Here is a 1,113,374-nt window from a genome sequence, read left to right as displayed (position 1 = left end):
ACTCTGAAGAGTTAATATCTTGTACTGCCCCCTTTGGCAAGTATCACAGCTTGTAAACGCTTTTTGTAGCCAGCCAAGAGTCTTTCAATTCCTGTTTGAGGTATCTTTGCCCATTCTTCGTTACAAAATGCTTCCAGTACTTTGAGATTTCTGGGCTGTCTGTCACGCACTGCTCTTTTAAGGTTTATCCATAGATTTTCAATTATGTTGAGGGGAGGAGATTGTGAAGGCCATGGTAAAACCTTCAGTTTACGCCTCTTGATGTAATCCCACGTGGATTTCGAGGTGTGTTTAGGATCATTATCCATTTGTAGAAGCCATCCTCTCTTTACTTCAGCTTTTTCACAGATGGCATCAAGTTACCATCCAAAATTTGCTGAAATTATATTGAATCCATTTTTCCTTCTACTCGTGAGATGTTCCCTGTGCCACTGGCTGCAATACAACCCCAAAGCATGATTGATCCACCCCCATGCTTAACAGTTAGACAGAGGTTCTTTTCATTAAATTCTGTGCCCCTTCTTCTCCAAAGGTACCTTTGCTCATTCCGGCCAAAAAGTTCAATTTTAACCTCATCTGTCCACAGAACTTGTTTCCAAAATGCATCAGGCTTGTCTATATGTTCATTTGCAAAGTTCAAACGCTGATTTTTGTGGTGAGGACGTAGAAGAGGTTTTCTTCTGATGACTCTTCCATGAAGACCATATTTGTACAAGTATCTCTTTATAGTGGAATAGTGTACCACAACTCCAGTGTCTGCCAGATCTTTCTGGAGGGATCGTGCAGTCAAACGTGGGTTTTGAATTGTTTTTCTCACAATCCTGCGATTTGTTCTGTCTGATATTTTTCTTGGTCTTCCAGATCTTGCTTTAACTTCCACTGTTCCTGATGACTGCCATTTATTAATTACATTCCAAACAGAGGATATTGACATCTGAAAACGCTTTACTATCTTCTTATAGCCTTCTCCAGCTTTGTGGGCGTCAACTATTTTCAGTTTCAGTTTTCTGAAGGTCAGATGAGTCTGGGCATTTAAAACCTTTGAGATTGACATCACCTGGTCTTCCCAGACGATGATTGAGAACAATCCATGACACTGGCAGGTCTCAGCCTTGCAAAGGGGGCAGTGCATGCTATAAATTCTGCAGGGTGCCCAAACTTTTGCAGACGCCATTTTTTTGTTTTCTGTAATTTTGAAAGTGTCAGTGATGGAAATAAAATCTAAGTTTTGTTGACATATTATAAGAATGTCTAATCTGTAATTTGATGCCTTTTGGAGATTTTTCCATCTTTCCTTGGCTTCTTTATGCACATTCATTTTTTTTTTACCTGGGATGCCCAAACTTTCGATAACCACTGTATATATATATATATATATATATATATATATATATATTGAACCTTGGTTTGCGAGTATAATTGGTTCCAGCAGCTTGCTTGTAATCCAAAACACTCGTATATCAAAGCAAGTTTTCCCATAGGAAAGCATTGAAACTAAGATGATTCGTTCCACAAGCATTTAATGTAATGAATAAAGATATGCTGTATTATATATAAAGTACATTCCTGTGCAGTAAAAGTATCCCATCTCCTCTGTTAAATAACATCATGTGTCCCTGTGTCTGCACTGCACACAACAAATGCCGATTTATACTTTATTAGAGAGTCTGTGGCACTGTGTAATTCCTTAGCCCTTCTCTGCTGCTCTCCTCCCCTCCTCCTCAGATGACGTCAGGAGGAGTGATCGGCCCCTCCCGCCGGGGATAGCAGAGAGGACGGAAACCAGAGAGAGACACAGGGACAGGAATCATACAAAGTAAATGCAGGGAAACACTCTGAAAAGTACATATCGGCATCTTCACATACAGTAGAAGCACTGGGACACATAATAAAATGTGACAGAGGGCATTAACAGAGGGGATGGCATGGTTATAGTGTAATAAAACTGCTCGTATATCAAGACAGTGCTCGTATACCAAGACAGATTTTTTTAAAAAATGTTGCTCGTCTTTCAAAATGCTCGTGAACAAAGGCACTCGTAAACCAAGGTTCCACTGTATTGTGACAGGAAGTCAGGTAAATCTGTGGATGTAGTCACAGACAGGAGATACATTTCCACCTGGTTTAGAAAATTCACCAATTACTATAGGGTGTCGGCTGCAGAGGTAGCCAGGACGGCTTAAGGAAGTTGAAAGGCCTTCAGCTGTTCGGAATGAGGAAGTTAAGGCCTCTATAATTTGTCCAAAGGAAGTCTAAGGATTGCTGCCTCCTGACACTGTGTGAAGCTGGGGAGAGGAGGACAGTCAGATGTGTGCCTCCCGACGCTGTGTGAGCATTGGAGAAGACCTCCTGGAGCGATGTGCGCTGAGGAGGGTAAAAAGTGTGAAGACTTCTCAAGGTGAGAAAATGAACTATTTCTATGTGGAAGAAATAAATGATCTGTTTGCTATGTGAAGAGACAAGCAAAGGGACATGTTCAATGTAAAGAGGAAAAGGGACATGATCAATGGACATTTGTTGTGTGAAGAAAAAACATGGACTATTGAGTGTCTGCTGTAGGATCAGCAAAGTTTACCCAACAGTAGGTTGGAGACAGACTCCGTAGGTAGGTTCCTGTATGTGAGAAGGTAGCCGCCCACAGTGTCAAGGATTTATTTTGTGTTTTATTTTTATTTTGCTGTTTTTGAGGCTTGCACTTGTGTGAAGTAAATTGCAAGAATAAACCAAACTGTTGTTTGCAACCACTTCTCGGCTATCTCCCTGTGTAACGAACCCCCCCAAAGGGGTCATCCACGCCCGCCACTGAGCTAATCCCTCACAATATATATATATATATATATATATATATATATATATATATATATATATATATATATATACATATATATACAGAAGGAGAGGCTGGCTCCTCCTGACCCAGACGGTTGGTAACCTTTTGGCATCTACAAGTTATCTGAACCCCTGGCTTGCAAGCTTTGATTGACATTACTATTTTGATCTAAGTTATGATCTGTTAGCTCAAATCTCGTCAGGAGGCAATCACGATGATATACAGCCCTTCAGTTGCTAACCCCCCAATAGATAGTGAATTTCCCCTCCATCCGGCCGGGAGTTATGACTAGAGTTGAGCGGACACCTGGATGTCCGTGTTCGGCGGGTTCGGCCGAACTTTAAAAAAAAGTCCGGGTCCGTGTCCCGGACTTTTGCCGAACTTTTCCCGGACACCGAACCCCATTGAAGTCAATGGGGACCCGAACTTTCAGGCACTAAAATGGCTCTAAAACACCAATGGAAAGGGCTAGAGTGCTGCAAATGGCAGCAAAACGTAGTTAAGAGCATGGCAAGTGCTCTGCAAACAAATGTGGATAGGGAAATAACTTAAAACAACAAAAAAAAAACCAGAAAAATAAAACAATGTTCTTCATCTCTGAAGGACGAGGCCCATATGGAGTAGGAGGGAGTTTGAGGTGGTGGTGGATGTGGCGGTGTCATAGGCGTGCGCACAGGGTGTGCCAGGTGTACCTGGGCACCCCCTAATCACCTAGGGCACATTAGCATTATCGCTCTGTTTTGCAGTGAGGAGATGGGAAAGATCTCCCTCTGACCTGCTCTGCTCTATTTCACTTTGCCAGCAGGGAGAGTAATGTATCGGGGCCATGTACATGTAGGCAAACACATGCATGTGTATTTAAACTTTGGGGTGCACACCCTAATGCAATAGGCTGCGCACACCTATGGGCGGTGTAGGTGGAAGCGGCGGTGGAGGAGGACCAGGGCCGGATTAAGAGCATCATGGGCTTGGTGCTGAGGATTTTGAAGGGCCTTAAGGGCCGTGCCTTGGCATGCACCCAGAGGAGGAAGGGTGCAGCCATGCATGCCTAATTCAACATGGGATGCTGTCTCTGAAGCCCATAAACACATCCATGCATCGGCAACTGTCCCTCCTTGTCCGGCCTTCGTGCTGTGTGGGGAGGTTCTGAGGGAGCTGCCTGGGGAAGCGAGCATAGAAGCCAGACTTCTGTGTTTACAAGTGACAGAAGAGCGGTAACAGTGAATATGGCCTACCCGGGGCCTATATAAAGGTAGGGGCCTGGAGCTGCAGCTCCAATAGCCTCTACGTTAATCTGGCCCTGAGGAGGACGAGGTAGCCAACACTGCTTCTTTTCACAAATTTTAAATGAAGGTACACCCCAAAAGAGTGAGAAAGAGCAAAAATGGAACAATGGGTGGGTAAGGTCGGTATCCATCGCTATTCTGCACAAGGTACGGAAAAGTCCCGTGGGATCCATGCCTGGTTCATTTTAATGAACGTGAGCTTGTCCACATTGTCTCTGGATAGGCGGCTGCGCTTGTCTGTGATAACGCCCCCAGCCGTGCTAAATACCCGTTCAGATAATACACTGGCTGCAGGACACGCCAGCACCTCCAAGGCGTAAAGGGAAAGCTCAGGCCATGTGCCCAATTTGGAGACCCAGAAGTTGAAGGGAGCAGATCCGTCATTCACTACATGTAGGCGTGTGCACACATACTGCTCCACCATGTTGGTGAAATGCTGCCTCCTGCTAAGACGTTCCATATGAGCTGCTGGTGCTGCTGTTTGTTGTGGCATGCTGACAAAGCTTTTCCACATTTCGGCCATGCTAACCCTGCCTTCTGAGGTGCTGGCGGTGCCCTGGTTGCGTTGGCAACCTCTTCCTCCTCCTCCTCCTCCTCTGCCTTGTGCTTCCACTGTGGCCCGCTGTCAGGTGGGAATGCCAGCAGCATGGCGTCTACCAGCGTGCGCTTGAACTCGCGCATCTTGCGATCGCGCTCCAGTGAGTGAATTAAGGACGGTACGTTGTTCTTGTAACGGGGATCCAGCAGCGTGGCCACCCAGTAATCAGCACAAGTTAGAATGTGGGCAACTCGGCGGTCGTTGTGGAGACACTGCAGCATGTAATCGCTCATGTGTGCCAGGCTGCCTAGAGGCAACGAAAGGCTGTCCTCTGTGGGAGGTGTATCGTCCGTGTCCTCTGTATCCCCCAGCCACGCACCAGTGATGGCCATGAGCTGGCCTGGGTGCCACCCTGCTGTGAACATGCTTCCATCTCCTCCTCCAGCTCCTCCTCCTCATCCTCCTCATCCTCCAGAACTGTGCCCCTGCTGGACAATTGTGTCCCTGGCGTTTGTGTGTGCAGGAACCCACCCTCGGAGCCCCTTGCGAATGACTGCCCTGAAAGCCTTGGAAATGTTACCTCTTCATCCTCCTCCTCCTCCTCATCCTGTGCCACATCCTCTTCCATCATCGCCCGAATTGTTTTTTCAAGGAGGCATAGAAGTGGGATAGTTAAGCTGAGAACGGCGTCATTGGCACTGGCCATGTTGGTGGAGTACTCAAAACAGCGCAACAAGGCACACAGGTCTCGCATGGAGGCCCAGTTATTGGTGGCGAAGTGGTGCTGTTCCGCAGAGCGACTCACACGTGCGTGCTGCAGCTGAAACTCCACTATGGCCTGCTGCTGCTCGCACAGTCTTTGCAGCATGTGCAAGGTGGAGTTCCACCTTGTGGGCACGTCACATATGAGGCGGTGAGCGGGAAGGCCGAAGTTACGCTGCAGCGCTGACAGGCGAGCAGCAGCAGGGTGAGAACGCCGAAAGTGCGCACAGACGGCCCGCACTTTCTGCAGCAGCTCTGACATATCGGGGTAGTTTTTAAGGAACCTCTGCACCACCAAATTCAGCACATGCGCCAGGCAAAGGATGTGCGTCAAACCGGCTAGGCCCAGAGCTGCTATGAGATTTCGCCCGTTATCGCACACCACCAGGCCGGGCTTGAGGCTCGCTGGCAGCAACCACTCATTTGTCTGCTGTTCCATGCTCCTCCACAACTCCTGCACGGTGTGTGGTTTGTCCCCCAAACAGGCAAGTTTTGAAACTGCCTGCTGTCGTTTACCCCTGGCCGTGCTAAAGTTGGTGGTGAAGGTGTTACGCTGTCCGGATGAGGAGGCGGTAGAGGATGAGGAAGCGGAGTAGGAGGAGTTAGGAACAGGAGGCAAACTGAAGCGCCCTGCAATCCTCGGTGGTGGAAGGACATGCGCCAAATTGCTATCCGCCTCAGGCCCATCCGCCACTGCATTTACCCAGTGTGCCGTTAGGGAGATATAACGCCCCTGACCGTGCTTACTGGTCCACGTATCGGTAGTTAGGTGGACCTTGGCACAGATGGCGTTGCGCAGTGCACACCTGATTTTTTCCCCCACTTGGTTGTGCAGGGAAGGGATGGCTTGCCTGGAAAAGTAGTGGCGGCTGGGCACGACGTACTGTGGGACAGCCACCGACATAAGGTTTTTAAAACTGTGCGTCTCCACCAGACGGAATGACAGCATTTCAAAGGCCAAGAATTATGAAATGCTGGCATTCAGGGCCAGGGATCGCGGGTGGGTAGGGGGGTACTTCCTCTTCCTCTCAAGTGTTTGGGAGATGGAAAGCTGAACGCTTCCACGGGACATTGTGGAGATGGTTGGTGACCCAGGTGGTGGTGTTGCTGACAGATCCTCTGTTTGCGGGGTGGCAGGTCCCGGTATCACTACAGATGTGGCTGGAGCGGCCGAGACTGCAGCAGAAGAGGAAGCAGGATGAGCCAGAGACGTTTCTTGGTTTTGAAGGTGTGTACTCCACTGCAGCTCGTGCTTTGCACTTAGATGCCTGATCATGCAGGTTGTGCTCAGGTTGAGAAGGTTTATGCCTCGCTTCAGGCTCTGATTGCACAGGGTGCAAACCACTCGTGTCCTGTCATCAGCACATTTTCTAAAGAACTTCCATGCTAGAGAACTCCTTTGAGCTGACTTTGGTGCTCTCGTTCCCTTGCTGCGTTGGGCAGTAGCAGGCGTAGTGTCTAGGGCACGGGCGCTCCGCTTCTGCACCCTGCTCCCTCTTCTGCTGTGCTGGTGGCTCTGTGCGACCACCGCCTCTTCCGCCAAACTACTCAGGTCACCTGCATGGTGTTCATGTCATGTGGGGTCGCGGACCTCATCGTCCTCCACATCATCTTCCACCCAGTCTTCACCCCTGCCCTCCTTGTCGGTCTCCACAATGCTGAACGCCGCAGCAGTTGGCACCTGCGTTTCGTCATCATCGGAGACATGCTGCGATGGTCCTTGCATGTACTCATCTTGAGAAATGAGTGGTTGGGCATCGCTGCACTCAATCTGCCACTTCTGGGGCAGGGCTAGGTGGATGGCCCTGGGAAACCCTGCTGACAGAGTCCTCAAAAAGAACAAGAGACTGCTGTATGGCTTGGGGCTCAGACTGCTTGCCTGATTTTCAAGGGGTGAGGTGAAAGACGGTTGGACATCGGCTGCAGGTGCCAACTCTGACCTTTCTGCAGTAGACTGGGTGGGAGACAATGTGAAGGAACTGGAGGCACTGTCAGCAGCAAACCAATCTACTATCGCCTCCCTGTGTTCTGGCCTCATCACTTCTAGAGGCGTATGATGCCCTACCAAATACTGATGCAGGTTCTGTCGCCTACTAACACTTGAGGAAGGTGTTTCACTTGTGCGTGTAGCTGGCACAGATCGACCACGTCCTCTCCTTGCAACAGGAGCTCTACCAGCAGCACCACGACCCAGGCCACGGCCCCTATTTGACGGTCTCCTCATATTTCTGTAATTTAAGATCTTGCCCTAGAAAGGTGTTTATTGAATAGCGGAACAAAACAACAACAGTATCGCACAGGTGTATCTCACAGTCAAATATGCAAACTATGCCGCAATTTAATGTTTTTTACCCCAAAAGGGTGTATATTGAATAGCGGAATAGGATAAAAAACGGTGTATCTCACACGTACAAACACAGACTAGGCCCGATTAAATTTTTTTGTACCCTAAAGGGAGGATGAGGAAGAGGAGTAGGAGGAGTTGGGAACAGGAGGCAAACTGAAGCGCCCTGCAATCCTTGGGGGGGGAAGGAGATGCGCCAAACTAATTCAAAAAGGTGTATCTCACACGTACCGATACAGACTATGCCGTAATTAAATTTTTTACACTCCAAAAGGGTGTATACTGAATAGCGTAATAGGAAAAATTTTATAATACGGTGTATCTCACACGTACAAACACAGACTAGGCCCCAATTACAATTTTTTGTACCCTAAAGGCAGGATGAGGAAGAGGAGTAGGAGGAGTTGGGAACAGGAGGCAAACTGAAGCGCCCTGCAATCCTTGGCGGGGGAAGGAGATGCGCCAAACAAATTTAAAAGGTGTATCTCACACGTACCGATACAGACTATCCTGCAATTTAATTTTTTACACTCAAACAGGGTGTATATTGAATAGCGAAATAGGACAAATTTTACAAAACGGTGTATCTCACACGTACAAACACAAACTAGGCCCCGATTACAATTTTTTCTACCCTAAAGGCAGGATGAGGAGTAGGAGGAGTTCGGAACAGGCAGGAGGCAGACTGAAGCACCCTCAAATCCTCGGCGTGTGAGATGCGAGAGTGTGAGATGCGCCCAAAAAATTGGAAAGGTGTATCTCACACGTACCGACACAGACTATCACACAATTTAATTGTTTATACCCAAAGGTTTTGATTAAATAGCGGAATAGAAAATATGATCAAAAAAAGTGTATGTATATCACACGTAAACAACCACACTAGGCCCCAATTACTATTGTTTGTACCCCTAAAGGCAGGATGAGGAGTAGGAGGAGTTTGGAACAGGCAGCACCCTCAAATCTTCAGAAGTATGAGATGAACCCCAAAAACTTGGAAAGGTGGATCTCACACGTACCAACACAGACTATCCCGCAATTTAACTGATCCCCAAATGTTTTTATTGAATAGCGGAATAGAAAATATGATCAAAAAAAGTGTATGTATCTCACACGTACAGAAGCACACTAGGCCCCAATTACTATTGTTTGTACCCCTAAAGGCAGGATGAGGAGTAGGAGGAGTATGGAACAGACAGCACCCTCAAATCTTCAGAAGTATGAGATGAACCCCAAAAACTTGGAAAGGTGGATCTCACACGTACCAACACAGACTATCCCGCAATTTAATTGATCCCCAAAGGTTTTTATTGAATAGCGGAATAGGAAATATGATCAAAAAAAGTGTATGTATCTCACACGTACAGAAGCACACGAGGCCCTAATTACTATTGTTTGTACCCCTAAAAGGCTGGATGAGGAGTAGGAGGAGTATGGAACAGGCAGCACCCTCAAATTTTCAGAAGTATGAGATGAACCCCAAAAACTTGGAAAGGTGGATCTCACACGTACCAACACAGACTATCCCGCAATTTAACTGATCCCCAAAGGTTTTTATTGAATAGCGGAATAGAAAATATGATCAAAAAAAGTGTATGTATCTCACATGTACAGAACCACACTAGGCCCCAATTACTATTGTTTTTACCCCTAAAGGCAGGATGAGGAGTAGGAGGAGTTTGGAAAAGGCAGCACCCTCAAATCTTCTGAAGTATGAGATGAACCCCAAAAACTTGGAAAGGTGGATCTCACACGTACCAACACAGACTATCCCGCAATTTAACTGATCCCCAAAGGTTTTTATTGAATAGCGGAATAGAAAATATGATCAAAAAAAGTGTATGCATCTCACACGTACAAAACCACACTAGGCCCCAATTACTATTGTTTGTACCCCTAAAAGGCTGGATGAGGAGTAGGAGGAGTATGGAACAGGCATCACCCTCAAATCTTCAGAAGTATGAGATGAACCCCAAAAACTTGGAAAGGTGGATCTCACACGTACCAACACAGACTATCCCGCAATTTAACTGATCCCCAAAGGTTTTTATTGAATAGCGGAATAGAAAATATGATCAAAAAAGTGTATGTATCTCACACGCACAAAACCACACTAGGCCCCAATTACTATTGTTTGTACCCCTAAAGGCAGGATAAGGAGTAGGAGGAGTTTGGAACAGGCAGCACCCTCAAATCTTCAGAAGTATGAGATGAACCCCAAAAACTTGGAAAGGTGGATCTCACACGTACCAACACAGACTATCCCGCAATTTAACTGATCCCCAAAGGTTTTTATTGAATAGCGGAATAGAAAATATGATCAAAAAAAGTGTATGCATCTCACACGTACAAAACCACACTAGGCCCCAATTACTATTGTTTGTACCCCTAAAAGGCTGGATGAGGAGTAGGAGGAGTATGGAACAGGCATCACCCTCAAATCTTCAGAAGTATGAGATGAACCCCAAAAACTTGGAAAGGTGGATCTCACACGTACCAACACAGACTATCCCGCAATTTAACTGATCCCCAAAGGTTTTTATTGAATAGCGGAATAGAAAATATGATCAAAAAAGTGTATGTATCTCACACGCACAAAACCACACTAGGCCCCAATTACTATCGTTTGTACCCCTAAAGGCAGGATAAGGAGTAGGAGGAGTTTGGAACAGGCAGCACCCTCAAATCTTCAGAAGTATGAGATGAACCCCAAAAACTTGGAAAGGTGGATCTCACACGTACCAACACAGACTATCCCGCAATTTAACTGATCCCCAAAGGTTTTTAATGAATAGCGGAATAGAAAATATGATCAAAAAAAGTGTATGTATCTCACACGTACAGAACCACACTAGGCCCCAATTACTATTGTTTTTACCCCTAAAGGCAGGATGAGGAGTAGGAGGAGTTTGGAACAGGCAGCACCCTCAAATCTTCAGAAGTATGAGATGAACCCCAAAAACTTGGAAAGGTGGATCTCACACATACCAACACAGACTATCCCGCAATTTAACTGATCCCCAAAGGTTTTTATTGAATAGCGGAATAGAAAATATGAACAAAAAAAGTGTATGCATCTCACACGTACAAAACCACACTAGGCCCCAATTACTATTGTTTGTACCCCTAAAAGGCTGGATGAGGAGTAGGAGGAGTATGGAACAGGCATCACTCTCAAATCTTCAGAAGTATGAGATGAACCCCAAAAACTTGGAAAGGTGGATCTCACACGTACCAACACAGACTATCCCGCAATTTAACTGATCCCCAAAGGTTTTTATTGAATAGCGGAATAGAAAATATGATCAAAAAAAGTGTATGTATCTCACACGTACAGAAGCACACTAGGCCCCAATTACTATTGTTTGTACCCCTAAAGGCAGGATGAGGAGTAGGAGGAGTATGGAACAGACAGCACCCTCAAATCTTCAGAAGTATGAGATGAACCCCAAAAACTTGGAAAGGTGGATCTCACACGTACCAACACAGACTATCCCGCAATTTAATTGATCCCCAAAGGTTTTTATTGAATAGCGGAATAGGAAATATGATCAAAAAAAGTGTATGTATCTCACACGTACAGAAGCACACGAGGCCCTAATTACTATTGTTTGTACCCCTAAAGGCAGGATGAGGAGTAGGAGGAGTATGGAACAGGCAGCACCCTCAAATCTTCAGAAGTATGAGATGAACCCCAAAAACTTGGAAAGGTGGATCTCACACGTACCAACACAGACTATCCCGCAATTTAACTGATCCCCAAAGGTTTTTATTGAATAGCGGAATAGAAAATATGATCAAAAAAAGTGTATGTATCTCACACGTACAAAACCACACTAGGCCCCAATTACTATTGTTTGTACCCCTAAAAGGCTGGATGAGGAGTAGGAGGAGTATGGAACAGGCAGCACCCTCAAATCTTCAGAAGTATGAGATGAACCCCAAAAACTTGGAAAGGTGGATCTCACACGTACCAACACAGACTATCCCGCAATTTAACTGATCCCCAAAGGTTTTTATTGAATAGCGGAATAGAAAATATGATCAAAAAAAGTGTATGCATCTCACACGTACAAAACCACACTAGGCCCCAATTACTATTGTTTGTACCCCTAAAAGGCTGGATGAGGAGTAGGAGGAGTATGGAACAGGCATCACCCTCAAATCTTCTGAAGTATGAGATGAACCCCAAAAACTTGGAAAGGTGGATCTCGCACGTACCAACACAGACTATCCCGCAATTTAACTGTTCCCCAAAGGTTTTTATTGAATAGCGGAATAGAAAATATGATCAAAAAAGTGTATGTATCTCACACGCACAAAACCACACTAGGCCCCAATTACTATTGTTTGTACCCCTAAAGGCAGGATAAGGAGTAGGAGGAGTTTGGAACAGGCAGCACCCTCAAATCTTCAGAAGTATGAGATGAACCCCAAAAACTTGGAAAGGTGGATCTCACACGTACCAACACAGACTATCCCGCAATTTAACTGATCCCCAAGGTTTTTATTGAATAGCGGAATAGAAAATATGATCAAAAAAGTGTATGTATCTCACACGCACAAAACCACACTAGGCCCCAATTACTATTGTTTGTACCCCTAAAGGCAGGATAAGAAATAGGAGGAGTTTGGAACAGGCAGCACCCTCAAATCTTCAGAAGTATGAGATGAACCCCAAAAACTTGGAAAGGTGGATCTCACACGTACCAACACAGACTATCCCGCAATTTAACTGATCCCCAAAGGTTTTTTATTGAATAGCGGAATAGAAAATATGATCAAAAAAAGTGTATGTATCTCACACGTACAAAACCACACTAGGCCCCAATTACTATTGTTTGTACCCCTAAAAGGCTGGATGAGGAGTAGGAGGAGTGTGGAACAGGCAGCACCCTCAAATCTTCAGAAGTATGAGATGAACACCAAAAACTTGGAAAGGTGGATCTCACACGTACCAACACAGACTATCCCGCAATTTAACTGATCCCCAAAGGTTTTTATTGAATAGCGGAATAGAAAATATGATCAAAAAAAGTGTATGTATCTCACACGTACAGAACCAAACTAGGCCCCAATTACTATTGTTTTTACCCCTAAAGGCAGGATGAGGAGTAGGAGGAGTTTGGAACAGGCAGCACCCTCAAATCTTCAGAAGTATGAGATGAACCCCAAAAACTTGGAAAGGTGGATCTCACACGTACCAACACAGACTATCCCGCAATTTAACTGATCCCCAAAGGTTTTTATTGAATAGCGGAATAGAAAATATGATCAAAAAAAGTGTATACATCTCACGTACAAAACCACACTAGGCCCCAATTACTATTGTTTGTACCCCTAAAAGGCTGGATGAGGAGTAGGAGGAGTATGGAACAGGCATCACCCTCAAATCTTCAGAAATATGAGATGAACCCCAAAAACTTGGAAAGGTGGATCTCACACGTACCAACACAGACTATCCCGCAATTTAACTGATCCCCAAAGGTTTTTATTGAATAGCGGAATAGAAAATATGATCAAAAAAGTGTATGTATCTCACACGCACAAAACCACACTAGGCCCCAATTTCTATTGTTTGTACCCCTAAAGGCAGGATAAGGAGTAGGAGGAGTTTGGAACAGGCAGCACCCTCAAATCTTCAGAAGTATGAGATGAACCCCAAAAACTTGGAAAGGTGGATCTCACACGTACCAACACAGACTATCCCGCAATTTAACTGATCCCCAAAGGTTTTTATTGAATAGCGGAATAGAAAATATGATCAAAAAAAGTGTATGTATCTCACACGTACAAAACCACACTAGGCCCCAATTACTATTGTTTGTACCCCTAAAAGGCTGGATGAGGAGTAGGAGGAGTATGGAACAGGCATCACCCTCAAATCTTCAGAAGTATGAGATGAACCCCAAAAACTTGGAAAGGTGGATCTCACACGTACCAACACAGACTATCCCGCAATTTAACTGATCCCCAAAGGTTTTTATTGAATAGCGGAATAGAAAATATGATCAAAAAAGTGTATGTATCTCACACGCACAAAACCACACTAGGCCCCAATTACTATTGTTTGTACCCCTAAAGGCAGGATAAGGAGTAGGAGGAGTTTGGAACAGGCAGCACCCTCAAATCTTCAGAAGTATGAGATGAACCCCAAAAACTTGGAAAGGTGGATCTCACACGTACCAACACAGACTATCCCGCAATTTAACTGATCCCCAAAGGTTTTTATTGAATAGCGGAATAGAAAATATGATCAAAAAAAGTGTATGCATCTCACACGTACAAAACCACACTAGGCCCCAATTACTATTGTTTGTACCCCTAAAAGGCTGGATGAGGAGTAGGAGGAGTATGGAACAGGCATCACCCTCAAATCTTCAGAAGTATGAGATGAACCCCAAAAACTTGGAAAGGTGGATCTCACACGTACCAACACAGACTATCCCGCAATTTAACTGATCCCCAAAGGTTTTTATTGAATAGCGGAATAGAAAATATGATCAAAAAAGTGTATGTATCTCACACGCACAAAACCACACTAGGCCCCAATTACTATTGTTTGTACCCCTAAAGGCAGGATAAGGAGTAGGAGGAGTTTGGAACAGGCAGCACCCTCAAATCTTCAGAAGTATGAGATGAACCCCAAAAACTTGGAAAGGTGGATCTCACACGTACCAACACAGACTATCCCGCAATTTAACTGATCCCCAAAGGTTTTTATTGAATAGCGGAATAGAAAATATGATCAAAAAAAGTGTATGCATCTCACACGTACAAAACCACACTAGGCCCCAATTACTATTGTTTGTACCCCTAAAAGGCTGGATGAGGAGTAGGAGGAGTATGGAACAGGCATCACCCTCAAATCTTCAGAAGTATGAGATGAACCCCAAAAACTTGGAAAGGTGGATCTCACACGTACCAACACAGACTATCCCGCAATTTAACTGATCCCCAAAGGTTTTTATTGAATAGCGGAATAGAAAATATGATCAAAAAAGTGTATGTATCTCACACGCACAAAACCACACTAGGCCCCAATTACTATCGTTTGTACCCCTAAAGGCAGGATAAGGAGTAGGAGGAGTTTGGAACAGGCAGCACCCTCAAATCTTCAGAAGTATGAGATGAACCCCAAAAACTTGGAAAGGTGGATCTCACACGTACCAACACAGACTATCCCGCAATTTAACTGATCCCCAAAGGTTTTTAATGAATAGCGGAATAGAAAATATGATCAAAAAAAGTGTATGTATCTCACACGTACAGAACCACACTAGGCCCCAATTACTATTGTTTTTACCCCTAAAGGCAGGATGAGGAGTAGGAGGAGTTTGGAACAGGCAGCACCCTCAAATCTTCAGAAGTATGAGATGAACCCCAAAAACTTGGAAAGGTGGATCTCACACATACCAACACAGACTATCCCGCAATTTAACTGATCCCCAAAGGTTTTTATTGAATAGCGGAATAGAAAATATGAACAAAAAAAGTGTATGCATCTCACACGTACAAAACCACACTAGGCCCCAATTACTATTGTTTGTACCCCTAAAAGGCTGGATGAGGAGTAGGAGGAGTATGGAACAGGCATCACTCTCAAATCTTCAGAAGTATGAGATGAACCCCAAAAACTTGGAAAGGTGGATCTCACACGTACCAACACAGACTATCCCGCAATTTAACTGATCCCCAAAGGTTTTTATTGAATAGCGGAATAGAAAATATGATCAAAAAAAGTGTATGTATCTCACACGTACAGAAGCACACTAGGCCCCAATTACTATTGTTTGTACCCCTAAAGGCAGGATGAGGAGTAGGAGGAGTATGGAACAGACAGCACCCTCAAATCTTCAGAAGTATGAGATGAACCCCAAAAACTTGGAAAGGTGGATCTCACACGTACCAACACAGACTATCCCGCAATTTAATTGATCCCCAAAGGTTTTTATTGAATAGCGGAATAGGAAATATGATCAAAAAAAGTGTATGTATCTCACACGTACAGAAGCACACGAGGCCCTAATTACTATTGTTTGTACCCCTAAAGGCAGGATGAGGAGTAGGAGGAGTATGGAACAGGCAGCACCCTCAAATCTTCAGAAGTATGAGATGAACCCCAAAAACTTGGAAAGGTGGATCTCACACGTACCAACACAGACTATCCCGCAATTTAACTGATCCCCAAAGGTTTTTATTGAATAGCGGAATAGAAAATATGATCAAAAAAAGTGTATGTATCTCACACGTACAAAACCACACTAGGCCCCAATTACTATTGTTTGTACCCCTAAAAGGCTGGATGAGGAGTAGGAGGAGTATGGAACAGGCAGCACCCTCAAATCTTCAGAAGTATGAGATGAACCCCAAAAACTTGGAAAGGTGGATCTCACACGTACCAACACAGACTATCCCGCAATTTAACTGATCCCCAAAGGTTTTTATTGAATAGCGGAATAGAAAATATGATCAAAAAAAGTGTATGCATCTCACACGTACAAAACCACACTAGGCCCCAATTACTATTGTTTGTACCCCTAAAAGGCTGGATGAGGAGTAGGAGGAGTATGGAACAGGCATCACCCTCAAATCTTCTGAAGTATGAGATGAACCCCAAAAACTTGGAAAGGTGGATCTCGCACGTACCAACACAGACTATCCCGCAATTTAACTGTTCCCCAAAGGTTTTTATTGAATAGCGGAATAGAAAATATGATCAAAAAAGTGTATGTATCTCACACGCACAAAACCACACTAGGCCCCAATTACTATCGTTTGTACCCCTAAAGGCAGGATAAGGAGTAGGAGGAGTTTGGAACAGGCAGCACCCTCAAATCTTCAGAAGTATGAGATGAACCCCAAAAACTTGGAAAGGTGGATCTCACACGTACCAACACAGACTATCCCGCAATTTAACTGATCCCCAAAGGTTTTTAATGAATAGCGGAATAGAAAATATGATCAAAAAAAGTGTATGTATCTCACACGTACAGAACCACACTAGGCCCCAATTACTATTGTTTTTACCCCTAAAGGCAGGATGAGGAGTAGGAGGAGTTTGGAACAGGCAGCACCCTCAAATCTTCAGAAGTATGAGATGAACCCCAAAAACTTGGAAAGGTGGATCTCACACATACCAACACAGACTATCCCGCAATTTAACTGATCCCCAAAGGTTTTTATTGAATAGCGGAATAGAAAATATGAACAAAAAAAGTGTATGCATCTCACACGTACAAAACCACACTAGGCCCCAATTACTATTGTTTGTACCCCTAAAAGGCTGGATGAGGAGTAGGAGGAGTATGGAACAGGCATCACTCTCAAATCTTCAGAAGTATGAGATGAACCCCAAAAACTTGGAAAGGTGGATCTCACACGTACCAACACAGACTATCCCGCAATTTAACTGATCCCCAAAGGTTTTTATTGAATAGCGGAATAGAAAATATGATCAAAAAAAGTGTATGTATCTCACACGTACAGAAGCACACTAGGCCCCAATTACTATTGTTTGTACCCCTAAAGGCAGGATGAGGAGTAGGAGGAGTATGGAACAGACAGCACCCTCAAATCTTCAGAAGTATGAGATGAACCCCAAAAACTTGGAAAGGTGGATCTCACACGTACCAACACAGACTATCCCGCAATTTAATTGATCCCCAAAGGTTTTTATTGAATAGCGGAATAGGAAATATGATCAAAAAAAGTGTATGTATCTCACACGTACAGAAGCACACGAGGCCCTAATTACTATTGTTTGTACCCCTAAAGGCAGGATGAGGAGTAGGAGGAGTATGGAACAGGCAGCACCCTCAAATCTTCAGAAGTATGAGATGAACCCCAAAAACTTGGAAAGGTGGATCTCACACGTACCAACACAGACTATCCCGCAATTTAACTGATCCCCAAAGGTTTTTATTGAATAGCGGAATAGAAAATATGATCAAAAAAAGTGTATGTATCTCACACGTACAAAACCACACTAGGCCCCAATTACTATTGTTTGTACCCCTAAAAGGCTGGATGAGGAGTAGGAGGAGTATGGAACAGGCAGCACCCTCAAATCTTCAGAAGTATGAGATGAACCCCAAAAACTTGGAAAGGTGGATCTCACACGTACCAACACAGACTATCCCGCAATTTAACTGATCCCCAAAGGTTTTTATTGAATAGCGGAATAGAAAATATGATCAAAAAAAGTGTATGCATCTCACATGTACAAAACCACACTAGGCCCCAATTACTATTGTTTGTACCCCTAAAAGGCTGGATGAGGAGTAGGAGGAGTATGGAACAGGCATCACCCTCAAATCTTCTGAAGTATGAGATGAACCCCAAAAACTTGGAAAGGTGGATCTCGCACGTACCAACACAGACTATCCCGCAATTTAACTGTTCCCCAAAGGTTTTTATTGAATAGCGGAATAGAAAATATGATCAAAAAAGTGTATGTATCTCACACGCACAAAACCACACTAGGCCCCAATTACTATTGTTTGTACCCCTAAAGGCAGGATAAGGAGTAGGAGGAGTTTGGAACAGGCAGCACCCTCAAATCTTCAGAAGTATGAGATGAACCCCAAAAACTTGGAAAGGTGGATCTCACACGTACCAACACAGACTATCCCGCAATTTAACTGATCCCCAAAGGTTTTTATTGAATAGCGGAATAGAAAATATGATCAAAAAAGTGTATGTATCTCACACGCACAAAACCACACTAGGCCCCAATTACTATTGTTTGTACCCCTAAAGGCAGGATAAGAAATAGGAGGAGTTTGGAACAGGCAGCACCCTCAAATCTTCAGAAGTATGAGATGAACCCCAAAAACTTGGAAAGGTGGATCTCACACGTACCAACACAGACTATCCCGCAATTTAACTGATCCCCAAAGGTTTTTTATTGAATAGCGGAATAGAAAATATGATCAAAAAAAGTGTATGTATCTCACACGTACAAAACCACACTAGGCCCCAATTACTATTGTTTGTACCCCTAAAAGGCTGGATGAGGAGTAGGAGGAGTGTGGAACAGGCAGCACCCTCAAATCTTCAGAAGTATGAGATGAACACCAAAAACTTGGAAAGGTGGATCTCACACGTACCAACACAGACTATCCCGCAATTTAACTGATCCCCAAAGGTTTTTATTGAATAGCGGAATAGAAAATATGATCAAAAAAAGTGTATGTATCTCACACGTACAGAACCAAACTAGGCCCCAATTACTATTGTTTTTACCCCTAAAGGCAGGATGAGGAGTAGGAGGAGTTTGGAACAGGCAGCACCCTCAAATCTTCAGAAGTATGAGATGAACCCCAAAAACTTGGAAAGGTGGATCTCACACGTACCAACACAGACTATCCCGCAATTTAACTGATCCCCAAAGGTTTTTATTGAATAGCGGAATAGAAAATATGATCAAAAAAAGTGTATACATCTCACGTACAAAACCACACTAGGCCCCAATTACTATTGTTTGTACCCCTAAAAGGCTGGATGAGGAGTAGGAGGAGTATGGAACAGGCATCACCCTCAAATCTTCAGAAATATGAGATGAACCCCAAAAACTTGGAAAGGTGGATCTCACACGTACCAACACAGACTATCCCGCAATTTAACTGATCCCCAAAGGTTTTTATTGAATAGCGGAATAGAAAATATGATCAAAAAAGTGTATGTATCTCACACGCACAAAACCACACTAGGCCCCAATTTCTATTGTTTGTACCCCTAAAGGCAGGATAAGGAGTAGGAGGAGTTTGGAACAGGCAGCACCCTCAAATCTTCAGAAGTATGAGATGAACCCCAAAAACTTGGAAAGGTGGATCTCACACGTACCAACACAGACTATCCCGCAATTTAACTGATCCCCAAAGGTTTTTATTGAATAGCGGAATAGAAAATATGATCAAAAAAAGTGTATGTATCTCACACGTACAAAACCACACTAGGCCCCAATTACTATTGTTTGTACCCCTAAAAGGCTGGATGAGGAGTAGGAGGAGTATGGAACAGGCATCACCCTCAAATCTTCAGAAGTATGAGATGAACCCCAAAAACTTGGAAAGGTGGATCTCACACGTACCAACACAGACTATCCCGCAATTTAACTGATCCCCAAAGGTTTTTATTGAATAGCGGAATAGAAAATATGATCAAAAAAGTGTATGTATCTCACACGCACAAAACCACACTAGGCCCCAATTACTATTGTTTGTACCCCTAAAGGCAGGATAAGGAGTAGGAGGAGTTTGGAACAGGCAGCACCCTCAAATCTTCAGAAGTATGAGATGAACCCCAAAAACTTGGAAAGGTGGATCTCACACGTACCAACACAGACTATCCCGCAATTTAACTGATCCCCAAAGGTTTTTATTAAATAGCGGAATAGAAAATATGATCAAAAAAAGTGTATGTATCTCACACGTACAAAACCACACTAGGCCCCAATTACTATTGTTTGTACCCCTAAAAGGCTGGATGAGGAGTAGGAGGAGTATGGAACAGGCAGCACCCTCAAATCTTCAGAAGTATGAGATGAACCCCAAAAACTTGGAAAGGTGGATCTCACACGTACCAACACAGACTATCCCGCAATTTAACTGATCCCCAAAGGTTTTTATTGAATAGCGGAATAGAAAATATGATCAAAAAAAGTGTATGTATCTCACACGTACAGAACCACACTAGGCCCCAATTACTATTGTTTTTACCCCTAAAGGCAGGATGAGGAGTAGGAGGAGTTTGGAACAGGCAGCACCCCCAAATCTTCAGAAGTATGAGATGAACCCCAAAAACTTGGAAAGGTGGATCTCACACGTACCAACACAGACTATCCCGCAATTTAACTGATCCCCAAAGGTTTTTATTGAATAGCGGAATAGAAAATATGATCAAAAAAAGTGTATGCATTTCACACGTACAAAACCACACTAGGCCCCAATTACTATTGTTTGTACCCCTAAAAGGCTGGATGAGGAGTAGGAGAAGTATGGAACAGGCATCACCCTCAAATCTTCAGAAGTATGAGATGAACCCCAAAAACTTGGAAAGGTGGATCTCACACGTACCAACACAGACTATCCCGCAATTTAACTGATCCCCAAAGGTTTTTATTGAATAGCGGAATAGAAAATATAATCAAAAAAGTGTATGTATCTCACACGCACAAAACCACACTAGGCCCCAATTACTATTGTTTGTACCCCTAAAGGCAGGATAAGGAGTAGGAGGAGTTTGGAACAGGAAGTACCCTCAAATCTTCAGAAGTATGAGATGAACCCCAAAAACTTGGAAAGGTGGATCTCACACGTACCAACACAGACTATCCCGCAATTTAACTGATCCCCAAAGGTTTTTATTGAATAGCGGAATAGAAAATATGATCAAAAAAAGTGTATGTATCTCACACGTACAAAACCACACTAGGCCCCAATTACTATTGTTTGTACCACTAAAAGGCTGGATGAGGAGTAGGAGGAGTATGGAACAGGCATCACCCTCAAATCTTCAGAAGTATGAGATGAACCCCAAAAACTTGGAAAGGTGGATCTCACACGTACCAACACAGACTATCCCGCAATTTAACTGATCCCCAAAGGTTTTTATTGAATAGCGGAATAGAAAATATGATCAAAAAAGTGTATGTATCTCACATGCACAAAACCACACTAGGCACCAATTACTATTGTTTGTACCCCTAAAGGCAGGATAAGGAGTAGGAGGAGTTTGGAACAGGCAGCACCCTCAAATCTTCAGAAGTATGAGATGAACCCCAAAAACTTGGAAAGGTGGATCTCACACGTACCAACATAGACTATCCCGCAATTTAACTGATCCCCAAAGGTTTTTTATTGAATAGCGGAATAGAAAATATGATCAAAAAAAGTGTATGTATCTCACACGTACAAAACCACACTAGGCCCCAATTACTATTGTTTGTACCCCTAAAAGGCTGGATGAGGAGTAGGAGGAGTATGGAACAGGCAGCACCCTCAAATCTTCAGAAGTATGAGATGAACCCCAAAAACTTGGAAAGGTGGATCTCACACGTACCAACACAGACTATCCCGCAATTTAACTGATCCCCAAAGGTTTTTATTGAATAGCGGAATAGAAAATATGATCAAAAAAAGTGTATGTATCTCACACGTACAGAACCACACTAGGCCCCAATTACTATTGTTTATACCCCTAAAGGCAGGATGAGGAGTAGGAGGAGTTTGGAACAGGCAGCACCCTCAAATCTTCAGAAGTATGAGATGAACCCCAAAAACTTGGAAAGGTGGATCTCACACGTACCAACACAGACTATGACGCAATTTAACTGATCCCCAAAGGTTTTTATTGAATAGCGGAATAGAAAATATGATCAAAAAAAGTGTATGCATCTCACACGTACAAAACCACACTAGGCCCCAATTACTATTGTTTGTACCCCTAAAAGGCTGGATGAGGAGTAGGAGGAGTATGGAACAGGCATCACCCTCAAATCTTCAGAAGTATGAGATGAACACCAAAAACTTGGAAAGGTGGATCTCACACGTACCAACACAGACTATCCCGCAATTTAACTGATCCCCAAAGGTTTTTATTGAATAGCGGAATAGAAAATATGATCAAAAAAGTGTATGTATCTCACACGCACAAAACCACACTAGGCCCCAATTACTATTGGTTGTACCCCTAAAGGCAGGATAAGGAGTAGGAGGAGTTTGGAACAGGCAGCACCCTCACATCTTCAGAAGTATGAGATGAACCCCAAAAACTTGGAAAGGTGGATCTCACACGTACCAACACAGACTATCCCGCAATTTAACTGATCCCAAAGGTTTTTATTGAATAGCGGAATAGAAAATATGATCAAAAAAAGTGTATGTATCTCACACGTACAAAACCACACTAGGCCCCAATTACTATTGTTTGTACCCCTAAAAGGATGGATGAGGAGTAGGAGGAGTATGGAACAGGCATCACCCTCAAATCTTCAGAAGTATGAGATGAACCCCCAAAACTTGGAAAGGTGGATCTCACACGTACCAACACAGACTATCCCGCAATTTAACTGATCCCCAAAGGTTTTTATTGAATAGCGGAATAGAAAATATGATCAAAAAAGTGTATGTATCTCACACGCACAAAACCACACTAGGCCCCAATTACTATTGTTTGTACCCCTAAAGGCAGGATAAGGAGTAGGAGGAGTTTGGAACAGGCAGCACCCTCAAATCTTCAGAAGTATGAGATGAACCCCAAAAACTTGGAAAGGTGGATCTCACACGTACCAACACAGACTATCCCGCAATTTAACTGATCCCCAAAGGTTTTTATTGAATAGCGGAATAGAAAATATGATCAAAAAAAGTGTATGTATCTCACACGTACAAAACCACACTAGGCCCCAATTACTATTGTTTGTACCCCTAAAAGGCTGGATGAGGAGTAGGAGGAGTATGGAACAGGCAGCACCCTCAAATCTTCAGAAGTATGAGATGAACCCCAAAAACTTGGAAAGGTGGATCTCACACGTACCAACACAGACTATCCCGCAATTTAACTGATCCCCAAAGGTTTTTATTGAATAGCGGAATAGAAAATATGATCAAAAAAGTGTATGTATCTCACACGTACAAAACCACACTAGGCCCCAATTACTGTTGTTTGTACCCTTAAAAGGCTGGATGAGGAGTAGGAGGAGTATGGAACAGGCAGCACCCTCAAATCTTCAGAAGTATGAGATGAACCCCAAAAACTTGGAAAGGTGGATCTCACACATACCAACACAGACTATCCCGCAATTTAACTGATCCCCAAAGGTTTTTATTGAATAGCGGAATAGAAAATATGATCAAAAAAAGTGTATGTATCTCACACGTACAGAAGCACACTAGGCCCCAATTACTATTGTTTGTACCCCTAAAAGCAGGATGAGGAGTAGGAGGAGTATGGAACAGGCAGCACCCTCAAATCTTCAGAAGTATGAGATGAACCCCAAAAACTTGGAAAGGTGGATCTCACACGTACCAACACAGACTATCCCGCAATTTAACTGATCCCCAAAGGTTTTTATTGAATAGCGGAATAGAAAATATGATCAAAAAAGTGTATGTATCTCACACGCACAAAACCACACTAGGCCCCAATTACTATTGTTTGTACCCCTAAAGGCAGGATAAGGAGTAGGAGGAGTTTGGAACAGGCAGCACCCTCAAATCTTCAGAAGTATGAGATGAACCCCAAAAACTTGGAAAGGTGGATCTCACACGTACCAACACAGACTATCCCGCAATTTAACTGATCCCCAAAGGTTTTTATTAAATAGCGGAATAGAAAATATGATCAAAAAAAGTGTATGTATCTCACACGTACAAAACCACACTAGGCCCCAATTACTATTGTTTGTACCCCTAAAAGGCTGGATGAGGAGTAGGAGGAGTATGGAACAGGCAGCACCCTCAAATCTTCAGAAGTATGAGATGAACCCCAAAAACTTGGAAAGGTGGATCTCACACGTACCAACACAGACTATCCCGCAATTTAACTGATCCCCAAAGGTTTTTATTGAATAGCGGAATAGAAAATATGATCAAAAAAAGTGTATGTATCTCACACGTACAGAACCACACTAGGCCCCAATTACTATTGTTTTTACCCCTAAAGGCAGGATGAGGAGTAGGAGGAGTTTGGAACAGGCAGCACCCTCAAATCTTCAGAAGTATGAGATGAACCCCAAAAACTTGGAAAGGTGGATCTCACACGTACCAACACAGACTATCCCGCAATTTAACTGATCCCCAAAGGTTTTTATTGAATAGCGGAATAGAAAATATGATCAAAAAAAGTGTATGCATCTCACACGTACAAAACCACACTAGGCCCCAATTACTATTGTTTGTACCCCTAAAAGGCTGGATGAGGAGTAGGAGGAGTATGGAACAGGCATCACCCTCAAATCTTCAGAAGTATGAGATGAACCCCAAAAACTTGGAAAGGTGGATCTCACACGTACCAACACAGACTATCCCGCAATTTAACTGATCCCCAAAGGTTTTTATTGAATAGCGGAATAGAAAATATAATCAAAAAAGTGTATGTATCTCACACGCACAAAACCACACTAGGCCCCAATTACTATTGTTTGTACCCCTAAAGGCAGGATAAGGAGTAGGAGGAGTTTGGAACAGGAAGCACCCTCAAATCTTCAGAAGTATGAGATGAACCCCAAAAACTTGGAAAGGTGGATCTCACACGTACCAACACAGACTATCCCGCAATTTAACTGATCCCCAAAAGGTTTTTATTGAATAGCGGAATAGAAAATATGATCAAAAAAAGTGTATGTATCTCACACGTACAAAACCACACTAGGCCCCAATTACTATTGTTTGTACCCCTAAAAGGCTGGATGAGGAGTAGGAGGAGTATGGAACAGGCATCACCCTCAAATCTTCAGAAGTATGAGATGAACCCCAAAAACTTGGAAAGGTGGATCTCACACGTACCAACACAGACTATCCCGCAATTTAACTGATCCCCAAAGGTTTTTATTGAATAGCGGAATAGAAAATATGATCAAAAAAGTGTATGTATCTCACATGCACAAAACCACACTAGGCACCAATTACTATTGTTTGTACCCCTAAAGGCAGGATAAGGAGTAGGAGGAGTTTGGAACAGGCAGCACCCTCAAATCTTCAGAAGTATGAGATGAACCCCAAAAACTTGGAAAGGTGGATCTCACACGTACCAACACAGACTATCCCGCAATTTAACTGATCCCCAAAGGTTTTTTATTGAATAGCGGAATAGAAAATATGATCAAAAAAAGTGTATGTATCTCACACGTACAAAACCACACTAGGCCCCAATTACTATTGTTTGTACCCCTAAAAGGCTGGATGAGGAGTAGGAGGAGTATGGAACAGGCAGCACCCTCAAATCTTCAGAAGTATGAGATGAACCCCAAAAACTTGGAAAGGTGGATCTCACACGTACCAACACAGACTATCCCGCAATTTAACTGATCCCCAAAGGTTTTTATTGAATAGCGGAATAGAAAATATGATCAAAAAAAGTGTATGTATCTCACACGTACAGAACCACACTAGGCCCCAATTACTATTGTTTTTACCCCTAAAGGCAGGATGAGGAGTAGGAGGAGTTTGGAACAGGCAGCACCCTCAAATCTTCAGAAGTATGAGATGAACCCCAAAAACTTGGAAAGGTGGATCTCACACGTACCAACACAGACTATGCCGCAATTTAACTGATCCCCAAAGGTTTTTATTGAATAGCGGAATAGAAAATATGATCAAAAAAAGTGTATGCATCTCACACGTACAAAACCACACTAGGCCCCAATTACTATTGTTTGTACCCCTAAAAGGCTGGATGAGGAGTAGGAGGAGTATGGAACAGGCATCACCCTCAAATCTTCAGAAGTATGAGATGAACACCAAAAACTTGGAAAGGTGGATCTCACACGTACCAACACAGACTATCCCGCAATTTAACTGATCCCCAAAGGTTTTTATTGAATAGTGGAATAGAAAATATGATCAAAAAAGTGTATGTATCTCACACGCACAAAACCACACTAGGCCCCAATTACTATTGTTTGTACCCCTAAAGGCAGGATAAGGAGTAGGAGGAGTTTGGAACAGGCAGCACCCTCACATCTTCAGAAGTATGAGATGAACCCCAAAAACTTGGAAAGGTGGATCTCACACGTACCAACACAGACTATCCCGCAATTTAACTGATCCCAAAGGTTTTTATTGAATAGCGGAATAGAAAATATGATCAAAAAAAGTGTATGTATCTCACACGTACAAAACCACACTAGGCCCCAATTACTATTGTTTGTACCCCTAAAAGGATGGATGAGGAGTAGGAGGAGTATGGAACAGGCATCACCCTCAAATCTTCAGAAGTATGAGATGAACCCCAAAAACTTGGAAAGGTGGATCTCACACGTACCAACACAGACTATCCCGCAATTTAACTGATCCCCAAAGGTTTTTATTGAATAGCGGAATAGAAAATATGATCAAAAAAGTGTATGTATCTCACACGCACAAAACCACACTAGGCCCCAATTACTATTGTTTGTACCCCTAAAGGCAGGATAAGGAGTAGGAGGAGTTTGGAACAGGCAGCACCCTCAAATCTTCAGAAGTATGAGATGAACCCCAAAAACTTGGAAAGGTGGATCTCACACGTACCAACACAGACTATCCCGCAATTTAACTGATCCCCAAAGGTTTTTATTGAATAGCGGAATAGAAAATATGATCAAAAAAAGTGTATGTATCTCACACGTACAAAACCACACTAGGCCCCAATTACTATTGTTTGTACCCCTAAAAGGCTGGATGAGGAGTAGGAGGAGTATGGAACAGGCAGCACCCTCAAATCTTCAGAAGTATGAGATGAACCCCAAAAACTTGGAAAGGTGGATCTCACACGTACCAACACAGACTATCCCGCAATTTAACTGATCCCCAAAGGTTTTTATTGAATAGCGGAATAGAAAATATGATCAAAAAAAGTGTATGTATCTCACACGTACAAAACCACACTAGGCCCCAATTACTATTGTTTGTACCCTTAAAAGGCTGGATGAGGAGTAGGAGGAGTATGGAACAGGCAGCACCCTCAAATCTTCAGAAGTATGAGATGAACCCCAAAAACTTGGAAAGGTGGATCTCACACATACCAACACAGACTATCCCGCAATTTAACTGATCCCCAAAGGTTTTTATTGAATAGCGGAATAGAAAATATGATCAAAAAAAGTGTATGTATCTAACACATACAAAACCACACTATGCCCCAATTACTATTGTTTGTACCCCTAAAAGTCTGGATGAGGAGTAGGAGGAGTATGGAACAGGCAGCACCCTCAAATCTTCAGAAGTATGAGATGAACCCCAAAAACTTGGAAAGGTGGATCTCACACGTACCAACACAGACTATCCTGCAATTTAACTGATCCCCAAAGGTTTTTATTGAATAGCGGAATAGAAAATATGATCAAAAAAAGTGTATGTATCTCACACGTACAAAACCACACTAGGCCCCAATTACTATTGTTTGTACCCCTAAAAGGCTGGATGAGGAGTAGGGGGAGTATGAAACAGGCAGCACCCTCAAATCTTCAGAAGTATGAGATGAACCCCAAAAACTTGGAAAGGTGGATCTCACACGTACCAACACAGACTATCCCGCAATTTAACTGATCCCCAAAGGTTTTTATTGAATAGCGGAATAGAAAATATGATCAAAAAAAGTGTATGTATCAACCACGTACAAAACCACACTAGGCCCCAATTACTATTGTTTGTACCCCTAAAAGGCTGGATGAGGAGTAGGAGGAGTTTGGAACAGGCAGCACCCTCAAATCTTCAGAAGTATGAGATGAACCCCAAAAACCCCAAATATCATTCAGCTCTGCTGCAGGCCACAATTTAATTTTTTTTAACCCAAGGCTGTATATTGAATAGTGGAATAGAAAAAAAGTGTATGATTTTTGAAACCACTCAATAATAGCACATGTGAACTGAACACAGCAGTGTATGATCAGTCACTCAGCCTAGCACAGCTGAAGGAAAAATGCTGCACACAGTGCCTGATAGAAAAATACTTTTCTCCCTCCTCCTCAGTGGACAAAAAAGATTGTGTTCACTGCACCCCAAAAAGATTGTGTTCACTGCACCCCAAAAAGATTGTGTTCACTGCACCCCAAAAATATTGTGTTCACTGCACCCCAAAAATATTGTGTTCACTGCAGCCCACACACAGCAAAATGGATGTGGACCACTGACACCTGCCTATCTCCTATCCCACACCACACAGCAATATGGATTGTAGTTTGTAGAACACACTGTCTGACCCTAAAAATCAGCAGACTCTGTCCCTAAAAGGATTGATAAGATCGTAGATCAGGTGACTGCAAACCCCCCCAACACAGCAATATCGATTGTAGTTTGTAGAACACACTGTCTGACCCTAAAAATCAGCAGACTCTGTCCCTAAAAGGATTGATAAGATCGTAGATCGGGTGACTGCAAACCCCCCCCACACAGCAATATCGATTGTAGTTTGTTGAACACACTGTCTGACCCTAAAAATCAGCAGACTCTGTCCCTAAAAGGATTTATAAGATCGTAGATCGGGTGACTGCAAACCCCCCCCTCACACAGCAATATCGATTGTAGTTTGTAGAACACACTGTCTGACCCTAAAAATCAGCAGACTCTGTCCCTAAAAGGATTGATAAGATCGTAGATCGGGTGACTGCAAACCCCCCCCCCCCCACACAGCAATATCGATCGTAGTTTGTAGAACACACTGTCTGACCCTAAAAATCAGCAGACTCTGTCCCTAATAGGATTGATAAGATCGTAGATCGGGTGACTGCAAACCCCACCCCACACAGCAATATCGATTGTAGTTTGTAGAACACACTGACCCTAAAAATCAGCAGACTCTCCCCCTAAAAGGATTGATAAGATGATGATCGTAGATCGGGTGGCTGCAAACCCCACCCCACACAGCAATGTCGATTGTAGTTTGTAGAACACACTGACCCTAAAAATCAGCAGACTCTCTCCCTAAAATGCCTACAACTCGCCCTGCCTAACACACTCCGACCTGTCCCTCAATTCTATCCGGACACAAATGTTTTTTTTTTCCTGTTTGTCCCTAATCAGCAGCCAGCACGTTGATGTGTGCTCTCTCCCTGAACTAAACAGCAGAATGACGCCGCAGCTGCGCTGCCTTGAACTTATAAAGACTTGGTCACATGCTTCAGACGGCCAATCACAGCTACTGATACATTTGTAGGCATGGCTGGGATGGCTTAGGCACACCAGTTAAATGCTTGTTGATTGGCTGTTGAAAGCCCGCCATGAAAAGCGCGCCAAAGCATGCAAAACCCAGAAATAAAACGACCGAACACGGATTTTTACCCGAATATACAATAAAGTTTTCGGGTCCGTGTTCGGGTAACAAAAATCCAATTATTCGATACGAACACGAATAATACAGTCCGTGTTCGCTCAACCCTAGTTATGACGACACATAGCACTCAAACTTAGCGCAGTCACAACTGATTTTATTGCAAGTTTAGCTCATATTTAAGGCACATTTTGAGCGGAAAGACTGCTCCAAACTGGTTTACAATTCATCAGTCAAATTAACAATAGCACATATCAGACAGAACAGTACATGAAAGGGCCTTTGCTTTCGCCATGCATCTGTGTCAATATGAGGTGTTCCCGTATCTGAATCTGTGTCCTGTGGCAGAGTCGCCCCGTCTGCATTCAGTTGTCATGTGTTAAATGTAAGCCATTGTCAATTGTTTGGGGGTGGTGTCAGTAATCTCTATGCAAAATGTCTTGTAATCTAAATGCTAAATATCCATCTGTCAAGCGTTCAAATGAATGAATGGAGAGGTGGTTTAACATGTCGTCTAAATGCAAAAATACAGCTGGCTGCTGTCCAAGGTGGATGAATGGGTGTCAGTCTAGCTCGTTACTATGTAAATGCAAGGGCCCATATTTCATCATAGAATGGGCATAAGTTGAAATATATATGAAATGTATTAAGGCATGTTAATACAATCTTTCAACCCAACCTTTGATCCCAAATTTATTCATAACGGTGGGATCACTTAGAGTCTCTGAATAGCACTATGTGCCCTCCTGGGATATATGTCCAACTATGAATGAGCTGGACATTCTTGACATACCTGGGTTGTGGGTTTGTATGAGTGCATGTCATATTATTGGTAACTGATTAGCAAAAAACAGGTGACATTATATTCCAAGGTGTATGTAGGCTGGTGACTTGGTTGTGTGGGATATAACTTCTTAGAATTCTATCAAATCAAAACAGACATGTTCAATGGGGAGGGCCATAGCTTGCAAGAATCCATGGCCTGAAAAATCCAAACTCCATATTATTGCAATAAAGTCACTACAAATAGACCATGGCAGCACATACCACCTGTTGACTATGGCATGTGATTTTTCAACATGTCCTAAAGCCTTTTCCAGGAAAGGGCAAAAATAAACCTCCCGTTCAATGAGAGGAAAAAAATTCCCTTTCAACCCTCGTCATCAGAGCGGTCAGACTAAGTCCCTGGCGGCTACAACGTAAAAACAATGTCCTTTGTGTCCAATCGGCTTGACTTCGACTGTAAAGTGGAGACATGAATGTCTAGTGTCTCTCTCTTTTCCTGGGGTGAGCAAGGGCAAAATGAGGAGAGGTTCACCGGGTGGTGAGCACATGTTGCAAGTAACCAGACAGTGGCTACTAGTGCTCAGCTTGCTACAAAGCGTACCACTGTCGCACAAATGCGAAGTCTTCCAGGAGTACGGGTGTCCGTTGGCATTGTACCAATGTGTCTGTCTAGATCCAGCTGGAATTTGTCTGGTCCTCATCACAATCTCCAATAATTCGGCTGGTGCTCGTCACAATCTCCGGTAAGTTGTCGTGGGGTCCAGGGGTGGGGCTTCCTTCAGTCGCGATACGTGGATCCAAACCGGGGAGTCGTCTGTCAATACCACTGTTCTGGTCACTTCTTGAACTGTTGCAGGAGGTCCGTAGGGTGGGTCTAGCGACGTCAGCTTATGGAGGGGGAGCCTTCACCAGGACTCTGTCTCCAGGCTTGAATGGGTGGGTTGGTGCACCTGTTGGCAAAGGAAACGAGAGCGAGATATCACCATAATCACTGTTTAATTTTTTTCAATGAATTCTGCCACATATTCCTCTTGCAAAATCTCTAGCTATGAGAATAAATGGACTCATGGGGTTGGGACGGGTCTGGAGTCATTCTGACTTCAGCAAGAATAGCAGGTAAGTACAGAGACAAGAATACAAGTTTTGCAAGAATGGCAGGAGTATTTTGCGCCACTGGGCTTCTGGCCTACAGGCAGGCAGCAAAAATAAATGCTAGTGAAACTACTCGCAGCACTGGGGTTTAGGGCCTACAGGAAGGCAGGTAATTTTAAAACAGGAAGGATACCTAATGGCACTATTTTGGGAGAACACAGCATGTCTACACATGCAACAATGGTGAGGGCCCCTGGAGGGGTTGAACTGCCTTGTAGTCCTCCAAAGGTGGAGATGGGTTGGCTTGCAGTCCTCTGACTCACCCAAGCAGGCAGCTACCTAGAACTGAGAATCCCTTGCATGGCTAAGATGCTGTGATCACTGAACAACAGGGAGTGAAATTCAAGCTGTCTTGTGTACATGGACACATAGACACACAAAACAGCTAGAAGTCAGTACTCATGCAAACATAAATTTATACGGGTTTGCACAATTGCTTGGTGACACCGAACAGGAAATTGAAACCAAATAGCCTTGGAGACACAGGATCTGACTTCAATGACCATTTATATGCAAAGCCTGGGCAAAGTAACGCTGGCATAAATTCATTATAATTCTTAGCACAATATCAACAAGCCATCCACTTCCATCCTATTTTTTTTTTCTCTAAGACCAATATACTAAAAGAAAACTTTAAAAAGACCAGAGATGCTTAATTATCTAAAGCATAGCACCTCATTAAAGCGGAGTTCCGGGCACAAAAACAATATTTTTTTTTTGTGCCCCTCCGCTAGTTCGAGATCACCTGAAAAGGAATTGGATAGTTATTTTTTTTTTGTTTACTCACTTTTTAATTGAAGATCGTAAGTACTCACCTCAGAGTACTTCCTCCCTCGGAGCCGCGGCTCACCCCGTCACTTCCTGTCTCGCTATGATTCCTGGGAGCCGAACGTCATCGCTCCCAGGAATCAATGCGACGGCACCGGCCCCGCTCGTCACTTCCGGGCGACGCCGCATTCCCCTGCTAAACAGCTTCTGGGCATGCCCAGAAGCTGTTTAGGAATGCGGCGCCGCACCGGAAGTGACGAGAGGGGCCGGTGCAGGCGCATTCTGGGACAAGAAGACGCGGAAGAAGACACAGAAGAGGACCGCGCCGGCTTCAGCTGCCCACAAGAGAGATGGAAAGAAGAAATTTTATAAGTAAGTATTTCTTCTAAAAGGTAAGTGCGAACCGGGACAGATCAGAGGCTAGCCATTGTGGAATGTGCTAGCCCTGACTGTCCCGGGGGTATGTTTATTAAAAAATGACATCTGTGCCCGGAACTCCGCTTTAATGCCACAGCTCATATATGTCAAATTAGAACACATCAAATATCTGACACCCAATAAAAACAGTCTAATCAATCAGAAAAAAAACAATTTGTAAGCAATACTCCCATAAGGTTGAGTTGTCGTTGAAGGCTGTGATTGTTCGTTCTGAAAGTCTCAAATTACACTTATCTGAGGAATAAGCATCAAGAAAGGTTTAGTAACAAAACATTTTACTTTTCCTCCTAAAAATAAACCAACGGTTAGAGGAATTTAGCATACAGTAAGCATGTCAAACATTTCCCTTCCTAACAGTGCACTTCTCTAATACCAAAAATTGTTGACGTCAAATTAATTATTACCACGTGGATTTCTATATATTTTTTTTTATTATTATTATTATGGTATACCATAAACTTAAAGAAAACAAATTATTATTGTTCACCATGGTTAAAAAATGAGCAACTCAAAAATAAACATTTGCAATTTCCCATTTATACAAGAACCCATACGTCACCATCACCATTCTTCTCACCCATTCGGAACATTCCTCAAAACTGGTTTTCCTCTACAAAGCAAAACTGATAGTTAAATTTGTATGACAATACAACTATTTACAGTCCCTCTTGCTATTACCTGTGTCACAGACAGAAAGAGGGGGGAGGGGTTTGTTTGCTAAAAAGGCACCAGAAAATATATATTTTTTTTGAGATTCCCCTTACCTTGAGAATTGCCCATTATCTAAGCTCAGAATAAAAAGTGAGATCAGCTGAGTTTGAAGGTTTATATATATATATATATATATAGGGGTGGTGAGGTCAGTATTTAGACTCTATTGGAAAACCTTGTTTCCCAACTTATGTGGTTTCCTGCGTCTTAATAATCAGATTTATATATATCCAACTTATGGTTTGCTGTTAACTATCCTTGGTGGGCAAGTGTATACCTTCAGGCTCAGCTTAATATCACATACAATCTCCACATACATCTATACAATGGCATGCAATCTTATATCGACTAAAAATACAGTTAAATGTCTATACAGCAATATATACAAGTTTTGGAGGGAGAATTCACTATCACACACAGTACTGCTTTGTAAACAGGTTCCAAACCCTGGGATATCAGACCCCCTCTTATCTTTGGCGCTTCAGGCCCTGGAGTATCAGACCCCATCTTTGGGAATATCAGATTCCCGGGAGGTGCTAAAATTAGCGGTTAACTGGGTACCGTTTATCTGCTCTGACAGTATAGGGTAGTAATAATAATAATAAAAAATATAATTACTTACCCCATACTGTGTTTTTGGCAGATCCAACTTTCTGACACCAAAACTGTTAACTCAAATATTGTCAGGAGGCAATCACGATGATATACAGCCCTTCAGTTGCTAACCCCCCAATAGATAGTGAATTTCCCCTCCATCCGGCCGGGAGTTATGACGACACATAGCACTCAAACTTAGCGCAGTCACAACTGATTTTATTGCAAGTTTAGCTCATATTTAAGGCGCATTTTGAGCGGGAAAGACTGCTCCAAACTGGTTTACAATTCATCAGTCAAATTAACAATAGCACATATCAGACAGAACAGCACATGAAAGGGCCTTTGCTTTCGCCATGCATCTGTGTCAATATGAGGTGTTCCCGTATCTGAATCTGTGTCCTGTGGCAGAGTCGCCCCGTCTGCATTCAGTTGTCATGTGTTAAATGTAAGCCATTGTCAATTGTTTATGGGTGGTGTCAGTAATCTCTATGCAAAATGTCTTGTAATCTAAATGCTAAATATCCATCTGTCAAGTGTTCAAATGAATGAATGGAGAGGTGGTTTAACATGTTGTCTAAATGCAAAAATACAGCTGGCTGCTGTCCAAGGTGGATGAATGGGTGTCAGTCTAGCTCGTTACTATGTAAATGCAAGGGCCCATATTTCACCATAGAATGGGCATAAGTTGAAATATATATGAAATGTAATAAGGCATGTTAATACAATATTTCATGATCTATTAGTGCCTCCTGTATGCTGGCCTCCCTAAGGATCTATATTCAGACTTATCTATAGATTGCACACGGACCACTTCAGCTAAGACAGCTAGGCTCCCTATACAGGGACATGTGTCAGAGAAATTTTTTGGGCCAACTCTCCTTCTTTACTCTTGACGTTCCATCCTGGTCTGTCATTTCATCAACTTACTTCCTGAATCCTTATCCCACCCAGCCATTCTATCCATGAAAGATCATTCATGCATATGAGTTCCCATATTCACACCCCTGACGAAGGGTATTTCCCAGAATGCATAGGGTGTCTACTGGAAACCAATGCTCTACCATCTTTGTGTGATCATGACAAGTTTTTACATTTTTCATGTATATGTTACCATGTTGATTTTTAATGTGTTATATTAAAAGTCCCATTCCCTTAGGGGGGGGGGGGGTTCTTCTATGTTGTCGCAATTGGGGATGTTGGCCATTTAACACCCTGCTCTACCTAGATGAGTGCCCCCTATACTTCCTCATTGACTAAGTTTGCGTCCAGCCGTTTATGTACATGAGGTGGATGGGAGGTGGTTAATGTAGATTTGCACAATCTGCAAAATGTTTGGAGTTCTCTAGTCTCTGGTGGATTACACAATTTATGAGTAACTAATTATGTGATTCTCCACAGATCAGCAGATAGATCTACTTGCAAGTATTCAGCAGAATCAAAAATGTGAGAATCAGTTATGCTTCTCACTGGTATCAATTATCACTGATATCAGTTATCACTGGTGTCAATTATTTATAATATCAGTTTTTACTATGATTACCTTTTATTTTCTTTCATTTAGGGAGATAATTTATGGAAATAATATTTGGTTTTATTTCATATCTGTGCCTTAAACACTTATCTAAAGCAAAGATTTTTTTAATTTTTCGAATTATTACATGAAGAACAAAGAAACTAAATTGTAAAGCAATCATGGAAGAAAATTGTACAGAATTATATTACAGTGTTTAAAATAAAAGAACAAAAGAGCAAACTGTGAGTACTATGTAAAAGATATCAGGGAAAATGTTGCAGTCCTCTTTCCACCCATAAAGTTCTATTTAAAAACACAAGATTCCTGTAGGTAAATTACTACCTGTGGTGTACAATCATGGGCGAGGTAAATTAGTTCTTCAACAAAGCTAAATAAAAGGGATTCGTTTACGACAGCCACATGCATTTAAAAAAGAGTGATAGCTAAAGATTAGCAGACCAGCAAGCGGTGCATCAGTTGAAATTGAGTCATTTGGGTGTGATATAACTCTTACATTCTGACAAAGTGAATTATGTAAATGAATCAGAAAATTCTAACAGCATCTTGAAATGGCTCATTTAACTGCTCTAAACTATCAGTCCTGACTACATGATTTAAATGAAGATTAGGTTATATAGTGTTCTTAGCAAGCGTTTTTCTTAATTATGGATGACTATTTTAATTACTCTTTATTTTTCTGTCTTTTGTTTATTACATATTGATATTGAACAGGTGGAGTAGAAAATCTCCCAATTCAATGACCACATCTGTCTAAGCACATGGTATTATTATGATAATTTTAACTATCCTTTTGGCTTTTGGCTTGAAAGCCAAATCTATAAATCATTTAATTTAGGCAATACACAGTTATAACTAAATTTTTATGAATGTGGGATGCCTAAGGCTAAGTCTGGTGCGATGTCTCATTCTTAATACATATAACTATAGAGATAGTGAAAAAATTGCTTGTGCTGCTGTTTTCATTAGGTCAGTATGCTAAACCTTATATTACCTTTATTTACTAGGTATGTGCTGTTGTGGAAATTTTGTTAATATTTGTGTGGACATTTTTCAGGATGTGTTTTTAGTTAATTTGCCATTATGGCTCCCAGTGTCAGTTTACTGGTAATTGCTATGCACAGCAAATATTGCTTTAACTGGCATTGAGGAAAGACCTGTAGATGTGGAAACCTTCCATTAAATGGAGACTGCACGCTACTTGCCTGATCTTCCCTATCGGCGGGTGCTCTGAGTGGCTACGCAAACAAGCAAATGCCGGTCTGGATCTATGGTAGTGCAATGCGAACTCCACCGCACAAATTTATATCAGCAAGCCAGGTGCCCTGGTATTCACTGGCGGAGATATTTTTGTGATGTGGAATTATTATCGTTTTATAATATCTGTCCTTTTGCTGTAATAATGGCTGGTAGCTTTCTATTATGCTTGATCCGCATGATTGAAATAATGTTGCTATTTTCCTTTGCAGATATAGTCTAATTTACTGGAACAATAGCATAATCACTATCAAATATGGTTTTTATGAACTATATTATTTATACAAAAGAGCTGTACATTGCACTTTTCATTACAAGGGATTAATGGGACTTGGCGAGTATTAATATCCACAAGTGTGGTTTTCAGCACACCAAGCACATTTCTACCCTCTAAACCCCCATTAATTTCCATTACAGTAACGGTGAGCCAGGACGTTCTAACTAAAGGTTTCTAAATTCACAGTGGAATAAAGAGGGGAGTAAGTCGATTCTAGTGCAATAAAGGCCGGCCGTTTGTGGTCAGACACACTTTATTTCAGTTTTTCAAAATTTGTTGCTTTAGACCAAAGCTTACTTTCTTTGTCCGCTGTGGAAGTTAGAAACACAGCTTAGCAAAAGGACCTTGTAATTTTCAGCTTTCGCTCTTTTGTATAAGGATGGGGTATTTTGTATTAATATTTGTGGATGGGGTTAAAGTCTATTAATTGGGGAAGAAACATATACGGCAGTCCTCTACAAGGTTCCCAGTTAATACAGCCGGGGGTTGTGATTAGTGTTGAGCGAACATGGACTGTATTATTCGTGTTCGTACCGAATAATTGGATTTTTGTTACCCGAAACTTTACTGTATGTTCGGGTTTAAAATCCGTGTTCGGTCATTTTATTTCCGGGTTTGTATGTAATGGCACGCTTTTAATGGCGGGCTTTCAACAGCCAATCAACAAGTGTTTAACTGGTGTGCCTTAAGCCATCCCAGCCATGCCTACTAATGTATTAGTAGCTGTGATTGGCCATCTGAAGCATGTGACCATGTCTTTATAAGTTCGAGAGCCCCTGCGCGCTGCTTCGTTCTGCTGTAGTTTAGGGAGAGAGCACACATCATACGTGCTGGCTGCTGATTAGGGACAGACAGTGAAAAATTATATTGTGTCCGAAAATAATTCAGGGTCAGGTCGGAGTGCAGGCAGGGCGAGTTATTAGGGCATTTTAGGGCGAGGCTGGAGAATAGACCGGGTCAGTGTTCTACATTGATTTTGCTGTGTGGGGGGTTTGCAGTGCCAGTGACCGATCTTATCGATCATTTTAGGGCGAGGCTGGAGAATAGGCAGGGTCAGTGTTCTACATCGATTTTGCTGTGTGTGGGGTGGTGCAGTGAACACAATCTTTTTGCCCGCTGAGGAGGAGGGAGAAAAAAATCTTTTTTATCAGTCAGTTGTGTGCAGCGTTTTTCCTTCAGTGCTGCTGACTGTGATAATACACTGCTGTGTTCACATGTGCTATTATTGAGTGATTTTAAAATTTATACACTTTTTTCTATTCCACTATTCAATTTACACCCTTTTGGGTTAAAAAAATTAAATTGTGGCATAGTCTGTACTAATCTATTTAAAAATTACAAACTTAAAGGGGAATTTTCTTTTTTTTTCCCTTCATAGCCTGCAGCAGAGCTGACTGATATAAGACACTGCTGTGTTCACATGTGCAATTGAAAAATCACCAATTTTATTTCATATTTTCTATTCCGCTATTCAATCTACACACTTTGGGGTAAAAATAATTAAATTGCGGGATAGTCTGTATCGGTACGTGTGAGATACACCTTTCCAATTTTTGGGGCGCATCTCATACCGCTGAGGATTGCAGGGTGCTTCAGTTTGCCTCCTGCCTGTACCGAACTCCTCCTACTCCTCATCCTGCCTTTGGGGTACAAAAAATAGTAATCGGGGCCTAGTCTGGGTCTGTACGTGTGAGATACATACACCTTTTGATATCATATTTTCTATTCCGCTATTCAATCTACACCCTTTGGGGTAAAAATAATTAAATTGCGGGATAGTCTGTATCGGTACGTGTGAGATACACCTTTCCAATTTTTGGGGCGCATCTCATACCACCGAGGATTGCAGGGTGCTTCAGTTTGCCTCCTGCCTGTACCGAACTCTTCCTACTCCTCATCCTGCCTTTGGGGTACAAAAAATAGTAATCGGGGCTTAGTCTGGGTCTGTACGTGTGAGATAGATACACCTTTTGATATCATATTTTCTATTCCGCTATCCAATCTACACCCTTGGGGTAAAAACAATTAAATTGCGGGATAGTCTGTATCGGTACGTGTGAGATACACCTTTCCAATTTTTGGGGCGCATCTCATACCGCCGAGGATTGCAGGGTGCTTCAGTTTGCCTCCTGCCTGTTCCGAACTCCTCCTACTCCTCATCCTGCCTTTGGGGTACAAAAAATAGTAATCGGGGCCTAGTCTGGGTCTGTACGTGTGAGATACATACACCTTTTGATATCATATTTTCTATTCCGCTATTCAATCTACACCCTTTGGGGTAAAAATAATTAAATTGCGGGATAGTCTGTATCGGTACGTGTGAGATACACCTTTCCAATTTTTGGGGCGCATCTCATACCACCGAGGATTGCAGGGTGCTTCAGTTTGCCTCCTGCCTGTACCGAACTCTTCCTACTCCTCATCCTGCCTTTGGGGTACAAAAAATAGTAATCGGGGCCTAGTCTGGGTCTGTACGTGTGAGATAGATACACCTTTTGATATCATATTTTCTATTCCGCTATTCAATCTACACCCTTGGGGTAAAAACAATTAAATTGCGGGATAGTCTGTATCGGTACGTGTGAGATACACCTTTCCAATTTTTGGGGCGCATCTCATACCGCTGAGGATTGCAGGGTGCTTCAGTTTGCCTCCTGCCTGTTCCGAACTCCTCCTACTCCTCATCCTGCCTTTGGGGTACAAAAAATAGTAATCGGGGCCTAGTCTGGGTCTGTATGTGTGAGATACATACACCTTTTGATATCATATTTTCTATTCCGCTATTCAATCTACACCCTTGGGGTAAAAACAATTAAATTGCGGGATAGTCTGTATCGGTACGTGTGAGATACACCTTTCCAATTTTTGGGGCGCATCTCATACCGCCGAGGATTGCAGGGTGCTTCAGTTTGCCTCCTGCCTGTTCCGAACTCCTCCTACTCCTCATCCTGCCTTTGGGGTACAAAAAATAGTAATCGGGGCCTAGTCTGGGTCTGTACGTGTGAGATACATACACCTTTTGATATCATATTTTCTATTCCGCTATTCAATCTACACCCTTGGGGTAAAAACAATTAAATTGCGGGATAGTCTGTATCGGTACGTGTGAGATACACCTTTCCAATTTTTGGGGCGCATCTCATACCGCCGAGGATTGCAGGGTGCTTCATTTTGCCTCCTGTTCCGAACTCCTCCTACTCCTCATCCTGCCTTTAGGGTACAAAAAATAGTAATCGGGGCCTAGTCTGGGTTTGTACGTGTGAGATACACTGTTTTATAAATTTTTTTCTATTCCGCTATTCAATCTACACCCTTTGGGGTAAAAAGAATTAAATTGCGGCATAGTCTGTATTGGTACGTGTGAGATACACCTTCCAATCATTTGGGGCGCATCTTCCACCGCCGAGGATTGCAGGGTGCTTCAGTTTGCCTCCTGTTCTGACCTCCTCCTACTCCTCATCCTCATCCTGCCTTTAGGGTACAAAAAATTGTAATTGGGGCCTAGTCTGTGTTTGTACGTGTGAGATACACCGTTTTATACATTTTTTTGTATTCCGCTATTCAATCTACACCCTTTGGGGTAAAAATAATTAAATTGCGGCATAGTCTGTATCGGTACGTGTGAGATACACCTTCCAATCTTTTGGGGCGCATCTTCCACTGCCGAGGATTGCAGGGTGCTTCAGTTTGCCTCCTGTTCCGAACTCCTCCTACTCCTCATCCTCATCCTGCCTTTAGGGTACAAAAAATTGTAATCGGGGCCTAGTCTGTGTTTGTACGTGTGAGATACACCGTTTTATAAAATTTTTTCTATTCCGCTATTCAATCTACACCCTGTTTGAGTGTAAAAAATTAAATTACGGCATAGTCTGTATCGGTACATGTGAGATACACCTTTTTAAATTTGTTTGGCGCATTTCCTTCCACCGCCAAGGATTGCAGGGCGCTTCAGTTTGCCTCCTGTTCCGAACTCCTTCTACTCCTCTTCCTCATCCTCATCCTGCCTTTAGGGTACAAAAAATTGTAATCGGGGCCTAGTCTGTGTTTGTACGTGTGAGATACACCGTTTTATAAATTTTTTTCTATTCCGCTATTCAATATACACCCTGTTTGAGTGTAAAAAATTAAATTACGGCATAGTCTGTATCGGTACATGTGAGATACACCTTTTTAAATTTGTTTGGCGCATCTCCTTCTACCGCCGAGGATTGCAGGGCGCTTCAGTTTGCCTCCTGTTCCGAACTCCTCCTACTCCTCTTCCTCATCCTGCCTTTAGGGTACAAAAAAATTGTAATCGGGGCCTAGTCTGTGTTTGTACGTGTGAGATACACCGTTTTATAAAATTTTATAAAAATGCGCACGCTGGTAGATGCTATGCTGTTGGCATTCCCACCTGACAGCGGGGCCACAGTGGAAGCACAAGGCCAAGGCAGAGTAGGAGGAGGAGGAGGAAGAGGTCGCCAACACAACCAGGGCACCGCCAGCATCTCAGAAGGCAGGGTTAGCATGGGCGAAATGTGGAAAAGCTTTGTCAGCACGCCACAACAAACAGCAGCACCAGCAGCTCATATGGAACGTCTTAGCAGGAGGCAGCATTTCACCAACATGGTGGAGCAGTATGTGTGCACACGCCTACATGTAGTGAATGACGGGTCTGCCCCCTTCAACTTCTGGGTCTCCAAATTGGGCACATGGCCTGAGCTTGCCCTTTACGCCTTGGAGGTGCTTGCATGCCCTGCAGCCAGTGTATTATCTGAACGGGTATTTAGCACGGCGGGGGGGCGTTATCGCAGACAAGCACAGCCGCCTGTCCAGAGACAATGTGGACAAACTCACGTTCATTAAAATGAACCAGGCATGGATCCCACAGGACTTTTCCGTACCTTGTGCAGAATAGAGATGGATACCGACCTTACCCAGCCATTGTTCTATTTTTGCTCTTTCTCACTCTTTTGGGGTGTACCCTCATTTAAAATGACTGAAAAAAAGCAGTGTTGGCTACCTCGTCCTCCTTCCACCTACACCGCGCCGCCACATCCACCACCACCTCAACCTCCCTCCTACTCCATATGGGCCTCATCCTTCACAGATGAAGAACATTGTTTTATTTTTCCATTTTTTTTTGTTGTTTTAAGTTATTTCCCTATCAACATTTGTTTGCAGAGCACGTGCCATGCTCTTCACTACGTTTTGCTGCCATTTTCAGCACTCTAGCCCTTTCCATTGGTGTTTTAGAGCCATTTTAGTGCCTGAAAGTTCGGGTCCCCATTGACTTCAATGGGGTTCGGTGTCCGGGTAAAGTTCGGAAAAAGTCCGGGACACGGACCCGGACTTTTTTTTCAAGTTCGGCCGAACCCGCCGAACACGGACATCCAGGAGTCCGCTCAACTCTAGTTGTGATATACAGTATGTGTTAAATATTTCCTTTTCAGCTTCTCTGTTGTAATATCAGTTTAGTTCAATAGGATAGCAATAGATTATCAGTCAGTGTTGGTTTTGGCAGGGGATATAGCGTTTTAGTATAACAATTGGTTTGCATATGTGCTGAAATAGTTTTTTGGCGGCAACTCGTTTATTAGTGAAACTGGTTCATCTGCCTCGTTTGAAATGTACAAAAGAACAATATAAGGATGCCTGTTCTCTCCCTTTCTGTTTGTGTTGTCCCTGGAACAGTTTTTGAAAACTATTCGGGACAGTATAGATGTAGGGGGATCAAAGATAGGAGAGGAAGAACATAAGATTGCAGGTTATGCCGATGATATTCTGTTGTACATTTCTAACCCCAGAATAGCACTACCAAATCTGATTAAAGAAATGAAGAGATATGGAGACCTGTCGAATTTTAAGATCAATCCCGTAAGATCGGAAAATTCTCAACATTAGGTTAAAAAAGAAAGATGTACTGTACAAATTTTATGTAGAGAATTCCCATTTAGCTGGAAAGAAACATATTTGAACTACCTTGGGATAAGGTTAACGCCAGTATTAAATAAACTTATATACAGAAAATGATATCCCATTACTTAATGAAATTAAAACGGAAATTGGGAAAATGTCAACAAGAGTAATATTGTGGATAGGATGAATACATTTGAGCAAAATAACAATTCTACAGAATATATTGTATACTTTTCAAATGCTCCAACCTCATTGCCCCAGAAGTATCTAAAGACACTGGAAACAACAATATCACATTTTATCTGGTAAAACAAGAACCACGGTTCTCAGTGCTAGCCAGGGATAAATTACACGGGGGAACTAGCTGCACCGGATTTTAGAAGATATTATAAGCCGGTAATTCTGACAAGAATGGTTGAATGGAGAAAGAATATGAGTGATAAAAGATGGGTAACGCTAGAAAATTCACTGAGTAAGACATGGCTGAGTAATAATATATGGGTTCCACGAAAGTTTAGAATGTTACATGTAAATACACATGAAATAACTAAGAATGTTTTTAAAATATGGGATGAGACTTATAAACAATTCACATTTTTATTTTTTTTATTATATATAATCTTTGTTTTATTATATATAATTTTATGATATATTATCCTTTCTGGGTTTATGATCACTGAGTGGAAGTGGTTAAAAAAAAACAATTCAATTGGGAATATAATTCACCGTTAACTGCACTTATGGGACAAAATATTTTTCACCTGGGAATGAGACTTAATCTGGAAATTGGATCAAGGATAAAAATGTACAAATAAAAGATATAATGAATAAAGGGGAAATGTTCACCTTTCAGGAATTGCTACACAAAATTGATTTAATGACAATAAATGAATGGCGATATCTACAGTTAAAACCTTTTGTGACATCTTTACCCCAACCAATTAGAGCAGAGGATGAATATCTCCCAAATGGAGATATGATTCTTGCGGAATGTGGAGCACTGGAGAAGCCACCATTCATCACTAGTTAGGAAAAGGAGTTTGGAAATTCACTGGGAAAGCAACAAATAGATAAGATCCTGAAAGCCGTTCATACCCTGGCCAGAGATAACAATACGATATAAATGAATTATAAATGCATTGCAAGGTGGTATATAGTAACTCCAGCTAGAGCACAGAAAGTACATCTGGATAAATCGCCATTATGTTGGAGGGAATGTAATATGAAGGGTATGATGGCTCATATTTGGTGGGGATGCCCAAAAATACAAGATTTCTGGCAGAAAATACGACAACTTATAAAAGAGATTACAGGAGAGGAAATTACTAAAGATCATTGGCTCTGTCTCTTTCCTAATACAGAAAGTGCATTAAAACAATATAAGAATACGTTAATCCCCTATCTCTTGAATGCAGCAAAAGGAACAATCCCAAAAAATGGCTAGATGTGGAAAGCCCTACTTTAAAGGATTAGTTTGTAAGGATTGCATATATATACAAAATGGAACAACAATGTAGCCAAGACCATGCTCAAATAGAGAAGTTCAATATCATATGGAAAAGGTGGGAGGGGTTTAAATAAACTAAGACATTTCAAGAGATATGGGAAGAAAGAGGCAATGGTAAGGGAGGGAGGTCCAGAGAAGAGGTGAAAAGAAAGTAATGAGGATTTTATAAGGTGTAAGGGAAGAGGGGTAAGACCGTAAGAGGGTTGGGAAGGAAGGTATATTAATAAGTATACATAGTGCCTTTAGCATATGAATGTTAAATAAAAGAATTAAATTGTATATGGAAAATCAAATAAAGAATAAATAAAATAAAAATTTGTGAAACTGGTGGTTGTTTTAGACACTGAAGTTTGAGTTGAGCATAGACATCTCGGTTTTGTACTGAATTTCCGTTTTAGGTGGCGGATTGCGCCGCGCAACTGAAAACCAGTATTCTGTGAGAATAGTTATTGTGTTTCCCCCCCCCCCCTCCCTTGCATGAACGATTACATTTTTGTAAGCATTTATTTTTAACCTGTTGTTATAGTGTATTTTGTACCATTTCTGTTAACCTTAAGTTTTCAAACGATAGACTACAGTGTGGAGTGCAACTGATCCATTATTATATTGAATTCAGTTTTCGGTTAGAATCGGATTTGTTTTGTGCTGAGTTGCGGTTATTTCTCACAGAGGTAGTGTTTTTGGTACTGCAGGTTGGGTTTTAGGTAGAGAGGTTATACCTTCCAGTGTGCAATCAGTAACCGACATCTCAATTCAATTTTTTAATGTAACATCAAGGAATAGACTGAAGCCAGGGTTTGTAAATGGGAGGACTTTCATTGTGCTTTCAGGGTTGTTTGGCTGTGTGGGCTAGGTCGAAACGAACGTATGTACTTTGGGCCATCTAGGTGAAACGGGTGATAGCGATACGCTTGTTTCAGCTAGATACTGAAACCCTCCCCACATTTGGCCTAGTAAAATAATCAGAGTTGGGGAGCATGTGGGGGTTGATGAGCTGTATAGCCGTACAAAGCCACAGGTTTGAGGTTTTCTAGCTGACTGGCGGAGGGCCAGAAGAAAGCCGATACCGTCGAAGCAGGCGCCTTGCAGTGTTGCTCCTAAACCAGGTGCGAAGGAGCGATTTGAATCGTCGTGAACAATCGAATCATCCATGCAAGGGGGGAAACACAGGCCCCCCAAATTAGCCAAACAGCTTCGCAGTACATGGGTTTGGGGCTCGGGCCATGAGACCCCTCAGGAAGTGGCATAAATGGTCCAAGGAGAGAGTAAGCATGGAGCAAGAGAGAGCAGGAGAGAGTACGCATGGAGCAAGATAGAGAACAACGAAGTGTACACCTGGAGGCTGAACTAGCTCAGCAAGAAGCATCTCTGAAAATGCAGCAGGCTATCCTAGAAGCTAACATGGAGAGACTGGCAGTGGACCGAGACGCTGCTGCCACCATTGCAGAAGCAAAAGCATTAGAAGCAGCAATCTACGATGTGCCAAGAGTAGGAAGCAGCATACTGGGTCTAGAGAAGGATCACCCAAAATTCCATGCAGCGCATTTCAGATTGTCTACCAGCACTCTAACCCAAGCAGTACTCCACAGCAAGAAATCAAACATGATGTCAGCGAGTCACATAAAAACAAAGCTGCAGGAAGCCGACCTTGAACTCCGGTGCTACAAGCAAAAAAAATCTGACCGCAATCCAGGCTATCCAGCTCCAACCAAACCTTTTACTCAGCAAGGTACTCATACCTTCAAACAAGCCTCAAACTCCTGCTTTCACTGCAAGGGAGTATTCAATAAGCTGGTACAAGCAGCCAACCTTATGCAAGTATGAACCCAGCCTGCCTAAAGAAGAGACTTCTACCAGGTATGCCTATACACCACACCACGATACACCAGCAGCCTACCCTAATGCTAATAAGGCTACTGTAAACCTTGCTATGTTCCTTGCAAAACATGAGTTAGTTACCCAAGGACTTGTCAAATTTAGTGATCACCCCCAGCATTACAGGGCACGGCGATCTTTTTCCCAGAGTGCCATCAAAGGTCTAGATCTATCCTGCAGGGAACAGATAGATCTCCTCGTAAAGTGGCTTGGCAATGATTCTGCTGAGCATGCCACACGAATTAGAGACATCAATATAAACCACCCTGAGATAGGCCTTACAAACATCTTGAGAAGACTGGATAGATGATATGGCTCACCAGAGGCTATAGAGAGTACACTATTTAAAAGGATAGAGAACTTCCCAAAAATACATAGCAGAGGTTACCAAAGACTCAGGGCATTCAGTGACCTGTGTATGGAGTTACAAGTTGCTAAAGCAGATGGAAACTTACCTGGCCTTTCTTATCTTGACTCGCTCATGGCTGTAACTACAAACGAAAACACAATGTACCTTTTCCACCCTTTCGAGAGCTTGTGGACTTTGTAGACAGACAAGCAGGAACAAAAAATGACCCCAACTTATTTTTTACAGTGTCACTAACAGTTCTTCCCACAGATCTGCAGAGTCTCAGCAAGAGGATCGAGACAGTGACTCTGCTAAATTCTGCCGTCTGCATAAGATGCCACATCCTCTTCTAAAATGCAGAACCTTCAGGAAACAAAGACCATGGACCAAGGATTGCAAGGCCTTCCTCAAAGAGAACAACATCCGTTACAAGTGCTGCTCTCGTAATCAACACACTTCACCAAGGACTGTAAGGTCAGTGTTAAGTGTACAGAATGTGACAGCACAGATCACAACACAGCTCTGCAACCAGGGCCAGCTGCAAGAACCTTCCCACCTGCCCATAGTGACAAGGAGCATGGCAGGGAGGCCAAAGACTCTAGTACAGACTCAATAGCAATCACTTCACAGTGCAGTCTCTAGTAAGAATTTACCCAAAAGGATGCAGAGACAAAGCAGTCAAGCCCTATGCCATCTTGGATGATCAGAGTAATAAGTCACTAGCTAGATCTATGTTTTTTGACATTCTGAACACTAAGGGCCACAGCAGGGAGCTTGGGATCTGTGCAGGTACAGTGGAGACGGTGGAGAGAAGAGCTGATGGCCTACAAATCGAATCTATGGATGGTAAGACATGCCTACCCTTACTGACCATAATAGAGTACAATCAGATCCCAGACAACAGATCTGATATCCCCACACCAGATGAAGCAGTTCACCAGACTCACCTGAATCCCATAGCACATCTCATATCATAACTAGATGATCAGGCTCAGATAATCTTACTCCTAGGGAGGGATATCTTACAAGCCCACAAAGCAAGAAAGCAGATCAATGGTCCTCACAACGCCCCATATGCCCAAAAACTTGATCTTGGGTGGGTCATTATAGGGGAGGTTTGCCTGGGGGGCTCACACAAACCAACATCTGGTAATACCTTGTCACTAGTACACTAGAGAATGGTCGTCCTTCTCTTTTCTAGCCCTGTCAAAATCACATCCTCATAAAGGAGCTACCACAACAGCAACCCTGTACCTCTTCCTTTCCTAAGTTCCCTCTGTGACAAAAATACCTTTGACCGTGACCAAGACGACTTTGGATGCACTGTTTTCAGGAGAGCAAAGGAGAGCAATCAGGTAGCAATGTCCATTGAGGATAGGCTGTTCCTGGAAGTTATGGAAAAGAGTATAGAGAAAGACCAGTCTAATAGCTGGGTTGCACCTCTTCCCTTTATGCCACAAAGATGACGTTTGCCTAACAACAGGGAGCAAGTATGCAAAACACTTCACTTCCCTAGGACACGATCTTCAAAAAAACCAGAGATGAGAGAACATTTATTTTCCTTCATGGAGAAAATATTCCAGAATGGTCATGCTTAGATAGCCTTAAACCTCAAAGACTCAGAGGTATGCTGGTATATATATTACCTATATTTGGAGTCTATCACCCTAAGAAGCCAGGACAGATCAGAGTAGTGTTCGACTCCAGCGCCAAGCCTGAAGGTGTCTCCCTAAATTATGTCCTTCTCTCTGGCCCTGACATTAACAACAGACTGTTAGGAGTACTCCTCTGCTTCTGCAAAGATTCAGTTGCATTCATGGCAGACATACAACAAATGTTCCATTGCTTTATGTTAAAGAAGCACATCAAAACTTCCATTTGGATCAGGGACAACAAACCCTCTGGAGACATCACAGAATACCGCATGAGGGTGCACATATTTGGCAACAGTCCTTCCCCTGCAGTTGCTATTTATGGCCTCAGACATTCTGCTAGAGTTGGAGAGTCAGAATATGGGTCAGATGTCAGAGAATTTATGGACAAGGATTTTTATGTAGATGACTGCTTGAAATCACTGCCCACAAATGAAGCCGCAATCAGTCTCCTCAAAAGAGCTCAGGCAATGCTTGCTTGCTCCAAATTAAGACTCCATAAGATTGCTTCCGACAGTAGGGATGTTATAGAAGCCTTTCCTGCCCAAGATGATTCTAGCGAGTTAAAGGACTTAGATCTAGGCACAGACTCACTTCCCATGCAACACAGCTTTGGTTTGCTTTGGGATTTAAAATCTGACACTTTTACCTTCCAAGTAAAGGTGGAAGAAAAGCACCTGTTACTATCTGGGATAAAGCACTACTTAGAGACTTAACCTGTGAGACATTAGACTGGGACGACCCTCTCTCCACTGACAGGAAGAACCTATGGGTAGAGTGGAAGGACTCACTAATAGCTCTATCTAGCCTCAAAGTTCCACGCCCATATGCCCTGTGTCTTCTACAGAATTTCAGATGCAAAGACTTTGTGTGTTTTCAGATGCTTCTGTCAAAGCAATTGCTGCTGTAGCCTACCTTAAAACCATAGACACTAAAGGACAATTCAACATAGGGTTTGTAATGGGTAAAGAAAAACTTGCACCACTCCCAGAACAAACCATACCTAGATTGGAACTTTGTGCTGCAGTATTGGCTATAGAGATAGCTAAACTAATTGCAACAGAGACAAACATAGAAATTCAAGTAGCCACGTTTTACACAGACAGTAAAGTAGTTCTAGGTTACATCTTCAATGAAACGAGGGGCTTCTATGTCTATGTCAAGCAGAGTGTTGAGGATAAGGAGATCCACTTGTCCAGAAAAATGGCATTGTGTGCCTACAGACTGCAATCCTGCTGACCTAGCAACCAGATCTGTTGCAGTCAGCCACCTCGAAAGTAACTTCATGCTTCACAGGTCCCACCTTTCTGTGCAATCCCGACTGCAATACTAATGCCTTTGCCACATTTGATCTAAAAGATGCAGACAAGGATCCAGTGATTCTTACACCTGCCATGTTACTCACTCAAAAGACTGGCCTTGTTGGTACTCCAGCTGGAGAGTTTTGTGAAAAGGACCTTTACAAACGTCAGTGGAGAGAAATACAAACCCTTACCAATACCGTCTGGAGTCGGTGGTAGAAACAATATATCTTCCCTCTTCAACCAGGGAGAATGTGGCACATTGAAAAACCTAATCTTAAACCTGGTGATGTTGTGCTCATGAAAGATTGCCAGATACAAAAGGAATGAGTGGCCTTTAGGTTTGGTCACCAGAGTACTACCAAGCGAGGATAAGCAAGTCCGTAAGTCTAAGTCAAAATCTTTCAGCAGAATGAGGCCAAAGTATTTTTAAGACCAGTGGCCAAACTTGTTCTGTTGCTTTCTGCAGAAGACTCTGTTGGTGACGTCACATGACATCAGGCGGGGAGTGTTCTGTCCACCAGACTTCTATTCTGATTACTTGTGTTAATGTTGCTTAAAATAACATGTTGGGTTTTTTGATTCACACAAATTAGATATATGCAGAACTCAGGTGCCATCTACTGTTCTTTTTTGGTATAGCTTCAGTTGTTCTATAATAATTGTAAACCCAGAATGTATTAAATAAAGTTGTTAGGAACTAGAGCATTCTGGGTAGGATTTCTACAGGAAGTGAATCAGCCACCATCTTGAGCAGATAAAGCAGGTCAGCAAGTTATATTTTTCTCAATCTCCCGCCATTACCCCTAATGGAGCTTTAAAAGTGAGTTATTTTTATCCCATCCTGTATTATAGATCATTGTGTCTTGGTTGTGTGCAAAATTGTACTGATTGATGTTTATTTTTATCAATTTGTAGTTTCACTTGGCTTGTTCTAAAAAATTTGAGATCAAAGAAATATGGTATCTGAAGTTTATGGAGCAGGAAGGTTTAGCTCTCTGTCCTAGAGACAGAACAAGCATACATAAGGCAGTTTCTGTCCGGAAGAACCGCATTATGTATACTTGGCCTGATGAGATAGTCAAGTCCAGCGATCCGGTAAGGGAAGTGGAGGAAGCGCTTTCTGGGCTAACTTTACTTAGACGAGCCAGATCCACTGACACTGAACCTATCACTGTCTCTCCTGATTTACGACCTGTTATTGACTCTACTGTCTCTGCATCTTCATCTACATTTTCTTCGGCTCACAGTACAGACCTCGATACTGTTAAACTTCCTTTCACCTCTCACTTTCTCTATCTCTCAACAGGCTGTCATAACATCTGAATCCTCTCCTTCCAACTCTGTGGTAAACTATGAGATCTTTTCAAGTGGGGACTTACAAGCATTGTGTAAGTCAAGGATGATTCTGGTGAGGAACAGAAATCATGTGGAGTGTTTACAAGTTCTAAGGGACTTTGATTCCAAGGTCCCTTCCCTGTATCCTTCCATGGGGAATCTCATGTGAGAACCAGTTTTGGGTGAAACCGTTCATATTAATCCACCAATGAAGCCACCACCTCCAAGGTACACCCCTGCTTTTGACCCCGGTACTTATACAGTCCGGGTACAACAATATTAAGGCGCCCCTAATGCTAACAGAGAGAGAACAAGGGGGGATAGAATAGTGTGGCACGTCCCTTTTACACCCCCAGAGATCAAGAGCATCCTGGCTGACTTGCCGGACTATAGAACAAATCGGCGGGAGTTTGATAATAATTTTTGGGCAAACTCAATTTAGTTATGGTATGAGTGGAATGGATTGCACCCAGATTCTGAGAGCTAAGGTGGGAGATGAGATGGCAAATACAATAATATCTCATTGTCATATTACCACCCTGGAGCAGACAACATCAGGGGGGGAAGGAATTTTGTGTGGCCCTACAAGGAAAACGCCCAGATCAGTATGGTGATATTTTCACTACTGATTTGATGAAGCTGAGCCAAAATACAGGGTAGGAATGCATCTGTTTCTTGCATCGCCTGAAGCTGGCTGCATTGGATGCAGATTTGGAGGAAGGCCCTGACACCCCAGCTGAGGATGGGAGACTCACAGCCATCCATTTTATGCTAAGAGCCAAATTTTTAGAGGGGATCCACACAATAATTATTATTAGCTAGACCCGAATTTAATGTGATGTCCATGCCTGCCATTCTGTCTACTCTCACTGCTATAGAAAGGGAGATGGATCATAAGAGGCTTGATAAGACATCCAAGGTTTTTGCATCCCAGGCCCCCTGCCCACAGGGAACCGTAGAACGTATCTCAGAGCGCTCGCCCGAGCAAATACGCAGAGGGCCAGAGATATTACCCAACGCAGAGAGGAACGGGTTTGCTATAGATGTGAAAGGTTAGGGCACTTCAGGCGCCATTGTCCGATCAACCCGGCTGGTCCATGGGGTAAGTGGCAATTTATTCCGGAGAATCCAGAAACCCCAATGGTAGGTATGGTCGGCAAGGACTATAACTCATCATAGGGTGTTGGTAAACCAGTGTCAGCCCACATCAATCTATTCATCAAGGAATTAAATTATCCCCTCCCTTGCCTCATTGACACCGGTGCAGCCAAAACTGTCCTAAGATCTCAAGACCTTAGAGGCAAGGTTCCCCTTTCAGGGAAGACAGCTCCCACCGTAGGTCTCACGGACCAGAGAGTGTCTTTGCAAATGACTGAACCTCTCCATTGCAGGCTAGGACAGCCCACGGAAGCCGTTAGGTCTGTACTAGTATCAGATTATGTTCCCACTAATCTGGTAGGGGCTGATATTTGATCAGAAATACAGGCAATTATCGAGTACACTCCAACAAGTATTGTGGTAAGCAGCGCACTGTCGGATGAATGCTAATGTACGATGGTAGCACTGCCATACCTAACTGAACCAGGTTGTTTCATTGAGTTGGATGTGTTGGCTGAGGTGGACCCGAAGCTCTGGGTAGTTGATAAGTATGATGTGGGACTTCTGCCAGTTCCGCCAACTACAATCAACATCAAACCAAGGAGCATCTTACCCCGACTACCACAGTACCCTTTGAGTGTGACTCACATGGAGGGTATTAAAATCCAGATAAACTGATACCTACATGTAAAGGTCCTTATACCCATCAAATCGCCCTGTAATACTCCTTTATTTCCAGTGGCCAACAATTTAGCCAAAGGCCAGGAAACAACATACCATTTTGTACATGACTTGAGGGCTTTAAATAAGATCATTGTCAGTGATATTCCTTTGGTGCCTAACCCACATACCTTGTTAGCCTCATTACCCCCAACAGCAACATTTGTCACTGTCATTGATCCAACCAATGCATTTTTCTCTGCACCACTGGATCTCTGGTGCCAGTACCTTTTTGCTTTTACATTCCAGGGTCAACAACTAACCTGGACATGCCTCACATAGGGGTCAGTGACCAGTCCTTTGGAATATAGTTGCAAACTTAATCTCGTGTTGGATCAATGGACCCCAATGGATTTAGAGGTTGTATTTCTGCAGTATGTGGATGATCTGTTTCTCTGTAGTCCCACATGGGAGGCCTGTTATCAGCATACTGTATCATTGCTTAACCATCTGGCATCCAAAGGCAATAAGGCTGGCAAGGAGAAATTTCAGTTCTGCAAGGAGAAGGTTGTTTTTTTAGGTCACTGCATTTCTCTGGGTACCCAAAACCTAACCACTCAGAGAATACAGACATTGAGGGACCTCCAGAGACCTCGTAACACCCGACAACTGAGAGCCATTCTCAGGCTTGTCAATTACTGCAGAGATTGGATCCCCAACATCTCATCCAAACTGGGGCCTCTTTATGAATTAACCTCACAAATACCATTCCAATTGACTGATGACTACTGGGCAATCCTACAGGATCTGACCCAGGAACTCTCCAAAGCACCTGCTTTAGGTCTGCTCAACTATGACCTCCTCTTTTTCCTTTTTTGTCATGAAAGCAAGGGCCATGCAACCCTAGTATTGACTCAACTACATGGTCCATGGTACCGACCCATCATGTACCTATCAACTGCTTTAGACCCAATCAACTGAGGCTCTCCGGGATGTGCATGAGCTGTGGCCACCTGCGCTGTATTGTTACAGAAGGTAGTTGACATCATTTTGGACTCCTCATTGACACTCTATACTCCCCATTCGGTGCTGGAGATTTAAAATCAGGTCTAAACCAGACACCTCTCTGCTGCTAGATTGACTAAGTATGAAGTGGCCCACACCCACTAACCTCACTCCTAAAGGATGCACTATTTTGAACCCTGCGTCTCTTCTTCCTGTTCAGGAGAAATAGAAATGGGGAGAAGGTGGTGCAAAAAATGACCATTTTCAGAACTTTACTAACAACACTAATCTCTCTGTCCCTAATTCATTTCCAACTTTAGTTAGACAAGAAGAACAACACAATTGCCTTTCTTTAATGGAGTGGGAATCAGCGGCTGTCAGTACGGTGAAGGAGACCCCCATTTCAGACGCTAAGAACCTTTTTGTTGATGGTTCCAGGTACTACACCCCAGATGGTAAGCCACACACAGGTTATGCGGTAACTACAACCAGTGAAATTGTGGAGAGGGCTCAATGAGTATTAATGTCTATAAATACTCAAGATACGCTTTTGGGGTAGCACATGATTTTGGTCCTATCTGGAAAGCCAGAGGGTTCTTGACTAGTTTGAGGAAGTCGGTGAAACATGCAGAGTTAATGGACTGTTTATTGCTTTCTGCTTACCATACGAGATAGCCATTCTGAAGGTAAAGGATCATACTACTAAGACGACTATGGAAGCCAATAGAAATTCCTTGGCAGATAGAGCTGCTAAGGAAGGTGCTCTAAGCCCTGTGGAAGAGGCCCTGATGCTAGCCACCTGGGGTCTTGATGATAAATAGTGTTTACACAGATCACTTTTTCCAATGATGGACCACTCGGCTCATAACCCTGGGCACCAGTCAAAGATGGTTATGTGCGCACTGGTGGAGGAGAATTGGCTTGCCCCTGGCTTCACTACCGCAGCTGCTAACTTTACTGCTACCTGCCTAGTTTGTGCATGGTACAATGTAGGTAAAATGGTAACGGTACCGAGAAGGCATTCCCCCAAACTGTAATATCCCTTTCAGCACATTCCGATAGTCTATATTATATTGTCAAAGAGTGGAACATACGAGCATGTCTTGGTCTGTGTGGATATGTTTTCTGGGTGGCCAGAGGCTTTGCCGCTCACAGTGCCAATGCCACTACCACCGCTAAAAAGATCCTGTATGATCTTTGTCGCTGGGGGCTGCCTGAAACGAACAAGTCGGATCATGGTATGTAAGGCGCTTCACATCAACCAGAGAGTACATACTCCTTATCATCCTCAAAGTAGCGGTAAGGTTGAATGGCTGAATGGAACTCTTATAAATAAGATCTCAAAAATGATTGCTGACACTAAAAAGCCATGGCCTGAATGTCTCCCTGTTGCTCTTTATTCCATCAGGAATGCTCCTAGACAGACCCATGGATTATGACCTTACGAGGTGTTGTTTGGGAGCCCACCAAAAACTGGACTGTGTTTTACTCAGCAGCTGTAATATTTACATTCCCAGCTGACTTGGTATGTGCAGTCCCTGCAAAGGGAGCTCCAAAAGGTCCATCACAGTGTTTGGGAGTATCTTCCGGACCCTGGCACAATAACCAGTGTCCATTCTATTCAACCAGGTGATTGGGTCATCATAAAAAAACACCAAAGGACAAAATTGGAGCTGAGATATTCCGAGCTATACCAGGTCCAGCTGACAACGTCAACTTCTTTGAAGCTCAAGGGCCGTGATAACTGGATCCACATCATCCACTGCAAAAAGCTGCTCAACTATGTCCAAGAATAATAATGAGGAATATTGTTTTTATTTACTTGCTTAGCTTAGTGTATTTTAGCAAGGGTAATGATAAAAAAAGCATCCAAACTTATTGTTTAAAATGAACCTTCAGCTGGCAAAGGCTGATAACAGGACTAATTGCTGGGTGTGCTCCAAACCTCCTAGCCATAACACCCCGGCAAAGGCAGCAGTGCATGCTATATACAATGTTTGTATTGGTATGAAGAAATATGGGACACTTGCGAAAACAACTAGGAGACACTTTTCTATAAAATTTAATGACACATTCCTAGAGGGTAACATCAGTTATAGTTCTAATGTTAGCTCTGGCTCTTGTTCTTTACTGGCCAATCCAATTGGGTACCGGGACAATTAGGTAGTCCACAGATGTGCTTTAACTTTAGTTTTGGCACCAGAACTGCAACCTGCGAGACAGGTATAACGGTCAATCTCACCAATGAAACTCCAGGTCTTTTTAATAACTCCAACAGACCGGATTATATCTGCTGTAAGGACGGTTGTGACATACAGACTAAGGGAGCAATCCCTTAGGCCAGGGGTGTCAAACTCCATTTCATAGTGGGGCCGCATCAGCATTATGGTTGCCCTCAAAGGGCCAGTTATATCTGTAAGATTAGATATCCAGAGCAACCCACGTCCCCTTACATGAGATTTCAAGAGCCCCCCACCATCATAAGTTAAGAGTCACCCACCCTTCCTTACATCACAATTCACCCACTTACCTTGAACTACTGCAAGGAAGAGGATGCGGGTGGATCTGGGAAGAAGAAAGTGCAATGTATGGAGGAGGACCAGAGGAGAGCTGAAGTCGGCTTATAGAGTCTGCAGAATGCTGAGAACAGGGGAGGCAGAGACAAGGTGGTGATGTGGCTGAACAGAGAGGTGCAGGATCTGTAGGAGGAGTTCTGCCCTGCTCTCTGCTGCAGACTGCTGAGAAGAGGGGGGGGCAAAGACAAGCCTTTCTGAAGCAGCACGGAGAAGCACAGGATCTGGCAAAGGAGTTCTGTCCTCTCTGCTGCAAACTACTGAGACAAGATGGGGGCAGAGACAAGGGGGGTGCCGCAGTTGCAGGAGAGGTGCGAGGGCCACATGAAATGGCCTGGGGGGCCGCATTCGGCCCGCGGGCCTTGTGTTTGACACCTGTGCCTTAGGCTATTATATCACTGCTTAGTGCCTGTGACCGACAGGAAAAGTCTTCATGTGTAGTGTTGACAGGTCCTTATTACTTTTTATGTGGTTCTACAGCTTACTATATAAGGTAATGCCCCCTAATGCGAAAGGATCGTGTGCTTTAGTAAAGCTTCTACCTGCATCATACATTTCCGCTGACCGCGAGGATCTGCTATTAAGGAAGGCAAGGGTGCAAGACAGGACTCGCAGAGAACCGTTTTCTTCTCATGATCAATCATGGGCATGGTTCCCGGCTTGGACTGGGTGGGGGATCGAGCTAATGAAATGGCTGAATAATTTCTCGTCCATTGTGAATGAAATGTTTAATGAAACTGTTTTCCCTTCCCACTGTAAACCCCTTTTTCCTGACTATAAATAAACCAGGGCTCTGCTCTGAAGCAAGGCACAATGTTGGCATTAATTGTGACACAGCTTGCACCTGTTTTCTTCTTTGTCGCCGAGCGCGCTAGGATTTCTTTACACAAAAGAGCTGTACATTGTGCTTTTCAGTACAAGGGATTAATGGCACAGTGAAGTTTTCAGTGCACCAAGAAAATTTCTATGCTCCAAACCCCATTAATTTCCATCACAGGTGCTCAGACTACTTTCTCTTCAACTAGATCATCATTTTTCTTGAAAGTAGCGGAACCCTATGCCTGCGCTAATGAAATTATTTGCAGGGATAGGGTTCCGCTCCTATCACACCTGTATGTGTGTATGTGTATATATACATATACACTGTATATATATATATATATATATATATATATATATATATATGTGTGTGTGTGTGTGTATATATACCCCTATACAGAAGTTCAGATGTCATGCCTGCCTCCAAAGACGCCCAAAAAATGCACAATAAACGCCTGCAACAAAAACGCCCAGGTGTGTTGTTGCATGTGTTTATTGGGCATTTTTTGGGCGTCTTTGGAGGCAGGCATGGCATCTGAACTTCTGTATAGGGGTATATATACACACACACATATATGTATATATACACATACACACATATAGGTGTGATAGGAGCGGAGCCACATCCCTGCAAATAATTTCATTAGCGCAGGCATAGGGTTCCGCTACTTTCACACCTATATGTGTGTATGTGTATATATACATATATGTGTGTGTGTCTATATACCCCTACACAGAAGTTCAGATGTCATGCCTGCCTCCAAAGACGTCCACAAAAAAGCCCAATAAACGCCTGAAACAAAAACGCCCAGGTGTGAGAGGAGAGGAGCCCCATCCCTGCTCTACTGCAATTCTGAGAAAAACTATTTTTTTTTCTGGTTCTGGACATGCTACCGAGCTGAAACTTCACAGGTACACTTTTTAGACCCCCCAGACACTAAATCCAAAGAAATCTAATTTTTTTTTTCAATAATTTTTTCAATAATTGGCTCTCTATCAAAAACGACAATTTTTAAGAACTTTTTTTGTGTGATTAATAGTCCCTGGGGCATGACCCAGAACTCTAGGCACTTTTAGGGGCATTTATTGGGTTTTAGGGATTCAAAATGGTGTTTTTTGATTACTGAAGTTCGGGTCCCATTGATTTTAATGGGGTTCTGGAATCCGGATCCAAATTTTCGGGAAGTTTGGGTGTTCTGGTCCAACCGAACTTTTCAAAAGTTCGATCATCCCTAGTGGATACACTGATTGTGTTAGAGCGTGACATTTTAAACATGGGGAGATGCTGCGTCGGAGGCACTGGTCCCTTTTCGCACTACAGGTCCTCCACTGTGGCGGGGGTGTTCCTCTTTCCCACTTACTTTGACAACATTGTCACATACAGTAATAATGGGGTTGTTCAAAATGCACTCTTGCGGTTCCCTAAGCATTTTGCTATGTGGTATACTTATTAGGATTCCCTGGCTAAAAATTGGACGATCCCACCTATAGTGAACTCGCTGGTTTCCAGGTTAAATAAAGCTACCTTAATCCTGGTTGAGAAGTCCTTGGCCTTTCAAGATCCGATTGATAGGAGAGCAGAGGCTCTGGCCCGCCATATGTTTCACTATGGCTGGTTCAGCTTAGGCCGATATTTATTATTGCCCTGATGTCGCAAACTGACGATTAGGCTAAACTTTTACCCCGGGACCTGGAGGGAAAACGGCTTCCCCCTGCCTTTGCTAGGCTAGCGCATCAGTTGATCCAGGTGCTACAGTTTATCTGTGATGCCTCTTTGGATGCGGCTCCTTTGATTTTAGGCTGTCTGTATCAGCAGTGGTCCTTCTGCGTTTTATCTGGCTGACAATGCTGGTCTGCAGACCAGACTTCTAAGAAGGCCTTATCTAAACTCCCCTTTGGGGGGATCGCCTGCTTGGAGCTTCCTTGGATGACAACATGAAGGGTCTCACTGGGGGGAAGAGTACTCTTTTTCCGCAGGCTACAGAGGGCAAGGAACCCTGTTGTAGACATGGGCCATTCTTGTCGGCTCATAAGAGGCTTTTTTCGTCCCTCAAGGGATAAAAGTCCTTCAAGGCCTCCCCTGGAGGTTCCAAGAGGACCTGGTCTGGTAAGCCACAAAGGGTTCTTCCAGACCTGCAGACAAGGCTTCCTCTGCATAAAGGGGTGCCCTCACCTGTATCTGGGGTGGGGGGACATCTTCGCTGATTTCCGGATCCATGGACCTCTCTGGTGCAGGTGAAGTGGGTCCACAAAGTCATTCGGTCTGGCTACAAGATTGAGTTATGGTCTTTACCTCATGAAAGGTTCTTCCCTTCCAACCTGCATTTGTCCCTAGATCACTTATGGGGTTAATTTGGGGCAGTACAAGACATTACTTCATGGGGTGATTGTTCCGGTTCCGGCTTCGGTATGTTTTCAGGGGTTTTACTCAAGCCTGTTAACAGTTCCCTGGAAGGAAGGCAAGGTATGTCCAATTCTGGACTGCAAGGTGCTAAACTGTTTTGTGTGGGTACAGAAGTTAAAAATAGAGTCCACTCGCACAGTAGTGGCGTCCCTACATCTGGGGTAATTTTTCGCTTCTATCGACATCAAGGATGCCTACCTTCACATTACAATATGTGCCGGTCACCAGTGCCTCATCCGCTTTGCCGCAGGCAAGGAGCATTATCAGTTTGTAGCATTTACCTTTGGTCTCGCCTCCGCTCCGCGGGTCTTTACAAACTGTTGGCCCCCGTGCTAGCATTTTTGTGTCAGTGGGGGATCGCGGTACTGGGGTACCTGGCCGATCTTCTGCGAGCAGTCTGCTACTGCTCTGATGAACACCTTGGAGATTACTCAGATCTCTGAGGGAGTTCAGTTGGATTCTGAACCTTCAGAAGTCTGCTCTGGTTCTGTCCACAAAACTGGACTACCTGGGTGGATTTGGCCTAAGCCAGAGTGTTGCTTCCTCTGGAAAAACTGCAGAAATTGCAGGAGGCAATTCAGCTTCTGTTGTCCAGCAGACGGTCATCCCTCTGGGCTTGCATGCGGGTGCTGGGTCTGATTGTGTCTACCTTCGAGGTGGTTCCGTTTGTACAGTTCCAAATGAGATCTCTGCAAAAAGAGATTCTGGTGAAATGGGACAAGAATCCACAGTCTCTAAAGGTGGCTTAGTTCTCTGGCACTTTGACAGGGAAATCCTTCTCCCCCTGTACTGTGCGGTTGTCACCACGGATGCCAGCCTGTTCGGATGGGGAGGCGTCCTAGGCACAGCTTTTGCTCAGGGGGTCTGGACTCAGGAAAAGACTGCTGATCAATGTACTGGAACTTTGAGCGATCAGACTTTGTCTGGATCATTGGACAAATCACCTTCAGTGGCGTCCGGTACGAATTCAATCGGACAATGCCATGGCCATGGCCTATGTCAATCTCCATGGGGGCACAAGAAGTGTCCTGGCAGATTGGAAAGTAGCCGGCTTTCTAAGATGGGCAGAATGATCGTTCCAGCCCTCTCTGCTGTACACATTCCATGGAAGGTACAGAGGTGTGTGGCATGGTCTCGGGATCCTCTGGCCGATGCCACAGATGCATTAGTGGCTCCTTGGTGTCAGTAATGTCTGATTTATGCCTTTCCCCCTCTCAAACTTCTGCCTAGACTCATGTGCAGGATTATGGCTGCAAAGGATTCCAGTGTTTCTGGTGGCTTCAGACTGGCCTCGCCGGTCTTGGTACACCGATCTGAGAGGTTTGTCTGAATTGGTGATTCCAACACTGTTAAAGGTTAAAACAATCTCTCTCTGGGAAGATCTACCATCGTATTTGGAAAACGTACATTGCATGGTATGAGTCTTTTGGGGTTCACCCTCACTCCTTTCTGGTGGCTCTGATCTTGGCTTTCCTCCAACAGGGGTTTGAGCGGTGCCTGGCCTTGAGTACCATCAAGGACCAGGTTTCGGCCATGGCAGTTTTCTTGCAACGTCTATTGGCCACACTTTCCTTGGTGCGTACCTTTATCCAGGGAGCTCGACACTCCTCCAGTGCGGTCTCCATCACTGCTGTAGGTCCTCAAATTGGTGTTTTCAGTTATCCAGGAATCTCCCTTTTGAAATATCGGGAGGTTCCCCTGCTTACACTGTCCCCGAAGGTAGTCTTTTTGGTGGCTATTACTTCTGCGTGCAGGGTGTCAGAGCTGACGGCGTTGTCTTGTCATTCACCTTACCTGTTGGTTTACAGAGCTAAGTTGGTTTTTCGTCCCTGTCTATTGTTCCTTCCAAAGGTTGTCTCTGATTTCCATTTGCCTTCCCTATGTCCCAGGCCTAAACATCCTCCTGAGGAAATTGCTCTGCATTCCCTGAATGTGCTTCGGGTAATCAGGGTATACCTGGCAGCTACAGAGTCATTTAGGAAGTCAGACTCACTATTTGCAATTACAGTTGGACCTCTAAAAGGATTGGCCGTTTCTGCTGTGACCATTTCGAAATGGATCAGACAGACAGTGATTCAGGCCTATTCAATTAGGGATCAGGCTCCTCCTTTCCCTGGTCGCCTGGGTGTACTTTTACAAAGTTTTATAAAGTGGATATGTTGGCATCTGCGGATGCTTCTTTTGGCCACAAGTTTTTGCAAGCTGCTGTTTAGAGGACCTGATTCTCTTTGAGGGTGTATTTTTTTTTTTTTTTCAGGTGAGCTCCAGTTGTTCTGGTTGGCTATGGTTAGCCTTGGGAATTTTTTTGTCTGCCGTTTTCCCACCCCTCATGTTTAACACTGCTTTGGGATGTCCCAATGGTTAGGAAGAATCAGGAGCTGTGTCCGTCAATGAACAAAAGAGAAAATGGGATTTTTGACTTATGGTAAAATTCATTTCTCTGATGTTTATTGTCGGACACAGCACCCACCCCTCTGTGGAGTTGGCTTTCTTCTAATACTGCTTGTAACATAACTGAGTGCCTATAGCTGAGTGTGGGTGTGTACCCCCTGGGACTGCCCATAGGCGTAGTCAAGCTTTTTCTGCCAAGTGTCCTACTCCTGTAGGGGGCAGTATAACCCAACGGTTAAGAAAAATCAGGAGCTGTGTCCGTCAATGAACATCAGAGAAATTGATTTTTTATTATGTTTATATCCCCTTTTAATTCTGCTATTTTCTAATTTACAGAAATGCCAGTTCAACCTAAAATCAAGGGCGCCACCCTGTTTTTTTTGCCTTTCTCACCCTGTCTACTAGACATGTGCATGATCAAAAATGTGTTTAGTTTCGTTTAGATTCGTTAATCTAGTTATTTTGTTTAGTTAAATTGGCTTGACTGGTTCAATTCATATTCAGGATTCACATTTGGAATTCGTTTTATGTCTTTTTCTAATTTTCTTTGAATTGACCAATTTTTATTATTCAAATCGTTCGAATCGATAAATTTTGAATCGTTCAAATCGAAAACGTTTGATTTTTTTTTCGATTCGAATGTGGCAAAGTAAACAAACAGCAAACAGCAAAAAAAAAAAAAAATCGTCATCAAATGATTACAATGACTCTTTAAATCACCTATGGCTTAACAAAAACAGCATGGTACTCTAATAACACACACAGTTTTTGATTTCAGCAATATGTTTACAGTTCAAATTCGACTGGAATTCGATGTAAAATTTGATTTTATATTTTAATTTAAATTTCTGAAATTCAGATGAATTCCATTTTGTTATTCGGAACATTCAGTAAACTTCGTTTAAACTGTAATTCGTGGAATTTGGATATATCCGAATCTCGGAGAAACAAAAAATTTGTCTGAATATTTATTCAGAACAAAATGAAACGCACGTGTCTACTGTCTACCTTTAGTATGTACAAATCTCCCTTGATTCCTCTTATTCCCAGGCATCATCCCTGCATAGCTGCCAGATAGTCTGTTCATTGCAGCACATGCCTGATACGTTGTGTCTGTTCAGAGTCTAACTCTGATTGTACTGCGCCTTCATTTCTAAGTAAAATCTGATTCGGATTCAAGGTTTTCACAGACTACTCCTAAAGAGGCTGTTTTTGAAAAAATTCTGCACAACTCCGGTTTACAGGGGATTCTTTCTAACCTCAAAGAGAAAGACAAATAAAATTGCGATTTTAGTTTTTGTTTGAGTTATAGACCTTAGTAATTTTGAAATCAGAGTAGATGATAAGCCCCTGAGCAAACATTAGACTACACAAATATGGTGCTTCCTTGTGTAGGGTGTACATAAATATGGCTGGCATTCCAGATATGAATAAACTACACCAATATGGTGGTAAAGCAGAAGTTTTGGTTGTAGACTACACAAACATGGCTACTACTTCAGACACTAGAGGCCCCTGAGAAAACACAGTAGTGCAAAGCACAGTGAGATCTTGTGTAGCGGCTGCTGATGTAAGTGGAATCACAGCTCATACTGTTTACTGACATAGCGATTCTCATTTTCTTTGGCCTATATTAGTGGTCTCCAAACGGTGGCCCAGGGGCATAATGCAGCCTTTTGCTTGCCCTTATCCAGCGCCGGCATTATTTCTGCCACTGACACCAACAATTGGGCACTATTCTTCCCACTGATACTAATGATGAATGCACTCCTCGTTCCTCATTCTAATACCAAAGATGAGACATTGCTTACTTCCACTGGGCACAGTCTGGCCCCCCTAAAGTCTGAACGGCAGTAAATTGGCCCTTTAAAAAAAAAGTTCTGGAACTGCACTCTTTGAAATCCTTTATTGTTTATCATAAAAACATCACAGACACCATAGGGATATCAGATGGAACATGTTTCCTGCTAGTAGCAGCGCTTCCTCAACCTCGTGTGTCATACCAAGACTGACCAATATATGTAGGCGGCACAGGTAAAGGCACTTGAATAATTAAAGTCTGCCTCTGGCTAAACACAGCAACTCCTCTAATACAATTAAATCTTGTGTGCCATCCTTTGTTTACAAATTTGGAGACCCCCTGGCCTATATGTATGTTTGTTGTTTGTTTTTTTTAAATTTGTGAATGAGAACAGAATCAATAAATACCACACTATGGTCCTTCTATTCTTCTCTGGTGTGTGAGCTTTGTCCATAAGAAGTGGATGATTGAAAAAGTTGGTGAAAGGCTGGTGCAGTCATAAAGGGAATCTCATATATATTTGATTAAGTGTTGTTTGTTGCTTACCCTTTAGCAGTAACTACTTTGGGCGAGTTTGCTAGTCTTCTGGTCACTAGTGGTGAACATTAGGGCTGGGCGAATGGTTCAGTCCGAGCAAGAGTTCCCACTGAACATTGACCTATTCAACGAACACCAGAATTATCCAGGAATTCAACCATTTGTTCGGCCCGCTGAACGACCATAATGCACTGCGCTGCCGTACAGTGCATAGGAAGCCTTGATTGGCTGAAGCATCGAAAGCTTTCCCCAATCAGGGTACATAGAACTGTCAGAGCCATGACTGAATGCTGTCATGATGAGTCTATCCAATCATGGCTCATTGCTCTTAGTCACATCTCACACTATAAAAGCATTCTTTCAATAGTGGCCATTTGCAGTGTGATATTGGCGTGGAGAGAGATAGAACAGGGCTCCGTTCAGTGCTACTAGACAGTTAGTGTGCTATGGTGTGCTGTTGTGATTCTATTGTCAGTGTAGAGTATCAGTTTAGTGTAAATCCAGTGAGAGTTCAGTCAGTGTGAACGTAGTGACCAATGATTTTTACTTTAGTGTCACTTAAGTTTGAATCTAGTGATAGTTCAGTCAGTGTGAGTGCAGTGACCATTCATGTTTACATTAGTGTCAGTTTATTTTGTCATATTTACTGCTGTATAGTTATGTGTGTTACCGCACGTATAACGCAGCATATTTCTGTGCGTTACTGCACGTTCAACGCAGTCTATTTCTGTGCATCACTGCATGCTTGACACAGTATTGCCTAATGCAGACACCATTCTTCCTATGCCACAGAATGCACAAGAGGAGAGAGAGGAGGAGGAGAAAGATTTCATACAGTTTAGGAGGCATTGAAGCAGAGAAAGACATACGTAAAACCTTAAGAGATGGTTTTCCATCCTCAGAACCCTTGGGAGTAGTACATGGCTGGGAGGTGGCAGTTCAAGATACTGTAATTCTCAGTGACCACAGGGAGTCTGTTTCTTTTACCCCTGCAAACTTGGTGCTTGGGCTCCCTCATGCTTCAAAGCCTGTGAAAGGACCCCTAGAACACGTGGCATCAAGGGGAAGGATCTCTATTGGTTGGCGACCCTCCTTGACCACTGTTACTACGGGAAAGTCTCAGAACTCATCCTGTCCCCACAGGATGCAGAAGATGAAATCTCTGGGGACCCTAAAGAGGGGTTTATCTAATGCTTTTCCAGACTCTGGTAGGTTACAGTGTCATGAAAAACTTAGTTTTGAGGCTTCTGTTGGTCAAGAGAGGAGCGGTGAAGAAGGTGGCCGCCACATCCCATCGGCAGAGTCTGCATCATATGGTGGACTATTATCTAGGGGCAAAGACAGAGATTGAGAGTTTTCCGGTTGACAATCCACTGGGTTACTGGGTCACGAGAATAAACCACTGGCCAGAACTTGTTCAGTATGCAATTCAGCTGCTGGGCTTCCCTGCCCTGCATTTTGTGTGATTTCTAAACGGGCATTCAGTGCTGGGGAGGTTTTGTTACTGATAATGGAGCGTGTCTGTTCACAAACTCCGTAGTGCGGCTGAGATTTATCAAAATGAATTTGTCCTGAATTACCAGCAGCTATGAAGCCCCTGATGCTGATGTCGCTGATTAAGTGTTTTTGGGATGTGGACTCTCTGCAAGACTTCTAGGCTGCCTAGTGTTGTAGGTATTGATTTCTTCTGGAGTGTAGGAGTGTAGGTTTCATGACCAATTTTTCTGCACCTGTTTGATAGGTGCATATCATTTCAATTTTTTACAGCAAGACTAATTCTTACTTTCATCAAGAGTTCCTTTATAGGGTTACAGAGTGAAGGCACTACGGACATCCAAAGACCAATTTCTCTGCACCATATTTGACAGGTGCATATCATTTAAATTTTTGATAGCAAGGCTAATTCTTGCGTTTATCAAGAGTACCTATAGAGGGTTAGGGTGTGAAGGCACCTCCAACACCCAAAGACCGATTTTTCTGCACCTGTTACCTCTATCCAAAGTCTGCAGAAGAGACACCAGAATTTATCCAAAAAACCTCTAATCTTTTTTATATATATATATATATATATATATATATATATAGATTTTGAGAAAATAAATGCAATACAAAACCAGAAAGAAACATCAAGAACTGACATTTTAACAAACAATAAACTTGTCCATTACCAAGTAGGATTGTATCGTAACAGTAGGGGATAGGGGTATACACCTTACCAACGGGTAATGTGATAAGCGGATGGGTCTTGCAGGGAAGGGCTAAGGTTTCATCCCGTACTAGATGCATGGAGAGTAGGGAAAGGCAGGGGGGGGGGGGGTGAGGGGAGGCCTAGAACTATTGGCCTTTTGTTAGGGTAAGGTCCCATGGATATAACCATTTGCCGGGTTCCGCATATGAGAAGGGTTTGTACAAACTTGATTCCAAAAAAGTTGGGACACTGTACAAATTGTGAATAAAAACAGAATGCAATGGTGTGGAAGTTTCAAATTTCAATATGTTATTCAGAATACAACATAGATGACATCAAATGTTTAAACTGAGAAAATGTATCATTTTAAGGGAAGAATAAGTTGATTTTAAATTTCATTGCATCAACACATCTCAAAAAAGTTGGGACAAGGCCATGTTTACCACTGTGTGGCATCCCCTCTTCTTTTTATAACAGTCTGCAAACGCCTGGGGACTGAGGAGACAAGTTGCTCAAGTTTAAGAATAGGAATGTTTTCCCATTCTTGTCTAATACAGGCTTCTAGTTGCTTAACTGTCTTAGGTCTTCTTTGCCGCATCTTCCTCTTTATGATGCGCTAAATGTTTTCTATGGGTGAAAGATCTGGACTGCAGGCTGGCCATTTCAGTACCCGGATCCTTCTTCTACGCAGCCATGATTTTGTAATTGATTCAGTATGTGGTCTGACTTGTGGATGGGAGCATATGTTGTTCTAGAACTTGGATATACCTTTCAGCATTGATGGTGCCTTTCCAGATGTGTAAGCTGCCCATGCCACACGCACTCATGCAACCCCATACCATCAGAGATGCAGGCTTTTGAACTGAGTGCTGATAATAACTTGGGTTGGCCTTGTCCTCTTTAGTCCAGATGACATGGGGTCCCGGTTTTCCAAAAAGAACTTCAAATTTTGATTAGTCTGACCACTGAACAGTTTTCCACTTTGCCACAGTTTATTTTAAATAAGCCTTGACCCAGAGAAAACGCCTGCGTTTCTGGATTATGTTTAGATATGGCTTCTTTTTGGCCTATAGAGTTTTAGCCGGCAACAGGGAATGGCACGGTGGATTGTGTTCACCGACAATGTTTTCTGGAAGTATTCCTGAACCCATCTTGTGATTTCCATTACAGTAGCATTCCTGTATGTGATGCAGTGCTGTCTAAGGGCCCGAAGATCACGGGCATCCAGTATGGTTTTCTGGCCTTGACCCTTACGCACAGAGATTGTTCCAGAGTCTCTGAATCTTTGGATGATATTATGCACTGTAGATGATGATAACTTCAAACTCTTTGCAATTTTTCTCTGAGAAACTCCTTTCTGATATTGCTCCACTATTTTTCGCCGCAGCATTCGGGGAATTGGTGATCCTCTGCCCATTTTGACTTCTGAAAGACACTGCCACTCTGAGAAGCTATTTTTATACCCAATCATGTTGCCAATTCACCTAGTAAGTTGAAAATTGGTCCTCCAGCTGTTCCTTATATGTACATTTAACTTTTCCGGCCTCTTATTGCTACCTGTCCCAACTTTTTTGGAATGTGTAGCTCTCATGAAATCCAAAATGAGCCAATATTTGGCATGACATTTCAAAATGTCTCACTTTCAACATTTGATATGTTATCTATATTATATTGTGAATAAAATATAAGTTTGAGATTTGTAAATTAGTCCATTCCTTTTTTAATCACAATTTGTACAGTGTCCCAACTTTTTTGGAATTGGGTTTGTATATATCTGTCAAGTTTTGAGCTGATGATAGTGATGCTGAAAAGTCCATCCATTTACTGTAGAAGTGACATTGAGAAGATGTCAAATTGAAATCCGTATTGATGTGATCCTTGCGGAGAAGTGTAAGCTCTCTTTGTACTTAAGCAACTGGAAATGTAGTATATATATATCCAATTAGACAGGGTAACCCTCCTGGCTACCAACAAGCAGGTAAGAATCCAAGTGCGAAGTAGAGCGGAGGATCTACCTGACCAAATTTGTAACTGTTTGTCCCAATGTCCGAATATCAGGAGCATATGGTCCTTAGGCAATTGTAAAAGTGTAATGTCATTGATGAAGGATACGATCTGTTCCCTAAACGATGATATAAAGGAGCATGACCAGAACCTATGTTTCAAGGTAGGTCTCATTTTCTCTCCACGTTTTGTTAGGAGTGAGGCAATTAATATATCTATCAAAAAAGGAAAAGCACCCTACACAAGGTTTTAGGGACAAAACTTATCATAATAAACAACAATATATATTATGCAACACTATCAAAACATATTAGACATTACAGACTGTGAATAAGTGTATTCCATATGATAAAACATAAAAGTGTTAATATACCAAATATAAGTGAAAAACCAAAGCAAACAAGTCCAATGAATACAAGTGCTGTCATGCTCAAAAAAGTCCATAAAAAATGCAGGAAGTGATTCTGATCTCCAGAACACTTGAAATACATTTAATCACAGTCTGTTAAATAAAGATGTATTCATGGGCTGCATTCCCATAGATACAGGGTTACCCAGGGAACAAAATTGAAGTGCTAATTGATCTTTACAACAAAGCATGGTGTTGTTGGAGATAACCCTAGTGTACCCTGTAACTCTTTAGTACAACTGGCACCAGGTTGCAGCCCATGGTATTACTCCACCACAGAGTAGGAGGTACAGGAGGGTTACCGAGGCAGAAGACCAGCACATGGTCAGGATAAAGAAGTGGTTGTGGGAGTTGACAAGCAAAGGGATGTTAGACAGTTCAGGTCAGCAACCAGTTGGCAGTAAATTAGGCTGAAATTGAGAGAGTAGTCCAGTTAAGGCAGGGGCCTTGTCAAGCAGAAAGCAAAGGCTAGCCAGGCAGTCTTGGCAGGCAACAAAGGAGGCAGATCATAAGAGAATAAACAGGCAATCTGGGTCAGCAACAACAGGTAACAGGCTTCACTATTATAGTTTCTGCCCTGTACCATTGGGGTAACTGGCAGGGATCTTGTGAGTGCCAATGGAAGTGTTGGCAAGGATTCTAGAAATCCTAGCAGGGAATTTGCATGTACCATTGGAATTAATGGCAGGAATTCTATAAGTGCCGTGGTAAATACTGGCAGGAGTTCTGCAAGCACAGTGGGAATTACTGGCTGGGATGCTTGAAGTTCTTTCTAAAGTGGAAATATAATAAGATGTCTGTTTAAACTTTAGCTTATAGATACCAGGTATTTCCACCAGTGACTGAATGTGATAATAGCACAGCTGGAAACAGTTTCCATGGTACTGGTCCTTAGTATAATAATCCTTAGGTGGAGTAAAGCATCTGTGCATCTGTGCACTAATCTTTGTGTTACAGCACTTTTTCATTTGATTTTGCCCTCTACTTTGTTGTGTTACAAAAGTGCTTCAGAAAACATAGGGGCTAGGTTGCAGCTGTGACCCTTACTCCTAAACCCCTACCATCTTAATTCATTTTACCATTCTTTTCTAGGTCTGTGCAATGAACAATGATAAAGCAAAACAGAAAAAATAAAGGGAAGAAAATAGAGTAAATCCCAGAATCTCCCGGAAAATTGGTCTGCATTTTCTTCTGTCTTTTCCATTTTTTTTATTAGGAAATAAAAATGTCATTGAACATGTTATGTAACCTAAAGCATATTGTGTCCTATAGTTTGTATTGTGGTTATATGAAAATTTTCTCCTGAACAGAACAATTTCAAGTGCCAAGTAAAAAAAAGAAATTTCATTGATTTAAGGATAGTTAAAAAAAACAAGCAAACAAGAAAAGGCAATTTATATTTACATATAGTACACACATGCTACAGGTATTTCATAAGCATTATGGGCATATACGTGTGTAGGAAACATTGCTTTATATTCTTGTTTCTTTTACAAAAAAACTATAATAAGGCTCTATTCAAAACATGAAATTTGAATTCAGACCTTTTCTGTTAAACAACTAAATTTTTCATACGTTTTCGTCTTTCTTAGCTAGGTGACGTTATCTCTGCATGAATTATTTTCTAAATGGCCTGGTTTCCAAATCTGCGAAAATACTTTCCCAGCAGTGTCCTCTCTCTCTGTAGTTCCCAGAAAAGTAGTTTGCAAAGCATGGAATCATGTACAGTAATAGGGAACTAAAGTCCTATTTAGAAGCACTACAGGATCATATTGAATCTCCATTATCTAAATCTCACAAAAGTAAATTGCATGGATCATATCAATTTAGCAGTTGCAATGTTGTTTTTAAGATATTGCAACTGGCTTACTCATTGACCTCAGCTTTATCCAAAGTTGTTCATTGACTTTAAAGAAATCTGGATTTGCTCTGGAGTGCTTGTTTAAACTTTACTTTGGTGTTGTATTTTTATTTTTTTTTTACAAGAAAAACAATGCAACTTGATGTTAGATATGAGAAAAAGCCATGTGAGTCCTTTTGGATTTTGACCTTTAAAACGCTTCACCAGACAAGCTGAGCAAGGCAATAGAGTCAGCATATTAGGTTGGCCATACACAGTGCAAATTTCTTTCCTGCAACCACGGGTTGCAGGTATTTGCACCATTCCCCCATTAACACAGACAGTGCTGACGGGAATCTCTCCTGCCAAGACATTGTCTCCCGGCAGGGACAGGAAAGTGATTATTGCCAGAGGCTACAGCAGCCGCTAGCGATAATTGCAAGTATATCTGGTAGGCATGTTATACCCAAGCTAATCGATCAATCAGCTTGGTACATTCAGCCTGCCCACACACAGTCACCATTACATACACCATATTGTCAAAAGTATTGAGATGATTGCCTTTACACACGCACATGAACTTTAATGGCATCCCAGTCTTAGTCTGTAGGGTTCAATATTGAGTTTGCCCACCGTTTGCAGCTATAACAGCTTCAACTCTTCTGGGAAGTTTTAGGAGCATATCTATGGGAATGTTTGACCATTCTTCCAGCAGCGCATTTGTAAGGTCAGTTAGTGATGTTGACTGAAAAGGCTTAGGCTGGCTCGCAGTCTTCACTATAATTTATTCCAAAGGCATTCTATTGGGGTGAGGTCAGGGGTCTGTGCCGGCGGGTCAAGTTCCTTCATCCCAAACTTTCTCATACATGTCTGCCCAGAATAATTGAAGCTGTTATAGCTGCAAAGGGTGGGCCAAATCAATATTGAACCCTATGGACTAAGACTGGGATGCCGTTAAAATTCAAGTCCGTGTAAAGTCAGGTGCCTCAAGTCCGTGTAAAGTCAGGTGCCTCTATACTTTTGACAATATAGTGTATCACAAAAAAAAAAAAAAATAAGCATTAGGGTAAAAAAAATACTGTATTCTCCTCATGCACATCCATGTCCCACCCCCATTAGGCATACAATTTGACAAAGAAAGAGAGAGATCAAACAATGATATATTATAATATGTGATTAATCTTTGTGTGCTACTAATACCCTGTCAGAAAAAGGGCATTATTTAAACAATCGTTGAGACTGAGTGGATGAGTGACACACAGTTTAAGAATCCATCTAGCCTCAGCTTCCAAGTGCCAAAAATTGTAATGGATCTAACTGGTAAGTGTGTTTTTCCACACAATGCCTCCCAATGGGGCTTTTCCAGGTTACCTTCCTTGATATTTGATCTTTAACGCATTGCCAGAAAATTCTACATGTCTTGTCCACATAGAAAGGCAGCCACAGGTAAGTAAGTAGACAATGCCCTTAGTTTCACAATTCACGAAAGGTCACGAGGTAAATTTAATAGACCCTATTTCCACTGGACCATTTAAGACCTGTAAAAATTTACTTTTTTTTTCCTTTTACCCCTCCCTTCTTTCCTTTCCTGCCCAGGTGTCTCCTTCTCTCTAGCTGGATAGTCTACATGTTCTGTAATCACAAATAGTATTGTGTTTGGTTATTACCATTTAACATATACAGTATATACTGTATATAAACCTCATGCAACAACCTATGCAGCATACTTATTATGTTTGTGTTTCTGATTTATAGATTAAAGTTGTATGTAACAAACAAGGCATCTGGCCTTGGAGGCCTGTACCCTGGTCTCCCGAAGTTGTCGGATTGGCTCAAATCTATATTACCCACAGGTCGTATCTCAACCCGTGAGGCTGGCTCGCTTTGACTCCTCTCGCTCCTCGGCATGCCCCAGGTGTTCCCATTCCCCTGGCACCTTCGGCCACATGATTTGGCTCTAAAATGGATGCAGCCCACCTCTCCTACTCTGTCCGCTTGGATGGCAGCCGTTAATGCTACCCTTCCCTTCAAAAAAGTTATGTATGCTAATAGGGGCTGCCCCAAGAGATATTACAAGATTTGGGATAGATGGCTTGAGGCCCCTGACACATGTGACGCTTAGCTGTGGGGGGAGGTCTTGTACATATGTATTTACCTTGCAGATGTTGTGGTGTCTCCACGCCCGCAGCCTGCATTTTGCCAGTGGTTGATGTCCGTAGCCCGGCTGCTCTGAATACGGCAAGACGTTTCCTTTTTTGCTTTCTGAGTATTTTGGTAATCTTTTCATAAATGCCTGTTTGCCCAGTTAACCGAGGCTCTATTTCCTTATATGCTTCTTTTCAAAGAGTTTACTTTGCACTGCCTGACAATCTGGTGTTGTACCTATGACATTGTCTGATAATGTTTATTTTTCTACTGTTTGTTAGGCCCTGTTCACACTGGGGCAAAGCTACTTCCCAGGCGACCTCCGAGGTCGCGGCGCGCTGCTCGCACCGCGACCTCGGAGCGGCCGGCATGGACTTCATAACATGCAGGTCGCTCCGGGTCGCCCCAAAGAAGCTCCGGGCCCTTTTTCTAAGTCGGAGCGACTTGTGTCGCTCCTATTAGATTAGAACGGGTCCATAGCTTCTCAATGCAAGGCGACCTACGGTGACCTGTCAGGCGACCAGGTCGCCTGACAGGTCGCCCCAGTGTGAACATGGGCTTACTGTGCTGTGCTTAACTCAATAAACGTTTGTTTGGTTTAAAAAAAAAAAAAGCAAACAAGGCATCTGTCATTTGGAAATGTGAAGTCCTGAAGAAGTAGCAATGAATGTGAAACATTTGGATCCATGACAATTGCAGCAAAGGTTTTTTAGTTTTTTACAATATAGATTTTTGGCTTGTTTTCTTTTGTTTTGGTTTATATGAGGGGTATTCAAAAAATGTCCACACTTTTTTATATTAGAATTAAAAAAAGTGTGGAAACATTTTGAAAAACCCTCCTATATTATTATTGGTTGATGACCTAACCGTATGTGGCTGATTTAGTAGTTTTACATTTCAAAATCTCTCCACGTTTCTATGGTAATTTTTCAAAAGAATATTGATATGCCAACTGTGGGTGGCAGAAAATGATAATGGTGGTAGGAGATGGTTATGGTGGCAGGCTGTGGTAAAGGTGTATTCTATAAAAGTGTTTTGAGGGCCAGATTTAAAGAAAAAAAAAAATCATTAGCGCCAGCTGCAGGAGTTTAGTACTTATTGCTGATCCAGGACTGGTTCATTTTTTTTTTTTAAAGGTCAAAAAACCCACTTCGTTAATAGCTAGTTCTGAAAGCACACTGTTTGCAGGGCAGCCCAGTAGCTTGATTGAGCAACCCTAGGCCAGTGGTCTATCCTCAACACCTAATAGTCAAGCATGTTGTCCATTGTGTTTACATCCACCTTTTATCCAATGTAATAAATGAGCATATGTGTCATACGCACCCAGCAGCCAAGCCTAGGTAAAACATTGTGAACAAAGACCTGAAAGCTTTGTTTATGAAGCCCCCATCATCACCGCTGTTCCTCCTTTCACTGCTATAAGTATACAAGGCACATTGACCATAAAAGGTAACCTGCCACTCTAAAAAAAAAGCAGTTAAGTTATTCTGCAGCATCTCTTGCAGACGGGGCATTCACGCTTCTTCAGTGATGGCAGGATGAACCATTTGCTTTTGGATCCAGCTTATAACTAGTATTCTACCCTTATAACATGGATCCAAAAGGGTGGCCAATAATTCATGCTCTCTCTCCTTTTTGGCCAGAATCTTGGTCATTGCACAGGCACCACAGCATGAATGAGCACACCCTCTTTAAATTTCCAATGTTACGAAAACCATATTCCCCAGTGATGCTGAGGTCAATAGTATCCTTAACCATCTCACCCCACTATTGTATAACTTCTGATGTTTGGGAGGGGTGAAACATAGCCGTAGTAGACTCCCCCATATCCTGCATATAACTGCCAGCATCCCAACCCTCATCCTTGTGCTTTTCCAATGACTGGTACTGCCTCACAGGGATGGAGTCAGGATAAAGCAGGCCCTTAGACAGCAGTCCTCCTCTTCCTCCTGCTGCTGTGTCTCCAGTGCTCAGTCTATTACACATTGTAGTGTGTGCTCCAGCAGGAACACCAAGAGGATTGTGTCACCGATACCCACTATTTTGGTCACCTCTTTGAATAGTGATAATATGAAACATGTACCAAATGGGAAACCACTGTAAGCCAGGGTACCTAACTAGGAACCACTGCACCAGGATGAGAACATGTCCCCCGCTTCAAAAGAAGGAAAGAGCTTCTTGGACGAGCGCTTCTCAGTCGGAAGGGATTTTTTGGAGAGAAGTGAGGCTGGTTCTGAGCAGGATTTGAGGGACCTGTTCACACCTAAAAGCCCCTTACTGTGGAGAAAACCCTGATGCCCCACATGGTGATATATTGCACCAAAACGCTTGTTAGAGTGTCAATGGGGGGGTGAGCGGTCATTGCACCTAATTTTGGATAAGCTCACGCTAACAGCGCATTACTGTCACTGTATGGAAAAAACCACAAGAGTCACTGGAATATTAAGAAAAAGTCACAAGAATCACTTGGATTAATAGCACCCAGTTTGGTGCGCATTTCATTTGCACATGGACTTTTTACTTAGTGTATTATAATCTATTTATTGTATCCATCACGCACTGCAGCACTTTTTATTACATTTGCATATCACGCACTTCAGCACCTTCTATTGCGTATATATTTGCATGATAATTAAATAATATTTTTTTATTTATTGATTTATTCATTCCGTTCACTTCAGGATAATTGGCACAATTTTTTATTATCATCTTTATTGATTCTTTATGTTTATATATTCGTACTGGATATTTGGTCCACTTTTATGATTACACATTCTAATTGGATTTAACCTTTGCTTGTTCCCAATTGATGTTTGGGACATTCTGTTTTAGCATTGATTATTCATTACAGTATTTTTTTTTTTACATTGTTTTCTGATCACGATTGTGACATTACCTTATATTTTAGAGTAAGTTATTGCTACACTCTCTTTGGTCCACCGGTTTAAGAAATTGAGCGCTGATTTTATCCTTCTATTAGTTCATTAAGTATGTGGTGGTAAATTAGCTGCTGATTTCGGTGTTCCACTATCTCATATTGAGAGTTGACCGCAACAGATTCCAAAATGCAAATAGCACACTTGAAATGAACTCTGGAACTTTTATCTGCTCCTTCTAAATGTGATAATGAGGGAATAACACACATCTGGCCATGGAACAGCTGAGCAGCCAATTGTTCCATTACTTTTGGTCCCTTAAAAAGTGGGAGGCACATATACAAACTGTTGTAATTCCTACACCGTTCACCTGATTTGGATGTAAATACCCTCAAATTAAAGCTGAAAGTCTGCACTTAAAGCACATCTTTGTTTCATTTCAAATCCATTGTGGTGGTGTATAGAGCCAAAAATATTAGAATTGTGTCGATGTCCCAATATTTATGGACCTGAGTGTAAGGTCACAAACATTACTCCAACTACTCCACACTAGTACTGCAACTGTTAAGCCTACAATTAAGAGGAATGAGTAAACTTAGAGACCAAAAACATTTAGTACAGAAACCACTTGCTATCATTTATAAAAAAATACACTACCATAAAAAATAAATAATACAAACCATGAAAAAGCAGCTATCACTCCACAGTGCAATCACCACACTAATATCAATAAATGCATACCTACTAACAGTGAACCGCTCCTTAAAGGCTATGTTTGCCTTTGTTCACTTTTTTTTTTTCTAAATTCCAGCTCCCCTATGTAATAATATAGCATTATTGTACTCATTTTGCAAAAATAAAACAGCTTTCAATTATTCATGTAGAATGGCTTACCTTACTGTCTTCATAGCTGTTTAAACACACTACTGGATTACTTGTGTCTTACTTCCTGGTCAGACTTTAGGTCATGAGCATGACACAGAAAGGAGTTGACCAGGTGAGGGTAGATGATGCAGAATGTGTAATTTTGAGATCAGCTGGTCAACTCCTTCATGTGTCATGACCTAAAGTCTCACCAGGAAGTAAGGCAGAAGTAATCGAGCAGTATGTTTAAACGGCTATGAAGAGAGTGAGGTAAGCCGACGTAGAATAATGGAAAACTGTATTATTTTTGCAAAATGAGTACAATAATGCTATATTATTACAATTCAGGCTTTTAAAGCCTAAAGCCTCGTACACGCGCGTCGAAATTCGGCTGGGAATTCTCGTCCGACGACCGATCCGCCGATTTTCGGCTTGTTAGTATGATGCTTCCGACAACCGACTCCGAATTTTCAGCCGAAAAAATTCTGGTGTGCAGGCTATAAAATTTTTGTCCTCCGTCAAAACACGGCTGATTTTCGTGCAGTGAGTACAGATTTCGACAGGGAAAAATCTTATGAGCAAGACTGGGCATGCTCAGAGAAGAAAGAACACATAGAAAGCAATCCAACACATGGCATCACTTCTGAAGTAGAATTCTGTCGGTCGACAAAATTCGTGTGCAGTCTAGACTCACATTCCAACCAACAAAACACCACTCTGGACAAAAGATGGATGACCGGTCGGCGGAAATTCGTTGCGTGTGTACTAGGCTTAAGTTTCCCTTTGTTCACCTTTTTGTTTTCTAAATTCCAGCTTCCCTATGTAGCAATATACCATTAATTTACTTTTTTTGCAAACATTTAAAAGCTTTCTATCAATTGTTCAGACAGTTACCTCACTGTCTTCATGGATGTTTCCAAACATATCCATTACTTCTGCCTTACTTCCTGGACAGACTATAGGTCATGACACAGGAAGGAGTTGACCAGCTGACCTCATTAGCACACATTCTGCATCATCTACCCTCCTACATACCCGCTCATTTCCAGGTGCATGCTTTTTAAATGGAAGGCAATTAATCAGTGATCACCCTGCTCACTAAATACACAGGCATCTATTTTTTTTTCTACCTTAATCTTGAATAGTTTGTTCATGCGGCATTTTGAAGTGTGCCGGAAATGAGATAACAGCCTATGCGAAGTAGAGTTGTAGTATTGAAACAGGAGTGTGTGCTGGGTTCTGTAAAGCTCAAGGTATGCTATACAATCTGATTGTACAAGCTCCTTTAGCTCTACAATCAACTCTGTAGTGCAAGGGCCTGTGATTGGATATGGAGTGAATGGATATATTTTTGAGCATTTTCACTCGTCATCACGTATAGAGCAGCCTATCCACCTGAATGGGCTGCCCCACATGCAACAATTCGCCCCAAAGATGCTTCAGTTTGCTTTTTTTCCGCAATTTTCACACCTTGCCGGTTTTGTTTCAGGCGTTTTTTTGGGCATTTTTTGGGGGTCTTTGGAGGCAGGCATAACATCAGAACTTCTGTGTAGGGGTATATATACACACACACATGTATGTATATATACACATACACATATATAGGTGTGAAAGTATCAGAAACCTATGCTTGCGCTAAAGAAATAATTAACACCCATATGGCTTCTCTGCTATAACACCTATATGTGTGTATGTGTATAAATACATATAAGTGTGTGTGTATATATATATATACCCCTATACAGAAGTTCAGATGTTTTGCCTGCCTCCAAAGACCCCAAAAAACCTGGGCGTTTTTGTAGCTGGCGTTCTTTTGGGCATTTTTTGGGCGTCTTTGGAGGCAGGCATAACATCTGTACTTCTGTGTAGGGGTATATATACACACACACACACATGTATGTATATATATACACATATATTGGTGTGAAAGTAGCAGAAATCTATGCTTGCGCTAATTAAATAATTAACACCCATATGGCTTCTCTGCTATAACACCTATATGTGTGTATGTGTATAAATACATATAAGTGTGTGTGTATATATACCCCTATACAGAAGCCATATCAGTGCTCTGAAAGTGACATAAGAGAAACGATATTTTCTCTATAGCGGTCACCCTGACATGGAAGGGTTTTGTCACCCTGCCATAGCAGTTAGTCAGTTAACCCTACACTACACTACGGTCCCCTTACACTTAACACTTTCCCTACAGAAACTAGATTATTAAATGTAACTATAGTGGAAAATAGTACCCTAACTACACTAGATATCCCTTTCCTCACCCTAATAATTGCTAAATGACACTTTGAGAGCAGAAGTAACAGAACTGCTTCCACTCTCTTCCACAGCCCTGTATTAAAATGGTAGACATTTGGCGGGGCTATCTTATATACTGGGGGGTATATTCACTAATGATTGGCCTCTGAACCCCCTAGTCACTCCAATCACATTTCTAGCATTCTCCTTCCCCCTCAATTGGCTTTTACTGATGGTTCTGGTCCAATCACGGGCTTTTAAAGCCCAGTTCCTGTCCCATTGCATTTTGCTCGGTTCTGGTTGCCGAATTCCGAAATTTTTCAGCAAAAAGTTCGGAATTCGGCCGAACCTCGAACAGTCAATGTATAGGTCGAACCGATGGTCGACCCGAACCGTTCGATCATCCCTACTGCTGATGTGAGGAAGGTGATTCAGGCAGCCAGCCAGCCAGGTGTGGAGCTGAGCTGCAGAGGATCCAGTGTGTTGACCAGTGAAGCTGTTGGGCAGAGGACTTTGGGAAAAACAGTATCGTGAGTACTGAGGGATCTGCTCAAGGGTCTGCCTGGGAGAGGAGACCACTCCAGAGAAGTCAGGGAATCAAGGAGCCAGCTCACACAGATTGCTACAGGAAAGGGGGTGCCAAGTAGATAACCCTGAAGATTAGGGACAAAGAGGGTGCCAGGAAGGGCCCTGAAGTTGTTCAGCAGTACAGTCTACCTCAGAATACAGCTTACCTTAGGATACAGTTTTCCTCAGGAAGCCCTATCACTTCATTCAGAGCCAAGGGCAAAGTAAAACAGCGGCCTAGCCGTGACTAGCTATATTCAGCGTTAATCAGCGCTATTCAGCTCTATGCAAGACGTCCCAGCCTATTGAGCATAGTTCTTTAAGATGGAGTATCCCACTCATTCCCTTCTCCTATCCAAGTTCCAAATAAAACCTAAAAAAACAATGATACTGGACTGCTTCTTGTCTGAGGTAACACACTTGGAAACATGCCAGACTGTCCTGTTGTTGCTAATGGTAACCCAGGGGAACCCACACACAGCAGCTCCCATGGGAGTGGTGCTACATGAGTTTTTAATTTTTTTCCCTATAAATGAAAAAAGACTGAAAATTCTGTTAAAAAAAATGCATTTTTCTTCATTTCGGTTTTAAAATTTTGCAAATTTAGTCATTTTTCTTCAAAATTTATACTGCTACATATTTTTATTAAAAATAGACCAAATAAGTATACATTTTTTGGTGTTTGTGAAGGTTATAGAGTCTACAAGCTATGGTGCCAATCATTGAAAATTGATCACACCTGATGTACTGACAGCCTATCTCATTTCTTGAGACCCTAACAAGCCAGTAAAGTAAAAATACCCCCCAAATGACCCCTTTTTCGAAAGTTGACATTCCAAGGTATTTAATAAGAGGCATGGTGACGTGGCATGGATGTGGCATGCATGAGCACTGACGTGGCATGGATGTGGCACGGATGACCACTTACGGGGCATGGATGTGGCACGGATGAGCAATGTGGTGTGGATGAGCACTGGCGTGGCATGTATGAGCACAGATGTGGCATTGATGAGCACGGATGTGGCATGGATGAGCACTGAGGTGGCATGGCTGGGCACAGATGTTGCATGGATGTGGCACGAATGAGGCATGGATGAGGTGTGGATGTGGCACGAATGAGGCATGGAAGAAACACGGTTGGGCACAATTTAGGTATAGAGGAGGCAGAGGATGGCTGCAGCTGCAGATTCTCTCCTCACACGCTGTACCGATCGTTGTGTACAGTGTGCGAGCAGAGGAGAGAAATTAACTGGACATGCGCCGGTTTGTTAACAAGTGATCGCTCTGTCATATGATGGAGCGATCACATGGTAAAGGGCTGCTGACATTGGCCCTTTACCATGATCCGTGGTGCACCGGGTCCCCGGGACCCAGCGAGAACTGACACTTCCGCGATTCTGGGAGGACATCATTGTACACCCTCACAGAATAAGCCGACTGCGCTGCAGCCTTCATTCGGCTATGGCCCGGTTGGCAAGTGGTTAATGAATTGTAGACTAAAACTGCTCTCAGCTTCCCTCTTTTTAATCCTCCTTTCTTTACCCAAGTTTTTTTTTCCTACACCAGGAACCACAGCAATTTTAGTCGTGTTTGTTTTCCAACTATGTGGTAAGACAAACTATGAAAAAAGAATTCCTAAAATATTTATTTTATGTGATCAGGGAAAACACAGTGCATTGTTCAATGACAACAAGAGACATTAAGCTAAACTGAAATTGCATTTACATTTGTAATGTAGGAAAGAATTGATTAATTTCCCTATCATGGTTCTCTTGACTTCTAATTATAAAGATTCATGTTCATGCAGTTATGACACTATCATATCAATCTTTACAAGCACAAGCTGTGGAAACCTTTAGTTATTGAATATAAGAAGCCGTAATATGAAATTGAGTGCAGTTTATAAAACTGAAAACAATGTGGTAATGCCTCAAAACATTCAATCATGAAATTTCCAAATGGATGAGATAAAGTAAGTTTTCGGTAAGGACTCTTTTTTAATTCGACAAAACAAGCAACTCACATTTTAAGACTTAATATCCAATATAAATACCCCCAATGATGTATACTATGTGACACGTTTTGCTTATTATAATTTTTTGTGGGGATAACTTATGTGACAAGAATGTAGGGTTGAATTAAAAAAATATGTTTTTTACAGACAGTTAACCTAAATTTCCCACCTCTCTGGAAAGTCACCACCAAAATTTATTTTCAAACCTAGATACCTTTAGCATATGAAAAACATTATATATGGCTAATACTTAACACACATCTGTCAGTGGTTAAACCGTATATAACTTTCCATAGGAGGTATTAAAAGATACTTTAATGAAACTCCAATGTGATCTGAAATCGATTAACTTACATTGTCAGTTAGTTTTAAAAGGTTTACCTATGTAGTATATACATTATAGTTACATTTACAAACCCTGGCACCTTTTTCTACAATAGTTTGCCTTTCTGAGTATATAAAACTGCCAGAACATTCTCAGCATGCTTAAAACGGTAGTAAACTTTTCCTCCAAGAAAAAAAAAAATCTCCCAGCAAAGTAATATCATAATGCGCTAGTATGTGTAAGAATATTTAATAATAAATATCTTGCGCTCGTACTTCATTATGTCAGATTATTTATACTGCTCTGAATATAGCAGTGTATTGATTTATGGTTAATAAGCAAAGATCTATAAGAAAGGAGAGTCTTCACCTATTGCCACAAATCAATGTCGTGAATTCTTTTTAATTGATTAATTTCTTTTTAAAAGCATATACCAATCTTAGTGAGTACAGTCTACAGCATGGAATATATATAAAATATTTATTCTCAAGACATGTAAAAACAATATATGATCAAACAGGAAGTGACACAAAAAGATAACTCTACAGAAAAATACTAACTTCAAACAATCAATCCAATGTGATGTTTAGCTCAATAATGAAAGTGAAACTGAAACAAAGTGAAAGTAAAACGAAAGCAAAACGAAAGCAAGATTACCATTTCTTCCCAGGTATAGCATAAGCCATAAATAAATGTTCTATATAAACAGACTACAATGGTCTGCGTAATGCATAGCCGAAAGTCACGTCACTGCAGATGAGTGAGAATAAGCCATGCAAAACGGAAGACTTAAAATTGCAAATAATGCACTAAATCTGATATTAATAAAAATGTATAAAAACAAAAATCAGCTATTTAGAGAAAAATCTACCATGGCTTATACGGCTGGGATTATAATCTTATTACCCTTAAATATGCAATATAAAACATATAAGGAAAGAATAAACAATTGTTGAATAAAATCAAATAACATAGCGAGGCATAATTACCACACTTAGGATGGCCGCTAGCTTCAAATGGGCGTTACCAGAGTCCTAAGATGGACGCCTTTCTTAAGATGGTGGCTTCCCTTCAAGTTTCAGATGAATGATGTACAAAATGGAGTATGTCTGGATGAGTCTATCAAGTAATGTAATAGTGTGTGTGATGTAAGTGTATTGTTTGTTGGGCAATGTAATGTGTGTCCTCTCTCTCATCTGGGTTGGTCTTTTGTATTGTATTATTAGAGACTTACCTTAAAACAAAGCCCCCCAGTGGCATGCTGTCACCGCTGACAGGGCTTCAATCCTCACCCAGTCTCCCTTTCAGGTTTGTGGGCTCTGGCCGTTTGAATGTGCAACCCACAATTATGTCAGTCCCGTGCATGCGCATGGGAGTTACAGCTGCTGCACAGAGCTTTGAAGGGTTGAGATACTCAAGCCTTCCCTTCAGAGCTCTGTGCCTGTTACCTCATATCCCTTAACTGGTGCAAGTTTGGGAAATATTCATTTTACCTACAGATAAGCTTTATTATAAGCTTACCTGTAGGGAAAAGTGGCAGTAACTAGTTTACTACCACTTTAATCCTGTATTTCATATAATGTGTCCCTGCGTTTTGTATTTTTTTATTGTTCAAACTCTGCATGTATGGGTTGCTTAGCCAATTGCTGCATTAAAGGCCTGTGCTGAATAATTACAGCCAAGAAAGTTGGAAACCAAATTTCTATGCTCAGACTCACACTTCCCAACCAAAAAAGGCCTTGTCAAGAAACTCAAATTTTGTGTCACAACAGGGTTGTAGGATGTTATGGTTGCAAACCAGGTCAGGGATTGTGCCACCCACTAGGCCAAAGAACACCAAGGCATGTGATCCAAACAAGAGACCTATTACTTTTGCCAGGCTGGCAGACCCTCCTCCCCGACCACCAGTTCCCAGCTACTACCACTGCCTAGTAACCAATCAGCTTGCAGGTGTTTTTGTCAAAGATTATTTGAACAAGCTGAAGTTAGAATCTGATCAGTCCACTGTTACCTGAAGGGGTGGTCATGTAGGACTTTTCACAGATGCCATTGAGTCAGGTCTCCCTTACTCCTCTGTACAGGTCCTTATGGAAACATGATAAAAATACTTTAAGGGCTACCCCTCGGTGGGGCTAACCATAAAAGGGACCTAGCATAAGTGCATGAAGTTAAAGCCATGAAGAACACTGACATCTAATGGTATTTGCACTAACTACAGCAGACATACTAATATATGTATAGCACCAGGATCCTAATACACTGCTACATGCAGGGTCAAGTTTTTTTTCTAGGTCACATAGGGCATGGCCCTATACAGGATTAGAAATGGGCCTCAGCCAGCTTTGACAGCTTTCCAACTTGAAACACTGAATCCAGTAACAGATATATGCAAAATAAAAAGATTATTCTTCAGTCATGAAGATCATCCAAAATAGGTTTAATAAAACATTTAAAAAAGCTATACAAAAGCTTCCAATGTTTTAAAAAAAACCTCCACCTACACTGTTTGCAGCATGGGTGATGACATCAGTGTCCAGAAGCTCCAACCTATGCATTTCACCTCTATAGGACAGCGTCTTTTAGCCTATACTTCTGCCCTAGCCCAATCTCAGACTCACTCATTTCAACATATGATGATAAGCAGAAAAAGTTTGGTGCAGTGATACTTTTTATATTAAGTACAAATATATTCACAACCCTCAGGGACTGTCCTGTTCTTATTTTCCACTATTCAAACCAGTGCTCCATATTAGTTTTTCTATTTGCTTCCTGGTGCAATAGGAATACAAAAACATGTGCAGTCCTTTATTTATATAGGAGCTCCAAGTCATCTCATTAATATGTTGAAAAGACTAGATTAGTTAAGTAATGTACATGATACTTTTTGCACTCTAATTTTATAGGAAACGTTTTTAAGATGATTACAAGTTTCTGTTTTTGTCAGTATGGTGCGGATTGGGTCACAATGGACATGGTTCTGAGTATTTGTGTCCAGGGCCGGTGCTACCACTAGGCAAACTAGTCAGCTGCCTAGGGTGCACTCCAGCTTAGGGTGCAGTCACGGCCACTGGTTTCCCTACTTTCCGTCGTGTTCATAACACAGTTCGCCGTAAAGCTGCATTCTGCTGCTCGCTGCTATTGGGCACACTGCCACAATTTGTACCGGCATATTGTGTATGTGATTTGTTCTTACTGAGTCCGTACCTCAATAGGAACAAATCACATGCACAATATGCAGTAATGAAAATGCAAGCTGATAATACATAATAATGGATGTTCTCAGAATTGGGACCGGCCACCGCCACCTTGTCCATGTTAATATGATGTAAATTGTCCCACTCCAGATTTACTCTGGAAATCTGTACAGGTGGCTGTCCCTTCCACAATTACCTAATGGTGTTTGGGCACCTGTAAATGGTCCCAGACCGCAATCTCGCACCACTGCTGGCCCTGTGTCTTACAGGATGTAGGGGAACACTACTGCTAGCATTCCCCAAAAACCCTGTTCATCCAACGCTGGAGCTACGAGAACAATGTAAAGTGATGGCTCTGCCTCTGCCCTGGGGGCAGGTAGGATGGTGGGCCTCGAGGCACTGCTGGTCTCCTCCCCTTCCTCCTCCTTTGACTCCATGTAAGGAGGGCGCCAAGTCTCCCAGGGGTTGGGGACCTTGTGATTATACCCCCTCTCAGGCAAAATAGCTGTGAGGACTGGTGCTGGTGAAGCAAAGGGAGCAACAGATCCTTCTGATACTTCCACCAACAAAGCTCCAGGCCACTCCTCTTGCTCCTCACCAGGGGCTGAAGGCCCACACACCACTACCGACTGTGGCGGTTCCTTTTACATGGTGATCCACAGAGTGCTAATGAAGGAACTATGCAAATATAAATGTTTTTACTTTATATAATGTAAAAGTTGTAAGTGAGCAAAGCTTCTATGAAACACATTTGAGATGGGGCAGCTCTGGAGCCAACACTAGGCATCTAGAAGCAGCTTTTTGAGCCAAATATGGAGTTTATGGAGATGGAGGTTTGTTCCATAGAAGTAAGCCTGCAGCTAGAGCCACTCCAGAGCTGATTATAGAAAACATGGAGAACTGCAAATCTTAGAGACTCCAGATATGCAAATCCAGAAGTGTCAAAAACATAATCCTAAATCACAATAAATGTATATGCAGTATAAGAATTTCATAGAAATATATTTGCGGTCATGTTCTGTGTAAGCAAGTACAGTTGTAAATCATGAGTGTTCAGCTTAGCAGGGCAAGTTGAATAGGCTGCAAATGTTTTAAGAGATTTATTTTGTATCTAAAAAACAAACAAACAAGGGAATTAATTTGAGGATGCACAGTGCTTGGAAACCGGCCTCTTAATGTCACCTATACCATTTATTTAGCATCTATAACACATTTATTTTGTCTCTGTTAGAAAGCCACTAACCAAATACATGTCAGTGTGTTCCTCATTAAATAGACAACCAGAAATATATAGTTGATTTAAAAAGCATTCGTGAGTTAATATGTCCACTGCTAACTGAAAGAAATGACAAAAAAAATGGTAAATATTTAAAGTACTTATCCTACTGTACAGAGTTTATTTGACATTGAGAAATTCAGGGGGGAACTCTAGGACACCGAGTAAAAACACATTAGCTACAGCCCATAGATTTTCCCAAGCTGAATATTGTGCACATTAGGAAAAACACGTCCTCTGGCACATGGCTGTCTATGACTACAGCTTTGTTTCAAGCACAAATTGCTGCTATGTGTGTACTCAAAAAAACAGCATATATATACAGTATATAAAGTGGTAGTATAATTAACATACTTTAAATATGCAGCTCAATTCCAGAAATCTACAATTAAAAGGTGCCAAATATGAGGACAGATTTATAAATATTTTAAAATCCCCCCGATAATCCTTATGTCTATATTACTGCCTCTATCCATGAAATACTTTTCAAATCAGTAATTAATTAATTAATATGTCTGATGAGCAGAGCTAGACCTAAGGGAAACATGCCATTCCCACAGTTTTAACGTATCTATGGTCATATAAGAAAAAAGCACCTACAACACTTATACTACTTCTACTATACTACCCTACTCTTGCACATCATACAATTTACAATTTACAAATCTGTATGCTGACATGCCACACTATACAGCAACAATTTAAACTTGGTTTCTTTCAATTTTACCTTTTTTTTTAAAAGCAGCTACAGTCAAGTGACTTTGGCTAGGCCTGAGATGCTGTCATCTGTACACAGTAGGAAGCTTCCTGAGTCTTTTTTCTCCCACTGATCATACTGCAACATTGTAACTTTATAGTAAGTCACAAGGTTAGAAAATGAAACAGGGGCTATTCTGGACTTACATTATGTCTTTTAGATACAATTCCTCTGGAACTCCAGGCTTTCCTTCAAGTATGTACTCAAAAACATAATCTCAAATTGATTTACTGTAGCCAAAGTGCCACTTTATACCTGTACGGCATGTAGTGATGTATGAACTGTCCAGAGGAACCACTGTGCATGACTGGAGGAGCAGGTGTGTACACACCTGGAAGGATCCAGTAACTGCAGTGCCTGAGGAGCATTGAAGGGTAGGCATTTCAAGACATGTGCTGTTGAACAGATAAGAGTAAGCTGTTTTACAAGGCTGGCCTTCTTGTATAAGTTACCTTAGAGTGAAAAGGTCATTATAATACTAATAGAAAAACCAAAGACTAGGAAGGAAAAAATACTTTTGATGGTCTGTGTAGTAGTGGGTGGCAGGAGGCCATGGTGATGCAAATATATATAATCGTGGAGCATTAATAAAAGCAGTGTATGCAGCAAGTGGAATGGAATACTATATCCGACAGACTGTTGTTGTTGTTCAGTCTTTTAGTCGCGACCGACTCTTCATGACCTCATGGACCATAATGTGCCAGGATTTTCTGTCCTCCACTGCCTCCCGGTGCTTGCTTAACTTCATGTTCATTGTTTCAATGATGCTATCTATCTATCTTGTTTTCTGTCTTCTTCTTCTCCTTTTTCTTCCATGTTTTCCCAGCATCAGGGTCTTTTCCAATAAGTGAGTCCTCTCTTTGCATTAGGTGGCCAAAGTTTTCGAGTTTCAGCTTCAGGATCTGTCCTTCCATTGAATATTCTGGGTTGATTTCCTTTAGGATTGATCTTCTTGCCAACCAAGGGTCGTTCTAGAGTCTTCTCCAACATCACAGTTCAAAAGCATAAATACTTTTGCGTTCATTCTTCCTTATGGTCCAACTTTCACAGCCATAGTGTCATGGTCTTACCTTCTTGCTGTTCTCCTTCGTTTGACATGTGCTGGTCATCTTGGTTTCTGGGTTTCTTGTAGCCTCCCACCCTGCGGCTCCTCCTTCCCACTGGGAGGAGCTGGATGCCTAGCTCATATATATAGGTGGTCTGTGGCTTCAGTTCCCTGCTTGGTTCTGCTGTGTTCACATGCTTCTAAGACTGCTGCTGCTGCTGGTTCCTGATCCTGGCTTCGTCTGACTACCCTGCTGGTTCCTGATCCTGGCTTCGTCTGACTACCCTGCTGGTTCCTGATCCTGGCTTCGTCTGACTACCCTGCTGGTTCCTGATTCCGGCTTCGTCTGACTACCCTCCTGGTTCCTGACCTCTGGCTTCGCAAGGACTCTGCTTCGGTTTCACCATCCGTTTGGACTTTTGCTTTACAGCTTGATTTTCAATAAAGCCTTCTTATTTTCACTTATCTGTTGTTGTACGTTTGGTTCATGGTTCCGTGACACATAGGTTACTACAGGGAATACCATAGCTTTGACTAAGCGCCACTTTGACAGTAGGGTGATGTCTCTGCTTTCTATAATCTTGTCTAGGTTTGCCATTGCTTTCCTCCCAAGAAGCAAGCTTCTTTTAATTACATGGCTACAGTCACCGTCTGCCGTGATCTTGGAGTCTAGGAATATAAAATCTGTCACTATTTCCATTTCTTCTAATTCTATTTTCCAAGGAGTGCCATGATTTTAGTTTTCTTAATGTTTGATTTTTAGGCCAGCTTTTGCACTCTCCTCTTTCACCTTCATTAAGAGACACTTTAGTTCTTCTTCACTTTCTTCCATTCGTGTGGTATTGTCTGCATATCTCAGGTTGTTGATATTTTTCCCTGTGATCTTAATTCTGGCTTTGGATTCATGGATCCTGACATTTCGCATAATGTACTCTGCATATAAAGTTTTCAATTTTGAACCAGTCAGTTGTTCCATAAACTGTTGCTTCTTGACTTGCATAGAGGTTTTTCCAGAAGACAGGTGACGTTGTCTGGTATTCCCATTTCTGTCAATATTTGCCACATTTTTATGTGATCCACACAATCAAAGGCTTTCCTGTAGTCAATAAAGCAGAAGTAAACACTCTTCTGGAACTCCCTTGCTTTCTCCATGATCCAGCAAATGTTGGCAATTTTATCCCTAGTTCCTCTGCCTCTTTGAATTCCAGCGTGTACTTGTGGTGGCTCTCTCTTCACAATACTACTGAAGCCTAGCATGTAGAATTTTCAGCATAACCTTACTAGAGTGGGAGATTAGTGCGATCATACAGTTGTTTGAACATTCTTTGGCGCTGCCCTTCTTTGGTATAGGACTGTAAAAGGACGTCTTCTAGTCTTGTGGCAATTGTTGAGTTTTTAAAATTTGTTTTCAAATTGAGTGCAGCACTTTATCAGCATCATCTTTTAGGATTTTAAATAACTCAGCTGGGATACCATCACTACCGCTAGCTTTGTTATTAGCAATAGGTTATCTGGGTCAAGGTCAGTGATTACATCATCGTGGTTATATGGGACATTGTATCTTAGAGAACAAAGCACAGAAAAACTGTGGGATGGGAAAATGCTTAAACAAGGTTTTTGCAAGTGAGACATTACCATTAGCTGCATATGATGCTACTATTTTATTTCCGTGGAAACCTGATAAAGACAAGGTTGATTGTACTTTTTTTTTTTTCAAATATAAATTTCATTGAAGCAGGGAAAGGGAGACATCCAGAACAATATACAAGCAGTTTAGATGACAAATCAGTCATAATTAGTGTTGAGCGAACACGGACTGTATTATTCGTGTTCGGACCGAATAATTGGATTTTTGTTACCCGAACACGGACCCGAAAACTTTACTGTATGTTCGGGTTTAAAATCCTTGTTCGGTCATTTTATTTCCTGTTTTGTATGTAATGGCGCGCTTTTAATGGCGGGCTTTCAACAGCCAATCAACAAGCGTTTAACTGGTGTGCCTTAAGCCATCCCAGCCATGCCTACTAATGTATTAGTAGCTGTGATTGGCCATCTGAAGCATGTGACCATGTTTTTATAAGTTCAAGAGCCCGCAGCGTCATTCTGCTGTAGTTTAGGGACAGAGCACACATCATACGTGCTGGCTGCTGATTAGGGAAAGAAAGTGATTCTGTGAAAAATTTTGCCCGAAAAGAATGCAGGGTCAGGTCGGAGTGCAGGCAGGGAGAGTTATTAGAGCATTTTAGGGCGAGGCTGGAGATTTAGGCAGGGTCAGTGTTCTACATCGATTTTGCTGTGTGGGGGGTTGTGCTTTGAACGATCTTATCGCACATATTAGGGACAGGCTGGAGAATAGGCAGGGTCAGTGTTCTACATTGATTTTGCTGTGTGGGGGTTGGTGCAGTGAACAAAATCTTTTTGCCCTCAGTTAAGCCCGCTGAGGAGGAGCAGGAGGAGGGAGAAAAAAATCTATTTTTATCAGTCAGTTGTGTGCAGCGTTTTTGCTTCAGTGCTGACTGTGATAAGACATTGCTGTGTTCACATGTGCTATTGAGTGATTTTCAATTTTATACACTTTTTTCTATTCCACTATTCAATATACACCCTTTTGGGTTAAAAAAAAAAATTAAATTGTGGCATAGTCTGTACTAATCTATTTAAAAATTACAAACTTAAAGGGGAATTTTCTTTTTTTTTTCCTTCATAGCCTGCAGCAGAGCTGACTGACATAAGACACTGCTGTGTTCACATGTGCTATTGAGTGATTTTCAATTTTATACACTTTTTTCTATTCCCCTATTCAATATACACCCTTTTGGGTTAAAAAAAATTAAATTGTGGCATAGTCTGTACTAATCTATTTAAAAATTACAATACTTAAAGTGGAATTTTCTTTTTTTTTCCCTTCATAGCCTGCAGCAGAGCTGACTTACATAAGACACTGCTGTGTTCACATGTGCTATTGAAAAATCACCAATTTTATATCATATTTTCTATTCCGCTATTCAATCTACACCCTTGGGGTAAAAAGAATTAAATTGCGGGATAGTCTGTATCGGTACGTGTGAGATACACCTTTCCAATTTTTGGGGCGCATCTTACACCGCCGAGGATTGCAGGGTGTTTCAGTTTGCCTCCTGCCTGTTCTGAACTCCTCCTACTCCTCATCCTGCCTTTGGGGTACAAAAAATAGTAATCGGGGCCTAGTCTGGGTCTGTACGTGTGAGATAAATACACCTTTTGATATCATATTTTCTATTCCGCTATTCAATCTACACCCTTTGGGGTAAAAAGAATTAAATTGCGGCATAGTCTGTATCGGTACGTGTGATATACACCTTCCAATCTTTTGGGGCACATCTTCCACCGCCGAGGATTGCAGGGTGCTTCAGTTTGCATCCTGTTCCAAACTCCTCCTACTCCTCATCCTCATTCTGCCTTTAGGGTACAAAAAATTGTAATCGGGGCCTAGTCTGTGTTTTTACGTGTGAGATACACCGTTTTATAAATTTTTTTCTATTCCGCTATTCAATCTACACCCTTTGGGGTAAAAATAATTAAATTGCGGCATAGTCTGTAACGGTACGTGTGAGATACACCTTTTTAAATTTGTTTGGCGCATCTCCTTCCACCGTTGAGGATTGCAGGGCGCTTCAGTTTGCCTCCTGTTCCGAACTCCTCCTACTCATCATCCCCATCCTGCCTTTAGGGTACAAAAAATTGTAATCGGGGCCTAGTCTGTGTTTGTACGTGTGAGATACACCGTTTTATAAAATTTTTTCTATTCCGCTATGAAATATACACCCTGTTTGAGTGTAAAAAATTTAATTACGGCATAGTCTGTATCAGTACATGTGAGATACACCTTTTTAAATTTGTTTGGCGCACCTCCTTCCACCGCCGAGGATTGCAGGGCACTTCAGTTTGCCTCCTGTTCCGAACTCCTCCTACTCCTCTTCCTCATCCTGCCCTTAGGGTACAAAAAATTGTAATCGGGGCCTAGTCTGTGTTTGTACGTGTGAGATACACCGTTTTATAAAATTTTTCCAATTCCGCTATTCAATATACACCCTTTTGGAGTGTAAAAAATTAAATCACGGCATAGTCTGTATCGGTACATGTGAGATACACCTTTTTAAATTTGTTTGGCGCATCTCCTTCCACCGCCGAGGATTGCAGGGCGCTTCAGTTTGCCTCCTGTTCCGAACTCCTCCTACTCCTCTTCCTCATCCTCCCTTTAGGGTACAAAAAATTGTAATCGGGGCCTAGTCTGTGTTTGTACGTGTGAGATACACCGTTTTGTATCCTTTTTTCTATTCCGCTATTCAATATACACCCTTTTGGGGTGAAAAAAATTAAATTTGCGTCATACTTTGCATATTTGACTGTGAGATACACCCGTTGTATTTGTATACTGTTTTTCTATTCCGCTATTTAATAAACACCCTTTTGGGGTAAAAAAAATTAAATTGCGGCATAGTTTGCATATTTGACTGTGAGATACACCCGTGCGATACTGTTGTTGTTTTGTTCCACTATTCAATAAACACCTTTCTAGGGCAAGATCATAAATTACAGAAATATGAGGAGACCGTCAAATAGGGGCCGTGGCCTGGGTCGTGGTGCTGCTGGTAGAGCTCCTGTTGCAAGGAGAGGACGTGGTCGATCTGTGCCAGCTACACGCACAAGTGAAACACCTTCCTCAAGTGTGAGTAGGAGACAGAACCTGCAGCAGTATTTGGTAGGGCATCATGCGCCTCTAGAAGTGATGAGGCCAGAAGAAGTACAGGCGATAGTAGATTGGGTTGCTGACAGTGCCTCCAGTTCCTTCATATTGTCTCCCACCCAGTCTACTGAAGAAAGATCAGAGTTGGCACCTGCAGCCAATGTCCAACCGTCTTTCACCTCACCCCCTTGCAAATCAGGCAAGCAGTCTGAGCCCCAAGTCATGCAGCAGTCTCTTCTTCTTTTTGAGGACTCTGTCAGCAGGGTTTCCCAGGGCCATCCACCTAGCCCTGCCCCAGAAGTGGAAGAGATTGAGTGCAGCGATGCCCAACCACTTATTTTTCAAGATGAGTACATGGAAGGACCATCGCAGCACGTCTCCGATGATGACGAAACGCAGGTGCCAACTGCTGCGGCACTCAGAATTGTGGAGACCGACAAGGAGGGCAGGGGTGAAGACTGGGTGGAAGATGATGTGGAGGACGATGAGGTCCTCGACCCCACATGGAATGAAGGTCATGCAGGTGACCTGAGTAGTTTGGAGGAAGAGGCGGTGGTCGCACAGAGCCACCAGCACAGCAGAAGAGGGAGCAGGGTGCAGAAGCAGATCGGCCGTGCCCTAGACACTACGCCTGCTACTGCCCAACGCAGCAAGGGACCGAGCGCACCAAAGCCAGCTCAAAGGAGTTCTCTAGTGTGGAAGTTCTTCAGAAAATGTGCTGATGACAGGACACGAGTGGTTTGCACCCTGTGCAATCAGAGCCTGAAGCGAGGCATAAACCTTCTCAACCTGAGCACAACCTGCATGATCAGGAATCTAAGTGCAAAGCACGAGCTGCAGTTGAGTAGACACCTTCAAAACCAAGAAAGGTCTCTGGCTCATCCTGCTTCCTCTTCTGCTGCAGTCTCAGCCTCTCCATCCTCCTCTGTAGTGATACCGGCACCTGCCACCCAGCAAACAGACGATCTGTCAGCAACACCACCACCTGGGTCACCAACCATCTCCACAATGTCCCGTGGAAGCTTTCCATCTCCCAAACACTTGAGAGGAAGAGGAAGTACCCCCCTACCCACCCGCGATCCCTGGCCCTGAATGCCAGCATTTCAAAATTCTTGGCCTTTGAAATGCTGTCATTCCGTCTGGTGGAGACGCACAGTTTTAAAAGCCTTATGTCGGTGGCTGTCCTACAGTACGTCGTGCCCAGCCGCCACTACTTTTCCAGGAAAGCCATTCCTTCCCTGCACAACCAAGTGGGGGAAAAAATCAGGTGTGCACTGCGCAACGCCATCTGTGCCAAGGTCCACCTAACTACCGATACGTGGACCAGTAAGCACGTCAGGGGCGTTATATCTCCCTAACGGCACACTGGGTAAATGCAGTGGCGGATGGGCCTGAGGCAGATAGCAATTTGGCGCATATCCTTCCACCACCGAGGATTGCAGGGCGCTTCAGTTTGCCTCCTGTTCCTAACTCCTCCTACTCCGCTTCCTCATCCTCTACCGCCTCCTCATCCGGTCAGTGTAACACCTTCACCACCAACTTCAGCACAGCCAGGGGTAAACGACAGCAGGCAGTTTTAAAACTTGCCTGTTTGGGGGAAAAACCACGCACAGGAGTTGTGGAGGAGCATGGAACAGCAGACAAATGAGTGGTTGCTGCCAGCGAGCCTCAAGCCCGGCCTGGTGGTGTGCGATAATGGGCGAAATCTCATAGCAGCTCTGGGCCTAGTCTGTTGGTGGTGCAGAGGTTCCTTAAAAATTACCCCGATATGTCAGAGCTGCTGCAGAAAGTGCGGGCCGTCTGTGCGCACTTTCGGCGTTCTCACCCTGCTGCTGCTCGCCTGTCAGCGCTGCAGCGTAACTTTGGCCTTCCCGCTCACCGCCTCATATGTGACGTGCCCACAAGGTGGAACTCCACCTTGCACATGCTGGAAAGACTGTGCGAGCAGCAGCAGGCCATAGTGGAGTTTCAGCTGCAGCGCGCACGCGTGAGTCGCTCTGTGGAACAGCACCACTTCACCACCAATAACTGGGCCTCCATGCGAGACCTGTGTGCCTTGTTGCGCTGTTTTGAGTACTCCACCAACATGGCCAGTGCCGATGACGCCATTGTCAGCTTAACTATCCTACTTCTATGCCTCCTTCAAAAAACGATTCGGGCAATGATGGAAGGGGATGTGGCACAGGATGAGGAGGAGGAGGAGGAGGAGGATGAAGAGGTAACATTTCCAAGGCTTTTAGGGCAGTCATTCGCAAGTGGCTCCGAGGGTGGGTTCCTGCACCCACAAAAGCCAGGGACACAATTGTCCAGCAGGGGCACAGTTCTGGAGGATGAGGAGGATGAGGAGGAGGAGATGGAGGAGGAGATGGAACCATGTTCACAGCAGGGTGGCACCCAGGCCAGCTCATGGCCATCACTGGTGCGTGGCTGGGGGGATACAGAGGACACAAATGATACACTTCCCACAGAGGACAGCCTTTCGTTGCCTCTGGGCAGCCTAGCACACATGAGCGATTACATGCTGCAGTCTCTCCACAACGACCGCCGAGTTGCCCACATTCTAACTTGTGCTGATTACTGGGTGGCCACGCTGCTGGATCCCCGTTACAAGGACAATGTACCGTCCTTAATTCACTCACTGGAGCGCGATCGCAAGATGCGCGAGTACAAGCGCACGCTGGTAGACGCGATGCTGCTGGCATTCCCACCTGACAGCGGGGCCACAGTGGAAGCGCGAGGCCAAGGCAGAGGAGGAGGAGGAAGAGGTCGCCAACGCAACCAGGGCACCGCCAGCACCTCAGAAGGCAGGGTTAGCATGGCTGAAATGTGGAAAAGCTTTGTCAGCACGCCACAACAAACAGCAGCACCAGCAGCTCATATGGAACGTCTTAGCAGGAGGCAGCATTTCACCAACATGGTGGAGCAGTATGTGTGCACACGCCTAAATGTAGTGAATGACGGGTCCACCCCCTTCAACTTCTGGGTCTCCAAATTGGGCACATGGCCTGAGCTTGCCCTTTACGCCTTGGAGGTGCTGGCGTGCCCTGCAGCCAGTGTATTATCTGAACGTGTATTTAGCACGGCTGGGGGCGTTATCACAGACAAGCGCAGCCGCCTGTCCAGAGACAATGTGGACAAGCTCACGTTCATTAAAATGAACCAGGCATGGATCCCACATGACTTTTCCGTACCTTGTGCAGAATAGAGATGGATACCGACCTTACCCAGCCATTGTTCTATTTTTGATCTTTCTCACTCTTTTGGGGTGTACCCTAATTTAAAATGACTGAAAAAAAGCAGTGTTGGCTACCTCGTCCTCCTCCACTGCCGCTTCCACCTACACCGCCACATCCACCACCACCTCAACCTTCCTCCTACTGCATATGGGCCTCGTCCTTCACAGATGAAGAAATTTTTTTTATTTTTCTGTTTTTTTTTTTGTTTTAAGTTATTTCCCTATCCACATTTGTTTGCAGAACACTTGCCATGCTCTTAACTACGTTTTGCTGCCATTTGCAGCACTCTAGCCCTTTCCATTGGTGTTTTAGTGCCATTTTTGTGCCTGAAAGTTCGGGTCCCCATTGACTTCAATGGGGTTCGGTGTCCGGGTAAAGTTCGGAAAAAGCCCGGGACACGGACCCGGACTTTTTTTTTAAGTTCGGCCGAACCCGCCGAACACGGACATCCAGGTGTCAACTCTAGTCATAATCATAAAAGAAAGCATGATTCTTGTATACACCAACGGTATGTTAATAACAGGTTCAACACTTCCCTCGCTTGCTTTTATAGAAGTGAAATAAAAAAGAAGATAGAAAGGTGGAAAGGGGACAAAGGGAGGAAGAAAGGGGGGCGATAGAGGGAGAAAGAAGAAAAAAAAAAAGAGGGGGGGGTAAAGGATAGGCAAGAGATGACGGGAAACGGGAAAGCGCAGGTACCATCCAAAAGAAGACTACACACTCAACAAAGCAGCACCCTCCTCAGATACAGCAAATAGGTCCCAGTTTCGCCACAATGCAGCATATTTCTCTTGCTGGTGTTGGGAAGACAGAACAAGGTCCTCCATCCTACTGATGTCCTCCACCCTACGCACCCAACTTGAAACTGTTTCCAGCGAAGGGGGAATGCAAGACTTGGCCGCATTAAGGAGATGTCTAATAATCAATTTTTTTGTAGGAAAATGCCAGTATGTCCGATAGATGCAATAAAAAGAAGGCAGGATCGTTTGGAATATGATGATCAGTAAGTGTCTGTATAATCCTGCGTACTTCTGACCAAAAATGTGTTAGTAGAGGACAGGACCAGAAGATGTGCAACAGGGACACTGATATGAGGACACTGAATTTCAAAAGAGCCGATTTCCCAAAACTGCGCTCTCTGCTAGAAAATAACATATGGGATAGAACCCTGGGAACAAAGAACACAGAGGAAAAATGGGAGTGCTTCAAGAGCACACTAAACAAAGGGATTGACCAGTGCATTCCAAAGGGAAATACATTTAAAAGAGCAAAACTAAACCCTGGGTGGCTAAACTCCAACATAAAAATGCATATTAATACTAAAGAAAAGGCCTCCAAAAAAGACAAGGCTGAGGGGTCATTGGCAGCATTCAACCATTACAAAGAGTGTAATAAGAAATGTAAAGGCGAAATCAGGGGGGCTAAAATAGAACACGAGAGACATATAGCGGAAGAGAGTAACCCCAAAAAATTCTTTAAGTATATAAACAGTAAGAAAGCGAGGCCAGAACACATTGGCCCCATAAAAGACGACAAAGGAAATTTGGCCACAGAGGACAGGGAAAAGGCGAAAGTGTTAAATAATTTCTTCTCTTCAGTCTTCACAAAAGAATCGGAGGGCTACGCTAACCCAGCTTGTAATGCTAAACTAAATAATACACCTCAGGAAGTACCCCTATGGCTAACAGAAGATAGACTTAGAACTAAACTAGAGAAACTTAACATAAATAAATCACCGGGACCGGATGGCTTGAACCCGAAGGTTCTTAAAGAGCTCAGCCAGGTGATTGCCAGACCATTAATCTTGATCTTTAAGCATAGTCTACTGATGGGTATGGTGCCAGCTGACTGGAAAAAAAGCCAACGTGGTACCAATATTTAAAAAAGGGCCAAGATATATCCCAGGTAACTATAGGCCGGTCAGCCTAACATCAGTAGTCTGCAAGATTTTGGAGGGGATGTTAAGAGACTATATACAAGACTTTAGTAATGAAAATGGTATTATTAGTAGTAATCAGCATGGATTCATGAAAAATCGTTCTTGCCAAACCAATCTATTAACCTTCTATGATGAAGTGAGCTGCTACCTAGATAAAGGTAAGCCTGTGGATGTGGTGTATCTGGACTATGCAAAGGCCTTTGACACCGTTCCCCACAAACACTTACTGTACAAACTAAGGAATGTAGGTATGGACCATAGGGTGAGTACCTGGATAGAGAACTGGCTCCAGGGGAGAGTCCAGAGGGTGGTGATCAGAGTTGTATAAAGTACTCGAAACCCATACTTGAGTAAAAGTACAAGTGCTCGATTAAAAAGTGACTTGAGTAGAAGTGGAAGTGCTCGATCAAAAAGTGACTTGAGTAGAAGTACTAAAGTATTCAACATTTTTTGTACTTAAGTATTGCAAGTAGTTTTTTTAAAAATTTTGCTACTCAAGTACTGAAAGTAAAAGTACCAGTAGTTTTGAAAAAAAAAATGCTACTCAAGTACTGAAAGTAAAAGTATAAGTACTGTGTTATGTAGTTATTAAAGAAAGAAGTCAAAAGTTTGAACATCATATTGTTTTTTGTTATTTCAAATGCAGCTTTTATTTATACATACAGTAGCATTTATTTTCGTATGCGCTGATAATACACATGTTTTGAGCTTCATGAAACCTGCCATCTACTGTTCTGGCAGTTGTAATTTTTATAATAGTAACGAGTAACTATGCAGCACAAAAAAAAAAAAAATATCGGAGTAGAAGTATTGAAATCATTGAAAAAATGTAGTGAAGTAAAAGTGGAAGTAGGAGAAAAAAATTCTACTCCAGGAAAGTACAGTTACCGCCTTTCGGTATTTAAGTACAGTAGTGAAGTAGTTCTACTTAGTTACTATACATCTCTGGTGGTGATTAATGGGGAGTACTCGGATTGGGCAGGTGTGGAAAGTGGGGTCCCCCAAGGTTCTGCCCTGGGACCAATCCTGTTTAATTTATTTGTAAATGATCTAGAGGAGGGGATATCTAGTACAATCCCAGTATCTTCAATACAGGATGTGGAAACCTTACAAGCGGACCTGAACAAAATAATGGGGTGGGCAACTACATGGCAGATGAGGTTTAATGTTGAGAAATGTAAAGTAATGCACTTGGGCATCAGAAACACGAAAGCAAGCTACTCACTAGGGGGGAAACCTCTGGCTGAATCTAAGATGGAAAAGGACCTGGGGGTTCCGGGGGACAACAGGCTTGGCAGTGGCATGCAATGCCAAGCCGCTGCAAGCAAAGCCAACAGAATACTGGCATGAATAAAAAAGGGGATTCACTCCAGAATCAAAGAAATAATTCTACCACTCTACAAGACTCTGGTCCGGCCACATCTGGAGTATGCTGTCCATTTCTGGGCACCGGCCCTCAGGAAGGATGTGCTGGAACTAAAGAGAGTCCAGAGAAGGGCAACAAAAATAATTAGGGGAATGGAGGACATCAGCTATGAGGAAAGACTACAAGCACTGAACTTATTCTCTCTGGAGAAGAAACGATTGAGGGGGGATATGATATCCATGTACAAATACTGTACTGGCGACCCTAGCATAAGGAACAAACTTTTTAGAGAAAGTGAATACAATAAGACATGTGGCCACTCACTAAAACTAGAGGAAAAACAGTTTAACCTTAAAATACGTAATGGGTTCTTCACTGTCAAAGCAGTAAGGATGTGGAATTCTCTTCCACAAGCAGTGGTATAGGAGGGAGCATCGATAGTTTAAAAAAACTATTACATGGACACCTTAAAGACCACAACATACAGGGGTATACAATGTACGGTTAACAGCAAACACACACACACATCATAGGTTGAACTGGATGGACTGATGTCTTTTTTTAACCTCACAAACTATGCAACTATGTAAGGGTGCCCTCAGCTCCCCGACATCGCCAACAGTGTTTCGACACCTCCAGGAAGCATTTGTGGAGTTTTGCGGGCGTGTAGTGCCATCTGGTGAGAATCTTAAAATTGGTCTCCTGCAGCTTGGTGCACATGGATGATTTAAGTAGAATTCTGAGCATGTAGTGGATTTGATCCAGGGAGAACGTACAATCCAGGTCAACCTCCCATCTACGCACCAAGGCAGATCAGGCTGGTCCAGTGGGGAGATGAGAAGACCATACATTTTGGAAAGGGAACCAGGGAGGGTGCCCTGTCCGTTCCAAAATGGGAGATCAAAGGGGCTCCAGACATCCGTAAGGTGGGAGATGGATGGACATTGCGCATGTAGAAGAAAATGCGAGGCTTGGAAAGTGCCCAAGCGGCGCAGGTTAGTGAACGGCTGTGCTAATTTGGGGTTACCAAGGACCAGAAAAAGTGGGACTCCTTGGAGAAGTGCCCATGGATAGTGCATGTAGTTTCACAAGTCCACAAGGTGGCACTTATCAAAGGGTGGGTCTTCAAGGCCGGAGGCAGCTCAGGCATAATCCAGTGGTTCTGCTCAGGGCAAGGGGTGTTTGGGCCTGTTCGATTTGCACATATAATTTGGTAGCGGAGTGACGACCCCAGTCAACAACTCTGCTAAGGTGTGAGGCCTTATAGTATTTTTTAATGTCCGGGAGAGCAACCCCTCCATACAGCTTGGGAAGTGTCAGTAAGTGCCTCGGGAGCCTGGGGGTTGATTGTACTTTTACAGACCTACCTCTCTATTAAAATCTAGATGACAAAATATTGACAAAAGCCTTGGCTGTTAGATTGAGTACTATTATACTTTCTATTATCTACGATGACCAGGCAGGCTTTAAGCCTGGCAAGTAAACTATTATGGTCTATTTGTAGGACCCACATACTTTCTATTATCTACAATGACCAGGCAGGCTTTAAGCCTGGCAAGTAAACTATTATGGTCTATTTGTAGGACCCACATTTCTTCTCAATTATCTATCTATATTCCTTGACTTCTCTAAATACAGGTGTAGCTCATAAATTAGAATATCTTAAAAAAGTTTTTTTTTTTTTTTTTTTTTTCAGTAATTCAATTTAATTCAATTTCAATTTAAAAAATGAAACTCATATATTTTATATAGATGCGTTACACACAGAATGATATATTTCAAGCATTTATTTATTTTAATTTTGATGATTATGGCTTACAGGTAGTGAAAACCCAAAATTCAGTATCTCAGAAAACGTGAATATTACATAGGACCAATAAAAAAAAAAAGTTTTTTTACTAAAGACATTTTGGCTTACTGAAAAGTTTGTGCATGTACAGCATAGTATTTGCTCAATACTTGGTCGAGACTCCTTTTGCATGAATTGCTGCATCAATGCAGCGTGGCATGGAAGCGATCAGCCTGTGGCACTGCTGAGGTGTTATGAGGTTTCTTTTATAGTGGCCTTGTCTGCATTGTTGATTCTGGTTTCTCTCACCTTCTTCGCAATACCCCACAGATTCTCTGCGGGGTTTAGGTCAGGCGAGCTTGCTGGCCAATGGGCAGGTGCCATGTCCAAATGGAAAATTAAATCAGCATCTCTATAAATCTGGTCAGCAGAGGGAAGCATGAAGTGCTCTAGAATTTAGAAAATAAAATGTGTATTAATACATGTACCCCAGGGCAGTAGTCGGGCTCCTAAGCCCTTTTTATGGCCAATAAACTTACAGATAAGCCTTCAAAATGGGGACATTTGATTTTTTTAAATTCAGGTTTAATAGACTTTAATGGGGTTTGGGGTTAGGGTTCGAACTTTTGAGAAGTTGGAGAGTTCTGGTAGGAACTAAAGCAGAGTTTTCAGCCCATCTCTTCTTCTAAATAGGGATGGGCGAACAGTTCGACCCGAGCTTGATTACGGGCCGAACATTTGCCTGTTCGGCCGTTTGCCGAACACCCGAATTTGCAATTGTTTGCCGGGTGTTCGCCCCGATGAACACCCTGCAATGCTGTGCCCTGATTGCACAAAGCTTTGCCCAATCAGGGCGTAGTATAAGCTGGTTTCTAAAGAGCGGGGCCGTGGCATCCTCAACCTCCCTGGCGGTATTCCCGAGTGTGGCTCGGGGTGGAATTTCAGTGCCATTAGTGGTAACCCCGAGCCACACTCGGGGTACCACCAGGGAGAAGTCACTGGATCCTGGAAGAGGTTACTTACCTTGTCCCCAGGATCCCGCAATGTATTCCGGCAGTGTACGGCGGCCGGATCTTCCGCCTGATGCTGTGTGCCCCAGCTTCCGCTCCCTGGGAGCGTTGCGTCGCAGGGGGGTGGAACCGGCGGCAAATTCAAAAAGTAAAACACACAAACACACTGATATATTGCAATCCTATTGGATTACATTACTAAATAAAATAAATTGACCTTAGTTTGCCCCCCCCCCCCCCAGTGCCCTTGCTTGCAGTTTCACTGTACTTTATATACTTTAACTTATTTATAGTTATTTATTATATTATAATTTATGATTTTGTGTTTCAAACTTTATCATACCCGAGATGTTATAAAGAAGAATGCACAGTAAAAAAAAAATCATATGTGAAAAATCCCAGTGGACGCCTTCGTAAGGGGAAACGCGTCGGGTGGAGAAGCCGCGATATCACTACTCGTGGACTATGCTGCAGAGCAGCCGCGAACATCTGTTACCTGTCCAATTTTTTTCCATCCATGTAAGTGTGTTTACTTTAATAAATTCTGTTGTTAAGAAGATAATGCACTATTGCCTGCCTATATTTTCTTGACATATGGGGAGCTATCCTGCGGATGCCTATCTGGAGCCATCTTAAGCACCAGGTTTATGCTCAACACCTAAGAGGCAGGATTCTTTTAAGAACACCTATTCTTGGATAAACCGAGGAATCGAGATGTCCATATTTAACCCTTCCTTTAAGTGATTGTTTATGTGACATCTGGTCAGAGTCCATTCACATTTGTTTGCACAGGGTGAATGATTTTTAGTCTGAAGATTCCTTGCAGTATTCCATGGGTTTTTTAACATCATGCATGCTCAAGTCATTAGTCGGTAAGGGTACCTTTTCCTCCTTCATAATTTGGTGACACGAGGGACCTGTGTATTCAGCACCTGCAACCTGATTTATGAGCACTTCATCATTAAGAACATTTATTTGCACCTATTTTTTGGACTTTATTTGGAAGTTTTTGCATTTGTCAACTTCCTGTTCCTTTCAATAGAGACTTTCACATATTTGTGTACTGCACATGTCACATTTGGTTGTGTTATTAGTTGTGTTTCTGTTTGTGGATATACACCCTATTTTATTTTGTACCTTCAGACAGTACATATTTATATCAAGCGCACCTTATACCATTTTTCCATTTCACATCACTCCATCCAGGTTGGAGTATCAGTAGCAGCTGATAACCCCATCTTTAGTATTGTGCACCTTTTTTCTTTATTTTAAATAGTTGGTTTTGGCTGCTTGTCCTTAAGAATGCAAAATAATGGTCCCACTTTTAGCACCTAAAATCTGAAATAATCAAACCACCATGGAGGTTAACAACCTATAAATCATCAGCTGTCAATGGGTTTCCCTGCTGACAGCTAAACAAAAAAAAAAAAGCGCTGGTTAAAAAAAAAAAATAAAAAAAATTCATTTAAATATAGTTCCTGGGGGGTCCCCTTAATGTGGCTGTAAAGTGACGCATCTGTAGCATGAATTAAACCTATAGTAGTCCTGAAAAAAATGATTGTTTTTACAATTTTATGTTTATTGATCCATGTCCCCCAGGGCAGTACCCAGAACCCCATACCTTTTTATGGCCAATTACTTGCATATAGGCCTTACAAATGGGAACTTTTCCTGTTCGGCTCCCATAGACTTTAATAGGGTTTGCCATTTGGACTATATTTCCCTGTTCCCAGAATTTCCCTGTTTGGGAGTTCTGCTGCAAACCAAACACCCCCCTCCCCCCCAGTTTTCAGCCCATCCCTACTTTTAAACTATAAGCTTGAGAGATAAACTGATGGAAGATTGAAGCTTGCAAAAAAAGGTCGGAAAGGCCTAGAAGAGTCAAAGGACTGTCCACTGACATGTTCATGATGTTGAAATGCCATATTCTCTTGAGCCAAGCTAGCCAATCACCAGTGTTCTCTCCACCCAAATACTGTGGAGTAGATAAAGTTCAAAGGAATGCTTGATAGGAAGATTCCTCCACCACCTTCAGTGCACAAGATAGTACACACCACCACAATGTGATCTCACAATCTTCTTACCAGATAGAAGGTAATATGAGGCATGTATCATGTGCAGGCAGAGGATCCTCCAGTTTAAAAGCAATCCGAAATTCAGCATTCACGATCATCAGGAATAAAGCACCAGGACAGTAAACTCCAGCTCACAATTTATATGCCATTGGAAAAATCATACTCACAAAAGCAATAATGAAACAAGCAGTAAACAATTAAAATTACCGGGTTTCTTAGCATTTGTGTGTCTCAGCGTACCCACCTGACATGTTTTGGCCAATCAGCCATCATCTTGGACGGTTCCCTATTGCCAGCGCCACTGGGGAACTTCCTTTTGAGTAACACCCCTGTTTTTCTACTCCTTGAGTTTGGATGCTCTCCCCACCCTGTGTCAAGCTGTTGACTGTCATATAATCTAGTGATCCTATAAATCTTTTCTTCCCCAGACCTGTTTTTTTGCCCAAGTATAGGTCTTGTTCCCTGGGTGTTGGTAGTAAACTTGGATTTCATTGATTGCTGTTGCCGACTCTGCCTATTCCTGACCTTGCCTCTTAGACTACTTTCCAACCTGATGGAGGTATCTGAGAATCCTCCCCCCAATCTCCACCTCTCTTCCGAGTCATATTGCCTGTTGACTCCAATATAGTGGGACTTGGGCAAAAGCAATTTCAGCCAGTTGAGAGGACACTGAACAAATGTGGCTGTGTATTAGTCAGCCTAGCGGATTACACAGCTGCCAATTCCCCCCAAACAGGTGTGTTTACATGACCCAGTGTAAGAGACGCTCAGTGCGCATGCCCAGGCACACGGGAAGCAATGTGCGAATGCGCATGCGCCAATGCGTGAACGCGCCAATGCGCGAACGCGCGAACGTGCGTACGCAACGTGCGCACGCAATTGGCGCCAAACGGCCTATTTATACCAGGCGGTGACAGGAGCACATTGCTGAGTGGTCTTTCAGCTTGTGTTCCTGTTTACCTGTGCCCTGACCTGCTTGTGGATTTCCTGTTATACCGACCCGGCTTGCCTTTTGACTCTCCTTGGATTCCTGCCTGCCTTGTGACCTCAGCCTGTGTGTGACCCTGCCTTGCCTTATGCCCTTGTACCTTGCTGCCAGACTGTGTACCGACTTCGGCTTGTATCCTGACTTCGCTTCTGCTTCACGTTCCTGTACCCGTGCTGTCCGGCTGTTGACAACCCCTTGGCTTGTGTTCCGATTTCGCTCCTGCCTTCTCATCCAGCATCACCGAGTTCCAGTTTCAGGTGTTCATCCGGTGATCCACAGCCATCAGTCTTCTGCCAAGACATCTCCTGCTATTCCGGCCCTCGTGCCACTCTGTGTCCTACACCGCCTGTCATCTCTATCAGGGGTGTTGGACAGGAGGAGCAAGAGAAGCCCCCTCTACAGCTTGGTCTCCACCAGGTACGTGATAGTACCACTCAGCCAGATGTCGGAGACCGAGAGAGGGGCTTCACCTCTAGAGACAGTATGCCAGCAACTTGCTTCGCTTACCCAAGCAGTCAAATCCTTGCAAGAGGGTTACTTCCAATTAGAGGGTCGCATCCAATCCATGGCTTCTACCCCGGCAACCCCGGCACCTGGGTCCTCCGTGCCCGAACGGGCTCTATCTACACCTTCAGTGGTTTTGCCACCACCGGAACCTCGGGTACCTGCTCCAGAACGATTTTCGGGTGACCGACACAAATTCCGGGCTTTCAGGAATTCTTGTGAGCTATACTTTGCCCTGCAGCCACGGACTTTCTCACTTGAATCCACCAAGGTGGGGTTCGTAATCTCTCTACTTCTCGGAGAGCCGCAATCCTGGGCCCACCGTCTCCTGGAACAAAATGATATAGCCTTGAACACCATCTCATCATTCTTCGAAGCGATGGCGCAGCTTTATGACGACCCCCAGCGATCTGTTACAGCCGAAGCAACCCTACATACACTACAACAAGGCCGCCGCCCTGCTGAGGACTATGTCGCTGAATTCCGCAGATGGGCTTCCGATACAGGCTGGAATGATGCAGCCTTACGGCATCAATTCCGTCTCGGCCTATCAGAGGGCCTTAAGGATGAACTTGCCAGAGTGGGTACGCCTGATTCTCTTGATGACCTTATTAGTCTTACTATCCAGCTTGACCGCAGGATCAGGGAGCGGAGAGTGGAGAGAGCTGGAAGTTCCAGACCTACCTGGATGTTGCCTCATGTGCCGTCACCTCCGGCTTTTCGTCCACCTGTCGCTTTCCCCACAACCTCCAGTGTGGAGCCCATGCAACTCGGACTTTTACGTTCTCCACTAACCACTGAGGAGAGATTGCGAAGACGCCGGAACAACTTATGCCTCTATTGTGGGGAAGCCGGACATTACCTTCAGACCTGCCCGGTGCGGCCTAGTAAGTCTCAGTTTGCTTTTCCTTCTTACCTTGCAAACAGTTCTGGGAAGGATCTGTCCACTCACATTACTCTACCTCTCTCACTACAGATTCTCGGAAAGACCATCCAAGTCCCAGTCATTATTGACTCCGGCGCTTGCAGCTGTTTCATGGACAGTGACTTTGCTCAGCGTCATCAGATCCCTCTGCAAGCGAAAACCCGTCAGTTATCTATCCATCTAGCTGACGGATCCCATCTCAAGTCCGGGCCTATAACCCAAGAAACCTGCCCATTACTGGCTATCTCTAATAAAGGCCACCGAGAATACTTGTGCTTGGATATTATCCCATCTCCTCTGTTCCCTATCATTCTCGGTATCCCATGGCTACAAGCACACAATCCTCAGATAAACTGGAAGTCAGGAGAAGTGGCATTTCCATCCACCTATTGTCAACAAAACTGCTTCCAGCCCAGTCCGGGGAAACCTGCATCACTTTTGGGCCTGCAACCTGATCCCTCTGCATCCCAACTTGTGCCTGCAGCTTACCATGAGTTCTTGGAAGTCTTTGATAAACAGAAAGCAGACATCCTACCACCTCACCGGTCGTATGACTGCCCAATTGAACTTTTACCAGGTGCTGAAATACCGTTTGGGCGTATCTTCCCCCTCTCTGAACTAGAACTTGAGGCATTACGCCTTTACATTGACGAAAACCTGAAAAAAGGCTTCATCCGGCCCTCTACGTCCCCCGCAGGGGCTGGTATTTTCTTCGTTGAAAAGAAGGATCATTCTCTACGCCCCTGTGTTGATTATCGGGAGTTGAACAAGGTTACTGTCAAAAACAGATACCCTCTGCCCTTAGTTCCTGAACTTTTCCAACGTTTCAGGGCAGCCACGGTATTCACAAAACTTGACCTACGTGGAGCATACAACCTAGTACGGATCCGTGAGGGCGACGAGTGGAAGACCGCCTTTCGCACAAGATTCGGCCACTTCGAGTACCTTGTCATGCCCTTTGGATTATGCAATGCTCCAGCTACTTTTCAGCATTTCGTAAACAATATTTTCAGAGACTTCCTTGATTTGTTTATGATTGTCTACCTTGACGATATTCTTATCTTTTCAGGTTCCATTGAAATGCACCGTGAACATGTCAAGAAGGTTCTCGGCCGCCTAAGAGACCATGGATTATACGCAAAGGCTGAGAAATGCGAGTTCGAAAAGGAATCAATCCAATTCTTGGGACTCGTCATTTCCACTTCTGGGATCTCCATGGACCCCCAAAAGGTCAAATCGATCCTCGAATGGCCCACTCCCACAGACAGGAAGAGCACACAAAGGTTCATTGGCTTCGCTAATTTTTACCGCAAGTTTATCAAGAACTTCTCCGCCATTATGCTTCCAGTCACCCAGCTAACAAGGCAAGGCACCCGTTTCCAATGGACACCGGCAGCACAAGCTGCGTTTGACCAGTTGAAGATCCTATTCACTACTGCACCTATCTTACGACACCCAAATCCCGCTCTGCCCTATGTTCTCGAGGTGGATGCTTCAGAAAATGCCATAGGTGCCATCCTGTCACAGCGTTCAGGTACGAGATCTCTTCTTCATCCTGTTGCCTTCTTTTCCAGGAAACTCAGCCCAGCAGAAAGGAACTACAATGTTGGAGACCGGGAATTACTGGCCATCAAGGCGGCCTTGGAGGAATGGCGCTACCTATTAGAAGGAGCATCTCACCCTATCCTGATCTTTACCGACCACAAAAATCTGGAGTACCTCCGAACAGCTAAGAGACTGAAACCACGTCAAGCCAGGTGGGCACTGTTCTTTTCTCGTTTTACCTTCCATATCACCTACAGGCCAGGCTCCAAGAATGGCAAACCTGATGCACTTTCCCGCATGTACCCAGAGGACGAAGAGTGTCACCCAGTAGACACAATCCTGCCATCCCAAAGTTTTCTACTTTTGCAAGCGGATCTGTTAACGCAGCTGAAGCAGGCGTCCACAAGGGATGTTTTACCATCAGGTATTTCCCTACAGGAACAAGAAGGTCTGTTTTTCTATAACCAAAAAGTGTTTGTACCTCCAGGTCTATGTGCCAAGATCCTCGGCCTGTGCCATGATCACCCCTTGGCAGGGCACTTTGGGATATCTAAAACGGTTGACCTGGTACAACGGTCCTTTTGGTGGCCTGGTCTGAGGTCCGACTGCCGTACTTATGTTAGCACCTGTACAATCTGCATCCGGAACAAGAATGACAAGGCCAAAGCCTGGGGTTTGCTAAGACCTTTGCCCATTCCCAAGAGGCCTTGGGAAATGATAAACATGGACTTTATCGTTGAGCTCCCTCCGTCTGAAGGATTCACGACCATCTTTGTGGTGGTCGACAGACTAACAAAGATGGCCCACTTTATCCCTATGTTGGGAACCCCCTCAGCAATGGAAACTGCCCAAACCTTCATCAAGGAAGTGGTTCGGCTCCACGGGGTTCCTAGTAATATCACTTCAGACCGAGGGGTGCAATTTACTTCAAGATTCTGGAGAGGCCTTTGCAAAACATTAAAAATTGACACGTACTTTTCCTCAGCTTATCACCCGCAAACAAACGGGCAAACGGAGCGTACAAACCAGACCCTGGAGCAGTACCTCCGGTGTTTTTCATCTTTCTCACAAGACGACTGGGCATCACTTTTACCCCTAGCAGAGTTTGCATATAATAACGCAGTGCATTCAGCCACGGGTCAAGCCCCGTTTTTTGCAAACTATGGGTACTTCCCAGCCTTTATGCCTGACGTAATACCTGATTCCTTGGTTCCCGCAGTCCAGGAAAAAGCTACATTTCTGCAAACCAACAACAAATTATTGCAAGATGCCATTGTCAGAGCACAGCAAGACAACAAAAATTTTTTTGATAGGAAGAGGAGGGGAGATCTAAACCTCAGACCGGGAGACAAGGTTTGGTTATCCTCTATCAATCTAAAACTGTCATGTCCGTCTAAGAAACTGGGGCCTAGATATATCGGTCCATTCTCTATTAAGAGACAAATCAATCCTGCTGCCTATGAACTTTCACTCCCGGAAACATACAGAATTCACCCTGTTTTCCATGTATCCCTACTGAAGCCTACCAGACCCAATCCATTTCCTGACCGAGAGTCGGATCCACCTCCGCCTGAAACTATTGATGGCAACGAAGAATACGAGGTTGAAGCAATATTAGACTGTAGGAAAAGAGGAGGTACTGTCCAGTACCTAATTAAATGGAAGGGCTATGGCCCGGAAGAAAATTCTTGGGAACCAGAAGCCAACCTCCATGCTACGGATCTAATTCAAACCTTTTTTCAGCTTCATCCTGAGAAGATGTTGCAGATGGGCATCCGGAGGCCGCCCATTGGGGGGGGGCAATGTAAGAGACGCTCAGTGCGCATGCCCAGGCACACGGGAAGCAATGTGCGAATGCGCATGCGCCAATGCGCGAACGCGCGAACGTGCGTACGCAACGTGCGCACGCAATTGGCGCCAAACGGCCTATTTATACCAGGCGGTGACAGGAGCACATTGCTGAGTGGTCTTTCAGCTTGTGTTCCTGTTTACCTGTGCCCTGACCTGCTTGTGGATTTCCTGTTATACCGACCCGGCTTGCCTTTTGACTCTCCTTGGATTCCTGCCTGCCTTGTGACCTCAGCCTGTGTTTGACCCTGCCTTGCCTTATGCCCTTGTACCTTGCTGCCAGACTGTGTACCGACTTCGGCTTGTATCCTGACTTCGCTTCTGCTTCACGTTCCTGTACCCGTGCTGTCCGGCTGTTGACAACCCCTTGGCTTGTGTTCCGATTTCGCTCCTGCCTTCTCATCCAGCATCACCGAGTTCCAGTTTCAGGTGTTCATCCGGTGATCCACAGCCATCAGTCTTCTGCCAAGACATCTCCTGCTATTCCGGCCCTCGTGCCACTCTGTGTCCTACACCGCCTGTCATCTCTATCAGGGGTGTTGGACAGGAGGAGCAAGAGAAGCCCCCTCTACAGCTTGGTCTCCACCAGGTACGTGATACCCAGGCTTGTAAAACTTGGTCTCTGTAGCTGCAGAGCCTGTCCTGTTTCCCCTGAAGCACCAGCAACTAGCACTGCCAACACCGCTGAGGAACCACTGCCATTGCTGCTGTCTAAGCTGCTATCTCTGTTGCTGATAAGCTTGCTCCAAATGTCAGGCAATATGGCCTCTGCCATGACGTCCCACTCCTTTATGACACCAACCACTGCATGTGGAAAGTGGAGAGCACTTGTTCCTGCTCTGTCCCACCTCTCTTGCAATATGGCAAGCTCCTTCCTGGTGCCCAAACAGGTTATACAGCGCAATAAAAGATGCCCAGCAAATAAAAAGTACTCTGACGCTTAGGCAGCCACCACTACTTCCAGCCCAGTCCAATAGGGGAGAGAAGAGGGAAGGCACTACTAGTAGTTACTAGGGCACTAAATATTCCCACCACAGGACCCACCTTTTTATGAAAAGAGAATCCAATCTCCACTCTTCACACTGGGCTATACCCAGAAGGACTTCGGGCACTCAATCTCCAGCTGTGGGACCTGTATAGCATCCTACCAAAAAGCACTGTGGTTCTGTTACTGCACAGGTTTCCGTATATGTTTCATATACATTGCAGGCCATCCCTGTGACATGTCTCTTTTGCCCAGTGCAGAATCTGGGTATCATTCTGCTGGGTTAATGCAGCCATAGGAATGTATACCAACCAGTCTCCTGAAATTTTAAGGAACTAATTAGAGAATCTGGTATCACTATGCAGACACTGCTACAGCAGTGCCATCACGACACACACTGGCAAAAAAACTGTGGACCTTCCTATAGGGAAGTGATTATACAGAAGTGGATTTCCTGTGATTTTTTATTGTGCCTTATCACTGGCTCAAAATCCTTGAAACAAATACAGATACAAATTTCCCAGTTCAATTTGCTAACCAGTTTGCTTTCCAACCAAATGCCGTGGAGTGGCCTTGCAGCTTACACATGCGTTTGCAAATGTGTGCTAACTAAACCCCTGTTTTGACGCAAACTGTTAGACAGGTAAATTTGGTTGGTAAGCAAACTGGTTAGCAAATTATACTGGGAAATTTGTAACTGTATTTGTCTCATGTGCGTTGCCCTTCCATGTGTTCTTTGCTATGAAGGCCAATTATAGGTGGGGGCAGAGGCCGTTTTCTTTGTTGTTCAAAATCCTTGAAGCAAAGAATTATAAAGCTGCTTTGTGCCCTGCAATGTATGATAAAAAGAAAGGCGTTTTAAAGTCACAAGATACCAAATTGTTAGTCTCCACACTTATTTCCCACTTAATGCACACTAAGGCTGTCAAAATTTCAGATACTTGGGACCTATGGGGTTTGGTAGGTAGTACCAAAAATCATTACTATCATTATCCGTGTATAATTGCCTCTGTGTATTATGGTATATAATGTACTGTATGTAAAAGGACTTACAAGATACTCTCGCTGTTTCTTTTTCTTTTTTTTATTTCTTTTTGTGGTGCATATTTACATCTGGATTACATAACATAGTCATTGCAACTGTGATTATTTCTATAATTTTAGGCTAGTGTATAACTCAGTTAAAAAAAAAAAAAAAACAAGTTTTAAAAAGTTTGCTAAAATATCATTGCAATGTATTTATTAACCTGGAAATGTCTTTTCATTAGCCAAAGTGAAGTTATATATTCAATCCATTATACGATAGATAGATACTGTAGATACAGTAGGTGGATCTGACTTTTTACAGGTCTTCATACAATATTTGACAATTCCAAAGCCTGATTTAGAAAGATAAATAAAATTGAACAAGAAAGTTAAAGTAAAATATATAATGGTCGTGCAAACATAAAGAAAACAGTCATCTTCTTTTCCAAGCCAAATCATTTTCAAGTGTTGAAATGATCCTTTAATGGTTTTCTTGATTGGATGATGTGCAGATAATGAAGTGTCTCAAACTTAGAATAGGTAATTTACAATTCAAGTGGTTCATCAGCATCTCATAAAAACATTTCCTAAGCTTCACCACAAGAGTATTACTTTCCATGTGTTTTCTCAATTTTTATTTTTAATTTATCCTTGATAAGGGAGTTTCATTGATTCTGCAGAGCCTAAAGTCAATAGGGTCCAAAATGTTGCCACTTCAGAACAATAAAAATAAGTTAAAAATCTAGAAAATATCATTTAATAATGCTCTGCAGCTCTTTAGAAAGGAACATATGCCTCAGTTATTAATTAATACTGAAGGAAAAAAAATTCCAGATATTTTTTTTGCCCTTACTTTATTGCCCTGCACCTAATTTATAGAAGTCTGGCTAGTTGGTAAAAAGCCTGAAATGGTTCACATATTGGTAATGCCATGCACTGGATGAATTGTACATAAAAACCCTGTGCAAAAATGAAAATCAGCATAGCATCCTTGAGCAGCAAGACCTTGTGTAATTTAACCTACCCGTGTCATTTATCAATCCCGCATCAGGGACATGGCTGTACGGCAACCAGAAGTGACGCATTATGTTCTACCGGAAATAACGATCTGGGAGTGACGCATCAGTGGTTGGGTGAGACTCTGTTTGCAGTAACCTAGCTATTGTTCTCGGTCACGCGAGTGACTATACACATTTTAAGGCTTTAAAGAACTAGTGGCATGTGAGTGTAATTGGTGATGAATGATTAATAAAAGGTGTTTTTAACATATTACACTTTTGGAGCTTTCCTTTTCCCTCTATATGAGATAGTTACATAGTAGTTAAGGTTCAATAAAGACAATAGTCCATCCAGTTCAACCTGTGTAGGTCTGTGTCAGTGTTGATAATCATTTCCCAAATCTCTATATGTTGTGTTCTTTAAGATGCACGTCCAAAAATCTTTTAAAAATATCGATACTCCCCACGGACATCACCAATTGTGGAAGAGAGTTCCACATTCTTACCGCCCTGACAGTGAAAAACCCCCTCGCAGCTTAAGGTTAAACTGCTTCTCCTCCAATCTCATCATGTGGCCACGTGCCCTCTTACACTCCCAGAGACCTAATAGCTTTTTTCCTATGCTGGGATCACCATTGAAGTATTTGTAGATCGCTATCATGTCCCCTCTCAAGCATCTCTTCTCCAGCCAAAATAAATGAATGCTTGTAGTCGCTCCTCGTAATTGAGATCCTCAATCCCCTTATTCATTTTGTTGCCCTTTTGTGGACTCCCCCCAGCTCCAGCAAATTCCTTCTGAGTACTGGTGACCAGAACTGGACATAATATTTCAGATGTGGCCAGACCAGAGTTGTATAAAGCAGCAGGATTAAAGTTTTATCTCTGGAGTATAGCCCCTTTTTTATGTATGCTAGTATTCTGCCTGCTTTGGTAGCTGCAGCTTGACATTGCATGCTTTTGCTCAGTCTATCTTCCACTAGGTCCCCCAGATTTTTCTTCATCCTTGATTCCCCCCTAGTGAGAATTTGCGTTTATGTTTTTAGCCCCCAAGTACATTACTTTACATTTTTCGACATTAAACCTCATTTGCCATGTAGTTGCCCACTCTTTTATTTTGTTCAGGTCTTTCTGTAAAATTTCTATATCCTGATGTGAAGTTATTGCCTTGCTTCTTTTTATGTCGTTCACAAAAACAGAGATTGAGCTATGTATCCCATCCTCTATATCAATTATGAATAAATTAAACAGAATTGGTCCCAAGACAAAACCTTGGGGTATCCCACTTATCACTCCAGGCCATTCTGAGTACACGTTATTCATCACTACCCTTTGGATGCATCCCTCTAATCAGTTTTCTATCCAAGAACAAGCCTTATGGTCGATGCTTGCAGACCTCAGCTTGTATATTAAGCATTTATGGGAAACAGTATCGGATGCCTTTGCAAAATCCAGATACACCACATCCACAGGATTCCCCCTATCTAACTCTCAGCTCACTTTTTGGAAGAATGTTAACATATTGGTTTGGCAAGAATGACCCTTCGTAAACCCATGCTGATTTGTACTAATGATACTGTTTTCATCAGCAAATTCTTGGCTATAGTCCCTTATCATCCCCTCCAATGATTTACCTACTATTGATGTCAGCATAATATCTCTGCCCTTTTTTGAATATCGGTACCACATTTGCTTTTCTCCAATCAGCTGGTACAGTTCCTGTCAGTATGCTGTACGCAAAGATTAGGAACAATGGTCTAGTTATAATCTCAAACAAAATGGCCCCTGCCCCCACCTATAACTGGCCTTCATAGCAAAGAGCACATGGAAGGGCAACGCATGTGAGACAAAAGCAGAAAAAATTCCCAGCTCAATTTGCCAACCAGTTTGCTTACCAACCAAATGAACCTGTCTAACAGTATGCATTAAAAACAAGGGTTTAGTTAGCACACATTTGCAAATGCATGTGTAAGCATGTATGTGCTTCCACTGTGCAGACTCTCACAAATTTACAGGAGTTAGTTCTGCAGGTAATACAGGGTGCCGTGGAGTGGCCCTGCAGCTTACACATGCATTTGCAAATGTGTGCTAACTAAACCCCAGTTTTTAACGCATACTGTTAGACAGGTTACTTTGGTTGGTAAGCAAACTGGTTGGCGAATCGAGCTGGGAATTTTTTCTGCTTTTTTTATGTGGGCAATGTGCTCTGATTTTGCTTTTTTACTGGTACTATATATAAATGTAGCACCCTCCTAGGTAGGTGCTAGGAAAAAGAATAGTTTGTTCTGGGGAGCCTGATCAGTAGTTAGGCCTGTTGCATGTGTCCATGTGTGATTCATCTGGTCCGAGGGAGTGCCCCCGCTGTATCCAATAGGGGAGCATGTTGGACAGTGGAGGAAACCCAGCCAGTGACACACAGGCTTTTATGACTGTCCCAGTGGGTAGGCACAACAGTGGTGAATCCTTATATGTTATAAAAGCCACGGGCACAAGAGACAAGATGTCTTTGGGTGGGAAGCCAGGTCCCAGGAGGAGGGTGACGGCTGTCTCTCCTCCTGTTGCTAAGGAAGGTGGTCACAGGCGGTTGGCCTTGTTGACAAGAAGTGTGGTGCTGAGCCTTGAGGTCCAGTGGATGCTGACAAGGGAGTTGGAGGAAGAGCGACCCAGGGAAAAACAGTGTCCATGGGTACCGTGAAGCTTGCCAGGGGTCTGCCCAGGAAGCCGACCACTCCAGTAGGGTGTCAGTGGACAGGAGGTCAGCGCAAACAGTCAGTGAAAAAAGGGGGCGCCAAGTTAGACCCTGAAGAAGAACCAAAACGAGAGTACATATTCTTTATCTTCACTTCAGTGGCAAGGTGAAGCAGCGGTCTTGCTGCATTCTACAGTCAGTTGTCCTCAGGAATTGTGCATAGTTCAAGTTGGAGTATCCCACTCATTCCTTCTCCCAAAAAAGACAAAATCCCCTGAACTGTACATTGTCTGAGCCAGGTACTTGTAATGCCGTGTATCAGCTGTCAGTTGCTAATGGTAACCCAGGGGAACCCAAGAAGTGTAATTCTCAGCAGTTCCCTAGGGGGCAGTGCTACATAAATAAAATTATTGAGGTTTTTTTTTTTACTCTCATCTGCTATGTGTCTCACATAGTCTTTTTTAGCCACCCTGATTTTGTTCTTACACTTCTTATTGCATTCCTTGTACTGTTGGAATGCTGACAATGCCCCCTCTGCTTTATATTTTTTAAAGGTAATTTTTTTTCTCTTTAATAAGAATTGTTACTTTACGGTTTAGCCACCCAGGTTTAACCTTCACTCTTCCATATGTATTGCCCATTGGAATGCACTGTGTTTTATTTTTGTTTAAAATGTTCCTAAAGCATTCCCATTTTTCCTCCATGTTCAATGTTTCTAGGGTTAGGTCCCAACTGATGCCCTGTAGTATTGAGCACAGATCAGAAAAGTTTACTCTTTTGAAATTTAGAGTTCTTTTGCTCTCCTCGTGCATCCTTTCCTATGATTTACACTAAAAATTATCACCCTGTGATTGCTAGATCCCAAGTTGTCCTGCATTGCCACATCTGAGATCAGACTTGGATCATTTGTAATTAATAAATCTAGCAATGCATTCTTTCTTGTTGAAGAATCCACCAATTGAGGCATAAAGTTGTCCTGTAAGACATTCATGTAATGACGGGCCTTTAATGAGTTATCTGTTCTCTCTGCCAGTCAATATCAGGATAATTATTGTTCCCCATTGTGATGAATTATTTGGCTTATTAATAACGTTGCCTGGAGAGCATCGATAATGGAATATATTGACTTCAGTCAAAGCTCATTTGACAAACATGAGAGTGTGAGGCAAATCAATTTTGTAAGTGGGTCTCCTATGGGGAAGTGGTCACACTGAAGCACGAGGTGTGGTGTGGAAATTTCACAATATATGAAAGATCCACACAAAATTTTTGGGGGATCATTTTTGTGGACTTGTTTATGGACAGTAGGTCAGAGTGCCATCTGGTTGGAGCACAAAATCAGGTATGGAAAGGAAAGGGCGTGGTTTGTTAACAAATTCGTAAAATTTCTCTCTGGCCCAAAACATTGTTTTTGAGACTTTAATACAATTACATAAAGAAACAACAGCGCATAGTCATTCCACCATAGAAGAGAGGAGCAGACAATTCTCCACAGTGCATAATTGGTGGAGTAGCAACGATATCTGAAGAGTAGATTCCCATTTTAAACGAGAACCAGCAGAGATACATTCACCCCTAAAAAAGACCTTTATGGGCTTCCCATAGGGTGGAGGACCCCGACACTGCCATCATTAAGTTGGAAGAACTTTGACAACTTCTGTCAGATTTAATCCTTGATTTTGGGAATCCGCAGAAAGGATTCGTTAAGACGCCAATGACATGGTTTTTTTTGTTGGAGCAGACAAGGTGAGATACAGAAGTATGGGTTCATGATCTAACCATTAGGGATGAGGTTCGAGTTGGGCTCGAAGCTAAGTTAGACCCGAAACATCGCTAATTCGATCGTTCATCGAATGACGAACAAATGTACTTCTTCGTGGGAAATTTGAGATCCCATAATGCACTGCACGAGCACGGCGCGTGCAGCACGTTATGTGATTGGCCAAAGCATGAAACCAAATAATATCTGCCATGATTGGACAAAAGGCAGGCGGCCTTTAACCAATTATGGCTTAGGGGCCAAGTACAGGCCCCACACTACATAAAGGCTGCTTGCACAGCCGCAGCGTGTAGTGGGATTGTGCGGGCGAGGAGACAGGGAGAGGAACGGGTTTGAGCAGGGCAAGAATAGCTTTTTTTGCAGTTTGTCAGACAATGCAGTGAGACATTCCTAGCAGGGAGGGAGAGGAACGTGTTTGAGGCAGGGAGAGAATTGTTTCTTTGCAGTTTGTCAGACAGTGCAGTGAGACATTCCTATCAGTGTAGGGAGGGAGAGAGATTTGTGCTTTTTACAAGTTCAGAGATCAGATAGTGAGAAGTATATTCACTAGTGCATACCATAGACCATAAACCATACCTAGATCTCTTTATATAGAGCTATCAATTACATCATATCAGGTCATTGCGTATACTGTATACCCCATCACATCTTTATCCATATATAGGGCTATTGATAACATCATATCAGGTGATAGTTAGAGTATTATAATCAGTCACTTGCCTACACCCTATACCCACCACATCTTTACCTATATATATAGGGCTATTGATTACATCATGTCAGGTGATAGTTAGAGTATTTTAATTGGTCACTTGCATACACCCTATACCCACCACATTTTTACCTATATATAGGGCTATTGATTACATCATATCAGGTGATAGAGTATTTTAATCGGTCACTTGCGTATACCCTATTCCCATCACATCTCTATCTACAGTATATATAGGGCTATTGAATACATCATATCAGGTCATTGAGTATCTATCGGTCAGTTCCGTATACCCTATATTGATCTCTATCCACATCATGTCCGAAAGGCCGACAAGGAGAGGCAGACGCTCACAGGCCACAAAAAGAGGGCAAGCAGCCTTTATGCCCATTGTGAAAAGTGGTGGTCCCAGTCGAAATAGTGCATCCTCTGCAGGCGGGACACGCCTGTCCTTTATTTCCAGTGCTGCCCATGTTATTCAGCCACAACATGTGGAAGAGTTGGTGGAGTGGATCAATAAGCCATCCTCATCCTCCTCGACCTCTGACACCCATGCTCACAGTCGTTTGCCTTTCACCAAAGCTGCCAAAGCGGCCCGTTCCACAGGCTCCTTCTCCACAGCTACTCCTTTTTTCACCCCACCATCATGCACAGAGGAGTCATCTGAACTATTCGATCATAGTGTCAGTGACATGCTGCTGGAGGATGCGCAGCAATTTGAAAGCTGTGATGTTGGTTCTCAGGTTTATGAAGGGAATAGCGTGAGAGTAGAGAGAGGGGGTGACATTGACAGACAAGAAACCAGCAGTCATGTTGCCACAGCTGAAGCATATTGCCAAGTTTGCTCCAGTGACAAGGAGGAAGGGGATGATGAGGTCACTGACTGTACTTGGGTGCCTGCCAGGAGGGAGGAGGAGGAGGAGGAGGAGGAGGGGGAGGGGGGAGAGGAGGAGGAGGGGGGGAAGAGGAGGACGCAGAACTCCAACGAGGCAGGATGTGCTCCAGGGGCCGCCATAGCAGTAGCCAACCTTCTTCTCATTTGTGATATTAATACCCCTTACCCTACCACTAATCTATATTATCCATTGTAAAGCAAAATGTATCCTCACAATGCTCCTTTTACTCAATGTACTTAATAATGGTGGAATTTGGCTTACTTAAATTATCCAAGAAGAGAAAAATGTTTTTTTCATATTGTATTATTTTTTGTTTTCTTTGCATATGATTGGAGTTTCAAAGAAAACAAGGCCCCACGCTATTACTGAAGCTAATTAAACATTTATCACAAAGTGAACATTTTTGACTCTTTAATAAATCATGTCCTATGGAACATATTTCTTATCTTTCTTCATAAAGAAACGCTAACATCAATTTCTGAACTGAAATTTCACAAATCTCTAGATCCTGACTTATCTAGTGAAGAAAACCATGAATTATTCCACCATATTCTATCACAATATTTATGTGAAACCAACAATACATTTGTTAAAAAAGGGTTGTTGTTAATAAATGATGGAGGTCGGTGTTATTATACTTCCTGAAACAGTCATCATGACATCTTATTAGCTAGGGTTTTTGCTTTGGAGATGAAATCTTTCCCCTTTCGAATTACAAACAACATGATGCAGTGATATTTTCTATTACTTCTTTTCTGCTTTAGATATTGAACCATTAGAAGAAATTGTTGTACGATTGAGGTAAACAAGTCCCAATCTCAGTGATTAAACACTTCCAGTCTGGACCAATTCTGACATCCCTCTCCTACATGTTAAAAATCATAATTTTTTTGCTGGAAAACTAATTGGACCCCCCAAAAATTATATATTAAATTTAAACAGAGGCCTCAGGGAATTAAATAGTGGATGGTGCATATTTTTTTTCACGATATTTGCATCTTTCAAACATCATTTGGATCACATACACTTTAAGGACTTTTAATGCATATAACATAAGTATAATACCCAATGTTTTGATAAAATATAAAAGATAACATTATGGCAAGTTAAATAGATACCAAACATATCATGCTTTAAAATTGCATATGCCTGTGGAACGGTACCAAAGTACCTAAAAATCTCCATGGGTGACATTTTAAAAGTCTTAACAGATTTCCAATTTAGAGTTAAACAGATGGTCTGGACCTAGAATCATTGCTTTCAATTTGACGTTTGGGCTGATACCTTACGTGTGTGATACGATTGCCATTTACATATGTATTATTTATTTTAATTTAATATCATTTATATTGTCATTTTATTTTTTATCACCATTATCACTAGCCCAAGGGATGAACGACATCCCTTGTAATAGCATGGGCCATGACAGGTCCTCTTTATGGCTAGATCTGGGCTCTATTAGGCTCCAGATCTCTCCTCCAGTCTTCAATGCAGCTGATCAGAACAGATCAGTCTGATTGGCTGCTTCACTAGCCAATAAAAGCCAGGTAAACAAAGACCCAAAACCAGAAGTGACACAATCCTTGTCACTTCAGGTTTCTGACTGGGAGGAACAACATTGGTTCCTCTCACTGTCTCCCAGGAACTGGATGCTGACAGTTGCATCCTTATCGGTGACAGAAGGGGGGTGGGACTTTATTCCACTGCCTGTAAAAGTAATTGAGCGGCTCTATAGCCACTAGGATTACTATTACAGTGAAGGGAATCATCAGCTGCAAAAATTATATCACAGTCATCACTGCAGTTATGACCGAGATATCATCCCTTCTATCCAGCATTTGGACTGCTCTGTGCAAAATTATTGCAGAAAGCAGGTAAGTTTGACATGTTTGTTATTTTAATTTTAAAAATACAACTTTACAACCACTTTAAAGTGATTGTAATGGCTCGTGTTTATTTTAAATAACAAACATGCGTAGCAATATTTCCAGGCATTGGGCCTGAGGAGGGCCTGCCATTGTTACCGGAAACACTTCCAACACATTTAAGCTGAAAATCCAAGTGTGAGAATTGAGACAATAACCATTCCAGCATCTTTTGTTTGTGTTGTTTATTTTATAATGGGGATGGGAGAAGGGAATGAGTGGGATACTCCTCTGGCTCAACTAGGTTTAACTAGGACACTTTGTAGAAAATTGCTTATTAGCGCTGTCCAGACGCCAGCTGAATGTCGACCAATGCTTCTTGGCTTTTTTAAATACTGTTCTGCTGAAAGTGCTGAAACTTCGATTTTAACTCCTTGGTTAACTCAGAAGATACAGGACTGTTTTGATCCTTGACTCTTGACACTCTGTCTAGCTCAGAAGTCTTGTGTATGACTCCCTCCAGCCCTCTACTGACTGAGGTAGCTCCTTGTAACTGCTTGTGCTGCTGCAACTCTTAACACTGCACACTTGACTCTTCAGGGCCCAACTGCTGGTGCCCCCTCTACACTTCCAGGGTCCTCTCATTAGGCAACCCCCTTAACACTTCAGGGTCCTTTCACTAGGCAACCCCCTTGACACTTGCAGGTTCCAGGATCCCTGGTACCTTCACCGCAGTGGACCCCTCTACACTAGGCATACCCCCAGGGGCAGTTTACAGTACTCATGACCTTGGAAGGCTTTCCTGGAACTGGACCCCTCTTCCTCCGCTGGTCCTCGGCACACCGGATCCTCTCTGCAACTCAGCTCATCTTTCCCTCCTGAATTCTCAGGCAGCCACCCAAGACACCCGATCCTTTTGATAGGAGGAGAGACAGCTATACTCTCCCCCCTGGGACTCTGCTTCCCGCCAAAGATGCTGCGTAATGTGCTCCCCTCAAACTTATTCCCACTCCCAGAATGCTGTGTGGCAGAATCTGCCTTTCTGGGGTGGATACAAGCCTAGGTGTGCCATTGGCTGGATTTCCTCCACTGCCCAATGGGAGCTTTCTACATTGAGCACAGTGGGGAGACTCCCCAGTATCAACAGCCACAACTAAGAACCATGACAACTTGACTGAAAATCATGGCCCTGCTGTTAAGCAAACAAGGTCCACTATACTTTGCCTAGCACCTACCTTGTAGGGTGCTACACATGTTTTTAGGTGAAATAATAGCACCTTATTAATGTTTTGCAAATTAATTCTCTTTTTATATATGCAAGCGCTGTTTTATTATTATACAACAAACATGTTTGTTTTGCACAGGGCAGCCCCGATCCTCCTCTTTTCGGGTCTCTCTTCTGTGCTCCTGTCCTCACTCTCTTGTTAAGTGCCCCCACAGCAAGCAGCATGCTATGGGGGCACCCAAGCCAAGCTGCGGCTCCCTTTGTCTACTTAGATACGGAGCTGCCATTCGGCCCACCCCCTCTCTCTGTGGCTTCAAAAATCTTTATATTCCGTTATTTTTTTTTTTTTTTAACTGTAACCCTTACAGTACCACCTCCCTTCCTGAAGAAGACTAAAGTAGTATTAAAGTCTTGGTTTTTAACATAATAACCACTAATTTAAAAAAAATCTTCAAAAACAATAATTTTCTTTAACCATATATGAAAGAACATACTCATAAATGTTATCACCACTGTTGACCCTGGATTACTCTACAGAACTTCTTTGAACTTCAAGTAAGAAAGCACATACCCAGTGGATCACATCATTATCTTCGTCTCTACATGTTCAATATCCCTATTGCCATGCCATATCTTCATAAACCTGGCTTCAGGAGCAGCAGTCATTCTATTACAATTGGAGGAGAAGTCGGGGTTAGGCTTACACTGCTAGGGCTCAGCTTTAGAGCTGCCTGTGAGAATGTTCACAGGCAATATATGTATGTATAGATGTAATCCCAGTCAGGGTGGCTCCATGTGGAGCTACCCTAATACAGAAAACAAAGGAAGTTTATGAAGCAGAATACAACCAAATTGCAGGTTTACACATTGAACATTATAGGTGCTAAGGTCATATAGATGGTTTTACATGAGAGTTTCATAAAAGTTTAAAACATCTTTAGCAACTTTTTTCTGAATAAAAGCATACACCTACAATTAACAATAGACTCTCTTCAGAAAAATTATAGACAAAAATGGACACATGAGTTATGGGGCTCAATTCACTAAGCTGTATCTACCGTTTTAAGAACTGCGGTAAAATGCCTCTTAGTGTTTTGCAAAAACTTTTTTGCAATTAATTAAAAATTGTTACTAAAATACTGCATAATCTGCTATTTTATGAAATAATGGGATATTTTAGTAGTGAAAGCTAGCGGTATTTTAAAGCCAATTGCAGCAGGTGTCCTTAACAACCAGTGAACATACTGGATAAGGAGTGGTCTGCCACTGGCATCCTTAACAACCAGTAAATATCATGGTTGTTAAGGAATGGGCAGCCACCGCATCCTTAACAACCATGACTCATCTGCTGTTAGTGGGATTCACTCTGACAGTAGAATGTAAACAAAAGAATGTAAACCTCATTAGAATAATAATTTTAAAAAAAACTGCGTGTGGGTTTCTTCAGGTCTTGTATGATGGATTTAAAGGGTAAACACCACTCCAAAATTAAAGAAAAATTGGCTTGGGGTCCCCTCAAGATCCATATAAGACCCTTTTGTGTGCATGCAGCCCGGCAGGTCAGGAAATGGGGGGCAAGCGAGTGAGCATCCCCCCCAACTGAACCATGCCAGGCCACATGCCCTCAATATGCCCCCCCATGTGAATGAGTATGGGGTACACCCGCTCATTTACCAAAACAAAAGTGCAAAGCAAATAAAAGCACACAGACAGTTTTTGACATGTGCTAAGTACAAAAGCTTCATGAGAAGAAATGCCCACCTCAGAGGAAGCCATGAAAAGCCGTTTCAAATTGTAAATCAAAATATCAATCATTATGTTGAAATGTAAGTCTCCTATAACCTTTTAAGGCTTGCCTAACAAAGAAGAAACTTTTGCAAGCCGGAAGGTTGTGAAGCTTGAAAAAAAAGAGACTCCGTCCAAAACTATATGGCTATGAGAAAAATGCTATTACATCAGGAAACATAAAAAAGCAAGGATGGACGTTTCAGTAGGAGCATTGAAAAATCCTTAGTAAACAAAACGAAAGATCACTCATCTAAACAGGGCAAGGTGATATAAGGTCAACATCCCTGGAAAATTGAATAGAAAGAAAACCCCCCTAAAGGGAATGGGACTTTTAGAGGCCAAAATGCCAAATGTAAAATTAAAACATGTTTTTATTGAATATACATAAAATCAAATGGATAGAAAAAACAACAAATATCAAATATAGACACATGACATATTAAAATACTTGTCAACTCAGACAAGAATAGGGTGGAGCACAGACTTCCAAAGAACACCCGTCACCCTACGCGTTACGGGAATCCCTTCATCAGGGGTGTGAGTGATGAAGTTCAAAGTGCTGGTGTATATGTATTTCTGCAATAGAAATTGCATGGTAATAGTATGCAGGCAATCTGTATATAGCCAAAAGGATTGAAAGATACATAATATGCCAAAAAACATAGATTATTACAGTACTGAAATATTATAAAACTGGAAATAAATTCAAAATAGATAACGTACCCTGAAGAAATGACCAAGTCAAGATGGGAACAAAATGTCGAAGAAAGTCGACTGAGAGAGGTAGGAAGAGCGTCAAAGGTGGAGATGAAGAGGAAGTGGCCAAAAAATGTCTCCAAACACAAGTCCCTAGGGAGTCCATGTTAAGGATAAATATATATATATGAATATATCAGCAAATCCTGATAGCGGGAAAATATAGATGTATAGAACTGAAGCAATCTATTTAAAGTCCATCGACAAGAGGCAGTGGTAAATCATGGCGTTGATCAATTCCTGAGAGAAATACAAATGATCCGATCCTGAAAGCCCAGGTATTGTACACATGAGCTGCAGAAAAACAATCATGGATAAAGGTATAAGCAAAGGAAAGTAATGCTTTTAATACTTCAACCATGACACTGCTTAGTGGTCATTTGAAGCAGACTATACAAACAATGAATGTCACCCAAAGTAGGTTTCCGTATAAATCAATAGGGAATAGCATTACCTTGTCAGGAAGAAGAATGTGGAGACGCCGTCTGGGTCGGAGAGACCAGCCGACTGACCGGACATGGAGGCTCATAAATGGCCACCGGAAGCCAGAGCGCACGCCGCACAAACCAATAGCGGCACGGCATGCGCGTGGCGGGCGGCCAATGGGGACCTTGTAGAACGTGGAGAGCATAGAGCTGCCCCCAAAGAGGTAGGGGCCACGTCATGCGCTCCACGGTCTCCGACGCAACAACCAGGTCAACCGGGCGGTGCTGGAGGAGAGAACCGCCCAGAAGACACTGAGACCGGGGGTAAAGGCGAAACAAAGGACAGAGTGCGACCAAGTGCACACTCTATCGATTGATCACATGACCCCCTGGGTGCGCCGGGTGGAGACAGTATAAGGACCACCTGAGAAAAAGTAAAAAGCAAGAAGAAAAGGGGAAGAAAAAGAATATTAGTAGTAATAATGATAGATGACATAAATGTAAATATAGTACGATAAAGATGAGGGAGATGAAGAGAATGAAAAAATTAAAATAAAAATATAAAAATAACTATAAAATTAAATTTAAATATAAAACAAAATAAATTAGAATAAATTGAATTGAATTAAAATGAAATAAAAATAAATATATATAAATAGAGAAAAAAAAAAAAAAAAACAATGAAGATAAAAATGAATAGAGGAGTAGAATTATATGTGGGGGAATTTTGGTATTGTAAAGGAAGAACCAATTACTCATTGAACCATCCACCGGAGGAAAAACCCTCCAAGAATGGACGGAAACTCAAGACTTCATTAAGGCCCCGGGGGGAGGTGGCCTCCAAGGTCTTATCCCAGTCACCACCCCACGGGCTGGGATGGATGTGGTCCAGTGCCAAAAACCTCACTGGAGGAAACAATTTGTGATGAACATCTCTGTCATGTCTGCCCAAAGGGAAGTCAGGATTACTACTCTTCATGGTGTACGTATGTTTATATATTCTCCTCCACAGTTCCTGCTTCGTCTTTCTGACGTAAAAACAGCCACAAGGGCAAGATAATAAGTAGACCATGCCGATGGTCTGGCAATTAACATAGTGTTTCGGTCTAAAGGTTTTACCATTTGGGAGTTTGAAGTTAGATTGTGTGTTTATATATTGGCAATAAGGACATCCTCCACATTTGTAGGTACCGAATCTCTTGCAAGGATCTCTTCTAAATTCCCCTTTAAATTCACTTGAAGTTAAGATATCACTGAGTGATTTTGACTTTTTGTATGAAATGGAGGGGTTAGAGGCAAGAAAGGGTTTCAAGGTCGGATCGATTTGAAAGATGTGTCAATGTTTCTCTAAGATTTTTTGAACTTCTTGATGTTGTTGTGTGTAACGTGTAATGATGCGCACTTGTTCTTGTGTGGAGTTGACTTTACGCTTTTTTTCGCCATAAAGCAACTGTTGTCGAGATTTTATACGGGAACCTACTTTGGGTGACATTCATTGTTTGTATAGTCTGCTTCAAATGACCACTAAGCAGTGTCATGGTTGAAGTATTAAAAGCATTACTTTCCTTTGCTTATACCTTTATCCATGATTGTTTTTCTGCAGCTCATGTGTGCAATACCTGGGCTTTCAGGATCGGATCATTTGTATTTCTCTCAGGAATTAATCAACGGCCATGATTTACCACTGCCTCTTGTCGATGGACTTTAAATAGATTGCTTCAGTTCTATACATCTATATTTACTCGCTATCAGGATTTGCTGCAAGTGAGCTCACTGACCCCTGCATGACAGGTATTTAGGTGCATTATAGGTCATTTATACCTTTATACACCTTTTCTATATATGTGAGATCTTTACAGACATTATTTTTCTGTTGATATATTCATATATATATATATATTTATCCTTTACATGGACTCCCTAGGGACTTGTGTTTGGAGACATTTTTTTGGCTACTTCCTCTTCATCTCCACCTTTGACGCTCTTCCTACCTCTCTCAGTCGACTTTCTTCGACATTTTGTTCCCATCTTGACTTGGTAATTTCTTCAGGGTACGTTATCTATTTTGAATTTATTTCCAGTTTTATAATATTTCAGTACTGTGATAATCTATGTTTTTTGGCATATTATGTATCTTTCAATTCTTTTGGCTATATACAGATTGCCTGCATACTATTACTATGCACTTTCTATTGCAGAAATGCATATACACCAGCACTTTGAACTTCATCACTCACACCCCTGATGAAGGGTTTCCTGTAATTCGTAGGGTGACGGGTGTTCTTTGGAAGTCTGTGCTCCACCCTATTCTTGTCTGAGTTGACAAGTATTTTATTATGTCATGTGTCTATATTTCATATTTGTTGTTTTTTCTATCCATTTGATTTTATGTATATTCAATAAAAACATGTTTTAATTTTACATTTGGTGTTATTTTGGCCTCTAAAAGTCCCATTCCCTTTTGGGGGGTTTTCTTTCTATCCCTCTTAGTAAACAAAAGCCACTGATTCCAGGCATTGGAATTTTCTGACCATGTCTTGGGTGCAAGAGAATGCCTTATTGCAGTACAAACTAAACTCAGATCAGATTCCGAAGATGCTCTGAACATGGAAAACTGTCCAGATCTGTGTTGGGCAGCAACTGCCTGAAGCGGAATGTCTGAAAATGAGTGGGAGAATCAACAATCATGTTAACAGTCCCAGGAATATGTCTTGCCTTAACCCAAATATTAAGCTTCAAGCAAAGAAGGAATGTAACAGAGCAATCTGATAACAGGGATAGACCTAGATGGCAAGGCAGTTTATCATATAAATAACCCCTCTGTTGTCAGAATTGATCAGAACATGTTTATTGTCAAAAGATTCCTCCCAAAGTTCTAAAGAAATTACGATTGGAAAAAGTTCAAGAAAAACAATATTACTCGTGGACTTCTTCTCAACCCAAAACCTAACCCACGGACCGCAGCGCCAATGATTATGTCAAATGACAGAAAAACCCTTGGATCCAGTCAGTAAATAGCTCCAAATATGAAAAGAAAACAAAATCTTCCAGATGAATAGATCTACCATTATAGGCGTAAAAATAAATTAAACCAGATTAACCACTTGACCTCCGAAAGGTTTACCCCCCTTCCTTGGAATATGATATTGGAAAAAATTATAGACTTTATAGGTACGAGGATACACATCATTTGTTAAAATTATTCTTCTTTATTCCAAAATTATTAAAATATGAATACACTTAAAAAGATCACAATGTCAATATTGCCTAAATAACATTTGTCACACCACCAATTACACCAAGGCCCAACCTTCATAACTGTATATGCGCCCAAAGTGTAGCAGCTACCAATATCCTATCGGGCTTGGTGTAGGTTGATGTGACATGGTAAGGCTCTACATGTTGCGCACGCCAGTGCTTTCTCAGGAGCTTAGGCAGATATTAATGTATAGTTGTATTCACTTGGTAAAATGATGTCCGGAAGGGTGGGAAGTGCAGAGTATGTCACCAGTCATCAAAATTATCCATAGGGAAATAATGCTTGTTACTAAAGGACCATCATTTCATCTTGGTAAAGAACACCAAGATGAAATGATGGTACCAAGTACCAAGTCAAATAGGATATTGGCATCTGCTACACTTTAGGCGCCTATCAAGGATGGGCCTTGGTGTAATTGGTGGTGTGACAAATGTTATTTAGGCAATGTTCACATTGTGATATTTTAAAGTGTGTTTATATTTTAATAATTTTGAAATAAAGAAGATTAATTTTAACAAGTTGTGCGTGCCTATAATGTCCTTGATTTTTTCCAATATCATTTTCCAATTGAGATAGGATGTGGCACCTTACTACTGCATTTGTGTATCCACAGTACCACCCTGTAGTGATACAACCAGATCCAATTTACCCCCTTCCTGACCAAGACACTGTGTTACTTTAACTGACAATTGTACGGTCATGCAGCACTGTACCCAAATTTAATGTATGTCCTTTTTTTGACACAAACAAAGATTTATTTTGGTCGTATTTGATCACCTCTGGGTTTTGTTATTTTTTGCACTATAAACAAATAACAACCGACAATTTTGAAAAAAACAAAAAAAACAATATTTTTTACTTTGTGTTATAAAATATATCCAATAAAAAAAAATTACAAAATCAAATTTCTTCATCTATTTAGACCAATATGTATCCTGCTACATATTTTTAGTAAAAAAAATCCCAATAAGCGTATATTGATTGGTTGGCGCAAACGTTATGGCATCTACAAACTATGTTTTTTTTTTTTTTACTAGTAAACTTATAGCGAGACTGTGATATTGCGATGGACAAATCAGACACCTAACTGACACTTTAGACACTGTCACTGTACTAATGACACTGGCAGGGAAGGGGTAAGGTTAACTGTGTGCCTAGCTAATGTTTCAGTGTAGTGGGGGAGGTGCTTTTACTAGTGGAATACATGGATCAGGATTTCTGCTTTACAGAAACATAGTATCCATGCCTTTTGTTCTAACAGAAAGACAATCTGCCTTGTTTACAAAGAAATTCTGTCAGTGTACTGAACAATCGGTGGGTTCCACCAGACAACGCTGACCAGTTCCCGCTGTGTAAAATCACATTGGGAGGGAGCCAAAACCGGAAAGTGCAGAATCAAGTATATATACATGATCCTGCACAGCGCGGCCACCCTGTAGCAATAAATCTGCTATGGGTCGGTCGACCAGCAGTTAAGAGATTATCTTTGAGATCAAACTCAACCTAAGGTGTAAAACTAAACTGTGATAATTCAGCATTAAAGTTAATATCCAGAAAATCTTCTTTTCAGACACCAGGGGAAACAATCAGAAATTATGCAAAATGATTTCAGCAAATATGGACAAAGGGGGGAATTAGCAGGCCCTACAAACAAAAAAACATCCAAATAATGGAGAATGCTATGAAAACCCAATTCATGCACAACCACCCACTGCAGAAAAACTGGAAAAAGACTCAAAACAAGAACAAGACAATGAGCAACCCATGGGCAAACACATGTCAAAGTAGAAAAAAAAAAACATCAAAGAAAAAAACTGAGTGAATTAAAAGAATTGGGAGAAATGGGCAACAGCCTAAAAGCGATTTTAATATTACTTTAGCAAAAAGAATGCCTGGGCCACAATGCCTGATAAGTTGTATAGCATCATCGAAAGTAGCATAAGAGACTGAAGACAATGGAATATTGTTCTCATCATTAAAAGACACACTTCCGGGTCTGAGGTCTGAGGAGCGCAGCGTGGAGCGGCGTCTCCCATCCCCAGCAAACGATCTTTAAACCGAAGGCTTTTTATCTACTAATGTGTAGTAAGTGCAATGTATCTTAATAAATGATTGATGGTTAAGAAATACTGCACCATGAGAGCATTCTTTTGTCCCCATTTATGGCTTGGCTTTCTGATTGTGGCATCGTGTTGGCTGTGGTGACATACATCTATGGAAATGAGATGCACTAGATTTCCATTTGGAATACACAGTGTGTTTGACCCCCTGTAATAAGGGGTCCAGTGGATCTGGTAAGCGGCACATATTTATATCTCACTGGGTGATCGTGTGGAGGTGAAGGTTTTGCTAAAGAACCACCCCATCAAGTCTGTGTCTTCTATATTGGTCCGATTGTATTATCCAATTGCTTTGGACACCAGAGACTTTTATTGCACGATTTGTTTGCACGATATTAATTTGATTTATTGTTTATTATATTCTGTTGAGCGCTACTAATTCTTTTCATCATCATTAAAAGATTGACCGATAGGAAAAGACAAATGATGTATTAGCCAAAAGAGTTAGGATCTTTTTTAGGCACAATACCAAGAGGAATACAAAAGTTTTGAAAAGGTGGGGAGCTAAATGAGCCAGCGACCCTGCCTTGGGAACTTTCTTTAGATATGTTATCCCTAATAACATGTTTATATTCCTCCGCCGATTTTAAAGTTTTTACACGGAGCTACCCTTACCTTAACCCCTTCTGAACCGCCCCACACAGATATACTCTGGCAGGGCAGCTCTCCTGCACAAAATCACATACCTGTACAGGATTTTGTGTAGTAGGTCTGGGGCACATGGCCCTGGCAACCCGCTCTTGCTTTGATTGGACACAGCAGTTGCCAATTAGCGGGTCCGGCAGATCCAATGTTTGCCAGCACCTGACAATCGTTCTCAGGAGAGACAGAACAGCGGTCTGCCTATGTAAACAAGGCAGACGGCAGTTCTGTGAGAGGGGAAGATGGAGATCCTGTGTTCCTGCTAAGCAGGAACACGGATCTCCGTCTTCCCCGAGTAAACATCCCCCACACAGTTAGAAAACACTCCCTAGGAGCACATTTAATCCTTTGATCGCCCCTAATGTTAACCCCTTCCCTGCCAGTGTCATTAGTACAGTGGTAGTGCATTTTTTTTAGCACTAACCACTGTATTAGTTTCACTGGTCCCCAAAAAGAGTCACATCGTGTCAGAGATGTCTGCTGCAATGTCACAGTCCTGCTAAAAATGGCTAATCGCCACCATTACTAGTAAAAAAAAGAAAAAAAAATTACATAAATATATTCCATAGTTTGTAGACACTATAAAGTTTGTGCAAGCCAATCAATATACGCTTATTGGGATTTTTTTTTTACCAAAAACATGTAGCAGAATACATATTAGCCTAAATTGATAAAGAAATTTGATTTTTTGCATTTTTCTTTTACTGGGTATGTTTTATTGCATAAAGTAAAAAATATTATTTTGTTTTTTTCAAAATTCTTTGTCTTTTTTTGTTAATAGCGCAAAAAATAAAAAACGCAGAGGTGATCAAATACCACAAAAAGAAAGCTCTATTTATGGGAAAGAAAGAACATCAATTGTATTTGGGTACAGTGCCATACAACCACGCAAATGACAATTAAATTAACGCAGTGCCTTCTTTCAAAACAATTGCCTGGTCATGAAGGGGGGTAAACGTTCTGGGGATGAAAAGGTTAAAATGTGGGTAGTTTGAAATCTTCAGAAAAGCCATCAAATAATAGATTGTCCTTTTTCCTGTCTGGGTACAGATGCAGCCAATGGAACTTTCTTTCCAGCCTAACAGACATGCAGGCTTTCCATAAAAATATCCTTTTGAGGCTGAACAGTAACAGAGGATTTTTTTATACATTTAGCCAGAAGGTGATTACGGTACAAAAAGATCACTTGTCCTATAGAGACATGAGGTATTCCCCTTGCAATGGCTTTTGTTGTAGGCATAGAAAATACCTTTCTTATATGCTGACTGAATGGTAGCAGTAGAAGTGGTCTGCCTCTGAAACGCAGATTTTTGAGGTAAAATTTGTAGCCACTAGCCAGAGGCCTAAGTTTTTCATGGAAGGATTCATCATAAAAGAATCAGCCCAATCCTCCAAAATGTCTATAGGCCTCAAAAATGATTTCAAGGTGTTAGAAAAGCTTGCTACACTTATCTGGGAAATTTTCATCCATTATACTAGCAAAAAGGCCTTAAGCCAATTGTGAAAAGACCTTGAACCCATTCTTTGCCTATCCTCTGCTTTCTCTTCACATTTCTTCTCTGGTTTAAAAAGAAAATCCATAGAGAAAGGGAGTAGCTACAAAATGTCAACATATTCCCCGCTCCAAATCTTTTCTTTGAAGGGTAAATTAAACCCCAAAGGAGAACCCTTGCAAGCGGGCACTTTTTTAAGACAAGTTTCAGGCATAGAGGTAAATAAAGCTTGATGTGCATTGACAACAGATACTAAAGATGAGGAAGGTAGTATAGAAGAAAAAGTAGGAGGATTTAAAAAGGAAGAGCAAGCCATGGATGGAGGAGACCAGACAGCAGAAGAAGAAGAAGAAAGACAGGCAGGTCGAGAGGAAAAAACATCAGCAATGTTAGAAAAGGAAGACATAAATTTGCTAATCAAATTCAAATGGTCCATCCCACCAATTCCAGAAGTAGGAGCAGGCAGAGGCTGAACCACCGATTGCTGCTACTGGGGGGAAGCATCCATAAGAAGTCTATGGTCCTGAGATGAAACGGTGCTTGAGGCTTGCGGTTCTGATGACATTTTCCAATGACATATTATTAATTTATTTAAATTATTTATTATTTATGATGATTTTGGTTATTTCTTTAATTTTTTTCATTTCAGCTGAAAATCGTGCAAATGCGCACGACAAAACGTGCAAATGCGCACAAAAACGCGCAAATGATTCTGTCCAGTTCTGGTCGCCAGTCCTCAGGAGGGATGTGTTGGAGCTGGAGAGGATCCAGAGAAGGGCAACTAAAGTAATTAGGGGATTGAAGGGCCTTAATTATCAAGAGCGTCTGCAATCGCTTGATTTATTCTCCCTGGAGAAGAGACGCCTGAGAGGGGACATAATAGCAATTTATAAATATCTCATTGGTGATTTCGGCATAGAAAAAAAGCTATTCAGTCGTAGGGAGTGCATGAAGACTCGAGGGCATACATTGCGATTAGAGGAGGAGCATTTTAACCTCAGGCAACGGGGGGGGGGGGGTTCTTTACTGTTAGAGCTACAATATTGTGGAATTCTCTACCACAAGAGGTGGTTTCTGCGGGAAGTATGGTGGCTTTCAAAAGACTCTAAGACGTACATCTCAAGGATCAGAACATTCAGGGGTATGTGAGATGATTACGGCCACACACACCCACACAGGTTGAACTGGATGGACTATTGTCTTTATTCAACCTCACCTACTATGTAACTATGTAACAAATGATGCATTTCCAATTATTTATTTATGGGAATAAAAATGTGCCAAACGCTCAAATTTGCCTGATTCGATCTACAAAAAAAAAGCTCCAGAACTTTTTTGAGCTTCTGGCGTTTGGCTTCAGGTGACTTGGAGTGGAGATGTAAACCATCTCTATAGAGAATAATTGATTTTTTTTCTCCTTCAGCATTTTGGAGCTTCGAGCTTCAAGCTACAATACGCTGAGGTGTGAGTAGGGCCTGTGTGCTAGGGGGAGCAACCTTATATAGCCACCTAGCAGTTGAAACCAGGTGGAGATGATCACGGAAATCTGCTGGTCTCTGAGAGACACCTGCTGGTGGAGACTGGAACTGCAGCCATCAGCCCTGAGAACCACAGCGCCACCTGCAGATAAACCAGGTCCTGACACATATAGGATAAAGTCAAATTGATAATTCCCAGATATCTGCTTGTGTTTTATAACAATACAGTTTATTCAGAAATCCTATAAACTGGCAGTAAGGATGGTTGCTAGTATTAATCTCCAAATTACGTTGAGATAGATGAATGAAACAATAAAAAAGACATTGTTTAGGTTTAGATGTAACTTTATTTGTAAAATGAATGGATGTCTTTGCTGTAAACACATTCAGAATGGGAAATAAATTACATATTCAACTCTAGATGGATCATTTCCTTTTAAATCCTGTATACAATTGTACAACTCACCATTTACTGTGAGTAATTACTTGTACGGTGTATGTGGGTAGGATCATAAGAAAAAGCAAGGATCAATTGAAAGACTATCTGCTTCCTTATAAAAATAAAAGTTACTACAGTATATCTAGGTATTTTGTAAATAACTTCTACAGTATAATACTGATACTTCTTCTCTGAGGATCCAAGAAGTAGAGAATATGTTTTTTTGCAGTTATGCAGAGTTATGCTATATATTTATTTATATATTTACTTTTAAGCACACTGTATTTTGAATATAAATGTTTTGTCAATTATTGTTTATGGTTTTCTTTTATATCCTGATTTCTTTTTCCTCACTATTCCTCATGATTTATCTCTTAGATATTTGCTTTTTCTTTCTATTTTTGTGAATATATATATATATATATATATATATATATATATATATATATATATATATATATATATATGTATGTATTGTATATATATATATATATATATATATATATATATATATATATATATATACAGTGGGGATCGGAAGTTTGGGCACCCCAGGTAAAAATTTGTATTAATGTGCATAAAGAAGCCAACGAAGGATGTAAAAATCTCCAAAAGGCATCAAATTACAGATTAGATATTCTTATAATATGTCAACAAAAGTTAGATTTTATTTCCATCATTGACACTTTCAAAATTACAGAAAACAAAAAAATGGCGTCTGCAAAAGTTTGGGCACCCTGCAGAATTTATAGCATGCACTGCCCCCTTTGCAAGGCTGAGACCTGTCAGTGTCATGGATTGTTCTCAATCATCTCCTGGGAAGACCAGGTAATGTCAATCTCAAAGGTTTTAACTCATCTGACCTTGCCCCAACAATCAGCACCATGAGATCTTCTAAGCAGTTGTCTAGAAAACTGAAACTGAAAATATTTGACACTCACAAAGCTGGAGAAGGCTATAAGAAGATAGCAAACAGTTTTCAGATGTCAAAATCCTCTGTTTGGAATGTAATTAAGAAATGGCAGTCATCAGGAACAGTGGAAGTTAAAGCAAGATCTGGAAGACCAAGAAAAATATCAGACAGAACAGCTCGCAGTATTGTGAGAAAAACAATTAAAAACCCACGTTAGACTGCACGATCCCTCCAGAAAGATCTGGCAGACACTGGAATTGTGGTACACTATTCCACTATAAAGAGATACTTGTACAAATATGGTCTTCATGGAAGAGTCATCAGAAGAAACCTCTTCTACGTCCTCACCACAAAAATCAGTGTTTGAACTTTGCAAATGAACATATAGACAAGCCTGATGCATTTTGGAAACACGTTCTGTGGACCAATGAGGTTGAAATTGAACTTTTTGGCCGGAAGGAGCAAAGGTAAGTTTGGAGAAGAAGGGGCACAGAATTTAATGAAAAGAACCTCTGTCCAACTGTTAAGCATGGGGGTGGATCAATCATGCTTTGGGGTTGTATTGAAGCCAGTGGCACAGGGAACATCTCACGAGTAGAAGGAAAAATGGATTCAATAAAATTTCAGCAAATTTTGGATGGTAACTTGATGCCATCTGTGAAAAAGCTGAAGTTAAAGAGATGATGGCTTCTACAAATGGATAATGATCCTAAACACACCTCAAAATCCACGGGGGATTACATCAAGAGGTGTAAACTGAAGGTTTTGCCATGGCCTTCACAATCTCCGGACCTCAACATAATTGAAAATCTATGGATAGACCTTAAAAGAGCAGTGCGTGACAGACAGCCCAGAAATCTCAAAGAACTGGAAGACTTTTGTAAGGAAGAATGGGCAAAGATACCTCAAACAAGAATTGAAAGACTCTTGGCTGGCTACAAAAAGCGTTTACAAGCTGTGATACTTGCGAAAGGGGGCAGTACAAGATATTAACTCTGCAGGGTGCCCAAACTTTTGCAGACACTATTTTTTTGTTTTCTGTTACTTTGAAAGTGTATATGATGGAAATAAAATCTAACTTTTGTTGACATATTATAAGAATGTCTAATCTGTAATTTGATGTCTTTTGGAGATTTTTCCATCTTTCCTTGGCTTCTTTATGCACATTAATACAAATTTTTACCTGGGGTGCTCAAACTTTCGATCCCCACTGTATATATATATATATATATATATATATATATAATAGTAGTGCAGCGCAGTCTAAAATCCTCTAATAGATATCCCACAGAGACAAAATCAACATAAAAATGCACAATGATATAGATATAAGTATTGCGAGAGACAGTCCATAGTTTGAAGATATGCAAGAAAGGAAAGGTAGTCCACTTGTGGTTTGGTGAAAAAACGCACAGTAAATGTGACTTCCGTGCTTGCAGCTTCCCTCCACCAAGCAATCTCTGCCTCTCACCTTAATAACGCGACCCTACAGGGTCAAAACACATATATCTCTCAAAAGAATCAGGGAACACAGCTCCAAGGTCTCAAACATCAGATGCCGCATTTGTCAGGTCGCGTTATTAAGGTGAGAGGCAGAGATTGCTTGGTGGAGGGAAGCTGCAAGCACGGAAGTCACATTTACTGTGCGTTTTTTCACCGAACCACAAGTGGACTACCTTTCCTTTCTTGCATATCTTCAAACTATGGACTGTCTCTCGCAATACTTATATCTATATCATTGTGCATTTTTATGTTGATTTTGTCTCTGTGGGATATCTATCAGAGGATTTTAGATTGCGCTGCACTACTATTTTATACATTGTTTTAAGGTGTTTTTGATTGCCCTTGAAGTGTTAGCTGCTGGTCTACATATTGTTTTCTCATAATTCAGCGCTGAATCTTTAACACAAAAAATATATATATATATGTATATGTATGTTTACATATATTTATATATATATATATATATATATATACTATATTGTCAAAGTATTGGGACACCTGTCTTTACATGCACATGAACTTTAATGGCATCCTTGTCTTAGTCCGTAGGGTTCAATATTGAGTTGGCCCACCCTTTGCAGCCATAACATTTTTAACTTGTCTGGGAAGGCTGTCTACAAGGCTTAGGAGTGTGTCTATGGGAATGTTTGACCATTCTTTCAGAAGCGCATTTGTGAGGTCAGGCACTGATGTTGGGCGACAAGGCCTGGCTCGCAGTCTTCACTCTAATTTATCCCAAAGGTCCATAAAGACATGGATGAGCGAGTTTGGGGTGGAACTTGACTGGCCTTCACAGTCCTGACCTCAACCCTTTGGGATGAATTAGAGTGGAGACTGCATGCCAGGTCTTCTCGTCCAACATCAGTGCCTGACTTCACAAATGCGCTTCTTGAAGAATGGTCAAACATTCCCATAGATATACTCTGAGTCCTAAACCTTGTGGACAGCCTTCCCAGAAGAATTGAAGCTGTTATACGGACTACGACTTGGATCCCATTAAAGTTCATGTGCGTGTAAGAGCAGGCGTCCCAATACTTTTGACAATATAGTGCATATACATATACTGTATATATGTAAGTAAATCTGTATGTTCCCCAGGCTTAAGTGCAATAGAAGGCTCATGCAATGTAAGCCCACTGAAGCCATCAGCTATCCTTGGTCATACAAAACATTGCATAGTGACAAGCTGGATGTGCACCTGGTTGTTTCAAGTGGGATAGTGTGGACCCACTTCGAGCAATAAATAGCTATTTTATTTTTGAACCTGTGAACTCCCTGAACAAAAGCGGACACCACGAGATATATGGTTTTAAAATGACTCTATCATTAAATAAAAGGTTTTTAATAATGTAAAGAAATGGATTGGTACTTTCTTCACACACTTAAATATCTACATTGGCTGCAAAATGTTCTGTATCTGATACTCTCCTGGATGTATTGGATGCCCACTGTGCACTGTGGTTTCATATTCAGGTTCCTACATTACAACTGTGTTCTGTAGCAGTCTGGGGATCTGCAAAGCAACAGAGCTCAGAGGGCATTGGGACATCTGACACTCCCAGAAGTGTCAGATGTTTTAGCTTGTAACAGAGGCACCTTAACATTATTAACCTGAAAAGCTTCTTGTGCTGTTAATATCCCACCACATAAAAACTGTGATCCATAGGCATTGAGATTTTGAAGCAGTAAATAATTACTTGTAATGATTTGTAAACTTTAAATCAGTGTTCTATTATTTACAACATCATCAAATCTGTCATTTTCATGTAAAATTGTATGTTAGCAGTAAGGGTAATAAATGTTTCACAGTATGAAAACCTTCCAAATAAAATTATGAATTTTAGCAAACTGAAACTGTCCTCATTTTTTTAAACAAATATATAGCACAAAGGTATTATATTAGCTACAAGGTTAACATATTTTCTTAAATAATATTATTTTATGTTCTTAAGTCTTTAGGCTAACTTTGATTGCAATCATTTCATATGCCGCTGTGCCCAGCAGATCATAAATATTATGCTCACATTATTCAAGTGCTAAGTAAAGAAACAAGTAATGATTATATATAAAATAGCATATTTTTTTTCCTTTTGTATCCTTTATATGCTGAGCTGATGCAGGTAAATTAGTCTTCATTGATTATCACCTTGGGGAGTGCTGTGGGAATTTCACTAATCCACCTTTATAAAAAAAAAAAGCATAGAAAAACTGGTATAATTACAAAAATAACCATCTTATAAATACATGATCTAAATACTTATTTATCAATAATTCCATGAACATAAGTATTTTCAAATAATGTTTAATGAAAATGTAGTATTTTCTTATCGCTGCAAATCAGTTAGCTAAAAACTCTTCCATAATATATTAAAAATCGAACTCACCATAAAAATGATTATTGAGTTATGGGTAGGACACTAATGTGTTGAATCATTCACAGCATTCTTATTTTATTTAAAGAACAACTTTACTTTTGTAAAGTTATCCTTTGAACCCCCCGTTCCAGATCTTTTACTCACCAGTCTACGCTGCTGGATACCCTCCTTACCAGCCCCAAAGTCTTTTGTGCATGCAAGGACAAATGATTCCTATGGAGAGGTTACCTGTTGCTGAGTCGCATAATACACATGCACAGAGGTCTTTGGAGATGGTTTGCCTGGCAGCCGCGCAGTTACCCATAGGTCACACAGTATGCAGAATTAGATCACACAATGTTAGAAAAAGAAGCAGCATTTTTAGGGGCCCATACATAAAAGTCAACCACCATATCAGCTAAAATTATTCGTACAGAACCGTTTTTTTTTTTACAAAATGTAATAAAAAAAAGTCACAGATTGAGATTCTTATTAGTTTCACCTCAGATAATATCAAAGTATGAGTTAAATATCCACAAACCCATTTTGTTTCGAATTTTTACTCTGTTTTAAAATATTAAAAGTGAACTCCCTGCTGAAGAGCAGATATCACATAATGTCTGTTATTTAACTGACGCTGTCACTAGCTAAAAAAAAAGAAAAAAAAAAAGCACATGCTAAGAAAATACTTACTTAAATAGCTACAGTGGCTGCAAAATATTCTGCATTGGATGTGTTGGATGCCTGGTCACCCACTGTGCACTGTGGTTCTATTTGTTGCCTCTTATATCAATATTGTGTCCTCTAGCAGTGTAGTAGCTAGCCATGCAATGGAATAGGAGACTGGTGACATCACTGGTTGTTAAGGACTCAGTGGTGTCAGCACCAGCGGGTATCCTTAACAACCATTAAGTGGGAAGCTGTCATGTGTAATAGCGGTAGTAAAAAAAATATATATTTTTACCTTCTTTGTGTTTAAAGCTTTTTTATTTGTGTTTTATTTTGTTAGGTCCCTTTCACACTGGAGGAGTCTGCTAGTGGATCTGTCCGCTCATCAGGGGATATCACCGCTGAGCAGGTGAATGACAGGTCCATCTCCACTTCGCTGATGCAGAGCAGACACAGACATAGCCGACTGTCCTTTCTGGGCTGTCGGATGGACCTGGCCACCTGTCCATTTCCATCTAACTGTCATCCGATCTACCGGACAGATGGGGAATGGATCCCTATCCGTCTGTTTTCAGCAGACAGGATCGTATCAGAAGTTGGCGAGTGTCAACAGACACATGTCCATTGACATCCGCCGCTCTATAGAGAGCAATGGATGATCCATTCAGGTCAGCCTGAAAAATAGATGGGCAGATCCGATTGGTCCGTCAGTGAAAGGGACCCTAAAGTGATAGTAAATGATCACCTGGTAAAAATACCCAATACGTTTCAAATAGAAATGAATGGCAAAACATTTGTGTATAGATTAAAAAAACATTACAAATACATTTTTTCCCCTTTTTATAAGTGATCATATTCCCTTTGTCCTCAGCTGCATAAGAACTGGGGGGGAGGAGAAGCAGCAGCACACTGAACTTTAAAGTGAAAGGCGGCTGTGCAGGTGGGGGGCATATCAGGACAGGTCGGATCATTGGAGAAGAGCAGGCAGAGTTCCCAACATAGCTAGAGAAATGACTATAGTGTGTTCTCCTGCTTAGTGTGGTCAGTTTTTAATAGGAAAGCAGAGGGACTGACAGGAACACCATGGATTTTAATTGAAAAGACAAGGACTCACTGCTCAAGGTGGTGTAATCGCCTGATGATTAAGCGCACAGTCAGTGTGTGAAACGCGTCTACCTTGTCACGATTGTCATATTTGGATGTCCAGTCAATAAATCTGGATTTTGACTCAACCTGGAGTGCTGCCAATTCCTTTTCTTTTACCATGGATTTTACACAAAGGAAGTAATACAAGGAGAACAGGATACTTTTTCATACAAGTACAGGGTACATCAAGCACATATCAGGAATATGAAATGTTGGGGCAACAAACGCTTTAAGGTCTTTGATTTGTTTATTTATTTTTATGGGGTTAGCAGAAACAGCAGCTGCTTGATTCTGTTGGAGTCCCCACAACATTTTTTTGCAGTGGAGCACTAGAGATTATCGAGGTATTGTTTAGTCTACCAAAACTTCAGCTTTCAGAGTGCATCCAAGCAGCATAATGTACAGTGCACCAAAGCACCCAATGTATCTATGAGGAGGTGAGCGACCCCTGTGTCCACAGTACGGGCACCCATTTTTTTGGGTGCTGGGTGTGTTTTACAGTCAGAGCATCAAGTCCAAAAGGGACTAACTTTGTGCTAATTATCACCAAATGTGAAAAAAATCAAGATAAAATAACATTAAATTAAAAGTATTTCCACAAATCTTTGTGTATACAACAATGGCTACCTTCACCCTTCACACACATCCTCTTACCAACTGTGAAGACCCCAGATTATAGGTGGTCTATGCAAAGCCTAGAGTGGGCTGATGTCGCCCACTGTTGGAGCCGTTACTAGCAGTGAGGTTTGCTGATTTTACATGCATTTTTGGTCTGGAATTATGTGAGTAAATTTACAGATTTATAATTAAAAATTTCTGGAGGAGTTAATAAAAGGCTGTTATGTGTGTTCCTTTGCCTGGTATGTCTTTGGAGAGAAAGCTTTGATGTGCAGCCTTCTGTCAGAATGATCTATGATCCAGGAGTAAAAACATCCAATACAGTGAGTCCACACACCTTTAGGCTTTACATAGACCACTATAATCTGGTGTCATTACAGTTGGTAGGACGGTGTGTGACAGGGAGAAGGGAACCCCGGTTGTGTACACAAAGAATTGTGGATGGACTTTTCATTTTTTTTTATCTTGATTTTTTTATATGTGGTGTTAATTAGCATTCACTTTTTGGAATTGATGTTTTATTTACAGTAAAGCCCCGCTCCATCGCGGTTCAGTTTTTGCGGTCCCGGTATATTGCGTTTTTTTTTTGTAATGTTATTTTACGATATAAATCATTAAAAATTAAATATTTTTGTGTTTTCCATAGCTCTTGCTATGTCTCTCAGTATCTTTTATGTGTTTAAATGAGTTTCTATTGTTTTAAAAGTGTGTTTAAAGACCTTAAAATGCTTTTACACGTACAGTGACAGTAAAAAAAAACAATGCATTTCAATAGGGTTTTTCTATTTCGCGGATTTTCACTTTTCGCGGCTGGGTCCGGAACGTAACCCCCGCAATGGAGGGGGGTTTACTGTATACACTTTATCTAGAATTTATACATTTGATCTGGTATTATCTTTAATTAATCAGTGGATATTGATGGTATAATATCTGTCATCTGGAAGAGGTGTCCTAAATGTATTTTCAGCACAACAGTTTTGGAATATATGGTTTTAAACACTTGTATTTTTTGTGTTGTCTGACTGCTGCTGTGAATTTAGGTTTAATAGAGCATTGAGTGCAATTTTTTATCAAAGATCATTCTTATAGCTAGTAGTAATGGGGCCTGAGTTTTCCCATTCACTTCTTCCTATTCTTGCTTCTCCATAATGCCCTCTTCTGCTAAGTCATCGTCTAATCCACCAGTCCTCTTTAAGCGTCCAGGAAGCTATTCTTCAGCTCAGACAAAAAGATCCACTGCAGTGCTGCAACTGGTATGCCTTGGAGACAGGAGCCATGCAGTCATGCATTCTTTTATCTCTGCAGGGGCAGGCCTAGAAGTAGTTAATTTCATTGCAACTTGTGTCAGTAATGGTGATGTGCAACAATGGTACCAACCTGTTGTCCACCCTCTGCCAGGGAATGTTGACACATGTTGCTTGCCTGGCACACATCCTTAATCTGGTGGTTCAGCAGTTCAAGGATAGGAACCCAGCATTACAAGACCTTCTGAGGCAGGCCAGAAGAGTTTGAAGCCACTTTATATAGTCCTACACAGCCAGTGTTTGGTTGGGTGAAATTCAGTGGGTGGGAATACCATCTGCCTGCTAACTGCCTGATCTGTGACTCACAGTACCCACCAGGTGGAACTTGACATTGGCCATGCTGTAACAACTGCAAATGCAGCAGAGGGCCATCAGTGAATTTCTGTGTGCGTATGACATGAGGATAAGCTCAGCAGAACTTGACTTTTTTTCACATTCTATTTATTGATGGAGCCTGCCTGCTTTCTTCCTCACCAATTGCCTCTGATAAGCACTATTCATGTTCAATGCAGAAAATCTGTATAATTTCTAGATTATGTTTAAAAAATAAGAGTCTGCCTCCCATTAATAAAGATACGATTAGTCTAAAATCTGTTTAATTTTTTATTATTATATCTCTGAAAATATACAGTCTAATTTAACCTCCCTGGCGGTATGATTATTTCAGATTTTAGATGCTGAAAGTGGTACCATCATTTTGCATGTAATTCTTAAGAATGAGCAGCCCAAACCAACTATTTACATATGATTTTTTTTTACTGTGCGTTCTTCTTTATAACATCTCGGGTATGATAAAGTTTGAAACACAAAATCATAAATTATATAATAAATAACTATAAATAAGTTAAAGTATATATATATATATGTATATGTATATATATATATATATATATATATATATATATATATATATATATATATATATATATATATACACACACACACACACAATATATATATATATATATATATATATATATATACATATATATATATTACAGTAAAACTGCAGGCAAAGGCACTGGGGGGAAAACTAAGGTCAATTTATTTTATTTAGTAATGTGTGTTTTACTTTTTGAATTTGCCACCGGTTCCACCCCCCTGCGACACGACGCTCACAGGCAACGGAAGCTGGGGCACTCAGCATCAGGCGGAAGATCTAGCCGCCTTACACTGCCGAAATACATCGCGGGATCCTGGGGACAAGGTAAGTAACCTCTTCCAGGATGCAACGATTTCTCTCTGGCGGTACCCCAAGTGTGGCTTGGGGTTACTGCTAATGGCACTGAAATTCCACCCCGAGCCACACTCGGGAATACCGCCAGGGAGGTTAATTAAAGTTAAATCTAAAAACTCTGGGGTTAATTTACTAAAACTGGAGAGTGCAAAATCTGGTACAGCTCTGCATCCAGCTTCCAGGTTTCTTTTGTCAAAGCCTAATTGAACAAGCTGAAGTCAGAAGTTGATTGGCTACCATGCACAGCTGTGCCAGATGCACTCTCCACGTTTAGTAAATCAACCCCCCTGTTCCCTCAAAGATAGTGATCTCCCCAAAAAGAGGATAAAAGCTGCACTTTATTTATTTATTTTTTTATCTGCTGTGGGGAGAAAAAACTAATTGTAAGGTTTTAAAAAGGCATGCATCAAATGTGTAAAATGTGTCCTTCCTCACTCTATGAAAGCCCACTTTTTTGAAACATTACGATGTGGTTACCTACTCTCTTCCTCATAATTTACCACCTTAATCATGGACCGTAAAGGTTTCCAAGTTGTGTTGCCAAGATGTATGCTGTTTTCTTCTTCAGTGTTGAAAACAAAGGCACTAAAACACAACTTCCTGGTGTAAAATGCTTGCCTGCTCTATCCCTCCAAAATTGCAAACCATTTGTTCACAGGATCACAGGAAACTGTATACTCTTTCAATTCTCAGTGTGCAAAGAAAATACATTACTTGTTTATTTACTGATGTGAAATTCTTGTCTATTCTGTCAGAAATTGCAGTTCATTCAAACAGGCTATCTAGCTGTGGTGCAATTTCCATTAACTATTTGCTTACTGGGCACTTATACCCCCTTCCTGCCCAGGCCAATTTTTAGCTTTCAGCACTAACACACTTTCAATGACAATTGTGCGGCCTTGCAACACTGTACCCAAACTGAAATGTTATCATTTTATTCACACAAATAGATTTTTCTTTTGGTGGTATTTAACCACAACAGGGTTTTTTATTTTTTGCCAAACAAGCAAAAAAAAAAAGACAAAACATTTTGAAAAATTAAAACATTTTTCATAGTTTGTTATAAAATTTAGCAAACAGGTAATTGTTTCCTTCACTGATGTGCTTTGATGAGGCTGCACTGATGGGTACTGATGAGGTTGCACTAATGGGCACTAATGAGGTGGCACTAAAGGGCACTGAGAGGTGGCACTGGTGGTCATTGATAAGCTGCACTGATGGGTGGCACTGATGGACACTGATAGGTGGCTATGGTAGGCAGCACTAATAGGCAGCACTGATAGGTTACACTGATGATAGGCACTTATTGGCAGTACTTATGGGCACTGATAGGTGTAACTATTTGTCACTGATTGGCAGCACTGGTGGGCACTGATAGCTGGCATTGGTGGGCACTGATTACCATCACTGGTTGCCATTGATTAGCAGCACTGGTGGGCACAGATTGTCTCTGTAACAGAAGTCAATTACTGGCTTTCGTCTCTCCTCACACTGATCAGGATAAGGTAATATTGGCTGACAGCTGATCATGTGGTAAAGGGCCACTGTAATTGGCTGAAAAACTTGATGATCAGGGAGCGTGCTGTTTGCGCCCTGCAGCAGTGCAATCACAAGAGGACGTCTATAGACTGTAAGCCCGCGCTGTAGCCGTCTTTCTGCTATAGAGCTGGCGGAAAGTGGTTAATGGTGTACAATATGCTAAATGCCTGCCCAAGCTCTCAGAAATTGGAACCTGTCCAAACAGGCTTTGTAGCTGTGGTAAAAACTTGTCTGCTATTTCATTATCAATGGTCTACATAAAGACAATATTATTTTTTATGGATGCTGAATACCTGCATAGGCTTTGAGAATTTGGGGGCTGTTTAGTGTCCAAAAAAATAATTTTTTTTCAGATACTTAATGCCTTCTCAGTCTTTGAAAAATTGTAGCCTGTGCAAACCTGTATGCTATTTCTATCATCGGTGTACAAAAAATAATATTTTTTTGGATGCTAAGTGCCTGTTCAAACTTTGAAAAATTGTAGCCTATTTAAAAGGCTTTCCAGCTGTGGTGCAATCTGTACACTATTTTTTATGATTTCTCTCTCACAAATTGTGGTCTATATGAAAAAGGTTGAAAGAGTATCCTTCAAACTTGTTCCATTTTTCAGTCTTAGAGTTTAAAAAATAGCTGTATTTTTCCTTTTTTTACATGTAATCGGTCCTACTCGTCCCCTCTGGAAAAGGCTTCAAGAAATCCACATAAAACGTTTACAATATTTTAAGGTATACGGTGTGAGAAAAAAAGGCATATTATGCTTTGTTTATCCCAGATCAGGTCTGCTCGATCTCTTTCTGACATACAAGTAGAATCTTAATTAAAAAAGAGTGCATACTACCCAATTGCAAATCTTAATTTTTTCTATCATGTTGCTCTAAAAAACCCACTCTAATTTAAATTTTAGGAGAAAGAATGGACGAACGGTTCAGCCCGAGTATGAGTTTAGGCCGAACATTTGCCTGTTTGGCCATTCGCTCTATACCCTGCAATACAGAGAGCACTGCGAAGTGTTTTCTTTGCCCAATCAGGGCGCAGTGTAAGCTGATTGTTAAGGAGCGGGGCCAGGAAGACGGCTGCGGCATCCTTAACAACCAGTGAGTTATCCGCTGTTAATGGATTCCCCCGCTGACAGCTGAATATAAAAAAGTAGCCTTAAAAAAATAAAGAAAAAAACATTATTTTTTTTTTTTTTTTTTTAAATGGCGTGGGCCTCCCCCAAAAATTCATACCAGACCATTATCTGAGCATGCAGCCCGGCAGGTCAGGAAATTTTTTAAAACTGTTTCTTGTGGTTATTACTTTTTGACACTTTTTTTGGTGAATGGGTAGGGGTACAATTCACATGGGGGGGTCGGGATCTGGGGGGCCCCTTGTTTAAAGGGGCTTCCAGATTCTGATAAGCCCCCTGCCCGCAGATACTGACAGCCCAGGGTTGTCAGGAAGAGGCCCTTGTCCCCATCATGGGGACAAGGTGCTTTGGGGTGTTGAGGGTATGTAGCCTGGTATGGTTTGGGAGGGGGGGGGCGCTCGCTCATCATTTTTCATTTTTATTGTTGCACTTTAATAATTAAAATCACTGCTCCTGAAAAAATGATCATTTAAAAAAAATATATATATTTTATTGATACATGTCCCCCAGGGCAGTACCCAGACCCCCATACCCCTTTTAGGGCTAAATACGTGCATATAAGCCTTCAAAATGGGCACTTTTGACTTCTCTCGTTCGGTTCCAATAGGCTTCAATGGGGATCGCCGTTCAGATTAGAACATTTGCCCTGTTTGGGAGTTCTGCTGTGAAACGAACAGGGAACTGTTTGGACTATCCCTATTTAGGAGGATCAAACCTGCCTAGTCTCCCAATCTTGCATTGCAGCCTAGTAAAAACACTTACATGATTCGCTGCATATACATATAATATTTTTGTTACTTGACTCTGACATTAAAAAAAAATTTAATTTTATATGCCTCAACTCTTTCTCTGACACAGTGGCCTAAGAAATGTGCTTGTTTAATGGACTGCAAGTCTTTACAATCATTAAGGCTGCCGGGTTTGTAATATTATACCTAATTGTCTTTCTTGGAAAAAGTTAACTCATCTCTCTCTCTCTTACATTGCTGTATTGGGCCCTAATGAAACTACTTGCATGCTTTCCAGATACTGATTGAAATGTTTTGCTTTTGTCTAGAAACATGGCATAGTCTTGCTTAGCATAACAGCAATGTGGGTTTACGGACTGGGGTTTGTTGTTGGTACACAATACAGTGTGTTACTGAATAGAGAGACCACAATCAATGCTCTGTGTCTTATTCTTCCCTGTTTAGTCCTTTATATGTGGTTGACAGCTTATGCCTTTTTGTTTTAAAGTGTATACCTTATGATCGTTTTTGGCTGAAAACCTCTACTGCTGATAAAAGTCATGCTCATTACTTGTACACAACAATATTTTTTTTCAAAAACTACTTACTACAGGGGGAGGGAATCAACCATATTGGATTTATTCTGCTGTACGTAAGTCAATCATTTATGTAAAAGCAAAGTAAATGAAGAGACATACAATTTATGTGATGCCAGGTTATGATGTTGTTGTTTAACCACTTTACAACCGGAGGATTTTGCTGTCTTCCGTCCAGGCCACTTTTTGCGATTCGGCGCTGTGCGACTTCAACTGACAATTGCGCGGTCGTGCGACGCCGTACCCAAACGAAATTTACGTCCTTTTTCTCCCACAAACAGAGCTTTCTTTTGGTGGTATTTGATCACCTGTGCGATTTTTACTTTTTGCGCTATAAACAAAAAAAGAGCGTTTATTTTGAAAAAATAACAATATTTTTCACATTTTTTTATATGAAATTCCCCCCAAAAAAGATGTAAAAACCAATTTTTTTAAAAGTTTTTGGCCAATTTGTTTTATGCTACATATGTTTGGTAAAAAAAATCGCAATAAGCGTATTTTGATTGGTTTGCGCAAAAGTTATTGCGTTTACTAACAAAGGGAAAGATTTCTGTCATTTTTGGTGTTTTTTTTTTAACGCGTAATGGCAGCGATCTGCGATTTTTTTTGCGGGACTGCGACATTGCGGCGGACAGACCGGACCCCTGACTGACATTTTTGACACTTTTGGGGGTACCAGTGACATTACTGCAGTAATCAGTGCTATATATATGCACTGTTACTGTAAAAATGACACTGGCAGGGAAGGGGTTAATTTTATTGGAGAGGGAGGGGTTAATGTATGCCTGGTGCTTACTGACGTGTAGGGGGGGAGGTGACTATGTGATTCATGGACAGATCGGATGTCCAGCTATGCTGAACAGTCCGATCTGTCACTCCCTGTCACTATGGAGATCCGCCCGCTGTGTTTACACACAGCGGGCGGATCTCCAGACTCGATCCCCGACGATCGGGTAAGAGCAGCGGCGATCGCCGCTGCTCCTCCCCTGGCCCGACTCCCGCTGTGAATGAAAACAGCGGGAGCGAGCCTCCGGCGGCGCGCAAGCGCCGCCCAGAAGGGGAGGAGTCCAGTCACGTTAATACTACGTGACTGGACGGGAACGAGCCACTCTGCCGCAGTAGTATTACCGTGAGCGGTAGTAGAGTGGTTAAGGCATCCCCAATCATGTTATTTAAAGGATTTGCATATTTTTTATATTGTCCTTTGAGCCTCTCCAAAAGGTCCTCTTCCCATTAAAGGATAACTAATAAGTTTTTTTGTTAAAGGAACATTTCACTCAGGTCAGTGCCCACACCATAACAGAATCACGGAAGGTGGGGGCTATAGGACAGCTCCCTGGAACGGCTGCATAAAGGGATGCTCACACCAACTGTATAAATTTTGAAAAAATCTTTATTGAAGAGCAAAGAGACACAATGTCTTATGCCAATGTGATTGAAGTAAATATACTTCAATCACATTGGCATATACTGCAAAAAAATGAACAATTGAAAAACATAGTGGGTCCACGACCACTTCTGACAGGCAAAAGGGCCACAAACCTCAGTGACCACCTGGTGCGTTCCCAGTTCATACGTGTCCCAAAAACTAATTGGCTTACCGAATTGCAACCTTTGAAGGGGATGTACCCATGTGGTCACTGCCAGATCTGTGGCCATGTAACTAAAACACAAGTCTACACTGATTCCACAGCAAAGGTCATCTATAGCATTGAGTCCTTCATAAACTGTTCCACCTCCAGGGTACTGTACATCATCACGTGCCCATGCCACAAAATGTACGTAGGGAAGACCAAAAGGCAATTACGCATCAGAATAGGAGAACACCACAAAAGCGTGCGTCTCAAGGAAGATACTCCCATCGGCATACATTTTGCCGAGAAGCATAACAGTGATCCTTCAGGTCTGAAGGTAATAGGCTTCTGGGCTCTCAAGATATCCTCTAGGAGAGGAGACTTTGATAAAGTTCTGCTAAAAGAGGAGAAGGCCTGGATATTTAGACTCCAGACTTTAGTTCCTTTAGGCCTGAACACAGAGATGAGCCTTCGTATTTTTCTTGAACCATAAAATCCAGAGACTAGTGAAGGGTAGGTAGACCTGGCCCGCTCAGGGAAATTGGTACTTTATAGTGGGAAAGATATCTATCGGAAAAATCAACCATGGGAGAGGTTTAACACGGTATATACAGAATAAGGGAATATCATTATTCCACTATGTAAATGGCTCTCTCACGTGACACTATTCGTGTTGCCCGTTGGCACATACACTATGTTTTTCACTTTATGTGGCCCTTTTCTTTCTTGGATATTATGCTATAACTGCTTTGGTTCATTAATCTTATTTTACACCATTATTGGGATTAGTTCCTTCCATTTAAGAAAATAATGTTACAAGTTATCTCATCAATCCTTGGTGAAGCCTATGATAGCATTAGTATCTATTCTCTCCCCTTTATGGGTTGATGAGTAATACTCCATATAGCTCTCACTTATAAATTAATCCAATTGATACTGTTAAATTATCTCTATATTTCTCTATATGGAAAAAATATTTGGTTACGGTTTAGTCGTCATGTCATCTAGTAAATTAAGTCAAATAATAGCAGTAAACCTGTATTAGGTGATGTAATCAACTTGAAGTAATTCCACCATACCGCTAGACTCTCTGTTGATCCTGCCTGAATTGCTATGTTGCCTCAGAGCCACGCCAAAATCAACCAGTGAATATAAAATATAAAATAACTAGCATTACCGGTTTTTAACCACAAGATGGAGCTATACCATCTGGTTTTTTAATCACATAGGAAGCTATATTGGAGGAATGTCTGTTGTGCTGTCACCTGTCTGCACTCACCAATCAGGCCACCCCTTTATATTGATCTTCCGCACTAACCAATGACGTCCTGAAGAAGCGTGCGTCACGCACGCGAAACGCGTTGACGTCACACGCCGGCCGCACACCACCCGGAAGAGCCACCGATGCATTCCAGCTCCTGTCCATGGCGTAGTGAGCCCACTATGCACGGTACATGCTGCCTCCACGTGGCACGCCGATAACGGAACGCCGACAGTGGAACGCCTACATCGGGCCTTCATGCTCACCTCATCTCTCGAAGGGGTCACAGCGGTCTCCCGTCTCAAAGCAGCCTACACAGCATGGAGAACTAACGGTGAGCTTATGTTTGTTAAGAAACAGGGGATAGAGAAAAGGCAGTGAACACCGGCAGGTCTGAGTCCCATATCCAGTATACACTCATATTTTTGAGGCTAACAATGTATGGATTTCCATGCTTATATACCAGACATAGCCCTGAAGTGGTGTGAGCCTGCGCAGTCAGCAAATAATACTGCGTCTCTCCCCAGCTCCCGTACCTGGTTCCACACTAGGAGAGACTCTTTTGTGACAGTGTGATCATGTCGGCCTGACACTGTTATCCTCAATTTAAAGTGGACTTTGTTTTTCACTCACTAGGAGTCATTTATCCCAGTCCAAGATTAATGAACTGATATCACATTCAACCTGTCAGCAGTGACATACAGATATTCCTCCAACTGCATTCCAGCTTTTTGAGGACTTCGATTGATACTGCAGAAATTCCAATAATTATAATCTACATGAGTTCTGGAATGACATGTATTATTTTTGATTGAAAATTCACTGGTTCATCCTATTTTTTCATCCTTTTTTAACTTTTGACTTCCAGAACCCCAATTCATTTAGGGATTTGGTTTATAAGCAGTATGCTGACCCAAAAGGCATATACTACATGTAATATGTGAATTGTTTTGTGATGACACCTTTAGTTGAAGTGATCAAGTCATACTTCTGTGGTGTAATTTTTGCAACTGTGGCATGCCGACCAACAGACCCATGACAGAGCAGCATCCATAGATTCCGAATAGGAACGTATGCAGCCTGTATGTTATTCTGTTGGTCAGATCTTCTGGTGTGAATGTGTGGCCGGCCTTGTATGTGTGAGTCATTGTTTCATGTTCATTGTCGTGTTTGTCGGTTATCCTTCACAATTGAATCTTTTATGTATTTTGTACACTGTTCCCCCTAGAGGGGTTTTAAGACATTGTGTCTCTTTGCTCTTCAATAAAGATTTTTTCAAAATTTATACAGTTGGTGTGAGCATCCCTTTATGCAGCCGTTCCAGGGAGCTGTCCTATAGCCCCCACCTTCCGTGATTCTGTTATTGTGATTTGGCTGCGGTGGCTCCCCACGAATTCAGTAGAGGCGATCTGGTATATTGATCAGCCTCTTGGCGGAGTGTGTCTAGTTAACACAGACACCATAGACTCAAGGCCTGGTGTATATATTTTTATTCATTCAGTGCCCACACCATACCCTTTCTTTGTCAATCTCTTGAATTTTAGTTTATAAAATGAGCATTACTTAAAACAAACATTTGACTTCTGTTTGATTTTAATAGAGTTTGGATTCCAGATCTGAACTGCAATAACACTCGTCAAATGTTCGCTAAATTGAACGCGGGTACATTCAGCTCATCACTAGTCATGTGTACCCTACTGCTAACAATGTGGTCCAGTGACCCAGACACATTATGTTGCACATGTTGATTGAGGGCAGGGATGGCTTTCTGAGCAAAATAATGGCAGGTGGGTACCTGTTGATGTGATCTAGCACAGGCCATAAACACATAGAATGGGACTTATTTCATGAGCTGGAATTGGAGCAGCTGCAAAGCCAGCAGTTTTGTCGAGTTGGCATTAAGACGCTTGACATGGGGGGAATTTAGAGACATTTTCTTCCACTCCAACTGCAGATAAAAAAAGGCGTACAATGCAGAGATCTGTAGACTGACCCTGGAGATAGCAGTTACCAATATCTGTGGTGCTGTGTCACCAGATTGACGACGGCCACAGATGGCTGCCATTTCATTATACACCCTTTCTGCACTTAGCAGTAAGCTGCATGTTCTGTATTCTGTACATAGTCTTACAGAATAGACAGTGCACAGTTCACATGGGCATTGCGGCTTTACTGCAAAAAGGAACTTTATTACAGAGAAAAGAGAGTTTAACCATAGAGCAGCTACAAATTTATAAACACTGCCATCTACTGGCTAATGTACTTATTGCACAAAATACATGATCATTGCATTCCAACACCCCCACTCAACAACTAGTCTTTATATTAGTCCCATATTGGATCTCCGTTCTATAAATATTTTTCTTGTAAGCAGTTTTGTCAAAGCATTGGATACCTTTCTGTGGGTTGGAAGTCTTTGCATCTCACTACATTAATGTGGCTCTGGTTATAATACTAGCCGAGCAACATAGGACAGACGTTTGGCTGAGATGCCTTTAATACTTCTGTTGGATTTCCTGACTGAAGCCTCTTGTGGCCTGGTTTCTTCATTTGCCGTGTTTGGATTGTCTGCATTATTTTCTATTTCTTTGTGTCAGGGAGCCAGAAAACCAGACCACACGGGGATGCAGGTAAAATAAAGAAGTTTATTTGAGCAAACAACAATAAATGCACAGCAAGAGCGAGGAAGTGTGAGGAAGTGACGCATAATCACATAGATCTACGTGATTATGTGCACGTGGTTTAGACGGCGCATGCGCACCACAGGAGCTGCCCTCCCACTGTGAGTGGCCTCGATTGCTGCCAGCCTCCCGTGATCTTCGGCAATACTGACAGGAGAGCCATCTGGAATTTAAACAATGCAAGACGGCTCTCCTGTCAGAGAGGCAAGGAAAGATTGTGTGATTCAGCTAAGCTGAATCACTGATCTCTCCTTGCCTCTGTTAAATCCACCCCCCCCACAGTTAATAAGCACAAATAGGGAACACATTTAACCCCTTGATCACCCCCAGTGTTAACCCTTTTCCTGCCAGTGTCATTTATACAGTAACAGTGCATATTATTTAGCACTGATCACTGTATTAACCTCCCTGGCGGTAATCCCAAGCGTGACTCGGGGTGGATTTTTTAGTCCAGGATCAGTATCCCCGAGTCAAGCTCGGGGTAGATGTGCAGAGAGCGCAGCGGTGTCTCTTACCATCTCCTGGCGATCCAGCGATGATCTCTCATTGCTGTGACCGCCAGCCGAGAGTCCCGCCGCTCGTCGGTGTGATGACTTCCTAGTTCCGTTCCCTGCAGCAGCAATGCTGCATGGGAGCGGAACTAGGGAGGGAAATTCAAACTTACGTTGCACAAAACACAAACACATAACACATTTTATATTATATATGTTTGCATATATATATATGTATATATATATATATATATATATATATATATATATATATGTATATGTGTGTGTATATATATATATATATATATATATATATATATATACACACACACAGATATATATATATATATATATATATAATATATAACGCATGAATTATAATCTAATCAATAATATAATTTTATTATATATATTATGTAATAAAATTATATTATTGATTCGATTATAATTCATGCGTTTGTGTTTCAAATTTATCACATCTGGGATGTCTACTAGACTCTTGTTTTGGTCAGGTTTAAGTCAGTTATTACTAAGAATTGTAGGCCTATAATACATAACGCCAAATTTCCATGAAAAAAATTGTACCGCTTTTGGTACATAATTCCTGACATAATCATACCGCCAGGGAGGTTAATGTCACTGGTCCCCCAAAAAGTGTCACTTAGTGTTAGATTTGTCCGCGCACTGTCGCAGTCCCAATAAAAATCGCTGATCGCCGCCATTACTACTAAAAAATAAAAAAAAATTAAAAGTCCATAAATCTATCCCGTAGTTTGTAAATGCTATAACTTTTGCACAAGCCAATTATTTTACGCTTTTTGGGATTTTTTTCCAAAAATATGTAGCAGAATACAAATTGGCTGATAAAAAATTTTTTAATTTTTTTTGGAATGTTTTATAGCAGAAAGTAGAAAATATTGGTGTTTTTTCAAAATGTATGCTTTTTTTTGTTTATAGCGCAAAAACGTAAAAACCACAGAGGTGATTATATACCACAAAAATAAAGCTCTATTTGTGGGAAAGAAAGGACATCAATTGTATTTGGGTACGGCATTACACGACCGCGCAATTGTCAGTTAAAGCAGCACAGTGCCGAATCGCAATAAATGGCCTGGTCATTAAGGGGCTAAAACCTTCCGGGGCTGTTATTATATTTTTTAGAAACCTTTTTTTTTTCCTTTATGCATGTCCCCCAGGGCAGTACTTGTGCCCCCATACCCTTTGTATGCTCAATAACTTGCATCTACGCCCTCAAAACGGGCACTTCTGTTTTTTCCAGTTCGGGCCCTGATAGACTTCAATAGGATTCGTTTTTTGGCCCTGAACTTTCTCGATGTTCAAGATTTCGGCCCATCTCTAGTGTAGAATTCTATATCCCTTTTGAGATACACTATACTGACAAGTACACCTTCCTTCCTTTGCTTTTAGGATGTGCACATAGGCTTTGCTTCCAAAAATTTGTAGATGGTTTAAATTAGAGGCCCTTCCATTCCCCAGTTCATTTGGAGTTTTCTCAATCGATTTTCCTGATAATTGATTTTGGAGATAGCATGCATAATTGAGTCCCCCCAGTGCAGCTTGATTCTTCTACTCTCACATAGAGTATGATTCATTCTTTCTGCAACCCCATTTTTTTCTGATTTGTTTGGTATAGTAGTTTAAAATATTATGTCATGTTTTCTGAGAATCACCTATGTGTTATCCCCTGTACAGTATATTCAGTTTCTTTGTCTATGCGCAATATACTAGGCATTTTGCCAAATTTGTTGCTTACTTGAGCCAAATACAGTGCCTTGCGAAAGTATTCGGCCTTTTGAACTTTGCGACCTTTTGCCACATTTCAGACTTCAAACATAAAGATATAAAACTGTATTTTTTTGTGAGGAATCAACAAGTGGGACACAATCATGAAGTGGAACGAAATTTATTGGATATTTCAGACTTTGTTAACAAATAAAAAACTGAAAAATTGGGCGTGCAAAATTATTCAGCCCCTTTACTTTCAGTGCAGCAAACTCTCTCCAGAAGTTCAGTGAGGATCTCTGCATGATCCAATGTTGACCTAAATGACTAATGATGATAAATAGAATCCACCTGTCTGTAATCAAGTCTCCGTATAAATGCACCTGCACTGTGATAGTCTCAGAGGTCTGTTTAAAGCGCAGAGAGCATCATGAAGAACAAGGAACACGCCAGGCAGGTCCGAGATACTGTTGTGGAGAAGTTTAAAGCCGGATTTGGATACAAAAAGATCTCCCAAGCTTTAAACATCCCAAGGAGCACTGTGCAAGCGATAATATTGAAATGGAAGGAGTATCAGACCACTGCAAATCTACGAAGACCTGGCCGTCCCTCTAAACTTTCAGCTCATACAAGGAGAAGACTCATCAGAGATGCAGCCAAGAGGCCCATGATCACTCTGGATGAACTGCAGATATCTACAGCTGAGGTGGGAGACTCTGTCCATAGGACAACAATCAGTCGTATACTGCACAAATCTGGCCTTTATGGAAGAATGGCAAGAAGAAAGCCATTTCTTAAAGATATCCATAAAAAGTGTCGTTTAAAGTTTGCCACAAGCCACCTGGGAGACACATCAAACATGTGGAAGAAGGTGCTCTGGTCAGATGAAACCAAAATCGAACTTTTTGGCAACAATGCAAAACGTTATGTTTGGCGTAAAAGCAACACAGCTCATCACCCTGAACACGCCATCCCCACTGTCAAACATGGTGGTGGCAGCATCATGGTTTCGGCCTGCTTTTCTTCAGCAGGGACAGGGAAGATGGTTAAAATTGATGGGAAGATAGATGGAGCCAAATACAGGACCATTCTCGAAGAAAACCTGATGGAGTCTGCAAAAGACCTGAGACTGGGACGGAGATTTGTCTTCCAACAAGACAATGATCCAAAACATAAAGCAAAATCTACAATGGAATGGTTCACAAATAAACATATCTAGGTGTTAGAATGGCCAAGTCAAAGTCCAGACCTGAATCCAATCGAGAATCTGTGGAAAGAACTGAAAACTGCTGTTCACAAACGCTCTCCATCCAACCTCACTGAGCTCGAGCTGTTTTGCAAGGATGAATGGGCATAAATTTCAGTCTCTGGATGTGCAAAACTGATAGAGACATACCCCAAGCGACTTACAGCTGTAATCGCAGCAAAAGGTGGCGCTACAAAGTATTAACTTAAGGGGGCTGAATAATTTTGCACGCCCCATTTTTCAGTTTTTTATTTGTTAAAAAAGTTTGAAATATCTAATAAATTTCGTTCCACTTCATGATTGTGTCCCACTTGTTGTTGATTCTTCACAAAAAATTACAGTTTTATATTTTTAAGTTTGAAGCCTGAAATGTGGCAAAAGTTCGAAAAGTTCAAGGGGGCCGAATACTTTCACAAGGCACTGTACTGTTCAAGTTTCTCTGGTACTTCACTTTTGTTGTGTAACAGATATAGTGTAGCATATCCGTAGTAATCATCTATAAAAGTGAGAAAATGTCTCTTCTTTCCTGGTGTCAATTTTTCAATTGGACTGCAAAGATCTAAATGAATTAGGTTCAGAGGTTTCTTTGCTCTGCTTTTACTCTGCTTTGGAAAGGCTTTTCTTGTCATTTTTCCTTTTATACAGCTTTTGCATTTCATGATTTGATCACATGAACTATTTATTTCACTTGCATAGTTATTCTCAGTAGTGTTGAGCGAACACGGACTGTATTATTCGTGTTCGTACCGAATAATTGGATTTTTTGTACCCGAACACGGACACGGACACTTTACTGTATGTTCGGGTAAAAATCCGTGTTCGGTCGTTTTATTTCCGGGTTTTGCATGCTTTGGCGCTCTTTTCATGGCGGGCTTTCAACAGCCAATCAACAATCGTTTAACTGGTGTGCCTTAAGCCATCCCAGCCATGCCTGCAAATGTCTCAGTAGCTGTGATTGGCCGTCTGAAGCATGTGACCAAGTCTTTATAAGTTCGAGGCAGCCGCAGCGGCGTCATTATGCTGCTTAGATTCAGGGACAGAGCACACATCAACGTGCTGGCTGCTGATTAGGGAAAGATAGGCAGGAAAAAACCATTTGTGTCCGGATAGAATTGAGGGACAGGTCGGAGTGTTTAGGCAGGGCGAGTTGTAGGCATTTTAGGGATAGAGTCTGCTGAATTATAGGGTCAGTGTCTTCTACAAACTACAATCGATATTGCTGCGTGGGGGGTGGGGTCTGCACTCAATCCTGATCTACGATCTCTTCTCAATCCTGTTAGGGACAGAGTCTGCTGAATTTTAGGGAAACTGTGTTCTACAAACTACAATCGATATTGCTGTGTGGTGTGGGATTGGAGATAGGCAGGTGTCAGTGATCCACATCCATTTTTCTGTGTGTGAGCTGCAGTGAACACAATCTTTTTGGGCTGCAGTGAACACAATCTTTTTGGGCTGCAGTGAACACAATCTTTTTGGGCTGCAGTGAACACAATCTTTTTGGGCTGCAGTGAACACAATCTTTTTGGGGTGCAGTGAACAAAATCTTTTTGGGGTGCAGTGAACACAATCCTTTTTGGTGTGCAGTGAACACAATCTTTGTGGGGTGCAGTGAACAAAATCCTTTGTGGGGTGCAGTGAACACAATCTTTTTGGGGTGCAGTGAACAAAATCCTTTTTGGGGTGCAGTGAACAACATCCTTTTTGGGGTGCAGTGAACACAATCTTTTTGGGGTGCAGTGAACAAAATCCTTTGTGGGGTGCAGTGAACACAATCTTTTTGGGGTGCAGTGAACACAATCTTTTTGGGGTGGAGTGAACAACATCCTTTTTGGGGTGCAGTGAACAAAATCCTTTTTGGGGTGCAGTGAACAAAATCATTTTTGGGGTGCAGTGAACACAATCTTTTTGGGGTGCAGTGAACACAATCTTTGTGGGGTGCAGTGAACACAATCTTTTTGGGGTGGAGTGAACAACATCCTTTTTGGGGTGCAGTGAACAACATCCTTTTTGGGGTGCAGTGAACACAATCTTTTTGGGGTGCAGTGAACACAATCTTTGTGGGGTACAGTGAACAGAATCTTTGTGGGGTGCAGTGAACACAATCTTTGGGGGGTACAGTGAACACAATCTTTGTGAGGTGCAGTGAACACAATCTTTGTGGGGTGCAGTGAACACAATCATTGTGGGGTGCAGTGAACTCAATCTTTGTGGGGTACAGTGAACACAATCTCATACTTCTGAAGGTTTGAGGGTGCTGCCTGTTCCATACTCCCCCTACTCCTCATCTAGCCTTTTAGGGGTACAAACAATAGTAATTGGGGCCTAGTGTGGTTGTGTACGTGTGATATACATACACTTTTTTGGGATCATATTTTCTATTCCGCTATTTAATCAAAAACCTTTGGGGATCAGTTAAATTGGGGATAGTCTGTGTTGGTACGTGTGAGAGAGATCCACCTTTCCAAGTTGTTGGGGTTCATCTCATACTTCTGAAGGTTTGAGGGTGCTGCCTGTTCCATACCCCCCCTACTCCTCATCTAGCCTTTTAGGGGTACAAACAATAGTAATTGGGGCCTAGTGTGGTTGTGTACGTGTGATATACATACACTTTTTTTGGATCATATTTTCTATTCCGCTATTTAATCAAAAACCTTTGGGGATCAGTTAAATTGGGGGATAGTCTGTGTTGGTACGTGTGAGAGAGATCCACCTTTCCAAGTTGTTGGGGTTCATCTCATACTTCTGAAGGTTTGAGGGTGCTGCCTGTTCCATACTCCCCCTACTCCTCATCTAGCCTTTTAGGGGTACAAACAATAGTAATTGGGGCCTAGTGTGGTTGTGTACGTGTGATATACATACACTTTTTTTGGATCATATTTTCTATTCCGCTATTTAATCAAAAACCTTTGGGGATCAGTTAAATTGGGGGATAGTCTGTGTTGGTACGTGTGAGAGAGATCCACCTTTCCAAGTTGTTGGGGTTCATCTCATACTTCTGAAGGTTTGAGGGTGCTGCCTGTTCCATACTCCCCCTACTCCTAGCCTTTTAGGGGTACAAACAATAGTAATTGGGGCCTAGTGTGGTTGTGTACGTGTGATATACATACACTTTTTTTGGATCATATTTTCTATTCCGCTATTTAATCAAATACCTTTGGGGATCAGTTAAATTGGGGGATAGTCTGTGTTGGTACGTGTGAGAGAGATCCACCTTTCCAAGTTGTTGGGGTTCATCTCATACTTCTGAAGGTTTGAGGGTGCTGCCTGTTCCATACCCCCCCTACTCCTCATCTAGCCTTTTAGGGGTACAAACAATAGTAATTGGGGCCTAGTGTGGTTGTGTACGTGTGATATACATACACTTTTTTTGGATCATATTTTCTATTCCGCTATTTAATCAAAAACCTTTGGGGATCAGTTAAATTGGGGGATAGTCTGTGTTGGTACGTGTGAGAGAGATCCACCTTTCCAAGTTGTTGGGGTTCATCTCATACTTCTGAAGGTTTGAGGGTGCTGCCTGTTCCATACTCCCCCTACTCCTAGCCTTTTAGGGGTACAAACAATAGTAATTGGGGCCTAGTGTGGTTGTGTACGTGTGATATACATACACTTTTTTGGGATCATATTTTCTATTCCGCTATTTAATCAAAAACCTTTGGGGATCAGTTAAATTGGGGGATAGTCTGTGTTGGTACGTGTGAGAGAGATCCACCTTTCCAAGTTGTTGGGGTTCATCTCATACTTCTGAAGGTTTGAGGGTGCTGCCTGTTCCATACTCCCCCTACTCCTAGCCTTTTAGGGGTACAAACAATAGTAATTGGGGCCTAGTGTGGTTGTGTACGTGTGATATACATACACTTTTTTGGGATCATATTTTCTATTCCGCTATTTAATCAAAAACCTTTGGGGATCAGTTAAATTGGGGGATAGTCTGTGTTGGTACGTGTGAGAGAGATCCACCTTTCCAAGTTGTTGGGGTTCATCTCATACTTCTGAAGGTTTGAGGGTGCTGCCTGTTCCATACTCCCCCTACTCCTAGCCTTTTAGGGGTACAAACAATAGTAATTGGGGCCTAGTGTGGTTGTGTACGTGTGATATACATACACTTTTTTGGGATCATATTTTCTATTCCGCTATTTAATCAAAAACCTTTGGGGATCAGTTAAATTGGGGGATAGTCTGTGTTGGTACGTGTGAGAGAGATCCACCTTTCCAAGTTGTTGGGGTTCATCTCATACTTCTGAAGGTTTGAGGGTGCTGCCTGTTCCATACTCCCCCTACTCCTAGCCTTTTAGGGGTACAAACAATAGTAATTGGGGCCTAGTGTGGTTGTGTACGTGTGATATACATACACTTTTTTTGGATCATATTTTCTATTCCGCTATTTAATCAAAAACCTTTGGGGATCAGTTAAATTGGGGGATAGTCTGTGTCGGTACGTGTGAGAGAGATCCACCTTTCCAAGTTGTTGGGGTTCATCTCATACTTCTGAAGGTTTGAGGGTGCTGCCTGTTCCATACTCCCCCTACTCCTCATCTAGCCTTTTAGGGGTACAAACAATAGTAATTGGGGCCTAGTGTGGTTGTGTACGTGCGAGATACATACACTTTTTTTGATCATATTTCCTATTCCGCTATTCAATAAAAACCTTTGAGGATCAATTGAATTGCGGGATAGTCTGTGTCGGTACGTGTGAGAGAGATCCACCTTTCCAAGTTGTTGGGGTTCATCTCATACTTCTGAAGGTTTGAGGGTGCTGCCTGTTCCATACTCCCCCTACTCCTCATCTAGCCTTTTAGGGGTACAAACAATAGTAATTGGGGCCTAGTGTGGTTGTGTACGTGTGATATACATACACTTTTTTTGGATCATGTTTTCTATTCCGCTATTTAATCAAAAACCTTTGGGGATCAGTTAAATTGGGGGATAGTCTGTGTTGGTACGTGTGAGAGAGATCCACCTTTCCAAGTTGTTGGGGTTCATCTCATACTTCTGAAGGTTTGAGGGTGCTGCCTGTTCCATACTCCCCCTACTCCTCATCTAGCCTTTTAGGGGTACAAACAATAGTAATTGGGGCCCAGTGTGGTTGTGTACGTGTGATATACATACACTTTTTTGGGATCATATTTTCTATTCCGCTATTTAATCAAAAACCTTTGGGGATCAGTTAAATTGGGGGATAGTCTGTGTCGGTACGTGTGAGAGAGATCCACCTTTCCAAGTTGTTGGGGTTCATCTCATACTTCTGAAGGTTTGAGGGTGCTGCCTGTTCCATACCCCCCCTACTCCTCATCTAGCCTTTTAGGGGTACAAACAATAGTAATTGGGGCCTAGTGTGGTTGTGTACGTGCGAGATACATACACTTTTTTTGATCATATTTCCTATTCCGCTATTCAATAAAAACCTTTGAGGATCAATTGAATTGCGGGATAGTCTGTGTCGGTACGTGTGAGAGAGATCCACCTTTCCAAGTTGTTGGGGTTCATCTCATACTTCTGAAGGTTTGAGGGTGCTGCCTGTTCCATACTCCCCCTACTCCTCATCTAGCCTTTTAGGGGTACAAACAATAGTAATTGGGGCCTAGTGTGGTTGTGTACGTGTGATATACATACACTTTTTTTGGATCATATTTTCTATTCCGCTATTTAATCAAAAACCTTTGGGGATCAGTTAAATTGGGGGATAGTCTGTGTTGGTACGTGTGAGAGAGATCCACCTTTCCAAGTTGTTGGGGTTCATCTCATACTTCTGAAGGTTTGAGGGTGCTGCCTGTTCCATACTCCCCCTACTCCTCATCTAGCCTTTTAGGGGTACAAACAATAGTAATTGGGGCCCAGTGTGGTTGTGTACGTGTGATATACATACACTTTTTTGGGATCATATTTTCTATTCCGCTATTTAATCAAAAACCTTTGGGGATCAGTTAAATTGGGGGATAGTCTGTGTCGGTACGTGTGAGAGAGATCCACCTTTCCAAGTTGTTGGGGTTCATCTCATACTTCTGAAGGTTTGAGGGTGCTGCCTGTTCCATACCCCCCCTACTCCTCATCTAGCCTTTTAGGGGTACAAACAATAGTAATTGGGGCCTAGTGTGGTTGTGTACGTGTGATATACATACACTTTTTTTGGATCATATTTTCTATTCCGCTATTTAATCAAAAACCTTTGGGGATCAGTTAAATTGGGGGATAGTCTGTGTCGGTACGTGTGAGAGAGATCCACCTTTCCAAGTTGTTGGGGTTCATCTCATACTTCTGAAGGTTTGAGGGTGCTGCCTGTTCCATACCCCCCCTACTCCTCATCTAGCCTTTTAGGGGTACAAACAATAGTAATTGGGGCCTAGTGTGGTTGTGTACGTGCGAGATACATACACTTTTTTTGATCATATTTCCTATTCCGCTATTCAATAAAAACCTTTGAGGATCAATTGAATTGCGGGATAGTCTGTGTCGGTACGTGTGAGAGAGATCCACCTTTCCAAGTTGTTGGGGTTCATCTCATACTTCTGAAGGTTTGAGGGTGCTGCCTGTTCCATACTCCCCCTACTCCTCATCTAGCCTTTTAGGGGTACAAACAATAGTAATTGGGGCCCAGTGTGGTTGTGTACGTGTGATATACATACACTTTTTTTGGATCATATTTTCTATTCCGCTATTTAATTTAACTGGGCCTCCATGCGAGACCTGTGTGCCTTGTTGCGCTGTTTTGAGTACTCCACCAACATGGCCAGTGGCAATGACGCCGTTCTCAGCTTAACTATCCCACTTCTATGCCTCCTTGAAAAAACAATTCGGGCGATGATGGAAGAGGATGTGGCACAGGATGAGGAGGAGGATGAAGAGGTAACATTTCCAAGGCTTTCAGGGCAGTCATTCGCAAGGGGCTCCGAGGGTGGGTTCCTGCACACGCAAACGCCAGGGACGCAATTGTCCAGCAGGGGCACAGTTCTGGAGGATGAGGAGGATGAGGAGGAGGAGGAGCTGGAGGAGGAGATGGAACCATGTTCACAGCAGGGTGGCACCCAGGCCAGCTCATGGCCATCACTGGTGCGTGGCTGGGGGGATACAGAGGACACGGACGATACACCTCCCACAGAGGACAGCCTTTCGTTGCCTCTGGGCAGCCTGGCACACATGAGCGATTACATGCTGCAGTGTCTCCACAACGACCGCCGAGTTGCCCACATTCTAACTTGTGCTGATTACTGGGTGGCCACGCTGCTGGATCCCCGTTACAAGGACAACGTACCGTCCTTAATTCACTCACTGGAGCGCGATCGCAAGATGCGCGAGTACAAGCGCACGCTGGTAGACGCCATGCTGCTGGCATTCCCATCTGACAGCGGGGCCACAGTGGAAGCACAAGGCAGAGGAGGAGGAGGAGGAGGTCGCCAACGCAACCAGGGCACCGCCAGCACCTCAGAAGGCAGGGTTAGCATGGCCGAAATGTGGAAAAGCTTTGTCAGCACGCCACAACAAACAGCAGCACCAGCAGCTCAGATGGAACGTCTTAGCAGGAGACAGCATTTTACCAACATGGTGGAGCAGTATGTGTGCACACGCCTACATGTAGTGAATGACGGGTCTGCCCCCTTCAACTTCTGGGTCTCCAAATTGGGCACATGGCTTGAGCTTGCCCTTTACGCCTTGGAGGTGCTGGCGTGCCCTGCAGCCAGTGTATTATCTGAACGGGTATTTAGCACGGCTGGGGGCGTTATAACAGACAAGCGCAGCCGCCTGTCCAGAGACAATGTGGACAAGCTCACGTTCATTAAAATGAACCAGGCATGGATCCCACGGGACTTTTCCGTACCTTATGCAGAATAGCAATGGATACCGACCTTACCCACCCATTGTTCCATTTTTGCTCTTTCTCACTCTTTTGGGGTGTACCCTCATTTAAAATTTTTGAAAAGAAGCAGTGTTAGCTACCTCGTCCTCCTCCTCAGGGCCAGATTAATGTAGGGGCTATTGGAGCTGCAGCTCCAGGCCCCTACCTTTTATATAGGCCCCGGGTTGGCCATATTCACTGTTACCGCTCTTCTGTCACTTGTAAACACAGAAGTCTGGCTTCTATGCTCGCTTCCCCAGGCAGCACCCTCAGAACCTCCCCACACAGCGTGAAGGCCGGACAAGGAGGGACAGTTGGCGATGCATGGATGTGTTTATGGGCTTCAGAGACAGCATCCCATGTTGAATTAGGCATGCATGGCTGCACCCTTCCTCCTCTGGGTGCATGGCAAGGCACGGCCCTTAAGGCCCTTCAAAATCCTCAGCACCAAGCCCATGATGCTGTTAATCCGGCCCTGGTCCTCCTCCACCGCCGCTTCCACCTACACCGCCCATAGGTGTGCGCAGCCTATTGCATTAAGGTGTGCACCCCAAAGTTGAAATACACATGCATGTGTTTGCCAGCAGGGAGAGTAATGTATCGGGGCCATGTACCTGTAGGCAAGGAGAAATAGAGCAGAGCAGGTCCCAGGGAGATCTTTCCCATCTCCTCACTGGCAATGCTATGTGCCCTAGGTGATTAGGGTGTGCCCAGGCACACCCAGCACACCCTGTGCGCACGCCTATGTCACCGCCACATCCACCACCACCTCAACCTCCCTCCTACTCCATATGGGCCTCGTCCTTCAGAGATGAAGAAGAACATTGTTTTATTTTTCTGTTTTTTTTTTGTTGTTTTAAGTTATTTCCCTATCCACATTTGTTTGCAGAGCACTTGCCATGCTCTTAATTACGTTTTGCTGCCATTTGCAGCACTCTAGCCCTTTCCTTTGGTGTTTTAGAGCCATTTTAGTGCCTTAAAGTTCGGGTCCCCATTGACTTCAATGGGGTTCGGTGTCCGGGAAAAGTTCGGTAAAAGTCCGGGACACGGACCCGGACTTTTTTTTAAAGTTCGGCCGAACCCGTCGAACACGGACATCTAGGTGTTCGCTCAACCCTAATTCTCAGTTAATTTCTTTATTATGTCAAGACTTCTGTACCCAAGGTATCTGTGCCATGTGTGAATGCAGTTTGAATTGTTCTCTTCCTTGTAAGTATTAACCACCTCATTGCACTTCAGCTGATATAGTTTATCTGTAATATTAGCCTTTGCAAGTAAGATATCTCCTTTTGTGATGGAACAACTGTCATATTGGAAGGTAATTACATTGCCTTGTTTTGTGAATCTCTTCACTGACAAAAGATTTGTTTCAAGAGCAGGGACATAGAGGACATTTTTCACAGGTATCTTTCTGGTGACACTCTGGGAAATAGTACAGTAAAAAAAACCATAGCCTTTTCCTTCTGGTTCCATTATTTGCCCATTAGCCATGGTGATTTTTTTTCTGCTTTGCTCTGGTCAAGATGAATAAAGAATTTTCTGTCATTTGTCATGTGCCTCTTAGCTCCTGAATGAAAAAACCAAGCCTGCAAAGATGAGGTGCAGCTTTTGGATTGAAAAACATATTCATCATCTGATGCAAAATCAATTTCTTCCTTCACACTTTTGGCCTTTTGTAGTTTAGTTTGTTTTTGCATTCTCGCATTCCAGATTTTGCAATCTGCTTTTATATGACCTTGTTTCTTGCACACAAAACATTCACATTTTTATTGTTGCATGTTATTGTTTTTATTCCCATTTTTCATCTCTAAAGTAGACTCTGCAACAGAAGCACCGTCACTATTAATGCTCTCTGTTTTACACTTATATTCATCCTCAAGCTTACTCTTAACATAATCCAATGTCAGTTCATTATCTGGACATACATCAAGTGCTGTGACACGTGTTTCATAACTTTCTGGTAAGCCACGGGTAATAGTGCTGTGACATGAACATCTTTTAATTCTTCTCCTATACCTCTCAAGCGTTTAAACATTTCCAAGGTGTGCCTTAGGTAATCCTACATATCCTAGCCTTTCATCAGCTTGGTTTGGTATAGTTTTCTAATCAAATTCAATTTATTGCTGAAATTATCTTTTTCATGCACCTTTTGCAATTCTTCTCACATTTCTGTAGCAGTTTCATACTTACATATATGTAGGATTTGATTGTCTTCTATGCTAAGAGGGATTGTGCTCTGAGCCTTTTGGTCTTTCTCTAGCCACTCATCTGAAAGGTGTTCTGGCTTGACTTCTTTTATACACTTCCACGTACCTTCTCTTATAAGCAGCATTTTTTGTCAGATTTGCAAATGAAAGCTTTTTTGCAGCTGTGTTACTGGCCATTTTGTTTTATTCTGTTGCAGTCTTCTTTCTGTTTCTGTATCTTGCACTTGCCTTAGCAGGTTATGGCAGGGTGTCTGGGTGGGGGTCTGGGCTATGCCTGGGTCCATAACCTGTTAGAAATTATGTCCTACAGACAGACAGTGCACAGTCCACATGGGCTTTGCTGCTTAACTGCAGACAGGAAAATGAACTTTATTAAAGAGAAAAGACATAGAGTTTGATTTGCTAAAAGCAAATATACTGTGCCCTACAAGTGCACTTTAAGTGCACTGCAAGTGCAGTTGCCCTGGATCTAAGGGGAAGCTCTGAAATGATGGGGCTCTGCTGATTTCTATCATCCAATCATGTGAAAGCAAAAATGCATTTTTTTTATTTTCCTTGCATGTTCCACTCAGATCTAGAGCAACTGCACTTGCAGTGCACTTGAAGTCCACTTGTGGGTACACTTGCAGTGCACAGACTATTTACCTTTAGTAAATTAACCCCATAGTGTTTAACCATAGAGCAGCTACAAACTTATAAACACTGCCATCTACTGGCTAATGTATTTGTTGCACAAAATACTTGAGCATTGTATTCCAACACTCCAGCTTGTGAAAAATCTCTGCCCCTTTGCTGCTTCTCCCTATTTGATGTCCCCTTACTGCTGTGGTGTTATTTTCCGCACCCTCAATATCCAAAAGAAGGAATGCATGTACATGACCAATAACATCCTCCTACAAGAAGCCAGTAATCCTGAGATCAAAATGCATATATTTCAGTAAGATTACCCTTTAATCAATAACCTTTAACCATTGGCCTCCTGCCTTTAGAACCACTTTAGTGTGTGCTGCTTCCTGACCCTCCCCCTGGTCTCAGCCCCCCCCCCCCACCCCCCCCCCCCCCATGTTCGGATGCTTGCCTTTACCCCTGCATTTTAGAGGGCTGACAATCTATGGCTAAATGTGTTCCCCCTGCAGCCAGGTCTATAGTGCCCTGACCAAAATAAACGATATATAATACAAAAATACAAGTGTTTATTGCCTTTCAAATGATACACTCTAATGTTTCACGATAAAACTTGCCTCATCTCTCCCTCTTATATTGTGCCCTAACTTACAAATTGTCCTGGCACTAAACAATATTCGTCACTATTGTCTCTCAGATAACACAATCTAGTTTTTATTGCAAGAAAAACTGGCCTTGTTACTTTTGTATTTGCTACCTAAGTGCTTGGGTACTACCAATTTCTAACAGTGGAAAAACTGTTTAATAATATAACAAATTTATTTAAGTATTTCAAACTTTTCTTCTACAGTAGCATGCTGCATTGCCTTAAAAGAGAGAACAAAACCACTTCAAAATCACAACACTAAACTTCTTGGACATCCACTGATCTTTGTAAATTCAATTATTTCCAAAAAATCCAAAATATAGACTTTGAGCATATGTTTGGTGCAGTTTAAGAACTTTACCAACCTCCTTTTGTTTTCTTAGGGCTCTCACCAATATTCTGCCCATTTTATTCCCAAATTCATAGCATTTATCAAGGAGTTTAGTTAATTTATCCTGCAGTTCATTTAATAATATGTGTTGGTAATATTGGTTTCCTATGTTTATTTTTTAAGGACTGAATCTCCAAAATAAGGCTCTGCAGTTTCTTAGACATTTCTGTTCTTAGGTGGGAGCCATGGGAAATAAAAATGTCCTCTCACTACAGACTTGTGACCTTCCTGCTGCTGCTGTATCAAGTTAAATATAAAAAATAAAAATCAGTTACACATGCAAAATATGTGATGCCAGAATACGGTGGGGCTGTCTGTTTCATAACACCACATGAAACTTAAAGGCATCTCCCAATTTGATCTAAAGGATTAGTGTCCTTTGCATGTTGCTCTTGAAGTCCCTCTTCTAACTGTATGATATTTAAAAATATTTTTTATTGCTTTCCTAAATGTCCTTCTTGACAGTGCCCTGCTTCCAATGCCCTTTTTTGACAAATCTTGCTCATGATCATGAAACTTGAAAATGGCCAGAATTTAAAAACAGAATTCCAGCTAAAGCCTAACTAATTTTAAAAATGCCACCCCCCCAACACCTATACTAACTAACCTGTGTAAAAATATGCATATGATCTAACCCCCCTGTGTCAAAGCAGTGGCTGCAAGGGAAAGGAAGAAACACTGACAATGGCTGCACTGTAGAAGCCTATGAGTGACATCATTGCCCTGGCTTTCAATATATATGGCGGCTGGTAGGCAAGTGGTTAAACAATGTTTTTTTTTCATGTTGTGACCTGTGTAAGTTTAGTAGGAAACTAAATAAATGAATCAATAGTGCCGCACAATTAAAGTGCTTCTAGTACATAAATAAATAGAAAGTTAATGAATAAATGAATAAATAAATATGTGAATAAATATTTAAATATGCTAATTTTATATATATATATATATATATATATATATATATATATATATATATATATATATCAAAGTACCAAAAATACCAAAGTGTTAAAAAACATGCAAAATAGTGACCAAAAGCTGTGGATAAATATGAGAAAAATATATCACAGCGCAAACAATAATGTATGATAGTAAAGTGATTACGTTCTACTTAAAAGACTCATAAAGTGCACCGTGCAATTGTGTGCAAAAATTGGGGTGTAGAAACCATATAGACATATACTATATAAATATAGTTAAAATATATAAATATAAAGTGCCAGTCCAGATGTAATAGTTGTTTAAGATCTCAGTAGATGATAAGATGTACACAGTCCCAAAAGATGTCTCACAAAGGTGCTGGAGTGCCAGGAAGAAAGTGCACAAAACATGCAATCTTTTGTGGTGCAGTGAGCCAGTGCCGGACCTCCCCCTTTGGGTGTTCACTTACCGGACAATGGTGACCCCTATGCTGTATAGCAATAGAGATCGACAAGGCTTATGTCCTAGTAAGGAACCGGCTATTACAACTCCTCCAAGGCGAATGTATCTCCACAGATGTAAATGCCCCGATACATGTATTGGAGAAAAGGATGCTCATATAGTGTAAATCCGATAAAAGGTTTTTTATTGTGCAAAATAATGAAAATACACTCACATTTCGTTGCTTAGTAAAAGGCATATAGGTTAAAAATCTCGTCCTTCCTGGTAGCAGGTGCCGCTAGAACGCCCCGTGGTTTCGGCGTGCGTTCCACCGCACCGGAAGTGACGTATCGCTAGGACGTAGACCGGAAGTGCGTCAGTAGTAAACGATATGTGATGACAACGGCATAAGAATAGTCAGCCTCTCTGCTTGCTCTCTCTCATATGAGCGTCAGCAGCTGCCGTCCGGGCCCCTCCCCTACGCGTGACGACACAGGGACACGTGTCTTCCTTAGGGGATATTAGTAGGAAACTGGCCACTTCCTGGATCTGTGCCATTCACACCTCATTCAAATGCAGTCCCTTTACAATCTGCAGCGGGTGTCAATAATAAGTTAATTTAACCACACCGGATTGCACAGTACAAAAGTACCATGTGATCAAGGTGCAGTATGTTTCTAAAAGCAGTGTATGTACTACTTTTGGTGCAGTGCAATTTCAGCCTATTCCAAATGAATGGGGCTGAAAATCAAACCACACGGAACTGGATGTGAATTGCACTCCTGTGCATTCATGTACAGTGCATTCCCATGCAAGCATTGTATGAACTGGCCCTCAGTAATCCTTTTTTTGCCTACCTGAAATTTGCATTAATGTCTAGCCATTGCATTTATATTTTCTCGCAGTACAACTATTGGCAAAACTTTTTTTTGTTTTCATTTTGGATAAGTAAGTCAAGGAGGGTTATAACCCCTGTAAGGTTTATTTCTAACCTTTTTCATCCCATTGAGGAGATTTCTCTTCACTTCCTGTTCCATGGTCAAACACGAAGTAAGAAGAAATCTCTGCAAATTAAGGGAATCTCTTGAGGACTCCCAGGTCAACAGAACTAGTGCCCCCCCCCCCCATTGGAATATTTTTGCTCTACTACTTTTCTGGGGAAAACACAAAATATGGGATTTTTTTTTACTTTCACTTTCAAAAATAATGGTAAACAGGACAAATAGGGGGTGAATCTTCCTAATGGGCATAAAGACAGCAATAAAAATTAACAGGTGCTCTAATCCAGTGTTTCTCAACCTTTATTCAGTCAAGGCACCCTTTAAAAATGATGGACAGTCTCGAGGCACCCCATTCTAAAATACACACAAGTCCAAGTCGGACACCCAACGTTAGAGTTGATTTAATTTTCCAAAGCAAATATACTTTTGCAAACTGCTACTAGTGAAATGTATAAAAAAGTGCGCTGATCCAAATAGGGTATGCTGCTACCTTAGAGTGAAAATTAGTGCGATGAAAAGGTATAAATCAGGTGCGCTAACACAAAAAATGTATAAATAACATAGCATAAAAAATTATGATACGTGGTATGATAAGAGCACAAAATATATCAAGGTGGAAATAACACAATGGCAAAATACGTGCGAATCAATAAAATGAATCCAGTGAATCACCGATGTGTATCAAACAATAGTGTCCAAAAGCATATGTGATAAACAGTCCAATTCAAAGATGGATCCAAAAATTCGTGCTGTAAACACAATTTAACTGAAGAAGGTGCAAGCCACGTGATAGAAAGGTACAGCGTCCCACCACCAGCTTGGCTCCTTACCAGAAAGTAGAAATAAAGGGAAATAAAGGGCATATAAGGATATCCCTGCTCCAGAGATCATGCAGCAGAAAGGAAAGTTCCAAATCACTCAGGCTGACACTGTTGCCTTAAGAGAGTAACTAGACTCTTACCAGAAGGAACATATATACAAGCCTCGAACAATCCTGTAATCCTGTCCTACATGGAATCACAATGCGGTGGATCACTGGTGTGATCTCAGGTATCTTATTACCTCAATAGTATGGGGACAGAAAAGAGGGGACCTCCTCTCTGACGCGTTTCCCCCGATTGGGCATCCACTGAGATAGGAGGTCCTATCGGGGGAAACGCGTCAGAGAGGAGGCGCCGCGTCATCACGAATAGACCGATACGACGGTCCGCACTGCAGGCGGCCGCCGTTACCTGCTTCACCTCTGAGGGAACCCATAACGAGTATTGTCTACCATACTGTAAGTGCATTTTCTTTTGCTTTGAATAAATATCTTTTGATAATGCACCATGGCGGTCCCCTCTTTTCTGTCCCCATACTATTGAGGTAATAGGTAATTGGACTGTTATCACATATGCTTTTGGACACTATTGTTTGATACACATCAGTGATTCACTGGATTCATTTTATTTATTCGCACTTATTTTGCCATTGTGTTATTTCCACCTTGATATATTTTGTGCTCTTATCATACCACGTATCATAATTTTTTATGCTATGTTATTTATACAAACTGCTACTAGTATTCCAACGTTTTTCTTCTCTCTCAGTTTTTCTCCATCACTCAATCTATTGTAATACCAACGCAGATGGAGAGGATGCTATGCAGGGGAATGACATTCTCCTTATCAACTGATGATGCCTTTGGTCATTAGGATGCAGCAGCTAGAAGGTTGTAATGGTGCACAATGAAAACCTGTGTAACTAAAAAGGTAGCCTTCATCCACACGCAGGCTTGTGTACAATTTTTGGGTAATTTTTAGGCATTTTGCTAAGGCACCTCTGAAGGAGCCTCAAGGCACCCCTGGGTGCCCGGGCACACTGGTTGAAAAAGGCTGCTCTAATCCATCTCCCCTCTATCCAAAACTAAAACTGCCTTTAGTTATACTTTAAGCTCAGCTCTTATATTCATTTACTTTCTACACAATAATGAGCCTGGAAGTGAGTATTTGATTATTTGCTAATTCTATTATTGTTTGATGTTTTAGACCCAGCAATTCATTTAATTCCATTGAAAAGACTGCTTTCAATATATAATGACTGTTATATTGTTCTGTTTTTTTTTTTTTTTTTTTTTTTAGCTATTGTCTAATATTCTATTTCTCTGTTTTATTAGTGAGGTATTGTGAACTCTGGTACGTAAGATATTATTATCTTTGATTCTGAATTGACTAGAATTAGATAGTACATATGAATGGGTATATACCCTTTGATTATTATATTCATTTTATAAATTTGTATTATTTATAAATTTGTATTATTGTTTTTTTTATTTATGACCTTATTTTTTTAGATGCATGACTTGATTTTCTAGCCCTGATGAGGGGAGAGTGTGACTTGGCCCCAGAACTTTGGCTATGAATCAATTGTATCATTAAATTACCGTAGACTCTTGGAAGTTTGGTGCTCTCATTGGATTGTTTGTGTGTGGAATCTCAACTCTGGATTATTTCCTTTTTCTGCAGGTAGTACCCATTTGTGGAGTGCTGCTGAACCATAACCAGTGTACCCAGGGCTGCTGTTAGAAATCACGGGGCCCCATACATACTACCTGGCAGGGCCCCCCCAAGAAAATATTAAAGACATATTTAGCTAAAGTTACAACAAAATCACTATTAGCAGACACAAATACAACATAACTCACATAATCAAAAATAAAAAATTATGTTAATAAATAAAAATGAAGATGAGATGAAAAAAATATACAGGCTGGGCATTTGGAGCTCCAGGATCAGAGAGACAGAGGGAGAGAAACAGAGTTACAGATAAATTTAGGAGAAGAGCTAACATTAGAGCCAGTGCTGGGAGGGGGGCCCACACATGGAGGGGGATTAGTGAGGGACAACTGTCTCTTTCTCAGCAGATAAAAGCTGATAGCAGGGAGAGGGACAGAGATCAGATTCAGGTGCCGGAGGAAGATTTCTGTATTTGTTGTCCATCACTAATCCCCCTCTCTGTGTGGGCCCCCCTGTGTGCTCGGGCCCCCTACAAGAGGGCTGGTGGTCCCCCCCTATCAGCGGCCCTGAGTGTACCCAGCATCAATTTCAGTGACCCATAGAACATTTGAATGTAGCACCCCGTTTTGATTTTGTGTTTGGATTAGTCAAATGTTGGCATATCTATATTTCATCAGTTACGTCGCCTTAGATACCCAACTCCTTTGTTTACATTCAGCTGCAGGTCTAGAGTGGTCATTTGTAGTGAGGATTCATTTGAAGTGGACGTGTCAGTATGTTTTTTTTTTCTCAGTGGATTGGTGGGCCTTATTCATCATGACTGAAAAGGCTCTACATTGCTGGACAACTTAAATGGCAATGGATTTATATTGCAGGGTTTGAATAAAATACTTTTTCAACAGTGTTTGTTTAAAGGGCTTATGTTCATATGCTGCCCATCAATTGTGTATGGATAAGTAGACTGTATAGAATTATGTAATAACTATTATGTCATAACTAGTGTTGAGCGAACACGGACTGTATTATTCGTGTTCGTACCGAATAATTGGATTTTTTTTACCCGAACACGGACACGGACACTTTACTGTATGTTCGGGTAAAAATCCGTGTTCGGTCGTTTTATTTCCGGGTTTTGCATGCTTTGGCGCTCTTTTCATGGCGGGCTTTCAACAGCCAATCAACAATCGTTTAACTGGTGTGCCTTAAGCCATCCCAGCCATGCCTGCAAATGTCTTAGTAGCTGTGATTGGCCGTCTGAAGCATGTGACCAAGTCTTTATAAGTTCGAGGCAGCCGCCGCAGCAGCATCATTCTGCTGCTTAGCTAAGGGACAGAGCACACATCAATGTGCTGGCTGCTGATTAGGGAAAGATAGGCAGGAAAAAACCATTTGTGTCCGGATAGAATTGAGGGACAGGTCGGAGTGTTTAGGCAGGGCGAGTTGTAGGCATTTTAGGGATAGAGTCTGCTGAATTATAGGGTCAGTGTCTTCTACAAACTACAATCGATATTGCTGTGTGGGGGGTGGGGTGAATCTGCACTCAATCCTGATCTACGATCTCTTCTCAATCCTGTTAGGGACAGAGTCTGCTGAATTTTAGGGAAACTGTGTTCTACAAACTACAATCGATATTGCTGTGTGGTGTGGGATTGGAGATAGGCAGGTGTCAGTGATCCACATCCATTTTTCTGTGTGTGAGCTGCAGTGAACACAATCTTTTTGGGCTGCAGTGAACACAATCTTTTTGGGCTGCAGTGAACACAATCTTTTTGGGCTGCAGTGAACACAATCTTTTTGGGCTGCAGTGAACACAATCTTTTTGGGGTGCAGTGAACAAAATCTTTTTGGGGTGCAGTGAACACAATCCTTTTTGGTGTGCAGTGAACACAATCTTTGTGGGGTGCAGTGAACAAAATCCTTTGTGGGGTGCAGTGAACACAATCTTTTTGGGGTGCAGTGAACAAAATCCTTTTTGGGGTGCAGTGAACAACATCCTTTTTGGGGTGCAGTGAACACAATCTTTTTGGGGTGCAGTGAACAAAATCCTTTGTGGGGTGCAGTGAACACAATCTTTTTGGGGTGCAGTGAACACAATCTTTTTGGGGTGGAGTGAACAACATCCTTTTTGGGGTGCAGTGAACAAAATCCTTTTTGGGGTGCAGTGAACAAAATCATTTTTGGGGTGCAGTGAACACAATCTTTTTGGGGTGCAGTGAACACAATCTTTGTGGGGTGCAGTGAACACAATCTTTTTGGGGTGGAGTGAACAACATCCTTTTTGGGGTGCAGTGAACAACATCCTTTTTGGGGTGCAGTGAACACAATCTTTTTGGGGTGCAGTGAACACAATCTTTGTGGGGTACAGTGAACAGAATCTTTGTGGGGTGCAGTGAACACAATCATTGGGGGGTACAGTGAACACAATCTTTTTGGGGTGCAGTGAACACAATCTTTGTGGGGTGCAGTGAACACAATCTTTTTGGGGTGGAGTGAACAAAATCATTTTTGGGGTGCAGTGAACAACATCCTTTTTGGGGTGCAGTGATCAAAATCCTTTTTGGGGTGCAGTGAACACAATCTTTTTGGGGTGCAGTGAACAAAATCCTTTGTGGGGTGCAGTGAACAGAATCTTTGTGGGGTGCAGTGAACACAATCTTTGGGGGGGTACAGTGAACACAATCTTTTTGGGGTGCAGTGAACACAATCTTTGTGGGGTACAGTGAACAGAATCTTTGTGGGGTGCAGTGAACACAATCTTTGGGGGGTACAGTGAACACAATCTTTTTGGGGTGCAGTGAACACAATCTTTGGGGGGTACAGTGAACACAATCTTTTTGGGGTGCAGTGAACACAATCTTTGTGGGGTGCAGTGAACACAATCTTTGGGGGGGTACAGTGAACACAATCTTTTTGGGGTGCAGTGAACAACATCCTTTTAGGGTGCAGTGAACACAATCTTTGTGGGGTGCAGTGAACAACATCCTTTTAGGGTGCAGTGAACACAATCTTTGTGGGGTACAGTGAACAGAATCTTTGTGGGGTGCAGTGAACACAATCTTTGGGGGGTACAGTGAACACAATCTTTGTGAGGTGCAGTGAACACAATCTTTGTGGGGTGCAGTGAACACAATCATTGTGGGGTGCAGTGAACTCAATCTTTGTGGGGTACAGTGAACACAATCTCATACTTCTGAAGATTTGAGGGTGCTGCCTGTTCCATACTCCCCCTACTCCTCATCTAGCCTTTTAGGGGTACAAACAATAGTAATTGGGGCCTAGTGTGGTTGTGTACGTGTGATATACATACACTTTTTTTGGATCATATTTTCTATTCCGCTATTTAATCAAAAACCTTTGGGGATCAGTTAAATTGGGGGATAGTCTGTGTTGGTACGTGTGAGAGAGATCCACCTTTCCAAGTTGTTGGGGTTCATCTCATACTTCTGAAGGTTTGAGGGTGCTGCCTGTTCCATACTCCCCCTACTCCTAGCCTTTTAGGGGTACAAACAATAGTAATTGGGGCCTAGTGTGGTTGTGTACGTGTGATATACATACACTTTTTTTGGATCATATTTTCTATTCCGCTATTTAATCAAAAACCTTTGGGGATCAGTTAAATTGGGGGATAGTCTGTGTTGGTACGTGTGAGAGAGATCCACCTTTCCAAGTTGTTGGGGTTCATCTCATACTTCTGAAGGTTTGAGGGTGCTGCCTGTTCCATACCCCCCCTACTCCTCATCTAGCCTTTTAGGGGTACAAACAATAGTAATTGGGGCCTAGTGTGGTTGTGTACGTGTGATATACATACACTTTTTTTGGATCATATTTTCTATTCCGCTATTTAATCAAAAACCTTTGGAGATCAGTTAAATTGGGGGATAGTCTGTGTTGGTACGTGTGAGAGAGATCCACCTTTCCAAGTTGTTGGGGTTCATCTCATACTTCTGAAGGTTTGAGGGTGCTGCCTGTTCCATACTCCCCCTACTCCTCATCTAGCCTTTTAGGGGTACAAACAATAGTAATTGGGGCCCAGTGTGGTTGTGTACGTGTGATATACATACACTTTTTTTGGATCATATTTTCTATTCCGCTATTTAATCAAAAACCTTTGGGGATCAGTTAAATTGGGGGATAGTCTGTGTTGGTACGTGTGAGAGAGATCCACCTTTCCAAGTTTTTGGGGTTCATCTCATACTTCTGAAGGTTTGAGGGTGCTGCCTGTTCCATACTCCCCCTACTCCTCATCTAGCCTTTTAGGGGTACAAACAATAGTAATTGGGGCCCAGTGTGGTTGTGTACGTGTGATATACATACACTTTTTTTGGATCATATTTTCTATTCCGCTATTTAATCAAAAACCTTTGGGGATCAGTTAAATTGGGGGATAGTCTGTGTTGGTACGTGTGAGAGAGATCCACCTTTCCAAGTTGTTGGGGTTCATCTCATACTTCTGAAGGTTTGAGGGTGCTGCCTGTTCCATACCCCCCCTACTCCTCATCTAGCCTTTTAGGGGTACAAACAATAGTAATTGGGGCCTAGTGTGGTTGTGTACGTGTGATATACATACACTTTTTTTGGATCATATTTTCTATTCCGCTATTTAATCAAAAACCTTTGGGGATCAGTTAAATTGGGGGATAGTCTGTGTTGGTACGTGTGAGAGAGATCCACCTTTCCAAGTTGTTGGGGTTCATCTCATACTTCTGAAGGTTTGAGGGGGCTGCCTGTTCCATACCCCCCCTACTCCTCATCTAGCCTTTTAGGGGTACAAACAATAGTAATTGGGGCCTAGTGTGGTTGTGTACGTGTGATATACATACACTTTTTTTGGATCATATTTTCTATTCCGCTATTTAATCAAAAACCTTTGGGGATCAGTTAAATTGGGGGATAGTCTGTGTTGGTACGTGTGAGAGAGATCCACCTTTCCAAGTTTTTGGGGTTCATCTCATACTTCTGAAGATTTGAGGGTGCTGCCTGTTCCATACCCCCCCTACTCCTCATCTAGCCTTTTAGGGGTACAAACAATAGTAATTGGGGCCTAGTGTGGTTGTGTACGTGTGATATACATACACTTTTTTTGGATCATATTTTCTATTCCGCTATTTAATCAAAAACCTTTGGGGATCAGTTAAATTGGGGGATAGTCTGTGTTGGTACGTGTGAGAGAGATCCACCTTTCCAAGTTGTTGGGGTTCATCTCATACTTCTGAAGGTTTGAGGGTGCTGCCTGTTCCATACCCCCCCTACTCCTCATCTAGCCTTTTAGGGGTACAAACAATAGTAATTGGGGCCTAGTGTGGTTGTGTACGTGTGATATACATACACTTTTTTTGGATCATATTTTCTATTCCGCTATTTAATCAAAAACCTTTGGGGATCAGTTAAATTGGGGGATAGTCTGTGTTGGTACGTGTGAGAGAGATCCACCTTTCCAAGTTGTTGGGGTTCATCTCATACTTCTGAAGGTTTGAGGGTGCTGCCTGTTCCATACTCCCCCTACTCCTCATCTAGCCTTTTAGGGGTACAAACAATAGTAATTGGGGCCTAGTGTGGTTGTGTACGTGTGATATACATACACTTTTTTTGGATCATATTTTCTATTCCGCTATTTAATCAAAAACCTTTGGGGATCAGTTAAATTGGGGGATAGTCTGTGTTGGTACGTGTGAGAGAGATCCACCTTTCCAAGTTGTTGGGGTTCATCTCATACTTCTGAAGGTTTGAGGGTGCTGCCTGTTCCATACTCCCCCTACTCCTAGCCTTTTAGGGGTACAAACAATAGTAATTGGGGCCTAGTGTGGTTGTGTACGTGTGATATACATACACTTTTTTTGGATCATATTTTCTATTCCGCTATTTAATCAAATACCTTTGGGGATCAGTTAAATTGGGGGATAGTCTGTGTTGGTACGTGTGAGAGAGATCCACCTTTCCAAGTTGTTGGGGTTCATCTCATACTTCTGAAGGTTTGAGGGTGCTGCCTGTTCCATACCCCCCCTACTCCTCATCTAGCCTTTTAGGGGTACAAACAATAGTAATTGGGGCCTAGTGTGGTTGTGTACGTGTGATATACATACACTTTTTTTGGATCATATTTTCTATTCCGCTATTTAATCAAAAACCTTTGGGGATCAGTTAAATTGGGGGATAGTCTGTGTTGGTACGTGTGAGAGAGATCCACCTTTCCAAGTTGTTGGGGTTCATCTCATACTTCTGAAGGTTTGAGGGTGCTGCCTGTTCCATACTCCCCCTATTCCTCATCTAGCCTTTTAGGGGTACAAACAATAGTAATTGGGGCCCAGTGTGGTTGTGTACGTGTGATATACATACACTTTTTTTGGATCATATTTTCTATTCCGCTATTTAATCAAAAACCTTTGGGGATCAGTTAAATTGGGGGATAGTCTGTGTTGGTACGTGTGAGAGAGATCCACCTTTCCAAGTTGTTGGGGTTCATCTCATACTTCTGAAGGTTTGAGGGTGCTGCCTGTTCCATACTCCCCCTACTCCTAGCCTTTTAGGGGTACAAACAATAGTAATTGGGGCCTAGTGTGGTTGTGTACGTGTGATATACATACACTTTTTTTGGATCATATTTTCTATTCCGCTATTTAATCAAAAACCTTTGGGGATCAGTTAAATTGGGGGATAGTCTGTGTTGGTACGTGTGAGAGAGATCCACCTTTCCAAGTTTTTGGGGTTCATCTCATACTTCTGAAGGTTTGAGGGTGCTGCCTGTTCCATACCCCCCCTACTCCTCATCTAGCCTTTTAGGGGTACAAACAATAGTAATTGGGGCCTAGTGTGGTTGTGTACGTGTGATATACATACACTTTTTTTGGATCATATTTTCTATTCCGCTATTTAATCAAAAACCTTTGGGGATCAGTTAAATTGGGGGATAGTCTGTGTTGGTACGTGTGAGAGAGATCCACCTTTCCAAGTTGTTGGGGTTCATCTCATACTTCTGAAGGTTTGAGGGTGCTGCCTGTTCCATACCCCCCCTACTCCTCATCTAGCCTTTTAGGGGTACAAACAATAGTAATTGGGGCCTAGTGTGGTTGTGTACGTGTGATATACATACACTTTTTTTGGATCATATTTTCTATTCCGCTATTTAATCAAAAACCTTTGGGGATCAGTTAAATTGGGGGATAGTCTGTGTTGGTACGTGTGAGAGAGATCCACCTTTCCAAGTTGTTGGGGTTCATCTCATACTTCTGAAGGTTTGAGGGTGCTGCCTGTTCCATACTCCCCCTACTCCTCATCTAGCCTTTTAGGGGTACAAACAATAGTAATTGGGGCCTAGTGTGGTTGTGTACGTGTGATATACATACACTTTTTTTGGATCATATTTTCTATTCCGCTATTTAATCAAAAACCTTTGGGGATCAGTTAAATTGGGGGATAGTCTGTGTTGGTACGTGTGAGAGAGATCCACCTTTCCAAGTTGTTGGGGTTCATCTCATACTTCTGAAGGTTTGAGGGTGCTGCCTGTTCCATACCCCCCCTACTCCTCATCTAGCCTTTTAGGGGTACAAACAATAGTAATTGGGGCCTAGTGTGGTTGTGTACGTGTGATATACATACACTTTTTTTGGATCATATTTTCTATTCCGCTATTTAATCAAAAACCTTTGGGGATCAGTTAAATTGGGGGATAGTCTGTGTTGGTACGTGTGAGAGAGATCCACCTTTCCAAGTTGTTGGGGTTCATCTCATACTTCTGAATGTTTGAGGGTGCTGCCTGTTCCATACTCCCCCTACTCCTCATCTAGCCTTTTAGGGGTACAAACAATAGTAATTGGGGCCCAGTGTGGTTGTGTACGTGTGATATACATACACTTTTTTTGGATCATATTTTCTATTCCGCTATTTAATCAAAAACCTTTGGGGATCAGTTAAATTGGGGGATAGTCTGTGTTGGTACGTGTGAGAGAGATCCACCTTTCCAAGTTGTTGGGGTTCATCTCATACTTCTGAAGGTTTGAGGGTGCTGCCTGTTCCATACTCCCCCTTCTCCTCATCTAGCCTTTTAGGGGTACAAACAATAGTAATTGGGGCCCAGTGTGGTTGTGTACGTGTGATATACATACACTTTTTTTGGATCATATTTTCTATTCCGCTATTTAATCAAAAACCTTTGGGGATCAGTTAAATTGGGGGATAGTCTGTGTTGGTACGTGTGAGAGAGATCCACCTTTCCAAGTTGTTGGGGTTCATCTCATACTTCTGAAGGTTTGAGGGTGCTGCCTGTTCCATACCCCCCCTACTCCTCATCTAGCCTTTTAGGGGTACAAACAATAGTAATTGGGGCCTAGTGTGGTTGTGTACGTGTGATATACATACACTTTTTTTGGATCATATTTTCTATTCCGCTATTTAATCAAAAACCTTTGGGGATCAGTTAAATTGGGGGATAGTCTGTGTTGGTACGTGTGAGAGAGATCCACCTTTCCAAGTTTTTGGGGTTCATCTCATACTTCTGAAGATTTGAGGGTGCTGCCTGTTCCATACTCCTCCTCCTACTGCTCAACCATCCTTTTAGGGGTACAAACAATAGTAGTTGGGGCCTAGTGTGGTGGTGTACGTGCGAGATACATACACTTTCTTTTTGATCATATTTTCTATTCCGCTATTCAATTAAAACCTTTGGGGATCAATTCAATTGCGAGATAGTCTGTGTCGGTACGTGTGAGATCCACCTTTCCAAGTTGTTGGGGTTCATCTCATACTTCTGAAGATTTGAGGGTGCTGCCTGTTCCATACTCCTGCTCCTACTGCTCAACCATCCTTTTAGGGGTACAAACAATAGTAATTGGGGCCTAGTGTGGTTGTGTACGTGCGAGATACATACACTTTTTTTGATCATATTTCCTATTCCGCTATTCAATAAAAACCTTTGAGGATCAATTGAATTGCGGGATAGTCTGTGTCGGTACGTGTGAGATCCACCTTTCCAAGTTTTTGGGGTTCATCTCATACTTCTGAAGATTTGAGGGTGCTGCCTGTTCCATACTCCTCCTCCTACTCCTCATCCATCCTTTTAGGGGTACAAACAATAGTAATTGGGGCCTAGTGTGGTTGTGTACGTGCGAGATACATACACTTTTTTTGATCATATTTCCTATTCCGCTATTCAATAAAAACCTTTGAGGATCAATTGAATTGCGGGATAGTCTGTGTCGGTACGTGTGAGATCCACCTTTCCAAGTTTTTGGGGTTCATCTCATACTTCTGAAGATTTGAGGGTGCTGCCTGTTCCATACTCCTCCTCCTACTCCTCATCCATCCTTTTAGGGGTACAAACAATAGTAATTGGGGCCTAGTGTGGTTGTGTACGTGCGAGATACATACACTTTTTTTGATCATATTTCCTATTCCGCTATTCAATAAAAACCTTTGAGGATCAATTGAATTGCGGGATAGTCTGTGTCGGTACGTGTGAGATCCACCTTTCCAAGTTTTTGGGGTTCATCTCATACTTCTGAAGATTTGAGGGTGCTGTCTGTTCCATACTCCTCCTACTCCTCATCCATCCTTTTAGGGGTAGAAACAATAGTAATTGGGGCCTAGTGTGGTTTTGTACGTGCGAGATACATACACTTTTTTGGATCATATTTCCTATTCCGCTATTCAATAAAAACCTTTCTAGGGCAAGATCTTAAATTACAGAAATATGAGGAGACCGTCAAATAAGGGCCGTGGCCTGGGTCGTGGTGCTGCTGGTAGAGCTCCTGTTGCAAGGAGAGGACGTGGTCGATCTGTGCCAGCTACACGCACAAGTGAAACACCTTCCTCAAGTGTGAGTAGGCGACAGAACCTGCATCAGTATTTGGTAGGGCATCAAACGCCCCTAGAAGTGATGAGGCCAGAACAAGTTGAGGCGATAGTAGATTGGTTTGCTGCTGACAGTGCCTCCATTTCCTTCACATTGTCTCCCACCCATTCTACTGCAGAAAGGTCAGAGTTGGCACCTGCAGCCAATGTCCAACCGTCTTTCACCTCACCCCCTTGCAAATCAGGCCAGCAGTCTGAGCCCCAAGCCATACAGCAGTCTCTTATTCTTTTTGAGGACTCTGTCAGCAGGGTTTCCCAGGGCCATCCACCTAGCCCTGCCCCAGAAGTGGAAGAGATTGAGTGCAGCGATGCCCAACCACTTATTTCTCAAGATGAGTACATGCAAGGATCATCGCAGCACGTCTCCGATGATGACGAAACGCAGGTGCCAACTGCTGCGGCGTTCAGCATTGTGGAGACCGACAAGGAGGGCAGGGGTGAAGACTGGGTGGAAGATGATGTGGAGGACGATGAGGTCCTCGACCCCACATGGAATGAACGTCATGCAGGTGACCTGAGTAGTTTGGAGGAAGAGGCGGTGGTCGCACAGAGCCACCAGCACAGCAGAAGAGGGAGCAGGGTGCAGAAGCGGAGCGGCCGTGCCCTAGACACTACGCCCGCTACTGCCCAACGCAGCAAGGGAACGAGCGCACCAAAGTCAGCTCAAAGGAGTTCTCTAGCGTGGAAGTTCTTTAGAAAATGTGCTGATGACAGGACACGAGTGGTTTGCACCCTGTGCAATCAGAGCTTGAAGCGAGGCATAAACCTTCTCAACCTGAGCACAACCTGCATGATCAGGCATCTAAGTGCAAAGCACGAGCTGCAGTGGAGTACACACCTTCAAAACCAAGAAACGTCTCTGGCTCATCCTGCTTCCTCTTCTGCTGCAGTCTCGGCCGCTCCAGCCACATCTGTAGTGATACCGGCACCTGCCACCCCGCAAACAGACGATCTGTCAGCAACACCACCACCTGGGTCACCAACAACCATCTCCACAATGTCCCGTGGAAGCGTTCAGCTTTCCATCTCCCAAACACTTGAGAGGAAGAGGAAGTACCCCCCTACCCACCCGCGATCCCTGGCCCTGAATGCCAGCATTTCAAAATTATTGGCCTTTGAAATGCTGTCATTCCGTCTGGTGGAGACGCACAGTTTTAAAAACCTTATGTCGGTGGCTGTCCCACAGTACGTCGTGCCCAGCCGCCACTACTTTTCCAGGCAAGCCATCCCTTCCCTGCACAACCAAGTGGGGGAAAATATCAGGTGTACACTGCGCAACGCCATCTGTGCCAAGGTCCACCTAACTACGGATACGTGGACCAGTAAGCACGGTCAGGGGCGTTATATCTCCCTAACGGCACACTGGGTAAATGCAGTGGCGGATGGGCCTGAGGCGGATAGCAATTTGGCGCATGTCCTTCCACCACCGAGGATTGCAGGGCGCTTCAGTTTGCCTCCTGTTCCTAACTCCTCCTACTCCGCTTCCTCATCCTCTACCGCCTCCTCATCCGGACAGCGTAACACCTTCACCACCAACTTCAGCACGGCCAGGGGTAAACGACAGCAGGCAGTTTTACAACTTGCCTGTTTGGGGGACAAACCACACACCGCGCAGGAGTTGTGGAGGAGCATGGAACAGCAGACAAATGAGTGGTTGCTGCCAGCGAGCCTCAAGCCCGGCCTGGTGGTGTGCGATAACGGGCGAAATCTCATAGCAGCTCTGGGCCTAGCCGGTTTGACGCACATCCCTTGCCTGGCGCATGTGCTGAATTTGGTGGTGCAGAGGTTCCTTAAAAACTACCCCGATATGTCAGAGCTGCTGCAGAAAGTGCGGGCCGTTTGTGCGCACTTTCGGCGTTCTCACCCTGCTGCTGCTCGCCTGGCAGCGCTGCAGCGTAACTTCGGCCTTCCCGCTCACCGCCTCATATGTGACGTGCCCACAAGGTGGAACTCCACCTTGCACATGCTGGAAAGACTGTGCGAGCAGCAGCAGGCCATAGTGGAGTTTCAGCTGCAGCACGCACGCGTGAGTCGCTCTGCGGAACAGCACCACTTCACCACCAATAACTGGGCCTCCATGCGAGACCTGTGTGCCTTGTTGCGCTGTTTTGAGTACTCCACCAACATGGCCAGTGGCAATGACGCCGTTCTCAGCTTAACTATCCCACTTCTATGCCTCCTTGAAAAAACAATTCGGGCGATGATGGAAGAGGATGTGGCACAGGATGAGGAGGAGGAGGAGGATGAAGAGGTAACATTTCCAAGGCTTTCAGGGCAGTCATTCGCAAGGGGCTCCGAGGGTGGGTTCCTGCACACGCAAACGCCAGGGACGCAATTGTCCAGCAGGGGCACAGTTCTGGAGGATGAGGAGGATGAGGAGGAGGAGGAGCTGGAGGAGGAGATGGAACCATGTTCACAGCAGTGTGGCACCCAGGCCAGCTCATGGCCATCACTGGTGCGTGGCTGGGGGGATACAGAGGACACGGACGATACACCTCCCACAGAGGACAGCCTTTCGTTGCCTCTGGGCAGCCTGGCACACATGAGCGATTACATGCTGCAGTGTCTCCACAACGACCGCCGAGTTGCCCACATTCTAACTTGTGCTGATTACTGGGTGGCCACGCTGCTGGATCCCCGTTACAAGGACAACGTACCGTCCTTAATTCACTCACTGGAGCGCGATCGCAAGATGCGCGAGTACAAGCGCACGCTGGTAGACGCCATGCTGCTGGCATTCCCATCTGACAGCGGGGCCACAGTGGAAGCACAAGGCAGAGGAGGAGGAGGAGGAGGTCGCCAACGCAACCAGGGCACCGCCAGCACCTCAGAAGGCAGGGTTAGCATGGCCGAAATGTGGAAAAGCTTTGTCAGCACGCCACAACAAACAGCAGCACCAGCAGCTCAGATGGAACGTCTTAGCAGGAGGCAGCATTTTACCAACATGGTGGAGCAGTATGTGTGCACACGCCTACATGTAGTGAATGACGGGTCTGCCCCCTTCAACTTCTGGGTCTCCAAATTGGGCACATGGCCTGAGCTTGCCCTTTACGCCTTGGAGGTGCTGGCGTGCCCTGCAGCCAGTGTATTATCTGAACGGGTATTTAGCACGGCTGGGGGCGTTATAACAGACAAGCGCAGCCGCCTGTCCAGAGACAATGTGGACAAGCTCACGTTCATTAAAATGAACCAGGCATGGATCCCACGGGACTTTTCCGTACCTTATGCAGAATAGCAATGGATACCGACCTTACCCACCCATTGTTCCATTTTTGCTCTTTCTCACTCTTTTGGGGTGTACCCTCATTTAAAATTTTTGAAAAGAAGCAGTGTTGGCTACCTCGTCCTCCTCCTCAGGGCCAGATTAATGTAGGGGCTATTGGAGCTGCAGCTCCAGGCCCCTACCTTTTATATAGGCCCCGGGTTGGCCATATTCACTGTTACCGCTCTTCTGTCACTTGTAAACACAGAAGTCTGGCTTCTATGCTCGCTTCCCCAGGCAGCACCCTCAGAACCTCCCCACACAGCGTGAAGGCCGGACAAGGAGGGACAGTTGGCGATGCATGGATGTGTTTATGGGCTTCAGAGACAGCATCCCATGTTGAATTAGGCATGCATGGCTGCACCCTTCCTCCTCTGGGTGCATGGCAAGGCACGGCCCTTAAGGCCCTTCAAAATCCTCAGCACCAAGCCCATGATGCTGTTAATCCGGCCCTGGTCCTCCTCCACCGCCGCTTCCACCTACACCGCCCATAGGTGTGCGCAGCCTATTGCATTAAGGTGTGCACCCCAAAGTTGAAATACACATGCATGTGTTTGCCAGCAGGGAGAGTAATGTATCGGGGCCATGTACCTGTAGGCAAGGAGAAATAGAGCAGAGCAGGTCCCAGGGAGATCTTTCCCATCTCCTCACTGGCAATGCTATGTGCCCTAGGTGATTAGGGTGTGCCCAGGCACACCCAGCACACCCTGTGCACACGCCTATGTCACCGCCACATCCACCACCACCTCAACCTCCCTCCTACTCCATATGGGCCTCGTCCTTCAGAGATGAAGAAGAACATTGTTTTATTTTTCTGTTTTTTTTTGTTGTTTTAAGTTATTTCCCTATCCACATTTGTTTGCAGAGCACTTGCCATGCTCTTAATTACGTTTTGCTGCCATTTGCAGCACTCTAGCCCTTTCCTTTGGTGTTTTAGAGCCATTTTAGTGCCTTAAAGTTCGGGTCCCCATTGACTTCAATGGGGTTCGGTGTCCGGGAAAAGTTCGGTAAAAGTCCGGGACACGGACCCGGACTTTTTTTTAAAGTTCGGCCGAACCCGTCGAACACGGACATCTAGGTGTCCGCTCAACCCTAGTCATAACTATCTACCATAACTATGTACCAGCAATGTGTGTAGAAAGTGTACACAAACTCCAGTGAATGCATAGTGAATTTACTACCTGATATGATTTAGGCATAGTTCAGGTAATCCTCTAGACACTAATGCACATAAAAAAGGGGGAGAGAAGAAGGTGCCACCATCTAAGTATAGATGATTTATTAAAACATATGGTTTAAAATAATAATAGATGCCCTAACAAATGACCCGGAACTGCTAGAATATCATCATTACCTTCATCATCATTAAAAGCATCAAGGTGCGCTCGGTGCGAGCCAATAGTGATGTTGCTGGGATGTCGGTCTCTTCGACGGAATCCCCTAAGGTGGCAGCGTATGCGGACGACCTCCTCTTTTTTCTCACTAAACCCATGACCTCCCTTCCCAATTTACTGCGAGAGTTCCGCACATACGAATCTCTTTCGTTCTACAGGATCAATCAAACAAAATCCGAAGCGCTAGCGGTGGCGATCTCGCCAGCTCTTTCTAATCTCCTTAAGGCTGACTTCCCCTTTAAGTGGGGGTCGTCTCATATTCGATACCTGGGGATCTCTCTTCCGAACTGCCCCGAGAAAGTCTTTGAGTGTAACTTTCCTCCCCTGCTGGCCCGTATTAAGAAAGATCTGGACGAATGGCTCGTGGGTAGATTTTCGTGGTTTGGGCGTTGCAATATTATTAAAATGAATGTGATGCCTCGCCTATTGTACGTGTTCCAGGCATTGCCGGTGCTCGTCCCGTCCTCCTTCCTTAAACGGGTGAATCAACTGTTCAGAGAATTTCTCTGGATTAGGGGTCCCCCACGACTAGCCTTACATATACTTCGCATGCCTAAACTGAGCGGCGGCATGGCTCTACCGGATGCTGTGGCCTATTATGAGGCCTGTCACTTGTCCCGCATCCTTGACTGGTATCGCCATGGTCCACTGAAGCAGTGGGTCCGTCTGGAGCGCCACTCGGTCGGGTCTCCCCCTGAGTCTTCTTTATGGACCTCTTCCCCCGTTCCTGGGGAGCTGTCCGCCCATCCGACCATTGGTCCTACTTTGAAGGTCGGCAGACGGTTGTGCCACGGGGGCCAACTGGCTTCTCTACCGTCCCCCCTTCTTCAGGTGATCGACAGCCCTGATTTCTCACCGGGGATTGACCGCCCGGGATTTCGGTCTTTGAAGGATGCCGGACTCAGCCAGGCTCGCCATTTTGTGCGGAATAGAGAATGGGTCGCTAGATCCCTCCTTCATTCCGATGCTACCTTTTCTGCGCTGTCCTTTTGGCAGCAGGTCCAACTTTTCCACTTTTTGCGGTCCCTGCCTTCGGCACATCTGTTCACCAGACGTCTCACCTACTTTGAGGAGCTCTGCTCAGACCCATCTCCTCTGCGACACACTATCTCCATGGTGTACAGAGCTCTGGTAACGCCTGAGGCACCATTCCGTCCTCCGTACATTGCGCGTTGGGAGAGAGATCTCGGCCTGACCTTCACGGATCACCAAGTCGACCGCCTACTGTTCTTCACATACAAAACCTCAATATGCTCTCGTTACCAGGAGGTGGGATACAAATGCTTAACCCGGTGGCATTACACCCCGACGCGGCTACGTCGGATGTTCCCGACCTGTACTGGAGTGTGCTGGAGATGCGGTGAGGAGGAGGGGACGTACCTTCACGTCTTTTGGTCCTGTGAACGGCTGCAGCCCTTCTGGACTTCGGTGCTTCGCATCGCTCAAAAATTCACAGATCACCCCCTTGTGATGGACCCGGCCCTCTTCCTTCTTCACCATCACGAGTTTCCGAGGGCGTCTTACCGGAAATCAATCCTGCCGCTTCTGTTTACGGCGGCGAAAAGCTGCATCCCCCCTCTTTGGAAACAGACTCAGCCCCCCACTGTGGCCATGTGGCTCCATAAAGTGAAATGCATTAATGAAATGGAAGACCTGATGGCGACGGAACACGGAGATAGAGAGAAATTTTTGAAGCGCTGGTACTACTGGCATGAATTCACGTTCACGGCGGAATACCGTGATCTATTGATCTGATGGCGTGGGTGGTGTCGGGCTGGGCGATTCCCCCCCCCCCTCCTTCTCCTCCCCTTCTCCGTCCAGTCACCCTTCTGCTCCCCCCCTTTCTGTTCCCCCCTCCCGTTTCTTTCCTCTCTCCCCTCTATTCTACTGATTCTAATCTGTTTTGTCTCTGGATGAAGCAGATTGGACTTTCTCCCTTTGTTTCCTTGCTCACTTCTGGATTTACCTTCTAGGTGTGTTTATTTAGTTCTCTGTTCGCTCCTCTTCCTGAAGAGAATACCTACATAGTTCCCCTCGGAGGCCGCTGAGCAGTCGAGTGGCTGTCTGGGCGATGCCCCCCACGCACCTGTATCCGGCCAGGTGATAGATGCCGGTGGGTGCTGGGAGTTGCTTACGGATGGTCCCTACACCAAATGTCATACCTTGCACTATGTTCCTCTCTGTGGCGGGCTCTCAGGGGTTCACTCAGGCATATTAAGTTATTTTTATGATATCCATGCTCGTGTTCCAGTTCCTTATCAGCACGATATCTTATTTCATGCTCTTCAACTGTTGGATATGTACTTTCTATTTTCTCTCGATGTCATTCAATGTATTCCTCTGTGGAATTTGTTACATGCCTTTTCTATTTTCTTCAATAAACGAATTTATAAAAAAAAAAAAAAAAAGCATCAAGGTGGAATAAATCCTGGTTACCAAGGTGACCAAAACCCAATAAAAGCGTTTGCCAGGGAAACTGCTGGGGATACCCAAAGCCAGAGATCACCAAGGGAAGCTGCTGGGGATTTGCAGAGTCGCACCCAAGAATCAGCTGTGGAATGGCTGCAGATGGAGCCAGTGTTTAATGCACAGCAGTGAAAAGAGGCACCCAACGGTGCCAGGAACAGCAAATGAACAGCATTTTAGGGCCATTACCACCCCGTTCTCAAGCCACTTGATGCCTCCATGAGACTCTGTATATCCACGGCAGCTTCCCTTAGAGATCTCTGGCGAACTCTGCTTTTAGATTTTTACAGCTGCTTCCCTGGTGAACTCTGCTATTGGCCTTTGGTCACCTTGGTTTCAAGGAATTCATTCCACCTTGATGCTTGTATTGATAATGATGGTGGTGATGATTTGCTAGCAGTTCTGGGTCATTTGTGAGTGCATCTATTAATATTTTTAAACCTATATTTTCAAAAATCATCTTCTCTTAGATGGTGGTGCCCTACTCTCTCTTCTTTTATTGAGCTCCTAAGTGATATTCTTTAAAGAGGAAGTAAACTCTAAGGAATAATTTGTACCTATAGGTAAGCCTATAATAAGGCTTACCTATGGGTACTGTAAATATTTCCTAAACCTGTTCCGTTTAGAAGATATTTGCATTTCCTGCAGCCGATGACGTAATCGGCGTATGCATTCTGAAGGAACGGCCACCCTTTATGTTCTTTCAGGTACCTATGCTGTGAATAACAGCTCCCCCCACGCATGCACAGGAGTGATGTCATCGTGGCTCTGGCCTGTCACAAAGCTGGAGACTACGTACCCAGAAGCAAGACTGGGCGAAGATGGACGATGCCTCCAGCGATTACATCACATTGGTGGAGGGCTTCGTTTTATGTAAGTCTCATATAATGTGCTAGTATGCAATGCATTCTAGCACATTATGCCTTTTTCTTGCAGGTCCAAAAAAAAAAAAACAACAACCAGCGGTTTACAACCACTTTATTATGTTTAGATCTCTCTGACCACTGTTAGGGATTTTACATGCAATTCTCATGTAGGACCTATGCTGCCTAAAGTATATCTTGATATTGTAAAACATACTATAGCAAGTTATCCTTTTATGTTTTTGTTAATTTCTTTTAGTAAATCAGGCCCAATGTCTCATATTTACAATTTCATGTTATGCATACAGTGCTTTGAAAAAGTATTTATACCCCTTGAACCAAAAAGGTAAATGACACATCAGTATACATCAGGGGAAGAAAGTGACGGGTGGTCACATGAACGCCGATCAGCAAAAATAAATAAGGTATTTAGAAGATGGATTTTACAAAACAGCATATGGGTGTATACTACATGTTATCCTAGCAGAGGGGCTGGCAGTGATTGGAAACAATAATGTTGGCACTGCTCGGAACAGTGCTAGAAAGGGAGGGAAGGGGGGGCTCACACATACAACACACAGACATGGAGGGGAGGGAGGAGTACACAGGAGACAGAGGAGAGCTGCGGATGACGGAGCCACGTTAACTGACCACGGTGTCAGGGCTCAGCAGCAATAATAAACTGCGGTCAGTTTAAGGGGGGGGGGGGCAGAACCAGGCAGGATCAGCCAAGTAGTGCAGGTGATAGAAGGGGCCAAATTACACAGCAAAAGCACTGTGCTGTTATTCATGCTTTAAAGGAACAGGATCCTTTTTTTTTTTTTTTTTTAGGGTAAAAAAGCCAGTACTTACTCCCAGAATCCCACAGCCTTAGGGCAGTATCAAAAGATGTGAAAGGAAATCTCCTGGGGAAACACCACACCTCCAGCACTCTGAGGAGTTACCTGGGTTGGGTTCATCTTGTGAAGCCTGTATGGAGTGAAGTAGACCCAATGCACTATTTTGAACTGCACAAAGCGGTCACGTAGCAAGATGTCCAATGCAGGATAGTCACGCTGCCAAAGGGTCCAAAGCCCTTCAAGGGGGGATAAGGACACATATATGAAGTGAGACTATAGGTGAGAGGCGGGCTTCTCATCACACTCTGATCAGAGTACCCATTCCAGTTACGATTGGACAAACCATACATAAGGACTCCGGGAATTAAGTAGTGAAGGCATGGGAGAGCTGTAAAAGAATGGAAAAAATGATGCATGGGGATATTGAAGGTAGAGGAGAGTTGAGGCAAAGGAATTAATGACTGCTGCAAAACCACCTGAGAAATGACTATATTGGGACCGATAGATGGGTCAAGGTGGGGTTGAGCCACAACAGGGCATCAGGGGAAACAGCTGTTTTATGGTAACCCTCACAGGCACTTTCCAAGCACGTAGAGTAGTAAGCATGGAAGGGCTCACCTGCGGGCCTCTAAAAAAGAGAAATTTGAGAGCCTCTAGGGATCTGACCACTGCAGCCTCCAATACCACGGAAGAGTTTTGCAAATCATGGTTTAGTCACCAAGTTGCAGTTACCAGCTGAGGGGCCAAGAAGTATTTATGACAATCGGGGAAAGGCTAGTCCCCCCTGTGCACATGGGCGCATTAAAGTGCTCAATTTGTAATGCGGCGGTTGAGGACCCCAAAGGAACAAGGAGAAGATCTGGTTTAACTTCATAAAAAAGGACTTCAGTATCCACTGTGGGGAATGGCGGAATAAATAGGTACATTTGGGGATGATCTTCATTTTTATCAGGTTAATACATTCCAGCAGGGACACAAGTAAGCTCTCATGCCTTCAGTTTGACCCTTACCTCTTGTAGAACCGGGGGTAAATTAATGGGAAGGAAATCTGAAGCCTGACGGGAGACCATCACCCCCACATACTTAAAGGTATCTACCCTCTGTAAGGGGGTATTTGGGGAGGCAAATACAGGGCAATCTTAGAAGAAAACCTGTTACAGTTTGCAAAAGACTTGAGACTAAACAATGGAATGGTTTAGATCAAAGCATATTCATGTGCAAGAATGGCACAGTCAAAGTGTGGAAAATTGTAAAGTGTATGATACTTTTTAAAGGCATTGTACTTTACTAAACTGCACTTTTTTTAGAAGAAAAAAAAATGTACTAAATTCATTTAGTTTAATAGCAAAGGCAAATGTTTAAAATGTACATTCTCATAGTAGTACATCTATTTTTTCACTATGCAATAAAATAAATCTATTTGTGGGAAAAACATGTACAGTATATGAATATTTGAACAATATCATAGAAAGTTGTATATTTCTTCATTTGTTTGACCTAAAACACAGTTTAAGCATTCCCAAACCACTAAACCATAATGCATATATAACATGAAAAAACTGTAGTTGTTAAAAAAAAAATAACATTACTTTAAATACAGAAACAGTTTTTTTTATGTTTTTCTTGAAATAAGAAAACAAAACAGACATTTTTTCAAATTCATTTAAGCGTGCAGAAAGAAAGCAATATAATTATATTTTTATATTTATGCAGGATTGTGGGTAAAATTTCAACAGTGTCTGTGTGTTATCTTTACACAAACCCAAACCCTAAAAAAATATGTCTGCTCTGTATTTAAAAAAAAAAAGCAGATAGATAGACAGATGGATATGTTGAAAAGCAAATTTAGGAGTTCAGTATACACATTTCTTGATGATTTATTTTAAACTAGTATACATACTTGGGCTAATCAATTTTGCAGAGACTTCATCTAATCAGTTTGCCTGCCAGGTCTAGACTGCCAAAGTTTTCTCTGGATTTACTGCTATAGGCTGACCATAGTAGTGAGAAAATAAAGTGTAAAAAATAAAAAGAAAACAATGCAATAAGAGGGCAGATAGTCAGGGACATAGCTCTGAGTAATGCCCAGCAATACACGGTTCAAATCTTAGCCAGTTCAGTTCATTCCCTTATCTGCACAGCTCCATGGGGAGTTTCAATTAGTAAGAAAACCAAAATGCTTTGCAAAACCAATGCCTTTAGAGTACACTTTATTAATATTGTTGGTAAATATATACAGTAAAACCTTGGATTGGGAGCATAATTCGTTCCGGGAACAATGCTTGTAATCCAAAGCACTCTTATATCAAAGCAAATTTCCCCATAAGAAATAATGGAAACTCAGATGATTCGTTCCACAACCATTTATTCATAAGTCCTTCAGTTTATAGTCCATATAAAGAGATAATAGCATTACTATAGGTTGCATAAAATGTCCATCCACAAATAGCCACTTCCATAAGGGGATTAGAAGCAAAATCCAGCAGGAGCTACAGAGTATGAAAGAGAAGAGAGGTGCCTCTAAGTGTAGCAATATGGTTCCATTTAATGAAGGTACAACATTTAGCAACTCGCATGGGTGATGAATAAAACAGGCACATCTAAGTATGCAGGCATCCGGGGTAAAGCTGTCCACATAGACCATCTTCTGCACTGCCAGCTGCCAGTCTGTAATCCTGACCGGGAAGACCACCCTGCAGTAAAGCGATCTGAAAGTGAGGGGCAGCATTGAAGGGATGACGTAGAAGTCGGTGCGGAGGATGGTCTATGTGGACAGCTTTACCCTGGATGCCTCCATACTTAGATTTGCCTGTTTTAATCATCAACCATGTGAGTTGCTAAATGTTGAACCTTCATTAAATTTAACCATATTGCTACACTTAGAGGCGCCTCTCTTCTCTTTTATATTTAGCTGTGACTTGAGGCTACTTGTATATCAAGACATCGCTTCTATATCAAGTCAAAATTTATTTGAAAATTTTGCTTGTCTTGCAAAGCGCTCTTAAACCAAGTTACTCTCAAACCAAGGTTTTACTGTACTTTACATTAATAACTACAAGTTATATAAAACAGTTCAAAAAAGGGTAAAAAACTGAATCATAAAAGGTTTTCTTCAAATAAGTGACTTAAGCACCAACGCTTGATCTAAAATCATTTTTTTTAGATGACATAGACAATTTAATAGTTTAATAGCCCAAGTATAGGTGTCTGTCTGAAAATTTGGCTTTTGTGACTTTGAATATTAGGGCTGGCTTCACTTATATCATATTTTCCAACTTCCCTTATCAGTGGCAGAACACCTGGAATTTTTTGGTATGGCACTACACCACACCACACAATAGTGTGATATCAGGAGTTGCAAGAGTTGTAATGCATCTAGATTCAGTGCCATTCAAAAAAAAAAATTACACCAACTTACAGTAACACACATTACCAAAGAACAATGATGGTAATGGACCCTTATGATCACCTGCCCATGTTCCTCCGAGATTGGCACTCACTGCAAAATCTGCCAAGCAACTTCTTCTTCACATTCATAAAAATCTGCAATGATTCCCCCAGAGAGGCTCTGTACTTTTTATTTATTCTTTCCATAATGTGCTCATTCATAGAACTAAAATGTTCCAAACCAGGAGACTTTAAAACTATGGATCTCAGATGAGCTTGGGTTGGTGGCTATAAGGCCCCATAAAATCAATTGGATTGATTGCAGTAATGTGTTTTATAAACAATGAAGAGAATTTACTAAGACTGGAGCAGATAGAATTTGGAGCAACTGTGCACAGTAACCAATTAGCTCCTAGCTATCATTTTTAAACCTTAACAGAATGAAATGAAGATAGAAGCTGATTGGTCCAGTAAATTAGTAAATTCCAGTCCAGTAGTAAATTCCCCCAATGTATTCTATGCTAAACAGTTCAGACCATTGCACTGTATAATTTGTGCTATACATTAGATATTCCCGACCATGATGTTTATTGCCTCAACAGTTGCTGGTTGGCAAACTAGTTTGCCAAGATTTTAATGAAGTTCTTCTTTCAAATAGGCATAATTAAAATTGTAAGCTCCATATCTATATTATGTGTACAGAAAAAGCATATGTAACATTTTACTTTTGGCTTGAAATTTGTGTGTCTTTGAGACTAATGATGCTGTAATTTAAGAGTACTTAGACATAATATGGCCATACTCACTTTGCACTGTGGCATGCTGCATGGCACAGGTCTTCTTCACATCGAGATGCCCTTTTTGTCTAAATTCCAAAATAATTCCCAAGTTGAGCTGGCTCACTTTACTGCACATGCAAGCAAATACTCACAGAGATGAAATGGGGTTGATTAACTAAAACTGGAAAGTGCAAAATCTGGTGCAGCTGTGTATGGTAGCCAATCATCTTCTAACTTCAGATTCTTCAATTAAGTTTTGATAAAAAAAAAACTGGAAGCTGATTTGTTTCTATGCAGAGTTGCACCAGATTTTGCACTCTCCAGTATTAGTAAATCGACCCGTTTGTGTCTCTGCCATGCTGTATGCATCTGCCAAGTCCCTACTGCACAGATTCCTTTCAAAAGAAGACAAAGGGGAGCCAAGCAAGATGAGGCACGTTTGAGGAGCAAACTATGAGACATTGCTTCTCTTAATTAGGTACATACATGCAAAACAGTTACACTTATGATTTATGTGATTCAGAATTCACCATGGTGTAATGTCTTCTAATGAGGTTCATTACATGGAATTTTAGCTACCTAAAATAAATGTATTTTGCCAGCAGCCACAACAGTTGTCACAGTGGTCAGCAGAATGGTCAGTGTGAAATAATGTATTCCATACATTTTATTCCAAATGTATTTGCAGTGTAATTGATGTTTATCACTGTAGTCTCTGCAAGAGTTTTTGGGTTTCTACATTAATTTAAACTATATTTAAGACTCAATAGTCTAAAAATTGTAGCTAGATAAATAAATACATAAATACTGTATATTTACTAATAAAAATATATATTCTTTTCTGTGCCTCTGTGTTGTTGTGTGCTGTTTAAACAAAAATTCTGTAGGGTCTGCTATGGGGGAACCTCCACTATCCCCATCTCAGCCTCCTATCTTTTATGAGAGGGAGAGTCTTCCGAGTCCCTGGCCTCCTCACTGAATGAGGCAATAGAGGAACTTTTCCCCATTCCAGGACAGCACTGGCGACATGCCTGCACACTCAGTCCAAGTGCCATAGCACCCTTAACTGGAATACTCTGGTAAACCCATCACTCTGGCACTGTTTTCTACATTCCTAGAGCAAGGACTGGAAAAGGCTAGTCAGTGAATCACCTTGGAATTAAAAATGGAATTTAAATAGTTAGGCATGCTCATTAATACTACTGAAACCAAGCTCAATGCTACTGTGGATAGCACCAACCAAAATAAGCGATGCATTAAAGATACGCAATGTCATTTGGACACAGCTCTGGCTAAAATAGACAACCTTCAAAATTGATCCCCTCACTTTCATTTTTGTACACAGGGTCTCCCAAAATCAATAACGGATGTCAAGGCAGTGGTTAAGGAATTGCTTTTGATTCTTATTCTAGATCTTACAGAGTACAGACTGGAACTTGATTGACTCATAGAGCACTGATGGCCCTGCGACATGATGGCACCCCTGGAGATATAATTATGTGTCCTCACTTTTACCTTTCAGGACCTACTTCCCTGTTTTACAGCTAGGTCCCCACTTTCTCTCCTGTTTGGTTTTTACTTTCTTACTTTTCTACATTTACATTTACTTTTCTGCTCTAATGGTTGAGGCTAGACACTGTCTTTATGCTCTATATGTGCACCCTGCCAACAGCCTTGGATGGCCTTATTGGCCATTTGGAAAGTTTAGATGTTTATATGTTTATCTGATGCTTGAATATATATGTGCCCGTTATTTTACCCATTTTTATTTTGCTGATGCTGACACTCTACTATTGTATTTTGGTTGGGGCTCCGGCCTTTGTGATTTATTTTTGTATCCTGACTTTCTTTAATTAAAAAGATTGAAAGTAAAAGGATTATCAGGTAGGAAGATGGTTTAATACAGTCAGAGGGAGTGGTAGGGGCTGACAGAAAAGGAGGACTAGCCCTGGGTTTGAGCACCCTAACAGATTTGCCACGTTGGGTAAAGATGTGGGGGTGATAAGCTCAGAGGTGGCAGCCCTAGATGTCACAGGGGGTTGTTCGGCCCATCTCTAAATGTCACTGCTACCCCTAACAATCGAGAGAGCAGACCATCTAATAGGGGTGGTGAAGGTAGTGCAGGTAGGCCTAGACAATTGTTGATAAAAGGGGATTCTATAATTGGACTGATAGAATAATTTGTCGCCAGGATCTCCTCAACCGAATAGTCTGCTGTCTCCCTGGTGCCAGGGATTGGCATGTGGTGGACCGGGTTGATAAATTACTGGGAGGGGCTGGGCATGACCCAGCTGTCTTGGTCCACATTGAAATTAATGACAGAATATATGAAAGGTAGAGGCTCCTTAAGAACCAATTTAATGAACTGGGCTGCAAGTTGAAGGGAAGGGCCTCCAAGGTGATATTCTCTGAAATATTACTTGTGCCATGCGCAACACAGGAAAGGCAGGGGGAGATTAGAGAGCTGAATGCATGGCTAAGGTCCTGGTGTAAGAAGGAGGGATTTGGGTTTTTAGAGCACTGGGCTCACTTTTCATTGGGGGTGCAACCTATATACTAAAGATGGCTTGCACCTAAATGGAAGGGGATCTGTTGTGCTGGGGGACAGGTTTATGGGAAGGCTGGAGGAGTATTTCAACTAGGATTGAGGGTAGAAGGTGAATTAGACAGGTCAGACAGGGGTAAGCCTCTATTGGTGGGTGGAATGGGGAAAGATGGGGGGAGAGCAATGTCAGAAGATAAGAAGGCTCCCATGTTACAAATGTAGCACTGCCCCCGCAGGGACTGCTGGATATTGACTGCGCGCTCCCCTGGTTACCAACACACGGTTATAATTAGATAAAGTTCCTGGATCCCTCCTTGCTCCTGTTGGCTCTTCACAGAAATAAACAGGGGTGTTGGTTTTTTGTGTTGTTTATTTTGTAATTGGGATAGGAGAAGGGAATAGTGGAATACTCCAACTGAACTATTGACATAGACGAGGACTTCTATCTTCAGAACTTCTTTAGTACTTAGGAATAGCGAGGCTGTTAATCCACACTGCCACAAGTGTAGATGGGGTTAGGTCTCTTGCTCTCTTTACTCTCTGACAAGGCAACTTGGTGAACGATATTTTATCTTCAGAACACTCTCACTAGCATCCTCTTCCCACTGACACCTGTCCACTGACTATCCTAGGAGCAGTGGTGGCACCCCTCAGGTCAGGCCCCTTGACATAAGTTTCTGTACTCACTGTACTGCAGAGACAGATCCTCTAGTGTCTCCCCTCTCAGTCAGCTTCCCTGAACCTCTGTGTTCAGCTCCTCACTGCTACTCTTCCAGCCCTCAGGACGACCCCCTGAGGCCACATGGCACCTCTACATAGGAGGAGGCAGCCGCCCCCTCCCCCTGGGACTCCGCTTCCCAACGAAAGACCTCAAGCACATGTGTTCCTGGCTTTTATACAGTATCCCAACATGCATTGACACAACTTTCCTTCTGCCAATCGTCGGGACTATATCAAAAACCCATGAACCCATTTGGCAGTACTCAACAGGGATGTCCTCTTTCCCTGATCCCATTTGAGGTGGCATTTGAGACCCTGACAATCCGGCTTGGCTTATTTGTTTGCAGAAACATGTGGCTAATGCATCACTCCTTACATAAGGAAAAATACACTGAAATGAATTTACATCTCGTTTTTTAAATCAATTGACTGCCAAGGTCTTTTTTGCATTTTTTGAGTATATTAAGATGAACATTCACTTGGCTGACTTTGTGAAATATTCTTTTTTACAGTATATACTGGGAGTTCACAATAAAAGCTTTATTTTTTATAAAGAGGAAACAAGCATAAAGCACTGCAAAATTTAGTTGAAATAGAATATTGTTATGCTGCACTGTAATGTGCAGTATATCAATGGCATATTTTTCATCTTTCTAAAGTTGTTTTTATATGTATTGTTTTGCTTTATTGTAATAAGGATCACTCATGTAATTCATCCCAGCATACGTTTGTCATCTTTAAAAGTGAAATAAACACAAAAATCTAACTAGCTGAGACAATATATTTTTTGAGTGCTTCACAAATGTACTCTAGCACTGTATTTGAAACTGAACAACACTGATAATTTTGTTTTTTGACAGTTTAATGTGATTACTATGCTTAAAGTGGCTATAAAGCTCATTTATTTTTTGTAAAATAACAAGCATGTTATGCTTACCTGCTCTGTGCAATAATATAGCACAGAGAGGCCCCAAACCTTCTCTTCTGTAGTCCCCGCCAGTGTTCTAGGCTGTTCTTCTTCTTGGTGCACCCCCAAAGGAAGCTGCTTCCAATGAGGGCACACCTGCAGGATACTCCAGAGTTTGGCTGTGTGTGTCTATAGACACACACAGCATGGCTGGTACCCACCCCCGATCCCTCCTCACATGATTTGACTGACAGCATCAGAAACCAATGCTGCTCTTGGCCAAGCTCATGAGAGTGGGGAGAAGGGAGAGAACAGATGCAGCTGGGGACAGTGCTGGATTGATACAGGACTCAAGTAAGTATTGAGGGGAGAGGGCACCCAGAAAGTGGTAGAATGTTCTTTACCTTAATGCAGGGACTGCATTAGGTTATAGTAGAATCATCTTAAAGAGGTATTAATATGATTCTAAACCGGATTTATTTTTTTATAAATAGGTTATACTTACCTGCTCTGTGCGATGATTTTGCATAGACCTACCTTGATCCTCTCTTTCTGGGGTCCCATGCTGGTGCTCCTGCCCCCTCCTCTTTGGTGAGTGCACACCATAGGAAGTTGCTTCCTATGAGAGCACTCATGCAGGCTCAATCCTAAACCCTGCTGCCTACATTTAAAGAAACATCATCACAAGATTTGATTGACAGCAGTAGGTGCTAGAGACTGCCCTGTGAGGAGAAGGAGAGAGAAATGAGTCTCCGTTCTAACCACAACATAAGTACAGGGGGGGGGGCATCCTGGACACGCAAGGTCTTTTAACTTAATTCAGAAAATGCATTAAGGTAAGAAAAAAAAAAAAAACACCTTAAGGCTTTAGAACCACTTTAAACTCAAAAGCAAACATTTTTATTTTTGCAGATTACCAATTCTTAGATGTGGTGGCTCCATTAGTTTTCTTTTTTAGGCTTTCTTTCTTTTATTTATATCTGGTAATCCTGTCAGTAAAAGGCCATACACACTTGACGAAAATCGGACAAAATATTTTTCTCTGTCTTCTCAGCGTTCATTACCGTCTTTAGTTGACAGTGCATAAATGTTCATGAAATTTCTCGTCCGATTTTTCTTTTTTTTGGCACATTTGTTCCTAGACTTCCGGGTTGTCAGCAACTTCAGATCATGCGCAGTCTTTCGTATCCTATTTTTCACGGACGTACTGCATAATCACTAAACGAAAATCGGTCGTCTGGGGACGGACGAAAAAAATTTTGGTGTTTGTCCCTACGTTTTTTTCGTTGAAAATGTCGGCATCGGCTGCTGAAAGTTGTGTACACACTAGGCGAAAATTGTAAGATTTTACCTTGGACGGGAATTTTCGGCAGATTTTCTACTAGTGTGTACCCCACTTTAGTCTGTTGTTTTTCAACTGAACAATCTCTCTTGCAGATATAGCAGTTAGAGGGATGAGACAAACTATTTACAATAGCAGCAAAACTGTGGCTGTAAATGCTTACAAAGTGTTAGAGTTCAGCTTCAGTTTGTTTAGTGTATCTAAATCTGCTAGCATATCTAACACTCTCTAGACTGACAATGCTCCTGTCCAAAGGTGCGCCTGTGCTCCTTTATCCGGGGGGGGGGGGGGGGGGGGTGCTCTAATACAGAAAATGTGTTACTGGCCAGTTCACCAAGTTAAAACATAGGAAAAAAAGGCCTAAAAAAGAAAACATATGCAGCCACCACATCTAATGATTGCTAAGCTGTAATATATTACATTTATGGTATTGAGTTTAATACCACTTTAAATCCAGATTCTGGGAGCGTGGCCAAGTACATGCAGCAGTAAGACGTCTTGTCCCTCGGCTCCCACACAACCTGGAAACTACACAGCTCCCAGCGCCCATACAGGCAATACAGCAGCCCACAATGGGGAGAAGAAGCTACAGCGAGGGACGCCTCCCTCCTAACGCTCCAATGGAGGGTGAAATCGGCCGTTTCTTCAACCGCTTCAGGTCATTTCACAGTGGCTCTCTCTCATCCAAGATTGCGCCGGCCGGCATGTGGCTTCACAGGTGAGTAAGCGGTATCGCACCCACTCCCATCAAAAATCATCCCCTGAATCACAACACTCTTGTGAGGGATGGGACATGGAGGCATACATAAAAGCCCTCCCAACTCACCATGATTTTGAGGCCTATGTTAAGAGGCTGGAGCTGTCATATAAACATTAAATCTCTGACCTCTGAAAAGATATAGCAGGCAGACTAGAGGATATAGACCACACTGTGGATAACACAGTGTCTAAACTGAATGAACATGAGATTATTCTTCAAGAAGACACTGTGCAGATCCAACAGCTTTTCTATCATCAGGATGACCAAGAAAATAGAAGCATATGCAATAATATTTGCATATGCGGCCTTCCTGAAACAGTGGAAACCACAGATCTAGCCTCTGCCGCCACAACAATTTTTAATCAGTTCCTTCAGCAACCTAAGGATGCAAAAAAGATTACAACATAAACTTCTCTGTTATTCTAAATCAGAGGGTGGGATGGGTCTACCAGATTTCAAAATATATCATTCCTCAGCTATCGTATCTCACCTGCTGGAATGGTTCCCTTGTCCCCTAATTAAAGCATCTACTAAAGTGGAGCAAGCTATGTCCCCCATAAATACAAAAATATGTGCAGCGCTAGAAGAAAAAAATTCCCAACAAAATAAATTGTCCAATCGCAGGAAACATTCCACAAGTAACGTAAACAATTGATGGTGAGAAAAAGTCCAATATATAATGGTGCAAATCATATATAAGTGCAGCAAATCCCGTCACCAGTGAAGGTAGAAATATATTGCGCTCACCAGATGGATGGGACCCCAAAACACCTTATAGTGTAGGAGTCAAACAGGCTTAAAAATGATGGAGTGTCCCCACAGATTTTTCACCGATTCCAACGGCAACCATGCAAATCTCCGGTAGATGGAATAGTTCAGAGATTCCCCTTCCACATGGTGGGTGGTAAAACCGAAAGAAATGGAGGGACATATAGCGTAATATTGCTAAAATCAATTTAATATCAATAAAGCTGATACACTTACAGACATCCGTGAAAGACAGGCATATAAGATGTAAAACAGCTGGGCTGACCAAGTCCTCTTTACATGTTTCGGCATAAATGCCTTTTTCAAAAGAATCATCTTTTGAAAAAGGCATTTATGCCGAAACATGAAAAGAGGACTTGGTCAGCCCAGCTGTTTTACATCTTATATGCCTGTCTTTCACGGATGTCTGTAAGTGTATCAGCTTTATTGATATTAAATTGATTTTAGCAATATTACGCTATATGTCCCTCCATTTCTTTCGGTTTTACCACCCACCATGTGGAAGGGGAATCTCTGAACTATTCCATCTACCGGAGATTTGCATGGTTGCCATTGGAATCGGTGAAAAATCTGTGGGGACACTCCATCATTTTTAAGCCTGTTTGACTCCTACACTATAAGGTGTTTTGGGGTCCCATCCATCTGGTGAGCGCAATATATTTCTACCTTCACTGGTGACGGGATTTGCTGCACTTATATATGATTTGCACCATTATATATTGGACTTTTTCTCACCATCAATTGTTTACGTTACTTGTGGAATGTTTCCTGCGATTGGACAATTTATTTTGTTGGGAATTTTTTTCTTCTAGCGCTGCACATATTTTTGTATTTATTGATTTATCACCCTCCTTAGTTCAGTGATTGATGTCAGCTGCTTACATTTTTTAAGTTAGCGCAATAATCTCTATTTTATTCTCTATGTCCCCCATAGACCTTTGAGCATTGTTAGGGGCCACAGTTCCTCATTTAAATCCTTGGCCAGCGGCGGCCGTCCCATAGGGGGCGTCGGGGCGCCGCTACTCTCTCCCCTCTGATGGTGGAAGTGCTCCAAGTCAGATACTGTAGGAAAGAAAGTTTTTCACTGACTCCGCTATTTGACAACTCAGCCCTCCTGGAGAGGTGCTTAATTTTGGGTCATAGGATAGATCCTCTTGACCTACAGCCCATTCTTATGTGACCGTGTCTCTTGGAACCTTCTTAGCTCACCCTGATGCCTCTTCTTCGTTAAATTGGCTAACAAAATTTCATCTCTCTGCCTATTGTAAGTCGTTACATACCCCCGGTTCAATTCACAGACCTCTATTGGATTTTGAGAGCATGTATATCCTTCCAGAGATGCCCCGCCACACTATCAGTGATCTACTAGTCGATATTGACTCACACACATAGTAAATTGCCTACATTTACCAAATTGTGGTCCAGAGAGCTAGGGACTGAGGTTTCTCCCAAAGATTGGCATACTGCATTTCTATTTACCCATAAATCATCTATCTCAGATTACGCTCAGGAGAAAAACTATAAACTCCTATCCAGGTGGTATCGTGATATAGTTACTATCAACCAGATATTTCCAACGACCACGGACAGATGCTGGCGCTGTCACATGGAGAGAGAAACATACCTGCATATCTAATGGGAGTGTGACCAAATTCGTCCTTTTTGGTTACAGATCTTCCAAATTTATACAGAGGTCTATGATGAGCCCCTTATTCCTTCCCCATGCATAACTCTGTTGTCTTTATTTGAAGACACAGTTAGATCCCAGAAATCTAGTCTGCTTAGATTTTTTCTCTCCGTAGCTAGAAGCCCTCCTCCTTGACTACCTTACATCTCCTTAGCTTTCTATACAAAATAATGCAGAGCACAATATAAGGAAAAAGCATAATAGTAATATAGTAGATCATCATCAGATCACCTATTTTGTTATTGGTTTTATCCAATTTAATTTTTCACGGAGCATATATTTTCATAGAAGTCTGAATTACCCATTAGGAAGATTATACTATATTGTCAAAAGTATTGGGACATCTGCCTTTATACGCACATGAACTTTAATGGCATCCCAGTCTGGCCCACTCTTTGCAGCTATTTGAATCTTTAACCCACGTCTCTTTGAAGGAGATATGCAGCCAAAGCTCGTTTGGCTGTACTTCTCCTATGGATCACAGGAATGCAGTTTGTTCTGCACTCTTGTCTCTGCTCGGGGAGCTGTCAAACTGAGCGATCGGCGGTGTTCGATCGCTCGGTTCTCAGTGTAGGGGTCCCGGGGGACAGATGCAGCATCAGACTGGTGCTGCATCCACCTAGGTAAGTATTATTAAAAAAAAAAAAAGAAAAAAAAAAGAAACCCAAGCTTTTTTTTTAATTGCAACAAACTCCAAGTTAATTCTAGACGTAAGAGCTGTCATCTCACAAAACTACGAGCATTAGTGCACACGATGTGACAAACATTGCTATCTACTGCTTCAATTTTAGTACCATAAATTTTAACTGAAGTAACTACCGCATCAGTCTAGTCCTTAGCAACACAAACCATCATATCTGCTGGGGAAAAAATGTTCCTCATCAATTAAATCTCTGCCTCGGTTTCTTAGCTTAAATGTATGTCCCAAAAAATTCCTGAATTCCATACTAAGAAACTCAGTGCCCTTGCATGAGGGATACAGACCATCTCTTTTGTACAACTCAATATCAGACCACATGCTGGCATCATAAATAGCATAAAAAAACCTTCAGCTTAGGACCAATTCTTTAACCATGCATTCAACCTAGCTTTATATAGTTCTTTCTGACTTGTGCAGAATGGAAAAATAGTTTTGCTTCATTTCAGGGGGTGAACTGAGTCAGTGAGGTGGCTTCCTAAACCAAGTGTGCATTTATTATGAGATGGTTCCTCAGGCCTTTCCTCCTGACAGGCCCAAGGTGGGCTCTGTAATCTTATTGCTCTCGGACAAGGCCTTGGCCTGGGCAAATCCCTTATGGTAGAATGACAATCCTGTGATACTCTATTACCCTATTACCCGGGTTTTTTTGCCTCCTTAAGTAGGGTATACAATGTGCCTGCTTGCTCTGTCTCTGTTGCTAAGCTGCTCCTGACCATTCAACAGGGTACATGAACTGTTGCCGAGTATCTTATCGAATTTTGGGGCTGTAATAATGAGGCTCTCGTGGTCTCTTCAATGCATTGAAGGATGAGATTGTGGCCAAGGAACTCCCTGACAAGCTTGAGGCTCCCATTTCCTTCCTGATTTTGATCGATATCAGGCTCAGGGACAGACCATAGTTTAAGGAGCGCCTGCAGAGGCCTCCTACCAGATTGGCTCTTACGTTTTCTTTCCCACCCATTTCTCTCTCACCTCCCACGCCTCCTGGGGATGGTATGTCTGGCTGTGAACTCATGCAGCTGGGGTTCACTCGCGTTTCCGAAGCTGAGCAGGCCTTTAGGAGGAGGGAGGGTCAATGCCTGTATTGAAGTCTTGGTGAGCATTTCCTAAAATCTTGTCCGACCCGTCCAGAAAACGTTCGCACCTAAGGTCCTGTCGGGGGCAGATCTTAGGTGACATTTCCTCGCCCCTTGTTTCCCATAAAGATAAACCGCTAATCACAGTTCTCCTCTCCTGGACAGCTGGTTCGGTGGTTACTCAGGCGTTGGTAGACTCCGGTGCTGGCTTGTATTTTATTGACAGTACGGTTGCTATTGCGAATTCCATACCCTTGCAGCCACGTGTTTCTCCACTAGGTATCGAGGTGATTGATGGCAGACCTCTGCAACCAGCACAGGTTACCCACGAGACTGGTATGGTGATAGGAGCTGTTCACAGGGAGTCAAACTGTTTGCAGGTTATTTTGTCCCCACACTACTCCGATGTTTTGGGTACCCCTGGTTCAGAAACACAATCCAACCTTTGATTGGAAGTTAGTAGAGATCCTCTCTTGGTCTCCACAGTGTGGCGCTGTTTGTATCCATGGGCCTGTTAAGGTATTTTGTACCTCCTCAGACTCAGTGTTGTCTACTGAATATCGTGAGTATCAAGATGTATTTGACAAGGTGTGCGCTGGTACTCTTTCTCTTCATCGTCCGTACGATTGTGCCATAGACTTGCAACCTGGTGCCATTCCCCCTCGTGGCAGGGTTTATACTCTCTCAGTTGCGTAGAATAAGGCCATGGAGAAGTACGTTGCAGATGCACTTGCCACTTTTCCAGCGGGTGCCGTTTTTTTTTTTTTCATAAAGAAAAAGGGGAGTGAGTTGAGATCTTACATTGATTATAGGGGCCTCAATTGCATTGCGGTAAAGAATGTATACCCAATTCCGTTGATTACTGAATTGGTCGACTGCTTCAAGGGAGCAACAGTCTTTACCAAGCTTGACCTAAGGTGTATAACCTCGTAGGGATCAAGGAGGGCGACGAGTGGAAGACCGTGTTTAATACCAGAACCGGTCATTACGAATCTCTGGTGATGCACTTTGGCTTGTGCAATGAGCCTGTTGTACTCCAGGAGTTAATCAATGATGTCTTTCATGATATGTTGCATGCATGGTAGTCTATTTGGACGACATCTTGATTTACACGGACTCCACTCAATCACACTACCTGGAAGTCAGACGGGTGCTGCAATGGTTACGGCAGAAGGGGTTTTTCTGCAAGCTTGAAAAATGTGAATTCCACCTGTCTCAGGTTGCCTTCTTGGGCTACATCATTTCTGCTGAAGGGTTCTCCATGAACTCTCAAAAGGTTTTGGCTGTTCTTCAATGGCCTCGCCCCAGTGATCTCTGTTCCATTCAGGGTTTCCTTGGGTTTGCCAAATACTATCAACATTTTATCAGGATCTTTTCCTCCTTGGCCAAACCTATCTCAGATTTGACCAAGAAAGACAGTGATTCCCACAGTTGGACGCCTGCTGCCGTCCAAGCTTTTAAGGCCCTCAAGTCTGCTTTCGTTTTGGCTTCCATTCTATCTCATCTCAATCCTGGTTTGCCCTTTGTCCTATGGTGGATTAATGGGAGTAGGTGCCCTCCTGTCTCATCGTCGGACACCTGATGGATTCTTAATTCTTTGTGGGTTCTACTCCAAGAAACTGTCTCCAGCTGAATGCAATTATGAGATTGGAGACAGAGAGCTCTTGGCCATTATCCTGCCTCTCAAAGAGTGGAGACACTTGCTTGAAGGTTCTGTGGTTCAAGCTCTCATTCTCACCGATCCTAAGAATCTGACGTAGCTCTCGAGGGCCAAGAGGCTCACACCACATCAGGCCAGATGGGCCTAATTCTTGTCTTGTTTTAACTATGTGGTCTCCTATTTGCCTGGTTTCAAAAATGTTAAGGCTGATGCCTTGTCTCGCCAGTATTCTGAGTTGTCCAGGAAGGACTCAGTGTCGACACTGGTCATACCTTCAGATCATATCCTGGATGCCATCCGCACCAACTAAACCTCTCCCCTTGGGGAAGAGATCTTGGCATTCCAACCTGATGCTCCCACTGAGGGACCTGCTGGCAAATGTTTTGTTGCACATCAGACTGTTGCACACGTACCACAATTACGAGACTGCTGATCATCCTGGTATGAACCAGATGTCCTGGGCTATTGCACTGGAAGGGTTATGGTCCTGAGGAGCGCTCCTGGGTTCCCTCCATTGATGATCATGCTCCCGCCCTTCTCCTCGCTTTCCATGCTCACTTTCCACAGAAACCATTTTTTGCTTTGCGGAGGAGGGGCCGTTCAAGGGAGGGTACTGTCAATGTCTTACCTTGCCCTCCTGTTGGCAGCCATCTTTGACATGTACAGACTGCTGCCTCTTATGAACTCTAATTGCATCATCACTTGCCTGCTGCCTGGACATCGCACAGTGATGATGATGCACACCTGACCATATCTATCACCTGATGGGTTTCAGTCCTTGCCCTTGTGTTTGTGCTCCAAGGTGCATCTCTGCTAGCAATCTTCTGTTCTGTGTTCCTCCATGTGTGACCTAGCTTGGCTGATGACTCTCCCGGGTCTCGACCCGGCATCGGCAGACAACCTGGCATTAGCAGACGACCCCGGCATCTGCAGACTACCCACTTCTGGACTCTACCCCAGCTTGGATGACTACCCGCATTTGGACTTGACCCCAGCTTGTTCCTGCTCCCACTTTTTCACTCTTGCTGTGCGTTTATTGTTGTTTGCTCCAATAAACTGCTTTATTTTACTTCTCCCAATGTGGTCTGGTGTCCTGGCACCCTGACAAGCATACAAGTAGATATGTATTGCAAATCAGTAACAGGAGGAATATAGAACAGAAAAGAGGGGGCTATATGGCTCATTGTAAGTATGATGGCAGCAAAAATTATCAAAAGGGAAGGGGAATCAAGTAGGGGTATGCTATTCCAGGGCAATCACATATTTTTTTAAAATATATTCACTTTTATTTAGCAAGGCACCAAATAAACACAACTTTAATGTAAGAGGACTTTGTCCAGATAGTCCATAGCCTAAAAGAAACAAAACATCTGCTCTTCTTAGCAACTAACTGAAAGTACATTGTGCCTGCTTAACAGGTATCTTTTTTAGTGTTTTGTCAGAACTCGCCATTTCACCAAGCAGTAGGATCCCACAGCAGAAAGAGCTAAAGAGCCGTGAGAATCATCCATTTCATGTATATAAAGGTCTATGGACAGCTGAGACTAATAATGAAGTCTGGCTTTAAGAAAGGTACCTGTAACTTGTAGTTTACTAAAAAAAGGTGCAACGTTGGAAGTGATAATGCAAAATAGGAGTGGCAAAAACATGCATACACTGCAGAATAATGAAAGAGGTTGATGATAGCAAAGAACATGCATACATTGCAAAGCCTAATTATGAAAGTTGCACAAACCTAGGACCCTCACAGCAATGTCTCTGTGGTGACTCAATCAAGGTAACATGTGGATGCATAACATATTCTCTATAATAACAGAGTAAAACTGAGTGCTTGTTTGCCATTCAGGAGAAGCCTTATATATTTAACAATGAATACAAGGCTTCCTCTGGTTGTCCAAGGTGAAGAGGGGGGTGCAAGACACCACAATTTCCACCTCTGCCAATCAAAGGATCATTTCATTCATTTCAATGCACAGACCATTATTCTTGATCTTTAAGGATAGTTTACAGACGGGTATGGTGCCAGCTGATTGGAAAAAAGCCAACGTGGTACCAATATTTAAAAAGGGGCCGAGATATATCCCGGCTAACTATAGGCCGGTCAGCCTAACATCAGTAGTCTGCAAAATTTTGGAGGGGATGTTAAGGGACCACATACAAGACTTTAGTAATGAAAACGGTATTATAAGTAGTAATCAGCACGGATTCATGAAAAATCGTTCGTGCCAAACCAATCTATTAACCTTCTACGATGAAGTGAGCTGCCACCTAGATAAAGGAAAGCCTGTGGATGTGGTGTATCTGGACTTTGCAAAGGCCTCTGACACCGTTCCCCACAAACGCTTACTGTACAAACTAAGGAAGGTAGGTATGGACCATAAGGTGAGTACCTGGATAGAGAACTGGCTCCAGGGGAGAGTACAGAGGATGGTGATTAATGGGGAGTACTCGGATTGGGCGGGTGTGGAAAGTGGGGTCCCCCAGGGTTCTGTCCTGGGACCAATCCTGTTTAATTTATTCATAAATGATCTGGAGGAGGGGATATCGAGTACAATCTCAGTATTTGCGGATGATACTAAATTAGGCATGCCAATATCTTCTATGCAGGATGTGGAAACCTTGCAAGCGGACCTGAACAAAATAACGGGGTGGGCAACTACATGGCAGATGAGATTTAATGTTGAAAAATGTAAAGTAATGCACTTGGGGGCCAGAAACCAGAAAGCAAGCTACTCACTAGGGGGGGAACCTCTGGGTGAGTCTAGGATGGAAAAGGACCTGGGGGTACTGGTAGACAACAGGCTTGGCAGTGGCATGCAATGCCAAGCCGCCGCAAGCAAAGCCAACAGAATACTGGGATATATAAAAAAGGGGATTCACTCCAGAAATAAAGAGATTATTCTACCGCTCTACAAGACTCTGGTCCGGCCACATCTGGAGTATGCTGTCCAGTTCTGGGCACTGGTCCTCAGGAAGGATGTGCTAAAAATTGGAGAAAGTCCAGAGAAGGGCAACAAAAATAATTAGGGGAATGGAGGACATCAGCTATGAGGAAAGACTACAAGCACTGAACCTATTCTCTCTGGAGAAGAGACGATTGAGGGGGGATATGATATCAATGTACAAATACTGTACTGGCGACCCAAGCATAAGGAACAAACTATTCAGAGAAAGGAGATACAATAAGACACGTGGCCACTCACTAAAACTAGAGGAAAGGCGGTTTAACCTTAAAGTGCGTAAGGGGTTCTTCACTGTAAGAGCGGTAAGGATGTGGAATTCTCTTCCACAAGCAGTCGTATCAGCAGGGAGCATTGATAGTTTCAAAAAACTATTAGATGGACACCTTAAAGACCACAACATACAGGGGTATACAATGTACGGTTAAAAGCAAACACACACACACACATCATAGGTTGAACTGGATGGACTGATGTCTTTTTTCAACCTCACTAACTATGTAACTATGTAACTATAGTGTAAATGACCATTACTATAAACAGCTACTCAAGCCACCAAAACTTTGTGAATCTTTGTTTTGAGCAAATTGACCAAATACAATCAAACAAAGGATAAATTTACCCCAAGAAACAAAATATATGTTACTTGACTAAGTGATCAATAACAATCAATCAAGCCATCAACTAGCTGTTAAAATCTTTATAGGAATATTTGGAGCATTATCTCCATCAGCTGCAAGTGTGGGTTTGTGAAGTTGAAGGTTTTTTTCATTTTAGTTTAACTCAATGAACATTTGTCTTTTTAACCTAGCATGTAACTGTAAATCCAAAGTGAAGAAGCAAGAATGTCAGCTTACAATATTTGCCCTGGGCACCACTGGAATGGAAGTGAAGGAAAATTTAAACTATTCTGTACTGAAGATACCTGAAAAGGCGAATTAATATTCCATCAGGTTATCCATACTACCATTGTGTTAAAAAAGATAAAACAACACATATAAAAACGATTGTCAGTTATCTATACTTTTACAATAGATTACTGATGTAGTTTACTTTTCGGGGTTGTGACTTTAGCCAAAGCGGGACCCATATCACGGGGGGTGCGGGCACGATCGCTGCCGGCCTACCGCAATCTTCACAGAAACTGACAGAAGAGCCTCCTGCCTATGTAAACAAAGCAAGCGGCTCTTCTGCAACACAGGCACACAGAGATCGTGTGTTTCCGCTAAGCTTAAACACCGATCTCTATGTGCCTGTCACAGAGCCCCCTCCACAGTTAGTAAGCACAAATAGGCATAAAATTCACCCTTTGATCACCCCCAGTATTAACCCTTCCTTGATGGTGTCATCTATACTGTAACGGTGCATATTATTTAGCATTGATTACTGTATTAATATCACTGGTCCCCAAAAAGTGTCAAAAATGTCAGTTAGGGGTCTGATCTGTCCGCCGCAATGTCGCAGTCCTGCTAAACACTAACAGTGCATATTATTTAGCACTGATTACTGTATTAATGTCACTGGTCACCAAAAAGTGTCAAAAATGTCAGTTAGGGGTCTGATCTGTCCGCTGCAATGTTGCAGTCCCGCTAAAAATCGCTGATCGCCGCCATTACTAATAAAAAATAAAAATAAAAGTCCAAAAATCTATCCTGTAGTTTGTAAACGCTGTAACTTTTGTGCAAACCAATTAATATACGCTTTTTGGGATTTTTTTTACCAAAAATATGTAGCAGAATACAAACTGGCCTAAACTGATAAAGAAAATTTGTTTTTTTTTATTGGAAATGTTTTATAGCAGAAAGTAAAATATATATATATATATATATATATATATATATATATATTTTTTTTTTTTTTTCAATTGTTGCGCTTTTTTGTTTATAGTGCAAAATCTAAAAACCTCAGAGGTGATCAAATACCAGCAAAAGAAAGGTCTATTTGTTGGGAAAAAAGGACATCAATTGTATTTGGGTATATTGTTACTTAAAGTAACGCAGTGCTGAATCGCAAAAAATGGCCTGGTCATTAAGGGGGCAAAACCTTCCGGAGCTGAAGTGGTTAAATGTGTGTTGTTACCCTCAGCGGATAACAGTTGACTCTTAGAATAGTCAGATAATTTGTGTTCTTACATGTGACAGCTACTTCAGTTCTGAATCAAATTTGTGCATTGAAATTATGATAAAGCTTTAATGTATTCAGATAAGTCTATTTATTTATTTTTTTCCATATAAGTTGTTTTTATAATTAAACCAGTTTTTTTTTAACTGAAATCATAATATATTCTAGACAGAATTTTGTTTTTTTCTTTCTGTCACCTTGGATTAATCATCAACTCTTGTGCATCACTGATCAAACCTTTCAGAAATAACAGTCTTGCAATGTTGCCCGAGGCATGCTAGTGGCATTTCCTAGATAGAAATCGTATTGTAAATTTTAGTTAGCTCTGAAAAAAGTAAGCTTTTATGGAAGTCTGTATTTTATTTGTTATATACTAAGCAGAAAAGCACCAATGTGCCTTAAATGCAAATATCATATTAAAGTCCTGTATGGATTTAAAGACACAGTTTTAAGTGTGTAAAAATGTATAAAACCAGGAAATTTAGACTAGTTAGTCATCAAAAGTCATAAAAATCCATGCAATTCCCAGAATAAACTAATGAAGCAATATATAAGATGTATTGGAATGTTTAGAGTGGGGATGGATTTGTCATTGATAATATTAATGCTAATATAATAATATATAAAAAATATTATATAATGAAAAAAAATATATATGTATATATATGTATGTATATATATATATATATATATATATATATATATATATATATATATATATATATATATATATATATATATATATATATATATATATTATATATATATATATATGTATATATATATATATGATATAGTAGAACTTGGAATCTTTTTATCTCCTTATTTCATGTCACAGCTTTCTCACAATCTCTAAATTGCAGCTGTGAGGACTTAGACTACAATTCTGACTAGTAATCAGATATTTGATGGTAAAGATAAAACATCAATGCTTTCTGGCTACAGTTAAAACATCCCTCATTTCTTGATTGTCTAGAGCTATTTTTTTTCCTTCTTTTATGCAATAGAAAAAAAAAAATATTCCAGCCAATTAGGAAAGGTAAATATGGAGGAACCCAAGTTAATGTGAAATTAAGCAAAGCTTATTTATATACTGAGTTTTCAGAGTAGCTATCTAGATTGTTCAGTATTTGGCATGAGGGAAATTTTGAGTTTTTCTCTGAAAGTTCAGTAAATCTGGGGAGATTTTGGCAAAATGTTACCATTTTGGTGGAATGCATTGGAGTTGATGGGAAAAGCTAATTTTAAGTAGTATTTGTTGTTTTTTTTTAGGGTGCAGTGGGCTTTGAACATAGTTCCCAAGAGTTTTAGAAGCTACTTTTAACTATACTGGATCATTTCATCTTTCACAGCAGCTAGTTGCTCGTTTCTTTTTTTTTTTTTTTTTTTTTTTTTACAGGAAGAAACAGGCAAAAAATTATTAAAAAATACAATTACACATAAAAAGGGAAAAGAATCATGAATACCAAGATCGAAAAAAGAAAAAGAAAAAAAAAACACTAAAACACTATCTAAATAAAGGAAAAAGCAGCTTTTAGCCTAAATTGGCAAATTACATTCCAAGTACATCAAAACAAAAGATGTTCAAACTCTTACAATTTGTTTGGTTTAGAAAGCAGCCACACCCTAAATAAAAAGCCTGTATACTGCTATAATGCTGCAAAGAAAGGACCATTGTTCTTTGGGTGAAGGCAAAAGTCTATCTGCATAAGTATCTTGCACCCCTGCTAGGTAAGAGCTAGAGCTTTTCAATCGGAACAGGTCTTATTTAGTAGCATAATTGTCCTTGCATGTTGGCAAGGGTAAGGCCTTTCTATTCAGACTGTGAATGTTTTTTTAAAGTAAACTAACCATAAGACTTTTGTTGTGATGCACATGAAATATATTTAGCTGATTTAACCCATTAAGGACTGCCCGTCGCAGATTTGCTGCGGCAGCCAGTCCCTCCAGTGCAGGCTGAAGTAGGACTACGTCAGTTGCGCGCCTGCTGCAAGGGGGCGAGCGTGCTCTTGCCCCCACTCGGCAGTGGAGACTCCAATGCACGTAGCTGGTGGCTCCGATTGCCATCAGCTACCCGTGATCGCTCCCCGCTGAGAGAGAAGGATGGTCAGCTGTTGTAAACACAGCCAACCTTTCTGCTCTCTGAAATGGTCACAGAGCGCCTGGGATCCTTCTATATAGGATCACAGGTCTCTATGATCATTTCAAAAGCCCCTCCCCCATACAGTTAGAATCACTCCCCTAGGCTTACATTTACCCCTTGATCACCCACTGTGTTAACCCCTTCCCTGCCAATGTCATTATTACAGTAACAGTGCATATTTTTAGCACTGATTACTGTTATAATGTCACTGGTCCCCCAAAAAGTGTAAAAAAAAGTCAGTTAGGGGTCCAATCAGTCCACCGCAATGTCCCAGTTCTGCTAAAAATCGCAGAACACCGACATGTCTAGTAAAAAAAAAAAAAAAAAACAATAAAAATGACATAAATCGTTCCCATAGTTTGTAGATGCGATAACTTCTGCGCAAACCCTTTAAAATACGCTTATTGCAATTTATTTTTACCAAAAATATGTAGAAAAAACAAATTGGCCTAAAACGAGGAAAAAAAATATTTTGGAATGTTATAAAGCAGAATGTAAAATATATTGTTTTGTTTGAATTGTTTAAATTGTCCCTCTTTTTTTCTTTATAGCCCAAAAAATTAAAATCACACAGGTGATCAAATGCCACCAAAAGAAAGCTCTATTTGTGGGAAAAAAAGAACATCAATTTTTTTTTTGGGTACAGCGTCGCAAGACCGCGCAATTTTCTGTTAAATTAACAAAGTGCCGAATCGCAAAAAATGACCTGGTCATTAAGGGGGCAAAATCTTCCGGTCCAGAACTGGTTAAACTGAAAGCTTAATTGGGTTTTAGGAGAATTTGCACACCAGTATGCCACTCTGGGAAAAAATGCAGCCTTATCCAATTTTGTGTGCATTGCTAACTGTTTCAAACTATTCCATTTTTAAATGCATGCATTTCAGAGCACAATTTTTTGGTACAAATGGGCTCTGAGGAAATTTCAACAAGGCTGCTCAATGAGCCAAATGAGAGTTTCTGCTTCAGTAAGTTTTTACAGACAAAAAAAAAAATCTGTAATTTCACAGAAAAATCTATTTCACTGAACTCACTCCACTGTGACATGAGAAAAGGAGCAACATCCTCTGAACAAGTATGATTAGACAAGATGACAAAAAAAAATGAAGAGCATGGGTACGTTTAAGCAAACTTTTAGTCAAACATGGAGAATTTTCTAGTTGCGTGTCCTGCATTTTACTTTACAAATGTAAAAAAATATTTTATTTGCCAAATGTATACTTTTTTTATTAGAGTATCCAAACTTACTGGTCAGTGTCCAAAGCAAGAAAGCACTTGCACTCAAAAATATATTGGGTTGAGTTGGGCTTTTAAGTTACTACAACTTTAATTAAAACTTGTTATATGTAACCTGCTAAAGTTGACCTCTGCTTCTAAAAATTTTGGTTTGCTTGTTGCCATGATTCAGCGACTCCAATAATTTTGGAGTCACTGCCCCGAAACATATTTGCAGATTAAATATTCTACTTCTCTTTTACTTCACGTGTCATATACCTCTTACACTAGCCTTCTGGTAGGGTAATTGTATAGTGTTATGGATGCCTACTGTAAGTACATAAAGTTAAAACTTTCAAGTTCAAATTTAAAGGGTGGTTAAAATGCATTCTTAATGCTGGATTGCCATTTGTTCAGTATATACAGTAGAAAACTTTCTTTTTTTTTCCATTTCTGCACCTCTGAATCCATTGAACTGTAAATCAAGCTTTAGGCTGATATTTTAATACATTTGAATGTACTTATATGCTTTTAACTTTTATTAAGCCCTTTTTAATTAGTAAATAGTATGGGGGTGATTTGAGTACATTTTTCACTTAATCAATTGAGCACAGGCAACACAACAGGATTTTCTTTCATTAGATAAATGAACTTATTTCAAATTCACTGAACTGAGTGAAAAAAATGTACTCCCTTAGTAAATCATCCTCTGTTTAAAAGGCAAACGTAGCTGTACTATGATGTAATAGAATGTAATGTTATGTAATATGTCAATTACCAACTAGAATTGGATACCTTATATTTTCCACTTGATGGCAGAAAAAACTATGGCATTAGGCACAGCATATTAAAACCTGACAGAAAATTTAATGATATTTGTATTGATGTAATTAGCAGTGATGCTGGCAATGATTAAATCTGACACATTAACATATTGATAGTGTACTCATATTAATCAAGCTACTGTGCTAAATCGTGACAAGTCAACCTTTCTAATTAAATTCTAGCAAGAGACTATTGCATTTGAAGTGCTGTGTGTCTGATAGGTAGAGCTCAATTTATGCAGGTTACTATTTTAAAGTATTTTATATACAGGTGATCAAATTGCATTGCACAAACATGCTTTAAACTTTGGCTTAAAGTGATTCCTCCATGAAGATATCTGATTATTTTGGTAGTTTGTTGCAATACATTTGCATCCCTTTTAACTTCTGGTGCTCGTTGGCATGTTTTCCTATGTTATCTTGCATAATCTACTCAAAATGTTGAAGAGATATACGTGTATTAAGACACTCTAATGGAAATAAAATATTTTCCATGTCTTCTCACCAGAAATCCAATGCAGAAAAAAACCTTTTCATCCATATACAGTACATGTGTTCTGTCTGGATTAACTTCCCTGGCGGTATGATTCTTTCCAATTTTAGGTGCTGAAAGCGGTACAATTATTTTGCTAGTAATTCTTAAGGACGAGCAGCCCAAACCAACTATTTACATATGATTTTTTTTACTCTTCGTTCTTCTTTATAACATCTCGGGTATGATAAAGTTTGAAACACAAAATCAAAAATTATAATATAATAAATAACTATAAATACATTAACGTATATATATATATATATACATATACATAAATTATATATATATATATATATATATATATATATATATATACACACGTATACATATATATATAAATATATATGTGTGTGTGTGTGTGTATATATATATATATATATATATATATATATATATATATATATATATATATATATATATATATATATATATACAGTGGGTACGGAAAGTATTCAGACCCCCTTAAATTTTTCACTCTTTGTTATATTGCAGCCATTTGCTAAAATCATTTAAGTTCATTCTTCTTCCTCATGAATGTACACATAGCACCCCATACTGACAGAAAAACACAGAATTGTTGACATTGTTGCAGATTTATTAAAAAAGAAAAACTGAAATATCACATGGTCCTAAGTATTCAGACCCTTTGCTCAGTATTTAGTAGAAGCCCCCTTTTGATCTAATACAGCCAGGAGTCTTTTTGGGAAAGATGCAACAAGTCTTTCACACCTGGATTTGGGGATCTTCTGCCATTCCTCCTTGCAGATCCTCTCCAGTTCTGTCAGGTTGGATGGTAAACGTTGGTGGACAGCCATTTTTAGGTCTCTCCAGAGATGCTCAATTGGGTTTAAGTCAGGGCTCTGGCTGGGCCATTCAAGAACAGTCACGGAGTTGTTGTGAAGCCACTCCTTCGTTATTTTAGCTTTGTGCTTAGGGTCATTGTCTTGTTGGAAGGTAAACCTTTGGCCCATTCTGAGGTCCAGAGCACTCTGGAGAAGGTTTTTGTCCAGGATATCCCTGTACTTGGCCGCATTCATCCTTCCCTCGATTGCAACCAGTCGTCCTGTCCCTGCAGCTGAAAAACACCCCCACAGCATGATGCTGCCACCACCATGCTTCACTGTTGGGACTGTAATGGACAGGTGATGAGCAGTGCCTGGTTTTCTCCACACATACCGCTTAGAATTAAGGCCAAAAAGTTCTATTTTGGTCTCATCAGACCAGAGAATCTTATTTCTCACCATCTTGGAGTCCTTCAGGTGTTTTTTAGCAAACTCCATGCGGGCTTTCATGTGTCTTACACTGAGGAGAGGCTTCCGTCGGGCCACTCTGCCATGAAGCCCCGACTGGTGGAGGGCTGCAGTGATGGTTGACTTTCTACAACTTTCTCCCATCAAACAACAAAGAGTGAAAAATGTAAGGGGGTCTGAATACTTTCCGTACCCACTGTATATATATATATATATATATATATATATCTATCTATATATATACTGTATATATATATATATAAAGTACAGTAAAACTGCAGGAAAGGGCACTGGGGGGCAAACTAATATCAATTTATTTTATTTTGTAATGAAATCAGTGTGTTTGTGTTTTTTACTTTTCAAATTTGCCGCTGGTTCCACCCACCTGCGAGCGCCACGTCGCAGGAGACGGAAGCCGGGGCTCACAAGCATCGGGCGGAAGATCCGGTCGCCGTATGCCGAAGGGACACATCGCTGGATCCCGGCGACAAGGTAAGTAACCCTCTACAAGGATCCAGTGATGCTCCCTGGCGGTACCCCGAGTGTGGCTCGGGGTTACCGCTTATGGCAGTGAAATCCCACCCTGAGCCACACTCGGGAATACCGCCAGGGAGGTTAAGAATACCCAGTGCAGCCTCACTTATCCTTATCTCACAACATATAAAAAAAACAATATATTCTTATAGTGTAGTACGTTCGTAATGTATTTATATAGCCAATTAGCATGCTCACATGAATAATAATAAAAATAACTTGAAAACGTACAATGTCCGGGGAAATTGTGTGCAGTGTTCTTGCCGCTAGTCTCCAGCTGGAGTGGGCGGAGTAACTATGTGTGTGTGGGAGTGGCAGCAGTTTGTGTGGTGTGTGGTGGTTCCTATGGCAACTCACTCTACAGCAAGGGCAGGGAAGAGTGGTTAAAAAACAAACTGCCCCAACTTGCTCACTTCACTGGCGATTGCCATCTTCAAACGGTTGTAGTTTAAAAATTTTAAATCCTACAGTGAAGAGCTTTATATTGTGAGAATCACAAGATCCAGACCTACATTGTGATGCATAGTTTGTCTCTGAAATATTAAAAATGAAGGCACAGTCGCAGTTTATAAATTGCGCTTCAAATTTGAGGTGGCTAGAGTGGAGTTTCAACGAATGTCAATGGGCGGCGTGAGTTGCAAACAAATGGTCATATTTAGAGTTGAGCGAACACCTGGATGTCCGTGTTCGGCGGGTTCGGCCGAACTTGAAAAAAAAGTCCGGGAGCGTGTCCCGGACTTTTTCCGAACTTTACCCGGACACCGAACCCCATTGAAGTCAATGAGGACCCGAACTTTCAGGCACTAAAATGGCTCTAAAACACCTATGGAAAGGGCTAGAATGCTGCAAATGGCAGCAAAACGTAGTTAACCTCCCTGGCGGTATGATTATGTCAGGAATTACATACCAAAAGCGGTACAATTGTTTTCATGGAAATTTGGCGTTATGTATTATAGGCCTACAATTCTTATTAATTACTGACTTAAACCTGACCAAAACAAGAGTCTAGTAGACATCCCAGATGTGATAAATTTGAAACACAAACACATGAATTATAATCGAATCAATAATATAATTTTATTATTTAATATATAATATATATAATAAAATTATATTATTGATTAGATTATAATTCATGCATTATATATTATATATATATATATATATATATATATATATATATATATATATATATATATATATATATATATATATATGTGTGTGTGTATATATATATATATATACACACACACACATATATATATATATAAAATGTGTTATGTGTTTGTGTTTTGTGCAACGTTTTTTTTTTTTTTTTTTTTTTAATTTCCCTCCCTAGTTCCGCTCCCATGCAGCATTGCTGCTGCAGGGAACGGAACTAGGAAGTCATCACACCGACGGAGGACGGAGGAGCAGCGGGACTCTCAGCTGGCGGTCACAGCAATGAGAGATCATCGCTGAATCGCCAGGAGAAGGTAAGAGAACACTGCTGCGCTCTCTGCATATCCACCCCGAGCGTGACTCGGGGATACCGATCCTAATCTAAAAAATCCACCCCGAATCACGCTCGGGATTACCGCCAGGGGGGTTAAGAGCATGGCAAGTGCTCTTAAAAAAATATTCCCCTTTAACTTAATTTTTTAATAGCAGATTAGAACAGCAATCTGTAGTAAAATATAGCTGAACGCTGCTCACAACAGACTGATAAAAATAGATTTTTTTCTCCCTCCTCCTCCTCCTCCTCAGTGGGCTCAAGTGAGGGCAAAAAGATCGTTCACTGCACCACCCCCCACACAGCAAAATCGATGTAGACTGTCCCTGCCTAACCTCTCCAGCCTGTCCCTAAAATGCTCAAAAAGATTGTTCACTGCACCACCCCCCACACAGCAAAATCGATGTAGACTGTCCCTGCCTAACCTCTCCAGCCTGTCCCTAAAATGCTCAAAAAGATCGTTCACTGCACCACCCCCCACACAGCAAAATCGATGAAGACTGTCCCTGCCTAATCTCTGCAGCCTGTCCCTAAAATGCTCAAATAACTTTCCCTGCCTACACTCCGACCTGTCCCTGCATTCTTTTCGGACACAATTTTTTCCCTAATCAGCAGCCAGCACGTATGATGTGTGCTCTCTCCTTAATACTACAGCAGAATGACGCAGCGCGCTGGGTCTCGAACTTATAAAGACATGGTCACATGCTTCAGATGGCCAATCACAGCTACTAATACATTAGTAGGCATGGCTGGGATGGCTTAAGGCACACCAGTTAAACGCTTGTTGATTGGCTGTTGAAAGCCCGCCATTAAAAGCGCGCCATTACATACAAAACAGGAAATAAAATGACCGAACACGGATTTTAAACCCGAACATACAGTAAAGTTTTCGGGTCCGTGTTCGGGTAACAAAAATCCAATTATTCGGTCAGAACCCGAATAATACAGTCCGTGTTCGCTCAACCCTAGTTATATTGTGAAAATTATCAGGACTATGGCTTAGGACATTTTTAGTGGCTCTAGGGATAGTTGAACGTTTTGATATAAGATTTGTGTAGATGGGCTTGAAAATGAGGGAGAGATGGCAGTTTAGAAATCATGTCCTGATTTTTCAGCTCCCACTCTAGCTTTTGTCAGCTCCCACTCTAGTTTTGAATATTCCACCATTCATTTCTATGGGACCAGTTTCGCCACAAAAATACAGATATTTCGTGAACCGTTTGGCGAAACATTCCACAAAGTAATAGCACACCAATTGGGAACAATCCGCTCATTTCGGTATATTACTTGTCTATGTAGTGTAAAAACTGTGGGAGGAGTTAGGGTGGTAAATTTGGCTATAATAAGAATATATATGTGAGATAACAGTAAGTGGTCTTGCCATGCAAGAACACTTAATAAAAGGTGCCAACCTCCACCACGTGACAATTCCTGCCGTTCACCTTGTTCAGATATCTACACTTACCATCGATTAGAAAAAATCTTGCATCAGCTTAACTATCATCCAGAGTCCTCTATAAGATGGCGTCCTCATGCAGTATAATGCCCCCAACATAAAAACACTAGTTTAGTCGTATTTTTAATTGATAAATATCACCATAAAATACAACTCCCATGAAATAATGCCAAAAACCACCATCAACTGTGTTCCATTCACCATATGTGCACCACTCCTCACCTTACCCTGCTGACAATAAATCATGCATATGAAGATTCTAGTATCCACTCGGCTTCTTCATATATCTGGCATAATCCTGCTCCCTCAATATCACCATGGAGCGCAGGATCATGTAAGATCAGAGAAGAAGGACCATAGTGTAGAAATATAATAAATGAAAATACCTTTATTCACCTTTACAATGTGCTTACATCAAGCATAAGGACGAATGCAAAAAAAGCCCTTTTCCAAAATGACCGCTGTAGCACTTTTGGTTTGCAGCTGACGTCACTGATGCGTTCCAGCGATGGCTTCCAGACACATAATATATTCACAGATATTAAGTAGAGTAATTGAACTGCAGGGTTCTGAGAGTTTTCACTCCAGTTTTCATGTCATTCTTTATCCCTTCATTTGTTCAAAATTACCTTAAAATCCAACAAAATACCCATTGAGAAGGTGCAAAGCCTATTACCTGCGTATATACCTGGTGAACCAGGCTAGTATCTTTTTTTTTTCTTTTTTACAATTTTCTTTGACAATCCAAGTAGACGTGGTAATATGGATTGGCCAGTATTTATGGATGTCAACAGGTTATATTTTTTTTTTTTAAAGAAACATTTATTGTTTTTTCAAGATTTTAACAACATAGTACAAAAGGGTAACAGTTACAATGAACTAATACACTAAGTTGGTCACCCACAAGCAACTGATGAAACTATACCCATGTAAACGAAAATTATCATAACCAGAACATGAGGGGGGGTTTAGGAGGGGGGGGGAGAGTCATGCAGATACGTGGGACGTATCAGGAGATTATTTTAGTAGGACCACCGACTGAAGCCCCTCTCGGCGACAGAAGGGGGGTGAAACAGGGAGAAACAGTGAACAGTAGAGATAAGAAGAAGTGGAGTAATAGGTAAACCTGGTGCAGATCACCAGCTGACATTGGCAGATAACTGTATGGAGGAAAAGGAAGTTAGGGAGAGGAAGGGGGAAGGGGAGAGGAGGGAGGGGTATTGGTCCGAGTGATATGTGACCCAGCAGATATCATAACCTAAACCCGGCAAGCAGTGCATTTTAAAGTAACAGACAATATAACATACTCGACAGGAACTTGGATGAGACTATAGACGGGGGGGAATGATGGGAAGGATCTCCCGTGACCGTGGGACATGGAAGCCTACGCTCAGGCTACGAGGAAGGTGGGTGAAGCTTTGCAAGTCATAATAGGCAGCCCATTTTTTCCAGAATTTCTGTTCATCCGTTTTAGTGAGGAGTACGTCCAGATGCTCCCTTTGCATGAGAAGGTTCATATCCGACTTGACTTCTCCCACTGAAGGAGCCGTGGGGGTCACCCAGTGGCGAAGGATGACCCTTCTGGCAATCATAAAGCAGGTAACAATCCAGGATTTATGATTTCTTATAATTAAGCTCCTGTGAGTGGTGTGAGTCCCTGGGGAAGATTTGGGGAGGCCCTCCAAGTAGCCAAAAATTAAGGGTAAAGGGTCTTTGGTTGGCTGCAGGCCCGTGACTCTTAAGGCGAGGGTTTCCACCTGGTCCCAGAAGTCCGAAATGAAAGGACACGACCACAGTCTGTGAAGTAAAGTGGGACGGTGGGTGAGGCACCATGAACATCCTTGATATGGGGAGTGCAGTGGAGAAGAGGAAAAGGGGGCATATGCATGGTGGAGTAACTTTAGTTGCTGCTCCCTCCATAATGCGTTGCAAATGAAAGTGTGCGTAGTGTTGAAACCTGCCAGTAGGTAGGACTTCGAGTCCGGGAGCGACAGAGCCTTGTCCCATGCTGAACGTTGGTGCTCTTTGTTGTTGGAGAGCAGGAGAGCTTGGATGGGTCGGTACAATTGAGAAAGTTTCAGGGGAGTAATTGGCGTAGGAGAGTCCAAAATATCCGGTTTAATGCGGCCTTGTTTCGTTGAGCAGAGGGTGTTTGCGAAGGTCTGTTGTTGGTGCACATAGAAGTAATGTGTAGGAGGTAGACTATATTGTTTTTGGAGAGTGGCAAATGAAAGTGGGGATCCCGAAACAGGATCAAAAAGTTGTGCCAGAAAGCGTAGTCCGTGGGATGCCCAGAGGGAAAAGATGCGTTCCAGATGCAGATGGGAGCAGGCAGGTTGACCACCGATAGGGAGATGCCGGGAAAAATGTTGAGGTAAACCCAATTTCTTTCGGAGTTCCTTCCAAGCGGCCCGAGTGTCTCTAAGGAGAATATGTTGGTGAAGGGACAACGGTAATTCGCTCAGTTTGCAATGGAGGATACCAGCTAGGGAATATGGGTGAACTATTTGAGACTCCAGGAAATGATTGGAAAAGTTAGACGTACAATGAATCCAGTCTAAACCCACTCTCACTAGACTACATAGGTTATAGAGTCTGATGTCAGGGAGATTCATGCCACCCCTAAGTCTGGGAGGGTACAGTTTGTGGAGAGCGATGCGGGGCTTTTTGCCTGACCACAAAAAGGTAGTCAAAGATTTACGAAACGTGAGTAGATCTTTGTGCTTGATAAGCAGTGGCAGGGTCTGGAGGACGTATAAAAGTTTGGGGAATGTAACCATTTTGTATAAATGACATCTACCTATGAGGGAAAGGGGGAGTTTAGACCAGCCAGCCAGCTCCCTGGAGAGTTTGGAAAGGAGCGGGTGTAGTTTAGCTGATAGAGGGAGGACGTATTTCTACCTATCAAAATCCCCAAATATTTTATATGAGTTTTGGCTATAGGAAAGGGGGAGGAGCTGGACCATAGTGGAAGGTGGGGGGAACCCAGTGGGAGTATCTCGCTCTTATTGTAATTTATCCTCAGGCCTGAACACAACCTAAACCTATCAAAGATAAGCTTGACCGTGCCGACATCTCGTGCAGGATTGGACGTGAAGAGCAGTATGTCGTCAGCAAAGAGGACAGACCGGATTTCCTCACATCTGATTTTGACCCCAGTGAGTGGGGTGTGGAGGGCAAGATAGCGGGACAGGGGTTCCAGGGCCAGGTTGAAAAGGAGTGGGGAGAGGGGGCATCCTTGGCGGGTACCCTTGTGCAGAGGTATATCTTTGGACAAGAAGTTTGAAGTAACCACTTTTGCAGAGGGCGAGGTATACATGGAGGAGATCAGATGTAGAAAGGGACCAGTGAAGCCGAATTTTTGAAGGGTGAGGTGTAACCAGTGGAAGTTGACATTGTCAAATGCCTTTTCAGCATTTAACGTGAGTATGACAGTGTCAGATTGTGGCTCAATTTGTTGTTGGGATAACACCGCGAGAACTTTACGGATGTCCGCTGTGGCCGAGCTTTCCTTAGTGAAACCTGATTGTGAGGGATGTAGGAGCGAGGGTATGATGCATGCGAGACGGTTAGCCATGATTTTAGATAGCAATTTGGCGTCGATATTTATGAGGGAGATGGGTCGATAGGAACTTGGCTCAGAGGGGTCCAAGCTTTATAAAAGCCTGAGCCCCTGTGGGTATATAGCTGCCACCGTCTAGAATATGTTGGTACACGGTGAGCAGAGTGGGAGAAAGGGCTTCTTTGGTCAGCTTAAAGAATTCAGAGGAAAACCCATCCGGGCCAGGGGCCTTACCAAGGGACAATGAAGAGATGGCGACGTGTATCTCAGCGAGAGTAATGGGAGCATTAAGTTGGGCCAGTTGGGGTTCCGAGATCGTAGGTAGAGACACCTCCCCAAGAAAGGTTTGAGCTTCCGTCGCGTCTATAGGATATGGCCATACAGGGAGGCATAGAAGCGCTCCATGATCAAATTTATTTCCTCAGGGTTGGAAGTCTGTTTTCCCATGTGGTCTTTTAGGGATTTTATGGGGGTGGTAGTGTAAGGTCCTTTACAGAGGCGGGCCAATAATTTGCCGGATTTATTACCAAATTTGTGGAATTGGATGTCCTGAACAGACTTGTGGAACTGTTCCTGGGCCAAAGCCCATTTGTCAAAGGCGTGTTTTGCTTCCTTCCATTGCGCTACATGATGGGAAGTGTGTTGCTGCTGGAGACGGGAGTGCGCCAGTTGGAGTGCAACGCTGCCCGCCCTATAGCTAGCTGCAGCTTTCTTTTTGTAAGCGGAGGCGAAAGCGATGATACGCCCCCGCAGCACTGTCTTACCAGTCTCCCACAGCAACACTGGGTCATCAACATGTTGAGCATTGTCAGATAGGAAATTTCGCCATGCTTCAGCCAATACCTCATTGAGTTCAGCGTTGCCCGATAGGTACGAGGGAAAGCGCCAGGGCTTGAAAGTAGATTTCGGGGCGGAGAGGGTAAGCGTGAGCAATAAAGGGGAGTGATCAGATATGACCATGTCTTTGATCTCCGGAGAATGCAGCGAAGGGAGTATGGTTGTGGCCCCAAAGAAATAATCTATCCGAGAGAACGAATCATGTGGGGGGGAGTAGTATGTATATGTCTTATCGATGGGATTAGCTTGGCGCCAGACGTCAAAAAGGTTTAAACTAGCAGCAAAGTCTGGGAGGTGAGAGGGGGGTGTAGAAGGAGACGTGTGGGGATTGGGCGCATGTAGTGATCTATCCATAAGTGGGTCCATCACAGCGTTAAAGTCGCCACCAATGAGCAATGGTAAATGTATATGAGGGGCTAGTAGACCAGCTAGTTTTTGGAAAAAGGGGGCCGAAGAAGGAGTAGGAGCATATACGTTAGCTAAAATGAAAGAGTCTGTGTGAGTGTGCAGGTGAAGTATAAGCAATCTGCCATCATCATCCGAATAAAGGGGAGAAATGTCCAAAGTGACTCTTTTATGGACAAGTATGAGAACACCGGCCTTGTGCTTGGTGGAGGCCGAGCCAAAGACACGGCCCACCCACAGTTTTTTCATACGTTCCATATCAGTCTTGGTAAGGTGAGATTCCTGAAGGAGCGCTATATCAGTGTCTAAGCGCCGAAGGTGACGGAGTACCGCCATCCGTTTATGGGGGGATCGGAGACCCTTCACATTCCATGTTACTATGTTTAAGTCAAGGGGGCTTAAGGAGGTGGATGATAAGCCTGTCGAGAATCGCAATTAGGGCATGTCTGTAGTCATGTACTCGGAGGATGGAAATGGGGGAATAGGGGGGAGACCTAGGGACGGCATGAAGGGGGATAAAGAGACAATGGCACATGTCACACCCTCCACATTCCAGAAAACCTAGAATATGGAGGGGCGAAAACAAAATGGAAATAAACATATAAACAAAATATAACATAGCAATTGGAGACTTCTCTTTTTTCCACATGGAACCAAACCTCCGACAGTGTTACCAGGAGGTGGCCGGTTCCACTCGCTCAAGACTCTGGGTTATTATGCAGCATAAGAAACCCAGTGAGCATTAGTAGGCAAATCGCCAGTCCCAAGTTGAGATGTGATTAGGGAGCCAGACACCTTGGCAAGGCCGCACAAAAATAACCCCAAAAGGGCAGGCATAAACATTGTGATGAGATAATGCAGTGCAGAGAGAAGTAAAAAAAGAAAAAAAAAACACTAACAATATGAAAGAACCAAAGAATTGTGCGGCACAAAAAAACAGATCCCTGTAAGGCACATCAAGAGAACAGGAAGCAATATTAATAAAGATAGTTACGTCCATCTACAAAGCTGGTTAATCGTAGTCCGGGCTAGTAGATCAGGAACGGCCCAGGGAGGAAGTACTGTACAGGAGGTGCAGGTGCCGGCTTCATCTGAGCTTGTCCCTGTAAGATGCTGTTGCGGAGAAGCAACCCCGCTTAGGCGATTCCTTGCGTGGACTGCAGAGGTCCCTGTGAGAAGAAGAGACGGAGGGTCCGGCAGGGGGGTGTGTGTCAATGGATAAATGGAGGTGGGTTTGAATATAATCCGAGGCTTCCTCTGGATGGGTGAATGCTTTAGGCTCGCCAAACTGATCCGTGAATCGAAGAGTTGCTGGATAAGCTAGGGTGAATTTGAGACCCTTCTGAAACAGGGCGTTGCAGGCGGGCTGAAAGGCCTTGCGCCTGCGGGCCACTTCCTGGGAATAATCCGCGAAAAGAAGCAGTTTACTGCCGTCCAGGACAAGCGATTTTGCATTTTTAAAAGACTTTAGGATGGCCAGTCTATCAGCATAGTTCAGGTAGCGGATTATAACTGGACGGGGGGTTTTGCGATCATTTGTCGGTGCTCCCAGGCGGTGAGCCCTCTCAACGGTACACGGTGTGGTTATACCAAGGGCTTGTGGGATGCGCACTGAGCACACATCAGGAAGGAGACCTGCGTTAAAAGATTCAGGCAAACCTATAAGTCTCAAGTTGTTTCTTCTGGATCGATTTTCAAGGTCATCGATCTTTTCCAGCAGATATTGCTGTGTTTGTGATGATTTCGCTTCATTAGTGAAGGAGGCTTGCATTTCATCCTCCAAATCAGACACTCTAGTTTCCACCGCAGTAATCCTTGAGGCATGTTCTCCCAGTTCCTTGCGCAGCTGGGAGATCCCTGCCGTGACCGCCCGCTCCACCACCTCAGTGATGGTGGGCGAGAGAATAGCAGCCACTGCCTGTGCCATCAGTTGGTATTGGGGGTCAGCCACCGAGTTGTATGCAGGGGAGGCGAGGGTCAGCGCCGCGCCGTCCGCGGAGGACGCGGCCGCCATATTGCCTGGAGGGACTGCCTGAGGGGAGACATCCTGCTGCAGCAGCGCGGGATTCCCGGTGGCTCCGTGAACAACAAAGCGGTCCATCGCTGCCTGACAGTGCGGGGAGACTCACTGGGCAGTAAGGAGCCGTTGGCGGTACTCGGCGAGCGGGGTGTAAGGATCTTTTATGCAGGGTGAGTCGGAGCCGCTGCGTCTCACTCCCTCACCATACGGCGCCGGAACCGGAATGAAACAACAGGTTATATTTAAACCTGATGGATCCAGCTCCACAGGGGGGTTGTTCGGCAAGCTGGAAGATGGCCTTGTGAGCATTGAGCTCCTTCACCTCCATTAATTCCTCCAGTGTGGCGGCATGAGCGGCTTTAGGCTCTGGGCTTCAGTAGGAGGCAGGAGGGTGTGATTGTTTGGCCGGCTGCCTGTTCGGTGTCTGAGCCCGTGAAGCCTATAAGCCTGAGACCAGGAGACTGCTGGCGTGAAAGGCTGGCAGTGTGAGAAGCTGGCTTCAGAGCAGCGGGAGATCAGCTGTGAGAGAAGCCGGAAAAGCGGCGGGGCCGGCGCATTCAGTGCGACCGGCAAACTCAGTGAGCAGGAGGATCAGAGGAGTGAGAGAGCAAAGAAGCAGAGGAGTGGAGAATGCTTACACGGTAACAAGCCGCTATACATCCTGCCTCCACCGCCTTTACTACGTCCATCGTCTCTATGGTCTCTACTCTCGCTCACACCTCTGCCTCTACCTGTAAAGCGGCTGTAACCTCTGATATACACCGCGCTCTCTTCAGAGGGACAGCTGGACGGACGGCTGAAGACACAGGGATGCCTAAGCATCGTAAAAATGGTAAGGCTCCCCGATGACTTACTGACTTTTTCCATGCTGTTCCTGCCAATTCCTCAGTGCCTTTGTCTGGGATACTAGGAGGGGGTGAACCCAGGGAGACTGTGACTATGACTCTCAACACTGCTGACTCCGGCGACCTCCCTTCTTCTTATTTGCCCAACTTGTTGGTGGACAGCCAGGCAGTGTTAATTTCGTCGACTAAAACCGACTAAAACGTTTTCGTCTACTAAATTAAAACAATTTTAGTCGACTAAAATACGACTAAAACTAAAACAATTCAGATGACTAAAATACGACTAAAACTAAAATGGCATTTTAGTCTTAAGACTAAAATACGACTAAAACTAAAATGGCATTTTAGTCATAAGACTATAACTAAAACTAAATAAATTAACACTCCTCTGCTGTCCATTTCTATATCGGCAACACAATTCCATCCAGAGCATGTAATAATAACACATTAAAGTTTAAACATGTATTGCACCACCGCATACGCATAAGTAAGGAGCATCTACTAAGCTGCTGAAAACTAAACAATTAAGAAAAAGGCTTTTCTTATATCTTTCCCTAATATTTAATGTTGGTAATATATTCAGGTAATATGTGCAATGACATTACAGCCAATGGAGCTTAGAGCAGTGTTATTTCGTCAACGAAAAAGATTTTTTCAAATTTTTCAACTGACGAAAACGAGATGCAAAGTATAGCACATTTTCGTCAAATGACGACAACTATGACGAAAATCAAATCCGTTTTCGTTAACGAACGAAAACTAAACGAGAATGTGAGGCAGGGACGTTTACCCAACTTCTGTTTTTCACGGAGCTCCGTCTGTGTGGCATCTGGCGTGGCGTGCCCCGTGATGTCCAACGTGAGAAGTGGACTACTACAAGAGAGTCGACTCGAGACCAGTCACCTGACCTCACCAGAGCACTGCAGCTGCAGCACTACAGCCAGACGCGCCAGGCCCGACTCATCACACTGCACTGGCACCCGGCCACCACCACATCCAGAGCAGAGCACCCACTGTGAGTTAACAGCCAGGCCAGCTATTACTGCCTCTCTGAGTCCCCTCAGACCACTCACCAGTCACCACTGGCATCAGATTCCACCATCCATCCAGGACTGTGTGCGTGCATATAGGCCGCTGAGGCCCGCCCGGCCCATCCTTGTTCAACAACTTCAGTTCAGAGTCAGACCAGAGACCACCCTTAAACCCGAGACCCCCATACAGCACTCTGAGCAGCACTGTGTGAACTCACTGCACTGACTGCAGGCAGCAGCATTACAGGCCTTCTCTCTGACCTGACCATGACCATCTAGATGACTAAAATTAGTTTTAGTCGACTAAAACGTAGGACGTTTTAGTCGACTAAAATGTAAGATGTTTTAGTCGACTAAAATGTAAGATGTTTTAGTCGACTAAAATGTAAGATGTTTTAGTCGACTAAAATGTACTGGAGTTTTAGTCGACTAAATACGACTAAAACGAAAACACTTGCAGAAGACTAAAATGGGACTAAAACTAAAATGCCATTTTAGTCCTAAGACCAAGACTAAAACTAAATTGAAATTTGCTGCCAAAATTAACACTGCAGCCAGGTAGCTGAGCAATCTGCAGAACAGGCAGAAGAAATAGTGGGAGATATGTCAGAGAATATAGAGAAGACAGGTAGAGCAGACACTATGGACACTATGGATAGTATATGCAAGGCCCCCTCCTCCATTTCTCAGTGTACATCTACATATGAGGCCTTAGTTATAACTAGGGATGATCGAACGGTTCGGGTCGACCATCGGTTAGACCAGAACATTGGCTGTTCGAAATTCAGCCGAATTCCGAACTTTTTGCGGTAAAAGTTTGGAATTCGGCCACCGGAACCGCCCAAAATGCAATGGGACAGGAACTGAGCTTTAAAAGCCCGTGATTGGCCCAGAAACATCAGTAAAAGCAGATTGGAGTGACTAGGGGGTCCAGAGGCCAATCAGGAGTGAATACGCCCCCCATACGCCCCCCAGTTTATAACATAGCCCCACCAAATCTCTAGCACTGTATTACAGAGGCTGTGGAATAGAGTGGAAGCATTTCTGCTGTTCCAGTGTCATTTTGCAATTATTAGTGTGAAGAAAGTGATATGCAGTGTAGTTAGGGTACTATATACCACTATAGTTAGATTCAATAATCTAGTTTCTGTAGGGAAAGTGTTAAGTGTCAGGGTGACCGTAGTTTAGGGTGAACTGACTCTGCTATGCCAGGGTGACGGAACTCTTCCATGTCAGGGTGACCGCCAGAAAGAAAGATAATTTTTCTTAGAATTTCAGTAGCGCAGGGAAGGGGTTCCACTCCTTTCACACCTGGGCGTTTTTGTTGCAGGCATTTATTGGGCATTTTTTGGGCGTCTTTGGAGGCAGGCATGACATCTGAACTTCTGTATAGGGGTATATATACACACATATATATATATATATATATATATATATATATATATATATATATATATATATATACACATACACACATATAGGTGTGAAAGGAGCGGAACCCCATCCCTGCACTACTGAAATAATTTCAGTAGCGCAGGGGTGGGGTTCCGCTCCTTTCACACCTATATGTGTGTATGTGTATATATATACAGTGCCTTGCGAAAGTATTCGGCCCCCTTGAACTTTGCGACCTTTTGCCACATTTCAGGCTTCAAACATAAAGATATAAAACTGTATTTTTTTATGAAGAATCAACAACAAGTGGGACACAATCATAAAGTGGAACGAAATTTATTGGATATTTCAAACTTTGTTAACAAATATAAAACTGAAAAATTGGGCGTGCAAAATTATTCAGCCCCTTTACTTTCAGTGCAGCTAACTCTCTCCAGAAGTTCAGTGAGGATCAGTGACCCATTTCCTAAAGATATCCATAAAAAGTGTCGTTTAAAGTTTGCCACAAGCCACCTGGGAGACACACCAAACATGTGGAAGAAGGTGCTCTGGTCAGATGAAACCAAAATCGAACTTTTTGGCAACAATGCAAAATGTTATGTTTGGCGTAAAAGAAACACAGCTCATCACCCTGAACACACCATCCCCACTGTCAAACATGGTGGTGGCAGCATCATGGTTTGGGCCTGCTTTTCTTCAGCAGGGACAGGGAAGATGGTTAAAATTGATGGGAAGATGGATGGAGCCAAATACAGGACCATTCTGGAAGAAAACCTGATGGAGTCTGCAAAAGATCTGAGACCGGGACGGAGATGTGTCTTCCAACAAGACAATGATCCAAAAAATAAAGCAAAATCTACAATGGAATGGTTCACAAATAAACATATTCAAGTGTTAGAATGGCCAAGTCAAAGTCCAGACCTGAATCCAATCGAGAATCTTTGGAAAGAACTGAAAATTGCTGTTCACAAACGCTCTCCATCCAACCTCACTGAGCTCGAGCTGTTTTGCAAGGAGGAATGGGCAAAAGTTTCAGTCTCTCGATGTGCAAAACTGATAGAGACATACCCCAAGCGACTTACAGCTGTAATCGCAGCAAAAGGTGGCGCTACAAAGTATTAAGGGGCTGAATAATTTTGCATGCCCAATTTTTCAGTTTTTTATTTGTTAAAAAAGTTTGAAATATCCAATACATTTTGTTCCACTTCATGATTGTGTCCCACTTGTTGTTGATTCTTCACAAAAAATTACAGTTTTATATCTTTATGTTTGAAGCCTGAAATGTGGCAAAAGGTTGAAAAGTTCAAGGGGGCCGAATACTTTCGCAAGGCACTGTATATATATATGTGTGTGTGTATATATATACCCCTATACAGAAGTTCAGATGTCATGCCTGCCTCCAAAGATGCCCACAAAAATGCCCAATAAACGCCTGAAACAAAAACGCCAAGGTGTGAAAGGAGCGGAACCCCATCCCTGCGCTACTAAAAATTCTAAGAAAAAATATCTTTTTTTCTGGTTCTGGACATGCTACAGAGCTGAAACTTCACAGGTACACTTTTTAGACCCCCCAGACACTAAATCCAAAGAAATTTCATTTTTTTTTTTTCAATAATTTTTTCAATAATTGGCTGTAATAATAGTCTCTGGGGCATGACCCAGAACCCTAGGCACTTTTTAGGGGCATTTATTGGGTTTTAGGGCTTCAAAAAGGGTGTTTTTTGATTCCAGAAGTTCGGGTCCCATTGATTTCAATGGGGTTCTGGAATCCAAACCGAACTTTTGGAGAGTTCGATCATCCCTAGTTATAACCTCAGACTTACCACAACTCTCTGCACTTAGCAGTTCAAATAAAGAGACGGGAGTCCCCCCTAGATACCTCTATTGACTCTGCATCAAATGTAGCATCTGCTGTGTTCCATGTTGAGTCCTCCACAATCTCTGCTGTATCTAGTACATCTAATATATCTAATATATCTAATGTACCTGTGCAAGGAGATTTGTTTTTACCGCCAGTACGACCTTCAAGGGAGGGGTCAATAGAGGGCTTTCCGGCCTCTGACCAAACAATATTTGAATCTACTATGAAAAATATGTTACTTTCTCTTAGGAAGACATTGTTCACTGATATTTTTGATATGATTACACCTTTGAACAACACTGTACAAGTACATGGGGATAAGATTCTGCATTTGGAAACAAAAATGTCTGACTTGTACGTTGTGTAAAATGAACTTGTTGATGCATATGCAGATCATGACTCAGAAATCCAACGCCTCCAAAACAAAGTGGCGGATTTAGAGGATCGAGCGAGGAGGAATAACATTAAGATAAGGGGGGTCTCTGAGTCAATACCCCATAGTCAGTTGACCAGATTTGTTCAGCATTATGTGAAAATACCCATACCTGCTCTTAGCGATATTGAACTTTGTATTGATAGAGCTCATCGCATCCCCAAGCCAAAGTTTTTACTGGACACAGTACTAAGAGATATTTCAGTGCGTGTTTATTATTATCACGTAAAAGAGAGAGTAATGATAAAGGCAAGACAAAATCCAGTAGTTCCAGATCAATTTGCAGGGATCACAACAAACAGCATTAAATAGAAAGAAATGTGCGCCTCTTACCAAAATGTTAAGAAATCATAATATTATCTACAAGTGGGGATTCCCTACGAAATTATTAATTACTTGGAAGGGGAAAACACACCCTATTTACTGCCTGGACAAGGGTTTACAGCTTCTTAAACACTGGCAGGTGATTTCACAGAATGATTAATCATCAAATACTCTTGTTCTAGGGAAGCTATTAATCGAATGATTCGGAGAAGGGATAAGAAAGATTTATTTCTTGTTGCATCTGACTGTATTGTCTGTCCTATCTTACAGATATAAACCCCTTACTACTGTATTTATGGTATCTACATGGTCCGCCGCACTGGGAGGCTTGGAGATGCGGAGTCGCGGTCTGCTCAGATTTTCTAGTTTTTTCTCTTTAGTTTTGTGTAATACACTGTGAATCCTTATACCCCACAGTTAAGCAGCTTTGGCTGCCCATTTGCCTGCAATGGTTCAGGAATATCTTTTTTTTTTGTATATGTGGTGTTTTTCCCTTCCCTTCCCACAATCAATATTACTTGGATGTCAGTCGTTTGGTTCGGGTCTTTTGCTATGCAGGAGGAGATTATTCAAGACATTTTTATGGATTTATTAGGGATAAATAACCTTTGGAAGGGCATTAAACAAAACAATCTAAGCCCTACAGGTTTTGGGAGTATGATAACTATTTTTCTATATGTCCTATGCCTTTAACTATCATTTCTATAAATGCTAAGGGGTGGAATAGCCCCTATAAGAGAGCATCACTCATAAAAGAAGCTGAGTCTCATAAAGCTGATATAATTTTTGCACAGGAGACACACTTTGCTGCCTCAAGGTGTCCATCTTTGCATTTTCATCATTTTCCACATGTCTTTTTGGCCAATGGCCCTAAAAAGACGTGTGGAGTACTGATAGCGGTACGAGACTCTGTCATTTTTGAGCATATACACACTATTCAAAACCCCTTAGGACGATTTCTAATCCTAATATGTAAACCTAATAATATAATGTTTACTCTACTTAATAATTATGCTCCAAACACAGGACAGCGTAGATTGTTGGCACCTCTATTACGTAGAACTATGGAAGAAAGAAAAGGGGCTTTCCTTATTGGAGGTTATTTTAATACAATTCTTGATCTGGATTTAGATACCTCCAACCCAACAAGAAGAATAACACAGTCCATTGTCCCTTTGTTGATGAAATATGAACTGTATGATTTTTGGCGCTGTCTTCATGGGTCTGAGAGAGATTATACCTTTCTCTCGCCCGTGCATTTAGCTTATTCTCGTATTGATTTTTTTTCTTACGGATAAGATGTTGCAAAATGTATAAAAACGCTGGAATTGGTACAATTTGTTGGTCTGGTCATGCCCCGACCATCTTAAGGTTTGACGATAAATTATCTAATTCTCCACCACCACGATGGAGATTAAATACATCTTTACTTCAGAATACCCATCTGTACCAACAAATCTTACAGGAACATACAAATTTTTTTCAACATAATGATACTCCAGATGTAGGTAAATTCATCTTATGGAATGCGTACAAGGCGTATATGAGGGGTATATTGATTAAAATGACCTCCTATGTCAACCGTCAGAGGGAGAGGAAGATAGCAGATTTGCTTGACTCTATTGCATTCGAAGAGAATATAAATAAGGATAACCCCACCCCCAACTTACACAAACCATACTTAAACATAGGCAAGAGCTAAGGTTATTGTTACTCTATAAACATGAACATGATTTAAAAATATTTAAGGCTAAACATTATGGTCCGGGTAATAACGTAGGTACGTGGTTGGTCAAAAAAGTTTAAAATAAACAACAAAGCCAAAAAATAGCCTCATTAGTACATCCTCATTCACATAAGACACTATTGAACCCTAAGGACATTGCCAATGCTTTCGCAGATTATTATCAGTCACTCTATGATCTTCAAACTGATGTAACTATTTTACAGCCTACCCCAGAAGCCATCTAAAATGTTTTAAAGAAAATTACATTACCTAAACTTTCATCCGATCTATTAAGTGCTATATCTCAACCATTTTCAATACAGGAAATAGGCTCTGTAATTAATAAGTTACCCAATCATAAAGCCCCAGGAGATGATGGTTTCTCTAATGAATTTTATAAAAGTCTTTGTATGGAAGTAGCCCCTTATTTACAGGCAATTTTTGAATTAGCAGCTTCGTCTGGTGCCTTTCCATCCGAAATGTTAAAGGCGATAATTGTGACAATCCCTAAACTAAACAAAGATCTTAAAGACCCATTGAATTATAGACATATTGCCCTTCCTAATGCAGATATTAAAATCTTTGCTAAAATATTGGCAATTAGGCTACAGAAGGTTTTACCCCAGTTAGTGCATGCGGATCAGGTGGGATTTATACCAGGTCGTCAGGCCCCTAACGGTACAAGGTGACTGGTTAATCCCATATCGCACATGGGAGCCTGTCGAAAGCTTTCTCTGCTCCTATCTTTGGATGTGGAGAAGGCGTTTGACAGGGTTAATTGGGGATACCTTGGAGCAGTGCTTAACGAATTTGGGGTTAGAGGTTAGCTTTGGAAAGCTATAATGGCCCTTTATACTAATCCATCTGCCTTTGTACTTACAGAAGGGATTCTATCTAAATTGGTTAGGATAACAAACGGGACTAGGCAAGGCTGTCCCCTTTCACCAGCTATTTTCACATCGCTCATGGAACCACTGGCTCAAAGTATTAGGAGTATTGTGAGAATTAAGGGTTTGAAAATAGCAGAAGTTGAGCATAAGGTTAGTCTGTTTGCTGATGATGTTATGCTCATTTTCACAAATCCGTTGATGTCATTATCAGAGTTAGAAAAAGTGTTAGAGGATTTCAGCACAGTATCTTATTATAAATTGAATACTATGAAATTGCAAATACTGAGCTTTAAAATTCCTGCGTCAGCACAATCACACTTAAATAATTTTTTTTCCTTTACTTAGTCTTCTTTGTATATACCATTTTTGGGAATTCAGCTGACCCCGTGTGTCTCACAACTTTATAACTATAATTACAAACCTTTCTTGGATACATTGTCTCAACAACTTGCTGGATTAAAGGTACAAGATTTGACTATAGCTGGCAGAGTAGCGACCTTAAAAATGATTATACTTCCTAAGCTTCTCTATTTATTTCGTACATTGGCAATTCCTCTACCAGCGCAATACTGTACCTCTGTCCAAAAACACTTTACCCAATTTATATGGGAAGGTAAACCCCCCAGATGTTCTCTCGCAATTATGATGAGACATAGGAAACATGGAGGGATGGGAATTCCTAACGTCTCGGCCTACTACAAAGCATTTGTGTTGGATCATTTGAAGTACTGGTGGTCTCCAGTGCAGCATAAGATATGGGTGGGATTAGAGTCTGACTGTAGCATTCAGGGGGACCTCAGGACATCCTTGATAGCTGTTAAAATTGGAGCCGCCCCACCTGTTTCTTGATCTGCGACAATACAAGCTGCTTATACCATTTGGTCCGAATTCTCTTACACATCATTTAAGGGGGAGACAATATGTGAAATTCCTATCCCTCTCTCAGGCCTTCTTTATTTTATTCCAAATATTGATATTAAGTTGTGGTTAAAGAGGGGAATTAGGTTCTTGAAAGATTTGTATAATGAGACAGCGATATTCACGTTTGAGCATTTTGTCCTCCACTATAATCTACCAGCTTCGGCGTACTTAGGCTACCTCCAAATGTGCTCAATTTTTATGGAAAAATTCCTTACCTTTACATCTCAAAATCCCTAGTATGATATATAATTTTTTTCAGGAGACCATATTAGCTATGAAGGGTATTTGGATCTCTTATGATAAACTGAATGATCATACTGTTTATTCTAAAGCATCTACGATTCTTAGATGGGAAAAAGTATTGGGTAAATCCTTTTCAGAAGCCAGCTGGGTGAAAGCTTTTGCCGCAAATTATGTTTCGTCTAAATGTATTAACCATTGGGAATTATATAAAAAAAACTCTGAATTATTGGTACTTAACTCCTATTCGATTATCCAAATTGTATCCCTCTCGTTCAGCATTATGCTGGAGGTATTGTGGGAACAGGGCACATTGTTTCACATAATGTGGTCATGCAAATCAATTAGGTCATTTTGGAATAAAATATTTTCAATGATTTCAGAGATCGTGGGATATATATTGTCTCTAACCCTGAGTTAGCTATCCTACATTTGAATATACATGAGATTCCATTTAAATTCCGAGCAGTGATAATACATTTTTTGTTAGCGGCAAAGCTCTCAATTACTAGATGGTGGAAATCTCTGAATGTTCCATCTACATATGACACTGTTTTACTGCTTAATCAGCAGTGTGAGATGGACACAATCTTGGCTTCTATAAGTTCGATAAAAAAAGTATTTAACATTAGATGGAGTTCTTGGCTGAATCATTTTACAGTGTGATGGATTAAGGATATTGGAAAGTTTAGCTTGTGCGATGGCTGAATAAATGGGATTGGTTTTTAGTGTGGCTGAGATATTCTGAAAGGGAAGTATCCTTGACCCCCCTCCCCCTTTTTTTTTTTTTTTTTGGGAGGTTAGTGGATATTGTCTGGGTTTTTTTTTTTATGTCTATCTGTTAATAAGGGGCTATAGGTATTGATAAGTGGCAGTATGGTATTGATGCCCCTATAGGGGGAATTTACATTTTTCTTTGATTTATGATTCTTTAGTTCTGCAATGCCGTTATTATCTACTGATTTTATTATATATGAATTGTTTTTTGCTATTATTCTTGTATTTGTATTACTATTTCTGGAAAATTTAATAAAGAAGTATTGAAACTAAAAAAAAAAAAAAAGGAAAGAAAATGGAGTAAAAAAAAATGAATTAACCTGATGGATCCAATTGCTCAACAATTATAATGACAACATTAGGAGATTTAGGGCTAGTTTCTTTCCAGTTATATACAGAATACAGTAGAAACCCATACATTAATCATTACCTAAAGCTTTTCTCAAAAATTAAACAACCACAGAAAATAACTTCCTTTTTACATTCTAGCTGAGCAACAGACATAAATCAAAGTTGTAAAGAAAAAGTTTTCCAAAATATATGGGGACTATTTATAAAAGCAGTGAATATTAGCTAAATATTCACTGGTGATTAATCATTTCCAGCAATTTTGGACACATGCACCAGGAAGAAGGAATTGCAGTGATTAATTGGTTAATGTCAAATTTACTGGTTTATAAATGCATGCCTAAGTTTTTTTATTCAACGCATGCTGCATTTATTTTGTCACAAGTTTGTATGACAAAAATATTTGTCCTGCAGTTTCACCATGCAGCAAGCTTCAGTGTATCAGTCAGTCACTAAAAGTATAACTAAAGGCAAAACTTTTTAAAAAATGTATGGATAGTGGAGTAAGGATAGAACACAGTCATATTTTTAATGCTGTCTGTGCCCCTATTATGGAGGTAAATTTTCTCTATTTGTTTTGTTTACCATTATCACAGAGTGAAAGCAGAAGAAAATCCAAAATTTTGAGTTGTCACGAGAGCAGGAACTGATGAGAAATTTTCCAATGGGGACACTAGTTCTCAGGACCCTGGTGACAAAAAGGAACATTGTATAAAATACTTACCGTAATTTTCCTTTCCTGACGCCTGTCTATGGCAGCATACATGTGATATAGCTCCGCCCCCTATATCCACCCACAAGACCTGTTTAAATCTATAAAATGAAAGCAAGAGCAACCCCTCCCCCCACATTCTCTGTAAAAAAAAAAAAAGATCCAAAAAAAAAAAGGAGGTTCCTAATCAGCCATAGATTTGTGTCAGGAAAGGAAAATATGGTAGGCCTGCGTATTGATGACTAGTCAGGTCTGCTCCAACTGTGTTGACACTTCCTATCCAGCCAAACCTTCTCAGGCTGGCCAGAAGAGTCCTCTTTTGAAACAGTAGGTCTTCTGGACTCAAAGCAAACAGTAGAATACCATCCAAGTAATGATGGATTTAAAGCACCCCCATTTCCTTAGTTGGGCTACATCGAGATTAGAACATCTATAATGGTCACCAGTTAGGTGGAGAGTAGAGTTGAGCGGACACCTGGATGTCCGTGTTCGGCGGGTTCGGCCGAACTTGAAAAAAAAGTCCGGGTCCGTGTCCCGGACTTTTTCTGAACTTTACCCGGACACCGAACCCCATTGAAGTCAATGGGGACCCGAATTTCAGGCACTAAAATGGCTCTAAAACACCAATGGAAAGGGCTAGAGTGCTGCAAATGGCAGCAAAACATAGTTAAGAGCATGGCAAGTGCTCTGCAAACAAATGTGGATAGGGAAATAACTTAAAACAACAAAAAAACCCAGAAAAATAAAAAACATTTCTTCATCTGTGAAGGACGAGGCCCATATGGAGTAGGAGGGAGGTTGAGGTGGTGGTGGACGTGAGCTTGTCCACATTGTCTCTGGACAGGCGGCTGCGCTTGTCTGTGATAACGCCCCCAGCCGTGCTAAATACACGTTCAGATAATACACTGGCTGCAGGGCACGCCAGCACTTCCAAGGCGTAAAGGGCAAGCTAAGGCCATGTGCCCAATTTGGAGACCCAGAAGTTGAAGGGGGCAGACCCGTCATTCACTACATGTAGGTGTGTGTACACATACTGGTCCACCATGTTGTTGAAATGCTGCCTCCTGCTAAGACGTTCCATATGAACTGCTGGTGCTGCTGTTTGTTGTGGCGTGCTGACAAAGCTTTTCCACATTTCGGTCATGCTAACCCTGCCTTCTGAGGTGCTGGCGGTGCCCTGGTTGCGTTGGCGACCTCTTCCACCTCCTCCTCTGCCTTGGCCTTGTGCTTCCACTGTGGCCCCGCTGTCAGGTGGGGATGCCAGCAGCATCGCGTCTACCAGCGTGCGCTTGTACTCGCGCATCTTGCGATCGCGCTCCAGTGAGTGAATTAAGGACGGTACGTTGTCCTTGTAACGGGGATCCAGCAGCGTGGCCACCCAGTAATCAGCACAAGTTAGAATGTGGGCAACTCGTCGGTCGTTGTGGAGACACTGCAGCATGTAATCACTCATGTGTGCCAGGCTGCCCAGAGACAACGAAAGGCTGTCCTCTGTGGGAGGTGTATCGTCTGTGTCCTCTGTATCCCCCCAGCCACGCACCAGTGATGGCCATGAGCTGGCCTGGGTGCCACCCTGCTATGCCCCTGCTGGACAATTGTGTCCCTGGCGTTTGTGGGTGCAGAAACCCACCCTCGGACCCACTTGCGAATGACTGCCCTGAAAGCCTTGGAAATGTTACCTATTCATCCTCCTCCTCCTCCTCATCCTGTGCCACATCCTCTTCCATCATTGCCTGAATCGTTTTTTGAAGGAGGCATAGAAGTGGGATAGTTAAGCTGACAACGGCATCATCGGCAATGGCCATGTTGGTGGAGTACTCAAAACAGCGCAACAAACCACACAGGTCTCGCATGGAGGCCCAGTTATTGGTGGTGAAGTGGTGCTGTTCCGCAGAGCGACTCATGCGTGCGGGCTGCAGCTGAAACTCCACTATGGCCTGCTGCTGCTCGCACAGTCTTTCCAGCATGTGCAAGGTGGAGTTCCACCTTGTGGGCACGTCACATATGAGGCGGTGAGCGCGAAGACCGAAGTTACACTGCAGCGCTGACAGGCGAGCAGCAGCAGGGTGAGAACGCCGAAAGAGCGCACAGATGGCCCGCACTTTCTGCAGCAGCTCTGATATATCGGGGTAATTTTTAAGGAACCTCTGCACCACCAAATTCAGCACATGTGCCAGGCAAGGGAAGTGCGTCAAACCGGCTAGGCCTAGAGCTGCTATGAGATTTTGCCCGTTATAGCAAACCACCAGGCCGGGCTTGAGGCTCGCTGGCAGCAACCACTCATTTTTCTGCTGTTCCATGCTCCTCCACAACTCCTGAGCGGTGTGTGGTTTTTCCCCCAAACAGGCAAGTTTTAAAACTGCCTGCTGTCGTTTACCCCTGGCTGTGCTGAAGTTGGTGGTGAAGGTGTTACGCTGACCGGATGAGGAGGTGGTAGAGGATGAGGAAGCGGAGTAGGAGGAGTTAGGAACAGGAGGCAAACTGAAGCGCCCTGCAATCCTCGGTGGTGGAAGGACATGCGCCAAATTGCTATCCGCCTCAGGCCCATCCGCCACTGCATTTACCCAGTGTGCCGTTAGGGAGATATAACGCCCCTGACCGTGCTTACTGGTTCACGTATCGGTAGTTAGGTGGACCTTGCCACAGATGGCGTTGCGCAGTGCACACCTGATTTTTTCCCCCACTTGGTTGTGCAGGGAAGGGATGGCTTGCCTGGAAAAGTAGTGGCGGCTGGGCACGACGTACTGTGGGACAGCCACCAACATAAGGCTTTTAAAACTGTACATCTCCACCAGACGGAATGACAGCATTTCAAAGGCCAAGAATTTTGAAATGCTGGCATTCAGGGCCAGGGATCGCGGGTGGGTAGGGGGGTACTTCCTCTTCCTCTGAAGTGTTTGGGAGATGGAAAGCTGAACGCTTCCACGGGACATTGTGGAGATGGTTGGTGACCCAGGTGGTGGTGTTGCTGACAGATCGTCTGTTTGCGGGGTGGCAGGTGCCGGTATCACTACAGAGGTGGATGGAGAGGCCGAGACTGCAGGAGAAGAGGAAGCAGGAGGAGCCAGAGACCTTTCTTGGTTTTGAAGGTGTCTACTCCACTGCAGCTCGTGCTTTGCACTTAGATGCCTGATCATGCAGGTTGTGCTCAGGTTGAGAAGGTTTATGCCTCGCTTCAGGTTCTGATTGCACAGGGTGCAAACCACTCGTTTTCTGTCATCAGCACATTTTCTGAAGAACTTCCATGCTAGAGAACTCCTTTGAGCTGGCTTTGGTGCGCTCGGTCCCTTGCTGCATTGGGCAGTAGCAGGCGTAGTGTCTAGGGCATGGCTTCTCCGCTTCTGCACCCTGCTCCCTCTTCTGCTGTGCTGGTGGCTCTGTGCGACCACCGCCTCTTCCTCCAAACTACTCAGGTCACCTGCATGAACTTCATTCCATGTGGGGTCGAGGACCTCATCGTCCTCCACATCATCTTCCACCCAGTCTTCACCCCTGCCCTCCTTGTCGGTCTCCACATTTCTGAGTGCCGCAGCAGTTGGCACCTGCGTTTCGTCATCATCAGAGACGTGCTGCAATGGTCCTTCCATGTACTCATCTTGAGAAATAAGTGGTTGGGCATCGCTGCACTCAATCTCTTCCACTTCTGGGGCAGGGCTAGGTGCATGGCCCTGGGAAACCCTGCTGACAGAGTCATCAAAAAGAAGAAGAGACTGCTGCATGACTTGGGGCTCAGACTGCTTGCCTGATTTGCAAGGGGGTGAGGTGAAAGACGGTTGGACATTGGCTGCAGGTGCCAACTCTGACCTTTCTGCAGTAGACTGGGTGGGAGACAATGTGAAGGAACTGGAGGCACTGTCAGCAACCCAATCTACTATCGCCTGTACTTCTTCTGGCCTCATCACTTCTAGAGGCGCATGATGCCCTACCAAATACTGCTGCAGGTTCTGTCGCCTACTCACACTTGAGGAAGGTGTTTCACTTGTGTGTGTAGCTTGCACAGATCGACCACGTCCTCTCCTTGCAACAGGAGCTCTACCAGCATCACCACGACCCAGGCCACGGCCCCTATTTGACGGTCTCCTCATATTTCTGTAATTTATGATCTTGCCCTAGAAAGGTGTTTATTAAATAGCGGAACAAAACAACAACAGTATCGCACGGGTGTATCTCACAGTCAAATATGCAAACTATGCCGCAATTTAATTTTTTTTATTCCAAAGGGTGTTTATTAAATAGCGGAATAGAAAAACAGTATACAAATACATTGGGTGTATCTCGCAGTCAAATATGCAAAGTATGACGCAAATTTAATTTTTTTCACCCCAAAAGGGTGTATATTGAATAGCAGAATAGAAAAAAAGGATATAAAACGGTGTATCTCACACGTACAAACACAGACTAGGCCCCGATTACAATTTTTTGTACCCTAAAGGGAGGATGAGGAAGAGGAGTAGGAGGAGTTCAGAACAGGAGGCAAACTGAAGCGCCCTGCAATCCTTGGCGGTGGAAGGAGATGCGCCAAACAAATTTAAAAGGTGTATCTCACACGTACCGATACAGACTATGCCGTAATTTAATTTTTTACACTCCAAAAGGGTGTATTTTGAATAGCGGAATAGGAAAAATTTTATAAAACGGTGTATCTCACACGTACAAACACAGACTAGGCCCCGATTACAATTTTTTGTACCCTAAAGGCAGGATGAGGATGAGGAGTAGGAGGAGTTCGGAACAGGAGGCAAACTGAAGCACTCTGCAATCCTCGGCGGTGGAAGGAGATGCGCCAAACAAATTTAAAAAGGTGTATCTCACATGTACCGATATAGACTATGCCGTAATTGAATTTTTTACACTCAAAAAGGGTGTATATTAAATAGGGGAATAGAAAAAAAATTTATAAAACGGTGTATCTCACACGTACAAACACAGACTAGGCCCCGATTACAATTTTTTGTACCCTAAAGGCAGGATGAGGATGAGGAGTAGGAGGAGTTCGGAACAGGAGGCAAACTGAAGCGCCCTGCAATCCTCGGCGGTGGAAGGAGATGCGCCAAACAAATTTAAAAAGGTGTATCTCACATGTACCGATTGTATATTGAATAGCGGAATAGAAACATTTTTATAAAATGGTGTATCTCACACGTACAAACACAGACTAGGCCCCGATTCCAATTTTTTGTACCCTAAAGGCAGGATGAGGATGAGGAGCAGGAGGAGTTCGGAACAGGAGGCAAACTGAAGCACCCTGCAATCCTCGGCGGTGGAAGATGCGCCCCAAAAGATTGGAAGGTGTATCTCACACGTACCGATACAGACTATGCCGCAATTTAATTCTTTTTACCCCAAAGGGTGTAGATTGAATAGCGGAATAGAAAATATGATATCAAAAGGTGTATCTATCTCACACGTACAGACCCAGACTAGGCCCCGATTACTATTTTTTGTACCCCAAAGGCAGGATGAGGAGTAGGAGGAGTTCGGAACAGGCAGGAGGCAAACTGAAACACCCTGCAATCCTCAGCGGTGTAAGATGAGCCCCAAAAATTGGAAAGGTGTATCTCACACGTACCGATACAGACTATGCCGCAATTTAATTCTTTTTACCCCAAAGGGTGTAGATTGAATAGCGGAATAGAAAATATGATATCAAAAGGTGTATCTATCTCACACGTACAGACCCAGACTAGGCCCCGATTACTATTTTTTGTACCCCAAAGGCAGGATGAGGAGTAGGAGGAGTTCGGAACAGGCAGGAGGAAAACTGAAACACCCTGCAATCCTCGGCGGTGTAAGATGAGCCCCAAAAATTGGAAAGGTGTATCTCACACGTACCAATACAGACTATGCCGCAATTTAATTCTTTTTACCCCAAGAGTGTAGATTGAATAGCGGAATAGAAAATATGATATCAAAAGGTGTATCTATCTCACACGTACAGACCCAGACTAGGCCCCAATTACTATTTTTTGTACCCCAAAGGCAGGATGAGGAGTAGGAGGAGTTCGGAACAGGCAGGAGGAAAACTGAAACACCCTGCAATCCTCGGCGGTGTAAGATGAGCCCCAAAAATTGGAAAGGTGTATCTCACACGTACCGATACAGACTATGCCGCAATTTAATTCTTTTTACCCCAAGGGTATAGATTGAATAGCGGAATAGAAAATATGATATCAAAAGGTGTATCTTTCTCACACGTACAGACCCAGACTAGGCCCCGATTACTATTTTTTGTACCCCAAAGGCAGGATGAGGAGTAGGAGGAGTTTGGAACAGGCAGGAGGCAAACTGAAACACCCTGCAATCCTCGGCGGTGTAAGATGAGCCCCAAAAATTGGATAGGTGTATCTCACACGTACCGATACTGACTATGCCGCAATTTAATTCTTTTTACCCCAAAGGGTGTAGATTGAATAGCGGAATAGAATATATGATATAAAATTGGTGATTTTTCAATAGCACATGTGAACACAGCAGTGTCTTATGTCAGTCAGCTCTGCTGCAGGCTATTAAGGGAAAAAAAAAGAAAATTCCCCTTTAAGTTTGTAATTTTTAAATAGATTAGTACAGACTATGCCACAATTTAATTTTTTTTAACCCAAAAGGGTGTATATTGAATAGTGGAATAGAAAAAAGTGTATAAAATTGAAAATCACTCAATAGCACATGTGAACACAGCAGTGTCTTATGTCAGTCAGCTCTGCTGCCGGCTATGAAGGGAAAAAAAAAAAGAAAATTCCCCTTTAAGTTTGTAATTTTTAAATAGATTAGTACAGACTATGCCACAATTTAATTTTTTTTTAACCCAAAAGGGTGTATATTGAATAGTGGAATAGAAAAAAAGTGTATAAAATTTAAAATCACTCAATAGCACATGTGAACACAGCAGTGTCTTATCACAGTCAGCACTGAAGCAAAAACGCTGCACATAACTGACTGATAAAAATAGATTTTTTTCTCCCTCCTCCTCCTCCTCCTCCTCCTCCTCCTCAGCGGGCTTAACTGAGGGCAAAAAGATTGTGTTCACTGCACCACCCCCCACACAGCAAAATCGATGTAGAACACTGACCCTGCCTATTCTCCAGCCTCGCCCTAATATTCTTGATAAGATCGTTCACTGGCACTGAACAACCAACCCCCCACACAGCAAAATCGATGTAGAACACTGACCCTGCCTATTCTCCAGCCTCGCCCTACAATGCCCTAATAACTCGCCCTGCCTGCACTCCGACCTGTCCCTGCATTCTTTTCGGACACAATACAATTTTTCACTGTCTGTCCCTAATCAGCAGCCAGCACGTATGATGTGTGCTCTCTCCCTAATACTACAGCAGAATGACGCAGCACGCTGGGACTCAAACTTATAAAGACATGGTCACATGCTTCAGATGGCTAATCACAGCTACTAATACATTAGTAGGCATGGCTGGGATGGCTTAAGGCACACCAGTTAAACGCTTGTTGATTGGCTGTTTAAAGCCCGCCATTAAAAGCGCGCCATTACATACAAAACAGGAAGTAAAATGACCGGATTTTAAACCCGAACATACAGTAAAGTTTTCGGGTCCGTGTTCGGGTAACAAAAATCCAATTATTCGGTACGAACACGAATAATACAGTCCGTGTTCGCTCAACACTAGTGGAGAGCCCTAAAAGGAAAGCATGTGAACTGGAAATGTCCATCTCCCACCAAATCTGAGTTTCTTTAAATTCAACACCGTTCTCCAGCCTCTGATGTTCTTCAAACGAGACACCAAGAAGAACAAAAGCCTGTAAATCTCTCTGAGGAAGGACTTAGCATTATTCCCCATTGCATATAATATTGATGAGTGGAGTTTGCTATTCTAGTTGGCATGAAGAAATGTTCTGGAGGGTGATGCCTGAACCACCAAAAAGTATCAGAGTTTTACTGTAAAAGGCACCCACAGATCCAAAAATGGGCTTTACTATCTGTGCGCACAATTAGCCACACTGGCCTCTACCACACTAGCCTGGGTGTCTTCCATCAGCAAGACTCCTGTAGGGGGTGAAGGGATTGAAAAGGACCATGGCTGTGCATCCTTCAGAAAGGTGACTTTGTACAGCTTTCCTTCCGCTCCTAAAGCTTTCCATTCTGGCAATAGGATCTTCAGTCTTGAAATGTAGAGTGGGCCAAACTAGCAGAGAGAACTCACTGGAGCCTCAACCTCCTATGAGGAGGAAGGCCAGACTAACCACCGATTGCTCTGAAGAGTTCCTAGCATTGTGATGTACATGTAACTTTTAGTTGTGATCAATAGAGTGTTCAACATTCCAAGGATGTGTGCCACTCTATGAAACTTGAACACTGTTATACAGCAATCAGGAGCCGTCTGCGAGTACCATCCATCTGCACAGTGAACTAAGGACATCCAAGGTTGAGCAGCGGTGAGTATCTTGGAATAATCACATTTAACTTCTGGTCAGAGTGAAAAACTTGTCATTGTATAGGCACTTATGACCACCCTACCCGAGGACAGGTTTGCTGACTAAGGACTGGGCCTTATAGCACTCTTTGTTGTCACTGAATGCAGCACTGCCATAGGGGTAGATTGATAACAACAAAAGCTACTTCATCCATGAAATCCGTTGAGCACTGAAACTCACCAAGAGCACAAGTAACCTTCTCTTTCAGCAATTCATGGGAAATAGTGACCTCGAGATTATGGGTCTGGACTGTATTGTGTTTGCCACAAAGTCCTGCGATTACTGGCTTACAAGCACCTTTGCTGCCTCTCGACATGAATCTCTCAGATCTCTATTCATTCCTCGATCGAGGACACAGCGAATGGAAACTGAATCTTCCCTAGGAAGAATAACTCCCATGACTAAATCCATAATGGTAGCTTCCACACCTTTTGAAGTGGGGTGCAGTGCTATAACGTGTGTTACTGTGATGCATGTTTAGTGCTTAAGCACATTGCAGTGCCACTCTTGTAACCAGAGAAGCAGCGTTTCCCTCCAGGGTAGGGCATATTTTTGCCGCTGCTTACTTATTTAAAACTACATATCACTACTGCCACTTCTCTTGAACAAATCTCTTCACCCTTCCATTCATTGGGGAATGTGGAAGGCCGTGCCTTGAAAATGTGACTTTGAAGGCAGTCATCTGTTTAAACTCACTGATAAATGACTGGACTCAAGAGACACTCAAAACCTGCTTAGCCTCTTTAAGGAGGATGATTGACCTGCTTCTACCTCTGGTGAAGCCGGGTGTAAGGCAGGGGGGAATGGCTTGGATAAAGGAGCTTTAAGAGCCAGTAATAAAGATGGCTGTAATTAGCATGGGGCTTCTATGGTTAGGAGCAGGGGCGTAACTACAGGGGTTGCAGGGGTTGCAATCGCTACCGGGCCCCATGCTCCAGGGGGCCCGGTAGCAAACCAGTGGGTGAACTTCTAGGATCTCAAAGGTCACACTTGCGACCAGGCCCTGGCATTTCACCACTGTGGGGAGGCCCCAAGATTGCAGGAAGGGGGCCCACTGCAGAACTTGTGAAAGGATCCTGATGCGGGACCATAATAAAAGGCCATGCAATGAGATTATAGAGCCCCAGGATTAGTGGGAAGAGCCCCGGGCTTGAAGGGAAGGGCCCTGGCCAGGGGTCTGGGGGGCCCTTCATGGTTTCTTGCATCGGGGCCCTGAAGGTTCTAGTTACGCCTCTGGTTAGGAGGACTAACTGTGATGCCCAGAACTCATCTGCAAGCCTGCGTCCTTGATGTTGTGCCCGAAGTCCACTGGCAGTGACTGGAGAATGCTGTTAGAGACTTTCTAACTACTTGCCCATGAAGGGAAGGGCCATGTCTTTCTGATTTTCAGTGTCCTTTGCCCTTAGAGAGATCTTGGAGGCAATATCCATAGACATTTTAGTCTAGTAATAGGTTTGCGCCACAAGCCCACCACCTCTTACCATTTTGTCGCTGTTAGCGCTTAGGGAAGGAGGAATGCCGACACTCACTGGTAACTTTCTGCGCCTCTTAGACGAGACCTGCGAAGCTGGATTAGCCACTGTTGGAGTCAGAACATCATCCCTGTTCAGACAGATCATAGACATGTGCATGAATTACCCCCCCCCCCCATTCACCCTGCAGCATAAGCAAGGGAAATCAGAATATATTTCCAGTGGGACCCTCGCACATTTATCTCACTGCCTCCATAGATACCCTCTACACATGCAACTTCCTGCCCCTATATAAAACAATGCAGGAGGATCTCAATAGATGGGCTGAAAAACCCTTCATCGGTAGGCTGAATTCTGTAAAAGTGAACATTTTTCCTAGGCTGCTATACCTGTTCCGCACATTATCGATAATGATTAATATGACAGACCTTCAAATTTTTCAACAGAAAGTTATACAATTTATATGCGGGGATAAGAGGCCTAGAGTGAACAAACACACTCTCTTTGTTCCAAAATTGTGGGGAGGTCTGGGGGTCCCAGACCTGGCAAAATACTATTATGCCGCCCAACTCACCCATTTGATTTGGTACCACCCACAGAGACCTTATCCAATATGGATGCTGCTAGAATCATCACATCCACTCAACACCCAAATTAGCCACCTTATGTGGCTACGAGCTAAAGATAGACCGGGGGTTCTCTGCCCCACCTTGTCCCTGTCATTAGGAATATGGGATAGACTGTCGAAAAGACATAACTTTAAGTCCCCTTATTCACCACTGGTGCCTCTCTTAGGCAATCCATTATTCCCTCCGGGCCTCTGTCCTTCCGCATTTGAGTGGTGAATGAATAAAGGGTTTCTTCGGTTAGCGGACCTGTGTGACCGGAAAGGTTTGCTCGCTAGAACGAAGTTGCAAGAAAAACAATCCCAGCGCGGGAGCACTACAGGTATTCTCAGAACTCCAACTTCATGAACTCCCTTAAACGAGTCTGCGACATTACCGCTTCGACTCCTATGGAACACTTATGCAATACAGTTGATAAGCAGACGGGCTATATATCTACAATGTATTATCTACTGAACGAAGACAAAACTAAACTACCTTACATGAGGCGATGGGAAGAGGACTTGGGTGAAGAATTAGATAGGGTAGAGTGGAACGCATTAGCGCAGCTTAACTCTAAATCCTTGATTAACACATCTTTGATAGAAGCTAATTATAAAGTGGTTTTGCAATGGTACATGGTCAGATTGGCTGCCACGGTTCGGGAGGCCTCTTCTAGCTGCTTTAGAGGATGTGGACAAGTTGGCACAGTTTTATATACCTGGTGGACGTGCACGAAAGTCAGATGGTTTTGGAACCACACATACAATTTTTTTTATTCCCTCACACAAATTAACCTAGTGACATCTGCTCATCAGGCGCTTCGGGGCAAACCTATTGAGGGGACACCAAAACATACCAAACGCCTAATAGCGTTCATATTCACGGCAGCATAAATAGTGATAGCCCGTTCCTGGCGAACACCGGTGGTGCCGATCGAGTTGCTAAGCTGACCTAGATCATGATAAATGAGAGGATGGTGGCCGTGCTTCAAGACAAAATGCACCTCTTCGAGGAAACATGGGACCCCTGGGTGAGGTACCTCGCTGGCTCTCCCTGATCGGAGGGGATGCCTCCACTTAATGGGGTCACATAGTTTGCTTACAATTCCCTACCCCAGGGCTCTTGGATCTAGACGCAGACACTTTACTATCCACTTTCTTTCTCTCCTTGTTCTATCCTTTCTTCCCTCTCCAAATCTTTTTCCTATCTCTTCATCTTCTCTTTCAAATGCTCTACTACTGACATGTAAGTTAAAACCCCAATGTTGGTCCTCAACTACTGCATCTCGCAGTCACTGCCTATACTTGGTAAACAGGCAGCACCCCTGCTTGGACTGCGGATGGTGGACACCTTCACGGCTTGTCTTGGTATTGTGGGCTGGGGGTCGGGTAGGTCGCTCTCTCCCTCGGGACACAGTATGTTCCCATTAGGACATCGGAGGGGGAGTGGTGGGCCCGGGCCGGCCAGCAGAGAATCAGTTTACACTGAGGGGTTACACCATTTGCAGATGTTTATGTCACTGTTTTATTAGGCTGAGCACCATGTCAATTGTTTTGAAAAGATCTTGTTCTTCTGTTCTATAGTCATAGACTATTTGTACCTTTGTGAATTTTGAAATGAATAAAAATATTGAAATCTAAATATTTGGGCATAGTAGTCACTCCCAAACTCACTGATTTCTGCTGATACAATGTATTCCCGCTCTTATTGTGTTTCAGAGATAATATCAAGATTTGGAATAGGTTGAGCTGATGGGTAGTTGGCAATACCAATCTCATAAACATTATTCTTATGCCTCAGCTTCTTTATTTTTTCCACAATACTCCTGTAGTCATCCTATTATAAGTTTTTGGGGATGTTAACTCTATATTTCATACCCGATGTAGCGTTATAAAGCCTGGATACCACTTAACAAATTAATGCTGTCACCATGTTGGCTGCCATTGTCTCGACTAACATCAGTTATATGCAAGGCTTAATATAATTACAGATTTAAAATGTTATATTATAATAATAAAATAATTTGGCACAAAGAAAGATTAATTAAGTAAAATGTATAATATCATAGCACTATAATTAGACACAGTAATATGACCAGCAATGCAAAAATGATTATAATGAAAGTGTTAAAATGTCTTCCATGGTTAAGAAAAAAGAAAGGAAAGCAAGCATGACAATTTGAGGGCTGCTGAAATAACAGGCTACGGAGGTATAAATTTAATATTATTATGGATCTCCAGATCTCCATTGAGGCCATTTGATGAAAGGGAATCCACTTTATATATCCAAAAGGTCTCCTTCTTACATAAGAGGGAGAACCTTTTATTGTCAGTGAGTGAACCCTTGTAAATGGTCTCAATTGCCATAATCTTCAGACAACCAATATCTTTGTTATGTGTTTGGAGGAAGTGGCGGGGGACACTGTGTTTGTCACAACCCTTCTGAATGAATCTGCTCTGGTCTCCTACCTGTTTACGCAATGTGAGTGTAGTACGTCCTACATACCCAGTTGTAAACATTACAACATTCTCCAGCTAGTTCAGAGACTGGTCCCAGTGTTACCACCAGTCCCAAAGGTCACTTTTAGCAGAGCATGGATTATAAATAATATCCTAGCTCCTAGTAGGCTACAGGCATTGGAAAAGAGGCTCAGTACAGATATTAGATCATACTTTGAGAACAGGAGGGTTGTCTTTCAGTGTAAGAAGAGAGGTTGCTTCAAATGCCTATTCATTTCACATGGGCGCCCTAACATTGTAGACAGCAAGAGAACACTTCATATTAAACAGTTTATTACTTGTTCGATGGAATTCATCATCTATGTCCTGTGGTGCCCCTGCAACCTACTATATGTAGGATGCACTACACACATATTGCTTAAATGAGTAGGAGAGCACAATCATCCAGAAAAGTTCTGATGAACACAGTGTCCCCCGCCACTTCCTGCAAACATATAACAAAGATATTGGTTGTCTGGAGGTTTTTGACATTTGAGACCATTTACAAGGTTTCACTCATTGAAAATGAAAGGTTCTCCCTCTGATGCCTTTTGGATATATAAATTGGGTTTCTTGTCACCAAATTGCCTCAATGAGGATCTGGAGATACATAATATTGTTTAATTTATATCTCCGTAGCCTGTCATTTCATCAGCCCTCATATTGTCATGCTTGCTTTCATTTCTTCTTTCTTAACTGTTTCTGGCAGACATTTTAACACTTCCATTATAATCATTTTTGAGTTACTGGTTGTAATACTGAGTCTAAGTATAGTGCTGTGATATTATATATACTACTTAATCCTCCTTTGTGCCAAATTATTTTATTATGATGATATAATATTTGAAATCTGTAATTATGTTAAGCCTTGCATACAACTGATGTTAATCGATTCAATGACAGCAAACATGGTGAGAGCATTAATTTGTTAAGTGGTATCCAGGTCTGCTAATAGCTCTGCCTACTCCCCACCCTTTTATTGCCATATAATCAGCCTAAATATTCCTTTTGCCACTCTCCCTGTGATTTTAAAAAATGTGCATGCATGCAAAGTGTGTCAACACGGCAACAATTATGCTTGTGTTCCATGCTGGTACTCTGAGACAACATCAAAAATCACAATAACGTTTTTATTCTATAGGTCCTCTGTTTCAAGAAAATATGTAATGCTTTGGGGCTTTAAAAAAGAAGTATGGAGGGGCGTGTCCGGCCGGCGATGCTTATGGCCGCATAGTGTGAGAGCTCCCTGCCACCTCACCTCTTAGTGGCTCACAGCGACAGAGTGAAGCTTCTTCCACCACACCTCACCCGCAGTCTTCCGGGAACACCCGCCGATCGAACACAGCCATGTCAAAGCGGCAAAAGCACAACAAGCCACCGCAGCGGCTCACAGACTTCTACCCAGCGGCTCACAGGGGAAGACAAGATGGCGCCGGCCTCCCGCGCTCCACATCAGGTACCCTTTCTGACTCCACACTGTCTGCAGGGGACTTTGGAGCCCCTGGAGCTCATACTGCGGCCTACCAGGCTTTACTTCATGCTAAGCCAGGCATACTAATTAATGCATTCCCAGCCACTGATCAGGCTGTTTCAGAGTCCACCATGAAAAACATGCTCCTCTCCATGAAAAGTACTTTATTTAGTGAGCTTGCTACCATGTTCTCTCCACTTCATGATACTGTACAACTACATGATGATAGGATACAGCATCTGGAGACTAAAATGGCGGATCTGTACACTGCCCATAACGACCTTGTTGACGCCTATGCTGATCAGGAAAGCAAGATGCAGTGCCTCCAGTACAAACTTGTGGACTTAGAGGACCGCTCTAGGCGCAATAACATTAAATTCCGGGGCATCCCTGAATCCGTACCACATAAAGATCTGACCAACTTTGTCCAATGTCCCTCATTCCATCCCTCAGTGATATTGAGTTATGTGTGGATAGGGCCCACCGCATCCCCAAGCCTAATTTTCTGCCCGACACCGCACCCAGGGATACTCTGGCCCGCATTCACTACTATCACGTTAAAGAGAGGATCATGGCAGCGGCCAAACACGACCCGGTCGTGCCAGATGAATTTGCTGGTATATCCCTCTACACTGATATATCCCAACAAACGGCTCTCAACAGGAAGAAATTGTCCCCACTCACAAACATTCTTCGTAACAGCATTATCCACAAATGGGGCTTACCCACTAAACTGCTTGTCACATGGAACGGTAAAATGCATCCTATTCACAGCGTGGAAAAGGGCATCCAATTGTTTAAACAATGGCAACTGCTGCCAGCTGATTCCGCTCCTCCTGGGAGGTCCACCCCAGAGCGCCTGAGCCAAGCCGGACCTGGAATGGACACCTGAATTGCTCTCTGTTCCTCCGTCTCCTTGAGCTACTTCAGGATGTGTGGGGCAGGGAACCCTCTACTGTATTTTTTCCCTTTTTTTTCGGTTACCCACCTGTCGAGTGCTCTGATGAGTATTTTGTTCTCTGTGATGCTTCTCCGTCATCTCCCCCGAAGTGCTTTAGCGGCTACGGCCACCCATTGCACCTGCATGCTCAGGCTTTTTTTTATGTGTGCTTGCGCTTTACTTTTGTTTGACTTTTTTCTTTTTGCTTATCTCTCCTCTAGTTTTTTCACTACTGGTCCAGCATCCACCTCTGCTTGTTACACTCGACCTCGTCCCCCTTCTCTGCTACCAACGTGCACTGTCAACCTGGCAAACACATGCTGACCGCTCTCCTGGATGCAGGTACCTCCTGACATGTTGTCCATACAACTACAGGACCCTCTACCGGCAAGTATCTATATTGCACCTCCTTTCACTATGTTCCTATGTCACTATGCCACCTAATCCCCCCTTGTTACCATGCCACTGACATTCATGTCACTTAATGCTAAGGGCCTAAACTGCCCTGCCAAGAGAGCCTCCTTACTGAGAGAAGCGAAATCCCTGCGTGCAGACGTCCTATTTGTGCAGGAGACCCACTTCGCCAAGGACAAATGCCCAAAGCTGTCATTCCCCAACTTTCCGCACCTGTATATGGCTACTGCCCACAAAAAGTCTTGTGGTGTTCTCATCGCCATTCACGCCTCTGCTTCGTTCCCTCATAAGCGCACCATCAAGGATCCACTGGGGAGATATATTATTCTTATTTGTGAAATTAATGGCACCCTCTTCTCTCTAGTGAATCTATATGCCCCCAATACCAGGCAAAGGAAGTTTCTTACCCACCTTTTTCACGTGCTGAAAGATAAAGTACAAGGCACGCTTATTGTTGGAGGCGATTTCAACACTGTAATGCATCCCTCCATGGACTCTACTGCCCAAGCTCGGAGACCGACATGTTCTCTCTCTTCCCTACTACAAAAATATGACCTATACGACATATGGAGATGCTTCCATGGGAACGAAAAAGACTTCACCTTTTTGTCGGCTGCCCACTCATCCTATTCATGCATAGACTACTTTTTGACCGATAAAAGATCTTTGCAAAATGTCTTGCACGCTGAAATTGGTACGATCTCTTGGACCGACCACGCTCCAATTACTCTGGAATTTGATGATAAATTTGGAAACCCCCCCCCCCCCACCCAATCTGGAGGATGAATACCTCTCTGTTGGAGAACAATATTTCGTACCAAAAGCACACAATGATTTTTTTGAGTTCAACGACACAGCTGATGTTTCACGATTTACTTTATGGCTCACGTATAAGGTGTATATGAGGGGAATTTTGCTCCAACTTGCCTCTAGACTTAAAAACCGCAGGAGGAAGCAAGTTCAGGAACTTTTGGCTACCATAGAAGCCAAAGAGGCAACCAACAAATCTAACCCGAGCCCTACTCTTACTCAAGAATTATTAATAGACAGGCAAAAACTAAGATCCCTGCTTCTCTATAAATATGAAAACAACCTGAAATATACTAAAGCCAAATGTTATGGCCCTCGGGACAGGGCTGGGGAGTGGCTAGCCAGGTGGGTCAAAGCGCAACAAGCCAAACGTAAAATTGCTTTCATTTCACATCCCAACACTAAGATCTCTATGTCTAATCCAAAAGATATAGCCGATGCCTTTACGGATTACTATCAGTCACTTTAGACCTGAGATCGGACCCTGCCACCCCCCAGCCCTTCCTGAACTAATTGAGGACTTTGTCAAGAAGGTCAGGCTCCCCGCACTCACAGCGGATCAACTCCAGTCCATCTCTCAACCCTTTACTTCCCTTAAAATAATATCGGCCATCCGCAAACTCCCCAACCATAAGTCCCCTGGGGAGGATGGCCTCCCCAATGAATATTATAGGGCTCTGGTTAATGAAAATACTCCACATTTGCAACCTGTTTTTGAACTTGCTTCCTCCTCATCCATGTTTCCTTCAGAAATGTTGAGGGCTGTGATAGTAACCCTTCCTAAGCCGGCAAGGACCCTGCGGTCCCGGCAAACTACAGGCCGATCTCGCTTCTAAATACCAATGTTAAAGTGTTTGCTAAGTTGTTGGCCCTCAGGATCCAGCGGGTCCTGCCTGTTCTGGTTCACCCGGATCAGGTTGGGCTTGTCCCGGGTCGCCAGGCCCTGCACGGAACGAGACGACTTGTCGGCCTGATTTCCCGGGCTGGAGCCGTTCAAACGCCTTCTCTGCTCCTCTCTTTGGATGCGGAGAAGGCATTTGACTGGGTCCACTGGGGCTACCTAAGGGCAGTCCTCGATGCCTTCGGGATTGGAGGATGGATACAATCAGCTGTTCTGTCTCTATACTCCAATCCGTCAGCCACTGTTCTCAATTCCGGAATGAAATCTAAGCCTATCCGAAAAACGGAACCAGACAAGGTTGCCCTTTGTCCCCCATTATATTTGCACTACTGATGGAGCCTCTGGCGGAATGATTCCACTCTCATCCTCGCATCAAAGGTTTGTCGGTGGCCGGTTTGGAACACAAGATAAGCCTTTTTGCCGATGATGTCATGCTTGTGCTCACAGACCCGACCACCTCCCTGCCGGAAGCGTATACACTCCTGTCTGAATTTAGCAAGGTTTCTTACTACAAGCTCAATGCAAACAAATTCCAAATTCTGGGCCTTCATATACCGCCTGCACTACAGAGCTCCCTAGCCGGGAAATTTCCATTTATATGGTCCCCACATACTATTCCCTTCCTAGGTATCCATCTTACACCACATACGTCACAACTTTATAAACAAAATTTTAAACCCTTCCTGGAATCCCTGCCCACTTTACTGCAACAATTAAAAATGCAGGAACTGTCCATTATGGGTCGAATAGCCTCCTTCAAAATGCTTGTCCTCCCATTGCCATTCCCCTGCCTGTGTCCTTTCTCTCCGCACTCCAGAAACTTCTGACCCCTTTTGTGTGGAACACTAAGCCCCCAAGATGCCCCCTTAAAACCATGGTCTTACACAGAAAGAATGGCGGCATGGGTGTCCCCAACCTGGCCGCCTACTATAAGGCGTGCGTTCTAGATCAGCTTAGATATTGGTGAGTGCCGACTCCACACAAAACGTGGGCATCCATTGAGGCATCTGAACTCCCTTGTACCGATTTACAACTGGCTCTCATTGCTACCGCACTGGGTGCTCGGCCTGCTGCTCCTGAAAACCCGATAGCACAAGCCTCTCTTACCCTGTGGAAGGGATTCTGCAGCTTGCAGCCTCCTGACGCTTCCATGCACAAAATACACACCCCATTGAAAGTACTGTACCACTTTATCCCACACATTGATTTACTACCCTGGCTGGGCAAGGGAGTATTGCTCCTTAGCGACCCATTTCAAGACTCTCGCATAAGCCCGTTTGATAGCTTACAAGCCCGTTTCGACTTACCACAGGGTACATTCTTCACTTACCTCCAGATTAACTCATTCCTTAAAAAGAATCCACTCCCCACCTATATGGAACTCCCTAATTTGGTGCATATTTTCCTTCAAAACACAGCTCCTCACATGAAAGGCATTACACTGTTTTATGCCATCTATAATAACCACAACACTTTCTCTAAACCCCCTTCAGTCATCGAGTGGGAACGAACTCTGTCGGCATCATTCTCTGACTCCACTTGGTTGAAAACCTTTGCCTCCACTTATGCTGCCACTAAATGTGTTAAGGCCCGTACACACGTACCGATCGTCAGCGAACGATCGGCCGTCTTTTGTCCCTGGGCTGTCGGTGTCTGTTGAAAAGTGCAAAGACAGCACAAGAATTTTGTCCGCCGACTACAGCCGACTGCAGAAGTGATGTCATGTAATGGTTAACTTTCCCTGTGTTTTTTCTTTCCTGAGCATGCCCAGTCTTGCAAATCTGCGGTCTGTCGTCTGAATTCTGTAATGACTGGTGAACAATCGGCCGCTCTGGTGTCGGCATACAAAAATTTTAATGCTTGCAAGACAGACTCTTGTCGGCAGAATGTGCGCTGACGGCTGTCGGAGGCACCATACTAACAAGCGTACAATCGGCAGATCTTTCGTCCGCCGACGTTTGTATGCCGACGATCGGTACGTGTGTACGGGCCTTTACACATTGGGAACAATACCAGAAGGTACTCCACTCTTGGTATCTCACACCATTTAAACTGTCTAAGTTCTACCCGTCCCACTCCTCCCTCTGCTGGCGACAGTGTGGAGAGATAGGGACCCTTTATCACACACTGTGGTCCTGTGTCTCCCTGCGCTCCTTCTGGAACAAAATATTCACTTTAATTTCAGAGATTACACATGATACTGTCTCCCCATCTCCAGCATTATCTATTTTACATCTCACTATTCAAGACCTTCAACCTTGCTATAGAACAGTCGTCATACACTTGCTTCTCACAGCGAAAACTGCTATCGCTACACACTGGAAATCTCCTGTACCCCCTTCTCACAATGAAGTCATCCTTGAGCTTAACCACCGATGTATGATGGAAAGACTGCTTGCGATTGCCAATCTTGCCACTCCCTCGTTCCGGAGGAAGTGGGAAGTTTTGTTATCTCACCCCAAGTGCACAGTCTCAGACTGATGAGACAATATGACTTAATTACCGGGATATAGCTGGACCTCTCTTTGTCTTCTTCTTTTACCCCTTTCCACCTCCTTTTTCTACTCTTCCCTTCCTCTGTTTCCATCCCCTTTTTGTCCTTCCTCCCCGCCGTTTTGTCTTTCTAGCCTTTACCCCCTCCAAGTGACTTGCCTTAGTGTCTGGGTCAACTCTGGGGGCTTTGCTCTGCCTTCTGAGCATGTTGTTATGTGTTTTTTTTTTGAGTGTAAGACTGCTCAGGCTGATCAAAGATCAAGTGATCAAACACAAACAATCGCTTGGTTTTCAGAGCTTCCTGACCAGAGAACTGGTGACTGTCAGTCACTACTGTCTGCTCTGCCCCTCAACCCTTTCCACTCTGTGTGTGATCTGTGTTTGGGATGCTGTTATCAATGTATAGGCAACCGCAGCAGATGGCAAAGGCAGTGCATTTTAAATGTGGTGCAGGAAATACGCATAGAATAAACCTTTTCCGCACCATATTCTGAGGTGATACAACCCTTAAACCCAATGTCTTCATATCATGTTTTTAAGAAGAGACAACCTTGAACATTATCTTTACATCGCAGCTGCAAATCCATGGAACCTTAATGGTAGTGCAACTGTTAGAGTCTTTTAAATCATTTAAATCATTCAACAGAAGCACATAGTGCAGCTGACATTGGTAATGCTTCTAATCTGTGAAAGTAAGGGAGACAAACTGATGATAGAACCACCCTGAAACAATGGCATCGCCCATTCACTGTGAAGAGCAGGTAACTATTTTCTGTAATTGGCTAGCAGTGCAAGGTGAACTGAAAACCAAGTTAGGATTAGGAAAACTGCCCGTCCAGTATAAATTTGAATGCCCCAGCATCATTCATTCTGCTAAAAAGCCACCTGTTGAATAGGCTCATAGTAAAACTGACTTCAGTGATCTAAAGCCTCGTACACACGCTTAGATTATCGGACAAATTTTTGTCCCTTTTTGGTTGGATACTAATATCATATCAAAAGTGAAAAGGTTACTTTTATACGAAAATTCTTGTAAGACAGAATTCAACTTCAGAAGTGATATCATGTGTTGAATTTTTTTGTATGTATTCTTTCGTTTCCAAGCATGCGTAGTCTTGCTCTTAAGATTTTTTTCAGGCAAAAACTGTACTAAGTAAACAAAAATTCAGACGTTGTGTTCACATATGATAAAAATTTTATAGCCTACATATCCAGTTTTTGTCATACGGAAATTCGTAATCCAGCTGTTGAAAGCACTATACGAAGGATCCGAAAATCGGCAGATCGTTCGTAGGACACATTTTTTTTTTTTTTTTTTAACAATCAGAGTTGCATTATTAAAGGAGTACAAAAATAAAACATACAGAATGCAAATTGTACAAAACAAAGTTGAAATTGTAGTACAAAGATACAATCAAGCACTTTCGTTGCAGATGCACATGAAAAAGATGAAAGAACAAAATAGATAGTCATACATGGCCAGCAATTTTGGGGTGAATGACCCGCAGTTTCACAATCCCTTTGTATCAACTGTAGAAACCATATTGTCCCAGGGAGTGGTCAGGGAGCAAGAGGGAGGGAAGGAGGGGGGGGGAAGTGGAAGCAGTGGAGGGAAGGGGAAGGGAAATAGGCATTATTTAACCACTGGGGGTTACGTAACGAGGATGAACAAAGACTCTCAATTACTGAGAGGTCCACAGCTGCCACGCCTTCTCAAATTTCCAAGGACAACTAAGACTGATGTTTGTAAATTTATAAAGAGGCAATGCAGCGTCAATCATAGCCTCCCAGGATGACAGAGTAGGTGGAGCAGAGGAGGACCATTTACAAATTATCACCTTCTTAGCATAGTATAACAGACATGAGATCAATAATTTACTATGATGGGATCTCTGAACATCATCAAGGATCCCTAACAGAGCCAGTTCTGGAGACATAGTCAAGTCTGAGGTTGATAAGCTCAAAGACAGTAGACTAAATGTCTTGTATCTTAGGGCACTAAGATAAACATGTGAAAGTAAGCTCCCAACTGAGTCTGGCAACGAGGACGATAAGTGTTCCCTATCCGGGTACATTTTATGCAATCTCACCGGGATAAAATAAACACTATGTAGGAATTTGGTTTGTATTAATTTATCCTGTGAGGAAATTACCAGTTTCGGAAAATGTTCAAGACAGTCCTCCCAATCTTCCCTATCTAGGGAGGGGATATCCATCTTCCAATGATCCCACAGTCTCTGAATTTTAGGGGATTCAGTAATAAGCAGAGTCCCATACAATGCAAAGAGTGGTTTCTTCAGACCCTCTTGCGAAAGAAATTCCGCCACAGGGTTGCAGCTTAAGCAGCGGCTGAAAGGGGAACTGAGCCCTGGCAGTGTGACGCAACTGAGCATATCTGAAGTACATGCAACCTGGGCAGATTAGACACTCGAGTAACGTGAGAAAAGTTCAGCAACGTGCCCAAAAGGCATAATGTCTCGCAGCGTTCTGACACCATAGCGTGCCCACTGTTGGGGGGTCAGGGATCCATTGAAAATGAGCTAGATTTGGGATTTCCCCAGAGAGGTTGAAGCAGTGACCAATGTTCATCTTGGTGAAAATGATGTCTAGCTGCCGACCAAACCCACAGTGTCGTCTTAGACAGAGTCGGCACATCTGTGCATGCCCCTGCACCTCTATAGACTAGGTTCTGGAGATCTGATAAGGAACCCAAGAAGGCAGCCTCCACACACTCTGCAGCATTAGATCGGGAGCCCCCAAACCACCAGTATGTCGTTACTAATACCACCTCCCAATAGTTTACCTGGAAGTTGGGTATGGCCAATCCCCCCAATTGTACAGGAAGGTGAAGTGTGGACTTAGCCAAATGCAGGAGGGCACCGTTCCAAATAAAAGAGCCAATACAGCGATCCACTTTGCGAAAAAAGGAAGCTGGTATCCATACTGGGCAGCTCCAAAATAGATAATTCAGTTTGGGCAGGAGCTTCATTTTAAGAACATTGATGCACCCCAAAAGATTCAAAGGGAGCTCAGACCATGATGTACACCTTTCTTAAGGAGGGAAAGCAGTGGAAGTAGATTGTGCTTATAGTAATGCAATACATCCTGCGTGACCTGTACCCTAAGATAGCGAAACTCTGTGACTCAGCGCAGGGGAGATGGGATGGCAAGGGCAGAAGTCTGCCCATCGAGGGGGAAGAGAACAGACTTAGACCAATTAATTAAAGGTCCCGAAAATGTACCAAATATGTCAAATATCCCCAGGGCAGCCAAAAGCGAGGGACCCCCATCACTCAGATAGAGGAGGGTGTAGTCGGCGTATAGGGACAACTTTTTCTCAAACCTCCCAACCCGCAAACCCATGAACCGCCAGAGATTCTCTGACTAAAATCGCCAAAGGTTCAAGAGCCAGAGTGAACAGACTGGGGGACAGAGGGCAACCCTGACGGGTACCTCTGTATAACGGAAATGAGTCAGAGATCCAATTGTTAGTACAAACCCTCGCCCTGGGCGCACAATAGAGTAGCTGGATCCACAGTAGGAAACCAAAATGGCGAGGTGTCTCCCAAAGATATTTCCAATCTACGGAGTCAAATGCCTTCTCAGTATGAAGTGAGGCCACTACACGGGTGACAAGGACAAGTTCAGGAAGAGGCGTCTAATATTGATATCGGTGCCTTGCCTGGGATAGACCCTGTTTGGTCAACATGAATCAAATCTGTAGACAATCGGGAAGCCAGGATCTTAGAAAGAACCTTGATGTCTACATTTAACAAGGAGATAAGCATATAGGAGGCACAGTCCTGCGGAATTCCTGTAGGTCTGAGGAGGAAAAGTGAGCTCTAGATGTATATACTTCCTGAAAAGATTTGGAGAATCTGATGTTAATTCCCTCTGGGGATGTCACTAGCTGACGCTGCATATCGTGAACAACCGCAATATGTGTGGAAGCTACCCGCCCTTTAGCTAACCAGGCCAGTAAACAACTGTTTTTTTCACCATATTCAAACACTCTTTGAGCAGAGTGCAGCATAGATTTCTTAGTTTGCTCAGTTCTGAATATAGATAGCTTTCTCAGTGCTCACTGCCAAGAATAGTAATTGGCCTCAGTTGGAGAGCTGATATAAGTCACCTCCTCCCTCTCAGCCCCCGCCTCCAGAACAGCCAAGGACTGGGCTGCCTCCCTCTGCAGGGAAGAGATATGAGAGATATACTCCCCCCTGACCCAGGACTTAGTTACAGATAGCCTCCATAGGGAGTTCCTGAAGTTTAGTGTCTAGTGCCCAGTACCTGAAGAGATGCCACATTCTCAAGTTCGGAGAATTAGATAGGGAGAGGATAAGACAGAAGGGGGGGGGGGCATTATCAGAGACTCCCATAGAGAGTAGAGAGATGTTGGGCCTCTCTCACCCATCTAAGGGCCACTGCAGAGGCAAAACTCAATAGGGACAGACAGGGTTATGTATGTTAAAGAGTGACATGTATATTCCCTAAAATGCAGGTGAAAGTCTCATCAGACATCCTTTAGCATAAAGGTATCCACACATTGTGGGAGTGCAGCGGATGTTTGAGCAGTGGAGTGAAGTCTGCCTAGGTCATGGGAAGGAACCATATTAAAATCTCCAAATAAAAAGACCTCAGAAGTGTAGTATCCCAGCACTATTTGCACCAAATCAAATATAACTTGTACTGAAAGGGGGTAGAGAGATACAACCCAACCAATACCAGCTTTTTGTCTTAGACGAGAGCACACAGGATCACATATCTGCTCCCTGGGTCTGTATGCACCTCCTGTACTTGAAATGGCAGAGATCTAGGAATTAGAATGCTAACTCCCCTAGCATAACTTGAGTATGTGGAGTGGTAGTGAGCCCCAACCCACTGCGCACGAAGACCAAGTATCCTAGAGCCCACCAAATGGGTCTCCTGTAGAATACAAATATGAGGGGCCAACTTTTTCAGGAACTGAAACACCAGGGACCTCTTAAAAGCCAAGTTGAGACCCCAGGCATTCCAGGAAACGATACTAATACGGGACATATGCAAACATTACAAAAATAGGGCATATGAAGATATGTACTGCTTAAGGAGGATATAGACAGTGATGGACGAACATCGGCCGAGGCTGTTCGCAAACGTTAGACGCAAACTTTCTCAAATGTCCGCGAACCGCAAGTTCGCGGCGGGCCCCATTGACTTTAATGGGAGGCGAACTTTAAAAACCTTTAGGTCATATTTGCATCCACAAAAGACTTACTAGCTGTGCACAAATAGTCCCACCACATGGACAATGAAATAACAGAAGTATTGCAATTGAAAAAGTTGCCCTACATTTTTTTTTGCAGCAAAAAAATATTTTTTTTTTCCTAAATCAGCCAAAACTTAAATCAGGCGGAAAATACATGTCAAATACATATAGGGTCCATTCACACATCTGAAAAATGGGTCCGCATCCATTCCACAATTTGGCGGAACGTTTACAGACCCATTGATTTTCAATTCCAGTCTGAAAAATTAGGTATTCACAGGATAAAGAAGTAAGTGTCGGCCAGTACAGGCCCCAAAAATTTGCCCACATGGGTTTACCTGACAGCTCCTAACGTTGTATTCTGTGGCTGAAGGTACATTAGGCATTCACAGGATAAATAAGTAAGTGTCGGCCATGAAAGGCCCCAAAAATTAGCCCACATGGGTTTACCTGACAGCTAAGAATGTTGTATTCTGTGGCTGAAGGTACATTAGGCATTCGCAGGATAAATAAGTAAGTGTCGGCCATGAAAGGCCCCAAAAATTAGGCATTCAATGGACATGAAATGCCTTTTATGCCGCTGTACTTGCCGAAGACAAGGACCATGAATTGTTGTAGGTGGATGGCGGTCTGGCGGATATTTGTGGCCTGTCATGAGGAATTTCAATGAAACATGGTCTACTGGTCACATGTGTTGAATTCCTCAGAGATCCATGCCTCATTCATTATTATAAATGTGAGGTAGTCTACACTGTCATGAGCTAGGCGAGTGTGCTTATCGGTCACGATCCCTCCTGCTGCGCTGAAAGTCCTTTCAGACAGGACACTGGACCGGGGGCAAGCCAACAATTCCATTGCAAATTGTGCAAGCTCTGGCCAGAGGTCAAGCCTGCCCACCCAGTAGTCCAGGGGTTCATCACTCCTCAGAGCGTCCACATCGGCCGTTAACCTGATGTAGTCGGACACCTGTTGATCTAGGCATTCCCTGATGCTGGATCCGGAGTACAGCTGTCGATGGGTCGGCTGAAAGAAGGATCTCATATCTGAAGTGACCAACACATCTTCAAACAGCCCTCTTCTTGCAGGCGCTGTTGGATTGCTACCCGCAACTGTCTATCTGTGACTGGAAATTACTCTGCCAGCACATGCAAAAGCAGAATGCAGCATTTCTCGCAACAGGGCCTGAAAGTGCTGCATTCTGACCGCCATCTGTGATGGTGGTAACATTTCCGCCATTTTTTGTTTGTACCGGGGGTCTAAGTACGTTGCCACCCAGTACTGGTCCTTGCCCTTTATGCTTTTTATAGGGGGGTCCCCCTTAAAACATTGAAACATGAAGGCCCCCATTCGCACCAAACTGGACGCGGTGTAGTGGCCTGGCTCCAGCTCATCATCCAGGATAATGTCGTCCTCGTTCTCCTCCCCCCATCCATGGACAACACCAGGGATCCCAGACAGGTTAAAAGTATGCTCTTCTTGCTCCTCCTCATCCGCGCTGGCACCATCCTCCTCTGACTCCTCTTCAGACTCCTGTTTTTGACTTGTCTCAGATGGAGTAGCACCCCCTGGGAATTCATCCAATATTGCGACTTCCTCATCTTCCTGCTCCTCGACTGCTTGATCAATGACACAATGCAATGCACGCTCCAGAAAGAAGGCGTAAGGTACAATGTCACTGATGGTGCCCTGGCCGTGACTGACCAGTTTGGTGATCTCATCAAATGGCCGCAGAAGTCTGCATGCGTCGCGCATGAGCAGCCACTGGCTGGAGCAGCCTATCAAGCATATGCAACGTTGAGTTCCATCGTGTCGGGCAGTCACAAATAAGACGCCTGACGGGCAGGTTGTGTCGCTGCTGAATGTCAGCAAGGCGAACCATGGCTGTGTAAGATCTTCTGAAATGGCCAAATATTTTCCTGGCCTGCCGCAAGACATCCTGGACCTCAGGGAATTTGGCAACGAATTGCTGCACGACCAAGTTCAGGACGTGTGCCATGCAGGGCATGTGTGTTATTTTGCCCTGTTTCAGCGCGCTCAGCAGATTGACACCGTTGTCGCACATCACTTTACCAACTGTCAAATTGAGCAGTGTCAGCCACTGATCTGCCTGCGAACGCAAAGCTGAAAGGAGAGCAGGACCAGTGGGGCTCTTGGCTTCCAGGCACAACAGATGCAGCACAGCATGGCAACGTCTCACCTGGCATGTGGAATAGGTTCTGGGGATCTTGGGTGGAAGAGACGGGAGCAGCGGAAAAGGAGGAGTCAGCCAAGGAGGAGAGGGAGGATGGAGTAGGAGGAGGAGAAGAAAGGCAGGCCTGCATGCAATCCGTGGCGGTAAAAGCAAATCTACACGGGTGCCACGGTTTACAGTAAGGGCAGTAAAAGTGATATACCTTCCCTGCTAGACCATGTGCCTGTGGTCAGATGTATCTTGGCACCGACACTGTGTGCCAGAGATACATTCACTTGCTGCTGAACATGGCCATACAGCTCTGGAATGCTCTTCTGCGAGAAATATTTCCTGCCTGGGACCTTCCATTGTGGTGTTCCAATAGCCACAAATTTCCAAAATGCCTCCGAGTCCCCCAGTTGATATGGCAGTAGTTGGCGGGCTATCAGTTACGACAAGCCAGCAGTCAAACGTTGGGCAAGAGGGTTATCCGGCGTCATCATTTTTTTATGCTCCAACATTTCAGCCACGGAAGCCTACCTTTTTCCAGGATGGCATGATTGAAGGTGGAGCGGAGGACAATTGTGAGGAGAAAGGAGAAGAGGCTGGACGGTGAGAGCCTGGAGTGTGGCTTTGTGGGTTCTGACGGTGTTGCTCCCACTGGGCTCGGTGATGGGAGTTCAGGTGCTTTCTTAAGGCGGTCGTCCCTAGGTGAGTGTTGGGCTTACAGCGACTTATGTGTTGACTGCAAAGACTGCAGAGGGCAACACTGTTGTCAGCAGCGGATACATTAAAAAAAGCCCACACTGCGGAGCCATGTACCGGCATCCTGGGATCGCCAGATGTGACCGTACATGGTTGATGGCTCGCTCCTTATACATTTGCAGTCTGCTTTGTCCCTTCTGTGCAATGCAAGTTCCACCTGCTTCTCCTCCCTATCTGCTGGTCTGTCTCTCCCTCTGAACTCCCCTCCTCTTCTTCTCTTGTGGGCACCCATGTGACATCCATAGACACGTCATCATCCACATCACCTTCCCCACCACTAACATTCGAGATCTCGGAGTAGGTAGCAACAGTGGGGACCAACCTCCTTTGGCTGATCTGGGTACTGTCGTCAGACTGCTGAGTGACGGCTGTTGCTACCTCCTCTTCCTTATCCGATGCCAACAATGGCTGCGCATCAAAAATGTCTTGTGATGGATCGGAAAATAATTCCAGTGACTCAAGTGGAGGGTATATGGTGGTGATGGTGTTGGTGGTGGTGTCTTTGGGGGTGCACACAGCAGAGAGTGAAGAGGGTGCAGATAGAGAGGATGAGGAGGGTGCAGAAGAGGAAGGCTGAGTGAGCCACTCAACCAATTCTGGTGCGTCCTTTGACGTAATCAAACGTACCTTCTGAAACTTCACACTTTGGCTCCGGCCTAGTGCTCCTGCCCTACCCCTACCACCCCTGTGTAAGGGCCTGCCTCTTCCTCTGCCTGTCATTTTTTAAATTACCCTGTGACAAAAGTCTCTAGAGAAGCGCAGTATATGTGGAACAAGGTATATAACACCCCGCTTCAATCTGTGGTATTGGGGGGCCACAGGTTTATCACACCAGTTCTACAAAAAATTGGCCAGTAACTGTTGTCACTGTGTGTAGCACAGTTAATTCAGCAAAAGAGGCCACATTTTTGCAGGACTAAAATACACTCTTAGAAAAGTATACTGTTAAATAACAACACATTTCAATATGTGTTATTGGGGGGCCACTGGTTTATCGCACCAGTTGTACAAAAAAAATGGCCAGTGAGTTTGGCACTGTGTGTAGCAGAGTAAACGTAGAAAAAGAGGCAATATTGTTGCAGGACTAAAATACACTTATAAAAGTATACTCAAATAACACCCCAGTTCAATATGTGGTATTGGGGGGCCACTGGTTTATCACACCAGTTGTACAAATAATTGGCCAGTGAGTTTGGCACTGTGTGTAGAAGAGTAAATGCAGCAAAAGAGGCAATATTGTTGCAGGACACAAATACACTTATAAAAGTATACTCAGAGAACACCGCACTTCAATATGTGGTATTGGAGGGCCACTGGTCTATCACACCATTTGTACAAAAAATTGGCCAGTGAGTTTGGCACTGTGTGTAGCAGAATTAATGCAGCAAAATAGGCAATATTGTTTCAGGACACAAATGCACTTATACAAGTATACTCAGATAACACCCCACTTCAATATGTGGTATAGGGGGGCCACTGGTTTATCACACCAGTTGTACAAATAATTGACCAGTGAGTTTGGCACTGTGTGTAGCAGAGTTAATGCAGCAAAAGAGGCAATATTGTTGCAGGACACAAATACACTTATACAAGTATACTCCGATAACACCCCACTTCAATATGTGGTATTTGGGACCACAGGTTTATCACACCAGTTCTAAAAATAATTGGCCAGTAACTGTTGTCACTGTGTGTAGCACCTATACCAAATACCAGCCCTTAAAAGGGAAATGGCCGCCTGCTCTAGTCTATTTATAAGGTATAGGGCATGTCCATGTGCTGAAATGTTTCAATTGGCTGTCCCGTTCCACCTGTGCAATGAATAAGCACAAGGTGGGAAACGCGTCTGCTGTCCAGTCTGTCTTGTGGTCTTGTCTGATGTTGAACCTATGATTTGAAGAAATAAACTCAAGTTTCCAAGTTCCTGGGTCTGGAAGTGCCACTTTCTTCTTCATTCACATCCGTTCCACCTGATGGCTGTGTCATGGGTCAAATTTCTCCCCAATATAAACGAATATGGCTGCAGCGAACAACGTCATGTTCGCAAAATCGGCGGGCTGCAAACAAGCAAAGTTTGCCACAAACCGCAAGGCCATTCCTAGATATAGACCCAGTGGAAAGGACAGCAGCCCAGCAGGTCCCTGCCTCTAGATTATTGTGCTGGTCATTTATAATAGGTAAGTACACCATGTCAAAATATGTATTACAGGGGCAACCATCCCCCAGCAGAGAGAAATCACCACCAAAAACAATTAGTGTATATTTCCCATAAGAACTGTAACAGCAGAACAAATAACCCCCCACCCCACATTCCCCACAATAGTAAGTAATGCATACATTCCAAAACACTCAAAAGGGAATAGAACATAACTAGGGAGGGCAAACGTCTCTAGACAGCTAGGAGGTTGTTAATAGAGACTCCAGCAGGTCTCAACAGAGTTACTGGCATGGCATAAAAACAAGAATTCCTTTCTCCTGGGTAGTCCCAGGGGCACATATTTAACTACATGTAGACTAAAAGAGAGGAAACCATAAAACTGAAAAAATTATAAGACTCCCAGGGCAATGATGAATCAAGTCAGTAGTTCAGTTCCAGGAGCTCCCAGATCAGTAAGTAGGATTCCACTAAATAATGATCATAGGCCAGGGAAAACAGAAAAATCCTGGAAAACTAAAACAAATATAAAAGACACTCCTTGAACAAGGCCTCAGATGAAATTTTACTTCCGATTTTCTTACCGTGTGTACCTTTAGTGCACAGATTCAATGTAGACTTGATGCTTACCCAGGATTAAATATCTCATCCTGCAGCTGCTCACAGTCTATCCGCTATTCCCTTGCTTACAGGTCCTCAGTGTGTGTGATCACTTACCCTGATCATGCCAGGATGGAGTAAAAGAAGTTGGATGGTCAGCTCCTATCACTAACATGCAATTTCAACAGGACATGCAGCTCTCATTTTTAAATCAAGAAATCAACATTGGATTGTATTTATTTACAAAATATTGTAGTGACTACATGCATGGCATTCAAACACTTTCACTATACTACATTTTTAACAGGACCTACACCATCCAATTTGTTGAAAGCAACATCATGCTGGCCATACATTATACAATTTTCTTGTTCAATTTCCTTTAGATTTACTTTCAACTATGTAGTGCGAGGGCCTGTCTGATTGCATACAAATTGAAAGTGTTTAGGTTTGATGTCATATTATATAGTTTTAGTAAATCTAAAGGGAAATTGTACACGAAAAAATGTATGCCTATAACCATAGAGTGTATTTATTTCACTGAAAAAAAAGCCATCAAAATATTGTAGTGAGTGATGTGTACAGAATTTAACCACTTGCCGACCTCCGCAAGTACATATACTGCGGCAGTCAGCCCCTCACAAGCAAAGTGACGTATGGGTACATCACAAGCCTGTGAGGCTCTGGGGAGCGAGCACGCGCTGCCGGAGGCACGCTCCCGCTCCCACTCAGTCACGGACCCCCCCGCGCGCGTGTGCCCGGCGGACCCGATGTCCGCCGGGCACTCATCGTCCGTGACAGCGGGAGAAAGGCAGGCGACTGATGTAAACAAGCCGCCTGTCATTCTCCCCTGTGTAAGAACAGTGATCATACGGTTCTACTATGTAGGACCGTTGATCACTGTTCCTACAGCTCAAGCCACAGTCAATCACAGTAAGAATCATGCCTCTAGGCACACACACCACCCCTCCCTCTCAAATAAAGTTAACCCCTTCACTACCAGTGTCATTTTACAGTAACAGTGCATATGTATAGCACTGATTACTGTAGTAATGTCACTGGTAACCCCAAAAGTGTCAAAAATGTCAGTCAAGGGTCCGATCTGTCCGCCCCAATGTCGCAGTCCCGCAAAAAAAATCGCAGATTGCCGTCATTGGCAAACCAATCAAAATAGGCTTTTTGCGATTTTTTTTACCAAACATATGTAGCATAAAACAAAATTGGACAAAAATGTTAAAAAATTTTGATTTTTACATTTTTTGGGGGGAATTTCATATAAAAAAAATGTGAAAAATATTGTTATTTTTGCAAAATTTACACTCTTTTTTTGTTTATAGCGCATGATCAAAAAATCGCACAGGTGATCAAATACCACCAAAAGAAAGCTCTGTTTGTAGGAAAAAAAGGACGTCAAACTTGTTTAGGTACAGCGTCGCACGACCGCGCAATTGTCCGTTAAAGTCACGCAGTGCCGAATCGCAAAATACCCTCTGGTCAGGAAGGGGGTAAAATCTTCCGGGGCTTAAGTGGTTAAACATTTGACTAGCCTACAATTTCAACAGAACCCCCAGCAGCCATTTTCATATCAAGAAATCAATATCAATCAATCAAGAAATCAAATTTGAGTTTTCTTACTTTGAATTAAATAAGCTCCCAAAATATTGTAGTGACTATGTGCACATTGTGCATTAACTAGGCTGCTTTGTGAACAGCTGTTAGTTGTAAGAAAAAAAATGTGAACAGGGGTACTTTCATCACCAACACCAACCCTAGTGTTATTTCATGTCGGAATAGAGAATCCTGACCAGTTGCGGCTGGTGTATTGAGGGCGCAGGGGCGCAGCCCCCCTCATCCATGCGTCCGGCCCCCTCAGCTGCATGCAGGGTGTCGGACGCATGGAACTCAATGTTTTTTTTTTAAAATCACCTGATTAGAGCCAGAGGCTCTAATAGGGTGATGCAAAGGGTGGTCCCGGGGCGCAGAGCAGTGCGCCCTGAGCCCACCCATTGTGTGACAATAGCGAATGAAAATTCGCTATTGCCACACCGATCCTCCTCCTGGCCAATCAGGAAGCCGGTCTAATACCGGCTTCCTGATTGGCCGCAAGGCAAACCCCATGCCACTGGCCGAGGAGGAGGCGGGAGCGGGAGGACCCGAGCAGACGCGCCGCCAGGGGATACAGGGAAGAGAAGCCGCGGCTGAGTGTTCCTGTGTTCGGGGCTCATCCTTGTCCCCCTCCATCTGTACTGGCCAGTGTGAGGGAAGGCAGGCTGCTGTGTCTGTGTGTAGGACACCCTCACCGAGGCTGCATAGTCACTGTAACCGTAGTGTGCAGTCCGCTCATTGGGCTCCTCTACATCCTGCAGACAGTGCACAGCTTCTTATAAGAGAGCCAACCCCTTTCCTCGTTATGCTGGCGTTGCAGGTGAATGGTGCTCTCACTACAGAGGAAGGTATGGATGGAAATGACAGTATGTACAGAGAAGGCTGTGCTTCTAGAATATTCATCCCAGCCATGTACTCACCCAAGGAGAACACCTGTCAAGGCTCACCCATACTCCAGGGCTCCGGGTAAGTGCACTGGTCTCGGGGGGGGGCCCACACTGCATTGAAGGGGGCACGCACGCACGCTGGTCTCTGCATTGAAGGGGGCATGTACGCTGGTCACTGCATTGAAGGGGGCATGTACGCTGGTCACTGTATTCAAGGGGGCATGTACGCTTGTCACTGCATTGAAGGGGGCATGTACGCTAGTCACTGCATTGAAGGGGGCATGTACGCTGGTCTCTGCATTGAAGGGGGCATGTACGCTGGTCTCTGCATTGAAGAGGGCATGTATGCTGGTCACTGCATTGAAGGGGGCATGTACGCTGGTCTCTGCATTGAAGGGGGCATGTATGCTGGTCACTGCATTGAAGGGGGCATGTACGCTGGTCACTGCATTGAAGGGGGCATGTACGCTGGTCTCTGCATTGAAGGGGGCATGTACGCTGGTCACTGCATTGAAAGGGGGCACGCTGTTTACTGCATTGAAGGGGGCACGCTGGTCACTGTTTTGAAGGGGGCACACTGGTCACTGTGCATTGAAAGTGGGCACACTGGTCACTGTGCATTGAAAGGGGCACGCTGGTCTCTCTGCATTGAAAGGGGGCACACTATACCTTAATTACTGAAGGCCCCTTTCACACTTTTGTGACCTCAAAATCACAAAAAATTTTACAGCGTTTTTTGACGCAAAGCAATGTCTATTACATTTTTCTGTTTGCGACCCCCCCCCAAAAAAAATTTTGAGCACCAGCCACCACTGATCCTGACCCACTGTCATTCACCTACTCCATGCTGCCAAACTTACAATACCAAGACTATGTTAAACTTGTGAAGTCCCCTCTATTTCGAACAGCAAAACCAACCTCAATCTCCAGTGTGAAATGGAGTAAATAATAGCTAGGAAAAATCTAGAACTTGACAAATTTAAGAACATGTAGTCAATCTGGTTACATCACACCAAGTGCACTGTACAAATGGAATAAAACGCTAGTGAGATATCTGTTTGTTTACTTCTTGTTTGCTTGCTGTTTACCATGTTCATACCTAAAAACCTTGGTACTTCCTTCCTTCCTTCCTTCCTTCCGTCCCCCCCCCCCTTTCCCCCTCCCCCTCTCCAACTAGACCCTGTTTAGCATCTATGTGTTATCAAATATGTTTAATGGAATTTACAGTATACACCTATCTGAATATAAGAATAAGATAGTTGGAACAACTGTATGCAGCTTTAAATGAAACTACTGTGTATGTTGTAAAATTCAATTAAGAATATTTGAAATAAAAAAAAAAAAAAGCGAGAGTGAGTACATGCACAATCTTCAAACACTTTCTATGGCTGGTTTGTCAACAGGACTCACACAAGCCAGATTCTAATTACCAAATCCAACATTACAGTGTTTTGTTTCACTGGGAAAGCCCTGTTGAGGACACTAGGCATGCCACAGGCGCCAAAACAAATCATCAAAGTACAGATAGAGTTATGTAGCACATCTGGTCCTTTTGTTCCCTTGCTGCACTCTCCTCCCAATTAATGGACATTCCAAGCTCTGAAAGTGAAGCTGGGAGTTGTTACGTAGATACAACAGCTCCAGTAGCACTCAACATCATTCAGATATGAAATAGAGAGAAACAAAGTAACACTGTTACTTTTGCTGAATGAACAGATCTATAGCAGAAATTTAAAAACTGCTCTGGTTCATAGGGGTGTACAAGTATGAGAGGGGAATGGGTAAACATGGTGACTAAGCTACTTTTACAACAGGACCCATACCAGTCAGCTTTAAATAATCAGAATTAGAGTGTATTTATTTCACTGTAGGAAACATCCACAATATAGTAGTGTGTACTTGCACTGTCGCACGTCTACTAATGGCCTTTAAACACCTTCACTAGCCCCCTTTGTTTTATCAGAATCCATACTGGCCATTTTTGGGTTTGTTTTTTTATATTTATTTCAATAAAAAATAAATATATATATATATATATATATATATATATATATATATATATATATATATATATATTGTATTGAGTACATTCATTCTTTAAACACTTTAAAACACTTTAAAAACCCTCCAAAAAAGTAAGGCAGTGGCAGCTGATAAACCGCAACTGAAGTTGTAGCTAATAACACACATGAGGCCTCATTCACACAGATGCTCAAGCCTGTATAACATGAATGGGCCTGGACACCATGACAGCAAAGGTGTCCAGTACATCCCCTTACCAAACTAAACCCCCTGTTTTTAATGCATACTGTTGGACAGGATAATTCAGTTGCTTGAAGGCTGGTCGGTTAGTTGATCTGGGAATTTCTTTGGTTTTGTTCTGCATGTGTTTCCTTTCCACGTGCTCCTTGAGGGCAGTGGCCATTTGTTTGTACTGTTGAAAAACTGGTGAGGGGATGCATCAGACACCTTTGCTGCCATGATGCTATATGCTGGGTGTCCAGTGTGCCCCTGTGCCTTTAAGGAGGGTTGGGCTCCCTCCAGGCTCAACTGTCCTCTGCCTATCCATTGTAATGCATGGGCTTCCACTCAGTGATGGGACAAGGTAATCCAGTGCCCAGGGCGAACATGGCAATCTGCACCCCCCTTTCCCCCCACCACCTTTAAATAGGGCTAATAATGGTGTAAGGTTTGTTTCAGGCAGTAAGGAAGTGATACAACGGCTCCTTACCTCCTGTCAAATGCTCTCTGAAGAGCCATCAGAATGCTGGTGGCTTTTCAGAGACCAAAACACGTGTGAACAAGCCCTTAAGTATTTCTATTTTACAAATGTTTTACATTACTTATGTTGTTTTGAGAATTTTATATATATATATATATATATATATATATATATATATATATATATATATATATATATGTAGCTCTAGTCAGGTGCTAGGTAAAAGCTTAGTTTTTGGCTCTGCCTGCTCATCCGGAAAGTCTGATTGTTAGTTCTGCCTGTTACATGTGTCCAGGTGTCCAGGATGTTATTCATTTGGTCTGAGTGAGTGTCCCCACTGTATCCAATAGGGGAGCCTGTTGGACAGTGGAGGAAACCCAGCCAATGACACACTGGCTTTTGTGGCAGTCCCAGTGTGAGGGCACAACCGCAGTGCATCCTGGGATTGATCATAAAAGCCGGGGGTACACGTGACAGGGTGTCTTTGCAGGAAGCAGAATCCCAGGAGGAGGGTGATGACTGTCTCTCCTCCTGTCAGAAAGGAAGTGGTCACAGGCAATTGGCCTAGTGGACCGGACATGTGGGGCTGAGCTGTAGGGTCCTGTGGAAGCTGACAGTGGAGCAGGGGCAGATATTCCTGTGGAAAACATTATCCGTGATTACCAGGGAGCTTGCCAGGGATCTGCCCAGGAAGGGGACCACTCCAGGGAGAGTCAGTGGACAAAGGCCAGCACACACAGTGGGTCAGAAAGGGGTGCCAAGATAGACGCTGAAGAGAAACTTAAAGTACTATTCATCATTTAAAACCTTTACCTCAGTGGCAAAGTGAAGCAGCGGCCTTGCCGCACACACCACAGATAGATGTCCTCAACATTTGTGCATAGTTGCTAGTTGGAGTTTCCCAATCATCCCTTCTCCCATCCCAGTTCCAAAATAAAATACAAAATAACAAAACCCCTGGACTGTTTCTTGACTGAGCCGACAACTTAAAGCTATAAGTTCAGTTATCTGCTGCTATGGCTAACCCAGGGGGCAGTGCTACATTTGGGGGCCCGTCCAGGATGTCGTCATGGGTTACTGGAAAGGTTGCTAATGACAACGGCCCAAGAAAATTTGTGAAAATTCAATTTTTCTCTCAGGAACTGTGTTCTAATGCTCAAGACAAGTGTATGGCCTGCTCTACGGGAGATAGGGAGAGTGGGATGAAGAATAAAATGCACAGTGATTGTTGCCAAAGGCAACGGAATAATTTTTGCCAGGATTACAAAGTGTTTGCACAAATGATGTGCTGGAGACCAGGAGGAATGTGGATCGGTGTGTCGGGAGCCATGTGTGTGCCAGAGCTGTACAGGAAATGTTGACCGTGCATACAATGACAGCGGGACATTCTTCCAACACGGTGGCAATGTGGATGCTGTAAAGAAATCTGTTGACCATGCATACAATGACAGTGGGACATTTTTCAAGTACAGTATGGTGGATCTTGCTTGTACAAGTGCTAAGAAGAGAAATGTTGGCCGTGCACCTGACAGCGGGACAATTCTATGGACTAGCAAAAAGGGTCAGCTGGCTCAGAGTGATGGAGGTGCAGCTGGAGCCCTGGTATAAGCAAGGATAGTGGATGCATGCAGGCTAAGAGCCACGGTCTGCTTTGCAGTAACTTCCATGCAAGCTGAGCTGAGAGAGAGCGGCATGGGAAGGGTTACTGCACCGCGTGGGAAAGTGGCCACCTGGTGCATTAAAGACTGCAGCGGCAGAGAAAAAGTCTGCTACTACATAGGCAGAGGGGAGAAAATGGCCAGTGCTGATTGGGGCTGTATGTGAAAGTGTGAGCAGCGAGGAAGAGGTCGGGGTCATTGATGTGGGGTCTCCCAGCTTCCAGCAGCAGTTCGGGTCCTTGGAGGAAGGACTAGATGTCTAGAAGTCGGAGGAGGAGACTGAATGTGACTGGGGGTCTTAAAATCAGAGCAGTCCAGCCAGTCTTGATATTCACCAAATAGGGAGCAAGCCACAATATGGGTCCATTGTGTCTTAAGCTAGACCTCTTTCTCTGCAACCAGTAACCAGGTTGGTCTCAACATCCATTATACTGAAGTCAGATTTTACTAACATTTTCTCACATAAATGGTACTCTGTGTGGTGCTGTCTGATGCAGTTGGGGCTATACGCTGCACACACACAACTATTTGTCACAGAATGTCCTTTGGGACTCCCTGGTCCTGTTGCTGAACCCCTATAGCTAGCCTCTTATAATACAGCAGTAGCATGAAATAATACCAGCATTTAATAACTTAGGCAAGTTGTCCAATAAAACATAAAAAATGTCTGGCTCTAACTACTCAATAAAATCACTTTCTCCTAAGGAAATTAACTTCTTACTTGGTACACTGTGGTTCTCTGTAGAGCAAAATGTGAGGCTTTGAAAGACTAAAAGACACTCTTGTAAATGCAGCTGCCTCTTCTATCAAGAATAATCATAGCCTGGCATAACTACTCTTGTATAACCCCATTTCTTAGATACATATGCCACCCTTTGCTGGCAATCTAATGCAGATAAAAGTGCATGCTAGGAAAAATGTACACCCCCCCCCCCCCCCCCCACCACCACCATCCTTCAATAATTCTCTCACACAATGAGGATGATGTGCTAAAAAAAAAAAAGAATATTCACTGAAAAAATGTGTGAACATTAATTTTAAATATCAATTCAGTTCGTTTTGAAAGAGAAATAGCTTTTCACATGATTGAATTATTATAGTGAATATTCACACATTTTCTTTAGTGAATTTCTTCTCAAATTCATTAGTAAATCAGCCTCATTGCATACCTTTATACCATTTACAGTATGTATCTGTAAATAATGCCTGTCTCATACAAACCTTAGAATAAGTCTTTAAAAAATTCAATTTGCTTCTGGGAGTGGACTTTTCTTTTTTCCATTAGTTTCATTCACTCAGCTCTAGGGAGCCTTTTGTATTTCTATCTCAGTGGTGTTGCTAGTAATAAGTCTGTTGTTATGATTTCCAAGCACTTACAAGGAATGCAATTTTCTTAGCAAGAAAATACACAAAGAAATGATACAATGACACTATTATCTTTTTATCACCATTGTATGAATATGTCTTGCATTGACAGTTACATTTTTATGCTCACATCTTGGTCAAATTAATTTCAGTGACACTGACAACCCTACATTTTCACATACGCTCCATTGTTTTATTGGTTTTATTTATTTATTAAGGGTATTTTTATAGAGCCAACACTTTTCATAGTGCTTTACATCTATATTCACATCATATATATTCAATCAGTCCCTGCCCTCAAAGAGCTTGCAATCTAAGGCCCCTTACTCACATTCATGCATACTCATACTACAGCCGATTTGGACAGGAGTCAATTAACATACCAGCATGTTTTTGGAGTGTGGGAGGAAACCAGAGTACCCTGAGGAAACCCTTTCAGGCACAGAAAAAACTCCAGGCAAGTACTGACATGGTTGGGATTCGAACCAATGACCCTAGCGCTGGCAGATGAAAAGGCTAACCACTTACTACAATACTCATTAATTACTGTAGTCTTTTAGCTTAGAACTAACAAATAAACAGAATATGGATTTTACTTTGTAATGAAACTATCTCTATCCTATGCTTGATACCATGGAAATACATTGGAGAACCTATATGAACCCTGTGATTATTTTTTGGGTCATCTTATGAGCTTTAAGCCATAAAGTGTATACGGGGGCAGTTTTAAGTTATAAGTGAGTGTTTTGACCATTCTAATGCCAGTATGCTCCAACATTACATTTTCCATGCATCTTATTTTATTAAAATTTTTGGTGAGCCATTATTTTACTTGCTGTCTTCCAGTGACACCTTCTGTAGACCCTCCAACCTCCATGCCTCCAGAAGAAGCACACTTCTACATGTGAAGCACACGTAGAGCTAGAACACTTCATCAATAAAGCAGGAATACAGCAATTTGCATAGTTGTTATTTTTTCAATTAGACATCTAATTTTAGGAGGGCCTATGTTTAGGATATGTATAGTATGCTGTGCAATTTATTTTTAAACAGCTAATGCTTTAAGATGTATCATTAATAAATATTCATAAATAATATCTGGATATTTATTGATTCATTGTTAATTATAGATGCTTGGCACCCTTAAGTCCCCATATTCCATTTATTTGTTAGTCCTATATACACTGAGATGATAGTGTAACAAATCTAGCAAAAAGAAATCCCTATATATACACTTAAAAATATGAGAATTCCCTGTTTAGACCATTGTCAAAAGTACAGATATCTCAACTGGAAGATTCAACCTCACCTCTTGTCCTTGTGACTAGGGATGATCGAACGGTTTGGATCGACCATCGGTTCGACTCGGACATTGACTGTTCAAAATTCGGCCGAATTCCGAACTTTTTGCGGAAAAGGTTCAGAATTCAGCAACCAGAACCGACCAAAATGCAATGGGACAGAAAGTGGGCTTTAAAAGCCAGTGATTGGACCAAAAACATCAGTAAAAGCCAATTGAGGGGGCAGGAGGATACTAGGAATGTGATTGGAGTGACTAGGGGGACCAGAGGCCAATCAGTAGTGAATACGCCCCCCAGTATATAACATAGCCCCACCAAATCTCAAGCACTGTAATACAGGGGCTGTGGAAGAGAGTGGAAGCAGTTCTGTTACTCCTGCTGCAAAAGTGTCATTTAGCAATTATTAGTGTGAGGAAAGGGATATCTAGTGTAGTTAGGGTACTATATACCACTATAGTTAGATTCAATAATCTAGTTTCTGTAGGGAAATTGTTAAGTGTCAGGGTGACCGTAGTGTAGTGTAGGGTGAACTGACTCTGACTGCTTTGCCAGGGTGACCAAACTCTTCCATGTCAGGGTGACTGCCATAAGAAAAAGATAATTTTTCTTAGAATTTTTAGTAGAGCAGGGATGGGGCTCCGCTCCTTGTATGCCAGGGTGACCGAAAAAATGCCCAAAAAAACGCCTGCAACAACACACCTGGGCGCTTTTGTTGCAGGCGATTATTGGGCATTTTTTGGGCGTCTTTGGAGGCAGGCATAACATCTGTACTTCTGTATAGGGGTATATATACACACACACATATGTATATATATATATATATATATATATATATATGTATATATACACACATACAGACATATAGGTGTGATAGGAGCAGAACCACATCCCTGCAAATAATTTCATTAGCGCATGGATGGGGTTCCGCTACTTTCACACCTATATGTGTGTATGTGTATATATACATATATATGTGTGTGTGTATATATACCCCTACACAGAAGTTCAGATGTCATGCCTGCCTTCGAAGACGCCCAAAAAATGCCCAATAAACGCCTGCAACAAAAACGCCCAGGTGTGTTGTTGCAGGCGTTTTTTTGGGCATTTTTTGGGCGTCTTTGGAGGCAGGCATAACATCTGAACTTCTGTATAGGGGTATATATATACACATACACACATATAGGTGTGATAGGAGTGGAGCCACATCCCTGCGCTAATAAAAATTCCAAGGAAAATTATCTTTTTTTTCTGGTTCTGGACACTTTTTAGACCCCCCAGACACTAAATCCAAAGAAATCTCTTTTTTTTTTTTCAATAATTTTTTCAATAATTGGCTCTCTATCAAAAACGACAATTTTTAAGAACTTTTTTTGTGTGATTTATAGTCCCTGAGGCATGACCCAGAACCCTAGGCACTTTTTAGCGGCATTTATTGGGTTTTAGGGCTTCAAAATGGTGTTTTTTGATTACCGAAGTTCGGGTCCCATTGATTTCAACGGGGTTCTGGAATCCGGACCCGAACTTTCGGGAAGTTGGGGTGTTCTGGTCGAACCAAACTTTTCAAAAGTTCGATCATCCCTACTTGTGACAGCTGTCACAATTTCCAACACTTTGGGGGTCTATTTATAAAAAAAAAAAAAATTGGACAAATGTAGCAAGCATTCACCCATCCTTAAAAGATTCTGAACATATTTTTCTTAATTCAATTATTTGCTATTATCATCAGCTCCATCTAGTGGCCATAATACACATTTTTTTTTTTTTTTAAAAGGTATCTTATCAGATGGTTTAAAAACCCCACACTACTTCATCCCCCTAGCCCATAGGTCTGCAACCCGCGGCTCCGGAGCCGCATGGGGCTCTTTTGAACCTTTGCCACGGCTCCAGGGAGGAGGCGCACTGTCCGCCCCGACACTCCCCACTGTGGCGCTGTCCTGGCTGTGACGTCGCGTGGGGGGCGCTGCGTGCGTTAGTCACGCACCGTCCCGACGTCACCTTTCTGCCACCTGTCGGAGAGGAGGGCAGCGGCGCGCATGCAGGACGAAGAAGACGTCAGCAGCAGCAGCATGCCAGGCACCAGTGTGAGGCAAGTGAAGTGATGCCTCGGGAGGGGCATACACTGCTTTGAAGGGGGCACGCACGCACGCTGGTCTCTGCATTGAACGAGGGCATGTATGCTGGTCACTACATTGAAAGGGGCATGTATGCTGGTCACTGTATTGAAAGGGGCATGTACGCTGGTCTCTGCATTGGGGTATGATCATTGGGCATAGCAAATTTTGCTATGGGGCCCTGTGATTTCAAATTACGTCCCTGTTTTCGACCCCCCCCCCCCCCCCGGTATGTTTTTTGTAGGTTTTGCGGCTCCCAGGTTTTTTTTTTCCTTCGGAAACGGGTCCAAGTGGCTCTTTATGTCTTAAAGGTTGCAGACCCCTGCCCTAGCCTAACATAGTACTGACCTATACATGTTTAAGGGTACACGTATTGCAGGACCCTGCATTTCTCCATGGCTCCAGATCAGGGCTCCCACAGTCTAGCCAAACACCTGAGGTCAATAACAACATGTGGGAGCCTAAATCACCTGTGTTCAATAGAGATGCCTTTTCTTCACTACTGTGCCCCCCACCCCAAAGCACCTTGGGGACAAGGATCTCTTCCTGACAACCCTGGGCTGTGGTTGTTGAGGTCTGTGGTGGGTGGGGTGCTTATCGAAATCTGGAAACCCCCTTTAACAAGGGGGCCCCTAGATCCTGGTCCCCCTATATGAATAGGTATGGGGTACATACTACTATCTATTCACCAAAAAAGTGTACATCACGGCATGATTGACAATGGATTTACTTTGAGGGAAACTGTTTTTATTTTTTAAAAAAGGATTTGTCAAAAACTTGTCTGCGGTTTTTATTTATCATTTTGTACACTTTTTGGTGAATGGGTAGGGGTACACATAGGGCCAGGATCTGGGGGCCCTCTTGTTAAAGGGGGCTTCCAGATTTTAATAAGCCCTCTATCCACAGATCCCCAACAACCACAGCTCAGGGTTGTCGGGAAGAGACCCTTATCCCCATCAACATGGGGACAAGGTGCTTTAGGATAGGGGGAAGAGCCCTCCCTGCCCTAAATCACCTCCTTATGTGGCCTGCTATGCGTCAGATAGGCAATTCAGATTGCCAAGACCCTAAAAATGAGCTGCAGCATGGTGGTCAAGACCATACAGCTGTTTAACAGGACAGTTTACACTCAGAACAGGCCTCACCATGGTCGACCAAAGACGTTGAGTGCACATGCTCAGCGTCATATCCAGAGGTTGTCTTTGGGAAATAGATGTATGAGTGCTGCCAGCATTGCTGCAGAGGTTGAAAGGGTGAGGGTCAGCCTGTCAGTGCTCAGATCATATGCAGCACACTGCATCAGATTGGTCTGCATGGCTGTCCTCCCAGAAGGAAGCCTCTTCTAAAGATAATGCACAAGAAAGCCCACAAACAGTTTGCTGAAGACAAGCAGACTAAGGACATGGATTACTGGAACCATGTCCTGTGGTCTGATGAGACCAAGATAAACCTATTTGGTTCAGATGGTGTCAAGCACGTGTGGTGGCAACCAGGTGAGGAGTACAAAGACAAGTGTGTCTTGCCTACAGTCAAGCATGGTGGTGGGAGTGTCATGGTCTGGGGCTGCATGAGTGCTGCCGGCACTGGGTAGCTACGGTTCATTGAGGGAACCATGAATGCCAACATGTACTGTGACATACTGAAGCAGAGCATGATTCCCTCCCTTCAGAAACTAGGCCACAGGGCAGTATTCCAACATGATAACGACCCCAAACACACCTCCAAGACAACCACTGCTTTGCTAAAGAAGCTGAGGGTAAAGGTGATGGACTGGCCAAGCATGTCTCCAGACCTAAACCCTAAAGAGCATCTATGGGGCATCCTCAAACGGAAGGTGGAGGAGTGCAAGGTCTCTAACATCCATCAGCTCCGTGATGTCATCATGGAGGAGTGGAAGAGGCCTCGGGGGCAACCTGTCTGGGGACAGCAAGGTCTGGGGAACTCCATGCCAGAGAGGGTTAAGACAGTGCTGGAAATTAATAGGGGCCACATAAAATATTGACACTTTGGGTCCAATTTGGACATTTTAACTTAGGGGTATACTCACTTTTGTTGCCAGAGGTTTAGACATTGATGGCTGTGTGTTGAGTTATTTTGAGGGGACAGCAAATTTACACAAGTTATACAAGCTGTACACTCACTACTTTAAATTGTAGCAAAGTGTCATTTCTTCAGTGTTGTCACATGAAAAGTTATAATAAAATACTTCCAAAAATGTGAGGGGTGTACTCACTTTTGTGAGATACTGTGTGTATATATATATATATATATATATATATACAGACCTTGGTGGACACTGAATGTTCCTTTTTCTTGCGGGGAGGGAATATTTTGTAGTCCATTAAAGAAGATGGATTGGAAGAGGCTTGAGTCTTTAGCTAGCTCTTAGAAATGTGCACAATGTGTCCTGAAAAACAAGATGTTCACTAGATTCTTCCTGTGTGTGGATTAAAGTGTAACAAGGGTCTCCTTGCAAAAGTGATGGAATGCCAAAAGCAACAGTGTCTGTATGCAGTGTTCTTTGGTGCACAAAGAATGGGCAAGTGTCCGCTCACCAATCCCAGCGACCTTCATTGTTGAAGACTGGCTGGGATTTGTAGTCTAAAACAGTCCGACTGAATGTAAAACTTGGCTCTTTGGACTACATGTCCCAAGATGCTTTGCTCCACTTTTATTTCTCATTCACTCTGCCTTCAGGATGTAATGACAGGCTGAGCACTAGGAGAGAACACTCTCACTCTAACAATGCTGCAGAGTGTCTACTGATAATGCAGCCAATATTACCAGCTCCTGTCTACGTCAGTCTAAATAACAATAGCTGGCCTTTTATTATCATCCTGCTGTTGTTTCATAGTTTTTTACAATGTATTAACTGCAATAATTAGGAATTTTTTATTTTTTTATTTGCAGTATTAAGACATTTTCTCTTTGTACTAGCAGTTCATCATCTTTGTTAAACAATATCATGCAAATAAGGAGACAAATTACCTTTGAGAACTAATCTATTACCAAATGTATTATATGGATATTATTTTTGTTAATATTTTTTTGTGAATGAGGACTGTGACATGGACAAAAGAAAAGTGAAAACTGAGTATTTTCTTTTGTTCTGAGTATTTTCTCTAGTTATTTTGAACGAGCAGCAAGTCTCCGAAATTTCGGTTCCAACACATAGCAATCCTCCCTAAATGCTTTTCCCTAAGCATGAATAACTGTAACTCCATCAAGCATCCCTCATAACTCTGATCAGGGCTGCTGTTAGAAATCATGGGGCCGCATACAGCCTTCCTGACGAGCCCCCCAACACCGCCCACCCCCTGGGGTGCAGTGAAACAGCAGCACTGACTTGATCCGCATATGCCTCAAAAATTAAAAATAAAAGTCCCTCCTCTGTTCCCACCTCTTGGGCCCCTCTGTTAACCTAAAGGGGCCCAGGGAAATGCAAATTAAGCCCTGGTTAGCGAGTAGGAGCGGGGGTGTGGTCTAGTAAAATCTATTATTCATTTAGGCAGAAATGAACAATAAAGCTCCCCTGAGCCCCCCTGTTTAGCAAATGGAGCCTGGGCCCAGTGCAACAGAACTGGTTTTACTGCCTTATCAGTGGCCCTGACTCTGATACTTTGTGAGGGCTGATTTACAAAAGAGAAGGTCAACAGCACAGTATCCTTTTATTTAGAAAACTAAGTATAAATTCACTTTAAAGGTATTGCAGTACTTACAGGTACACCAGGGCTTCTGCCAGCACTTCCAGAACTCCTACTTTCACAACCCCTGTCACTGGTTCCAATTATGCTCACAGAATTCTTGCCAGAATAATAAGCATCCCTGTCATTACTTTTAAAGACACTCGTGTCCCTATTGGGTGGATTTCACAAAATTTCCTGTTTTCTCTGACATTGGTCAAATAAATGTGATAACATATTCTCTCATGTCATGTTCTGTCAAATAGACAGGAATTAAGAAGAAATCTTCTAAATGGGGACAAAGACTGCAATGAAATGTTGACTCAAGTTCTTATCCTTCCATTTTCTACCCAAGACAGGATTTAAGCTTTAAATGAAGGCCCAGAATCAATGTTGCCTAAAAAAGCTAAGAGGCAATGTGAATATCTTGTCTCCTATATTTTGTAAAATTAGACTAATGAAACAAAATGGGTGCAACCCTGACTGGAAGTAACCACTTCACACTCTAAATGTTTATAAACAGCTGGGCCTGTGCTCTCGTGCGCACCCCCTGGAGCATGCAGCAGTGCAATCTGTGACCGATGTATCCACCAGACACAGCCAATCACTGATCATGGTACAGTATACCTTGTTTACTACTGTATGATCTCTGTGATTGATCACAGCGATCACATAGTACCAGGGCCAGTCACAGAGACCCTGTACCTTGTGATAGTTCTGACCAATAACAGCATCACAGTAGTAAATAAAGTAAAGGAGAAGGCTCTGGGGACTCCGATGTAAGGAAGAAGGCTCTGGAGACCCCATTATAAAGGAGGTGCCTCTGGGGACCCTGATGTAAGGAGAGGGGCTCTGTGGATCCTGATGTAAGAGGTGTGTTTCGGGGGATCCCTATGTAAGAAAGAGGCCCCTGGGGACCCCAATGTAAAGGAGGTGCTTCTGAGGACCCTGATGTAAGGACGGGGGACACAGGTGACCCTAATGTAAGAGGGGTGTTTCTGGGGATTGTGATGTAAGGAAGAGGGCTCTGGGGACCCCAATGTAAAATGGAGTGGGTTTCTCTGGGAACCCTGATGTAATGAGGGTGGCCCTGGGGACTCTGATGTAAAGTGGTGGTAAATCTGGTGATCCTGATGTTAAGAAGGGGGCTCTGGGGACCCTGATGAATGGGGGGTGTCTATGGGAACCCCGATGTAAGGAGGGTAACTCTGGGGATGCAAGAAAGGAGAGAGCGGCGCCAGCTTAGTATAGTACAAGTTTATTTAACACTGTTAAAATTGGTGACTCACTGTCCGAGGTTGGGTGAGACCGGTACACAAAGACTGTTAGGGTCATCCATCTTCCTCTTCCAGGATAGTGGTCATAGGAGAAGGTGGTGAGGTTCCAGAGGTATAGCCGAGCCGCTGTGGGGCTGCTAGTTGTCACTGACCGCTGCGGAGCATGCACAACAGGGCTCCGGCTGCCGACTTCTGATCCCTGATGACATCACTTCCTGGCAGGAGAAAAATAGGGGTTGCACGCGTTCAGAGCATCCGTGCTCCTTCGTCAGCCATCGCCTGACGAAGGAGCACGGATGCTCTGAACGCGTGCAACCCCTATTTTTCTCCTGCCAGGAAGTGATGTCATCAGGGATCAGAAGTCGGCAGCCGGAGCCCTGTTGTGCATGCTCCGCAGCGGTCAGTGACAACTAGCAGCCCCACAGCGGCTCGGCTATACCTCTGGAACCTCACCACCTTCTCCTATGACCACTATCCTGGAAGAGGAAGATGGATGACCCTAACAGTCTTTGTGTACCGGTCTCACCCAACCTCGGACAGTGAGTCACCAATTTTAACAGTGTTAAATAAACTTGTACTATACTAAGCTGGCGCCGCTCTCTCCTTTCTTGCATCTCTCAGGGCTTCTCCACGCTTCAGCCGGCTGCCGCGGACTATAGCTTCCCTACAGTACCAAACTTTGTTACCCCCCACGCAGCCCCATAACCCCCCCCCTCCCATCCACCCACATTCCTTGTATCACCTTGGGATATTAGAAGAGCGCCATGACACCCCCCACTTTCATGTCTGTGCTTCCAGGGTAACTCTGGGGACCCTGATTTAAGGAGGGTAAGCTCTGGGGACCCTGATGTAAGGAAAGGGACTCAGGGACCCTGATGTAAGGAAGAAGTCTCTGGGAACCCATATGTAAGGTGGGGGCAACTCTGGGGATCCTGATATAAGGGCGCTCTGGAGACCCTGATGTAAGGGGGGGAATCTAGGGATCTTGATGTAAGGGGGGATGACTCTGGGGACCCTGAATCTGAGGACTCTGATGTAAGGCGGAACTCTGATAGGAATTCATGACAAAAGGGGGAATCTAATGTGAACATGTAGGCTCGTCCTGACTGCTGCACTCTATATGTTGTTTGGTATGTTACTAATCTTGGCCCCTGCATTCTGTACATTATGTTGTAAGTTACAAAGTCCTGACCAGTGGCGGCTGGTGCTCAAAATTTTTGGGGGGGGGCGCAAAAAGAAAAATGTAATAGGCATTGCTTCGTGGCAAAAAACGCGGTAAAAAAAATTGCATGACTTTGAGGTCATGGTACAGGCATGGCACAGGTGATGGTATAGGCATGGCACATGTGATGGTACAGGCATGGCACAGGTGATGGTACAGGCATGGCACAGGTGATGGTATAGGCATGGCACAGGTGATGGTATAGGCATGGCATAGGCATGGCACAGGTGATGGTATAGGCATGGCACAGGTGATGGTATAGGCATGGCACAGGCATGGCACAGGTGATGGTATAGGCATGGCATAGGTGATGGTATAGGCATGGTACAGGCATGGCACAGGTGATGGTATAGGCATGGCACAGGTGATGGTATAGGCATGGCACAGGTGATGGTAAAGGCATGGCACAGGTGATGGTATAGGCATGGCACAGGCATGGCACAGGTGATGGTACAGGCATGGCACAGGTGATGGTACAGGCATGGCACAGGTGATGGTATAGGCATGGCACAGGTGATGGTATAGGCATTGCACAGGTGATGGCACAGGTGATGGCACATGTGATGGTATAGGCATGGCACAGGTGATGGTATAGGCATGGCACAGGTGATGGCACAGGTGATGGCATAGGCATGGCACAGGTGATGGTATAGGCATGGCACAGGCATGGCACAGGTATGGCACAGGTGATGGTATAGGCATAGGCCCAGCGCATAGGCCTGCGAACACAATTTCTTTTTTCTCAAAACATTATTTGTTCTTTTTGTCATTTTTTTTTTTTTTCTATTTTTTTTTTCTTTTTTTTTTAGGGGGAGCGGCGCTCTGGCGCCCCCTATGCACGGGCCGCCACTGGTCCTGACCATAGTGTTCATTTGTTTTATTGAAGTTCTTCTTTAATTTAACCAATTCAGCTCAGAAAGGTTTCACCCCCCTTAATGACCAGGCCATTTTTTGTGATGCGGCTTTGTGATGCCTTAACTGACATTTGCGCAGTTGTGCGACATTGTAACCAAATAATATTGATGCCCTTTCTTTTCCTACAAATAGAGCTTTCTTTTGGTGGTATTTGATCACCTCTGTGGTTTTTATTTTTTGCGCTATAAACAAAAAAAGACAGACAATTTTGAAAAAAAAAAAAAAAAAAACAATATTTTTTTACTTTCTGCTAGAAAACACGTCCAATAACAAAATGTAAAAAATCGAATTTCTTTATCAGTTTAGGCCAATTTGTATTCTGCTATATATTTTTGGTTAAAAAAATCCCAAAAAGCGTATATAGATTGGTTTGCGCAAAAGTTATAGCGTCTACAAATTATGGGATAGATTTATGCATTTTTTTTATTTATTGTTTTTATTAGTAATGGCAGTGATCAGTGATTTCTAGCGGGACTGCGACATTGTGGTGGACAAATCTGACACACAGTCACACTTTTTGGAGACCAGTGACACCAATACAGTGATCAATGATAAAAATATGACTGTTAATGTATAAATGACACTGGCAGGGAAGGGATTAACACCAGGGGCAATCAAAGAGTTGAGTATGCTCCTAGGGAGTGCTTTCTAACTGTGTGTGGGGTGGACTGACTGCATGAAGAGAGAGATCTATGTTCCTAATTAGTAGGAACACAAGATCTCTCTCTTCCTGTCTGACAGAATGGCGGTCTGCCTTGTTTACATAGGCAGACCACCTTTCTGTCATTCTCCTGAACGATCATGGGTGGCTGGCGGCCATCACGGGCACCGGACCCGCTGATTGGCTCCCGCTGTGTCCAATCACAGTGGCACGCATGAGCTCCCCAGAGCCCCTCTAAAAAAACATGTACAGTTACGTGATTTTGCGCTTAAGGGCTGCCCTGCTGCTGTAAATGTACATGGGGCTGTCCTTAAGTGGTTAAAGGAAGCTCAGACAGAAAAAGTAACCACTTGTGTTTCTGTGTGCAAAAAAAAGCATATATGATGGAAATGTTTAAGTTTTTTTTTTTAATGATCCTTCTTTTTGTGGTTAATATGTATTCGTGAAATTGTCACTTGTAACATCGTAAGTAGGAGTATTTTGTGGGTTCAAGGTCTGCGGTACAGTATATGTGGGCACAGTATACAGCATACTAGGCACATACTAGGCACAGATTTCATTTAATGGTCTCCCTTTAGGCACCTCCCACTGTTAGGCAAAATCTGTCCTCTGCCTCACTAACTATTGACCCCTGAACTCTGTGTCCTTATAAGCCACAACCCATATTCAGCACAATGAGAACCACACCCAATTTTTTGCAGCGGCGCGTCGCACACCCTTTTTCTAGGGCAGGAGAATTATGATCTTGCACACAGGCCTATTGCTTTCAGAAAACACCCTTAAATCCAACTGAGCAGGCGCAAGAGGCGCCATCTTGTGACACTTCTGCAGTTTAAAAGAACTGAACCCCCTCCCAGGAAATAATAAATAAAGATCTACATCCCTGTTCCTGAGTTTTGTGATTCAGTGTGCACAGGGAGGGGAAATTCTCATACAAATAAAAATGTCTCTGTGGAAATTGTGTGCACTGCAGAAGATGCATCACCTATGACTGAATATGTACAAAAAATCCTGGCGCTGTGGTGCCGGTGACCAGAATACAAGGATGGAGCAGTAAGGACGGACAATGCCCAGAGAAATTCACCATCAGTTACATGTCCGTGTCCGGGCTGCAGCCTACCCAAACCCAGATCCCAACTGAGAAGAAATATAGCAACAAAATCGGGTATATTGGCGCTCCCGGACAAGGTGACAGAAGTACAGAATGGATGCTGCTCAGGATCTTGAAGCATTAAAACATGTTTATTAAAATGGGTTAAAATATGCTCCTTGACAGAAAAAAGCCGGCAGTGTGCCCAGGGTGCGACAGACAGCAGTCGGATGATATAGCAGTCAAAAGATACCTCAGAACAAGGGGGACCCAGGGGCGGGAGGACAACGACTATCCAACTGTGGAGCCTGGATGGTATGGCGCTTGGGAGTGGGATGTCAGCCTCGATCACCCAGGGGAGCCTCGCTGCTGGTATGCTTCCGAACCGAGTGATGTCCAAGATGTTGAGAGGAAGGGGGGGGAGTGGAATACTCAACCCCCACAGACCGCTCCGATACCAGATGGTACACAACCGAGGCGGCGGCAGCCGCTGCTCCTCGGACCCGACTGCAGTGGTGCCGGATGGTGACGTCACCTGGCGCCTGTCAGGGACGTGCACACAGAGGGCTGCTTTGCAGATGTAAGTCTACGGCTGCCGGACTGGTGCAGGGGCAGCACAGCTAATACGGATGGCCACGGATGGAGGGGGATAACATGTTTCGGGCCAAGCCCTTCTTCAGATCTCCCTGGAGAAGCGAGGCTCCCCTGGGTGATCGAGGCTGACATCCCACTCCCAAGCGCCATACCATCCAGGCTCCACAGTTGGATAGTCGTTGTCCTCCCGCTCCTGGGTCCCCCTTGTTCTGAGGTATCTTTTGACTGCTATATCATCCGACTGCTGTCTGTCGCACCCTGGGCACACTGCTGGCTTTTTTCTGTCAAGGAGCATATTTTAACCCATTTTAATAAACATGTTTTAATGCTTCAAGATCCTGAGCAGCATCCATTCTGTCCTTCTGTCACCTTGTCCGGGAGCGCCAATATACCCGATTTTGTTGCTATATCACCTATGACTGACATCCTATAAACCTAGGAAGAGTGTTTGTCCGTTTTTAGTAGCTTTTAGTAGACAAGGCTCCCACAGACAGGAAGTGTGTCTCTTGCAATTCCCACTAATAAAAAATCAGAGGCACACAGTTTGGAGGGAAGCTAAACCAAAAGAGCCAAAAAAGTGACCGAAACAGAAGAGGCTGGGGTTCTGCTTGAACTATGTGACTGTATTTTAATAAAGTCCTTATAATTAGGGTTGAGCGAACACCTAGATGTCCGTGTTCGACGGGTTCGGCCGAACTTTAAAAAAAAGTCCGGGTCCGTGTCCCGGACTTTTACCGAACTTTTCCCGGACACCGAACCCCATTGAAGTCAATGGGGACCCGAACTTTAAGGCACTAAAATGGCTCTAAAACACCAAAGGAAAGGGCTAGAGTGCTGCAAATGGCAGCAAAACGTAATTAAGAGCATGGCAAGTGCTCTGCAAACAAATGTGGATAGGGAAATAACTTAAAACAACAAAAAAAAACAGAAAAATAAAACAATGTTCTTCTTCATCTCTGAAGGACGAGGCCCATATGGAGTAGGAGGGAGGTTGAGGTGGTGGTGGATGTGGCGGTGACTAGACATATGCCGGTTTTCGGTAATTCGATATATCGCGGTATTGCATAGCCACGGTATTGTTATTGTGGCATTTTTAAAATACCGAGTTTCTCTGTCAAGTCTGCCTGACTTGTGAATTGATACATTTCAGTGAGCTGGATGACTCATTCACTCACTCAGCTAACACCTTTCAGCATTAAGTCTCCTAACTATAAACAAAAATGATTACATTTGTATCTTTTCCTTCCCTCTGCCAGGGAGAAAGGAAGTTTAACCTCTTAAAGACTGGATCTTTTTCTGACACTTGCTGTTTGCAAGTTAAAATCAGTTTTTTTTTTGCTAGAAAAGTACTTAGAACCCCCAAACATTTTATATATTTTTTTAGCAGAGACCCTACAGAATAAAATGGCGATTGTTGTAATATTTTATGTCACACTGTATTTGCGCAGCAGTCTTTCAAACGCAATGATTAGACTTTAATGAATAAAAAAAAAAAAAAAAACGTAACAGTAAAGTTATCCCAATTTTTTTTTTTTTTGTTACACAGAGAATCGTGAGAGAATCGTGATCTTTATTCCAAGCTAAAAAATCGTGATTCTCATTTTGGCCAGAATCGTGCAGCTCTAATAAATATATATATACACACACACACGCCTAGCAGCCCACATTACATTATTATATAGCCATCAAGCAGTGTCTGGCCTACCTGGTGATGACTGGTCCTGGCGCTCTGATCCGATGGCCTGGTCTTTAAAGGGGCAAATCCTTGCGATCCAGAAGTGGTTAAACCTGCAGGAGGACCGGTGTTTTTATCTATTAATGACTTTACTATTGCTTTAGGCCTGGTTCACATGTATGCGGGTTGGTGGTTCACATGTATGCGGGTTGGCGGTTCACATGTATGCGGGTTGGCGGCCCACATTTGCACAGGCATAGCAGCCCATTGATTTGAACGGGCTGCTATGCCCTCATTTTCCGCAGAAAAAAGGTGCATGCAGCATTTTTTTTAAATTCAGTGGCCTTGAAATCCATCCTGCTTTTGCACCATGCGACTAACCTGCAGTTCCTGCTCTGGCAAGCTTTCTGCATTTTTTGTATACGTGGGCACGGCATTTAAAAATAAACAGTTTGCGTGTGCAGCAACGGCAGGTAAGTCGCATGGTGCAAAAGAAGGATGGATTTCATGGCCACTGCATTTTTTTAAATTCTGCATGCACCTTTTTTCAGCTGAAAACGCAGGCATAGCAGCTCAAGCCCATTCACATCAATGGGCTGCTATGCCTGTGCAAATGTGGGCCCCCAACCCGCATACATGTGAACCAGGCCTAAAGCAATAGTAAAGTCATTAATAGATAAAAACACCGGTCCTCCTGCAGGTTTAACCAATTAATGACTTTACTATTGCTTTAGGCCTGGTTCACATGTATGCGGGTTGGGGGCCCACATTTGCACAGGCATAGCAGCCCATTGATGTGAATGGGCTTGAGCTGCTATGCCTGCGTTTTCAGCTGAAAAAAGGTGCATGCAGAATTTAAAAAAATGCAGTGGCCATGAAATCCATCCTTCTTTTGCACCATGCGACTTACCTGCCGTTGCTGCACACGCAAACTGTTTATTTTTAAATGCCGTGCCCACGTATACAAAAAATGCAGAAAGCTTGCCAGAGCAGGAACTGCAGGTTAGTCGCATGGTGCAAAAGCAGGATGGATTTCAAGGCCACTGAATTATAAAAAAATGCTGCATGCACCTTTTTTCTGCGGAAAATGAGGGCATAGCAGCCCATTCAAATCAATGGGCTGCTATGCCTGTGCAAATGTGAACCACCAACCCGCATACATGTGAACCAGGCCTAAAGCAATAGTAAAGTAATTTATAAACAACACCTCCTTCAGGTTTAACCACTTCTTGACCACAAGGATTTGCCCTCTTAATGACCAGGCCATCGGATCGGAGCCGAGCGCCAGAACCAGTTATCACCAGTTAGGCCAGACACTGCTTGATGACCTATTTTAGGCCTGGTTCACAGAGTCTGTACTGACTGACTATATAATAATGTGCATAAGTGAACCAAAGCCCCTAAATTCAGCAATGAAATTGAAGTGAGGGGGAAATTTAATAATTTAAATTTAATAATAGAATACCGTGATAATACCGTATACCGTGGCAAAACCTTAATCAATTAATCGCAGCATGAAAATCTGATACCGTCACAAGCCTAGCGGTGACATAGGCGTGCGCACAGGGTGTGCTGGGTGTGCCTGGGCACACCCTAATCACCTAGGGCACATAGCATTGCCAGTGAGGAGATGGGAAAGATCTCCCTGGGACCTGCTCTGCTCTATTTCTCCTTGCCTACAGGTACATGGCCCCGATACATTACTCTCCCTGCTGGCAAACACATGCATGTGTATTTCAACTTTGGGGTGCACACCTTAATGCAATAGGCTGCGCACACCTATGGGCGGTGTAGGTGGAAGCGGCGGTGGAGGAGGACCAGGGCCGGATTAACAGCATCATGGGCTTGGTGCTGAGGATTTTGAAGGGCCTTAAGGGCCGTGCCTTGCCATGCACCCAGAGGAGGAAGGGTGCAGCCATGCATGCCTAATTCAACATGGGATGCTGTCTCTGAAGCCCATAAACACATCCATGCATCGCCAACTGTCCCTCCTTGTCCGGCCTTCACGCTGTGTGGGGAGGTTCTGAGGGTGCTGCCTGGGGAAGCGAGCATAGAAGCCAGACTTCTGTGTTTACAAGTGACAGAAGAGCGGTAACAGTGAATATGGCCAACCCGGGGCCTATATAAAAGGTAGGGGCCTGGAGCTGCAGCTCCAATAGCCCCTACATTAATCTGGCCCTGAGGAGGAGGACGAGGTAGCCAACACTGCTTCTTTTCAAAAATTTTAAATGAGGGTACACCCCAAAAGAGTGAGAAAGAGCAAAAATGGAACAATGGGTGGGTAAGGTCGGTATCCATTGCTATTCTGCATAAGGTACGGAAAAGTCCCGTGGGATCCATGCCTGGTTCATTTTAATGAACGTGAGCTTGTCCACATTGTCTCTGGACAGGCGGCTGCGCTTGTCTGTTATAACGCCCCCAGCCGTGCTAAATACCCGTTCTGATAATACACTGGCTGCAGGGCACGCCAGCACCTCCAAGGCGTAAAGGGCAAGCTCAAGCCATGTGCCCAATTTGGAGACCCAGAAGTTGAAGGGGGCAGACCCGTCATTCACTACATGTAGGCGTGTGCACACATACTGCTCCACCATGTTGGTAAAATGCTGCCTCCTGCTAAGACGTTCCATCTGAGCTGCTGGTGCTGCTGTTTGTTGTGGCGTGCTGACAAAGCTTTTCCACATTTCGGCCATGCTAACCCTGCCTTCTGAGGTGCTGGCGGTGCCCTGGTTGCGTTGGCGACCTCCTCCTCCTCCTCCTCTGCCTTGTGCTTCCACTGTGGCCCCGCTGTCAGATGGGAATGCCAGCAGCATGGCGTCTACCAGCGTGCGCTTGTACTCGCGCATCTTGCGATCGCGCTCCAGTGAGTGAATTAAGGACGGTACGTTGTCCTTGTAACGGGGATCCAGCAGCGTGGCCACCCAGTAATCAGCACAAGTTAGAATGTGGGCAACTCGGCGGTCGTTGTGGAGACACTGCAGCATGTAATCGCTCATGTGTGCCAGGCTGCCCAGAGGCAACGAAAGGCTGTCCTCTGTGGGAGGTGTATCGTCCGTGTCCTCTGTATCCCCCCAGCCACGCACCAGTGATGGCCATGAGCTGGCCTGGGTGCCACCCTGCTGTGAACATGGTTCCATCTCCTCCTCCAGCTCCTCCTCCTCCTCATCCTCCTCATCCTCCAGAACTGTGCCCCTGCTGGACAATTGCGTCCCTGGCGTTTGCGTGTGCAGGAACCCACCCTCGGAGCCCCTTGCGAATGACTGCCCTGAAAGCCTTGGAAATGTTACCTCTTCATCCTCCTCCTCCTCCTCATCCTGTGCCACATCCTCTTCCATCATCGCCCGAATTGTTTTTTCAAGGAGGCATGGAAGTGGGATAGTTAAGCTGAGAACGGCGTCATTGCCACTGGCCATGTTGGTGGAGTACTCAAAACAGCGCAACAAGGCACACAGGTCTCGCATGGAGGCCCAGTTAAATTAAATAGCGGAATAGAAAATATGATCCAAAAAAAGTGTATGTATATCACACGTACACAACCACACTGGGCCCCAATTACTATTGTTTGTACCCCTAAAAGGCTAGATGAGGAGTAGGGGGAGTATGGAACAGGCAGCACCCTCAAACCTTCAGAAGTATGAGATGAACCCCAACAACTTGGAAAGGTGGATCTCTCTCACACGTACCGACACAGACTATCCCGCAATTCAATTGATCCTCAAAGGTTTTTATTGAATAGCGGAATAGGAAATATGATCAAAAAAAGTGTATGTATCTCGCACGTACACAACCACACTAGGCCCCAATTACTATTGTTTGTACCCCTAAAAGGCTAGATGAGGAGTAGGGGGGGTATGGAACAGGCAGCACCCTCAAACCTTCAGAAGTATGAGATGAACCCCAACAACTTGGAAAGGTGGATCTCTCTCACACGTACCGACACAGACTATCCCCCAATTTAACTGATCCCCAAAGGTTTTTGATTAAATAGCGGAATAGAAAATATGATCCCAAAAAAGTGTATGTATATCACACGTACACAACCACACTGGGCCCCAATTACTATTGTTTGTACCCCTAAAAGGCTAGATGAGGAGTAGGGGGAGTATGGAACAGGCAGCACCCTCAAACCTTAAGAAGTATGAGATGAACCCCAACAACTTGGAAAGGTGGATCTCTCTCACACGTACCGACACAGACTATCCCGCAATTCAATTGATCCTCAAAGGTTTTTATTGAATAGCGGAGTAGGAAATATGATCAAAAAAAGTGTATGTATCTCGCACGTACACAACCACACTAGGCCCCAATTACTATTGTTTGTACCCCTAAAAGGCTAGATGAGGAGTAGGGGGGGTATGGAACAGGCAGCACCCTCAAACCTTCAGAAGTATGAGATGAACCCCAACAACTTGGAAAGGTGGATCTCTCTCACACGTACCGACACAGACTATCCCCCAATTTAACTGATCCCCAAAGGTTTTTGATTAAATAGCGGAATAGAAAATATGATCCCAAAAAAGTGTATGTATATCACACGTACACAACCACACTGGGCCCCAATTACTATTGTTTGTACCCCTAAAAGGCTAGATGAGGAGTAGGGGGAGTATGGAACAGGCAGCACCCTCAAACCTTCAGAAGTATGAGATGAACCCCAACAACTTGGAAAGGTGGATCTCTCTCACACGTACCAACACAGACTATCCCCCAATTTAACTGATCCCCAAAGGTTTTTGATTAAATAGCGGAATAGAAAATATGATCCCAAAAAAGTGTATGTATATCACACGTACACAACCACACTAGGCCCCAATTACTATTGTTTGTACCCCTAAAAGGCTAGGAGTAGGGGGAGTATGGAACAGGCAGCACCCTCAAACCTTCAGAAGTATGAGATGAACCCCAACAACTTGGAAAGGTGGATCTCTCTCACACGTACCAACACAGACTATCCCCCAATTTAACTGATCCCCAAAGGTTTTTGATTAAATAGCGGAATAGAAAATATGATCCAAAAAAAGTGTATGTATATCACACGTACACAACCACACTAGGCCCCAATTACTATTGTTTGTACCCCTAAAAGGCTAGGAGTAGGGGGAGTATGGAACAGGCAGCACCCTCAAACCTTCAGAAGTATGAGATGAACCCCAACAACTTGGAAAGGTGGATCTCTCTCACACGTACCAACACAGACTATCCCCCAATTTAACTGATCCCCAAAGGTTTTTGATTAAATAGCGGAATAGAAAATATGATCCCAAAAAAGTGTATGTATATCACACGTACACAACCACACTAGGCCCCAATTACTATTGTTTGTACCCCTAAAAGGCTAGGAGTAGGGGGAGTATGGAACAGGCAGCACCCTCAAACCTTCAGAAGTATGAGATGAACCCCAACAACTTGGAAAGGTGGATCTCTCTCACACGTACCAACACAGACTATCCCCCAATTTAACTGATCCCCAGAGGTTTTTGATTAAATAGCGGAATAGAAAATATGATCCCAAAAAAGTGTATGTATATCACACGTACACAACCACACTAGGCCCCAATTACTATTGTTTGTACCCCTAAAAGGCTAGGAGTAGGGGGAGTATGGAACAGGCAGCACCCTCAAACCTTCAGAAGTATGAGATGAACCTCAACAACTTGGAAAGGTGGATCTCTCTCACACGTACCAACACAGACTATCCCCCAATTTAACTGATCCCCAAAGGTTTTTGATTAAATAGCGGAATAGAAAATATGATCCCAAAAAAGTGTATGTATATCACACGTACACAACCACACTAGGCCCCAATTACTATTGTTTGTACCCCTAAAAGGCTAGGAGTAGGGGGAGTATGGAACAGGCAGCACCCTCAAACCTTCAGAAGTATGAGATGAACCCCAACAACTTGGAAAGGTGGATCTCTCTCACACGTACCAACACAGACTATCCCCCAATTTAACTGATCCCCAAAGGTTTTTGATTAAATAGCGGAATAGAAAATATGATCCCAAAAAAGTGTATGTATATCACACGTACACAACCACACTAGGCCCCAATTACTATTGTTTGTACCCCTAAAAGGCTAGATGAGGAGTAGGGGGAGTATGGAACAGGCAGCACCCTCAAACCTTCAGAAGTATGAGATGAACCCCAACAACTTGGAAAGGTGGATCTCTCTCACACGTACCAACACAGACTATCCCCCAATTTAACTGATCCCCAAAGGTTTTTGATTAAATAGCGGAATAGAAAATATGATCCCAAAAAAGTGTATGTATATCACACGTACACAACCACACTAGGCCCCAATTACTATTGTTTGTACCCCTAAAAGGCTAGGAGTAGGGGGAGTATGGAACAGGCAGCACCCTCAAACCTTCAGAAGTATGAGATGAACCCCAACAACTTGGAAAGGTGGATCTCTCTCACACGTACCAACACAGACTATCCCCCAATTTAACTGATCCCCAAAGGTTTTTGATTAAATAGCGGAATAGAAAATATGATCCAAAAAAAGTGTATGTATATCACACGTACACAACCACACTAGGCCCCAATTACTATTGTTTGTACCCCTAAAAGGCTAGGAGTAGGGGGAGTATGGAACAGGCAGCACCCTCAAACCTTCAGAAGTATGAGATGAACCCCAACAACTTGGAAAGGTGGATCTCTCTCACACGTACCAACACAGACTATCCCCCAATTTAACTGATCCCCAAAGGTTTTTGATTAAATAGCGGAATAGAAAATATGATCCCAAAAAAGTGTATGTATATCACACGTACACAACCACACTAGGCCCCAATTACTATTGTTTGTACCCCTAAAAGGCTAGGAGTAGGGGGAGTATGGAACAGGCAGCACCCTCAAACCTTCAGAAGTATGAGATGAACCCCAACAACTTGGAAAGGTGGATCTCTCTCACACGTACCAACACAGACTATCCCCCAATTTAACTGATCCCCAGAGGTTTTTGATTAAATAGCGGAATAGAAAATATGATCCCAAAAAAGTGTATGTATATCACACGTACACAACCACACTAGGCCCCAATTACTATTGTTTGTACCCCTAAAGGGCTAGGAGTAGGGGGAGTATGGAACAGGCAGCACCCTCAAACCTTCAGAAGTATGAGATGAACCTCAACAACTTGGAAAGGTGGATCTCTCTCACACGTACCAACACAGACTATCCCCCAATTTAACTGATCCCCAAAGGTTTTTGATTAAATAGCGGAATAGAAAATATGATCCCAAAAAAGTGTATGTATATCACACGTACACAACCACACTAGGCCCCAATTACTATTGTTTGTACCCCTAAAAGGCTAGGAGTAGGGGGAGTATGGAACAGGCAGCACCCTCAAACCTTCAGAAGTATGAGATGAACCCCAACAACTTGGAAAGGTGGATCTCTCTCACACGTACCAACACAGACTATCCCCCAATTTAACTGATCCCCAAAGGTTTTTGATTAAATAGCGGAATAGAAAATATGATCCCAAAAAAGTGTATGTATATCACACGTACACAACCACACTAGGCCCCAATTACTATTGTTTGTACCCCTAAAAGGCTAGATGAGGAGTAGGGGGAGTATGGAACAGGCAGCACCCTCAAACCTTCAGTATGAGATTGTGTTCACTGTACCCCACAAAGATTGAGTTCACTGCACCCCACAATGATTGTGTTCACTGCACCCCACAAAGATTGTGTTCACTGCACCTCACAAAGATTGTGTTCACTGTACCCCCCAAAGATTGTGTTCACTGCACCCCACAAAGATTCTGTTCACTGTACCCCACAAAGATTGTGTTCACTGCACCCCACAAAGATTGTGTTCACTGCACCCCAAAAAGGATGTTGTTCACTGCACCCCAAAAAGGATGTTGTTCACTCCACCCCAAAAAGATTGTGTTCACTGCACCCCACAAAGATTGTGTTCACTGCACCCCAAAAAGATTGTGTTCACTGCACCCCAAAAATGATTTTGTTCACTGCACCCCAAAAAGGATTTTGTTCACTGCACCCCAAAAAGGATGTTGTTCACTCCACCCCAAAAAGATTGTGTTCACTGCACCCCAAAAAGATTGTGTTCACTGCACCCCACAAAGGATTTTGTTCACTGCACCCCAAAAAGATTGTGTTCACTGCACCCCAAAAAGGATGTTGTTCACTGCACCCCAAAAAGGATTTTGTTCACTGCACCCCAAAAAGATTGTGTTCACTGCACCCCACAAAGGATTTTGTTCACTGCACCCCACAAAGATTGTGTTCACTGCACACCAAAAAGGATTGTGTTCACTGCACCCCAAAAAGATTTTGTTCACTGCACCCCAAAAAGATTGTGTTCACTGCAGCCCAAAAAGATTGTGTTCACTGCAGCCCAAAAAGATTGTGTTCACTGCAGCCCAAAAAGATTGTGTTCACTGCAGCCCAAAAAGATTGTGTTCACTGCAGCCCAAAAAGATTGTGTTCACTGCAGCTCACACACAGAAAAATGGATGTGGATCACTGACACCTGCCTATCTCCAATCCCACACCACACAGCAATATCGATTGTAGTTTGTAGAACACAGTTTCCCTAAAATTCAGCAGACTCTGTCCCTAACAGGATTGAGAAGAGATCGTAGATCAGGATTGAGTGCAGACCCCACCCCCCACACAGCAATATCGATTGTAGTTTGTAGAAGACACTGACCCTATAATTCAGCAGACTCTATCCCTAAAATGCCTACAACTCGCCCTGCCTAAACACTCCGACCTGTCCCTCAATTCTATCCGGACACAAATGGTTTTTTCCTGCCTATCTTTCCCTAATCAGCAGCCAGCACGTTGATGTGTGCTCTGTCCCTGAATCTAAGCAGCATAATGACGCCGCTGCGGCTGCCTCGAACTTATAAAGACTTGGTCACATGCTTCAGACGGCCAATCACAGCTACTGAGACATTTGCAGGCATGGCTGGGATGGCTTAAGGCACACCAGTTAAACGATTGTTGATTGGCTGTTGAAAGCCCGCCATGAAAAGAGCGCCAAAGCATGCAAAACCCGGAAATAAAACGACCGAACACGGATTTTTACCCGAACATACAGTAAAGTGTCCGTGTCCGTGTTCGGGTACAAAAAATCCAATTATTCGGTACGAACACGAATAATACAGTCCGTGTTCGCTCAACACTACTTATAATACATTGATTTTTAAGCCAGTATATTCGTTTGCATAATAATTTCAGCATTAATGCCACATGCACACTTGGCATTTAGCCCCTGTGCATGAAATCCTGGCATTTTTGTGTGGGCAAAAGGCAAGGGCATGCCTTTCAGCCCACTGCTGGCAGCCTGTAAAACTCTATGAGAGTACTAATATTTATGGAAGTGTGTGCAGCTCATTTTTTTAATTGGTCAGCAGCACACCAGGCCCTTCAATGCAATGTGATGTAATGCATGGCTGGTGCATCGTGCACTACTGTAATAGTCTTTTGGCGTGGAACTCACAATGAATGGCATTGCAATAGCAATCGAGAAATATGAATGAGCCCTAATTGCTGCATATTTGTTTTATTAATACAAAATTTTGGAACTATGAACAAAATAAAAATGACATATAGGATGCAGTCTGTCAACAGCATAAAGAGAGCAGCTTTTTGTTTTTCTGAGTCCCCTGTAACATAGTTTTATTACCATTTAACCTGCCAGTAAATCTGTTATTTTTCCTTTAACATACTAAGCTTTTCAGAAAAAATGTCAGGTAGGAGGTTGAGACAATATATTTATCACTGTCACAATTGTCAGCTTTTATTTAGTTAGTTAAAACCTTAATCCCCCAAAAAAAAAAAAAACTGTTGCTATAACTGCCAAAAAAAAAAAAACTGTTGCTATAACTGCCTAAAAAGTGTTCATTTTAGCTATACTTTAATTTATTTGAAAACGCCCACATATCGGGTGAAACGCATTGACGTAACTTCCGGCGTACAGCCACGCATCGTCATTTCCGGTCAGGCTTCCTGGATTCAGTGGAACACATGCCAATGCGGCGTTCCTGTTTGTTTTACCTATGCGATTTTTAGCTTTTCTTCTTGTAAGTACATCTTATAACTTTTGGGGATAATAAATTATTCAAACATATTACACTATTGGCCCCTTCTTTTCATTCCATATATCTGGATATACGATCATTACCTTATTGGAGCGATTCCATCAAGAGGCCCTTCCTATACCTTGGAACAAATATTGGAGCTCGTTTACCACAAGTCGCATCAGTTTCCTTTATGCGCTGACATATTTTTATTGCGGTGAGTAGGGGACCTGGAGGGTCACTCACAAGAGCACCTTGTTTGTTTGGACGGATTTGCACCTGAGCACCTTATTTATTATTTGCACCAAAGATCAGAGATGTATAGTAACGAAGTAGAACTACTTAAGTACTGTACTTAAGTACCGAAATGCGGTATCTGTACTTTCCTAGAGTAGAATTTTTTTCTCCTACTTCTACTTTTACTTCACTACATTTTTTCGATGATTTCGATACTTCTACTCAAGTATTTTTTTTTTGTGCTGCATAGTTACTCGTTACTTTTAAAAAAATTACCACTGCCAGAACAGTAGATGGCAGGTTGCATAAAGCTCAAAAAAATGTGTATAATGTCATTTGTAAATCAGCGCATACGAAAATAAAGGCTGTGTATAATAAAAGCTGCTATACCAAATCTTTCCAATAAAAAGAAAATATGAAACAAACAAATAAATGATGCTACAGCGCTTAAAGTGCATCAAGAAACTACTAACAAACACCGGTTAATCATTTGAATAAATCATTTGAAATAATAAAAACAATATGATGTTCATACTTTTGACTTCTTTCTTTAATAACTACATAACACAGTACTTGTACTTCTACTTTCAGTACTTGAGTAGAAATTTTTTTTCAAAACTACTGGTACTTTTTACTTTTAGTACTTAAGTAGCAAATTTTTTGAAAAAACTACTTAAGTAAAAAAAATGTTGAATACTTTAGTACTTCTACTTAAGTAACTTTTTCTGCGAGCACTTCCACTTCTACTCAAGTAATTTTTTGATCGAGCACTTGTACTTTTACTCAAGTAGAAATTTCGAGTACTTTATACAAGTCTGCCAAAGATTAAGGATCTGCACTTGAGCACTTTAATCAATTATCGTATTAAAAAAGAAGGACTTTTTATAGTTTTTTAACAGTAAAGTCCATACAGAAAATACAGTATTGTTTACAGTGTTTTTATATTTGCACTTCACAATATATTTATTCATCACAATGCTTTTTTGCTAGCGCTGTTATAATTTAACTTTTACACATACTTTAATTTATCACTTATTTAAAGTCCATCTAAATCTACTAATCCATCTAACAATACCCTCTCCACAGGTTGACAATGCTGCAATTCAATGGTGGCTGTATTGTTCCTCCATAGATACAGTGGAAAAGTAAGTGTTTAGGGCCAGATATAAATATAAAAAAGACTAAGAAAAAAAAAAAATAAAGCTAATGCTGCCACCACATCTAAAGATTGGTAACCTGCAATATATTGGATTTTTGTCGTTGAGCTTTGATAGGCTTTAGATTTGTTGTGGTCAGATGTGAGGCATTACCTCAAATTGCTATGTCATGCATTACCACAAAGTGCATTAACCTGATTGTAAAGTCTTCGTTTTTTTTTCCCTATAAAAAAAAGAAACATGTTATACTTACCAGCTCCTTTGTAGTGGGTTAGCACACACAGCCTGGATCCTCCTCTTCTCGGGTCCCTCTTCTGTGATCCTGGCCCCTCCCTCCTGGTTAGTGCCCCCACAGCAAGCAGCTTGCTGTGGGGGCACCCAAGCCGAGTTACAGCTTTCTGTGTCCATTCAGACACGGAGTCCCAACTGGGCCCCGCCCCTCTATCTCCTGATTGGCTAGTTGACATTGATTGACTTTTGGCTGCCGCTGCTGTGTCTCAGCCAATCAGGAAGGAGAATCTCGGACGGCTGAGACACTCATGGACATCACTGGACAGAGAGGGACCTCAGGTAAGTATTAGGGGTCTGAGGGGGGCTGCTGCACACAGAGGGCTTTTTATCTTAATGCATAGATTGCATTAAGATAAAAAAAAAGCCTTCTGACTTTACAAACCGTTTAAAGTGGAACTTTACCCTCATAGCTTCCTAGCTCATGATGATGGTATCATCTTATTTGTATATTTAGATCTACAGTTTCCATGGTTCTGCACACATGCTATGACATTAGCCATTTGAGGGCTTCAAAGACCGGTTAAGAGCTGACATAGTCACACTGGCAACAAGGTCTGTTATCACCAGAAGCATGCTTTGAATGTAGCATACCAGTTGGCAGAATTTAAATAAAAACTATGTAGAAAACAACCTTGTTATATTTTATTAAGGATTTACTTACTTTTAGAGTCGGTTCACACTGGGGCGGCACGACTCTTTACTACTTCGGGGGCGACTTGTGCATTCCCATGCACCACAACTTCGAAGCGACTTGCACGGAACTTGACATAATGGAAGTCTATGCAAGTCGCTCCGAGGTTGCCCCGAAGTAGTACAGGACCCTTTTTCTAAGTCGGAGCGACTTGTGTCGCTCCTATTAGAACGGGTCCTGTAGCAGTCAATGGACTGCGAGGGAGCGCGACTTGTCAGGCTGACAAGTCGCCTGACAAGTCGCGCTAGTGTGAATCGACTCTTATTAAACATTTCTATTTAAAGCTTTCTTTTGGGAAACATAAACTTTTAGTCCCTAAAAACCTTTAGGCCTTAAGGACACTTCAAGGCAGCTCATTCTTTTAAATGGGCTGGTAATGCACTAGACAACGATATACACCATTTTTTACAATATGGCACACCAAAGCAGGCTAGTTGGCAAAGTATGTTGGGGTGCCATTAGGAATAAATGGCACAGTATTTTAATGAAGCAATGCCTTCTAGGGTTACAAGGCTTACCCACTGGTTTTCAGTGCAGCCATGGCATTGCCAAACCTCTATGCACTCTTCAGCTGTGTGGCCCCAGGGTGATGTGTTACACAGTGTGCCTGCAAGCATGATCACTGGAGGAGGACAAAGGAGCTGAAATCTCTAGACCAGAAACTGTTGTCATTGAAGTGACACACTTAGGTGTAGTCTGACCTTTCCCTGCCCCATTTAGCACAGCTACAGAAATTCCGTAAGCAATCATGTGACAAATAAAAAAAAACTTTTTTTTAAATGTCCACTTTTAAAAAGTAAACAATTTTCATACCATGCAAGGACTGTGATTATCTATTAATATTTAACCACTTAAGGACCGGCCTACTTCAGACACTTGTTGTTTACATGTTAAATCAGTATTTTTTGCTAGAAATTTTATTAAAACCCCCAAATATTATATCTTTTTTTTTTAGCGAGGACCCTAGAAAATAATCATTGCAATATTTTATGTCACACCGTATTTGCACAGCGGTAACTTACAAAAGCTATTTTTTTAAAAAAAATACACTTTTTTGAATTAAAAAATGTTTTTATATAATGTGAAAGATACTGTTACGCAGAGTAAATAGATACCCAGCATGTCATGCTTCAAAATTGCGCATGCTTGTGGAATGGCGACAAACATTGGTACTTAAAAATCTCCATAGGCGAAACAGGTTACCAGTTTAGAGTCACAGAGGAGGTCTAGGGCTAGAATTATTGCTCTTGCTCTAACTAATGCAGCGATACCTCACATGTGTGATTTGAACACGGTTTACATGTGTGGGCTTGAAGGGATGGGGTGCTTTGCCTTTTTTTTTTTATTTATTTTACCTTTTATTTTTTTTTTTACACTGTCCCTTTAAAAAAAAAAATGTGATCACTTTTATTCCTATTACAAGGAATGTAAACATCCTTAAGCAGGACAGGACCTCAGATCTCACAGGATGTGCTGGAACTGGAGAAAGTCCAAAGAAGGACAACACAAATAATTAGGGGAATGGAGGACATCAGCTATGAGGAAAGACTACAAGCACTGAACCTATTCTCTCTGGAGAAGAGACGATTGAGGGGGATATGATATCAATGTGCAAATACTGTACTGGTGACCCGAGCATAAGGAACAAACTATTCAGAGAAAGGAGATACAATAAGACACGTGGCCACTCGCTAAAACTAGAGGAAAGACGGTTTAACCTTAAAATACGCAGGGGGTTCTTCACTGTAAGAGCAGTAAGGATGTGGAATTCTCTTCCACAAGCAGTCGTATCAGCAGGGAGCATCGATAGTTTCAAAAAACTATTAGATGGGCACCTTAAAGACCACAACATATAGGGGTATACAATGTACGGTTAACAGAAAAGACACACACACATCATGGGTTGAACTGGATGGACTGATGTATTTTTTTCAACCTCACTAACTATGTAAATATCTACCCTTAAAAGCAAAAAAAAAAAAAAATTCATTTTTTTTTCAGCAAGAAAAAAAATTGTCCCTTTAAGGTCGTTGGGAGGAAGCGAGGTATGACGTTGCTCTGGTCCTCCAAGGTCAATGAGTCGAGTTGGGGCCATCTTGCCCTCACTTGACTTCCTGCCTGGGTCATGGACGGACCGGATCGTTAACGGCTCTGGTAAGCGGGGAAAACGACCGGGAAGCGGCGGGGGCAAAAAAGTGATCCTGCGGTGAATCTGCCACTGGGACCACTTTTATGTGAAAGTGGACCGCCTGCCCTGTAAGAAAATACCGGGGCTATGGCAGCTATCTGCTGCCATAATACCGGTATTTAACGTCAAAGTACCAATGTAAAACTGCGGTGGGCTTTCCGGAAGTGGTTAAAGCAGTACTAAACCCAAAAGCAAATGTTTGTTATACAGTATAGCAGCTTACCAGTTCTTAGATGTGATGGCTGTATTAATTTCCTTTTTAAAGTTCTCTTTCTTCTATTTTCATCTGGTAATCGAGCCAACAAGTCTGTTGTTTTGCACAGCACAAGCTCTCCAGCGGAATGTATCAGTTTACATGGATGAGACAATTCATTAAACACTGGTAGTGATTAAAATGATCATCTTTTATAAAAAAAACCTTTATCCGAAAAAGAAAAATACAGTTTTTATGTAACTGCTTATAAACTGTGAACTGGAGTTTGGCTTCAATTTGTTAATGGCACTGAACCTGCTAAAAGATTTAACAGTACCCCCCCCCCCCCCCGGCTGACAATGCTGGCCACTGTGCCTCCTGTTTTCATTCCTCCAGAGTTGTGTCTCACTACTACCGGTGGTGTCTTACTAGCCAAATTGTTTTAGGTTTAATACCGCTTCAATTGTTGATGTATTAGTGCCGGTTCCCACATATGCGATGCGGGAACCCTGCAAATCCACTGCAAGTTCCCGCATCGCACTCGACTCGCAGGCAGTTCACACTGCCATATGTGAATCACTGGGGGTGTCAATACGGAGTTAACAACACCCCCTGGTCAGTTCGCATATCGCAGTGCAAACTGTCAATTTGGACACGAGTTGAATCACACCCATGCGATCCAATTCTGGTGCGAACCAAAAAAGGGTCCTGGGCGACTTTAGTCCAAATGCGATGCAAATTCAGCTATACAATCTGCATGGCTGAATTTACAAATGTACAGACATCTCATGTGATTTGCAGAGCAGTGTGCTGCGAATCACATGTGATGTCTGACATTGCATATGTGTGAACCGGCACTTAGGGTTATACTGTATCTGCTTTAACTTCCTGCAGATCTGCTAAAGGACTACATGTTTTTTTGCATTGGGGGAAAGCATGCGATTTTGTGCACAATCCTGCAATGAGTGCACCTAGCCTCACATTGAACATGTTAAAACTCAAATGCTTCAAGTACAATGTAAACTTCAGCCAAATTGTTTAAAATACAAAATATTGTATGTATACAGTATTTGTTTCAGTTTTTGTAATATTATGTTTATACATTTACAATAAGAAAACATTTAGGCCTGGTTCACAATAGTAAGATTTCAGATGCAACTCGAGTCGCACAGAATCACATGACAAGAGAAATCACATGGTTTTCAATGATGTCCATTCACATCAATGCGATTCAGCACAGAACGATTTTGGAAAAGGTTCCTGTTTGATGTGATTCTAGCACTACATAATCACTTTGAAAGTTGGATCAAAAGTGTATAGCAGCAGTGTGAACCTAGCCTTAAAGGTTTTTCATTCTAAAATATTATTGAACAAATGCAATTTGTTCCAAATTTGAAAATAAGTGAGATTGGCACAGTTAGGTTACCACAAATATAAATTCTGATACGGTTCACTGAAGCAATCTTTGAACTTAGGAAAATATAGCATTATAGGTTTGATTGCCTATTTCTGTCTTTGGAGTTTAATAGCTCACATATAATATTCTCAAGCTGCATTGATCTTCACTAATTAACCTTACAATATTATTCCAAGTCATTACCCTTCTTTTTAATTGCAGATTACTTCTACATACTTTAGGGCTACAGATGGCAACTGCACTTTTGTGCCATCCTGACCACTATGCAGTGATAAGAATGCCGTTACCAGCAAGAAACCATTTTATTGATGACATTTTAAAGACAAAACTCTGTGTGTAAGATTTTAGGATTTGGAACATAGAAAGAAGGATGATGGCAATACTGGAGGCCATAATGTGTACAAACATTATATGGCTAATTATGGAACATTACTAATGTTTCAGCTTCAGACTTGGTTTGCTATAAAAATATGTTTATTAGTGTCAGAAAATCATACAAGACAAAATCTGTTACAAAAAAATGTAACTGTGTGAGAAGTTCCAGATGAAAAATACTAATTAAAAGTGGAGTTCCAGCCCGGGGGGGGGGGTTTTGGAATGAAAAATCAGCAGCTAAAAATACTGTAGCTGCTGACTTTTAATATAAGGACACTTACCTGTCCAGGGAACCGACGATGTTGGTACCCCAAGCCAGAGGTGTAACTAGAACCTTCAGGGCCCTGGTGTAAGAAACCATGAAGGCCCCCCCCCTGGGGCCCTTCCCTTCAAGCCTGGGGCTCTTCCCACTGATCCTGGGGCCCTTTACTCTCGCTGGGGGGCCCTTTATTACGGTCTCACAGCGGGACCCTTCTACAACTTGTGCAGTGGGCCCCCTCCTGCCATCTTAGGGCCTCCCCACGGTGATGGAATGCCAGGGTCCGGTTACAAGTGTGACCTTTGCGATCCTGGAAGTTCACCCACTGGCGTCAGTAGTTTTTATTTTTTGGTATTATAATTGTATTATTTTTTATAATTTTATTTTATTTTTTTACAATATCACTAACTATGACTCTGTCCATTCAGAAAAGGAAGGAGCTAGTAAATTACATATTTACAGACCCCTTCCTGGTTCTCTATTGTGACACATCCCCAGTGGATTTGGATTTTAAGCACTGGCACTTTGATGCATAAATGAACTCGATATATTTGCACATTTATCATCTGGAAATATAAGGACTTTTTCACATAGCACTTTATATATTTATTTATGGTCTATTTATTCATTTGTTGATATGTTTCTAGATTGTAAGCTCTGACGAGCAGGGCCTTCTAAGTCCTCCTGTATTGAATTGTCTTGTAACTGTATTGTCTTCCCTCATATTGTAAAGCGCTGCACAAACTGTTGGCGCTATATAAATCCTGTATAATAAATCCTGTATAATAATGTGTATGTAGAACATATTATTATACATTGTGTGACAGCACTTACAGCAGCCTAAACATTGGCACTTTGATGTATATATGATATATTTGCACATTTATTTATTTTTCACCTTAGCACTTTATGTATTTATTTATTTATTATTTATGATTTATTTGCGTATAGCAATATGCATAGCAGCGCTGATACTTACCCATTTTTAGTAGAAATATGGTCTCACGGTACATCCATCCCCTGCTCAAGCCCTGTTGAGCCAACGCATCCCTAAGCTCCCTAAACACACCCAATCCCTCATATTCTACATCTTCCTCGGTGCCAAGATGGCGATAGCCAGGCAGTGGAAGATGCCTTCGGTTCCACTCCACTTGGCTAAGGGTAAGATTTCGTGGATAATGGCACAGGAGAAGATGTATAGTATTCTGGACGACTCCAGAGAGAAGTTTGAAAGTATCTGGGAACCCTGGGCAGCATACATGAATGTTACTATTTGATGTTTTCTTTGCACTGGACTGTGGGGTAAACCTTTATTTCCTTTTCCCTCCCATTACCCTTTTACCAATTTGTCTCACAGTGTCTTCAGGAACTGGTCCGCAGGAACCTCCGTCCCCCCTTTTTGCATTCCCTTCTCTTTTCTTTCTTCTTCCTTCGTAGGCTGTCTGCCTTCTTTCTTCTCTCTTTTTCTTTTTCCTATTCTTTGTCTGTTCAACTCTTGGTTTTACTGTACTTATAGCCAACTGTTGACGATCCGAATTGTTTAGGCCTCTAGGAAGTGGTTTGGAGACTATGTTTTCTATTTTGATAGAGCTTTCATCGTACCTTTACACACCTGAAGTTGGGGCCCCGTGCCTCTTTCATCTAGGGTTGGTAGATGGCATTTTTGTAGGTTGTTCTCTCTTGAAGTTTTTTTTTTTTTTTTTTTTCTCTTTTGGGTCACTATACGATTTTGCAGTTCACACGTGGGGTGCCTCCTCCGAGACACAGTTTGCTCCCTTTAGGGGTGTCTTAGGTGGGGGCTCCCTACGGTTTTGGGGGCTATCCCCTGCACTTACTAGATGGTGACCACCTTTTGTTCTCTTATAGCACGTAGGTTTGTCTACTTTTCTCATGACTTAACCCTAGATGTTTTAATAGCATTGAGGGCTGGGTATCCACCTGCTACAGTTGACCTCCATTTTTCAACTATTATTTGTTGTAAAATAGCCTTCACTATTGTACCACTTCCATTGTTATTTGTCTTTGTTACTCTCTAATAAAAATTTATTGAAAGAAAAAAAAAAAAAAAGTAGAAATATGTTTTAAAGCTGAACTAAAGGGAGATTCTCACCTTCCCAATGCTCCCTCACTGACTCAGGAATCTTCTACTGTTTACCGGGGTTTTGGTCATATTCATTGGCTGGTGTGGGATTACGTAACTTCTGTGCATATGCAGGCACTAGTCTACCCACTACACAGGATCAGTTCAGTTGCTAAAAATGGAACTGCACATGCACAGCTCAGTTTAGAGTCCAGGAAACGTTGTGAGCAGGCAGGTAGGTATGTTTTATTGCAGAAGAGACAATGCATGAATGAAATACCTACCTAAGCACAGTGTATCATACTGGAACTTTAGCTATGCTTTAAGGCAGGAGGCCTTAAACTTTCTAAACAAAGGCCCAGTCAAATGTTCTTAAGACTTTAGTTTGGCAGACTGTAGCCTGTTGAGTGGAAAATGTTCCAGCTTCAGTGGGAATATACAATGTTTGCAAGTCTGGTGGTAAATGGCAGTGAATAACGCCCCAAGGTCAGTGGAAGGGGAAATTATGCCATAATATTGTGCCCCTTCGTTGGTGTCAGTTGGAGGAATTGTGAGGAAGGGAGTAATAGTTCTATAGAAATACTACTTTTGATAGCAATATACACACACACATGTGTGCATTGAATTTTGCAGTTTTTGTATACTAAAGATATCACTTTTTTTCCCAAGAAGACACGTATTTACTGTAAGAACCGATGTCCCATGTGACTATTTAGTAGCTAACAAAATAGATTTAATTGCTACCACGAAAACAGTAGCAATCTAATTTATCAACAGCAAGATAGGTCCAGGTGTCAATAGAGATGCTTGGTTTTTAGAACTTCCTTCTTGCTCAGCTGTTTTCTGAGATTCTGCATTATTAAACCCTAAGTAGCCACAGATCTCAGCTGTCAGTGTAACTGCTGATTCTATTTTAGATATAAGAATGTCCAGTATTTGTGTTGTCAAGTTTAACATTTACACTGTGTTAGCACTTTCCTTTTCACTATTAATAATGTAATGGGTACCATCTGGCTTAAGTTGAATGTGACACCTAATTTCCCATAAGGTACAATGTATATAGCTTAAGATCTAATAGAGTATAATATGTAAAGTGAAAGGGCCTTCTTCAGCTTTTGATTAAATGTGTATTTCCACTTCTGCAGTGAAATAACACCTACTTTATATCAGAGACGTGTGGTAAGATCACCGGCTGGTATCAGAGCCAGATACACACAGGTTACATATTCACAAGTTATGCATTCGATTCTCATTATGTAGGCGATTGCAGTTCTAAGGCCCCTTTCACACAGGCGGACCGTTCAGATCCGCCTGTCCATTTTTTGGCGGATCTGAATGGCCCCCCCATGCATCCCTATGGGGCATCGGATGTCAGCGGAGACATGTCCGCTGACATCAGATCCGATCCGTCAAATCTGGACAGATGGAAACCCTATTTTCCATACCGTCCAGCCGATCGGTTTGGATGGGATCGGATGAGAACGGACCGACGGTCCGTTCCCATCCGATTCCCCCATAGAGATGTATGGGGAACTGACAGCTGTGTCTCCACACACAGCGCGGAGAACAGCTGTCACCCTCCTGCTCAGCAGGGGATCGGCAGATCGATCCCCTGCTGAGATAAACGGAGTCCGTTCAACGGACGGATAGTGTGAAAGAGCCCTAATAGTTCTACTAGTTCTACTCAATTAACAAAAAAAAATTTACAAACGCTTTCCCTTTAAGATGATTTTTGAGATTTCACTGCTCAAGTACAGGGCTGTTACAGAATACAGGAATAAAAAACAAAAATTACACTGTGCTCTATATAGCTACCAACAGTCCTGGTTTTATTAAAACAAGTCCTTATGTTGGTTAAATTTGTAAACTATGAGAACCAATACCTAATGCCATATACAATCTATATAATAAAATAATAATAGAACCTGAACCGTTCTCTGATTATATAGATTATATATAGCACCTTCATTAGTTCTCATAGTTTACTCATTTAACCAACATAAGGACTTGTTTTAGCATATGTAAACAGTGTTCAAACCACACATGTGGGGTATCGCCTCTGTAACCTGTAAAAATTGAGATTTTTAAGTACTGAAGTTTGGCGCCATTCCACAAGTGTGCGCAATTTTAAAGTGTGACATGTCAGGTATCTATTTACTCAGCGTAACATCATCTTTCACATTATACACACAAATTTGACTAACTTTAGTGTTTTTTTTTTTATTCATGAAACATTTTTTCCAAAATAAACGCGTTTAAAAAATTGCTGCGCAAATACCGTATGACATTAAAAGTAGTTTTCTAGCAAAAAATTATGATTTTTACATGAAGAAGAGAAGTGTCAGAATTGGCCTGGGTGGCAAGTGGTTAATTACCATAAGTAGGTATGATACAAATATTTGGGCTGGAAGGGAGCATTTGTCTTTTAGACACATGCCCCTTCTATGACACTGCAGTGAGAGGAGAGCCTCCACTGCAGCATTTTTATTGGACAGCTTTTGACCAATGGTGCTTTACCATTGGTCCAAGGCTCCAATCTGTCCATTGAGCTCAGTGCCTCTGACATGGAGTCAGTGGAACTGTGAGCTCATACTCTCAGTCTGCTGCAAACAGCGTATGACAGCCTGTATTTAAAATGGCCACACTGCATGTGGCTTCTGACAGGCTGCACATGGAGCCCCGTTTCTCAGGAAGCATTTGGGGTCTCTATGACCCCAGGTTGTCGAGCTATGGCCCTCAAAGCTTGATCTTTTTTTTTTATGTTCTTTATGGTTTTATGTTTTTTTTTTTTTTTTTATCCTCTGCCTCACCTGCCTCCCTGACTGCACGTCTCTGTTTCATATCTGTAGCATGTTCTCATCCATATCTGTAGCATGTTCTCATCCACATCCACGGAAAGTGATTCTAAAATCATTTTTTTTTTTAAATAACACATGTCATACTTACCTGCTCTGTGCAATGGTTTGCATAGGAGCAATCCTCCTATTCTGGGGACCCTTGCTGGGTTTCCTAGCTCCTCCCCCCTACTGAATGCTGCTTTCTATGGGGGCACTCCTGTGGCTTAAACCCGAGCCACACTGTGTGTGTCTATACCCGCCCTCCGCTCTCTCCTCACAAGCTGTGATTAAACAGCCAATGGCTCCTGCTGCTGCCTCAATGAAGGCTTTTTACTCTAATGCATTGAATGCATTTGAATAAAAAACCCTTCTAACTTTAACACAACTTTAAAACAAATAAATAAAAAATACTGATTGCCACTTTAAATGCTTTATTTTCTGAGAATTTCAGCAGTGAAAAATCTCACTTAATTCACTTTGTTTATAAGGGGCTGGGGAGTTTCTTTTGCCAACATTAACCCCGTCTGTAATAGGCTGGCATATATCATTATCAACTAGAGTGAACACTGTGTGTTCTGATGAAGGGATAAAGATATAGAAGCTGGACTTCTTGCATCGTATAATAATAAGGGGAGACTTTCTTTTGGTGCAGACTGACAATATGACATTGTTAAGAAAGGCTTGCAATCAGCCACAAGTCATTCAGCTGAGAAACCTCTAAAAGACAGGGCCGGACTGGGAATAAAATTCACCCCTGGAAATAATTTCATACCAGCCTCATAGCATTATTATACCAGCTCAACAGCATAACATCATTATTTTCTTGTTCATAAAAGGGAAAAACCATGCATTTTAAAGCACATTTGAAGAGTGTATTATAGATAAGACATTTATGAAAGCACATAGGGCTTTATATATATATATATATATATATATATATATATATATATATATATAGATATAGATATAGATACATACATACACACACACACATATATATATATATATATATATATATATATATATATATATATATATATATATATATATAAGCAAATTTCGGTTAAAAGTGGTAAAAGTGCAGATGTGGTATAGGAGGTGGTCATAGGTTGTGTGGGCATGGTACAGGAGATGTCAGAGGCTGCAGACATGGTACAGGAGATGCAGGGGCTGCGGGCATGGTGCAGGAGATGAAGGGCCTGCGGGCATGGTGCAGGAGATGCAGGGGCTGCAGGCATGGTACAGGAGAAGGAGAGGCTGCGGCATAGTAAAAGAGATGCAGAGGCTGTGGACATGGTACAGGAGATGCAAAGGCTGTGGGCATTGTACAGGAGAGGGAGAGGTTGTGGGCATAGTACAAGAAACGCAGGGGTTGTGGGCATGATGCAGGAGATGCAGGGGCTGCGGGCATGGTGCAGGAGATGCAGGGGCTGTGGGCATGGTGTAGGAGATATATATATATATAAGCAAATTTTGGTTAAAAGTGGTAAAAGTGTGGATGTGGTATAGGAGGTGGTCATAGGTTGTGTGGGCATGGTAAAGGACATGTCAGAGGCTGCAGACATGGTACAGGAGATGCAGGGGCAGTGGGCATGGTACAGGAGATTCAGGGGCTCTAGACATGGTACAGGAGATGCAGGGGCTGTGGGCATGGTGCAGGAGGACATGTCAGAGGATGCGGACATGGTACAGGAGATGCAGGGGCTGCAGACATGGAACAGGAGATGCAGAGGCTGCGGACATGGTACAGGAGATGCAGAGGCTGCGGACATGGTACAGGAGATGCAGTGGCTGCTGGCATGGTGCAGAAGATGCAGGGGCTGCTGGCATGGTGCAAGAGATGAAGGGGATGTGGGCATGGTGCAGGAGATGCAGGGACTGCGGGCATAGTAAAAGAGATGCAGAGGCTGCGGACGTGGTACAGGAGATGCAAAGGCTGTGGGCATGGTACAGGAGAGGGAGAGGTTGCGGGCATAGTACAAGAGATGCAGGGGTTGTGGGCATGATGCAGGAGATGCAGGGGCTGCGGGCATGGTGCATGAGATGCAGGGGCTGTGGGCATGTCGCAGGAGATGCAGTGCTGCGGGTATGATGCAGGAGATGCAGGGGCTGCAAGCATATTGCAGGAGATGCAGGGGCTGCAGCAATGGTGCAGGAGATGCAGGGGCTATGGGCATGGTGCAGGAGATGCAGGGGCTGTGGGCATGGTGTAAGAGATGCAGTGCTGCGGGTATGGTGCAGGAGATGCAGGGGCTGCAAGCATATTGCAGGAGATGCAGGGGCTGCAGCAATGGTGCAGGAGATGCAGGGGCTATGGGCATGGTGCAGGAGATGCAGGGGCTGTGGGCATGGTGTAAGAGATGCAGTGCTGTGGGTATGATGCAGGAGATGCAGGGGCTGCAAGCATATTGCAGGAGATGCAGGGGCTGTAAGCATGGTGCAGGAGAAGCAGGGGCTGCGGGCATGGTGCAGGAGATGCAGAGGCTGTGGGCATGGTGCAGGAGATGCAGAGGCTGCGGGCATGTTGCAGGAGATTTAGAGGCTGTGGGCATAGTGCAGGAGATGTAGAGGCTGTGGGCATAATGCAGGAGATGCAGGGGCTGCGGGCATGGTGCACTAGATGCAGGGGCTCCTGGCATGGTGCAGAAGAGGCAGGGGCTGTGGGCATGGTACAGGAGATACAGTGCTGTGGGCATGGTACAGGAGCTGCAGAGGCTGTGGGCATGATGCAGGAGATGCAGAGGCTGCAGGCATGGTGCAGGAGATGCAGAGGCTGTGGACATGGTGCAGGAGATGCAGGGCTGCTGTCATGGTGCAGGAGATTCTGGGGCTGTATATATAAAATATTTATAATAAAATATTTAAAAAATTGCAAGGGGTGTACTCACTTTTGGGATAAAGAAGCCTCAGACTGTAAATATCAAATTAGAATTTATGCAGGCTCATGTAGCAATGAGCAGAATATGCTGGAAAAGCTAAAGGCACTATATGGTATGAAAAGAGATGTGCTTGTAGGCGGGGTCAACTGTGCCCATGCACATGGAGGTATACTTCCGGCGGAGCGTGCTCATCAATTGCCGGGAACAGGCGGGGACTGTGGGCATGTCAAAAATCAAACATTAAGGGAGTTTCCCAACTTAGAGATTAGTTTTACTGTGTGTAGTGTAAGTGCAGAATTCCTTTGACAGGTGTGTTGTCCCATGTCGCTACACACTATACTTGAATGTTCTGCATTAGGAGGGATATGCTAAGTTTGTGCCCAATCCACCAGTCCAACACCCTCTGTTTCCTTACTCCCAGCTCCTGCTGAGCACATGGTAGGGCCCCACATGTGCTAATTAACTCTTTCCTTCCTGTACCTTGTGCTCAGGCCTTGACTCTCCGTAACCCTAGTCTGCTCCCAGTGACTAGGGGAAATGGCCTGCTAGGGAGGGAGCCAAAACACTCACTCCCTCACTACTGGAGGACCTGTCACCCAACCAGACACTGCACCAAATGACTAGTTGCTTCACTTGGTTACCCATAGCAACTACCCTCTCCTTGACTTGCCGCGTTAACATTTTGTAGCAATGTTACTCATACCCCATAGTGCTTTTACAGACCCAGGTTCTTTGGATATGCCAGAACCTAACATGCACTGTTTTGAATAACTTCAGACCAGGCTCAAGGCAGTTGAAACAACTTTACTGTAAACTTTGCATAACACTTACAACAGAGAAAAAACATCCTTTCCCCAAGTAAACCTAACTGTGGGTGTCCCAGCATAACTACACAGGTAGAGTCCTTATTGGAAAAGGCCAAAGATGGAAAGTCCAGAAAGACAGTTTCCATGTTAACGGTGTCTAAACAAGTCGGCATTCCCTGGAACGAACAACAGGTCCAAGCAACCTTCTACTTCTCTGTCTGTGGTTTTTGTTTCTCCCCCCTCTCTTTTGGGGACCCTGACCCCTCTCCCTTTTGTAATACACAAGATGGGAGGCCAGACCCCAGGAAGCCTGTAAACTTTTCCGAATGATGGCGGTAAAAAAAAAAAAAAAACCCCATAAACCCCTTTTTCCCAATTTGGGCAGCCAGAGCTGACTAACTAGCTCACAGTAGGCAACCTGTCTACATGTGGCATGCACAGTGTGACTATACAGCACAATATATGCCATAATTCTTGTGCCCACAAAATGCATAGTTACTGTACTACATCATACATACAACTTAGCATACATAAATCTTAGGACAAAGGATAATTTAAAAAAAATCTGAAACTCTTGCTTTACATATGCTGTTTTGAACACAGACTATAGACACACAGAGCATAGACAGAGATCTTGCACTCTCTGTGAGCTTTAAAGGTAATTTTAGTGGAAAACAATATACTAAATAAAAATAATAACCATTCCAATACCAAGCACTTTTATCTCCTTCCTTGTCAGCTTTTAGCACTGTCACACTTTGAATGACAATTGCGCAGTCATGCAACACTGTACCCAAACTTAATTTTTATCACATTGTTCGCACAAATAGAGCTTTCTCTTGGTGGTATTTATTCACCACTGGATTTTTTCACTTTTAGCTAAATCAATGAAAATTTAGAAAAAAAAAAAAAAACAAGATTTCCTTTGTTTCTGTTATAAAATTTTGCAAATAAAAAATCTTTCTTCATGAGTTTAGGCCAAAATGTATTATGCTATAGTTCTTTGGTGAAAAAAACCTAAATCAGTTTATATTATTTAGACCGTAGGACAGTTATACAGTCTGCAAAATATGGTATATATCTGAAAATTGATCAATCCTGATGTACTCATTTCTTGGGGACAAAAAAATGTCAGGGGATAGTGCAGATATTCCCCAATTGACCCCTTTTTGGAAAGTAGACAGTACAAGGTGCTTAGTAAGAGGCATGGCAAGTTTTTTAAAGTTGTTATATTTGTCAACAGTTTTTGAAAGATTAAGAATTTTTTTTTTTTTTTTTTTTACATACTGTCACCTGTACTGTACAGAATCATGGTGTGTCAGTGATCAGGGACACTGACTGGCTACTGTACGATTTAAAAAAATGAATATATATTTTTTATTTTATTTATTACTAAATTCTTTCTTTTTTTTTATGATTTATTTTTTAACACACTTTAACCAGAGCCATATAATGTTACCATTGTAACATTGCGCTGCTCTGGGGAATACTGATCAGTATTTTTTTTACACATTTTTGCATGTAGCAATGAATTTCATTGCTCTATGCGAGGATTTTAATGAATGAAATGGATTCATTCAGTTTGTTTTGTTGTGATTAGTTGTAGTTCGCCAGAGCTAATCACATGGTACAGATAGGCTGTGATTGGCCCAATCTGTACCATGTGGTCAAACTTACCAATTAAAGCTAGAAACACAATTGTACAGAATGGATGGCTTCAAAGGAAACCATCCATTGTTTACAACTGTCATGTGACCTGCTGTGATAGGTTACAGTAGTCACACAGTACCGGCAGCAAGCCGGTACAGTGATCAGTTATCGGCTGTGTTTAGTAGACGCAGGCAGTGACAAATCATGCTGCTGTGCAGCCCTGCGTAATATGACGTCATATGACGTCCACCCGAATGGACTAAAGGTTCCCACCGGCATTATATTGCAATAGGCTTGGCAGGAACCAGTTAATATAGCACATAAAGTTAACATAAAAGCCATATTGTAAAAAAGTATTTCCTTATCAATCTGCAGCGCTGTCATTTTATGTAAAATTCAAATCAATATGGCACCCATGAGGTATTCTATACGCTGTTGGAGTACAGATCACCTCGACAAATGTAATTCCCTGTTTTTATGATTAACTCTGCACTAAGATGCAAGTCAGGTTTTAGGCATCCTCTGCAACATAGTGTATATGCCCCGTGCCACGTGTTTAATATATAGATATGTGAAATAAATAATAAAAATATTTGTGAATAAAGTTGATTTTGTGAATAAATATGTTAAAATTATGTGTATTCGTAACAGCTGCTATAGAAAATAAAATATATTGCAGGTAAGTAGTCTAAAAGGCTACCTATAGTGCTTGCTTTCAATTAATTACAATTAAAGTGAATATACTAAATTTCATAAAATTAATATATATAACAAATATAATATATAAATAGTGAATCTTATTTCCGTATAAATATAAAATGTCCAAAAATTCAAAAAGTCCAATAAATATATAATATAAAGTGAATCCTTTGTGCAAACTTCAAAATAAAAAAAAATTGCAGTAAAATGTGCAGTATAGAGTGAGTCCTTTGTGCAACCTTCCAAACAAAAAAGTGCAAGTGCAAGTCCAATATTTGTAATATCACCGTGACAAAGGTAAGATTCAATCACTTACCAGACGTTGTGGGTCATGTGTGCCTTATAGGACCACGACCAATCAGGCTTGTATAGCCGTCCAGGCTAGAAAGAACTTTCTTTATGGCTTGCTTCAGGTGGATGAGGTGGTGAAATCTCCCTCTGTCTCCTTTCCCCTCGTGCCAGAAAAAAAGACACGGTCACAAGCGGCCATACCAGGGCTGCATTCGGGAGAAACAAACCCTGATCTCTTTTATTACTAGTCTTTGCCTTTTTTTGCTTTTATTTGCACAAAGCTTTGTATATAATTTTTCCCAATTGGGAATAAAAACACTTGAAGATATCACACTATGTGGAGCTCCTTTTTTTTCCATATCCTTTTTCTGGCACGAGGGGAGAGGAGACAGAGGGAGATTTCACCACCTCATCCACCTGAAGCAAGCCATAAAGAAAGTTCTTTCTAGCCTGGACGGCTATACAAGCCTGATTGGTCGTGGTCCTATAAGGCACACGTGACCCACAACGTCTGGTAAGGGATTTAATCTTACCTTTGTCACGGTGATATTACAAATATTGGAATTATTACTGAGTGGACTGAGTAATCATCGCGCTGAGCACTTGCACTTTTTTGTTTGGAAGGTTGCACAAAGGACTCACTCTATACTGCACATTTTACTGCAATTTTTTTTATTTTGAAGTTTGCACAAAGGATTCACTTTATATTATATATTTATTGGACTTTTTGAATTTTTGGACCTTTTATATTTATACGGAAATAAGATTCACTATTTATATATTATATTTGTTATATATATTCATTTTATGAAATTTAGTATGTTCACTTTAATTGTAATTAATTGAAAGCAAGCGCTATAGGTAGCCTTTTAGACTACTTACCTGCAATCCTCTGCAACAAACGTCATTTTGGTACTTCCTAAGGGTAAATCACTTCTAAAGTGAAATAGATTATTTTTTCATTCGAACACAGAAAGTGCATCAGCTGATAAAAATAAATGAATCCTTCCCATTCAAAATCAGTCAGCATAGGTCCTTATCTAACAAATAGCTATTTCTTCAGAGCATAAACAGGTAAATATCTGCAACAAAGTTTGTTAAAATTCTTGCAATGTGCACTGATCACCAAAAGGGGATAGTTTGACTTGTACACAACCAGCAGACCTATAAATGGATCAAAATGTGTCTAGTCCCTGCTGAACTGACTGAATTCGGATCGATGTATCGCCACCTTAAATTCACATGCCACTAAGTAAATCTTTCAAAGACACATAGCCCCTGCTTATAGGGTTTTTCCATCTTGGAAAATGTAATATTCTGAACATTTACCTGGAAAATCCTTTTAACCCAAAAATAATTTGGTATACCAGCCAGAGGCAATTTTGTTATTTGCACAATCTGATTAAATAAAAAATGACTTACAGTGGACTTCATCTGTTCCTCCAACCATTACAGATGTGAAATCGGACTTCCTGTGGCTCTTGCAGAAGGAAAATCTGGACATGTCTCTATCACAACATCAGCCATCACATCGCTTCCACGCTAAATGGAACAATTATATTGCCTATGTTCTACCGGCCTCAGAGTCTCACCCTTTGGGGGTTACATCCTGCAGCAGAGTAGTGACTACTCCTACTCCCACCAATCCCACGTTGGACCTCTGTCATGGTTACACTGACTCAGTTTCTCTACCTCACCCTTAGCGTTCTTCAGGATGTTTGTTCCTTCAACAATCTTTACCATGTTATGATTTATTGTGTAGTTTGCTCTTGTCGGTATACTTAGTTTGGTACTTACCTACTCACTAGTTGATCTATGTTAGCCTGCTTGGTATATCTTAGCTCACTGTTAGCTAATAGCATGTAAATCCAGGCTTAAGTTTACCCTTTCCTACACACCTCCCCCTTTCTTTTCTTCTCTTCTCTTTCTTTTCTTTCCTTTTCCTCTCCCTTAGCCTTCTCCTCCCCCTTCCCCTTATCCAGTTTTTATGGACCTTGTATCTGTTTGTTTTCTTTGTTGTACCACTATTACAGTATGCATTTTGAAGAGTCTGGCGATATTGTTGGTGCCACAAATCCAATAAAATCTCTTAAAAAAATAAATAAGAAAATACAGTAGGGTTTAAAAGAAAGACTAAGAGCAATGAAGACAAATACAAGACATTCTGAACAGCTAAAACCCATAATGTAATAAACAATCCACAGACATATTATATAAATTGATTTGTATACTATGTCTAAGATTTCACTCTGAAAAAGAAGTCCAAATATGAAGCTTGTCTGTTGTGATGGAAAAAAAAAAAACAACACACATATATAGGTTAATTTATCAAAGGCAAAAAGACTGTTCACTTTGTAAGAGCATTTGCACTTTGTAAGGAAGTTATCCCAGAGCTTAGTGAATAAGGTGAAACTCTGTTGACTTCTATTATCCAATCAAGTGCTAGCAAACTTCCCTAATCTTTTTTTTCCTTGGATGTAACTGCATTCACTAAGCTCTGGGGAAAATTACTCTGCACAGTGCAACTTCCCTTGCAAAGAAAACAGCCTTTTTTGGCTTTTTCGCCTGTTCGCCTTTAGTAAATCAACCTCATAGTCTGCTGTTTCTAGACAGTACTCTGATCCTTTGGTGATTTATAGGACCTTTTACAAGTTCTGGGTAGCAGTACAAAATCAAATATAGATGGAAGCATTCCATGACACTCAGTGCTGTATTTTGGCCTAGGCCAACAAGGCCCAGGCCTCGGGCGGCACTTTGCAGGGGGGCAGCAAAAATGCCGCCCCCCCCTCCACCTGAGACTCTATTGGCCACTGGTTGCTAGAGCCGCCTCTCTCATTCCCCCTCTCTCTCACCCCCCTCTCTCTCGCTCTCATCCTCCCACTCTCTCACACCCCCCTCCTCTCTCTCTCTTTCATCCTCCTCTCTCTCACCCCTCCTCTCTCTCTCTCACCCCCTCTCTCTGGCCACTGGTTGCTAGAGCTGCCTCTCTCATTCCCTCCTTTCTCTCACCCTTCACTCTTTTGCTCTCATCTCCTCTCTCTCACACACCCCCTCTCTCTCTCTATCACCCCCCCCCCGTTTCTCTCTCACCCCTCTCTCTCTCTCACCCCTCTCTCTCTCTCATCCCCCTCTCTCTCATCCCCCCTCTCTAGCTCTCTCATCCCCCGTCTCGCTCTCTCACTCACCCCCTCTCTCTCATCCCCCCTCTCTCTCATTCCCCCCCTCTCTCATCCCCCCTCTCTCTCATTCCCCCCTCTCTCTCTCATCCCCCCTCTCTCTCTCATCTCCCCTCTCTCTCTCTCATCCCTCTCTCTCTCTCTCATCCCCCCTCTCTCTCTCATCCACCCTCTCTCTCTCTCACCCCCCTCTCTCTCTCTCTCTCACCCCCCCCTCTCTCCCTCTCTCTCTCCCTCACCCACCCTCCCCTCTCGTGAGATCTCAGGGGTTAATGCTGGGACTTGTAGTCCTTCAATTTTGGAGGGAGCCACATCCGTTAAAAAAGGAGTGGGGCAAATCTACATAGGAGGGGGAGGGGGGGGCACCCAATTTTAGTCTTGCCTAGGGCAGCACAAAACCAAAATACACCACTGATGACACTGCAGAACTGTGAACATTACAGCAGCCTTTTCTTAAAAAAAATGTGAGGTTTATTTGCTAAAAGAAAAGCAACTCCCACTTAGTCATGTTCACTTAAATCATCCCATAATATGCAAAGTAAATTTCTGTCTTGTTAAGTTCCCAGCTAGCTGAACATTTACTTTGCAAAGTGAACATTTTCCACTCTATGAGTAAATCTCAAGGTGTTCTGTACTGTATAGCTTGCAAAAATGTTAGCCAATATTTATACCTTTTCCTGTTCTGAAGTATTTAGAAACTAAGACACATAGGAAAGGTGATGGTAGAGAAAAGACCAAGTGGTCCACAGAGTCTGCCTCTTTTCTGTTAATTATTTCATGCTTGCTTACCATGTCCTTTCTTATGCCTTGTACGCACGATCAGATATTTGGACGACTTATCGTTCGCATTGTGTTACATTTTGCATTTTGTTGCATGATACTAGTATTGAATTCAGCAATGCGTACTAAACGTATGATTTTTTTCGTACGATTCTGGAAAAGCTTCCTGGTTGTGTAGCTACATATCGAATGTGCAAAACGAAAACAATGGCAGCCAGGCTTTATCCGGGTTATTTTCATGTTTCTGATCAGGCGTGGTCTTTGTCTATCGATTTTTAGCGGAAGCATACTATACTGATTAAACAATTGTTGGCTAGGCTATTGTACGACAAAAGCTTCGGATTTTGTTGGACAAAATGTCGTGATCGGCTGTCAAAAGCTGTGCACACTAACGATCAGATTATCGTGCGATCAATTCTAAAGCAATTATTTTAGTACGATTATATGATCGTGTGTACCAGGCATTATCCTGATTTGTGAATTGGGGGGGGAGTTTGGGACCCCATTGTTGTGATTATAAGGGGTGTGTGTGAAGCTGGTGGGAAGTGTGAATGAACAATTGCAAAATGCACTGCATCTTTTGCCCTCTTCTTTTAAATTTCTATGTAATAAATTGTGCTGCAGTGCATTGTGACACATTGATGCACTTTGTAACACATTTTTGCAGTATGTCTTTATTTTCCTCCAGCCCACACCAGCCCAATGCTTTGGTGTGAAATGGGGACATAGGAAGCAAAAAAATGTGTTGGGTCCTTGCATTGAGCCTGAATTAGGGCTGCATTCAGGGCCGCTGATAAGGCAGTACTGCCAGCCCTTCTGTACTTGGTCCCGGCCCCATCAGTTCAAAAGGAGGGCCCAGTAACTTGCTGTCCAGGAGGGCCAGGTGTACTGTTTATTGCAGACATCGATCCTCTTCTGTCTTCCTCTGCAATGCTGCCGGCTTCTCTCTCCTTCCGGCTGCACTGCAGGGGGATTGCTTCTAGCACATGCACCCCTTCCATATGCTGTCTGAGCCCCCTGTGTGCCCCTTTCCTCGCAGGCTTCCAGCTTCCCTCCTCTTCTTTCCCACTAAAAGCTGCTGTGGGCACACAGGGGGATGTTTCAGGATGGAAATCAGGCAAAGGGGCCGGAAAATATGTCATTCCCCCCCCCCCTCTCCATGATAGTGGATGGGGGTTCTTCTCCCCACACCCGTTATCACTTTTTGAAAGGATCACAGCCGTGTGGGGCTTCACTCACAAAACTGTGTCATTCATTCACGGATTCCTGTGAATTAAAAAAATACAAGTACCATCAGTCACTGCAACAGACAGACAGTAGTTCCAGTGGGCTGCAGGGGCACTAATGAGCTCTGTTGTAGTGCACCGACATGTCCTCTGGCTATCTAAATGAAAGTCAGCACAGAGGTACAGGCTGAAAGTCAGCGGACATGTCTGCCGGTGCCACATTGAATCTGTGATCTACTGATCATGGGTGCACTGCTTTCTAGGCTCTTGCAGGAAAAAAAATTATAAATGCACATTTTCTTCTTCAAAAATATGTGCAATTATTTTTTTTTTTTTTTATAAATGTGAACATAACCTTCAAGAGAAAAGCCTTCTTTTCCTATCTGTCCTGGACCACATTCCTACATTTTTAACTATGGTCATAAAAGGTCCAGATAGGGACCACAATCTTCTGTAACAAAATATAATACATATGTCTCTTAATGTACAACAAACTTGACTTTTTAGAAAAATGCTGGTCTAGAAAAATTCAAAGTCTGAGGAAAAATTGAAAGATTGAAAATAATGCATGCCACATAGTAATCAATATTACATAAAAAAAAAAGGATCAAGCCTGCTTTTAGTAATTTACACACACAAGGGTTTGTGTAAAGGTTCATGCTGGATGCTGGGGTAGCAACCTTGTAGACAGCAGAGGTTTCACGGGGGGGGGGGGTCAGAGGGGATCATGCCCTCCCTCAACATTATGCTGTGCCCCCCCCCCCCTACAGGATCCCACCTCCTTCTCGGGGATGGTGGATCTATAAACCCAGATTACGGAACCCCGACCCGCCATACCCGAGCATTATTGTGGCAAATGAAGCTGACACTAGAAGAAGCGTAGCCAATGCTTCCTGCGTAGTTCTGTCTCCTGGCACAGGCGGAGTGATACCAAATGCACTCTTACTCCTCCTGTTACAGGAGCGATACAGGAAGCATCCGCTCTGCTCTCTACTGTAGCCGCATGCTTCCTCCAGCGCAGCTCCTGTCCAACTCTGTTGGTGTCTTAGAGGAGCCATCTGTGCCAGCCAGTACCCACCAGCAGTACCAGCCAGCAGTACCCACCAGCAGTACCCACCAGTAGTACCAGCCATCAGTACCCACCAGCAGTACCCGCTAGCAGTACCCACCAGCAATATCAGCCAACAGTACCTGCCAGCAGTACCAACCATAAGTACCAGCCAGCAGTACCCACCAGCAGTACCAGCAAGCAGTACCCACCAGCACTACTCACCAGCAATATCAGCCAACAGTACCTGCCAGCAGTACCAACCAGAAGTACCAGCCAGCAGTACCCACCAGCAGTACCAGCAAGCAGTACCCACCAGCACTACTCACCAGCAGTACCAGCCAGCAGCAGTACCAGCCAGCAGTACTCACCAGCAGTACCAGCCAGCAGTACCGCCAGCAGTACCAGCCAGCAGTACCCACCAGAAGTACCCACCAGCAATACCCACCAGAAGTACCCACCAGCAGTAATTACCAGCAGTACCAGCCAGCAGTACCCACCAGCAGTACCCACCAGCAGAACCAGACAGCAGTACCCATCAGCAATACCCATCAGCAGTACCAACCAGCAGTACCCACCAGCAGGACCTACCATCAGTACCTTCCAGCAGTACCCACCAGCAGTACCAGCCAGCAGTACCCACTAGCAGTACCAGCCAGCACTACCCGCCAGCAGTACCATCCAGCAGTACCCACCAGCAGTACCCCCCTAGCAGTACCCACCAGCAGTAACAGCCAGTAGTACCACCCAGTATTACCAGCCAGCAGTACCCATCAGCAGTATCAGCCAACAGTACCTGCCAGCAGTACCAATGAGCAGTACCAGCCAGCAGCAGTACAAGCCAGCAGTACACACCAGCAATACACACCAGCAATACCAGCCAGCAGTACACACCAGCAATACCAGCCAGCAACACCCACCAGCAGTACCAGCCATCAGTACCAGCCATCAGTACCAGCCATCAGTACCAGCCAGCAATACCTGCCTGGGTTATTACTGCATAAACTGGCACCAATACTATGGGCTATTACTGTGTAAACTGGCTTTAATACTAGGGGCTATTACTGTGTAAACTGCCACCATTTCTAGGGGTTATTACTGCATAAACTGGCACCATTACTAGTGGTTAATACTGCATAAACTGGAACCAAGCAAACATTCTCTACTACATTAGTACATATACTTATAACTAAACTGTGTCCATACAAGTTTCTGATCTACCTAATAAGTTTATCAACTGCTCTTCTCACTAATGCACACATTAGTGCGATTAGTGAGCAGTTATATGTTGACTTATCTTACCTTTAAATTATTGACTAAAATGTATTCAAATGGAAAATTGCATTAAAGCCACACAACTGCAGCCTTTAAGCCAATGAGGAGAGAGAGGGGAGTGGGGCAGAGTCAGGCTCTATGTATATCTTATGGATGCACAGAGCAGTAGCTTGGAAGTGAGCATGCAACGGTGATCCCAGGGCAAGAGGCTTTCTCTGGGGGCACTGTTAGAGGGGGAAGGAGCCAGAAGTGCTGGCGGGGAACCTGAAAAGAAGAAGATTGGAGCTGTTCTGTGCAAAATCCCTGAGCAGGAAAGTATAACATGTTTGTTATTAAAAAAAAACAAAAAAAAAAACAAAGCTTTGAGGCCATGTTCACATACGGGCGACGCTACTTCGCACCGCGACCTCGGAGCGGCCGCCACGGACTTCATAACATTGAAGTCTATGGCGGTCGCCTCCTGGTCGCCCCAAAGAAGCTCCGGACCCTTTTTCTAAGTCGGAGCGACTTGTGTCGCTCCTATTAGAACGGGTCTGCAGCTTCCCTATGGGAGGCGACCTGCGGCGACCTGTGAGGGCGACCAGGTCGCCTCACAGGTCGCCCTAGTGTGAACCGGTATTCCGTGAGAATTACCTACCCTGTGAGAATTACCTACCCCTCGTCACTTCCGGGCAGAAGCATCTGAGCAGCGCAGCAGTGCGCATGCTCAGAGCGCCGGATACCTAATGGCAGAACAGAGGAGCTTACTAGTGCGCATGCGCACTAGTATAAAACGATCACGGTGTACCGTGAAAAAAACCTACCGACGCGGCGCTTACCTAAAACAGCTGTGCTGACATACGAGTCATCCCCGCACCTGTCCCCGTCACTTCCCTGCTCTCGGCAAGTAAATATAAAAGCGGCTTTCGGCTCAGTGATTTATGTTTTCATACAGCCGCCGCCGCTTTTATATTTACTATCCGAGAGCAGGGAAGTGACCGGGACAGGAGCGGAGATCACTCGTATTTCAGCACAGCTGTTTTAATGTACCCGCTGCATTACATACAGTGCGGAGTACCGGAAGTGACGAGGGGTAGGTTTTTCTCACGGGTAGGTAATTCTCACGGAACACCGGGACTAATACATATTCAAACAGATTACAGTTATTCACCCTGGAAATGAGGCCCTTAAAGTGGAACCAAGGGTGTCAAGTCTCATTTTCTCCTGTGTGCCTATTTTTTCCATCTTTATTGGCTGCCACAGGAAGACATCCCTCCAGCACACATGAATTGGGCCAGCTAAGCTCAGTTTGGGGGAATTGCTATGAGCAGAAAAGTATGTGTATTTTATTGCAGGAGAGACATCGCTTCTGAAATAATAAGCCTGCCTGCTTACAGTATGGATTATTGTGTACAAATATATCAAAAGTGACTCCAATAACTAAAATAAACAGTTCACTGTAAGGTGCCTAAAGAGGACATGCAGCCACAATTTAAGGTTAGAAGAAATGAGGTTTAGACATTTATCGTGGAAAGGATTCTTTACTGTTAGAGCAGGTAAAATGTGAAACTTCCTCCCCCAGGAAGTGATACAATCTGAAAGTGTTGACAACTTCAAAAAACTTTTAGGTGTCCTCCTTTAGGAAGCAGCATACACAGGGTTGTGGGAATTTTTAGAGAATAAAAATTGCACACATGTAGATTGAACTGTATGGACCTCTGTCTTTTTTGCCAACCTTATATACTTTGTAACTATGTACAAAGCAAAATCTTGCTTTTTAAATTCCACTGGACAAGAATGGGTATTCAAATTGTGCACACATCTACTGTTTTGATTTTTGCTAAGCTAACATTATCTTCTACATTAGTACATTAACCCCATTAGATAGCATTTCCACTCAGCATACTCTGGCTTTTTTTTATTAAATTGTTTTGTCAAATAATGTAACACAATGTTTGAGTGTGAACCTTATTTGCGCCAACATTATGGTCTGGTAAATAAACAGTTGAAAGCATTTTACTATATCTGTTTGATATGTGCAAAAAAATACCTGCTTATCCTGCCAGAAATCTAGTGAGCTTCCTGTTCCTAGTTCTCTATTTGCATACCTACCTCTCTACGATATGGAGATGAGGTAAGGGGAAGGAGTTCTATGGATTTACCACACTTCTTGCCTAGACTGACAATGTTTTTTTTGAGTGAGTGAAGAGTGTCACCATAGGATAGCAAGTGTGTTAATGGCAGGATCACCAGATTACAAAAGAAAAGGGTCTTAAAATGAATAAATAAATAAATAAATGCAGCCATAGTTACATAGTTAGTCGGGTTGAAAAAAGACACAAGTCCATCTGGCTCCACCAATAAAAAACAAAAAAACCATCCTGCGCAATCCGGCTTCACGAAAGGACGTTCGGCCTCGGCGAACATCCGTAAAGTGCTATTGGTATTGGAACAGGTGCGGTTGCACCCCACCCAAGACCTGGCTATAATCACCCTAGATGCCGAAAAGGCATTTGATAACGTCAATTTTGCCTGGCTGCGCAGAGTTTTAGATACTATGGGTTTCCAGGGTCCTTTTGTCCGACTGATCACTTCTATGTACACTTCCCCGACGGCCAGACTCTGCGTAGGAGGTTCTATGACTGAAGACTTTAGACTGTTCAAAGGGACGCGACAGGGTTGCCCCTTATCCCCGTTATTGTTTAACTTGGCCATGGAACCCTTATCCAGATATCTCTCCGGCCCTGCCCCCCTACATGGAGTACGACTGGGTCACTTAGAACTGAGGATCTCACTATTTGCAGATGACGTCCTTCTTTTCACATCGTGCCCTTCTGCCGACATTCCCATGATTGTGTCCACGTTTGACGCCTTCAAGAAATGCTCAGGCCTTAAGATAAATTTCTCGAAGAGCGAGATTCTCCCCTTGGGTTCTGGCGCGACCCGCGGGTGGGAATTGGACTCTCCCTTTAAAATAGCGACGCACTCAATCACCTACCTCGGCATAAAGATTGGAAGGACCCCCGCATCCGTCTATGCCCTCAACTATCCACCACTATTCACGAAAATTAAAGGGGAGCTGGAAAACTGGAGGGAGCTGCCGCTGTCTCTCTTGGGGAGATGTCACCTGATCAAGATGGTCAGTTTTGCCCGTATTTTGTATTCCCTTCAAACTCTTCCTTTACTGATTAAACATAAAGATGTACAAGACCTCTCCAGGGCATTCTCCAGGTTTCTTTGGAGAGGGAAGAGGCCTCGCATCTCTTCAAGAAAACTGTGCCTCCCCAGGCGAGACGCGGGTATAAATTTTCCTGATATACGCTTGTATAACCTGTCATGTTTATTGAGAGTAGCACTGGACTGGATATCTGGAGCTTCGCAATTCTCAAATCTCGAGTTGGAATCCCAGATGTCTAGCCCTTTTACATTGGCTTCACTCCTCCATGCCAAATGGGTTCACCTCCCACCCCCACTACGTCATAACCTGCTACTGAAGGACACGGTTATTGCATGGAGAGAAGTGAGGAAACTTTTAAAACTGCCCCTATACTTCTCCAAGCATCTCCCAATTAGGGGGAACCCTGCTTTTCCCCCCGGCTTGGAACATGCAGTCTATAGAGATTGGGAGTCAAAGGGACTGGTCAACTTCATCCAACTCTGCAACCCACTAACCGGACTCTTGCGGTCCTCTGCTGAAATCTCGGAGACATACAACCTACCACCTTCAGATTCTTTCTATTTGACGCAATGCCGGCACTTTATTCGTGGCACGCTATCGAAACCTGACACCAGGCCCAAACTTTCTCTCATTGATACCCTACTGGACTCTGGCAAGTACACCATCTCAGATATCTATAAACCACTTATCCGACAATGCCCACCTACCTCCTTTACCTCATCTGCATCGAACTGGCTTAAAGACTTTCCAGGTGAGGACACCTTACCCAAGATAATAAGCGGTCTCCGGACCACTCTCGGACTCACCCCTAACTCTACGTGGAAGGAAACTCAACTAAAAATTTTCCATAGGGCGCATATCCCCTTTTTATCAGACAAGTCACTTGCGGACGCCCATAAATGCCCTCTTTGCCATGCTGAGCGCCCCTCCCTGTTCCATAAATTTTGGGACTGCCCGCTGATCTCAACATTCTGGGACCGGGTACTTGAATTTATAGCTACGGTAACCGACCTATCCGCTCCGAAAGACCCTCTACTATTGCTTTTCGGATACTGGGATAAACGTCTACAGAAATGGTCAAACACTTCAGCCGAACCTCCCCGCTACTGGATTCTAATCACCTTGCTCATCGCTAGACGTCTGATATTAAAACAATGGATAGCAATCTCCCCCCCCCCCCTCATATCCATGCTTCGGTCGGAGCTAACCACACTTCACTCCATCGACCGCCTCAACACGGACTTTTCGGCCCCATCTGCGGCCGATGCCTTCAAAGCCAAATGGAACATTTTCTCTAACTACATCTCTAAACCTATGGACTCTCCCCCTGATGCCTTCACCTTTCAGTTTCACGACACCTCCTCAGATGCAACCCCCTTCTAGCACTCCCCTTCATATGACTAGGACTCTGATCCTGGGCCCTTTCCTGACCCTGATTGCCCTCTTCCTACTTCCCATGAGCAGACATGCTGCCCCCAGTTCCCCTTATATGCGGTTGTATTTTTCACTACTTTGTATCTACATGTCTTCGTTTTATATTGTATTAAACTTGAAAATTTTAAATAAAAAAAAAAAAAAAAAAACAGTAAAGAAAACCCAACCATACAATCCCATATACACAATCCTATACCCGCAGTTGATCCAGAGGAAAGCGAAAAAACCTCACCAAAGCATGATCCAATTTGCTACAGCAGGGGGAAAAAAATTAATTCCTGATCCCCCGAGAGGCAATCAGATATTTTCTGGATCAACTTAAATATTAGTACCCAGTTATATTAAGTACACCCAGGAAAGAATCCAGGCCTGTTTTAAAGCAATGTAGACAGAACCACCTCTGAAGGGAGTCTATTCCACATTTTCACATTTCTTACTGTGAAGAAACCTTTCCATATTTGGAGAGGAAATCTCTTTTCTTCCAGATCTAAAGAGTGCCCCCTTGTCCTCTGTGTTGACCTTAAAGTGAACAACTCAACACCAAGTTCACTATATGGACCCCTTATGACACATCAAAGAATTTTTTTTTCTCATTTTTCTATTTTTGCCTCTTTGTTCCCCTTTTTTCTTCTTTTTTCTCATTTTTCTATTTTTGCCTCTTTGTTCCTCTTTTTCCTTCTCTTTCCTCTTTTTCTTTATTCCTTCTTTTTTCTCCTCCTGTCCCCCTTCTCTCCCCCTCCCTTTTTCTTTCTCTTCATTTTCTTTTTCTCTTCCCCCCTTTCTTTATCCAGCTTTTGTTTTTTCCCCTTCTCTACACCTCTCTCCTTTCTATGCTCATTCATGGCCTTCCATGTATTTTCTGGATGAGGGCTCGAACACCTCGAGCCCCCATCCACCTTTTTTGGTGGTCTTTTTCTACCACAAATTGATTATTCAACTGGGATGTCGGTACTTTGCTAACATGTCTTGTATATCAAACACTTTAATCCTTTAACATCAAAGAATTTGTAATGTACTATATAAATGTTTGCTTCTTCGATTTAGACACACTTTAAGCACAGATATGATCTTATAACTAAACTATGTCTATACAAGTTTTGGATCTACGTAATATGGCTGTCAACTGATCTTCTCATTAATGCACACATTAGCGAGCAGTTACATGTTGATTTATTTTACCTTTAAATTATTGACTAAAATGTATTCAAATGAAAAGTTGCATTAAAGCCACACTTCAGCTAATGCAATGGAGTTGATTTAGGCCCCTTTCACACTTGTGCGATGTTTCCTGCGACTTGGGATTTCAAAGTCACATGACAAGTCATACTCTATGATTTCCAATGAGTACTGTTCATATCTGTGAGACTTAAAGTAGTCTCTGCACTACTTTGGTCCAACTTTGATGTGTTTTGAGTCCATTGACCTCAAGATTACACAGACATTGCCGTCAAAGTCCGGTCAAAATTGCAGCAAAATTGTGACAAACTCGCTTGACTTTTAGGTCGCACATGTGTGAGAGGGGCCTTACTAAGACTGGAGAGTGCAAAATCTGGTGCAGCTGTGCACAGTAGCCAATCAGCATCTAACTTCAGCTTGTTCAATTAAGCTTTGACAAAAAACCTGGAAGCTGATTGGATTCTATGCAGAGCTGCACCAGATTTTGCATTCTCCAGTTTTAGTAAATCAACCCCATTATATTTATTTCTGGATAGAGCAGTGAAGGGTTAGAGCTGCTTTCGGGCTTTCTTTGCCATTTGTGTTCCTGTTATGGATTTTTTTACCTGTCAAAAAAGTGATGTGATATCTCTCCAACAGGGACACACAAAAACACATCATAAGTAGGGTTATAAAGGATTGGAATTACTGAGACATTTTTTTTCTCTGTCCAAACCTTTTTGTCCCACTGTCATTAGCATTGCTATTTCTTGTTGGGGTATTGCAAGCACAGGAAGGGAGAAAAAGTATCAGAATTTGAGTTACGGAAAGAGAGGAATAACTGACAAACCATTTCCTAATCTATAAAAAATAAATGTCTAGAGTTTTTTTTTTTTTTAAAGTACACATGATAAAAAATATACAGGGGTTGTCACCACTGAATTCTTAAATGCTAAATGTTTAGCTGTTATGCTGAGGACCACCATGCAGTGCTGTATCTTGGCCTAGGCCAACAAGGCCTAGGCCTAGGGTGGTACTTTGCAGGGGGGGCAGCAAAAAAGCTGCACCCCGCACAAAGCTTCTCCTGGCTCCTGCATGAAAAGGGTTCCCGCCGGTTTGCGCTAGACTTTTAGTATAGTGCCAGTTTAATGTCGCAAATTGGGCTGTAGGGCAGGGTCCAGGAGGCAAATCAATCTGGCACCCCCATAAAGCGGTCACACTGCTACCTGCCCGTATTATAATACCAGGGGGTGAGGACATACCGAAGGCCACCGACCACACGGGCTTGCTGGGGACCTACATTGACCGATTCCACTGTGAGACCCACTCTCCATCCTACACAGGCTTTGATCTTGTTTCCCCTACGGGATGTATTTCTATGTTGCTAATGACCCATTTTGCTTGATTTTATTCATTTGTATGTTAACCTAAATTTACGATGCATGGCGGTCCATGCGTTTTATCTTATGTATAAATAAAATGTTACTTGGTTTTATAAACTGGTTTTCGGTCTGATCCTTCTACTCCCACTGGCCTGCAAAGCCCCATCTTTTTCTTTCAAATATTTTTTGGTCTCCTCACAGGGGTTAGGGCCGAAACTACACGGCAATTTTTGTACAGACTTAATACAACTGGCCCGACGGCCCCCAATGCTAATAAGTGTGGCACTGCAGCCTAATGCTCTGCCTATCCTCCTCCACCCCCAGGTATGGCAGACATCATGTCAATATTATAATTTAATTTCTTTAAACATTCTTGTCCTTGAGCGAGCATATCAAATTGCATCTATACATTTAAGACTTTTAATTGTATATGATGGCAATAATATTTTGGACCTGGCAGCACCATATGTGCTTTGGCAATATGTCACTGGATTAGTAAGATTACTCCTATCTTATAAGATATTAGGACTTGTGTTTGCTGCCACTGATTATTTCACTTATGTGTATAATGACTATGGACGTCGTACGCTGATATGCTGCACTGATGGGCAGTAATGAGGCAGCACTGATAAGGCTGCACTGATGGGCATTGATGAGGCTGAACCTATGGGAACCGATGAGGCTACACTGATGGGGCACTGATACACTGTGGTTGTGGTCTGTGGGTTACAGGTGACAGGGCAGGTCATAAACAGCAAGGGTTGTGGCCTTTACAGGAAGGGGTGAGTCATATTTAAATTAGGGGGTGCAAAAGTTTAGTCAGGACTAGGGCAGCACAAAACCTAAATACACCACTGTCACCATGACAACTACACAGCTATCATTTTCAAATGGAGAGGTCAGCACTAGCAGCCTTTAAGCTTCTCTTGTAACATGGTTACTTTATAATAACCCTAATTAAAATAAATGCACACTAAGATTATTGTCCCTTAAATAATGAAATACTATTTATGGCATTCATATACCATTGTATCCTGATTTTATGCTTTCTTAAAATCTACTTAAGACTGTGAATGATTAATTTTTTTTTAACTTAATCTGTGTTATACTATAATTATATTTTACCAGCTTTTTATGTCTTGAAAGGCTAGCCCTACTTCACAGAACATTTAACAGAACATTAAATCTCTGAGGATTTTAATTGTTCATCTCAGTTCCCATTTGTATCCTTTCTGACTTTACTGTTTCCAGAAGCTTTAAAGCAGTGTGAAAATTAACAGGCTTCTTGCTGCATGACCTCTCCCTTCCCCTTCAGTCTGCAAAAACGAAGAGGAAATCAAACTCTCAGGACAAGTTCATTGTAAGTCTGGCAGTTTTATCAAATCCACTTACAAAATGAAAGGCATTTACTTTTAATAAATAGATCTTTTCTGCGTATAACTCACCATCCTATGATGGATCAAAGCACTTAAGTTCAGTCTATAACACAATCTAATCTAACAGGGTCAATGCAGTAAGAAGAATTATACTGGTATGCCGGATCACTAAATGATAGAGCATTTCCTGATGAAATGTCAAATTTATTGTGAAATTTGATTTTTTTAATGAAGCATCACAAATAAAATATGTTTATCTTATACTATTTAATGTGAAGCCATGGCATGGGTGATTTTTTTTGATAAGATTTGAAATATTTTAGACTCCTTACTCTCAGTAGTGTTCTTTTGAATTATTAGCAATACTATTTAGTAGGGTTAGTTTGAAAATGTTTTTTGGTTACATTGAGCAACACCATACTACCATGCTTTGGGATGTTAAGCTGGATACACACTATACAACTTTTGTTGTTAGATTTCATTTAGATTTACCTTCAACTATGTAGTACAAGGGCCCGGCCTGATTGCATACAAATTGAAAGTGTTTAGGTCTGACCTCATATTTTATGGTTTTGGTAAATCTAAAGGAAAAAATCCAAAGAAAATAGTATAGTGTGTATTCTGTTTTAGTTTCCTATATGGGTGTTCCCTGGTTTTAGTCTCTGGGTTGTATCATTGAAACCTTGTACTCCCGTTATCATTGTGCACAGATCACTTGAAAACATAATGTCAGAAATTCCATTCCTGCAAGCAGGTATATTGAGCTGCTGGTGATACTTGCGATGCATGTACAACTACTGACATGCCTAAGACAGAGAATTGCATGAAGGACAATGATGAGAGTTCTACTGGTAAACGGTAAATGGAGATAACACTATTTAAAAAGGCACATCTGCCTTAACCAGTTCTGGACCGGAAGGATTTGCACCCTTAATGACAAGGCCATTTTTTGCAATTCGGCACTGCATTGCTTTAAAGGAAAATAGCGCGGTCTTGCATAACTGTACCCAAATAAAATTGATGTCCTTTTTTCCCCACAAGTAGAGCTTTCTTTTGGTGGTATTTGATCACCTCTGCGATTTTTATTTTTTGCGCTATAAACAAAAAAGAGCAACAATTCTGAAAATAAAAAAAAATATTTTTCACACTCTGCTATATAACATTCCCCCAAAAAATGTAAAAATCAAAATGTTTCATCCTTTCAGGTCAATTTGTATTCTGCTACATATTTTTGGTTGAAAAAAACCACAATAAGCGTATTTTAATTGGTTTGTGCAAAAGTTATCACTTCTAGAGGAAAGATTTATGTCATTTTTATTTATTTATTTATTTTTTGCTAATAATGGTGGCGATCTGCAATTTTTAGGGGGACTGCAACATTGCAGCAGGCAGATCGGACCCCTAACTGACATTTTTGACACTTTTGGGGAGACCAGTGACATTACTACAGTCATCAGTGCTAAAAATATGCACTGTTACTGTACTAATGACATTGGCAGGGAAGAGGTTAACCTGGGGGTGATCAAAGGGTTAAGTGTGAGCCTAGAGGAGTGTTTACTAACTGTATGGGGGTTGGGCTTGTGAAATGATCATAGAGACCTGTGATCCTATATAGAAGGATCATAGGTGCTTTGTGATCATTTCAGAAAGAAGAACGGTCAGCTGTGTTTACAACAGCTGACCATCCTTCTCCCTCAGCGGGGAGCGATTGCGGGTGCCTGGCGGCAATTGCGGGTGCCCGGCTGCAATTGTGGCCGGCGGCCCCGTACATCAGCATCCCCTCTGCCTAGTGGCTACGTAGAGCTACGTCGTTTCACGCAGCCGAGCCAGCCTGCTGCAGTAAAACTGCGGTGGGCGGTCGGCAAGTGGTTAAAGACTACAGAATATAATTTTTTCCTTGAGTTGAGCTTTAGAAAACACTTCACAAATATTAGCTAGTATAAAATTATGTCCAACCGTAGCTCATTCACCTACTCTGGAGTTACCAGATAACAATAATCGTACTCCATCAGCTATGCTTTAAATTACACACACAAACACCCATCAGATTCAGCAATCACGAGCATGAGACCCACACTTTGCATGAGCAAGCATGAGACCCACACTTTGAAGGTCTATAAATGCTTGTGCTACAGCCTCCTGATAATCAGTTCTCCAGGTAATCGCCTGCAACAACAGCAATCACCCCATGCTGTTCCTCCTCCTCATTTTCCAGCTCCACAGAAGCACAGCTAAACTGGATTACAGCTTTATGTCACCTGGAACTTCCCACCTCTCTTCAAGTATATCAGGAACTTGATACACATAATTTATAACAAAAATAAAACCAGCATAGTGTAACTCCAATTTACTTAATACAAGGAAAACACAATTACAATTCCAGTTTTAGCCTGCCTAAATTGTTTAATCCCAATTTATTAAAAATATGATATAGGGGGTCTAAAATGTGTGCATGTGAAGTTTCAGCTCTGTAGCATGTCCAGAACCATGAAAAAAAAAAAGTTAATTTTTCAGTAGAACAGGGATGTGGGACCCTCCTTTAACACCTATATGATCTTTTTTTCTGGTTCTGGATATGCTACAGAGCTGAAACTTCACAGGTACACATTTTAGACTCCCCAGACACAAAATCACACAAAAAAAGTTCTTAAAAATTGTCATTTTTGATAAAAAAGCCAATTATTGAAAAATTAAAAAAAAAAAAAAAAAAAGAGAGATTTTTTGATTTTTATTTGGTATCTGGGAGGTCTAAAAAGTGTACATGTGAAGTTTCGGCTCTGTAGCATATCCAGAACCATAAAAAAAAAGATTGTTTGTATTAGAAAACTTTCAGCACAGGAGGTTGGCTTCGCTGCTGTAACACCTTGCTGGTTTAATAGCAGGCATTTTTTTGGGTTCTTTGCAGTCAGGAAAAACATCTGAACTTGTGTATAGTGGTACTGTGCACAAGTTCTGATGTTTTGCCTGCCTCCAAAAACCCCCAAAAAATGCCAGCAAAAACACACCTGGGCATTTTTTTTTTTTTGACGCTAGCGGTTTTTTTTGGCATTTTTTGGGGTTCTTTTGAGGCAGGCAAAACATCTGAACTTGTGTATAGTGGTATATATACACACATAATTATATGTATATAGTATAGACACCTAGCCATATATAGGTGTGATAGTAGCAGAAATATATTACTGTAAATGATTTCATTAGCGCAAGCATTTATTTCTGCTACTATCACACCTATATATGTCTAGGGGTATATATACAGACATATATGTGTATATATATCCCCTGTACACATGTTCAGATGTCATGTCTGACATCAAACATGTCCTCAAAAAAGCACTGGCAGTGGCAGCCCCTGCAGCATGAAAAATGCTTGGCTGGTGAGAAGCCATATTCCTGTGCCGAATCAATTCAGAGAAATGATCATTTCTCTATAGCGGTCACCCTGCTATGGAAGGGTTTTGTCACCCTGCCATAGCAGTCACTGCCAGTTAACCCTACACTACACTACGGTCCCCTTACACTTAACACTTTCCCTACAGAAACTCAATTTTTGAAGCTAACTTAAGTGTAAAGGAGCACTCTAACTACACTAGATATCCCTTTCCTCACACTAATAAATAGCTAAATGACACTTTTAAAGTAAAATTAACAGAACTGCTTCCACTCTCTTCCATGTCCAGTATAACAATGCTAGGAATATGGCAGGGGCGATCTTATATACTGGGGGGCGTATTCACTAATGATTGGTCTAGGGACCCCCTAGTCACTCCAATCACATTCCTAGCATTCTCCTGCCCCCTCAATTGGCTTTTGCTAATGGTTCTGGTCCAATCACTGGCTTTTAAAGCCCATTTCCTGAAGCATTGCATTTTGGTCGGTTCTGGTTGCCGAATTCCAAACTTTTTGGGCAAAAAGTTCTAAATTCGGCCGAACCTCGAACACCCAATGTTCGGGCCGAACCGATGGTCGACCCGAACAGTTCGATCATCCCTAGTCCTGACCACATCCAACCCTTCTTAGCCCCAGGATAAAACAGAAGGTTTTCCCCAATATATAAAGAAATGTTTTCATTAAAAAATATCAAGTTTATTCGTCTTATGAAACTACATGTACATTCATTCTGTAGAAGTGCCAGCAAAATTTAAATTTACTAGGCTATTTTCTCTTCAGTTCAAATGTTTTTTTCTTCCAAAGAAAAGTGGTTTTCTACCAAGAAAATAGTGCAATATGGCCACTAGATGGACCTGATGAGTATACTAAAAATGTATTTTTTCCTTATGATCATGAGTTCTGTCTAATGGCCAAATTGTCATATTTTCCTGATTGATGCTATTTTTATGAATGAAGAGAAAATAGTGTAGAACATTTTGATTTTACTGGCATTTGCACAGAACTAATATATACAAGCCATTTCATAGGACACATAGCTCTAGAATTTTTTATGTATATGCACTCCTAAATGTCCTAAAATAAAATAATTCTAATCTATATCTTTATTAACTCATTTATAATGTAATTAATTTATAGATCCAAAATGTTTCATTTTTTGGGACTTCCCTGTTCAAATTAGTTATTTGCCAGAATTATTAGAATATTCTTTCTAACCCTAGAATTTTCATCTTCCTAGGGTTAGCATTTCAACAAATTTTAAAATGCAAGGAAACAATTTAACTCTCTTTCCTTGTTTCAGTAATATACTGTAGATGTGTTCATGAATTTGATATTTCCGTTTATGGATAATGCGACCAATGTAAATGTGTCTACTAGGGTTGAGCGGACACCTAGATGTCCGTGTTCGACGGGTTCGGCCGAACTTTAAAAAAAAGTCCGGGTCCGTGTCCCGGACTTTTACCGAACTTTTCCCGGACACCGAACCCCATTGAAGTCAATGGGGACCCGAACTTTAAGGCACTAAAATGGCTCTAAAACACCAATGGAAAGGGCTAGAGTGCTGCAAATGGCAGCAAAACGTAGTTAAGAGCATGGCAAGTGCTCTGCAAACAAATGTGGATAGGGAAATAACTTAAAACAACAAAAGAAAAACAGAAAAATAAAACAATGTTCTTCATCTCTGAAGGACGAGGCCCATAAGGAGTAGGAGGGAGGTTGAGGTGGTGGTGGATGTGGCGGTGTCATAGGCGTGCGCACAGGGTGTGCCTGGTGTACCTGGGCACACCCTAATCACCTAGGGCACATAGCATTATCGCTCTGTTTGCCAGTGAGGAGATGGGAAAGATCTCCCTCGCACCTGCTCTGCTCTATTTCTCTTTGCCAGCAGGGAGAGTAATGTATCGGGGCCATGTACATGTAGGCAAACACATGCATGTGTATTTCAACTTTGGGGTGCACACCCTAATGCAATAGGCTGCGCACACCTATGGGCGGTGTAGGTGGAAGCGGCGGTGGAGGAGGACCAGGGCCGGATTAAGAGCATCATGGTCTTGGTGCTGAGGATTTTGAAGGGCCTTAAGGGCCGTGCCTTGGCATGCACCCAGAGGAGGAAGGGTGCAGCCATGCATGCCTAATTCAACATGGGATGCTGTCTCTGAAGCCCATAAACACATCCATGCATCGGCAACTGTCCCTCCTTGTCCGGCCTTCGCGCTGTGTGGGGAGGTTCTGAGGGTGCTGCCTGGGGAAGCGAGCATAGAAGCCAGACTTCTGTGTTTACAAGTGACAGAAGAGCGGTCACAGTGAATATGGCCAACCCGGGGCCTATATAAAAGGTAGGGGCCTGCATGGAGCTGCAGCTCCAATAGCCCCTACGTTAATCTGGCCCTGAGGAGGAGGACGAGGTAGCCAACACTGCTTCTTTTCACAAATTTTAAATGAGGGTACACCCCAAAAGAGTGAGAAAGAGCAAAAATGGAACAATGGCTGGGTAAGGTCGGTATCCATTGCTATTCTGCACAAGGTACGGAAAAGTCCCGTGGGATCCATGCCTGGTTCATTTTAATGAACGTGAGCTTGTCCACATTGTCTCTGGACAGGCGGCTGCGCTTGTCTGTTATAACACCCCCAGCCGTGCTAAATACCCGTTCAGATAATACACTGGCTGCAGGGCACGCCAGCACCTCCAAGGCGTAAAGGGCAAGCTCAGGCCATGTGCCCAATTTGGAGACCCAGAAGTTGAAGGGGGCAGACCCCTCATTCACTACATGTAGGCGTGTGCACACATACTGCTCCACCATGTTGGTAAAATGCTGCCTCCTGCTAAGACGTTCCATCTGAGCTGCTGGTGCTGCTGTTTGTTGTGGCGTGCTGACAAAGCTTTTCCACATTTCGGCCATGCTAACCCTGCCTTCTGAGGTGCTGGCGGTGCCCTGGTTGAGTTGGCGACCTCCTCCTCCTCCTCCTCTGCCTTGTGCTTCCACTGTGGCCCCGCTGTCAGATGGGAATGCCAGCAGCATCGCGTCTACCAGCGTGCGCTTGTACTCGCGCATCTTGCGATCGCGCTCCAGTGAGTGAATTAAGGACGGTACGTTGTCCTTGTAACGGGGATCCAGCAGCGTGGCCACCCAGTAATCAGCACAAGTTAGAATGTGGGCAACTCGGCGGTCGTTGTGGAGACACTGCAGCATGTAATCGCTCATGTGTGCCAGGCTGCCCAGAGGCGACGAAAGGCTGTCCTCTGTGGGAGGTGTATCATCCGTGTCCTCTGTATCCCCCCAGCCACGCACCAGTGATGGCCATGAGCTGGCCTGGGTGCCACCCTGCTGTGAACATGGTTCCATCTCCTCCTCCAGCTCCTCCTCCTCCTCATCCTCCTCATCCTCCAGAACTGTGCCCCTGCTGGACAATTGTGTCCCTGGCGTTTGTGTGTGCAGGAACCCACCCTCGGAGCCCCTTGCGAATGACTGCCCTGAAAGCCTTTGAAATGTTACCTCTTCATCCTCCTCCTCCTCCTCCTCATCCTGTGCCACATCCTCTTCCATCATCGCCCGAATTGTTTTTTCAAGGAGGCATAGAAGTGGGATAGTTAAGCTGAGAACGGCGTCATTGCCACTGGCCATGTTGGTGGAGTACTCAAAACAGCGCAACAAGGCACACAGGTCTCGCATGGAGGCCCAGTTATTGGTGGTGAAGTGGTGCTGTTCCGCAGAGCGACTCACACGTGCGTGCTGCAGCTGAAACTCCACTATGGCCTGCTGCTGCTCGCACAGTCTTTCCAGCATGTGCAAGGTGGAGTTCCACCTTGTGGGCACGTCACATATGAGGCGGTGAGCGGGAAGGCCGAAGTTACGCTGCAGCGCTGCCAGGCGAGCAGCAGCAGGGTGAGAACGCCGAAAGTGCGCACAAACGTCCCGCACTTTCTGCAGCAGCTCTGACATATCGGGGTAGTTTTTAAGGAACCTCTGCACCACCAAATTCAGCACATGCGCCAGGCAAGGGATGTGCGTCAAACCGGCTAGGCCCAGAGCTGCTATGAGATTTCTCCCGTTATCGCACACCACCAGGCCGGGCTTGAGGCTCGCTGGCAGCAACCACTCATTTGTTTGCTGTTCCGTGCTCCTCCACAACTCCTGCGCGGTGTGTGGTTTGTCCCCCAAACAGGCAAATTGTAAAACTGCCTGCTGTCGTTTACCCCTGGCCGTGCTGAAGTTGGTGGTGAAGGTGTTACGCTGTCCGGATGAGGAGGCGGTAGAGGATGAGGAAGCGGAGTAGGAGGAGTTAGGAACAGGAGGCAAACTGAAGCGCCCTGCAATCCTCGGTGGTGGAAGGACATGCGCCAAATTGCTATCCGCCTCAGGCCCATCCGCCACTGCATTTACCCAGTGTGCCGTTAGGGAGATATAACGCCCCTGACCGTGCTTACTGGTCCACGTATCGGTAGTTAGGTGGACCTTGGCACAGATGGCGTTGCGCAGTGCACACCTGATTTTTTCCCCCACTTCGTTGTGTAGGGAAGGGATGGCTTGCCTGGAAAAGTAGTGGCGGCTGGGCACGACGTACTGTGGGACAGCCACCGACATAAGGTTTTTAAAACTGTGCGTCTCCACCAGACGGAATGACAGCATTTCAAAGGCCAATAATTTTGAAATGCTGGCATTCAGGGCCAGGGATCGCGGGTGGGTAGGGGGGTACTTCCTCTTCCTCTCAAGTGTTTGGGAGATGGAAATCTGAACGCTTCCACGGGACATTGTGGAGATGGTTGTTGGTGACCCAGGTGGTGGTGTTGCTGACAGATCGTCTGTTTGCGGGGTGGCAGGTGCCGGTATCACTACAGATGTGGCTGGAGCGGCCGAGACTGCAGCAGAAGAGGAAGCAGGATGAGCCAGAGACGTTTCTTGGTTTGAAGGTGTGTACTCCACTGCAGCTCGTGCTTTGCACTTAGATGCCTGATCATGCAGGTTGTGCTCAGGTTGAGAAGGTTTATGCCTCGCTTCAAGCTCTGATTGCACAGGGTGCAAACCACTCGTGTCCTGTCATCAGCACATTTTCTAAAGAACTTCCACGCTAGAGAACTCCTTTGAGCTGACTTTGGTGCGCTCGTTCCCTTGCTGCGTTGGGCAGTAGCGGGCGTAGTGTCTAGGGCACGGCCGCTCCGCTTCTGCACCCTGCTCCCTCTTCTGCTGTGCTGGTGGCTCTGTGCGACCACCGCCTCTTCCTCCAAACTACTCAGGTCACCTGCATGACGTTCATTCCATGTGGGGTCGAGGACCTCATCGTCCTCCACATCATCTTCCACCCAGTCTTCACCCCTGCCCTCCTTGTCGGTCTCCACAATGCTGAACGCCGCAGCAGTTGGCACCTGCGTTTCGTCATCATCGGAGACGTGCTGCGATGATCCTTGCATGTACTCATCTTGAGAAATAAGTGGTTGGGCATCGCTGCACTCAATCTCTTCCACTTCTGGGGCAGGGCTAGGTGGATGGCCCTGGGAAACCCTGCTGACAGAGTCATCAAAAAGAAGAAGAGACTGCTGTATGGCTTGGGGCTCAGACTGCTTGCCTGATTTGCAAGGGGGTGAGGTGAAAGACGGTTGGACATCGGCTGCAGGTGCCAACTGTGACCTTTCTGCAGTAGACTGGGTGGGAGACAATGTAAAGGAACTGGAGGCACTGTCAGCAGCAAACCAATCTACTATCGCCTCCACTTGTTCTGGCCTCATCACTTCTAGGGGCGTATGATGCCCTACCAAATACTGATGCAGGTTCTGTCGCCTACTCACACTTGAGGAATGTGTTTTACTTGTGCGTGTAGCTGGCACAGATCGACCACGTCCTCTCCTTGCAACAGGAGCTCTAGCAGCAGCACCACCACGACCCAGGCCACGGCCCCTATTTGACGCTCTCCTCATATTTCTGAAATTTAAGATCTTGCCCTAGAAAGGTCTTTATTGAATAGCGGAACAAAAGAACAACAGTATCGCACGGGTGTATCTCACAGTCAAATATGCAAACTATGCCGCAATTTAATGTTTTTTACACCAAAAGGGTGTGTATTGAATAGCGGAATAGGATAAAAAACTGTGTATCTCACACGTACAAACACAGACTAGGCCCGATTAAATTTTTTCCTACCCTAAAGGGAGGATGAGGAAGAGGAGTATGGAACAGGCAGCACCCTCAAATCTTCAGAAGTATGAGATGAACCCCAAAAACTTGGAAAGGTGGATCTCATACGTACCGACACAGACTATTCCGCAATTTAATTGAGCCCCAAAGGTTTTTATTGAATAGCGGAATAGGAAATATGATCAAAAAAAAGTGTATGTTTTTCACACGTACAGAAGCACACTAGGCCCCAATTACTATTGTTTGTACACCTAAAAGGATGGATGAGGAAGAGGAGGAGGAGGAGTATAGAACAGGTAGCACCCTCAAAGCTTCAGAAGTATGAGATGAACCCCAAAAACTTGGAAAGGTGGATCTCACACGTACCGACACAGACTATTCCGCAATTTAATTGAGCCCCAAAGGTTTTTATTGAATAGCGGAATAGGAAATATGATAAAAAAAAAGTGTATGTTTTTCACACGTACAGAAGCACACTAGGCCCCAATTACTATTGTTTGTACACCTAAAAGGATGGATGAGGAGGAGGAGGAGGAGGAGGAGGAGGAGTATAGAACAGGCAGCACCCTCAAAGCTTCAGAAGTATGAGATGAACCCCAAAAACTTGGAAAGGTGGATCTCACACGTACCGACACAGACTATTCCGCAATTTAATTGAGCCCCAAAGGTTTTTATTGAATAGCGGAATAGGAAATATGATCAAAAAAAAGTGTATGTTTTTCACACGTACAGAAGCACACTAGGCCCCAATTACTATTGTTTGTACACCTAAAAGGATGGATGAGGAGGAGGAGGAGGAGGAGTATAGAACAGGCAGCACCCTCAAAGCTTCAGAAGTTTGAGATGAACCCCAAAAACTTGGAAAGGTGGATCTCACACGTACCGACACAGACTATTCCGCAATTTAATTGAGCCCCAAAGGTTTTTATTGAATAGCGGAATAGGAAATATGATCAAAAAAAAGTGTATGTTTTTCACACGTACAGAAGCACACTAGGCCCCAATTACTATTGTTTGTACACCTAAAAGGATGGATGAGGAGGAGGAGGAGTATAGAACAGGCAGCACCCTCAAAGCTTCAGAAGTATGAGATGAACCCCAAAAACTTGGAAATGTGGATCTCACACGTACCGACACAGACTATTCCGCAATTTAATTGAGCCCCAAAGGTTTTTATAGAATAGCGGAATAGGAAATATGATAAAAAAAAAGTGTATGTTTTTCACACGTACAGAAGCACACTAGGCCCCAATTACTATTGTTTGTACACCTAAAAGGATGGATGAGGAAGAGGAGGAGGAGGAGTATAGAACAGGCAGCACCCTCAAAGCTTCAGAAGTATGAGATGAACCGCAAAAACTTGGAAAGGTGGATCTCACACGTACCGACACAGACTATTCCGCAATTTAATTGAGCCCCAAAGGTTTTTATTGAATAGCGGAATAGGAAATATGATAAAAAAAAAGTGTATGTTTTTCACACGTACAGAAGCACACTAGGCCCCAATTACTATTGTTTGTACACCTAAAAGGATGGATGAGGAGGAGGAGGAGTATAGAACAGGCAGCACCCTCAAAGCTTCAGAAGTATGAGATGAACCCCAAAAACTTGGAAAGGTGGATCTCACACGTACCGACACAGACTATTCCGCAATTTAATTGAGCCCCAAAGGTTTTTATTGAATAGCGGAATAGGAAATATGATCAAAAAAAAGTGTATGTTTTTCACAGGTACAGAAGCACACTAGGCCCCAATTACTATTGTTTGTACACCTAAAAGGATGGATGAGGAGGAGGAGGAGGAGGAGTATAGAACAGGCAGCACCCTCAAAGCTTCAGAAGTATGAGATGAACCCCAAAAACTTGGAAATGTGGATCTCACACGTACCGACACAGACTATTCCGCAATTTAATTGAGCCCCAAAGGTTTTTATAGAATAGCGGAATAGGAAATATGATAAAAAAAAGTGTATGTTTTTCACACGTACAGAAGCACACTAGGCCCCAATTACTATTGTTTGTACACCTAAAAGGATGGATGAGGAAGAGGAGGAGGAGGAGTATAGAACAGGCAGCACCCTCAAAGCTTCAGAAGTATGAGATGAACCGCAAAAACTTGGAAAGGTGGATCTCACACGTACCGACACAGACTATTCCGCAATTTAATTGAGCCCCAAAGGTTTTTATTGAATAGCGGAATAGGAAATATGATCAAAAAAAAGTGTATGTTTTTCACACGTACAGAAGCACACTAGGCCCCAATTACTATTGTTTGTACACCTAAAAGGATGGATGAGGAGGAGGAGGAGGAGTATAGAACAGGCAGCACCCTCAAAGCTTCAGAAGTATGAGATTGTGTTCACTGTACCCCACAAAGATTGTGTTCACTGTACCCCACAAAGATTGTGTTCACTGTACCCCACAAAGGTTTTGTTCACTGCACCCCACAAAGATTGTGTTCACTGCACTCCAAAAGGATTGTCTTCACTGCACCCCACAAAGATTGTGTTCACTGTACCCCACAAAGGTTTTGTTCACTGCACCCCACAAAGATTGTGTTCACTGTACCCCACAAAGGTTTTGTTCACTGCACCCCACAAAGATTGTGTTCACTGTACCCCCCAAAGATTTTGTTCACTGCACCCCACAAGGATTGTCTTCACTGCACCCCACAAGGATTGTCTTCACTGCACCCCACAAAGATTGTGTTCACTGTACCCCACAAAGATTTTGTTCACTGCACTCCAAAAGGATTGTCTTCACTGCACCCCACAAAGATTGTGTTCAATGTACCCCACAAAGGTTTTGTTCACTGCACCCCACAAAGATTGTGTTCACTGTACCCCACAAAGGTTTTGTTCACTGCACCCCACAAAAATTGTGTTCACTGTACCCCACAAAGATTTTGTTCACTGCACCCCACAAGGATTGTCTTCACTGCACCCCACAAGGATTGTCTTCACTGCACCCCACAAGGATTGTCTTCACTGCACCTCACAAAGATTGTGTTCACTGTACCCCACAAAGGTTTTGTTCACTGCACCCCACAAAGATTGTGTTCACTGTACCCCACAAAGGTTTTGTTCACTGCACCCCACAAAGATTGTGTTCACTGTACCCCCCAAAGATTTTGTTCACTGCACCCCACAAGGATTGTCTTCACTGCACCCCACAAGGATTGTCTTCACTGCACCCCACAAGGATTGTCTTCACTGCACCCCACAAAGATTGTGTTCACTGTACCCCACAAAGATTTTGTTCACTGCACTCCAAAAGGATTGTCTTCACTGCACCCCACAAAGATTGTGTTCACTGTACCCCACAAAGGTTTTGTTCACTGCACCCCACAAAGATTGTGTTCACTGTACCCCACAAAGATTTTGTTCACTGCACCCCACAAGGATTGTCTTCACTGCACCCCACAAGGATTGTCTTCACTGCACCTCACAAAGATTGTGTTCACTGTACCCCACAAAGGTTTTGTTCTCTGCACCCCACAAAGATTGTGTTCACTGTACCCCACAAAGGTTTTGTTCACTGCACCCCACAAAGATTGTGTTCACTGTACCCCACAAAGATTTTGTTCACTGCACCCCACAAGGATTGTCTTCACTGCACCCCACAAGGATTGTCTTCACTGCACCCCACAAGGATTGTCTTCACTGCACCCCACAAAGATTGTGTTCACTGTACCCCACAAAGATTTTGTTCACTGCACTCCAAAAGGATTGTCTTCACTGCACCCCACAAAGATTGTGTTCACTGTAGCCCACAAAGGTTTTTTTCACTGCACCCCACAAAGATTGTGTTCACTGTACCCCACAAAGGTTTTGTTCACTGCACCCCACAAAAATTGTGTTCACTGTACCCCCCAAAGATTTTGTTCACTGCACCCCACAAGGATTGTCTTCACTGCATCCCACAAGGATTGTCTTCACTGCACTTCACAAAGATTGTGTTCACTGTACCCCACAAAGGTTGTGTTCACTGCACCCCACAAAGGTTTTGTTCACTGCACCCCACAAAGATTGTGTTCACTGCACCCCACAAAGATTGTGTTCACTGTACCCCACAAAGGTTTTGTTCACTGCACCCCACAAAGATTGTGTTCACTGTACCCCACAAAGATTGTGTTCACTGTACCCCACAAAGGTTTTGTTCACTGCACCCCACAAAGATTGTGTTCACTGTACCCCACAAAGGTTGTGTTCACTGCACCCCACAAAGGTTTTGTTCACTGCACCCCACAAAGATTGTGTTCACTGCACCCCACAAAGATTGTGTTCACTGTACCCCACAAAGGTTTTGTTCACTGCACCCCACAAAGATTGTGTTCACTGTACCCCACAAAGGTTGTGTTCACTGCACCCCACAAAGGTTTTGTTCACTGCACCCCACAAAGGTTTTGTTCACTGTACCCCACAAAGGTTTTGTTCACTGCACCCCACAAAGATTGTGTTCACTGTACCCCACAAAGGTTTTGTTCACTGCACCCCACAAAGATTGTGTTCACTGTACCCCCCAAAGACTTTGTTCACTGCACCCCACAAGGATTGTCTTCACTGCACCCCACAAGGATTGTCTTCACTGCACCCCACAAAGATTGTGTTCACTGTACCCCACAAAGATTTTGTTCACTGCACCCCACAAAGATTGTGTTCACTGTACCCCACAAAGATTTTGTTCACTGCACTCCAAAAGGATTGTCTTCACTGCACCCCACAAAGATTGTCTTCACTGTACCCCATAAAGGTTTTGTTCACTGCACCCCACAAAGATTGTGTTCACTGTACCCCACAAAGGTTTTGTTCACTGCACCCCACAAAGATTGTGTTCACTGTACCCCACAAAGATTGTTTTCACTGAACCCCACAAAGGTTTTGTTCACTGCACCCCACAAGGATTGTCTTCACTGCACCCCACAAGGATTGTCTTCACTGCACCCCACAAAGATTGTGTTCACTGTACCCCACAAAGATTTTGTTCACTGCACCCCACAAAGATTGTGTTCACTGTACCCCACAAAGATTTTGTTCACTGCACTCCAAAAGGATTGTCTTCACTGCACCCCACAAAGATTGTGTTCACTGTACCCCACAAAGGTTTTGTTCACTGCACCCCACAAAGATTGTGTTCACTGTACCCCACAAAGGTTTTGTTCACTGCACCCCACAAAGATTGTGTTCACTGTACCCCACAAAGGTTTTGTTCACTGCACCCCACAAAGATTGTGTTCACTGTACCCCACAAAGGTTGTGCTCACTGCACCCCACAAAGGTTTTGCTCACTGCACCCCACAAAGATTGTGTTCACTGCACCCCACAAAGATTGTGTTCACTGTACCCCACAAAGGTTTTGTTCACTGCACCCCACAAAGATTGTGTTCACTGTACCCCACAAAGATTGTGTTCACTGCAATCCAAAAGGATTGTCTTCACTGCACTTCACAAAGATTGTGTTCACTGTACCCCACAAAGGTTTTGTTCACTGCACCCCACAAAGATTGTGTTCACTGTACCCCACAAAGGTTTTGTTCACTGCACCCCACAAAGATTGTGTTCACTGTACCCCCCAAAGATTTTGTTCACTGCACCCCACAAGGATTGTCTTCACTGCACCCCACAAGGATTGTCTTCACTGCACCCCACAAATATTGTGTTCACTGCACCCCACAAAGGTTTTGTTCACTGCACCCCACAAAGATTGTGTTCACTGTACCCCCCCAAAGATTTTGTTCACTGCACCCCACAAGGATTGTCTTCTCTGCACCCCACAAAGATTGTGTTCACTGTACCCCCCAAAGATTTTGATCACTGCACCCCACAAGGATTGTCTTCACTGCACCCCACAAGGATTGTCTTCACTGCACCCCACAAAGATTGTGTTCACTGTACCCCCACAAAGGTTTTGTTCACTGCACCCCACAAAGATTTTGTTCACTGCACTCCAAAAGGATTGTGTTCACTGCACCCCAAAAAGATTGTGTTCACTGCAGCCCACACACAGAAAAATGGATGTGGATCACTGACACCTGCCTATCTCCTATCCCACACCACACAGCAATATCGATTGTAGTTTGTAGAACACACTTTCCCTAAAATTCAGCAGACTCTGTCCCTAACAGGATTGAGAAGAGATCGTAGATCAGGAGAACTAAGTGCAGACCCCACCCCACACAGCAATATCGATTGTAGTTTGTAGAACACTCTGACCCTAAAATTCAGCAGCAGCCTCTCCCTAACAGGATTGAGAAGAGATCGTAGATCAGGATTGAGTGCAGACCCCACCCCCCACACAGCAATATCGATTTTAGTTTGCAGAAGACACTGACCCTATAATTCAGCAGACTCTATCCCTAAAATGCCTACAACTCGCCCTGCCTAAACACTCCGACCTGTCCCTCAATTCTATCCGGACACAAATGTTTTTTTCCTGCCTATCTTTCCCTAATCAGCAGCCAGCACGTTGATGTGTGCTCTGTCCCTGATCTAAGCAGCATAATGACGCCGCTGCGGCTGCCTCGAACTTATAAAGACTTGGTCACATGCTTCAGACGGCCAATCACAGCTACTGAGACATTTGCAGGCATGGCTGGGATGGCTTAAGGCACACCAGTTAAACGATTGTTGATTGGCTGTTGAAAGCCCGCCATGAAAAGAGCGCCAAAGCATGCAAAACCCGGAAATAAAACGACCGAACACGGATTTTTACCCGAATATACAGTAAAGTGTCCGTGTTCGTGTTCGGGTAACAAAAATCCAATTATTCGGTACGAACATGAATAATACAGTCCGTGTTCGCTCAACACTAGTGTCTACATAATTGCCCTAAAGCATATAAGACATACAGTATCTACATATATATGACATATCTGCTTTCACATGTAATTAATTGTTCAATCCAGAGACTGTAACAGGAGTGCTTTCAGACCTTCAAAGATGTGCATCTGACATTTCAGTTGAGTGCTGAATCTGATGAATATATGTGTGTAATGGAAAGCACAGCTGTTAGAGTACTGTTGATGTTATCTGGTGGAATTTAATAATGTTGGAAAGATATTTAGCAGATAACATCATTCCCAGGGGCTTGAGATAGGAATTAACCCATAATAAAAAAAGACTAGTAAAAATGTGAAGATAGATAGGAAAAAAAAAAAGGAACAATTAGTGCCATTTTCAGTATTGGAAGAATATAAGAGATAGTTAAAAAAACACAGGATTAGTTATGCATGTTGACAATTGTGTCTCGGAAACAAATGTACTGAATGCCAGGAGAAATAATGCTATTAGAGAAGGATAAAACCTCTCCAAATAACAATCGATATGGAACTATGTCCAATAATAATCAATATGTAACTAATAGAGGATCGTAAGCAATATTATGGAAAAACACACACAGGAATAACAGGGAATATATATAGGGATCACCATTAAATACACCTCACATCCAATATAGATAGAGCTACCCTACATGGGAAAATCTCAATGGTCATAGAGAAAAATCATATGGGATTCCCACATGTTATTATTGTCAGTTACTAAGTTACTAAGTGACTTACTAAATTAACTATATACCCATATTTTAGGGAGAGGGGGTAAAGAGAAAGGTGGCAATTGAAAGATAAAAGAAAAGTATAAAGAGAAGAGGGTGCAAGTAAAGAAAACAGTTCAAGATTAGAGTTGAACGAACACCTGGATGTCCGGGTTCGGCGGGTTTGACCGAACTTGGAAAAAAAAGTCCGGGTTCGTGAACCGGACTTAACCCGAACTTTTCCCTGATCCCAAACCCCATTGAAGTCAATGGAGACCCAAACTTTTGAGCACTAAAATGCCTCTAAAACAAACATGGAAAGGGCTAGAGGGCTGCAAATGGCAGCAAACTCATCTTAACCACTTGCCGACCGCCGCACGACTATCTACGTCGGCGGTCAGCCCCTCACAGGCAAACTAACGTAGGGCTACGTTGCTTGCTTGTGAGGGTCTAGGGAGCGAGCGCGCACCCCCGGAGGCGCGCTCCCGCTCCCGCGTGGTCACGGACCCCCCCGCGCGTGTGACCAGCGGACCCGATGTCCGCCGGCCACTCGGCGATCGGCGGGGGAGAGGGAGAATGTCAGGCAGCTTGTGTAAACAAGCTGCCTGTCATTCTCCTCGCTGCAAAGACACTGATCACATGGATCTACTATGTAGATCCATTGATCAGTGTCCTTACAGCTGAAGCCACAGCCAATCACAGTAGAAAGCATGCCCCTAGGGACACACACAGCCCCTCCCTCCCAAATAAAGTTAACCCCTTCACTACCAGTGTATTTTTACAGTAACAGTGCATATATAAAGCACTGATTACTGTAGAAATGTCACTGGTAACCCCAAAAGTGTCAAAAATGTCAGTCAAGGGTCCGATCTGTCCGCCGCAATGTCGCAGTACCGCAAAAAAAATCGCAGATCGCCGCCATTACGCGTTAAAAAAAAAAACAACAAAAATGACAAAAATCTTTCCCTTTGTTAGTAAACGCGATAACTTTTGCGCAAACCAATCAAAATATGCTTTTTGCGATTTTTTTTACCAAACATAGGTAGCATAAAACAAATTTGCCGAAAATTTTAAAAAATTTTGATTTTTACATTTTTTTTGGGGGGAATTTCATATAAAAAAATGTGAAAAATATTGCTATTTTTGCAAAATTGACGCTCTTTTTTTGTTTATAGCGCGTGATCAAAAAATCGCACAGGTGATCAAATACCATTAAAAGAAAGCTCTGTTTGTGGGAAAAAAAGGACGCCAAATTTGTTTAGGTACAGCGTCGCACGACCGCGCAATTGTCCGTTAAAGTCACGCAGTGCCAAATCGCAAAATACCCCCTGGTCGGAATGGGGGTAAAATCTTCCGGGGCTTAAGTGGTTAAGAGCATGGCAAGTGCTCTGCAAACAAATGTGAAAAGGGAAATAACTTAAAATAACATAAAAAACAGAAAAATTAAAAATAATCATCTTGAATGCTGTAGGAGGAGGATGAGGCCCATATGGTGTAGAAGGTTGAGGTGGCGGAGGATATGGCGGTGTAGCTGGATGCAGCGGCGGCGGTGGAGGAGGATGAGGCCCATATGGAGTAGGAGGTTGAGGTGGCGGTGGATGTGGCGGTGTAGGTGGAATCGGCGGTGGAGAAGGACGAGGTAGCCAACACTGGTTTTTGTTTTTAATTTTATTCATTTTTAAATTAGGGTACACCCCAAAAATAGTGAGAAAGATTAAAAATACAACAATGGCTGGGTAAGGCCGGTATACATGTCTATTCTGCACAAGGTACGGACAAGTCCTGTGGGATCCATGCCTGGTTCATTTTAATGAACGTGAGCTTGTCCACATTGGCTATGGACAGGCGGCTGCGCTTGTCTGTGATAACGCCCCCAGCCATGCTAAATACATGTTCAGATAATACACTGGCTGCAGGGCAGGCCAGCACCTCCAAGGCGTAAATGGCAAGCTCAGGCCATGTGCCCAATTTGGAGAGCCAGAAGTTGAAGGGGGCAGACCCATCATTCAGTATGTCTAGGCGTGTGCACACATACTGCTCAACCGTGTTAGCGCTGGGCCGTGGTGCTGCTGGTGGAGCTCCTGTTGCAAGGAGAGGACGTGGTCCATCTGTGCCAGCTACACACACAAGTGAAACGCCTTTCTCAGCTCAGCGAGCAGGCGACAGAACCTTACAGCAGTATTTGGCAGGGCCTAATGCGCCTCTACAAATGTTGAGGCCAGAACAAGTACAGGCGATAGTAGATTGGGTTGCTGACAGTGCCTCCAGTTCCTGTGCTGAAAGGTCAAAGTTGGCACCTGCAGCCGATGTCCATCAATCTTTCATCTCATCCCCTTGCAAATCAGCCAAGCAGTCTGAGCCCCAAGTCATGCAGCAGTCTCTTCTTCTTTTTGATGACTCTGTTAGCATGGTTTCCCAGGGCCATCCACCTAGCTTGCCCCAGAAGTGGAAGAGATTGAGTGCACCGATGCCCAACCACTTATGTCTCAAGATGAGTACATGGGAGGACCATGCCAGCACATCTCGGATGATGACGAAAAACTGCTGTGGAATTCCGAATTGTGGAGACCGACAAGGGTTGCAGGGGTGAAGACTGCGTGGAATATGATGTGGAGGACGATGAGGTCCTCAACCCCACATGGAATGAACATCATGCAGGTGACCTGAGTAGTTTGGAGGAAGAGGTGGTGGTCGCACAGAGCCACCAGCACACCAGAAGAGGGAGCAGGGTGCAAAATCAGAGCAATGTGATATTTTTTCCCTAAATGGGTGTCTATTGAATAGCAGAATAGAACAACAGTATCCAAAGGGTGTATTCCACAGTAAAATATGCAGACTAGGCCGCAATGTAATATTTTTTCCCTAAATGGGTGTTTACTGAATAGCAGAATAGAACAACAGTATAGGAAGGGTGTATCTCACAGTAAAATATGCAGACTAGGCCGCAATTTACTTTTTTCCCCCTAAATGGGGTTGTATTGCAGAGCGGAATACAAAAGTATGCAATGGGTGTATCTCACTGTAACATATGCAGCCTAGGCCGCAATTAACTTTTTTTTCCCCCTAAATGGGTTTTTATTGCATTGCGCAAACCCACAGTATGCAATGGGTGTATCTCACTGTACCATATGGACACAGGCCCACAATTAACTTTTTTTTCCCAAAATGGGATTTTATTGCAATGCGCAACACAACAGTATGCAATGGGTGTATCTCACTGTACCATATGCACAAAGGGCTGCAATTAACTTTTTTTCCCCCTAAATGGGTTTTTATTGCAATGCGTAATACAACAGTATGCAATGGGTGTATCTCACTGTACCATATGCAGAAAAGGCCGCAATTTACTTTTTCTCACCTAAATAGGTTTTTATTGCAAAGCAGAATACAACAGTATGCAATGGGTGTATCTCACTGTAACATATGCAGCCTAGGCCGCAATTAACTTTTTTTCCCCCTAAATGTTTTTTTTTTGCAATGCGCAACACAACAGTATGCAATGGGTGTATCTCACTGTACCATATGCATACAGGGCCGCAATTAACTTTTTTTCCCCCCTAAATGGTTTTTATTCCAATGCGCAACACAACAGTATGCAATGGGTGTATCTCACTGTAACATATGCAGACAGGGCCGCAATTAATGTATTTCTTCCCCTAAATTGTTTTTTATTGCAATGTGCAACACAACAGTATGCAATGGGTGTATCTCACTGTACCATATGCACACACGGCCGCAATTAACTTTTTTTCCCCTAAATGGGTTTGTATTGCAAAGCGGATTACAACAGTATGCAATGGGTGTTTCTCACTGTACCATATGCAGACAGGGCCGCAATGAATGTTTTTCTTCCCCTAAATTGTTTTTTATTGCAATGTGCAACACAACAGTATGCAATGGGTGTATCTCACTGTACCATATGCACACACGGCCGCAATTAACTTTTTTTCCCCTAAATGGGTTTGCATTGCAAAGCAGAATACAACAGTATGCAATGGGTGTATCTCACTGTACCATATGCAGAAAGGGCCGCAATTTACTTTTTCTCACCTAAATAGGTTTTTATTGCAAAGCAGAATACAACAGTATGCAATGGGTGTATCTCACTGTAACATATGCAGCCTAGGCCGCAATTATCTTTTTTTTCCCCTAAATGGGTTTTTTATTGCAATTCGCAACACAACAGTATGCAATGGGTGTATCTCACTGTACCATATGCACAAAGGGCTGCAATTAACTTTTTTTCCCCCTAAATGGGTTTTTATTGCAATGCGTAATACAACAGTATGCAATGGGTGTATCTCACTGTACCATATGCAGAAAGGGCCGCAATTTACTTTTTCTCACCTAAATAGGTTTTTATTGCAAAGCAGAATACAACAGTATGCAATGGGTGTATCTCACTGTAACATATGCAGCCTAGGCCGCAATTAACTTTTTTTTCCCCCTAAATGTTTTTTTTTTTGCAATACGAAACACAACAGTATGCAATGGGTGTATCTCACTGTACCATATGCATACAGGGCCGCAATTATCTTTTTTTCCCCCCTAAATGGTTTTTATTCCAATGCGCAACACAACAGTATGCAATGGGTGTATCTCACTGTAACATATGCAGACAGGGCCGCAATTAATGTTTTTCTTCCCCTAAATTGTTTTTTATTGCAATGTGCAACACAACAGTATGCAATGGGTGTATCTCACTGTACCATATGCACACACGGCCGCAATTAACTTTTTTCCCCTAAATGGGTTTGTATTGCAAAGCGGATTACAACAGTATACAATGGGTGTATCTCACTGTACCATATGCAGACAGGGCCGCAATGAATGTTTTTCTTCCCCTAAATTGTTTTTTATTGCAATGTGCAACACAACAGTATGCAATGGGTGTATCTCACTGTACCATATGCACACACGGCCGCAATTAACTTTTTTTTTCCCCTAAATGGGTTTGTATTGCAAAGCGGAATACAACAGTATGCAATGGGTGTATCTCATTGTACCATATGCAGACAGGGCCGCAATTAACTTTTTCCCCGTAAATGGGTTTTTATTGCAATGCACAACACAACAGTATGCAATGGGTGTATCTCACTGTAACATATGCAGACAGGGCCGCAATTAACTTTTTTTCCCCTAAATGGGTTTGTATTGCAAAGCGGAATACAACAGTATGCAATGGGTGTATCTCACTGTACCATATGCAGACAGGGCCGCAATTATCTTTTTTCCCCCCCTAAATGGTTTTTATTCCAATGCGCAACACAACAGTATGCAATGGGTGTATCTCACTGTAACATATGCAGACAGGGCCGCAATTAATGTTTTTCTTCCCCTAAATTGTTTTTTATTGCAATGTGCAACACAACAGTATGCAATGGGTGTATCTCACTGTACCATATGCACACACGGCCGCAATTAACTTTTTTCCCCTAAATGGGTTTGTATTGCAAAGCGGATTACAACAGTATACAATGGGTGTATCTCACTGTACCATATGCAGACAGGGCCGCAATGAATGTTTTTCTTCCCCTAAATTGTTTTTTATTGCAATGTGCAACACAACAGTATGCAATGGGTGTATCTCACTGTACCATATGCACACACGGCCGCAATTAACTTTTTTTTCCCCTAAATGGGTTTGTATTGCAAAGCGGAATACAACAGTATGCAATGGGTGTATCTCATTGTACCATATGCAGACAGGGCCGCAATTAACTTTTTCCCCGTAAATGGGTTTTTATTGCAATGCACAACACAACAGTATGCAATGGGTGTATCTCACTGTAACATATGCAGACAGGGCCGCAATTAACTTTTTTTCCCCTAAATGGGTTTGTATTGCAAAGCGGAATACAACAGTATGCAATGGGTGTATCTCACTGTACCATATGCAGACAGGGCCGCAATTAACTTTTTTTCCCCCCTAAATGGGTTTTTATTGCAATGCGCAACACAACAGTATGCAATGGGTGTATCTCACTGTACCATATGCAGACAGGGCTGCAATTTACTTTTTCTCACCTAAATAGGTTTTTATTGCAAAGTGGAATACAACAGTATGCAATGGGTGTATCTCAATGTAACATGTGCAGCCTAGGCCGCAATTATCTTTTTTTCCCCCTAAATGGGTTTTTTATTGCAATTCGCAACACAACAGTATGCAATGGGTGTATCTCACTGTACCATATGCACACAGGGCTGCAATTAACTTTTTTCCCCCTAAATGGGTTTGTATTGCAAAGCGGAATACAACAGTATGCAATGGGTGTATCTCATTGTACCATATGCAGACAGGGCTACAATTAACTTTTTCCCCCTAAATGGGTTTTCATTGCAATGCGCAACACAACAGTATGCAATGGGTGTATCTCACTGTACCATATGCACACAGGGCCGCAATTAACTATTTTTTCCCCCTAAATGGGTTTTTATTGCAATGCGCAACACAACAGTATGCAATGGGTGTATCTCACTGTAACATATGCAGCCTAGGCCGCAATTAACTTTTTTTCCCCCTAAATGTTTTTTTTTTTTGCAATGCGCAACACAACAGTATGCAATGGTTGTATCTCACTGTACCATATGCATACAGGGCCGCAATTAACTTTTTTTCCCCCCTAAATGGTTTTTTATCCAATGTGCAACACAACAGTATGCAATGGGTGTATCTCACTGTAACATATGCAGACAGGGCCGCAATTAATGTTTTTCTTCCCCTAAATTGTTTTTTATTGCAATGTGCAACACAACAGTATGCAATGGGTGTATCTCACTGTACCATATGCACACACGGCCGCAATTAACTTTTTTTCCCCTAAATGGGTTTGTATTGCAAAGCGGATTACAACAGTATGCAATGGGTGTTTCTCACTGTACCATATGCAGACAGGGCCGCAATGAATGTTTTTCTTCCCCTAAATTGTTTTTTATTGCAATGTGCAACACAACAGTATGCAATGGGTGTATCTCACTGTAACATATGCAGACAGGGCCGCAATTAACTTTTTTTCCCCTAAATGGGTTTGTATTGCAAAGCGGAATACAACAGTATGCAATGGGTGTATCTCACTGTACCATATGCAGACAGGGCCGCAATTTACTTTTTCTCACCTAAATAGGTTTTTATTGCAAAGTGGAATACAACAGTATGCAATGGGTGTATCTCAATGTAACATATGCAGCCTAGGCCGCAATTATCTTTTTTTTCCCCTAAATGGGTTTTTTATTGCAATTCGCAACACAACAGTATGCAATGGGTGTATCTCACTGTACCATATGCACACAGGGCTGCAATTAACTTTTTTCCCCCTAAATGGGTTTGTATTGCAAAGCGGAATACAACAGTATGCAATGGGTGTATCTCATTGTACCATATGCAGACAGGGTTACAATTAACTTTTTCCCCCTAAATGGGTTTTTATTGCAATGCGCAACACAACAGTATGCAATGGGTGTATCTCACTGTACCATATGCACACAGGGCCGCAATTAACTATTTTTTCCCCCTAAATGGGTTTTTATTGCAATGCGCAACACAACAGTATGCAATGGGTGTATCTCACTGTACCATATGCAGACAGGGCCGCAATGAATGTTTTTCTTCCCCTAAATTGTTTTTTATTGCAATGTGCAACACAACAGTATGCAATGGGTGTATCTGCACACATGGCCCCAATGAACTTTTCTTTCCCCCAAATGGGTTTTTATTGCAATGCACAACACAACAGTTTGCAATGGGTGTATATCACTGTACCATATGCACACACGGCCGCAATTAACTTTTTTTTCCCCTAAATGGGTTTGTATTGCAAAGCGGAATACAACAGTATGCAATGGGTGTATCTCATTGTACCATATGCAGACAGGGCCGCAATGAACTTTTTCCCCCTAAATGGGTTTTTATTGCAATGCACAGCACAACAGTATGCATTGGGTGTATCTCACTGTACCATATGCAGACAGGGCCGCAATTAACTTTTTTTCCCCTAAATGGGTTTTTATTGAAATGCGCAACACAACAGTATGCAATGGGTGTATCTCACTGTACCATATGCACTCAGGGCCGCAATTAACTTTTTTTTCTCCTAAATGGGTTATTTATTGCAATTCGCAACACAACAGTATGCAATGGGTGTATCTCACTGTACCATATGCACTCAGGGCCGCAATTAACTTTTTCCCCCTAAATGGGTTTTCATTGCAATGCGCAACACAACAGTATGCAATGGGTGTATCTCACTGTACCATATGCACACAGGGCCGCAATTAACTATTTTTTTCCCCTAAATGGGTTTTTATTGCAATGCGCAACACAACAGTATGCAATGGCTGTATCTCACTGTACCATATGCACACAGGGCCGCAATTAACTATTTTTTCCCTCCTAAATGGGTTTTTATTGCAATGCGCAACACAACAGTATGCAATGGGTGTATCTCACTGTACCATATGCAGACAGGGCCGCAATTTACTTTTTCTCACCTAAATAGGTTTTTATTGCAAAGCGGAATACAACAGTATGCAATGGGTGTATCTCACTGTAACATATGCAAACAGGGCCGCAATTAGCTTCTTCCCCTAAATGGGTTTTTATTGAAATGCGCAACACAGTATGTAACAGTATGCAATGGGTGTATCTCACTGTAACATATGCAGACAGGGCCGCAATTAACTTTTTTTTCCCCTAAATGGGTTTTTATTGCAACGCAAAACACAACAGTATGCAACGGGTGTATCTCACTGTACCATATGCACACAGGCCCGCAATTAACTTTTTTTTCCCCTAAATGGGTTTTTATTGCAACGCGAAACACAACAGTATGCAATGGGTGTATCTCACTGTACCATATGCACTCAGGGCCGCAATTAACTTTTTTCCCCCCTAAATTGGTTTTTATTGCAATGCGCAACACAACAGTATGCAATGGGTGTATCTCACTGTAACATATGCAGACAGGGCGGCAATTAACTTTTTTTCCCCTAAATGGGTTTTTATTGCAAAGCGGAATACAACAACAGTATGCAATGGGTGTATCGCACTGTAACATATGAATGAAAAGCTGAAAAATAATTGTCCCCTTAATTGGTGCTTGTTGAATAGCAGATTTGAAATGCAGTGCCTTTTTAAACCCCGTAAGTCACAGTAAAATATGAAGGAAAAAAGTTTTTTTCTTTTTTAAATGCAGATTAAGCAGACACATATGCACTGAGGTTGCAGGAAATGGCCGCTACACACCGCACACGCCTAACAGGTTGGATACTGTTGTTGTTCTATTCCACTATTGAACTAAAAAAAAAACATTTAAATGAAAAACTGAAAAATTATTTTTTTCCCTAAATACTGAAAAATAATTATTTTCCCCTTACATTGGTGCTTTTTGAAGCGCAGGTTAGAAAAGCAGTGTCTGTCTAAAGACTGTATGTCAAAGTGAAATATGCAGGAAATTTTTTTTTCCTTTTTTAAATGCACGCCTAACAGGTTGGATACTGTTGTTGTTCTATTCCGCTATTGAATAAAAAAAAAACATTTGAATGAAAAACTGAAAAATTATTTTTTTCCCTAAATACTGAAAAATAATTATTTTCCCCTTACATTGGTGCTTTTTGAAGAGCAGGTTAGAAAAGCAGTGTCTGTCTAAAGACTGTATTTTAAAGTTAAATATGAAAGAAATGTTTTTTTCTTTTTTAAATGCAGATTAAGCAGACACATATGCACTGAGCTTGCATTAAATGTGCAGCACCGCACGCCTAACAGACTGATAAAAGTTTTTTTTTCTCCTTTCTCCTCCTCACTGGGCTTAGGTCAGGGCATAAAGATCGTGCACTGCACCCCCACACAATACAATCAAGGTAGATCGCTGGCTGATTAAAGAAGATTGTCGTTATCTATGCTTTCCCTCAAAGCAATCTCCAGCCTGACCCTACAGTAATCTCCTATCTCTCCCTCCGGGCAAAAAGATCATGCACTCTACCCCCATACAATCAAATCAATGTCGATCGCTGTCTGATTAAAGAAGATTGTTCCTATCTATGCTTTCCCTCAAAGCAATCTCCAGCCTGACCCTACAGTAATCTACTATCTCTCCCTCCGGGCAAAAAGTTTGTGCACTGCAGCCCCACACAACCAAATCAATGTAGATCGCTGTGTGATTAAAGTAGATTGTTCCAGGTCCAGGGGGGGGCGTGGCTAAGCCATGGCGGAGTAGAGACACGCATCTACTGAGCTCCCGGCTCTCTCTCCGACCCTAACCTAACCGGCATGTTGGGAACATTACAGCGGACATGACTCTGACTAAGAAGCGTAAAACTAAAGGCTCAGTGCAGAGAACGAGATCAAGCAGAACAGAAGGGGAGATCTCACAGTTTTTCCCTGCGGCAGTCCCTGGTTCATCTTGCTCTAAGATGGCGTCGCAGCGTGGTCGGCAGACTACAGGGGCAGACCCGGCTTGTATTGCGAGCTCTCATGCAGGATCCCTGGCCATGTCGGAGATACCTGAAACACACCCGGACCACCCGGCCGACCCCAGGATGGGGGAAGGGGTCCTGTCATTGAGGGCAGATGCTGAATTACGTGCCCTTCTGCAAGCTTTGCCTACAAAGGCAGATATTGAGGCATTGGTGATCCGGATGGAGGAAAAACAACAGGCCGCCATAGCAGAGGTGAGAGAGGAGATGCAGGCAGTAACACAGAGGGTGACGGCGGGTGAGTCGACTCTTACCTCTTTGGAAAGGCGAGTGGGGGATCTGGAATCCCATACCAAGACACATTTGGAAGCAGAGACGTCCTTGCAGCTCCGCATGGAGGAGCTAGAGGACAGAAGCCGACGTAATAATGTGCGTTTGAGAGGTCTACCGGAGGCTATAGTATCGGAAAACCTAGCAGAAGTCGCAAAAGACATATTTAAGATAATTCTGGGCGATCGGTATCCGACCAGACTCCAGTTCGACAGGGTCCATCGAGCCCCAGGTCCCCGACCTACCGACTCTGACGGATCAAGGGACGTGGTCTGCCGGATCCATCACTTTACGGACAAAGAACTGATATTACGGGGCGCATGGGACAAAGGTACTGTAGACTATGAGGGGGTACCCATTAAAATCCTCCCGGACCTATCCAAAGCCACACTGCAGAGGAGGGCTATTTTAAGGCCCATTCTTGAGAAGGCCAGACAGTTAGGCCTAACTTATCATTGGGGGTTCCCTTTTTCAGTTACTTTTCGTAATAAGCAAGGCTATTTTATTTTACGATCGCCAAGCGATCTGCCAACGTTTTTCTCATTTTCGGGAATAGATCCTTTCCAGGTTCCAAATTGGTTAACTTTCTTCCCAGGACAGAGGAGTGGAGGTATAGGATTTCCTGGAAAGAGGCGCCTTGCACAACAGGAAAAAAAGGGTTCCCCTAAAGAAGTGCAAGAGGCTGGATCAATATGAAGAGAAACAGAGATTTACGCCTTGATGTAGATATTACACTTTTATGTATTAGTTATGGAATCTCTTTTGTATTCTTCCCCTTTTTTTTTTTTTTTTCCTTTTTTTTTTTTTTTTTTTTTTTCCCCCTTTAAGGAAGGGAGGGGGAGAGGGGAAGGAGGGGAGGTTTTCTTCTTTTTTTCTTTTCCCCCTTCTTTTTTTTTTCTCCCCCTGGCTTACTCTAGTATGATAAAGGAGGTTGTAGGGAACAGAGTGTGATGGGGAGGTCGCCTCTCATGTCCAAGGGGGGGTCGGGGGCCAGGGGAATTGCTCTGCATAATAATTAACACTAATATTCATTAGCTTATGGGGGTTTTCCCCCCTCCTTTTTTTTTTTTTTTTTTAGTGTGAGCGTGATGTTTTTTTCTTTGAGAGACAGGAACTCTTCCTAAGCACAGGTAATAAATATGAGGTCATAGTGTTAGAGGCCTCTCGTTTTTTTTTTTTGGTGTCACATTAAGAAATTTTTTTTTTTTTTTTTTTTTTTTTTGGAGGCACAGGTTATATAAGTAGCACAATAATTTTCTAATACACACTCACTGGGAATGCTGAGTGTTGCCAGGTGCCCGGGCCCGGGGCGTGGGAGGGGCCCATATATGGGAAACAGCAATCGACTATCCCTAGTAGTAAGGGACTCAGTTGAGTATGAATTTCCCCCTATTTATTTTAGAAGTGGTATTAATAACGGTATACGGAGAAACTTTTTGATGACCTTAATTAGGGGGTACTTACAGATAAAGAGAAGGGGGAAGATATCTTTAAAAGAAGAGGGGGAGAGAGGTGTATCACCCCTACTTCTTTTGAGTGGGTGAGGGGTTTTTTTTTTTTTTTTTTTGGGGGGAGGTAAATAGTGCCCTTTATTAGGGACAAGATGATTGACACCCTCCCTTCTCGCTTTCCCTTGCCTATGAGGGCTTGGGATCGGGGGAGGTGGGGGAGAGATCTATTTATTTATTTATTTAAATTTTTTTTTTTTTTTTTTTTTTTTCTCATCAGGAAGAATAGCTAGAAGAGGTTGGCTAAGGGCCTTTGACTCTTAATTTTAAAAACAGTCAGGATTCAGAGTGGGGTCCCTGTTTTTTGTTTTTTCTTGTTGGTGGTTGGGGGGGTTGGAGAGGGTCCGGGAGAGCGGTGCTCTTATTTTACATTCCTTTTATTTTTTTTTAGGTGCTCTGCCCGTACATGCTTTGGATCACTGCCCCATTTAGGCCAGTACACTGAGGGGTGACTGTGGTCACATAGTGTACATGGGAGTTTGTCCCTGTTTAGTGTTAGGGGGAATTGAACCGGGGAACGGGTGGTAAGAGATTAAGAGACTACCCTGCTTCGCCCGGGTGTGGGGAGGTAATTGTGTGAGATTGTGTTTTTGTTTGTGGGTGTTTTTTTTTTTTTTTTCTTCTCCTCTTCTTATTCCCTTCCCTCTCCTCCTTCCCCTTTTTTAGCCTACCCCGATGATGGAGGACCTTGTCATCTTCTCCTTGAACGCTAGGGGTCTTAATATACCAGAAAAGAGGAAGATGTTGTTAAATGACCTCAAGCGTTCGAGAGTGGATGTAGCTTTCATCCAAGAGACCCACTTTAGGGGGGATAGAGTGCCCAAACTCACGAATAGATGCTATAATACAGCCTATCACGCCACCAATGCAGAGGCTAAGTCCCGGGGAGTGACTATCTTGCTATCCTCCAAACTTCCATGGAAATTGAGTGAGATATTGTCTGATCCCGAGGGACGATATTTGTTTGTGAGAGGGAAGATTGGAGACATACAGTTTACTTTTGCAACAATATATGCTCCAAATGATCGCCAAGCAGGGTTTCTTAAAAGAGTGACTAAATCGCTGTTGGAGTTCGTGGAAGGACAGCTTATTCTAGGCGGAGATTTTAATGTTCCATTGATAGCCCGTTTGGATGCGTCTACAGGCAGATCGGCTATTTTGCCGTCGGCTTGTAAAAGTATCGCACAAACGTTTTATAATGCTCAATGGATAGATGTATGGCGTCTGTGGCATCCATCGGAGAGAGATTATACATTTTATTCATCTTCCCATAAATGTTACTCACGGATTGACTATTTTTTAATTCCACACAGACAACTACATGCGATTAAGGCATCGTCAATAGGTGACATAACATGGTCAGACCATGCGCCAGTGATGATCACTTACTCTCTGTCAGACCAAGCCGTGGCCTGTCAACGCTTTTGGAGGTTGAATGAGACCCTCCTACAGACCCCTGAGGTTCTGACAGAGATCTCGTCGGAATTACAGGATTATTTTCAGAGGAACGACCTGGAGGAAAGTGGGATAGGTTACATCTGGGAGGCCCATAAATCGGTCCTAAGGGGGCTCTTTATTAAACATGGGTCGAGACTTAAAAAAGAACGAGACAAACATTTAATGCAGCTTCTAGATACACTCCGTCAGCTAGAATCGCAATATAGACATGCTGCGACGTCTGTATTGGAGACAGAGTTGATAAGAACACGTCAACAAATAACAGACCTGTACCTGTATAGGGCCAAAGCAGCCCTACAGAGGAGCCGAGCCCGGGGATATGAATATGGGGATAAATGTGGGAAACTTTTGGCAAACTCGGTGAGAGAATCGAAACTCTCAACCTATGTCCCTAATATTGTCTCAACACAAGGCCATACGTTGACCCCACCTAAACAGATTGTGGAAGAATTTAGCCGATTCTATTCCTCGCTGTATGCATTGAAGGAGACTGTTTCTTCTAATTCGGAGATAGAGGAATATCTGGAAAGGTCTCGGCTCCCTACATTACCTAGTGAAACTAGAGAGCAGTTAGATAAACCGATTTCATTGTTAGAGGTCCAACAGACTATAGGAGCTATGAAGTTAAAGAAGGCTCCCGGGCCAGATGGATTTACATTACTATATTTCCAAGTTTTCCTTTCTATTTTGGGCCCGTACCTGGTCAGGCTGTACAATTCGGTAAGGGAGGGCACCAATATGCTCAGAGATACACTAATGGCACATATTACCATCCTACTGAAAGAAGGGAAGGATCCTACATTATGTGGAAGTTATAGGCCTATTTCTTTACTTAACATTGATTTGAAAATTTTTACGAAAATCTTGGCCAATCGTTTAGCCCCGCATCTTATGGACCTTATTCACCTTGACCAAGTGGGGTTTGTCCCAGGCCGGGAGGCTAGGGACAACACCACTAAAGTGTTGAACCTGATCCATGTGGCTAACACTTCTCGAATACCGAGTGTTTTTATTAATACCGACGCGGAAAAGGCCTTTGATAGGGTTAACTGGCGTTTTATGTTTGCGGTTCTTAAATACATTGGCCTGGGAAGCAATATGATGCGATGGATCACTAATGTATATTCAATCCCTACAGCACAGGTTAAGGTGAATGGTCTGTTATCCGAACCCTTTTTTATTAATAATGGTACGAGACAGGGTTGTCCCTTGTCTCCTCTTTTATTTGTTCTCTCATTGGAGCCTTTCCTTTGTACTGTGCGCCAAAATCCAGACATACAGGGAGTGGGGATTGGTGGAAGCCAACATAAGATATCAGCCTATGCTGATGATCTTATGTTCTCGGTGACGAATCCTTCCCTCTCTCTTCCGAATTTGTTGCGGGAACTGACCAGGTACGGATCCCTTTCAAATTTTAAAATTAATTTTAACAAATCAGAGGCAATGGGAGTGGGAGCACGCTCGTATCATTTGCGTAACCTCCAAACGAGTTTTGGTTTCCGATGGACAGAGAGGGCCTTAAGATATTTAGGTACTTTAATTCCATCTTGTTTATCTAAGGTTTACGACATGAATTTTCCCCCATTGATTGGGGAGACACGTTCTCTTTTGGATAAGTGGCATTTGGGTATACACTCATGGTTTGGCAGGTGTAACCTGCTAAAAATGAGTATACTACCCAAGCATCTGTATCTGTTAAGGACCCTTCCGATACGGCCGCCCGCCAGGTACTTTCATCTGATTCATTGCCTTTTCATTAAATTTGTGTGGGCACAGAAAAGACCTCGTCTGGCACGGACGCAAATGATCCGACCAAGAGCATTTGGCGGTTTAGCTTTACCGGATATACAGAAGTATTTTCAAGCAGTTCATCTTAGCAGAGTGGTTGACTGGTGTCGACACCAGGCATCTAAGCTGTGGATTAACATAGAGCAAGCACAGACGAATATTCCCTTGAAGGGTGCACTGTGGTGTTACTCAGACCTGCCTTCGCAGCTACGTTTGCATCCTCTTATGGGTACAACACTGCGAATATGCAATCAGGTCATGACACGGCATTCTCTTTCCCCGCCATGTTCTCCATTAATGCCAGTAATTGGAAACCCACGGTTTACACCGGGCCTAGTCTCACCAGATCTAGTTGCATTGGGAGCTTCTGGACACACCCGGGCGGCCCAGTTTCTGGTGTCGGATAGATGGCCGACACTGGAGAATTTAACAAACATGGATGGACATTTTAGACTGACTTTCTGGTCAGCCTTACAACTTCATCATTTTTTACATACATTGCCGAATCCAGTAGATTTCGCAAGAAGTTTGACGAAATTTGAAGAGTACTGTCTGAAAGAGGGGGTTTTGTCACATACGCTCTCTTTACTTTATAGTTTATTAACGACTCCGATGGATGACTCTCCCCCGACGTGTTTGACTAAATGGGCATCTGATTTACATCGTACTTTTACACCACGGCAAATACAAAATATTATCTTGCTTTCCTTTAAATCGTCTATTTGCACCAAAATTCAAGAGACTAATTTTAAGTTAATGTGCAGGTGGTATTATACACCCCATAGACTTCATAGGATCTTTCCAAATACATCGGCGAATTGTTGGCGCTGTGGGGGGGAAGACGCAACGCTGCTTCACATTTTTTGGTCATGCCCCAAACTCTCAGTATATTGGTCTGAAATTAGAGCTATTGTTCAAAAATTTACGGAATACTCTATTCAAGAGGATCCAGCTTTTTTTTTGCTCCACCTTTCAGACATACCCGTGCAGAGATACGTGAAATCGGTGGTTAGACACTTAGTGAATGCAGCAAAGGCCTGCATTCCGGTATTGTGGAAAAGTCCTTGCCCCCCGACGGTAAAAGAGTGGATACGGAGGGTAGAGGCCATTAATAAGATGGAGGATTTGGTGTTAACATCACAAGGCAAGCGAGAACTATATTGTGAGACCTGGGAATCTTGGAATACTTATATTCTGTCTGATGAAGGTACATCTTGGCTGCGTACTTAGATGGTGAAGTAGCCTACTATGTCGGAGATGGGGGGAGGGGGGGGGAGGAGAGAAAAAATTCCCCTTCTTTTTTTTTTTTTTTTTTTTTTCTTTTTTCTCTCTTGTGTGAGTGTGTTTGCTGTTGTTTGTTTTTTGGTTCGTCTTTAGTTAACAAAAAGGGCAATCTAGAAGGGAAGGGTAATGTGAGAATTTATTTAATTATAAGTCGAGACAGATGATGTTTTAGGAAAGTATTTAATTTTGTGGGACCCTCCGGTAGAGGTACAAGAGGGTGCCGGGATGACCTGTATTCCCTTTTGCTTTTCGTTATCTGTTGATCAATGGAATGTTGTTGGTATCCTGATAATTTGTTTTGGCATGTATGTAATTGCTGTTCCAAAGTATGCCTTTTTGTGTTTTTGGTTGTAGTTTATTTTTTTTTTAAAAAAAGTAAATAAAAAATTATATTTGAAAAAAAAAAAAAGTAGATTGTTCCTATGCTTTCCCTCAAAGCAATCTCCATCCTGACCCTACAGTAATCTCCCTATCTCTCCCTCAGCAAAAGCAGTAGGAACCTCTCCCTAGTATAGTTATAGCAGAGTGACGCACGGCACTATGTGACTCCAGCTTATATAGACTCTGGGTCACATGCTGCACTGGCCAATCACAGCCATGACATTAGTAGGCATGGCTGTGATGGCTTCTAGGGCACACTAGTTAAACGCTTGCTGAATGGCTGCCTTGCACCTGTTGAAACTGCGCCGTTAAAACCGCGCCAAAATATCAAATAACGTTACCAAACAACGGACAGTACCCGAACATACAGTGAAATGTTCTGGTTCGGGTCCGGGTACCGAATACCCAAAAGTCCGGTACGAACCCGAACAATACAGTCAGAGACGATAAGACGAGACTGAATGGGGAAGGAATTGTTAGTGTTAGTGTTAGTGGGGTTGATCTAGGACTTATGGAACTAACGTCTTAAATAAATCTTTTATTTTTTAATTGTTTTAGTAAATTTCACACAGACAGACGTGGAAGAAACTGTAATCAGAGATGACTGAGAAATACAAAATTATGATACATACCACATTGTGTGAGAACACACAAGGCTAAAAGTCAGACCACCCTGACTGTACTTAATTTTTCAGTATATATTCCAAAAATACAAAACAGAAACAAAGAGAAAAAATAGTAACAACAAAAGGGGAGGGGGAGTTAGGGGTAAAGGATAAGATAAGGACTGTAAGATGAAGAAAGGGGGGGGGCATCCTTACCCCTTCATTGCGAGAATAGATCCAAATTCTCTGGAGCATGTGAAAAGAGACCAATAAAACCACTTTTTCTTATAATTTCTCCTCTTTACCTCTCAAGGCAGCTGTGATACTTTCCATAGCATAAATGTCAGCTACTTTAGTGAGCCACATTAAGATTTTAGGAGGGGAGTCCTGCTTCCACATCACTGGTATACAAGCCTTTACGACATTCAAAAGGTGGACCAACAATGAGATTTTAAATCTACATTTTTAAGAGATGAAGAAAAAGAAAAATGAAGAAGGTATCTGGCTGGGTCAGTGCCCAAATCGTAATCAGTAAACTGCTTGATTGCGCCCCGCACTCTGCACTAAAACTTCTCTAGTTTTAGGCATGACCTGAAGATGTACCCTCTGCCTCTCTGCAATGCCAACAGGTGTTCCCTGCACAGGGATTGATTTTCTTCAAGAGGGAAGGAACCTTAATTCAATTGGTAAAGACTTTATAGCCTAACTTCTGGTATTTATTTGCCACTTAGGTGTAATGGGCGAAATAGAGTATACAATATGTTCTCATTGCTCAGAGGGAAGTGACAAGCTCTAGTTTGTTTCCTACTGTATTTCAATAGAAACCATGGAACAAAGCATTCAGGAGGTTGTATAAGGAATTTATATGCCTCAGTGACCACATGAGTGAAGGGGTTCAGTTCCAGGCATAGGTTTTCCAATAGAGTATTGGGGCAGGCTGACCACCCCCCACGGAGTACACTGGTAAGATCTATCAGTAAGGCCAGGAGAAAACACTGGTTACCTAGTATGGGAAAGAGCCAGACGATCTCTCCTTCTGACCTAGAAAAGTGACCACCTTGTTGCAATACTCTGAGGGTCGCCTCTATAAGAGGATGGTGCCTCAAAGATTTGTGGCATGGCCACAGCAAGCATTGTAGTGAAATATCAGAATACGATTGTTCAATAATTACACATGCCTTGTTTCCCCATCTCAATACCATGTGATTACCCTGGCAAGATGGACTGCCTGATAGTATCAAAGCGGTTCTGGAAAAGCCCTCCCCCATTTAGTCTGGACAAGTCCAAGTATGAAATGGATAGATGTGGGAGTGTTTTTGCCAAGACAAATCTCATGAAGGCACTGTGGACTGATTTTAAAAAATGAGGTAGGGATGACTATAGGCAAAGTCTGAAAGAGATATAGCAATCTTGGCATGATGTTCATTTTAAGGATAACATTCTGACCCATCCATTTGTACAAACCCATGTGCCATTTGCCCAGATCAGAAGTAAGAAGATGAAGCAAGGGTGGAAAATTTGCTGCAAAAATCTTATCCACAGTGGAGGTAAATTTCACCCCTAGATAAGTAAAATGAGAGGTTGCCCATGAGATTGAATATACCTTTGAACTATGCGCATCATAGTGATAGATGTAAATTCAATTTATATATAGATGTGCAAAAATAGGTTAGGAAACTAAATGAGAAAACATATTTTCTTTGCAAAGAAGGTCCCAATAGTGGGGCTAATAATATGAATGAGATTAAAAATGAGGTAAATACTAATTCAGCCCTCTTTCACATTGGAGAGATTTGTCATGTGATTTGACCTGTCAAATCGTAGCCTATTACCGGCAATGGCATTGTTCCAATTGGTGCAACGTTGACGTTGACTTTTCTTACTTGGTACCTGTTGCTCCAAAAGTACCTATAAACATATTTTTTTAACCAAAATCCACTCAACTACAGAGATCTGTGAATTAATAAACTACAATTCCCATCTACCACAAGGGAAGATGGACTTGTAGTTCTCAAAGGAACATAAGTACAGTGATTATCAAACTTGTATTTTATTGACAACACTCCAACTGAAACATCATTCCTCAGTATGGACATAAAGCTGTAGGCAAAGTCTACAGGAGCCTGTCATTGCACCAGTGACCCAGTGATTGTGATTGAAAAACCTCCAGGCTCATTTGCAAAACAAATAATAAATACACATTATTTTTATTTCTTTTCATTATTTGTGCATTTATAATTTTTTTTTTTAAACGTGGGCTTTGTTTTTCAGAATCACATTGGTTAGAAGCACTAATAATTCAGCAGATTTCGGCAGATGCACTGCAAAGGTGATTTGGTCGAGCCGATAATGAGATTCCCTTTATAAAGTTAAAACCTACAATTACCCAATTAGAGGTTTCTTACAGTAGACACTGGACCTCTGGTTCATGGGAATGTTGACTCCAATGGGCTTCCAACTTTTGTTAAGCAGCGGATGCCCTAAAAAAGGCTTTGCTACCCAAAAAAAAAGGAAGTATCCCTGTGGAATATTATAAGTAAGACCCAGGGAAAGCTTAAAGAGTCACAAGGCAGCATTGAATTCCCCTCTGAACCACAAGGTGAATATAGTGTAATCATTTCTGCATAACTACAAAAATACACAGGTTTCTCCCTCATCCCAATATAAGTCAATTTATGTCAAGTATCTAATTTGGTGGATTCATTTTCAAATGGCAGTGTATTAGAATGTTTTATATCTATAATGCAGTGTGGGAGAATGAAAGGAAAATAAATACTTTTCTACCTACATTCTCTTTTTACAAATGGATGAAATAAACCTTTATATGAATAAACATCCTTTTTGATGGTTTCTGCTGGCAAGATCTGTGAAATCATGAAGCCAAGTTAGAGTATGTATGTTTGTATATCAATTGATTGATATATATATTGCATTGCTTTCTGTCCAAACCAAGTAATTCTAAAGTATAATTACCGGTTTTATTTTGCAGGATGGAAATTTTAATTTTAAAGGACACATTTAACACACTACAAAATCACGTAAGCATTATCCAACCAACAAAAAATCCAAGCAGTCCCCAGATTACAAGATGTAGGTTTGTTTTTTACTTTAAATTTGTATGTAAGTTGGAACAGGTACATTTTTTAAATGTAACGCCAGCCAAAAAAATAACTTTCACATTTTTTGGATAGCATCGAAAAGGGTTAACTCCCCTGTAACATTTGTTTTTACTGTCTGTGGCCCTGTTCATATTTCACCTCCCTTTCTGTCCATGTGACAATTGGATTTTGAAAATTTTGGGTTGTTGTGGAAACAAGACATGGTGATAAAGCTTCAGTGGAGACCTTTTTCTCATGATTATTATTACAGGAGTGAATTTTCCTTTCTAGGGGTCGTCTTCCTCCATTTATAAGTATGAGTCGTCTGTAAGTCAGATGTATGCAACTCATTATATGTAACAGTTCTCTGTTTATATTCTAACTTATAGTTGTGACTACTTCTCCTGTTTACACCCCCCAACTCACCCATACTTCAGAAATCACCCTCTATGCCTGCCTTTACCTCAGCCGACGCAGCCAACCTCTATGCTTCAACACAATCTAACACTATTTTAGTGTTGTCTGTGATGGAGGCAGAACTAGCAGGAATCACTGGAGAGGTAAATATCAGTAGGTCAGAGGAAAGACTTTTTCACAGAATGGGCAAAGTATCAGAGTCTCTGTAAAGAACATTTATACATTGTATGTTTTATTCCTAGTATAATACCAGATACATATTTAGCTATGAATATAATTCAGCAACCAGATTATGCATGCACAGCAAGCTGCCTTTGAATTTCTGTAAGTGGCTTTAGAATAGATATTACTTGTGTCTCAGTTTCTATTATTACATATGAATATATCATATATAAAGAAAGATATTATTTAAAGCTTTGGCACTTACTGGATCAACACAAAAGTAATAAACTGGAAAACCGCCATGATAATAAAACACATTCCTGGAAACGTTGATAAGGTGGTGGGGTAAAGTCCATTGAATACAGCTGCACCAATTAGTAAACATACTGTTTCAACAGATGCCATAATCGAAAACATTGCACCTAAAGTAAAAAAGCAAAAGAAAATCATATTTTACACAATGTGCTCAGATGCAATGTCTGCCAGTAAATAAGGATTTTTGACTTAGAAGCAAAATCTTTTTATTAGAGTGTATACTTTACAGGAAATAGGCATCAATCATGACCATGGGTTACTTGCTTCCACCTTTAGGTGAGGACACTGGCAAACAAAGTTGGTATGACAGCCCATATACCCCGCCCACTCTTAAAAATCCTCAACTTTTTAACAAGCAATAAGAGGAAAAAGCCAGGACAGAGGACAGGATGGCCATGTAAGCCAAAAATGTTTAGTTCTCAAGTGTACAGTACAGGACAAAGGCTTTCATTATTCAAAATTATAGAAGATCCACAAGCAATACAACTGATGGGTGGTCAACACAGCAAATAATGGCAAACAGGTCCAAAACATGGGAAACTAGTTCCATACTTAAAAAGGCATAAAACTCTTTACAACCAAAGCTGGCATCAGCAGATGCCTGTACTACCTGGTAAAACCTAAATATGTGAACAGAGCACCAGGTACTGATTTTGTAAATCTGGGAAACAGTGCTCCTTCAAAAGGAGATCATCCAGATATCCATTAATGTGGATTGCTTGAGGTTGCATCAGCGTGAGAATTAGGGAAGCACTTTGAAGACTCAGGAGGCTGCAGACAGACCAAAGAAAGTGCCAGAAACTGGATGTGGGGGGAAATGGGAATATGCAAATATGCATGCTTGATATCTATTGATGCTGCAAATTCCCCTTGTCTTAGCAATGCAATTACAGACAGGGCTGAATATATCTGAAACTTTTGGACCAGTAAGAAGGTGTTGAGAACCTTCATGTCTACGATGGACAAACACTCCTGTTTGGCTTGAGGACCATCAACAGGTTTGAATAAAAGAATAAAAGCCCTGTAATTACTCCAGAGGAATTTCTTCAGAGGAGCAGGAACTAATACTCAAAAAAACTGACGTTGTTGCAAGGCAGTCTGAAAAATTAATCAAAGAGATGGTAAGGCACAATGCAGGAAGGAGGCAGACAGAGAGCAATATTTTAGTCTGTACCTGAAACATCTCATCCAAGCCCCAAAGGTCCAAAGTGCCCTTAGTCCAGGTGGACAAAAAGGACAATAGACATCCCCCACTTTTAAAAGTGGGGCCACCCCTTAATTGTGAGGAAGGCTTGGTGCCAGACAGGAATACAGAAAGGAGTGTCAGAGCAAAAACATATGAAAGAGTCCAAGATTATTTTAATGGTTGGCAAGTAAGTCATGTACTTTAAAAGCAGCCATCCCATTTTGGGGGCATCACTTCTCTCTATTTATCAGGGTTATGCAAATTAACATAAAACATATTGATAAAAGTTTATGTCTAAATATGCATGCATATGAGTTTATAGCACATATTCTAAAACATCACATATTACCAACAAAATTGTCACATGGACTTTTTGTAGTTGTCTCAAATGATATAGATAAAAAGAAAGAATGGGGGGTTGCCTGAGGAGACAAGGGAGACTCCATGATGTGAAAACTGAGGTCCAATGTTTCCAGAAATTGAGTTTTTAAAGGAAACCCGAAAAAGCACATCATGGCCCTTGGCACAGTGTGTTCTGACCTGCTCCCTCATTCCATTTCCCTTCTGTTTGAATCCGTATTAAAGGGTAAGAGGATATCATGAGGAGTACTCAAAGTCTATTACGATCAAACAGAAGGGATGCAGGTGTCCTGTGCCTTACAACTGAAGACTTCTGGATAACCCAGTGAAGGTCGGTGCAGAGACCTGAGCCCCAATATGAAGCAGGAAAGGGCTGGAGCTGCAATGTTCCTTGTCTGTAGTATTGAAATGTACTCACAATGATGCCTGGAGCTTGAAGAAAGCTGAAGTGTCTTCTATAGGGGCAGAACAGTCCACATAAATCAGGCCAATGCACACCTAAATGTATTGCAAGGAAGGTGCCAAAATCTCCTCGCTATGAGGAATGTGCCACATAGTACGTCAATAATGTGCCACATGGTACCCCATGGATGTAAAAAAAAACTATTCAAAAATGTTTCAGCAGCCCTGTGACACATTTCTCTTGGCCTAAGGAAACTCTTGCTGTCCATCCCTTTGTGCACAAGGCTGGGGTGTGATGACCATGGACTACTTTCCCTGGCAAGGATGTGGTCTAGGTTCTGAGAAGGGTTGTGGGCAGGAATCTCATAAGGGAAGGGGAAAAACCCCAGACTTACTACGCCAGGACACTGACACCCTCCTAGGAGAGAACTTAAATGATGGTGTCTCCCTGCCCACTTCTCCCATTTTGGAAGTCAAACTGGTGCAGATTGACAGATCTGAAGAACAGCCTGCAGCTAATTCCACTTGACTTTACTGAAATACTAAGAGCGGGCACCAAATGCAGAACACATTACTGAGGACAATGAGGTGTATTTAAAAAAGGCAAATTGGCTGTTCACTTTGCAAGGGAAGTTGCACTGTACAGGGGAATTTTCCCCAGACCTTAGTGAATGTGATGATGTTTCACCTTGCAAAAAATTTCCCAATCACATGCAAGGAAAAGTGAAAACTAGCACTTTTGCTTGCACATGATTGAATGATGTTAATCAGCAGAGCTTCATCTCATTCACTAAGCTTTGGGGATAATTCCTGATCTATGTGAACAGTCTATTTGCCTTTAGTAAACCAGCCCCAATGTTACAGGTTAGCCCTGTAGGTTGGGGTCTGTGTACAGTAGGCACTGCCAAGAGGCCATCGATCCAAAACCTACAAGAATAAACTGCAGTAGCTTTATGTGCAGACAGGAGAAATAGCATCTCCATTCAAAACAGAATGCTATTTTTCTTAATTTTTCAGGTAGAGTTGGAGTTTTAAGGTAAAAACCTGCTCTGGATAGAGATAGGTGGTCCATGACTTAAGGACGCAAACAAAAACTGAGGATTGCTGGGAGTGGCATGGGTTACATGGGCTGTCCTATCAACTTTGTTTTCCAGTGTTTTCACCTGAAAATCACAACATATAACCCATGGTCTATATTAATAGAGACCTGTTTCCTGTACTGTATGATTAAGAAATATACTTTCGTTGGAAGTAGGGCAAAATTTCACATCCCATGTGTATAAATACTGATATACTTTTCAAACAACAAATGAATAATAAGCTATTTTTTAAGTGACGTGTCTCTAATCTGATTTTTGTTCATATCAGTCTGATAAAACAGGCAGAATCATTCATATCAAACAATCAATGTATCTATGAAATATTACATTTACACTTGAATTTATATAAAAGAACTGTTTCCCCAGGCAACTCATCATTACTAGAATAGTGGTTGTAACATTTATTCCTCACACAGGTCTACTGTAGATGAAAAATGTACTATAAAACTTATGCTTAATGACTTTTTGAAAATCAGCTCATCTGTTGTATAGATGGTAACCAGGAATAAAGTGAACTAGCTGGATTCCCAATTGACATGCAAAATGATATATCTCTCTGCTAGATATATGTATATTGCCTGTAATAAACTCCCATGGATTTCCATTATCTTACAAATACAACTTGGGCCTGGCTAAGATACTGTGCGTTGATTTATTTTTACTTTATTTTGAGTTTGAAAGCTTCTGGATATTTTGAAAATAGTTTAATGGCAACAACGTCTCTTTTTGGTTAGCGAGCGTCTTTTCTTTATAGACTTTGCCATTTTCCATCACTTGGACATACCAAGCCAACATGGCATTTTCCCCTTTGGTTTGGAAAAAGAAATTATTCCATGAGTTACCTAAGACCTAACTATGTATTTCCCAGCATAAGAGGTCTTTTTCAATTATTGTACAATATGAAATCAAAGATATTCATGGCTAGCTTATGCCCATTCAGTTCAGATACACCATGTAGCAACAACATTTTCTTATAGGGGTAGGCCTGTTTTTTTTTTTCACAGACTTTACAGTTTCTCTCCATTTTTTTGTTGCCCATTGACTTTCCAGGCCAACACATTTTTATGTTTAGACAGCTGAATGTTTTGATGAGTTGTATGCCTTCTGCAAAAATACCATCTGCTGACTTAACCTCCCTGGCGGTATGATTCTTTTGGATTTTAGGTGCTGAAAGCGGTACCATTATTTTGCATGTAATTCTTGTGAATGAGCAGCCTAAACCAACTGTATACATTTATTATATATATTATATATATATATAGACGTATATACATATATATATATATATAATGTATACAGTTGGTTTGGACTGCTCATTCACAAGAATTAAGTATATATATATATATATATATATATATATATACGTATATATATATATATATATATATATATATATATATATATATATATATATATACGTGTATATATATATATATATATATATATATATATATATACACGTATAAATATATATATACTGTATATATATGTGCCGGCACCCAGCCGGCACATCCACCGACTGGATGGAGTCCTGATCTAAGTTGGAAGTGTTTTTGATTGGGTCTCCGATGACGTATCCCGGAGGCGGCATCCATGACGTCACTTCCGGGTTACTCTGCTGCAAAAGGCAGCAGATTAAAAAAAAACACTGTATGCAAAAATGCAGTTTTTGGCGTTTTGCATACATAAAAGTGTAGTGGAGGGGTCTAGGGTCTTTTAGACCCTCGATCCCTCCATAAAGAGTACCTGTCACTGCATATTGGTGTCGCAAGGGATGTTTAAATTTTTAAAGCGTCGCCTATTGAGATTTCTATTGACCGTAGTTTGTCGCTATTCCACGGGTGTGCGCAATTTTAAACCATAACATGTTAGGTATCTATTTACTCGCCGGGACATCATCTTTCACAATATACAAAAAATGGGCTAACTTTACTGTTTAGTATTTTTTAAATGCAGTGAAATATGATTTTTCGTAATTTTTCCAAAAAAATGGCGTTTTAAAGACCTCTGTGCAAATTCCGCAAGACAAAAAATATTGCAATGACCGACATTTTATTCTCCAGAGTCTTTGCTAAAAAAATATATATAATGTTTGGGGGTACTAAGTAGTTTTCTAGGAAAAAAATACTGATTTTAACTTGTAAACCAAAAGTGTCCGAAATAAGCCTGGGGCTTAAGTTGGTTTAAGGGGGTCATTGAGAAGTGAGTTTGAATGACAGAGTAGCCAAATATCTTATTAGTTAAGAAACATTACATTTTTACCAGGTAGGCCATTTTTATTACACAACTCCTAAACTGTTGTCAGAATGTCATTTTACTTTTTTTTATACAGTAAATACCCTTTAGCTAAGAAACTAAATGTTGTTACCTCACATGTTCTCAATTCCACTTCAATTTTTTAATCGATATTACATAGTTACATAGTTAGTGAGGTTGAAAAAAGACATCAGTCCATCCAGTTCAACCTATGATGTGTGTGTGTGTTTGCTTTTAACCGTACATTGTATACCCCTGTATGTTGTGGTCTCTAAGGTGCCCATCTAATGAAACTATCAATGCTCCCTGCTGATACGACTGCTTGTGGAAGAGAATTCCACATCCTTACCGATATTCATCATGTTTTTGAAGGTCTTTTCATTTAGCCTATGAAATTTAAAATGTGTTATATAGCCTGCTAAAGATGCAAAGTAAAACATGTAAAATCCAGCTAAGATGTAAATTGAAATGTGTGAGCTCAGCAGCCCTAGCAAACTGTAACACAGTCAAACTGATTAGCCGATAGAAAATTAAATATACTTTTCTGAAAGGCTGGAAATCTACATGAGATGATTAAAAGTTGTAAACATTTTGGCCAAAATATTAACATTTTCAAACAAAAGCATTTTTGTTTGGTAAGGAACTTTACTATATGCTACATTTTATTTAATAGTTTTAGAATTATATTGTTTCGTGTTCAGAAACAATCATGAGGTACGCGTTTATAAACTGACAAACTAAAATAATTTTTCATAGATGTGGATATGGTTTTGTAACTGTAGCCATAGCAAATGCAGTGGTCTATAAGTGTATTAGTAAAATTAGAGTATTTCATAAAACTGCTAGTAGTAAGTCATTCATTTTCTTTTAGGAAACAATGCTATTGATGAATAATGAATATTAATGAATTTGTAAGTGCAGTATTTGCTTTTTTATTGCTGCTGGTCCGGTCAAAAAAAAAAGACTAGTTTTCAGAAGCTTAAAAAATTGTTCTGCCACTGGTTCCCATTGGACTGTAAAGTATTTTTATAGTTTATTTTTGTTTTTAAAACTTTGACCAATACCCACTTATCAACACTACAAAGTAATGAGATCTTTCATTCTACATCAATATCTTCCTTTCCAAGCACCAGATTCTCAGGCTTTTGACACAGTCTCCCCAACCTACAGCTTTATAACCTCCTTAGAAATGGAAATTTCAGGTTAGCTACTAGTTGCTCACACAATAATCATCCATTGAGTTTGATGGAACTGAAGACTTTATTCATGCCTGACCTAGAATTTTTAAATTGCTCCAAACCTGGCTCCTTCCTCCTCACCACCCAAGGAACTTGAAACGGTTAAAGCTACCACATAGTGGTGACTTTGCCTTGGCAAGTCTCCATTATTTCCATTTTAGAAACATAGAAAAGTGACGGCAGAAAAAGACTTTCCTTTCCTTTATTTCCTCCAGACTGTACATATTAAGTTCCTGAAGTCACTCTTGAAATGTTTTATCCCCCAAATCTTTCACCATTTTTATTACACGTCTCTGGACTTGTTCTATTTTATCAATATCTTCCTGTAAGTGAGGTCTCCAGAACTGGACACAGTATTCTAAATTAGGTCTCATTAACCGATTTACGACCGCCTGCCGTAGTTATACTGCGGCAGGCAGCCACTCCTGGGCAAACCGACGTAGCTTTACGTCGGTCGTGAGCAGGAGGCTGGGGGGCGAGCGCGCGGCCCGCTCCTGCCCTTGTTTGTCAAGCTGATGCAGCGGGCAGGTGGCTCTGATTGCCGCCTGACACCCACGATCATTCCCCGCTAAGAGAGAAGAACGGTCAGCTGTTGTAAACACAGCTGACCGTTCTTCTCCCTGGAATGATCATAGAGCCCATGTGATCCTTCTATATAGGATCACATGTCTCTATGGTCATTTCAGAAGCCACGCCCCCCCAAAGTTAGAATCACTCCCCTAGGCTCACATTTAACCCCTTGATCACCCACAGGGTAAACCCCTTCCCTGCCAATGGCATTATTACAGGAAGAGTGCATATTTCTAGCACTGATCTGTCCGCCACAATGTCGCAGTCCTGCTTAAAATTGCAGATCACCATCATTACTAGTAAAAAAAAAAAAAAAACAATAAAAATGACATAAATCTTTCCTGTAGTTAGTAAACGCAATACCTTTTGTGCAAACCAATCAAAATAGGCTTATTGCAATTTTTTTTTTTTTTACCCACAATATATAGCAGCAAACAAATTGGCCAAAAATGTTAAAAAAATTAGATTTTTACATTTTTTGTTTTTTTTAGGGAATTTTATATAGCAGAATGTGAAAAATACATTTTTTTTCAAAGTTGTCGCCCTTTTTTTTGTGCAAAAAATAAAAATCACACTGGTGATCAAACACCACCAAAAGAAAGCTCTATTTGTAGGAAAAAAAGGACATCAATTTTATTTAGGTAGAAAATAAAAAACAAAAATAACCGTGCTTAGTCAATAAAGGCAGCCAGTACAATAGGTAAGATCAGACCATAAATAGAAATAAAAATAAAAAGGTGTACAGCGCCATATAAATACAGCAAAGAAATATCCATGTGTCTGTGCAAATAGAAGGTCAAAGGTTAACCCCAAGAACAGTCCATAAGTCCACACCAAATAGATCTTTTTCATGTGTTAAAACTAGTAGGCAGAAATAGAGGGGAATCCAGCACCAAGGGACTCTGGTCCACAAACAGTACAACACCACGTGCTCTAAAAAAAGGATGTCTCCTTACCAGAACAATTGACCCTCGGTTAGGAGTGGTCAAACGGGCATGTGTTAAGATGACAGACTCTGGGCGTATAATGCACACTTCCAGACTCAGATCAGTGGTCTCATGTCATTGGGTCTGTAAAGATGGTGACTCCACAGCACCTCCACTTCCCAGTGCTCATCAGTTGGAATGTCTAAATGGATGCCTTTATATGATTATCCCTTAATATGATTTGCCCTCAGTAAAACCATGCTGTTTTGGGTCCAGCAAGTTGTGTATTTTTAAGTGATTGATGATCCTTCCTTTCAGGAGTGATTCCATCAACTTGACTACAACTGATGTAAAACTCACTAGCCTGTAATTGCCAGCTTCTACCTTGCTGCCCTTCTTGTGGATAGGTACAATATTAGCTGCCCGACAGTCATGGGAAACATCTCCTGTTAAACTAAGTTGATTAAAAAGATCAATTAACGGTCCAACAACCATATCTCAATGTTCTCTTAGAACTCTAGGATGAATACCATCAGGGCCCACTGCTTTATTAAGCTTTAACCGAGCCAGTTCCTCTGCTACCTCTGTCTCCAGAAATCCCTTAAAAATGAACTGCCATTACTAGAACCAATATGATTTCCAAACTTGTTATTGTTAGTGCAATTTATTACTGAGAAAACTAAACAGAAGTAGTTATTTAAATTGTTTTCTACATCCAGGTCTCCCTCAACATATGTGCTGTGCCCAGTTTTCATTTTAGTGATCCCATTGTACTTTTTCCTTCTATCACAAATTTTCGCTAAAAAAGGTTTTATCTCCTTTCTTAATTAGCAATCTCTTCCTCTGTCTGTGCTTTGGCAGCACTGATAATGTGTTTGACCTCCTTTTGTTTCTATTTATACTGTTCTTTGTCGGCTACAACCCCTGTTTCCTTGAATCTTCTAAATGTTATTTTTTTTTCCTTTACTATCCTACTTACCTTTTTAGTGAACCATATTGTTTTTTTCCTCCGTATATTCTTACTAATTTGCCTGACAAACAATCTAGTAGCCTCCAAGATGGTAGACTTTAATAGTGACCACAGATTACTTACTCCTGTCATTTTACTCTAACCTTTCAATTATTATTTTTAAAAATGTCCTCATTTCGGAAAAATGTGTCCATTTCAAATACAAAACTGTTGTTTTTTTATAAGATTTTTCATTACTTTTAATATCAAACCAAAGACATTGGTGATCATTAGAACTCAAATTCTCTCCCACCTTAACAACCAGGCAGTCTATCCCCATTTGTCATTACTAGGTATAGAATATGGTCATCCCTGGTTGGGCTTTTTACTAACTGTTTTAGAGAAACCCCATTCAGTGCTTCCATTACATCCCTGATCCTGCTTATTATAGCAGATTGAGAATTCCACTTAATGTCAGGCAAATTGAAGTCACCCATAATTAAAACCTCTTCCTTCATTACCATTTGAGTTATCTCGTCAATCAACAAGTTATCATAATCTTCAGTCTGTCCTGGGGGTCTGTATACTACATCAAATTTTCCCTCCCCTACATTACACTGTGGATGATGGAACTCAACATGAACTCTCCCATTCATATGGAGATAAAAGGAACACTTGCAGGCTACATTCTCATAAGCGACAGTATAATTGTTTTCACATATAATACCTCTGTAGCCTGTAAATTACAAAAAGTGGTTGTAAGTTATTTTCTGAGTTCACAGAATTTTGGGAAATCCCTTCCCACAATGTCATCATAGGGTAGGTAGGAAACTACACCTACCTGATGATACAGGTTACCTAGTGAGTTTGCAGCAATATATCCCACTTCCTGGCACCAGTAACAATTTTATTTTCTTTTTCTCTGCCCAATGTCCGGCCCGACATTGGAATGAGTCCCCACACTACCTTTAATCTTTCTCTTTCACTCTCTCCATCCAAGTCCCTTGGTGTAATGTAATCCAAAACTGGGTCTTGGGGTGGAAAGTCTGTGGATCTCAGAGAGGAGGTTAGGTTTTCGGTAGTTACATACCTTTCTACTAGGTCCACAGGGTGGTGATCTGATAAGTCCAGCTATAAACATGCTGAGCCAGGGCTGCCTGGGTTACACCCATCAATGTCTTAATTTTTTTAGCTGCAGCAAGTTCCAGGTCATAGTAGGCTTTTCAGGATTCCCCAGATAATAAAGGGGCCATCAGTCCGGTCCACTGTTCTTTAGGATAATGTTCCCTTTCAGCAGTCCTTTCAATAGTGGTCAAAAACAACATGGCTTCTTAATTATTACTTCAAATTTTCACTCGTATCTCTGCTTTATTGTAAAAGTAATTTGTGTGGTGGGTCTGGGCTTGTTCCTTGGCTTGTACTTTGACTGCTACTGCACTTCTTGTTGACTGATCTCTGCTGCAAAGCTTGTTGCAGATGTTCATTTGCCCAATATTTTCCCAATTTACCTGCTGTTGAATGGCATTTGCCAAAATAAGATGTCTCAGTAACTCTTTAATGCTGGCCTAATACACCTGCTTACACAGCTGTATGCTACCTCCACCATGTGTGTGGAATTAGATTGGCTGTGGGGTATGCCTGACTTCCTAGAGTTCACAACACCTTAAAAAGGATGAGCAAACAACAGTTCTCAGTGAAACACATGTAATTTCAAAGACTATATTAACTATGTATAAGAGTTAAAACAGAAAAACAAAAAAAAAACCTTGCACTGATGACTTACATACATACTTATATATGAATAACATACAGGATTGATCTTAAACAACCTACTGCTCCCTAGTACCTAACTCTCTGCGAATAAAGTCTTTGCTACACAGGCTGTGTCTTACCAAACATTAGCTATATTTCACCACAAATAGCAGTGCACTGCTATGCAGCAATCTGTTGAAGCATTTGAAGCCCTGGCATTTCCAGTGCTAATGCTGGTAGAGGCTTCAGGAGTTGCTGAGAGATGGCACTAATTCAAAATGTCACAGGGACAAATTGTCACAATCCCAGTGCCATTTTAAAACCACAAATCTGACTCAAGTGGTTCAGAAACCCATAGGCTAGTCTCTTTTGCATTACAATGATATATACTGTAATGTATGGGTTAATTAATTGTTTGATTTTTAATTAAAAATTATATTTGGCTTAAATATTTACTGCAATGTCAACATATTTAGCCCTTATAAGTGAGTGGTTACAAAACAATTAGAGGCTCAAATGAGAAAAAAGAAGCAATTTATCATTGTCCTATTCATTTAGTTAAATACATGAAAGCTGACTTTGGAGAAATGTTTGCTAATATATTTAAAACTGGAAGTGCATACATTTCATAAATTAGTGCAGCAAACAATTAATTATGTAGATCATTAATCAAGCAGTGGATCCTGCAGACTACTGCTCCTTTACTTACAGAATTGATGAGGAGGTAGAGACTCAGCTCTTTACACAGATAGGACTGTACCAGGCACAGTGGGACAGTGGTAACAATAAGGAGATTTTACCTTTTTTAAAATTGACGAATGTAACAGAACAGTGAAAAGATGGAAATTTATAAACTTATTACCAAACAATTTTGTGTGACATTATTTAGAAGAGAAATGATGCTCTGTTGGACCTGATAATCTCAAACAATGCAGAGCATATAAAATTTAGACTGGGAGGAAATATTGTCATCAAAGGACACAGAACAGATGGGAAGGTTTTAATTTGATTTTATGTAAACACATTACAACACATTGCAAAATGTATTTCAATGGGCAATAAATTTACAAGGCTAAGTATAAAACTAAATTTAATGTTGAAAATGCTTTAAACAATAACAAAAAAACATTTATAAAAAAATAAAACTTAAAGAATGCTTTCATGATTTTAAATTTACAAATAATGCACTAAAAGCTCTAAAAAAGGAAATTAGTGGCAAAAATTGCTAAAGTAAGACAAAGCCCTCATTATTTTGTTAACTATATTAACTCTTTTGCTTTTTTGGCACACGTTAAAATGCAAATTTTGAGTCTCAAGATTATTATTTTTATTATTATTATACAGGAGTTTCATAGCACCAACAGTTTGTGCACACTTCACAACATGAGGGCAGACAGTACAGTTACAATACAGTTTACAAGAGGAGTCAGGGGGCCCTGACTGAAAGAGCTTACAATCTAAGAGCTAAGAGGGAGAGTAGATTGCTGAAGATTATTTACTGTATATCTCCAAAATATTATATATTTTATGAAAAAAGAGACTCTGCCGAATTAAATGGTGGTATTTTTTTTTATGTCAAGTGATAGTTGATGTACTATTGATTAAATCTATATCTTAAAAAAAAAAAAAAAAAAAAAAACTACAATCAAATTGATTGTAGGGGCAGCCTCCAATTTTTGTTTTAGCACAGCTTTTCTTTAACCCAGTCCTTGGCTAGAGTGATGTGCAGGCATCAATGAACTACCTAGAGCGCTCACCAGCAGCCTGGTAGTTCATTGAGCACTACAAGCCGGCAGCCGCAATGATTGATGGTAGTTGTAGTTCCCCCCCCATACAAAGAAATTGTGAATGAATGACCCAGCTGATTGGGTGGAGCCCTGTACAGTCATGTTTTCTTTTTAAATGGTGACAACAGGTGCAGGGAGAGGATCCCTGGCCTGCTGTCACAACAGGGACTCAGTCTATATCAAAGATGGGAAAATATGTTAGAAAATTTTAATGTAATGTAGTTTTGAAATTTCTTAAGCCAATATAACACCTCTGTTTTCTCCCATAAAACATTAATAGAACCTTAGTTACAAAGGGGTCCCTTTAAGCCCATCTCAGGACTTCTATTTCATTTAGGAATGCAGTATAGTCCACCCCACACTGCATGGGTTAAATGCTTGATCGACTATAGAAGGAAAGGAAGGCCCATGAAGCCGCTTCACTTTGTTGACCAACTGGTCGCAGTTCTTGATGTCATCCTGCACTGAAAGCAAGGACAGAGAGAGCCTTTCCACATTCTAGAGCAGGGTTTTTCAACTCCGGTCCTCAGGGCACAATAACAGGCCAGGTTTGCAAGAAAACTGAAATACATCACAGGTGATATAATTTGCTGTTCAGGGATTGCAGAACTCTAGTCTGCATCTCCCCAAGGTAATACTTAAAATCTGAACTGTTAGTGTGCCCTGAGGACCGGAGTTGAGAAACATTTCTCTAGAGCATCAGACAGCTGAGGAGAGCCTCAGATGCTGGGGGAACAAAGAATATGGTAAGTATTTTTCTATTTCTCCCAGCCAAATGAGCATTTAACCCATGCAGTGCCAGTGCCAGCAGAAGACATTACACCAGACACTGTGCATTGCATATGTTTGAAGTCCAGATTATACTGCACAAAATAAGGCACTAGTCTGAGCTCCCCTTCCATACTTCATACTGCTTCTGGATAAGTGGATTAAACAGCACACATTATAACTTAATGCTATATGGAACACTGCAGGTCAGTTCTACTCAATGAGAAACAACACTGCATTCACACACAGAGAGCAAAACTACCTATAGTACCCTGTTAGCTGGAGTTTTTGAGTACTAAAATGCAGTGTTCACATGAGATGGGCTCTGCAGTCACTGTTTCTCATCCATAAGAAACTAGCTTAAATAAAGTTGAGTGCACTACACAGGCACAGCAGCAGTGACACCCCCAGAAACTTAAGAGGTGTGTCTAAGAAGGTTAGTGGGTCTAGTGGCGAAATTGAGCACCTGGAGCCAGGTAGTGTGCTTGCTGATATGCCCTTCAATTAAAATTAAGGAGCATGCAATGGGGAGGGAAGAAAGAGAAAATTAAAGAGCAATACCAAACACCAGAGATAGAAGCAGATATAACAGAAACAGGTAAGGCTGGATTTCTGCTTTAAAACATGAAACAATTATGTGGAGCTAGTAGTACTGTAAATAAAAGGTCTTAGTTGTAATGACTTATAGTCATTAAAAATATCTTTGTGTTAGGGGCTTGGCCAGCAGTGGAACGAGATGGCTGCCTATTACTGCAGCTCTCCTCGGCTCAGTGACACTAGCATCTCCCAGCGGCATCCTTGCCCTCTTAGGCCGGGCTAGAGGGGAGCTCTCTTGCAATGCACCTGGGCAGTATGTCCAAGAGGAGAAACAACAAGCCCCATAAGCCTTGTGGCTTCACTGATTTATTCTTACCACTGGCCATGCAGCAGATCCAAGATAGCGCTGGAGTTGCACCGTGGTCCTCTCCATCAGACCCCAGCAGACCACCTGACAACAACTAACATCCTGGAGGAGATGGACAGTTCCGATCCTGGAAATACCCAGCTCTCCCTCTACTGATAGAGGTAAGCGAGCAGCCCTCTCTCTAGTACTCTTTTCTAACAAAACTCATCTCAACAAAAAGCAGCACTGGGACCCCCCCCCCCCCCCACAGGCATAGAGCAGGGGAACATTAGACTGCTCCCCTAGCTGCACACCCTGCCAGTGATCAACCAACCTTTGAGCACACATTGATCTTTCCCTGCAGAAAGACCTCCATAATGAGCTCTGCTTCTCTATGTCAACATTGCACACCAGAAATGACCATCTGGAAACACTGCATACAATGATATGGTTGACGTCTTTGACCACCATACAGAGGACATTTGCTTTCTGCAAGCTAAAGTAGCGGATTTAGAGGATCTTTCTAGACTAAACAATATTAAGTTCAGGGGTATCCCGAAGACCATTAAACCCCCTGACCTGGTACCCTATCTCCAACAACTCTTCCTCAAGCTGCTCCCTCAGCTAAGTCAAGCCGACATCGTTTTAGACTGCGCACACAGAATTGATACATATTAATCCCTGCTTCTGTTTTGTGAGATGTTTTGGTATGGATCCATTCCTTTCAAGTGAAAGAGTGAATCATGGCTGCAGCATTCTCTACATCTCCGTTACTGGATCCTTGCTCTTCCATATCCTTGTACATGTTTAACTCAGCTGCAACGGCCAAAAAATGCAGGGAGTTCGCCCAAGTCACTACGATTCTCAGAAACCACAATATCCTCTATAAATGGAGTTTCCCATGCAAAATGACAATGACTTATCTGAATCAAACCACCAACTTCTTTACGCCTAAAGAAAGTATCAAGTGACTGCTGAACTGTATTAGTAAAGCCAAAGAAATGGCGCTCCAGGTGAGTGACTGACCTCCATAGGTTGTCAACAGGAACCCAGGGTGCTGCACAGTTCATCTGCAAGATTTAGAGACATGCAAAAATCCGGAATATTGCTGCACTCCTTGGTAACTTTATTGAAGCATTAAAATCACATCACAGGTATGACAGGAACAGGTATGTTACACACACATATATATATATATATATATATATATATATATATATATTTTTTTATTTTTTTGTTTGCTTGTTACTTGTACCTTGTAACCTTGTAACTCTTGTTACTACATTGTCTATACTGTTGAAACGTTCACGAGAGCTATCTGTTACCTACATAGTATAGTAGTTGCAGGTATCTAATTTTACATGCCACTATTATTGATCATACCATAGACACCAACATCTATGCCCTGAATACAAACCAGAAACAATTCTATAAAACAGTTATGGACAAACTTTAACCCTTCCGGCACACTACTTAAATTCTCAGTTGCGATTTCAACCAGATAGTTGACCCATCTTTGGACTCCCCCCCCCCCCCTTTTAAAATCAGAATATGACCCCTGGAGGTGTCTTCATGATACAGAGAGAGATTACACCTTCTACTCTAAATCTCAAAAAACCTACTCTCGGATAGACATGTTCCTGGTGGACAAAGACACACTACAGTCAGTTCAAGACGCTCAAATTGGAACCATTATGTGGTCAGACTATGCCCCTGTTTCCTTGAAATAATTTCCCCCCCTTCACTGCCAAAACAAGATCAATTTGGAGACTTAACACTTCTCTTATCTCTAATCCTTGTCACCTAAAACATGTTGCCTCCGAAATTGAGAACTACTTTTGACCAATACAGGATCTGTGACTAATCCTACTACCTTATGTAATGCCCATAAGCGTGTCTTAGAGGTCTCCTTATGACACTGGGAGCCCACAAGAAAAGGAAACACAAATCCACCACAGAGCGACTATTAGCACAAAAACACCCTTGAATGAGCCAACAAGACCCAACCTTCCCTTAAATTTGACACCAAATTGCCCAATGCCATACAAAAGCTAAACACCTCCTTAAAAACCTTGACTTTCATCTTAAGCGTTCCTGATTGCACTTCTACAGTATCTCACAAAAGTGAGTGCATCCCTCACATTTTTGTAAATATTTTATTATATCTTTTCATGTGACAACACTGAGGAAATTACACTTTGCTGCAATGTAAAGTAGTGAATATACAGATTGTATAACAGTGTAAATTTGCTGTCCCTTCAAAATAACTCAACAAAAGTGAGTACACTCCAAGTAAAAAAGTCCAAACTGGGCCCAATTAGCCATTTTCTCTCCCAGGTGTCATGTGACATGTTAGTGTTACAAGGTCTTAGGTGTGAATGAGGAGCAGGTGTGTTAAATTTGGTGTTCTAGCTCTCACTCTCTCATACTGGTCACTGGAAGTTCAACATGGCACCTCATGGCAAAGAACTCTTCAAAGATCTAAAAAAAAAGGATTGTTGCTCTACATAAAGATGGCCTAGGCTATAGGAAGATTGCCAAGACCCTGAAACTGAGCTGCAACATGGTGGCCAAGACTATACAGTGGTTTAACAGGAAAGGTTCCACTCAGAACAGGCCTTGCCATGGTCGACCAAAGAAGTTGTCAGGGAATCCCTGTGAGACGTCTGGGGCGTGGCGGTGCACAGGCTAGTCCCAGAAGAATGACTAATGGGCGTGGTGCCAGACAGGCTATTTAAAGGAAGTTCAATCCTGTTTCCTGTGCTGACTGATCTTCAGCTGTTTCCTGTGACCTGATGATACCTGTATGCTTCCCTGTTGCTGACCTGGCTTGTTCTGAACTTGGACTTGGATTCTGCTTCTGCTTCTCTGCTAAACCTGACCCGGCTCCGTCCCTGACTTTGGCTCTGCTTACGATTTGGTACCCTGCTGCACCGCCTGTTGATGACCCTGGCTTTCCTACTACTCTGACTCCGTCTCAAACCTTGTCTCTCAGAGCTACCAGAGTGCTTGCCTGGCTATCTGCTGCACCTGTTCCATACATCATTGCATGTTCCAGTTTCCGGGATCCAGACAAGCAGCCTATCCTGATCCATCAGCAACCACAGGCACTCGTGTCCCTCCTGGCCTTTGACACCCTCTGTCTCACCTTCAGTGGGGTCTGGGCTGGAGATATAAGAGAGGCCGACCTCGTCAACTCAGACTCCTCCCAGGTATGTGACAGAAGTTGAGTGCATGTGCTTAGCGTCATATCTAGAGGTTGTCTTTGGGAATAGACGTATAAGTGCTGCCAGCATTTCTGCAGAGGTTGAAGGGGTGGGGGGTCAGCCTGTCAGTGCTCAGACCATATGCCACACACTGCATCAAATTGGTATGCATGGCTGTCGTTCCAGAAGGAAGCCTCTTCTAAAGATGATGCACAAGAAAACCCGCAAACAGTTTGCTGAAGACAAGCAGACTAAGGACATGGATTACTGAAACCATGTCCTGTGTCTTGCCTACAAACAAGCATGGTGGTGGGAGTGTCATGGTCTTGTGCTGCATGAGGGCTGCCGGTACTGGGGAGCTACAGTTCATTGAGGGAACCATGAATGCCAACATGTACTGTGACATACTGAAGCAGAGCCTGATCCCCTCCCTTCAGAAACTAGGCCACACGGCAGAATTCCAACAAGATAACAACTGCAAACACACCTCCAAGATGACCACTGCCTTGCCAAAGAAGCTGAGGGTAAATATGATTGACTGGCTAAGCATGTCTCCAGACATAAACCCTATTGAGCATCTGTGGGGCATCCTCATCTTAGGAGGGCAAGGTCTCCAAGGTCTCCAACATCCACCAGCTCTGTGATGTCGTCATAGAGCAGTGGAAGAGGTCTCCAGTGGCATCCTGTGTAGCTCTAGTGAACTCCATGCCCAAGAGGGTTAAAGCAGTGCTTGAAAATAATGATGGCCACACAAAATATTGCCACTTTGGGCCCAATTTAGACATTTGCACCTAGGGGTGTACTCACTTTTGTTGCCAGAGGTTTAGACATTAACCTCCCCGGCGGTATGATTATGTCAGGAATTTTGTACCAAATGCGGTACAATTTTTTGCATGGAAATTTGGTGTTATGTATTGTAGGCCTACAATTCTTAGTAATTACATACTTAACCACTTGCTGACTGCCGTCAGTATATTTACTGCGGCAGTCAGCCCCTCACAGGCAAAGCGACGTAGGTCTACGTCGCTCGCCTGTGAGGCTCTAGGGGGCGAACGTGCGCCACCGGAGGCGCACTCCCGCCCCAGCTCGTTCATGGACCCCCCGCGCGTGTGCCCGGCGGACCCGATGTCCGTTTCAGCGGGACAAAGGCAGGCGGCTAATGTAAACAAAGCCGCCTGTCATTCTCCCCTGTGTAAGAATAGAGATCATACGGTCCTGCTATGCAGAATCGTATATCTCTGTTATTACACCACAAGCCACATCCAATCACAGTTAGAAGCACGCCCCTAGGGACACACTTAACCCCTCCTTCTCCAATAAAGTTAACCCCTTCATACTGAATACTATTATATGCATTATCCATGTACTGTTATAAAAATACATTTTCATGAAAATTGTTCTTTAAATACAGCATTTTTTTATTCAAAACAAAGTTTGTCAATGAACCATTTGCAGGCATTGTGAAATATCCCAGTTTAAGCAGGATCCATCCAATACTCTAAAACCAGTAACAATGAATATGTATAGCACTGATTACTGTAGTAATGTCACTTGTCAGGGTCCGGACTGGCGGCAGGTGACTGCACTGGAGGTGGATCCTCTGTGTTCGGAACTCGCACAGTATAGGCATAAATTCTCGTTCCTCCGGCGAGACCTTTCTTGCTGGGTCAGGCGAGCCCGATCCACTTGCATGGCCTCCTCGGCGGAAGGCACAGTAATCGGCTGCAAAGGTTGTTGGAAGAGAGGTGCCAGGCGTGGATATCGCCTGTTGCGAACAAGATTCTTTTCTTGGCGAAGTTCCTGACGTCTTTCAAGGAAGCGCATATCTATGCGAGTAGCCAACTGGATGAGTTCCGTCAGGGAGTCAGGTATCTCTCGTGTGGCCAGAGCATTCTTGATATGGCTGGATAAACCCTTTTTGAAAGTCGCGCAGAGGGCGTCGTTATTCCAGGTCAGTTCGGAGGCCAGGGTGCGAAACTGTATGGCATACTCGCCTACTGTAGCGTCTCCTTGGACGAGGTTTAGCAAGGCTGTTTCGGCCGAGGAGGCACGGGCAGGTTCTTCAAAGACACTGCGGACTTCAGAAACGAAGGACTGGACGGAGGCAGTGGCAGGATCATTGCGGTCCCAGAGCGGCGTGGCCCAGGCCAAGGCCTTTCCAAACAGTAAACTGACCATGAAGGCCACCTTAGACCGTTCCATAGGAAACTGGTCGGCCAACATCTCCAGGTGCAAAGAACATTGGGACAAGAATCCCCGGCACATCTTAGAATCCCCATCAAACTTGTCCGGGAGAGACAAACGGATTCTAGCGGAGGTAGCGGCCACCGGCTGCGGATGTGGAGCGGAAGCAGAAGAAGGCGGCTGCTGCCGTGCGGGAAGAAGCTGTTGCAACATGGCGGTCAACTGTGCCAACTGTTGACCTTGCTGAGCAATCTGCTGGGACTGCTGGGCAACCACGATAGAGATGTCAGCGAGAGTAGGCAGGGGAACATCAGTGGGATCCATGGCCGGATCTACTGTCAGGGTCCGGACTGGCGGCAGGTGACTGCACTGGAGGTGGATCCTCTGTGTCAGTGAGGGATTGGCATGGACCGTACCAGGGGACCGGTTCTAAGTTACTACTGGTTTTCACCAGAGCCCGCCGCAAGGCGGGATGGACTTGCTGCGGCGGTAGCAACCAGGTCATATCCTCCGGTAAGGGCTCAACCTCAAGGACAGCTGATTCAGGCGTGGTACAGAAGGACAAGGCAAAGGCAGGGTCAGACGGAGCAAAAGGTCAAGGCAGGCGGCATGGTTCGTAGTCAGGGGCAACAGCAGAAGGTCTGATACACAGGCAGGGAAAAATACACCAAAAGCTTTCTCAAGGCACAAAAGGCAACAAGATCCGGCAAGGACAGGAAGGGGAAGTGGGTTTTTATATGGTTTGGTACTGATTGGACCAGGCACCAATTAGTGGTGCACTGGCCCTTTAAATTTCAATGCAGCGGCGCGTGCGCGCCCTAGGGGGCGGGCCCGCGTGCGCCGGGAGGAGGAAGGAACCCGGCGTGTACCGAGCGGCCGAGATGACGGGACCCGGCGGGTAGGTAGTGCAGGTGCGGGGGAACAGCGCTCACGGCCGGGGACGATGACCGGAGCGCTGCAGCCCGCGGGACGCCTCGAGTGCTCCGGAGAAGCCACGGGACCCGGAGCACTCGGCGGCGTTACATCACTGGTAACCCTAAAAGTGTCAAAAATGTCAGTCAAGGGTCTGATCTGTCGGCCGCAATGTCGCAGTCCCGCAAAAAAAATCGCAGATCGCCGCCATTACTCGTTAAAAAAAAAAACAACAAAAATGACAAAAATCTTTCCCGTAGTTAGTAAACGAAATAACTTTTGCGCAAACCAATCAAAATACGCTTTTTGCGATTTTTGTTTACCAAACATATGTAGCAGAAAACAAATTGGCCTAAAATGTTAAAAAATTTAGATTTTTACATTTTTGGGGGGGGGGGGGGAATTTCATATAAAAAAATGTGAAAAATATTGTTATTTTTGCAAAATTGATGCTCTTTTTTTGTTTATAGCGCATGATCAAAAAAATTGCACAGGTGATCAAATACCACCAAAAGAAAGCTCTGTTTGTGGGGAAAAAAGGACGTCAAATTCGTTTAGGTACAGGGTCGCACGACCACGCAATTGTCCATTAAAGTCACACATTGTCCGTTAAAGTCACACAGTGCCGAATCGCAAAATAGGCCCTGGTCAGGAAGGGGGTAAAATCTTCTGGGGCTTAAGTGGTTAAAACTGACCAAACAAGACTCTAGTAGACATACCAGATGTGATAAAGTTTGAAACACAAAATCATAATATATAATATAGTAAATAACTATAAATAGGTTAAAGTATACAGTATATATATATATATATATATACAGGTATATATATATATATATATATATATATATATATATATATATATATATATATATATAGTACAGTAAAACTGCAGGCAAGGGCACTGGGGGGAAAACTAAGGTCAATTTATTTTATTTAGTAATGTAATCCAATAGGATTACAATATATCAGTACTTTTGTGTGTTTTAATTTTTGAATTTGCCACCGGTCCCACCCCCTGCGATGCAACGCTTGCAAGGAAAGGAAGCCGGGGCACACAGCATCAGACGGAAGTTCGGGCCGCTGTACACTGCTGGAATGCATCGCTGGATTCCTGGGGACAAGGTAAGTAACCTCTTCCAGGATCCAGCGACTTCTTCCTGGTGGTACCCCGAGTGTGGCTCGGGGTTACCGCTACTGGCACTGAAATTCCACCCCGAGCCACACTCGGGAATACCGCCAGGGAGGTTAATGGCTGTGTGTTGAGTTATTTTGAGGGGACAGCAAATTTACACTGTTATATAAGCTGTACACTCACTACATTGTAGCAAAGTGTTATTTTTCTGTGTTGTCACATGAAAAGATATAATAAAATATTTACAATAATGTGAGGGGTGTACTCATATTGTGAGATACTGTATGTCCATGATAATAAACCTGGTGCTTGCCTAGCTAAACAACTTAAACCCTGAGTAGTCCATACTAAAATCCTATACCTCACCTCCCAAACTCATGACCAACTCCAGAGACATTGCCAACCGATTTAGCTCATACTATGCTTTCCTATAAAACCCCACTTCCTTGGGTGCTGCCCATTTGCCATCCCAGGCTGACATTCAGCAGTTCCTAGATAACCTATCTCTCCCCTCACTGGCCACAAAACAATTACAAGCCCTATCCACCCCTCTGTCCCTGGAAGAACTTGAAAAAGCAACTGCATCACTTCCACTACACAAAGCCCCGGGCCCTGATGGGTTTAATAACAAATATCACAAATAATTTTCAAAACTCCTTACTCCTTATCTCTGTAATTCCTTTAACCACACATTTACCACGGGAACATACCTCCAGAATCTTTAGAAGCCACCATCACAACCATCCCCAAAACAGACAAACTTTTCAATGACCCTGCCAGCTACAGGCCCATCTTTCTGTTAAACACAGACATGAAGCTTTACGCTAAAATCCTAGCCATTCAACTTTTGAGTATTATTCCACATTTGGTACACATGGACCAAGTGGGTTTTGTGGCTGGCAGGCAAGCGTCGGATGTTACTGACCCACTGCAATGAGTAGAACAACATAAAGCTCCTTTTCTGTTTATCTCCCTTCATGCAAAGAAGGCATTTGACAAAGTCAGCTGGGGATATCTAATAGCAGTCTTGGAAAAATGTGCCTTCTCTGGATCTCTCCTACAAGCCATAATGGCCCTCTATTCCTCCCTCTCAGCCAGAGTCCTCACCTCAGACATTCTCTCTGACCCCTTTACAATAACTAATGGAACCTGGTAAGGTTGAACCTCTCTTTCCTTTTATTTGCCCTGATCATGGAACCTCTTGCTAATTCCATTTGCACCAACCCTCTAATTTCAGGAATAACCATTAGCAGTTGACTAAACCTGAACAATCACTCCCACATCTCCATCACACCTTAGACCTGTTCAATAAAGTCTCCCTTTAAAAGATGAACTACTCTAAATCTTCCATGTTATATGTTGGCCTAGACCAAAATCTCAAGGGTGACATTGGTTCTCAAATCTTTTTCTTGTGGGCCCCTAACTCTATTCTCTCTTATCTAGGCATCCAATTGATTACACCCACTTCTCGTTTGCTCCCCCTGAATTTTTCTAACATGGTTTACAAACTTCAGAATATCATACAAGACATTCAACACGTCTGAGCCCTCTGTTTAATCACTCTCTCTAAAATGTACCTTTTACCACACGTACTATATGCCTTCTGCACTCTCCCCCTCCCCTTTCTGCAATCGCATCTCCAAAAAATGCAAACTATCATTACAACTTTTCTCTGGAATAGGAAACGCTGCAGACTAAAATGATCCCTATTGTGCTCACCTGTGTCCTCTCGAGGAATAAGAGTACCAAAACATTGCAACTTTTTCAAAGCAACTCTCCTAGAACAAGTCAAATCATGGTGGAACCCCAAGCAACAAAACACCTGGAGCAAATTGAATGAACAGTACTGGCAACACGCCCACAATTGGTTCTTAGTGCCATACTCCTACAATGACCTGGGTTCCACTCCTACCTCAGCTCAATAAACATCGCAGTCAGGATTTGGCTTGCTACCACTCAGATCAGTCAAGCCATTTCACATTGCTTGTTAACTCACATCCCTCTGACAACATTACAGAGTATGATTCCTGATATCTCCCTCTCACAGTGGTGTTCAGCTGGCCTCACGCTAAGTGGCGGTCTATTCTAACACTCTTATCTACTCTCCTTCCAACAACTGCAGTCTAAGTTTATCATACCCTATTTACTGATCTGCTAAGCCCTCTCTCATGTGCATTGGACCAACAACTTCTTCTTTTGGCAACTCATAACATTCTATGATCAGGAGACCCCTCGACAATGTGGCATATCATCTACAAACTCCTCACTACTCCTTCCCATAGGTCAAAATCTCCTGCTATGCTCCAGGGAACAGCTTCTCAACTGTAACTATTCTTCTCAACAATGGTACTAGTCCCTCCAATGGCCCCTAAAGATCTCCCGATGTGTACTTCATTGGGAATCCATTCGGAAACTGGTACACAATTGGTACCTCACTCCCTCTAAACTTGCACAAATCCGTCCGTACCTGATGCATGCTGGAAAAACTGCGGACATACTGGGACTTCTCTGCATATCTGGTGTCATTGCCCAATTCTTAACACCTCCTGGGCAAACACTGTGTCTTTTCCAGCTGACTGAGAGGCCTGCACAGATCCACTTTTGTGAGAATGGGAGGCAAATAGCACATCACTCTGCCAGACACTTACTGAGCTGACCTGAAGGTCAGAACCATAGAAACCTTGTCAGGAAATGTGACTGTGGGATTACCCTGTGGTCCAGCTGCAGCATGATATATCAAAAGAAAAGACTTGGAATTACATGGCATGGCATATGGAAAACATGGCATGACATATGGAATAAGGTGGAGTGGAGTGGAGTACAGAATGCACAATACAACATATGGAATCAAACGGTCTTAAATAGGGAATGTACAGCATAATATATAGAATGAAGTGTTGTGGAGTGTGTTGTGGAATGGAAAATGTACAGTGTGGCATATGGAGTGTACTAACAGAGACATTTTTGTGCATACAAAAGAAAGAAAAGGAGGCGCAAACACCTGGTGCATTACCCTTGGACACCTTAAAACTTTTATTAAAAAGCCAAAAACATACTCACAGACGAGAAAAACATGTATCGCATGGAATGAGTCCACCACATGTAGAGGTTGTTCTCCCTATTGTTGGCCCGCTGGCGCGTTTCGGGAGACACGCTCCCTTCCTCAGAGATAGTCCATATCTCAACCAGGCTGGATCTATACTGGACGTACCGTGGGAGCCGACACCCGCCTCTTAGCAGGCAAAACCTGACAACTACCAGAGCTTGCAGTGTCCAGCTTGTGCCTGCTTGGCCGAGGAGAGGAACCCCCGGGATATACACATAACCTGCCTACCACGCTAACAGGTTGTATATTCGGTGCGACACCTAGTGGTCACACAGGTGATTGCAACCTTTCATTCATTATTCAGAATTGCCTTACACCTTCACTACTATATCACTAGGAATTCCCCTTTTTTGGACACTATTTTGTTTACAATAATTATATATAATTTATCAGTTTCTGCATTGTAAAAATAGCATTGGAATAAATTCATCACTTATTTTGAAATTTGTTTATTTATTTGCACACTAGCACCTTTTGCACAAGTTCACCACACACAGTAAGATCCAGCTGATTCGATTGGATCGATACGGTGCTGCACTTATTTTATTTTATTGGTGTCACTTCCTTCTTTGGAGTTTATTATATGAAGTTTACATACAATTTCACTCCGACACTTGATCACCTATAGGTAGCGCAGCATCAACTTCTTTGCACTTTATTCACCACATGTAGAGGTTGTTCTCCCTATTGTTGGACCGCTGGTGTGTTTCGGGAGACACGCTCCCTTCCTCAGAGCTAGTCCATATCTCAACCAGGCTGGATCTATACTGGACATACCGTGGGAGCCAACACCCGCCTCTCCACCCCCTGCCCCCATCCCCACCATGTGTGATGGGTGGGACAAACCCCAAAAGCACAAAAAAAAGAGATATTTTTGTACATTTAATAGAATGATCACAGTCCCATTCAGACCTCCATCAATGATTGCAGTGACATCAAAGCTGATCCATCACCTGGTCCCAGGGATAAGGAGAAGTGTTTGCCCATTTAGTTAAACATCCCCTTTCAGACCTCCTTTCAGCGCATACCCGCAATAGGGTAAAAAAACCTTCTATGATTATTGATTCCCTTCCCCCAACTCTGTGCCCAACAGCAGAAGCACTACTCTATTTCTCTCCTCACAGGTCTCAGAAGCAGCAATGGGAGCCATTGGCTCTTGCTGCTGTCAATCAAATCCTTTGAGGAGGGAGCAAGTTCGGGGCCAAGCCACGCTGTGTGTGTCCATAGACTCACACATCCTGGCTCGGGATTGTGCCTGCATGAGTGCCCCCATAGGAAATTGCTTGCTATTGGGGCACTTGTAAAGGGAGGATCATTGCACAGAACAAGTAAGTATAACATGTTTAAAATTTAAATTAAAGAAACAAGTAACATTATAATCACTTTAAACTGTGCATCTTTGGAACAGTAGTTCTACTGAGGGTTGCTCCTGGGTTTCCACACTCACCAGTTTTTTTTTTTCAGTGTTAATATATCAACAATGCTATTGTTCAAACTGTTGTTCGAACTTTATGGTTGCCTTTACTTTTTTCTCTAAATTGGTTCTAAGGTGTAAGAAAAAAAAATCGATCAATCGATTTTGTATTTAACAGTGAAAAATACAGTTATACACAGTATTGCATTTGAAATAGATTTCTGGATTTTAGAAGGCAAGGGTGGCTTACTGCACCAATACACAAGCATGAAGAAGCAATGAGTAAAACTCACGGCCTAAACAGTTTGTTATTTTGTTTGTTTTGCTTGGCAGAGCTGCCATATCTGTAATAGCATGCTATTACTTTTTGTCAAACAGCCCAGGTCTAAACCAACTTAATCTGTGTGATATATATGCCTACGTTACATTCCTCTAACTAATGGAAACCAAAATAAAGATTTATACCAGTGGGAAACTTTAAGAGTAAGAGTAATAATAAAATGAAACCATTCTAATACTTGGATGCATTGGTTTGAAGAAAAGGAGCAACCCTTGTAAGAGTTAAGAGGGGGGGGGGTAATTTTGGAAGCACATATAGGTGTAATTCTAAACCATTTCTTCTAGAGCAGGAGTTAAATTTAATAAAACAGATATAGTAAATATGTAAACTGCTGCCCTTTATAAAAATGAGTCTGTCATTAGGGAAGTATGGGGCTGCCATTGCTGTCTCCTTTCTAAAATGCAAAGTCATAGGCTATGTCTGGCTTCAGTAATGTTTAGTTATGAACCCCAAAAAAAAACAAAAAAAACATGCCGAGTGTCAGAAAAGTGGCATGATCTTTTATGTTTATAATTGTTCAAGGTCAATGACTCAGAAAGCATTAAAGCCAATGAATCAACATCAACCACTTTCATTCTCAAAATGAGGTCCTCAATGACAGCCTTAACTTACTCTTTTTAAAGTTGCAGGACTCCCTACAGATTATAAAGAGGCCAGACAAATTATTTAATAATTTCCAATTTGTGATCACTAGATCAGTAGAAATTTTTGTTTGTAATTTAGATTTACCTGAATATTTGCAGATATATCCACCTAGATCTGATACTTGCATTTTTTGAACCTCCACAGACTGAAAAAAATCTTCATGTACTGTATATACTGTAGTCAGAGAAATAAATAATATAGCATTTTCAGTGGGAAAAATAGCATTTCCAGGCTAATTCTCTTAGGTTGACTCGTAATAAAATGCAATAAAAATTACGTGGTGGGGCATGGCCTGGACGCTGAAGAAGATGGCAGCTTAATCCCCACTCTCCGACATTGGGCAGTCCATATCACAGCACTGAGGGAGATTAAATCACCCAAAATGGGGAAGCCTGAGGGTAATTCATCTGCCACACATTCCCGCTCACCACGGGGCACAGAACCGCAACCCGGCAGAAGCATTCCCGAGATCTTTCGATCTCAACCCCAGGATGCGCCATCAGCTACTCAGACCTCAAGCACACCTAGCGCAGCAAGCAGGAGCCCATCCAGAGCTTGAACACGCAGCCACCAGAACTCACTGCAACCACGTCTGCCAACCCCCTCTGCCTAGGTGACCTGAGAGAGCTGGCAGCAGACATAAAGGACACCCTCTCAGCAACCATATCGGATCTCCGTGATGATATGTAGGCCATGACTTCCAGATTGGAAAAAGTGGAAGAACTAACAGACCGCAATGTTAATGACATCCACGAGGCTCAAAAGACTCTGCACACTCACTCCATACAAATGAGAGATCTTCATAGGCAATTAGAGGACCTGGAGAACAGAGGCCACAAATATACTATTAGAATTAGAGGTCTGCCCGAAGCAGTGGAGACGCAACCAAGCGGCACTAGTCATCTTTAATGACCTAATGGACAGACCCCTGGACACCCAAATCGAAATAGAATTTCTCCACTGTGCCCTGTGGTCCAAAGGTAGGGATACAGAACCACAAAGAGATATAATAGGTTGCATCGTCAACTTCAAGCTAAAGGAAGAAATATTAAACAGGGCTAGGATTAGTGTCAGAATCCTATACAATGGAATCAAGATCAAGCTCTTTCAAGACCTCTCACAAATTACGTTGCAAAAGCGCAACGATCTCTGCCCCTTATTGGAAGTGCTCAGTGAGAGGGAGATTCCTTACAAATGGAAATTTCCCTTCTGCCTCTCAGCAGGATGCCGTGGACACACAGTCCAACTGAGGCACCCAGAAGAAATATCTTCCTTTTGTGAAAATCTTGGCATCCCTCCAATCGAGATTCCCAACAGGTCCTAATCCTCAGCCCATTACCAAGATGAAGCAATGGAGGTTCAGCACATAGAAAAGCAAGAAGAGACTAGAGACAAGTCTATTGGCTCTCTCACGCAAATATAAGGCACATATAACTGCCTACGCCGCATCATTCTGAAGAGCATATACTCCACCTCTTTGACTTCAGTCTGGCGACTCACGATTTTGCTTATCAGCTAGAAGCAGGTAACCCCCATTAGAAATCTTTCTCCTGTGTGACTTGACAACAGAGGCATGTACAGAAAATGCTGACATTCTCCTCAAGCATCCACACCACCTGTGAACCGTCGTTCCCCAAGAGGCGGCAGTGTTCCAGCTTCTCTGGCACATAGAAAAGCAAGAAGAGACTAGAGACAAGTCTATTGGCTCTCTCACGCAAATATAAGGCACATATAACTGCCTACGCCGCATCATTCTGAAGAGCATATACTCCACCTCTTTGACTTCAGTCTGGCGACTCACGATTTTGCTTATCAGCTAGAAGCAGGTAACCCCCATTAGAAATCTTTCTCCTGTGTGACTTGACAACAGATGCACCACCCTTCTGCAACCTATATCACCGCAAGTGACCCTGTTTTAATACCATCTTTATGTGAGTCTTTCCTGTACGCCGAGACTGTCAGGCGAATTCGGTCCGGCGTGCGGTGAGGACCTCACAGCCCTTGTACTATTTACGGCAAACCATCTATCCAAACCCTCGTGATAAAATTACCTGACAATTATGTTGGTATACTGTCACTATTCTCAATGCTCCAACCTAGATGCAGAAACCTCTTCAAGTAAAACCATTCGTCCTTTACCTCTCTCTATACTCTAAGTTGCCAACATTGCTTTAATACTACTCTATTTCTTCATAAATCACAGATACATTGCCTTTCATGATATGCCTTGAATGTACCTGCCAGATTTACTTAATGTTTAGTCGTGTGAAGAGTCAGCCCAGTAATACCATACCTCCTTCACTGAAATTTCACAACCCCCTAGCTCAGCCCCCTTATATCAAATTATTAACGATTATACTAGCGTCATGCATTTGAACCTGAAACTTACCCATTCGCTGAGGACACCATGCTTATCCTTGCCCAGCTCCCCAACTCTTCTTCAGTTTAAACTAACTGATTCCCATCTGAACTCATCAGTGCTGGGCTGACACTTCACTGACTTCTGATGTCTCACCCACAAAAGTATATCTTAACTCTGTTCTCATGTTAGCTGTTTTGGTTATCCCTTTCTAGTTATTTCTTTGTACCTGGAATTACTATATGTTATAACTGCATTAATCTACTCTAGTTTTTGTAGATAATTCTTTCAAGTTCCAATAATTCCAGCCAGACCTATCCCCTGTCACATGACCATTGACATGCCGGTCAACAACATCCAAATTTGTCCTTCTCCCACCTATCTTTCCTGCCCCAACCGCAACTCATCTCACTTACCTCCCTACCCTCCATTTTTTTTTTCTCTTCTGTCTCATCCCCTGTTTCACCCACAATCACCAACATGCTCCCAGCAGAGACAAGTTCTAAGCTGGCAACCATCAAAATAGTTTCTCTAAATGTAAAACGCCTAAATCAGAAAAAGGATCCCAACTTCTTCTGTACATGCGAAAGATAAAAGCTGACATAATCCTCTTACAAGAAACTTATTTCAAGACTGAATCCCTATCCCAAAACTAACCACAAAATATTTCTCCAAAATGTACCATTCGACTAACAATTCAGCCAAAACTAAAGAAGTATCTATCCTCATCTCTAAACACCTTCCATTAGAGATCTCGGGCTCATTACTAGATGAAGAAGGCATATACGCCTTCGTAAAAGGCACTCTTTGGAAAATATCAATCACTTTGGCCAACATATACAGCCCTAATTCGGCACAGGTCAGTTTCTTTCAAAATCTAACAACAACAATAGCATCCTTTTAATCCAGGATTACTCATCCTTGGGGGAGACTTTAACGTAGCCCTTAATCCTCTTGAAGACACATCCACAGGCACATCTTCACTAACGTACAAAGCCCTTCGCCAAATCAAAATTAAATTACAGGAACTCACCTTACATGACTCCTCTCTTTTCCTATCACAAAAAGACTTACCATTTTTATCCAAAGTGAGTATCGAGTAATCCAATAACAATCACTCTTATATTTACCAATCAAATCCAGTTCACTAAAACCTGGAAACTGGATCTTTCCTTACTGACATATCCTGTGCATATGACCACTATTAACAATTACATCTCTGACTTTTTTTTAACTTAATAATACACCTGACACAAGCCCCCTTACTCAATGGGAATCCTATAAATGTGTAATTAGAGGCACCCTAATAAAAATGGCTGCCACACGTAACAAAATAAATCAAGAGACTATAAACAAGCTTCTCAAACAAATAAAAACACTCGAGAAGACTCATAAACTATCCAAGGCACAACACTTTCTGACTTGAACTGGAACAAACTCGCAAGCAGTTAAGAGGGGAATTGGGCCGCAAAATAAAAAAAATATTCACCCTCTCACATAAGCTCTGTGGAAGTGGAAAACTCCTGGCCAGAACTCTATTATCCAAAAAGCGAACAATACAGTCAATTTCATACACACATCCTCCAGTCAGAAATTGTACATACATGACATTGCACGTCATTTTGCTCAATATTATTTAGATCTTTATAACCTAAACCCTGAACACAGACCTCCCAATGATAACAGATCAGGGAAAACTATAATTGAGCATTTCCTTAGTAAATATAGCCCCAAACCAATTTCCGAACAACAAGCCCAAAACATTGATGGCCCCTTAACAGCTGAGGATTTCAAAACCCAACACCACACCCAACAATCTCTTAGAAGCTCATATTTCAAAACCCGGTAAAGATCCCTCGCTCACTAATAACTATCGCCCCATCTGGCTTCTGAAAACGGACCTGAAATTTTTTGCAAAAATACTGTCCAATCGCATAATTTCCCTAATAACAGGACTAATCTTCAAGGATCAGGTTGGCTTTGTCCCAGGCAGAGAGGCAAGGGACAATACCCTCAAAGCAATAAACATTCAGAAGGCATTTGATTGGCTGGCCTGGAATTATCTCAAAGCTGTTTATATGCTATGGATGGGGAAATCTTCTGACTCAACTAATACTATCCCTATATGTCAATCCAACTGCCAAAGTTTGTGTAAACGCAAAGTTTGTGTAAACGGCTTCCTGTCAGGCGCCTTCTCAACCAAAAATCGCACCCGCCAGGGTTGTCCTCTCTCCCCCCTACTGTTTATCCTCACACTCAAACCATTCCTATGCTGTGTCTGCGACAACCCTAACATTAAAGGAGTATCAGTGGGAAACAAACAATATAAATTGGCCGCTGTTGTGGAAGACATCCTACTATTTCTCACAGAACCACACACAACTTTACCCAACCTCCTAAAAGACCTTAGATTATTCCAGTGTATTGCAAACTTCAAAATTAATTATGCAAAGTCGGAAGCCTTAAACATATCCCTCCCCCTATTCTCAAACCTCTATGTGCAAACACAACTTCTGAATTCTCATGGAAAACAGAAACCATCACTTTCCTAGGAATTCAACTTCCAACACACCTCCACAATTTATACGCAAAAAAAAAAACATATCCTAATTCTAAATAACATAATGCAATATCTAAGGTCCTGGAATAAATCCCATTTTTCCTGGTTTGGCCCAGCAGCCATCCTCAAAATGAATGTTCTTCTACGGATCCTATGCCTACTCCAAACACTACCCATCCACCTACCAAACAGCTTTTTCAACTCCTTAAAATCAATAGCCTGCCGAACATTCATCTGGAATCACAAACACCCAAGAATTAGCTTTTCCAAACTTATCAAAACCAAAACAAAAGGTGGGACATCCAATACTATTACAGAGCAAGCCACCTACAACACATCATTGATTGGCATGTTCATTTCCAGGTAAAATACTGGGTAAGCCTGAAAAACACCTTTTCTCACCTTCCAACTAGGGATGATCGAACTTTTGAAAAGTTCGGTTCGACCAGAACACCCAAACTTCCCGAAAGTTTGGGTCCGGATTCCAAAACCCCATTGAAATCAATGGGACCTGAACTTTGGTAATCAAAAAACACTATTTTGAAGCCCTAAAACCCAATAAATGCCCCTAAAATGTGCCTAGGATTCTGGGTCATGCCCCAGGGACTATTAATCACACAAAAAAAAGCTCTTAAAAATTGTCGTTTTTGATAGAGAGCCAATTATTGAAAAAATTATTGAAAAAAAAGAGATTTCTTTGGATTTAGTGTCTGGGGGGGTCCAAAAAGTGTACCTGTGAAGTTTCAGCTCTGTAGCATGTCCAGAATCAGAAAAAATAAAAGATAATTTTTCTTAGAATTTTTATTAGCGCAGGGATGTGGCTCCACTCCTATCACACCTATATGTGTGTATGTGTATATATACATATATGTGTGTGTGTGTATATACCCCTATACAGAAGTTTAGATGTTATGCCTGCCTCCAAAGACGACCAAAAAATGCCCAAAAAAACGCCTGAACTTCTGTATAGGGGTATATATACACACACACATATATGTATATATACACATACACACATATAGGTGTGAAAGTAGCGGAAGCCCATCCATGCGCTAATGAAATTATTTGCAGGGATGTGGCTCCACTCCTATCACACCTATATATGTGTATGTGTAAATATACATATATGTGTGTGTATATATACCCCTATACAGAAGTTCAGATGTTATGCCTGCCTCCAAAGACGCCCAAAAAATGCCCAATAAACGCCTGCAACAAAAACGCCCAGGTGTGTGGTTGCAGGCGTTTTTTTGGGCACCCCCAAAGTTTCCTCTCTCTCGGATTGGTACAAACGCATAAACAAAATATTAGAAATGGAAGAACTTATTTCAATATCCCATGACTCACCATCCAAATTGGCAAATATCTGAGCCAGATGGCTACACTTTCGAACTTCTAGAGCATACGTACAAGAAATGAACTATACTCACCCAGCTCACAAAAGCAAAAAGGCCAATTTTCTCTCCAACACCTTTTTAGCTGCAAGGAGTCAAATTTTTCAATCTATCCCACTGAAATACATTACACTCTCATCATACGCAACCCTCGTGCACCTGCCCAAAATCGAGCCATCTAAAACTATACCCAACACCATCAAAACATCCATAACATCCCCCCCCCCACACCTTTTTTTTCACCCCCCCCCCCTCTCTAAGGGGTGAATGCTGGCCACTCACACTCACATTCTATCTATATTCTCCAAAATCAGATCGTACTATCCCCACTCTCCCCCATTTCCTCACAACCCTATTGCTCTCCCCAATGTAAATCAAATACCTGAGTATTGGTTATTACACTCAGCTTACTAATTAATTCCTGGCTGACCATCTTTACAACCTTTAAAGCACTCTACCTATACTACTTTTTAATATTGTTTTTCCACGGTTTTATTTTTTACGCATCTAGTTATATTATTAGTTCTTTGTATTAACATGTTGTAACACCTTTTGCGCTCTCATTTATGTTTATATCACCTTTCAGAACTCTTTACATGTTCTTGTATGTAATAGCCAACATCGCTTATTGCAATAAAAAAAAAAAAAAAAAAAAAATTGGAAAAAAAAAAGACATGGTAAGATAAATACATGAAGAAGTATAAATACAGATCATATTTTTTTAACCTTGACTCAAAAAAAAGGAAACATTATTAACACGGAGTTAAAATGAAGAACAATATCCTTTAATTTTGCTAAACTGTCTTTGCAGTTCTGTAGATATTACTTGGTATACAAAATTAAAGATTCAATTTAAGCTTACTGAGTTTAAATTATCTCATGATGGCCATACTCAGAGAAATGTTCTTTCTTCCATGTGTGAACTTTATCAAATCAATCTCTACTATTGAGTTGTTGACCTCCTAGACATACAACAATTTACTGTAAATGAGTAACAGCTCTGTATAAATGAGGCCTTCTCTGATAACTTGCTGATATGATTTTTTTTTAAACTCAGTCATTTTAGCTGCAAATTTCAAAAGCTAAAGGAAAAACATGTTTGAAGTATGGTTCAGTATTCTAAAATGCCTTGCTTATTTGGAGTGATAATAGTTGTCAAAAGTAATTTCCTTTTAATCAAGTATATCTGAGCCTAAAAACATTGTGACTTACCAAGTAATCAAAATTGCATTATGCAAATAAAATGAGTTTTGTTTAGTAGGTCAAAGAGTAAGGTGTAAAATGTATTAGTCTGTGGCAATAAATAATTGTGAATAGACTGAATAATAGAATGCAATTATTATGGATTGGTGGATTTTGAAAAAAATGTTGCATATTATATTAATGTTTACATTTTTAAAATAACAAGCACATAACACTGGTCCAAATTACATAGTTACATAGTTACATAGTTAGTGAGGTTGAAAAAAGACATCAGTCCATCCAGTTCAACCTATGATGTGTGTGTGTGTTTGCTTTTAACCGTACATTGTATACCCCTGTATGTTGTGGTCTTTAAGGTGTCCATCTAATAGTTTTTTGAAACTATCAATGCTCCCTGCTGATACGACTGCTTGTGGAAGAGAATTCCACATCCTTACCGCTCTTACAGTGAAGAACCCCTTACGCACTTTAAGGTTAAACCGCCTTTCCTCAAGTTTTAGTGAGTGGCCACGTGTCTTATTGTATCTCCTTTCTCTGAATAGTTTGTTCCTTATGCTAGGGTCGCCAGTACAGTATTTGTACATTGATATCATATCCCCCCTCAATCGTCTCTTCTCCAGAGAGAATAGGTTCAGTGCTTGTAGTCTTTCCTCATAGCTGATGTCCTCCATTCCCCTAATTATTTTGTTGCCCTTCTCTGGACTTTCTCCAGTTCCAGCACATCCTTCCTGAGGACCGGTGCCCAGAACTGGACAGCATACTTCAGATGTGGCCGGACCAGAGTCTTGTAGAGTGGAAGAATAATCTCTTTATTTCTGGAGTGAATCCCCTTTTTTATACAACCCAGTATTCTGTTGGCTTTGCTTGTGGCGGCTTGGCATTGCATGCCACTGCCAAGCCTGTTGTCTACCAGTACCCCCAGGTCCCTTTCCATCCTAGACTCACCCAGAGGTTCCCCCCCTAGTGAGTAGCTTGCTTTCTGGTTTCTGGCCCCCAAGTGCATTACTTTACATTTTTCAACATTAAATCTCATCTGCCATGTAGTTGCCCACCCCGTTATTTTGTTCAGGTCTGCTTGCAAGGTTTCCACATCCTGCATAGAAGATATTGGCATGCCTAGTTTAGTATCATCTGCAAATACTGAGATTGTACTAGATATCCCCTCCTCTAGATCATTTATGAATAAATTAAACAGGATTGGTCCCAGGACAGAACCCTGGGGGACCCCACTTTCCACACCCGCCCAATCCGAGTACTCCCCATTAATCACCACCCTCTGTACTCTCCCCTGGAGCCAGTTCTCTATCCAGGTACTCACCTTATGGTCCATACCTACCTTCCTTAGTTTGTACAGTAAGCGTTTGTGGGGAACGGTGTCAAAGGCCTTTGCAAAGTCCAGATACACCACATCCACAGGCTTACCTTTATCTAAGTGGCAGCTCACTTCATCGTAGAAGGTTAATAGATTGGTTTGGCACGAACGATTTTTCATGAATCCATGCTGATTACTACTTATAATACAGTTTTCATTACTAAAGTCTTGTATGTGGTTCCTTATCATCCCCTCCAAAATTTTGCAGACTACTGATGTTAGGCTGACCGGCCTATAGTTACCCGGGATATATCTCGGCCCCTTTTTAAATATTGGTACCACGTTGGCTTTTTTCCAATCAGCTGGCACCATACCCGTCTGTAAACTATCCTTAAAGATCAAGAATAATGGTCTGGCAATCACCTGGCTGAGCTCATTAAGAACCCTTGGGTGCAAGCCATCCGGTCCCGGGGATTTATTTATGTTAAGTTTCTCTAGTTTAGCTCTAAGTCTATCCTCTGTTAGCCATGGCGGCACTTCCTGAGGTGTATTATTTGGTGGAGGGGGATTATAGTGTGGGGTTGTTTTTCAGGGGTTATGCTTGGCCCCTTAGTTCCAGTGAAGGGAACTCTTAAGGTGTCAGCATACCAAGACATTTTAAAAAATGTCATGCTCCAAACTTTGTGGGAACAATTTCCTGTTACAACATGACTGTGCACCAGTGCACAAACAAGGCCAATAAAGACATGGATGAGCGAGTTTGGGGTGGAGGAACTTGACTGGCCTGCACAGAATCCTGATCTCAACCAGATAGAACATCCTTGGGATGAATTAGAGAGGAGTCTGGGGGCCAGGCCTTCTTGTCCACATCAGTGCCTGATCTCACAAATGCGCTTCTGGAAAAATGGTCAAATGGTCAAACATTCCCATAGACACACGCCTTCCCAGAAGAGTTGAAGCTGTTATAGCTGCAAAGGGTGGGCCAACTCATTATTGAACCCTACGGACTAAGACTGGGATGCCATTAATGTAGGTATCCCTATACTTTTGACAATATTATATATATATATATATACTGTGACTCGTTAGTATTACAAGGTTTCAGGTGGGAATTGGGAGCAGATGTGTTAAATTTGGTGTTATCGCTCTCAATCTCTCATACTGGTCACTGGAAGTTCAACATGTCATCTCATGGCAAAGAACTCTCTGATGATCTGTAAAGACCATACAGTGGTTTAACAGGACAGGTTCCACTCAGAACAGGCCTCACCATGGTCAACCAAAGAAGATGAGTGCACGTGCTCAGTGTCATATCCAGAGGTTGTCTTTGGAAAATAGACGTATGAGTGCTGCCAGCATTGCTGCAGAGGTTGAGGGGGTGGGTGGTCAGCCTGTCAGTGCTCAGACTATATTGCATAAAATTGGTCTGCATGGCTGTCATCCCAGAAGGAAGTCTCTTCTAAAGATGATGCACAAGAAAGCACGCAAACAGATTGCTGAAGACAAGCAGGCTAAGGACATGGTTTACTAGAACCATGTCCTGTGGTCTGATGAGACCAAGATAAACTTTTTTGGTTCAGGTGGTGTCAAGCCTATGTGTTGGCAACCAGGTAAGGAGTACAAATACAAGTGTGTCTTGCATACAGTCAAGCATGGCGGTGGGAGTGTTATGATCTGAGGCTGCATGAGTGCTGCCCGCACTCGGGAGCTACAGTTCATTATGGGAACCATGAATGCCAACATGTACTGTGACATACTAAAGCAGAGAATGATCCCCTCCCTTTGAAGACTGGGCCACAGGGCAGTATTTCACCATGATAACGATCCCAAACACACCTCCAAGACAACCACTGCCTTGCTAAAGAAGCTGAGGGTAAAGGTGATGGACTAGCCAAGCTCGTCTCCAGACCTAAACCCTATTGAGCATCTGTAGGGCATCCTCAAACGGAAGGTGGAGGAGCACAAGGTCTCCAATATCACCAGCTTTGTGATGTCGTCATGGAGGAGTGGAAGAGGACTTCAGTGGCAACCTGTGAAGCTCTGGTGAACTTCTGGTGAAGAGGGTTAAGGCAGTGCTGGAAAATATTGGTGGTCACACAAAATATTGACACTTTGGGCCCAATTTGGACATTTTCACTTAGGGATGTACTCACTTTTGTTGCAAGCAGTTTAGACATTAATGCTGTGCTTTGAGTTATTTTGAGGGATAGCAAATTTACACTGTTATATATACAAACTGTACACTACTTTACATTGTGGCAAAGTGTCATTTCTCCAGTGTTGTCACATGAAAAGATATAATAAAAGATTTACAAAAATATGAGGGCTGTACTCACTTTTGTGAAATGCTGTGTGTGTACATATATATATATATATATATATATATATATATATATATATATATATATATATATATATATATATATATATATATATATAATATTAGTGAACACAGTCTGGTGCGCTACATATTATGTGCAAATATAAATCGAAACATTTGCATGTGTATAATATATAAACATATATTCAAATATTCAAAAAAACTAAATTCTATAATTCTGAATAAATCCAAATAGAATAAAAGGTTCCAAAACTGGTGATAAGTAAAGTCCCAAAATTCCAATTTAAATTTCCAACAAGTGAGTGTCAAAAACGTGAGATGATGATAATGGTGTTGAAGTGATTCTTAGCAAGGAATGTGACAGTTTCCCACCACCTTTCCAGATTTACTTCTTACCAGAGAAAATTTGTATAAGGGCATTAAAAGCGATCGGTCCAGCTGGTGCCTCTTATATCACCACGGGTGAGGGTGAAAATAAAGCGCCTTCACCTAATATATACAAATAGCCTTTTACCAGATTTAAGATTATGGAGGGCTTTAAGATGTATATTCTTGTTTTCTTGTACTGGCAGTGGTGAAGAAAGAGATTCGCGGTTGTCTGCAGCCCAGACCCGCGGTGTAGTGTAGGACGGCATGGCTCCTCCTTGCGCTGACGCGTTTCTTCCCTATTGGGCTTCCACGGAGATAGGAGGGGGGGGGCCCGTGAAAGCCCAATAGGGAAGAAACGCGTCAGAGCAAGGAGGAGCCGCGCTGTCATACACTACACCGCGGTCTGGGCTGCAGACAACCGCGGACAGCGATATCCAGAGGCACTTGTTTTCTGAACCAAATGTAAGTGTTTATACCTATAATAAACTTTTTTTTGGAGATAATGCACTATGTTTGGCTTCCTTCCTTGTTCCCATATGTGGATTAATCCTGGATGCTGAATTGAGTACATATGCCAGAAGTTCCTCTTTCTTCACCACTGTCAGTGCAAGAAAACAAGAATATACATCTTAAAGCCCTCCATAATCTAAAATCTGGTAAGAGGCTATTTGAATATATTAGGTGAAGGCACTTTATTTTCACCCTCACCCGTGGTGATATAAGAGGCACCAGCTGGACCGATCGCTATTAATGCCCTCATACAAATTTTTTCTGGTAAGAAGTAAATCCAGAAAGGTGGTGGGAAACTGTCACATTCCTTGCTAAGAATCACTTCAACACCATTATCATCATCTCACGTTTTTGACACTCATTTGTTGGAAATTTAAATTGGAATTTTGGGACTTTATTTATCACCAGTTTTGGAACAGTTTATTCTATTTGGATTTATTCAGAATTATAGAATTTTTTTTTTTTTTTAATATTTGAATATATGTTTATATATTATACACATGCAAATGTTTCGATTTATATTTGCACATAATTTGTAGTGCACCAGACTTTTTTCACTATCACTTCATTTCCAATATTGGATCTTTGGTTGCAGCATATTTAACTTACTAGCGCACTTTCTCATATTCTTCAGATATATAATATTGTCAAAAGTATTGGGACACCTGAATTTACATGCACATGAACTTTAATGGGATCCCAGTCTAAGCTTTATACATATATACAGAGAGAGACAGAAAGTCATACATATATAATATATACTTTACCTTGTTCATTTGGATGTGCAATTTTAGAAGACACAGATCTAAGAACAGCCATAGTGTAACCACTTGGAGCATGTAAAATGCCACCTATGGAAGAAAAGCATGAACTGGTATTTTGTTTTGTGCTTTCAAAAACCAAGCAACTAAAAGTACATTTATAAGTTATATAATAGTAACATATCTGTTTTGAATTTTTTTATTTTATATTGTCTGATTATAGGTTCAGATTCCACTAAAAATGATCAGATGTAATTGGCTCCTACATGAAGGAGAGAATATTTTTTCCAAAATGCGCTAATTTAAGAATCATGTTTTTTATGGTTTATTCTGGAGTACGTTCTCACAAGATTTCGGACCATCAGCTTTTCCAGGAGACTGTGGTAAAGCTGAGTGATGTCATAGTGTGGGGACCGGAAGCTGGGTAAATACTTTTTTTCTCTTAATATATTTCTATTTTTAGGTTTTTCTTAGCAATGTTGGATGGGGTAAAAATTAATAAGCTTTAGGTAATTGTAATTAAAATACCTGCTTTAAGAATAGCTATAATACAGCATATATTATACTGTGTTATATTTTGAAAAAAAAATAATAAGTATAAAACAAAATTACACTTCACTTGCTAATTATCTTTAAAAGTTTAATACAAGTAGTAGTATTTACCTTTGATTATTCAGCCAAAGTATTCACTAATTTACGAATACAATTAAAAGAAGAAGAAAAACATGTTATCAAGGAGATGTCATTTGTATTTGTAAATGTCAGTGTTGCTGTAGTAGGTTGTATGAATCCTACAGATGCATCGCTTTACATGCAGGTTAAGGGCATCCGCAGGGAGGTTGTTTAAAGGAATTGGACATTTTAAATGTTTTACTTTAAGCATTAGTCAAATGACTGCTCCCAGACATTTTTTTTTATTTGTCCCTAAGGTCAGTGCTCAGCTTCCCCCATGCCATTTGTTTAATGATCCCTAGCCCAATGCTCAAGAAAATGGCTATTATTGATTTTTACAGATCCTGCCAAACCCTGTTTAAACTGAACCTAGGTGAGTTCAGCTCATCACTAAGTGTAAGCACTTGCTAAAATGGATTAATGACAGACTAAGGTTGTCATACAAATCTATTTGCTTTTTTACAAGGAAATAAGCAAAAACTTGGGCAAAGAAATAGCTGTTGATAAAGAATACTTACACATTGCTGAAGCATTTGACATAATTCTCAACAGACAACTAACATGTAAGTTAAGGTATATAGCAAACTGACTTAAGGACCTTATTCAAATATTAGTGACTAATGATAGTCATCATAATCATAGTCTTCATGGTCTACGGTTGTTAGTGATGTACACCAAGGTCATCTGTGTTTGCGGTGACACCAAGCTATTTAGTGAAATAAAGTCGCTAATATATGTATCAGACTTACAGACGGACCTTGATGCACTGTTTGATAAAGAAAAAATATACTGTTTATAGCAAATAAGGTTTCATAGTCATGGAAAAAAAATGGTTAGCATTTGCAGTACATCTCTGCAGTACATGCTGATTTCCATGTGTTTTATCCCATTTTTAATGTGTTTTCTATGGAGTTTTAAAGATGAGTTATATAGTAAAAGGAGAGATAAATATGATAGCATAATGGAACATAAGGTCAGGTTGCACAGTGGCCATATTTTAAAAAAGACAATTGATTCACATGTTAAAAAAAAAATATTCCCATCTAGATGTGCAATATATGATGCACTGTTTATTTACGTCGGTCATTTGACGGTAAATACCAGGGTTATGGCAGCAGATAGCTGCCACAACCCCGGTATTTTTTAAACAGCAGGCGTTCCCCTTTAACATAAGGGTGCTCCCAGCAGCGGATTCACCATGGGATCACCCTTATGGGGGGTGGGAGGGGTGTCCCCCCGGCACTTCCCAGTTGTTTTCACTGCTTACTGGACTCGTAGCTCGGAAAATGATCCGGTCAGCTCTCCTCTCAGGCACAAAGTTGAGTTAGGGCAGCCTTGGAGGACCGGAGTGACATCATACGTCTCTTCCTAGCAACGGATTTAAAGAGCCCATTTTTTTCATCATGACTTTTTTTTTCTTTTTTAGTGTAGATGTGAGATATGAGGTCTTTTTGACCCCAGATCTCACATTAAAGAGGTCCTGTCCTGCTTATTTCTATTACAAGGGATGTTTACATTCCTTGTAATAGGAATAAAAGTGATCAAATTCTTTGTTTAAAAAAAAGTGTGAAAATGAAAAATAAAAGATAAAATAAATAGGAAAAAAAAATGAAAGCTCCCTGTCTCCGTTAGCTCGCGCACAGAAGAGAACTCACACGCAAATCGTGCCCACATATGTAAGCGGTGTTCAAACCAAACATGTGAGGTATCACCACGATCGTTAGAGCAAGATAAATAATTTGAGCCCTGGACCTCCTCTGTTACTGTAAACTGGTAACCTGTAGAAATCTTTAATTTTCGCCTATGGGGATTTTTAAGTACCAATGTTTGTCGCCATTCCACGAGCGTGCGCAATTTTGAAGCATGGCATGCTGGGTATCTATTTACTCGGTGTAACATTATCTTTCATGTTATAGAAAAAAATTGAGCTAACTTTACTGTTTTCTTACTTTGTAATAAAAAAAATGCATTTGTAAGACCGCTGTGCAAATACGGTATGATAAAAAATATTGCAATGATCTCCATTTTATTCTTTAGGGTCTCTGTTAAAAAAAATATATAATGTTTTGAGGTTCTAAGTAATTTTCTAGCAAAAAAATATATATTTTAACTTGTAAACAACAAGTGTCAGAAAAAGACCCATCCGGAAATGGTTAGGATGTCACTTATTTTAGCCATTAAGTGTTCCATCTGTTTTATTTGCACTATGGAGTCAAGAAGTTGGTTCTGAGAAGGGGCAGTAGAAGATCCCAAATGTATTGAAATGAGTCCCTCAGTGGCCATCATATTATGTTTTGTCAATCGTTTCGATTGTTTAGCGACATCTGAAAAAGATAACCCAAGGAGACAAGGGATAGTGTCTAAGGATAATAAGACTTCTAATACTTGTCCCAGTAGGCCCAATACACTTATCCTAAAATGGTGCATTTGAGAACATTGCCAAAATAGAGGATATAATGTGTTCTTCTCCTTATCACACCTCCAGAAAACGTTGGACACTATTGGGTTATAATCATGGAGCACCTCAGGTGTTTTAAACTAAAACATAGGGATCTCATAGATATTTTCTTTATACACCACGCAGAGTGATAATTGAGCTGTTGCATCCCAGATTTTATCCCAACAAGCTATAGAAATGGGGCAGCTAAGGACTTGTTCCCATTTCCACATATAGAGATAACAAGATAAGGGAGGATCATCATGGAGTACTTTATACAATGATATTAAATGCAATTGAGAAGGACTTTTTAAACCATATATATTCAAACCTTGTGGAGTGATCTCAAGTTAAAATGATACTAAACACACACTGTTTAATTTACATAATCCCCTCTCTTCATGTGTATGGACGATGCAACTGTATTTATTTTATTTAAAAAACCTAAGTACTTTTTACATAATTGATCTACAGTTGTCATGTAACCCAGCTTTTTCCTGGACAAGGGAATCATTGGCAAGAGGAGCTTCTACTCTGCTGTCACATGTTCAAAACAAAAGCTTTTGACATACAAAGGAAAATACATCATTATTATTAAATAAATATTTTAAATCATCACTAAAATATGTATTTGACCTCAAATTATGTTTGTGCAAGAACATGATGTGGGCTGTCTAGGAAGAGGTTCTGCCAATCATAGCCTGTTTCTGTTATAAATTCTCTATATAGCCCCACAGAACAGACAGACAGCTTGCAGTCCACATGGGCTTTGCAGCCTAACTGCAACCAGGAAACAGGAACTTTTATTATAGAGAAAAGACTGAGTTTAACCATCGATGCAGCTAAAACTTTATAAACACAATCTTAAAGCGGGGTTTGGTGCCTCAAGCCAAGGGGGTGGGATTTCATGGGCTAGTCAGGTAGTAAACTTATAGTAGAATTATATAGTAATTTATTGAAAGAAAATAAAATTCATACAGTAATAATCATCATATTTGTGCCAATGGGTTATAGACCCATGTGAGAGGTGAAAAAGAAAATAAAGTAAGTGACAGTGTGAAGGGTGACTTTGATATAGATCTCTGTCTGTAAGTGCTCAGCCAAGTGAGCTGTTTAGAGAGAGACTGTATATCTGAAGCTTCCGACGCGTTTCGGCCTGTATTGCCTTTATCAAGGAAGCGAAAGGGCCACCATCTCTGAAAGATATATGGTGGATATATGTTAGAGATTCAATTCTTCAAGAATAATATTTATTTTAAGAGAAAATAAGTGTACACATACTTGTGACTAAAAGTTGGATCCCGGACCTTTCTGTTTGTTCACCCAAAGCTAATCACACAGGATTTGTTGTGGACTTGCTGTCTGTGGTGTAAAGAATATATGGTATTCAAAATAAGTTTGATTTGCGAGTAAAGAAGGGGATAAATTGCCACGACTTACATGAAAAGTATAGATGCTTTGGTTTATTGTGGTCAAAAGCCCTTCATGGATCACCTGAAATTTTTTGTGAATCACATTGTCAGGAATAGAAAATGATTTTTACGTGAGCTACTATATAGCAGGTAAATTCACTTACAATTGTGAGAGTAGTTAGAGTGTGCCAGCAGGGGGAGCCCCGGTTTTCTGTTTCGGTTTTCTCCCTGATGGATAATATGCACAAGTGAGCCTTAGATGAGGCATTTTTAGCACTTGAAAATACATCCAGTAATGCATGGGTGTTGCATTAGTGGATGGGTAACTCACTGTTGGTAGTAGAGAAAGGAAGTATCCAGGGTGGCTCGTCCTAGGGCGTCCGTCACGTTCCCTCGGTGGGAGGGAAGTGGCGCCCTATTGGAAATCCCCGGCTATTTATATCCCCTGGCGCATGCGCATTGCGCATCGATGACGTCAATGCGTCTGCCCAGTGGCGGGTCGGCGCAACGGCGTGGTGCGTGCCAGGATGGTGCGCGCGCATCCAGCCGGTGACGTGGGGAAAAGAGAACGATGTTCCGTAGCCGCCGACACAGAGATTGGATGGGGAAAGTTGCTCCCTGACCGGGTGCATTTCCAGTGGGTGCAAGCCGCTGGAATTTTCTCCATACTTCCCCCAGAGATAGAATTCTCTGGGGTTACCTGTGCCGGGTGGGTTTGGGAAAGAACAAAGGTTGGGTTACGGGATAAGAACTTGATTGTCACTGTATGTGAAACATATAAATAAATAGTGAATCTTTTCAAGATTTTATGCAAAAATGCAAAAAATAACATGTACATAATTGTAATAAGTGCATAACAAATGTAATAAAGTAATATATTGCAGCAATGTTAATTACAACAGGAGGGGCAGGGGGACCTAAACGGGGAGACGTTGTGGGTAGGGATGGGATGGTCCCTTCTGAAATGCTAAACAGGGGGGGAGGAGGGCAGGGGTGTTTTTTTGGTATGTAAAAAAAGGAGAAGACCGTTTTCATATATTTTTACTTAATCAGTTTTGCCAGATGCAAAGCCCTCTAGGAAGGGGCGGTAACTTTCACTTTCGTTGAGTCCTGGTGGTCTAGTGGCGTTTAATTTCCTTATCCAACGCATCTCAATCTGTAGGAGGGACTTATTCCAGTCCCCTCCTCTGGCTGGAATGTGGATGCGATCTAGTACTGAAAAAGATACTTTTGGCATTTTGTGTTTGTGATGGTAGGCTACGTGACGGCCTAATGGAAGATGAAAATTGCCAATACTCATACTTTGTACGTGTTTGTTGACTCTTAGTCCAAATTCTTGACGTGTTTTTCCAATGTAAAACGCACCACACTGGCAGTTCATAATATATACTACCCCCATGGTTTTGCAGTTAGCAAAATGACGGGGGGTGAAGTTTTCGCCATTAGGGAGAATGAGGTGAGTAGTTTTATGTATTACTTTGCACTGGGCGCAGGACCCGCACGGAAAAGGGCCTCTGGTTTTGCATGGGTCTTTCCTTGTTTTCATTTCACTATGTATTAGTGTTTGGTGTATAGAATGGCTCTTTTTATAGGTGATGAGTGGGTGGTCGGGTACCAGATCTTTGAGTGTGGGGTCTTCTGTGAGGATAGACCAATTTTTCTGTAAGATGTTTCTAATTTTGTTATGTTCATTAGAGAATCGCATGATAATTCGGGTTGGAGGAGGTTCTTTTTTTGTGTCCTGCCTTTTTTTGTATATGATCTCTTGTCTGTCTTGTTGGTTCACACGATTGAAGGCCTTTTTAAGGCATGTTTTGGAGTATCCTCTTTGTAGTAGTCTGTTTCTGAGGGCGTTGGCTTCCATTTGGAACTTTGTGTGGTTGGTGCAAATCCTTTTAAGTCTTAAAAACTGACTATATGGTATCGATCTCTTTAGTGGTTCTGGGTGAAAGCTTTTAGCATGTAGTACCGTGTTGCCGGCTGTTTCCTTTCGGAAAAGTGTTGTCATTAGATTACCAGATGGATCCTTGTAGATGTACGTATCTAAGAATGGTATTTGTGTTGAGCTGTATGTCATGGTGAAGTACATATTGAATGTGTTTTGATTCATTTTGTTGAGACATTCTTGTAATAGTTTTTCCGGTCCGTTCCATATAAGAAGTACGTCGTCAATGTACCTTTGCCATAACATTATATAGTACTATATAATGTTATGGCAAAGGTACATTGACGACGTACTTCTTATATGGAACGGACCGGAAAAACTATTACAAGAATGTCTCAACAAAATGAATCAAAACACATTCAATATGTACTTCACCATGACATACAGCTCAACACAAATACCATTCTTAGATACGTACATCTACAAGGATCCATCTGGTAATCTAATGACAACACTTTTCCGAAAGGAAACAGCCGGCAACACGGTACTACATGCTAAAAGCTTTCACCCAGAACCACTAAAGAGATCGATACCATATAGTCAGTTTTTAAGACTTAAAAGGATTTGCACCAACCACACAAAGTTCCAAATGGAAGCCAACGCCCTCAGAAACAGACTACTACAAAGAGGATACTCCAAAACATGCCTTAAAAAGGCCTTCAATCGTGTGAACCAACAAGACAGACAAGAGATCATATACAAAAAAAGGCAGGACACAAAAAAAGAACCTCCTCCAACCCGAATTATCATGCGATTCTCTAATGAACATAACAAAATTAGAAACATCTTACAGAAAAATTGGTCTATCCTCACAGAAGACCCCACACTCAAAGATCTGGTACCCGACCACCCACTCATCACCTATAAAAAGAGCCGTTCTATACACCAAACACTAATACATAGTGAAATGAAAACAAGGAAAGACCCATGCAAAACCAGAGGCACTTTTCCGTGCGGGTCCTGCGCCCAGTGCAAAGTAATACCTAAAACTACTCACCTCATTCTCCCTAATGGCGAAAACTTCACCCCCCGTCATTTTGCTAACTGCAAAACCATGGGGGTAGTATATATTATGAACTGCCAGTGTGGTGCGTTTTACATTGGAAAAACACGTCAAGAATTTGGACTAAGAGTCAACAAACACGTACAAAGTATGAGTATTGGCAATTTTCATCTTCCATTAGGCCGTCACGTAGCCTACCATCACAAACACAAAATGCCAAAAGTATCTTTTTCAGTACTAGATCGCATCCACATTCCAGCCAGAGGAGGGGACTGGAATAAGTCCCTCCTACAGATTGAGATGCGTTGGATAAGGAAATTAAACGCCACTAGACCACCAGGACTCAACGAAAGTGAAAGTTACCGCCCCTTCCTAGAGGGCTTTGCATCTGGCAAAACTGATTAAGTAAAAATATATGAAAACGGTCTTCTCCTTTTTTTACATACCAAAAAAACACCCCTGCCCTCCTCCCCCCTGTTTAGCATTTCAGAAGGGACCATCCCATCCCTACCCACAACGTCTCCCCGTTTAGGTCCCCCTGCCCCTCCTGTTGTAATTAACATTGCTGCAATATATTACTTTATTACATTTGTTATGCACTTATTACAATTATGTACATGTTATTTTTTGCATTTTTGCATAAAATCTTGAAAAGATTCACTATTTATTTATATGTTTCACATACAGTGACAATCAAGTTCTTATCCCGTAACCCAACCTTTGTTCTTTCCCAAACCCACCCGGCACAGGTAACCCCAGAGAATTCTATCTCTGGGGGAAGTATGGAGAAAATTCCAGCGGCTTGCACCCACTGGAAATGCACCCGGTCAGGGAGCAACTTTCCCCATCCAATCTCTGTGTCGGCGGCTACGGAACATCGTTCTCTTTTCCCCACGTCACCGGCTGGATGCGCGCGCACCATCCTGGCACGCACCACGCCGTTGCGCCGACCCGCCACCGGGCAGACGCATTGACGTCATCGATGCGCAATGCGCATGCGCCAGGGGATATAAATAGCCGGGGATTTCCAATAGGGCGCCACTTCCCTCCCACCGAGGGAACGTGACGGACGCCCTAGGACGAGCCACCCTGGATACTTCCTTTCTCTACTACCAACAGTGAGTTACCCATCCACTAATGCAACACCCATGCATTACTGGATGTATTTTCAAGTGCTAAAAATGCCTCATCTAAGGCTCACTTGTGCATATTATCCATCAGGGAGAAAACCAAAACAGAAAACCGGGGCTCCCCCTGCTGGCACACTCTAACTACTCTCACAATTGTAAGTGAATTTACCTGCTATATAGTAGCTCACGTAAAAATCATTTTCTATTCCTGACAATGTGATTCACAAAAAATTTCAGGTGATCCATGAAGGGCTTTTGACCACAATAAACCAAAGCATCTATGCTTTTCATGTAAGTCGTGGCAATTTATCCCCTTCTTTACTCGCAAATCAAACTTATTTTGAATACCATATATTCTTTACACCACAGACAGCAAGTCCACAACAAATCCTGTGTGATTAGCTTTGGGTGAACAAACAGAAAGGTCCGGGATCCAACTTTTAGTCACAAGTATGTGTACACTTATTTTCTCTTAAAATAAATATTATTCTTGAAGAATTGAATCTCTAACATATATCCACCATATATCTTTCAGAGATGGTGGCCCTTTCGCTTCCTTGATAAAGGCAATACAGGCCGAAACGCGTCGGAAGCTTCAGATATACAGTCTCTCTCTAAACAGCTCACTTGGCTGAGCACTTACAGACAGAGATCTATATCAAAGTCACCCTTCACACTGTCACTTACTTTATTTTCTTTTTCACCTCTCACATGGGTCTATAACCCATTGGCACAAATATGATGATTATTACTGTATGAATTTTATTTTCTTTCAATAAATTACTATATAATTCTACTATAAGTTTACTACCTGACTAGCCCATAAAATCCCACCCCCTTGGCTTGAGGCACCAAACCCCGCTTTAAGATTAACAATTGGGATGTTGGCTACACCTACCACTTAGGCATCAAGGATCAATCCTCTATTTATCAAACTTTATAAACACTGCCATCTACTAGCTGAAGAATATATCTGTAGTTGTTGAACAAAAATACAATTCTGTATTCCAACATACCCTTTTACCAACTACTCGTTATCTCAGTTATATAAATTTGTTTCTTGTAATCGGTTTTGTCAAATGCTGCAATACACTTTTGTTTCTCATGAGTTGTAAGTCTTTGCATCTCATCCCATGAATCTGGCTCTGGTTTTTATGCTACGCGAGCAACATAGATAAAACATTTGGCTAGGATGCCTTTATTGCTTCTGAGGGATTTCCTGGTTGAAGCCTTTTGCGGCCTAGTTCCTTCTTTTAATTTCTTCTTCTGTGCCACTTTGTTGCTTATCTTCATGTGACACTGATGTGGAATTTCCCACAGTTTAAAGTGTTTGTGCTAGTTCATGAAATTTTGAGTACACTGAAGTATCATTGAAATTTACACTTCTACGGATGGTTACCTTGTTTGTGTCTTGATTTGGAATTCTGTATCCCTTTTGAAATTCACTGTATCCCACAAGTACTCCTTCCTTTGCACAAGCATTTTGTATGTTTTTCTTTTGGGATGTGTACATAGGCTTTGCTTGAAAATGTTTTAGATGGTTCAAATTCAGTTTTGGAGATAGCATGTGGTCCTAATTGCCTCACCCTAGTATGTGGTTGGCATATCTACATCAAACAGCATGGCTATTCTAATTCCACACAGAGTACAGTTCATTCTGTCTGCATTTTTTCTGGGTTGTATGGTACAGTAGCTTGAAATAATATGCCATGCTTTCTGGGAATTGCCTGTGTGTTATCACCTGTATATTCAGTTCCATTGTCTGTGTGCAATACACTCAGCAATTTGCCAAATGTGTTGCTTACTTGAGCCAAATACTGTTTAAGTTTTTCTGGTACTTCACTTTTGTTCTGCAGCAGATATATTGTAGTATACCTGGTGTAATCATCCATAAAAGTGAGAAAATACCTTTTCTCTCCTGGAGTAAATTTTTCCATTGGACTGCAAAGATCTGAATGAAGTAAGTCCAGTTTCTTAGCTCTGCTGTAACTCGGAAAAAATTGGAAAGGCTTTTCTTGTAATTTTTCCTTGCTGGTGCATTTCATTCTTTGATCACATGGATTTATTTTGATTCCACTTCTTGCATAGCTATTCTCAGCTAATTTCTTTATTATGTCAGGGCTTGTGTCTGTGCCATGAGTGAATGCAGTTTGATTTTTTTTTTCTTAGCAGTATTAACCATCTCATTACAGTTCAGCTAATACAGTTAATCTGTAATTTTAGGCTTTGCAAGTGATGGCACAACTGTCATCTTGGAAGGTTACTACATTGCCTTGTTTTGTGAGCTTTTTTACTGACAAAAAAATTGTTTCACGACCAGGGAAATAGAGGACATTTTTCACAGATATCTTTCTGGTGACACTCTAAAAAATAAGACAGTAATGAAAACCGTCTCCTATTCCTCCTGATTTCATTATTTACCCATCAGGTGTGGTGATTTTTTTCTGTTTTACTCTGGTCAAAATAAATAAATACATTTCTGTAATTTGTCATGTGACTTGTAGCTCCTCAATCAACACACCATGCTTGCAAAGATGAGGGGCAACTTTTGAATTGAAAAACATTAATTATCTGAAGCAAGATCAGTTTCTCCCTTCACACTTTTGGCCTTTTAAAGTTTAGTTTGTTTTGCATTCTAGCTTTTCAGATTCTGCAATTAGCTTTTAAATGACCTTGTTTCATGCACACAAAACATTCACGTGTTTTTTGTTGCATGTTACAGTTTTTATACCTATTTTTCCTCTTTAAAGCCGACTCTGCAACAGAAGCCCCGTCACTATTAATGCTTTCTGTATTATGCTTATATTAATCCACAAGCTTGCCCTTGACATATTCCATCATGGTAAGCAACATAGCAGCTAACAACAAAGGATTCAGTGATCCGTGAATATTATTGGATAGGAATCACCTATCCCAGTTCTATTTCTGACCAACTATTAAGGGCAGTCTGGGTTGACATCAAGGTTACTGTATATGACACAGGTGTTTAGAAATGTAGTATTTAATTATGTCCAGATCTCCCAATCTTCCTCTGCAAGGAGAGTAGGACAGTTTTAGCAATTCTGTGTGGTTTATTATGCCAAATAAAGGTTTTAATGCCCTCTCCCAAATATGTAAATTGGATATAGAAATTGAGATTGGAGGAGTTTCAAAAAGATGTAATTAACTGAGCAGAATGGGTGTCCTAAGCACATTATGCAGCCCAAAAGGGGGAAGTTTGCTCTACACCAGGTCAAAACACTAAAAGTAATATGGGTGCCCAGATTTAATCAGTTCTAGACCGGAAGATTTCCCCCCTTAATGACCAGGTCCTATTTGCGATTTGGCACTGCGTTACTTTAACTGACAATAGCACGGTCGTGCGACGCTGTACCCAAATAAAATTGACGCCTTTTCTTCCCACAAATAGAGATTTCTTTTGGTGGTATTTGATCACCTGTTAATTTTGCACTATAAACAAAAAAAGAGCTACAATTTTGAAAAAAAAAAACAAACAATATTTTTCACATTCTGCTATAGGATATTCCTCCAAAAAAATGTAAAAATAAAACATTTTCAACATTTTAGGTCAATTTGTTTTCTGCTACATATGTTTGGTAAACAAAATAGCAATAAGCATATTTTGATTGGTTTGCGCAAAAGCTATTGTGTCTACTAACTACGGGAAAGATTTATGTCATTTTTATTGTTTTTATTGTTTACTAGTAATGGCGGCGATCTGCAATTTTTTGCGGGACTACGACATTGCGGCAGACAGATCGGACCCCTAGCTGACATTTTTGACACTTTTGGGGGTACCAGTGACATTACTACAGTAATCAGTGCTAAAAATATGCATTGTTACTGTAATAATAACACTGGCAGGGAAGGGGTTAACACTGTTGGTGATCAAGGGGTTAAATGTAAGCCTGGGGGAGTGATTCTACCTATGGGGGGGTTGGGCTTGTGAAATGATTGCAGAGACATGCGATCCTACATAGCAGGATCACATGAGCTCTGTGATCATTGCAGGGAGAAGGACGGTCAGCTGTGTTTACAACAGCCGACCGTCCTTCTCTCTCAGCTGGGAGAGATCGAGAGTGTCAGGCAGCAATCGGAGTCGCCTGAAACATGCGCCGGGGTTTATCGGGGGTGGGAGCACACCGCCGGCAGCGCATGCTCGCCCCCTAGCTCCACCCAGGCAAATGACGTACCGATACGTGGTTTTGCCTGGGAGAGCCACTCTGCCGACGTATATATACAGTATACGGTTGGCAAGTGGTTAATAGAACCATGACACCAAATAAAGTGTAAGAAGCTTGTAAAGATGTAGGCCTTTCAGGCGGAATATGAATAGGCAAGACTTCCATTTTTGAAGAGTTAATTTTATAACCCAACAAATTACAGAATTAATATAAGAAACGATGTAGGTTGGCAAGAGCAACAAAAGGATCTGTGTCAACAAGATCGGACCAGGCACCCATAGTTCTATACCTAGTCTTTTCTAATGCTGCACCCAAGACCTGTCATTGGAAACTGAATGAGGTCCTTCATAGGCAAGCAGACATTCAGTAGCAATTGGCTGCAGCTATGGTAGGATTTTTTTAACTGAATGTGGGTACTGTATCCAGATCATCTTTAATATTAACTGGACCCTGGGCAAACATTTTCTTGCCCCCCCCCCCTGCAATTTCACTCTCCACCCCAATATCCCAAAAAACAAACCCCTTTTGCACACACTAATGTGATGTTAAAGGCATTAAAAAAAAACAACAACAACAAACATGTTATACTTACCTGCTATGTGCAGTGGTTTTGCACAGAGCAGCCCCAACCTTCCCCTTCTTGGGACCCCGCCAGCCTTCCCCTGATTGGCTCACTGGCTATGATTGACAGCAGTGGGAGCCAATGGCTCCTGCTGCTATCTAAGGCAATGAGGAGGGAGAATCCTCGGGGAGATTAGGCCCTTGTGCACCTTGCTGGATGGAGAATGAGCTCAGGAAAGTATTGTGGGGGGGGGGGGGTGGCACACCTTGAACCTTTACAACCATTTTTAAGACAGCTCTGTTGCTTTGAGACATACAATAAATAGCAGCTAGACTTAAAATCAGTTTACTGAAAGAGATTTGGCAGCGAATGCGATTGGTTGCTAGAGGTTACAGCTTACCAATACCACCAATTGACTGGTTAGTAGAGGTTACAGCACACATTACAGTTTACAGATTAGTTGCTAGAGGTTACAGCACACCATCTTTGCTTATTGATTGGTTGCTAGTGGTTACTGCACATCATTACTGCTCACTGAGTGGTTGCTAGAGGTTATTGCACATCATTTCCGCTCACTGACTACTACAGAGTAGTGCTACACTATGAATATACTCTTTTTTAATGGGGCACTATCCCGTTAACTGATACCAAGACATGACCTAATTCCTCCCACTAATTCCAATGCTGAGGTACTATTTCACCCACTGACATCAATAATAGGACATTATTACCCCCACCGATACCAACAGCGGAGTGTTATTTCTTCTACTGACACCAAACATGGAGCATTTTCAGTTTACTGATATCAATGACAGGGTATAATTCCTTCCACTGACACCAATTATGCAGCATTATTTCCCTCGACTGATACAAACCCTGAGGCACTATTCCTCCCACTTAAAATCCAGGGAACCTCAGTATCTCCACCACCATACAATGGTTCCACTTTATTTTTGCTCCACTGAAGCTTGCACACCTCCATCCCCGACTGCACCTCCATCCCCATACTGCACCTCCACCCCCATACTACACCTTTACCCCATACTGCACCTTCACCCCATACTGCACCTCCACATCCATACTGAAACTCCACTCCATACTGCATCTCCATTCCCATACTGCACCTTCAACCCCAAAGTGCACCTTCAACCCCAAAGTGCACCTCCACCCCCATTTTGCGCCTTCACCCCCATATTGCACCTCCACCCCCATACTGCATCTCCACCCCCATACTGTATCTCCACCCTTTTTTCCAGGGAACCTTAGCAACTCCATATGGTCATACTTTGCTGCTGACCAGACCTCTTAATGTAAGAAGTCAACCTGGAATCCATGTAACAGAGTCACTCCCTGCAGCTTAAACCTCACATGAGAACTAGAGAGGGTGGGCTGGCCACACTCCCTCCCCAATCAACATGCGATCCTTGCAGCACGCTCTGCCTCAGGGCTTTTTTCCCTCCTGAATGAGTTCCTGAGCACAGCCTGATCGGCTGATGGAGGGGGCAGTCGGGGGAGGGAACTCTTCCCAGTAATAAGCACACCACCATTCTGCACCCGGTACTAAGGAGTAAGTCATTTCTAAACCCCACTTGATCAGCTGTAGAGGGTGGGATCTCTGTCTCCAGGATGTGCCTGATGTGAAACACACTGCAGGATGCTACACCCGCCGGTGCAGTCACTGTCTGTGATCGAACATGTTCAGACAACGTCAGTTCGAGACAGTGTTTGACAGTTGACAGCTAGTAATTTGCAGGCTCAAGGGGTAGCTGCTTTTGGGCCCCACAGCACTGACTGGGCTGAGGGCAGCTTCCCCTTTCAGCTTGCGTTAAAGACAGCCCTGACTGTATTTAGGACATGTACCTTATGGGAAGAATACAAAGCTTTTTTTCTTTTTTTTTTTCTGGAGCACAGCTTAAACAGTATGCTAAGCATATTAAACTTTAGCTCTTACAGCAATTACAAAGTTCAGAGTCCCTGGTGATTTTCACTGTGGCTTGCCTTTGTATGGTTAACTCTATGTGCAATCAAATCAGGGCAATAGACATTAAAAACATAGAAAAGTCTCTTCTATGGACAAAATAAAAATTATATGAATGTTCTAATAAGCATCATAGAACGCTTGTAAGTAAAACTTAGAGCTAGACCTGCTCGGTCTGCACCCAAATATCTGTTCCAGCCTGACTGCACTTCTACATACTGCCCTCAATTAATAGCCAAAACTTGTGGTGACTATTACAGTAAACTATACAGCTGCTATCTATATACAACCACCCCTCTTTTCAGTCAGAGTCAGAGGCATTTGATTAGTGTGTACCCTCTCTTAGACTGCCTAAATTGTTGCACACAGATCTAACTTCTTTAAACGCAAAAATTGCCTTGCTTACTGCTCCTGTTAGACAATTCCTTCTACAGAAGTCCCCTGAGCCAGAGGGTCTATCTAATGCTTACTATAAGCATTATCTTTTAATTTAAAGTGTTACTAAACCCACAACATAAAATCAGTCTGTATATGCAGTAAAGCATGCTTGTTATACTTACTGTGGAACCTAAGGGGTTAATCTTCTGCATTGTGTAAAAAGGCTGTTTGATCCTGTCTTCTCTGATATTCCCCTTCTTCCACTGACTTTTAAAAATTTCTAATAATTTCCTGATAACACAGGCTCTATGGAGTCAGGCTGCATATGCGCAGTTGGATGTGTGTTAATAGAGAGCTTTTTTTTTTTTTTTTGGGGATGGTTCATGTGATCAACACAGGGCCAAGCAGCACTGTCCAGACAGAGAGTCAGAGGGCTTGCAGTTTCATAGGTCAGTCAGAAAACTCCTCCTACAAGCTTTAACTAGTGCTTGGTTGGACACTGATATAAGTCACAAGACTGCTTTAACTGCTGATGAGAAAAAGACTTTAGCAGTTTGTATTTACTACAATAATTGCATTTCCATGTTCTGTGTACTGTGGGAGACCAGATATAGTGAATTCAGGGTCCTGGGTTTAGTAACACTTTAAACTCTTATCTTTTTATGTTAATAAAGGATAATTTATAAGAAAAGAAAAAAATCAGCGCTCAATTCCTAAAAACGATGAACCACTCTGATTAAATAATCAATACAAGGTGTTGATCTAGATGCTAATACACACCAAAAACAACACAAGCCAAAGAAAATAAAATGCTCAATATAAGATGATAAATATGCGGATGTAAAAAAAAAACGGAAGTATCGGAGTTTACCGCATCGGCGGCTTGGAGTGTACTCTGCGTATTGTTTTCTTCATTGATGTAAGTGACCTGTACTTTTCTATTAAATACTTACCCTTACATACTACACTATGAGAGTTTTCTCTTTGTGCCTTGGATTGGAGTGATTGATAGAAGAATCGTGGGAAATAAGGAGATTATTGAAATAAGGATAATATAGTGATACACCTGAGCTGGGATATGTCTAAAATCCACCCTGAGCTAACTGCATAAGGATTGGAGCTATAAAGACTACAGCTGTTGGAGAAGACTGAGAGGTCCGAGAAAAGAAAAGATTACATTTAAATTACGCTCTTTTTGAGTGTAAATGGAGGTGAGCGTCCATTTCACCTTATGTCGGATTGCTAGCTCACTGGTCCACGCACCTGGTTCTGATCGGAAGTTGCATCTCACTCTTCTATCTCACCTGAATTCTTATATGGGATTATCGAGCACTTTAATCACTATAATTACTTGTTAAATTACTTTATGCACTTTATCAAGCACTTGAGCACTTTCCCCACTCTATTTTATCCTATTTATAAGATTTACAACATGATGTTTTAAATTGGAACTTGAAATTTATATATATGCCTTTTATCACCGTTTCTTTGATATCATCATAAGTAGAAGTAACACTGTTACACATGGTCTAAATAGATCATCATCACCTGCCACCCCCTGGTTTCTGCACCGTTTATATATCACCTTATTTATGTATTGCAAATATTGTTTATATAGAATATCATTGTGATCTATTTATTATTGCTCCCTTATTTATTTATGTTGTTTTATCACCCCATCATCACTTTTGATACATTACTTCACCAACATTGTTTATTAGAATATCATTTTGATCTATTGATTATTGCTCCCTCATTCATTTATGCTGTTATATCACCCTATCATCACCTTTGATACATTACCTCATCAATAAGTTGGAATCATATATCATCTAAGAATATTATTGTGGCTTATTCACTATTGCCCCTATTTTCACACTTTTTTATCATCAACTTTTTTAGATATTTTTGAGATTAATGGAATTATCTGGTCCTTGAATTGTTTTTACGTCGGCATATTTATCATCTTATATTGAGCATTTTATTTTCTTTGGCTTGTGTTGTTTTTGGTGTGTATTAGCATCTAGATCAACACCTTGTATTGATTACTTAATCAGAGTGGTTCATCGTTTTTAGGAATTGAGCGCTGATTTTTTTCTTTTCTTATAAATTACTGTGGTATGTGGTGACACTACTAAATCGGCTGCCCTCTTCCGGGGTGTTCCACTACTTTGTTGTATTTATCTACCCCCTTCCTCGTTTCTGGGATGTCTTATACCCCATTTTAGCGCATCAGTTTACTTCTTTTGCAATAAAGGATAATTATTGTAAATTGCATAATACTTACAGCCAGGATTGCAATTACGAAAAGGTTGTACATCATGTAGTATACATACAAAGACCATAAAATATATACCAACAGAAAGGGCATTATTTGAGCTCATAATGCAAGAAATGTTACCAAAAATGTATCAAAGATATGCAGTACACATTGTGAATAATAAGGTATCTTAAATTACATGAATATTCCAATTAAGAAAAGATGCACTGTTCAAAAGGCCTTCGATATATGTTCCAATAATCCCATTTATTGTGGTAGATATACATGGAATCATTATTGGTGTGGTACATTTTTTCCATCAGTTTAAGTTTAAGTCTCCATCCTGGACAGAACTTAAGACCAATGAGCTATTTGGGAGCACCAGTTCAAGACAATAACCCATTGTGCAGCACTGAAAAGAGTGTGGAACAATCTCTCGCAAGGGGGAGGGAGATCAGGGATAGGGACATACAGAAGGCACATTGTCAATGTAAGACTATAGACGAGACCAGTAATATGTGTAACTTTTAAAATTATCTGCTGCCACAAAGGGCATCATTTTTTACAGATACAAAAATGTACAATAAGGTGCCTTGATTTGGACAGCCACAAAAGCCATGAATGGGAGCTCCTGGGCAGATGACATGAACTTTAGAGGATGTCATATACCATCTGGTATGCAGTTTTATGGCTGCTTCTGGAACCATAATATAATGGGTGCATTTATGAAAGTTAGAAAGCATGTACCGTATATTCAATCTTGCAAGGAAAAGGCTGTATCTAGGTGTTATTCCCATTGAGGACTGATTTCTCTGCTAGATAGAAGCCATTGAGATATTGAGATAAGGCAGAAACAGCATGTCCTCTGGGATTGTAAAAAGAAAGCTGTTCTGTTCAAAGTAAAAGAAGGGTTTATGAACTGTTAAAGCATGTTTGCATTAATAATTAAAGTTTTTAATTTGTAAAATTCAGAAGATTCAAGAGAGGAAGTTTGTACTGTTGTTGTAGCTGTTCAAAAGAAGCAAAATGAGAGTCAATTATTGTATCAGTTGTGGATTTTTCATGAAATGTTCCCATACATGTGTAATAATCTTTCTCACCCACAGGTGGTTTTAAAATGGCTGCTGCATATTGTTGAGCTATGTGGTTGTGGGGGATGTGCAGCCATGTGTTGCTGCAAAGTGACCTAGGAGTGGTCAAAAGATATGACCACATCCTGTGGGTGGTCTTTCTGTGTACAGGATTATAAAAGGGTTAATTTGCATGAGAAAAGGCCCTTTTTCCCTCACCCTCGCTCTGCAGGGTCACACAGAAAACATCCATGATGCAGCCTGGCTTGTTTGTTCGTTTGTAGTTGGAGAAACATGCAGCGAAGACCTCTTTGTCCTGTTGTTGCAAAGATCTGCTGAGCCCACCACCAGAGCTAAGTATTTATTCAATATTCTTGGGGCAAGGGTTGTATGTTTAAAGTGTATTTGTTCATGGTAACTTTTATGTGTAAGGAAGCTTTATGTATTATGATGTCCAGTAATGGTAACTTAAGATGTGTAAGGAAGCTTTGTGTTTATGATGTCCAGTAAAGTTTTGTTTTATGCTTTTTTATCAAAACTGCTCTTGGTGCCTGCTTTCATTCTAAATATTCACGAGATATGTCAGTGGCTGTCCAGTATACCTGTATTATAAATGTTGTTGTTATTCACCATTTGATACAATTATAAATGATCTTAGGGAGGTTAAAATATGAGATAGCCAAAGAGCAAACATCCCTGTATTCACAAAATCAGCTGGGAAATCAGAGTCTCCTAAATAGAAGGCTAATGGTGATGCCACTGAACCCAGATGGTATTTTGATTTATATAGGGACCAAAGATGCAGCAATTAATTGAGTTGCAATAGTATTCAATTAATTAAGGGCACTGGGCCAGATTTACTTGAACTGGGGGGGGGGGGGGCGTGACCGGCAGCAAACAAGATGGCTGCTTAAGGAAGGAGCTCTGCACACCAAGCCACAGTAATCCATGTCTGCCTGCATCCCACTGTCACCATCAGCACACCTGAGCTCAGCATCCACTCCCGCAACAATCAGGGGTCATGACGCTCAAAAGAAAAAACGACAGACTCCTCTGCAAGCTGACAGCCTACATGTACCAGCCGACCGCAAGATGCAGCCAAGATGGTGCCGTGGCCGGGCCGTCACACACAATGCCAGCATCCTCTCTCTCCTCGCATCCTGATCAGCCTGCTCTTTACCAGGAGACTCTGGACACCTCCCTAAGCTCCAGACTGGAGCCCTCACTATCTCCGCAGGGCACCCCGGTCTCCAGGAGCCCAGCAAAGGCAAAAATGTGCCTGGATTCAGCAGCCATTAAAACAGGTGAGCCACGTTTCCCCAATACCTACTATGCTATCAATTCAGATCCCCCAGCCAGACTCTATAGCTTCCTTTCCTACAGTAGGCCAGGTGGTGCTTGATACCACACTCAAAGACATGGTAATGTCCTTAAGGAGCTCCCTGCAATCAGATATGCTCTCCCTCATGCAGAGATTTGGTCATAGCATTGGTGTACTGTAGGACAGGGTTTCACATATTGAAGCTAACATGGAAGACTTCACCAAAACTGTGAATGACATTATTCACACTCAGGAAAACCAGACTCATGATACCAAATGGATAAAAGATAAAATAGCAGACATAGAAGATAGGTCCTGCCGTAATAACATCAAGATTCGCGGGATTCTGGAATCGATGCAACCCGTTGACCTACCCTCATATGCACGAGGCCTGATTAAAGCCATACTCCCAAACACAAAAAACATCGAGCTGGTGATTGATCGCATTCACAGGTTGCCAAAATCCTCCTTCCTTCCAGACACAGTCCCCAGAGATGTGATCTTTAGGATCCACTTTTACCACGTGAACGAACAATTTATGCAGAAAACCAGAGCACTCGGGCACCTTACCTGACCCTTACAACCAACTGCAAATTTTTTCAGACCTCTGTTGGCATACTTAAAGCCATTGCAGGCAGCTTAACACTATCACCAAGTCACTCCACAATAATCACACCCAAAATCAATGGATAGCACCTGCTAAAATATCCATCACCCATAATGGGTCCAAACACACAGTGCCCTTAGTACAGCCATCACTAAATGGCGGCCCGCGGTCCAGGACACGATGGCCACACGATGCTTCCGCCCAGAAGGGGGGGGAAGATAGATAATATGAAGCAACAAACAATCTAGTTTATTAATAAATGATGCTTGGAGTGGACTTAGCTTGATAGTCCATATCTTAGCGGGTGGAAAACGTGTGTTTTTAATCCGTTATTCCTGAGCTAAAGCCGAAAGGAAGGGCCGGAAGCTTTCGGATTCATTGAGGCCTGGGGGTGATGTGGCCTTTAGGCATCTGATCAATCTCATTTCTCTTTGGAGGAGTACTTTGTTCCAGTCTCCTCCTCTAGTGGGTATATGTAGTCTATCCAATGCCATAAAACTTACTCTTGGCATTTTGTGGCCATGTGTGTAAGCGACATGTCTTCCTAAGGGAAGATAAAAGTTTACAATCTTCATGCTTTGCATGTGCTTATGTACCCTTTTCCCGAATTCTTGCTTTGTCTTTCCTACATAAAAAGCCCCACATTCACACTCCATCAGGTATACGATTCCCTGAGTTTTGCAGTTAATGAAGTGCAAAGGTTTAAACGGTTCTCCGTTTGGCAGTATCTTGAAAGTACATTTACGTATTACTTCACATTGTAAACAGGAACCACATATGAACGTGCCTACATGGGTCCTTCTTTGGTTCTTCTTTGTACTCACTATGTTCTAGTGACTCTTTAAGCGACACCGCTTTCCTAAAAGTAATCAGGGGGTTGCTTGGGATGAGTTCTCTCATAGTAGGGTCCTCTGTTAAGATGGACCAGTGCTTCTTCAGTATTTTCTGCACTTGATGATGTTGATTTATGTATTTAATTATGAGTCTGGTTTCCTCTTTTTTAGGTTCCAAAATGGCGCCTTTTTTTAAAAGGATTTCTTGTTGATCCCTTTTCTTGACCCTATTGAAAGCTTTTCGCAGGGTGGTTTCTGTGTACCCCCTTTGTAATAGGCGTCCTGTGAGTGCATCCTCTTCCTTTTGGAAATCCTCCTGGTTGGTGCAATTGCGCTTAATCCGTAGATATTGGCTGTATGGGATTGAGTTTTTCACAGTAGTTGGGTGAAAACTTGCCGCATGGAGGATGGTGTTCCCAGCCGTCTCTTTTCTATACAATGTTGTGTTGAGGTTGCCATTTTTATCTTTATATATCCATGTGCCTAAAAAGGTGATTTTTTCCTTGCTGTGTTGCATAGTGAAGAACATATTATATCTATTGTTGTTCATTTTGTTTAGGCATTCAGGGATAAGATGTTCAGGTCCATTCCAGACGATAAAAATATCGTCTATATACCTTTGTCAAAGTAAGATATAGCTACAATATTCAAGGTTTGTCTCATCTGCCAAGAACTCCTGCTCCCACATTCCAAGATATATATTCGCGTACGATGGGGCACAGCTAGTCCCAATTGCTACGCCACAGGTCTGTAAGTAGTACTAGCCTGAGAAGGAAAAGTAATTATGGTAGAGTATAAATTCCAGCATTTGTGTGATAAAATCGTTGAACTTGCAATCATATTTGCTTTGTTGGCCTAATGCTGCTTTTACAGCTGCCAATCCCTTTTCGTGCGGGATATTGTTATAGAGTGATTCAACGTCCACCGTTATCAGAGAAGCCTCCTCTGGAATGGTCATACCATCCATTGTTTGTAAGACGTGTATGGTGTCTTTGGTATATGTTGGAAGTTTTGTAACATGTGGTCTCAGGTAGGCGTCTATTACCTGACTTGTTGCCTCTGATAAATTTCCATTACCAGAGATGATGGGCCTTCCCGAGGGGTCTTGTGCATTCTTGTGTACCTTGGATAAGGCATAAAGTGTTGGAGTTTGTGGGTGCCTTGTTCGTATATATTCCCATAATGATTTGGATATGGCTCCTTCATTAAGAGCTCTGTCCACATTTCTGTAGAAGTTTTCATTGTATGATTTGATCATAACTGGGGATATCTTTTTATAGCACCTTTCGTTGTTCAGTATTTTTAAACACATAGTCTTGTATTTTGTGTTGTTCAATAGGACTATATTGCCCCCTTGTCTGATGGTTTGATAGTGATGGTGTCGTTATCCTGTAAATTCTTTAGTGCCTGTTGTTGTTCCTTTGTTAAGTTTTTTGTGGTCCGGCTTTCTCGTATTTTTTCAATGTCTTTTGTCACTTGTCTGACAAAAAGGGCTATTGTGGGGTTGAGGTTCAAAGACGGAAATTGATTCTTCTTCATCCTCATCGCTATCCTCTTCGGGTTGTGTTGGTTCGTAAGGTTCAGAGGTGTCATCTAGGCCTCCCTATTGTAGTAGTATATTTAGGTCCCTAATTGCTCTGAACTCTGCTGCTGTTAGGCCAGGGTCAAGATTTTCCTAGGGTATCTTTTTATTGTACATCGCCTTGTACATTACATTTCTTGCGAATATATTGATATCCTTTACCACCTCGAATTTATCAATGTTCTTATTTGGGCAAAAAGAGAGCCCCAGTGATAGTACTTCGCATTCTTTTTCCGTTAGATTATGGGACGATAAATAAATTATCGAAAGCCCTTCTTCTCCCCTTACTTTTCTCCTTGTTGCTCCGAGTTTGAGGGTATCTTTGGCTGTTGTTTTAGGGAAGCTTTCCCTAAAAAACCTTTTTGGACTGTTGGTTCTTCATCTTTATTCCTTCTGGATCTTGTGAAAATTGTATGTGGTTTCAACTGTGTGGTTGTGCTACTCTGATCTTGTGAGTTGCGTGGTTCTTGGCTAGTGTTGTCTCCTCCTTCGTTATCCGTGTATACTTCATCCTCTCCTCTTTCTTTATCTGTTTGTTGATTCTTTTGGAAAGGTCCTCTTCTCCTGTTTGTAGGTTGATCTGGTCCAGATGCATAAGACAATGAGTCTGAGGAATAATAATAGCCGGTATTTCCAGGCTTTGTTGCTGTACGGTGTTCTGTTCCTTGTAAATCTCCTGGTGTTGTTCCACTTATAAGCTCTGCCCTGGCTGAACACATTTTTGTCACGCCAGTATTTCTTTTCTTTCTTTCTCAGTATCAGCTTGCTATACTCTTCAAGGTTTAAAAACATATGTTTTCCACCCACTAAGATATGGACTATCAAGCTAAGTCCACTCCAAGCATCATTTATTAATAAACTAGATTTTTGCTTCATTTTATCTATCTCCCCCCCCCCCCCCGTATGCAGCCAAGATACTCAGAAATGACAGTTTGCAGGAAAATTAGACATTTCGTGCAATTATCAACCATATTCAATAAGCAATTACAACTTACTTTAGGTCTTCTTGCTTTTAAACTGACACACTTACCCCATAAACACCTATCCCTAAGCACCAAAATAGCAACTTTGGATCTCTCCCCTCAATATTGACAACTAAAGTTTTTTTGTTCCCCCCATCCTTTGTAAAATACCAAGAATCCCCTCATTTTTTCTGTTGATCAAAACTTCATAGACAATGGAAATTTTTTAGGCTTCCAAAAGATTGTACTCGCAATAATGTTAATATGCAATTAAATCTGTTATACATGTATACAAGCTTTATAAAAGGGGGCACATTATGTGGCCACTTGTGTGGGATTGTGGCCACCTGGTAGAAGTTTGGTTAGTTAAAAGCATAGGGTTATAGGTGTACAGTAGGCTAGTGAAAGGTTAAATTTACCTGAGCATTGCAGCAAATATTAGCCAATCAGTGTGCAGGGAGAGTTTCTGGCAGACTGGGCAGAGGCTATATAAACCTGGTTTGGGCTAGAGTGCTTCCTTTTGCACAGAAGAGCAGCAAGGAAGAATTTTCAGCCAAAGAGTCCCAGAATTGCTGTCCCACCTGCTGCCATGGAGGCCCTGCTAAAACAGCTGATAGAGAAGGCGGAGAGTGCGGGAGGTGAAGCATGGCTGAGGCAGTGTCTCTCAGCGTCCGGAGCTGAAGAGAGAATGCCGGCGGAAGCGCATCCTGTTTCTTCACAGGCAGAAGCGCCTGCAGCGAGGCCGAGTGTTACAGTGCGGGAGACGAGAGCGCGGAGGAGCCGGGCCCCAGAGAGGGAGAAGACGCCAGAGAAGCCAGCCAGTGTGACGGACAGTGAGCCGCCGTGCGGCGCCATGGATCTGAAGACGGCTCAGGCGCGCATGCGCCGTACATCTAAGAAGAGAAGAAGAGCCTCCCTATCTCCAAGAAGGGGTGGCGGAGGGCGGGCTAACGCCTGCCAGGCGGACCCAGAGAAGGAGAGAGGGCGTCTGCCATCTCCACAGAGGAGCATTCCTGTAGTGTCCAGAACGCCTGCTGTGGGAGTGTCTACAGCACAGCATGGAACACTAGGAGCAGCCCCCAGCGTGCTAATGGAGGAAGCTGAGCAGCGACCTGTTCTCCCCCCAGCAGCTGGTGAGTTATGCAGGGTTCAGGATTTGTCCTCATTGATTAACTCTTTGTCCTCTCTAGTGCAATCTTTCTCTCAAGTCTCCCCTGCTGTTTCTCCTCTCTCTGCTAAGCCTGTTTTGTCTATTCAGCAGCAGCCAAGCTGTGAGCTTAGTTTCTCTCCTGCGGTGTCTACTGTCCCTAATGTGTATGGGGTTAATGTCACAGATGACAATGTTAGCCATAATATATTTAAAGAGGAGAATACTATGCCTATGCATGCACCTTTACTGGGAGGTAGTGGTGTGCCGGAAGTATGTATGAAAGGTGCGATGCCATGTGAAATGTCACCTTTGGGCTACCACCTGAGTTTGGGAGTTAAAGAAAAAATATGGAAAGGTGATTTTGTAGATTTGTTATCATTGTTGCCTGCACACAAGGAACTGTTGGTTAGGACGGATAAAAGAGATGACAAGCAGGAGGAGGAGCGGCGCAGGGGGGCTCCTAGGTCTTTCCATAACTGGCTGCAGGCGTTTTGTATATTCGCCGGAGTAATGGCAGAAAAGCACCCTGAGAGGTGTGGGGGCTTATTCCAGCACCTGGACCATGTCTTGGAGGCGTACAAGAGCTTCGGGGGGTTGGGCTGGTATTACTACGACAAATCTTTTCGTCAGAAGCTGTCGGTCCACCCCTCTTTAAGATGGGGTATGAAGGATGTGGGCCTGTGGCTGAACTTAATGTCTCCGCAGAGGCAGAATCCTGTTAGGCAGCCGGTAGGAAACATACAGAATGCAGCATATCGCAAAGGTTGCTGCTTCGCTTTCAATGAGAATCAATGTCGGTGGAATGCGGCTTGCCGTTATAAGCACGAGTGTTCGTTCTGTGCGGGCTCACATCCAGTGAGTAAGTGTTTTAGAAAGAACGCTGCTGTTGGGCAAACCACAAAGGATATTTTTCCAAAAAGCCTGCACGCCTGTGAGGCTGGAAAGAATGCGTCCGTGGTTGGACAGGTACCCAAACAGGGAGAGGGCCCGTTTTCTCATTGAAGGTTTTGAGAGAGGTTTCCCTTTGCCTTCATTTGTGGGAAAGGGATGTACAGAGGTGGGCAACCTGAAGTCAGTGGAAAATTTTCCACAGGTGGTTAGGGACAAGATTTTTAAAGAAATCGAGCTGGGTAGGGTGGCGGGTCCTTTTGATCGGCCGCCTTTTGACAATTTTCGTGTTTCTCCACTGGGAGTGGTCCCCAAAAAGGAGCCGAATGAATTCCGGGTCATACATCACCTCTCTTACCCGAAGGGAAGCTCGCTGAATGATGACATCGATGAGACTCTGTCATCAGTATCTTATGCCACGTTTGAAGAAGCCATAGCTAAGATTCGGCTTTTCGGGCAAGGGGCATTGTTGGCAAAGGCGGACATAAAGTCCGCATTTCGACTTTTGCCTATATCACCTTTGGCATTCAATTCTTTGGGCTTTCAGCTGGAGGGTTTGTATTTTTTTGACAAAAGCCTCCCTATGGGATGTTCTTTGTCCTGTTCGTATTTCGAAACATTTTCTTCTTTTTTGCACTGGGTGGTGTCAGCCAAGTCAGGTAGTGTGGGAGTGCTGCACTACCTGGACGATTTTTTGTTCGTGGGCCCACCAGATTCGGTTGATTGTCTGTCTTTGTTGCAAACCTTTAGGACAGTGGCGGAGGACTTTGGGGTTCCTCTGGCGGAAGAAAAAACTTGCTTGCCCGCTACAAAAATGATATTTTTGGGTATTCAGATTGATACCGAACGCATGGAGTTTTGTTTGCCTATGGACAAGGTGGCAAGGTTGAAATCTCTGGTACAGTCATTCATGTCGCGGAGAAAGGTTCTGTTGAAAGAAATGCAGTCCTTTTTAGGTTTGCTAGCGTTCGCGTGCAGAATTATGCCCATGGGTAGGGTGTTTTCCAGACGTCTTTACCTGTCCACTTCGGGCTTGAAGGCCCCATTTTCCCACATCAGATTGACTAGCGACCTTCGGGAGGATTTGTCGGTTTGGGCGGAATTTCTTGAAATGTACAATGGTCGTTCATTTTTTCAGGAAGAGTTTGTTTTTGCCCCGGATTTCCGCTTGTTTACGGACGCGGCGGGTTCTAAGGGCTTCGGAGCAATTTGGCAGACACACTGGTGTTGTGCAGGATGGCCGGATTCGTGGAGGATTGGAGGGCTGACGAAGAACGTGGTTTTGTTGGAACTGTTTCCGATATTAGTGGCATTGGAACTATGGGGTTCCTGTTTCGCGAACAGAAGGATTTTGGTGGAAACTGACAACAAAGGGGTCTTGTTTGCGGTAAACTGCCTTTCATCCAAATCTATTCCTGTAATTAAGGTGCTCAGGAGGGTTGTCCTTTTGTGTTTACAGTACAATATATGGTTGAAGGCAAAACATACACCGGGTGTCTTGAATAATCTGGCCGACGCTCTATCTCGGTTTCAGATGGACCGGTTTCGCCAGCTGCTGCCGGAGGCGGACGAAGAAGGTACCGAGATTCCGAGCCGAGTGTGGACAGTTGTTGGGACCTAGTCGAGAGAACGATAGTGGGATCAGTGGCCCCGAGGACATGGGCGAGCTACGCTGCTGCCTGGAGAAGTTGGTTGGCTTTCACGGAGGCGAAGGGCCAGATGGAAGGTCGACCGGAGGAATGTTGGGTTTTGGAGTTTGTAGGTTCTCTGATGCAGCGGAAACTGTCTTATAGTCACTTGCGTAAGACACTGGCGGGCATTTCCTTTTTCTGCCGCTTGAAGGGTTTTCCGGCTTGTACATCTTATTTTTCAGTACAGCAATTATTGAAAGGCTATAGGAAGGAAGTGTCGGTAATAGATGACAGGAGACCTATTTCTATTGAATTATTGGGGGATATCTGCGGTATGACTTCATCAGTATGTAGTTCCGTTTACGAAGCACTGTTGTTCAGAACAGCTTTTGTCTTGACCTTTTTTGGGGCGCTGCGCATCTCGGAGTTGATACCGTTATCAAAAAAAGCAGAATGGGGCCTTTTCTATGATCAGGTGGTGGTGGGCAGGGAAGATATCGGGATTTGGTTACGGCGCTCAAAGTCAGACACCTTGGGGAGAGGTGTGGGGATTACTATCAAGGCCCAACAGAATAAGGATATTTGCCCGTTGAGTATGGTTAAAAGATTTTTGAAAGTAAGGCCAGTTTGTGGTCGACATTTTTTAGTTCACCTGGATTCTACTCCTCTAACGAAATACCAGTTTGACTTCATTCTACACAAATGCTTAGAGCGGCTGGGTTTAAGTAATTTTAGGTTTTCCTCACACTCATTTAGGATAGGGGCAGCATCGGAGGCGGCTAGGAGGGGATTTTCGGATAAGGTAATACAAAGTATGGGAAGGTGGAAATCTAAATGTTTTAAAGTATATGTAAGGCCTAACTTGTTTGTTTGAATTCTCCAGGTTCTCAGCGAGCAGTCTGGATACTGGGACACTCCTTTATTTTCTGGGCGAGAAAGAGAGCATCGCAACGTGTTTACAGTACAAATTTAGCTCTACCTCCGGAGTTTAGATTGTTTTGGAAAGGAATTAGAGGCCTGCAGTGGCACCAGCTGTACTTTCATTTGTCTAGATTATTCCAAGTTTGGCCTCCTCCGGCCATTGTGATTATCCATGCTGGGGGTAACGACATTGGTAATATTAAGACATTAGATTTATTATTTAAAATGAAACAAGATTTACATTTATTTTCCCTTTCTTCCCCTGGGACGGTGGTGGTGTTCTCCGAGATAGTTCCTCGGCTTCCTTGGCTTTCCTCATCACAGAGGAAGGTTATGGAGAAGATGAGGAAGAGGGTCAATAGGGCGATGGAGAAGTTTATGCCGTCTATCGGCGGCTTGTCCTATAGGCATGTAGATTTGGAGGGTGGCATCCAGGGGCTTTATCGCCAGGATGGCATTCACCTTTCAGATGTGGGGATTGATATCTTTAATCTAGGGCTGCAAAATAGCATTGAAAAGGCCGCGGTGGTGGGGTAGGGCCGTCCTTGTTGCTCAAGTCCGGCTGGTGGGGACATTGTATTTCATATGGTATTTGATTTGATTGATGCTCGAGTTGTTCTATAACTGAGCAATTATAAGTTATTCAGTTTGAGTGTTTTTTACAAGCAAGTAATTTTTATAAATTAATTTATTTCATTTAAACCAATAAAGCGTGCCGCGGCCTTTTTCTTTGCCAAAAAACTTGAAGTCAGTGTTATTATTTATATTAAATTAAGTATGGTTAAGCGGGAGTGTGGCCTACAATTCCATATAAAAGGGGGCACATTATGTGGCCACTTGTGTGGGATTGTGGCCACCTGGTAGAAGTTTGGTTAGTTAAAAGCATAGGGTTATAGGTGTACAGTAGGCTAGTGAAAGGTTAAATTTACCTGAGCATTGCAGCAAATATTAGCCAATCAGTGTGCAGGGAGAGTTTCTGGCAGACTGGGCAGAGGCTATATAAACCTGGTTTGGGCTAGAGTGCTTCCTTTTGCACAGAAGAGCAGCAAGGAAGAATTTTCCCCGCCCCCCCCTCCCCTTTGTCGCGAGCACCTTTGTGTGGTTGGGTCACCCTAGTAGACTAGGGGGGACATTGTATTTCATATGGTATTTGATTTGATTGATGCTCGAGTTGTTCTATAACTGAGCAATTATAAGTTATTCAGTTTGAGTGTTTTTTACAAGCAAGTAATTTTTATGAATTAATTTATTTCATTTAAACCAATAAAGCGTGCCGCGGCCTTTTTCTTTGCCAAAAAACTTGAAGTCAGTGTTATTATTTATATTAAATTAAGTATGGTTAAGCGGGAGTGTGGCCTACAATTCCATAATAAATATTGAATGTTAAATGCAGTGTGTCACACCAATCCAGCTCTCCAGTGACCCCCATTACCAACCCAGGTAATGCACCCGGCACGGATGACCCCACTGTAATCGAATACAGTGGGGTTTTCAAAGCCTGGAGAGAATACATCAGCTCCCCCTACTCAATAGCCCCCCTAGATCGGGTTGGTAGCAGCTTTTTCTCTGTGTCGGCGGTGACTGCATATACACAGTCTCGCCGATCTCCCAGCCACTGAGCGCGCAGCCGCATCTCGTGCATGCGCAGTAGGCGGCAGACAGACATGACTCAGCAGACCGTGTGGCGCAGCACTGCGCATGCATGGCAGGTATATAAAGCACCAGGGAACCAAGGAAAACGCCATTCCCCTCTCAGCAGGATAGGAATGAGCACCCTCCCAGGAACAAGCGCTCAGATAGAGAACACACTTCTTTATTAGCCTCCAGAGAACGCAAAATTTAAGTCTTCACCTACTTTCTTAAGCATCCCCCTTACAAGGGAAACTTTTTCCTCTTTTTTCTTCAAGCCCAGATGCTGCAAAAATAGCCCCCTTTTAAAAGGGACTGACTAACAAATGGGATAAAACATGTTTTTTCTCCCCTTTCAATTCCTTAATGCAGATCTCCACACAAGTGGTGAAGGGACCTATGCAGCTAAAAGTAAGCACTTTTCAAAATGAATATATTAAGGGAGGTCCCCACTGGGGGAATAAGTGGACTCTGACACTTTTAATGAACATTTCCTTGAACAGAGATGTATAGTAACGAAGTAGAACTACTTAAGTACTGTACTTAAGTACCGAAATGCGGTATCTGTACTTTCCTAGAGTAGAATTTTTTTCTCCTACTTCTACTTTTACTTCACTACATTTTTTCGATGATTTCGATACTTCTACTCAAGTATTTTTTTTTGTGCTGCATAGTTACTCGTTACTTTTAAAAAAATTACCAGTGCCAGAACAGTAGATGGCAGGTTGCATAAAGCTCAAAAAAATGTGTATAATGTCATTTGTAAATCAGCGCATACGAAAATAAAGGCTGTGTATAATAAAAGCTGCTATACCAAATCTTTCCAATAAAAAGAAAATATGAAACAAACAAATAAATGGTGCTACAGCGCTTAAAGTGCATCAAGAAACTACTAACAAACACAGGTTAATCATTTGAATAAATCATTTGAAATAATAAAAACAATATGATGTTCAAACTTTTGACTTATTTCTTTAATAACTACATAACACAGTACTTGTACTTCTACTTTCAGTACTTGAGTAGAATTTTTTTTTCAAAACTACTGGTACTTTTTACTTTTAGTACTTAAGTAGCAATTTTTTTGAAAAAACTACTTGCAATACTTAAGTAAAAAAAATGTTGAATACTTTAGTACTTCTACTTAAGTAACTTTTTCTGCGAGCACTTCCACTTCTACTCAAGTAATTTTTTGATCGAGCACTTGTACTTTTACTGAAGTAGAAATTTCGAGTACTTTATACAAGTCTGTCCTTGAACCCATATGTTTATACACAGAATCAGCTGATTTTCAGCCCGCAAAAGCAGCGGAAGCCCATATGTGACATTTGCAGTCAAATGCAACCCCACAAAAAAGTGAGTCATAACAAACACATGTAGGAGTATTCCTACTACATATACAAACGCACAGATGTACTAAGGTGTATATTCACACATATAATCGAGCTATGTTCCATCTTTTATGGGTTCTCGCTGCAGTTCGGGGTATGAGGAAGGGGGAGGAGAGCTGACTTCTGGTGTAGACCCGGCACTTCTGCATAAAAAATGGATTGTAAGTCTGAATAATTATTTATATTAAATTCCCAAATGGAATTGGGACATTGAATAATTACATATTATTGTATCTTCTAGAAATTATGATATCCTTGAAAAAGGCACAGTTTGAAACGTAGCCGAAACACGTAGGATTTTTCCTGCTATATGCAGAGTTTTCTCACATGGATAACAGGAGAACCACATCATAAAAGTCACCTATTTGGGCACTATGTCACTTTTTTCATCCTTTACACCCTCTTTACATCAATGGGCTCTTTACCCATTATATATACACTCCTTTATGTATATACAGTGCCTTGCGAAAGTATTCGGCCCCCTTGAACTTTGCAACCTTTTGCCACATTTCAGGCTTCAAACATAAAGATATAAAACTGTAATTTTTTGTGAAGAATCAACAACAAGTGGGACACAATCATGAAGTGGAACGAAATTTATTGGATATTTCAAACTCTTTTAACAAATAAAAAACTGAAAAATTGGGCGTGAAGAATTATTCAGCCCCCTTAAGTTAATACTTTGTAGCGCCACCTTTTGCTGCGATTACAGCTGTAAGTCGCTTGGGGTATGTCTCTATCAGTTTTGCACATCAAGAGACTGAAATTTTTGCCCATTCCTCCTTGCAAAACAGCTCGAGTTCAGTGAGGTTGGATGGAGAGCGTTTGTGAACAGCAGTTTTCAGTTCTTTCCACAGATTCTCGATTGGATTCAGGTCTGGACTTTGACTTGGCCATTATAACACCTGGATATGTTTATTTGTGAACCATTCCATTGTAGATTTTGCTTTATGTTTTGGATCATTGTCTTGTTGGAAGACAAATCTCCGTCCCAGTCTCAGGTCTTTTGCAGACTCCATCAGGTTTTCTTCCAGAATGGTCCTGTATTTGGCTCCATCCATCTTCCCATCAATTTTAACCATCTTCCCTGTCCCTGCTGAAGAAAAGCAGGCCCAAACCATGATGCTGCCACCACCATGTTTGACAGTGGGGATGGTGTGTTCAGGGTGATGAGCTGTGTTGCTTTTACGTTAAACATAACATTTTGCATTGTTGCCAAAAAGTTAGATTTTGGTTTAATCTGACCAGAGCACCTTCTTACACATGTTTGGTGTGTCTCCCAGGGGGCTTGTGGCAAACTTTAAACAACACTTTTTACGGATATCTTTAAGAAATGGCTTTCTTCTTGCCACTCTTCCATAAAGGCCAGATTTGTGCAGTATACGACTGATTGTTGTCCTATGGACAGAGTCTCCCACCTTAGCTGTAGATCTCTGCAGTTCATCCAGAGTGATCATGGGCCTCTTGGCTGCATCTCTGATCAGTCTTCTCCTTGTATGAGCTGAAAGTTTAGAGGGACGGCCCCAGGTATTTGTAGATTTGCAGTGGTCTGATACTCCTTCCATTTCAATATTATTGCTTGCACAGTGCTCCTTGGGATGTTTAAAGCTTGGGAAATCTTTTTGTATCCAAATCTGGCTTTAAACTTCTCCACAACAGTATCTCGGACCTGCCTGGTGTGTTCCTTGTTCTTCATGATGCTTTCTGCGCTTTAAACGGACCTCTGAGACTATCACAGTGCAGGTGCATTTATACAGAGACTTGATTACACACAGGTGGATTCTATTTATCATCATTAGTCATTTAGGTCAACATTGGAACATTCAGAGATCCTCACTGAACTTCTGGAGAGAGTTTGCTGCACTGAAAGTAAAGGGGCTGAATAATTTTGTACGCCCAATTTTTCAGTTTTTTATTTGTTAACAAAGTTTAAAAATATCCAATAAATTGTGTTCCACTTCATTATTGTGTTCCACTTGTTGTTCATTCTTCACAAATATTACAGTTTTATATCTTTATGTTTGAAGCCTGAAATGTGGCAAAAGGTCACAAAGTTCAAGGGGGCCGAATACTTTCGCAAGGCACTGTATCTGAATAAATATTCTTTTACTTATAAATTTAAATCTCTTACAACATATTTTTGCCCATAAAGTCCCATACATACTTGGATTGAAGCCCCAAAACCAACCCCTACAGGTTCTAGGTGTTAACCTGAACCATTTTTTTCCTTTTTCATTCATCCTTATCTCTTTTTAATTTTAGTATTTACAGTTACGACTGCATCTGGTTGCTATGTGATTCTACCTGAAGAATCCCAAACTCAAGAACATCTGCCATCACCATCAACATCCTGTCCATAAATGGCAAGGGCCTCAATCATCCTGCCAAAAGAATATCACTTTGGAAACTGGTAACAAAATCCACCTGCAACATCGTATGAGCCCAGAAGACCCATTTTTGCGCATCCAACCCTCCAACTTGCACGAGCAAGAACTTTGCAAATGTTTTCACAACCAATGCTCTGAACAAAAAGATAGGCGTATTAATAGCTTTCAAGAACACGATTTCCTTTCAGCTGCAAACATGTGTTAAAGATGCAGGCAGTCGGTATCTCATTGTGGTAGGCTCCATCAACAACACTCTGTACACTATCGTATCAGTCTACACTTCCAATATCCACCAAGTAAGTTTCATCCGAAAACTCCACAAGAAGGTCCCTGCAGTCCAGCAAGGTGAAATGATATCATGTGGTAATTTCAACGTCTCCTCTGACCCTCCCATAGACTCCACATCTATTCCTAAAAGAGGCAAAACAGCTCTTAACCCACTAATTTCTACCCTTCCATTATTTGATGTATGGAGATGCCAACATGTGGAAGAATGAAACTACACATTTTTTTTAGCCTGCCACAAAACCTACTCCTGCATCGATCTCTTCTTGTTGGACCATTCTCCCTTTTTCCTGGTCAGATCATGGCCCGATATGTCTTACCTTTGAGAACAACCCCAAAGCTTCTCCAGCATCTATATGCAGGAAGAACTCTTGAACTCTACAGTCCCAACCCTTTTTAAACTTCTTACGTACCAATATTGAAAATGTTTTTATTCGCAACAAAGGATCAGTTCATGATCCTCACGTGATTTTGGCTGCGCACAAAGCTTATGTGCAAGGTCTATTCATACAAATGGGGGCACGGGATAAGAAGCAAAGGAGGCAACGCATTGATAAAATCCTAACTGATAGCCAAACAGCAGATTCCCTCAATAATCAATACCCCACAGCGAATCTCAAATCTGAGATTATTAAATTAAGATTAGAATTACTGTCACTTCTTGAAAACTTTGAGCAAACACAAAAATGCTTTAAATGCATCTTTACTCCTGCGGTAACAAACCAGGAAATCTCATGGCTCACCAAATCAGAAGGAGTCCATCCAAAAACAGCATTCCTTTCTTATTTCACCCTCTTACCAAACAGAAATTGACAAATCCTCAGGCTATTGCCAATGCATTCAGTGCATACTATAACACCCTATATTACCTGGGAGATGAACTCCTTCCTTAGCCTACGGATGCCTCTATTCAGGCATTCCTGGACTCTGTCCATCTTCCCCAGCTAAAAACACATCAATTGGCTACCCTTAACACCTCATTCACTACATCAGAAATTAAAAATGCCATAGACTCCCTACCCAACAACAAAGCCCCAGGACCAGATGGCTTTGTAGGTGAATACTACAAAAACTCAAAAACCTACTTACTGACCACATCACACCATTATTCAAATCTGCTGCATTCTCGGCTTCATTCCCACATGAAATGATGCAAGCCTTGGTTATCCTACCAAAGCCAGGTAAGGAACCCTCTACCCCCCAAAACGTCCGCCCAACTTCCCTCCTTAACCATGACACCAAATTGTTTGCCAAAGTGATAGCTAACAGATTATTTGACTTACTTCTGCACCTAATTCACCCAGATCAGTCAGGATTTATTAAAGGGTGTCAAACATCAGATGCTACTCGAAGGATGATAAAGGAGAGTTCACTGGGACTACCTAGAACAAACATTGCAAAAACTTGGATTCCAGGGCTATATCCTTTCGGCTAACCTAGCACTATACTCATGTCCATCAGCCCAAGTGTACTACTCATCTATGTTATTCAACCACATTTAATATCACAAATGGAATGAGAAAAGGGTCCCCCTTTCACCCTTGATATTTAACCTAATGATGGTGCCCTTAGCAGAAAAAATTTGATCTATGCCAGCGATCACAGGCCTACAAATGTGATCACAAGAACACAAAAAAAATCTATGCACAGGCAATGTAATACTCATATTATCTAACCCCGTCTCTTCCCTGCCTTTGGTGTGGTGTACCCTAGAAACTTTAACTGTATATTTTACTATAAGGTCAATACATCCAAGTCATTCATCCTCTCTATGGGTATTCCCGCTGATCAACAATCTTCTCTAAGTAGGTAATATCCATATATATGGGCTGATAAATCAATCTCCTACCTAGGTATAAACCTAACTAAAAAGGTATCCTCCCTATTTCAAGATAATTATGCATCAGTTCTTAATGAACTCCCCAAAGAAGTCCAAACTCTAGCAAAATGCCATTTTACATGGTTTGGCAGACTGGCCGCATTCAAAATGATCAAACTACCACACATTTTATACATATTTAGATCTCTATAAAACAAAAAGCTATCAGCGCAACCAAAATGTGACTTTTAAACGTGCACAAAATATAATGTGTAATAAAGTAAATAATCAATGAAGAGACCGGCACTCACTGTGCTCACACCTCACAATACAAATTCAATAAACCAATAATAGTGATGCGCCAGTCAAAAAATGATGATGACCAGTGATTGTATAAACTTATAAATCAGTGTCCATAAGTGTCCATATAAAATAAATCAATAAGTAAATAAACTCCCATGTGTTCAAAAAATGATCCTGTGTAGAACTTTCAGTGAACTGTGCAATCCCACCACCAAGTGAATTGGTCTCTCACCTCCACTTAAGACCCTATCATGGGTCAGTAACAGCGTGGTAGTATACACAGGAATCTCCAGACCACATGGACTTTAGAGAGCCTTTTCACCTTCAGAGCGATTACTCCACTCCAGACCTTATCATGGGTCACTAACAACGTAGTGGTATGCACAAGGATCTCCAGACCACACAGGCTATAAAGGACCTTTTTACCTCCAGAGCGGTTAACATATGTAAAGGAAAGGAAAAATAAATCTAGTGCTCTCTGTTGTCAATAAGCAAAGGCAGCTTTATTTAGTAACAGGGACTGTACTCACAAGGACGGCGCTCCACAGCGCATTTCAGTCAGTCAGTCAGTCAGGGGCCCCTACCGAAGAAGTCAACGCTGATTGAGCGCCGATGCAACGCGTCTAGGGGGCAGAGCCTGCTTGCTGGATGCCGTTTGTCTTCCTGTAATTGCTGACTGATATGCGCTGTGGAGCGCCGTCCTTGTGAGTACGGTCCCTGGTTCTAAATAAAGCTGCCTTTGCTTATCAACAACAGAGAGCACTAGATTTCTTTTTCCTTTCCTTTACATATGTTAACCGCTCTGGAGTTAATAAGGTCCTTTATAGCCTGTGTGGTCTGGAGATCCTTGTGCATACCACTACGTTGTTAGTGACCCATGATAAGGTCTGGAGTGGAGTAATCGCTCTGAAGGTGAAAAGGCTCTCTAAAGTCTATGTGGTCTGGAGATCCCTGTGTATATTTAGATCTCTACCCATACCTGTACATTCTTTCTTTTTTATATCCATACAAAGTATTTTAAGTAAATTTGTATGGCAAAAGTCCAAAGCCAGAAGTTCCAAATCTAATCTAACTAAACACAGATCAGTGGGAAATGCAGGGCACATAAACATCAAAGACTACTATTATGCCTCCGTATTATCGCAAATCAAACTTTGGTTTAAAAGCCACAAAATATGCCCTTGGAGGGATATGGAACGTACTCAGATCCCAGGCAAAGATTTTCACATCTGGCTCCTGAGCAGACCACATATAAAACCCAGCAACTCTCTAGTGTCCCCCCCCCCCCCCTCCCATAATAGCCTCAGTGACAGCATGTAACTACTGCATATCCAAAGCATGTAAACACACCTTGCCAACTGCCAGTTCTCATATCTGTGTTAAACCATCTAATACCAAACTTCTCTAACCAGAAATGGCATGAGCTAGGCATAACTCACACCTCAAACCTATACTCAGATAATATACTCAAATCTTTTGCAGAACTTAGGAAAGAGTTCTCCGTACTAGCCACACATGTTTTTAAGTACATTCCAGGTATCTTATTGCTTGATCTGAAATCCCAGATTGCACATCCTTGTTCAAGATAACATTTGGAAGTACCTCTCAAGCACTACCAAGAATATAAAAGGCATAGCATTATTCTACAGTCTTCTAAATGCCAAAAACTTCTTCACCAAACTACCCCTGATAACCAAATAGGAAAGAGATATAGATAAATCATTTAGCTCCTCCCAATGGTCCATAGCAATACAGTCTAATTACAAGGCTACACGTGCAGCCAAACGATGGGAACTGACCTTCAAAATCAACCTTAGATGGTACATTACACCAACTCAAATATATAAGTTTGCTCCATCTGCAACCTCTACATGTTGGAGAAGTTGTGGAGAGTCAGGCAACCTCCTATTATGGGGATGCCCAAAAATTTCTAGATTTTGGGAAGAAGTTTTCACACTAAAATAATAATAAACAAAATAACTAATATCATAATTGCCCCCTCTCCAGAATTGGCAATACTAACCATAGGAATTTAGCATATTGCACCCCAACTTTGTTGTGATGTGTACCCACATTGTGTTGGCAGCTAGGCTTACCATCACTAGACATTGGAAAACTGAAGATAAGATATTAGATGAGGCAATATTCCCACATCCCCACACCCATGGTTCTTATGAACACCTGTTTGCATCCTCTGAAGGCAAACTAGCTTCCTCAAACAAAGCATGGTCTCTATGGCCTAAATGGTTTCAACTATAATCTGAACAAAAGCCCTCCACAGCATCACAACTTGTGCATTATTTTAACCTGTACCTCATACAGCAACCAGTAACATTTTATTTTTTTACACCCTTAATGTTTACCTGTTTTCTACTGTTTTACAGCATCTGGTTACATTTTTTTTTTCTTTTATATATAGTTGAAAAATATACTGTATATTAAATAATAATGCACTTCTATGTGGTCGACGATATTAACCCCACCTCCTGACACAGATTGCTCCCATTAGAGATGTATAGAGGAGGGGGATACCATCCCCACAACACAAGCTGAACCACTGCCTCATGTTCTGTTTAAGAATTATCATGTCTTTTTGTTTTAAAAATGTAACTGAGTCAACAACTCCTCGATATATATAATATTGTTCAACAAGAACTGTTCTAGTTTCTTATCCTTTTGTAACCTTTATATATGGGCAAAATTTCAAACACATATTTACTTGGACCATAATAAACCTAAAGGATAATAAGTAGAAACAGAGGGAAATTGAAAGCAGGGATATTCCAAAAATGGGCGTGCCATTGTGCCAATTAGGTGACCCTTACTGCCAAATAGTAGTGCCAAAAAATAGGTACCCCCAAATTGGCAGATGCTTGTGGCCTGTACAGGAGATATTTACTAAATCTAGGCTGCTTCATTATCTGGACAAACCTATTACCATTTGATTGACTATCATCAGTGGTTGATTTGGGGATATAAATAGGCAGAGATATTAACATAAATAGCAACTTGAATAAAATAGACATTTTAAAAGAAATGATCCTGCCTAGGAGGGAGATGTGGTGTGAGGACGGCAGTTTTAAAATACTTTTATTTTAAACTTGAAAGAGATTACAGAAGAGTATTCTAAAGTATTTACAACTTAAATTGATTGTAAAATCTTGTTTTTTTTCTATTACCTCTTCCTGTCCACGCTATAGCTGAAAGATGGCTAAAACGCGGGCCTAAATAGCTGGGAGGGCGTCCATGTAAATCCTCCCGTGCATGAGACTCGGCTTATTATAGATTGGAGTAAGGTGCCTATCCTGGCCCCTTACCATGTGATCAGCTGTTAGCCAATGACAGCTGATCATGTGATGTAAACAGAGTAGGTAATTAGCTTTTTTTCTCCCTCACGGTGACAGCCGATCACCGGCTTCTGTCAGAGGGGTATCGATCCTGAGCAGAGAGAGCCACTGCCGCCTCATCTTTGCCCACCAGTGGCACCTACCAATGCCCACCAGTGCCACCTACCAGTGCCAATCAGTGCCGCCTGTTTGTGCCCACCAGTGCCACCTACCAGTGCCGACCATTGCCACCTATCAATGCCCACCAGTATCACCTGTCAGTGCCAATCAGTGCGCTAGTCAGTGCCTCATCATCAGTGCTGCTTATCAGTTTCACCTACCAGTGATTATCAGTGTCACCCATCAGTGCAACATATCAGTGTCCATCAGTGCCACCTATCAGTGCCACATATTAATGCCCTTAAGTGCCACCTATCAGTGCCCTTCGGTGCTGCCCATCGGTGCTGCCAATCAGTGCCACCCATCAGTGCCACCCATCAGTGCCACCTATCAGTGCCACTTATCAGTGCCCACCAGTGCTGCCTTATCAGTGCCCATCAGCGTGTAAGATTCTGGTACCTTCGGTACCCTTATAGGTCATTTCCTTCTTCATATTGCGTCCCACCTTTTCAGCTAGGTGGAACGCATATACCTTTAAGCCGCATGACGTCATCACTAAGCGCCGCTCTGAGCAGCTATTTCGATCGCCGGCTTCTCTCTCACAAATTGTTCGTTCAAACCGCATGGTATACAGCCTTGTCTTATGCTGCCGGAGCCTCCAGCTATTGCCATACCTGGATAGACCGGAACCTCGCTATTGATCCCGTATTTCGCTACCCGATCATTCACTCATTACCGGACCTTCAGCTTACTAATCTAACTAGTGATAAGTACCCCACAGGGGATTCCTTCCTATCAAACTTACACTATCTACTTCTGCATACTAAGGACTGTTACTATCTATGCATTACTATTTCTATCATCTGCACTGTTACATAGATTGCTAGCTCTTGAGTCTACTACCATCTATATCCTTGCACTAAGTTAGCCTCTCTTGTACACTCCATCTGCTGTCCCCTACCACCTGTTATTGCACATGATTGCTAACCTATCTACCATCATCTACTACTCTCCTGAACATTACTATTGAGTACTCATCATTGCTATCACAACTCACGCCTGTCCTTTCAGCACATCACCTCTATATTATCATATACAACCTATCACTCCAGGAACATCTTATTGAGTGTTTGTATATTGTATGCTGAAGCAGGCTGGCCACAATGATGAGTCTGGAGAGTTGGACATGGTGATTCAACACATCTCTGCACGACTACTGAGTGGAGATTCTGCAGCTGTAAATCCAACTCTCTAAACAAACGCTAGAGCGTTACACAGTGCCGCCTTATCAGTGCCTATTAGTACAGCCTATCAGTGCAGCCTATCAGTGTCCATTAGTGCAGCCTATCAGTGTCTATCGGTGCTGCCTCTTCAGCGCACATCAAAGAAGGTTAAAAATTACCTGTTTGAAAATTTTTATAACAAACTAAAAATTATTTCAAAATTCTCTGTAATTTTTTTGTTTGTTTAGCAAATAATAAAAACCCCAGTAGTGAATAAATACCACCAAAAGAAAGTTCTATTTGTGTGAAAAAAATGATAAAAATTTCATTTGTGTACAGTGTGGTATGACTGCGCAATGGTCATTCAAAGTGCAAAAGCGCTGAAGGCTGAAAATTGGTCTGGGCAGGAAGGGGGTTTAACTGCCCAGTAGGCAAGTGGTTAAAATAACATTGGTTAAACAGTGGTTTTGCAGAGCCACAGGGCAGACCAGATCCTCCTCTTCTTGGGTCCCTTTCTCGAGCTCCTGTCTCCTCTCTCCTGTTGAGTGCCCTCACAGCAAGCAGCTTGCTATGGGGGCAACCAGAGCCGAGTTGTAGCTGAGTGTGTATCAAATTCAGACACAGAACTTCCATTCAGCCCTGCCCCCTCGTTTTCTTGATTGGCTAAGTGAGTTTGATTGACAGCAGCAGGAGCCAATGGCACCACTGTTGTGTTTCAGCCAATCAGGAGAGAGAGTCCCAGATGGCTGATGCACTCATGGACATTGCTGGATAGAGAGGGGGCTCAGGTAAGTTTTAGGGGGGCTGGTAGGGCTTCTGCACACAGAAAGCTTTTTATCTTAATGCATAGAATGCATTAGGATAAAAAAACATTCTGACTTTAGAACCACTTTAAATAACAGGATAGGTTTCTGAGATGGTAACCTCTGACATTGAGTAGGCAAGGAGATTGGGTAAGCATACAAATATCAAGATATATAATTGGGTACCATGAAAACACAAATCTCTTACTGTACCACTCTTCACAAAGAGTAGCAGTGGAGGTTGTGGTACTCATCTTGGTATAATCTCATCTGGCCATCAGATTTTGTATTAAAGGATATAGGAAGGGGGAGTACTGGAATACTATGCAAAAAAGAAAAGAAAGAGAAAGAAAAAAGGGAGGGGGCAGGAGGTGAATAAATGAACAGGGGGTAGTGCATAGCAGATTACCTCATATCACCATACCATAGCAAGTTGATGGGACTTGAATCAAGTTCATTTAATGAAACTTCAAATAAGGTTACCCAATAAAGAGTAAACACTGAATTGCAAGCCCCCCCCCTTACTTTCATATACAGCACACAACATCGACCATGTGTTGTAGACAACTGCTATGGTGAACGCAACCTTAATAACTGTGAATGCCAAGCTACAGTTTCTAAAGGGAACAAGATATTTTATTGTATTAAAAAGAGAATAAGACTCCAAAGACCTGTACAAAGCCTGAGTAACACCTCATCTTGGGCCCCGGTTCACAAAATGGATGTTTGGGAAGTGGAGAAAGTGCAGAGAAGGGCAATAAAATTACTAATAGGCATGGAGGACCTCAGCTATGAGAATAGATTAACTGAACTGAATTTATTCTCGCTTGAGAAGTGACGTTCGGCGGCGAGGGGGAATATTAATACCTTGTATAAATATGAAAATGTGCATATAGTGAACTTAGTGAAAAGGTGTTCATTTTAAGGTCATTGCAAATACATCCAGAGCAAAGGAGGTTTCAAGCTGAACTCCAGGAACAAAAACCCTCATTGAAATATACTCCGAAGTAACCACAAAGGATATAAATCAGTTTTGACTCACCTTTGCAAACCCAATTATTATCCTGTTAAGTAGTGGTGACATCACTGTGCTGCAAATTGCCTGTGCAGAAAATAAAGCTGCTGGGGAAATCCATCAGGTTCTCCAACTACAGGCTAACTACAGGAGAGTGTAATACAAGTCCAGTCACCATGCACAAGGAGAATAAGCATAATTACCAGGTGTTATCACTAGTGTTGAGCGAACACGGACTGTATTATTCGTGTTCGTACCGAATAATTGGATTTTTTGTACCCGAACACGGACACGGACACTTTACTGTATGTTCGGGTAAAAATCCGTGTTCGGTCGTTTTATTTCCGGGTTTTGCATGCTTTGGCGCTCTTTTCATGGCGGGCTTTCAACAGCCAATCAACAATCGTTTAACTGGTGTGCCTTAAGCCATCCCAGCCATGCCTGCAAATGTCTCAGTAGCTGTGATTGGCCGTCTGAAGCATGTGACCAAGTCTTTATAAGTTCGAGGCAGCCGCAGCGGCGTCATTATGCTGCTTAGATTCAGGGACAGAGCACACATCAACGTGCTGGCTGCTGATTAGGGAAAGATAGGCAGGAAAAAACCATTTGTGTCCGGATAGAATTGAGGGACAGGTCGGAGTGTTTAGGCAGGGCGAGTTGTAGGCATTTTAGGGATAGAGTCTGCTGAATTATATAGGGTCAGTGTCTTCTACAAACTACAATCGATATTGCTGTGTGGGGGGTGGGGTCTGCACTCAATCCTGATCTACGATCTCTTCTCAATCCTGTTAGGGACAGAGTCTGCTGAATTTTAGGGAAACTGTGTTCTACAAACTACAATCGATATTGCTGTGTGGTGTGGGATTGGAGATAGGCAGGTGTCAGTGATCCACATCCATTTTTCTGTGTGTGAGCTGCAGTGAACACAATCTTTTTGGGCTGCAGTGAACACAATCTTTTTGGGCTGCAGTGAACACAATCTTTTTGGGCTGCAGTGAACACAATCTTTTTGGGCTGCAGTGAACACAATCTTTTTGGGGTGCAGTGAACAAAATCTTTTTGGGGTGCAGTGAACACAATCCTTTTTGGTGTGCAGTGAACACAATCTTTGTGGGGTGCAGTGAACAAAATCCTTTGTGGGGTGCAGTGAACACAATCTTTTTGGGGTGCAGTGAACAAAATCCTTTTTGGGGTGCAGTGAACAACATCCTTTTTGGGGTGCAGTGAACACAATCTTTTTGGGGTGCAGTGAACAAAATCCTTTGTGGGGTGCAGTGAACACAATCTTTTTGGGGTGCAGTGAACACAATCTTTTTGGGGTGGAGTGAACAACATCCTTTTTGGGGTGCAGTGAACAAAATCCTTTTTGGGGTGCAGTGAACAAAATCATTTTTGGGGTGCAGTGAACACAATCTTTTTGGGGTGCAGTGAACACAATCTTTGTGGGGTGCAGTGAACACAATCTTTTTGGGGTGGAGTGAACAACATCCTTTTTGGGGTGCAGTGAACAACATCCTTTTTGGGGTGCAGTGAACACAATCTTTTTGGGGTGCAGTGAACACAATCTTTGTGGGGTACAGTGAACAGAATCTTTGTGGGGTGCAGTGAACACAATCTTTGGGGGGTACAGTGAACACAATCTTTGTGAGGTGCAGTGAACACAATCTTTGTGGGGTGCAGTGAACACAATCATTGTGGGGTGCAGTGAACTCAATCTTTGTGGGGTACAGTGAACACAATCTCATACTGAAGGTTTGAGGGTGCTGCCTGTTCCATACTCCCCCTACTCCTCATCTAGCCTTTTAGGGGTACAAACAATAGTAATTGGGGCCTAGTGTGGTTGTGTACGTGTGATATACATACACTTTTTTGGGATCATATTTTCTATTCCGCTATTTAATCAAAAACCTTTGGGGATCAGTTAAATTGGGGGATAGTCTGTGTTGGTACGTGTGAGAGAGATCCACCTTTCCAAGTTGTTGGGGTTCATCTCATACTTCTGAAGGTTTGAGGGTGCTGCCTGTTCCATACTCCCCCTACTCCTAGCCTTTTTGGGGTACAAACAATAGTAATTGGGGCCTAGTGTGGTTGTGTACGTGTGATATACATACACTTTTTTGGGATCATATTTTCTATTCCGCTATTTAATCAAAAACCTTTGGGGATCAGTTAAATTGGGGGATAGTCTGTGTTGGTACGTGTGAGAGAGATCCACCTTTCCAAGTTGTTGGGGTTCATCTCATACTTCTGAAGGTTTGAGGGTGCTGCCTGTTCCATACTCCCCCTACTCCTAGCCTTTTAGGGGTACAAACAATAGTAATTGGGGCCTAGTGTGGTTGTGTACGTGTGATATACATACACTTTTTTGGGATCATATTTTCTATTCCGCTATTTAATCAAAAACCTTTGGGGATCAGTTAAATTGGGGGATAGTCTGTGTTGGTACGTGTGAGAGAGATCCACCTTTCCAAGTTGTTGGGGTTCATCTCATACTTCTGAAGGTTTGAGGGTGCTGCCTGTTCCATACTCCCCCTACTCCTAGCCTTTTAGGGGTACAAACAATAGTAATTGGGGCCTAGTGTGGTTGTGTACGTGTGATATACATACACTTTTTTGGGATCATATTTTCTATTCCGCTATTTAATCAAAAACCTTTGGGGATCAGTTAAATTGGGGGATAGTCTGTGTTGGTACGTGTGAGAGAGATCCACCTTTCCAAGTTGTTGGGGTTCATCTCATACTTCTGAAGGTTTGAGGGTGCTGCCTGTTCCATACTCCCCCTACTCCTAGCCTTTTAGGGGTACAAACAATAGTAATTGGGGCCTAGTGTGGTTGTGTACGTGTGATATACATACACTTTTTTGGGATCATATTTTCTATTCCGCTATTTAATCAAAAACCTTTGGGGATCAGTTAAATTGGGGGATAGTCTGTGTTGGTACGTGTGAGAGAGATCCACCTTTCCAAGTTGTTGGGGTTCATCTCATACTTCTGAAGGTTTGAGGGTGCTGCCTGTTCCATACTCCCCCTACTCCTAGCCTTTTAGGGGTACAAACAATAGTAATTGGGGCCTAGTGTGGTTGTGTACGTGTGATATACATACACTTTTTTGGGATCATATTTTCTATTCCGCTATTTAATCAAAAACCTTTGGGGATCAGTTAAATTGGGGGATAGTCTGTGTTGGTACGTGTGAGAGAGATCCACCTTTCCAAGTTGTTGGGGTTCATCTCATACTTCTGAAGGTTTGAGGGTGCTGCCTGTTCCATACTCCCCCTACTCCTAGCCTTTTAGGGGTACAAACAATAGTAATTGGGGCCTAGTGTGGTTGTGTACGTGTGATATACATACACTTTTTTGGGATCATATTTTCTATTCCGCTATTTAATCAAAAACCTTTGGGGATCAGTTAAATTGGGGGATAGTCTGTGTTGGTACGTGTGAGAGAGATCCACCTTTCCAAGTTGTTGAGGTTCATCTCATACTTCTGAAGGTTTGAGGGTGCTGCCTGTTCCATACTCCCCCTACTCCTCATCTAGCCTTTTAGGGGTACAAACAATAGTAATTGGGGCCTAGTGTGGTTGTGTACGTGCGAGATACATACACTTTTTTTGATCATATTTCCTATTCCGCTATTCAATAAAAACCTTTGAGGATCAATTGAATTGCGGGATAGTCTGTGTCGGTACGTGTGAGAGAGATCCACCTTTCCAAGTTGTTGGGGTTCATCTCATACTTCTGAAGGTTTGAGGGTGCTGCCTGTTCCATACCCCCCCTACTCCTCATCTAGCCTTTTAGGGGTACAAACAATAGTAATTGGGGCCTAGTGTGGTTGTGTACGTGCGAGATACATACACTTTTTTTGATCATATTTCCTATTCCGCTATTCAATAAAAACCTTTGAGGATCAATTGAATTGCGGGATAGTCTGTGTCGGTACGTGTGAGAGAGATCCACCTTTCCAAGTTGTTGGGGTTCATCTCATACTTCTGAAGGTTTGAGGGTGCTGCCTGTTCCATACCCCCCCTACTCCTCATCTAGCCTTTTAGGGGTACAAACAATAGTAATTGGGGCCTAGTGTGGTTGTGTACGTGCGAGATACATACACTTTTTTTGATCATATTTCCTATTCCGCTATTCAATAAAAACCTTTGAGGATCAATTGAATTGCGGGATAGTCTGTGTCGGTACGTGTGAGAGAGATCCACCTTTCCAAGTTGTTGGGGTTCATCTCATACTTCTGAAGGTTTGAGGGTGCTGCCTGTTCCATACCCCCCCTACTCCTCATCTAGCCTTTTAGGGGTACAAACAATAGTAATTGGGGCCTAGTGTGGTTGTGTACGTGCGAGATACATACACTTTTTTTGATCATATTTCCTATTCCGCTATTCAATAAAAACCTTTGAGGATCAATTGAATTGCGGGATAGTCTGTGTCGGTACGTGTGAGAGAGATCCACCTTTCCAAGTTGTTGGGGTTCATCTCATACTTCTGAAGGTTTGAGGGTGCTGCCTGTTCCATACCCCCCCTACTCCTCATCTAGCCTTTTAGGGGTACAAACAATAGTAATTGGGGCCTAGTGTGGTTGTGTACGTGCGAGATACATACACTTTTTTTGATCATATTTCCTATTCCGCTATTCAATAAAAACCTTTGAGGATCAATTGAATTGCGGGATAGTCTGTGTCGGTACGTGTGAGAGAGATCCACCTTTCCAAGTTGTTGGGGTTCATCTCATACTTCTGAAGGTTTGAGGGTGCTGCCTGTTCCATACCCCCCCTACTCCTCATCTAGCCTTTTAGGGGTACAAACAATAGTAATTGGGGCCTAGTGTGGTTGTGTACGTGCGAGATACATACACTTTTTTTGATCATATTTCCTATTCCGCTATTCAATAAAAACCTTTGAGGATCAATTGAATTGCGGGATAGTCTGTGTCGGTACGTGTGAGAGAGATCCACCTTTCCAAGTTGTTGGGGTTCATCTCATACTTCTGAAGGTTTGAGGGTGCTGCCTGTTCCATACCCCCCCTACTCCTCATCTAGCCTTTTAGGGGTACAAACAATAGTAATTGGGGCCTAGTGTGGTTGTGTACGTGCGAGATACATACACTTTTTTTGATCATATTTCCTATTCCGCTATTCAATAAAAACCTTTGAGGATCAATTGAATTGCGGGATAGTCTGTGTCGGTACGTGTGAGAGAGATCCACCTTTCCAAGTTGTTGGGGTTCATCTCATACTTCTGAAGGTTTGAGGGTGCTGCCTGTTCCATACCCCCCCTACTCCTCATCTAGCCTTTTAGGGGTACAAACAATAGTAATTGGGGCCTAGTGTGGTTGTGTACGTGCGAGATACATACACTTTTTTTGATCATATTTCCTATTCCGCTATTCAATAAAAACCTTTGAGGATCAATTGAATTGCGGGATAGTCTGTGTCGGTACGTGTGAGAGAGATCCACCTTTCCAAGTTGTTGGGGTTCATCTCATACTTCTGAAGGTTTGAGGGTGCTGCCTGTTCCATACCCCCCCTACTCCTCATCTAGCCTTTTAGGGGTACAAACAATAGTAATTGGGGCCTAGTGTGGTTGTGTACGTGCGAGATACATACACTTTTTTTGATCATATTTCCTATTCCGCTATTCAATAAAAACCTTTGAGGATCAATTGAATTGCGGGATAGTCTGTGTCGGTACGTGTGAGAGAGATCCACCTTTCCAAGTTGTTGGGGTTCATCTCATACTTCTGAAGGTTTGAGGGTGCTGCCTGTTCCATACCCCCCCTACTCCTCATCTAGCCTTTTAGGGGTACAAACAATAGTAATTGGGGCCTAGTGTGGTTGTGTACGTGCGAGATACATACACTTTTTTTGATCATATTTCCTATTCCGCTATTCAATAAAAACCTTTGAGGATCAATTGAATTGCGGGATAGTCTGTGTCGGTACGTGTGAGAGAGATCCACCTTTCCAAGTTGTTGGGGTTCATCTCATACTTCTGAAGGTTTGAGGGTGCTGCCTGTTCCATACCCCCCCTACTCCTCATCTAGCCTTTTAGGGGTACAAACAATAGTAATTGGGGCCTAGTGTGGTTGTGTACGTGCGAGATACATACACTTTTTTTGATCATATTTCCTATTCCGCTATTCAATAAAAACCTTTGAGGATCAATTGAATTGCGGGATAGTCTGTGTCGGTACGTGTGAGAGAGATCCACCTTTCCAAGTTGTTGGGGTTCATCTCATACTTCTGAAGGTTTGAGGGTGCTGCCTGTTCCATACCCCCCCTACTCCTCATCTAGCCTTTTAGGGGTACAAACAATAGTAATTGGGGCCTAGTGTGGTTGTGTACGTGCGAGATACATACACTTTTTTTGATCATATTTCCTATTCCGCTATTCAATAAAAACCTTTGAGGATCAATTGAATTGCGGGATAGTCTGTGTCGGTACGTGTGAGAGAGATCCACCTTTCCAAGTTGTTGGGGTTCATCTCATACTTCTGAAGGTTTGAGGGTGCTGCCTGTTCCATACCCCCCCTACTCCTCATCTAGCCTTTTAGGGGTACAAACAATAGTAATTGGGGCCTAGTGTGGTTGTGTACGTGCGAGATACATACACTTTTTTTGATCATATTTCCTATTCCGCTATTCAATAAAAACCTTTGAGGATCAATTGAATTGCGGGATAGTCTGTGTCGGTACGTGTGAGAGAGATCCACCTTTCCAAGTTGTTGGGGTTCATCTCATACTTCTGAAGGTTTGAGGGTGCTGCCTGTTCCATACTCCCCCTACTCCTAGCCTTTTAGGGGTACAAACAATAGTAATTGGGGCCTAGTGTGGTTGTGTACGTGTGATATACATACACTTTTTTGGGATCATATTTTCTATTCCGCTATTTAATCAAAAACCTTTGGGGATCAGTTAAATTGGGGGATAGTCTGTGTTGGTACGTGTGAGAGAGATCCACCTTTCCAAGTTGTTGGGGTTCATCTCATACTTCTGAAGGTTTGAGGGTGCTGCCTGTTCCATACTCCCCCTACTCCTAGCCTTTTAGGGGTACAAACAATAGTAATTGGGGCCTAGTGTGGTTGTGTACGTGTGATATACATACACTTTTTTGGGATCATATTTTCTATTCCGCTATTTAATCAAAAACCTTTGGGGATCAGTTAAATTGGGGGATAGTCTGTGTTGGTACGTGTGAGAGAGATCCACCTTTCCAAGTTGTTGGGGTTCATCTCATACTTCTGAAGGTTTGAGGGTGCTGCCTGTTCCATACTCCCCCTACTCCTAGCCTTTTAGGGGTACAAACAATAGTAATTGGGGCCTAGTGTGGTTGTGTACGTGTGATATACATACACTTTTTTGGGATCATATTTTCTATTCCGCTATTTAATCAAAAACCTTTGGGGATCAGTTAAATTGGGGGATAGTCTGTGTTGGTACGTGTGAGAGAGATCCACCTTTCCAAGTTGTTGGGGTTCATCTCATACTTCTGAAGGTTTGAGGGTGCTGCCTGTTCCATACTCCCCCTACTCCTAGCCTTTTAGGGGTACAAACAATAGTAATTGGGGCCTAGTGTGGTTGTGTACGTGTGATATACATACACTTTTTTGGGATCATATTTTCTATTCCGCTATTTAATCAAAAACCTTTGGGGATCAGTTAAATTGGGGGATAGTCTGTGTTGGTACGTGTGAGAGAGATCCACCTTTCCAAGTTGTTGGGGTTCATCTCATACTTCTGAAGGTTTGAGGGTGCTGCCTGTTCCATACTCCCCCTACTCCTAGCCTTTTAGGGGTACAAACAATAGTAATTGGGGCCTAGTGTGGTTGTGTACGTGTGATATACATACACTTTTTTGGGATCATATTTTCTATTCCGCTATTTAATCAAAAACCTTTGGGGATCAGTTAAATTGGGGGATAGTCTGTGTTGGTACGTGTGAGAGAGATCCACCTTTCCAAGTTGTTGAGGTTCATCTCATACTTCTGAAGGTTTGAGGGTGCTGCCTGTTCCATACTCCCCCTACTCCTCATCTAGCCTTTTAGGGGTACAAACAATAGTAATTGGGGCCTAGTGTGGTTGTGTACGTGCGAGATACATACACTTTTTTTGATCATATTTCCTATTCCGCTATTCAATAAAAACCTTTGAGGATCAATTGAATTGCGGGATAGTCTGTGTCGGTACGTGTGAGAGAGATCCACCTTTCCAAGTTGTTGGGGTTCATCTCATACTTCTGAAGGTTTGAGGGTGCTGCCTGTTCCATACCCCCCCTACTCCTCATCTAGCCTTTTAGGGGTACAAACAATAGTAATTGGGGCCTAGTGTGGTTGTGTACGTGCGAGATACATACACTTTTTTTGATCATATTTCCTATTCCGCTATTCAATAAAAACCTTTGAGGATCAATTGAATTGCGGGATAGTCTGTGTCGGTACGTGTGAGAGAGATCCACCTTTCCAAGTTGTTGGGGTTCATCTCATACTTCTGAAGGTTTGAGGGTGCTGCCTGTTCCATACCCCCCCTACTCCTCATCTAGCCTTTTAGGGGTACAAACAATAGTAATTGGGGCCTAGTGTGGTTGTGTACGTGCGAGATACATACACTTTTTTTGATCATATTTCCTATTCCGCTATTCAATAAAAACCTTTGAGGATCAATTGAATTGCGGGATAGTCTGTGTCGGTACGTGTGAGAGAGATCCACCTTTCCAAGTTGTTGGGGTTCATCTCATACTTCTGAAGGTTTGAGGGTGCTGCCTGTTCCATACCCCCCCTACTCCTCATCTAGCCTTTTAGGGGTACAAACAATAGTAATTGGGGCCTAGTGTGGTTGTGTACGTGCGAGATACATACACTTTTTTTGATCATATTTCCTATTCCGCTATTCAATAAAAACCTTTGAGGATCAATTGAATTGCGGGATAGTCTGTGTCGGTACGTGTGAGAGAGATCCACCTTTCCAAGTTGTTGGGGTTCATCTCATACTTCTGAAGGTTTGAGGGTGCTGCCTGTTCCATACCCCCCCTACTCCTCATCTAGCCTTTTAGGGGTACAAACAATAGTAATTGGGGCCTAGTGTGGTTGTGTACGTGCGAGATACATACACTTTTTTTGATCATATTTCCTATTCCGCTATTCAATAAAAACCTTTGAGGATCAATTGAATTGCGGGATAGTCTGTGTCGGTACGTGTGAGAGAGATCCACCTTTCCAAGTTGTTGGGGTTCATCTCATACTTCTGAAGGTTTGAGGGTGCTGCCTGTTCCATACCCCCCCTACTCCTCATCTAGCCTTTTAGGGGTACAAACAATAGTAATTGGGGCCTAGTGTGGTTGTGTACGTGCGAGATACATACACTTTTTTTGATCATATTTCCTATTCCGCTATTCAATAAAAACCTTTGAGGATCAATTGAATTGCGGGATAGTCTGTGTCGGTACGTGTGAGAGAGATCCACCTTTCCAAGTTGTTGGGGTTCATCTCATACTTCTGAAGGTTTGAGGGTGCTGCCTGTTCCATACCCCCCCTACTCCTCATCTAGCCTTTTAGGGGTACAAACAATAGTAATTGGGGCCTAGTGTGGTTGTGTACGTGCGAGATACATACACTTTTTTTGATCATATTTCCTATTCCGCTATTCAATAAAAACCTTTGAGGATCAATTGAATTGCGGGATAGTCTGTGTCGGTACGTGTGAGAGAGATCCACCTTTCCAAGTTGTTGGGGTTCATCTCATACTTCTGAAGGTTTGAGGGTGCTGCCTGTTCCATACCCCCCCTACTCCTCATCTAGCCTTTTAGGGGTACAAACAATAGTAATTGGGGCCTAGTGTGGTTGTGTACGTGCGAGATACATACACTTTTTTTGATCATATTTCCTATTCCGCTATTCAATAAAAACCTTTGAGGATCAATTGAATTGCGGGATAGTCTGTGTCGGTACGTGTGAGAGAGATCCACCTTTCCAAGTTGTTGGGGTTCATCTCATACTTCTGAAGGTTTGAGGGTGCTGCCTGTTCCATACCCCCCCTACTCCTCATCTAGCCTTTTAGGGGTACAAACAATAGTAATTGGGGCCTAGTGTGGTTGTGTACGTGCGAGATACATACACTTTTTTTGATCATATTTCCTATTCCGCTATTCAATAAAAACCTTTGAGGATCAATTGAATTGCGGGATAGTCTGTGTCGGTACGTGTGAGAGAGATCCACCTTTCCAAGTTGTTGGGGTTCATCTCATACTTCTGAAGGTTTGAGGGTGCTGCCTGTTCCATACCCCCCCTACTCCTCATCTAGCCTTTTAGGGGTACAAACAATAGTAATTGGGGCCTAGTGTGGTTGTGTACGTGCGAGATACATACACTTTTTTTGATCATATTTCCTATTCCGCTATTCAATAAAAACCTTTGAGGATCAATTGAATTGCGGGATAGTCTGTGTCGGTACGTGTGAGAGAGATCCACCTTTCCAAGTTGTTGGGGTTCATCTCATACTTCTGAAGGTTTGAGGGTGCTGCCTGTTCCATACTCCCCCTACTCCTCATCTAGCCTTTTAGGGGTACAAACAATAGTAATTGGGGCCTAGTGTGGTTGTGTACGTGTGATATACATACACTTTTTTTGGATCATATTTTCTATTCCGCTATTTAATTTAACTGGGCCTCCATGCGAGACCTGTGTGCCTTGTTGCGCTGTTTTGAGTACTCCACCAACATGGCCAGTGGCAATGACGCCGTTCTCAGCTTAACTATCCCACTTCTATGCCTCCTTGAAAAAACAATTCGGGCGATGATGGAAGAGGATGTGGCACAGGATGAGGAGGAGGAGGAGGATGAAGAGGTAACATTTCCAAGGCTTTCAGGGCAGTCATTCGCAAGGGGCTCCGAGGGTGGGTTCCTGCACACGCAAACGCCAGGGACGCAATTGTCCAGCAGGGGCACAGTTCTGGAGGATGAGGAGGATGAGGAGGAGGAGGAGCTGGAGGAGGAGATGGAACCATGTTCACAGCAGGGTGGCACCCAGGCCAGCTCATGGCCATCACTGGTGCGTGGCTGGGGGGATACAGAGGACACGGACCATACACCTCCCACAGAGGACAGCCTTTCGTTGCCTCTGGGCAGCCTGGCACACATGAGCGATTACATGCTGCAGTGTCTCCACAACGACCGCCGAGTTGCCCACATTCTAACTTGTGCTGATTACTGGGTGGCCACGCTGCTGGATCCCCGTTACAAGGACAACGTACCGTCCTTAATTCACTCACTGGAGCGCGATCGCAAGATGCGCGAGTACAAGCGCACGCTGGTAGACGCCATGCTGCTGGCATTCCCATCTGACAGCGGGGCCACAGTGGAAGCACAAGGCAGAGGAGGAGGAGGAGGAGGTCGCCAACGCAACCAGGGCACCGCCAGCACCTCAGAAGGCAGGGTTAGCATGGCCGAAATGTGGAAAAGCTTTGTCAGCACGCCACAACAAACAGCAGCACCAGCAGCTCAGATGGAACGTCTTAGCAGGAGGCAGCATTTTACCAACATGGTGGAGCAGTATGTGTGCACACGCCTACATGTAGTGAATGACGGGTCTGCCCCCTTCAACTTCTGGGTCTCCAAATTGGGCACATGGCCTGAGCTTGCCCTTTACGCCTTGGAGGTGCTGGCGTGCCCTGCAGCCAGTGTATTATCTGAACGGGTATTTAGCACGGCTGGGGGCGTTATAACAGACAAGCGCAGCCGCCTGTCCAGAGACAATGTGGACAAGCTCACGTTCATTAAAATGAACCAGGCATGGATCCCACGGGACTTTTCCGTACCTTATGCAGAATAGCAATGGATACCGACCTTACCCACCCATTGTTCCATTTTTGCTCTTTCTCACTCTTTTGGGGTGTACCCTCATTTAAAATTTGTGAAAAGAAGCAGTGTTGGCTACCTCGTCCTCCTCCTCAGGGCCAGATTAATGTAGGGGCTATTGGAGCTGCAGCTCCAGGCCCCTACCTTTTATATAGGCCCCGGGTTGGCCATATTCACTGTTACCGCTCTTCTGTCACTTGTAAACACAGAAGTCTGGCTTCTATGCTCGCTTCCCCAGGCAGCACCCTCAGAACCTCCCCACACAGCGTGAAGGCCGGACAAGGAGGGACAGTTGGCGATGCATGGATGTGTTTATGGGCTTCAGAGACAGCATCCCATGTTGAATTAGGCATGCATGGCTGCACCCTTCCTCCTCTGGGTGCATGGCAAGGCACGGCCCTAAGGCCCTTCAAAATCCTCAGCACCAAGCCCATGATGCTGTTAATCCGGCCCTGGTCCTCCTCCACCGCCGCTTCCACCTACACCGCCCATAGGTGTGCGCAGCCTATTGCATTAAGGTGTGCACCCCAAAGTTGAAATACACATGCATGTGTTTGCCAGCAGGGAGAGTAATGTATCGGGGCCATGTACCTGTAGGCAAGGAGAAATAGAGCAGAGCAGGTCCCAGGGAGATCTTTCCCATCTCCTCACTGGCAATGCTATGTGCCCTAGGTGATTAGGGTGTGCCCAGGCACACCCAGCACACCCTGTGCGCACGCCTATGTCACCGCCACATCCACCACCACCTTAACCTCCCTCCTACTCCATATGGGCCTCGTCCTTCAGAGATGAAGAAGAACATTGTTTTATTTTTCTGTTTTTTTTTGTTGTTTTAAGTTATTTCCCTATCCACATTTGTTTGCAGAGCACTTGCCATGCTCTTAATTACGTTTTGCTGCCATTTGCAGCACTCTAGCCCTTTCCTTTGGTGTTTTAGAGCCATTTTAGTGCCTTAAAGTTCGGGTCCCCATTGACTTCAATGGGGTTCGGTGTCCGGGAAAAGTTCGGTAAAAGTCCGGGACACGGACCCGGACTTTTTTTTAAAGTTCGGCCGAACCCGTCGAACACGGACATCTAGGTGTTCGCTCAACCCTAGTTATCACAAAAAGTACTGTCCCTTCACAGAGGCTAATTTTCACACAGTATCATTATATTACTACAAAGATCTAGAAGATGTATTTAAAACACGCCATATTTCAAGTAAAGCTAACATGCTTCTTATATTAAGACAATAATTGGTTATCCTGAAGTCCAGTTGTAACCTCTACATACAGAAAGCCTATTGTGAAAAGCCAGCACAACAGATTGTTAAAAAAAAAAAAAAAAAAAAAAAAACTGAATGTGTTTTTAAATGCTTTACATTTTTAAATGTTTTAAATATTACAGGCTATTAATATTAACACTTTCCACACCACATATTGTTAAATCAATAAAACTTTCTTATGTCTTTGGGGATCAGGAATAGTTTTTTCCCTTGTTGGAGCAAATTGGATCATGCTTTAAAAGGTTTTTTTGTCTTTCTCTGGATCAGCTGTGAGTTTAGGATTCTATTTTAGCAGATATTTATATATGTATTTTATTTTATGTATTCATTTTTCTTTTGGTTGAACCCACTGATTGACTAAGAAACTACCAATTATATTTACAGTATACTGTCCTTTACACACTAATTTGTCTTGAAACTGATTAAAAGTTTGAAGCATCTATAGGTTTACTCAGGAAGGTAATCATCCGTCTTCTAGTAAATCAGGCTTTTTATTAACTCTCATCATTTAACATACTTTAATTTGCATCTTTCTTCACTGCATCAGCAGAACCTCATCTTCATATTTTGTAGTTTTAATGTTTTATGTTGTTTTATACATATTTTTTATATACTACATTTTGGAAAATTAGTTAAATCTGCATTATTCTGTTAAAATGTGCCCGATTTAGTACAGCTTATTGTTTTACCAAATGTTAGAAGTTATAGTAGACATTTGTTTTAAACAAGGTCATATTTTCATTTTATTAGTCAGAACGATTATCAACTCAGCAATATTCATGATTGAGAAACAGTGATACATTGTCATAAAGCTGATGTCAGCAAAATGTTCAAGAAAGGCAGAAAGAATGATTATAGCCTTAAAAAGCATCATGTTTAAAATTTACTGCCACAATTCACCCACCATTAACTATTCTTAATAAAGTAAAAAGGAAGTCATAAAAATTAAACATTTGACATCATCCAACATCAGAAAGCCATTATGACTTTATTGCCTTTGTATGCTACAATAAAACAGAAGAGATTCAGAATTTGGGGGAAGACAGATTGTCACTTTGTTAGTGAGTACTCTGTTTCAGTTTAGTACATGCAATTTGACCATTGGTCTATTTAAAGTAACAGCCAAAGTAATAGAATAAGAAAGTTTGATGCTAAAAAATGTCTTACTTGTAATTTTCTAAGATCATTTTGATACTACACAGGTACGCAAAGTTCAGAGTTAAATGATACCCCTATTGTCTATCCTAAAGAGCTGAACAGAAAGAGGAATTACCTGTAAAGTAGAAGGTTCTATACTAATATTCCCAGTGGTCTGTTTGTTTAAAAGCTGCTGTGACCGTCCAGGTGGGTCAGAAAACTTGTGTTCAGGATGCACTCTATGGTTAACATCCCACAATGGTAATGTATTCTGTAGTGACCTACAAACTGGTAGAAGGAACCACAGTGTGCATCAGGAGACCAGGTAATCCCCACACCCAGAAGGGTGAAACACATGCAGCCAGGAAGCAGCATTGTGGCAGCTTTTAGGCATACAGGCTGCTGGAAAAGTAAGTATAGAGCCTTTTTTTAGGTTAAGTCTTTTGGTTTTGTCCCTTTAACCTTAGAAAATGTTTTTCCAACTCAATGCTTCGATGGTCAGGGTGACAGGGGAGATAAAGTGGGTTAACAGGCCGAGAACAGGGGATATCATCTCAAAAATTGAAAAGGGGCATGTCAGTATAGGAAGAGGAAGCTTCACAAGACCCTTATTATTAAAGTTACTGGCAGAACTAGAGTTTATTTAAGCCTAAAGGTAGTGAATTAAAGAACCCAGGGTAAGCTGGGCAGGGAAAAATAACTTATTCAGGTGTGGGCCTGGTACAGGGTTGTCTATGGAAGCAGAATTGACTGCTCTAGACTTTAGCGTTTCCTGTCTTGTTAGGCCATCTGGGATAACAAAGAAGAACATGGCTGCACACCACAGATAAAGAAGTGCTTGTCAAGGTTCTTTATTCATGGCCAAGTCAGACAGACACAACAGGACAAGGTTGATGCATTTCACATGAACATATCATGCTTGTTCATGGTTGTGAACAAGCACGGTATGTTCGTGTGAAACGCGTCAGCCTTGTCCTGTTGTGTCTGTCTGACTTGGGGATAAATAAAGAATGTCGACAAGCACTTCTTCAACTGTGGTGCGTGGCCATGTTCTTCCTTGTTTTCCTTGTGTTCTACAGTGGTGACCTGAGGTGGGCACCTACAGCGATGTGCTGAGTCTTTTATCGGCCCGAACGGTGTGTGCATCTTTGTTGGATTCTTGTTAGGCCATCTGACAGTAAAGTGGCCCTGGCAACCACACCATACACAGAATCTCTGCACCCATCTTCTAGCTTTTTCGTTTGTGGACAACCATGTGATTTCTATCTGCATTGATTCCTCCTGGAAGTTTCATGATTCAAAGAGTATAAAAAATAAAAAAAAGAGAAAACAGATCATACAATGAAATTCAGATTTACTGTAGCTCTACACTGAGCATAAGAAAAAATAACTCCTAGATTGTAAGCTCTAACGAGTAGGGCCCTCTGATTCGCCCTGTATTGAATTGTATTGTAACTGTACTGTGTGCCCCCATGTTTTAAATCACTACGCAAACTGTTGGCGCTATATAAATCTTGTATAATAGTAATAATATTAACACAAACACTTACATATCAAGATAGTATATGTGTGTGTGTGTGTGTGTATATATATATGTGTATATATATATATATATATATATATATATATATATTGTGACAGGAAGTAAGGTAAATCTGTGGATGTTGTCACAGACAGTAGATACATTTCCACCTGGTTTAGAAAATTCACCAATTACTATAGGGTGTCGGCTGCAGAGGTAGCCAGGAAGGTGTAGGACGTTGAAAAGACTTCAGCTGTTCAGGATGAGGCAATTAAGGCCTTTATAAGGCCCCTTTCACACACGCTGTCCGTTTGTCCTTTTTTCATCCATCCGTTGACGGATGAAAAACGGACATCAATGCATCTCTATGTAAAAACGGATGACAACGGATGAAAGACGGATAACAACTGACGAAAAACGGATAACAACTGACGAAAAACGGATGACAACTGACGTAGTGTGAAAGGGGCCTTAGTTATCCAGAGGATGATTACTGATCGCTGCCTCCTGAAGCTGTGTGAGTATAGGAGAGCAGTGAGCTGAATGCCTCCTGAAGCGATGTGCGCTGAGGAGAGCAGTAAGACTGAAGACTTCTCAAGGTGGGGTCATGGATTGTTTCTGTGTGAAGAAAAACAAATGGACATTTTCTGTGTGAAGAGAAAATAAATGGACTATTGATTGTCTGCTGTATGATCAGCAGTGTCTGCCCAGCAGTAGGTTGGGACAAACTCCCTAGGAAGGTTCCTGTGTGTGAAGGTAGAGGCCCACAGTTGCCAGGGTTTATTTTATTTTCTGTTTGTTTTGAATTATGCTGTTTTTGATGCTTGCACTTGTGTGAAGAAAATTGCAAGAATAAACCATAGACTGTTGTTTTCAACTACTCCTCGGCTATCTCTCTGTGTAACGAACCCCCCCCCCCCCCAAGGGGTCACCCTCTCTTGCTACCGAGCTAATCCCTCACATATGGTGGAAGATTGCATTGGGCAGAAGCAGAGATCCTGCAAGAGAGAGAAAAGCTACTTGCTTTAAAGAGACAGTCCTCTCAATTTTTTGCTGGACTTTGAAAAATTTATTGGGGAGTAACTGAAGATGGGGCGGTCAAAGCTCCTGAAAAAAGCAAAGATGGCTGAGATGAGAGACCGAATTCTATGGATGGAGGGGATATTACCGCCTGAACGAGCCCCATACATGCCTGAACAGAGTCTGCTGAGGAGAAAGGCTGTTGTCCCTAGCAACACTGGTGCAAATGGACCAGTTATGGAGATGCAGTGTTCTCAGATGGAAAGTAAAACCAAAATGGAGGAGATGCTGAAACAACTGATTATATCGAATGCAGCTCAACAGCAGGCAAATGCAGCTCAACAGCAGGCAAATGCGGATTTTCAGCGGAGCTTTGCAGCTCAACAACAGGCTCACCAAGAAAGCTGTTGTTTGATGAGACCAAGATAAACTTATTTGGTTCAGTTGGTGTCAAGCATGTGTGGCAGCAACCAGGTGAGGAGTACAAGGACAAGTGTGTCTTGCCTACATTCAAGCATGGTGGTGGGAGTGTGATTTTCTGGAGGTGCATGAGTGCTGCCGGCACTGGGGAGCTACAGTTTTTTGAGGGAACCGTGAATGACATACTGCAGCAGAGCATGATCCCTTCCCTTCGGAGACTGGGTCGCAACATGAGAACGAGCCCAAACACACCTCCAAGATGACCACTGTCTTGCTAAAGAAGCAGAGGGTAAAAGTGATGGACTAGCCAAGCAGGTATCCAGACCTAAACCCTATTGAGCATTTGTGGGGCATCCTCAAACATAAGGAGGAGGAGAGCAAGGTCTCTAACATCCACCAGTTCCGTGATGTCATCATGGAGGAGTGGAAAGAAAAGGACTCACGTGGCAACCTGTGAAGCTCTGGTGAACTCCTTGCCCAAAAGGGTTAAGGCAGTGCTGGAAAATAATGGTGGCCACACAAAATATTGACACTTTTGTTACCCAGTTACATGCTTTGTGAGGTTGAAAAAAGACATCAGTCCATCCAGTTCAACCTATGATGTGTGTGTGTATTTGCTGTTAACCGTACATTGTATACCCCTTTATGTTGTAGTCTTTAAGGTGCCCATCTAATCTTTTTTTGAAACTATTGATGCTCCCTGCTGATACCACTGCTTATGAAAGAGAATTCCACATTCCCACTGCTCTGACAGTAAAGAACCCCTTACATATTTTAAGGTTAAACCTTTTTCCTATAGTTTTAGTGAGCGCCACCTGTCTTATTGTATTCCTTTTCGCTAAAAAGTTTGTTCCTTATGATAGGGTCATCACCAGTACAGTATTCGAACATTGATATCATATCCACTCTCAAGCGTCTCTTCTCAAGAGAGAATAAGTTCAGTGCTTGTAGTCTTTCCTCATAGCTGATGTCCTCCATTCCCCTAATTATTTTTGTTTCCCTTGTCTGGACTCTCTCCAGTTCCAGCACATCCTTTCTGAGGACCGGTGCCCAGAACTGGACGGAATACTCAAGATGTGGCTGGACCAGATTCTTGTAGAGAGGGAGAATAATCTCTTTATTTCTGGAGTGAATCCCCTTTTTTATACATGCCAGTATTTTGTTGGCTTTGCTTGCAGCGGCTTGGCATTGCATGCCACTGCCAAGCCTGTTGTCCACTAGGACCCCCAAGTCCTTTTCCATCTTAGATTCACCCAGAGGTTCCCTCCCTAGTGAGTAGCTTGCTTTCGTGTTTCTACATTACTTTACATTTTTCAACATTAAACCTCATCTGCCATGTAGTTGCCCACCCCTTTATTTTGTTCAGGTCTGCTTGTAAGGTTTCCACATCCTGCATAGAAGATATTGGCATGCTTAGTTTAGTATCATCCGCAAATACTGAGATTGTACTAGATATCCCCTCCTCTAGATAATTTATGACTAAATTAAACAGGATTGGTCCCAGGACAGAACCTTGGGGGACTCCACTTTCCACACCCGCCCAATCCGAGTGCTCCCCATTTATCACCACCCTCTGGACTCTCCCCTGTAGCCAGTTCTCTATCCAGGTACTCACCCTATGGTCCATACCTACGTGCCTTAGTTTGTACAGTAAGCGTTTGTGGGGGGCTGTGTCAAATGCCTTTGCAAAGTCCAGATACACCACATCCACAGGCCTTCCTTTGTCTAGATGTCAACTCACTTCATCGTAGAAGGTTAATAGATTGGTCTGGCAAGAACGATTTTTCATGAATCCATGCTGATTACTACTAATAATACCATTTTCATTACTAAAGTTTTGTATACTGTATAGTCCCTTAACATCCCCTCCAAAATCTTGCAGACTACAGATGTTAGGCTAACAGGTCTATAGTTACCCAGGATTTATCTCAGCCCTTTTTTAAATATTGGTACCACGTTGGCTTTTTTCCAATCAGCTGGCACCATACCCCTCTGTAGACTATCCTTAAAGATCAAGAATAAAGGTCTGGCTATCACCTGGCTGAGTTCCTTAAGTACCCTCGGGTGCAAGCCATCTGGTCCCGACTATTTATTTATGTTAAGTTTCTCTAGTTTAGTTCTAAGTCTATCTTCTGTTAACCATGGAGGTTAGTGTAGCCCCCCGATTCTTTTGTGAAGACTGAAGAGAAGAAATTATTTAACACTTTCGCCTTCTCTCTGTCCTCTGTATCCAGCTTCCCTTCATCATTTTTCATTGGGCCAATGTGTTCTGGCCTCGCTTTTTTACTGTTTATTTCCTCAAAGAATTTCTTAGGGTTTTTTTTACTCTCTTCCGCTATAAGTCTCTCGTGTTCGATTTTAGCCACCTTGATTTCGCCTTTACATTTCTTATTGCACTCTTTGTAATGCTTGAATGCTGCCAATGACCCCACAGCCTTGTATTTTTTGAAGGCCCTTTCTTTAGTATTAATATGCATTTTTATGAAAGTGCTAGTACACAGCACAAAAAGGTTGTGATTAATCAGTAATTCTCCTAATGTGCATATAAAGAATAATTGAGTTATAAAATATATAAAAACAAATAAAGGTGCAACGTGCAAAAAAATGTGTTGTGATAAATACAGCTATATATCACTTATATAAATATCACACTCAAAAGTGAATAATTAATAATTCCACATGAAAGTCCAAAAATATATAAAAAGGTGCATTCAGCAAGTAGCCAGTGAAAAAGTCCAAAGAGCTTAAGTGCTAATAAATATGTGCAAATCCATGCCAGCAATCCAGTGCAGTGTTGGTGAAGATCCACCCCCTTTGAATGTTCAACTTACCGGACTGAAATGACCCCTGGGCAATATTGCATAAGGGTCAAAAATGTTTGTGTCCTAGTAAGGAACCGGATAGATAACCTTGGAGGTTTGGTGAATGATTCTTCCAACAGATATAACAGCACAATATGCGACCATATGGGAAAGGAAAGCTCACAATAGTGTAATTCCGTATATCACATTTATTAAATGAAGAATAAAGGTTACACTCACATATTGTTGAATGGAAACAGGCTTCGTAAAAATCAATAGCAGATCCTGTGTATCTTCCAAGTTGCGGTGTTTGCTCGGGATGTTGCTTGGTCCCGGCGTGCGTTCCACCGCAACCGGAAGTGACGTAGCAGCAAACGTAGGACCGGAAATTGCATTGACGCATTTCACCCTCCACCAGGGTGTTATCACAGATGTATTTCTGGCTACGACATTGGAGGTAGCATTTATACATCCTCCACTGAAAAATCGGTCATTTACTTCCTGTTCCTGTTGGCTGCACAGAACTTCATATACACCCAACAGGAAGCCGCTGCCCACCATATTAAGGATATATGGGGAATATAAATATACATTTATTCATACAGTTCATATATTTCACAAATCATTGTTATATGAGTGATAAATAATCAAACCATAAATCTAAAAACGAGCATGTTCTAAAAACCCAATTTCTAAAAACAATTTGTGCGCCGATGCATAGATAAACAATCACTATGGGATACAGGGAAACCCATAACTTATATATGATAGGGTTTATTAAAACCCCCTGATTGTTAGTCTGGACACATGATGAATAAATAAAAAGGTGAATAATGCTATATGGTATAATTTTATCACTTAATAATGACTACCATTATAAAAATAATAATAAAATAATGAAATAAAATAAAAATATGTAATTACATTTTTTTTTATGTTGGAGTTTAGCCACCCAGGGTTTACTTTTGCTCTTTTAAATGTATTCCCCTTTGCAATGCACTGGCCAATCTCTTTGTTTAGTATGCTCTTGAAGCACTCCCATTTTTCCTGCGTGTTCTTTGTTCCCAGGATTCTATCCCATTTGATATTTTCTAGCAAAGAGCGCAGTTTTGGGAGCACTGGCGCCGCTAATCGGCGAACGCCTATGCACATGCGCTGAGGCTACCGTGGATAGTTTGCGGCTATCTCGCGTTCGCGTGAACGCGCATGCGCACGCAATCCGCTTTTGGTGCCAAGTGTCCTATTTAAAGCCAGTGATCACTCTGAATCATTACTGTGTGATCTTCAGCTCTCCTGTACCCTGTACCTGTTGATTATCTGTTGTTCCTGTTTACCTGACCTGGCTTGTCTTTGGATTCGGATTACCTGCTGCCCGCCCTGACCTTGGCTCGTCCTGACTATTCTCCTGCCTTATCCTGATCTGTTTACCTGCTACTGGCTATTGGTCCTGGACCTGCTTCTAGCTCAACCAGGGAATCCGGGGGACAGCGACCTGGTGTTAGCAAGCAGCCAAGTCCATCCCCACCATCTGGGGCCCTGGTGAAAACCGGCTAACACTTAGACTCCGCGCCTCTGGTGAACCTTTGTCACGCCAGATACCCGGTAAGCCACTTCTCTTACGTCAGGCTGTGACACGTTACCCTGTGACAATTACTATGATTAATACTGAAACAAATTGACCTATGGTCACTGTTTCCAAAGTTGCCCCGTATTTCTATATCCGTGAGCAGGTCTGTATTGTTGGTAATCAGTAGATCTAGTACAGCATTGTTTCTTGTCGGTGCATTCACCATCTGACCCATGAAATTGTCCTGCAATTGTTGCCAGCGGTTTTGACATTAATAAGTGTGTGTAGTTATTTTGAGGGGACAGCAAATTTGCATTATTATACAAGCTGTACACTCTCTACTTTGCATTGTAGCAAAGTGTCATTTCTACAGTGTTGTCTCTTGAAAAGATATAATAAAATATTTACAAAAATGTGAGGGGTGTACTATATACTATATAGTAGGAACCAGCTGTTTAAAAAGGAAATTGTCACGTTAGTGTCCAAAATGAGCCCGCACTGCACCCCCAACGCCACGTGGATGTGTGCAAGGACAAACATGTCCAACCAGGAGTTAGACGCCAATTGCAACCCACTCCCGATGGGGTGCTTATGAGCACACTGGATCGAACAATACAGCCAATGCCGCAGCACCAAAGAATTACGTCACGCATAAGGCGCAAGGCGTGGCGCCAATGCTCGGCAGACAAACATCCACCCAAACACCTGCGCCATGACGAGGGGGTAGGGGAGGGGTCTCGGCGGGCATCGCAGCTAACGGGTCAAGGAAGCAACCAGTCAGCTCAGCAAGACAGACAACGTAATAAGAACAGTGCTGTACCTAAAAACAAAAAATCTTATACAAGACAAATACATAGGTTGATATACAAATAATAAAATATGACAAAACCACCTAATTTAGGGGGGTCAAGCACTGGTGAGAGTGGGGCGATCACCTAGGGTCCAACAGTAAGTGTAGGGATGGAGATACTTGGTTTTGCACCAGATGCCTCATCTAAAGTCCCAACCCCCCCCCCCTTTTTGCTATGTAAGTTAGAGATGGAGACATGTGACCATGACCTACACTTACTGTTGGACCCTAGGTAATCGCCCCACTCTCATGGCCATCACCAGTGTTTGACCCCCCTTAATTAGGTGGTTTTGTCATATTTAATTTTTATATCAACATATGTATTCATCTTGTATAAGCTTTTTTGTTTTTAGGTACAGCACTGTTGTTATTACGTTGTCTGTCTTGCTGAGCTGGCTGGTTGCTTCTTTGAGCTGCGATGCCCACCAGGACCCCTCCCCTTCCCCCTCGTCATGGCACGGGTGTTTGGGCGGGTGTTTTCCCACCGAGCATCGGTGCCACGCCTTGCGACTTATGCATAACGTCATTCTTTTGCACCACGGCATTGGCTGTATTGTTCCATCCAGTGTGCTCATAAGCACCCCATCGGGAGTGGGTTGCCATTGGCGCCTAACTCCCAGTTGGAGATGCTTGTCCTTGCACACATCCACATGGCGTTGGGGGTGCAGTGAGGGCTAATTTTGGACACTAACGTGGCAATTTCTCACTTGGATTTCTCATTTTCACTACACACCTGTAAGTCACTTTGCTTCTTTTGGTTTTTCATGGGATTTCTTTTTCCATTATTTCCCTTTCCTAATTATGTCTCCACACAGTCCTTAGCCACTCGTGGTTTCACCATATTGTCATTGTTTATACTCTTTGCACTTTTTCAATTTTTGCACTTTATTTAGGACATTGTTCCCACCTTCAGACACCAAGGCATTAGCATACTGTGTTCTACAACTGGTATATGCTTTAGATTTTCATATAAGTGCGAGCCCCCTACCACTGCTCACTGTTTACTCTTATCTTTCTCCCAGCTGTGCCATTTGCGTGCCCTATCTGCAGGCATTTGTAAACCCCCACAGCTCCTGGGAGAATTGCACTTTCAGCCGAGTTCAGCAGGTTCATGTCAGCATGCACCACCAGATCTGAGCTGTTTTGTAAGTCCATTCGATTTTCCCCTCTCTTCTTCAACTATTATATTACATTGGTACCTTTTGATACATATGTCTTTTCAGATACACATTAATTACCGGCTCCTGATGAAGTGGAATATGTCCCACAGAAACACGTCAAGCCTAGTCTGATGCAATTTATCAATATGTACTCAGAGCCCTACACTTAATCATTTGCGCTAAATTGTGCGACTTTGGGACATGCATACAAGCTCATATCTGTAGTGCTGTTCATTCAATACCAACATTTAATTTTATTATTTTCTTCAGATGTCATGTTATTGTTATTGCAACAATAAATATGTTTTTTATTCCAATTGGCCATGTGACATGCCTCATTTAAAGTTTCAATCCCCTTTTATCGTATTCAATGGGGATGGTGGTACTTGGTTTTGCACCAGGCGCCTCATCTTAAGTCCCAAACCCCCCCCCCCCTTTTTATAATATATTAGTGGTTGTCCATTATTCCACCTTTAAAAAGGGGTTAAAATTCCTTTGTGCCTTCTAAAAAGAAATCAAATAGCATAAAATACATTAAACAATATATACAAAATGGGATCTCCTCCAAAGTCACAAACCTTGGATCTGTGTCTTTATGATCATGATCCATGAAATGTTTAGGTGCAGATGATCATGATCCATTAAATGTTTAGGTACTGATTGAGCAGCAATGTTGTGACTTGTTGTTCCTTAATTTTCTGTGTAGTCTCCCCCACATACAACAAGTTGCAGTGACAAAACATCACATAAATGACATAAAATTATTGGTCTGTGTATTGTCCACATATCCTGTATTTTTTAACATTATTTAGGTGTGTAAAAAATTCCACTTTCTTCATTAGACTACATTGTATGCAGTTAAGACATGGAAAGCACTTGTTCCTTCTGCTACTTAAAAATGTTCTCTTTACCTCACTCGTGTCCCTGACAATCTGTATGTACTAGCATGTCATGTAACTTTTGATTCCTATTGTAAGTTTTCAAGAACACTACTTGAAAATCCTCACTCTCTGGATAAGATTGCTGAAACAAGGGCCAATGTCTTTTTATGATCTTAAAGGTCCTCTCACTGTACCCATAGTATTGCCTCGATAAGGGAAAATGTTTCCTCTTCATCATGTGGCATAACGTTATCTTAACTATTTAACCTACTTAATTTCAAAGCCACACTGCCCAAAGGGATATAAAAAAATGTAAATCTATTTGTAGAAGCTCCAGTACTCCTATAATGCTTCACCAATGGAAGAATCTGCTCACCTATGTCTTTAATACCTGGCAACCCAATACCTAATACATTTGGCACAGTCTTTATTACCTTGTGTTCTAAACTAATGTCCCAGGTTGTGCACAGGCCCTGCCACAACATGGCATGATATGTCATATTCTCCCTTTTGCACCCCTATAAAAGCAAGTCGGATTTCCTGTCAAAACCCAGCTTTCTTCTCAGAAAGGATGCAGCACCTTTCCCACCAAACCTGATAAATGTGCACACCATGAAAGTGCATCCAAAATTATTGTACCCAAAAGCTAAAAATGTCTAAGCTTTCCTAATACCCCACTTCTAAAGTCTATGATCATCTTAGTTTTACTCACAATTAATTGCCTCCAATCTCCTTTGTGAAGTCCGGGGTCACCAGCACCGGTAGTACACAAAGGGGCTGCTTTAACTTCTGAAACACCTCCTCTGCTTCAGGAATCCATTTGACCATGACCGACCCTCAGCCCTTTGTTAGGTTGGTCAGAGGGGCGGCAATGGTGGCAAAGTTGGGTATAAACCGTGGATAATACCCTGTAATGCCTAGGAAGGCCAGAATTTGTTTTTTGTTTACTGGTTGGGGCCACTTTTGAATTGCCTCAATCTTATTGGTCTGAGGCTTGACCAGTTCCCGACCAATAACATATCCAAGGTATATGGCACACTTTTTTGGGTTGGCCGTGAGACCTGCTTCTACCACTGCTTGTACTCGGGGCAGGTGCGAGTCCCAATCTGGGCTGTGGATGACCACATTGTCCAAATAAGCGGCTGCTTATGGGCGATGTGGTCTCAAAGTTTTGTCTATCATTCACTGGTATGATGCAGGGGCCCCATGCAGACCCGAAAGGCATCTGCTTGTATTGAAACGAGCCCTCAGGAGTGGAAAAGGCAGTCTTCTCTTTGGCCAATTCAGTTAGGGGTATTTGCCAATAGTCTTTTATTAGATCTAGGGTTGTTATGTAGCGGGCCTGTCCCAACCTGTCCACAAGTTTGTCGACCCGAGGCATCGGGTATGCATCGAACTTGGACACACTGTTGAGTTTCCTAAAATCTTTACAAAACCTGATAGTGCCATCAGGTTTTGGGACCAGTACTATGGGGCTCGACCACTCACTGTGGGACTCTTCTATAACGTCCAACTCTAACATTTTTGATTTCCTTTGTGACTGCCTCTAGACTGGCCTCTAGGATTCTATATGGTTTTAAATTTACGCAAACCCCTGGTTCTGTCAATATAGCATGCTGGATCACGTTGGTCAGTCCGGGTAAGGGGGAGAAAAAATGTCTATTTTTTAAAACAAACCCCCTAACATCATTTTGTTGTGCCATAGACAGGGAATCTGTTATGGGGACATCAGGTGTCACCGGTATCTGGTCTGCTGGGGCCGGGGATGCGGCCAATAAAGTCTCTCTGTCTTTCCAGGGCTTTAAGAGATTTACATGATATATTTGTTGTGGTTTCCTTTTCCCTGGTTGGTAGACTTTATAGTTGACCTCTCCTACCCTTTTGATAACTTCAAAGGGACCCTGTCACTTGGCTAGGAACTTACTCTCAACCGTGGGAACCAGTACCAACACTCTGTCCCTGGGGCTGAAAGCACGGACCTTGGCACCCGATCATAGACCCTCCTGTGGGCCTCCTGGGCTCGCTCCATATGTTCTCTCACCAGGGACAGGACAGCAGCGATTCTACCCTGCATCGAGATATGCTCTATGACGCTTCCATATGGGGTGGCCTCACCTTCCCACGTTTCTTTGATGACATTCAGCAGCCCCCTGGGATGCCTACCATACAAGAGCTCAAAGGGAGAATAACCTGTGGATGCTTGCAGAACCCCTCGTATGGCAAACATAAGATATGGGAGCAAAAAATCCCAATTTCTCCCATCTTTGTCAACCACCTTTTTTAGCATACTTTTCAAGGTTTTTTTAAATCTTTTGACCAAACCATCTGTTTGGGTGTAGTAGAAAGAGGTACAGAGATGGGAGATTTTTTATACCCTACACAGTTCCTTGGTAACCCTGGACATAAATGGGGTGCCCTGATCGGATAAAACCTCTTTTGGGATTCCCACACGACTAAACACTTGGACTAACTCCTTGGGGATGGCCTTAGCTGAGGTGTTACGCAAGGGTATGGCCTCAGGGTAGCATGTCGCATAGTCAAAGATTACTAGAATGTTTTGGTGGCAGACTTCACTACCGGCCCCACCAGGTCCATGCCAATCCTCTCTGAGAGTTCCTGTGCTTCCGGAGCAGGGGGAACTCTATCCATCAGCCTCCCCTTGCTCTCCCACAACCTCCAAAAATGGGGGAAATCCCTCCCCACTAAAGCTTCATGAAGCAGGGAAGACACCACCCCCATCGAATAGGTCACACTGCCCCAAGGGGTATCAACCTCAACCACCGCTGCCTGGTAGTCCCGAGTGTCCCCATGGATTCAAATGACCCCAATAGTACTGGGGTGTAGTTTTGTGGGATTTACACAATCATTTCTGACTAGGATCACCACACTTCCAGAGTCTAGCAGGGCTGTGAATGGCTTTCCATCCACTGCAATAACACAAATTTGTTTTTCAATGCGACATAATGCAGTATATGCGACCTGTGCAGAGATATGCGTCTTTTCCTATAAGCAAAATCGCATTGCATAGGCTCATCATTTATAGCACAGTTTGCAACAATATGCCTTAATGCATGGCAGCAGAAACAATGTATGTGCTCTACCCCCAGTCCTCTTAGCGGTCCCAAAGACCTTCCTGGCTCCTTTGGCCAGTCTCCAGGCCAAGGACCCACAGTCTCATTAGCTGTAACAACAGTCTCATCTAATTTCTCCATGCACGTGAATCCTGGAACAGTCTTACCAGAACCGCTGGGCGATCTTGCACCCCTAGATACACTAAAGTGGGGCGTAGATGGGTTCACCAAGTCCTCAGTAGCACTGTACCTCTCCACTAGGTCCACCAATTGGGCTGCAGTTTTGGGGGCCCCCTGTCCAACCCACTTCCTCAGAGCAGCAGGGAGCACACGCAGGTAGCGGTCCATTACCGCACGCTCCATGATCTGGGTGCCCGTCAAGGTCTCTGTTTGCAACCACTTTTTGGTGAGGTGGACCAGGTCAAACAATTGAGAATGAGGCCAGACTGCCATGGTAACACCCAAGCGTGCAAGTATCTCCGTCTTTAGAGTCTCATAGTCCTGGGCCTTATCTGGGTCCAGGTCAAAATACGCTTTTTGCGGTTTTCCTGTCAGAAATTGAGCCAACAGACCCACCCACTGTTTGTTTGGCCAAAATTCATGGACAGCGACCCTCTCAAAAGTCGCCAGGTATGCTTCGACATCATCGGCCGGTGTCATCTTCTGCAGGTGGTACGAGGCACATACCAATTTTGGCTCCGCTGGCACCAGCGATGCAAACCCCTTTTTCAACTCCTGCTGAGCCGCCTGTTGTGCTGCAGCAGCCTCCTGTTGTGCTGTAGCGGCCTCTGTGATTTGGCGGTGGGTTTCCTGGTGAGCTGCATTGGCCTGTAGCAGGGCCTTTAACATTTCCTCCATCTTTAGAAAGTGCCCGCTGAGTCCGTCACGTGTGGGAGATTAGCTCATAGGGATCACCTTTTCCAGGAATATCAGGCCAGCATGCAGGTCATTTCTTTAACCACTTTACCACCGGAGGATTTTGCTGTCTTACGTCCAGGCTACTTTTTGCGATTCGGCGCTGCGCAACTTTAACTGACAATTGCGCGGTCGTGCGACGCCATACCCAAACGAAATTAATGCCCTTTTTTTCCCACAAACAGAGCTTTCTTTTGGTGGTATTTGATCACCTGTGCGATTTTTACTTTTTGCGCTATAAACAAAAAAAGAGCATTTATTTTGAAAAAATAACAATATTTTTAACATTTTTTTATATGAAATTCCCCCCCCCCCCCCAAAAATATAAAAATCAATTTTTTTTAAATCTTTGGCCAATTTGTTTTCTGCTACCTATGTTTGGTAAAAAAAAATACCAATAAGCGTATTTTAATTGGTTTGCGCAAAAGTTATTGTGTTTACTAACTAAGGGAAAGATTTCTGTCATTTTTGGTGTTTTTTTTTTTAACGCGTAATGGCGGCGATCTGCGATTTTTTTTGCGGGACTGCGACATTGAAGCGGACAGATCGGACCCTTGACTGACATTTTTGACACTTTTGGGGGTATCAGTGACATTACTGCAGTAATCAGTGCTATATATATTCACTGTTACTGTAAAAATGATACTGGCAGGGAAGGGGTTAATTTTATTGGAGAGGGAGGGGTTAATGTATGCCTGGTGCTTACTAACGTGTGGGGGGGGGGGAGGTGACTGAGTGACACAAGGACAGATTGCATGTTCAGCTATGCTGAACACTGCAATCTGTCACTCCTTGTCACTTAGGAGATCCGCCCGCTCTGTTTACACAAGCGGGCGGATCTCCAAACTAGATTCCCTGACGATTGGGGAAGAGCAGCAGCGATCTCCGCCGCTCCTCCCCTGGCCCGACTTCCTCTGTGACTGAAAACAGCGGGAGCGAGCCTCAGGCTGCGCGCCCGCCGCCCACAAGGGGCGGAGTCCAGCGACGTAGGTCTGCGTCGCTGGACGATAACAAGCCACATTGCTGCAGTAGCAGCAATGTGAGCAGTGTTAAAGTGGTTAAAAGTCTGGTGGGTTGCCAGCTTTATTTAGCAAAGGTTTGCAAATATGAAAAAAGAACAAAACGGTAAAGTAAATCCTTGCCGTCCGGCGCTAAACTATACAGAGGTTTTCCTCACTATACGGTGTGGGGCTGGTCCCCATCACCCACAAAACATGTGGTAAAGCCAACCTTTTCTTTCAAAGTCCAAACAGAGCTCCTCTCTCAGATTCCCTTCTGAGTCTCAGGCCAGAGCATTCCTGTGCTCCCTTCTTGTTCATTTAGTCTGAGCATGGACCCACAATCTCCAGACCCTAGCCTGTCACAGAGGCTGGAAAAACCCGGGCCGGATTCCGGTTCAGTCTCTTACTACAGAATGTATGCGAAGTGAAATATACCGATTATCTACTGCCTCACCTTGCATACCGTCACAGTATATTAAGGCCATTATCTCAGTTTTATTGAATTCTTTATTATTCACACAATATAGAGTAACATATTGCTAATGTATATTTCTATATATCATTTTCAAGACATCCAGTCATCATCTGCAAGTCTTCTAATTGTGTTCTGAAATGGTTACAGTACAGTGAGTGCATCCTTTATCAGCAGCCATTGGGGTGGAGAAAAAAAGCCAAGCAGCCCTGAGTCTGTCATTGTGCCATACTCGCATAGGTAATCGTTGATGGCCCTCTGCTGAGTTCCATCTGGTGCGTATGTCACAAGTCAGGTGGTTTATGGGCAGGTAGAATTCACGCTGAATTTCAGCAAACTGAACACTGGCTGTGTATAACCACCTGAATTGGCTACAGACTCATCTGGCCTGCTTTTTAGAAGATCTTGCCACCCTGGGTACCTGTTTAAGAAACACTGCACAACCTCATTGAGGACATATGCCAGGCATGGCACATGTGTCAACTTTCTCTGTCAAAGGGCGGACAGGAGGTTAGTGCCATTATCGCAAACCACCATTCCTGGCTCAAGCTGGAGTGGCATGAACACCTCTGGGTTCAGCCCTGCTGAGATGAAAAAATCTCTTCTCTGGCATGGCTCCTGTCCCCTAGACAGACCAGCTGAAGCACTGCGTGGCATCTTTTAGCCTGACTCATTGAATAGCTCCTAAAACGCTTAGGGGGCACTGGTGGTTCATAGGACAATTCAGCAGAGGAAAACATGTGGGAGGAGGAGGAGGTGGAGCTGATAAATCTCACATCATTACCAAAAGCTGTATGGAGACGTTGTGACAAAAAAAGCTCCAGCACTGAGCCCTGTCCTGCATTCTTCCTAGTTGCAAGCAGAGTTACCCAGTGTACTGTGAACAAAATATAGCATCCCTTACCATACTTGCTGGACTACGTGTCAGCAGTAATGTAGACCTTGCTCCTGACTGCCTTGCCCAATGATGCCACAACATTGCCTTACACACAACAATGGCCTTACATGCAAAGAAATAGTGACTAGGAACCTACCATTGTTGTACATTACATTCTGAAAATTCACAGAAGGTAGCAGAATCCACAAGATGGAAAGGCAGGGATTGTAAAGCCAGCAATTTGGACAAGCTGGAATTGAGATGCTAGGAATGTGGGTGGCAGGGAGTGTATTTTTTTTTTTTTTTGCTGCAGCAGCTGGAGCAGAGGAATTTACCTCCTATAGTCTACAGCTGGTGGTGTACTGCTGGCAGATGTGCTGCAAGGACCTGTGACACCCTTCACTATACTAATATCCCTGTCAATGGAGTCTGCTGAGAAGTCATGAGATATAGTGGGGGTAGACCTGAAAGGTGAGGAGTGAGTAAGAGCAGAATTTAATCTTTTTTGTGTGGCTTTCAGGTGCTCTTGCCAATGGGCTGAGCGGTGGGAGGTTAAATGCCTTGTCAAGTATATGGTACCCAAATGGTGGGTGTTTTTGCCATACTTGATCTGCTTGAGACAAAGTTTGCAACTACAACAGTGTGATCAGCTGCAAATGTGCTAAAAAAGGCCCAGACAGCTGAGCTGTGGGAAGTGGACGGGGAGATAATAGCTCCACAATTTGATGGAATAGGGTGGCTGCTCTTTACACTTCTATGATGGCTGCCTCTGGAGGACATCTTGCCTCGTTGGGGTTTTGCCTCACCCTCACTTTCCTCTTCTGCTCTATCTGGCACCAAAGTTGCATCAGTTACCTAATAATCTTCATTCCCCCCATCCTCATCATCACTGGAGTCAACTTGTCAATACGCTGGGGTTGGGAGAACAATTTGTTGTTTATCAGTGTTCTCCCCTCTCTGTGGGCTCATGTTCCTACCTTCCTCAACCTCAGAACCAACATCAGGATCAAGTAATGCATGTGCATCTGAGCAAGTGGCTGACACAGTGTTCAAATAACTCAGCTGACTCCTCCTCAGATAAACTGGGACTCACAATTTCAAAAAAGGGGGCAGGCACAGGACACACAAAAAAAAAAAATAACACGCGGTAACCAAAAAAAAAATGGGGGGGGGTATACAGTACTAAATATTATGTAATGTGGTGTAAAACACTGCACTACACAGACACACTCCACTAACACACTACAATATACTGCAGTAAAACTGCACTGATGCACTACAATATACTGCAATAAAACTGCACTGACACGTGAGAGCAGTTTTACTGCAGTAAATTGTATTGCGTTAGTGCAGTTTTACTGCTGTATATTGTAGTGCATCAGTGGTACTAGTACTTGGTCAGGAGTAGTCCAGGTACAAAGCATAGGTCAGCAAGAAGGAATCCAAATGATAGGAAATACAGCAGGTGGGTCATGATAGGAAGAGAGTCAGGTAGCAGATGCTTGAGCTCTGGACTTTTGATGCTTAGACCAGGCACCAGAAAAGGGCAGCTGGGGCAGGAATATGTGGCCACTGACCTATCCAGCTGAGGAGTAAGGCTGGGCTAATGGGTCATATTATGGAATTTTAAAGGAAACCCCACACTATTATTCATTCCAAGACAGAGTAAAATGTAAATAAACACACTGACACACGTCTAAGCTGACAGGCCATTTTTAACCCTCCTCTTCTGTTAGCTTTCTGTTACTATCCATGATGTTAACGGGTCGGTTTTGACCCGTGTCTTAAATCAGCCATAAAATACCCTCTGAACAATTATTTATCATCCAATTTTGTTTCTTACCTCTTGGTTACCTTGTTAGGCTTCTTTATCCTTGAAAAGATTGGTTTTAATATTTTTGGTGTGACCCCTTAGACCTTTCTTTTGATAGCATACCTCTCATTTTCAAATTTGGTCCTATGTTTGTTTACTTTATTTAGAGAAGCAGACAAGCAGGGCAACGAGATAGGCCCCTCCATTACTACAGCTCACAGGTTTGAGAGGTGATTGGCTGTCAGTGTTACTAAGCAGAGAGAGTGTTTATGATTTCAGGTTTGGCACTTATTAGTGTCCTATAATCCTATATTATAACTGGGTCAGAATTGACCCTAACACCATAAACGTTTTAATTTTCACCACAGTAATTTATAATTTAGTGAAAAGGATTCTTTTTCTATTACATTGTTTAAATAGAGGCTCCTGACAAAGTAAAAAAATATTGATGCAATAAACAAATTTACAGTATGTGATACTTATAGACATTCAAAACCTGAAAACGGGTCGGTTCTGACCCTAACACAAGAGGAGGGTTAAATATATTTTTTTTTACTGTGCTCTTGAGCACAAAGTACTGTGGTCACTCTTTTAATGAACAGTGAAGATCACAGACAGACAAAAGAAAGTACAGAACCAATTAAATCAGCTCTGTACATTGTGATGGCTGTGACCAGTCACAGCATTTACAATTGTAAATACTGGCTGCAATGAACAGCCAGCTCTTACCTTCCCTTAAAGCACACAGAACTGTTGTGAGAGGAAATAGAAAGCGAATAGTAGAAATCACATTGCCCCTGCCTGATCACAGCCAGTGCCAGATTACAGATAGTGCCAATGTTTTCCAGTTCTGTTTTCACAATTAATGCCACTGTTTTTTGGTTTTCTGGTCACAGCCAGGGACAGTGTTTTTAGTTTGCTGATCATAGCCAGTGCCACAGTTTCTAATGTTGCTGATTGCAGTTAGTGCCAGTTTTTACTTTTTCACTATATAGTGTCTGCCTTCCAAAATTAGTCATTTTGCTGATGTTTCTACAGTCCTGAAACTTCTTAGCCTCAAGGAGAATGATCAGATGTGCCATTAACGCAACTTGAATCCTAAGGCCCCTTTCACACAGGCGGACCGTTCAGATCCACCTGTCCGTTTTTTTGGCGGATCTGAACGGTCCCCCCATGCATTCCTATGGGGCATCGGATGTCAGCGGAGACATGTCCGCTGACATCTGACCCGATCCGATCCGTCAAATCTGGACGGATGGAAACCCTATTTTCCATCGGTCCAGCGGATCGGATGGCATCGGATGAGAACGGACCGACGGTCCGTTTCCATCCGACTTCCCCCATAGAGATGCATGGGGAACTGACAGCTGTGTCTCCGCACACAGCACGGAGACACAGCTGTCCTCCTGCTGCTCAGCGGGGGATCGGCGGCTCGATCCCCCGCTGAGAAATACGGACTCCGTCCAACGGACGGAGTGTGTGAAAGGAACCTAATAGTGCTTCTAAGATTTTGGGTCCCTTTTTTGAGGGACATGATATGGAGAAGAGGACCTTGTCCTCCAACATTTGAACAAGGTGCCCTGTGTGGGGTGTGTTGTTGCCTCTATTGCAAGATACCCTCATGTTAATTACTCATTAGAAAATTAATGGGAGAACCCACAATGTTTTTTCTTTTTAAATGTCACTTTTAAAAGACTACATCCTAGCATACTCTAAGCGTGTTACTTAAATGATATGCCTAATTGTAATGTTGTCCTTTGTGCCACATGAAATTACCCTCTCCCCGCTGCATTGTTTTGTTTTATATTTTGTTTGCCTTGGTACATGTTTCCAATGGCAGTGCCCAGCTTCCGATGCTTTTTTTTTTTTTTTTTTTTGACAATTGTCTTTTTATTCGCCTTGAAAATGAAAAAAAAGCAAGATTCAGTTCCCAAAGGTTTCAATAGGTTTCAAACTAAGTTCAGAGTTCACAGACTTCACGCCTAGTTCCCCAAACCCAGTCTTAACTGAACCTGGCTATGGTAACTCATCCCTAATGAAGATATACACAAAAAAGTCATGAATTTGATAGATTCTAGTGGCTATTATAATTTATATTTAACAAATAAAATAGAAAATGAAAACAGTAATTTTGCAGGATTGAGACGGTACCCATTCATTATATAACACAGTGAGGAAACATTAAAGTGGCATTAAACCAAAAACAAGAATATAATACATTTCCACTTACCAATCTTTAAATGTGGGAACTGCATTTGTTTTTTTTTCTTACGCTTTTTTTCTTTATTTTCACCTTGTGATCCAGCCAGTAACACACTGGCTGCTCTGCTCTGCTCTTGATGGAGGAACAACTGAGATACATTTGGGCAGCAGTATTGTCATTCAATATGAGGAGAGGGCAGTGTTAGATACACTAATATATTTAGATGGACTTGGCTAACAAATTAAATCCCTTTTGAGATAAAGGTTTTAGATGAAATAATAAAAACTGACCATTGTAACCATCCCTGTCAGTGTTAAATGATTTTTCTCAACCCTCTAATTGCCACTTTTGCTGGGCAGCTTGGTCCAGTAAAGGAAGTTGAAAAATACCAGACTTGCTGGCTAGATCAACAGGTGAAAAAAATTAGAAAAATCCAAAAAACAAATGCAGCCATCACATCTAAAATTTGGTTAACTGAAACATTATAGATTTTTCATTTTGTGTTTAATACCAATTTAAGCATATACTTTTAGCTGCATGTAAAATACTCTATTTTATTCTATCTTTCCAAATTGATGTAGCAAGATGTGAAGTCAGTATATGTAACCTAGGCAGTAAATAATAAAAATCTAGCCTTTGGGAGAGTGTGAAATGAGATATAGTTAATGTGTGTCTTATCCACAAGTGCTAATATTTGTATTTTCTTTCACCTATCATAATGAAAAATGTATTGTATATTCCCTCTTAGCAAGTGCTTAAATCCAGATTATCTGTAAATAAGGGCCCTCTATGTTTATTTAGTAAACTCCCATGTTGTTTCTTGTTAAATACTAGATGTAAAGGACAATTTCACTAAATTACGTATGATAGGTCTGCATTTGTTCTTTTCCTGTAGTACCAAACCTTCCACAGGCATGTTTGGAAGCTAAAATGGAAGATATCTTTTATGAAGCCCATTTTTTTTTCATTTGACAGATTTCCATTGTAAAAAAATTGGACATTTTATAGTATCAAATACTTACCATAATTTTCCTGTCAATCCATGGCAGCATACGTGTGATATAGCTCTGTCCCTTTATCCACCTACCGTACCTGTTTAAATCTATAAAAGAAAAGCTAGAACAACCTCTCCCATGCTCCCTAAAAATAACAAGATCAAAAAATGAAGGGTTTTTATGCTGCATGGATTGGCATCAGGAAAGGAAAATAAGGGTATTTGATACAATTTTCCATTTTCCTTATGCTAACATGGCAACACATGTGATAAATAACGAGCTAAACTTGTCCATAAGGAATAAGATATAGGACTCTGTAACCCCACGTGCTTGCAGCTCTGATACTGTGCCCCCTGAAGTTATTGCTTGACGTTATCGAGAGACAATGCCTCTTGAGTGATGTCCCACTGAAGACTGCTTTCTAATATTGCAAAGAGAATCCTGGCAAGGAAATCCAGGACTAGAATAAAAACCCACTGGAGAACATTATTCCTTTTCAGAGCAAAGTCTCAGAACTAACCTCCTGAAGCGTCCCCCTGGCAGCTTTGCTTTTGGCCTGGTGAAATGGCTGACACTTAAATTCTTAGAGAACTAAACCCATATCCATGCGACGACTGTGAACCTGTTCCAGATTTCGGACTAAATAATGTTTGTTGACATCCTTTCGGAAACCTTACCAGTACTGAAACACTTCCAGAGGACAGTCCAAGTCCTTCAATCCTTCCCTCTCAATTTCCAGTCTATTCAGAGACAGGTGTTGTGGAAACACTGGTAGCTGAAGTGCTTGGTCCAGACTGGGATCCTTGGCTAGGGTAAACCCAGGGCCTGCGGGCCAATTAGCATGCTTGCTATTACAGTGAGGCCTCAGACAACAGTCTCCCTTGGAACTTCATGATCAAATGCAGTAGAGGAAAGGCATCTGCTAGGTGACTGTTCCTTGGTTGAGTGAGAGCATCCATTCCCCACACCAACGGTTGAGGGTAGCAAGAAAGGCACCTTGTGAATGGATGGGGATAAAAACAGGTTCAGCTGTGGGGAGGCTTTATACTTGAGTGATATGGGCAAGATCTTCTGATTAAAGGCCTATTTTTTGGGGACCAAACACCTCGTGCGATAGTCCCTTTTGGCATCCTGGGCACCCAGAAGGTACCCCATCCCAAAACCCCTGAAGATTACATTCAGTCAAGGACATGATAGTTACACTTTCAATGGAACCTGCCATCAGTTCCCTTTTATTTCTGAACATATGACATTGCTGCTGTGTTGACCTGTATTATGCAGAATAACCAGTCAAGCTCAATTGTGAGGTGACAGCGCACCTATTATTATCCCAACTGCTCAGATGTTCTGCACATTGAAGACTATCCCATCTGGTGGGAAGCTCCACCTGTCTTACGTTCTGAGATGACTACAGGTGGTGATCCACTTTGTAAAACTGGTATCGGTGGTGACAATGGTTCAGGATAATGAACCTACCGGATGAGATCGAGTGAGGGTCATCACCAGAGGCTCCTGCGCATCTGAGGAGAAGCACTTTGAACCGGCTAAAGTGCTGCCTTCTGTGTTGCAAAAAGAAAATTCTTTGTAACGTCCAGAGAATCCAGTGTGTCCAGGGTAGCATAAGGATGCAGGACATCATCATTTCCAGGAGAACCCTGCATTGGGAAGCTGACAACTGCTTGGCCCATTCTGAGAAGGAGGAGAAAATTACTTGTTTGAGCAGTGAACTGGGACTCCGTATCAATGACTAATCAGGTCTGCTCCAACTATCTTGACACCTTCTATCCAGCCAAAACTTCTCAGGCTGGCCAGAAGAATCCCCTTTTGAAATAGTAGGTCATCTGGATTCTGAGCCAACAGTGGAATACTATCCAAGTATTGATGGATTCAAAGCACTACCATTTCCTTAGTGGGGCTACACAGAGAATAGGACCTCCATAAAAGTGGAGAGCCCTGAAAGGAAGACACACAAACTAGAAATGTCCATCTCCCACCAAGACTCAGTTTCTTTAAATTCAACACTGGACTCCGGTCTTTTTTGTACGGGACACAGAGGAGAATAAAAACCTGTATATAGCTCTGAGGATAGACTTAGAATCATTCCCCATTGCATTGCAGCAATAATATTGATGTACTGAGAGAAGACATCCATCTCATGAGCCAAATGTGCTATTCTGGTCAGGATGAGGAACTGTTCTGAGGGTGATGTCTGAACAATCAAAAGAAACCGAGTTTTACTGAAGAAGATATTGCAAAAAAATGGGCTTTACCATCTGTGTGCACAATTGGGCCTCCTGTCAACAAGACTCCTGCAGGGGATGAAGGGATTGAAAAGGTCCATGGCTGTGCATCCTTGCACACCTTTCCTTCTGCTCTTGAAATCTTCCATTCTGGCGAAAGGATTCTGAGTCCTGAAATGTAGAGTGGGCCAAATTTTCATATACACCGGTGCCTCGACCTCCTATGAGTGAGTAGGCCAGACTAACGACCTATGGCTCTTGGAACAGTGCTTAGGGTTAGGAAATACATGTGACTTTTAATCCTGACCAATGATGAGTGTTGGACATTCCAAGGATGTGTGAAATAGGCAGGTTGAAAGGCTCCAGGAGGATTGTTTAATTTGGAGGAGACTGTGTTTTCAGTTTCCTCTGTGGATGATAAATTCCAGCTGGGGACCTGGAGCCTGGAGATTTCATAGAGATCTGAGTGGAATGAAAGACCTGGGACCAGGTCTTGGAAACAGCCAGGACACCAATTGTGCTGGTGTGTCTGGGTCTTTTAGTGGAGACAGGACCAGGGTTATGGGCTCCACCCTGGTGTGCAAGGGAGAAGTGTGCATGTCTGTATAGTGCAGTCTAACAGGGCAGACAGAGGGCCCAAGCCTGTGGGCTGGAGCAGCAAGGAAAAGAGTGTCAGCAGAGGTACAGAGTGTGAACCAAACAGGGACACTGTTACAGAGGCAAGAGGAACAAAGACTAAGCAGCAGTGCTGACCAGAGAGCCAGATGGCTTGGCATTTTTTGTTTATTATTTCATTATTGCTATGTAAAGTTGAAATCCCTGCATGGGAATCCTAGATGGACTCTGTTTTTCTTTTCCTTAAATAAAAAAGGGCCAACAAGCCCTTAAACGGCACATCTGGTCAAAAGTAGGCTCTACACTTAAGCTAAACACCCCCAAATATCACAACTGTTATATGGCAATCAAGTGCTGACTGTGAGCACCATCCGTCTGCACAGCAAACTGAGGACATTCAGGGTTGATCAGCGGTAAATCTTTTTGAACAGTCAAAACTTTTGATCAGAAGGAAAACCTTGTCATCATACAGGCACTTACAATCACATTTGCTGAGGATGGGCTTGTTGACCAAGGACTGGGCTTTATAGCCCTCTTCATTATCACTGAAAGCAGCACTGCCTGCTACTTTATCCAAAAAATCCGCTGAGCACTTAAGCTCACTAAGAGCACTAATAACCTGCTCTTTCAGCAATTCATGTGTGATGGTGACCTTGAGACTCTGGGTCCCAACTGTATTGCACTTGCCACGAAGTCCTGCAATCACTGGCTTACAAGCAATACCTGCCTCTTATTATGAAACTTTCAGATATCCATGTTGGTCAAGGACACAGACAATGGAAACTGAATCTTCCCTAGGAAGAACAGCACTCTTGACAAAATGCATGATGGTAGCATCCATATCTGTGCAGTAGGATGCAGTGCTGTAAAGTGTGTGTTACTGCAATGCATGTTACGTGCATTAGCACGTTGCAGTGCCTTTCTTTTGACAAGAGAAGCAGTGTTTTCCTCCGGGGTAGGGTATATTTTTGCCACTGCTTACTTATGCAATATTTCATATCACTGATGCCATTCCTCTTAAATCATCCTCTTCACCTTCCCATTCATTGGGGAGTATTAGAGACCTTGACTTGAAAAAGTGAAGTACCTGTATGTTCTGACTTTGAAGGCAGTCACCCACAGTCATCTGGGTCCTCCCATTCTGGGCCTGCTTAACTGTCCTAATGAATGACTGGACCGACACTCAAAACCTGCTTAGCTCCTTCAAGGAGGAAGATCAGCCTTTTGTTACCTTTGGATAGGCTAGGTGTAACGTAGGGGTGAATGACTTGGATAAAGGTGCCCTCAGAGCCGGAAATTAAGATGACTGTGATGGGCTCAGGGCCCCCTTGGTTAGAAGGGCTAACTGTAATGCACTGAACTCAACTGCAGGGCTGCAGCCTTGACATTGTGCCTAGAGTCTGCTGGCTGGAGAACTCAGTTAGAGACTCACTAACTACTTGCCCATGAAGGGCCATGACTTGCTGGCTCACAGCATCCTTTGCCCTTAGAAAGGTCTCAGTAGCAATATCCACAGAAATGTTAGTTTGGTAAAAGGTCAGCGCCACAAAGCCTAAAGCTTCTTACCCTTTCGTCGCTGTTAGTGCTCAGGGAAGGAGGAATGCCGACACTCACTGGTAACTTCCTGCACCTCCTGGGAGAGACCTGTGGGGCTGGATGACTCGCTGTCCACACCGGACTTGTCATGACATGGGGACACTTTTTTATCTTGACCTTAAAGTGATACTAGTCTCATTTTTTTTTTTTAAAAATAAAAAAACATGTCATGCTGTACTTACCTGCTCAGTGCAGTGGTTTTGCACAGAATAGCCCAGATTCTCCTCTTCTCGGGTCCTTCTTTGGCTCTCCTGGCCCCTCCCTCCTGTTGAGTGCACCGACAGCAAGCAGCTTGCTATGGTGGGCACCTGAGCTGAGCCACAGCTCCCTGTGTCCATTCAGACACTGAGCCACGGACTGGCTCGACCCCCTCTCTCTCTCCTCATTTTGACTTTTATTGACAGCAGTGGGAGCCAATAGCGCCACGCTGCTGTTTCAGCCAATGAGTCCCAGGCAGCCAAGACACTCCTACAACATCGCTGGATCGATATCGGCTAAGGTAAGTATTAGGAGGGCTGCACACAGAAGGCTTTTTATATTAATGCATAGAATACATTAAGATAAAAAACCTGTGGACTTTAAAACCACTTTAAGCAAGAGTGAGAGTGGACTAGGTTGCACCAGAAGATGAAGGACTTGCTCATGGAAAGGCATAATTTTTACTTTCCTTACTTACCACACTGATTGTCTCTACCAGAGCACATTGAGGTCTTGGTTATGTGGCAAAAAGTTCATATTGGAGCAAGAATGTCAGCACAGAGCAGAAATTAAAATGAAAGAAACTCAGAGAAAGAGGCAAACAGATCATAGACATGTGCCAAAATTGCCTTCCTACTCCCTCCCCCCACCCCCCAAATTGACCTGCAGCATAAATAAAAGAAAACAGAAAATGTTTCCAGTATAAAACCCAACTCACACTTTCGAGAGCCTGGACATGCCATAACAACAATAGAAAAAACTGCAGAGAAAAGAAAAAAAAACAAATCGCCCCACAAAGGTAAAATGATTCAGCTTAATGAAGGTAGAGGCAAGGGAGGAAAAACAAAAATGGATAGCACAAACCCGTGGGAGAAAATAAAAGGCTGCTCAAACTCCAGCATCAAGATTCAGCTCAGGTGTGCAGAGAAACACATGCAGCATGGACTCCAGCAACCAAACACCAGCTCAGGTGCACATGAGGTTCTGACGTCTCTAGTTAGAAAACACCTCAGCCCCAAAAGACCACCAGAAGAGGCTCCCCACCTTGTTGGTGCATTTAATAATGAAAGATGTGGGACTGCGCCTGGGAGAGCATGAACCCAGACAGACTCCGACTCAGTTGGCAGGTAGGGACTTATCACAACATCATGGTCTTGTGGTTGCAGATCTTGCGAACAAAAAAGGGGGTGGGGGAGGTTGCTCTAGCTTTCCTTTAATAGATTTAAACAGGTCCTGTGAGTGGATATAGAGGCAGAGCTATATCACATGTATGCTGCCAGGTTGGCATCAGGAAAAATATTTAAATGACTCCACACATATGAAGATTGTGCACTGCATATTTTTGTCAATGGTAAGGCACAATTGAGAACATTAACAATAGAGAATGTTTAATACAGTTGTTCATACTTAAGAATATCATCCATTTGGTTGTTGAAAAAGCCAGGAGTAGAAAAGAAATGGTTCTCATGATCACACCAACTTTTGCAAGCTTTGTTTCCTCAACATGTTTCAAAAGCCAGTGCAAAGTAAAAAGTAGACAGATCCCCTATGAAAAAGAAAATTAAACCAGGTGAATATACTTTATTTTTTAAATACATTTGTGATTAAAACTGTGCTATGCTCTTTAAGTCTCAGCTGTTATATAACTGAATAGGTACTTGTCTCATTTCTTTGCTAGGTATTAAATAATGTCAACAGTGGATGGGGCTAGATTTTTAAATCATGCTTTAAAGTCAAAGGGCAATAAGACTGGATCGCACATCAGATGGCTGTACAGTCACTGCCTCTCTCTCACTGAGTGCAGATGTCTTACCTGCAGCTTCAGGACCAGCTCAGAGTTTTCATCTGGGAATTAGAGAGCTTTGAATGCAAAAAATAGTAAGGCTAGATTCACACTTTAGTGATCCTTTACAATGTGTTAACATCTATGTGGTTATGTACTTTACATTGCACAATAACCTGAGTTATGCCCTTTCATTAGGAATAGGCTGACAATGCATCAAAATTAAGGAAAAAATGCAAATTATTTTTTTTTAGCAACATGAATACATTTATAATGCATTATGATACATTTAACTCTACTGTACAATTTGTTGGGGTGCCATTTACAATCAATGATACCACAATACACCCTGCATAGAGCAGGTGTTTTGGCACTCACAACAGTATTACACATGCAGATTTTACTGCAGATCCCTGCAACATACACATTTAAATGAGCCCCAAGACTTTTTAAAAACTTTCTATTTTCTCTCACACCTTTGGTTTGTTGCCAGTTTATAAACAGTTTTTTTTCAAACTAACATTAGGTTTTAACAATTTTTTATTTAATGCATAACTGGACTAAATAAGAGTATGCCTTGTTTTATTGTAACATCTTACAAACATGCACATAAAATTTGCAGTCTATAAGGTCCAAATTTGTGCTGGTAGAACAGTAATCTACTGACCCAAAATATACAACCTAAGTAATTACCTTTACCCGATGTAGTTGGCACCAAACCTATTTGTAAAATATGAACAGCTTTGTGACTAAAAGTAATTTACCGTGGTTATATTCAAAAGTTACTTAGCAATAGCCTTTTCCAACCATTATCGTCTTTTAAATTTGTATAAAAACCTAATTGATCATTGGGCATATACCTACATATTATATGTATAGAATATAACCATACCTATACTACTTGAATTTAAATGTAAAAAATCATATTCATGCATTCTTGTTTCAAATAGAAGGCAAAGAAGACAAGAAACATATACTGTATTTTTGTGTTTACTACTGCTAATTAGAGATGGGTAAACAGTTAGGGGGCGAGCAAAAGTTTGGCCCGAGCATCGCCTGTTCGCCCGTTCAGCAAACACTGTATTTGCAGGTCGCTCAGTGGGATGTTTGCCCACTGAGCGACCCACAATGCACTGCGCGCTGCACAAATCAGGGCACAGTGAATTGCTGTTGTTAAGGAGCAGGCAGGGAAGCTGGCCTTGGCATCCTTAACAAGGGATGAGTCATTAGCGGTTAGCTGTTAACAAGGTTCCCCACTGACAGCTGAATGAAAAAAAAAAAACATTGCCAGCAATAGAAAAATGTTTTAAAAAAATGATGTGGCCCCCCCCCCCCAATTTATACCAGGCCCTTTGTGATAAAGTGTAGACTTTAAGGGGAACCCCACGCCAATTTTTTTTTAAAAACAGCGTGGAACCCCCCAAAATCCATACCAGACATTTGTCTGGTATGGATTTTAAAGGAAACTTGTATGCAGAAATTAAATTTAAAAAATGGCATGGGGTTCCCCCCCAAATCCATACAAAACCCTTATCAGAGCATGCAGCCACGCAGAAAATTAAAGAGGGGGTATGAGCGAGTGCCCCCCTCCTAAATTATATCAGGCCACATGCCCTTCCTCAACAATGGGGGAGTTCTTTGGGGCAGGGGGCTCTGCATGTTGATGGGGACAAGGCCCTCTTCCTCACAACACTGGGCTGTGGTTGTGGGTATTTTCGGGCAGGAGGCTTATCAAAATCTGGATGACTCCTTTAAGAAGATGGCCCCCAGATCCCAGCCCCCCTATGTGAATGAGTATGGGGTACATTGTACCCTTACCCATTCACAAAAAAAGTGTCAAAAAGAAAAAAAAAAAAACACACACACAGTCATTCACAATTCATTTATTAAAAATAAAAAAACAAAGTCCCCTGATGTCCATTGTCAATCATGTAGCTGCTGCCACCGCTGGACCTGGAAAAGAAAAATGCTTCGCTTGTGATGAAGGCTAATCACATACTGCAGTTCTCATATAAGTAAGGGGCGAGGCCACCTGGCGACATCACCTGGTGGCCCCGGCTCCTTGTGATGTCACTGACCAAGCATGCACTGGTCGGTGACGTCAAATGGGGAGTTGCCACCAGGTTACCTATACTGTCCGGTGGTGGTGGCGGTGTTGTGATTGACGATGGATCTACATCGAAAGACATTGTTTTTTTTTTTTGTTTTTTTTTTAAATAAAGAAATTGTCTAAAACTGCCTCCTTTCTTTTTTTGGTGAATGGGTAGGGGTAAAGTTTACCCCATACTCATTCACATAGAGGGGGTCGGGATATGGGGGCCTTCTTGTTAAAGGGGACTTCTGGATTCTGATAAGCCCCTTGCCTGCAGACCCCCACAACCATAGCCCAGGGTTGTCAGGAAGAGGCCCTTGTCCCCATCATCATAGGCCCAAAAGCACCCCTGCATGTTGAGGGCATGTGACCTGGTATGGTTAAGAAGGGGGAACATTCGCTCGCCCCCCTTTCCTTACCTGCTGGGCTGCATGCTCGGATAAATGTCTGGTATGGTTTTTCGGGGGACTCCACAAAGTTTTTTTTTTTTTTTAATTTTTGCTTTGGGTTCCCCTTAAAATCCATACCAGACCCGAAGGGTCAGTTTTGCTGAAGCAGGTTCTATACATGGTACAGATGCTCCAGTTTACAGGCAGACTAAAGGGACCACCCAGGCACTATATTTAGAGGAATTTATTATTTTTATTGTTTCACTTTAAGCACCATTAAAATCACAGCTCCTGTGTGAGCAAAAACATTTTTTTTGCATTGGTACATGTCCCCCAGGCAGTACCTGGGCCCCCATACCATTTTTTTTACCAATAACTTGTATATAAGCCTTCAAAATGGGGACTCTTGATTTTTCAAATTCAGGTCACATAGACTTCAATGGGGTTCGGAGTTCGGGTCTGAAATTTTGCAATGTTTGAGAGTTCTGGTGCGAATCGAACAGGGGGGTGTTCGGCCCATCTCTACTGCTAAGTAATACAACATTCCAAAGTTTAACTTTTCTCATTGTAAAGAAATGTTTCTTTCTTCTGTAAATAATTACTTTTGTCTCTTGTACAGTCCTTCGAAAAAATAGCTCTTTTGCCAAACCATTATTCTGGTCTTAGTAATTTGCCTGAATGGCCTATTATACTGGGCTATTTTATGTTAATGAATTACATAAATAACAAACACTAAAAAAATGAAAAATGAAAATAACATATATAAAAAACTGTGTTTAAAGTGCCCGTGCTGAGAAATTGTCCATGCAATAAAATCAGGAAAGTGCTTTAGTTCTGTGCAAACAGCCTCCAATTACTTATTAATTCATCCATTGCATCAGTGATGCTCAACCATCACACCAGAGAACTCAACAACTTTCCATGACCACCCAAAAAATTTAAGTCATTTAACACTTGTATTTATACAGGGTGTAACGTTTCGGGGCAATTCACCTCAAGTTGTGCATGCGATTTGAAGAAGTAGTGCCAGTCCAGACTGCATTTTTAAGGGCACGGCAACCCACTTTAATTTAAAGAAAGTTCACAAAACAGCAATTTTCCCTCGCAGGGGTTCCACCATTACTGTATATTTGCTAAATTCAGCCTCCTGGCTTACTCACATGCCACATGGCTGCTTCAGACCTCACGCCTAGGCCTTAGGTCTGCTCCTCAGACCAACACAAGTGTCATTTGGTCAAGCTCCCTTGAAGCTTCCTTGGGATCAGCTTACTACTTCGCTGTTGGGAAATACATCTGTCTCCTGCAGACCTGTAAGCTCTGGCTGCCAACTGCGGCCTCTCTCTCTCTCAGGGAAGGTGGAAGCCCTCCTGACTCCCATACACAGACCTCGTGTCTGTCAGTTGGAGTCCTCCTGACTCCTGGGCCAGACCTTGTCTACCCGGGTGATGCTGGCTCCAACTGGGAGCCCTGATTGCTAGCCCTGGAAATAATATGAACCCAGCCCACAGGTGTGCAATCAGCAGGCCTGTCTTAATCAAAACCAGGCGTGGATAGCTAACACACACAGTGACCCGGGATCGCCTCTCTACAGGGGATTTCCACCATCCATATCCACTTTAGCTAAGCACCTCTCCTTCCCTCACATCCGTATATACTGTACATGTTGGAAGTACCATAGGGAAACAAGGAAACCCACTATAGTGTAAAAATGTTACTTCCCATTTGGGTATTGGTATACAGTTGCTTCTACTTGTGAGTTACATCCTAGCACTGGCGATTTGTTGTTATTAGTGTCTTAGTTCATTTGTACTTGGTTCTTTCTTTTCTCTTTTTTCAATTAAATACTATTTTCTGTTCCTATTACTGTAATTAACTTATACGTTTTGTAATATGAACACAAATGAAAAAAACTGAACTATGAAAACCTCTGTATCTTAACAGCTGAAAAGGACTCCATCATGCTGGTAAAACTGGAATTGTGGGCTGAGTATTAACTCCTTGCCTTGCCTTTTGATCTGTTGAATGCCAAAGTCTACCTGTATAGGCTATTCTGTTGATAGCCCAGTCATGGGGTAAATTTACTATAGACAAGTAGATTGTTTACTTTTGCAATTTTCCCCAGAGAATAGTGCATGCGGTGAAATTTCACTTTGCAAACAAAACCCAAACACGTGCAAAAAAATAAAAAATGTAATTAAAAAAAAAAAAAAATAACTGCATTTTTACTTGCACATGATTGGATGATCAAAGTTGGCAGAGTTTCACCTCATTCACCGAGCTCTAGGGAAAATTCCCATTACAAAGTGCAATTTCCCTTGCAAACAAAACAATTTATTTGCCTTTAGCAAACAAAAAAGTCCAAACGTGTTGCAACACAACAATTTTACTTACAACAATCAGGAATTTGATAGAACTACACTGCTCAAAAACATTAAAGGAACACTTTTTTATTTAGAGTATAGCATCAAGTCAGTTAAACTCCTGGGATATTGATCTTGTCAGTTAGGTAGCAGAGGGGGTTGTTAATCAGTTTCAGCTGCTTTGGTGTTAATGAAATGAACAACAGGTGCACTAGATGGGCAACAATGAGACAACCTCCAAAACAGAAATGGTTTTACAGTTAGAGACCACTGACATTTTTTTCCCTACTCATCTTTTCTGATTGCTTTTCAATACTTTTCCTGGATGGTATGTTATTATACTCGTACTGTGTTTTGTGTCTTTATTTATTGTTGTAAAAAAATATGTTTGTTAATTGTAAGCTGCATTAGAGTCAGATATATTTTTTCATTTTTTTTTTTTTTTTTTAATTTCTGTAGAAAGACTATGAAAGCGGACATATATGTGCCCTGTTTTCAATAATAGATTTCATGTTAACTTTGAAAACGGTAAAATAAAATTATCTCCCATGGACTTCTATTGGGTTCAGTGCTAAGTTTGGGGTATACTGGACTTCACACTGGTTTTGCAGTTCTCCTCACAAAACGAATCAGGGCTCATTTGCTCATCCCTATTAGTGAGCTATCCCATTCGATATTGTAACACTGTGACATTCCACTACTTATCAATTCAGTTCTTCTTTTTATCATTTGGGCAAGTAAATGTAGTCAGCTCAAGGTTGCTTTTATATAGCATATTCAATAACTCTCAAATGAGTATAACAGAACAATTTTCTGAAGCAGCTATTAAATCTGAAAGAAGTCAAAACAACAAGATGTTATATACTTAATTTTTAGTATTGAAAGCAATTACCAGAACAGGAACATAAGCAATTCAATTTCCTGAGAGCAAAAAATATTGAAATAAGTTCCTGAGTTAGTTATTGATTTTAATGAAACTCTTTTTATTACTGTCTTCCTAGCAAGTATAACAAATTCACTGTCAAGTCATTTAGGAATGTAACATTTTAAGGACACAAAGAAAGGACTTTTTTTTATAAGTTTATGTACACAGCCCAGTCCAGCCCAAAACAACAGATACTTCATGAAAGTTCACTTTCAGCACAATTTACAAATATGTTTAAACAAATATAAACTCTAGCACTTCAGGCAGCCACTTTTGACCTATGACTTTGCAAGCAAGCATCACAAAACTAGGAAAAGACTTAATGGTGTATGTGAATTTCAGGCTGATTATTATGCCTACTATTAAAGAGGTTGTAAACCCCCTAAAAAAAAACCCTGTAAGACAAAGTAATAATGAGCTAGTATGCATTGCATACTAGCTCATTATGAAATACCTACCTTAGAACGAATCCCCCGCAGTGCCACCCACCCACCGGTGATAAGGCCGAAATGTTCGACCACCCTTCTACCTGGTTCACATCCTCTGACCATCTGATTGGCCGGAGGGGCAATGACATCACTCCCGCACCTGCGTACGGGAGCCGCCGTTTATGGTACAGGGCTCTGAAGGTATGGCACAGGTGGCCGTTCTTTCAGAGCGCATGCGCCGAGGACATCATCGGCTGCATGAAACGTAAATATCTCCTAAACAGTGCAAGTTTAGGAGATATTTACAGTACCTACAGGTAATCCTTAATAAAGGCTTACCTATAGGTAAAAGTTATAAGAGATCCTTCAGGAAAATGGAAAATTGTATACTTACCTGAGTGTAATTTTCCTTTTTGGATACATAAGCATGACAGCATACACGAATAGGTAGGCTCTTCCCCCTGACCAACCACAGGACAGGTCATACAATATAAGTAAGTCACGTCCCCTAAGGCGCCATTCTCGTAACAATACTCAATGCGAAGCCCAAAGGGAGGGACCCCCTATGCTGTCATGCTTATGTATCAGGAAAGGAAAATTGCCTTCAGGTAAGTATACAATTTTCCGTTTTCCTGACACATACGCAAATGGGATGTAGCACGCCACAAAACCACAAGGGATGATAATGCTGAAGTATTTCATAAATTATTGGCTCTGGATAACACAGAACGGCCAAACACTACTGTAGTCAAAGCTGCTGGATCTACTTTGTAATGAGACAAAAATGTGCTACAAGTGGACCAGGTTGCAGCCCTGCATATCTCTTCTGGGGATTCTGCACATGAAGCCGCAAAACCACTTATTAAGTAGGCCTTCCCACTTATTGGAAGTTCCAGGCTTCTTGCCGCGTAAGCTCTCCCGATGGTCTTGAATAAAGCCAATGTTCTAGTGGACGTTGCACCACCTGGGATGACAAACAAATTCTCTGTCTTCTGTACATATTTCTTAAAGGTAGAGCCAACATCTAACTCATGTGTTGGGGAATACAAATCCCCTTGCATTGCTGGAAGGACAAAATCTTGACTTCAGTGGAATGATTTTTTACTTTAGGGTGATCCTGAGGGAGAGTCCTCGGTGTCACCCTGTCCAGAAAATTACAGCAATAGAGGGATTTATGAACTAGAGCTTGGATGTCTGATACTTTTCTTCCTGACACAATGGCCATAATAAATACTGCCATTATTGTTCTATTCCATAGTGATATTGACTGGTCCACCACAAATGGGGGGTTGAGACAGCATATGGAGCACAATTTGCAGATCCCAAGGAGAAACAAACAATCTATTTGCAGGCAGAATTCTACTATAAGCATTTAAGAATTAACGGACAAACAGATGAGTGGCCCATCTCACTCCTGAAAATGCTGACATGGATGAGACTTGAACCCTAATAGTGTTTAAATGTAGGCCCATGTCTAGACCTGTTTAGAGAAAGTCCATGATTTTTGATTCTGGTGGAGATAGCCTTGGGCCTTTGCAAAGGTGGCAAATTGTTCCCAAACTTTTGAATAATAATAATTTTTAGTGGCTGCTCCAGCCTTTAATATTGTTTTGATGACCGCGGCTAAACAACCTACTTTGCTTAATCTTTGCTGCTCAATTTCCAGGCCGCTAAATGGAATTTGGCGAGGTCCATGTGGATCATTGTCTGTGATGGAGAAGATTCGGTAATAGGATTGGAGGTTCCAGTGCCATGGACTGCAGTAAAGGAAACCATGGATTCTGTTGATCACTGATTGACTCAAGGACCATTAGTTGTTGTCAAGCATTTTGCGACTTAGTGCATCTGCTTAATAGCTCTGAGGAGCTGGAATATACATGGCTATAAGGCCTGCCAGGTTCTGCTCTGCCCAATTCATAAGAGGTGAGACTTCTGCTTGGAGTATTCAGCTCTGAGTTCCAACTTGGCAATGCACATATGCAACCGCTGTTTTTTTTGGCCATCTGGAGTTCCACATTTGCACCCTGTATTTGATCCCAAAATGCTCTAAACACCTGAAAGGCTGCTTTCAGTTTGATTACATTTTAAACTTCTCTCTGTCTGTTCTTCCACCAACCCTGGGCTAGGAGCCCATGGGAATGTGCTCCCCAGCTCACTGCCAATGCATCTGATGTGCTCACCATTGGAGAGTCTGGATTGAGTTGGTGTCAATTTGCCAAGTTCGATGGTTTCAGCCATCAATTGAGGTACCACCTCATCGCTGGAGACATCCTGATCAGTTGCTGTGTGAAATGGCTCTTCCATTGTTTCAAGAATTACACCTGGAAAGTCCTCATTCACCAATGAGCCCTCTTTACCACGAATATAGTGGCCCATAGTGACCCCAGCAGTTTAAGACACTGGGAGGCTGTGAGGTACCGACAGGTTGACCACGTCTTCATCTGGGCAATGAGACCTGCTAATTTCTCTGCCAGAAGCTCTACTGTGTTTTGCGGGTGTCTAGGACTGCCCCCAGAAATATCATCCTTTGTGTGGACACAGGTTGGCTCTTCTGTTAATTGATTTACCATCTGAACTTAAGTAAGGTTTGAACCAGGATCTCCCAATGATCAGTCAGAACTTGAGGATTTTGGGCTACCAGCAGAATGTGGTCTAAATAATGAAAAAGGCCTAGTCTGCACAAGATGACAACAGGGAGTAGGACTTTGGGAGAATGTCCTCAGAGTTATTGACAAGCCGAACAGCAGACAGGCAAACAATATATTGTACTCCATGACTGCAAAACGTAGATACCTGTGAAACTCCTGGTGGACTGGAATATGTACAGTAATTACGCATCCTTCAATCTAAGGATAACATCCACTCCCCTTGTCTGATGGCCTGTGTCACTGACTGTAAAGACTCCTTTCGAAAGCTCTGTACCTTGATATTTTTGTTCAAGACCTATAGATTTATTACTATTCTTAAATACCCTGTTTTTTCTTTACAAAAGAAAAGTGGAGATAAGAAACCTCGATATCCCTCATGAATAGGGACTGGCTCTATGGCACCTTAGCGTGAGAGTGACTGAATGTATTCAAAGACTATTGAAACTTTTCTTTGGCACTGAGGAAACTTTGTGTGAGTAAAGTGAGGTACCCCAGGAGGGGTTAAGAACTCCCAATGATGACCTTCCTGCACTAATTTGGTGACCCAAGGGTCCTTGCTTTGCTCCACCCAGACCTTTGTAAAGCAGCGCAATCTGGCACCTACTGGGCATGTCGGAGCAGAGAAACCCTCAAAAGGGTTTCTGCTGCTAGGAAGAGGTGGATTTTGATTTCGCCTACCGAGCCACCAATATCTGAGATGATTTCAACCCCTTCTGAAATCCCTGGATATTCTAAAGGACCTAACATCCCTTAGCCTGCCTGCAAATTGTCCTCTTCCCAGTTGACGTTGCTGTCTAGGCTTTACATCTTGTGGGATCAATCCCGACTTGCCACCTGTCACCTTAGAAGTTGCAACCTTGTGTTTGCTGCCCAAAAAGACTGATTCATCAAAGGGAAATCGCCACAATTAGATTGGAAGATTGGAAGATTGGAATAAGCGTCTGCCATCCATGGCCTAAGTCACAAAGTTCTTCTTGTTACTAAGGAAAGCATTACTCTGGCCGAGCAACGCAGTCAATGGCTGCTTTACCTACAAAATTGCCCGCTTGCTTAATTACACTCAATATCTTCACCACTACAACAACTGCCAGCAGTTATACTTCTGCACTCTCGGCCCATACTCTAATTGCTTTAGTCACTGATGTGAGTGCAAGGTAAGGTCTGCCGGCACTTCCTGCTGAAGTGTAAATGTTCTTTAATTCTATATCTATTTTCCTTTCTGAGGCATCTGTAAAGGAAACAGCATCATCGATTGGTGACGTGACATGCCTGGCTAGTCTAATGACTGCCACGTCTACTAGTGGAGCTACTTCCAGTAACTGAACTTCCTCCTCCTTGAATGGGTACATCTTCGCAAATCTATTGGAAAGTGATGGCTTCCTGTCCACTTTCTTCACTTTAAGCAGCTATGTAATCGACTGAGCATTAAGGACAAAAAAGAGAATCCCGCCTTAGGGTAAGTGACTTACTTATATTGTATAACCGGTCCTGTGATTGGTCAGGGAGTGGAGCCTACCCATTCGTGTATGCTGTCATGCTTGTGTCAGGAAAAGGTTCTATCAACCATACTTCTGCCTTTCCTCCCACAATGGATTTTTTCAGATCATATTGCTGTTATACCTAGCACTATAGGAACCTCCTTTGTTGTATACTCAGGGCTCTTTCCACATTTGAGGAATTTTCAAATTTTAGGATAAATCTTACTAAATCTGAATCTTAAAACTTACGCTATCTGCAAAGAAGGCTCAATCACTGAAACTGGATTTCTTATTTATGTCGCAAGACCAAAATATCTAGGCATCTTTTTTAAAATCTTTTCGTTCCATGAAGTGTTTATCAAAGGAATTTAACACAACATAACATTATGACAATCAACACAGTGCCACTCTTTAGGCTCCATTCACACCTGGGCATTTGAGAGTTTTTTTTAGCTCCAAAAACGCTAAAAAAAAAAACGTTCCAAAACGCCCAACAAGTAAAACCCCATTCATTTAAATGGCCCCTGTTCACATCTGAGCATTTTGCAAAATGCCTGTAGCTGAAAAAAGTACATGAGCTTCTTTTTGGGCTGATTACCAGCGTTTTTGATAGATGTCAATGCCTGCCTCCAAAAACGCCTGAAAAAAACGCCAGAAAATCGCGGTAAAATAGAGGTCAAAATCGCGTTAAAAACGCTGTAAAACAATATGCTCAAGTGTGAATGCAGCCTTAACAGATATAAATTAAATAAACATCTGTCTGTGTGTACAAGCAATTCAGGTCATAAAAAAGTTAATTACAATAAAGAATCAATGGTGTAAACAGAGAGGATATCATCACAGATATACTGTATAAGTAAGAAAAAAACAAAAACAATTAACATGCAAATAAGTGGCACTAAGGCTTTTGAATTCTCCTCTTTGTAAAGGGGAGGGGTAGCTCCCTAAACTGTTTGGGGGGGGAGGGGGTGGATTGGAGAGGGGATCAATCCCCTCAGGGGTGTACCCCTGCACTGAATACTGCAGGTAAGAAAGTGGATTAGGCGGGGATGGAAGGACAGTGGCATATACAGTACATTAGAGGAGATAAGGAGTGAGGAGCATAGCACGGGATGAGATAGCTGAAAGGCAAGGAAGAGGGGAGGTAAATAGAGAAAAAAGGAAGGGAAAGGAGTGGGGAAGGTGGGAGAAAAAGGTGTTAGGGAGATTGCAGGTTAGGGATTTCTGGGGGGACAGGCACCAGGATTTCCTGGGAAGTAAATTTTTGGGTTTGAAAAATGTGGGGCTGGTTTAGGCAAGAAATGGTCATGTAAGATACTAAGGGTACTGAATAGTTAAAAAGAAACCAATTGGTCCATGTCTTAACATAAGAGGGCATGTTTTTTTAATTCTGATGTATTCCAGTTCCTCCATCTCTTCTACTTGGTCTAGTTACTAAATGTATTGTATATGCAACCATAGGAAACCAAGGATCCTTTACTGAAACATCCCGAATAGAAATAAACCTAAATGAGGGTTAGTAATCTGGACTTTAAATGTCATTATGGAGCAGCTTCCCTCACCAGTAAGGTGAGCTCAGTGTTTGATCTAAACATTGCTTAGGACTGAACACTGGCGGTTCAGACATGTGTCCAAATGCTGATCACTTTGAGCATTCACCCTGGATTAACTTGACAGTTTCTGGCTGTAAATGGTTGCTAAGGAAGCAGCGGGTGCTTGCACCCATGACATCCTCATTAACTGCTGACATCACTGTCCTAATAAATGTAATCCCTGGTCATATAAGCAAATGGGCAGAGATCAGAAGCGTGATATAATTTCCTAAATATGGAAACATTTCAGTAATAACATTGCCAAAATATGTCAGTGACCATATCTCAGCAATGATGTCACCATTATCCCTACCCCTTCACTTATTTAGATGATAACAGCTTATGGAGCTGTCATAGGGCTTGTGGTAATATCAGGGTTGGTTGTATGCACTGTGTCATCTCTGTTTTTTTTTTTTTTTTGGGGGGGGGGGCATTGCAATTTATTGTGTTTATTTCTAGGTTACGTCTTTTTTTTTTCACATAGTGGAGCGTTATATAGGGACTCCCTGTATTTTAAAGGGGGCTTCCAGATTCTGATAGGCCCACCACCTGCAGACCCTCACAGCCACCAGCCAGGTTTGTGGGGAAGAGGCATTTGTCTCTAAGGAACAAGATGCTTTGCCAGCTTGGTCCCCCCATGTTGAGTGTGTGTGGTCTGGTATGGTTCAGAAGGGGGGGGGGCAGCGCTTTTGTCCCTCCCTTTCCTGACCAGCCAGGCTGCATGCTTGAATCAAGGGTCTGGCATAGATTATTAGAGGGACATCATGCTCTTTATTTGAGGTACTCCCTTAAAATCCACACCAGACTGTAGGATATGCTATCTGACCTTAACAAAGAAAATAGCACATAGACCCCTCCGAAGGTCCCCCAAAATACATAAGCAGACCATTGGAGGGGTCTGTGTCGTGTTTTTATGTTTTTTGTTTTTTTAATAAAAAAAAAAGAAGCTGGCAAAGTCACATGCCAGCAATTTGAAACACTTTTTTCCTTTGTAAATATTGGTGCTATAGCACTTTCTATATATCATGGAGATGTGCCCCTTTACAGGTGGGATTAGAGTACCCCTAGGTATGTTATTATGCAAAATTTTAACTGCAATTTTGCATTGGTATGCGTTTTCTTTTTTCCTTCATATACAGTAGTAAAAAAAAAAAAAAAAAGAAAACATGCTATTAAATACTACCAAAAGAAAGCTCTATCTGTCTCAAAAAATGGTATAAATTTTATTGAACTCCAGCTTTTTCTTCCCTAAACAATAGATGCATTGTGTATGTGAATGGATCATGCACACCATCAATTTGCATGCAGTGTACCTCCTTTAAGTTTACATGTCTGTGATTATCCTTTGAACCTCTGTAGTTTCAAGGCGGCTATAGAACTCACTTGTAACAGATGTAGGAGTTGATGTGGGTGGGTCTTCAGGTTACTGTGAGTGCTTCTGGGCATTCATGTGGGTGAAGAAAGGGGAGGGGGGCCCCAGATACTGCCCACCCATGTGAATGAGTATGGGGTACATAGTATCCCTACCTATTCACCCAAAAAGTGTATATAGTGGGTAAAGACACAGCATAAGTCTTTGACAAGTCCTTTATTAAATAATGAAAAATAAAAAACATTGTCACTTGATGTAGATCCATCGTCAACCATGACCTTGATGCACTACCAGATCTAAAAAAAAGAAAAATCTGGTCTTGTTGAAGGCTCTTGCCATCTATCTACTTCTTTGTCTAACATTTCTTAAATAACTAAGGGGTGGAGTCATCTGATGATGTCATCTGGTGATCCTGCCCCCTTGTGCCATCAACAACCAAGCAAAGGGTTGGCCCAACCCCTTAGCAGTTTAAGAAATGTCAAATGGAGGATCAGGCAGATGGTGGGAGCCTTCGACAAGACTGGAGATTTTTTTTTTTTTTTTTTTTCAGGTCTGGACTTGTCAAAAACTCGTGTGGTGTCTTTACTAAATTTTTACACTTTTCTAGGAAATGGGAATGGGTAGGGTAATATGTACCCCATACTCATTCACGTGGAGGGGCTGGGAGCTGGGGTTACTTTTGGTAAAGGAGGCTTCCAGATTCTGATAAGCTGAAGTCTGATTAGACACAGCGGGAGCCAGAACGCGGGAGGAGCGGGCGCGATTGCCGCCGGCCTCCCTCTATCTTCGGGGGAAACTGACAGGAGAGCCGCCTGCCTATGTAAACAAGGCAGGTGGCTCTCCTGTCAGACAGACACAATGAGATTGTGTGTCTCACCTAAGCTGCAACGCCGATCTCTGTGTGCCTGTCACAGAGCCTTCCCCCCCACAGTTAGAAAGCACAATTTAGAAGCACACTTAACCCCTTGATCACCCCCCGTATTAAACCATTCCCTGCCAGTGTAATTTATACAGTAACAGTGCAAATTATTTAGCACTGATCACTATATTGGTGTCACTGGTCCCCAAAAAAGTGTTACCCAGTGTCAGATTTGTCTGCAGTCCCACTAAAAATCACTGATCACTGCTATTACTAATAAAAACAACAAAAAGTAAAAGAAAAAGTCCAAAAATCTATCCCATAGTTTGTAAATGCTATAACTTTTGCACAAACCAATTAATATACCATTTTTGGGATTTTTTTTATCAAAAATATGTAGCAGAATACAAATTGGCCTAAACTGATAAAAAAATTTAGTTTTTTACATTTTTTTTATTGGGAATGTTTTATAGCAGAAAGTAAAAAATATTGTTTTTTTTTTTTCAAAACTTTTTTTTTCGTTTACGCAAAATCTAAAAACCACAGAGGTGATCAAATACCACCAAAAGAAAGCTATATTTGTGAGGAAAAAAATACATCAATTGTAATTGGGTACAGCGTTGCTGTATATGTTGTATATTGCTTGGAGGTGATATGCTTTTAAATTTCTTGAAATATTGTTGTGAAAGCAGAAATATGCGTGAAAGTCTGAGAAGAGATAAATTCACCCTGTTTTTAGAACTCTGGACTGACACAACTGAGCATACCCAGACTAGAAAACTAGTCACAAGTCTTCACTCATTTCATTTTAGGCCCCTGCTATAGTGAATTCTGAAATGTGTGAATGCCTAACAAGCGCGATTTTGTGAGAGCTAGCAAACTATGTACTATTTTATATATATAGATGCAAGTGTCAACCATTGATTCTCATTGTTTAACTGAAACCTTAAAAACATACATTTTAATTTTGAGATGAACTCCTTAATTCCTAAAATAAATTGTCTTTGCTGGGTTTTTATGTTGCTTCTTATTTCTATTTTTTAGACAATGCTAGCAATGAATAATGTTTTCCTGTTTTTGGAACAGATATTATTCTCTCTCTCTATATATTATATATATATATATATATATATATATATATATATATATATATATATATATATATATATATATATATATATACACACACACACACACAAAGATATATATTTGTGTATATACTGCCATGTGCATTGTGTATGTCCATGAATTTTGACATTTGTGAAATATCTTTTGTTACACTGAGCATGCTCAGCCACTTTGCCATTTGAGACATATTTCTGGTTAAACTGAGCATGCTCAGAAACTTAGCTCTTTGACAAGTTTGATAAGTTAGTTTGAGAAGTAAATGGTACATAAAGCACTTGTTGCTCTCCATCTCACATAAATCTAAACCAAAACTCCCACATCTGTCTTCACAAACCACACACAATACCCCTGCTGATGCAAATTTAAAATGAGAAACAATTGTATGTGTTTAGTATTTCTAAAGAATCCTGATTTTCCCCACAAAAATGAAATATGTGTACCAACATCATTAATCCAAATCAAAATGTCATTACTAAAATTCAGAGGGTAACACTACTATTCTACACTCACACACCAATAAACACAAAATATCAAAGAATAAATCAAGAAACAGAAATCTGCCTGATGTAATTCCACCACTTATAGGTAAATGCCTAAAGAAATGTAGTATTTAGGTGTAAGAGGGTTCCACCACCATTGCAAATCTTGCCATATGTGTTCCACGGGAAAGGTGATATTTGATAGATATTAGACATTGAAGCCAGTAATGAAAACGAAACAAGAATTTCGCAAAAGAGTTGGCACACACATGTCAACCATGGAGATGTGCAACTTTTATCTCCCACTTGGGAGGCACGTAAGAGACAAACACCAATCAAAAATGCCCAAAATAAGCTTCATGGCCCTGGACAGGATACATATCCCGGGGAGAGGGGGCGATTGGAACAAGACCCTCCTACAAAGAGAGATGAGGTGGATTAGACACCTTAGAGCTACTATACCTCCTGGCCTCAACGAAGCAGAGAGCTTTAAACCCTTCCTTGAAGGATTTGTATCGGGCAAAACCGACTAATAGTACTTGGAAAATAATCAGTACCAGTTAAACATTACAAGCCTTTATCTAGGCTCAAAAATTCAAACAAACAAATCTCATTTATTTATATTTTTTTATTTATTACCAATCCAACTCTCATATGGATTGTTAATAATTCTCATCCAACCACCCATACCATCTCCCTTATTACTGTGCCCCAAGATACAGGCCGCACTTGACAGGCCTATCCATCCCAAGAACAACAATCTATGAAACACCATTTACATCAATTGGCTGACATCAGATATCCATGCAATCCCCAGTCACCTATATACCCCCGGTTAGGGGACTGTCTTTCTTTTAACATAATTTTTCATCTATGTTTCTTTTTTGTCTCCTTCTTTTTAAATGATTGTACGTTATTGCTGCCAAATGGAAAAGAATCATACATATGTATATATATACGATATAGATATATTGCTGAGATGAATATATAGACTCGATGTTAAACAGACTCGGATCGTTATGGAATCCTTTATTCCCCTCCTGAATACCCAATAGTAGTCCCCGGCACGGTAAGCCCCGCCCTTCGAGGCGGGGCACTGTTTTGGGTCACCAACATTTCATCTGAGCCCGATGGCTTGTTTACCAATGCCTGACGGCATCGCGAATGGCCCCTCCTCTCCGTGTCGGCGGCGTCCTTAGTTGCCAGGCAGCAAGGGGAATCCTCGCCGCAACTCGCGCAGGAGCTTCGGCACATGCGCAGTATGCGACGTTGAAGCCCTTCCGCCCTGACATATAGTACCGCGCTGCGCAGTAATGCGCATGCGCGGCCTATATATAAGGCGCCGGGGATCCCCGGAAGAGTGCCATTCACCTCCGGATGCCGGAGAGGAAACACTCCTAGGACGACGGTGACGCAACCAGCCTCCCTGAACAGCACATGGTCTCCCCCTGCAGGACTAAGGTAGAAACTCACTACAAGCCTTTTCCTTAGGACAATTCTGTTAGATTTTTACAGGAAATATTTCCTTAAACCTGCAAATTACTTTTTGCAATACAGACACAGTCCTGTAGCTTGGAGATTGGAAGGAAACAATAAGCACCGGTCCCGTATATCTTATTTGGCCTACTCCCACTGGACCAAGGTATTTTTACACCTAAACCTTTTTGTAGCAATTATATACCACTATATGGAACAAATTTCCAAATCCCAATGTATAATGTTTATACAGATACGGCCTTATACCCCCAAGACTGAAGCAGAGGAGATACCGCCCTGCTTTTCCCTGAGACCGGCAACAGAGGAGGTATTTCACTCAATTTTCTTTTAAGCCCATTATGTTCTGTCCAACACATATTCCTTGGATATATTATATAAACATATAATTCCAGGGACAGTCACCACTTTCATCAGGGACTGCGGATGTGGGAACCAGTTACTCTGGACCATGTGAGTACCCCTGAGAACTCTAAGTGGGTAAGAATCTATATATTCTATATATGTCATGGATATTTATGGAACAGCAATTTGGTCTTTCTAGCGCCTGCATCACCACTACTCCTTTCCTTTATGGGGATCTTGTGACTACCTTGGGAAAAAGAGGGGAATGTTCCAATAACAACGACCGAGAAACTGTATATACACAAAAAAACAAAATGTAAGCTATTTATTCAACCTATACCACACAAACTAAGTATTCAGTGCATAATGACACTTATAATGTCTAAAATGTCTAAATATCATTTTAGATATGGTGATACCTTGAAAAAGGCATAGCCGCTTTAGGCAAGCCGAAACGCGTGGGAAATTGAGACGCTACCTGCAATATCCAATACTGACGGATGGCAGGATTTTTGTGTTTCTAAAGTCACCAAATACTCACAAGTGTCACTTCTTTACCTTCTTGCACTATCACGGATGGGTCTCTCACCCACCCTGCACTATATAATTTATGAAACAAACATGTTGTAAATTCATGTATCTTTTACGATAAAATCTACAAAACGCTCGTATGCTGATACGTTTTCTTTATTGCCTTAAAGTCCCACTTACTGACCTGAGGAAACAAATACTTTTTTGAAGCCAGTAATGCTGGCCATACACTATATGAAAAATCGTTCAAACTCATTTTAAAAAAAACAAACCCTCGGCCGTGAAAGCAGATGATCGTGCCATGTAATGACCAATAAATCATTGTTTCGTTTTATTTTTCACATATACCTAGTGCAAACAGTTTGGACGAAAAACACATTAACCTTTTATTTTTCGTTTGTTCGGCAGAAATTTCCAAACTTATCCTTGGTTTTTCTGGCTCAAAAATGTCACAATCAATTACCGATTTGTGCCCATTAACTGGCCAAAAAACAAACTAACTTTGAATTTTGGACGATTTTTCATATAGTGTATGGCCACCCTAAAGCTGGATACACACTATCCAACTTTTGTTGGTAGATTTTTTTCAGATTTACCTTTTCTATGTAGTGCAAGGGCCTGCCAGATTGCATACAAATTGAAAGTGTTTAGGTTTGACCTCATATTATATGGTTTTGGTAAATCTAAAGGAAAAAGTCTTCAGAAAATCTTATAGTGTGTATGGCCCATAAGACACAGGAAGGAATTTATCAGCTGACCCTCTTTAGCACACACCTGTGGCTGCATTCCCTCCTTCCAGCAGATCACAACCAACCCCAGCTAGGTCTCACTAAATACAGACATTTTTATTTTGTATTAAATTCATCTTTTATAGATCTGTTCATTTGGAGAGTGCAGGAAATGAGAGATCTGATAACTGTCTATATGGATAGAGCTGTAGTTTTGAAAACAGGAGAAGCGTATCCTGGGTTCTGTAAAGCTCAGCATATACTATACAATCCGATTTTACAATCTCCTTTAGATCTGCCATCAGTTGTGTAGTGCAAGGGCCTGCCTGATTGGATACAGAGTGAGCGGATTGCTGTTGTGTCCTCCCATTATATAGTTTTTGTAAATCTAAAGGAGATTGTACAGAGCTTGTACAATCAGATTGTATAATGTATGGCCACCTAAAATTAACTAGTTGCTAACTAATTCACATCCTTGTTTGCTTTGCAACAACATTTTTAAAATACAAATTCACTTCAGTAACATTTAGAAAGTTAGGGGTAGCTCTAAATTGTGTTCAGAGAACTCTACATAGCTTTGTAGACTGGAGTTGTGCTGCCTGCCACAAGTGTATAACAACACAAATTTGATTGGAAAAAAAAAAATCAGCATCCCCCCCCCCAATCCAAATCAGGCTCTTAGGTTTCCATTATATTATAAATAATTGTTAATGTCTAAATAGAATCTTATTAGAATGTTGACTTCTAGTTATATAGGTTTATGCTTTTATCATGGTACCACTATATATTCTCAGAATAAATCTGATCAACACAGTGGCTTAGTGGTAAATGCTCTAATTTAGCAATAGTTAGGGGATGGGTTCAAATCACACCTATGCTATCTACCACCTCCCTAAAGTTTCAATTGTGAATGGATATGTGTATAGGCGAAAGCACATTTGCCATCAGCATGATACAAGTTATCTCTCGCTGATGGCACTTATGCATTTGCCATTGCAATTCTAGGGAGGTGAACTCATGACCCAAGTGCTGCTAGCTAAGAGTGCTAAGTATTAGGCCACTGTGCTGAGTACAATTATACTTCTAATATAAAGAAGTACCATGATTACAGAATGAACATATATAAATAGAACTCAACATTTTTATAAAATATGAATTAGACATAAAAAACATTTTGACATATATACTGTAGAACAGAGATACAACTTTTACATCAATGATAATAATATAAACATCAGCAAACAAAACAAGTCACATCTACTAATTTCTGACAATTTAGCAATGAGCAATGATCTTGCATTTGTATTTTAGGGGAATATAGATTCTCTTGATCTATGTATATTCTAAGCATAGCTGTGCTCATCTCACTGGCTTAGTGGATAGCACTCCTCCCTAGAAAAACTCAGACCATGGGTTCAAATCCCAAGCATGCTGTCACCTGCCTAAATTTTAAACAGCAGAGTATGCTGAAAATAGGCGAACACCTAATTGCCATTGCCATTGCCACATCAGCAGAGTTGTGTCTGTAATTTGCATACTAAATTTCATGCATGGTATGTTATTTAGCAAACAAATAGATTTTTTAATACAGACTTACCTGTAAAATCAATTTCTTGAAGTGCATCACGGGACACAGAGCCATACATCATAACATATGGGTTGTGTAGCCACCTACAGGTGAAGGACACTGGCAACCAATCAGAAAGGATGCCCCCTATATAACCCCTCCCACACAGGAAGTACCTCAGTTTTGTAGCAAGCAATAAAGACCCCATAGAAGAGGGGAGGGACCTCTGTGTCCCTTGATGTAATTCAAGAAATTAATTTTACAGGTAAGTCTGTATTAAAAAATCTGTTTTTCTTTTCGTACACCAGGGACACAGAGCCATAAATCATAACATATGGGAAGTCCCAAAGCAATGCACCTGAGGGGAGGGGGGACACCAAAAAATACCTCCATACAACCACAAAAATGATTACACCACTGCCTGCAGAACACTGCAGCCAAATGCAGATTCCTCCTTGGTCCCAACATCCACTCGATAGAAATGAGTGAACGTATGCACCGACGACCAGGTTGCGGCCTTGCAAATCTGAGCCATAGAGGCTTGATGGCGATGTGCCCAAGAGGCACCTACTCCTCAGGTAGAATGTGCCTTTACAGGAAAAGGTAGAAAAGGCATTATTGGAAAAGCTTATTACTGTTGAAGACAGTAAAAGAATTGGCACCCCATAAAGCACCAGGGATGGATGGACTACCAAATGAGATATATAGAGAGTATGGAGATGTAATGTTACCAGAATTATTGCAGGTATTGAATGAGGCAGGGGATATAGGAAGTTTGCCAACGTCAATGACAGAGGCCACAATCATAGTGATACCAAAAGAAGGAAAAGATCTTCCCCAACCTGCATCATATAGACTAATATCCTTACTTTGCATGGATGTTAAAATCTTGGCAAAAGTACTAGCTAATACAGTATCTCACAAACATGCGAACACCCCTCACATTTTTGGAAATATTTGATTATATCTTTTAATGTGACAACACAAATTGTGACGACAAGAAATTACACTTTGCTACAATGTAAAGTAGTGAGTGCACAGCCTGTATAACAGTGTAAGTTTGCTGTCCCCTCAAAATAACTCCACACATATCCATTAATGTCTAAACCGCTGGCAACAAGTAAACCTCTAAGAGGAAATGTCCGCGAAAGGGCTGATTTCAGAATTATACAGAAATATACAAGAAAATGTCCTGCAAAAAGACTCTCAATTATCTAGTCGGCCAAAATTGGAGGAGGATGTGGGGAAACTGACAGATGAACAATAGGAGGGTATAGTGAACTGCCCCAGATGTAAAATGGCTGTTGGAGATATGAAATCTATGTTATGGAGGTGTCCCAAGCTGCATGGATACTGGAGGGAGGTGGTGGGATAAAATTTATTTCGTTTTTGGGACAAACTTACGGATGTATCCAGTGCTGTGTATTTTGGGGTATGTGGAGCAGAGAGTGATATATAGGACAAAATGAATAGCAATCTTAAAATGTTTATATCAAGCTAGAAAAGCTATAACGGGAAAATGGATAAATGGAAAAAAATGTTTGGAAAAATATGGAAAGAATGGTTAGAAACTCTTGGTTTGTTATCGGAGATAGAGGGTATTTAAAATGTTTTGGTTGAACTATGTGTTTTTTTTTTTTTTTTCAGGGAAGGGGGGGAGAGAGAGAAATGGGAGGGGATACGAGCTTATTATATTTGTATGGAATTATTATTTATTTATTTTTTTTTTAATTATTTTTGTGTGTAAATTTGTATGGTTATGGAAATAAAATAATAAAGATATGAAGTTTAAAAGAAATTCAGAGCCCTCCTGAGAGATGCTTATGTGCAAGTTATCATCGATAAGGATATGCTCGATTATTTGAATGTTAAATTCCCACATACCCCCACGTTCTATTTTCTACCCAAAACCCATAAAACCATCACCTCTACCCCGAGATGCCCCATAGTGTGTGGTGTCCCTGATGGAGAGAGCTAGTAAATATGTTGATTTTTTTTCTAATCCCATATGTTACCCAGCTCTCTTCTTATGTTAAGGACACTTAAGGATATCCTTAAGATGGTCGATGGTGTTCTGGTCCCCCCCTGGTGCCCTTATCTTGGTTATGAATATAAAGACAATGTACTCTAGTAGCCCCCATGGGCAGGGCATTGGGATTGTTGTCAGTTTTCTCCACAAGCAGCATCAGTTTTCTTGGCCATTTAATTCTTAAAAAATCTCATGCATAAAAAAACTAATTTTGACATGCAAATTCTTTACGTTTTTTGCATAAGTACTATTTTCAAATCCAGGGTCTGGCCATGGGAATATCCTGTGCACCTGCTTATGTCAATGTGAGTGGCTGGGAGTAATTCATTTTTTTCACATGATATTTGGTGGATTTTGTCAGTCATATACCATGTTGGTATCACTATATTGATGATGTGTTCATGACCTGGAGGGGTACTGCTAGTGAGTTACAGTATTTCATTTATGTCCTGAACCAAAATTAATTTAACCTTACCTTACCTTCACCATGCAGTTTTGTGAGGCCAAAATCAGCTTTCTGTATGTAGAGGTGTTTGTACAACCGAATGTAATTTTAGCTACTACCTTTTATAGGAAGCCATCTGCTGACGATTCTATCTTGCATTTCTAGTTTGCACCCTACTAGTCTGGTGAATGGTATCCCATACATCAAGTACATACGATTAAGACATACTTGCACCCAGGAGTTCGATTTTTAAATTCAGGCCAAGGAACAACATGCTAGACTTCTACGGCAGGGTGATGGCAATACCCTTCTCAAACAGGCCTATAAAAGGGCCCTGGCTAAAGACTGCAGTAAACTATTATACCATTCAAGACATTGAGTTTCAGATGGTTAGACTATGAAATACTCTTCCCAACACACTCAAGTATGTCAGGTGCTGCAAGATACGTTTATCTGTATGGACATTCGTCTCAGTGTTGCCAGCTGCTTCCCTAGATTCAGGACCTGAGCTTCTAGAGAAGCAACGTGCTTAGATTTTGTGCATTTGTATTCGCCCTTGATCGCATGATCAAGGAACGTATACATACCATAAGATGTACACCAAATCTCATCTCTACATCCGCCGGGCATTGTACCTACTAATCTAATCTAATGGGGATTCAGTAATTTAAGTCTATCCTGTGTGGCTGTTTTCTAGCTTCCTATCTCTGCTTTCTCTCCTTCTGGTACTCTGTTACACTCACTGACACTCCCAGACAATCAGGTACTCATAGGTACTCCCAGACACTCACAGGTACTCCCAGACACTCACCGGTACTCCCAGACACTCACCGGTACTCCCAGGCATTCACAGTCACAGAGCACAGTCAGTCGCAGTCAGTCGCAGTCAGTCGCAGAGCCCGCAGAGCATGGTCAGTCGCAGAGCACGGTCAGTTGCAGAGCACAGTCAGTCGCAGAGCACAGTCGATGTCACACAGAGGTTATCCCATGCATGACATTATTGTCTAAATAAATAATTTCTATAAAACTATAGAATACAGTAAGCTCTTTGTGAAATAAAGAAATATTTTATTTCCTTGTTAGGATAGTGCTTTATAAGGAAGTATTTCTGTAGTTTATAGCACTCATGTGCTTTAAGAATATTTTAGGTAATCACATTAGCCAGGGTATTCCAAAGGGCAACAAATATAAAAGAAGGAAGGCTAAACTTGGGTGGCTAAATTCAAGTGTAAAAAAGGCACATTAAAGAGAAAAAAAAAACCTTTTTTTAAAAAAAATATATCAATAATAAAAAAGCAAAGCCAGAGCGTATAGGCCCCATAAAGGATGATCAAGGGAAGATGGTTTAAAGTGACAAGGAGAAGGTAACTCTATTATCTAAATTCTTCTGCTCAGTTTTTATTATGGATAGGGAGGGGCATAATAAACAAGACAGTACTGTTAACAACACAGCAAGGAGTGTGCCCTTGTGGCTAATGGAAGTCAGTGTTCTAAAAAGATTGGACAAACTTAATGTGAACAAATCACCAGGACCAGATGGCTTGTACCTGAGAGTCCTCAAAGAACTTAGCCAGGTAATTTCTAGACCATTATTTCTAATCTTTAGGAAAAACTTACTGGCTGGAATGGTACCAGCAGATTGGCATAAACCTAACATGGTACCAATATTCATGAATGGGTCAAGATATATATACCTGGAAACTACAGGTCAGTCAACCTTATATCAATAATTTATAAACTATTGGAGGGTATGATAAGGGACCATATGCAGGAATTTGCAGAAAAGAATAGCATCATTAGTATTAACCAGTATGGATTTCTGAAAGACCTTGAGTTAAGTGAGTTGTAACCTGAATAAAAGAAGGCCGATTGATATAGACTTCACTAAAGCATATGACACTAACCCCCATAAATGCTTGATCCACAAATTAAGGTCTGTTGCTGTTGACGTTAATGTATGTACATGGATAGAAAACTGGAGATATGGACATGTCCAGTGGATGGTGATAAATAGCGTGTCTTCTGAATGGTCAGCAGTTATATGTGGGGGAACCCCATGGTTCTGTCCTGGGACCAATCCGGTTTAACTTGTTCATAAACAAAATAGAGGTTGGTATAAATAGCTCAATCTCAGTGTTTGCTTATGTTACAAAGCTAATCATGACGACAACTTCACAACAAGATATAGAATCTCTATGGAAAATGCTTGATAAAATAGAATACACATGACAAATGAGGTTCAATGTAGGGAAATGTAAAGTAATGCACTTGGGGACTAAAAATATGAATGCGATTTACACACTAGGGGATGAGGAACTCTGGAGGAAACAAGAATGGTGAAAGATCTGGAGGTCCTAGTAGATCACGGGTTCAGCAAAAGCATGCAATGCCAAGCACCAAGCTGCAGCTAGCAATGCCAGTAGAATATTAGCATGCATTAAAAAGGTATATTTACTCAAGAGATAAAACTATAATACAACCACTTTACGAAATTCCACACCTTGAATTTGCCATCCAGTTCTGGTCACTTTTCCTCAGAAGGGATGCTTGAACTGAAGAGAGCTCAGAGAAAAACAACAAAACTAATATGAGGACTGAAGGATCTCAGTTTACAATAATTGAGGAATGAGGAGCATTTACAATCATTAAGCCTATTCTCCCTGGAAAAGAGATGCTTAAGAGAATATATGATAGTGCTATGCAAATATCCTAAGGGTGATTCTAGCATAGGGAGGAAACTATTCACTCTCAGGTCACTCAAGAAGACACGTGGCCATTCAATGAAGTTGGATGGAAAGCAGTTGAACCTTAAATTGTGTAAGGGTTTTTTTTACTGTTAGAGCAGTAAGAATTCCCTTCCACAAACAGTGGTTTCAATGCGTAATGTCACTAATTTAAAAAAATCTTAGATAGGCATCTTTTTTTTTTTTTTTTTCCAAAAAAATTTTTATTTAGAAATTATCAGAAAGTATACAGAACATACAATCTCTTCGTACAAGAAACAATAATTTGTCAACAACTTTAACTTTAACTAGCATGGTTTCCATGAGAAAGACAACATGTCATACAAAGAAAAGCAGTATATCAGGAATATTGCTTATCGAGCTGAAACAAAGTAGGTAACAATAGTATTCTACCCTCCATAACTCTTTAAGCCTACAAAACGGAGGATCATGAAACCATTCTTTCAAGGGCTGATTTCCCGTTCAGTTTTTAAACGAAACAAAACAAAAAGGGCGAGTAGAGGCATTCGGTATCACGTCTAGGCGAAATTGTTGTGGGGGTGATTCATCCAATAGGCGTATAAAAGTAACGTACTTATTCTAAACAGAGATTTCTGATGGAATTGGGTGTGCGGGGTTTAGAAAGGTTAGAGTCGTAAAGAAAAAAAAAAACATTAATATGATCACATGAGAGAAAGTATGTTCCTATAGGGAGTTGGAGTCTCCTATGATCAGGGTCCAACTTCCCACTAGAAATGTGAAGTGTTGTGTGAATTGATGAGGAGAGGGGGAAGAAGAGTGGGGGGGAGGGAGGAGGGGTAGGTAGAAGAGGATGGGGGAGTAGTAGGGTAGGGTAAAGGGGGAGGGAGGGAAGGCCTCAGCGGTCCCTGCCTCCGAACCAAAGCGGTTGATAAATCCGAGGATGACCAAATCAAGCAATTGGTGAATATCAAGGGTAGTAAATTATCAACTGAAGACGGATCCGAGATCCACTCCCACTACTTCCCTTGTGTAGGGGCGGGAGGGATCCACGGGCCCGAGTCCAGTCGGACAAAAAGGGTTAGCAATATGTTTTCCTAAGAATCTCTAGGAGATGTGGAGCAATCTTGAAGGGTTAACAGCAGGAGTATCATTAGTTATTATTCATAGGCTAGGTCGGTATTCCATGTATGTTGGAAGAAGAAGCTTGAGAATAAGACCCACGGAACAAGATCCAGGGAGCCCATATTTTGGCATATAAATCTGTTCTATCACGGGCAATAGCTATCAACTCTTCTAATTTAGCAATTTTATCCATTCTATTTAGCCATTCCTGTTTTGTAGGCAGATTGGTTGATTTCCAATGGGGTGGGATACACGCCTTGGCTGCATTAAGCAGATGAGGTATGAGGGATTTGCAGTATCTATGAGGAGGAGTTTCAGTAAAGTGTAGTAGAAACTGGGCGGGTGAGAAGGTGATATCTATATTCAGATCTTTAGTGATTGTGTCACGAATTGAGTTCCAGAAAGGACGGATCTTTGGACAGGTCCAAAAGATATGGAGGAGGGTTCCCGTGTCGAAACGACACCTCCAGCATGTGTCTGGGATGTTAGGATTAAATATGTGGAGGAGCGCTGGGGTTCGGTACCACCTGGTTAATAGTTTGTAGCAGTTCTCCTGTGTGGAAACATTAAGGGAAGCTTTATGTGTAATCTGAGACATGTTTTCCCATTCTTTATCAGAGAAGGAGATGTTAAGATCTGTTTCCCATCTTGGTTTTGCTTTGTTGATATTACCTTGTGGATCTGTAATCAGGAGATTATATGTGATAGAAATGAGATGGCGCTTGGGTGAATTGTGTAGACATAATTTTTCAAATGTAGAAAAATCTCGACAGCTATCCAGATTGGTTATGTGAGTTGAGGAAATGTCTGATCTGAAAATAAGACCAACAGGGGATGGGGGCGGATAATGCATTAGATTTAATTTGGGCGCGGTCCAAAAGTGTTCCTTTCTCGAAGAAGTGAAAAGCAGCAATGTGTTCATCTTGCCATATATTATTCAAAAATGAAGGAGACATCCCAGGGAGGAAGTCCGGGTTTAGTTTAATCGGGGTTAAAGGACCAGGAGCCGAAGAGATCGCTGTTAGCTTACAAGCGTCCCTGAAGGAAGATAGAGTTGCATGTATGAGGGGGTGTTTTTTTAGTGATAGGGGGGCGTGATCCTTTGCAGACCAGAGAATAGTACGAAGAGGTAGAGTACAAAAGGATTTTTCCAGAACTACCCAGTCTTTGTTGGGTTCGTGTAAGATCCAGTCTAGAACTCTTGTCATATGACAGGCCCAATGATACTTCTGGAGGTCCGGAAGACCTATACCACCCTCTGCTTTCGATTTAGACAGAAGGGCGAAAGAAAGCCTGGGATTTTTCTGAAACCACAGGAATTTAGTGCAGAGGGATTTGAATGAATTAAAAAAAGTTTTGGGAATTTTAATTGGGATGGCCTGGAGAAGGAAGAGTAAACGTGGGAGAATATTCATCTTAATGATGGCAGCACGACCAAACCAAGAAAAATGCGGTTTGGACCATCTTTTAATATCATCTCTAATCGTTTGCAGTACTGGGAGAAAATTTGTGGGGAATAGGTCAGTCAAATTGTTAGTAAGGTGGATACCGAGATATTTAATTGAAGAATGTGTCCATTGGAAGGGGAAGTTGGATTTACATTGGTCTACCAGGTTTTTGGGTAAGGATATGTTGAGGGCATTCGATTTCGAGAAGTTGATTTTAAAATTAGAAATTTTTTGGAAGAGTTTGAATTCCTGCAGGAGGGATGGGATGGATATGAGAGGATTACTAAGAAATAAGAGTATGTCATCGGCGAAAGCCGCTATTTTATATGTGCGATGTGAAACAGTTATTCCTGATATGTTTGGGTTTAACGCAAGGGATCGTAAGAAGGGTTCCAGGGTTAAAACAAATAGGATCGGGGACAAGGGGCATCCCTGTCTCGTCCCGTTTCCAATGGAGAAGGCGCCCGACAGGCTCCCGTTAACCCTCACACAGGCCGAGGGTGTAGAGTACAAGGCAAGTATGAGGGTGAGCAAGCGGTCAGGAATGCCTATATGTTTTAAAACACCTGCCATATAGTTCCAGTCGAGCCTGTCGAACGCCTTCTCGGCATCGAGAGAGAGCATGAAACCCCTCAACTTGTTCGAAGTTATCCAATGGTGGACATTGATGGCTTTAATCGTGTTATCACGAGCCTCACGTCCAGGGACAAAGCCCACCTGGTCTTTATCTATCAACTGGGGGATCAGGGGGAGAAGTCTGTTTGCTATGATTTTGGCAAAGAGCTTTATGTCGACATTTAGTAAAGAGATAGGCCTGTAATTGGACACACAGGATGGGTCTTTGTTTTCTTTGGGTATCACGGAGATGTGAGCGTCTAATAGTCTATTGTGAGGGTAAGGGGGAGAGGCAAGTGCGTTGAACGCTTTCAACAGTGGTGTGGAAAGTAAGGTTGCGAAAGTCTTATAATAAGGGGCTGTGAATCCATCCGGGCCTGGGCTCTTGCCCGCTTTAAGTTGGGAGATTGCTAGCTTGAGTTCTTCTTCCGATAAGGGGTTTTCTAAATCACTAGTTTGTGAGGAATTAAGGATTTTAGGGCACGCATTCTGGAGGAAGTCATGAATGAGGGAATTTTGTGTCTGCTCGGGGATTGCGCGGTCTAGGTTGTATAATTGGGCGTAATACTTCTCAAACTGGTAAGCAATGTCAGGAGTTTTAACGTAGGTAATTCCATGTTTGTCTCTAATTGAATGAATAGAGGTCTTGGCTTTTTTCTCTTGAAGGGCTTTGGCCAGGAATTTACTACTTTTATTCCCGAATTCATAAAATAGTTTCTGTTGAAGAATGAATTTGCGTTTAACTTTAATATGTAACTCATCAAGTAGCAGCTGTCTATTGTGGACGAGTTCTAGATACGTGTGCTGGGCTTTAGTGCTTTTATGTGCTTTTTCTAAATCCCGGATTTTGTCGATTAGGGATCGGGTGTGGGCTTCGAGGGCTTTCTTCTTAGACGATTTAAGAGAGATAAGTGAGCCTCTCATGACACATTTGTGCGCCTCCCAGATAGTTATGGGGGATACATCATCGTCATTGTTAACCGAGAAGTATTCAGTAAGTTTGTGCTTTATGTATTGGATGTCTGGTTCGTGGGTAAGAAGTGAGGAGTCCAATCTCCAGAATTTGTTATGTGAAAAATCTTTGGGGATTGATATTGTCAGGGATACGGGGTGGTGGTCTGAGATCAACATTGGCTCAATTGTTGGCTTCCTGATCAGGGGTAGATCTTTTTGAGAGAGGAAAATATAATCTAGTCTAGAATATTTTTGGTGAGGCGGGGAGAAGAAAGTGAAATCTTTGGCCGAGGGATTCAGCGTTCTCCAGGTGTCATGGAGAAGTAGATCATGGAGGGATTGTCTAATCTGCTTAAGAGCTTTGTATGGGAGAGATGTTGTTCCGGAAGACGAGTCTAAGATTGGATCTAGTGCCACATTAAAGTCTCCACCTAGTATCGTGATTCCTTGCTGGAAGCCTGCTAGTAAGGATGATATTTTCCTGAAAAACGGAACTTGTGCCGAGTTGGGACTGTAAATGTTTGCTAATGTGAACGGTTTTTGCGAAATGGTGCCCTTTAGGAGGATATATCTACCGTCAGAATCAACAATAGAATCAATGCATTTCCAGTCTAGGTGTTTGGACAGGAGAACTGCTACTCCTTTAGTCTTACCTAGTGGGTTGGTGGCCAGGTAGGATGTGGGATAACGAAGGTTGCCAAGTTTTGGAGTGTTTTGTGCGTGGAAGTGCGTTTCTTGGAGGAATATGATATCAGCTTTTAGCTTGTGCATTATGTCCAGTACTTGACTGCGCTTCTCTGGTTTATTTAAACCCTTGACATTCAAAGATACGATCTTGAGTGGAAAAGATTTGGGGGAGTCTGAAGAGGACGTCATCACAAGAAAGGTTACTGGTCCCTCAAAACGGGGGACGTAAATGTGGTGGTTTTGAGAATATAACCGAGTTAGCACAGGAGACAGAGACCGCCGGGATTGGAGAGGATTAAGGGGTACGAGAAGGTTGGGGAAATGTAGGAGGGGGCAGTAAGAAAAAGGAAGGGAAGGGTAAGGGTAAATAAGAGGGGTTAAAAACCGAAAAATAGGGTATGAAAGCGATTCACACCCTAACTGGATTTACAATAGTCGGAAGAGTTGGCAGGAAGAGCGTCGAATACACTCAACCTATCCTGTGGGGTAAGTGGTAAGTATCAGAACGAGATAACAAATATATTTAGAGGTACTGCCGGCCGGCATGTGGAGGGTGATTGTGGTGGGGTTAAGTGCCCCTCCAATCGTGACAATTAGTGTGAGAGGATTGGATGATTGGGGAGATAATCAGGGAGCATAGATGATGTATGAGGTTGTGAGATAGGCTGGGGATAATGATCTACAGCTAAGGAGTATGGGAAGAGTATATCCTTCCTTAATGGGATGTTTGGGCTATGGTTTAGAAGCAAAGAGCAACAGAGGTTTCCGGGGAATGAGGTAAATTAGGTATGTGAATAAAACGGTGAGTATTGAACATACAACATAAAGTTAAATGTAAAAAGGTACGTCGTTTAGGGATAGATTGGTATTGGGGTAGTGAATAACAGGGTCGGAGGATACATGTTAAACATTACGTATACGTAGATAATGCTTTGGTCGGGCTGACCGGATCTTCCCCATAAGAATTGAAGGGGGTCTAGAGATCTCAGAGTAACTCCAAGCTATATTTTGGAGACATCACATTATATCAATCTGGATTGGGGTAGTAATTTCGCTTGTTTCTTAATTGGAATGTTGTGTATAGAAGATCTCAATCTTAAAGTCATTCTTCCCTGTCTTCCCTCTCCCTCCCCCCCCCGTTTCCTCCCATAACAAGAGTGATTGCAACCATGGGAGAAGAAGGTACAGATAGATCCGGGCAGCCCGCCAGATTTTGTAAAGGCATTAGAGGGCATACCCAATACTTTTTACGTTGGTATCAAGGGGGAGGAAAATAAAAAAGAAAAGTCCAAGTGTCCCTGGTTGCTTCGTCAAAGTAGTTGGTGCGAAACTACTCCGAGGGAGGGTTGCATATGTGGTGCTAGGTACATTACCCAACCAGGTGAGAAACGAGTCCAGACCTCGGGGGGACGACCAGTGGAGAGGTTCAGTTCGGATCATCAGCAAGATCTTCACCTGTGACCAGGAATGTAGAAGTCCGGAAGTCTGTGAGCTTGGAAAGGGTGATGTATTCTAGCGCATGGGAAGACATCAATGTAGATCAGAGTCTGTGGAAAAAAGAAACATAAGGGGGCAGGTGGAGGAATGTCTTGTGGGGGGGATACAGTGAGACAGCGAAAAAGTAAGAGAAAAGGGGGAGAGGGGATGCAGAAATATATTCAGCACTTGAGGAGTGTAGGACTTGAGATATCATTCTTGTCTCGGACGTCGGTGAACCGGGGAAGCGGTTGGACTTTGTCTATCTTGCAACGTGCTTCGGGTGGGTATTACAGGTCCAGGAGATGCGGATCTTGGGCGCCTTATATGGAACTCATCTCTCTCCGGAATTGCGTCGGTGGAGTTGGTTCTACGGAGGGACCGAGAGTTGAGCGGCCTGTACCAATCTGGAAGCTCTATATAAGGTATGTTAAGTGTATTGCAGAAGTTGTGCAATTCTTCTGGGATCTTCAGATTGGCTGTGCGTCCATTCGCCGAGGCAGACAGGCAGAACGGGAATTTCCACCGATACTGGATGTTTCTTGCTCGTAGTAAATCAAGTAGGGGTCTCATGTCCCGTCTACGTTGCAGAGTTATTGGGGACAGGTCTTGGAAGATCTTAATATCAGATCCCTGATACAGGAGGGTGTGACGGTCTCTTGTCCTCCTTAAGATGTCTTCCTTCAATTTAAAGTTGACTAAACAACAGACAATATCCCTAGGGGGGTCAGTGTCTCTCGGTTTAGGCCTGAGGGCCCTGTGAAGGCGTTCAACCTCGATTGGGGCTTCAGGTGGTCTGCCTAATGCATCATTAAAAATGGCAATGGTAGCTTTTGTCACCTGAGCTTGTTCCACCGACTCTGGGATGCCTCTCACGCGCAGGTTATGGCGACGGCCTCTATTATCCAAATCTTCAAGTTGCCTTTGCATATCCCTGAATTGCGAGTCATGGGACTGTACTGAGTGGGATAAGGTTTGGATAGAATCTTCCTGGGAGAATACTTTGTCTTCTACTTCAGTAACTCTAGTGTTGATAGAGTTAATGTCCCTCCTAAGATCAGCTATAGCCATAGCCCAAGAGGCCTTTAGCTCATCTGCTATGGAGCGCATTTCAGGGAAGGTGACTGGCCTCAAATGTGAGGGATTTTGTGGTGGGGCAAGCGTGTCCATAGCTGAGTTCGGGTCACCTTGCTGCATGGTGCTAGGATGGTCAGTCACAGACTGCGGGGCGGAGGCACCTCGGAGCACTTCCGAGTAGGCCTTGGTTTGAGCCGGGGCCTCGCGTACCTGCTGAGGCTGCCGAAAGAGTTCCGGAATGCTGCGGGCGCTGCCGGAGTTCTTACCGCGGGGTGAGCGCGATCTGGAGGGTGAGGAGTGGGTACTAGCTCTCCCCGTCATCTTTGCTAGGCTGTCGATGGAGGGTAAAGGCTAAAAATCAGCTTTAATCTCACACGCCGGCCGGGAGCTGAGAGATCAAGCGGCCATCCACGTTCCGCGCCAAGCCACGCCCCTCAGGCATCTTATTAATCACAATATTCAGGTACTGTATATGGAATATGGTAGATACATAATACTACACACGCACACACACACACACACACACACACACACACACACACACACACACACGCGGGCGTTGAACTGGATGGACTGGTGTCTTCATTCAATCTTACCAACTATGTAACTATGTAACATTTATTTTAGTCCATCTCACAATAATACATCTTTTTTGTTCCAAAGCTCTAATATAATTTTTAATTTTTGATTCTGTGATGGAAATAATAACTGCACATTCCTTCTGTTTTAAGGTGGCTCAACTGAATTTACATTGTGAAATACCTTTAAAATGTTTGACATTTTTTCAAATAGTGACATTCTTTTAATAAGATCTTTTTAAGATTCTGGGCCCAATTTTTACAGATTTATTTAACAAAGTCAAGACCAAAGTGTATTTAGTAATCAACCAAAATTGGATAACCTGTCATAGGCAATGTGAAAGTTAACTAATAACTATGGGTTACTGTACTTTGTGCATCATCATCATTATTTCTTTTTTTTTTTTTTTTACTTTTATACTGAATGTGTCTTATAGAATTCCTTTATTTCACCCTTAATTACCAAACACATTGCAAAGTTTACTTCCCCTCCAGGAACCATGATGTCAAATATTCATACCAGTCCTGGTTGCAATTGACTATTTTATGCCATCCAAAGGTAAAATTAGCAGCTTTATGAAACTTTCTGTGTAAAGTCAAAATGATTAGTTCACCCACAAGCAGAAAAATGTATCATTTTTAAGACCCTGGCATTACCTTCTATTCATTTTTGTATGACCTACGTGCTAAATAGTGCCTAAATAAAGCCTTTTTTCGAATATTCAGCTTTTGTAACCTCTGTGCCTTTCTCTCTTTTCATCTTTTTTTCAGTTTGCTTTATTTAACATGTGTTTCAAATTATAGATGTTTTTCATATGCTAAGTCTATATGGAAGGAAATTAAGTACAATAAATCTGTATTATTAATAAAAACAAGTTTGAAAGTGTTCCTTCCCCTAGATGCTTGTCAATTATAATGGGTTTTTAAGGATTTTGATGTATTAAGCTAAATGTAGAGCTTCAGCAAGGTAAAAAGTTAAATAATTACATTAAATTAGCCAATTTTATAAATGTGACATAAACATCAAAGCTGCATGACCTAAAAGAGAAAAATAAATAAATAAAATAGAAAAATAAAAGGAAATAGTATAAAAGAAGAATAAAAGAAGGAACATATGAGGAAAGATGCAGTACATCACAATATAGTTTGTTTTCTTACACTGGAAAAGCCATGGAAAACTTGCATCAAGAAAACATGTAACTTTATAGTTTAACTTCTATAGTTTGGAAGATACTGGAAAGTTTATTAAAAAGACCACATAGATGAGTTCTTGCCAGAAAAAAAAAATTTAAGCAACAGAAATATTTACCTTAGAATGAAGCCCCCCGAATTGGCGCCCACTCACCGCTGACATGGCCGACATGTTCACCCGTCTTGCTTCCGGGTTTGCGTCCTCCGGCCATCTGATTTGCCGGAGCCACCATGACGTCACTCCCACCCATGCATGTGGGAGCCACCGTTCACGGCACAGGGCTCTGAAGGAACAGCACGGGTGGCCTTTCCTTCAAAGTGCATGCGCCAGTAATGTCACTGGCTGCATGCAAAGTAAATATCTCCTAAACGGTGCATGTTTAGTAGGGATGATCGAACTTTTGAAAAGCTCGGTTCGGCCAGAACATCCGAACTTCCCGAAAGTTCGGCCCGGATTTCAGAACCCCATTGAAATCAATGGGACCCGAACATCGGTAATCAAAAAACACAATTTTTAAGCCCTAAAACCCAATAAATGCCCCTAAAAAGTCCCTAGGGTTCTGGGTCATGCCCCATTAACTATTAATCACACAAAAAAGTTCTTAAAAATTGTCATTTTTGATAAAAAAGCCAATTATTGAAAAATTAAAAAAAAAAAAAAAAAAAAGATTTTTTGATTTTTACTTTGGATTTCGTATCTGGGGGGTCTAAAAAGTGTACATGTGAAGTTTCAGCTCTGTAGCATGTCCAGAACCATAAAAAAAAGATTGTTTGTATTAGAACACTTTCAGCTCAGGGGGTTGGCTTCTCTTCTCGGTTTTCACACCTTGCCGGTTTCAAAGCAGGCATTTTTTTGGGTTCTTTGCAGTCAGGAAAAACATCTGAACTTGTGTATAGTGGTACTGTGCACAAGTTCTGATGTTTTGCCTGCCTCCAAAACCCCCAAAAAATGCCAGCAAAAACACACCTGGGCATTTTTTTTTTGACACTAGCGTTTTTTTTGGCATTTTTTGGGGTTCTTTTGAGGCAGGCAAAACATCTGAACTTGTGTATAGTGGTGTATATACACACATACATATATTTATATACACACCTAGACATATATAGGTGTGATAGTAGCAGAAATATATGCTTGCGCTAATGAAATCATTTACAGTAATATATTTCTGCTACTATCACACCTATATATGGCTAGGTGTCTATATACATATATGTTTGTGTGTATATACACCACTATACACAAGTTCAGATGTTTTGCCTGCCTCCAAAACCCCCCAAAAAAATGCCAGCAAAAACACACCTGGGCATTTTTTTTTTGACGCTAGCGTTTTTTTGGCATTTTTTTGGGTTCTTTTGAGGCAGGCAAAACATCTGAACTTGTGTATAGTGGTATATATACACACATAATTATATGTATATAGACACCTAGCCATATATAGATGTGATAGTAGCAGAAATATATTACTGTAAATGATTTCATTAGCGCAAGCATATATTTCTGCTACTATCACACCTATATATGTCTTGGGGTATATATACAGACATATCAAACATGTCCTCAAAAAAGCACTGGCAGTGGCAGCCCCTGCAGCATGAAAAATGCTTGGCTGGTGAGAAGCCATATTCCTGTCCCGAAGCAACTCAGAGAAATGATCATTTCTCTATAGCGGTCACCCTGCTATGGAAGGGTTTTGTCACTACGGTCCCCTTACACTTAACACTTAACACTTTCCCTACAGAAACTAAATTTTTGAAGCTAACTTAAGTGTAAAGGAGCACTCTAACTACACTAGATATCCCTTTCCTCACACTAAAAATAGCTAAATGACACTTTGTAACACATTAGAACAGAACAGCATTCCACTCTCTTCCATGTCCCGTACAAGAATGCTAGGAATTTGGCGGGGGCGATCTTATATACTGGGGGGCGTATTCACTAATGATTGGTCTAGGGACCCCCTAGTCACTCCAATCACATTCCTAGCATTCTCCTGCCCCCTCAATTGGCTTTTGCTAATGGTTCTGGTCCAATCACGGGCTTTTAAAGCCCATTTCCTGAAGCATTGCATTTTGGTCGGTTCTGGTTGCCGAATTCCGAACTTTTTGGGCAAAAAGTTCTAAATTCGGCCGAACCTCGAACACCCAATGTTCGGGCCGAACCGATGGTGGACCCGAACCGTTCGATCATCCCTAATGTTTAGGAGATATTTACAGTACCTATAGGTAAGCCTTATTATAGGCTTACCTATAGGTACAAGTTACAGAGGAAGCTTTACTTCCTCTTCAAGCATCCCCTAGGGACACACTTAACCCTTTGATCACACCTGATGTTAAACCTTTCCCTACATTTTAGTGCATTAGTGCATTTTTTTGCACTAAGCACTGTAATAATGTCACTGGTCCCCAAAAAGTGTCAGTTAGATTTCTAATTTATCAGCTGCAATGTCGCAGTCCCACTAAAAATCACTGATCACCACCATTACTAGTAAAAAAAAAAAAATGAATAAAAAATCCATGAAAACATTGCATCGTTTGTAGACGCTATAACTTTTGCGCAAACCAATCAATATACACTTTTTGGGATTTTATTTCAGTAGCACAATACCTATTGGCCTAAACTGCTGAAAAAAATAGATTTTTTAATTGGCTGTGTTTTATAGCAGAAAGTAAAAAAATATTGTTTTTTTTTTTTTTTTTTAAACTGTCACTCTTTTTTTGTTTATAACACAAAAAAGAAAAACCACAGAGATGATTAAATACCACAAAAAAAAAAAACTCTATTTGTGGGGAAAAAAAGGGCATACATTTAATTTGGGTACAGCTTGTCAGTTAAGATAAAGCAGTGCCGTATCGCAAATTCTGCCGTATCTATCTTCTGTCGTGCCCTGCTGTCCATAAACTGTTTGCCTACTTTGGGGTCTTTTTTATTTCCAGGTGATCAGAGATGGGGACAGCATTCGAACACATTCAAAATTGGCATAAAGACATCTAGCCCTGATTCTATTTTTGGGAACCAGGGAGAGTGCTGAGAAGGGCAGACAAACTAATAAGAGGCATGGAGGCCCTCAATTATGAGAAAAGATTAGCTTAAAATAATTTATTCTCCCTACTGTTTAAGAAGAGGTGCTTAAGGGAGATATAATCAAGACGTACAATGTCTATATAGTAAACTTTGTGCAAAGTTATTCACTTGAGGTCATTGCAAAGGAGGGCACTCTTTTTGTGTCTAGAGGAAAATAAGTTTAGCTTACACAGACAGAGATGCTTCTTTATAGTAAGAATCGAGTATCATTGAAAATATGCAATAAACTCTCTCGGAAACTAGTTATGTTGAATAATTTAAAAAAGCTGGATGCTTTCTGAAATGCACAGTAATTGCCTTCAACCTGGGCCAATTAGAGGTTAACGTGCCCACATCCCAAAATCGCTGAATACAACAAAGAACCCCTCTAGAACGGAAAGGGCAATTTCAATCATATTATCGTATACAATTTTGTATTATAATAACCTATTTCAATAAAACCTAAAACCGATTGTGAAAAAAAAAATGATGATCTAGGGTTTTGTATATGGAAGTTTTCAATTTACGTGTTTGTTTATTTTTTCTGTTGTGTGTTTTTCCAAATTTACTGCGTTTTTTCACCTTACTATATTTCATTAACTGTAACTATAAATACTGTGTTATGTGGAACACTCCTTTCTTTGCTTTCAGCTTTATAGTTGTATATCTGCAGTGTGAGATTTAAGGCACTGCTTTTTCGACTGCTTGTCTCAGGAGATTTGGAGCATGATTTTGTGATGTTAATACTGTGCTGTTCATTGTTCTCCTTGCTGGAGGATCTGACATGAGAAAATAAAGCCCTAACTTTATTAAGATGGATGTCTCAACAGAGAGACAGTGAAATACATCTAAAACATTATAATTGCACCTCACCCTATTTGCAAAATTTTGCTGTAAATTGGTAAATTTCACAAAAATACAAGAAAAGCAATATAGGTCAATTTAATGGTTACTCATAAGGCCATCTCCTCCTTCTGAAATCACCTCCAGCCACATGGGTCAATTTATATTAAGAGACACTCTATTTTGGAATAAATGTGGCAGTTGAAATATAATTTGGCCCTTAATCTTTACTTAATGAGCAATAACTTTATCTAGCTTATTTTTACTAGCCTGTTATCCATAGATTCTTTAGTCCAAGTTGTCTCTAAATTGTATACAGAGAACCTAGTGGTAGTCTGGATTGGACACAATCCCTTTGAATATGTATCTGGGTCATCTGCCTGACCGCCCACCAGGCTTTTGTCCCAACCATTATCAGTACATGTTGCTAAATGTGTCTTTTGTTGCTTTTACCATCCCCAGGAACTTTCCAAAGTGCTAATAGTGAGTTGACCATCATTTTCCAGGCTGCAGCTTTCCCATAGTTATTATACACAATTTTTTTTTGTTTTTGTTTCTCAAAAGGTTATCTCACAAAGACTGCATGCTGTGAAGTTTCTACAGCCCTGCCAGCTATAGCCACAAATCCAAGATGGTCATGCACAGGGGTATCACGTTGCAGAGCTCAGCCTAGGAGTATCAGGTGTTTCTTTGCCCAGGTAAAACCTTACCTAGAGGGAGTTGGGATGCCTACCAACCACTAGAACTCCACTGCTCTTACAATATAAAGTTTTGCTTGTGTTATATACTCAATAGGTGTTCTGATACAGTTTATTGGAATATATATAAACCATTGATTGTGTTTCTCAATGTATCATACCACTTTCCAATTTTTGTTACTGTTACTCTTTACACTTCAAAGGCTTTGCCTTGGTTTTTTCCTATCACATCTTACATGGGTTGTAAACAGCAACCATATTTTGATTCTCCAGTCGGGCTGTGCCCTTTATACATTAGCAAGGTGTAATGATGAATAAGTGTAGGATAAGTACAGAAAGAAGAAGAGATATGTAATGAATTGTTATCAAGTTGTTTGGGCTCTTTATCCTGAGACACAAAAACAGTATATCTAGACATGAAGCTAAGTATGGTAAACTAACACCATACTTTTACTGTAAATTGTATTGTAAATATGGTTTTGGGTGTATTTGTAAATATCATGTAACCCACAAATTTTATACTGTACAGTGTATTGTAAATATTGTTTGGTGCTTTATTTTTTAATATTATGTAATCATTCCAATAAATGCATATTTCTGAGAGAACGATAAGAATTATCAGATCTAGGTGTGTTTATGTAAACACTCTTCTATTGATTTGAATGTATTCACATACAGTATACACTTAAGTGATGGTTCACATTTATACTGCGAATATATACAGCATGTTCCCGCATTGCATCCGCACCCCTGGCAGTTCACACTGCCATATGCAATACCCTGGGTGTGTCAATTAAGAGTTAACTACACCCCCAGATCAGATCGCATATTGCAGTGCGATCTGAAAGTTCGCACAGAATCGGATCACACTAGTGTGAACCACCATGCGATCCGATTCTGCTGTGGACTAAAAAAATGGTCCTGTGCGTGTTAGGCGCGTTTGCCGTGCGAATTCAGCCATACAAACTGTATGGCTGAATTTGCACCACACAGAGATCGCATGTAATTTTAGGAGCAGTGCGCTCCGAATTCCATGCAATCTCTGTGATTGTACAAATGTGAACCAGGACTAAAGTAGGATTTCAATTAAAAAAAAAAAAATTATGAATAGGCAGGATTTTTATTGCAGAAAAGAAATACCATGTCTCTCCTGCATTTAGTGCACGTGCAGCTCAGTGTAGAATTTTGGAAATGCCAAGATAACTGAACTCTTGCACATGCACGAGAGTGACATAATCTCAGCCTGGAGAATAAAAGAAAAAAACAGGCAGGAATTAATCGAAGACGCTGGGCTGCCGGCGCAAAGCTTCGAACATTGCAGCACTATAGAGAAAGTGAGAATGGCTCCATTTTAACCTAGTTAACACTGCTTTCCCACTTATAGTCAAATTTAAGTTCCCATGTAATAGAACCAGTGAGGAGTGACACAAACTATAAATCTAGATTTAAGCTAGTCACTGCTACTATCCCTACGATGTAGCTCTGTAATATAAACATTGTGACTGGGACACCATCTTCCAAACAACACTAAAAAAGCAGTATGTGTTTTACCCCCAACAAAATTAATTTCAACATTAAGATTGACATTACACCTATACACCTATTTTATCCTGCTTTTTTTTATTGTGTTAATATGTGCTGCCATTTCCATCAAGAGGCATCAAAATATAACCAAGAGTTTTATCATCCACACTCATGTTAACTAGCACCAAAAAAACAATGGCAAACATGAACACTTTAATGCACATTAACCACTTCTGGACCGGAAGATTTTCTCCCTTAATGACCAGGCCATTTTTTGCAATTCAGCACTGCGTTACTTTAAGGGACAATTACACGGTCGCGCAATGCTGTACCTAAATAAAATTGATGTTCTTTTTTTCCCACAAATATAGCTTTCTTTTGGTGGTATATGATCAACTCTGTGATTTTATTTTTTACGCTATAAACAAAAATAGAGTGACAATTCTGAAAAAAAAAACAATATTTTTCACATTCTGCTATATAACATTCCCCAAAAAAAATTTAAAATCAAAATTTTTTAACATTTTAGGCCAATTTGTTGTCTGCTACATATTTTTGGTAAAAAAAACATCACAATAAGCGTATTTTGATTGGTTTGCACAAAAGTTATCGCGTCTACTAACTATGGAAAGATTTATGTCATTTTTATTGTTTTTTTTTTTTTACCAATGGTGGCGATCTGCAATTTTTAATGGGACTGCAACATTGTGGCAGACAGATTGGATCACTAACTGACATTTTTGACACTTTTGGGGGGACCGGTGACATTACTACAGTAATCAGTGCTGAAAATATGCACTGTTACTGTAATAATGACACTGGCGGGGAAGGGGTTAACACAGTGGGTGATCAAGGGGTTAAATGTGTACCTAGGGGCGTGTTGCTAACTGTATGGTGCGGGGCTTATGGAATGACCATAGAGACCTGCGATCCTATATAGAAGGATATAGAAGGCTAGCACTCTGTGATCATTCCAGGGAGAAGGACGGTTGGCTGTGTTTACAACAGCTGACCGTTCTTCTCTCTTAGCAAGGAATGATCACGGGTGTCAGGCAGCAATCGAAGCCACCTGCCGTGTGAATCTGAGTCCCCGCTGCCAAGTGGGGGAGGTAACGTGACGGCTGCGGCGCACGCTCGCCCCCTAGCTGCAGGCGCACGACCGATGTACAGTTCCTTCGGTTCACGCAAGAGGGGTTGCCTGCCACAGTAAAACTGTGGCGGGCGGGCATTAAGTAATTAAACATACACAATAAATCACATAGGTGTGAATGGGTCCAAAAAGTAATTATTTACTTTTTGTGGTTGTAAACCCTTACATATAGCCAGTGAAGTGACTAGCCCAGGTGATACACAGAGAAGAAACACATCCTCCTGGATAAGTTGTAACTGTTTATCTGCAGAAAGTTATACTGTTAATCCTTCAGAAACACACAGGTCAAATACTTTTTCTCAGCAACAGAAAGCAGAGGGCAAAGATCTGACATCACACACATTGCATGGCTAAAGCACAGAGTTCCCTGTCATTTGATAGCTGTGTGGAGGAAAGGAATGCTCATAGAAAAACACATAGAGCTGAGGCTATGAGTCACCTGCTGTGTGCCGCAAGTGCCCCCCGACTAGGGGTTAGGGCTGTCTCCCTGGAGGCTCTTGTGGCTTGCTCTATCACTGATTCTTGTAGGTAGCAGAGAGAGGAGAGATCAGAGAGGTATGTTTTGGATTAAGGCTAGACGTATGTATGTTCATTTTTCATGTCTGAGATCTACAACCACTTTAAGGTACATACACTCACCGGCCACTTTATTAAGTACACCTGTTCAATTGATTGGTTACACAAATTGCTAATCAGCCAATCACATGGCAGCAACTTAATGCACTTAGGCGTCTAGACATGGTAAAAACGGCTTGCTGAAGTTCAAACCGAGCATCAGAATGGGGAATAAAGGGGATTTACAGTAAGTGACTTTGAATGTGGATGTTGGTGCCAGACAGGCTGGTCTGAGTATTTAAAAAACTGCTGATCTACTCATATTTTCAATCCCAACCATCTCTAGGGTTTACAGAGAATGTTTTGAAAAAGAGAAAATATCCAGTGTGGAGGGAAATGCCTAGTTGATGTCAGAGGTCAGGGGAGAATGGGCAGACTGGCTCGAGATGATAGAAAGGTAACAGTAACTCAAATAACCACTCGTTACAACCAAAGTATGCAGAATACCATCTCTGATGTCACAACACATCAAACCTTGAGGCAAATGGGTTACAGCAGCAAAAGACCACACCGGGTGTCCCTCCTATCAGGGAACAGTACAGGACAGGAAACTGAGCCTACAATTTGCAAAGGCTCACCAAAGTTGGACAATAGAAAATTGGAAAAATGTTGCCTGGTCTGATGGGTCTCGATCTCAGCTGTGGCATTCAGATGGTGTAAACAACATGAAACCATCGATCCATCCTGCCTTGTATCAATGATTCAGCCTGGTGGTGGTGGTTTAATGGTGTGGGACATATTTTCTTGGAACACTTTTGGCTCCTTAGTACCAATTGAGCATTGTTTAAATGTTGCAACCAAACTGAGTATTGTTGCTGACCATGTCCCTCCCTTTATGACTACAGTGTACCCATCTTCTGATTGCTACTTTCAGCAGGATAATGTACCAAGCTCAAATCATCTCAAACTGGTTTCTTGAACAAGACAATGAGTTTTCTGTACTCCAATGGCCCTCCCAGTCATCAGATCTCAATCCAATAGAGCACCTTTGGCATGGGGTGGAACAGGAGATTTGCATCATGTACAGCTGACAAATCTGGAGAAACTGCATGATGTTATCATGTCAACATGGACCAAAATCTCTGAGGAATAGTTCCAACACTTTCTTGAATCTATGCCACCAAAAATTAAGGCAGTTCTAAAGTCAAAAGGGGGTCCAACCCAATATTGGCGATGTGTACCTAATAAAGTGGCCGGTGAGTGTAGGTGACACATTCGTATTTACTGTTTTTTTGCAGAATGAGGTCTTTCCTGTAGGTTTAGATGTTTTTCTCCGGAGAATTACACACTATGACTAATAAATAATAGGATAATGTATGCTAAACCATCACATTTTTTTCATAATAAAATTATATATTTCAAAGTATGCTTCCTATATTTTAACTACATCTTTAATACACTTTAAATTGGCAGTCTGATTTGAATTTTTCAAAAGACTAATGCTTGAAAGTATTGGAGAGAACAGCAATATCTGTACATTATACTACTTGATAGTATATATTTCCTGAGAAAGAAGGTTAATAAATGTTGACCTTCTGTCAGTTTCACACATCTAGCTTCAAGTTCTGTACTTTAAGTACACTGCAATTCTAAAATGAGATTTTGTATTATTAGGTACAGGGTGCTCTATAACTCAGCTAGGTGTACTATTTGAAATACACTTTATATCTATGAACAATAAAAAATGAAGAATATAATAAAATCAATGTTATTCAGATTCAGCTACAGAATTAGGAACAGTGAATCTAATGTTACATTTAACTTTAAATGGACTAGTGCTAAAGGCAGTTTTGGATTTTTTAAAGTACATTTATTTTTTCTAGATAGCATTATAATTATTTTCCATTAAATCAGAGACCAAAAAATGTACTGCAGAAACCCTTACAGCCTCTCAAAAACCCAGTTTCTTTTTCCTGACTGCCTTAAACAGGATGCTGAGGCATACCCTATGCGAGGTGTGCAGTACTCATAATTTTGAGGGTAGGAGGAGCACACTTTAAATTGAAAGAAAACAATGTATATAGAATGAATTACAAAAAATGTGGGTCTACAGTGGTAGATAAGTGAACACAAGTCAACTAGCTAGTTCCTAGTCTTAAAGCAATAGAAATGACTGGCCCTTTCTACAACAAAGTGCTCAGAAAAGGGAAGGATTTTTTTTTGTTTACCAACGTTTTTTATTAAAGTATACCAACATATACAAGGCAAAAAACCAAAACAGACATAGTCAAAAATACATCTCTCAGTTAAACACACACACAAAAAAAAAAGAAACCGATGGCTAATGAAAATTAGAATCAAAGCGTCAAAGTTTTTGCATTCACATATATGGATTACTGGAATCTAACAAAGCCTGGTAAAACTGTATCAATATAACAACCTATATAACACAGGAAACTCTCGTGGACACACGTGGTGCCTAATAGGCTGACCAATATTCCCATTTATAGTCGAAGATAGGCATGAAATTCATAATGTGTGGTGTATGCATTTTATGGATTCCATACGATGGAGCACCTGAGACCAGGGCACCAAGGGGGACCGCCAGTTTGGGGCTATAGCCTATTGAATGGCACTGAATAGTGTATTTACGAAAAAGAGAAAAAAATTCAAAGACGCTTCGCTTCTTTAGAGGCTACCCTTGAATGATGCCCTTGAGCTTTGACAGCTCTTTTATAGGCAAGGGGCGGGGCCATCCCGTTACGCCACCCAGTGGCACTGCCCCCGTATGAGGTCATGTGACGTTATGTGATGTCAGAAGGGGCAGTGCCACTGGGTGATGTAACCGGGTGCCCTGCCCCTTGCCTATCAAACAGCTGTTAAAGCTCAAGAGCGTCATTCGGCGGGACGCCTCAGAAGAGGCGGAAGCATCTTTGAATCGTTTTCTATTTTTTGGGTGTGGCGAGTGTCATGATTGACAATGAATTTAAATTGAGGGTCAATATTTTTTTATTTTTATTTTTAAATAAAGGACTTGTCAAAAGCTGTCTTTTGTGTTTATTTTTTTTGTACACTTTTTTGGTGAATGGGTAGGGGTATGATGTATCCGATACCCATTCACATAGGGGGAGGCGGGATCTGAGGGCCCCCTTTTAAAGGGGGCTTCCAGATTCCGTTAACCCTCTCACCCACAACCACAGCCCAGGGTTGTCGGTAATAGGCTCTTGTGCCCATCAACATGAAGAAGTTAAAAAAAAGATTTAACAAAGGCCTAGGGGCTGGGACTGACAATGTTTCAAACAAATATAACATTTTCAGCGGTATAGATATTTTTTAGAATATTGACTCTTTCCCAAAAAGACATGTCACAGGTTTCCCACTGTTTTATCAATCTACATATTTTATTAATTAAAGGAGGGTATTTAGCCTCATATAAAGTTGTACAGGACACAGTGATGTGTGTACCTTAATATTTAAGAGAGTGGGAACACCACTGATTTTAATAGTAAGCTTGAAGCTGAGTGAGTTGGGCTTGGGGTATAAAGACTGGAAGAGCCTCAGTCTTTATAGTGTTTATTTTTTAGCTGGATAGGGGGCTAAAGGCATCTAAAATGTAATGTAAGGTTGGGGGAGTGGTATGAAGATCCATAAGGGTCAATATAATTTAATCTATGAGACCTCCATAAATGGGACAAATCACCGTTCTCATGGCTTGGTCGGGCAGCCGTCTTAAAAATGAGCGTACTTTCAAGGCTACTATACATCTTACAAACAATACCAATCAAGGTACCATCGTCTTTTTTACAAACCTACAGGAAATTATGTACCACATTCTTGTGGAACCACAAACACTCTCGGATAAAGTATGACCAATTAGTGAAGTCAAAAATTTTAGGAGGTATAGGCCTACCCTATATTTAAAACCTTATTCCGTGCCATCTACCTGTCCAGAATCATAGACTGGAAAGTATATGGCCAATCAAAGGAATTGGTTCACCTAGAGCATTCGCTCTCCCAGACTCCACTAGGATCATCCCCATGACTTCTACCCCAACATGTCCCATCAACTTTCACAGAACACCCTCTGATCGTCCCGACTCTACTTAACTTTAGAGAGATATGCACAAAACTAAGTCTATCATCCATACCAGGTCCACTGACACCTATTCATTTAAATCCTGCCTTCCCCCCGGGAATGTCTTCCCAAATCTTAACTGGCTCCTGGCCACACCCGGAAGTCCTAGCACATCAATTCTTCCAGGAGGAAACTCTTATGAATCTTGACAGCCTGAACTCTGCTATGCCTGAGCATCCTATGCCTCTCTGGAAATAGTTCCAAGTGCGATACTTCCTCAAGAAGCTGAACCAAGGTTCAGCGGTTTCCAGACCCTTAACTCCTTTCGAATCATTATGCTCCCAAACTACTCCCCAAAGACATGTAATATCCATGTTACCTAACTCTAGCAAATCATGCAAGGCATGGGAAAGAGATCTGGAACTGGACCTTGCTAGTCAACAATGGGAGATATTATTTTCCCTAGCCCACAAAGAGTCCAAAAATGTTTTGATACAAGAGAATAATTACAAAATCTTATGCCGTTGGTACCAGATACCAACCCTACTCCACAAAATGAATCCCTGCCTTTCTGACACCTGCTGGAGGTGTTCCCGAGACACTGGTACATTCCTCCACATATGGTGGTCCTTCCCTGTCCTTCAAAAATTCTGGAAACAAGATTATGATATTACGATACAAGTCACTACCCATATGTTGGACTACACACCGCCTACTCTACTTCTACATCACTCCTCTTGTTTTGCATACTCATTCCGCAAATCACTGGTGATTCACTTAATCAATGCAGCCAAGCTCTGCATTTCTAAACATTGGGGCTCTCCCCTTCCCCCAAAGTTGTCTGAATGGATAATACGTGTAAATAAAATCTTGGAAATGGAGGAACTGATATGTATAGCCAAAGATAACCCCACCAGATTCTCACACACCTGGACAAGCTGGACACACTTCCAAACCTCAGAGAGATTCAGATCCTTACTACTAGACTAAACCCATTGCACACCCTCTTGCCCCTCTAAACAGCATACATTGCTTCTTCTTAGTGGTGGCCCTCCCTCCTCTAACCATGGGATGAGTCTGGGAGGTGCCAGGCCAAGGTACACTACATCTGTTAAGACACATATTCATGGGTAAAACTAAATTCATTGAATGCAACATTACATCGTTAGATGCAGTTTCTACTCGTACTGAATGTGAATACCCTCAGTGGAGACCTGGGGAGGCCAATACACAATATAAAGCATTGCACTGGCACACCTTCCTAGAGTTATCTTTCTACTCTTTTTCCCTATCTCATCCTCCCCCCTTCCTTCCTATCTCTTTCCCTCCCCAGCCCCCCCCCCCACTCTCCCCACTTACCTTGGACCCCGTTACCACGTCCCCTCCATCCCTCCCCATCCCCTATCGTACATATGTATAGTATCAAAATAGAGCCTTACTAATCAATTCACCTACATCATCTTGGTCCACTTCGACCGAAACAACAACAACACCTTGCCAGTTATTACAAACAGGCTCCTGCTGGTTTTCTCAGGCCTACTGTTTTAACCTAGGATCTTCAGACATTATCATTAGGCTAATCTATGCAACATATACCAGAGGATATTATTGGTGGCCTTATAGCTATGACTGATAACTGGGAGTTTTATTGAGAAAGGAAAACTAATATGCATACCCGAATATTTCTCCCCTCCTCATTTCTTATTCTATTCGTTCTTAGTGTTTCCCTATTGTTTAGATACATATGCTTTATGTTCAGTACTCCCTACAGATGCCATGTCTGTAAAATGTATACTCTGTTACAAACAGTCATTTTGGACTAAGTTTGATATTCTGTAATGCTCTTTGTTAACATTTTCAATAAAAATATTATGGAATACTAAAATGTCATCTGCAAATAGCGATAACTTGAATTCCCTTTCTCTGACTTTTATAGCATGGATGTCCATATTTAGCCAGATGGCATCTGCTAAAGGTTCTAAACATTTAACAAATAACAGATGATACAGGGGACATCCCTGTCTATTACTGTTATGCATTAAAAAAATGTCATCACATAGGGGAGCTTGACTGTGCTGTGGGAGTGGAGTACAGTGCTGTGATGGCATGATAAAGTCCTATGTGCCTAAAGGTAGCAAACATATATGGCCAGGTAGGACTGAGTGTCAAATGCTTTTAGAGTGTCTAGGCTCAAAAGCAATGCAGAGAGTTCAGTCTTATTAATTACGTCTATGAGATCTACAATCTGTTTTGTATTATCTCCTGCTTGTCTAGCTGGGAAAAGCCCACCTGGTCCTTATGTACAAGTTTAAAGAGCAGCTGAGATAATCCATTAGCAAAGGTTTTCAATCAGAATTATGTAGTGCTATAGGTCTGCAATTAGCCAGAGACACAGGGTTCTTTCCAGATTTTGGAATTGCTGCAATGTAATAGTATTGGAAATTAGGGCATGGGATCTCACCTTCTAGCAAGGATCTGTAAAGGGCCATCAAAAGAGGAATCAAAATGCATAAAATAGTGTTTTTTTACAGCAATAGGGTAGGTCGCCTTGACCAGGGGGTTTGTTTAAGGGTAGAGCTTTGATGACTTTCTCTAGCTCCTCGGATGTGATGGAAGCATTTAAAGTGGACAAGCCCACTTTTGACAGTTTGGGAAGTTTAAGACTAGGCATAAAATCATCAAAAGATTCTTCATGTAAAAGATGGTGTTGTCCAGGTGACAGGCAGACAAAAAAATTACTATAGAACTTTTCAAAAGTTTTTTCTATGCCAGAGGACAGTATGTAGGGGTGCCGGCCTGTTGGAAAAAGAAACTAAAGGGCCGATTGGGGAGGCCTTGCTTTCATTTTTTTCACAAGCATCCTGTGTGGTCTGTTTGAGAACTCATAAAATGTATTCTTAGTCTATAGAAGACTTTTTTCAAGTTTTATTATTAGCATCTAGGGCCTTGAGTTGACTATGCAACATGATGAAAGCTCATAACATAGAAACTGTAGAGAAGGTTAATTATTTTTTTAGACTTTGTGTAGCTGTAGTTCAGTTTTAGCTAGGGCTAAATCCTGCTTAAAGTGAGTGCCCGCAGAAGGGATCTCCAAACTACGGCCCTCCACCTTTCATAGAACTACACATCCCATGAGGCATTGTAAAAGTCTGACATTCACAGACATGACTTGGCATGATGGGAATTATAGTTCCTAAACAACTGGAGGGCCATAGTTTGGAGACCCCTGTTCTAAAGCCTTGGGCAATTGAGTCATCATGATCTCCTTACTAGGGAGGAGTAATGTGTTTAAATGCCAATGTCATATTCTGGGACTATAGTCGGCTGATTCAAAGTATAGAGTGAAGGGAGAATGGTCTGGCCAAGTGATTAGATCTATTTCGAAAGATATCACTGAAGAAATTAGTGGGGTAGAGATAAAAATGGTCAAGCCTGGAATTTATGTTGTGTACTGCTGAATGGAAAGAAAATTGTTTGTGAGAGGAATGTTTAATCCGACGAGCATTAAACAGGCAATATTCTCTGATTAGGTTATATGAAAAGAGGTGGACTTTTTAATTAGTTGTTTAGAGGGTAGATTCCCAGCAAGTGACTGCCAGTCTCTGGAAGGAGACATGATGAGAATAAAGTCAACTCCATTCACCATGTACAGGAGAGCTGATCATAAAATAGTGTCAAAAATGTAATTAAAAAGGTGTTTGTGGCATACACATTGAGCACCATCATAGGAGTACCAGCTAGATTACAGTGAAGGAGTACGTAGGGACTGTGAGGGTCTAGGACAGAAGATAACACTTGTAGCTGACATGAATGCTTGATTAAGATGGCTGCACTGGTTTTTGCAGAGGGACCAGGGGCCACATAGACTGAGGGGAAATATATATGTGCAAATTGAAAAGAACTGCCTTTGTGAAAGTTTGTTTCTTGCACCATAACCATATCAGCTCAGATGGTTTGAAAGTCCTTTAAAGCTAACCACCTCTTTCTTACTGAGTTTGAACTTTTGATATCATATGACAGAATTTGTAAAGGCATTGTACCTGAAGAAAATTAATCACTTTTGGTAAGCAGGCCTGAATAGAAAAACCTTATGAGGAGCCATTTAAAAACAGAACATAACAAATTACAATATACTGTTCATTAAAAAAGTTAGGAACCAACGAAATATACAGTAATACCATCAAAGTCTAGGTAAGATAGAAACACGTTAGACAAACAAATTGAACAATCTGGGCACTGAGTTATCTAAAACTATATATATTTAGTAGCTAGCTTATAAACCTAACCGTTTAGTACAAAAAATTATTGTAATTTCTATGACGTTATCTCTCCAATTCAATAAATAGCAGATTCAGCTGGCTCATGGAGGAGGTACAAATCCAGGTATGTACATCATATCCTGCTTTCTCACATTGAACCTATGAGAAACTACAGTTCCCATCAAGCAGTATGAATTGTAGTAAATAGTGATGGACGAACATTGGCAGGGCGGTTCGCGAACGCCATCCGCAAACTTTCTCAAATGTTCGCGAACCACAAGTTTGCGGCGGACCCCATTCACTTTAATGTCAGGTGAACATTAAAAACCTCCAGGTCATATTTTCAGCCACAAAATACTTACTAGCTGCGCACACAAAGTCCCGCAACATGGACACTGAGATACCAGAAGTATTGCTATTGAAAAAGTTGCCATAAAAGCAGACTGATGTACCAGCCCTAAAAAGGGCTTTTTGGTGTGCTGTCAGGGCGCTGTCCTTACAGCAGGAGTGGACACAGAACACTGGCCTAGCTAACGATTTCCCTATTAATTCAGCATCAGCACTCTCCCTAACTCTGCAGCTTCAGAATGAATCTAAGATGGATGCTGTCCTTGCTTTTTTATTCAGGAGGTGGGAGGGTGTGGGAGGGAGGGTATAATGATTGGCTGGAATGTGTCTGCTGACTGTGAGGTACAGGGTCAAAGTTTGCTCAATGATGCTGTATAGGGGGGCGGACTGAACATCGCATATGTTCGCCCACCGCGGCGAATGCGAACAAGCGATGTTCGCCGGGAACTGTTCGCCGGCGAATAGTTCCGGACATCTCTACTCATCACCTGGCCAATACCATCCCTACACTGAAACATGGTGGTGGCAGCAAACTGCTGTGGGGATGTTTTTAAGTGGAAGGAACTGGCAGACTAGTCAGGAAAGATGAATGCAACAATGTAAAAAGACATCCTTGATGAAAACCTGCTCCATAGCGCTCTGGACCTCAGACTGCGGTGAAGGTTCATCTTCCAACAGGACAACAACCCTAAGCACGCAGCCAAGATAACAAAGGAGTGGCTTTGGGACAAATCTGTGAATGTCCTTGTGTGGCCCAGTCAGAACCCAGACTTTAACCTGATTGAACATCTGTGGAGAGATCTGAAAATGGCTGTGCACCGACGCTCCCCATCCAACCTGATGGAGCTTGAGAAGTCCTGCAAAGAAGAATGAGAGAAACTGCCCAAAAATAGGTGTGCCAAGTTTGTTGCATCATACTCAAAAAGACTTGAGGCTGTAATTGGTGCCAAGGGTGCTTCAACAAAGTATTGAGCAAAGGCTGTGAATACTTATGTACATGTGATTTTTTTATTTTTAATAAACTTGCAGAGATTTCAAACAAACTTCTTTCAGGTTGTCATTATAGGGTATTGTTTGTAGAATTTTGAGGAAAATAATGAATTTAATCCATTTTGAGTACAGGTTCACATTTCTGTGATGCGGGAACGCTGCAAATATACAGCGTGTTCCCGCATCGCATCCGCACCCCTGGCAGTTCACACTGCCATATGCAATACGCTGGGGGTGTCAATTAGAAATTAACGACACCCCCAGTTTAGATCGCATGTGGCAGTGCGATCTGAAGGTTCGCACAGAATCGGATCACACCTAGTGTGAACCACCATGCAATCTGATTCTGCTGCGGACCAAAAAAGGGGTCCTGTGCGAGTTAGGTGCGATTGCATTGCGAATTCAGCCATACAAACTGTATGGTTGAATTTGCACCGCAACGAGATCGCATGTAATTTTAGGAGCAGTGCGCTCCAAATTACATGCGATCTCTGTGATCTCAGAAATGTGGACCAGCACTGAAATAAGGCTGTAACATAACAAAATGTGGAAAAAGTGAAGCGCTGTGAATACTTTCATTCACTGTATGTTAGTGTTCTAATGATGAAGGGGGAGTGCGGAGCCTCCAAAACGTGTTCACTGCTTTGTGTACTTTTTCTGTTGTCTTTTCTAATCAATAAAACATAATTTAAACTCTAGGAGCTTTTACTTGACATCCTCTTTGTTTGAGATATATATTGCTTAACCACTTGCCGCCCGCCCGCACGCCGTCAATTGACGGCGGGATGGTGGGGCCATTGTTCTGGGAAGACGTCATATGACGTGATCTCATTTAGCAGGGCAGGCGCGCGATCGTGTGCGCGCCGCCCTGCACTGCCGGTGTCGGGGTGTCCCCGGGACACCCCCCGTCACCGGCAGGGGGGAAACAGCCAATGGGCATGGCTGTTTCCCACGTGATCGGCTGTGTTCCAATGACACAGCCGATCACAACAGAGGAGCCCAGAAGATGACCACGCATGCGCGATCGGGAGCGCGCAGCGCGGTCATGTCGGTGGCTCTGTGTTCCCTAGGAACACAGCTGTCACCGGCAGTAGTAAACAGTCACTGACAGTGACTGTTTACTAAGTGATCGGCTGTGAATCCATTCACAGCCGATCACAAAATGTAAACAAAGAGCAGTAACTCACTGTTACTAGCTCTTCTCCCCTCACACAGTTTCCAGTGTGAGGAGAGCAGAGCTAGAAACAGTGAGTTACTGCTCTGTGTACCTGTCACAAAGTAAAAGCACACAAATAAATGTCCCCACACAGTCCTCAGCCCCCCCCAATGTCACCTGTCACCCAACAGTCACCTCATCAGTGCCCAGAAATTGACACCCATAAGGCTACGTTCACATGTGAGCCTAGCGATCGCGGGCAGAACCACGGCGATTCTGCCCGCGCTCCGGAAATCATTGCAAATTGCGGGACGCCTGTGCGTTGCCCGTGATTTGCAATAGCACCCCAAACGCTGTGCGATGTTGCCGCGATTTCCACCTGCCGAAACGCGGTAACATCGCGCAAACATCACATGACGCCCAAAAAAGGTACAAGAACTTCTTTGGGGCATCATGCATTGTTTGCGTGATGTTACCGCGATTCTGCAGGCATAAATCGCAGCAACATCGCACAGCGTTTGGGGTGCTATTGCAAATCACGGGCAACGCACAGGCGTCCCGCGATTTGCAATGATTTCTGGATCACTGCGATTCTGCCCGCGATCGCTATGCTCACATGTGAATGTAGCCTAAAGTTCACCGGTCACCAGAGACTGCCATCAGTACCGCCATGCACCATCACCCGTCACCTGTCACCCATCAGTGACCATCGCCCGTCACCTGTCACCCCACCAATCACCGTCACCTGTCACCCCATCAGTCATCGTCATCTGTCACCCCATCAGTCATCGTCATCTGTCACCCCATCAGTGATCGTCACTTGTCACCCCATCAATCATCGTCACTTGTCACCCCGTCAGTGATTGTCATCTGTCACCCCATCAATCATCGTCACTTGTCACCTCATCAATCATCATCATTTGTCACCTCATCAATCATCGTCACCTGTCACCCCATCAGTCATCGTCACCTGTCACCCCATCAGTCATCGTCACCTGTTTGCCATATACAGTGGGTACGGAAAGTATTCAGACCCCCTTAAATTTTTCACTCTTTGTTATATTGCAGCCATTTGCTAAAATCATTTAAGTTAATTCTTCTTCCTCATGAATGTACACATAGCACCCCATACTGACAGAAAAACACATAATTGTTGACATTGTTGCAGATTTATTAAAAAAGAAAAACTGAAATATCACATGGTCCTAAGTATTCAGACCCTTTGCTGTGACACTCTATATTTAACTCAGGTGCTTTCCATTTTTTCTGATCATCCTTGAGATGGTTCTACAGCTTCATTTGAGTCCAGCTGTGTTTGATTATACTGATTGGACTTGATTAGGAAAGCCACACACCTGTCTATATAAGACCTTCCAGATCACAATGCATGTCAGAGCAAATGAGAATCATGAGGTCAAAGGAACTGCCTGAAGAGCTCAGAGACAGAATTGTGGCAAGGCACAGATCTGGCCAAGGTTACAAAAAGATTTCTGCTGCACTTAAGGTTCCTAAGAGCACAGTGGCCTCCATAATCCTCAAATGGAAGATGTTTGGGACGACCAGAACCCTTCCTAGAGCTGGCCGTCCGGCCAAACTGAGCTATCGGGGAGAAGAGCCTTGGTGAGAGAGGTAAAGAAGAACCCAAAGATCACTGTGGCTGAGCTCCAGAGATGCAGTCAGGAGATGGGAGAAAGTTGTAGAAAGTCAACCATCACTGCAGCCCTCCACCAGTCGGGGCTTTATGGCAGAGTGGCCCGACGGAAGCCTCTCCTCAGTGTAAGACACATGAAAGCCCACATGGAGTTTGCTAAAAAACACCTGAAGGACTCCAAGATGGTGAGAAATAAGATTCTCTGGTCTGATGAGACCAAAATATAACTTTTTGGCCTTAATTCTAAGCGGTATGTGTGGAGAAAACCAGGCACTGCTCATCACCTGTCCAATACAGTCCCAACAGTGAAGCATGGTGGTGGCAGCATCATGCTGTGGGGGTGTTTTTCAGCTGCAGGGACAGGACGACTGGTTGCAATCGAGGGAAAGATGAATGCGGCCAAGTACAGGGATATCCTGGACAAAAACCTTCTCCAGAGTGCTCTGGACCTCAGACTGGGCCGAAGGTTTACCTTCCAACAAGACAATGACCCTAAGCACACAGCTAAAATAACGAAGGAGTGGCTTCACAACAACTCCGTGACTGTTCTTGAATGGCCCAGCCAGAGCCCTGACTTAAACCCAATTGAGCATCTCTGGAGAGACCTAAAAATGGCTGTCCACCAACGTTTACCATCCAACCTGACAGAACTGGAGAGGATCTGCAAGGAGGAATGGCAGAGGATACCCAAATCCAGGTGTGAAAGACTTGTTGCATCTTTCCCAAAAAGACTCCTGGCTGTATTAGATCAAAAGGGGGCTTCTACTAAATACTGAGCAAAGGGTCTGAATACTTAGGACCATGTGATATTTCAGTTTTTCTTTTTTAATAAATCTGCAACAATGTCAACAATTCTGTGTTTTTCTGTCAGTATGGGGTGCTATGTGTACATTCATGAGGAAGAAGAATGAACTTAAATGATCTTAGCAAATGGCTGCAATATAACAAAGAGTGAAAAATTTAAGGGGGTCTGAATACTTTCCGTACCCACTGTACATGCAACCACTTACCGACCGCCTAACGACTATATGCGTCGGCCATTAAAAGCTAAATACTGGGGTTATGGCAGCAGATAGCTGCCATAACCCTGGTATTTTTTTAAACAGCGGGCGGTCGGCTTTCAGATAAGGGTGGTCCCAGTGGCAGATTCGCCGCGGAATTACCCTTGCGGTGCAGGGGAAGAGGTGCCCCCCCCCCTCCTGCCGCGTCCCAGACGTTTTCCCAGCTTACCGGACCCGCCAGCAGCGGGGAAAACTATCCGGTCCCGGATCCTCAGAGACAGGAAGTCGAGTGAGGGCAAGATGGCCCTCACTCGACTCTATGGTCTTGGAGGACCGGAGCTACGTCAAAAGTCGTTGCCTAGCAACCGGTTTAAAGGGCCGCTTTTTTTTTTCCCTTTTTTTCTTTTTTAGTGTAGTTGTGAGGTGTGAGGTCTTTTTGACCCCAGATCTCACAATAAAGAGGACCTGTCATGCCTATTTCTATTACAAGGGATGTTTACATTCCTTGTAATAGGAATAAAAATGATCAAAACATTTTTTTTTTTAAACTGTGTAAAAATAAAAAAATAATAAATAAAATAAATAGGAAAAAAAAAAAATTAAAGCACCCTGTCCCCGTTAGTTCGCGCGCAGAAGCAAACGCATACGCAAGTCCCGCCCACATATGTAAACGGTGTTCAAACCATACATGTGAGGTATCTCCGCGATCGTTAGAGCGAGAGCAATAATTTGAGCCCTAGACCTCCTCTGTAACTCTAAGCTGGTAACCTGCAGATATTTTTAAAATGTTGCCTATGGGGATTTTTAAGTACCAATGTTTGGCGCCATTCTGTGAGCATGCGCAATTTTGAAGCATGACATGTTGGGTATCTAATTACTCGGCGTAACATTATCTTTCACATTATGGAAAAAAATTGGGCTAAATTTACTGTTTTCTTATTTTTTAGTTCAAAAAAGTGCATTTTTTTCAAAAAAATTGCATTTGGAAGACTGCTGCACAAATATGGTGTGATAAAAAATATTGCAACGATCTCCATTTTATTCTCTAGGGTCTCTGCTAAAAAAAATATATAATGTTTGGGGGTTCTATGTAGTTTTCTAGCAAAAAAAATTATTTTAGCTTGTAAACACCAAGTGTCAAAAATAGTCTTAAAGTGGATAAATGGACAACTTTGTGAAAAGTGCTACTTGGATGTTAGGCCTCTGTATGTGGCTAGGCTGTGTAAAAGTGTTACACGTGGTATCGCCATACTCAGGAGGAATAGCAGAATGTATTTTGGGGTGCAATTTTTGCTATGTACATGCTATGTGTTAGAAATATTGCATAAATGGACAGCTTTGTTTAAAAAAAATGCGTTTTCATTTTCTTTCCACATTTTCCAAAAACTTGTGGAAAAAAATGACATATTCAAAAGATTCATTATGCCTCAAAAATTATACGTTGGGCTGTTTGCTTTCCAAAATGGGGTCATTTTATGGGGGTTTCCATTGTCCTGGTGCTCCAGGGCCTTCAAAAGTGCGATAGGTTGTCAGGAAATTATATGTGTAATTTGTGCTCCTAGAATGCCGTACGGTGCTACTTGGATGTTAAGCCTCTGTATGTGGCCAGGCTGTGAAAAAGTCTCACACATGTGGTATCGCCATACTCAGGAGGAGTAGTAGAATGTGTTTTGGGGTGTAGTTGCAAGTATACATATGCTGTGTGAGAGAAATAACCTGTTAATACGTCAATTTGTAAAAAAAAAAAAAAAAAATCTTCATTTTGCAAAGAGTTGTGGGAAAAAATTACAACTTCAAAAAACTCACCATGCCCCTTATTAAATACCTTGGAATGTCTACTTTCCAAAAAGGGGTCATTTGGGGGGTATTTGTACTTTCCTGACTTTTTAGTGTCTCAAGAAATGAGATAGGCCTTCAGTACATCAGGTGTGGTCAAGTGTGATCAATTTTCAATGATTAGCACCATAACTTGTGGACTCTATAACTTTCACAAAGACCAAATAATATATACTTATTTGGGTTATTTTTACCAAAGATAAGTAGCAGTATAAATTTTGGCCAAAATTTGTGAAGAAAAATTACTCATTTGCTAAATTTTATGACAGAAACAAAGAAAAATGTGTTTTTCCTCCATATTTTCAGTCTTTTTTTATTTATAGCACAAAAAATAAAAAAACCCAGTAGTGATTAAATACCATCAAAAGAAAGCTCTATTTGTGTGAAAAAAAGACACAAATTTTTTTATGGGTACAGTGTTGCATGACTGAGTAATTGTCATTCAAAGTGTGAGAGCGCTGCAAGCTGAAAATCAGTCTGGGCAGGAAGGGGGTGAAAGTGCACTGTAGGCAAGTGGTTAACTGTGATGCCCGATGCAGTGATGCCCGGATTACAAGACTGGCTGGGAAGAACTACAAAAAAAAGTTCATATACATATAATTCAACTGTAACTGCTTTTCAACAAAATAAAAAAAAAAAAAAAAATCAAAGGTAGAATACTCCAAAACAAGTATCTGAATGACAGCAGAACTAGGAACAATGGTAGAAATGTATTTCGGTGGGAGTCTCAAGAAAGAAGGGGGTTGGGGTTGAATCAACTCAACATGTACTATAACTGAAAAATAATTTTTACTTGGGCCAAATCTTTACTTAAAAATACTTACCGAAATCAACATTTTGGATGCTGTATACCAACCATAAAGCTCATTGTTGAAACTTCTTGGAGGATAACTCACAAACATCAGAGTGATTGATTGCTCTCCTATAAAAAAAAAAATAGGAATATACAGTAGGTGAGCTGGGTGTTTTTAATTTAATCCTTTCCCAACAGGTTCAGACGATTCTAAATATAATCAATAGTTCCTTGCCTTCAACTTACTTTGCAAAATGTTTAATCTATTCCCTTGAGTAGCTTGTGATCCAGGTCTATAATATAACAAATTAAAGCTCATTTTTACTAGCTGCTCGTCGTGTATCTGTGAGCTTGTCAGTGACAAGAGATGACGTTCAGGTTCATAATATGATATGAGGCAAAAAACATTGCATTAGAAAAGACAAGTGATTAAATGCAAGCCATCAACTAAGTACACAATACAGTGACTTCCATGTCATATATATTTAATCTACCTATTTATAACAATTTTCCACAGATCCAGTTACTGCTCAAATAGAAACACTGGAAAGCATGGGGAATATAAATAATAATTGTAGCCTAATAAAAGGTTTCTTGTGCAACTCATACCCATATTATGGTTTAATAAAATACATTTTTAAGACTGTATGTATATGTGTACTTTATGTCACATTTCATGGATACAGCTATTACCCACGTTTTAAAAAATATTACCTGCATGTTCTTAAAAATTATGAAAAAAAAAACCCCAAAATAACAAATAACGTACCGTAATTTTCCTTTCCCGATGGGCTCCATGACAGCATACGTTTGGTTAGCCCCGCCCTCGCTCCTACCCCATAGGACCCCACTCCCATAAATTTTTTTAGGCTGAGCCATAGGCTGCATTCCATAACTAGCCTACTAATGACACTGCGAGGAAACTCCTGCTGCCATGGATCCCATCAGGAAATTCAAATTACAGTACGTATTTGATAGGATATTTTCCATTTTCCTGAAAGGCTCCATGACAGCATACGTTTGAGAGCTAACTTGCACCAACAGAAACCTTATAGATAGATACTAACTGTATAATAAAGGTAGCTACACCTTAACCACTTCCCCACCCTATAGGCGACTGATAGCCGGGGGGCGCTCAGAGCGGCGATCAGTGATTTGCCTTGTCACTCTGACACACCGCATCTCCAATCACAGCTGGTCACATAGTACACAGGAAGAGCCGTTGATCGGCTTTCCTTAGTTCGTGCCTGATAGGCACGAGTTGAGGAGAGCTGATCTGCGGCTCTCCTGACAGGGAGGGTCTGCACTAGTAATCAGAGCATTGATTACCAGTGCAGACCCTTGGGGGGGTGCCACTAGAACCACCAGGGATGCCCACCCATGACCCCAGGGATGCCCACCCATGCCCCTAGGGATGCCCACCATGGCCACCAGGGATGGCAATCAGGGCTCAGGGAGCCCGCCAGTGCCCTCCCCATCAGTTTTGCCCGCCAGTGCCCTCCCCATTAGTGCTGCCCACCAGTGCCCATCATTGCCATCTATCAGTGCCGCCCACCAGTGCCCATTATTGCCCAACAGTGCAGCATATCAGTGCCGATTAGTGCCCATCAGTGCCCCCTATCAGTGCCACCCATCAGTGCCCATCAGTGCCACCTACCAGTGCCCATCAGTGCCACCTATCAGTGCCCATCAATGCCGCCTATCAGTGCCCACCAATGCTGCATATCAGTGCTACCTATCAGTGCCACATATCAGTGCCCATCAGTGCTGCCTATCAGGGCCACATATTCGTGCAACCCCATCAGTGCCACCCCATCAGTGCCACCCCATCAGTGCCTCGTCATCAGTGCCTGTCAGTGCGGCCTCATCAGTGCTCATCAATGCAGGAAAAAACATATCTATTTACAAAATTGTATAACATAAACAAAAAAAACTTTTTTTTTTTTTCAAACTTTTCGGTCTTTTTTATTTGTTTAGCAAAAAAGAAAAAACCTTGATCAAATACCACCAAAAGAAAGCTCTATTTGTGGGGAAAAATGACATACATTTGGTTTAGGTGCAGTGTTGCATGACCGCACAATTGTCATTCAAAATGCAACAGCCCTAAAAGCTGAAAATTGGCCTGGGCAGGAAGGGAGTGAAAGTGCCCTGTATTGATGTGGTTAATGAGCCAACCGTAATTGAAGACAAGTCATCCCCCTACAAATATTCCTGGCACCCTTTCCCAGGGAGCCCACAAAGCCTACACACTCCTGGTTAAGTGTGTTGTCATTGCTTCCAAAGCAATAAAGCTCTAGGCTCTATAAGCCTATTGGCTAGCTGGAATGACATATCCAGTGATGATTCTGAGTGAAATCTCTGTCCCACTGGTTCTGTTAGTGAGAGAGATATGTCCTAAAACTCTATAGCTTGAGAGCATGCTCAAAGTATCCCAACATCCATGACATGGAATCAGTTATCCTTGGTGGTCTTGCATATGGGAGGAACAAAACTTTTATTTTCATAGGATGCCAAAGACACCTCAGATTGCAACCCAGTATGGATGCAAACACTACCCATACTAAGCAGAATGCCAATGAGGATCTCTCATGTCAACAAGGTCCAGATCCCAGCAAACCTCCTGACTGAGGAAAAAATAACCCTTAGAGGAGCTGCCTTCATGTCCGAACCTTTACTCAAAACTGGACTGAAAGAAATCCCATATGGAGCAGCAAACTGCCAAAGGGTCCTAAAGGACCTGATTCTAGCAAACCTCCTGCTGAGGATGTAGCCCTTAGAGAGAATGACAACATGGCTCACTCCTTACTCCAACTGGACAGGAGGTGATCCCACCTGGAGCTGTAAGTCACCAAAGGATCCTTCCTAGCCTAAAGCTTTGATCTTGGCAAGCTGCCAAGAGATAGCCCTTAGAGTACACATGCTCATAGATCAGTCTTTATCCAAGCTGGACTGAAAGGATATCTCTTCTGGAGTTAAAATGCAGTCCCCCTAAAATCTTTAGGATCAGTTGAAGTCCAGAATGCACCTGACCAGAGGGCTGAAGCAAAAAAAAAAAAACAAAGCAGTCCAAACTAAACAAACTGTATTCAAATCCTTTTGTAGGTCTTTATAGATATTAGCTTAGAGCAGTGTTTCTCAACTCCGGTCCTCAGGGCACACTAACAGGCCAGATTTTAGGTATTACCTTGGGGAGATGTAGACTAGAATACTGCAATTACTGAGCAGCAAATGATATCACCTGTGATGTATTTCAGTTTTCTTGCAAACCTGGCCTGTTAGTGTGCCCTGAGGACCGGAGTTGAAAAACACTGGCTTAGAGAAACAATAGCCAAGCCTGATTAGCCTTCCAGCATGAGAAACTGGAAGAGATGGAATACTGCATTCTGCAATGGAAGATCATATCCAAGAGAAAGGACTTCAATCTGATACCCCAGTATCAAAGGCAGGAACCAATGCATGTTTGGCCAAAAAGGAATTACTGCAAAAATTGCCACAGTCTTTAGCAACAGACTCCAGAAAAACTGTATATGGATCAGACTGGAAAGCATATGGCTTGTGATACTTTTCTTGATCCGACACAGCATCCACACCCAGGAGATGCTAGCAGATCTAATTCTGAAATCTTGTCCATTGTTAAAATCCACTTCGAGGAACTTGGATGTGGGAACCACTTATTGCCCAACTGGGCCACAGAATATGGATTCTTCCCAAAGGTTCTATGTAGACTCAAATGGGATGGTGAATAAATTCTACTCCACCTAGATCACAGTCATCTCTACCTCTTCTCAGTGGACTGAATCTGGAGGTTCTGACCTGCCCTCTGATGTAGGACAAAACTGTGATGTTGTTCAGCCTCACTGGAGACTAAAAAGCCTGCTCTCAGATGACAAAAGGCAGAGGGAGCATGAAAGAGCTGGTTGGAAAATCAGAATGTTCAAAACAACTTTCCAACCGGAGAGTTCTACTGGCAAAACAACTTCCCAACAGGGTGTCAGGGTGGCAGGAAACCAGACCACATGGTGATGCAGGTAAAATAAAGCAGTCTATTGGAGCAAACAACAATAAACGCACAGCAAGAGTGAGAAAGTGGGAGCAGGAACAAGCCAGGGTCAAGTACAGAAGCAGGTAATCATTTAAGCCAGGGTTGAGTCTAGAACTGGGTAGTCTGCCATTCCTGGGTTGTTTGCCAATGCCGGGTCATCTGCCGATGCTGGGTCGAGACCCAGGAGAGTCGTCAGTCAAGCCAGGTCATACACGGAGGAACACGGAGAACAGAAGACTGCTAGCAGAGATGCACCTTGGAGGACAAACACAAGGGAAAGGACTGCAACCCATCAGGTGATAGCAATAGTCAGGTGTGCAGCATCATCACTGTGCGACGCCCAGGCAGCATGCAAGTGATGATGCAATCAGAGTCTATAAGAGGCAGCAGTCTGCATATGTCCAAGATGGCGTCCAACAGGAGGGCAAGGTAAGACTTTGACAGTATCCTCACCTCATCGGTCACTCCTCCGCGGAGAACAAAACGGTTTCTGTGGAAAGCAAGCATGGAAAGTGCGGAAATGGGCAGGAGCATGAACATCAGCAGAGGGAACCCAGGAGCGCTCCTCAGGACCATAGCCCTTCCAGTGCACCAGGTATTTAACCTGACCTCAGAACAGATGAGAATCCAAGATGCTGCTAACCTCATACTCCTCATGATTGCCCACAGGAATGGGATGAGTGTGAGGTAGTGAAGAAGTATAGTGATTTCAAACCAGTGGCTTCAAATGTAACATGAGAAAAACTTGGAGATACTCATGCCAGGAGGAAAACCAAGGGCATAGGCCACCGGGTACACCTTATGGAGGATGTGAAAATGCCCAACAAAACAGGGGGCCAGTTTTGGCTTGGGCACCCTGAGGTTAAGATCATGGGTCGACAACCACACCCTCGCCTCAACCTGATACAAAGGAGCAGATTAACGTCTCTGATCTGCCTGGAGCTTCTGACGCTGTGGAGAGACCCATAAAGACTCTTGAATCTGCACCCAAGAGGAATGGAGAGCATGAAGATGATCCCCCACAGCCTTGATGCCCTGTGGCGAGAACGACTTGGGCAACGCAGCAGGTTGGAACCCATAATTGGCCATGAATGGGGACATTACGGAAGACGAGTTGATGGCAGAGTTCCTGGAAAACTCTGCCCAGGGTAGCAGATCAACTCAATTGCCCTGATGGTCAGAGATATAGCTGCAGAGAAATTGCTCCAGAGCTTGGTTGGAATGCTCAGCGGCACCATTGGACTGCGAATGGTAGGCTGAGGAGAAGGAGAGTCGAATACCCAATGGGGAGCAAAAGACACACCAGAACCTGGAGACAAACTGGCTCCCATGGTCTGAGACAATCTCCTCGGGCAACCCGTGTAAATGGAAGACCACCCTGAAACACTGAGGCAAGCTCCTGAGTGGTATGGAGCCGCCTAAACGGAACACATTTTGGACATACGATCGACAACCATGAGAATAACCGTGTAACCTTTAAAAGTGGGAAGTTCCACAATAAAATCCATGGCCAGATGAGACCAGGGACGCCCCCGATTGGGAATGGGATACAGTAGCCCCAAGGCAAGGTGCCAAGGAGATTTGTTCTGGGCACAGACTGAACAAGCAGCAACATCAGTGCAGAGAGATGGCCACCAGAACTGACGGAAAATAGCCCAGGACATCTGGTTCTTACCAGGATGACTGGCAGTCTTGAAATTGTGGTACATGCTCAAAAGTCTGATGCGCAACCCCCCCAGATACAAAACATTTGCCAGCAGGTTTCTTAGTGGGAGCATCAGGTTGCGCAGCCAAGATCTGTTCCCCAAGAGAAGAGGTTAAGTTGGTGCGGATGGTAGCCAGGATATAATCTGAAGGTATGACCGGTGTCGGCATGGATTCCTCCCTGGACAACTCAGAATGCTGGCAAGACAAGGCATCAGCCTTAACATCCTTGGAGCCGGGCAAATAGGAGACCACATAGTTAAAACAAGACAAGACTAAGGCCCATATGGCCTGACGGGGTGTGAGAGTCTGACCTTTGAGAGATACGTCAGATTCTTATGATTGGTGAGAACTGGAAACACAGAACCTTCAAGCAAGTGTCTCCACTCTTTAAGAGCCAGGATAATGGCCAAGAGCTCTCTGTCTCCAATCTCGTAAATTGCATTCAGCTGGAGACAGCTTCTTGGAACAGAATCCATAAGGAAGTAACTGTCCATCAGGTGTCCGACGTGGAGACAGGAGGGTGCCTACTCCTGTCTCAGATGTAACCACCTCTAGGACAAAGGGCAAGCCAGGTTTGGGATGAGAGAAGATGGGAGCCAAAGCAAAAGCAGGCTTAAGGGCCTTGAAAGCTTGGATGGCACCAGGCGTCCAATTGTGGGAATTGCTGTTCTTCTTGGTCAGATCTGAGATAGGTTTGAAAAGTTCCGGATAAATTTCTGATAGTAGTTTGCAAACCCAAGGAAATGCTGAATGGAACGGAGACCACTTGGGTGAGGGCATTGTAGAACAGCCGAAACCTTCTGAGGGTCCATGAAGAACCCTTAAGCAGAAATAATGAGACAGGTGGAATTCACATTTCTCAAGCTTAGGAATTAGGGCACCTGTCTTTACCCTTTGGTTATTTCTTTTCATTAGCAAATTATAGGAAGGCGCCTGGCTCTTTTTAAAGATATATCTGAACCTGCTGCCCTTTTAATTGTGAAAACGTCCCATATTTCTTTTCATTCCCTGGTCTATACTCGGGTCTCTGATGCATTCAATATATATGACCATTATCATTTGTTGGCTGCTATCCTACAGGAAGCAACTGCTTACTTATCCACATGTATACTTTTCCATTTAGAGACTGGCCAGGTGTTTGATACATTTACAACACATTCTCATCACTCTCCTTGAGTCGATTGCAATGCCTCTGGATCCTGCCCCCTCAGCTCCCATGTTGGACTATTTGGCCGCCGCTGTATGGAAGCACTGGTTTTAAGCACAATGACGCAGCTATATTTGTGAGTATGTTGTCTCCCCACATGGGTTCTATTTTTTGAGTATTCATACTCCAATAGCCACCAACCCTGCATGGTTATAACAATAATAATTTCTTTCCAGACCTGCCTGCACACTTACACTCCTGACGAGTGGGCAATGCGACCCACGAAACGTGCGTCGAGTTACCAAGATATATGTATTGATGTGCATATTGATACTGTTACGAGACATTCTAATATTTTTATGACTATGTTCTGTTTTGTGTATGTCAAACATTCATGTTGTATTACTTTGTATATTGGTTCTACACAATAAACCAGATATATTTCAACATTGAGTGTCATGACTATTGGGTCCACCTCATATAAAGTCCCGCTGGGCAATTCTCTCTTTTTGTATATAATCAATGCAAGGTCTTAACTCATACCCCTTTTTCTTTATGAAGAAAAAACTGGCACCCGCTGGATAAGAGGACTTGTGAATGTGCCCTCAGTCAAACGTATCCGTAACGTACTCCTCCATGGCCTTATTCTCTGCATCCGAGAGAGGATAAACCCTGCCACGAGAGGGAATGGCACCAGATTGCAAGTCTATGGATAAATTGTGCGGACGATGAGGAGGAAGAGTACCAGCCTGCACCTTGTCAAATACATCTTGATACTCACGATAATCAGTAGACAAAACTGAATCCGAGACGGTACAAAGTACCTTAACAGGCCCATGGATACAAACAGCACCACACTGTGGAGATCTCAACCGACTGCCAATCAAAGGATGGATTGTGTTTCTGAAGTCAAGGGTACCCCAAAACAACGGAGTGGTGTGGGGACCAACGAACCTGGAAACAGGTCGACTGCCTGTGAACAACCCCTATCGCCATATCAACCGGAACAGTCTCGTGGGTAACTTGTGCCGGTTGCAGTGGTCTGCAATCAATCGCCTTGATAACTAGTGGATAAACACGAGGCTGCAAGGGTATGGAATTTGCAGTAGCAACCGTACTGTCAATAAAATAACTGCCAACCGGAGTCTACCAACGCCTGAGTAACCACTGAACCTGCTACCCAGGAAAGGACAACTGTGATTAGCAGTTTATCTTTAAGAGGAAACCAGGGACGAAGAAATTCCACCTAAGGTGTGCCCCCGACAAGACCTTAGGTGCGAGCATTTCCCGGACGGGTCAGACAAGATTTCAGGAAATGCCCACCAAGATCGCAATACAGGCACCGGCCCTCCCTCCTCCTAAAGGCCAGCTGCATGGGTTCACAGCCATGGGGAGGTGAGCGAGGAAAGGGTGGGAAAGAAAATGTAGGAGGCAATCTGGTAGAAGGTCTTTGCAGGCACTCCTTAACCACTTCAATACAGAGCAGTTTCACCCCCTTCCTGCCCAGGCCAATTTTCAGCTTTCAGCGCTGTTACAAATTGAATGACAATTGCCTGGTCATACAATGCCGTACCCAAATGAAATTGGAGCTTTATATTGGTGGTATTTAATCACCGCTGGGTTTTTATTTTTTACTAAAAAATGAAAAAAAGACAGACAATTTTGAAAAAAAAGTTTTTCTTAATTTTTGTCAGTAAATTTTGTAAATAAGTAATTTTTCTCCTTCACTGATGTGCGCTGATGAGGCGGCACTGATTGGCACTGATGAGGTGACACTTATGGGCACTGATGCGGTGGCACTGATGAGGAGTCACTAATATGCCGCACTGATGGGCACTGATAGGTGGCACTGATATGCAGCACTGATGAGCACTGATAGGCGGTACTGGTAGGTGTCACTGATGGGTACTGATGGACGGCACTGATAGACAGCACTGATGGGCACTGACGGATGGCACTGATGAGCACTGATGAATGGCACTGATGGGTACTGACAGGCGACACTAAAGGGTACTGACAGACGACACTGATGGGCAGCACAGATGAGCAGGCACTAATGGGCACTGATTGAGGTCACTGATTGATGTCACTGATGGGCATTGATTGAGCACTGTTTTGTTTCACTGATGGGCATTGTTTGGGCACTGTTTGGGCAGTGTTTTTTTAACATATTATACATTACTGTAATCAGAAAACTGATGATCAGTGCCCTGATTACCTGTCCTGGACTTCCCCCTGAGGAGGAGTCACTGATTGGCTCTCCTCGCCACACACTCTGACAGTGTGAGGCGAGGGGGGTCGATAAATGGCACTTCTTAATTTACATGTGACCGGCTGTGATTGGACACAGCCAATAACATGGGTAAAGAGCCACGTTATTGGCTCTTTACCAATATCGGGGTTGCGCTGTGTCCTAGAAACATGGCCTGCCGCGATCGCCACACTGTGTGCCCCCGCGGGCGTGCAAGAGCAGCCACTTTGGGGCGCCATGATATGAGGTCATCCTAGAATGAGAGCCACACCTCTCCGCCGTCATTTGATGGTGGGCGGGTGGCAAGTGGTTAAATGAGGCTCTCTTCCTGAGCCTGGTATTGATCAAAATCATTATTCCAGCCCACCTCTGCTTCCAGGGTACGAAATTTGATGGCATACTCGGCAACGGTTCGTATACCCTGTTGAATGGACAAGAGCAGTTTTGCAGCAGTGGAGGCGGTGCGAGCAAGCACATTGAATACACTATGAAAGGAGGCAACAAAACTTGGGTAATCGAGTACCACAGGATTATCATTCTCCCATAAGTGATTCGCCCTGGCCAAGGCCTTGTCCGAGAGCAACGAGATTAGGAAGCCCAATTGATAGAGACTACTAAGATTAGGCCCTTGTCGGATTATAAAGATTAAAAAAAAAAAAAAAAAGCAGTTGTTTGGAGTCCGAGTTAGGGCCTGAGGGAGACCAGATAGTCAATATTTGACATAGTAAGAGGAGAAAAGAGGTCACGTAGAGAGGCAAGTGTGAGTTATGCAAATAAGCGATAAGGACCTAGCAGATGACTTTCTCAGGGGTCAAGGAGAAGGAGATGTATAAAAGGTCGAAGGGAAAAGTGTCCATGGAGTTTGTAGCAAACATAAGTTACAGGATTTGAAGGGACCTGGGGTCTGTGAATCAATATTGCCAATGTTTGAAGAATTTGGGTAGGGTTAGGTGGGAGTTGGAAAAGAGGTATTCCATCATGCAGTGATTGTTAAGGGTTAAAATGACAACTTGTAATGTAGGGGGGTTTGGGTTCTTCCATGTGCGGGCTAAGGACAAGCGAGCTGCTATTAATATATGAGTCACAACAGGGTGATAGGTAAATGGTCATGAATGTAACCCTAGCCCAAAGGGAGACATCTGCAGGATCAAATAAATTGTAACATTAGAGATTTTGTGAATGAGGGCAGAAATGTTTGACCAAAATGCATGTACAGTATGTATGGGCAGGATCACCAAATAAGAAAAATTGTCCCATCAGAGCCACACTTCCTCCAGCAGATAGGTAAGTTCTATAGGTTTTATAAATCTGAGCCATTCTTGTTGGAGTGTAATACCAGCGGTGGTAAATTTTCATCATAGACTCCCAGTGTGTTATATTTCTAGAAAATATAGTGGGTGCATGGAGTGCTTGGTACCAGAGAAGAGGAGGCACAGAAATTTGTAGGGAAGTTTCCCAGTAAGACATTGTAGGGGACTTACAGTCTGGATTCAGTCATGCAAGTAGATTGTAGATGAAAGAGATTCTGCAAACAGATTCCTAGTTGTAGTGTAGGTATCTTAGAGATTATGTGTCTGACACACAGGTAGATCTAGAAATCATTACTTGACAAAAGTTGTTGAAAGATAAGGAGCACTTGGGGAGCTAGAAGGTTTCCAATGTTGCAAATGCCAGCCGATAACCAGTGGCAAAGCCAAAGATCAGTGGATAAGAGTTGAAGCGATAGCAGAGGAAGCTGGTGGAGCACTTGGACTCGGAGGCCCCTAGGAGAGTGATAGATGGATTTCCAGGTCGAGAATGTGGCGTTGATGGTAGCCAGGAAAGAGCGCAGTGGGTGATGACTGAGCCAGAGGGCGCTAAGGGATAATTTAGGGTCTCCCTCCAATACAGTTGCTTCAATTTGAAACCACCAGGTGGAAAGTTGTGGGGTCTACCACCACTTAGTTTGGTCTAGTAGGACTAGGTATTTTTTAAGCTTTGAGAGATCACTAGACAGTGTGGGCATGAGTAAAGTCCCAAAAAAATAGAGGAGATGTGGGAGGGGGAACATTTTGGACAGTGCTATGCACCCAGCCCAGAAAGCTCTAGTTGGGGTGAGCGAGCTGCTGATCTGTTGTAACTTGGGTGTTAAAGAGATTAGATTAGGGCGCAGGAGATTTGAGAAAGGAGTGACAAGTTGAATTCCCAGGTATGTCATAGAGGATCTTTGGTAGTAGGCAAAAGTGAGACTCCAATCATGGAGAACTTGGAGTGAGTTTGTAGATCTCTCTAAAACAATTAAGGAGGTGACATGAGGGGGGTAACAATCTTTCTGGATCAGTTAAGGAGATGATGTCATCAGCATACAGGCATATTTTTTGAGAGGTTTGGCTCACCTGAATGCCTAATATCTGATGATCTGATCTTAAAGCCTATGCTAAAGGTTCAATAACTAGAGCAAAAAACAGGGGTGATAGAGGGCACCCCTGCCGTGTGTCATTTGTGATTGGGAAAGGGGTCTGAGAGTAAAACAAAAGTCCATACCTGGGTGCTTGGGGTGGAGGGAAATCCCGTGATAGCCCGGAGAAGCATATTGGATATACAGAATTTTAAGAGTAGTGCCTCCAGATATTGCCTGTGGACTCTGTCAAATGCATTCTCTGCATAGAGAGATATGAGCAGAGAAGTCATTTTGTGTTTTTCAGCCCACTAAATGAGATTTAGGTATCTTCTGGTGCCATCTGAGGCTTGCCTGTTGGGGATAAAGCCTACTTGGTTCCGGATGGATGAGATGGGACATATGCTGAGCTAGGCAGGGTGCAAGTAATTTAGCGTACAGCTTAAGATCTGTATTGAGGAAGGAAACAGGGCAATAATTTGCAGGGTCATGAGGGAATTTGCTATGTTTGGGAATAGGTACAACCACGGCTTCTAAGTATTCAGCGTGTATATCACCCGTGGTCAGGAATCTATTGAGGGAATAACAAAGATAGGGCAGTAGTTGGTCGGTATAGGTTTTGTAAAAGTCTTTGCAAAATCCATCGGATCCAGGAGCTTTATGTAGGGGGAGAGAAGTTATGGCAGAGAGTAATTCCAAGTTAGTAAAAGGTTGAGAAAGCTCATGCAGTTAGGAAGTTGTTAAGGTTGGGAGTTGTAGCGAGTCTAAAAATGTCTGAATTGAGTAGGGGTTAGGTTGTGAGTCAGAAGAGGAGGATTGGAGGTTGTATAGGCGTGAGTAAAAGGAACTGAAGGTGTTAGCTATATCTTTCAGATTAATCTGTCTATTTCCTTTTGCATCTAGAAGGTATGGGGTTGTTTTGAGTAACTTTACACTTGTATTGCATTGCAAGGACCTTCCCTGTCCTATTTCCCTGAGCGTAGGTACTGAGATGGAGACGCTTGATGAAATAGTTATAGCCAGATTCTAGGAATGAGATAAGATCTGTACGTGCTTTGCAAAGCTCAGACAATATAGAGTCGCTAAGATTTACTTAATGGCGAGCCTCAAGGGAACGAATTGCGTCTAAATATGTGGTAATGGTGGATTCCCGCTTTTGTTTCTTCTGAGCACATAGTTTTAGAAATACTTCTCTAATGACAGACTTATGGGCGTTCCATAAGATTGTAGGGTTAGAAACAGAGCCAAGATTAGAATAAAAAAATGCTTTAATTTCAGATTTGATCTGCTCTCTATACTCCAAATGATTAAGGAGGGATGTATTCATGTGCCACATGGAATGGAGTTTTGTGGAGTGTGTCGGTAAAAGTGTTATGGATAATGGAACGTGGTCAGACCACATGATTACACCTATTATAGATGCAGAGATATTTTGGAGAATTGATTTGGAGGTCAAGAACTGATCAATCCTTGAGCATGTTTTTTGGGTGGGGGAGTAGTAAGAGTAGTCCTTCTCAGTTCCATGCTGGCATCTCCAGGGGTCGTAAAGGTCTTCTTGGGACAGCAGTGATAAGAAGGCTGTGGAGCATTGTCTTTTGGTGCTAGAAGTGTCTAGGGAAGGGTCAACAATATTGTTGAAATCCCCGCAAATTATTAGCTTGTCTTTGGGGAGATATTGGAGTTTTTGTAATACCGATTTGTAAAAGGATTTTTGATGGGAGTTAGTGGCATAGAAGTTAACTAATATTAGGGGTAGTTGTTGACTGCGCCTAAGAGGATCAGAAATCTGCCCAAGGGGTCCTGTTCTACAAACCCAAATCCAAAAAAGTTGGGACACTGTACAAATTCTGAGTAAAAAAGGAATGGACTAATTTACAAATCTCATAACCCTTTATTGTATCCACAATATAATATAGATAACATATCAAATGTTGAAAGTGAAACATTTTGAAATGTCATGCCAAATTTTGGCTCATTTTGGATTTCATGAGAGCTACACATTCCAAAAAAGTTGGGACAGGTAGCAACAAGAGAACGGAAAAGTTAAATATACATATAAGGAACAGCTGGAGGACCAATTTGCAACCTATTAGGTCAATTGGCAACATGATTGTGTATAAAAATAGTTTTTCAGAGTGGCAGTGTCTCTCAGAAGTCAAGATGGGCAGAGAATCACCAATTTCCCCAATGCTACGGCGAAAAATAGTGGAGCAATATCAGAAAGGAGTTTCTCAGAGAAAAATCTGAAAGAGTTTGGAGTTATTATCATCTACAGTACATAATATCATCCAAAGATTCAGAGAATCTGGAACAATCTCTGTGCGTAAGGGTCAAGGCCGGAAAACCATACTGATGCCCGTGATCTTCGGGCCCTTAGACGGCACTGCATCACATACAGGAATGCTACTGTAATGGAAATCACAACATGGGCTCAGGAATACTTCCAGAAAACATTATCGGTGAACACAGACCACCATGCCATTCACCGTTGCCGTCTAAAACTTGATAGGCCAAAAAAGAAGCCATATCTAAATATGATCCAGAAGCGCAGGCGTTTTCTCTGGGCCAAGGCTCATTTAAAATGAACTGTGGCAAAATGGAAAACTGTTCTGTGGTCAGACGCATCAAAATTTTAAGTTCTTTTTGGAAAACTGGGACGCCATGTCATCCGGACTAAAGAGGATAAGGACAACCCAAGTTGTTATAAGTGCTCAATTCAGAAGCCTGCATCTCTGACGGTATGGGGTTGCATGAGTGCATGTGGCATGGGCAGCTTACACATCTGGAAAGGCACCATCAATGCCGAAAGGTATATCCAAGTTCTAGAACAACATATGCTTCCATCCAGACGTTGTCACTTTTAGGGAAGACCTTGACTTTTCCAACATGACAATGCCAGACCACATACTGCATCAAATACAACATCATGGCTGCGTAGACGAAGGATCAGGGTACTTAAATGGCCAGCCTGCAGTCCAGATCTTTCACCCATAGAAAACATTTGGCACATCATAAAGAAGAAGATGCGACAAAGAAGACCTAAGACAGTTGAGCAACTATAAGCCTTTATTAGACAAGAATGGGACAAAATTCCTATTGCTAAACTTGAGCAACTTGTCTCCTCAGTCCCCAGACATTTGCAGACTGTTATAAAAAGAAAAGGGGATGCCACACAGTGGTAAACATGGCCTTGTCCCAACTTTTTTGAGATGTGTTGATGCCATTAAATTTAAAATCAATTTATTTTTCCCTTAAAATTATACATTTTCTCAGTTTAAACATTTGATATGTCATCTATGTTGTATTCTGAATAAAATATTGAAATTTGAAATTTCCACATCATTGCATTCTGTTTTTATTCACAATTTGTACAGTGTCCCAACTTTTTTGGAATCGGGTTTGTACATGAGTAAGGAGAAATGAGACAGTGGAGGGTATTGCTATCATAACTCCTCTTGCCTTTTTATCTGTGTGGGCATAAAAACAATGAGGGTAAAGTTTGTGGGAGAAATGGGTTTCTGGAACCCAGAGTATGTCAGCCCTTTGCAAAATTGCTTCTCACCACAAAAAGGAACGTTTAAATGAGCTGTTGAGTCCTTTTGCGTTTAGGGAGAGAATGTTAAGTGACATGTTGATGGGTGAGGTGAGATGCCAGAAAGGGAAAAAAAAAAAAAAGAGGAAAGAGACACTATATCCTTTGCTCCTGCACATACTAGTAGATAGGTGTATTAATTGACCGACACCATTAAGTTGGAGAGTGGAGGCGAGTAACTGGAAATATTGGATCTTGTGATTCCCACGGATTAGGGATCTTGGCGGACAGTTTAGGCATGGGAGTGGTTGGCGGGGCACATGGTGTGAATCCCCAGTTGTGCAGCTGTTTCAGCCCATCTTGGGTGTTGGAAAAGGGACAAGCTGATTCTGATAGGGGACAAGCTTTTTTGTTGGAAATCCCCATTTGAGTATCGCAGTCACTGGTGTGAAAGATTTTCATACTTGCAAGGTAGCTGCAAAGATATCTTTATATAGGTAGATTTTGGTGTATGGTTCTGGCTGCTCTGATAATTTGTTCCTTAATGTGAAAGAAATGCACACTTGCCAGGACATCTCTAGGAGTAGAAGCTGGTTGATGTTTCGGCTTTTGAATTCTGTGGGCTCAGTCTATAAGCATATCCTGAAGTGATAGTGAGGGTAGCAACTTACGAAAAATTTGTTGTAGAAATGGCACAATCTCATTAGGAGTAACAGATTCAGGGATTCCTCTGAATATTATATTATTGCACTTGGACCACTCCTCCAGATCGGCAACTTTGAGAAGCAGTTGTTGCATGGCCTCTGCCTGTTGGTCTTGGATTTCTACAACTGTGTTGTGCGATTTGGAAGCTGTACTTAAGTGACGTTTAATATGGTCAGTGTGCTGTTTCAAGAAGTTTTCTTGATCATGTAGATGGTTAATAGAAGATCTTAGCTCTCTTTAAAGATCTGCCTGTAGTGTAAGCAGCATGGCTTTTAGAGAGTGGTCAGACGCTGGGTGGTCTGATGTAGGAAAATTAGCCAGTGATTGTGCTTGCTACGGCCCAGCTGTGGAACTAGAGGGCTCAGCACAATGCTATTTCTTCACTAGGGGAGGTTTGGGGGGAGACTGTGATGGTGAGTTTGCCTCTATCTTACCTCTATCCTCAGGAGAGAGGCTCTAAACCATTTGGGGTTCCTCAGTGTTCTCCAGGTCTGTGGCTAGTTTGTTTGGAGCTTTATCAGTTGGGGGAGGGGGCGCCTGTTCACCGGGGCTCTGCCCGGTGCCATGTTTGTCCACATGGTGTAGAGGCTTCAGGTAAATTTCAGGAGGTGGCGTGATCCCCAAGGCTGGGATCGCTTGCAGGACATAATCCGTGGGCAGCCCTGATAACCATCCTCCAGTCTGGAGGTAATAGGAACGGTGTGCGGCTGTAAGAAGAGGTTTGCTGTTCAGAGTTGTGTTTCTGTTCAATCCCGCCGGGACTTGGCAAATGGGCATGCGCACACGCAAGCACGCAAACATGCAACGTGACAGATGCTGGCGCCAAATGGACTATTTAAACCCAGCCCTTGCTCAGCTCCAGTGCTGCTTTGTCTTCAGCCTTGTTGACCTGAACCTGCTAACCTGTATCCTGTTTACCAGTACCAGACCCGGCTTATCCTGACTATCCTCTGCTATCCGCCTGCTTGACCTCGGCTTGTCCCTTGACCTCCGCTCCAGTCTGCTCCTTCTGGCTCCTGTATGACCGTTTGGCTTCTGACCCGGCTTGTCTCACTACGCTCCTGCCACCAGCACTAGTTGCCTGCATACCTGCTTGGACCAGACCCGGCTATCCCTGTCTGTGGACATCAGCCTGCTTCCAGCTACATCAGGCACTCGTGCTACTCTATACTCGGCGCCTCCTGTCTGCACTATCAGGGGTCCCGAGTCAGAGGCGTAAGAGAGGCCTTCCTCACCGTTCAGGCTCACCTCCAGGTACGTGATAGCGGCACTGAGAGTTGCTGAGACAGGCTGTGGAGGAGCGGAGCACAGGGTCTAAGCAGCCATTCTCTCCTGTGGCTAGACCATGCCCCCCACCATCTTGATTTTTTTCTCTGAACCTCGTATCACTTTACCAAACCTTATGAAAGATGTACACCTCTTTCAATATGTCTCCAATTTTAAAATTAACTCCAGGAAGTTACATGCCCTTAACATTACATTACCAGCATCATCAGTCAGGTTATGTCAATACAATTTCTCCTTTACCTGGCAGTCAGAAGTTATTTTTCTTTGATGAAATACTCCCCTTGTATTCTCTATTTAGGTTCCCCCCCCCCATCCCTCTACAACACCCCCCCCCCCACTCCACAGCCCTCCTTTTCTTTCTTTTGGCTGGAGCTACTTGGTCTCTGGAATAGCCTACCATCAACAGGAGGTCGGCATTAGCCAGAGTGTAGTTAAAAAATCAGACACCTCACCGCAGTGGATCTCTTCGCCGGTCAGAACACATACCATTCTCAATCCAGGAGCAAGAAGCTGTCAGCCCTTCAGGTCCTTTTGTGACTTCTTGTACCCTTTTTGTAGGACGTCCCACAATACCATGTGGCGCAAATGAGACTTTATAAATATGTATTTCTTTCTTTAGATGCTTCTAGCCAGATGCTTAGGTTTATCTGTTCCCTTCACCTAGTTATATCAAGTCTTCTATGTATAAGATATATCGAACATGGACCATGACACTATATGTGGCAACGGTCCAAAGTTTATTTGTTATAAAACCTTCTTATTATTGAATTGATATTACACTGCAGTTTAAATAGTTTTACATTTTCAATAAAGTTTGGATAAAAAAAGAAATACATAAATAAATGATCCATGGCCTGTCAGATTTGTGGCTTGTGTATATCAGTCAATATAACTACTGGCTTTTCACATTTATTTTTTTTTCCTTTTCTACAATCTTTATTTATTTATTAATTTTTTTATTTTTATTTCTTTTTTATTAAAGTACATGTGCAAGTTACAAAGCAAAGTACAAAACAGTACAGAAAAGTACAAAAGTAAGGAAACCATAAGGCACACAGTTTACCAAGTGTAGGAATCAGGTGTACGGAGTATAAGAAACTGTATGTCTACTATCAATGAAGGCTGAATAGATGAATATTAAAACAAAAATCAAAATAGAAAAAAATGTAATAAAATAATAGGAGAAGACAAGGTCTGACTAGTAAATAATGAGCAAGTGAAATGCTGAGGTAATAGTGTTTTCAGAAAGGGAAACAGTTAGTTTGTCTTAAACCATTCCCTCCATATTTTCTACTGCAAATCATAATTTATTTTATTGCCACATTTGTTAGCTAACAAAGATTCATAAATATAATTTGTTTGTATGAGCTCAAGTATTTCTGACACACTTGGTGCTCTACTGGATTTGCAACACCTTGTTATGAGTGATCTAGCTGCTAGTAAAATATGAGTTACCACTGTTCGAAAAAAGGGAAGGAATTTTTTAATGCCCTGGTTTGCTTTCACCAAAGCAGGATCAGGAGTCGTGAGAACCCCCGTAATGGTGGAGATACAACCTCTCCTAAGTAACTAGTAATATTCTTGCATGACCAAAACATGTGTAAGATGTGTCCAACAGCCCCACAATCTTTTCAACAGAGTGGGGAGTTAGCCTGGAGAAATGTAAATAACCTATAAGGCATAAGATACCAACGTAAAGATATTTTTTGCGATAACTCCCAGTGGTTTAAGCATTTAGAGGCTTTGTAGATTGCCCTAATTGCTCCCTGCCATTGGGCTGACATTTAGGTTTTGCCTATATCGTCTTCCCATTTTTGATAAGGGAGCATTTTGGTGAAGTTTAGTTTATTTTGAAATATATTATAAAAAAGGGCCTTTAGAAAGCGTGGGCACTGATGTGTACGATTGCCATATAGCTTCCTGTAGGAATATTTGGTGGGATTCTAAGGAGTTTGGGAAGTGAGATATTTGGAGATATTTGTAGTGATCCTTCATTAGGGGGTTGAACTAATCTCTGAGTGAATCAAACAATTTGAGCTTGTGGTTGGTATATAAATCAGCTATCTTGGTGATACTGTTGATATGCCAGTTCAATGGTTTCAGGCTTGGTATTGTGCTTACTAGTATGGTTATAGGTAGGGGGATATCTACCTTTTTAGAGGAGAAGGGAGATGATATTTTGCAAATATCCCTCCAGGCTATTAAAGAAGTGTGTATTGTTATTAGGAGGTGCTGAAGAGGAATTGTCTTCCAAACAACAAGGAGAAGGAGGGAACGTGGATCTGAGAAGTGGGGCTAAGGGCCAACTCAATACTGCTCCAAAGAACTTTTGGGAGAAGGGCAAAACCAGTACTTAAGTTGAGTAATTATGGAGGCTACAAAGTAATGGTGAATGTCTATCAGTCCCGTTCCTCCCACAATTCTATGTTTGGCTAGAAATGCTTTTAGAGCATTTAGGTCATTTGGAGCACCAAATAAATAGCTTCAGTATTAGTTTAAGGATTTTAGGTCCCCTTGTTTTATTGAGATGGAAAGTGTACGGAATATACTGTATATAGTATTTGGGGGAGTAAAAGCATTTTGAAAGAAGTCAAAAGACCAGACTAGGATAATTCTACCTTCACTAGACGAATAGCCATGCCAAATTAAAAACAAAAATGGCATGGGGTCCCCTCAAAATCTATACCAGGCCCTTATCTGAGCATGCAGCCTGGCAGGTCAGGAAAGGGGGGGGCGTGCGAGTGCTCCCCTCCTGAACCATACCAGACCACATGTCCTCAACATGGGGGGCTGCCCCCCACCCCAAAGCACCTTGTCCCTCTGTTGATGGGAACAAGGGCCTCTTCCTGACAACCCTGGGCTGTGGTTGTTGGGGTCTGCGGGTGGGGGGCTTATCGGAATCTGGAAGCCACCTTTACAAGTTGAGGAGAGGAGAGGTTGATACCTAATCCAGACTGAGGATCCTGAAATTATTGTCTAGATGCCTTCTCATGAGTGCGGTCCTGGAGAGGGAGCGAAGCACTTTTTTCACCATATGTTTGATATTCACCAGTACAAAAGCACTAGTTGAACATTTATTAAGGACCTATGAATTGTGTTAAATCTTATTTATTAAACATATTAGTTTAGGACACATCAATTGTTGGTCTAACTATGTTACTTTTTTATAGTTTATATTTTAGTGTTCTGAGAGAATTCATGCTCAGAAGACCATTCACACAAGAACAAGTATTCTACTGGGTTTTTTTTTTTTTCATCCTAATTTATGTTCAGTTTTTCATTTTTTATCGTATTATGTAATCAGATCAGAAGGTATTATAGATCTCAGCATTCAGCACTATATTCAACACGGTTTATACATATATGAATTAACCATATGAATTAACCTGAACTGGATGAGACTGGATGGTATGCTCAAGCTGATGCACAGATGATGGTCTTCTTTAATTATAAGCTGTGTCGTGGATACTGTAAAAATTAATCTTTAATAACCTCTGACAGGTATAGATGGACCTGAGAGTGGAAAGCAATCACAGGGAGACTATTCACATGGTAATTATAACTTCATAGAGTTGCAGATTAGCTTTGCTGGTGATCTGTGATGCATGTTCTGTGCTTATAAGATGTCCCCTTTTCTCAGTTTCTAAGCTTGGGATATACAAATGTGCAAACCCCTGCATATAGAGCCAAAAGTAAGCACACTTGACAGCAAGTAAGCATTACTCACCTTGCATAAAGTGTGACCTAAACATTATAAATCAGAGCTACAATTGGTGAAAAATCAAAACTAGGAGTACTTAGATTCATTTATATGCAGCCACCGTAGTACTATTGATAAACATTCGGCAGGAAAACACAAGAGGGTTATTCTTTTCCTCTAATGCTGTCACCAATTTAACAGTTCTTTTTACTTGGTCTTTTATTTTCCTGAAATGAATTGCTCATTCAGAAGACCAGTCAGTTGAAAATAATTGCATGGATAATTTAACTATATTATGTCTAATGAAACTTGGCTTTTTCTAAAGAAAGTAACTTGTTAGTTCCTAAAATGAAGAAATATTCAAGCATCCACTTCACGTAATGTGACAGACTCAGAATCGGTTTTGCTACAGTTCAGCCCTTTGCCATTAGGAAGAGGTTTGTTCTAAATACAATGACATCTGAGAGCAGCATAAAACATTTTGCTGCACAGAAAAATAAACACAAAGTGTTATCTACATGAAACATTTAGTGCATGTAATTTGCACTATGGCTAACAAATTAAAACATGTTTTGGTTTTATTTTTTTTTTGCTTTTTTTTTTACAGCAAAATCCCTTTCTGTGATTTCATTGACAGATAAAGCTCTTCATCTTATCGCTTCATTGCACTTACAACCTGGGGTCTAATATTGTTTTAGCTCAATTTAAACTTTATGCTATTGATCGGAGCTCATAAATACTATATGGACAATTATAACCGCTTAGCTTTGGCTCAAATAGCGTCCTCATCACCATAACAACGTATTAGTATACGGTCAATTTGCTGATTGTAGGGCGGAGTGAAGGGCGGTGTCTTCCGTATCAATACTAGCCAATGCTTAGTGCTTTCCTACCTTTTTATAACGTCACAGGAAGTGACGAAACGCATCAAGGTCTTTGGAACGCATGACGGCACTCTACACACTATGTGGAACGCAAGCCGGAACACTCCGCTCGCCACTCTGCCAGGAAGTGCCTGATAGCGTCTTTGCCTGTAATCCAGAGTTTTTCTTTGCTCCTAATTTTAACCAGCCTGAAAAATAAACTTTTTAAAAACGGTATTATACTATCTGGAGCCTTTCTTTTATATAAACCCATATCCTGAGGACTGTGACCGGGTAAGGAGGGACCCAACCCGCATCCCACCAGGAGTATCCATAAAGGGGATTCCTTATTGGCCTGAATGGCCTCCAAGTGCTGTAGGTCTTAGTGCTATACAGCTTATATGACCCAATAATTCCGGTAAGTCATTTAATTTTACCACAAGCCACTGGAAAAGAAGAATCCACGTCACGAAAGTCACGAACTTTTGTTTATTGAGCACGAAGCACTTTGCACCTGATCACCACTGGGAAAGACTCTTTATTTATGTATTTATTGATCACCTCCTGAAAAGACTTATTTATTTATTCATATTATTTATTATTCATTTATTCATTATTTATTTTTGGGTCTATATCAACTAGACTATTTTTCATGTGTTTAATTGATTTGAAGTTTCACTATATATTGCACTTCAATTTTTACACTATTCATATTTATAGCCAATTGTTTCAATTGAGGCAAGCGCTGTATATAGCCTAAGCTATTTTCTTGTCACTTAATACTCACTTTACAGCTGCTGCCACACACTATTTATTTATTTATTTATTTAATACAATTCACCTACACTGATTTTAGTAATAAAATCCCCTTTTTCCTAGGTGCGGGTAGATACACAACTTAGCATAGTGTTATCTGTATCTTTTTTTCAAAAGAGCAGTACATTGTACTCTTCAGTACAAGGGATTAATGGCACTTGGCGCTTATTAATATCCGAAAGTGCGCAAACCCTATTAATTTCCACCACACATTTAAGGATGAATAGATTAGGAGATAGTCGGATGGATTGGGGTAGAGAGTTCCAAAGGATGGGAGAAGCTCACGAGAAGTCCTGGATGTGAGCATGGGAGGTGGTAACGAGGGAGCTAGAAAGCAGGAGGTTTTGGGAGGAACGAAGAGAGCAGTTTGGTTGATATTTTGAGACTGGGCTAGCGATATTGCTGGAACAGAATTGTGGAGGGCTTTGTAAGTTGTTGTTAGTACTTTGAATTTTATTCATTGGGTGAGCAAAAGCCAGTAGAGAGATTGACAGAGAAGGGTACTAGACACCAAAAAGTTGGTAAGGTGGATGAGTCTGGCAGCCACATTCATGATGGACCAAAGGGGGGATAGCCTATGTAAAGGTAATCCAATGATTAGGGAGGTTCAGTAGTTGAGGCAAGAGATAACCAGGGAGTGAATTAGAAGCTTTGTGGTGTCATTGGTTAAAAAGGGGCATATTCTGGAGATGTTGCGGAGTTTAAGGTGGCATAATTTAGACAGGGATTGGATGTGGGGCTGAAAGGACAGTACAGAGTCCTGGGTTACCCCTAACACCCTGGCATGTTGGCATGGAATAATAGTTGTGCTATTGTACTTGACAAAGAAGTCAAGGGAAAGGATACATAGGAGAGGAAATATTATGATCTCAGTTTTGGATAGAGTACGGTTGAGGAAGTGGTGTGACATCCAGTCAGATATGTCTGTTAGTAAATCAGTGATAGATGAGGAAACTAATGGGGTGAGATGAAAGGTAGAGAGATAGATTTGGGTGTCATTAGCATAGAAATTGTATTGGAAGCTATGGGAGGTTATCCACTGACCCAGGAAGGAGGTGTAGATTGAGAATAGGAAAGGTCCAAGGACAGAACACTTGGAGAGCACAATGGTAAGAGGTGTAGGAGAGGCGAAAGTAGAGTTGTAAGTGACACTGCAGGTGAGTACGGTCACGGAGACTGAGACGGAGAAAGTAAAATAGAGTATTTTGAAGAGAAGAGGGTGGTCAACTGTATCAAAGGCAGCGGAGAGGTCCAAGAGTAAGAGTACGGAATAGTGACTGCTGGTTTTGGCTGTTAGTAAGTCGTGAGTTTTAAGAAAGCATTTCTTTCTGTTGCAGACGAAATCCAGACTGAAAGGGATCAAGAACGTTATTCTAAAGGAGGTAGCAGCTCAGCTGGTTGTAGATTAGATGTTTAAGGAATTTGGAGGCAAAAGGGAGTAAGGAGATTGGTCTTGGGTTTTTAAGATTGGTGGGGTCTAGTGAGGCCTTTGTAGGTAGTAGGGTGACTAGTGCATGTTTTAGAGGATTGGCGAAGATGCCAGTAGAGATTTAAGATATGAGTTAAAGAGTGTATAATAGAGCCAGAGGGTGACAGTAGTATTTTCAAAGGAACAGGGTCCAGAGGGCAGGAGGTCGGGTGGGCATTAGAATAAAATTTGGTGACTTCCTCTACAGTAGCTGTGTTAAATGAGGAAATCTCTTCACAAATAGTACCAATCTTTTTTTTTCAAGTGATTAGCAATCTCCTGGGCAGTGAATACGTTGGTGGTGGTGGTAACAAAGTAGAGAGTTATCCACTTGCCGACCGGTCACGTTGACCGTACTGCGGCAAAGTGGCTCGATATTGTCCAGTGACGTAGACCTACGTCGCTGGACTCCTCCTCTTGTGGGCGGCTCGCTCCCGCTGTTTTCAGTCACAGCGGGAGTCAGGCCAGGGGAGGAGCGGCGGTGATCACCGCCGCTTTTTCCCAATCGTCGCGGATCGAGTGTGGAAATCCACCCGCTTGTGTAAACAAAGCAGGCGGATCTCCTAAGCAGAGCTGAACCTGCGATCTGTGCCTCTGTCACATAGTCCCCTCCCCCCACACACATCAGTAAGCACCAGGCATACATTAACCCCTTGATCACCAATAAAAGTTAACCCCTTCCCTGCCAGTATCATTTTTACAGTAACAGTGCATATTTATAGCACTGATTACTGTGATAATGTCACTGGTACCCCCAAAAGTGTCAAAAATGTCACTCAAGGGTCCGATATGTCCGCCGCAATATCGCAGTCCCGCAAAAGAAATCGCAGATCGCCGCCAGATCGCCGCCATTACTAGTTTAAAAAAAAACCAATAAAAATGACATAAATTTCCCGTAGATAGTAGCAGCGATAACTTTTGCGCAAACCAATTCAAATACGCTTATTGCGATTTTTTTTACCAAAAATATGTAGCAGAAAACAAATTGGCCTAAAATGTTAAAAAAATGTTGATTTTTACATTTTTTTGGGGGGGAATTTCATATAAAAAAAAAATTGAAAAATATTGTTATTTTTTCAAAATTGTCGCAAAAAGTAAAAATCGCACAGGTGATCAAATACCACCAAAAGAAAGCTCTATTTCTGGGCAAAAAAAGGACATCAATTTTATTTGGGTACAGCGTCGCACGACCGCGCAATTGTCCGTTAAAGTAATGCAGTGCCGAATCGCAAAATATGGCCTGGTCAGGAATGTGGTAAAATCTTCCGGTCTTAAAGCGGTTAAAAATAAGCTCATTGAGAATTTTTTTTGTCAAAGACATGTAGCTAAATACATTTTGGCCTAAATAAATGACAAAAATTGAATATATTGGATATTTTTTAACTGTCAAAGTAGAAAAATATTGTTATTTTTTCAATATTTTCGCATTTTTTTATTAATATAAAAATATTAAAATAAAAAGCGCAGAGGTGATCAAATACCACCAAAAGAAAGCTCTGTTTGTGGGAAAAAAAGGACATCAATTTCGTTTGGGTACGGCGTTGCATGACCACGCAATTGTCAGTTAAAGTTGCACAGTACCGAATCACAAAAAGTGGCCTGGACGTAAGACAGCAAAATCCTCTGGTGGTAAAGTGGTTAAAGGTAGAAATTAGTTGACGGGGACTGCATGAGAGGGTGTTAATGAGAGTAATAAAGTATATAGGCTCTGAAGAAGAGGCGCTGCCTCGAAACGTGTAAGCCTGTACAGCTTCGGGGGATGATTGAATGCCAATCTCGATGCTGAGGATTTTATGCTTTGTTTGATGTGCCTTTTATCAAGAACTCGTTTTTGAGTATTTTTAATTCATAATTTTAATAAACCTGTTTTAAGGATAATGCACTAGGCCAGTGCGCCCTTGTGTTTGTTTGTCCTTTCACAATAAAGTATGTCTGTTTGGCAGTGTGAAGGCAAGAATTATATTTTTGGAGGGCAGATTTATATTGGTTGAGGTCTTGCTGGGACTTAGTCTTACGCCACAGAGGCTGAAGAGCGTGGTACATTTTTAAGGCTTATGCTATTGTCTGTTTGCCAGGGTTGTAGCGGCTGGGGCCTGATTCTGTGTGTAGTGAGTGGGGCTAATATGTCCAGGGTGAATGACAGTGAACTGTTGTAGACAGAATTTGTCAGGACAGGCATGAAAGAGCTGAGATTTTGTCACAGAGATAATCTGTTTCAGAAAAAAGAAGAGAAGGGTTAAAATACCAAAGGTATACATGGGTAATTGTTAGGTAGTTGAAAGGCAAGGAGAAGGAAGACAAGGTGAGAGTGAAGCTAATATAGGTAGTGATCAGATGGAGGAAAGTAAATGTTAAAGAGTTTGCAAGGAGTGCAGAGAATACAGGGCCATGCAGTTGCCATAGTTAGTAGAAGACAAAGACAAATCAAGGAGTGCATGGCCAGAGGGCATTAAAAGAATATCGCAAGGGGAGAAACCTGGCCCTTAATGGTACTCAAGGCAAGCTTTGGATCAATGCCCAATTGAAGGAAGGCCAAAATCTGAGACACCGAGAAGAAACATGTGTATAAATCCATAGCCTTGCACCATCAAATGTAAGCCCTCCAAGTATGATAATAAATCTTCCAAGAGGTAGGTTTACACCTCTTTAACATGGTGGGAATCACTGAGCCCAACAAATCCCTGTTTCTTAGAAACTGGTTTTCAATAGCCAAGCCATCAAAATCAAAACAAAAAAGCAGCCTTAGTTCTCCATGATTAAGCCCCGGGGGCAGGGCGAAACATGTTGCCTTGATAAATCAAGCTAAGGCTGCTTTTACCTGCTAACCACTCGGGCTGGGCGAGGTTTGCGGCAGCTAGGCTCTCTCTTCCTATTTCTGCAGTGTGCTTTGTGTCTGGATGGACCTCTCCTTAGACTGCACCTTCACTAGTCAGCGGCATCCAACTCATTGGACTTTGATAGCCTGAGCGGTAACCCTTAAACATTTAATACCTTAGTGATTGACATAGGCCACCGCTGTGGTGTTGTCCAATTGGATCCTGACTGGCGGCCTGGAAGAAGCTCTGTCCAATGAGTTAGATAAAGTCAAATTGCCCCTGGCTCCAGGACATTTATAGATAGCCAACACTGCTCCATTGTCCAATGGCCCTGAGCAGACCTCAAACCTAGAACTCCCCTTCAAGCACACAGGCTAGCATTTATCATGAACACAGATATTTGCTGTGGAGATATGATGTATTGGTGACGTCACGCACCACGGATCTCACGCATCTGGGCAGTGACCATGAGCCCAGGGCTGTTTGGGTGAGACATTGACAGTGGCCCATGGGGAAGAATGGAGACATTTTGGATTAAGGAGCGTTATTTGCTCATGTGATAAGACATGCCTGTATTTCTAACTCATTTGTCAGTAGGTTTTTATTTTTAATATGATAATGCACTATGGGATTGTTTTAAAATCTGAGGAATATATGAATATGGAGTGTTGGTAATATTTGGACCTGATGATTGGTCATGATGAAACATCATGACCAGTATACACCCAAGCATTAATTGCCGAGCATTCATATGAGGCAAATCCCTCAGGTGGGTTTGACACACAAGGGGGATTTGGTGGAGCGACTAGGACTGTTTGCTTTTTTCACTTTTATATATTTTTTACTATATGTGAAAAAATAGGGACTCTAAAGCCTAGTACACATGGGCCAAATGTCAGACGGTATCAATTTGTTCAATAGAAACTGAACGACATGTGTACTGCAGTTGGTTGGGCAAAAGCCGGCCATTTCAGAGGGTCATGACTGAAGAAAGGTCTGCCGACCATCTCCCGATCAGCGCTCTCAGTGAATGGCTGTGAGCACTGACCGGAGAGTTCTGGTGGGAGGGCCATCCCACTGTCAGAACACAATAGCAAAGCAGAGGAGATCGCTGCACTCACATCAGATTGTTAGTACAGTGGCTCCTCCATAGCTCTGCCCACACAGCCACGCCAATTATTCACAGAGTTCTAGAAGTACCGACAGCCTATGTAGCTGATGACTTGCAGTTTTCAATGAGCTACCAGGGCACTGTTGAGCACTCTAGATAGTACATTGATTCTTCCTGTCATTGTGTAAATGCCTGCCGGTAGAAGGTATGAGCAGACAGCTTACACTGACAGTCTGCAGTAGCCCTGCACAGTGGCGGCCCATGCATAGGGGGCACCAGGGCGCCGCCCCCTACCCCTAAAAAAAAGAAAAAAAAACAAAAAACAAAAAAAACAAAACGAACAAATAAAGTTGTACAAAAAAAAATTGGGTTCGCCGGCCTCGCCTGAAGGAACTGGTGGCTGGGGGGGGGTGTGGGGTTACGTCCCAGAAGAGACGCCGATTGGCTGCCTTCTGGGGGGTAGGGGGGTATCCTGGGCGCAATTCTTTGCGGTTGGACACCCCCACTTTCTGATATCCTGGCTGTGATTAGTCCAGACTACAGCCTGGACCAATCATCATCCAGGATATCGCTGACGTCGCAATGGGGGCGGTGCCGGTGCGTGCGTCAGTCACTCACCGTCACCGCCGCTCAGAGAAAAGGAGAGGCCGCCCGCCGGTTCCCGCCGCCGAGACGAGGGAGAAGGACCCGCCGCAGAAGAGGAGGAAGAAGCTGAGCCGTGCCGCCGCCAGGTAAGTTTGAAGGGAGCAGGCCGCCCGCCGGTTCCCGCCGCCGAGACGAGGGAGAAGGACATGCCGCAGAAGAGGAAGAAGCTGAGCCGCCCGCCGCCAGGTAAGTTTGAAGGGAGCACGCACGCTGGTCTCTGCATCGATTGGGGTACAATGCTGGCACTCTGCAATCATTGGGGGACAAAGCTGGCACTCTGCAATCATTGGGGGACAATGTTGGCACTCTGCAATCATTGGGGGACAATGCTGGCGCTCTGCAATCATTGGGGGACAATGCTGGCACTCTGAAATCATTGGGGGACAAAGCTGTGGCGCTCTGCAATCATTGGGGGACAATGCTGGCACTCTGCAATCATTGGGGGACAATGCTGTGGCGCTCTGCAATCATTGGGGGACAATGCTGTGGCACTCTGCAATCATTGGGGGACAATGCTGTGGTGCTCTGCAATTATTGGGGGACAATGCTGTGGCGCTCTGCAATCATTGGGGGACAATGCTGTGGCGCTCTGCAATCATTGGGGGACAATGCTGTGGCCACTCTGCAATCATTGGGGTACAATGCTTTGGCACTCTGCAATCATTGGGGGACAATGCTGTGGCGCTCTGCAATCATTGGGGGACAATGCTGGCACTCTGCAATCATTGGGGGACAAAGCTGTGGCGCTCTGCAATCATTGGAGGTCAATGCTGGCACTCTGCAATTATTGGGGGACAAAGCTGTGGCGCTCTGCAATCATTGGGGGACAATGCTGGCACTCTGCAATCAATGGGGGACAATGCTGTGGCGCTCTGCAATCATTGGGGGACAATGCTGTGGCGCTCTGCAATCATTGGGGGACAATGCTGTGGCGCTCTGCAATCATTGGGGGACAATGCTGTGGCCTCTCTGCAATCATTGGGGTACAATGCTGTGGCACTCTGCAATCATTGGGGGACAATGCTGTGGCGCTCTGCAATCATTGGGGGACAATGCTGGCACTCTGCAATAATTGGGGGACAATGCTGTGGCGCTCTGCAATCATTGGGGGACAATGCTGTGGCGCTCTGCAATTATTGGGGGACAATGCTGTGGCGCTCTGCAATCATTGGGGGACAATGCTGTGGCGCTCTACAATAATTGGGGGACAATGCTGTGGCGCTCTGCAATCATTGGGGGACAATGCTGTGGCGCTCTGCAATCATTGGGGGACAATGCTGTGGCGCTCTGCAATCATTGGGGGACAATGCTGTGGCCACTCTGCAATCATTGGGGTACAATGCTGTGGCACTCTGCAATCATTGGGGGACAATGCTGTGGCGCTCTGCAATCATTGGGGGACAATACTGTGGCACTCTGCAATCATTGGTGTACAATGCTGTGGGCACTCTGCAACCATTGGGGTACAATGCTGTGGGCACTCTGCAACCATTGGGGTACAATGCTGTGGGCACTCTGCAATCATTGGGGGACAATGCTGTGGCACTCTGCAATCATTGGGGGACAATGCTGTGGCGCTCTGCAATCATTGGGGGACAATGCAGTGGCACTCTGCAATCATTGGGGTACAATGCTGTGGCACTCTGCAATCATTGGGGACAATGCTGTGGCGCTCTGCAGTGATTGGGGACAATGCTGTGGCGCTCTGCAGTGATTGGGGACAATGCTGTGGCGCTCTGCAGTGATTGGGGACAATGCTGTGGCGCTCTGCAGTGATTGGGGACAATGCTGTGGCGCTCTGCATTGAAAGGGGCTCGCACGCTGAACTCTGCATTGATGGGGGCACGGAACAGTTGCATTGAAGGGGGCACGCACGCTGAACTCTGCACAGTGTTTATTGCATTGAAGGGGGCACAGCACAGTTGCATTGAAGGGGGCATGCACGCTGAACTCTGCATTGTGGGGGCACAGCACAGTGTTCATTGCATTGAAGGGGGCACAGCACAGTTGCATTGAAGGGGGCATGCACGCTGAACTCTGCATTGTTGGGGCACAGCACAGAGTTCATTGCATTGAAGGGGGCACAGTGTTTATTGCATTGAAGGGGGCACAGCACAGTGTTCATTGCATTGCGGGGGCACAGCACAGTGTTCATTGCATTGAAGGGGGCACAGCACAGTGTTTATTGCATTGAAGGGGGCACAGCACAGTGTTTATTGCATTGAAGGGGGCATAGCACAGTGTTCATTGCATTGAAGGGGGCACAGCACAGTGTTTATTGCATTGAAGGGGGCACAGCACAGTGTTCATTGCATTGAAGGGGGCACAGCACAGTGTTTATTGCATTGAAGGGGGCATAGCACAGTGTTCATTGCATTGAAGGGGGCACAGCACAGTGTTTATTGCATTGAAGGGGGCACAGCACAGTGTTTATTGCATTGAAGGGGGCACAGCACAGTGTTTATTGCATTGAAGGGGGCACAGCACAGTGTTGCATTGAAGGGGCATGCACGCTGAACTCTGCACTGTTGGGGCACAGCACAGTGTTCATTGCATTGAAGGGGGCACAGCACATTGTTCATTGCATTGAAGGGGGCACAGCACAGTTGCATTGAAGGGGGCACAGCATAATGTTCATTGCATTGAAGGGGGCACGCACACTGAACTCTGCATTGAAGGGGGCATGTACACTGGTCTCTGCATTGAAAGGGGGCATGTACGCTGAACTCTGCATTGTGGGGGCACAGCACAGTGTTCATTGCATTGAAGGGGGCACAGCACAGTTGCATTGAAGGGGGCATGCACGCTGAACTCTGCATTGTTGGGGCACAGCACAGAGTTCATTGCATTGAAGGGGGCACAGTGTTTATTGCATTGAAGGGGGCACAGCACAGTGTTCATTGCATTGCGGGGGCACAGCACAGTGTTCATTGCATTGAAGGGGGCACAGCACAGTGTTTATTGCATTGAAGGGGGCACAGCACAGTGTTTATTGCATTGAAGGGGGCATAGCACAGTGTTCATTGCATTGAAGGGGGCACAGCACAGTGTTTATTGCATTGAAGGGGGCACAGCACAGTGTTCATTGCATTGAAGGGGGCACAGCACAGTGTTTATTGCATTGAAGGGGGCATAGCACAGTGTTCATTGCATTGAAGGGGGCACAGCACAGTGTTTATTGCATTGAAGGGGGCACAGCACAGTGTTTATTGCATTGAAGGGGGCACAGCACAGTGTTGCATTGAAGGGGCATGCACGCTGAACTCTGCACTGTTGGGGCACAGCACAGTGTTCATTGCATTGAAGGGGGCACAGCACATTGTTCATTGCATTGAAGGGGGCACAGCACAGTTGCATTGAAGGGGGCACAGCATAATGTTCATTGCATTGAAGGGGGCACGCACACTGAACTCTGCATTGAAGGGGGCATGTACACTGGTCTCTGCATTGAAAGGGGGCATGTACGCTGGTCACTGCATTGAAGGGGGCATATACCATCTCCTGTACCATGACCTGTGACATGCCTATACCATATCTGTGCCATGCCTATACCATCACCTGTGCCATGCCTGTACCATCACCTATGCCATGCCTATACCATGACTTCAAAGTCACACAATTTTTTACTGCGTTTTTTGACGCGAAGCAATACCTATTACATTTTTCTTTTTGCGCCCCCCCAAAAATTTTGAGCACCAGCCGCCACTGGCCCTGCATTGAACCTGCTACCTGCTGATCGTGAGTGCAATGCTTCCCAAGCTCTTACAAAAACCTATCCTTTGAGTTGTGCAACAGTTAAAGTTGAAAGATTTAGTTATCCCAAAAAGGAGTGAGTATCTTCCTTGCTTGGTTTAGGCATATCTTTGTCCTCTTTTAAATTGTATAGGGCGCTATAATAATCTGTAAATGCATCAGCTATTTCCTGAGGATTAATACCTATCATGTTGCAAACACAGAAGTGTCTAGAGCTCATACTGCAATTTGATAAGGGTGGCCGATACAGGTTTAGACAGGAAAGACCTATTTTGTACTTCTTGGACTTAAATCAATTTCAAAAAGATTGTTCATTTTAGAATTTAGTTGTTGTTTAACTTTCCCACACAGCTGTATGATAATCTCTCTCGTATAGACCTTATTAGGCAGACAAAATACCTATGTCGGGGGAATGATTACTGCAAAAATTATTACAGAGATGTTACAAAAGCTTCAGCTTGTTACTGGAATTCTGAATAACTGCATTATCACAGTGCCATACATACACTGGAGGACAGGCTTTTTTTTCTCCACCGAAATCAAAATTGTTACGTGGTCAGACCATGTAAAATCATGTATGAAGGAGGAGGATGTCTGTTGCAGAACTCATTTGTTAACAAAAAAATAATCTATGTGTAAATAAAAAAGATGTCAGGAGGAGAGGAATGTATAGTCCCTCTCACCGACATGTTGGCACTGCCACAAATTGTACAGATCTGTATGAAGTCCCCAATGGAAAGGACAGCTGTCAATGTGTAGTCTAAAGACATATTCACCACAATTTTGAAATCTCCACAGATAAGTTTCTCAGAATGGACTGCTTAAATCTTGACATGTTGGCACTGCCACACATTGTACAGATCTTTATGAAGTCCCCAATGGAAAGGACAGCCGTCAATGTGTAGTCTAAAGACATATTCAACACAATTTTGAAATCTCCACAGATGATAGGTTTCTCAGAATGGACTGCCTAAACCTTTTTGAACAATCTTCTGACGAATTGCAGTTGGTGTGAATTGGGGGCATAGACATTCACAAACATATATGGCTCGGAGTTAATACAACAAACTAAAATAATATATCTGCCATCAGAATCTGTGATACAGTCTTTTAATTCAAATGAAATGGTCTGCTTGACAGCAAGGAGAACCCCTTCTTTCTTCACAGGTGCACAAGCTAAAAAAAAAACGCAGTGTGGAGCTGCATTAAGCTGGAAATGGGTCTTCTGAATAAGCACTAGATCAGCATCATGTTTACATGCCTCTTTCTACATAGAGTGCCAATTGACAGGATGGTTGAGGCTTATGGCATAGAGAAAAACTAATTTAAGGGGGCGTGGCTTGGACAGCGCGGCGGATGGCAGCACATTGAGAGAGCTCCGTGAACCTGCAGCCCTAATAAGCTTCCCGGTCTCCATATTTGCGGCGATGGGCAGAATTCTCCGCCACGGATCACAGAGCAGACAAACCCGGTCCGCACCGGCATCCTCCAGCAAAAGTATTTCGGCTTTATTCAAGGCTCAAGCGGTGGCAAGATCCCTCAACCTAGTGGACAAGATGGCGCAGCTCCACCATGAGGCCGACTTCAGTGAGGAATCGCTCTCTGCCTCGGAGGACATGGTAAGAGATGACCGCTCTCCCGATCTCCCCCTCACCCATGCAGCCATGACCGTCATAGCAGCAGACATCAAGCAATCTTTTGCTGCTGCAATAGCCACCTTAACTGCTAATGTCATGGTTATCTCGGACAAACTGGACAGGACTGAGGGAGAGGGGAGGGCAAGGCACACCGCCATTAAGCGCTTAGAAACCACGGCTGAGGCACACGCCGCGCATCTAATCGATGTCAACAGGCAGATCGAGGATCTGGACAACAGGGGTAGACGTTGTAATATCAGGGTCCGGGGGGTCCCGGAGTCTGTACCCCCTGAGGACACTAAACTGGCTTTAACCAAAATCTTTAATGACCTGCTAGAACGGCCTGATGAGTCACCAATAGACTTTGTAAGGGCACATAGGGCTCTCCGGCCTAAAGGACCGGATAATCAACCCCCGAGAGACATTATTTGTTGCCTACAAAACTTTCCCCTCAAAGAAGAAATTCTGGCCAAAGCGCGCCAAAATGATCGAGTGCTGTTTAATGGGGAACCCATTCTCCTCTTTCAAGACCTATCGCCCATCACACTCAATAACAGGCGCGCCCTGCGCCCCCTGCTGGATGCCTTGAGACTTAAAGGACATTCCTACCGTTGGAAGTTCCCCTTTGCTCTCAGCGTGACCTTTCATGGGAAAACTTACCTTCTGCGGACCCCATCGGACCTGCCTGCATTTTGTGAAGCTCTCCAAATACCTCTTACGGAAGTACCCGATTGGTACGCGGACTTCAGACTCCCTGATATGCCTTCTGCTTCTCCTTCTTCCCCTGGTGCTGCTCTCACTCCATCCAGCAGCAAAAAATCATAGATGAATAAGCAACCAGAGGGCACCCCGAGACGATCCCATACCACACCGAAAACTCCCAAGACCCCAGGACTCAGAGCCCACTTCTGACATCGGAAGCGCACTCATCGGACGAGCTGATGACCCTCCTCCTTCTGCTGTCATGCCTGTCATGCATCTTGTCCTTCAGCTGACTTTTTGCTTGGATCCGACCTTCATACTGTGCCCAGTTCCTTTGATAGCATAATTCCTGCTTTAAACTGCTTATCTGCCGCAACATTTTTTCCCTTTTTTTTTTTTTGGAGACCACTTCACCCCGGTTTGAGAGTACTCTCTACCAAACTCCACATTTATGGGCTGGTGGGTTCGCGATGGTGTTTCTCTGTTTCTGGTTTTTGTTTTTGAATATCTCGCTAACTGACCTCCCACTCACCTCACAATCAGTAGTCTGATCTTTTTTGCTTATTGCATTTGTCCTACCGTCTGTTGTTGTTCACCAGACTACGTTTTGATCGCCTACAGTAATTTTTTCTGTTAGGCGTTGATACCTATTGTTACAAAACTTTTATTGCATAGTGCATTAGAGTATCTGTTGTCTCACACGTGTTCATATCTCAGGTTTCTTCGATTACTATTTGCCGCTTCTGTACCCCTTCCACTCTTCTCCCCCTTCCCCCTTCCCTTTCATCCCATTCTCTCCATTGCAGCCGACTCGGGGATCCCCGCGGAGGTCTGGTTGGGACGCATAAGGACACACCTCCTTGGGTGGACGGCTCCCTGCGGTTGACTGAGACCGCCTCTCCTGGGTCGGTAAGTGTTCTGACTCTCCTTTGCCGCATCGAACATAAACTGACATACGGCCACCATGTTCTCTGCACTTGGCAGGAGTCCCACGGTACTCTCTTTCAACTGCAGGGGACTTAACATCCCAGAAAAAAGATCATCTGTTCTTAGGGCCCTGGCTAAGGTGAAGCCTGCTTTTGTTTTCTTCCAGGAAACACATTTTAGAGCTAGATCCATCCCTCCCATAAATACCAGACATTTTCCCAGAGCCTTACACGCGACATCACCCGTGAACAAGGCCAAAGGAGTATCAATTTTGATACATAAAGACACTGCTTTTGACCTCACACACCAACTGGCAGATCCTGAAGGCCGATATTTACTACTGAAGGGTTCCCTGGCTGGTAAACCAGTGACCCTTGCTAATGTTTACTTCCCCAATTCCGCACATCTGTCCTTCTGCCAAAAGGTGATTGATGAGCTGAAGTGGTTTGGGGAAGGATGCATTATACTGGGAGGGGATTTCAATGTGCCCCTGAATCCACTACTAGACACTTCCAATGGTCACTCATGCATCAAATACAGGACTCTGAAAAAAATTAAAACTCTATTGGGGTCACTCACTTTAGTGGACTCTTGGAGAGCTCTCCACGTGGACGATAAGGACTTTACTTATTACTCCCCGATGCACTCCAAATATTCACGCATCGACTTCCTGTATATCTCCCAACGGGACCTGCCGGAACTGACCTCGTCACGCATAGGCAACCAGACCATATCGGATCATGCCCCTGTCTCTTTAACTCTCACCAGCAGACCTAGAGACGCAGGAAAAGTCTTTAATTGGCGCTTGAACCCCACACTGTTGACCGACCCCCAAATTCGAGAACACATCTCTAAGGAGCTGGACATGTTCTTTGAGGTTCACTCACGGTCTACGGTGCTTCCTATGAATGTCTGGGAGGCCCATAAATGCACTATAAGAGGGGAGCTCATAATGTGGGGTGCCAGGCGCAAAAAACAAACGGAAAAACAAATGACCGACCTCCTTTCGCGCATTGCGACTCTAGAGGCTACACATAAACAATCTTTGGCGACGGATGCTCTCCAGGTTCTTATATCGGCTAGGAGGGATCTGAGACAGCTTCTGGACGCCAAAGCCAGACGTTTGCTCTTCTACCGGAAACACATTTACTATGAACAGGGTGATAAGGCGGGGAAGTTTTTGGCCAGGTCTTTGAAAGAGGCTCAATTGTCCACAAACATCTCAGCCATAAAAAATAAACAGGGTCAGTTGGACAGAGACTCCCATCTCATAGCTCAACATTTCCATGATTTTTATTCCAATCTTTACAACATTCCGGCGCGTCACAAACCAACCACACTACATGGAGATAGACCGTCCCTTATCGAAGAATTCCTCCATAATAGCAAACTTCCTAGGTTATCTGTTTCAGAGGCGGAGACGCTGGAACAACCCTTCACGCACTCCGAACTTTTGGCAGCAATTAAATCGCTCAAATCCAACAAAAGCCCAGGCCCAGATGGCTTCACCGGTCACTACTATAAAACCTTCACTGAACAGATCTCTACCCCTCTCCTCGTGGCCCTGAACTCCCTTCTATCGGCTGATACAATCCCTCCCTCCTTTTCGCGAGCACACATCACGGTTATCCCTAAACCCAATAAGGACCCCACTGAATGCCCTAACTATAGACCAATCTCCCTTTTAAACCTGGATCTCAAACTGCTAGCCAAACTCATTGCCACTCGTCTCAGGACTTTGCTTCCACAAGTGATAGGCCCAGAGCAAGCGGGCTTCATGCCAGGGCGTGAGGCGCGCGATAATGTTCTAAAATCAATCAGTTTGATTCACAGATTCCACCTGGATGGTGTCAGAGGTCTTCTCCTGTCTACGGACGCGGAGAAGGCCTTCGACAGAGTGGCCTGGGACTTTATGTTCGCGACCTGCAGACACGTGGGAATGGGGGATCACATGCTAGCTTGGATAAAAGCCCTTTACACGAACCCTTCGGCTCAAGTTAAAGTGAACGGTACCCTGTCTGAACCGATTTACATCCGTAACGGCACCCGTCAGGGCTGCCCACTCTCCTGTTCATCCTCTCCCTCGAGCCCTTTATCCGCACAATCAACCCACACCATTCCATTAGGGGGATCGTGGTGGGGGGCAGAGAACACAGGATTGCAGCCTACGCAGATGATCTTTTGTTTTTTGTTTCTCACCCATCTGTATCGATCCCTAACTTGCTGACCATGTTTGAAATTTACGGTTTTATGTCTAATATGCTGATCAATTACCACAAATCAGAAGCCCTTAATCTCACCTTATCCACACAACAGGCGAGTATTGTCCGACAGAATTGCACGTTTAAGTGGACCACGTCTAGCATACAGTACCTAGGCGTGCGACTCACCCAGCATCCCAAAAACTTATTCGAACACAACTACCCCCCTCTCCTTGCTTCCATCACGAAGGAACTGCGGGGCTGGATGCCCCGTTTTTTCTCCTGGTTCGGCCGGGCCGCCATCATCAAGATGGTGACCCTGCCGAAGCTCCTCTATCTCATGCAGGCGCTCCCTATTAAGATTCCCTCCTATTTCTTTCGTAGGCTACGCTCGCTCCAGATTCAATTTATCTGGAATGGCAAACATCCCAGAGTACATTTTGATACAATGTCCAAATCCAAATCCTATGGTGGTATGGGACTACCCAATTTCAGGCAATACTACTGGGCTGTCCATCTATCTAGAATTATAGATTGGAATTGCCATGGCCAGTCAAAAGATTGGATACAAGTCGAAAACTTGTTTTTCACGGGGCCATTGGCGTGTGCCCCCTGGATTCCGGCCGCGTCTTGCCCCAAAACTTTGTTGGCTCACCCCCTCATAGGCCCCACACTGAGAACATTTCACGCTATTGCTCCCAACTGTGGCATCTCTTCCTCTCCCGGCCCTTTGACACCATTAGCACACAATCCAGAGTTCGCACCGGGACCGGACAATCCCCTTTTTCTGAAGGACTCCCGAGACCCTGTGCTTGCCAAAGACTGCTTTGTAGATGGTGTTTTTAAACAACTATCTGACTTCGCACGAATCACACCTGAACAGAAAATGCCCCTATGGTCCTACTTTCAAGCTCGCAGCTACCTTACCCCATGCAACAGGAGGCCCCTAGTGAGTAGGCCTCTGAGTGACTTTGAACAGTGTTGTCACCTGGGGGAGCGGGTTGAGAAATCTATCTCCCAGACCTATGCTTGGCTACAGAAGCACACTGATACAGGGCAGGACAGGTTCAGGGGGAGGTGGAGCGCCTCATTGAACACTTCTATTTCGGAGACCCAATGGAAACGAGCTTGCATTCTTGCACACAAGTGCTCGCTAAGCACGAAACTTCAGGAAACCGCCTATAAACTGCTTACACAGTGGTATGCTACACCTGATAAAATTAAGAGATGGTATCCTGCCTCCGATGATACCTGTTGGAGATGTGGTCTCGAGAAAGGTACCTTAATCCACATATGGTGGTCCTGTCCGCACATCTCCGCCTTCTGGCAACAAATCCAAGCCTTGTGCTCGTCCATTGTGGATGAGGGGGTCACCCTCTCCCCTGAACTCTGTCTACTGCACCTCAGTCCAACACCACTTCTACAATACAAGAATTCATTGCTCATTCACCTGATCAATGCAGCCAGATCCCTCATACCCGTTCATTGGAAATCCGCTAATATTCCATCGACCTCAGATTGGCTTAGGAAAGTTTCAGAAATCTGTGAGATGGAAAGAGTAAGCGCACTTGCCAACGACAGAATCCCTGGGTTTCTCTCTCGTTGGGACCCTTGGCTTAAATTCCAGTCTTCTCAACAACCCGATCGGCCTTCCCCGGCGCCTCCTTGAGTCGGCCGAACCCTTCCCCCCCCCCCACCACCCCCTCTTTCCTCTTACTCTTCCTGTGCTCTTTCTTATCCTTCTGCCTCTACTTTGCCTCCAACGACTATTCTTCTCTAGTTTCTCAACTTTGATATACCTCCTCAGCCCTGCGTCTAGCTGGTCTAGGGCTGCTCGTCGATCTTTGCGTACGAGGATTTCTCCGTCTGCTAACCCGATGATCTTGCATGATTATCTGACAAAGATCTAGTATCCTGAGATTAATTACTCTTGAGAAATTGTTTTCTATTAGTAAGTTTTTTTTTTCTACTCATGTTCCAGGTCCGATATCACAAGAACTTATGCTAGATACTCTGTCCGCCCAAAGGACCACTTGACCTATATTTGAAGTTTTTTCTAATTTGCTGATGCACTATTTTGTTATGTCATTAAGCTGTACATTTGTTTATCGCTTGCTCTATCTCTAATCATCGTTAGCGTTTCCAAGCTGTATGTTGCAATAACTTCTGCACTATACTGACATGTGTGTCCCTCAAATACAGTATGTTTTTCTTCATTGTAATGTACCACATGTTTTCAATAAACTTGATTGTTTAAAAAAAAAAAAAAGAGAAAAACTAATTTAAGACTCATGATTTTAAGATTGAAAGATTAGGACTACGGAAGCAGGCATTGGATGAGTATTGTGAGGGATAGTCAGTCTAATGCACATAATTAACCAGAAAGATATTGCCAGGAAAAATGAGGAGCTGTGAACAGGATAGTAATCCAACATTTCGAGAGGAGCACCAATGGAACAAGCGCTCACGTAACAAAACAGTTCCAATAGGGAACAAACTGGAACGGCAAAGGTACCAAAAAGAGTAAAAAAGGTGAGCCCTTCCCCGTAAAAGGGAAACTCTTGAGCAGTATAATCTGCAGCACGTACTGAGGGTCAAAGACGAAGATGGAAATATTTTTGTCGCTGCCGGGTGAAATTTAGCAAGCGACATACAATGTGCCAGGTAGATATAACAAGCCAGCCAAAACAACAGGTTAAGGGGCTGGCCGGTTTTAGAAATTCTGCCAGTCTTGGGCAGCCTTAGCCACAGAATGGGGTTGTCTCTCAGCAGGATACAGCTCTGGGATAAGGTCCCACTTCCACAGGAGATTGAGCCCCTCTTCTAGCGTGAGAATAGAGGTAGTAGAATCACAATATATGAAGGGAAGGTTCGGAAAATTTCCGTGACAAGTGTGAAGCTGGTGACTTGGTATGGATGTTGTCTCTGTTTTTCCTTGCTTGGGGGCTTGGAAAAGATATTCACAGAGGTCATCCGGTAATTATCCGACGCGTTTCGGCTAAATTATAGCCTTTCTCAAGGATTTTATCACCAAGTCTATAAAAGTAGTGATAAATGTATCAATTATTGGTTATAAATACCATGGTCATTTAGATAATGGTCTAATGTTCATATAGAATACATACATTCTTTTGCCTGTTCATGTGTACTTCCTTTTGTTCCTTAAGACTCGCAACAGGAACCATTGGATGCGGCCTGGAAGGTATATGTGGATGAATAGTTTAGGTGGTTTGTAATTATACATATGGTCAGACAGGAAAAATGTTTTTTCAAATAATACATTTGAAGTAAGTTTGGGGGAACTCACAGTGTGTGCTGCAGATTAATGTTGATAAAAACAGGTTTTTTTTTTTACAACAGAAAGGGGGAGGGGGGGGGGTTGTGATTGGTGCAGAGTTTTTTAGACATTTGTGACTTTTTGTGGCAAAGTGGACAATGATTCCACTTTTGAAGGTTGCAGTAAAAAAAAACAGTAGTTTCTAGTTGTGGTTTATGCAGAGTTTATTGTGACTTTTGTGTATTGACAGATGGATAGTAGGTCCATCCAGTAAGACTTACAATTTGGTGTGTAGGGTTCCTATGGTGTTCCGGGCAGCCAGATCCTTACAGTCTCTCCACATTTCCCTCTCTGCGAGGGAAATGTGGAGAGATGCCGGTTCCCTGGCCTTATAAAGCCCCCCGCGCATGCGCCGTAGGCACCACGCGTACTGGGCTTCTGACGTTGATGACGTGGCTTCCTCCTACTGCGCACGCGCCCCGATGTTGCGTGCGCATCTGAAAGCCAGTCCGACGTTCCGGCCACCGACACGGATTGGAGGAACCAAGATCCCCATAGGGGAATCTTTGAGGAAAGGGATGGTTTCTTCCTAGGTTCCTAAAAAGCCCATGTACTGACAGGGGCTTACCGTGCCGGGTGCGGTCTGGGACATTTGGATCGTTTAATGATATGGCAGTGTATACATTATAATATACTATACAGGCTATTTCTATATAAAAAAAACAATAATAAAGTTTACATCATTCTGGTATCATTAGTTTTAACAGCAGAATTAAAGTACTAATAAAACCACAGAAGAAAGCATAGGAGGCATCCTGAAATCTGATAAGGGATGGCTCAATTTCTAGAGTGACAATGAGGATTTTAAAATAAAGTTCCCCTTAGGGTCACTCAGGGTTCTTTATGTAGATATTTTTCAGAGATTATCTCTTCTACAATGCTTTGGAGAGGATTTTAGGTTACAAGGATACGTTTTTTAGATCCCAAGAGTTTATGTGAATGGATGAGGGATTGAATTTTGGTTGGTTTAGCAGGGTGCCAGATATATATGTTAACAGGTTCAGTTTGAGGAATATATGGGGAGCATTATAGATGTAGAGGGAGGGGGGGGGGTTGTGCATCCCCTGTGCAAGATTTTTGTGAATGGATGAGAATCTTGTTTTCTTTGTTTTCTTTTGTTTTTTTGGCGTGATTTTTGTTCAATCTGTTTTCCCGGATGAGAAACCCTCAAAAAAGGGGCAGAAACTTTCCGTTTCATTTTATCCCAGAGGTATTGTCACTTTTAAGTGTCGTATCCATCGCATCTCCATCTGGAGTAGTCTCTTGTTCCAGTCACCTCCTCTGTGTGGTATATGTATCCTTTCTAGTGCAATGAAGGTGACGTTGGGCATTTTGTATCATTTTCTGTCCAGTAGTTTGGAACTCAGTTATATGATTAGTACTGATACTGGCTTGTGGTGGTTCTGCATATGTGCCCACCTCTGCTGGCATAACCTCCTGGCAGGGTCCAGGGTGATTTTACTGAGCTAAAACTAGCTTGTGGTGGTTCTGCATATGCGCCCAACTCTACTGGCAAATCCTCCTCGCAGGGTCCAGGGTGATTTTTCTGGGCTACGAAAGGAGTGTGAGGAGAAGCCTGATCCAGCTGATTCCTGGATTGCTGGAGATGCTGCACCTGAAAGCTGAAGAAAAGCCACCGCTAGATAGCTGGCGGCAGCCTGTTTAGTGTTGGACCCGCTACCATTTTGTTGTAGGGCAGAAACCCTACAGCAATTGGGACTGTGGGGCCTCCCTCCTCCTTCAGGGCATGGAGCTGGGTGTCAGCAGGCTGAAAAGCTATTTGGAAGCACTGAATCAACTTGGGTGGGTCAGATTCAGGTGATATATCCCGGCAGCCATAAGGAGCTCCCGGCTTAAGCAGCCATCTTACTGGGCAAATGCCCCCCCCCCCCGTAAGATTCCTAATGAGGTAGTACAGTGTGGCACCAAAAGACCGCTCACCCTGGAAGGGAAAACCGGATAGGACTTTTTAAACGTCTGCGTTGCAGACTTAAAACATAAGCCAGAGAAATTGCTGGTGTAACACATCTGAGGCATAGAGCTTGGAAAGCAGTGTGGCCACATCTAAGGATGCAGCACACTTACTTGAGGCCCTATACCAATTGATCCACAAGTTCCACGTATACCAAAGGTTACCCAGACCTTGGTTTTAGAGCTTAGCCCACTCAGGGAGCGAATGAAACACAAGGGTTATGGCCAAAATGGGGAAAAAGTGCAAAAACTAATGACCAAAAACATAGAACAGGAAATAAATTCTGCCTTTCTGTCAACAGGATCCTTGAAGAAAGGAGACTCCTCCACTGGTATCATGGTCACTTTTTTCAACCTAAAGAGTCCACGACAGGAGAAGAGGTCCACTTCTTCAGAAGGGTCTCCTCAAAGAGATAACACACCGAAAAAGGTTTTGGGACCACAAAGAGATGGAATTCCCAATCTTTGTAAATACATTTATCAAAAAAAGGCAGGATAAGGAAAAACCTTAATGGAATGAGCCAACTTTGTGGTTTAAATGTAACTGAATGTGGTAATTGAGTGAGACCTGAAGTATCCATACATTGGTAAAAGGAACAGTGTCCACATTTATATGTCCCCCTTGAACAGGATCTACATGGAACTATGGAACCTCCCCTGGAGAAATGACTTGAGAGCAATTGGTCTGTCAATGGTCTATTTCTCTGAAATGTTAGACAAGCATGTGCATCCACAAAGAGTCAGAGTAAGGTTTAACACAGTTGCATGTACGGACTTTAGAACAGCCAAAGGAGTAATTTATGAATAAGGCTGTAATCTTTTAATGAATCTGTCTCACTGCTCTTGATTATCATGTTTTGAAGACAAATAGAGCTTTCTTTTGATGGTGATTAAAAACAACAATTTTTTTTGTTATGTTTAACTATATTAAGTATAGTATATAAAAATTGAAAAAAGCTTGCAGTGTGCGGTGAAAGGTCTGAGCACTGACAGGATGACCCCCCACCCCTTCAACCTCTGCAGCAATTCTGGCAGCACTCATACGTCTATTTCCTAAAGAAACCTCTGGATATGACACTGAGCACGTACACTCAACTTTTTTGGTTGACCATGGCGAGGCCTGTTTTGAGTGGCACCTGTCCTGTTAAACCACTGTATGGTCTTGGCCACCATGCTGCAGCTCAGTTTCAGGGTCTTGGCAAACTTCTTATAGCCTAGGCCATCTTTATGTAGAGCAACAATTCTTTTTTATTTAGATCCTCAGAGAGTTCTTTGCCATGAGGTGCCATGTTGAGCTTCCAGTGACCAGTATGAGAGAATGAGAGTGATAACACCAAATTTAACACACCCGCTCCCCATTCACACCTGAGACCTTGTAACACTAACGAGTCACATGACACTGGGGAGGGATAATGGCTAATGGGGGCCCAATTTGGACATTTTAGCTTAGGGGTGTACTCACTTTTGGTGCCAGCTGTTTAGACATGAATGGCTGTGCGTTGAGTTATTTTGAGGGGACAGCAAATTTACACTGTTATACAAACTGTACACTCACTACTTTACATTGTAGCAAAATGTAATTTCTTCAGTGTTGTCACATTAAAATATATAATAAAATATTTACAAAAATGTGAGGGGTGTACTCACTTTTGTGAGATACTGTAAATACATACATATACACACACACACACACACTTTATTGATGTTTGATTGATGAACTGAGTCACTTATTATCTTTTTACACTGGAGCCTGTAAAGCATTACACCTGCGATCAGCAGAATGTTGGTGCAATGCCAGGATTCTGCAGACTCTCAGTACACTACTAGAGTGCTCACTAGCATGTGTAGACGATGGTGCTTGTAGTTGATTCATTTAGAGAACTCTGTAAATTAATGATGCGACCATGTGGGCAGAGCCCCTGTTTTTAAATTGCAGGTACAGGGAAAGGATCCCTCGCTTGTTGTCACAGGAAGAGGGCACCATTGGGAAAGGAGGCAGAAGCTGGAACATGTAAAATGTTACAGACTAAATACAGGTGGAACATGTATCATGTTCCAAAGGGGAACCTAGCCTTTACGGTCTTATTTTTACTTATTTTATTTTGGCTTGTGTGATCAGGGGAAAAGCTGACGGAACATGATCTGTACTTCGTTAGCTTCAATTGGGGGCAGAGGACAGAACAGACTCCTAATGTCTCATTAAAGAGAACCTGTCACAAATAAATTTTATCACATAGGGCAGTGGTCCTCAACTCCGGTCCTCAGGGCCCACTAACAGGCCAGATTTTAAGTATTACCTTGGAGAGATGCAGACTAGAATACTGCAATCACTGAGCAGCAATTTATATCACCTGGGATGTATTTCAGTTATCTTGCAAATCTGGCCTGTTAGTGGGTCCTGTAGGCCAGGGTTGAGGACCACTGACATAGGGGACTTTTTTGGTAGTGACCAAAATCTAAGTAACATCCAAGCACTTATCATCCCATCAAAAAAGGTTTGTTGGCATTTTACAGGCACGCACAATTTTAAAGTTTGACATGTTGGGTATCCATTTACTTGGCATAACCTCATCATATATAATTTACAGAAAAAAATGGTTAATATTTTGTCCTAAAATGAACATTAGAGTATTTTTTATGCTTACGTTTTTTGAATCACTTTCTTCAGCAATAGATCATTATTAAAATAAAACAAAAATAATATCTGCGCTTGGTAAATAAATACAGTTAGACTCAGTCCAATAAAGGAATGTCCATGGATAAAAGAGGTAATCCCCACAGCAAATGCCGTGATATTGAGAGCACACATCACCACTGTGTCAGAAGAAAGACCTGCTTAATATAAAATAATCAAATTATAAAATGGACAAAACAAATGGTACTCCCCCCCACCCACCAAACTCACATTTTTGAGACATGCTTTTGAGCAGAAAAGACACCTCAGCGCCCTAAAATGTGCAAAAATGCTTGAAAAAGCATGAAAAAGCACAAAAAACTCAAATAAGCTTGAAAAGCTTGAAAACGCACCAAAAAATAGTAAAAATTAGCTGAGAGAAGGGGTTGCGAAACAACTCACCATGCGAGTACCTGGCTTCTTATGCCTTAAAATGCTTATTAGCATAATGTATGGCCAGAATTGAACAACACTCCCCAAAGAATTCAGTGGGACTGTCTGCAAAGTTCTTTAACTCATATCTAGATTTACAAAACTGTTTGTGAACTGAACTCAGAAAGATTTGCCTTTTTAACATCAGTTAATCCTATCCTAATGTTGCAACATATGTATTTAAAGGGACCACACCATACTTTTTTGGATGAAAAAGAATGAAACTACTGACGTTCTGTCTGGGTAATAACCGTCAGATAATCTTTAATTTATGTAGTGGGTGGGGCTTCTCATCGTTTGTCCATGATCATCCCCCGCAGCAAAGTAAAGTTGAATACATGTTCTGCATAGTGATTTAGTAAACATATTTAGTCAAAACACTGAACATTTACTTGCACTTACCAAATATAGCATGAGGAAAACTATACACAGGTATTTTTTTCAATTTGAAGTAAGTTGATTTCTGACATTACAGTGCCTACGGAAAGTATTCACATGCTTCACTTTTTCCACATTTTCTTATATTACAGCCTTATTCCAAAATTGATAAAATTCTTTATTTTTTTCAAAATTCTACAAACAATACCCCATAACAACAATATGAAAGACGTTTGTTTGAAATCTTTGCAAATTTATTAAAAATAAAAAAGGAAAAAGTATTCACGGCCTTTGCCATGACACTCACAATTGAGCGTAGGTGCATCCTGTTTCCACTGATCATCATTCAGATGTTTCTACAACTTGATTGGAATCCATCTGTTGTAAATTCAGTTGATTAGACATGATTTGGAAAGGCACACACCTGTCTATATAAGGTCCCACTGTTACAGTGCATGTCAGAGCAAAAACCAAGCCATGAAGTCAAAATAATTGTCTTCAGACCCCTGAGACAGGATTGTATTGAGGCACAGATCTGGGGAAAGGTACAGAAACATTTCTGCAGCATTGAAGGTCCCAATGAGCACAGTGGCCTCCATCATCTGTAAACGAAAGGAGTTTGGAACCACCAGGATTCTTCCTAGAGCGGGCCGCCCGGCCAAACTGTGCGATCAGGGGAGAAAGGCCTTAGTCAGGGAGGTGACCAAGAACCCGATGGTCACTTTGACAGTGCGCCAGTGTTTCTCTGTGGAGAGAGGAGAACCTTCCAGAACAACAACCATCTCTGCAGCACTCCACCAATCAGGCCTGTATGGTAGAGTGGCATGACAGAAGAGACTAGTCAGGATTGAGGAGCAGATGAATGCAGCAATGTACGGAGACATCCTTGATAAAAATCTGCTCCAGAGCACTCTGGACCTAAGACTAGGGGGAAGGTTCATCTTCCAACAGGACCCTAAGCACACAGCCAAGATAACAAAGGAGTGGCTACAGGACAACTCTGTGAATGTCCTAGAGTGGCCCAGCCAGAGCCAAGACTTGAACCCGACTGAACATCTCTGGAGAGATCTGAAAATGGCTGTGCACTGATGCTCCCCATCCAATCTGATGGAGCTTGAGAGTTCCTTCAAAGAAGAATGGGAGAAACTGCCCAAAAATAGGTGTGCCAAACTTGTAGCATCATACTCAAAAAGACTTGAGGCTGTATTTGGTGCCAAAGGTGCTTCAACAATGTGTTGAGCAAAGACTGTGAATATTTTTGTACATGGGATTTTTTTTGTTTTTTTTATTTTAATGAATTTGCAAAGATATCAAACAAACTTCTTTCACATTGTCCTTATGGGGTATTGTTTGTATACTTTTGAGGAACATACTGAATTTAATCAATTTTGAAATAGGGCTGTAACATAACAAAATGTGTAAAAAGTGAAGCGCTGTAAATACTTCCCAGATGCACTGTTGGTAATTTTTATTTTTTTTTAATTCTTGATTTAAAATTTTAAATCATACACCAACAATTGGACAAATCATGGGAGTGTGTGCACACTCATGGAAGCATGGGAGCGTGTGCATATATATGGATTACAAAACATATAACCTACAGTTCCATAAATTTGAGGAGCTCGAGCAGAAAATGGGTCAGAGCATAAGAACTCTACATATTAAATGCAAAGGACGTTCAGTCTCCCAAATCAACAACAAAACACATCCAGTAAGGAATTCTCATGATCCTATGGGTATGATTAATACATGTAGTTGTATATGGAAACAAGGGGAAGAAATGAAGAACCTGGGAAAGAAGAAGTACAACAAGGGGAAAAAAAGGGGGGCACAGAGGAGAGTGGGAATTACAGACACAAGCAAAAGGGGACTTTGAGCCTAGAATCAAGTCAAAGCAGCAACTGGGTTGCAGGGTCTGCATGTAAGTTGGGGAAGACCGTAGGGACTGTTAGTCTGTGGAGAAAGTAAAATTGATTCAGTAAAACCAAGGTTTTAGAAACTGTTCTTCTTCATTGTGGATCGCGGGCATCAATTCCTCCATCATATAAATTTTGTTAATCTGTGTCAACCATAAGTGAAGTTGTGAAGCCGTAGGTTGCTTCCAATACAGGAGGATGCTCACTTTGGCTGCATTAAGCAAATAATTAAGACACAGTGTTTATATCTGTTCAGAGACATTGGTACTAAATGAAGGAGGAAGGTGGCCGGATCATCTGAAATTTGGATATCTTTTAATCTATATATATATATATATAAGCTGCTTCACCTGATTCCAAAATGGGATAATCTTGGGACAAAATATTTGTAATAGAGTGACCTCTTCCCTGCGACATCTCCAGCATATGGGGGGACACTGTGGAAAAAGTTTATGAAGCATTGTTGGAATTCTATACAACCTTGACACAATTTCGTATCTTGTTTTCTCGATGGAGCTTGAAATGGATGCTCTGTGCCTGTGGGTCATCTGAAGGGTTCTATCTTTTTGTGGGACTGTAAAGGTTGTATTCAAGTCCCGTTCCATTTTGATGATTTTAAATATGCAAGGAACTTTGAAATGAATGGCTATTATTCATAAATGAACTAAAACCAAATATGGACTTGCAGTTAGTGAAGTCAGAATTACAGTTAGTGAAGTCAAAATGTAGGTGTGAAGAGTACCCTTTACACCTAAAGCTGTTAAATTGCTGATATTCCCCTTCTTTCAACTGGAGCTTGAGAAAAAAAAAAAAAAGAGGAAAATATTTTTTAATCTTTCCTTTGATAATCTGCACCGGTGGATATGACTGCTGAGAAGCATAGGCTCATAAATGACCAACTGATAAACCCATACCTTGCCCCCAAAAAGACACAGAAGCTAATTAAGTTGTAAATAGGACAAAGCCACAGCTTTATTGAACTTTGCAAGAGTAACAACTTTCCAAATGTACCAAACAACAATGCCAGTCACAGTTATACCGTGAGCACCCATAAAACATAAACTCATATAGTCTATGAGGCCTGTCCTTACCATCAGTGCCAGACAGGCATTAGACTGACCCCAGAATTTACCAAACAACAATTCCAGTCACAGTTATACTGTGAGCACCCATAAAACATAAACTCGCATAGTCTAAGAGGTCTGTCCTTACCATCAGTGCCAGACAGGCATTAGACTGATCCCAGAATTTAACTTGAGGGCAAAGCCCATAAACCAACATCAATTGCTGGCAAGTTCAAAACCGCCAATAAAGATGTGACAAAACATCACATTAGGCGGCAGGGTGGGCAACTCTTGTGACAGCTGAATCTTCTCAGAGAAGTTGGACGTGCCCCAGCATAGCCTTTTCCTAGAGTTTAGACTCCACCCATGCACCTCAGGTCTTTGAAGCCAATCCTAAGGGAGCTACTTAACCCACAGTGATGCCATGCTTCCAGTGGTCAAGGCTCCCTTTCCCTAAATGAGGTTTAAGGGGCCTTCATGACGCAGACTAATTTTTGACCAACTGATAAACTAATACCTTTTCCCCCAAAAAGACACAAGAGCTGATTAAGGTGGAAATAGGGCAAGGCCACAGCTTTATTGAACTTTGCAAAAGTAACAACTTTCCAAATGGGAAAAAACAATAATGCCAGTCACAGTTGTGCCATGAACACCCATAAAACAAAACTGGGTATTAAGATTAAACAGCACTGCCCTCCATATATTTTGTAGACCTCCCAACTGAGATCCACATAACTGAATGGAGAAGGGACTGATTCTGGAAATTATTTGCAGAGCAATGCATAGGCACAGAAACCTTGCAGCTAGTTCCCAAAAGTACAAGGAAGCTGCTTTGATGTCATGGACATGCAATACCTTCTCCTCCATGTCTCCATTAGAGGCCTGACTCTCTTTCTGGCTGCCTTTTATCATCTCTCCTCCCTGTATGGCCCCACCCCAGGTCATTCCAGGAAGTCTATGTCAACTAGTGCACTGCATGTCTGCTTTGCTGTTCAACTTTGCTTGTTAGCTAGTGTTCCTGTCTGCCGTGTGCTACGTCTACCTTGCTGTGTACCGATTTTGGCTCGTCTCTGACTACTCCTGTTTGCCTGTGACTCTGACCTTTGGCCTGTCTCTTGGTTACCCTCGTCTGCCTGTTTGCCCCAACCTCGGCTGGCCCATCACAATCCCTTGTGTCCTGAGTGGCTGTTTCCCCTCTCTTCCTATGGAGCGTGACCTAGGGGACTCCAGAGGCCGCGACCTGGGTTCAGCTGCAGCGAAGGCCATCCTCACCATTAGAGGCTCTGGTGAACACCTGCTGGGCCTTAGACTCCGCGCCCTGGAGAATTTTGGGCTCACGTTTCCTGTCCATCCGCAGCAGTCAGCTATTGGTTTCACTACCTAGTGGTGCACCCCTGTCCCCAACATGATGCAGTTGTCCCCTGGCCACAGGTGACCTGACATTTGATTTGTCACCCTCAGTATTAACATCATTATGTTTTGATTTGTCAGCTGTCTGTGTATCAAAAAGCAATCGTGTCAGCACATCAGTAAATTCACGGTGCCATTTTTAAAATGTTTTTATTTAATCCCCTGTCCTACATGCAAATCAACAGGGAAAATCAATTATAGAGGGCTACCCAGGTGAGAACCAGTCCCTGGGGATGGGGTGAGTGCCACATCTGGATTGAGACCCAAATAAGGTAAAAATAAAAACTGATTGGACTGCTGTTAAAATGCAACAGCTACATTTGACATATGCCAAACTACCCCATAACCATACGTACCAAGCAGGGGGTTGAGTAGGAGGGCTGAGGATTGCCTTCAGAAAGAGCTGGAGGGAGAGTCTGGAGTCCAGGAGTTGATCCTGTGTGTCAGAGATTGTGTTGGGACATGCAGGGTTAATAAGAAGGAGCCTCCGGCCTCAAGTGACACAGAAGCCCTGTCAGAGAATCTGAGGCATGTCACTTGGGGAGGCTTTAACATTGAAATCACCTGTTGCTGAAGAAGAGAGCTGGCTGACATGCAGGCTGAGGCAGGGATGTAAAGAGTTAGTAAGTGCCTTCTGCTGTATGGAAACCTGATCCCTCACAAAGACAGGGAGAGGAGTGAAATGCTGGAGGGGGTGACTGCTGACAGTGTAAATTAGTTCCTGCCCTGCAGGGCACAGGGAGCTGAGTGTCACTGACAGTATTTAGGGAAGGAGATGCTGCAGGCATCCAAGGTCCATTCACGTATGATAGCAGTGCTCTGGGAATCCTAGAATGGGGCGACAGTGTCCATTAACCAAAGCACATGATGTATTAGAGGCTGGGTTGTGTTGGAAAAGCTGGAGGGGGATGCATGCAGAGTGGGGGACTAGCAGAGGAGTGGAGCTAGCACCCTCAGCGCCAGTAGCTCAAGAAGGGGTCCTGTGTCTGGCTGTATTAGTAGTGACCCTGGAGGGGCTGGGGCTTGGTCTGGATGGAGGGACATTGAATTGAATTATCCTGGAAGAAAGTGGCCTGGCAGCAAGGGATGGGTGGCAGATATAAGAGCTGAGGGAACAGTCTCACCATAAGAAGAGAAAGTAGTCAGTCAGCCTGACCTCTGAAAAAAGATGTGTGTCCATGATGATACAGGAACGCTGAGGAAGGACAACTCTTGTGACAGCTGAATCTCCTCAGAGCAGTTGGACGTGCCCCAGCGTGCCTTTTTCCTAGAGTTCAGGCTCCACCCATTCACCTCAGGTCTTTGTAGCCAATCCTAAGGGAGCTACCTAACTTCACTTTTAGGTTCACACACACAATGATGCCATGGTTCCTGCAGTCAAGGATGCCTTTCCCTAAATGAGGTTCAAGGGGCCTTCATGTGTAAATAGCTCTAGAGCCTCTAAGGTATTTGTTCAATAAACAACATTAAATGTATACTTTATTTGAATTTTTTATTTGACTATTTCTGTACTTCATGGTTAGGGGTCCTTTAGACACATTAAATAGTTTCACCAAGGTGGGGGGCAATTACCTACCTAACCCCCATTGGGGGAAGGTAGGTGGAACTTAAAGCTCCCTTTCCTGAACCTTTTCCTGGGCACTGGGGGCCTGAAAGATCCCACTTTCCATCAGCACTGATGCTGTGGAAGCCCCCTTCAAAGCACTACCCAGAACATGTGGACAAGTATCAATGTGATATGGGGCTGCATTCTCACTGCCTTCTTGCTATAGAAATACCTTTTCACGTACCTTGTGTGCCAGGTTGGTTATGCCTGAAAAACTTGCTAAAAAAGTCAGTCCTGGTAAATTTTATGCTCACTGGTTTTCAGGTAAATATACAGAGAAGGTAACATTTATTCCTTAAAAATAGGGTGTATGTTTATCAGAGAAAGTTAGATGAATGTTAGCAAAAATTGCAGGAAATTTTAAATTGTATTTTCATTTTTTCCCCAAAATATTATATAGCAATATATGCATATACGCATCCGGCTTACACAAATCTATAGTCCACAGTTACTTACCAACATTGCAGATATTAATTAGGAAAATGGAGATTAATATGAGATAAAACTTCTGTCTGTTGTGACCTTCACGCATCTTGCAAATAGTTCTAAAGGATCCTTTGACATATTTTATGACTGATCTTTTGGGATGATCGTTTTGTCCTTCACTTGTTTTACAGTCATCATCATCATCCCCATGATACTCTTCATAAAGTTTACTATATCCACTGAGAGACTTTGATTCCTGTAACCAAAACAAGATATATAGTGCTGCAAGCAAATTGCAGCCACAATACACACCAAACACAATGGTGAAGGTGCTATGCTGAAGCAAGCTTCCACCCAATAGAAACCCAGAAGTTCCTCCAATAAATATCATTGATTCAGCAATTCCCATTCTAAAAGTGCGCTGTGAATTTTCTGTGATGTCAGCCAAATAACTGAAAACACTTAAAAACATTGAGACGTGTCCTCCAGAAATGCCAATCAAAGCAGCAGCAGCAAAGGTCCAGTACACAGTCATTTCTTTAAAATGGTATATTGCAATGAAAAGCCCTCCACTTGCAACAGAAAAAATAGAAGGTAAGAACATTCCATGCCGGCGACTTCCCTTATCCGACCAAGTCCCAAGAATTAGTGCCGGTAGAACTGACATTAGACTCATAATTGCAATGTATATAAGCATAATGTATGATCCTCTGCTTTGAACAACTTCATATTCATCTTTGTTTTTCTGTATATCACTGCATTCATTCTCATTGTACAGTTCTTGACAGACCTGAAATACAACAATATTGACATTTAAAAAGATGCAATTGTTTTTCAACTGTGTAAGTAAATGATTATGGCAGATTCTAAATTATGTTTGTATGAATTATATCTAATAATATACTGTATATTAATAATACAGGAGTAGTCATATAAATATTAGACTTGTTGGATAAAGTCCAATCATTGGAATTCCCACCCCCTTTACCGCCACTCTTTTTGCCCCTAAAAGCGCCCATCTTACAGCAGGACTTTGACCATGAGTGCCAATAGTGTCTCTCTATCTTATATGCAGACAAGAAGTTACACAATATTCTCCAACAGGGATGCAGTTTCTCGAGTAGGAGGGAACCTACCCCGGGATCTATCCTCTCTCACAGCCTTTTGCTCTCACAATTCACATACTCCTAATATATATAGTGAGTGTCACAGGATCATATCTGTGTGCTTCCAACACGTGTAAACAGTGTAGTGGATACAAAAGAGCAAAACAGTAACATCTTTTTCCACAGGAAAGACACATTCCCTTAAAAATTACATTAATTGTAGTTCTAAATATGTAATTTTTATCAAAGAATGCAGTGCTTGTTCGATGCAGTACATACAAGTTTTATCATCTGTCCATTACCACTTGCCCACTGGGCACTTATACCCCCTTCCTAACCAGGACAATTTTTAGCTTCCAGTGTTCTTGAATTTTGAATGACAATTACTCAGTCATGCAACACTGTACCCATATTACATTTTTTGTCCTTTTTTCACATAAATATAGCTTTCTTTTGCTGGTATTTAATCACCACTGGGTTATTTTATTTTTTTGTGCTGTAAATGAAAAAAGACCGAAAATCTTTGCATTTTTCTTCGCTTCTGTTATAAAATGTGGTAAATTAGTAATTTTTCTTCATAAACTTTGTCCAAAACTTATACTGCTACATATCTTTGGTAAAAATAACCAGAATCAGTGAATATTATGTGGTCTTTGTGAAAGTTATAGAGTCTACAAGCTATGGTGCCAATCACTGAAAATTGATCTCACCTGATCATACCTGATGTCCTGACTGCCTATGGCCCCTTGCACATGGGCTTTCTGATCCGGTCCGCCTATAAGTTTTTCAGGTGGACCTGATCGGATGCTCCATGCAGCCCTATGGAGCAGCGGATGTCAGCAAAGACATCTCCGCTGACACCCGCTGCTATCCGATCTGATCCTGTCCGTGAAATCCAGACGGATGGAAACCCTATTTTCCATCCGCCTGGAGGATCGGATCGGATAAGATCGGATGAAAACGGACAGGCGGTCCGTTTTCATTCGATCACCCATAGAGGAGAGTGGGGCTATAACTCTCTGCAAAGTAAGCGGAGACGGAGCTGTCATCCGTTTGCTCAGCGGGGATAGGCGAATCATTTCCTGCTGAAACTGAGTCCGTCAGGCTCACCGCCCGTGTGAAAGGAGCCTATATCATTTCTTGAGACACTAACAAGCCAGGACAGTACAAATACACCCCAAATGACTCCTTTTTGGAAAGCAGACATTCCAAGGTATATAGTAAGAGGCATTGTGAGTTTTTTGAAGTTGTAATGTTTTCCCAATGTAGCACCCTCCAATGTAGGTGCTAGGTAAAGTATAGTGGGCCTTGTCTGCTTATCAGCATGGCAATGTTTTTAGTTAGGGCTCTCATTGGGCAGTGGAGGAAACCTGACCAATAGCACACCAGGGCTTGTATCCATCCTGGAAGGGCAGATTCTGCCGCACAGCATTCTGTGAAGGGGTATAAGTCTGTGGGGAGCATATGACAGATTGTCTTTGGCGGGAGGAAGAATCGGGTGTCCCAGGCGGCTGGCCTGAGTGGACATAGGGCTGAGCTGCAGTGAGGATCCAGGTGTGTTGAGGACCAGCGGAGCATTGGGGTCGAATTTCAGGAAAGCATTCTGAGTCGTGAGTACTGAAAATTGCCCCTGGGGTTCTGCCTAACAGAGGGGACCACTCTGGAGAAGGTCAGAGGGATACATGAGCTAGCTAGCCGGTACCGAAATATAGAAAGGGGGTGCAAGAGATTACCCTGAAGAGCAAACGGGGTGCCAGAGGTTGGGCTCTGAAGTGTAAAGTGTTAAGCGTTGCAGCGTCATTGCCAGTGGCTACCTCATTCAGAGAAGACTACAAGGAGTAGTGCACAGGACTTTTGAGCTAACAGGAGTGTCAGAAGTAGTTTCAGTTCACAGACCGCAAGTCAGGTTTACAAGCGCCAGTAAGCGTTCATCCGGGGCCAAGACAGCGCTAGGCAGCATTTTTCTCAAGTGTCCCAGATTTGTACCTAGTTGAGCCAGAGGAGTATCTCACTCATTCCCTTCTCCCATCCAAGTTCCTACAAAAAAGCTAAAAACCAAAGATGCCGGACTGTTCATTGTCTCAGATCTCACACTTGGGCAACAAGCTTAAATGCGCTGTTGGTGTCAACGGTAACCATGGCAGACCCACATCAGGCCCAATGCCTGGAAATATTGCTACACCAAGATTCTTTGCCTTATAAAGATTTTTTTTTTCACAAAAAATTTCATATTAACAGGTTATTTCTCTCACGTGGCATATGCATACTTACAACTACACCCCAAAAAACATTTTGCTACACCTCCTGAGTATGACAATACAATGACAAACAGTCTGCCCACATACAGAGGCCCAACATGCAAGGAGCACAGTCAGTTCTAGGGACATAAATTACACATTTAATTTCTTGACTACCTATTATAATTTTGAGAGCCCTGGAGCACCAGCACAATGCAAACACCCAAAAAATGACCCCATTTTTGAAAGCAAACACCCCAACCCATAATCTAGAAGGCATTATGAGTCTTTTGAGCATGTTTTTTTTTTCCACAAGTTTTTGGAAAATGTGGAAAGAAAATGAAAACTCGTTTTCTTTTACACAAAGTTGTCAATTTATAAGATATTTCTTACACATAGCATGTATATAGCAAAAATTACACCCCAAAATACACTCTGCTACTTCTCTTGAGTATGGCGATACCCAACATGCAGGGAGCACCTTCAGGTGTTCTAGGGACATAAATTCCACATCTAATTTCCTGACTGTAACAGATCAACTAGCACCCCGACCAGGTACCTCCATTGACAGATGCTCCTAGTGCTTCCCGAGGGCTCCAAGCACTCCACCAGACACTGTAACCACTTCAGATCCCACAAACCGCCGCAGCTTTGTTATGGTCTCGCTGTCTCCTACCCACCTTGGACCTACGACAAGGCTCCAGGTTCCCGTGGGTGAACCTCTCTTTCCCCAGAGAGTGCAGCAGAACAAGCTCTTACAAGAGCTTAGTGATTATCTAAGGGAGTATGGAAGACCATAACAATCCCTTGTAGCATATTCCCCCAATAATAGACACGACTGTAGATTGAGGGTGAAGTAACTCTAGAACAACTTTATTGAACATGAAACAGACTTATATACAGTTTTCACCCACAAGGTTACCGCACAGGTGGACCGCATTGAAGACTGGACGTAACATTCACAATCCAATAGGAACAGAGTTTTACACTCTCATACAGTGTACACAATCCCTCCCCTCTGGCTAATTACAGTAGTATATACAGATGAAAGTGTATACAGGAACTAAACTAATTATCTAGCCATCTGGACAGAACAATGTGAGGTCATTAACATTTAACAATGGAACAGACAGGTAAACTTTATCACAATACACATTCCCTTCCAATACACAAACAATAGGAAAGTCTGCAAATGACAGTCTTTGTGTCTCTCTCACAGCCAAGCATGGAATACACTTTGTAATGTGGTATAAAATCGTCATATTTCTATATGAAGATTTTGCTGACAAATATTGAAGCAATCCAAACCATTACTTATCTGACTTTCACTCATAGTGATGGTTAGTATCGTCACACTGACTACCTATTACACTTTTGTGGGGCACTGTAGTGGCAATGCTGACCATTGTATTGGCACTGATGGGCACTGTTGTGGCATGGATGAGCACTGTTGTGGCATGGATGAGCACTGATGTGGCACAGATGAGCACTGATGTGGCACAGATGAGGCATGGATGAGCACTGATGTGACATGCACAAACACACACAGAAATCTGGTGTAAGAAGTCCAGCAATCAGAGTCGGGTGCACGTCAGACCCGCAATCCCGGCAGCTGTAATCTTTAGAAGTAGAGGACTGCACTGCGACTTGAAAATTATAAGAATTTATTGAAGAATCCAAAAATCCATGATAGACAAAATTATCAGAGACAGGAGACGATAATTTTGTCTATCATGGATTTTTGTATTCCTTAATAAATTCTTACAATTTTCAAGTAAGAGTGCAGTCCTCTACTTCTAAAGATTACAACTGATGTGACATGGATGGGCACGAATGAGGCATTGATGTGGCATGGATAAGCACTGATGTTGCATGGGTGAGGTATGGATGAGCACAAGTGAGACATGGATGGAAACAGATGAGGCATGGATGGGCACTGATGTGGCATGGATGAGGTATGGATGAGCACGGATGAGGCATGGATGGGCACTGATGTGGCATGGATGAGGCAAGGATGAGGCATGGATGTGCATGGATGAGCACACATGTGGCACAGATGAGGTATGGATGGGCACAGATGAGGCACGAATGGGCATGGATGGGCACATATGAGGTATGGATGGTCATGTATGAGGCATGGATGAGGCACGTATGGGGCTTTAATTGGGCACAGATCAGGTCTGTCGGAATTTCAGATTCAGTCCACTTGCGCTGCTGCATGGGCACCCTCCTTTCCTCACATTGTGTACCAATCGGTGTGAGGAGAGGAGAGAGCTGAACTGGACATGCGCCGGTTTGTTGACAAGTGATAGCTCCATCATTGAACGGAGTGATCACGTAATAAAGGCCCGTGGTCATTGTCCCTTTACCCTGATCGGTGATGCACTTGGCCTGGAGGACCCGACGATCATGGTCACTTCTGGGTGCATACCCCAGGGGGTGCGCGGGAAGGGTGAATTTGGGAGGACATCAAATTATGCCCTCCCAGAACTAGCCTACAGCGTTGTCGCCTTCATTCGGCTATGGCCAGGTCAGCAAGTGGTTATCAGACAGGAGACAGGATATCAGAACATTATAATGACACACTTAACCTAATGCTAAGAATATATCAAATGTTTACAAGCACTTTAGAACAGTACATGCAGGGATCTTGTCTGTTATTCTTTTTCTGGTTTAGAACAGGTTAAAAGACCTGCAAGACCTGCAAGACCTGCAAGAGGGGGTGACACACATCGCACCCTGCTCCAGATGGAAGTTTGGTGGATTTATACACTTAATACCAGAACCCAGTTTGGTTGTTTAAGGTGTGTCTATAAATGGATAATGCTAAATACCATCTGTTTAACAAATAGGTACCAACGTCCCCATATTACATATTTAGAATATATAGCTCTGAATAAACAGAACTCTCGCCAAGGCGAGGAAGGATGAGGGCTAGAGAACAAGACGTGGGACTTTATGGGTACCAAAATAGAAAATAGATATTCACCAAAGAATATATAAAAATTTAAAGCTTTATTAATCATACATAGATAAAATCATCCACTAAACATTGAGTGGAATGAAAAGGTTGTGGTATACATAACACAAACAAGAAACAATTGAATGAATGAGTCATATGAATACTTGCAACAATGTTACCAAGACCATAATACATTTACATATAAGTGGCTAATCCGGTAGATAATCTGGCTCTAGTCCACAAACAGGTGCCCAACATGTTTCGCCAGAGGCTTCTTCAGGGGCATTTAGGATGTTACACATATGGTCATGTTGCTATATCAGGATATAAACAGAAAAAACACAGATACAACAATTAGTTACATAATATCAGTGCAAGCAATATTCGGTTGAATAGGCACTATATCATATAGAACCAAGATAGAGGAGCCACACCAATTGGGAAGAAAGCCCAAAAGCCCAGAATTAGGATGCCAGGGGGTGACACACGTGCATAGAACCGTAGGACACATATAAGAAGCTGGGGGGGGGAGTGCGGGAGCCAATATTGAGTAGTCTAAGTTATACGTAGATATGAATAAGTATACATAATATATATAGATATTTAAGGTGCAGGTTGCATGCTTAAACCTGTCTATAGCTTTACAATGTACCTTGGTAGAAACCTGATTGGATTTGTGTTTCAAGTGTGGTATATCACATGAATGCTTAAAAACATTGCTGTTTAGAAATCATGGGGAGGTGGGCGGAACCACATCAAAAGGTTAACCCTGGCAATTTAGGCATCCGACCAAGCTATGGAGGAAAATAAATATAAGAGTGTAATTGAAAACATATCCTTACTGTAAAAGAAAGGGTAGTATGTGCTCACATAATACTTGAAGGGCCTAGTAGTATACCTGGACTGATGGTTTAGCCAGAGGCTTAAACCGGTTTATGGGGCTGATATAAGAAGGCAAAGCCAAAGCCTACCAAACGCAGCCTGAGTGGAATCTCTGTTAGGAAGATCCAGGCTGGATCTTGGGCTGCAAAAATGTGTAAGGCAATGTTGTATTAGAAACTAGTATATCAATAGTAAAAATAGTATCGAAAATAATTTCTGTGTCACAGGTTGCTGCAAACCAGCCCAAAGTACTTGCCTGTAGATGTGAGTTGCGCTACAAGTCCCCACAAACTGACGCCACCATTGTGGCGCCGGTTTATGTATCGGCTCCAACCCGACTACGTACTTCCGGGAGGAAGTGACGATAGGCCGGGTCCGGTCTCAAACTGGGCATGCGCCAGATGGCGGCGCATGCGCAGTGCTAAAAAGGGGAAACAAGGGAGGCCCTAGTTCCTACAGCCATAGGGCAGCCCGGGATGCCCAGAAGAGGAATACCCGCTGACCTATGAGGAGACCGCACACTCGTCCCCACACCAGACTTCGTTCCCAGGTCCCGCATATGTGTCCCCATAGGCAAATTCCGTAAAGGTGGCAACACGAAAATGGGTCCAATAGGTGCCCATATATTGAATGCACTGACTGTATACACAAAAACAAGATATTATAATATTACATAACTTATTCCAAAAAGCAAAACCTGTATAGAGACATGTTTACATACAACATTTAGAATACATTTCTATTATGAAAAAGACAGTACTATAAAAAGCTCCGAAGAACAATAAACATAATATGAACATAATTTGGTATGCACATATGTATCACCTGGAACAAAGTTATTGGTTCCAAATAATCCTGTGTCTCACCACAGAAAAATAAGTGGGTCCAGAGATGTGTCACCCTTACACCTGATACATCACAATAGGATTTAGCTAATTATCATGGTGAGGATCTATACAAGTCCGGACACCACTGATGGGGTATGGGGAAGACTGGGAGACATGAAAACAAAATGAAATGTAAATAAAGAAACACATGGGAAAGGGGGAGGAAAGAAGAGAGGAAGACAACCATATAAGAAAGAAAAAAAAAAAGGAAAAAAGGATGAAAACTTCATGTCTGTACTGTGAATGACCTATACCAAGGTCAATAGACAACTAGGGGAATATAGATGGAAATGTTGGTATCTCATCTATCTTATACTCATATATTAGAGGAAGGGTTTGTATATCGAGGTACTCAATCCAGTATGTTTCCCGTTGTAGAATCTTTCTGTCCCAATCTCCCCCTCCGGGGTCAGGAGGCACCATCCCCAGGACAAAGAAAGAAATGACGGAATTGTCATACTTATGACAAAGGCCAATATGGCGTGTAACGGTAGTGAGGATTTTTCCTCCTTCCGAATAATACAAGTGGTCCCCAATACGTTGATTGAGCTGTCTAATTGTTTTGCCTACGTAGTAGGCTTTGTACATTCCCCACGTTCCCTTACGTAAAGGGGGGTTCGGTATATTATTTTGAAAGTGGCTAGATGTTAAACTGTCTCTTAGTGACGGTGCTCGGAATGAATATTAGGATGGATGTGAACCTTTTTTTGAAATGATTATGTTTTTTTTTTTTTATATAGGGTTATCAACATGTCTCTTTGCCACATGATCACTTTCCCTCAGTTGGTTTATCCCTAAGTAATACTAATCAACCTAATGATTCTTAATTAAAAATGTACTGTCCCCCCCCCCTTTTCAATGGGGCTGCTTTATTATATAGGTTTGATTTTATTGTTACCAGTGTATGCTATGAGAGACTTCGGCTGAAACGCGTTAGAATTTTATTGGATCCTGTTATTGTTGTTGTGCTAACATAAAGTCCTTTGAATGAAGAAGTTATTGGGTTCCCGGGTTATCTTTTCTATTATAAGTTGCAATGAGCTTTAAAGAACTAACTGTTCATATAAATATGAAAATTGTTAATGTATGCATTAGTTAACGAATCTTACAGATTATGAGGGATTTGTTCAATTATAGTGTTGTCAGTCAAAAATGTATCCATGTTAGTTGTCTGTTTTCTAACAAACATTTTGACTGGTGGGAAAGTACAAGTAGTACATTACTTTCCATGGTCCCAGTGTATGTAAACACAAAGTTTTACCATGGCCAATATTCTGTTTCACTGGTAGTTTAGAATGTCACAGCATTTTACATCTGATAAATAATGATTAGGGATAAATAAATGCATTTCAATTTGGTTTGTTGGGAATCCGTTAAGTTATCCATTAATCCATTGTAAAGTCTAAAAATTAACTTATATTAAATTAAATCCATCAAGGTCTATAGGGGAGAATCTTAAAAATGTATTCTGGTCGTATTCAAGGCTGATACCCAAGGGATTGTCAGACAAGGACATGAGGAGCTGCACACTAGTATGGGGGATTTGTACCAAAGCAAAACAAAATACTGTACAGTAAGGATGTCTTCTTTTTACTGTGACATCAAGGGTGACATTGGAAAAAAACCAACTCATTTAAATTACATGTTTAGGTGATGCATTTAACCACTTGCTTACTGGGCACATATACCCCTTCCTGCCAAGGCCAATTTTCAGCTCTCAGAACGACAATTGCGCGGTCATGTCACACTGTACAAATATTACATTTTTTACCATTTTCACACAAATAGAGGTTTCTTTTTGGTAGTATTTCATCACCACTGGGTTTTTTATTTTTTGCTAAACAAACTAAAAAAAAACAGAAAATTTTGAAAAAAAAAAATCAGTTTTCATAGTTTGTTATAACATTTTTGAAACAGGTAAATTGTCTCCTTCATTGATGTGTGCTGATGAGGCTAAACTGATGGGCACTGATAGGGCACTGATAAGGTGACACTGATGGGCACTGATAGATGGCGCTGCTGGGCACTTATCAGGAGACACTGATGAGGATGCACTGATAGGTGGTACTGATAGGTGGCACTGATGGGCACTGAAAGGCGGCACTGGATGGCACTAATAGGTGGCACTAAAGAGCACTGATTATGATGCACTGATGGGCACTGATTGGCAGCACTGATTGGCATTGATAGGTGGGCACTGATTAGCAGTACTAATGGGCATTGGTAGGTGGCACTGGTGGACACTGATTAGCAGCACTGGTGGGGACAGTGTGGGACTGATGTCCCGCTTACAGAAGTTGGTGATCGGCTTTATTTTTTTCTCCTCACGCTGTCAGCATGAGGGGAAAAAAAGTTGATGACTGGCTTCTGTTTACATCATGTGATCAGCTTGTCATTGGCTGACAGCTGATCACGTGGTAAAGGGCCAGGATCCCAAAGACCCCGCAATCTCATAGAGCACCACCCGCGCACCTCATAACCGGAATGGGAGGACATCCTGGTACGTACTCTTGGCATTTTAGCCATCTTTCGGCTGTAGCACGGGCATGAAGTGGTTAAAGTGATTGTAATTGCAGATTTTTTTATTTTTTTAAAATAGCAAACATGTCATACATACCTGCTCTGTGTAATGGTTTTGCACAGAGCAACCCGGATCCTCTTCTTCTCGGGTCTCTAGCCAGTGCTTCTGTATTCTCCCCCCCTGCTAGTGCTCCTATAGCAAGCTGCTTGATTTGAGGGGACTTGTGTGTGCTCATTCCAGTGCTGGCTGTGTATGTCAGAGTGTGGCTCAGCCCTGCCCCTGATCCCTGCTCACTGGCTGTGATTGACAGCAGCAGGAGCCAGGGAATGAGGAGAGAGAGAGAGCTGAGAGAGTCACTGTTCTTGTTCACATTGCTAGATCAGGATTGGACTCAGGTAAGTATTTAGGGAGGCTGGGGGGAGCTGCATTCAGAAAGTGTTTTTACCTTGGTAGTGGTAATCAACCTAGTGGTAATAAACCTAAATTGAGCAGTGAAAGTAGCAGTCACAACAAATCTCAAAGCTATGATTGTTTACTCCTATAAAAATAAATAAATACATCTAAAGCCCTGATTTTCTAAGGCCCCTTTCACACATATGGTCCGTTTGTCCGTTTTTCATCTATCTGTTGATGGATGAAAAATGGACAACAATGCATCTCTATATAAAAACAGATGACAACGGATGATCATCCGTTAACATCTGTTTTCATCCGCTTCCGTCAATGTCGTCCATTTTTCTGAATGGATGAATGCCCTTTTTTTCATCAGTCAAAAAAAAAAAAAAGGATTGAACGAAAAACTGATGTAAATGGACAAACGGTCCGTTTTTTCATCCGTTTTTGCATTGGTAGCAGATGTAAAAAAAAAAAACGGATGAAAAAACGGATGAAAAACGGATAAAAAATGGATGAAAAATGGATGAAAAAATGGATGAAAAAACGTATGAAAAACTGATACGTTTTGACATGACTGAACTGTTGAACTAAACGGACCATATGTGTGAAAGGGGCCTTACAGATTAGCCACTGATAAAACAGTTTAATAGTATAGTTAGGATAATATTCTATCTAGCGGATCTATAATCCATCCAGTATACTATCTAGCAGATAGTTTCTGGTCCTTATTCTTCTCTCAAAGGGTGCATAGCAGCCATATATTTGGGCCAGCTAATGTGCCCTTTCCTCCCCCTATTTTTAAAGGGTGCATAGCAGTCATTTACAGTTATATTTCGGGCCTGGAAATGTGCTGTTTTCCTTCTCTTCATTCTCCTCAAGAGCACAAAGGAGCCATTTGTGACCGACCCAACCAGGACAGAGGCTTTTAGAGAGGACTATGGGAAAGCCTCTTACCCACTGACAATGGGCCCTGGCATTTGAGGGAGCTATAAGCTTTTAGGAAGATGTCCTGTCATATAATGCAAAAGGACAGTATGACATTTACCAGTCAGGGAAGCCATGATGGTTTCTGCTAGCTTTAAACTCAGTAAACAGATGTATGTGAAAAGAAATCTGGGTTAATGAGATCTGGAAAGACCTGAGTCTTCTGCTGTCTACTAGTCTGAGGAGGAGAGGGGGATCACTGTTTGTAATGTGTTTATTGTGCTAATTAACTGACCTATTGTCTACTAGCAAACTATTGTGTGATGTGTTTATATTTGTTATAATGTGTATTGTACAGTACTTTGTATTCAGTATTGTAGGGGCCAAAAAGTCTGGTCATCTAAGCTCGTTTAAGTGACAAGTTATTTAGTTCATGTTAAGTACATCACTGTAAGTTACCAGTTGCTAGAAACGGAGTAGCATAGTTTATGGTTGGCTGTTGTTTACTTATGTTAATCATATTCTTGTTTACAGTTTGTATTGTGGTTATTTAATATGATCAGGAGGGGATGTCCTTCTGTAGGGTATAAAGTATGTGTCTGACAGTCTGAGTTTCAATAAAGAGTCATTGCTTTGGATTTTACCCTACATCTTCTGTGTATGATGTTTTGGGTAAAAAGTGCTGGTATTAGCTCTCGGTCTGCTCAGAACAGTTTGGAGCGCAGGCGGTGCTGATTGGCTGAAGGAAGCACCTAAGTGGGGTGCCCAAGCAGTTCCATCACACAATTTATTTTGGCCCTTCTAATGCACCCTTTTCATCCTCCTCCTCAAAGGAGCAGCCACTTTTCTAACATTCTGTTATTGCACCTTTTCTTCCTCTGTCTCCTCCTTCCCCGCTGCTAATACCACCATACTCTCACAAGTGACTATGAGGAGCTGATGGAAATTTTTTATGGCTGCTATTCCCAGGGCAGATTCACAGACCTCTTCCCTGCTGTTTTGGAAGAAAAATATTCCTCCAAATCACCCCATGCACAGGATCTTCATACCAGCCTTACCTAACAACCCGGTTATTGCTTTTTTTGTGGCCTGAGCTACATTGCATTGTCAGTAGCACAGTTGCCATTGTTTTGCCCAGAAGGCAAAAATGTAATTCGCTAATGTTTTGCTTAGGAGGCCATTTGTGCCCTCAACCAAGTGAGAGGAGGAATATAAGGAGAATTGGCATGCTGGTTATGTGGAGGAGGAGGTTTAAGCTACTGGCAGTGAGAAGGACATTTCACTTCTCCCTAATACAAGGGGAGATTCTCATAGCTATCATCAAAAAGGTAACCCAATGGGTACACTGGAGGAATATATATAACTAGACATTAAGCCCATTAAATTAACGGGCGCTAGAACATATGTGGTCAAACATTTGTAAAAACAGACTTGTTCCAGTACAAAAAAAAAAGTGGACAACCATGCAGTTGATTTCTATCTTATCGCATTTATTCTTTAGAAATGTTAAAGAAGAATAATGTGAAAAATGTCACTTTCCTAATTTTTTTTTTGATGTAGTAAACAAAAACAAATAAGTTACGGTAAATGTTGCTTAAGTGCAAACCTTTTCAAACAATTGTAAATATACAAAATCAGTAGAGTTTTTTTTTTTTAATATTTGTTCTTGTTTTTTTTTTTTTTTGGGGGGGGGGGGGTTATGTTGAATTTATAACATCATGTTCCTGTTCTTCAATAGATCTATTTTCTATTCTTTGTCTTTTGGCCTTTGTAATGTTTAACTCGTCTTGCTGAGTTGAACACTCTTCTTCTGAATTGTATACATGTATCTGTTTGGTTTAGTCCTATAGCCTCTGTCAGCTCTGCGTCCCTGTTGTCCTAGCAACGTCGGGGACATGTGCAGAGATGACTGAGCGGCTCTCTCTTATTTATTTATTTTTTCTAACAACGCGAGAGCCGCATGACGTAGCCAGCTCTGCTCGTAGCGCCCCTGTTGCCCTAGCAACATCGGGGACACACGCAGAGCTGACCGAGCGGCTCTTGCATGCGAGCGCGCACCCGCCGCATGCCAACGCACACCCGCCACTTCAACATTTTCGGCCGGCCGCCCCAAGTCTCTGCACTCCAAGTCCCAACGGCTGTCCGTGGGGCACATGCGCAGTAGTGCAATCCCACGGACACAGGGACTGGACGCAGAGACACTTGTACTTTATATAGTAAGATAAATCACTCACGCCAGGGAAAAATAAACAAGTGTAAAAATATAAATTAGTGATTGAATGAGAGAATAAAAAATATATGATGATAAGTGATTGTACTTATTTTCTTGATTTTAAATTTATAAAACTAGCTGCTGTGGCCCGACCTGCTAAAGCCAAGTGTAAGGGAAATTTATAGGAAAAGTGTCACTCAAAACTCTCCCGAAGCACAACGCTTGCTAAATATATAAGTACTTTAAAGTGAAAAAAGGTAACTACCCTAGACATAGAGATTCCAAAATAAATAGCAAACAGATACAATTAAAAGTGGAGTTCTGTAAGCTTGGATAATGCCTTTAACTAAAGTGCAAGTGCTGCAATGGATTTAGGTTAAATAAAAACATACCATAAGAAATACATAAATCTGGGGGGGCGGAGCCGGCTAGCGAGGCAGATGGAAGCGTGAGCCAGAAGCTCCTCGCTAAACAGACACACCGGAGCAAGTAGAACACAGAGGGTCAACCCAAAACTAGCCAGCTACGCACCGGACAGTCCCAGGCATCACCCGAACATGCCACAAAAGCGCAAAGACCGCTGCAGACCTGGTAAGATGATAGACTTCTTTTCACCTCACACCAGGCCGCTCAGCCAAGATGGCACCGGCCCGCCACGAGCTCCCAGCACTCAGTCACAGAAGCCTTCTAGCTCGGCACGGAGGGGATCCTCCCCGAGCTCCCTGGCGGACCCTTTGCTCCTTGCTCAGCATTCGACCTCAGGATCACAATCCAGCAGTCCTGTGAAGTCTAAGCAAAAAACCTTCCATGAACTGTCTCCCCCTCACCGCAGTATATCTGTGGATGACACCCTGGAGTTCCAGGACACACTAGCAACCATCCCTGCTGGGGATCACCCCGTGCTGGCATCGATGTTTAAAGATGTAATGCTGTCTTTGAGGTCAGCTATCCATTCTGACATGCTGCAACTGGTGTCACAATGCAGCTCAGCAGTCACAGCAGTATCTGACAGGGTCTCCACCATAGAAAACAAGATGGGGGAATTTGCGGACACTTTTAATAATATGGTGGACGCCCATAATGAACATGACGATGATCTGGTTTGGCTCAAATCAAAGGTGGCTGATCTTGAGGAGCGTTCCCGAAGGAACAATGTCAAAATCAGGGGCATTCCTGAGTCGGTTAAACCACCAGACCTAGCAGCATTCCTTACATCTATTATGCAGGAAATCCTTCCTAACACGGCTCTGGGTGATCTGGCCATCGACAGGATCCACAGGCTACCGAAGCCCAAACATATCCCAGACAAATATCCTAGAGATGCCATAGCTAGGATCCATTTTTACACAGTGAAGGAGCAACTTATGGCAAAAGTGCGTAAAGCGGTGGATCTCCCACCTAGTATGCAGGGCCTGTCCTTCTATGCAGACCTTTCAGCTCACACTATGAACCGGAGGAGGAATCTAGTGACTGTCACTAAACCCCTTAGAAATCATCATATCCAGTATCGCTGGAACTACCCTGCAACCCTCATTGTTACTAGAGGGGATAAGGAATTTAAAATCTCCACCCTGGAACGGGGCATTGAGCTCCTTCGACAGTGGGACATTCTGGAAACGACAGAACCTCCTGGGGCTCAAACGGCCACTTGGGATCCTGAGCTACCTGCTTCGAATTGATCTAAATGACCTCCTGGAACTTCACTGATCCCTTGGAGTTGACCCTCCATATGATCCAACACTCGGCCCTACCGTCTCCGACTGTTCTGTTCGGCTACTCTCGTGTTTTGTGTCCCCGGATTAGCAGTATCAACACTGCTCAGATTTCCAGTTGGATATCGCCTCATTTTTAAAAGAAAGTTGGCACGGTTCACATACCTGTGCCCATATAAGGTTATTTAACGTTTGTTTGCAGGGCTCTGCATACATAGTGATTTACACTGAACTGTTGGTAAATTTATCCCTGCTGTTTCTTTTCTTTTTTTCATCCTCTACCGTTTATGACCCACGGTAGCATCTCTCCAGCCCTACAAGGTTCCACCAAGTCAACCTGAATTCTACAGCCTCACTACAGGACCTCCTGGACTGCCAGCATCATCGCTGTTACCGACGCACCGGATTGGGGTAGGATCTCTTGGACATTGTCACCCGCTCTGCACTGAGACACTGTTTTTTATTTCTTTCCCACATTGTTGTCTTTTTGACCGAAGTTTCACTACTCCTACCACATCATGGCATTTAAACTGACCTCCCTCAATGTCCATGGGTTGAACAGCCCATTTAAAAGGCATATGCTCTGGCGTGAAGTGAAGTCTCAAAAATGTGATATTATGCTAATACAGGAGACTCATTTCTGCGCCACGGATCCCCCCAGACTCACTAACAATCAATTTCCACACATCTACTACGCAAATGGCCCCAAAAAGAAGGGAGGTGTGGCCATTATCGTTAAGGACTCTGTGCCCTACAAATACCATGCTCATCTCTCGGACCCGGACGGTCGCTATATACTCTTACACTGTGAAATTAATAATGTTGAATATACCATCCTCAATATCTACGCCCCAAATGTGAGACAATTTTCATATATCACTAAACTATGGAAACACCTCCAACCGAGCATTAGGGGTCATGTGATCCTGGGGGGGGACATGAACCTAGTAGCTAACACACGCCAAGACATCTCCAGCGGGGCCGCACATACCCCCGGAGATCAGACCTCACTAATTTTTTAAAATCCACGGGCCTCCAGGATGTATGGCGGTGTCATCACTCTACGGAGCGAGATTACTCCTTTTTCTCAAAGGTTCATGCCTCCTACTCGAGGATAGATATGTTCTTTACGGACAAATTCCTGCTACAAAAAATTGTGGACTCTTCCATTGGTCAGATCACATGGTCGGACCACGCCCCCGTGTCGATGACGGTTGGCCCGCGGGTGTTCTCCACGAGGGCTAATAGGTGGAAAAACGACACAAGTGTCTTTTGCGATTCGGGGTCTTCGTCTGAGGTCCGTGAGGCCTTGGAGGAATTCTTCCGAACAAATGAAACGGGGGATGTATGCCCACTGATTGTATGGAATGCTCATAAGGCTTTTATGCGTGGTTTCCTTATGTCTAAGAGTGCTGCACTGAGGAGGCAGAGGAGGCAGCAACTGGACGATCTTTTGAAAAAGATCCAAAATTTGGAAACATTAAACAAATGCACCCCCCTTCCAGACATTAGCGACCAATTATCCGATGCACAACATGAGCTCCGATCACTACTGATAGGACAGCACCAGGCCCATGTACGCAGACTGAAGGCCAACTCCTTTGCCCATGGCAACAAGGCTGGCAAACTGTTAGCGACTCAACTGAAAGACAAGCAGGCCCGACAGCGTATATCTAATTTGACGCACCATTCCTCGAAACAGACATTGACCAACCCTAAAGATATTGCCGACGCCTTCAGCCACTATTATGGTGAGCTGTATAACTTACATGATGACGTGACCACCCCACAACCATCACCAGAAGACATTGACAAATTTCTCGCCTCGATTTCCCTACCCAAATTACAAGCCACAGACTTACAGGAACTGAACCTCCCTATAACGGATCTTGAAATCGAAAGAGTCATTCAATCTCTACCCATTAATAAAGCCCCTGGCCCTGATGGGTTCTCTTCGGAGTACTATAAGCAATACACGCATATTCTAACCCCGAAACTCCGGAGGGTATTCCACAAGGCTGCCTCCTCTGCCTCCTTCCCCCCTGAGATGTTGGAGGCTACTGTGGTTACATTACCTAAACCGGGGAAACCCCCGGATTGCGCGAAGAACTTCAGGCCCATTTCTTTGTTAAACGTGGACCTGAAGGTCTACGCAAAGATTCTGGCAAACAGAATCTCGAAGTTCCTGCCTGGCCTTGTCAAACAAGATCAGGTAGGGTTTGTAATGGGCCGTCAGGCCACCGATGCTACAAGGAGAATGCTGAATCTCATCCACCATGCCGAGTCCACTCGTACTCCCACTGTGTTCCTGTCCCTTGATGCCGAAAAGGCCTTTGACAGGATACACTGGGGTTATCTTCATAAAGTTCTGCAACAATTCGGCATGGGGGGTGAGATTCTAGACGTAATACTAGCATTATATAAGGCACCTTCGGCCTATGTGTACACAGAAGGAATGTTTTCCTCCAAATTTAATATAACAAATGGCACTCGCCAAGGGTGCCCATTATCCCCATTGATGTTTGTCTTATTGATGGAACCCTTTGCAGAAAAAATTAGAAGCCACCCGGGTATTGGGGGATTAGATATTAAGAAAATCAACAACAAGATTTCGCTGTTTGCGGACGACGTCATCTTGTCTGTGACATCTCCCCGGACCTCTTTGTTGGCAGTCCAGGAGGTGCTCAAAGAATTTAGCTCGGTTTCATATTACAAGGTGAATGACACTAAGTTGAACATGTTAGGCGTAGCAATTCCCGAACACATGACGAAGGAGATTCAAGGCAGTGTCCCTTTTCAATGGGGTAATGGCCATATCGACTACTTAGGTATCAAGCTTACCAGCAAAACGGGGGACCTTTACAGATCAAACTTTACACCGTTCCTTGACGTCCTCACACAGGAGTTAGCTAGATTAGGCAAATTCTACCTTACTTGGTCAGGCAGGAATGCTGCGTTTAAAATGCTGACATTCCCAAAGCTCCTGTACCTGTTTAGAGCACTCCCCATCAAGATTCCCTTAACGTTTTACAGATCAGTGCAGTCTCTAATATCTAAATTCCTCTGGGCCGGTAAAAAACCACGTTGCTCCCACATGCACCTGATCAAACACCCTCTCATGGGGGGTATGGGTGTCCCAGATGTGCGGGATTACCATATGGCTGCTATACTCACCCAATCCATACACTGGTTGAAACACGCACAGACACCTAGCTGGAGGTCCATTGAGCAAGCAGTGGTTACTCAAGGTACCCTAGCGGACCTCATTCTCAGTATTCCATTGGCTAATGGCATTTACCCAATGGCGCACCCTACTATTATGCCCACAATACAGGCATGGCGCTACTTTTATGCTCACAGTGCCAAGCGAACTAGAAGAGTAGATGTCCCTATTCCTTTGACGGCGCTCTCTTTCATATCCCCAGGCCTACATTTGGGGCACTGGTCCACATATGGCCTCCACACGCTTAAAGATATCACACACAACCCGGCAGGTTTTTCCTTCTCTGGATGGTGTACCCGCTATCCGTTGTTTGCTAAGGAATTTTTCACGTACTCTAGAGTGTCCCACTTGATTTCCAAAGTATCCTCAGTCGACATCCCTTTTCCTGAACCGATTCACATGCTGTGCTTCGGAATCAATCAACACACGAAAGGAATAGGTAAATTTTATGCCTCCCTACACGATAAGAAGACATTTGTGAAAAACGCCTATCACATAAAGTGGGAGGGGGATCTAGGTCAGGACTTTACAGAAGTTCAGTGGTTGCGTTCTTATACCCATACAGCTACCCACACTAGATGTTCCAATTTTAGGGAAGGTCTTTTAAAAATACATCAGTGATGGTATAAAACGCCATATTCTATTGCCAAGTACTACCCAAGCGTCTCAAACTTATGCTGGAGACAGTGTGGGCAAGTTGGAACTCTACTCCACGTTTTGTGGTCCTGTGTCTCCGTGCGGAGTTTCTGGGCTTCTGTTTCTAAACTGATTGCGGAGGTGACGGGAATGCTAAACAAGGTTGCGGTAGAACAGGCACTACTAGGCATAAATATTGACAGATACCCTCCCCAATTGAGGACAGTGGTTCAGAATATCCTTTTTGCTGCAAGGTTGTCCATAGCACGTAGGTGGAAATGTGAGGATATCCCTACCAGGAGAGAGGTGGTACAAATAGTAGGAGAATCATATGCACACGAAAAAACTCTAGCTATCTCTGCCTTTAAAATGCAACAGTTTCGGGCGAGATGGTCCGCCTGGACTGACTTTGTTGGACAGCGTGGTACCCGATAATCTAAATTTCTCTTGTCATGTATGTAGTTGATACTGTGGAGGTTGTGCTGGGGGACGTGGGTGGGGGGAAGTGGGGATGGGGCTAAGAGAGGGGACGCAGCAGGATCCCTTTGGGGCGTCCCCCCCGGAGTGGCTATAGCGCCGCACTGCCCCACCCCGCGCCCTCCCCCACGGGTCGTGGCGTGAGATTGATTTCGTTGTATGTTTGGGTGCTACGATGTCCTTGACATTTATACCAATTACTGCTGCTGTGGGTCATATCTCCATATCTTCATACCTTTATACTTTAAACTTTTGTTCAGTCATTTAATTGTAATTCTCAGTTATCCAATTATTCATAAGTTATGTTATAATGCAACTGTTATGTATGTAACTCATTATCTTTGCAAAAACCAAATAAAAAGATTTAAAAAAAAAAAAAAAAAAAAAGAAATACATAAATCTGAAAATATATGATGCCACTTATGGGCTGAGATTAATGTGCACAAATTTTGAAATAAAATAGTGAATAAAATTATATAATATAATAAATAGGGTTAAATTTAATGTACAAACAGTGCATTATTGAACAGAAAAAAGTCCAAATCTAAAGGCAGTAGATTGTATTAGAAAGAAGGGTGCTGTTTGTTCCCAAAAAATTGAGTGATGAACGCTGTATCAAACACGGGATGGGAAACCAGGGCCACCATAAGTGCTCAGGGGATATAAGAGAAAACTCACTAGACGGTGTGGATCCTCTCTTGCCTTATGGCAAAGGGATCATAAAGGCTTGGGTGGTCTCCTTGACCAATTGCGGCATGTACCTGGATCCGTCCTCCTTTTCCTCCTTCCTCTCGTACTCCAGACAAGCCGATATGATTAAGAGTGGGTGTAAATAAAAAAGGGGGCCCACATAGTGAATTCCGTAAAAAGGAGGTTCACTTAAAAAAAAATATATATATATATATATATATATATATATATATATATATATATATATATATATATATATATATATATATATATATATAATATATATATATATATATATATATATATATAAATATAAATATATATATATATATATATATATATATATATATATATATATATATATATATATATATATATATATATATATATATATATATATATAATGATGGATGTAAAAACCCACAACTTGGGTAATAGTACAAGTAATATAAAATCTTTGGCACCAGTTCGGAGGTAAAGCAAGCCCACAAACTGTTAAGAAACCATATGCTGGGGACATAAGTGTGGACAGGACGCGAGCAACCAGCGTGAGTTCCAACTACTGCTTCCGCCTCGCGACCACATGTCCAACGTGTGTTCTAAATTGATACGTTTTGTCACAGGATGTGTCATCCTCAGAAAAGGGAATACACGTTGTTGATAGTCACATTCTTATATGCATGTTCCACTGCCCATATTGGTTAATAATTGGTACTTTAGGACAAAAAGGATAGAGGTTGTAACATTCACAGGTTATCTATATACATAGAAAAGTGGGTTCAACATTTAGAAAAATAAATAAAGTTCAATTAAAATAAGCATTTCAATAATAAATAAATACATTGAGTGTTACAACTAATAAAAAATATGTTAAAAATATATATAAAAAATATATATGAAAATAAGTTGAAAGGGAAACCATAACTGACATATTTGTAATATTAGACCATGTGAATAAAAAAAAAATATATATTTATTATATAAAAAATGATATATATTAAAAAATATATAATTATAATTTGTGAATATACCCTCCTAGTGCATTATTATAAGGATTTATAAAAAATGTGTTATTAGAGTGTTAAGTGGGGAATTATAAATATTATAAAAAATATGTGTTAGAAATAAAAAATAAAAAATAATTGTGGTGTATGTTACGAATAAAAAATAAAAAATATTTAATTGAGTTTAATATAAAAAAATTGTTTTTATAATAAAAATAAATAATAAATAGATAATCTTGGTTATTTTAAATTCATCAAAAAAACGTTTCCCCCAAAATCATCTTATAAACACAAATAGCGAGGTATCTGCATATTAGCTGCTGGGCGATAAAAATTATTATAGAATTCATAAAACTAAATTTAATACCTCTATTTAACCCCGAGATGTTAAAACATCTATCCAAAACAGGAACAAAGGTAATGTCTGCACACAATGAAGAGTTTTACAAATACAGATGTAAAAAAATATATATGTATAGGTTATAAAATAAAAAAACTGTATATATACAGTATTGAACAAAAAAAGGGGGGGGGGGGCACTACTAAGCAGGAAAGGAGAATGGGAAGTAAATCTGAAACTTTGTGCCCTTTAATCTCAGCCCATAAGTGGCGTCATTTTTTTTGCTGTTCATATTTATTTATTTCTTATGGTATGTTTTTATTTAACCTATATCCACTGCAGCACTTGCACTTTAGTTAAAGGCATTATCCAAGTTTACAGCACTCCACTTTTAATTGTATCTGTTTGCTATTTATTTTGGAATCCCTTTGTCTAGGGTAGTCACCTTTTACACTGGAGGAATAGCTGCAGGAGAAAAATCTATGGCCATAGGCTGCCAGTCCTTCCACAATTGAGGAGGGGAAATGTGCTGGGGCCTAGTGTTGAGGTGATGGCATTGAGGATAGGAACATATTTTGGGAAGGCTTTAAGGGAAACATTTCATCCATCCCAGATAAGAGGGGAAAAATGCGAGGGATCTACTGTGGACTCTAGCCACTTAAGCCCCGGAGGATTTGGCTGCCCAAAGATCAGGCCCTATTTTGCGATTCGGCACTGCTTGATTTTAACGGACAATTGCGCGGTCGTGCGATGCTGTACCCAAATGAAATTGACGTCCTTTTTCTCCCACAAACAGAGCTTTTTTTTTGGTGGTATTTGATCATCTGTGCGATTTTTACTTTTTGCGCTATAAACAAAAAAGGAGCGACAATTTTGAAAAAATAACAATATTTTTCACATTTTTTTATATGAAATTCCCCAAAAAAATTTAAAAATCTAATTTTTTTAACATTTTAGGCCAATTTTTTTTCTGCTACATATGTTTGGTAAAAAAAATTGCAATAAGCGTATTTTAAATGGTTTGCGCAAAAGTTATTGTGTTTACTAACTAAGGGAAAGATTTTTGTCATTTTTATTAGTTTTTTTTTTTTAACGAGTACTGGCGGTTATCTGCGATTTTTTTTGCGGGACTGCGACATTGTGGCGGACAGATCGGACCCTTGACTGACATTTTTGACACTTTTGGGGGTACCAGTGACATTACTACAGTAATCAGTGCTATACATATGCACTGTTACTGTAAAAATGACACTGGCAGGGAAGGGGTTAACTTCTGAAGAAGAAAAAGAAGAAAAAAGGAAAATCGAATTTCGAACTGGCTTTCATTACGGGGTTTAATACACAATATAAAGAAGTTGAGAAGTGTATAAAGAGAAATTAGCATATTTTGTTAAGAGATGATACGTTGAAATCATTACTCCCTAAATACCCTAAATTTATCTACAAAAGGGCTCCGGGATTACGTAATATGCTAGCAAAAAATGTTCCGGACCCACCTAAAAGACAACAAATGTTTTTTGCAAAAAATGGTTTTTATAGATGCAGAAGATGTAAAGCCTGCAGGATAAGCAAATTTAAGAAAAGAATGGAACATAAGTTTTTCTCTTCAGACAACCGAGAGTTTGAGATAAAACAATTTATCACTTGCGACACCAAATTCGTTACATATATGTGCATTTGTCCCTGTGGACTTAAATACATTGGACGCACTACTCGCACTTTAGCAACAAGGATAGGAGAACATGTCGATAATATTAACCACTTGCCTACAGTGCACTTTCACCCCCTTCCTGCCCAGACCGATTTTCAGCTTTCAGCGCTCTCACATTTTGACTGAGAATTACTCAGTCATGCAACACTGTACCCATACAAAAATTGTGTCCTTTTTTTCACACAAATAGAGCTTTCTTTTGATGGTATTTGATCAATACTGGGTTTTTTATTTTTTGTGCTATAAATAAAAAAAGACTGAAAATATTGTGAAAAAACGCATTTTTCTTTGTTTCTGTCATAAAATTTTGCAAATTAGTAATTTTTCTTCACAAATTTTGGCCAAAATTTATACTGCTACTTATCTTTGGTAAAAATAACCCAAGTAAGTGTATATTATTTGGTCTTTGTGAAAGTTATAGAGTCCACAAGCTATGGTGCGAATCATTGAAAATTGATCACACTTGATCACACCTGATGTACTGAAGGCCTATCTCATTTCTTGAGACACTAAAAAGTCAGGAAAGTACAAATACCCCCCAAATGACCCCTTTTTGGAAAGTAGACATTCCAAGGTATTTAATAAGGGGCATGGTGAGTTTTTTGAAGTTGTAATTTTTTCCCACAATGCTTTGCAAAATGAAGATTTTTATTTTTTTTTTTATTTTTTTTTACAAATTGCCGTATTAACAGGTTATTTCTCTCACACAGCACATGTATACTTGCAACTACACCCCAAAACACATTCTACTACTCCTCCTGAGTATGGCGATACCACATGTGTGAGACTTTTTCACAGCCTGGCCACATACAGAGGCCTAACATCAAAGTAGCAGCGTCCGGCATTCTAGGAGCACAAATTACACATATAATTTCCTGACAACCTATCGCACTTTTGAAGGCCCTGGAGCACCAGGACAATGGAAACCCCCATTTTAGAAAGCAAACAGCCCAACGTATAATTTTTGAGGCATAATGAGTCTTTTGAATATGTCATTTTTTTCCACAAGTTTTTGGAAAATGTGGAAAGAAAATGAAAACACATTTTTTTTACACAAAGCTGTCCATTTATGCAATATTTCTAACACATAGCATGTACATAGCAAAACTTGCACCCCAAAATACATTCTGCTATTCCTCCTGAGTATGGCGATACCACATGTGTAACACTTTTTCACAGCCTGGCCACATACATAGGCCTAACATCCAAGTAGCGCTTTACACAAAGTTGTCCATTTATCCACTTTAAGACTGGGCCTATTTTTGACACTTGGTGTTTACAAGCTAAAATCATTTTTTTTTGCTAGAAAACTACTTGGAACCCCCAAACATTATATATTTTTTTTTAGCAGAGACCCTAGAGAATAAAATGGAGATCGTTGCAATATTTTTTATCACACCATATTTGCGCAGCAGTCTTCCAAATGCGGTTTTTTTGAAAAAAAATTCACTTTTTTGAACTAAAACATAAGAAAACAGTAAATTTAGTAAAATTTTTTTCCATAATGTGAAAAATAATGTTACGCCGAGTAATTAGATACCCAACATGTCATGCTTCAAAATTGCGCATGCTCACAGAATGGCGCCAAACATTGGTACTTAAAAATCCCCATAGGCAACATTTTAAAAATTTCTGCAGGTTACTAGCTTAGAGTTACAGAGGAGGTCTAGGGCTCAAATTATTGCTCTCACTCTAACGATCGCGGCGATACCTCACATGTATGGTTTGAACACCGTTTACATATGTGGGCGGGACTTGCGTATGCGTTTGCTTCTGCGCGCGAGCTAACGGGGACAGGGCGCTTTAATTTTTTTTTTTTTTTTTTTTTCCTATTTATTTTATTTATTATTTTTTTATTTTTACACAGTTTAAAAAAAAAAAATGTTTTGATCATTTTTATTCCTATTACAAGGAATGTAAACATCTCTTGTAATAGAAATAGGCATGACAGGTCCTCTTTATTGTGAGATCTGGGGGTCAAAAAGACCTCACACCTCACAACTACACTAAAAAAGCAAAAAAAAAAAAAAAATTGTTGAAAGAGGAAAAAACAAAAAGCAAAAAAAAAAAGCGGCCCTTTAAACCGGTTGCTAGGCAACGTCTTTTGACGTAGCTCCGGTCCTCCAAGACCATAGAGTTGAGTGAGGGCCATCTTGCCCTCACTCGACTTCCTGTCTCTGAGGATCCGGGACCGGATAGTTTTCCCCGCTGCCGGCGGGTCCGGTAAGCTGGGAAAACGTCTGGGACGCGGCAGGAGGGGGGGGGGCACCTCTTCCCCTGCACCGTAAGGGTAATTCCGCGGTGAATCCGCCACTGGGACCACCCTTATCTGAAAGCCGACCGCCCGCCGTTTCAAAAAATACCAGGGTTATGGGGGCTATCTGCTGCCATAACTCCAGTATTTAGCTTTTAATGGCCGACGCATATAGTCGTTAGGCGGTCAGTAAGTGATTGCATGTATATGGCAAACAGGTGACGATGACTGATGGGGTGACAGGTGACGATGACTGATGGGGTGACAGGTGACGATGACTGATGGGGTGACAGGTGACGATGACTGATGGGGTGACAGGTGATGATGATTGATGAGGTGACAGGTGACGATGATTGATGAGGTGACAAGTGACGATGATTGATGGGGTGACAGATGACAATCACTGACGGGGTGACATATGACGATGATTGATGGGGTGACAAGTGACGATCACTGATGGGGTGTCAAGTGACGATGATTGATAGGGTGACAGGTGACGATGACTGATGGGGTGACAGGTGACGATGACTGATGGGGTGACAGGTGACGGTGATTGATGGGGTGACAGGTGACGGGCGATGGTCACTGATGGGTGACAGGTGACGGTGCACGGCGGTACTGATGGCAGTCTCTGGTGACCGGTGAACTTTAGGCTATGTTCACATGTGAGCGTAGCGATCAGGGGCAGAATCACTGCGATTCTGCCCGCGATCCGGAAATCATTGCAAATTGCGGGACGCCTGTGCGTTGCCCGTGATTTGCAATAGCACCCCAAACGCTGTGCGATGTTGCTGCGATTTCCGCCTGCCGAATCGAGGTAACATCACGCAAACAATGCATGACGCCCCAAAGAAACTCTTGTACCTTTTTTGGGCGTCATGCGATGTTTGCGCGATGTTACCGCGATTCGGCAGGCGGAAATGGCGGCAACATCGCACAGCGTTTTGGGTGCTATTGCAAATCACGGGCAACGCACAGGCGTCCCGCAATTTGCAATGATTTCCGGATCGCGGGCAGAATCGCGGTGATTCTGCCTGCGATCGCTGCGCTCACATGTGAACGTTATGGGTGTCAATTTCTGGGCACTGATGAGGTGACTGTTGGGTGACAGTTGACATTGGGGGGGGCTGAGGACTGTGTGTGGGGGACCTTTATTTGTGTGCTTTTTACTTTTTACAGGTACACAGAGCAGTAACTCACTATTTCTAGCTCTTCTCCCCTCATACTGGAAACTGTATGAGGGGAGAAGAGCTAGTAACAGTCAGTTACTGCTCTTTGTTTACATTTTGTGATCGGCTGTGAATGGATTCACAGCCGATCACATAGTAAACAGTCACTGTCAGTGACTGCTTACTACCGCCGGTGACAGCTGTGTTCCTACGGAACACAGTGCCACCGACATGACCGCGCTGCGCGCTCCCGATCGCGCATGCGCGGTCATCTCCCGGCCGCCTCCATTGTGATCGGCTGTGTCATTGGAACACAGCCGATCACGTGGGAAACAGCCATGCCTATTGGCTGTTTCCCCCCTGCCGGTGACCGGCTGTGTCCCGGGGACACGCCGACACCGGCAGTGCACAGCGGCGCGCCCGCGATCGCGCGCCTGCCGTGCATTTACTGGGTCACGTCATATGACGTCCGCCCAGGATAATAGCCGCACCGTCCCGCCGTCATATGACGGCGGGCGGGCGGTAAGTGGTTAAAAAAGGTTTCAAAAAGCACAGCCTATCCAATCATTTCAGATTACACCACAACCAGGATCCTTCCCTCCTTTGGTTTTGTGGGATTGATAAAATATTTAATCATTGGAGAGGCGCAGACATGCGGAAGAAAATATCACAGAATGAAACCGTCTGGATACATCGTTTAAAAACATTAAAACCCTTGGGGCTAAATGCGGACATAGATTTAAATTGTTTTCTTAATAATTTTTAATAATAGAATTTTATAGATATTCAGAACAAAAAATCCATCTCTTTTTTATACATATATCCCTTGATAATTTAGCTATTTTAAAATTTTAATTTTTAATCTGTAATATTATCTAGTACATTGTACAACATGTTTATATATAATTTATATATTTTTAGAAATAAAATTTAAAAAAATATTTAATTTATAAGATTAGAGCCGTCCTATTATAAGTATTGGTAAATATGCCCATTTTAGAACCTAATTAATCTTGATTCCCAAAAAATTTCCACTAGATGGCGCTATAAATATAAGAAACCTTTCCACATAATGGTTTTAAATAAAGCTAAAAATAAAAAGATAATTTTTAATAATTTTTAATAATTTTTGATAATTAATAAAGTTTTATATTGTATGTTAATGGATTGTGATTAGTGTTGAGCGAACACGGACTGTATTATTCGTGTTCGTACCGAATAATTGGATTTTTTGTACCCGAACACGGACACGGACACTTTACTGTATGTTCGGGTAAAAATCCGTGTTCGGTCGTTTTATTTCCGGGTTTTGCATGCTTTGGCGCTCTTTTCATGGCGGGCTTTCAACAGCCAATCAACAATCGTTTAACTGGTGTGCCTTAAGCCATCCCAGCCATGCCTGCAAATGTCTCAGTAGCTGTGATTGGCCGTCTGAAGCATGTGACCAAGTCTTTATAAGTTCGAGGCAGCCGCAGCGGCGTCATTATGCTGCTTAGATTCAGGGACAGAGCACACATCAACGTGCTGGCTGCTGATTAGGGAAAGATAGGCAGGAAAAAACCATTTGTGTCCGGATAGAATTGAGGGACAGGTCGGAGTGTTTAGGCAGGGCGAGTTGTAGGCATTTTAGGGATAGAGTCTGCTGAATTATATAGGGTCAGTGTCTTCTACAAACTACAATCGATATTGCTGTGTGGGGGGTGGGGTGAATCTGCACTCAATCCTGATCTACGATCTCTTCTCAATCCTGTTAGGGACAGAGTCTGCTGAATTTTAGGGAAACTGTGTTCTACAAACTACAATCGATATTGCTGTGTGGGGGGTGGGGTGAATCTGCACTCAATCCTGATCTACGATCTCTTCTCAATCCTGTTAGGGACAGAGTCTGCTGAATTTTAGGGAAACTGTGTTCTACAAACTACAATCGATATTGCTGTGTGGGGGGTGGGGTGAATCTGCACTCAATCCTGATCTACGATCTCTTCTCAATCCTGTTAGGGACAGAGTCTGCTGAATTTTAGGGAAACTGTGTTCTACAAACTACAATCGATATTGCTGTGTGGTGTGGGATTGGAGATAGGCAGGTGTCAGTGATCCACATCCATTTTTCTGTGTGTGAGCTGCAGTGAACACAATCTTTTTGGGCTGCAGTGAACACAATCTTTTTGGGCTGCAGTGAACACAATCTTTTTGGGCTGCAGTGAACACAATCTTTTTGGGCTGCAGTGAACACAATCTTTTTGGGGTGCAGTGAACAAAATCTTTTTGGGGTGCAGTGAACACAATCCTTTTTGGTGTGCAGTGAACACAATCTTTGTGGGGTGCAGTGAACAAAATCCTTTGTGGGGTGCAGTGAACACAATCTTTTTGGGGTGCAGTGAACAAAATCCTTTTTGGGGTGCAGTGAACAACATCCTTTTTGGGGTGCAGTGAACACAATCTTTTTGGGGTGCAGTGAACAAAATCCTTTGTGGGGTGCAGTGAACACAATCTTTTTGGGGTGCAGTGAACACAATCTTTTTGGGGTGGAGTGAACAACATCCTTTTTGGGGTGCAGTGAACAAAATCCTTTTTGGGGTGCAGTGAACAAAATCATTTTTGGGGTGCAGTGAACACAATCTTTTTGGGGTGCAGTGAACACAATCTTTGTGGGGTGCAGTGAACACAATCTTTTTGGGGTGGAGTGAACAACATCCTTTTTGGGGTGCAGTGAACAACATCCTTTTTGGGGTGCAGTGAACACAATCTTTTTGGGGTGCAGTGAACACAATCTTTGTGGGGTACAGTGAACAGAATCTTTGTGGGGTGCAGTGAACACAATCTTTGGGGGGTACAGTGAACACAATCTTTGTGAGGTGCAGTGAACACAATCTTTGTGGGGTGCAGTGAACACAATCATTGTGGGGTGCAGTGAACTCAATCTTTGTGGGGTACAGTGAACACAATCTCATACTGAAGGTTTGAGGGTGCTGCCTGTTCCATACTCCCCCTACTCCTCATCTAGCCTTTTAGGGGTACAAACAATAGTAATTGGGGCCTAGTGTGGTTGTGTACGTGTGATATACATACACTTTTTTGGGATCATATTTTCTATTCCGCTATTTAATCAAAAACCTTTGGGGATCAGTTAAATTGGGGGATAGTCTGTGTTGGTACGTGTGAGAGAGATCCACCTTTCCAAGTTGTTGGGGTTCATCTCATACTTCTGAAGGTTTGAGGGTGCTGCCTGTTCCATACTCCCCCTACTCCTAGCCTTTTAGGGGTACAAACAATAGTAATTGGGGCCTAGTGTGGTTGTGTACGTGTGATATACATACACTTTTTTGGGATCATATTTTCTATTCCGCTATTTAATCAAAAACCTCTGGGGATCAGTTAAATTGGGGGATAGTCTGTGTTGGTACGTGTGAGAGAGATCCACCTTTCCAAGTTGTTGGGGTTCATCTCATACTTCTGAAGGTTTGAGGGTGCTGCCTGTTCCATACTCCCCCCTACTCCTAGCCTTTTAGGGGTACAAACAATAGTAATTGGGGCCTAGTGTGGTTGTGTACGTGTGATATACATACACTTTTTTGGGATCATATTTTCTATTCCGCTATTTAATCAAAAACCTCTGGGGATCAGTTAAATTGGGGGATAGTCTGTGTTGGTACGTGTGAGAGAGATCCACCTTTCCAAGTTGTTGGGGTTCATCTCATACTTCTGAAGGTTTGAGGGTGCTGCCTGTTCCATACTCCCCCCTACTCCTAGCCTTTTAGGGGTACAAACAATAGTAATTGGGGCCTAGTGTGGTTGTGTACGTGTGATATACATACACTTTTTTGGGATCATATTTTCTATTCCGCTATTTAATCAAAAACCTCTGGGGATCAGTTAAATTGGGGGATAGTCTGTGTTGGTACGTGTGAGAGAGATCCACCTTTCCAAGTTGTTGGGGTTCATCTCATACTTCTGAAGGTTTGAGGGTGCTGCCTGTTCCATACTCCCCCTACTCCTAGCCTTTTAGGGGTACAAACAATAGTAATTGGGGCCTAGTGTGGTTGTGTACGTGTGATATACATACACTTTTTTGGGATCATATTTTCTATTCTGCTATTTAATCAAAAACCTCTGGGGATCAGTTAAATTGGGGGATAGTCTGTGTTGGTACGTGTGAGAGAGATCCACCTTTCCAAGTTGTTGGGGTTCATCTCATACTTCTGAAGGTTTGAGGGTGCTGCCTGTTCCATACTCCCCCTACTCCTAGCCTTTTAGGGGTACAAACAATAGTAATTGGGGCCTAGTGTGGTTGTGTACGTGTGATATACATACACTTTTTTGGGATCATATTTTCTATTCCGCTATTTAATCAAAAACCTCTGGGGATCAGTTAAATTGGGGGATAGTCTGTGTTGGTACGTGTGAGAGAGATCCACCTTTCCAAGTTGTTGGGGTTCATCTCATACTTCTGAAGGTTTGAGGGTGCTGCCTGTTCCATACTCCCCCTACTCCTAGCCTTTTAGGGGTACAAACAATAGTAATTGGGGCCTAGTGTGGTTGTGTACGTGTGATATACATACACTTTTTTGGGATCATATTTTCTATTCCGCTATTTAATCAAAAACCTCTGGGGATCAGTTAAATTGGGGGATAGTCTGTGTTGGTACGTGTGAGAGAGATCCACCTTTCCAAGTTGTTGGGGTTCATCTCATACTTCTGAAGGTTTGAGGGTGCTGCCTGTTCCATACTCCCCCTACTCCTAGCCTTTTAGGGGTACAAACAATAGTAATTGGGGCCTAGTGTGGTTGTGTACGTGTGATATACATACACTTTTTTGGGATCATATTTTCTATTCCGCTATTTAATCAAAAACCTTTGGGGATCAGTTAAATTGGGGGATAGTCTGTGTTGGTACGTGTGAGAGAGATCCACCTTTCCAAGTTGTTGGGGTTCATCTCATACTTCTGAAGGTTTGAGGGTGCTGCCTGTTCCATACTCCCCCTACTCCTAGCCTTTTAGGGGTACAAACAATAGTAATTGGGGCCTAGTGTGGTTGTGTACGTGTGATATACATACACTTTTTTGGGATCATATTTTCTATTCCGCTATTTAATCAAAAACCTCTGGGGATCAGTTAAATTGGGGGATAGTCTGTGTTGGTACGTGTGAGAGAGATCCACCTTTCCAAGTTGTTGGGGTTCATCTCATACTTCTGAAGGTTTGAGGGTGCTGCCTGTTCCATACTCCCCCCTACTCCTAGCCTTTTAGGGGTACAAACAATAGTAATTGGGGCCTAGTGTGGTTGTGTACGTGTGATATACATACACTTTTTTGGGATCATATTTTCTATTCCGCTATTTAATCAAAAACCTCTGGGGATCAGTTAAATTGGGGGATAGTCTGTGTTGGTACGTGTGAGAGAGATCCACCTTTCCAAGTTGTTGGGGTTCATCTCATACTTCTGAAGGTTTGAGGGTGCTGCCTGTTCCATACTCCCCCTACTCCTAGCCTTTTAGGGGTACAAACAATAGTAATTGGGGCCTAGTGTGGTTGTGTACGTGTGATATACATACACTTTTTTGGGATCATATTTTCTATTCCGCTATTTAATCAAAAACCTCTGGGGATCAGTTAAATTGGGGGATAGTCTGTGTTGGTACGTGTGAGAGAGATCCACCTTTCCAAGTTGTTGGGGTTCATCTCATACTTCTGAAGGTTTGAGGGTGCTGCCTGTTCCATACTCCCCCTACTCCTAGCCTTTTAGGGGTACAAACAATAGTAATTGGGGCCTAGTGTGGTTGTGTACGTGTGATATACATACACTTTTTTGGGATCATATTTTCTATTCCGCTATTTAATCAAAAACCTCTGGGGATCAGTTAAATTGGGGGATAGTCTGTGTTGGTACGTGTGAGAGAGATCCACCTTTCCAAGTTGTTGGGGTTCATCTCATACTTCTGAAGGTTTGAGGGTGCTGCCTGTTCCATACTCCCCCTACTCCTAGCCTTTTAGGGGTACAAACAATAGTAATTGGGGCCTAGTGTGGTTGTGTACGTGTGATATACATACACTTTTTTGGGATCATATTTTCTATTCCGCTATTTAATCAAAAACCTTTGGGGATCAGTTAAATTGGGGGATAGTCTGTGTTGGTACGTGTGAGAGAGATCCACCTTTCCAAGTTGTTGGGGTTCATCTCATACTTCTGAAGGTTTGAGGGTGCTGCCTGTTCCATACTCCCCCTACTCCTAGCCTTTTAGGGGTACAAACAATAGTAATTGGGGCCTAGTGTGGTTGTGTACGTGTGATATACATACACTTTTTTGGGATCATATTTTCTATTCCGCTATTTAATCAAAAACCTCTGGGGATCAGTTAAATTGGGGGATAGTCTGTGTTGGTACGTGTGAGAGAGATCCACCTTTCCAAGTTGTTGGGGTTCATCTCATACTTCTGAAGGTTTGAGGGTGCTGCCTGTTCCATACTCCCCCCTACTCCTAGCCTTTTAGGGGTACAAACAATAGTAATTGGGGCCTAGTGTGGTTGTGTACGTGTGATATACATACACTTTTTTGGGATCATATTTTCTATTCCGCTATTTAATCAAAAACCTCTGGGGATCAGTTAAATTGGGGGATAGTCTGTGTTGGTACGTGTGAGAGAGATCCACCTTTCCAAGTTGTTGGGGTTCATCTCATACTTCTGAAGGTTTGAGGGTGCTGCCTGTTCCATACTCCCCCTACTCCTAGCCTTTTAGGGGTACAAACAATAGTAATTGGGGCCTAGTGTGGTTGTGTACGTGTGATATACATACACTTTTTTGGGATCATATTTTCTATTCCGCTATTTAATCAAAAACCTTTGGGGATCAGTTAAATTGGGGGATAGTCTGTGTTGGTACGTGTGAGAGAGATCCACCTTTCCAAGTTGTTGGGGTTCATCTCATACTTCTGAAGGTTTGAGGGTGCTGCCTGTTCCATACTCCCCCTACTCCTAGCCTTTTAGGGGTACAAACAATAGTAATTGGGGCCTAGTGTGGTTGTGTACGTGTGATATACATACACTTTTTTGGGATCATATTTTCTATTCCGCTATTTAATCAAAAACCTCTGGGGATCAGTTAAATTGGGGGATAGTCTGTGTTGGTACGTGTGAGAGAGATCCACCTTTCCAAGTTGTTGGGGTTCATCTCATACTTCTGAAGGTTTGAGGGTGCTGCCTGTTCCATACTCCCCCCTACTCCTAGCCTTTTAGGGGTACAAACAATAGTAATTGGGGCCTAGTGTGGTTGTGTACGTGTGATATACATACACTTTTTTGGGATCATATTTTCTATTCCGCTATTTAATCAAAAACCTTTGGGGATCAGTTAAATTGGGGGATAGTCTGTGTTGGTACGTGTGAGAGAGATCCACCTTTCCAAGTTGTTGGGGTTCATCTCATACTTCTGAAGGTTTGAGGGTGCTGCCTGTTCCATACTCCCCCTACTCCTCATCTAGCCTTTTAGGGGTACAAACAATAGTAATTGGGGCCTAGTGTGGTTGTGTACGTGCGAGATACATACACTTTTTTTGATCATATTTCCTATTCCGCTATTCAATAAAAACCTTTGAGGATCAATTGAATTGCGGGATAGTCTGTGTCGGTACGTGTGAGAGAGATCCACCTTTCCAAGTTGTTGGGGTTCATCTCATACTTCTGAAGGTTTGAGGGTGCTGCCTGTTCCATACCCCCCCTACTCCTCATCTAGCCTTTTAGGGGTACAAACAATAGTAATTGGGGCCTAGTGTGGTTGTGTACGTGCGAGATACATACACTTTTTTTGATCATATTTCCTATTCCGCTATTCAATAAAAACCTTTGAGGATCAATTGAATTGCGGGATAGTCTGTGTCGGTACGTGTGAGAGAGATCCACCTTTCCAAGTTGTTGGGGTTCATCTCATACTTCTGAAGGTTTGAGGGTGCTGCCTGTTCCATACTCCCCCTACTCCTCATCTAGCCTTTTAGGGGTACAAACAATAGTAATTGGGGCCTAGTGTGGTTGTGTACGTGTGATATACATACACTTTTTTTGGATCATATTTTCTATTCCGCTATTCAATAAAAACCTTTCTAGGGCAAGATCTTAAATTACAGAAATATGAGGAGACCGTCAAATAAGGGCCGTGGCCTGGGTCGTGGTGCTGCTGGTAGAGCTCCTGTTGCAAGGAGAGGACATGGTCGATCTGTGCCAGCTACACGCACAAGTGAAACACCTTCCTCAAGTGTGAGTAGGCGACAGAACCTGCATCAGTATTTGGTAGGGCATCAAACGCCCCTAGAAGTGATGAGGCCAGAACAAGTTGAGGCGATAGTAGATTGGTTTGCTGCTGACAGTGCCTCCAGTTCCTTCACATTGTCTCCCACCCAGTCTACTGCAGAAAGGTCAGAGTTGGCACCTGCAGCCAATGTCCAACCGTCTTTCACCTCACCCCCTTGCAAATCAGGCCAGCAGTCTGAGCCCCAAGCCATACAGCAGTCTCTTATTCTTTTTGAGGACTCTGTCAGCAGGGTTTCCCAGGGCCATCCACCTAGCCCTGCCCCAGAAGTGGAAGAGATTGAGTGCAGCGATGCCCAACCACTTATTCCTCAAGATGAGTACATGCAAGGATCATCGCAGCACGTCTCCGATGATGACGAAACGCAGGTGCCAACTGCTGCGGCGTTCAGCATTGTGGAGACCGACAAGGAGGGCAGGGGTGAAGACTGGGTGGAAGATGATGTGGAGGACGATGAGGTCCTCGACCCCACATGGAATGAACGTCATGCAGGTGAACTGAGTAGTTTGGAGGAAGAGGCGGTGGTCGCACAGAGCCACCAGCACAGCAGAAGAGGGAGCAGGGTGCAGAAGCGGAGCGGCCGTGCCCTAGACACTACGCCCGCTACTGCCCAACGCAGCAAGGGAACGAGCGCACCAAAGTCAGCTCAAAGGAGTTCTCTAGCGTGGAAGTTCTTTAGAAAATGTGCTGATGACAGGACACGAGTGGTTTGCACCCTGTGCAATCAGAGCTTGAAGCGAGGCATGAACCTTCTCAACCTGAGCACAACCTGCATGATCAGGCATCTAAGTGCAAAGCACGAGCTGCAGTGGAGTACACACCTTCAAAACCAAGAAACGTCTCTGGCTCATCCTGCTTCCTCTTCTGCTGCAGTCTCGGCCGCTCCAGCCACATCTGTAGTGATACCGGCACCTGCCACCCCGCAAACAGACGATCTGTCAGCAACACCACCACCTGGGTCACCAACAACCATCTCCACAATGTCCCGTGGAAGCGTTCAGCTTTCCATCTCCCAAACACTTGAGAGGAAGAGGAAGTACCCCCCTACCCACCCGCGATCCCTGGCCCTGAATGCCAGCATTTCAAAATTATTGGCCTTTGAAATGCTGTCATTCCGTCTGGTGGAGACGCACAGTTTTAAAAACCTTATGTCGGTGGCTGTCCCACAGTACGTCGTGCCCAGCCGCCACTACTTTTCCAGGCAAGCCATCCCTTCCCTGCACAACCAAGTGGGGGAAAAAATCAGGTGTGCACTGCGCAACGCCATCTGTGCCAAGGTCCACCTAACTACGGATACGTGGACCAGTAAGCACGGTCAGGGGCGTTATATCTCCCTAACGGCACACTGGGTAAATGCAGTGGCGGATGGGCCTGAGGCGGATAGCAATTTGGCGCATGTCCTTCCACCACCGAGGATTGCAGGGCGCTTCAGTTTGCCTCCTGTTCCTAACTCCTCCTACTCCGCTTCCTCATCCTCTACCGCCTCCTCATCCGGACAGCGTAACACCTTCACCACCAACTTCAGCACGGCCAGGGGTAAACGACAGCAGGCAGTTTTACAACTTGCCTGTTTGGGGGACAAACCACACACCGCGCAGGAGTTGTGGAGGAGCATGGAACAGCAGACAAATGAGTGGTTGCTGCCAGCGAGCCTCAAGCCCGGCCTGGTGGTGTGCGATAACGGGCGAAATCTCATAGCAGCTCTGGGCCTAGCCGGTTTGACGCACATCCCTTGCCTGGCGCATGTGCTGAATTTGGTGGTGCAGAGGTTCCTTAAAAACTACCCCGATATGTCAGAGCTGCTGCAGAAAGTGCGGGCCGTTTGTGCGCACTTTCGGCGTTCTCACCCTGCTGCTGCTCGCCTGGCAGCGCTGCAGCGTAACTTCGGCCTTCCCGCTCACCGCCTCATATGTGACGTGCCCACAAGGTGGAACTCCACCTTGCACATGCTGGAAAGACTGTGCGAGCAGCAGCAGGCCATAGTGGAGTTTCAGCTGCAGCACGCACGCGTGAGTCGCTCTGCGGAACAGCACCACTTCACCACCAATAACTGGGCCTCCATGCGAGACCTGTGTGCCTTGTTGCGCTGTTTTGAGTACTCCACCAACATGGCCAGTGGCAATGACGCCGTTCTCAGCTTAACTATCCCACTTCTATGCCTCCTTGAAAAAACAATTCGGGCGATGATGGAAGAGGATGTGGCACAGGATGAGGAGGAGGATGAAGAGGTAACATTTCCAAGGCTTTCAGGGCAGTCATTCGCAAGGGGCTCCGAGGGTGGGTTCCTGCACACGCAAACGCCAGGGACGCAATTGTCCAGCAGGGGCACAGTTCTGGAGGATGAGGAGGATGAGGAGGAGGAGGAGCTGGAGGAGGAGATGGAACCATGTTCACAGCAGGGTGGCACCCAGGCCAGCTCATGGCCATCACTGGTGCGTGGCTGGGGGGATACAGAGGACACGGACCATACACCTCCCACAGAGGACAGCCTTTCGTTGCCTCTGGGCAGCCTGGCACACATGAGCGATTACATGCTGCAGTGTCTCCACAACGACCGCCGAGTTGCCCACATTCTAACTTGTGCTGATTACTGGGTGGCCACGCTGCTGGATCCCCGTTACAAGGACAACGTACCGTCCTTAATTCACTCACTGGAGCGCGATCGCAAGATGCGCGAGTACAAGCGCACGCTGGTAGACGCCATGCTGCTGGCATTCCCATCTGACAGCGGGGCCACAGTGGAAGCACAAGGCAGAGGAGGAGGAGGAGGAGGTCGCCAACGCAACCAGGGCACCGCCAGCACCTCAGAAGGCAGGGTTAGCATGGCCGAAATGTGGAAAAGCTTTGTCAGCACGCCACAACAAACAGCAGCACCAGCAGCTCAGATGGAACGTCTTAGCAGGAGGCAGCATTTTACCAACATGGTGGAGCAGTATGTGTGCACACGCCTACATGTAGTGAATGACGGGTCTGCCCCCTTCAACTTCTGGGTCTCCAAATTGGGCACATGGCCTGAGCTTGCCCTTTACGCCTTGGAGGTGCTGGCGTGCCCTGCAGCCAGTGTATTATCTGAACGGGTATTTAGCACGGCTGGGGGCGTTATAACAGACAAGCGCAGCCGCCTGTCCAGAGACAATGTGGACAAGCTCACGTTCATTAAAATGAACCAGGCATGGATCCCACGGGACTTTTCCGTACCTTATGCAGAATAGCAATGGATACCGACCTTACCCACCCATTGTTCCATTTTTGCTCTTTCTCACTCTTTTGGGGTGTACCCTCATTTAAAATTTGTGAAAAGAAGCAGTGTTGGCTACCTCGTCCTCCTCCTCAGGGATAGATTAATGTAGGGTCTATTGGAGCTGCACCTACCTTTTATATAGGCCCCGGGTTGGCCATATTCACTGTTACCGCTCTTCTGTCACTTGTAAACACAGAAGTCTGGCTTCTATGCTCGCTTCCCCAGGCAGCACCCTCAGAACCTCCCCACACAGCGTGAAGGCCGGACAAGGAGGGACAGTTGGCGATGCATGGATGTGTTTATGGGCTTCAGAGACAGCATCCCATGTTGAATTAGGCATGCATGGCTGCACCCTTCCTCCTCTGGGTGCATGGCAAGGCACGGCCCTAAGGCCCTTCAAAATCCTCAGCACCAAGCCCATGATGCTGTTAATCCGGCCCTGGTCCTCCTCCACCGCCGCTTCCACCTACACCGCCCATAGGTGTGCGCAGCCTATTGCATTAAGGTGTGCACCCCAAAGTTGAAATACACATGCATGTGTTTGCCAGCAGGGAGAGTAATGTATCGGGGCCATGTACCTGTAGGCAAGGAGAAATAGAGCAGAGCAGGTCCCAGGGAGATCTTTCCCATCTCCTCACTGGCAATGCTATGTGCCCTAGGTGATTAGGGTGTGCCCAGGCACACCCAGCACACCCTGTGCGCACGCCTATGTCACCGCCACATCCACCACCACCTCAACCTCCCTCCTACTCCATATGGGCCTCGTCCTTCAGAGATGAAGAAGAACATTGTTTTATTTTTCTGTTTTTTTTTGTTGTTTTAAGTTATTTCCCTATCCACATTTGTTTGCAGAGCACTTGCCATGCTCTTAATTACGTTTTGCTGCCATTTGCAGCACTCTAGCCCTTTCCTTTGGTGTTTTAGAGCCATTTTAGTGCCTTAAAGTTCGGGTCCCCATTGACTTCAATGGGGTTCGGTGTCCGGGAAAAGTTCGGTAAAAGTCCGGGACACGGACCCGGACTTTTTTTTAAAGTTCGGCCGAACCCGTCGAACACGGACATCTAGGTGTCCGCTCAACCCTAATTGTGATATATTTAATAGCTTTTTATGAATTGTTATGAAAATTGTATGATACATGTGAGTAAGGGGAACATATACGACGGATATGCAGCATAAATCCTAGGACATGAAAAAGATTTATGAATCCCCATACAGATCGCCATTATTAAAGTAAAGAAACAATTGGCAATAAGCGTTAGTTGAAAATAAATTGAAACCAAGATGCCGATAACATACTGAGCAATAGCCAATCAAAAGAAGGTCCGTGATACTTAATGAAAGAGACTCCGGGGAACAGTAACCGCCTGATGACGCACAGTTGCGAAATGCATTGTGGTTACTGACAAACCCGGAAGCAGACACACAGGCATTCGTAGCAGAGGCAGGGACGCTCGCCGACCGCCGCACACAGCACAGTGACAGGAAAGATAAGAGGAAGCTGCAGATCCTCGGATACGATTCCCCACTACTCAGAGATTTGTGTACTGCCGAATTGCCCAGTGCCAGGAGGGCACAACTAATAGTAAGGGACCAACTGTATACCTTTTTAGTAAATTTAAAATAAAGCATACAATATTTCACTATTGGAGGCTTTTTTTGTTTATCTTTATGCGGACTATATGGTCCATACATGCCTAATGTAGGAGCAGATATCCAACCCAAAAGATATCGAGGAGAGGTCTGATCCACCCATTTAAAGGGATCACAGGCGTTGGGAGTCATTGCGACTCATTGGAAGCTGGTAAGAGGCCACGTGTGTCACACCCCACCACCTGAAGCACTTTAAGGAGCATATCTTGTTGCACGAATTGCAGAGACACTTGCTATATATACAATTATTTTTCACTGGAGAGCACGACTATATCCGTTTATATTTGATGAGTTTTTTATGCACGCACTATTAAGCACTTTTTTTGCCTGTTGCACAGAATACTATATATATTTATATAATTGATTTGCTTGTTGCATGTATATTATATTTAATTATTTATATATATATATTTATTTATTTATATATTTATCTAGTAATAAGCAATAGAAATAATTTTCTTAATTTTGAGTTGTGCACTTTAAAATATATTTATAACCTTTAACTATATTAATTTATTCAGTATTAAGAATTTTTAACACTATTAATACATAACTTAATACACGTGATACCCTGAATAAGTTTTATTTCAGTAATATAAAAGATCACCAGCGCCTTTTTTATCTACGTCCCATATTAACTTTATTGGTGATGCAGGGGTTAAGTGTGTCCCTAGGGGCGTGCTTCTAACTGTAAAGGGGTGTGGCTAGTGATGTAACTACAGAGACATACGATCTTACATAGCAGGATCGTATGATCTCTGCAGTTAGATCAGGGAGAATGACAGGCGGCTTTGTTTACATTAGCCGCCTGCCTTTCTCCCTCTCCACCGGGAGATCGCGAGTGACCGGCGGACATCGGGTCCGCCGGTCATACGTGCGGACATGTTAGGGAACGAGCGGGAGCCACATTTCCTGATCGTGACTTGATCCCCCACACTGTAGGCATAGAAGTAGGGGAAAAATCTAAAGACATAGGCTGGCTGTCTTTCCAAAATAGGGTTTTCACAGTGGGCACTTATTGCTGACACAGGCAAAGCTGACTTGTTTGCAGCATGTTACTGCATACTTGTGCAGTACAGTGTGTGCACCAAAACACCACATTTGGATTCCCTCTGGACACGTGTCATAGGATGGGTGTGGCCAAATTGCACTTTTATTTTTTTTACAGGTACTTCTATAGCGCAAACAATTTACACAGTGCTTTACTTTACTGTATACATATTATACATTCATATCAGTCCCTGTCTCTAAGTAGCTTAAAATCTAAAGTCCCTAATTCACTATCATACTTACACATACTAGGACCATATTAGACAACTTAGGAGCCAATTAACATAACAGCATGTATTTGGGGTGTAGGAGGAAACCAGAGTACCCTGAGAAAATCTACGCAGGCACAGGGAGAAAATGCAAACTCCAGACAGGTAGTGTAGGGTTCAGTGCATTATGCTCAGAATGCATGGTCTGCATTCACACATTACACAAAAAATACAGGATTTGCAGTGTACTACATATAGAGTGCAGAGTTCAGGAGTGTGTTATGCTCAAAATTCAGGGTTCAGGAGTGTGTTACGCTCAGAATGCAGGGTTCAGGAGTGTGTTACGCTCAGAATGAAGGGTTCAAAAGTTCTCTATGCAGAGAGTGTACCTCTGGAACCCGATTCAAAGCTCACCTCTGCATCCTTTTTCCACAGCTTATCTTTGAACCCCCTCCCCAAACCCTTCTTAACAGTTAAGCTCTGTAGCCATCTTCTTCAGCTCTGATCTCTGCATCATTACAGCCCTCACCTTTACACACACAATCCTCCTCACCCCTTCATTGTCCCCATCAGCTCACCTCTCAGCAGCCACCCTGTGCTATTTTTCAGCTCTGCCTCTTTCACAGTGGCCAGCACTTGTTGAGCAAGATCAACAAGTAGCAGCAAGGGAGCATTGGTAACCTGACACAATGCTGCAGCTCTGTATGAGGTACCCTCCCCTGAAGCCCATATCACCCTTTGAACCGGAAGATGAGTGTTGTCACCTGTAACACAGAAGCTGGACTTCTGTGTTACAAGTGAGAGTAATACAGGTGTGCACATGGCTACTGCCAGAGGTGGCAGAACGGAGTTATGCCATGTTCTCGCTGCAAAAAAACCCTACCCTTTATTAGAAATTATAAAAGATAGGCCTAAAATGAGTGGCAATTATGAAAGGGAGTTCGGCACGCTGGGGTAGTAGTTTTTTAAACAGTATTCTGTAGGTACAAGTTTAATTTTTTTGTTAATTTAAGTATTTAGTATGGACCCACAATGCTTATGGCTTACTATTAAGTGTACTCTAAAATATGACCACAAACCAATAGTGATATGCCTTAAACAAAAATTTGACTAATTCGATTCTTTCAAAATCCATCTTAGCAATGGAAAAAAGAAAAAGAGGAAAATGGCGCTGCCTAGGGGCTCAATCAGGAGGGATATTTAAATGATAGAATGAGGCAAAAAATGTATGTAGATGGTGGTATGGTATACATAAAATGGATGGAGGTAATGTCATATAAAATGATATATCACATAATGTATAAATCCCAAGCAATACAGTATCATCAATAAATACAAACAAAAAAGTGATAAAGTGAATGGTGCCGTAAGATGCAAGCTTACGGTAATGGATGGTGGTGGATATCAAGTGGATAGTATATATAGATAATAAATATATATATATATATATATATATATATATATATAAATCCAATAGTGATAGTTAAAATTAGCCAGTGGGTGAAAAAAAAGACCATAGGTGAATTTATCAAATAAACAGTATTATGAAAAAATAATAAATAAATAAATAAATGTGTGGCCCTATATATAGGGCATATATAAGACCAATATATTCAAATAAGGTGACAATGTACAAAAAAGAAGGGGTGAACATGAGCCAAAAGTGATCTAAAGTGATTGATGCAAAAAGTCCATTTATAGTGCAGCACAAATATATTATGTGCCAAAGGTAATCTAAGGTGATTGATGAAAATAGTCAATCTATAGTGCAGCACAGATATAATATCTTCGTGTGATGATCCCCGGGGAAAAATCTTGTGGTGGGCATAGTGGTGGGGTGCTTGTGATCCCTATGATGAGTAGCACACTCACCAGAAATACCCACCCCACACAGGAGTATAAGATAGGTATAGATATAAATAGACGTTCCCTCTTGTGGGTCCTGGCTCCCTCTGGGGGTGCTGATATGTGGGCCTGGAAATCCTAGAACACCTTTCTGGATGTCTTATATGGCCAGATGGATGGATCCACGCTAGGGGTCTTGTTTCAAGCACTCCATCAAGAGCCAGAACCGGAAGTGATGTGACGGCGCCGTACGCGCCATGCTGCTGAATACGTTGTATGACGTACGGCGCCGTCACATCACTTACGGTTCCGGCTCTTGGTGGAACGCATTGCGTTTCGGCGACTCATTACTGTGCTATTTTATCTGTGATACTGTGAGTACTGATTTTTACTTTGAATAAACACATTTGCCATACAGTATTACACTATTGTTGCCCTTTGCTTGCCTCACATGGGAGTACTACTTACCCCAACTTCCCGAGGACCCCGCAGGAGTGCTTGAAATAGGACCCCTAGCGTGGATCCATCCATCCGGCCATATAAGACATCCAGGGATACCTGTTGGGAACCTTTGAGGTGTTCTAGGATTTCCAGGCCCACATATCAGCACCCCCAGAGGGAGCCAGGACCCACAAGAGGGAACGTCTATTTATATCTATACCCACATTGAACCCCTGTGTGGGGTGGGTATTTCTTGTGAGTGTGCTACTTATCATAGGGAATTACGAGCACCCCACCACTATACCCACCACAGGATTTTTCCCTGGGATCATTACACATAGATATTATATCTGTGCTGCACTATAGATGGACTTTTTTCATCAATCACCTTAGATTACCTTTGGCACATATTATATTTGTGCTGCACTATAAATGGACCCCCCCCCCCCTTATTTTTCACCCCCTTCTTTTTTGCACATTGTCACCTTATTTGAATATATTGGTCTTATATATGCCCTATATATATAGGGCCTCATATTTATTTATTTATTTATTATTTTTTTTCATAATACTGGTTATATGGTTATTTATTCAACCACTGGCTAATTTTAACTATCACTATTGGATTATATATATATATATATATATATATATATATATATATATATATATATATATATATATATTTATTTATTTATTATCTATATATACCATCCACTTGATATCCACCACCATCCGTTACTGTAAGCTTACATCTTACGGCACCAGTCACTTTATCACTTTTTTGTTTGTATTTATTGATGATACTGTATTGCTTGGGATTTATACATTATGTGATATATTATTTTATATGACATATCTCCATCCATTTTATGTATACCATACCACCATCTACATACATTCTTCGCCTCATTCTATCATTTAAATACCCCTCCTGATTGAGCCCCTAGGCAGCGCCATTTTCCTCTTTTTCTTTTTTCCATTGCTAACAGTGGTTAGATGGATTTTGAAAGATTAGAGTTAATCAAATTTTTGTTTAAGGCATATCACTATTGGTTTGTGGTCATATTTTAGAGTACACTTAATAGTAAGCCATAAGCATTGTGGGTCCATACTAAATACTTAAATTAACAAAAAAATTAAACTTGTACCTACAGAATACTGTTTAAAAAATTACTACCCCAGCGTGCCATACTCCCTTTCACAATTGCCACTCATTTTAGGCCTATCTTTTATAGTTTTTAATAAAGGGTAGGGTTTTTTTGCAGCCAGAACATGGCAAAACTCCGTTCTGCCACCTCTGGCAGTAGCCATGTGCACACCTGTATTACTCTCACTTGTAACACAGAAGCCCAGCTTCTGTGTTACAGGTGACAACACTCATCTTCCGGTTCAAAGGGTGATATGGGCTGCAGGGGAGGGTACCTCATGCAGAGCTGCAGCATTGTGTCAGGTTACCAATGCTCCCTTGCTGCTACTTGTTGATCTTGCTGCTGCTCAACAAGTGCTGCCCACTGTGAAAGAGGCAGAGCTGAAAAATAGCACAGGGTGGCTGCTGAGAGGTGAGCTGATGGGGACAATGAAGGGGTGGGGAGGATTGTGTGTGTAAAGGGGAGGGCTGTGTGATATATAATTTTATAAGACATTACCTCCATCCATTTTATGTATACCATACCACCATCTACATACATTCTTTGCCTCATTCTATCATTTATATATCCCTCCTGCTTGAGCTCCTAGGCAGTGCCATTTTCCTCTTTTTTTCCATTTCATCTGTATAGCCTTTGGGCTATATTCGAGGAAGGCCGCAGCCTATTAAACCCTGTTTCCATAGCGCTGAGTATACTTTTTTCACTGTTAGCAATATTAGCAATTGTACATACACATGTAATATAGAAACAATACCATGTAAATCGTGCACTAATATTGATTTAATAGACCTGTAGAGTGCAAAAATCTGGTGCATCTCAAAATACAAGAATATTGTAATAATGTATCCATGCTCTTGTTCATTACCCTTCAATAAATCAGATCCATTATCCTTCAACTGGTTTAAGTTGTCTGAAAAGATTTGAAAAATCTATAGGTAAAGTAGACAATCTATTTAAAGTATTTCTAAAATAAATACAGCTAAAGGAAACTGCAAAGAAGGGAACATCATTTGTCTACCATAATCGAATTTTAATAACTCAAATAAAAATGTTTTTTTACCTTTTTATTTCCTTTTCTTTGGTGCTCACATGACTGCGCTACCCCCTTTGCTTGGTTATTCCACATAATAGGGGCACGTCCTTATAGTTAGTGGGCAGAGGATGACCTCTGTTCCCCATCTGTATGCCCTGCATTTCAGCAGTTGCAATGTTAACAAAATGGTTCCTACCCACAACAATATAGTTAAACAGAAATATGCATACAATTTTTAATTTTTGGAGTAATGTACATTTTAGGCTCAGTTCACATATATCCGCGATTTACCTGCGTTTTTTAAATGGAGTCTGGTGCACTTTTGTTCACTAGTTCAGGTGCGATTTATGTGCAAATTTTTTACTTGAAATCACAGCTGAACTGGACTGAAAAATGCACAGGGTATATTTTACAAATGGACTGTGGCTGACCTGCAAAGATTCTCCATAGAGAAGGCTGCCAATTCACATGTCATGCGAATGGGATGCGGTTCAAAGTGCATCCCATTTGCAAACACTTTTGGTAATATAGTGTATATACACTATATTACCAAAAGTATTGAAACGCCTGCCTTTACACACAAATTAACTTTAATGGCATTCTAGTCTTAGTCCGTAGGGTTCAATATTGAGTTCGCCCACCCTTGGCAACTATAACAGCTTCAACTATTCTGACAAGGCTGTAAACAAGGTTAAGGAGTGTCTATGGGAATGGTTGACCATTCTTCAAGAAGCGCATTTGTGAGTAGTGATGGGCTGAACATCCCCCTGTTCGGTTTGCACCAGAACATCTCGAACAGGGAAAATGCTCTAGTGAACATGCGAACATGAAAAATCAAAAGTCCTAATTTTAAAGGCTTATATGCAAGTTATTGCCATAAAAAGTGTATGGGGACCCGGCTACTGCCTTGGGGGACATGTACCAATGCAAAACATTTTTTTTTAAAAGGATCGATTTTACAGGAGCAGTGGTTTTATTAATGCTTAAAGCTAAACAATAAAAATGAACATTTTTTTTAATATAGTGCCTGGGGGGTCCCCTTAATGTGCCTGCAAAGTGGCGCATTTGTACGATGTACAGCTCTTGCTGCAGCAATTCTGACATTTCTAAAGGAAAACATTTTATTCAAACTTGCTTGCGGCTGTAATGTATTGTCGGCTCCCGGCAATACAGATAAAAAACATTAAGAAAACGACATAGGGTCCCCCCCAGCCCATACCAAGTACTTCGGGTCTGGTATAGATTTTAAGGAAAACGCCACGCCAAAAAAAAAAAAAAACAGCGTGGGGTCCGCCCCCAAAATCCATACCAGACTCTTATTCGAGCATGCAGCCTGGCAGGCCAGAATGGGGAGTACAAGTGAGTGCCCCTCCTCCTAAACCATACCAGGCTGCTTGCCCTCAACATGGGGAGGGTGCCAATCAACATGTTGATGGAGACAAGGGCCTCTTCCTGACAACCCTGGGCTGTGGTTGTGGGGGTCTGCAGGTGGGGGGCTTTTTGGAATCTGGAAGCCCCCTTTAACAAGGGGGCCCCCAGATTCCACCCCCCCCCTTATGTGAATTGGTATTGGGCATTGTACCCCTACCCATTCACCAAAAAAGTGTAAAATAGGAAAAACTACATAAGAGTTTTTTGTATGGCGCGCTTTGACAGCTGTTTAATAGGCAAGGGGTAGGGCCACCCGCTTACGTTACCTGATGGCACCGCCCCCCTCTGACATCACATTGGGGGGCGGGATCTTGTTAAAGGGGGCTTCCAGATTCCGATAAGCCCTCCACCCGCAGACCCCCACAACCACAGCCCAGGGTTGTCGGGAAGAGACCCTTGTCCCCATCAACATGGAGTCAAGGTATTTTGGGGGGCACCCCAAAGCACCCTCCTCATGTTGAGGGCAGGCAGCATGGTATGGATCAGGGGGGGGTTGCTTGCCTGCCCCCCCCCCCCCCCATCCTGGCCTGCTAGGCTGCATTCTCAGATGAGGGTCTGGTATGGATCCTGGGGGGACCCCAAGCTGTTTATTATTTTGTCGTGGAGTTCCCCTTAATATCTGTACCAGAACCAAAGGGCCTGGTATGGATTTTGGGGGGGGGACCCTACACCGTTATTTTTTTTAATTTTGCAATGGAGTTTCCCTTAAAATCCATATCAAACCTGGGCCTGGTATAGATTTTGGGGGGAACCCCATGCCAATTTTTTTTAATTCTGCCATAGGGTTCCCCTTAACCATTTAAATACAGGGCACTTTCACCCGCTTCCTGCCTAGACCAATTTTCAGCTTTCAGTGCGCATTGACATCTATGGGAAATATTGGTCCGCTTGGCATGGTACTGCTCCCTGTTTTTAACATTGGCGTCTATGGGAAATCTTGGTCTGCTTGACATGGCACTGCTCATGAACTATAAGTGACAGGGACACAAAACTTGGGGAGCACCGAGAGGGAACCCAGGACTACAACATAACTATTCCTTTTTAAAAGTGGGGTATGCCTGTACACTACACTGACTGCACTAAACTAACTCTACACACTATCCACTAACTACCTGACTAATCTCTATTGTCACACACTATACATGGCTGCCGTGTAAGCAGCAGCCTTATATAGTGTGGGGTGTGAAGCCCCTGAGCCATGAGTGGCTAAAAGCACCCTGCCTTTGGCCAATCATGGCTCTGACAGGACATTGTGTTGTGATTGGCCAAAGCATAAAGGTCAGGTGCATGCTTTGGCCAATCACAAGCACTTAATGCACTGCAATCATGCAGTACATTAGGAGGCGCTAATGTACATTCGGCGAACACAGAAACACCCGATGTTCAAATCAAACTTACATTCAACTCTAACATCAAGCCCATCTCTGTTTATGAAATCAGGCACTGATGTTGGGCGAGAAGGCCTGGCTTCCAGTCTCCGCTCTAATTCATCCCAAAGGTGTTCTATTGGGTTGAGGTCAGGACTCTGTGCAGTCCAGTCAAGTTTCTCCACCCCAAACTCGCTCATCCATGTCTTTGTGGACCTTGTTTGTGCACTGGTCAGAATCATTTGGTGGAGGGGTGATTATGGTGTGAGGTTGTTTTTCAGGGGGTTAGGCTTGGCCCCTCAGTTCCAGTGAAGGAAACTCTTAAGGTATCAGAACACCAAGACATTTTGGACAATTTCATGCTCCAAGACTTGTGGGAACAGTTTGGGGATGGGACCTTCCTGTTCCAACATAACTGTGCACCAGTGCACAAAGAAAGGTCCATATGGATGAGCACATTTGGGGTGGAGGAACTTGAATAGACCTGCACAGAGTCCTGACCTCAACCCGATAGAATGGATGAATTGGAGAAGAAACTGTGAGCCAGGCCTTCTCGTCCAACATCAGTGCCTGACCTCAAAAATGCGCTTCTGCAAGAATGGTCAAACATTTCCATAGACACACTTCTAAACCTTTGGACAGCCTTCCCAGAAGAGTTGAAGGCCAACTCAGTAATGAACCCTACAGACTAAGACTGGGATGCCATTAAAGTTCATGTTCGTTTAAAGGCAGGTGTCCCAATAGTTTTGATGATATAGTGTATGTGAATCGAGACTTAACCACTTGCCGACCGCCGCACGACTATTTACTGCGGCGGTCAGCCCCTCACAGGCAAATCGACGTAGTACTACGTCGCTAGCCTGTGAGGCTCTAGGGAGCGAGCGCGTGCCACCGGAGGCGCGCTCCCGCTCGGTCACGGACCCCCCCCGCGCGTGTGTCCGGCGGACCCGGTGTCCGCCGGGCACTCGCGATTGTCCGTTACAGCGGGAGAAAGGCATTCGGCTGATGTAAACAAAGCCTCCTGTCATTCTTCCCTGTGTAAGAATGGAGATCAGACGGTTCTACTATGTAGGACTGTTGATCTCTGTTCTTACACTAGTAGCCACAGCCAATCACAGTTAAAAACACGCCCCTAGGACACACTTAACCCCTCCCTCTCCAATACAGTTAACTCCTTCACTGACAGTGTCATTTTTACAGTAACAGTGCATATGTATAGCACTGATTACTGTAGTAATGTCACTGGTAACCCCAAAAATGTCAGTCAAGGGTCCGATCTGTCCGCCGCAATGTCGCAGTCCCGCAAAAAAAATCGCAGATCACCGCCATTACTCGTTAAAAAAAAAAACAACAAAAATGACAAAAATCTTTCCCTTTGTTAGTAAACGCGATAACTTTTGCGCAAACCAATCAAAATACGCTTTTTGCGATTTTTTTTACCAAACATATGTAGCATAAAACAAATTGGCTGAAAATGTTAAAAACTTTAGATTTTTACTTTTTTTGGGGGGGAATTTCATATAAAAAAATGTGAAAAATATTGTTATTTTTGCAAAATTGACGCTCTTTTTTTGTTTATAGCGCATGATCAAAAAATCGCACAGGTGATCAAATACCACCAAAAGAAAGCTCTGTTTGTGGAAAAAAAAGGACGTCAAATTCGTTTAGGTACAGTGTCGCACGTCCGCGCAATTGTCCGTTAAAGTAACGCAGTGGCCCTGGTCAGGAAGGGGGTAAAATCTTCCGGGGCTTAAGTGGTTTAGGTCTACATTTGGTTTATTTGTCCGGAAAATCAAAAGCCTTTCTTGTCTTTTCTTGATTTTGCAAGTTAAGTTAGACTTCTCTTTTGCACAAATAAAAAGACTATTTATATTTATAGTGTTTTCCTTTAAGATATTTTTTTAGTTTAAAAATTGTTTGTTCCCCTAGTTTATTATCTTTGCTTTTATACACACAATTCTTCATAATAGAACTGATGAATTTCTTCAGACAGGCAAATTACATCTTGATGACTGCTACCATTACCTGAATATATTAGCTCATGCTTATAAAGACATCTTTAATATTTTTTTTTATTTTGCCATTAAAGCCAAACACTATTTGAAGAAAAGTTTACAGCTGAACAAATTAAACAAGTTACAATATTGTACAAAGCTGAGAATTAGTAACTGATTGACATTTTTATTATGAGATAGGGTTTTTCTTTGGAAACTTGTTCCATCCTTGTCTAAGTCTGCTCATAGATGATTACATTTTATGGATGATCGAGTTCTTAGAAGTGCAATAACGTGGCTCAAGGGCGTTCTCTGCAGGAGTGTTCCAACATCATCCTAAAAGACATTGTATCAGGCGATTTTGACTCTGTAATGGGGTCATAGCTGGGAGGTAAAGGCCCGTACACACGTACCGATTGTCGGCCGTAAATATTCGGCCACCGTCCGATCGGCCGATTGTCGGCTTGTTAGTATGATGCTTCTGACAACCGACTGCGACTTTTCGGCCGAACAGAATCTGGCGTGCAGACTTTAAAATATTTGTTGGCCGGGGCGCATGCGCGGCAGCTCCCTGAATGGAGGCTTGATCAGGGAGCTCCGTCCCGCCGCGGCACAATAGACAGCCCCGCTGCCTACACGAGCAGGTCTCCGCCTTCACCTGACACCGATCAACTCCCGGTCACCCAGCGCTCCTCTTGGGAACCCCGATGCCCGACTCCCAGGCTCGTGGGGACCGTTCTCAAAGCTCCAACCTGACGGCTCCCTGCCCCCACAGCCCCAAGATGGCGGCCGCATCACCTCACAGCACGGGATCCGATGAGGGGGAGGACATTGCGGACGCTTCCACGCTCCAGCAGCAGCTCAGGTCAGTCTCTGCCCCACTGGACTTGCCACAGATACTGTCCCCAGCCTCTACGATCTCCCTCCTGGAGAGGACCATGGAGGAAATCTCACAGTCCCCAGCTAGGGCCTACCCGGACCTCCCAAGCCTGCCACAGGGATCACAGCCTTTCCCTGTTCCTAACCATCAGGACTTCTCTTACCTCATGGCTACATTTTCTCAAATGCTCTCTCAGGGTCTGGCACAGACGGCCTCCCAGATCACTTCCGCCATTCACAATGATCTACAGAGCCTGGGATCTAGAATTGAGGCGATAGAGCTTAAAACTGACCAAACTGTAGTTAAAGTTAACCAGAACTCGGCCAGAATGCAGGATTTGCATGATCAACTCGACACGGCCCTGTCCAAAATTGATGAGCTTGAAAATAGATCCAGACGCTATAATTTTCGTATAAGAGGTCTACCTGAGAGTATTAAGAACATTGATGAAGCTGTCACCTCTTTCATCCGGGACTTGATCCCTGACATTCCACCTCACCGCCTTGAGCTTGATAGAGCTCACAGGGCCCTCAGAGCCCCCCTACCCGACGGATCCCCCAGGGACATTATTGTGAAACCGCACTTTTACAAAGTCAAGGAGGCGGTCATGAAGATCTCTAGAAACTCAGAACGACTATCTATCCAAGGCCACCCCATTCAAGTTTTTGCGGATCTATCCCCCACCACTATTCAGAAACGGCGGGCTCTTAAGCCGCTTCTCCAAGTCCTGCAACAAAAATCTCTTAAGTATTGGTGGTCCTTTCCTTTTCGCCTCACTTTTTTTCATCAGCAAAGGACCTACAGTTTCTCGACTCTCCCAGAAGGGGAACAGACCCTCTTGAAACTTGGCTTCATCTCCCAGGAACCTGCCACTTCCGCCCCACAACGAAGCTCTGGTTCCTTCAAACGCCCCTCTCCTCAGAGCCCCCTGGTACCGACCTGGCAGCTACAACATTTCAAGAGGGCCAAAGATGCTAGACCAGCCTGAAGATTTTCCTGACCTGACTGGCATTTTCCTACTTTTAACAGGACTCACACCTGTTTGATGGTCTCTGGGGCCCATCCCCATTGAGACTTGACCTGACTGTTCCCCTTTGGGGCATTCTCGGTTGCTATGTGTTGAACTTTTAATTGTTTATCTGTTTTTTTCCATATTTAATGCTTTTTTCACGGGTGTTATTCCTTTTGCTACTTTTGATCTATATACAGCCTTTTTGGGGACACCTATTACCCTCCAAAATTTATTTGTTCGCTTGGGGGTCTTTTTCCCCCTTTTTGCTTTTCTTTTTTTTTGTTTGTTTAACAGTTTTTTGGCGGCACCTATCATCCTCTTTTTTGGGGTGTCTAGCCGTAGCGGGATCTCTGCTGCACCTCACTCCCTCTCTGCATGGGACTTTTTTCCCCACGCGGTCGGGGACTGATGCCTTTGTCACTCATGGGCATCTCTGGGTTTCAGGTTGAGTTAAGGTTTGGCTTACCTCACCTGAATTGGTTTGGGATTTTTTGGTACTATTGTTTGCACGTACTCATATTTATGTGGCTTTCTCTTCTCTCCCTCTCTTCTCTTCTTGTTTCTTTCCCCTTACCCTCCTCCCCCCCCCCCTTCGGTCACCAGGGGATTTTTTATTTCTCCGCCACAGGGTTTAGGCCTTCGAGGATCAGCTCCCGGTGTACACTCGGTTTCCTGCATCAAGTTGCACAAGACTCATCGCTATGCTCCACCTCCAGCACTCTACGTTCTTCTGATACGATGAACCCACCGGTCACCTCTACTCGTCCCTGGAAGATCTCTTCCCACAATGTCCAAGGGATTAACTCCCCAACTAAGAGACGTAAGCTTTTTAATCTATACCACTCTCACCACATTGATATTGCACTCACACAAGAGACTCATTTCCCGGCTTCTTATAGACCTTTGTTCGTTCACCCCAAATACCCCCAATTTTATTTAGCGAACGCCACTGACAAAACTAGGGGAGTGGGGATTTTTTTTGCACGCCACGTCCAATTCGACCTTCTAAGGAAATTTGAGGACCAGGAGGGCAGGTATTTGTTGCTGATAGGATACGTGGGGGGGACCAAATATTCCCTTCTCTCCTATTATGCCCCGAATAAAGGTCAGGAACTTTTCTTCCAACACCTAGCTACACATATCCTACCCCAAGCCGAAGGTATACTAATCATGGGAGGGGATTCCAATATAGCCTTGGACCAAAGCCTAGACAAATCGCGTCCAGGTAATCCTTCTTTCTGCCGCCCTCCCAGACAGAGCACCCGGATTGCTAAGTTGCTCTTCTCAGAGGGGCTGGTAGATATCTGGCGGGAGCATAACCCCAATGCCAAGGACTATACACACTTCTCAGCCCCACATAACGTCTTGTCGAGGATAGACCATATCTTTGTCTCCGCTAAGACTATCCCTCAGACGGTGAAATCTTTTATCAGGGACTCCCCTATCTCGGACCATGCGATGGTTGTTTTATTAATAAACCGCACCCACGTTCAGGATGGTACTTTCAGGTGGCGTCTTAACGAAGCTCTCTTGAGCGATCCCGTGCAATGCGCGGTTTTGTCCAAGGAACTGGAGGAATACTTCTCTACTAATGTCACTCCTGAGGTCTCCCCTGAAACCATTTGGGCAGCGCATAAGGCAGTGATCAGGGGGAAAATAATTCAAATTACCTCTAATCTTAAACGCCAGAGACGGGCTGATCTTGTGAAATTAGAATCAGAGTTTCTTGCATTCAGTAAATCCCACAAAAAGGATCCTACCCCAGCTTCCAAAACACGTCTGGAAGAATCCAGACTTCGATTAAATTTAGCACTAACGACTGTGGCGGAGAAGCAGCTTCGCTGGTCGGGAGCAAAATTTTATGCCTCCTCAGACAAAATAGGCCCCAAGCTTGCAGTCAAGCTGTCCCCCAGACAGCGATCCCTCACAATTCCCAAAATTAGAACGACACAGGGAACCTTGTCCCAAGATCCACAACAGGCTCTGCGATCATTTCACTCCTTTTTCTCAAAATTGTATGACTACAATTCTTCCTCTCCTTCCCGGGAAGCGCAGTCCTTTCTGGACGATTTACCCCTTCCAAACCTTAGCCGAGAACATAGGGAATTACTGGAGGACCCCATCTCCGAATTAGAAATCTTGAGTGTTATCAAGGCCTTGCGGACGGGCTCCGCTCCTGGTCCTGATGGGTTCTCCACAATTTATTATAAGGCTTTTGGACCTACTTTAGCTCCCCATCTATGCAGGTTTTACAATGCTTTACGGAATGGTGAGTCGGTTGAGAGAACTTTGAACTTGGCATATATTTCGGTCATTCCCAAACCGGGCAAAGACCACAGCGATGTAAGCAACTACCGACCCATATCTCTCATTAACGTAGACTTAAAAATCTTAACGAAGGTCCTCTCCAACAGACTCTCCACCTTCATTGGTAATTATGTTCATAAAGACCAATCAGGATTTATCCCAGGGAGACAGGGATCTGACCAAATTAGGAGAGCTATAGACCTCATTTCTCTGGTCAAATCCAGGTGGGACGGCAGTTCCCCTCAAGAAGCTCTGATTCTATCCCTCGATTTACAAAAGGCCTTTGACTCGCTCTCTTGGCCCTACCTCTTCGAGACCCTTCGGAGATGGGGCTTTGGCACCAAGTTCCTCAACATTCTACAGGCCCTCTATTCAACCCCCTCGGCCCAAATCCGCATTTTAGGCCACTACTCCGACTCTGTTTCTATTAAGAGGGGCACCCGACAGGGTTGCCCCCTTTCCCCTCTCATTTTTGCTATAGCAATGGAATCCTTAGCGATAGCGATTCGCCACCACCCAGACATCCGCGGGGTTCGATGTGGTCCGACGGAACACAAATGTGCGCTTTTTGCGGACGATATTTTACTTTTCTTGACATCCCCTATCACGTCGATCCCTAACGCTCTGCACCTACTTCGTAAATTTTCCCTAGCCTCCGGCCTCACGGTAAATTTCTCTAAATCTATGGCACTGAATATATCCATTCCAATTCCCTCCCTCGAAGCTTTGAAACCTTCCTTCCCTTTTCTGTGGTGTAAGTCCTCGATCCCTTATTTGGGGGTGCTTCTGACCCCATCGATCGATACCTTATACCAGGTCAATTATCCTCCTTTATATAAAAAACTGAAAGCTGACCTAGCAAACTGGGATCATCACAATCTCTCCTGGCTAGGTAGAATTAACTCTATCAAGATGACACTCCTCCCAAGGATTTTATATTTTTTTAGATCTCTTCCCATCCCCATCAATAAACGCCATTTACTAGACTTACAATCCTGTATAGTCAAATTTGTTTGGAACATAAAGGGTTATCGCTGCTCGAGGTCGATTTTATTTAGACAAAGAACACGGGGCGGGTTGGCTTTGCCCAATCTTTGGAAGTATTATCAAGCGGCCCAACTGGCCCAGCTCTCTCTGATTTATACACGAGGACCTAAACCTGACTGGATTCAAATAGAGAGGCAAGCGATCCCCCACCACACACCGGACTATATCGCTTGGTGCCCGCCCAAGCTGCAACCAGCGATACTAGCACCCACCCTCTCGCACTCGATCAAATTATGTAGACAACTCTATCAACACGACTCACTGGTCTCGCCTATGAAACCGTTGAATCACCTTTTTCACCACCCCCTGTTCTTACCTGGGCATGACATTAAGGCATTTCAATGGTGGACGAACAAAGGTCTATATCGAATTGGGCACTTTCTCGCACCCTCTGGCCCCCTCTCCCTCTCCCATTGCATCTCCAAGCTTAAGATGCCGGCCTCAGAACAATTCCGGTTTCTTCAAATTTCCCATTTCTTGCACTCAATGTGGTCAGACAAGCGTATCCCCCCAATTTTGACTCCATACGAACGGTGGTGTTCTGAATCTGCTGAATTGAGGGGGGGCATATCGATTATTTATTCTGCACTGATGGAATCCCCCGATAAACCGGCTTATGCACTTATATGGGAACGTGACTTGCAGGTGGAATACTCACCGCAGGAATGGTACCGCATTTTCCACAGAGCCTTCAAGGGCATACTCAATATATCCCTCATTGAAGCGAACGTTAAAATACTAACCCGGTGGTATCTAGTCCCGACCCGTCTGGCACTCATGTTCCCTAACACCTCCCCACTATGTTTCAGGGGGTGTGAACATCAGGGCTCTTTTCTTCATACATGGTGGTCATGTCCCAAAATTCGATCCTTCTGGAACAAATTTTTCCATTTACTCTGACTGGTCACAAGCCTCCAGATTCCGCAGACCCCTCAAGTGGCCTTCCTGCACGATTTTCCTCACAGATACCCCAAACATCTGTCCACCCTACTGTTCTTCATGCTCCTAGGCGCTAAGTTCACTCTGGCTAGAGCCTGGAAAAAATCCTCAGTCTCCCTCAATTCTGCCAAACAGAAGATTTCCTGGATAATGTCCCAGGAAAAGATTGTAGCCCTTTTACAGGACCGTGTGGACAAATTCGAAGCTACCTGGGATCCCTGGGTGCGCTACCTACAAGTTGAGCTGTAATCCTCCCGGGCCTGCAGTTTGGGATGAATCCCTCGGTGACTCTCTGCTTCCCTCCCCCCTACTATCTTCTTTCTACTGATCCTTCTCTCCCCTTCTTCTACCTTCTTGTTTTACCTCAACATCCTTTTGCAAGTTAAAGCACTGCTGTTCCTCCATGTGGAGCCGGCACCCCACTAGTATATATTTTGGTATGGGTACAGGGCCCTTTTCTCCTGCAGGGGAGAATATTTGGACGGGCAACCTGGTCCCCAAATGTGTCGCAACCCACGTGGGTGCTTGGGGTCAGGGTCTCGCCAGGTTCTTTGGCTCCCGGGAGGACATAGTGGTGTACCACCCTTCTTGAGGTAATCTTGGTATTGTGACTCATTGCTAAGCCGCACAAATGTCTCATGTTCTTCAATGCCATGTACGTTCTATTACTTGATTCTTGAAGTTGTTTCACCTAGCTTGTGTTATGATAACGTTCAATTACCTTTTCTTTTGTTGTCAATAATGACTGTCTGTATCTTCATTTTTATCTCCAATAAAATATTTGAAAGAAAATATTTGTTGGCCAACACCAGAACGGCCGATTGTTCCTCAGTCAGTACAGAATTCGGCTGACAAACAGCAGATGAGCAAGACTGGGCATGCTCAGAGAAGAAAAAACACACGGAAAGTTAACCATCACATTACATCACTTCTGCAGTCGGCTGTTGTTGGTCGACAAAATTTGTGTGCAGTCTTTATCACTTTTCAACCGACAGGACAGCACCGGACAAAAGACGGCCGATCTTTTGGCCGACAATCGGTACGTGTGTACGGGGCTTAAGCAGGCATTCTGTCTGTAGGTGGTGGTCACTGAACACATTGATTTATCAAACTAAACGGTCACATGAAGCTATTATATAGGCGGAGCAGATATCTACAGTTGGGACTCTCTATGACACTGATTCACATTGGACATATGAAATGAGTTATTATTAGTGATTTGAATTTATTACTATATATTCACGGTTGCGCTGCACTTAACATTTATCTTTTAAGATTTGATATGACTAGACTTGAAAAACCTCTCCTATAGACAAAGCTAAAATTCTTTGACTACTCCATTAAACCTCATAGACCGCTGGTGAACTAATTGAGCGCTAGACCTCTTTAGTCTATACCAAACTTTATTTTACACTTAGATGGTACACCTACGTTTGACCCACAAACTATGGCTAACGTCTTTGGGGAATATTACAAGAAATTGTATAACTGTTTAACTCCCAAATCTTACCCCCCTTTTCAACCTGCTAACTTTAAAGGCTTTATGAGTTCTCCTAAATTGCCCAAATAGACTTCAGTTGACTTAACAACCCTTAATGAAGATATTTCTGTGGAGGAACTTGCTACTGTGGTGAAAGACCTACCCTGTCATAAATCAACTGAGCCTGATGGTTTTCCTTATTCCTGTTATAGCTCCCTACCTGCTTGATATTTTTAGCTCATTACTTATGAGATGACCAATCAGGGCTGGGACAAGGGGTGGGCAGGAGGGACAGCTGCCCTGTGCATGGTGGTATTGTGTGAGGTTTGGGGGCATCCAGGGATGGTACAAGGAGTCGGCAGGAGGGGCAGCTGCCCTGGGCACTGTGGTACCATGTGAGGTTTGTTGGCAGGAGGGGATGGGGCAAGGGGTGGGCAGGAGGGATGGCTGCCCTGGGCGCAATTGTTTATTTCAGGGATGGGGCACTCTGAACCTAACCCTAAGGGAAGGGAGGTGGGGGGCGAAGTTTTGCATCTTTGCCCTGGGCGCTCGATGGCTTTGTCCCGGCACTGTGCCCAATCCCCATTTTATGCATTCTTTTATTACAGTTATACCTAAACTGGGAGAATATGCTTCCTGTCCTGTTAACTATAGACCCATAGCACTACTCAACTCTGATAATAACATTTTTACAAAAATCCTGGTCGGTAGGCTTTCTCAGATACTGCCCAGATCAATTGATAGGGACCAAATTAGATTCATACTGGCTAGATAAGCAGGGGATTACACCCATTGGAACAATGTATTAGACCTGGAACAATAAACACAATACCCCAGCCATAATACTAAGAGAATTAAGGAAAAACTTTATAAACAAACAGCGCTTCCCTGCGCTACAGAGTCTATAATACTTAAATGAAGCTGCTCATCACCATGTAAACTAAGGCTCCTTTCACACGGCCGCTGACATTATGTCCGGATGACATTATGTCCGCAAATCATCCGCAAACGGATTGGATGATTTGCGGACACATGGAGCGGCCGTGTGAAAGGACCCTAAAACAAACAACTCAAAACACAGCACAAACAAGTAGTGTGCAAATCTATAAATATAAATATGAATATTTCTCAGGGCCGGTTCACATTATTACGAGTGCGGCGATCGCATGTAATTCGAAGCGCACTGCTCCTTCATTACATGCAATCGGATGTGCGGATGCGAATTCAGCCATACACTTTGTATGGCTGAATTCGCACTGTATCCGCACCAAACTCGCACATGACCCTTTTTTTCAGCCGCATCAGGATCGGATCGCACAGTGGTTCACACTTGTGCGATCCGATCCTGTGCGAACTGTCAGATCGCACTGCGATATGCGATCAAACTGGGGGTGTCGTTAACATTTAATTGACACCCCCTGCGTATCACATATGGCAGTGTGAACTGCCAGATGTTTGGGTGCGATGCGGGAACAGGCTGCGAATTTGCAGCCTTCCCGCATCGCACAAGTGTGAACCGAGACTAAAGGTGTTTGGAGAAAAAATTATATCCTCCCACCAAACAAAATATATATTAATACAGGTGAATAATAAATAACACTGTGCAACATATGTGCAAAACCAAAAAGGTGAATACCCCAATAGTTCAAATCAGCAAGTGTCCAGTGAAACAACACATATGCAGAATAATATACAAAAAATTGTTCGTTGAATTATTGACAAAAAATGTTATAAATAAGAAATTATTTTAAAAAGTAAGTGCCCAGTGAAACGATATCCAAAAAAACCCAAAACCAAAAAAAACATCCAAATCAGCAAGTGTCCAGTGAAACCACAAACAGCATGCTCTGTGCTTTCGTCAAAATGGTGGAAATCTGTGGATATACCTGCAAACAGTGGACGTGCACCCCAATAGACGATGCACTTACCAGATTATATGGACCCCTTAGCTGTATAGCATGTGGGTCATTCAGATTTTAAACCTGGTAGTGTTAAGACTTCCTGGTTATTCCCCCAGCAGTAGATAGGCTTTGTGTGGTTATGGGTATCCCCAGTGGACATTCAATCCGGGCAAATAAAAGAAAAAAATCTCCATAGTGTGATACTGTTAATAGCTTTTAATATAAGTAAAGAGTAACACTTACAGAGTAGTACAAAGAAAATTGCTAGTAGTGTAGGGTGGAGAGTGCGGCTGTCTCTCCTCCTGTCTGAGGAAAGAGGATGTCTCGAGGTGTTGCCTGAGAATCTAGAGAGTGCTGAGTTAAGCTGAGGGGATCTGGTGTGCAGAGAACCTGCGGAGAGAGAGAGGGGTCCAGTCCCAGGAAAGCCTACACAGGTCATGAGTACTGAGGATTGCCCCTGGGGGTCTGCCAGAGTTAAAGGGGACCACTCTGGAAGAGGTTTTGGGATTCAGTGCCAGCTAGTGGAAAGGGGGTACCTAGGTTGAGGACCCTGAAGTTACAGAGGGGGGTGCATAGACAGTGAACCCCAAAGAATTCAAGGTTTAAGGTTAAAGGGGGGACCTACTATTGGGCCCTGAATTGTACAGAGTGTGCCAGTTGGGATTTACAGTTTTACAACATGCTACAGTACCTCAAGCCAGAGCAAGGTGGGAGGGAAGTATTCAGTGACTTGTTGCAGTGTAACAGTGTTGGTGTTTCTACAATTTCACAGTCCTGGATCTTTTGGACTTCTAAGTCAAGGATTCAGCACTTCTATTAAGCTACAGAGTATTTGCAGAGTTAGTGAGCATTGGCTGGCATCAAGGAAGCGCCAACGGGCATTTTCCAGGAACCAAGTCCCAAGTGTCCATAGTTAAAGCCTAGAGGAGTATCCCACTCAATCCCTTCTCCCATCCCCTTTATCTACAATAAAACAACAAAACCAAGATGCCTGGATTTGTCCATGTCTCAGTCTCTACATCCAGGGCCACAGCTCACATGGGCTGGAAAGGTAACCGGTAACAATGGCAGACCCACATCAGGCCACAGGCCTGGAAAACCTCCTACAATTGTATCACTACTTTTGAACACATATGAGTGTAAGGTCCTTTTCACACCCACCCATCCCATCTTTATATGACCAAGTTGGAAAAAGCCCTTCAACGCTCTTTACCTCCTCTGATGTGAGATAAAATATGATCAGCAGCTGCTAAGTCCTAGCTTTGTGTGATTTACAAAGAAAATATTTAAAGTATTCTGATGTTTTGGTAAAAGACCCCTGAAGTGTTACATGCTTACAACTTACAGGTGCCTAAAGGTTGTTAGAGATGCAGCCAGGGCATTGGTACTCTGTACCATATTTTTTGGTAATGCCCACTTATACAACCATTTTAGAAGTCTGTGCTACAATTACTGGGACAAGTTGTGGGTCTAACATTGCCTTTAGTTTCCATGTTATGCCTTTTTGGATTGCCTTTCCTAGGCATGCCCAAAACTTAAAAAAAATGGACAATCAGATTTTGCCTGCTGCTTGAATACGGATACCAACTCATTGGAGATCTAGTATGCCCAGATCCCAGACATAACATTTTAACCGGCTCCTTTAATCAAATATATCACTTGTGGGATTTTTTGTCTTGTGGTCTTACCGAGACCCCTGAACTCTTCGGATGACATTGTTCCATCTTATCCCCAACTGTTACATTAATCTTCTTTTGTCCCCGTGTTTTATATTTTTGTACAAGGTTCTAACATGTCTTTTTACATGTGCGATGTGCTTTCAATTCGGTTTTCAATTCTTCGATTTCTGTCTTGTATAACTGAAAAAATGTAATAAAAATTAAATTATGAAAAAATAAGAAGAGCTAACCTATTTTTCCTTAAAGGGAATTTAACTTGGATGGGAAAGTAAGCAAATATAGAGTGGATGGGTTGTGACTGAATCCATTATTATATATTCTGGATCTATCTACCAGAGAAACCATAGGTGTTGTTGAACAGGATCTCTAGTTAGTAAAATGGGCCTGAATTATACAGTTATAGAAATGGCTGTAATTTCAGTTCACTATTTTCCTTGTCAGCTGCAGAGTAATGAACCTAACCACTCTTCCCCCTGGCTCTGGGTTAGTTGGGCAGCAGTGGCGGCCGGTGCGTTGGGGGTGCAGGGGCGCCGCCCCCCCTTTCCATGTGTCCGGCCCCCTAATATGCATGCAGGGTGCCGGACGCATGGAGTTCAATGGGGCTTTTTTTTTTAGTCACCTGATTAGATCCAGAGGCTCTAATAGGCTTCAGCAAAGGGTGGACCCGGGGCGCAGAGCAGTGCGCCCTGAGCCCACCCATTATGTGACAATAGCAAATTTTCGTTCACTATTGTCACACGGATCCTCTTCCTGGCCAATCAGGAAGCGGGTCCGATACGCGCTTCCAGATTGGCCGAAAGGCAAACCCCATGCCATTGGCCGAGGAGGAGGCGGGAGGACTGAGGACTCGAGGAGACGCCGGGGGACTGAAGAGAAGCCGCCGCTACAGGTAAGTGCACTGGTCTCAGGGGGGGCTAGGCACGCTGTTCACTATGCATTGAAAGGGGGCACGCTGGCATCTCTGCATTGAAAGGGGGCACGCTGGCATCTCTGCATTGAATGGGGGCACTCTGGCATCTCTGCATTGAATGGGGGCATGCTGGTATCTCTGCATTGAAAGGGGGCATTCTGGCATCTCTGCATTGAAAGGGGGCTCGCTGGCATCTCTGCATTGAAAGGGGGCACGCTGGCATCTCTGCATTGAAAGGGGGCACGCTGGTAACTTTGCATTGAAAGGGGGCACGATGATCTCTGCATTGAAGGGGGCACGCTGGTATCTCTGCATTGAAAGGAAGCACGCTGGCATCTCTGCATTGAAAGGGGGCACGATGATCTCTGCATTGAATGGGGGCACGCTGACATCTCTGCATTGAAAGGGGGCACGCTGGTCACTCTGCATTGAAAGGGGGCACGATGATCTCTGCATTGAAGGGGGCATGCTGGTATCTCTGCATTGAAAGGGGGCACGCTGACATCTCTGCATTGAAAGGGGGCACGCTGGCATCTGTGCATTGAAAGGGGGCACGCTGGTCTCTGTGCATTGAAAGGGGGCATGCTGGTATCTGTGCATTGAAATGGGGCATGCTGGCATCCCTGCATTGAAAGGGGGCACGCTGGCATCTCTACATTGAAAGGGGGCGCGGTGATCTCTGCATTGAAAGGGGGCACGCTGATCTCTGTGCATTGAAAGGGGGCATGCTGGTCACTGCATTGAAAGGGGGCACGCTGATCTCTGTGCATTGAAAGGGGGCACGCTGGTCTCTGTGCATTGAAAGGGGGCACGCTGGTCTCTGTGCATTGAAAGGGGGCACGCAGGTCCCTGTGCATTGGAAGGGGGCACACTGGTCCCTGTGCATTGAAAGGGGGCACGCAGGTCCCTGTGCATTGAAAGGGGGCACGCAGGTCCCTGTGCATTGAAAGGGGGCATGCAGGTCCCTGTGCATTGAAAGGGGGCACGCTGGTCCCTGTGCATTGAAAGGGGGCACGCTGGTCTCTGTGCATTGAAAGGGGGCACGCAGGTCCCTGTGCATTGAAAGGGGGCACGCAGGTCCCTGTGCATTGAAAGGGGGCACGCAGGTTACTGTACATTGAAAGGGGGCACGCAGGTCCCTGTGCATTGAAAGGGGGCACGCTGGTCTCTGTGCATTGAAAGGGGGCACGCTATGCCTTAATTACTGAAGGCCCCTTTCACACTTTTGTGACCTCAAAGTCACGCAATTTTTTACAGCGTTTTTTGCCGCAAAGCAATGCCTATTACATTTTTCTGTTTGCGCTTCCCCCCAAAATTTTGAGCACCAGCCGCCACTGATGGGTAGTCTCCCAGATACTCCCAGTGCTTATTGGCTGCCTCCTTGTATTTTCCTTGTCTTTCTTGCCAACTGCAGGGTAGGGAGTCTGGCAACATGTTCCACAGTTCTGGGATTGGTCCATGGTGTTAGAGGTGCCTTTTTTTAAGTACATCAATGTATACCTCTTTGTCTGTGATAGCATTTTCCTGCTGACCAAGTGTGCATGTATTTTCTCTGGCTTTTTTCTATATTTACCAGATATATTCACTGCTTGCTGCCCATCTTGATCTTTGCTATGTTTAACAAATACTTCTAACCTCTATATTTCTATAGTTTATGTTTCTATTTTGCTATGTCCAGGGATTACACTCACTGATAGCTGCCAGCCTGACTTCTTCAGAGTGGCTTCCATCTTGCTTATCCCTCACGGTAGGTTACGCCTAATCTCTTCTACCTTTGGTCCTCCAACGATATTCTACAGTCAGAGTATAAAGTTGTGTTGCTAAGTATGTTGCAGTTTACCAGTCCTTAAATTTGGTGGCTGCTTTAGTTTTCAGATTTTTTTACCAGGGGATCTGGGCAGCAACACACTTTTGTCTCAGAATGGCTCCTCTATCTATAGAGAACCAACAGACACCCCAGCAACATTGGACAGTAGTATTGTCTGCAGAGCGTACTGTCAGATGGACTAGTAGATAGATGAACTTTTCATCATTACCTAATAAATAAAGCTAACACCTTTTAAACAGTTACAGAAATGTTTCTTTTTTTTTTTTTACTTCTAAATGAATAAAATATAAAATCTGACCATTGTAAATATCCTGTCAGGGTTAGTTGTTTGTCTCAACACTCTAATTGCCATGTTTTCCAGCCTGGTCAGTTAAATAAAATTGACACCAGGAGAAAAATATTTTCACCAAGGGAAAATAAGGAAAAAAAAGAAAAAAACAATTGACAACATTTAACGATTGTATTTAACCCTGCCAGTTGCTGACATAGGGAGACGGTGAAACAGAACCACTTGCAGCTAGGCAGCTCAGTATTTTTTACATTGGATGTATTTCTCACTCTGACATAAGCTTATCATCTTTCAGTAAATCTGAACTGTGAGTAGAATTGTAGCCTACACCACCAACTACTACTAATAATATTGATGTAGGTATTGATACAGGGTAGGTGCTAGGTAAAGTATAGTGGGCCTTGGCTGCCTAACAGCAGGGCCATGATTTTCAGCTGGACTGTCATGTCTCCCAGGTGTAGCTGTTGAGACTAGGGAGTCTCCCCACTGTGCTCCATGAGAGGGTTCTCATTGGGCAGTGGAGGAAACCCAGGCAAAGGTGCACTCAGGCCTGTATCTACCCCAGAAAGGCAGATTCTGCCGCACAGCATTCTGGGAGTGGGTATAAGTTTGAGGGGAATGCATGACACAGTGTCTTTGGCGGGAAGCAGAGTTCCAGGAGGGAGAGTAGGGCTGTCTCTCCTCCTGTCAGCAGGATCGGGTATCCCAGGCAGCTTGCCTGAGAGGACGGAGGGCTGAGCTGAGCTGCAGAGAGGATCCGCTGTGCCGAGGACCAGCGAAGTAGAGAGGGGTCCAGTTTCAGGAAATCGTTCCCAGTTTGTGAGTACTGCAAACTACCCGATGTGGGTCTGCCTAGATAGAGAGGGGACCACTCCAGTGAAGGTTGTGGGAATCCAGGAGCTAGCTAGCCGGTGCAGGAGTAAAAGTAAAGGGAGTGCCAGTGTTGAGAAGCAGAGAGGGTGCCAGTGTGTGGACCCTGAAGCGTAGAGGGGGTGCCTAGTGAGATGACCCTGAAGTGTAGAGGGGTGCCTAGTGAGAGGACCCTGAAGTGTAAAGGGGGCGCCAGTGGTTGGGCCCTGAAGTGCTAAAGTGTACAGCGTACAGTGTGCAGTGTACAGTGTTGAGAGTTGCAGCATCACCAGCAGTTACAGGAGCTACCTCAGTCAGGAAGGACTGGAGGGAGCTGGATGCAGTACTTTTAAGGTAAACAGAGCATCAGAAGTCAAGTCTAAGCACAGTCCAGGACTTTTGAGCTGATCAGAGTGTCAGAAGTCAAGTTCAAGTACAGTTCAGCAAGTCAGTGTTTTTCAAGCGCCAGCAAGCGTTGGTCGGCATTCAGCCGGCGTCAAGACAGCGCTGAAAGACATTTTTTTCCACAAAGTGTCCCATTTGTACCTAGTTGAGCCAGAGGAGTATCCCACTCATTCCCTTCTCCCATCCCCAATATCAAATAAACAAAACAAACCAAAGATGCCGGAATGGTCATTGTCCCCAATCTCACACTTCAGTATTCAGCTTAAATGGGCTGAAGGTGTTACCGGTAACCATAGCATACCCACATCAGGCTCAATGCCTGGAAAACCTGCTACATTAATAAAACAAAAAAAACAAACAAAAAAAAATACCCCAGCTCAGAAAAATTATTCAAACAACATCAACGATTGAGCTGCCAGTTTTCATATAATATAAACATAGACCCAAAAATTAAAAAAAAACCTCATAAGCACTTCACCTATTTTGAAAAAAGGGCTTGAAGTGTTAATCACCCAATGAATAATGTGAAGAATAAAAATTAAAATAAAATGTTTACCACTGTGATGTTCAATTAAAGCATGATAATGTCCCATGCATCAATCAAACAAGCTTTATAAAATTAAATTCAGAAGGCAATCCAGATAAATAGATAACTTCCACCACTGTGTAAAAATGTGATTTCATTCCCCACCGCACTCACCAGTATAATTAGCTTCTCATTTTATCGATAAGCAATAAATTGCACTAATTAGATTCCTTCAGACCTGCTTCTTCTTTAAAGCACCTTCCGTGGACTCCATGATATCTCCCTTAGTCGCGTGACTTTGCAGCGATTTTGACGTGACTTTGACTGCACTTGAAGCAATGCTTGTGTAATCTTGAGGTTTATGGACCTCGAGTCGCATCAAAGTTGGACCAAAGTAGTGAAGGAACTACTTTGAAGACACTGCGACTTGAAGTCACACAGCTATGAACCGTACTCATTGGAAATCATGGGGTACTATTCATCATGCGACTTTGCAGTCCCAAGTCGCAGGACAAGTGGCACAAGTGTGAAAGGGGCCTTACTGTACATGCACCAAGAAGAAAAATCTCTCAGCTTCTAATCATGGATGCAAGCTGCGGCTAGCTGATTGCATATAAATTCCGGTGAGAGATGAGCAAGTTCAATAAGCAGATGAATTCTTCTGAAGCCACTAGTGACTGTCACAATTGCATCTAATGCAAATCCACAAATAACCATTTTGATAAATTGCTCAGTAGAACCTGCTTCTATTTTTGTTACATAACTAGCAATGTCTTCATAGGTAAGTAGCCAGCATGCCGGCATCCATGCTAAGTAAGTGTAAAATTATACATACATTTATGGATTTATTCACTATTCACTTCTGTGTCATGTGGGAACATGTGCAGCATTGTGCACATGTGCACGTTAAGCAAAGACATGTTTTGTTCTTGTTGGTGCTCCCTAGCAAACCATGCTAACACATGAGAATTGCACCATTCTACAATGCATGGTAAAATATTACCATGTTTATGGTGCACTGAATATTGGTGCAATTTCTTTGCATTGGGCAGCCTTTTTGAATGAATGGTCTGCCTCAATAAAATAACATGTTAATGTGCATAAAAATGTACAAGTGTTACCATAGTGCACAGATGTGAACCTACACATAAACAGCCCCCAAAACAAACAAAAGCTATAACTATATATATATATATATATATATATATATATATATACAGTATCTCACAAAAGTGAGTACACCCCTCACATTTTTGTAAATATTTTATTCTATCTTTTCATGTAACAACACTGAGGAAATGACACTTTGCTACAATGTAAAGTAGTGAGTGTACAGCTTGTATAACAGGGAAAATTTGCTGTGCCTTCAAAATAACTCAACACACAGCCAATAATGTCTAAACCACTGGCAACAAAAGTGAGCACACCCCTAAGTGAAAATGTCCAAATTGGGCCAAATAGCCAAATAGCCATTTTCCCTCCCCTGGTGTCATGTGACTCGTTAGTGTTACAATGTCTTAGAATGGGGGGTAGGTGTGTTAAATTTGGTGTTATTGCTCTCACTCTCCCATACTGGTCACTGGAAGTTCAACATGGCACCTCATGGCTAAGAACTCTCTGAGGATCTGAAAAAAGAATTGTTGATCTACATAAAGATGGCCTAGGCTATAAGAAGATTGCCAAGACCTTAAAACTGAGCTGCAGCATGGTGGCAAAGACCATGCAGAGGTTTAACAGGACAGGTTCCACTCAGAGCAGGCCTTGCCATGGTCAACCAAAGAAGTTGAGTGCACGTGCTCAGCGTCATGTCCAGAGGTCGTCTTTGGGAAATAGACGTATGAGTGCTGCCGGAATTGGTGCAGAGGCTGAAGGGGTGGGGGGTCAGCCTGTCAATGCTCCGACCATATGCCGCACAGTGCATTAAATTGGTCTGCATGGCTATCGTCCCAGAAGGAAGCCTCTTTTAAAGATGATGCACAAGAAAGCCCGCAAACAGTTTGATGAAGACAAGCAGACTAAGATGAGACCAAGATAAACTTAATTGTTTCAGATGGTGTCAAGCGTGTGTGGCGGACACCAGGCGAGAAGTACAAAGAGAAGTGTGTCTTGCCTACAGTCAAGCATGGTGGTGGAAGTGTCATGGTCTGGGGCTGCATGAAAGGTGCCGGCACTGGGGAGCTACAGTTCATTGAGGGAACCATGAATGCCAACATGTACTTTGACATACTGAAGCAGAGCATGATCCCCTCCCTCTGGAGACTGGGCTGCAGGGCAGTATTCCAACATGATAATGACCCCAAACACACCTCCAAGATGACTACTGCCTTGCTAAAGAAGCTGAGGGTAAAGGTGATAGACTGGCCAAGCATGTCTCCAGACCTAAACCCTATTGAGCATCTGTGGGGCATCCTTAAATGGAAGGTGGAGGAGTGCAAGGTCTCCAACATCCACCAGCTCCATGATGTCATCATTGAGGAGTGGAAGAGGACTCAATTGGCAACCTGTGAAGCTCTGGTGAACTCCATGCCCAAGAGGGTTAACGCAATGCTGGAAAATAATGGTGAGCCCAATTTGGACATTTTTTCTTAGAGGTGTACTCACTTTTGTTGCCAGCGGTTTAGACATTAATGCTTATGTGTTGAGTTATTTTGAGGGGACAGCAAATTTCCACTGTTATACAAGCTGTACATTCACTACTTTACATTGTAGCAAAGTGTCATGTCTTCAGTGTTGTCACATGAAAAGATAAAATATTTACAAAAATGTGAGGGGTGTACTCACTTGGCAGATACTGTATATATATATATATATATATATATATATATATATATATATATATATATATATATATATATATGTATATATAACAAATATATTAGAACACATGTGCACTATACATATTGTAGTGATGAACACATTAAGGGTCCATTCACACCAGTGGTGTACATTATAGTGCACATAAGGAATGCACTGTTGGGCTGCTGTTGTTGCAATGTATCACAATTATTGATTTTTTTTTCCTCCTTCTTCTTTAAAGCTTTTTAAAAATAGCATTCATTCAACACTATGCACAACAGCATGTTGCAAAGCATGTATGGGGAATCATGTTATTGTAAAATACACAGCTATGTGGAATAGGCATTACCACAAGACATAGATTTGAAGCCTGTCTCCAGTTTTATTTGTATAAATTGTTGATTTGCAGTTTTGCATACCTTTTGATAGTTTTTTTTTTTAATTGTGTGGGATAATATTGTTTTTAGTGTATTTGTGTTTAAAATATTGTTTGATAAACCTTTTTGAAACTATCATAGGGCCTGAAACATCAGTAGCACATTATTTTTGTCCTACTGGGCCTGTAATTTCATAAATTGATGGTTTGGGGGGTATTTTTCAAACTTAAAATGATAAAACAGAAAAAAAATTGCAAAAAGGGTCTGCCGACCTGAGGTTAAAAATGGGGTGTAGGGCCTGGCAATGAAAGAGTAAAAAATTGGTAAGCTGCATTATAATATATATTTTTAAGGGTTCAAATCCATTTTAAATATCTGCATTAAACCTAATACTGGTAGGGCTGTTTGCCTTAAGGAAAGGGAGGATACAAAATTTCAAGTTACACTCGCTAACTATGTACTCTGATTGAAGTATATGCATCCACACTTTAAAATGAAAGGCTAGATATTACTTTTAAAAAAGCAAAAATTACAGAATTATGAGTATTATTTTTTTATTTTTACTCCAAAGCTGTCTGAGTGTTTTGCTCACGTCAAATGTTTTGCTCATGTATGCATTACATGGAACATGCACAACATTCTGCAATGCCTACAAGATGTATATATTCCCAGTTTATATTTGATTTAAATATCCTACCATGAACATAAGTTAATGAAATTCATATCTCATAGTACTCATAAATAATAATGAATCAGTACCATAAATAAATAAAGTAAGCTCTAACCTTTGAAAAAAAGGTTCATTGCATTTCCAGGTTAGCTATGACTTCTACGAATAGTCCATTAAATATGGCTGAAAGAAGGAATTCGTTTGAATGGTGTGCTGGCCTAAACTGAAAGACATAGTCAAATTGAATGAAAATAGCATAGCATTGTCATACAATTTGAACATTCCAATGAAGAGCAAACAGGAAAGTTAATTTAAAAGGTATTGCAAAGATTTGCTTTAAAAGGTAAAGACTGTGATTGCCATCGGTTTGTCAGCAGGCAAATTTCTCTTGTAATTAGCACAGAGGTGGTCAGTAGTGTTGGGTAAATTTGCCTGGGTTAGATTCACAATGGGTTTGGCAAAGCTTATAAAAAGTTCAGCAAACTCAAACTTAGGGGTAAATCTCAATAAAGTCCTTTGGGAACAAAGCTTGTTAAATTCTAGTCATTTTAGAGCTAATACAGCCTATTAGCCTTAAAATGTTCAGAATGTGCCACTACTGTCTAAAAAGGCATGGGAAGCTGGGCATTGCCATAGGGGACATATACTGATGTGAAAAAAATCCATACAATGAGGAGAAATTCTATTCATGGAGCCTTGACAGACACAAATCCTTTAACTACCATGCTTGGGGGTTGCCTTAAAGCTGAATGTGTTATTTTGGAACAGTGTGATTTTTTTTTTTACTTTATATATAGCTTCGGTTACATACAACACCAGCAAATTCATTTGATTAATTTCAGTATGAAAAAAAGTATTTCCATGTATTTTAGCAGTGGCACAATAATAGATCTGCTTTACTCAGCAGATAGATAAATAATAAGAATTAACAGACTACAAACGATACAGCAGTGTACAGTAAAATTGCCCAGCAGCAGGAGCTTAAATAGCACAGCTAGGCCTAAATATACTAGAGACAAAGAGCACAGGCCGGGGCTTTACTACAAGGATTAAGAAATCATTAATCATCCAGCAGTGTAAAACAGGCCAGTAGAGGGACAATTTTAATTAGGGGTAATAGACTAACATGTATTATTGACAAATACTGCAGGCAGGAGTTTTACTTCAAGAACTAGGAAGCCACTCATAAACAGTAATGGGAAATTGGCTAGCAGGAGGACAATTTTAATGATCAAGATTAGACTTTACTTTACTAGAGACATTGAGCACAGACTGGGTTTTATTACACAAATCAAGATAGAAGAGTGTATAAATTTAGCAGCTGCAGAACATTTTTAACTAGGGATAGTAGGCCTAACAATTTTTATTTCCATCTATCTTATCTAGGGGATTAGGGGAGTGCTGTAAACGTGGGCAACATAACTTATTGTGGTTTGGGTTCACACAATTTTTGCAATGCATTATGGGTTAAAACATTCTCCCAAGTAAATCAACACAGAAATTTGCCAGTGCCCTGATTCTCAAACCTACAGAATACACCTCAGACTTGGTAGCAGCAAAACCAAATCTCATCCCTAGTGAGTAGCTTGGTATAGATAAAGGACCTTCTTTTAAAAACCTTGGAGTTCTTAAAATCCATAACAGAGTGTTAACAATCTATAAAGAGAAAATGTATAAGAAAACCTCTGAGACTAAAAAAGTAATACACAATTACATAATGCTCATGTATATACATATGTGTGATACTTTGAATGACATTTTTGCATTTTGCATCAGCATGAAACAAGTGTATAAAAATCATTCAAAGGTAAACTTTGACTATTTACACCCAGAAAAATTATGTTAAATGTAAGCTTATGTAATGTCAATGTAGTTAGAAGACTATAAGCTCAACTCGCTAGGAAAGATTAATTATTTTAACCAAATTTGCAATTTTATCCCATGATAACAATCATCGAAAAATAACAAATATAAATATCACTTAAATATGGCATGTTTTGCATGAAATGGCATTTAGCTTTTGAAATGTATCATAAATATTTTATCAGGCAAAGTAAATTTATCACAACCTCAAATAGCTCACATCACAATTAAATTCATTTATCTCCCAGAAGCAGGTGGTATTGTGAGAAGTAGTAATCACCGCAAAGCATGGGTTTGCAGTCGACCTAACCCATTTACAGTTTGCGATTATGATGAACTAATGCTGCTGTTCCCCATAATATCAACCAAATACCAATAATGCTACATGACCTCTGAACTTAGGTCAGGGGAATTGGAATGGCCAGTGATGGAGGCTTTTAATAAGTGCCAGCCTCTCACTATAAAAAGGCAGGGTTCCCAGCAGCTATAAAAAAATGTGCTTAGATAGATTAGGGAAATCATAGAGAGTACTTCTGATAAAGTGCATATGGGGCAGATTTGAGTAGGGCCTGTAGGCAGTGGTAGATGTAGACATTTAGCATTGGTGTGTTAAAGTAGTAGATGTAAGCCCTTCACTAAATGTGTTTTAGGGATCAAAATGCTGTGTACATTAGGAATTTGGGAGTGTTGTAAGGAAGGATTTTTACAGTTCAGTCAGGGGGCTCTATTGGAATAGGGAAAGATTTGGGGAGGCTTTGGCAGGTGATAAGTAGCTTCCATGTTACAAGCAACCATTAGCATTATTTACACTACAAAAAAATGCAAAATGGGACAATGATTAAAAATGTTTTTTTGTCAATGCCAGAAAACTACCAAGCTATGGTTAACTACTATGATTTAACTGTTATTGTTGTATATTGGCTTCATTATTCATACCATTGGGCTATTAATATTCCTGGTTAGGCCCTCTAGGGTAAAATGAAAAGGTAGCATTTTTTGCCCTTTATATGAGAAGTGATCTCAAGCAAATGTGAAAGAGGATCTTGTCAATGGAGAGTGTGATGGTGCTGATGCATTATCAGGGGAGATGCATATGGGCGTATGTATTTAAAAGGTAATGATTGGAGTTTGTTACAAGACAGCCATTGTTAATGAGGAAGTGGAGACTCCTTGAACAGATAGAAAAGGCTGAAAAGGGGCTGGAACAGTGATTATAATGGGGGGTTGTAACAACCCTGAAACTGGCTGGAGAAATGGCACTTCTGAAAGAGTAAAAGGGCAGAAATGTATAAACCTATCAAAAGACAATCCTATGGTACAGTTTATAGAAGCCCCAACTAGAAATGGTGCTCTGTTGGATCTGACCATCTTAAACCGTGTGTTCATATAAAAGAACATATGGGTAGCAGGGACTATAGCATGATTTTATATAATGGAAGTTGTAAACAACAAGCACATAATGGAAACATAAAAACACTTAATTGTAAGGGAGCAAATTTTCCAAACCTGATGGCTGCTCTCCATAATTTAGACAGGGAGGGAATATTGTAACTGAAAATCACAGAACCAAGATGTTCAAATCAACCATATGCAATCTATTTTCATGAGTAATACATTAAAAAAGGTTAAAATTAAATTGCCAAAATTAAAAAGCTATAAATAATAAGGAACAAGCATTTAAAACATATGCAAATGAAGAAAATCTATCAACATTTAAAAGTTACAAAGAATGCAATAAAATATGCAAAAAGTAAACCAAGACCACAAAAATTCAAAACACATGACAGGCTGCAAAAGAGAGTAGGACAAAGCCCCAAATATTTATTTAATATATTAATAGTAAAAAGGTCAGGGCAGAGCATGTAAGCTCAAAGTAATTTAGTGTTAGTGACTGAATAAAAGACCTCACAGAAGAGTTTTTGCTAGAAACATATATACTGTAAATTTTCAAAAGATTTTGAAAATAAATTGAATACAGTTTTCCACACATGGCTAATGTGTAAAGTCCAAAGGCTAAAAAAAATCAGTTTGCAATTGAATAGAAAAATGTCTATAAGACCACATTTAGAGAATAGTGATTAATGATTCATACTTAGAATGGTCTATGTTTATTAGTGGTGTAAGGTTCAGTGTTGGGATCCCTACTTTTTACTATACTTAAAAATGTATGAAGTTTGAGATTAAAGGTAACATTTTAGTATTTGCAGATGACACCAAGTTAAGTAGTGGAATAATGTCCATATATAGGATGTCTCCAACTTATAAGCCACCCTCAATGCACTATTTTATTGGGAAACTATGTGGCAAATGAGGTTTCTTGTTGACAAATGTAAAGTTATGCACTTCAGAGATAAAAACTTGTATGCATCATACCTTGTAGAGAGGAGAACACTGGGTTAGTCAATGGTTGAGAAGGATCTGGGGGTTTTGGTAGATCATAGACTTAATAATAGCATGCAATGCCAAGCTTCAGTTTCTAAAGCTAGCAAAATACGGTCTTGTATTAAAAGAGTTATAGGCTCCAGAGAGAGAGAGAGACATGGTTTTGCCCCTGTACAAATTATTAGTAAGACCTCATCCGGAATATGTACAAGTTCACAAAAAGAATATTGGAGAACTGGAGAAATTGCAAAAAAGGGTAACCAAACTGATAGGTGGGATGAAGGAGCTCAGCTATGAGGAAAGATTTGAGGAACTGAATTTATTTTCTCTTGCGAAGAGGTGATTAAGGGGGGATATGATCAACATTGATAAATACATAAAAGGTCCTAATAGTGAATCTGGTGTAGAGTTAGTTATTTTCAGGCCATTAGAGAGGAAAAGGGGACACTTCTTCACCCACCTTCCTCATAGTAGGAACTGTGAAAATATGGAATATACTAGCTCAGTAGATTGTTTAAAAAATAAAAAGCTGAATGCGAAATATAACTGGATTTTAAAATATACGTTCACCTTTAAGAAAAAAAATAATAAACATTTTTTTCTAGGTAAAAAAAATGTGCATTTACTAATTTTTTTTTTTTTTTTTTTTTAGGAGCATGGAAATCATTGAACCAGCAATCAGTAGATTCCTACAGACTTTCAGTGAAGGCTGTTTGCCTGTACAGGTCGTTTCACTTTCACAGGGTTCCTATCTAGGATATATCTGATTGCCTCCTAGGGTTTTGGAAAGGAATCATATTCCCCCCCCCCCCCGCAGCACTTTGTACCATGCTTTTGTGGGTTTTTGCCTTCCTCTGGATCAACTGTGGGTACAAGATTGTGTACATGGAGGATTTCTATTTGCTTATATTTTCTATTGGTTGAACTAAATAGATATGTGTCTTTTTTTCAACCTGACTAACCATGCACCAATGATTGAGTTATTTGAACTGCAATGCTGTGGTAAATTTTCTTTTGAGGCCTGCCTGTGAGCCCAGACATGTATACCCAAAAGAATCATACATTTTTTTTGTCAAATTGATTATTTTTCCTATCTTTTTTTTTTTTCTTTCAGATTCTAACTTTAAAGTAGACATTAACGTTAAAAATCAATGCTTTATAAGCCTTCATTGGTTACCAGTTTAGAGTTACACAGGGGGTCTGGTGATAGAATTATTTCTCTCTCTCTGATGTTTGTAGCGATACGTCACATCGCTGTTTAGGTATGCGTACAGGACCAACATGTGTGTTTGCCTTTGCACTTGAGCACGAGGGGACGGGGGCACTTTAAATGTTTTATTTATTGGTGAAAAACTGGTACACTGGCAGATGTTGATGTCAAAATAGTACACTATTGCATTTTTGCAGATGTGGCCACCAACCTTTGCCACTAAAAAGCTCAAGGCAGGAGAAATAGTTGCCTGGCAGAAAGGCAAAATGATGGCACTGAGATGGCGCGACAAAAAAGATGTGTGCCAAATGACTACCATTCACAACACATCTACTGTCATGGTACACACAAAAGCTGGAAAAGACGTAATGAAACCACAACTGGAAAAAAAATATTATTATATTATATTACGAAAAAATCTTCAGGCATCTTCTTGAACAATGTTTGTGGAACGCATTCATTCTACTAATAAAAAAAGAGTGACAGGCCTGTGGAACATGTGGACTTTGTAAAGTTGCCAAACTTATATTTCTCAGGCACCAAACACCAACGGCTGTAAATAGATCCGGACGCCGTGCTGCTGGTGTTGTGAACCCCGAACGCCTGACTGGTAGTCACTTTATGGACCATATTCCACCAGCGGAAAAGAAGTCTGCACCCACAAGGATGTGTGTGATTTGCTGCTCTAAACGTGATGACACTGGAAGGAAAATCCGTAAAGAAACACGGTACTATTGTCCTGATTGTGACGTCGGACTTTGTGCTGTATCATGTTTTAAAATATTCAATACCCGGGACGTTTACTGAAGCAATATGACTACTAATAATGCATCCTTGTTTGGCCAAAAAAAATGTCAGTGTTTTTGATTATGTTATTTACTACAATTTATTGAATAAAAAGTATTATTATTATTATTATTATTATATTATTATTTGTTATTATTTATAGTTATTTATTATATTATAATTTATGATTTTGTGTTTCAAACTTTATCATACCCGAGATGTTATAAAGAAGAACGCACAGTAAAAAAAAAATCATATGTAAATTGTTGTTTTGGGCTGCTCGTCCTTAAGAACTCCATGCAAAATAATGGTACCGCTTTTAGCACCTAAAATCTGAAATAATCATACCGCCAGGGAGGTTAATAAAGGACTTGTCAAAAACAGTTTCCTGTGGTTTTTACTTTTTTAAACTTTTTTGATGAATAGTACCTATTCACTTGGGGGGGGGGGGCGGTATCTGGGGGCCTTTTTTTTAAAGGGGGCTTCCAGATTCCGAAAAGCTCCCCACCCCCAGACCACCACAACCACAGCCCACGGTTGTCGGGAAGAGGCCCTTGTCCCCATCAACATAGGTACAAGGTGATTTGGGGTGGGGGGGGCATGTGGCCTGGTATGGTTCAAGAATGGGGGGAGCACTTGCTTCCCCCCTGACCTGCCAGGCTGCATGCTTGGATAAGGGTCTGCTATGGATTTTGGGGGGGGGGGGGGGCCACACTGTTTTTTTTTTTTTTTTTTGGCGTTTTTTGTTTTTGTTTTTATCTGTATTGCCTGAAGCCAGTAATACATTACAGCCGCAAGCCAATTTAAATGACATTTTTCCCTTTAGAAATGTCAGTATTGCTGCAACAGGCTCCATACATTGTAAAGATGTGCCAATTTACAGGTACCTTAAGGGGACCTACCAGGCATCATATTTAATTATTTTTCAATTTTGTTTCACTTTAAGCATCATTAAAATCACTGCTCCTTTAAAAACGATTGTTTTTTAAAAAAAAAATGTTTGCATTGGTACATGTCCCCCAGGGCAGTACCCAAGTCCCCATACACTTTTTTATGGCAATAACTTGCATATAGGCCTATAAGGACCTCCCCAGGGTGAACTAGTTTGTATTTACTACATGTTGTACATTTACGATCTTTTGAACAATGGTGTTCTGGCCTAATTTTATGTTTCGCCCTACATCCCTGATTCCTCTGCTTTCCACTCCTTTTCTTTCCCCTCCTCTCTCAGTACTACATTTGTTCCCTTTTTCCTGATCCCTTTTCCTTCCCCCTGCCTCATTATTTGTGTCTAATTTTTCTTCTCTTTCAGCCAATCTCCAGAATACCTCTGACCAGCAGGTTTCCTTTCGGTATCCCAAACCCGTATGGCCCAACCCTTTGGTTCATATTTTGCAGAATTCTTGGGTATGTGACACTGGATTGGATGGATGCCCATCCCTTTTGCTCAATGGCCTCTGATAATGTACTCTCCCCACCTCTGCGTGTGGTTTCCCACAATACAAAGGGTTAAATTCCCAGATAAAAAAACACTGTAAAGTTTTCCAATCTTATCACTCTCAAAAAATAGATGTGGTCCTACTACGAGAAACACACTTTCCTAAGCGGTACAATCCCTCTTCCCTGCATGAAAAACTCCCTACTTTTTTTCTGGCAAATACTGATGACAAAACTAGAGGGGCTTTTCTGAAAATTGCAAATTCATGCCACAGTTGGTGCACAGAAACCTGGTGGGCAGATTTATATTAGTGAATGGGTTCATGGATGATCACTTATATTAATGCATCTCTTATTATGCACCCAATCAGGGCCAAGCAAAATGTTTCCAAATAATGTTCCAGGCCCTAAGCCCTTTGATGGAGGGCACTGTAATCTATGGTGGTGATTCAAACACTGCTTTCAATCAAGGGTTGGATAAATTCAAACCCCTTAGTTGGCAGATCACTTGTCCTTCTAAAAGTAGCTCCAAAATAGCTAAGCTTGTCTTTCAGCAGGACTTAGCAGACATATAGAGAGAAATGAATCCTACCAAAAAAGACTATACTCATTTTTAGAGTCCACACCAATCATATGCTAGAATTGATCACATCTTTGTATCCATAATCCTAATCCCTTCGGTTTTCAAATCTTATATTAGAGATACCGTATGGTGGGATCATTCCATGGTCTTGCTCACGTGCCATAGAAACTTTAAACACTTGAGTTTTTCTCATTGGAGAATCAATGAATCGATTCTGAGTGACCCACTTAGAGTTACAGAATTAAAGAGGGCCATAAAAGTATATTTCCTCTTTAATAATGTGGAAGGGGTTTCAGACTAGTCCCTTTGGGCTGCACATAAAGTGATGCTCAGGGGAAAGCTCATTCAGAGTGCTGCCCAGATAAAACAGGAGAGACTTGTAGATATTTTAGAAACTTGAGAAGGGGTTCTTATCTTTACATGCCCAGCATAAACAAGATCCAACTAAGGTCCCTACAGCCCAACTAGATGCTGCCCGCCTTCGCTTAAATCTTGTTCTGAGGGCTAAAGCAGAGAAGAGCATCTGTTGCAGTGGAGTGAGACTTTATCATCAACGTGACAAAATTGGATCTATGCTAGCATCCAAATTAACTCCCCAGTTGCGTATGTATTCTCTGACAAAAATGAGGATGTCCAGGGGTGTCTCAACACTGAACTCTAACCGTATAATGCAATCTTTTCATGTATTTTATGAAAAATTATATAGCGCAGGTACAGAAGGGGATTCATCCTGCACTAACTCATTTTTAAATGACCTTCCACTTCCAATACTAGAGGACTGTCATCAGAATAGACTAGAAGCCCCCATTTTGGTGACATAGTATTGCAAGTCATTAAAGATAGAAGTGAGGCTCTGCCCCCTAGCCCGGATGGCTTCTGTGTATCGTATTATAACATTTTTCTGCTCTCTTGGCCCCACATTAAGCTAGATTCTTTAATTCCAAGAGGAAGGGAGAACCTTTTGTATAGACATCTAAACTCAGCTTACAAATCTGTACACCCCAAACGAAATAAAGACCCAAGTGAAGTGGGGAATTATAGACCTATATCCTAGATAAATAACAACATAAAGATTTTGACCAAAATCTTAGCGAATCGTATAGCCTCCTCTTTATGACAAGGCCCTGACCAAGTCAGGAGAGCGATTGATATTGTTTCCCTTCTTCAATCAGGCTTGGAGGGGGCGTGTCGCCAAGAGGGCATACTTTTATCAATTGATCTCCAGAAGGCCTTTGATTCAGTCTCCTGGCCATACCTTATTTTAAACATGCGTCGCTAGGGTTTTAGTCAGAACTTCTTGGGGATTTTTGGAGCACTTTATTTCACCCCAGAATCTCAAGGTTTGTCTTCAGGGTTTTTATTCAGAACTTATTAAGATTGCCAGGGGCAGCCAACAGGGATGCCCACTCTCATACATAATTTCTGCAATAGCAATAGAAACACTGACAATAGCTATACGTATGCATCTAGATATTAAAGGAGTTCAATGCGGCCCTCAGGTGCATACTTGTGCTCTGTTTGCAGACGATCTGCTCCTTTTTGTTACATCACCAATAACCTCTCTTCCAAACATCTGCAAACTGTTGGAAGACTTTGTTGGTGTCTCTGGGTTTACATGTCAACCTTTCTATATCTCAGGCGTTGAATGTTTCTGTCCCACCCATAATGGCGAAGCAGCTGAAAAATTCATTTAACTTTGAATAGATGGATTTGACAATCCGCTATGTAGGGATTAACCTCACCTCTAAGATAGAGCATTTCTACTCTGCCAACTATCCCGTTATATTTCAGAAATTGGAATCTGACCTCAGAACTTGGGAGTAATACAAGATTTCATGGTTATGCAGGATCAACTCACTTAAGATGACTATACTCTAAGATGACTAGACTGCTTCATCTATTTCGCTCCTTCCCCATTCCAATAACAAGGGATCAACTTCAGAATTTTCAGGGAAACGTAATTCCATTTATCTGGGGTACATCTTGGCGCCGTCTACCACAACGAGTTCTGAGGTCCCAGGAAGGATTAGGATTACCTAACCTATGGTGATATCAGCCCTCAAAAATTCCACTCGCCTGCTTGCATTTTGCGAGTGGATTGATGAGCAGGGCGAGTAAGAACAGGGCTGTACTGTAGGGTGAATATGCAGCTCCTCCGTTCAGCCTGCCCCTCCTGTCACAAGGCTGTGTGTGTGTGTTTCATAGCCCAGTGAGCAGCTCCCCCCCCCCTCCAGGAATGGGAGAGGCTGCATCTGCTCTGCTTTCTCCCGCCCCCTTTCTCTCTCTCCCTGTGCCCGCTCACACACTCAGTGCAGCCCGTGTGTGTGTGAAGATGTGTGGGTGGGAAAGTTTCATTAGCAGCCAGCAGCTACATGGTGAACATCTCTGATTGAGTGAGTAAGATGAGCACTGTGACCGGACTTACTCCTCCTTACCCTGTCATCTTCCTCTCTGTCCCTGTCATCTTCCTGTCATCTTACTCTTCCTGTCACCCCCTCTCTTTCTCTCTGTTTCACCCCCTCTCTTTCTCTCCTCCCCCCCCCTTCTTTCTCTCTCTTTCACCCCCTCTCTTTCTCTCTGTTTCACCCCCTCTCTTTCTCTCCTTTTCACCCCCTCTCTTTCTCTCTGTTTCACCCCCTCTCTTTCTCTCTGTTTCACCCCCTCTCTTTCTATCCTTTTCACCCCCTCTCTCTCTCCCTGTCACCCCATCTCTATCCCTGTAGAATTGAAATTCATCAAAAAACTCAAGGTCTTTCTGACTAAAAATTTCAGTAGCGCAGGGATGGTGGTAGCCTCTTACCATTCATACAATAGGTTCAATTGAATCACTACGGGTGCTGATGTACCACAATGAAAATATAATAAACCAAAAAATTATAAATATAAACTTCACAGACAAGTAAATGCATAAGATGAATGCATAAATAAAATAAAATAGAATCAATAAGAGTCCATCAAAAGTCCATTAAACTTGAAGTACATGGAGCAGGAGGAAACTGTTCATCCATAAAGGGTCACTAGTGTAGGTTTGTAGGGAACACCCTTGCTTGCCACCACCAATGTGCCGGGAGTAATACAGCTGGATTTTTGATTTTTGAAATAGATGCCTCCCCACTTTCATGGAACAGGCACATATAGCATGTGATACAATAATGGTTCCTCCAATCCAGATCCCCTGATATCCTGCCGACAACTCCTCTCAACCAGTGTATATGGATGACAAAAACAGAAAGCCTCCAATAGCGTGATACCGTTTCAAACATAACATTTATTCATAAAACTTCAAATATCACACTCACTTTTGGCAGATTGCTTTTCACATGAAAGAAATATATAAAACTCCAAGAATGGGGCTCAGGAGACACCGGTAACCGCCTATGGTTCAACACTGGGTAGATCACAGTCACTCGGGGCTCCTCTCCCTTGTTGCTAGTAAACAATGTGGACGCCGTATGGGCATATGTTCCATGAAAGTGGAGAGGCATCTATTTCTGGTGAGTCTAAAATCCAGCTGTATTACTCCCGGCATATTGGTGGTGGCAAGCAAGGGTGTTCCCTATAAACCTACCTCTGTGTCACCCACCCTCTCTCTCTCTCAGTGTCACCCACCCTCTCTCTCTCCGTGTCACCCACCCTCTCTCTCTCCTTGTCACCCCCCTCTCTCTGTGTCACCCACCCTCTCTCTCTCTCAGTGTCATCCCCCTCTCTCCGTGTCACCCACCCTCTCTCTCTCCGTGTCACCCCCTCTCTGTGTCACCCCCCTCTCCGTGTCACCCCCCTCTCTCTCTGTCACCCACCCTCTCTCTTTCTCCGTGTCACCCCCCTCTCTCCGTGTCAACCCCCTCTCTCTGTGTCACCCACCCTCTCTCTCTCTCCGTGTCACCCCCCTCTCTCTGTGTCACCCCATCTCTCCCTCTCTCTGCGTCACCCCCCTCTCTCCCTCTCTCTGTGTCACCCACCCTCTCTCTCTCTCTCCGTGTCACCCCCCTCTACATGTCAGCCCCCTCTCTTCGTGTCACCCCCTCTCTCCATGTCACCCCCCTCTCTCTGTGTCACCCCCCTCTCTCCGTGTCACCCCCTCTCTCTGTGTCACCCCCTCTCTCTGTGTCACCCCCCTCTCTCTGTGTCACCCCCCTCTCTCTGTGTCACCCCCCTCTCTCCCTCTCTCTGTGTCACCCACCCTCTCTCTCTCTCTGTCACCCACCCTCTCTCTCTCTCCGTGTCACCCCCCTCTCTTTGTGTTAGCCCCCTCTCTCTGTGTCACCCCCCTCTCTCCCTCTCTCTCTGTCACCCCCTCTCTCCCTCTCTCTGTGTCACCCCGCCCTCTCTCCCTCTCTCTGTGTCACCCCTTTGCCTCTCTCCGTGTCAGCCCCCTCTCTCTCCCTGTCACCCCCTTTGCCTCTCTCCCCGTGTCAGCCCCCTCTCTCTCCCTGTCACCCCCTTTGCCTCTCTCCCGTGTCAGCCCCCTCTCTCTCCCTGTCACCCCCTCTCTCTGTCAACCCCCCCTGTCTCTCTCTGTCAAACGCCCTCTCTCTCTGTTTAACCCTCTCTCTCTCGGTTGTTGTTGTTAATATTTCTTTTTGTAACTTAATTCTGAATAAAACATTTAACATTGTAATATTATGAGATATTTTAACGAGGGCGTGTTTAGGGGCGGTGCAGGGTAGGGTTTGGGTGGGGCAACAAGTGGCGAGTAATTCTTAAGGCCCGGCTAGTAGCTCAGGACTTAAAATTTTGAGCCCTGGTGATATTATCAAGTTACCCACCTAGCACAATTATCGACTGTTTACTCTCGGTTGGAGAAACCTGATTGGGTGCATTTAGAGAGTCAAGCGGTCCCTACTATTACCTTGGATTATCTACTTTATTGCTCACCAAGGAATCGACCCTCAATTTTGTCTCCCACTTTATCACACTCAGTTTCCCTGTTGGATAGTCTTAGAAATCTGCCCTCTCTAACCTCTGCTATCCCACCTCTGGCTCATATTTTTCACAACCCCAAGTTCATCCCAGGTTTCGATATCAAGGCCTTCAGATGGTGGCTATATAAAGGGCTGTACCGCATAGGCCAATACTTAACATCACGAGGACCAATTTCTCTTAGCAATTGCATTAGTAAACTCGAAATGCCAGTCTCTGAGAAATGTAGGTTCTCGCAAATCTTGCACTTTTTGGATACTCTTTGGAAAAGTAAACCTGATCCCCCGAAATTTAGGGAATATGAGCTTTGGTATGGCAAGGCTAGGGAGCAAAGGGGGGGGGGGGGGTTATCTAAAAAATGTACTTGTCACTGGCAACAGACCTTACTAAGCTCCCTTATATGTTAGCATGGGAGAGGGATCTACAGGAAAACTGGGATGTAGAGTTCTGGAATAGAGCCTTTTCGTGATCCTTCAGAGGTATATGTATTTCTTCCCTGATAGAAGCGAATCCAGAGGTGCTCACAAGATGGTATCTGGTCCCAGCCAGGTTAGCCAAAATGTTTTCCTCCCCTTCTACCCAATGCTTTAGAGGTTGGCATATGTTAAGTTTGATGGTTCATGCATGGTGGAAATGCCCGAAGATTAGGGGTTTTGGAACAAGATCTTTTATTTCTTAATTTTTTAATATCTTTTATTCATTTCTGGTGAGTCTAAAATCCAGCTGTATTACTCCCGGCACATTGGTGGTGGCAAGCAAGGGTGTTCCCTATAAACCTACACTAGTGACCCTTTATGGATGAACAGTTTCCTCCTGCTCCATCTACTTTAAGTTTAATGGACTTTTAATGGACTCTTATTGATTCTATTTTATTTTTTTTTTTTTTTCAAATATTTTATTTTAGAAAAGGAACCACAGTTGAGAAACAAGCTGAAACACGTTCCATACAGATATTTGTAACTGAAATTGCATAACACAGATAGGTGAACAATAACATCACATCGAGATACACAGGATGACCCGATATAATCCAATAACCAACCCTAGATTCGGGGAAGGTGCGGGCACCTCCACCCTAAGTCATGAATGACCAGGCCCCACACAACTATGCGAGGAAACCGTATTATATGAGAAAGGAAGAACCGTTCCCAACCGCCGCTCCCTACTTTTTTCTAAGAGAAAGAAAAGGAAAAAGAGAAAGAGAACGGGGTCTCAGACGGGACCACAAACAAATACCACAAGAAGGGATAATGGAGGAAAGAGGACGAGAGAAAGGACAGGGGGGGGGGGAGGGGGGTGAGAGGGCCAGATGGGGAAACTCCCCGCATGGACGAACCCACGGGCACACCCGGAGCAATAATCAACCGCAAATCAGAGACCTGCCCTTGTCGGATAGCACAAAGGCATTCCAGAAACCCCAAATCTGAGTATATCGTTCCCTGCGATGCTGCCTCGTGAGGGTGAGGTCCTCCATCCTGTTTATATCCTCCATCCTGCGCATACAGTCCCCAATAGTCGGCACTCCTGTCGTCTTCCAAAGTACCGGAATGCAAGCCTTCGCGGCGCTCAGAACATGAGGGATAATTGATTTTTTGCACTTCGAGATAGGCATAGGGGAAACCTGGAGCAGGAAGAATTCCGGGGTATCCGGGATCTCCCGATCCGACAATTCCCCCAAAAGGGCCCGGACGTCCCGCCAGAAGGGGCGTATTCGAGGACAGGACCAAAAGACATGGAGCATGGTGCCTACTTCACCCTGGCACCGCCAGCAGAGGTTCGACGTGCCGGGGTAGAATTTGCCCAAAAGAGAGGGAACCCGATACCACCGGGTGAGAATTTTATAATTTAACTCCTGCAATTTCGCGCAGGTCGGAGTCTTCAAAGCCAGGGTATACACCTTGAGGCGCTGCGCCGGAGTAAGGTGCAGCCGTAGATCCCGTTCCCACTTGACCAGCCCCGGCAGGACATAGTCTTCCCCCGGGGAGATCAGCAGGCTGTACGATTTAGACAGCGTGCCCGGTAGGTTCCCGCTCCCCACGCAGTATTCCTCAAACGGAGTGAGATCTCTGGAGAAAGAAGATGGATCCGGCAGGGAGCGAAGATAGTGGTGTACTTGGGCTGCATGCCAGAACCCCAGCACAAAGGGGCCGCTAGGCGACATCAGCTCCTCCATCGTTGGCCACCGAGACCCCCTGAGGAAGTGAGTGGCTTGGGAAACGCCCCGGGACATCAGTCCGCGAAATGCCGCTTCCTTCAGCCCCGGGGAGAACTCCGGGTTCCCCAGAACCGGGTAAAGCGGGGACGTCTGTGTAGAAATGGAGGGGTGGGATAAAGCGCGACGAACTGTCGCAAGCGTCACGCCTATCGTCGGGTGTTCTCGAAGGTCCCGTGGCAGGTCTCCCCTGATCCATGGCAGACCCTCCAGGGAAGCGACCGACTGCCCCCGCTCCAACTGCACCCACAATTTGCCTTCGCTATGTCTCCTCCAGTCAATCAGCTGGCCTAGGTGGACCGCAAGATGATATTTAGCAACGTCCGGAAGGGCCAGGCCCCCCGAGTGTTTCGGTAAAGTCAGCTGGGCACGAGATAGCCTAGGCCTCCCCTGAGCCCAGATGAATTTCAAAAATACACTGTGGGTTTGAGTAAAGAAAGAGGTCGGGATCCGCACCGGCAAAGCGTGCAGTAGGTACAAGATCTTAGGGAGAATCATCATTTTTATTAAATTGCACCGTCCGAACCAGGAATGAAGACCGGCATTCCAGGTCTGGAGCAGGCCACGAATACGGGCCAGGAGGGGAGGGAAATTCAACTCGTATATCTTGGACAAATCCGATGAAATCTGGGTCCCAAGGTATGTCAGGGCACCCCGAGTCCACTTGAAGGGCAGCGTAGAGGACAAGTGCGTCATGAGGGGGGCCGGGACGCCCACCCCCAAAGCCTCGGATTTATGAAAGTTCACCTTCATATTGGAGCACTGGCCGTACAGGTCCAGTTCCCTCATTATGTTGGGTGCCGAGATCGCCGGGTTTGAAATGGAGAAGAGCATATCGTCGGCGTAGGCCGACACCTTACACTCCAAGTCCCCAATCCGAATGCCCGAGATGTCCGGATTGGCCCGTACTCTGCCCAAGAGCGGCTCTAGAGAGAGCGCGAACAGCAACGGGGACAGGGGACATCCCTGCCGGGTGCCATTTGTAATGTGGAAAGGGCTAGAAAGTATCCCGTTGCACTTCACTTGGGCCGATGGACAGGAGTAAATATGCCCTATCCAAGACATCAACTTGTCACCGAAGCCCATTGCCCTCAATGTGGAAAGCATGAACCGCCAGTTGACGCGGTCAAAGGCTTTCTCCGCGTCCGTATTAAGTAGAACGCAGGGTATGCCTGACGTCCGGGCTGCGTGGATAAGGCTCAGGACCTTGGAGGTGTTGTCCCTTGCCTCCCGAGAGGGAATAAAGCCCACTTGATCCAAATGGACCAAATGCGGCATATGTTGGCGATTGGCCAGAATTTTTGTAAACACCTTCAGATCCACATTCAGCAGAGAAATGGGCCTGTAGCTGCCACAGCAAGAGGGGTCCTTTCCGTCCTTGGGCAAAACTGAAATATGAGCTCTAAGCGTGTCGGGGGGGAAGGACGACTCCCCTCTGCCCAGCGAATTGAGCCAAGTCACCCAGTGAGGCCCAAGTACGTCCATGTAAGTGGAGTAGTAAGGCAGGGTAAAGCCATCAGGACCCGGGGCCTTCCCAGCCTGCAACGCGCCCACCGCCGCCTGAAGCTCCAGCAAGGTAATAGGGGCCTCCAGCTCCTCTCTGGCCTCAGCCCCCAGGGACGGGAGGTCCACCGAGGCCAGGTAGTCCTCCACAACGGGCTAGGCTCCCCCACGGTCCGGGAGGTTGTACAGGGAGGCATAGAAGTTCCGAAATTCGCCCGCGATCTGCTCGGGCAACGTAGCCGCACCCCCCGACGGAGGCTGAATACGGGGTACGTAAGACGCAAGTCTTTGCGCCTTGACCGAGGCTGCCAGCAGCCTCCCGCATTTGTTCCCCTCCATGTAAAATGCATGGCGCGCCCTCTGGAGATCCGCCCTGGCCCTGGAAAACATAAGGTCCTGCGCCTGACGACGTAGTACAAATAGTTCCTGTTCCTCCGTCCTGTCTAGACGTTGCTTATGGGAGGTTTCCAATTTGTGTATCGCCTCCAAGAGGCGCTGTAACTGTTGCGATCTCTGCTTCTTGAGCCGAGCCCCATGCTTCATAAACACCCCGCGAATGACCGCTTTATGGGTCTCCCATATAATCCCCCTGTCGCAGTCTTCCGCTGTGTTGGTGCGAAAGAACTCAGTAAGTTCCTTCAGGACGTCCGTCCGGACTTCCTCGTTGTTGAGGAGGGAGTCACTTAGACGCCAGAAGCGCGTCCTACCCCGTGTCCCTTCAGACAGTTTATATACAAGTGAGATTGGTGCGTGGTCGGAGAAGGTCATCGTGTCGATCGTGGAGTTTAGCACCGCGTGAAGCTGTCCATGCGGGATCAGGAAATAGTCGATTCTGGAGTACAGCCTGTGGGGTGGCGAGAAGAAGGAGTAGTCCCGCTCCCCACTGTGCTGCATCCTCCATACGTCGACAAGTTGCGAATCATGAAGAGCACGAAGAATCCGCTTCCGGGCAGCGTGGGACACCGAAGAGCTGCCGGAGGAGGTATCCAACCCCGGGGACAGCGGGACGTTGAAGTCGCCGCCCAAGATCAACTGTCCCATCTGGAAGGAGGCCAGTCGTTTGAGGACCCGGGCGATGAACACGTCCTGTCCGTCGTTCGGTGCATAGACGCTCGCGAGCGTCACCACAGTCTCCCCAACAGTACCTCGCAAGAACACGTAGCGACCATTGGGGTCCAGCAGGGCACCCTGGCAGCCACAAGAATGGACACCCCCCTCGACTTGGCAGCCGCATGCGTGGAGTGATATGAATTAGGGTAGAATCTATTAGTCAGTCTCTGAATACGGTCTGTACGAAAGTGCGTCTCCTGGAGAAACGCGATATCAGCCCGCCGGCGATGCAGGTCGTTCAGAAGGACCTTGCGCTTCTCCGGGACATTGAGCCCCTTGGCATTAAGGGAGACCACAGTGAGCTCGTCCATGGCAAGGGGAAAGAGAAAGAGGGAACAACACCAAGGGAGCGGGGGGGGGGTCAGGGAGGAGATGGGTCCGACAATAGGAAAAGACAACGAGAGACAGACAGATAAGAGAAAGAGAGGAAACGAAAAGAGAGAGGGGTCGGGGTAAGTACCACCCCCCTCTATAAAGGCAGCTAAGCCACCAGGCACTCAGAGACCCGTAGGGGTACACAAGTGCAGGCCTACGTGGGGAAGTGGGTAGATCAGGCACGGTTCGAACCGCTGCCTCCGGCCCCCACCCAGCCCATTACCAGGAGATGGCAGCGTGGAGAGAGAGACAGAGGCAGTAAAACAGTCAAGGGGGCCGTCATGGAGGCCTCTGATAAGCGGCACATGGAGAGACCCCGGAGACCGCCCCGAGACAAGGCATCCCAGAGGGCCGCTCCAGGACCACAGACATTCAAATCGGCAGCAAAAAACCAAAACTTAAATGTAAACTCTAAATTGCAGTATAAGGAACAGTAACAATAGCATCCCCCCCCCCCCCCACAATCCACAGACACGTAAAGACCCAGCGTCCACCAAAGTCCACCATCTCCCCCCGCCCTCCCCACACACCCCACCCCGCCTAGCCGAGTAAAGCATACGTCCACAGTCCCCCCACAACCAGGAACCCTGAGTAATACTGCGCAGCCCGTGGCCGCCGCGCGGACCCCGGACCCCATCCCAGCACCCAGCTCCCCCAACCGCCACCCCCCCCGTCCATCAGAGACATTATCCATTGCAGGTGGAGGGGTCCCGGGATCCCACGGGAACCCCCCCCACAGAGGTCTTCAGCCCAGGGTCACGAGGCGGCGGGAGGGCCAGAGCAGGCAGCAGTAGAACAGTCCAGATGAGGGGGATGGGATACCCCCAGGCTCCCGCTACAACCGGTTCGCGGAGCGCACCTCACGCCACGGGGCTCCGGCAGTTCATGGCAGGGGAGGCCATCCTGAGGCGGTGGGGTCAGTGTGGGCGCCCGGGCAAAAAACGCCTCGTGGATAAACCGAAGAGGGGGGCGGGTAAACAGCACCAGTGGGGCAGTGGGAAGTCAATGCAGGTCGGGCACCAGCAGCCCGTGGAAGGGATGGAGGGGGCAGGGGCCAAACCGGGGGGGGGATAAGCACTCACACAGCTCACAGTTCCGTAGTGGAAGAAGCTCAGTCCTCCCTGGGAGCCTCCGAGGCACTCGAGCGCTGCCGCTGTCGCTGTGGTCGAGGAGGAAGAGGTGCATCACCGCCAACGGGGCTCCTGCCTCGGCGATCCGACGGGCGCGGGAGGAGTACCAGCCAGTCCGGGACCTGCACCGGCTGCACCCCCAGGAAGGCAAAGAGGGCTGGTAAGTCCGAGGGGGAACGTAAGGTGAATGAGGTGTTAGACTTCCGGACAGTCAGGGCTAGCGGGTATCCCCATCGGTAGGTGGCTCCCTCCCTGCGAGTCAGGTCCAGGACAGGGCGAAGCAGCGCCCTCCGGTACAATGTGGCCCTCGAGAGGTCCGGGAGGATCCGGATCTGTGCTCCATCAAAGTCCACTGTGCGCGCCTCCCAGGCCTTCCGTATCACCAGCTCCCGGTGCGAATAACGGTGGAAACGGCACACAACGTCCCGTGGGCGTTCCGGATCCGGTGACCGGGGGCCCAGGGCCCGGTGGATTCGATCGAACTCCAGGTTTGGGGGGAGAGAGTCACCCAACAGAATGCCAAGGATCGCCGTCACGGATGCCGCCAAGTCCTCCAGTCCTGTAGCTTCAGGAATCCCTTTAAGGCGGAGATTCTATTTTATTTTATTTATGCATTCATTTTATGCATTTACTTGTCTGTGAAGTTTATATTTATAATTGTTTGGTTTATTATATTTTCAATGTGGTACATCAGCACCCGTAGTGATTCAATTGAACCTATTGTATGAATGGTAAGAGGTTACCACCATCCCTGCGCTACTGAAATTTTAGTCAGAAAGACCTAGAGTTTTATGATGAATTTCAATTCTACATATTAACTATTAAGTAGCAGCATTTGTGATATTGATTTATCTATATATTTTTTCTTTGACCTTTAAGCCCAGAGGATCACACAGCAGTCTATAATGTATAGTCTATTTATAGTGGTATTTCTACACCATCTCTCTCTCTCCCCCCCCCCTCTCTCTCTCTCCCTCCGTGTCACCCCCTTTCTCCCTCTGTGTCACCCCCCTCTCTCCCTCCGTGTCGCCCCCTCTCTCCCTCCGTGTCACCCCCCTTTCTCCCCCCCCGTGTCACCCCCCCTTTCTCCCTCTGTGTCACCCTCTCTCTCTCTCTCTCTCTCTCTCTCTCAGTGTCACCCACCCTCTCTCTCTCCGTATCACCCACCCTCTCTCTCTCCTTGTCACCCCCCTCTCTCTGTGTCACCCACCCTCTCTCTCTCAGTGTCATCCCCCTCTCTCCGTGTCACCCACCCTCTCTCTCTCCGTGTCACCCCCTCTCCGTGTCACCCCCCTCTCCGTGTCACCCTCCTCTCTCTGTGTCACCCACCCTCTCTCTTTCTCCGTTTTCACCCCCCTCTCTCCGTGTCAACCCCCTCTCTCTGTGTCACCCACCCTCTCTCTCTCTCTCCGTGTCACCCCCCTCTCTGTGTCACCCCCTCTCTCCCTCTCTCTGTGTCACCCCCCTCTCTCCCTCTCTCTGTGTCACCCACCCTCTCTCTCTCTCTCTTCGTGTCACTCCGCTCTCTCCATGTCACCCCCTCTCTCTGTGTCACCCCCCTCTCTCTGTGTCACCCCCCTCTCTCTGTGTCAACCCCCTCTCTCCCTCTCTCTGTGTCACCCACCCTCTCTCTCTCTCTCTGTGTCACCCACCCTCTCTCCACCCTCTCTCTCTCTCTCTCTCTCCGTGTCACCCCCCTCTCTCCGTGTCACCCCCCTCTCTCTGTGTCACCCCCCTCTCTCCCTCTCTCTGTGTCACCCCCCTCTCTCCCTCTCTCTGTGTCACCCCCCCTCTCTCCCTCTCTCTGTGTCACCCCCTCTCTCCCTCTCTCTGTGTCACCCCCTTTGCCTCTCTCCATGTCACAGCCCCCTCTCTCTCCCTGTCACCCCCTTTGCCTCTCTCCCCGTTTCAGCCCCCTCTCTCTCCCTGTCACCCCTTTGCCTCTCTCCCCGTGTCAGCCAACTCTCTCTCCCTGTCACCCCCTCTCTCTGTCAACCCCCCCCCCTGTCTCTCTCTGTCAAACGCCCTCTCTCTTTGTTTAACCCTCTCTCTCTCGGTTGTTGTTGTTAATATTTCTTTTTGTAACTTAATTCTGAATAAAACATTTAACATTGTAATTTTATGAGATATTTTACAAGGGCGTCTTTAGGGTTGGTGCAGGGTAGGGTTTGGGTGGGGCAACAAGTGGCGAGTAACTCTTAAGGCCTGGCTAGTAGCTAAGGACTTAAAATTTTGAGCCCTGGTGATATTATCAAGCTACCCACCTAGCACAATTATCGACTGTTTACTCTCGGTTGGAGAAACCTGATTGGGCGCATTTAGAGCGCCAAGCGGTCCCTACTTTTACTTTGGATTATCTACTTTAGTGCTCACCAAGGAATTGACCCTCAATTTTGTCTCCCACTTTAACACACTCAGTTTCCCTGTTAGATAGTCTTAGAAATCTGCCCTCTCTAACCTCTGCTATCTCATCTCTGGCTCATATTTTTCACAACCCCAAGTTCATCCCAGGTTTCGATATCAAGGCCTTCAGACGGTGGCTATATAAAGGGCTGTACCGCATAGGCCAATACTTAACATCACGAGGACCAATTTCTCTTAGCAATTGCATTAGTAAACTCGAAATACCAGTCTCAGAGAAATGTAGGTTCTAGCAAATCTTGCACTTTTTGGATACTCTTTGGAAAAGTAAACCTGATCCCCCGAAATTTACGGAATATGAGCTTTGGTATGGCAAGGCTAGGGAGCAAAGGGGGGGGGGGGGGGTGTTATCTCAAAAATGTACTCGTCACTGGCAACAGACCTTACTAAGCTCCTATATATGTTAGCATGGGAGAGGGATCTACAGGAAAACTGGGATGTAGAGGACTGGAATAGAGCCTTTTCGTGATCCTTCAGAGGTATATGTATTTCTTCCCTGATAGAAGCGAATCCAGAGGTGCTCACAAGATGGTATCTGGTCCCAGCCAGGTCAGCCAAAATGTTTTCCTCCCCTTCTACCCAATGCTTTAGAGGTTGGCATATGTTAGGTTTGATGGTTCATGCATGGTGGAAATGCCCGAAGATTAGGGGTTTTGGAACAAGATCTTTTATTTATTTGCAAAGTTCCTGGATGCTTGGAACCCAAATCCCCCTCATTAGCTCTTCTCAACTTCCCCATTCCGAAGATTTCTAAACACACTCAAAATGCTAATCTCTTTTTTTTTTTTTTTTGGGAGCTAAACTGTCCATACCCAGAGCCTGGAAACAACCCAGGATCTCTATTACGGCTGCCAAGAGGAAAGTCTCTGGGATGATGGCTCAGGAGAAAATGGTTAACACCCTACTAGACTCAGTTAAAAATCTGAGGCAATTTTAGAGCCTTGGGCGAAAGATATGGGTATATCTTTGACCCCAGGAATTACCGAATCTTGAGCGGTTGGAGTGGTAATTTGAGGGATTGGCTGACTTGTCTCTATTCTTTACTCTACTTTATTATTTTCTGTTATACTTTTCTTTCATAATACCTTTAACTTACATGTTGAAGAAAGGGTGTGTATGACCAGTGTTCAAATGTGCCACATCCCTAATAAACAGTACATAGAGAGGGGTTCCCCTGAATGGGACTTTTTAGGCACAGAAGGATCTAGTATTGTAATAATCAAAGGTGATTTAGATAATAATGGTGATTTTTATTAAATGTGTATAAACAAAAAATTAAAAACATATACAAGCTATACCAGATGACACCAATTTTCAACCAAATAAATTTTAACTTACATGTTTGTTGGTACTTAAAAATGCTTTTAGTTCTTATGTATCAAGAACTGTGCCCGAAGATTGATATTAGAACTATGCTCCACCGAACACACGAAGCAAGCTTGCTGGATAAAAGGATTAATGACACTATTTCCACACGGAATGCTATCTTTGTATATTTCCAATTTTTTTTCTTTCTTTTTATTTCCTTTTGGTTTAGTTTTTACTTGCTTATAGGCTATTGAGTTGGCTCCAGCGATTTCCCTCCTATCCTAAAGTTAACGATGTTAATTCTGTTTGTCTGTCACTTCTATGTTGCTTTTCTTGATACACATATTGGCTTTGTGCTATTGTTAATTGCAATAAAGTTTATTGAAAGAAAAAAAGGCCTGGATTCTTTCTTAAATGTACATAATATAACTGGGTACTAACATTTATAGGGAAAGTTGATCCAGGGAATATCCGATTGGGGGATCAGGAAGGGATTTTTTCCCCTGCCGGAAACAAATTAGGTCATGCTTTGGGGTTTTTCACCTTCCTTTGGATCAATTATGGATATAGGATTGCGTATATGGGATTGTATGGTTGTTTTTGTTTTTTTTTGGTTGAACTAGATAAACTTGTGTCTTTTTTCAATCTGATTAGCTATGTAAAATACACTAAAAAATTGTTTACTGCCATTTGACTTCAATGCAAATCAAATTTGAAAAACTTGGGTTCTACTGAATGTACGGGTGATTTGCTCATCCCTAGTGCATTTTTTTTTTTTTTTTTAAATATAAGTATTTTTATAATTTGCCACTAGTTTTCCTGTAAAATCAGAGTTGCCATGACAACATGCGCTATTATGGAGGACAGAAGTTGTGAACAGTAACATTTGGGAGAGCTATATTATAACACAAGACAGGGAGGTGGACACACAGAGAGCCACAGAAAATACAAGAGTGCCTCTGCAGCACTGGTCTAGTATATCCAACCATTGTGATTCTGATCTCAGGGCTTATTCTGATAAAAGAGGGCGAGAAGACCTGAAAGAAGGAGAAAAAGTTCCTACTGATGAACTGATGTGTTTATTGGAGTGGAAAGAGGTGTGTATATACATCTGACTGCAACAGCTACAAGATGTTCAGCAGAAGGAAATGCATGGAACAACATATTTCTAATAGCATTAATTTTTAAAAAATCTGATGAATAGTGAAAAACAGTGGTGGATTATTATAATAGGGGCAGATTGTGTGGCTGCCTCAGCATAACTATAACATTCCACTCCAGTTCTCCCAGATTTTCTAGTCTGGCCAACACATACTCTCTCCTCTGCTCCAACCAAAGACCTTCGGAGGGTCTAGCCACAAGGCTGACTGCACTGTTTGTCTGCCACCATTTCTTTCTTGCCTTTTCTCCAGCACATAGTACTCTCTCAACATAGAGTGACTAGTGAAAGGTACAGAGCATGATTAGGTGCTGATGAGTAGGCTAGGAAGGAGACAGCTGCAGTGGGAGTAAAACTGATTGGCAGTTTGTCATGCCCTCAGCCAAACTGGTACATGCCAGTAAAACTGACTCCAGTCTGCCAGTAACCTGTAAGACCAATATCTTTTCAGCAGCCTGTTACCTGTTACTAGTAGAGCCAATGCCAGTCAGCAACATGTTATCTGTTAGTAATACAAAAACCTGCTAATAAGGCCAAAACCAGTCAGCTGCCTGTTATCTGTCAGCAATAAAAAACAGCGTGGCCAATGTCATGCAGCATCCTTTAACATATCAGTAATACTGATGCCAAGCAGACAGCTGTTGCTTGTGATAATGACCAACTCCAGTCACTAGCCTGTTGCCTGACATTCTGATGCCAGCCAACAGTATTTTACTGATCAGCAGGCCCAATGGTAGTCTGCAGCCCGTTAGCCCTCAGTAAAACTGACATCAGTCAACTACCTATTACCTATCAGTATGACTGATGCTGCCTGTCACATAGACCAACACTAGTCAGAAGCCTGTTGCCTGTTAGTAGGACTGATGTTGGTCAGCTGCCTGTTACCTGTCAGTAAGAGTCCCTTCACACTAGTCTGACACTGCATTGCATTAAACACCCATGTATTAACCCGTTGCATCTCAAGCTAACCTGCATTGCATTAAAGTTAGGTTCACTTTTTTTTTTCTAAATTCCATCTCCCCTGTGTACCAATATAGCATTAATGTAGTTATTATGCAAAAATAATGAAGCTTTCCATTTATTCTACACACGCTTACCTCACTGTCCTCATATCTGTTTGAAAACACTTCTCCATTACTGCTGCCATACTTCCTGGACAGACTTTGGGTCATGACACAGGTAAGAGTTGACCGGCTGAGGGTAGATGATGCAGAGTGAGTGCTAATGAGGTCAGCTGGTCAACTCCTTCCTGTACATAGAGGAGCTGGAATTTGGAAAAAAAAAAAAAACAAAGGTAAACCTAGTCTTTAAGGCAGCCTATTCAATTGAATAGGTTGTCTTATGTACAACAGGTCATAAATCATGCTTGCAGGATTCTTGGCAATGCTGCAATTATGCAGTGCACTGGTGCCCAATTATTTATACAGGTGTAATTTTTAGGATCCATTTATGTGTGATGGTGTGTGTAAGTCCAGGGGAGAAATAAACATAACAACAAAGTATTAATACAGGTCGGCCCACACTTGCCCACTGCAAAAGGGCGCCTGTCCAGCTCAACACCAACAACAAGCTCAAAAAAGTGATAGGAGATGTCTAAAACTAGGCATAAAAGGTATTAAAGAAGCTGAGATATCTTGCATTTTCATTTCACATTCACAGGTGCCTTATTACATGTTTTGCTATGTTTTAAACATCAAAAAAGAAATGTCATGTTTATGTTCAGTGTGCTGACACTATCTATTTTTTTGACCTGTGCTGTGGAAAAGTTTTTTTCCCCAAAAAAAAAAAAAGCTTTAAAGATGGGATCAGAAGACAAATAGGTCAAGGGTGCCTAAATCACCTATCTTTTATGAATAAAACAGAATGTAACTTTCTTTGAAAATCAATCTGCATTTTATAGATGGCTTCACTCACCAGAAGTCCAGACAAAAGATTTTATAATCAGCGTGCTTCTTGTTGCGTGTGGGCAGGGGCCAAAGATAAATTTAATCCACATGTTTTCACATTGCAACTGAGATTTCTAAACAAATAATATATTAAATGATTACCTGATTAGGTTTTAAAAAATCTTCACCTGTTTTTTGCACAACTATAGCTCACTATTGTGACCACGCTACATTCAAATATTAACCTATAATTTAGCACTGCATTCAAAAATGTTGTGAGTAAACCCACTAGTGATTAATTTTAATGCCATTTGTGTATATTTAGTGATAATTGACTTAATATTTTCCATCCAATTAAGAAAGGATTTTTTTTATTGGTAATGTGTAAATTTTTAAGGAATTTGGCATATTACCACCATAAAGTAGAATAATTCTTCTATTTTAAACAGGCAACATCATCTAGGGTTTACATTTGTATGCAGTGTTTCATATAACCCAGACAACATTTTTTTGTCCTGAATATAATAAATAATATTTTTACAAAACCACACTACAGTCCTCTTTTTTCCATTCTTTTCGGCAGTTCCCTTGCAGTGCACCAAAAAATGTTAACAACATGACTAGCAATGAATAGTTACTTCTTTCAGTAGCAAGAAATTAAAATCACCTAGCAGACCTAGTTTTTGAATTATATATATATATATATATATATATATATATATATATATATATATATATATATATTTTTTTTTTTTTTTTTTTTTTTTTAGTTTACAGTTGAGTTTTTGAAATCACGTATAGAAAAGGTACACAACATAAAGGAGTAGGTACAACAAATATTCATTAATATTCAAATTTTAAACACTAGTGTCACTTTTTAAATTAGGAGAGAGTAAATGATTGAACATATGATTGTAACCAGCCATATTTCACAAGATACACGTGTTGGTTCAAACAATAAAATGCTGTTTAAGGTAACATATAAAATAAATAACTATTTAAAGAGTTTCAAAGGGTAAATAAAAACAAAAAACAAAACTTCAGTTATTGCTGTATTCACATTGATTACAGACTATGGTTTGTCCACAAGCGCAACTAGGTGCCCATCATCTTTTTATATTTATCTGAAAGGGTTTACCAGGTTTTTTGGTATTTGGTCAATCTGTCATCTGACATATTTAGAGTTTTTTCCATCTCATAGACCTTATCGATTTCCCGTAGCCAATCCTTTATGGAAGGAGCAGAGGTTTGTTTCCAGTCCCTCGGGATCAGAATTTTAGCTGCATTTGGAGGTGTCTCAAAAGGTTCTGTTTATATTGTTTCATGGAGTATGAGGTTATTTTTAACAGACAGCAGGCAGGGGTAAGCATTACTTTTGTGTTAGTAATATTGTAAATTAAATGACTTCCTTGATTCCAGAAATTAGTTGTCAGTGGGCATTTCCACCATATGTGGAGCATCGTTCCCTTGTCCTGTTTACATCTCCAGCATAGATCACTTGTAATGGAAACCATCTCTTTAGCTTATCTGGTGTGACATACCAATGAGTTAAAACTTTATAGGAGGTTTCTTGCATTTAAAAATATGTCCAGTAAGAAATGCTAATATTGCCAAATAATTCTTGAAGTTCTCCCTTGTGTTTAATGACTCCCCCTGTAAACAATAATAAATTAGAAGGGGAGTACCTTTGTTTGTTTTGGGGATTACACCAGTATTCCATCTGGTATAGGGGTAATCCATATGCCTAAATATTTGAGGGCAACATTTTACCATCTGGAAGAGCCATTTTGTTTTGTTTTTACTAGAGCTTCTGTTGTGAGAGATAAGTTCAGGGCCTCTGACTTCGTATAATTAATTTTAAAGTTTGAGACATAATTAAAAAGGTTGAATAGTTTAAGTAGAATCGGGATGGGTATACAGTATGTGGTTGGGATAGAAAGAAAAGAAGATCATCTGCGTAGGCTGCTATTTTATATTCTTTACTTGTGATCATAAACCCTTTAATGGATTTATTCTGATTAACCAACCTAATGAACGGTTCAAGTGTTAATATAAAGAGGAGGGGAGATAGAGGACAGCACATTTTGTCTTAGCCAAATCATTAGTAGCATGAAACATTTTAGTAAAGTATTTACTAGATAGAGTGGGGATATGTCCAGTTTTAAAATGTGTTTCTTGCAGAAACAACACTCCTGGTTTGGCTTTGTTAAGCTCACTTTAAATTTGAGATTTTTTTTCAGTTCTATTTAGACCTCTGACATTATGTGAGATTATGAGAGATCCCTTGCCTAGGGAAGAGTATGCTATGATAAGATGGTTAAAATGTAGTCTGTGATACAAATAGGTAAGGAAAGAAGAAAAAAAAAAAAATAAAGGTAATTTAGGGTAAAATGAAGTGCACAAACTCTGATACTGAACTATCGTGAGCAGCCAAAAGTTAAATATTTCAGAAGAAGTATATCAATACGAGTCAAATTGCTTACGCAAAGTTTCTGTATATACTCCACTAAATGTGGGGGTTTGAAGGTGGAGCCAGTCAGGTTCAGTCTAATGTAATGAAAACTATAAACTTTTAAGCAGCAGACATCAGTCCTGGAATGGTGACAAAGGTTCCACTTAACCAAAAATTTACAACATTGAAGGAAGGTTAGGCCTTTTCTGGCCAATTACTGACATTATAAAATATATATAAGTTAGCAATAATGGGATAATTGAAGTGAACTAGTCAAATAAGTGAAGTCATTCTAACCACAAAACATTTAGTGTTACAAGCTGGTAGAAGGAACATAATAACTAGATGCATAGTCAAGTAGAGAGAACTTATAAACCAAATAACGGTAATTCTCTCTAAAGCTCGTTATGACCAAAATTTGAGTCAATATTTAGAGCAATAGGGGGATTCATAGAGACCTGTATCCTTACTTATCTGGGAAGAGTCAAGAATTGAGATCTATTTTGTGGGGTATTTTTTGACAGTCTGTCCATTATCCGTCTTGTTTGAAACTTGTCAGAAGACCAGAAAGCAACTGACTCTCCGGTATTTCCTCAGAGTGCATCAATGCTGCCTGTATGCCAGGTCATGCCCCCCAGGTGATCTTATTTTATGTGATAATTCCCTGAAGCCTTTTTGTGCCAAACATTTCCTAGGTGTGTCTGGAGTATGGGCGAGAGACACCGTTAAATACCAAGATGCACTCACCCCATCCTGTAGCCAATGGTTGAGGCCTTCTCTTTGGTTGGATGGTGGCTGCTAACCAGTAAAGAGATGGGTGCTGGTGTCTTCTTTTCAATAAATTTTTATTAGAGAGTAACAAAGACAAATAACAATGGAAGTGATACAATAGTGAAGGCTATTTTACAACAAATAATGGTTGAAAAATGGAGGTCAACTGTAGCAGGTGGATACCCAGCCCTCAATGCTATGAAAACATCTAGGGTTAAGTCATGAGAAAAGTAGACAAACCTACATGCTATAAGAGAACAAAAAGTGGTCACCATCTAGTAAGTGCAGGGGATAGCCCCCAAAACCGTAGGGAGCCCCCACCCAAGACACCCCTAAAGGGAGCAAACTGTGTCTCGGAGGAGGCTCACCACGTGTGAACTGCAAAATCGTATAGTGACCCAAAAAAAAAAAAATAAATAAATAAATAAACTGCAAGGGAGAACAACCTACAAGAATGCCATCTACCAACCCTAGATGAAAGAGGCACGGGGCCCCAACTTCAGGTGTGTAAAGGTACGATGAAAGCTCCACCGAAATAAAAAAAACATAGTCTCCAAATCACTTCCTAGAGTCCTAAACAATTCGGATTGTCAACAGTTGGCTATAAGTACAGTAAAACCAAGAGTTGAACAGGCAAAGGATAGGAAAAAGAAAAAGAGAGAAGAAAGAAGGCAGACAGCATACGAAGAAAGAAGAAAGAAAAGAGAAGGGAATGCAAAAAGGGGGGACGGAGGTTCCTGCGGACCAGTTCCTGAAGACACTGTGAGACATATTGGTAAAAGGGTAATGGGAGGGAAAAGGAAATAATTGTTACCCCACAGTCCAGTGCAAAGAAAACATCAAATACTAACATTCATGTATGCTGCCCAGGGTTCCCAGATACTTTCAAACTTCTCTCTGGAGTCGTCCAGGATACTATACATCTTCTCCTGTGCCATTATCCACGAAATCTTACACTTAGCCAAGTGGAGTGGAACCGAAGGCATCTTCCACTGCCTGGCTATCGCCATCTTGGCACCAAGGAAGATGTAGAAAATGAGGGATTGGGTGTGTTTAGGGAGCTTAGGGATGCGTTGGCTCAACAGGGCTTGAGCAGGAGATGGATGCAACGTGAGACCAGAAATCCGACGAACAATGCCGTAAATGCGCTGCCAAAACGACCTGATTTTGGGGCATTCCCAAAAGATGTGGAGAATGGTGCCAGCCAGGTCACATCCCCGGAAGCAGGTAGGGGATGTGGAGGGAAAGATGGTGGCCAATCTGGCCGGCACCATGTACCACCTCAAAATAACTTTAAGATTAGCTTCCATGAGGCCAATATTATGAATACCCTGGAAAGAGCGCCCAACATTAGCGTGCCAGTCAGAGAGGTCCCAGTCTAATTTGAGGTCCTGCTCCCATTTAAACATATAGACAGATTTGGTTTGTGCATCGTTCAGTAGAGCGTAAATGAGGGAGATTCCCCCCTTGACATCAGAAATTTTAGCACACCACTGTTCATAAGGTGTTACCCGTAGGGGTTCCGAGAATTTGGACCTAAGAGAGTTAATAAAGTGCGAAATTTGGGTAAGACGGAATTTCTCTACAGGCGGCATCTTCAACTTTGTGGTACAATGAGAAAGAGTGATAGGACCCGAGCTATCCAAAAAGTGGCCAATTCTGTACATGCCTTTGTCAGTCCACCATTTAAATGCCCCTATGTTTTCACCTGGAGGGAAGGCCGGATTATGGAATAGGTGAGTGAGGGGAGCCCAAGGCGAAGTAACTTTATGCGTTTTGTGTATGCGATCACAGATGGATAAAGAATGTGAAAGAGTAGGGGCCAGCACCGGGGGGCGGGCTCGAGCAGGTCTCCAAAGCAGGTAGTCAATGGTGTGTCGAGGGACTGCTTGGCGTTCCATAAAGTACCAGTCAGGCTTCCCCCCTCTGGAATAAATGACGGAAAACTGAGTCAGCTGTGCTGCCAGATAATATGTGCTGGTGTCTTCTATGCTAAACTCCCAGGTTGGCCACCCAGGTGATGAGGAAGACAGCAGGGACAGAGCCAAGCTCCTGGTTTAGAGGATGGGGAGCTTGTGTCTCTCAGGGCCTTAGGATGGCATTGGGTACAGTCCAAGATGGCAGCAGGCCATGGGTAGGGAGAGGCCTTCTGTGTCACTAGGCCAAACTCCCAGGCAAACCTCTCAGGTAATATAGATGAAGGCAGGGATGGTGTGGTGTGATCAGGTAGGAGGAAGAAGGGTTTATACCCTTCTGAGCCCAAGGATGGCGGGGATGCCTGCCTCTCTAGGACACACTCTTAGGGAGTTCTCCTGACCGGTGAAGAAGTGGGCAAGGATGGTGTAATGCTGCCCAGGAGGAAGATGGCGAACCTGCGTCTCTCTGGTCCCAAGGATGGTGCCCAGAATGGCTGAGATGGCGATGGGCCGCGGCCTAGGCCGAAGGTCGCAGTGTGCACCGATCGGGCAATCTGGCCATAAAATAGTGGCAGGAATTAGTGCAGGGAACAAAGTCTATATAATAGGGGTGATCCAAGCCCATGACAGGCCTGAGATAACTGAGATGGATAAGGATGAAGCTTCTCTCCAAAGTGTCTGGCGCGGCTCACTTCCGGCCACGCCTCTGATAAAATATATTTCAATGTTTTGTACTCTCATTCAACATCTCTTTCATATTTGCCCAAGTAAAAAGCTATATGTTTAACTTCTAGACCCTGACCTTAAGGCCTCTGATGTCTATCATTCTGTTTTTGGCTTCAGGTGTTCTTTTCTGCAGCCAGTAAAGTCCCCAGCATGTTATCTTATGTGTCCATGCACATGTAGCAGGATTTCCAGGCATTGGGCCTGATGTGGGTCTGCCTTGGTTACCGTAAACACCAACAGCACATTTAAGCTGATTGCCGAGTGTAAGATCTGAGACAATGAACAGTCCAGCATCTTTGGTTTGTTTTGTTTATTTTATATGGGGATGGGAGAAGGGAATGAGTTGGATACTCCTCTGGCTGAACTAGGTACAAATTGGGACACTTTGAAGAAAAAAATGCCTTCTAGCGCTGTCTTGACGCCGGCTGAATACCAACCAATGCTTGCTGGCGCTTGAAATCACTGACTTACTGTACTGTACTGAAAACTGTCCTTCCTGACTGAGGTGGCCTTTAGTAGATACTGCTGCAACTCTCAACACTGTAACACTGTACATTTCAGGGCCCAACCGCTGGCACCCCCTTTATTCTTCAGGGTTAAACTCTGGCATCCCCTTTACTCTATTTCTTCACCAGCTAGCTAGCTCCTTGATTCCTCTGACCTTCTCCGGAGTGGTCCCCTCTGACTAGGCAGACCCCCAGGGACAGTTCACAGTACTCACGACTCAGAATGCTTTCCTGGAACTCGACCCCCACAGCTCCACTGGTCCTCAGCACACTGGATCCTTCCTGCAGCTCAGTTCAGCCCTGTATCCCCCTCAGGCCAGCTGCCTGAGATACCCGATTTTTCCTGACAGGAGGAGAGACAGCCGTACCCTCCCTCCTGGGACTCTGCTTCCCGCCAAAGACCACCTGTCATGTGCTCCCTACAGACTTATACCCCCTCCCAGAATGCTCTGTGGCAGAATCTGCCCTTCCAGGATGGATACAAGCCCTGGTGTGCTATTGGTCAGGTTTCCTCCACTGCCCAATGATAGCCCTTATTGGGACACAGTGGAGAGTCTCCTCAACTCAACAAGCACACCTGGGGAACACATGCCAGCCTAGCTGAAAATCATGGCCATGATAATAAGCAGACAAGGCCCACTATGCTTTACCTAGCACCTACCTTGGAGGGTGCTATACACACATAGGCTGTTTTCAGTGTTTTTTGGCTGGGGCATTTTTGGGGTGGAAAAAAACCCAGAACTAGTGGGCTTTAAGAGAATTTTTTCAGCTGTAAAAACACTGTAACTCTGATAAAAGCTTAAATATACTGGATAATGCAGAAAAACACCGCTATTCAGCATTTATCAGCGTTTTTGAGCCATAAGCTTTTGTAGGAGTATAGTTTTGCTAAAAAGAGCTAAAAAAACACAACAGCTTAAAAAACACTAAAAAAACGCTGAAAAGCGCTACTGCAAAAACGCTGCAAAACTAATTGCACAGCTACAGCTTTCTACAGCTAATGCTACTGGTTTTATAACGTCCATTGTGCATGAGGCCTAATAAATACATAAGGAAAGCATATATAAAACCCCAATATACCTCTAAAAAGCATACCCAGAGTAGGCTTGTGTACCTATTTTGTAGGGGGCCCTTTTAGCTATTAGGCCAACTGTATATACTGTAGATATGTAGGATAGATATAAATATTGGGAAATCACAAAACAGTAATTCTAAAGGCCAAGCCCCTTGGTGAGTTACACTAATAAGTACATACAGAAGTCGCTATATCTGCATGCAAATTTTAATAAAAATCCTTACTAGCTAACTAATATATTTTTAAAATGTGATAGCACATAACCAAAATATAAAGAGCAAAGTGCAGTAACCCACTGCAACCAATCAGAAAAAAGATGCCAGTATACAATGGATCTTTACTGGTTGCTCTAAGTTACTTAAAGCGGTTGTATACTCAGAAAAAAAAACCCTGCAGAAGAAAGGTATAATGAGCTGGTATGCATCGCATACTAGCTCATTATGAAATACTTACCTTAGAACGAAGCCCCGGCACGGTCGTCTGAACAACGCTGAGGGAGCTGACATAATCCCTCTGAGTCTCTTCCTGGTTCGGCGGCTCTGACGCTGTGAGTGGCCGGAGCAGCGATAACGTCACTCCTGCGCATGAGCGCGGGAGTTTCACGTTCCGGCAAGGAGCTCTGAAGGTCCGGCGGACCTTCAGAGCGCATGCGCCACAGACGTCAGCAGCTGCATGCAGGTTGAATATCTCCTAAACCGTGCAGGTTAAGGAGATATTAATTGTACCTACAGGTAAGCCTTATTATAGGCTTATCTGTAGGTAAAAGTCATATAGTGGAGTATACTACCGCTTTAACCTTGTGCAATCCCAAGAAAACAGCATATTCTGCAGCTACTGTATTTCTCTGGGATATTTAAACATGTCCTTAAAATGTATTGAAAGCAGAATGATAGACATCAGAGTACAGCTAATATCCCTGTTGTGAAATGTCCTCAGGGGCAAGCTGCCAGGTTGCTTTTGATTCCCGAAGATATGCTTCAAAAGAGACAAAAACTGTTCAATAAATGTACTTTATTTTAGCCAAACCAGTATAAAATAAATCATAAGTAGTTGCTATTGGCACTGTAAAAAGGAAAAACAAATGTTGGTGTGTGTAACTTGGTTTGCCTGATTTACTAAAGGGAAAATAACAAGTTCAGGAATAAAAGCCTGTGGAAAGCTTACATTGTAGGCACACATGGATGTGGATGTGATCCCTGAATCTATCTCGCAATTCATATACTGATGTTCAGTGCACATGGCACAGTCCCAGTGTGCAGTGTGCATCCAAACGATTCAGCTTTTGTACCTTCTATTTGATACAGTTCAGTGAGTAATGCAGCTTCATTCTACCAGAACATAAAAATAAAAACATAAAACAACTGTAATTCGACAAGCATTATAATTTCCACAACTGCTCACAACAAATTAAATGTACCAAGCAAAGCTCTAGGTAAAAGAGAGCTAAGCTAACATGAGTTAGACAGACCCCAAAACACTAAAGGAAAATACATTTTTATTTTAGGCATGACACCACTTAGCTGGCTTCTGTTTGGACACTGGAATGTTATTGCAAAACTTCATTGTAAAATACATTTATTAAAATCACCATATACTGTATATGCATGTTAACTTCTGTTTGATACAAAAGCCTTAGAAATCAAACCCTTTCACTCCATATACTCAAAAAAGTTGCTCACCCAAAAATGTATTGCTGCAGCCTAACACAATTATTTGCTTTAGCACTGCCTAAGTGATACTAAAGCTCACCAGTATAACAATAACACATTGCAATTTCAATGTATGGTACCATTATTAAGATGCTTAATATACTTCCGGTTCCGGCGCCACAGGATGCGGACGTGAGGCACATGAGCTCCCGCCGAGTACCCCGCAAACCGGCTTCAATAAAGGCACAGGACCCCCCCAAACACAGGCGGAGAGCCCTCAGAAAGGTCACTAACCTAATGGATAGCCTTCGGGACTGGCCTTGTTTTCCGCAGCCATCCGCTCCCCAGTGTAATGTTCCGGTACCTTTGGTACCCTAAATTACACTTTCCACAAGTGTATGCGCCCCACCATTTACTTTTGGAAAGGTGCGCATACACCTTTAAGACTGGAGCTGTCATCACCCAGCGCCGGACTAGATGGCTATTTAAAGCGCCGGTTCTCACTCACATGTGTTCGTTCAAACACCTTTACCTGGATGCTATCCTTGCTTGAAGCTTCCATGCTTGCAAGCTTACCTCGCTGACGGAACCTCGCTGCGCTGATCCCTGTATCCCGCTACTGGATCATCCGCCTCTCCTGAACCACCCTTCGGCTGTATCGCTAATAGTGCTAAGTACCCCGCAGGGGAATTCTCTATAAACTTATACTAAGCTTACACTATCTAGCTCTGCATAGTAAAGACTGTTTATTACATCTGCATAACTAGATTGCTAGCTCTTGAGACTACTGCTACTTTTCTGCACTGGGTTGATCTCTTTTGTATGTCCACCTGCTATTCTGTCATCTGCTACCATACAACATTGCTAAACCTTCCTGCATCCATCTGCTACTGTCTCACCTTCAAGTGTCTATCACCTATCACCTTCACTCAACCTATCCCTCAAACCTTTATCATTGTGTTACCACATACATAAAGTCATTCTAGGAACCAGCTTGCTAATTGTGTGTATTTACTGGCTGAAATAAGACCTTCCACACATGATGAGTCATTGAGGTTGGGAATGGTATCTCAGCATATCTCTTACATGACTACTGACGTGGAAACTATTTCTGCAGCTGAAAATCCACACCATATAAGAAACGCAGGAGCGTTACAGATTGAACGAACCAAAAAATGGATTCAGCAGAAATAACCACTCAGGTGACACAATTAAAACAGCAAGTATCTGCGTTAATACACGCACTTGCTGAATTAAAAGAAGACAATCAGGCTCTGTCGCAGCAGGTAATTAGACTGACACAACTTACCTCTGCTCAGTCCCCTGAACCCAAGATAAATCCCCCTTTGGTATTTACAGGCGATCGCAAAAAATTTCGCGAATTTAAAAACGCATGTGAGTTACTTTTTTTGCTAAAACCTCGTACCTACCTTACTGATCACATTAAGGTTTGTACTATTATTTCTTACCTATCAAGCGTTCCTCGAGCCTGGGCAGATTCTCTTTTTGAGAAAAACGACCAGCTTCTCAACTCCTATGCCTTGTTCCTGGCAGAGCTCACTAGCCTATATGATGACCCCAATAGGCAGAGTACTGCTGATCTTCAGTTAAGATCCTTGAAACAAGGAAGGAGGCCTGTAGAAGACTTTGTCGCAGAGTTCAAGAGATGGACCCTTGATTTAGAATGGAATGATGCATCTCTGAAAACCCAATTTAGGCTTGGCCTATCAGAAGCCGTTAAGGACGAGCTCGCCCGAGCGGATCTGCCAAAAACCCTGGATGCATTAATCCAACTCAGTATTACCATAGATAGAAGACTACGAGAAAGAAAGGCTGAAAAGATGGGAATGCCATTATCCGTTTCCTCTCGGAGTCTGGCCGTTCCTATGGAGGTAGGAACCATACGCCCACCGCTATCAACTATGGAAAAAGCCAAAAGACGAAATGAAAATCTCTGCTTGTACTGTGCATCCCCAGATCACAAGATAAACGTCTGTCCCCTAGTCAACAAAAAGAAGGGTGAGTGTTCACATGTCTCCCTAGGAGGATTGACAACTTCATTCACTAACCCCTACATTTCTGTTTTTTTGACATTACAGTGGGACCAGAACAGGATTACTACTAAGGCCATGATTGACACAGGATCTTGTGGAAATTATATGGATATATGTTTTGCTGCTTTAAATAAAATTCCTATTATTTCTAAACTCAAACCTGTCTCAGTAAGTCTTATTACCGGTGTTCCGTTATCCTCTGGTCCGATCACCGATCAGACACAAGCACTTCTAGTCACTATTAACGAGTCTCATAGGGAGACTTCTACCTTCGATTTAATACCATCACCCCACTTTCCCATTGTGTTGGGACTTCCCTGGTTGCACAGACACCAACCAACCATAGATTGGAAGAATTGGTCCTTGACCTTCCCTTCTTGTTATTGCGAGGAAACGTGTAACCTCCCGTTTTCCGGGAAGATTCTGTCTGTGGTGACAGATGAGATTGCACCACTATGTTATCAGGATCTTTCTGAGGTTTTTCTTGAGAAAAATGCTCAAGCATTACCTCCTCATCGAGACTATGATTGTAGTATTGATCTACTCCCAAATAGCAAATTGCCGTTCGGTCATGTTTATCCTCTTTCACAGGATGAACTTGCCCATCTCAAAACCTATTTGGATGAGAACTTGGAAAAAGGTTTTATTAGACCTTCCACTTCTTCCACAGCAGCAGGACTCTTTTTTGTTCGCAATAAAGATTCAAGTCTCAGACCTATCATCGACTACAGGAAATTGAATGCTATCACAATAAAAGATCGCTATCCTCTACCGCTTATCCCTGAGCTCATTGAGCAGGTGCGTGGAGCTACCTATTTTTCAAAATTAGACCTGAAAGGAGCATACAATCTCATTCGAATCCGTGATGGACACGAGTGGAAGACTGCATTCAGAACTAGATACGGATTGTTCGACTGGTGAGTATCCTTGCGACTGGTGAGTATCCTTGCGACTGGTGAGTATCTTTGCGACTGGTGAGTATCTTTGCGACTGGAAGTATCTTTGCGACTGGTGAGTGTCCTTGCGACTGGTGAGTATCTTTGCGACTGGTGAGTATCTTTGCGACTGGTGAGTATCTTTGCGACTGGTGAGTATCCTTGCGACTGGTGAGTATCTTGCGACGGGTGAGTATCCTTGCGACTGGTGAGTATCCTTGCGACTGGTGAGTATCCTTGCGACTGGTGAGTACCCTTGCGACTGGTGAAGTAGCTTGCGACTGGTGAGTATCTTTGCGACTGGTGAGTATCTTTGCGACTGGTGAGTATCTTTGCGACTGGTGAGTATCCTTGCGACTGGTGAGTATCCTTGCGACTGGTGAGTATCTTGCGACTGGTGAGTATCTTGCGACTGGTGAGTATCTTGCGACTGGTGAGGATCCTTGCGACTGGTGAGTATCTAGTGACTGGTGAGGGTATTAGCGACTGGTGGGTACCCCAGGTTTTGTACCAGGGAAGTTAGAGGTAGGGTAGGTAAGGAAGAGCAGGTTGTTAATATTATCCCCATAGAGTAGAGGGTAATAATGTCCGACAGGATTGGGGATGCCACTCAGTGCACTTCTTGCGGCATGTATGCGTTCCTTGATGAAACAATCGAGGACGAATACTGCTGTGCAAGATGTGAGCGACTTGTTGCTCTGGAAGCCCACATCGTGGATCTAGAGAACACAGTGACAAGACTGCGTGGCATCTACAACCTGAAAAGGAGCTTGGACATTACCCAGCAGGCGCTGGCAGGGGTCAGCATAGAGGAGGGAGGAATAGAGGAGACGCAAGCAGCAGAGGTACGCAGCTGGGTGACTGTTAGGAATGTTAGGGGGAGGAGAGTCAGGGAGGCCAGTCCTGAGTTGGTAGACCCTAACATGTTTGCTGAGTTGCAGGTTGAGGGGGATATCAACTCAGGGGTGGCAGAGCTGGAGCATGCGCCCTCCCCCAGCTGCCAGGGGAGGGACGGCTCCAGGAAGAAGGGGGGCCGTAACGCAGGAAAGGTTAGACAGGTTGTGGTAGTTGGGGACTCAATTATCAAGAGGACAGAGAGGGAAATCTGTAAAAAAGATCTCGTGAACCGAACAGTTTGTTGTTTACCGGGCGCCCGAGTTCGGCACATCGCAGATCTGGCAGACAGATTGTTGGGCGGGGCTGGGGATGACCCAGCGGTCATGGTGCATGTGGGCACTAATGACAAAGTTAAAGGTAGGTGGAGGATCCTTAAGAACGATTTCAGGGACTTAGGTAATAGATTGAGGAAAAGGACCTCCAAGGTGGTTTTCTCTGAAATACTGCCTGTACCTCGAGCCACACAGGAGAGGCAGAAGGAGCTTAGGGAAGTTAACAAGTGGCTGAGGAATTGGTGTAGGAAGGAGGGGTTTGGGTTCCTGGAGAACTGGGCTGACTTCTCAGTCGGCTACCGGCTCTTTAGTAAGGATGGGCTGCACCTTAATGGGGACGGTACAGCTCTTTTGGGGAGAAAGATGGCCACCGAGTTGGAGGGGCTTTTAAACTAGGAGACGGGGGGGAGGGCTCAGAAGTAGAATCAGTCAGGAGGGAGCAGAGGACTGAAGGCAGTTGTAGGGTCAACAGCGACAGTAGGTCAATAACATCAATTGGCGGGTCTGTGCGGGAGAACAGCAGACCAAACAGAAATAAACAAAACCGCCAATCACGTTTAACTTCCGTAAAACTAAGAGGGGTATATGCTAATGCCAGGAGCCTAGCTAATAAGATGGATGAGTTGGAAATGTTAGTACATGAGGAAGACATAGACCTTGTGGGAATAGCGGAGACTTGGTTCGACCCCTCACATGACTGGCTGGCCAATATCCAAGGGTATTCGGTGTACCGGAAGGACAGGGTTGGTAAAAGAGGGGGAGGGGTATGTCTCTATGTCAAGAACAATATAAAGGTGCTAGAAAGGAGTGACATTACGGATGGGATGAGCATGGATTTAGAATCTGTGTGGGTTGAACTCGATAGGGAAGAAGATAAGGGAAAAGTAGTTGTGGGGGTTTGCTATAGGCCACCTAACCAAGGGGAGGAGGTAGAGCTGGAATTTTTAGCACTAATAGGTAAAGCGGCAAAACTAGGATCAGTCATCATATTGGGGGACTTCAATTATCCCGACATTGACTGGGAAGAGGGGACTGCACACTCGCATAAGGCCCGGCTATTCACGGAAACCTTACAGGATAACTACATGTCGCAGTTGGTGGATTCCCCTACTAGAGAGAATGCTATCCTGGATCTATTGATCACTAATGACCCAGACATAATCTCGGAGGTAGGAGTCCAGGACAACCTGGGCTCTAGCGATCACAGGATGATCACATTTAGTATAAATAACAATATAAAAAGGCAAGTGGGGAACATAAGAACCCTAAACTTCAGAAGGGCAGACTTTCCAAAATTGTACTCATTGATGGAAAGGGTAAACTGGGACCAAACCCTGGGATCACTGACCACAGAGGAAAAATGGGAATGCTTTAGAACAATATTAAGCAAAGGCATCTTGCAGTGCATTCCTATGGGGAATAAATTTAGAAGAGACAAAGCCAAACCTGGCTGGCTAAACCGTAGCGTTAAAAAACTTATTAGGGGAAAAAAATTGGCCTTCAAGAAATATAAATCAGAGGGCACAGTATCGGCCTTCCAGCAATACAAGGAGGAAAATAAGAAGTGTAAACACGAAATCAAGATGGCTAAAATCAACTTTGAGAGACAAATAGCGGAGGATAGTAAAAAAAACCCAAAGAAATTCTTTAAATATATCAACAGCAAAAAAACTAGGGCAGTGCATATTGCACACATAATTAACGATGATGGGAGGATGGTTACAGAGGACACTGAAAAAGCAACCGTGCTGAATTCTTTTTTCTCGTCAGTTTTTACGCAGGAAAAGGAAGGGTACACTGACCATGACTGTATGGTTAGTAGTAATACACAGGACTTGCCACTATGGCTAACAGAGGGGGAAATCAGGGAAAGACTGGATAAACTTAACACAAACAAATCACCAGGCCCGGATGGCGTACATCCGAGAGTGCTCAAGGAACTCAGTATGGTTATATCTAGACCACTGTTCCTGATCTTTGCTGACAGTATTAGGACAGGAGATGTACCAGGGGATTGGAGGAAGGCTAACGTGATTCCGATATTCAAAAAGGGCCAGAGACATATCCCGGGAAATTATAGGCCTGTCAGTCTGACATCAATAATATGTAAACTTTTGGAGGGGATGATAAGGGACTATATCGTAGAGTATGCTAAAGACAACAACATCATCAGTAGTAACCAGCACGGGTTTACAAATGGGCGTTCTTGTCAAACCAATCTCTTAGCATTCTACGAGGAAGTGAGCTGTGAGCTAGATAGGGGGAGACCAGTGGATGTGGTGTACTTGGATTTCGCTAAGGCGTTTGATACAGTTCCCCACAAGCGCTTAATTTATAAAATAAGGTCTGCAGGTATCGACAGCAGGGTTTGCTCTTGGATACGGAATTGGCTAAAAGGCCGTGTCCAAAGGGTAGTAATAAACAGCGCATACTCAGACTGGTCTGAGGTAGTAAGCGGGGTGCCCCAGGGCTCAGTCCTGGGACCAACCTTGTTCAATTTATTCATAAACAGCATTGAGGAAGGGATCAGTAGTTCGTTATCAGTTTTTGCAGATGACACAAAATTGGCCAGGGCGATAACTGCACAGCATGAAGCAGATATCCTACAGAATGACCTGGACAAAATTACGGAGTGGGCAACGACATGGCAAATGAGGTTTAATGTGGAGAAGTGTAAGGTTTTGCACTTGGGGACCAAAAACATAAAAGCACAATACACGTTAGGAGGGGAACCCTTGGGGGAATCAAAAATGGAGAAAGATTTGGGAGTCTTAGTTGATGATAGATTAGGCAACAGCATGCAATGCCAAGCGGCAGCTTCCAAAGCCAACAGAATATTAGCATGCATAAAGAAAGGGATGTATTCCAGAGATAAGACTATAATCCTTCCACTTTATAAAACTCTGGTCCGACCGCATCTGGAGTATTCTGTCCAGTTCTGGTCGCCAGTCCTCAGGAGGGATGTGTTGGAGCTGGAGAAAGTCCAGAGAAGGGCAACTAAACTGATTAGGGGGTTGGAGGACCTTACCTATGAAGAGCGGCTGCAATCGCTCGATTTATTTTCCCTGGAGAAAAGACGTCTGAGAGGGGACATGATAGCAATTTATAAATATCTTAATGGGGATCTCAGCTTAGAAGAAAAGCTGTTCATTCGAAGGAATTGCATGAGGACTCGAGGACATACAATGCGATTAGAGGAGAAGCGTTTTAACCTCAGGCAACGTGGGGGGTTCTTTACTGTTAGGGCTACAAGATTGTGGAATTGTCTACCACAAGAGGTGGTTTCTGCGGGTAGTATGGTGACTTTCAAAAGACTCTTAGACTTACATCTCAAGGATCAGGAGATTGAGGGCTATGTTAGATGATTACAGTCACACACACCTACACAGGTTGAACTGGATGGACTATTGTCTTTATTCAACCTCGCCTACTATGTAACTATGTAACTATGTAATATCTTGTGATGCCATTCGGCCTATGCAATGCCCCTGCAGTTTTCCAACGATTTATAAACTATATTTTTAAAGACTTACTAGATGTCTGTGTTGTGGTATATCTGGACGATATACTTATATATTCACGGACCCTGTCTGAACACATAAGACATGTAAGACTTGTATTATCGAGATTGCTTGCACATAATCTTTATGTGAAGCTGAAGAAATGCTTGTTCCATAAAGATGAGGTACTCTTTCTAGGCTACATCATATCCAAAACAGGAATCGAGATGGACATGAGTAAAATATCCTGCATTCAGGATTGGCCTACACCAACTACACGCAAGGCGCTACAGCGATTCCTGGGATTTTCAAATTTCTACAGGAAGTTCATAAAAAAACTTTTCTGCTATTGTGAGACCCCTCACACAGCTCACTAGCATAAAAATACCATTTAAATGGTCAGAAGAAGCAAATAAGGCTTTCCACTTGTTAAAGACAAGGTTTACTTCCGCTCCCATATTACGCCATCCAGACCCATCCCTCCAATACATTCTGGAGGTAGATGCGTCAAACATGGCAGTAGGAGCAATACTCTCCCAACGACCTACCCACACTTCACCACTTCATCCAGTCGCTTTTTTTTCTAAATCCCTGAGCAGTCCCGAGATAAATTACCCCGTGGGTGAAAAGGAACTGCTTGCTATAAAATTGGCTCTGGAGAATTGGCGACATTTACTCGAAGGCACCCAATTACCAATAATTATATACACGGACCATAAAAACCTCCAATATCTTCAGACTAGCAAAACTCTCTCGCATCGACAGGTACGATGGTCACTATTCTTTCTAAGGTTTAACTTCCTAGTGACCTACACACCTGCAGATAAGAACAAAAAGGCGGATGCACTATCACGACTAACTGAAGAAAACTACTTTGAAATCCCTTCCGTTCCTATAATACCTCACAAACGCATTATTGGAGTTGTCCGTTCCTTAAAGCAAGAGGTTCTGCATGGTATAAGTTTGGATTCACCCCCACCACAACTAAATACTGATGCAGAAGGCTTCCTCTACTACAACGACAAACTTTACATACCACCTACCCTACGCACCAAGATCTTGGAATTATCGCATGATGTGCCTATGGCAGGACATATGGGTATGACAAAGATTTCAATTTGATTTCTCGACAATTCTGGTGGCCTGACATGAAAACATCTATACAAAAATTCGTCTCTTCATCCAATGTCTGTGCCAGGTCCAAAAGTGACACTACGAGACCATCCGGTCTACTATGCAGTCTACCAATACCCCAAACTCCATGGGAGGTTTTGTCATTGGACTTCATCGTAGAATTGCCTCCTTCCAAAGGATTTAATACCATCTTGGTGTCAGTGGACCATCTGACAAAGATGGCACATTTCATTGCTATTCGCAGACTACCTTCGTCCAAACAAACGGCAGAACTCCTGATGAAACATGTCTTCAGATTACATGGTATCCCAAAAACTCTTCTGTCTGACCGTGGATCCCAATTTATTTCTAAATTCTGGCAAGAACTATGTCACATACTACGGATTGAGCGGAAGCTCACTTCTCCTTACCATCCGCAGACCAACGGACAGACTGAAAGAGTCAACCAATGCATCGAGCAGTATTTACGTTGTTACACTTCTTACCAACAGGATGATTGGTTGGATCTTCTCCCCCTGGCAGAATTTGCCTACAACAACGCAACTCACAGTACAACCAAGCAGAGTCCGTTCTACTTGAACTATGGGTTCCATCCCTCTATTCTCCCTCCACGCATCCTTCCTTCAAATAACCCAGTAGCCTCAGACTATCTTACCCAAATAAAGGATTCTCTGGGTTTACTAAATACTACCATTGCACACGCTCACAGTCAACAAAAGAAGTACTATGATCTTCGTAGAAGACCTTCTCCACAGTATACTATCGGGGACCTCGTTTGGCTCTCAACAAAAAACTTGAGACTGAAGATCCCTAGCAAAAAGCTTGGACCTCTGTTCTTGGGACCTTTCCCAATCAAGAAACTTATTGGAAAAGCTGCAGTGCAGCTTACATTGCCAATGGACCTAAAAATCCATTCCATTTTCCATGTGTCGCTACTAAAACCCCATGTTCCGGACCAAGGAATAAGGCCTAATATTCCACCTCCCCCTCCTGTACAAGTTGAAGGTGGAGAAGAATACGAGATAAAAGAGATTCTGGATTCTCATATCTACAGAAGAAGACTTCAGTACTTGGTTAGATGGAAGAACTATGGGCCCCAAGACGACACCTGGCTAAACACCTCTGACATACATGCCCCTAGATTAATCCGCAATTTTCATGCGAGATACCCAGACAAACCAGCTCCAGAGGCCTTCAGGAGCAGGCCTTAAGGGGGGGGTATTGTAATGTTCCGGTACCTTTGGTACCCTAAATTACACTTTCCACAAGTGTATGCGCCCCACCATTTACTTTTGGAAAGGTGCGCATACACCTTTAAGACTGGAGCTGTCATCACCCAGCGCCGGACTAGATGGCTATTTAAAGTGCCGGTTCTCACTCACATGTGTTCGTTCAAACACCTTTACCTGGATGCTATCCTTGCTTGAAGCTTCCATGCTTGCAAGCTTACCTCGCTGACGGAACCTCGCTGCGCTGATCCCTGTATCCCGCTACTGGATCATCCGCCTCTCCTGAACCACCCTTCGGCTGTATCGCTAATAGTGCTAAGTACCCCGCAGGGGAATTCTCTATAAACTTATACTAAGCTTACACTATCTAGCTCTGCATAGTAAAGACTGTTTATTACATCTGCATAACTAGATTGCTAGCTCTTGAGACTACTGCTACTTTTCTGCACTGGGTTGATCTCTTTTGTATGTCCACCTGCTATTCTGTCATCTGCTACCATACAACATTGCTAAACCTTCCTGCATCCATCTGCTACTGTCTCACCTTCAAGTGTCTATCACCTACCACCTCCACTCAACCTATCCCTCAACCTTCATCATTGTGTTACCACATACATAAAGTCACTCTAGGAACCAGCTTGCTAATTGTGTGTATTTACTGGCTGAAATAAGACCTTCCACACATGATGAGTCATTGAGGTTGGGAATGGTATCTCAGCATATCTCTTACATGACTACTGACGTGGAAACTATTTCTGCAGCTGAAAATCCACACCATATAAGAAACGCAGGAGCGTTACACCCAGCCGAAGACCGAGCCTTCCAAAGCCACCGCCTCCAAAATGGCGGAGGGCGCTCTCACACTGAGACCGGCCGGGAATGGAGCAGCTCAGTCACAGGCAGCAACGCCAATAAATATCCCAGCACAAATTGTGGCACCCCCTTCAGAGGAAATGGCGCATTTGCGCATTGCTGAGGCGGTTGCCTCACTGCTTAAGCCCACAATTAATGCAGCAGTAGAAAAGGCTGTTGCTGAGGGAATAGAACAGTTAAGAAAGGACATGGGGACACAGACAAAAAGGATTCAGGAGGCAGAGCTTAAAATTGAATCTTTAACTGAAGACATGTTAAACACTTCATCTACACTACAATCTTATGACTCTGCTTTACAAATGTTCCAGGAGAAGATATCAGATTTGGAGAATAGGTCTAGACGGAACAATCTCAGGATAGTAGGTCTGCCTGAATCATTCTCTTCTAATGCTCTTTTTGAACTTTACTCCACACAGATTCCTGCTGCCCTAGGCTTGCACACACCGTGTATAGTGGAGCGCGCACACAGGCTCGGAGCCCATGCTGAAAACCGTAAGTCGCCTAGACCTATTATCGCTCACTATCTCAATTATGCTGACAAACATGCAATTTTGCAGAGTTTCCACTGACAGCATCAGCTTCTAGTGGAAGGAAACAGGCTGCTGGTGTTTGCGGACTATTCTCCGGATGTTGCTAACAAACGCAAAGTTTTTTCATCTATTTGTTCCACGCTGTTTCATAACCAAGTCAAATTCACTCTTGCTTATCCTGCTATCCTCCACTTTACTACCCCTGAAGGAGAACGTTTGTCATTTTATTCCCCCTCTGAGGAGGAAAGATACCTTCAGTCCTCTCAAATACAACCTATGGAGGACTCCTCTACTGAGTGGAAAGCTTCCCTGTCCCGCAAATCACAAAACGGTTCCCAATCCAATTCTTCAAAGAAAGTTTGTTTTGCACCTTGAACAAAGGGATCTGTTCGAATTTGCTTTACAGAACTGACCTGTTCATGCTATTTTACCTTTTATACATGCATTGGGCCTCTTTCCTTCCTTATCATAGGGGTTGCTCTACGGGAACTTTTCCCCATTGGTTTCTCTTGTGGAAAAAAGTGAAGTCCTAAGTTGCACAGAATTTTGATTTATTATACAGTGTTCTTATTCTTTTATTTTCCCTTTCCCTACAGGTTATTTTTAATTATTATACTGTATTTAAGAGATTTATAGAAGTACTAAGCTATCTTGTTAGCCTTGCAATACCTTACTGCATTTGAATCACTTGCACATATCTATTTGGCGTTTCATTTGCCAATTCAGCAGATTACATAGGTTTTGTGCTTTTGAGCTCCCTCCACCCCACCCACCATTAAACGTATTATCATCGTGCTAACAATTGTCTCCTGGAACGTCAAGGGCCTCCGTTCCCCTTGTAAAAGAATGCAAGTGTTACGACACCTTAAGCGCCTCAGAGTGGACATGGCTTTGTTACAGGTGACACATTTACACGCTGAGGACTTTCACCGCATGCAAAAGTTATGGGTGGGAGAGGTGGTGGGATCATCGGCACAGGGTAGGAAGGCAGGGGTCTTGATTTTGATCCGTAAAAATCTCCCTTACGCTATCACTTCAGTGAATAAGGACGAAATAGGTCGCAGGATTTCCATTACTTTACAGACAACTCCTAAACCCCTGACTATTTCAAACATATATGCTCTTAACTCCCCGGACAAAACCTATTTTGCTGACATCTGTAAATGGTTACTAGATGCAACCCTTGGACACCATATACTGGGTGGTGATTTTAACTCAGTGATGCACGACAGTGAAGACAGACACTCCCGTAAACGCACTAATCCCATTGTTACCGTATCACATACACCTCGAACTGACAGGCATCTTCCACGTGTAATCGACTCGGCGGATATGTTGGACATATGGCGTATCATGCATCTAACTGCAGCTGAGTACACCTTTTATTCTCATGCTCAAGATTCCCTGGCAAGAATAGATTATCTATTCTGCTCATCGACTTTTCTTCCTTTCATAGGTGAATCCACAATACATGATATAGTCATTTCCGACCATGCCCCTATCTCTCTCACAGTAAATGAGACTTCGAAAGACGCCAGACCTTTCATCTGGCGCTTTCCTGCATACCTAACACATAATACAGATTTCCATTCTATGCTGCAAAATGCCAGGGCGGAATTTGAGACTGCTAATAGAGAACACACAGAGACACCGCACCTGTTCTGGGACACTGCTAAAGCTTTTCTCAAAGGCAGGATTATGTCTTATACAGGCACCTTTAAAAAAGCTTCACTTAAACACTATTTACAGGCCAGCGAGAAGCTACGCGTGGCGCAGGCTAACCTGACCACTCAGAACACTGTAGAGTCGAGACGTGCTTGGCAGGAAGCTAAGCGCAGTTTTGATCATTGGACAAAACAGCAGGAGGCAATCAAAAAATCCTATATGGACCTCAGGTTTTACAAATTTGGAAACAAACCTGGAAAACTTTTGGCAAAACTTGCCAAAGGTGCTTATAAACAAACACGTTTCACTACTTTGCGAGATGACTCAGGACAATGCGTTACAGACACAAAGTCAATCTCTTCTATCCTGACTCACTATTACTCCTCTTTATACTCTAGCACCTCCATAGATGAGACAACGGCTATTAACTTTCTTCGAGACTTGCCCCTCCCTAAAATTAGTGATTCAGACCTGGCACGGTTAAATGACCCCATTTCCCCTGATGAGATCAGGATGACAATCAAATCCCTTGCTTCTCACAAGGCACCAGGCCCTGACGGCTACACGTCGGAGTTCTACAAAGCGGCTGCCGAACTTGTTCTCCCCACCTTGGTCTCGGTTTACAGTGTCATGTGGGAGGAGGGCTCGTATCTCCCCACAGGATCCCAGGCTTATATTAAGCTTTTGGAAAAAAAAGGCAAGGACCCCTCTCTCCCAAATTCTTATCGTCCCATATCGTTGCTAAATTTAGACGCAAAAATACTGTCCAAAACTATAGCTGACAGGCTTGCAAATATTGCCCTCCCTGATTAACCCGATTCAAGCTGGCTTTGTCAGAGGCAGATCTGCAACCTCCAACATACCCAAGGTCATTTTAGCCTTGTAACATGCCAAACATCATCCACATGAGGACTTGCCAATTCTATCGTTAGATGTCGAGAAAGCTTTCGACAATGTCAGCTTTTCCTGGTTATTCCTTGTACTCCAGAAACTAGGGTTTGGCGGCCGCTTTGTGGAATTCCTGATGGGGATGTATGCTACCCCTACGGCTAGAATACTTACATCGGACTTTCTTACAGCACCCATCCATCTGCACAAAGGTACACGACAGGGCTGCCCCCTATCCCCCCTTTTATTTAATATGGCCATTGAACCCTTTTCTAAATTCATCTCAGAAGTCTCCCCCATTCATGGTATAAATACAGGCTCCCAGGTTCTCAAGGCGGCGATGTTCGCCGATGACATGCTCTTATTTTTGTCCAACCTTAGAGTAGATCTTCCAATTTTAAAATCAAATCTGGAACTTTTTTGTAAATGCTCGGGTCTTACAATAAATTATGACAAGAGTGAATTGCTATCGCTCACCCCACATACCTCGCAGGACGTCAAAACAGCATCGGGCTTCTTGCAAGCTAAACACCATATTACTTATCTAGGCATACAAATTGGTAGAGACCCTTCTTCTCTTTATAGTCTTAATTTTCCGAACGTTATTGCCAAAATCTCTAGGGAACTGGAGGTCTGGATGACACTTCCCCTCTCGCTATTCGGGAGATGCCATTTAATCAAAATGGTGAGCTTTGCTCGCCTACTCTACATTCTTCAAACGCTTCCCCTGCTTCTTCGTCATAAAGACATACAAACCTTAAACAGGGCTTTTCAAAACTTCATCTGGATTCGTAAAAAACCTTGCATTGCTATGAAAAAACTGCATCTCCCGAAGAGTGAGGGGGGGTAGGTTTACCTAATGTGCGATTGTATAATCTAGCCTGCCTGTTCAGATACTGCCTTGACTGGCTCATGGGATCGTCTAGATATTCCAATTTTGTTTTGGAATCCTCTCTTATCCACCCACATAACTTCTCTGGACTTTTGCATTGTTTGTGGCGTAAATTACCTATCCCAATACAACAAAGTGTGCTGTTCAAAGACACTCTGATTGCCTGGAGGGAGGTCAGGAAATTGTTGAAACTCCCACCTCTGTCATCCAAATTCTTACAAATACATGGTAACCCTATGTTTCCACAAAGTTACACTTATAAGGCATTTGAGGTATGGAGGTCCAAGGGCCTTCATCATGTGACTTCACTCTTTGATATGGATAGTTCGAAAGCCATCTCTTTCAAAGTCTTAGCCTCTAAGTTTTCTTTACCGGATTCTCACTTCTTGTGCTATAATCAGGCCATTGCCTATGCACGGTCTGTATGCCCTGATGCTCGGGTCAGATTCCAGGAATCTTTTATGGACAAACTGATTACTCAAAACCACTACTCTATATCGGCTATATATAGCAATTTATCTCTTATCAAAAGCGACAACACGGGTTCTCAAACCCATTCTAATTGGAGCAAGGACATACCAGAGGAAGACCTTGGTGCAAAGCTTCTAACCGGCCTTCGTACAATAAGGAAGCTATTGATAAATGAAAGCTGGAGGGAGACGCAATTTAAGCTACTACATAGAGCATTTTACCCATTTTTTAGATCTAACCCCACACACCCTCTATACCTTAAATGCCCTCATTGTAACCAAGAAAAGCCATCCCTGTTTCATCGTCTCTGGATCTGTTCCCCGATTTCGCTTTTTTGGGATGAAATTCTTTCATTTATAACCACTGTCACCGGAGAGACACTGCAGAAAGATCCTCTAACTTTGATATTCAGTTATTCTCCGCCAAAACCAGACAGCGTTCATAAGAAAGGAAGACATCTCAAGCATTGGACTCACATATGCCTCATGGCAGCACGTAAAGCCATCTTTAAGTCTTGGACGGTTATAAATCCTCCAACCTTGTCAATGGTCAAAAAGGACCTCACAAACCTACTCTATATGGAAAAACTCGACGCCATTCTCCAGGACACTGACACTTCTGAACGCTTCTTTGCCAGGTGGAAAGCTTACATGGAGCATGTATTCACACTAGCTGAAATTTCTTCTTTAATGACCCCCTTCCGTTACTCCAAATGGTATTGCAGGGCGGATTTAAGTAACACGCTGGGCAATTTCAAACTGCCCTTTATACAAACATGATTTGTTATGTCAGACTCTAACTAACTACAAACATGATTTGTTATGACTGGCTCTAACTAAATCATTAATATCAGGCTATGAAACTTGTTATTTTTCTTGATTTCTTCTTCAGTTTTTATAGTATATTGGTATTATAGTCATTCCAGACCTCAACTGTAGATACAAAAAAAAAAAAAAAGATGCTTAATATTACTGTATACTGTGCACCATTGGAATGTGGGGGAGCACCACCTGCTGGGGGAGTGGGGGATCAGGTAAGTAAAAGTGTTTTTTTACTCTCCCCTACACTAAACAGGCAAATTCCCCTGCAGTGTGGGTACAGCAACACTGCAATATACTACTTTCAAGTTTACCGGAGATGGGCTTTGAATATTTATTTAAAAATCTTGTTTAAAAACATGAAATTTCATAGTTTATCTTAAATCATAAACTAAAGAATTTGGCTTTACATAAACTTTAATACTGACAAGCTTTGTAAGAGTTATAGGTGTGCGCAGGGGGCATGCCAGGTGTACCGGGTCACATCCTAATCATTATGTTCATTTCCGATTCCCCCTACTTCCCAGGCTTCCCCTGTTTTACCCCCGCCCCGCAGTGCTGTTTGCTTCCCTCCTCTCCTTTCCCCTCAGGGGATGTTTCAGGACAGAGAGTGGGGCAAGGGGCTAGTAAATATGAAATTACCAGTGCCTTTTCTAAATGATCACAGTAAACACACACACTCACTGTGTTCATTCATAACTGAGGCATAGAAAACTGTGTTTACTCTGCTTCAGTTTGTAAATGAGCAGGAAGCTGCTCAGCACATAGCACTCCCCATTTATTTACTGCCATGTGCAGCTGAGGATGCAGAGAAAGGCATGTGTGTGTTGAGCTTTGGGGTGCACAACCTAATACAATAGGCTACACAGACCTATGGTAAGAATAATTATTTTTCTTAAAAAAACTGGTGCATACCAAATAGCTCTTTTATTTGTGACAGATTTCCCTAAGTTCTGTTAAGGAAACACTTTATTGTGTAATTAAGTGTATTTTAATTTCTTTGCAACTTATTAAGCAAGTGGTTAGAAACATTTTAAACTACTATACCTTATTGTAAAAAGAAAAACTGTGCTTAGTGCCTAAAATCCTTTAAAAACATATAACAGCCACACTCAGAAACACAAAAAATACAAGTGTAAAAATGTCTCACCCCTACTGTTGCATAGTATTTGTATATAGGTATTATACTTCATTGTTCTATGGAAATTGGACAGCGGTATTTTTAATAAAACAATTAAAGAAATAATTTATATAATGTCTCAGTAGATTTTGCTCATGAGAATTTTAGAAGACTACTTTATGAAATAGAAATGTTATGAAAGTTTTTAATAGTCCAAGAAATATAACCACAGCAAGTGTTATCCATTTTTATCTTTTACTTACTTATCTTTAACAGAAAAAAAATGAAATGTACAATATATTTCAATTTCTAGTTTAATATGTAGCAGTAGCTGGAAGAAATGTCAACAGCAGTTAAGAGAAAAATGGTGTTTCCATTTTTTTTAGCGGCTCTGGTATTAAATCATCTTGATTAATTGAATTTCTAAAAGAGTTAAAGACTTGATTCTGTTTATTGACTCCTTAGCCAAGAGACCGATGTTTCCCAGTTGTGATTCATTGCTAACATGGAACTGGCTTGGTATATCATCATGCCACACCACATCATATCATGCCACATTATATTTAAAGCAAAAAACACATTTTATATATATATATATATATATATATATATATATATATATATATATATATATTGCTCCAAAAATTAAAGGAGCACATTATTCAGTGTATAGCATCAGGTCAATTAAACTCCTGAGATAGTGATCTGGTCAGTTAAGTAGCAAAGGGTGTTGCTAATCAGTTTTAATTAAATTACCACAGGTGCACTAGATGGGCAAAAATGAGACAAGCTCCAAAACAGAAATGGTTTTACAGGTTGAGGCTACTGATATTTTTAATCCCTACTCATCTTTTCTAGATGTTTTTCACTAGTTTTTCATTTGGCTAGTCAGTGTCACTACTGGTAGCATGAGGCGATACCTGGACCCTATAGAGGTTGCACAGGCAGTCCAACTTCTCCATGTTGGCACATCAACACGTGCCATTGCCAGAAGGCTTGCTGTGTCTCCCAGCACAGTCTCAAGAGCATGGAGGAGATTCCAGGGGACACACAGTTACTCTAGGAGAGCTGGACAGGGCTGTAGAAGGTCCTAAACACATCAGCAGGACCAGTCTTTGCTCCTTTGTGCAAGGAGGAACCAAATGAGTACTACCAGAGCCCTACAAAATAACCTCCAGCAGGCACTGGTGTGAATACCTCTGACCAAACAATCAGAAACAAACTTCATGAGGGTGGCCTGAGGCCCTCATATCTTCTAGTGGGCCCTGTGCTCACTGCCCTGCACCATGGAGCTCGATTAGCATTTGCCATTGAACACCAGAATTGGCAGGTTCGCCACTGGCACCCTGTGCTTTTTACAGATGAGAGAAGGTTCACCCTGAGCACATGTGACAGATGTAAAAGGGTTTGGATAAGCTATGGAAAACAATATGCTGCATGTAACATCATTCAGTATGACCAGTTCGATGGTGGGTCAGTGATGGTCTGGGGAGGCATATCCACAGAGGGACACGCAGGGAGGCTTATCCACAGAGGGACAGGCTAGACAATTGCACCCTGACTGCCATTAGGTATCGGGATGAAATCCTTGGACCCATTGTCAGACCCTGCGCTGGTGCAGTGGGTCCTTGGTTCCTCCTGGTGCACGACAATGCCTGGCCTCATGTGGCGAAAGTATGCAGCCAGTTCCTGAAGGATGAAGATTGATATATTTATATAAAAAAGTTGAAAAGGAATAGAACTTTCCTTTAACTTAGTTGGCTGTTTCAACCAAATAAAGATTCTTAGTCTTGCAAACCCATCAAAACCTTTTTTTGTCTACAGAAAGCATGCCATGGTTTGCTTAAACAAGAAATGAATCACCACATCAGTTATAATGAAAGAATCTTACAAAGTAAGTAGAACACATGGCTCCATTAGCATACATTTTGCTCATTTTTCAATACAAACTGGATTTCTAAAGAGTTTCTTAATTGCATCAATAAAATAGAACACATTTTGAGATGCAGTCTATATTTCCATTTTTTCCTGCTGTCATTCAGGAACCATGATAGATGTGTTGATGACAGAGGGAAGTAAATGGCACATATAACTAGCAAATTTGTGCACATTCATGGACAAAGTAATTTTGAATAAAGGTGAATATTACTGGTTTATGTAATTTTGTATAAATGGAATGTTTCATCAAATATCTTTTATTTATAATTTTGTACAAACTGTATTTGTTATAAATGTTAAAATTAAGGAGACCATTTTATGTGCAAAATCTTTGACAACTGTGACATTAAACATTTATCCACTGGATGCCTTAAGGAGTACAAAATGTCCTTGTAACATGCCCTGAAATTCATGAACAGTAAAAGAAGCCTTAATTGGTTAAAAAAAAATCAGACTGGGTGGCTCTTTAGGTTATCAGTAGACTTTTCATATTTGTGAACACTGAGTGCTTCTAGAGGTATTGGGCAAAAGGTGCATTATCTCCTGTGCACAAATAGAAATACTTCTGAAGTTTGGTGATAGATAATAGACAGTAAAGGGTCATTTAATATTGTTACATATATGTCATGAAACATATTTGACACGACATTTGGCCATAACTGTTGAATAAGAATCCAAGAAAGAATCCTGGAGGCAACCAGAAACCATTAAGTATCACAAGGCATAGCCTGCTCATATGGACAAGATATTGTGACACAAAAAACAGCCTAAGGGCCCTTTCACACGGGCGCTCCGTATGTCCGCAAATCATCCTATTTTTTTGCGGATGATTTGCGGACATAATGTAAGTCTATGGCATTGCGGATGTCAGCGGAATACCATCCGCTGACATCCGATTTTCCTCCTGTCAGTTCTGTTCCGTTTTTTGGAACAGAAAAAATCCTATTTTTGTTCCGTTCAAAAAACGGAAAGGAAAGAAAATCGGATGTCAGTGACGCCACTTAGAGGATTTGGACAACAGAGGTAGCAGACATAACATTAGGGTACGTGGCGTCCCTGAAGCTGTCGTCTCTGAACATATTATCGCAGCACTAACCTATTTTTAATAACCTCTTGGAGCGCCCCGCGGGTACGGTTATTGAATTTTACCAGGCCCACAGAACCCTCAGACCCCGGCAAGCTGAACCAGCCCATTCATGGGAAATTGTCTGCTGCCTCACCAGCTATAAGCTTAAGGAAGACATTTTATTCCATGCTAGACTAAATGAGCTGATCACCTTTAATGAAAGCACGATTACCCTGTATCAAGATCTTTCTCCAATCACACTGAATAATCGCAAAGCTCTGTGCCCCCTACTGGAGAAACTGAGGGAAAACAACATCCATACAGGTGGAAATTCCCTTTCGCCTTATCTGTCACGCATAGCGGTGACCACTTGCTTTTGAAAAACCCGGATGACCTCCCAAATTTTTGTGAGGCGCTTCATCTCCCTCGCCTGGACTTACCGGATTGGTTCAGGGAATTTCAGGGATACCCGATTTCACACAGCCCACCTACTTCGCCTCACTCAACTCCCACCAAGCACCCGCCTAAGAAGTGGAAATTCCTCAAGCAGCCGAAGCAAGGGAACTCCTCCCATTCTGCCCGGAGCTCAAGATCCAGGGAACCTGCCTGAGATATGACTCTTTCATACTGGCCTATTTCATTCTATTTTTCTGTACATGACTTGTGGTTCTCTACCTGCTGACCCCTAACCTCCTATTTTACTGGTCTGGCCGATCTATATATATATATATATATATATTTTTTTTTTTTTTTCCCACATGGCCGAACAATGCTTTAATCTTCCTCCTAACCCCCCCCCTTTTTTTTTTTGCCTAGAATGGCACATGGCCGACCATTTAATACCATCCAGTAGGCTGGTTTGTTGTTTATTATTTTCTATAACGTTTGCATTTTTGCTCTGATTTGCCTATTTTGAATGCTTTTGTTGGGTATGTTCTTGCCTTCACTATTTTTGCTTTATAGCTGCTGTTGATGCCCTTCCCATGTTTGGTGTCCACGTTTACCACCTAATTAGGTGACCTGTTACCTGCCATATGAAGGCCAAAGTGAGGAGTTTTACTTTAATAAGTTTCCCTGCTTATTTGTTGGCCTCCTCGGCTGTGTCTCCCACTGAACCCCACATTGTGATTTTCCTGCACTGTTGTATTTGATTGACCTGCTAATACTACATTATAACACAACCTTTATTGACTCACCTACACTTTGTAGCTGGGTAGTTATACAGTTACGTTTTTATTCTTTCCCCTGCAAGAGGGTGTTTCTGCCTTTCTTCTATGCTTCTCTTTCTGCTCCTCCCCCCCCCTTCGCTAATTCTTTGCCCTCCCCCCCTTTCCTCCCCCCTCCTATCTAATCCTACCCATTCTCCTGACTTACTTCTTTTTGTTCTCTGTATCATATTCTGTGCTATGTACTGTCTGGGTCCTGTTTTGCCATGGCATACTCTTCTCTGGGGCACTGTCCCTCTCTGATCTCACATAATGTGAGGGGCCTCAACATCCCGGAGAGAAGAGTTTCACTTTTGCGAGAACTGAGGAAAACCAAATCTATTTTTGTGTACTTACAGGAGATGCACTTCCATTCTAGATCCATTCTGCGCTTATTCGACAGACAATACCCTAGGGTCTACCATGCCACCAATCCCCTTCAGAAAGCTAGAGGTGTGTCTATTCTAATCCACAAGGATGCCAATTTTGAATTGCTGCAGTAGCTTCAGGATCCACAAGGTAGATTTTTATTTTTGAAAGGGTTGTGGAATAAGCAGCCGATTACACTGGCAAATGTTTATTTCCCCAACTCCAGGCTCCTCTCTTTTTGCCGACACATTGTGGATGAGTTGAAGGGGTTTGCTGAGGGCTGTATCATGCTTGGGGGGGATTTTAATATCCAGCTCTGGCCCCTTCAGGATACCTCCACCGGTAAATCTAGCCTTACCTATAAGATCCTTAAAAAGATCACATTGTTGTTACACTCACTCTCCCTTGTAGATTCCTGGCGTCTGATTCACCCCTCTGGTAGGGACTTTACTTATTACTCACCTCTGCAGAAAATGTACTCCCACATTGATTAAATATTTGTCATCCAGAGGGATCTGCATATGCTGAGGGCAGCCAATATTGGGATTCAGACCTTCTAAGACCATTGCCCTGTATCCGTTACGCTAAAGCAACCAGATGGCGGCCACAAAGCTGGCACCTGGAGGCTTAACCCTTCCTTGCTGGCTGACCCTGCTTTTTGCCAACATTTGAATCTCACTATTCAAACTTACTTCCAATTAAACTTCACCGATGATGTTTCCCCGATTACTGTCTGGGAAGCGCACAAGTGTGTGTTCAGGGGTAAGCTCATCAAGCAAGGTTCACGTAAAAAACAGGCGTCCACAAATACATGCAACAAAAAAGCTTTGTAACATGTATTTGACATAGAACCTTGGTCGTTGCCTTCAGCATTGTTATGACCTTGATCTGACTGTAAAAAACGTTATCCTCTTAAATGTTATTATATTGCATTGTACATTATGCTTACTTCCATTAAAAATTGTTTGGAACAAATGCATAAATAAACTGCTAAATACCTTTTCTCATCAGCGGTAAACTGCAGTCTTGTGACTTATACCAGTGTACAACGAGCACCGGTTAAAGCTTGTAGGAGGAATTGTCATTCTCCTCTTACTGTTCTAGGAGGATGCATGACCTCTGACCCTGTCTGGACAGGGCTGATTGGCCCTGTACCAATCACATGCACCCTTCCAAAAAAAAAAAAAAACTCTCTAGGAATACACACAAAACTGAGCATGTGCATAGTGCCTCCAAGGCTCTGTACTATCAGAAGATGGATTGGGGACTGTGGAAGAAGAGGAGGATGAGAGAACAAAGGATCAAACAGCCTTTTTACATAATGCACAATATTACCACCTTAGGTTCTACAGTGAGTATAACAAGCATGTTTTACTTCATAAAGATGTGACATTTGTCGGTTTAATAGTCAGCATAATATTATATACAGAGATATTTTCTTGAATGTCAGTGGGAATTTGCACAGTGAAATCAGTCACAATGACAGCCAATGACAGATTAATGAATAAGTGCACTTTCACACATTGTCCATTAATTTGCCCCTGTGCCTTGATCCAATCCTCCTCCTCCGCAGATGCATACTTTAAAAAATCTGGCATCTATTGTTTTTTTTTACATCCAGTAGGGAAAGGCTTGCCAATAACAAGAAGCATTTGTTTAATTAGAACATAAAGCTTAACTTAAACAAATTAAATAGTTGCACAGAGCGCTGCTCTAGGCTGCTTCAAACACCAGTGTAGGGATTGTGTTCTCCATTTTGATAACACACACCAATCAAGTTACATCTTTGTCACACTACTTCCTGATTCAGATATGTTCAGCTTGGACCAAATTTGTTCTTTATTGTTAGTTCTGCTGAGTGCTAATGTTTAACAAAAAAATCACACATACTGAACACTTTCTTAATAATTCAAGAAATTGAACCCGCCCAAGATAAAATTTAATAGTGTAATAAATACTTTTCAATACTAATTATTTGATACTTGAAACTTTGAAATGCTTCTTCTTATTATTATTTTTGTTACTCTTCATAAATAATTGATAAACCCAGAGTTTGAATTTTTACATCAATTTGCAAGTACCCTTTGTACTTGCAACACCCACCTTTCTTTATTGTATGCTTCCCTGTACAAAACATTTTCTTCTATATATGTTGAAATAACCATTTGGTCTTACTTTGCATGACTGGAAATGTGTAAACCCCATATACGAGAGATGCAATATTGAGAACACAAAATACTGGCAGATGGAAGGTGCTATAGAAGGTGAGATAAGTGCAACATTCAGTTAAACATAAAATGCATGAATGTTTAATGTTTGACTTTTTTATAGGATTTGTACTACTGGTATGGCATTTTTGTGGTTCAGAAATCTCTGCTACACTTCACAGGCAGGTAGGTGACAACTAAAACACTCTGTATCACTGCTCCAGGGGAGTAGCCTCTAATGATCTCTTCACAACTAGGGATGAGCTTCGAGTTTGAGTTGAACGTAAGTTCAACTTGAGCATTGGCTGTTTGCTCTTTCATCGAATGAAGAATAAATGAGCTTCTTCTTGGGAACTTTGAGTTCCTGCATTATCATGGACACTTACCTCAATAAATCACCTGCTGGCTGGGGGATTTGAACCCCACAGCCATCTCATTATAAGCCTGATATTCTACCATCTATGCCACCGTTAAACCTGCTTAAACTCAACACACTCTGCCTAACTTTTATCTCATCCACTGTGTGTAGGGAGCGATAGGAGTTAGTTAGTTAGGCAGGGAAAGTGTGTTCAACCTAAGCATGCTTGATAGTGGTGCAGCTGGTAAATAATTGCAACATTGTGGGTTCAAATCCCTTGACCTGCAGGAGATTTAAAAGTGGAATTCAATATGAATAAATACATTGCTGGCCCCCCACCCCAAAGCACCTTACCCCCTTGTTAAAGGGGGCTTCCAGATTCTGAAAAGCTTCCCCTTCACAACCACAGCCCACAGTTGTCAGGAAGAGACCCCTGTCCCCATCAACATGGGGGCAAGGTGCTTTGGGGTGGGTGGGCAGAGCCCCCCCTGCCCAAAAGCACCCACCCCCCCATGTTGAGGGCATGTGGCCTGGTATGATTCAGGAGGGGGGGTGCTCGCTTGCCCCCACCCCCTTCCTGGCAAGCCAACCTGTGTGCTTGGATAAGGGTCTGGTATGGATTTTAGGGGGAACCCCATGCCATTTTTTTTTAATTTTGGTGCGGGTCTGGTATGGACTGGGGGAGGACCCCACACCATTTTTTTTTCTTTTTTTACCTGTATTTCTGACAATACATTACAGCCGTGAGCAAGTTTAAATTACATGTTTTTCCTTTAGAAATGTCAGTATTGCTGCAGCAGGCTACAAACATCGCACAAATGTGCTACTTTACAGGCACATAATAACAGGAGGCCCGAGGCACAGTATTTAAAGGAATTTTTCCTTTTTTTTGTTTTACTTATTAAAATCACTGCTCCTGTAAAAACAATTGTTTTAAAAAAACATTTTTGCATTGATTTGTGTCCCCCAGGGCAGTATCCAGGTCCCCATACACTTTCTGGGGCTAATAACTTGCATTTAAGCCTTTACAATTAGGACTTTTGATTTTTCATGTTCTTGTCCCATAGACTTTGTGGAGTTCGCATGTTCGCTAGAACATTTCCCCTGTTTGAGATGTTCTGGTGCGAACCTGAGCAGGGAAGGTGTTCGGCTCATCACTATTCACAACTCCTCAAGTCAGGTGCCAGCCCAGATCGCGTGCTGCACAATGGAACACAACAAAGATCCAGACGGCTGCTCTCTAACAATCGACTTTATTCGAAATAAACATTAAAACCAAATGACAGATGGAACAAGTACAGGATGACCTGCTGGAGATCTTCTCCTCCCGGCTGATGTCAGTGGCCCCTCCCTCTGCAGTGCTTGGAGCCAGGTTGACATCAGCGGGGATCTCAGCCCCTCCCTCTGCAGTATTCGGAGAAGGAAAGTAGAGCTCCGGAGGGTCACGTGAGTGCCCAGCGGCGCTGTAAATAAGGTATTTTCCACAATAAACTTACAAAAGGGGAGACACTGCACGTTACATAATCTTTTTACAAAATCGATTACATAATTTTACAATGACTTTATCCAAGGTTTATTTTTGGGATTTCAGAATGTCACAATGCTGACTCCTGAGCTGACAGGGGGAGAGGGAGAGAGAAGGCAGGAGACACAAAAACATTTTTTTCACATTTTATTGTTTTATTCCAGGTTTTTTTTAGAACATAGGGAGGGGCTAAATGACACAACACAAGGACTGTGCTGTCTATCATGCTTTAAAGGGTCAGGATATTTATTTATTTTAGGGTTACAATCACTTTAAGATCGTCATTGTAAATACCGTAAATAAATATATAAAACATCCCCTGAAAATAAGCCCTAGGGTGTTTTTTGTAGCCAAAATTAATATAAGACCCGGTCTTATTTTCGGGGAAACACAGTAGTTGCAGGGCCCTTTAATTGTTAATTTCTCTGCCCCCCTTCCCCCTTGCTCTTCTTCTTTCGCTGTTGTCCGAGCAGTCTAAGGTGCTGGATAAGGGCTCCCCTATACATGCCATACCTTTCTCAGGAGTTATGCCTCCTGCTATTTCTTCACAGTTATCACTCCATTAGTTTAGGGGTTCCTTTCAGGGGGAATGCTGTTTTAGGGCAGATTCTGGCTCTTTACCTTTGTTTTTCAGCATCAAATGCACCTTCTGCTGGGCCTTCCAGATCCGTGTCACTCTACAGTTGCTTCTCAGATTGCAAATCCTTTGGAGGTGACTTCTAGGTTGACAAGTACAGTCGTTTCTGCTCATGTTGTTTCAGATGGAAGAAATATTAGTCCACATCCTTCAGGTGAGAGCACTGACTTTCATTTTGCTTGATCACACATTTCTGCATTACTATCTTCGGCGCCGCAAGGAGCTTTGGGGATTCTAGGATTTATGGAAGGGCTCCATGCTCTGTTAGATCAGTTTGGCGACGCATGCAGGTTGTCTGGGTTGTCTCCTGGGCAGGAGTGGATGGGTTCATCCGATGATATTAGCCAGGTGGGTGCCCAGATCACTTCAGGCACCTCAGCACTGAATTTAGATTTTTTAGAATGGCCATGTTATGAAGGCCCCCCCTCTAGTTTTTTGATACTTTGATAACATAAACATATGGTAACCCTAAGGGGGTTTGGGTTGGCTCAGGTGGGTTGAACGATTCTGGCAACATGTCGGTGTTGCCTGATCTGAAGTGGGACCTTCGAGATGTGGGCATTTGAAAGTGTGAAATGTATACTGAAGGGGGGTACTTATTCTGTGTCTTCAGGCTCATTGTCTTTTTATTGACAGTGGCATATTTTGCCTTTTCAGTATCAGAGGCATCAATGGAAAATAAAAAAAAATTAAAAAAAATAAAAAGAACAGGCATATGGCTGGGGCCTTTAATGATGGCCAATGTAACTGGGGGGTGGCGTGTAGGTTTAAGCATGCATACTTTCATGGTGGCTGTGGCCACCCTGGAGTGCACTGTTTAAAAAAAAACAAGCCCTGTTGAAAATGGTGGGGTAATGCCCCTCAAAATGGGGAGAAACCCAGTGTACTTAGAAGCATTGCTTCCATGGCTAAGTAGGTATATGGATACAGAGGTGGCCACTCTGTTTAGTGATGGTTTTTTTGCAGAGATTTGTGATATTTTGTCTTTTGCAGAGATTTGTGAGATCTTGTATTTCTTTTCCTAGACTAAGCTTCAAGAAAACCTCAAATCTGCTTGGGTTCATGCTGGTCTTGTGTAGGAAAATTTGGATTTAGAGGTCATTTTTTGGAAGGATGACAGGTCCCCCCCCCCCTTTTTGTTTACAAACCTCTCACCTGTGCAGTACCAAATAGGGATCTCGGTAAATTCTGACTTATTCCTCATTTATCCTTTCCACAGGGGGCTCAGTGAATGATGGAATAGCTAAGGCTTTGTCCTCTAATATTTAAATGACCATTAATTTAGTGATTGACTTGGTTATAAAGGCTGGTATAGGCCCCTTGACTGCGAAATTGGTCATGGAGTTGGTTAGTTGGATTGATTGCCTTCCAATAAAATGTGCCATCTTGTGTGCATGTTTTGATGCAGTTAGTACTTTCCAGGAGTAGATGGTAAAGGAAAGATCAGATATGTCTCCTTTCATGCACTGTTTTACTGACTTTTACTTTTTACTTTTATTTTGTCAAATTTTTGGGAGGGTCTGTGCACAGTGATTATTTTTCTCAGGATTGAGATTGCTTCAGTTCAGGATGCTTTTTACTTTACAAAGAAAAAAAAAACACCCTTTGTCAGGTGCCATCCCTTCTGAAGAAGTTTCATTTTGTCCAGTGTTGCCAATGGGATGGAATTTTTAATTTAGACTACCCCTGGCCATGGATGGTGTGCTTGAGTCTCATCATTTTTATTCACTTGTGTTGCAGTCACAAGGCAGATTTACGCATTTGGATGTAGTTCCTTGAGAGTTTAGATGTTATATCTTACTGGTTGGCTCCAGTTTGGTTCAATTTGGAATTCGGGGCTTGCACAGATACTGCAGGCGAGGTTGATTTTGGGAGCTTATTTTTATTGTCATTGAGTTATCTGATCTCATTAGTAATTTCACTTTCTTGGACAAGTTTCCCTTTGTCAGTAGCCATGACACTTTAGAAAGATCGTCTCAGGTATAGAGCCGTTTGTTATCATTCTGATAAATCTGTTGTGGTTTCCACCATTTTATTCTCTCTCAACTTCTTCTCTCCTGGTGATTTTGCTGAGCCAGTTTGTGTTATTTCATTTGCACTATACTGTGTTGTTTGGTGCTTGTCATATTCCTGGTCAATTCAGTGCAATCCCTGATTCTTTGTCCTGCTTTTCAAGAAATGTGGAGCCTTGGCTTTGAAGGTGAAACAGGAAAGGTACTTGTGTTCAGCCTGGCTATAGACAGTCATTTATGAGGTATGTGGGACCTACTAAGATGCTCTTTGGCTTCTAGTTTCTGGGTGACACACAATAGGATAAGGCATTTTTGGTTCATGCTTAAAATGGCCTTGGGTATTGCACCCACTGTGCGTGGACAACAGAACCTTCTCCTTTGGTTTATCAGTGAATTTTATCCACACAGGGTGATTCACTGTTGATTATACATAACACATTGGATGCCTCAGCTTTTCTTTAAATGAATGGATTGGCCGGATTTTATTAAACTGTTCCTCTTAAAGGATGGAGAATGGGAAGGAATTCTTTGCAGATCGCTACCATCCGTTATTTTGTCTCATAGGCTTGGTGTTTCAACAGCCTAATGTTTGCAGTTCTGATTTTTTAACGGCTTTATTTACATTGGCTTTCCCCCCCTTACCTTTTCTGGTACCTTAAGAGTAAGGGAGGTAGTCCTATCACCAAGACTCCTGGTGGTCTTGCCATTTCAGACGTGTCTTTTTCTGGTGGGTCACTGATACTTAGCATACGATGGTCTAAAACTGATCAGCTAGGCCAAAGGGCCTATATCTCCTTGTTCCCATAGGCGGACGGTGTGGCCTGCCTAGTACAGGCTTGTAGAACGTTTTGTACATGCAGACGGCTCCTTTTTGTCTCTTTTTTCCATTCTCTGCCATCTTCAAACCATGCCTGGATGGGTTAAGTCTATCAGCTGCAGACTCTGGCACCCATTTGTTTGCGATTGGGCCAATACAGAAACTTATAGCGTGGGTAAGTATGTGATATTGGTTACGCGCATTGGGAGGTGGGGCTCCTGGCAACAATTTTGGCTTATGTTGCACCATGAGCTCATAGCTGTACTGGGTACATATTTCTGTTCTTATTGTTGTTTGTGGAGTAATTTTGTTATTTTGCTTTTCTGGTTACTCCTTTATTTTCCTTTATATCCTTCTGGGTCCAGCCTGTTGTACAGTTTGGTTGATGGGTCAATCCTATATTTATTGGGCTGCATGCATAGCTGACCTTAAAAGGTGCAATTTCCAGATTGGTTTTCCAATGACATATTACACCCAAGTTAGATAGGTGTAGAAGATATAGTGTGGAAGGAGTTACTTCCCATGATTTCTGCATGTTTTGCATATGATGGTCATCTGGATATAATATTCATGCTGGTAGCAATGACTTGGACAGTACACCTATGTGGCATCTTATAGGGCCAATTAAGTTTGACCTTTTTTATTAGCTGATCTTACTTCCCAGGGTGGTGACTAAATGGTCTGCAGATGGTGGTTGCTGGCGACATCGGAGGCTCCAGACACTCCTTAGGAACCTGTCTAGCTCCCTGGACTTTCCTGATCTTATTCAAGTATCTGGGATTTCACTGCTTTGTATACTCAGTTGTATTGATCCACTCCACCATCTGACATACATGATTTTAAAGCTATAATACTGATCATTTGGATCTCATATGTGCCTTTTGGGGTGACTACAGGCTGTCCATGTCCACCTGGGGGACTTGGTTTGTCCCTGGTATGTTCTCTTGCGCTATCTGCAGATCAGCAGCCTATCAGTCATCCTCTTGAACATCTTTCTGTACCCTTGAAGAAGCGGCTCACACCGCGAAACATGTAGGGTAGTGGGTTGGGATTCACCTACGGAACTACCAGATTGCCACCGGATTTATCTGGCCCAACAGTACCTCCTGGTGACGCCATCTTTGAGATATGAGGATATGCATATGTTGATTTCCTATATTGATTCATTTATATATTAAGTGTTCCCTTGTCCCTTTATGTACTCCGTTGTAACATTTTTTGTATATTAAAGAAATTTTTTTAATACAATTTTTGTAGCAGTGTGATACTACTAATATTGGTCTCAGACGGTACCTCTAAAGTCCCGACATATGCCCCACTTTGTTCTGATTTTTGTTTCTAATGATATGGGATGTGGTACCTCCAATTTATAATACCCATATTTATGAGCTAATTTTTGATACAATGCAGTAGTAGTTGTAGTGCGCCATGTTTAATTACAGTATCAGAGGATGTCCTCTGGGCAGGATGGCGTGCATTTGAATGATGTTGGCCTTGACATGTCCACTTTGGGCTTGCAGGATTTACTTGTGGAGTCTTGTGCTCAGTGGGTTCTGTGGGTTGGCGGTCAGGCTGCCAATAAGATTTCATCGGCAGCCTGAGTTGGTGGTGTCCCTTGGCTGACTGAAATGGCAGTAAAAAGGATGGCAGAGTGGCACAGATTTTATGGATGGGGGCTAGAATCGGCACAACAACTGGTTGGCTTATCAGTCCCACTAACAGCAATGAAATAAAAATGGTTGTGTTCTTAGGTATGTCAGTTATGTTTTAACATTTATGTCATGTTTTTGGAACTGCTGAAGCCCCAGTAAACTCTTTAACTAGAATAAGCGGTTGGGGGCAGTATTGGCTTCAGACATCAATAAGTCTTTGTGATTTTTGGTAGATTCGAGTGAGTTTGGCTTGTAAATTTCAGATCAGCTAAAAAGTGATTGTTTCTGTATTTGTATGGTTTGGAAATCATTATTATTATTCCAATGTGAAAACTGTATCAGTGTCATTTGTTATCAGGGTGCACGATGAATAGAGGGGATTTATGGCTCTTAGTGGAGTAAAGAGGACCACTACACCAGTCAAGCGGGGGACAAGCAGGTAGATGTGTTTTGTGCTGGAGTCAGCACCTAATCATTACCGAGTGGATCCAAGTAACAAACACCATTTTTAAAGTTTAATTGCAGCTGTCTTTCATCACAGACAGGGAGTCCATCTCTTACTGCACTGAGCCAGGTTTAGAGTAAAAGCTAGCTCCAAAACTCAGTACAAGATGTTGTCATAGGCCAGGCATGTTCACATGTAAAAGTTGGACGGTTGTAAACCCTGTGGTTGAGCTGCGGTTTTACCACCCCTAATCCCTTCCCCCCTTAGCTGCTGAGGCAGCAGCCAAGGTGTACACATGCCACAGCAGGAATTAAGCCCCCTGTCTCTTTTGGTGGGTGCTACTGCCTGCCAATCATGACACATTCAAGTAAATGGGGCCACTCTGCAAGCGCCCTGCATGTAGATTAGGGGGCCAGACGCATGGATAGGGGGGTGGCACCCCTGCGCCCCCAACGCACCAGCCGCCACTGCTGCAACCCATCAGGTGATGATATAGTCAGGTGTGCAGAATCATCACTGTGCGACGCCTAGGCAGCAGGCAAGTGATGATGCAATCAGAGTCTATGAGAGACAGCCGTCTGCACATGTCCAAGATGGCTTCCAACAGGAGCACAAGGTAAGACCTTGACACTTGCTCTCTACTACAGCTAAAAATTTACCAGTTGTCCCTCTGCATTGCACTCTGTTTGATGCTCTGGGATGGTGAGTCAGCAAGCCCAGGCCGCGATCTACCACTCACCTGTCTGCAATTGACTGGTTACTAACCCCCGGCCTAGAGATATAAAAATTGGAATGGCCTCCATTCCTTAGGCCCTATATAAACCACTAGTGGATTAACAAATATAGCAGTGGGACCCTCAAACTCTCATGGGCGCTCTCACTATCAATTGGAATGCATCATAGGAAAATTTGCAGCAAAGCAAGTTCTGATACTTTGTAGATGTCCCCAGCTAGGCAGTCTGAACCTTAAAGGCCACGTAAGTAGTCCACACTCTCAAGTCTGTGCTTGCATTTTGTCCACCGGGGTTCTCTGGCTCAGTGCAGCAGCACTCTCTAAAGCCTGGTTCTCTTCCTAGACTCTCTAAAACTCATTTTCTGCTCTGTGCAGACCATGATTCTCATTCCATTCTATTTGGCCCACAGTGCAGTGTCTGCAAGCTCCTCTGCTTTCCCCAGCTTGTGTCTCTGTCTCAGGCAGCACACTTTCTCCTCATTAAGTCAGGCTGCACCGCTCTCCCCACATCCCATTCCTGACCCTTCTTGTGATTCCCTCCTGTCTCTCCCCTCTCCCCAATTTTCCTGTGGGTCTGGTAGGTTGGACCATAGCTGTGGCCAGTCACAGTTCTCCTCTCTCTCAGCACTTTGTTTGCCTGCTGTACAGTCCAATCTACCTGAAGGAGCCCTGAATTCCTTGGCTGTGTGGCAACCACAATTACTCTTTGGATAATTTATCTTTCAATGTTGGTTCATTGGAGCAAGGAAGAGGAAAGTTAAACACAAAGCTGTAATGTTTAACCAGGAAATAATCATTAAGGCTATGTAGACAGAGAGGGGTGTTTAAGTTATAAAAATAAGTAATGTAAACAATTTACAAGATATTTTATCTTGGTATTTATACATTTGCCTAAAGTTCTGTTTTTATATAAAAAAAAAGAATTATAAAAGTGATCCTACAATTAATATCTGCTTAAAAAACATAGTTTGTACTGTATGCTTCTGTATGCATGATCAGTGGACAATGGTTCAATATGTAGCAGCCGGTTTACATAGTTACATAGTTACATAGTTAGTGAGGTTGAAAAAAGACATCAGTCCATCCAGTTCAACCTATGATGTGTGTGTGTGTTTGCTTTTAGCCGTACATTGTATACCCCTGTATGTTGTGGTCTTTAAGGTGTCCATCTAACAGTTTTTTGAAACTATCAATGCTCCCTTCTGATACGACTGCTTGTGGAAGAGAATTCCACATCCTTACCGCTCTTACAGTGAAGAACCCCTTACGCACTTTAAGGTTAAGGTTAAACCGCCTTTCCTCTAGTTTTAGTGAGTGGCCACGTGTCTTATTGTATCTCCTTTCTCTGAATAGTTTGTTCCTTATGCTCGGGTCGCCAGTACAGTATTTGTACATTGATATCATATCCCCCCTCAATCGTCTCTTCTCCAGAGAGAATAAGTTCAGGGCTTGTAGTCTTTCTTCATAGCTGATGTCCTCCATCCCCCTAATTATTTTTGTTGCCCTTCTCTGGACTTTCTCCAGTTCCAGCACATCCTTTCTGAGGACCGGTGCCCAGAACTGGACAGCATACTCCAGATGTGGCCGGACCAGAGTCTTGTAGAGCGGGAGAATAATCTCTTTATTTCTGGAGTGAATCCCCTTTTTTATACATCCCAGTATTCTGTTGGCTTTGCTTGCGGCGGCCTGGCATTGCATGCCACTGCCAAGCCTGTTGTCTACCAGTACCCCTAAGTCCTTTTCCATCCTAGACTCACCCAGAGGTTCCCCCCCTAGCGAGTAGCTTGCTTTCTGGTTTCTGGCCCCCAAGTGCATTACTTTACATTTTTCAACATTAAATCTCATCTGCCATGTAGTTGCCCACTCCGTTATTTTGTTCAGGTCCGCTTGCAAGGTTTCTAAGGTTTTTAGCTACTTTCTTGCTAAGTAAAAAGTGTTGTTGCAATCAGTTTATAGATATTGACAAGCAGAGAAGGTTTCATGCTGTTTCTTGGTATAAAGGTTGAATGATAGTTTCTTCAACTGTATTAACCAAGTTCTCATCCTGCTCTTGATATTGATGCTTTTATTGACTTGTATTACTTGGTAACACTGTACCTTGTTCTTTGCAAATAAGACAGCTTTTAAGCTCCTTCTAACTTTCAGTCATTCTGAGTGCGTTGGAAAATCTTTTTACTGTGATAATTAACTCGACTGACATTTTCATGCTAAAGTTCATGTACAGTTTTGCAATCTATCTTTTAGTGCAACTTCTATTTACCCTTTAAATTTTTATATGTTTTATACAAATCAACCAAAAATATGGTCTTATTACACAGCTAATATGCATGCAAAGGTACAAAGGAGTATTGAACAAGGACAAAACTAAATCCTTTAGTTTAAAGTCCTGGGCAACTGTGCAGACTTAAGCATGCCCTAAAAGATAACTAAAGACTTTTTTTTAAATATTTTTGTATACATTCAAAAATAATAATGAGTAATACTGGACAGTTAGGCCTCCCTGATTCTCATATCTTACTTCAAGTATTCCAGATGAGATTGGTGTAGTTTCCTTTTTTCCCCCACAAGATGGGCCTAAAGAATAATTTCAATTAAAAGGCAGTGCATGTGTCGTAGGGGTCATTAGAGATCATCATGTATAAGATATAATTGATTAAAAGGATCCCTTAGAGTTAATGTCAGTCCTGCCCCTGTCAGCAGTGGGGCACCTTGGGTACAGGGCTAGAGTAGTATAAATAGTTTTGGTGGGGAGCTACCAGGGTTCATCATGTGAAACGTTTAACATCGATAATATAGCAAGAATGTAAGCTGTGAGTTACTGTCTTTGAGAGCTTCCTCTGGTGGGGAAAGCAGGGGAGGAAAGGTGCAGGTTTTTTCAAAACCTAAGGTCCATCCAGAAAGTAATGTAGAGGTTTTCCATACAGTAAACTGGATGCTGAGGGACACAAGACTTGGCGATAAAAGGGACCTGATGACTGGAGTTTGAGGTGTGTGTTTGAGGCTCACCAGACATTGCACAGGAGGTAGTAGCTTGGATGCACCTGTTCCAGCTTCCCGAGAAGGATGAAGATCTGCATGCATATTTTTAAAATCTTGCGAGTGCAATCTTTCATTTAATGTATTTTTTTTTTTTTTAATTATTAAATAGATACACTTAGATGGCTGTGCCTTCTTTTTCATTTTGTATTTAGGATTTTTGCATCTCCTCAGTAGGGATGCAGGACTCTGGGCAACTCCTGTAAAGGTGCATGCTACTCCTCAACTTAAATTTTTTGTTTGCAACCAAAGTACTGTGTCGTCAACAGAGTTTAGGATTACTGAAGAATATTTGTTCTAGTAAAACATTAAAAATGTTTTCTGCTTCTGGACTCTTAATTCTGGACAAATTTCTTCTTCTAACCTCCATTGGGAAATATCACCTGGTAATAGGTTTGTATTGGTGTGGCCTACTCTGGGACTTATTACTTTAAGGTCTGTAGTGCAACTGTGGAAGCCCACTGCCTAGGTCAGACCAGGTGTCTCTTAAAGGGGTGAGGGGCCATGGAAAGGAGTGGGCCATAGCATAGGTCAAAGTTCCTGGGTACTCTGAGGAGCCTCTGTCCACAGAGCATTTCTCTGTGCTTAGGGGAATCACTTTTTTTGTCCAAGCATGCATGGGTTAAGAGTACATTTGGCGACCATGCACCCAGCAGGTGGTGCCCTACCATTATACAACTTTTCTAACCAAAAACAATGGGGTTTTCCAACAAATGGCATGGTAAGCTGGAAAGTGCTTTGGGGGACATATACCAAAGCAGGGAGCAGAGATTTTAATAATTAGAAAAGGCAAAACATTAAAAATGCACAATTCCTTTAAAAAAATGCCTTGGGGATTGTTTTCAACTAAACCCCTTAAAGTGACTGCAAAGTCTCATTTAATTTTTTTAAAATAACAAACATGTAATACTTACCTCCTCTGTGCAGTTGGTTTTGCACAGGGCAGCCTGGATCCTCCTCTCCTCGGGTCCCTTGTTGCTGCTCCTGGCCCCTCCCTCCTATCAAATTCCCCCATAACAAACAGCTTCCTCTGGGGGCACCTGAGCCGAGCTGCAGCTCTGTGTCCATTCAGACATGGAGCTGCTGTTTGGCCCCGCCTCCTCTATTTCCTGATTGGTTAACTGACTTTGACAGCCGCAGGAGCCAATGGCGCCACGGCTGTGTCTCAGCCAATCAGGAGAGAGCCGGATGAGGGACTCATGGACATTGCTACATCGAGATGGGGCTCAGGTAAGTATTAGGGGGGCTGAGGGGGGCTGCTACACACAGAAGGCTTTTAATCCTAATGCAAAGAAGGCATTACGATAAAAAAGCCTTCTGACTTTACAACTTCATGTGTCAATTGGTGGATGCCCCAACTAGAAACAAGGCTTTGCTTGACCTACTAATTACAAAACAGATGTCATGTACCTGGTCCTGAAGTCGAAATGCCGAGAGGTCTCTCTTTGCAGCTGAGTGCTCTGTGTCCCTGAAGGTGGAAACAGGGAATACGAAGCCCAAATAAGCAGGGATTTCTGGCTGTGCCACAGATGAGAGATGTAGGTGTGGAAATCTCTCTGTAGGGTGGATACCAGATGAGGTGAGCAGTAGAACCCAGAAGAGCTATTTGTTGTACAGGCTGCACACAGCATGAAGCAAGTTGCAGTGGTAAGTGCAAAAGCCCGGATACAGAAGGTAAGTACTGCAAGCTGGAGCAACGGGTGAGTACTGTAAGTAGGTACAGCAGGTAGGCACCAAGGCAAATCACAGCAGGCAGGGCAAAGCAGAAGGTTTAGTCAGGTGACAGTTGCAGAGGTCAGTGAGCCAGTGGTCAGCAGACAGGATATCAGATACGTGGTCAGGCAAGCTGAGGTATACACAGGACAGGGGACAAGAGCAGATCTGTGGGAAATTCGAGGTGAGAGCTGGGAGAGAGACAAGAGCTATCCAATGGCAAGCCGGTAATGGGTAATCAGAAGCATAAGCAAAAAGGAACAGGAAGCTGAAGACCAGTCAGTGGTGTCTGTGAGCATCAGTCATTCTTTTAAAGGCAAGAGGGCACTAGAGTCTAGCACAGGTGGTGTGCGCCAGCGCGCACCAGCATGCACCATGGCACGCGTGGATTCGCCCGTTCGATGCCATTATGTGTGTGTGAATTTCTGCACAAACAGGTGTAACCATATTGGTTATTGGCTAACATGTCAGGTCTTTGGTCAAGTCTTCTGGTCTCTGACAACAGAGCTAATTGCAGAAGTGGAAGTAAGGGGTAACTTGTAAAACAGTGATCACAGCGTAAATCATTTCACCATAAAATCATAGGAAAAGAAAACACAAGGGTATGATAAGAGCATTAAATTTAAAGAGAGCCAACTTCAGTAAACTGTGCTCCATACATTACAACATTAAATGTTAAGATATTCTAGAATCAAAAAATATGGAGGAAAAGTAAGAGTGCTTTAAGGACATACTAATCAATGGCATTAGCCAGTGTATTCTAATGGGCAATAAATATGAAAGAACTAAGGTTAAACCTGGGTGGCTAAATTTAAGTGTAAAGAGGCATAATAGCATCCTTTAAAAAATATAATTCCAATGGAACATCATCAGCATTTCACCACTACAAAGAATGCAATAAGAAATGTAAAAATGCGATCAGGGCAGCAAATTTAAACCACAAGAGACACATAGTGAAAGAGAGTAAAAAGAAGCACCCACAAATTTTAAATATATTAATAGTAACAAGACAAAGTCTAAATATATTAATATTGATAAAGGATAATCAGGGAAAATTGGCTGCAAGGGACAGGTAGATATGTACAATTCTTTTCGGTCCGATGTATGCAAATCTCCGAATGAAATAGTAATCAATTTAGTTGAAATTCATTACATTTAATTTCATCGATTAGTTTTCTAACGAATTTCAAAATTCCAGAATGATTTGAATTCGGATCAGTCAAAAAAATGATAGAATGATTTGAATTCTGTGTGAAGAACAGTTGGTTGTGAAGGAGTGGGCAGGGAAGCCGGCTACCGCATTCTTAACAACCAATGATTTTGCTTTGGGCGTTCCCTGCTTTACTGTGGATTTTATATCCCTTTCCCTTCTATAACTTCCTGTTTGTTCCTAGTTTACTTCTCTATATATAGACATGCTCAGTGCATCTCACATTGCCTAAACAACTTCCTAGTTCCTCTGTGCTCATGCTTTCCTGCATATTACTTGTTTTCTGTATCTGAATTTAAGTGTACCGACCCCAGCTCCATCTACAGTTTTTGCTTGCCTGCCATGTGCCCGGACTTCAGCTTGTGTCTCGGATCGTCTTCTGTCTCCTGCTATCTGTACTCGGTACATGCAAGTTTATCACAAAGTGAGCCGGATAGAAGAAGGCCTATAAGTGAAGCGTACTGTATCTAGATTTCACCATAGCATTTGATACGGTATTGCATATATTACTGTAAATGATTTCATTAGCGCAAGCATTTATTTCTGCTACTATCACACCTATATATGTCTAGGGGTATATATTCAGACATATATGTGTATATATACCCCCTATACACATGTTCAGATGTCATGTCTGACATCAAACATCTCCTCAAAAAAGCACTGGCAGTGGCAGCCCCTGTAGCATAAAAAATGCTTGGCTGGTGAGAAGCCATATGGGTGTGCCGAAGCAATTCAGAGAAATGATCATTTCTCTATAGCGGTCACCCTGCTATGGAAGGGTTTTGTCACCCTGCCATAGCAGTCACTGCCAGTTAACCCTACACTACACTACGGTCCCCTTACACTTAACACTTTCCCTACAGAAACTAAATTTTTGAAGCTAACTTAAGTGTAAAGGAGCACTCTAACTACACTAGATATCCTTTTCCTCATACTAAAAATAGCTAAATGACACTTTTAAAGTAAAATTAACAGAACTGCTTCCACTCTCTTCCATGTCCAGTATAACAATGCTAGGAATATGGCGGGGGCGATCTTATATACTGGGGGGCGTATTCACTAATGATTGGTCTAGGGACCCCCTAGTCACTCCAATCACATTCCTAGCATTCTCCTGCCCCCTCAATTGGCTTTTGCTAATGGTTCTGGTCCAATCACGGGCTTTTAAAGCCCATTTCCTGAAGCATTGCATTTTGGGCGGTTCTGGTTGCCGAATTCCGAACTTTTTGGGCAAAAAGTTCTAAATTCGGCCGAACCTCGAACACCCAATGTTCGGGCCAAACCGATGGTCGACCCGAACCGTTCGATCATCCCTAGTAGAGACATAATACTGTATATACATACATTCACACTGGTTGAACTGGATGGACTGGTGTCTTTATTCAACATTACCAACTATACAACTATGTAAAATAAAATGAAGTTTATCTGTAATTTGTAAATTTTCTGTAATTGACAGCTTTTGGCTGCTTCATCCTGTTTCTAAACAAACAGGCTAGGGTTTATTTCTATCTGTACCAGACCTTTATCCCAGATGAAGATCTGGCATAGATGTTAATGGGGAACCCCATAAAAAAGCTAAAAGCATTTTGGGGTTCTCCCTAAAAATGCATACTAGACCTTTACCCCGATGAGGGACTAATATTGATGTCAAGGGGGCCCCACAAAAAAAAAAAAAAACAGCATTAGCTCCCTCCAAACTCCATACACTTACCCAAATATACAGCCTAGAAAGGGGGAGGAGCATGTTCTCCTGAATTCCCCTGGAAAAGCACCTTGTCACTATGTTGATGAGGAAATGCACTGGTATAAGCAATCCTAACATGTAAAAAAAAAAATCCTGATCATTTGGCCATAGTAGTACAGTGTTTTAGTTACTATGGTAACAATGAATTGCTCTGGTCACAGAGCAATATATTAAAAAAAATAAAAATACATTTGAAAAATTAAAAAAAAAATATTATTTATATATTTTTTTCATATTATAACCAGTGTCCACTGCCACACCAGTTATTTGATGATTCTGTACTGAACTGGTGAAAGTATGTAACTAAAAAATTTCAGATTTTTTTTTTTGTTAATTTCTTCATGTTCTAAAAAATTGTGACAAAAAATGACAACATAAAAAAACTTCCCATGCCTCCTACTAAATAACTTGGACTGTCTAATTTCTAATAATGGGTCATCTAGGGGATATTTGTACTGTTCTCGCATTTGTGGGCCTCAAGAAATGAGAGCCATCAGTACACCAGAATTCAACACCAGAATCAATTTTCAGATATACTTTATATACTATAGTTTGTGGACTCTATACATTTCCTACAGACTAAATAAAAAACACAAATTTGGGTTATTTTCACCAAATAAATGTAGCAGAATATAGTTTGGTCAAAATGAATGAACAAAGATTATTTATTTGCAAAATTGTATAACAGAAACAAAGAAAATCACATTTTTTTGTTCAACATTGTTGGTAGTTTTTGGTTTATTTAGCAAAAAATAAAAAACCCTGTGGTGATTAAGTACCACCAAAAAAAGCTCTATTTGTGGGGGAAAAAAATTATAAAAATTTAATTTGGGTATAGTGTTGCATGACCACACAATTATAATTGAAAGTGCAACAGAGCTAAAAGCTGAAAATTGGCCTGGGCAGGAAGAGGGTGAAAGTGCCAGTATTGAAGTGATTAAAGTAAAAACACTGAGAAAAAGTGTAAGTTCACATTTTCAGAAAAAATGACAAGGTAAACTAACACTCTACTCCCTCCCCTCAACCCAGCTCCCCACTACACTTACTGTACTTCCATGGATGATACAGTTTTAATGTCAATGCATTCCGATGGTCAGCATAGTTATGTGACAGCACTTACCAATCAGAACACTCTGATCCATCCCAGCATCCCTAGGGAAAGAAGGAACAAACGTATGGTTTTCAAACCCCAGGAACGCTGCACTGTATGACCCACAGAGGTATATGTGGGGAGCAGGGCCGGAGTGGGACTCATTTTCAGCCCTGGAGTTTCATGCCTTAGACCGGCCCACTTTAGTTCACGACTGACTATATTAAAATAATGTAATTAAAACCTCAGAATATAAGTTTGCAATGGCGCACTGTTCTCTACAGCCTTGTAATTCATTGTATTTTTCAAAAAATATCATCATTTACAATTCAGTGCAAATACAATAGCCTTCTCCGCCATGGATTCCCCCAGATCCTCCCCCCCCCCCCCTAGTATGCATGATGCATGCATATTCTTAGCCCCCAAGTGCATAACTTTACATTTATCAACATTAAGACCCGGTTCACACTTCTGCGTGTGCCGGGTTCGCATGTCATGTCGGAGCGCACTGCTCCGACATGACATGCGATCAGCTGTGCAGTGCGAGTTTAGCCATACAGTTTGTATGGCTAAATTCGCACCGCACCCGCAGCAAAGACGCACAGGAGGCATTTTTGCTGCCGCATCAGGATCGGATCGCACAGCGGTTCACACTTGTGCGATCCGATCCTGTGCGAACTGCACGATCGCACTGCGATATGCGATCAAACTGGGGGTGTCGTTAAGATTACATTGACACCCCCAGCGGATTGCATATGGCAGTGTGAACTGCCGGGGGTGCGTGTGCGATGCGGGAACAGGCTGCGAATTCGCAGCCTTCCCGCATCGCAATAGTGTGAACCGAGCCTAAACCTCATTTGCCACATAGTTTTTTTTAAATGTACGAAAATATCAGCCAATATCGGCAAAAGCCGATATTCAATGGCCAAAATATTGGTATCGGCAATAAAAAAAACTATATCGGTCAATCACTAATTCATAGTGCTGCCAAAGCAGCCTATTCCATGTTTTAGCTTAGTATTAAAAATGAGATTAAACATTGCAGGGATATAAAGTGGGGAACTTTTGTAATCTGTTCTCCAGCTATAGCTCACATAAAACCTCTACCCTGTACCAATTTCTAGAGAAATACACAGACATGCAACGATGTAGAATCCACAGATCACATTCAGTTTGGTGAAAGGTGATGGTTACATTCGGTCATGTATGGTCTATGTGCATTTGATCAAGGACCTCAAAAGCCTCTAAGCTGCATCCATTGGAGGCTTTTTTCCAATTTTGCTTCAGTAAACTACCAAACCCTGCAACTGTGCTGCAGTCAGAAATTAATTTACTTCACCTTAATCTGAATTTTATGTATTTCTAAGAATTATGCAAAAATCTAAGATTCATGCAAGCTCCCACATGGAACGCCTGCTCAGTGGCGTAGTGTGGGTTGTCAGCACCCGGGGTAAGGCAAGTAATTTGCGCCCCCTAACCTGCAGGATTTTAGCACTCGAGTCTCTTCCACTAGATTAGTTAAAGAAACCCTTACCCCCTAAGCACATGTATTGTTTGTTATGAAAATACTGATGTAACTAAAGTAAAATGCATCTAAATACAAGTTTGAATGACCAGCGTGCCCCCTTTCAATGCAGAGAGACCAGCGTGCCCCCTTTCAATGCAGAATGACCAGCGTGCCCCCTTTCAATGCAGAATGACCAGCGTGCCCCCTTTCAATGCAGAATGACCAGCGTGCCCCCTTTCAATGCAGAGATATCAGCGTGCCCCCTTTCAATGCAGAATGACCAGCGTGCCCCCTTTCAATGCAGAATGACCAGCGTGCCCCCATTCAATGCAGAATGACCAGCGTTCCTCCTTTAAATGCAGAATGACCAGCGTGCCCCCTTTCAATGCAGAATGACCAGTGTGCCCCCTTTCAATGCAGAATGACCAGCGTGCCCCCTTTCAATGCAGAGAGACCAGCGTGCCCCCTTTCAATGCAGAATGACCAGCGTGCCCCCTTTCAATGCAGAATGACCAGCGTGCCCCCTTTCAATGCAGAATGACCAGCGTGCCCCCTTTCAAAGCAGAGAGACCAGCGTGCCCCCTTTCAATGCAGAATGACCAGCGTGCCCCCTTTCAATGCAGAGAGACCAGCGTGCCCCCTTTCAATGCAGAATGACCAGCGTGCCCCCTTTCAATGCAGAATGACCAGCGTGCCCCCTTTCAAAGCAGAATGGCCAGCGTGCCCCCTTTCAAAGCAGAATGACCAGCGTGCCCCCTTTCAAAGCAGAATGACAAGCGTGCCCCCTTTCAAAGCAGAATGACCAGCGTGCCCCCTTTCAAAGCAGAATGACCAGCGTGACCCCATTCAATGCAGAATGACCAGCGTGACCCCATTCAATGCAGAATGACCAGCGTGGCCCCATTCAATGCAGAGAGACTTACCTGCAGCGGTGGCTTCTCCTCAGTTCCCCGCGTCTCCTCGAGTCCTCCCGCCTCCTCCTCGGCCAATGGAATGAGTTTGTCTTTCGGCCAATCAGGAAGCGGATCTCGGACCCGCTTCCTGATTGGCCAGGAGGAGGATTCGTGTGACAATAGCAAATTTTCATTTGCTATTTTCACACAATAGGTGGGCTTGGGGTGCACTGCTCTGTGCCCCGGGTCTACCCTTTTTTGAAGCCTATTAGAGCCTCGGGCTCTAATCAGGTGATTAAAAAAAAAAAGAAAAACACTCTGTGACAGCGCCAGGCTGCTGACTCACTCGCTGCTAAACTGACTGAGCAGTGAGGAGAGGCGGCATAGGCGGGGCTTGGCTTGCAATGCCACCCCACCCTACACCAATGGACAGGTGAGGCACAGTCCAGCCCCGCCCCAACCCACCATTTTCAGCCATAGGGCAGCCGTGCTGGACATCTCCCAGCCTAAAGATGGAGGCAGCCGCAGACAGTGTGTGAACTGTGTATGTCAGAGTCAGACAGACAGAGTGACACTGCGGATGCGCCCCCCCAGATGTTGCGCCCGGTGCCAACGGCCCCCCCTGCACCCCCCACGCTACGCCACTGCGCCTGCTTCTTGTTCTTGTATTGTGCAGTTGTCTCAGGGACACCAAAATGAATGATGGCAACAAAAGGACCTTGCAACTCAGGGGCAATATCTCCTTATTCAAGGCCATCCTTCACCTCACCCTCCATAAAATGCTAGTTAAAACTGCAAAAAAAAAAATATCCCCTAAATACCTGTAGGGGGGGGGGGGGATGAGCCTCCTCCAGAGGTAGCTAACCAAGGAGGACATCATCTCCTCCTATTGAGATCCTGGGGAATATTGAGTAATGCAAAGCTCATGAGAAGACAATCCTACACTGTGGCAAGGGCAGTGATTTTTAGCAGGAAGAAGAGCAGAGCCAGAGCGAGGACAACATGAACAATCCTCTTACCTGCAGCGAGGAGGAGATGGGTGGAGCTACTTTCTTGGTGCGGAGGAGGAGGAGGAATTTAAACCCTCTTCCGCTATGAATGCTGGGCTTTTCCCTGTGTGTGCCTGATGTCACTGGAATCACCAGTTCAGGAATCACACAGTGTGCGTTTCATTTTGGGACACTGCTTTGTCCTGGAATAAAACTGCCTTCACTGTCATGCTACACGACACCCCCTCAGATGTTGCGCCCGGTGCGGCCGGACCACCCGGAACCCAGTGCCGAGACAAGGTCATTTAGTGCCCAGGGCAAACATGGCAAGCTGTGACCCCCCACCCCATAAGGCTAATGGAATGAAGGAGTCCGAAGATCATACATTGTTGTACAGTGACAGGAGGGAGAATGATATTCACACCTGTCAGGCAGGAGAAGGCAAAAGCTCTCAGTGCGCCCCCCCCCCCCTTCATCACAGATATGGACATGTCCAGGGCAGATGATACTTGTAACTTTCGGCATTACACCGGCCCTGCCTGCACCCCAAATGGACCAGCCCATCTGGAATTCTCCAGATGCTCCCGATTAGCCAATCCGGGCCTGGTGGGGAGGGTGTAGTGTGTTAGTTAATCGTTTCATTGTTTCTGAAAAGGTGAACTAACACTTTAAGTAATATGCTTGAGGATGTCCTAAACCTGCATGTGAAATGGTGCATCTGTATCCTGTACTAACCCGAAAGCGGAATTTACAAAACAAAAACTAAATACCAATTCAATTGCTGTTTCATTCCATTTGTTAACAAAGTGACTTGAATTTCCCTCAACATTCACAGGGGTCTGGTATAAGCAAAAAACAAAATCAATACCAGACAATTTACCTTTGATGAGATTCTGGTAAAGATTTTCTGGGGGACTCAATGCAAGAAAAAAAAAAAGTGTTGTGGTGGTATAGATTTTTAAAAATGGTGGATGGGTTCTAAGATATAAACATCAGTGTGTAAAGTCTAACATCACATGTCCAATGGGGTTTCAAAAGTCCATGAACATATTTAAAGGTCTATATAGGGATTCGCACTTCAGCAACATCTGCAGTCTCTCCTCCATTTAGGGTCTCAGGTATTTCCCACCAATCTATTCTTAAATAAAGGAAAAAAAGGGAGAGAGAGTGCCAATGAGTTTTGCATGTGTGACAACACATAGGCAAAAATAAAATATTGCACTCATGAAAACAGATGGGCACGGCATATAGAAAAATATAGCGTTGTGGATTCATAAGCTCGCCGGAGCAGGGCAATTGGCGGAGAACAGCTCAGCTCCCTTCAGCCATTGGCCAGCTCAGCGGGCAGCCAACGCTCATCTCTCTAGGATTTGTTTATTCTAGGAGGGCAGTAGTAAGGCGACGTCTCTTCTCCTCTCCGGTTCCTTGTATCCCTCCGCGCTGAGAGAAGGGGGGAGAAAGAGAGAGAGAGAGAGGAAAAGAGTCCCCGGCTTTCTCCTTCACGTACCTGGAAAGCCCTATAGGGGAGAGGTGTTTTGTAGATAGCAGGGGACATTGCTAAATATCAGCCCAGAGGTAGAGAGAACAGAAAGTTATCGGTTTGCAATTTTTCTGGCTGGATCAACAGCTTCTTTATTACTGATGCCGGAGTGAGGTTGATCCAGACGGTTCGTGCCTTAGCCCTGCATTTGATTGGCGCTCCTGCTAGGCTGCATCAGTTGGAGGGATCATCCCATTTCCATTGGATCGGTCAGAAGCTTACCTTCCATACATTGAGTTGGGCTCATATTCATCTAAGTTGTGGTAAGCGCATAGTGTAACCCTCACTTTTCATCACGGATTGGAAGCACTGCGATGAATTAATCTCTGTCTCGGCTATCTTCATATACTATTGGGCTTGTTTACATCTGACTTGTGGTAAGCGCATAGTGTGGTCCTTAAGTTCTCATAGATTGAAGAGCTATCCATCACGGTGAAGGAATTCCTGTTTCTACACTTTGCATATTCTTTTGGACTGTATTCTTTATTTACATATCATTTGGATGTACATCAATTGATTTATCATTAATATTTATTTTTGATTGCTTCATTCAAGCACAACCTTAGTATTATTTAATTCACTATTTGATTGTTTCATTTAATCACATGCTTTTATTTTGCATGTCTCAAATTAGCGCGGCTCCTGTTTTATATTCTCTAATTGGTGTGTTCCCACTTCAGCTGCTGCTTTGACTTTTTAGTTTATTTCAGTTGTGTATATTTCATTTAGAACATATATTTATTTTCCTTTACAGTGTGTTTAGCGCGGTTATTTTTTTTGGTATATATAGAAAAATCTGCACGATATTCGGAAGGGGGCACTCTCCAGGGTTTCACTGATAACCACAGGCAGGACTTCCCAAACTGCCGCTGGCAACCCAGTGGGTCGCGAGCCGCATATGAGTGGGTTGTCGGCAGACACTGCTGCCTGCCCATAACAACTGCCTTTTCACATTACGGTGATGAATTCTGTCATGAACAATAAAAGCCATTTAAATGTTGACACTGTCAGTTGACATAAGAAATGTGATTAAATATACAAAACTGTGAGAGTAGTGGAGCTAAAGTGCACTGTCTAAAAACATAGCAGAATGTAGGGACCAGGGCATAGAGTAAAACCTTGGTCGAAAGGTTGCATGACAGGGGAGTAAGATGTAGCCATACAAGGAAAAGCAGAAAAGAGAAAAAAAGAATGAAGATAAAGTTAAATGAGTCTTACCAGAATGGTTTTCAGAAGATTGATTATGAGGTGAAGGTGCATCAGGAAGGCTTGCAGGTTTGTGCAAGAGCAGCAAGTTAGTCAGCCCTTTAATTTGACAGTAGGGTTGAGCGGACACCTAGATGTCCGTGTTCGACGGGTTCGGCCGAACTTTAAAAAAAAGTCCGGGTCCGTGTCCCGGACTTTTACCGAACTTTTCCCGGACACCGAACCCCATTGAAGTCAATGGGGACCCGAACTTTAAGGCACTAAAATGGCTCTAAAACACCAATGGAAAGGGCTAGAGTGCTGCAAATGGCAGCAAAATGTAGTTAAGAGCATGGCAAGTGCTCTGCAAACAAATGTGGATAGGGAAATAACTTAAAACAAAAAAAAAAAACAGAAAAATAAAACAATGTTCTTCATCTCTGAAGGACGAGGCCCATATGGAGTAGGAGGGAGGTTGAGGTGGTGGTGGATGTGGCGGTGTCATAGGCGTGCGCACAGGGTGTGCCGGGTGTACCTGGGCACACCCTAATCACCTAGGGCACATAGCATTATCGCTCTGTTTGCCAGTGAGGAGATGGGAAAGATCTCCCTCGGACCTGCTCTGCTCTATTTCTCTTTGCCAGCAGGGAGAGTAATGTATCGGGGCCATGTACATGTAGGCAAACACATGCATGTGTATTTCAACTTTGGGGTGCACACCCTAATGCAATAGGCTGCGCACACCTATGGGCGGTGTAGGTGGAAGCGGTGGTGGAGGAGGACCAGGGCCGGATTAAGAGCATCATGGTCTTGGTGCTGAGGATTTTGAAGGGCCTTAAGGGCCATGCCTTGGCATGCACCCAGAGGAGGAAGGGTGCAGCCATGCATGCCTAATTCAACATGGGATGCTGTCTCTGAAGCCCATAAACACATCCATGCATCGGCAACTGTCCCTCCTTGTCAGGCCTTCGCGCTGTGTGGGGAGGTTCTGAGGGTGCTGCCTGGGGAAGCGAGCATAGAAGCCAGACTTCTGTGTTTACAAGTGACAGAAGAGCGGTCACAGTGAATATGGCCAACCCGGGGCCTATATAAAAGGTAGGGGCCTGGAGCTGCAGCTCCAATAGCCCCTACGTTAATCTGGCCCTGAGGAGGAGGACGAGGTAGCCAACACTGCTTCTTTTCACAAATTTTAAATGAGGGTACACCCCAAAAGAGTGAGAAAGAGCAAAAATGGAACAATGGGTGGGTAAGGTCGGTATCCATTGCTATTCTGCACAAGGTACGGAAAAGTCCCGTGGGATCCATGCCTGGTTCATTTTAATGAACGTGAGCTTGTCCACATTGTCTCTGGACAGGCGGCTGCGCTTGTCTGTTATAACGCCCCCAGCCGTGCTAAATACCCGTTCAGATAATACACTGGCTGCAGGGCACGCCAGCACCTCCAAGGCGTAAAGGGCAAGCTCAGGCCATGTGCCCAATTTGGAGACCCAGAAGTTGAAGGGGGCAGACCCCTCATTCACTACATGTAGGCGTGTGCACACATACTGCTCCACCATGTTGGTAAAATGCTGCCTCCTGCTAAGACGTTCCATCTGAGCTGCTGGTGCTGCTGTTTGTTGTGGCGTGCTGACAAAGCTTTTCCACATTTCGGCCATGCTAACCCTGCCTTCTGAGGTGCTGGCGGTGCCCTGGTTGCGTTGGCGACCTCCTCCTCCTCCTCCTCCACTGCCTTGTGCTTCCACTGTGGCCCCGCTGTCAGATGGGAATGCCAGCAGCATCGCATCTACCAGCGTGCGCTTGTACTCGCGCATCTTGCAATCGCGCTCCAGTGAGTGAATTAAGGACGGTACGTTGTCCTTGTAATGGGGATCCAGCAGCGTGGCCACCCAGTAATCAGCACAAGTTAGAATGTGGGCAACTCGGCGGTCCTTGTGGAGACACTGCAGCATGTAATCGCTCATGTGTGCCAGGCTGCCCAGAGGCGACGAAAGGCTGTCCTCTGTGGGAGGTGTATCGTCCGTGTCCTCTGTATCCCCCCAGCCACGCACCAGTGATGGCCATGAGCTGGCCTGGGTGCCACCCTGCTGTGAACATGGTTCCATCTCCTCCTCCAGCTCCTCCTCCAGCTCCTCCTCCTCCTCATCCTCCAGAACTGTGCCCCTGCTGGACAATTGTGTCCCTGGCATTTGTGTGTGCAGGAACCCACCCTCGGAGCCCCTTGCGAATGACTGCCCTGAAAGCCTTTGAAATGTTACCTCTTCATCCTCCTCCTCCTCATCCTGTGCCACATCCTCTTCCATCATCGCCCGAATTGTTTTTTCAAGGAGGCATAGAAGTGGGATAGTTAAGCTGAGAACGGCGTCATTGCCACTGGCCATGTTGGTTGAGTACTCAAAACAGCGTAACAAGGCACACAGGTCTCGCATGGAGGCCCAGTTATTGGTGGTGAAGTGGTGCTGTTCCGCAGAGCGACTCACGCGTGTGTGCTGCAGCTGAAACTCCACTATGGCCTGCTGCTGCTCGCACAGTCTTTGCAGCATGTGCAAGGTGGAGTTCCACCTTGTGGGCACGTCACATATGAGGCGATGAGCGGGAAGGCCGAAGTTACGCTGCAGCGCTGCCAGGCGAGCAGCAGCAGGGTGAGAACGCCGAAAGTGCGCACAGACGGCCCACACTTTCTGCAGCAGCTCTGACATATCGGGGTAGTTTTTAAGGAACCTCTGCACCACCAAATTCAGCACATGCGCCAGGCTAGGGATGTGCGTCAAACCGGCTAGGCCCAGAGCTGCTATGAGATTTCGCCCATTATCGCACACCACCAGGCCGGGCTTGAGGCTCGCTGGCAGCAACCACTCATTTGTCTGCTGTTCCATGCTCCTCCACAACTCCTGCGCGGTGTGTGCTTTGTCCCCCAAACAGGCAAGTTGTAAAACTGCCTGCTGTCGTTTAGCCCTGGCCGTGCTGAAGTTGGTGGTGAAGGTATTACGCTGTCCGGATGAGGAGGCGGTAGAGGATGAGGTAGCGGAGTAGGATGAGTTAGGAACAGGAGGCAAACTGAAGCGCCCTGCAATCCTCGGTGGTGGAAGGACATGCGCCAAATTGCTATCCGCCTCAGGCCCATCCGCCACTGCATTTACCCAGTGTGCCGTTAGGGAGATATAACGCCCCTGACCGTGCTTACTGGTCCACGTATCGGTAGTTAGGTGGACCTTGGCACAGATGGTGTTGCGCAGTGCACACCTGATTTTTTCCCCCACTTGGTTGTGCAGGGAAGGGATGGCTTGCCTGGAAAAGTAGTGGCGGCTGGGCACGACGTACTGTGGGACAGCCACCGACATAAGCTTTTTAAAACTGGGCGTCTCCACCAGACGGAATGACAGCATTTCAAAGGCCAATAATTGTGAAATGCTGGCATTCAGGGCCAGGGATCGCGGGTGGGAAGGGGGGTACTTCCTCTTCCTCTCAAGTGTTTGGGAGATGGAAAGCTGAACACTTCCATGGGACATTGTGGAGATGGTTGTTGGTGACCCAGGTGGTGGTGTTGCTGACAGATCGTCTGTTTGCGGGGTGGCAGGTGCCGGTATGACTACAGAGGTGGCTGGAGCGGCCGAGACTGCAGCAGAAGAGGAAGCAGGATGAGCCAGAGACGTTTCTTGGTTTTGAAGGTGTGTACTCCACTGCAGCTCGTGCTTTGCACTTAGATGCCTGATCATGCAGGTTGTGCTCAGGTTGAGAAGGTTTATGCCTCGCTTCAGGCTCTGATTGCACAGGGTGCAAACCACTCGTGTCCTGTCATCAGCACATTTTCTAAAGAACTTCCACGCTAGAGAACTCTTTTGAGCTGACTTTGGTGCGCTCGTTCCCTTGCTACGTTGGGCAGTAGCAGGCGTAGTGTCTAGGGCACGGCCGCTCCGCTTCTGCACCCTGCTCCCTCTTCTGCTGTGCTGGTGGCTCTGTGCGACCACCGCCTCTTCCTCCAAAATACTCAGGTCACCTGCATGACCTTCATTCCATGTGGGGTCGAGGACCTCATCGTCCTCCACATCATCTTCCACCCAGTCTTCACCCCTGCCCTCCCTGTCGGTCTCCACAATGCTGAACGCCGCAGCAGTTGGCACCTGCGTTTCGTCATCATCGGAGACGTGCTGTGATGGTCCTTCCATGTACTCATCTTGAGAAATAAGTGGTTGGGCATCACTGCACTCAATCTCTTCCACTTCTGGGGCAGGGCTAGGTGGATGGCCCTGGGAAACCCTGCTGACAGAGTCCTCAAAAAGAATAAGAGACTGCTGTATGGCTTGGGGCTCAGACTGCTTGCCTGATTTGCAAGGGGGTGAGGTGAAAGACGGTTGGACATTGGCTGCAGGTGCCAACTCTAACCTTTCTGCAGTAGACTGGGTGGGAGACAATGTGAAGGAACTGGAGGCACTGTCAGCAGCAAACCAATCTACTATCGCCTCTATGTGTTCTGGCCTCATCACTTCTAGAGGCGTATGATGCCCTACCAAATACTGCTGCAGGTTCTGTCGCCTACTCACACTTGAGGAAGGTGTTTCACTTGTGCGTGTAGCTGGCACAGATCGACCACGTCCTCTCCTTGCAACAGGAGCTCTAGCAGCAGCAACACGACCCCGGCCCCGGCCCCTATTTGACGCTCTCTTCATATTTCTGAAATTTAAGATCTTGCCCTAGAAAGGTCTTTATTGAATAGCAGAACAAAAGAACAACAGTATCGCACGGGTGTATCTCACAGTCAAATATGCAAACTATGCCGCAATTTAATGTTTTTTACACCAAAAGGGTGTGTATTGAATAGCGGAATAGGATAAAAAACTGTGTATCTCACACGTACAAACACAGACTAGGCCCGATTAAATTTTTTCCTACCCTAAAGGGAGGATGAGGAAGAGGAGTATGGAACAGGCAGCACCCTCAAATCTTCAGAAGTATGAGATGAACCTCAAAAACTTGGAAAGGTGGATCTCACACGTACCGACACAGACTATTCCGCAATTTAATTGATCCCCAAAGGTTTTTATTGAATAGCGGAATGGGAAATATGATCAAAAAAAGTGTATGTATCTCACACGTACAGAAGCACACTAGGCCCCAATTACTATTGTTTGTACACCTAAAAGGATGGATGAGGATGAGGAGGAGTATGGAACAGGCAGCACCCTCAAATCTTCAGAAGTATGAGATGAACCTCAAAAACTTGGAAAGGTGGATCTCACACGTACCGACACAGACTATTCCGCAATTTAATTGATCCCCAAAGGATTTTATTGAATAGCGGAATAGGAAATATGATCAAAAAAAGTGTATGTATCTCACACGTACAGAAGCACACTAGGCCCCAATTACTATTGTTTGTACACCTAAAAGGATGGAGGAGGAGGAGGAGGAGTATGGAACAGGCAGCACCCTCAAAGCTTCAGAAGTATGAGATGAACCCCAAAAACTTGGAAAGGTGGATCTCACACGTACCGACACAGACTATTCCGCAATTTAATTGATCCCCAAAGGTTTTTATTGAATAGCGGAATAGGAAATATGATCAAAAAAAGTGTATGTTTTTCACACGTACAGAAGCACACTAGGCCCCAATTACTATTGTTTGTACCCCTAAAAGGATGGATGAGGAGGAGGAGGATGAAACAGGCAGCACCCTCAAATCTTCAGAAGTATGAGATTGTGTTCACTGTACCCCACAAAGATTGTGTTCACTGCACCCCAAAAGGATTGTCTTCACTGCACCCCACAAAGATTGTGTTCACTGTAATCCACAAAGATTGTGTTCACTGTACCCCCCAAAGATTTTGTTCACTGCACCCCACAAAGATTGTGTTCACTGTACCCCACAAGGATTGTCTTCACTGCACCCCACAATGATTGTCTTCACTGCACCCCACAAAGATTGTGTTCACTGTACCCCACAAAGATTGTGTTCACTGCACCACAAAAGGATTGTCTTCACTGCACCCCACAAAGATTGTGTTCACTGTACCCCACAAAGATTGTGTTCACTATACCCCACAAAGATTTTGTTCACTGCACCCCACAAATATTGTGTTCGCTGTACCCCACAAAGATTGTGTTCACTGCACCCCAAAAGGATTGTCTTCACTGCACCCCACAAAGATTGTGTTCACTGTACCCCACAAAGATTGTGTTCACTGTACCCCACAAAGATTTTGTTCACTGCACCCCACAAAGATTGTGTTCACTGTACCCCACAAAGATTGTGTTCACTGTACCCCACAAAGATTTTGATCACTGCACCCCACAAGGATTGTCTTCACTGCACCCCACAAAGATTGTGTTCACTGTACCCCACAAAGATTTTGGTTCACTGCACCCCACAAGGATTGTCTTCACTGCACCCCACAAAGATTGTGTTCACTGTACCCCACAAAGATTTTGTTCACTGTACCCCACAAAGATTGTGTTCACTGCACCCCAAAAGGATTGTCTTCACTGCACCCCACAAAGATTGTGTTCACTGTACCCCACAAGGATTGTCTTCACTGCACCCCACAATGATTGTCTTCACTGCACCCCACAAAGATTGTGTTCACTGTACCCCACAAAGATTGTGTTCACTGCACCACAAAAGGATTGTCTTCACTGCACCCCACAAAGATTGTGTTCACTGTACCCCACAAAGATTGTGTTCACTGTACCCCACAAAGATTTTGTTCACTGCACCCCACAAAGATTGTGTTCACTGTACCCCACAAAGATTGTGTTCACTGCACCCCAAAAGGATTGTCTTCACTGCACCCCACAAAGATTGTGTTCACTGTACCCCACAAAGATTGTGTTCACTGTACCCCACAAAGATTTTGTTCACTGCACCCCACAAAGATTGTGTTCACTGTACCCCACAAAGATTGTGTTCACTGCACCCCAAAAGGATTGTCTTCACTGCACCCCACAAAGATTGTGTTCACTGTACCCCACAAGGATTGTCTTCACTGCACCCCACAATGATTGTCTTCACTGCACCCCACAAAGATTGTGTTCACTGTACCCCACAAAGATTGTGTTCACTGCACCACAAAAGGATTGTCTTCACTGCACCCCACAAAGATTGTGTTCACTGTACCCCACAAAGATTGTGTTCACTGTACCCCACAAAGATTTTGTTCACTGCACCCCACAAAGATTGTGTTCACTGTACCCCACAAAGATTGTGTTCACTGCACCCCAAAAGGATTGTCTTCACTGCACCCCACAAAGATTGTGTTCACTGTACCCCACAAAGATTGTGTTCACTGTACCCCACAAAGATTTTGTTCACTGCACCCCACAAAGATTGTGTTCACTGTACCCCACAAAGATTGTGTTCACTGCACCCCAAAAGGATTGTCTTCACTGCACCCCACAAAGATTGTGTTCACTGTACCCCACAAAGATTGTGTTCACTGTACCCCACAAAGATTTTGTTCACTGCACCCCACAAGGATTGCCTTCACTGCACCCCACAAGGATTGTCTTCACTGCACCCCACAAAGATTGTGTTCACTGCACCCCACAAAGATTGTGTTCACTGTACCCCACAAGGATTGTCTTCACTGCACCCCACAAAGATTGTGTTCACTGCACCCCAAAAGGATTGTCTTCACTGCACCCCACAAAGATTGTGTTCACTGTACCCCACAAGGATTGTCTTCACTGCACCCCACAAGGATTGTCTTCACTGCACCCCACAAAGATTGTGTTCACTGTACCCCACAAAGATTGTGTTCACTGTACCCCCCAAAGATTTTGGTTCACTGCACCCCACAAGGATTGTCTTCACTGCACCCCACAAAGATTGTGTTCACTGTACCCCACAAAGATTGTGTTCACTGCACCCCAAAAGGATTGTCTTCACTGCACCCCACAAAGATTGTGTTCACTGTACCCCACAAGGATTGTCTTCACTGCACCCCACAATGATTGTCTTCACTGCACCCCACAAAGATTGTGTTCACTGTACCCCACAAAGATTGTGTTCACTGCACCACAAAAGGATTGTCTTCACTGCACCCCACAAAGATTGTGTTCACTGTACCCCACAAAGATTTTGTTCACTGCACCCCACAAAGATTGTGTTCACTCTACCCCACAAAGATTGTGTTCACTGCACCCCAAAAGGATTGTCTTCACTGCACCCCACAAAGATTGTGTTCACTGTACCCCACAAAGATTGTGTTCACTGTACCCCCCAAAGATTTTGTTCACTGCACCCCACAAGGATTGTCTTCACTGCACCCCACAAGGATTGTCTTCACTGCACCCCACAAAGATTGTGTTCACTGTACCCCACAAAGATTTTGTTCACTGTACCCCACAAAGATTGTGTTCACTGTACCCCACAAAGATTTTGTTCACTGCACCCCACAAAGATTGTGTTCACTGCACCCCAAAAGGATTGTCTTCACTGCACCCCACAAAGATTGTGTTCACTGTACCCCACAAGGATTGTCTTCACTGCACCCCACAAAGATTGTGTTCACTGTACCCCACAAAGATTGTGTTCACTGTACCCCCCAAAGATTTTGTTCACTGCACCCCACAAGGATTGTCTTCACTGCACCCTACAAGGATTGTCTTCACTGCACCCCACAAAGATTGTGTTCACTGTACCCCACAAAGATTTTGTTCACTGTACCCCACAAAGATTGTGTTCACTGTACCCCACAAAGATTTTGTTCACTGCACCCCACAAAGATTGTGTTCACTGCACCCCAAAAGGATTGTCTTCACTGCACCCCACACAGATTGTGTTCACTGTACCCCACAAGGATTGTCTTCACTGCACCCCACAAAGATTGTGTTCACTGCACCCCAAAAGGATTGTCTTCACTGCACTCCACAAAGATTGTGTTCACTGTACCCCACAAGGATTGTCTTCACTGCACCCCACAAGGATTGTCTTCACTGCACCCCACAAAGATTGTGTTCACTGTACCCCCCAAAGATTTTGGTTCACTGCACCCCACAAGGATTGTCTTCACTGCACCCCACAAAGATTGTGTTCACTGTACCCCACAAAGATTGTGTTCACTGTACCCCACAAAGATTTTGTTCACTGTACCCCACAAAGATTGTGTTCACTGCACCCCAAAAGGATTGTCTTCACTGCACCCCACAAAGATTGTGTTCACTGTACCCCACAAGGATTGTCTTCACTGCACCCCACAATGATTGTCTTCACTGCACCCCACAAAGATTGTGTTCACTGTACCCCACAAAGATTGTGTTCACTGCACCCTAAAAGGATTGTCTTCACTGCACCCCACAAAGATTGTGTTCACTGTACCCCCCAAAGATTTTGTTCACTGCACCCCACAAGGATTGTCTTCACTGCACCCCACAAGGATTGTCTTCACTGCACCCCACAAAGATTGTGTTCACTGTACCCCACAAAGATTGTGTTCACTGTACCCCACAAAGATTTTGTTCACTGCACCCCACAAAGATTGTGTTCACTGCACCCCAAAAGGATTGTCTTCACTGCTCCCCACAAAGATTGTGTTCACTGTACCCCACAAGGATTGTCTTCACTGCACCCCACAATGATTGTCTTCACTGCACCCCACAAAGATTGTGTTCACTGTACCCCACAAAGATTGTGTTCACTGCACCCTAAAAGGATTGTCTTCACTGCACCCCACAAAGATTGTGTTCACTGTACCCCACAAAGATTGTGTTCACTGTACCCCCCAAAGATTTTGTTCACTGCACCCCACAAGGATTGTCTTCACTGCACCCCACAAGGATTGTCTTCACTGCACCCCAGAAAGATTGTGTTCACTGTACCCCACAAAGATTGTGTTCACTGTACCCCACAAAGATTTTGTTCACTGCACCCCACAAAGATTGTGTTCACTGCACCCCAAAAGGATTGTCTTCACTGCTCCCCACAAAGATTGTGTTCACTGTACCCCACAAGGATTGTCTTCACTGCACCCCACAAGGATTGTCTTCACTGCACCCCACAAAGATTGTGTTCACTGTACCCCACAAAGATTTTGTTCACTGCACCCCAAAAGGATTGTGTTCACTGCACCCCAAAAAGATTGTGTTCACTGCAGCCCACACACAGAAAAATGGATGTGGATCACTGACACCTGCCTATCTCCTATCCCACACCACACAGCAATATCGATTGTAGTTTGTAGAACACACTGACCCTATAATTCAGCAGACTCCATCCCTAAAATGCCTACAACTCGCCCTGCCTAAACACTCCGACCTGACCCTAAATTCTATCCGGACACCAATTCGTTTTCCCTGCCTGTCTTTCCCTAATCTGCAGCCAGCACGTATGTGTGCTCTGTCCCTGAGCTAAGCAGCAGAATGACGCCGCTGCGGCTGCCTCGAACTTATAAAGACTTGGTCACATGCTTCAGACGGCCAATCACAGCTACTCATACATTTGCAGGCATGGCTGGGATAGCTTAAGGCACACCAGTTAAACGATTGTTGATTGGCTGTTGAAAGCCCGCCATGAAAAGAGCGCCAAAACATGCAAAACCCGGAAATAAAACGACCGAACACGGATTTTTTACCCGAACATACAGTAAAGTGTCCGTGTCCGTGTTCGGGTAACAAAAATCCAATTATTCGGTACGAACACGAATAATACAGTCCGTGTTCGCTCAACACTATTTGACAGCACAAGATTAGGTTTATTTTGACTGTTTGGTGGCTGGAGGATATGAGAAAAAGAAACATTTTAAGGAACTTTAAATAAAGAAAAAAAAAGCAGTGGCTTTCCCAGCTGGTAGATTTCTATGAATGAATAATCAGTGAGCTTAGTTCCAAGTGCAGATTTCATTGCAGTTACGGTAATGATGCTACCTTATAAGCAACCCTTCTATTTAAACTAAGTCAATGAAGGAGTGTAGCCTGTGAAACAGACTTTCTAGTCAGGGTTGTTAAATTTTTGTATTTTTTTACTTACATTCTACTTTCTGGTAACCTTTTATTTTATTACGCTGATGTGGCCAATTTATTCACCGATGTCCAGCCTATTTTTTTATTTTGTTTATGATGAGTGGTAGGTCTAAATGCTTTGCAAACCTTTAAATGCATGCTATTTACAGCTACTAATGCTAACCAACTACAGCCAGTCAGTCAAGTCTGACGTATCTGTGATGTGTATTATATTTTTATATTTATAACACTCAAAATGGCAAAAAGTGTAAACTTTTTTGCTAAATAGAAAAAAACATTTACACACAGTCTGTGAAAGCTTGTAAACTGTGGTAAGTAATCTGAGATTCTAATGCAGATTGCAACTTGCAGTTTTTTTAAACTGAAGTGACAAGAAACATAGCAGGCAATGAATAAACAAATTAAATACACTCTAAATTATTCTAACCTCCATATCTAACAGGAGCCACAGTAATCTCTCCCACATTTCTTCCCAGTGCACTGCATTAAAAATGCTTGATGTACTTCGGCCCTGCTGACTGTATGCTCCTGGAAAAAGTAAAGCTGTTTCCGCCATCACAGGGAATGCAAGGGATGACAGGGTGACCCGCAATTGCACAAGAAATGGAAATTTGGTGGAAAGCAGTAGAAAAAATAGTGCTAATAATAATAGTGTCTTTGAATAACCACCTTTATTATCAAATATACTATATCACAAACTCTTACTCGTGTGAACAACTTGATTCAGAGTAAAAAGAAGCAGACTCCAAAAAGGAGTGATGCTGATAAGTAGAAGCCATAAAAGAGGCAAACCAACAATATATAGAAGCAGGACTATCTCCCAATTGGGCACCACTGCCATTGGTAATGCTACTGAAGCCTATACTCTTGGATAATCAGTTTGGGCCATGGGAGTTTGAAACTTTCTGGTGGAGTTCTTCAGCCTCTTTTCTCCACAATAACAGGTGGCATAAGCAAGTAAAGATAACGCCACTACAAATTTGGGTAATTCATCTCTCACTTAGCATTTAAAGAAAAATCCATTGCTAGTGCAGAAATAAATGGCTATTACTGCAATGTTTTTGTCTGATGGTTTGTTTGCAACACCTCCTCACTGACTGTAAAAAAAAAAAAAGAAGGGGATGCAGGGATTGAGCCTACAATGCAAAAGAAACCTCATTTTTACATTACTACGTAGTCAAGATATTACAATTTTTAAGTGGTTAATTTTAAATGGTCACAGAATTCTGTTGACGTGATACTTAGCAAGATCTTTTCCGGACAAAAAAAATATGATATTTGCAAGGCGATCATAAATACAAATCCAAACATTTTACAAGTCTATGAATCTTGTCAGTGCAAATCAAATCCCAATTTTTTGTAGTCCAGTCATTAATCTTTTAGCAATCTTTCAACAATTTTACCTTTTGCCTAATTATTAGCATAGAACATGGCTATGTCTCGGCCAGAAATGTATTTAAATGGCTTATTGCTAATCACTGATGGTAAAGCATTGTAAATACATATAAGAATGATTTATCTAGGCCATATGCTGCTGATGGGCAGCCACAAAGATCTTGATTTTTTGATAGCCAACTTTGACTAACCTCAGATATGACCTCAGATTTTTCAAATATTTATACCATTTTGCTGACAAGCAGAATGAAAGGAAAACAAGTGGCAGTAAAATTAATATTAGTTATGAAAAGTGTATGATATGACCAGTAGTATTATTTTGTATCATTGTATTAGCCAGTTTCAGACCGCCCACCGCATATACACTGTGGCAGGGTGGCCCGGCTGGGCAAAATCACATACAGGTACGGGATGCGCGCCAGTGGGCAGGGGGCAAGTGTGAGCCCACTGTCCCTGTGGTGATCTGATTTGGTTCAGAACCGATCAGTCATCAGGTCCAGGTCAATGATTTATGGCCTGGACCTGTTGATCGGTTCTGACCAATTGCAGAACCTCCTGTGCCTGTGTAATGTAAACACAGGCACAAGAAATGATGCAATTTCCTCTCCTGGAGCCCTTTTCAGTTCCAGTGTGAGAGGAGAGAGCATCACAGTGCACAAGCACTACACTGACACCAGTACACATAGGCACATATTAAACCCCCTGATCACCCCTCAGTTAACCTTTTCACTCCCTGTTACAGTGTTGCTTTATACAATATACAGATAATTTACTGATAACTGTATTAGTGTCACTGATGATGCCAGTTAGCGCCAGCGGAAGTTAGCGGTAGTTATCGTCAGTCCCAGATAGGTTTAGGGTACCCACCATATATCCCCTATATCCCCTAATAAAGATTTAACCCCTTGATCACCCCCAGTTAACCCCTTCACTGCCCTGTCACAGTGTCACTATATACAGTGTATATAACTACAGATACATTACTGATCACTGTATTAGTGTCACGGGTGACGCTAGTTAGCACCAGTGTCAGTCTTAGTGTAGCATCAGGGTCCAGCCACATATTTTCTAATACATTTTTAACCCCCTGATCGCCCCGGTTAACCCTTTCACTCCCTGTCACAGTGCCACTAGTAAAGTGTACAGATCTTTTTTTCTGATCACTGTTTTAGCATCACGAGTGACACCAATTAGTGTCAGCATCAGTTAGCATCAATCCCAGGCAGCATCAGAGTTTAACCCTTTGATTGCCAATAACACTGACGCACACACTATATATCTCCATTACTAGTATAGTGTCTGAACGGATGAATATCTTTGATCTTATCAGAACTATACTATCGACCCCAATAGTTTAGTGTTCCCAAAAATGTGGTGTTAGCAGGATCAGCCCTGACACCTGCCAGCACCTGCGTTTAGCCCCTCTGCCCAGCCCCAAAGAAGTGCAGTATCAATAGATCACTGTCATTTTCAATACACAGCACACAAAACCGCAGTGTTAGAGGAGTCAGGCTTGATCTCTGCTAGCACTAGCAGTATTTTTTTTTCTTAGCCGTTAAAACAGCCTTTGACAACCAGGTGTTTACCTGTGAATCACACTAGGTACCTGTAAATGTAGTGGCCAAAATATCAAACAAAAGGTACACTAGTGAAGAGGCCTACAGGATACTGAACATGACAGATGAGAGCGATGGGGAAGCCTCACTGTCAAAATCAGGCTCAGTATTCCAACTTGTAGAGAGGAGCAGCACCCTGACAGATAGCTCTGATGACGGAGTAGTGGTCCCTGCTAAGATCAGGGGTACCCAAACCCTGTTCTTCTGTGGAGGTGCAACAACCGCAGGATTCTCGTATGCAGCAATGTGTCGGTATTAGTTCCCCTCAAGCTTCTGGTGAACTAGTGAACCTGACATTTTAGCACCTCAAGAAATGAGACAGGCAGTCATAAACTAAAAGCTGCATAAATTCAAGTAAATGTACCATAGTTTGTAGACGCTATAAATTTTGCGCAAACAAATAAGTATACCCTTTTTTAATTTTTTTTTTTAGCCAAGACATGTGGCTAAAAAACATTTTGGCCTAAATGTATGACAGCAATTTTTTTTATAACTAAATGTAGAAATATTTAAAAAACAAAATGTGGTCTTTTTTCATTTATATCACAAAAAATAAAAATCCCAGTGGTGATCAAATACCACCAAAAGAAAGCTCTATTTGTGGGAAAAAAAGGATGCAAATTTTGTTTGTGTACAGTGTTGCATATCCACGCAATTACAAGTTAAAACGGTGCAGTAACAAATTGCAAAAAGTGCTCATTTCAGGAAGGGGTTAAAACCTTCCAGAGCTAAATTGGTTAATGGCATTGCTGCCATTTAGAATCTGCTACAAGCATTATTGAGTGATGCCACCATCACAATAACTAAACGACCTGCATGTTTTATAATAGTCCTCTTTTCAGGCACTGCAAAAATTAGTGAATAAAGGATGAAAAACTATTTTCTCGATGTCACTGTTATGCTAGTTGGTCATCACTGATGTATTGCATAAAAAAGGGCCATAAAAGTGTTTACTTTAGAGAACAATAAAAACATTTCCCATCTTATTTGTCTTCACTCCCCTAGTCAATAAACACCTTCACTTTTTTTCCAGGACACAAAAATGAGTGATAAAGCAACTAATAAATGTCTATGTGAAATGCAAATAAAGATGTGGTGGACAGCTTTATATGTGTAGATTTTTAACATATTAGAGGTGAATTGCATAGCTGCCACCAATCCCATATTAATATTGAGTCTGCTCAGAGCAATCAGTTCCTGAAACCACTTTGTTGCTAGGCAACTTCTATTGCAGTAAATGAACAGAAACACTTACAAGTCTGACTACACACCCAGCAAGTAAATACTGTATATCATTAGATTTTTCTCTGTGTTTAAATATGGACAAGAGTTGTTTTATATTGCTTTCTACTAAAATGTATTTTACATACAAGCAATCCCACCCCTAAATAAGTAATAACTAACTAGTAAAAAGTAATAATAACTAACTAACATCCCAGTGCAGTACTGGACATAGACTACAGAAGACCCCTTTTACAAAATTGTTGGGTTCCCTAAATGGTGGTCACCCCATTTCCCGATGTGTGGGTTCTACCTTCCATTATGTCCTCCTATAGGAGTAGAACAGTTGCATAGCTTGCCTTCTGCTTCCATACTGTGGCAAGGTAAACCAAATTAGCAAGTGTTAGTGCATCGTGCAGTCATGATACACATAGTGCCAACAAATGTAATCACCAAGTTATTGAAAATGTCAGCATTATGTTTAGGCGTGTGTAATCTGCAGGGCTTCTTGCCTACTGACTGCTTTATACTTACATGATGGTTGCTCTGATAGGCCCTATTGCCTTTTGGGGTCTATTTGCCATAGCAAAGGCTCCACAAGCAATATGGTCTCTCCTGGGACAGTGCATAGTATTTGGCACTGCTGCATTCTGGCATAGAGATCCAACATATGCACAGAATGAAAGTAAGGGGTGCCTGTTTTAAGGCCCCCTGAACTCATGGGATTGTGACAGTGAAGCAGTTTCTAGGCTCCCCCTTTTCTCCCTTCTAGTCAGTTAGGCAAGTGGGTAGAGTTATGCCCCGTACACACGTGCAGATCGTCGGCCGAACGATCGGCCGTCTGTTGAAAAGTGCAAAAGACTGCACAAGAATTTTGTCCGCCGACTACAGCCGACTGCAGAAGTGATGTCATGTGATGGTTAACTTTCCCTGTGTTTTTTCTTTTCTGAGCATGCCCAGTCTTGCAAATCTGCTGTCTGTCGGCCGAATTCTGTATTGACTGGCGAACAATCGGCCACTCTGGTGTCGGCATACAAAAATTTTAATGCTTGCACGACAGATTCTGTTCAGCTGAAAGTGCGCTGTCGGCTGTCGGAAGCATCATACTAACAAGCCTACAATCGGCCGATTGGTCGTCGGCCGAAGCTTTTCGGCCGACGATCTGCACGTGTGTACGGGCCTTTAGGTTTGGCTGTTGATAAGGATTGTTTTTCCACTTACTAGGCAAATTTATTTTGGACTGTTTTTTCGTTTCTCTTTTTTGGGGCGTTGCGAATTTCTGAGGTGGTACCCCCTAATAAAAAAAGAATATCTGGTATTTTATTCAAGCATGTATTCTTAAAGGAGGATGATTTAAGAATTTTCATTCCTAGATCTAAAACTGACCAGTCAGCCAAAGGTTCTTGGCTGCATTTACATTTTTTTCCGGGTTCCCCCCATCCGTCCTGTGACGTTTCTTTTTGGATTTTTTTGCAGTCCAGACCGCATATGAATGGGTCCCCTTTATCGAGGTTTCAATTCAATGCTGTTCTGAGTAAATGCCTGACTTCTCTAAATTTGGACAATATGAATTTTTCTTCACATTCTTTCCGTATTAGGGTAGCCACGGAAGCTGCCAGGCTGGGTTTAGATGTTAGCATTATTAAAAAAATTGGAAGATTGGAATCTGATGCATATAAGTTGTAAATACGCCCTAACTATCATTTCTAATTTAAGGTCAATTCCTGTTAATTTGGTTGGTTGGACATTCTTTCATATTCTGGGCTGAAAGGAGAGCTTTGCGACAAAGTTATTTCGAAAGCTTGAGTTTTGACCCAATTAGGGTACATATTTGCTGGCATGGTATATGAGGCAGGATTTATTTTCTGAATTTATTAACATGTTTCATTCTTTTCCAGCACCTGATGTTTTAATTCTTCATCTGGGAGGCAATGACATTGGGAAGGTAAAATCAGAAATGATTTATATTGCTTCCAAATGTCACTGCCTAAGAGAGTTTTGGTTTTCTCTGAAATTGTACCCAGGCTGGTTTGACTCAACTCACCTTTTGAGAAAGTGAAAAAAATAATAAATAGGGCAATTGCAAGGGTCTTACCTGCCCTGGGTGGTTTCCCCTTTTGGCACGTAGATTTAGAGGGGGGAATAGTGGGACTCTATAGAGAGGATGGTGTACATTTGTCGGACATTGGTCTCGACATTTTCAATAACAATTTGCAAAATATGGGGGAGTTGGCCGCAGTTCAGGGGGGTTGGGCCAGGTTTGTTTCTTAAACATCCTGGCTTGTGGGGGGGATGGTTAATGAAATGGTTTAATAGTATGACAACATGAGCCGTGGTTGGAGTTAGGAGTCAGTTGGGGTGAATCAAAAGGTTATAAAGGTCAATAGAGTCAGCTGACCTCTGTAGTTCAGCTGACTGTTAGGGAATATTCCAGAAGGTCATGTCACATGACCTATGGAACATTCTAGAAAGGGTCTAAGACCCTATAAAAGGCAGCATCAACTGCTATGCTCTGCCAGTCCTCAGAGACCTCCTGCCTGTGAGCTCCCCTCCATCCCTCCCTCCCTGTCACGGCCTGAAATATTATGTGGTATGGTCAATTTTCATGTTAGAAAGGGGGACAGTTAACTAAATGGTTTAATAGTATGACAACATGAGACGTAGTGGCTGTGTTGTTTTCACTGGTATGTTTTGAGTGAGTTGTTATTAACTACTGTAACAGCTTAAGTTATGCATTTGTCATGATATGCATTAAACTTTATACCAATAATAAAGAGGCTGCGGCCATTTTCACTTCACTTGTTTGTTTGGGTGTTCTTCCTGTATTCCATTGCTGTCTACAGTCCCATACAATACAGCACTGATCAACCCACTAAATCCATACAAATACCTATGGGAGTTCCAGGCTACAATACTCCTCCACAATATAAATATTATAACGTGGACAAAATCAATAGTACTAACATAAAGAAGCCAGCATCCATAACAGAATCCTAAAACATCCTTTTATTTAAATGTACAGCAGAATTTGGAAGCAGAGTTGGCTTACCTATTTCAGTCATTACCACCCATAATCATGACTAAGGGCTGAAATGCATAAGCTAGTGCCACTTTCTAAGTTCTGCTGTACATTGATTTTAGATTCTGACTTCTTGTTTAGATTCAACATATGATCCCAAGTCCCAACTAGCAATCTGTAAGCACATATGATAGATTTTGTGAGTTCTCTTTGTGGTTGTGAGGGTCACCTATAGTGCTAAAGTCTTCTGCACTGATATTTTAACTTTCAGTCTTTTAAATTGAGTTTTACGGAAGGAGTACAAAAAACAAAAAGGTTTAAATAACATAAATCTCCCAGCAAGGGAGACACTATGCAAGTATATCTACAGTATTGCATTGAACAAAAAAAAAGCTATTTGCACAATCATAATCACAAAAATGTCAGTCGAGTTCTAATACAATTCAGACTGTCAACTAAGCCCTAAGAATGGAGCATGACTTGAGCAATAGGAAGGGCATCAGAATCCTAGATAAAATTAGAGTTCCAAAAGTAATGACACCCAAACTTCTGTGAGATACGTTCCTTACCAGAAATGTCCCTAAACCTTTTAATGATTGTTATGGGGCTTTGGTATGAACTAGTAGTACCTTAAAGCGGAGTTCCACTCAAAAGTGGAACTCCACTGATCTGCTTCCTCCCCCCCCCCCCATTTGGCACCTTTCAAGGGGGAGGGGGGAACGGGTACCTGTTTTTGACAGGTACCTTTACCCACTTCCTGAGAGACAGCGCCACAGCACTGTCCCTCGGAAGTTCGGCCCCCTCCTTTTTCCTCTGCCACTGGGCCAATTACAAAGCGCAGCGCGCTTTGCGCATGCACAGTAGGGAACCAGCAGTGAAGCCGAAAGGCTTCACTGCCGGGTTCCCTTACTCTGGATGGTGGCGGCGGCACCCGAGAGCCAATGCGTAAATCGGCTTCGGATGCCGACATCGCGGGCTCCCTGGACATGTAAGTTCTACTATTTAAAAATCAGCAGCTACAGTATTTGTAGCTGCTGACTTTTAATTTTTTTAAGCGGGGCGGAAATCCGCTTTAAGTATTAAATTACACTGGTGTTAACCAATCAACTACACCAATATTTTAATGCGTTTTATGACTAACGAACTTCTGAAACATTAGCAAATCCTTTTGTAACAGTGATAGGATTAGCTCCAATAGGCAGTGGCTGATGTAAAAAATTCTACATAAAGCTGTATTTTTTAAATTGGCTATACACCATATTACATATTGCATTGTCAGTCAGGTCGGACAAGATCATCTAGTTCAACCAACAGAAATATTATTGTGCTATTGTTCAATAGATAACATAGTGGAAGTGGTTCATCCGGTAATTATGTGAGAAGTTGCTATTACATTAAAACTTTTTTTTTTCCCCTGAAATTTGCTATTCCTACAACTGCCCATGAATAATCAATCATTCAGGACTGCCCATTCTCACAACATATGTCAAGCATACAAAAATCTCTGAAAGAGAACAGAACCCCGTGCACTTCTCCTATGATGTCTACTCTTCAGTTTAGAATTATCACTTTTATTTGTTGTAAAACATAAGCATCTGATTATGCATAATAGTGAGAGCGATGCTGCAAAAAATCATGGTTTATTAAAATCAAGGCACTCTTATCTCACTTTGCTAACAGAAGATTTCAATATATAATCCTTCAAATCCAGGCTGATTCAGCAGTTACAATTTGTCACTGAAATAAGTGAATAATTACAAAATGGGAGATTTTCGACCAACTTTCCACAAATCCATGTGGGGTTAATTGCACAGTAATTGTCCAAGAAGCACACAACCATTATATGAGATTTTAATTATTCAGTGCTGCTACTTAAATCTCTTGTGTATCATAGGTCTTAAGTCAAAAAATAGAATTAGATTGGACTGGAATAATTTGAAAGCAATTTAGAGATTTTTTTTTCCACATTTAAAAGGCAAACTATAAATAAAACGACATCAAGCACGGCTAACTAACAGAAGTATATGTCAGCATATTTACTTCCTCTGTCATAGGAAGGCAGTTGTCCCATGCATATGTTTTCTATAGCATAACATTGGTAATATTCCTTCTAACATAGTATATTTGAGGAATGCATAACTTATCCTACCTTATATAATATCATCTGTTGATAGGCTGGTGTTTGCAGAAATATTCCAGTCATAAAAAGAAAAAGCACAGGTTCCACTGTAATTATTGATCGTAAAGAACGGCACATTGTCAGCCAGGAGCTTTTTAAGCAAAAATGGATTAATAGCCTAAAACTGATAAGCAAGGCTGGGAGTCTAATTTAGTTAAAGAAGAAGGGATACAATCTTCTACAGAGTGCAATAATATGCAATAAAGTAACTGCTACCCAGATCCTCTAATGAGAAAATCTTTCATTTTGCTATAATATACTCAAAGTCACTCTGAAGAGTTTCAGTATTGCTCTAAGGCTCGGTTCTCATACATGAAAAATCAAGAACACGGAACTTGTGACTTCCTGAAATCAGTACTGTTTTTATTTGAGGTCAAAGTGTGAAGTCTAGCTATCTAGCTTTCTAGCTTATGTGTCAGTTTACAATTATACAAATGATTCTGTATTATTCGGAATTTACTAAATTCCTGCTAATTCTAAAAGATAAAACTGTATTGAGTGGGGATGCAGCAACATCAAAACACAATAAAAAAAAAAAATAATAAAAAAAGTATATTTTGAAACAATTAAATGTGCCTGTTTTTTGAGTATTTCCATGTAGTGAGTTTTACACAGCGATTTTTAAAAGTGCACCACACCAAACTTCATGGTACTGCAACTACCATGTGTTTCGGTGGCTGTGAAGGCACCTGTCTTTGCTAGATGTGTGAGGGTGCCATTAGGATGTAATGGCACTGGTGCACATCTACAAAGGGCAGTGCATTTCCTTGTGGTATGGCAAAATGCAAGCTCTTGCATGCGTTCCTGCACCACAAGTGGTGTGAACACTGCTGTGACTGACCTAAAGGTTATTATAGGTAAGAAATTGAGACTGAAGGAATGGGACTGGAGGTGTGGAAGCAACTGGACTAGCAGTGAGATTTAATTAGGAATCTAAGCTATAGGTGATAGAAAATGGGGCACATTATCAGATCAGTTAGTAAAATGGTTAACTAGAAGAAGATGAGCAGTAATATATAGGATTGCAGAGTGAAGAACTGAGTCTGTAGGGTGATGATAGGGTGTGTGTTTGGGGGGGGGGGGGAGTTGCATTATATGTACAGGAATGGGAGGTTTTTAGAAGTGAACTGAAGGGTGCCATTCTGGAGGAGTGAAGTGGGAAGCCCAGATGCACAAAGAACACAAACCTGGGAGATAAAAGGCAGCATCAGGAACAGAATGTAGCTGAACAGTTGTTGTGACGGTATCAGGGAGGCAGAGAATGGGGTAAACAGCAGGTAAGAATATATAGGCTGGGCAGTTGAAGCAGTAGGGTCAGCAGAAATACAGTATGGATCAGATGGGACAAGTAGGACTACTATGAGACAATGGGGCACAATCCGAGTTATCAGGCACAAAGATCTGAGTGTGATTGCGGGGATGGGGAGGGATGTCAGACATCGAGTAAGTACAGCAAGAATCTGATGGAAAGTTGTAAGGGGAAGAAGGTGGGGATTTGAAACAAAGTTACAAACATAAATAGAAGGTAACATAAACGAGTAAGACTGGCAGAGCAGAGTTAAGCTTACATTTAGAGCACTGAGCCAAACTGGCTGACACCCTGTGGTGGTGGCTGGCTGGCATCCTGTGGTGGTGGCTGGCTGGCACCCTGTGGTGGTGGCTGGCTGGCTTGCACCCTGTGGTGGTGGGTGGCTGGTTGGCTGGCTTGCACCCTGTGGTGGGTGGGTGGTGGCTGGCTTGCTGGCACCCTGTGGTGGTGGGTGGCTGGCTTGCTGTCACCCTGTGGTGGTGGGTGGCTTTCTGTCTAGCACCCTTTGGTGGGTGGTTGGCTGTCTGTCACCATGTGGTGGTGGGTGGCTGGCTCGCTGGCACCCTGTGGTGGTGGGTGGCTGTCTGGCACCCTGTGGTTTTGTCTGGTACCCTGTGGTGGATGGCTGGCTGACTGCACCCTGTGGTGGGTGGCTGACTGGCTGGCACCCTGTGGTGGTGGGTGGGTGAGTGGCTGGCTGGCTAGCACTCTGTGGTGGGTGGCTGACTGGCACACTGTGGTGGGTGGCTGGCTGGCACCCTGTGGTGGTGGGTGGCTGGCTGGCTGGCACCCTGTGATGGGTGGGTGGATGGCTGGCTGGCACTCTGTGGTGGGTGGTTGTCTGGCACCCTGTGGGGGGTGGCTAGCTTGCTGGCACCCTGTGGTGGATGGCTGTCTGGCACCCTGTGGTGATGGGTGGGTGGCTGGCTGGCACCCTGTGGTGGGGGGCTGGCTGGCTGGCACACTGTGGTGGGTGGCTGGATGTCTGGCACCCTGTGGAAGGTGACTGGCTTGCTGGCACCCTGTGGTGGGTGGGTGGTTGTCTGGCACCCTGTGGTGGGTGGTTGGCTTTCTGGCACCCTGTGGTGGCTGGCTGGTTGGCACCCTGTGGTGGTTGGTTGGCTAGCTGGCACACTGTGGTGGGTGGCTGGCTTGCTTGCACCCTGTGGTGGCTGGCTGGTTGGCACCCTGTGGGGGTGGGTGGCATTCTGTCTGGCACCCTGTGGTGGGTGGTTGGCTGGCTGGCTGACACCCTGTGGTGTTGGGTGGGTGGCTGTCTGGCACCCTGTGGTGGTGGGTGGGTGGCTGTCTGGCACGCTGTGGTGGGTAGGTGGTTGCCTGGCACCCTGTGGTGGATGGCTGGCAGCAACCCTGTGGTGGGTGACTGGCTGACACCCTGTGGTGGGTGGCTGGCTGGTACCCTGTGGTGGTAGGTGGGTGGCTGTCTGGCACCCTGTGGTGGTGGATGACTGGCTGGCACCCTGTGGTGGTGGGTGGGTGGTTGGCTGGCTGGCTGGCACCTTGTGGTGGGTAAATCGCTGGCTGGTTGGCACCATATGGTGGGTGGGTGGGCGGCTGGCTGGCACCCTGTGGTAGGTGGCTGGCTGGCACCCTGTGATGGGTGGGTGGCTGGCACAGGGGCTGTGGGAGGCTGGCTAGTACAGGGCCTGTGGGTGGCTGGCTGGAACAGTGCCTGTGGCTAGCTGGCTGGTACAGGGCCTGTCAGTGGCTGGCTGGCTGGTACAGGGCCGTGGGTGGCTGGCTGGCTGGTGCAGGGCCGTGGGTGGCTGGCTGACTGGTACAGGGCCTGTGGGTGGCTGGCTGGTACAGTGCCTGTGGCTAGCTGGCTGGTACAGGGCCTGTGGCTGGCTGGCTGATACAGAGCCTGTGGGTGTGGATGGCTGGCTGGCACCGGGCTGCTGTGGGTGGGTGTATGGCTGTGTTATACAATACACTCCCGAGAGACTCCAGACGAGGCTGTCCAAGGCAAGGGAGGCAGCCTAAGGCGCAACATACGCAATAACGTCATGACAATATCGGTAATATCGGCAATTTCCGGGGCCGATACCGATATATCTGGAAAAGTGAATATCGGCTCTCCGATAATCGACTTTGCCAATAATCGGTTGATCCCTACTTCAAAGTCCCTGCACTAATTTGGTCTGACATTTATGCAACTTGAGGTCCATAGACCTCAAGATTACACAGGCATTGCTTCAAGTTGCATTGAAGTTGCATGACCTTCAGGCTGTACAAGTGTGAAAGGGGGATTATAGGTACACAGAAGCCCAAGTTTTCTTTAACCACGGCCCTTGGCCCCTCTTATGAGTGGCCACACCCACCTTTTGTGGGCTCACAATCTCCCAGAAATGTTCCACATTCTCAAGTTCAAAAGTTGGGAGGTAAATACAGAACTCAGTACAACTTAACCACTTACCGCAAAGTGAGGTATGGGTAGGTCGGCTGAATTTGCGGGGTTATACCGGGGTGATAGAGGCATCACCCCAGTACCATTGTTTAGAGCCAGCGGTCGGCTTTCCAGTGGTAATGACTGATGTGGCTCGGGTGCCGCTCGAACGTTACCCCGGCAAGCGGGAGGGGACGCCCCCCCCTCCCACCGCATTCTGCGGCTTTGCCCGGGTCTCCCATCCCACCGGGAGACCTGAGCATCCAGCCGGAACGTCTGCCGACTGGAAGGAGTCCTGATCTAAGCCGGATGCGGCTTCAATCGGGTCTGCGATGACGTAGCCCGGAGGCGGCGTCCATGACGTCACGTCCGGGTTACTCTGCTGCTAAAGGCGGCAAATTAAAAAAACTAGTGTATTCAAAAATGCCGTTTGTGGCGTTTTGAATACATGGAAGTATAGTGGAGGGGTCGAGGGACCCTCGATCCCTCCATAAAGAGTACCTGTCACTGCATATTACTGTCACAAGGGATGTTAACATTGCTTGTGACAGTAATAAAAGTGATCAGATTTTATTTTTTTTTTTTAAAACCTGTGATAAAGTTAAAAAAAAAATACATAAATAGGAAAAAATAAATAAAAATTTAGCCGCCCCCGTCGCTGTTAGCTCGCGCACGAAAGAAAACGCATATGGAAGTCAAGCCGCAAATGAAATCACTGTTCAAACCAGACATGTGAGGTATGTGAGGTACATGTGAGGTATCACCGCGATCGCCATAGAGTGAGCAATAATTAATAAAAAAGAGCTACACTCCAACTCTACTTTACTCGGCGTGACATCATCTTTCACAATATACAAAAATAGTTACATAGTTACATAGTAGGTGAGGTTGAATAAAGACAATAGTCCATCCAGTTCAACCTGTGTAGGTGTGTGTGGCTGTAATCATCTCACATACCCCTGAATGTTCTGATCCCTGAGATGTACGTCTAATAGTCTTTTGAAAGCCACCATACTACCCGCAGAAACCACCTCTTGTGGTAGAGAATTCCACAATCTTGTAGCCCTAACAGTAAAGAACCCCCCACTCTGCCTGAGATTAAAACGCTTCTCCTCTAATCGCATTGTATGCCCCCGAGTCCTCATGCAATCCCTTCGACTGAACAGCTTTTTTTCTAAGCTGAGATCCCCATTGAGATATTTAAAAATTGCTTTCATGTCCCCCCTCAAGCGTCTCTTCTCCAGGGAGAATAAATCAAGCGTTTGCAGACGCTCTTCATAATCAAGGTCCTCCAATCCCCTAATCAGTTTAGTTGCCCTTCTCTGGACTCTCTCCAGCTCCAACACATCCCTCCTGAGGACCGGCGACCAGAACTGGACAGAATACTCCAGATGCGGTCGGACCAGAGTTTTATAGAGTGGAAGGATTATAGACTTATCTCTGGAATACATCCCTTTCTTTATGCATGCTAATATTCTGCTAGCCTTGGCAGCTGCCGCTTGACATTGCATGCTGTTGCCTAGTCTATCATCAGCCAAGACTCCCAGATCTTTCTCCATTTTTGATTCCCCCAAGGGTTCTCCTCCTAATGTGTATTGTGCTTTTACGTTTCTAGTCCCCAAGTGCAAAACCTTACACTTCTCCACGTTAAACCTCATTTGCCAAGTCGTTGCCCGCTCTGTTATTTTGTCCAGGTCATCCTGTAGGATATCTGCTTCATGCTGTGCAGTTATTGCCCTGCCCAATTTTGTGTCATCTGCAAAAACTGATATCGAACTACTGATCCCGACCTCAATGCTGTTTATGAATAAATTGAACAAGGTTGGTCCCAGGACTGAGCCTTGGGGGACCCCGCTTATTACCTCAGACCAGTCTGAGTATGCTGTTTATTACCACCCTTTGGACCCGCCCTTTTAGCCAGTTCCGTATCCAAGAGCAAACCCTGCTGTCGATACCTGCAGACCTTATTTTATAAATTAAGCGCTTATGGGGAACTGTATCAAATGCCTTAGCGAAATCTAGGTACACTACATCCACTGGTCTGCCCCTATCTAGCTCACAGCTCACCTCCTCGTAGAATGTTAAGAGATTGGTTTGACAAGAACGCCCATTTGTAAACCCGTGCTGGTTACTGCTGATGATGCTATTGTCTTTAGCAAACTCTATGATATAGTCCCTTATCATCCCCTCCAGAAGTTTACATACTACTGATGTCAGACTGACAGGCCTATAATTTCCCGGTATATGCCTCTGACCCTTTTTGAATATCGGAATCACGTTTGCTTTCCTCCACTCCCCTGGTACATCTCCTGTCCTAATATTGTCAGCAAAGATCAGGAACAGTGGTCTGGATATAGCCTCACTGAGTTCCTTGAGTACTCTCGGATGTACGCCATCCGGGCCTGGTGATTTGTTTGTGTTAAGTTTATCCAGCCTTTCCCTGATTTCACCCTCTGTTAGCCATAGTGGCAAGTCCTGTGTATTACTACTAACCATACAGTCATGGTCAGTGTACCCCTCCTTTTCCTGTGTAAATACTGACGAGAAAAAAGCATTCAGCACGGTTGCTTTTTTAGTGTCCTCTGTAACCATCCTCCCATCATCGTTAATTATGTGTGCAATATGCTCTGCCCTAGTTTTTTTGCTGTTGATATATTTAAAGAACTTCTTTGTGTTTTTTTTTACTATCCTCTGCTATTTGTCTCTCAAAGTCTATTTTAGCCATCTTGATTTCGTGTTTACACTTCTTATTTGCCTCCTTGTATTGGTCGAAAGCCAATACTGTGCCCTCTGATTTATATTTCCTGAAGGCCAATTTTTTTCCCCTAATAAGTTTTTTAACGCTACGGTTTAGCCAGCCAGGTTTGGCTTGGTCTCTTCTAAATTTATTTCCCGCAGGAATGCACTGCAAGATGCATTTGTTTAATATGTTCCTAAAGCATTCCCATTTCTCCTCTGTGGTCAGTGATCCCAAGGTTTGGTCCCAGTTAACCCTTTCCATCAATGAGTACAGTTTTGGAAAGTTTGCCCTTCTGAAGTTAAGGGTTCTTATGTTCCCCACTTGCCTTGCTATATTGTTAATTACGCTAAATGTGATCATTCTGTGATCGATAGAGCCCAGGTAGTCCTGGACTTCTACCTCCGAGATTATGTCTGGGTCATTAGTGATCAATAGATCCAGGATTGCGTTTTCTCTAGTAGGAGAATCCACCAGCTGTGACATGTAATTATCCTTTAAGGTTTCCATGAATAGACGGGCCTTATGTGAGTGTGTAGTCCCCTCTCCCCAGTCAATGTCGGGATAATTGAAGTCCCCCAATATGATGACTGATCCTAGCTTTGCCACTTTACCCAAAAGTGCTAAAAATTCCAGCTCAATCTCCTCGCCTTGTTTAGGTGGCCTATAGCACACCCCCACATTTACTTTTCCCTTTTCTCCTTCCCTGTGGAGTTCTACCCATACGGATTCTAACTCCATACTCATCCCTTCCGTAATGTCACTCCTCTCAATCACCCTTACATTATTCTTGACATAGAGACATACCCCTCCCCCTCTTTTTCCTACCCTGTCCTTCCGGTACACTGAATACCCTTGGATATTTGCCAGCCAGTCATGTGAGGGGTGACTCACTCAAAACATTTCACTGCATTTAGTTTTTTTTAAATGCAGTGAAATGTGATTTTTTGTAATTTTTCCCAAAAAATTGCTTTTTAAAGACTGCTGCGCAAATACCGCGTGACAAAAAATATTGCAATGACCGCCATTTTATTCTCCAGAGTCTTTGCTAAAAAAATATATATAATGTATGGGGGTTCTAAGTAGTTTTCTAGGAAAAAATACTGATTTTAACTTGTAAACAAAAAGTGTAAGAAATAGGCCTGGGGCTTAGGTGGTTAATTGTATGACTTACTGAACCTGTGACAAACTTTTTCTTCTGTAAACCATGAGCCCTGGTTCACACTGATGTGATGTGGGAAATGCACAAGATTTACTGTTTTCACGCATGGCACTGCATAGCAATCGCACAGCGTCCATGTGATCTGCTGCAGGTGCCAATGTTAGATTAGCAACACCCCAAAACAGATTGCAAAACACTGTGTGATTGCCATAATTGCATGTGATGCGTTTCAGGTGCGGGGAAAAAAAGGGTCCTGCATCCTTTTTGGTGCGGATGCAATGCTATTTGAGCCATACAAATTGTATGGTGCAATTTCGGTGCTACTCACATGCGGTGCGATTCCTGTGCAAATCACATGCGGTGTTTAGCACGCACCAGTGTGAACCCAGGCTCAAACAAAAATGTAGGCATGTTTAATTAGGGTAATTCAATAAAGCAACACTGAAACCGGGCAATAAGGGGTTAACATTTAGGCTATGTGGCGGTGTCAGCTGACCTTCAGGTTTCTATTTCACCATGACACTTTTTTTCCTTTTTTTACTTTATTTTACATTTTATTTCCAATTTGCCGCACCTGTACAGGAATAGTGACACACCTGGGCCCTGATTTCAAAAGAAAAATTTGTTTTTAAACCTTTTTGAGAGTTTGTGAGCTTTGTCATTTTTGTGCTGATACAAATAAAGTTGGGTAAGGAAATAAAATGGCTGATTACCCATAAATACCCTCACCTGTGCACAAGTCTGTCCTTTGACCTGCACATGCTTGGTAAGTAGAGTTTGAATGTCATTATGGCTGCATTTTAAACTTTTTTTTCCTCTCTCTCCACTTTGTTTAAATGTGATAAATATATGTTACACTCCTATTATATAATTGCATTTTAGTTTGCTATTGTCTGTTATATTGTGGCTTACCTATATGTCTGTATTCAAACAGGCAAGCCATTGCACTGCATAGATCAGCCTTTCTCTGCCTTTTAGCTCCAGGGGAACCCCTGCTAAAACCAAATCATTGATCAATGGGAAGCATTCCTCCATCTGTACTGGTGATTAATGAGAAGTATTGCCACCTTTTCTGTTGTTAATCAATGAGAAGTGTAATGATATCCTGCGCTGGATATACGAAAGCAACCATTTTGTTCAAGCAGCCATGACAGTTTACCAAAGACACTCACTCACACAGCCCCCACCCTAGCCCAATTAACTAAAGAATGCAGAAGAGTTTCGACTTCAAAGAAACGGCCCTTCAAAGAGACCTTATCTCCACAGACAGGAACCCTGGCAGATGTTGTCTTCCAGGACAGGCCGGGTCATAAATGGAGCAAGCCATTAACCGCTTGCCGACTGCGCACAGTATATTTACTGCGGCAGTCGGACCCGGCCAGGCAGAGTGACGTAGGTCTACGTCGCTCGCTTGTCACTCCTTCCAGAGCCAATAGCGGGCGGGCGCGCGCCCGCTGAGGCGCGCGCCCGCCTCAGCTCGTTCACGGAGGAGTGCGGGAGTGTGACTGGCGGACCCGATGTCCGCCGGTCACACTACGATCGCCAGTACAGCGGGAGAAAGACAGAGCGGCTTGTGTAAACAAGCCACCTGTCAGTTCTCCCTGTGTAAAAGTGAAGATCAAACAGTTCTACTATGTAGAACTGTTGATCTTTGTTTTTACACTAGTAGACCTGTCCCTGCACAGTTAGAATCACGCCCCTAGGACACACTTAACCCCTCCCTGTCCAATACTGTTAACCCCTTCCCTGCCAGTGTCATTTTTGCAGTAACAGTGCATATATATAGCACTGATTACTGCAGTAATGTCACTGGTACCCCCAAAAGTGTCAAAAATGTCAGTCAAGGGTCCGATCTGTCCGCCGCAATGTCGCAGTACCGCAAAAAAAATCGCAGATCGCCGCCATTACTCGTTAAAAAAAAAAACACCAAAAATGACAAAAATCTTTCCCTTTGTTAGTAAACGCGATAACTTTTGCGCAAACCAATCAAAATACGCTTTTTGCGATTTTTTTTTACCAAACATAGGTAGCGTAAAACAAATTGGCCGAAAATTTTAAAAAATTTTGATTTTTACATTTTTTTTGGGGGGAATTTCATATAAAAAAAAGTGAAAAATATTGTTGTTTTTGCAAAAATTACGCTCTTTTTTTGTTTATAGCGCGTGATCAAAAAATCGCACAGGGGATCAAATACCACCAAAAGAAAGCTCTGTTTGTGGGAAAAAAAGGACGTGAAATTCGTTTAGGTACAGCGTCGCACGACCGCGCGATTGTCCGTTAAAGTCACGCAGTAAAAAATCGCAAAATAACCCCTGGTCTTTTAGCAGGAAAATCCTCCGGTGGTAAAGTGGTTAAGGCTGGCCAGAGCTGTGTCGTAAATACCACAGCCCAGCTGTTCATTAGAAATGTACCAATGCATACACAATCCATAAATGCAGACAGGAACATGACACATTAACAATAAGTATATATTTGGATGAGAAATGTCATACTGATCGAATTAAGAACAGGCATGACCACCTTATCACATATAGAATAGAAGATAGCAATAAGATATTCCCTGTGTGATAATATATTCATGTTTAGTATCTTTTGAAGCCAAATCACATGCTGAATGATAAACTAGCAGTTTAAAGAATGTAACCATTACATATTTCGAGAAATTGAGAGTGGCATAACTCTGTCTATACAGGAGGTTCCTTGGTATTGTCATAAACTTTAGGGCCTCCCATGGCCACTGTGTTTGTTGGTCAGGGACCTCTGTTAACACCTCCTGCGGTCTCAGAGAAAAAGAAAGAGGCAGATGGGGTTAGGGAGTTCTCATGGTAACATCAAGAAGTAACATCTATCAAGTTTGAGAACCGATCACACTGGCTCAGCTTCTGAGCATTGATAACCCTTGAATGCAAGTATTCTTCTTTCTAAATTCTACCTATTTTTTCTAAATTGCTGAATTGTGTCTCTATTTCTTTGAAACCCTTTTTTCTGTAAATATTTTTTTTGCACCAATTTTTAACCTTTTTTATTATTAAACTTTATTTTGAAAAGTGTTAATCTTGTCCCTAAGCTCTTAGTGCAAACTAACAACGAACCTGTCTCTTGAAGAGTGCTACTGTATAGAATAAATCCTCTGAACATTTCTGTCTGTGGTGACAGCGTGTGTTACAGATGATTATTCTAAAGTCATAATTGGTATTTCTAAAATTGCTCCCCTGCCAATCCCAATAGAGTGGGGGGGGGGGGCACAGTGATGTCGCTGATCCCCTGCACTCTTCAGTAATTTACCTTTTTGAAATTTGTTTTGCATGGGGCTATTCTTGCCGCTGAAATTCGCTTGTGCCTTGCAGGGCAAGAGCCATGAAGAAAGATGGTGTGTCTTTGGGGGAGGTCCCAAAAAATGTGCCTCATGCAAACAAAAAATGTCTTCAGCCTGGAAAAAAGTGTTATGCCAGGACTGTATTGATGCTCTAACTAAAAAGGAATCAGGCGATATGTTTAGAAAATTCCTTGACACCATGAATACTCAAATGATTAAGAATTTCAAGACATTCTGGTCTTCCCTTTGAGTCCTGGCCCAGTGGACGCATCTCAGCCTAGTACTTCAGGCACTGGCATTGCCCCACAGGCCCTTCACACGCGCCAGTTCTGGTAGAGCAAGGGGTGTCGGAACAATTGGAGGAAAACTCCAGTGAAGTTTCCAGTACAGAGGAAGGGGAAGTTAAGGAAGATCAGGCTAGTCGGATCCAAAAATTCTTTTTCCCTCTGATGAAACTGATCATTTACGAAAAATCATATATGATACACTAGAGTTAGAGGAAAAAGAGCCAAAGCCTGTCGGTACAAACTGTATGCAGGGTTACAATCAAAGGATGTCAGAACACTCCCTGTGCATGCCACGATCAGATCCCATATTACAAGAATGGAGAGAGCCAGAATAGGTTTTTTTCCCCAGAAATCTAAAGAGAAGAAGACGCAGCATTGTGAGAAAAATGTCCCAAATTGGACCCAGCTTTGTCAAAAGTAGCCAGAAAATCAGACCCATCATTTGAAGATGCAGGAGCGCTAAAGGATGCGATTGATAGAAAAGCTGAAGGCTATCTGAAGAAAGCATGGCATGCGGGGGCAGCCAATTTTCAACTGGCCATTGCGACCACTTGTGTTGCATGGACTCTGGACCTTTGGTTGAAACAATTACAGATCCTCTTGGAACAAGACACTTCAAAGGAGGAAATTCTGGACTCGCGCCCTATCCTCAACAAGGCGGTTGCCTACATAGCGGATGCTTCGGCGGAAGCTATTAGATTTTCAGCACGTTGCACAGTGCTCATCATTGAAGCCAGGCGTGCAATCTGGCTTAAGGTCTGGGCAGGAGATGTGGCTTCTAAGACCAAGTTGTGCTGGCTACCTTTCAAGGGGGGCTTAATCTTCGGCGAAGATCTATATGTGGTATTGGAAAAGTCGGCAGATAAGAGGATTTCCTAATCCGAAGAAAAGGCAGTTCAACAAGCCTTTTCGTCCTTTCAGGAAGAACAATCAAAGAGGTGCAGCCAGGAAGGACCAAAGCAGGTCCTAGCAACAAAGGAAAGGCAAGGGTCGAGGGGGATTTTTGTTCAATCCCTTCCAGAACAAAGACAAGAACCAATGACTCCCTTTGCAGGGTAGGGGGGTGGCTGGAGGCCTTACTTCCCTTCTGGCAAAGGTTTAAATCCAACAAGTTCATTCTGGATCGAATCCAGAATGGATACAGAATAGAATTTTGTCAAGTACCCCCAGTTCGTTTTCTGGTGACCTTGCTACCTTCAGACCCAGTCATGGCAGCTGCCATGATGGGTCTTCTCTGGGTCTTCTCCAGGATCAGAGGGTCATTTCCCCCATTCCTCAAGTTCGAGGCTACGGGGGATTCTTTTCTCACGTATTCGTCAGAATAAAGCCATCAGGAAAATACAGATTAATTCTGAATTTAAAGGAAGTCAACGAGTGCTGTGTACAAGAAATTCAAGATGGACACAATATTTACGAGAGCTGGTGTTCAGACACACTTTTATGGCAACAATCGATCTGAAGGATTTCCCAAATATATGTTTTTTCTGTAATTTTTATTAATATATGTTTTGCCATATTTATGTTAGTTCTGATATTCTATATCCCCCCACTCTTGAACAGTAATGGGCGTTACTAGCCCTTTAGCCCTTGTTGCTGTCTCGGTGTTTATGGAGGACTCTGTTTATGTTCCTGGGTCAATGTACTGCTTCCTGTGTGGGGCGGGCCCTGGGGCACTTCCTGGTTTTCCTCCGACGTTGCTATGCCAGCAGCGACGCTGAATTGAGCGGAGTGATGCATATAAAAAGAGTGACGTCCGCCCCTCCGCCCATACGCTGAGGAAGTCCCGCCCACGGACGATACGCGTGCGCAAGGGGTAGGAGATCGTGACATCACTCGTAGCCCCTGTTAGCAGAGCATTCCGCTCTGTCTGGAGATCAGCTGGATTGCTGTACTGCTCGTTTTTGCATTACCTTGAAGTAAGAGGCTGTCCATTTGTTTTATTAATAAATTGTGGTGTTTGAAACATATTGCACTATGGTCTGCCCCCTTTCTATTACATGGGGATCGTTGTGAACACCTTTAAAAAAAGGAGAGATGCCCTCTGTGATTGCTGTCCTGGTCAGGATTTTCACATTGCTGGGAGTGTACTTTTAAGGCTGTCTTTTCACAGCCTACAGGTGAGAGGCTAGCACCTCTGGTGAAGGATTGCACTGAACAAGCACTTGTGTCCTGTTTACTGATCAGCACTGAGCACTTTCATTGGGATTTCTTATTGGACTGTTTTCTCCTCTTTTTTACAAGACTACTGCGTGCCATTCATAGACTTTTCATTTATCCATTGATGTTTTTATTGTCTTATTGTTTTAGCGCTGCACTTTTCACTATCAGTATCACATCCTAATAAGGGACTGCTCCAAACCCTTTCTCAGATTTGCAGTAAAAGGGCCAAAGATACTCTGGTTTCAGTTCAACGCTCTTCCGTTTGGACTGGCATCGGCACCCAGGATCTTCACCAAGGTTATAGCAGAAGGCCTGCAAGGGTTGAGGACCGCAGGGGTGCAAATAATACCTTACCTAGACAATCTGTTGCTATTTGCGGAGTCAGCCACAGAGCTAGAGAAGAATCTAGCCCTGACTATAAAATATCTGCAGTCTCTAAGGTGCATTGTGAATACGGAAAAGTCAAACCTGCAACCTACTCAAAGTCGTCTTCCTGGGGTACATTCTCAACTCTGTGGAAGCAAATGCATATTTGCAGACAGAGAAAAAAGACCTGTTGATATTGGAAACCTCCAACCTCCTGTTAAGACAGTAGGCAGTATCCTTCAGGGAAATAATAATGCTGTTAGGACTGATGACGGTAGCTATCCCAGAGTTACCCTGGGCTCAAGCACATATGAGAACTACAGAATTTCTCTTTGACAAAATGGAACGGACAGTTGAGCACCTTGAACGAGTGGGTAACTCTGCCGGATCAAGTAAAAAAACTCTTTACACTGGTGGCTACAGGAAGGCATCCTGGCGATGGGGAGACCCTGGACACAGGTGAACCCTGTCCGAATAACGGATGCAAGCACGTGGGGTTGGGGAACCCACATGGAAGAGCTAGCCACCCAGGGAAATTGGGAGAGATCAGAGAGAAACAACTCCTCCAATGTAAGGTAGTTAAAAGCAGTTTGGAAGGCTCTTTTTGCCTTTTTTGCCCAGCATAGAAGGAAGACATATTCTGATTGTCAGACAATGTGGCTACAGTGGCCTACATAAACAAACAAGGGGGGACACGGGCACCTTCCCTCATGTCAGTGGCAGAACAGATCCTTATTTGGGCGGAAGAAAACACCCTCTCGCTGGCGGCCATTCACCTCAAGGGAGAGCTGAACTATTTTTCACAAAGTGATTCAGATGGTCTAAACAGCAAGAGCAAAAGTCATTTTGATAGCTCCAGCTTGGCTAAAGAGGTCTTGGTTTGCCACTCTTCAGAAGCTTTCAATAGCAACACCATGGAGGTTGCTGGAGAGGAGCGACCTATTGGTCCAGGGAGAGCTTTGCCATCCTCAAGTGAGGATCTCTGACGGCTTGGCTCCTGAGTGGTACTTGCTAAAAGTTAAAGGTCTGTCCGAGAAAGTAATCGACATGATCTTAAGCAGTAGAAAGAAATCGACTAACGTAATCTACAATAAGATATAGAAGAGATTCTGCTATTGGCGCAAGAGCAAGGACAGGATTTCTGGACCCATCAGCCTGGCGGTGCTGGACTTCCTACAAGGGGGGCGGGCATAGGTTTAGCTCCCAATACATTAAAAGATCAGGTGGCGGCACTGTCCAGATTTCTAGAATTCAGATTAGTGGAATACATGCTAATTAAAAGATTTATTAAGGCCATCTCTAGGAAAAGAGGCCCGCGACTAAACATATTTCCCCCTTGGGATCTGTCTACGGTGCTGCAGAGCTTTGCAAAACACCCTTTTGAACTGTTAAGACGAGTGTACTTTAAAATTATTGACCTACAAAACAGTGCTCTTAGTAGCTCTGGTCACGGCCAGGAGAGTCAGCGAGCTGCATGCCTTGTCCGTAGCAGAACCTTACTGCTTCATTCTTCCTGATAGAATGGTTCTCACTGAATCCAGGTTTTCTTCCTAAAGTGTCTATGAATTTTCACTGAGAGATATCTGTCAGGATTATTGGGGAGATTAAATAAAAGAAAAAGGGTATTATATTTAAAGGCCATGTATATTCAGTCCTATATAGAGATTTTGAACAGTACAGCAACCATCTTGTATAGAGGTGATGGAAAGTTCATATATGTTCTTTTGAACAAAATGTCTCTTACAATAGGGTCTTATAATTTCAGCAGATGTTTCTGTTTCTCTTTTGGTCATAAATAAAAAGCCTTTTTACATCTTATCAGATAAGAGTCATTTTAGCCAGACACCAACAGTCACTGATGGCTAGTCTCGCTTGTACTCTTATCTGTATTTTACAATGAACAATAGTTCAGTGTATTCATCAGACATTTAAACCATATAAGTTTTAAAGATACATTATATTGTGTGTAAGAAAATATTAGCAATAATTATGTCATTATATTATGTAAGGCATATACATATTTTGGAATGTTTTATATACCACATTTTGATTTTATATTCTTGCACATAATAATCTTACTTAGGTGAAGCTAATTACCTCATTTTAGAAACGTTTGTGTTTAAGTTTTTATGACCGCTATAAAACCTCCAATTCTTGCCTAAGAGTCTGAAGTGTTTGACAGGATTTTGATAATTAATGGATTTTCACTGGCCAGACAGGTCAAAGGTTATCAGTATAATAATAGTATTATTATTCTATATACTGTATCTAATAAGCAATACAATACTGCCCCCTTTGGAAACTACTAAATGCAGTCTTTGGGTAAAATCAGGTATTTTCAATAAATATATATATATATATATATATATATATATACAGTGGGTACGGAAATTATTCAGACCCCCTTAAATTTTTCACTCTTTGTTATATTGCAGCCATTTGCTAAAATCATTTAAGTTCATTCTTCTTCCTCATGAATGTCCATCTAATATCTCCATCATGTATCTTGGCAGGGATTGGATCTGGTAAAGCCATTTAAAAAAATATATTATTAATACAATATATATATATATATATATATATATATATATATATATATATATATATATATATATATATATATATATACATACAGTGGGTACGGAAAGTATTCAGACCCCCTTACATTTTTCACTCTTTTTTATATTGCAGCCATTTGCTAAAATCATTTAAGTTCATTCTTCTTCCTCATGAATGTACACATAGCACCCCATACTGACAGAAAAACACAGAATTGTTGACATTGTTGCAGATTTATTAAAAAGGAAAAACTGAAATATCACATGGTCCTAAGTATTCAGACCCTTTGCTGTGACACTCATATATTTAACTCAGGTGCTTTCCATTTCTTCTGATCATCCTTGAGATGGTTCTACACCTTCATTTGAGTCCAGTTGTGTTTGATTATACTGATTGGACTTGATTAGGAAAGCCACACACCTGTCTATATAAGACCTTCCAGATCACAATGCATGTCAGAGCAAATGAGAATCATGAGGTCAAAGGAACTGCCTGAAGAGCTCAGAGACAGAATTGTGGCAAGGCACAGATCTGGCCAAGGTTACAAAAAGATTTCTGCTGCACTTAAGGTTCCTAAGAGCACAGTGGCCTCCATAATCCTCAAATGGAAGACGTTTGGGACGACCAGAACCCTTCCTAGAGCTGGCCGTCCGGCCAAACTGAGCTATCTGGGGAGAAGAGCCTTGGTGAGAGAGGTAAAGAAGAACCCAAAGATCACTGTGGCTGAGCTCCAGAGATGCAGTCAGGAGATGGGAGAAAGTTGTAGAAAGTCAACCATCACTGCAGCCCTCCACCAGTCGGGGCTTTATGGCAGAGTGGCCCGACGGAAGCCTCTCCTCAGTGTAAGACACATGAAAGCCCGAATGGATTTTGCTAAAAAACACCTGAAGGACTCCAAGATGGTGAGAAATAAGATTCTCTGGTATGATGAGACCAAAATAGAACTTTTTGGCCTTAATTCTAAGCGGTATGTGTGGAGAAAACCAGGCACTACTCATCACCTGTCCAATACAGTCCCAACAGTGAAGCATGGTGGTGGCAGCATCATGCTGTGGGGGTGTTTTTCAGCTGCAGGGACAGGACGACTGGTTGCAATCGAGGGAAAGATGAATGCGGCCAAGTACAGGGATATCCTGGACAAAAACCTTCTCCAGAGTGCTCTGGACCTCAGACTGGGCCGAAGGTTTACCTTCCAACAAGACAATGACCCTAAGCACACAGCTAAAATAACGAAGGAGTGGCTTCACAACAACTCCGTGACTGTTCTTGAATGGCCCAGCCAGAGCCCTGACTTAAACCCAATTGAGCATCTCTGGAGAGACCTAAAAATGGCTGTCCACCAACTTTTACCATCCAACCTGACAGAACTGGAGAGGATCTGCAAGGAGGAATGGCAGAGGATCCCCAAATCCAGGTGTGAAAGACTTGTTGCATCTTTCCCAAAAAGACTCCTGGCTGTATTAGATCAAAAGGGGCTTCTACTAAATACTGAGCAAAGGGTCTGAATACTTAGGACCATGTGATATTTCAGTTTTTCTTTTTTAATAAATCTGCAACAATGTCAACAATTCTGTGTTTTTCTGTCAGTATGGGGTGCTATGTGTACATTCATGAGGAAGAAGAATGAACTTAAATGATTTTAGCAAATGGCTGCAATATAAAAAAGAGTGAAAAATGTAAGGGGGTCTGAATACTTTCCGTACCCACTGTATGTATATATATATAATATATATATATATTGTATTAATAATATATTTTTTTAAATGGCTTTACCAGATCCAATCCCTGCCAAGATACATGATGGAGATATTAGATGGACATACGTGTATTATGAGAGTATGGACAAGTTTTTTGGTTGTTTTATGGTTATTCTTAAATATAAAGAAATTATCATAGTTTTAATATCCAAATTACTGGGTGTTTAGCAGAGGCGTTGTCAATGACATTACCAGTTAATGGATAAAATATCCCAACCAGTGGGGATAAAGTTTCTCCTTCTGGGTTTGGCTTATGGTAATTTTACTAGTCTTTTGTTCAATTCAATATAAAAAGGAGAACCCAGATGCGAGACACACACATTACTCACAAATTCATTACACCTACAACACACACGCTACTCACATCCATCTATATACTCATCTATACATACTCAATTTTGCTCTATCATTTGTATCTGAAACTTTGAAGAACGCCAAACGAAACTCCTCCCTAACCAGCCACCATTTTGGGAAGGCAGCCATCTTAAGGACTCTGGTAAAGACCATTTTAAGCTAGCAGTCATCTTAAGTGTGGTAAATATACCTTGCTGTTTATTTGATTATTATTTAATAGTGTTTATTTCCTTCCTTATATGTTTGATATTTCATATTTAAGGGTAATGAGATTACAATCCCAGCCGTATGAACCATAGTAGATTTTTCTCTAAAAACTGATTTTTGTTTTTATACATTTTTAATAATATCAGATTTAGTGCATATTAGTGTATTAGTCTCCCATTTTGCATAGCCTATTCTCACTTCATCTGCAGCGAAGTGACTGTTAGCTGCGCAAATTCGCAGACAAATGTGGTCTGTTTATATAGAATACTTATCTATGGTTTATGCTATACCGGGGAAAAGGTAATCTTGCTTTTATTTTAATTTCATTATTGAGCTACATATCACATTGCATTTATCGTTTTTAAGTTTGTATTTTATGTAAAGTTATCTCTTTGTGTCATCTCAAGTTTAATAATTTATTGTGAATACATGTCTTGTGAATAAATATTCTTATATATTCCCCTACTGTAGACTGTTTTCACTAAGATTGGTATATGCTGTTAAAAAGAAATTAATCGATTTAAAAAGAACTTGTTACATATTGATTTGTGGAAATAAGTTGAGATTCTCCTACCTTACAGATCTTTGCTTATTTACATAAATAGACACTGTTATATTCAGAGCAGTATAAATATTCTGACAGATTGTTATCCCATCTTTCTGCAGTCAAGCCAGCAATCCCAGGGAAAAATTTCCAAAAGATTGATGTGAGACGATGTCTGATAGGTTGCTTTGAACGCACTAAGGATTGGAGGGAAAACCACCAAACTGTTCCTGTTCTTGGGGAAATAAAAAGTATCAGCTGCCTCTAAAGCCACCATTGCCAGATGGATGAAAGCGGCCATCATGGAGGCATATGCATCGGCGGGGCTTCAAGCTCCCCTTAACCTTAAAGCCCACTCCACTAGAGCTCTGGGTACGTCCTGGGCAGAAAGGGCAGGAGCTACCCCGATCCAAATCTGCAAAGCAGCCACATGGCCGAGCTTCCAAACCTTTGTCAAGCATTACCGTCTGGATCTCCTTTCGACTAGCGACCAGGCTTTTGGGAGAAAAGTGCTGCAGGCTGTAGTCCCTCCCTAAGCAGGCAGTTATGGTTTCTATTATGTCACTCTCAATTAAACCATCCTGGAAGATGACTTGGGAAAAATTAAGTTATTACCTGTTAACTTGATTTCCAGTCATCTTCCAGGACGGCGCTGCTTCCCAGACTATCTAGGATATGGTATTATGGGTGGTTGGTGTGAGGTTTAACGGGCCTTTGGTTATTTATTACTGAGGGGGATATGCCTCTCGCCTGTATTTAAATGTGGATTGTGTTTCCTGTGCTAGGTCGGAGGAGCCTATATCTTAAGCCGTCATGGAAGATGACTGGAAATCGAGTTAACAGGTAATAAACTTAGTTTTTTTTTTCTCTCTCCACTTTGTTTAAATGTGATAAATATGTTACACTCTTATTATATAATTGCTTTTTAGTTTGCTATCAACTTATTTTGTGGCTTACCTATATGTCTGTATTCAGACAGGCAAGCCATTGCACTGCATAGATCAGCCTTTCTCTGCCTTTTAGCTCCAGGGGAACCCCTGCTGAAACCAAATCATTGATCAGTGGGAAGCATGCCTCCATCTGTACTGGTGATTAATGAGACGTATGCCCACCTTTTCTGTTAATGAGAAACACCCCCCCCCTTTACTGGGGATTGGTGGGAAGAATACTTGCCCCCCCTTCCCTCCCTCTCTATTGGGGATTGGCAGGGAGCATGCCCTTCCTTCCTTCCAACCCCTCGGTTTTGGGGATCGGTGGCATTTTTCATTTTTTAGTGGGGGACTGTTGCATTAATAGTGCAGTGGCAGTTGCGGTTAATTTAATATAGTACAATCACTCGATTGGCGTTAAACAGCATGGATCGGGTACTGGCCGGCTGCATGTTTATTGCAATTTACCAGGTTCTGTTTCTAAACCAAAATGCATACTGACTGGCCTACTCTACTTTAAACCATTTTTTGGCTTGCTCTGTATTTCCACAGCTTTTTAGTTTGACTGTTTATGGTTATATAAATGAGGGGGGGAGGGGGGGAAATACATTCTCAGGAAAAATGCAGGGCTTGCCACTGTGGATGTTTTGCTGCAAAATGCTATTTGCCTGGCTCTTGGACTACTGCTGCACTCCAGTGCCTCTAGGCAGGCTTCACTTAGGCCCTGTTCAGACCTGAGCTTATTTCAACTCCTAAAATGCTAATCTCTGAAGTCTCAAAACTCCCAACAAGCAAAATCCTATTAATTTCAATGGCCTCTGTTCACATATGAGCATTTTGTCTCCTAAAGCAAAACTCCTGAAGCTCAAAAAAATATGAGCTTCTTTTTTGGCAGATTACATGCGTTTTTGTTAGATGTCAATGCCTGCCTCCAAACACCTGGAAAAAAGCCCAAAAAACACCTGAAAACGATATGCTCAGGTGTGAATTGAGCCTTATTGTCAGAATTGTTTTTCACCCTTTTGGAAGATGTGCTTTGCAAGAAATGTAGCAAGTTTTAATTTTAAAAACAACTTTAGCGCTTGTTTGTACCCTAGATTGTGAATGTATATATTTTTGCACTATATTGAAAGTGAACATGCAGTTTTTCCTAATATTGTGCCGGACTGCAGCCATCACACACCTTCCCATTCAGACCCCCTCATCCTTCATTATCTTACCATAGTTGACGTGCAGGTTTGGCAGTGGTTATTGCTTTTTGTGTAGCAAGGCTGTGTATGCCTGACTCAAAGCGCAACAATGCTGCTTATTTTGCCTTTGAATGCCTTAAAAATTTTCATTCTTGATGATAAAAAAAAAAAAAAAGAATTTGCATTGAGTATATGAAATGGTTTGATGTGACAACGAAATGTCAACTAGTTGCCTGGCTGTCATGCTGGTGTTCTTTAAATCCAGGCAAGTATGTAGATTGTGGCTTTTATCCAAGATATGCATACTTGACAAGGGGTAACTGACAGCAAGATCTAGGAAACCAGCATTTTCAGTAGGCCAGCAATACTAGATTCCACACTTCTCATAGGTTTATGGTAGCTATTTTGATATAAGAATTAGATTTCAGTGAGAATGATGCCATCGTTTGTTTTGTGTTTTTTTTTTTTTTGTTCCAGCAGTACCCAGGCTCAAAGCAATGTGGAATCTCTTCTGCGGCCCTGCAGCGACAAATGGTAGGTTCCCATACAAACACTTGGGTGAGTTAAATACAATAGGAGGGGCAAAGTGGGACTTTAAAGGTGCAAATGATGGAGAAAAATCTGGATTCTCATAAAAATCACATTTTATTTACAAAACTTTTAAAATGGTATAAAACAAGAAAGCACTCGATTATGTCAACTCTACATGTTTCGCCATCTTCATAATAGCTTCTTCAGGAGTTTGATAGACATTTCTCGAGAGTGAACATTTCTAAATTTACAAAAAAGAAGAAATAAGGATCCTTATCCTTGGGGTCCCACTTTGCCCCTCCTATTGTATTTACCTTTATCTAGGGATGTGGTGCTCTTAATTTTTCTCATCTCTGGCAATATTCAAAAGAAACTTGGGTGATTGTGAGCTTATATCATAACGCCCGTTTGGGTTTAGTCACACCTTTTTTGTGGACCCAATGTTAAACTGCTAAATTAGTTTTATAAATGAGTTATGAACTGTTATCATAACTCACAGGCTTGGGTTTAGCCACTCATTGGTGGTTCCCAGGTCCTGGGGTCTGAGTGAAAGCTCTAGTTTAGTTTGAAATCTCTGGAGGAGACTGAGCTCCTAGGGTGTGGCTTGACCCCCTCATTGCGATTCGGTATAGACACTGTTGCTTGCCCCGCCCTATTATACTGGAAAACTTGGTTGGCTTCTTTCACATTCCCTGAAGGTTACCGGTTTCTAGGGGTCCTTCTTCCTGGGAATACAAAGTCTCAATCTTGGGATGGTTCTTTGTCTTTCTTGGTTCGAGTATGAGGGAACCATACTAGTCAACAAATACTTTGGCCAGACCAACACTGACACTCTCTATTTTTGGGTCAGACTTTTGGTATTGTTATAATCCTTTTCCTCTTAGGGGGAGAAGGGTTTAACACATGCCACTCCCACAAAATAGCAGCACGTCAAACATTTAATTGGATAACTTCACTCAAATGTTTAAATGGTCATTGATTTGAAATGTATTATGAAGCTTTACTGCTTGTTTACACCTAATGAAAATTAAATTTGCTGTTGTGGTCACCATACAGAAATAACACCTTTTGTTGCTTTGCTGGAGTCAATAAGGTTTGCTTTTCTACTGTCCGTTTGAAAGACTAAACTGTCTACTAGAATTTTTGTGAGTATCTAAAGTGCTTACAAAATGGATTACAATTTCTGTGTTTTTTTTTTTTTTTTATGGGGGTTCTCATGCATACATTTATTTTGTAGCTTCTGAGGCGCCCATCAAGGCTGAACTATGGCAACACTGAACAGATGAAAAACTGGAGGTATGTATAAAATTTGATTTATAAAGGCTGTAATCAATGGGACAATTTAAGTGTAATGTGTTTTCATAGTGTGTGTTTAAAGGAGTTGTAAAGTCAGAAGTTTCTTTTTTATCTTAATGCATTCTTTGCATTAGGATCAAAAACCTTCTGTGTGTAGCAGCCTCCCCAGCACCCCCTAATACTTACCTGAAGTCCTTCTCTGTCCAACGATGTCCACGAGGCCGTTGCACACTCTCCCTCCTGATTGGATGGGACACAGCCATGGCACTATTGGCTCCCACGGCTGCCAGTCAGGAGAGACAGAGCAGCGCCATATGGCAGCTCCATGTCTGCTTTCTGTGGGGGACCCGAGAAGAGGAGGATCTGGGCTGCTCTGTGCCAAACCAACTGCACAGAGGAGGTAAGTATAACATCTTTCTTGTGTTTGTAAAGTCTCATGTTTTTTTTTTTTAATCACTTTAGGTATCATTTATTTTATTTTTTTTCTCTTCCCATGATTAACACTACTAAAAAGCTGGTATCTATCCTAAAGCACTTCCTCAATCTAGTTGGGTTACAATAGACTAGTGTTCGCCAAACTGCGGCCTGGGCCGGATGTGATCCTTTGCTTGCCTTATCTGGGCTTTGAGGCATAATTCCTGCTACTGACACAAACAATGGTGCAGTATTTGTTCCACTGACACGAACAATGGTGCATAAATCCTTCCACTTACAAACATGTAGCACTATTTCTCCCAAAGACACCCAACTATTTCTCCCCTAATTCCGAAGGATCTGTTATGGTTTACACTCAGTGGGCACATTCTGCCCCCCCAAAAGCCTCAAGAACCATAAACTGGCCCTTTAAAGAGACCCCTGCAGTAGACCTTTTTTTACTTGGGTAAGAAAGGTCGCTACAACTTTTTTAATTGATTTCAGTACGGGACACCACACTAATGTGCATACTACTACAATAGCCAACTATGAAGTCAGTCTTGGTAAAACTATCTGTGTAGGAATAAAAATCATAGCAAACGAATGCAACCACCAATGGCATAAACTAGCCTTCTTGAAATTAAATTTTTCCTGCAAATGCTACTGTTTAAAAAATTAATTTTGACTTTCATTTGGTGTAAAGAAGCTCTTAAAGCAGAGCTTGACAAATTTGCTTTGAATCTAGGAGCCAGCTAAAAAAGTTAGGTACCAGTTTTTTAAATTAACAAAGCCTACAGATTGAACATGTATTGCGTTCCTAAAGGTGAGCTTTATCTGTTTAAATGTTTAACGCCTGAAAATTACATACCCCCTCCTCCCCAAAACATGATATATTTTCTGAAAGCAGACACCATAGAGCAGTGGTTCTCAACTCCTGTCCTCAGGACCCACTAGCAGGCCATATAAGTATTACCTTCGGGAGATGCAGACTAGAATACTGCAATCACTGAGCAGCAAATTATATCACCTGTGATGTATTTCAGTTATCTTGCAAACCTGGCCTGTTAGTGGGTTCTGAGGACAGGAGTTGAGAACCACTGCCATAGAGAAAAAAAAAAATAGTGGTGGTTCCAATTTTTTTGTCTCACGATATTACTGCAAAGGTCTAGGAAACACCATTTCACTATAAAACAAATTAAATGTTTTTTTTTAGGGGAAACAAACACAATAAATTACCCAATTTGTTTTGGTAAACTATAAAAGCCAAGATTGCACTGAATACCCAGCATGGCAAACCTTAACTTTGCGTGTGACCACGATATGTCAACAGACTTTTGTCCCCTATATTTTCTCCAAGCCCCTTATGGGTCATCAGTTTAGCATTACAAAAGAAGTCTGGTGCTAGAATTATTGCTCTTATTCTGGCGTGCATGGTGATATGTAATGTGTATTGCAATCAACGTTTTCAGCCGCCACGTGTGTGCGCTTTTTTACGTGTTTTTAAGTGGGGGGGCCTCCATTTTTTGGGGGAGGATTTTGTGCTTGTGTGTAACTTTAATTTTTTACAATTTAGATAAAAATAAATGTAATCACTTAGGGGGTCACAAAATGACCCGTGTAGGGTTTTTTTTGGTAACAGGTTCTCTTGATAAAGTCACGTGTCAGTGGTGCAACGCATCACAAGGAGCCAGGTGACGTCACTTCTGGTCGCGACAGAGGCCAGAAGTTAGGATGGTATTGTGTTCAGCCTGTGTGACCCCCCAGGTCTCAAATCACGCTGGATGCAGAAATCCGAAACTAAGTCTAATTTGTTTTAATAAAATCCTTGTGTTTTCATTTCTTTCATGTGCAAACCATCTTTTAGTTACATTGTTACATAGTTAGTCAGGTTGAAAAAAAACACAAGTCCATTTGGTTCAACCAAAAAAAAGCATTGAAAAACCCAACCATACAATACCATATATACAATCCTATACCCGCAGTTGATCCAGAGGAAGGAGAGAAAACCCCAGCAAAGCATGATCCAATAAGCTACAGCAGAGGAAAAAATCCCTTCCTGATCCCCCGAGAGGCAATCGGATATTCCCTGGATCAACTTTTCCTAACAATTTTAGTACCCACTTATATTAAGTACACCCAGGAAAGAATCCAGGCCTTTTTTAAAGCAATCTAGTGAGCTAGCCAGAACCACCTCTGGAGGGAGTCTATTCCACATTTTCACAACTCTTACAGTGAAGAAACCTTTCCATATTTGGAGACTTAATCTGTTTTCCTCTAGACGTAAAGAGTGCTGCCTTGTCTTCTGTGTTGACCTTAAAGTGAACAACTCAACACCAAGTTCACGATATGGACCCCTTATGTATTTATACATGTTGATCATACCCCCCCCAATCTCCTCTTCTCAAGAGAATAAATTCAGTTCCTCTAATATTTTATCATAGCTGAGCTCCTTCATGCCTCCTATAAGTTTGGTTGCCCTTCTCTGCACTTTCTCCAGTTCCCCGATACCTTTTTAAGAACTGGTGCCCAAAACTGAACTACATATTCCAGATGAGGTCTTACTAATTTGTACAGGGGCAAAATGATATATCTCGCTCTGGAGTCCATTCCTCTCAATACAAGAAAGGACTTTGCTTGCTTTGGAAACGGCAGCTTGTCATTGCATCCTATTATTAAGCTTATGATCTACCAGAACACCCAGATCCTTCTCTGCTATGAATTCCCTCACTTCCACTCCACCTAGTATGTATGGTGCATGCATATTCTTATGTGGGGGTTTTGGGAGGTGTTGGTATGGGGCGCTACCACCTTGCACAGCGAATTTCTTCGTTGTATGTGATCCAAAGATGAAAGTGCACAGTGCTTATTGGTGAGCAGGTGTTGTGCAAATATTATTAAAATCTTAAATGTGCAATACAGTGCAGATATAAAATTAAAATTATAAAAACGGTAGTTATCGTGTATCAATTGGATTGTACCGTGTATGTATCACTCATCGGATGTAAACAATCATATAGTGACCAGTGCAAAAAAGTGCTAAGTGCAATTAAGTGATTTGAACAATAAATACTTTATTGTGGCCTCCTTTGAAAGAGGAAACTGACATCCGTGGTGAATATTACAAAACACTATGCAGTGTAAAGTGAGAGAGTTAAAACGCCTGTTGCGCGTGTTAAGAGTGAGAAGTGCTAATACCGTGGGTAAAGCACTTACCAAAGTCCTCTCCCTTCTCACTCTAATATACTGTGTCTCCCTTCTCCTGATGCCTGTGAGAGCTGGTTGTTCCGTACATATAGTTGCGCTTGCATCTAGGGAGTCAGTATACAAAAGACCAAGAGAGCTTCCATTGCGTAGTATAGTACAATATTGAGGGAAGAAATTAGCATCGACTCACTGTTAGGAAGTTCACCGTCAGCTTGTTTGGTGTGTCTCCAGTGTTCGGCCGCGCGGTACTTCCGCGTTCCACCGGCCGGAGCCACCTAACCGGAAGTGACGTATGACGCTGCTTTGCCGCTCTACGCGTTTCGTCACTGCGACGTCATCTGGGCGGTACTAGGCTACGTACTCCCGGAGCTTATATAGGCCTGCGTATCCTAGCGACCATTGTGTGTACCTCCGCCATCTTGGTAACCTCACGCGAGTCATACCGGCGGCCATCTTGGTATCTTTGGATATAATATCATTATATCCAAAAGATACCAAGATGGCCGCCGGTAGGACTCGCGTGAGGGTACCAAGATGGCGGAGGTACACACAATGGTCGCTAGGATACGCAGGCCTATATAAGCTCCGGGAGTACGTAGCCTAGTACCGCCCCAGATGACGTTGCAGTGACGAAACGCGTAGAGCGGCAAAGCAGCGTCATACGTCACTTCCGGTTAGGTGGCTCCGGCCGGTGGAACGCGGAAGTACCGCGCGGCCGAACACTGGAGACACACCAAACAAGCTGACGGTGAACTTCCTAACAGTGAGTCGATGCTAATTTCTTCCCTCAATATTGTACTATACAACGCAATGGAAGCTCTCTTGGTCTTTTGTATACTGACTCCCTAGATGCAAGCGCAACTATATGTACGGAACAACCAGCTCTCACAGGCATCAGGAGAAGGGAGACACAGTATATTAGAGTAAGAAGGGAGAGGACTTTGGTAAGTGCTTTACCCACGGTATTAGCACTTCTCACTCTTAACACGCGCAACAGGCGTTTTTACTCTCTCACTTTACACTGCATAGTGTTTTGTAATATTCACCACGGATGTCAGTTTCCTCTTTCAAAGGAGGCCACAATAAAGTATTTATTGTTCAAATCACTTAATTGCACTTAGCACTTTTTTGCACTGGTCACTATATGATTGTTTACATCCGATGAGTGATACATACACGGTACAATCCAATTGATACACGATAACTACCGTTTTTATAATTTTAATTTTATATCTGCACTGTATTGCACATTTAAGATTTTAATAATATTTGCACAACACCTGCTCACCAATAAGCACTGTGCACTTTCATCTTTGGATCACATACAACGAAGAAATTCTCTGTGCAAGGTGGTAGCGCCCCATACCAATACCTCCCAAAACCCCCACATTTCTTTACCCTTGTGGTAAGTTGGAGGCAGCATAACCATCTGATCCCCACACTCTGCATTTAAAACTGTTGGTTCAGTGCTTGTGTTGCTATCCATAGCGTGGGTGCACCCCAAACCTCTTTTTTACTATGCATATTCTTAGCCCCCAAGTGCATAACGTCACATTTATCAACATTAAACCTCATTTGCCACATAGTTGCCCAATGAAACAGTGCATTGAGGTCAGCTTGTAAGTTGGAGACATCCTGTAAAGAAGTTATTCCACTGCAAAGCTTGGTGTCATCTGCAAAAACTGAAATGGTACTTTTAATCCCAGACCCTATATCATTTATAAATATATTAAAAAGTAAGGGTCCCAACACTGAACCTTGGGGTACACCACTGATAACGTTAGACCATTCAGAGTAAGAATCATTAACCATTACTCTCTGAATTCTATATTTTAGCCAATTTTCTATCCATTTACAAACTGCTCTTTTCCAAGCCAGTAGACTTTACCTTACACATTAGCTGTGTGTGGGGAACTGTGCCAAATGCTTTTGCAAAATCCAAGTATACTTCGTCCACAGCCACCCCTCTTTCCAAGGTTTTGCTTACCGCCTCATAAAAAGAAATCAGGTTTGTTTGACTACTTCTGTCTTTCATGAATCCATGCTGTCTGTTGCTTAAAATATTTTTTTCCAGCAAGAACTCATCTATGTGGTATTTTATTAAACTCTGCGGTATCTTCCCGACTATGGAAGTTAAACTAACAGGTCTATAGTTAACTTGGCAAAGACTTTGATCCCTTTTTAAATATAGGCAGCACATTGGCCCTATGCCAATCCAGTGGTACTATTCCAGTCCTTAACGAGTCCCTAAAAATTAGAAACAAAGGCTTTGAAATTACAGCACTCAAATCTTTTAGGATGCGTGGTTGGATACCATCTGGTCCAGGGGCTTTATCCACCCTTATTCTGTCTAAATATTTCTGGACCATATCACTTTTGAGCCATTGTGGACCATCTGATCCTCAATCTGATAGTGACAGATACCCTATGGAGGCCGATACTTGATTCAATTCCTGTTTGATTTATTGAGGTGCGTGGCCATTGCATTCACTTGGTGAAGTGAGTCTATCTTGTTTTTGACTGCAAACCAAAATGTTCTATCTTGCTTTTAATCAATCAATAAGATTCGAACACGCTATGCTGGTCTCAGGCCCGCAGATGGGCAAGCTGGGCCCAGGATACTTGGGGAGTGCGCCTGGTGTGTGTGTCATTTGGTCGGCAGCCTAAGCACCAAGATGCAATTTCTTTGGCCACGCTGACCTGGCGCCTGGGGTTCGAGTCCTGCCATAACCATAAGAAGAGTACAGAGGCTGCTATGGCTGAAATATCCTTTTGAGAGGGTTTGTTCTGGCTGTCTGCTGATGCTTTGGCCTCAATGCTTTGAGTGTCTGACCTGAAAAAGAAGCAATTCCTATGTTCACCAACTGCTTGGTTTGCTTGCTTGTTTTCAAACTAACTTTAAAGACAAATTAGCCAGGTAACAAGTCCATTACTTTCTGTGCTGTTCAGTAAACCATTGCAACGTGGAATTGAAGCAAAACACACCTTGAATCTGCTAGTATAGAATTACCTAGGGTAGTTATTTATTTTAATTTGTTTATTTTTTTAGGACTAGAAGCATAGGCAACAATGGAGGGTTCTATTATGGGGGTTCTCCTGGAAATTATAATTGCTTGGCTGTCATACTGAAACTCTTAACCAGGATAAGTATGGAGTGACATGGAACACCTAAAGCCAGGTGTTAAGCATAACAGCAGTTCAAGAATTTTAGGTCAGCAGTGAGCCTTTTCTCATGTCATGTTTTTTTAACTTTGTATTTTTAACCTCAACCTCATATTTTATCTTTTTAAGTAGATCCATTGCCATTGAAAATGTGCTCTTTCCATAACTAGTTGGAAGCCTTGACCACTGCAAGCAAGTTATAGGCTGTAAAGCAAGATGGGATCCCTTTTTGTCCTGCAGCATTAGTGGAGGGTGGGTACCGACATAAAATGCATTAAGATGATAGTCTAGCTTGGTTTGCTAGGTTTCACCAGAGTGATGAGCTTCTATTGTAACTCATGGCTTGGGTTAGCCACACTTTTGTGGACCCTCAAATTAATTTAGCAGGATAGATGATAGTCTAACATGGTTTGCTACGTTTTACAAGAGTTATGAGCTTTTAATATAACTCTTGGCTTGGGTTAGCCACACACTTATGTGGACCCACGAATAATGAAGGATGATAGTCTAGCTTGGTTTGCTAGGTCTTACCAGAGTTATGCGCTTTTATTATAACTCTTGGCTTGGGTAAGCCACACAATTTTGTGGACCCACAGGAATTTACTAACCAGTTTGTTAGTCCATAGCTTGCTATAAATCACCAGACTGAGTTGTGAACTTTATATCATAACTCTATCATATCCTATCATATCCCTTATATTTTGGGGTCTAAGCGAGTAATTCTTGTTCAGACAGAAGTCTCTGGAAAGAAATGGGCTCCTGGCTTGTGGATTGAGCTTTGTTGTAGCAGTGTTGCTTTGCCCCACCCTGCTACTTCTGACTCTGTTGGCCTCTTAATCCACATTTTGTGCTTACCCTGTAGGTTACTGGTTTCTAGGAGGTCTTTCTGCCATATACAGGGATGGATGGAAGAGCAAGGATTTTGCTCTGAAACCTCTTGGGGAAGTCTACAGAGAGCCCCTGCTCCCTGGAAGTAAAGGGTCTGCTGTTCTTAGATGGTCTGACCTTTCCTTTTGTGGGTTATGATTGGGTCAATGGGCTTTTCTGTAGCCGAGGACTTGGAGACTGGGTCAATCTCAGTCCTGGCTGGATTGAGGGGGCAAGTGCCCAGTCCTTCATAAAGGACAGGGCTAGGAGAGATTCATTATTTTTGTCCTGTGCTGCAGAACGGCCTGGAAGCCAGTCCAGGGGCTCAATTATGGCTCATGATTGGAACGGGAGGATTATCTTTGTATTCCCAGGAAGGAAGGATGTGCAGTCAGTGTTGATTTGGACTGCTCCTTGGTCTTTCTTGGTTAGAGGTATGAGGGCACTATACTTTGGACCAGGACAACAACAATATTCCTATTCTTGGGTCAGACTTTTTGGTATTGTGTTAGAATCCTTATGCCCTTAGGGGAAAAGGTCTAACACATGCCACTCCCACTAAACACAAATAGGTTTAAATGGTTGCTTTAACTGTTAAGCTCCACTAATGCAGTTTAACAGATTGCACATCAGTTTTTGTTTTCCGGTCTCTTTAGCTCCACTGACCAATTCCAGAATATGTAGATTTTTCCCTTGTAGATCGCTGAACCCCTTTCTAGTGGTGTTAGTATAGCGTGCCAGTGATTCCTCTTCGCTGGTCATTTTATGCCTGCCCAGGTGCAGTAAACGATGTGAATGATTGATTTTTTTTTGGTTGCAGGCTTTGTGGTCCCAAAAAGTGCTGCTTCATTTTTTGTTTTTGCTCAGGCTCTAGAGCAGTTTAAAATATTAAACATTTAAAATATTAAACATTTTTTTTTAAATGTTGATCAATGGTATAAATTATATTTTTCACTCCTCATGCTTCAAGAGCCCAGTCAGGAATGCATTTCATGGTTTTACAATGCCTGGTTTGTCTACTGGCCCTGGTTCACACTGCACCCAACTTCAAAGTTGTAACATAAGTCAATGCAAGTGGTCCCAAAGTCAGACCAAAAGTAGCGCAGGAACCTTTTTCTAAGTTGGTGCGACTGAAGTTGCACCGATTAGAACAGTTCCATTGCACAGAATAGGCAGAATGGTGAACAGATGTTTAAAAAGTTGTTACTTGGTCTAAAGACACTTATCATCCTCTGTGTGTTTTTAATAGTGCCTCCATTTCATTCAGATGGCTGGATGAGCAGCACAGCTAATTTCTGGCAAGACACTGTTGGTGTTGGAATTTGATAAGTATCCATATGTAACCTTTTGTAGTACTAATATTTCCAGGAAATCTATGTACAGGGTACAATGGGCTGTAAGTGGAAGGGATTTTCATTTGATTTAGCTTAACAAAAGCTGTGGAGGGTCGTTCTGTTGGCTTCAATCGTCTGGTCCATATGCTCTCCCGTTTTTGGAATTTCTAAACGCTCATTACTAGCTTTCTGCAGTTCATTTATGGACACCCTATGGCTGGAAGCAGAGGGCATACAGACTATTGTAGTACTGAGCCAGTATTGGCACGGGTATAATTAACCCTTTACACTTTCACTATTCTTTATAGGGTAATGGAGATTTCCAGAAACTGTTCGGTACAGTGTATAGTCAGACCCCACAAAGAAAACATCACAGAGAGCATGTAGGGATTTTTAAGAAGGTAGTGCTTTCAAAATTGTTTTAAATGTTAACTTTCTAAGGTATGATATGTTAATTGCATCATTTAACAAATATAAAAAGTAGGTGTAATGTGAATATGGCTGGAAATACACTTTAAAGGCCATAAGGCCATGCTTAGGAATGTCTTGTCTCTAACCCTATATCTTTCCTCTTTTTAGCTGCTGCCTCCATTCTGATCACCTATACTGGCAGTGTTCATATGCAAGCAAAGTCAAGGTGATCTCCGGTCATCCCAAGGACATCCTCTTCATCACTTGGCCCCATTTTTTTTCTGTGATTCAGTAGGCAGTAGCCTTTCTGATTGCTTAAAGAGCCGGCCTCTTAACTTTGTAAAAAAAAAAAAAAAAAACTATAATACATGGCTAAAGAAAAAAATGTTGACATGATTATTAAACATGAGCAATGTCTTTCCATATTTTACTATGTATTTTACCTAGATAATGGTGAGCAGTGTGCTTGCACTTGGATTAAATGGTAATTCAGGCTATTTTTTTTTTTTATATCTTAATCCATTTTATGTATTAAGCTAAAAAGCCTTCTGCGTGCAGCAGCCCCCCTAATGCTTACCTGAGCCCCCTTCTATCCAGCGATATCCAAGTGCCTCAGCCGTCTGGGACTCCCTCTCTCCTGATTGGCTGAGATGCAGCAGCGGTGACATTGGCTCCCACTGTTAAACTCAGCCATTTAGGGGAGAGGGGGTGGGGCCGAATGGCAGCTTCGTATGAATGGACACAGAGCTGCAGCTTGGCTTGGGTGTCCCCATACCAAGCTGGTTGCTGTGGGGGCACAACACAAATGAGAGGCCAAAAGCTATAGTCAGGGACCCGAGAGGAGGATCCGGGCTGCTCTGTGCAAAACCACTGCACAGAGCAGGGAAGTATATTTTGTTTTTTTTTTTCTATTAAAATAACATGACTAACTTCTGAAAATGTACAACTTTAACATAAAAAAAAATGTGATCAGGCTTTACTGGTACAGAATAAGCGCATGCACCTAATAAAAAAAAAATATATATATATATATATATATATATATATATATATATATATATATATATATTTTTTTTTTTTTTTTTATTCCAGCTATATATATATATATATCAACTACCCTGCAGCATAACATACCATATACAACATTGGCTTAGTATCCATTAAAGTAAAGGCCTTGTGAAGGTGGGTCCCCTTAAGTTATTGTGTTTTTCAACTAGCTAGACTAGTTGAGGAAAATGCAGGCAGGTAGGGAAGCGATGCATAGTAAAATCGTAGAAGGATCAATTTACAACAAGATTGCATATAACCTTCAAACTCCTGAATGTTCATTGGCTACCTCCCACCTGGCCAATGCACACGTGCCTGGGCAGGATGGGCATCATTCTAAAAGGTCATGTCCGGGATGAAAAAGGAAGAGGCGGGATGAAAGGGTGCCATGTCCGGTATTTAAGAGAAAGGAAGGGCTGTGTGTTCCTATCTCCGAAGACGTCACAGGAAGTGACGAAATGCGTCACATTGGAACGCACAGCGTGGTGACGTATGTGAAGGGTGGAACGCAAGCCGGAAGCTCTCCCGGCAGCGTCCACGCCGATCGGTTTGCACCGTACACATAAGGTCACAAGCGGCCCACAGGGCTACTATTTGAACAGGAATATACCTGACTTCCCCTGCACTTATATTTTGGCCTGTTTTGGCTTGAAGTTTAGATTTTACCTTGACGTTTTTTTGCTTGAAGTTTGTCTGTTTTATTTGAAGTTCATTTTTTTGGCATGTATGTACTTTTGCCCGGTTGGGAATAAAAAGTTTAAAAAAGGTAATACACCATCTGGAGCTTCACTTTTTTTGCATATATCTTGGCTTGGCGAGGGGAGAGGAGACGGAGGGGGACCCCATCACCCCACTCACCCAGAAGCAAGATAAAGAGATCGTTTTTAGCCCGGAGGGCTATACAAGCCTGATTAGGTCTTGGTGCTATAAGGCACACATGACCCACAACGTTCGGTGAGTGATTGAATCTTACCCCTGTCACTTGGATTTACTATTGCGCACAGCACCTGCACTTTATTCAAGAATTATTTCTGCACTTTATTTTATATAAAATTGTTTACATATATTTTCTATATATTTTTTTGGTACTTTCACTGGAGATTGTTTTCACTGAAGACTGTTTTGCTCAAATTTATTGGACTATTATCACATATGTATTAATTTAACATTTTATATTTATAATTATATGTATTTAGAGCAAGCGCTATAGGTAGCCTGTTTTTAGACTACTTACCTTTACATCATTCTAAAAGGACACACCAGTGCATCCTTGGTGTCAACGTGCAGTGAGATCAGTCCTGCGCAACAGATTACAGATCCCCCGATGTACTGGTCCACTGTGATTGGCTTTGAAATAATGTGATTGCTGTCTGCTCTGAAATGTGATTGTTGTCTGCTCTGATATCACTGTATGCTAGTGCCACCAACTGTCTGATCACTGCCACAGCAGTACAATACCAGTGCTGCAAGTAAGTATCCCTAATCACTGCCACATCAGTCAGTGTCTTGATTGCTGCCACACTAGACCCCAATGTTTTCAGAACAGTGTATGCCAGCAACCGTGTTCAGATCACCACCACAACCAGTGCAGTGTTGTCTTTGCCTGTTTATCAGCCACACTTCTGCCTGGACTGACCTATCTGCACATCCTGCTAGCTACTGACTACATTATTGTGAGATGCCAATCCTAGCCATCCCCTGCATGCCTGGAACCGCAGGAGCTCTTCCTTTCTTCAGCCTCCTGTACGTCTGGCCAGTGAACTTGGCATTCTTGGGGGCAGCCATGCACCAGTAGGCTAGGCTTGCTAGAATTGTAGGAACTACTGCCAGCTTCTCTCCTCTCCTGCCGGCAGCTGCTGCGGGCACAAAGGGAGAGGTTTCAGGATAGAGATTGGGAGGGGCTAGTATATGTAATTTCCTGGCCCCTTCCATTCCTGAGTTAACAGTGAGCGATCAGTATCAATCACTCCTGTGTCCATTCATCACCGAAGCATGGTAAACTGTGTTTATTATGCTTGTTTGTGAATGAGCAGGAAGCCTCAGAGCGTTTCCTTTTCATTTATCTGTGCTGGTGCAAAGAAAGGGACTGATAAATCTATGTCCTTTGGCACTTTCAGCTGGGAATGGGGGGCCTTGTCAGGTAGGCTGTCTGGGGCCCAGTGATTTCTAACAGCAGCCCTGGTCCTGGATTAGGATGCAATGTTGCAGGTTCTTCAGGAGGGATCTGATTTTGCTGTGAAGTACAACTGAAAGTTGGTAGGAGTGAACTATATTAGATTCTAGGATGTAATTGGTGCAGCCAGAGGAGCAAGGAATTCAATCTAGACCATACCTAAGTAAACAGGCTAGGTCGTATCGCCTAATATCTGGCAGGTTAGCTCCCCCAGCATTCCTCGGCCTCACAAGGTGCAGTTTTGTTAAGGCAATACGAGGTCTCTTTGTATTCCATATAAAGGAAGATCTAGCTTTATTAATTATATGTACATCTTTATGTTTTAGGAGGATGGGTATTGTCTGGAGATGATATAAAAGGCGGGGAAAACTCACCCTTTTGACTAAGTGGCACCTTCCATAAAAACGACAGGGGGGGAGTCATCCAAACCTCTTATTCTTTTACTAATTGTTTTTTTTTTTTCGAATAGTGATGGGAGATTGAGATGGTATAATGAGGACGGACAGATCCTTTCCAATCTTATTGCCCAAATAAATGATGTGGTGCTTTGCTATTGGAAAGGAAGAGGATGGGTCCCAATGTGACGAAGTTACTTTTGTAAGAGGTAGTACTTCGCTTTTTTCATAGTTGACCCTGAGCCCTGTAATAGTGTGAAATTTGTCTAGAAGAGAACGCAAATTAGTTCAATCTGAGGAGGGATTGGACATAAAGAGGAGCATATCTGACTTGACTTCAGTAAGTATCTTGAATTGGGTTCTAGAGCAAGGTTAAAAAGCATAGGTGATAGCGGACATCCCTGTATGGTGCTTTTCCGTAAGGGGGTGAAATTGGACATGCCTGCTGAGGTAGTAACGCATGCAGATGGGCTGGCATACATGGCTCGCAGAAATTCTACTACGCGGCTAGAGAAGCCCAAGTTTTGTCAGGGTTAAGAAAAGCCAATGAAAATTAACATTGTCAAAGGATTTTTCTGTATCGAGAGTCACAATAGCCAGCTGTTCTGTGGGGTGCATTTTAGTATATTCAAGTACAGCTAGGACTTTGCGAATATTGGAAGTTGCAGAACGGCCTTTGACAAAGCCTGCCTGTGTAGGATGCACAAGTGTTGGGAAGATAGGTGACAGCCCTGATGCTATAAGTTCTGTTTAACCACTTAAGCCCCAGAAGATTTTACCCCCTTCCTGACCAGGGCCTATTTTGCGATTCGGCACTGCGTGAATTTAACGGACAATTGCGCGGTCGTGCGACGCTGTACCTAAACAAATTTGATGTCCTTTTTTTCCCACAAACAGAGCTTTCTTTTGGTGGTATTTGATCACCTGTGCGATTTTTTTTTTTTTTTTAACATGCGCTATAAACAAAAAAAGAGTGTCAATTTTGCAAAAGTAACAATATTTTTCACATTTTTTTATATGAAATTCCCCCCCAAAAAATGTAAAAATCAAAATTTTTTAACATTTTTGGCCAATATGTTTTATGCTACATATGTTTGGTAAAAAAAATTGCAAAAAGCGTATTTTGATTGGTTTGCGCAAAAGTTATCGCGTTTACTAACTAAGGAAAAGATTTTTGTAATTTTTGTTGTTTTTTTTTTTTATGAGTAATAGCGGCGATCTGCGATTTTTTTTTTTTTGGCGGGACTGCGACATTGCGGCGGACAGATCGGACCCTTGACTGACATTTTTTACACTTTTGGGGTTACCAGTGACATTACTGCAGTAATCAGTGCTATACATATGCACTGTTACTGTAAAAATGACACTGGCAGGGAAGGAGTTAACTGTATTGGAGAGGGAGGGGTTAAGTGTGTCCTAGGGGCGTGTTTCTAACTGTGATTGGCTGTGGCTACTAGTGTAAGAACAGAGATCAACGGTCCTACATAGTAGAACCGTCTGATCTCCATTCTTACACAGGGAAGAATGACAGGAGGGTTTGTTTACATCAGCCGTCTGCCTTTCTTTCGATGTAACGGACGATCGCGAGGGCACACACACACACGGGGGGGGTCTGTGACCGCGGGAGCGCGACTCCGGCGGAGCGCGCTCGCTCCCTAGAGCCTCACAGGCTCTAGTCCTACGTCGCTTTGCCTGTGAGGGGCTGACCGCCGCAGTAAATAGTTGTGCGGCGGTCGGCAAGCGGTTAACCATTCCTCTTTAAAAGTCACTCCCACTGTTGGGTGAATTCTTGCCATTCCCACCATTTGTCGTGGTGTGCATCTTCTGTTCTCTGTTCCAGGGAGCCCTAGGTCTTTCATTATATTTGACATGGTCACATTTTTTCGCACTGTTTTGACTTTTTACCTGTAAATTCAGGCAGTTTATGGGTGATAACATTCACACATTATTTATACTGTTTAAATATTGCTATAAATCAGCCGGTTCTATACATAGCCTGATCATTATATCAATATATGCTGGCCTGTTATGTGGGAATCACATACAAAATTCCTGAAAAACGGGGATGTGTTTCACCCGTGCATTAAAAGCCCAGTAAGGCCTAAAACGTGACCTTTATTTATGTTTTAAAAAAAACACATATTACAAACTTTAATGAGATTACTAAATACTAATGTGTTAGTTCTACTTAAAGGAACGTGCAAAGACCAAATGAAAGTAGTTGTATTGTTAAAAAGAGCATTGAAGACATCTGATTCTCGGGTTCAGGGCCACCATTGAGGGGGGCAGCTTACACACATGTAAAAGGCTCGAGAAGTAAATTCTAAGTTCCAGGTGCCTGTGCTGCCCTAAGTCCACTGCTGTCACATTGCTGGCTGATATAGAACTGCCTGTCATCTAGCAATCAAGTGCATGCAGAGGCCCCAGAATTCAGAGCAGAGGATTACCTTCCCCCTCCAGACCTGACCTGTGCCGTGGACTATAGCTGAGACCTGGGAGGTAGGTGTGCAGCTGGTCATGGCTTCTCCCCCTACTCTCTCAGTGCTCAGAGCTTACCTTCTCCCACCATTGTCTTTACTGTGTGTGTCATCAGCAGTCTCTTTTGCTAGAGCCTGGCATCGTACAGAGGAGAGCATCATCACACTTTCTGCTGCCTGCTGGGAGAGGAGCCCACTGCTGACTGGCTAATGAGGAACCCAGGGTTTAATCCTGCGCTGCCTGTGTGAAAAGTGGCTGAGGCTATAATGAGGAGTCCGGTGTTAACCTCATGCTGCCTTTGGAGGCATGATGATACACAGTTCATTGGCTAATTAGGATCCCAGTGTTTAACCCTGTGCTTCCTGCAGGGAGAGGAGACATATTGGCTAATCAGAATGTCAGTGTTAACCCCTGTGCTGCCTGTAGGGGGAGAGAAGCTCCCTGATTGGTTAATAAGGATCCCATTATTTAACCCCGCACTGCCCGTGTGCTATGCAGCCCATCTGTTAGGCTAGATGGAGCCCCATGGTTTAACCCATGTGGTGTCCTGTGAGTGTGGAGTAGGACACAGCTGTACTATAATCAAGACCCCATTGTTAACCCTGGCTGTAGTGACCCCTTTGGTGGACATCATCTTGTACTGTGTGAGCTGAGGAATGGGAGCATGCCATGCTAGGGTTTGCCATAAAGAATCTTCCCTTTCTCTCCCCCCTCTCTCGCTCTTTTTCTCCCTCTTTTGCCTGTTTGTCCCCCCTCTCCCTCACACTTTTTTTCCTCTTTCTTTCTCACCCCTTTGTCCCTCTCTCCCTACACCCCCACCCCACTCTCATCCTGACATCTGCACTCTATACATTTTGTTTAATGTTACTTACTCCTGCACTCAAACATGTTTATGGACTGCAGGAGTTAGACGACAAATCAAGATGGGGCCTTGCATTGTAAAATCTGGATGAGAACCTTCTTCCCCCAGCCAGAACACTGAAGATGGATCATGAATGGGTCTTTCAGTATGACAATGACTCAAAACATACTGCCAAGGCAACAAAGAAGTGGCTCTAGAAAATTTATAGAGGGAGCTGAAAATTTGAGTTGCCAAGTAACAGCCAAGAAACCTTAAGGATTTAGAGAAGATTTGTAAAGAAGAGTGGGCCAAAATCCCTCCTGAGATGTGTGCAAACCTGGTAACCGACTACAATAGACGTCCTACCTCTGTGCTTGCCAAAAAGGGTTTCTCCACCAAGTCATGATTTGCTTAGGGATTAAATACTTATATTGCTCAAGGAACTGCAACTTCATTTATAAAATTTGTATAAAATTAAATTTCATTTCTCCCACGATTGACTTACTCCTATTTCCGTAGACGACTGTTTAGTGGAAACGCGTCACAGAGGAGCGACGCATCGTCATTGCAAGTTGCCGAGGGCCGCACTGCAGGCGGCCACGGCCTCTCAAATATCGGTATCGGTTTCCTGTGTCCATTAGTTAACATCTAACTGTAAGTGCACTGGATACTTTTGTTTTAATAAATTGTCAAAGGTACTGCGCTATGGTCTGATTCTGTGAGATACACGTGGAAGCCCTCACCTGTGCGGAGAGTAACACCCAGAACAAGAGTGGACCGGGATTGGGTTGAGACACCGAAAGATCAGTGAGACAGTCGCCTTTTGGTTTGAGCGATCCGGTAAGAGGCCACACTTACTATCTGATTATTTCACGGTGACCTCCCTGAATTCCCAAGACACTACTGGGCTGATTATCCGTCCTTAACCTCTTCTCTCTATGGTAAGAGGCTAATCCCCACAAAGGTGGTGGAACCCATCTGCACCCCACGGATCTAGAGGAACCCACAGAGTGGATTTTACTTTAGCCTGTGAGGGGACGATTGGGACTTTATGCACTTTTATATGTATATGGACTATACACTGAGGTGGCAACCATTGAAATATTGGACACTTTTTCTTTGAATTACTTGTGCACTTTGTTGGTTTATGTTGGTATCACATTATCCATTTATCATCACCTATTCACCATAACACACCCAAGTATATGCACCAGGGTGCATAGTATTTACTGTACACCCATTCAAGTGCACATCAATTTTGGAAACACATCACAGGTATATGGGGGACACTCATAGTGTCACACCTTTTCCTGATTTGTGACACCAGATTTGTGTCAGCACACCTGATTTCTTTTCTACACAATTTATAAAATTTGTATATGTTTTTTTCTGGATTTTTGGTTGATATTCTGTCTTATTATTTGAAATGTACCTATGATAAAAATTATAGACCCATCATTTCTTTGTAAGTGGGCAAACTTCCAATATCTGCAGGGGATCAAATAATTATTTCCCCACTGTAGGTGTTCTGGTAGATCATAGAATATTAATAGGCATGCAATGCCAAGGTGCAATTTCTAAAGCTACTTAAATACGTTCAAAATATGCTTGTATCGAAAGAGGTATAGGCTGCAAAAAGAGAGACGTAATTTTACCCCTGAACAGATCATTATTAAGACTTCATCTGGAATCTACAATTCAATTTTAGGCACCAGTTCACAAAAGGAGTTTAGTTAGCTGGAGAAAATGCAGAGAAGGGCAATTAAATCGATAAGAGGTATAGAGAAGCTTAGCTATGAGGAAAGATTAGTTGAAAGGAATTTAATCCCCCTTGAGAGGCGGAGATTAAGGAGAAATATGTATAAATACATAGGTGGTCTATATATACAGCAAACTTGGTGTTGAGCTATTCACTTTCAGGTCATTACAGAGGACAAGGGGGCGCTCTTTACGTCAGGAGGAAAAGAAAGTAGTGTTACTAAACCCAGAAATGGCATTCACTATATCTGGTGTCCCACAGTATACAAGACCTTTTTTTATCAGCTGTATATAGCAGTTAGAGCAATCTTAAGACTTGTATCAGTGTGTGCTGATAGCTTGTAGGAGGATTTTTCATTTCTCCCATGATTGTCCTATCAGGCTTCAAGACCCCTAACTCTCTGTCTGAACATGTCTGGACAGTGCTGATTGGCCCTGCGCTAAACACATGCACCCTCCCAAGAAAAAAAAAAAAAACTCTCTAGCAATACATACCAAACTCTGCAGCCTGACCCCATAGATTGTAAATATTAGTTTTTTTTTCTTTTTTTTTGAGTCGGTGGAAGAAGAGGTGGAAGAAGAGGAAGATCAGAGAAGAAAGGATCAGACAGCCTTTTTACACAATGCAGAGGATTAACCCCTTATGTTCCACACTAAGGGGTATAACAAACATGCTTTACTGCATATACAGACTGCTTTTACTGTTGTGGGTTGAGTAACAAATAATCATTCACCTGGGGAGGCATCTTTATTATTACCATAGTGTGCCATATTTCAATACGCCCCTGTCCACAGACCACATTAACTGCCACAACACATTTGTGGGGAAGAGACCCTTGTTCTCTCAACCTTTGAATAAGTTGCTTTGTCAATGCAGGTGTTTGGAAGCTGGCATAGGGTTATAAGGGGAAAGGATGACAAGGGGTAGGGTGGGAGCAAGGTGGCAGTGGGGTGCCAGGTGTGATGAACATGAGGATGAAGGGGGTTAGTGTATTAGGAAAGTTGCAGTGGGGTGCCAGGTGTGATAAAGATGAGAATGAGGATTTCAGGGGGTAGGTTGTTAGCAAGTTTCTAGTTTCGAGTCAGCAAATTCTAATATTCAGATAGATAAATACTGTTATTAACCAATCAAATAAATGTTCTTATTCAAGAGGGAAAAAAAAACAAATAAAAAGTGCTGTTGTGCAATATTCAATCCATCAATCATAACATTATAAATATAAATTGATCAATCATTCCATAATTCAAGATAAAAAATGACCATCAGAAAAATTGCTATATGTGAAAAGTGAATTAATTTTGTGCAAATTATTAAAATTAAATGTGCTTTTTGCATAACCCAAACTGTGGATTTGTGCAACTATCCAATTCTTTATAAAGTGCAAGTACATATACAATGGGGATCAAAAGTTTGTGCACCCCAGGAAAAAATTTGTATTAATGTACATAAAGAAGCCAAGGAAAGATGGAAAAATCTCCAAAAGGCATCAAATTACAAATTAGACATTCTTATAATATGTCAACAAAAGTTAGATTTTATTTCCATCATTTACACTTTCAAAATAACAGAAAACAAAAAAATGGCGTCTGCAAAAGTTTGGGCAACCTGCGGAGTTAATATCTTATACTGCCCCCTTTGGCAAGTATCACAGCTTGTAAATGCTTTTTGTAGCCAGCCAGAGTCTTTCAATTCTTGTTTGAGGTATCTTTGCCCATTCTTCCTTATAAAAGTCTTCCAGTTCTTCGAGATTTCTGGGCTGTCTGTCACGCACTGCTCTTTTAAGGTCTATCCATAGATTTTCAATTATGTTGAGGTCAGGAGATTGTCAAGGCCATGGCAAAACCTTCAGTTTACGCCTCTTGATGTAATCCCCCGTGGATTTCGAGATGTGTTTAGGATCATTATCCATTTGTAGAAGCCATCCTCTCTTTACCTTCCGCTTTTTCACAGATGGCATCAAGTTACCATCCAAAATTTGCTGAAATTTTATTGAATCCATTTTTCCTTCTACTCGTGAGATGTTCCCTGTGCCACTGGCTGCAATACAACCCCAAAGCAAGATTGATCCACCCCCATGCTTAACAGTTGGACAGAGGTTCTTTTCATTAAATTCTGTGCCCCTTCTTCTCCAAACGTACCTTTGCTCATTCCTGTCAAAAAATTAAATTTCAACCTCATCGGTCCACAGAACTTGTTTCCAAAATGCATCAGGCTTGTCTATATGTTCATTTGCAAAGTTTAGACGCTGATTTTTGTGGTGAGGACGTAGAAGAGGTTTTCTTCTGATGACTCTTCCATGAAGACCATATTTGTACAAGTATCTCTTTATAGTGGAATAGTGTACCACAACTCCAGCGTCTGCCAGATCTTTCTGGAGGGATCGTGCAATCAAACGTGGGTTTTGAATTGTTTTTCTCACAATCCTGCGAGCTGTTCTGTCTGATATTTTTCTTGGTCTTCCAGAGCTTGCTTTAACTTCCACTGTTCCTGATGACTGCCATTTCTTAATTAAATTCCGAACAGAGGATATTGACATCTGAAAATGCTTTGCTATCTTCTTATAGCCTTCTCCAGCTTTGTGAGCATCAACTATTTTCAGTTTTCAAGACAACTGCTTAGAAGATTCCATGGTGCTGATTGTTGGGGCAAGGTCAGATGAGTCTGGACATTTACAACCTTTGAGATTGACGTCACCTGGTCTTCCCAGACTATGATTGAGAACAATCCATGACACTGGCAGGTCTCAGCCTTGCAAAGGGGGCAGTGCATGCTATAAATTCTGCAGGGTGCCCAAACTTTTGCAGACACCATTTTTTTGTTTTCTGTAATTTTGAAAGTGTCAATGATGGAAATAAAATCAAATTTTTGTTGACATATTATAAGAATGTCTAATCTGTAATTTGATGCCTTTTGTAGATTTTTCCATCTTTCCTTGGCTTCTTTATGCACATTAATACAAATTTTTACCTGGGGTGCCCAAACTTTAGATCCCCACTGTATTAGTGCAACAGAACAATTGATACACTCCAGTGTGGGCTTTACGAATTTTCAGAATTCCCCAAAAAATGTAAGATATAAAGTGCATGTACATAAATTAGTGCAACAGAACAATTCATATACTCCAGTGTGGGCTTTACGAATTTTTTGTATTCCAAACAGATTCAATAAACTAAAAAAGTGCTATAGTGTCCTATTATAAGTGATATTTTTCCCAATGTTTCTTTATATTCAAACGTTTTCAAACACCTCCTCCACCTCAGGAAATCATGAATGGGGTGCTCTTCAGTGATGGCACTTCTATGTGCACTAACTGCTCACCTCAATTTTGCAAAAAATACGCCTGTATATGGTATGGACCATAAGGTGAGTACCTGGATAGAGAACTGGCTCCAGGGGAGAGTACAGAGGGTGGTGATTAATGGGGAGTACTCGGATTGGGCGGGTGTGGAAAGTGGGGTCCCCCAGGGTTCTGTCCTGGGACCAATCCTGTTTAATTTATTCATAAATGATCTAGAGGAGGGGATATCTAGTACAATCTCAGTATTTGCGGATGATACTAAATTAGGCATGCCAATATCTTCTATGCAGGATGTGGAAACCTTGCAAGCGGACCTGAACAAAATAACGGAGTGGGCAACTACATGGCAGATGAGATTTAATGTTGAAAAATGTAAAGTAATGCACTTGGGGGCCAGAAACCAGAAAGCAAGCTACTCGCTAGGGGGGGAACCTCTGGGTGAGTCTAGGATGGAAAAGGACTTAGGGGTACTGGTAGACAACAGGCTTGGCAGTGGCATGCAATGCCAGGCCGCAGCAAGCAAAGCCAACAGAATACTGGGATGTATAAAAAAGGGGATTCACTCCAGAAATAAAGAGATTATTCTCCCGCTCTACAAGACTCTGGTCCGGCCACATCTGGAGTATGCTGTCCAGTTCTGGGCACCGGTCCTCAGGAAGGATGTGCTGGAACTGGAGAAAGTCCGGAGAAGGGCAACAAAAATAATTAGGGGGATGGAGGACATCAGCTATGAAGAAAGACTACAAGCCCTGAACCTATTCTCTCTGGAGAAGAGACGATTGAGGGGGGATATGATATCAACGTACAAATACTGTACTGGCGACCCGAGCATAAGGAACAAACTATTCAGAGAAAGGAGATACAATAAGACTCGTGGCCACTCACTAAAACTAGAGGAAAGGCGGTTTAACCTTAAAGTGCGTAAGGGGTTCTTCACTGTAAGAGCGGTAAGGATGTGGAATTCTCTTCCACAAGCAGTCGTATCAGCAGGGAGCATTGATAGTTTCAAAAAACTGTTAGATGGACACCTTAAAGACCACAACATACAGGGGTATACAATGTACGGCTAAAAGCAAACACACACACACATCATAGGTTGAACTGGATGGACTGATGTCTTTTTTCAACCTCACTAACTATGTAACTATGTAATTAATGCCAGAGTTAGTATCTCTCCTCCACTCCTGTGTCAGCTTGTCACCGCTCTAGATTCTCAGGGGGACTGCGGGTTCTCCTTAAAAGGGGGGTATTCCCTGAGGAAGTTGCGTGCTATTGTGACGTAACATGTAGGGCGTACACCAAGGAAAAAAACGGAAGTGACGTTACGGGACACAGTAACAAGGTCCCGCGGCTTACGAGCGTGCAGTTTGGAGGGGTTTTAAATGTAAGTTGCTATGTTTTGTGAAAAAATAAATTACATTCTCTACTTCACTATGATGCCCCCATTATTTTACTGAGCTATAAGGACCACATACGAGGCAGAGGAAGGAATACCCCCCTTTTAAGGAGAACCTGCAGTCCTCCTGAGACTCTAGAGCGGTGACACGCTGACACAGGAGTGGAGGAGAGATACTAACCCTGGCATTAATACTGCAGGCGTATTTTTTGCAAAATTGAGGTGAGCGGTTAGTGCACCTAGAAGTGCCATTACTGAAGAGCACCCCTATTCGCGTTTTCCTGAGGTGGAGGAGGTGTTTGAAACGTTTGAATATAAAGAAACGTTGGGAAAAATATCACTTATAAATGGACACTATAGCACTTTTATAGTTTATTAAATCTGTTTGGAATACAAAAAATGTGTAAAGCCCACACTGGAGTATATCAATTGTTCTGTTGCACTAATATATGTACTTGCACTTTATAAAGAATTGGATAGTTGCACAAATCCACAATTTGGTTTGCACAAAATGCACATTTAATTTTATTAATTTGCACAAAATTAATTCACTTTGCACATATAGCAATTTTTCTGATGGTCATTTTTTATCTTGAATTATTGAATGATTGATCAATTTATATTTTTGATGTTATGATTGATGAATTGAATATTGCACAACAGCACTTTTTATTTATAGAGTTAAACTAGTATGATTCTTGACCTGTCGTGGGGAAATAATATATATTAATATTAATTCTACCCCTGATGCTGCTCGTATAATAACTGGTACCTAAAACAGTTTAATTAATGATTAATGGGGGAAATACTGCGCTTCAGGGATATTGAGTGCGATTCAGTAAAGTTTAAGAAAATGTATTGTCACTTCTATAGTATTTCCTGATACATAAATAAATAAATAAATAAATAATGTACGGAAAAAATAAATAAATAAACTGTGTAATATTAAATCTTCAATGTCACTATGTGCAATATTAAACCTTCAGTATATGTATATATATATATATATATATATATATATATATATATATATATATATATATATATATATATAATTGAAACATAATGGACATTAGAAATGTGCAATCTTAAATAAATCACAATCGATACAATGAAAATGTGCAAAGTGACTTCAGTGCAATAAGGGATATATATTAAATATAAATATAAAGTGCATATATTATCTATGAGTAGTGCTGCTGTGCAATAATGCAAATCTTCAAAGTGACAGTGTATATAACTTTCCAAAGTGCCAGTGCTAATAGAACACATTAAACGGTGTTATTTTTACAAAATTAATTCTATTCCCTATATTCTTCAAATTAGGACAAATCCATAATCATAAAGGTGCTCCAGTGTCAGGAAAAAGTGCCAATGTCCCAGTTTTAAATCCAGTATCTTCTAATGCACATCTTCCACCTCTATTACTTGTGAGTGCTGATGTTCTTCAGTGTCAATCACTTCTAGGTGTGCTAACCGCTCACCTTACTACTGCAAGTAATACACTCGTGGTATTATTGCCAGTATGATTCCTCCATTCCTATCTCGTCTCAGCTATCCTTTCAGCTCTTTGCGGGACTGCGGGTACTCTTTTTAATTTTCTGGGGTACTGCGGGTTTTTCTTATACCTTAATATCCTTTCATCTGCCTCGCATTTGCTGTGTCTAAAAATAATGGGCCATCATGGTGTAGTATTATCAGGCTTTTATTTAAAAAAAATAGTAGTAACGTAAGAAGAATATAGGGAATAGAATTAATTTAGTAAAAATAACACCGTTTAATTTGTTCTATTAGCACTGGCACTTTGGAAAGTTATATACCAGCGGTCACTAAATGGCGGCCCGCGGTCCATTGGCGGCCCGCGCGATGCTTCCGCCCGGACCGCCACCTGTATTCTGCCCCCTCCTCACTGCGGCTCCCGGCTCACTTGCAGCCGGTGTCCTGTCAGGCCGCGAGCCGCGAGTAGGGGCGTGACGTCACGCGCGCGCCCTGCCCCCTGCTCCTGACTGATAGACATTGCGGTGTCCTGTCGGGCCGCGAGTAGGGGCGGGACGCGCGAGTGACGTCACGCCCCTACTCGCGGCCCGACAGGACACCGCAATGTCTATCAGTCAGGAGCAGGGGGCAGGGCGCGCGCGTGACGTCACGCCCCTACTCGCGGCTCGCGGCCTGACAGGACACCGGCTGCAAGTGAGCCAGGAGCCGCAGTGAGGAGGGGGCAGAATACAGGTGGCGGTCCGGGCGGAAGCATCGCGCGGGCCGCCAATGGACCGCGGGCCGCCATTTAGTGACCGCTGGTATATAACTTTCCAAAGTGCCAGTGCTAATAGAACAAATTAAACGGTGTTATTTTTACTAAATTAATTCTATTCCCTATTTTCTTCTTACGTTACTACTGCTCCTGACTGCGGCTTCCTCTAAGCAGGGCAGCGAGCTAGGGTGTGACACTATGTGCACGCCCCGCCCCCCTGTTCGCGGCTTTTGGACAGCTCCTGGCTCCAGGTATGTGGAGCACATTTTTAGAGGGGAATATCTGCATTTAAAAAAAAACCTCTCAAGCTTTAACAAGTGTGCAGACAAGTGGCATATTTTGTTGTGCTCATTAGAGTGCCCCATAAAAGAAACAAAATATGCCCATCAGAGTACTCCCTTGACATAAAATGTGCCCCATATTTTATGCTAAGGGACAAGCTGATGGGCATATTTTATGTTAAGGGGCACGTTAATGGGCATATTTTATGTTAAGGGGCACGCTAATGGGCATATTTTATGTTGAGCGCAACGCTGATTTACACGTTTTGTTTTGCCCATCAGAATGCCCCCTAACATAAAATGTGCCCATCAGAGTGTACCTTATTTTATGTTAATGGTCACGCTGATGGGAATATTTTATGTTAAGGGGCACTCTGATGTGCATATTTATGCTGTGGTACACACTGATGGGCATATTTTATGTTAAGGGGCACTCTGATGGACATATTTATGCTATGGGGAACTCTAATGGGCATATTTTATGTTAAGAGCAACGCTGATTTACACGTTTTCTTTTGCCCATCAGCGATCCCACCATCATAAAATATGCCCATCAGGGTGCCCCCTAACATAAAATGTGCCCATCAGCATGACCCTTAACATAAAATATGCCCATCAGCGTGCCCCTTATTTTATGTTAAGGGTCACGCTGATGGGCAAATGTTATGCTAAGGGGCACGCTGATGGGCATATTTTATGTTAAGGGTCACGCTGGTGGGCACATTTTGTTCTGCCCATCAGAGTGCCCCTAACATAAAATGTGCCCATCAGCGTGACCCTTAACATAAAATATGCCCATCAGCGTGCCCCTTATTTTATGTTAAGGGTCACGCTGATGGGCAAATGTTATGCTAAGGGGCACGCTGATGGGCATATTTTATGTTAAGGGTCACGCTGGTGGGCACATTTTGTTCTGCCCATCAGAGTGCCCCTAACATAAAATGTGCCCATCAGCTTGCCCCTTATTTTATGTTAAGGGTCATGCTGATGGGCATATTTTATGTTAAGGGGCATGCTGATGTGCATATTTATGCTGTAGTACACACTGATGGGCATATTTTATGTTAAGGGGCATGCTGATGTGCATATTTATGCTGTGGTACACTCTGATGGACATATTTATGCTATGGGGCACACTGATGGGCATTTTTTATGTTAAGGGGCACTCTAATAGGCATATTTTATGTTAAGAGCAACGCTGATTTACACGTTTTGTTTTGCCCATCAGCGTGCCCCCTAACAAAATGTGCCCATCAGAGTGCCCCCTAACATAAAATGTGCCCATCAGCGTGCCCCCTAACATAAAATGTGCCCATCAGAGTGCCCCCTAACATAAAATGTGCCCATCAGCGTGCCCCTTATTTTATGTTAAGGGTCACGCTGATGGGCAAATTTTATGCTAAGGGTCACGCTCTCGGACACATTTTATGTTAAGGGGCACTCAAATGGGCATATTTTATGTTAAGAACAACGCTGATGAACACGTTTTGTTTTGCCCATCTTTCTGAGTCATAGCACAGACTTCAGATCCGGACCTCGGCCCAAAGAAAATTTTAGCGACCGGACCTCCTTGAATTTTAATTCATTACCCCTGTTATATACACTGTCACTTTGAAGATTTGCATTATTGCACAGCAGCACTACTCATAGATAATATATGCACTTTATATTTATATTTAATATATATCCCTTATTGCACTGAAGTCACTGTGCACATTTTCATTGTATCGATTGTGATTTATTTAACCGCTTGCCGCCCGCCCGCCGTCATATGACGGCGGAGCGGTGCGACCATTGTTCTGGGCCGCCGTCATATGACGGCGGCACTTTAAGCAGGGCAGGCGCGCGATCGTGTGCGCGCTGCCCTGCACTGCCGGTGTCGGGGTGTCCCCGGGACACCCCCCGTCACCGGCAGGGGGGAAACAGCCAATGGGCATGGCTGTTTCCCACGTGATCGGCTGTGTTCCAATGACACAGCCGATCACAATGGAGGAGCCCACAAGATGACCTCGCATGCGCGATCGGGAGCCCGCAGCGCGGTCATGTCGGTGGCGCCGTGTTCCGTAGGAACACAGCTGTCACCGGCGGTAGTAAACAGTCACTGACAGTGACTGTTTACCTTGTGATCGGCTGTGAATCCATTCACAGCCGATCACAAAATGTAAACAAAGAGCAGTAACTCACTGTTACTAGCTCTTCTCCCCTCACACAGTTTCCAGTGTGAGGAGAGCAGAGCTAGAAACAGTGAGTTACTGCTCTGTACACCTGTCAAAGTAAAATCACAAAAAAAAATGTCCCCACACAGTCCTCAGCCCCCCCCCCCAATTGCACCTGTCACCCAACAGTCACCTGATCAGTGCCCAGTAATTGACACCTATAACGTTCACATGTGAGCGTAGCAATCGCAGGCAGAATCACCGCGATTCTGCCCGCGATCCGGAAATCATTGCAAATTGCGGGACACCTGTTCGTTGCCTGTGATTTGCAATAGCACCCCAAACGCTGTGCGATGTTGCCGCCATTTCCGCCTGCCGAATCGCGGTAACATCGCGCAAACATCGCATGACACCCAAAAAAGGTACAAGAGTTTCTCGCGTCATGCGTTGTTTGCGCGATGCTACCGCGATTCGGCAGGTGGAAATCGCTGCAGCATCGCACAGCGTTTGGGGTGTTATTGCAAATCACAGGCAACGCACAGGCGTCCCGCGATTTGCAATGATTTCTGGATCGCGGGCATAATCGCAGTGATTCTGCCCGCGATCGCTACGCTCACATGTGAACGTAGCCTAAAGTTCACCGGTCACCAGAGACTGCCATCAGTACCGCCGTGCACCATCGCCCGTCACCTGTCACCCATCAGTGACCATCGCCCGTCACCTGTCACCCCATCAATCACCGTCACCTGTCACCCCATCAGTCATCGTCATCTGTCACCCTATCAATCATCGTCACTTGTCACCCCATCAGTGATCGTCACTTGTCACCCCATCAATCATCGTCACTTGTCACCCGTCAGTGATTGTCATCTGTCACCCCATCAATCATCGTCACTTGTCACCTCATCAATCATCGTCATCTGTCACCTCATCAATCATCGTCACCTGTCACCCCATCAGTCATTGTCACCTGTCACCCCATCAGTCATCGTCACCTGTCACCCCATCAGTCATCGTCACCTGTCACCCCATCAGTCATCGTCACCTGTCACCCCATCAGTCATCGTTACCTGTTTTCCATATACATGCAACCACTTACCGACCGCCTAACGACTATATGCGTCGGCCATTAAAAGCTAAATACTGGGGTTATGGCAGCAGATAGCTGCCATAACCCCGGTATTTTTTTAAACGGCGGGCAGTCGGCTTTCAGATAAGGGTGGTCCCAGTGGTGGATTCGCCGCAAAATTACCCTTACGGTGCAGGGGAATAGGTGCCCCCCCCTCCCGCCGCGTTCCAGACGTTTTCCCAGCTTACCGGACCCGCCGGCAGCGGGGAAAACTATCCGGCCCGGATCCTCAGAGACAGGAAGTCGAGTGAGGGCAAGATGGCCCTTACTCGATTCTATGGTCTTGGAGGACTGGAGCTACATCAAAAGTCGTTGCCTAGCAACCAGTTTAAAGGGCCGCTTTTTTTTTTTTTTCTTTCCTTTTTCAACAATTTTTTTTTTCTTTTTTAGTGTAGGTGTGAGGTCTTTTTGACCCCAGATCTCACAATAAAGAGGACCTGTCATGTCTATTTCTATTACAAGGGATGTTTACATTCCTTGTAATAAGAATAAAAATGATCAAAACATTTTTTTTTTAAACTGTGTAAAAATAAAAAAATAATAAATAAAATAAATAGGAAAAAAAAAATTAAAGCGTCCTGTCCCCGTTAGCTCGTGCGCAGAAGCAAACGCATACGCAAGTCCCGCCCACATATGTAAACTGTGTTCAAACCATACATGTGAGGTATCTCCGCGATTGTTAGAGCGTGAGCAATAATTTGAGCCCTAGACCTCCTCTTTAACTCTAAGCTGGTAACCTGCAGACATTTTTAAAATGTTGCCTATTGGGATTTTTAAGTACCAATGTTTGGCGCGTTTCTGTGAGCATGCGCAATTTTGAAACATGACAAGTTGGGTATCTAATTACTCGGCATAACATTATCTTTCACATTATGGAAAAAATTGGGCTAAATTTACTGTTTTCTTATTTTTTAGTTCAAAAAAGTGATTTTTTTTCAAAAAAATTGCATTTGGAAGACTGCTGCGCAAATATGGTGTGATAAAAAATATTGCAACGATCCCCATTTTATTCTCTAGGGTCTCTGCTAAAAAAAAAATATATAATGTTTGGGTTCTAAGTAGTTTTCTAGCAAAAAAAATTATTTTAGCTTGTAAACACCCCGTGTCAAAAATAGGCCCAGTCTTAAAGTGGATAAATGGACAACTTTGTGAAAAGGGCTACTTGGATGTTAGGCGCCTGTATGTGACTAGGCTGTGTAAAAGTGTTACACATGTGGTATCGCCATACTCAGGAGGAATAGCAGAATGTATTTTGGGGTGCAATTTTTGCTATGTACATGCTATGTGTTAGAAATATTGCATAAATGGACAGCTTTGTGTAAAAAAAAATGTGTTTTCATTTTCTTTCCACAGTTTCCAAAAACTTTTGGAAAAAAATGACAAGTTCAAAAGACTCATTATGCCTCAAAAATTATACGTTGGGCTGTTTGCTTTCCAAAATGGGGTAATTTTATGGGGGTTTCCATTGTCATGGTGCTCCAGGGCCTTCAAAAGTGCAATGGGTTGTCAGGAAATTATATGTGTAATTTGTGTTCCTAGAATGCCGGTCGGTGCTACTTGGATGTTAGGCCTCTGTATGTGGCCAGGCTGTGAAAAAGTCTCACACATGTGGTATCGCCATACTCAGGAGGAGTAGTAGAATGTGTTTTGGGGTGTAGTTGCAAGTATACATATGCTGTGTGAGAGAAATAACCTGTTAATACGTCAATTTGTAAAAAAAAAAAAAATCTTTTGAAATTTTGCAAAGAGTTGTGGGAAAAAATTACAACTTCAAAAAACTCACCATGCCCCTTATTAAATACCTTGGAATGTCTACTTTCCAAAAAGGGGTCATTTGGGGGGTATTTGTACTTTCCTGACTTTTTAGTGTCTCAAGAAATGAGATAGGCCTTCAGTACATCAGGTGTGATCAAGTGTGATCAATTTTCAATGAATAGCACCATAGCTTGTGGACTCTATAACTTTCACAAAGACCAAATAATATATACTTATTTGGGTTATTTTTACCAAAGATAAGTAGCAGTATAATTCCACTTTTAACAATAATATATTTTGTGAGTTTTTAACATTATGGCAATAATTTGATTTAATGCGATTTTATGATGCGATTTTATGTAATAAAGATGTTTTTATGCGATGATTTTAGGAGAAACACCCGGAGGATGGCGGCGCAGTCACGCGGTCTCTGGTAGTGATTTAGTAGATCTATATATGTTTTAAATTGCCCCCTCGATATAATAGCTAGTGACACCGAAGATCACAGGAAGTGTATCTTTTGGTTCCGGTGTCCTGTGCATAGCTCAGAGTGAGGAGGACATGTGACCGCTGGCCAATCCACCGTTAGCAGCATTGGTAAATAGGCGAGGCTGGACACGCAAACTTCACCCCTACCGAAGAAGCCAAACGGAGCCCACGCTCCAGGCGTAACGCGTATAGGGAGGCGGAGCCTGCGTGCCTGACGCCGATCGCTCGGGTGCTACTCTCCAACACTGAATGCCATAATAGCAGGCACGGCTGAGTGCCCAACAAATGTGAGTTACCCCTTTATGCTCAATAAAGGCTCATTATTTACATTCAGAGAGCACTAGATCTTTGCTTTATCTTTATTTTATGTCCTGGTGACCCCCGGAGGTGAAGGCTGGAGAGGTTACCTGTGATAGTCTGTTTATCCCCTGATATGCTCATGCTGGCCCGTTTGGGTCTGGTATCAAGGTGAGAGGCCAATCTTACTGGTGGAGGGAGTTCACACACTGGTGGTTCCTGCTTGATTCACAAGGGATTGAGGCTGTCCTGTCATCACCTGGATATACTAATCATTACTTTGGAGCACTTTATATGAACATTTATGTTTCATCAGAGCACATATGATGGACACCATATTTTGTTGATAACACTTGTTGATTCATGTAATCACTAATTATTTTTGTGCACTTCTGGCGCAGCACGTTTTTTGATTTTTAAGTAGCAGTATAAATTTTGGCCAAAATTTGTGAAGAAAAATTACTCATTTGCTAAAATTTATGACAGAAACAAAGAAAAATGCGTTTTTTCACAATATTTTCAGTCTTTTTTTATTTATAGCACAAAAAATAAAAAACCCAGTAGTGATTAAATACAATCAAAAGAAAGCTCTATTTGTGTGGAAAAAAGGACACAATTTTTTTAGGGGTACAGTTTTGCATGACTGAGTAATTGTCATTCAAATTGTGAGAGCGCTGAAAGCTGAAAATCAGTCTGGGCTATGTTTCAATGATTTATATATATATACTGAAGGTTCAATATTGCACATAGTGACACTGAAGATTTAATATTACACATTTTTTTAATTTATTTTTCCGTACAATATTTATTTATTTATGTATCAGGAATACTATAGAAGTGACAATATATATTCTTAAACTATACTGAATTGCACTCAATATCCCTGAAGCGCAGTATTCCCCCCATTAAGCACTTTTTATTTGTTTGTTTTTTTCCCTCTTGAATAAGAACAATTTTTTCATTGGTTAATAAGAAAAGTATTTTTCTAATATTAGAATATTAGAATTATTTGAATATTAGAATTTGCTGACTTGAAACTAGAAACTTATATTTATATTTATGTGATATACCGATTCACACTATATCACCCTTGAAGCGCAGTACCCCCCCCCCCCCTATATTGATTGTCTCATTAGACTGTTTGAAGTACCAGTTACTGTACGTGCAGCATCAGGGGTATAATTCAATTCAATTTTCCTATGATAGTGCAAGAATCACACCCATAGAATAAAAGGTTGTTAGCAAGGTTGCAGTGGGGTGCCAGGTTGGATGAGGATGACAGGTTAGCAAGGCAGAAGGGGGGTGCCAAGTGTGATAAGGAAGAGGATTACAGGGTAGTGTGTTAGCAAGGTGGCAGTGGGGTGCCAGGTGGGATGAGGATGACAGGAGAGAGATTGAGAGAAAAAGAGGAAAGGCACAGAAAGAGTGAAAGAAGGATCACAAATATGAAAAAAAAAAGAAAATATAACACATTTTTGGTATGATGTGTATTATTTATGGATTTAGAAATTGGGAAATAGATATTTCTAAACTTATAAAAATATGACAAAGTAAAAGGTAGGTGGAGGATCCTAAAGAACGATTTCAGGGACTTAGGTAATAGATTGAGGAACCTCCAAGGTGGTTTTCTCTGAAATACTGCCTGTACCTCGAGCCACACAGGAGAGGCAGAAGGAGATTAGGGAACTTAACAAGTGGCTGAGGAATTGGTATAGGAAGGAGGGGTTTGGGTTCCTGGAGAACTGGGCTGACTTCTCAGTCGGCTACCGGCTCTTTAGCAAGGATGGGCTGCACCTTAATGGGGACGGTACAGCTCTTTTGGGGAGAAAGATGGCCACCAAGTTGGAGGGGCTTTTAAACTAGGAGACAGGGGGGAGGGCTCAGAAATATAAACAGTCAGGAGGGAGCAAAGGACTGAAGGCAGTGGTAGGGTCAGCAGCGACAGTAGGTCCACAACGTCAATCGGTAGGTCTGTGTGGGAGAACCTCAGACCAAACAGGAATAAACATAACCACCAATCACGTTTAACTTCCGTAAAACTAAGAGGGGTATATGCTATTGCCAGGAGCCTAGCTAATAAAATGGATGAGTTGGAAATGTTAGTACATGAGGATGACATAGACCTTGTGGGAATAACAGAGACTTGGTTCGACCCCTCACATGACTGGCTGGCCAATATCCAAGGGTATTCGGTGTACCGGAAGGACAGGGTAGGAAAAAGAGGGGGAGGGGTATGTCTCTATGTCAAGAACAATATAAAGGTGATAGAAAGGAGTGACATTACGGATGGGATGAGCATGGATTTAGAATCTGTGTGGGTTGAACTCCATAGGGAAGGAGAAAAGGGAAAAGTAGTTGTGGGGGTTTGCTATAGGCCACCTAACCAAGGGGAGGAGGTAGAGCTGGAATTTTTAGCACTTTTGGGTAAAGTGGCAAGATTGGGATCATTCATCATATTGGGGGACTTCAATTATCCCGACATTGACTGGGATGAGGGGACTGCACACTCACAGAAGGCCCGTCTATTCACGGAAACCTTGCAGGACAACTACATGTCACAGTTGGTGGATTCCCCTACCAGAGAAAACACAGTCCTGAATCTATTGATCACTAATGACCCAGACATAATCTCGGAGGTAGGAGTCCAGGACTACCTGGGCTCTAGCGATCACAGGATGATCACATTTAGAGTAAATAACAATATAACAAGGCAAGTGGGGAACATAAGAACCCTAAACTTCAGAAGGGCAAACTTTCCAAAATTGTACTCATTGATGGAAAGGGTAAACTGGTACCAAACCCTGGGATCACTGACCACAGAGGAAAAATGGGAATGCTTTAGGAACATATTAAGCAAATGCATCTTGCAGTGCATTCCTATGGGAAATAAATTTAGAAGAGACAAAGCCAAACCTGGCTGGCTAAACCGTAGCGTTAAAAAACTTATTAGGGGAAAAAAATTGGCCTTCAAGAAATATAAATCAGAGGGCACAGTTTCGGCTTTCGAGCAATACAAGGAGGCAAATAAGAAAAGTAAACAAGAAATCAAGATGGCTAAAATCCACTTTGAGAGACAAATAGCAGAGGATAGTAAAAAAAACCCAAAGAAATTCTTTTAATATATCAACAGCAAAAAAGCTAGGGCAGAGCATATTGCACACATAATTAACAATGATGGGAGGATGGTTACAGAGGACACTGAAAAAGCAACCATGCTGAATGCTTTTTTCTCGTCAGTATTTACACAGGAAACGGAGGGGTACACTGACCATGACTGTATGGCTAGTAGTAATACATAGGACTTGCCACTATGGCTAACAGAGGGTGAAATCAGGGAAAGGCTGGATAAACTTAACACAAACAAATCACCAGGCCCGGATGGTGTACATCCGAGAGTACTCAAGGAACTCAGTAAGGTTATATCTAGACCACTGTTCCTGATCTTTGCTGACAGTATTAGGACAGGAGATGTACCAGGGGATTGGAGGAAGGCTAACGTGATTCCGATATTCAAAAAGGGCCAGAGGCATATCCCGGGAAATGATAGGCCTGTCAGTTTGACATCAATAGTATGTAAACTTCTGGAGGGGATGATAAGGGACTATATCGTAGAGTATGCTAAAGACAACAACATCATCAGCAGTAATCAGCACGGGTTTACAAATTGGCGTTCTCGTCAAACCAATCTCTTAACATTCTACGAGGAGGTGAGCTGTGAGCTAGATAGGGGCAGACCAGTGGATGTGGTGTACTTGGATTTCGCTAAGGCGTTTGATACAGTTCCCCACAAGCGCTTAATTTATAAAATAAGGTCTGCAGGTATCGACAGCAGGGTTTGCTCTTGGATACGAAACTGGCTAAAAGGCCGTGTCCAAAGGGTGTTAATAAACAGCGCTTACTTAGACTGGTCTGAGGTAGTAAGCGGGGTGCCCCAGGGCTCCTGGGACCAACCTTGTTCAATTTATTCATAAACAGCATTGAGGACGGGATCAGTAGTTCGTTATCAGTTTTTGCAGATGACACAAAATTGGCCAGGGCAATAACTACACAGCATGAAGCAGATATCCTACAGAATGACCTGGACAAAATAACGGAGTGGGCAACGACATGGCAAATGAGGTTTAACGTGGAGAAGTGTAAGGTTTTGCACTTGGGGACTAAAAACATAAAAACACAATACACGTTAAGAGGGAAACCCCTGGGGGAATCAAAAATGGAGAAAGATCTGGGAGTCTTGGTTGATGATAGATTAGGCAACAGCATGCAATGTCAAGCGGCAGCTGCCAAAGCCAGCAGAATATTAGCATGCATAAAGAAAGGGATGTATTCCAGAGATAAGACTATAATCCTTCCACTTTATAAAACTCTGGTCCGTCCGCATCTGGAGTATTCTGTCCAGTTCTGGTCGCCAGTCCTCAGGAGAGATGTGTTGGAGCTGGAGAGAGTCCAGAGAAGGGCAACTAAACTGATTAGGGGGTTGGAGGACCTTAACTATGAAGAGCGGCTGCAATCGCTCGATTTATTCTCCCTGGAGAAGAGACTTCTGAGGGGGGACATGATAGCAATTTATAAATATCTTAATGGGGATCTCAGCTTAGAAAAAAAACTGTTCATTGGAAGGAATTGCATGAGGACTCGAGGACATACAATGCGATTAGAGGAGAAGCGTTTTAACCTCAGGCAACGAGGAGGGTTCTTTACTGTTAGGGCTACAAGATTGTGGAATTCTCTACCACAAGAGGTGGTTTCTGCGGGTAGTATGGTGGCTTTCAAAAGACTCTTAGACTTACATCTCATGGATCAGGACATTAAGGGCTATGTGAGATGATTACAGCCACGCACACCTACACAGGTTGAACTGGATGGACTATTGTCTTTATTCAACCTCACCTACTATGTAACTATGTAACAATGTAACCTCAATATGCACTTCTGCAGGCTGTAATTGATGCTGTTGAGATGTCAAAAAAGAACACTGCAAAAACATGTACAGTGGTGTTATCTCGTTTATGGGAATCACTGTCTCTTGAAACCCACTATAGCCTGTGTCCTCATGCTTTTATGGGAGGCTGATCATCCGTCAATCAGGATGTGACATCCCACCCACTGTGTTCTTTTTTAGTTACTGGGCACGGAGGTGGAGGAAGGGACTGGGCTGTCATTTAGGATCTATATACATGCCCGCATGTGTGATGTCAATACTATGTGACCTGACTAGCTCAGCTCAAATAGGAAATGTTCTCTCCAGCAACAGAGACCAAACTGAGCATGTGCAGCCGGACTACTCTGACTGTGTCTTATCTGGTCTTGTCCAGAGTGACATTGCAGGAGGGGGGGGATCTGTGCATACAGGATCATAGAGCCTTTTTACACAATGCAGAGGATTAATCACTTAAGTTCCACATTGAGTATAACAAGCATGCTATTCTGTATTTGATCACCTGTGCATTTTTTTCTACAGAATGTTTCTGTATTTTTTGGTATGTATTCTGTCTCTCACTGTTAAAATAAACCTACCATTTAAATTATAGACTGATCATTCCTTGGGCAGTGGGCAAACGTATAAAATCAGCAGGGGATCAAATACTTTTTTACCTTACTGTACAGCTGCAGCTCAGTAAGCACTTATACTCGAATAAGCCATCATTTAAAATAGCCATCTGGCACTAACATTGATTGTGGACATGCTCATGGCCATGCACATTCCATGCAAGCCATCTCACAGGAATTCCCTGACACCTGAACCAGCCCTCTGAACCTAAGTTTGATTGATGGTCTTGCACATTGACTTAGTATACACATTTGTATTTTTCTTCTAATTCAATAACGATGCATCATAAATGACAAAACACTGGACATACTGTATGTTTGTAGAATTCCTTTATTGCAACCAATAAAAATAAATTAAGCCATGGAAAAGCCCCACTTTTAGCATTTCTAAGCCAATTGGCAATATCCTCTTTGCAAGAGAGCCCTTTATTGCACAGTTTTATTTTAGCAACAGAGTATGTTTAAGAGATAAAATATAATTTCTTCCCAAAAATAAAATGACTTATCACCTTTAAAATTTTATATTGTCAGCTTGATAGAAAGCTGAATTCAGACATGTGTCAAAAGGTGAGAAGACTGTTAAAGTTTGGGATATCAGCAAACTGTTCAAATAAGAAACGACAGGTCTTAAATAACTAAATATTCTTTTAATTTACTATGATATATTTGTGCATTCACAGTTTTTCTGACCTCTTACAATCATTCATTTTTAAAATGAATACATCAGCTGGCACCTCAACATTCAAAAGGTCATCGTGTTACAATAAATATATGTAAATAACGATTTTAAAGAGGTTACATACCATGAAAATATACTATATTTTAATAGTCTCAGTGTTGCATGGTTTAATGTTTTTAATGCTTGAAAATATTGATACATGAGAGTTTTTTACGTCATGGCTCTGACTCATTCAGGCAAAGTTGAATGTTGTTTAAGATTATTATTTATTTTAGCTAAATAACAGTACAGCAGTTACACAGATATGTATTGATTGACTGGCTTTTCTTTTAATTGATGATCATTCATGGTTATCTTCTCTTCAACATTTGAACATACAGCAGCCAAATGTAGCAATCCCAAAATAAAAAGTGAATTTGTAATATGTTTGGGGCTATGTATTTTTGTATCTGGGCATGTGCATTTAATGCAGGATCAAAGGTGTGCTCCAATATCAGTAAAGATGGGAAAATGACTAAAAGTAAAATGCTATATTTCTAAATAGCAGGTACCACAGTGTATGTTTATGCAACACAGTGCTCATGGACAGTGTAGACTTTGACTATAGTCAAACACACATGTGTATGTATATATATATATTGCAGTGGACAGTGACAGTAGAGCAGTGAATGGTGTCAGTGGAACAGTAGATGGTGTCAGTGGAGCAGTGGAGGTGTCAGCAGGACAGAGGTTGGTGTCAGTAGGGCAGTAAGCAGCGTCAGTAGTTTTAAATGTATTATTTTATTTTTTATTATTTTTACAAATGTATTTTTACTTTTTTTTTTTTTTTTTTGCAATATTACTTTTTCTTAGTTTTTGCAATAAAACGTTTTATTATTTTTTAAAAATGTTTTAGGAGCCCTGTTGGGGGGCTTTGGTGCAATATCAGGGGTCTAAACAGACCCCCGATGTCTCACTTTTGAGACAGAGAAAGGTACTGAGGACAGATTCCCCAGTTCCTTTCTCATCTGCGCTGGACAGTAATGAATATGAAGTGCTCTGTGCTGAGTGACTTTCTGTTCACAATTCACTCATTCACAACTTCACAACAGCACAGTTAATTATGCTTCAATTATAAATGGACACAGTAAGTGATCGGTATCCATCCCTTACTGTGTTCATTAAGAAAAGGAAGGGCCCCCGTAAAAGGCATACTTACTGGCCACTTTCCCTGTTCCCCATCTTGAAACATCCCCCGTAGTAGCCCGGGGCATGGGAGGGCCTGGGCTGCAGGAGGAATCTACACTGCATGGGATGATTAGGGTGTGCCCAGGCACTGTATTGTATTGTAAGTTGTACACTTGCAGAGCAGTTGAAGTTCTAGTTGACACTTTTCCAATTTGTAGCAAATTTGCGTTGCAAGTCTCTAGCAAGAGCAAAGTTGCAGTGTTGAGTCTACAGCAAGTGCGATGCAAGTCTACAGCATGAAAATTCAGCCACGGTGACTCCTGTGGTGGGATGGCTATTGCACAATATAACTGAACCAGAACTTGCAGAAGACTTGCAGAATGTTTGTAAAGAAATTTGATCTGGAGTCATACAATGCGGACTTGCTGCAATTGTACTTTTTTCAAAATGTTTTATACTTTTTCATTTATATTGCAAAAAAAAAAAAAAAACACAGTGGTGATTAAATACCACCCCAGAGAAAACTCTATTTGTGTGAACAATTATATAAATTTCATTCGGGTACAGTGTTGAATGGCCGTGCAATTACCAGTTAACTTCTTCACATCCGCGCTATAGCCGAAGTACGGCTACAGCGCGGACTCGAATTTCCTGGAGGCCGTCTTTATACGGCCTCCCAGTGACAGGCTCCCCGCGCGCTCCCGCGAGCGCGTATCAGGGAAAATCTGTGTCGGCCGTGTCCCTTGGATACAGCCAATCACAGATCGGCCCATGCAATGAGAGATGATCTCATATGTAAACATATGAGATCATCTCTCATCGCCAGCTCTCCTTCCTCACACAGAGACTGCAGTGTGAGGAAGGAGCAGAGCCCATCAGCCGTCGGGGACACAGAGGAATGTAATCAGGGCACTGATCACCAGTGCCCTGATTACACAAGGTAAATAAAACACACTATCAGCACTATGGGTTACACTATAACCCACCATCAGTGCCCACAGTGCCCGCTCTCAGTGCCCCCCATCAGTGCCCACAATCAGTGCCCATAGTGCTGCCAGTCAGTGCCCATCAGTGCCTGCTCATCTAGGCACTGATGAGCACTGACTGGCAGCACTATGGGCACTGAGTGTGGGCACTGATGGTGCTGCCCATCAGTTCTCATCATTGCCGCCCATCGGTGCTCATCAGTGCCACCCGTCAGTGTCCATCAGTGCCACCCGTCAGTGCCCATCAGTGCCGTCTATCAGTGCCCATCAGTGCCGCCTGTCAGTGCCCAGCAGTGCCACCTCTCAGTGCCCAGCAGTGCCACCTCTCAGTGCCCAGCAGTGCCACTTCTCAGTGCCCAGCAGTGCCACCTATCAGTGCTCATTAGTGACGCCTATCAGTGCTCATCAGTGTGGCATATTAGTACCTCCTCATCAGTGCCACCTCATCAGTGCCCATAAGTGCCACCTCATCAGTGCCCATCAGTGCAGCCTATCAGTGCCCATCAGTGCCGCCTCATCAGCGCACATCAGTGAAGGAGAAAAATTTATTTATTTTAAAAATTTACTCGCAGAAAAGAAGAAAAACTTTTTTTTCAACATTTTCTGTCTTTTTTCTTTTTTTTTGTAAAAAATAAAAAACCCAGAGATGATTAAATACCACCAAAAGAAATTTCTATTTGTGTGAAAAAAAGGACGAAAAATTCATATGCGTTCAGTGTTGCATGACCAAGCAATTGTCATTCAAAGTGTGAGGTGTGAAAGGAGCGGAGCCATATGGGTGTTAATTTTTTTATTAGTGCAAGCATAGTGTTCTGCTATTTTCACACCTATATATTTGTAGGTGTATATAGACATACATGTGTGTGTATATATACCCCTATACACGAGTTCAGATGTCATGCCTGACTCCAAACTTGTCCTCAAAAAAGCCCTATAAACGCCTGCAGCAAAAAGCAGGCTGACAGGGGAGAAGCCATATCGCTGCTCTGTAAGTCACATAAGAGAAAACAATCTTTTCTCTATAGCGGTCACCCTGCCATAGCAGTCAGTGTCAGTTAACCCTACACTACGGTCACCCTGGCACTTAACACTTTCCCTACAGAAACTTGATTTTTGAAGCTAACTAAAGTGGAAAATAGCACCCAAACTACACTAGATATCCCTTTCCTCACACTAATAGTTGCTAAATGACACTTTGAAGCAGAAGTAACAGAACTGCTTCCACTCTCTTCCATGTCCCTGTATTAAAATGGTAGAAATTTGGCAGAGGCTATCTTATATACTGGGGGGCGTATTCACTAATAATTGGCCTCTGGACCCCCTAGTCACTCCAATCACATTCCTAGCATTCTCCTGCCCCCTCAATTGGCTTTTACTAATGGTTCTGGTCCAATCACAGGCTTTTAAAGCCCATTTCCTGGCCCATTGCATTTTGGTCAGTTCTGGTTGCCGAATTCCAAACTTTTTCAGCAAAAAGTTCTAAATTCGGCCGAACCTCGAACAGTCAATGTTCAGGTCGAACCGATGGTCGACCCGAACTGTTCGATCATCCCTACCCTACTCCTCATAATTTGCTTTTCTTTCAGTTTTGTAATTTGCATATACATGTAAATGCTTGTTCATAACTCTCCTCTGCCCCTATAGTATTTTCCATTTTCCTGCTTTTTTATTCTCTTATTTTTCAACACACAGTGCTGAAACATTTTTAATAAACATACAGTATACTGTATACTCTTACTAGGTTTTAAACATGTGCTAATTTATCATTTCTATTTTCTGTTACAGCTTTTGTCATTTTGCTTCTCTTACCTATTATATATAATAGGTATAAACTTCATAGTCTTAAAAGCTCAGTGATTCAAAAACATTAACCAATTTGGTGTCCTCATTTTTTTTATCCTCAATGAGCTGTAAATTTCACTTTTAACCCGCTGGAATCAAACCCTAATAAGTAATATATCAATAACAAGGATCTCCAATGGTAGGGTACTTCCTTTACAAGTATTTTTTCTAAACAATTAAAGTCGTCTCGAAATCTTTTCAATACCCTGTTTCCTTAGTGTTTTCAAAATGACCTCCCAACAACTTGATTCCTCAACTGTACAATTACAACTAAACAATGCACATAGAAATAAATACTTGAAACACAAACAGCAGCAAGTATATACGGTAATCATAGAGCTGTAGTAAAATCTCATTGTTCTAAAGCAGGGGTCTTCAAACTTGCTAAACAAAGGGCCAGTAAAGGAAGTAGCAGGGAGGTTTATTAACCCATCAGGTGAAGCCGGCGATGACACCCATAGCTGCTAAGTCAGTGCAGCAAGAGAAGAGCACAGGCTTGTGGAACCACAGGTGCCAGCAGACCTACAGCAGCAAAAGACCCACGGATGGAGGCCAACTAGGAGGGGACAGTAGAGAGCATTGGGGCATCACAAAGCCCAGCGGAACATATCCTGGTCAAGGTGGCCAAACAAGCGGAGTCTGGTCTTAAAACTATAAGGTATTTAAGACCCACTTCATCTGGTGAGTGTGTTATTTTATTACCTCCACGGGGACAACAAGTACCAGCACGTGACCGTTCGGAGACTGAGCACAGAGCACCTGCACTTTATTTTTTCACCTAAGGAAATCTGCATAATTGCACCACAAGTCACCCATGAACTGTTTTATATGAGGATCCCTATGAACTTTTTTTGAGCACTGATTTATCACAGCAAGAATTGCACTTATGAACTTTGCTTTTTCATTGCTTTTGATTTATATTGTCTATTTACGAATTCTATTGATATTTTAATTTTAATTTATTTTAGGATCTGTATGTTTATTTAGTATTTTTAAGTACAACACACCATATTTAGAGGTACCCACTCTTTGCTATTTATTATTTGCACTACATTTAAAGCTATTGTTACACCCATCTCATATGATTTTTTAACACTTTAGAGGGCTTTTATAATACTTATTTATGCACTATTAGCACTTCATGAGATTACCTGTAGTATAATATTCAAAGCCTATCTACTATAAATATTACCCAATTTTTAATGCAATATCTGCACTGGATAAGCACCTTTTTAGCCTCCTACCTACAGCAAGTGCTATAGTTAGCCCCTACATTTGTGGCTATATTTTATCATATTTCTTTCCTTTCTATAGCAGCTCCATTTGATTTATTATATTTAAATAAATATACCTGTGCATACCTTCTATTTCAAACCATTGGCGCGGGGGATATACGTTTCTAGTATATATACCCTTTCAAAGGGCCAGTTTACTGTTCTTCAAACTTTAGGGGGGGGGGCAGACTGTGGCCAGCGGGAGTAGACAATGTCCTGGTGTCAGTGGGAGTAAACAGTGTCCCCTCTTTGGTTTCAATGGGAGGAATAGTGCCCCATCTTCGGTGCCAGTGGGAAGAATAGTGTCCCATCTTTGGTATTGGAGGGAGGTATAGTGATCCTTGATTGGTGTCAGTGGGGTGAATAGTGCCCCATCATTGGTGTTGGCAGGAAAAAAATAGTGCCCCATCATTGATGTCAGTGGAAGAAATAGTGTCCTGTTGTCGGTGTCAGGAACTATGTCCCAAGGGCCGGATAAAATTCCAGCCCCTGGTCCACAGTTTGGAGACCACTACCCTAAAGCCTTACCAGAATCATAACTATAGGTGTTTCCCCATCAAACACCAATTGCCCATTTTTTGATGACTTCACAGTGTATTCACAACAAACAGTGGCAACAATGTTACACATCCCATCCAATCTAACCAAACTGTAACAATTCTCATTCCCCTTTTGTTGTGCCACAGGTTAGATTCTAGGCACTCTGGGGTTCTTTGTATATAAAATATTATCTGGTATCTGAGACAGAACAAAAATATAACTTTTCTCCTCTCTGCAGTCTGTTCACAAAAACATTTTCTCCAGTGCATCAACAATAGGGTCTGAGAAAAAACAATAGCTGTGAATTTTTCTTCCAAAAGTATATGTGATTTGATTGTAGAAATGCTTTCTGTAGGTTTTATAGTTTTAGTGTATTTTTTATTCTTTGTATGAAATGTATGTTTCTAACCCTGTGGTTGTAAAGTCTTTGTACCTGTTTTTCAGTAATATGTTACAAGTTAGGTGGAGGTTTTTTTTTTTTTTTATATATCTGTAAAATACATTTTTGAGCTATAAATGTAAATGTTGTTCGGGAGCTTTTACATCACCCGAGGAAGCCATAAGGTGGAACCTGGGCCAGAAGTCTGCTGTAAATACATTATATGCCTTCGATCCTGGACTTCTTGCACATACAGTATAATAGGTATGAAAACCCAATGTATATTTGAGAGGTCAGAGTCTGCAGCATTTGGCCTCTGTCACGTCATAATGCATGCAAGTAATTGCTGGACAGTGTGATGTACCTGCTTTTTAATTCTAGTATTAATGGATCACTGATTTAAAATAATATAAACATTTATTGGACAACCAGTAATATACTATGTTACCCACATAAGTATTTATGTTTTATGTGCTACACAGTAGCAAAGCTTTTATTGACATTTTCTGCATAGACTGCTTCAAGTAGGTAAAAAAAAATGAACATTTTAATTTTTCCCAATAAAAAATACCATTTATAGTGTAGCTGCAATCTTCACACTTGAACATATCATAAAATATTATTTTTTACAGTCTAGAGATCTAAGACTTCAAAAGATGCTAAGTGTGAAATATTTTTCATTCCTGTCATACCCTGCCAGAAGACACAATATGGTGTTTTTCAATTACACAAAACTCTTAGGTGACATTACACACACATTGGGTTTAAAGGTATAGCAGGTGACAGGCAGAAAAGTACTGTACTATACAGATACATATGAATTAGCAACATTTAACAGTATTTTTTTTTTAAACTTAAATAGATAGATTAATTTAAAGGTAAAATTAAAATGGCGTTGGTCATTTTTCTTCTACTTTATGTGAAAGATCACAGATATAGAGTATAAACTACCATAAGTATTTTTTTATTCTCTGTAAAAAGTCTGTGTTTTTATGTTTAAAAATTGAATACCCTGTGTTATTATAGGACGGTATTTGCAGAGCATGTTTATCTTTTTTCTTACTATTGTTGATTGATGAAGATTCATAGAGGCACTGACTCAGATAGGAGTCAAGAAGGAGTTGTGCCATTCAGCAAAAGGCTATCTAAACCCAAAAACAAAACTTTTTTTTATACTAAAGTCTTACTATCCCATTATAAGTCTTAGACGTGGTGGCTGTATCAGTTTTAATTTATTTAGGCTTAGAACATTTTTATCAAGTACACAAAATATATGTTGATTTTGAGCTGAAGTGAAAAAACAAACAATGTTACTATCCTTTTGTAAAGGACTAATGTAATGTAATATAATCTACCACTAACTATTCCACCCACCATTAGGTAATTTAGATAAAAAGAGAAAGGAATATTTAATGCCTAGCCTTTTTGACAACCATAGCTTCCTCCATAGATACAGTGAAGTGAGTGCACATAGCCATAGGTCGGGAATGGTGCATTTAAAATATTCAGATACAATAATTCATACATACTTGACTAACAAGAAATATGTTTTTAAAAAATGACATGTTTAGTGGTGAACCTAATAAAGACAGAAAGAAAATCCACTACATAGAGAATGATGACAATCATTTAAAATATTAGATGAAGAGACTATAAAAACCTCACTTACCAAATGCTATATGAAAGATAAACATAATGAAACAGATATACCTAAGGTTGCTCTAAGGCTCCGTTCACATCTAGGCGTTTTGGGGCGTTTTTGGGGCATTTTTCTGCTCTAGGATCAGCTCTCAAAACGCCCAACAAGACAAATCCTATTCATTTCAATGGCCCCTGTTCACATCTGAGCGTTTTGACGCTGTAAGCAAAACGCCCAACGCTCAAAAAAGTACATGAGCTTCTTTTTGGGCAGATTACAGGCGTTTTCCATTGATCTCTATTCAATCTAAAAACGCCTGCACAAAAATCGCGGTAAAAATCGCGGTAAAATCGCGGTAAAAAACGCCGCAAAAATCGCGGTAAAATCGTGGTAAAAAACGCGCGAAAAACGCTACGCTCAGGTGTGAATGTAGCCTAAGAGCTAATCAGAGATGAGATTGAGCATATAAAAACAGGAGAATGGAACAACGACATAGTCAGAAACAAAACAAAACTATAAGGCCCGTACACACGATAAGAAATTTGGAAGGGAAATTTCGTCCAACGACCAATCTGCCGATTTTCGGATTGTTAGTATGGTGCTTTCGACAGCCGACTCCGACTTTTCGGCTGACAAAATCCTAAAGTGCAGGCATTAAAATTTTTGTCCTCCGTCAACACACGTCCGATTTTTGTCTAATAAGTACAGATTTCGAAGGGTGAAAAATCTTTTGAGCAAGACTAGGCATGCTCAGAGATGAAAGAACACATAGAAAGCAATCCAACACATGACATCACTTCTAAAGTAGAATTCTGTCGTACGGTAAAATAAATGCAGTCTAGAGCACATTCCAACCAACGGACACGCACTCTGGACAAAAGCCGGACGACCGGTTGGCGGAAATTCGTAGCGTGTGTATGGGGCTTAAGGCTGATGAAATATTAGTGAACTGAGGACAAGCAAATGATCAGACCATAACAGCCCAGCAAAATCAGTGAGATAAGAAGCGTAGCAGTCAGTCAGACAGTCAATCTAGACAGATAGAGAGCTGGAAGAATCCAGGAGTTGGATGAGCTGGGACACATAGCCATGAATACATAAAGAAACAACTGGTCCTCCCCAGGGACAGGAAAGAAACCTGGAGTGAAGCAAAAGCCAGAGAGGATTGTTGTATATGTAGAGGGATCAGCAACAGGTAGACAGTAGCACTTAGGAAGGTCAGGAGAAACGAAGGCAAGAACATCAGGTAGACAGTAGAACCCAGGAAGACAGGAGAAACCATGCATGGTTATGCCTACTTTTTTATTTATTTATTTTTCGTTAAGTTTCCTTTTTTTTTGTTTAAATGCATTATGATTACTATAACCATAGAATTAAAAAAATAAGTGGCAGACCAATAGATGAACATGTTCAAACAATTTAAATTTTGAGAGGTCATAAAAAACAGCACATGACCACCCGCATTTACATTGGAACTGGGATTAAACTATACTCATGATGAAACAAAATAACAGTTGCTGAGTGGCAGTAGAATATCCACTCTATTATCAGTCAGCAATTTTTACATTGTTTCTCCATGGGAAGTTACTGCAAATTACTCCATAAGGAGAGTACATACAAGTTTTATTATATGTTGAGGCCTTGTGATGGAGGAAAGGTTTTACCAAGCAATGCGTTGGATTTTTTTCAAGAATAATTTTTATGAAAGTTGTTTATAAGGCAGAAGATTTTTTTTTTACCTTAACCACTTCCCATCGCTGCACTGCCTATTTACGTCGGGAGTGTGGCTCTCCCAGGCAAAATCAGGTTAATAGGCGTCATCTGCCTTGGAGGCCACTAGGGGGCGAGTGCGCTCTTCCGGTGGCATGCTCCTGACCCCGATCGTCAGCGGGGAAGCCGTTGCGGGTGTCAGGCAGCTCTGATGGCCGCCTGACACTGGCGATCTCCCCCCGCTGACAGAGAAGGTCTGTCCTTCTCCCTGCAATTATCATAGAGACCATGCGATCCTGCTATATAGGATCGCATGTCTCTATGATCATTTCAAAAGCCCAACCCCCCCACAGTTAGAATCACTCCCCTAGGCTTACATTTAACCCCTTGATCACCAATAATATTAACCCCTTCCCTGCCAATGGCATTATTACAGTAACAGGGCATATTTTTAGCACTGATTACTGTAGTAATGTCACTGGTACCCCCAAAAGTGTCAAAAATATCAGTTAGGGGTTTGATCTGTCCACCGCAATGTTGCAGTCCCCCAAAAAAATCGCAGATCGCCGCCAATACTAGTAAAAAAATAAAAACAATAAAAATGACATAATTCTTTCCCGTAGTTAGTAAACGCAATAACTTTTGCGCAAACCAATCAAAATACACCTATTGCAATTTTTTTTACCAGAAGTATGTAGCAGAAAACAAATTGGCCTAAAATGTTATAAAATTTTGATTTTTAATTTTTTTGGAAATGTTATATAGCAGAATGAGAAAAATATTTTTGTTTTTTTTTTGCAAAGTTGTTGCTCTTTTTTTGTTTATAGCGCAAAAAAATAGAAATCGCAGAGGTGATCAAATACCACCAAAAGAAAGCTCTATTTGTGGGGAAAAAAATTACGTCAATTTCGTTTGGGTACAGTGCCGCACGACCATGCAATTGTCCGTTAAATTAATGCAGTGCCGGATCGCAAAATAGGGCCTGGTCATTAACCCCCTCCCATCCGCGCTACAGCCTATATACGGCTGCAGCGCGGACTTGAAACGGCCTCCAGTAACACGCCCCCCGCGCACTCCCGCGAGCGCGCATCGGGGAGAATCTGTGTCGGCCGTGTCTCTTGGACACGGCCGATCACAGGTCGTGGTGAATGGCCAATCACAGCGGCCATTCACCACGTGATCAAGCCGTGATCAAGCCGTGTTTACATATGAGATCATCTCTCATCGCCGGCGCTCCTTCCTCACACAGACAGTGCAGTGTGAGGAAGGAGGGGGAGCCGACAGCAGCTGGGGACACAGACAAATGTAATCAGGGCACTGATCACCAGTGCCCTGATTACTAAAGGTAAAAAAAACACACACATTGCCCCCCCATCAGTGCCCACTGTGCCCGCCATCAGTGCCCCCATCAATGCCCACAATCAGTGCCCATAGTGCTGCCAGTCAGTGCCCATCAGTGCCTGCTCATCTAGGCACTGATGAGCACTGACTGGCAGCACTATGGGCACTGAGTGTGGGCACTGATGGTGCTGCCCATCAGTGCTCATCAGTGCCGCCCATCAGTGCTCATCAGTGCCACCCGTCAGTGTCCATCAGTGCCATCCGCCAGTGCCCATCAGTGCCGCCTATCAGTGCCCATCAGTGCCGCCCGTCAGTGCCACCTCTCAGTGCCCAGCAGTGCCACCTCTCAGTGCCCAGCAGTGCCACCTATCAGTGCCGCCTATCAATGCCGCCTATCAGTGCTCATCAGTGCGACATATTAGTACCTCCTCATCAGTGCCCATAAGTGCCACCTCATCAGTGCCCATAAGTGCCACCTCATCAGTGCCCATAAGTGCCACCTCATCAGTGCCCATCAGTGCAGCCTATCAGTGCCCATCAGTGCAGCCTCATCAGCGCACATCAGTGAGGGAGAAAATTTTATTTTCAAAATTTCCTCGCAGAAAATAAGAAAAACTTTTTTTTTTTTCAAAATTTTCTGTCTTTTTCTTTTTTTTTGTAAAAAATAAAAAACCCAGATGTGATTAAATACCACCAAAAGAAAGCTCTGTTTGTGTGAAAAAAATGATAAAAATTTCATATGGGTACAGTGTAGCACGACCGCGCAATTGTCATTCAAAGTGTGCGAGCGCTGAAAGCTGAAAATTGGCCTGGATGGGAAGGGTGTTTAAGTGCACAGTAGGCAAGTGGTTAAGCAGCAACATTTTCCGGTCCAGAAGTGGTTAATGAATATTATGCATTAGGTAAACAAAAACCTTCTGTGTACAGCGCTCTCCCCAAGCCCCCCTGAGCCCAATCTCAATCCAGTGTTGTGCACAAGATCACCAGCTCTCTGCGCTCTCTCCCTCCTCATTGGACGTGAAGGCAGCAGTGGGAGCCTTTGGCTTCTATTGCTGTCAATCACAGTCTGTGAGGAGGGAGAGGGGGGTGGGGCTTAGGGGCACTCTGTTTGTCAGTGAAAAGAAACAGGAGCCAGGAGAAGCAGCGTGTGACCCAGAAGAGGTAGATCAGGGCTGATCTGTGTAAAACGATTGAACAGAGTAGGTAAGTATAACATGTTTGTTATGTTAAAAAAAAATGTTTTTCTTTACAATCACTTTAGGTTTATCATAAAGGGGAACAGGGAAAACACAGCAGTTCTATCTGAGTGTAATGGATTAGTAGTAAAACATCATTTATTAAAAGACAAATAAGCAACTCACAAAAATGGAGTAAGAGTAGGTATATCTGTGTCATCCCGATCTAGATCGCTCGGTCGCTATGGTGGGTCCCAGGGCTTCAAGTCAGTGTAGCAGTTCCTCCTCTGTCAGTGGACATGTGGAAGGGAGACCAAGAGGCACACAAGGCAAAGAAACAGCATAATTGACATAGGGATGAACATGATAGACATATAAGAAAATGAATATAGTGGGCATATAAAGAAATGTAAAAGGTAAATTATATTTTTTAGCTGCATGGGGATTGCAAATTATTTTGGGGCAAGACTAGTTATAAAGCTCCATTTAGTGACCACACTAGGAATGTAGACATTAGCAGAAACTACTGTACATGTATGTCTATACTATATTACCAAAAGTATTGGGGTGTCTGCCTTTACATGCACATGAGCTTTAATGGCATCCCAGTCTTGGTCCGTAGGGTTCAATATTTAGTTGACCCACCATTTGCAGCTATAACAGATTCAACTCTTCTGGGAAGGCTGTCCACAATGTTTAGGAGTGTGTTTATGGGAATGTTTGACTATTCTTTCTGAACCGCATTTGTGAGGTCAGGCACTGATGTTAGAGAGAAGGCCTGGCTTGCAGTCTGCGCTCTAATTCATCCCAAAGATGTTCCGTCGAGTTAAGGGCAGATCTTTGTGCAGGCCAGTCAAATTCCTCCACCCCAAAATCACTCATCCATGTCTTTATGGAACTTGCTTTGTGCACTGGTCCAAATCATTTGGTGGAAGGGGGATTAGGTTGTGTGGGGGGGGGGGGGGGTTTCAGGGGTTGGGCTTGGCCCCTTAGTTCCAGTGAAGGGAACTCTCAAGACATCAGCATATCAATACAATATGGACAATTTCATGCTCCCAACTTTGTGGGAACAGTTTGGGGTTGGCCCTTCATGTTCCAACATGACTGCGCATGTTGTATGTGGTATGTGTTTTTTTTGAATGGTTATAGATAGATACATTTGCACTATTTCTTAGACATTGAATATATAACACAAGTTTGTGGTTAATACTTTATTGCATATACCAGAAATTGTTTTTTCATATTACCAAAGGTTCCTTCCTTAAGCCCTGTACACACGGCCTGAATATCAGGTGGTATTGGAATAAGGCTAACATTTGTCCCTTGTGTACGGCAGCCTGTCCAACAGAAGCCGGCCAAATGTCCGACCGAAAAAAAGGTCTTTAAAGACTGAGACACACATTCAGTTTTCTTTGCATTCAACCCAGCGGGCTGAATGAAAAGAAAAACTGAAGAGCTTAGGAAAAGCCGCTGTACCATCAATCCGATGTTACTACAGCGATCTCCCCTGCTGTGCTATTGTGTTTTGACAGGGAAGTGACCCCCCCCCTGCCAGAAAACACAAGTCAACACTCTCAGTCATTGGCTGAGAGCGCTAATCAGATGCTAATCGGCAGACCTTTTTTGGTCACGCTCCTTTGACAAAAGTTTTGGCTGGCTTTTGTTGAATCAGCTGCCATACAAATTCCCGATATTCAGCCTGTGTGTACAGGGCTTAAGTGTTTCTAGTCCTTTGGGCATTTAGGGGAGGGTTTAAAGGGTTGGGGGTTTTATGTTTTGTTTTTGTTATGTGTCTTATGTAAAAACCTAATAAAAAAGATCTGATTAAAAAAAAATCAATTCATTATTGTATAGCACTACAATGGTTGCAGTCAAAAAGAATATCAAAGAGGCAAGGTACTATCAGGCTCAATTTAGCCAAAAAGAAAAAAAAAAAAAGGAACATAACAGTACATGTAGATGACTTGGGTACATGCATAATCTCAAAAATCAAGGATTCTCTATGGCATTGAGAACGTCACAAATGGAAATCCTAATTAGATAAATACTAGGTGAATAGATAGAAAAGGGCCTGTTACAATTGTTTAGCTGTGTAGGCCACTTAGAAGTCCCAATGTTTATAAATTCTGCAATTTGGCACTCCTGGTAGGACATACATTTTTCATATACATAGAGTAAATCTAAGTGTTGTTTTATCTCTACTTTTTTAAGGGCATCATTCGTTTTCAACTTCTAAGCCAAAAACTGTCTCGCTACAAATAAATATGTATAACTTGAGGTCTAAATGGCATGGGATATTTTTCTATACCCACACTTAGAATGGCTAGTTCCAAATTAGCTCTCTTAAGAATTCCCATGAGGTCTGAGATTAGGTGGAACATCACATTTTCCAAAAACTGCAGAGGTATAAATAGGACCACATCATGTATATAAATGTCCCCTCCCCCCCCCCCCCCAATCTTCATCCTTTCCAAAAAAGATTGTTTCCTGTTTTGGAAAATTTAGCTACCTCGTATGGAATCACATACCACCTAACGTGGAATTTTTGACCCAATTCCCAATAAATTATGCATCTAGAGTGTGAGTAATTATTTATGATGGCTCTATGCCATTCTTATTCCGTAAACATTAATTGAAGATCATTTTCCCATTTAAGTAATTAGGTGGATTTAGAGAATATAAGTTTGGAATGCAATAATTTGTATCCTTTTGACCTTAACAACATTGGAGTTTCAAAAGGTCCAAATGTTTTCAGGCAGTGTTAATTTAGGGATAGGGTTAACTAAGACAAATTGGCAGTTTAGCAAAGTTAAACATCAATTACCCATTCTTTATAATATCTGTAACCATAGGGGTGTTTTTCATTACCCATTGTTTAAAAGAGATAATTGGAATAAGGCAGGAGGGATCCTCAAACTACGGCCCTCCAGCTGTTGTGGAACTACACATCCCATGAGGCAATGTAAAACTATGACATTCACAGACATGACTAGGCATGATGGGAATTGTAGTTAATGAACAACTGGAGGGCCATAGTTTGAAAACCCCTGGAATAAGGAATTTAAAAATGTCCAATAGTAGGAGAACTTATACAGGTTTCATTCCCAAATGGGCTACTTTGAGATAATAATCCCATGCATGTAGAAGTGCAGTTTTAGTTGGGTGATTGGTGATAAGTTTGTTGTGTAATAATAGACTAACCATCATCAAGGAGCGTAAACTACCTATTGGAACATACAACTTTTCCAAATTGCTCCAATGCTTTATAGAGAATAATAGGATCCAAAACCTGACCTGGTCTAAGACTGTAGCCATATAGTAGTCCCTAAGATCAGGTAGACCCATGCCTCCTGCCTTAGGTTTAACTAAAGTGGCAAGTGAGCACCTGATGTACTCTGGTCTAACCAGGCAAATTTAGATATTATTCTTTTCATAGTACAAAAAAAGCCATTAGGAAAGAATAAGGGTAATGCTCCTCTAAAATAATAAAGACATTTTGGTAATATTATCACCTTGAAAGGAGTTAGTCTCCCAGATCATGAAGAATTAAACTTTTTAAGTCTATCTAATTCTCACTGTGTGTTGGTTAAAGTGGGACATAATTTACTTTAAGGATGGTGAGCATAAAGCCCAAATACTATAGGGAGTCTCGTGCCCTTGGGTATGGAAGCCTTGCTTGTAAAAAGGACAATGTGGTAGAGTCTAGCTTGATCCCTAAAATACTAGACTTGGTTTCAATAATTTTATAATACAATACTCTATTAAATAAGTGCAGTATTTAATGTGCTCTTCGCAAGGAAACAGCTGGGTTGGAAAGAGATAAAATAACATTGTCCACAAATAGCATAACTGTATGTGAACAGCCATTTACTTTTATACCTCTAATATTTAGATGAAAATAGCAAGGTGAAAATCAGTAAAGATTGGGGACACCTCTGCCATGTGCAATAAATGATTTGGAAGATTTTAGCATTCCGTTTGCAAAGACATGGGCTGAAGATGAGGCGTATAGTACAGATATTGCACAGCGCACCTCTCCAGTGAAGTGGAGTTTACCTAAGACCTTAGAGAGATAACCCCAATGTTTTCTCAATGGAAAAGATTCATGGGCCGCACTTACATCCCTTACATCTTACATCTGTGCTTGCCAGCAAGCATTTCTCCACCAAGTACTAAGTCATGTTTTGCTTGGGGATCAAATACTTATTTTACTCACTGAACTGCAACTCAATTTATAACATTTGTATCATGTGTTTTTTTCTGGATTTTTGGATGATATTCTGTCTCTATCATTTAAAATGCACCTGTAAAAAAAATGGACCCTTCATTTCTTTGTAAGTGGGCAAACTTACAAAATCTGCAGGGGATTAAATAAATATTTTCCCCACTGTATGTATTAATCAATGTATATGATGAGAAATGAATAAATCAATCCAATCTTGATATGACCAAAATAAAAATGTATGGTGCATAAAAAAATGTTATACATAGAAGAGAAAATAATAAAAGATAAAAACTAGATGATGAAATTCAGAAAAAAATTACAGGGGAATGGATTAAAGAATTATAACGAGGAAAGGACAAATTACTCATAATAATGGGTAATGTCCCCTTCAAAATTTAGACCTCTAGGTTCACCAGTGTCCAGTTTAAAAATCCAAAATACCTGTTGGTTTGGAAGCTGAAAGGTAAGAAATGCTCTCTGCTCTGTTAAAGAGCTAGAAGAACTCCAGTGGAAGCATTGACTGCCTAGAACCAGAACCCTCAGCCAAAGAACTCTCATTTGACAAAACTGCCTAGTTAAACTAAGTAATCTTATAGTGCATAGATGGATGAATCACTTATTCGATTTTAGATCTTAGCAAAGGGTGTGGTTAGCTCTATCTAAGTGTGTGTGTTTGTGTTTGTGTAGACCATTATTATACTTTTTCTGTTTCTGTTTTTCAGAACCTTTTCAGAACATTGTAAACAAACATTTAAAGTGCCTGCATTGCTTTCCCCCATCAAAAAGAAAAAACAAATCTAAAGAAATGTTCCTGAGTTGGAAGATTCTGATTACTTACCCATCTGGCAGGCACCAAGTCTTAACTCAGTTGTCTTTAAGATTTACAGCCTCCAGTAAAATATGTCACAAAAGTGATATAGGGCTGGTGGAGGGACCCATTGTGCACAGTTGGGGACCAGACATTTGACATTCTTAAAAGTATGTCAGATATAAAGATTCTCCAAAGCCTCTAGCTGAATCTTCCAATATTCAGACTTGCTTCCAAGTGTGTCCTTGCTGTGTCCTCTTACTAGCCTCTGCTGTGTCTTGTAATGATGTAGGGGCCAGCAAATGAATCCACAGCACATGGTGGGGGTGCAGGCATCCACCACTCCTGTCAAATGTGTCAAAGTGTCAAATGCTGAAGATCCTGCTAAAAGTTGTACAATTTGACAGCAGAGTTCTTATTGCCCGCCAGAGAGGTATGTAGATGCTCCAATTGCAAATTGTTTAGATTTTTTGGAAGGGAAGTGACAGAGTTGCTTTAGAATGAATGATGCCATAGCAATAAAAACAGTAAACTCACTGCAGATCCATTTCTAACAAAGACACACCATTAAAAAAAAAAAAAAAAAAAAAAACTTGATTTTAAACATTTTTATTTCTTTTGTGTTATTATTTTGCACAGCTAGTCCTTGATTCTGTCAAAGTCCCCATACAGTACAACCAACTTACAGTTAGGTTCAAGATTCCTTTTTGTGAGGCTGAAGTTTATGACATGCACCCTGGCATGCGTTTGAACTCCCAGGTTACCTAAACAGTCATTTTAGGAAAGGCTGCAGATTTGACACACTGTCATTTTCTCCTGCTTTGCTTTTTGTGTTACTCATTTTAGCAGCCAGTCCAGATTCTCCAAATGTGAAAATATTATATGGTGTGCAAGCAATGGTGGGAAGATGATTATTAAATATTTTGAAATATTTTTCCTTTTTTGCTCTAACATTTACAATACTTAAAATGAAAGGCAAGTGTTTTTTTTAATGATTTGTAGCAATCTTTAATCAATGGGACATACATTTTATATCACTGTTTTGCTGCCAACATTTTTAAAATATCAGACTCTAAATGTGAAGTGTGAACAGTTTATATGGGTTGTAGCACTGGCATCACTTCCAGTACTATTTAAACTTAGAGTGCGTACTGTAAGCGGAAACTCTGCTCCTCTACTCATAGGGGCTGATTGAAAGCACAGTACTTTATTGGTGTCATGCCTATTTGACAGCAGAGTATTTTCCTGTGTCATGCAAATTTGGTCTCAGTGTCATCACCAGCACAGTTATTGTTTTAGACACACAAAAGTATGATACTTTCAAAAATTGTTTTTATAAGTAAAAGTAATTTTCCTTAGGTTTCTGCTGACCTATCTTTCACAAAACTTTATGTAAGATAGTCACTAAGATGTCTTGTATTACTTTAAGATAGAGTATATGTCTGCATAGGCACAAATGTACATTAGCCACACTAAATGCATACTAGTGACCAGATAAAAGAAGAATAAAGAGAAAAGCTTCCCAGATACACTTAGTCATCCTCAATATTGGGATTGATTACATTAACTATTTTCTTACTGTCTTTATTTTATACAGTAAGGTAGGTACCCACAAATTATGTATTCTTCAAATATCTTACATATGAATCTGAAGCAAATTTTCATACTCCATATTGGGATTGGTTAAATTAACTATTTTCCTACTGTCTGAATTATGGACATATTCAAATATGTAACAACAGCACTTGGTATATCCACATATGTTCTAGTTGTACTTGGTGTGCTGGATGTGTTTCAACTGTGTTTTTGTATGTTCCTTTCATGTGTGCAGCATAGCAAACCGGTATTAAAAGGGGTACACTGCCATTATGTAACAAGACAGCCTTGAGGCTTAACATTGATGAATTAATATAGAGATGTCATTTTAGAGGGTCATGCTCTCAACCCAAAGCTGTGAACAAACCATCAATGTCAGTACAGAAAACAAGGTTGTCAATCTGTTAAAACAATTTCTTAAATGCTCTTGGCAGCTTCAAAAGACATCATTTTTAATACTTGGTGATAGCAAACATCATCCCTGCAGTTTTGAACCCAGTAGTTCTGCCCTTGATTTTGACAAACCTAAGTCCCTAACCAGGCCATCTTATGAGATGAGGCTCATCAGACATATATAGTTCAAAATTCTGGTAATTGTTGCTGTCTGTTTTGTCTAAGCTCTGGTGACTTCAGTAAAAAAAGTTTGTCATCATGTGGCACTGGTTTCATGGTTGAAGGCAGATTGCAGTATTCAACTGATTTCTTTCTTTTAGCAGAGAAACCACTGACATTAGTCAGAAGTAACAGTCTGCCACATAATCATTCTTTTCTCACAATATTATTGGGAAAGCAAACAGCATCAACTTCTGAGCTCCTCTGAGCCAAGCTCTATGATCGACAGCACATCTTGCACAACAAATGTGAGGAGCCCAGGCCTTGTCTTAATCACGACACAACAAATAGATGGGTTAGTAAGCACTCCCCAAAGTAATGACAGGTGGGCACTGAGGTCACAGATGAAAAATCGATGATCACAATAGATGAATGTCACATTTATTAAAATTGGTAAAAACACTATTGAGCAGGGTGCATCCAAGCAGTGAGGCAGTACCTGTTGTGGGAGCCAAGGGAATAAGTAGAAATGTCTCTCCAGCTTCTCTGATGGTAAAGAAGCCTCAGGGGCAGCTGCACAAGAGGGATAATGGAGCCTGAGGGTAAGGAGGGGGGTGGAAGAAGCACAACCCCCTGTGAACCGAACCGGTCGCAAGTCCACAGCACACCGGCGTCTCCTCGCTTCAGATGTCCTGAGCCTAGGCATGCTTAATCTCTACTAGTTCCAAAAATGTTATGCAATATGCCCCAAACACATGCATGAGCAACACAAATCATCTTATAACACAAGTGAAAAGTAAACAAAAAATAAATATACTGTAAGAAGAAATTGCAAAAACAGATCATTTCTATAACAGTATATAATAGAATAAATTGCAGGTTATTTTTGTGATTAGCAGCCAAAAACCCACCCAAAAGGAAGCAAAATCGTTGTTGTGTATTTTTACTGACTACTTGATGGGAATAAGACAAAACTAGTAGTAAAGAACATTTAACTTTTTGCTTCAGACATCAATCCCCATCCTTTTGATGGGTGTCAAAATGGGAAAGAAAGTAAATAAAACACCTCTCAAATGGAGAACCAGGCAACAATAAAAATGGACTCTTGTTCACATTTTTCTCCACTGTATCTAAAAGGAAGAAAAAGCTTTGGCTGAAGTATGTCTTTAACTATCCAAAATTTATTATCAAACTCTACAGTTTTGTAAAGCTTTTTTTTGTTTTTTTGCACCCTGGCAATTATTCAATATATTATTTTTCACTGCCCACATTAATTAATGTATTGAACGCATAGTGACATGATTACAGAATCTGAAGCACAGCTCTGTAACTTTAAGATATTCAAACTATCTTTATTTTAATAACACTGAGATATAAGACTGAATCAAAACATACAGTATTATAGAAAAAAAATGACACAAGCACAAAAATGGCAGATATAAACCCTTCCCCCCCTCCCCTTTTCAAACACAGCATCCTATCTCAATCAGTGCTAACCATGCTTAAAGCGGAACTCTAGCTTTTGATATACTTTATGAGCTGGCCCAAATGAACTATGTCTCTCACTAACATGTGAGGCCACTGAATATGCTGTATAAACTGTATGTAGCTGAGGCTACATACAGCATACTGCACTGTGTTCTGGGTTTGAGGTGAGACTTTCTTTCTCATACCTGGAACACAATAGAGTCTATCTAATCGGCGCTCAGCTATTCAGAGAAAGCAATGTACTCTAGTAATAAATACAAAGCTTCCTCTGGCTGGCTGAGTCAGAGAGGTGGGCTGATGATGTCACAAGCTCTGACTTAGCCAATCAGAGGAAGCTTTGTATTCATTACTATAATACATTGCTTTCTCTAAATGGCTGAGTGCAGATTAGATAGACTCTATTGTGTTCCAGGTATGAGATAGGAAGTCTTGGCTCAAACCCGGAACACAGTTACATACAGTTTTTACAGCACAACCAGCAGACTCACATGTTAGTGAGGGACATAGTTGGGCCCAAATGAACTATGCAAAGTGTTTCAAAAGATGGAGTTCAGCTTTAAGTGAGTAACTTCAAAATGTGCAGGGATTTCAACAAACTTTCTTGAATAGTCCTATCTTTTTCTGCTTTGAAGAAAAACCTATTTGTTTTCTGCAGAGTGAATCTGAATAGGAATGGCTTTGTCATTATTAATCAACGAATGCACTTTCAGTGTTCTGATGAGGAAAATGCAGGATGTGCAAGCCTTTATGTAATTAACTCTTTGGTAGTATCTCACAAAAATGACATTTTTTTGCAGAGGAGGCCTAAAATCTGACTTGTGTCTTTGTGTAGACTTCTGGGGAAATCAGTAAGCCAATTACACAAATACATTTCTGGGGGAGTTCATACACTAATGGAGTATGGAACACCTCCAGGTTGCCATATTGCATTGCATTTTATAGGAAATTACAGCACTGCAGATTGAAAAGTGAAAGGTCATTTTTTAATAACCTTCAATTACAATACAGCTTGTGTAGCAATTGTATATGCTATAATATTTTTTTTTTTTTACTTTATTTTTCCTTAGGATTTACATCGGGGGGACACTGTTTTTTTTTTTTTTTTTTAATAAATGAATTGTCAAAAGCTGTCTTTGTGTTTTTATTACTTTTCGACACTTTTTTGGTGAATGGGTAGGGGTACTATGTACCCCATACTCAATGACATGGGGGGCATGATTTGAGGGCCCCCTTCTTAAAGGGCGCTTCCAAATTCTGATAAGCCCACCACCCACAGACCCCCACAGCCACCAGCCATGATTGTGGGGATGAGGCCCCCCAGCCCCAAAGCACCCACCCCCCCATGTTGAGGGCATGTGGCCTGGTATGGTAAAGGAGAGGAGCACTCGCTCGCCCCTTCCTTTCCTGACCTGCCAGGCTGCATGCTCAGATAAGGGTTTGGTGTAGATTTTGGGGGGACCCCTTGCTGTTTTTTTTTTTCTTTCTTTATTTTTTTTAATAGCTGGGTGCTGTGAATTGCAACCACACGTCATTTTAAATGTGATTTGACTTGTGTTTTTTTTTCTTTAGAAATGCCATTTTTGCTGCAGCATGTTCTCTATATGCTACAGATGCACCAATTAACAGACAGACTAAGGGGATCCCCCAGACACTATATTTAAAGGAATTTTTCATTTTCATTGTTGCACTTTAAGAAAACATTAGCATTAAAATTACTGCTCCTGAAAAAAACAATTGTTTTTTCCAAAAAATTATTGCATTGATACATGTTCCCCAGATTAGTACCCAGACCCCTATACTACTTTTATGAGCAATTACTTGCACATAAGCTTTCAAGATGGTTTCACTTTAAATTTTTCCTGTTCGGCCCCTATAGACTTCAATTGGCTTCACAGTTCAGATTAGAACTTTTCCCCTGTTCGGGCATTCTGCTGCGATATCTTTATAAATGATATCGAGTCTGGGATTAAAAGTACCATTTCAGTCTTTGCAGATGACACCGAGCTATGTAGTGAAATAACTTCCTTACAGAATGTCTCCAACTTATAAGCCAACTTGTAACTATGTGGCAAATGGGGTTTAATGTTGATAAATGTAAATTTTTGCACTTGGTAGTAAGAACATGCATGCATCATACATACTGGGGGGAGTACAACTGGTCGAATCAACGGTGGATCTGGGTGTTTTGGTAGATCATAAGCTTAATAATAGCATGCAATGCAACTCTGAGGTTTCCAAAGCAAGCAAAGTCCTTTCTTGTATTAAGAGAGGCATAGACTCCAGAGAGATATCATTTTGTCCCTGTACACATCATTAGTAAGACCTCATCTGGAATATGCAGTTCAGTTTTGGGCACCAGTTCTCAAAAGTATATCAGGGAACTAGAGAAAGTGCAGAAAAGGGCAACCAAACTGACAAGAGGCATGGAGCAGATCAGCTATGAGGAAAGATTAGAGGAACTGAATTTATCCTCTCTTGAGAAGAGGGGATTAAGGGGGGATATGATCAACATGTATGTTTACATAAGGGGTCCAGATAGTGAACATGGTGTTGAGTTATTCACTTTAAGGTCATCTCTGAGGACAAGGGGGCACTCTTTACATCTAGAGGAAAAGAGATTCCGTCTTCAAATATGGAAATGTTTCTTCACAGTAAGAGCTGGACTTGAGTCTTTTTTCAACCTGACTAACTGTGTAATTATGAACCGAACAGGGGGGTGTTCGGCCCATCTCTAGTTACCAAAAATCTGATAGCAAAAATCAAGGGAGTCCGCCTAATACAATCACTTTCCTTCTGTGTTCTCGGAGACCACACAGATGGCAGTGGTCACAGGCTCCTTATTTACACCAGAGAGCTTGGGAACAGTGGCATGCCCCTTCTGCAACCTGCAGAAGTGATTGGGCAGCTGCAGAAGTGATTGGACCACTTCTACAAGAAAGCCTATCACCGGCTGAAAATTATGATACCAGGATACATACAGGTACAGTATCTCACATAAGTGAGTATACCCCTCACATTTTTGTAAATATTTTATTATACCTTTTCATGTGACAGCACTGAAGAAATTACACTTTGCTAAAACGTAAAGTAGTGAGTGTACAGCTTGTATAATAGTGTAAATTTGCTGTACCCTCAAAATAACTCAATACACAGCCATTAATGTCTGAACCGCTGGCAACAAAAGTGAGTACACCCCTAAGTTAAAACATCCAAATTGGGTCCACAGTGTCAATATTTTGTGTGGCCACCATTATTTTTAAGCACTGCCATAACCCTCTTGGGCATGGAGTTCACCAGGGCTTCACAGGTTGCCACTGGAGTGCTCTTCCACTCCTCCATGAGGACATCACGGAGCTGGTGGATGTTAGAGACCTTGAGCTCCTTCACCTTACATTTGAGGATGCCCCACAGATGCTCAATAGGGTTTTGGTCTGGAGACATGCTTGGCCAGTCCAGCACCTTTACCCTCAGCTTTAGCTTTAGCAAGGCAGTGGTCATCTTGGAGGTGTGTTTGGGGTCATTATCATGTTGGAATATTACCCTGCGGCCCAAGAGAGGGGATCATGCTCTGCGTCCCAGTAGAAACAATTCTTTTTTTCAGATCCCCGGAGAATTCCTTGCCATGAGGTGCCATGTTGAACTTCCAGTGACCAGTATCAGAGAGTGAGAGTGGGAGCGATAAAACCAAATTTAACACAGCTGCTCCCCATTCAAACCTTGTAATGCTAACGAGTCACATGACACCAGGGAGGGAAAATGGCTAATTGGACTCAATTTGGACATTTTCACTTAGGGGTGTACTCACTTTTGTTGCCAGCGGTTTAGACATTAATGGCTGCCAGTTTAGTTATTTTGAGGGGACAGCAAATTTACACTGTTATACAAGCTGTACACTCACTACTGTACATTGTAGCAAAGTGTCCTTTCTTCAGTGTTGTCACATAAAAAGATATAATAAAATATTTATAAAAATGTGAGGGGTGGATTCACTTTTGTGAGATACTGTATGTCCTGAGAGGTAAAGTGGGTTAATTTCTCTATAAGCAACCAGTCCCACTTTTACTTAATCCCCCCCCCCCCCCAAAAAAAAAAAAAGTACAACTTGCATAGAAGCTCTACTGTGTCTGCATAAATCTTTTGAGCAGCCCAATTAAGGATGAATCATTGGTAGGATTAATTTAGGTGAACCAGTCAGTAACTTTACAAATAAGCATTAGAGCATAAACAGTATACATTTTTAGAAAAGCACCATCTTTTTTCAAAATCTGTCATTGCATTTTAGTCATTTAATTTGTCTAGGCTTAGCTGATGTCATCATTCTGCAGACAAAAGGAAGCATTTCCTCAGTCTCATACCACAACATTATAGCAAGTCTCAAATTGAGAGACAGCAGAAAAGACTGATCTGTGTCAATAACTACACAGGCACCAGGATTTACACAATTGTATCAAATATGAGCCAGTAACAAGAAGTATATCCTGACTCTCGATGATGCCTGAACAGAGAAAGTATAAAAGACCAAGGCATTGCCAAGAGAAGTACAGTGATCTCTGTCAGAGGTAATAAATACCTGTAATTGTTAGGTTTATACTTTACTTAACCACCTTGGCGGTAATCCCGAGCGTGACTCTGGGTTGATTTTTTCTATCAGGAGCGGTAACCCCGAGTCACGCTCGGGGTGGATGTGCAGAGAGCGCAGCGGTGTTCTCTTACCTTCTCCTGGCGATCCAGCGATGATCTCTCATTGCTGCGACCGCCAGCCGAGAGTCCCGCCGCTCTTCCGTCCTCCGTCGGTGTGATCACTTCCTAGTTCCGTTCCCTGCAGCAACAATGCTGCATGGGAGCGGAACTAGGGAGGGAAATTAAAAAAAAAAACGTTGCACAAAACACAAAACACATTTTATATTTTATATATATATATATATATATATATATGTGTATATATATATATATATACATATATATATATATATATATATATATATATATATATATATATATATATATATGCATATATGTATATATATATATATATGCATATATATATATATATATATATATATATATATATATATATATATATATATGTGTATATATATATACCGGTATATATATATATATATGCATATATATATATATATATATATATATATATGCACACACACACACATATATATATATAAAATTATATTATTGATTCAATTATAATTCATGTGTTATATATTATATATATATATATATATATATATATATATATATATGTGTGTATATATATATATATATATATATATATATATGTGTGTATATATATATATATATATATATATATATATATACACACACACATATATCTATATATAATATATAATGCATGAATTATAATCTAATCAATAATATAATTTTATTATATATATTATATATTAAATAATAAAAAAATAATATTATTGATTCGATTATAATTCACGCGTTTGTGTTTCAAATTTATCACATCTGGGATGTCTACTAGACTCTTGTTTTGGTCAGGTTTAAGTCAGTAATTACTAAGGATTGTAGGCCTATAATACATAATGCCAAATTTCCATGAAAACAATTGTACCGCTTTTGGTATGTAATTCCTGACATAATCATACCGCCAGGGAGGTTAACATGCATCTCATTATAATGGGAAATAATAGCTGTGATGATAGGTCAACTTTTAATTTTGTACTTAAATTGCAGCTGGAGCTACTGAGGTCTGCACACAGTTTTTCTCAACAGGATGTAAAGAAGTGATGGATGAAAACATATGGAAAGAAACTTATAGCTCCACCTGATGGATAAAAACAAGTATAATGAATATTGATATACATTTCATTTACCTAACTAAAAAAAAAAAAATGAAAACTATTTTAAGTGTCATTTATTCCTTCCCAAAATACATAATGGAAATATTACAAAACTACTCTACATTTCCTTTTAGACCTAAAGCCCCGTACACACGTACCGATCGTCGGCCGACGGAACGTCCTACAAATGTTCGCGGCTGGTGTGTTTGTTGTTTGTCTGTTGAAAAGTGCTCCAAACTTGCCCAGGACATTTGTCTTCCGACAGAAAATGACGTCACTACGTTCCACGCACGTTCGCCGCTACAAAAGAGGAAGTGAGTGTTTGGCCGTGACCCTTCTGGGCATCTCGCGCTGATTTCGGTAGCATTTGTTTGGTTGACGACATTTCGCTATTTTCCGAGACATCGTTCGAGAATTTATTATGGCGACCGTGAATTCGTCCGTTGCTGTCGTTAGTGTTGGAGTTTTGGCTCTGAGACGACGTACGAGCAATAGGAAGAAGAAGCGGACCTCCTGGACGAAAAATTGGTTGCTTAACCGTGATCAATTTTCTCATATGTCCTTGCTGAGGGAGCTCCAGGAAAATAATCCTGATGACTTCAGGAATTATTTGAGGATGACGGATCCCATCTTTTACCGTCTTCTTGCCCTGGTGTCCCCCTATATTCTGAAGCAGGATACTTGTATGCGGCTTGCAATTACTCCTGAGCAAAGGTTAATTGCGACGTTGAGGTATCTTGCAACAGGGAGAAGCCTGCAGGATCTGAAGTTCACCACAGGCATCTCCCCCCAAGCACTGGGAGTCATCATCCCTGAGACCTGCTCTGCCATCATCAAGGTCTTGCAGAAGGACTATATCAAGGTATGTTTGATTTTTTACATTACATGTATTACTAGTTTCACCCGAATTATGATGTTTTTGGATGTACAGCAATTGACACAGGCCATTATTTGTAAACTACCCTCTGTCCGCATGCACATAGTAGTAAAGATGTAGATTATCTTTAACCATTTGTAAAATTACCCACTAACCACCCCACCATTCTCTCCTATGTGTCCCTAAACGCATTGCCTGTTAACAGTATTTTGAATTTGGGTCATTTTATTGCTTTCCCTCAAACAATTATTCCTTGGCCAATGTTTTAGTACCTAGTTAATGATTTATCTAAAATACATCAGTCCATCCATTCCCACCTATGATTCTGTATGTTTATGTAATGATGTTAAAACCTTCACTGACCACAAGCCCTAATTGATGTATAAATGCCCAGTTTTACTTACCCATCCCCCCACCCACATGCTAAATCTCAAAGTCAGCATATACCAAAGCTCAAGTTCAGAGGTCTTCAAACTATGGCCCACCAGTTGTTCACGAACTTCAATTTCCATCATGCCTAGTCATGTCTGTGAATGTCAGAGAATTACAAGGCCTCATGGGATGTGTAGTTCTGCAACAGCTGGAGGGCCGTAGTTTGTAAATCTCAGCTCTAGCTGGTGAGTATAATGGGCCATACACACTAGAAGATTGTCAGAACAATTTATCCTTCCGATTTACCAAAACCAAATAATATGAGGTCCAACAAACACTTTCAAATCCTATGCAATCTGGTAGGCCCTTGCACTACATAGAAAAGTTAAATCTGCACGAAAAAGTCTTCAGAGAATCTTCTAGTGTGTATGGCCCTTTACAATATAAGAACAATAGGAGGTTGAAAATAAATGTATGTAGATGTTACATCCCCATATCCAAACCTTTGCCTTCCTGTTGTATATTTTTTTAGCAAGTTGCATAAGCATTTAACAGACAACTGTGTGTGTAATTAATAATGTGATGTGCTCAAGCACTAATTATTTTTTTTTTTTTTTTTTTTATTTTTTCCCCACAGTTTCCTTCAAACGCAGAGCAATGGCTGGAGATTTCTGATCAATTTCTGGAGAAGTGGAATTTTCCCAATTGTGGGGGTGCTATTGATGGGAAGCACGTCCGCATTGTCCCCCCTCCGAATTCCGGCACATTTTATTATAATTATAAAGGTTTTTTTAGTATAGTCATGCTAGCCATAGTTAATGCAAACTATGAGTTTATTTTTTTGGATATTGGCAAAAATGGCCGCAATTCGGATGGGGGAGTTATTGATCAGACGGAGTTCGCTCGTCGTCTAAAGAACGGCACTCTGAACCTGCCATCCAGGGAGCAAACTGTTGAGGGTATGAGCTTTGTGTTTATCGCAGATGAGGCTTTTGCGCTTGGGGAGCATCTCATGAAGCCCTACCCTCAGAGGAACCTCACCCCAGACCAAAGGATTTACAACTACCGGTTGTCCAGAGCTCGCAGAGTTGTGGAGAATGCCTTCGGGATAATGGCCAACCGGTTCCGGATATTCCTGACGTCCATAAACCTGGCACTGTACAAAGTGGATAATGTGGTCTTGTGTTGCTGCATTTTGCACAACTTCCTACGCAGGAATGCACAAAATTATGTCTTGCAGCAACTGGATACTGACCCTGCTATGCCAGGTACAAGTGGAGAGGCCCAACCTTCTAACCAAGTGGAGTCCATGCCGTCAATGGAAGTTGGACGGTCAGCATTGGCATCACACAGGGCCCGTCAGATCCGCCAGGAATATCTGGACTATTTCGTGGGGAGAGGAGCTGTGTCCTGGCAGCAATCACTGTCACAAACACATTAATCTTGTTAAAGATTGGACACACAAGATAAATGTCAGAGATATCTTATTTTTCAACACATTAAACAAAAATTGCAATGATTCTGTATTGTGGATTATAATCATTTGGGCACATATGCCAAACACAATTATTTGGGTTAATCATGTGTTATATATGTGTGACTTTGGAAGGGTTAATACATTCATCAGTGTGTTTCTTGACTGTAGTCTCTCACCAGCTGATCCAAAGTGATGATGGCCATGTGTTATTTTTTAGCCAGTGGTGTAAATACAAGGGCCTTCTGCACCCCACAAAATGTACACAAACCCTGTCACATTGAGAACTAGGTCACACCCAAGGTTCATCTAATGTCACCTTATATTGGTGTTCATTGTCCAGAAGTTGCCCATACTATATATTTCAGATAATACATTAGGGTATTAACAAAGTACCTACACCTGTTATGTTGTGTTCATTTATGACATCCTTCTCACTGCCCACCAATGTTAGGATATGTCAGTGTTATGTGAAACTTGATCATTGTTCATCTCAAAGTGTTATATATATATAGGTAATGGAAAGTGAACTAGAGCAACGAACAAGCAATACACTATAGATTACACTGATCTCCCTACACTGATTGCTACTGGCAATATCAATGCCATATTGAATCCTAGGACTGCTAGTACCTTGAGTGTTGAGTCACACTTATGCGATGCGGGAAGTCTGCGACTTTGCAGCCTTCCAGCATTGCATAAGGGTGACCCGCCACTTACTTTTTCCACAGGATTGTATTCCACAAGTGTTAAGCACTGTGCGATCCAATCCAGATACATCAGAAATAAAGGGTCATGTGCGACTTGTATGCGTGTTCAGTGCGAATGTAGCCATACAAAGTGTATGTCTCAATTCACACTGCACATCTGATGGCATGTAATATCGTAGCGCACTGCTCCTTTATTACATGCGATCAGATGTTCATGCGAAAATCAGCTATACAGTTTGTATGGCTCAATTCGCACTGCACTCGCACAAAAGTCGCACATGATGCATTTATTCAGCCGCATCAGGATAGGATCGCACAGTCGTTCAAACTTGTGTGCTCCGATCCTGTGTGAAATGTCAGATCGCACTGTGATATGCGTTAAAACTGGGGGTATCTTTAACATTTCATTGACACCTCCAGCAACTTGCATATGGCAGTGTCCAAAATGCTTTCATTAACATGTAAATATGTGAATAGGACAGCCATCATACATTTAGTGCTTCTTTACACAGCTTTAGACCTCGACCCCCCAACGAAAGTCTAATAAAGAATTGAACACACATTGTTGAATGTAAAAATGTTTTAGTATCAAACATTCACAGGGTTAGGGTTAGGGTTAGGGTTAGGGTTAGGGTTAGGGTTAGGGTGTTGGAAAGTGCTTTTCCCAAACTTGGGTACACTCTTTAACATCTGAGTGTCATAAAACTGGCCTAAAATATTATATAAAAATGGGAACATCCCAATACAAACTGTAAAAAATTTTAAAATAATTATTTTTAAAATTTGGCAAGCATGTCCACAAAATCACGCATCTTTCCTTGCAATGCCGTTGCAGTCTCTTTTATTTGCTCGAGGTCTGAGCAGCATTGAAGAGCCTCACGGGTCAATTTGGCCAATGTGCAAGTGTGTAATACATGATCTGGAAAATAAAATACAACGGAGTCAATGTGAATCACCTACATGAGGTCATAATATAGAAACATTTGGTGTGCAGGTAATCTTTAAATTCCTCTCGAGTTAATACCTACCCTGTTCTTATGCTCTTTTGCCCTAGGCTCTTCATCTTCCTCCTGACCTCCTCCAATGCTGTTGCTGATGATTCTGCCGGTCTCCTGAGCTTACTATATATTCATTAGGGGTGTGAACGCATGATGACGTCATTGTGAGGGCATGGTTGTAATGTATATATATTAAGATGCAGAGACCAGAGACGGGCAGAATGCACGGCAACAGCATTGGAGGAGGACAGGAGGAAGAAGAAGAGCCTAGGGCAAAAGAGCAGACAACATAAGAGCAGAAGATTGGACAGCAGAAGACTGGAGAGGAGAAGATCCAAAGAGCAGAGTGGAGAAGACCGGATGAAGATCTTTAAGAACATTTCATAAACGTCTCCTGTCGTTATTCACATACACTTCCATTTATGTGGTTAATGTGTAGGGGTACTATGTACCCCATACCCATTCACATAGTGATTGGGGTCTGGGATCTGGGGGCCACCCTTTGTTAAAGGTTGCTTCCAAAGTCCTAGGAACCCCCTGGCCGCATGACCCCCCAAAACCACCAGACAGGGTTGTGGGGATGAGGCTCTTGTCCTCCTCTACATGGGAGTAAGGTGCTTTTGGGTGTGCGGTGCAGAGGCCCCCTGGCCCAAAGCAACAAAACCCCCCCATGTTGAGGGCATGTGTCCTGCTGTGGTCCAGGGGGTGTTTGGTCCGCTTGCTCGTTCTCTTTCCTGGCCTGACAAGCTGCATGCTTGTATAAGGGTCTGGTAGGGGTTTTGGGGGTAACCCACGCTGTCTTTTTGTTGTGGGCATACCCTCAAACTCAATACCACACACAAAAGGCCTGGTTGTGAACTTGGGGGGACACCCACGGTGGGTTCTTCAATTTTTTGGTGTAGTTCCCCCTCAAAAATCTTCACAACGCAAGTGGCCCCGCAAGTCAGAGCATCCTGATCCGACTTACGGTGCGACTTCCATTCAAATAAAGAGGCTCCCATAGGGAACTAGTGTTGTAAATTGGAGGCTAAAAATAACACTGATAAAAATCATTCTGAAAAAACCTACGTGGGCACACAATTGGCTCTTGGACACTTGGTCCTGGTTCCTCCACAGTTTCTGAAGTGGCTTCCACGCTGCTTGCCAAGTTGCCAGGAGATCGGGCTTCTGACCTGGCTGGGGATGCCACATCCTGGCATGATGCAACATCTGCAATGTAAATTTGTAAGGGAATACAAGAATATAAGGTTAAACAATCATTGCAAATACACATATTTCTATGATCCCACTACACAAAAATCTGTGACTACCAACCTTCTTGTTGCTCTGGTGTCTGGTCACTTGTAGGCTCCACCAGGATTATTTCCGGCATAATGTCTTCATCTACATAATACAAAACATTGGCCATATCATAAAAGTCACAAGAGGTACATTTGTTAGGACATGGTGCCCTGCTTGATAGCTCTTTTAGTAACAAATATGAAGACATGTACATGGTTATCTACGAAAAATATGGTACATTAATGTTTGACAGTGCATAGGAACCAATTACCTTTAGTGGAATCTGTGCCACCTTCTGTGCCCATGTCCTCCTCTTCTTCCTCCACTGCAGATGGAGCTGCCAAACCTCTCCTCCTCCTTTCCCACTGTTTGGCACGGAGTTTACGTTTTTCTCCTATTTAAAGGTTTGAATAATAATCTGTGATTAATAGGAATGTTTGCTGAGAAGATTCGTGCAGGAAAGAACGTTCGTTGCAACACAATACATATATTTTTCACTATGGCTTCCTGACTTTTAATGTCATATACTAAAACATCAACAATAGATCGATCAAATCACGACATGACAACTAAAATGAGTAATCTAACTTTTTACATAGACATTATAATCTAGACATGTTAATACAACATACACCAAATTATAAAAAACATATTGCATGATTAAAAAAATAAAGAAAAAATAAAACTTACTTTTTTTCAAAATCCGATGGATTTGGGAAAGCTGATCCTGCTCACGGTGTTTGAGGTCAGACCATCGTTTCCTAATCTGATCTTTCGATCGCTCGACACCGAATTTTCTGACCAAACAGGCCACCACCTTGTCCATGATGCCATCTTTCCTGGCATTGGGCCGCTCGTAATTTGCCAACTTTCCATCGTAATCCATTTTTTCTAAAATGGAGACCATCTCCACCATTTCTGGCTTTGACATGGGTGTAGCCCTTGATTTTCGGGTGGCCCAATCACTTCGGCCTCCACTAATTGAGCTCCCAGATTGTTGAGACATGGTTCCTAATTAAACAATGATTATTCCACTGCCTCAGGTGTGAGTGTCGCATGTAGGCCTGATCTTCGGCACGTACACACCCCTGCACAAGCCCGCCACTGGAGGAGGAGTTGACGCCTGCGCTGTATTTAAAGGACGCCAGATCGTTCGGCCGACGATTCGCTAGCGGACATATCGAGAGTTGGAGCACGATCGAGCGGCGAATCACGACTTTTCCCCACAAACAAAGGTACGACTATTTTAATAGAAAGTGTGTGTTTTGGGCCCTATACAGCTTTTATTAGGAATATCTTTATTATGTGCCAAAATACATGCTATTTTAATATGTTTTGTGTTGTTTTGTGTCTTGCAGGCATATACTGTCCTGCAATATGGTGGACAATTTCACCACCCACAACTTTTTAATAAGTTTTATTGATGAGTTCAGGCAACTGCCGTGTTTGTGGCAAGTGAAGTCCGCGGATTATAAAAATCGAAAACTCCGAAAACAGGCCATGGAACATTTGGTGGCCTTCTACAAGCCCGTCTGTCCTGGGGCAAATTTTGAGTATATACGCAAAAAAATAAACAGTATTCGTACTGCCTACAGGCGGGAGTTAAAAAAAATAGAGGAGTCCACCCAGTCTGGAGCAGGGGCACGGAATGTACATGTACCACGGCTGTGGTACTATGATAACATGCGGTTCCTGGCAGACACCTTGGAATCCAGGCCGTCAATTTCTACACTGCCTTCTACTTCGGCAGAGGGCTCAGTGTCGGTAGATCCAAGCCAGGATGAGGATTTCCTGGAGGAGAGTTTTACTCAGGTATGGCATTTCACAATATATTGTCTGCTAAAATGTAATCATGTAACAAAATTATAAGCTAAACCATAATTGACCCTTTAGGTAAACGGGCATAGCAAGGGGTTGGCATGACAGGCAACCGCCAGGGGCGCAGGCCAAGGGGGGTGGGTCACAAAAACATTGGCATTGTTTTATTGTTTATTTTAACAATCCACTCAGCCTGCACACCCCAGAACCCCCAGTTTGCAGGCAGATTCATGCAGGTGTAAAACATTGAGAGCAGCTTCATGCAGGTGTAAAACATTGAGAGCTGCTTCATGCAGGTGTAAAACATTGAGAGCAGCTGAGCCAAAAGACCAGGAGACTGAGACTGCCTCTCACTGCATCCCCAGCACACCTCCGGTCTTACAAACAGTGCTGCATCCCCAGCACACCTCTGGTCCAAAGAAACACTGCTGTAGCCTCAGCATTCCTCTGGCTCAACCTTTTTTAATACAAAACTAACAGCTCCTGCAAATGATCCATCCATCCTTGCTTCCATGTCTCTGGTCTCTCACTCTGGGTCAGCAAGGCAGGTGGCTTCCTTATTCATGTTTCCCTGCACTGCTTCACCCTCAATGCCCTACATCAAGCCCTCTGCAAGTTCAGGCCCCTCTCTCTCTGCAACCCCCTCCTCTCTCTCTCACACCCCCTCTTTCTCTCCCTCTCTCTATCTCTCAACCCTCTCTTTCTTTTTCACACCTGAGACAATGATTGCCCACTAGAGAGCTCTACACTGGGCAAACAAGGGGCAAATTAGAAACTTTTAATGCCCTTTAATTTTTTTTTGGGGGGGTGGGTTACAGTTTTCCATTGATCTTGGGGGGGGGGGGGGGTTGTTGCCAAATACAGCTCCTCAACAAGGGCACTGGAGACCCTAGATACGCCACTGTATGTAAAGTCTGCTATTTGTTCACAATAATATAACAAACATGACTTTTTATATACACTATAACATTCTAATCAATTGTTCATTTCATCAACAGGGAAGTGTCACTGAGGAGGAGCCAGGTTGCAGCCAGGAGCCTGGGGAGCCTGCGGAGCCTGAGGAGCCTGCGGAACTATTTCCACCACCACCTCCTCCTGCCAAACGGAGGCAAAAGAGGAAGCACGTGGATGACATCACCGACGAGTTTATCCAGGAGGCCACCATAGCCCTACGTCGGAAACCGGAGGCCAATGAGTCCTTCGGGAATATGACTGCCAAAATCCTGGATAAGGTGGACCTCAGGCAGTGTCAGTATGCCAGAAAAATTATTCTGGATCTGCTGCAAAACGCTGAAAACGGCATACTTAATGAGCACAGCCATGCATGCCAGGAGCACCCGTGCCCTCCACCTCCACCTCCACCTCCACCTCCACAACACCCACCACCTCGCCAAATGCCACATGGCCAGTGGCAATATGGCCAGCAGGATCCAAACCTGCCCTCATGGCAACCTGATTATAGCTATCACCAACTTTAATTTGTGTAACCCCCTATTATTTATTTTACCCCTGTTTGCCAGTTTCTAGTTTAATTTTGTCCAAATGGACCTTTTTTATGTTTATTATACGGAAAGTATTGATGTTTGCTTTGTTTTTTTTTTGCTGAGATCCAAAAAATAAAGAAAATTGAAAATAAAAAATGGCCTATCTGAATTTGTTAACATGTTTAATATTGTACATAACCTGAAAAATATGTTTTAGACATTAATTCATAAAAGAATAAAGGGTCATATCAATAGTTAGATCTTTGGTGTGAAAATACAAAAATAATGGTGAAGAGTTCAAATTATTTAATTCTAAAATTTGATAGAACAGATAGAATAGACAAACATTATCTTCATCATAACAGAACACATGCCTTTTTATTAGAAAAGTATGGCATTATGAGCAGCATCTTCCTTCTTCTCACATTTATCAAGATGAGCATGTGCTCCGCATTTCACCTATTTCTTGGACTTCCGCGAGCCGAAAGTTCTTTCTGAATAAAATGTTGAGTTTACTAGAGAAAATTCTTCCGGGAACTCATTTGGTTTGATCATGCGTGTTGGGATTTGTAGCTGTGTGTCGGCAGAATTGCGTACTGACAGGCGAACAATCGTCCGTTCTGGTGTCGGCATACAAATATTTTCATGTTTGCAAGAAAGACTTTTGTCCGCGGATTGTGCGCAGACATCTGTCGGAGGCACCATACTAACACGCGTACAATCGGCAGATCCTTCGTCCACCGACGTTTGTATGCCGACGATCGGTACGTGTGTACGGGCCTTTAGAAATCCTTTTAAGTCTACAATTTGCCAATAAAGCAAAGTTGTCCACATTTACCAAATTTGCTGCCTTGTAATACAGCTTCAACTTCATTGTTGTGCAATGGAGTAGAACATCTGTGTAGCATTGAGCAGGACATTCATTCTGCTAAAGATTACAGTATTTGTTTTAATAATAGGTACAGTTGGGTATTTATATTATATTTCCAACAATAAATGTCAAAAACATATAACAATCATTTTCTACACAGGATACTTTCATTTTATAAGTAAGCTCCGTTAATACCAAATACTTAAAGTTAATGCATTTCTATTTCATGTATAGAAACGAATGCTTTTGTCCTGTTCCCACACAAACAGTTTTAGACAATAGAACAGTAAGACTGTAGACAGATCTACTGAATGCATTTCAAGACCTTGAGCACAAGAACTAATTTAATGTGCAATCTTTATTAACTTCCAAACATAATTCCATGCTTAACATGACAATATATAAAATTAATATATAATAAATGTAACTGCATTCTGAATCTTTGTCTGTCTTTTGACCATTTAGCCTTTCTACAGTTTATAAATTATTTTAATTTTATGGTATTTTTTTTCTACTACTTATTCATCTTTATATAAAGTGCTAAACAAAAATAGAAAAAGGAAGAAACATTTAAACATACAATAAACCATGTGTCAAAGACCTGGTTGAATAGATGAAAGAATAATGTATGTATCATTTTAGCTAGGCGAAAGCTTTGCAATGCTATTTTATTTTATTTATATTACTTGTAATACTGTTACTTCTAACAATGCTACTAATACTATTGTCAAAATGTATCCCTAATACAGTAGACCTTCCATTACATATGAAAACACACCTTTGTTGAACGACCATTTGGTTTATAGTGCTTTAATCATAAGTGCTGTAGCAATCTGGCCATATGTCTATGCCAATGTTGTAGGTTTTGCAGATTTATTCAGACTGGAGATGTAATATATTTGTGCTAGGCCACAAACTTTTTTGAATAAGACACAATGCCACAAAACTGGCACAAAACTGGTGGTATATATACTGTTGTGAAAATGTTGTGGATTCTATATAGGGAAAATAAAGAGAGATAACTTCATATAAGAATAAGGGACCATATGTATGATACTGAAACATGAAATTTAGGTTCTCCATTAGCTAGTGTCAGGGTGCCAGAAAACTAGACCACACAGGGATGCAGGTAAAATAAAGCAGTTTATTGGCGCGAACAACAATAAATGTACAGCAAGAGTTAGTAAGTGAGAGCAGGAACAAGCCAGGGTCAAGTCCAGAAGCTGGTAGTCATCCAAGCTGGGATAGAGTCCAGAAACGGGTAGTCTGCCAGTGCTGGGTCATCTGCTGATGCGGGGTTGAGAGCCAGGAGAATCGTCAGCCAAGCCAGGTCATGCACGGAGGAACACGGAGCACAGAAGACTACAAGCAGAGAGGAACCTTGGAGCACACACAAAGGGCAAGGACTGCAACCCATCAGGTGATAGATATAGTCAGGTGTGCAGCATCATCACTGTGCAATACCCAGGTAGCAGGCAAGTGATGATGCAATCAGAGTTAGGTAAGACCTTAACAGTACCCTCCCCCTCAATGGCCCCTCCTCCGCAGAGCAAAAAACAGTTTCTGAGAAAAGCAAGCATGGAAAGTGCGGAGAAGGGCGGGAGCATGAACATCAGCAGAGAGAACCCAGGAGCGCTCCTCGGGACCATAACCCTTCCAGTGCACCAGGTATTGAACCTGACCTCAGAACAGACGAGAATCCAAAATGCTACTAACCTCATACTCCTCATGATTGCCCACACGAATGGGACAAGGGCGAGAAAGTGAAGAAGTATAGCGTTTGCAAACCAATGGCTTCAAAAGTGACACGTGAAAGACATTGGAGATGCGCCTGTCAGGGGGAAGACCCAGGGCATAGGTCAGGGGGTTCACCATACGGAGGATGAAAAAAGGCCCAACAAAACGGGGTGCCAGTTTTGAAGTCACCCTGAGGTTGAGATTACAGGTTGACAACCACACCCTCTCCCTGACCTGGTGTGAAGGAGCAGATAACATCTCCGGTTTGCCTGGAGCTTCTGATGCTGTGCAGAGACCCGTAAAGACTCTTGAATCTGCACCCAAGAGGAATGTAGGGCACAAAGATGATCCTCCACAGCCGGGATGCCCTGTGGCGAGAACGACTCGGGAAAAACAGCAGGTTGGAACCCATAATTGGCCATGAATGGAGACATTCCAGAAGACGAGTTGATGGCAGAGTACCTGGCAAACTCCGCCTAGGGTAGCGGATCAACCCAACTGTCCTGATGGTCAGAGATATAGTAGTGGAAAAATTGCTTGAGCTTGGTTGAAACGCTCAGCGGCACCATTTGACTGCAGATGGTAGGCCGAGGAGAAGGAGAGTCGAATACCCAACTGGGAACAAAAGAAGCACGAGAACCTAGAGACAAACTTGCCCGCATGGTCAAAAACAATCCCCTTTAGGCAACCGTTGTAAAACCTCCCTGGCAAACACCACGGCAAGATCCTGAGCAGCAGGCAGCCGCTTAAACGGAACACAGTGGCAGATTTTGGAGAACTGGTCAACAACCGTGAGGATAACCGTGTAACCTCAAGACGCGGGAAGTTCCACAATAAAATCCATGGCTAGGTGAGACTAGGGACGCTCCCCATTGGGAATGGTATGCAGTAGGACCAAGGGAAGGTGCTGAGGAGATTTGTTCTGGGCACAAACCAAACAAGCAGCCACATACGCAGCAACATCAGTGCGGACAGATGGCCACCAGAACTCATGGGAAATAGCCCAGGGTATCTGGTTCTTACCAGGATGAGCGGCAGTCTTGGAATTGTGGTACGTGCACAACAGTCTGATGCGCAACCCCTCAGCTATAAAACCTTTGCCAGCCGGTCTCTCAGTGGGAGCATCAGGTTGGGCAGCCAAGATCTGTTCCCCAAGAGGAGAGGTTAAGTTGGTGCGAATACCAGCCAGCATATGCTCTGAAGGTATGATCAGTGTCGGCACGGAGTCCTCCCTGGACCACTCAGAATACTGGCGAGACAAGGCATCAGCCTTAACATTCTTGGAGCCAGGCAAGTAGGAGACCACATAGTTAAAACGAGACAAGAATAAGGCCTATCTGGCCTGAAGGGGTGTGAGCCTCTTGGCCTCCGAGAGATACGTCAGATTCTTATGATCAGTGGAACCACAGAACCTTTAAGCAACTTTCTCCACTCTTTGAGAGCCAGGATAATGACCAAGAGCACTCTGTCTCCAATCTTGTAATTGCATTCAGCTGGAAACAGCTTCTTGGAGTAGAACCCACAAGGAAGTAAGAGCCTATCAGGTGTCTCTGACGCTCAAGAGGGTGCCTACTACCGCCTCAGACGCATCCACCTGTAGGACAAAGGGCAAACCAGGATTGGGATAAGACAGAATGGGAGCCAAAGCAAAAGCAGACTTGAGGGCTTCGAAAGCTTGGATCCAATTGTGGGGATCGCTGCCCTTCTTGGTCAGATCTGAGATAGGTTTGGCCAAAGAGCAAAAGTTCCTGATAAATTTCCAATAGTAGTTGGCAAACCCAAGGAAATACTGAATGGAATGGAGACCACTGGGGCAAGGCCATTGTAGAACAGCCAAAACCCTCTGAGGGTCCATGGAGAACCCTTCAGCAGAATCATCAACCCTTCAGCAGAATGATTCTCCAAATCATCTAAGTCATCTAAGTAGCGGTTTGAGGATAAGAACAAAAATCATTAGCAAAAGGGGACATCCTTGTCATGTTCCATTTGATATTGGGAAGGCATTCGATAGGTTGCCATTTACCCATACTTTCGCTGTAGGTGAGGAGTAATGTGTGAGTAAAAAATTCCTCATACGTTTTTTCTGATTCCGAGGGCTATGAGCGTTTCAGACATGTAATCACAGGCCACTCTATAAAATGCCTTCTCGGCATCAAGGAACAGAAAGAATCTGGGTTGATGATTAGAAGTCAGCCAATGATGCATGTTTAGTGTTTTTATAGTGTTATCTCTAGCTTCTCTTCTTGGTATAAATCGGGGGTCTCCAAACTACGGCCCTTCAGTTGTTCAGGAACTACAATTCCCAGCATGCCTGGCCATGTCTGTGAATGTCAGAGTTTTACAATGCCTCATGGGATGTGTAGTTCTGCAACAGCTGGAGGGCCGTAGTTTCAAGATGCCTGGTATAATTCCTACTTGGTCAAGAGAAATAAGTTTGGGTAGTAATGGTAATAGGCGGTGCTCAAGAATTTTGGCGTAAATTTTAAAGTCTATGTTATGTAAGGAGGTGGGTCTGTAATTGATAAATAATGTGGGATCTTTTCCTGGTTTGTGAATAACTGTTATGTGGGATTTTAGGAGATCTTGTGATGGAGAAGGTCTGGAGGAGAATGAATTGAAGGCAGTCAAGAAATGTGACAAGAGGGTATCTGCAAATGTTTTGAAGTAGCCAGCCATCAGTCCATCCAGGCCGGGTCTTTTTCCAGTTTTTGTTTGCTTGAGGGCTAACTTAATTTCTTCCTCAGAGAGAAGAAGTTCCAGGTCCTTTGCTTCCAAATTGGATATTGGTTTGGGACTATATTTCTGCAGGAAGTCTTTAAGTTTCTAGAGTCTGGTCATGCCCTCTCTGTGTGTCTCTGGTCATGTCCTCTCTGTGTGTGTTCTCCTCTTATCACACACTTATGTGCTTCCCATATAATTAGTGAGGAGGTGCTCATTTTCAAAAAAGTATTGGCGGATATGTTGGTGAATTTTGGAGATGATCGTAGGGTCGTATGGTCCGTAAGGAGGGATAAATCTAAGCGCCAGAATGTGGTTTCCGAGATTTCTAAAGATATTGTTATGGGATGATGGTCTAATAGTAACATTGGATCAATGGATGCTCGGGAGATCATTGGTAAGTCTTTCTGTGAGATAAAGATAGTCGAGTCTCAAATACCGTTTGTGTGGAGCTGAAAAGTAGGTAATGTCTTTAGTGTTTGGATTTAAAGTGCGCCAAGTGTCATGCAGCATGAGTTCCTTAGGGCCTGTTTAAATTGCTCGGAGAGCTTTGTAAAGTAGGGAGGATGTCCTATTCGAGGTGTCCATAAGGAGATTTAGTGAAACATTGAAATCCCCCCCCCCCTACTATCAGGACACCCTCTCTGAACTCTGAAAGCAGTTGAGTAATTTTGCAGAAGAAGGGAACATGTAGGAAATTTGAAGCATATATATTGGCTAGTGTAAAAGGCTTTTGTAAAGTAAACCGGATTTTCACCACCAAAAGGCCAGTACAGACTTATGCTCATGCACATTGCACACATGCTAATATTTATAAGGGAATGACCAATGTCACTTCTGTATCACCAGTTAATCATAGTTACATAGTAGGTGAGGTTGAATAAAGACAATAGTCCATCCAGCTCAACCTGTGCAGTGTTGGGGTAGTTACTCAAAAAATGTAACTAGTTACTAGTTACTAGTTACTTCTGTAAATTGTAATGAGATTACTTTACTAGTTACTGCATTTGAAAAGTAACTTCACTACTTATTACTTTACTTTCCTGTTTCTTAATTGACCGTGTAGAAGAAGATACATGACACTATTTCTGCATAGAGTTTATTGTATAAACACAGGCTTTGGGAAACATGAGAACAAAAGCTGAAAAAACAGAATAAAACATAAAGTGCAATAAAAATTCATAAACTTCATCCCTCTCTATTCTTCGAAATAACGATTGTATCGCACGGCTTGGGTAACGCAGGAAAGCGCGTTCCTATAGCCTAGTAAAGTAGTGTAGTTACCTCCTATAGCCTAGTAAAGTAGTGTAGTTACCAATATTAGTATTGTAACTAGTTACATTACTTAGTTACCAAAAAAAGTAATGTAGTTACTGTAATCAGTTACTTTGTAACTAGTTACCCCCAACACTGAACCTGTGTAGGTGTGTGTGGACGTATTCATTTCTCATACCCCTGAATGTTTCGATCCTTGAGATGTACGTCCAAGAATCTTTTAAAAGTAGCCATACTCCCCGCAGTTACTACCATTTGTGGCAGGGAATTCCACAGTCTTGTAGCCCTTACAGTAAAGATCCCCCTGCGTAGCCTGAGGTTAAATCTCTTCTCCTCTAAACGCATTGTATGACCTCGTGTCCTCATGCATTCCTTGCGACTGAATCGTTTTTTTTTCTATGCTCTGATCCCCGTTAAGGTATTTGTAAATCGCTATCATGTCCCCTCTCACGCGTCTCTTCTCCAGGGAGAATAAATCAAGTGCTTCTAAACGCTCTTCGTAATTAAGGTCCTCTAATCCCCTAATAAGTTTTGTTGCCCTTCTCTGTACTCTCTCAAGCTCCAATACATCCCTTCTGAGGACTGGCGACCAGAACTGGACATAATACTCCAGATGTGGTTGGACCAGAGTTTTATAAAGTGGTAGGATTATAGTTTTATCTCTGGAATATATCCCCTTCCTTATGGATGCCAAAATTATGCCGGCTTTGGCAGCTGCAGCTTGACATTGCATGCTATTTCCAAATCAATCTTCCACCAAGACCCCTAGACCTTTCTCCATTTTTGATACCCCCAAAGGTTCCCCCCCTAGCTTGTATATTGCTTTTATGTTATTGGTCCCTAAGTGCAATACCTTGCACTTATCCACATTAACCATTTCAATACAGGGCAGTTACACCCCCTTCCTGCCCAGGCCAATTTTCAGCTTTTAGCACTGTTGCATTTTGAATGACAATTGCGCGGTCATGCAACACTGTACCTAATCTAAATTTATGTAATTTTTTTCCCACAAATAGAGCTTTTTTTTGGTGGTATTTGATCACCACAAGGTTTTTTCTTTCTTGCTAAACAAATAAAAAAAAGACTGAAAAGTTTGAAAAAAAAAGTTTTTTGTTTATGTTATACAATTTTGTAAATAGATACGTTTTTTCCTGCACTGATGAGCACTGATGAGGCCGCACTGACAGGCACTGATGAGGAGGCACTGATCAGGTGGCACTGATGTGGTGGCACTAATATGCGGCACTGATAGACAGCACTGATAGGTAGCACTGATATGCAGCATTGGTAGGCACTGATAGGCAGAACTTCTGGACACTGATAGGCGGAATTGATTGGCACTGATGGGTGGCACTGATGGGCACTGATAGGCGGCACTAATAGGTGGCACTGATCAGCACTGATGGGCACTAATGGGTACTGATAGGTGGCACTGGTAGACAATAATGGGCACTGGTGGGCAGCACTGATAGATGGCAATGATGGGTACTGGTGGGCAGCACTGATGGGGAGGGCACTGGCGGGCAGCACTGATGGGGAGGGCACTGGTGGGCTCCCTGAGCCCTGATTGTCATCCCTGGTGGCCATGATGGGCATCCCTGGGGTCATGGGTGGGCATCCCTGGTGGTTCTAGTGGCACCCCCCCCCAAAGGGTCTGCACTGGTCATCAATACTCAGATAACCAGTGCAGACCCCCCCTGTCAGGAGAGCCGCAGATCGGCTCTCCTCTATTCGTGCCTGTCAGGCACGAACTAAGGAAAGCCGATCAACGGCTCTTCCCGTGTACTATGTGACCAGTTGTGATTGGACACAGCTGGTCACATGGTAAAGAGCCTACGTCGGTAGGCTCTTTACCAAGATCGAAGATGCGGTGTGTCAGAGTGACACGCTGCATCACCGATCGCCGCTCAGGACGTCCGGTCAGGATAATGCAACCACCTTCCCGCCGTCATTTTCCAATAGGGCAGGCGGGAAGTGGTTAAACCTCATTTTCCATGTAGTTGCCCACTCTGTTATTTTGTTTAGGTCATTCTGTAAGATTTCTACATCACGATGTGAAGTTATTGCCCTGCTTAATTTTGTGTCATCTGCAAAAACTGAGATCGAGCTACTGATCCCATCCTCAATGCTATTTATGAATAAATTGAACAAAATTGGTCCCAGAACTGAGCCTTGGGGGACCCCACTTATCACCCCAGACCAGTCTGAGTATGCGTTGTTTATTACCACCTTTTGGACACACACCTTTAACCAGTTCCGTATCCAAGAGCAAACCTTGCGGTCGATGCCTGTCGCCCTTAATTTATAAATCAAGCGTTTGTGGGGAACTGTATCAAACGCCTTAGGAAAATCCAAGTACACCACATCCACAGGTCTCCCACTGTCTAGCTCACAGCTAACCTCCTCGTAGAATGTTAACAGATTGGTTTCACAAGAACGCCCCTTTGTAAACCCGTTCTGATTAATGCTGATGATGTTGTTTTCTTTAGCAAACTCTTGGATATAGTCCCTTATCATCCCCTCTAGAAGTTTACATACGATTGACGTCAGGCTGACCGGCCTATAATTACCCGGGACATGCCTCTGCCCTTTTTTGAATATCGGTATCACGTTTGCTTTTCTCCAGTCACCTGGTACATTTCCTGTCAAAATACTGTCAGCAAAGATCAGGAACAGTGGTCTAGATATTACCTTACTGAGTTCTTTAAGTAATCTCGGATGTACGCCATCCAGGCCTGGTGATTTACTTGTGTTAATTTAATCTAGCCTTTCCCTTATTTCACCCTCTGTTAGCCATAGTGGCCAATCCTGTGAAGTACTGCTAATCAAGTCGTTGTGGTTAGTGTACCCCTCCTTTTCTTGTGTAAAGACTGAGGAAAAAAAAGCCAGCATTCCATGTGAACAGTGGAGTAAGAGGACATCAGTGGGGAGGTTTAAAGTTAGAAGAGGGCACTATGATAGAAAAAGGCTGCCACTGTGTGGTCTATGGGACACAAACATGAAAAATCAAAAGTCCTCATTTTAAAGGCTTATATGCAAGTTATTGCCATAAAATGTGTATGGGGAAACTTCCGGTTCCGGCGCCCATGTAACAGGCAGCGTGGAACAGCGGCTCCGGACTCACCCGCTCATAATCAGGACTCTTTTGCCCATCCGAGCCTAACGATCCTCGGGACGGACTCCCAGCGCACTAAGGAACCGGTAGGGATGGATAAGTTTGTCCTACACGGCCCCCACTCGTCCGCCCCCCGAACAGGGGTCCCGCTCCGGAGCAGGCCTCAGGCGCCATGGAGGTTGCAGATGCGGCCTCGCCACAAGCACTTGCGGCATCACAGACTGCTCTGTCCCCTCTCCCTGAAGCTCAGGTGGCATCGCTAGCACAAGCGGTGGCCGCCCTGCTGTCCCCGACCATTACAGCGGTGGTGGACAATGCGATTGCCTCAGGGATGGCACAGCTCCGGCAGGAACTGGGAGAACACACCCATAGGCTGCAAGAGCTAGAGCACCGTGTCTCTGACATTGAGGAAGAAGTGCAAAGCTCCTTCACCCATGACCAACATGCTAGGCAGACACAGCGCTATATACTGGAGAAGCTGGATGATCTTCAGGCGTAATAATCTTCGCATAATTGGTTTGCCTGAAACATATCAACTGGACTCGCTGACTGACATATGCATGTCCCGTGTCCCTGCAGCCTTGGGAATAAACTCCCCATGCTCCGTTGAAAGGGCACACAGGATCGGCCCCCCCCTCAAATTAGAGGAAATCCCCTCGTCCCATAATAGTCAGATATCTCAACTACGCTGACAGGCAGAATATTCTCAGGTCTTTCAGGAACTCAAAAGGACTGCAACTGGATGGCCACAAACTCCTGATATTTGCTGATTATTCCCAGGAAGTTTCCAAGCGCAGGAAGGCGTTCCAGCCAATATGCCAAGTGCTTTACAACAAATCGATCAAATTCACGCTGGCTTACCCTGCCACGCTTCGCATAACGGACGCCTCAGGGGATGTTAGATCTTTCACCCACCCGGTGAAAGCCGGCCATTACCTACAGTCTGCCTTTCATATCACGCTGGATTCCCCCGCAAGTCACCCCTCCAACGTTCACCAGGATCTCGGGACCAAAGAAGCCCCAAGAGGGGATCGGCTAAGAAACAACGGCTGTTGGGCCATAGATCCAGGTCACATACCCGCTGAGATCTACCTGGATTTGGAACTTTGAGAGTTTACTTTTCTTTGCAGCGCTGGTCAGTGAGCCAGAGCGACCACCTTGGGTCACGGATTTCTGAGTTTCTCCTCTATATCCCTGGTTGGGTAATATTGTTGATGTGTTTCAATTGTTCTCTTCTGTTCTGACTTAAATGTTCCATGAGTGATGGTCGGGGATACCCCCGGGTGCTCTCTTGGAGTGCGGCCCGTGGGTCTCCCGGGCTTCTATTTTTAAGATAACAGCTTTACCGGTCATTGTTCTGCGGGAACCGAGTCCCCTCCTCCCTCCTCTCCTGCTTACCGAGGATCGAGAGACAGTACTTATCCCAGCCTTCTTAGGGCACAGAGCAGCGTCCCCGGTAACACTGTTCCTTACGATGGTTTTCTGTTACATGCGGAAAAAAGAGAAGCACAGGCTTCCTACTATGAGTCCTTTGGGACTTTTGTTCTCTGGCCTAGTTAGGGTCACCCTCACCCTCTCTCCTAAACTACCCTATCATAACCTACCCCTTCTTTGTCTACCTTGTTGCATGTTTTACGGTGTATGGAGTCATTCAACTGTTGACAGGTTTTATTACAGGTATCGGAACCAGCTCTTTAGTCCTATCCAGTCTCGGCTGCTCATATGACAGTGGTAACCTGGAATGTGAAGGGCCTCAGGTCCCCCCACAAGCGCATGGCTGTACTTCGGCATCTTAGACGACTGAAGGCAGACGTGGCGATCTTACAGGAATCTCATCTCCATGCTGATGATTTCCATCGCATGAAGAAACTTTAGGTGGGTCAGGTACACGGTTCCCCTGCCATCAAGGGCAAAGGAGGAGTGTTGGTACTGCTCCACAAACGGTTCTCCAGTGCCCTCCTCTCCTCACACTTTGATGACCAAGGCCGTATTGCGCTTTTGCACCTTCAAACCGGGCAGCAAAAATGGACCCTTGTGGGGATCTATGCTCCCACTCCCCCCCTAAATCCTTTTTCCACTCCCTCGCACCCCTGCTAGCTCCCTACCTCCATCTACCTTTGATGGTGGTGGGAGATTTCAATCAATGCATGTCCCCCACAGAGGATAGGGCCGGGTCACTCACCTCATCTCAGCCACACTCTACTCCCCAATCTACCTGCCTAGCCTCTTTTGCCTCCAGTCTTCTACTCACTGACACATGGAGACTGTCCCATCCACTCGATAGGGAATTTACATTCTTCTCGCATCCTCACAACTCCCTATCCCGCATAGATTATGTATTTGCTAATGACCCCATGCTCCCCTTTGCATCACGCACATCCATTCATGACATCGTGATGTCGGATCACGCCCCTGTTGCAGTAGACATTTCCTTTACTCCACACGCCCCGGGTGAAAAAACGCAGAGGTTCCCCTCATATCTTTCCAAAGACAAAGACATCTGCTCTGTCCTCCACGACACGTGGAAGGACTACCTGGCACACAACTCTTCCCCTGACTGCTCCCCGACACTCCTCTGGGAGACAGGCAAAGCTGTTTTGCGAGGACGCGTCCTGTCCTATGCCTCGGCCTACAAAAAGCGGGTAAATGCTGCATACCAGACTGCTAGCAAGAGCCTTAGAGAGGCTCAAGCGGCACTTGCTCGCTCCAATACCCCTCAACACAGGGAGGATTGGAAATTGGCAAAACTCTGTTTTGAACAGTGGGCGGAGGCGCAGGAGAGTCTGCATTCCTCATTTCGAAATTGGCAATTCTATAGGTTTGGGAACAAACCTGGTAAACTTCTGGCCTCCCTCTGCAATCCTCCCTTCACTCCAACTAACATAACAGCACTCAGAGACAAGCAGGGCACTGTGGTTGAATCCCCCTCTGAAATAGTGGAGGTCCTTGAGCGATACTACAGCTCGCTCTATGGCCCAGACCCTATTGATGAGGCGAAGGCATCGGAACTTATAAGCACAGCACACCTACCTTCAGTAGCAGAGGAACATCTTGCTCTCCTAAACGCCCCCATCACGGTAGATGAAATCCTTTCCACCATTAAACAACTCCCCCCTAATAAGGCCCCAGGCCTGGATGGTTATACCTCCGGTTTTTACAAACTTATGGCCCTTGACATAGCGCCCACCCTCTGTGAAGTCTTCAATTATATGCTCCAAGGCCACCCCTATCTCCCCACGGGATTCCAAGCTCTCATCAAGTTTATCCCAAAGAAGGGCAAGGACCCTCTGGATCCTGGCTCGTTTCGCCCCATTTCCCTTCTCAACCTGGACTCCAAACTGCTTTCCAAGACCATGGCCAATCGTTTGGCCTCCTTCCTACCCACCATCATCCACCCTGCCCAAGCAGGCTTCACCCAGAGGCGGTCAGCCACTTCGAACATTCGAAAGGTTCTGGTGGCGCTGGAGGCTGCCTGCAATGATCCCGCCAAGAACTGTGCCATAATCACCCTCGATGCTGAAAAGGCATTCGATAATGTCAGCTTCACATGGTTAGACATGGTCCTGAAGAAATTTGACTTTTCTGGCCCCTTTCTTCATTTGATCCAAGCCATGTATGCCTCCCCCTCAGCACAGGTCGTGGCGGCAGGTCATTCCTCGCGACCCTTTCGTCTGTTCAAGGGCACTAGACAAGGCTGCCCCCTATCCCCTCTCCTTTTTAATTTGGCTGTTGAACCCCTTTCCAGGACACTCACTTCTCACCCCCAATTGCGGGGGATACGAGTGGGAGGCGCGGAACTCCGATCCGCACTTTTTGCGGACGATGTTCTGGTCTTCACCTCGGACCCCCCTCACGACCTCCCGATAATTCAATCAATATTTGAGTCTTTTCGCCTCTGCTCGGGCATGCGTATTAATTTTTCCAAAAGTGAGGTTCTCCCTCTTAATGCTCCGCGGACACCTCATTGGGCCTCCTCTTCCCCGCTACCGCTGGCTAAGGCCCATATCACTTACCTAGGAATTAAAATTGGTCCCCACCCCTCGTCTATTTACCGTCTAAACTTTACCCCTGTCATTGATAAATTGGTGGCAGATCTCCATCATTGGAACTCTCTACCCATTTCCTTTTTTGGTCGTTGCCATCTTTTCCGGATGGCCGGTTTCCCCAAACTCCTATACCCGATGCAGACAATCCCTCTCCTATTGAAACATGTGGATATTCAGAGACTTCAAAAGGCCCTCGCCGCCTTCCTATGGAAGGGACGCCGGCCTCGTATAGCACTTCCCAAGCCGTTCCTTACTAAACGGGAGGGAGGGATCGGCCTGCCCAATACCAGGATCTATAATCTTTTCTGCCTGGTGAGGGGCTGCCTAGACTGGATACGACGGGAGTCCAAATACACCAATTACGAGCTGGAAGCGAATATGGTGGCACCTTATGACCTTTCCTCTCTATTACATTGTTCACATAGGGATCTGCCCGCACACCTCAAATCCAATCTCTTGGTCAGAGACACTGTTGCCACATGGAGAGCGGTCAGGAAACAACTGAAGGTCCCTGTGACCATCTCCAAGTTCCTTCCTATACGGGGTCACCCCTTGTTCCCACAGGCCCGACAACATCACATCTGCTCCTCCTGGGCAGCAAGGGGCCTGACCTCAGTATCTGAGGAAAGGGATTTAGGAGTAATTATTTCAGAAGACTTAAAGGTGGGAAGACAATGTAATAGAGCAGCACGAAATGCCAGCAGAATGCTTGAATGTATAGGGAGAGGTATAAGCAGTAGAAAGAGAGAAGTGCTGTACAGAACACTGGTGAGACCTCACTTGGAGTATTGTGCGCAGTACTGGAGGCCATATCTCCAGAAGGATATAGATACTCTAGAGAGAGTTCAGAGAAGAGCTACTAAACTAGTACATGGATTGCAGGAAAAAACTTACCAGGAAAGGTTAAAGGACCTTAACATGTATAGCTTGGAAGAAAGAAGAGACAGAGGGGATATGATAGAAACTTTTAAATACATAAAGGGAATCAACTCGGTAAAGGAGGAGAGCATATTTAAAAGAAGAAAAACTACCACAAGAGGACACAGTTTTAAATTAGAGGGGCAAAGGTTTAAAAGTAATATGAGGAAGTATTACTTTACTGAGAGAGTAGTGGATGCATGGAATAACCTTCCTGCAGAAGTGGTAGCTGCAAATACAGTGAAGGAGTTTAAGCATGCATGGGATAGGCATAAGGCTATCCTTCATATAAGATAGGGCCAGGGACTATTCATAGGATTCAGATATACTGGGCAGACTAGATGGGCCAAATGGTTCTTATCTGCCGACACATTCTATGTTTCTATGTTTCTATGACAACGTTCTCTCAACTTTATGATGATGTCTCGGGGACACCCCTGTCTCTGGCGGACCTCTCCGAGCTATATGGGGTCACCTCCAACCAACACCTGTTTGTCCAGCAATGTCTCAGCTTCACAAATGCTATATGCCCCTCTAAATCTTTCAGATTCAAGGCCTCACAAATAGACTCCTGGATCCATTTGCAAAAACATAAGATTTTGCATATCTATCAACCCCTCAATTCAGACAGTCTTCAAATTGTTGCCCAGCGAATAGCCTCACAATGGAATAAAGTCTTGAATTCTCCCCATGCGCATACGTACGCCTTACAAGGTTATCGCTACACGTGCAAAAATGTACACGACGAATTTTGGAGAGAGCAACAATTTAAGATTCTGCACAGAGCCTACTTCCCGCATCTTCGCTCATCCAAAGACCTTTGCCATCATTATTGTACGCTTTTCCACTCTCTGCATCCCACCCTGCTCCACAAATTTTGGGAGTGCCCACTGATCTCAGCCTTCTGGGACAAACTGCTTACTTTCATCTCCGGCCTAGTGGGCTACCCACTACCCAAGGATGTATATGCTCTGGTGCTCGGCTTTCTGGACACACAATTGGACTCAGTACCTCCTCGAATGAGAGCTTCCCTGCTAAAATTCAAACCATGGCTTTCCTCCTGCTACATGATAGCCTGCAGGGCTATACTCAAGCACTGGATGGACACAATTCCTCCCACTATCTCAGAAATCAGGGCTGATGTCACGGCACTATGTAAAATGGAACATATGGACCTTGCCAACCACCCCCACCAAAATCCATCCAGATTCAGGAAAAAGTGGATAGGCCCCCTCTCTATCTTTGGACTTCCCCCTGCTATAGGGGACTTGAGCTGATCATCCGATCTCATGGTTGTCACCGAACTGCCCGATATCATTCCGCCTAAATGATGAGGACTCCTGACTGGTTACTTACTACCACTTATATGATACCGTTTGATGTTTCACTTAACAGTATTAATTTCTTTACTCCTTGACTCCATACGACACACCGCAGTACCTTATATCGTTGGATAAGTTGATGTATGCATTTATGCTCCTGTCCCCCCCCCTCCCATCACCTTTACCCTTGTTTTCCCTCTCCTCCTTCCCCCCCCCCGTCCTCATCCACTATAAGGCCAGCAGGTCCCTCCGGGGACGACTTAATAATACTTTATAGCCTCCTTTATATAAAGAAAACTTGAGGCTTGTCGCCTTCCCAGACTTAATGGTTGTGTGCTCGTTATATGCGTTTATTTGTTGCATTGCATGCTTTTGATTATTGCACTTCTATTTGTTGTACAAAATGACAAAGTCTCAATAAAAATCTTGTTAAAAAAAAAAAAAAAATGTGTATGGGGACCTGGGTACTGACGTAGCGGACATGTATCATTGCAAACTGTATTTTTTAAAACTATGGTTTCTAAAGGAGCAGTGATTTTAATGATGCTTAAAGTGAAACAATAACAATGAAAAATTCATTTAAATATGGTCCCCTTAAGGTGCCTGTAAAGTGGCACATCTGTATGATATATAGAGCCTGCTGCAGCAATACTGACATTTCTAAAAGTAAAAAATGTCATTTAAATTTGCTCATGGCTGTAATGCATTGCCAGCTCCCAGCAATACAGGTAAAAAAAAAAAAAAACGGTTTGGGGCCCCCCCCAAAATCCATGCCTGACCCTTATGCGAGCATACGGCCTAGCATGTCAGGAAAAAGGGGGACGAGCGAGCGCCCCCCCCTTCTGAACCATACCAGGCCACATGCCCTCAACATGGGGGGGTGGGTGCTTTGGGGCAGGGGGGCTCTCCCTGGGCTGTGGTTGTCGGGGTCTGTAGGTGGGGGTAAAGGGGCTAAGTCGCGCTACTAAGTGCTGATTTGATAAGTAACCATCAAACAAGACACAATGATTGATAGACCAAAAAGTCCTCTATGATGTAAACGTGTTATCCAAATGACAGATACAGTCCAAATTCCAGATTTCAGGGTCAGATGATCATATCGAAATTCACATAATCTCCTTACCAGAAAAAGGAATAGGGTTCGCCCAAAAAACTCAAACGGAGTTGAATCAACCTCAGATGGATGTACTCAGATTCGCCTCTCATCAATCGATGGCAGTCATACATGGGAAAAGAAAATAGACTCCATAGCGTAATACTGTTAGGTGCTCATGTACCACCCTGGAAAGTGCACACCATCACCAGAGCCAAGTAACCAAGAGAGTGGAGCACAGACCCCCTGAGTACTAAATGCTTACCAGATGAAATGATGTTTAGGGTGAGACAGAGAAAGGAGAAAGGTAGCACACTGAAGACCTTGTCCAACACCACTACCGCTTACCAGACTCCAATGGGTTAACAGCCAAACAGACCCATAAGCGATCCCTCAGGCAACCGATGAAGATCACTCCAGACCAGAATCTCATGGGTTAACAGCCAAACAGTCCTAACCACGATCCTTTAGGCAACCGATGAAGCTCACTCCAGAACTCGCTCGAATGTTATCCCCCAAAGTAGTGATATGCAAGACAAAGGCACTCAAGGAACCTCGCCTCTTGCAAATGACAGGCGCTACCCACGTTTGGCTGTTAACCCATGAGATTCTGGTCTGGAGTGATCTTCACCGGTTGCCTGAGGGATCGCTTATGGGTCTGTTTGGCTGTTAACCCATTGGAGTCTGGTAAGCGGTAGTGGTGTTGGACAAGGTCTTCAGTGTGCTACCTTTCTCCTTTCTCTGTCTCACCCTAAACATCATTTCATCTGGTAAGCATTTAGTACTCAGGGGGTCTGTGCTCCACTCTCTTGGTTACTTGGCTCTGGTGATGGTGTGCACTTTCCAGGGTGGTACATGAGCACCTAACAGTATTACGCTATGGAGTCTATTTTCTTTTCCCATGTATGACTGCCATCGATTGATGAGAGGCGAATCTGAGTACATCCATCTGAGGTTGATTCAACTCCGTTTGAGTTTTTTGGGCGAACTCTATTCCTTTTTCTGGTAAGGAGATTATGTGAATTTCGATATGATCATCTGACCCTGAAATCTGGAATTTGGACTGTATCTGTCATTTGGATAACACGTTTACATCATAGAGGACTTTTTGGTCTATCAATCATTGTGTCTTGTTTGATGGTTACTTATCAAATCAGCACTTAGTAGCGCGACTTAGCCCCTTTATCCTCTTTTTTGTTTGTCACAAATTAAGTTGCTGCTGTATTCATTAGTTAGCGCAGTTATAACTCCCTTTTTCTATCTGTAGGTGGGGGGGCTTATTAGAATCTGGAAGCCCCCTTTACCTAGAGGGTCTGCAGATCCCACCCCCCCCCTATGTGAATGGGTATCAGGTACATAGTACCCCTACCCGATCACCAAAAAGGTGTAAAAAAATAAAAACCACAGAAAACTGTTTTTGACAAGCCCTTTGTTAAAAAGAAAAAAATTGTGTCCCTCGATGTAAATCCATCATCGACAGCATCATCGTGCACAGCCAACATGATGCCCGCCTTATCGAAAAATAGAAAAATTGCAAAAAACGCTTTGCTTCCTAATAGGCTACCCGCTGTATGCCCGCACTTCAGCTTTGACAGTTCTTTTATAGGCAAGGGGCCACCCAGGTACGTCACCCGGTGGCACTGCCCCCTTTTGACATCATGTGAGGTCATGTGACATCAGAAGGGGTGGTGCCACTGAGGGACTTAGCCGGGTGGCCCCACCCCTTGCCTAAAAAAAAACTATCAAAGCCTAAGAGTGGGCATACAGTAGGTAGCCACTTAGGAGGCAAAGCATTTTTACATTTTTTCTAGTTTTAGAATCTGGCAGGCATCGTGATGGATGATGGATTTACATCGAGGGACACTCATTTTTTTTTTCTTTTTTATGGTGTTTGCTTTTTACACTTTTTTGGTGATCAGGTAGGGGTACGATGTACCCCATACCCATTCATATAGAGGGGGCCGGGATCTGGGGGGCCTCCTTGCTAAAGAGGGTTCCCAGATTCCGATAAGCCTCCAACCCGCAAACCCTGACAACCACAGCCCAGGATTGGTGGGAAGAGGCCCTTGTCCTCATCAATAAATTGATTTGTATTCAGGTACATACTCTGTGATATTTGCTACATACCCTGGATTTGTTTTAATGGTTTCCTGTTTGTTTTTCACCATTATTTATTCACATTGTATCCACATACACTGTAGAAATGATACATTTTTTTTTATTCTTTTTTCAAAGATTCTATACCACATGCAAGTATTTACTTGATGTTAAGATAGCGCACTTTATTTACTTTTTACTGCATCTGAATCTTTGCCATTTGGTCGAAGGGCTCTGTGGAGGGCTCTGTGGGTAGCAGGGGGTGTGTCTAGAAGATCATTGAACAGACTTACCACTGTATTAGTAAGCTGTTCTGGCTCAACTGTTTCAGGCAGACCATGCACCCTCAGGTTATGTCTTCTCCCCCTGTTATCCAGATCTTCCATGTGGCAATTCAGGTCACGAAGCTGCAGTGTGTGGGTATCTACCATTAGATGCATACTTTTCAGTGCTGTTCCATGGTGTGCAGATGTGTTTCCCACGTCCTGTACTCCTGCCTGTCACATATCTTGTAGCAGAGACTGACGTGCCTTGTAGCAGAGACTGACCACTCCAGTGGTGCCTGAGTGGTGCCTGAGCCAGGTCTGTAAGAGACCTCTCGTACAGCCCTGGCTCAGGCACCACTGGAGTTCCAACAGTGGGTGAGAGAGTGCACCTGCCATGTTCAGAGCCTGGGTGCAAAAGATTTCCGGGATGATCTGGCTTAGGTGGCCTGGGGCATCTCTAGGAAAGCGGGACTATGTGGCTAAGGTGCTTTGGGATGCAGTCCCGATTGTACCTGGTCGCAAAGCACTTAATGACTCTGGTGGAGTTCGACTGCTGTCTCTGCTGGCGGGAGATCTCGAGTTAAGCGGTCATCTTCTATCCAGGTTAAACCACGCCCCCCATGTTTACTTTACTTTTACATAAGTTCTTATATTCCAAACACAGCAGACCAAAATATTATATGACTTGCAGCACATTAGGCAAGCAATTGTAATTGACCACTATGTCCAAGCAAGCGGTGAGGCATATTTTAGTTGAATAAAAAAAATCTCAGTATATATCTCAGTCGGGAGCCAAAAATATTGAATGGATATGCAGCATACCATGTAAGTGTTTTTATTAGGCCACAATGCAGGATGGAGAGACAAGGCAGGTTTGATCCTCCAAAAATATAAATGTGAGTGTTTTTTCAGGACCATAGGCAAGAAAAACTGAACCGATTTGCTGCACGGTTTGTATTCCTTGTTTGTTAACACTATTTGCCAGTAGGAGATCCAGCAGACCTAATGTGTGATAAACAATTTACACTGTCATTTTAAAAAAAAAAAACTTGTAAACATGTGTTGCAGACATCTTTAGGCTTTTTTTTACTATCTCCCTATTTCAAAGGGAGATAACAGACAGATTACATGTAACAGTATTTTTCTAGCTTTGAAGACTGAAAATGGAACAGTTTTGATGGAGACCTTTTTAAGTTTTTATCAGATGAGCCACGATTTTTTGGAAGGGGAGAGGGAATTCAGATTGCACTCTAAACTTTAAAATTTGGGCCTTCTTTGGAAGACCACACAAGAATAAGATGTGACATTTTTGCAGCAGAGATCACAATTTAAAGAGGTTGTAAACCCGTTTAAAATTTTTTTTTTTTTTTACATCCTGCAAGAGAAACTCATAATGAGCTAGTATGCATCGCATACTAGCTCATTATGAAATACTTACCTTAGAACGAGCCCCCGCCGTGCCGCTCACTCACCTGTATGACGTGCGACATGTTCAGTCGCCCGTCTTCCGGGATCGCGGCATCCGGCCATCTGATTGGCCGGAGCCGCGGTGACGTCACTCCCGCGCATGCGCGTGGGAGCCGACGGTCACGGCACGGGGCTCTGAAGGAATGGCACGATCAGCCGTTCCTTCAGAGCGCATGCGCCAGTGACGTCACTGGCTGCATTAAAGGTAAATATCTCCTAAACGGGAGATATTTACAGTACCTATAGGTAAGCCTTATCATAGGCTTACCTATAGGTACAACTTCCCGAGGAGGGTTTACTTCCTCTTTAAGTGTGAATAAACAGGCATTTAACATCTGTAAAAAAAAGCATGTCTGTATTTTTGGACACTGATGATAGAAACGGTGTACAGGTTTACACCACATCTAGAAAGCCTGCTTGAACAGACCACGCTTTTTGAACGATTAAGGGGGCATTTAGTATCGGTGTAGTAAATAAGAGTGTCTTTTTTGGACAAAGATGATGGAAAAGGCATATATGGGTTTGTTCCAAAAAACAATAAGGTGAAACCACCCTTCTTCTGCGCTTGGTATCCAAGCCCCTCAACCACACTCCTCACGGGACTGACAAATGGCTTCTCAAATGGCTACGGTCTTGCTGCCCTTAACGGACTGGGGTCGTCCACCGGTACTACAAGTAAAAAGAACAAAGAAAGGGCGCACCGACCTAGTGCATTATCCTCAATAAAAGGCTTTATTTATGTAACATTAAATATGGGTTTGTACCACAGCTAGAAAGTCTTTTTGAACAAGTTACAATTTCTGAGAGATTGAGCAGGCATTTAGCATTTGTTTAAAAAAGGAGTGTGTTTTTTGGACATTGATGATGGACATAGTATAAAAGTGTGCACCACAGCTAGAAGGCCTGTTTGAACAGACCACAATTTTAGATTTTTTTTTGTTTTCAACCAGTCAAAATACACAAAAAAATAGAACAGTTAGAAAATAAAAAGAGGTGAAAAAGGGTAAAAGCAGAAATGTAATTTCTATGTACATAAATTGATAAGTCATCATTTAACCCATTTAACAATACTTATGGTACCTAAAGCTTGATATAAGTAGAGGTTAAACGGTTGATCAGCAAACAAAATCATTCAGAAGGTTATCAGACATGCAAAATGAGAGAAAAAAGAGAACTAAAGAAATATAAACTATGTAAAACATTTGGCTAACGTGAATATTTTCATCTCAACATTTTGGCTATACCAAAGTACCCAGGGATCCCACGTCTATTGCACACAAATATAATTACGTCTGTCAGGGGTCATCAGTAATTCATAGGTGTAGTAGGTCTGAACTAGTTGAATAGTGTCTAGTAACGCAGGGCCGTCTTTATTATAAATTGGACACTGGGCAAACATTTTCTTGTGCCCCATATGCAATGTTTCTCTCCACCCCAACATCTGTAGGAACACTTTTATGTTAATATCTTAATAACTTTCAGTAAAAAAGAACAATTAACAACAACACATAGCTATTCAATAAACAATATTAAAATGTACTCATAGAATCCAAAATCAAACATTATAAAGAAAGTGTGTATTCTCCACTCTAATTTAGAGAATGGGTGATCAGGTAGCAGAGTAACATCATCTACTACGCTAAAGCTGGAAGCTTTTTGCTTCTGTGCTAAAAGGGTGATAAAACCACCCTTTCATCAGCGTTCAGTCCTAAAAAAAACAAAACAAAGCAAAAAAAAAAAAAAAAAAAAACAACAGGAGCTTCCATATAACAGACTTGTGCAGCTTTATGGAAAATCCTGATATGTTAACATTTATATTAGGCAACAGCTGCTAGTATAGCAGGCTATTAATTGCCAATCACTAATCATAAAGTGCAGATAACTTTTTACATAAAAAAGTAAAGAAATACTTTAATGCAATATATACCACAAGTCTACTTGCTTTTTGAGCAGCAAGTGTCTTTGTAATTTTGGTAAAGTCAAGATTGTGAAGTATATCTGATTCAGCAGACATTATAGACAGCTTGGTAAGATGACTTTGGCTCATGGTTGCACGTTGTAGATTTTTTAACCATTTCATTTTTGAAAAAGATTGTTTACATGAACAGTTAGAGATCATTAAAGTGAGATACATTTTTAAAGCAACTTCCGTGTTGGGAAAGGTATCTCTTACATCCTTGTCAAAAATGGTATTGGACATTAATTGCTCTATGCTACAGTCATCTGTTTTTTTTTTATCAAGAAACAAAGAAATGAATGACTGAAACTGAATTGGCTCACCACCAAAGGTTGTGCTCAGACTATGCTTGTAGAAAGCAGACAACTTTTCTGCTGCAATTTTAGTAGAATCAAAGTCCATCAATGGAAAGCTTGTTAAGAATCCAAATAAATCACACAATTCACTGTAAGCTACTAGTCGATGCTCCAGACACACTAAAAGTTTGTCAACATATGAGACAAATGCCTTAACATAAAAGGTCTCCTTGGGTGTTAAAGTGTTACTAAACCCAGAACCTGCATTCACTATATCTGATCTCCTACAGTACACAAAACATGGAAATGCAATTATTTTAGTAAATTTAAACAGATGAATTCCTTTTCTCATCAGTAGTATATAGCAGCTTTGTGACTTATATCTGTTCCTAGAAAAGCTTGTAGGAGGATTTTTCATTCTCCCCTGATCTTCTGTCTGGACAGTGCTGATTGGCCCTGTGCTGATCAAATGCATCAAAAAACTCTCTAGCAATACACACCAAACTGCGCATGTGCAGCCTGTCCCCTGGCTCTGTAAATATAAGGTTATTTTTTGGAGACTGTAAAATAGAAGGAGGGTCAGAGAGACATAATCAAACAGCCTTTAAACACAATGCAAATGATTAACCCCTTAGGTTTCACCGTTTAACAGGCATGCTTTACTGCATATACAGATTTACTTTTCTTTTGTAGGTTTAGTAACACTTTAGGTGTGCTTCTTCACTGTGTCTATAGTGAAGTGGCTGCTGACGGACATTCCGGCATTGAAGACGACGATGTTCCACAGTATACTCTTCAGTATCTGTGAGACACTTGCTAGTTTCTTAAAATGCATGAAATGTAGTATGTTGTTCATTATTAAAATATTTTAATGATTTCAAAATGCCAATTGCTGAATTTTGGTTGAGTTGAACAGACTGCAAAGTTTTACTGCTGCTGTTGAAGCGCTGTAAAACAGTGTTCCAGAATCCTGCAAAAATCCCCATCTCAAGTTTGCTCATCTGATCAAACAGTTCTTTTGCCTTATTACGGCACTCTGACCTCTCTTCACAGTGAGCTGAAATTTCCAAAAAAATGTCCATTATATTTTGATAGCCATGGACTAGTGCCTGACAAGCCTGGGCACGTCATGGCCAACGTGTGTCATTTAGCTTTTTCGGCATGGACACAGAGAGGCCTTTCTCATCAAGCTTGTATTTAAGTTTCTTGTAGCACCTGATTGAGCCAGTAAAGAATGCATAAAGAGTTTGAATGAAATCAAAAAACTTGGCAGCCTCACTACATGAATTTGCAGCACACTTTCCAACAAGGTAGATATTTTGCATATTTATTCAGGTTAACAATTTTTGCTTGCATACCCTTGTAGTGACTAGGCATGTTGCTTGCATTGAAAACAAGAGAAGGGCGCACCAACCTAGTGCAATATCACAAGATATTTATTGAAAAATTAAAAACATGCCATGCATTATACTCACAAACTTAAGCTGCACGTAAGCATAAAAGTAAGGATTCCTTTTGCAATCAGGAGACCTCCGAGACAAAGAAGCTTTTGGTAAAGCAGGAGGACTGGAAAGCGTCCGTGGTGATGGGTTTGACGCATTTCAAGCGAGAACCCTCTTCATTAGAGCCATCAGAGTCATCAGATGGCTCTGATGAAGAGGGTTCTCCCTAGAAATGCGTCAGCCCCATTACCACAGACGCTTTCCAGTCCTCCTGCTTTACCAAAAAGGTTCTTTGTCTTGCATTCAAAACAAGAAAGCAAAAGGAATGCTTACTTTTATGCTTACTTTCAGCTTACGTTTGTGAGTATAATGCACGGCATGTTTTTAATTTTCCAATAAATATCTTGTGATATTGCACTAGGTCGGTGCGCCCTTCTCTTGTTTTCTATGTTTTCAGTCCATATGGATACCCAACGTCCTGAGAGGGCAGCAAGATCCTAAATGCCAGCTATATAGCCCTTGAGCACTTGAGCGCAGGAGAGTTGTCATGTTACTTGTTTTGTTATAACTATGTCTACGGCATTCTTGTATGGAAAGTCCAACATTATTTAAGAATTGTAGGAGTGCATTCGCCATTTCTTCTCCTTCATGCCACCTTGAGGGTAAGAAGGTTACAAAACACTCCACAGGTTGATTTCCTTCTAAATATTGTAAAATCACTATGAGCTGATCACTGTGGGAATAATATTCAGATGAATCTACAGATACCAAATAGTACTTTACCATTTTAACATGGTTGATGACATGTTCTAAAATCTTTTTCCCTGTAATCTTTATAAGTTCTTCACAGATATTTGCTGATAGATAACGTGTTCATCCTTTGCCCTTGTTTGCCTTTCTTTGGATGTGTTGTGCTAGGAAAGCATCGTACTCCGACAGTAATTCCAGAATACCAAGACAAAGATCATTGCCATTGTGTTTGGATCCAATAACTTTGTCATCGCCTCTAAAAGCCTATCCTCTTTTGGCAAGAAAAATGATGACACTAAGCAAATGTTGTACTAGGTTTTGTCATCTCTTTAATCTGTTGTTGCATTTTATGGTCAATACGGCCCTCCAGTTTAGAATATTTGGCTGTATCAAGCACAGCATGAATATGGTTTTAAGACTGCTCATGGGATGAAATTAGTTCACTACCATGTTTCCAGTCACTGAAGCCATCATTGGAAAATGCTCTTTGCAATGAACTAAACAATTTACAGTCAAAACAGTAGATTCTGCCGGTGTCTTTTTGGGTAGCAAAGCCACTTCCATTTAACCTTGTCTCAGTTGGGCCATTACGCATAAACATATCTATAGTACAGCAATGTCTGTCCTTAATTTATTTAGCAAACCCTTCACTTCTCAGTTGTTCCAGAGGTTTTCTCACTGACAAATTCCCATTTTTGGACCAGTATTCCCGCATCTCAATAGATTAGTGGATTAATCATGAAACCTGACTTTTCCACAGATTCTTGCAGTATATCAAATGCTTCAGCAGTAGGCTCTTGCATTTCCACAGTACAGAGGCTAGGCAGCAAATAGGGTTGAGCGGACACCTAGATGTCCGTGTTCGACGGGTTCGGCCGAACTTTAAAAAAAAGTCCGGGTCCGTGTCCCGGACTTTTACCGAACTTTTCCCGGACACCGAACCCCATTGAAGTCAATGGGGACCCGAACTTTAAGGCACTAAAATGGCTCTAAAACACCAAAGGAAAGGGCTAGAGTGCTGAAAATGGCAGCAAAACGTAATTAAGAGCATGGCAAGTGCTCTGCAAACAAATGTGGATAGGGAAATAACTTAAAACAACAAAAAAAAACAGAAAAATAAAACAATGTTCTTCTTCATCTCTGAAGGACGAGGCCCATATGGAGTAGGAGGGAGGTTGAGGTGGTGGTGGATGTGGCGGTGACATAGGCGTGCGCACAGGGTGTGCTGGGTGTGCCTGGGCACACCCTAATCACCTAGGGCACATAGCATTGCCAGTGAGGAGATGGGAAAGATCTCCCTGGGACCTGCTCTGCTCTATTTCTCCTTGCCTACAGGTACATGGCCCCGATACATTACTCTCCCTGCTGGCAAACACATGCATGTGTATTTCAACTTTGGGGTGCACACCTTAATGCAATAGGCTGCGCACACCTATGGGCGGTGTAGGTGGAAGCGGCGGTGGAGGAGGACCAGGGCCGGATTAACAGCATCATGGGCTTGGTGCTGAGGATTTTGAAGGGCCTTAAGGGCCGTGCCTTGCCATGCACCCAGAGGAGGAAGGGTGCAGCCATGCATGCCTAATTCAACATGGGATGCTGTCTCTGAAGCCCATAAACACATCCATGCATCGCCAACTGTCCCTCCTTGTCCGGCCTTCACGCTGTGTGGGGAGGTTCTGAGGGTGCTGCCTGGGGAAGCGAGCATAGAAGCCAGACTTCTGTGTTTACAAGTGACAGAAGAGCGGTAACAGTGAATATGGCCAACCCGGGGCCTATATAAAAGGTAGGGGCCTGGAGCTGCAGCTCCAATAGCCCCTACATTAATCTGGCCCTGAGGAGGAGGACGAGGTAGCCAACACTGCTTCTTTTCAAAAATTTTAAATGAGGGTACACCCCAAAAGAGTGAGAAAGAGCAAAAATGGAACAATGGGTGGGTAAGGTCGGTATCCATTGCTATTCTGCATAAGGTACGGAAAAGTCCCGTGGGATCCATGCCTGGTTCATTTTAATGAACGTGAGCTTGTCCACATTGTCTCTGGACAGGCGGCTGCGCTTGTCTGTTATAACGCCCCCAGCCGTGCTAAATACCCGTTCAGATAATACACTGGCTGCAGGGCACGCCAGCACCTCCAAGGCGTAAAGGGCAAGCTCAGGCCATGTGCCCAATTTGGAGACCCAGAAGTTGAAGGGGGCAGACCCGTCATTCACTACATGTAGGCGTGTGCACACATACTGCTCCACCATGTTGGTAAAATGCTGCCTCCTGCTAAGACGTTCCATCTGAGCTGCTGGTGCTGCTGTTTGTTGTGGCGTGCTGACAAAGCTTTTCCACATTTCGGCCATGCTAACCCTGCCTTCTGAGGTGCTGGCGGTGCCCTGGTTGCGTTGGCGACCTCCTCCTCCTCCTCCTCTGCCTTGTGCTTCCACTGTGGCCCCGCTGTCAGATGGGAATGCCAGCAGCATGGCGTCTACCAGCGTGCGCTTGTACTCGCGCATCTTGCGATCGCGCTCCAGTGAGTGAATTAAGGACGGTACGTTGTCCTTGTAACGGGGATCCAGCAGCGTGGCCACCCAGTAATCAGCACAAGTTAGAATGTGGGCAACTCGGCGGTCGTTGTGGAGACACTGCAGCATGTAATCGCTCATGTGTGCCAGGCTGCCCAGAGGCAACGAAAGGCTGTCCTCTGTGGGAGGTGTATCGTCCGTGTCCTCTGTATCCCCCCAGCCACGCACCAGTGATGGCCATGAGCTGGCCTGGGTGCCACCCTGCTGTGAACATGGTTCCATCTCCTCCTCCAGCTCCTCCTCCTCCTCATCCTCCTCATCCTCCAGAACTGTGCCCCTGCTGGACAATTGCGTCCCTGGCGTTTGCGTGTGCAGGAACCCACCCTCGGAGCCCCTTGCGAATGACTGCCCTGAAAGCCTTGGAAATGTTACCTCTTCATCCTCCTCCTCCTCCTCATCCTGTGCCACATCCTCTTCCATCATCGCCCGAATTGTTTTTTCAAGGAGGCATAGAAGTGGGATAGTTAAGCTGAGAACGGCGTCATTGCCACTGGCCATGTTGGTGGAGTACTCAAAACAGCGCAACAAGGCACACAGGTCTCGCATGGAGGCCCAGTTATTGGTGGTGAAGTGGTGCTGTTCCGCAGAGCGACTCACGCGTGCGTGCTGCAGCTGAAACTCCACTATGGCCTGCTGCTGCTCGCACAGTCTTTCCAGCATGTGCAAGGTGGAGTTCCACCTTGTGGGCACGTCACATATGAGGCGGTGAGCGGGAAGGCCGAAGTTACGCTGCAGCGCTGCCAGGCGAGCAGCAGCAGGGTGAGAACGCCGAAAGTGCGCACAAACGGCCCGCACTTTCTGCAGCAGCTCTGACATATCGGGGTAGTTTTTAAGGAACCTCTGCACCACCAAATTCAGCACATGCGCCAGGCAAGGGATGTGCGTCAAACCGGCTAGGCCCAGAGCTGCTATGAGATTTCGCCCGTTATCGCACACCACCAGGCCGGGCTTGAGGCTCGTGGCAGCAACCACTCATTTGTCTGCTGTTCCATGCTCCTCCACAACTCCTGCGCGGTGTGTGGTTTGTCCCCCAAACAGGCAAGTTGTAAAACTGCCTGCTGTCGTTTACCCCTGGCCGTGCTGAAGTTGGTGGTGAAGGTGTTACGCTGTCCGGATGAGGAGGCGGTAGAGGATGAGGAAGCGGAGTAGGAGGAGTTAGGAACAGGAGGCAAACTGAAGCGCCCTGCAATCCTCGGTGGTGGAAGGACATGCGCCAAATTGCTATCCGCCTCAGGCCCATCCGCCACTGCATTTACCCAGTGTGCCGTTAGGGAGATATAACGCCCCTGACCGTGCTTACTGGTCCACGTATCCGTAGTTAGGTGGACCTTGGCACAGATGGCGTTGCGCAGTGCACACCTGATATTTTCCCCCACTTGGTTGTGCAGGGAAGGGATGGCTTGCCTGGAAAAGTAGTGGCGGCTGGGCACGACGTACTGTGGGACAGCCACCGACATAAGGTTTTTAAAACTGTGCGTCTCCACCAGACGGAATGACAGCATTTCAAAGGCCAATAATTTTGAAATGCTGGCATTCAGGGCCAGGGATCGCGGGTGGGTAGGGGGGTACTTCCTCTTCCTCTCAAGTGTTTGGGAGATGGAAAGCTGAACGCTTCCACGGGACATTGTGGAGATGGTTGTTGGTGACCCAGGTGGTGGTGTTGCTGACAGATCGTCTGTTTGCGGGGTGGCAGGTGCCGGTATCACTACAGATGTGGCTGGAGCGGCCGAGACTGCAGCAGAAGAGGAAGCAGGATGAGCCAGAGACGTTTCTTGGTTTTGAAGGTGTGTACTCCACTGCAGCTCGTGCTTTGCACTTAGATGCCTGATCATGCAGGTTGTGCTCAGGTTGAGAAGGTTTATGCCTCGCTTCAAGCTCTGATTGCACAGGGTGCAAACCACTCGTGTCCTGTCATCAGCACATTTTCTAAAGAACTTCCACGCTAGAGAACTCCTTTGAGCTGACTTTGGTGCGCTCGTTCCCTTGCTGCGTTGGGCAGTAGCGGGCGTAGTGTCTAGGGCACGGCCGCTCCGCTTCTGCACCCTGCTCCCTCTTCTGCTGTGCTGGTGGCTCTGTGCGACCACCGCCTCTTCCTCCAAACTACTCAGGTCACCTGCATGACGTTCATTCCATGTGGGGTCGAGGACCTCATCGTCCTCCACATCATCTTCCACCCAGTCTTCACCCCTGCCCTCCTTGTCGGTCTCCACAATGCTGAACGCCGCAGCAGTTGGCACCTGCGTTTCGTCATCATCGGAGACGTGCTGCGATGATCCTTGCATGTACTCATCTTGAGAAATAAGTGGTTGGGCATCGCTGCACTCAATCTCTTCCACTTCTGGGGCAGGGCTAGGTGGATGGCCCTGGGAAACCCTGCTGACAGAGTCCTCAAAAAGAATAAGAGACTGCTGTATGGCTTGGGGCTCAGACTGCTGGCCTGATTTGCAAGGGGGTGAGGTGAAAGACGGTTGGACATTGGCTGCAGGTGCCAACTCTGACCTTTCTGCAGTAGACTGGGTGGGAGACAATGTGAAGGAACTGGAGGCACTGTCAGCAGCAAACCAATCTACTATCGCCTCAACTTGTTCTGGCCTCATCACTTCTAGGGGCGTTTGATGCCCTACCAAATACTGATGCAGGTTCTGTCGCCTACTCACACTTGAGGAAGGTGTTTCACTTGTGCGTGTAGCTGGCACAGATCGACCACGTCCTCTCCTTGCAACAGGAGCTCTACCAGCAGCACCACGACCCAGGCCACGGCCCTTATTTGACGGTCTCCTCATATTTCTGTAATTTAAGATCTTGCCCTAGAAAGGTTTTTATTGAATAGCGGAATAGGAAATATGATCCAAAAAAGTGTATGTATCTCGCACGTACAAAACCACACTAGGCCCCAATTACTATTGTTTCTACCCCTAAAAGGATGGATGAGGAGTAGGAGGAGTATGGAACAGACAGCACCCTCAAATCTTCAGAAGTATGAGATGAACCCCAAAAACTTGGAAAGGTGGATCTCACACGTACCGACACAGACTATCCCGCAATTCAATTGATCCTCAAAGGTTTTTATTGAATAGCGGAATAGGAAATATGATCAAAAAAAGTGTATGTATCTCGCACGTACACAACCACACTAGGCCCCAATTACTATTGTTTGTACCCCTAAAAGGATGGATGAGGAGTAGGAGGAGGAGTATGGAACAGGCAGCACCCTCAAATCTTCAGAAGTATGAGATGAACCCCAAAAACTTGGAAAGGTGGATCTCACACGTACCGACACAGACTATCCCGCAATTCAATTGATCCTCAAAGGTTTTTATTGAATAGCGGAATAGGAAATATGATCAAAAAAAGTGTATGTATCTCGCACGTACACAACCACACTAGGCCCCAATTACTATTGTTTGTACCCCTAAAAGGATGGTTGAGCAGTAGGAGCAGGAGTATGGAACAGGCAGCACCCTCAAATCTTCAGAAGTATGAGATGAACCCCAACAACTTGGAAAGGTGGATCTCACACGTACCGACACAGACTATCTCGCAATTGAATTGATCCCCAAAGGTTTTAATTGAATAGCGGAATAGAAAATATGATCAAAAAGAAAGTGTATGTATCTCGCACGTACACCACCACACTAGGCCCCAACTACTATTGTTTGTACCCCTAAAAGGATGGTTGAGCAGTAGGAGGAGGAGTATGGAACAGGCAGCACCCTCAAATCTTCAGAAGTATGAGATGAACCCCAAAAACTTGGAAAGGTGGATCTCTCTCACACGTACCAACACAGACTATCCCCCAATTTAACTGATCCCCAAAGGTTTTTGATTAAATAGCGGAATAGAAAATATGATCCAAAAAAAGTGTATGTATATCACACGTACACAACCACACTAGGCCCCAATTACTATTGTTTGTACCCCTAAAAGGCTAGATGAGGAGTAGGGGGGGTATGGAACAGGCAGCACCCTCAAACCTTCAGAAGTATGAGATGAACCCCAACAACTTGGAAAGGTGGATCTCTCTCACACGTACCAACACAGACTATCCCCCAATTTAACTGATCCCCAAAGGTTTTTGATTAAATAGCGGAATAGAAAATATGATCCAAAAAAAGTGTATGTATATCACACGTACACAACCACACTAGGCCCCAATTACTATTGTTTGTACCCCTAAAAGGCTAGGAGTAGGGGGAGTATGGAACAGGCAGCACCCTCAAACCTTCAGAAGTATGAGATGAACCCCAACAACTTGGAAAGGTGGATCTCTCTCACACGTACCAACACAGACTATCCCCCAATTTAACTGATCCCCAAAGGTTTTTGATTAAATAGCGGAATAGAAAATATGATCCAAAAAAAGTGTATGTCTATCACACGTACACAACCACACTAGGCCCCAATTACTATTGTTTGTACCCCTAAAAGGCTAGATGAGGAGTAGGGGGGGTATGGAACAGGCAGCACCCTCAAACCTTCAGAAGTATGAGATGAACCCCAACAACTTGGAAAGGTGGATCTCTCTCACACGTACCAACACAGACTATCCCCCAATTTAACTGATCCCCAAAGGTTTTTGATTAAATAGCGGAATAGAAAATATGATCCAAAAAAAGTGTATGTATATCACACGTACACAACCACACTAGGCCCCAATTACTATTGTTTGTACCCCTAAAAGGCTAGGAGTAGGGGGAGTATGGAACAGGCAGCACCCTCAAACCTTCAGAAGTATGAGATGAACCCCAACAACTTGGAAAGGTGGATCTCTCTCACACGTACCAACACAGAATATCCCCCAATTTAACTGATCCCCAAAGGTTTTTGATTAAATAGCGGAATAGAAAATATGATCCAAAAAAAGTGTATGTATATCACACGTACACAACCACACTAGGCCCCAATTACTATTGTTTGTACCCCTAAAAGGCTAGATGAGGAGTAGGGGGGTATGGAACAGGCAGCACCCTCAAATCTTCAGAAGTATGAGATGAACCCCAACAACTTGGAAAGGTGGATCTCTCTCACACGTACCAACACAGACTATCCCCCAATTTAACTGATCCCCAAAGGTTTTTGATTAAATAGCGGAATAGAAAATATGATCCAAAAAAAGTGTATGTATATCACACGTACACAACCACACTAGGCCCCAATTACTATTGTTTGTACCCCTAAAAGGCTAGATGAGGAGTAGGGGGGGTATGGAACAGGCAGCACCCTCAAACCTTCAGAAGTATGAGATGAACCCCAACAACTTGGAAAGGTGGATCTCTCTCACACGTACCAACACAGACTATCCCCCAATTTAACTGATCCCCAAAGGTTTTTGATTAAATAGCGGAATAGAAAATATGATCCAAAAAAAGTGTATGTATATCACACGTACACAACCACACTAGGCCCCAATTACTATTGTTTGTACCCCTAAAAGGCTAGATGAGGAGTAGGGGGGGTATGGAACAGGCAGCACCCTCAAACCTTCAGAAGTATGAGATGAACCCCAACAACTTGGAAAGGTGGATCTCTCTCACACGTACCAACACAGACTATCCCCCAATTTAACTGATCCCCAAAGGTTTTTGATTAAATAGCGGAATAGAAAATATGATCCAAAAAAAGTGTATGTATATCACACGTACACAACCACACTAGGCCCCAATTACTATTGTTTGTACCCCTAAAAGGCTAGATGAGGAGTAGGGGGGGTATGGAACAGGCAGCACCCTCAAACCTTCAGAAGTATGAGATGAACCCCAACAACTTGGAAAGGTGGATCTCTCTCACACGTACCAACACAGACTATCCCCCAATTTAACTGATCCCCAAAGGTTTTTGATTAAATAGCGGAATAGAAAATATGATCCAAAAAAAGTGTATGTATATCACACGTACACAACCACACTAGGCCCCAATTACTATTGTTTGTACCCCTAAAAGGCTAGATGAGGAGTAGGGGGGGTATGGAACAGGCAGCACCCTCAAACCTTCAGAAGTATGAGATGAACCCCAACAACTTGGAAAGGTGGATCTCTCTCACACGTACCAACACAGACTATCCCCCAATTTAACTGATCCCCAAAGGTTTTTGATTAAATAGCGGAATAGAAAATATGATCCAAAAAAAGTGTATGTATATCACACGTACACAACCACACTAGGCCCCAATTACTATTGTTTGTACCCCTAAAAGGCTAGATGAGGAGTAGGGGGGGTATGGAACAGGCAGCACCCTCAAACCTTCAGAAGTATGAGATGAACCCCAACAACTTGGAAAGGTGGATCTCTCTCACACGTACCAACACAGACTATCCCCCAATTTAACTGATCCCCAAAGGTTTTTGATTAAATAGCGGAATAGAAAATATGATCCAAAAAAAGTGTATGTATATCACACGTACACAACCACACTGGGCCCCAATTACTATTGTTTGTACCCCTAAAAGGCTAGATGAGGAGTAGGGGGAGTATGGAACAGGCAGCACCCTCAAACCTTCAGAAGTATGAGATGAACCCCAACAACTTGGAAAGGTGGATCTCTCTCACACGTACCAACACAGACTATCCCCCAATTTAACTGATCCCCAAAGGTTTTTGATTAAATAGCGGAATAGAAAATATGATCCAAAAAAAGTGTATGTATATCACACGTACACAACCACACTAGGCCCCAATTACTATTGTTTGTACCCCTAAAAGGCTAGATGAGGAGTAGGGGGGGTATGGAACAGGCAGCACCCTCAAACCTTCAGAAGTATGAGATGAACCCCAACAACTTGGAAAGGTGGATCTCTCTCACACGTACCAACACAGACTATCCCCCAATTTAACTGATCCCCAAAGGTTTTTGATTAAATAGCGGAATAGAAAATATGATCCAAAAAAAGTGTATGTATATCACACGTACACAACCACACTAGGCCCCAATTACTATTGTTTGTACCCCTAAAAGGCTAGGAGTAGGGGGAGTATGGAACAGGCAGCACCCTCAAACCTTCAGAAGTATGTGATGAACCCCAACAACTTGGAAAGGTGGATCTCTCTCACACGTACCAACACAGACTATCCCCCAATTTAACTGATCCCCAAAGGTTTTTGATTAAATAGCGGAATAGAAAATATGATCCAAAAAAAGTGTATGTATATCACACGTACACAACCACACTAGGCCCCAATTACTATTGTTTGTACCCCTAAAAGGCTAGATGAGGAGTAGGGGGGGTATTGAACAGGCAGCACCCTCAAATCTTCAGAAGTATGAGATGAACCCCAAAAACTTGGAAAGGTGGATCTCTCTCACACTTACCAACACAGACTATCCCCCAATTTAACTGATCCCCAAAGGTTTTTGATTAAATAGCGGAATAGAAAATATGATCCAAAAAAAGTGTATGTATATCACACGTACACAACCACACTAGGCCCCAATTACTATTGTTTGTACCCCTAAAAGGCTAGATGAGGAGTAGGGGGGGTATGGAACAGGCAGCACCCTCAAACCTTCAGAAGTATGAGATGAACCCCAACAACTTGGAAAGGTGGATCTCTCTCACACGTACCAACACAGACTATCCCCCAATTTAACTGATCCCCAAAGGTTTTTGATTAAATAGCGGAATAGAAAATATGATCCAAAAAAAGTGTATGTATATCACACGTACACAACCACACTAGGCCCCAATTACTATTGTTTGTACCCCTAAAAGGCTAGGAGTAGGGGGAGTATGGAACAGGCAGCACCCTCAAACCTTCAGAAGTATGAGATGAACCCCAACAACTTGGAAAGGTGGATCTCTCTCACACTTACCAACACAGACTATCCCCCAATTTAACTGATCCCCAAAGGTTTTTGATTAAATAGCGGAATAGAAAATATGATCCAAAAAAAGTGTATGTATATCACACGTACACAACCACACTAGGCCCCAATTACTATTGTTTGTACCCCTAAAAGGCTAGATGAGGAGTAGGGGGGGTATGGAACAGGCAGCACCCTCAAATCTTCAGAAGTATGAGATGAACCCCAAAAACTTGGAAAGGTGGATCTCTCTCACACGTACCAACACAGACTATCCCCCAATTTAACTGATCCCCAAAGGTTTTTGATTAAATAGCGGAATAGAAAATATGATCCAAAAAAAGTGTATGTATATCACACGTACACAACCACACTAGGCCCCAATTACTATTGTTTGTACCCCTAAAAGGCTAGATGAGGAGTAGGGGGGGTATGGAACAGGCAGCACCCTCAAACCTTCAGAAGTATGAGATGAACCCCAACAACTTGGAAAGGTGGATCTCTCTCACACGTACCAACACAGACTATCCCCCAATTTAACTGATCCCCAAAGGTTTTTGATTAAATAGCGGAATAGAAAATATGATCCAAAAAAAGTGTATGTATATCACACGTACACAACCACACTAGGCCCCAATTACTATTGTTTGTACCCCTAAAAGGCTAGATGAGGAGTAGGGGGGGTATGGAACAGGCAGCACCCTCAAACCTTCAGAAGTATGAGATGAACCCCAACAACTTGGAAAGGTGGATCTCTCTCACACGTACCAACACAGACTATCCCCCAATTTAACTGATCCCCAAAGGTTTTTGATTAAATAGCGGAATAGAAAATATGATCCAAAAAAAGTGTATGTATATCACACGTACACAACCACACTGGGCCCCAATTACTATTGTTTGTACCCCTAAAAGGCTAGATGAGGAGTAGGGGGAGTATGGAACAGGCAGCACCCTCAAACCTTCAGAAGTATGAGATGAACCCCAACAACTTGGAAAGGTGGATCTCTCTCACACGTACCAACACAGACTATCCCCCAATTTAACTGATCCCCAAAGGTTTTTGATTAAATAGCGGAATAGAAAATATGATCCAAAAAAAGTGTATGTATATCACACGTACACAACCACACTGGGCCCCAATTACTATTGTTTGTACCCCTAAAAGGCTAGATGAGGAGTAGGGGGAGTATGGAACAGGCAGCACCCTCAAACCTTCAGAAGTATGAGATGAACCCCAACAACTTGGAAAGGTGGATCTCTCTCACACGTACCAACACAGACTATCCCCCAATTTAACTGATCCCCAAAGGTTTTTGATTAAATAGCGGAATAGAAAATATGATCCAAAAAAAGTGTATGTATATCACACGTACACAACCACACTAGGCCCCAATTACTATTGTTTGTACCCCTAAAAGGCTAGATGAGGAGTAGGGGGGGTATGGAACAGGCAGCACCCTCAAACCTTCAGAAGTATGAGATGAACCCCAACAACTTGGAAAGGTGGATCTCTCTCACACGTACCAACACAGACTATCCCCCAATTTAACTGATCCCCAAAGGTTTTTGATTAAATAGCGGAATAGAAAATATGATCCAAAAAAAGTGTATGTATATCACACGTACACAACCACACTAGGCCCCAATTACTATTGTTTGTACCCCTAAAAGGCTAGATGAGGAGTAGGGGGGGTATGGAACAGGCAGCACCCTCAAACCTTCAGAAGTATGAGATGAACCCCAACAACTTGGAAAGGTGGATCTCTCTCACACGTACCAACACAGACTATCCCCCAATTTAACTGATCCCCAAAGGTTTTTGATTAAATAGCGGAATAGAAAATATGATCCAAAAAAAGTGTATGTATATCACACGTACACAACCACACTAGGCCCCAATTACTATTGTTTGTACCCCTAAAAGGCTAGATGAGGAGTAGGGGGGGTATGGAACAGGCAGCACCCTCAAACCTTCAGAAGTATGAGATGAACCCCAACAACTTGGAAAGGTGGATCTCTCTCACACGTACCAACACAGACTATCCCCCAATTTAACTGATCCCCAAAGGTTTTTGATTAAATAGCGGAATAGAAAATATGATCCAAAAAAAGTGTATGTATATCACACGTACACAACCACACTAGGCCCCAATTACTATTGTTTGTACCCCTAAAAGGCTAGGAGTAGGGGGAGTATGGAACAGGCAGCACCCTCAAACCTTCAGAAGTATGAGATGAACCCCAACAACTTGGAAAGGTGGATCTCTCTCACACGTACCAACACAGACTATCCCCCAATTTAACTGATCCCCAAAGGTTTTTGATTAAATAGCGGAATAGAAAATATGATCCAAAAAAAGTGTATGTATATCACACGTACACAACCACACTAGGCCCCAATTACTATTGTTTGTACCCCTAAAAGGCTAGATGAGGAGTAGGGGGGGTATGGAACAGGCAGCACCCTCAAATCTTCAGAAGTATGAGATGAACCCCAAAAACTTGGAAAGGTGGATCTCTCTCACACGTACCAACACAGACTATCCCCCAATTTAACTGATCCCCAAAGGTTTTTGATTAAATAGCGGAATAGAAAATATGATCCAAAAAAAGTGTATGTATATCACACGTACACAACCACACTAGGCCCCAATTACTATTGTTTGTACCCCTAAAAGGCTAGATGAGGAGTAGGGGGGGTATGGAACAGGCAGCACCCTCAAACCTTCAGAAGTATGAGATGAACCCCAACAACTTGGAAAGGTGGATCTCTCTCACACGTACCAACACAGACTATCCCCCAATTTAACTGATCCCCAAAGGTTTTTGATTAAATAGCGGAATAGAAAATATGATCCAAAAAAAGTGTATGTATATCACACGTACACAACCACACTAGGCCCCAATTACTATTGTTTGTACCCCTAAAAGGCTAGGAGTAGGGGGAGTATGGAACAGGCAGCACCCTCAAACCTTCAGAAGTATGAGATGAACCCCAACAACTTGGAAAGGTGGATCTCTCTCACACTTACCAACACAGACTATCCCCCAATTTAACTGATCCCCAAAGGTTTTTGATTAAATAGCGGAATAGAAAATATGATCCAAAAAAAGTGTATGTATATCACACGTACACAACCACACTAGGCCCCAATTACTATTGTTTGTACCCCTAAAAGGCTAGATGAGGAGTAGGGGGGGTATGGAACAGGCAGCACCCTCAAATCTTCAGAAGTATGAGATGAACCCCAAAAACTTGGAAAGGTGGATCTCTCTCACACGTACCAACACAGACTATCCCCCAATTTAACTGATCCCCAAAGGTTTTTGATTAAATAGCGGAATAGAAAATATGATCCAAAAAAAGTGTATGTATATCACACGTACACAACCACACTAGGCCCCAATTACTATTGTTTGTACCCCTAAAAGGCTAGATGAGGAGTAGGGGGGTATGGAACAGGCAGCACCCTCAAACCTTCAGAAGTATGAGATGAACCCCAACAACTTGGAAAGGTGGATCTCTCTCACACGTACCAACACAGACTATCCCCCAATTTAACTGATCCCCAAAGGTTTTTGATTAAATAGCGGAATAGAAAATATGATCCAAAAAAAGTGTATGTATATCACACGTACACAACCACACTAGGCCCCAATTACTATTGTTTGTACCCCTAAAAGGCTAGATGAGGAGTAGGGGGGGTATGGAACAGGCAGCACCCTCAAACCTTCAGAAGTATGAGATGAACCCCAACAACTTGGAAAGGTGGATCTCTCTCACACGTACCAACACAGACTATCCCCCAATTTAACTGATCCCCAAAGGTTTTTGATTAAATAGCGGAATAGAAAATATGATCCAAAAAAAGTGTATGTATATCACACGTACACAACCACACTGGGCCCCAATTACTATTGTTTGTACCCCTAAAAGGCTAGATGAGGAGTAGGGGGAGTATGGAACAGGCAGCACCCTCAAACCTTCAGAAGTATGAGATGAACCCCAACAACTTGGAAAGGTGGATCTCTCTCACACGTACCAACACAGACTATCCCCCAATTTAACTGATCCCCAAAGGTTTTTGATTAAATAGCGGAATAGAAAATATGATCCAAAAAAAGTGTATGTATATCACACGTACACAACCACACTGGGCCCCAATTACTATTGTTTGTACCCCTAAAAGGCTAGATGAGGAGTAGGGGGAGTATGGAACAGGCAGCACCCTCAAACCTTCAGAAGTATGAGATGAACCCCAACAACTTGGAAAGGTGGATCTCTCTCACACGTACCAACACAGACTATCCCCCAATTTAACTGATCCCCAAAGGTTTTTGATTAAATAGCGGAATAGAAAATATGATCCAAAAAAAGTGTATGTATATCACACGTACACAACCACACTAGGCCCCAATTACTATTGTTTGTACCCCTAAAAGGCTAGATGAGGAGTAGGGGGGGTATGGAACAGGCAGCACCCTCAAACCTTCAGAAGTATGAGATGAACCCCAACAACTTGGAAAGGTGGATCTCTCTCACACGTACCAACACAGACTATCCCCCAATTTAACTGATCCCCAAAGGTTTTTGATTAAATAGCGGAATAGAAAATATGATCCAAAAAAAGTGTATGTATATCACACGTACACAACCACACTAGGCCCCAATTACTATTGTTTATACCCCTAAAAGGCTAGGAGTAGGGGGAGTATGGAACAGGCAGCACCCTCAAACCTTCAGAAGTATGAGATGAACCCCAACAACTTGGAAAGGTGGATCTCTCTCACACGTACCAACACAGACTATCCCCCAATTTAACTGATCCCCAAAGGTTTTTGATTAAATAGCGGAATAGAAAATATGATCCAAAAAAAGTGTATGTATATCACACGTACACAACCACACTAGGCCCCAATTACTATTGTTTGTACCCCTAAAAGGCTAGATGAGGAGTAGGGGGAGTATGGAACAGGCAGCACCCTCAAATCTTCAGAAGTATGAGATTGTGTTCACTGTACCCCACAAAGATTGAGTTCACTGCACCCCACAATGATTGTGTTCACTGCACCCCACAAAGATTGTGTTCACTGCACCTCACAAAGATTGTGTTCACTGTACCCCCCAAAGATTGTGTTCACTGCACCCCACAAAGATTCTGTTCACTGTACCCCACAAAGATTGTGTTCACTGCACCCTAAAAGGATGTTGTTCACTGCACCCCACAAAGATTGTGTTCACTGCACCCTAAAAGGATGTTGTTCACTGCACCCCAAAAAGATTGTGTTCACTGTACCCCCCCAAAGATTGTGTTCACTGCACCCCACAAAGATTGTGTTCACTGCACCCCAAAAAGATTGTGTTCACTGTACCCCCCAAAGATTGTGTTCACTGCACCCCAAAAAGATTGTGTTCACTGTACCCCCCAAAGATTGTGTTCACTGCACCCCACAAAGATTCTGTTCACTGTACCCCACAAAGATTGTGTTCACTGCACCCCAAAAAGATTGTGTTCACTGTACCCCCCCAAAGATTGTGTTCACTGCACCCCACAAAGATTCTGTTCACTGCACCCCACAAAGGATTTTGTTCACTGCACCCCAAAAAGATTGTGTTCACTGCACCCCAAAAAGGATTTTGATCACTGCACCCCAAAAAGGATGTTGTTCACTGCACCCCAAAAATGATTTTGTTCACTCCACCCCAAAAAGATTGTGTTCACTGCACCCCACAAAGATTGTGTTCACTGCACCCCAAAAAGATTGTGTTCACTGTACCCCCCAAAGATTGTGTTCACTGCACCCCACAAAGATTCTGTTCACTGTACCCCACAAAGATTGTGTTCACTGCACCCCAAAAAGATTGTGTTCACTGCACCCCAAAAAGGATGTTGTTCACTGCACCCCAAAAAGGATGTTGTTCACTCCACCCCAAAAAGATTGTGTTCACTGCACCCCACAAAGATTGTGTTCACTGCACCCCAAAAAGATTGTGTTCACTGCACCCCAAAAATGATTTTGTTCACTGCACCCCAAAAAGGATTTTGTTCACTGCACCCCAAAAAGGATGTTGTTCACTCCACCCCAAAAAGATTGTGTTCACTGCACCCCAAAAAGATTGTGTTCACTGCACCCCACAAAGGATTTTGTTCACTGCACCCCAAAAAGATTGTGTTCACTGCACCCCAAAAAGGATGTTGTTCACTGCACCCCAAAAAGGATTTTGTTCACTGCACCCCAAAAAGATTGTGTTCACTGCACCCCACAAAGGATTTTGTTCACTGCACCCCACAAAGATTGTGTTCACTGCACACCAAAAAGGATTGTGTTCACTGCACCCCAAAAAGATTTTGTTCACTGCACCCCAAAAAGATTGTGTTCACTGCAGCCCAAAAAGATTGTGTTCACTGCAGCCCAAAAAGATTGTGTTCACTGCAGCCCAAAAAGATTGTGTTCACTGCAGCCCAAAAAGATTGTGTTCACTGCAGCTCACACACAGAAAAATGGATGTGGATCACTGACACCTGCCTATCTCCAATCCCACACCACACAGCAATATCGATTGTAGTTTGTAGAACACAGTTTCCCTAAAATTCAGCAGACTCTGTCCCTAACAGGATTGAGAAGAGATCGTAGATCAGGATTGAGTGCAGATTCACCCCACCCCCCACACAGCAATATCGATTGTAGTTTGTAGAAGACACTGACCCTATAATTCAGCAGACTCTATCCCTAAAATGCCTACAACTCGCCCTGCCTAAACACTCCGACCTGTCCCTCAATTCTATCCGGACACAAATGGTTTTTTCCTGCCTATCTTTCCCTAATCAGCAGCCAGCACATTGATGTGTGCTCTGTCCCTTAGCTAAGCAGCAGAATGACGCTGCTGCGGCGGCTGCCTCGAACTTATAAAGACTTGGTCACATGCTTCAGACGGCCAATCACAGCTACTAAGACATTTGCAGGCATGGCTGGGATGGCTTAAGGCACACCAGTTAAACGATTGTTGATTGGCTGTTGAAAGCCCGCCATGAAAAGAGCGCCAAAGCATGCAAAACCCGGAAATAAAACGACCGAACACGGATTTTTACCAGAACATACAGTGAAGTGTCCGTGTCCGTGTTCGGGTAAAAAAAATCCAATTATTCGGTACGAACACGAATAATACAGTCCGTGTTCGCTCAACACTAGCAGCAAACCAATATTTCTGAATAGACCTTGTTTCTCCACCTCCAAGGGCACTGGTGTTGTTTCTAGTGACGTAAGTTGTTCAGAAGACACCACTGCATCAGCTTAAGAGACAAATTCAGATGGACTTTGAGCAGGAATCACATCCTGAGAAGATGTACTAGCATGTTCTTTAGAAGATTCACTTGCGGCTACAAAAAAAAACTGTTATTTTTGGAATTCTGCATAGTTTTTCCTCCAATTCCTGCTTCTTCTTTTGCTTCTGTGCTCCACTCAGAGGTTTGGATATACTAAGGGCTCACAGGCTCTTCCACAAATAGATGTGACTGACACCTACATTATAAAAAATGCTCTGTGCAGTCTCTTATTAGCTATTATTATGTTGGAGCACTCAGTAGTAAAATGCCAGACTGTATGTGCTGAGATCAGCGAGACCTTAGTACAGTATGCACAGCATCTTAATAGCATCATGGGCCCCTGAAAAAGTAGTGCACTGGGGCCCCTACAAGCCTTCCCCAATTTGGGCACCTACTTTCAAAAATGAAAGAATAAATAGTTTATAGATTTGAATATATATTTCTTTCAATACATTTGATTATAAAACAATAAGAAAACATGCCATAAATCAAAAGCACATGTATAGACCATCTCATTTTTCTAGTACTCCATCATCCTAACATTAGCAAGCAAACATGTTTTTTTTTTTTACTTGCCTGTAATATTCTTTGCAAAGTGAGATTTTAGCTCATTTACTAAGCTCTGGAGCAAATACCCTTGTCTTGCAGAGTGCAATTGTACTTCCAAAGTGCTCAGTCTGTTTACCTATTACCTATATTACCAAGTGTAGAGTGAACTTATGCTTTCCCCATGCAGGGGAATAACAAACATGTTATACTTACCTGCTCTGTGCAAAGGTTTTGCACAGAGCAGCCCCAATCCTCCTCTTCTGATGGCCCGGGGCCAGCATTCCTTGCCCCTCCCCTCCATAAGACACATAGAGAGTGGCTCGGCCCCACCCCTCACTCACTCCTTACTGTCTGTGATTGACAGTTACAGGAACCAATGGCTCATGATGCTGTACACAAGCCAATAAGGAGGGAGAGAGCCAGGAGAGCGTCAGCTTTCATGCGCATTGCTGCATCAAGATTGAGTTTAGATCAGTATAAGGGAGGGGCTGGTGGAGGAAGCTTCATGCAGAAGGATTTTTACCTTTATGCATAGAATGCATGAAAGTAAAAAAACCTTCTGACTTTACAACCACTTGAAAGCTTCCGCCTGGGCATTTGAAACAGTGTGAACCCAGCCTTACCTACCTTAATCCTTGGTCCTGTAGCCTTTCTTCCCAAAGCTTCCAGCTGTGTTGTTGCATCCCCGAAGCTTATATTCTCGCCGGTCTATGACCAGTTTGTTCACCACCCCTCTTCTCAACATCATCATGTACAATGCCTGACCAGCAGACGTCCCATCCTGATGATGTGGCATCTTGTCCTGCATTGTACATGATCACCTCAGAGAGCCCATCCACATGCTTTATAGTTTTTTTTCCCTTTGGGTAAACTGTGGGTATAGGGTTCTGATTATGGAGGTTTTATATCTATTTATTTTTGGAATTGTTATAGTAGAAGGACTTTTGTCTTTTTTAATCCGACTGTGTAACTATGAAACATTTCTGAATTAGTGAGCAGAGGACCCTTTAGGACCCTTTTATACTCGTGGTAGACTGCCATGTCCTCTGGAGAGTGATCCATATTTGGATCGCTTTTCAGAGGGCAATAACATTACATCTCGTCATCTTTATTCCAAACTCTACAATCTGATAGAAGGGTCACTGCATTCTGCATAGCCCTTTTAAAGTCTAATTTTATCCAACAAAATTTCGCTAAAGGTTACAATCTGATTGTACAATCACCCATACATCTACCAACAAGTGTGTAGTGCAAAGATCTGCCTCAGTGTATAAATAGTTTAGGTAGGTCTTTATATTGTTGGATTGTAATATGTGTGATGAGTTTTGGTGGGAAGTACAATTAGTGTTATGTATGGGTAGTATAGTACAGGGCTTGACAAATTTGCCTGAAATCTAGGAGCCAGCTAAAAAAGTTAGGAGCCAGTTTTTTTTTTTTAAACTAACAACCAAGCTTTATTTAATAAAACGGATACTAAATTTACACATAAATGCGACTAGAACCCCACTCTCCTCTATAGCGCAATTGGATGGAAACCGACTGTCTGTCTTTTTCCATCCGATGCCATCTGATCCGATCCTCCGATTACCGCTCCATAGAGGAGAATGAGGGGTCCGATCAGGTCTGTCTGAAAAACTGACAGGCGGACCCGATCAGACAGCCTGTGTGAAAGGGGCCTTCGGCTGTATATATAATATAAACATTCTTTTTTTTTTTCAATTCTTATTAAAAAAAAAATGATATATAATATATATGTATATATATATATATATATATATATATATATATATATATATTTTTTTTTTTAATAAGAATTGAAAAAAAAAAAAGAATGTTTTATTTATTTTTTTTAATAATTAAAAAAAAGAAAAAATGTATTATTATTTATTTTTTCTTTAATTGAAAAAATAAATTAATAATAATAACCACACTCCCTGTCCACTTACCTTTAAGCAAAGGTAACTGGACAGAGAGATGAAGCCTGCAAAAACGTCCCATCTCCTTCCAAAGAGCAGATGAGAAGGAAGGCATTGAGAACATGCATTACTCCCGGCCACCACAAGAGGGCGCCAGTTCCCCTAGCCTCTCATCTAACAGAAGAAGGCCGAAAAGCCGGGGCCTCAATTTATGGACGGCGTGGAAGTCCGTGCACTCGGGAAAGAAGGTGGGGGCGCAAAAGGGACAGGACAGCTCCTGCAGGGCCCCCCAGGCGCCAGGTCGCTAATTCTAGTCGCAAATGCGACCTGGCGCCCGGGGTTTGTCGAGGCCTGGTATAGTATATCTTGAAGTGAGCTTCTTACACACTTGCAGTGAAATATAATAACACTAAACAATATCCTTATTTTCCAAAATAATTCATATACATCCATTATTTAATGGCCCTGTAATCTATTTTTGACATTATTATTTCTTACTGTATTTTTCCGCCTTCTGGTAATGTCCTCTGTAAGTTGCAGTTGCAAGCCATGTACACTGCTCTATGTACAGTACACATCTCATAGTCCATCTTAGGAGTGAGCAAAAGTGGGTGGCTACATTCCTTCATACAGTACATTAGAACCATGAAGAAGGAACTTATCCAGTACATTAGGACCATGAAGAAGGAATTTATCCACCCTGTAACTGAAAGTCAGATTACAGCAGCAAAAAAAGGGGAATTTGGAGATGTGGATGAAGCTGAGAGCAAGAGAATGACCCTTTTGAGCTAAGAATATACTGTATATACCAGGAGTCTTGAATAAAAATTTATGGAGGTCTAGTTAGTAAGATATTCCTCTGGTAGAGGTCTGAATATCATGTTTGAAATATAACACATCTTAGCAGTGCCCCCCTTCCTTCACATCACGACTCCCCTTTAGATCGCAGACCCCCTTCACAGAAGCCCCACAGTGTCCTCAGTTCCCTTTCATGTCACAATGCTCCATTACATTGCAGCCCCCTTCACGTCCTAGTTCCCCTTTAAACATCACAGTGCCCTGTTACACATTACAGCACCCTCATTACATTGCAGCCATTTTCACATCATAGTGCCCCTTTACAAATCACAGTACCCCTTATCACATCACAGTGCCCCATTACATGGCAACCATTTTCACATCATAGCATCCTTTTACAAATCATAGTACCCCTTATCACATCACAGTGCCCCATTACATTGCAGCCATTTTCATGTCATAGTGCCCCTTTACAAATCACAGTACCCCTTATCACATCATAGTGCCCCTTTACAAATGACAGTACCCCTTATCACATCACAGTGCCCCATTACATGGCAACCATTTTCACATCATAATGCCCATTTACAAATCACAGTACCCTTATCACATCACATTGCCCCATTATATTGCAGCCATTTTCACCTCATAGTGCCCCTTTACAAATCCCGTTGCCCATTTACACATCACAGTGCCCCATTACATTACAGTCCCCTTCATGTCATAGTGCCCCTTTATACACCAAAGTGCACCTTTTCACATCATGGTGCCCCTTACCACAGTGCCCCATTACACATCACAGTGCCGCTTATCACAGTGCCCAATTGCATATCACACTGCTCCTTTACACATCACAGTACCCCTTATCAAAAAGCCCCTTTACACATTACAGTGCCCCTTATCAAAGTGCCCCATTGCATATTACATTGTCCCTTGCAGTCATTCTCTCCCCGTCCCTTTCCACCCTTTTATCACTGTCCCCATATGTACTTTGCACTTGTACACTCTTTGGTTATGCTAGACCACCACTTTAGCCTGTGGAAAAAGGGGCTGCTTGTCCTCTTATAGCTACCCCTCCCTGCTGACCTGCCAGACTTAGTGCTAATAATGTGGGGCTGAGTCTCCACTTTCATTTGCATTGGAATAGTGGGAAGTGGTGCTTAGGTGCATTGTAAACGGGCACAATTTGGTATATTATAAGCTGTGGTGCTTTGGTGTAATAACGAGCACCTAAGTGTTCGGTGGTGCTCCACTGCAAAGAAAGGGCAATTGTTGCGTAAACACTCACTTCTGCTGTTGCTGCTCTTGATCCTATAGAAAAAAAAAAAAAAAGACCCTAACAAAGCAGAACCTAAAAAAAAAAAAACACAAGCAGAAAAGAACATAAGAAATAGAAGAAAATTGATTTCTATAGAAAAGAAACAACCATAAATAACAAAAAAGGGGGGCAGCAGAAACACAGCAACCAAACTTGTCACAGACAAACATGCACACATGCACATATACTATATTACCAAAAGTATTAGGACACCTGCCCTTACACACACATGAACTTTGATGGCATCCCAGTCTTAGGGCATCCCAGTCCGTAGGGTTCAATATTAAGTTGGCCTACCCTTTTTAGCTGTAACATCTTCAACTCTTTTGGGAAGGCTGTCCACAAGGTTTAGGAGTGTGTCTATGGGAATGTTTGACTATTATTCCAGAAGCGCATTTGGGAGGTCAGGTCCTGATGTTGGAGAGAAGGCCTGGCTCACAGTGTGCACTCTAATTTATCCCAAAGTTGTTCGGGTTGAGGTCCAGTCAATTTCCTCCCCCCCAAACTCGCTCATCCATGTCTTTATGGACCTTGCTTTGTGCACTGGTCCAAATCATTTGTTGCAGGGGGGTTATGATATGGGGTTGTTTTTCAGGGGTTGGGCTTGGCCCTATAGTTCCAGTGAAGGGAACTCTTAAGGCGTCAGCATACCAAGACATTTTGGACAATGTCATGCTCCAGCTTTGTGGGAACAGTTTGAGGATGGTCCCATCCTATTCCAACTAGACTACGCACCAGTGCACAAACAAGGTCCATAAAATCATGGATGAGTGAGTTTGGGGTGAAGGAACTTGACTGGTCTTCACAGAGTCCTTAACTCAACCTGACAGAACACCTTTGGGATGAATAAGAGCGGAGACTGTGAGCCAGGTCTTTTCGTCCACATCAGTGCCTTACCTCGGAAATGCACTTCTGGAAGAATGGTCCAACATTCCCATAGACACATTCCTAAACCTTGTGGATAGCATTCCCAGAAGAGTTGAAGCTGTTATAGCTGCAAAGGGTAGGCCAATTCAACATTGAATCCTATGGACTAAGACCGGGATCTTAGTCCATAGAAGGCATCCCAATACTTTTGATAATATAGTGTATATACACCCATACAAAAAGTAGTCTCAAAAAAGACTAATGAGACCTGGGAAATCACAGGTAATGCAGGTGGATATACACTCCACTCTCGCTAACCACGCAAACTGCAATTAATTTTAAAGTATCAGTAGCAAATATACAGCACTGAATATAGACCTGTGTATAGCACTGAGTACTGCATAAAGTACAAAGCAAAAGTAGTACACCACACTACATTAACCGGCTCTCTCTCCTTTCAAACTCAGGTAAGGTGTCCCTCAGCAGAGATCATGTGAAATACTTTGGCCAATGATAGCTTTAGCAACACATTATGGGATATTCAGCAGAGCAATTCCTGCTAATCATTCCTTAAATTTGGGATTCAGCCCAATATTCAGACATAACAACCAACTCATCCCTCTGTCTAAGTGATGCAATTGTTCATTATTGTATAGTTGCAGTTCACAAAGTCATCTTGGTTTACTAAAAATCTGGTGATCTGGAAACCCCTGGTGAAAGAGATGAAGGACCCCTCTGAGGGCTCCTGGTTGTATCTTGCATACTAAAATGCTAATGTAAAAATGTTAGCATGTAATCCTCATAGTTACTAAGGTGCAAACCTATCCTGGGAGTTTGGATGTAAATGGTAATATGTATAATAGGGAGAGATGACATTACACATCACATCTTTGTAAATACAGTAAACCCCCGCTCCATCGCGGTTCAGATTTTGCGGTCCCGGTATATTGTGTTTTTTTGTAATGTTATTTTACTATATAAATCATTAAAAATGAAATATTTTTGTGTTTTCCATAGCTCTTGCTATGTCTCTCAGTATCTTTTATGTGTTTAAATGAGTTTCTATTGTTTTAAAAGTGTGTTTAAAGACCTTAAAATGCTTTTACACGTACAGTGACAGTAAAAAAAACATGCCTACAATACATTTTAATAGTGTTTTTCTATTTCGCGGATTTTCACTTTTCGCGTCTGGGTCCGGAACGTAACCCCTGCAATGGAGGGGGGTTTACTGTACACTCACACTGATAATGAGAAGGGCTCTCTAAATTCTTCCCAAAGGGTTTACAGACAACTCATTTTAAAGTGAACCTTGGCTGGCTTGAAATGTTTTAAAAATAGCAAGAGTGCTGAAGCAGTGAAACCTTGTGGTCTTCAGATCAATATCTGCACCAGTGGGAAGCAACCTTGGACCTTAGGTTTGAGTCGTACATGAGGCCTTGGGCATGACGCTTCGCTTATGCTAAGCCCTGCCCCCAGCACTCAGGCTTCTGATACCCGTTCAGCTATTTAAGTCAGTATCTTAATCAGAAAATTAAGTCATAATACCAACTGGCAGTATTCTGCTGCTATTTTCCTTCTGGCACTTTTTGACTTTTTTCAGCTTTTAAAAAACTGCTTATGCCATTTTCAGTCCTCCCAAGTATATGCAATATTTGAACCATACAAGATATCTTTGAACCCCAGGGATGTGTTGCCTGGTTTATATTGTCTTGATGAATAAGCACCTCTATTTACATTTCTTTAACTGGCACTCTTTTTGAGCTATAAATATGTCGTTTTCAAAATCCTGGTTCCCCCTTTAACCACTTCAGCTCCACTTCAGCTCCAAAAGGTCTTACCCCCTTAATGGCCAGGCCATTTTTTGCGATATGGCACTGCGTTACTTTAACTGACAATTGCATGGTTGTGCAGTGCTGCACCCAAATAAAATTGATATCCTTTTTTCCCCACAAATAGAGCTTTCTTTTGGGGGTATTTTATCAACCCTGCATTTTTTTTAATTTTTTGTGCCAAAAAAAAAACACAATTTTGAAAACAAAACAATATTTTTTACTTTCTGGTATAAAATGTATCTAATAAAAAAGTGTAAATAATCGAATTTCTTCAGTAATTTAGGCCAATATGTATTATGCTACATATTTTTGGTAAAAAAAATCCCAATACGTGTATATTGATTGGTTTGCACAAAAGTTATCGCGTCTACAAACTATGGAATATTTTATGACATTTTAATTAATCATTTTTTTTTTACTAGTAAGGACTGCGAGATTGCAGTGGACAAATCGGACACCTAACTGACACTTTTGACACTTTTTTGGGGACCAGTGACATTACAGTGATCAGTACTAAAAATATGCACTGTTACTATACTAATGACACTGGCAGGAAAGAGGTAACATCAGGGGTAATCAAAGGGTTAAATGTGACCCTAGGGGGTGCTTGCTAACTGTGTGGGGATTGCTCTGACTAGAGAAGACAGAGATCTGTGTTTCTGCTTAGCAGGAACACAAGATCTCTATCTTCACCACTGTCAGAATGGTGATCTTCCTTGTTTACATAGGCAGATCGCCAATTTGCCTCTCTCAGGAACGATTGCGGGTGGCCAGCGGACATCGTGTCCACTGGAACCCCTGATTGGCTCCCGCTCTGTCCAATCAGCAAGGGATCGCGCCACTGGCGGCACGGGGGTGCCCCCTAGTGGCTATTGCATGAAATCACATACAGGTACGTGATTTCGCTCTATAGAGCCAACCTGCCATGTACATGTAGGCAGTCCGCAAGTGGTTAAGGGACCCCCTGTTTATGTGTAAGAGAAGCCTCTTTGGAGCATCTGCACCACATTCATTAATTAATTGAATTTATTGCCTCACTCACACATATTCAAAGAGTTTTGTCAGTTAGGCAAAATTCTAGATCCTATATTCAACATTGGCAAAGCAGCTAATGGATCTCCAGAGGGATAGATTTGAAGGCTTAAAGCTGGCCATACATGGATAGAAAATCAAATGCAAAATTGAGTCAGTAGACAGTTTCTCTGTTTTTGCATTGTTAGGTTCTTATTGTGACAGTTGATTTTTATTTCAAAAACAATTTTAGAATTGTTTGTAGGTCACTCATTTTAAAAAAAATTAAATACATTTGGTAAAATGAGTTTGGGCAGTACGAGTAGTAGTAATCAATCAGAAGAAAAATTAACTTTACTGTTGAAAATGATTAGAATAAATTTGAAAATAATTGGAACTTGCAGGAAATTTTCTAATACAATGACTGGGCCACTGAATGTTAACTCAAAAGAATGTTTGATTTTAGTATGAATTTTTGTTAATTTTTCTATCCATGTATAGCCACAGTAACACAACTACTGCAAGGACAATATGTTGCCTTCATTTAATTTCTGTTTTTTTACATTAAAACAATTCATTTTAAGATAAAATGAGTAATCTTCCTGACATTAGCATAGTTGCTCCATCTTTTGAATAGCATAGAAAGCTCACTTATGTGTTTCAACTAATACATTTGTTGCTCTGGAACTGGAATTCATTACTCTATTTCCAAAATAATGATGCCTAACTGAGTAAATCTAAGGGAAAATGGCACAGAAAATTACACTAGCGCAGGAAATGTATTTTCTACTCGTTAGTACTTTCTTAATTTAGAAAACTGAATATTAGAATTTTTATCGAACACCCTGAATCTACAATCCAACTAAAGTTTTTTTTTATTTTTTTATACTATTTCACTTACAGTTGGAAACCACCTTTAAACATTTGACCTCTATGCATAATATTTCTACAAATGTGTAATATAAAAGAGGATGTGAAACATGCTGAGACATCATTGGTTTTGAATGCAGTTAGTAGTTATAAGTGTTTTGAAAGTCACACTAAATGAAAATATATGAAATGAAATGAAAACCCAGCTCAAGACAAAACTTTTTTTTTTTTAATAAAGAGCAAAGGGTTAAAGTTTAAATGGGATTTGGGTGCTGACATCACCACGTAGAACCCGGAAGGACAGGCGACAGTGCATCTGGCCGGCTATCTGTAATACAGCGCTAATTTATCTGATTGAATGTGAGCTTTTTACTTTCTTTTATCATTTAACACTTCCCGCCCGCCCTATAGCAGATTGACGGCGGGAATGTGGTTGTATTATCCTGACCGGACGTCATATGACGGCGGCAGGATAATACAGCTCTGCGCGCCCCCCGGGGGCACGCAGAGCGGCGATCGGTGATGCGAGGTGTCAGCCTGACACCCTGCATCTCCGATCTCGGTAAAGAGCCTACTGACGTAGGCTCTTTACCATGTGACCAGCCGTGTCCAATCATGGCTGGTCACATAGTAAACAGGAAGAGCCGTTGATCGGCTTTCCTTAGTTTGTGCCTGACAGGCACGAGTAAAGGAGCGTCGATCAGCGGCTCCCCTGACAGGGGGGGTCGGCACTGGTAATCAGATCATTGATTACCAGAGCAGACCCTCGGGGGGGGGTGGTGCCACTAGAACCACAAGGGAGCCCCCCATTTCCCTCCCCATCAGTGCTGCCCACCAGTGCCCTCCCTATCAGTGCTGCCCACCAGTACCCATCATTGCCATCTATCAGTGTCGCCCACCAGTGCCTATTATTGCCCACCAGTGCCACCTATCAGTGCCCATTAGTGCCCATCAGTTCCGCCCGTCAGTGCCGATAAGTGCCGCCTATCAGTGCCCACCAGTGCCGCCTATCAGTGCCCATTCGTGCCCATCAGTGCTGCATATCAGTGCCCATCAGTGCCGCCTATCAGTGCCCATCAATGCCGCCTATCAGTGCTCAGCAGTGCCGCCTATCAGTGCCCACCAATGCTGCATATCAGTGCTACCTATCAGTGCCACATATCAGTGCATATCAGTGCCGCCTATCCGTGCCGCCTATCAGTGCCACCCCACCAGTGCCACCCCATCAGTGCCACCCCATCAGTGCCTTCTCATCAGTGCCTGTCAGTGCAGTCTCATCAGTGCTCATCAGTGCAGGAAAAAACATATTTATTTACAAAATTGTATAACATAAACAAAAAAACTTTTTTTTTTTCAAACTTTTCGGTCTTTTTTATTTGTTTAGCAAAAAGGAAAAAGCCCAGAGGTGATTAAATACCACCAAAAGAAAGCTCTATTTGTGGGGGGAAAATGACATACATTTGGTTTAGGTACAGTGTTGCATGACCGCGCAATTGTCATTCAAAATGCATCAGCGCTAAAAGGGGAAAATTGGCCTGGGCAGGAAGGGGGTGAAAGTGCCCGGTATTGAAATGGTTAAAGTATTGCCTTTACATACTTCACTATGGGAGCTTTTGCATTTTTTATATGGTGACTCCACAGTGGATGTTATGTTCCTCATTGCTTGAGTACCATTTAAGGCTGCACTTCCACTCAGTGCTGATTCGCAGCTATGCTACATCTCATTGGCTTCCTTACCTGGACCCATTTGGGATGGAATTGAATGGTGCATTCTTTAACATCATCTGGTAAGTAAGGATGATCGAACTTTTCAAAAGTTCGGTTCGGCCAGAACATCCGAACTTCCCGAAAGTTCGGCCCGGATTTCAGAACCCCATTGAAATCAATGGGACCCGAACTTCGGTAATCAAAGAAGTGCCTAGAGTTCTGGGTCATACCCCAGGGACTATTAATCACACAAAAAAAAGTTCTTAAAAATTGTCATTTTTGATAAAGAGCCAATTATTGGAAAAATTAAAAAAATAAAAATTTCTTTGGATTTAGTGTCTGGGGGGTCTAAAAAGGGTACCTGTGAAGTTTCAGCTCTGTAGCAAGTCCAGAACCATAAAAAAAGATAGTTTGTAATAGATAGTTTGTAATAGAACACTTACAGCACAGCATAGTGGCTTCTCGCTATCCTGTGCTTCACAGGTATACCACTATACACAAGTTCAGATGTTTTGCCTGCCTCTAAAGAACCCAAAAAATGCCCAAAAAAACGCCTGCTACTAAACCGGCAAGGTGTGAAAAGAGCGAAGACATATTACAGTTCTATAATTGCACTAATACAAATTATCTTTTTTTTTTTATGGTTCTGGACATGCTACAGAGCTGAAAATCACACAAACAAGTTCTTAAAAATTGTCATTTTTGATAGAGAGTCAATTATTGAAAAAAAAAAAGAAATTCTTTGGATTTGGTATCTGGGGGGTCTAAAAAGTGTACCTGTGAAGTTTCAGCTCTGTAGCGTGTCCAGAACCAGAAAAAAAGATAATTTTTCAGTAGAGCAGGGATGGTGGGACCCTCCTTTTACACCTATATGATCTTTTTTTGGGGTTCTGGACATGCTACAGAGCTGAAACTTCACAGGTACACCAATTAGACCCCCCAGACACAAAATCACACAAAAAAAGTTCTTAAAAATAGTGCTGAGCGAACACGGACTGTATTATTCGTGTTCGTACCGAATAATTGGATTTTGTGTTACCCGAACTCGGACCCGAAAACTTTACTCTATGTTCGGGTTTAAAATCCGTGTTCGGTCATTTTATTTCCGGGTTTGTATGTATTGGCGCGCTTTTAATGGCGGGCTTTAAACAGCCAATCAACAAGCGTTTAACTGGTGTGCCTTAAGCTATCCCAGCCATGCCTACAAATGTATTAGTAGCTGTGATTGGCCATCTGAAGCATGTGACCAAGTCTTTATAAGTTCGAGACCGAGCGCTGCTGCGTCATTCTGCTGTAGTACAGGGACAGAGCACACATCATACGTGCTGGCTGCTGATTAGGGACAGACAGTCATAAATTATATTGTGTCCAAAAAGAATTCAGAATCAGGGACAGGTCGGAGTGCTGCAGGTAGGGCGAGTTGTTAGGGCATTTTAGGGCGAGACTGGAGATAGGCAGGGTCAGTGTTCTACAATCGATTTTGCTGTGTGGGGGGGGGGGGGGGTTTGCAGTGCCGGCAGTGACCGATCTTATCGATCATTTTAGGGCCAGGCTGGAGATAGGCAGGGTCAGTGTTCTACAATCGATTTTGCTGTGTGGGGGATTTGCAGTGCCGGCAGTGACCGATCTTATCGATCATTTTAGGGCGAGGCTAGAGATAGGCAGGGTCAGTGGTCCACATCGATTTTGCTGTGTGTGGGGTGGTGTGAACACAATCTTTTTGCCCGCTGAGGAGGAGGGAGAAAAAAGTATTTTTTATTAGTCAGTTGTGTGCAGCGTTTTTCCTTCAGTGCTGCTGACTGTGATAATACACTGCTGTGTTCACATGTGCTATTATTGAGTGATTTCAAAATGATACACTTTTTTCTATTCCACTATTCAATATACACCCTTTTGGGTTAAAAAAAATTAAATTGTGGCATAGTCTGTACTAATCTATTTAAAAATTACAAACTTAAAAGGGGAATTTTCTTTTTTTTTTCCCTCCATAGCCTGCAGCAGAGCTGACTGATATAAGACACTGCTGTTCACATGTGCTATTGAAAAATCACCAATTTTATATTATATTTTCTATTCCGCTATTCAATCTACACCCTTGGGGTAAAAACAATTAAATTGTGGGATAGTCTGTATCGGTACGTGTGAGATACACCTTTCCAATTTTTGGGGCGCATCTCATACTGTCGAGGATTGCAGGGTGCTTCAGTGTGCCTCCTGCCTGTTCCGAACTCCTCCTACTCCTCATCCTGCCTTTGGGGGTACAAAAAATAGTAATTTGGGCCTAGTCTGGGTCTGTACGTGTGAGATACATACACCTTTTTATATCATATTTTCTATTCCGCTATTCAATCTACACCTTTGGGGTAAAAACAATTAAATTGCGGGATAGTCTGTATCGGTACGTGTGAGATACACCTTTCCAATTTTTGGGGCGCATCTCATACCGCCGAGGATTGCAGGGTGCTTCAGTCTGCCTCCTGCCTGTTCCGAACTCCTCCTACTCCTCATCCTGCCTTTGGGGGTACAAAAAATAGTAATTTGGGCCTAGTCTGGGTCTGTACGTGTGAGATACATACACCTTTTGATACCATATTTTCTATTCCACTATTCAATCTACACCTTTGGGGTAAAAACAATTAAATTGCGGGATACTCTGTATCGGTACGTGTGAGATACATCTTTCCAATTTTTGGGGCGCATCTCATACCGCCGAGGATTGCAGGGTGCTTCAGTGTGCCTCCTGCCTGTTCCGAACTCCTCCTACTCCTCATCCTGCCTTTGGGGGTACAAAAAATAGTAATTTGGGCCTAGTCTGGGTCTGTACGTGTGAGATACATACACCTTTTGATACCATATTTTCTATTCCGCTATTCAATCTACACCTTTGGGGTAAAAACAATTAAATTGCGGGATACTCTGTATCGGTACGTGTGAGATACACCTTTCCAATTTTTGGGGCGCATCTCATACCGCCGAGGATTGCAGGGTGCTTCAGTGTGCCTCCTGCCTGTTCCGAACTCCTCCTACTCCTCATCCTGCCTTTGGGGGTACAAAAAATAGTAATTTGGGCCTAGTCTGGGTCTGTACGTGTGAGATACATACACCTTTTGATACCATATTTTCTATTCCACTATTCAATCTACACCTTTGGGGTAAAAACAATTAAATTGGGGGATACTCTGTATCGGTACGTGTGAGATACACCTTTCCAATTTTTGGGGCGCATCTCATACCGCCGAGGATTGCAGGGTGCTTCAGCGTGCCTCCTGCCTGTTCCGAACTCCTCCTACTCCTCATCCTGCCTTTGGGGGGTACAAAAAATAGTAATTTGGGCCTAGTCTGGGTCTGTACGTGTGAGATACATACACCTTTTGATACCATATTTTCTATTCCGCTATTCAATCTACACCTTTGGGGTAAAAACAATTAAATTGCGGGATACTCTGTATCGGTACGTGTGAGATACACCTTTCCAATTTTTGGGGCGCATCTCATACCGCCGAGGATTGCAGGGTGCTTCAGTGTGCCTCCTGCCTGTTCCGAACTCATCCTACTCCTCATCCTGCCTTTGGGTTACAAAAAATAGTAATTTGGGCCTAGTCTGGGTCTGTACGTGTGAGATACATACACCTTTTGATATCATATTTTCTATTCCGCTATTAAATCTATACCTTTGGGGTAAAAACAATTAAATTGCGGGATAGTCTGTATCGGTACGCGTGAGATACACCTTTCCAATTTTTGGGGCGCATCTCATACCGCCGAGGATTGCAGGGTGCTTAATTTTGCCTCCTGTTCGGACCTCCTCCTACTCCTCATCCTCATCCTGCCTTTAGGGTACAAAAAATTGTAATCGGGGCCTAGTCTGTGTTTGTACGTGTGAGATACACCACCGTTTTGTAAAATTTTCCCTATTCCGCTATTCAATATACACCCTGTTTGAGTGTAAAAAATTAAATTACGGCATAGTCTGTATCGGTACATGTGAGATACACCTTCTTAAATTTGTTTGGCGCATCTCCTTCCACCGCCGAGGATTGCAGGGCGCTTCAGTTTGCCTACTGTTCCGAACTCCTCCTACTCCTCTTCCTCATCCTGCCTTTAGGGTACAAAAAATTGTAATCGGGGCCTAGTCTGTGTTTGTACGTGTGAGATACACCATTTTATAAAAATTTTCCTACTCCGCTATTCAATATACACCCTGTTTGAGTGTAAAAAATTAAATTACGGCATAGTCTGTATCGGTACGTGTGAGATACACCTTTTTAAATTTGTTTGGCGCATCTCCTTCCACCGCCGAGGATTGCAGGGCGCTTCAGTTTTCCTCCTGTTACCAACTCCTCCTACTCCTCTTCCTCATCCTGCCTTTAGGGTACAAAAATTTGTAATCGGGGCCTAGTCTGTTTTTGTACGTGTGAGATACACCGTATTATAAAATTTTTCCTATTCCGCTATTCAATATACACCCTTTTGGAGTGTAAAAAATTTAATTACGGCATAGTCTGTATCGGTACATGTGAGATACACCTTTTAAATTTGTTTGGCGCATCTCCTTCCACCGCCAAGGATTGCAGGGCGCTTCAGTTTGCCTCCTGTTCCGAACTCCTCCTACTCCTCTTCCTCATCCTCCCTTTAGGGTACAAAAAATTTTAATCGGGGCCTAGTCTGTGTTTTTACGTGTGAGATATACCGTTTTTTATCCTTTTTTCTATTCCGCTATTCAATATACACCCTTTTGGGGTAAAAAACATTAAATTGTGGCATAGTTTGCATATTTGACTGTGAGATACACCCGTGCAATACTGTTGTTGTGTTGTTCCGCTATTCAATAAACACCTTTCTAGGGCAAGATCATAAATTACAGAAATATGAGGAGACCGTCAAATAGGGGCCGTGGCCTGGGTCGTGGTGCTGCTGGTAGAGCTCCTGTTGCAAGGAGAGGACGTGGTCGATCTGTGCCAGCTACACGCACAAGTGAAACACCTTCCTCAAGTGTGAGTAGGCGACAGAACCTGCAGCAGTATTTGGTAGGGCATCATGCGCCTCTAGAAGTGATGAGGCCAGAAGAAGTACAGGTGATAGTAGATTGGGTTGCTGACAGTGCCTCCAGTTCCTTCACATTGTCTCCCACCCAGTCTACTGCAGAAAGGTCAGAGTTGGCACCTGCAGCCAATGTCCAACCATCTTTCACCTCACCCCCTTGCAAATCAGGCAAGCAGTCTGAGCCCCAAGTCATGCAGCAGTCTCTTCTTCTTTTTGATGACTCTGTCAGCAGGGTTTCCTAGGGCCATCCACCTAGCCCTGCCCCAGAAGTGGAAGAGATTGAGTGCAGCGATGCCCAACCACTTATTTCTCAAGATGAGTACATGGAAGGACCATCTCAGCACGTCTCCGATGATGACGAAACGCAGGTGCCAACTGCTGCGGCATTCAGAATGGTGGAGACCGACAAGGAGGGCAGGGGTGAAGACTGGGTGGAAGATGATGTGGAGGACGATGAGGTCCTCGACCCCACATGGAATGAAGGTCATGCAGGTGACCTGAGTAGTTTGGAGGAAGAGGCGGTGGTCGCACAGAGCCACCAGCACAGCAGAAGAGGGAGCAGGGTGCAGAAGCGGAGCGGCCGTGCCCTAGACACTAAGCCTGCTACTGCCCAACGCAGCAAGGGAACAAGCGCACCAAAGCGAGCTCAAAGGAGTTCTCTAGCGTGGAAGTTCTTCAGAAAATGTGCTGATGACAGGACACAAGTGGTTTGCACCCTGTGCAATCAGAGCCTGAAGCGAGGCATAAACCTTCTCAACCTGAGCACAGCCTGCATGATCAGGCATCTAAGTGCAAAGCACGAGCTGCAGTGGAGTAAACACCTTCAAAACCAAGAAACGTCTCTGGCTCCTCCTGCTTCCTCTTCTGCTGCAGTTTCGGCCTCTCCATTCACATCTGTAGTGATACCGGCACCTGCCACCCCGCAAACAGACGATCTGTCAGCAACACCACCACCTGGGTCACCAAAATCTCTACAATGTCCTGTGGAAGCGTTCAGCTTTCCATCTCCCAAACACTTCAGAGGAAGAGGAAGTACCCCCCCTACCCACCCGCGATCCCTGGCCCTGAATGCCAGCATTTCAAAATTCTTGGCCTTTGAAATGCTGTCATTCCGTCTGGTGGAGACGCACAGTTTTAAAAACCTTATGTCGGTGGCTGTCCCACAGTACGTCGTGCCCAGCCGCCACTACTTTTCCAGGCAAGCCATCCCTTCCCTGCACAACCAAGTGGGGGAAAAAATCAGGTGTGCACTGCGCAACGCCATCTGTGCCAAGGTCCACCTAACTACCGATACGTGGACCAGTAAGCACGGTCAGGGGCGTTATATCTCCCTAACGGCACACTGGGTAAATGCAGTGGCGGATGGGCCTGTGGCGGATAGCAATTTGGCGCATGTCCTTCCACCACCGAGGATTGCAGGGCGCTTCAGTTTGCCTCCTGTTCCTAACTCCTCCTACTCCGCTTCCTCATCCTCTACCGCTTCCTCATCCGGTCAGCGTAACACCTTTACCACCAATTTCAGCACGGCCAGGGGTAAACGACAGCAGGCAGTTTTAAAACTTGCCTGTTTGGGGGAAAAAAACACACACCGTGCAGGAGTTGTGGAGGAGCATGGAACAGCAGACAAAGGAGTGGTTGCTGCCAGCTAGCCTCAAGCCCGGCCTGGTGGTGTGCGATAACGGGCAAAATCTCATAGCAGCTCTGGGCCTAGCCGGTTTGACGCACATCCCTTGCCTGGCGCATGTGCTGAATTTGGTGGTGCAGAGGTTCCTTAAAAATTACCCCGATATGTCAGAGCTGCTGCAGAAAGTGCGGGCCGTCTGTGCGCACTTTCGGCGTTCTCACCCTGCTGCTGCTCACCTGTCAGCGCTGCAGCGTAACTTTGGCCTTCCCGCTCACCGCCTCATATGTGACGTGCCCACAAGGTGGAACTCCACCTTGCACATGCTGGAAAGACTGTGCGAGCAGCAGCAGGCCATAGTGGAGTTTCAGCTGCAGCACGCACGCGTGAGTCGCTCTGCGGAACAGCACCACTTCACCACCAATAACTGGGCCTCCATGCGAGACCTGTGTGCCTTGAGTACTCCACCAACATGGCCAGTGGCAATGACGCCGTTCTCAGCTTAACTATCCCACTTCTATGCCTCCTTCAAAAAACGATTCGGGCGATGATGGAAGAGGATGTGGCACAGGATGAGGAGGAGGAGGAGGAGGAGGATGAAGAGGTAACATTTCCAAGGCTTTCAGGGCAGTCATTCGCAAGTGGCTCCAAGGGTGGGTTCCTGCACCCACAAATGCCAGGGACACAATTGTCCAGCAGGGGCACAGTTCTGGAGGATGAGGAGGATGAGGAGGAGGAGATGGAGGAGGAGATGGAACCATGTTCACAGCAGGGTGGCACCCAGGCCAGCTCATGGCCATCACTGGTGCGTGGCTGGGGGGATACAGAGGACACAGACGATACACCTCCCACAGAGGACAGCCTTTCGTTGCCTCTGGGCAGCCTGGCACACATGAGCGATTACATGCTGCAGTGTCTCCACAACGACCGCCGAGTTACCCACATTCTAACTTGTGCTGATTACTGGGTGGCCATGCTGCTGGATCCCCGTTAGAAGGACAATGTACCGTTCTTAATTCACTCACTGGAGCGCGATCGCAACATGTGCAAGTACAAGCGCATGCTGGTAGACGCGATGCTGCTGGCATTCCCACCTGACAGCGGGGCCACAGTGGAAGCACAAGGCCAAGGCAGAGGAGGAGGAGGAAGAGGTCGCCAACGCAACCAGGGCACCGCCAGCACCTCAGAAGGCAGGGTTAGCATGGCCGAAATGTGGAAAAGCTTTGTCAGCACGCCACAACAAACAGCAGCACCAGCAGCTCATATGGAACGTCTTAGCAGGAGGCAGCATTTCAGCAACATGGTGGAGCAGTATGTGTGCACACGCCTACATGTAGTGAATGACGGGTCTGCCCCCTTCAACTTCTGGGTCTCCAAATTGGGCACATGGCCTGAGCTTGCCCTTTACGCCTTGGAGGTGCTGGCGTGTCCTGCAGCCAGTGTATTATCTGAACGTGTATTTAGCACGGCTGGGGGCGTTATCACAGACAAGCGCAGCCGACTGTCCAGAGACAATGTGGACAAGCTCACATTCATTAAAATGAACCAGGCATGGATCCCACAGGACTTTTCTGTACCTTGTGCAGAATAGAGATGGATACCGACCTTTCCCTAGCCACTGTTCTATTTTTGATCTTTCTCACTCTTTTGGGGTGTACCCTCATTTAAATTAACAGAAAAAAAGCAGTGTTGGCTACCTCGTCCTCCTCCACCGCTGCTTCCACCTACACCGCCCATAGGTGTGCGCAGCCTATTGCATTAGGGTGTGCACCCCAAAGTTTAAATACACATGCATGTGTTTGCCTACATTTATATGGCCCCGGTACATTACTCTCCCTGCTGGCAAAGTGAAATAGAAGTGTGTGGCACTTCTCTTATGGCAGAGCAGGTCCGAGGGAGATCTTTCCCATCTCCTCACTGGCAAACAGAGCGATAATGCTAATGTGCCCTGGGTGATTAGGGTGTGCCCAGGCACACCCGGCACACCCTGTGCGCACGCCTATGACACCGCCACATCCACCACCACCTCAACCTCCCTCCTACTCCATATGGGCCTCGTCCTTCACAGATGAAGAACATTGTTTTATTTTTCTGTTTTTTTTTTGTTGTTTTAAGTTATTTCCCTATCCACATTTGTTTGCAGAGCACTCGCCATGCTCTTAACTACGTTTTGCTGCCATTTGCAGCACTCTAGCCCTTTCCACTGGTGTTTTAGAGCCATTTTAGTGCCTTAAAGTTCGGGTCCCCATTGACTTCAATGGGGTTCGGTGTCCGGGTAAAGTTCGGAAAAAGTCCGGGACACGGACCCGGACTTTTTTTTCAAGTTCGGCCGAAGCCGCCGAACACGGACATCCAGGTGTCCGCTCAACAGTCTTTTTAAAAAAAAAACTTGTATACATGTGTTGCAGACATCTTTAGGCTTTTTTTTACTATCTCACTATTTCAAAGGCAGATAACAGACAGATTACATGTAACTGTATTTTTCTAGCTTTGAAGACTGAAAATGGAACAGTTTTGATGGAGACCTTTTTAAGTTTTTATCAGATGAGCCACGATTTTTTGGAAGGGGAGAGGGAATTTTGTGGGGAGCTCTGTGTGAGGGGGCTTTGTGTTGTAAGGGGGGGCTCTCTGATGTGGGGGGCTCCATGGGGGGTCTGATGTAAGGGGGCTTTGTGTGGGGGTCTGTGATGTAAGGGGGGGCTCTCTGATTTGGGGGGCTCCGTGGGGGGGTCTGATGTAAGGGGGGGCTCCATGGGGGGGTCTGATGTAAGGGGGCTTTGTGTGGGGGTCTGTGAAGTAAGGGGGGCTCTCTGATGTGGGGGGCTCTGTGTGGGGGGGCTCTGATGTAAGGGGGCTTTGTGTGGGGGGGTCTGTGATGTAAGGGGGGCTCTCTGTGTGGGGGGGTCTCTGAAAATCCGCGCGGTGGGGGGGCGCCACAGGATTAGCTCGCACAGGGCGCCTGAACACCTAAGGCCAGCCCTGGGGTTAGTCCCGCCTCCTCCTACCTCATAGGACCCCACTCCCATAAATTTCACTCTGCCCTAGAGACCATGTTCCTTTTTTGTCTTCCTCCTGTTGGATGGATATCAAGTCTTACCTCATGAAGATCTTCGGTCTATTTCCTGGTGATTTACACGATTGATTCCAGGCTGAATTCCTGAAGAGTCCAGTACGCCCTAGCTACTAGCGGGGTAGGACACGGGTGTGCAATCCCATGCATTGGAGAAGCATAAAGCCTGGCCACTGGCGGGCAAGCTGAATATGGCCAATCGTCCTAGCTACTAGCGGGAGGCCCATTAATACACACCGAATCGATGCACTGGAGACCAGGTCAGACCTTGGTTCGGAGCGTGCTTGGTAACGTATGGCAGCCATTTTTTGTATATGTATTTTGTCTTGCAGTGTTTTGGAACGCAGGTGCGTTTCATCTTGCGGCCCCGGCTCTTCCTGTGTCCCAGCGCAGCTTCCGGGTCACCGCTGGGTGTCTGGGGGTGGTGCCGGCGCAGTGGAGTGGCTGTTCGTGCTCACACATGCGCACGGATGCTGTCTGTCACAGGGGGGCGGTGATGTCATCATCTGGCGGCAGATTTAAACTGCTGTCACAGTGGATCACATTGGGATTGTACTGCGGGCATATGCGGCGGCTTCCCTGTGTTTGATTGTTCTCTGCTAGTGGTAAGCTTAATCCTGCTGGATGTCTGTGTGCAGTCTGGTGTATGCAGCACTTCCTTATTCCTGTGTTTGTTACAGTCTTCCTGTTAAGAGCAGTATAGATACTTCACCGCCCCCCAGTGGCCAACCCTTACTCTACAGGTAAGAGTGGTATTATTTTTACCTATCCCTGTACGGTTCGGATTTAGGGCAGCAGGGGTAATTTTTTCCCTTTTCTCTTAGCCCTTCTAGGTCTGATAAACAAACTAAAGCACGCAAAGATAAGGACCTTACTAGGTCACAACGTCATCACACATCTCCTGGCACTAGTCGCCACAAGTCTTCTACCAAACATCACAGGGAAGGCTCCACGCTTGCATCAGCACAAAGACACCCTGATAGAAGATCTTGCTGGGGTTGTGCAGCACGTGTTTCTGATGGCAAATCACTATGTGATGCATGTTTTGTCCATGCCTCTAGAGAAAGGGGGAAGGATAACCAGCAGGTGGAATCCCTGGTTAGACGGGTGGTCCAAGAATCCCTACAAAACCTGGAGGTTGACCGCACCTGTAGCCCCTCGGCTGGTATGGCAGATATCCCTGTTAGGGATAGCCTCAGTACTCCCGGCCCTTCTCAGCAGAGCATTTCCGGCTTCAACTCCTCGGATAGTGAGGACGAATTGGATACTCCTGGCACAGGCTTTGATTTTGCCTTGGTCCCTACCCTGGTTAAGGCAGTTAAGGGAGCCCTAAAGTGGGAGGAGCCAGTAGAGTCTCCATCTAAACAAAGAAGGTACTTCAAACACCTAAAGAAAGAGCGCCATTACTTTCCCTTTTTAGGTGAGCTGGGCGAAATCATCTCGGATGAGTGGGGATGTGCAGATAGGAAAAATTCTCTGGTATTCAAAGTTTCCAGGATGTGAAGCACCTGTGAAGCAAAGTTTCCAGGATGTGAAGCACCTGGAGTCAGCGCCCCTATTGGATGCCGCCCTCATCAGATTAGCGAGGCACGTTACTCTTCCACTCGAAGACACAGTGTCTTTTAAAGATAGGCTGGAAAGAAAAATTGACACTGACCTTAAGAAGATTTATGTGTCTGCTGGAATGGCTTGTAAACCAGCCCTAGCCATTGTGGCTTTATCCAAGGCCATGGAGGCCTGGACACTAGAGGTGGATTCGGATCTAAGGTCTGTATCAGAAGAAGTAGCCAGAGCTTCTTCAGTGAATGAGCTCAGACTGGCGGCTTCTTTTCTGGGGGAGGCTTCCCTAGATATTATTCGTCTGGTGGCTCGGGTCATGCTCTCTTCAGTGACCGCTAAACGGGCTCTATGGCTGCGCCCCTGGCTGGCTGATCCTTCCTCCAAGCAGTACTTTGTGCCGTATTCCATTCGAAGGGTCTTCCTTGTTCGGGAACAAGCTGGAGAGCGCTATTTTGCAGGCCACGGGCGGTAAGTCGGGGTTCCTCTCGCAGGATCGTCGCCTGCTGTGTCAGAGAAGGACACAGTCCAGACAATCTTCTGATAGAGCGAAAGATGCTCGAAGTTACAGACCTGGTTGTGAATTCCGGAAAACATGGAGGAAAAATCCATCTTCAAACCAAAAGGCTTCCAAAGGAGCCTCTTCTAGTAGCTAAGTCCTTTTGATGTTGGGCCTGTCCAGACGGTTCAGGTCGGTGCTCGCCTTCTCCGGTTTCGACACGTCTGGGCAGCCTCGATAAGAGATTTTTGGGTCATCAGGACAATCTCCACAGGCCACACTTGGTCGTTCTGCAGTCCACCTATCCTCAAGTTCGTTCCCACAGCTCTTCCACTGTCGGAAGAAAAAAGGCAAATCCTTTCGGCATACGTAGATGCGCTGTTGCTTCAAGGCGCAATAGTTCCAGTACCAGCCAAAGAGAGGTTTCAAGGCCTCTATTCTCCACTCTTCTTAGTAATGAAGAAGAACGGCTCCTGGAGACCGGTCATAGACCTCACACATCTAAACTCCTTTATAAAAAAGGAAAAATTCAAAATGGAGACACTATTGACAATCCGCCAGGCGGATCAGCCAGGAGATTGGCTTGTGTCAATAGACTTGAAGGATGCATTTTTCCATGTGCCTATAGCAACAGAGTTCCAGAAATACCTGCGGTTTGCTGTGGATCAACACCATCTTCAGTTTACATGTCTCCCATTCGGGCTCACAACATCTCCTCGAGTATTTTCAAAACTCTTATTGGCTGTGGTAGCCCTGATCAGAATCAAGGGAGTTCATCTTCACCATTATTTAGACAACTTACTACTTCTGTCGCAAGATCGAGAGCAACTCCTGGTTCACAGAGATCTAGTCACGGCGACTCTTCTCGAGTTCGGCTGGTTGCTAAACTTGGAAAAGAGCCATCTGGAGCCCACACAAGCACTTATCTTTCTTGGGGCTCAATTCAATACAGTCAAGGGCACCATCTCTTTGCCTCTGGAGAAAATCCAGATTATCAGAGACAGAGTACAGCTGGCCATGTCATCATCCCATCTCCGGGCCTCACAGTGCCTCAAAATAATAGGTACTATGGTGGCCACGACACCTATGGTGAAATGGGCTCAATGGAGGATGCGTCCTTTTCAAACAGGTTTTCTTCGCCAATGGTGCCCAGGCGACATGGATCATCTGATTTGGATTTCCCCAGTAATGCGGGACAGTCTCCTGTGGTGGTTGCAGAAGAGGAATCTACTCAATTGCCATTCTATCCTTCCTATCTCCTGGGTCACGATAACCACGGACGCAAGCAACACAGGTTGGGGCGCTCACTGCCTATCAGAGATAGCCCAGGGCAAATGGAATCCTCGGTTACACAGGGAAGTCTCGAACATCCTGGAGCTTCGGGCAGCATTTCAAGCTCTCCAAGCATTTCATCACCTTACAGTAGGAACATCTGTCCTCCTGAGGCTGGACAATACGACGGCAGTGTCGTATATAAAGCGTCAAGAGGGAACTCGCAGTCACTCTCTATTGAAAGAAGTCGAGCCAATAATGGTCTGGGCTCAGAAACACTTATCTAACCTCACTGCGGTTTATCTACCAGGATCACAGAACATCCAGGCGGATTTTCTATCACGAGTCTCCATGGACAACAACGAGTGGAGTCTTCATGCCGATGTGTTTCAGTGGCTAAAATCCCTAGGGTTCCTTCCGGAAGTGGATCTGTTCACTTCCCCGTGCAACTTCAAGTTGGAGAAGTATTACACGAGATTCAAATGCCCACAAGCTTTCGGGGTGGATGCCCTAACAGAGCAATGGAGGTTTCACAAGGCTTACGCCTTCCCACCGGTTCCAGTCCTCCTTCGATTCCTGACAAGACTCAGGTCAGAAGAAGTGGAGGCTCTTGTGATAGCCCCATATTGGCCGAACAGGCCCTGGTTTCCAATGCTGCTACAGCTGAGCATTCGCGAGCCAGTTCCACTACCTTCCTGGCAGGATCTCCTGTCTCAGGGAACGGTGTTACACCCTTGCCCGGCCCATCTGCACCTGATGGCCTGGTTTTTGAAAGGGAAAGGCTGGAGGCATTAGGGTGTCCAAGCAGAGCTATCTCCACACTGTTGAATGCGAGAAGAGCTGGAACAAATAGAGTCTACGAAAGGATATGGAAGAAGTTCATGTCTCATATCTCCGGAAATATGGAAGTGCAAGGCACTCCAAAGGTTCAACATATTTTGAGTTTTCTACAATCTGGCCTGGATCTGCCTTTATCAGTCAGCTCTATTCGAGTTCAAGTGTCAGCTATCTCGACTTTCAACATCCTGGGCAAAGCATCCCCTAGTGAGGCAATTTTTCAGAGGAGCTTCTAGGCTCAGACCACAAAGGAAGCCCAGATGCCCTAAGTGGGATCTTCCATTTGTTCTGGATTTCTTTGCAGACCTCAGAAGAGATAACCTGGTTCAACTCTCCATCAAAGAATTGTCTCTTATAGTAGTGTTCCTGGTGGCAGTCACCTCAGCAAAAAGGGTCTCTGAGCTGGGAGCTTTGGGTTGCAAAGAACCCTTTTTGACATTTTTCCCGGATCGGGTGGTTCTGATTCCCATGTTGGATTCTCATCCTAAAGTATCCTCTATTTTTCATGAAAATCAGGAAACTGTCTTGCCAACATTCAAATCCTCTGACTCTGCGACTCATCCACTGGATGTAGGGCAAATTCTGAAGCTATATCTGGAAGCCACATCTCATTTCCGCCATACGGATTATCTGTTTGTCCTGTTCTATGGGAAGAATAAAGGCTTGCGTGCTTCATCTAGAACGATCGCATCTTGGATTGTCCAGTCCATTCAGTGGGCCTATAGAGCTAAAGGGTTGTCTCCCCCGGAGGCTGTGACAGCGCATTCTACAAGAGGAATGTCGACTTCTTGGGCAGCGTTCCGTCATGTGGCTCCTGAAGTTGTATGCAAGGTGGCCTCATGGTCTTCAATTCATACTTTCATGGCTCATTATTGTGTCGAGCCAGCTTCTTTATCATCTGTTGATTTTGGTTTGCGGATACTATCAGTTGATGGTGCAAATTACATTTCTTTTGAACAGCAGATTGCCCACCCTGGTGTGTTTGGCTAGTTATTTCCCACACGTAGGCTGCCATGGAGTCTGTCAGGAAAACTGAAAATTTATATCAAATACTTACCGTAATTTTCCTTTCCTGATGGACTCCATGGCAGCCGGAGTCCCCACCCATCTGCCGGAGGAGGCTATTTTATGGAACATGGTCTCTAGGGCAGAGTGAAATTTATGGGAGTGGGGTCCTATGAGGTAGGAGGAGGCAGGACTAACCCACACGTAGGCTGCCATGGAGTCCATCAGGAAAGGAAAATTACGGTAAGTATTTGATATAAATTTTCCGCTATATACCACTATACACAAGTTCAGATGTTTTGCCTGCCTCCAAAGAACCCAAAAAAATGCCCAAAAAAATGCTAGCGTCAAAAAAAAAAAAAAAAACGCCCAGGTGTGTTGTTGCAGGCATTTTTTGGGGTTTTTGGAGGCAGGCAAAACATCTGAACTTGTGTACACACACATACTTATATGTATTTTACACTTAGACATATAGGTGTTATAGGAGCGTAACCATATTAGTGTAAATGACTTCATTAGCGCAAGCATATATTTCTGCTACTATCACACCTATTTATGTCTAGGTGTGTATACACATATAAGTATGTGTGTGTACACAAGTTCAGATGTTTTGCCTGCCTCCAAAAACCCCCAGAAAATGCCTGCAACAACACACCTGGGCGTTTTTTTTTTGACGCTAGCGTTTTTTTTGGGCATTTTTTTGGGTTCTTTGGAGGCAGGCAAAACATCTGAACTTGTGTATAGTGGTGTATATACACACATACTTATATGTATATACACACCTAGACATATATAGGTGTGATAGGAGCGTAACTATATTGGTGTTAATTATTTCATTAGCGCAAGTAGTTTTTTCTGCTCCTTTCACACCTATATATGTGCAGGTGTATATATATACAGACATGTGTATATATACCCCCTATACACATGTTCAGATGTCATGCCTGACTCCAAACATGTGTTCAAAAAATGACTATAGACGCCTGCAGCCAAAAATAATACTGACGGCGGCGAAGCCATATTACTGCAGCGAAAGTGACTTGAGAGAAACTAGCTTTTCTCTATAGCGGTCACCCTGATATGGAAGGGTTTGGTCACCCTGCCATAGCAGTCACTGTCAGTTCACCCTACACTACATTATGGTCACCCTGATATGGAAGGGTTCGGTCACCCTGCCATAGCAGTCAGTTAACCCTACACTACATTACGGTCACCCTGACACTTCACACTTTCCCTACAGAAACTAAATTTTTGAAGCTATCTAAAGTGTAAAGGAGCACTCTAACTACACTAGATATCCCTTTCCTCACACTAATAAATGCTAAATGACACTTTTAAAGTAAAATTAACAGAACTGCTTCCACTCTCTTCCATGTCCTGTATTACAATGCTAGGAATTTTGCGGGCCTATCTTATATACTGGGGGGCGTATTCACTAATGATTGGCCTAGGGACCCCCTAGTCACTCCAATCACATTCCTAGCATTCTCCTGCCCCCTCAATTGGCTTTTGCTAATGGTTCTGGTCCAATCACGGGCTTTTAAAGCCCATTTCCTGAACCATTGCATTTTGGTCGGTTCTGGTTGCCGAATTCCGAACTTTTTGGGCAAAAAGTTCTAAATTCAGCCGAACCTCCAACACCCAATGTTCGGGCCAAACCGATGGTCGACCCGAACCGTTCGATCATCCCTACTGGTAAGCGCATTGGCATGTCGTGTTAACGAATGCACCGCGGAGGAACACATACAATATTGTTGTGGTGGAGGACTATACAACTTTTTCCACACTGTTATTTCACTTTAAATTTTGCGACTTTTATACTTTATTCATTTAAGTTGTTTCTGGGTCCTTATTATTAATTTTTATTTATATATATTTTTAATACATTTTTTCTTTTCATTTTTACTGTGCATCTGATTATATTCAGTCACATTGTTGCTATACCTGGCCTTCAGAGCCAAGCTGCATGTTTGTATTTTTTTTCACTATAGTTGTGCTATTCCACTTTTTGTGTTATTCCACTTTGTGATTGGAGCACTTCACTGTATAATATTTGATATATTTTTAATTATATACACATTTATATACACTTTTCATCAAATTTAGCGTAGACAAGGTCACATGCCTTTCAACATTGAAGTGTACCTTGCAGGGAGAAACAGCAAAGCCTCCCCACTTGTAAAATAGCCTTGTCCAAATGTTGAGGGACAAGGGCCTCTTCCACACCTGCGGTGTTCCAAAAAGAATGTGGGTATAATATGAGGGGTCTGAGAATGTCATACCATTCAATAACAACACATGCTGCTTTGAGGCACCTCCGGGCATTTTATTTCATGCCTGTGTATTTTCAATGATGCATTAAAAACCTTCTCCCCAATTCATGAATTCATGTAAAATCAAGATTCTCCTCTTGCAGACTTTAATTGGGTTTGATGCTAAGCTCATGTTTTAAGGACTTGGATGTATTTAATTGAATCAGGGCATAATCACCCATCCCAATAAAGACCAGGTGGGCTTTATGTCAAATAGACAAGCAAGACACAACATTCGATGCTTGCTCATCTTTACAGATTTGGCAAAGAAATGGCACACTCCTGCATTCTTTTTGTTCCTTAATATCATGAAGGAATTTGACACCTTAAAATGGCCATACTTATTATGCATACTCAGACTAAAACTTGGGTTTTGGCCTATACGTTAGAAACTGGACTTTGACTAGGCACTATTAACCACTTGCCTACAGGGCACTTAAATCCCCCTCCTGCCCAGGCCAATTTTCAGCTTTCAGTGCTGTCGCACTTTGAATGACAATTTCGTGGTCATGCAACACTGTATTCAAATGAAATTTTTATCATTTTTTTCAAACAAATAGACCTTTCTTTTGGTCATATTTAATCGCTACTGGGATATTTATTTTTTGCTGAACAAACAAAAAAAGGCCGAAAAGTTTGAAAAAAAAAACAAAAAACTGTTTTTATAGTTTGTTATAAAATTTTGCAAACAGGTAATTTTTCTCCTTCATTGATGTGCACTGATGAGGCGGCACTGATGGGCCCTGATAGACACTGGTAGGCTTCACTTATGGGCACTGATAGGCTGCAGTGTTGGGTACTGATAGGCTGCACTGTTGGGCACTGAGAGGCTGCACTGATGGGCACTGATAGGCGACACTGATGGGCACTGATAAGGTGGCACTGATGGGCACTGATAAGGCAGCACTGGTAGGTGGCACTGATGGGTGGCACTGATGGGCGGCACTGAAGGACACTGATTGGCACTAATATGTGGCACTGATGGGCAATGATATGCACTGGTAGGGGACACATGATGGGGCACTGATAGGTGGCACTGGTGAGCACTTATAAGTGACACTGGTAGGTGGCGCTGGTGGGCACTGATAGGTGGCAGTAGTGGGCAGTGGCAGATGGCACTGGTGGGCATTGGTAGGTGACACTGGTGGGTACTGGTAGGTGGCACTGGTGGGCACTGGTGGGGGACACTGGTGGGCACTTATGGGCACTAGTAGGGGGCACAAATAATACCTCACCTCTTCGGACTGATATCCCTCTGACTGCAGCCAGCGATCATTGTTTTTTCTCCTCCCACTGACAGCGTGAGGAGAAAAAAACAGCTGATCGCCAGTTGCTGTTTATTTTACATGATCAGCTGTCATTGGCTGACAGCTGATCACATAAAAAGGAAGAAAAGGCGTCACTCAGTGTAGCAGATGTAGTTTTATTTCAATGACACACATAAAGTCTTACATTAAGGCAAGTGTATATCCTCATGGCTCAGGGTCTTTCCTGGTCCATAGTGTTCCCTTCCTCAAAGCTTGCCGGCAGCCGGGAGGTGACGCTGTGGGAAGAATAAATCAAAGGGACTCGATCAGATCAAGGCAGCGATGGAACACATGCCTCACTGATGGACCGTGATGATGTGGAGGGGCGGTAACGCGTTTTGGAGCATGTGCAGAACTGCTCTTTCTTCAGACGAGTAGGAAGATAACCGGACGCAAAACAATTAAAAGCACTGGGCGGAAATGTCAGCAAGTACTGGACCAGGGAGACTGGACCGGAAGGAGCCCCAGATCTACCACTGACATAAATAGTATTGTGAGCTCTACAAAAAACATATTGTAATAATAATATATTGGCAATAACAAATAAAATATTGGCAATAGTAAATAAAATCTGGGTAAAAAATGCAAAAAGTTGCACAATAAAATGATACATATTTTGCATTTTTTACCCAGATTGTATTTACTATTGCCAATATTTTATTGGCAAATGCTTTGCATCTCATCATCTTCCTACCTAAGTATTTTCTGTACCTAGACTTGCATGCCCGCTCTGTGTTCCTGAATGTGTTTTTGTATTTCTGTATCCTGAATGTGTTTTTGTGCCTTTGTATTTTAATTAAAAAACAACAGTTCACATGAAGGCATGTACATATTAACTAGTTGAGGGAACTGGGTGTGCTACACATGCCTGAAGTACACAGGGTGTGTGGAGGACATTCAGTCCTTCTGCTTCCTGTTCCATTTGCTGGCAATTCTTGGCTCCCTACCAACCATAACATAAAAAGAGCCAAAAAGAGAGCTGTCTGACACAGCTTTTTTAAATGAAATGTGTCTCCCTTATTAAGCATTCATTTACCATAATCAGTCCCCAATTAACTCCTTCTTCCCCTTTTCCTTTACCAATTATTTTTCTGTTGATTTTTTTGTTTGGTTTATTTTGATTTTATTTAACCATTAATATTTTAATTTTATTTTTATTTTTATTTGTTGTGTTTGCCAATTTGCTTAATGTTACATTTTAAAATATGCAAAAAAAAATAATTTGTAAATACCTATGCAATGCTTTGTAGAAGAATCATAATTTTAGTGTAATTGTTTTACAGGATAGATGATAAAATAAATTCCATATACATAAATGTGTATATACTGTATGTCTATGTACATTCTACATTTTTTTAATTATTTTCTCCTATAGAGAATTTTTTTCACACATTTTAAAATCAGCATTTTTGGCTAGAAAAAACAGAACATTATATATTTTCTTATAATTTATAAGGTTGAAAAAAGGCACAGGTCCATTAAATCCAACCTGTGTTTGTGTATGTAGTGTATGTTTGATTTTTATTCTTTAACAATTCCCATAGCCCTGTATTTTCTGCTTCCTGAGGAAGACATCTAAATGTTTTTTGAAGTTGTTGACATTCTCAGATAAATGCAAAGACCTTGTATAATACAAAGATGATAGTTGCAATTTTTTTTATGTCACACAATATTTGCTCAACTGTTTACCAAATTTTTAGGAAAATTCCAGTAAAATAAACTTTAGTGCACACAAACACAAGTTAATTCCCAATTGTTTCTACAAAATAAAAGAATTAAAGGATGAGGTAATGTAAAGTAAATAGATACAAAATATGACAAGCCTCAAAACTGTGTGGACCCTTTAGAAGCCAAAAATGTATGGTTTCTAAAATAATCAATATGTGACACTTTTAATGACTTTACAGCTCATCAGCTTAGAGTTATTCAGAAATAGACCTAAAAATATACCACTCACTCTGCAATGAGCAGCAATATATTACATATTTGAAACAATTGTTCACATACTCTATGTGTGCATCTGTGTTTTATTGTATGCGTGGGTGCCAGCTCCCTAACAACCAGGAGCCCTGAGTAGGAAGCATTCAAATGTATTAGTGGTAGTATTATCACTGATAAATGATTTATTTCCCACTGCAGCTGGAGGTTCACTTAACTAAACATCCAATCATTTGGACATTTACACAGTGCAGAGATCTTTCGCATAATATTTCCTGTTATGGTGCAATGCTCTTAGCCTTTATTGTTAGGGTAGTTTCTCTATTGGCTGAATATTCTTTAAATCTCTGGTAAAATGTGTAGGCTGATTTTTCTTTTGATCAAATGTTAAGGGATGTTACATTTTTTTTAAAACTCTTTATTAAAGGAGATAAAGCTTTTGGTACGATAAACAAAGCACTCAACATGAGCGCTAAAAATATATTACAGTACAACATATTACAATAGGTTTCAAAACATCCAGTATGAAGCATTCCATCACTTTATAAAGTCAGTAAGCATGCTAAATAACAAAAAGATGAGTATCAGGCAGTGTTAAAGCCAACAGCCCAAAAGACTGTCTGGTTCAAAACACTCCACAGTAAGGCAATCAGTACTCTCAAAGATATCCTTAAGCATTAGATACAGTAAGGGCAGAAGAGCACCATGCGCCCCAGACCTTATCGAATTTAGCCGGGCACCCTCTATGTTCAAATACAAGTTTTTCATACGGCAACACCTGATTTACCAACTGCAACCACATACTCACCGAGGGAGGATTGGGCTGAATCCACTTAAGAGCAACTACCTTACGGGCCAAGAATAATGTCTCTATTAGCATAATTCTAGTTTGCCTCGGCCACTGCTCCTCATTCAACACCCCCAGCAAACAAATCAGTAGAGTGCACAGGACTGAGACAGACAGGACCGCAGACAATACACCGGTCACCCATTTCCAATATCCGGCTATGACCAGACACATATAAATAAAAGAATAATCAAACACACATATGGTAAAATATTCCTGTAGCGCAAGGGGAGACCAATAATCGAGCCCCTACCACTTCGTCAGCAAGCACTGACAGAAATAAATAAACACCAATGAGGTACAGTTCATAAAATGCTATGCAATCCTGGTCCGCAAGCATCGGTTAGAAGGAGCAGATTGTAGGTGCAGATATATGGGGTCACCAAACCGTCACCACTGTGCTCTGAAGGGGGATAAGCAATGCCCACTCACCAGCTCCATAGGCTCAATCACTCTCGTGAAAGAGCAAACAGGCAGATAGTAATCATCTTCCCTTAGACTTCCACAACCGGAACAAGAAACTCAGGACCACTCACATATAAGACATGCAGAGGAAGAGAAATGCTCCACTAGTGTGATAACGTTTTAGCACTTCACTTTATTAATACATAAAATATTGCACTCACATGTCTCAAATGGTTTCACAGCATATCCCGCAATCGGAGATGTTCACCCTTCAGGATCGGGACCCAGGCTCCACGCCTTGGGTTGCGCGCCTTCCGGGTTTGCAGACTCCTCGTAGTAGGAATGAGGTTACGCCGCCTGGCCACGCACCGACGCGTTTTGTACTTCCGACTTCCTCACGGGGGCGTGGCCACGGCGGACACGGCAGCAAAATAAATACCTCAGCTTCCATGCCCATTTGGGCTATACACCAGATCCGATTGGGCATGCTCCACCTGATGTTAACGATCTCTCAGTTAACTCTTAATGGTAACAGCTCTCCCGGCTCCCATCCACTATAGCCCTCTCTACTCTTGCACCCGCTCCCTTGCGGGATAAGGGTGCAATATGCCATAGATGAATTTGCTACAGGGGTGTCCTAAGTTGGATAATTTAACTCCCACATACATACGGATGGGTACTAAGCTCAGGTTAACGGCGCATGCACAACGGAGAAAGCATTAAAATGAATATATATACTCCATTTCTAAATTCAAGTGGCATTGCATACAATGTACAATATTGGGAAATACACACATATTGCATACATGAAAACAAGCCATATACAGCAATTTAACCGTATAAAGTACTGGTGTATGTACAAAATTGGAATTAATAAATAAAAAATCCATAATGTTAGTCCAGGACATAATCATCTGTAAAATTAGTCGTGCGGGGTGGAGAAAATCAAAAATAACCCCAAAAAACCACAACCTTACAGGAAAACAACAGACAGCATTCCACATATCCACTGGTCATGAATATTGGATATAAATTTTAAAATTTAATAAAATATATAAATATTCTGAATTTAAAATAAATTAAGAATCACTAATAAAACAGTTTAAGTCCAGTTCGATATTAAGGCCTATGGGGCTCAAAGATTGGGTCAGGAATATCCACTTGGTTTCACATTTGGACAATTCCCTGACCCAATTAGCCCCTCTCCAAGATGGTGTTACTCGTTCAATTCCCCAGAACTGTAAACAGCTGGGGTCACGTTGGTGATGTGATCTAAAATGAGCCGGTACGCTGTGTTCTGTCTTGCCTTTGATAATATTGGTGACATGTTCACCCACCCTAATGCTTAGCGTACGTTTGGTCCTGCCAATGTAGATCAATTTACATGGGCACATCAACGCATATACTACGTGCGTAGTGTCACATGTAATTAGGTGTTGGATCTCAAATTCTTTGTCAATTGCTTCCACATAAAACGAGTCACGTCTCCTCATATTTGCAGTAGTGAAGGAACACGTCCTACACCTCCCACACTTATGGAAGCCTCGCCGACCCGCCGACTCTATGACCAGACACAGCCACATAACATGGGCAAAGTCTGCACGTGGACAAGTATATCTAGTACAGGTAGGGGCTGGCAAGCGGTGCATTGCATGCAGCCTAACCTGTGTCAAATAGGATTGATGCAACATGTATAAATTAATCAATTTATTATTGACTGCTGGAGATACTGAGAGATGAGAGGAGCATGCCTCCTCCCAGTCCTCATCAGACAATCAGAGATAAGTTGCTGCCATTTGGTGCAGACTGTCAATGTCGTTCTGTTAATAAGGACGAAATATTAAATGTAGATAAATTGTGGAGATAAGCCCCCTGGGCCCCTGAGACTGCAATTTCCTATCAGCGGGTAGTCAGAAAGACCAATGTCATTGGTCCCAAACTGGAAGTGGAGTACATGAAGAAGTTGGAGGTATCTATAGGAGGCAGTTCAGGGAAGATCACATTTACCCTGTAGCGTTTGAAAAGAAATTAAGACATTACCCTCATATACATCCCCCAAGTTAATAACTCCCCTAATCTCTCAGAACCGAAAATCCATAAACAATTGAAGACAGGGAAACATTGGGTTATGCCAAAGAGGCAGAGCTGAGTCAATGTCCCCAAGGTCTGCAATCTTCTTGGCCTCTCGCTACACCACTCTGGCCATGGTCAGCATCGGAATGAGGCGCCCACTCAGATTCCTGGCCGGAGCCTCTAGAGCGAGTGGCAAGTCCCCCCGCCCAAGCACCCGTGCAAGGTATGACTCAACCACAGACGGGGTGGTCGGAACCAACCAGTCAGTCAAGTAGCACAATTGTCCTGCTAGATAATAGTAGTACAAATTGGGCAATGCCATGGCCGCCTTCGCCTTGGGACGCTGTAGGGTAGAAAGTTTACGTTTACGTCTAGTATTGGCCCAAATAAAGGAGACAGAGAGCATGGCCAAGGTTTTAAGAAATGATTTAGGCACTGATATAGGTACATGGGAAGTCACATATAGACATTTAGGTAATAAAATCATCTTAATAAGATTGATCCTTCCTGCCACTGACAGAGGGAGCATGGTCCAAACTCCAAGCTTGAGCTTGATCATCTGCAGCAACTGGCCTAAATTTGCCTTTAGAGCATCAGACGGGGACAGTGTAAAAATGATATTTAAATGAGGAAGCTATATAGAGACGGCTTGGGGGGGGGGGGGGGGGAGGAAACCCGTGGATCAAAAGGCATCACCGCTGACTTCTGCCAATTAATTTTAAGTCCAGAGTATATGCCAAAATCATCAATTGTTTGCATCGCTGCCCCAAATGAGGTGGAGGTGTCCCGCAAATACAGAATAAGATCATCTGCATAAAGACCTATAATATCAGTTTTATCTCCCATGGTGATGCCTTTTAAGAGAGGAGACTGCCGAAATCTCAGTGCCAGGGTCTCAATAGCCACCGCAAATAATAATGGGGATAAAGGCCTGGGACCCCTGCCTGGTACAACTGACAACACTGAAAAAATTACACTTTGCTACATTGTAAAGTAGTGAGTGTACAGCTTGTATAACAGTGTAAATTTGCTGTCCACTCAAAATAACACACAGCTATTTATGTCTAAACGTCTGGCAACAAAAGTGAGTATACCCATAAGAGAAAATGTCCAACTGGAGCCCAAAGTGTCAATATTTTGCGTGGCCACCATTATTTTCCTGCACTGCCTTAACCCTCTTGGGCATGGAGTTCACCAGAGCTTCACAGGTTGCCACTGGAGTCCTCTGCCACTCCATTATGACATCACAGGGCTGGTGGATGTTAGAGACCTTGCACTCCTCCACCTTCCATTTGAGGATGCCCCTCAGATGCTCAAGAGGGTTTTGGTCCGGAGACATGCTTGGCCAGTCCATCACCTTTACTCTCAGCTCCTTTAGCAAGGCAGTGGTCCTCTTGGAGGTGTCTTTGGGGTCGTTATCATGTTGGAATACTGCCCCGCAGCCCAGTCTCTGAAGAGAGGGAATCATGCTCTGCTTCAGTGTGTCACAGTACATGTTGGCGTTCATGGTTCCCTCAATGACCTGTAGCTCCCCAGTGCTGGCAGCACTTATGCAGCCCCAGACCATGCACTCCCACCACCATGCTTCACTGTAGGCAAGACACACTTGTCTTTGTACTCTTCACTCCACACACGCTTGACACAGAACATGGTTCCAGTAATCCATGTCCTTAGTATGCTTGTCTTCAGCAAACTGTTTGTGGGCTTTTTTGTGCATCATCTTTAGAAGAAGCTTCCTTCTGGAATGACAGCCTTGCAGACCAATTTGATGTAGTGTGCGGCGTATTGTCTGAGCACTGACAGGCTGACCCCCCCCCACCCCCACCCCTTCAACCTCTGCAGCAATGCTGGCAGCACTCATACGTCTATTTCCCAAAGACAGCCTCTGCATATGACACTGAGCATGTGCACTCACTTCTTTGGTCGACCATGGTGAGGCCTGTTCTGAGTGGAACCTGTCCTGTTAAAATGCTGCACCATCTTGGCCACCGTGCTGCAGCTCAGTTTGAGGGTCTTGGCAATCTTTTTGTAGCCCAAGCCATCTTTATGTAGAGCGACAATTCTTTTTTTTTCAGATCTTCGGAGAGTTTTTTGCCATGAGGTACCATGTTGAACTTCCAGTGACCAGTTTGAGAGAGTGAATGCAATAACACCAAATTAAACACCTGTTCCCCATTCACCCCTGAGAACTTGTACCACTAGTGAGTCATGTGACACCGGGGAGGGAAAGTGGCTAATTGAGCCCAATTGGACATTTTCACTTAGGGATGTACTCACTTCTGTTGCCAGCGGTTTGAGAGTGTTGAGTTATTTTGAGGGGACAGCAAATTTACACTGTTATACAAGCTGTACACTCACTACTTTACATTGTAGCAAAGTGTAATTTCTTCAGTGTTGACACATGAAAAGATATAATAATATATTTATAAAAATGTGAGGTGTGCACTCACTTTTGTGAGATACTGTAACTCGTGATTCTGGGATGTGCCATCCTGTGGATCCTTCGACTCAGTTCTTATGTTCTTCACCTATGTGCTCTCATGTATGCTCACCCCCCAACTTTTTCGGACCCACGTTCAGTCTGTTTTAGCCTAAATAAAATATCATATACCCCCGCGCCCCCCCCCTTTTTTTTTTTTTCTTCTCTCTCCCATCCCCCTCTTGCTCTTTTGCACTCTACTCCGCTGTCTCTCCTCTTGGCTCTTGTTACCCTCCCCCCTCCCTCTTTTTCTCCCCCTCCCCCTGTCCTGCTCGGGTGCTATTGGGTGGTTTGGCTGGTCCAAATAGCTCGCACCCCTCCTGTCCTTTCCCCCGGAACCCTTCATGGGGTCTCCCCCCCCTACGCCGACGACTACCCCTCCCCGCCCCTGGGCCTTTTTTGCCCGGGGGACGGGAGTACATCTCAACACTTCCCTGCTCCCTTTAGGCCCGTGTTCCCACATTAGGGATCCCCGTAATTTTGCAAGCCTCTACACCCCCCCCCCCCCCACTCCTGCTGCTGGGATTACATCTCTCCCTCACTCTTTAGACTTGGGGGTTTTTGCCATCCCATGGGCTCCCTTTTTGTCCCCATTATACTCATTTGAGCACTGGCCTTTCTAACATAATTGCTTACTGTGCTCTTTTACTACTCTGGGTCTGGTTGCTTCTGATCCAATGTAAGCTGGGATAGTTGTCAAATGTTATGTTGATGTTATGGCATTGTTCTCTGTTTATGTCTGTATTCCCATCTGCATTCCATGCTTTTTGTAATTGCTCATTTTATTAGCAATAAAATGTTTTATTAAAAAAAAAATCTGCATTGGGTTTTACTTAGAACCCCCAAACATTATATATTTTTTGAAAGCACCGAACCTGGAAAATAAAATAGTGATTGTTGTAAAGTTTTATTCCGCACAATATTTGTGCAGCCATTTTAAAATGCTAATTTTTAGGAAAAAATTAAAAAAAGAAACACAATATAACACCTATTGTTTTTTTTTTAACCACTTGCCGACCGCCGCAAGTACATATACTGCGGCGGTCACCCCCGTGCAGGCAAAGTGACGTATGGGTACGTCACTCACCCAATACGAGCCAATACGGGCGCCGCCGGAGGCGCGCTCCTGCCCCCGCTCGTTCACGGGCATCCCCGCGTGAGTGACCGGCGGTTCCGATGTCCGCCGGTCACTAGCGATCTCCCGCTGGAGAGGGAGAAAGGCAGGCGGCTGATGTAAACAAAGCCGCCTGTCATTCTCCCTGATGTAACAGCAGAGATCATACGATCCTGCTATGTAGGATCTTATGTCTCTGTGGTTACATCAAAAGCCACACCCCTTTACAGTTAGAAGCACGCCCCTAGGGACTCACTTAACCCCTTGCTCTCTAATAAAGTTAACCCCTTCCCTGCCAGTGCCATTTTTACAGTAACAGTGCATATTTATACCACTGATTACTGTAGTAATGTCACTGGTCCCCCCAAAAGTGTCAAAAATGTCAGTCAAGGGTCCGATCTGTCCGCCGCAAAGTCGCAGTCCCGCAAAAAAAATAGCAGATCGCCGCCATTACTAGTTAAAAAAAAAAACAATAAAAATTACATAAATCTTTCCCGTAGTTAGTAAACGCAATAACTTTTGCGCAAACCAATCAAAATATGCTTATTGTGATTTTTTTTCACCAAAAATATGTAGCGGAAAACAAATTGGCCTAAAATGTTAAAAAAAGTTAAATTTTTACATTTCTTTGGGGGGAAATTTCCTATAAAAAAATGTGAAAAATATAGTTATTTTTTCAAAATTGTTGCTCTTTTTTTGTTTATAGCGCAAAAAGTAAAAATCGCACAGGTGATCAAATACCACCAAAAGAAAGCTCTGTTTGTGGGAAAAAAAGGACCTCAATTTCATTTGGGTACAGCATCGCACGACCGTGCAATTGTCCGTTAAACCACGCAGTGCCGAATCGCAAAATAGGCCCTTGTCTTTGAGCAGCCAAATCCTCCGGGGCTTAAGTGGTTAAATAAAGAAGATGATGTTACATCAAGTAAACAGATACCTGGCAACAGGTTACCAGTTTAGAGTTAAACAGGAGGTCTTATGCTAGAATTATTGCTTTCGCTATGATGTTTGGTGTTTTTATCACATGTGTGGTGCAATCACTGCTTACATATGTGCGCAGGACCTACATATGCATTCTTATTCACACATAAGCACAGGGGGATAAGTAAGCTTTAATTTTTTTTTATATTATTTATTTTATCTACATGTATTTTTTTACACTTGTTTTTTTTTTTTTTTCTACTTAATTTCTATCACAAGGAATAAACAACATCTGCAAGAAAGAGAAAATCTAAATTGTTTTTGCTAACATTCTCTTTTCGAGATTCATATAAACTTTAGTACTGCTATTGCTGTTGTAATAATTATGTTTTTCACAGAAGAGTCTTTAACCACTTAAGGACTTTTTGCCCCTTAATGACCAGGCCATTTTTTGTGATATGGCACTGCATTGTTTTAACTGACAATTGCGCTGTCATGCTACGCTGTACCAAAGAAAAATTGCGCTATAAATAAAAAAAGAGCGACAATCCTGAAAGAAAAAAATAATATTTTTATTACAAATAAAAAAAAAATCAAAAATCCAATTTTTTCATCAATTAGGGTCAATATGTATTCTACCACTTATTTTTGGTAAAAAAAAAATCCCAGTACATGTATATTGATTGGTTTGTGCAAAAGTTACTGTGTCTAAAAACTAGGAGAAAGATTTTTTGTCATTTATATTTATTTATTTATTTATTTATTTATTTTTAACTAGTATTGGGGGCGATTAGCAATTTTTAGTGGGACTATGGCATTGGGGTAGACAGATCAGACACCTAACTGACACTTTTGAGGGGACCAGTGACATTTCTACAGTAATCAATGCTAATAATTTGCACTGTTACTGTACACTTGCAGGGAAGGGGTTAACACCAGGGGCTATCAAAAGGTTAAGTGTTTCCCTGGGGGATGCTTTCTAACTGTGTGGGGGATGGACTCACTCGATGAAAACAGAGACCTGTGTTCCTAAATAGAAGAAACTCAGGATCCCTGTGTTCATCTGTGACAGAACGGCAGTCTGCCTTGTTTACATAGGTAAACTGCCATTCAGTCTCCATGGGGAGCGATCGCGGGTGGCCGGTGATAATCATGTCCGCTGGACCCACTGATTGGCTCCCCCTCTGGCCAATCAGCGCATCCCCACTGTCTATTACACAAAGCGACCCACAGGTACATTGTTTCGCGTAATAGAGCTGACTTGCCACAGTAAAACTACGGCAACAAAGAATTCCAGCAATGACATTTTTTGCTTGGACCAATGTGACTATGCATATACCGTACCTGTGGGATCCCTCTAGAAGAGTCATTTTAGTAGACATTGCTAGTGATGGACGAGCATCTGATGGGACGGTTCGCGAACGCACTCAAATGTTCGCGAACCACAGGTTTGCGGTGGGTCCCATTCATTTTAATGGCAGGCGACCATGAAAAACCTCCAGGTCATATTTGCAGCCACAAAATACTTAATAACTGTGCATGCATAGTCCCACAACATGGACACTGACATACCAGAAGTATTAAGCAAATCTGCGATCGACAAGCATTCTTTTTTTATCTGTGAAATTTCAGCAACTCAGAAACGCATGAAGGCCATGGAGGAGAGGCAAGGGGGTTCAGGAGATGATCCTGCTATTGGAAAAGTTTTTTGTAATATTGTTCGGTTTTAGTGTAATAGCTCAGCCTAAATCAGCCAGAACTGACAGCAGCCGGTAAATACATGTCAAATACATATAGGGTCCATTCACACGTCTGTAAAATGGATCCGCATCCGTTCCACAATTTAGCGGAATGTTTACTGATCTATTGATTTTCAATTCCAGTCAGAAAAATTACGCATTCACAGGATAAAGAAGTACGTGTCGGCCAGTACAGGCCCCAAAAATTAGCCAACAGGCATTCACCTGACAGCAAAGAACTATGTATTCTGTGGCTAGTGGTACATTAGGCATTTACAGGATACAGAAGTAAGTGATAAAAGAAAAGGAATTGGCAGCACTCCAGGTTGAGTCAAAATCCAGATTTATTGACATCCAAATATGACAATCGTGACAAGGTAGACGCGTTTCACACACTGACTGTGTGCTTAATCATTACATTATTGGTAATGATTAAGCACACAGTCAGTGTGTGAAACGCGTCTACCTTGTCACAATTGTCATATTTGGATGTCCAGTCAATAAATCTGGATTTTGACTCAACCTGGAGTGCTGCCAATTCCTTTTCTTTTATCAAGTTTTCACGGAGGCGAGCCGGGGAATGCACCTGTGTGAGTCATCAGGCAATTACACCACCTTGAGCAGTGAGTCCTTGTCTGTTCCATTACAGAAGTAAGTGTCGGCCATTACAGGCCCTAAGAATTAGCCCACAGGCTTTAACCTGACAGCAAAGAACTTTGTATTTTGTGGCTGGTGGTACATTAGGCATTCATAGGATACAGAAGTAAGTGTCGGCCATTACAGGCCCCAAATATTAGCCCACAGGCGTTCACCTGACAGCAAAGAACTTTGTATTCTGTGGCTGGAGGTACATTAGGCATTCACAGGATACAGAAGTAAGTGTCCGCAATTACAGGCCCCAAAAATTAGCCCACAGGCATTCACCTGACAGCAAAGAACTGTGTATTCTGTGGCTGGAGGTACATTAGGCATTCATAGTACACAGAAGCAAGTGTCGGCCATTACAGGCCCCAAAAATAGCCCACAGGCGTCCACCTGACAGCAAAGAACTGTGTATACTGTGGCTGGAGGTACATTAGGCATTCACAGGATACAGAAGTAAGTGTCAGCCATTACAGACCCCAAGAATTAGCCCACAGGCGTTCACCTGACAGCAAATAACTTTGTATTCTGTGGCTGGTGGTACATTAGGCATTCACAGGATATAGGAGTAAGTGTCGGCCATTACAGGCCCAAAAAATTAGCCCACAGGCTTTCACCTGACAGCAAAGAACTTTGTATTCTGTGGCTGGAGGTACATTAGGCATTCACAGGATACAGAAGTAAGTGTCGGCCATTACAGGCCCTAAAAATTTGCCCACAGGCGTTCACCTTAAAGCAAAGAACTTTGTATTCTGTGACTGGTGGTACATTAGGCATTCAAAGGATACAGAAGTAAGTGTCGGCCATTACAGGCCCCAAGAATTAGCTGACAGGCATTCACCTGACAGCAAAGAACTGTGTATTTTGTGGCTTGAGGTACATTAGGCATTCACAGGATACAGAAGTAAGTGTCGGCCATTACAGGCCCCATAAATTAGCCCACAGGCATTCACCTGACAGCAAAGAACTGTGAATACTGGGGCTGGAGGTACATTAGGCATTCACAGGATACAGAAGTAAGTGTTGGCCATTACAGGCCCCAAAAATTAGCCCACAGGCATTCACCTGACAGCAAAGAACCGTGTATTCTGTGGCTTGAGGTACATTAGGCATTCACAGGATACAGAAGTAAGTGTCAGCCATTACAGGCCCCAAAAATTAGCCCACAGGCATTCACCTGACAGCAAAGAACTGTGTATTCTGTGGCTGGTGGTACATTAGGTATTCATAGGATACAGAAGTAAGTGTCGGCCATTACAGGCCCCAAAAATTAACTGATAGGCGTTCACCTGACAGCAAAGAACTTTGTATTCTGTGGCTGGTGGTACATTAGGCATTCATAGGATACAGAAGTAAGTGTCGGCCATTACAGGCCCCAAGAATTAGCCAACAGGCGTTCACCTGACAGCAAAGAACTTTGTATAAAAACATTTTCAGTAACTTTTGGCACTGTGTGTAGCAGAGGTAACGCAGCGAAAGAGGCAAAAGTTCTGCAGTACCCAAATACACTATTATGAAAGTATATTTTTATATAACACCCCGCTTCAATCTGTAGTTTTAGGGGGCCACTGGTATATAACACCAGTTATAATACTTTTTTTCCAGTAACATTTGTCACTGTATGTAGCAAAGGGAATGCAGCAAAACAGAAAAAACTATGAAAGTATATATAACACCCCGCTCCAATCTGTCGTTTTTGGGGGGCGACTGGTATATCACACCAGTTATAATACTATTTTCTAATTGCGTTTGTCACTCTTTGTAGTATCGCTGCAGAACCGCTCACCAGTCACAATGCTGCACAATACAAATCCACTATAATATGCTTTCTATATTAGAAAGTATATTATAAGTGTATTACACCCCTATATATTGCACACCAAACAATAGTACACCTATACCAGTCTTTAAAAGGACTTTTGTGGACCTATTAGCTAGCGATTTGTGTCACTAACAGTCTGTCCCTGCTCCACACAGCAACCTCTCCCTACACTGACAAAAGACAGAATGTAAAATGGCAGCCAGATCAGGTCTTTATAAGGTATTTATAAGGTAGGGGGTATGTCCATGTGCTGAAATGTCTCAATTGGCTGTCCTGTACCACCTGATGGATGTGTCATAGGTAAAAGTTCTTCACAATGTAAAAGAATATGGGGGTCGCAAATATCGGCATATGTTCGCATGTTCAGCGAACAGCGAACGAGGAAAGTTCGCCTCGAACTGACCGCTGGGCGAACCGCAAGGCCATCTGTAGACATTGCTACTCCAGTGATCTCTACTAGCTGCTGGGTCACAACATCTCTTGTAATATCATGGGCAGTGACAGGTCTCTTTACTAAGGGATCTGGAGGTCTATTACACCCCATATCTCTTCTCTGACCTCAAAAGCATCTAATCAAACTGAGATGCTCTGATGCACGCCTAGCTGATAATGGCCGGTTTCATACATCACATGGGGAGAGTGGAAGATGCCCTCTGTGTTTACCAGACCTAAAAGGTGGCAGCGGGTGGCAGAGGGAAGGATGAGGGAATTCCACACCCTGTAGAAGTGATAGGGTGTCTCTAGAGCTTCACTTCTGCACTTAAACAGCTTCACTTCAATTTAACAGGAAAGTGCATCGCCGACTGAAAATTTGGATACTGGGGTCCAGGCTGCAGCCTTGATCCCAGTGTAACTACTTCAAACTGAGGATGTCCAGGTATGTCCTAAAGGTTTGAAGAGTTAAAGAAGAGTTCCAGGTATGAAATTGTTAAGATAGTTACATTGGTCAAACTTGAACCAATGCAACTATGCATATACCATATGCTGTAAAGTCCCTCTCAAACCTCTAAGTCTTTAAAGACTCATCTAGGAAAAACATAAACTATTATAACAGCAATAGCAGTACTAAAGTTTATATAAATCCTGAAAAGAGAATGCTAGCAAAAAAATATAGATTTCCTCTTTCTTGCAGATTAAGATTTGAGTTTTAGTATGCATTTTCTGCCTTTACAGTTATCATCCATCATCATCTTGTAGAACAGAGATTTGTACATCTCAATCATGGCGCCAGTACCAGCAGAATGATTACTACCCAGACATATTTTATAACAGCAAGACATCACACCATTATATTTCATCAATAGTTTGGCAGAATTCTAAAACTGCAACAGCATTTATCTTAAAAAAAGAAAACGCTAAAAGTCTGATCAAGGTTAAAAAAGGAAATTATTTCTGAAAGGAATAATTGCTAACTTTTATATTGCAAAAGAAAATGTGTAAAAACTCACAGCAACTTCAAATAAATGAGTGAGGTGTCCAAATGTACAACTTCTGGCTTGCAATTCTTGCAAGCCACATATTTGCCACATAATACCCTAGTAGAGATAGTTGATTTGACAGATTAGGAAACACTGTGCCCCAGTGTTTCCTGAGTTACAAAAAAATCAACAATTGTTTTAAATATAAATTACACAAACTGTGTAACAGTATACTGAATCAGTCTGACTATATTATCATTTGTTTTTAGTTTTAGGTGCCGGGTAATTAGGGAGCAAGGTATGAAAATGAATACTGCTCCCCTAACACAGTGCTAAGATTTGTGGTATTTCAGTTAGAATTTGTAGTAAGTTGGGGTGAGTGAACTGAGTAAAGTTCAGTTTGCAGAAAATTCAGCAAACCCAAGAAAAAATCTGCTACACCCGAACATAATGCTGAGCCCTGCTGAAGCCTATGGGAGCCAAATTTTGTTTACTTGTTGACCTTTTATGAAGACCAGTTTGCAAGTTTTAGTTTAAAAAATGCATTATTAACAGGGCCCTAATATGAGGAACATGTACCAATGATTTTTTGTTTTTTTAATACAGTTCAGCAGAGAGAGGGTTTTTTAATGCGGCTTAAAGGGCAACATGAGCCTTGTAAAAGTAATCAGGCAGCTGTGGAATTGCTTGGATCACTTTTTCATGAAAGCCAAATGCCAGCTGCAGCCATGACCCTGGTATAGCTGCCTACTCCCAAGAAAGGCAAGTGGTTAAATAACACTCTTGGGGTATTCTATAAAGCTACATGTGAAGTTATGAATTCAGCATCATGTATTCTTTAGAACTCACATTTTGTGTTTGCAGACAGCAGCTGAGGGTCTGTTGTTTAGTGGCGGTCGCAGTAAAGCTGCCATATTATAGATTCCCTCTGGCTTCTGTTTGTCAGCAAACCAGGGCATCTGTAATTAAGCAGCAATGTCACTAACACGTCTAAATGACATATACTGTAAATGCTGGTTTCTGTAAACAAAGGGGCCGGGAGGCCTGTGTGATGTCCCACTGGCTTGTTTACCTTTGAGCATTGCCAGAGAGCTTTCATTTGTTATGGGAGTAGCAGCAGAGCCCATTGATGTAGAGGTAGCTTTACATTGTTGGGTGTCACTCATTGTCAGAGTCATCGATAGGGGAATCTGGAAGTCGCCCACTGGGAGAATGAGTATGGGGTATATAGTTACCCCTTGTTACTGATCAACAAAAAAAGGAAATAGTAAATACAAACAACCAAACCATTAAATAAGTCCTTTATTTAAGTAAAAAAATAAATTTACAGTGTCCCCCAATATAAATCCAACATTAATCACGGCGCCCAGTGGTGTAAATCCACATCAGTGTAGGCCTGTAACCCTGACGACTCGCCACCACAACGATGCTACCTTGTTGTTACTGCAAGCCGGTCTCAATCTATTGTTTATACACTGCTACTAAATGGCGAACTTCCAACAAAATCTGCCAGAGGTTTAAGCAGGTTGGTGGGTGAAAAAGAAAAATATGACTAGTTTGTTCATCTATTCACCAAACTGCTAACAGGCTGGATTTGGCTCTAACTCCTGTTCAACCTGAAACCGAATCTCACTTTTAGTAGTAATTAGAGGGGTCCTTAACCAAAGAATTCTTTTGAGGGGTTCAGCAAGCAGGAGGGTTATCAAACTGGTAGGTCCACAGGACAGAAATTCAGGACACAGCAAGGGACAATCAGCAAGGCCACAAGGCAGCAACATGGAACATCAAATCAGCAAGTCCAGGGTCACATGGCAGAAATCACAGGGCAGAAATCTAGTTACAGCAAGGTACAAGTAGCAAGGTCATGGGGAAGTGTGATGCCACAACAAAGAAAGATATCAAAGTTGCAATTATAATAGTCTATGGTACCGCAATTGTTAGTCCAGCAGGGACGACAGAGCAGTGATAATCTACAGCCAGGGGACAAGAAAAGAGGGCAAAAAGGAGAGCAATCTGAGGTTTAGCAAGGATTAATTTAGTTGGGGTCACCAGCTAGCAAAATGGTACAACAAGGTTATAAGTCCATAGGGACATGGGACAACAATCTGATGTGCAGCAAGGGTTGATCCGGCGGAGGTTACCAAGTAGCAATATGGCACAGCAAGGAGATAAGTCTAGAGAAACACAGAACAACAACTTGAGGTGCAACAAGGCTTAATCCAGCATGGAGCACAGGACAACAATACAGTACAACAAGGAGATAAGCACAATGGGATACAAGACACTGATCTTAGGTACCACAAGGGTTAATTCATCGGTTAATCCTACAGTAAGGAAGTAGGCAATAGAGTCACAGAAGTAGTAGTAAACTGGGCGTTAAGTGACTTACACTTGAATCTTCTGCCCATCCCATTGAGTGCTGGTCCCACTTTTTACTAGTGGTCCAATAATTCAATAAACTGAGCCCTGCCTAGATTGAGCAACTTTTGCTATTCATACTGTATGTCTGCCTGCCCAGCCTTCAAACAATCCTTAAAAGCCCCGCGAGTGGTACGGAAACAAGAAGAGGGAGGGTAACGGATGCAAGCTGTTGCTAAGCAGCCTGACTCACCCCGTGATGGCTGCACAATCCTTCAGATTTATAGATTTTGCCTCCAAATACCTGTTTGTGGTGGGAACCTACCACCTGAGTGGGAGGCATGACACTGTCTGTGGTGACTAGGAACACTTCTTACTGGTCATGGCTAGAGATCAGAGCCACTTACTGCTCTGCTGAGAGTTTAATGAAATACAAGGAAGTGTCACTTGTGGGATGCAAGTACCAGGGACTAGGGCTTGTGACAGCTGAGTGTGGCCTTATTTGTCTTTGATATTTGGTTGGAAGTGTGAGCTGAAGCTGAGAGACTGTTTGCAATCTGACAGAGGATTACAGAGCTGCTATTAGAGCTATGTTAGGAAAAACAGTCATCCTAATGTTGTAATAATTGCTTATTTATTGCCAGATAATGGCACTTTGGCTACAGACGACAAACGTGACAATACGTAGTCAACAAAAGGGCCAAAATATTGTCACAAATATCCATTTGTAGACCGAAAGTTATGTTTGCTAATGTGTTCTCAGCATTATAATTTTATTGCCTAAATATTGGCAAGTCAGGGCTGTCATATCACTATTATTTAATCTCTTGTATGCCTGCCTCTAACAATCCTTGCCACCATCATGCCCATTTTTACCAATGTGCATTACAAAGTAAGTACAATTTTGCTCCTTGCAATATTCCCAAAAGATCAGATTCTGGACTCAATTTGTGCAGTAGTGAGCTTTATTTTATATATATGTATATACATATATATATATATATATATATATATATATATATATATATATATATATATATATATATATATATATGTGTGTAATTTTTCTGTTTATAGGTTTTTTATTTTTTTTTTCATTTTATTTTTATACAATATATCTTCTCTATTTACAGAAAGAGAAAATATGGGGGTAGGCTATGCGGTAGCCAATCAGAGGCTCAGTGATCAGGTGACCGGGATTTGGGTGTTCCAGGCCCTGATTGTTACTACAGGGTGAGACCCCTGTGTGTCACGCTCCCAGCACAAAGAGAGATATGCAAATATGCGGCCCCACTGAAAAAAAGCCAGTCTAGTGGGCATCAAGGAGTTAATATATAAATAATTATAATAACAAATACATGTTGCTATGATATCCTTGTATAATGAAACTTTTTAATGGCTTCACAACTGGAGCATCTGTGTGAACACTTTTATGGTTGTGCATATTTTATGGAAATGCTTTTTTTGAAGTGTCACTGTCAATGAAATTTCTTTGGTTTTACATAACAGTGGCATTCAGTTTTCACATATATAATCATTTTCGGAAAGTGCACTTACTATTTTTGCCATTATCTCTGAAGCCTAACCTATTTAAAGCCACTCTGCAATATGCAGACGTACTGTACAACATCCCTATAAAACCAGTGCAGTTATTAAAAAATTCATCTTGACACTAGTACCTGTGAAATGATACAAGATTGGTTACCATACTAGCTGACGATTTCATCTATTATAGTGCTCTATAATTTGAACTGAAAAGAGCAGCCCCACGTAAGGAGAAATTGCTTTTTGCTTTTCTGCTTTTTAATCACAGATACAAATTCTATTCGTAGTTTTAATCACAGCTCATCTCAACTGTTTAAAAGGAGCTGTTTTAGATATTTTATATTTAGAAAAAATAGACTTTCATTTAAATTGCACTGAATAGTGATATCTTTGTCATTTTTTATCTAAATCACCACTTCAGCCACTACCATTATAGTCTCAATTCTTTTTAAACATTCTGGAGAAAAAATTGGCTTCATGCTCTATAGCGAATTACAGTGGATGCTTGTCTGAACACAATATTCATTTATATAATATAGATATGATATTTTTTGTTTTGTTTTGAAAGATAGAGTATTATTATTGTAAAACAGTTGTATGTGTACTTTCATTGTTTTGTTTTATAGTCTTTATTTCAGTTTACTAAAAAAGTAAAAGGACACTTTGGGTACATAGCATCTGATATACAATCACGTACATCAATAGTGTTAAAGAGTGTAATAACATAGGATCTTGATGAAGTATGTAATAGAGGTAAGCAAATACACCAAAGAAAAAAGTTTTTTAAGATATAATAATATTTTCAAATAAACTGGACATGTGCATTTATATTTGGAAAATATGGCAATGTGTTTTCTGTGCATATGTGGTAATGAGATTGGATGGAAAGGAAAAATTAAAGATGTGCAGGGGCTGACAATGCCTGTTCACACCACATTCCAGCTTTTGGTGAAGGAACAATACTTCCACTAATATTAGGTAGAAATATGTGATAAAAGAAAAGGTGCACCTAAATTAGAGACTGTTGTGTCCTGTATGAACTGGGCACAGAACCGTCAGGAGACCTATTGGAATTCCAGATAGTCTCACATAGTAAGTAGGGAGCCACCGCAGCCAAAATAGCATTATAAAAGAAAAATGTAAGGGGCCATAGTACAACCCCTTGGAACGGCTGCAGAAAGGGATGCTCAAACCAACTTTGTTAGAATTTTCAAAAAACTTTATTGAAGAGCAATTGACACATTGTCTAAAAATACCCCAATGCAGGGGAGCAATATACAAATGTTAGAAGGTGCAAAGGTTAATAACCAACAACAAGCAAGACAAATGACATAAAAAACAATGACTTACACTCACAAGGCCGGCCACACATTCATTCCTGAAGATCTGACCAGCAGATACCTGAGCGGGCTACATACATTCCTGAACCGGAATATGTGAATGCTGCTGGCTCATGGGTCTGCTGGTCGGCATGCCACAATTAGTAAAGATATCTGATGAAAATAGTATGACCAAAAACTTCACCAGAAATTCAAAAGGATCGTGGACATCATTAAATATACTCCCATCTGGTCAACCTAGTACTTCTAAACCAAAAGAATGGAAAGTAGAATAATTCTGGAGTCCGCATAGCAGGCATTCATATAAATAGGAAGTACTTGTTGATTGTTCAGACACAGACCAGACCGTAACACTCCTGCTCATAGATAGCTAGAATACATTTTAGCTCTTAACTTCCAGTGCAATTCCAATATAGGGGGGTGTATCTGGAGGAATGTCTGCGTACCGACAGAGATGGGCTGTATGTAGTACCAGTCCTACACGATGGACAATGACTGATGTCCTTGAAAGGGTGAAGTATAGGCCCACTAAGATTTGGAGTAGCAATTTCAGACTGACATTGTCACCCTGCAACAGAAACTCTCTCCTTATTTTGTGGGTGTTAGTGCGGGAGCTGGGGAGAGACGCAGTATAGCTTGATGACTGCGCGGGCTCACACCATGATTAGGCTGTATTTGATATGGGTAAATTGCCATTGGCCCAACGGTGGCCATTCACTGGATTGCATAGAATTTGCTATGTGCCCAATACAGCCAGGTGTTCACTGCCTTTTCTCTATCCCCTACCGTAAATGGGCTATTGCTCACCGTTCACATGTGGCCTCTGATGGAAGGGCTTCTGTTGTTCCTCTGCGGGTGTTGTTTGAATGAAGGCCCGATATGTGGGTTCAGTTCCGGCGTGCCACGAGGAGGCCGCGTGTTCCGTGTGTGGCGATGTTACAACGGCGTTGGCGGGAGCTGGAACGCATCGGTCGCTCTTCCATGTGACGTGCGGCCGGCGTGTGACGTCAACGCGTTTTCGCGTGCGTGACGCACGCTTCGTCAGGACGTCATTGGATAGTGCGGAAGATCAATATAAAGGGAAATATAGGTTTTTTTCATGGTGGCTGGGTTATTACCCATGATAGGCAGCATGACAGGGGTAGTGGGGCCAGTTGTATTTAAATTCTGCGAAGACTAGGGTAGTGGGGTCAGTTGTGATTGAATAAAGTGAAGACTGCATAAAGTGTCTCCTATAAGTGGATCGCTTTGTATATCAAAGGTACATGTAATATGTAACAGAAAGTTGTCTGCACCAATGGCTTATACATCAAAATATTTTATCCATGTAGCTCCTAATTAGCACCTTGACACTGTCTTAATACATTCACTATATTACAAAAAGTATTGGGACGCCTGCTTTTACACACACATGAACTTTAATAGCGTTCCAGTAGGGCTCAATCTTTAATTGGTCCACCCTTTGCAGTCCGTAGGGCTCAATATTGAGTTGGCCCACCCTTTGTAGCTATAAAACCTTAAACTCGTCTGGGAAGGCTGTCCACAAGGTTTAGGAGCATGTCTATGGGAATGTTTGACCATTCTTCCAAAAGCGCATTTCTTAGGTCAGGCACTGATTTTGGAGAGAAGGCCTGGCTCCCAGTCTGCACTCTAATTCATCCAAGAACTGTTATTTCAGGTTGAGGTCAGGACTCTGTGCAGACCAGTCAAGTTCCTTTACCCCAAACTTGCTCATCCATGTCTTTATGCATCGTGATTTGTGCACCAGAATGTGGCTGCCAGTAGATTTAAAGTTAGTTTGTCTTTGGCTGAACTTCCTCTTTAGGGTTTCAAATGTCTGAGAGAATAGGGTAGACTGAGAATGTGGAGAAAGTTACGGTGACTGTTTCTGCTGGATCCTATCCCCTAATTTGTTTATCATATAATTAACCCCCCCCCCCCCCCCCCAACAAGCCATGGAATAAGCTTGCAAAAGTCTAGCTGACATGTGACTAAAGAATTGCTTGTCGGGCTAGTTAGGGGCATAAACATTGGTTATTACCAGTTCACAAGATGCTTTACATATACAAGCAGAGACAATATGGCATAGGTTATCTGAATCAATAAATTTAAGATCACAAGGGAGATTTTTATTGATCAAAATGAGAACCCCTGCATTGTGGCCAACAGCTTCTGACCCTATAACAGTACTTGCCCACAATTCTTTAATATGGTTAAAATCTGCGGCCAGAAGATGTATTTCCTGTAATAATGCTATATCCCGTTTAAAACTCTTTAGGTGTCTAAGAATTTTCACATTTTTTATAGGGGACCACAAGCCCTTAACATTCCATGTAAATATTCTCATTAGGTAATGAACGGATAATATCGTAGATAAGGGCATGGGCAAAAGAGCTAGCTATATGATAATAAGCAGAATCGGACAGAGCTTGACCACAGACAGAAAAGCAAAAAAGAGAAGGTATAACAGTGGGTGGTCTCAAAGAAAAAAGTAATGAGGATTGAAAGCAAAACAACAAATATCCAGTGCGCATGTGCGAGAGCCTCGCTAAGGCCGCATAGCTGCGAAGTTCCCGCCTCAGCCCAGCCGCATCATCTGCCATGCGACCCGCAGCCAGCACATGGACGGACCCCAACTATCCCAGGAGAGAGAGGAACTCCCGTGGCACCACCAGGTACCGCTTTTGCCCAGATCAGGGCACCAGGGACCTCGATCCGGCACACCTTAGTTTTGGGCCTAGTAATCCATCATGGCCGCATAGATGCGAGATCCCGTCTAAGCCCGGCCGCATAAACTGCCATCCTCCCTGCAGCCAGCACAAGGACAGCCACTGCTCATCTCAGGGGTGAGCTGAGTTACTAAGGTACCCTCAGATATTAATATTTTCCAGATTAGAGCACTGGGAACCCCGATCCTGCCTCCTTTATTCTCAGGCCTAACATCCCAAGATGGCGGCCGCGCCTCAGCCACACAGGCAGGCTGACCCGCTCTCAGGGTCCCCCCAGTTCTCTCCCCTTTCTCCCTTCCACAATCTGCCTCAGGGGACACCTCCCTTCCACATCATGACCTCTCAGGCTTCCCCAGCCTCGACAGAATCCCTCATTGGACAGACCCTAGAGGATTTGCTAATGTCCCCTATGGAGTCAGCCACAGCCTCACACCAGGCCAGGGACCCCTCACCAACTCATCCCACAGACATGCCTTTTGATACCAACTTTATGATGGTGAAATTCTCTGAAATGTTTGACAGGGGCCTCTCCATCACAGCTGCTAGAATCACCTCAGATATCAAAGCAGATTTAATGAATCTAGGCACCAGGATTGAGGCCATAGAATCAAAAGTAGACACGTCAGTAACCTGGATTAACCAGAACACTGACAGGATCCAGTAGTTACACTCTCAATTGGACTCAGCGCTTTCCAAAATAGATGATTTAGAGAACAGAGTAAGGAGATATACTTTCAGAATCAGGGGGCTGCCAGAATCTTACACTGACACAGCTGACACGGTTTAAGCTCTCATAAAAATGGTGATACCTGACATTCCCTGACACCCGCTTGAATGGACTACCCAGGGACATTGTGGTTAAACCCCACTACTACACAATTATGAAGGAATTGATGAAAAATGCCCGTGCCACTGCTCAGCTTTCTTTCCAGGACCACCCTATACAAATTTTTGCTGATTTATCACCATTTATCATACAAAGATGCAGATCTCTCAAGCCCCTGCTGTCTGTTCTCTCTCAAAAGGAGATAAAATATTGGTGTCTTTTTCCCTTTAATCTGAAGTTCTCCTACAAAAACAAATACTACACATTCTCCAACTTCTCTGATGGTGAAAAAATTCTCCTGGATCTACATCTGCTCTCCCAAGCTCTATCCTCACCACCTCCACAGGAGCCGCCATCTGGATAAACTAAAAGACAGATGCCCACAAGCCCTATTGCACCCTTCTGGCAAAAGCCCAAGCACAAGCGTCCGAAAATAAGAGGATTCAAGGAACAAGGTCTTTCATCTGATCCGCAAGGTTACTGGAATCTCTGTACCACAAACTCCACTGATAGCCCTCTTAAACTTTGCTCCGGACAACACTACTAAGGGACAAAAAAGGCTGATTAATTTTATGCTATTGGGGGCAAAATTAACCATAGCTAAAGCATGGAAGAGCCCCACGGTCTCTTTCACCTTGCTTAAAAGAAAAATCTCCTGGATTATGACCCTGGAAAAGCTGTCCAGTAGTCTCCTGAATACATATCAAAAATTCGAGACTATTTGGGAACCTTGGGCTAAGTATACACATACCTCATTGATCTTTTGATGGATCTCACTCACCCAGTTATTGACTCTTGGGACCTCCAGGGCATATATGTATCCCACTCTTAGTCTTCCTCCTTTCTCCTTTCCATCTTCTCTTCTACTGTCCCTTTTGTCTCCTCTCGCCCCCTGGTTTCTCTATCCCTCCTCTACCCCCCAATGGTTGGTAACTATTTTTGTTTGGAAAACCATTCCAGGATTCCCATTGATCCCGCTCTCCTGCAGTTACTTTCCTACAGGGAACTTCTCTAAAATGTTACATGCATCTCTTACCTGTGCACAGACATTACCACTCTTATGTTATATGCTCCTCACTAGTGATCTTAATAAATTAACTAAGCTGTCATGGTTAACCTCTACACTCATTTCACAATTTTGCTTACCAAGCTCCTTAAGTTTTTGCTGATCGCTTATCCGGGTGAGGTCTTTCCTGGCTTCCTGGGCAACAGATTGTAATCCTATTGGGGTTGCCTGGAGGTCAGAAAGGCCTTCCCCCGATTACTTGATGTTCTATTCTCACATGCTTTTTTCTTCCGCTGTAGGAGCTTTTTATCTGTATTGTTGTTTATGGATGACATTTTCACTCCACGTGTCTTAACTTTTATAGCCAAGCTCTCTGTAAGTTACTTTCCATAATACATGGCTAACTGCTGTAATCTGTTGGTTTTTTGTATTGTTAAAATTCAATAAAAATCTTTGAAAGTAAAACAACAAATATCCATGAAAAATAGCAAACATATAAACAGAAAAAAATGCTTCACTTTTTTCCACATGGGAGCCACAGTGCCCCAGGACCCTAAATGTGAGGAGAAGGTTCATGGCAGCCACCCCAATGAATGAGAGTACAAGAGGGTACCAGAGATGAGGAAGATCTCCCCACCCTTTAGCCTACCTAATCAGTGATAAAAAATATGGCACTCTGCCTCAGAGGGTTGCTGAAATATGAGATACTCTCCAGTTGGTGAGTGCACATGAAGAGTTGCTAGGTATGCCACCGAAAACTTGTTTTTTTTTGTCGAATAGTATAAAACATATATTTTGGAAGGCCTTCCTCTTACGTGTGACGTTCAGAGAATAGTCAGTGAAAAGTAGCAGTTTAAAGCCATTGACTCGTCAGAGAGCTCTGGCTATGAAAACATTGTAAGACTGCGAATTTGTCAGCATAGTTTAGGAACTTCATGATGACTGGTCAATGTTTTGTATGTTCAATGGATAAGGAACCTAGATGATGGGTGCAATCCGCTGCACAGGGAGTGGTATGGCCCAGAGCCTCAGGGATACATGTAGCACATAAGTCAAAAAGGGAGAATGATCTGAAGGATCTGGGCAGACCAATGATTCTTGTTGTTTCCCTTTAACCTATTTTTAAGGTCCTCCCTTTTTTCAAGAATGTATATATAGGTTTTGGAGTGCTAATGAATGGTTGTATGTATTTGGTAGAATTTGTCCTCCATCATAGAGACCCAAATTTCAGCCTCATTCAGCCATTGAGAATGGTCACCAAGGTACCTTTAAGTTGCTCATTACCTGTGAAAAAAACAGCCTTCCTACAGCAGCTGTTATGGTAGGGGAGAGCAGTCACCGTCTGAGCCATCTTTTCATATGCTGGGTCCTTGGTATCTGTGCAGGTAGTAGTTGGCTGCACGCTGCTCTCTCCCTTTTCCATTTCTTGTGCGGCCATCATGTTGGAATCGAGAGTCGGATCTGTGCTGCTGAGATGACAGAGAGGCTGCTGCAAGAGTGTCCCTGGTTTGTTTAAAAAACCCCTATGAGAGTTAGCAGACGGACTGGGAAGCTGAACCACATGGGTGGGGTGACAGTTGCAGAGAATTATGAGCTGATTTCTAGGAGGCTCAGCGGGAGCTATTGAGAGAACATGTTACTGCATGCAGCGCTGGAACTGGAAGCCAACACTGGGTCTTGAAGTGTGGAGGACGTACAGGGATCTTAGGATGGGTTATCCCTAGGAGAATGTTCTAGTGATTGTTTGGTGGCTGGAATCATTTCAATTAGGGGGACCATCCTTGATAGTATTTGTTCCCCAAAGTCATACTCAGTGCCATTTATGTCTTTAAGTCCATGTCCAGAGTCAATATGGTGTGTCTCCATGAATATTTATAATTAGCTCTGCCCAGGCCCTCCTCTATGTATTCCAATGATTTTCCTATGGTTTCTAGCTTAAGAAAGGGGCTTTTTGAGGCCCTTAAATGCATAGCCATGTCCTTGCCATGCCCTGACGACTGGCATCCTCACACTCTCCATGGCCGGATGTCTGACTTCATCCAGCTTCCAGTTTCCGGTCCAGCAGTGCACTCCAAGCTGATTTCACTGGCATCCATGTACCCAGCTATTTGCTGCAACACACACTGCATTGTCTGGCAAGGGTTCTCTGGTGAACTCTGCTAACTTTCATCGGCCTTATTAGGCAGCTTCCCTGGTGAACTCTGCAGATGCCTGCAAGATTTACTGATGTACTTAATTTTTCTTGTGATATTGTTTTTATCTATCGTTTTTTTTAAGACATTACCTACACTTAGATGCTGGCACTCCCTTGTCCCATTATTCTTTTCACAGTATACAGTATGCAGGGGATCCATCCATTACTCTGAAACAGGGTGGTCCAACCATCACCAAGAGTGACTATCAATTACCCATATAGAGGAATTTTTTATTGGACTTTTATTAGACCTTTCTTCCACCCCCCCCCCCCCCCCTTTACTCAGCTCTTGCGCCAAACAACTGCTGTATACTTGCAAACATGTCCTGGTATGGAGAGACCATGTGTCTTCATCAAAAACGTCAACAAAGCAAACCACTGGTTTACAACTTACTGGTAGTTGCAACAGATTACCAGGTTTGTAAGGAATCTAATGATTCATTTCCAGGAGTAGAGTAATGGACATTTACAGATCATGTGGTCAAAGTTAGTCTGGGGTTGTCTACATCTTAGACCATTGGTTCTGCTTATATTATCATTTTATATAGTTTAAAGTGTAATGCCACGTTTGCAGTCATATTGGAATAACACCTACTTACTTGTTACATGTTGTTATTCACACAGCACAACGCTGTCCCACTAGTCCTCTTTGTTTATGGGGGAGCTGCGAAGCTGTGTTTTCCATTAAAAAAAATAAAAACTTTGAACTTTGTACTATGCAGGAAGACCCTTGTTTTTACTCAAACAAGATAATTTTATTGAGCAGAAGAAATAAAACATACAAAGTCCAGAGCAAAATAGGTATAAAGTAGTAACATTTTTGCATGTAAGGCAACGTGAACCCCCATACATACAAACAATCTCATAATAAGAACAATAAGGTATCACTTCAAAACCATTACTATGGGACCTCTAGATACAGTGTTTGGTAGCCTCTCAACTTAGATTGCTTTAAAAAAGGCCTGGATTCTTTCCTAGGTGTACATAATATAAATGGGCACTACAATTTTCTTTAGGTAAAGTTGATCCAGGGAATATCCGATTGCCTCTGGGGGGATCAGGAAGGATTTTTTTTCCTCTGCTGTAGCAAATTGGATCATGCTTTGCTGGGGTTTATGTTCGGCTTCCTCTGGATCAACAGAGGGTATAGGATTGTGTATATGGGATTGTATGGTAGGGTTTTCAATACTGTTTTTTTTTTTTTTTATGGTTGAACCAGATGGACTTGTGTCTTTTTTCAACCTGACTAACTATGTAACTATGTTAAAGTATATGGTCCAGAACAAGGTCTATCGGCGCAAAACCCGGAACATCTAGCCAGGGGGACCATCATTTATCAAATTTTCCCCTACTACCCCTTTGATGGTAAATTAACTTCTCAAGTCGGATGGTATCCTCCATTTGGGTATTCCATTCTTTTACCTTGGGATCCACCGTGATGTGAATAAAACAAATCCATAGAGTGCATGTGTCAATCCTCCACCTGTGAGATCTAAACGCTCACCTCACATTATGACCGCTGTTTCACCAGTGCATTGTAATCAGCTATTAGCAGGGCTGCCGACAGCATGGGAAATCAGTGCGGTCGGGCAGAGGGGCAGAGGGGCAATTACAGAAGGAAGTCTTGTGTGGCTGGCTCTCTGCAGCAGCTGAAAGCCAGTTTCTCCAAGTAAATGACACCCTCCTGAAAGAACAACAGATTTAATGAAATAGGGGGACACCAAAGAAATTTTATAAATTATGGGAGCCATGGCTGGCGTTACCTGGCCTGGCTCCTTTTTCTCTGGTCTCATACAGATTACTGCAGTGTGATTAATTCTGCCATGGTAACCCAAATACTCCTTGTATATACAGTGGAGCATAGGCCAGTTCTCAAAGGGATTCCTCAGTAACTAGGCTGGTACACAATACTCATAGTTACCAACAAAGAAGGAGGATGGCCATACATGGATTCTATAGAGGAAGACTCTGGATTTCCTATTTGGAAACACTATTTATTTTTCATGTTGTAATATTACTAAATGTTAGTTGAGAAGTCACCTGATATACGTTATGGTGAACCCTACATATATACCCTTTGAGTTTTGTATATTCACCTGTTTAAGTTGAACATGGCCACTACAGGGTTAGAAGTCTACATATATGTATAGTATCCCTGCTGCCCATGCAGACATACTGCCTCTTGATTTTTGAATCTTATTTTCTGGGTCCGTGCTCCCCTTTGACCCCAGCATTCAGGATGATCTGGCTGGTGTTTTTACAGCTTATCCGTATACTTCAGCACCATTATATAACATCATTATAATCGATGGGCAGAATGTATTGATATACTCCTCTGGGACCTTGGTATCTGTCTCTGTATTATTTTTATTATGATATGGATTTTGCTTATGCATCACCTCTTGATATAGGTTGTCAACTCCAGTTATACAGTCCCTGATTAAGGAGCTCTTCAGCCCCGAATCGCGTTGGTGATTGATGTCAACCCAATGTATCATATGCTGCTATTCTTGGTTTTTCCATGTCTTTTTGATTGTATCACATTGTACATGCTGCTATACATTTCATGCTCGTGCTTTTATACATTTGTATCAATAAAAATTGCTTTCACTTACATATTATCTATTATTCCTTTGGTGCCAGTAAAGTCCACTCATAAGGGATTTTCCATACTTCTTATATCTTAGGGACGTGGCACCATTCTGGTGTTCACACTGACTATATTCTATTTACTCTATAAACTGAGGGTCAACACCATCTGGTAAGCAGGCTTGCCCCTTTTTTCCATGGTGGTAAAGTGTGCACCTTTCTCACCTCAGTTGGTATGAGGATTTTCTTCTACATCTTCCCAAGCTGTAACGTGTAGGCTTCATATTGTAGTGTTTCATAGAACTTTATGTTGACGCTGCACCCTTTGTTTTAAATTTGTATTGCGGATGTACGATCAAACCTGTTGGTGCTGGCTGCCAACTCTAATCCATCAACCAAGTGCAGATATAACTTTGTTTTGTAAAGATGTAATGCTCACTTCAGCAAAAAATGATCAGAGACTATACAGAGCTATACAGTAGCAGATGTGTAGTTCCACCTGTAGAAGCCCCTGTTCCTCTAAGGTACATAGGCATACTGGAACAAGGACTTAATACACAGTGTATAGTCCTTGGCCAAGCAGCACTAGAGGTGGAGTAAGAGAAGTGAAAGGGAAACCTACAGTTATAGAGAGTGTCAGACAACAGCAGCAGCTAGTGAAGACAGGAGCCTAGAGGGTAGGGTAATCCAGAGAGTTACAGGGTCAGGGCTGGAAACATTTGATACCATAATCCAGAGAAGGCACAGATCAGGGCAGGTGGCAGACAAAGAGTTTTCTACAGATGGCCTGAGGTCAGAGCTGGCAACAGTTAGAGTATTCTAGGGATAGACTGAGATCAGCGCTGGCAGCAGAAAGGACGCAAGATAAGGAGGCAGAGAAAAGCAGGGGTAGCAGCAGCTAAGCAGTGGTCATAGGAGTGGCTGCGACAGAGAAGAATGCAACAATCATAGGAGAGTGAGACATGCTCCAGAAAAAAGGGCTGGAGTGACTAAAGAATAACAGGATGGAATCTTCTCCCTGCTTCTCATCAATAAAAGTTGGAATTAGCATCTGCCATTTACTGCTGACTCTAAGAGATGATTCCCAATAGGTTAGTGGTGCATACTTCCTTTAATAAAAAACTATGCTGACAACTGGTGTCTAGAGTGTCTTTTCTCCAAAGAAGAAAAGACAGATAGGAGAGACACTATTTCTGTTAATGTGTACCAGAGGGGAACCACACTTCATTTGACAGCTCAAAACTGGTATTTATAGACTGTATAGAAACACTATAAATTATTTACCCATTTTTAGGCAGCTTTGGTCAATTTTTCCCCTCATTTTTTCTATATTTATCCTAAAGTAGAAATAAGCAAGTGAGATCTATGTTGCAGAAAATGAGCCTTTGAAACAACATTTTTGTACTAAAATACAGATATCAGAGAGCTGAATAGGTCTGGCTTAATAAAATTGATTCATGTTTGCTTCAAGACAAACTGTGCAAAATATTCGGAATGGAGAAATATTGTAAAACATCTTTGTCAGCAGCCATCAAAGTCTCAAGTTTAAAAGTGCTGAAGCAAGATGTCTTATGTAATGGTATCCATTCTAAATACTGTCTGAATTAAATTCAGAATCACAGTAAAAAATAGAAATGCATTGACATTCTGAATTTTGTGTTAGAATGTATGATTCAAGTTCAGCTTCATTTTGTCTTGTAGTAAAATATGCAAGTGCAAAACGTAATTCATATTTGCAAACCAGAAAGAATGTGCCTTTTCTGTAAAACTTTTGGTTATAATCAGTGTAAACAGAGCAGTGTAAAATTCAGAAATCATTAATAAAGGCAGTAATTCATGCTACATACCATCTGTTTCTAACTGCTAATGTTTCTGATTGAACTTAGCTTTAATGTCATGCTTCCTCACACTTGCTTTTTGTGGTAAAATAAGCTTTTTCTAAAGGTTTTTTTTTTTATATATAATATTTAAGGTATTAAGCTTAATTTCCAAAGTGAGTATTAATACTCACTCAATTACAATGGTTTTAGGATTCTAATGGATCTTGTTTACAATGAGGGATGAGGTTTGGGGTCGCTGCTCCCTTGGGTTGAAGTTCAGTCCTTTGGGTTTGAGATTCGCAGGCCGGGAACGTTTTTTGTGCAGGTTCTTTTTAAATCATGACAGGGTCTTTAACTGCTGAACTTTGCATTAGAATGGCCAATAAAAGGGCTTTTTGAATAATCCAGCCTCCTCAGTATGCAAAAAAGGCACAAAGCATCTGTATTGTCAGGTAATTGGAAACTGTTAGGCCCCTTTCACACATAGGTCCGTTTGTCCGTCTTTCATCCATCCGTTGACAGATGAAAAACAGACATGAATGCATCTCTATGTAAAAACGGATGACAACGGATGATCATCCGTTAACATCCATCCGTTTTCATCCGCTTTTTTTTTTTTTGAACGAATGAATGCCCTATTTTTTATCCATCAAAAAAACGGATCGGACGAAAACGTATGTAAACAGATAAACGGTCCGTTTTTCATCCGTTTTTGCATTGGTAGTGGATGTAAAAAAACGGGTGAAAAATGGATGAAAAACGGATGAAAAATGGACAAAAAACGGATGATAAATGGATGAAAAAATGGATGAAAAATGGATGAAAAACTGATACATTTTTACGTGACAGAACTGATGAACTGAACGGACCATATGTGTGAAATGGGCCTTCTAGGGAAAGCATAGGTAAGTGACAAACTTTACATGGGTAGATAAGGGGCAGTTTGCAAACTGTACTTTCATTTTGATTACTAGCTAATAAGGCAATTAGCCCCTTTGCTGCCTTTTTTGTTTTTCTTATTGTTTATGACTTCTTTTTTCTTTCACTTTACTATATGATTAATTTGAAGTCAGCTGCCACTTTTACCTACTGTCCTCTCCATAGCAAACATTTTTTGCTGCATTGCTCCCCTTAACCCTCCTCTTATGTTAGGGTCAGAACCGACCCATTTTCAGGTTTTGAATGTCTATAAGTATCACATAAATTTGTTTATTGCATCAAGATTTTTTTACTTTGTCAGGAACCTCTATTTAAACAATGTAATAGAAAAAGAATCCTTTTTAGTAAATTATAAAATACTGTGGTGAAAATTAAGACGTTTATGGTGTTAGGGTCAATTCTGACCCAGTTATAATATAGGATTTTAGGACACTAATAAGTGCTAAAACTGAAATCATAAACACTCTCTCTGCTTAGTAACACTGACAGCCAATCACCTCTCAACCCTGTGAGCTGTAGTTAGGGAGGGGCCTATCTCTTTGCCTGCTTGTCTGTTTCTCTAAATAAAGTGAAGAAACATAGGACAAATACATTTCAGAGTTGCTGACTTTATTTTACCATTTTTTAAATTTGAAAATGAGAGGTATGCTATCAAAAAAAAGGTCTAAGGGGTCACACCAAAAATATTAAAACCAATCTTTTCAAGGATAAAGAAGCCTAACAAGGTAACCAAGAGGTAAGAAACAAATTGGATGATAAATAATTGTTCAGAGGGTACTTTATGGCTGATTTAAGACACGGGTCAAAACCGACCCGTTAACATCATGGATAGTAACAGAAAGCTAACATAAGAGGAGGGTTAAAAATATCTTTTTGCTTTGCTGTGTTTTTTTCTTTCCTCGGGATTAACTGTGGGTATAGGATTGTGTATATGGGATTGTATGGTTGTGTTTTCTTTATTGTTTTTTTTTGTTTTTTATTTGTTGAGGCAGATGGACTTTTTTAAACATAACTATGTAACTATGTAATGTATATATAAATATATATGTAAATGTATTGTATATATAAATATTGTGTGCAACAGATGAAGCACATATCTAAGATTATAAGGAGTTTAGAAACTTTGAGCTAATTTATTATGCCAAAGGGCCAAAGGCACTTTATATAAAAATGTTTATTTGGTTGCTGAAAAATTGTATGAGAATTCAAATTTTTCTTCTTATAAGCAGCTGTGGGATATCTAAACATAAATTCAGAGATCAAATATTTGTAATTTAAACTTTATGTTAGCTGGAACCAAAAAGAATCTATGAGGATAGAAATATGGAAGCTGCAATTGATACGTTTTTTAAGATTCACACTCTGCGACTGTCATCTTGATTTCACTATCAATACTGTGTTACTGACCCAGGACAAGCATGCAGACAAGGAATTATAAGAATTCTAATTTATTAATACATAGTACAAAACGCAGGTAAAATCCTAGTAGCTGATTGATACACTCATATAATATATCATGCTTTCTTCACATTATTTTTGCTCAGCATACAATACATAGGATCCACGCATGTAAATTTAAGCTAATGTTATTTCTACTGGCTTAGCCACACCATGTGGGGCAGTTTTCCCAATGCATTTCCTTAAGATTCATGCACTTAATCAGCAAGTGATGTTATGAGTAAGTGTTCTACAAAATAAAATAATACAGTATAAGCCATAAGTTTATGGTAGTACATACAATTGAATAGTGTACTTTGGATCAACACTGACATCATTGTGCCACCGGTAGAAGGGGTCATTCTGTCTGCATGTGGGGAATGGAATTGCAGTGTTGTTCCCCATAACATTAGGGGCAGGAAATCCCATGTAAAAGGGAGGTTTGTAAATGTGGGAGTTGATGACAGGAGGGTTGTAGCACTTTGGAATTCTTTGAGACTTTGAGGCAACAGATACTATCCCTAGGTTATTTTTCCTTTGTTGGCTCTTTTTTACATTTCTCCTTGCAGTTGTAACAAAAAACTGGATCAATTATTGGATATATTTCAAAGGTCCGATGTCCACAGTGAGGTCTCATATACACTTCCGAACAAAAAGCTTTCACCTTCCATGACTAATACTTTCACTTTACAAGGGATACAACTATATATATATAGGTAACTTTAATCACTCCCAACTTTCTGACTTCTGATAGTTCATGTACCGCCCTACTCTGTATAACAGAAGAGAAGGCGAAGAGCCTCTTGACCCCTTTTTCAATAGAAGAAGTCAATCAGGCCATAAAATCTTTAAAACCAGGTAAATTTCCCAGACCTGACTGGCTTTCGGGGGCTTTTTATAAGCAGTTTGGTGATGTCCTCAGTCCTGTTCTTTGCAACCTCTATAACGTAACTAAGCCAGATTGCCCATTTACCAAGCAAACACAGGAGGCACAAATCACTCATATTGCAAAAACAGAAAAGAATCCAACTAAATGTTCTAGATATAAGCCCATTTCTTTGATAAATGTGGACCCAAATGTTTGCTAAAATCTTAGCCATGCGTCTACAAACCGTGATCCCTTCTCTAATATGTTTAGATCAGGTCAGGTTTGTCCCAAACAGGGAAGCTTGTGACAATATTCAAAAGACAAGCTTCCTGATACAGTACGCTTAGAAAACCAAGAACCCACTTTGTCTTCTTTCATTAGATGTGGGTAAAGCCTTCAATCGCCTGCATTGGAGGTTTATGGTAGCATCCCTGAAACAAGTAGGTCTCCCAGTAGAATGTATACAAAAAAATAAAGGCTCTATATACTGCCCCATTCGCAAGGATAAGGGTTAATGTAATATTGTCACAATCTGTTAAAATCTCAAATAAGACACGTCAGGGCTATCCGCTATCACCACACTTATATATCTTGGCCATGGTACATCTGGCGGTGGCTCTAAGGTCTGGTCCCTCTATCTATGGCATTCAGGTGGGCAATAGCTCATTTAAACTGAGCATTTTTTATACGAATCACCTAGTTATATATGTATCCAACACAAGAATATGTAGCTTTCCCAAGCATCTCAAGTAAATGTAACAAAATCTCGGTGTTCTAACATCATGCTACTGTTAATTGAGAAAGAAATATTGGAAGCTAACTTTCCATTTCACTGGGAATCTCATTCTCTTAAATATTTGGCATTTAATATCACCCCTACAGAAGAAAAGATCTATGAATTGAACTATTTGTCCATGCTGGACTGCGGATTAGCCAGCTGAAGGGGAAACACACCTGGATAGGGAGAATGGCTATATATAAGATGGATGTCCTGCCTCAGTTTTTGTATCTATATCAACCGCTACCTATAGCACTCCTGAGGGCCTTCTTTTGCTCTCTATGATCTAGCCTACCACAATATCTCTGGCCGAATTCCACGGTCAGGCTTCGCTATGACATTTTAGTAAGTGGAAGACAGAGTGTGGAGCAGGCTTACTGCATATGGAATTTTATCACATAGCATCTGTATTGACCAGAAAAGTGGATTGGTAAATCAAAACAGTGGGTAACTATTGATCAACAAATGACATCTGTCCCCTTGACCTCTCTTCCATGGATTACGTCTAAACTTCGCCCTCCTAGACAAACACATTCATCTCTGACACTATCCCTACTAAGAGTCTGGAATTCAACTATTCTAAAGCTATAAAGAGCAGAGCCAGTACAATTCACTAAACAACATGTACTTCTTAATTTGAACTTATAGATCTGTACGTGGTTCATCTCAGTTTATTTTCATTATATACTGATGGAATGATGAAAAACAGTTAATGACATCTTGTAGTATAAGTAAGCTAGGTGTTTCTTCAACCCTGGGCCCACTTACTCCAATTATGGGCAATCCAGAATGACTGCCTGGTCTACTGTCAATCAGGTTCCTCCGATAGACACCTTTCGCTCCCTCACTGATCAAACATGCGCTTACAACTAAGGGACTTCAAATGTTTCATGCAATAGCAATCACAGAATGTAACTATCTGGGTCGATGGCTACATTACTTTCAGCTTTAACACTTTTATGCACAGATGTCAAACAAGGGTTCACCTGATAGGGATTTAACTCCATTTAAATCTCTTTTCACTGGGCTTACAAAGTGTTCTCACAATGTTTATAAAATATACTAAACAAAATTATAAACGCAACACTTGTTTTTGCCCCCATTTTTCATTAGCTGAACTCAAAGATCTAAGAAAACCAGAATTCATCCGTGAAGAGGACACCTTTCCAAAGTGCCAGACTCCACTGAATGTGAGCATTTGCCCACTCAAGTCGGTTATGACGACGAACTGCAGTCAGGTTGAGACCCCGATGAGGATGACGAGCATGCAGATGAGTTTCCCTAAGACGGTTTCTGACAGTTTGTGTAGAAATTCTTTGGTTCTGCAAACCGATTGTTGCAGTAAGTTATTTTTTCTTTGTTTCACCAAGATCAATGAAAATTCATTTTCAGATTGAACATATCCTACTCCTTCAGTAAACAATAGGCATCCTGACAAGTGGTATAGCACAAACCTCCTTGTCATTCTAGCTATCATCATAAATTGCAGTTTTTTTGACCTAAAGACTCCTGACTGGATCAGAATACTCTAGTATTAACCACTTGCCGACTGCCTAATGCCGATCTACGTCGGCAGTCAGCCTCTCACAGGCAAAGTGACGTAGGGCTACGTCACTAGCTTGTGAGGGTCTAGGGAGCAAGAGCGTGCCCCCGGAGGCGCGCTCCCGCTCCCGCGTGGTCACGGACCCCCCCGCGCGTGTGACCGGCGGACCCGATGTCCGCCGGTCACTCGGCGATCGGCGGGGGAGAGGGAGAAAGTCAGGCGGCTTGTGTAAACAAGCCACCTGTCATTCTCCTCTGTGTAAAAACACTGATCACACGGATCTACTATGTAGATCCGTTGATCAGTGTCCTTACAGCTCAAGCCACAGCCAATCACAGTAGAAAGCATGCCCCTAGGGACACACACAGCCCCTCCCTCCCAAATAAAGTTAACCCCTTCACTACCAGTGTATTTTTACAGTAACAGTGCATATGTATAGCACTGATTACTGTAGAAATGTCACTGGTAACCCCAAAAGTGTCAAAAATGTCAGTCAAGGGTCCGATCTGTCCGCCCCAATGTCGCAGTACCGCAAAAAAATTGAAGATCGCCGCCATTACGCGTTAAAAAAAAAACAACAAAAATGACAAAAATCTTTCCCTTTGTTAGTAAACGCAATAACTTTTGCGCAAACCAATCAAAATATGCTTTTTGCGATTTTTTTTACCAAACATAGGTAGCATAAAACAAATTGGCCGAAAATGTTAAAAAATTTAGATTTTTACATTTTTTGGGGGGGAATTTCATATAAAAAAATGTGAAAAATATTGCTATTTTTGCAAAATTGACGCTCTTTTTTTTTGTTTATAGCGCGTGATCAAAAAAATCGCACAGGTGATCAAATACCACCAAAAGAAAGCTCTGTTTGTGGGAAAAAAAGGATGCCAAATTTGTTTAGGTACAACGTCGCACGACCGCGCAATTGTCCGTTAAAGTCACGCAGTGCCGAATCGCAAAATACCCCCTGGTCGGAATGGGGGTAAAATCTTCCGGGGCTTAAGTGGTTAAATTTGCATCCCATATTCAGCTTCATTTAGGTACATCCCAAGACTTATTTTGCTGCTGCTGGTTGGCATTAAATGATTTTCCCAATTTGGAGCCAAAATGGGATACTACCTACTCTATATTCATTACATTTGCCTATTCACATAGCAAAACTTAAAAAAAAAATGCAGCTTACCTTTTTAGATGCTCTTCTCTGCAACATCCAGCGAGGAAAAAAAAATCTACATATTACTTTTTGTTCCCATGGAGGCTGGGAAACAATATTTACCACTATTAACCATGTATGGAGGCAGATATCTTATCAGTTGTCAAAATATGTAAAAAATGCACCGCACTAACAATAATATATAAAGCTGCCAGCACTGCAATCGACATAAGATTGTCCACAAACCATACACAAAATAAGTGCAGTGCTAAATATATAAGTGTATATAACTGTGATGAAACATTGATGAATCCAAATCAAAATAGTATCATAAACGATGAGTCCATAATTATAAAGTGTGGCGAACAAACGTGGAAAACACTGAAGTGAAACTGAAACGTTCAGGTGTCCAAACTTGACAGTGAAGTTAGACCCAGCACCAAAGTGAAGAGGCAAATACGCTCACCAGATGGTATGGACCCAGATACCTTATAGTAGGTGGGTCATACAGGCTAGAAATTCCTCCACAAGGCAACAGATCGATCGTAGATGATGGTTGATCGAATGAATCTGTGGGGTTCTAGATGAAATGGTCTCTTTCTCCAGATGGCACACTGACATGGTAAATAAGCCAAAGTACCCAAACATAATGTAATTCTGCAATTTATTTTAAATGTAAAAACACTTACAAACATCTGTGAATGATCAGCTATTGTACATCCAAATGTTGAATGATGAAAAATGATGGAGCTGACGCGTTTCATCGCAAATGACTTATCAAAGAGATTGCCAAGAAATATTATGTTGCTGCATATATATATATATATATATATATATATATATATATATATATATATAGCCCCTTAAAGTGTGTAAAATATAGCCCACCTGTCTGTATCTGTCCTGGAGCCGTACAATGTAGTATACTACCGTCAATGGCACCGGCATGCGGTTCAAGTCTTGGTTTCGAAACTGAGCCTTAATATCGATTCCATTGAGAACAATAACAATGTGGTACTCCTATAATGGAGATACCTGACATGCGGCTCAAGCCTCGTTCTCATTATGGCCAAATATGAAAACTGTAGTGAGCGAGAACTTATCCCTGGTCAACAGAGCAATTCTTACAAAACAAATAGGAATGAATCGCCCAGGACCCAGTATGAATTAGGGAAGAAGTATGATCATATCATATAAAGTGATCATATAAAATGCATGGCACGTAACAAAAAGTGACACATGGTGAAAAAAATAAATAAAAATATATAAAAAAATATATAAAAAATATAAAAAAACAAGAATGAGATATAAAAATGAAAATAAAATAGAATAAAAATAAAAATAAACTACAAAGTGAAAAAGGAAAAATGGAAGGGGCTCAAAGGCATCTCACACAGGTGTTGTAATACATGCAAAAGGGGCTCAATGTACATAAATAATACATGTAAATGTTTGAAATTATTATTGTCTAAACAAATGTTGTAGAAGAAGAAATATTTTTACAATGTGACAAAGGTTTTTAAAAAATATAAGAAGGGAGGGACCTGACCTCCCTACCACTATGCATAATGTAGACAAAAAGTACTTAAAAACTACCTATAAAATTGTATATAGAATAAAATAACAATTGATAATGGATAAAAAATAAAAATGGGAAATTGTTAAAACATAGGGGCCAGAGACCCCCAATGAACCCGTGTTAAACTAACCCCCTATGTTAAGATGTGTTAATAATTGCATTTATGTCCCAATCATTGTTGAGTCCGTAAAGTATGTATGATTTAAGAGTGTAGATTCAGTGAGTTTCCAGATGTGAGACTCCTCTTTTGCTTGACCCCCCCACACACTGATACCAACTGATATCTTAACAGTTGTACTCATTTCGTTCACTGTGGGGTTTATTTACTAAAATTGGAGAGTGCAAATCAGGTGCAGCTATGCATGGTAGCCAAAATCTTCTAGCTTGTTCAATTAAGCGTTGACAAAAAAAAAAAATGGAAGCTGATTGGTTTCTATGCAGAGCTGCACCAGAGTTTGCACTTTCCAGTTTTAGTAAATCAACCCCTGTCCATTTAAACAAAAGTTTAAACATTTATGAGCCTGGCTTCTCCATTGTATTGTCATGAGAAATGGACTCCCCAGCTCAGCTTTTGGTACATATCACGCTGAACTGGATGAGATTCAGCCATTGCACTTTCTCCTCAAAATCACATGTTCAGTATGAAATTTTAAAAAATAAGTATGATATGTGAATAGAAGCAAATAATAAAGATATATTAGGATTTCAACAAAAGTTGAAATACGCTTTAAGTTGCATAGCTTACCGCTGAGTACTGTTCCAAGATCAACTTTCCTCACCTGCATTCCATTCCATTTTAGGTTTTTAAGAGTATGAGTTTAAATTTTGCTTAGAATAGTATAACATAGGTATTAGTTTCAAGTGATCTTTGAAGAGCCAGAATGGCTTGTAAGGATTTTGCAGTAGAATCTTTGAATTACACATTGTCAGACTTGTGTAAGGGATTTAATAAGCACATTGTGCTTTTTTCTGTTCTTAGCCATCTTTTTTGCTGTTAATGCTATATGTAATAATTTTTTCAGTGATTACATGAATTTCCTCTGCAGGAATTGCTGAGATGTTACATTCGATATATTCCCTATCCCTTAACACTCCAACATGAAACTCTTCCATAATAAAATGAATAAATGCAACTTTTATTTGGTAAAGAATATGTTAATATAAACTTATGTGTGGCCGCTTCATTAATGTTATATCCTACATACCTCCTATTTTTCCTTTTATAACGCTATAAAATGTATTCCACGTCTTTCCACATGCTGTGTTTTCCCCAGACAGCAATCAAATTAACATTTTTTTGTTTTTCTGCTATTTTTAAAGACACTCTTACTTTATTCCAGCCAATTGACTTTTTCTTTCATTTGCATTTTATGTATGCCTTGAGAAGTTGAATTCTAATATAGATGTGCTCACACATTAATATAGCAAACCTGAAGACTATATTACTTTGTTGTAAGGGCTTACTTTACAGTGTCAACATTATTTATTTGTGACTGCAATCTTCTAAGGTAATACATGTTGTTAACACAGTTGAGAATTTGTTTAGGAGTCAGAAAGTGAATGCTGAATGAAATTTGGAAGGAGACTGATCGTTAAATACATTCACTGAAGGTACAGTAGCTGGCTGCAAAATAGCAGAGAATATGAGAGCTCTCAGGAGCATCTTTATGTAAATGTCACACATATTTACATTATGGTAATGCATGCAAATAATATGAATATCCACAAATGTGTAAGGCCTCATTCACAATAGCAGAGACATACATTCATTTATATACCTTTTTAGGGCATTTCTAAATGCACATAAATGCATGAAATCACTTTAAATTATATAATTCACACTGTGCATTTTACCTGTGAATGAAGCCTAAGAAAAGGTTAAGCATGGCATCAAAGCCCAACTGTAATCAAACAGGTTAAATACATTCTATGTACTTTAAAACAAAAGGCGTTTATGTCTTGCAGTTTTAGTGGAGTATAACACGATATTGCTGCGCTATGATAAAATAAATGATAATGCTAAAATCTCAAAAAGGGCGAAAAGCAGCCAACACAAATCCTGAAATGACAGATCCAAGGCAATATAAATATAAATGTGATCCCACTGAGGATCTTCACTTCTATCCATTTAAAGATCTTCACATATATTTGTACGGATCACCTAGGAACTGTTGCTTCTCTCCTGGATTTACATGAACATTCTGTGCAAACAGCTTTTCAGATTAGCGCCAAATTTATATTTATATAGTTTTAGTGGAGTGCCCCCTTACTCATAATGCTTAGAAACAAGTGCATGTCTCTTTAACTAAATTTCGCACAACTCCCTGGGTTCTTGGACATGCCCAGCGAGGCTAAGATTCTCTGCTTCCCTCATCCTGCAGCTCAGAGAGGCCAAACCTGATGAGGTAGATATAGCTGGGAAAATTATCTGCAACCATGTGAGTGACCCTCCACTGTCAGAACGGGGCATGCAAGCAGCCAGTCAGGAGCCTAATAGCACACAACTTCCTTGGAAGACTCAGATACTGTGGGGAACCCATCCAACCAGAGTACTCCAGCTCCAGTGGGATGGCCCTTTGTTTTTGAGTCCTGCCAGCTGTTCAGCTGTAATATCATAGTTACCCTGCACAAAGAAGTGCTGTTTATAAGGATAATTGCAAGTAGCTGTTTGTGTTCTGAATTGTTTTACTCATTCTTGTCTTGATTCACTGTTATGGAGTCTTATTGACACTGATTCTCAGCTAGTTTCAGACAACTGCAGAGAAACCTCTGCTCTCATATGTAAAGAAGCAATCCTCTCTGCAGCATACTGGCTAGGGACAGGGGTTTCTCTATGGTTGTGGCTAATTAACAAAGTTGTAGTAAGATTTATGGAAATATTTATGGAAGTATAACTAGGATTACCTAGGGGGAAATGCAATGTAGCACTGTCCCCGTAGGGCTTGCTGTATGATGACTTGTTGGGTCTCCTCTGATTACCAGCGGACAGTCACTTAGGGTACAGTTATATACAGTTGATAAGGACAACTCTCACTTGGCCTCACCAGGTTGCTTGTGGAAGCAGTCACACTGCTTGACCATACTGCCACGTGTATGGAAAGGGTTAAGTCTCCTTAATCTTTCTCCAGCAATAGACTTGGTAAACTACATTATCTTCAGGATACTCTCAAGCATCCCCTTTACTGACACCCATCCTCTTACTCTTCTAGCTGCAGGGATGGCCTCTCTCAGGACAGGCCCCTTGAGACAGATCTGTACACATTATATGCAGAATCAAATCCTTCCAGTGTCTCCCGTCCAGTCAGCTTTAGAGGTTTACAGCTCCCTTCTAGCTCTTTAGGCCCTAAGGTCGACCACCTGCGCCTGCGTGGCAACTTCTACAGAGCAGGAAAGAGCTGCCCCCTCCTCCTGGGACTCCAATCTCCTGCTGATAGACCCCAAGCACATGTGCTCCTGGCATTTATTCAGTATCCCAGCATGCACCAAGGCACTTTCCTCAGCCAATCACCAGGGCTGTACTAAATGTCTGTGCACTCATTTGTCAGGTTTCCTCCCACTATTCAATATGCCTCCCTATTGGACCCGTGCTCACTGCTCAACGTGACAGTTGCACCAGAGCACGTTGAGCAGACCTCACTAGCAGATCCTGGTCTCTGCTAGGCAGAGAACAATATAGATTTACCTGGCAATCCTTTTGGTAAGCAGAAAGGACACTATAATCTCTCTCTCTAGCACCTACCTAGTAGAGTGCTACAGCAATAATGAACATTATAATTCTCCCAGTCTGCTACTTTTGACATACCAGTAGATCAGAAGTCTCAGATTTGATAAAGTCAAGAGGTATAGCTACTTCCACAAGGTAAATTTGGGGCTAACATACATTGTATATGTGTAGGTAAATGGGAGAATTTTCCACTTGAATTATCCTTTGAAGGCTAGAATATCTGGGCTGAATCATATTACCATTGATAGTGAATAAAACCTGACCTCTAGTAGGGATAATTATTTATGCAAAGTAATGTCTATTGAGATAACGGTGGGATATAACATTTCGAGCTGTCATATTCCTATAAATAGATCCAATATGATAGCCAACAATCTTATTTGATGGCAATTTACTGCATTGTAAGAAATATGACGGAGAGATATACGCTATGTACATTTAGCAGTCCTTAATCCTGACTTTAAACTATCTATTGACCATCACAATAATATCTTACATTAGTGCATTTGTTTTGAGTAAGTGTATGTAGAGCATGACATGACAAGGGTGGCCACTTGCACAGTTCCCATAGGAGCACCCCTGGCCATTGGGACAGGGTGTGCAGGGGTGAAGGAAAGGAACAAGTTCCAATTTGTAGAGAGTGTGAGCAGGAACTTGGAAGCACTGGTATCTGATGAGCAGAAGTACTGCTGATGATGCACCATGGGGATGGGTGGAGCCTTATCACAAACCTGGTTGAGTGGTAGCCAAGTTAAAGGACAATATGAGGAAAGCAGACTCAGGAATAGGTAGGCAGTGTCAGGAACAGGCACAAGTTGGCAAAAATCAGGCATCGCAGTACAAATTCACAAATCGAAAGCATTGTCAGCAGTCCAAACTGAGGTCAGTAGTGGAGGCAGACGGTGAACATGAGCACACAAGGATCAAAGTCAGAGAGGAACCTAGATCAGTAACAGGATTAGGATGCATATCAGGAACTGGATAATAGGAAAAAAATGAAGAATATTCAGAAAGGAGCTAGTGCAGAGTTTAGGTTTAAATTAGCCGCTTGGCGGCAGTCGATATACGCACAAGTTTAAGCGTGCATGTAAGCAATAATATACAGTACACGCAGTCCATATTTTATGTGCACACCTATCCCTATGCACATGTGCATTTGTCAGACAGCATGCCTTAACCTGATGACTGGAACCATGTTCTTGACAATCTGTTGGAGATAACTATGATACTTATGTTATAAAATTGGATATTCGTCTAACGTTCTCCCAATGGAGATTCTGCTTTATTACCCACTTTCCTTTAGAGATACCCACTTTTGGAGGGGATTCCCCAGAGGCTTGAGAGTTACACCCTATTCCCCTGCAGTCCCATTGGGATCAAAATACACTCCAGTAACATGCTATGTCAAACACATGTAAGTATAATAGCAATGTATAATGTTTCAATATATATGATATGTTTTTATATGAATTTATATAATTGTAGGTCACAGCTTCTATCTCAGTCTGAAGAAGCAGAACTCTTCTGTGAAATGTATATCTCTGACAATCGTCTCTTTTTAGACATTGTTGGCTTAATCTGTGGTAGACAACCAGTTGTTTAGAAAGCACCAGATTTGAAATACTATTGACAATTTTTTCTGGCACATGCATATATGGAAATGCTTTTTTAGTCATTAAAATGGTTTGTTTCCTATTCTCGTAGGAGTATCTTTTTATTCTTAAATGATGATGTTTTTATATTGAAATTGTAAATAAAATGCATTTCCTGACAGACTCCATGGCAGCATACGTATCGGGCTAGTCCCACCTCCAATCCTACCCTATAGGACACCCACTCCCATAAATCTTTGCTTCTGTTCAGCACCACATGTTCTTTTTTTGTCCTCCTACGGTGGTACCTGTATCCTTCTTAATGGATCCCAGGAGATGGATAGCTCTGCAGACCTGGTATTGGGTCATATTCCTCCATTAAGCCCTAGCTGTGGCAGGGTATGGAGTGGGGCATTTGTGGATGTGCAGTCATATGCCAAAGTACCCAACTGCTGCGGGTGGCCTGTTGCCCAGCGTGTAGTCTGGTGATGCGGTGTCTCCTATCCATCCCTGGTGGCTAGTTGATCGTCTGGTGTGAGTACACTATTTTATGGTTACTCCATGGCAGCTATTTTGTTTTGTGGCTCTCTTTCTGTTGCTTACCTTTTTCTGTATACTTCCCTGGTGGCTAGTGTTCTGGGGGCAGGTCCACATTCGCGTCCTAACCGGCCGCCAGTTTGTGTCTTCTGCACATGCGCAGGTGCCTCGGGAACGAGGCCCGGTTTTGCGCATTCGCAGTAGCGGTGATCAGCGGGAATGGTGCATGCGTAGTGGGCCCTACGGCGCCGCTGGATGACGTCAGCGGACGCCATATTTAAAAAGGAATAACAGTGTCAGCAGACTGTGTATATTATACACACTGCTGTGAGAAAGACTGTTCCTGACTTCTGGTCCCTGCCTTCAGCTGCTTACAGCCACAAGCCATCTGGTGATGTTGTGGGTTGTCTTGCTTTCCCCCCTCTTCTTTATCCTCTGACTGCATTGTGCGGCTCATCTCTCCAGAATGGAAGCCTCACCGCCCTACTGTGGTCAGCCCGCCCTTAGCAGGTATTTATGGCATGGGAGGGTGGGATGGTTAGAAAGGGGGGATAGGTGCGCTATTCATGTCCCTTGCTCCCTGTTTGTGTCTTGCTCTTTTATTTTTATTTACAGCCCTCCTAGGTCTGATGCTTATCACTCCTCACGTAGGGATGAACATCGCTCAAAGTCGCATCACCGGCACTCTTCCTCAAGGTCTGGTCGTAGATCTCCTTCCAGCTCCCAACATCACGGAAAGAGCCCCTCTCGACATCCAGACAGAACAGGTTGTTGGGGTTGTGGCGCCCGAGTCCCTGAATCCAGGTCAATGTGTGACCGGTGTTTCTCCCAGGCTGCGGGAGAGAGAGACAACTCCGATCAACGTCTGGAGGCCTTAGTAAAGCGGGTCGTCAAGGATTCCCTCACAGAGTTGGGAGTTGGCCAGACTCAGAGCTCAGTGGTAGTTCCTCTATGTTCTCCCCTCGGAAGAGCACTAGGCCAAGAGGAGTTTGGGTCATCTCAACCCAGTCACCTATAAGCAATGCTGTCGGACAGTGACTCGGAAGAGGAGGATCCTTGCTTGGGGTTCGACTTTGCTCTCATCCCTCCTCTAGTGAGAGCAGTGAGAGAGACTCTGAACTGGAAAGATCCAGCTGTGTCCCCACCAAAACAGAAGAAATTCTTCAAGCAGCTCAACAAGGAGCATCTCAATTTCCCCTTTTTGGGTGAATTGGGGGAGGTAATTACAGACGAATGGAGCAAGGTGGAGAGGAAGATCTCCACACTCTCAAAAATGTCCAGACTTTATCCCTTTAAAGAGGAGGAGGTGAAACACCTGGAATCGCGGATCGGGTGGACAGATTACTGGGTGGGGCTGGGGAAGACCCAGCTGTCATGGTACACGTGGGTACTACCAATGACATAGGCAGAGGAAGATGGAGAGTCCTAAACGGATTGCACCTAAATGGGGAGGGTGCAGCCATACTGGGTGAGAAGATGGCCGAAAAGTTAGAGGAGCTTTTAAACTAGGTGATGGGGGGGAGGATACAGAATTAGCCAGTGGAAAGCAAGATCCAGAGGGTAGAAATGGGGACATTAGCGGTAGAGTGTTCAAAGCTCTTAAACCCAGGGGGGGGGGGGGGTATGGGTAGAAATCACAAGAGCAGCCTAAAAACATCAAATGAGGATATATGCAACCGGTCAAAATTACAAGGTTTGTATACCAATGCCAGAAGCCTGGCCAACAAGATGGGAGAGCTGGAGCTGCTGATGTTTGAGGAGGACTTAGATTTTGTGGGCATAACTGAGACTTGGTTTGACAGCTCTCATGACTGGATGGCATCCATTCAGGGGTATTCCCTTTATCGCAGAGATAGAGAAGGTAAAAAAGGGGGAGGGGTATGTCTGTATATTAAGAACAGTATACAGGTAAATATGAGGGATGATATTAATAATGGAGCTATGGACGAGGCTGAAACCCTATGGGTAGAACTTCAAAGGGAAGGCACTGTGGGGAAAGTAATATTGGGCGTATGCTATAGGCCCCCCAACCTGAGGGAGGAGGGGGAGGCGGACCTCCTTTTACAAATAGGATTGGCAGCAAGGATGGGAAATGTCATTATAATGGGGGACTTTAATTATCCAGATATAGACTGGGCAGAAGGAACCGCGCATTCAGCCAAGGCTCGGCAGTTCCTAAATGTTTTGCAAGATAATTTCATGGGTCAGATGGTGAATGCACCGACAAGAAACAATGCGGTTCTTGACCTACTGATTACCAACAATACAGACCTGTATAAAAAGAAATAGCCGCACATCCAGGGATTCCAATAAGTTTCAAATACCTTTAATTCCAAAATGTTGCAAGTGATGACACCAAAGACACCAACATGAAGTCTCGTAGACGCGTTTCACAAATACATCTTGTGCTTAATCATTACCAATTAACAATCATTAACAATACAGACCTGCTCACGGATATAGAAATACGGGACAACTTAGGAAACAGTGACCATAGGTCAATTCGTTTCAGTATTAATTACAGTAATAGGAAACACAAGGGCAATATAAGGACACTGAATTTCAAAAGAGCCAATTTCCCAAAACTGCGCTCTGTGCTAGAAAATATCAAATGGGACATAACCCTGGGAACAAGAACACGGAGGAAAAATGGGAGTGCTTCAAGAGCATACTTAACAAAGGGATTGACCAGTGCATTCCAAAGGGAAATACATTTAAAAGAGCAAAACTAAACCCTGGGTGGCTAAACTCCAACATAAAAATGCATATTAATGCTAAAGGAAAGGCCTTCAAAAAATACAAGACTGAGGGGTCATTGGCAGCATTCAAGCATTACAAAGAGTGTAATAAGAAATGTAAAGACGAAATCAGGGAAGCTAAAATGGAACACGAGAGACATATAGCGGAAGAGAGAAAAAGAACCCCAAGAAATTCTTTAAGCATATAAACAGTAAGAAAGCAAGGCCAGAACACATTGGCCCCATAAAAGACGATAAGGGAGTTTTGGCCACAGAGGACAGGGAAAAGGTGGTAGTGTTAAATAATTTCTTCTCTTCAGTCTTCACAAAAGAATTGGGGGGCTATACTAACCCAGCTTGTAAGGCCAAACTAAACAACACACCTCAGGAAATACTGCCGTGGCTAACAGAAGATAGACTTAGAACTAAACTAGAGAAACTTAACATAAATAAATCATCGGGACCGGATGGCTTGCACCCGAGGGTTCTTAAAGAGCTCAGCCAGGTGATTGCCAGACCATTATTCTTGATCTTTAAGGATAGTTTACATATGAGTATGGTGCCAGCTGATTGGAAAAAAGCCAACGTGGTACCAATATTTAAAAAGGGGCCGAGATATATCCCAGGTAACTATAGGCCGGTCTGCCTAACATCAGTAGTCTGCAAGATTTTGGAGGGGATGTTAAGGGACCACATACAAGACTTTAGTAATGAAAACAGTATTATTAGTAGTAATCAGCATGGATTCATGAAAAATCGTTCTTGCCAAACCAATCTATTAACCTTCTATGATGAAGTGAGCTGCCACCTAGATAAAGGTAAGCCTGTGGATGTGGTGTACCTGGACTTCGCAAAGGCCTTTGACACCGTTCCCCACAAATGTTTACTGTTCAAACTAAGGAAGGTAGGTATGGACCATAAGGTGAGTACCTGGACAGAGAACTGGCTCCAGGGGAGGTTGCAAAGGGTGGTGATTAATGGGGAGTACTCAGATTGGGCGGGTGTGGAAAGTGGGGTCCCCCAGGGTTCTGTCCTGGGGCCAATCCTGTTTAATTTATTCATAAATGATCTAGAGGAGGGGATATCGAGTAAAATCTCAGTATTTGCGGATGATACTAAACTGAGCATGCCAATATCTTCTGTGCAGGATATGGAAACCTTACAAGCGGACCTGAACAAAATTATGGGGTGGGCAACTACATGGCAGATGAGGTTCAATGTTGATAAATGTAAAGTAATGCACCTGGGTGCCAGAAACCAGAAAGCAAGCTACTCACTGAGGGGAGAACCTCTGGGTGAGTCTAGGATGGAAAAGGACCTGGGGGTACTGGTAGACAACAGGCTTGGCAGTGGCATGCAATGCCAAGCCGCTGCAAGCAAAGCCAACAGAATACTGGGATTAATAAAAAAGGGGATTCACTCCAGAAATAAAGAGATTATTCTTCCGCTCTACAAGACTCTGGTCCGGCCACATCTGGAGTATGCTGTCCAGTTCTGGGCACCGGTCCTCAGGAAGGATGTGCTGGAACTGGAGAAAGTCCAGAGAAGGGCAACAAAAATAATTAGGGGAATGAAGGACATCAGCTATGAGGAAAGACTACAAGCACTGAACTTATTCTCTCTGGAGAAGAGACGATTGAGGGGGGATATGATATCAATGTACAAATACTGTACTGGAAACCCTAGCATATGGAAAAACCTATTCAGAGAAAGGGAACACAATAAGACGCGTGGCCACTCACTAAAACTAGAGGAAAGGCGGTTTAACCTTAAAATACGCAGGGGGTTCTTCACTGTGAGAGCAGTAATGATGTGGAATTCTCTTCCGCAAACAGTCGTATCAGCAGGGAGCATTGATAGTTTAAAAAAACTATTAGATGGGCACCTTAAAGACCGCAACATACAGGGGTATACAATGTGTGGTTAACAGTAGACACACACACACACACCATAGGTTGAACTGGATGGACTGATGTCTTTTTTCGACCTCACTAACTATGTAACTATGAATCTCCCCCCTTGGTAGATGCAGCGGTTATGAGACTGGTCAAACATGTGACCCTCCCGCTAGAGGACACGGTCTCTTTCAAGGATCCGTTGGATAGGAGGATGGATTCCGACCTCAAGAGGATCTACCTTATGGCAGATATGGCTTGTAAGCCGGCCTTAGCCTTGGCCGCAATGTCCAAGGCCATGGAGCTGTGGTCTGATACGGTGGACAAATCTGTACGGAGTGCCTCAGAGGAGGTTGCCAGAAGTTTCCCCGATTCAGGAACTTAAGATGGCCTTGTCTTTTTTGGGGAGGCTTCTATTGACCTCATCCGTCTGCTGTCCAGGGTTATGTTGTCCTCGGTTACAGCCAAGAGGGCTCTATGGCTCTGCCCTTGGATGGCCAATCTGGCATCAATGCAAGTGTGGTGCCGTATTCCCTTTGAGGGCTCCTCCCTCTTTGGGAATAAATTAGATGATGCTATAACCCAGGCTACGGGCGGCAAGTCTGGATTCCTCCCCCAGGATCGGCGCCTTCTCAATCCAAAGAAGGGACAGTCAAGAAGGTATGCCCTGGATCGTGCCAGAGAGGCATGCACCTACAGGCCTGGCAGGGAGTTTGGTCACAACTGGAGGTCAAGGCAATCTTTCTCTTGGAAACCATCAAAAAGTGTCTCTTCTGGCGACTGTGAAACAACCAAGTCCTTTTGAGATTGGGCCCGCTCAGGCATGTCAGGTGGGGGCTTGGTTGCTACACTTTTGACATGTCTGGGTGGCCTCAATCTGGGACTCCTGGACTGTCAGGACAGTCTCATCCGGACACAAGTGGACATTCGACAAGGCACCCAGACTAAGGTTCCTTCCTACCTCTCTGCCACCCTTGGCAGAAAAACGCCAAGTACTGCTTTCTTACGTGGAGTCCCTGGTGTCTCAAGGGGCTGTCATTCATGTGCCAGAGCTCGAGCGCGGACAAGGAATCTATTCCCCTCTTTTCTTGGTCCAGAAAAAAAAATGGAGACCCGTCATGGAGACCCGTCATCGATCTAACTTTCCTAAATCAGTACATCAGAAAGTGAAAGGTTCAAGAAATGGGAACAATGCTATCTATTCAACAGGCGGTCCAGCCAGCAGACTGGATGGTATTGATAGATCTAAAGGACGCATATTTTAATGTCCCTGTTGCAAAGGATTTTCAAAAATACCTCTGATTTGCCATCGGTCACTCCCACCTGCAGTTCTCCTGTCTCCTCTTTGGGCTTTCCACATCACCTTTTCAAAAGTCTTGTTGGCTGTAGTAGCCCTGTTAAGGGCCAGAGGCTCCTGTCTCCATCATTATTTAGACAACCTTCAACTTTTATCCCAGGACAAAGATCAGTTGATGAAGCATCTGGATCAAGTTGTGTCCACCCTTCAGTGATTTGGGTTGCTACTGAATCTGGAAAAGAGCCATCTAACTCCTACCCAGTCTCTCGTTTATCCCAGGGCCCTGTTCGATACAGCAGAGCTACAATTTCCCTTCTGGAAGAGAAAATCTCAGTGATCAAGACAGGATTCTCTGTGCCCTCTCATCCTCTTATCTCCAAGCCCGCCAGTGTCAGAGTCGTCGGGACCATGGTCGCCGTGGCCCCCGTGGTGAAGTGGGCGTTGTGGAGAATGCGGCCCTTTCAGAAAGGTTTCCTCCAGCAGTGGGACACTCTTCATCTGGACCAATACAGCATCTTAACCCCTGCCATGAGGGCGAGTCTCCGGTGGTGGCTTCATCGGGAGAATCTTCTCAAATGCCACTCCCTAGCACCAGTTTCATCGTGGTGACCTCGGACACCAGCAACCCAGGGTGGGGTGCCCATTGCCTTGCAGAGGTAGCTCAGGGCAGGTGGAACTTTTCCCCTTGGAGGATAGTTTCAAATGTTCTGGAGCTGCGGGCGGCTCTTCAAGCATTCGGCCACTTGACAAAAGGGCTTCTGGTGATGCTCAGGTTGGACAACACCTCAGCAGTAGCATACATAAGGAAGCAAGAGGGAACACGCAGTTGGTCCCTGCTGCGAGAGGTGGAGTCGATCATGGCCTGGGCACAGAAGAACTTGTCCAACCTGTCATCAGAATACGTCCCCGGGGTCCAGAATGTCCAAGCAGATTTCCTCTCTTGTGTGAACTTGGACAACAACAAGTGGTCTCTCCACGAAGAGGTCTTCAAGAGGATCCTGACCCTGGGAGTCTCTCCAGAAGTTGACCTCTTTGCCTCCCCTTGCAATCGCAAACTACAGAGGTATTACTCGAGGTTCAGGGATCCCCATGTCCTCGGAAGAGGACGCCAGTGGAGGTTCCGCTGCGCCTACGCCTTCACTCCAGTCTCGATAATCCTTCAGTTCCTGCGGTGACTCAGCAGCGGAATCAGCAGAAGTGGTGGCGGTGTTACCATTCTGTCCCAACAGGCCTTGATTCCCTCTCCTGCCGCTCCTCAGTGTCCAGGATCCGATTCCGCTGCCCCTCAGGCCAGACCTATTATCTCAGTGCTCCATACTGCATCCTTGTCCAGCTCGACTACACCTGAAGGCCTGGTTCTTGAGAGGGGAAGGTTACAGGCCCTAGGCTGTCCTGAAGAAGCCATTCCCACATTGCTAAGTGCCAGGCGGAGTTCAGCTAACAGGGTTTATGAAAGAATCTGGTCAAGGTTCTCCTCACATTTGGTGGCTAGTTCCAACCCTCATTCCTCCATTGAGGTCCAGGATGTTTTGAGCTTTCTGCAATCAGGTCTAGACCTGCTGCTCTCTGTCAGTCCGCTCAGGGTTCAGGTGTTGGCTATTTCAGCTTTTACCGGCATCTCTTGGCCCAATCATGCCCTGGTCCGGTAATTCTTCAAAGGAGCAGTAAGGCTCAGGCCCCAGAAGAGGCCGAGGTTCCCCAAATGGGACCTTCCGTTAGTCCTTGACATCCTCTTGCAATGCATTCATGATCCAGCCGAGCCTTTCCCTATTAAAGAGCTTACCTTGGTGACTGTTTTTCTAGTGGCTATTACCTCGGCGAAGAGAGTCTCCAAGATTCGGACCTTAGGAGCAAAAGAACCCTTCCTAACCTTCTTTCCGGACAGGGTAGTCTTAATCCCTATGTCGGAAGCAAGACCAAAGGTTACTTCAGTTTTTCACGAAAACCCAGAGATAGTTCTGCCTACCTTTAGGTAGGATGAGGGCTCCTCCATCCATCCACTTGATGTTTGGAATTGTCTCAAACGATACCTAGAGGCTACGATTTCCTTCCGGCAGTCCAAGTATTTATTCATCGCCTGCAGTGGAAAGAATAAGGGATTACGTGCTTCCTCGAGATCTATTTCTTCCTGGATCACTGAGGCTATCCAGTGGGCTTATAGGGCAAAGGGCTTGCCTCCCCCAGTGGCGGTTACAGCACACTCAACTCGAAGTGCCTCCACTTCCTGGGCAGTCTCCAGACACTTCGCTCCTGAATTGATTTGTAGGGCAGCATCCTGGTCTTTCATCAATACTTTTTTGTCTCATTATTGTATTGAGCCGACGGCTCTTTCCTCTGTTAATTTTGGTTTACAAGTTCTGTCAGTCGACAGAGTTAATTCAACTTTTGTTCAGCATCTGCCCACCCTGTTGTGTACAGCGAGTTATAGCAGCTAGTGGCATGTAGTCAAGTTTTTTCACTTTAAGACCCCTTTCACACTTGTGCGACCTAAAAGTCACGTGTTTTGCCGCGATTTTACCACAATTTTATTGCCACAATTTTGATGTGATTTTGCCTGGACTTGAAGCAATGCTTATGTCTATGGACCTCAAACTACATCAAATTCGGACCAAAGTAGTGCAGAGACTACTTTGAAGTTGTTGCAACTTGAAGTCGCACAGATATGAATGGTACTCATTGGAAATCACGGAGTATGACTTGTCATGCGACTTTGCAATCCCAAGTCGCAGGACAAGTCACACAAGTGTGAAAGGGGCCTTAAAGTGAAAAAACTTGACTACATGCCACTAGCTGCTTACAGGTATAAATCCTCACAGTCAATAGTGGGTCAGATGTCTAAGGCTGTTACTGCTATGATGGTTTTTCAATGGTTTTATGAGGAAAGGCCCTTTTACGTGTTAAAAACAGAACAATTTTTCCTGGTTACATGACCAGGGGGGACAGAAGGTTGGGTACCTGGTTGGCCCATGTCTGGGGAGGGTCTTATATGACATCCGTGAATATGCACCCATTCGCTTACGGTATCTAACTGAATCCCTGTAGACAGTAAACACACCAAGTTTAGGAGTTTTTATGTTTTCTTATTTTGTGTTTGGTTATCTTAGCAAAAACTTACATGTATACTTGCCTGAATGTCATCTGTAATGCACAGTGTATATAATCAAAGATTTACATGTAAACATGTTGACACATCCTTTTTTTTTGTGATGTACATTGTATTTGCATACTTTGAAATAAAAAGAGTTAAAAAAAACAGAACAATTTTAAAGTGGACCTGAACTAGTGAACACTGGTATCTGCAGTGTGAGATCATCTAAGGCACTGTGCCTCTGGCTGCTAATCCTACAAAATTTGAAATAACATTCAGTGATGCCATCTGACATGAGAGTGCAAAATCCTGTTCCTTTATTTGAATGGCTGTCTTTACACAGAGGCAGAGCACAGAGCAAGGCATTGTAACTCTCCAACATCGCAAAAGTTTGGAGCCGAACTGAGAACCCAATTGAAGTCTATGGGACTCGAATTTTAAAAATCAAAAATCCCCATTTTGAAGGCTTATATGCATGTTATTGGCCATACAAAGGGTATAGGGACCCAGGTACTGTCCTGGGGAACATGTACCAAAGTAAGAAAAAACGTTTAAAAAAGATTGTTTTTAAAGGCACAGTGGTTTTAATGATGCTTAAAGTGAAACAATAAAAATGAAAAATCCCTTTAAATATAGTGCCTGGTCTGCCTGTAAAGTGGCAAATCTGTATCGCTTATATAATAATAATAATAATAATAATAATAATAATAATAATAATCTGATTGAAAAGGTGTGTATTAGTGTAAACTCCGTGCTACAGTTAAAAAAAAAAAAAGAGTGTCAGTGTTTAGGACCCTTCACCCTTAAAAACGATGTGCTTCACTGAAAAAAACTTCCAAATAATCCACAGTTTATATCAAAAAACATAAAGAAAAAAAGGTGTCAGTGTTGAGAGCTCTTCACCCTTATAAACTATGTGCTCCACTGCCACACAAGTTCTCTACCACCAGCTAAAATGCTTACTCACCTTGCAAGTTGATCTGTAAACGAATACAGATCAAACAGGCTTTTAGGACAACAATCCTTCTATAGGTATGACGATCATCTGGTCTCATCCACAAAGTATGGCTCCTAGATATATGTGCCTACCTCTGCTGGCTGTATCTCCATACACTCCGCCATACATATATGAAAAAAAGTATATATATATATATATATATATATATATATATATATATATATATATATATATATATAGTGTAGTGTATTCTAACAATCAGATATTACTCAGCCACTCCTGAGGTAAATTACTCACATTTTATTAATATATAAAAAGCATTTAGAAGTGCCAACACGACACTCACAAGTAAGGTTCCAATAACACTGGGTTTGGGACTGATATCACCTGGCTCCGCATCCATGTGTAACACCACTAACCAACGGGGCTTTGTCAGGAAGTTCCGAATTTACATGTACAAACAAATTGCACATGTGTAGTAGCTGGCAGAGTTTGGAATAGATATAGGACATGGGGCATGAGGTACATTTTAGAGGGGGCTATTTTTCAGCCCAGAAAGTTTTGACAGGGCCCAAGGGGGAGCAGAGATCTTTTGGGTTTCTTGAGCAGAATCTCCAGGTTCATACGAAGGGTGTTGTTGGAAGGAACTGCCAGTTGTATCCCTAGATAAGTGAAAGAGGAAGGAAAAGACCAGGAAAAAATCAATCCTAGAGTAGGATTTCTGAACTGCAGAGTAGAAGGTATAATCCCGCTTTGATTTATGCAGACATTGCCATTAGTCATACAAATCCTCCTGCATTAGTGAGGAGGGGTCTGTGGTCCTCAATCTGAATGTACAGTGCCTTGCGAAAGTATTCGGCCCCTTTGAACTTTGCGACCTTTTGCCACATTTCAGGCTTCAAACATAAAGATATAAAACTGGATTTTTTTGTGAAGAATCAAGTGGGACACAATCATGAAGTGGAATGACATTTATTGGATATTTCAAACTTTGTTAACAAATAAAAAACTGAAAAATTGGGCGTGCAAAATTATTCAGCCCCTTTACTTTCAGTGCAGCAAACTTTCTCCAGAAGTTCAGTGAGGATCTCTGAGGCCCCGTTCACACTGGGGCAATCCGACTTCCCAGGGCAACCTCCGAGGTTGCGGTGCGAGCAGCGCGCCGTGACCTCGGAGAGGCCGGCACGGACTTCATAACATTGAAGTCTATGACGGTCGCTCCGGGTTGACCCAAAGAAGCTCCAGACCCTTTTTCTAAGTCGGAGCGACTTGTGTCGCTCCTATTAGAACGGGTCCGCAGCTTCCCTATGGAAGGCGACCTACGGCGACCTGTGAGGCGACCAGGTCGCCTCACAGGTCGCCCCAGTGTGAATGGGGACTAAATGATCCAATGTTGACCTAAATGACTAATGATGATAAACAGAATCCACCTGTGTGTAATCAAGTCTCCGTATAAATGCACCTGCACTGTGATAGTCTCAGAGGTCCGTTTAAAGCGCAGAGAGCATCGTGAAGAACAAGGAACACACCAGGCAGGTCCGACATACTGTTGTGGAGAAGTTTAAAGCCAGATTTGGATTCAAAAAGATTTCCCAAGCTCTAAACATCCCAAGGAGCACTGTGCAAGCGATAATATTGAAATAGAAGGAGTATCAGACCACTGCAAATCTACGAAGACCTGGCCGTCCCTCTAAACTTTCAGCTCATACAAGGAGAAGACTGATCAGAGATGCAGCCAAGAGGCCCATGATCACTCTGGATGAACTGCAGAGATCTACAGCTGATGTGGGAGACTCTGTCCATAGGACAACAATCAGTCGTATACTGCACAAATCTGGCCTTTATGGAAGAGTGGCAAGAAGAAAGCCATTTCTTAACCGCTTGCCGACCGCCGCACGACTATTTACGGCGGTGGTCAGCCCCTCACAGGCAAAGCGACGTATAGTTACGTCGCTAGCCTGTGAGGCTCTAGGGAGCGAGCGCGCGCCGCTGGAGGCGCGCTCGCGCTCCTGCTCCCGCGCGGTTACGGACTGTCACTCGCGATCGTCCGTTACAACGTTACAACGGGAGAAAGGCAGGCGGCTAATCACTGTTGATCACTGTTCTTACACATCAAGCCACAGCCAATCACAGTTATAAACACGCCCCTAGGGACACACTTAACCCCTCCCTCTCAAAAAAAGTTAACCCCTTCACTGCCAGTGTCTTTTTTACAGTAACAGTGCATATGTATAGCACTGATTACTGTAGTAATGTCACTGGAAACCCAAAAGTGTAAAAAATGTCAGTCAAAGGTCCGATCTGTCCGCCCCAATGTCGCAGTCCCGCAAAAAAAAAAACGCAGATCGCTGCCATTACGCGTTAAAAAACAACAAAAATTACAAAAATCTTTCCCTTTGTTAGTAAACGCAATAACTTTTGAGCAAACCAATCAAAATACGCTTTTTGCGATTTTTTTACCAAACATATGGTAAAAAAAAAAATTGGCCTAAAATGTTAAAAAATTTTGATTTTTACATTTTTTGGGGGAATTTCATATAAAAAAATGTGAAAAATATTGTTATTTTTGCAAAATTGACGCTCTTTTTTGTTTATAGCGCATGATCAAAAAATCGCACAGGTGATCAAATACCACCAAAAGAAAGCTCTGTTTGTGGGAAAAAAAGGACGTCAAATTAGTTTAGGTACAGCGTCGCACGACTGCGCAATTGTCCGTTAAATTCACGCAGTGCTGAATCGCAAAATAGGCCCTGGTCAGAAAGGGGGTAAAATCTTCCGGGGCTTAAGTGGTTAAAGATATCCATAAAAAGTGTTGTTTAAAGTTTGCCACAAGCCACCTGGGAGACACACCAAACATGTGGAAGAAGGTGCTCTGGTCAGTTGAAACCAAAATCGAACTTTTTGGCAACAATGCAAAACGTTATGTTTGGCGTAAAAGCAACACAGCTCATCACTCTGAACACACCATCCCCACTGTCAAACATGGTGGTGGCAGCATCATGGTTTGGGCCTGCTTTTCTTCAGCAGGGACAGGGAAGATGGTTAAAATTGATGGGAAGATGGATGGAGCCAAATACAGGACCATTCTGGAAGAAAACCTGATGGAGTCTGCAAAAGACCTGAGACTGGGACGGAGATTTGTCTTCCAACAAGACAATGATCCAAAACATAAAGCAAAATCTTCAATGGAATGGTTCACAAATTAACATATACAGGTGTTAGAATGGCCAAGTCAAAGTCCAGACCTGAATCCAATTGAGAATCTGTGGAAATAACTGAAAACTGCTGTTCACAAATGCTCTCCATCCAACCTCACTGAGCTTGAGCTGTTTTGCAAGGAGGAATGGGCAAAAATTTAAGTCTCTCAATGTGCAAAACTGATAGAGACATACCCCAAGCGACTTACAGCTGTAATCACAGAAAAGGTTGTGCTACAAAGTATTAACTTAATGGGGCTGAATAATTTTGCACGCCCAATTTTTCAGTTTTTTATTTGTTAAAAAAGTTTGAAATATCCAATAAATTTCGTTCCACTTCATGATTGTGTCCCACTTGTTGTTGATTCTTCAGAAAAAATTACAGTTTTATATCTTTATGTTTGAAGCCTGAAATGTGGCAAAAGGTCGCAAAGTTTAAGGGGGCCGAATACTTTTGCAAAGCACTGTACCCGTGGTGTCCAGTGTGTGGTCATTCATATTATTAAAGACCTGCAAAGAATTATGTGATCTTTAAGGTAGGAGGAAACTTGACTCTGTGGAGTGTTGAATAGGGCATTCAAGATAAGGTACCTAACAAGGGGGGTCAGATTCCACATATTGGAGCTGAAATTAGAGTTTCATACAGCTATCATACCTTCCTTGGTTTTATTAGTGGTCTTTGCAAAGAAGATGTGTGGGAAGAGTCACTGATAGCTTTGTCTTGCTTAAAGTGCGTCTCCTGTACGCATAAAATGTCAGATTTCTGCATTAAGGCTTCTTTCCATAGGTGTGAATGTTTAAAAGGACTATTTAGCCCTTTTGCATTCAGTGTGGTTATGTGTAGTGCCATTAGGGGTTGACCGATGGTAGCAAGAGGCAGAGGGAGATCCCTACAAGGGAAATATAACCCTTGTGAAAGAGGCAAACAAGAGGAAAGTAAAGAGTGATACTCAGACATTAAGGAAATGCAATATAAACACTTACAAATAACAACTTAATAAACCGGCAATAAACAAGAAATAGTCATCTTTAAATTGGACTATGCTTGGCACACTTCATGCCAGGGGTGTGCACTCAAAACATGCCAAAGAGAGGGTCCCTAAGGGGGGTAAGTATTTTGTACTCCACTGCTTGAGTAATTGAGTTGTAAAGACAAAAATGAAAAACAGAAGAAAATCCAGCAGGTTTGCCATGAGGGAGGAAACTGTGGCAGGAGAACCCAGGAAGTTGTTGGATTTTGCACTTAGCGTCCTCCATGCCAGAGAGTGGCTCCTGGTCCGGGTCTCCCGGTGTTTGCATTGGGTGGGGGAGGGGGGGAGCAGTGTTTCTCCTCGGCGCATCATGTGTTCTACTGTGAGCTGGCTGCATAAAAAAAATCCGTAAGGCAGAGCGGTCTGGGGGTCAGTCTTTTCTTGATGGACATAGCCAGGGTCCTGGTGTCTGTCCTCTTTCGAAGAGGTGGTTTTCGGTGAGCTGGGCTGCTATGAGCCGTTGATATCACCCACGGATGTCATCATTTACTGATGTTTACTTTGGAACTTGTGATGCCCATGTGCAAGGGATCAAAAACTGAGTGTAAAGACCTAAGTAATGTTGAATATAGGCGAGTAAGCATGCGTATGTGAACGAATTAGTGCACTCAATTGAAAATTTTTCTATTTTTGTTTTACTGCTCTGTACTCAATGCGGTATTACTGATCTTTACTCAGCTGTGTGTAATGTCCCATAGTCAACAATGCATCTCATTTCAGATCAGTAAAAAACTCAGCAATTTTTATTCCTGTGTGCAAGAGGCTTTTCAAAAGGAGATAAAATATTTAACACTTACCAAGTTTACACATTTGTGACACTAAGTTAGGTTATATGCAGAGTAGTTGATACACTTACATCATTTTCATGTTGTTTGTGAGCCTTGGGAAAGCTGATAAATAAATCCGTTTTAAAATCTATATATTAATTGTTATTATTTTTATTATTATTATTATTATTATTATTATTACAAGTTATTTCTTATTATAAGTGCAACTAAAATGGATAACTGACTTTTGTGTTCTTTGCTGTCCTTTTCTAAGCAAAACTGTGATGAATGAGCTTTACAGAATATAAACGGAAAGGCTAAAATCTATGTTCTCCCTCACTAGGCTATCATTAATAACATATATATCTTCTATAAAACTTCTAATATGAAATATACAGTACACTTTGCAGCTACTGAGCCCATTTTTCTAATAGGTAGTTGTGCGCAGCAGATAACCCTGATAATCTTGAACTGCAGCACAACATGCTAAAGTGAATTTCTACAGGCTGAATGAAAGCACTACTAAATTAATGCTTTTCAAGTATAATCATAAAGCACTTTCAAGCTAAAATGGACTATTAAATCCAGGTTGCTGTTAACATTTGTAGATATGTTCAGTTAGACCAAGAATTTAATGCAGTTCTAAAAAGGAGTAAGGAATAGGAAAAGAATGAATGTTTATAACATTATTAACATCATGCTAACACTATTATTTTAAAATGTCGAATCATTTACACAGCACACAATTAAGATTCAAGAACTAGAACTAACTGCACAACAACCAACAGTGAGTAGGAAAAGCATATAATTATAACTATCCTTTTTGACAGAAATAATTCATCAACTCATCTATTTACTTTTTCACAAGTCTGTCTTTCTTATGTACACTCAAATGAATAAAGACGGAATATTACTAGAATATGTGAATGGCTTTTACAAACATTTTTTAGAAACATAAAAATATGTTTATACAAAAAAAGTCCATATGGTATATTGAGTCTGCTTTTTTTTAAAAAAAAAGTGTATACATGTTGTGGGAGATTAGCTCGGTGGCGGGAATGGATGACCCCTTGGGGGGGTGCGTTTACACAGGGAGATAGCCGAGAAGTGGTTGCAAACAACAGTTTGGTTTATTCTTGCAATTTACTTCACACAAGTGCAAGCCTCAAAAACATCAAAATAAAAATAAAACACAAAATAAATCCTTGCCACTGTGGGCGGCTACCTTCTCACATACAGGAACCTACCTACGGAGTCTGTCTCCAACCTACTGTTGGGCAAATTTTGCTGATCCTACAGCAGACACTCAATAGTCCATGTTTTTTCTTCACACAACAAATGTCCATTGCACTTCTCCCTTTTCCTCTTTACATTGAACATGTCCCTTTGCTTTTCTCTTCACATAGAACACATTCCTTTGTTTGTCTCTTCGCATAGCAAACAGTGCATTTATTTCTTTCCACATAGAAATAGTCCAAGACCTCACCTTGAGTAGTCTTCAATCTTAATTAATTTCCCCTTCACACAGGAAATGTCCATTGGTTTCTTTTCACATAGAAACGATCCAAGACCTCACCTTGAGTAGTCTTCACACTTGTTACCCTCCTCAGCGCACATCGCTCCAGGAGGTCTTCACACTTTCTACCCTCCTCAGCGCACATCGATCCAGGAGGTCTTCTCCCATGCTCACACAGCGTCGGGAGGCACACATCTGACTGTCCTCCTCTCCCCACACGGTGTCAGAGGCAGCAATCCTTCTTCCATGCCCACACGGCATCGGGAGGCACACATCTGACTGTCCTCCTCTCCCCAGCTCACACAGCATCAGGAGGCAGCAATCAATCGACTTCCTCTGGACCAATTATAGAGGCCTTCATTTCCTCATTCTGAACAGCCGAAGTCTGTTCAACGTCCTTAGACAGTTCTGGCTACCTTTGCAGCCGACACCCTATAGTAATTGGTGAATTTTCTAAACCAGGTGGAAATGTATCTCCTGTCTGTGACTACATCCACAGATTTACCTGACTTCCTGTCACATACCCCCCCCCCCTCTTGTTTCAACCCTAGGGTTGGGACACAGTTTTCCAGGCACGCATGTGTCAGGCACTTCTCTTGACTCTCACTGATAAGCCTCCTAGTATCTTCAAGCTTCAGGATGAAACTGTTTCTGTCATCTTCATTGACATATTTCTCATAAATGCCACACAGTTTGTCTCTTCACATAGCAAACAGTGCATTTATTTCTTTCCACATAGAAATAGTCCAAGACCTCACCTTGAGTAGTCTTCAATCTTAATTAATTTCCCCTTCACACAGCAAATGTCCATTGGTTTCTTTTCACATAGAAACGATCCAAGACCTCACCTTGAGTAGTCTTCACACTTGTTACCCTCCTCAGCGCACATTGCTCCAGGAGGTCTTCACACTTTTTACCCTCCTCAGCGCACATCGCTCCAGGAGGTCTTCTCCCATGCTCACACAGCGTCGGGAGGCACACATCTGACTGTCCTCCTTTCCCCACACGGTGTCAGGAGGCAACAATCCTTCTCCCATGCCCACACGGCGTCGGGAGGCACACATCTGACTGTCTTCCTCTCCCCAGCTCACACAGCGTCAGGAGGCAGCAATCAATCGACTTCCTCTGGACCAATTATAGAGGCCTTCATTTCCTCGTTCTGAACAGCTGAAGTCTGTTCAACGTCCTTAGACAGTTCTGGCTACCTTTGCAGCCGACACCCTATAGTAATTGGTGAATTTTCTAAACCAGGTGGAAATGTATCTCCTTTCTGTGACTACATCCACAGATTTACCTGACTTCCTGTCACAATGTTTTTGATTTGTTTTTTGTAAGTCTACAGAAATCCTAAAAATGAACCTTCTTTACAAGAAACAATATGTCCTTTTTTTCTTTATTTTATAGACCTTCCCCAAAGAATAATTACTTCATAATGAGAAGGAGGGTTAGGGTGATTTTGATGTACTTGATCATGAAATAGATTTTCCAGTTTGAATATTAAACAATTAATAACAAGTGGCTGAGGAATTGGTGTAGGAAGGAGGGGTTTGGGTTCCTGGAGAACTGGGCTGACTTCTCAGTCGGCTACCGGCTCTTTAGTAAGGATGGGCTGCACCTTAATGGGGACGGTACAGCTCTTTTGGGGAGAAAGATGGCCACCGAGTTGGAGGGGCTTTTAAACTAGGAGACGGGGGGGAGGGCTCAGAAGTAGAATCAGTCAGGAGGGAGCAGAGGACTGAAGGCAGTTGTAGGGTCAACAGCGACAGTAGGTCAACAACATCAATTGGCGGGTCTGTGCGGGAGAACAGCAGACCAAACAGAAATAAACAAAACCGCCAATCACGTTTAACTTCCGTAAAACTAAGAGGGGTATATGCTAATGCCAGGAGCCTAGCTAATAAGATGGATGAGTTGGAAATGTTAGTACATGAGGAAGACATAGACCTTGTGGGAATAGCGGAGACTTGGTTCGACCCCTCACATGACTGGCTGGCCAATATCCAAGGGTATTCGGTGTACCGGAAGGACAGGGTTGGTAAAAGAGGGGGAGGGGTATGTCTCTATGTCAAGAACAATATAAAGGTGCTAGAAAGGAGTGACATTACGGATGGGATGAGCATGGATTTAGAATCTGTGTGGGTTGAACTCGATAGGGAAGAAGATAAGGGAAAAGTAGTTGTGGGGGTTTGCTATAGGCCACCTAACCAAGGGGAGGAGGTAGAGCTGGAATTTTTAGCACTAATAGGTAAAGCGGCAAAACTAGGATCAGTCATCATATTGGGGGACTTCAATTATCCCGACATTGACTGGGAAGAGGGGACTGCACACTCGCATAAGGCCCGGCTATTCACGGAAACCTTACAGGATAACTACATGTCGCAGTTTGTGGATTCCCCTACTAGAGAGAATGCTATCCTGGATCTATTGATCACTAATGACCCAGACATAATCTCGGAGGTAGGAGTCCAGGACAACCTGGGCTCTAGCGATCACAGGATGATCACATTTAGTATAAATAACAATATAAAAAGGCAAGTGGGGAACATAAGAACCCTAAACTTCAGAAGGGCAGACTTTCCAAAATTGTACTCATTGATGGAAAGGGTAAACTGGGACCAAACCCTGGGATCACTGACCACAGAGGAAAAATGGGAATGCTTTAGAACAATATTAAGCAAAGGCATCTTGCAGTGCATTCCTATGGGGAATAAATTTAGAAGAGACAAAGCCAAACCTGGCTGGCTAAACCGTAGCGTTAAAAAACTTATTAGGGGAAAAAAATTGGCCTTCAAGAAATATAAATCAGAGGGCACAGTATCGGCCTTCCAGCAATACAAGGAGGAAAATAAGAAGTGTAAACACGAAATCAAGATGGCTAAAATCAACTTTGAGAGACAAATAGCGGAGGATAGTAAAAAAAACCCAAAGAAATTCTTTAAATATATCAACAGCAAAAAAACTAGGGCAGAGCATATTGCACACATAATTAACGATGATGGGAGGATGGTTACAGAGGACACTGAAAAAGCAACCGTGCTGAATTCTTTTTTCTCGTCAGTCTTTACGCAGGAAAAGGAAGGGTACACTGACCATGACTGTATGGTTAGTAGTAATACACAGGACTTGCCACTATGGCTAACAGAGGGGGAAATCAGGGAAAGACTGGATAAACTTAACACAAACAAATCACCAGGCCCGGATGGCGTACATCCGAGAGTGCTCAAGGAACTCAGTATGGTTATATCTAGACCACTGTTCCTGATCTTTGCTGACAGTATTAGGACAGGAGATGTACCAGGGGATTGGAGGAAGGCTAACGTGATTCCGATATTCAAAAAGGGCCAGAGACATATCCCGGGAAATTATAGGCCTGTCAGTCTGACATCAATAATATGTAAACTTTTGGAGGGGATGATAAGGGACTATATCGTAGAGTATGCTAAAGACAACAACATCATCAGTAGTAACCAGCACGGGTTTACAAATGGGCGTTCTTGTCAAACCAATCTCTTAGCATTCTACGAGGAAGTGAGCTGTGAGCTAGATAGGGGGAGACCAGTGGATGTGGTGTACTTGGATTTCGCTAAGGCGTTTGATACAGTTCCCCACAAGCGCTTAATTTATAAAATAAGGTCTGCAGGTATCGACAGCAGGGTTTGCTCTTGGATACGGAATTGGCTAAAAGGCCGTGTCCAAAGGGTAGTAATAAACAGCGCATACTCAGACTGGTCTGAGGTAGTAAGCGGGGTGCCCCAGGGCTCAGTCCTGGGACCAACCTTGTTCAATTTATTCATAAACAGCATTGAGGAAGGGATCAGTAGTTCGTTATCAGTTTTTGCAGATGACACAAAATTGGCCAGGGCAATAACTGCACAGCATGAAGCAGATATCCTACAGAATGACCTGGACAAAATTACGGAGTGGGCAACGACATGGCAAATGAGGTTTAATGTGGAGAAGTGTAAGGTTTTGCACTTGGGGACCAAAAACATAAAAACACAATACACGTTAGGAGGGGAACCCTTGGGGGAATCAAAAATGGAGAAAGATTTGGGAGTCTTAGTTGATGATAGATTAGGCAACAGCATGCAATGCCAAGCGGCAGCTTCCAAAGCCAACAGAATATTAGCATGCATAAAGAAAGGGATGTATTCCAGAGATAAGACTATAATCCTTCCACTTTATAAAACTCTGGTCCGACCGCATCTGGAGTATTCTGTCCAGTTCTGGTCGCCAGTCCTCAGGAGGGATGTGTTGGAGCTGGAGAAAGTCCAGAGAAGGGCAACTAAACTGATTAGGGGGTTGGAGGACCTTACCTATGAAGAGCGGCTGCAATCGCTCGATTTATTTTCCCTGGAGAAAAGACGTCTGAGAGGGGACATGATAGCAATTTATAAATATCTTAATGGGGATCTCAGCTTAGAAGAAAAGCTGTTCATTCGAAGGAATTGCATGAGGACTCGAGGACATACAATGCGATTAGAGGAGAAGCGTTTTAACCTCAGGCAACGTGGGGGGTTCTTTACTGTTAGGGCTACAAGATTGTGGAATTGTCTACCACAAGAGGTGGTTTCTGCGGGTAGTATGGTGACTTTCAAAAGACTCTTAGACTTACATCTCAAGGATCAGGAGATTGAGGGCTATGTTAGATGATTACAGTCACACACACCTACACAGGTTGAACTGGATGGACTATTGTCTTTATTCAACCTCGCCTACTATAAAACTATAAAACTATAAACAATATGTTAGAAACCAAAGATGTAGCTAAAATGTAAATCCTGACTTTTATGTCTTCTATTCTATTTGCCATTAATGAGTGAATCCACTCTTCATATTTGGGGACCAATAAACAATGTTCCATTGGGGAGGAGGAATGGAGGAGGGTAGGGTAGAAGTGGTAGGGGCCTATGTGGAGGGAGGGGGTAGATACATCTGCATATCCAGACATCTGTCCTTCAGGGATAAAAGATGAGGGGCAATCAGCAGCCTGGTTTCAACAGTAGAGACCAATACTCTGCAGTAGCAGCAAATTCATATCAGAAGTAATTTTTTTGGATTAATCACCCCTATTCTGGATGGAGTTATATCCACTTTTTTTTTCAATTTATTTTATTTTTACAAGCCACAGTAACAGTGAAAGGGTCTGACCTGTTTCCACAGCAACAGGAGGCAAGTGTATTAGAGCTGAGTAGGTGCAGTGCTGTGTCTTGGTCTAGGCCGACAAGGCCCAGGCCTAGGGTGGCACTTTGCAGGGGGCAGCAAAAAAAGCAGTCTCCTCCTGGCTCCTGCATGAAAAGGGTCCCCGCCAGCTTGCGCTACACTTTTAGTATAGTGCCAGTGTTATGGTGCGAATTGGGCCAGAGGGCAGGGTCCAGGAGGCAAGTCAGTCTGGCACTCCCATAAAGCAGTCACACTGCTACCTGCTATGATAATACCGGCTGGTGAGGACATTTGGACAGACCGCAGGCCCCCGACCACACTTAATGCAACTGGTCCGACGGCCGCAAATGCTCATAAGTGTGGCACTGCAGCCTAATACTCCACCTACCCTCCTCCGCCCCAGGTATGGCAGGCATCAATAATATAATTAAATTTTTTTAAACATCCTTGTCCTTGAGCGAGCATATTTAATTGCATCATATTTTTTTTTCAGACTTTTAATTGTATATGATTGCAATAATATTTTGGACCTGCTCACCTCCATATGTGCTATCGCAATATGTCACTAGATTATTAAGATTACTCCTTTCTTTTAGGATATTTGGACTTGTGTTTTCTGCCTCTGATTATTTCACTTATTTATATAATGACTATGGACATTCTTAGTCATTATACAAATAAGTGAAATAATCCTATGATTACAATCAGTGGCAGCAAACACAAGTCCAAATTCTTAAAAGAAAGGAGTAATCCTACTAATCCTTTGACATGAGACTGTACTAATGGGCATTGATAAGGCTGCACTGATAGCCACTGATGAGGTGGCACTGAAAAGCTGCACTGATGGGGCTGCACTGTTAAGGCAGCACTGATATGCTGCACTGATGGGCACTAATATGCTGCACGGATATGCTGCACTGATGGGCACTAATATGCTGCTCTGATGGCCACTGATGAGGTGGCAGTGGTGCGTACAGATAAACTGCACTGATGGGCACTAATGAGGCAACAATGATATGGCAGAACTGATATGCTGCATTGATGGGCACTGATGAGGCTGCACTGATGGGCATGAGGTGGCACTGATAAGCTTCAATGATGGGGCTGCACTGATATGCTGCCCTGATGGGCACTGATATGTTTCACTGATGGGCACACTGATTGCCACTGATGAGGCTGCGCTGATGGCCTCTGATGAGATGGCAATGATAAGCTGCACTGATAAGGCAGCACTGATGGGCACTGATATGATGCACTGGTGGCCACTGATGGGGCTGTACTGATAGCCTCTGATGAGGCTACACTGATATGCTGCACTGATGAGGCTGCCCTGATGGGCAGTAATGAGGCTGCACTGATGGGCAGTAATGAGGCTGCACTGAAGGGCGCTGATGAGGCTGAACTTATGGGCACTGATAGACTGTGGCTGTGGTTTACAGATGACAGGGTGGGTCATAAACAGAAAGGGGTGTGGCCTTTACAGGAAGGGGTGGATCACATTTAAATTAGGGGGTGCCCAAGTTTAGTCAGGCCTAGCGCAGCACAAAATCTAAATACACTACTGAGTAGTAGGGATGATCGAACTTTTCAAAAGTTCTGTTCGACCAGAACAACCGAACTTCCCGAAAGTTCCGCCCGGATTTCAGAACCCCATTGAAATCAATGGGACCCGAACTTCGGTAATCAAAAAACACCATTTTGAAGCCCTAAAACCCAATAAATGCCCCTAAAAAGTGCCTAGGGTTCTGGGTCATGCCCCAGGGACTATTAATCACACAAAAAAAAGTTCTTAAAAATTGTCATTTTTGATAGAGAGACAATTATTGAAAAAATTATTGAAAAAAAAAAAGAGATTTCTTTGGATTTAGTGTCTGGGGGATCTAAAAGGTGTACCTGTGAAGTTTTCAGCTCTGTAGCATGTCCAGAACCAGAAAAAAAAAAGTTTGTTTGTATTAGAATTAATATAGAACAGGTTAGTAGCTTCGCTACTTTTACACCCGGCTTTTTGTTGCAGGCGTTTTATTGGGGTTTTTTGAGGACATGTTTGGAGTCAGGCATGACATCAGAACTTCTGTGTAGGAGTATATATACACACACACACATGTATGTATATATACACATACACATATATAGGTGTGAAAGTAGCAGAAACCTATGCTTGCGCTAATGAAATAATTAACAGGCATATGTCTCCGCTCCTATAACACCTATATATGTGTATGTGTATAAATACATATAAGTGTGTGTATATATACCCCTATACAGAAGTTCAGATGTTATGCCTGCCTCCAAAGACCCCCAAAAAATGCCAAAAAAAACGCCTGTTGCAAAAACACACCTGGGCGTTTTTGAAGCAGGCGTTTTTTGGGCATTTTTTGGGCGTCTTTGGAGGCAGGCATAACATCAGAACTTCTGTGTAGGGGTATATACTGTATACACACACACATGTATGTATATATACACATACACATAAATAGGTGTGAAAGTAGCAGAAACCTATGTGTGTATGTGTATAAATACATATAAGTGTGTGTATATATACCCCTACACAGAAGTTCAGATGTTATGCCTGCCTCCAAAGATGCCCAAAAAATGCCCAAAAAAGGCCTGCGCCAAAAAAAAAAAGCCCAGGTGTGTTGTTGCATGTGTTTTTTTTGGCCATTTTTTGGGGGTCTTTGGAGGCAGGCATAACATCAGAACTTCTGTATAGGGGTATATATACACACACACACTTATATGTATTTATACACATACACATATATAGGTGTTATAGGAGAGAAGCCATATGCCTGTTAATTATTTCATTAGCGCAAGCATAGGTTTCTGCTACTTTCACACCTATATATGTGTATGTGTATATATACATACGTGTGTGTGTATATATATATATACCCCTACACAGAAGTTCAGATGTCATGCCTGACTCCAAACATGTCCTCAAAAAAGCCCTATAAACGCCTGCAACAAAAAGCTGGGTGACAGGGGAGAAGCCACTATCCGGTTCTATAAGTGTTCTAAGAGAAACAAACTTTTCTCTGTAGCGGTTACCCTGACATGGAAGGGTTTTGTCACCCTGCCATAGCAGTCAGAGTCAGTTAACCCTACACTACACTACGGTCACCTTTACACTTAACACTTATTAAATCTAACTATAGTTACACTAATAATTGCTAAATGACACTTTGAAGCAGAAGTAACAGAACTGCTTCCACTCTCTTCCACATCCCTGTATTAAAATAGTAGAGATTTGGCGGGGCTATCTTATATACTGGGGGGCGTATTCACTAATGATTGGCCTCTGGACCCCCTAGTCACTCCAATCACATTCCTAGCACATTCCTAGCATTCTCCTGCCCCTCAATTGGCTTTTACTGATGGTTCTGGTCCAATCACGGGCTTTTAAAGCCCAGTTCCTGTCCCATTGCATTTTGGTTGGTTCTGGTTGCCGAATTCCGAACTTTTTCCACAAAAAGTTCAGAATTCAGCCGAATTTCGAACAGTCAATGTTCGGGTCGAACCGATGGTCGACCCGAACTGTTCGATTATCACTACTGAGTAGGTGTATTAGAAACATTTTCTTATATCAACCTTTTTTTTTTTTTTTTTAGTCATGGCAATGTAAAAATGAATTTACTGGGTCTAGACCTAAGTTAAAGTGTTTGAATTTAGTGATTATTTTGCAGACTTTATCCAAGAACAGTTTTATGACAAAGCAGTCTAAACAGATATGCAAAAACATGCCTTCTTCAAAGTTGTATCATCAACATTTAAAAAACTCTTGGATGTACATCTCAAGGATCATAACATTCAGGGGTATGTGAGATGATTACGTCCACACACACCTACACAGGTTGAACTGCATGGACTGTTGTCTTTATTCAACCTCAACTACTATGTAACTACTATGTAACTACTATGTAACTATGTAACACGTGAGGTGTAAATTATGGAAGAGTCTGTGAAACATTTGTGGGACTAGGAACCACCTGGCAAATAATTTGCAGCCCACATCCTAATTTTTTTTGGCAATGGACACCTTGTGGGCTAAGTAAATACATTGTAATATATTCTTTTTGAACCTTAACCGGTTCCCGCTTGGCCTATGGCAGAATGACGCCGGACCAGATCTTTCCTCCCTCTGGGTGGACATCATATGACATCCTCCTGGTCACTCTGCTCGTACATGAAATTGGCTCTTTACCACATGATTGGCTGTGTCCAATCACAGCCGGTCACAAATGAAAACAAACAGCGTTTACTTGTTTTTACCGACTTCTCCTCCTCACACACTGATCCTGCGTGAGAAGCAGAACCCTGGAACAGTGAGTTGCCACCTTACCATTTACTGTACTGTGCCCTGATTGCCCCAGAAATAAAGAGTACCTGTTGTGCAGACCATCAGAGTACCTGTCGTACAGCTCATCAGTACCTGTCATACAGCCCATCAGTACCTATTGTGCAGCCCATCAGTACCAGTACCTGTCAGTCATGCATCCCATCAGTACCTGTCATGCATCCCATCAGTACCTGTCGTACAGCCCAACAGCAACTATTGTGCAGCCCATCAGTACCTGTTGGTCATGCAGCCCATCAGATCCTGTCATGCAGACCATCAGTACCTGTCATGTTGCCCATAAGTACCTTTCATGTAGCCTATCAGTACCTGTTTTAAAGACCATCAGTACCTGTCATACAGCCCATCAGTGTATTTGTCCTCAAGCCCATCAGTGTATTTGTCCTCAAGCCCATCAGTGTACTTGTCAGCACAGCCCATCAGTCTACCTGTTGCAGCTCATCAGTGTACCCGTCACAGAGCCGCCATCACTGCCACCCATCAGCAGTTTACCCATCCACTATGTCCAAAAAATAATATACACTACATCCAAAAAATATTAGACTACTGAGGAGGCATATCAAATCCTAAGTATGACAGATGAGAGCAGCAGGATGCTCTCACTGTCCGATTCCTAATCTGAATACGAGCCGGTCGAGAGTAGTGACCAAATTGGAGGAGGAAGCAGTCCATCCTAAAAGAAGATGTTCTGAAGACCAGGCAGCCACCAGCAGCGCAATACTCCCCAATGGTTAATTGATTAACACCAATGGCGCTAGACCCCAGGATGAAAGGCCAAGTACCAGCACTCGAGTATCACACCAGACCCAAAGAATTAATGTCCAAACCTGTCTTCCAGATGCCCTGGAAAACCCATTATAGCTGCCTTCCACCTCAGGGTCAGCTGCATCCCCCCCCAATCACTGCACAGCTAGGAGTGCAAGCCAACACAGACAATTTTCCCTAACTTGATTTTTTACATTTATTTTTCACTGACCATTTATTGCAATACATCATGGACAGACTAACCTTTTTGCTTAACCACTTGCCGACTGCCGCACGACTATTTACGTCGGCAGTCAGCTCCTCACAGGCAAAGTGACGTAGATCTACGTCGCTAGCCTGTGAGGGTCTAGGGAGCGAGCGCGCGCCTGGAGGCGCGCTCCCGCGTGGTCACGGACCCCCCCCCCCCCGCGCGCGTGACCGGCGGACCCGATGTCCGCTGGTCACTCCGCGATCTACGCTGCAGAGGGAGAAAGTCAGGCGGCTAATGTAAACAAGCCGCCTGTCATTCTCCCCTGTGTAGAAACAGTGATCACACGGTTCTACTATGTAGCACCGTTGATCATTGTTCCTACAGCTCAAGCCACAGCCAATCACAGTTAGAATCACGCCCCTAGGGACACACACAGCCCCTTCCTCTCAAAAAAAGTTAACCCCTTCACTGCCAGTGTAATTTTACAGTAACAGTGCATATGTATAGCACTGATTACTGTAGAAATGTCACTGGTAACCCCAAAAGTGTCAAAAATGTCAGTCAAGGGTCCGATCTGTCCGCCGCAATTTTGCAGTACCGCAAAAAAAATTGCAGATCGCCGCCATTACGCGTTAAAAAAAAACAACAAAAATTACAAAAATCGGGGGCGTGGCTAGCTGGCGCATCGCATGGCCGCTTTGTGAGACAGCTCTCTCTCTCCACGGCTGTTTTTGCAGATTCCACCGACTAGGAGCACCGGAGCTGGGCCGTACCTCTTCCCCAAGTATACCTGCACAAGCCAGGATGTCAGCCAGAAAGAGGAAAGGGCAGAACCAGCCAAAAAAGATGCTGGATTTCTTCACCCAGCACAGCCGCCGGGCAGTCCAAGATGGCGCCGGAGGCTCTGCAGGCACACAGCGCGGCTCTCTGTCTCCTCTCTACCCCGGCTCACAGGATGCCCGCGCTTTACAAAGAGGATCCACAACGCCTTCAGCTTCCTCCAGCCCGACCAAAAGCAAGCCTAGAAGAAATGAGCCACCAGACATACGGCAGGAGGTAAGCCTCTTTGATTCCTCCTTGGAAGACACTAGGGAACCTCCAGATTCTATCGCTGCCTTCCCTACTGCAAACCAGCCTGTCATGGACACAGTTTTAAAGGACATGCTTGTTTCCCTACGTTCAACCATCCATGCAGACATAATGTCCCTGGCCCAGCAGTTTAAAACAGAGGTGTCAGCTGTCACTGCAAGAGTCACCCATATAGAGGATAAAATGGGGGAATTCACCGCTACCTTTAATGAAATGGTGGATGCGCATAATGACAGGGACACTGAAATTTTGCAGATTCAACGGAAACTTGCAGATTTAGAGGATCGTTCCAGATGGAACAATGTGAAGATCCGTGGGATCCCTGAGTCTGTTAAACCTCAGGATTTAAAAGTGTTTTTTACAGATATTCTTAAGGTGGCCCTGCCAGAAGCTCCTTTGGAGGATCTAACCCTTGATCATATTCATCGGCTCCCGAGACCTAAGCATATACCTTCCCACCTGCCCAGAGACACCATTGTCCGTGTGCATTTTTACCATATAAAGTTTATGTCGGTTTATGTCTCCTTCTTTGCGGATTTATCTGCATTCACAATGCAACAGCGGCGACAATTGGCAACCATTACTAAGCCTTTGCATAATCATAAAATTACATACCGCTGGCTGTATCCGGCTAAACTTCTAATATCCAAAGATGGAGACTTCCATGCTGTTACCTCTGTTAAGGAAGGGATCCGCTTGCTGAAAATGTGGGGCTTGCTTGATTCCCCTGCACAAAGCAATGGAGGCCCCCAACACCCCTCCACACCATCAAGGGATTCTTCTGAAATGGGTGACATGTGATCCCGGTGCTCCCACTACCAGCTTTTCAGCTCCCTCTCTATGGCCCTGGAGAGCATCAGATGATTCCATTTTTTTACTACCCCAATAGTGTTAGCGATAAATATATCGCACAGGTTCTTACCGAATCTCCACTACATTGTGCTCTTTGCACTCTTTTCTTTTGTTGTGTTTTTCTCCTTTTTATTTTTTGTAATTGTTTTGCTTTTGTTTTTTTGTTATTGGTGTCCACCTGCTCTGGAGGATTGTGTTGCTTTTGACTACCGAAGGTCGAGTCCTACAAAGTCCACTCTGATTGCGCAGTCTGCTGCCCGGACGACATACCCTCGTTGACGCTTCACCGCCAGAAGTCTCTTTGCTAACAGGTACTGTGTGAACCGACCCTTACTGGGAAACGACTGCATTTCTTTCTGCACCTGTCTATATCTACAGACTACATCATGACCTTCAATATCTCATCACTTAATGTGCAGGGTTTGAACAGCCCATATAAAAGACAGATGGCATGGAAAGAAGCTCTTAAGTTACAGAGTGATATAATATGTTTCCAGGAAACGCATTTCAAGTATCAAAACCCTTCTAAGTTCAGTAACCCACAGTTCCCTCATGTGTACACAGCGAACGGTCCCTCAAAAAAGAATGGAGTAGCTATAGCTATTAAACATACGGTCCACTTCACCCAGCTGGGACTTTATCTTGACCCGTCCGGAAGGTGCATTATTCTTCCATGTACTATAAATAATACCACCTATACACTGGTCTCAGTGTACTTGCCTAACCAGAAACAGCTTTCCACCTTGAACAAGATTTGCAGAAGGGTTTCTAAAATGCAACAGGGTCACATCATTCTCTGTGACTTTAATGCCACCCCTAATAGAGACTTGGATCTGTCCAATCGGGTTAGCTCGCACTACCGCAAGATCTCTCTATCGGGGTTTCTCTCTTCGTCTGGACTGCATGATGTGTGGAGATGCCAGCACTCTACCGAGCGTGATTTCTCCTTTTTCTCTAGTGTGCACTGTTCTTACTCTAGAATCAATGCTTTTTTTGTGGATAGATTTTTGTTACAGAAAATTTCGAAATCTGACATACACTATATCACGTGGTCAGACCACGCTCCAATTTCCATTAGAGTGGGGGTGGTCAGTCCGGAAATGAGGGCCAATAGGTGGCGCAATGATGTTTATGCCATGTCCCAACCAGATAACTTGAAATTTATTCAGGCGCAGCTATTGGAGTTTTTTTCCATTAATGCCCCTTCAGTGGCTGACCCCTTTACTCTATGGAACGCCCACAAGGTCTGTGTACGGGGATTCCTTATTCAGTTGAGTGCCCGGCTGAAAAAACAACAATCTAGACAGATAGATGAATTGCTTGCACGCATTAAATCGCTGAAAGATGCGAACAGGCAAAGCCCTTCTCCTACTACTAGTGATCAGCTTTATTCGATTAGACAGCAGCTTCGGGCTGCGTTAACTTCCAGGTATAACAATAAACTTAGATCGCTGAAAGCCTCCTCCTATTGTTCAGGCAATAAGGCGGGCAAACTTCTAGCCCTACAAATTAAGGATAAAACCATAAATCAGAAAATCCCTAATGTGCTTAATCCCAAGACTGGACAAAAAGAGTATAACCCTAAAGAAATAGCAGATGCGTTTAGTGACTATTATGAGATGCTGTATAACCTGAAACTAGATTCTACTACGCCCCAACCTACTGAAGAACTTATTTCTGATTTTCTATCCTCAATAACTATGCCTTCCCTATCTCCTAAAGACTTACACCAACTAAATTCCCCATTTACCATGACCGAAATTGAAAAATTAATTAAAACTATGCCACATAATAAGTCCCCAGGCCCCGGTTACTCAGCAGAATACCATCAGCTGTTCAGTCCCATTCTTCTGCCTCACCCTGGCGCGGTCTTTGAGGCCGCTAGCAAGGGAGCTCATTTTCCCCCTGAAATGCTGACGGCCACGGTGGTCACATTGCCCAAACCGGGCAAAGACCCTAATACGCCCCAAAATTTTCGTCCCATTTCTCTTTTAAATGTGGACATCAAGTTGTATGCCAGACTTCTTGCGGGCCGGTTAGCTGTCCTACTACCTCAATTGATTCACCATGACCAAGTGGGGTTTGTTCTGGGGAGACAGGCTACTGATGCAACAAGACGGATGATAAATTTAATCCACATGGCTGAGACGACCCGAGCGCCTTCTCTGCTCCTGGCCCTGGATGCAGAGAAGGCGTTCGATAGGGTTCATTGGGCATATTTGCGGCGGGTTTTGCAGAAGTTTGGCATAACGGGTCCGTTCCAACACGCAATTATGGCCCTATACTCCTGCCCCTCTGCCTTTGTATTTACTGAAGGCATGTTCTCAAAAAATTTCACTATCACGAATGGCACGAGACAGGGCTGCCCCTTATCCCCCTTAATTTTTGCCTTGGCAATGGAACCACTGGCCGAGAAGATTAGATCCCACCCGGATATTACTGGATTTGTATCGCAAGGACATCATCATAAAATATCTTTGTTTGCAGATGATGTTATTCTGACTCTAACTGACCTGCGCAGATCCCTTCCTGCAGCACATACCGTATGACAGGAGTTCGCTGCTGTTTCCTACTATAAGGTGAATTCATCAAAATCTTAAATCCTAGGTCTAAACGTAGATTGTCAAACTAGTTCCCAGCTAAGTAGGTCCCTTCCTTATCCGTGGTCCTCGGCCCCGTTGACGTATCTTGGGATTAAACTATCCAGCCCTCTATCACAATTATATGAAATTAACTACGGACCACTGATAGCCTCCTTCCAGCAGGAGATGTCTAAACTTCAAAAGTTCTACTTATCTTGGTCTGGCCGTCTAGCAGCGTATAAAATGGTACTCCTACCAAAACTCCTTTACCTATTTCGGACCCTGCCAATTCCAATCCCCCAGTCCTTCTTTGCTAGTATGCAATCACAGCTCTCTAAATTTATTTGGGCAGGAAAGAGGTCTCGTTGTTCAATGCAGCTCCAACAAAAGCATAGACTTGTGGGCGGCATAGGTCTACCCATATTGAAAGATTATTATACAGCAGCGGTTTTAACTCAGGTTAAAGATTGGCTTGCGCCTGATGTAACCAAACCTTGGTGTCATCTGGAACGAACATGGCTTCATCCCAACACCCCACTTTCCCTTCTCTTGGCACCCAATTTGATCTCTCTGGGGAAATTACTCCCGCATCCCACTATTCGAGCAACTGTGCAAGCATGGTCCTATTTTATGTCATGTCAACAGTCTGATGTCCCATTAATACGAGCTAGCATACCCCTGATCTCCCTTCACTGGGTTATTCCTGATATCTCCCTTACTGGTTGGGTACACAAAGGTATTGCGACCCTCGCAGCCCTGTTTACCGATAATAAGTTGATCCCCTTTTCAGTCCTGGCGGGGAAATATGATCTTACAGACAATGATAGATTCACTTATCTACAAGTGGCCTCCTTTAGCCATTCTAACCCACAACCTTATAGACAGATTGATGAACGGATCTGGAAACTATGGCATTCTTCGGAAGCTAAGGTGAGGGGAATTTCTTTGATCTACAGCTTGGTCGGCTCCAAAGTCTCCTTTTCTAAATTTCCCGCTTGCCATAAATGGGAATTGGAGTTGAATAAACAATTCTCCGACCAGCAGTGGATCTTGGCAATTCAATGCACCTATAAATACTCTCATTGTTCGAACTATTGGGAACTTGCGCAGAAACTGTTGACAAGGTGGCATTACACTCCCTATTTATTGGCAAAATTTTCACCCGAACAGTCCAATTCATGTTGGCGCGGATGTGGCCAAGTAGGCACCCTATCCCATATGGTTTGGACGTGTGTTAAACTTCGGAAATTTTGGAAGGAGATATATGCTTTGATTTCGAAAGTTGCGGGGTGCACCCTACCTCCTAGACTAGAACAGGCGGTGCTGGGTATTGGGGTCTCGGACATCCCTAAAGGAGTTAGAATGGTGACAATGCATATTTTATTTGCTGCCAGGTATGCAATTATGGTAAGATGGAAATCTGTCGATCCCCCAAGGTGAGGGAAGTAGTTGCACATGTAAACATGATTGCCGAGTATGAAAAGATATTAGCATACAGAGATAGAAAAGGTCCCCAGTACGAAGCAGCATGGGCGTCTTGGAGAAATGCTCACCTATCTGGCCGTCAATTTCCAGCTTGATAGCTTGTTAACTGTTTCCTCCTTTTAATCTTATGACAGTTATTTGTATGATACTTATCACCCATAGTGGCACAGTTTGTTCCCAGATGGGGTGCCTGGGGGAGCGGTGGGGTCTCCATATTCCTCTAGTATTTGTGGCTATAACCTCAACTGTGGTTTACTTCATTACACTGATATTTCCTCTATAGAGAATTTTCTGTTTGTTTGCAATATTGCTATGTATTTTCCTTTTTTTTTCTCTTTGTCACACTGTTGATTGTTGATATGTGACATTTCCTGCTTGTCTAAAAATTTCTCAATAAAAATTTATTTCATAAAAAAAAAAATGACAAAAATCTTTTCCTTTGTTAGTAAACGCGATAACTTTTGCGCAAACCAATCAAAATACGCTTTTTGCTATTTTTTCTACCAAACATATGTAGCATAAAACAAATTGGCTGAAAATGTTAAAAATTTTTGATTTTTACATTTTTTTGGGGGGAATTTCATATAAAAAAATGTGAAAAATATTGCTATTTTTGCAAAATTGGCGCTCTTTTTTTGTTTATAGCGCTTGATCAAAAAATCGCACAGGTGATCAAATACCACCAAAAGAAAGCTCTGTTTGTGGGGAAAAAAGGACATCAAATTCGTTTAGGTACAGCATCGCATGACCGCGCAATTTTCCGTTACAATCACGCAGTGCCGAATCGCAAAATAGGCCCTGGTCAGGAAGGGGGTAAAATCTTCCGGGGCTTAAGTGGTTAACAATATATTGCTAACATCCCCAATTCATGCTATGCCCATCCTTTTGAATGGAGATGTCTAACAATGGAAGAGTTTAACCACTTTAAGACCGGAAGATTTGACCCCCTTCCTGACCAGGCCCTATTTTGCGATTCAGCACTGTGTTAATTTAATGGACAATTGCGCGGTCTTGCGACTCTATACCCAAATAAAATTGACGTCCTTTTCACACATATAGAGCTTTCTTTTGGTGGTATTTGATCACCTGTGCGATATTTACTTTTTGCGCTATAAACAACAAAAGAACGACAATTTGGAAAAAAAAAAAAAAACAATATATTTCACATTCTGCTATTTAACATTACCAAAAAAAAAATAAATAAATAAATTTTTTTAAACATTTTAGGCCAATTTGTTTTCTGCTACATATTTTTGGTAAAAAAAAAATCGCAATAAGCGTATTTTGATTGGATTGCACAAAAGTTATCGCGTTTACTAACTACGGGAAAGATTCATGTAATTTTTATTGTTTTTTATTTTTTTACTAGTAATGGCGGCGATATGTGATTTTTTGTGGGACTGCGACATTACGGCGGACACATTAACCCCTAACTGACATTTTTGACACTTTTGGGGGGACCAGTGACATTACTACAGTAATCAGTGCTAAAATTATGCTTTGTTACTGTAATAATGACACTGGCAGGGAAGGGGTTAACCCTATGGGTGATCAAAGGGTTAAATGTGAGCCTCATGCTTACTGACGTGTGTGTGTGTGTGGGGGGGGGGGTTCTGTGACACAGACAGAGATCCCAGGTTCAGCTATGCTGAATCCTGTGATCCCCTCGTGTCTGTCACTGAGAAGATCCGCCTGCTTTGTTTACATAAGCAGGCGGGTCTTGTCACACTTTCCCCGACAATCAGGGAACAGAGGCGGCAATCGTCGCCTCTCCTCCTCCGCACTGACTCCTGCTGTGTCTAAACACAGCAGGAGCGCGCCTCTGGCGATGCGCCCTGCCGAAATCACTAGGAGTCCAGCGACGTAGGTCTATGCCGCTAGACCCAGGGGAGCCGAACTGACGCAGTAGGATTACTGTGAGCAGTCGGCAAGTGGTTAAATTGTTTTTGGTCCTTACGATTAACATGGGGCTTACAAATAAAGAACAAATTGCATGCTTATTGGTCCACCCAAAGGTCATGCTATGACATGATAATGCACTTCCTGCGTTTTAGCGAAAACTCACAGTGCCCTCCCAGAGATCATCCCAACAAAGATAAATTGTATAAAATTTCCCCCCTCATTCATTTTTGTTCTGGTTCGGATTCAAGCAATACATTCTCAGTAAAAGGGCCAGGCATAGATTGAAGCTCAACAAGCTCTGTGAAAGCACCACTGGATCTGTGCATGCCTTCTATCTGTATGAAAGTAAAGACTGCCAGTTCCAGCCCCCTGAGTGTCCAACCTACATCTGCACAAGCAGTAAAATTGTTTGGAACCTGACATTCCCACTGTTCCAAAAGGGGTATTACATCTACCTAGATAATTATGATACCAGTCTGCCCCTTTTCCAGCCACCTATACTATGAGAAAACCTTGGCCTGCGGTACAACAAGAACAAACAGGAAGGGCTTCCAACAACGTCTAGTGACCACAAGGGGGAATCAGCAAGTCTGATGAACAAGGAGGCTTTGATCGTGAAGTGGAGGGATAGGAGAGATGTGTACATCCTGTCTACCATCAACAATGACAACTTAATGGAATTTCACAGAAGATGGGGTCCCATCCAAAAGCCTGAGTGTATCCATGATTATAATAAGTTCATGGGGGGGTGGGTAGATTTAAATGATCAGATGCTACAGGCCTATTTATCAACAAAAAAGTCCCTCTTCTGTTATAAAAAAGTTGCAATTTACTTTTTGCATTTGTCCATTTTTGATGCATACGTCATATCAAAAGTCAATGGAAAGACTTAGCACCTTCCTCAAATTTATAGAAGAAATTGTCACTGCCCTGTCTACAAGCGAGAATCCCCCCTGAAAGCATTCGCTGCGATTGTGTCAGCAGGCTTCATGAACATCATTTGCCTAAGTATATTCCACCAACAGAAACCGAAAGCAGATGCCCAAAAAAATGTTGGGGGTGTGGCAGAGGGGGAGTTAGGAGAGACACCAGTTTTCAGCAGACGTCCTCTGACGAAACGCGTAGGATGGAGTCATAACGGCATTACGTCACTTACGGTTATCGGAGCCCGGGCAGTGGAACGCGGAAGCTTCCCGGCCGCGAATACTGATCTCGGACAGCCTAACTGTGAGTCACTACTATCCTCTACTTTATTGTTTATTGTATACGGCATCATGGGGTCCTTTCTCTCTATTTGAGGAAACCAAAGCTGGACTAAAGGTTTATTCCACTGGAGAACCCCCGGATCATCTACTGCCTATAAAAGGTCGTATACAAGGGGCGACATCTAGTGGTTACACTAGAGACTGCAACCGCATTTTTTATCTCTCTGAACACCGCTTTTTAATTTTTAACCCTTCATTAATTGGTATTCTCACTCAAACCACACTCAGCACTTTTATTGCGGAAACAATTTGTCTATTATTCATTTATCATTTTATTGAAGTTGGTTTTCAGCAAAACAACTACTCACCACTAGAAAATTGCACTTTCAATTCCTGCAACTCACTGAATTTTCATTATTTCAGTATTTATATGGCACAGTAATAAATTGCACTTCCAATTCTTGCAATTCACTGAATTTTCATTATTTCAGTATTTATATGGCACAGTAATTTGCACTTTATTTACTTGCACATTTTTTGGGTCCAGGATAAATAATTTGGTTAATCTTGACACATCACAAGTCACTAGTGCACTTTACTTTGGACCCAAATTATATTTATTCACTTATAGCATACCAGCACGCTTATTGAAGTTGGCACCTTCACAGCACTCAATCACTTTAAAGGTAGCGCCGTTGCAACCTCTTTGTATCTATTACCAGTTTTCATTGTCCCCAGTGTCCCTCCTAACCAGGCCTATGCATCGGAGAATGCTTCAGATGCTATATCACTTCCTTAAAATATTAGCCCATATTTCTAACAGCCTGCCATTTCCCTGTTTTCAATATCTGTGCTGATCATTTGCCTGCTGCCTCAACCAACCATGTCATTGCCTTCTACCTAAACTGACCCTGGCCTGTTTTCTGACTATGCATATGCCTGCTGTCTGCATTGTTTATCTACCATGTTCTGCCTTCCACCTGAATTGACCCTGGCCTGCCTCTGCCTGTCATCTGGATTATCAACCACATTTCTGCCTTTTACCTTCACTGACCTCGGCCTGTTAATTGACCATGTTTTTTATCTGCTGCTTGGACTGATCTTTTTCCCTGCTACTGTAGTAGTGGGATTCAAGATAATACAGGCAGGGGCGGACTGGGCCGGGAGGCATTTTCCCCCTGGGCCGCTCTGATGCTTTGTAAAACGGCCGCTGTCACCAGCTCAGAACTGCGCACGCGCAGTTCTGGGGTTGGCCAAGTGCGGCTGTACACAAAGGAACTCCATCCAATACTGAGGCAGCAATGTGTTCTGTCACAGGGCTGAGTGTCTGCTTTACAGAAAGAGCTACCCAGCCCCTCCCTCCTCCACAGGAACAGCTGCTAGAGGCTGGAACCTCTCTCTCTTTGCCCGCCCACATTCCGAGCAGCCGTGTACTGTCTGTGAAGAGAATGTGGAGGATGTGTGGGGCGGGCGGGAAAGTTCAAACTGAGCAGTCGGCTCAACAGATAGAGAGCTTTAAAATGAATACAGTGAGTGAACGTCCAAGTAAGTGAATTTCACCTCTCCTCCCTCCCTCTCTCTCCCAAATCCCTCTCCCTCCCCCTCCCCCTCCCCCTCCCCTTCACTGCAGAGAAAGATTTTTCTTTCTATCAGCCTGTGACAGTACCTTGCCCTATGCTAGGTGCTATGCAGTGGGCTCACACTGGCATGCTGGGGTTTGGCTGCAGTGCTGGTGTACTGGCAATCTTCCTGCATGTTACCCGAGTCCCATAGACCTCCTAGTAGACTTCACATTTTTACTGCATGCTCTGAAAGTGCACAAAAAATCCTGCATGCGGCTTCCTTGGTGCCCTTTCAGAAAATGCAGCAAAAACGCACAACCTAAAAGAGTCTAAGGGCCTAAAGCTAAAGAAAAGTGAAAGCACACCTGCACTGCAGCCAAAGCACAGCACACCGTGTGAGCCCAAAGGCTTGTATGCACTTACAGCAGGCACTGACACTCCACTGAAAAGTGATCCATGCCCAGATCACTTTTCAGAGGCATTTGACAGGTAGTGAGGAGGTGATATCACATTTCCTCCCTGCCTGCTTTAACTTCCTAAATGCAAGTCCCTCCAGGTTAATGGCACTTCTAAAAGGGGGGCTCCACTTAGGTGTAGAAATTTACTATGAACTCCACCGTATTTACATTCCATCCACCTCATTGTATTACCTAAAGAGAGTTATGGAAATAAGATGGAGTTCAAAGTGAATTTCTTCACCTAAGTGGAGCACCTCTTTTAGAAGATTTGAGTATATCGTTAAACCCAGAGACTGGTGGACTTAAGCCACAACAGACAGATTGAAATTTCGGCTGAACCGGCAGAATTTCTATCTATGTGCAGACTGGTTGTACAGAATTCAGTCTATCAATTGACTTCAGTACAACCAGCGTGTCTTTTTTTTTTGTTGATCACTGCTGGCTGTTATAGCTGCCGGCAGTGTTCACTGTTTTCTGATGGCTGGGAAATTTTCACCGCAGAGCACACGCCAGCACACAGTTCTTATGGAAGTTTAGTAAATCAAATGCCAGGCTTCCCGAGCATTACACCTGTGCGGCTGTGACCAAGCCTGGGCACAAGCCAGCACAGGCTCCTGCGAAATACAGGGGGCCAGAGAGCTGGAATATGGTGTTACTTACGTCATATCCCTGCCACTTCAGCACCAGGCCCACGATGCCCTTAATCTGGCCCTGGGGGCCGGTGCACCAGCATGTGCTTTTCTCACTACCCGCAATTGGCACACGAGGAGCCTTCAGCCTGGGGAATTTGGTGGTTGTGCCCAGGGAGACAGCAGGACTTGCGTGTTTAGCCTGCTGCACTTACTGTGACTCTCGGCTACTCTGCTTGCTTGGCTTGACCAGTGGTGTGGTGCTCACTCACCAGAGAAGATCCAAACTCCACAAGTAGCCTTAGTGTGGCAGCAGTGACAGCCAAGACTTTAGTCTTCATCTTCCTGCAGTCTCTTTGGTCTGTGTACTGAGTGTGGGGAAGAGGCAGGCTCTCTGTCTCATTCTCTCTGGGACAATCATGTGGAGCAGTCTCATGACATTGAGCACGTGCACTCAACTTCTTTGGTCGACCATGGCGAGGCCTGTTATGAGTGGAACCTGTCCTGTTAAATGACTGCATGGTCTTGGCCACCATGCTGCAGCTCAGTTTCAGGGTCTTGGCAATCTTCTTATAGCCTAGGCCATCTTTTTGTAGAGCAATAATTCTTTTTTTCAGATCCTCAGAGAGTTCTTTGCCATAAGGTGCCATGTTAAACTTCCAGCGACCAGTATGAGAGAGTGAGAGCGATAACACCAAATTTAACACACCTGCTCCTCATTCACACCTGAGACCTTGTAACACTAATGAGTCACATGACACCGGGGAGGGAAAATGGCTAATTGGGCCCAATTTGGACATTTTGTCTTAGGAGTGTACTCACTTATGTTGCCAGCAGTTTAGACATTAATGGTTGTGTGTTGAGTTATTTTGAGGGGAAGCAAATTTACACTGTTATACAAGCTGTACACTCACTACTTTACATTGTAGCAAAGTGTAATTTCTTCAGTGTTGTCACATGAAAGGATAGAATAAAATATTTACAGAAATGTGAGGGGTGTACTTACTTATGTGAGATACTATATATATATACTGAGTGTTGTGCGTCTGACCGGGCTGTGCGACTCAGTGTTGTGCGTCTGACCGGGCTGTGCGACTCAGTGTTGTGCGTCTGACCGGGCTGTGCGACTCAGTGTTGTGCGTCTGACCGGGCTGTGCGACTCAGTGTTGTGCGTCTGACTGGGCTGTGCGACTCAGTGTTGTGAGTCTGACCGGGCTGTGCGACTGAGTGTTGTGCGTCTGACCGGGCTGTGCGACTCGGTGTTGTGCGTCTGACCGGGCTGTGCGACTCAGTGTTGTGCGTCTGACCGGGCTGTGCGACTCGGTGTTGTGCGCCTGACCGGGCTGTGTGACTCGGTGTTGTGCATCTGACCGGGCTGTGCGACTTGGTGTTGTGCGTCTGACCGGGCTGTGCGACTCGGTGTTGTGCGTCTGACCGGGCTGTGCGACTGAGTGTTGTGCGTCTGACCGGGCTGTGCGACTTAGTGTTGTGCGTCTGACCGGGCTGTGCAACTCAGTGTTGTGCGTCTGACCGGGCTGTGCGACTCAGTGTTGTGCGTCTGACCGGGCTGTGCGACTCAGTGTTGTGCGCCTGACCGGGCTGTGCGACTCAGTGTTGTGCGTCTGACCGGGCTGTGCGACTCAGTGTTGTGCGTCTGACCGGGCTGTGCGACTGAATGTTGTGCGTCTGACCGCGCTGTGCGACTTAGTGTTGTGTGTCTGACCGGGCTGTGCGACTTAGTGTTGTGCGTCTGACCGGGCTGTGCGACTCAGCGTTGTGCGTCTGACCGGGCTGTGAGATTGTGAGTGTTGGGTTACTGACCGGTGTCAAGTGAGTGGAGCGGAATACCAGAGGGTGAGAAGGTAGCGTTAGGAAGCCAGGAAATAGCCACATAGGATAGACTTAAATCGCTGAATCCCCATTAGATTAGATAGTAGGTACAATGCCCGGCGGGTGTGGAGATGCGACTCGGTGTACATCTTGTGATATGTATGCGTTCCTCGGTCATGCGATCGAGGGCGAATACAAATGCGCAAAATGTAAGCACGTTGCTTCCCTGGAAGCTCAGGTCCTGAATCTACGGAAGCAGCTGGCAACACTGAGACGAATGTCCATACCGGAAGAGAGCCAGGATTGTACCAATCAGGTGCAGACAGGGGCCTGCACAGAGGTGGGCGGAGTATCGGAGGTGCAGGCATCAGAGCAGAGTAGAGGGGTGACAGTTAGGAGGGGTAAAAGGGGACAAGGCAAGGAGGCTGATCCTGGGCTGGAGCACCCCAATAGATACGCCCCGTTGTGTGATGTTGGGGAAACCAGTCAGGGACCAGCATTGCTGGAGCAGAGCGACGCCCCTAGCTGCCAGGGGAAAAACTCCTCCAGTGAGGCCGGGAGAAAGGAAAAGGAAAGACAGGTGCTGGTGGTAGGGGACTCAATTATTAGAAGGACAGATAGTGTAATCTGTGACAAAGACCGTGTGCGCCGAACAGTCTGTTGTTTGCCGGGCGCTCGGGTTCGGCACATCGCGGATCGGGTGAACAGATTATTGGGTGGGGCTGGGGAAGACCCAGCTGTCATGGTACACGTGGGTACCAATGACATAGGCAGAGGAAGACGGAGAGTCCTAAACGATTTCAGGGACTTAGGCGCTAAGTTGAGGACTAGGACCTCCAAGGTAGTATTTTCCGAAATACTACCTGTACCTCGAGCCACACCAGAGAGGCAGCGGGAGATTAGGGAAGTTAACGAGTGGCTGAGGAGCTGGTGTAGTAAGGAGGGTTTCGAGTTCCTGGAGAACTGGGCCGACTTCTCAGTCGGTCACCGGCTCTTTGGTAGGGACAGATTGCACCTAAATGGGGTGGGTGCAGCCGTACTGGGTGCGAGGATGGCCAAAAAGTTAGAGGGGCTTTTAAACTAGGGAATGGGGGGGAGGGTACAGATGTAGAATTAGCCAGTGGAAAGCAAGTTTCAGAGGGCAGAAATGGGGGAATTAGCGGTAGGGTGTTCGGAGCTCCTATACCCAGGGTGGGTACGGGGAAAAATCAAGAGAGCAGCCTAAAAACATCAACATTACGAGGCTTATATACCAATGCCAGAAGCCTGGCCAACAAGATGGGAGAGCTGGAGCTGCTGATGTTTGAGGAGGACTTAGATTTTGTGGGGATAACTGAGACTTGGTTTGACAGCTCTCATGACTGGATGGCGACCATTCAGGGGTATTCCCTTTATCGCAGAGATTGAGAGGGTAAAAAAGGGGGAGGGGTATGTTTGTATATTAAGAACAGTATACAGGTAAATATGAGGGATGATATTAATAATGGAGCTATGGACGAGGCAGAATCCCTATGGGTAGAGCTTCAAAGGAAAGGTACGGTGGAGAAGGTAATATTGGGCGTATGCTATAGGCCCCCAAACCAGAGGGAGGAGGGTGAGGTGGACCTCATGTTACAGATAGGATTGGCAGCAAGGATGGGAAATGTCATTATAATGGGGGACTTTAATTATCCTGATATAGACTGGGCAGAAGGAACCGCGCATTCAGCCAAGGCTCGGCAGTTCCTAAATGTTTTGCAGGACAATTTCATGGGTCAGATGGTGAATGCACCGACAAGAAACAATGCGGTACTTGACCTACTGATTACCAACAATACAGACCTGCTCACGGATATAGAAATACGGAACAACTTAGGGAACAGTGACCATAGGTCAATTGGTTTCAGTATTAATTACAGTAATAGGAAACACAAGGGTAATATAAGGACACTGAATTTCAAAAGAGCCAATTTCCCTAAACTGCGCTCGCTGCTAGAAAATATCAAATGGGATAGAACCCTGGGAACAAAGAACACGGAGGAAAAATGGGAGTGCTTCAAGAGCATACTTAACAAGGGGGTGGGCCAGTGCATTCCACAGGGAAATAAATTTAAAAGAACAAAACTAAACCCTGGGTGGCTAAACTCCAACATAAAAATGTATATTAGAGCTAAAGAAAAGGCCTTCAAAAAATACAAGACTGAGGGGTCATTGGCAGCATTTAAGCACTACAAAGAGTGTAATAAGAAATGTAAAGACGAAATCAGGGCGGCTAAAATAGAACACGAGAGACATATAGCAGAGGAGAGTAAAAAGAACCCCAAGAAGTTCTTTAAGTATATAAACAGTAAGAAAGCGAGGCCAGAACACATTGGCCCCATAAAAGATGATAAAGGAAAAATGGCCACTGAGGACAGAGAAAAGGCGGAAGTGTTAAATAATTTCTTTTCTTCAGTCTTCACAAAGGAATCGGGGGGCTACACGAACCCCGCTTGTAAGGCCGAACTAAATAATACACCTCAGGAAGTGCCGCCATGGCTAACAGAGGATAGACTTAGAGCTAAACTAGAGAAACTTAACATAAATAAATCCCCGGGACCGGATGGCTTGCACCCAAGGGTTCTTAATGAGCTCAGCCAGGTGATTGCCAGACCATTATTCTTGATCTTTAAGGATAGTTTACAGACAGGTATGGTGCCAGCTGATTGGAAAAAAGCCAACGTGGTACCAATATTTAAAAAGGGGCCGAGATATATCCCGGGTAACTATAGGCCGGTCAGCCTAACATCAGTAGTCTGCAAAATTTTGGAGGGGATGATAAGGGACCACATACAAGACTTTAGTAATGAAAACGCTATTATAAGTAGTAATCAGCATGGATTCATGAAAAATCGTTCATGCCAAACCAATCTATTAACCTTCTACGATGAAGTGAGCTGCCACTTAGATAAAGGTAAGCCTGTGGATGTGGTGTATCTGGACTTTGCAAAGGCCTTTGACACCGTTCCCCACAAACGCTTACTGTACAAACTAAGGAAGATAGGTATGGACCATAAGGTGAGTACCTGGATAGAGAACTGGCTCCAGGGGAGAGTCCAGAGGGTGGTGATTAATGGGGAGTACTCTGATTGGGCGGGTGTGGAAAGTGGGGTCCCCCAGGGTTCTGTCCTGGGACCAATCCTGTTTAATTTATTCATAAATGATCTAGAGGAGGGGATATCTAGTACAATCTCAGTATTTGCAGATGATACTAAATTAGGCATGCCAATATCTTCTATGCAGGATGTGGAAATCTTGCAAGCAGACCTGAACAAAATAACGGGGTGGGCAACTACATGGCAGATGAGATTTAATGTAGAAAAATGTAAAGTAATGCACTTGGGGGCCAGAAACCAGAAAGCAAGCTACTCACTAGGGGGGGAACCTCTGGGTGAGTCTAGGATGGAAAGGGACCTGGGGGTACTGGTAGACAACAGGCTTGGAAGTGGCATGCAATGCCAAGCCGCTGCAAGCAAAGCCAACAGAATACTGGGTTGTATAAAAAAGGGGATTCACTCCAGAAATAAAGAGATTATTCTTCCACTCTACAAGACTCTGGTCCGGCCACATCTGGAGTATGCTGTCCAGTTCTGGGCACCGGTCCTCAGGAAGGATGTGCTGGAACTGGAGAAAGTCCAGAGAAGGGCAACAAAAATAATTAGGGGAATGGAGGACATCAGCTATGAGGAAAGACTACAAGCACTGAACCTATTCTCTCTGGAGAAGAGACGATTGAGGGGGGATATGATATCAATGTACAAATACTGTACTGGCGACCCTAGCATAAGGAACAAACTATTCAGAGAAAGGAGATACAATAAGACACGTGGCCACTCACTAAAACTTGAGGAAAGGCGGTTTAACCTTAAAGTGCGTAAGGTGTTCTTCACTGTAAGAGCGGTAAGGATGTGGAATTCTCTTCCGCAAGCAGTCGTATCAGCGGGGAGCATTGATAGTTTCAAAAAACTATTGGATGGACACCTTAAAGACCACAACATACAGGGGTATACAATGTACGGTTAAAAGCAAACACACACACACACATCATAGGTTGAACTGGATGGACTTGTGTCTTTTTTCAGCCTCACTAACTATGTAACTATGTAACTATATATATATATACAGGGCTGCTGTTAGAAATCGCGGAGCCCCATACAGACTACCTGGCAGAGCCCCCTCAAGAAAATATTAAAGATATATTTAATATCTTAAAATATACAGACTGGGCAGCTAGAGCTCAGTGATCAGAGAGACAGAGAGAGAGAAACAAAGTTACAATTTACAAATAAACTCCTGAGCAGAGATAAGTGCTGGGAGGGGGGGGCACACAAGGGAGGTGGATTAGTGAGGGACAACTGTCTCTTTCTCAACAGATAAAAGCTGATAGCAGGGAGAGGGACAGATCAGATTCAGGTGCTGGAGGAAGATTTCTGTAATTGATGTCCATCACTAATCCCCCTCTCTGTGTGGCCCCCCCTGTGTGCTAGGGCCCCCTACAGGAGGGCTGGTGGTCCCCCCCTATCAGCGGCCCTGTATATAGATAGATCGATAGATAAATAGATAGACAGACAGACAGACAGACAGACAGACAGACAGACAGACAGACAGACAGACAGATAGACAGACAGACAGACAGACAGATAGATAGATAGATAGATAGATAGATAGATAGATAGATAGATAGATAGATAGATAGATAGATAGATAGATAGATAGATAGATAGATAGATAGATAGATAGATAGATAGATAGATAGATAGATAGATAGATAGATAGATAGATAGATAGATACAGTGTGGATCGAAAATCGAAAGTTTGGGCACCCCAGGTAAAAATTTGTATTAATGTGCATAAAGAAGCCAAGGAAAGATGGAAAAATCTCCAAAAGGCATCAAATTACAGATTAGACATTCTTATAATATGTCAGCAAAAGTTAGATTTTATTTCCATCATTTACACTTTTAAAATAACAGAAAACAAATAATGGCATCTGCAAAAGTTTGGGCACCCTGCAGAGTTAATATCTTGTACTGCCCCCTTTGGCAAGTATCACAGCTTGTAAACGCTTTTTGTAGCCAGCCAAGAGTCTTTCAATTCTTGTTTGAGGTATCTTTGCCCATTCTTCCTTACAAAAGTCTTCCAGTTCTTTGAGATTTCTGGGCTGTCTGTCACTCACTGCTCTTTTAAAGTCTTTCCATAGATTTTCAATTATGTTGAGGTCAGGAGATTGTGAAGGCCATGGCAAAACCTTCAGTTTACGCCTCTTGATGTAATCCCCCGTGGATTTTGAGGTGTGTTTAGGATCATTATCCATTTGTAGAAGCCATCCTCTCTTTAACTTCAGCTTTTTCACAGATGGCATCAAGTTACCATCCAAAATTTGCTGAAATTTTATTGAATCCATTTTTCCTTCTACTCGTGAGATGTTCCCTGTGCGACTGCAATACAACCCCAAAGCATGATTGATCCACCCCCATGTTTAACAGTTGTACAGAGGTTCTTTTCATTAAATTCTGTGCCCCTTCTTCTCCAAACGTATCTTTGCTCATTCTGGCCAAAAAGTTCAATTTTAACCTCATCGGTCCACAGAACTTGTTTCCAAAATGCATCAGGCTTGTCTATATGTTCATTTGCAAAGTTCAAACGCTAATTTTTGTTGTGAGGACGTAGAAGAGATTTTCTTCTGATGACTTTTCCATGAAGACCATATTTGTACAAGTATCTCTTTATAGTGGAATAGTGTACCACAACTCCAGTGTCTGCCAGACCTTTCTGGAGGGATTGTGCAGTCAAACGTGGGTTTTCTTATTCTTCCAATAAATTCCAACAAAGACGATATAAAATCAATATGAGAGGATAAATCTTATGTAAAGAATATAGATGAAAAAAAGTATATCTTCTTATGTGATAATCTACAAAAAAAAAAGCTAAAATTCCAATAATATTCAAATAGGTGCAGATGAATAAACAAGGTGCAGGTGGATAAATCCGTATAGTAAAAATTGTGAGATAAAAAGAATGTATCTTCTTAAATAATAATCTGATAAAAAAAATCTAAAATTCCAATGATATAAAATAGTGCAGATGGATAAATAAGGTGCAGATGGATAAATGAATAAAGTGCAGATGGACAAAATCCGTAGTGTGGATGGGTAAGTAGGATAAATATATCCTCTCAATAAAAATCGGTGATAAAAAACTAAAGTTCCAAAAATAGTACAGGTGGATAAACAAGGTGCAGATGGATAAATGAATAAGGTACAGATGGACAAAATCCGTGATGTGGATAGGTAAATGAGTAAATATATCTTCTCAATAAAAATCAAATTGTGGATGGATAAATAATGGTTCAAAGTGGAATGAATATTAATAACGTGGAGGACATGCTATAACCATGGTATAACTAATAGATCAAATCATGAATGAATAGGAAACGGTGCAAAAGACAATAATATAAGTGTCCAAGAAAAAATCAATTAATATGACAAAATGTCCCAATATTCAATGATTTCTGTGCGAATGAAATGTGCACTCCTATGTGCAAACAATCTTGATAAATAATGTCCAACAATGTGATGAAAGTAGAAAAACATTTAGGGATACAAATCTCGGTGATCTTAGAGTGCGCAGTGGTCGCTTACCTCAAACACACATAATAAACACATGTGTGACATCCAATAATGAGGATAACTTTGCTGCCGGTCAACTCCACAGATCGTTCCTCTCTATTAAGTAGGATGGCTGGATTTTTTCCATATAGTGACACAGATCCTCTGCCACAAACTCCTATATCGCAGATGCCGATTCACCTCACAGGGGTATAAAGGAGAGATCGCTCATGGTGTGATATCTTCAAAAATGTGTTTATTAAATAAAAGTATTGCACTTACACAAGCAATAATAGATACAAGCTGACACCGCTAGCAAGCGGTCTACAATAGAACTTCCGGTGACGGCCGTAGACGCAGAAGTGACGTCACCCGGCTCCTCCCGACGCGTTGCGTCACTAGATCACATGACTTTATCAAGGTATAGGAGCGTAGGTGACTCATGCCGGTTTAAATAGCGCTGTCGTTACTATGGGAACTCCAAGCTTCTTACCCTTAACTGTTACCGTGCCAGCTGTTTATCAATCAATGTGCACAATACGATCTTCACCAATCTTTATTACTCAATGGCAGGATCTACACCGATCTTCTTTTATAAATACTGGACTGTATAAGCACCAATATTATACAAGTGAGTCTTCTTTATGTGCAACAAATGATGTAATGTGTCTGCTTGGCATGGAGACAGTTGGTAATCCGCCATATAAAATCATAATAATAAACATTTTATAATAATAATTAAAAACACCTAATACATACATATATAAAGCAGTGGATAATTTAAAATCTCTTAAAAGGATAATATGAGAGAAAGAGAGCAATAAATGATGGAGGATGATTGGAAAGTCAATATACTAAGAATATATAAAATGACTCTAAAACCTGTAAAATCTTCAACTGTAAAACCGGAATAAAAAGCAGGGATATAAATATATAAAAAAATAAAATTAATAGTTTGATATAAAGCAATTTAAGTCAAACTCGATGTTTAAACCTTGTGGGGTGAGACTCTGCATTTCAAAAATCCACCGAGATTCTGCTTGACTAAGAGAGATAATTTTATTGCTACCCCGCCAATGTGCTTTGTATTTTTCGATCCCCCAGAATTTAAGTAGTAATGGATCCCTATTATGTTTTTCAGCAAAATGTTTAGAGACATTATGTTTTGGGAAACCTTTCTTGATATTTTGAGTATGTTCTCTTAAACGTTTCCATAGAGGTCTTTTTGTGCGTCCTATATACTGTAATTTGCAAGGACATTCTAACATATAGACAACACCTTCACTTCTACATGATATAAAATCTTTAATTTTGTAAGTTTTTCCTGTGATAGTGGAACTAAATTCTTCTTGTTTTTTCTTATTTCTATTGGTGCGTCTGCATGCATAGCAGGATTTACATGGGTAGGAACCTTTTCCATCAAAGAAACTCAAAAATTTATTTTTTGGTTCTTCTACAATATTTTTTGCTATTTTATCACGTAGAGTAGGGGCTCTCCTGTATATAAATCTGGGGTGATCTGGTAAAATTGATGACAATGTCTTGTCTGCTTTTAAAGTATTCCAATGTCTACGAATGATTGACTCTATTTTTTTATGTTGCATATTAAAATCTAAGATTACCGATAAATTGGAATATGGTGATTCCTGTGTGTCTTTTTTCTTTCTTGTTTCCAATAACTTTGTTCTCTCCATCTTGCCAACTTCTTTAATTTTTTTATTTATTTCTATATTGCTGTATCCCTTATCCATAAATCTTGATCCTAGTAGCTTGGCTTGATTTTCGTAGTCTTTATTACTTGTACAATTTCTCCTAATTCTTACCAATTGGCCTTTTGGTATGTTGATAAGCCATGATTTATGATGACAGCTGTTTAATGGTAGGTAACTATTCCTATCTACCGGCTTGAAGTAAGTTTTTGTCATGAAGGTGTTTCCTTCATGCCATATCTCTAGATCAAGAAAGGAAATTTTATCATTTTTTATTTCTCAAGTTAAGTTAATGTTTTTATCATTTTCAGCAAGGATGTTAGTGAACTCAATCAAACTTTCTTGACTTCCAGCCCAAACGATTAGCACATCATCAATAAATCGTTTGTAGAATAGTAATTGGGCTGGTCTATCCTTATAAATAGCCTTTTCTTCCCATTTGGCCATATACAAATTTGCAACACTGGTTGCAAATTTAGCACCCATTGCAACACCGCATAGTTGTTTAAAGTGTTTATTATTATGATTTTATATGGCGGATTACCAACTGTCTCCGTGCCAAGCAGACACAGTACATCATTTGTTGCACATAAATAAGACTCACTTGTATAATATTGGTGCTTATACAGTCCATTATTTATAAAATAAGATCGGTGTAGATCCTGCCATTGAGTAATAAAGATTGGTGAAGATCGTATTGTGCACATTGATTGATAAACAGCTGGCACGGTAACAGTTAAGGGTAAGAAGCTTGGAGTTCCCATAGTAACGACAACGCTATTTAAACCGGCATGAGTCACCTACGCTCCTATCCCTTGATAAAGTCACGTGATCTAGTGACGCAATGCGTCGGGAATAGCCGGGTGACGTCACTTCCGCGTCTACGGCCGTGACCGGAAGTTCTATTGTAGAACGCTTGCTAGCGGTGTCAGCTTGTATCTATTATTGCTTGTGTAAGTGCAATACTTTTATTTAATAAGCACATTTTTGAAGATATCACACCATGAGCGATCTCTCTTTTATACCCCTGTGAGGTGAATCGGCATCTGCGATATAGGAGTTTGTGGCAGAGGATCTGTGTCGCTATATGGAAAAAATCCAGCCATCCTACTTAATAGAGAGGAACAATCTGTGGAGTTGACCGGCAGCAAAGTTATCCTCATTATTGGATGTCACACGTGTTTATTATGTGTGTTTGAGGTAAGCGGCCACTGCACACTCTAAGATCACCGAGATTTGTATCCCTAAATGTTTTTCTACTTTCACCACATTGTTGGACATTATTTATCAAGATTGTTTGTTTGTACATAGGAGTGCACATTTCATTCGCACAGAAATCATTGAATATTGGGACATTTTGTCATATTAATGGATTTTTTCTTGGACACTTATATTATTGTTTTTTTGCACTTAGGAGTGCACACATTCTATTTGCACAGATTGTATGTATAGGGACAATTTGCTACATTTATGAATTTATCCTTGGGTATTTCACTATTTTTAATTGATTAATTGGTATCACCGTTTCCTATTCATTCATGATTTGATCTATTAGTTATACCATGGTTATAGCATGTCCTCCACGTTATTAATATTCATTCCACTTTGAACCATTATTTATCCATCCACAATTCGATTTTTATTGAGAAGAAATATTTACTCATTTACCTATCCACATCACGGATTTTGTCCATCTGCACCTTATTCATTTATCCATCTGCACCTTATTTATCCACCTGTACTATTTTTGGAACTTTAGTTTTTAATCACCGATTTTTATTGAGAGGATATATTTATCCTACTTACCCATCCACACTACGGATTTCGTCCATCTGCACTTTATTCATTTATCCATCTGCACCTTATTTATCCATCTGCACTATTTTATATCATTGGAATAGATTTTTTTTATCAGATTATTATTTAAGAAGATACATTCTTTTTATCTCACAATTTTATACTATACTTATTTATCCACCTGCACCTTGTTTATTCATCTGCACCTATTTGAATATTATTGGAATTTTAGCGTTTTTTTTTTTTTTTGTAGATTATCACATAAGAAGATATACTTTTTTTTGTCTATATTCTTTACATAAGATTTATCCTCTCATATTGATTTTATATCGTCTTTGTTGGAATTTATTGGAAGAATAAGAATTAGCGCCGATTTTTTAGGTTTTTATTTATATTGTTTACAGTGGGGACACTGATTAAGATTGGCTGCCTTTTTCGTATCAGTTTTTTCTACATTGCGGATTTGCACACTCACTGCTTTATTATCTCGGAGGTAGTTCTTGAGGTTAGACTCTCTAGGTAGCGCACTGGTCCTCTGCATTTTTAAACGTGGGTTTTTAATTTTTTTTCTCACAATCCTGCGAGCTGTTCTGTCTGATATTTTTCTTGGTCTTCCAGATCTTGCTTTAACTTCCACTGTTCCTGATGATATTTCTTAATTGCATTCCGAACAGAGGATATTGACATCTGAAAACGCTTTGCTATCTTCTTATAACCTTCTCCAGCTTTGTGAGCATCAACTATTTTCAGTATCAGTTTTCTAGACAACTGCTTAGAACATCCCATGGTGCTGATTGTTGGGGCAAGGTCAGATGAGTCTGGGCATTTAAAACCTTTGAGATTGACATCACCTGGTCTTCCCAGACAATGATTGAGAACAATCCATGACACTGGCAGGTCTCAGCCTTGCAAAGGGGGCAGTGCATGCTATAAATTCTGCAGGGTGCCCAAACTTTTGCAGACACCATTTTTTTTGTTTTCTGTAATTTTGAAAGTGTCAATGATGGAAATAAAATCTAACTTTTGTTGACATATTATAAGAATGTCTAATCTGTAATTTATATGCCTTTTGGAGATTTTTCCATCTTTCCTTGGCTTCTTTATGCACATTAATAAAGCAGTAAGCAACTTGTAGCACTTCTAAAAATGGCACTAGATATCCCTTAATGGGGAGCACTCAATAAGGGATTGGAGGGTTTAAACCAACCGAGGAAAGCTATAAATATTTTCCTCCCCATCCCCTGATCGCCTATGAAGTTTAAAAGTGGTTATTCGCTATGTGTAGTATATGTATATGTATGTATGTAAGTATAGTCCAGGCAGAGTCGAGGGCCCCCACCACCAGTAGCCCGGCATTGGGAGACAGTCTCAGCAGCAGCGAGTGCCTATTCATAATGGACAGTGGTCAACATCCTCATCCCCACCAAGATCAGAGCTCCCTCACCAACTAGACTTCTGATGTATTTAACAGGCACAACATTGAGAAAAATCAACCAAGCCAATGGATTCAATATAGGCATAGGGGGGAGACACAAAGGGGGTTTGCCTCCATCAGGGCAGCCAAACGGTAGTCAGAGACCAGTCATGAGCAGATTGCGAGTATGTAGAGAACCACACGAGTATGCCCATCGATCAGCACCTTCATAGCCCTACTAAGACCAAACCCCTCTAGTAGAATCCTGATTGAATGGAGGACATTCACATGCAAGATATAGTCAGGGGTCCCTCTCCCAGTGGATCAGCAATGGGAGGTTTTTTTTTTATGTTTCGTGAACAATTTAGGCAAATAGAAAATGACTGTCCTATAGTGGAGCAATTATCAAAGATAGGCAAGTCCCTGTTAACGCTGGGTCCATTCTGCTTCAGAATCTATAAAACAAGATTCAACTGAGTTAGGACCAGGCCACTGAAGCGAGAGTACTCCGGGGCTACAAAAAAAAAAAAAAAATGGGGGGGGGGGGCCCTCTAGAGTACGGGAAGAAAACACATCTAAATCTCACTCAGTGGAGCTCGTGATGTGAATTTTCAAAGTATGAAGTAGCAAAAGATGTACTGTATACTGTAGGCAGGGTTAAAGTCAGCAAGATAGTATATGCTGAACGGAGGGTCAAAGACAAAACATCCCACTTAGTTGGGGCATATGTGGAAAGAGAACAAATAAAACGAGAAAAAACAAAAACAAAAAGAAAGACACCCATTACGTTAATGGAAGGAAATGGTCAATCGAAGAAAAACTAAAGAAAACATCTCGAGAGCAGACACTAGACAGTTGAACTTGAAGAATAGCTTACAACTCCAGGCATTCTCGGCGTCTGGATGGTGAGCGGGGAGAACTTCCCTGATCCTTGCCTCGGTGTCGCAAAGGGGTCGATTTGAGAATGTCATCTTTTGTTACGTTGACGTTGAGCTTTTGGGGTATTATTGACTATTACTGCTATCCAGGGATCTGAGGTGAAAAAAAGCACTGTACCAATCTGGAAAGTCAACTAGGGGAATCTCTAATGTTTCTCAGAAGGCTTGGATGTCTTTCAGCACCTGCAGGGAAGCGGATTTGCCCCTGCCTGAGGCAAAAAAACAGAATGGAAAGCACCATCTGTAAGTATTCTCCCTAGTGCAGAGAATCTACAGCAGGGGGCGAAGTCCCCAGCGGTTTTGCAGGGTTATGGTAAACGAGTCTTGAAACAATTTGATTTCGTATTCATGAAATAGTATTTGATCTCTTTCCCTTGCTTTGTAAAGGATCACCTCTTTAAGTGGGAAACAGACCAAGAAGCAAATGACATCTCGAGAGGGGTTCGGTTAGCAGAGATGCTGCAGCCCGATCTCACCATGATTGCAGGGTAGAAAGACATCAACACGCAGAGCTTCTCGTTCAAGCGGCCATCCTGATCGGGTGTTAAGCCACGCCCCCCCACCTGTGCTTTTTTGATGTTTTATCAGGTGGCTGGTTCTAATGATACACTCCTGCCCTATTAACCTTGGAGAAATGCAGGGAGGCATAGGGTGAATGGGACAGGAGAACATAAAAAGCAGCATAGTCAAGCGCAATCAATATAATGAAAAAAACTAAAATAGTGCCAACTTTTCTGCCTTAGACTGGCAGAAATTGTTGGATACCTGCAGCAAACTTGCGCAGTCTTATTTTGATCATCATTTGTTTAAGCTGGTTTGAAAAACTATTCACATGTAAATATAGCATGCACTTTTTTAGAAGCTGAGCACAAGTAATTTTACTAAAGTTTCAGGGCATAGATGTTTTGGCACACAGGAGCAGAATGCAGAGTTTTTTATCGTCAAAGCAGAAGTTAAGTTATATATTTTATGATTCTCCCGCTGCTGTGACATTACTTACCTAAAATAAAGAATGTCTGACATCTTGAAAGCTGATGACTTCTGTACAAATCTTTTGATGATTAGTTTCTTTCACAGCTCTGAATGTGAAAACCTTGGTGTCTATCACTGCAATGCATTTTAAAAGCACCTGGGGGCAGTCAGCCCTAACCCTCTGTTTCCTCGATTGACAAAGTCCTCACTTAATGTAGGACAGTGGGGAGGGATGAATGAATGACATAATCCTCTCCCAACACACAGACTATGTTAAATTCAGTGAAATCAATGGATGGACATTTGTCAAAGGAGGAGAGAGGAAGAGTGGGCAGGCCACCATCAGAACCTTCTGAAATGCATTGCAGTATCAGACCTGAGGGTACTAACCCCTGCAGCTCCTGAAGTTCAGAGCTGGGAAAAGGACTGGCCATCACAGGTTGGATAATTCCTACAGGAAAAATCAGCCTGCAGAAAGCGAGACATAATTCCTTACAGGTAAGTTGTGTCATAACAGCAATAGGAAAAAAAACCCTAAACTTTACAAAAACAGGAAGTGAGAAAGAGAGCTAGATCCACTCTCTCTTGCCACATGGGCTACTGTAGAGAGCACAGTGGGGTCTCGGGGGTCTTGGCTGCCCTATAGTAGCCAATAGCCAACAGTTTCCAGTGTGAACATGCATTGTTGATATTTTTTGTAATAATGGCATCTGCTAAAAACAGCTAATTTCCACAGATCTGTCTTTTCTCTATTGTCAATGTTGTCCCCCAACAACCACACTCCTACTTTCTCTCTGTGGCTACCCCATTTCCATTTCCTTCCAGATTTCCTGACACCCAAGCACATGGTCCTCCCAGTAATTGCCATCTTCCTATATCTGCCTTTTGGATCCCACACTAATGTTGTGCACATTCCACAGTATGCCAGCAGCTTTCTGATTGCCATACTGGTGACCATAGCTGGAAAATCTACTTTTCTTTATTTGTGTGCTATTGGCATCACTAAGGCTACCAGGAAGCAGTACTATGTAACCCTACTCATTCACATAGAGGGGCTAGGATCTGGGGCCCCCTTGTTAAAGGGGGCTTCCAGATTTCGATAAGCCCTTCGCCCCCAGACCCCCACAACCAGTGGCCAAGGTTGGGGGGAAGAGGCCCTTGTTCCCATTAACAAGGGGACGAGGTGCTTTGGAGAGGCCAGAGCCCCCCTGGCCCAAAGCACTTCCCTATGTTGAGGGCATGTGGCCTTGTATGGTTTAAGAGGGGGGCACTCACTCATCCCCCCTTCCCTGACCTGCTGGGCTGCATGCTCTGATTAGGGTCTGGTTTGGATTTTGGGGGGACCCCACACCATTTTTTTTTTTTTTTTTACATTTTGGTGTAGGTGTTTCCTTCAAAATCCATACCAGACCCAAGGGTTTTATTTTTTCTTAATTTTACATTGCCAGCATTTTTTTTTTAATATTCAGCTATCAGCGGGGAAGTCCACTGACAACTGATGACTCATTGGTTGTTAAGATAATTATGGCCACTTGCTTTTTAACAACCAATACTTTTACTGGTTGTTAAGGACGCTGGCAGCCGCCCACTCCTTCACAACCAGGTATTTACAGCCTGTGGTAAAGACACTGGGTATTGCAGGCACTAAATTGTAAAACCACAGGCTTTCACAACTAAAATACCACATGACTTCATAAAATAACTCATGCAGTATTTTAGAATAATTTTTTAAGTGAATGCCAAAAACTTTTTTTTAAAAACATACTTGGATGTAGTAAGATACCGCTTTGTGAATGGAGCCCAATATGTTTATTATGAATCCAAGATCAAGGACATAAGGACATGACCTCAAACTAGCAGGAGGAAAGTTCAAAACCAGTCTTAGAAAATATTATTTTGTTTATTTATATCTATAAAACTCTAAAATCCCTGGGTTTAAGATTGGAGAGAATAGTATGGGTGTAAGGAACACTGAAGTTTGTGCTGAGCAGCATGTTTTTAGCTATAATGTGTGTGGTCACATCCTCCTCTTCAGTCTATACAAACAAATCTTGTTTATGTTTATCTACAAAATGACTGGTGTGTATCTATGATGTCCTCATCAATGGCTGCAAAGGAACATGGGAACTGTAGTCTTCACAAGACATGTTCATTTCACATGCATGCACATAATCCCAACAATAGAGGAAACAACAGAGTAAACAGTAAAGTAGCATTTTTGGTTAATTGCCTAGCTTTTGCAGAGGTAATATGGTGCTGATCTCATACTGGCAAATAACTTATAATGACTTCTTTAAGAAATGGACCCATTGTGAAGCCGTAAAATATTATTTTAGTTAGTATCCATAAGCATGTAGTTGATTTAAATTTCAATATGACATAATGTAATTGATGGGTAAATTAATGCATAAAGAAAGAATAGAAATTGCTTCATGATAAATAAACAGTATTATTTACAAATGTTGGAAGGGGGAACGGTCAACATTAAGATTTTTTCGTTTTGCATTAGGTTCAAATTTTATATTACTTTAGTCTCTTTACCATTTTTCAAAAATATTTCTATAAAACAAAATTGCTATTCATCACATGAGATATATACTAGTGTAAATGGTGCAAATAATCTTCAAACACCTGGATGCAATCATGTAATCTGGATCATTAAACTTTCTACCATCTGAAAGATCAAGGACTACAAATTATGATGCCACTATTAGCAATTACAAGCATTCACTCCACCTCAAAGTAGAAATATTTTTTCCATCAGGATCATGTAGACACATGAAAAATAAAAAGGACGTAATTATTTTTAGGCACAATTTTCAGCGAAAACATACTGTTAAATATTAACCACTTAAGCCCCGGAGGATTTGGCTGCTAAAAGACCAGGGCCTATTTTGCGATTCGGCACTGCGTGAATTTAACGTACAATTGCACGGTCGTGCGCCGCTGTACCCAAATTAAATTGATGTCCTTTTTTTCCCCACAAACAGAGCTTTGTTTTGGTGGTATTTGATCACCTGTGCAATTTTTACTTTTTGCGCTATAAACAAAAAAAGAGCGACAATTTTGAAAAAATAACAATATTTTTCACATTTTTTTATATGAAATTCCCCCCCAAAAAATGTAAAAATCAAATTTTTTAACATTTTAGGCCAATTTGTTTTCTGCTACATATTTTTGGCCACAAAAATCGCAATAAGCGTATTTTGATTGGTTTGCGCAAAAGTTATTGCGTTTACTAACTACGGGAAAGATTTATGTCATTTTTATTGTTTTTTTTTTTTTTAACTAGTAATGGCGGCGATCTGCGATTTTCTTTTGCGGGACTGCGACATTGCAGCGGACAGATCGGACCCTTGACTGACATTTTTGACACTTTTGGGGGTACCAGTGACATTACTACAGTAATCAGTGCTATAAATATGCACTGTTACTGTAAAAATTACACTGGCAGGGAAGGGGTTAACTTTGTTGGTGATCAGTGGGTTAAATGTATCCCTAGGGGCGTGAGTCTAACTGTGGGGGGGGCGTGGCTTGTGATGTAACCACAGAGACATATGATCCTACATAGCAGGATCGTATGATCTCTGCAGTTACACCAGGGAGAATGACAGGCGGCTTTGTTTACATTAGCTGCCTGCCTTTCTCTCTCTCCAGCAGGAGATCGCGAGTCACCGGTCACTCGCGCGGGGATGTTAGTGACCGAGCAGGGGAGGGAGTACTACGTCGCTTTGCCCAGTAGGGGCTGACTGCCGCAGTAAATAGTCGTGCGGTGGTCGGCAAGTGGTTAAATACTTATTTTTTTTTCTCATGGTGCTCATTGTTTCTTGTCAGTATTTTACTTGAATTTTTTTATTGCTGTATACTCTGCACTCCTTTTGAAGTCAATTTCAAATGTTAAATCATTTTACTGGGAATAATAAACCAAAATGAACTTTGACGTGCACTGGAATTGTTGTAGCCTGTGTTCCAACATGGTGCTGAGTGCTGCAGTAACCAGGACTATGGGGTTGATTTACTAAAGGCAAAAACACTCGTTGCTCCAGAGTTTAGTAAATGAGCAGAAGCTCTGCTGACTTACATCATCCAATCATGGGCAAGCATTTTTTTTTTTTTTGCACATGATTGGGTACTCTGCAAAGTAAGCCTTACACCATTTACTAAGATCTAGAGCAACTGCACTTGCAGAGGGCAACTTCACTTTGCAAAGTGCATAGTCTATTTGCCTTTAGTAAATCAACCCTACAGTCTAAAGTGGAGGTTGCTGGAAAGATGGAGGAGGGAGATGAAGCCACTATTTTCACCAGATTTTGCACTCTCCAGTTTTAGTAAATTAACAACAGTTAGTGATAAAGGTGATAAAAGTGTTTTTTTTCTTTGCCTATAAATAAAGTAAATGTTTCCAATGTGTCTACATTTACAGGGGTCTCAAATTGGCGGCCCTCCAGCTGTTGAAAGACTACAAGTCACATCATGCCTCTGCCTATGGGAGTCATGTTCGTAACTTTCAGCTTTGCAATATCTCATGGGAATTGTGGTTCCCATGTTTGAGACCCCTGGTCTATTATTATTATTATTATTATACAGGATTTATATAGCGCCAACAGTTTGCGCAGCGCTTAACAAAATGAGGGCAGACATTACAGTTACACTACAATTTGGAACAAAAGGAATCAGAGGGCCCTGCTCGTTAGAGCTTACAATCTAAAAGGGAGGGTCAATTGATACAAAAGGCAATAGCTGTGGGGGATGCGCTGATGGAGCAAGAGAAACAGCGTTATTAGTTAGTAGCCGGGTAGGCTTCTTTAAAGAGAAGGGTTTTCAGGGATCGTCTAAAGATGGATAGATTAGGGGACAGTCGGACAGATTGGGGTAGAGAGTTCCAAAGAATGGGAGAAGCTCTGGAGAAATCCTGGAGGCGAGCATGGGAAGAGGTGACAAGGGAGCTAGAGAGCAGGAGGTCTTGGGAGGACCGAAGAGAGCGGCTAGGTTGATATTTTGAGATCAGGTTAGTGATGTAGCTGGGGGCAGAGTTGTGGATGGCTTTGTAAACTGTTGTTAGCACTTTGAATTTTATTCGTTGGGTGAGTGGAAGCCAATGAAGGGATTGGCAGAGAGGGTTGGAGGACACTGAACGGTTGGTAAGGTGGATAAGTCTTGCAGCTGCATTCATTATGGATTGAAGGGGGGATAATCTATGTAAGGGTAATCCAATGAGGAGGGAGTTGCAATAGTCGAGGCGAGAGATAACCAGGGCGTGAATTAAGAGCTTGGTGGTGTCATTGGTTAAAAAGGGCCGTATTCTAGCGATGTTGCGGAGGTTAAGGCGGCATGATTTGGACAGGGATTGGATGTGAGCCTGAAAGGACAGTGCAGAGTCCAGGGTTACCCCTAGCACCCTGGCATGTGTGGAAGGACTAATAGTTATTCCATTGATCTTGACAGAGAATTCTGGGGAAGGGGCACGTAGAGGAGGAAATATTATGAGCTCGGTTTTAGATAGATTCAGTTTGAGGAAGTGGTGAGACATCCAGGCTGATATGTCTGTTAGTAGATCAGTGATGCGGGAGGAGACTGATGGGGTGAGCTGAGGGGTTGAGAGGTAGATTTGGGTGTCATCAGCATAGAAATGGTAGTGGAAGCCATGGGAGGCTATTAGCTTGGTCTACAAGTTTGAAAGGGTTGCGTTCTACTTGGAGAAAAGAGAATGGAATCTTGCATGGGGGGGGGGGAGAAATCCTAAAGCTGAAATACATACTGTGGCCACAAGTAAAGTTAAATGGAAACAATGTTATGGTAAAAAATAAAGCTGCTGACCTATTGATCGACTTTAGCACAACCAGCCTGTATGTTTTTTTTTTTTTTAACATATATTTTATTAAAGATTTTCAGAAAAATAAGAATTATAATCATTCAAACATTCACACAGGACTTTGTCTATTTTCTATTTTTATGCAAGGATGTACATATGAGTACGCCGTAACATAGTTAACGCAGATATTGCAAAAGCAGTAAAGGTAAAACTGTATTAATATTGTGTATAGTTAGATCCATATCCATCTGGTGTTATTGGACATGCCACCAGTCCATCAAGACACCCCTACTGGGAACAAACTGTGTCCGGGTAGGGGCATAGCCAATCATCACCCTTGGGTATGGTTCCTTCTTTTATTATTTCAGCAGCTTTATTGGGTAAAGTATAGAGGTTATAAAAACAACAGTAACAATATTGGTGAATAATATACACTTGGGTGCCCAGCCAGGAATCCGATAATATATATATATAGAAACTTCTGTAGATCATATAGGATAACACTTCAGGGATAAAGGAGAAGTAAAACGACCACCATCAGTACATGAAGTATCAACTTAAGCATAGTTAGAACATTATCTGACCAGGTATATGGCTGCCTTTTTAGCATGGTTTTTGAGCCTGCCCAGCTTTGAAGGTGTAGCATGTCTGAGTAAACAACAGTCTAAGAGGATGAGCCTTCTGCCTAATCTAGCCGGTGCGTGTGACCATTAGTGGATATGGGAATGATCAATGTATTCCTGCTACCTGTGATGGGCAAGGATACAGTCGTGTCAACCTTTAAAGTGGTGTAAGAAAAGCATGCCCGCTTTTTACATGAGTAGGTTGGCGTGTGGCAGTACCCTAGTGTTAAAATGCATTTGGGAGTTAAATAAAGTGGGTGAGAAGGGCTGTGGTAAAGGGTGGGGAGTTAGGGTTAGGGTAGTGCAATTACTGTCAGCAACTGTACCAGGCAGCAATAATTGTTGTATTCTGATGGTGGGGAAACCTCCCGCTAAGCTATTGTATTCTGGCAGCGGGAAGTTACCCTGCCATTAACTAAACATGTTGATGGGGGAATGAATGGCCAGCCTTAGTCAACCATTGCTTCTATGTGTTTCTTAACCTCCTTAGCGGTACTTTAACTTATTTATATTTATTTATTATATTATAATTTATGATTTTGTGTTTCAAACCTTATCATACCCGAGATGTTATAAAGAAGAACGCACAGTATAAAAAAAATCATATGTAAATAGTTGGTTTGGGCTGCTCGTTCTTAAGAATTACTAGCAAAATAATTGTACCGCTTTCACCACCTAAAATTGGAAACAATCATACCGCCAGGGAGGTTAATGCAATTAAGCAATCGTTACAGGAGAACATCAAGTAGTATGTGGCTGAACCTTACCTATACCTAGCCTTTCCTGACATCAGCCACCCCCCTTTTGTCTCCCCTATCTGTTCTCTTTCCTAAAGCACTTCTGAATAACGTAGAGTATGCTATATAGAATTATCTGTATTCCCAAGAGCCGGAATGGGAGACCTACAGGTCAGATAGAGGTTTCAAACATTTTCTCACCACTAATTATGAATTATTATACTGTAATTTCTTTAGAAGACATGCATGAAGACTGGAACAAGATAAGCACTATAGAGGAGTTTAATCCAAGGTAAGTTACAGGGGAAAAAGGATGTATTAATATGACTGTTTAAATGAGATTTTATCTATTATAGTATAGGAATTACATTACTGCACTAGGGAATATTGTTGGCAAGCTGATTCCATGTCAAAGAAAATGAGATGAAACACAATCTAAAATGTAGCACTGTAGCTATTTTCATATTGTTTAAAATCAAATGCAGTGTTAACATGTGCTATAAAAATGTCAGTGAAAGTGAAATGTCTTGCATCATTTGTGCCTATGTATTGTTTACAAACTGTTTAATATATCAGCTGACTGCAGAAAACGTGAATCTTTGAAATTGTCTTGACCCAGTGCATGTTTATGGTTTGTGGATTCCACTAAATGTCAAGGAATTAAAAAGCCCTAAAGGAAAAGGGTAGTGTAGAATTGTCAATTTAGGTAATGGTCCCACTGTGGTAATTGTAGGTTTCGAAATTTAGAAGCCTTTTGGCCATATGAAAGATGTTAAGGAAAGCCAATAAAGATCTTGGCTCAGTTCTTCTTGATTCCCAGCTGATGAAACTAATTGTGTTGGCTGTACCAATTACTGCATTACTGCATCAATGCACCATTTACCAGAGAATGTTATTTTACTAAACAAATTTCCCCATAAGAAAACTTTTTAAATGATATTAGATCCTCACTTTTAAGCACTTTCAGATTCTGATTTAATCACTTACTGAGTATGAAGCTTGTTTATCTTTTGATCCTTGTCCATATTCCAATTTGAGCTGGTGCCATGACCACTGTTCCAGGTTTTCTTTCAAGGTGGCTTCTTTCTCCTGCTGCATCCTATAAAGCTACCCTTGCATGCAGGGACTAGAGTTCTGTCTCCCTGTGCTGTGTACCTCAATAAAAACACACAGCCCTGTAGCCTAACACAACTTCTCCTTCCTCCCCCTTTCTTTTCCAACAGATCGACTCAAACTGTTAACTTTTTCCTGTAAAAATCAGAAGTTCATGGAAGCAGCACTGAAAGGACATGGGCCAGCTGTATTGTAAAAAAAAGTGCTGAGGTAAGAATTTTCACAAATAGTTTACTGGGCAATGCTTATATTATTGTGCTCAAACAAAAACACTGAGGGTAATGCTACTTTAAATAATTACAGGATATCTGAACCTATGCTGCAGATTTTGTTTACTTTGAAAAAAAAAATATTTTTTTGGAAAGAATAAATCCAGCAAAGCACAGAACAAAACAATTTCTGATGTATTGATAACAGGCATGGAATGGGTGAACATATTCCATTAACCACTTAAGCCCCGGAAGATTTTACCCCCTTCCTGACCAGGGCCTATTTTGCGATTCGGCACTGCGTGACTTTAACGGACAATTGCGCAGTCGGGCAACGCTGTACCTAAACAAATTTGACGTCCTTTTTTTCCCACAAACAGAGCTTTCTTTTGGTGGTATTTGATCACCTGATCGATTTTTACTTTTTGCGCTATAAACAAAAAAAGAGAGTCAATTTTGCAAAAATAACAATATTTTTCACATTTTTTTATATGAAATTCCCCCCCAAAAAATGTAAAAATCTAATTTTTTTAACATTTTAGGCCAATTTGTTTTATGCTACATATGTTTGGTAAAAAAAAAAACGCAAAAAGCGTATTTTGATTGGTTTGCGCAAAAGTTATTGCGTTTACTAACTAAGGGAAAGATTTTTGTCATTTTTGTTGTTTTTTTTTAAACGCGTAATGACGGCGATCTGCAAATTTTTTTGCGGTACTGCGACATTGCGGCGGACAGATCGGACCCTTGACTGACATTTTTGGGGTCACCAGTGACATTACTACAGTAATCAGTGCTATACATATGCACTGGTACTGTAAAATGACACTGGCAGTGAAGGGGTTAACTTTTGTTGAGAGGGAGGGGTTATGTGTGTCCCTAGGGGCATGATTCTAACTGTGATTGGCTGTGGCTTGAGGTGTAGGAACAGTGATCGCTCCCTAGACCTTCACAGGCTAGCGACGTACCCCTACGTCGCTTTGCCTGTGAGGGGCTGACTGCCGACGTAAATAGTCGTGCGGCAGTCGGCAAGTGGTTAATGGGGAATATGCATTTTAGAGGTCAGATTAGTACTGAATATTACCATGAAAAGCTGAAATTACAGGACACTTGAGATAAGTGATGTACTTCAAGAAATGGATTTTTCAGGTAAGTCTGTTTTAACCACTTCTGGACCGAAAGGATTTGCCCCCTTAATGACCAGGCCATTTTTTGCAATTCGGCACTGCGTTACTTTAACGGACAATTGTGCGGTCGTGCAACGCTGTACCTAAATAAAATTTATGTCCTTTTTTTCCCACAAATAGAGCTTTCTTTTGATGGTTTTTGATCACCTTTGCAACTTTTTTTTTTTTGCCCTATAAACAAAATAAAAACGACAATTCTGAAAAAAAAACAATATTTTTCACTTTATGCTATATAACATTCCCCAAAAAAAATGTAAAATCAAAATTTTTTTTAAATTTTAGCCCAATTTGTTTTCTTCTACATATTTTTGGTAAAAGAAAAATCGCAATAAGCGTATTTTGATTGGTTTACGCAAAAGTTATCGCTTCTACCAACTACAGGAAAGATTTATGTCATTTTTATTGGTTTTTTTTTTTACTAGTAATGGCGGCGATCTACGATTTTTAGCAGGACTGCGACATTGCAGCGGACAGATCGGACCCCTAACTGACATTTTTTCCCACTTTTGGGGGGAGCAGTGACATTACTACAGTAATCAGTGCTAAAAATAGGCACTGTTACTGTAATAATGACACTGACAGGGAAGGGGTTAACACAGTGGGTGATCAAGGGGTTAAATGTAAGCCCAGGGGAGTATTTCTAACTGTATGGGGGTTGGGCTTTTGAAATGATCACAGAGACCTGTGATCCTATATAGAAGGATTGCAGGCGCTCTGTGATAATTCCAGAGAGAAGGACGGTCAGCTGTGTTTACAACAGCTGACCGTCCTTCTCTCTCAACGGGGAACGATGCTGCTGGCCCGTGCATTGGGAGTCCCCGCTGCCGAGTGGGGGCGGAAGCGCATTGCTGGCAGCATGCGCTCGCCCCCTAGCTGCAGGCGAACGACCGACATACAGCTATGTTGGTTCGCGTAGGAGGGGCTGCCTGCTGCAGTATATCTGCGGCGGGTGGTCCGGAAGAGGTTAAGGAAGGACAGTGGAGTGAATTTCATTACTTTGTCATAGAGACCCCCTTACATTCTATGGGAGAAATTTTAAGGAGGCCATAGGAGACTGATGATAAATACCTGTAGTTACATAGTTACATAGTCTGGTTGAAAAAAGACACAAGTCCATCTAGTTCAACCAACAGAAGAAAAGAAAAAAAAAAAAAACAATCCTATATATAAAATCCTATATACACATTTGAACCAAAGTAAGGCACAAAACCCCAATAAAGCATGATCTAATTTGCTCCAGCAGGGGGAAAATTCCTTCTTGATTCCCAAGAGTAGAGTTGGGCAAACAGTTTGAGCTGAGCAAAACTTTTTACATTACATTTAGTGCTGTATACAATGCTGTTTTCCCATTTCACTTTTTTTTCTTGGTCGCTGCATCTTTGTGTCTGGTTTGGTTCCCCCCAATCAATAATATGGCCTTCGGTTCTGGTATGGATTTTAGGGAAACCCCACTCAAAAATGTAAAAAAATAAATAAATATTGGCCTGCCCCCCCAATATTCATACCAGACCCTTATCTGAGTATGCAGCCTGGCAGGCCAGGAAAGGGGAGACAAGTAGACAAGTGAGCGACCCCCTCCTGAACCATACAGGGCAACATGCCCTCTATACAGGTGGTGCTTTGGGGAAGGGGGGCTCTGCTCTTGATGGGGACAAAGGCCTTTTCCCCATACCCCTAGGCGGTGGTTGTGGGGGTCTGTAGATCCCCAGATCTAAGCCCCCCATGTGAAGGAGTATGGGGTTCATTGTACCCCTACCAGTGCATGCTGGGTGGGTGATGTTACAAGGGGGCAGTGCCACCATGGGATGTTGCCAGGTGGCCCCGCCCCTTACCTATTTAAGAACTGTCACACGACAGAGCAGGCAACCGGTAGCTTTCATTGCGGGCGGAGCTTTCTATCATTTTTTTGGGTCCGGTGGTGGTGTGGCGTCGTGAATAATGATGGATATACATCGGGGGACATTGTTTTTATTTTTTATTTTTAACCACTTCTGGACTAGAAGATTTTCCCCCTTCATGACTAGGCCATTTTTTGGGATTTGGCACTGCGTTATTTTAACTGACAATTGCGCGGTCATGCGACGCTGTACCTAAATAAAATTAATGTCCTTTTTTTCCCAAAAATAGAGCTTTCTTTTGGTCATATTTGATCACCTCTGCGATTTTAATTTTTTTTTTTAAAAAAGAACGACAATTCTAAAAAAAAAAAAAAAAACAATATTTTTCACTTTCTGCTATATAACATTTCCAAAAAAAACTAAAAATATATTTTTTTCATTATTTTAGGCCAATTTGTATTCTGCTACATGTTTTTGGTAAAAAAAAAATTCCAATAAGCGTGTTTTGATTGGTTTGCGCAAAAGATATTGCATCTACAAACTAGGGGAAAGTTTTATGTCATTTTTATTTATTTTTTTTTTTTACTAGTAATGGCGGCGATTAGCGATTTTTAGCGGGACTGCGACATTGCAGCGGACAGATCTCACACCTGACATTTTTTACACTTTTGGGGGGACCAGTGACATTACTACAGTAATCAGTGTTATAAATATGCACTGTTACTGTACTAATGACACTGGCAGGGAAGGGGGTTAACACCAGGGTCGATCAAAGGGTTAAATGTATGCCTATGGGGTGTTTTCTAACTGTGAGGGGGATGGGCTTATGGAATCAACACAAGGACCTGTATTCCTAAATAGGAGAAACCCAGGAGCCCTGTATACAACAATGTCCTGCTGCGTTTGCGATTGCTTCCGCAAAAGCCTTCTGGGTACAGCGATTCGCGGAAACCTGCCGACCTGCCACCGTATATCTGCGGTGGCTTGTCAGCAAGTGGTTATAGAGGAATCATCAATAACTGTGTGTGTGTTTTAATTTCTTTTGGATGCTTTTTTTTTGGGTGAATGAGTAAGGTTACAATGTACCCCTACTCATTCACATGGGGGCAGGATCTAGGGGCCCCCTTGTTAACCACTTAAGGTTTTACCCCCTTAATGACCAGGCAATTTTTTGCAATTTGGCATTGCGTGACTTTAACCGGTAATTTCGCAATCATGCAATGCTGTACTCAAACAAAACTTATGTCCTTTTTTCCCTACAAATAGAGCTTTCTTTTGGTAGTATTTGATCTCCCCTGGGATTTTTATTTTTTTGTGATATAAACGAAAAAATACCGAACATTTTGAGAAAAAATTACTACTTTTTCGTACAAAAAATATCCAATAAACTCAATTTTTGTCATACATTTAGGCCAAAATGTATTTAGCTACATGTCTTTGATAAAAAAAAAAATATCAATAAGCATATATTTATTGGTTTGCGCAAAAGTTAGAGAGTCTACAAACTATGGTGTATATACTGTATTAACAGAGGCATGGACTCCAGAGAGAGATATATCATTTTGCCCCTGTACAAATCATTAGTAAGACCTCATCTGGAATATGCAGTTCAGTTTTGGGCACCAGTTCTTAAAAAGGATATCGGGATCTGGAGAAAGTGCAGAGAAGGGCAACCAAACTGATAAGAGGCATGGAGGACCTCAGCTATGGGAAAATATTAGAGGAACTGAATTTATTCTCTCTTGAGAAGAGGAGATTAAGGGGGGATATGATCAACATGTATAAATACATAAGGGTCCATATAGTGAACTTGGTGTTGAGTTGTTCACTAGGGATGATCGAACGGTTCGGGTCGACCATCGGTTCGACCCGAACATTGACTGTTCGAGGTTCGGCCGAATTTAGAACTTTTGGCTGAAAAAGTTCGGAATTCGGCAACCAGAACCGACCAAAATGCAATGGGACAGGAAATGGGCTTTAAAAGCCCATGATTGGACCAGAACCATTAGTAAAAGCCAATTGAGGGGGCAGGAGAATGCTAGGAATGTGATTGGAGTGACTAGGGGGTCCAGAGGCCAATCATTAGTGAATACGCCCCCCAGTATATAAGATAGCCCCGCCAAATTCATAGCATTTTAATACAGGGATGTGGAAGAGAGTGGAAGCAGTTCTGTTACTTCTGCTTCAAAAGTGTCATTTAGCAATTATTAGTGTGAGGAAAGGGATATCTAGTGTAGTTAGGGTGCTATTTTCCACTTTAGTTAGCTTCAAAAATCTAGTTTCTGTAGGCAAAGTGTTACGTGCCAGGGTGATCGTAGTGTAGTGTAGGGTGAACTGACACTGACTGCTATGGCAGAAAAGATCGTTTCTCTTAGGTTACTTACAGAACAGCGATATGGCTTCTCGCCGGTCAGCCTGCTTTTTGCTGCAGGCGTTTATTGGGTTTTTTTGAGGACATGTTTGGAGTCAGGCATGACATCTGAACTTGTGTATAGGGGTATATACACACACACATGTATGTATATATACACCTACACATATATAGGTGTGAAAAGAGCAGAACACTATGCTTGCGCTAATGAAATAATTAACAGGCATATGGCTCCGCTCCTATCACACCTATATGTGTGTATGTGTATAATACATATAAGTGTGTGTGTATATATATCCCTATACAGAAGTTCAGATGTTTGGCCTGCCTCCAAAGACCCCAAAAAATGCCCAAAAAAACGCCTGCGTCAAAAAAAAAACACCCAGGTGTGTTATTGCAGGCGTTTTTTTGGGCATTTTTTTGAGGTCTTTGGAGTCAGGCATGACATCTGAACTTGTGTATAGGGGTATATATACACACACACTTATATGTATTATACACATACACCTGGGAGGTTTTTTTTTTTTGGCGCAGGCGTTTTTTTGGGCATTTTTGGGGGGTCTTTGGAGGCAGCAAAACATCTGAACTTCTGTATAGGGGTATATATACACACACACTTATATGTATATATACACATATATAGGTGTGAAAGGAGAGAAGCCATATGAGTGTTAATTATTTCATTAGCGCAAGTATAGTGTTCTGCTACTTTCACACCTATATATGTGTATATATACATATAAGTGTGTGTGTATATATACCCCTTACACAGAAGTTCTGATGTTATGCCTGCCTCCAATAACCCCCAAAAAATGCCCAAAAAAACGCTTGCTACAAAACCGGCAAGGTGTGAAAATAGCGGAGCCATATCCCTGTTCTATAAGTGACCTAATACAAACAAACTTTTTTTTTCTGGTTCTGGATATACTACAGAGCTGAAGCTTCACAGGTATACTTTTTAGACCCCCCAGACACTAAATCCAAAGAAATCTCATTTTTTTTTTCAATAATTTTTTCAATAATTGGCTCTCTATCAAAAATGACAATTTTTTTTTGTGTGATTAATAGTCTCTGGGGCATGACCCAGAACCCTAGGTACTTTTTAGGGGCATTTATTGGGTTTTAGGGCTTCAAAATGTTTTTTTTTGATTACCGAAGTTCGGGTCCCATTGATTTAAATGGGGTTCTGAAATCCGGGCCGAACTTTCTGGAAGTTCTGGTGTTCTGGTCGAACAGAACTTTTGAAAAGTTTGATCATCCCTATTGTTCACTTTAACCACTTGCCGACCGCCGCACGACTATATACTGCGGCGGTCAGCCCCTCCTGGGCAAAGTGACGTACCGGTACGTCACTCGCCCACAAGCCTGTAGGGGGCGAGCGCACGCCGCCGGAGGCCCGCTCCCGCCCACACTTGTTCCCTGACATCCCCGCGCGTATGACCGGCGGCTCCGATGTCTGCCGGTCACTCGCGATCTCGTGCAGGAGAGGGAGAAAGGCAGACTGTTGATGTAAACACAGCCGTCTGTCATTCTCCCTGATGTAAGTACAGGGACTATATGATCCTGCTATGTAGGATCGTATGTCTCTGTGGTTACATCACAAGCCACGCCCCCCACAGTTATAATCACGCCCCTAGGGATACATTTAACCCACTGATCACCAATAAAGTTATTCCTGCCACAATTGGAGGGAAAAATATTTCCCTCCAATTGTGGCATTCCCCAATAGCTCCGCCAGGTGATCCTTTGGTTGTGCAAGAGCCGGGTCGTTGGTGAGCTACCTCCATACTTCCGGCTACATCGTTGGTTCAGCCCCTGGTGTGCACGTCGGTGCTAGGCACCTGGTGACGTCATCTCCCGGCGCCGCGTCAGTAGGGACTGACGAGCAGCGGCCGCTGCCACCTCGGGCGCGCACCGCCACCGGAGCTGTAGGTCGGGGTTTGAGCATTCTACCCCCCCCCATCAACCTCTTCTCACCCCAGGCATCGCCCCATCCGGAGACTCACCCGCATCGAAGGTTCCCGATTCGATCGAGGCTGTCAGTCCATCAACAGGTGACACACCGTCCAGACCTTACAGGTGGTAAGGCGTTGTTTTCCTGCCTCTGGGTCCTCCTTGCTCTTTGAGTTATCTCCTTTGGTACCATGTCTACATGCTCAGTATTACATCCTTGGCACACCATTGGTTTCTCCCTGACCAGGAGCTTATTTTATTGATTTTAATAAACAAGCTTATCATCCAGATCCCGAGCAGCATCCAAGTTCTTTCTTTCTTTTTATGTCATTTTGTCCGGGAGCGCCATCATACCCGATTTTTTTGTGTTGCTACATATGGGTTAACCCCACCTCCACTCCTCCCCTATAGGACCCCACTCCCATAAATCTTTGGTCTGAGCCAGAGGCCGTGTTCCATAACTAGCCTACTCATGACCCTGGGAGGAAACTCCTGCTGCCATGGAGTCCATCAGGAAAGGAAAATTACGGTAAGTATTTGATAGGACATTTTCAGTTTTCCTGGAAGACTCAATGGCAGCATACGTATGGGAAATAACTAGCCATACACACCCAGGTGGGCAATTGCAGAACAAAAGAAAAGGGTTTAATTGACACCGTCAACCGACAGGATTTGTAAACCAAAAATTAACAGAAGATAAAGAGGCCGGCTCTACACAATAATGAGCCATAAATGTATTGATCGGGGACTACAAGTCCTCCCTACCGATTACATTGGAAACCACTTGCTGCAAAACCACCCAGGATATAGACACACTCCTGGTCGAGTTAGCGGTCACCATTCCCAAAGGAGCCAAGCCCTCGGTTCTGTGAGTCTGTCGGATGGCCCAGACAATCCATGCCACAATCATCCTAGATGAGCCACATTTCCCTTTGTCCTATCTGGCAAAAAGAATAAACATGCATTATGAAGCCTGGAGGAAGCTGTAGCTTGTAGATAGGATGAGCTTTGAGTTTGAGTCGAATGTAAGTTCGACTCGAACATTGGCTGTTCACTAGTTTGTCGAATGATGAACAAATGTGCTTATTCGCGGGAAATTTGAGCGCCCGTATCCATAATGCACTGCGCGAGCCTTGAAAACTCATTTATCTAAAGAAGCCTACCCCAACTCTACCTAAAAATTTGTACTTGTGTCACTTCAATCAGATCATCTCCTGCAGCTATTACCTATTTTTTTCACATATTTTTATTGAAGACTTTCAGAAAAATAAGATTTAGAATCTTTCAAACATTCAAATAAGCTATTACCTATTTTAGCCCCTCCCCATCCCTTTAGATTGTAAGCTCCACGAACAGGGCCCTCCTATTGCTTCTGTATTGAACTGTGTTGTAATTGTATTGTTCCCTTTATATTGGTGGTTAGCGCTACTGTATATAAATCCTGTATAATAATAATTTTGGAGGCAAAGGACTGGGTACACACCTGTTAGGGCTAATTGGACCAGTTCTATGAAAAATTGGCAACTTAAATACACTTTATAATCTTTAAAGGGAGTCAGTCATGAAGGACTGTTTCTTGCTGGTGTTTGAAGCAACCTCTTAGGCTGTTATACTATACTAAGTGGAACTCCAAATATACTGTATGTCTTTCAGAATCGGGTCCCTTAGCTCCTTCTCATTTGCTGCCTTTTGATTACTCTATCTCTCCTATCTCTGCCTTTTCAGTTTTGAATCTCTGTAATTTAAGTTATTGTGTTTAGGTTAGTGGGGGTGACAGGAGACATCTAAACACCTGTCCGTAGCATAGAGTAACGTCAACTCCCGGTATATTTGAAAAATATGTCATTGACAGCATATACTGTGTATATTACATATGACCTTACTACTGTATACAAAGTGTATGTCTACACATTGACTCTTGTAATTGATGGAATTGTTTGTCTCTGACTGGCCTATGGTCTGTGCCCAATTTGGTCTGTCTATTTGTTTGTATCTTTGTACTGTTGCAAACTGAAAAATAAACATTATATTAATACAATGAATACAAACACCAATTTATGTACAGTATCTGTATGTTCACATAAGGAAGTATACTAATATTGCTTTTTTGTGGTATTAACATTTGTACATATAGGTACTGTATGCTATGTCTGACAGATACTCTTCATTCCCATTTGTAAATATTGACATTAGTAAGCACAAATGTCTCATATTTAGAAGATATTACATGCCCCAGTAATCCAAATGAGATCACATTTGTAGCAGGTTTTCCAGGCATTGAGCCTGATGTGGGTCTGCCATTGTTACCGGTTACCACTCCAGCCCATGTGAGCTGCGACCCTGGATGTGAGAACTGAGACATGGACAACTCCAGTACCTTTGTTTTGTTGTTTTATGTATTTAAGGGGATGGGAGAAGGGAATAGTGGGATACTCCTTTAGGCTCAACTAAGTACAACGTGGGACTTTCTCAGAAAAATGTCTGTTAACGCTGTCTTGATGCTAGCCGACGCTAGCCAACGCTCACTGACGCTTAGAACACATTGTAACATGAAGGAAGTGCTGAATCCTGGACTTTGAGTCCAGAAGATCAAGGACTATAGAATAATGAGCTTCTAACGCTGCTGCACTGCAAAGTCACTGACTTCTTCCTGCAGCCTTGCACTGGCTTGAGGTTGATTGTTATGAATTTCTGTATGGCTGCAACTCTCAACCAATACACTGTACACTGTCTCTTCAGGGCCCCAACTGCAGGTGCCCCCTTTAACTCTTCAGGGTCCCCTGACTAGGTAGCCCCTCTGTCACTTCAAGGCCCTCAACCTAGGTACCTCCTTTACAGCTAGCTGATATCTGGATCCTAGAAACTTCTCTGGAGTGGTCAAACACTTCAGGCAGACCCCCCAGGGGCAATCCTCAGTACTCATGACCTGTGTAGGCTTTCCTGGGACTGGACCCCTCTCACTCTCCACTGGTTCTCATGACACCGGATCCCCCTCAGCTCAACTCAGCACTCTCTGGATTCTCGGGCGGCACCCCGAGACATCCGCTTCCCCAGACAGGAGGAGAGACAGCCTTTCTCTCCCTCCTGGGACTCTGCTCTCACCAAATACACAGAGTCACGCACTTCCCTCAAACTTATACCCACTCCCAGAATCCCTTGCGGCATAATCTGTCTTCTGGGGTAGTTACAAGCCTGAATGTGTCCCCTGGTTGGGTTTCCTCCACTGCCCTATGAGAAGCCTCTCACAGGAACCAGTGGAGAGACTCCCTTCTCAGCAGGCACACCTGAAAGCAATGACACCCTGGCAAAAAGAAATCATGGCCCTGCTGTTAGGCAGACAAAGCCCCACTATACATTTGCCTAGCACCTACCTGTAGGGTGCTACACAATTAAAGGAGAAATCTGGGCAAAATATTTTTTCTATGTCCTTGTTACAGAACTCTTACCTTCACTGACTATGCCATCCATCTTCTTCTTAGCTCAGTAATTCCTTTGTAATAGCCTAATGACTTTCAATTAAAATGGTTATTTGCCAGTGATTTCCTGTTTGTAAGACCAGTGGCTGCTATTCCCTCTGTTCCCCCAGTCACCAGTCTTGGCACCTCCTATTTGTAGTTCTATATACAGCAAGCAGGGATGAACTTCCATCCCTGCTTGCTGTAGTGGGCCGAGGGGTCTCACAGACCTCCAAACTGTACTGCCCATGGCAGTAGTGTCCTCCTCCAGCTCCCTCCTCCTCTGCTCCCTGCCAGCACTCCGCTTCCTGAAGTCATATCACCGCCCCAAACAACCCCCCCCCCCTCGCAGCTGGCCACCTGCCAGCCATCTGTTACTGCTGCACTGGGATCACAGGGGAGAGCCAGCCAGACCACACAGAGCAGGGACTCCCCATGCTGACACATCTTGTAGGTGAAATTCCGGCCGCTGTAATGTCTTGCCTCTTTGACCAGCTCCTGTGATAGATAGCACACTGGTCCAATGCCGGGCCAGGAGGCGGGTATATACTGTGGCTGGTGTCTCACCTACAAGATGGGTTACAGTGGGAGATCCCTGCTCTGTGTGATGTGGTCAGCTGTCCTAACGATCCCTGCTGCAATAATGGGCACTGATAGGCTGCATTTATGGGCCCTAACGAGGCTGCACTTATGAGCATTTATAAGCTGCGCTAATGGGCACTGATAAGCTGCACTGATGGGCACAGTTAGGCTGCAGTGATGGGCACTGTTGAGGCTGCGCTAAGGCAGCACTGATGGGCACTAATGAGGCTGCACTGATGAGCACCGATGAGGCTGCACTGATGGACACTAATGAGGCTGCTCTATGGGCACTGATAAGCTGCACTGATGGGCACTGATGAGGCAGCACTGATGAGCAATGATGAGGCTGCAGTAAGGTGGCACTGATGAAGCTGCACTGATGGGCACTGATGAGGGGACACTGATGAGGCTGCACTTATGGGCACTAATGACACCGTCCACTGCCCTTCTGACACTGTCCACTGCCAAATATCTATAGGAGAGGTTTTCAACATCCCTGCAATTTTTTGTTTTTTATGTCTTATTTTTATCATAATGTGTATTATATGTGACGTTACATATCACAGAGACCAGTATTGTGGTAATATTAAAGTTCATTGAGATTTCCATACGTTAGCGGGTTCCACCATTATTGTGTTACTGATTAGTGAGTTAGCGCTGCACTTTTTTTTTTTTTTTCTCATGCCAACATTTACTTGTGCTGATGTAAAGCTCTTTTTTCTCTGTTGTGACTGGAGGGGGAAACATCACATGTAACGATAGCAGCACAAACACGCTTTGCATTTATAAGGCTGTAACCTACCTATCCTGCTATGTTACTGAGTAGTGTGGCTGCAGAATGAGGGGGTGTGATTTATGTTGAAGTGGGCTGGTTAATATTTAACACTTTCAGACCTACTGTACCCTCCCACATTCACTGCAATCCACAAAGCATGATGGGAAGTGTAGATTTATTATAGTGTAGTAGAGAGAGATGAGAGGATATGATGTAATCCCTGCTGTAACACCTCCTCCTTGGCAGGATAGATGCTGAAACGTTTGAATTAGAGAGCTGACTTCCTGAAAATTCAGTTAGACCTCTCTTCAATGGTAAGGAATTTCACAAATGTAATAACTGTTTTGTGTTTTGTGTAGGGGGGGTATACTAATGGGGGATTTTTTTTGTCAATCCCGGCGTTCTGCTTTAAAGCTAAATTCCAACTTTCTTTTCACTAGAACTGAATGGAATGATCAATCCAAGGATAGATCATACTTCTATACCATGTTGCTCTGTTGCCTGCAGATCCTCTGATATTCTGGGTTAAGTTGTTGCTTTGTTTCATGTGACACTGCATATCCTTCTGATAGAGTCTGTCCCTTCCACAGACACTTCCTGCAGTGCCCAGAGTCCGTAACTTCCCCCTTTGTAGTCTTTAAGACTCTGCAATTTTTTTTTTTCTTCTTTTTATACTAAATGGTAAATGTAAAAGTGAGTGCTGCGCTAATCTGATGCAAATAAATCCAAGGAAACAAACAATAAATAACAGTGTAAGTCAACCCCTGTTAAAGTTATTTTTAAAAAACCTAAAAAGTGTTGTAGTCCACATATAAAATAATTTGTGAGTTAATTCACCAAGAGTCCTTTTGTGACACAATGTGAAAAAAAGAGCAGAAGGCCAACTCTTCATGTGCTGAACACCTTAACTAAAATTCACCACTGGGGTCTATTTACTAAAGCCGGAGAGCACAGTTCTGCACAGAAACCAATCAGCTTGCAGATTCTATTGCCAAAGCCTAACTGAACAAGCTGAGGTTAGAAGCTGATTATTAGCCTCTCCGCAGAAGTGAGCCTTTCAGACTCAGCAAGTCCACATTGCATGACTCCAGATCAACTTTCTTTGCAAATATTTTGCAAGTCTGCTGCAAGTTCTGGTTCAGATATGTTGTGCAATAGTCATCCCACCACAGGGGCCACTGTGGCTGAATTTTCAAGCTGTAGACTTGCAAAACTCTTGCTGTAGACTCACCACTGCAACCTTGCTCTTGCTAGAGACTTGCCATACAAATTTTCTACAAATTGGAAAAGTGTCAACTAGTACTTCAAGTGTTCTGCAAGTTTACAACTTGCCAATGAAAATATGCAGCAAGTTAATAGACTTACAATTCAACACTGCCAATTGCCACAATTTGTGGAAAGCTACCCTTGCTATCTGGGCCCTTCATACAGAGTCTGTTCTGAAAGCAAGCTCTGCTGCTGATAGGCAGGATTGAATGGATCACAATTCGAATTCAATCTTGTCCAGTGTCACGGTTCTACGGATGTGAACCCACAGGCGAGCAGGTGACACGTGATCCCCCAGGGCGTGGAATCTAAGGGCCAGCTGGTGTTCTGCCAGGGACCCCCTCATGGGAGTTTGGACTTAGCTGCCTGCTGACCCCAGGTCACAACCCCCAGGTTCACCCTGCTCGTGAGGAGAGTTCCCAAAGAGACAGTGCAGGCATAGATTGATGGATGGAGCAAAAGCGGAGCCAGATAATGAGCCAAGGTCAGGGCAGGCAGCAGACAAAAGTAAACAGGAGAACTAGCCAAGTCAGTACACAAGAGATCAGTCCACAAGAAGTCAGGTAGGAATAATAACACAGAAAAGGGCTCAGGAACAAGTGTTGCTCAAGTGGGATTTAAATAGGCAGACACATGGGAGGCTGGACAGGAAGTAGCAGGAAGGAAGGAAGGTATATTAACCATCAGGTGAAGCATGCAACACCAATAGCTGCTAAGTCCCATGGAGATGAAAATATTTCCTTGATGAAAGTCATGGCAAGACTGGTAGCTGTTGGTAGCTGGGAGAGGAATCAAGTGACACATTTTGGAGAACTGATCCACCACTACCCAGATGACCGTAGAACCTGCTGAGGGGGTCAGATCTGAGATAAAATCCATAGAAATACAAGGCCAAGGTATATCGGGAACTGGTAAGGGTAGAAGCAGCCCTGCTGGGGTGGACGTGGCAGACTTGGATTGTACACAAACCGTGCAAGCTTGTATGTACTCTTTGATGTCCTTACGAAGAGAGGGCCACCAGTAGTAACGCTGAAGAAGGTCACAGGTACGATGAATACCAGGATGTCCAGAGAATTTGTAGTCATGTGCCCACGCAAGGAGTTTGGAACGAAGTGTGGGCACCACAAATGTTTTACCTGGAGGAGGCTGCGTGGGCAGAAGCTGAGTAGTGGCTAGAATTTGGTGCGAAGGGGTGATGGAGCCAGGATCTAGGTGATTCCCGGAATCATTGACATCGAACGACCTGGACAAGGCATCAGCATGAACATTTTTAGCACCAGGACGAAAAGTAATGTTGAAATTGAACTGGGCGAAAAAGAGAGCCCAGCGAGCTTTTTGTGGGTTCAAGCGTTTTGCAGATTGTAAATATTGCAGATTTTTATGATCAGTATAGATGGGGATGCAATGGGGGGACCCCCTAGTAGATGTCACCATTCTTGAAGAGCTAGTTTATTAGCCAGTAGCTTGCGGTCCCCAATGGTATAGTTTTTTTCTACATCTGAAAACTTTTTGGAAAAGAATGCACAAGGATGAGACTTGCCCTCCTGAGCTTGCAGTAGAACAGTACCGACTCCTACTGAAGAGGGATTGACCTCCATTAGAAAAGGGTTTTGTAATGTCCAGGCATAGGAGAATAGGGGCGGACAGGAAGGCTGCCTTGAGTTTGTGGAAAGCATCAATGGCTGCAGGGGACCAGGACCTGGCATTGACCCCCCTTACGGGTAAGAGATGTAATAGGAGCCACCGCAGTGGAATAGTTATGAATGAATTGGCGATAATAATTGGTGAAGCCCAAAAAGTGTTGGGTGGCTTTAAGCCTAGAGGGCAGAGGCCACTCAGAGATGGCCCAAAGTTTGGCTGGATCCATGAGGAGACCCTGACAAGTGATTATGTAGCCCAGGAATGGAACTTGTGTTTGTTCAAATAGGCCCTTCTCCAACTTGGCATAGAGACAATTGTCCCGCAGTCGCTGCAGCACAGCTTTCACATGGAGACGATGGGTGTGTACTGGAGAGAAAATAAGAATATCATCCAGGTATACAATAACACAGACATACAGTATAAAAAGTCCCAGAAGATATCATTAACAAAGTTTTGGAAGACAGCTGGGGCATTACATAGGCCAAATAGCATCACAAGATATTCATAATGTCCGTCCCTTGTGTTAAAGGCAGTCTTCCACTCATCTCCTTTACTGATTCTTATTAAATTGTAGGCCCCTCTAAGATCCAATTTAGTGAAAACATGAGAACCCCGAAGTCTGTCAAAGAGTTCCGAAATTAAAGGGAGAGGGTATCGTTTTTTTACATTGATGGCACTAAGGCCCCTGTAATCGATGCATGGACGGAGTGAACCGTCTTTTTTTTCCACAAAGAAAAACCCAGCTCTGGCAGGTGAGCTGGATTTCCTGATGAAACCCTTTTGCAGGTTTTCCTGAATGTATTCAGACATGGCTTGTGTTTCTGGGATAAAAAGATGGTAGACACGGTCTCGGGGAGGAGAGGTTCCTGGTAACAGATCAATGGAACAGTCATAGTCTCTGTGAGGAGGAAGGCAGTCGGCGGAATTTTTGCAAAAAACATCATGGAAGAACTGGTATTGGGAAGGCAAAGTGGGAGCTGTGGAGGTTTCAGCCAGAGAGACGGAAAGAGGTGGTAGTACCTTGGACCCACATCATTCATGACACTGAGGCCCCCAAGCCAATACTTGTCCAGAGTTCCAATCCAGATGCAGTGAGTATGTCTGCAACCACGGGATGCCCAGAATGATGGGACTGGAGGATTTAAGCAGAATTAGGAAAGAAGCTTCCTCACCATTCCTCCCCAATGTGTAACGCAGCAGGAGGGGTTTGAAACCGTATTGGGGCCAACTGGCAAGCAGGAGCAATCTACTGTGGTCACGGAGAAGGGTATAGTCAGGGTAACAAAGGAAATGCCCAACTCGGAGGCCAAGGATTGCTTAATTACATTTCCAGCTGCTCCAGAGTCCACATATGCAGAGTTGAGCCCAATGGATATACACAAGTAATGTGAAACGAGGGAAGCAGACAGAATTAGGGAATCGGTCTAGATCACCTCCCTCAGAGTGACCTAGACCCTGGAGTTTCCCGGAAGAGCTGGACAGGAGTTCAAAAGATGTCCTTTTACACCACAGTAAAGGCACAAGCCCAAACTAAAGCGACAGGTGTGTTCCTTAGAAGTGAAGCAAGTTCGCCCAAGCTGCATAGGATCTTCCAAGGATTGAGAGGTTGGAGATGGAAAGGGTTCCATAAGTTTTTATGAAACCTGTGTTGGACAGCCAGAAGGAGGACGAGTGGATCTGGATCTTTCCAGGGCCCGTCCCTGGAAGCGTATGTCTATTTGAATGCTCAAAGCAAACAAATCATCGAGCATGGTAGGAATTGTGCATCCAGCGAGTTCATCCTTAACACGCTCAGATAGGCCTTGCCAGAAGGTAGCGGTAAGAGCCTCATTATTCCATGTGAGTTCGTTGGCCAGTGTACGGAATTGAACTGCGTATTGGCCGACTGTCATACCTTGCTGACAAAAGAAGGGCCTAAGCAGCAGAAAAAATGCGTGGAGGTTGGAGGTAATAGGATTTTTTCATTCCTAGAGTGGGGAGGCCCAAGCAAGCGCATCACCAGAAAGAAGTGAGATGATATATGCCACTTTGGTGCGATCAGCTGGAAAATGGTGGCTGGAAAGCTCAAAGTGAATGGAACACTGACTAATGAAGCCACGACAAGCCTTAGGGTCACCAGAAAAATGAGGTGGTGGTGGCAGACGCAGGCAGGAATCGCCAGGTGTTGCAGGTAACACAGGAGCTGATGAAGCAGAAGCAGGGACCGAAGAAGTTGAGGTTACAGCGGCTTGCAGACAATTCAGGCAGGAGTTAAGATCCTGTAAAAACAGCATTATATGCTCTTGATTAGCCTGCTTGGAGTTAAGTCTGTGAGCTAGGTATTGCTGGTGACGGACTTTCCGAGGAGTTCATGGCTTGAGCAAACGGTCATGGTTCTACGGATGTAAGCCTATATGCGAGCAGATGACACAGGATCCCCAAGGGTGTGGAATCTAAGGGCCAGCCGGTGTTCTGCAAGGGACTCCCTCATGGGAGTTTGGACTTAGCTGCATGCTGACCCCAGGTCACCACTCCCAGGTTCACCCTGCTCACGAGGAGAGTTCCCAATGAGACAATACAGGCATGGATGAATGGATGGAGCAAAAGGAGAGCCAGATAACGAGTCAAGGACAGGGCAGGCAGCAGACAAACGTAATCAGGAGAACTAACCGAGTCAGTACACAAGAGATCAGTCCACGAGAAGTTAGGTAGGAATAAAAACACGGAAGGGGCTCAGGAACAAGTGTTGCTAAAGCAACCAGAAACTGGTCTGAGTGGGATTTAAAATAGGAAAACACATTGGAGGCTGGACAGGAAGTAGCAGGAAGGAAGAAAGGTATATAAACCTTTAGGTGAAGCAGGCAACACCCATAGCTGCTAGGTCAGTGCAGCAAGAGCAGAGCACAGGCTTGTGGAACCACAGGTACCAGCAGATCTACAGCAGCAAAAGGTAAAAAATGTATGCAAACAGTAAGACACAAATTAGCTCCACAGCTGATCTGTGACACCCAGTTAAATATGCCAACCCATGTGAATAGGGAGAGTCAAACCCCTGACACCCTGCCCTCCCAGAGCCCTGCTCTCTGTAAAGTGATTAATTTACATATAGAGGAAACACCTTCATAATAACTTCCCATAGTCTTGCAGTAAGCTATTATTCTTTGGCATGCTGCAAGACAGGAATGACACAAGAGGAGGTATGACACATTTACACTTTCCATCACCCACATGAAGGCCCAGAAATGCCCACAGTTACCCTAGGACTCACTCACATCAATTCCCAGAACTGGTACAAGTGACTCTCAGCCTGCCCTGAAGCTACAGAGGCTCAAAGAATCATAGGAGATGTAGTATAAGGATTGGAAAAGGAGGGGACCAAAGTCTGTGAACTTTGAAATTCAGCCAGGAGATCAGACAGTGAAATCTGCTGAATATAGCTAAAGGAGTTAAGTGGCACACAAACTGACAATGAGATTTTGATTAATTTACATACACAATGCATGTTTTTTTGGGGGGAGGACAATCTGGAGTCCTTCTTTAAAGAATAATGGTCCTCTAAAGGATGTATCTTTCCCATAATTGCAAGACCCCAGGCACACAGGGTTGTTTAACCACTTCCCGCCCGCCCTATTACAAAATGACGGCGGGAATGTGGTTGAGTTATCCTGACCGGACGTCATATGACGGCGGCAGGATAACACCGCTCTGGGCGCCCCCCGGGGGCGCGCAGAGCGGCGATCGGTCATGCGAGGTGTCAGTCTGACACCCTGCACCTCCGATCTCGGTAAAGAGCCTCTGACGGAGGCTCTTTACCATGTGATCAGCCGTGTCCAATCACGGCTGGTCACATAGTAAAACAGGAACAGCCGTTGATCGGCTTTCCTTAGTTCGTGCCTGACAGGCACGAGTAAAGGAGCGCCGATCGGCGGCTCCCCTGACAGGGGGGGGGGGGTCGGCACTGGTAATCAGATCATTGATTACCAGTGCAGACCCTCGGGGGGGGGGATGCCACTAGAACCACCAGGGATGCCCACTATGACGCCAGGGATGCCCACTATGACCCCAGGGATGCCCACTATGGCCACCAGGGATGGCAATCAGGGCTCAGGGAGCCCCCCATTGCCCTCCCCATCAGTGATGCCCACCAGTGTCCTCCCTATCAGTGCTGCCCACAAGTGCCCATCATTGCCATCCTTTAGTGTCGCCCACCAGTGCCCATTATTGCCCACCAGTGCCGCCTATCAGTGCCCATTAGTGCCCATCAGTGCCGCCCGTCAGTGCCGATCAGTGCCGCCCATCAGTGCCCATCAGTGCCCACCAGTGCTGCCTATCAGTGCCCATTAGTGCCCGTCAGTGCCACCTATCAGTGCCCGTCAGTGCCGCCTATCAGTGCCCATCAATGCCGCCTATCAGTGCCCAGCAGTGCCGCCTATCAGTGCCCACCAATGCTGCATATCAGTGCTACCTATCAGTGCCACATATCAGTGCCTATCAGTGCCGCCTATCAGTGCCGCCTATCAGTGCCACCCCATCAGTGCCACCCCATCATTGCCTCCTCATCAGTTCCTGTCAGTGCAGTCTCATCAGTGCTCATCAGTGCAGGAAAAAACTTATTTATTTACAAAATTGTATAACATAAACAAAAAAACTTTTTTTTTTTCAAACTTTTCTGTATTTTTTTATTTGTTTAGCAAAAAGTAAAAATCGCACAGGTGATCAAATACCACCAAAAGAAAGCTCTATTTGTGGGGGGAAAATGATATAAATTTGGTGTAAGTACAGTGTTGCATGACCGCGCAATTGTCATTCAAAATGCAACAGCGCTAAAAGGGGAAAATTGGCCTGGGCGGGAAGGGAGGGAAGTGCCCTGTATTAAAGTGGTTAAGTTAAGTGCATCTGGGAGGGAGAGGTGCAGCATCTAGCCTGTGGCTGGATGGGGCTGAATGCTGTACTGAATGATAACTGTTTAGGGATGTTAAGGATAAGGAATGAATGCACAGAATGAAGGAGACCTTTCTTACATCTGTTAGACTAAAGAAATAAACCAGTTTTGTGCAGAATATCTTTACATTAGGTAGATTTTTTCATATTTATATTTATGGGAAAGGGGGTCATGGTTTGTTGCTTTAGCTATTGTAAATGGCAGACACACACCATCACATTTTACCTTAAATTTGTTTGCCATGTTCTGTTCTCACAGATCTTTTTCAAAACAATGAACCATAGAAAATAAGATATGACATAATTATTTCAGGAAGATGTGCATCATTACAACTTATGCCTGCATGCACAACAGCACGATTACAAAATGAACAAATATTTTCTTGATCTATTGTTTATTGCGTACACATTATCACTTTGCGTAGAAACTGAGGCTGTTAGAATTCAATAACCAGATGATCAGAATAAGTATATATTTGCCTTCTGTCACAATACTTTTCAATATTGTTGTTTTAACATAGCAACTTTAAATAATTCAGTATCTTTGGAGATTGGGCTCTGGTACATGATAAACGAGATATAAAATTACCTTGAATGTGTTGTTTTTTTTTTATTAAAACACTGTGGATGCAAAACAATAACATTTATGCATATACAGTACCTAGCCAAGCATTTAAAATTGGTACTTTTGGCATAAAAAAGTTAGAGAGTGCACTTCACAATGGTCAACAAATGACAAATCAGGTTATTCTATAACTTTTCCCTACGTATGAGTTAGTAAAAGGGTGAGTAGCAAATTTTATAGGATCCATTTTTAAATTTATAGAGAGGCAACTGGTCATAAAATTAGGGATGCCTCATTCCGGCAGCTATTCAGTCTCACATCACTTATTGTCGAGTCTAGACATTTTGAAAATGCTTTTAGAAGCCAAATATAGGCACAATAAATTGACACTATAAAGAATTTACAACATAATTGTTAATAATTCAGTTATAAGAAGGTGAAGTGCTCTTGGTATCGGTAGAAATCCTGCAGATAAATGCTTAGGTATGTATCATTCATTGACAACATATCATTCTTTATTGTGCCAATACAAACAGTAGCCAAGTACAGACATGTGAAGGGTAAAATTTTCAGTATGTAAATGATATAGTCAAATGATAAAGGTTTGTAAATTGTGGCAACGTTTAGATGTTTCAATTTAGCTCTTATACCTATTTACCCTTTACAGATCAGAGCAATTTTCACTCTTTCACTATTGGCCTAATAATTGTTTTTTTTTTGCGAAAAGCTAGGTTTTCTTTTGACAATGTTTTTTTTTTTTTATTGCAAAAATTATTTTATTTTCTATGGAATCTATAAACAAAAGATGTAGAAAAATATATTTTTTAAAAAAAGTATTTTATACATTTTTTTGTTAAATATGGCACAAAATTATGTTCTGAAATTATGGCAGTTCTGTGCAAATAAAAAATGCATTTTTTTTTTCCAAATTTGTATATGTTCTTGGTAATCACTGAAAAAGTAAGAGCCAAAACAAAATGGAAAAAAAAAAAAAAAAAAATCGGGGCTGACTAGGGTTACCCAAAGGTTTACAAAAAGTTAAACAGGAATGCAATTAAAACAAATTACATGTAAAGTTACTTTAAGTGATACCATGTTCAGAGCAAAAGGCACACCTTAGAATTAAATAGTAAATAAAAGAAATCATCAAAACATTGATTCATTGTATTTACTCGGAAACACTTAGACTATTGCTGGCTATCAAAATGATGGTAATAGCTGTGGGAGGCGAGAGGGAGGAATCAGAAGCAGTGAAGAGAAGCTGGACCTAAGAAGTGCATCTGTTTTGTCAGATGAATGTTCCACTGATGATGTCATTGCACGATGAAATGCAATGAGGTGTAGCCTACATCATACGTCAGCGCGTTTTGACCACCCCCCTCTGTACAGTTGCCGGCCGATGTTTGTTTGATACACGCTTAATGAAGCCTTTGTATGTAAGTGCAATACTGGTCTGGATGTAATTAAATAACATTCGAGATAGTTTTACACTATGTGCAGACCCTATCTTTTGTATATGCTATCTTCTGGGTAAGGTGTGAGCAGAGATTCAGAGCTGCTTGCAGAGCTGGGGACCCTGATCCCTGACAGCTGCTATGAGAAGCACCAGTATTTGATTTCATATGCACTATGACTATTTGTAGCTAAATGGTCATGGTGTTCTGGTGAGCTGCTTTTGATCTCTTTCTTGCACTGTGGTGGAGATATACAAAGGCCCTTTTTGGTTTCCAGCTTGGCATACACAATCTGTTTTCTTTTCATCTGGACTCTTTTTACTGTTCACCTTTTTGCACTTGCACATCCAGAGTATATGTACATTGTACATTACTTCTATATTATGCACGTTGCACACTGGATTGCAGTATTTGACATAGCACCGTTTATGTCCATTTATCATTTAAATGTACTGTACACTTCGTATGTCACTTTATGCACATATTGCACTTAATGCATCATCTTTTCTTATATGAATTGTAGATTGTACACTTTTATTTTTTGGCTATTTTTGCACATTGCATAACTTTTTGCACATTGTTATGAGATAAGCACTTCAGAATTAAGCACTACTTTACCTTTGTTGTTACATCCCAAAAAACTTGACAGAGCTCCTAACTCTTCTGCAATCTATCCAAAACTAAAGTAAAAATGTTTTGACATTACATACACTTGAAAAACGTGACTGTGAAGGAACCGCTTGGTACACCAATTAGGTCCTTCAAACAGTGCCTCCTGCCCTCAACAGACCAATAGCTAATACCAGACTTTTACCCAAAGCATCGTACACAGACGAGATGTTGGGAAAGAACCATAGGAATGACTCTTTACTGAAATTCAGACACATACATTATACCCTACAGGAGGACATTCCCCCCTTGAGGATATTAGCATAACAATGCAACTTCAAGCATTAATCCAATTAACAACTAACAGTGATCTTAATTAACCAGTAATCTAATTAACATACATATAACACCCTACAATAGTATGCTAACATGGTGAAGTGGACACAATACTAGCAGACAGACAGAAACAATAAGTGACCCAATTAACAATGGGAGAGATCTACTTAACAATTAACACATAACAAACAGTGATCTCACCCCATGGTTGCCCAATCTCATTAATGCACTTTCTTTTCTCATACATCTGTTCACTGAGTTTCAGTCTGGCAGAGACCATCATTGCTTTGTTGACTGTTAAAAGTAATAATGTCCTTTTGCATTATATAACAGGACATCTTCCTAAATGCTTGTAGCTCCCTCTAATGACAGGGCCCATAGTCAGTAGACAAGAGACTAGCCTGCAGTCCCCTCCAAAACCCCCTGTCCTGGTTGTGTCTGTCGCAGTGATTATAAATCTTCCACTTTTACAGATGATGATAAAGCTTCCACTATTATAATTTAAAGGAAAAAGACTACCATTCTTGAGTTAGGTCAGTACTGACTCTCCTCAAGGCCATGGTCTCGACCCCTTTTGCTTTACGTTATACTATATTATTTACATACAGTATTAGCTTTGATATTCCCAGGAAAATGTGGAATTAAAGTGTTTATATACAATTACTGAAATCTTATATTTAGCAGGTAAAATAGTATTAACCACTTACGGACCGCCCGCCGCAGTTTTACATCGCTAATTTGACGTTAATTACCGGGGTTATGACAGCAGCAGCCATAACCCTGGTATTTTTTTACAGGGCGGGCAGTCCCCTTTCACATAAAAGTGGTCCCAGTGGCGGATTCGCCGCGGTCACTTTTATAGGTGGCAGGAGAGGTGCCCCTCTGCCACTTTCCAGTCATTTTCCCCGCTTACTAGAGCCGTCAGTAGCGGGGAAAACAATTCGGTCTTTTCCCCTCCTAGGCAGGAAGTCAAGTGAGAGAAAGCTGGCCCCCCACTCGACTTTATGGCCTTAGAGGACCGGAGCAACAGCATACGTCGCCTGCTCACAACGGCCTTAAAGGGCCCATTTTTTTTTTCGTGATGAAAAAAATTACTTTTTTTTTTTTTGCTTTTTAGTGTAGATGCGAGATTTTGAGGTCTTTTTGACCCCAGATCTCACATTAACCACTTCCCGTCTGCTCACGTTGAGCCTACTGCGGCAAAGTGGTTCGTTATCGTCTGGCGACGTAGACTTACGTCGTCAGACACTCCCCCTCCTCGGCGGCGCGCGCGTGCCGCCGGAGGCTTGCTCCCGCTGTATTCAGTCACAGCAGGAGTCGGGCCAGGGGCCGCTGCTCTTCCCCAATCGTCGGGGAATCGAGTGTGGAGATCCGCCTGCTTGTGTAAACACAAGCGGGCGGATCTCCTAAGTGACAGGCAGGGTCAGATTGCAGGGTTCAGCATAGTTGAACCCTCGATCTGTCCTTGTGTCACACAGTCACCTCCCCCCACACACGTTAGTAAGCACCAGGCATACATTAACCCCTCCCTCTCCAATAAAATTAACCCCTTCCCTGCCAGTGTCATTTTTACAGTAACAGTGCATATATATAGCACTGATTACTGCAGTAATGTCACTGGTACCCCCAAAAGTGTCAAAAATGTCAGTCAAGGGTCCAATCTGTCCGCCGCAATGTCACAGTCCCGCAAAAAAATTGCAGATCGCCGCCATTACGCGTTAAAAAAAAACACCAAAAATGACAGAAATCTTTCCCTTTGTTAGTAAACGCAATAACTTTTGCGCAAACCAATCAAAATACGCTTATTGTGATTTTTTTTACCAAACATAGGTAGCATAAAACAAATTGGCCAAAAATTTTTAAAAAATTTGATTTTTACATTTTTTTGGGGGGAATTTCATATAAAAAAAAGTTAAAAATATTGTTATTTTTTCAAAATAAACGCTCTTTTTTTGTTTATAGCGCAAAAAGTAAAAATTGCACAGGTGATCAAATACCACCAAAAGAAAGCTCTGTTTGTGGGAAAAGAAGGACGTAAATTTTGTTTGGGTACGGCGTCGCACGACCGCGCAATTGTCAGTTAAAGTTGCACAGTGCAGAATCGCAAAAAGTGGCCCAGACGTAAGACAGCAAAATCCTCTAGTGGTAAAGTGGTTAAAGAGGACTTGTCCTGCTTTTTTCTATTACAAGGGATGTTTACATTCCTTGTAATAGGAATAAAAGAGATCAAAACATTTTTTTTTTAATGGGACAGTGTAAAACTAAAAAATAAAAGGTAAAATAAATAAGAAAAAATAAAATAAATAATTTAAAGAACCCTGTGCCTCCAAGCACGCGTGCAGAAGCGAACGTATATGCAAGTCGCATAATAGAAAGACAAGGGTGACCAGCGCTATGGAAGTGTATAGATAATATGTAACAGACAGGTGTAAGCTGCCAGCAACAAAACCCCGAGGGGTTAAGATAATAGAAAGTGCAAAAGAAGTTGCCCCGGCGCTACCTCTAAGTGACACCTTGTCACTTTAAAATATATGTGCCATAGTGTGAATGATTGGAAAAACAGTGAATAAAAGTAAATATAAATAAATAGTGCACATATAAAATTAAATAATCCTTTTTGTGAACAAGGATATTTCTTTGTGACCACTGTGACAAGGTGCTCGTGTGCAAGTTTCAAATAAATAAATGAGTTGAAAAGATGAAATTTTTATTCCAATCAATAAATAGATTAAATTAATTCAGTGCAATAAATAAACAAATTAAATCAATTCAGTGCAATAAAAGACAAATAAATAGTGCCACTGGATAGTGTGCCAGTGTAAAATTATAATATTGCTTGTAGAAGGTGCCAGTGAGGCAAGTGAAAGGAAGAAAATCCCACTGTGAGAGAAATCAATGAATGAAGGTTGCATACACTAGCATGGCCACTAGATGTCGCAACTACAATACGACCTGTTTGGTAGTATTTGCTGGATTAGGTGAGCACAGTCATGAGGGTTCCTTCTCCACGGCGAACAAGTATTGCCAGTTGATGTCATGTAACATAAGAAAAAGGGGACCCCATTTGTGCAGTAAAATAAGCGGCAATTTGAAAAGAGTATAGACACACTCACGGTGTAGGCTGATAGCGATCAGTTGCAGTCTCCCGGGAAGCTTCCGCGTTCCACGGTCAGATGCTGTTGAAACCGGAAGTGACGTATGACGCAATGGACCCGCCTTACGCGTTTCGTCAGAGGACGAAAAATTTCATCTTTTCAACTCATTTATTTATTTGAAACTTGCACACGAGCACCTTCTCACAGTGGTCACAAAGAAATATCCTTGTTCACAAAAAGGATTATTTAATTTTACATGTGCACTATTTATTTATATTTATTTTTATTCACTGTTTTTCCAATCATTCACACTATGGCACATATATTTTAAAGTGACAAGGTGTCACTTAGAGGTAGCGCCGGGGCAACTTCTTTTGCACTTTCTATATGCAAGTCGCGTCCACATATGTAAACGGTGTTCAAACCACACATGTGACGTATTGTCGTGATCGTTAGAGTGAGAGCAATCATTCTAGCCCCATACCTCCTCTGTGACTCTAAACTGGTAAAGCGTTGCCTATGGAGATTTTTAAGTAGCAATGTTTGTCGCCATTCCATGAGCGTCTGCAATACTGAAGAATGACATGTTGGGTATACATTTACCCGGCATAACATTATCTTTCACATTATAGATAAATATAAAAAGTTGGGCTAAATTTACTGTTTTGCTTTTTTTTTTTATATTAAAAAAAAAATTATTTTTTCCAAAAAAAAAAAAAAAATTCGTTTGTAAGACCGCTGTGCAAATACGGTGTGAAATAAAGTATTTCAACAATCTCCATTTTACTCTCTAGGGTCTCTTCTAAATTAAAAATATAATGTTTGAGGGTTCTAAGTAATTTTCTAGCAAAAAATATTGATTTTAACTTGTAAACAACAAGTGTCAGAAATAGGCCTGTTCCTTAACTGGTTAAGCATGTCACCATTTTTTTTAGGTAAAGATATTTCTAAAGGTGCTATTTACATTAACTTTTCACCACATGTTGGTACCAACCCATGCAATCCATACATACAAAGAAACCAAAACAAATGCATGCAGAACCTAAGTTATGTGTAATAAAATGGAATGACACAGGGAAAAAGTATTGAACATATGAACAAAGTGAGGAGCAAAAAGGCATGGAAAGCCAAGACACTAGCTGAAATCTATCAGTAATTAGAAAGCAATCCTACCCCTTGTCAGTGCAAATATTTATGAACTAGAGTAGTTCAGTCTCAACTGATGGCCTATAAAAAGGTGTCTCATTACCAAGGTGTCATAAAAGAAACAGCTCATGATTGTTAAAAGCAAAGAAATCTCTCAAGACCTTTACAAACGTGTAGTTGCAAAACATACTAATGGCAATGGTTACAGAAGGATTTCTAAATTTTTGAACGTTCCAGTGAGCACTGTTGGGGCCATTTTCCGGAAGTGGAAAGAACATCATTTCACCATAAACCAGCCACAACCAGCTGCTCCTTGCAAGGTTTCTGCCAGGGGAGTGAAAATAATTATCAAAAGAGTTGTCTAAGAGCCAGGGACCACTTGCAGAGAGAGCTCAAGAAAGGACTAGAATTAGCAGGTACAATTGTTTCAAAGAAAACAATAAGTAATGCACTCAACTGCCATGGCCTGTATGCATGCTCACCACGCAAGACTCCATTGCTGAAGAAAAAGCATGTTGAAGCTCATTTAAAGTTTGCTGCACAACATTTAGGTAAGCCTGTGAAATACTGGGATAATATAGTCTGGTCAGATATTAGGTAGGCACTGTCCATTGGTGTCACCATTAGGAAACAAACCATGATAAATGCCACACAGATATATCTAAATTGCATTACATACATACATAGTTTGTCTAGCTGAAAAAAGACCATCTAATTCAACCCACTGCATGTTAAAAAAGGAATCTGTAAACAAAAATTGCAACTTTTTATGATACACGATGCACTTGTTTATGATGCAGTGTTAAGTTTCCTTTACATTCTTGGTAAGTTCACCTTCTAAAAAGTGACCACTTTTCAGAGGGTGGTATAGCAGTGGCTTAGAGCCATTTAGGAGGTGCCCATTTATTGTTTTTTTTTTTTTCAACTGCCAAGCAGAAATTTTACATTACAGACCACACCTTAACTGAGATCCAAGCTTTTGGGTCACGGTTGTGGTGCGGTCCACTTCTCTCAATGGGTGAGTTTGACAGGAGGTGCCGCCTGTCAAACTCATCAGCTCTTTTTTAAAAATGATTTAACTGTGAAGCATTTGGTATGTGTACAGCTCTGTCAGGCTGTAACATTAGGATTCAGGCTGGCGGCCAGGGGACGGTGAACATGGCTCAGATGCCTATTCCCCAGCTTCCGGTGCAAAAGAGCCTTTAGGGTTCATTCACACAGGGGCATGATAGGTATTCTCTTCAACCATTGAAAGCCAACCTTTAAAAATCAATGACATATTGAAAGATTCAGTGGCTGTATGGATTTTCCTGAACATCCGGTGTGCAAAAAATCTAAAAACTTACCAATGAACATCTATTTATAGACTACATCCATGTCAAACAAAACACAAAAAAATACCCAGATGAACTCACTTACTAGCCCGCAAACAACCAAATTATCCTGTCTAACAATCTGAGGTAAAAACAGGGGTTTTGTTTGACATGTATCGCCCTTCTGTGGAAGTTGTCAAAAATGTGGCCCCCCCTCCCCTTACCTATGGCCACAATGTCCATTACCCCTATAATTTTGCTTTTTCTCTTCTCTTTTTTTTCTTTTTCTCTTGCCTTCTATATTCTCTTTCCTCTCCCCCTGAAAGTGATTGTAAATGCTATTTTTATTTTTCTTAAAATAACAAGCATGTTACACTTACCTGCTCTATTCAATAGTTTTGCACAAGGCAGCCCCAATCCTCCTCTTCTTGGGTCCCCGCTGACACTTTTGGATCCTCCCCCCATGCTGAATGCCCCTGTAGCAAGCTATAAGACACACAAAGCGTGGCTGGCTGCCAATCACTCCCGCTGCTGTCTCAGAGCCTATGTAGAAGAAGAGAACTAAGAGAATGCTTGCTCTAATGCACATCGCTGGATTGAGATCAGGTTTGAGTAAGTCTTGGGGAGGCGGGGGTGGGGGCTGCATGCAGAAGTTTTTTTACCTTACTATAGAGAATGCATTAAGGTGAAAGAAATCTGTCTTTACAAACAGTTTAACATCTCCAATGCTTCTTTGTGTATATATCATATAGTTTTAACACTAAATACTGGTACTTCACATGTTATTTTCTTTTTTGTTCCGTGCATAAACTTGCGGTTTTGTATGTTAAATGCAGATTAAATGTATGCAAATGTATTAGTTTCAAATTTGCAAACAGACCTGTCTGCTCTAATTGTACTTGCGTATGCTCGCTTTCAAATGTTTGAGTAATACATTTTGAATAATTGAAAATGATAAAATGATTATGAATGATATATGATTGTATGCTACTTGTACAGTATCCACTACACCCAGTCCATTCTTGCAGTACACCTATGCAGCCAATGCATGTAACAATATACATTTTGTTTTAATAAAAACTTTTAGTGCTAGAAAGAAGTAAAGGCTCACTATAAACAGTAGGATGTCTGAGGGTGATTGGCAATGAGGTGTTTGGTCTTAGAATAGCATTAGAAATTTAAACATATCCATGCAATAACAAATGCTTTGAGTGTTGGGAAGAGCCCTACAGAGCCTAAAGCTCCGTACACACGAGTAGAAATTCGGCCGGGAAATTTCGTCCGACGACCGATCTGCCGATTTTCGGCTTGTTAGTACGGTGCTTCCGACAACCGACTCCGACTTTTCGGCCGAAAAAATTCTGGTGTGCAGGCTATATAATTTTTATCTTCCGTCAAAACACGTCCGATTTTTGTCTCGTTAGTACAGATTTTGATGGGGAAAAATCTTATGAGCAAGACTAGGCATGCACAGAGATGAAAGAACACATAGAAAGCAATCCAACACATGACATCACTTCTGAAGTAGAATTCTGTCGTATGGGAAAATTCGTGTGCAGTCTAGAGCACATTCCAACCAACGGACACGCACTCTGGACAAAAGACAGATGACCGGTCGGTGGAAATTAGTTGCGTGTGTACGAGGCTTTAGCTTTATTACAGGCGGTGGTCAAATCAGCCCATGGCCTTCTTAACTCACAAACACAAAGGTAATAGGTGAATATTTGTAACTTTCTGCTTCATTCCAGTACTTCTAAAACTTTTGTATTTTATTTAAGTATTTCTGGTTACCTGAGTTTTTCTTGTTGCATATAATGTAATTAGGTACAAGTACACAGATGCTTTAGAATATGGTGTTTTTGCATCTAACTTTGTTCTAGACCATATTATCTGACTGAGAAAGAAATTGAAATGGTAGATGAGGTACTTGGTGTTCTTTCTTGTGTTTGTATTAAGTGATAATAGCCAACTGAGTTGACATTTCCATTTCATATTTGGCCAGTAAATACCCTTATTTATAAGAGAGCCATCTAGTTAAGAAACCTTCTGGAGCATTAAAAAGAAAAGGAAAAATAGGAAAGAAAAAAATCTATTTTTAAAGAAAACAATATTCTGCTGGGAGAGGGATTATTTCTGTTTTGCAACATCCTCTGTTTTTGAGACGTTTTTGTCAGTCTCAATCTACCCAGCGATCTAATATTGTATATCTAATATATATAAATATCATTAAATCAGTTCAATAGGTATTTATTGTCACAAATCAAATAGCAGACATTTAACAAGCAACAGCTGTGCACCCTTTCTTTCCTTTTATAGGATGTGAACATAGCTTGAGAATGGGTGTTAGCGTGAACCAGCTGCTTGTTACATATCGCTTATTACGTGCAAGGCAACACCAATATGTCTATTAACTTAAGCAAATTATTCCTTAGAGGAATGTTGGGGGGGGGGGACTCTGGGGCTCTTGTTAGACAGGGGTAAATGATTTTGCTATGTATATTTGTTGATGTTATGTATTATAAAGCCGTGGTAATTCATGCTGTGTTAAATAATGCATTGTTAAAAATTTTACTAATTTGCATGTTATTATGGATCTTGTGAAATACTTTTTTTTCATTATTTCCACCTAGTAACCCTCTCTTTTTATGTCTGCACTAATTTCTCCAGTATATCCATAAGAGCAGCCATGATTGTCACACAGGATGGACTGCATTATTAATATCCATTACATAGTGGACTGGTGGGACTAGTATGGTTCTTTAAGAGAGTAGCTGAGGACAGGTTTGTTAGTTTTTAAGACATGAAAACATAAATATATTGATTAAATGCAGCAAGCATGTCTGTCTTTTATTTCTAGAGTCTCTCCTGATGCTAAAAAAAAGATTTTTACTGCACAAGGAACTTTTTAATGCAAGATAAAGCATACTACTTGAAAGTCTTGTCTATATTGCACACTTTCCTGGGAACAAGGCTCATCGATAGTGGGTGCTGCAGTGACTACCAGCTGGTTACAGGAAACATCACAGATAAATGCACATATTTGCCAGCACACAAAGGATCCTTAAATGTCATCCAAAGGTTTTTATTGCAGAAAGATCACATCACAAAAGCAAGTGAACTTGCTCTTGTGATGTAATCTTTCTGCAATAAAAACCTTTGGATGACATTTGAGGATTAGGGTTGAGCGAACCCGGACTGTATTGTTCGGGTTCGTACCGGACTTTTGGGTATTGGGTACCCGAACCAGAACATTTCACTGTATGTTCAGGTACTGTCCGTTGTTCGGTAACGTTATTTGATGTTTTGGCGTGGTTTTAATGGCGCGGTTTCAACAGGTGCAAGGCAGCCAATTAGCAAGAGTTTAACTAGTGTGCCCTAGAAGCCATCACAGCCATGCCTACTAATGGCATAGCTGTGATTTGCCAGTGCAGCATGTGACCCAGAGTCTATATAAGCTAAAGTCACATAGCGCCGTGCGTCACACTGCTCAATCTATACTAGGGAGAGGTTCCTGCTGCTGCTGAGGGAGAGATAGGGAGATTACTGTAGGGTCAGGTTGGAGATTGCTTTGAGGGAAAGCATAGGAACAATCTTCTTTAATCAGACAGCGAGGTACATTGATTTGAATGTGTGGGGGTGCAGTGCATGATATTTTTGCCCGGTGGGAGAGATAGGAGATTACTGTAGGGTCAGGCTGGAGATTGCTTTGAGGGAAAGCATAGATAGGAACAATCTTCTTTAATCAGACAGCAATCTACATTGATTTGATTGTGTGGGAGTTCAGTGCACGATCTTTTTGCACGGATGGAGAGATAGGAGATTACTGTAGGGTCAGGCTGGAGATTGCTTTGAGGGAAAGCATAGATTGGAACAATCTTCTTTAATCAGACAGGGATCTACCTTGATTTTATTGTGTGGGGTGCAGTCTACAATCTTTTTGCCTGGAGGGAGAGATAGGAGATTACTGTAGGGTCAGGATGGAGATTGCTTTGAGGGAAAGCATAGGAACAATCTTCTTTAATCAGACATCGATCTACAATGATTTGATTGTGTGGGGGTGCAGTGCATGATCTTTTTGCCCTGAGGGAGAGATAGGAGATTACTGTAGGGTCAGGCTGGAGATTGCTTTGAGGGAAAGCATAGATAGGAACAATCTTCTTTAATCAGTCAGTGATCTACCTTGATTGTATTGTGTGGGGGTACAGTGCACAATCTTTATGCCCTGACCTGAGCCCAGTGAGGAGGAGAAAGGGGAAAAAAAATTTTTTATCAGTCTGTTAGGCGTGCGGTGCTGCACATTTAATGCAGGCTCAGTGCATATGTGTCTGCTTAATCTGCATTTAAAAAAGAAAAAAACAATTTTTCCTTCATATTTAACTTTGACATACAGTCTTTAGACAGACACTCACACCTGTACTCTATCAGAGTCCACCATCAAGTAGATACAGGAGGAGTCCTTTTTAGTGCATTAGCACATCCATCCCAGCAAGGAGTGTTGTCTCCAAGGGTTGGAGAGGCTGGATTCACCCCTTTTTTATGGATAGTGTAGGACCCACTGATAATGGGGTACTTTGACGCAGTGGTGGGCTTGAGCACGATATGGCCATATGGTGGGACTAAACCCCCATTTTTATTTATGGATTGTCTCCATATTTAATAGTCATTTCTTTTGCATGGTTGCGCTATTCTTTTTTAATATACATGTTGCTTGGTCCATAGCTGCACCGGCTTTAGATATACATGTTCAGGGTTTGCTCCCCCAATTTTTTGCTTGTTTATTATGTATTCAGTCTGACCAGACTTCTGTGGTTGAGCATCCCACCCCCCACACACACCTGTACTCTATCAGAGTCCACCATCAAGTAGATACAGGAGGAGTCCTTTGTAGTGCATTAGCACATCCATCCCAGCAAGGAGTGTTGTCTCCAAGGGTTGGAGAGGCTGGATTCACCCCTTTTCTATGGATAGTGTAGGACCCACTGATAATGGGGTACTTTGACGCAGTGGTGGGCTTGAGCACGATATGGCCATATGGTGGGACTAAACCCCCATTTTTATTTATGGATTGTCTCCATATTTAATAGTCATTTCTTTTGCATGGTTGCGCTATTCTTTTTTAATTTAGACAGACACTGCTTTTCTAACCTGCTCTTCAAAAAGCACCAATGTAAGGGGAAAATAATTATTTTTCAGTATTTAGGGAATAAAATATTTTTCAGTTTTTCATTCAAATGGGTTTTTTTTCTTATTCAATAGCGGAATAGAACAACTACAGTATCCAACCTGTTAGGCGCGCATTTAAAAAAGAAAAAAACATTTTTCCTGCATATTTTACTTTGACATACAGTCTTTAGACAGACACTGCTTTTCTAACCTGCTCTTCAAAAAGCACCAATGTAAGGGGAAATACACCCATTGCATACTGTTGTTGTATTCCGCTTTGCAATAAAAACCCATTTAGGGGAAAAAAAAGTTAATTGCGGCCCTATCTGCATATGTTACAGTGAGACACACCCATTGCATACTGTTGTGTTGCGCATTGCAATAAAACCCATTTAGGGGGAAAAAAAGGTTAATTGCGGCCCTGTCTGCATATGTCACAGTGAGATACACCCATTGCATACTGTTGTATTCCACTTTGCAATAAAAACCCATTTAGGTGAGAAAAAGTAAATTGCGGCCCTGTCTGCATATGGTACAGTGAGATACACCCATTGCATACTGTTGTGTTGCGCATTGCAATAAAAACCCATTTAGGGGGAAAAAAAGTTAATTGCGGCCTAGGCTGCATGTGTTACAGTGAGATACACCAATTGCATACTGTTGTATTCCACTTTGCAATAAAAACTCATTTAGGTGAGAAAAAGTAAATTGCGGCCCTGTCTGCATATGGTACAGTGAGATACACCCATTGCATACTGTTGTGTTGCGCATTGCAATAAAAACCCATTTAGGGGAAAAAAAAGTTAATTGCGGCCCTATCTGCATATGTTACAGTGAGACACACCCATTGCATACTGTTGTGTTGCGCATTGCAATAAAACCCATTTAGGGGGAAAAAAAGGTTAATTGCGGCCCTGTCTGCATATGTCACAGTGAGATACACCCATTGCATACTGTTGTATTCCACTTTGCAATAAAAACCCATTTAGGTGAGAAAAAGTAAATTGCGGCCCTGTCTGCATATGGTACAGTGAGATACACCCATTGCATACTGTTGTGTTGCGCATTGCAATAAAAACCCATTTAGGGGGAAAAAAAGTTAATTGCGGCCTAGGCTGCATGTGTTACAGTGAGATACACCAATTGCATACTGTTGTATTCCACTTTGCAATAAAAACTCATTTAGGTGAGAAAAAGTAAATTGCGGCCCTGTCTGCATATGGTACAGTGAGATACACCCATTGCATACTGTTGTGTTGCGCATTGCAATAAAAACCCATTTAGGGGGAAAAAAAGTTAATTGCGGCCTAGGCTGCATGTGTTACAGTGAGATACACCAATTGCATACTGTTGCATTCCACTTTGCAATAAAAACCCATTTAGGTGAGAAAAAGTAAATTGCGGCCCTGTCTGCATATGGTACAGTGAGAGACACCCATTGCATACTGTTGTGTTGCGCATTGCAATACAAACCCATTTAGGGGAAAAAAGATTAATTGCGGCCTGGGCTGCATATGTTACAGTGAGATACACCCATTGCATACTGTTGTATTCCGCTTTGCATTAAAAACCCATTTAGGTGAGAAAAAGTAAATTGCGCCCTGTCTGCATATGGTACAGTGAGATACACCCATTGCATACTGTTGTGTTGCGCATTGCAATAAAAACCCATTTAGGGGGAAAAAAAGTTAATTGCGGCCTAGGCTGCATGTGTTACAGTGAGATACACCAATTGCATACTGTTGTATTCCACTTTGCAATAAAAACTCATTTAGGTGAGAAAAAGTAAATTGCGGCCCTGTCTGCATATGGTACAGTGAGATACACCCATTGCATACTGTTGTGTTGCGCATTGCAATAAAAACCCATTAAGGGGGAAAAAAAGTTAATTGCGGCCTAGGCTGCATGTGTTACAGTGAGATACACCAATTGCATACTGTTGTATTCCACTTTGCAATAAAAACCCATTTAGGTGAGAAAAAGTAAATTGCGGCCCTGTCTGCATATGGTACAGTGAGAGACACCCATTGCATACTGTTGTGTTGCGCATTGCAATACAAACCCATTTAGGGGAAAAAAGATTAATTGCGGCCTGGGCTGCATATGTTACAGTGAGATACACCCATTGCATACTGTTGTATTCCGCTTTGCATTAAAAACCCATTTAGGTGAGAAAAAGTAAATTGCGCCCTGTCTGCATATGGTACAGTGAGATACACCCATTGCATACTGTTGTGTTGCGCATTGAAATAAAAACCTATTTAGGGGAAAAAAAGTTAATTGCGGCCTAGGCTGTATATGTTACAGTGAGATACACCCCTTGCATACTGTTGTATTCCGCTTTGCAATACAAACCCATTTAGGGGAAAAAAATAAATTGCGGCCCAGTCTGCATATTTTACTGTGAGATACACCCTTTCTATACTGTTGTTCTATTCCGCTATTCAGTAAACACCCATTTTGGGAAAAAATATTATATTGCGGCCTAGTCTGCATATTTTACTGTGAGATACACCCTTTGGATACTGTTGTTCTATTCCGCTATTCAATAAACACCAATTTAGGGAAAAAATAGTACATTGCGGCCTAGTCTGCATATTTTACTGTGAGATACACCCTTTGGATACTGTTGTTCTATTGCGCTATTCAATAAACACCCATTTAGGGAAAAAATATTACATTGCGGCCTAGTCTGCATATGTTACAGCGCAACAAGGCACACAGGTCTCGCATGGAGGCCCAGTTACTGGTGGTGAAGTGGTGCTGTTCCGCAGAGCGACTCATGCATGCGTGCTGCAGCTGAAACTCCACTATGGCCTGCTGCTGCTCGCACAGTCTAGCCAGCATGTGCAAGGTGAAGTTCCACCTTGTGGGCACATCACATATGAGGCGGTGAGGGGGAAGGCTGAAGTTACGCTGCAGCACTGACAGGCAAGCAGCAGCAGGGTGAGAACACCGAAAGTGTGCACAGAAGGCCCGCACTTTCTGCAGCAGCTCTGACATATCGGGTAATTTCTAAGCAACCTCTGCACCACCAAATTTAGCACATGCGCCAGGCAAGGGATGTGTGTCAAACCGGATAGGCCCAGAGCTGCTACGAGATTTCATTCATTATCGCACACCACCAGGCCGGGCTGGAGGCTCACTGGCACCAACCACTCATCGGTCTGCTGTTCAATGCCCCTCCACAACTCCTGCGCGTTGTGTGTTTTTTCCCCCAAACAGGCAAGTTTTAAAACACCTGGCTGTGCTGAAGTTGGTGGTGAAGGTGTTATGCTGACCAGACGAGGAAGCGGTAGAGGATGAGGAAGCGGAGTAGGAGGAGTTAGGAACAGGAGGCAAACTGAAGCGCACTGCAATCCTCGGTGGTGGAAGGACATGCCGCCAAACTTCTATCTGCCTCTGGCCCAGCCGCCACTGCATTTAGCCAGTGTGCTGTTAGTGAGTAGGGATGATCGAACGGTTCGGGTCGACCATCGGTTCGGCCCAAACATTGGGTGTTCGAGGTTCGGCCGAATTTAGAACTTTTTGCCCAAAAAGTTTGGAATTCGGCAAGCAGAACCGCCCAAAATGCAATGCTTCAGGAAATGGGCTTTAAAAGCCCGTGATTGGACCAGAACCATTAGCAAAAGCCAATTGAGGGGGCAGGAGAATGCTAGGAATGTGATTGGAGTGACTAGGGGGTCCCTAGACCAATCATTAGTGAATACGCCCCCCCAGTATATAAGATCGCCCCCGCCATATTCCTAGCATTGTTATACTGGACATGGAAGAGAGTGGAAGCAGTTCTGTTAATTTTACTTTAAAAGTGTCATTTAGCTATTTATTAGTGTGAGGAAAGGGATATCTAGTGTAGTTAGAGTGCTCCTTTACACTTAAGTTAGCTTCAAAAATTTAGTTTCTGTAGGGAAAGTGTTAAGTGTAAGGGGACCGTAGTGTAGTGTAGGGTTAACTGGCAGTGACTGCTATGGCAGGGTGACAAAACCCTTCCATAGCAGGGTGACCGCTATAGAGAAATGATCATTTCTCTGAATTGCTTCGGCACACCCATATGGCTTCTCACCAGCCAAGCATTTTTTATGCTGCAGGGGCTGCCACTGCCAGTGCTTTTTTGAGGACATGTTTGATGTCAGACATGACATCTGAACATGTGTATAGGGGGTATATATACACATATATGTCTGAATATATACCCCTAGACATATATAGGTGTGATAGTAGCAGAAATAAATGCTTGCGCTAATGAAATCATTTACAGTAATATATTTCTGCTACTATCACACCTATATATGTCTAAGGGTATATATTCAGACATATATGTGTATATATACCCCCTATACACATGTTCAGATGTTTTGCCTACCTCAAAAGAACCCCAAAAAAATGCTAAAAAAACGCTAGCGTCAAAAAAAAAAATGCCCAGGTGTGTTTTTGCTGGCATTATTTGGGGGGTTTTGGAGGCAGGCAAAACATCTGAACTTGTGTATAGTGGTGTATATACACACATCCATATATTTATATACACACCTAGACATATATAGGTGTGATAGTAGCAGAAATATATGCTTGCGCTAATGAAATCATTTACAGTAATATATTTCTGCTACTATCACACCTATATATGTCTAGGTGTGTATATAAATATATGTATGTGTGTATATATACCACTATACACAAGTTCAGATGTTTTGCCTGCCTCAAAAGAACCCAAAAAATGCCAAAAAAACGCTAGCGTCAAAAAAAAAATGCCCAGGTGTGTTTTTGCTGGCATTTTTTGGGGGTTTTTGGAGGCAGGCAAAACATCTGAACTTGTGCACAATACCACTATACACAAGTTCAGATGTTTTTCCTGACTGCAAAGAACCCAAAAAAATGCCTGCTTTGAAACCGGCAAGGTGTGAAAACCGAGGAGAGAAGCCAACCCCCTGAGCTGAAAGTTTTCTAATACATACAATCCTTTTTTTTTCTGGTTCTGGACATGCTACAGAGCTGAAACTTCACAGGTACACATTTTAGACCCCCCCAGACACAAAATCACACAAAAAAAAAGTTCTTAAAAATTGTCATTTTTGATAAAAAAAAGCCAATTATTGAAAAAATCTTTTAAAAAAAAGAGATTTTTTGATTTTTACTTTGGATTTCAGATCTAGGGGGTCTAAAAAGTGTACATGTGAAGTTTCAGCTCTGTAGCATGTCCAGAACCATAAAAAAAAAGATTGTTTGTATTAGAAAACTTTCAAATCTTCACCAATATGGCTTTTCGGTTTTCACACCTTGCCGGTTTAATAGAAGGCATTTTTTTGGGTTCTTTGCAGTCAGGAAAAACATCTGAAATTGTGTATAGTGGTACTGTGCACAAGTTCTGATGTTTTGCCTGCCTCCAAAAACCCCCAAAAAATGCCAGCAAAAACACACCTGGGCATTTTTTTTTGACGCTAGCGTTTTTTTTGGCATTTTTTGGGGTTCTTTTGAGGCAGGCAAAACATCTGAACTTGTGTATAGTGGTGTATATACACACATCCATATATTTATATACACACCTAGACATATATAGGTGTGATAGTAGCAGAAATATATGCTTGCGCTAATGAAATCATTTACAGTAATATATTTCTGCTACTATCACACCTATATATGGCTAGGTGTCTATATACATATAATTATGTGTGTATATATACCACTATACACAAGTTCAGATGTTTTGCCTGCCTCAAAAGAACCCCAAAAAATGCCAAAAAAAACGCTAGCGTCAAAAAAAAAAAATGCCCAGGTGTGTTTTTGCTCAGGTGTGTTTTTCCCACCACAGAAATCCCCTCAGCCCTAAAATCAGCCATCAGAGACATCGCTTGGTCTGACCACTCTATAGTGCTCCTCAAAATCAAGAGTACTTCTTCCCACACAGGACCCTCCCCATGGCGCTTAAATGAGTCCCTACTGAGTGATCCTGTTAGACAAGTCACCATAGAAAAATTGATCAAAGAATACTTTCTCCTGAATGACACTCAGGAAATATCTCCCTCCTACCTTTGGGGGGCCCACAAAGCGGTCCTCAGGGGTCACCTCATCCAACTAGGGGCTAAGATAAAACGTGAACGACAAATAGATATTAACCGCTTGGAAGAGGACTATAAAAAACTGAGCAAAGCGCAGAAACGTAATCCGACATCGACATCTTTGGCGAAGCTCGATGAAATCAAATTATCCCTTAACCTAGCTCTTACTGCCAAAGCTGAAAAGAGCTTACACTGGCAGAATGACTGCATGTTTTCTCTGCAGGATAAATAGGCCCCAGGCTTGCTTCTAAGCTAACTCCTAAGTATAAAATAGTCTCTATGCTCAAAATTAAGACTCCCTCGGGCAAGCTCACTAGAAACCCTAGTTTGATTATGGACTCCTTCCACTCATTCTACTCGGCCCTTTATGCAGACCCCAAACCTATCAAGGAATCCGCCATTGATTCATTTTTAGGGTATGTACCCCACCTCCAAATGAACAAAATGTATTGCTCCACCCTCGAAGCGCCTTTCTCAGAGCAGGAAATCTTAAATGTCATTAAATCTCTATGCGCGAACTCCACCCCAGGCCCCGACGGTTTCTCAAACATGTACTACAAAGTCTTTGCTGACACTCTCACTCCTTATCTGGCCAGATTTTTCAACTCCCTTAGATGGAAAGACCCCCTGGACTACTCCATGAACAAGGCCTATATCTCAGTTATACAAGAGAAGTAGTAGAACCGCACTCAGGTATATGAAAACAATAAGGTCTCTTTATTCTTCAAAATCATAAGTAGACAGACAGTGCAGGGAACAGGTAGTCCAGGTTTACGCGTTTCACGGCACACACGGCCGCTTACTCATAACCATAGTTATGGTTATGAGTAAGCGGCCGTGTGTGCCGTGAAACGCGTAAAAGAATAAAGAGACCTTATTGTTTTCATATACCTGAGTGCGGTTCTACTACTTCTCTTGCATTGCTCCGGACCACGGGTCTTGCCAGCACCAGGTCGGACTGACACACCTGAGCGGCTTTCTTCCTTTTGATTACCTATATCTCAGTTATACCCAAACCTGGTAAAGACCATTCTGATGCTGGGAATTACAGGCCCATTTCTCTTATTAGCAACGACCTTAAGATTTTAACTAAAATACTTGTTAATCGCCTCTCAAGCTTTATTCACAAATCTATCCACAAAGACCAGGTGGGTTTTATCCCAGGACGACAGGGGCCTGACCAGATCAGGAGAGTGTTCAATGCAGCCAACCTTTATGAAATCGGGCTGGGATGGGGCTCATCCCCAGGAGGGCTTCCTCCTATCCCTAGACCTGCACAAGGCCTTCGACTCATTGTCTTGGCCATTCCTATTTTCTATAAAAATTAGGGGAAGGCGCCTGGCCCTTTAAAAGAATATAATAGAACCTGCTGCCCCTTTAATTGTTAAAAACAATATATAAGTATGAATCGTGGGTAAAAAGGCGCTGGTAATCTTTTATGTTGCTGGATACAATTTTAAAGGTATCACGTATTTATAGGATTATTAAATTATGACATGAATGTGAAAAAATACGTGCTATGCATAAATTAGTGCAAGATATATTAAATAATAAATATCAAAGTGCTTAATAGTGCATCAACCTAAAATTACAGGTGTGGATTTTCACTAATATAAATGTCACATAAATATCACATAAATAAATTATTTAGTGCAACAAGCAGAAAGGTGCTTATTAGTGCATGCATAAATTACGTACCATAAAATGAATTATAATAAATAATCATGCTTTCTAATAAAAGTGCTCAAAAAATATATATATATATATGTAAAGTGTCTCTAAAATTCCAAACAATTCATGCAATCTGATGCGTTTATATTCTTGATTCTAAGATACTCCAGGTGATGGGAGTGTATCACACGTGGCCTCTTACCAGCTTTCAACAGGTCGTAATGACCCCCAACGCCTGTGATCCCTTTTTCTGGGTGGATCAGACCTCTCCTCGATATCTTTTGGCTTGAATATCCTGTTCCTACATTAGGCGTGTATGGACCATATAGTCCGCATATAAAGATAAAAGATAGCCTCCAATAGTGAAATATTGTATGGTTTATTAAAAATACACTATAGGATCACAATTGGTCTCTTACTATTTGTTGTGCCCTCCTGGCACTGGGCAATTCGGCAGTACAAAATCGTTCGGGTATTGGGAAGATATTGTCCGAGGATCTGCAGCTTCCTCCTATCTCTCCTTTCCCTGTTTGTTTTGCGGCGGTCGGCGTGCGTCCCTGCCACTGCTACGAATGCCTGAGTTTCCTGTTTCCGGGTTTAGCAATGACCACAATGCATTTCGCTCATGTGCGTCATCAGGCGGTCCTTTCTACCCCGGAAAGGTGGGGCTTTGGCCCCTCTTTTCTCTCCATCCTCCGATCACTGTACTCCAATCCCTCTACCCAAATTAGAATGCAAGGCCTTTATTCTGAATCCTTCCCAATTCGGAGAGGTACACGGCAAGGTTGCCCCCTATCACCCCTCATATTTGCCATAGCATTGGAATCCCTGGCAATCGCCATACGCCACCACCCTGATATTCACGGCTTGCAATGTGGTAGCTCAACACACAAATGTGCTTTATTTGCAGATGACATACTGCTTTTTGTCACCTCCCCATTGATATCACTACCCAACATTCTGTCCCTCCTTAATCGCTTTGGTGCTGCCTCGGGCCTACAGGTTAATATGAGCAAATCTTTGGCTCTCAACATTAACCTTCCCCACTCTTTGGTTGCTCGCCTTTGGGACCATTTTCCTTTCTCCTGGCACTTTGAATATCACTGCCTCATTTAAAGAGCTCTACTCCGCCAACTACCCTTCGTTGCTCAGGAAGTTATCTACCGACCTATCGGACTGGCCCAAGCACAATATTTCCTGGCTAGGCAGAGTTAATGCGGTCAAGATGACTCTACTACCTCAAATTCTGTATTTCTTTCGAGCACTCCCTATCCCAGTACCAAAGTCGCAAATCTCTAATCTTCAAGTGAGTATTATCAAATTTATATGGGGTAGGAAGGGCCACAGACTGAACAAAAGCACACTCTACAGGTCACAAAAACAAGGGGGTCTCGGGGGTTCCGGACGTTTGGAAATATTACCAAGCAGCACAACTGGCACAGTTTTCTATCATATACGCTAAAGGAGACAAACCGGACTGGTACTATATGGAAAGACAGGCCCTCCCCCTCCATACTATTGACTATCTGATCTGGCGACTCCCTAACTCCCACCCCCCAATTCTAGCTCCCACTCTCTCACTCTCATTTACCCTGTTTGACCTAGTTCATAAAACGCATAAAATTACTTCGCCCCTGGGCTCCTCTTAAGCATATATTCAATGATCCTGATTTTCCCCCTGGGGAGGATATCAGAGCTTTCAAATGGTGGACGGATAAAGGCCTCTATAGAATTGGACACTTCTTTGATGCGAAAGGTCCCTTATATTATTCTCACTGCACAACTAAATTAAAGATGCCGCCTACAGAGCGATTGCGCTTCTCTCAAATCTCACACTTCCTCAAACTGGTCAAGACGGGGTCCTCGGGCCCCCTCTCGGTCACCCCCTATGAACAATGGTGCTCAAAATTACACTACAGGCATACCCCGCTTTAAGTACACTCACTTTACATACACTCGTGAGTAAGGACACAGCTTGTACAGCTTGGCATGAAACTACTCCCGGTTTTTAACACTGGCGTCTATAAGAAATCTTGGTCAGCTTGACATGGCACTGCTCCCAAACCATAAGTGACAGGGATACCAAACTTAGGGAGCACCAAGAGGGGACCCAGGACTACAACATATCATTTTTGTGGCCGGCCAGCTTGCCTAGGTAATCTATCATGTCATAGTCCTGGATCCCCTTAACATGCTCCCCAAGCTTGGTGTCCTTGTCACATGGTTTGGGAGCAATGCCATGTCAAGCTGACCAAGATTTCCTATGGAGCTAGTGTATTTACATGCATTGAAAAATGAAAAAAGGTATTGCTTCACTTTAAGTACATTTTCGTTTTACATACATGCTCTGGTCCCATTGTGTACTTAAAAGTGGGGTATGCCTGTATATTAAAGGGGGGATTTCCCTCATCTATGCTTCCCTGATCGACTTGAACAACAAAACCCCCTATATGCTGAAATGGGAGCAGGATCTGAACGCAGAATGGGACCTCGCTGTGTGGCACAAATGTGCTGAAAGATCCTTCTGAGGGATCCACAATGTGCGGCTCATGGAAGCCAATATCAAAGTCATGATGAGATGGTACATGGTTCCTTCACGCCTAACAGCGATCTTTCCCAATTCCCCCCTCAGTCATTTCCAGAGGCTGTGACCTACTGGGCACCCTCCTGCACACCTTCTGGGAATGTCCCAAAATCCGTAACTTTTGGCAAAGGATTTTCTGGACCATTTAACACATCACGGGAGTCACGCTTCCACAATCCCACAAATATGCCCTATTAGGCCACGACCCCCCCAAGTCCCCAGGCACACTCAATCTCGTATTTCCTATGTCTTCCTGGGAGCCAAAATCACAATAGCTAAGCAATGGAAACAACCCTCAGTCTCATTCCTCTCCACGAAACGAAAAATCTCTTGGATCATGACTCAAGAAAAGATGTATAGTATCCTGGAAGATACCAGGGAAAAATGTGAGTCTATATGGGAACCCTGTGCGACCTTCAACAACGTAACACTTTAACTTAGGAAACATCTGCCGGATCAATTCCCATATGCTACTCATCGGCTGGGTGGGTCCGGGCCATGGGATCCTCTCTCCCCCTACCCTCTCTCCCCCTCTTGTCCTCCTTCCATCACCATTTCTTGCCTTTCTTCTCTTCTATGCCACTTCTTCTGTCTTTTTTATTTTACCCGTCAAGTTAACGGGGCATGTTTGCTGTTTCCTCCCCTCCATTTTACTGGTTGTTCCTGGGCTCAATCTGCTATAACTCAATGTTTGATATTGGTTACTCTTTTCTTCCCTAATTACTCTGAATTTTTAAGGCTGGAATCCATCCAGTAACTGTGGCATATTCCCAGCCTCTTTCTCCTGGGGTAAAGTGAGCTCCCTTTTGGGGTACCTTGCAGAAACTGGCTCCAGCATTTATTTAGCTTTCAGCCCTCATTCCATTATTGTTTTTTAATGAAATCTGCTCAACCATCTAATGTGCTTTTTCAACAAAACATAACTTCTGGAGGTAATAAGTTTATATCTCTTATGTTTTTCTGTGATACTATTTCTATGTTACCCTGATGTTTGATTGCCTTGTTACCTAATGTTTCCTTGGTATCTCTTTTTGAAAATCTCAATAAAAATTATTGAAATTAAAAAAAAAAAAAGAAATAAGCCGAGTCATCCTCCAATAACCATATCATTGATTCTACCTGAGCCCTACTGAAGGGGGGAGAGAAGTAATCCCTGCCTTTGGGAATACTGGACAAAGCCAGTTCTGCACAAACCTAAATCAATGGCTGAACATCTCCAAACAACATCCTGTCCCGATCAACTAGGGAATGAACAAGACAAATACAGGGGACAGCACAGGTAGAGGGTAACAGGGGATGGATAGAGCAGGTGGAAAGGGATCAGGTTGCAGGGCCGGGGTCAGGGTCCAGCAACAGGATACAGGATCACAGGTCAGGGGCACATGGAGACAACACCAAGGCAGAAATGAAGAGCATGGACAGGGTTCAAATACACATCCTGCAACAAGCATCAGGTGATGATTGATCATATGAGGTGATCTTTTGGCTGCTGAGAGACACCCGCTGATGGACACCAGAACTGTAGCCTATGGATCTGGGAGCCACAGTGCTCCCAGCAGGTGAGCCCTTTCCTGACACTGATTTTACTGTTGTGGGTTTAGTAACACTTTAACCACTTCTGGACTGGAAGGATTTGCCCCCTTAATGACCAGGCGTTCTTTTTGCGATTCGGCACTGCGTTACTTTAATGGACAATTGCGTGGTCGTGCGACGCTGTACCTAAATAAAATTGACATCCTTTTTTTCCAACAAATAGAGCTTTCTTTTGGTGGTATTTAATCACCTGTACAATTTTTTTTTTTTTGGTGCTATAAACAAAAAAAGAGCGACAATTCTGAAAAAAAAAAAAAAAACAATATGTTTTACTTCCTGCTATATAACATCCCCCCACCCCAAAAAATAAAAATCAACTTTTTTTCATCCTTTTAGGCCAATTTGTATTTAGAGCTGTCGTGAACATAAAATTTTCCATTCGCGAATGGCAAACGCGAACTTCCGCAAATGTTCGCAAGCGGGCGAACCGCCATAGACTTTAATAGGCAGGCAAATTTTAAAACCCACAGGGACTATTTTTGGCCACAATAGCTATGGAAATGTTGTTTCAAGGGGACTAACACCTGCATTGTGGCATGCTGGCGGGGGATCCATGGCAAAACTCCCATGGAAAATTACGTAGTTGACACAGAGTCGGGTTTTAATCCATAAAGGGCATAAATCACCTAACATTCCTAAATTGTTTGGAATAACATGCTTTAAAACATCCAGTGTGTATATACGATCAGGTATGATGTAAGGGTTACGCCCGCTTCACAGTGACAGACCAAACTCCCTGTTTAACGCACTGCAAGCAACTGCAAACAGTCCATTTGCACAAACGCAAACTCCCCGTTTGCACAAGGTTGGATACCAAGCTAGCCATGTCCCGTTCCTTGTCCTCACTGACGTCATTGAAGGTCTCTTCCTCCACCCAGCCACGTACAACACCAAGGGTCCCCGAAAGGTGACAACAAGCCCCCTGGGACGCCTGCTGCTGTTGGTCTTCCACCTCCTCAAAGCCACCTTCCTCCTCTGACTCCTCTTCTTCAGACTCCTCTCTCTGCGTTGCCGCAGGTCCAGCAATTGACAACAAGGCTGCTTCTGGTTGTGATGGTGACCACAACTCTTCCTCTTCATGCTCATCTATGGCCTGATCCAGCACTCTTCTCAGGGCATGCTCCAGAAAAAACGCATATGGGATGAGGTCGATGATGTTGCCTTGGGTTTGACTGACCAGGTTTGTCACCTCCGGAAAAGGACGCATGAGCCTACAGCCATTGTGTATGAGCGTTCAGTGACGCGGCCAAAAAATACCCAGCTCCGCAGAGGCTGTCCTCTTTTTTTTTTTAAATTAAAAAAATCTGTTCTTACCAGTTTAATCTCTGTTTTGTCCCCTATCAGTGGCCGGTGTATGGAGTAGATTTTAGGAAGCGGGAGATGGAAAAAGATTGTTGGTCGGGCCTCTTACTTCCAAGTTGGGGCACTGCGCGTGCGCTGTGCAAT

The 1,113,374-nt window shown here is 42.7% G+C and overlaps 1 protein-coding gene across 3 annotated transcripts; it reads right to left on the bottom strand.

The window, feature by feature from the left end:
- Positions 1 to 138,906: 138,906 nt before the first annotated feature.
- On the bottom strand, positions 138,907 to 789,716 carry LOC309549720 (proton-coupled folate transporter-like). 3 transcript variants are annotated; one of them, XM_082250194.1, is made up of 7 exons: positions 789,387 to 789,716; positions 615,583 to 616,342; positions 562,683 to 562,780; positions 503,594 to 503,732; positions 418,495 to 418,578; positions 378,511 to 378,667; positions 138,907 to 139,334 (listed from the first exon to the last, which is right to left on the bottom strand). In XM_082250194.1, the coding sequence occupies exons 1-7, from the start codon at positions 789,492 to 789,494 to the stop codon at positions 139,280 to 139,282; spliced, it is 1,401 nt and encodes a 466-aa protein (XP_082106320.1). In that variant the 5' UTR covers positions 789,495 to 789,716; the 3' UTR covers positions 138,907 to 139,279. The 3 variants fall into 3 exon arrangements, with proteins under 3 accessions (XP_082106320.1, XP_082106321.1, XP_082106322.1); XM_082250195.1 differs by lacking the exon at positions 378,511 to 378,667; XM_082250196.1 differs by lacking the exons at positions 503,594 to 503,732; positions 562,683 to 562,780.
- Between the last annotated feature and the right edge of the window lie 323,658 nt (positions 789,717 to 1,113,374).

The sequence above is a fragment of the Pelophylax lessonae genome (assembly GCF_965119305.1).
Source record: "Pelophylax lessonae genome assembly, chromosome: 3".
In the NCBI taxonomy this organism is placed as follows: Eukaryota; Metazoa; Chordata; class Amphibia; order Anura; family Ranidae; genus Pelophylax; species Pelophylax lessonae.
This window is presented reverse-complemented; position numbering and strand designations above follow the sequence as displayed.

Coding starts and splice junctions, on each gene's coding strand:
- LOC309549720 (XM_082250194.1), bottom strand. CDS start 789,494: ATGTGCCGTTCTTTACGATCAATAATTACAGTGGAACCTGTGCTTTTT. Junction 562,781..615,582: donor AATTAATATCTGCAATGTTG/GTAAGTAACTGT, acceptor TTTTTTTTATAG/GAGAGCAATCAATCACTCTG. Junction 418,579..503,593: donor CAAATGGATGATATTCTTAA/GTATGAACAACT, acceptor TTTCTTCCATAG/GTGGCATTTTACATGCTCCA.